We start from the raw sequence: 993649 nt of genomic DNA, 5'->3' as shown, positions 1-993649 counted from the left end.
CATGGCAGTGCGGGTGGGGTTTTAGTCCGAAGAATACGCGGTGCGCAACGTCCATCAAGGTTCAAAACCGCGGATTGTGCGCGGACCAACCAAAAGCGTTGCGTATCGCGGTATTCCCTTGGACGTCCTGGACGGGATGCGGATTCGACGCCATCCGTACCAACGTATATCCACGTACCTTGTTCACGAAAGGTTTCATTTCGTCAAGCGACGGCAATACGGCAATACGGCAATCCAGCCCCGTTCGTCGGACTTGGGGAGGTTGGTCGCGTAACTGCCGCGTGTTGGTTCGAACCCCCTCCCCCCCCAAGACTCGGTTGTTTTGGCCACTCCCGAGTCCGGCGTGAGGCCATACTGTCCGTCGGCTTGTTTATGCGACTTGGTCGGCGGTCAACTCCGTAGCCTTGTTGTTGTCACTATCGTGCTCCACGGAATTCCGCCCCCTTCCTTTTTCGTTGGTTGGTCTGTTGGTTGGGGAGCGATTGAATCACGAGTCTGGCAAGCCCGCATGTCCTTGCCGGTACGTGGAACTTGGAGCTTGGCGGTTTGGCGGCCCGCTCTCGAGTGTGCAGTCGAATGGGCTGGTCCTCGAACGGGCTGGTCCCCGAACTTGTTGCCTGCGCAAATCGTCGTTTGTTGTGAATTTCTCGTCACCTTATAAACTATGATGTCTTTTCGGGCATTTTGATTCCGGGAATCCCGAACCTGAAGCGGATCACTTCACTCAACAAGACGACAGGTCCCACTTGCGTCTGTGCCACGTAATGAACGGGTTCTGGTCCAGAGAAGTTTCCATTTATATTTAGAAGTCTGTGCATTGGCTGCGAAGCCCAATCTCGACCTTGACTGTTAGGCATCCGGACTTGGACGGCATAGTTGCGGGGTAGATCAAGAAGGAGCGAACGTTTCCGAGTTTATTTTCTGTGCCTCTAATGCGTGGTATCCTCAGGAAACTTGGAAGATCCCGTCACCGGTTGCTGACGCCATTCTTCTCGTGTATGTACATGCCTCCACGCCTTCCAGGGAGTGAGCTTCACATTGAAGATGGTCGCCAAGCAGATAGCAGCTCGCCTCTGGCTAGATTTCACTTAATTCAACTATCGCTGGGAGTTGCCGGAGACGGGCAGCGGTAGAGGACTCAATAACATGGAAGTTCTCCTTCGAGACTGCTCAGGACGAGACATTGAGCGACCAAACGTTCAAAGCGGTTTCGGCCTAGAACTCCCTCATTCTTAGAATGGCAGGCCCGGATTTGCCGAAACACATTCCTGTTGCCTCCTTCTCATCCGCGTGATCCTCTCCCGTTTCAGCACCGGTGGTCCACCGGCCCGGCCTCAATATCGGCATAACACACGATCTACGAAAAGAGGCGAAACAAAGTAGGAAGGGGTTCAGATCGAAACGCACCCGATCATGTCTTACCCGGGTTTGTCTTTGCACTGTGTGCACAGCCCGAGTGCCTCGTGGCCAGGTTTCCAACCATGTACGGCTTCGTCCGTTTCGTCGGAAAGTTTGGACAAAGTTAAAGATAGTACCCTGCCTCGACAGTGCCGTGATGGTGACGCGAGTTGTTTGCATTAGGGTCTGTATATTGGAAACGCTTGGCGTAAGTGAACGACTAGCCTCATGTCATCGTACTGTCGATATGCGCACGCTAGAAGTGTAGGGAAGGGCTCAGCACAACAAACTGCCCCATCCCTTCTAGAATTTCCCAAGGCGAAGCCAACGAGGGGCCACAAGCAACCGCCAGGGTTGCCACGAGCCGTCCGGAGTATCCATGGTGGCGAAGCCTCAGATGACGAGCGACGGTCTTCCCAGGCCGTTTTGGTTTCAAGACAAGTCGTTGCCACATCATGATGAAAGAAACGGACTGCGGATCATTTACCCAGTTAGGTCCCTAGCTAGGCAAGACGTACATGCGTGTACGGTTCAGGAGTCTCGATTTCCCACTATTGGGGGCCTCGATGGCGTCACCCCGCCGTCGAAACGGCATTAGGGAAGCACTCCAATCCTGAGCCTCCACAAGGGTGCGCCAGAGCTGGCTCAGATCCTCCCGCTCGCCAATCTTTGACTCAAACAAAGGGCCTCAGGATGGCACATGGTACTTGGAGGTGGTGTGTTTAGCTACGGGTTGTTTGCAATAAGGTGCTCTTGTCTTCTGGATAGGCAGTTTCTTCATACGTTGCCGCGGCAAGGAACGAGCTGAGGGATCCACAAGAAGGTCGTCTGATGTTGTTGGTTTCAAGCTGGGAGCAGGGAGGCTCGTGCGTGTGGATCCTGAGCTTTTACGCGACGGGTACGCTGTCCGCATTATTCACTGTAGGCATCTTTGCCTCAGAATGTGAATGAATGGTTGTGAAATGCATCAGGGTGTATTCGTACCTCTCCCGGGAAACGGAAGCTTCGCATGCAGGCTGCCTGCTGGTCAGCCTTACCTATGGGAAACATCCAATCACAGGCTTGGTACGTAAGGTACCCGCAATGGGGGTCCCAACGAGACCCCGTCCCTGAGCCCCTCGCAGGCAAGGCGGGTGGCCCCCACCCCACCCAGGCCGCCAGCCAGGCCGGCCCTCCACCCTCCAGCCTCGGACGCGGCACGACTTGACGCGCACCGTCCACACCGTCACCGTCACGCTCACTGTCGCCATCACCACCGCCGTTAGTCTCACACAACACTGCGTTCCAATCCCTACAGCTCTATCTTTGGGCCCGAACATGTGATCCGCCCATTTGGCCGCGAAAAAATTCGATTGAGTGGATTGTCCGCATTGCTGGCCCGCCCCACGTGCAAGCAGCTCATCCATAGCAACAACATCTGCAGCAGCAGCGTATTTAAGACCCGTTCGAGCCCGCCGCCCATGAAGCGCTTCTTCTGTTTCTGGCCCTTCACAGAGTACGTACATCTAGCCAAGCTGCTTTATTCTCTCACCTCTCGTAACTGCTATACGCCGTTCCCGGCTCGCCGATGCGTCTGCCCTTTGCATGCCCTTTGTATGACCTGATATTTCACCCCCGCCTCGTAACCCTCTTCTGTGTCACTCCCCGCCTTTTCCATTCACTCCATTGACCACCGACTCGTTTGTTGCTTTCATCACACTCGCCGTGTCTAACAACGGTGGCAGTGGCAACCCATCAACGGGGGCTCCCGCAGGCGATGACAATGAACACAGGCACTACCATCATGTGTCTGCGTTAAGGAATTTTGCCAGCACCAGGTCGGCAGCCCTCAAAAAATTGGAGCAAGCACCGAAACAGCCTAAAGATTTCGTCAAGATTATGGACGAAATATATAACCTTAAGAACTTAATTCATGCCGAGTATGACACGTATGACAAGGCTGATAGGGGTGCAAAGGATGAAGAAGTCGTCAAGAAGGAACTAGAGGCGGCAATAGCCCCGCATGAAGCTAATATCAAGATCCTCATGGATGATTACAATCGTCATCGCGATACCGAGATCCTCCGCGAACAAGCTCTAGGTAGCGAGCAGACCAGTAAGGAAGAGTACCTCGATGATACCATCCCTGCGAATAAATCTGCGAATAAATCTGCGAGGCAAGCAGACGAAATCTTGACGAAAGCAAGGGATAAGGATCTTCAAATTTTCGCAAATGAAAGGAAATATGTTGACGACAATACTGGCATGGAGTACCCTCACTACAACGGAGACCACTTCGTTTCAAATCGCAAAACGATCGAGAAAACCCGGCTCTTTGCCATGGCCGAGATGTTCCCCAAAGGATCACATCTTCACATCCATTTCAACTCCAATCTAAGCCCCGACTTCTTGCTTAGCCGTGCTACACAACAGACGCAGATGTACATTGGCAGCAACAAACCATTAGGCAAAAACCACAGTGGTTATAAGGCCCACAACTGGAAGCAGTGCGCCATTTATTTCCACATCCGAGATGAGGATACCAACGACTGTCAAACCGACATTTTTTCGGACCACTATGCACCTGGCCCAACGCTTTTCCCCAAGCCCTTTGCTCCCGAAAGCAAGTATTGGATGCCCTTATGGAAATTCCGTCACCATTTCAAGGCAAAGTACAGCGAAGCTCATCCAAAATTGGCCGCCGAACTCGAAAAGCGTGCCGATGCGGCCTACAGAGAGAAACGTAACGAATACAATAAGAATTACGACATCATGCCCCCGCAACCGAGCTCTTCTGATTTAGCTGGCTTATTTGCCGACCAATGGCTTCAGGAGAAGTTGGCTGTTCAAGAATATGACGCAAATCACCCTCATCAGAATCCCAAAAGGTACGTTAGGCATCACTGGATTATTGAACCGTGGGCCAAACTGACAGTACTCCAGCGCCTGGGAAGATTTCAACATACGCACTGGCTTCATGAAAGGGCTCACCAATTACGAGAGTGGCTACAAAGAATATTGTGAGGCATTCATGTGGCAGTGTGTACGAGATTGTATCCAATACGTCGAGATTCGTCCAAACTTCATGACGACCAACCAAATCCAGAAAGACGACGCCTCCGAGACGCTCAGTAACTTGAGGACTGTCGAGCTCATCATTGAAGCCTACAACAAGCTCCAGGTAGCTCACAAATACGATGTCGTCCAGGGACTTAGGATTATCTACTGCACCCCGCGCGTGATGGACGCGGTCAAGATTGAAGAGTTGATGGATGAGTGTATTCTATGGCTACAGAATCCATTTATTAGTCAGTTCATCGCTGGTATGTTCTGGTCTTCCTTGTTCCCGGTCTGTGTTGTAAAATGAGGGGAAACTCACCCGCTTATTCTCAGGATTCGATCTCATCGGCGAGGAAGGGAACGACAAGCCGCACCCCTTGGTACACCACGTCGCAACATTGTACTGGTTCAAGAAGAAATGTGCAGAGAAGGGCGTCAGATGCCCCTTACTACTTCACTGCGGCGAGACAATAACCATTGGCGAGCCTTCTGATCTGAATCTATTCGACGCTCTTATATTGGGCGCGAAGCGTATTGGACATGGCTTCGCGTTGGCTTATCACCCTTGGGTTATGAATAGGATGCAGCAGGACAGAGTCGGCATTGAGCTATGCCCCATCTCAAACGAGCTGCTTGGCCTGACGCCAACCATTATGGGTCACGCCGGCTATGTTTTGATGGCAAACGGTCTTGATTGCTCGGTTAGCACAGACAACGGCACGCTTTTCAGGTTCGTTCGTTTTCACCTCCCCGTCTGCCGCTAGTCCTCTCTGCTGACAGTATTTTTAAACTACAGATCAAGGCTTGTGCATGATTTCTACCAATCTATGGCAGGAAAGCGAGACATGACCTTATTTGGCTGGGTGCAGCTGGCCAGTGATAGTATGGCCCATTCTATTTTGTGGGGCATAAAACATTATGACAGTCAACACGAAAAAAAACAAGGCGAAGCACACTCCGCAGAGCATGACGAGGAATTCAAGAGGCTCAATGCTGGGTGGAAAAGGTTGTTCAAAGAGTACTGTGATTGGGTTCATATATATCAGTATTCATTCCAACAACAAACACCTCGACTACCACTCCCACCTACACATCCAGGACCGCAAACACACACACCGCCACAACCACATATGGAACCTGCCAAAGTGGAAAGGTCACCCAATGACTTTCACGATCTCCTGCCCGAGCGGGATGCGAATGGCTCTATAATCTACCAGCTTGTCGAGCTAGATGAGCATGGAATGCCGACTATAAACAATGGAACCGATCTCGATCCCACAGTGCACGAGGTCAAGGGGCCTGTGATAAAGCTCTGGAAAGGGGTGGTGCCTACTGACAAAGCCCCGGGGCCCAGGCCAGACGAACCAGGAAATAAATCAGTGACTTACCGTTTTAAAAACGAGGGCGGCCACGTGAAATTCTTTGCGTTGGCGATTGGGATACACAACATGGTCGAAAAAAAGAACGAGTTCGACAAGACTCACCCAGCTCTGGCAAAGAAAAATCTGCACTGGCGATGGTTTGTTAAGAGGAGGCCAATGACAAAGAAAGAGCTAGAGGATGACGATGCCACTATCCAGAAGGCTGTTAAAGATGCTGCTGATGCTAAGGAGAAGGAGGCTAAGGAGGCTGCTGAGGCTGCCAAGGATTCTCCCAAGGCTGCTAAGGCTGCTAAGGCTGCTAAAGATGCTATTATTAAAGCGGCTTTTGATAAGGTGGAGAGGGCGAAGAAATTGAACGCGGAATTAGCGAATATCGACACAAATTGGAAGAAAAAGGCCCACGATGGGAAGGTGGCGGATAACATTTGGAAATGGGGTATCGTACCTTCAGCACCTCCGGTGTAATAGGGTGGGTTTCGATACGCGAGCTACTGAAGCTGGTGCGGGTCCCATGAGAGGGCCAGTGCAGAAGCGAAAGTCGGATCACCATCGACCTCCGAGCAGTTGGTGGTTTACTTAGAGAAGGGCTTTCTTGTGGCGTTTTGCTTTTTTTTCCCCTCTCTCTTTTTCCTCTTCTTGGCCGAGAGAGGTGGTAGTATTAGAGTTGGTTGTTGATGTTTCCTTGGTTTCCTTTTTTCTCTTGTTCCTCTTGTTCTAGCTTTGTTCGGTTTTAGATACATTCTAGCTTCAGTTAGTTTCAGGGAGCGAGGGGTTTTTCTCTTTTCGACAATGTCCTTGCCTCAGTGTAAGAGAAGAAAAGCGTTAGAAAACAGAGAACAGACAGGGAGACGGGGAAGTTGTGATTATATTAGCTTATGACTTTTGTTATTGATTGACCGGGCCGGTTGGTAGGCGGAATATAACTGAGTGTCTTTAATTCGGGTCAGTGCTTGCCCATAGACTATACCGGTACCTAAGGCACCTACTTACGCAGGTAAGGTAGTTGACTACGAAAAAATGTGGTCCTGCATACTTTCACAAGACAAACTCTGGATTGGCCTGCGTCTGTGTGTCTGTCACGGTCAGATAGCTTGCTTGTATAGCCTAATTTTGTTCTTGGATAGTGAGCGGTATTCGTGGATTAGGCAAATACACTGGACAGGACTAATGGTCACCCTTCAGCTTAGGAGTACACTTTTTATGGGGAAAAAAGCAGATCACATCAAATAAAACGTTGGAATCTAGTAGGGCATTCCAACTACGTGGCCGCTCGCAGAACAGAAAATAGGTGGCTAGGTACTTGAAGTCGAAGTTCGGTGTGCTGGTTGTTGGCGTTGGTAGCACGAGCAACCGTGCCTTTGGAGGGTTGAATTGACACCCTTTCAGACCTGATAAGCGGGGTGGAGAGCTATTGTCCATACATTGTCCTCTGTGACCAGGTGCCGGCCCGAGGCACTTTGGGTGCGGAATACCTTATCTCTTTAATAATGTGCTCCGGGTCTTAACCTTCGGTATTTAAATCCTTTTGGGAAACAAATATCAAAATGTCTTCTTTGTCCTCTGTATATCGGGTATAGATATGGCCAGGTAATTTGGCAAGACCAGCATGCGCATGTTTATCATCTACGTCCCTTTTCAAGGTACGGAGTACCTATCTACCTGCATGGTATTCTCGGTTCTCAGTTGACGAATTACTAGGCCTAGCATCATTCGGAGGAGAGCGTATCAATAACTTCAAACCCTCCATGCGGCAAAGAGAAATGTATGCACTATCAGTTACTGGATGAAATACGAACCGGGTCAACCGGGTGTCGAAGGTATTCCGCACCATGAAAGGATTTAACAGGCAAGGCTCCACAACCGATGTGTCTTAGTGAGCAGTCTTCTTTGAGCTCAGAAAACCACTAGGTCCTGGGTCCGGGATCGCCTACCCACTCGACAGCCAAGCCAAAGCGACAGGACAAAGAACCAAAGACACCCGTGTCAAGGCAGAGACGGGCGTGCCCGGAAGCCACCGGTCGGGAAGCGGCTTGCCTCGGACATTGACCACGATAAAACTTGGTACAAGGACTGCCTTGTCTTGCAGCCCGCCTGAAAAGACAACACTGCAAATGCGTGTGATAGATTAATTGCACTTGCGCACATGTGTGCAGAAGGCGCGAAGTTGCGCCAGCGCGCCTTTTGCTCTTTGGCCCCCCACAACCTCGTCTCCAATTGGCTTCCGCTGTTCTGTCCTGCGCTTGACGAGGCTTCGCCGAGGCGCAATAACTACACCACGGAGAATGTTATCGCACTCTGGAGAAGTGATCCATGACCTGCAGCAACACCCTCCAATGCCAATGTCGAAGAGAAAGGCCGATGAGAGTCTGAGAAGTCCGTGCCCCTGCTGCTTCCCATGGGTCCGACAGGGGAAGGGCGGAACGGAAAGCTAGGGGAAAACCTCTTAGGCTAGCGGAGCCGAGAAGGTGAGTCACAAACTCAATTGCACATCCTAGACAGAAAGTTCACCTGCCTGTCGCGACAACCCCTATTGTCTGCTTGCCATTGAGCCTTTTGATTCGACAGAAGGGCTATCTCAATGTTGGCGAGAAGCAACGACAGATTTCCCTTCCAGCACTTTCGAGTACGTAGAGCCGCCGAAACCTCGAGTCCTCTCTGTCTTCCTCTTCCCCCCTCTTTGCCTGGAATGGATACGTAGGGTTTGGGCACCCAAAATCTCCAGTACATAGTAAATCTCTCATGCCCACACACCATCCACAAGTCCCTTTGAGATTGGTGGGAAGGAGGCGGAGCCCCTTTCACCGATACACGACATGTCTCGTGCCTGTAGGGCTGGCCAAAGACATCCAGACAAATATTTATTACCTGGCGGAGAAACTCGAACACACTATCCCGATGGTGAACTCTCCCACGTAGAGTACAGGCAACCACATATGATAATGAGCCTGCTGGTTGGACTGATACGTACGGTGTACTCCGTATCTCGAATCAGACTGAAGGCAATCCAATCTCGAAAGAAGGATGAGGTAGGGCTAGGCACGTTTCGTCCTCAGTCGTCTACAGTCGAAGGACTACTGAAGAATGGCGCGCAAGCGGTTGCGCGTCCTGGGGAAATGATGATCAGGCTTCTGCGATTTAAAGCCCTATTTTGCCCTACCTAATATTCCGTACTACCTCCAGCAAGGACTGCATTGCCGAATCTGTCCTCTTCCACACCCCATCACCATCGGGGTTGCTTCGAGATAACCAAAGCTTCGAATATTTCACGATAGTTGCAAGCCATCAAGACGCGGACATGCAATAAACAGCTTCCTTCGCTAGAAAGTCCAGAATGGGAATCGCTCACAAAGGTCTCATTTTTTTTTTTGACATGCAAGGACGTGATTACGCCCTTCCGTCTGTCTTGGTTGGAGGCCTTGGGACGCCAGTAGGCACCATGGAACAGTTACTAGCGCATGTGCAGGGCACGTAAGCCAATTCGCTTCAGTTCTCAGTTTCAACCGGACTGGCTGTGGTGGGGCTTGAAATTCAACCTAATTGGCGCGCATTGTGGAGATAGAATACTAAGTGGGGCGGTGCTATTGATCCCTGCAGGCCCAGGAAGGGATACTACAGAAAATTACTGCAATCCAAACAATTCTTAACATTTGTTTCGACGACGACACGCTCTTATCGTGTTTAATGAGATGAAATCAAGGCCTCCACCTCAACACAGAGCGCACCTGCACCCGAAATATGCCCCTTCTGCAGCAGGAAGCTTCAACTGTGGGTTGAGGGCACAATCGTGGCTGCTCTTTCTGTTAGTGTAAGGTACATTTCCTGTAACGAATTTCATTCTCGGGCTGTGACTCACACTTTCCGTTTCCGGCTGGCCGTTGGGCAGAGCGAATCAAAGCTGCGTATTGCCTGCGCTGCCGCCCTGAAGCCTCTGGCCTGGGGCGCACGCACCGTACCAGATCGCTGCCTGATTGTTAAAAAGTGTCGCGTCGCCCACTTTTGTTGCGGCATCTCTTTTTCCTCTCTCCAACCCAAATTCTCCCCCAACCCCAGACTATAAGCAACCCAAGGCATCTATCAAGATGCGTTAAAAGCACCCCAGACCCCGCGTCTTCCGACCTAGCCGTCGCCAAAATTCATTCTTACAACTCAAACGTTTTCCCCACTCCTCTCTTCACTCCAGCTCTTCCTTCACAGGTCGATCTGAACTTTAGCACCCAGCTCTCCAGCTCTCGCTCAAGTTCCGTTTCTCCAACCGCCGCCATTCCCGGCCCAGACTTTCCAGTCTTCACCACGGATTCTACTCAGTCATCATGGCTTCCCTCCAGTTCTACGAGCCTGCCGGCAACATCCGCGCAACATCTGCAACTTCAGCACTTGGACTTGCCTCCAAATCAGCAAGACTTTGTCTTGTTCGATCAGCCGATCAAGAACCGTCAACCTAACCGCTCTGTCCCACAACCTTCCGCCAACGGGGGTGTAAACCAAAACCAGCAACATCGTAGCCAGCCGTTTTACCAGCAGCAGGCTTCCTCGCCGTCTTTGCAGAACCAGCGGGTTGCAAACATCATCCAGGCAACAGGGCACCAAACGACTTCTTCGGCTTTCACCAATCGGTTTAGCTCTTCTGCGCAGAACCCGCACCAGCACCAGTTCTACGCTTCATCCGCTCCATCATCATCCGCTGCTTTGAGCTTACAGACACCGAACCGACACGGACGTCCACCCGTTCCCCTGTTCCCACAAAGCACTGGCAATATCTCGCAAAGCAAGATGAATATCCAAGGTATGAATGACTCCGCTGCTCCCCCCAGCGCTTTTCTTCTGCCAACGTACACGCGAGGCTCACACCCTGCCTCCTCAGACTTGGACTTGGACGACTTCGCCGCCTTTGACGGCGGCGCGTCGACGACGACGTACTCGTCGCCCGCCATGCCCAACGTTTTCGACATGAGCGGTGCCTCCAGCTCATCAACCAACTTGGGCACCGTCTCCCCCCAAGATCTGTTGATCCAGGAACCGTTCATGTCGGCACCTAACTCGACCGCCCTCACCGCCCTTACTTCGCCCTCTCTCTACGACGAATCGCCCGACTTTGGCTCTGGCTTTGATGTGTCTCCCAACTTTGCAGGCAGCGATTTTGACGCAGGGGGGAATGACGTTTGGTTTCCCCTCTTCCCTCAGTCAAACACTCAGCAGAATGCAAACGCCGAACATTCACCTGCTGAGAAGTCTGACGACCTCGAGGTTGTGGAGCCAACATCAGGCCATCAACGGCGCAAGTCTGGTACCTCGCCTCCTTCTGGTCGCCACTCTTCTGTGTCTGGCGTTGGTTCCCGTCGGCGTGACAAGCCCCTTCCGCCCATCATCGTCGAGGACCCGTCGGACACCATCGCAATGAAGCGAGCTCGGAATACCCTCGCCGCTCGCAAATCGCGAGAGCGCAAGGCCCAGAAGTTGGAGGAACTGGAGGAACAAATCGAGAAGCTTACGGCTGAGCGTGATCATTGGAAGAATCTTGCTATGGAGCGTGGACAAAAGGAGTAAATCAGAGGCAAATCGGCCTATGAACGATACTTGTATCCCTCAATGAATGGCATTGAGGAGGGGATTTCACATTACTAGGATTCTTTCCATGTCGTTTTTCCATCATGAGTTAGCTTTTTTTTTCAGCCGGCTGCCGTCATTAATGGCATCGCCCTGGCTTTGTATTTTCAGCGAATGATTTCTTTGGAACGCAAATTTATCACGAACGCTCTCACTCGAACCCCTTAGCCAATACCGCAGTCCAATATGAACCGTAAATAACGTCCAGTGTCTCCTAAAAGATCTGCGACCATTCCGTACTGCTGGCCGAAAAGCCCCCCTTCATCACTGTACCATTTTTCTTTTCCCTTGTTACTTGTAACGTTTTGCGAAGTCTTTGTCTCAATTTGCCTGCCCAGAACTTCAAAGCAACCATGAATTGAGCAATTGCACGACGCATGTAGCCACACTCAAGGATTCATCCGCCTCATAGACACATGAGCTCCTTTCCCCGTGAGCCATCATTCGAGTGATAAGATATAAATATTTGCTATCCTGTCATTGAAACCCTTCCTTTCTATCATGTATCTGGAGTGGCTCGTCTGGGTTGGTTTCAGCCGTTGTCCCTGCTGCTGCATTTAGTAGTTCCCACTGCTCCCGGTTTTACTCTTGGCTCTGAAGGAGACGCTGCCAGGGAAGTAGCAGGGCGTTTAAATTCCCTCTCCCGGATCTACATAGGTAGATAGATGGTATGTGAGGTGTTTTCTCATGCCCCTTTCTTTGGGGTTGGTTGTGTCATCGCTGCTAGTCTTGCGGCGCTGCCGCGATTGCTGTACTGCTGCGGGAACGGTGAAGACTCCTGCGTGGCCCTGCCTTGGACACGGTGTTGGTGTTGGGAGTGATTCAAGGTGCACGTTTGCATTTAATTTCGAACCCGGTTTTGTGGTTGGGATCAGGGAGTGTCTAGACTTGCGGGTGCTTGTCTCGTTCGTTTCTACATTCTAAAATCTTCACGGCCGATAGGGATTAGAGATGAAGTGCGTGATGATACGCAGAACATTCGACTTCATAGCTCACGGTGGCGACTATGGATGGGACAAACAGTGAGAGTGGGCCGGTGCCGAGGGGTTTGGTGGATTACGCGCAAACACCCATGAGACGACATAGGAGGTCAATGCTGTCTTTTGACATATGTAGATGGTGTGTGTTCCCTTCCCCACAGGCTGACGAGCCCCTCCTCATTGAAGTCTAGATCGAGTTTGTCTTCTTAGTGTATCCTAGTTATCTAAGAGTAGCTGTAAATAACCAGATGTGGTGAAGTGGAAGATATAGATGTGACAGACGGACACGAGAAGGATGGGGTAGGTAAGGAATGTCGACTTGATCTCTCGCCACTTGCGTTTGAAGTTGTTTGCCTACGGCATATTAACTCATCCTATTTACCTAACACCTCCCTATCTGTGGTTATGAGATTTGGGCATCGCAGGGTAAAACAATACAGGGGTATCGTAGATTGACTTCGTTGTCTCATCCCACCTGAAAGGACTTTGGAGCCAATTTCATATTTGCCATGCCCCCAACTCTCGTGAAGTCTGTGATAACCCTCCTGTTTTTCTAAAGGTTTCATCTAGTTCAGGATATCTAACGTAGTCTTGCAACCCTCTCCTCTCAGCCATCTTTTCTATGTTTCCGGACGGGAACGAGAGAAACATATCTACTGACCCGAGCAAACTAGCTGGCACCACTGTCGTCAGTCAGCAGCCTACACCTCGTGGAGTTCGGTTCTGAAGCCCCGTGAACAAACAATACAAACACAAACCGCTCGTTTTTTGTCAAAACAATCCGGCAACCAAGTATCGGCAAACACCATACATAAAACACACAACTAGCAAGTAACTTCAGCGACAACTTCCGTAGCAACAACAACGACATCAGCCGGAATAGTTTAAAAACATAACCCAGGTTATTCTTTTCTATATCCCATACACGACAAAATATCTGTCCTTTTTGTCCCATATGTCTTGATTGTGCTACGCTTAAGGAAAGAATAAAATAAAATAAAAAGGGATCTTTTCCGAAAAGGGGAGGCATAACAGCACAAACACCACGCCTATGTAACCAAAAACGAATAAATAAAGAAACCCATCAAGTTCCTTCCGTAGGTGTCGAACACAAAGCATTAATTTCAGCAGCAGCAGTAGGAGCAGTAGGAGCAAGCATCAGCAGTAGCACCAGGGAATAGCCGTCATGAACGCGAAGCGGAAGATGGGGAAAAAAATTTGATACTCTGATTTTGTTTTCCACCCAGATATCATGCAAAAAGATGAAAAAAGGAGAAAAAAAGGGGCGGGGGCGGGAAAACCAACCCAGTCAGCCCAAGCCCAACCGAACCGAACCGAACCGAACCGTGCCAATACCAAGAATCTGGCAAACGACAGCCGTTTTAAAGGAGACGCAAGAAAATAAAGAGAGGCATTACCAAGGAGGAGGAAGAAAAACAAAAAGAAAATGGAGGTTCCGAAGTAACCGAACGACGACGTACAAAAAGGGGGCCTCGCAGTTTCTCCCATTCACCACTTTGTACCTTTCCCCCGGTTCTTCAAGTAGCAAATCCTTTCCGTCTTTCCGTCTTTCTGTATTCTTTCATTCATCCTTTTATGCAAGCATGTCGTACATCTCTTTGCTATGATGCGTTTAGGTATGTGTGCGTGCTCCATCGATATTCGTACATATACAGGTTGGGTATTTCTCCAGGTTATTACTTTTTTTATAGCCCCCGGTGGCAATAGAAAGAAAACGATAGAACCATGCATCATTTTAGCCGACCGTCATCATCTGCATCCTCGGTGAATCGACAGAGGTTTTGCTCAGGACCGAGTTGGTACTATGGCTCTTAGGCAGTCGTCTCGGTGGGCTCGAGGGAGGGTCCGTAAAGACTCGTGTGAAAGCCGGGCTTCCGTCGTGATTATGACGCGAGTGCCGCTCGCGCCTCGGTGTGCCAGCCGGACTCTGCGTGATGAGCTCTACCCGGCGCACCGCATCGGAAAGCGAGTCCCTAAGCTGCCCGGCCCGCTTAACTAGCTCCTGCAGGCTGTTGGTGTCGAAGAAAAGCTTCGAATCCCAAGGCTTGCTTGGAGACACACTCTTGACTGGGTCAGAGATGGAACGCTGCTGCTGCTGCATGGCCTCGATTACAGTGGCGATGACGGCCGAATTCCGGTTGGGGTTCATCGACGTATTGGGTGTATGCGGACGCGCCGGCCTCGCACCCTCGTCCGTTAGCGGCCAGTTGGTTCCGAAAATATCGTCGTCGGGAGAGAACACGGACCGGCGACGGGTCACTTGCCGTTCTCGCACCACCGTTGTTTTGCTCATCTCCGGTTCCGGGGACTCAAATGGATCGTCGAAATTGTCGAGAATAGGACCATCGAAACCCTCTTCCATGAAACGCTCGTCGATCCTTGAGCGGTCGAAGTCTACCGCTGGATCGGCTGGTTCCATATCCTCAGCACCATCTTCATCCGGCGACGCGAGAGCGATTATGTTCTCCGCCTCTTTCCATTTCAAACTCAGCGGGCCAACCAAGATGCCGAGATCTCTCCCGTGCCGGCAGAGCCTCTTCAAGTCGTTCACAAGTAGCGATAGCTCGCGGATCTGGCCCGAATGTGCCTTGACGGTCGGCTGGGTAGCTTGAATGGAAGCCGGCACGATCATGGAAAAACTTGTAGCCGAGTCCTTGCCTCCTGTAGCGTCGGGGGTGGGTTCGTCAAAGTCAAAATCGTCGTCCCAGTCCTCACTCGCCGTCTTCGTTCCCAATCCCCAAGTTCCAAACTTTGGTTGAGGCTTCGAGCCGTCCGTGGGATCGGGTACTACAGGTACACTCTGGCTCCGGACGTGAGCTGCGCTGGGCCCCTTCCGACTGACAGAACGGCCACCCCTCATGTCCAGCTCCTGCTTCCCGTGCACTGTTTTAGGGCGAGGTGAATGGCCCCCTGTGTCGAACTTGTCGTGGGTCGACGGCTCGCACCAATCAAAGATATTACTCCGAGGTCGATCACCTACGAGGTCTCGGTGAAGGTCGGGGCTCTCGTTCCTCCTGTTAACACCGACAACGACGTGGCGGAACGTGGGGCTAACACGCCTGGAGTTGGAGGCGCTGGAAGGTGGCGAGAGGTGGTTACTGAGGGTGTCTTCGTCATCTCGCGCCCAATCGTCGTCGTCGTCGTCGTCAATTGATAAGCGTCCAAAGTCTCGGTTCGCAAGCGACAGGGCCGGCGATGCATCAAATCCAAGGCCGTTATCATCCTGTCCTGGGCGTCCAAACTCGATTGGATCGGCAAGATGGGCGGTTCGAATTGGTGTTGGAAGACTCTCGTCCTCCTCTGTGATTTTTGTCTCCCCGTCCCATGAGCGACCCAGTATCTCCTGTATTGACAACCTCTTTGTCTTGCTGTTACTTGCGGTACTCGGTGGCGAGTCATCAAACATGGATTCCAACGGAGTCTCAACCGCCCGCACCCGACTCGAAGAAGCCACGGTACGGAACGAGTCAAATACTCCGTCGCTCCTAAAATCAGTGTCCTCGTCGTCGCCGGACACCCCATCTCGGACCTCGGCATCAGAGCTTGCCAGCGTATAGGTTCGCTCTCCTGACGGGCCTCGACTGTGAGGGAAGCCTGAGAAGGTTTGTGAGGTCGACATATAGTTCAGTGGCGGCTGAAGTTGTCGGGAGGGTGCTGCGGAAGAGGAACTCCCAAGGCCAAGTCGGGCCACGTCTATATTAAAGCTCGAAAGGCGAGAGAGGGGTGGTAATGGCGAGGATGAGTTCCTTTTGCGCGCTTGCAGGTAAGTAGGTGGCCTAGCTTCGGATTCTATTTGCGGTTGCGCATCGGGCGGCGTGAAAATTTCTGCCAGACTCGGTTTGACCGCAGGCTGACTTGGGTTCTGGGCGGCACCTGCTGGGGCTGACGCATTCCTTCCACCTGTACTTTTCGCATCAACTGTGATCCCCCGCCTCGAGCGGCGAAGGCTTCCCGTTTTTGAGATCCAACTACCGGGTGAGCCAAAATGCATTGAAATCGATCTTCGTGCCCGCCTAGACGGTGTCGAATCGGTCGACGAGGACGGGTCGCTTGCTTCTTGAGAGCCCTCCCTCTGCCCCGACCGCTCCGACCTGTCCAACGGCTCCTCGGTGTCTTCTGTCGGGATTGAAATGCCTGTCATCCATTGCACCTTAGTCAGGTAAGCGCGAGATGCGCTGCCTAGTTGCATTATCACCCTCTTTCGGGGTAAGGTGGAGCTGTTAGGGCTGCTTGCGGCGGGGAGCCCAGCGCTTCCTCGACCCTGTAACTTTGCGGGCTGGGTGTGGAAAAGCGAAGTCCATGTCCCAGAAGACCGCCTTTCGGGTACGTCCACCTCCGGTCCTACAACCAAGTTTCGGGGTAGAGTCGGATGGTCGAACGAGTACTTCACCTCGGGCTGGAGAGGCCCAGAAAAACCGCCCTGGTTTTGAAACTGCTGCAGCGTCGCTGTCCGTTGATGGCTCGTTGCAGGCCTCCGCAGAGTCAGCATCTGTGACCTCGAGCCCCGTTTCGACAATGTGGTTTCGGATGCGCCTTTTTGTCCAGAAGTTGCCCTCTTCACCAACTTATTAGTGGGGGTCTGCGAAGCGGGCGACTCGGGTCCGAGAATCGGTACGCCAGAGGCTTGAGAGTACGATAGAGACGGGGATTCAGGGGCCATGCTTGATCTTGGGCTTCCATGCTGGGATGGCGGCCTAATTGATAGTCTCTTGTACCAAGAATCCCTCGAAGAAACCGAGTCGCGATTGCTCTCGGCGATTGGCCGTGAGGCAACATCGCCCTGACGTATAAACGAGTGCCTTCTACTCGAGCCATTTTGAACTGAAGCTTGAATGCTCAGAGGTCGCTGCCGTGTTGTGATGGGGGGGTAAGAGACGGGGGGTCCGGAGGGCACACTGGCGAGGTGTCGGAAGGAGCTGTAGGGAAACTCCTCTAACGGCGAAGAATTGGGGACGATCGAGCTTGTACCAGGGCGAGACGAGGAAGGCTGTGCTCGCAAGCTGTCAAAGTAGTCCGACGCGAGTTTCTTCTTGACCGAGGCCGGGCTAGGGATATCGGAGTCGGGTGGTTGACCGAAGACTAGTCCAGCAGCAGCGGCTGCGACGGCGGTGCCAGTTCCCACGAGCTTCAAACGAGAAAATATATCAGCATGGGAGGGAGGGAAAAGTCAAACTGTGCTGTTGGGCGGCGAGGGGAAGGCGTCCAACATGTCCAAAGGCGTAGCGATAATCCCCCCCCCCCCCCCCCTTTTTTTTTTTTTTTAAAGTTGCGGGTGTCATGCATGCTTCGCTCTCGACGGGACCATTTGACATTTTGAGTTCGGTGAGGACCGGACAATGGGGGATTGGTGATATCTCAAGAAACTTACACTCGGCACGACCTGCATCCTGACTGCGGGCTGTTACGTCGACGACGACGATGACAACGACGAGCAGCCGTGTGAGGGAAGGAGGACGAGAGGGGATTCGGTACTCGTGAGGATCGTTGTTTGCATCGTTAGGACATTACGAGGGCGAGTCTCGGGGGAAAATTAGGCTCAGGAATGGAATGCGGACAACGCAGGCACGTTCTTGTGGTCGACGCCCGATTTCCCGAAATCCCTTTCCAGATTGTCGAGGAAGCTCGACCAAGCTCGACCACCAGCGCCTCCGATACGCTACTACTTTGCCGCTCAAGATCGGACGGCCGAGTCGGGACGAAATGGGGGAAGAGGGTCGTCGAGAGGCGGACGACCAGAGAGTCGACGACGCAAAAGTTTCGAGTTGGCGGAGAGAGGGAGGTGAAGGGAGGACACCGCTTCCAAGATGTGAGCTCAGCCGTTTGCCAAATCTCGCGTCGAGGGAAGATCCAGGGTCAGAATGCGATGCAGAGGCCCAATGCCTCGCCCAGAACGAAATAACCCCCAAAAAGAGTACAAGGAGAGAAGAGCTTCCGGCTGACGTCAAGGCGCAAAAGAAGAGAACCCGTCGCAACCAGCACACACACAAAAAAAAGAAGATTAACCCGTATCACCAGAACAATACAAACAACGACGACGGCGATGGCGGCGGCGGCGGCGAGAACAATGACCACCAAGCCATGGAAGGGTGGGAGAAAAGCAGTTACAAGCCCAGGCTCCGCTGCTCCAGTGGGGTGACGAGTTGAACACGGCGCCCTGGCTTGGGCTGCGCAGTGCTGGGGCAAGGCATGCGAAGGGGGCTTCAGGGCCGGGCCTAGTCGCTTCGTTCTCTGTAGCACGCTAGGATTGGCCTTCTGGAGTGTCGCTTGATCGGGTTCGGTACGGCGTGAACGACTCAGAGCGAGACGTGCTTGACGCTAGCGAGCGCACGAAGGATTGCCCTGCTTCTGCCCTGTGTAATTCAGGAATCAACAACCTTGGCTTCTTGGGTACATGCGTCCTCCAATCTCTGAAGTTTGATGAATCAGGCCCCTAGCAGCAAGCCGCCCATCTGTCTGCCTGCCCCCTCCCCAGACCGCATCAATGTGCAGAAAAGAGAGCTGCGTGTGCTGCACTGATACGATTGTTAATTGTTATTACATGATGCACATAATATGGGAGAGCATGGAACTCCCGTCCTCCCTCCATCACCCGCAGACACCTCCCACGCGCACCACGCACCACACACACACCAGCTCACACCCACCCGCACGCGCGCGTGAGAGCGCGCTGTCCGAATGGAAAGAAAGACACAACGAAACCAGAAGCCAAGCTCTCTCTCTCGTCAGATTAGTTCTAACCCGCAGATAAACCCCCTCCCTTCACCCTTCCTCCCAATCGGACGAGCTGTCTCGTTAGGTAAACCGTCCCATCGGAGCAGTCAGCATGAAAATGGGAGTTTCCTTGTTTCGTCTACTATAGTACTTTGGCGCCCCATTTTCCAGGATCCAAGGGTCCATTCATGGAGCACCACCCCTCATGCTACTACGCTGCTGTCATAGTCGTCCTCGCTCCCATAACCTATGGATTATAGAACCGACACTCCAAGTCAGGCTTTGCTACAAAGTTCATATTGTCCTCTCTGGAAATATGTCGATTGCATGTGTGTGTAACAGGATGGGATCTGCTTCCTAGCCAGGAGGTTCTCCTCTAGCTCTTTAATTCCTCTTCTGCCTCTATTAGAGGCCAACAGGGCATACTAGTTGGATGAGGCTTCAAACAGAACAGTAAGATCACTTTCCCCCCTGGCCGGCTTCGCATCATCCCTACCTAGGATTGTCTTTGCTTTCTGGTTTCCTTTGTCTTCTTTCTTTTCTTTTCCACAATGCCTGGACTAGCTCCGGGACGACCTTCGGCATGAAATCTAAACCCCTGCCCCGGGCAACTTCGATCTCATCATGTGTCTTTTGTGACTAATCAGCGTCGGTGTGGTCGTGTGTTGTTGGTCTTGTCCCCGACTCACTCCCGGCAAACACGTCGATCTGATCGACCTTTTGACCAGGTGGGCTGGCAGTAGCGTGGGAATCGGCCGAGACCTATCATGTTGCGTTTCTGGCAAGTCCGAAGTTTCACAGAGAAGCCAGCTGGAAACGAACGCCAGGCCCTTGACTCCCGTAGGCTAGCACAATACAGCACACTCTCGCCTGTAATTCTCGGGTAACCCAGGCACTTCAGGGACACCAACAATTCAACAATCCACACACTCTCACACTCTCACACTCATACAGATGCACAATGAAAGGGCTGCCAGTGTGGCAGCACCCCGGCAACCTGTCTTCTGGAAAATACCAATTAAGCCGCGGGCCTGGCAAAGTGGCCGCCTGAAAAGCAGGGATTCGCTTAAGACGCGGCAGCAGGTTGTTGGGGCTAACTGCCCTTCGAGGCATGACGAGGCGAGCAAGGGATGAATGTTTGGGGGCGGGTGGGGAGATAGAGAGACCATTCCGAGTCTCTGTGTGATAAGACGCAGTAGTTTACCAAGTACCTAAAGTGTAAAACAAATTGGATTGACGGCGAGTCGAGACGGCCGCCAGCCTGTTTGTTCACTTGTGTCTCCCTTTTATTTTTTTTCTTTCTCTCTTTTATTTTGTGGTGGCTTGCCGTTCTGTTTCTGTTGTTGGTTGGTCAAGGTATCCCGGTGGGCGGGGGCGAAACGGGCAGCCAAAGAGAAGCCAGAGACTGCAATTGGCAGCGGCAGCAGCACAACCAGCGGCAGCATCAAGGCAAATGCAAAGAGCAACCAAGAAAAGGGAGAAGGAAATTATTTATTAGTGCATGCGGCCAAAAAAACGCCATGGAATCCGTGCCATGGCTCAGCATCCGGCTTGCCCGTTGCGACTGACCGACTTCCTACTAGGTATGGTATTGCTGCGCAGCAAAATGATTTTTATTACCTTACCTATGTATCATCTTCAAAGGGAGCGAGCGAGCTACTGTGCTGTGCTCACTTAAACAGGCCTACCGAGACGAAGAGGGGGCTTCCTTGATCTGCGCATGGAAGCGCAGCATGGGAATCCTCTTCCGTATTACGTGGGATAGATTATATCTCCCCTCTTCTTGAAAATTTCTTTCTACTTTTCTCTCTCTTCCTTCTCTAGCTAGGTTCAGATCGCGAGTCCAAGCCAGAGAGCAAATACTTTCTTCAGTCGTGGGTATTGCAGGTTTGTTTGCATCCGTACCTACCTAGGGACAACAGAGCCAAGGAAAGTACGTACTTCGTACTGCATGTGACGACGGCAGTTTTGTGGGCCCCGACCTCTTTTCCCTACGTCTTCGTATTATGTTATTCCAAAGGAGCTATTATTATATAGGTGTAGCCGTTGGGACCCGTCCGTCATATAAGCGGGCATGTTTCAAGCCTGCGAGGTACCTTACCAAAAAGCAGGGTAATAAGGGTGCCGCTCTTCCCCGGACCCGGCCTATATGTAATGCAATGTCATAGCAGACTCAGCAAATGTATAGCAGCAGAAGCAGATACCACGCAACCAAGCGCAACAAACACGCGGTTTTCCGAGGGATGGTAGGTTAACCCGCGCGGCCAAAGCTGTGCCTAGGCCTCTCGGGCTGGCGGACCTCTCATCGTGTACCTGTTTGCCTCGGGCTAGGATCCCGACTTGGAAGAGGAACGTCTCTTTCCTTCTCTTTCTTCCGGGAAGGGGAAGCCACGCGAATGGGGCGGGCCAGTTAAAGCAAATCCTTCCGGACGGTGTATACATGCTGAGGACGTATTGTCGATACATGCAGCATTGGTTCGTGTCATACATCAAAGCCTCCCCGGAACAGAAGAATATACGCATATACAGCGAGTTTGAGTAGCGCCCGGAAATTTGAATTGTTTTATAATATTTTCTCCCTGGCGTCTTCTCGGGAGATTTGCACGTTGGTGACCCGGAAGATCGTCTTTGGTTCTCACTTCCGATTCGGATATAGGGGACGACACGTCTACAGAATCCGGGCCGACCAAATTCTGGCCGACCCCATGGGGCCCCTCCCCCCTCCGGCCAAGTAGGCCTGGTTTATGGGCCGTCAGACTTTTGGGCAACAGCTCTTGTTGTTTACGCTTGTGTGTTTTAAACTCCATGATTGACAACAAAATAGTGGGCCGCGGGACTTCTCGCTACTCAAAGCGTCATCGAGAGTGTCCACCTTTTGCCCTTAAACATGAGCCAAAAGAAGAAAAAAGGCTGGTGGTTACCTCTCCCCAACGCCGCCGTGCAAGGCAGGTACAGCCTAGCATCGTTGTGCGATGCCGCTAGCGGTGCTGGGTAAGGTTCATCCGTCCTGTTGTGTAGCCGGTGCCTATCGATCGATCAAACAATGCAATCAAAAAAGGGACGAAAAAAAGAAAACCAACCCTTCTTTGTGACTAGTGACCACAGCACCTGTTACGCTTACATGCAATAAAAATCCCGTGCTCAGGGAAACGGGCAGCTTTCGTGCCACCGTCGGACGAGAATCCAATATCAAGGCCACACCCCAGTACCCCTGGATATAGATGAGTTGCCTTCTTTACGAAGGACCAATGTGCATAAGTATATGCTGGCCTCGCTTGTCACAATATGTGGTGGCCGATCGCGTCCCGTCGCTTGGTAATTATTACCTATGTGGGTACCTTACTCCACGGGATTGTTCTGTGGGGGGTGGAGAGAAGGGGTATAACGGAAAACAAGATCTTGGTTTCCTCTTTGTTGTGCGTGAGTGCCAGCTGGCGTGTGTGTATGGTGTTTGTCGTCGATATCGTAATGCATTCTTCCATTTCATTTTGCCGCCTCTCCTCCCTCCGCTGGGGGTTCTTTCTCTTCTATCAGTAGAGCCGATTCGTCGGCCGCATCCCGCCGATGAGGCCTGCTTTCGTGGCGCGAGGACGCGTTTGCACATTCAGCCATCCGCCCCGTCTGTCATACCAAGATGCTCATCCGTACCCAATATTCGATACGTTGGGAGAGTTACGAGCTCCCTAGGCAGAAACCCGTCGGCTGGCGGCGGGGGGATGATGGACTCGGATTTTTTTTTTTTTTTTAAAAAAAAAAAAAAAAAAAAAAAAAACTTACTTCCCGCGCATGCTCTTCCCGATCCCCTTTTCGTTGCCTGCAGAGAAGCGTACCCAACTGTGCGGGAGTGCCTACCCCATGCAGCCGCCTCGCTCCTGTCTGTTCCGGCCAATATTATATGTGGTGTTGCGCATGCAACACGGTGGCGGCGCCCTGGGGAGAGGGCTTGCATTGTGGCATTCACCACTTGATCCTCTCCGAGCTGTAAGAGATATGATTGACAGAAACCACTTGCCGAGCCAATGACTGCATGTAGGAAGCGAGGACAATGGTGCACGGTGAGAGCGAGGCTCGGGAAAGAGAGGGGTCTTCATGTGTGGATCTTTGGGAGGTTGGCCACAGCCCGAGAGAGTTATAGTATCTGGATTTCTGTCGTTGAACGTAGGAGCGAGCGGTCATCGGTAAAGATGCGTAGGGATGTCAGCAAACATGCAATACCATTCCAATTTACGAGCAACTGAAGCAGGCCAAGATGAATTCATCATGGAAACTACAGTAAACTACCAGATGGCTCTGGGCAATAAGGCATGAGGCTCGCCAACGAGAATGTCCCATTACCAGCACGAGCTCTAGGATCTAGCAAGATATGATCGAGTGTTTGGATCAAGTTCGGACCCAGTAGCATGCGGACAAGCATCTCTCAACACGGATGTATGACACTGGGTAGGCACTGGTAGGTTTCCTCCTTCTGGATATAAGAACAGTTGTGAAACCTGAAACAAAGGCCCGCCACAGGTCTTGTGGAATTGCGGGATTTGAATCGACGGGCCGTCTCTATCTCGTTTTCTGCAGACAAGGTTCAGCCCAGCCTTCGGAAGAACAGGAATTACGACCTCTTAGAATGACCGTCGAGTTGCTAGGATCACACTCTGAAAAGCTAGAAGTGACGGGCAACGCCATCCGTTGTTGTCTGGCTGTGACCAGTTACGGGAGCCGATAGTGAGGTTTAGAACCCACAACGGCTGGTAATTTAGTCGGCAAACCGAAGGTAGTCAGTTGTGTCCTTGGAGGGGTTTTAGCTTTTGTATGGCGTAGACAGGCTAGCTTGCCCGGGGGTCGTGTTATTACTGAGCTTGCTGCCGTGAGCCGAAGTCAGTCTAGAGACAAAAAGACGAGCTCTGTTTTCCATGTTTTGCGTCGCGACATCATCCGCATATGGCTAAAATCCTGGTGACTGGCCGGCAGTGGGTAGCCTGTGAGGCAACACGGGCCTGGGTCCAAGCATAGTTTACCGTGTGCCAGTTTTGTCCATGTGTGCCGTTTCAAGCTCCACCTGCGCGGGTAATTGTCGAGGGTGTGGTGGCTCTGGCTTCTCTTGGGCCTTCTGGAAGACAGGAGCATCAACCTCCTCTCAAGTCTCAAGACTCATCAAGCTCCGTTGAAGAATGGTGGGAAAACAAAGCAACAAAGCCCGGCCACGTGAACCATGCCATAGGAAGGTGATATGGACCGCAGAAGTGGATTTACTGCATAAGTTTAGGAAAAAGTATGTCCGGACTATCAAGAACGTCTGCCAACTCTTTAGCACGTACATTCAATACCGGTACCAGAGGGATCTAACAAAAATCACCAAGCCCAAAGGGTGTGTCTGCAGGCGTGAATCGCAGCTTCTCGAGGAGGACCAGGGCCAGGGTCAAGGTCAGAGTCAGACCGGTGGGGCTCTGGCCCCTTGGGAAAGGGCTCCAGGGCTTCAAAGTCAAAGAGCATGGCGGTCGTATCTGCGGCAGCGCGTCCCAAGCTCGGGATTTTTTGAGCGGATGTTGCGTGGATTGGTGTGGTAGTGAGCTGCGCGTGCCTTGACTCGCCATTGAGGAATCAGCGAGTGGGTTTCGACTTTCTGGAGCATCAGACCGCCAGACGGGCAAGAATGCTTGCTGCCTTGGCTTGGGGCGCGCTGCACTCCCATTGCTGCGCTGCACCATGGCTTGGCCAGGCTGAGGCGATGGCAGCGATGGGCCGTGTCCAAGGTGGCCAACGGAATGCCGACGTCTGGGATGCCCCGGCACGTTGGAAATAGAGGGTGCACTGGAGGATTTGCCGTTCAAGATTTCTGGGCAGCCATGACGCGCCACGATTGGTGCACGCGACACGAGATTGCGTGACAGAGCCCTACCGCGTCAGATCGCGTCATCCTTGATCGGGCGCGCTAAGCTGGGATTGGGATTGTGGAGAGGAGCTCCAAGGCCTCGCCCACAGACTGCTTTCCTTGGGTCAGGAAAGCCCTCGCACAGCGGCCAATCAAGCGACCCTTTTTTCTGAATGTGGGGAGAGAGGTTTTACTGGGTGGAGGGGTAATTACCCCCGCCCCAGCAATGGAAGCTTGGTGGCAAATGGCGACGGCACATCCCGCCAAAGCCCCCACACCTCTCTGAAGGCCAACATCGTCTCACAGTCATTCGAATTCGAATTGCACAGGAGTCCCCCCAACCACGGCCACAAAGTCCCTCGCATCCCGGCCACGTGAACATCAGGACCTCCGCGTCGGCATTCTCCGTCCCCGATAGATACCCCCACCCCGGTCTCCGGCGCATCTCGAATTACCGAGTGGTAATTTCACCGAAGCCCGCCATGGACGCAGAGATTCGAGCCGTGATCCCCAACATCGACCCCGTCGTGTCCGAGTATTCGGCCGGCTACCTTACGCACGCTTCGACGGTATGGTCGAGCGATGAGGACGCTGTGGGGCCGTCGCCCCTCGTTGAGGCCTCCTCGGCCATTACCGAGCTGCTCCTCTCCGCCTCTGGTAATCCCGGTGCGGCCCTCGAGGACAAGATCCGCAGCCTGGTCGACAAATGGGTTGGCCGGTACTCGACCACCAGCGCCGAATCTCAGGAGCGGAGGGGGCCCACCGTCCGCCGTCTCGACCAGACCATCCAGGTCAGCGCCCAGAGGAACATGTCGTCCACGTTGGCCGTGGCCACTGGCGGTGTCGACCTCGAGTCGGCCAATGTCCGCAAGGTCGAGTCCAAAGTCGACAAGAAGAAGCTTGAGAAGGCCGAGCGCAAGATCGCCGCCAAGCAGAGCAAGAAGGAGTTCAAGACGGTCGAGTACGAGGCCTCCCGTCTCCTGAACGAGCCCGAGTCGGCCCAGTCATACGAGGAGTTCTACATGGCTGTCAACCCCCTGCAGCTAGGCTCCGGCCAGGGTGGCAAGTCCAAGGACATCAAGATAGACAACGCCGATGTCTCCATCGGCGGCAACAGGATCTTGGCCGACACCACCTTGACTCTTTCGTACGGACACCGTTATGGTCTCGTCGGCCACAACGGTGTGGGTAAATCGACACTTCTCAGAGCGCTCTCCCGGAGAGAACTCCCCATCCCTACACACATATCCATTCTTCACGTCGAGCAAGAGGTACATGGCTCCTTTTGCGTTCTACTCTTCCGTCCTTGGGATGGGGCTGACATGGCAACAGATTACTGGCGACGATACGCCCGCATTGCAGGCTGTCCTGGACGCCGATGTTTGGCGCAAAGTGCTCCTCAAGGAGCAAGCTGTAAGGATGCATCCCTAATTTTTGTAACTCCCTGCGGCTCTAGACTAACCAACCCACTAGCAAATCACCCAAAGGCTGGCGGAAATCGAGACCCAGCGGTCGTCCATGGCCGACACCTCGGTCGATGCGTCCAAACTTGACCAAGACCGTGAAGCCCAAGACCAAAGGCTAGGAGACATCCAAGCCAAGCTTGCCGAGATGGAATCAGACAAGGCCGAGCCCCGGGCTGCCAGCATTCTGGCAGGTCTTGGTTTCTCCCCCGAGCGCCAGCAATTCGCAACCAAGACCTTTTCAGGTGGTTGGCGAATGCGTCTGGCGCTGGCGCGGGCGCTCTTCTGCGAGCCTGATCTTCTGCTACTCGATGAACCCTCTAACATGTTGGACGTGCCTTCCATTACCTTCCTTTCAAACTATCTGCAAACTTATCCTAGCACTGTGCTTGTTGTTTCCCACGACAGAGCATTCCTCAACGAAATCGCCACCGACATCATCCACCAACACTCGATGCGCCTCGACTACTACAGGAGCGCCAACTTTGACACCTTCTACGCGACAAGGGAGGAGCGCAAGAAGACAGCCAAGCGCGAGTACGAAAACCAGATGGCCCAGCGGGCACATCTGCAGGCATTTATCGACAAGTTCCGGTACAATGCTGCCAAATCTTCCGAAGCCCAGTCCCGTATCAAGAAACTGGAACGCATGCCCGTGTTGGAGCCGCCCGAGGTGGAATACAGCGTGCACTTCAAGTTCCCAGAGGTAGAGAAGATGACGCCCCCTATTGTTCAAATGACGGGCGTCACTTTCGGTTACTCCCCGGACAAGATCTTGCTCAGAAATGTCGACCTCGATGTCCAACTCGACTCGAGAATCGGCATCGTTGGACCCAATGGAGCGGGTAAGACAACGGTGCTCAAGCTTCTCATCGGCAAATTGACGCCCACGTCCGGCTTGATATCCCAAAACCCTCGACTTCGCATCGGATTCTTCGCGCAGCATCACGTCGATGCGCTGGACATGAACGACAGCGCTGTCGGCTTCATGGCCAAGAACTACCCTGGCCGGACTGACGAGGAGTATCGGCGCCAGCTGGGCGCATTCGGTCTCACGGGCATGATAGGGCTGCAGAAGATGGAGCTGTTATCAGGAGGTCAAAAGTCACGCGTGGCATTCGCTTGTCTCGCTCTCACAAACCCGCACATTTTAGTGCTCGACGAGCCGTCCAATCACTTGGATATTGAGGCGATGGATGCCTTGTCGTCGGCGCTCCGAGAGTTCCAGGGAGGAGTTCTGATGGTTTCCCACGACGTCACGATGTTGCAGACAGTCTGCACGTCGCTGTGGGTTTGTGACAACGGGACGGTGGAGAAGTTCCCCGGCGATGTTCAGGCCTACAAAAAGAGGATTACGGCACAAGCCGACGCTGCGGGCGTTGTGAAGGCACATTAGGAGCATATGTCATAAGAGGAAAAAAAAAGCATTAATCTGCACATGTATCTATCTATCTGAAATAGTTGAAGCTAGAGTCAATCCATCTTATGATCTCGGCGGACTGCCTGTACCTACCAAAGCGATGGGCGTTCACGATTGGTATCAGAGGTAAGGAGGGCATGTTCAAGTAGCTTCTTAATCAGTCTGAGAAGACGATATTGGACCTATCAAGTCCAACAGCCATTGTCGTATCAGCCTTGAAGTTTGTTAAAGTCTCCTCTTGGTTTCATGGTGGGCGATAAACTTCTCACGCCACGCAGCGAACTCCTATTGCATAATTAAACTGCCCCCCGGCATCCATTACCCCACACTGAAATGTGCGCTTGCAGTCCAAAACAGTTCTAGCACGACAAGCGATGGCCAGTCGCCTGTTTGGCACTGGATAAACAAGCGAGAGCGCAGGGACCTCCTTGGCAGCTTCCTCGTTTTTGACTAGCGGGTGCCTGATTCCCTCGATTCCCCACTTGGCAGCGGCGGTGAACAACCTCGCTTTCCATTTCTCGCCCCAAAAATCAACAAATCTCCTTCCCTACAATTCAGCACCACCGCATCTTCGACTTCGAGCTTTTGCAGGCATCCACCCGTCCTTCCACATCTTTTCTCTACAGACTTCACCGACCCGCAAACAAAACAACCAACTCTCAAGATGCGTGAGATCGTAAGTCTCTCCCTCGCCCGGTTCCTGCGACGCGTCCCAAATATCCTTTCCTTACCCCTGATCTACCCCACTCTCGTCGAAGCGGTCACTACTTCACGCAGCTTCAACATCACGCCTTCGTGGTAGCTCTTTGTCGGATTTCCGTGCGAGGGGACGTATTTACTAATGGGTTTCTTTTGCTACAGGTTCACCTCCAGACCGGCCAATGCGTAAGTCGACTGGGCGGTTTCGGTGCGGGCTGCTGGTGCAGCTGGGATTGACAATTTTTTGCAGGGCAACCAAATCGGTGCTGCTTTCTGGCAGACCATCTCTGGCGAGCATGGCCTTGACAGCAATGGCGTGTACGTGATCCTGCTCAATCACAAATGCCTCTTAGGTCCCGTCTGCTCACCTTAGACATAGGTACAACGGCACTTCGGAGCTCCAGCTCGAGCGGATGAACGTCTACTTCAACGAGGCTAGTAGAAACCAAACCCCCAAATAGCTCTTGCCACTATGGCATGTGGTACGAGTCTGCCTTACTAACTTTGTTTTTTTTTTACTTTAGGGCGCCGGAAACAAGTATGTTCCCCGCGCTGTCCTCGTCGACTTGGAGCCCGGTACCATGGATGCGGTCCGTGCTGGTCCCTTCGGCCAGCTCTTCCGCCCCGACAACTTCGTCTTTGGTCAGTCCGGTGCTGGCAACAACTGGGCCAAGGGTCATTATACCGAGGGTGCTGAGCTTGTTGACCAAGTTCTTGATGTCGTCCGTCGCGAGGCCGAGGGCTGCGACTGCCTCCAGGGTTTCCAGATCACCCACTCTCTCGGTGGTGGAACTGGCGCCGGTATGGGTACCCTCCTGATCTCCAAGATTCGCGAGGAGTTCCCCGACCGCATGATGGCCACTTTCTCCGTCGTGCCCTCCCCCAAGGTCTCGGACACTGTCGTCGAGCCGTACAACGCCACCCTCTCTGTTCATCAGCTGGTTGAGAACTCCGATGAGACCTTCTGCATTGACAACGAGGCTCTCTACGACATTTGCATGCGGACCCTGAAGCTGTCCAACCCCTCGTACGGCGATCTCAACTACCTTGTTTCCGCCGTCATGTCGGGTGTCACTGTTTCTCTGCGCTTCCCTGGCCAGCTTAACTCTGATCTCCGCAAGCTCGCCGTCAACATGGTTCCTTTCCCGCGTCTCCATTTCTTCATGGTCGGCTTTGCGCCTCTCACCAGCCGCGGTGCCCACTCCTTCCGCGCCGTCTCGGTTCCCGAGTTGACCCAGCAGATGTTCGACCCCAAGAACATGATGGCTGCCTCCGACTTCCGTAACGGTCGCTACTTGACCTGCTCTGCCATCTTGTGAGTTCTTTGCCCTAACCAATGTTTTGTCTACCGCCGCTGACCGTATACTAGCCGTGGCAAGGTCTCCATGAAGGAGGTTGAGGACCAGATGCGCAATGTGCAGAACAAGAACTCGTCTTACTTTGTCGAGTGGATTCCCAACAATGTGCAGACGGCGCTCTGCTCGATCCCCCCCCGTGGCCTCAAGATGTCGTCAACCTTTGTCGGCAACTCGACCGCCATCCAGGAGCTCTTCAAGCGTATTGGCGAGCAGTTCACTGCCATGTTCCGACGTAAGGCTTTCTTGCATTGGTACACTGGCGAGGGTATGGACGAGATGGAGTTCACAGAGGCTGAGTCCAACATGAACGATCTCGTTTCGGAGTACCAGCAATACCAGGATGCTGGTGTCGACGAGGAGGAGGAGGAGTATGAGGAGGAAGCACCGGCTGAGGGCGAGGAGTAGGTGCTCCAAAGCACCCCTTCCCATTCTTCGTCCGCACAGCACGGGCAGCTCCTCCAAGGTCCTCCCGTTATCGTTCCCCCTCCAACACCCACGGTTTTGACACTCGATTGATCGGGGCATACTGGTCCGTAATACGAACGCATATCGTTGGGAGAGGGCTGTAAGTCATGTGTGGCAAGTTCAATACCGGTGTTGGCATTTTAGTTGTGCCCCAGCATCTACAGTGTCTTCAGTTCAGTAGTAGGAGTTCACGTTCTCTTTAATTATCAAGAGGTGCAAGCCAGTCACGCTGCTTTCGATGTATTTACGGAGCAGCCTAGTTAGCCTCTTCATTTATAGTACATCAAAAAATACATGCACTTTTGCATGATGATGTCATTTTGGTACCACCAGCATCTTGAGTGTCAGCCAGTCCAGGCCATACCTTTTGCATTTGCATGTCGGCTCGGATGGGTGTAGCTTTGCATCTTAGGCGTATGTTTGTACGGTCTTGGATGCTGAGATTTCTTTGCGGGAGAGATTGACATTAACCTTAGCTTCATCATATGCGAAATTGGATGTTAGGATTTTTTCGACTTACCACGAGCTGGATTCACTCCCACCCTTTTGATAAGTTGACAAGCTATCAACTTTCCCTATTCCAGTACCTGTTCCTGATGTTTGCCCATAAGCCTGCTCTGCTTACCTGTCCATGCCACCTCGTCGTCCTATCTCGCGGCTAGCTGAACAACTAGGGGCGAAGAAGACTTGGTAGCCACCATCTCGTTCTCCCTCCACGCCATATACTTTGTATCCAACCAAACACGTCATGGTCGATGGCTGGGTCTAGGAGGAATGGAAGTTGGCCTATGGGGAGCTGGCCTCCTGCATAATGTTGCTGCCGTCCGACTACCTACCTAGGTAGGCTGGACATTCACAACAAAAAGAAGGAAACAAGATCTAGTCTGCTCACCATGTGATGGTCTTCCCGAGCGAGGGAGAATGGTAGAAAGTAAATACGGCAAAAAATACATGTAGCTGCCACTGGGAATGACCCAACCACATCACATCGACTCCCTGGTCTCTTTCTCCCTCGGTTGGGGTCGAACCAACAGCCTCCAGACGAACAGTCTGACGCGCTAGCCAATTGCGCCACGAGGGATGTTTAGTAGACGGGAGCGGATGTGGCTCCGCATTTAATATTAGGACTGAGTCGGTGTTGTGGGTTTGTATAGCTTCGTTCGACAAAGGCAAAGCAGGGGGTCCTCGTGTGTGGGTTGGGAGTCAGGGTGTGGAGGTGGAGCATGTTCTTCAGATGAACAATGGGGTTGGGTTTTTGCGTGACAGAGGGAAACGGTTGAATTACTTGAGGGTTTTGGTGGTTGTTGAAGCAGTTTTCTGAGATCTATCTCGGGAGTGGGAGCGGGATATTAGAGATTCTAGGACGGGTGTGATGATGAGCGAGCATTCTCACCGAAGAGAACAAGGCGCTGTCTCGGAAATCCCGGAGACAGAAGACTGGATCGTTGATCGTCTAGAAGAGTAAGGGAGTAGAAGGGCTTAATGCGTGATAATTGCAAACTTCACGTTAGGGTGTCGATGTGCTGCTAGATACAAATAGCACCGAGGACTGCTCTTTGCTTTCTTCGTTGAGCTTGGGCCTAACAGGTCACTCGCCTTCCGGCTCGATGCAATTTGACAACCTGAGATCTGACATGCTGCGCCAGATTACATGGCGAAACAACCTCGAGAACTTCTTGCTGAGAAAGCACAGTTTTTTCTTTGTAGAAAAGGCAGCTCAATTAGTGAGGGGACCGGCTGTCCCCGTTATTTCCATGGCACGGTCATCAGGCGAGAAGAGGCAACCCAAAGATGCCCCCATAACAAACCTCCTTGCTCTGTTTTCCTTTCTACCCCACACACCCAATATGCCATAGCTACCTCAACTATTTGATACCAATATTCCGTATACTTGTTGAATTCCCTGTGTTGCTCATGTAGATCTCTGTTGCAGGGTAGTTTCCCTGACGTGCAACGATATCTTCAAGCCCCGTCTCATTGTCCGGAGAAGGAGGACTGTTACGTGATAGCCAGGAACCTTTATTCTGTCCCGGGCAGTAAGAGACCAACAAGGATCAAATCGGTCTTCTGCTCTCGACATCAAGGATGAAAAGCTCTAGACCGTACATCTTAAGATTGTAACGAGGTGATACTTGTAGGCCTGACTCGTATGTAAGGTACCAATGTTTTCTGTTTTAACGATGAAGAGATAGAAAAGGCTCCTAGCACAATTCATCCATACAGCAGGAAACATTTCAATGCTGAAATCTCAGTGAGTTGTCTTACCAAGCAAGTTACGGCGCGTATTTCGGTCGCTACCGGACATGGGCATGTGCATGACCAAGGTAGGCAGGGAGAGGAAGAAATACCTTCGTCTACGGCTAAGCACAAGAGGAAGCTTTCGACGGGCGGTGTTTTAATACGATACCGTCCTGGGCTCCTATTGTGCATGAATGAACCTTTATTGGCGACGGGGGGGAAGGGGGCTTGCGTTTATTTACACTCAAAAAGGGTGTCAGCGCGGGCCGCCCCCGAGTCGGCCCGGCCATCCACGGGCCTTTCGCTCAACGTAAAAGAGACAGAGGGTAGTTTTTCTACCATGGTAAACCACTCTCTCGGAAAGCAAAACCCGATAGGGTGAAAACGGCCTTTCTTTTATTTTTGTGCGCCCCTTCCTTCTACTAAATCGATACAAGCCTGACGCCGTGGCTTGCCGCCCCAAGAATCCCTCCTAGCGATCTAGATCCTACATGCCTAACCACCGTCGGGGTTTTCTATTTCTCGGCCCCCCCCCCCCCCCCCACCCCCTTTTTTCCACTCCGGCGCCGCCACCCGCAACCCACCCACCCATCCGCTTCCGCGACCCGCCTACCCGAAGCAATCGCCAACCGGCGACTAGATGCGAAGTGGCAGCAGCAGGAAACGAACCTTTAACCCGGCCGCTGTTCCGCTACGACGGAGCGGATTTTCACGACAAACGGACCTTGCTGTGTGCCAAAGAAACTGTGCAGTAGTTTTTTTGTCAGCCTCTTCGTCCCACGCCAGGCTAGACCAGCCATGCATGTCATGGGCAGGGCTGAGGCGCAAAAGACTCGCCGCTGGAGAAGCCAACCCCCACAGCGGGCAGTGCAGAGATAGGTAGGCAAGGGCCGAAAGGCCGGGGAGACCTACCTGCGAACCATAAATGCAACGGTCCTGATCGACGCGCGGTCGAGAGGTTCTGGGCTGTCGTATGGTTTCCCGCGATAGGTGGCCCTGAACCCGTCAAAGGGGAGGACGACGACCAGCGGTTGGTCGCCACTAGCAACGGCGCCGTCGGCGGGAGCAACAATAAAGTCGTGCTCCCAGCTGACGGAGCTCTGCTCGCGGCCGTCGGGGCGCTTGGGCAGCGGGGCCGTGTCCTTGAGCACGAGCGTGTAGGTAAGGGAGTTGGCGGCGGCAGCGGACGGGGGGACGAGGAGCTCGAGGGCGACGGCATCGAACCCGGACAGGTTGAAGCGGCCGGCGCAGCGCTGGCTGGCGAAGCCGGCGCCGCCAAGGGCCGTGATGTCCAGGTGACCCGAGAAGAGGGCCACGTCGGCCGCCCCATCGCCGCCCGAGTGCGTCTTCTCCTCCTGCTGCTTCTCGTGGTGGGTGATGATGACCATGGAGGAGTAGCTCTTGCCCCCGCGGACGCTGTCGTCCGACGCACTCCAATCATGTTCGTCCCAGGGCCTAGAAAGTGCATAATGGACACTACTGAGTTACCTTCCTGCGAGCCACAGAAACAAAAAGACTAACTGAGATGGAGAAATATAAAAATAAACCACCAAGAGCACAGAAACAAGGCCAAAAGGGAAAAAAGCAGGGGCATTAATCGTCGTGTTGGTTCGGCATGGGCCACATGCACCGATTTCGAAACACGCTGCCGCAGGGGATGGATACTACACACTAAGACGCTGCATCTATCCGCGTAGCGCCGACGACAGACACATCGACAAAAGGCGGGCCCTCAGACCAGACCAAGCCGAAAGGGGGAAAAAATAGAGACGAGGGAAAAATCCTATTAGCTGCGACGACGACGGAGGATCCCGTTCCAAAGTATAAGAATAACTCTCCACAACCACTATATCATAGTGTATGCAACATACCTCTCAGGCGATCCAAAAAGGCCCAGTCGTCTTCTACGGCCCCCATCGGCCATCGTGTGCCAAGTTTAATTGGCGCCTCTTTTTTTTTTTATGCTTGCGGTGTTTGCTATTTGTTGCGCAACAACAGAAGATGGAAAGGTGAAATTGCTAGCTTGTAGCCGAGTCGGTGGTTTTTTGTCCCCTTCGTCTTCGTCTTCGTCTAAAGGTCTTTTTCAAAAAAATAAAAAAAAGTAAGAACAGGAAAAGGGAAACAGAAGAACACTGTCTGCTATCCAAAAAATCTGGAAATTAAATTAATCAAAATCAAAAATCTAAATCAAGGCGGGTATCCAATCTAATCCAATGACGGGTGTGAGAAAACCTACTCGGGAAACCCCAAAGGCTTAACTAAGGGATCACCTCCTGATGCCGAAAAAGATGGGATGACGGCGGCGGCGGCGGCGGCGGTGGCGGGCAAAATTCGAAACGGATGCGGGCAGGCAGGAACATCATGGGAACAGACGCACGCACCGCACAGCAAAAAAAAAAGGTTGGGGGCCCGTAGGGCTGAAGGAGGGGTTTGGGGGCCAGACCGTATCGGGAAAGAATGCGGGGGGATGGGATGGGATGCCCGACGGGCCCAAGGCGGGCAGGAAGCGGCGAGCGGGGGCGCGTTTCGACGCCCTACCTGCCCTTCCACCTTGGCAGGGTTTCTACACTGTATTGCAACTCGGCCAGTGTGGAAATGTCGGGCGTGAATCCGGCTGGGGGTCGAGACTAACTATCCGTACATACGGGGCACTGTACGATAAGGTACATCTTAATGCATGGGCATTCACAGCACACTAACAAAACAAGCTCGCACGCACGCACGCACGCACGCACCCATGGTGTGTGCTGTGCTTAGGCTCCTCCCAAGTCCAGCGTGCTAACTGTTTGCGTCTGGCACTTGTAGCGTTGCGTTACTGTTGTTGGTGGCTGTATTTGTTGGTGACCGATCTTCGATGTGGACGGCAGTGGTGGGTAGTGTCGTTTCGTGTCGTTACTTGGTGTGGGAATCCGGTGTTTGGCGAGCTTCTTGAACAGAATAAACCCGATAATCCGGTCCGGAGCCAACAGGTCGGCCTCTACAAAAGGCCGTCCGAAACGGTCCGCCATGTGTGACACGGTTTCCCCGCCACGGCTCTCCATCCCGGCGCGGTGGGTGGTCGTCAGACTCCAGAACGGCGAAGCACAGACGCGGGCCCGAATGTCGAGAGGCCTAGGTCCTAAGCCCTGGCGCTATGGGTTGGGCAGGAGAAGCCGACCGATGAGAGAAAGGACGGCGTTTTGGGGGAGAAACGGAGCAGCACTGACTAGCTCCCGTCCTTCTTTCGAACATTCCCACTTGCCCGTGAAATCGGCCACTGATTTGGGCCTAGGAAAAGTACATGTACTGTACAATCTCCGCTGCAAGGCTCTGGGTGCAGAGGTTGGAAGTTGTGATCCAACGAGATCCGAGGTGCATAAAAGGGTACGTTAACCATTGCATCTGGCCCCTCGGCCCCCTCCACGTATGGAGTGAGTTGGATGGGGGTCGCCTGCAACTGCAGCCCTGTTGTCTTTGCCTGAAGGGCGTGCAGGCGAATACCAATGGATGCAACGGGGCAGCACACAGGCCCAGAAACAAACAGGCCCGGCAGCGACACCAAACAGCCGAGCACAGGGGCGGTGAGGCAGGTTACGCTGCTTCAGCCCCCCCCAACAACTCCCAAGAGAAGGAGCAAAACGAGCCAAGCTCGAAACGGTGACATTATTCTAGTGTCCTTCCTTCTCCAGTTTCGTTCAGGTCCAATCTTATCCGCGCCCACTCAAGTGTAACAGGCCAAGTGGAAATCGAGAACGAAGGATACGGAGAGAAATGAAGGGATTTACTGACGAGCTCTCCAGATGGTTCGACTTTATCGTGCAAAGTTTGGCCGACGCCAGCAAACACACACTCGTGTAACCGCGCAACCGCGCATGCTATTAGAACTGGAACGGCGCCCAGGGCGGGTTTTCGGAGTAAATGCGCACGTTGAACCAACAAGTCAACTAACTAAAGACAAATTTCCCACAACCACCAACGTACATGGGTTTGAGATAGATCACTTGCCGGTGAGGACTCCGAAAAACCCGCGGGGTTCACTCATTTTGGCCTTGGTTTCGTGCCTCATCCCTTAGGAGGGAGCAATCCTTCCGGCAGGCAAGTGATAATTTGTTAGCTAGCCATGCGTGTCTGGTTGATGGGATGGCGCAATTTGCGAGTGCGAGGCAGCGATCGTCGATGGCAACCTGCTTCCACGTCAAAGGGGAGCAAAATAGAGCCCAAAACGTCAAGCGCAGGTGTGGGCGGGCTGTGCCAACAAACGCTGCAAATCCCACTCCACAATAGACGTCACGCCAACACCTGTGGTGGCTTTTGCCAAGTAACCCACGGGCCAGAGAAAGAGACAAGAATCGCACATATGGCACAAGGCTCGGGTTGCACGAATGAATTTCGTTGAATTCGTTCCAGCAGGAGTGCGATGTTAAGCGGCGTGGCTCCGCCTTCTCCGCGTATGGTTCGGTTTCGCTTCCCTCGTCTCCCAGCCACGGCGACCGAACCTTGTCAACCGTCGGCGTTTAGGGTTGTTGGTTGTCGACAGTGGACACTCTGCGTGCGTGGGTTTCCTATGCTCGTGAGGCGGAGGGAACTGGGGAAGGAAAGAAGAGGTGGAGGAAGTGGAGGAAGGGCCCGGCAACTGCTCAGCTCAGAACCTTAGGGCTAGTTCTTACACATACTGAGCAATGAACCTCGGGAGTTGGGATAACGCCAATCTTCGCACGGCGTGCTGGGCCTTACTCCCACAGAGAAAGAAAGAACATCCGTGGAACCCGCGATCAACGTATAACAGGGATCTCAATCCTAACTGGTTTGTTAAACGCGTGGGCGTCAAGAGTCTAGGCGCTGTGAGTGGTCCCTAAAGGGCCCATACTGTGCACATATACCACGATCTGTGGGCATTGAGGCCCATTTGCCACGTCGACTTATAGAGCAGCCGTGACGGGGATATATATTGTCGCTGTCGTCGAATCTTGTATTCGCATCTGGGCAAGATGCCTGCTTGAGACTTTTGGTGCATGGTTCCTTGCGTGATCCCGCTGCCAGCATTTTGAGATCTTATGTTGTCGTCGGATGTCGGGACGAGATGGTCAGGATCTGATGGGTTGGCGATGGTAGAGACTAGAGAGCGAGGTAAGTGCGTATCCCCCGTATGCACTGTGATGTACGTGTAAACGGGACGCCGGCGAGGTGTTAAAACGTGTGTGACTTGGATGCTTGCAACCTAAGCATTGTTGCCCAACCCGGGCTCAGTGGATACAACAGACAACAGAGAGCCGGGAGGGGAGCTTCAATGCTTGCTGGGGCAGAGTTGACCGAGTGCGAGCCTGTCCAAGCAACATCGACGGTTGGGCACCTGCCAATGGGGCTTTTTGTCTTGGCTAAAGGCTTGGCTAAGTACCGTTGGGCGGGGTTCTGGCAACGGTTGTGCCTTCCCTGCCTGCCCTTGCCGTGTCCTCCTCCTTCTACTTCTGGACATTAATGGCGAGCAGAGGAATGGTGAAGAGAAAAACGCAGGGGGGTCGCATCTCAAGTAACGGCATTCGCAGTTTTGTTGGTCGAAGGCTTGTTGGAGAGATAGATGGAGTGGTCTGAGCGGTGGAGATGCAAGAAGCTATGGAATCCATGAACCCTGAAGGGGCAACGCAACCCTGAAAACCCGAATCTGTCTGGTGAAACACGCGAGCGGACGAGTTAAAAGACAGAATGGAGAAACCCGAGCACACGGGCTGGAAATGATATCTCTGGGTTGCCGCGAGGGATTCTAGGGCATGGGAAAGCTGGGGCTTCCCCGTGCCATCCATGCAGTGAAATGGTATTGTCTATGCTATCATCTCTTTAGTCGTCCGATGTCTTGAGGTAGATATTTTCTGGTGCCAATTTGATACCCTTGATGTCGCAGGACTAAGCTCTTTAACATCGACTAAATTTCTACTTTCGGCAAGTTTCCCTCAACAGGGCACAAGAAGAGAGATATCCCGTTCAAAGATAGGGGAATTGAAGGCCGCCGAACATGAAGGCTCAACTCCTTTCATCTTTGGCATTTCAATTGCAGCGCAGCAGAGACGGGAGATAGACTTTGTAACTTTTTCTTTGTGGTTCTGAAACGCAACTTGCCCTTTTTCTTCTTTTCACTGCCTCTTCTCCGTTTCCGTCGTGTTGACTCGATAAGTACAGAGCACTAACGGAACACCGGGAATCATCCTGCGGAGCCACTTCCGAGCCTTCCATTGCCCCCTCCTTCCTTCTCATCTCTTCCCATTCCCGAGCGCGGACTTCGCTACACTTGTACTCCGTACGTAAGGTACGGTAACACTCAAATCCCGCGCCTACACCGTTGCAGTTCGTTGGAGGCGCCGCACGGCAGTAAGGAAGACAAGGAGGTTTATAAAGAACCTGGCAGCACGCCCGCCCGCCTTAACGTACATGGGCATTCGGTGCAACATGGGCTCCCAGGGTATGTGCGGGTTTTATTCTGTGGGGACAGGCAAGCCACTTTCGGAATTGACGATCTCAAGGAGCTATTTGTCAAGTGCGAGCGAACGAGCGTATTTGCTTATGGGAGGAGGAAGGTGAAGGGGGAGAGAACCAGGTGCGGTAGTACAGATTAGAGAGAAACCGGAACGGTGCTGATGGGCAGAGGTGCCATTGTACGTTTGATGACCGATCCGATTAGTAAATCGTGAATTTGCAGTCATGCCTGGAGGGCGTTTGTTGTTGACTGAGGCCCCGGACACCACGTTCTACAAGTTATTTATCGTAATGATGACATGAACAATTGGAGAAACGTGGGTGTGTGGTCCGCGCTTGCTGTCCGCGCCCTCCCGGGTTTCAATGACTTTAGTAATTGATACGCATCTCGCAACGCCGGGCTCTCTCTCGCACTTGGTCCTTTAGTCCAGATGATATCGGCAGAGTACCTGCTTTACACGATAACATACACCGTAAATGTACATTCGTATTCGGCATTGAGGCCCTTCTCCATACCTGGGTTCCTACCTAGATAGTTTATGATATCGGGTTTTCCTCCCTTCAAGAATGCGCATTTGGGGGCCTTTCGCCCCCATCTCCAACAAGCCGCCCCATCATCGCCCTCGCATTCGAATGCGCGGGAATTTGGCAGAGCTAGCGCGGAGGTGGATCAGGGAGGGGGGTGTGATTCTCTGGGTCCCCTCGTGTCCTGTGTTCTTTCCTTCTGTTGCTGCTTTGCCCCATCGAGGCGTCCATGTGTGTGACCCGAGGCTGGGCTCGGTTCCTTCCATTTGGTTGGAGGGGAACCCCGTCCCCTGCTGTATGTACTGTATGCACGTACTCGTACTTGGACAGCACTGTCTGTACCCGCAAGGCACCGCCCACGAGGGCCGCGCGTGGAGTGGTTTCTGTGCGCGGACGGCTGCTCGGTTGAAGGGCGCCGACGCCACAAAATGCAACGCCAGTGTTTTGGTCACTTTGTGTCGCTTTTTTGTTCCAGTCGAGCCGAACCGACTGTGGCACCAGAGACCGAGGAAGCAGGGAGGTGAGAATAATCTGCATAGCTTCCCTGGGAGGCGTTCCAGAATCTCACAGCTGCCCGGCTTGCTGTTGCCAGTCATCTACTTATTCTCCTCTCATCTCAGAACCGAAAAACGTGGCGGGGGGAAAGGGCTGACCCAAGACGGGTGGTCGCGCTGGCGGGCTTGACAGAAGGTGGTTTGTCAGATCTTTATTTTTGTCTTTGGAGGGGCAAGGGGGGAGGGGTTTCGTCAGCCGCTTGTCGTTGGGAAGACCGCGACGAAAGCCCAATGCGGATTAAATTTCCTAACCACCACGTCGACCTGCCGGCGGAGAATTGTACTGGCTTAATTTTTTTTTTTGGGGGGGGGGGAGAGGGGTCTGTTGGTGAAAGTCATTTGATTCATTCATTGCAAATAGGTATGGTATCTAAAGCTTCGAGAAAATCCCTCTCTCGCTCACTTGTTTTGGACGCAGCTTTGTGCTTGCGTGTGTGACTCTGGAATCAAGGCCCAGAGTCCAAACCACCCATTCTCTTCCTGCCACCACCCCTCCACTAAAAAGCTGTGCCAAAGGTAACCGAAGGTAGTTCCATAGAGGTCGAGCACTTCGTCCATGGGAACAATCAAAGTGAACTGCGCCATTCACGCCTTCCCTCCCACTAGTAAAAACTGGCCTCCGTAATATATATATAAATGCTCGATCCCGACCCAAAAAAAATGCCTGCATCCGTCTGAGATGCCCTTTCCCGAATAATAGAGTAGTGATGAATAGTGGTCATGAGAAGGTTTTGTTTTGGTGAATGAAGAATGGTGCTGGTTGGTGGTAGCAGTGGCGGGAATTGCTTGGCCCTTTTTTTTTTCTTCAAGGACGTGTTCTTTTTTCTCTTCGTTCTTCACATCTGCTGTTGGACCAAGCCGGGCGAACCCGGCATTGACAGCGGCGTTGTTGGGTACTCGTAGCTACCCGACTCCGAACAATTCGCCGAGTGGTCAAAAGAGTGTGACAGAGGGGGAGTCTATGTCATCCACCCATCAGCAAGGGGGTTCTCGATCTCGCGCGCGGCCTTGAGAAGGTAGAGAAGCTGAACTGCGTGAGGAACTCACATGAGGCATCTGGTCGTACGGCGATGGGGCCCCGGCACTCATGTCGACGCCTGGAAGGTAGCTGTTGTAGCTCCCCATGTACGGGAGGTTCTCGTCAGGGCCCGAGAAACCCGGATCCCGCTTGAGCGCGTCGTTAAAGTGTGTCATTGAGGGTAGTGTTACCGGGACGGGCGGAGGCGTCATGTATTCCGAGTATGCTTCTGTGGTGACGGGCCTGTATCCCTGCACGGCCCCGTACGGCGCCAAGAGCATGTCTTCTGGGGGAGGCGGGTATGTAGAGTATGCGTACATGGGCGGCGTGTGCGACCTTTCCCTCTCGTCGTAAGACGACGGGAAAAGATATTCGTCGTCGTGGTGCATGGGTGGAGAGAACTGTGTCTGAACGGTGGGCTTCGTGGGAGGGGCTGATGCTTGCTTCTGTGCCTTGTGGGATTGCTGCGACTTCTTGTTGCTCTTGCTCGGCGGGCTCGCCTTCTCACCGCCCGATGACGAAGCGCCGTCTGATGTCCCCGCGCGCCTCTCAAGCTCCTCTAGACGTCTCTTGAGCTTCTTGCCTGTAGAGAGAGAAAGACACTGTTTTAGCCAGAGCCCCCCATGACCAAGCATGAGGATTGGAATGGGAAGCTGCAAGTAGGCTGCTACGTACGGTAGTTGCGCTGGGCAATGCGGTTTTGTATCCTCCGGCGCTCGGCGAGGTCGGAGATCTTGGTCCAGTCCTCGTCCGGGTTGGCGGAGCTGCTGAAGGCACTGCTGGTGCCGTGGCCGGGAAACTGCCGTGGCGGCTGCGGAGCTTGAGCCGCGTAGGCGTATGTGTGTTGTGACATGGTGAACATGGTGAAGTGAGCTCGACGATGACGGCAGAGCTCGTCTTGTGGGAGTGAGATAAGATGGAACAAGAATATGAGATCAGATTCGGCAGTGTCAGGCTGATGTGTTGTTAATGGCCTCAGATGTTGTAATCATTAAGCGGCGTCGACAACTTATGGTAAGAGGTAGGGCAGGACGGTCTTGTGGGATGAGGGGAGCCTCGCGGGTTAAATATCCAAGAGGCATTCCTCGGGCCACGAGGAGGAGGCTTGCGGCACATCCACATGGCGGGAGTATGGTACTTTTTGCGGCCGGTCAACCCACACCCGAGGACGGCAGGGATCTGAGGAGCCTCGAGTCGCTCGAGGGGACAGTCCCTGGTATTTTTTGGATCCCTCGACGACCAGAAGTCGCCAAGTACCTAGCCACTTTCCTGCAGCCTGGCTTTGGTACCTGCTACGATGCATGGGCAGGGGTGCCGGTGTCCAGACTGGAGGATTTGGGAGGGAGGGAGGGGGGTGGGACTTCACAGGGGTGCCCTACGAGGCAGCACGGAAGTGCTGGATGGCAGCCAACAGAGGTACGTACCCAAGGTACTTAACCGTCGCCTGGGAGAGCTTTCCTGGGCGCACGGCGATCCATGGGTTCGTCTTGGTGGGCTCGGATACGCTGCACACCCCCGTGTGCAGAGAGAACAGAACAGGGCCAAGCTCCCCAAGGAGGGCAAGGACGGAGTAAAGTCCGGACGAACTCCTCGGATGCCGTTTTCGCTTCCTTTGCTTTTGTTTCTTATGATTTGAGTTCTCCAACAGACAGGTACCTCGAGCCCGGCCTTCACTCGGCAGCCGCGCGGATCATAATTAGCCATCGGCACCTTCACTAAAGGTAGGTAGGTTGAGATAAAATGCATCCATAGTAGTAGATTTGTTGGCAAGGCTGAGTAGCCCGGCTCGGTCTGCGGGTCCTTTCCCACCAAGACAGGCCCTGGAGCTTTGACCATAGTCTTGTAGCCAGAGCTTCGCCGGCCGCCAGACTGGCTGGCAGCTCGGGTCGTGTAAGGTAGGTATGGGATCGTGTGCAAACAACGAAGCAGTCTGCGTGCTGGATGTCCTGAGTAGAATACCTAGACACCTCAGTCGAGCCGAAAGTGGAAGATGCCCTTCGCCTTGGGGATGGTAGGGGCGTGCTGAAAGCGACGCGCAACTCATTGCGGGCGTGCTTTGCATGCACCTCAGGGCAGAGAGGGGCAAGCGAGCATCTGGTTCGCTGTGCTTTACGAATTCAGTGCCTGTCTCTGGAACAGACGCCTGCTGGGATGGATGGCGTGCAGAGCGGGGGGCAATGGGGAGCTTCAGCGAAAGGGAAGGGACGATGAGAGAGGAGGGGCGAAGCTATACGGGAGTGGATGGAAACATAACGGAGCGTTGAAACATTGGCTGTATTCCGTTTTTTTTTTTTTTTTTTTACCAACGATCCGTATTGTTACGAGCTAGGTTGCGTGCAGGTGCCGCCAGGCAGCCATGGCTCGGCTGCAAAGTGGGCAAATTTGGCTCTAGCCTGGAGAGCTATGTGGGCTAATTTTACCCACGGCGCTCAAGTGGTCACGCACCCGGCGACGACAGTCCGACAGACAGATCCGCAACAAATGGAATCTGCTGGGGCACAAGGTAATTCCGGCGCGATGGCGCCTGCGCGGGTACGGCCGGGCTTGCGTTCCACTGGCGGTGTGGACTTGCAATCGGGCAATGGACAATGCAACGAACAATGGACCCTGGCAAGCCGCCATCAGAGAAAGTGCAACGCCTTACCGTCGATGCCGAGTATGTACTATCCACCTCATGTAGTACTCGCAGTAAACGTTCGATTAGCCGAGCAGATGGCAGCGCATCAAGTGGCAGACATGCGGCCGACCGATCAGTCAAAACTCTCCCGCCCGTCGGTCGTACTTGCCACGGTCACACACTGCCTGCCCTGCCCTCCATGCCCTGTCCCGTCCTGCAGCACCAGCACCAGGGCACCAGGGCAAGCTGCGAATATTATTACCGGTTCAAGTCTGGCTTGGTCAAGGGAGGGCGATCCCCGAATTATAAAAAAAACATCGCCGAGACGGGACGGCTGGTCGCGAGCCAGTGCCAGCAAGTGCCCACTCCCATCTACCTTATCCCTGCACGATTGCTGGCTCCCGGATCACTCCTTGCCTGTAGGGCTGTGAGGAGGTTGCAGAAGGAACGAGCGAGCGAGCCCACTAACCTTAGCCTTAGCGGCCAGCCAGCCAGCCAGCAAGATCTTTGCCATTTCCATACAAGGCCCGCCGTTGAGTTGAACCTCCAGCCGGCCACATCTCAACGCTCGCCCGTCTGGCTAGTTCCCACTCTAACTCAAACCCAATTCAATCCAGTCAGGCCAGTCCATTCATTCGACTTGACTTGGGCAGTCCGTGCTGCCACCCTGTCTCGCCCAGCCCAGGGGTCTTTGTCCACTTTCTGGGGCCCGCTAGGCGTCATTCGGTAAAGACTGCCCAGCTGGGACCTTTGTGATAAACTGCCCAGGCGCAAAACCCGGCGGGCCACTCATCTCGTTCAAGACTCGTTAGTAACCGCAAAAGGGCCGAGCCAAGCTACACCCCCGGTGATGTCCTCCTCATCCATCCATCCCACACCACGAGCGGGCTGGTCTGCTCGCTAGGTGCTGGGCTAGGCGCCCTGTACACAGTAGCCTTACAGCTACGTAACTACCTTACCTACCCGTCCGTTCAGAGTTTATCGGGAGGATAATGAGGGGACTGGGGGTGGGGTTTGGATTTGATGCGCTGCACTCGTTGTCCCGTGCCCATCCCACCACTAAGGTACATCCACTGTTCCCCAACCGGTCAAGGCGAGAGCAGTCCTGTATATATGTATCTGATATTGCCTGAAACCAGCTATGGCAGTAATATACCGGCCGTGGGCGACGAAGAGCTAGGCCAAACCCCTCTATTTCTTTTCTGGGGAGCTCTGGGCCACCTTGTGTGTTTCTGGCCTCCGAGACGCCGGCCATAAACCGTCTCGGCGGTGGCTATTCGTAGACGTGACGTGGAAAGGGAGCTCTTTGTCGTCGAGTTGTCCATTTCGGGATGGATCCGGGGGGCAGTGGGAAGCCGGAAAGGTGAGCAGCCGGTGCTCGTGTCTGCCGATAATGCTCTCTCTCGGCTTGCGGTGCGGATTGCGCAAGCTCACTACATACGTAGCTTGCTTGAGGCGGGGTGCGGGCATGGCATGGGGTTTAGCTCTCCCGGCCTTCTGCCGCCGGCGGGAGTAGAGGCCCGTCGTCTTCTTGGAGGTTTATTACTATTCCTACACGAGATCTCGAGAAGATTCGTCATTGCTTCATGCCGAGTCCGCCCCGAATTGCGCCTCCCGTATAAAATGGCTACTACTACTGCCACCTCCCTAATATCCACATATCGGCATCATATCTCAGAAACGATCTACGTACATACAGGAAGTACTGCACGTACAGGGCTGTATGGATACCTCGCCAGAGGAGATTCCAAATCACATCACAACGCGTGTTGCCTGCTCCTGTCTCGCTACAGTGCAGCATCAAAGTCCCCGGATTGTGGAGAGTAGAGATGCCTCCTGACCTGGCTCTCCTCCTATGCGACAGGTCAAGCTCGTACGATATGTAACACGCCAAGTTTGCCCCGAGTTGAGCTGGGAGAAGGGGCCGAGCTGCTCACTGGACGACGAGGATCTTGATAGATTGTGAATACCTTACCTACGGCACCTGTGATTCTGAGTACATACCCAAGCACATCCCACTTAGAGCCTCTGAGGCCTCTTACCTTGAGTCGGTGTGGAGAGGTGGGGTGTTACTCTGTAACTCTATGGTGTGCTCGTGGACTGGACTGCGGACTGTCGACGTCGACTGAGAGGTGCGATGTGGATATGTGAGGCCCACTTACACAGGGACCACGGAGGGATTAGAGGCCCTGCCCAAAGTTCTTTGTGCCCTCGCTTGTGATGACCAAGTCGGGGTCTGGTTACAACACGATCAGGAGATATGTGCAGTACTGGATTTAGTACCTCACATCCGAGAGGTAGGGTGGCTACGTAGTAGGCAAGGCAAGCCCATCACCCCCAGGATAACCATTAGGGGCTGGCGTTAGGAGATAGCAAGCAGGCGCTTCAGGCGTTTTAGTACGGGGAGCGCTGGAAGCGGGCGCTGTGGCGAGTCGGCGACCATGAATGCAGCGGGGTTGCGGCCGGGACGTTTTGTGGTGTCTGTCTGTTGCAGCTTCCCGATGTACCTTAGCTTCAATTTAGACGTGGGAAAAATACGGAGGGTGGGCTGGCTGGCTGGCTCGTTGCTTCATTTGCGCCGCCGCAATTAAATTGGGGTAGGTAGTAGGCATCGTGGGTCGGCGATGTGCCGGCGACCTGCCAGGCATTCCGTTAGGCAGGACCGATCAGGATGTGTGGACTACAACAGGAACTTTTGAACTTTGATATCCGTAACCGGGCACCGTCGTCCACACGAAGGATTCCGGAGTTCGTTCCATTGGCGTCGAGGGACAGCCGAGGACAGCTGAAGCTGGCCAAAGCCAGTACGGTATACTACCTACCTTATTCAGCAGCACCTAGCTGCTAAGAGATGTGGACTTATACGTGCCGTGATGGGTACAGATACACCCTACCTACTTGGTGCCTGGAGGTTGTCAAGGGCCAGCCATAGCCAATCTGAGGCCCAGCCAAGGTACATGGCAATAGTGCAGTTGGACAGACCAGACGCTTCAACAAAGTCAAGGTTTCCCGGCGAGCGATGGCTCGCAGTCGGACGTCTGTCTGCGGCGCAAACCCTTGGCCCCGGCTTCGAGAAAGATTCTCCTGTTCAGCTCCCGGGCCTGGGGGCCGTCCGTGCCCCGACCCTACGGCACAGAGTTCAGGTTTGACAGCTGGGCGAGCTTTACCTCCCGATAAAGCTAACTTGGGTTTAGCGGGTGCATGTGCAGCAGCGAATGTGTGTTGCTGTTAGTAATGACACTTCTTGCAGCGGACTGGCATACTGTGGCGCACCCAAGATGCACACACCTCGAGCAAGCAGACAATGCTCTAGGTAGTTAGCATACGTAGCCGTACGCAGTAGTAGTATGGAAGATACAGTAAGAGGTAGAGGTAGATAAAGGTAAGGTAGTTATGGGTTATGGATACCAAGCTGGACTAGCTGTAGTGCGGTCAGTGTAGTAGTGAACCATAATAGGCTAACATTTTCCTATTCTGGCAACCTGGAAAGGGATCTGGAGTCGTTGAAAGAAGTCGATCAGATTTGACTTTAAAGAATCAGGCAGTCAGTCTTGGCGTACCTGGCCACTCTTTCCTTTGCCTGGGCCTGTGCCTGTCCGTGCCCTGGGCTCACTGAAGCCTCACGATGAAGGCTGGCTGCCTCAGGCGAATGCCACGTGCGGCTGCTTGCTAATGGGTGTTGCCCATAAATAGAAGATGACAAATAAGCGGGCCATGCGATCATTGGGCAGTCACGGCATCAAATAAGCTTTTTCATCTTGGGGGCCCCTCCGCATCAGGCCGACACGTTCGAGCAGACAACCGGGGCGGGGCCAGTCCCACCAGTCTATGAGGGGAAAATCCTGCTGCCTGGGAAGTAAGATCCACTCTACACAGTCCAGCACCAGCACCAACGCTAGCACCCGAGCGAGGCGCTTTCGTCTGGCGGACCTCAGGGCAGTTACTCTCAGCACCAGCACCAGCACCAGCAGCAATTCGAGCCTGATACCCTTTAGCTCGTTCTTCCGTCACCGACAGCAATTCGGGGAATAGTCAACTGCTCAGTGCAACACAGCCAACTCCATCCCTTGCCGAGTAGTGGATTTGGAACCGAGACCCGTGCATGCTGTGCATGCGACCTCCCGGCTGGGTGGTCCACGTCGGCCGAACCCTGCTTCCAGCTTCTTATTCACCTTGAGTGAGACTTACTGTTCGGTACAGACTACCTACAGAGAATTGAGCACGGAAACTTGCTGCTGGAAAGCATGGCGGTCTGCTCCTACTGAGTCCTGTGAGCCAACCACCTACCACTACCAGTCACCACACTGCTCTCCCTCGCTAGAGGTATCTGGTATCTGGTATCTGGCATCTGGTATGGTACTCAGAGGCCCCGGCCGCGCTGTCGACCCGCCTTTCACGCACCACATCCTTCCCCATTTCTCTCCGTTCGTCTCGTATCAGACGGTTTAGCTGCCCCGCCCCGTCCGTCCCTAACGAGACATCGCCGTAGACCCGGTTCCAAGTCCCCCTTCCCAAGGCCTCCAAGCAATGCACTGCACGGCGCGAGCCAACTGCCTACCTTAAGCATCCGTGCTCGCCTGCGGCAACGCGACCTAGGCTGTCACCCGCGCGCGGGAGGAGTAATAACTCTTGTGATCCTTCGGGCCCTATGAGACGGCCAGCGAACGGTTGTTTACGACGCTCTCATATTTTGTCTCGTCTCGCTGGCCACCACTAGTTCGCTCTGTCCGCTCGCCCGACACACCGCTGCTTGGTTTTTGTACCCCGAGCCATGCCGCTGCTATCTGCAGATCCGCAAACGGGCAATGATAAGTGTGGACTCTCGAGTAAAAGTCGGACGGTTGTGCAATGTGGATCGCTGTGTGGTTCCGACGTTCGTCCAGTCCTCGAGCCCGTCTCCACTCCATCCCAAAATCCCCAGAGCTTGATCGGCCAATCAGCTGCGACTGCTCGTAACCTCGGACAGACCTCCAAGCGGCGCAATCTCGCCTCCTCTCCTGGAGGGCCTTGGGCCGACAGCACTTCGACTGGGATTAATCATCCCCAACGCTGCAGAGGCCAGCAGTGGGTGGGCACGCCCATACCTGAGCCTCAGCCTTACCGCCCCGTACCCCTGACGCGAACCCTATTTCGGCCTCGGGACCAGCACAAACACTCCTCTGAACGGTGCTCGCCGTCGCCTGACGCACGCACGCCATGCAGTAGCCTTGGGCACCCCGTAGGCTCTGAAAATGCCCCAGGACACTCCCCCGTTACGTTATTTTCCACCGGGGATTAGCCCCTAGGCACCAGGTTTTCTCCAACAAACAGCACCTTGGACTCCCAATATAGCATCATAGTATGGGCAAGTTGGCGACCTCTGCAACCCATTCTCTGCCCCTTTCGGGGATCGCACCGTCACCCCAGGAACCCCCAACCGCCCAGGGGTTCTTGGGCATGGCTGACTGCCAACCCATTGCTATCCTGCCGAGAGGCAGTTCGCTGGCACCTCTGAAACAATTTGAGGGGCCCAGACTCGTTCAGACAGTCCTGCCTGCCCAGATCTGGTCCGCCCTCGCCCTGCGGGATTTGACCTTGAAAGTCGGTTTCTCGATGTCCAACGAAGGCGGGAACCACTGTCTGTATTCCTTCCAGGCTCCCGGTCAGAACTTGAAGCATCAAGCAACAGCATGCCGCACGTGCTTCGTGGTTGCCTCTGGTTGCCGTTGGCTTTCTCGTCTCATTGATGCCGCGGGCATGTTGCTCGGACGATCCTGGCGAGGATCGTGGCATCATGCAACTGGTAATCCAAAACGAAAACATCCTCTCCAGGTCGCCGACGCGGGTGCAGATGAAATAAGGGCTGCATGCTTTACCAAACACCTTCATTTCCCCGACGTGGGCAGCTCTCGTCGCAGGGGAAATTTCCCGATCGAGAAAGGAAACTCTTCCCTCTTCTGTCAAGTCCATTTCCGTCCGTTGCTGTCTCCTGCTATTAGGGGCCGCCGACCAATGGTCAGGGGGCACCGCCTCTCCAAGCCTTCCGGAGAAGGCCTCTTCCTTTCATCTGTGCTTCGGCAGACGCCTCCCGAGCACCCAGGTCGTAAGACCGGAAACACGTGGCTGACCTGCTACACCGACGGTGAACAAGCAGGCCGTTTTCTAGAGCTCACCCGAGGTTCCCCTCTCCTCTCCCCCCATCTCCCGCGTCCTACATCAAACGGGTGTTGATATCAGCAGCTGTGCACCCCGGCGTGTGCTTAGTAGCGGACCTATCACTGCCCAGGCTTCAAGGGAGAACCCGCTAGCTTGGAACGGAAGTTCGTAGGGCTACATGCCAGCACGATCATGTACCTCCTGTAAGGTCGCGGCGTTGTCGATGGGCCTCTGCGCTGTATGTACTTTGTACCTCAGGCATGTCCACCATTCCCCAGCCAAGTGCTTAAGGTGCTTACACAACACGCCGCCCCGCTTCTCAAGCCACCAAAGAGAAGGAGATTTGTGTTACAAACGACCTCCCTTTCTGGGTTGATGAGATTAACCAATCAGGAGCTGAGGCAAGGGTATGAAGTCGTGAAGAGGAGCTGTGCGTGCCACCTCTATCCCATATGCTTTGTTTCATTATCGTACCATTCCTCGCCCACGGCGGACAATTTTGGCGAGAACGAGAACGAAGACGGGATCTTTGTAAGCCATCCGATGTCGTCGTCGTCTTTTTCTGTCAAGGGGCTGCCGCGCCGACTGTCGACATGCATAGTGTTTTTGCAGATTCCCCAGATAAAGGGGAGTGACAGCTGGATCAAAGAATGCACGAAAACGGCGCTGCACGGAAATGACCCTGCATGAGCAACAAGTTCATGCAAAGGGGATGCCCTCAAACAAGAAGCAGTCTCAAGAAGCTGCAAAGGGGGGAACAAAACAGAATCGACTGCTGTAACATGACAAGTATAAACAACTCTGTCGGCTGGCGCTGTGCGAAACAGACTGGCGTCAAAAAGAGTCTTGTTTGCCATGCACTTGGCAAAAAGGGGCATGCATGCATGGGCGTGTTTAGTTTGTTCTAGCTTGTTAGACTTTCGTTGAGCTGAGGCTCCTGTGCATGCTTGGCTTTTTTACCAACCACAGTTCTATTTCTGGGAAAGGGTACAGTAGCAGCAATTCGTAGGCAGGTAGCTGTGGCAGCCATCGGCGGGTTTATTTTGTTTTCCATTTTATTTCCCCTTTCATCATTTCCAGTCCCGCAGCTCCCTCCCTCCGAGAGACAACTCACACTCATAACCCTAACCTTGGACGGGACCCGAATTTAACCAAAAGTGGATTTTAGCTCAGAAAGCACGCTGCACCGATGCCCGAGATTACTGTGTAGTCACTAGCATTGTCTCGATTCGCAATAGTTTTCCCGTTGCCGCCCCTGAGTCTTCTAACCTTGCCCATCCCCTGTTTGGCACGCGCTAAACTTTTCCACGCCGGTCCTTTCGGATACCGTAGCCCGGGTTCTGTCCGCCGCTTGGGGGGGTTTTTTTTTTGGCTTGGTAGTGGACGGCGAGTCGGCGACGGACGAAGAGCCCCCCAACGCGTAGCTACCTAACTAATCCAGATCCAGATCAGTAATCACGCCGCGCCCGCCGCCCCCATCTCAATCTCCTCAACGACGTTTTTGTTCCCCACACGGATCTCGGGGGTTTTGCATCCCTCAGGAGTGAGTTTATTTACAAAAAAGGTGGCCCGAACGGACGGGCCGGTTGCTTTTCTCTCCTTCCGAAGTGTATTAATCATGCATGCACGGGGAGTACGTAGCTGCGAAGGATCGCGGCCCGTTTTTTTCTTCTTCTCTCCGGTTTCTTCGGCCGAAAACCCCTTGTTATCGAAATGCATCATGCATGCTCCGTACAATTGGCTGGGGCAACGTGATTCTGTGTTGAAATAAAAATAGCGAACCGAAAAATGGAAACAGGCGAACGCACCGGAGCGATTTGTCTCCCCCCCGCGCGCCATATCAGCCCATTCCATCGAGGCTTGACGGGAACCTTGAAGTGGAAGAAATGAACAAGGGCCCCGCACCGAGAGACCTCATCCCCGTTCCACGTTGACGGTCCCTGTCCTTGTCCATCTCTCTTCCATGTTTCTTCGCGATATGACGAATGATAGACCGGTATAACCGGCGATGCCATGTTTCTTTCTTCAAGATACGGCTAGTACCCTCTGTCGAGAGTCAAAGCCACCCGAGCTATTCCGTATGTATGTATGTACGGCACCCAGCAGCCAAGCCACGCACCTACCAGCTAGGTAAGTAACGTAGCCACGCTCGCTCGCTCGCAGGCTTGATGAGTGGAGAATGAAATATAATGTAGAGATAGATTGTATGAGCTAAGGGAAGAAATAAAAAAAGGACACTGCATATTCTCCCGTCCGTCTTTCCGTCTTCCGTCCTCACGAATCCCCACCAGTCAATGGAGCCTTCCTTAGGTAGGTGGAAGCTCCAATCCTCCCCGGAACCCGCCTACCTAGGGTATGTACTATCCTAACCGCCTAAGGGCTGGCTGGCTGGCTGGCTCTAAGCCCTGTGTAAATGAAGGCGCTGCTGTTGTTGAACCGAGCTTGCAGTAGAACGGGGGGACAGACAGACAAGCACGCGGCGGCGATTGGTTTCTTCACGAGAGACACAGACCATGCCGGCTCCCGCCCGCTGCCGCTGTAGGGGAGCCAGTCGTGCACGCAACCCGAGGTAAGTAGGAATGATCATGCAGCCCTAAGAGCATCCCGGCAATTTGGTTTGGCCCCATTCCCGGCTCCGTTTTTATTTTACTGCGCGGCAATCTTTTTTCACTCTTTTTGCTTGTGATACTCTTAATTATTAGTGATTACATTATTATTTCATATTGTGATACCGAACAACTCAGTCATCTTTTAATTCATCCATCCACTCTGGGTGTGTCGGCGTGTGTCGGCGTGTGCCGGTGTCGGTGCGTGTGTATGTGTGTGTGTGTGGTTCTTTTTTGGGTGAGATTTGTTATGTTCGTAAAACTTTTTAGTGAGAAATGTTTCGAGCGGCAGCCCGAGAGAACAGGCCGCCGCCCGCCTAAAAATGCCAAGAATGGTAAAAGTGGTTTCCCGCCGCTCAACGCCGCCGCACATACCACACACACCCCCAAATCACACAACCCCAACGATCCGAGCCTGCGCGTCCGTCATGCACAGAAGCAAAAGAACGCCCCCTTCAGACCTTTTGTAAACGGAACCAAGACCACACATGGCCTCCTTACCAGACCTGGAAAGTGGCTGCCTCACCTTGTTACCTTTTAACGTAACATATTTGTAAGGGCGGCCTGGGCGGCGGATGGGCCATCTAGCACTGGCGTTGTGGTGTCTGTTTGTTTCAAGACCATGACAGCAAGCCGCCTTGTCTCGAATCCCCTGTGGCCGACCCCCCTCGTCTTTCACCTTGGAGACAGGACCGCTTCTCTCAACCTCGAGATATGGACAGACAGGGAGGGCAGGCGCGGGCGGCACGCGGGCGGGCAATGAGAGGGACATGTCATGCTCTAGACCGCCCCGGAGGAAACAAGAGAACCACAAGGTTGTTTCCGACCTGCTGGTTTGGGAGAGGGCTAGGCCGCCAGCCAGCCATTCTGGTCCAGCTAGATTCCCCATCTTGCTAAGCTCGATGTCGGGTATTTCCCGGCATCTGGGACTGCCAGCCCTGAAGAGGAAAAGATCTTTACCGCCGCCGTGATGTTGTCTGTCTTCAAGGGGGTGAAGGGGGTAGGGGTTGATTTGGGTGTGGTTGGACAGACGCCCGCGAAGCAGTATGGGCTTGTACTCCGTACCAATCTGTAATCTCTCGAACGATATACGACCCACATTATAGCCTGCGCTTGCTTTGCTTGGTAACGGTCTCTGTCAGCCCAGACAAGGAAGAATGTGGTGCGCCAGATTATCCTGCCAAGCCCATTGTTATGCAGGGCTGGCCAGCAAACTAAAAACCTAATGATGACCTGGCCGAGAAGCACCTTGCAGCAGGCCAAGGTGCGAAGATGGGACACGGCCATGAAGCTGTCTCGGCAGCGAACGTCTATTGCTCACCAAGGGGGGCCGCCGAGATATCGCTTGGCATATGGCTCTGGGCGCGCGTGGCTCTCTGTGGCTGGGATCGCACAGCCCACGATGCCGGGGGAAGGTTGAAACCTGGGGTTTGATGAGACACCAACGCTAAAAGGTCGAGACCAGACCTGATTCTGATTCGTATGCCGGCAGCTTGGGGGGCCGTCATGGTGCGTGAGAGCTACCGTTCCAGAGCCTTAGCCCTGGGTCCGGAGGCCACAAGAATCTCCCGCAAGTGAGTTCTGACAGGGACTCCCCCATGGAGGGGGTCGCGGCTTGTGTCGGCCGCGGTGAGATGCGTGTGAGATTGGAACTCGAGTGGAGACTGGAGGCTGATGAGCGTGGTGAACGTTGAGCGATGAGCATTGTTGATGCCACCTTCCATGTTCTGTTATCTTGGCGCTCATGTCCTGCGCATTGTGCGAGGCAGTAATTCTCGGGCGACACGAGATATTAGACACAGACACGATGACACACTGCGGTGCTGTCTTCTCTCTGTCTCTCGAGGACGCCCCCGACTCCCAAAGGCCTGACTTCTTGGCCACCATAGGCAAAGAAACTCGTTCTCTAGGCATCGATATTCGTCAGTCCAAATGCGGCGATAGCGGATCGGGAAAGGGGGGAGATGAGGAGAAGGGGGGGCAAACGCCTCTAAGCCGCGGCCGCAAACGCCCTCGACGGCGGCGGGCCTCCTGAGATAATTCGGGACAGTTGACAGACGACAGTCGCAGGAAAGTGCCACTGGCCGCGGCTAATCATGCCTAACCTGGCGCCGTAAGCGAGCCACGCTGCCACGCAACGCCCGATCCGGGGCGCGTCAATATCTGTCATAGTCATGGAGGGGGGGGAAAGTGGTGAAAGTTCCAGGCCCGGAGCCGGGACGTCGTCGGAGACATTGCGCCCCCCCGGCCATGATTGCGCCCAATCAGCGCTTGGCCGTCATCCAAACGGGGCATGCTTTTTGCAAAAGAGGGCAAATTGACCTGTTTGGGACAAGCCGCTCGTGTTTGCTCCACGCCGCACCAAACCAAACATTCAAAGCGGCCCACCCACCCTCAGGCTGCTGCTTCCCCCAGTTCCGTTTTGACAGCTCATACAGAATACGGAGGACTCGATACAGAAATGCATTACATTCAATTTAGTTTTACAACGAGCTGCGTTTGCGTAAATATGCACCGACCGGCCTGCCGGCGAGAAATGACAAAGGGGTGTTTTGTGAGGACGCCTTCCGACCGATGGGACTGCACTACCTAGTTTGGCTGTCTGCCCCTGAAAATGTGTTCATACCCCCCGAGGAGGCATTTTGATCAACTTCGTGATATCTTTTTTGTCTTAAAAACCAGAAGGTTTGGTCTTGGTCTTGTTTTGCACAATCTCGTCTGTCTGTCTACCTCGTCTACGATACGAGACGAGACGGAAGAGGGATTCGCACTACAGTTTGGGGTCGGCGAAGGGCTGTAAAAACCGCAACGGGAGAAGACGGCGAGAAAGGAGCGGTAACTCAAACTAGACCCGATTAGGATGCCAAGCAAAAGCCACCACTCCCCTCTTCACTCACGGCATTCTGTAGACCCTGGGGCGTGGACACATCAGCCAAGTACATGTACCTCTCTAACCTTGAATCTGCGCACCCATCCACCCTTGTCCCCGTGCTCTGTAATATCTCTATTTTCTCCCAGCGCATTTCCCGTAGGGCTGGTGGCTTTTTTGTACCTTCTCCACAGCTTGGGGGAGCTAGCTTGGTGCTTGACCTGGTGCAACGTCTTCGCAGCAGCAGCAGCAGCAGAGCAAGGAAAAAAAGAGGAGCTCTCTCTGGGCTCTTGCTTCTTTCCCCACGAACATGACCTCGCGGGTGCGCGCATTTGGAATCCGTCCGCAGCACTGCACCAACCCAACCTAGCAACAACAACAGCGCCATTCCATTTCCCCATAGCTGGACCGAACCGCGAGCTGTGCTTACACGTGCGGTGATTGCACGGGCAATTGGAGATTGGGACTTTTGGGTTTCTTTTCTTTTTGTTTCGGACGGCGAAACTCTAGTTCTATCTTTGGGACGATAGAATTACCGTCCGTCCTATTCCCTGAATCCAAGTTGGGTGAAGACCGCGATTTCGAATTGGTGGAGACTGGAGAGATGTGAGCGGGTGCTACTGCCCGCCCCGTCTCTCTCCAATGACTGAATGTCGGGATACAGATCTTGTTTGGGCTACGATGGGTCGCCTACCCGCATGCTGAGAGGGCTGAGGGATGGATGCCGGCTTTTGCTTTGGCGGTGTGGCATAGTGTACTGTGATGTGATGTGCACTCGTGGTGGTGGTGGTGGTGGTGGCCTCTTCCTCCTCCTTGGACCATCTTGGCTGTCTCTTGGACTTGCCAATCGATGGTGATGGGTTCCAAGGTCACACTTTCTCGTAGTCCAAGTCCAGTCTCGCACTCGCATGTACAGGTCTTGCAGAAAAGCAACAAGGTCAAGTATCCAATACGGCTCGGAAGGGAGCTAGTTTGGCTTTGTTGAGTTAACATGGGACGACACGCGACGTGAGACAGGTGTATGTACATACCCTTCCTGGTACGGAGTAGTGTAGGTCTTGAATGCATGCCAAGAAACCTCTCCCGTCGGCCTGCTGTTTTGCGTCGCTCGGTGCTGCCGCCGAAAGTTGTCCTTGGGCCTCCCCCATAGGGCTGAGGGGAAAATGCCCCTCACCAGATGGAGCTACAACAAACAAGAGGATTCGCAAACCGAGCCAGCTCCTCTCGGCCGGTATAGATGCCGTATGGCAAAACATTCCAAGCCTCTCTGCCCCTGGACATTAGGCAATGCACTAGTCCGACCGCCAATATGCCATCATCGCTAGGTATGTATTGCACTGTACGATACAACACCTACTACATCAAGGTAGTTCCGATGCAGTGAACCATCACCTAGCGTTGCGGCCATGGCCATGCAGCCCGATGTCAGTCAGTTTACGATGCCACTGTTTAGTGGCGGCTTCCGTGCAGCCACCCTACCAGCTTTGTAAACGGGTGCCTGCGATGTACGGATACTCGGTAGGTGTTTGGGGTTGTGAGGTTGATGCCGGTTGCTCGAGAGTACGGATGCCATTATTACTTGCCATCCGCTCCTCAAAGGCGGTCAAGACGAACAACGGCACCGTACCGTCGTCATCTGATTGCGGATGGTGCGGATGGTGCGGATGGCGTCGGCCGAATATACGTGGGCGGCAGATATTGTATGCGAGAGAGCCAAGATACCGATCGGCGATAACTAGCCCGCCCAACCAGCCAGCCAATCAAGACTAGCACAGAGGTTGCCCAAACATTTGGCCGACGGATGGGTCGGCGACACAAGGTCACGACCAGTGCCCGCTGTCCACAACACCAGAGCCCCTCGCTCGCGACTGGCGGCGGTGCCAGCGACTAATCAGGCGCTGAGTGTCGAAAGGCTAGGTAGTTTCATGTTTGTAATACAAATCAGACATTGCTGGAATAGTTTTTACCCGTCCGTGAGGCCCTCGAGGGCCATCATGGGCCCATGGCGGGTGTCCGTGTCGGATGGGGATTTTTTGTGTTACAACGTGACCGTCTGTGACTAAGGCGAGGTAGGAACCAAAGGCATGTAAAGAAGTTACGAACACAGAAGAATATTGGTTTCCAAGACTCAAACCACACATATTCATGAAGCCCAGAGGCTGCCGCACAGCTCGTGGCCCTGTCACAAACACTCACACGCGGGACACGGCTGCAAGCCACCTGTACAACGTGAGACGAGGGCTGCTTTGGGTTTATCGGCAGTTCTGAGCTTCTGTTCAAGTTGTGCTTGATTCGCTCGGTTGGTTAGGTTGTAATGTATTGAACTTGTTGCTTGCCATTACTGCTCTCAAAACTTGCGACATTAAGCTGCCCGGGGCTCGCCCATGAATCGTCAGTAGCACCTTACTTTGGGCGGATTGGAAAGGGCGACGGGGAAGTCACGAGCATGTTGGCTCGTGTTACCACATCCAGCAACACCAACCGCCTATTTGGTCCCACAATCTTTGAGCACAAGCGCGGGCCCCGCGGAGAGACTCAATACAGAAGGCGGGACGCAATATGGTAAACGCCTTGTGATACCAAGAAGGTATACCCCGTCCATACCACAGGTTGGAGCATGTACCATGTACAGTCTACCTTACACATCTGCACATGCACTCTCATCTCATTCGCGTATTCTAACGAGTTGCGAGTTGCGAGCCGTGGGCCTCCAGGCGAGAGATAGTACATTTGGCGTCCCGCTCCCATCCAATTAACGGCGATACTGGCTTGTATTGCTTGTGCCTCTTGGTTGTGTAAGTAACCTAAAGACCTCGGTAGGTTTATTTAGTACGTTGTGAGGCGGTAGATCGCAGTGCTCCCGTCGACCCATTTCGAGTAGAGGTTCGAGGAAGCTACGCGTGAGAATCGGGCATAGTGTGGAGTGGGATGGAAGCCGCCAAGCTTTCCCAAGCAAGCCTCATGGGGCTGGGGCTGCGCACAACAGAGGTGCTGGAAGGTGTGACCTGTGATACGCGCAACAGCGAGTGCGAGGTAGCACAGATGTGGATCAGCTGCACTGGGCTGCAGTGCAGAACGCAGAAGCGCAGGACAGTGGATGAATTCCATTTTGGACCCCACCCGCACCCGCCTTTTCCCCCCAGAGAGGCGCAGCACTGCAAGAGCAATCTGGAAATCGAATCCCGCCAGTTCTTGGTGTGCGAGGGGCGCTCACCACCACGAAAAGGCGGACCTGAGCACCCCAGCCTCGACACTCAAGGCCGATACAATAATGAAGCAATTTCGGCTAGGGAGGTATCGCACCATACATCTAGGTGTGATCGTACTCTAGCAAGGTGATTACGAAATCAGGCGAGTCCTGACAAAGAAGTGATGCATTTAGAAACCGCGACTGCAGCACAATGGCGCCAAGGGTGAAAAAAGAAAAAGGAGGTAATTATTCGTTCGTACCTAGCATCAGTATCAGTATCTCGTCCTCAAGCGTTCATCGGATGAAGCACTCAGGTTGCCCTGGCTCGGAGCGTGGCGCCGGCTACAATTTCAACACCAAATGCGGTACTTTGTAGCTGCGCTGCGATCTTCCACTGTCGGATGGCAATGTTGATGCCTAAAAATCGTGCAAGAGCCAGAGAGAAGGAGAAGCAATCCACCGACGGCGAACCCCGAGCGACTCTATTCGTACCTCTGGATCCACACATTGTCAACAAGACGGACATACAGACAGACAGATCGTTATCAATGTCACCGTTCACTTAGCCGATCACAACAGGAAGGCGAAGACCGTGTTGAGCGGCCTCTCTCCTCTCCACCTCGACTCGACTCACGAGGGCGGACGGAACAAGCTGTCGAGACTCGACGATCCCTCTGGCTGGCCCGTCTCGTCTCATATGCGAGAAAGGTCCTATTCTAGCCGAATCGGCTTGGCACCTCGGACTTGCTTCCCGACCGCTTGCTTTGCAAGGTTGTGTAAATCGCGAGATGGATTATCGCTTTCGTTGCATTCGTTCCTCAAGAAAATCCTCTGCGCTCTTCTCGGCAGCCAATGCCAACAAGCGGTGCGACCAGGAATCAAGTTCCTTTCTCGCTTCAAGAAAAACCGCTCCTTCAACCCAAGCAATGGAACGAAAACCGGCCAGTTGATCCCTTCCCGCTGTTTACGTTGCGCCAATCATTGAAATGTGCCTCTTCCATTGTTTACTACATTTGGCGACAGTCAAGGCTGGCCCAGTTCGAAGAACACGAACCCGCCTCTGAGTATCTTCAGGCCAGCCAGCCAGCCACAGTCGCTCTACCGCGGGGTTGTTGTTGCATTGCGCCGACGTTTGCCTTTCAAATCCGGGGCAAGACTTGGGTAAAGGCGGAAGCGGAGTCGACGACGGTGGTGGGGGGTGTTTCCCAGCCGTGAACAGCTCGCATCGGACCGCCAGCAACGCGGCTGAGCCCTCTGGATAGCAATGGGGTCTCGCTGGCCACTCAGATCCTGGCTTAGGACCACCTGGCCGCGCCTTTTTTCTTATTTGGGCGCGCAATTGATTCCTGGAATTGATTAGCTCCGCTAGGTGGCTGCCCGATTTGGAGCTGGAAACCCCAACATTCTCCTCGGCGAGAGCCGAGATCTTGGGGAGGAGATACGTGTATGATGTTGGATCAGTGTCCGGCGATACATACCCCTCCTAGAATGGGCGCTGGGCGCGGGGAACAGTCACGCCATCGGTCGCCTGGAAAGCACGCTCAAGCGAGTCTCGTACCAGGAGGCTAAGCGGAAAATACCATTCGGAAATGGCATCTAAGCACAACGTCTCTATCCCTGGTTGTGTCACAATGAAGGCAACTGCAAGGCATTTGCGAGCTCCCCTTCGAGTCTTTATCACTATTTCAAGGAAACCCGAAGGGGTTAAAATGGTTATAGAAATCGTACTAGGATACGGCCTGCTTTGGAATGCATTGCATCGAGAGTTCTACGTTCAGCTCGAGGGTGTTTGTGGTCTTGGGGTTGAAAGCTCCAGCTTCGACCCAGCACTCTGGAATGCGGCGTTTCTAGTCAGAACCCTATTCTCACTCAGGCTGGAGCTAAGGTGTCGGTAGGGCTGAAGGGGCCGACGACCTGCATCGCCTGCTCCGTTTCTTTCTTGACTTCAGATATACTGGCCTCGGACGCGAATGATCTCCTTTGCGCGTGGCTCTTATGGCCAGTGTCGATACCATGATACCCCGGAATTATACACCTCGTCTGATCGTATTCTTTCCGGTATTTGAAACATCTGGGCTGGATGGCTCGCTCCTGACTGCCCGACAGTGCAGGTCTCAGTGCAGCCTACTTCCCTACTTCCCAAAGAGGCAGTTTATGTTCGGCGCTCTTCCATTCTCGTCAGCATCTCCGCAACGCCGGGCAACCACGCGTTATGCTGTGCTACGAGGGGCTTTCAGCCCCCGCGTGACATTTCACAGTTGGTCGGCGACCAAACATACGGCTAGGCTTCGCCCAAGGAGCCGTTTGGAGACTTCATCGCGCACCGGGGATCAGGAGTCTCCATGGAGCCTTGCACCACCTTTTCGCCCATGGCAACAAACGCAGTCTTTCGTCGTTTTCCGAACATGGAATGCGAGAACTCTAGAGCCTGTGGGGTTGCATGCACACTGGGCTGTTTGTCGAGTTCCGCATCCTCTGCAGGAGACAAATGGGTCGGGATTCGATGTCCGCGGATCCTTCCACGCCCAGTGCGGTATTCAGTCTCTCATTAGTTACAGGTTGGCAGGACAGGAACCGCGCCAACCGGACTGAAAAAAATAGTTAAATTATCGCCAACTACCCCAACATGAACCAACACAACCAACTCCGCCAAACTCCGCCAACGGAACCCGATTACCAACAATAGCGCATTGCAAACACGTCCGTTGCTGCCGGGACCGACGGGAAATTGTGCTGCTTTCTCGGCGACGGAGCTGCCCACTTCATAGTCCCACCCGGGATACGTCGGGGGTACCCAAGTCCTTCACCGAACTGGGGGGGGTGGATGCAATGATGGGGGAGGATTTGAAATGTGTTGTTCGGTTTCTTTCAGCTTGCTGCAGCCAGAACGCCGGCTGTATTGTGTCCATTTTCGGTAACCACGCCATGGATACGGGGAGCCCGTTAAACTTGCACATATACCACATACACACCTTAGCCAGCCGTACATACCTTCCAACCTGCCGAACTCGTATGATAATTGCGACTAGTCGTTTTTCTGTGTGCTTTTGTGAAGCGACGTGACGTAACCCTTAGTTTCGTTTATCGCAGTTTTGTGTTGGTGAAATGTGCCGTGGATATGTTTGTAAACATACTCCTTTTGAACCGTGGTGGTTGCATCATCCCCGTCTCGGCCAGCAGACATGGCTGATGCAACACACGACGCACTCGTAGAGTCAGCCACGGCTTTGGCATCGGAGAAGACGACCGACTCGGGCTTGACTTTGTCGAAGTTTGCACACAGACAGGCAAACAGGCCGGATAGAGAAACGCCCCTCCCCTCTGGCTGCATCAATATATGTTTATATTCCGTTCTTCGAAACGTGAGTGTCTACGTATATATGCTACATGGTTACTTACGTACGTGACTGGCTAATTTAGCCAGTTTTCTTGGACAAGTTTGCCCGCTTCACGGACGGAGAACAGGAAAGTTGAAAAAAAAGGTAAAAAAGTAAAAAAGTAAAAAGTCTTCAATTCCTTATTATCAGACAAACAGCAAACTAGCTAGAGTTTCTGTCTGCTTGACCATGCATACCTAATATTCAGAAACAACACACACACACACTCTCTCTCTATCTCTCTCACTCTCTCTCTCTCTCTTTTTCTCTCTCCTATTTTTCTTTCGTCTACACAAGGACCGACTTCTATAGTTAGATCTATCACCAAAGTGAAATGGCTTATACCCATCACCACGCACACACTAAAAACATAGTCAAGGTGCCTTTCTCATAATAATACAAGATGGTCTGCGGAAAGGATTATATTCTTCCACTCTAGCCCTATAATTCACATCGACCTAACTAGGAACTGCAATCGTCATCTCCCTGCTTACAAACTGTAGACCACCGGCTACGTATCTAAGTAACCTCTCAGCCAGCACATTCCCTCTAACCCACCCACCCACCAACCCACTCAGCCAATTTCAGCCCAGATACTCGGCCACTCACTCGCTCACTAGTTTTCTTCTCCACGACACCGAGACTAGAAGAAAAGAAACTCCGAACAGACAGAAGAAAGGGAGAAAGGGAGAAAAGAAAATGATACAAAGTTTGGTTCAGGGGGGGTTGGTTGGTTGGATGGGCCAGACGCCAACCAACTGAACGAAGAAGCGAAATAAAAAACGCGGACGAGTAATAAAACGAATTTGTTGCCCATCATCCCATCACGCATTTTTTTCTTCTCTTTCCGCTGCCCATCCCTATTATATTTGGATATGTCCCCCCCACCTTCGCCAACCCCCCCCCCCCCCTCCAACGGTTTCTCTTCATTTGTGTTCATACAATATTTCCGGACCCCCAATCTGGCCCTTTTTCGCTCATGAGCGGACTGAAAAGAAAAAAAAACCCGCGCAAGGAAACCATCACCCGGGCATGAAACATCCCCCAGCTGTTTACTAAACACCGGGCGGTCCACCACCGCGAGGACGTTTCGCGCCTCCACCACCGTTTTGCCCAGAGTCATCGCGGGGTCGTTTGTTACCCGCAGCTCCACTGCTGCCAGGACTAAACTCGCCAGCATGGGGATTCATATTCCCGCCATTTCCTCCCCCACCGCGACCAAAGCCACCTCGGCCGCGGAGCCCTTGACCACCGCGTCCAGGGGCTCCTCCGTGTTGGAAGCCGCCGCCACGCCCACCGCCGCGGCTAATATTAGCACCGCCTCTAGCGGGAATGGGAATTCCCGTCCGTGCTGCTTGCTGCATCTGTGCCTGTACCTGGGCTGTGATATGTGGCTGTGGCGCGCCAAAATGGTTGTTGTGGAGGCCTGACGGTATAGCCTGGGGCTGACCAAATGGATTCACGTTAGGCAGCATGTGGGGTGCTGCACCAGATGGCCTGCCAGGTGGCTGCGGTAACCCGGTTTGCGGAGCACCTGAGGCTTGCGGTGTCTTGTGTTCTTCAGGAAGCATAGTTGCTTTGGATATGACAGCATCTATCCAGTTAGTACTATTATTCCTGAATTCGGCGATTTGGAGCTTACCTGGACCAGCGGTTGACGCCGAGGACGGGGCACTGCCCGTGCCAGAAGCCGGAGCTGCAGCCGGAGCCGCATCCGGTGTCGGTACCGGTGTCGGGGTGGGCGGCGGCGCTGGGAGCTTTGTATCCTTCGCAATATCCCACACCTCGACGACGGGTCGCTGTGGGGTCTCCTTTGCGGCCGTCTCGATAACTGAGATCTTGGCTTGTGCTAGCTTGTTCTGTCGGTCCAACATGTTGAGCCGAAGAGCTGACTTCTTCTCGTTTAGAGCCACAGCCTGTTCTTTAGCAGTGTTAATTTTCTGTTCGTATTCGGCCTTCACCGCGGCGTCGGCCTCGTCACGGGCCTTCTTTGACTCAACGGCAACCATTTTCTTCACGTTGGCTCGGACTATACTCATAACTGTGGGGTTTTTCATAACGAAGTCCCGAGTTTCTGCGTCGTTGAAGTTTGAGAGATCAGGTAGGCCGGCTCCGCTGCCGGTTGGGGTTGGCGGAATCTGGTTGTCAGGGGCTGGGGGCTTCGCTGGCGTTGGAGGGACGGCGCTTTGCTGCTCAGCCTTGACGATCGCTAGCTCTTGTTGGAGGCGTAGATCAAACTCGGCTTGCAACTTCTCCTTGTCTTCTTGGGTTTGCTTCTCCATCGCCTCCTTCGACTCTGCTAGCCTCTTATTGAGCGCATTCTTCATCTTGTCAGAGCGCTGCTTGATGATCGATTCGGCATTGTCTTCTAGATCCTTGACCTTTGCCTCGGACTCGGCAAGCTTAGCTGTTGTCTCGGCAAGCTTGGCTTTTGTCTCGGCAAGCTCGGCTGTTAAAATGACAATCCGCTCCTTGAGCACCTTGGGATCTTGTTCAACCGAGTCGCCGACAGGCGGCTGCAAAGAGGCAACCTGGGAAGCTTCTGTGAGCTCCCTCATCTCGACATCGGCGCCATTCAGAAGCTGTGGAGCAGCGTCTGCTCGAGCTTCGTCACGCTCAGCAATGGCTGTCGCAAGGTTGGTTCTGACTTCTTCTAGCTCGCCCCTGAGCTCGTCCATTTCTGCCTCGAGGAGCGCCTTTTGGGCTGAAATGGCATCCAGCTCCTGCTTGGTGGTCTCTAGCTGCTGCAAGAGCGCGGGGTCTTGTTCTGCGGCTTGCTGGGTCTGTGCTGACGCTGCTGTAGGCGCCGCCGTTTCTGCGGTTGGCGCTGCCGTGACCTGATCCTGAAGTTGCTTATTCTTTTCCTTGAGGGTGGTCAAGTCTTGCTTGGCAGTGGCGAGTTCCGTCTCGACGCCTGACAGCCGCTCGTTGACAGAATCAAGAGCGGTCTGAAGAGTATTTTTCTCGACGGCAATCTCGTCTCGTTGCGTTTTCATATTCCTAAAACGGGCCTTGAAATCATCGGTGAGACGTTCTCGGCGTGTATTCCAATTGCCGCGCTCCGTCTCGAGGGTTGTTTCAGTTTCGTTTATCTTCTCCTGTAAAGACTGCTCTGACAGCTTATGGGAATCGCGCTCGGCTTCCAGGCTCGCGATGGTAGCCTTGAGCTGCTCGACTTCGTGAGGGTCGGCTTGGCCGTACTTGCTCAAAATGGACTCGATCCGCTTCTGCAGCCTGTCGCGAGCCTCTTGGAGTTGCTTGATCTCGGCTTCCTTGAAGTTCTTGTCGAGCTCGAGCTCGGAAATGCGAGCTTCCAGAGGGTGAATCTTCGCCTCCAGCTCCGAGATCTTCCGCGTCTTCTGCTCGAGCTGAGCCTGCGTCCGCTGGTTCTCGTTGCGCAAAGTGACGTTGCTCTCCCGGATGAGGTTGAGCTCGTTGAGCTTGTCCATGAGCTCCTTGTGGGTGATGGAGTTCTGCGAACTGTCGGCCTGTGACCTGCGTTCCTGCTCGAGCTTCAGACGGGCCTCGTCCAGCTGCGACTGCGAGTATTCAAACTGTTGCTGCAGGCGTCTGGCTTCCTGCACCTTGAGGTCGTACTGAACCTCGAGAATCTCCTTTTCGCGCCGCAAGTAGCCGTTGAGCTCCCGCAGACCCTCCGTTGCAGTATCCGCAACCGAAGCTGCCGGTCCCTCGGAGGCACCATTAGCTCTGCTCTGCTGCAAGGCCGATATCTGAGCCGTGACCCCGTCCAGCTGTTGGTGGAGTAGCTTGTTCTGGGCGACGACATCGTCTCGCCTAACCTTGATTTCAGCGATTTCCTGCTCAAAGCGTTGGCGACGCTCCTCCCAGGACTGCTCGCTCTGTGCAAGCGAAAGCCTGGCAGAGTCAGCCTCGGCCTTGAATACCGCCGCATCGGTCTTGAGGATGTTGTGCTCTGCCCGGATCTGCTGCAGCAACTTGGCTGCTTCGGCATGCCTGACCAACTCTTGCTCGTAATCTTGCTGTGCCTTGGTTGCAATCTCTGCCTGGGCTCGCAAGTCCTGTTGGTGGAATCTGGCAGTCTCCTTGTACCGCGACTCCTCGGTCTTCAGGCGAGAAATGTCGCTCAAGAGCATCCTCTCCTTCTCCTCAAACTTCCGGGAGACATCGGCCCGCGAATCGCGCAGCGCATTAAGCTCGCTATTCGAACTGCTAAGCTCCGTCGTAAGCGCCTCGACCCGTTGTTGCAGTTCGTTGATGCCACTATCCTTGGAGGCAATGGCGGCGTCCATTTCGGCACGATACAGCTCCTGAGCCTCGCTCATGCTCGCGAGCTCCTGTTCTAGTTCACGGCTCAGCTGCATGAAGTTATCACTCTGCTGCTTGGTATTGTCGAGTTGTGCGTCGACCAGCTCGAGGCTGTTCTTGAGGTCCTGAACCTCGTTCTCCAACTCTTCAATGCGTGCCTGAGATTCAGCTTCTGCAGACGCCTGCTCTGAGGCTCCTGAAGTCTGAGATCTGGATGTCGGGATGGGCCGAAGTCTCTCGGCTCGCTCCTGTGCGTTCCGAAGCTCAATCTCCAGCTCGCCAACACGGGCTTGAAGGTGATCGCGGGTAGTTTTGACTGCCACATTCTCCTCCTTGATCTGGCCAATTGTCGAGGTGAGGTCATCAATGCGCTTCTGGTATTGCTGAGCATCGAATTCCTTCCGTAGCTGTATCTTCTTGCCCCCCTCGACCTCCTCAGCGAGCTTCCGTTTTGTTGTATTGAGTTCAGCATCGAATGAATCGATCTGGCCTTGCAGTCTCCGCTTGGTCTCAGACTCGCTCAATTCACGTTCGTTTAGGAGAGACTGCTGGTTGGAAACGAGGTTGTTAAGTCTCGTCCTGTCCTGCGCAAGGGTTTCATTGTCTTGGCTCAGGCGATCCTGGATGCTCTTCCACAAAGTCTTCTCCGCTTTCAGGTTGGCGTTCTCACTGCGGAGACTTTCTGTCAAGCCCCGAGCTTCAACAAGGTCTTCGGCAACTTGCTGAGTGCGCATATCCTGTTTGGCTGCAGCCTCAGACAGAATCTGCGCCCGCTTCTGGAGTTCTCGGTTCTCGGTCTGCGCCGCCTTGAAGTTCGACTCTAGCATATTGTAGCGTTCAGTGGCAAGAGTAAGCTGGCTCGAGACTCGGGAGACTTCGCTCTGCAGGGTGCTCTTTTCAGCCGAGAGTCGTTCTATCTGTTCCTTCATCGAATTCCTATCTGTGGTCTGATCGTTCCGATAAGAGTCGAATTGAGATTGCAGCTCCCGGAGTGCGGCAGTGAGATCAGCTTCGTCGGTGGACGAGTTTTGCTCGATGCTGGCAAGCACCTGTCGCTGGTCTGCGGAGGTTCCAAGAGCGGCATGGATTTCGGCAGTGTTGGCTTTCTGCTGGAGCATGCGACGGAACATGTCGCGCTCGGTCATGTAGCTCCTCATGCGCACCGTAATAGACTGGACCTCGTCTTGTAATATCGCGACAGTACCGCGAAGCTGCTGGACTTCCTGGTGATCATGGGCCGCGACTTGCTTGGCAGCAAGAGCCTCCTCGTTCTCCATTTTGTCCGCAAGGTCGCGCGTAACTCTCAGCAGCTCCTGGTTCTTGGCCTGCAGTTCATAAATGTCCTTGAAGGCGACAAACTTTTCGGTGATGAACTGGTGTGTATCCGACATGTCGTCCAGGGCGTTTTTGGCAACCTCGCCGCGCTGTAGGCGCTCGAATTGCGACAGTTCTTCGTCTGTCAGCTGATCCATGCCCTTCTCTTGAGCGTGAATATTGAAGATCAGGACATGGATCTGTGTGCTCAGATCACGCAACTGTGTGCGAAGGATCTTGATCTCGGCCTGCGTCGACGCGGCGGCGGCGTCGGCTTTCCGGGCTACCTTCACGGCGGCATCGCGCTCTTCGTATGACTGCTGCGATATCTCAGACATATGAACTAGCTCGTTTCTCAGACGCTCGGACTCGGCACTGAGCTCGTCGATCTCGGGAAGTTTGGCCTCCAACATGCTGACAGCGTCGTCAAGATCTTCTTGCAATTTCTTATTTCGCCGTTTCTCTCCAGAGAGCTGGCCCTTGACGGTGTAGAGTTCCTCGAGAGCATCAGTCGCGCGGAAGGATGCCTTACCGCGCATAGAGGCTGGCGTGCCGAATGGCGAGCCGGACCGCCCCAGGAAGGCGCCGTTAGCCCTGGGGGTCTGTGGCGCCGAGCTAGGAATGGCATCGTGAGATTCGAGGACCGCCTTGAGACGATCGACCTCAGTCTCCAGCTCCTGCACATGCTGTTCGGTCTGGACGTGGTCCTGCTTCTCCTGCTCAAGCTCCAGTCGGATACGGCGGATCTCGTCGGCCCCGTCGTCCTTGACTTGCTCCAGTCTCAGCTCCACCTCCTTGAGCCTGTTGCGGTGTGTTTGCGATTGTTGGTCTTTGAGCTCGACTAGACGTCTAGAGGACTCTAGTTCCTGCTTGAAACCCTCTTCGGCGCGTGCGGCGGCTTCTTGTAGTTGCTGCACCTTGATCAAGGCCTCTTGGGCTTTAGACTGCGCCTCCTCCAATCGCTTGCGCAGGACCTGGTCGTTGCGAGTCAGTGACTCGATGGTCGAGTTCGCCTCCTCATTCAGGCGCTGTAGTTCGGTAATTCGGGCGCCCTTTTCTCTACGGAATTTGATGTTCTCGGCGCTCTTGGTTGACAGCTCGGCTTCAAACCACTCGTTGCTCTTCTTCGCAAGCTCAAGTTCCTGCTTCAGAGACTCCTCGCGGTACTTGGCCGAGTTTGCGGCGGTCTGGGTAGTCTGGACGGACTGGTTGAGCGCCGTGATTTCTTGGTTCAGCTTCAGGGTCTTTTGGTGCTGCTTCTGCAGCTCCTCAGCCAGGCTGGCATTCGCAGTCGTCTTGGAGTCGACGATGGCGAGCGTCTCTCGGTTTGAGACTTCCAGCGAGGTTATTCGCGCGCGAAGGGTTTCAATTTCGGAAATTGAGGCGGTGCCCGAAGACTTGAGGGTCTGGAGCTCATTCTCCAAAGCCCGTCGCGCAGTTTCTGTAATGACAGGGAATGTTAGGAAGATGCGACGATATCAATGGCACGGGGAACAGAGGGGTTTGGCTGAGTTGTACCTTCAGTCTGCAGCTTCTGTCTAATCTCGTCGACGTCCTTGAGGGCCTTGTCGGCAGTGGCCTTGAATTGCTCGCATCGCGACTCTGAGCTCCGGACGGCGCCTTCCAATTCGATCCCGAGCCGGAATTTGTCCTGCTCGAGCTCGCGCAGCTTGGCGACGACGGCCTCCAAGACGCTCCTGACGAGCTCGGTGGTGGGCGCAGTCACGACATTGTCGAGACTGAGCTGCGGCACGCCGACGTGGGCAGACAGGTAGCTCAGGTCCACCTCGACCGCCGCCATCGTGCGCGCCGTTGGTCAGCAGTGCATAGATAAAGATGCGATTTCGTGCCTCGATTGAAAATCGCAGAACCGGGCGCAGGTCGGGGATAGGGGATAGCGACAAGGGCTGATTCTGCGGCGCGGACTTTTGCGGTGTTGTGATTTTTCTTTGACGATGTAAGGGCACCCAGTTCACTTCTTGCGCAACTGTTTTCGGGAGAGCAGCCAAGCAACCAGAGTTCTGGGCATGACTTGGCCAATCACCAAGTCGAAGAATAGTGGAGCCTAGGAGCTGTAAAGTTGTCATGACAGTCAAGCAGCATGCTGGCGCTCAACTTGGCGAACAATGCTGAATGAAGCGCGCTGTAGCTTACCTGGCCCGTGCGCGCATTCACGTGTCTTGTGTGTTCTGGCTCCTCGTAAATGTCAGAGATGCCAACGCCAGCCAAATTCGAACTCTATTTTTGGTGTGATACAGCCGGGACCTAAAAAGGCCCAACCTAAGCCCTCCTTCCGTACGCCAACGCCCAAAGTCAAAATCTTTCCACGGAGAATTAATTCTCCAGGTCTCATGCTTTCGTCTAGAATGATTAAGTTCAGATCCAACTTTGACTTGTCCCGGCCATTCTACTCCGCGCCTCAACAGTCTCTCATACAGGAAACCCTCTAACCACCTTCTCATATATTCATTCCATTTTATAATTCGTCACACAACATGTAGGAAAAGCACCAACGCAAATGCAATAAATTATCACGCCCCCTTCCCCCCAACACCAGAGCTGCCCCCTTAATTACTGACCCCAAAAGAATTTCGCTGGTATCATACACACATGGAAAAAGAAGAAAACTGGGGGAAAACAATAACGCTGCAGCTTTTACTCGCCAGACATGGACTTGTGCTTGAAGCACGACTACGATATTGACCATCTTCCCCTCGCCACATCCGAGTCTGGTCACCTGGCGTGCCCAGGCAGGCTGTTGTGGTTGGCGTTGCGGGACCCGTCCATCTCGTAGTAGCCAGGCACGGGGCCGGACTGCCAGACCATGTTCTGGAGCTCGACCGGCGGTTGCTGGGGGCCCTGGGGCGTTTGGGGGCTGTAGTAGCCCTGGTGCGGCGGCTGCTGTTGCTGCTGCTGCGGATAGCCGTACTGGCCCATCAACTCGGGCCGGTTCGGCGGGGGGTACGGCGCGCCTTGCCCCTGGAGCTCTGGCCTGTTTGCGGGCGGATACTGGCCGCTTCCCTGGGCATACAGCTCGGCAGAGCCCGCAGGCGAGTATGGCGCGCCATGCCCCTGGAGTTCTGGCCTGTTTGCGTGCGGCGGATACTGGTGGCCTCCCTGGGCATACAGCTCGGCGGTGTTAGGGGCTGGCGAGTACGCCGGGTTCTGGCCGTACAGCTCGGCGCTGTTGGGCAAGGGTGGGTGCTGAGCTTGGCCGTAGGGGTCGAGCTTGTTCGGCGGCGGCGTGAGGGTGTGGGCGTGTGCCGAGACTGGAGACACGTTGTCGGTGCGCGGAGGGCCCGCGACCTTGAGCGTGCTCGGAGATGGGCTCGGCGGCGGATGCGCCCCTGCCCCTGCTCCTGCACCCGCGACGGCGCCGGCCGCCACTGCCTCGGATGCCAGCTCGTGCTTTCCGCCATAGGGATCCGGGTAATTGCTCGGAGATGCGTTCTCCGGGAGCGCATGGTGGGATGCGGCCTTGCGTTTCTGCGCCTGCTTGACGAGGAAGAAGACGAGGACCCCGACGATGGCTAGCACGGCAACGACGCCGACAACGACGCCCGCAATAACACCGGTACTAGGGCCTCCTTTGTTCGCCGTATCGCTAGTGGCAGGGGCAGTGCTTCCCCCGATCCCATTTCCAGTCCCGGTTCCACTGCTGCTGCCGCTGCCATTGCCATTGTTGCTTCCACTCCCGCCGCTGCTGCCAGTAGACCCGCCGCCGGTCCCGCCAAAATTGCCCGTGAACTTTGAGCCACTAGACCTTGTTGGTGTTGGCTGGGAGACCGAGTTGGTGACGCCATCCGCAGTGACCTTGGCATTGGCGGCATTGCAGTAGAAGTCATAGACCTGAAGAAGCATTTAGGAACCAAGCTCACGAGGTAGGTAAGAAGAGAAAATAAAGAGAGGGGAAAAAAGGAAAACCCACTCCAACGGCCGACGAGATGTCGTCGGTTGCCGTCGAGGCACAGCCTTCCTTGACATAGGAGGTGATCTGGCTCAGTATATTCGACGTCATGCCGTCCTTGAAGCAGGCGCACGACGCGAGCGCCATAGGACCCGTGGGACACAGGCCGGCCGTTTGCTAGCAGCGTTGACGCACTCCTTGTCAGATACGAAAATCTCACCAGCTAAAAAAAGAATGGCATTCGAATCCCGACGGGATTCAGACGAGATGCGCGGGGGGGGGGGGGGGGTGGCTTACCCGCAGAACAGCATATGAGAGCGCGTTGGCCGCACACGGAGCCAGCGAAGAATACTGCGGCAAGTCCGAGATGTAGTACGTCACTGCAAGCTCGGTCAGCGTTTCAAGCGCTATTTAGTAGGGATTGGCACTTAACCCTCTTGCGGGTCTTGAGGCTCTATGCTTACTGTCACCAGGCGGGTTTGTCGTCTGCGGGAAGGCGGACGTGCCGTTGTTGAGGGCGCAGTATGCGGCAAACATAGCCTGCGCCGACGACACATCGGCAGTGTGGCCGGAGCATGCCGACTTGACTGACGTATTGATGTCCTGGCTGATCACGAGCGAGTTCTGGTTCTTTGAGCAGGCGCAGCTCGCCAGGGCGGTCGCGTCGGTCGGGCACGCGTCTTGCGTCTGCGGACAGGGTCAGAGTTATTTCACCTACGGGCCGGCCTCACTGGACCAGCAGCTCCGGGGCCAGCCATAGGAGACTTAGGAGCTTACCAAGGAGCTACAACAAGTGTTAGCGGAAGTCTCAGGGGCGACAAATGCAGCAAACGGCCGTCTTCCAACTTACTTGACTACGTATGAGAGGTAATAGCTAGCGCAATACGCCAGATTTCCGAACTCGGGGAAGTCGGTAATGTACGCCGAGACGGGCGTGACTGGCGTAGGGAAAGCTACGGTGGCGTCCTGGTTGCAGTATACACTGAGGACCTGGCGAGAGAAGCAAAATCAGCACGGTCGGAGGCCGAGTAGGTAGCGGTATTTCCTATCTCTCCCCCTCCCTTACAGTTGACACCGACGCCTGATCTTGGCTGGCGGTTGATCCGCAGTAATAGGCGACCGAGGACGAGACGGCCGATGCTATCGACCCGAAGTTCTGGTTCTTGGTGCAGACACAGGCTTGGAGGTCGGTGACGGCTTCGGGGCACGCCTGGGCTGTCAAGCCCATGACATTGTATCTGAGACCATTTTGAGCACATGGTGCCTTGCGCTACGTTAGTTTCCGTCGGCGGCGAGACGAGACGGGCGAGAGCAGGAAGAGGGTCAAGTATGTACAAGTGCGGTGTAGACGGTTAGGTCCGTCACATAGACAATCGAGTTCGCGGCAGCGGTAGCGGCCAGTGCCAAAGACACGGGCAGAAGAGACGATATGCGTAGGCGACGCATCTTAAGGACGAGAAATCGACCTCGGCGAGGGTGTGTGGTATAAATTTCAAGCAACAGAGTCAAAACCGGGAAAGCAAAGATGGACAAGAAGTGTAACGGAACGGCACTTGGCGAGACAATGCAGATCGTCTACGCCGGGAAAATGGATATACAGTATACCACAGGGCACCTCGCGTCGTCAAGATGCGCGGAAGAGGAAAGGAAGAAAAAAACGAGGGGGGCTACTACACCATGGTCCGGCGGAGGAGAGAGGGACGCGAGCAGCCTTCCAGCCAGCAGACAGACGAGGCGCCACGGGATGTACTCCGTACCCGTCCATCCATCTACCATCCATTAACATCATGACCAGGGAGCCCATCTTCCCCCTCAGAAGCCCAGTGGGCGCCAAGTCCAGTCATGAAAGGGGAACGGGCCTTGGCCAAGTTACGGTTCCTGGTGGCTGCAGCTGCCAAGCGCTAACATCTTCCTCCCCCCTGAAGAAGTGTGTCGAGGACGGGACCACCACTCCCCCCCCCTGCGAGCTGAAAACCCGCAGATCGAGAACAAAACCCCCGTGTAATTCGGGAGGTGAGTGGCTGAAATGGGAATGCAACGCGATCGATTCGAAAAAATAAAAGCCCCTCTCTCTGTGTCGCTGTCTCCCACACACTCCCACCATCATACGACCCCATCTTCTTGCCCGTCCAGCCTTGAGCTAATTGATGATATCCGTATATGCGAAGGGGCTCCCATTTTCGCTGCTTCCCAAGTCGCCGGGACCTTGACATGGGAAAAGAAAAGGATACGCTTATAAATTGAAGAGTTGGCGGGGGCTGAGTCTGGGCTCTTAAATAAGGGAAGTAATATACATATGTTCTGGCCGCATGCTCGCGCAGCCCTTCCCGTCAGCACGGGCGAACTAAAGAGCCGCGGCGTTTGAAGTTTCCGACGAGTTCGGTACAGTACCTACCTGATCAAATCAAATACATTTTGGGCGTTTTTCTTTTCCAACAGGGCTTTCATTTATCTTCCCTTCTGCCAATTAATTACCTGTGAGTTTCGAAAGAGAAATTCAAACACGAAAATAGACACGCCAGCAAACATGCCTGGGCCCAGTTACCAATCTTTCAGGATTCACACGCACGCGCCGGGGGAAATGACCTAAGCAATCCTGAAGCAAGCTACCCAGCGCCACACCTCAATGCGGGCGCCAGGGGGGTTAACTGCCTGGCGGCGATGCGGCTTATTCCGAGCAGATGCACCCCCGATATCCCTATACTCACGTGAAATACTGGTAACGAATGAAGACCGCCCCTTACAGACATTTAAATGTCGTTAACGTGATCGAAACATAAAAGAGTCTGTCCCCATCTCCCATCATGACAAGATGCCAACGTCACCTGGTTGCATTCGACATACCTATGGGAAACTACCTGAGGTCCAGTCCGGCAGGTGAAGAGCCCGGTGACACGGAGCGGCTGAACTAATATAATACTACATCAATCCTCGGATGCAACACAAGAGTGTCTCTCTCTTAGGGGACAGAGGCGTCAGCCGAATACCGGTCCCCAAATTCCGCATATCTCATCAAGAGGACAAAGGCTTCCCCTCCTGATCAGCAGCACCAGCACCAGCACCAGCACCAGGAACAGCAGCAGCAGGAGCCGCCGCCGCCTGGGCCGCGCCGAACCTGCGAAACAGGCCTAAGTCAATAGGATAGCGCTCGCCCATCCAGATGGCGCGCTGGCTGTGGTTGCGCGCCGCAACCTCAGCAGGTGGCACGCCGTCCTCGACCGTGTTGGGATGGATGAGCGCCGACAGCGGGCCGCGCCAGATGGCTAGCCACGGGACAAAGGCGCCGAACTGCGCCGGCGACAGCAGGTTGACCTCGAACATAGGCACGGGGTGCGGCCCCACCGGCCGGTCGAACAGCCGGTAGATGCGCAGCTCGGGGAACTCGCGCCGGATGCGCTCCCACAGCGCCGCGGCGTACGCCGCCTGCTCGGCGTTGTGCGCGAGGTAGTAGATGTGCACGTCGCTGTTTTGTTTTTTGTTCTTGTTATTAAATTGATAATAATAATAAAAATAAAAATGAGGATGGAAAAGAGTATGAGCAGGGACATGTCAAAATAAACGTCTGACTGGAAGAATCCTTTCTCTTCCTTTACTTCTGCACAAAACACGACTACTGTGCCCCCTTTCGGTTCCGCGTATTGATTGACCAAGGCACTGGACAGTGAACAACCCGGGCAGAAACAGAAAGCGTAAGAGAGTTTATAAGAAAAAATTGGGCATCTAACTTACAACCCGCCGCGCCGGCCGTTGTCCAGCGGCTCGACGAAGCGCTCGTAGGCGGAGCTCAGCACGCCCGTCTGCGGGTTAAGGAAGCTCTTGCCGTCGTCGGCGCGGTCGTCGGGCAACGGCGGCGCGTTTTCGTACCCGGCTAGCGGCGAGGGGTAGCTGTAGCTCGAGGGGTCCGACATGTTGCCTTCTCGTTGCCGTCTTCTTTTCGGCTGATACCCCGGATTTGCGTATGGCCGTATTCTTTTCGGAGAGGAGCTAATTATTGATGTAGTTTGCTCTTAGAACAAGTCTTATACAAAAACGTTGACAGCAACGGGCACTTGACATTTATAACTGGAGTCAGGTGGACCCCGCCCCCTCCGAGGGAAAGCGGATGTCGCCATCGTCGCGCAACCCATACCTACCTAAGGTAGCCACGCTATCAGCGTTGATGGTCGTTGGTTTACTTTGTTGCCACTTCCCCGGGATTTAGTCCGCATTTCGGCCGACTCACCCCTATTAGCCGCGCGCGACTCCAACGTCGAGGCCGAGGGCGGCAGGAACAAGTGGCAACGTCCCAAAGCCTCTGCCCCCGTGAGGTGAAGTGTAAAGACACGATCCCAGACCAACAAGGCACAGCACACACAAAATCACTTAGCGCCACAACCCGAGGACACAGTCAATGATGATGCACCAGATGTATTTGCCTGCCTAGTGTCTGCCTGTGTAACCTGTGTAGAACAATGAAAATGAGCTCGATATCTACACACTTCCCCTAAAGGTACTGATAACAAAGCCCTGTGAGGTAAAAACACACATGCTCTGTCCATAACGCCTAACCCGGCCTTCTATAGCACCGATCTACCGTTTTGTGCCCACCGCCATAACAGATGCACCAGAACGAACATCCCCAGACGAAGTGGAGGACCCATGCGTTGTAAGGATATAAAGTGGAAGGAGAAAGGGGCAGGGGATGAGAGAGCAATGACAACGTCGCAAAGGCTAGGGTCGCGGAGAGTGAGAAGGTTGAGCAAGGAAATCTGCCAATTTCGGCCCATGCAAGGCGCAAGCTTCTCTGAGTGCGAGGCCAAGGCAGACGAGATGAACCGCCCGGAACCACCCAGAAAGAGAGCTACGCGCCGTGAACGGGCAATCAGGCCACAGCATGGTGCAGGTTGTGGTCGGCATCGCCGCTCTGGCCGTCGGCCTTGTCGCCGGTCGAAGTAGGAGTAGAAATGCTGTCGGTGCCCGAATCCTGGCTAGCAAGCAGACCGCTCTGGGCGGTGTCCTTATTGGGGACGATGGTCTCGCCAGTCACGGCGTCAATGAGGTTAGGGCCCTCGACCACAATTTCCTTGTTACCAATGCGGCGCATGAGCTGAAAAAAGTTGGAGTTTTTGAATTTCTCCGACTCGTTTCCAGCAACCGAGTTGAGAATATCGACAGCAGCCTGGGCGAGATCGTCATCATCGCGGTGGCGGCGGATGTCCTCGGCCATGGGGGTTTCGTCGGGCACGACACGGGTGTCGCGGACAGCCTGGTTCTCCTCGAGCTCCTGGGCAAGAATCTCGAGATCTGTATTAATGACTGCCATCTCCTCCAAGGTGGGAGGCTGGACTGTGCGAGCCTCGGCCTTGGGGCCATGCTCGGCCATCCACTCATCCTGGGCCTCGATAAACTCTCTATCAGCAATAGCCTGCTCCTCCTTCCAGTTAGTCAGCTCGCGCTCGAACTCAGCCTCGTCATACTCGCCAAAGGCACGGTTAAAAGCCTCGACATCGATGTTCGACTCTCCGCCCACGAAGCTGGCCTCGGCGACCTTGGCGGTTCCGTTCACGTCCGCAGTCTGGAAGCCGTGGGAAAACGCGGAGATGGGGGTTCCAAACATGGGCGGAGCGCCGTACGGACGGGCCATCATGAGGTTCTGCTGGAGACCGACGGCAAGCTGGTTGTGATCGACGGGTCCTGGCATCATCATGGCCATCGGCTGGTTGGTCATAGCGGGACCATTGTGGGCTGTGTCAACGACGTGCATGTTGGCAAACTGGTCGAGCCACTCCTGGGGGGCGCCGTCCGGGGCCGGGAAGGGCTTGAAATGGCCGGCCGGGCCGGCACCAAAGACGGCAGGCGCACCGCTCAGGTGGTTGCCATAAGCTCCGGTGGCAAAGCTAGCAATGTTCATGGGCGACTGCGGGTTAAATTTGACAACCGGGGACATGGAGTGGACAGGGTCCATGGGTCTACCCTGCTGGAAACCCTCAAAGGCCATGTCGGCGGCACCAGAGTGCTGCATCTGGGATCGGAAAGACTGAAGGATGTCGGGGTTAGACTCAGCCTAGAGATGGCGCACTAGCACAAACAGGAAACAGCAACAACATCACTTACAGCACCGGCACCGACGTTGGGGCCGTTGGCGAGGCGGTCTTGGTGGAGAGTGCGGTCGCGCTCGGCATGCGCAACAAGTGACTTGGCGCCGCTGGACGGGCCGCACATGTTGTCGGCCATGTTGCTGTGTTTGGGCTTGCTTGGGCTCTAGGCAGGTCAGGATGTGACGGCAGAGATGCAATATAACAGCGACGAGGACGAGGTTTCCTGCCAAGGAGGATCAAGAAGGGTAGCGTTCCAAAGCGTATGCTACGATATAATATAGGCGGCCAGCGTGAGCGCGGTGGGTGCGAAGGGGCGGGCGTGAATAGAAGCCGCGGACGGCGTTGGTATTATTGTGTTAGTATTGTGGTATTATTCGAGCCGAACTTGAATAGGAAACCAAAAGGGGCATGTTTCATGTTTCATTGAAGCCGCATTGTTGAATAGAAACCGCTCTCCGGCCATCGGGGCCAGACCCGCTTAGCCCCAGAGTGGTCTAGTCTAGTCTTATGTTAATCAATGAGATCGGTGCGGTGTGGGAGCCGTCCTGTTGAATAGACGGGCGACGGACCAAGGGCAAAGGGCAAAGGGCGTCGTGGTGGTGTTGCGGGATGGAAAGAGGGAGAAATTAAAGACGGCCGCAATCAAAAGAAGCTTGTGATCCGATAGCTCGGCACACACAGTTGCGAGCCGACGTAAACCACAGGCGGGGCAGGTGGGGCCGAGGTGGCGTCTGACGGCCTGCCTGACCTAGGTGAGGAAGCTGCCGTGCAGGGCTGCCAAGCTTTCTGAGTGGCTCACCTCTCCTCACCTTGAATTTCTTGCCAGGTGGGACGGCAGGGTATGCCCCAGCAACGTCCACACTGTGTAAGGTAGTGTGACAGACGTGTATGCGTACATTTACGTACCAGTGCATGTAGGAAGTACATCTATTACAGCCCACCTCCATGCCTTCCTAGCTGTCTTCTAGCCTTGCTGTCCGTATCGCCAATTGAACATCGACGATCTGGCCAGAAACCTACGCAACACATTTCCCGGACATAGAAACCACCATTTCCTCCAAATTCCAGGTGCAGACCCGCAGACAACATGGTGCGCATCTGCTGTCCCCGAATTCCTCAAGCTGCGCTCACGATCGAGAGCAGCACCCGAGTCGCAAAGGACCTGGCCTCTGCTAACCAAGTTCTCTCCCTTCTCTAGGCGGCGGGCGCCCAAGTAATCGCAAACTCGGGCCACGATGGCATGATCGTACGTTACCCTCCTAGCTTGCCGCCCAGGCAGCGCACGCTACGAGACGGCATTCCTGCGGCTCTGACCACCCGACACAGCATGATGCGGTTCTGGATTACTACGGCCGGCGGTTAGCGACGTGCTCCTCGGACCGCACCATCAAAATCTTCGAGATCGAGGGCGAGTCCCAGAGGCTCACGGAGACGCTGAAAGGGTAAGGATATGAATGAATGCCCGCTGCCTTGGCGATCAAGGACAAGAACAGGTTGTGCTGACTAGTGGCCGAGCGTGGGGAAACTGTAGTCACGATGGCGCGGTGTGGTGCGTGTCGTGGGCGCATCCCAAGTACGGCAACATCCTGGCGAGCGCGGGCTACGACGGCAAGGTCCTGATCTGGCGCGAGCAGGGCGGGAGCTGGCAGCGCATCTTCGACTTCGCACTGCACAAGGCCAGCGTCAACATTGTGTCGTGGGCGCCGCACGAGGCCGGCTGCCTGCTGGCGTGCGCGTCGTCGGACGGCCACGTCAGCGTGCTCGAGTTCAAGGACAACAGCTGGGATCACAGCCTGTTTCAGGCGCACGGGCTCGGCGTCAACTCGGTGTCGTGGGCCCCGGCCACCATGCCCGGCAGCATCGTCAGCAGCAACCCGGGCCCGGGCTCGACGGGCAACCGGCGCTTCGTCACGGGCGGGTCGGACAACCTGCTCAAGATCTGGGTCTATGACCCGCAGGCTAAGGCCTACAAGCTCGAGCGGGAGCCGCTGACAGGCCACACGAACTGGGTGCGCGACGTGGCCTGGAGCCCGACGGTGCTGCAGAAGAGCTACATTGCCAGCGCGTCGCAAGACCAGACAGTGCGCATCTGGACGAGCGACCCGGCCAACCCCACCCAGTGGAACTACAAGGTGCTGCCGTTCGACGCGGCCGTCTGGCGCGTCAGCTGGTCGCTGAGCGGCAACGTCCTGGCCGCCAGCGGCGCCGACAACAAGGTGACGCTGTGGAAGGAGAACCTGCGCGGCGAGTGGGAGTGCGTCAAGACCATTGAGGAGTAATTTTCACCACCATGAGAGGGAGACCTGAAGACGAAAAAAGAAAAAAACGATGGCCATGCCGAGTTTTATTACAAAGCGAGTGTGGTGAGGGCGTTTACGGGCTTTTTCCTGCAGGGCTTTATTTAGTAGATAAAGAATTGACTCCCAATGTTATGTTTTCTTCTGCTTTTGGAGCCTTTCATCTGGCGGGCGCCGACTAGCCAGTCGCCTAATCCTTGTGATCTCATCATGACCCGCGACTCTAGGTTGGTCGTCACTTGGGCCAACAGCTTGGAGCTTGAGGCTTGCGATGGCAGATGTGAGCGTGTGAACGTGTTTCAGGTTCATGTTCAATAGGCAGTGCCGGTCGTTTCAGATTTTATCGGATGATAGAAGCAAGGCAGAACAACAGGAACCTAGGTGTTTCGCATTCGGTATAGACAATAGGCAAGTTTCATCTTTAGCACAATAGGAAGAGTCGCCGATTGGGTGGGCCATAGGTGCCTCATCTTAGGTAGCTCGTTGCCGTTGATTCTGCCCTAGGCCCTTTCACGTAGAATTAAAGACAGGGCATTAAGACAGTGTATGCAATTAACAGACCAGGAGGTCATCGAGTCTATTTTGTATGACCTCCAGCCTCGGCGAAACGATATGCCGATACACCAACCCTCACTCGTACTCACTATCCCCTCAGTCGTTTTTGTTTCATTTCTCATCGTTTCAATCATCGCTCGTCCGTAAAGAATAAACATCAAACCAAAACCAACCCAACAGATAAGATAGATACCTAGATAAACAAACAGACAACCACGTCTCAGCCAAAAACAGGCACCGCAAACATGACGCCCCCGCCCAGCACAGCCGACACGACCAACGTCCACCCTAAAAGCGGCAGCAGTCCACCGTCAAACCACAGCAGCCCGAGCCGAGCCGAGGCACCGCTAGACGGGCCCGCCGCTAGTCCGCCGGCGCCGGGGAGCCGCTGAACGGCGTAGATCTCGCCGGTTGAGTCGCTGGTCATGAAGACGCGACCAGTATCGCCATCAACAGCCAGGCCGACGGGGCGGAAGCACGCGCCCAGGCAGGCGGTGGTGTCCGCGTTGGTGAGCACGTCGACGACGGCGGCGGTGCTGATCACCGAGAGCTTGTACCCCACGGGCGCGTCGCGGTTCTAGCTGCCGTGGAACGTCACGTAGGCGAGCGTGCCGTTGGCGTTGAACTTGATGTCGAGCGGCGCAGTGTGGGCCTGAAAGGGGGGGTGGGTTAGTTCTGAGAATTGGAATCTATATCGCTGGGATTGTAACTGCACGAAGAAGAGAAAGAAGAAAAGAAACACGTACCTGGAACGTCAGTCACGGAGAGGTGTAGTTGCTCGCGCAGGCGCCGTCGTCCTTGGGGTCGAGGGCGAACTGGCTGCCGACGCGCATGCCGCTGGCTAGGTCGGGGAAGCCGTCCGTCTTCCACAGGGCGAAGCAGGTGGGATAGCCGTAGTTGGTGGCCTGGCCGTCCTCGGCCGTGCCGTTGAGGTAGCCGTGGAAGTTGAGCTCCTCGCCAGGGTTGTCCTGGTGGATGTCGGTCTGGGAGCGGGAGAGCTGGTCGGCGCTGTTCTCGACGCTGTAGATGCCGCCCGTGACGGGGTGCTCGGCGACGCCGGCCGAGTTGCGCAGGCCCCAGCCGAGGCTGCGGCCCTAGCTAGGGTAGTCGTAGACGGCGCCTTGGGGCAGGGCCGAGAGGTTGAAGGCGCGGATCTGCGAGATGCCGTTGGGCTCGTGGGCGGCCAGCTCGTCAATCTTCTCGCCGCTGCCGCGGGACACGAGCAGCAGATCGGGCTGCTTGCGGGAGAGCAGCAGGGTGCGTGAGATGTGGTCCGGGTTGGTCATGATCTGGATGATGGTCCTCTGGCTGCTGACCGAGGCCGTGTCAACATCGTACGCCCAGCTAAAGACCTCGTTACTGATGGATGCGAACAGCGTCTTTCCATCTTGCGAGAGTTCAATGCTGTGGGTGAGCTAGAGGTTGTAGACCTGGGCATCAGTTGACGTGTTGTACACGTCGTCAAGGTAGTCTCACTCACATCCGTGTTTTGGACTAAAGTCGTCGTCTGGGCTACAGTCAGACACGAGCCCCCGTTGTCAGACAGCGTCAGACGCTTGATGCCCTTTCCTTGTTCCACGACCAGCAGCGCACCCTCCCTTGGAGTCGAGGACGAGGCCCTGGGGCCCACTGAGGCCGGTGGCGGCCAACTGCGCCGAGAAGCCAGTTGCCACCACTGGTGCGCCCTTCGACGACGGGACATTTAGGCAATCAGACGGCGCCGCGCCGGACAGCGAGATCTGCTGTGCAAAGGCAATCCCGGAATACAGGAGAGGCTACAGGAGCACTCCCATAGCGAGGATGCGCCCGCTATCGCGGCTAGCCGAGCGTGCCGGAACATGTTGAGCCAAATCCCGGGGACCACGCAAACACAACAAACAGTATTGAACCTGATGGTTACCAAGGTATTTATTTATTTATTGTGGTGATAATAAGTAGTGCTCAAGCGAGCCTTTAATCGATCAACCCACGAGCGTTGGTGACGCAGTGAAACAAAGGGGAGGGAGGAGATGGTTGTCGAAGAAGAAAGCCCGGGGTCAGTCACGCATTGTCGTCAATCTGTAAAACTAAGGTACCTTACCCTCCCGGTTACTACTACCATCCCACGTACGCGGGTTTAAGAGAGCCGGTTCTCGACATGGGAACTTTCTGTCGCCGTCGATCCCAATGACAGGCGATTGGCTACCGGGTTGCAAAGCAGCCGAAAAGGGCCAAGCAGATCTGGTGTTTCATGCAACCCGGTGAAACTCTTGCCATTCTTTCGTTTGTCAAGTACCCAACTCGTCGCTGCCATCCAGAGTCTGCCAGTGGTCTGCGAGGATTACTTAATTTCTTGTTACGGAAAGCTGCGCGGTCGATTTCACAAGTTCCTAACTTTCTCAAGTCTGCCTGATTCTCGGTGCTAACGAAAATTCCCTAGTTAGCTACCATGGTGTACGTTATATCGGCATTACAAGCAGCTGTCTTGGCGGAGGAAGATCACGTACGCACGCAAGTGAAATTCTCGGAATTCGTTGCTGCTCGTGAAACCAACGAATGATGTCATGCCGAGAACATGGAAATGCCACTGAGGAGATATCCGTCCCCGCATCTTGGTTCGAATTATTGAGTATTAGAGAACACGATGCTACACGCTCTGGGAAAGGCGCCTTCCCCAACTTCTCTTCATTTGGTTTAGCGCGGCCCTTCCATTAACCCCACGACTCCATGTCCTCTTTTCGCTCAGTAATAACATAACTCTATAGCTTGCTAATAGCCTCATCGTATGCTGCTATAATAGACCTATACAGTTGATCTGGCTCTCCCACAGGCGTTCCAAAAGTCATACGTTCATCCTTGTCCAGGGGAAAGAGAAGCTTCCAAATCCTCAGACAGAGAGGCTCAACAGCATCCAGGGCTTCAGGGAATTCGGTCATAATCTCCTCGAGCCCATCCATCGTCATATTACCTACCTTTGTCGCTACAATATACTTGAAGCTGCTGATTATCCATCGCCGAAGAAGACTCCTGAGGCGGCAGCTCTTGGCCCGCAAACTCGTTCCTCTACGATTGACGTGCGCACATCCATAGCAGGACGTAGAAGAACGACCCCAGGCCGTGCCGATAAGTATGATCCGCCTTGCGTAGCACCTCCACCCCCATGAACTGTATCGTACCCGTCTGGTGCCGCGCGCCACTCGGGCCGCTATCTCTGACCTTGGCTAGATCAAGGTCGATGAGCATGCCTTTGAAGTCGTTCTTCGTCTTTGACTCCGTAATAATAATATTGTTCGATGAAATATCGCGATGAAGGATATTGCCAGCTATATATAAAGACCGGTGCGCCTTGATCGCGTCTCGCATCGCCTCCAGCAGTTCCTTGATATTCCTAATGTCGCTGATAACGCGACCCGCGGGCGAGATAACTAGACAGGAGTAGATCCTGTTCTCCCACGGCTCCTCGCTTTCCATGTATAGACTCGGTTTGTTCTTGCCTATCGATAGCTGGTCGTCTAGCTCCTGTACCTGCCTTGACTTGCTACCAGATCGCCGCCGCTTGGGCCCGGACGCATTAGACGTGTAGTCGGATGATGATTTGCGCTTGTGGCTAGATGTCTTCGAGCTCGCCGCGGTGTCGGATAATGACTTGCGCTTGGAGCCTAATATCTTCGAACCCGCTACGCCATCGTCCCGGAACCGATGGGCGTTCGGAAATACCAGACCGTCCCGTAGGTCGGCGATCGTCGTAATTTGTCGATGCGCCACCAACTTAGCCACACCCTCGACTCCTCGCTCTTCTGCCAGCGTTAGATGTTCCACCTCCAGCTTCCGCTTGTCCGATACCCACGAGAACTTGGCTACATACCCGTCCTGCGTCTTGTAGCACGTGGTTCCGCGACATACGATAGCTTGCTGCCTCACCATCGCCTTTACTAGTTGTATCTTCGTCTCTTTGCCGCCGGTACCGTCTAGTGTGACGTGGCGATCCGCATTATCCCGCTCGATGAACGTGTCCAGGCCCATCTCGTCGTCGCTCATGGTTGCGTACCCAACAAGGGCGCGCGCAAACTTCCCCGGCTCCTCGTGGATGTTGAAGGCCCCAAGCTGTATGGCCCAGATCGATCGAAGACCCAGAGCTCCATCGTACAGCCGCAAAGTGAGAAGGCCTGGACGAAGCGGCGCGTCGGCTGGTCGATAAAGACTCCCCGTACATGGCGCGTTAGCTGGAGTAGCGTCGCCTTGAACCGGCCTGTATCGTAGGTCTTCTGCTCTCCGACTACAAGAACCTCCTTATACTCGAATTTGTCGTTCGACTACGGCATCCGGATCTGGAAGAAGAGATCCATCTGGCCTTGCCGCTCCTCGAATTGGTTCGCCGTTCTGGTCGTATAGAGCTTGTGTGGTGTATCACCCAGAAAGCGCTCCTCGAGCGAGCGAAACCAGTCCCAAACTAGTCGTTCGTCCGGCGTAGAAGGGAATCCTGTCCACTTTTTCCCGTCGTGCGCAGACATAACCCCACGTAGCATTGTGTTCTGGTCCTCGCGCCAACGCTGCGGGTTGAGGAACTTGTCCCAGAACCCCTTCACACTGCGGAAGGTGCATCCCTTGATCTCGTGGAAGAGTTCACCCTCAACAATGACGCGCGTTTCGCTGTCGTCGAGTCGGTTCGAGCTCGTCTTAACCGGCATCCCGAGGAAGGTAGCGATGATGGTCGAGGGCGGGGTGTCAGCGGCTGGACATCTTGGATGAGCTGGATGACAGCAGCCCATATATTGGCATCGGAAGAATTGACAACGTCAAGGAGTGGCCTGAGTTCCTCAGGTTCAAGTGAGCCATCTCGTAAAGTCTGCTTTATTTCCAATAGTTTTCCCGCAACATTGCCGCTTCCGTCTGGTGCTAGGAGGTTGAAGGCCGCTGGGGAGAGGATGAGCATACTAAGAAGGCCATCCGTTGGCGCATCGGCGCAATCACGTAATTTGACGCGAATGTCCTTCAACGACTCGTCGAGTGGGTTCCTCGCGATGATCTGGATCTGTTCCTTGCTGAGAGCTATGTTGAGGGTTGTCATTTGATTGTTTTGGGGAAGGAAAGAGGGAGGTACTACGTATTATGGGTAAGTTTTAGCACATGTACGGGTACCGACATGGGCCGGGTCAGGGTGAGCCCCCAAATGCCACACCACCATAATGGGTATAAAACTTTTGCTCGCAACCGCAGTAAATAAAGAATGCGGCGCGCGGCGTTCACGTGGTTGCTAGGTGCGATTGACGGCGATGCTGGCTATGGAGAGTGGGGTCTTCACGAGTATGGAGAGGCCGCATACTTGTGAAAAACCTTATGCGCTTAGTTAAAGCCGCCTAAAATAGCAGCATGCGCCAGCCGAATTCGGCGGCCAGAACACCGCTTTCTCTGTTCGTGGAGTATTACCAAACAAAACCCCAACCCCATACGGAATACATATGTGCCCCTTCACATCGTCGAGCGCCAGTGCACACGAGACATCGCCACAAGGGATAAGATAACGGAGGCACATAGGTAGATTTGTTGCCATCTTTGCGTAAACCAGTTTCCTTCCGAATGACCCAGAAAGAAGTTGCATTGGTACCTGTATATCCATCCATTTATAACAGACAAATCACCAACTCCATTGGCAGTTGGGCAAGGCGACTTAAAAAGATCGAAGGAAAGATTGATTATTTAGAGACCTTTTTCGCAGTATGTGTATCTGTTTGCCGTGCAAAAGCAACCTAGTAGAAAGCTGGCTATACAAAGAAGAAGGGGGGACTAAGCAAATACTTAAGGGGGGGAAAATAGGGAAACGGGAGAAACTGGAAAACTCCTCGAACTTCCCACACCCTCCATTCCTAAACGAAAGAGCAAAAATGGGACGAAGAGAGACAACATAGCTCCGCGCCTCGCCGGAGAAAAGCTGGCCAGTATACCATCTACACACCGACAAATTTCGTGGGCCTTCAGGGTCGTGCCATCATCTCTCAAGATCTCCTGCTTTTGCCGCAGAAGGGAAAAGAGAAATGACATTTGGACCCTTAGCCATTTCCCGACAGCTCTCTCCGTCTTTTCAAAATGGACAAAAGACAAACAAAGGGAGAGACGCCCGACCATTAGCGCAAGCCTATGACGCTCATCTCGAGCGTCCACACCCTACGAATCCAGACCTTGAGTTTCTTGCCCTCCACGCCCTCGACATTGTCCAGCTCAACGCCCTCCCACCAGCAGCGGCGTGCCGGCTTGCGCCAAAACAGCAGCAGCTTCTGCGCCATGCCTACAGCGTTGCTGCCCATCTCGTTGCCGCGAATATCGGAGCGGAGACGGGCAAGTGCGAGACTGCAGATGACGGCCTTGCTGGGTTCGCCGGCACGGTGACCCCAGCGGTCATCGTGATTGAAGCCGCTAAAATACCGCCAAATCAGTACGCTAAATCAACGAAGTATAACGTCGCTAGCCAGGGAAAGAGTAAAAGTCGGAAAAGCTCACCCGGCTGTCAGCATCTCGATAAGGTGGGCTTCCGTAGTGCCCGGCTCGTCGCTCCTCTTCAGCCCGCTGAAGATGCCGTTCTGCTTTAAGAGCGCCTTGGCGGCAGCCCTCTTAACCTCAATCGTCTCGGCCTGGCGCATATCCTTCTTGTGAGGGATGACGTAGAAATCGAGGTCCTCGCGCAGCACGATGATACCCGCCCGTTTGCTGCTGTCGTCCCTTGCTCCGGGGTCTAGGGGTACCACCCCGTCGGCCTCGTGGCTGGCGCTTGCCTCTGCTGGAATACTTTGCGCTACCGTCCGGAAAAAGTCGAGCATGTACTGGAGAGATGCCGGATCGTACTGTGAAGGTGTAAGTGCCTATAAGCCATGCGCCCTGTGACAACTGGCAGTCACCGTCGACGTCGCGCCGGGGTTTGATTAGATGTGACCTACATCAACTTGTATGGCATCCCCCTCTATAAAGCCACCCATGTGCCCTTCGGGAAAAAGCCCGTTCGGGAACAGCGAAAGCAGGACGAACTCGGGTAGTGTCAGCAGCTCATCTCTTGACAGAGCAAAGCGCGTGCCCCTATCAAACGGTGGTTAGCTGTGTCGGCCTTCTTCAGAATCCGAGTGGTGATATCTTACCGGAGGTCCATCGTGATCGTCTCATCGGCGCCGACATCTGCTATCCCGTTAGCAACTGGCACTGGTCGTGGACTGCGAGGTCTGGCTTACCTCCAAGGCTATTAATGGGCGGCCCGCCTTGTTGGACCTGAGTAATAATACTCGACGAGCCACCTGCGGCAGCCATGAGGTATGAAAATGACTGGAGCGGACTATATCCCTCCGAATATGCGGGTGGTGGTTCTGCCTCGTCGTCCTTGCTGCGCGATGACTCGCCCTTGGTATCCTGAGGAAGGGCGCGTTTTGTCTCGTCCTGGAACTGCGAGGCCGCAAAGGCACTGTTCGAGGAACTGGGGGCTACCTGCTCAGACGGCGCATACGCTGGCGCGGCCGCAGAAGTTGAGGCGACGTCGTCGTCGCCGGCGACGGCTTGCTTATAGGGCTCGAACGGCTCGAGAACGAAGCTCGCAGACCCGGAATCTGGATTAGTAAAGAGCGAGGAAAAAGGCGGCGGCGGGCGGAATGGGGAAGTGCTCGCTGATGCCTCTGACGCTGGGTACTGGGGAGGTGGAGAGCGTTGGCCCGGAGCGGAGGCTTGAGCAACGGCGGGATTGAGGAGAATCTCGTCGTCGACCTCGGCGGTGAAACAGACCAGGTCCGTCTGCGGTGCAATCTCTAACGGCTCCGTGATTCCTGCTTCTTCCTCGACGCTGCCTTTGTTCGGGGGGATGGGCCCGGAGGACGAGCAACGGGTTTCTTGCGAATCGGACGACGTGATGACGGTTGGCGGTGGGCCTGCGATGGATCTGCCTATACAACGCTCTCGAAGCCAAACCCGTACGGTGGCTACCGGCGCCGATGCTGTTTGCTGTCGCTTTCGATGGGTGCGTCACGTCTAGTCGGGGAGAAAACAAGGCAAATGGCCGGCGAATTGCGTTGATCAGGGGGGCACGAGGCCGCGAGACCAGAGAAGCGCGGGTGATTGACGGCCGGTTCGCGGTTCGGTTGGTGGACAAGGCCAGCCAAAATACGGATGAATTCCTGACAATCAGACCGAAAAACCCGACCAAATGCTGTCCCGAAGCTCGACTCAACACATTGGCTGGAGGGTGCGCACGTTCGAGGACCACTTGGCAGTTCAATGAATACAACAAGCATGCACGAAGCCGAGAGCAATGGGGCGACTTGAACGGGGGGTGTTCCACTGGTCTAGGTTGTTAAGATCTCCCACAATAGGATGTGGACCTACCTAAGGAATCCAATCTGGACGGGAGTGGGAACATTTACAGCGCCCGGCGTCAAAACCTGGACCACACCAATGGGTGGCCCATTCCCCGGGCCCCACTGTGGTTCCAAGCACCTAACCGCCAGGGGGTTTGATCCAATCACCACTGCCGACTCAGCTTAGCGGCTCATGCACAATTGCACATATGCACAGTCCAGACTCTCTTCACTTCACCTCAACAGAGCACCTTCATCCAGATGCGAAGAGCCGCCGCAGGTCTGCTATCCGTATTCTCGGGACGTTGAGTTTTACAAGCGGGGCGTTTGCTTCTGTTTGTGAGGTCGTTAGGCTCTCTGCCCTCAAAATATTCTACATTTAATACAGTATGCTCAAAAAGTTTTACAGTGCGACAAGATACTCGATGGTTTTTGTCGTGAGCAACTTCAGTGTCGACTTTCGGAAATGGTTGCTTTGCTTCATTGTTTTATAGCCGTTCAATCGTCATCGTCGCTATCTCCAAAAATAGCCTTGAAAACGTCTTCCCCGGCCTTTGCGCCCTCCAAAGCATCATTTCTTGTTGAGTCAATGGCAGGTTTGTCGGCTTGCTTTTGGACAATGGCCTCGGCTTCTGTAACAGACGCCGGGTCTCTGAGGACTGCAGCTGGAGGGCTCGAGTATGAACCTGATCCGAATTTCAAAGCCAGGAGCTCCGGGCGGGAGGCCCTTTGCTCATCATACGCGTCGTTGTGAGGCGGGGCCTCGTTTCTGGCTCTGCCAGAGCCCGCTGGTTCTTGGTCTGGCTGAACATGCGCCGGCGGTCTGACGTTGAACCTCTTGCATAGCAGCCTCGTGGGATAAAAATTGACAACAGACCTTGTCAAAGGCCCAAACATGCCAAGCTTTGCGGCTTCTTCTGCTGGGTCTTGCGGCTTTGCGGGAGGCCTAGAAAGCACGTCCTTATCTCCCACGTCGTCTCGCGAGCCGGCTGTGAGTTTCGTGGAGGAGGACGATGTTGTGAACCGGCTAGCCATCAGGCCTGTCATGGGCTTAAATATCCTCGCGCATTCGAAGAACTCTTTTAGTTCTCTTAGCCAATCATCGGTACTAGTTTGACTTGGTTTCTGTGGAGGATTCTTGTTGAAACCGGCCTGGTACTCGAGATACGCCCGGTATCTTGACCGCTTCTGTTCGTCTTCCGCATATGGAGCGCCGACACCTACACCACGGGAAATAGCAGCAATGGCGGTCTCCATATCCATCTTTGGGATTTGGTTTATCAGATTCTGCAGGCGGTCTGCTTCGGTGAGCGCATAGCCCGCTGGGACCCCCCCTCGAGCTTCCGGTAGGTCAGTCTTGCCAGTGACAGAAGCTAGATGGTCCCGGGCGGCTGGAGACAGGAAGTCAAAGATAGATTTGCTAGGAAGCTGTTTTTCGCCGAGAAGCGCTGCGCGGGATTTGGGATCAAGAGTCGAGGCTTTGGCCGCATCTGCAGTCGATACATAAGTGTTGGGGTCACTTTGTAATTTAGGCACCTTTGCAGAAACCCAGTCCGCCGGAATCTCAGGGGGCGGGTATTTTTGTTCTGAACCAACAGTGGACAACAACGTGTCGGCCTCTTTGCCAAACACAAAGCCATCCAAGGGGAGCCGTCCGTCGTGGCATTTGCGCACACCAAGCGCCACTCTCCCCAGGCCTGCTTTCTTGGGAATGAATGTTGGCCTTGTTTTGACAGCTGAGTTAGTTGGGGCTGCCGCCTTCTTTTTCTTTCGGTCACCCCCTATTATTCGGTTATATGATATTCGTGGGCCAATCTCGTAGTGGTCTTCGTCATCGGATCCGGTGTCATTTAAGACGCCTATTCCGATGCCACCCCGGCCTCTTTCTTTTTTCATGCGGCCCAGGTCAAGGGAGAATCGTGATTGTTTAAGATCGTCAATGTTTTCGTCGGCGTCGATGTCGTCATGGACAGCACTGAAGCCGCTGGTCTTGGTAGAGAAGCCAGCTGGCAGTAAAGTAGACTCCCCGGCATACCCGAGTCCTTTGCGATCCAATTTGCGCGTGAAGCCAATCATGGGAATATTCTCGGGTGCGAAAAGAAAGGTATTGCTCTTGTCGTCTACGTCGTTGCGCAGCTCGAGGCGAGCTGTCCTTCGGATCTTTGGGCCAACTCCTTGACCTTCCTTCCAGCCCATTTTCCTCAGGAGCTTTGTACCCATGGTTTCGCTCTCGGTACGAGAAAGGCCCATGAGGCTGCTCGCTCTCGAGGCATCATCCTCGGTAGAGCCAAGGCCAGTAAAGGCGGCTGTGGCCTGGATTCTCTTGGATTCTTCGGCATCTGCGAGATCCTCGTCATCCATAAAATCTTCGGGCCGCTGGCTGGCAGCGTGAGAGTCATCCTTGTGGCGGTTCGTACGCGAGGAAACAAAGGTTGAGGGCGTCCATCCTTCCTTGGAGCCAACTGTGTTGAAGTAGCTGAGAAATCCGTTAGCCGGCCGTTATGATGGTTATCGGCGAGGGGGAAATAGCATCTTACCCTGCACTCCATCCTCCAGTGAAAGCGCCGTGGAGGCGCTTCCTCCCCCTCTCGTCCCTCACCTCCTGCTTCCAAACGGGCACGAAGGAGCCATCGTCGCGGACCTCGGGATCGAGAGGAGGGAGGGCAGTTCCGAAAATAACATAAGGCGATTGTTGCGCAGCAATGTCGGCCTCAAATGTGCCTCGCGACCTCTTGTAGGACATGGGGACCGGGTGGGGCGGTTAGTCTCTGAGCAAAAGATCTAGATTAACCGCGATGCATCAGAAGTCTAACAAGTGCAGCGCAAGTCGGCATCGCCGCCGTGTCCGCTAAAATTAGACTAGTTTACAAGGCTCAGGTTCGGGAGGGAAGGCGGTCGGGTTGCTTTTGTGTAGTGGTGGGGCACATTCTGCCAGTCTCTGGTCATTGCGGGGATAAAGTTGGAGAAGAGGCTCCGCTATCCAGCTCCGCCAGCTTTCCACAGTCGGGACAGAGGCAGATGTATGCCCGAAACACCCTCATCTTTCTATGGATACTATCTAGGTTAATTGTAAACGATTCCCGACCAAGTAGGTGTTAGATGAACAGAGGAATTGCATTTATCCCGCATTTCGTTCATCGCGTATGGTGAATATATTATTCGTAGGAAGCTATGGATACCTCAGTCCAACTCGTGAACGGTTATCGAAGTGGCGGAGGACTCCCCAAATGAACTCGGTATCTGTACCTTTGCCCCAAGTAAAGGTTTGAGGTAGCCCAGCTGTTGGAACTGCTGTTATAGAATTCAATAGCTCTATCTCCCTCCTACACTAGAAAATCCTTTTCCTAGCCAGATTTTATTTACCAGACTCTATTGAAAGACTGCACCGTGGCCCGGGCGACCTGGCTTCGGTGACATTTTCCAGCCCCAGAGATCTCAAGGCGATGCTGGACCGACGGGAGCTTGACCATGGAAACTCTCAAAGTTTTCAAGAGTCGACTCGGCAGATGCCATTACCATTGGGCCAGTAAGCTGCCCGAGATGAAACCGCGCTTCCTGCATTGAAGCAGGATTCCCCCCACAAGCTGGTTTGAGACATCTGCGCCCTCACGATCAGCATCATGATATCATTTGGAGGGGGAGAGCTGCTGCACCCGTGGATCGTCAATGCAGGGAAGTTTGCATCACCACCGTGGGACTTAACTGCCTCAATGACTAGCCTATCTTCTTCGTACATGCGGAAGGAAAAGTCGTGAATGATGTATGGGGGCCAGCTTGGAAACAGACCCCCTCGCACCCCTAGACGACTCAGTTCTAGCCTCATGATCAAAGCTTGCCTTGCCATTGACCAATGCAGTCGAGATGCATGCACACAGAAAACATGCGATGAGCTATTAAGATGCTGACACCTGGCTAGGATGTGTCGCTTATCGAGAGCATTTGGCTTTCTTTTCGAGAGATGATGCTACCCCGACCTGTCGTACAACAGGCTACAGAAAGCCTAGGTTCGTCTGCCTGGTAGTTCCTTCCGACTGGGCCTATCTTCTGGCCAGCCCACACATACTTTTCTCTTTCGGCCGCATCGCGCTTGATGAAGAGTCCAAAGGGGCCAATGATAGACGACGCTTGCTTAGCCGGTGGCGACAGACGAGGTCCAACCGACCTTGTGTGTGCATCAGGCATGTGCCAACCAGGTAGGGAGGGTATCAAGTTATGCTTGGATACCTTTACTACGTGGGCACAGAGTACATCCCGCGCTTCTGAATGCTTAGGTTTGAAGCGAAGCCGTTTGAAACTAATATTTACCGACGGTGAACTGACAGTCTGCTCAGGTAACGTCTGTTAGCTTGGGGGCCGTGGCTGTCTGACCAACACCTGTATCGACCACACCAATAAGAGGACCACACCAATAAGAGGACTGCTCGCAGCCGGAAAGCCAGCCCTGAAGCGCACTATGCAGCCATTCCGCCTCTCGAGGGACTGCACAGAGGTACGGGGTATGTACGGGCGTAGTGGTATGGGACCGACCGAGGAAGGGGCCACCCATCTGGGCTAGCTGGCCTGACCTGTGATGGAGAGCGATTTTTGCTTCCCGGATTGCCATCAAGCGAGACCTGACATGCTGCCGAGGGTGTTTAGTAGAGCTCGCTCGCAATCATGACCTGAGAGGGAGGATGAAATATTGTGAATGGGGTTGTTTAAGGGGCATTTAATGACCTGAGGCGCGGAATGCGTACCGGGCAGTAATTAGGTATTTATTGAGTGCGGGTCTTGGAGAGCATGGCCTCACCCCTTCCGTCACAGTGCCTACAACCTTGGCCTTGTGTCTCGACCCGAGCTTGATTTCACACATGAGATAAAAAGTCATTGCAGTGCAGACGGCCACGCAGTGCTTCCCAGACCCGGTCAGGCTCCAGCAGGTCCGGGGAGCGGGGCCATGCAATTGGTACCGTCAGCCCCCGCTGCTGATATCACCAGAGGGGTGGAGCTGAAGAATCCATGTGTGAATGAAATGACGGCTTTCTGTGACTCCATTTCGCTGTAAGGTATCCATTGCCTGCACGACCTATACGAGGGCGATGGGAGAGACTGGAACCCCGAAAGAGTCGAAGAGAACAAACGAGGGGCTGGCGTGGCTTATCACAAACTCGAAAAGCAATGAAAGGTCTAGTACCGAACCTCTCTTAGGTTGCCCATTTCGCCTTTCGAGCCTGAGCCGTCCAATCTGTGAGAGGGGTTCGAAATACAGGTAAGTTCACCTGCAAGCCGTTAGTCACTCACGCCAGGACACACTACCTGAGGTGGGCTAGGGGTCAGCCCAAACACCGCAGCGAATTCTCACCCGTCCAGCTCACTAAAAGCTCCGTCAACTGCCCAACCTGGGAGCGACACGCTGCAAGCTGCAACCTCCCACTCTGGGCGCGGGCATTCGCAATTGGATTGAACCCAAGAGAGCAGCTCCCTCCCCTGGCTCCCCTCCCCGCCCAAAAAGCCAACCCCCCAAGGTTCCAGGTTCCTTGTCCGCCAAAGCTCCTCCCCCGGGGACGTCGTCAACCTTCTCCCATCCCGATTTCCATCGCCCGGCCCATTTCTCAATCTCAGTGCTACCACCGAGTTTGACCACTAAAGCTAAACATCCCCCGCCGCATTCTTACTTCCGCTTCCATACTCGCCGCCGACACGCAACCGCGGGCGTGTTCGTGTCGAGTCGAACTGTGACGTCGCCGCTACTCGACAGACAGTGGCCCGCGTGCCCTGCTTTGCATCCGTTTTACGTTTCGTCGTTGCTGGTGGTCCGCGTCTGAGGCTGATCCCCCCCTTGAGAGCCTCATTTCCCGCGCTTGCCCATAGCGCTGCGAGTCGGCGCCAGCCATCCGAGTCCTGTTTCCCTCGCATCCAGATCAAACATCTCCATGGCCACGTCTGTCCCTGCTGGTGCCGACGGGCCTATGCGCTCGCAATCAGTTCGCACGCGGCGTCCACCCACATCATCCCGAGCCGAACCATTGCCAAGGTCAGAGTCGTCCTCAAAAGCCGAGTCGTCGCGCCCCCACCGCCGCAGCAGCCAGAGGTCAACGTCAGCCGCTACGTCGCCGCGACACGCACCGCAGCCCGAAATGGCTGGCCACTCGCCCACGCCCGCGCCTGCACCCAACATGGCGGTCGCGCCAGACGACCATCGCGATTCCGCAGGGGGGCATCGCCAGCCCAAGCACAGATATCGCGCTGCCATCCCCGCCCCCTCTGGAAATTACACCTTCATGAAGACAATCGGCCAGGGCAGCATGGGCAAGGTGAAGCTGGCCAAGAAGGAAGGCACCAACGAATTTGCAAGCCGCCCTTCTCTATACACCCTGTAATCGTTATAACTCTGCCAGAAACTAACTTGGCATTATTTGCCTCGCAACAGGTGGCATGCAAGATCATCGAGAGGGTGACCCCCGACGACGGTCGTCAGACTAGAGAAGAGCGAGAAAAGACAGACAGCGCTCGCGAGGACCGCAACGCCCGCGAGGCTGCCATTGTCAGCCTACTGAGCCATAAATACATCTGCGCGCTCCACGACAACCTGCGCACGCGGTGGCATTGGTACATGCTCTTTGAATATGTGAATGGAGGGCAGATGCTTGACTACATCATCTCTCACGGGAAACTGAAGGAGAAGCAGGCCCGCAAGTTTGCCAGGCAAATAGCGAGTGCCGTCGACTACTGCCACCGGAATAGCATTGTCCATCGCGACCTGAAGATTGAGAATATCCTCATCAGCAAGACGGGCGACATCAAGATCATTGACTTTGGTCTCAGCAACCTCTTCTCCCCGGAGGATGACAGGAAGCTCAAGACATACTGTGGAAGTCTTTATTTCGCTGCCCCGGAACTCCTCCAAGCAAAGCCCTACACGGGTCCCGAGGTTGACGTGTGGAGCTTTGGTGTCGTCCTCTTCGTCCTGGTTTGCGGCAAGGTGCCGTTTGACGACCAGTACATGCCCGCCCTTCACCAAAAGATCAAGAAGGGCGCAGTTGACTATCCCAATTGGCTCACGTCTGGTGGGTAGCCTTGTACCTGTGTGCCTATCTCCCGAGACTGCGCTAACCTCGTCCGTAGAATGCAAGAACTTGATTTCTCGGATGCTAGTGACGGATCCGAAGCAACGCGCCACTATGTACGAGGTCATGAACCACCCCTGGATGCTGAAAGGCTACGGCGCGCCGCCTGATAACTATTTGCCACATCGTGAGCCCTTGGCACTGCCACTAGACGCCGAGGTCATCGACCGTATGACCGGGTTCAAGTTTGGACCCCCAGAGTATATCCGCGACGAGTTAACCAGGAAAATCAAGTCGCCCAAGTACCAAGCGGCCGTCCGTCGCCTCGAGAGAGAAAGAGACATACCGCAGCCTACCCAAAGGGATGCCGAAAAGCGACGTGGCTTTGGTTTTGATTTTTACAAGAGGAGAAATTCTGTCACCAGCAAAGAGACTTTGACAAATACGAGCTCCGAGGGTCTGAGTATTGGCGACGATCCTCTGAACGCGTTCGACCCTATGATCTCGATCTACTACCTCGTCCGGGAGAAGCTGGAGCGCGAGAGGAAAGAGCCCCAGCAGCCTTCCAAGGCACATCAGCCTTCATCTCCACAGCAAAGCGAGGCGCCCCCGGTCCCACCTTCGCCCATTGCGCGACCCAGGGAGAAGCATTCCCTGGCCGAGATTGTTCCACCGCAACCTACGCATGTTACAGAAGGCCGGACCAGGCAGAGGGCGAGATCCCACAGCGAGGATCAAGCTCGAGAGCCCGTCAAGAATGGGCTCCTGTCGCCTGACATGATACCTGTCAAGAAGGAAAGTACAGCAGCTGGTATTTTCCGGAGGCTTAGCACGCGCGACAGGCGGAAGGAGCCGCCCCCGCCAACTACGCCTACAGAGAGCAAACCAAACACGTTGATACGGGGTTCTGTCTCTATGCGGGCCAAATCGCTCGGGCATGCGCGCAGAGAGAGCATCCAGGCGCGGAGAGCCAGGCGAGAAGCGGAGCGCGAGCAACAGCCGGTAAAGGAAGAAACTGACGCTGAGCTAGGCGGCGACGGCGACGGCGACGGCGAGGGTGAGACCAGCGGGGGTTCGCACGAGAGGCTAGAGCAGGATCCGGATCTTGCCAAGCCCGTCTATCTGAAAGGAATCTTCAGCGTGTCGACGACGTCGACGAAGCCGCTTTTGGAGATACGGGCCGACATCAAGCGCGTGTTAAAACAGATTGGAGTCGATTACACCGAGATCAGGGGAGGGTTCAGCTGCCGACACTCGCCTAGTCTTGCCGACGACCCCAGCCAGCCGGAGCCGACAGTGGCGGACGGGGAGATCAAGTTCGAGATTTTGATAGTAAAGGTTCCAATCGTAAGCCTGCACGGCGTTCAGTTTAAGCGGGTGGCGGGCAACACATGGAACTACAAGACCATGGCAGAGCAGATTGTGAGGGAGCTAAGGCTATAGGCTAGTCGTCGTCACCATTGCAGGCTTATGAGGGTACAATAGGCCATTACCGGTCACGAAAATATGGGAGTTTGTTTGGGCGCCAGGGGCTATTTTCTTCTCTTTTGACAATTATTTTATTTAATACAACCTGTCGATCAGCAGGGCAATTTTTGGCCTTACACGCTTTATTTACGTATGTAAAACACAACTTAGCCGTCCTCCTCTGCTGTTCTCGTCTCTGAGATTGACGGCGCATCCAAAATTAAGACCCAAGGTGTTGTTCGCAGCACGTACGTAGGGACAGACGTACGCGCTGGTTAGCTTTAGACATGTATGTACGACCAATTGAATCTGCGGCTCGCCTCTGGCTTCTTCTGGTCCCTCTGGCTTCTTCTGGTCCCTCTGGCTTTGTCGAGCTGGTCATCATGCCGTCTGTCGGATTTAGACTGGAGTTGACAGTCTGGCCATGCGTATTTAAGGAACGGCAGTTGAGTTATGAATGCCTACATATGGTACGTGGTTGGCTGGCGGAGGGCAACAAAGTATCTGGATTTTGGAACGAATGGTGTGTGTGCTTGTGTATATGGTTGGTGGGTTTGAAGAAAGGGGGGGGAAGGTTTACGACATACTATAGTCGGTCTCGTTGAGATATACATAGCACGCACATAGGTAGCACACTTGAAGAGATAGGAGATGGGATCATGGTTTTTCTCAGGGGCCTTCTTCTGCGAGAATAGTGGAAGAATGGCGATATAATTGGTAAAGCGACCATTTGACAGTCAATTAAGTCTTGACATGATTGGAGGTGCCTGGCTCTTGTTTTACTAGGTACGGATGCGCTAGCTGAGTAGTGTGTGTTTCTGTTATACATATAAGGGATAATGGTAGTAGTACATGTATATATATCTATATGTGTGTGTGGTGTGGTGTGGTGCGTATAGTGTGTGGTGTGTATATTGTGTGTGTTGTCAGGCGTTTCTCTGTATTTCCTAGCCTTGTTGCCAATCATTTGTAATAGCGATAGTGACGGGTGAGTGGCGTGTTAATCGATTCGATGACCTCTACCAGCAGAACAGAGAGCACAACATGGCTCTCCCTCTCTTGCCTTATTTTTCTCTCTCCACTCAACCCCCCCCTACGCTGACGAGCTACTATTCCCTCCACTGCCAGCAGGAGACGAACCGTCCCCTCCTTTCCCGCCCATGATCTTGGGATAGAACTTGACCCACGCCGACAGCTCCAGCAGCGCCATGGCGACGAGCCCGGCGACTAGCCACCGGCGAACCCGCGGGTTCGGCACGATTTCTCTGAGGTTGAACTTGGGATACGATGGGTTCTGGTTCGTGTGGGGTGGCGCCGGCTTGGGGTCGGGGTTTGGATTATTGTTGCTGTTGTTGTCCCTGGTGCGGAACACGCTCGATGTTAAGAAGCGCGCCGCTGTCCGTCCACTGGCTGTTGCTGCCGACGACTGCTGCGGTTGCCACGATGCTCGGAGGGCAGACGAGGCGGTGGTGGTGGGGCTGAGAATTCGCCGGGTGGCAACTATTACGGCCGCCATGTTGGCGGGTAGGTAGGTAGGTACCTAGATGGGATGAAGTGTGATGATGTTTTGGGGCGCAACGGTGGTAATAGCAGCGGCTGTGTTGTGTGTTTATGTTATTGCCGAGGTTGTCACGATTTCATGAGCGCGCTGTAAATGTTTAAAGTGCTGGTCGTAAAGTAGGCAGACAATAAACTAGAAAATGAATGTCGAATACTAAGTTTCTATGCTGGAGGGTTTGAAGAAAGAGATATTACGGCTTTGAGCTTTCATGTGGTCTCTTTACGACGGTTTGACTGTCGGCTCAATCTCATTACGTACATACAATGCGAAGACGTCGTATTGGTCCGTCCAACAACCGGCCAACCAGCCCTACCTAAGGTAGCATAAGTGAATCGCGAACACGGCCCCAGGCGCAGCACCCGGTTCCTCCCGCCTCCTAAGCTCGACGTGGAAACTTGAATCCCTATTGAGTAATGTAACAACACATGATCCACTAACCACGGTGTTTCGTAAACTCACATCACAATCTCAGTTGGAATATTGCACATAACGGCCGGCCGGGTTTTTTGGTCCATCGGGAGCAAGACTTCATGGTATCTATTCCCAGGGCAAAAGGAGTTTAGCTACAATGCCGCCTGACCGCCCCTTTAGCCCTCTTCCAACCCCAAAACACTACTCGGCCCAAAACTCTCGAGGACCATGTGTGGCGGGTACAGGTTCACGGTCGGCTAATCGTCAAAGGCTTGAACGGTTTCCTGAGCTTGGCCATGGGCGCAATGCTGTCTCGACTCAATCCGACGGTCCTTCTAAGCCCGCCGCCAAGTCCTTTGGGCATGTTGTACGTCGTAGCATGCAGGCAGGCCGCCGCTCGAGTTGGCTCAGGAGGGGGCTCGTTCTCGTTCGTCTCTCCAACGGCCTCAGAGCCCTTCTCTACGGGAACAGGTTTTGTCGGCGAGCTGGAGAAGCAATGGTACTCCTTCCGCCTGCCAACCTCGTTCTGGCCAACTCCATCGTCAGGTCGCACTGGGCGTGTTAGAAGCTTTCCGGCTCCCAGCTTGCGTCCGACAAGTTCTGGCTCTATTGCCAGCCTCGTTAAGTTGTCACTGGCACGCTGAGCCCCACCCGAGTTGTGCGTTGTTGGGTTATAGTTTGGCCTTGCTAATCGACCTGTGGCTGTAATCGCGGTCGTTTCCTGGACGCGTAGAGCCGCTGGACCAGCGGAGGAAGAGTTTGTTCTTATAAAACCGACAATACTCTTCTGATCCGCCGGTCGCTTGTTGGTTGATGGTCTTACATGTTTCCCGGCCTTTCTGCTAGCTTCAGCTGCCGCGTTGGCAGCAGCAAGAGCGACTTGATGGGTCCCTGCACTGACGAAGCCAGGGAGCGATGACACGGTAAAACCAGACGACTGCTCCATAGTGGTCGCGTACTCCTTATGCCAGGCAGGTTCTTCGCTGGTATCTTGGGCAGGCGGTGGGCCATAAAGTCTAGGTCGTTTCGGGCGCGATGCATCGGCGGAAACATTACTTCCACCGCGCGCAGCTCCGCCAGCCGGGATTTCCCGGGTCTCCTCAGGGTCGAGAGGGAACAAGCTGTCTTCGGTGCTGAACATGGCCGGCATACCCTTATAAATGGACTGCTCGGCAGGCAGCTGTCGCTCGAGAATGCGAGCAATCTCACTCATCACTGGCCGGTCGAAACAGGGCCCTTTCTTGGCGAAAGCAGCGGCCACAGGTTTGACAAAGGGCGACAACTCATTCCGCTCGCCGTTGCTATTTGAGCTATAAAGCGGGCAGCTGAGGTGGAGCAGGGCTTGGGCTCTTGTCATGGCCACATAAAGCAGCCGTCGCTCCTCGTCGTTGTCTTCGGACCGCATGTGGGGGATCGAGCCGTTATAAACCGCCGGGACGAAGACGATAGGCCATTCAAGACCCTTGGCTGCGTGGATGGTCGAGAGAGTCACAAGAGGCTTGTTATCCTGGTCGTCGCCCTTGGTCTGGGCATCAGACGCGAGGGAAACATTCGCTAGAAACCTGGGCAGAGCATCGACATCCTTGGTCTGCTGGACGCCATCAATCTCTGGGAGATAGTCATCCACGTTCTGACCAAGATCTCGAACAAAGTCGTTAGCGAGGCTGATGAATTCTTGCACATTCGCCCATCTCTGCTCATGGTCGTCGGGGTGAGTCTCCTGCAACACCTTTTGGAAGCTAAGAGCCTCCAGTAGCTGCTGGATTATCTCGACAAGCCCAAATTGACTGGAGTCGTTGGCGGCCTGCTCAATCCGCTTCCTCACACTATCAAGAAGGCGGAGCAGACCGCCACTGATTTTCTGCTCGGCATGTTTTGAGATTTTTGTTTTGGCTGCGCGATCTCCGCGGCAATGCTTAACCAGCAAGGACCAGAGGCTCAATGAGGACTTCTCAGCTTCATCGATTAGGGACTTGACGGTTCCCTCCCCGATGCCCCGCCGGGGGACGTTCATGATCCTGGCGAGCGCGTCATTATTCTCGGGTTGGTGTATGACGCGGAGATAGTCCAGGACCGTTTTGATCTCTGCACGATCGTAAAACTTGAAGCCGCCTACCATGCGGTAGGCAACGCCGGCTTTTCCCAGGGCACTCTCGACGTGTCGAGACAAGGCCGCAGAGCGCAGCAGCACAGCCACGTCGTTATGAGTTAGCATCCCGCCCGACATGAGAATGGCCCTCCGTATCTCCGAGACAATCCATTCGGCCTCGGTAGAGGCGTTTTTGAGCCTCCGCAGGACCGGGCGCGACCCCTTGTTGTGCACGGGCTTCAATGCCTTTTTGTATCGCTTCTCGTCCTGCTGTATCACGAGAAGCGACAGGGTGACGATGGACTGGGACGAGCGGTAGTTCTCCTCGAGCGATATCTCGGCGGCGCCAGGGTAGTCCTCGAGCAGGCGCCACAGATTCCTAATCTCGGCAGACCGCCACCCGTAGATGCTCTGGTCTGGGTCACCCACAACAGTGATTCGGCCGTGTTTCTGGGCGAGCAGCTTCATGAGCTCGTACTGCACCCCGTTGGTGTCCTGGTACTCGTCGATGAGAACCGTCTTTACGTTAGACACGCAAGAGGGGAACTTTCGGAGCAGCTCAACACAGCGGACTAGGAGGTCATCATAGTCAAGGAGATTGGAGCGCTCGAGCTGGCTCTGGTACTCGGTGTAGCAAGTCTCGAGCTCCCGCTGACCGGCAGTCTTGGCCGGTGTCTTGGTCAGCAATTTTTGCGCGCCCACGGAGCTGAAGTCGGAGTCGGCACCTGAGCCCTTGGCCTTCCTCTTGCTGATCCAGGCGCGGGCAGCAGGTGGGTCAATGGCCAGCTGCAGCCTCTTGCAGATGCGGAGGATAATGGCGCGCGAGTCGGAGTCGTCGGCAATGCCAAACTTCTGGGCAAGGCCGATGTGGCGGCCGTATGCAGCGAGATAGCGGCGGGCGATGCTGTGGAAGGTGCCCAGGACGAGCTTCTTCTCGCGGCCGGAGCCGAGGGCCTTGCCGATGCGCTCCTGCATTTCGCGGGCGGCCTTGACGGTGAAGGTGGCAACGACGACATCTTCGGGGCGGAAGCCCTCGCAGTCGACCAGCCAGACGACGCGCGAGGTCAAGGTGTGCGTCTTGCCGCTGCCCGGGCCGGCCAGGATGGCGACAGTTGGGGCCTTGGACCGGACAGCGCGGCTCTGGGCGTCGTTGAGTTTGGCGAGGATCACATTTCTCCTCTCTGACGAGGCCGACATGGCAGCCTAGGTTACTGTAGGTATTTTAGATAGGATCCTGTAGTGTCTTGGGTTGATCTCTTGGTCGTCGATATCCTTCGAAACAAGTAGTTAATTGGCCTGGTTGGCGCGGCATCAACGCGTCAGTCGTCCGTCAATCACGCTTTGAGCCTATATCTGTACATGTACACGTAAAGAACATGCGAATTCAGTTAGGTCATTAATTACGGCGTCCAATTCGGTATCGTGTCCATGTTGCCTTTTCGTGTCGGCGTTGTGTATCGTGCAATTAGTAGCTCCAGAAGCCACACTGCCCGAAGATGGATGGAATGGTCGCAAGTTTGCAATGAATATGAATGATGCAGCACAAGAAGGCAAACCTCTACCGTTTTAGCGATGGCAATGAAACTCTCCACTCTACGGAGTACTCGGTAGCCTGAGTTGTTTTGTCTTGACCACGGACGCGAAGAGAGCAGGCGCGATTTGGAGATGCATGGGCTACCCCGGCCCCCCGCCGATCGCCAGATGCGCGAATGCACGTGACAGCTAGGGACAGATTGATAGCATAGCACCTGTCTCCTCTCACTTGTCCCCGCCTCTTATACTATCCTAAAAGACAAATCAGCGAGCGATGTAGCTGAAATGCGTCTACTCATGACGGGTAAACTGTCTGGTAACCTTCCTTTCGAGGACCCTCGCTTTTTAAATGTCGCTCTTTTCCCCAATTCTTTTGTTGTGTCAGTAACTTTTTGCAACTACCTCGGCCTGGGATGGCATATGCTTGGCGTTACCAGAGAAGTACCCTTCGCTTCTAAGATGTCGCCATCTCTGGGTGGCTGAGGGGCAGTTGACTACGAAATGCTCAAGTTCGATCCTTCCTGGCCAGGTCAGATTATCAGAGCCCCGGTTCGAGCCCTGTCGTTGCCATAATTGCATTGTTGCATTGCTAGAGGGATTTGACTTTCAAAGCATCATGTCGTCGATATAAACCATCCAACGATACCCCGACCGCCAGTACGGAGCACTAGTGTAATGGATCTCGAGTGGGCCTCTAGCGTCTATTCTTATGACTTGTCAACACAAATCCGCATCCACCTGGTAGCCAAGTGGACCCATGTCTCTTAAATCCCCTTGTTATTTCCCAACACTTACTCATTATTGTCATCTGCACTCGGTAACTCCCTGAGTTTAGAATCCGAGCAGCAGTTGATTGGACACAGACAAATCATAACCCCAGCACCTGTCGATCAGCACACGGACACCGCCAGGTCAGAGGCATGATGCGTAATTTGGTAGGTACAGCCCGAACTCCGTAAAGTTGCTTCCTCGAGGTTTCTTCTCGAGAAAGCAACTCTACCGAGCCCGAAGTCGGGATTAAGACGGCCCTTCCGGCTCCCATACCGTGCAGACCATCCAAGCATCGCGAGTTCGTGATGATCACAATCCAGGTGTGACGAGACGGCCGCTAAACTGGCAGCGGACCAATGCATGAGTCGTCGTCGGAAAAATATACGACACTAGCTACAGCCTTTAGCAAGCCTCCCTACGCCCGACCGACCTGACTGACTTTGCGAACATGAGGCATACACGCTGCCTCTGCAAGACGAGTCAAAAAGCATGCAGCTTGGAAAGACTTCGGGAACGCTATGGCACTGAGCATACACACTAATAAACAGTGATTCATCTCGTTTGCTCGTTAAGGTCGATCGCTTCCACACAGCAAGCGGATCTACATAGTACAGAGTACACTACGGACCAAAAAGTGGAGCATCCACAATTGGTGCCGGCAGCGACTTTGCAGCGGCACCAAAGAGGCGGCGGGGAGGCGAGCAAGAGGGACTGGCTCTTGGCCTGCCAGGGGGAGAAAATGCGGGTGGATGGCGGGGGGGTTGATGGTTTCTGCCCGTGCGCCCATTTCGTGCCATCCAATCAATCAAGAGCTTTTACCGCTCAGCCGTTTGTGCATCCCTGAACGCGGCCAACCAGCGGGTAGAGGAGAGAGCGCGCTCCCGCACTCGCTGCAGCCCAAGGGCCCCCTGTTCTGCCCGTCACTGCCCGCTGCTGGGCTGGGCTGGTATGGGCTGGCGAGGAGCCGGGCTCGATGGAGACCCAGGCTAGGCCCTGACGCTCGCGGAGCGGACATCTGAGGTGCCTTTGGGCTTGAGAAGGAGGGAGGGGAAGGGAAGCCGTGACAGTCGCTCTGTCCGCGGCGCTACTTTGGGGTCTTGGAAGGTGCTCATGCAAGTGCCTAAAGCGGGCCCAGCAAGTCAGAGTCAATTTCACACAACGGCCAATGCCTGCCGCTCCAGCGACTACTTGGTGTCCGTACTCGACACAAGTCGGCTGGTGGACGCTGCCTTGCGTCTCAACAGCCGCTATATACCCAGTCGTGCCTCCGAGCCATCCAAATGCCACTGCCGATCTGCCTGCTCCCTCTCTGCATCTCAGTCACAACGTGTTTCGGCACAGGGGATACTGACCTCGCAATGCGGCGTTGGTGAAGCTCGACGACTCCTCCTTCCTCTCCCAGGTTCACCCCGACTCGGCCCCGCCGTCACATCATCATGCGCTGCGGCGTGCACTCCTATAACTTCGCTGTTGTTGTCGTCCTTCGTTTCTTGACTGCCTCGTTTTGGCTTCCTCTCTGCGCTGCTGTGTCTGTTCCGTCGTCGCCCGGTGTTGGTGTTTTAGTATCTGCGCGAGACAACCCACTCAACATCAATTGGGATCCTGCCCCGTCTCCCGAGGACGGCCCCCCAGCGTCGGCCGGTGCTCTCCGTGACCCGTCATACCTCCCAGCCCAGATCGGTGGCATCGTCGGAGCCTACGGTCTCTCCCTGGTCGTGGTCGCCTCTCTCCTTATTGCTCTTTCCAAACGGCGCCGTGACCACCTGAGAGCGGCCGAGTTCGGTGAAGAGGACCCGGACTTTGACCCCTTTCCTCCCCCCTTCTTTCTCCAGTCCGAAGAGGAGTACAAGAACGCCATCGACCAGTTCCAGCAGCTTTCTGCCACCAGCGAACACCCGCCCAGAAACTTCTCGCTCCCTTCAAATTCGCCCCTCAGCCCAACCAGGTCCTATCCGCTCAGTGCCGGCGCAAGGTCCCAGCACTCGCTGCATACCGTCGAATCGCCGACCTCGACCGTCCTTGCCTTGGGCAACGACCTGTCAGTTGATCCGGTAGTTGTAAACCACGATAGAGCAATGGCGCAGCAACAGCTAGAAGACATGTACAAGTACGTGATGGAGCAGGAGGACGCCAGGGCCCAGGGTAAGGAGTACCAGGGCCCTCCACTCCCGGCGCCCTCGACCAAGTCGCCGCCGCCCCCGTCTCCGGCGACGCCGCGGGCCCTGAAAAGGGAGAAGAACAAGCCCACAAGTCTGAACCTGTCGAGAGACGACAAGGCGCAGTCGCGTGGGTCTTCGATCCTCTCTTTTCTCAAGTCGCCGAGGAAGAACAAGGTGCCTCAGAGCGTATCCATCTCATCACCCATCATGACTCCCATGTCGGGAACTTTCCCCCGCCACGAGGACCAGGAGATGAACGCGATGCAGCCGCGTCACTATGCGCCGCCACCAGCGGCCTCGGTCCACTCGGACGTTCTGCCTTTCCGCCGGGCACCTAGCAACCATCTCCCGACGCCCGACATATCTCCTATCAGCACACAGAGCATTGCTGAGCGCATCGACTCGGCCCTTGCCCAGCCTCCAACTCGGGAGGCACGATTCGCTAGGCGAGAGGTGCGTGAAGAACAGGAGCCGTCTCACTCGCGCGATGTATCGGCTGCGACGAGCACCGACAGAGAACCAACTTCGGCTGTCTCGGAGAGATCGACATCGTCGACGTCGGGCCTCGTTGGGTTGCCCATGTCGCCCAAGCCCGGTGTAAACCGGTTCCCGAGCCTGGACACGCTGCCCATGTCGCCCAAGCCGGGCCAGACCTTTGGCGACACTGCTCGTGCCAAGAACCTTGCTCCCGTCAACACGTCGATTAGCCCCATCAACACGACGGCTGTGTCGGCGACCTCGGGCACCTCCGCGGTGCGTCCCGGTGGCGTTCTCCCATTCCGCGCCTATGAGGGAAGCCCAAGCAGTCCCGCCGCCAGCTACAGCACAAAGCAGACGGTCTTTACCCGCGCCGCCGGGCCCTTGTCCCCCGGTCTTCAAACGGGTCAGAGAACCCCTTGGACGGGCGCCCCCGTTCCCTATACCCCATACCAGCCTTTCTCTCCCGTAGTGCCAATCACGCCTAGCTTGGTCACACGTGCCGACCGCAAACGCATGAAGCGCTTCGAGCCCAAGACGCCCACTGTCGAGATGGTCAGGGGAGAGGATGATATTTGGTGAAATCATTTTTTGCGGCATATCTGATTGTTTCGGGAAATTTCCCCTTGGTTCCTTCCTGATATACAAGTCGAGACCTGATTCCTTCTTCTTTTTACCTTTTTTTTCCATTCATTTTTCCATACGGCAGGCAAACGGGGGAGCCTGGGGACTTTATAATTCGGCGGCGCATTTTTGATAGCTGTCTTGTATGCAGGGAGGGGAGATCGTTGGCTCTTTGGCCATTGTCCATATAGAGGTGGAAGCAATGTTGGGCGGTGGGGTTGAAATGCGTGGATATGTATGATGAAAAGAAGAACATGATTGAAGATATTCTTTTCTCCTTATATCTTCTCGATTGGCACGAGAGTGAGCGGACTAGGCAGAGGTCAAATACGGAATAGCGAACTAGCAGTGCAAGACCGAAAGGGTTGAGTGTGTGCCACGTCCGTGTGTGCATGTTTCTGTGAGATGGTTTCTGTTTGAGGAGTGCGAGATGTTTCAGCACTGTTTCCATCTAACCGCGATAGACCCCCTTGGCCAATTCTAGGTACGGATAGCTTGTGACGAAATTTGTCGACCTTTTCCCAGGCTGTAAGCCGCTTCCGCCTGCACCCCTGATCAGCGTCATGATTGTGTCGATTTCCTGTCTTTATTGGGTTCTGAAAGAATTATAGTTGGGTGTGGTGCTGCTGCGGGGATGCGACTTTACGGATCTGGCATGGGAAGTTTATGCAGGGAGGCGAACGGGAATCCGCCATACTTCCGTTGCACCTTATAATTAATTACCTTAGCTGGGCTCCTTGTGTAGGTAGACAGGCCGAGAATCGGTATGTCGCAGGCTGAATTTCGCCTCTGGCGAGAACAATATGGAAATTCCGAAGTTGCTTGCTTCGTTCGGTCCAATGATCTGGCTCGGCTGTTTATATTTGGTGGCACTGAGCTCTGTTTATTTGTTACTGCCGTACGAATACTGCGTAACATCTCGTGCGCGTGGCGAGCGCCTTCCTCCAATGACTGGGAATCCCTTCTTAAAAACACACACTGTGCTGTGTACTCCGGGGCTTCAGAGTTATAGGCAAGGTGTCCCGGAATCTATCCAGTTCGCACCCGATAAACCGAATCGATAATCCGGCTCTAGGACGTCTTATTGCTTCCCGAATGCCCGTGCCTCTGCCGTGAGGCCAACTGCTGCCTGGTGGGATAGCGGTCTGGAATCAATCTCCATGCACACACAGCATAGCGCAAAACCTAGCGCGTGTTTTGGAAGAGGGAATTCGGAATTCAATCATACTAGCCTGCAATCTTGGGTTAGCACGTCGACTTCACATGTGTTCTGTTCTGCTCCATGGTGTTTGAGGTGTCACTGGAAGAAATCCATTCCTCTTTGGGCGGGCCCCGCACCGACCTGTCTCGGGACCTGCCGCGAGTTCAATCATACGATCCTGGCACAAATCGTTCGACCGTAGCCCCATTCCCAACCGCACCGCAAGTCTCCCAGCACCGCACCCTCAATCGCTCACACCCGCACAAACGAAAGCAATCGGGCGCCAGAACCGGCACTGCGCTCAACACGCCGGCACGCGGCCCAGGCCCTTTGAGCGCCGAACATTAGCTATCGCTTCCTAGGTTCCTAGACGATTGGCCAGTCCAATCCAAGGAAGGGCTCCCGACGCCCCGCTTGTCCCGCAACCCACCTCAGGCTGCCCGCCTCCGCCCACCAAAAGCTGCATGCAACAGCCCATTGTATAGCTCGGGGCCCCTGGCGCGCAATCAAGCTTGAAGACACAATGGCCGACGTCAACGCTGACTCGCCGGGCCTGTTCGCGGGCCTGGACACGTTCGACCTGGGCGACAGCACCCTGGGAGATGACGGCCTCGCACCTGACGTTGGCGATGATCCCACTGCCACCACTACCACCACCACCTCTGCTAGCTCCTCTGCGGGTGAGGCCACAGCCGCCGTCTCTGGTGGCACTCCGCCTGGCTTTGCCAACATATCCGCATCGCCGTCGGTTTCCAACGGCGGCCATCCGCCCCCCTTCTACAACCCCGATCCCTCCAACTGGGCCACATTCCAGAACACGCCTCCCTACGACTCGGCCAGTGGCGAGAGTCCCTTGAGTGCCGCTCCTTCGCTGGCACCTCACCACACGCAGAGCTGGGAACTCCCGGTCCACCAATTTGGCCTGAACCAGACTTACCTGCAGCAGCAACAGCAGCAGCAGCAACAGCCTTACTTCCAGTCCTCTCCAATTTCAGGCATCAGCCCCGGCCTGGATACCGCCGGCTTCACCAACCCCTTCGCCATCAACCAGAGCCATAGTCCCGACATCTCACGCATCCGGAACACCCTAACCCCTGCTCAACAAGAGAGGCTGAAGACTATTGCCATGCCTCCTCATCTCCAGTACCACTCGCCCAAGAGTGCTGGGAGTCCTGATTCGGGTGTCAGTGGCAGTCACGATAAAGGCGCCGGATCGTCGCCCGACTTTGCCGAGCCGTCCAAGTCTGGCAGTAGGAAACGCAAGTCGTCAGCCGAGGTTGACGATGACGACGACGATGATGACGACCTCGACGGCCATCAGCCCGTCAAGAAGACGGCCCACAATATGATCGAGAAAAGATACCGGACTAACCTTAATGACAAGATAGCAGCGCTGCGGGACAGCGTCCCCGCCCTTCGCATCATGTCCAAGAGTGCTCGAGGCGAAGACACTACAGAGGACAGGGAGGAGCTCCACGGCCTCACTCCTGCCCACAAGCTCAACAAGGCAACAGTAAGTTTTGGTAGTCTATCGATCCATTGGAGCGTCCAGCTAATGCGTTTACCTCAGGTCCTAAGCAAGGCTACCGAGTATATTAGGCATCTGGAGAAGCGGAACAACCGCCTGCTAGACGAGAACACCAGCATGCAGGCTAGGATCACCGCGTTTGAGAAGCTCTTCATGGCAGGCGCCCTGACGGGCCAGCTACCCAACCCGCTTCAGCAGCCGCCAACGCCCGTCCAATATCCCCACGATGCTGCGTTTATGAACACGCCGATGCAGGTACCTCGAGGACCGGAACCCGCGGGCGTAATTCCTATACCGGACGACATGAAACGTATCCTAGCATCACAGCAGCTGAACGCCGGGCGGCCGTACCCGGTGCCGGCGCAGCCATTTGGACAGAATGCTGCGCTCTTCCGCCAGCAGCAGATCCAACAGGAGCAGCAACAGGCACAGGCACAAGCACAGGCTGGTCGTTGGAGCCCTTACTTCGGGAAGCTCATGGTGGGCTCTCTGGCTGGGCTGATGCTTGTCGAGGCGCTCGTCGAGAACGAGCCGAGCAACGAGACGCCACAAGGGCGCGGTCTTCTCGCCGTCCCACTCCCTCTCCTCTCGTCGTTTGTGCGCTCGACTCACTTCAGCATCGGGGGTTATTACATCTCGGCTATTGATGCGATAGCCCAGCTCAGGCTTTTCTCGCTCCTTGCTTTGTTCTTGTGGGTCGCTTGCTCGACATTTGTCGACACGTCCTTTTCACACCCGGCCGGGAAAGCCAAACAGAGTCCCTCGTTGGTCAAAGCGGTGCCTTCACTTGCTTCGTCAATCCACGTCAGGAGACAAGCCTGGCTCACGGCGATCCAGACCGTGTGGGTACCGCAACACAACTTCTTACTCGAGGCAGCGGCGCTGTCGTTGAAGACTGTCAAATATATGCTTCGGAATTTCACCGGTGATCGTTGGTTTTTGGTGTTGACTGGTCTGAGCGAGGAAGAGGAATCGGCCCGGATCAAGGCCTGGACGATTGCCTTGGATGCCCAGCTTGCCGGTGGCGATGACGAGATCAGTAGGAGTCGTCTGACTTTGACCCTCCTTGCTTCGGGCACCCTTCCAGAAACTCCTCTTCGTATGATGATGAAGGCGTTGCATATCCGGGTCCTGCTTTGGTGGCCGAACGGCGCATTGTGGCTGCCCGATATCTTCGCCGCCAAGCTTGCCAGGTCGTGGTGGAACGAGGCCAAGCAGCTCTACCGTATCTTCAGCTCGCCCCATGACGGGAGCGACCCCATTGACGAGGTTCTTCCCAAGCATCTTGCTCTGCTTCTGGAGCGGGACTGCGACGAGGTTCTCAACGACGAGATTGTTCAGAGAGCCCACAATCTGGCGTGGAACAAGCACACGGCCTACAAGGTGGTCGGGAGACTTGACGGTATGGATACGGTGGTAGATGATCCCGCCGTCATTTCGCCCATCGACGCTGTGGCGGCGTGGTATTCGAGCCTTATCCTCCAGCGTGTCTTGGTTGGCAGCCTCCCCGAGACGATCGGCAGCCCCGGAGGAGCGGCAGTGGAGGACCTCAACCTGGCTATCGACATGGCGCCACCCGGATCCGACGCCCAAATCCGAGGGCTCGTCGCCCGTGCGGTTCTTGTCAATGAGATGCGCGGAGCCAACATCTTGGCGGCCAAGCAGGCGTTGGATCCATTCGCCAACCCTACCAGACATCCACACTACGCCCGAGGCCTCCCGCCTCTGATGGAAGACCAGGATGCGAAGATGGCGCTGGACTGCGCCAAGGTGATTGCCCACCTCCAGAGGCCCGCCGACCCGCCTCAAGAGGCGTACATGGTCATTGACTCGATTCTCGTGTGCTCGACGGTCGACAACATGTCCTTCCTCGGCTACGTTGCGGCTTTCCACCTTATGGAGGCGCTCCACCAGCACGCCGTTTGCCGGGAGAGCTGCAGCAGGTCGCTCGAGAGACTGGCGGGCGGGCTTCGAATCTGGATTGGAAGCTCGGCGGGCGAGAGATCGGGGCTGGACGCGGCCGCGAGACAGAAGATGATCAACAGGTGCCTGAGCATCACCAAGAGCCTGGTTGGGATGGAGACGGACCCGGGCTATGCGAGTATGGACGACTGCGACGAGGACGGGGAAGATTGCTGAGGTGGAGGTGGGAGACGGGACGTTCCTTTCGTGATGTGTCTTTTCTTACATTATTAACTTGCCCCCTTGCTCTACTGGATCGCAGTGCGCGATCTGTTGAAGAGGGGAATTGTGTTCAAATTCAAATGCAGCTTCTTTGGCGTTGTTTTTTTTTCCTTTTCGTTCTGAAGGGACGGGATGGGCTATAGGCGGGCAACTAAAAAGCAATGGGCTTCCTGCTGGTAGGCCGGGGACAGCACTTGTGTGCATTGATTTCGCTCCTTTGTTCATGTTCAAGGGTCGTTGGTCTGGGCATTTTGCTCCTCACAAAATAGTTGGTTGACAGCACATACCTAGCATAATTCGGCACGGTTAGAACAATCATCACTCATGTTAGACCAGTTTTTCACCAGTCCGGACTGGCCGGGCCTAGCCTAATAATGGAACGCAATCTATTCTTGGGATTTCTGTATTTGCTCGACTCGCCTGCGAATACTACTATGTACTAGCTACCAGGTGGCTCAAACTTGATGCATGGAAGCTCTTTAGATACGTACATGATAGCGCGCTCCACCCCACGTCGTCGACATGCTAGGCCACGGTACTTTCTCCGCGGGGGAGGCTCAAAACCCGCATCTCCTTTTGCACGGCGCCTGATTGGTTCACCTACCACCACTTACTTATCCTTGATGCGCCCAGCCAGCGGCCTTATCGGTGGCGTTCGCTTGCACCCCTCGCGTCGTGATCAAGATCTGCTTGCTTGCCTGCCTGCCTGCCTGCCTGATTGCTTGCTTGCTTGCTTGTTTGTTTGATTGCTTAGCCAAGTCAAGTCAAGTCAAGGCAAGGTTTTTACCTGCTGAGGAGGGGAGGTTCCAGTGCTGTCTGTGTATGTAGGTATGTGTGTAAATGGAATGTGCCGTGAGCCGTGGAAAGGCAATGCCCGGCCGGCTGCTTGGCTGACGCCCCGCCGGGCTGCTCGACCGGTAGGATGTACTAGGAGGACAAAGTCTAAGATCCGCGGCCAGCAAGACCCGGGGAAATGAATGAATGGATAAACAAATAAATGAATGTACTGCAGGTTCAAGTAAGGCAAGGCACTGCACATCGGGGTACCTGGGGAAGGATAAGGTAGTGTATCATTGTAGTAGCAGCAGCGGACAGCAAAGACGACTCCGCGGGACTGACGGCGTGGGGTCCGATCGGCTGCGGCAGATGGAGGGACCGGAAATGCAAGATTCCTCGGACCCTCTTTCCCCTCGGTCCGTTTCTTTTCTCTCTTTGCAGACTTCAATCTAGACCGCACCGCGGATTACGTACGTACCTACAGTATTAAAGTAAGTAGCACCGCCGGTCTAGGAGACAGACACACAAGCTCTGCTCTAGCTTGTCCGCCCATATTCGGCTTGTTTTCCTTTTTTTCTCTCTTGTAATTTTCTCTCTTGTAACTGCCCGCGCATCTAGTTTCTCGTCGCGATTTGCCGTTTGTCTACTATGACCATGGCATCTCAGTGATTGAGCGTTGTCGTTGATATTGGAGTATTGGGCACTGCTCCCGCTGTGAGATACACCTTCAGCCCCTTTCTGTAGACCTCCTTCATCGCCCTTTCATCGCCCTTTACCTTGCTAGATACCCATCTACTCTATCTGGAGACGTTCTCGTCTCGCAAGGCCGCCATCCTTCCAACATGGCCGACAATACTGCAGCTGCCGCCGCCGCCACCAATGGCAACGGCGGCGGTGGTGCTGCCGAGCAGCGCAAGAAGAAAAAGATTGTCGTTGTCGGGCTGGGCATGGTCGGCATCAGCTTCACGTAAGTCTACACAGTGTCTGACACTTATCACCGCCACCGCCAAAAGACAGAAGGCTAATAACGACACTCGGGTGCTTGCCGGCAGTGAGAAACTCCTCAAGCTCGACGCCAGGGCCCGCGAATACGACATTGTCGTCATTGGCGAGGAGCCCCATGTGGCCTACAACCGCGTAGGCCTGACGACCTTTTTCGAGCACCGCAAGGTTGAGAACTTGTACCTGAACCCGCGGGAATGGGTAAGTTCTTCCTCTCTTATGTGGATCTCGAGAGCCGCGGCTGACTCGCGCCATGCACACAACAGTACGACGACGTGCTCGACGGTGCGCTGGGCTACTACCTTAACACTAAGGTGACGGCCATCCATGCGGACAGGAAAGTAGTGGCGTGCGCAGCACCAGCCGACGGCGGCGGTCGGGAAATCGGCTACGACATCCTGGTGCTCGCGACGGGGTCCGACGCGGTGCTGCCGCGGCACACGCCGGGCCACGACGCGCAGGGCGTGTTCGTGTACCGCACCGTGGACGACCTGGAGCAGCTGATCGCCTTTTCGGCGCAGCTCCAAAAGGGCACCGTCGGCGCCGTGGTCGGCGGCGGCCTGCTCGGGCTCGAGGCCGCCAAGGCCATGATGGACCTCGAGTGCTTCGACCAGGTCAAGGTCATCGAGCGCAACCGCTGGGTGCTGAGCCGGCAGCTGGACGCCGATGCCGGCGGCATGGTGGTCGAGCAGGTGCGCAGCCTCGGTGTCGACGTGCTGCTGGGCAAGAGAGTCGGGAAAGTCGACGTGCACGTCAGTGCCGACGAGGATGGCAGCACCACCACCAGCGTCAAGGGCGTGCACTTTGAAGACGGCGAGTACATGGCGTGCTCGACGCTGTGCTTCGCCATCGGCGTGCGGCCGCGCGACGAGCTGGCACGCAGGGCGGGCATCACGTGCGCGGACCGCGGCGGCGGCATCGTCGTCGACGACAGCCTGCAGACTAGCGTCCCCGACATCTACGCCATCGGCGAGTGCGCGAGCTGGCAGGCGCAGACGTTTGGGCTGATCGCACCTGGCGTCGAGATGGCCGACGTGCTGGCCTTCAACCTCACGCAGGCCAAGCTGCACCAGCCGCGGCTGTACAAGCGGCCCGACCTCAGCACCAAGCTCAAGCTGCTGGGCGTCGACGTGGCCAGCTTCGGCGACTTCTTCGCCGACCGCGACGGGCCCAAGCACCTGCCGGCTCGCGCGGCGGCGGCCAGGACGGCACGCGGGAAGCCCGACGCGGTGAAGACGCTGACCAACGGCCTGCCGCCGCCCCCCGTCAAGGCGCTGACGTACAAGGACCCGTTCCAGAACGTGTACAAAAAGTACATCTTCACCATGGACGGCAAGTTCCTGCTCGGCGGCATGATGATCGGCGACACCAAGGACTACGTCAAGCTGGTGCCACTGGTCAAGAACCAGAAGGAGCTCGACGTGGCGCCGTCGGAGCTGATCCTGGGGGCGGCGAGCAAGGGCAGCGGCGGCGATGACGGCGGCGATCTCGACGACGACACGCAGATCTGCAGCTGCCACAACGTGACCAAGGGCGACGTGGTGGCCGTGGTCAAGGACGGCACGTGCAAGTCGGTGGGCGAGGTCAAGTCGTGCACCAAAGCCGGCACGGGGTGCGGCGGGTGCATGCCGCTGGTGACGGCCATCTTCAACAGCACCATGGTGGCCATGGGCAACGAGGTCAAGAACAACGTGTGCGCGCACTTCAACCACAGCCGGGCGGAACTCTACCACATCGTCATGGCCAAGCGGCTGACGACGCTGGCCGAGGTGATGCGCGAGGCGGGCGTCGACCCGGAGAGTGTCGGGTGCGAGGCGTGCAAGCCGACGGTAGGCAGCATCCTGGCCAGCCTGTGGAACCGGCATGTCATGGACCGCACGACGCACGGCCTGCAGGACACCAACGACAAGTTCCTGGGCAACATCCAGCGCAACGGCACGTACAGCGTGGTGCCGCGCGTGTCGGCCGGCGAGATCACGCCCGACAAGCTGTTGGCCGTCGGCGCCGTCGCCAAGAAGTACGGCCTGTACACCAAGATCACGGGCGGCCAGCGCATCGACATGTTCGGCGCCCGCAAGCAGGACCTGCTGGACATCTGGCGCGCGCTAGTCGACGCCGGCATGGAATCCGGGCATGCGTATGCCAAGTCGCTGCGCACCGTCAAGAGCTGCGTCGGCACCACGTGGTGCCGCTACGGCATCGGCGACAGCGTCGGCATGGCCGTGCGCCTCGAGGAGCGCTACAAGAGCATCCGCGCCCCGCACAAGATCAAGGGTGGCGTGAGCGGCTGCGTGCGCGAGTGCGCCGAGGCCCAGAACAAGGAGTGAGTGCTTCCCTCTGTTTGTTTTTGGTTATCTAGTTCAGGAACTAAAGGGGGAACAACACGCCCCTTATCCCTGATTCATGAACAAATACTGACACCCCCTCCCAAAAAAAAGCTTCGGCCTCATCGCCACCGAAAAGGGCTTCAACATCTTCGTCGGCGGCAACGGCGGCGCCAAGCCCAAGCACTCGGAGCTGCTGGCCAAGGACGTGGCGCCGGCGGACGTGGTGCCGATCCTAGACCGCTACCTCATGTTCTACATCCGGACGGCCGACCGGCTGCAGCGGACGGCGCGGTGGCTCGAGGGGCTGCCGGGCGGGATCGGGTACCTGCGGTCCGTGATCCTCGAGGACAAGCTGGGGATCTGCGCGTCGCTCGAGGCGCAGATGCAGGAGCTGGTCGACAGCTTCTTCGACGAGTGGGCCGAGGCGCTGGCGTCGCCGGCCATCGCCGCGCAGTTCCGGCAGTTCGCCAACACTAGCGACGCGGCCGACGGCGTCGAGACGGAGACGGACCGGGGCCAGGCGCGGCCCGTGTTCTGGGCGCGCGAGCCTGCGCACGACGACTTCGCCGGCCTGCGCCGCACCTGGTCCGAGACGGCCTGGCAGCCCGTGCTGTCGGCGGACCACTTCGCCGGCGCCGACGACATGCCCAACGGCGTCAGCGCCGTCGTCAAGCGCGGCGACACGCAGCTGGCCGTGTGGCGCGTGCGCGGCCGGTGGTACGCCACGCAGCAGATGTGCCCGCACAAGCGCGCCTTTGTGCTGGCCGACGGCATCGTCGGGCAGGAGACAGCACCCGCCACAACGGCAGAAGGAGGAGACGCGCCGGCGGCGGCGCCGTGGATCTCGTGCCCGCACCACAAGCGCAATTACGATCTCTCGTCGGGGGCGTGCAAGAACGACAACGAGAACAAGCTGTCCATCGCCACGTTCGACGTCGAGGCGCGCGACGACGGGCTCGTTTACCTGCGGCTGCCGCCCGTGGCGGAGCTGGACGCGGCGTTGGGCACGGCGAAGTGGATGGTGCGCAAGGGCGAGGCGGGGCCGAGCGCGTACGACGCGCTCGACAAGAAGCTCGAGTTTGTCGGGCGGCGGGCTAAAAAGCCCGGCGTGCGGCCGCACTCGGAGTTGCCGATGCGGAGGCCGGTTGCGCTGCTCGCAGCTGGGGGCGGCGGAAGCGGCGGGTGCGGCGCGGCGGGCATCCCTGATTGGTGATTTTGGGGTTTCTGGGGCCTGGTGTCTGGGTGTCTGGGTTTCATGGTTCCAGAGCCTGGCCTCCCGGCTTGAGGGGAGTTGTGCAAAAGAAAGATCAAGGAAACAAAATAGATACCACCCAGTGTTTTTGGTCATTGTGTGCGGGTCTGGGGAGAATATGCAAATGGGCACAATAAAAAGTAACGAAAGGACAACAAGTGCTGGCAAAGGGGTGACGGAACTTTCCTTTATCAACATGAACCTTCACCGAGTACTTCTTACATATTTATTAGTATATCCGTTTGACGTGTTGTTGATAACGAAAAAAGAACATGCCGGAATAACTGACATTACTCTCATGAATGGTTCATGACACGTAGATACCTAGAAGACGCCATATAAACAAGAAATTAATCTGAACAGACAATAAGCCCCATCCCAGACATTACTATAACTTGCTTATTGCTGTGTCATGACGGTCGTATAATAGAGGTGCCGAGGCTTATATACCGGGCTGCTAGACAAGAGAAGACATTGACCGTCTACATATGTCCAAGTTACCAACGATTGTTGACAAGGGGATCAAGCTTCTAGCCCCCGGCCGCCGGCCTGGACCACTAAGATGCTCGCTTTGACGCCAAAGGTGACCAGCTGGTCGGCAATGGCACCCACGGTCCGCGTGAGATCGGGGCTCCCAGAGCTGGTCGCCTCGGCCGTCGAGTCGTCGAGGCCCGGGTGTCGCCGCCCCAGGACGACAATATCGCCCGCATTCTTGGGCGTCTGGCCAACCGTCTTCTTCGATATGGCCACCGTTTCCGCCAGTGCCGTGGCAGGCGTCACATCCGTCTTGCTGAAGACGACGCGCCCGGCAAGCTCATCGGGTAAAGAGCTCTCCAAGCTCGACAGGAATGCATCTTCGTGGGCGGCATTGGTACCGTTGCCGTCCGATTTCTTGCCCTTTCCAAAGATGGACAAGGATCTCTTTGTCCTGGATGGGCTGGCCGCCTCAGTCTCTGCAACGGCCGCTTCGGGTCCCTCGGCTGCTGGCCATCTAATATGGACGATGGAGGCTGTCACGTGAGAGTTCTTGGCTAGCTGCAGGACGATGCGCAGCGCAACGCGGTCATCAGCACCGCCAAAGAAGGGGAAGAATATGTGGTGGCTCTTGTCCGCGACAGGTAGGGAGGCGAGCTCGCGGTGGCTGCGCAAAGACATGGCGCTCTTGGTTCGGGCAAGCAGCGGCTTATCGGCGGGCTTGATGATGCCGCCGAAGCCGTTGTCGATAAAGATGCCCGTATTGCACGTCGTTATCGCTTTTTGCAGTGTCTGGTGGATGAAATCAAGGTGCGCGTTTGATCTGAAGCGGTCGCTAGCATCCACGGCGAAGGGCGCGGATTGGTCGTCATCCGTGACGCTGCCATACTCGCCCCAGGGGATGAGCGCAAAATCCGAAGAGACCTCCGAGGCCTGGGCCATCAGGGTATCTGCATAAGCGTCCACTTGGGCGACTGCGACGCGGCCCGAGACAGCCACATCGTGCAGCTGAGAGAAGGCACGGAAGGCATTCACGACAGGGTCGCGGAGCGAAAAAACCTCCTCAAACTCGGTTACGTGCATCACCGTCGATGTACGCTCCGTGAGTTCGATGACGCGTAGCCCGTGAACTTCTAGGGGTTTCCTCCTGACCTGCGCCTCAGTGTCCTCGGCGCCTTCGGAGGCTCCCTCTAACCGGGCTGCCTTGGCATGATTTTCCGGCCCGAACAAAGCGACGAACGTGAAGACGCTTGAAAGGCTGTCAAGACGTAGGTGGACCATGAGGCGTCGAACTTGAGAGATATTGAGCTTGCTGATATGATCGCCTTCGCTGGAGCCAGGGGGCTCAAGCGGATTCTCGTCCCAGTCAATCTCGCCCCTTCTCCACCTCTCGACCTTCTTCTGGTACCACGGAGGGTAAAAGGCCTTTGTAAGAGGGGTGGTCGCTACCGTGGTGACCTAAAGGAGGGTGTCAGTGGCAACTCGGCCGGGGCAGGGAAGATGTCAGACCAACGCACCAAGGCCATGACAACAAACATGGTGAACGTCTGCTGTGATAATATGTGGGCTTGTAGGCCAATATTCTGTCCAATTGTTAACCACAGCGCAGACCACGCCCCCGGTTGTTCTTGCGACCTACAAGGACAATGAGCTCGACGAGTCCCTTGCAGCTCATGAGGCAGCCAATGGTGATGCTCTCTCGCCACAGGAGCTTGTTCGCTCGCGCTGCCAGAGTTCCGCCAATGATCTTGCCAGCAAAGGCGCACGCAATGATGGCGATGACATAGGCCCACGTGATGCCATCGTTCAAAAGACCCAGATCCGTGCTTAAGCCCGAGAGGGCAAAGTAAAGCGGCAGAAACAGCACGGATATAAGATCCTCAATCTTTTCGGTCATTTTTATGGCAAACCCGCCATCGTGAGGGCAGATAAGCCCGACCAAGAAGGCTCCAAAGATTGGATGAATGCCAATGATTCCTGGCAAGAGTCGTTAGAACTAGCAGATGACAGGGCGCTCAAAAGGGGAGAGGGGCTTACCGGTGAAAAAGGAAGACGCCAGAACCATCAGCAGGGTCAGCGCGACCATGCCCTGCGTCGGGCCATTCTTGATACTCCCAGTACGCTTCAGTATCCAGATGAAAGGGGGCCGGACGCCAAAGATCAGGAATAGCGTCCATCCAATGGCGGCGAGCAATGCCCAGAGCGCAGCCAGGCCGTTCGAGTTGTTGACCAAGGCAACGCAGAGGGCGAGGAGGACCCAGCCAGTCACGTCGTTCCCGATGCCGGCAGCCAGGACTGTCACGCCGACGTCGGAACGAAGCAGGTTCAACTCGGTCAGAATGCGGCAGAGCACGGGGAAGGCGGTGATGGCCAACGCAGTCCCGATGAACAAGCCGAAGACGCCAAAGCTGATCACGACGGGGTTGGTAGGGTCGTGAAACTGGTGATACAACCCCCACGCGACAGCAAAGCCCAGGCCAAAGGGAAGGATCATGCCCGCTAAGCCGACGCTCAGTGCAGCTTTCCAGTTGTGGGTGAGCATGCGCATGTCAACCTGTTTGCCATTGCACGCACGGTCAGACAACCCAAACGGGGGGGTACAAGTCGGTCGATTTGGTACGTACCTCGAGAGCAACCAGGAACAGGAAGATGAGAAGGCCCAGATTTGCGACATTGCTAAATACGGGGATGGACAAGGGCGGGAAAATGGCTGATTTCCTCCCGAGTTAGCATGCCGGGCCAGTCTTTGGTCAATCTTAGTGTGGGTGGTGTGGTGGTACGACCTACTATCTCTGAATCCAGGGATCCTCATCATGACTGAAGGTCCGAGTATGATGCCACCAATCACCTCGGCAATGACGCGGGGCTGGTTGAGGAGTCGAAGAGGATCTAGACACCTAAGTCAGGGCCATCCCTGGCCAACAAGCAACACGGCAGAAGGCAAGATGGCTTACAGTGCAAAAGCTGGCAGAAGATGATGACGATAGTGGCCTAGGTAGTAGGGGTATTGTTAGCCCGCCAGCCAACGAGCGAGCCGAGACCCGGGGCCCGGGGCCGGTGTGTTGTGCGAGGCCGCCATATGTGCATGACGTGGGGCTTGCATTGCGCAGTGAAACCCGGCAGCAGTGAGCGGCCAACAACCGGCACAGAGGAGCCTCGCACTCGGAGGGGGTAGCAGCTTGCCTGGACGATAAACAAGGTGATTGGGTTTGAGCCATTGTAGACAATGGGGTTGGCGCCCTCAAGGATGCCGGCCTGGGGAGGGGCACCGGTCTTGTTGGTAGTGCTGGTGCTGGTGCCAGCGTCGGCGCGCGAGAACAAGGCCCGGGCGACGGCTGAAACGACCTGCGCTGAGACATCGGAGGCCATCTTGCAGGTTGCTTGGTGAAGCTGACTTGGGCTTGTATACACTTGGTATGTATGCAGAATCCGTGCTCAGCTCAGTAGGCAGGGCAGGGCAATGGATGGACAGGAACAGGGACAGACACGGCCACAACAGAAGGGCGAGCGACCTGAGCGACCTGGGCGACCTGAGCAGAGCAGTCTGCAATGGAACCAACCTCGAGTCGGTTAGGGAGGAGGGACACTTGGCGGTCCTGGACACAGTGGAAGAGGCCTTGCGAGAGCCTCTGCGACTCGGGGGTCGGCCTCTGGTCTCTGGTGGTCTTTGGTCTCTGGTCGGGGACTCGAGGGCGAAACAGCCTACGGTGGTGCTGAGGCCGGTGACCAGAGAACCAAGGTAAGTACCGTGTCTCGGTGCGAAAGGGGTGCTCCAAGTTATATAACCTTATGGATCCATAGACGGATGAAAATGGCGGCGGCTCAAGCTCTGGAGGATCCAACAAGCAGGCACATACATGTAGGAGGCAGGCTGACATGCAAGCTTGAGACCCAACCCTCGGAACTTAGCTACTTCTAGAGTGATGGAGGTGGCTTGTCTGTCGGCTGGCACCCCGGGTTGTCCAAGTACGCCTCCGCGTGATGCTTAACTTCCTTCCCATGGGTGTCCGTCTGCTTATTATTCGAGAAAAAAGGCTGGGCCTTTTGGCTCGTGACGCTCGGGACTGCATGGAATGGGGGCAATGATTTGTATGAATGGGCGAGCTCTGAACCTGGTTCGTTAGTGATTGCAGCTTGGCGCGAGTGGCGCCTTAACTATGCCTCTTCGGAAGTACCTCTGGAAACAAGACGAGAGCTTTCTTGGCAGCTGTTTGAGGAGGCTCCATAGCGGGCGGATTTTGGCGTCTGAGAGAGCTTGTTGGCGCTGCGCCGTACCCCGCCTTTCTCGAGGTTTTCATCCCCGGGCTCTTTGTTTCTGCTGACAGGATAGGTTGGATGGTGGGGTCGGTGGCGGGGGTGAATTGCATGCACATCTGAACGAACTGCTGAAAGGGTTGCAATATGTGGATGAGAACTACGAGGGATGTGACAGCCCAGAGACACGTGAGTTTGTACAAGTACCGTTCTCGTCCACAGTGTCCGTCTGTAATCAACGAGGCCGATAAAGGCGGTCAAGCCAACCTCTCGTCGCGGTTGCCCTTCCAAGACAGGACATGCATCACTAGTAGTACGGAGTAGATATTAGCGCATTGCATGGACGGCAGGCGCAATGAGCAAGTTGTTGGCTTCCTGGCCATCAGATGGGTTGGCGAACAAGCTACCTAAGTGGGAAGGAAGGACTATTGCCTTTCTAGGATATCGGGAGGTTCTTGCACTTGTTGAAGGAATTCAATTTGCTCTAGCAGCCGCCTAAGCTGTTTCTTTGCCATCCCGCCCGTAGCCGCAATGCCGGGCTTGGAACCGGGTTCCGGGATACTGTGTCAAGTGCCTTATCTACTGCCAGGCTAAGGTAGTGCGGTGGGCGGCGGCCTCCAATGTTCGTCAATGACAGGACAGTGGAGTCTCGACCCGTTCTTGGTCCAGTCCTCCGACCTCCTCCTCCAACCAAGGAGCCACGCACCCCTTCCAACCACCGACATCACCTGCAACTCTTCTCTGGGCATCGCATCATGTCATAGAGTTGCCTGCTGTTGAACACAGCGTCGTACAATCCATCCATCTCGAATGCAAGCAGTCAACTTTGGTCAGAGTCATCCGACAAATCCATGGATACCAAGGTGTGAGGTGGGTACTGCACCTATAGGTAGGTGAGGCACAGATAACCATAGGTATTGATACAATCAATGGATAACCTAGCATTCCACGCCCTCAATCCAATGGTTACTTACATAGTAGCCAATTGCCGCCATTCGACTTATTACTGACTCGGGACGATGCGGAGGGATGCAACACTGCTTGCCACGCCACCAACCACCAACCACCAACCACCAACCACCAACATCAATGGATAAGGTATGTACCTACATAAATGGCATGACATCAGACTGTGCAGAGCCGCCAGCCGCCGCAATCGCAATGACAAAACCTCCAGGTTATCATCCTACCCCTAGCTTGTTGGACTTGATCCAAGTTCGTGTCAAACATCGGACAACAATGCTAAGAACTTGTATGTGGCCACAGCTGCGTCCCTAACAGGCGTCTTCTGGGAAATGTCCTACAATACAAGTCCTTTCTAGGTATCTAGTCCATCCATGCTAGGGGCAGTGTCGTTGGCAGCCTAGATGATAGCCAGGGAAAGGACGCGGCCCTGGGATGTTCTCGTTCTCGTTCTCGTTCTCGTTCTCTTTCAGTGGTCCGTTGCCTATTTTCGTTGGTGGCTCCGGAGGTCGGGCCAGGGCGAAATGCCAACGTGGAATCGTTCTGGAAGGAAATGTTCACGGCCACACGTGCATTCCCGTCTCCAAAAATACACACGAAACGGCCACGGGCCGGAGCCGCAGGCCACGACGCTGGCCGTGCTCTCCACTCTCGGCTGCTTGATTCTCGCATCACCTGAAAGCAAGCGGCACGGCAACGTTGTCCTTCTGGATTCGCACGGGGCAGACCAGACAGAACCTGCCTGCCCGTGCCGCGGCCGCATATTACCTAAATCCATACTCAGTAGCTGTCAACGAACCACCACCAGCCCATCAACCTAAGCCCCGGTTCCCGCCGACTCCAATCCCGTCCGCCGTCCGCCGATGCGTGGGCGGCATGCCGGGCCGTGTTGGCCTGTGAAGGGGCCGTTGAAACTCTCCCGACTAAGCTTGTCCACTCATCGCGGCCGCCCTCATGGCCACAGCAGCCACTCATCCGAGCTCCAGATTCCAGATGTATCGCCGATGCCCTTCCCAATCACACTTCAGGGGGCTCCCCGTAGTTAAGGTCCATGATGGCCCCCCGCGGTTGCCTCGCCTTAGTTTTCCCCTAGTCTCTCTTTTTGTTTCTTCATTGATCGCTATCCTCCATGCTGTCAGCAGCCTCGACATCTCCATCTGTCGTCGCCTTGGAAGCTCTCGAGGTGTCTTGGTCTCCCCCTCGGCATCCTGTGGGCTTGCGCCTCAAGCTTCTGGATAGGTCCCACCAACCTATCCTCCCAACCTTCCTCCCTTCCGCTCCTTTGGCGTATACGTTATGCGTTTTCATAGGTCGCTACCGCCAGTGTTAGCGGTCTTCGCGTCTCTTGTTTCTGGCGTCGATAGCTATGGGAGAGGTCCGTCATGGAAGAGGTCGGTGGCTACTGCTGCCGCTTCCGCCGGCAGTAACTTGACATTACAGATGGGCTCAACGATTATCACGGAGCCGGGGAGCACTGCCACGATGGAAGGTATGGTTTTTGTCTTTGGGCACCCACACTTGGGAAAGCAAGACCGCTAACCGACTCTGCCAGACGTCTCTGACGAGCCCGTCCTCATGTTCCCTGCGGCAAAGGAAAACCGGACTTATATCGCCATAGCTTTAGAGATCTCAGTCAACTTGTCGACGCTCAATCCAATTGACATGATTACGTCTGGCCAGTTCTTTCTTTCTTGGCTCCAGCCGTCGCTGCAGGTTCGGGAGGATACAGAATCCATCATGAGTTCAGAAATAGACCCTCTTGTCCAGTTTCAGGTCATGGAGCAAGCCACGGCAGGCGTGCAGCTCATCTTGTTGCTGATGTTCATTCAGCCGCACCCCCTGCTCATCAGAACGACCTTTCTTGACTTGTTTGCCGCCATTGAAGAAGACGACACGAGACGAGAAGGCTTTCAGCTCGAAGAATTTGTCAAGAAATGTGCATTGGGCGACCTCCAGGCGGCAACTTATGTGGTCATAAATTCCATAACCGGTGAGCCATTACCCTCGAATAGCAGCGGCAGCTTGATACCAAGCAATGGCACAGCTGCCACAGAGCCTGATGTTACAATAACTACATCCGCCACCACCATCATTACGGTTGACGCAGCCGGCGTGCCCATTACAATCGTAACAGCTGGCGGCGAAGCACAAGGCGCACCAGGCGGAGCGCAAGCCACACCAGGCGCGGGTATAGGAGGCAACAGCACTGGAAGTGCTGGGGCCGGGACAGGGGCCCAGGCAGGAGCGGGAGCGGGAGGCAATGGCACATCTCCTGATGTCACTCTGACTACTTCCGCTACCACCATTATCACGGTTGACGCGGCTGGTGTCCCAACGACTATTGTAACAGCCGTTGGGGAGGCGCAGGGCACCGCTGGAGCTGGTGTTGGGATAGGCGGCAACAATGGCACTGGCCTAATATCGAACGCCACGATAACGGCGGCACCCGGAGCCACCGGAGCAGCTGGCGGGGAACAAGATGTAACGTCGTTCGTCACGGCCACGACTGTCGTTACAATTCTTGGATCAGACGGGGAGCCAGATGTCACGTCAACCATGACGCTTGTCGCTACCATCGTGATCGACGGAGCAGGGTTGGACGGCAGCGGCGAACAAGATGTGACGTCGGTAGTCACAGCCGTGACTGTCATTACAATTCCCGGATCAGACGGTGAACCGGATGTCACGTCAACCATGACGCTTGTCTCTACTGTCGTAGTGAACGGGGCAGAAGCTACGCCCGACAACTGCGAAGGGGAAATGGTGACGGTAACGGTCGCTATCAATGACAAAGGCAAACCCTTGTACACCATGCCGCCCTCGATGCCCTCGTCCAGCGGAGGAAGCAGCAGCGGAGACTGCGATGTCTGTGACGAAGAAAATGGCGGTTCTGAAGTCATCACGGTCATCGAGGCCACACCGACTTCCAGCAGCAGCGGCTGCGATATTTGTGACGAGGAAGACGACGGCTCTGAACACATCACAATCTACCAGCAGCCTCAGACGACGTCATCTGCCTCGGGAGGTTGCGATGTTTGTGATGAGGAAAACGGAGGCTCTCAAGACGTCACGATTTACGAACAGCCTCAAGCAACCTCATCTGCCTCGGGAGGCTGCGATATCTGCGACGAAGAAGGCGGCAGCTCTGAAGTTGTCACAATCTACCAACAGCCTCAAACTTCAATGTCTGTCAGTAACGGCGGCGAGTGCAATACCTGTGAAGGAATTGGCACCGAGGTCGTCACAGTCGTCATTGAACAGCTTCAGCCAGCGCCATCCGCCACCAAAGGGTGCGATGTTTGCGACGAGGAAGGAGGCGGCTCTGAAGTTGTTACAGTCATTGAACAACCTCAGTCCACGCAGTCTGCCGAAGAAGTTTGCACTGTCTGCGAAGCCGAAGGTGGTGGTGGTGGCACTGAAGTCGTTACAGTCATACAACAACCTGCGACCACGAAAGGTTCATCGGGCGGCGGAGTTTACACTGTCTGGGCCGGCAGCGGCAGCGGCAGCAGCAGCAGTAGTGCCAGTGGCCAAAGCGGATCCGGTTCCAGTTACGGAGGATCTCAGTCTGGAGGCTCTGGCTCCGAGTGGTCGGGGTCCAGCTACGGAGGGTCTCAGTCTGGAGGATCAAGCTCTGGATCCGAAGGGTCCGGTTCCAACTATGGAGGATTTGGCTCTGGATATGGATCGTCAAGCTCCAAAAAGACCTGGTCGCCTCAGGCCACACAATCGGCCGGCACTGGAGAAAGCTGCAGCGGAGGAATCTGCAGCGGCGGCAACAGTGGCAGCAACAGCAACTCAGGATTCGTTACTGTCATTGTCAAACCTACACCTAGCACCCCGACTACTACTATCCAGGTTGGCGACAGTGGTTATAACGGTGGCAGCGGCGGCGCAAGTGGAGGTGTCGGTGTTACCATCATTAGTATCCCTCGACCCAGCACCTCGACTACTACTATCCAAGTTGGCGACAGCGGTGGCAGCGAGGGCGCAAGTGGAGGCGTCGGCGTTACCGTCATTAGTAGCCCCTCAGCTAACCCGATTGAAATTTTTACACCCCCATCTCAGGGATCTGGTGGTAAAACTACTACCCTGGGCGGAGGAGCCGAGATCACTGTTGTGGGTGAGCCCGAACCCAGCGCCACTGGTGCTGAAGGCTCTGGTTTCTTTTCAATCTCCAGTGCTTCTAGAGGTTCTTCAGACGGCGGGGCACAGTTGACGGTCGTATATCCCGTCACGCCCACATCGGATCCCGTGGCGATTGGGACCCCGACAGATACTGTGTCGATCGGGAACGGCTCTCTGCCGTTTGGCAACGGGACAGGCATCGCGCCTACATCGTCGACGAGTTCCGTGTCACTGCCTGAGCCTTCTTCGACCGTCGAGCCTTCAGGCGAGCCCACAGGCAACCCCTCAGGCGGCCCCTCAGACGGGTCAGCAAAACCTACGGACCCGTCTACCGCCGGAGCAGGTGGCAGACCAGGCCAGAGAGTAGCCTCGACGCTCCTTCTAGGAAGCACCATGTTTTGTCTCCTTGTCTTCTTGTAAAAAGAAATATTAACAGTGTACGATTAGCCGGTTTGTTTGATCTGGCGTTGGGTGTATTCCGCAAGCGGGCACGTACATGGAAATGGCTACGCAAAGATATCCAGGCTGGCGAACAGTCCGTCCATACGATACCCCATGTGTACTATGAATTAAATAAAACCGGAGAAGGTTTGGGGTTTAGCTTGGATTGGTGTCGGGAAGAAAAAAACCCACAAGACAGGAGTTGGTGTTTTTTTTTTAACTTTTACTATTTTGTACGTATATTTTTCTTCTTCTATCCAAGGGTGGTGCTTCGAGGAAGGGGACGGAACCAAGAGAGAGAGAGCGAAGCATACAAGATGAGAGAGGGAATGTCTCTTTCATTTCACTTCTCATCTCTTTGGAGCTTGGGCACTCCAGGGAGCTTTTTTTTGTTTCTTTTACATTGTCTCTGTTAAAATCAGTATTTTCTGTAGAGAACATATAATTACCCTCTACCTTATGTATATACACCTGACATACGGAGTACTGATTGACTGTAAGACGTAATATATTTGGCGTTCTTGATGTAGTTTTATTCTACAAGGTTCACACAACGTCTGGTGTCATACGAAGGTACTAGTGTCATACGAAAGTGCGGGTATATACCTGCCTTAAAGCCAACTTCAAGACTTACTCGTCCAGGGGGCGAAAGAAATCTTGACGGAATCTGTAACGAGGCGAACTCGCATGATCGGATTCGTAGGGCAGCCCAATCAAGGGCTTTCGTCAAGTCGTTGTGGGTGTGCCTGCTAATTCTGATTGCTGGGGCACTGAAGAGGTTCCAGGGCCTGCGCAAGGGTTGTGAGAAAGGCAGGAAAGGCACGAGCTTCTTCCCCGCCAGACTGGTCCGTGCGCCAACTAACAAGCTTGGAAAAGCACCATTTGGCCCACTCGGCGTGGCTAGCACGTTTCTAGTCTTCTTCCCACACCTCTAACGTCCCGTTGCCGACGCCGCAGACCTCGCGCCGTTTGCCGTTGCCCGTTTCTCCAGCACGCTCAAAAGCCGGCCGTCCTCTGCGGCACACAACTAGCACTCGAAAACCCGAATCCAGCATTAGCCAGCGACGCGACTCGTGTGTTCCGGTACCCGATTCAAAGCCGACTGGGCCTTTACCTTTATCTTGCTCATGAAGCCTGGCCGGGCCTCCGCACATTGTCAAAAGGTCAAGGGCGGCAGATAGCCCAACAAACCCCAGAACCCGTGTCCCCGCCTCGCCCTCTTCTCCGGTCCCCTCTCAAAACACCATCCAAAACCTCGTCCCACCGAGCGACAGCCTTCCCGCTGCCCGAATCCCAAATCCCGCCCGCCTGCTGCCAAGCTGGGCTCTGCAAAAATGATGCCGGGCCAGCACGTCTACGGCCACCACCAATACCCCCAGGCCGACTCGGCCTGGATGCACCAGCAGCAGACATCGCACCAGCAGCACACGTCACACCAGCACCACGCCCAAGCTGCCGCCGCCGCCGCCAATGTCGCCCAGCAGCAGCACTACAACCGGCTCGCCGGCGCCCACAACAGCGTCAATGCCCTGACCGCCTCCCATACTCAAGACAACAACCCCATCGAGACGTCCGTGTCCGAGGACAACCGCCGCACCCTCCAGTACATTGCCGACCTCCTCAGCGAGAACACACGCGAGGCCGCCCTCCTTGAGCTGAGCAAGAAGCGAGAGCAGGTGCCCGAGTTGGCCCTGATCCTCTGGCACTCATTCGGTAGGCCATGCCGGTGCCTTCTGATTATCCGGGTTCCTCTGCTGCTATACTCCCCATAACCGCGGCACGGCGCCTTTGCCCCACTGGCATGCTGACATATTGTACTAGGTGTTATGACGTCTCTGCTCCAGGAGATCATAAGTGTTTACAACCTTCTAAACCCGTCCCAGCTCACGGCCCCGGCTTCAAACCGCGTGTGCAATGCATTGGCTCTTCTGCAGTGTGTCGCATCGCACAACGAGACGCGTACCCTGTTCCTCAGCGGTAAGCTATACAGTTTTTGCAACGCTCTTGAATTCGAGATTGTCTACTGACGTTTGTGTCTCGCAGCGCACATCCCCTTGTTCCTCTATCCATTTCTCAACACCACCTCCAAGTCACGGCCGTTCGAATACCTCCGCCTGACCTCCCTCGGAGTCATTGGCGCACTTGTTAAGAATGATTCATCCGAAGTTATTAATTTCCTCCTTACCACCGAAATCATCCCTTTGTGTCTGCGCATCATGGAGACGGGTTCTGAGCTCAGCAAGACCGTTGCCATCTTCATCGTTCAGAAGATTTTGCTTGACGACAATGGCCTCAACTATATCTGCGCCACGTACGAACGTTTCCAGGCGGTCGGCACAGTCCTCAGCAACATGGTGAATCAGCTGGCTGAGCAGCAAACGGTCAGGCTGCTCAAGCATGTTGTGCGATGCTTTCTGCGGTATGCTAACAATCCGCCCCCCTATCTAGCCTACCTAACTGATTGGTGTAAATAGACTCAGTGATAACGCTCGAGCACGTGAGGCGCTTAGACAGTGCCTTCCGGTACCTCTCCATGACCAGACCTTCACTTCGGTTCTTCGCGACGATGCAGCAACTAAGCGTTGTCTGACTCAGCTCCTGATAAACCTGTCGGATAGTGTAGTCGAACCCACCAGCAGTCAACTTGGAATTTGAAACAACCTATGCACATTCAGCTTTGGAAGGGAGCAACCCAAGCTGACGAAGGAACGTGTTCAGCAACAGGCAAAGGAACTGTGGAATTGCCGCGGTTTCAAGCAATAAAGGAGAGGGGATCCCCAAAACAGAGCCCGAGTCTCTGAGGCCCCTGTTCAGATTTTCGCCTTCTTACCTCTCCCCAACCCGTCAACTACAAGCCCATTTGCTTAAGCAACGGCCGACTAGACTCTCTCTCTAGTTTCGCTTTTCTGGTTGCGACGACTACGATGACAAGGGAAAAGGGTTTTTTTTTGGGACGGAGTGTTCAGTTTTGCGGAATGAAAGGAAAACAAAAACGAGTGCAAGGACGGGAGGAGATAGCTTACAGGCATATATTCATTCATGGGAGTGACACGGGAAACCATGTTGGGGAAGGACGAGGATCGGCTGGCGTTTGGGGCGGAGTTCGACATTTTTGTTTTCTTTTTTTTCTTTGGTCATGATTTATTATTCGCTATATTCTTTTCCGACATTTTCGGCTTTTTCACTATTTCCCCCTTCTTTGGCACATCTGGAGTGGCATGGTTGTGGCTCATAGGGCTCTAGCATAGCAAAAGGGCAGGCGGGATGGTCTGTTTTGTCTTTTTTCTTTTTATTGTGGAGGGGCTTGGGGGTCAGTCATATTTGCTTCGTCGTTTTTCTCGTGTTGCGTCACGCATGCCGCATCCCACATACCCTTATGTTTCGCACGCCGCCGCATCATCATCACCATCTTCACCGTCACCACTAGCGCCATCATTGGAGTTTTCGAAAGAGAGCGACTCGGAGAGATAATGGGGAAGAGATAATGGGAAGAGAGAATTGGAGAGAGGGCCGAGTTGCGGATTCCTAGGCTGTGGAATATTGGCTGGAGTTGTCGTTGTCGTTTTCGTGGCAGTGGCTGTCGCTGTTTTGTTTTTATGTGTGTGTCTGTGTTGCTGTTGTATGATGTATATGGACACAAGCCCGTTTCCTTGTTTCTTGTATAACCCAACACCACCACCCCCCTGGTACCCCCCTGGTAGATAGATATGATCTTTCTTTTGCACATATCTATAACTCCTTATTAGCTATTTTAGTTGTTTTTCCTGCTCTTCGGCTTCACTGGTGGCAGGTTGGGTTGATTGGACGCCGCTGGGAGGTTGGTTGAGAGGACAGTGAGAGTGGGTGAGGTGTGGTGGTTTGAGGGAGGGAAGTCAAGTTGGGATGGAGGGAGAGGAGAAGGGGATGGAAAGAAGGGGTGGGAAGAGGGGACGGAAGGCAAGAAGGAAGGGAAGAAGGAACGAAAGGGCGGGAATGGGAAGATGTTATTTCTTTGAATTCAATAAAAAGACGCTGATACCCCCTTATATACCTATATATATATATTCCGAAGTTTTGTTGTCGCTTTATTTCAGATTTGTTTCCTCTTCTGTTTATTGTCGTACATGGTGATGGGTGTAAGGCATGTCTTTTGTGATTCCAATACGATAGAAGTTCGCTCTGTAGGAGTGATAGATAATTAAAACAAGGGAAAAGGAAATCCTTCGGTTGATTGGTTCAGTCTCTTGGTATATTCTCGCGGATCACCTCATGAAATTCCTTTGGCACAAACGTTCCTGGCGGCCTGTGATAATGCCTTTCCAGGAGCAATCTTTCCCCAGGAACGACTAAGAGGCAAAGACAGATACCAGTATCTGTGGCAGTACATTCTCTTCCCCCCATTATATCATTCTGTCTGTTTTCAGCACCGCCCTGCATTGCCTCATAAGTTAAGCAAAATAGATGCCATATTAGGCCAACCGCACACCGTTCTCCCACATCACGACTTTAAGCGCCAAGGACGAGGGCGGCCATCTGCTGCTGCTCGGGATTCGGGGTCAAGCGTCGGGTAAATCGTGGGTCGGGGATACGAGATGCCATGCGGTCCGGCACGAGATCAGGTGACACGGACCGGACGGGGTACTCGGCGGCGGGAGTTTGGGGACGCAGCAACTGCGAGGTGATTGGCTGCGGGGCGAAGATGGTCGGAGACTCGGGCGTTACGTCCTCGGCGGGCTCGACGGAAGGGGTGATGATGGTCTTAGGCGATGCCGGTGGCGTCGATGTTGTCGCTTGCCGGGGGCCTGTCCGCATCCTAGACGGCAAGATCTGCTCGAAGCCCTGGGCACAGGCTACTTGCTCGATGCTCTTGAAGTACTGTGTCAGAAGTCAATATATGCCCCTTGTGGAAGGTGCTACTACAGGGATTGGTGGTGGGGGGTATGCTACCTTCACCGTCTTGACCTGGAGCTCAAGAGTAGCATCCTCGTCGCAGACGATCATGGGATGTGGATGGAGCTGCAGGGAGGAGAGGGTCCACATGTGATTGACGCCCTGCTCGACGCAGCGCTGGAGGGCAAGGGCCTTGCGGGCGCCGAGGATGATGGCGATGACCTCGCGGGCCTCGAGAACCGTCTGGACACCGACGGTCAGGGCCATGCGAGGAACTTGGGTGAGGTCGTTGCCGAAGAAGCGGCTGTTGGCCAGTATGGTGTCGTAAGCCAGCGTCTTGACGCGGGTGCGCGAGGCTAGGCTGGACCCGGGCTCGTTGAAGGCGATGTGGCCGTCCTCGCCGATGCCGGCCAGGAACAGGTCGATGCCGCCTGCAGCGCGGATCTTGGCCTCGTAGCCAACGCACTCGGCCTCGAGGTCGGGAGCGTTGCCGTCAAGAATGTGCACGCGGCTCGGGTGGATGTTGACGTGCGAGAAGAAGTGCTTCCACATGAAGCTGTGATAGCTTTCGGGATGGTCCCGCGGGATGCCGATGTACTCATCCTATGGCGGTGGAACAAACGCTCAGTTAGCTTTCTGCCGCAGAGAAGAGGCGACGCCTGGACTCGCCATGTTGAATGTGACGACATTTTCGAAAGAGATCTGCCCATTAGCGTCGTTAGTCGACCCAGTCTTGCATTCTCTCGACAAGATTCAGTCATAACACACCTCTCCAGCCTTGTACCTCTCCACGAGGATCCTGTAGACGCCGAGCGGACTGGATCCAGTGGGGAGCCCCAGGACAAAGGGGTTGGCCGGTGTGGGAGAATAGTGCTTGATCCTATCGATGATGTAGTTGGCCACGTAGAGGCTGGCAGCCTCGGCGTCATCTCTGATGATGAGCCTCATCCTGGAGATTGGGAAGACGACAACACTGCAGCAGAGAAAGACAGGAGAGGTAGACAGTGAGGCAAAGGTCCTCGGTGGGCCTTAGGAAAGGGGTCACTTGGGAAATAGGCTTGATTATTCCAATAGAGGTGCAGTGTGTCTAGTCTACAGTTTAGAATACTACAGGCAGGGCAAACCAGTCTTGTACGCTGGAGCCTCTTAACGGCAAGCACAGACACACTGGATGGTGGGAGACATGTCCTCCAACGTCTACGTCGAACCGTGATCAGATGGCCGGGCAGTTCTTGGCCGGATCGGGAGGCTGCGGATAGCGCCGGCCATGACTTGGTCGCTGGGTTGTTGGGTCGGCGTTTTGGCTCGGGCTAGCGACCGATAGGACTGGACAGGACAGGACAGGACAGGACAGGACAGGATAGGATAGGAGATGGGGGGCCAAAAGCAGATGGAACGTTTGAGGGAGACCCGTCGTCAGTGTGTATCAGTCGGTGACGGTTCAGCATGAATGCCATGGCCGAAGCCGGGCAGACTAGGTTTTGGGTTACTAGTAGTCCTTCTTTTTTCCTGCCAGCTCAACGTTGTGCTTGCTTGCTCGTCACAATCCCTACCGTCCGGGTGGCACCTGCTGGCTAGGTGTACTAGGTTCGTATAGTAGCGCAGACAGAGGCCTGGAGTAAGAGTATAGAAGGAGAAGGAGCAAGTGCGTGGTCGTCTGACTGCAGCTGTTGAAGACTTCCATGGGGTGGAAGCCGCACCCCACCCCGTAACTTGACGCTGCTGCATTCTGTGAGGTAAGGCGAGGCAGGTAATAAGTGAAACCTGCCCAGAGCAATAACCGTCAGACGCGTTTGATGCTTGGTGACATCAGCAGGCAGCTTGCTCCCCCGGACTCTGGGAATGAGGCTGACGAGCGACAGCCCAGCCATTCTTCTTCAGATGATAGTGATATTTATTCTTCTTCTGTCCGCTGCGGGCTCCAGCCGCGACCTGGAACTATAAGCGCGGTAGACGGGACGAGATGCTGAAGCGATGGCAGACGGACGCAGTGCAATCTCGAATCTCTTGTCCAACGGCACTGGCACCCCGGACGCGCCTGCCCGTGGCATTTGGCGGTCGGTGACATGTATATACAAACAATACATACACCTTACACAATGCACTTGCCGTGACTGCCCAAGCACAGACCACCCAGGGCAGAAAGCTTGTCTTGCTCTGTTCCATGTTATAGCGCAGGTCCCGTGCAGGGGCGTCAACGTGCGTAGGTGTAATCCTGTAGCGCCAAGTCGCCTGAAGTCGCCTGTTGCCAGTTGGGGCGATTTGATAGACCCGCCAAGGCAACGTTACGTCCCCTCCATCTCTCCGTTACTGTCGACCATCTTTTCCACTCTCTCGCATTAAGCTTTGCATAGAGAATGGACGCGGCAGCGGGGACAGCGAGGCCCTGGGAGGCAATTGGCTCCCCACGCCTCTGCTCAATGAGGCAAGTGCCCTTTCTGCTTCTGTCAGGACTGGGAGATGACGGGGCCTAGTGGACAGTGAAGAAGACGTCTCTGAACTGAACTGAACTGCACCATCTCACTCACTCACATCCCTCCCTTATTGTCCTCCCAGCCTGCGAAACACATCAGCCACTCGCTCTCTCCACGCGCACTTACTATAGCCTTGCCAGACGTCAAGCCGGTCCCGCCGACGTCTGCCATTGGTCCCATTGCATTGTGGCCGCAATATATTTGCATATTCGCTCCCAAGCTTCCCCCACACTGGCATCTCAGTTCTTATCCCAGCCTGAGCTGTGTTTGCTCCCATCTAATTGCTAGTGGCTTTTGCCCGCGGGCCTGGCCGCTAAAGCGCCGAGGCTGCACCTCCATCGCCCTGCTGAGGTGGCGGCAGGGGCTAGGAATAAGCTACAGGTACCTTAGGTTCCCTGCGCTAAGGTGTCTTCAGCAGCTTTGCTGAGGCGGGACCGGAAAGGGGAGTGAGTGGAGGCTGCGTGTTCATCGACGTTCCTTGCCTTGTCGTCGTTGCAGAGGCTCCCGCAATCCACACCTACGGTTATGTCTCGAAGGAATTGGTAGCTTCCATTTCCTAGGGTAAGGTACCTTAGTTGTCAGCTAGGCAAGGTAAGTTTCCGAGGTTCCCAGTATTGGAAGAGGCGCCCTCCGGCTCTCGAGGGTCAGTCGCTGCCAAGGCTCCATACCACCTATCTCCCTCAACCTCCATACTGCCCTTCCTGGGTACATACATACATATATTGGATACCTACCTTGGATGCGAAGGTGCCTCCCATACCCTCGGGCTAGCCGGCGTCACTTCACGGCGTCGTCAAGTACCGTATGTGCTATCCCATACACCTCCACTACCTACCTTACGAAGACCGCACATACATCCATTGCACTACTACCGGTCCTATACCACGGCAACCTTAAGCCCTTGGTCTCCCGCTGCCCACGGCCCAATTGTCCATGTGCCCTGCGCTCCCGGCAGGTTTCATTTTCCCGTGTCAGCCTTTTTAGGGGCCCGGTAGTGTCGTGTTTACCTCTTGTCTACCTACCTTCCTCAAGGTAGGTACTCACTCAGGCCTGGGCCTCGATTACCGTTGCGCCTGTTCGGAGCCGAAAGTGGGTTGTGGGTTGCTTTGCTGCTGTTCTGTCGCCATCCAAGCCATCCTTGTCCTCGCCCTCGTCCTCGTCCCTCCTAAGATCCCATACCCAGGGTTCCCGCCCCGTGTCTTCCTCCCTGCGGACATGGCCTGGACTTGGTAACAGGTACCTCGAAACCAAGGCACCTCAGCAAAGCACGCACTCAGACACACGCCCTCCGACTTTTCTCGTACCGTCTGGAATTCGAATGTCCATATATTTTCGTATGCTGGACCCCTCCCGGTTCCAGATGACTTTAAAAAGCCCTCGCTCCCCCTGCTCTGCCGCCTTTCCGTCTTGAGTGTCATGCAGCCGCTCATTTCTGCAATGACATCGCTACGGGATGCCCTCGTCGCCGCCCTCAAGTCTCTTCTCCGGGGCAAGTCCTTCCTCCAGGCCCTGCTGGCCTTCTGGGTCGGACCAGCCGGCGCCCTGACCCCCCAAGATGCCGAGCCCCCCAAGGGCGCCTCCACAGGGGGCTACGCGGCCGACTTCCTTGCCGAGGCCGAGGTGCTGCTTCTGGGGCCTATTGCCAACGGCCGTCTCGAAGCCTTTGCAGCAAAGCTGAAGGCCCAATTCCGGGAAGGCCTGCGGTCCAACCCGGCCTGCATGCTCCCGTCATACAACCACCAACTACCCAGCGGCACCGAGCGTGGCCGTTATCTTGCCCTAGATGTTGGCGGGTCGACTTTGCGTGTCGCCTTGGTGGAGCTGAAGGGTCGCGAAACTGCCAGCAAGAGCGAGACCGTCATTATACGAATCGACTGCTTTAGGATCGATAACGACGTTCGAAGTCTTCGTGGAGCTGCATTTTTCGACTGGATGGCCGAGAGGATACAACAAACAGTAGCCCAAGACGGCGGGCAGTCCTACAGCCTGATGAACCCCCTTCTTATGGGTCTGGCCTGGAGCTTTCCTATTGAGTAAGTTGCAGCCGATGCAAGCCCCAACTATCTCCGTCGGCTCGTCCCCTTAAACATGTGTTGACCATATCTCTAGACAAACATCTTCAAAAGGCGGGATACTCTCCGGCATGGGCAAGGGCTTCCTCGCAGCAGAGGGCCTCCTCGGCCAAGATCTAGGAGAAATTATAAAAAATGCCTGTCAGAAGAGGGGCTTGCACGTGGAGCTGTCGGCTATTGTCAACGACTCGAGTGCCGCCTTACTGTCCGAGGCTTACTCTAGTCCATCCACGCGGTTCGGCTTGATTCTGGGAACAGGTGTCAACATCGCCGCCCACCTCCCCGTTACAACCATTGGCCAGCCGAAATACGGAGATAGGCCCGACAGCTGGTATGAGAAGGCTAGCCACGTCGTTGTCAACACTGAGCTAGGCATGTTTGGAACCGACATTTTACCCCTGACCAGATGGGATATCCTTCTAAAAAAGGGACATCCCCGCCCGGATTTCCAGCCTTTAGAGCATCTCGTGAGCGGATATTATCTAGGGGAGGTTTGTCGTCTCGCTTTAGTCGAGGCTGTTGAATCGACTGGGTTATTTAGTAGTGTTGTCCCGCCTTCGCTGTCGACGCCATATTCGCTCGACACCGAAACCCTGTCCCTGATAGAGGGGTATGTTACACCACCTGTTTTTAGAGACAAGCCGCAAAAACTGACATGTCTACAGTGATAGTAGCTCTTCACTTGAAGTGGCGCGGCTGATATTCACGACTCGGCACCCTTTACCCGAAAATGTTCCGCCGCCAAGCACCGCCGACATGGCCGCATTGCGGACACTGTCTTCGTACATCTCAAAGCGCTCTGCGTCCATCGTTGCTGCGTCGCTATTTGCGCTATGGGAGCTCAAAGCCGAAACCGAGACCGACTTCCTCCGCGACACTACCGCTGGCTCACCATTCGCGGCCGACACTGAGACCGAGATGAGCCTCAACAATGTCGTGGCCGCTTTCAATGGCTCCGTCATTGAGAGGTATCCAGGCTACCGGCATACCCTCCAGCAATATATAAACCAGCTCGTAGCTTCGTCGAGTTTGGTGTCTGGGTCTGTTGAGCTGGTCGAGGCCAAAGAGAGCTCTCTCCTAGGCGCCGCCGTCGCGCTAGCTTCGCTAGAGTGATCCACACATGGTAATGCCGAAATTAACGAAGTGGTAAATTAGCTAGTCGCATCTGTTTGAAGCAATATCGCAATGAGGCGTAACGTGTGTGAGGTGGTAGACGAGAGTGAGCTGGGATGGATGGCAGTCTGGTTGCATTATCGGATGCCTGGGTGCGGGTATCCTGATAGGTAGAGAGCGGGTGGCGTTTTGTTCTTCTTTACCATTGCTCTCCTTTTCTTTCCCACTTTCCCTCTCTCTTTCTTTCCGCCATGTATATAGGAATAATAATGCTTCAAGAGTTCCGTCGTTCAACCAAAGTTAGGGTTAGGGTTATCGACCCCTTTGATCAGCCTAAGTTTGAACCTAATCTTTCGACGGACATGGACTCATTTTAACGTGCTAAAAATCGCGGCCTCGCAACTATAGAAGAAGCCTTGAGCTGAGGATACATTAAAATAGGTAGGTATATTTGTATAAAGAATCATCGTCAAACGTCATTGAGCGACAAGCTGCCGAGACATGTCGCTGCTGTTACATCCATTGTCTATTCATCCTATCCAATGTCACTTGACCCACCCCAACCCAAAAGAAAATATGGGACGCAGTAATATATACCCCTCATCATGGCCAAACAGACAGACTTTGTCCCTCCCCCCAACTCGCCCTTGCAATGAGTCCGGCTGAATATATTACACCTATAAAAGAATTAAGCCACCAGCAATGATATAATGCTCGCTTCGCTTCATGTTCCGTCATGATAAGAATTTATAGAATTCGGGTTAGTTATCGCATATAGATGAATGCCGATCGATTGCCATGCTGACACGGGGCTTTGTAGCACGTATAAGCCAAGATATATTGGCCTACACATAACATGCTTCTTTTACTCGGCAGCAAAATATCGTTTCGTCTTGCTCTTGATCTGCTGCGCCTTGACCTCGGGCGGCACGATGGTGTGGTGCACGACATGCGGACGGTAGATGGCGTCGACGGGAGGCATCCTGTTCGCGATAAAAAGGCTTGTCAGCGGACCGTTTGCGCTAGGTAGCATAACAGTACCGTAGGATAGGAGACTTACCAGTCGTCTAGACTGAGCGGGAAATACTCGTACAGCATGTCGGCCGTCTCAAGCGGACTGCCGTTCGGGTGGTTTTGCCCGGCGGGACCGCTGGCAGAAACTGACGCTATTGACTTGGCGAACTGGGGGCTTTGCGTGCTTTCGGAGCCAGACCGGTTGGGGCTGCGCTCGTCTTCCGATAAAGAAAGATTTATGGGTAGCGTGGGTCCTCCGGCGGCGCCGTGCGATGTCTGCTTAGACATCAACTGGGACTGCGGTGAGGAGAGGCCGGCGAACTTGCTGTTACCCCTGGAACTGGTAGTGTCGGAGCCCCACGTCGGCACTGGAGGTCGCGTCAGGCCGGGTGAGACTGCCACCTTTTTGCTTGGGTGAACATTTGGCGTGGCGAACGATTGTGGTGTTGACCAATCGCCAGACTGCTGCTGAAAAGGGGTAACTGTTAGACCCTTCTATGTTAACCAGGATTAGTGTAGAACAAAGAACCATACCTGTATATTCCCAAGCGAGTGGTAGCGCTGAAGGTTTTGGGCTAGATCTCCCCTTTCTTGGGGCTGAAACTGATGTGAATATTGTTGTTGTTGTTGTTGTTGCTGTTGCTGTTGCTGTTGCTGTTGCTGTTGCTGTTGCTGTTGCTGTTGCTGTTGCTGTTGCTGTTGCTGTTGCTGTTGCTGTTGCTGTTGCTGTTGCTGTTGCTGCTGCTGCTGCTTCGTGCCCGGCCCGCCCCCGGTCGACGTCGACACGGGCGGGTCTGTGGTCCTCCGGTCGAGTTTCTTGTCTCCCGTCAACGGCACATCTTTTCGGCTGTCAAAGTTCCGTGGACTACGGCCACGCACGATGACAGGGCCGGATTGGACCTCGGCAATCTTGATGTACTCGCTGCTCTTGGTCTTGGCCAGCAGGTTGATCTGCACGACGTAGTGCTGCTGGAGGCCCTTGCGGCGGCCGTTGTTGGCCGTAGCGTGCTTGAACTGAAGCCGCTTCCATGAGACAGGCACCGTCACACGGCTGCCGTCAAGCTCCTGGCCGCTGCTGAGGTCTACCGGCACGTTGGGCGGGGAGCTTGCCACCTTGGTATCCTCGGCTCCTGTTGCTCCGCCCAGCGGGGGATTGCTGCTCTTCCAGGGGATGGATATGATCTCGGTGGACTTGCCCTCGATGCTCTCAATGGCTGTGATGGAGGCGGCGAGGTCGACGACAGGCATCTGGCGGCCCTGGTCATCGACGCAGTGGGCAATGTGGCGCGGGAGGGTGATCTGGCCCGAGCACTGCCAGAGATTGCGGCGGTAGCACGTCAGCTCGAGGGGGCGGCCCGTGTTCTCGCCGCCAAAGACGTCCTCGGCGACGAAGAACATGCCGTACAGCTCGGCTGTCATGTTGGGCTCAGCAAACTGGCCAGCCTCGTCAACAAGGGCGGCGGCGCCGGGGATGAGGGCGCTAAAACCTAGCAGCTTGTTGTCAAGCTCCTGGGGCGAGGCGGCATCGTCGTTGAAGATCTCGGCGTCGACGGCGCCGGCGCCATCATAGTGTCGTGTGGGGTACGAAAACGGGTCCTCAAAGGTTGTGCTAAAGGTCTCGAAGTCGTACTGTGTTGGGGTGAAGGGGAGCGTCGACAGGCCGCCGTTGACGCTGTCGCTGACGCTCAGGCAAGCCGAACGAGTCAGCTTGTTCCGCTCTGCTCTGCTCTGCTCCGCTACCTAGCCAAGTCTGGTCTGGTACTCACAGAAGCGACTCGTCAAAGGCGATGTCTGGGTCAAAGGCGTCGAGGCCGAGCGAGGGGCCCGACGAAGCAGTCAGGCCTCCTAGGGGATCAGCACTACCACCACCACCGGGTGTGGCGCCCGAGGATGACAGCGCCGGCAGGGAATTGAAAGCGGCCATGGCCATCGCCTTCTCATCGCTGCGTCGGGACGAAGGCGCGGCTCATGCGGTCGGTCCAAGGGAGCTCAATCCGTCAATCCGAGAGATCTGCGCCTGCGCTGGCCGTCAACGAGCCATGTTCATCTGCGACGTAGGCAGGCAGGCAGGCAGGCACTGTGCAGTATCGTATCTGTATCTACAGAGTATAGGTATAGTCTGGATAGTAGTGGAGTGGCGGCTGCGGTCAAAATGGCAATAATCGCCCGCAAAGCCAAGGCAGGTTCCAGTCTAGAACTTGTCGGACCGGGCTCTCAGTTAATTAACTTGGACAGCAGAGAGAAGTGGGGAGAGCTGGCCGATTACTACTCTGTTTAACCCGGACCGTCCCCTGTTCGAGGGCGCACACACACATTTCGAACGCTGTTGATCAGAGCTATGTAGCTTCCCGCACCACGCCTTCCTCTGGAGCTGATAGAACTGTTTTCATGGGGTGACTTCCTTCCGTATTTGGGCAAGATACTATCCTCTTCATTTCATCCGTACTAGGTAGCAGTGTAAAGCGGGCAGGCACCATGTGAGTAGGCCTCCACGTGGCTGTTCCATCTCTTTCCTCAAGTTATGGGGTTGATAATGGGATTGATTTCCCTTGACAATATCCTTCAGAACTTAACGGTGCATGTACAGGACAGGACTCATCTGGCCTCCTGCCCCTCTTAGACAGTGCTTTGCACTCTGCGGGTGTCTAGATGCTGCTTCTATCAGCCGGTAACAACGTTGTCCAACCACGTATCACCGGGTGTTCTTGGCGCCGTTTGAATCTCAAAATCGGGGGCGGGGAAGAGTTGCCCGCTGAGGGGAAATAAGGCCGAAGGCGCAGCGAATCTACGTGTACCCGCAATCGAGTGGGTCCGCCAGACAATTCCGCGCCCCTATGCGGGGAAACCCCAACCCTTTGACATCACCAGCTGGAGGCGGCCGTGACAGCTGCTCATCTCCTGGATGAGAGTCGACGTCGATTTGATTCGCAAAGGAAGTAACCGTAGGCTTCAGAATAACCACAACAAGACACAATATATAGAATATCTGCTAGGCACGGGCCAAGCCTGGCCTAGCCGGGACCACCTGATGGTCCCTGCACCACCACCCTATCCCCCACCATAGATGTCTCACCTGCGGGCTAGATTCCTCAAGGAATCCACTACGCATTTCCTCCACGCATAGAATATATGAATGAACATGACCCTAGTATGTCTCTTAAATTAGTCAAACCAGAAATCAACAAAACTCTTCACACAGCTCACTATCCAAGGTCTGTCCACTGTTGTCTAAGGGTTAGTTGCGGCCACTTGTTAGTTCGAAAAATGCTGAAAGAAGACTCACACTTTCGGGCGAGTTTGTAATCTCTTCAAAAGCCTGCAGCACATCAAATCCCATTGCCAAAAGCGGCTCGTACAGCTCGTCTGTAACCCAGCTCAGCACACTTCTGGCTGACTTGTGTGCCTTGTTCTGTCTCACGCCCATTAGAGCCAGCCCCTGGAGTACCAGTGCAGCCTGGGCAGTTGACGGCACAATAGGTGCAATAATGCCCCCAACGAGCTCGCCTCTAAAAGACTGCAGCGATGGAATATAGTTGTGAAGGGGGCTTCCGGGACTGCAGATAATCACGGTGCCTAGCAAACTGTCGACGGGGCTTTTGGCCCGCACAACGCCGCACGTCTTCGTCTCTTGCAGCGCAAATTTATACAAGTCGAAAACTTCGGGGCTGGCGTGGGTTCCGACGTGGTTCAAGACGCTCTCGGCGTTATCCGGGCCGAGAATAAGGTCAAAGCTGATGCTGGCTCTCTGGATGCTCTGTAATAAGCCCTCGGGGGCACTCCAGCTGGCCAGCTCCGGTATGCCCATATTCACCAATCGCTTCGGGAACTGCAGGTCCCAGCCGCTACCAGCAAACCAGGCCTTCAGTCCGGCGCTGTCATCTGCGGGGATCCCCAAGAAGACCCCAGGGAAGCACATCCCAAGCTGAATCTTCATGACACCCCGCTGTTGGATTAAGCCTCGCAGGGCCCTGCGATGAAGTGATCTTCCAATCGACACATTGCGTTTCGCCGGGTCCACAAAGATGGCGCCAAGAATTCCCGTTCCTTTCGTGTAGTACGTCGCGCAGAATCCGTAGAGAGCCTGTGTGCTGCTGTTCCGTACGACAAAGTGCGCTTCGCCGATATTTGGGTTGGAGAGTTCGAACGTGTTGGCGCCTGTCTTTTGTAAGAACTGGTAGTTTGGCGCGCTTGCCCTGGCAAGGGTTTGGAGGAGGTCGTCGAGGCCTCTTCCGTCACGATCCCGGTTGTATGGCTCAACCAGCCAGTGCTGCCTCGATTTGAGCACCTTTTTGCTCTTCCTCAATGTACCCGGCAGTGTTCCGCGCGGCGCAAAATCGCCGAACAGCACCCGCACAAGGGCGGCCATGGCCATCTCGGTGAAGTCAAAGGTACAGATGTATGTCCCGATAGATTTATCCATAGCAAAATCGTATGGTGAGCTGACAGCGACAACCAGCAACGATTTCTTCTGGCCACTTGCTCGCAGCATCGAACACATCATGGCGACATGTTTAGTGAAGCCAGCCTGATACAAGTTGCGATTCGCGTCGGCAGTCACAATGATGATGCAAGATGCCCGGTGAATCAAGTTCTCGTGGACTACTACATGTTAGCAGCTGTTGAGATAAATAATAGGCAAGCGGCTCATGCTAACCCGGTCGTACTCCGTTTGCAGTGTAAGAAGTATGTAAGAGCTTGCCGTGTCGGGCACGTGCAAGAGACCTTCCAAACTCCCTGAAAACGCCCTCGCCACTCATGGCGGCTCCACGGTCGCGGTGAGACCACTTGTCGTGCATTGTCGGTGTGCTCTCCGTCTTATTTTTTGACTCGAGGATGCTCTTGGTCAGAGAGGACGCGGGGAGTGGCTTCACTAAGGGGGTCAGCAGGAGCAGCTCCTCTTCTTGGTGCATAGATTCGTTTAGAGAAAGGAGCTTTTCGTTGTCCCTCATGACCGTGATCGAGTCATCATACGCCTTCATAGAAAGCGCGAGGTGGCCAGAGTGGATTTTAGACAGCAAAGAGATTCCGGCAGGATTTAAGGCCTTGGACCACGAGGTACACGAGTTCTTCATGCGGAGAACACGCTTTAGGGAAGTATAGATGCGTTCCTTGGTGAGCAGCTCATTCTCGACTCCGAGCTTGAGCCCCGAGATGGCTTCGAGCTGCACATCAAAAGCACGGCAAAGCAGCACCAGATCGCAACCGGCCTCGACGGCCATGACCGTGCCAGTCTTGACCCCTATCTCGTTTCGGAGAACCTCCATCTCAAGACACTCGGAGATGGCGACGCCGTTGAAGCCCAGCTCGTTTCTCAGAAGGTCGTCAACGACCTGGTCAGACAGGCAGGCATGGTTTACGTTCATGGAAGGGTTCGTTATGCCGCAGCCGCCAACAAACATGGCATCAAGATTCCCCGTAGCGATGGCATTGCGGAACGGGACAAGAGCGCTGAGAGAGAGCTCTTCCAGGGTCTGGGTAATGATGGGAATGTCCAAGCTGGAGCCGAGGAAGTCCAGATTCCCATAAGAGGGAAAGTGCTTCCCGCAGGTGGCCAGTCCGGCGTCTTTGTAGCCATTCATGGCGGCAATGCCGTACTGCGATACCTCCTGCGGGTCATCGCCGGTAGCGCGGACGCCGAGCGGCTGGTAACGGGCATTTGTGAGGACATCCAACACGGGCCCGAGGATTAGATTGACACCGACAGCCGACACTTCTGTTGCCGTAGCCTTGGCAATCTTGTATGCTAGGTCGGCATTGCCAGCGGCGGCCTGGCCCATGGAACTAGGGAACTGGCAAATGTAATCCTCATCAAAGAGGCTGTTTACACCGCCATTCTCCTGGTCTAGGGCAATTAACAGGGGGTGTGGGTGGCCGGCCTGGTGGGCAATAGTCTGCAGCTCCTGCACGAGTTTGGCCGTCTGGTTGGCAGCTGGTTTCAACAGTCGTACGTTAGCAACCTTCGATACTCCCCCGTATGCATTACATGCTCCTATAGGGGGGTTTCACAGAGACAAGAGTCGGGGCAGGGCAAGACAACATTTGAGATTCTTCGCTGTCAGGAGAATAGAGCCGAGATGGTGGTCCTCGATGAGATGACGGATCTGGGGCGTGACCTCGGTGCCGTCCCATCCCATAATCAGCATCTGGCCAATCGCCCTGATGAGAAGCCATCTTGTCAGCAAGCCGCGGACACCATGAGCACATCCTGCGTGTGTGTTTCCCGGCCGGGACAGCGGCGAGGGCGTCGATCCGACAACACGGTATCGGGCCGCCCACGGGACATACATCCGCACCCGCTGAGGCAACGGGGGTGCAAAATGACGAAGGCGCCCCTGGGCCAAGGCAAGGAAGGGCAAGGGGGGGGAGAGTTACCAGTCCAGATCCTGCCATAGCGGGTCCAGGTCCGCGTCCAACTTAGCCATGTTGATTGACAGGTAGGTACTAGTAGGTAGTCCGAGGCGGTGGTCGTGGGGCGGTTGTCACGTTAGGGCGGCATCACCTCATCTCGTCGTTGGCTGTCGCAGTGCTGAGGTGGTCGCTCGGGTGAGACTGGCCACAGGTGTAACAACAATCTGCGGCGAGTGCCCGCCGTTCATCGAGGTAGGTTATGCGTGATAGGGTATCCAGAGGGATTGTTGGAGTAGAGCTACCAGACTGTCACTGGTGGGCCTCGGGGGGTCTGGCTAGCTCCCGTGGCTACCTTGCCTTGAGGTGGGTAGTACCTTCAAATCTGTTGTCCACAGCGCACAGCTTGAGGTACTGAATGGTTTGTGGCACCAGCTGAGGGGGGAGGAGAGCTGCGACTTCCTCGTTCACTGACAGACGCAAGACCCCATTTGAACCCCATCAAGAACTTCCATCTGGCCCTTCCACGTTCAGGCAGCCAATGGCGAGCGGGAATCAATTGGAAATCGCAGAACGGAGGAAAGGCAGGAAGGAACAAGCGGAAACGCACTTAGCCGCATTAGGTAGGTACTATCCAGCCTCTTTCTCGCTGCGATCCGGCAACGTTACATCCCCTGCTACTTCCTGCCCTTGGACCCAGAGACTTTGGATGGAGGCAAGAGCTGTCTGCAACAAACCAAAGTAGCACGAGCCAAAAGTTGAGACAGGCCAAAGAGAGAAGCTTGGAGTGAATTTCCAATAAGGGGTGCCTCTGCTTCCATGTTCAACAAGACCACCGCGCTCATCGCGCCGCACCAACGAGTATCGTATTGTAATTGTAATGTACAGTACAGCACAGCACACCTCACATTGTACCAAGTTGCTTGTCATACTACCGTACCTTCCTTGTGGCAAGCAAACTTCCACTGATGCAGGGGCGACAAAGTGCCTGGCTAGGGCTTGTCTGTCTGGCCGATGCAAAGCAGGACAGTGGCCATGTGGACGCCCAGTTGGAATCCCAAGGCAACTAGCAAGGGTCAACTGAGAACAAGACATTGTTTGCATCCATCTACCAACCTATCTTACCTACGTGGTTATCTCGGCGGTTATCTGGGGCTCATGTTTCTGTAGGTAAGCCAAGGTAACCTCTGCTGGATGACCGCTATTTCCAAAATCCCAAGCTGTGGAACTCGAAAAACCTGGAACACATGGTACCCAGGTGCCCGGTCTGCGTCACTTGCATGGCGCTTCCGCCGGCGGCATTGGCAGCTCGGTGGATGCGAGATGGCAGCTCGAGCTCAGGGGTTGAGAGGAGTAAGTGAGTGGTTCAACGCATCACTAAGCCCTGTCTGGCGGATTCTATCGGCGCAAGCCAAGGTAGTCAGCAACCACTCTCGTCTGCTATTATTCCCCTAATGTCCCGTCTCTCTCTCTCTGTGTGTGTGTGTGTGTTCTCATGTCCCTGTTAGTTATGGCACAGAAACGCTTTCTTACTCAGGACCACTGGCCTGGCTGAGAACCCCCCTTACAACAAGACCAACTACTACCATACTGGCAGTTCAGTTGCTGTCAGTTCCGCCCTGAGCCATGCCGTTGGCAACCGCCCCCGGAAACGGCATCACTAAGTTGACCAACTGCCGGCTGGTGCGCGGCAGCGACTTGGTCTGGGATGACATCTGGGTCAGCTCGGCTACGGGAAAGATCCTCCGCAGCCAGTCGACCTTCTACGACGAGCTCATCCTACCCGACGAGACTATTGACCTCGGCGGCCGCATCGTGTCTCCGGGCTTCATAGAGTGCCAGCTGAACGGCGCCTATGGCTTCAACTTCTCCACCGTCCTGGACGACATGTCGCAGTATGTCAAGCAGGTGCGCGACCTGAACAGGAGGCTCGTCCAGACTGGAGTGACCTCGTACGTCCCCACCGTGACCAGCCAGACAAGCCATCTCTACAAGAAAGTGAGTGACGCCGTGTCTCCTATTAAGCCGGGCATGGCATGGAGCATGGACTTAGCTTACCGAACTAGGTTCTTCCGCATCTCGGCCCGTCAGGGAGGACGCGGGTCGCCGAGGACGGGGCCGAGTCTCTCGGCGCCCACCTCGAAGGCCCCTTTCTAAACCCCGGCAAGAACGGGGTCCACAACACAAAGGTCCTCCGCGAGGCCGAGAGCATCGCAGACCTCGAGGAGATGTACGGGGCCAAAAACATCAACCCAGCCGTCGCCGGGACAGCACTCCCCATCCCCGTCAAGATGATCACGGCCGCCCCCGAGCTGGGCCAGATGACCAAAATCATCCCCGAGCTCCGCTCGCGCGGCATCGTCTGCTCGATCGGGCACTCGGAAGCCACGTACGAAGAGGCGTCGGCCGCCGTGGCCGCAGGCGCCACCATGATCACGCACCTGTTCAACGCTATGCGGCCGCTGCACCACCGCAACCCGGGCATCTTTGGTGTGCTGGGCACCGCGAACAACAACAACGATAACGACAACAACAACAGCTCGCGGCCGTACTTTGGCATCATCGCCGACGGCATCCACCTGCACCCAGCAACAACCAAGATCGCGTGGAACGCGCACTCGGCGGGCTTCATCTTGGTGACGGACGCCATGCACCTGGTGGGGCTGCCCGACGGCACGTACCCGTGGACCAACGGCGGTGAGGCGGCCGACCACTTCATCACCAAGAAGGGCGCGGTACTGCTGCTCGAAGGGTCGGACCACACCATCGCCGGCAGCTCCATCGCGCTGCTCGACTGTGTCAACAACTTCCTGCGCTGGTCCGGCGCTTCTGTGCCAGAGGCCCTCCGCGCCGTCACCGCCACCCCGGCCACCATGCTCGGCGTGCAGCCGGCCAAGGGCAGCCTCGAGGCGGGCGCCGATGCCGATTTGGTTGTCTTGGATGATGAGACAGGGGCAGTCGAGGGCAGGGGCAGGAGCTTGGCGGTGCATCAGGTCTGGAAGTTCGGCGCAAAGGTCTTTGACGGGGCCAGCGAGGCCGAGGCCGGGGAGGGACTTTAGGGTGCTGCTGGGCGGTGGTTCCGGCAGGTTCTCTGTAGAGGCTAGGTACAGTATGTCCCTATCCAGTTAGATGATCCGAAAGCAAGAACGTAGACATGGATACCTAAGTATGGATAGAGGCAGCGGGGGAGATAAGGGAAAAAGAAGACTGCAAGAATACACCTGTATTGTTCCCGTTAGACACACTAAACGAGGGTATTGATAGATATTTGCCTGGCAGTCATGTCATCACAGCGCTCTGAATTGTAGTAATCCCAGATCTCTGTCATCCGATATTTTAATCTACCTTGTAAGCTGTGCTGTATATAAGTATTTACGACGGAAAGGTACTTAGATAGGTAGTCAGGACAAGAAGTAGCACATCTCAAAACCTATACGTTCTAAATACCATAGTTAAACCGTCTTAGATAATAAAAACCGGAGACTCGGAGTGATAGATATACCCTTCAGTCTAAAAAGGGCGTCTCAGGGCAGTTCATCAAGGAATCTCAGGGACATCTCGGAACCAGATCAGATGAAGATGAAGAATCCATCATGCCTTACCCAATATGCATGCACATCCCATTGAAAATTTAATTAATTACATCCGGGTCCAAACATACCCAAGTACTCCGTACTCAAGTAGGCAAGGTATATATGCCATCATCCATCCATCCAATTTCCAACCTCACTACCTCCCAAGGTATATATATATATATATATCCGCACCCCTCTCCCTCCATTCACAAACCCCCACCAGAACCTAGCTCAGTTTAAACGAATTACTCGTCCCGGTAAACGGCTTCACGCTACCAATCAGCGGCTTCGCGTCGCCATAGTAGCGTATCCGATACGTGCCCGCGCCATCATCCGCGGCGCTCGTCTCCCAGGAGATGACGACCGCGCTGTAGCCAAGGACGAAGTTTGTACGGGACCACGTGTAGACGAGGGCCCAGTCTTCGTCGCTGCGGACCTGGGCCCAGGTCGTGCCGTCTGACCCCAACTTCTCGACGGCGGCGTACGTGCCCTCGAGCCGCAGGTTGTTGCGCGGGTTGGCGCCGGCAAAGGTGGCGTTGACGACGTCGCCGCGCGCGTAGGCGGGCCTGGGCTGCGCGGTGCACGCGCCGAAGCTGGAGCCGATGGGCGCGCTGTCCTGCACGACGCCCGTGATGAAGCTGAGGCTGGAGTTGCGATTGTCGGGCGGCGAGGGGCCGGGCGGCGGCGCGCCGGTGGCGGTCGGCGCGAGGTATGGCAGCGCCTTGAGCGTCAGGTTGATGTAGGCGGGTAGCTCCCAAGGGCCGAACAGCGTGCTGGCGCCCTCGTACCGCTGGATGCCGTATTCTTCGGGCGTGGCCACGTAGTGCGCGTATGTATTGGCGGGCCCGCCCAGGACAACCGTCGGCTCGACGCCGTTGGTCAGGGAGAGACTTGTCGCGGCGGCTTTCACGGCGTTGCGCCACCGCCGACCGGCCATGGTCGTGGCTTCGGACGGCGAGACGATTATGATGAACTGGCCGACGCGGAAGGTTTGTACGTCAACAATGTTGGGGCTCCAAGCATATGGCACGCTCATCTCGCCGACATCCAGGAGGATGGGCTTTGGTGCTTGGCAGGCTGTCTGTTCGGCCGAGGGCACGCGCAGCAGCCCTCCTACGACAGACCAGAAGGGGTTATTCGGCGCCCCTGAATCGCCCTGGGTAAAGTCGAAGGCGCCGGGCCAGTCAGACGTTCCAGCCGCAAACGAGTGGCCGAGTGCTGCTGGACACGTCTGGACGGTGGTGCCGTTGTCGAGGGAGAACTTGTAGAACCGCATGTCGTTGTAGTAATGGAAGGACTTGACCGTCGGCCCTACGACGGCCGTCGAGGCAGAGTCTAGAGAGTTCTACAACGAACGTGTTAGCCATCTAGATCTCTGAGATTCCGTTTCTGAAGATACCAGCATACATATAGAGTCTTAGCTCCCGAGAACTGCCTCTTAGCGATCTCGTAGCAGCTGGACACGCCGAGATCAAGCTTCTGAAAGGCCGGGCCGCGGCCGTGGCATGACTGCGACTTGCCGTCTGCGCAGGTGCTCTCTTCAAAGCTGCACATGGCGCCCGACCCGTCGTCGCACCAGGCCCCCAGCACGTTGGGCGTAGTATCGCCCACGTTGGCCTGCGAGAACCCGGCCACGAACCCGTCGGCGGCCTGGCTGTTTCCCTTGACGGACTGCTCGAACAGGTAGGCCGAGAGACCCTTGTTGTCGCCGCTGATGTGGGTGTTGTTGCCGAGCATCGACGTCCCATGGACGGGAAACCACGTGAACACGCCGATGCTTTTGAGGTCGGATGCCCTCCTGAATCTCAGCAGCGTCAATGCCTTGTCCACGCTGTCGGAGTACTGGGCCCGCTCCGACGCGGGGTTGGCTAAATAGGCATACAGACTCCGGCTCAAGTTGGCATCCGTGATGTTTACGGTGCCAAAGTCAAGATAGCCCTAGAGTAGCAGCAGGCAAGACAAGTCGAGGTTAGCAAAAGGCATACAGGGAAAAAAAGGGGCTTGGTGGTGGCGGGACATCGCACCTCCTGAAGCGACTCGTGCGCCCGCTTGATGGACAGCACGGCGCCGTCGACAATGGCCTGGTAACCCTGCCTGTCAAATCCGAGGCTCGTGATCTGGGGCAACAGGTAGTTGAACCAGCCGCCGGGTCCGCTGTGCGAGTGGGTGCCAGTAACGGCAATATTGGGCTTGCCATAGACGGAGTAGGCAGAACCGAGAGCGGCGACGCCCTCGAGGATGCCGAAGCGCACGGCCGTGTCGCCCGACTGGGTGTCGAGGACGAGGTAGACGAAGCGGTCGGCGGGCTTGGCGACGTTGGCGACGATGAAGGCGCGCGAGTAGAGGCGTTGACGCAGGCCCGAGCCGACTTGGGCCGTGTTGGCATAGCCAGCCATGTTGATCTCGACCACGGGCCCCGTGATGTCGGCCTTGCCGACGCCGACGAGGTACTTGTCGCCCACGGCGGCGGCCCTGGCCTTGCTCTGCAGCGCGTGGTCGTCGCCATGGCCGTGGAGCCCCTGCGGCGCAAACTTTGTCCTCGTTGTCGCAGACCCGTACCCGTGCGAGCCCCGGAGCTGGGCAAGGCCCACCAGCGCCAGAATGAACAATGACACGGCAGCAACCGCCGTGGCAATGTCCCTCCTAGGCGCCGCGACTCCGCCTCGACGGTGGTATGCGTACTGGGAAGGCATGGTGGATGTTGGCGACGGCGTGGAACCTAACGAGGTGCCAGCAGTACCACTAGTAGCACTTAAAACCCCGGCAACCTCTGCGTCCCTGCCTCTAGTATTTAAGCTCCCTTCCTCTTGCCGCCGTGAAAGGTAAAAAAGCCCAGTCAAGTTTTGGCCAGCGTCTGCTCCTTCCTAGAGTGCCCAAACTGAGTAGTAAAGTTCCCTCACAACGGCCGGGTGCGTTACACTACTACTAGTGCTACTCTCACCGTACCTTCTTGCCCCGATAGTAGCAAGTCGGTCGAGTGGTGAAGTCGGCGGGGGAGGGGGAGGGGGAGGAAGGAGCGAGCCGTCCATGGTAATCGGTGATCGGGCGATGGTTTCCCTTTATGAACAAGCAGATGCGACACCAACCTGAGACCAAGCAATTTGAGGTCGGCAGCCACTGCCCTGGCAGAGCGGCAGCGCACCCTGTTGTTCCAGTTCTTTCCAGGCTTCATCGCCATGAATGGCTTGCTCCGTGTGTTCGGCCAAGGTCGTCAGCTGGATGAGGTTAAGACAATCAAATTGTCGGTCACGATAAAGGTCGGTTGACCTCAGCATCGCCATGCTAGTTACTAGTGTAAGTGAGGTAGCTCTCGCGTGCAAGTCCCAGTGCGCGCCAAGCCAATTAACCACCGAGGTACAGTATGTACACACCTATGGCTCAGCTCCTCTCCGTAAATCAGGTCTAGATCTTCGTTTCCCGAAAGCGCAGGCATTTATTTGCACATGAAATCCCAGGGCGACGAGCCAACCGTGTGCCTCGCGACCTCAGAGATACACGCCTCGACAACAACAAATGAAGTAATCCGTCCCGTCTCTACGTATCTTATTTCCTTGCCCCAAGGCACTCGGACCAAAAGCTTGCTAGCAAGCGGGCAGCGGTGCATTTTGTCGGGGGGAGCATGCATCACGCGGGCAGGTGCGAGTGCTCATTGGGGAGGCATGCTCCGGGAAGAATACAACCTCAAACAAGCTATAATAACACACTATGTACAATAGGTGTGTGTGTGTGTGTGTGTGTGTGTTGTGTTGTGCCTGGCTATCTCCCCCTCTGCAGGCCAGGCGACGATGCGGGGAATGGAATGGAGGTGGCGGAATGACGTTGCGAGAGATCCCGCTCCCAAGGCACGCGACAAGCTCATTGGGCTACGCCGGGAAATCGAATCTGGGCGGCTCGGCCTCGGCCCCTGTCGTCGGCGGCGAGGTCGAATCATGCTTTCCCTACGATTGCTACGATGGCCCCCCAAAAAACAAGTTTAATGATCCATCTCCCAAGCTCAGTAGTTCCTCGTTCTATTATTGCATGTTTGTACGTACATACTCTGTTGTCACTTAGATAGGTAGGTAGGTAGGTAGGTATGTACCGTACTTGATAAGGAGAAAATGTATAGCAAGATTAGTAGGTGACATTAGCTGGCCGAGCCTTGTTTGCCCCTGAAATGATGAGTTGGAGAGAAGCGAGAAAGCAACATCCGTTTCACTTGAACTCGGCGCAAGGAGAGAAGAGCTCACGATAAAAAGACATTGGACATGCCCGTGATTAAGAGCTAGGATGCACAAAACTACCTGCCTGGGTAGATATTTGCCAACTAACACAAAGTAGAATACGACATAAAAAAAAGTACAGTAAGTATCAGAAGGAGGACATGCGTGTGCCTCGAGCAGTTGAAAGAGATACAAAAACACAGGTATTCATCCCCCGTCCCCTCAAACACCCTGTGCCAACTACCATTTACTGCCTCCGCTCAAACCCCCTCAGTACCGCAGCACCACACGACTCACTCGATTATTATCTCTAGCATCAGACAGCCAGTTCTTGTGCCCGCCCCGAACAGCGTTCCGCCTCGCGCCCTCGCTCCCGCCGCGGGTCCACATCTCCTGGCCTGGGAACGATGCCGACGGATCAATCCCGGACTCAAAGGCTGCAATCCGCGCGAGGATCTCCTCGTACCACAGCTTCTCCTGCTTCGTCTTGCGACCGCGCGCATGGCGGGCAATAGCCTCGGCGTCCTCACCCGTCGTTGTCACAGCCAGACCAGGAGCCTTGGCCGCCGCTGAGATGTCAGCCGACGATTTCGTCGCTGGAGGCGTCCATAAGCCCGTCGAGGAACGGCTGGGTCGAGATGGCTGACGGCTCGGAGACCACAGATTTGACCGAGGCACTTGTGCCTTGGCGGATGGCGGGCTGGAGGACGGAGACCAGAATCTGTTCTGCCCTGCGGGCGACGCCGAGTCGGTCGTCCACATGAGCGATTGGCGGACCTGGGCCTGTGATTCAAGATGGCGCTGCAGGTCTTCCACCGTCTGGACACCCATCGATAAGCGTTGCTGTGATGCGTCGAAGCGCACTGTCTCGGCTGGTCTCGACGGCATAGGCTCGGGCTCCGCCAGAGGCTGTCCGAGCATAGCGATGGACGCTCTCCGCTTGTACTCCTCCTGCGCAGCACGCTGGACAAAGATCTTTTCCTGCTCTAGTGCCTCTACTTGGGCTTGGATCATGGCGTTTCTTGACAATGCCTCGACGACTTCTGCCGGAAACCGCGGCACCGGCGGAGGGAGATCGCTGTCTACTTGCTCAAGCACGCGTGCCGGCACCATCATCTCCTCCTTCCGCCGGCTGCCCCGACTATCCGAGCGACTCAGGCTACGGCTACGGGAACTGGATTGGTCGTGAATGCTACGCCTAGAACTAGAGCGCTGGTGCCGGAGCTTCTTGGCCACGTAGGAAGACATGACAGGGTGGACGGCTTCCACGGGGCAGGTGATGGCTAGCGAGCCGAAAAAGACAGGGTGGACAGCGGCTACGTCGTAGGTGTATCCTGTAGCCGCCGGGTGGAACGACTCCGAACGGGTAGCGAGAGACTTGGCAGCAAACACCGGGTGACAGGTAGCAGCGTCAAAAGGAGGCGAGGTCGGTCGAGCTGAGATGGTGAGAGCCTCATGAAGCGCCGCGTCCCAGTCTGCCGGGGTAGCCACAACTCGCCTGGCCCTCTTGGTATGTGGGTAGCTGGCCGCGATTGCTTCCTTCAGAGCAGCCTCCCAGTCCGCGCGAGTAGCTGGCACCTTGCCCCGGGTCGTTGCCTTGGATTTCAACTTGCCGATAATCCAATGCTGCTCGGCCCGCTCTGGCTTGCTCTTGATTGTCCAGAGTGCCGTCGACGGCAAAACTTCCAATGGCTTGAGCTCGACCTGGCGTGGTTTACGATCCATGTTCTTCGCGGCCGGCTCGGAAGATGTTGTCCGGTAGTCAGTTCGATGGGGGTCAAGCTGGAAGAGACCTCCCTCCAAAGCCCGGGCCTTCGGTCTGCTGTTTGCCCAGAGCATTTTGCTCGTCTTGACCACACCCCCGGCGAGCCAGTGACCTGCCGACGACTCCTCCTTCCTAGCCACCCAGAGGCCCATCGATGACACCTTCTCGAGCTGTGCAGGGCCTGCTTGGCGAGGCTTACGGTTTATAAACCCGGCTGCCGGCTCGTTGGGCGTGGTGCGGTACTCTGTTCGACTGGGGTTAACCTCAAAGAGACCTTCCAAAGCAGCCTTGTTTTGCTTCTCTGGTCGATCCCACAATCCGACCGACTCCTGCTTGCGTGTCATCCTCGCCTTCTTTATCTCGCCTGGTGCAAGGCGGGGTATCTGGGACGGCTTTGGTGCGGGGGTCGGAGCGGGGGCCGGCGCTGCCGTTTCCACTGGAGCGGGGACCGGTCTAGGAATCATGGATGGCCTCGGCTGTTGTGTTGCAGCGGCTAATCCCGGTGCCGAGATTTGAGCCACATTCCCCTCTTCCGTGGTCGGGAGAGTGGGCCGCCCTGCCACTGCAGCCTCCGTCATGCGTAGCGCCTCTGGTACCAGAGGCTCGCGGGGCTGCTCAAAGAGAAGTTCTTGGGGCTCTTCGGCTAGGCCGATCATAATCGATTGCTCTCGAGACGATCGGTCTTCGTCATCGGAGGGGAACTCGTCCATATAGTCATCGACGACCGAGCCCGAGGTCGACGATAGAAACATGCTATTCTTGGAGGGCACGTCGTCCGTCTTCAAAAGGCTGGCAATCTCCCAGAGAGTGGTTTCGTCAAATCCATCGTCGCTGTCGTCGCCCTCCCCCTCGTCCGAGTTTCGCTCTCCGTCTTCATCGTCGTCATAATCATCAAAGAAGGACGAAGAGTATTCAGCTGCCTCAAGCTGCCTCAACCGAGCCTCGGCAGCAGCACTGCCGGACGAGCCGCCCGAAGTCATTGTCCCAGGCATGGCCATTCTAGTCGGCCGCGGTTGGATGGAGGCAGTGTCGGATCTCTCACCCCAGGGGAACTGGAAAATCCCGAGTGTCCCGCGCTTATCAGGCAAGGGCTGGGGGCTCTCGAGTATATCGGGGAGGAGAGTCACTCGCTTGTTTCGGCGGGGTGGACGCTGAGTGAGCGGTCGCGGGGCTTTCTGGGACTGGGACTGCGATCCCGCCTGTGACGACTGTCGCATCGACTCCGCTGGAGGTGCGGCAGAGGCCCAAGGCGGTCGCCAGAGCCCGGTAGCCGCGTGGTTGACATTCCAGTAAGGCTTACGCCAGAGTTGCGAGCTGTGTATAGGGAGAGGAGCCGTCTCTTTTCTTTGCGCCGGCCTAACAGAGAGGCCGGGGAGCAAGGGCTCGTGTTCTGAAGCACTCTTCCTGACGTGCTCCCAGAGCAAACTTGTGTGTGCGGTTCTCCATTTACGCGCTGGAGCCCATAGCAATGCTGGCTCGGGCACTTTCTTTGCTGGCTTTGCCATCGCAATTTTTAGCCGCGCCTGGAGGGATGGCGCTTCCTCGTCAGACTGGTCCGAATCCGGAGGAGTGGGACTGCCAAGTTGGGCATTGGACAGGGACATGTAGTTGACATTTCGATTGCGAAGCAGTTCTGCTGCCGCGTCCATGTATTCCACCTGGGCTTCTGTCAGGCGCTTCTGCCAGTTGTTCATTCGGGGTCCCTCAGGGCTGTGTGCCGCCGTGTCGTTGGGCTTAATAGTTCCGCTATATCGCAGCCGAGCAAGACGCGATGCCCTTCGCTCTGCCCCAATACTGGCCCTGATTGACGCATCCTGATTGATGCTAACAGGAACCACCAAGGACTCGACACGGGAGCTCCGTTTCGTTGGCGATGTGGTTTGGACGCTGGACAATGAATCGCGGCCTATGTCATGCTTCATCTCTTGCCAGTGATCCTCTTGCTGTCCTATCTCCTTCTCAAGGTTCTCCAGCAGCGCTAGACGGCGCGACGGTGTCTCCAGAGCACCCGAATTAGGCTGTTCTAACTTCTCTAGCTGGGCCTGGATCTGCTGCAGCGCGTGTTCTGGAGATTCAAGAGGAGATGGCTCTGCTTGAATGACAATGGCGTTCTTCCTGGCAATCGAGTTGAGCTGAAGTGGCGTGGGCGGTGACATTTTCCTTGAGCGTGTCTTTTCCTTCCTATCCGAGAATGTTGGGCAATCGTCACCAACCCGTCGATGCCATTGGCCCTGAGAAGCACGGTTGGCTTTAGCCGCAACTTCCGACTCGGAGCGCGGCCCTCGAGCACCCGATTTCTGGCTCGCAGCTGTATCTTGGACGTTGGGCAAGACATCGCTATCGCGTCTATCCCCTTGGGGGGCGTTCGTCTTAGCTGCCCCAGAAACCTTGCGATCGCCCTTTCGTATGGCAGTGGGGTAGGCTTTCTGCGGAACTGGAACGCTCACAGCCAGCTCGGGAGAGTACACGGAACCCCAGTTCGTCGTTAATTCATCACGAGTATCTCGAGTTCTGGTATCGGTGGTCTCTGTCCAAGCTGAACTGCGTACTGGAGGAATTAGTGGAGACGATGCACGTTTCGCGCCTGGTTCTGACGGATTCTTTGTGTTTGGTGTCTTGCGGCTCTCGTTTTCGGTAGAGATGCCTGGCAGCCAGGAATTGCCAACCTCATCTGCAAGGCTTGGGTACGCGAGCGGGCTTAGCTGGTAAGTCTCCCCTAGCGGCTTCCGGGTAATCTCATCCACATCTAGAATGCTCCCAGTTCTGATAGACGTTCTCGTTGTTCTGTTAGAACGTCGGCGCTCAGATTCGGTTGGAGAGGAGTCATCCAGATATGTTGCCGGAATTGGCGGCAGTTCAGGGACAGACGATCTTCGCTTGGTCCCTTTCCCGCTTGGAGGGGCCGGAAAGAACATTGTCATCTTCTCGTCAAACGTCATACTCTTGGTGTCGTTAGGGTGCGGCCGAAGCCCAACACCCGCACTCCTCGGGGGAGGTGGAAGTGGCGGGAGCTGAGTCGGGCTACCCGGAGTTGACGTCAGAATGGACTTCCGGCTCAACGAGCCGCCGGACTTGCTCCTTCTGTGGTTGATGGCGGGGCTCGCTTGGGCTGGGGACTCGGGGGCTTTCCGTGGGATTGGCCGGGGTCTATTGACGACTGAACGGGCAGTGCCGGGGGTATCGGGAGCCGCCGCGCCCTTTATTGCTCGATCGTTGGCGCCCTTAATGATCGTCTGGACAACCGTGGGATCATTGTACACAATGTTATTGACGAACATGACAGTTTGTTGCCGTTGAAGGCCAGATTCTTGAACTATCTTCAAGCCACGTGCGCGCGGATTTGAGGGTAGCCCAATCGTCGGCCGTCTCTGAACAGCGTTCTTTGGCGCTTCAGGCTGCGGTGATTTTGGAGACGGCAGAAGCGCCCTGGAAGGTCTAATCTCTGGCCTTGGGAGACCTTGCTGTGTAAGTACCGCTACAGCCTTGACGGGTTCCTGGCGCGGTGGTGATACGGGGCGAGCTTGCAAAGGCTGGGGTGCTTGGGCAACTTGCGGAGCTTGCCGAGCCTGCGGAGCCTGAGGCTTGGGGAGCATGGCAGGTTGCGGAACCTGTAGGACCTGGGGAACTTGCTCAGCCGGGACGGGTGACAGCTGCTGATATTGAGTGGATTGCCGTGGGGATCTTCGGCGGACTTCGTCACCGCCAGGTGAAAGCTGTGCTGACGTGCTTATCCCGCCGGCATCGGGTTGGAGGGCCATAGAGACCATCATGCTCGGCTGCGAAGAGATGGACGCTACTTCCTTTCTCTTGACACTTACAGCCCTCTTCAAGGCCTCCTCGGGAGTCACGCTGGGTGGCGGAGGAGCCGGCCGCTTAACTACCGGATCCGAGTCCACTGGCATTCCGGCTCTCCTTTCCCTTTCGGCCTTGACAGCCTCCTCGAGGCCGATGGTGGGGATTTTGTTCAGCGGATTCTGGGGGTCGTCGTTGTCTTGAATAATCGGGTTGCTGATGGTTATCCTTCCAGCCGAGATCGCCGCAGCGGGGCCGCTTTTTCCAAAGTCAAACAGATTCTTCTTCCACCTAAGAGATCCCGAAGTCTCGAGCTTTCGGGCAGGGACTGGCACTGTCACTGCCTCTAGTCGTGGTGGAGGAAACAGCACCCCTTGTATTGGAACCCCGCCAATCCCCGCCACGCCGGTGATGGGCCGAGCAACAATTGGCAGTCCGACCCCGGTCTCGTCCTTGACAAGTGGCGCTTCTCTTGGATTCACAAACGTCTTAGATGATCGAATAGCCGCCTCCTTGATGTCTTCGTAGCGGCTAGGAGGATAATCGGAGTCGGAAGTAGAGATATCGCGGCTGATATTCATACGTCTAGGCGACGGTGCTTCGGGGGGACTAGACTGCGACCCTCTTAGGGAAGCCAGTAACCCAGCGCACCCAGTAAGGACAGCTAGAGATTGTGTTAATCATAAAAACAGGGTATAGTTGGAGGCAATGAGCATACTAATCAAAAGTGTCAAGCCGATTGCGGGGACGGCGGTCCTAGCAATGAGATCCATGGATCTCATTCCCAACATCAATGTCACGCTAGTCTGGAAGCTTGTCAGCGACGCTCGGGCTATCGTGTTGGGAAGGCTATAGGTATAATTACCGCAGTCCAGACGGCAAGCCCGAGCATGATGAGCATGAGAGCTTTGCTCCGACCCGAGCCAGATCCCCGCTTCTGGATATTTGCGACCAGCCCAGTCGAGAATGCCCTCCAAAACAGGAGCAGGAGGATCACGGCATCCAACGCAATGACCAGAATCGCAACAGGGAGGGACGACGACGTGGCAAGACAGAATGCATCGGTTTGCGGTCGAGTAAAGCCCACGAACACAGCTCCCGCAACAAACCGAACGAGAACCAATAGCTGCGGGACCATCTGAGCCACGGTAAGCTTGGTGCTGATGCTGCTCATGGCCCATAACAGGTACTGTTCGATCGAGAACCTCGCTAGCTGGTCGAAAATGGTGGAGAAAACGATGCCAATCTGGCATGGCATCGACGATTTTGAAGTATCGATAATGATGGTAATGAAGTCGATCTGAGCCCACAGGGCCGAGCTGAAGAGAAACAATAGGAGGACCAGCCTCGGGCCGTCCCGGAATACCGTCGTGCCATGGCCTTTGATGAAAAGAACGAGGGCCGAAATGGCCGCGTTTAACAGAATTCCACTAGAGTGTCCATGTCACCCAGTTAGCGCACCACATATCACAACCTCCCCAAGGCGCAGCCATCGCGGGCATCACGGCGGCAGACGGAACGTACAAAGAGAAGGTGGCGATCAAGGCCTGGGTCGCACCCTCTACTGCCATGTTTGACGACGCCGGTTCGCAAAAGAAGGAAAATAAAAAAGGCCCAGTCAATGGAGCAGGCAAACCGAGAAAAGAAGGATATTAGCGCAATGAGCGTATCATAGTGGCCGGTGTCGAGGTCACTGGCGAGTTCTGAATAGCATCATTGACACTGACACCTGAGGACCACTTGTTTTGGTGTATGTCCTTGCACCAACAAGCAGAAAGTGTAAAGGTGGAGGAGGGAGAAAGCACGGGGGCATGGAGTTTGTCTCGAGGAGCAGCCGAGGACCGCGACTGGCGACTGGCAAGCCGGGACGGTGGAGTAAGGAGTTGCCGAGTGGTATCGACTTGCTGAAAGAGCCAAGAGAGCCTGCTGCCAAGATTTTGCTTGTCCACGGCGACAGGGACGGAACCCTGATACTAGGGAGACTAGAACCGCAACCCTTGATCTTGATGAGCACCCCATCCCGGTCCCAGCGACGGCTTGCGGGGAAAAGGGGGGCGCATTCTTGCGTGCAGCAGCACGCAACGGCGCCTCAGCTGGGGGTTCCCAGCTTCGCCGAGTCGCTGCTTGGGGATAGCAGGACCGACGCTCAAACAAGCAGCTTGCAGGGCGTCGTTCGAGATTCTGGCGATCCATAGTTCATGCAGCGGGCAGGCGGGCGAGCTGATTGGCTGGCTATGCAAGGCTGACAAGGCCTATGCGCACTCGCGCTCGTCGGCTGCGACGCTCCGTCTCCGTCGTCTGTTTCACTTGAAACTGCACCTGTTCCACGTCGCACTACTGCTCTAGCAGGGAATTCGACATCGAGGGCCCTCCCGTAGCGAGCGGGCAGAGATGATCGGACGGCGAGTGTCATGTCAGGCCGACAGCCGCCCATAAACAGGCGATCGAGGCAATGTTGCGCCGACTGCCCCGCCTCGAGTCGACTCGACTGCCTCCTACCCAGGAGGAACATCGAAACAACTTAAAATACGTGGCGGCATCGCCCGACGTTCCATCGCCCGTCCTCTCTCACTGTCCAGCTAAACTTCTGAGGAGGGGCAGGTTAGATTCTTCGTGAGGGTTGCTGAACGGCTTCCCAATTGAGACTGAGAGACGCGGTCTTCAAGCAGCAAACATGAGGTGGCCAAGGCGGCATGATTCAGGTATGCAAGGTACCTGACTAACACTTAGTAAAGCAACCCAACCGAACCAAAAAAGACTCGATAACTCGGGTCCATAAAAGGCAGGTGTTGAAAAGAAGAGCCAGCGTGTTCAATCATGCTGTCGTGAGCTCCGGGGAGCCCTCTGGTATTGTTCGGCTTGGTGAAAAGAGTCGAAAGCTGTTGCAGACTTGCAGTGAAAAGAAAGGAGAAGGCCAAGGCGGCCGGGAGGATGACTGCAACCATCTCAAAGTCTCCTGCGGGCCAGGGGCTGTTGCTGGGATCCGTGCGCAATTTCCCCCACGTCTTAGCGGGAAGCACGGGCACACGAGGCAGCCGCGATGCACCCAGGCAACTTTTGAATCATGTCTGTTCCTCGCAGATAAGACAACTGCCTACGTTACGTGAACGGAAGAGGAAGGCACTCTTCAGCGGCGCCGGGCCTCTTCAGGCGGGCACGCTAAGCGTTCTTACCAACTCTGCCAGGCCAACGCGAATTCTGCTATTAATTACTGCGGATAGAAGTGTAGAAGAATGAAAGGCATTCAAACAGCCACTCGTCAACTTTCCGCACCTGATATTTACCCGCTCTTGGCTGGGACTCGGGACTGTGCATATCCAAAACGCAAAGACCTCGATCTCCAGCAGCCGCAGCTCGTCGTTCTTCTCCTTCTAGAAACCCACGAGCGCACTCACTCAGCCGCGGGGAAACAGTTCGATCGACAGCATTCAACCGCCATGGCGGGACTACATTAATCACTACAAACGGCAGCTCCCATTTTGCGGCTCAAGAGCACAGTGTTCTCCGAGGCGTAACAAGAAGCCACGCTGGCACATGGAAGCAACATGGCCATCGGTCTCTTATCTCAGCCTTTTCCGGGAGGTCGTGCGTCGATGCCTGCTTGGTAGCTCGCGTGTCCTCGTCGGGGCGTTGATAGATATCGTGCGCACATCTGCAACAGTGAAAAATGGAAATAAATAAATATAAATATCTTCACCACAAACACCCAGTCTGAAAACATGGCCGTATACAGAGTAATGCAATGGGCTTGAACGGGCTCTTTTGAATCCAGGGGATAATCTCTTGCAAAGGATCAAGAACCAAGTCCGATGCTCCGGCGAGGCGAACATTGGCCAATCATCCGGCCTTCGGCCGAGCACATGCGCCGTCCCCGCTCCGTGCCGGGATGTGGGTTGTGGTCAAAAGGGCGGCTACTTCCGACCTCGCCCGGCCATACTATGGCGTGCTGGGCCATGGTCCGATGCAGACACTGGACCGATTTTTTATGTGAGTCACAGGGCTTCAGGGTCACACTCTAGTCTGGGAACGAGACAGTCCGAGAACAGTCACAGAATATACGTCACGCTTCTCCAACACCTCCATTGAAAAGACGAGAGACGAGATACGAGTCGACGAACAGCATCCGGCATTACCTCGTGTAACCAAGACCAAAAACACCACGCAACTCCGCAACGCCCCTCTCAAGATGCCTCGCCAGGACCTAGAGTATCCCAAGGAGCCGTTCAGCACGGTCAAGCGGAAGGGCCATCGAGGTGATCTTCTTCCGTCCGCCGCCACAACAAGAGGAGATCAAATCGGCTAACCTCCATTCCCTGACCGGCAAACAGGCCGCTACGAGCTCGAGACGATCCACCAGATCATCAACTCGTGCCCGCTGCTGCATGTCTCGTTCGCAGCGCCCGGCAGCCCGTTCCCGGCCATCCTGCCCATGATCGGCCAGATGGGCTCGTTCGAACGCCCCAGCGCTGACCTCGGCGACGTGCTCGACCTGTATCTGCACGGGTTCGTCTTCTTTCACTTCCTGCAAACCCCTTAAACAACTCAACCAACAAAACTAACATCACCGTGTGCAACGGGGTGACCAGGTACGTATCATCCCGTATCGTGAACCTGTCGCGGGACCCCGCGGACGCCAACACCAACGAGAAGGGCCTCCCCGTCTCGGTCGCAGCAACGCACCTCGACGGGCTAGTACTCGCCCTGACACCAATGCACCACAGCTACAACTACCGCAGCGCAGTGCTGTTTGGGCACGCCGAGGTAGTCACCGACACCGCGGAAAAACTGTACGCGATGGAGCTCGTCACGGACAGTGTGGTCCCCGGCCGGTGGGCAGCGACGCGCGTCCCGCCGACGCCGGCCGAGATGCAGGCGACGAGCGTGCTGCGGGTGCGCATCGCCGCGGGGAGCGCCAAGATCCACACGGGCCCGCCGGGCGACGACCGCGCCGACCGCGACGACGCCGCGCTGCTAGCCCGCGTGTGGACCGGCGTCGTGCCCGTCCACGCCACCCTCGGCGCGCCCCTCCCGGGGCCCTACAACCAGCTCGTCCATGTCCCGGGGTACCTGGCGGACTACGTGGCGGAGTCTAATGCTGATGCCGAGGCCTACGCGCTGGAGGCGCTTCGCACGGTGGAGGAGAAGCCGAAGACGACTGCAGACGATGACTGAGCATGAGGAGTGTCAGTTGGGGGCTGGCTGCCTTGCGTTTGAGATGGGACTAGTAATTAGCAAGCAGAGAACGTATCCGGCGGTCTGACGTTGGCAAGGGGCTCTTCAATATAAGCCTGCATTGTATTGCATCCAATATAATGCAGGGAACGTAATCCCGAATTTCTTTCACTTTTATCCTCAAACATGTCGGTTCAAAGTGTGTACAATATTCACATGGTATCTTCGTACAGGGCAAGCACGCCCTGCAAGTTATAATCTCCTCTTATCTTTTGCTTTCAAAGCTTAAAAGGTAGAGAGGTGTTCCGCAGACTTCTCCCTCTCCGCAGCTGATCACCAAGCCTCCCAGACGACCGGGGGCAGGACGGTGCGCATGACGGTCCAGTGGCCGAGGGCACTCGTCTCGTGCCACTTGGTGAGCTTCTGCGTGTCGTTTCTCGTCAGGATGCTCTCGTCTTGGCCGGCGACAAAATCGGTGTCCTTGACCTCGTTCCGGGGGCTCAAAAACGCCTCCCGCGACGGGCTGTTGAGCAAGTCCCGCGCCGTAGGCTCACGGAACGAAATGGCTCGGGTCAGTTTGGTGCAGAAGATGACCATGTTGGTAAAGTCGCGGCCCGACTTCTCAAAGTCGTCCTCGCCGCGCGGGTGCTCGCGGTAGAGCCGGCACGACGGGAATACGCGCCGGATCGTCTGCAGCACGATTTTTGGCGGCGGGAGGGCAAAGTCTCCAGCGTAGTTCTAGTAGCTATCGTCAGTTTGTCGGCGGATTTGCGCACCGGGAGATGACAATGGAATAGGGATACGGGGGGAGGGGGGTAAATTTACAATAGCAATGACGCCCTCGGGCTTGAGCAGGGCGTTGAGGTTCTGCAGAAACTCGAGCGTAAATAGCGGGATGGGCTCGGCACCACCCGTGAACACGTCGTGTATAATGTAGTCGAAACGATTGTCCACGCTGCTGGTTTCGTTGGCGAGCCGTGCTGCATAGCTAACCGCGTCCTCGATCACGGCGGTGTGGTTCTGGGGAAGCTGAAAATACTTTTCGGCAAGTTTGTACACCACGGGGTCGATTTCGACCACGGTTGTGTCGACGCCGTGCGCCACCAACGCGCCAGGGGTAGTGCCGACTCCCAGCCCACTGAGAAAGACGGCGGGTTAGTTGTTGTTTACTTGTTTCGTGGGAATTTGGGGGTGCTATAAACAGGAAATAGAAAGGCGGAGAGGCACTTACACGACCAGGGCTTTGGCCTCGTAGTCAGGAGTCGGATGTGGCGTCTCGACCAGCCTGACGGCTTCCAACATGGCAAACACGCCGTAAATAGGCTCGGCAACTTTATTACCTTTGAACTGCCCCTGGCCGATATATTTAACCCACTCGCCGCCCAGCAGGCTATGGTCGCAGCGCATGACGCGGAACCCATCCGTCAAGCTCTCCATGACGGAGATATATCCAGTGATAGATTCCTGTCTATCTAAAATCATCCACCCCTCCGAGGCGAGGCTGCTGTTCAGCGAGGCCAGGGCCATGGACGTCGGCACGTGAGGGTTCAAAAATGCCGTGTGCAGCAGGGCCGGAACCGTAAAAAGTAAAAGGCGCGAGGGCGCGAGGAGCGCGTAAGATGCCGCCAGCACTGTCTCCAGCCCAAGCCTGGTGTTGAAGAAGGACTTCCCAACATGGGGGGCCAGCAGGCTGCCTGATAACTTCTCCGCCGCCTTAAAGAAGCCATAGGATCCAAGCCCCGGGGCCGCATCTGCGAGCCACGAGGGCAGGGCAGAGAGGTCGACATCGTCCAGATAGGTGGCGACACAGGCTGCCGATATGCTCATGAGCGGGAACAGGGTGAGTGCTTCGGTGACCAGCGGCCCCCAGTACGCCGTGAGGAGTGCGCTGGCTTTGTAGAGAAAGAACTGGACAGTGGGAATGTATATGGCAATGACAGGCAGCAGGGTGGCGAGCTTGAAGGGCAGCGCTCGGCTGAGCAGCATGTTGGACGACCACCCGGTAAAGCAGGCGGCCATTATCAGTTTTGCGTGCCACTGGGCTGAGGGGATTGAGCCGTAGACGGGCGACAAGGCCAGTTGAGAGACGTTGGAGTAGACGGCTATGAGACTGAGCAGGACAATCGACTTGAGATAGACAGCCGCCTGCTCTTTTGCAAACCTGGCCCATGTCTCATCTTTGGCCTTGGCTGCGAGGGCTTTGAGTTCTTCCTCGAAGCTCTTGGGAGTGAAGGACGAATTTGGGTCAATTTCGGGCACTCCATCTGTCTTCTTGGTGGTTTTGGGCCCTAGCGACTTAAGCTTGCCGCTCTTGGCGGCGGATCTGGGAGCCATTGAGGTGTTAGAGGGAATGCAACTTGTCAAATCCAGGAACTGGAAGTAGAGGCCAGCCTCGGAAGCCGCGAGGGCACGTGATAGGTATGCTGTAAGATGGAAACAGCCAGCTGTTTGGGCATGAGGCTCTTTGGCGATGCGTCCGTTTGCGTCTGCAATGTGGTCTCATCTCGACGCTATTGGCGCGTTGTTTGAGACACAGCAAGGGGTTCGCGGGCAGCTGTCGCCGTGGGCCATGGGCCGTGGGGTAGGTAGGGAGCATTCTCCACTGTTTCCTTCTTTCTTGGGGCTGGGGGTGTGGGGCACAGCTCCGCAGCAGCCTGCACGACGGGCACCCGACGGCGGCCCGGGAAACAGGGCACAACTTCGTCCGTACTCTGCACCTCAGGGCTTACCTCATTCAACACCAACAAACTCCCAAAATTCCCAACCGTTGCACTTCCTACCACACAGTAAACACTCGAGACCTAGCTACCTCCCTGCCCCTTTCTCCACTACCTGCTTTACTCGTATTGTCTTGCCATCTCCCCGAGCTGCAATGTCTTCTATACTCGACTCGCTGCCCGGCCTAGTCGACTTCAGCCAGAAGAGCTTGCTGCGTAGGTGCCCCCGAAGATCAGTCACATGTCAACCCGGCCAACGAGCAGCTCCCTGAACCGAAACCTGACCGCGAGAACAGTGTCGGCTGGTGCCATTGCATTCAACCCAACATTTTGGAAGTGAGATAGATGCCTACCCTTTGCCTCGTGGTGCGCCATGGCTTGCGATTTGTTCGCTAACGTTAGGCTTGTTGTCTGTGAAGTATTGTCGCCCGACGAGGTTTGCCCGCCACACCTTCCCTCGTACCTTCTTCGACGTCTCCTCTGACATGTCGCCCATAGAATACCGCACAAAGTTCCTCACGCGCATCTTTGGCGGCAATTCCCAAGCAGCCTGCTATGCGTTAGCTGCTACCATCTTCTCGCTGGGGCTCCTCCGCGACTTCCTGTACGAGCGGGCCCTGCGTGACCAACCCTCGCACCCAGCTCTGCAGGGCCCCCTGCCGACTGCCGCCGCATATGTGTTGCTGGCCTTTGGAAACATCTTGGTTCTCTCCTCCACCTGGCAGCTGGGCATTACAGGCACCTTTCTCGGCGACTACTTTGGCATTCTGATGGACAGCATGGTGACGGGATTCCCGTTCAACGTCACCAACGCGCCCATGTACTACGGGTCCACCATGAGCTTCCTAGGAACCGCGCTGTTATTCGGCAAGCCCGCGGGCATCTTCCTCACCGGAGTAGTGCTCGTGGTCTACTTGGTCGCCATCCAATTCGAGAACCCGTTCACAGCCGGCATATACGCAAAGCGTGAGCGCGAGAGGGCTAAGGCTAGCGGGATGAAGTCCAATGCGAAGAAGGTCCAGGGAAAGAAGGAGCTATAATTCGGCGGACCGGTCATCATAGCGAAGACTTCGGGTGGTGCATGAAAGAGTGAACCGCTGAACGTCGCGTCGCGAATCTGGCGTCAAAAGAGGAACCAGCCCATGTGCCTCGACAAGGTCTTGCCGAAAGATACGCATGGGGCGGTTCTTCGGCCCAGCAAGCAAGATTTGGCCAGGCTGGACCTTGGTACCACAATCTCCGATGGCGCCCCTTCAACGACAGCTGCCGAAGATTGTTGCCTCGTGGACCTACCGGGCAGAAAAAAGGACGAGCTAGTGGGGGGCTAACAATGTTTGAACCTTCGTCGTGCCATCAACTGGCCATGAAGACGAACGAAAAATAATGAGCGATAGACTTAGAATATAATTAATTGAGTTGGCAGGTTCGGGCCCAGGGCTCATGTCTGCCCAGTACGGACTCTTATTGGGTCAAAATGAGCAGCGAAGAAATCACCTCCCGACAAGCGTTCCACGGCTTATCAAGAGTCCACAGCAGTTCCATGGCGGTTTGTGGAGAATTCCCCAGAAATTGAATAACATGGACCCGCACTGCCTTGCCCCGGGAATGTGTGCACGGGGAATCGCGAGTCGGGCCTCCGGTTTCCGGAGCCGTCGTGGACCCTTGCGGCGAACGGCCAGCGCACACTGTCCAATCAGAACCCATGCACATGGGCGCTAATGCTGTTAACTTTACATTGACGTACGTATAAATCTGCGATGCCAACCTTACAGTTCTACATTAACAACCGTGAGTGTCTCCGTATGCCATATGCTATTCTTCTTTTCCTTGTTTTTCCTCATTTAATTATTTTTAGAATCGAACAAATACCGTCTCCTAGTACTTTATTTTTTTTTTAATTTACCGACTTCTCATACAGGCAATTAGCAACTGGGTAACAGGCCTGTCTTTCAATGTATTGTTGATGGGATGACGTTTTTCAGTAAGCTTCGACGGAGAAATGCATTTCAACTTTGTTAGAATTTGGCGGGAAATCAAAGTTGGCGTGCCAGAAAACGTGCACTTAAATCTAGGTAGAGTCCCCGTGGAGACTGGATTATCAACATGGCTAGATGTTTGAAAACACCGCATTATATCGATCAGTGACTCGAAATTCCCCCACACTTCCTTTCTGTGGCTTCGTGGGTCTCGTTACCTTATATACATTTAGTTGACCTGCTTGCTCTTTTCATGGCCTGGCCACCACTATATTTTCTGGTTTGGCTGGCCACTGGGTTCCGCATAGTTCAACGCCCCTAGAAGCCTTATCATAGTATATCGAGAGAGTTGTGTCATTATCTGAGACGTTGGACCTGGCCTCGAACCCATATTTCCAAGGCTTGTCAATATCAACTTTATTAGTTGGGTAACTAGGTACCTACCTATATTTTTGATTGCAGAAACTAAGGTAGGTATACCCCCCGAGTGGGACAACTCGAGGTGGATCTAGCTAGACAGATACTCGGTAGTCTGAAAAGGCAGGGCTGGTGCTTCTTTGGCCCTCTTAGGGAAGATTGTGGATCTAGACTGCCATTCTTGACCTAGCTCAGCATAGGTCAAGGTGGATGCTTTTGTGAAACTCTAACTTGGTCTCGCCCCCATCCTTGTGCGTCACGAGCTGTGGCTTAGTCCTCCTAGCTAGAACTAGGTTGTACTCGGTCACGGACTTGGAGAAATAGGCGGAGAGAGATGGGCGGAAACACGAGTGGATTGCTCTGATCGTGACGCACCCGACCGTTGAATGCTGACATATGCCGGAACCTACGATCCTGTGACGACTGGCGAGTCTTGCTCTATGTTGTATATCAGAAAGCTCTGCCCGGGAGGTGAGTGTGAACTAATTAAAGTCCCGTTTTGGACGTGATCCCAACTCGGCCGTGTGCGCTCAAGCCACAGTGGCCAGCCTATTCTGTCTAGTTATTCATATTTGTGTTTTCTTCATTGTGTGAACAAGACCTCATAATCCGTTACAGCCAGATCTCAAACTACTGCCGAGATATAAAGGTTCAAGTCGTTATACGGCACCTCCTCCTCGCCACAGCCCGATGGGATATGGGATGTAGGTATCACACATGCATGCATACTACGGCGCACTCTGGCGCTAAACACGGAGACTCGGGGGCAGCAACATGAACCGTCCATCACACACCGACAAGCCCCAGCCGGGCGACGGCGACGGCTACAACCAGAGTCCGAACCAATTCTCCAACGACTTGACCACAAACCAGGACCTCAATGGTATCTCCAACACTAGGACACTGCGGCGAGACCAGCACGCCCAAAAGCTGCATTCCGTGCTGGACGAGGGGGATTTGCTGGCTGCGCCGGCGACTCCCAGCAACGCAACGGGCGCCTCGCCCGGAACTACTTCGTCGGGTTTCGGGAGGGGTTCTGCCGACAGCACCCAGCCCGTCTGTTGTCGCCGTCAACATCCCAATAGCCAGAGCACTCGAGACAGCTGCCATGCTGGGCGGCGGTTCTTCATGTCGCGCCTCTGCAGGGCCAGGCAAACCATTGTGACGCTTGGCAAGTTTGCCGGGCCTGGATTCATGGTGGCCGTTGCGTACAGTAGGTTTCCTGCGGCATCTTGTCTCATGGCGTAAGGTGGTGGTATAGCAAGCTTAAACTGACACTGAAATCCTTGGTTCCTCCCCGGCATGAAAGTCGACCCGGGAAACTACGCCACCGACGTGGCAGCCGGCGCCTCGTACCAGTTCCGCTTATTGTTTATCGTCCTGCTGAGCAACGTGTTCGCGATCTTCCTCCAGTCGCTGTCCATCAAGCTGGGCACCATCAGCGGACTCAACCTTGCCGAGGCGTGCCGCGCGTTCCTGCCGCCGTGGCTCAACTACATGCTCTATTTCATGGCCGAGGCCGCCATCATCGCGACGGATATCGCCGAGGTGAGACTGAGCGCTTCCTTGTTGGGTCCTTGCCTTAGCTTGCCATTGCCTCGACATGCTGATGCCGCCTCCTGATCTGCTTCACCACTAGGTCATCGGCACGGCAATAGCCATCAACCTGCTCGTCCCGCAGATCCCCCTCCCCGCGGGATGCGCCGTGTCCATCCTCGAGGTGCTACTCATCCTCGTTTTCTATAATCCCAGCGGGTCCATGAGAGGCCTCAGGGTGTTTGAGTTCTTTGTCATGCTGCTCGTCCTCGCCGTGGTCGTGTGCTTCTGCATCCAGCTGTCGCTGATCCGCGACACACCCGTCGGCGACGTCTTCCGCGGCTATCTCCCGTCGGGCTCCATCGTTGAGAAGACGGCCCTCTACCAGGCCTGCGGCATTCTCGGAGCCACCGTGATGCCCCACAGCCTGTATCTAGGGTCGGGTATCGTGCAGCCGCGCCTGTATGACTTCGACAGCAAGGCCGGCCTTCTACCCCCGACCCCAACTTCGTCGCCCACACCCGCCTCTTCCACAACGGACGGGAGCAGTAGTGATTCTCGGAAAGCCGGTGGCGATGACAAGAAGATGTATATGCCGTCCCTGGAGGCGATCCGCTTCTGCCTTAAGTACTCGATGGCCGAGCTCGTGATATGTCTGTTTACATTCGCCTTGTTCGTGAACAGCGCCATCCTGATCGTGGCCGGCGCAAGCCTGTACCGGGAGCCCGGGGCGGCGGCGCTGGGGCCGGACCTGTTCGGGATCCACCGGCTGCTGTCGTCGTCGATCGCGCCGGCGGCCGGCACCGTGTTCGCGCTCGCGCTGCTCTTCTCGGGCCTCAGCGCCGGCATCGTGTGCACGCTGGCCGGCCAGATGGTCAGCGAGGGCGCCATCAACTGGCGCCTGCGGCCGTGGGTCCGGCGGCTCGTCACGCGGTCCATTAGTATTGCGCCTAGTATTGTTATCGCCGGCGTCATCGGCCGCGACGGCCTCGACGCCGCCCTCAACGGCAGCCAGGTCGCCCTCAGCATCGTCCTGCCCTTCGTCACGGCTCCGCTGATCTACTTCACCTCGGCCCACAAGCACATGACTGTCACCCCTGGCATGGCCAGGTACGGAGCGCCCAGAGCCGCTGCCGCTGCCGCTGCCGCGGGGAATGAGGAGGCTGCTGAGGGTGGTGTAAGGGATGAGGAGGGTTCTCCTCCACCTGAAGGTCTCGTGACGATGGCAAACAGCTGGCCTGTTGTGGGCCTTGGCGTCTTCGTGTGGCTGGTCATTACCGTCATGAATCTAGCCAACCTCGTGCTTCTGGGGCGGGGGACATGAGTCAAGGTGCTGGCCGCAACGTGTTTGTTTTGCGAACAAGATTCCATGTGGTGGCGTTTGCCCAGCAAGCCAGGTTTGCATATCTGCTTGGGCCTAGAGGCTTGATATAGGTGCCTACTTTTTGGCAATAAAATACACGAAATCATGGCCGGATATAAGTCTCGTATCTGCCTGCCGTTGCACGCGTTCTCTGTGCTTCTCTCTGGTAGTCTCACCTCACTGTAGTTTATAGCTAAGGGAAGGTAGTCAATTTCTTTTCACTTTTCTTTCAGGAGAGACTGTAGCAAAGCCGACTTGAGCCCCCTATTGAAAGAGCCTGGGTCGGACTGGTATTGCCTGCAAAAGGACTGCCCTCGTGATTTGAGGTTGCCTGCCCGCCCACGGTTTTCCACGAGCTACCTACAGTTTCGCAGGAGGCTCAACGACACGGCACGCTTTTCGTGGTTTATCGATAACGTTTCTTTTCTTCAGCTACCTAGGTATCATTCAAGACTGGCCACCCCGAAACGTACCTTACAAACCTTGCCTTCACCGATCGCTGAAGGGTTGTTCGTTTTGGCGCCCCTCCTAAAACCTCCTTTCTCCTTTCTCCACTACCTGCCTGCCTTGCCTGCCCGCCCGACTGAACAGGGCTGTTGTTTTACGTACGCTCTGGGCCGTGTTCTGAACAGGATCGGAGAAACCAGAAACAGACTTGCTGTTAAGCTCGCCCAGAGCGGGGAGGTGTATAAATCGTATTTGCTAGGGGGGCCCCTTTCGGAGAAAACTGCTCCTAGTGACATATCTTCCGTCATCTCCTGGACCGTTTTCTTTTCGACAACTCAATCCCGCAACCACACCGCGAAGCACCGAAGCACATACACACCACAAACATTACACAACACGCTCGCGACTGCACTTGCACGCGACTGCACTTGCACCCAAAAAATCATCGCCAAAAGTCAGAGATCATACTCTAGACCTGACTCTTCTTGCCTCTTTGATTTGCAGAGCGTTGCACAGAAAAACCTAGCTTCCCCCTTTCTTCCACCCTCGCTCCCCCCCCGACACCACGCGACCGGGCCAAAATGTCACGCAAATTCGACGAAATGTCTTCCGGCCCCTGCAACATGGAACGCCCTACCAAGCGCACTCGCATCTCGTCCTGCGAGGTCTGCCTGGCTCTTGAGTGCACTGGGTGCGCTCCCATCGCCATGGCCGCCATCTCCACGGCAACCACCACCACCACAACCACAACCACCACCGCCGCCGGTAAGCTAGCACTATTCGTCTCTCCCGCGCAGCAAGAGGCATCGCTGCGGAAGAACATGCTGACTTGGCTGACAGCTGAACACGCCTCGCTTCTACGGGGCAGCGGAGTGGCCCCGCCGCCGTGGTTCCTTCCCGACCGGCACAACAGGCGGCCGGCCGCATACACTAAGGACTGGGTGACGGGGGCGATGCGGCCCCGCACGAAGACCGACGAAATGGTGGATGGGATGAGCGTTGCAAAGCGGCGAGAGTGGATCGCCAACCAGCGGCGAAGGAGGGGACTTGATGACTCCGACTCCGACTCCGATAGTGAGAGTGAGAGTGATGAGGATAGCGATGATGGCAGCGACGACGACTCTGACTCCGATGAGGATGTCGACTCCTCCCATGGCAGCGAGACTCCCGGGCTGACCGATGACGACAGCGAAGACGAATACGACAGCGAGAGTGAGAGCCCGTCACCGTCCCCCAAGACGCCCTGAACAAGCTGGGTTCGGCTCGAGATTTTCCCAGCCGGGGAAGGAAGAAAGGGGAAGGGGAGAGAGAGAGAATCAAACTTTGGCACGAAAAGAGAATGCCGCCGGAGTACGGCTGGAACCTACAGGGAGAGTCCCGAGACGGAAATAACAGCGAGTAATTTACCCAGCGAGGAAATTTTGCAGCGAGGAGTACAGGGAAGCGAGCATTGTAGAATGGTGTTTTTTTTGTTTTTGTTTTGGACGACGGCAGCCACAATACCCAAGCATGGCACTGGAGCAGGCGAATTTGTTGCTTTTTTATTTATTTATTTATTTATTTCCTTTGTCTTTAGGCAGGGAGTGATGGAATGGAGCAGGTAGCATGTAGCATATCTATGGTTTATTAGTACTAGATACTAGACTGGACGTCTATAATATCGCATTTCCATACGTATCTGGCCAAGGCTGGTGTGGAAGACGAGCCCAAATTGAAGGCGAGATTTCGATGATGATGATGTGCCCCTCCATCCCCCGCGCGCGTGTTCACGTGTGTGTGTGTATGCGTGTGGCAGGTGTATGTGTATGTGTGTATGTGTGTATGTGTGTATGTGTGTATGTGTGTATGTGTGTATGTGTGTATGTGTGTATGTGTGTATGTGTGTATGTGTGTATGTGTGTATGTGTGTATTGTGTGCCTATCTTTGGTCCACCGCCAACCAAGATTGCGCGGCTTTTGCTTTCACAAGCCCCTAGTGTGCTTGTTGTACACCGGGCTCGCATTGGACTCGACCACTTGGTATGTATGTACAAGCCCTACAGGTGCCAGTGCTACTCGTGGTATTGCAACATTAGGAGGTCAACAACTAGTGCGTGTTGTCTCCGCTGGGAGGTGGCACATTCACCAGAAAAGCCGGGAGTGGAAGAGAAAATCAAGAGCGAGAATTCTCACATCACCGCCTCTATGTAGAGCAGAGAACGAGGGCTGTGGGTTCTCCGGAGCAAACCCCGAGAACAAACCTCCAGGTTTCTCTGGTGTCAGACGGCGACGGCGATGGCGACGGCGACGGCAAGGCGCATATACTGTTTGGGCATCTGTTAGTACCTAGGCAAGCCCTCCAGGTTTGGAAAAATTGAGCAAAATCGGCAGAGACAAGTTTGCTCGGCGAGCCAGCCACCGGCTATGCCGTCCAGCCAAGCCCGGTGTGAGCCCGTTTGCTCCTGAAAACATGTTTTGTGATATGTCGAAGAGCCACCCAGCTCAGGCAGGCGCAGGCAGCTTCCCGTATTCGCCTGTTGATAACAGCCAACATGGAAAGGGTGCAGACATCCGGAGCGGCGGCTTCAAAATGTTTGTCGGCGCCTGGTGATTACCTTACATAGAAAAAAAGGAGCAAGCATGTGATATTCCGGCGTGACTCTGTCACTGGTGTGTGGTGGTAGGAATCCCGAGGTCTAGCGTGCCTGCCTGTAGATCTATTCTATACAGCACCTACAGTGCAGTACAGTGCAGCACAGATGGAGTTCCTGAGGAAGGCACGCTCGCCGAGCGTCAATCAATGTAATTAAAGGAGAAAATACCATGACGTGCGTTAAAAGCCAACTGTTCAAACTTGTCGTGTGCCCTTGGAACGGATACCATGGCCGGTTCAATCCGAAGGTTATTTCCGTCACGTCACAGCCAAGACCTACCTCCACAAGGCGGCTTACCTAACCCCCTCCATCCCAATTTCGGGTCCGGCCCAATTACGCGGGTTTCACGGCAGCTCTCGAGTTGCAATTATGGGGCTCAAACGTGCAACTATTCATCCCAAGTTCCCACTGAATCAATAGACGGGAGCTTGAGAAACAGGAAAACAAAGCGCCCAAACAAAATCCAGTACTTTATGCGGTATAGAGATTAAAGTTGGTCACGAAAAGAAAAAAAAAGCCAATACCCGGCGAAAGCACGAAGCACAAGTCGAACACGAAAGGTTCTCGGATTCGGCTGACTACACAGTACAACTGGCGCATCACATGCCGGCCGCTCCGCTCCACACACCCGAACTTTGAACGGCCCGGAGCCGTCAAGGTTCGGCACAACCATGGATTTGCTACCTGATGACACGTACACCGAGAAGACTCACGCCGTGCTGTGGTGTCAAGCTCACTCGGCCGGCACGACGAAAGGGTCTCCCTGGCAGTACTTGATAGCAATATGACATAAAAAGAAAAGAGCGGCCAATGAGGTACCCAATAGTATTCGCGTCGGCGCTCCTTCCTTAGCTAGGAAGGGGAAGTCTGCTAGCTTGCTAGGACAAGCAAGGGCCCCTGCGTTAGCAACCGCCACAGTGCCTGTGCTCTGCAGTGATGACCGCAGATTTTCCCCGGCAATTGGAACTACCCCGACGACCCTTTGGGGAGGATAGATCGGGGATTAGCTCTCGGCAGACACACCCTCGATCACTTTAAGCTTGAAGCTAGCCTAGCCTAGCCCTGGCAGGTCGGTATTTGAAATCGAAGGCGTCAAAAAAGGCAGCCGGGCCGCCGGCAGGGCTGGAGGCCATCTTGCTGCAGTTCACTTATCGCGTCACACACAGAGGCAGCCCGGCCCAATGCATCCATGCTTTCAGGTTCCTAGGTACCTAAGGGAGGCGGTTTGATTCTGTGATGCTGCCTGGCGTCGACATCGGCCTGGTATGGCCTGTCTTTTGTTTTCTGACCGCCTCTCGTTTGCAGGCCCGGGACCTTCGACATCTCTTTGATTTCTTCTCTTGCCTTGATTGACAGGGGAGGAAGCTTCCTGCCTTCTACACTATGTTGATCACGCTCCACTTCCCATCGACAAGGTTGACGAAGTGGGGATCTTCTCGAGAAAGAAGATATTCAGACCGCAGTGTCAATCCCCTCTTACACCTCCAGCCTTAGATCCTCCATCTTTTACACGCCGTAGCCAAGAGCTGGGTGTGTATGTGTTGACTTTTGCTGCTCTCGTTCTTCGCTAGCCGCCACACCTCGCGCTATCATCATCTTCCGAGCCTTCGTGTGAGAAGGCCACCTTGCTCACAGGCCAGCAACTTCTCTTGCAAATATTCCTTTGAGAATCATTTCTTCTTCAATATCATAGACCCTATCGATATTCACTGCTCGGTCATTTTGCTCCGACGCCTGTGCTACCGTTCACCATGTTCGACAATCGTGGCCGTGGTAGAGGTAGAGGTGGCGGAGAGTATCGTGGCGGGGGCGGCTTCTGTGGAGGTTTCCGGGGTGGACATGGCGGCGGCGGCGGCAGCTTTGCCGGAAATGTCTTTGGGTGAGTATGCCGCCAAGTTGCAACATGCCGAACAATTCTGACCTTTTCTTCTAGACAAGGCTCTCCAATTCCAGCCCCGGACCCCAATGTCGCTGAGATTGAGGCAACTGGGTCGCGGCTCACACCAATTCCGTGTCCCAGTTGACGACTCAGATAAGCGGCCTTCAAGTTTCGAGTCCCGTGGGAGAATCCGAGTTCTTACCACCCCGTCCAAAATTCGGCTCGGGCGGAAGCCGGGATTCGCTAACGGAAAGCCTGCCGTCAAGGAGGCGAAGGGTCCAAAATTGGCCGCGATCATCGGCCTTGCTCTGCGTCAACTCCCTCCTGATATCCCGGTTGCCACTGAATACAAGGGCAAGGTTATTACCCTTCAGGCCTTCGACCTCCCCGAAAATGGTGTTTTCGTGGTTGAGTGCCAGGAGCCACATCGAGCGGAGGCGGAAAAATGGAATGTCAAGTTCTCAGGCCCGTATTGGATCAGCATCGACAGCCTGACCGAGTACCTGAAGACGATGGAAGAACCGGTTAATGACAGTTCCTTCCCCAAGCACCTGAGAGCTCTTGATGCCCTCGGCATTATCCTCGGACACACAGCTCGTGCAGGGGAAGGAATTGCCACAGTTGGACGGAACCGAGCGTTTGCCATAGATGACAAGAGGAGGGAAGCCGTGAACACCTTCGGCGAAAGTTTGTTGGCCATGCTGCGAGGGTACTATCAGAGCGTTCGCACGGGCACTGGGAGAATCCTCGTGAATACCAACGTGATGCATGCTCCCTTCCGTGCCCAACTGGAGCTGAGTAGCTTGTTCGAACGCGAAGGGGTGGCAAAAATGGAGAAGATTGACCAGCTTCAGAAGTACCCACCACATGTTAAGCAAAACTATGAACGGCAGCTTAACAGCCTGCACAAGTTCCTCGGAAGGTCGCGGGTTCTCTGCAAGGTCCCTGGCGACAAACCCGGCAAATGGTTTGATGCCTGCAGATCGATTGCTGGCCTGGCCACTGCTAAGGACGGCCGAGTTGGGAGCAATGTCCGGAATCAGGAGGCTCCCAAATTTGCCCATGGTCTGCAGTATGGTGGTCTGGCTTCCGTGCAGTTCTACCTGAAAACCCAAAATCGGGGTCCGCCGCCCCGCCGAAGGGTCTCCAATGGGATACGTTTGTGACGGTAGCGGACTATTTCGCTGCCAGTAGGACTCTGACACTTGATCACTTCGCTACGATGGTGACTAACGTGGCTAGAATACAACATCAAGGCAAATCTGAGCCTTCCTTTGGTCAACGTGGGGGCGGTCCAGAAGCCGATTTACTTTCTGGCGGAGCATTGCAAATTGCTATATGGCCCCGTCAAGGCCAAGATGAACCCAAGAGAGCAGAGCGAAATGATAAAGTTCGCTTGCCAATCACCGGCTCACAACGGGAACTCTATCACGAATGTGGCGAGAGCGGTGCTCGGGTTTGACAACAACCCGCTACTTGTAAGCTTGTTTGCTTCATATGTCTTCCTATCAGGCATGCTAACGAAATCTAGGACCGGTTCGGTGTCTCCGTCGACAAGCAGCTTATTACCGTCATCGGTCGAGAACTTACGCCGCCCGGTCTGGCATATCTCGCTCAGACAGGAAATTCACTTTCCATGGTCAGACCGAAAAATGGCGGGTGGTTAATGAAGGGCGCGAAGATCAGCAAGCCAGGACGATTGATCAGATCATGGACGTTCCTCCACATCTCCAAGCAACAAAAGCCCCGACACCATGCCGAAGTCCAATCGGTCGCCATCAAGTTCATGAAGTTCATGGCGACCAATATGGGCATGAAAATCAGCAATCCAGGCAATCCACTGAATGGGAGTTCGACCGAACCGGGATTCAAGGTCAAATCTGCTGTCGACGAAGCGAGTCTGAAGCTAGCTTTCAAAAAGATCGTAAAAGCTAGACCGGATTTTGTGCTTGTGCTGCTCCCGGCCCAAGATACGGCGCTGTACAACATGGTGAAGAAGATTGCAGACGTCGACTACGGCTTGCAGAACGCCTGTGTTGTGCAGGACAAGATCCTCGAGGAAAAGGGTCAGATGAGATATTTTGCCAACGTCACTCTGAAGGTCAATCTCAAGTTTGGCGGAACCAACCAAATGCTCAGGGGCGAGATTGGATTGCTCAAATCTGGAAAGACGATGGTAGTGGGATACGACGTCACCCATCCAACGAACCTTGCCGCCGGGGCGGACAAACACGCGTCTAGCATGGTCGGTCTGGTGGCCAGCGTTGATAAGAATCTCATTCAATGGCCAGCTGTTGCGTGGGTGGGCCCGGCAAGAGAGGAGATGCTCGGCCAAGACTTGGTTGAGAAGTTCAAGTCCCGGCTGCATCTATGGCAGAAGAACAACCAGGGCCGGCTCCCTGAAAACATTCTCATCTTCCGTGATGGTGTTTCTGAAGGACAGTTCAGCCTGGTCCTCGAAAAAGAACTTCCGCACATCCGAGAGGCCTGTAAACAAACGTACCAGGCAATTCTGAAACCGCGTATCACTTTAATCGTGTCAGCCAAGCGCCACCAGACGCGCTTTTTCCCAACTGATACCCAGCACATTCATCCCAGATCCAAGAATCCAAAGGAAGGGACAGTTGTTGACCGTGGCGTGACGAACGTGCGGTACTGGGACTTCTTTTTGCAGGCCCATGCATCTACTCAAGGTAAGTCGTGGACAATCCTCCATATTGAGCTTGTACATGCTAACACATGTGAAAACAGGCACTGCTCGGCCGGCGCATTATACGGTTCTGCTCGACGAGATCATCAGGGCCGACTATGGTGCCGCGGCGGCCGACGTCCTCGAGAAGCTTACACATGACATGTGTTATCTCTATGGCCGAGCCACCAAGCGGTCAGCATCTGCCCGCCTGCGTACTATGCTGACCTGGTCTGCACGAGAGCCCGCGTTCACTAGAGCGAGCTCTTTGAAGACACTGGATCAATGAGTAGCAAGGATGCGCACACGATCAAGTCTCGCAAGGTCCACAAAAATCTAGAGGACACAATGTATTATATCTGAGGGAGGTCCTACCTCGGCTCGGAACGAGTTGACTCCTACCTTACTGATTGCGCTGTGGTCCCGTGCCTCACTCGGGCAGGGGGCCAACGGAGCTAAATAAGAGGCTGTTGGGGATTAGCAGCAGCAGAACGCCTACCTCGATTATAGGTTGGGTTTAGAAGCGAATAGGAATTAGAAAACAATCTGCGAGCAGCGCAGGATTCCCGTAGATCGAGCTAAGGAAGCCAGATAAACTACGGATATTTCCAGGCAGCGGGTAGATTATATCATTTGTCACTTCTGACCCATTGACTGCCGTGAGGCTTTGCTGCCACTGCTGTAAATGTAATGTAGCTACTCCGTACGAAGGTATCCCGTACGGATAAGGTTATTGTTTTCCGCTGCCAAGATGCTCCGACTCCGCAGTGTGAGCCACACCAAATCCAGATCTTAGCCACCGGGGAAAGAACGGGGCCCGCCACGTGATTAAGCCACATTTGCGTGCCTTTTGCCGCAACCAAGCCCCAGCTTGCGTGAATGACCAACGATGGATCACATTGACTGACTCCTCTATCGCCGACCGATTGCCCGGTCGCCGCAACACCACCACCACCCCCATCTCCACTCTTCCGTTTCCGAGCAGACGGGCTGCAGTCAATTCAATTGACAGCTCAGTCTCCTTTTCTTATTTAATTTTTCCCTTTTCATTTGGAGCCCGCCCGGCCGCCCGCCATGCCGGCCATCCGCCCGAGCTCCTGCGTCCGCGCAGCCCGCGCCGCCGTCCAGCGCTCTTCTATCACAGGGACCTCATCTTCTCTCTCGACAACGACAACGTCAACCACAGTCCTGGCGCCGCCCGCAGCCCGCCTCTTCTCGTCGTCTCCTGCGCGCGCCTCCTCCCACGGCCCCTCGTACGACCCCCCCACCGGCTGGCTGTTCGGCGTCAAGCCCGGCGAGAAATACCAGAGCGAGGGATGGGAGGCTCCCTTCTTCTACGGCTTCTGTGGCAGCATTGCGGTGTTCCTGGTCGCGTACGCCTATAAGCCGGATACGTCGTGAGTTTTTCCTTTTTTTTACTGTCTGTCTGTTGTTTTTGGCTTGGTTAGTAGATGGTAGAGACTAGAGGGGGAGGGGGTGCGGTATTTTTTCTTTTTATGTTTATTTATTGGAAAAGGAAAACGAGATGGAATACTGACCGTGCGTGTCTGTCCAGCATACAAACGTGGGCGCTCGAGGAGGCGCGTAGGCGATTAGAGGTCGAGGGCATCCTCGAGGACCCTGAGAAGAAATGAGAAATCCAGGCGGTGGCGGCTTTGTGAAATCGATTTTCTGAGTGGCTAGACGAGTAAGAAGAGAGAAACAGAGACGGAAATGGGCAGCGAAAGTCAGATGTTATTATTCATGGGAAGCCCATCTTCAAATAGACCGCCGGAAATGAACCAACCGAGACTTTGGGAGACTCGAGACGGGAGAGGGGCGTGTTTGTATATGATATTCATTTTTATTCTCTCCCGGTGTCCTCGCTTGCTCCTTTGTCTTTCGGCCTTCCCTCCTGTCTGCATTGCGTAAGGCGGGGGGGTATCTTGTCGTTGTGAATCGCGGTTAGATTTTCTTCACAACTACCGACAGAGTCCCTGCTGTCGAGCCAGGCATTCGTTTCAATCTGGACATCCAAGAGCATTCATAGACTGGTACGGCTAGTTTTGGTGCACACCCTATTGCTTCCCCTGCCAGACATTTCCGGATTTGATTTGTATGCTGCTCGTCAAGCTCGTCAAGAACCGGGCACGAGGTAGTTTGTCCACGACCTGTTCCTTATTTTTTAACGTTTTTTTATCCAGTTACGTTACTCAGCTATATACGCGTTTTTGTAGACGGCCCAGCCGAGCCCAGTGAAAACCAACGTCATCCCCCCGCCCTCGCTATATCTAACACACGTAGCTCCACTCGTGCTCTTCGTCGCCGTACTGGCGGGCCTCGATCCACGACTTGACCTTGAGGGTGAGCTCGCCCGACTCCTCGTGGTCCTTGAGCCCGCAGTTGATCAGCTGGCCCTTCCAGCTGATGGCGCGCACGGGGCTGACGATGGCGGCGGTGCCGGCGCCAAACGCCTCGATCAGGCGGCCCTCGGCCGACGCCTCGGCCACCTCCTTCATGGAGAACCGGCGCTCCTCGACCTTCCAGCCCTCGGGCACCAGCCGCTCGCGCGCCAGCGCCAACACCGAGTCGCGCGTAACGCCCTCGAGGATGGTGCCGTCCAGGGGCGCCGTCAGCAGCTCTTTCTGGCCCGTCTCGCGATTGCGCAGCGCCACGAAGAAGTTCATGGTGCCGACCTCGGTCACGAACTCCTCCTCGCCGAACAGCCACAGGTTCTGCTGGAAGCCGCGGCTCATGGCCTCGCGCTGCGGCACGATGCACGGCGCGTAGTTGGCGCCCAGCTTCATGTCGCCGACGCCGCCGGGCCAGGCACGCACGGCGTAGTCGGTCGCCTCGAGCGACACGGCCTTGAAGCCGGTGGGGTAGTAGGGGCCGACGGGCGAGGCGATGACATACAGCAGGGCGGAGCCGGGCGGGCCGACGCCGAGCGTCTTCTGGGTGCCGATCATGGTCGGGCGCAGGTACAGCGAGTAGCCCTTCTGTTCGGGAATGAAGCGGCTCTCGAGCTTGGCGAAGGCGGCGATGAGGTCGATCATGGCCGTGGGCGCGAACGTGGGTAGGGCGATGCGCGCCGCCGACTTGTTCATGCGCGCCATGTTCTTGTCGGGCCGGAACAGCCGGATCCGGCCCGCCTTGTCCTTGTACGCCTTCATCCCTTCGAAGCACTCGAAGGCGTAGTGGAACACGCACGTCGCCGGGTCCAGCGACAGGTTCTGGTACGGCTGGATCCGCGGCTCCAGCCACCCCGTCGTCTCGTTCCACTCAATCGTGAGCATGTGGTCTAAGAGGAGCGCAAGGCGCGCAGGTCAGCTAGAAAAGGGGGAGAGGAGGAGGCATTACAATAGAGATAGGGAAACATGTGTAGTCCATACCTGTGAAATTCCTCCCAAACACCAGGTCCTCGGGCTTCTTCAGCGTCTTGGGACTCTTCGTCTTCTCCAGCACCAGCTTGCTCGGGTCAATGTCCTGGGGCTGGAACACGGACGCGGCGTGGGGTTTGATGCTATACTGGCGCCGCGCTGCCGTCGCCGCCTTCCACGAGCCCAGCACTGACCGTGACGACGGCCGCGATGCCGCTGCCGCAGCCTGCAGGGCCGAGGGGCATCGGGGAAAGAGTGGCCGCAGCATGGCGGGCCGGGAATATTAATAGCTGAGGGAGGGGAGGAAAAAAAGGAGAGTTAGGATGGCGGTGGTGAACGGCTAAGGTATGGGTCCTGCGACTCTAGAAGTCCAATTAACTTTTCTGTTACCTTCCACCGCTGCGAATCAAATAGGTAGGGTATGCCCAATGGCCGCCGTTAGAGGACCGACCCGTTTAACTATGTGAGAGAAACAGACGGCGCTCACAGGTGAAGCGGGTCGCAAATGAATGGAGAGATTGTGAGAGCGTCAGAGTGCAGCTTGTAGATTATTTATTTAGACTTATCCTCTGCCGACTCATCACACACCTCTCTTCTGTATGACTGAACTACCCATTGGGAAGAGCAACGCCCTGCCCTGGACAACATCGGACCCTTATCGGAGCTCTGCAGTTGCAACGAATTGAGCCAATCAGGAGCCTGGAATTTGAGCTAGGGTCGTGGCTAGTGTCTATGAAAGGGCGGGCTCGAACGGGCAGCTGCGGTTGTTCAAGGGATTGGGTGTTCCGCTCGGAATAACGGACCTCCAAGCGAGCGGGCGGGCTCTATTCCGTAGTGGTCCCCAGTGCTGGAACACGCTGGGCCGGCTCCCTAAAGAAACGTGCTGGAACTCCAGCTCTTTTCGAGGTACCAACGCGGCACCTATGGAACCTCTCAGCCTTGCCAAGCGTTCACAGCTGGAAACCGCGCCTGATGGGAGGAGGCTTGCAATGGATGGATGGATAAGCATAAAAAAGGTTCAGGTTGGGCAGGCAGGCAGTTGGTGCAGTGTCGCAAATCATTGGTTGCTGACGGCAGGCACGACAAAGATTATTTTTCACTCCCAGCGGGGTTGCGTTGTGTTGTGTTGTGGCCCAAGCTGGCTAATAACTTAATGATTCTGAAGCATCGATTATCTCTTTTTTTGCACTTGAAGAACGGAACGGAGTCGGTAGGTATGCGACCGCTGCTCCACGCCCACAGGATCCTCCTTGTCTGGGGCAGCGCTGTCCCCGTCTCCCTGATCTGAGTTGCGTCGGCCCTCCGCATTCCCGGCCACCTACGACTACGTGCAGTACCTGCAACTCTCTCCCGTCTTGAGTTCTGCGCACAGGGATTCATATTGCCATGCACCTGTGCCTGCGTGCCACGCCGAGCTGACCGACCGACTGCCCCTGACCTGACTTTTCCTCAACCCCCGGCCCGATCGCACCAGAGCCCCGAAGCCGCGCATTACACCACCCCACCGATCTCGAAAGCGAAAGCGAGGGCGAGCACGAAGGCGAAGTGCGAGAGCAATGCGAACCACGAGCGCACAGAATCTCCCGACCACCGTGAGCCATGTTTTCCAGCGTGGTCAAGTCCATATCATCGACCAACATCTCGTCCAACTACACCATCTCCCCCACCGTCACGTCGACGGCTGGCCCCTGGAAGATATACAGTGCCAAGAAGAAGTCGACGGGCAAGGATGTTTCAGTCTTCGTCTTTGACAGGAAGTCGCTCGATGCCCACAGCAGCGGCCTGGGCCGGTCCGGCGCCGCCGCCTTCAAGAAGGTTGTCGAGGGCGTTATCGAGAGGCTCGAGAAGGAGGCCGCGTCGCTAGCCAGGCTCCGCCATCCCAACGTCCTGGAGCTTGTCGAGCCCGTCGAGAAAACCCGAGGCGGCGGCCTGCAGTTTGCCACCGAGGCCGTCACCGCCTCGCTCGCCAGCCTGCTGGAGGAGAAGGACGAGCAAGAAAAGGGCGGCGGCGTCGGCGGCCGCTCCAGCCGCTGGGTCACTGAAGATGCCGACGGCACCCGGCGGCGGCGCGAGCTCGAGATTGACGAGCTCGAGATCCAGAAGGGCCTGCTCCAAATCAGCAAGGCCCTGGAGTTCCTACACGAGACGGCCGGGCTCGTCCACGGCAACCTCACGCCCGACGCTATCCTCATTAATGCCAAGGTAGGTCATGCTCTGCGGGTTGCGGCCTGAACTCTGGTGGCCGTGTGTGGCGTACTGTCCGAGTAGCTCTAGCCTCTGTTTCTGATCCGTTTTCGATAGTCGGACTGGAAGATTAGCGGCCTGTCCTTCTGCGGCCCGGCCGAGAATTCGTCGGCGACAACATCGGTGCAGCCCATCGACCTCGTAGACGTCTTGCACCTCGACCCCAGGCTGCCCCGGTCTGTCCAGCTTAATCTAGACTATACCTCGCCGGATTTTGTCTTGGACAGTAATCTCACTTCCTCGGCCGACATGTTCTCGCTAGGACTTCTCTGCGTAGCCCTGTATAACTCTCCGCACCGGTCGCCGATAGAGTGCAACTCAAGTGTGTCCAACTACAAGAGACTGTTCCAGAACTCGCAGGGCGTGCCGTCCTCGACCAACAACTTCCTTTCCTCCCGCCCCCTCCCCAAAGAATTAGCAACCCAGGTCCTTCCGCGGCTTATAACTCGCAGACCAGCCCAGCGCATGACGGCCAAGGAGTTCCAACAGAGCGAGTACTTTGACAATATACTCATCTCAACGATTCGCTTTCTGGACGCCTTCCCAGCCAAAACACCCAACGAGAAGTCGCAGTTTCTCAGGGGGCTTATCAAGGTCCTGCCGTCGTTTCCCAAGTCTGTGATGGAGAAAAAGGTTCTCCCCGCCCTATTAGATGAGTTAAAAGATAGGGAACTGCTCTCCCTCATACTCCATAACGTCTTCAAGATAATAGAGCTGTTGCCCTCTGGAAAGAGAGCCTTTGGGGACAGAGTACGGCCCAGTCTTAAGGAGATATTTGTCACAAACGCAAAACAGACACAAGAGAAAGACGCGGCAAGGGACGCAGGTCTGATGATTATCCTCGAGCAGCTGGGCGTCATAGCTAACAACTGCTCGGGGAAGGAATTCAAAGACGGTATGTGGAGGTTTTCCCTTCGGGCCCTGAGCCGGGCGCTAACTCTTTTTCTCTTTAGATATCCTGCCCATAATCTTTGCATCCTTGGAGTCGCCAACACCAACGCTTGTTGATGCTGCACTGAGGAGTCTACCAACAATATTGTCTGTGCTAGACTTTAGCACCATCAAGAACGAGCTGTTCCCAGTTATTGCGACAATATTTAGCAAAACAAACAGTCTAGCAATCAAAGTCAGAGGCTTACAAGCCTTTGTAACTCTGTGCGGCGGATCTAGCGACCCGAACAGCGACGATGGGCTGGACGGGTTTGGGTCCGACAAGAAGAGGACGTCTTCGTCTAGCGTCCTCGACAAGTTCACTATGCAGGAAAAGATTGTGCCTCTCGTCAAGGGGATCAAGACCAAGGAGCCGGCGGTTATGATTGCCGCCCTCAATGTCTTGAAGGTTGTGGGCAAAATCGCAGATGCAGACTTCGTGGCCATGGATATTCTTCCCATCCTGTGGAGCATGAGTCTAGGGCCGCTACTAGATCTCAAGCAGTTCCAGGGGTTCATGGATCTTATCAAGACCTTGTCAAGAAGAGTCGAGGATGAGCAGACCAAAAAGTTGCAGGAGCTGTCGGGCGGCGGCAACGGCGCTCTGGCTGGGGCGGGCGAGGATTTTATGTCTTTTGGCGCCATAGCCGGCTCGTCACTGGATGCGAACGGCGATACCGTGGACGACTTCGAGCTCTTGGTCAAGGGCAAGTCGAGCGGATCGGGTGGTGGCAACCCTCTCGACTCTGGGTGGGACAATATGACTTCTAACATACCCAGTGCCTCTGTCGCGTCTTCTAATCCGAGGGCTGGGAGACCCGCGGCACCTGCGCCGGCCCCGGCAGCAACAACACCCGCCTTCTCTTGGTCATCTTCTGGGCAAGCGCCTTCGGCAGCCCCGGCGACGTCCAACGCCGGACCGTTTGGCGCTGTTCGGGCCCAACAGTCCAGCTTCAGGACTGTCACCCCGGATCTAGCCCGCTTCGAGACTCTCACGCCGACGGCAACACAGTTCTCTCAGCCGCTGCAGCCAACCCCTAGCAGTAGCATAGCGTCGCCGCCGCTAGCACCTCCGAGCACATCCATAAACTGGGGCACGTCATCTTCAGCTCTCAGCAGCAACCCTTGGTCGTCGCCCTCGTCGCCGCAGCAGCCGCCGATATCTTCGTTCGGCTCCATGTCCCTCAGCCTGCCGCCATCTCTGTCAGCGGCGCACCAACCGTCCCTCTTCACCTCGTCCTCCATTGCGCTTTCCCCGCCACCCGCTGGCACGTCCACGCCGGCATCCGCCTTCAGCCTCGCACCGCCGCCTGGAGCCCCTTCACAGCGCCCGCAGCCGCAAACAACTAATTCCTCATCCTCCCTTGGCGGCATGGGCATGGGCATGTTCATGATGAACATGAACTCGATGGGGTCGTCGTCATCGTCCATCGGCGCCGCCGCCGCAAATCGGATGATGGGGTCCAATGCCGGCACAGGCATGGGCATGGGTATGGGAATGGCTACTATGAGGAACATGGGTGGCGGCGGCGGCAGCGGTGGTGGTGGTAATACTAATAGCATGGGCATGAGCATGAACAGCATGGGCAACATGATGAACCTGGGCGGCAGCAGCAGTCTCAGTTCTGGGATGGGAATGGCTATGGGCATGGCCCAGCAGCAGCAGCAGCAGCAGCAGCAGACGCCTGCTCAGCCGCAAAAGTCGGGGTTGGATAAATACCAGAGCTTATTATGATATATGGCATGTGCGAGGCGAGTTAATGGATATACACCTCTTTTTACGTATATAGGCTGGTCTGGTTCGGCTGGTTACCTAGGTAGGGTGGCTGAATGGCGTGCTTTAGAATGAGCGACGGGACAAAGCGAAAGAGTCATATTTGATTCCTAGGTGGAAATTGAAATCTATACCTGCCCTGTTGATTGATAATACTTGGTAGGGGTTGATTCTCGTCGTTCCAAGTTGTATCATTCGCAACCGCCACAGCAACGGCAACGGCAATGGCATCATCTTGGTTTGGAAGAAGGGATTATAACCCAAAAGCAAAACAAAAACCAGGCAGTCCAACGCAAAAAGCATGTAAGGAAAAAAGTCAAGATTATATTCCCGTCTATATTGCCTCACGCTATCCGTAAATTCCACCGTTTTCTATCCCCCGGGGAAGAAACAAGAAATCCCTGCTACGCCCTCTCATTATATCCACCTGACTTCATGGTAAGCAGTCTCTGCTACCACCCGTAACATACAAGAAGACTGACTGACTGACTTGCCACGGCATGCCACGGCATTTTTGTCCCTGAATTTTGCACACAACCCGCTATCTGACGAAGGGGAAGAAAAAAAAAAGGTCGTGACCCGACTAGGCCCCCATTCTCTGAAAGCAGCAGCCAGTTCAGCGCACATCTCCTCTATCGTGCGTCTGGATATCCATCTATCCGACCATACATACAAGCTGCGTTGGTTGAGTCGTTGTCATGACAAGAACGTCAAAGTTTGTAAGCGCCGCGCTTCACTCTACAGCATGCCGAGTCTCCCCCCTATTTAAAACAACAGCCAGCTTTCCAAGCGACTCGAGCCGGATCGCTCACGCAAAGAGGTGACAGGAAAGACACTGAAGCCACAGAGAGATTTCAAGGGCGGGTTGCAGACACAAGAGCCGAGCAGCCGCCCCTCCGTCGGGTGTATGTTGTGTGTGGCTCTGCACCTCGCCAACAAAAACAAAAAAGCTGAAGTTGAAAATAAAATCCCGGGTATCATGCACGTTGACGGATTGAGAGACGGAGAAGGGGGGGGAAACTGCCACCCTTCCTAAAACTCGCAAGATACAAAAGTGAAAGAAGAAAACGCAAGATCAATTCAGCATCACTCGTCGGCAGTCTCAGCGGGGGCCTCCACCTTGATCGACTCAGAGTCGGGGTCTGGCTTGACTTGAGCAAAAATGTGGCGGCTGGGATAGCCGTCGGCGAGGGTGGTGCTGATGACCTGGCCTTCGGGGATCATCTCGTGCTTGAGGTCCCAGCCGGCGCGGCGGCAGAGCTCAGAGACGACGATATCGCAGTCGCCGAGGAGGTCGATGTCGAAGTTGACGTGTGAGACGGGGGTGCGGCTGATGTATATTTGGGGGATGTTTGAAGGGAGGAAGGGGACGACCTCGGAGACGGGAGCTACCTTAAGGCTGGTGCCGATGACAATGACAAGGTCGACGAGGTCGCGGTCGTGCTCGGTGAGACGCTTAGAGAACTCGTCGGGCAGGGGCTCCCCAAAGAAGGTGATGTCGGGCTTCATGACGCCGCACGAGCTCGTGGGCAGGTCAAACTCAGAGTCCGAGTTGCTGTCGTAGTCGCCGGGCTTGCGGCGCACTTTCTTCTCAGTGCCGTCGCGGTTGAGCTTGCGCTTGCGGCTATTGTTTGTGGTGCGGCTGCCCTGGGCACACTTGCGGCACCGCGGGATCTTACCGGCCTTGATCTCGGGAAAGAGCGAGTCGCCGTCGACCTTGTAGCCGCACTTGAAGCACGAGGCAGTCGCAAAGGAGCCGTGGCACTGTACCAGCTTTTCGGGCCTGATTCCAGCCTTCGCCTCGAGATTGTCGATATTTTGCGAGTAGTTCGTCAGCAGCTTGCCCTTCTCTTGCAGCATGGCAATGAAGGCGTGAGTCGGCGAGAAGCGCGACGTGCTGGGCAGGATGTCGCGCGCCACGGTGTAGAAAATGGTGGGGTCGCTCCTGAAGACGGATATGTCGAAGACCTCCTGTGGGTCGTTGAGGCCGAGGTGTTCCAGTTTGGAGTAGAGACCTGTGCCCTTGGATCTAAAGTCTGGGATACCCAGCGAGGTGGAGATGCCGGCGCCCGTCAGGACGATGATGTTGCGCGACCTCTTGATGAGGTTGACGGCATCGTCAACCGAGTTGTACTTTGACAACTTGGCCCGCTTGGACAGCTCGCGGCTCAGAGCCAGGCTAAGCAGACTGAAATAGGCATCATCCTCGGCGCCTTCAAGAAAGGCGGGCGGGCGGATGCCGAACGCGGTGAGAAGCTTCTTAGCTGTGACGACTCCAGCGTCCACGGTTCTCTTACAAAACACCTCGGGGCCGACAGTTCGCAGTAACTGGCGAAAGTGGACGGCCTCGTCGGGCGTGCAGGCTTCGGGACCTTCAAAATCAGGTCAGCTCAGGACTCAGGCTCGGCTCAAGAAACACGGTGGGGTATATGTATGTCTCCTCCTACACCAACACGCTCATGAGGAAGTATGCAGGGCTAAAGACCGATTGGAACGAAATGCAACGCAAGATAAGACAGGAGCAACATCAATAACAACAATAATAACTAAAAAAGAAATTTACATGCCGTCAAAAAACTTGTCCTCGGTTAGATCCTCGAGCGCATCCTCGAAAAGGGACTCGGTTTCCCAAGACTCGTTGAGGTCCCTAACGCGCTCCTCGAGTTCCGTGAGGCCATTCACAGCGGCGCGCGGTACCTCGTCGGCGAGCTCCGGCAAGTGGCGCTTCTCGTCATAGTCGACGACGGCCTTGACTCGTGTACTGGGCTTCCTGGTGGTTGTGGCAGCAGGGGCGCGGCTCTTGCTAGAGGCGCGACTTTTAGAGTCCATCCTTTCTTATCTTTCTCTATTTGCCTTGTTTATTTATCTATCGGCCGTCTGCAGGAATTGAGAGGCGCGACAGTTGACGCAATCAAGGGAAAGAGAAAGCAAATAAGAAAGCCAACCAGGTAGGCAGTAGTTAAAGCAAGAAGGCGAAGGGAAAAGAAGTGCAAAGTTGGTGACGCAAATTGGTTGCACTAAAAAAAAATCTGCCTTCTTCCTCGTGTGTGTAGTTGTGAAAATGAATTTAGGAAGGAAGGGAAATGGCGAGGGTGAAAACAGCCGACTCAAGGTTACTGAAGAAAAGGAGCAAGAGAGAAGGCGTGGGTCTTGGCGAATGAGTTCCGAAAAGGTGGCAAGTAAACCAAGGGTTTGCACGACGGAGTAAGCCCGCGCGTGGGGAGGGAAATGGCGAAAAAGGAAACTCTGTGGTTGTTGGACAGAGAGAGACAAAAAAAGAAGAAGCGGGAAACGTGAAGAGAGAGAGACAGGAAATTCCGTAAGTCAAAAAGCAAAGTTGGGACAACTGTTAACAGGCGGCGCGCATGGGCGGGTGAGACATACACAAGCTAGCTAAACAGACTAGACTCGGGTTGTGAGGCAGCAGCAAAGCAAAGCGAAGCAAATCGATTCGGCCAGCAGAAAGGAAAGCTGGTGAGCTGAGCCGAGCTGAGCGCGGCGAGAGGAAACCGAGAGATGGATCGAGACAGATAGACAGACTGCTTGGCTTGGCTTGTGTTCGTTCGCCTGTGTTTGTGGTGCTTGTTGAAAAGGAAATGGAAACAGTTGGTCGGGCCGTGTTGATTTGTCGTTGGTTGGTTCCTGAGTATCCGTCCTACGCAAAGCAATAGGTAATGATAATAATAATAAGCTATCTGGGAGGCAAAAGAACACGGCGGCGGCGACAGCAACAATGGAGATGGTCAACAGCACAGCGGATCCCTAAAGATGCATGTTGAGCAAAATGTCGAGTATCGAGTGCCGAGTTGCAGGGCTGCTGGCTGATGGGCCCGACGTGTTTCAAGAGTGGCTCGGGTTTTGGGGGGGGGGGGGTTTTTGTCGGTGGTAGAAAGGGTGAAAAAGGAGATGGTGAAGTGAAGGCCGAAGGAGAACAAGAGTGTGTGAGAGTTTCTGCAAGGAAAGCGCGAGAAGCGGGTCCACTAAGAGCTAGAGAGCGAGCGAGCGAGCGAGCGGAACTGACGGAACCCCCAGGGCCAGATTCTAGAGCCTAGGAGGGGGGAAAGGGCCGACGCTCCAGGGGACGATTCGGGCACTTCAAAACTACGCAAAGCGAGGAATTACTACTAGGTGAGGTGCCGTGGGTTTCGTCCGCGGTAACCTTGAACTACTTTGGGAGATAGCGAGGACGTAGTTGGATTGTGGAATTGGGATTGGACTCGAACCTGCAGGGGATCATTAAACTCGGCGGACTTGGGATGCCAAACTACGCTGTCTTATAAACCCCCGTGTGCGGCCAAAATGCTACCTTTTAATTATTCTGTCCACAGATATGTCTGCCTGTCTGTTTCTGTCACGACAACGGCTACCTTAATAATATTCTGTAGGCGGGGCGAGCGACGTGATCGGCTTTCTGCTCTTGGCGGGTCGGTTTGGTTTGGAGAGGTTCACAAAAGAATGCGATCTGCGAAGCGATTATCTAAAATGAAGAAACAAGGGGGTGCGATTCGGCAACACGTGTACTAAGTCTACCAGAATGGACAGTCGGTATATGTATGTACCTCCCTTGAGTTCCTTGCTGACTGTTGGTGGGCAACGCAAGAGCGAGGGAGATGCAAAACCGGAAGGCACACAAACTCGGAGAGGCAGACCAGAATTTGTGGCGGTGAATGATAATGTGATTTATGACATTTTAAAAGAATTACACGACCAGAAGAGAACTACTGTTGCTGCTCGCGGCCGATTTGATGGTTACCTTACTTGCCAAGGATCTTCGTACACACAAGGGTACGGATACTTGACATTGGCTGTTGAGACCTCCGAGGTCTTTTTAGAACTAGATTGTTCTCTCTTCTGCCTACCGCCATCCGAATAACGTCTTTTATCTCCTCTAAATGACAATGATCATATGACCAGTGGTTTCCATCCCAGCAACCAGAAACAGCCAGTCAGCGAGAGAGGCAACCTAAGGTAGTAGTGATAGACTCATGATGCCATGTTTTCGCAATAAAGTTTCACAGGGACAGACAGGCTTTCAGGGATATCTTAGCAACCCCTCCTCTTATCATCAACAGCAGCAGCACCAGCAAGATTACCACTGACGAAAATCCGCATCTAGTGCCAAATAAGTAAAGTACCATCTTCGCCCCTCAACTAAGGTAGGTGAGGCGGGCCTTTCAACCTTGTTGGTGCCAAGTCTGGATTTGCTGGATGGGATTGAGAGCAGGAAGGCGAGCGGCGGAAATAGAATGAATGGCCCAATTCCGGCCCGCCCACCCCCCCTCAAAACCGCGGGGGTTATAAATAAATAGGAAGGAAGGAATACCTAGGCCGGACAGACAGACACATAATCCCAACATATCTAGGAGAGAAGGAAGGGGGCTAGAATATGTATGGCTGATACTCCGTAAGGGCGTTGGAAACTCCGTTCCTGGAAAAGGTAGTTGGGAAGGAAAGTGGGGCGACGCAAAGCTGCGACACTGATCTCGACAAACTCACACAAGTCTTGCAGACACAGCCGTCGGACACCTTGACAACATTATCATTCCAATTATTGGGGGGTTCTTGTTTGGTGTCTTGTTTCCGGTCAAAGATACTCCGTATCTATGGATTAATTATTATGAGGTGCTACTTCTCGCCAGATGGGATCTAGAAATGCGCCGATTCATTCATGCACGAGTCGCTCAGACCAGACCAGACCAGACACGTACTCCCTAATAAACCCTCGCCTCGCCGCTTTTCTTTGCACGACACGACTTTGCTATTCAAATGTGGGTAATTTTGCCAGTTGGCGGCGGGATTGCTCAGGTGAATTGTCGATCCCCGGCCATCACACAGCCACTGTTGCAGCTCGGCATGCCAGCATTGCCGAATAGCTATGGCTATGGCCATAGCTATGCTAGCCAGAAAGCTAATGTAGGCCGGTCTAGCATCCACACCATCACAGCTCGGTACTAGGTATGCTAAGTTGACAATTAGAAAAGGTCTCGGGAAAGATCTTCTCCTGGTTATCCATTATATGTACATGCTCCGTCCCGCTATATGCTTCGCAGCTCCGTCTCTCTGCGACCATGATACCAAGAAATGAAAATTACATAAAAACTTTTTGGTGGAGTGCGTACCAACGCAATGTCTATCGGCTTGATGCCGCAAGCCGTGAACCGCCCCAAATGCAAGCAAGATGCCACCAACTCCGGACGCTGCCTTGATGTTAAGAAATCCCAGACTGGCAAGAAGACTCTCATACCAGTTTGTACAATAGTATACAAAGAAAAATACAGATGGTGAATGGCCGACCTGTCCCATCACCCCTGAATAAAAAGGCGGATAATGGCATACGGTACAGTGTAACCTTACCGCTCTCGTAAACCCCTCAATTATAACGATTAAAGACACCTAGAGGGACCAGGTCGACATCATCTTGTCTCTTCTTATCTAGCCGACAACACCTCTTTGTCTCAGACTGTTGATTTGCGCTCTGATGAGGACGCTTTGGGAACGCCGTGGACAGGGACGTCGAGGCTGCGACTTAGGCCCGGCTCCGACAAATCCTCAGGCTCCTCTGTCAACTCTTGCTCGCTGAAGGCAGATGACTGGCTGACGGTTTGTTGCGACGGTTGCGACTCGGACTGCGAGCCCTGCGAGCTTGGGCCAGTCGGTGACGGTCTAGGGAACTGCCCAAAATCAGGCTCGCCGCGTCGATCAATCGGCGACCACCCAGCAGCAATACTGCCGGCCACGATGCCCGTCATCACAGTAGCCGCGCCGAGACCGCTGTTTGATCTCGAGCGCATGCTCCTGCTGCGCCGTCTCGAGTCCGGGGTTGGCGCCGGAGAATGACTGCCGAAGCTGTCTTCGCGAGTCGGAGTCGAAGGCGGCAAGCCGCCGTGAATCGAGTTTGCCCGAGAGTGCTCTCGGCTGTGCGAGGGGCTCTTCTTGGGCAACAGAACATCTTGCATACGGAACTTGAGGTTGTTGAGGCGACCCCCCTTGATCCGTTTGATAAAGGCCAACTCCTGCCTAACGTCAACTAAAGCCGTTGGGTAATAAGTATAGCGCTCTTGGTCATCTGAAATCGCCAGGCCAGGAACATCGCTGCGGCTGCTCCGCTTGAGATAGTCCGGAATGAGTCGCTCAAGCAACGCATCGGGAATGAGACGGACGATGATCCCAACCGGTATCGAGAGAAGACCGAGGATGATGGCATATGCCCACATCGCCGGAGACTGCTTGTTTGGAGAAATCCTGAAGGCTGCTCCGCCAACCATGATGATGAGAACCTGGCCGCCACACATAATGGAGGAGATGGCAATAAAAAACGGGTTCTTGGTCAAGCCTTCAAAAATGTTGAAGTGGTTGTCAAGCCGCCGGTTGCTACAAGTGCATTAGTAACGAGAAACTAGGCAGGGGGGGATATTAATGGCCGAGTTCTTACTTCCACTGGTTGAAGATTTGCATCCAGACAAAGGTGTTGAAAACCAGTGTGTTTACATCTTCGCGCGTAATCGAAGGGTCGTAGACCGGGAGGATTTCCACGGAGCCAAAATACAACAGGAACGTAATCAGGAGTTGGTAGATCGCTTGGCCGATAATCATCTTCCACATGGTGGTGGTGATGATTGAGGAACCCTTACGCTCCGGCTTGCGGTCAAGCACGCTTGCCTGAGGAGGGTCCGTCGCCAAAGCCAATGCTGCGAGCGTGTCCATGATGAGGTTGACCCACAGAAGTTGGACAGCCGTCAGGACGGATTCTTCATTGTCGTTGGACACGGCTGACACGAAGGTCAGGATGACGGCTGTGATATTGACGGTGAGCTGGAATTGGAGGAAACGCTTGACAGCGTCGTTGACTGCACGTCCCCACTTGAGCGCCTTCACGATTGAGGCGAAGTTGTCGTCCATGAGGATGATCGCTGATGCTTCTTTGGCCACCTCTGTGCCGGCTATGCCCATTGAGAAACCAATATCAGCCATCTTCAAGGCGGGAGCATCGTTGGTGCCATCTCCCGTGACGGCAACCGTTTCGCCCTTTTCTTTCAAACGCTTTACCAAGATGCGTTTGTCATCGGGGCTGGACCGTGCCAACACGTGAAGTCGCGGGATGATTTCGTCTTGCTGAGCCCTGGTCATGTTTCGGAATACGGGTCCCTCGAGGATCACACTGTTGGGCTGGAGAATGCCGCAGTCGTGAGCGATCGCCTCGGCCGTCAGCTTGTTGTCTCCGGTGACCATGCGCACAACGACACCGGCCCGCTGGCAGTCTCTAACCGCCTCGAGGACTCCAGGACGCAGCGGGTCCTTGATGCCAACCATGCCGACGAAGACCATGTTTCTGCAAATATCCTCAAACACAATATCATCCTTCTCGCCATCACCTCGACGGACAGCTCTTGGCGGCCACTTGTCAAAATCGCGATAGGTGATGCCAATCGTCCGGAGCGAGGCCCGCGCATATGTCTCAATGAGCCGGGTAATGGTTTCGCGATTGTCGTCGGTGAATGGTGCAGAGGTCAGGCCAGAGGAAGGATCGCGGAGGACCTGCGTGCACTTCTCGAGAACGATCTCCGAGGCTCCCTTGACGTAGAGTCGGGCCTTGCCATTCTCAAGTTGAACAACTATACCCATGCACTTGCGTCCCGAGTCGAAAGGAATGAGGTGAAGCACCTTGGCGTTGGCTCGCAATTCGCCGACCGGGCCCATGGCCAGATGCTCTTTGGCGAGGATAAGAAGAGCAGTTTCGGTTTTGGACCCAATGAAGGTGTTGACCCCGTCAACATCGCCTTCGAATGCGGTAGAGTTGAGTGCGATGGATTTCAGAAGTAGGTCCTTGACCTCCGGGTTAAGACTGGCCGCGAGCTCTTGTATTCCAACGCCCTTTTCTGCCGGGCCTTCGGGGCTCTGCTCCCCAGTTGCAGTGGCCGAGCCGAACCTGTGGCTTGTGCCGACAGTTCCAGCCACAACCTGCATCTTGTTCTGGGTCAAGGTGCCCGTCTTGTCAGAGCAAATGGTTGTTGCGTTGCCCATGACTTCACAGGCTTTCAAGTGCCGAACCAAGTTGTTGTCTTTCAACATGCGCGTTGTCGCAAATGCCAATGCAAGAGTAACGGCTAGAGGGAGACCCTCAGGCACAGCCACGACGATAATGGTGACGACAACGATGAAGATGGTGATAAACTGTTGACCCTTTTCTGCAGGCGACTCGTTCGACTTGGGGAGATGAACAAGGAATTTGATGAACAGAACGATAAATAGCAGCAGCGCGGCGGCACCTCCGAGCTTGGCAATGTATTCAGCGATAACATTGAGCTTGGACTGGAGAGGTGTGATCTCGGGGTCTTCATTGAGAGCCATCAACGTCTTGCCATAGCTTGAGAAGACGCCAGTCGAGGTGACCATGAAAGTGCCAACACCCTCCATGACACGGGCGCCGGACTGAATAAAGGGGTCCATTTTCCGGAGATCCTCGTTGTTTTCGATGGCTGCGTAAACCTCGTCGGCGGGCCTCTTGCGGATGATGTCAGACTCACCAGTGGCCTGGGATTCGTCGCATTTCACATTAAAGCCCTCGATCAGCACGCCGTCCACTGGAATCAAGTCGCCAGGCTCGAGATGCACGACATCCCCGACCAGGAGATCGTAAACCGACATTTCTATCGTCTTTCCAGATCGGACGGCCCTGATTATGCGGTCCGCCTTCTTCTTGTTGAGCTTGGCAAATTGGCGTTCCTTTTGGTAGTCATTGACAGAGCCGACAACAACTACAATCACAATGGCCACAATAATGGCCACGCCCTCGACCCACTCGACTCCGGGATTTGTTTCGCTGTGTTGTGTGCCGAAGAATTGGTAGAGTCCAACGGCGAGCGAAACGACGGCAGCAACGGAAAGCAAGATCAATATCTTGTCGTTGTATGTGATCCACATCAACTGCAACAAGCTCTTGCCCTTCTTTTCCGGGAGTCTGTTGTCCTTGAAGACGCGTTTTCTTGACGAAAATAGCTCGTGCTCCGAAGGTGTCCGTGGCTGCGAAGCTTGGCTCCCGGTGCGGGCCAGAGACTGGGCAATAGGCTCAACACCCTCGGTCACAGCCTTGCCGAGCGCCCGAGCAGTTGCCTCTTGAAAGGAGACCTGGCCAGGAAGAGCCATCTCATCAACGCTCAGGCCCGTCTTCCGATCGGTGCGCAGTCCCTTTTCCAAACCCCCCAGCCCGCCAAGTTTCCAAAAGGCGTCCAAGCTCTTTGGATCGAACATCTTGTTCAACATTCCTGGGCTAAAGGCAAACGGGTTGTTGTCGACTTTGAAATCGTCCTCCCGGCCAACATCAGGCTTGAGCGCGTTTTCGTTGTTCATGATGCGCTGGTTGTCAGAAGAGCCGCTGATAATTGACTGGCCACCCTTTTCTCCCTGCGTCGATAGCGCACCGAAGACTGTGTCGCCCTGAGAGGATGTGACAGAGCGCGAGTCATCTGTCGTGACCGAGTCTTGTCGTGGCCTTGTGTTGGGGACGGCTAGAAATCCCTGAGTGCGGTCGTTGCCGCGTGATGAGAAGGGATTTGACACATTGTGTGGACTTGTTGGCCGGCTGTCCCTGCTGTCAAAGGATCTCGAGGGTTGCATCTCTGCTCTGTGGCCGGACGATGTCCGATGGTGTGTGCTTGGGCCTGGATCCGCGGCACTAATAGTGTCGTCGGTGGGAGATATCGGCGAGTTGGAGATGGGTCTCAGGCCAACGTCAGCATCTGGCGGCGGCACGCTGGTTGGACTCACGGCCGTAGTGTCGATGGTGATGGTAGGACTGCGAAATGAGTGCGAGTGTCAGTCAAGTACGAGGCACCGAAACAGTCGGGGTTGGATATTCCAAGTCTGGTCTGACAGGAGGGAGGCAGGTAGACATACGCTCTGGGTCTCCGGGTAGGCGGAGGGTCCTCGTTCCGGCCATCCTGATCCTGGCTGGGAGGGCTTGCCATGGTAGCTGAGGAATGGAGGTGGCGTATGGGTCAGAGGCGACGACGTTAACACAGCCCACGGGGCAACAAGGCTGTCTCCGTCTGGGCCCGGTGGATTTAGATAAGGAGGCAGGTATTATTCCAAAGGACAGGTCTGGGCGTGGAGGCGGCAAGGCTGTTGTCACGCAGCGGCGGACGGGTCTTGGCAGAGGGTCGCAAAAAGCAGGCGCAGCATACGGAGTACGCGCACTAAGTCGTCAGCTCCGAACCTGATCTCGGTCCAAGCCACAAATGGGGCGAGAGTAGAAAAGTCAGCCAAGGAGGCCCATGGGATTGCCTGGGTTGCAATTCGGTATTAACAATGCCTCTCCTGTCAATGGGTGAGGCAGTTGGATAGGTAGGTGTAGGTAGGTTGGAGGGAGCTGTTGGGTGCTGTGATGTTCTTGTTCTGCTGCACGCCGCGGTTGACGGTTTCCAGGGCAGCTCCGCAAGTCCAGGCGGCTGCAGAGGGGCTGTTCCAAAAGGAGAGCGTGCAAAAGACTCCGCAAGAAACGAAGTAATAAAAAAATATCTGCCTACGGAACTGCAGCAGATACAGTCAACAGGGAGAAGGAGTATGAGAGGGCTCCCAGGTTCGATTGTGGGCGGCCGCGTACTGTTATGTGCAGGTGCGGCGATAGGTACTTGAGGTGGTATAAGGAGTGAGGAGGAACCAGGAGGATGGATGGAATCGTTAAGTAACTTCTATAGGACTTTGGACAGCGCGCCGAGGACGGGCTTCTGCCCAAGGAAGGAAGCTAATTAGTTAAGAACGAAGAACCTCTCCAGTTCCCAAATGGCAGCGACTTCAGAAACGAAAATCGAAAAGGCCTCGGTGCGAAAACCAGGAGCAGGCGCCATTCATCAAAGACGTATCCCAAGGTTTGTTTTCTTGGATTGGCCTCAGCGGGTATTGCCAAGAGAGGCTGTGCAGCGCCAAGCGAATCAGATCAATTGTTAGGGGCTCCCCATGTCGGACTAGCACGGGCATGCAATTTTCCCGCATGTCTTCTTTGCGCCGTCGCAAGGGCTTAATTGCGTTAATGGAGGTAAAGCGAGGCAGATATTTTGAACTTGTATTCATACATAGATATCTAGGTAGGTAATTTTTTCCGCCAGTTGAGGATAATATAGATGGAATTGGTTTTGTTGTTTTGTAACGCTGCTGCCAGCTTGCTAGTCCATAGGTCTGCAACAGACTGAGCTCCGAATCACCAATCATGCTCTAGTGCGACGTAGGTAGTTGTAGTGTCACCGACACCTTCTGGCATACCATCAAGAGTCACAAATGTATGGTCGTCTACGGATACAGCCAAGTCAAACCCTTGGAGGAGGTACTCCATAAGGTAAGATACATGTACCTTACGGCTACCTACCGAGGGTATCCTTTTAGCCAATTGATCCTCCACACCAAACCCCTGTCTTGTCTATTTGCTGTGCCGCCTAATTACAGAGCGTCTGGCGTCTGAACAGTCGTGCCGCACGGCGTTCCGTGCGTGACGGATAGATATCTTTTCGAGGCCCAGATGTCCAGAGGGTTCTTTATTATTTTTCACGTTACCCTCCCCCCCCTTTTTTTTGTCTTGTCTTTAAGCTTTAAAACATCGCAACCAGCCGAAGCTTAGAATTCTCTTAACATGTCAGAGCGCCGTGGGGGCTTGGGCTTCGCGCTAATACTTTCCAGGTTTCTCGTCCGCGGTGAGGCGAACGACAGTTCAGGGGCCGAAACCTCTTGATAGGTTGCAGTACATGTGACTTAGATATGCCCACGAGACTTCAATTGGGTACCAGATGCCCAATGCAAGACATCCGAGAGAGCTTTATCAGACAACCTAACCCTTGGACCGCTGAAGTGTCAACGTCCTGCATCCATCCTATTGGTATATCCCACGCTGCGTTTTAGTCCAGGTGACTGCCACGTTGGAAACGTCTTTCCGAGTTGAGGTAAAAGTTGCCGAACACCTGAGACTCCACAAACGCAGAAATTGCCGAATCTCAGCGATATTCCAGCAGATCACATTCAATTTCTTTGGACGCATCGAAGTGTCACGGTCCACAAACTCTGTTGCAGTCGGTGAAGGCAGTGCTGTTCTTGGTGTTCTTGGTGTTTTCGCCTCCTACATACAATACCTCGCACCGGCAGCGCCAGCCTCCTCCCTTTCTTGCATTTCGAGGTTGCGATTGCGTCAACCGGAAATGGCATGATACGGACGGTCCCTTGACTCGAGACTCACGAGATAGTACCCGACCGGACGGTGGGTTCAAACATCAGATTGCGAGTTTATCCGGGGCGCAGCTGCCTCCCTTGGTGTCTCAGAACCTTGGTTTTGCCGCCGACGCCCTCGAATGCCCAAACTAGGCAAAACTGACGTCGAGCAACTCTTGGCCGATGCATCAACAAAGCAGGAGGGGGTGCCGTTTGCTTGATGTCGTCGGTCTTGGCATTCTTGGGATGCTGCCGCCTTTCTCCCCAAGAATAATTTGTCCATTATCCCTAGGACTGATCTCGCGGTCTGGTGGGGAAAGCTGCCCTCGATGTCAGGCTGCAACCTGCTACATGTAGTAGCTACCGAACCGTCTTGGTGTTTAACGTGCACGCACGGAGTACAGCAGCTCAGCGCCAACGCCGACCAGTGGCCAAGCTTAATTAGGGCTCATATCGGTGTTTTCACGGAACTCCCGAAAAGCATTCTCGAGATAGACTATACACGGCATGGACTTCGCTGACTCGATATCGAGACGGCTTGGCTCTAGCACCGGGAACCATTCTATATGTTCAGTGATGATGCTGAGGCAATATCTCGTGGGGTAAGCTCTCGACGAAATCTCCACCACCGTCATCCCGCCCGCTAATATGCACGATGATGCTACGGTTTTCCATTCACCATTCACCACAGCGTCGGTATAAGCCACAACAGCAAAAGTCAGTATGTCCTCAAACAACACAACGATGCGCCCACGTCAATCTTGACGGTACTGCAGCTACGGACAGCTTGGGTGGGGTAGGGCAGTGGTTAGACACTAAACTTTTTTATTCGGCCTTGTTTTGATAACAAGTATTGAGCGATATGTGTCAATTGAGCGAGTGGCAGACTGTTTTGGTGCGTGTCAAAAGAGCCAAGAGGGAGGCCGTGCCTTTTGCTCTTGTCACCGCTCCGACCCAAGTTTCGCACGTAGCGCAGCACTGCACAGCGCGGCGCAGCTCATACTTTTTTCACGGTCGACATGAAGCGGTCTCATCACTCATCCATCATGTCGACGTGAAGCCACCTAATTCTCTTGTGTGTCTGAGCCAAGGGCTTTGTCTGCTAAAAGAAGCCTGACGGCAATGCCCCGCCCCGAGCTGGCGCCGCCGATCCGGCCGCACCACACCTCCGAAACGGTTTTCCCAACGGAGTACTTTGAAAATCTGCCCAATGCGGCCCCCACGACCATCACTACCACCACCACAAGCCCAATGCCAAGCGACAGGAAACACGCTTTTACTATTGCAGCGCATGCGTATTATAGTTTGTTAGAGGTCTAATGGGGAAACCGGCTGGAAACGGCCTAGGGCTGTTATACACACACAACGGTTTGTTCTAGAATTTGGAAGAATACGCGGTGCGCCGCCTCTGTCTCGTCTTGGCCTTTTGGCCTATTTGGCTCACAGCCTCGTCTTGTGGTGCGGTCGAATTTGCAGGTTCCTAATCGGGGCTTTTCAGAGCTCCTTCAACAGGCAGGTTGCACATGCAGTGAGTGTGGACTGTCGTTTATCGGGGCGAGCCCTCGGTAATACTTACACTACTTGGGAACTGTAGGTTACGTTCCCGCTTGGACGGGAAGGAGCTAGCCTCTTTTCTGCTGGCATGCACGCCGGTGCAAGGGTTTGCACGCCGGTGCAAGGGTTTACTCGATTGGGCGGCTCGGGGTCCAAACAGAAAAGACAGCTGGAAGTCAACCGTTCTTTCGCAGAGAAGCCCAAATGGAGGGTTGTTGGCGGCGGTTACGGTCAGTATGTGCTCTTACAAAATTGCAAAGTCTCAATAAATTTATATTTAGAGCCACGCTCGCTGTTTATTGCGATACCTGCGGACTTGATCTGGCTGTGTTCGGATCACTGATCGCAATTAAAAAAGAGGCCTCTTAAATATGAGTGGCGTTATGGCAACTACAGCAATAACCACCATCTCTGTCTTGGACGAGGATCGACGGACAATTGATTTGACCCACTCGCTGATTTCGCAAGAGCCCCTCAACCGCTCAACCGCTCCAACCCCTCATCCAAGTTGCAATCTAGGGCGAAAGAGAAGGTGGAATATGAAAGAGGAGAGCAGATTGAGGCTGTGTTTTGCTTGGCGCGGGTTTTAACTCGCTGTGCAACACGCTCTTGGCTTCGCTGGGCACAGGCTCGGCAACGCTGGGCAACTCGGCGATAAAAGTCTTGGTTTGTTTGTGTAAGGCCAGGTAAGTGAGGGGCGGGGGGTGACGAGGATGATGGATTTGTGTTGGACAAGAGGGGAATTTCCTTCCGCTCTCAGTCAAATTGTCCCGATCTCACATTTTTCTTGTGTCTCTCCTTTTTTTTATTAGGCCGAGGAAACTAAGAGCTGCGCTAACTCTGTCGTCGACAGACAGAAAAAGCCGCCGACTCACTCTTTCAGGGGGGATTACAATATCTGCCGAAGAGACGGTGGTGGACGAGGTAAAATCCTACACTACACTAAAGTCGGGTGTTGCTTGTATGTTAGGCTCGCTGATGCATTCCCATTGGATCAACAAGTGTTCCGGCATCCGAACCGAACCACACACAATCACGCACACAGTTTGGGACGGCTCCTGCCGAGCAAGTCAAAACACTTGTTTCGGTACTCGAGAGCTACTAAGCTTATAACATGGACAAGGTAGGTATAGAGCCCGCGGGAATAGCATCGTCGTTATCAGATCCGAAACAAAACATAGGTCGTGGCATTCTCTCGGAGCAGTGGCGCCGGCGGGACGGCGAGGAGTACGTACAATATGAGTATGTACCCGATCCGAGTTTCTAGCAGTGTCTTGGCCCATGGGAATTCTCCAGCCAAGTCAAGTCCGGACCAAACCGTGACTGCGACGTCTTTTGCCGCTTGCATACGCACAGCTTGATTTTGGACTCTTTTCTTTTCTTGGCTCGATGGCCAGCCCTGCATCTTGGCCCGCACCTTGGCTTCTCGCCGTTACAAGACTCACCGTGTCTCGTCACGCCCGACGAGCCAATGGCCAAAGACGAAGCCGTGCTGGCCCTCTTGGCTCATGTCTTGTCGGGCGCTCTCGGCGCTCCAGCCGGGAGAGGCATGAGTGGGCTATGCGCTGATCGGGACGGCTTCCAACACATTCTCGTGGTCGGCAGCCCACGAGGACATGGACGTGCCTGCAGCCCATGTCTCTTGGTCGATACTTGGCCAGAATCGACAGGCTATCCAAGGCGATCTCGTGTCCGGAGCTCATACCAAGCTCTCGGAAATGGAGCTGGCCGAGGTGACTCTGTCGGTCACGGGCCAGTACCTCGCCTCGCGTCGTCCGACCCGGTCCACCGACGGCGCGCTGGGCAGCTTGTACAAGGCCACGGCCCAAGAAACCGCTCACGACGCGTACGTAGCCCGGCTGCGCCACCGTGGAAACTAGACGACGTCTAGTGTATAGATGCGCTGGTGATGCTGGTCTCAGAGACTACCGACCCTCGCATCTTATTGTTGCCTGCCGTGCACCCGGTCCCGGGGGAGGGGCCGGCAGGAGGCCACGAGCATGGGACGGCAGGTATAAGCGACTCGTGCAGGGTGCGGCAGCGTCAGTGGTGTACCCCCGGCCTGTCTCACGGCGAGAAGCCTGCGTTCGTTTGAAGGATGGCCTGCGCGTTCCAGGCCTACTGGAATATCGTGCTTCTGGAACCTCACCCGATGGTACGAGCTTATTGCCAAAGCCGACTGGACGTTGCTGGTGTCAGCGGCGACGACAACGCGGCTACGGATATTCACCTCGACATCGGACCGGGCTGCCACCACGGACGGGTTGGGCGGCCCGTTCTCCCCTGTACGTGAATGCCTCCATGCACACATCAAGCCGTCGCTCTTCGTCATCAAGAAAGCAGCCGGACATCCAGAGACAGTGAGCAATATCTGGAGCGGACTAGAGGCAAGCATGCGTAACTGAACAATCATTGGCTAGCCCACCACTGCAGTTGGCTCCTAACCGCGTGAGAAAAGAAACTGGCTGTGCTCGCCCACAATTACATATCTCTCTACTAGCTAAGGTAGGCTGTTTGCTATTGCTTCTCAACCTCGGCAGCATCGGGGGAGAACAGGTGTGCTGCTGACATTTCTTATTTGTCGCTGCTTACACCGGGGGGGCACTGCAAGACGGTCACGGGGGCTCTCCAACAGACATGGTGAATTCCCGCGTGTTCCGCAAGTGCCACTAGAGGAAAAAAAATATAAAAAAAAGAAACCCGCCAAGAGGGATCTTTTGCTGGTGGATGGTGGATATACAAGTACGTGTTTTGACATGTTTCCCCCTTTTTTCCGATGCGTATAGTTCCTACCTGGTGAACGGTATCTTGAACTACTACAAGATAGGTAAGGTAACTCTTCTCAGCCAATCAACTGTCAGCCTCGCCTCGCTCATCTATTAGTGTCTCTCACTCCCCATGTTCGCAGCCAAATAACTTAGGTAAACACAGTGCGCCCATCTGTTAATTTGCATTTTGCATCTCACATATTTGTCAAACAAGAAATTCAGGTACTCCGCGGCTTTCTTGGCCCGTGAATTACCATGACCACGAGCATAGCCGTCGCCAAGTTCTTTCCCTGTTGGAGCTAGCAAATAACAAGAAAGAAAGTGCCTGTCATGGTCGTTGTTTTTGGCCCCCCTACCCCCCCCTCCCCTTTTTTTCCCCCTCAGTCTCGCCCCGTATTCGCGTGGACGTGCAGAACCTGTTTTTTTCTAGCTCGCTCACCGAATACGCCAAGGCATCAAGACAGCGGAAAATCACAATATACGCACACGCGAGTAGATGAGACGGCGGGACAGGGAGAGAGGGGGTGGCTATGCTGCCCAGTGGGATGACTAGAGTTCCACTACGTACGTGTACGTGCCTAGGTGGGCCTCCGGCTTTCTTTCTCTGTTTGTCTCTGTCTGTTTGCTTGCCGGGTCCAGGTCAAGTCTAAGCCCCCTTTTCCCCTCCCAAAATTCTAGGGTAGGTAAGGTAGGTAACCGGACGGACGGACAACCAAAACATATTCTTCTAAGCCGACCCACCGCCACCGCCGCCGCCCCATCGGCGGCCGAGATCGACGTCACGAACCAAGATCATGTCCTCATCACCACCACCATCATCATCATCCCCTCCCTCATTAGTTCCATCAACAACAACAAAAGGCAACACAGCCCGCCGCAGCACCCCGCGCCAGAACGCCGCGACCACGCCGCTCAGCCCGGCGCCCGTCTGCCGGAAGTCGGGGAACGCGTTGACCTCGAGCAGCCAGGCGGCGCCTGCGGCGTCGACGAGGAAGTCGAGCCCAAACACCTCGAACGCGTGCTCCTGCGGCTGGAAGTGCACCACCATCTCGCGGGCGGCTGCCTCGAACACGTCGCCTGTCACGGCGCAGATCTGGGCGAAGATGTTTTCCAGCGAGACTTCGTTGGTGTCTGTTGCTATAGTACTTGTAGTAGTACTTGTAGTAGAGGGCTTGCCGCCGTGGGGCAGCGGCAGGTCCCAGAAGCGGTGGACTGTGTCGGTGGCAGTCTCGTCCTGCAGGCACGTATTGGTGAGGTGGGCGTCGAGGTCGATGCCGTCGCCTTCGCCACTACCGAGGAGATGGTCGTTGGGGCTCTGGTACGGCTTGGCGGCGAACAGGGCCAGCATGTCGCGGTAGACATAAACGCGCATGCAGCCGACGACGAGCACGTAGACGCGCACGTGGAACTTGCGGCGGCCGAGTTCCGGCAGCAGCAGCGGCGGGTCGATGTAGGGCTGCGCGACGAAGTGGCGTAGGTGCGACGTCGTGATGTAGTCTCGCTCGCTACTGGTGTTGTTGCTGCCGTTAGTAGTAGTAGTGACCGCTCCGTCTTCGTCGTCTTCGTCCTCGCTGTCCGACAGCCCCGCATCCTCCTCCCACGCGTCGAAAATCCCCTGCAGCTCGTCCATGGTGCTGAACAGCCGGATGCCCTGTCCGCGGTCGCTCATGCTGGGCTTGAGGATCCACCACTCCACGGGGCCGTCATCGACTTGGCCAACGCCAGTGCCGTCTGTGACGACACCTTCCCCTTGCTGCTGCTCCGCCACACTCTCGCCCTCCGTCCCATCCGAGACGCTGCCGCTACGCCCCGTGGCCTGCTGGCGTGCGGCATTTCTCTCGAGGCTCGCACGCAGGTCAAAGGCCTCGACGAGGGCGTCGTCGAGGAACTCGGCGTAGTCAACTTCAAAAGGCTCGGCGCGCTTGACGTGGGTGCGCAGGACCGAGGCGGGGTGCTTGGCGACCCAGGCGTCGACGGTGGCTGAGAGGAAGTGCTTGCGGATGAGGGCCTTGCGGATGACGAAGCTGTTGAGCCGCGCCGTGGCCGGGTGCGCGGCTGCGAAGGCGAAATCGAGCGCCTCGTACTGCCCGATCTGCACCACCCGGTCCGTGTCAGGGTGCGGTAGCAGTGTGTTGAGCGACGGGCTGCCGTGAGACGGGGACGGCGGGCTCAGTAGCTGCCAGCTCGTCTTGGTGCGAGCGAGCAGCGCCGAGAGCTCCGACAGGATCAGCGGCTGCACGTAGTCGTCGCCGTAATCGACGAGCGCGTAGAGTTGGGGCGATGGCGACGAGGCCGCCGTTCCTCTGTGCGGGAGGGCCGCCACTGCGTCGGCTTCGCTGCTCTGTGCGGCGGCCTCTGCGGCTTGAGATGAGGAAATAGGGGCAGATATCGATGCGCTGCTGTCACTATTGGAAGGAGTCCTACAAATGTTGCATAGAATGGTGAGAATGTCTTCTTTGGCCTGTGGGTTTGCGATTGCAATACGAAGAAAAGGGGGCACGGCAATGCAAGAAGAAATATGCCTAGAGAGCAAGCAGCTTTCTAGAGCAAGGAGGTATTCTGTCTGGTCTATTTCTAGAATTGGCCCTCTTCTCTCCGCACTTGTAACCAGAGCTCTATCTGGTGATGTTGCTCTAGTATCACTGATCTTCTATCGTCGTCGTCGTCGTCGTCGTCGTCGTCGTCATCGTCATCATCATCATTCTCACGCTCATGCTCTCGTATACTCATATGTCGGCCCTCTCTTTCTCTCTGTGTGTGCGGATCCCGCGCTGCTCACTTCGATACATTGCTTCTTCTTCTCTTCTTGCCCGCGGCGCGCCAGGTGTGTGATGATGACGGTGATGTTTTGATTCGGATAGACTTACAATTGCAGCTCCTGACCGTGTAAGTGTGTTGAGGGGTGCCAGAAATTGGCCTTGAGCGGTGTTACACTGAAAAAAAGGGGGAGAAGAGAAAAGTTAGCCAGGTCATCCGATGGTTCCCCTATTCTGCAGCAACTCACCTGGTATGGCCCTCCTTGACCGCCCATCCGTCGTTGCCCGGGGGCGCCTCGTCGACGCTGCGATACACGTCGGTGAAGCGCGGCGACCACTTGAAGTGCTTGTGGGAGTGGCAGCCGTTGCGCACGGCCGTTTCGTCCTTTTCGTGCTCCTCGTCGAGGCCCTCGCCTTCGCGGATGCGCTCCTCTTCCTCGCTGCCGCCGTTGACGCTGCCGTCGACTTCGGTGAAGCAGCTGCCGGGGCCCCAGTAGTTCTGCAGCATGGCCGTGTAGAGCACCTTGCCCTGCTCGAGGCCCTCGAGGAGGGGTATGTTGACGCTGTAGAGGTCGGCGCTGCCGTCGGCGGGCCACTGGGCGGCCAGGGCCTCGATGACGCGCAGGCTCTGGCGGCTGGCGGCGGCGATGATGACGGGGTCGTGGTTGCGGGTGAAGAAGGCATAGCTCAGGGCGATGGCGCGGCGGCGGCAGACGGCGGCCTCGAGGGCGCCGCCCAGAGTGCCGCTGCTGAGGGCGAAGACGGCCGTTGTGTTGCGGCCGTAGTTGGGCCCGCTCACAACGAGATCGACGGGCCCGCGGTCCTGGAAGAAGTGATACAGACCGATCTGCACGCACGAGGCCGGCGTGCCGTCGACGAGGATCCACTCCTCGGTGCCGGGGCGCGTGCTGGGGCGCGTGTGCGTGGTGCCGTGCGAGCCCTCGTCGTCGTCGCCGTCGTCATCGCCACTGTTCTTCTTGTTACTGCTGCTGCCACCAGCACCACCCGGGACCGGAGTCAGGCCGGCAGCGGGCAGCGGCGGCTGTGGGGGACGGTAGTAGAGCGGCTTGACCGTCTGGCCGATCATGTGCGCCTTGCCAATCCACGAGCGCTGCGTGTGCGGCAGGCACACCGAGACGACATGCCCGGCCCCCTGAAGCTCGCGCACCAGCGAGTGCACATACGGGGACGAGTGCGGCGACGGCGGCCCGTCGTCGTTGACAACGAGAATGTGCATCTTCTCTTTTTCTCTCCTTTTTCTCCTGTTTTTCCTTTCCCTTTTTGCTTTCAAATCTTGAGTTGGGTCGGAGAGCGTTGCGTGCTGGTTGCGCTTCTTCAGTCCAGGGTAGCAGTCCAGTCCAGTCCAGGTTGTGCAGGCAGCGGCAGTATTTGATAGCCTCGATGGCGTTATTATCTCGAGGTCATGTACTGCATGTACTGACGGGCATGTACTTGTTATGCACTTGTGCTGTAGCGCCAAACACCAGTCTACAAAAGTCTGAATCTTGGGTTTCAGTTGACGTTTTTCCTTGGCCGTTGGGTTGTGATGATGGTCCGATGGCGGGGGTGGGGTACATACACAACTGTCAAAGCGGAGTCTTCGTGCAGGCTATTACATGCTGTATGTAATGCTGCCAGAAGGAGGACAAGACGCAATCCGGAGGGACAGAAATTAAGTGCCGAAAAGAGCACGCGGGATAGTTACCTCATGGGGACAAACCGGAGCGTCTTCCTGCTCGCATTCAGCTATGTATTTGCTAGCTAAGGTAGGTACTTACTTACCCGCCTATGTAGGTACCTCATCTGCCTTGGGTGCTGACGCGACCTTGGATGCGGCTGCGCATCTCGAGAAAATAAATACAGTGATGTTGACGTAGCCGCTTTAGCCCTGAAGAACTATGCGATTCTCCCATAACTCTGACATGACAGACTACCTCGTCTTTGCGACTGCAGATACGCCGCTTCACGCCAAACCTTGCCCATCTTGTCATCGCCACTAGTCCCGCCGAAAACGATATCACCATGACCATGAAAGAAAAACAGAGAGAGGCAAACCCCTCGGCAATGGGCTTAATAAAAAGCTCCATGTAGATACCCCTTAGCTCCGCGCCATCGCACCAGGTCATGCATTCTGATATCGTCCCTCCTAGGGGATCAATATAAAAGCCCTCCGTCAAACTCCAAATCAAGGTCGTCTAGGTGATCAAAATGTCGTGATGCCGTAAGAAAAAGGAAAGATAAAAGAGATAGATAAGACCATTAGGCTCGGGTCCGCTTCGTGGCAGCGCCAGGGAGTGCGTCGCCGGCTCGCTTACTGCTCTGACCGTCAGAGCCGCCCTTAACTCGGCGCCAGCTGTCAAAAGCGCCTCGCTTCCCGTGAGCACTAGATTTGGGCTTCATGGGTGTCGTCTCAGCAGATTTTTTGGCTCCAAATCGCGTCGTGCGCGCTGTCGTCGGCGGAGAAGCTGGTGCAAAACGGGGTGCTTTGGGCGTACCAGGAGCCTCGTTAACTAGCTCCATGGGAGTGGCTGGGTCGTTCTCCGTGCCCGCCAAAACATGGTCTTCAATGTCCGTGTCGGCCTCCTCGTCCTCTAGATTCATCTCGGAATGCTTGTCGGCCTTGCTAGTAGGGAACAACAGGCGGGGCGTGACGGAATTTGCGGAAAGAGGCTTGCTTCGCTCGACGACGCTCTCCAGACCGCCTTCAGCCTGGTCAGACTCGTCACCCCGGGCAAACTTGCGGAATTGCTTCTTTCCTCGGCTGAAAATCGACATATTAGTATAAAACGGCAGAGAAGTTGAAATGGAGACTCTTACAATGAGACCAAAATGCCGTCATTGCGGCCGACGGCCTCATCGACTGTCACACTTCCCTCGCCAGGAATGGCCACGGTCTGGCGCTTGCTTCGGCGCCGGGCTGGCTCAGGCGCAGCAGGGACGTGATCGCCAAAGAAAGGGTTCTCGGCACTGCGATCGACCTCGGGAATACGCTCGTGAGAGTCCGTGTAAATCTGGACAGGCTCATCTACGTCATCTGCAACCGAGAAGCTATCGAGCACGTACTTGCTGGTACGAGTCTTTTTGGAGGTGGGCATGACTTCGCTGTCCGAAAACAAATTGCGTGCGACAGCCTTGATTTTGGCCTTGCTCTTCTCCGTAGGCGGCGGTTGAGGCGTCTTGGCCGGAGTGATGAGCATGTCGTGCGAGGTAGAGGCACCAGCGCGACCGCGTTGGATTGACTTGTTATGGACCTCAAGCCCGAGAGCAGTCGCGGCATGAGCACTTCCGTCGGGTGCCAGGGTTCCAGAAGCACGGCGCGACGAATCCAAAGCAGGCACGCGGCGCTTTCGTGGGGAGGTTGCGGGCGACGCCATTGTGGCGGGGTTTTGCTTGTGTGACTTTGGGGACCCTAACGAAAAACGATGATCGGAATGATGCCTGGATGAAAAATTTGGAGAGGGAGTGCGATTTGCGATGCGTTGCTCAATCCGGAGCGACTTTCGCTCAGACTTTCGCGGGGTGTAGGGGTTGTAGTGGTCAGAGTAGCCGTGCCGAGGGGCTGGAGGTGTGCGGATTTCAGACGGTGGTCCGGGCGACGGTGTGGCAGCTGGGAGAACCTCCATGTCTGCGGATATTTGTGATAAAATAATTTCGTCCGCAACGTCAAACCCCCCAATCAAACCGCTTCGCTCCTAGGCAGACTGCAGACTCCAAGCAATATTCGGGTATCGATAACCTCAGACGGATTAGGTCGAGCCTGCGCAATCGGGGTGTGACTAGCCGTGATCCAAACGTCGGGAGCAACCCCAGCCGCCGAGTCCAGCTGATAGGAAGCTTGATGTGGAGTTTTAAAGATATCGCACGAGATGCACCGCAAGCCGAGAACTAGAAAAGGTTTGACAGAGATATCAATAGGTTTTGGGACCGAGGTAGGACTTGATGTAGCTTTGCGAGAGGCGGTGGAGGGAATAGCAGGCAGCGCCAGAATTAAGAGACGAGTGCACACAAGTCGCGTAAGGCCCGTGGTGATAATGACGTGCAATAGAAATCGCACGAGATGGGTCAAAGATATCAGCTAGTAATGGGTTGTTGGCAGAAATAACGAGCGCATTCGAGGATGCAAATTGATGTCGTTGCTAGGGACATGCGGGAAAATATGGTGGAGGACACGAGTGGAACGCAGGTGAAGAGGCTGGGGGCCGTCCCTGCTTGGTTTCGGTTGCTCGACCAGCCTCCTGCCAGCCTTGGCCCTTGCGCTTGGTAAATTAATCTGACGCCAAAACGCGAAACCCCCACATGCCACCTGGCCAGGCGACGCGTCTCCCGTACTCCAGCAAGGGCCTCCCCATCTTACCCCGCCAATCCCATTGCAAACAATTTTGCTGGCAGTGACAACAAAGCAACGTCATCCGGCCTCAAGCAGCCCAACTTACCTTTTTTTTTTCTTCTCTAAATTTTCGAGGTGTGCCGGGAATACTAGCGAATAAGCGCAACGCTTCAGGACCCTGCACTGCACGCAAATATGGCAGACAACTTTGAGAGCTCAGACCATGAAGATCTCTTCGCATCGCCCTCTGCCGAGCGCCAGCAGCCGCAGCCCGAGCGAGCCAAGACGCCAGCCAATCAGAACTCGCGATTCGACGCTGAAGAGGCCCGCGAAACGGCGCTGCGCCGGGAGCTGGAGGGCGTGAGGAACATCAACGAGGTCATCGAGGGGGTCATTGCGACGCTGGAGCGGGCAAAGGGCAACATGGGCGTACGCAGGGGCTACCCTTCCTTCCTCTCCCCTGCTAGTTTTTTCTAGGTGCTGCCGTTACTGATCGCAGCCTGCCGATGCATGTCTCGTCTATCTAGACCGTGTCCAAGACAGTCGATAACGCCTCTGCGCTGCTCAACACCTGGACGCGGATACTGTCGCAGACTGAATACAACCAGCGGCTGATTCTGAACCCCGACTGGAACGGCGCCACGCAGGACCTCGCCGACATCGAGAACGAGGCCCTGCAGAAGCAGCGCGACGCCGAGCGGAGGGCTGCCGAGGCCGAGCGCCGCCGGGAAGAGGCGCGGAGGAAGGCCGAGGACGAGGATCGCCAGAGGACAGCGGGCACGGCGCCGCCCCGGGGGGCCGCAAGCCGCGGCCACACGCGAGCGGGGCGAGGTAGAGGAGGATTGGTGAGGGGCGTGAGTTCGGGGTACGGGGTCAATACTAGCACGGCGTCAGACACAAGCAGCGGAAGGGGCGCATCGGGGATAGGCAGAGGCTTGGGGTACACGCGGGGAGGGCGGTCAACAAGAGGCGGTGTCAAATGATAGTCGACTGTGACTGACTGACCTACCTCCCTGAGGGAGGGGGGGTTACTGCGCTGATATTCCTAAACCGCCCTGCTGATACCATATTACCATATCAAGCCCCTAGACGCCAACCCAAACAAAGCCCCCAAACAAAGAAAACCAAAGACTTATACAAATCATGGAATATGTACAAATCAGTCATTCAACATGCCGCGTTGGCGCAACAACAGAAAAAAGAGATGCCCCCACAAAAATAAAGCCCCTTATTTCTTCTTGAAAAACTCGCTCAGCTTCTTCATGCCCGACGTGTTGACCTTCATCAGCTTCTTGACGCCCAGGCTCTGGCTGGCCTTCTTGACCTTGTCCTCCTCCTCCTTCTTGCGACGCTTCTCCAGCCGCTCGTCCTCGTCCTCGTCGCGCGCGCGCTTGCGCGAGTAATCCGACGCCCTGGCGGCCGCGGCGTCATGGCGCAGCTTGGCCAAGCGCGTGAGGTACTCGTCAAGGGGCTTAAAGTCGACCGCCCCTGCTTCCACTGTGGCTGTGGCTGTGCTTGTGCGAGCAAGCTGCGCTTTGAGCTGCTCCGCCAGGGATGGCACTAGGTAGCTCGAGCAGATGAAGTCAAAGGCCACGCGCAGCCTCTGCAGCGCTACGACCTCTGGGGACGCTGTCATGGCGTTGACGATTTCACTGCTGGCCGTACCGTCTGACGATAACGAAGTAGCGGCTGTCGAGGCTTCGCTGGCTGCCGTCTCAAGCGACGAAACGGTAGACTGGGAGTCGGTGGATTCCGACTGGGGTGTCGCGATGTTGCTGCTGCCGCTATCGTCTGATGCCTTCTGGGTGCTGTCGCCACTGGGCAGGGCTTCGGAGGACGCCTGCTGGCTCTGGATGCCGAGAATGGGCGCCTCGAGGGTTTTGGCCACGAACTTCTCCTCCATGCTCGGCGGCAGGCCCTGGGCGCCCATGCGCCGCGCCTTGGCCAGCAGCTCGCGCAGCAGCTTCGCCTCGTTCAGCCGGAACATGGGGTCGTCGCCGGCCTCGACGGCGTCGCACACGGCCGCCATGCGCGCCTCGATCAGCTGCCGCGCGGCGGGCCACGTCAGCACCTTGGACAGGTGCCGGCTCGGGTCTGACACGGCGTCGAAGTGGTCCTCGCTCGACAGGAACATGCGCTTCTTCTTCTCCCTGCTCCTGGATTTGGAGGTCTTGTCGTCGGCCGCGCACCTGCCGGCGGCCAGTGTGGGTAGGATTAGGAATAGGGGGTCGATGGGCGTCGCGACGTAGAAGTCGGCGCTCTTTGTAGTCTGCGTAGCTGCTGACGCCGCCGCGCCATCCTGTGTCGCACTCTCGATCAGCCAGCTCCGCGGCGTCGTCTTGGGCGCGGCGATCTTGGTGAACTCGAAGAAGCCCGCCTCGGGACAGACTAGGTAGCGCGTCGGTTTTCCGTAGCGCGGGTGCTGCAGCGTCACGATGCGCGCGGCGTCTGTCGCCTTCTTCGGGATCACGAATAGCCGGGGCGGGGTCTCGGCCTCGGCATGGAGAGTGTATGCGGCGGGCGCGCTGGTGTTTGCCGCTGTCGTGGTTGCGCTGGCCGTCTTGGCCGTTGTGGCTCTCGCTCTCGTCCTCGCCATGGCTGCACCGTGCGTCGGTGATTTGTCTTGCAAGTCTCTGGGGCGCCCAAAAAAATCAGACCTTGTGCATTGGCTCTGTCCGCTTCTACAGCGCAATGGACGTGATGCCAAATATCCAACGTAGTATGTAGTATGTACTCAATATCCGTAGATGGGGTTCAACTTTGGTGGTTGCCCTACGGATACCTGCGGCGGGCGGGCGTGTGGGCAGTGTTTAATTACCCCTGTACCTTTTCATCTGTGTTCGACGCGACTTTTACGCGTCTGTCCGACCGTTGCTTGGAGCGCCACGCGCTTTTCAACTTGCAGGCGCGTTTCAGGCCCATGCAGCCAGGCATTCCACCACCCCTCCTTATCGGACATGGAATTGTGGCTTATCGCTTTCGATTTGCGGCCTCGACGTCGACAAAGTCTAGACAGGAGACAAGAGTTGCACTTTCGTCTCTGAAAGCCAAGTCGAAGGCCCTGTGAATTGGAAGAGCCAACCTGCTCTCTCGGCTGCTTCACTGCCTGAACTCGCCCTGGGCACCACAACCCCCACCAAAAACCGACCTGGCCAACTGAACGTCTCACTGCACCTTCCCGCCAGCAATGTCGTCCTTGTACTACATTAATTGGCGACTAATATAGGAGGACCCCTGGCATAAACCTGTTGCTCTGCGTTCCTGGGCCTGCGTCGACGACTTGCATCAACATCTCGCGCCTGTAAACAGCAGGGCTAGCTTCTTCCCGGCAACCCTCTTCACGCTCGTTTTTTTCTTCTCTTTCTTTCCCTCCGTGTGGACATTCTTCCGGCCTCCAGAACTAGCCTTTTTTGCAACCTCGATCGGGGAGAAAGTCGAGATCCAAGATATTACTTGCTTCGCACTGACCGTTATGGCCTCCCAGTGGCCCCCGCGATCGCCCCACGATGTCCTGCTCGGCACACCAGGAGGCCGCGAGCGGTTGCGACGCATGGCCGAACGCAAATCCCCAACGCCCTCGCCATCCCGCCTCCGGTCAGCGCGATCCCACTCGACCCTCAACTCGAGGTCTGGAGGCCCAGGGCTAGGGGCGGATATGGACAACCAGCTTTTTGATGGCGGCGACGACGATGACGACGATGAGGATGACGAAGAAACATTGCAGCTAAAATTGCAGGCAATCCAAGCCCGGTTGAAGCTCAAAAAACTACAGAGTGCAAAGGCCCAGAAGAAGGCGAGCGCAGTGTCGGATCCCGGGCCTGCGTCTGCGTCTGCGCCTGCGCCTGCGCATGCAACTGCGATTTCGAATTGGCCCGGGCTTGGGAGCGCGGTAGGCATGAGGGAGGTTCCGCTGCAGTCAAAGCTGGCGGCAGTGCGAGACAGGATGGAAGGGCAGCCTGTTCAGACTGGAGTCCAGGTTCCTGCGTCGCCGGTCAGGAAAGCTCAGAGCTCGTCCAACCTGCAGACGTCACCACATAGAGTGCTGCTGGGAATCGATAAGGGGTTAAGGGCGGCAGATGTGTCTCTTAGACGAGCTCCCAGCGTGAAGGCTATGCACGACGACCGGTCCGGCCAGCCCGGCGGCTACTTGCGGCGCTCGAAAACGCCATTACCTGCTCAAGTCCAGCAGGCCGATGCGCCCCGCCCACTGAGCTTCAACGAAAGGCTGTCATCTGCGAGATCCGAAGAGTCAGCCCGCCAGGAGCGGCAGCAGAGGATACAAAAGATCCGCACAAAGGCCTTTAGCGTAGGCAAACAAGAAATGGAAGAGTACAAGACCAAGGCGCTGGACATTCCCGACCGGCCCTACAAGCCACAAGAGTTCACGAGGAATGATATACTCTCCTCGACAGGGGCGCCATTACAGCGGAGTAGTACTGTCCCAAGTTTACGGTCTGCTCCGGCGCTAGACACCGGAGACGAGTCTATAGACAACCCCTCGTTGGTAACGGGCGCACCGGCGGGAAGTGGGGACTCGGAAGCATCCTTTGAGCCCTACTCGGGCCTCCATCTTTCCAAGCGGATTCTCCCCCACCAGGTGCTCACCCGCGCCATCACGGGAAAAAAGACATATGTCCTCCAAGACCTGCTACGCCATGTCAAAGCACCAGACTGGTCTCTGCCTGACATTGAGTCGGATGTCGTCGTGTTTGCCATTATCGCCAGCAAGTCAGACCCGCGAAGCCACAGACCCGGGCCTGGCGGGGCGGGAAAGGCACAGCAGGACCGCGGTAAGTATATGGTGCTCACGCTCGTGGACCTAGCATTCGAGGTCGAGCTCTTTCTCTTCAATACGGGCTTCGACCGCTTCTGGAAGATGACAGTAGGGGCCGTGCTGGCGATTCTGAATCCCAACATCCTGCCGCCACCGCCTGGGCGCGAGGCGACGGGCCGGTTTGGTCTTGTCATCAACAGCGACGAGGACACGATCCTCGAGATCGGCAACGCGCGCGACATAGGCTACTGCAAAAGCGTCAAAAAGGACGGCCAGTTCTGCAACACCTGGGTCAACGCGCGCCGCTCCGAGTACTGCGAGTTTCACACCAACGAGGCCCTGCAACGGACGCGCCACAACCGCATGGAGCTAAACGGCTCCAGCTTCGGCGGCAAGCGCCCCAACTCTAAGGAAGCATTCGACAAGAAGGAGGAAGACCGCCGCAAGGCTGCCATGGGCAACTACGACCGCGCCACGCAGAGCCGCTTCTTCATCAGCGGAGGGCGGCGCGGCGCGGCCGAGATGATGGACGACGACGGCGGCGGCGTGGCCGACCGCGTGGAGCGCGAAGAGGGGCTGAAGCGGCGCCTGGCGCAGAAGGAGCGCGAGCGCGACATTGCCAAGCGCCTCGGCGAGATCGGCGGCGGCGCTGGCAAGGAGTACATGAGCCGCGCGGCCGAGGCAGCAGCTCTCGGGTCGAGCATCTCGTCGTCAAACAACAACAGCGGCTCGGCCCTCCAGGGCGACTTGCCGCCAAAATGGGACGCCCGCGCCCTCGGCCTCGTCGGCAGGCGCGGCGCCGAGCAGCCCAAGATTGATCTCGGCCCAATCAAGCGAAAGCGGCCGGATTCGTCGGCATCCAACTCGACAGCCACTGGTGGCGGCGGTGGAAGCGGCAGCGCTGGAGGCGGCACCCAGCCAAAGATTGCGCTGGGATGGGGCTCGTCGCTGACGAAAAAGCTCGGCCGGATGAAGGAAGGCGAGCACCTGGACGGGACGAAAAACGGCGGCTTCTCGGCGGTCTCCAACAACGCCCCTGCCGCGGAATCCATTCCCACCGCCACCGCCACCGCCACCTCGGCCAGGAACGACCGCTCGCCTGTTAGGAAGAAGACGCGCTTCGTGACGGAGAAGGGCATCCGCGAGGCCGGGAGAGAGAGCCTCGGCGAGCCTCTGTCGGCGGCAGCGGCGGCGGCAAAGATTGGCCGCCGCCGGGTGATTATCCCGAACAATAACGACGACGACGATGATGACGACTTGATTATTATAAAGTAGAGAGAAATCGGGGTACCGAAAAGAAAAAAAATGCGAAGAGCTGGTATTATTTAGGGAGGTTTTGCATAAAACAACATGGGATTGCACACACTGCGTCGCATAGCGCGGAATGAATGAGCTGATTGGTTTCAAGCCGGGCTTTGATTTGACTACCTACTTAGGTATGCGGCGAATTCTTTCTCTTTTTTGCTTGGGGTTTCTTGTCGTTGTCGTGTAAAGAAAGAAAGAAGCGCCGAGAATACGTACTTGTACATACATATGTATATATACCAGCGCCTTTTCTTTTTCAGCCGACCATTTTGAACATTCTGAAGACGAGAGTCGATAACAACAGGCGACTAACTTGCTCTTTTACGTACGATAATGTGACCAGTGCATGCTTGCCACTTCATAGACTATAGCGGAGTCAAACTGTGAGTGTATCAGCAAGGAATATGTTCGGCTTCATTGATACCGCCCGCTGTCAGGTATTTTATTTTATATACAGCTAGAGAGTAAATACTACGAAACCACCCGAAACAGACAATAAAAGTCTGTCCCCGGCCACTCACTCAACCACCCTCATATTCATGTATATCAATACCAAGTCCCATATCCATGCCATATCCATGTTCCAAACCCGACCTTTTTAACTAAACCTGTATGTAACGAAACAGGATGCTATATGCAATAATAAACCTGACCCTGACCCTCAAAACCATTGTACGCAATACGCATGCTATATCCTATGCAGATAAAAAAGAAAACAGTCCCCAACTCTATACCCCCCCATTATGTATACCGTATCCATATCGGCAAGGGGAGTAAGTGAGCACCAGAACCTGGTACACACCAAAAATGAAACCACAATAAACCGGGTCTCCAGCCCCAACGCCAAAAAAAAAGGACGCATCATCATCATCTAGAAAATATCAGAGCTCGCTGGCGCCTAATACATGCCATCCATCATATCATTCAAAATGTCTCGCAGTACAGGCTTGCCCTTGAGGAGAACGCGCTCTCCGACCTTGGCGCGGCGGGGCGACTTCTTCGTGGCAGCCATGCCAGGGCGCGTGTTTTTCCTTGCAGGCGAATAAGCAGCAGACTTCTTGGCTGGCGACAGCTGGGTGGCCGCGGAGCCGGCGAGGGACGCAGGGTCCATGTGGGCGTCTATGGCAGTGGGTGGGAGGTCGTAGATCCAGTCACGGGACTCCATGAGGGCGATGAAGCGGGCGAGCATTTCGCCGCCGGCGTTGGGGTTGCCATCGCCGCGGTCACCGCCGCCCGCACAGCCGCGCAGCGTCGAGCGGCTGCCGACAACCAGCAGCTTGGTCTTCGCGCGCGTGAACGCCACGTTGATGCGCCGCCAGTCTTTGAGCAGCTCGCCAATGGAGCAGGCGTCGTTGGCGCGGACGAGGCTGAGGACAACGACAGCCTTGTCGCGGCCCTGGAAGCGGTCTGCCGTGTGCATCTCAACATCGGCGGCGCCGTTTCCCCCCGTGCGCAGCACGTTGTGCTTGAGCAGTGCGAGCTGGGAGCGGTAGTGGGTCATGACACCGATTTCAATCGCGGGCACGCCTACCGCTAGCAGAGCGTCGACAAGCTGCGCAACGACGCGTGCCTCACAAGGGTTGACGATGCGGTTGCCCTTTGCCTCCTCGCGGCTGTCGGGGATGGCGTCCGTGTTGACGAAGCGCACGCGCGCCTCAGGGTCTAGGAGTTCGCGGAGCCAGCAACTTCCGAGGCGCGGCGCCGGGCAGAATGATGCGGGAGGCCCCGCCTTGGGGCGTCTCGGGCTAGTTGTGCTGCTGGCACTGCTGCGCTGCTGGGAGTACGAAATAAATGAGGCTGCGTCAAAGTGGCGCTGGCGTAGGGCGTCCATGTCGGGGATTGGCAGCGAGGCGGAGCGAAGCGCCTCGGTGCCGCACTTGAGGAGTCCCTTGTAGATGAGCGTGTTGGACAGCGTCATGATGTCTTCGCACATGCGGTACTGGTGCTCGAGGTTGACAACCGACTGGGGGTGCGTGTCGGAAAGCAGCTTGAAGAGCGAGGCGTCGAGGCCGCCGGCGCGTGCTTCTTCATTCTGCACTAGCGGCGGCAGCTGGTTGTGGTCTCCGACAAGAACAAACGTTCGTGCCATCCTGATAGGTCCGAGACATATTGGCAGTGTAATCTGGGATGCCTCATCGACGATGCAGTAGTCGAACGTACGCTCGTTGAAGATCTGGTGGCTGATGCCCAGACACGTCGTAGCCACGACGGGCGTGTCGTGCCAGGCTCTCCGGATCTCTTCAAACGACTCCATCGGCTGGCCGGCCAAAGTCACAAAGTCGCGAACCTCGGGGTGCACTTTGGCGGGGGCCCCCAGCCTAAGAATTGGGATGCTATCATGCTTGAGCTTAAGCAGGATGTTGTCGACGGCAGAATGCGTATACGATGTCAGGAGGACCGTCTTTCCCTGCCCAATCAAAGCCTTGATTATGTGGGCGATGGTGGTAGTCTTTCCAGTGCCGGGCATCCCGAGGACCAGAGCGTAATCCATGGCGCTCATTGCCTTCTCGACGGCCGCTTTCTGGTCGACATTCAGGCCGTCCTTGTCCGGCATCAGATATTGAGTGGGCACTGTCTTGAACCTCGGCGGGACCAAGTCGACAACGAGCCGGCGAATCTCGCGAGATCCAAACGGCCCATTAGCCATGACCTGGACAAGATTGTTTCGCACCGTCGCCATGCCGTTGCTGAACTCGTCCTTGTCAAGCCGGTAGCGAATTGGGGCCTCCTTGATCTTGCCCTGGGACTGCTCGGGCTTCGCCCCTGCGGAAGCCACCTCCATGATGCTCGCAAAGACCTGGTTGTCGACCCCGTCGAAGCCGGGCTGGCGGATGCGCGCATTATGGAGCCTTCTGTCGACGGCAACGCTGATCCTCTGCTTTCGGACGGCGGTGACGAAGCCGAGAGCCAGGGCAAAGTGGCCTTGCTCGTCGGAAATGACAATGGGCTCTCCCACAATGAGCTGCGAGTCGAGGAAGGAAAAGCCAGGCGCCGGCTTGTCCTTGATGAAGGTATACGAGAAGCGGTTGATCTTGGCGGCGTGCTGCTCTTCGGAAGCCGAGCCTTCTTCAATGGTGACATTGGAAAAACAGCGCCCCAGCTTTTCGCGCTCCGTACTGACCATGGTCCAGAGCTCTCGCCGCAGCTTCTGGCTCTCTTTCTCCTCTTTGGTCAACAGGTTCTCCCACTTCAGGAAGAAGTCCTTGTGGGTGGGAGTCAGGTGTTTCACTACCTCGTCAAACCTGTCGTTAAGGCCACTCGTCTCGCCATCCCCGTCGTCGGCGAGCTTGTGGTATATGAAACAGGAAGTCTGGGCGTAGCACTTTCCGCACATGTTCTTGCTCTTCTTCATGGGCGGCAGCTGCACACTCCGCTCTCGGACGTAGCAGGCCAGCTGGTTCCGCTGCATGATCATGTGGCGGAGCTCGTGGCGGACAGTCGGAATGCGAAGAGTCTGCGAGGTTTCCATGTAGTACAGAATACCGTACACAATCTCAATGTCGTATCGGTCCGAGAGCAAGAGATTGTATAGGGCCGTCTGGGCCTGGTGGTTGCTGATGGCATTCTTGCCTGTCTTGACCTCGAAAGGGACGGTTAGAGTCTTGGTGGACTTGCTGTCGCGCATCGTCACTTGCACCGTGGCATCAATGTTGCCCTTGAGGCCGTACATTGGGGACCAGACGTGCTCCTCGACATCGAGCAGCTTGCTGACGCACATGTTGGCCCGCTCCCCGTTCCGGCCCTGTACAATAGCGTCGGGGTTCGGCTGCGGCGACACAAAAGCCTTTGCCCAATTCTTGAGCTCGGGCATCTTGGACAGGAGGTAGCCCCTCGCGTCGTCCATGCCAACTTTGATGATGTAAATGTCCTCCAAGTGCTTCTCTAGAGTCTTGTCGATGACGCCCGCTAGGAATTTAATGTCCCAGTTGTTGGCCAGCAGCGCCTCCTGAAAGATCTCGTGGAGGATCGTGCCGTACACGAGAGCCGGGCTTAACTCGCTCGTGGCTTTGACCCGGTCTTGAAGAACAGCTCGGCGCGTGCAGGTGAACGAATCGGCAACGACAGTGGACGAAATGAGTTGGTCCGGGTGCAACACCACCATGTTCTCGTTGTTGTCGACGATGCACCTGCCCGACGCCTCAAAGGTGCCGATGACGTGAACAAAAGCCGACTGGCTAGCCTGCGTGTCATACCAGTCGTCCCTGAGATGAATTGTTTTCACTACGTTGGTTTTCTCGACCTGCACGAGCAGTATCTTGAAGAAAAAAAGGCGCGTTAGCAAATATATACTTCTCTCTAGCGCAAGGCCGCGACGGCTTCTCATACCTTTTCGGGGAGTTCACGGCCACGGTCATCTGTGTACGAGCTCTCGAGGACGTTCGTTATCTTATATCTCTGGATCGCCTTGGGTTTTTGAGTCGACTATTTTTGAGGCTTTTAGCACGATGCTTCATCGAAGTGGCTATCGAAATGTACGTACACGAGATGACGAGGTTCGGGCATGTACGGCCGATTGTGTTGCTGCCATTTCCGCCGCCTCAAAGTCAAAGTCTTCGCCAAAGTCATCGCCAAAATCATCCCCATACGAGTCTTTGCTCACCCCCCGGTCGATTTGCTGTGGCCTGTCGTACTTCTGGCCTTGAGAGGCTGCTTGTGAGAAATGCTTGAATTCCACTTCCGCCACTAGGTCTTCGGCCCCGTCAAACAGGTTATCATCCAGATCTCCGAAGTCGTCGTCAGCAGTCGCCGAGCCAGCCGATTCATGTGCGGGTACTGGGACTAGCGTATTGTCTTGGTTGTCGTCTTCCGCCACTACTAAAGTGGCATCGAGCTCCATAAGTGTGTTGTCGTCAAAATCAATGTCGCCATAGTCTGAGGACGGGCTATCTGCTACCGCTGCGGGCTGGTGGTTGTCAATGCCGTTCGCCTCAATGTCCAGCACTGGGGCTCTGTGGTCCAGCAATCCCCCCCTGGAGGTCGGACGACAAGGCGACACCACATTCTGAGTCTTGGGCTCTGTCCGCCTTCCCAGGAGCGATCGCTTCCGCGACGATGGGGACTTTGGTTGCTGTGCTGCGGCCTCGGCTGATTTTGATCTCTGTATTTGGCCATCAACTGTTTCCAGCAGAGCTGACACCAAGGAGGATTTAGCATTGCGGCGGGGGCTACCCTGGGAGGCGGCTCCTTGCTCTTCGTTGCGATCGGTTTTGCGCCGTTTGGGCCAGTGAGAGCCGCAGCTCATGGCTTTCCTGAGTGACCTAGTGCTCCCGGGTGCAGCGCCGTCCCTGGAGGGGCGAGGGGAGGAAGATACCATGAGCTGGGCGAGGAGCGGGTTGGTTGCGCTAGATGGGCTGGCATCTGTGCCGGGAAGGGCAAAACGATCCCACAGTTCGGATGCAGGATCGGCGCGAGGGGTTCTGAGGACGTTGGCCAATTTCTTGGCGTCGATGGCCGGGGTGACAGACTTGGAGGCCGGCGACGATGCGGGCGACGAGCTCCTCACACGTTTCCGGCCCTTTCGAGCGAGCATGGGAGACATGGCGGGCGGGAGCTGGGCGCCGTGGTCGGTCCGCCATATGATTCTCTCGCTGGGAGAAGCGGCGTCGTCTTCCTTGGGGAGTTCCTGGACGCCCAGCAGATCCTGCCAGGTCAGGCGGGAGCCAGGCCCAGGCGCAACAGCGGGGTCTGGTCGGCCAAGACGACGCGGTGATGTCTTGCCCGGGGCCAGCCCCTTCTTGATGTTGTTACCCCCTTCTTTGGCCGGGTCGCCAGCACCATTGGGCAGGTTTGGGGCCACGGCAACAGGGTCGTCGCCAGCCTCTGGGGATGGAGGCTCGAACTGGAAGGCGAGTAGCTTGTTCTTGGTTGACTCGGACACGGGCGCCAGTGGCCGAGAGGCAGCTTTAGCAGCTTGGGCCTGGGCCTGGGCCTGGGCATTGGGATTGCTTCTCGACCGTTGCCATTGAGGACGCTGGCGTTGCTGGATGTTAGCGCATAGCACGGGCAAGGTAATGAATATAATGGAAAGAGAGACGGACCTTTGGTGCCGGCCTGTTCTGCTCGGAAAAGGACTTTTGCAGAGGCATTGTGACTGTCTGTCCGTTTTCTTGCAGCTACCTCTTATACTAATACAGCTGTGATGGACAGAGATATGTGGCGCACATGAGCGTGGGCGTGGACGTGGGCGCAGACGTCGTCAGGGTCGGAACATTCACATAACCTTGCATGCCGAGAGTTCTTCAAGGTCATGGAAACGTTCAACGGCGGCGCCCCGGCCACTGTTTGGATGGGCGACAGCGCTAGACGCGTCTCGGCACGCGTTTCTTAGCGGCGGACGCGACAGGTTAGGTTCCCGCCCACTACCCCACCTCGCCTGGCGAGCCACGGCCACCCAAGCTGCAAGAGCTAAGGCAGTGGGCCCAGCCGATAAGATAACGACCCCTGCCACCCGAGCGCCAGCCCAGCCTAAGAAGCCCCATCCTTCAGACCCCAGCCCGGCACAGTTGGAAGCCGCTCTGCTGGAGCTGAAAGCACCCACCTGCAGCCAGTCAGCCAGTATTCGACATCCCGTCATCGGTCCGTTCCCATCTCGACAACCGTCCGCTGGGGTAGGAAGCTGGCCATGATTAGGTAGGTTGAACGGCCGAAACTTAACTCGCCAGGCTGCACCCGACTATCTGTTAGGTACTGCCCGCATATGTCGCGCCAAAGCAAAATTGGAAGCAAAAACTCTCGAGGCCCCCTCCAGAGCTCCAGACGTCGAGATCGGAAAGAACCCCTGGACCTTGCCGTCGAGCCAACGCCGCCGCACAAACCCGAAATTACCGTGGCCTCGGAATTGAGACGTAAGGAAGCAAAGGAAAGGGAAAGGAGAGGAAGGGAGGACGGAAGGAGAGTTGGTTAACGTTGCCTGTGTTGGGCACGCCGTTTGGGTTTGCCCAGAGCGCCCTGCAAGCTGCAGCATTGCCGGGATTGGTAATGTCAGCAAGACTGATCTAGAACGAGGCTACCTACTCCGTACGAAGCCCAACATCGCCAGTCGGCAAACAAGCAAGCATACAATGGACGACTACCCGGCCGGCAGTCTAGACCCCAACATCCCTCTGCTTCTCACCTTGGGCGTGTCGGCAGGCTCAATCCACGAGGCGAAACTGGGTGCGGCGCTCAAGGACCAGGCCATCCTGATCCGATCCGAGCTTCCCGCCCTCGACTCAGACCAGGCCCACGTTCTGCTAGGCTACATAGAGGACCACGATGCCTCGCAGCTGCCCGCCAATAGCCGAGACACGTCCCGGCGCTACCGGTTTCGCGTCAAGACGGCAGAGAGGGTGCGTAGACAGACAGCGTGGGGCGCCAGAGCTAGGCTTGCAAGCTTAGCTCTGTGCTGTCCTGTCTTGCTCCCTTGGTGATGTTCTCGGTGTTTGTTGTGCGTGTCGTGAAGTGATCGCATATCTGATGGTGCCGAAATATAGTCTTTCCTCCTGCCTCCGCGCCGTGCGCGCCTGCCCGACGGCGTCGAGAGCCCGCACCTGTCGGCCACCCTGCACTCCCCCTTCTCGCCCCTGAGCCCCGTGTCGCCCCTATATCCTGACGGCTTGATGGATGCGCAGTGGATTCTCAAGCACCAGGACCTTGTCCCCAGCGTTCTGCTCTGCTTCTACGACCTTGTCTCGGATCCTACGCTTGCTACCCTCTGTGACAACCGTCTCAAGACAGACCTGAACAACCTGCGGGGCCTTCTGAGCCAGTCGGGCTATAAGACGCGGCTGGCCGTTGTGCTATTCAGCGATCAGGACACTCACTCGGTCGACAGCGTCCAGGAACGTCTCGAGGCCATCCGCAGAGCTTGCGCCATAGATGCCAAGTCGCTGTTCCTCGCCCCGTCCAGCGAATCCCCCGACGAGCTAGAGCGCATGGCCGAGAACATGCTGACGACGCTTTACGGCGTAGCCATTGAATACTTTCGTGACCTCGGCAGGCATTCCCGCAAGAAGAAGGCCAGGGGCGTGGTCCCCCAGCCGACAGTGCCGCCCACCTCGGGCACTTCGCAGACTCTCTCTCAGGCTGGATGGAACGTTCGCTATGACTTCAAGTCGGCCATGTTCGCAGAGTACCGGTTGGAGCTGGGCAATGCGTTGCTGTCGTTTGAGCAGGCCTACGAAAACCTGCTCGGTCCCGAGCTGCTCGAGGCCATTCCGAGCTGGAGCCCGCGGTGGAACGAGGCCCGTTTTCTCGCCGACGTCATTGCCGTGCGCTGCCTTCGATGCCTGCTCTGGAACGGCCAGCACAGTGCCGCCGCCCGGCGCTGGCAGTCGCATCGAGATAGGATTGCCGAGTTCGTCGACCGTCGTGGCCGGGGCATCTCCAACTACGGGTGGAAGGCCTGGGAGGCACGCTGGGCAATCATTATGGCAAACCTGATCGAGAGGACCGCAGTCTCCGGCTTTACCCCTGCCACCATGAACCTCTACCTCCAGCCCGAAAAGAATGTCATGGGGGAGCGCCTGCAGCCGTGGGAAATGCTACATCACACGGGCTACTGGTACCACCTGGCGGCGAAGCATTTGAGTGCGCGGCGGAATCTGGCCCACGCCATGTCCGAAGACGACAGGCGGCCGCCGAGCTCCTCTCCAGCCTCTCATGTCGCCAACAATGCGTTTACGTACGACACATACATGTGCCCAGATCCCCATGATGAGTACCCTTTGAACGGCGCCGGCGGTGTAGACCATAGCCGCATGATTGTTGATTGCCTAAAGCGGGCTCGCTCCGAGTTCCTCAAGAGACACCAGTTTCGGTTTGCCGCCGAGCTGTCTCTCGAATGCGCCAAGGAACTTGCCCTCGTCAGGGACTGGAAGAGGGTTGTCGAGTTGCTGCGCTCGCTCTGGCGGGACATGTCTTTCCGCTCCGAGGGTTGGGTAGCCATTGCAGAGGATTTGAGTTGGGCCCTTAGATCAGCGGCCGCTGCGGTTGGCGACGCCGATTTGATTATTGCCATCGACTGGGAACTGCTAGGTCAAAGTATGTCTGCTGTACGCTTCCAGCACCAAACGCGAGCCCGTTGCCTTTGCCGATTACTAACTCGTTATTGCAGACTTTACAAGGCGCACCAACTGGCACTACGACATCACGAGGTCCCTGGAAGGCATAGCGCCCAAGTCCAAACCCAGTGTCCACATTGAGCACGGAGAGCTTCTTCCTTTTGTTTCCGCCTCCTTCGTCTTTAGGGACGAGGAGGGCAAGGCTGGCCAGAGCACCCGAGGGCAGCTGGCAATCAAATCCAATGCGCAACAAGGGTCCGCGCCCGTCGTACTAAAGAGCATAGAGATCGAGTTCAGTGGAAGTGTTGGCCGCGTCGTTCTACAGCATCAAGCGGGCGCCGCCACAGAACCACGCAAACATGGCTCCGTCGCGCTGTCGGCCGTGTCCTTGACAGATGCCGCCGAAGACGGCGCGAAATCAGAAGTCGAGAATCTGGACGAATCAAACAGGAAACTCACCTTGCGTGGGAACGCTAACCTGACCTTGCTGCCGAGCCAAACTACAGTGTTCGGCGTTGATATACCCCTTCGAGAAGCCGGCGAAACGCGTGCTGTTTCGCTGAAGTTGAGCTTTGAGTCGGAAGCTTTTGACTTGCAGCAATCCCTCTACTTTGGGAGCGGAATCAATAGCTCCAACCTGTGGTACATCTCAGCGTCGTCTACCAAACGCATTGCCCGGGCAATCCCCCTTTCCGTGCGCGTCTTGCCAAGGCCTCCGAAGTTGAAGATCAAAGCCCCAGCCTGGAAAGACCAGTACTACAACGACGAGCCCATTCAGCTCGAGTTTGAGATTGTCAATGACGAGGCCGACGGAGCCCTAGCCAAGCTTGATGTCGACCTGTTTGGCGAAGACACGCCTGTGTTTAGCATTGAGGTGGTAGGCCAGGGGGCTGGTGACGCCCTCCCCAGCAGCACGGTCGTGAACGATGAGAGCAAGTTGCGTGGCCTTTCTCTCGGGACTATCGAAAGTTCAAAGGCGCTTACCGTCCGCCTCAATGTGCCCCCCATCGAGCGGTCTAACAGATACGACTTGACAATGCGGGTCACATACCACCTCTCGACGGACCCTGGGACACCCATCGTGCAGACCGCCCTCCTCCAGCTCAACGTTGTCAACCCATTCGAAGCCAACTATGATCTGCTCCCGCGCGTGCATCCCGATCCCTGGCCGAGCATGTTTGACTACAATGGCGTTAATGGTCTCTCAGGTGGTGATGACGATGGCAACGACGGCAGTAGCGGCAGCGGCAATGCTGCTCATGCTGCTTCTACTGCTCTAACAAATATGTCTCATAAGGGAATTTCCCAGGCATGGTGTCTGGTAACTCGTTATGCCTCGTTTGCGTCGGAGGACCTCCGTGTCGTCAACGTCGACATCCGCGTCCAGACGGCAAGGACGGTGCGGTGCTTCCACACCAAGCAGCCCGGTGTGCTTCCACTGGCCGACGAAGACCGTGGGCGCGGGCGACTGATCCGTCCGCGGACCATTGTGGAGGCCGCCTTCGACATCGACGCGCGAAAAAGCACGCTCGACGACCGCAGCCCCTCAACCCTCGACGTGTCCTTCGTCATCAAGTGGACGCGCTGTCACCCAGATACTTCTTCGTCAGAAGTAGTAGTCAACACCACGACACTCCCCGTCCCCCGCTTCACTCTGTTTGGCACCGAGCCGCGCGTGCTGGCTTCTGTTTCACACATCCCGCCCAACCCTCCGTCACTCAACAAGGACAACAGCAGCCCAAGGACGCCACAGCTCACGGTCCTGCACGTCATCATCGAGAACGCCTCGGCCCACTTCCTCACTTTCGGCGTCTCCATGGAGCCCAGCGACGAGTTCGCCTTCTCCGGCCCCAAGCAGACAACCCTCAACCTACTCCCCGTGTCGCGCCGCTCCGTCACCTACCGACTCCTACCCCTACCGCGGCCACCACCGCCCACCCCAACGCCCACCACGCCTAGCGCCAACAAGGCACTGCCGCCAACTCCAGCGACTCCAGGCGGTGGCGCCGACGGCGCCGGCGGCACCTGGATCAAGCCCGGCCTCGTCGTCCGCGACAAGTACTTCCAGAAGGTGTTGCGCGTGATCCCCACCGAGGGCATGAAGCTCGACAAGGACGGCGGCGTGCTGATCTGGATCCCCCCCGACGAGGAAGAAGGCGAAGCACGGAGCGGGGAGAAAGTCGAAGCGGCAGAATAGGAATTGCCGGGGCACCTAGGTTACCTAGTTCGTCTGTAGGCCATCAAATATTTGCAACGTACTTTGGCAGGGGCGTTGGTTCTCGATTCTGGTAATTAAGGGGTATGTATGCCAGAGGGCAAGATGAGAGATGTCCCGAATTTAATATTTAGGTTCTTTCTCGTTCCAAGCCTAGGTCAAGAAAATGGAGGGATAGGAGAATGTTTGAGCGGAAGGCGACTATCGGTCTCTTTTTTCGGTTTCTGATGTTTGTAGGTTGTAGTAGAGATGCTTATTGGCACACTAGGTGCCTGCTGAAACTTGTTGTAGATAGCGAGGCTGTTTTATCGCCAGAAATTACGGGGATCTGTAAACATGGAAATGGTACATTAGTTTGCCTACTTCGTATTTGCTGTCATGTCGTGACATCAACACTCAACAGAGAGTGAGTCCACCACGGAGACTGAATCCAAAGCGAGTATCATGTACACCTCGAGATGCTACTAGTGGGCGCGTGTATACACAGTCGCGTAACGGCAGACAGATAGTATTGACATTGGAAGAAAACGCAAAGGCAAACAACCCCTATAAGCTACGGAGCACGACCCCATTCCGTTCAGAAAAATTAAAGTCAAGACCCCCCTGCTTTTATTAGATTTTTTGCTCGTTTTCCTGTTAAAAACACACAAGTCATTTAGTCATGTCAGTCACGTCAATGCTCCTCCGCATGAGTGGGCTCCACCTCGTCCTGGTGTTTCTCGTCAGCCTTGACTTTCTCTTCCACGACTGATTCGCCCGCAATGTTGGTAGCCAGTGTCTTGCTCTCTTCTTCAGCAGCCGGCGGCACTCCGAACTCTTCCGTCTGGGACTCAGCCGTCTTGTTCTCACCATCATGCTCTTGTTCTTCAGGTCCTGCAGCGGTCGGAACAGAGACGCTACTTGAGGTGTCTGATTTTTGCGCCTCGCCCTTCGCCTCCTCGTCCTTTGCTCCGTCGAGTCCGAGGGCACTCTTGTCGCCGACGCTTAACACGCCTTCGTCAGGATCGACCTCAAAGAGGGTGTGCGCTGGCGCTATGACAAGCTTGAACGGCTCGTCTACTTTGGGCGCGGCGGCGGGAGCAGGGCTGACGCTCGCCACAGGCGCTCTCCTCTGAGGACCCCTGGCACGGCCCTTGCGCGCATCGCTCAGGGGGGCCTTCTCTTTTTCTTCAACTGGCTCCTCTACCGGCGCGGGCTCTTCTTTCTTCAGGGCCTGGGGACCCAACCGCAGCCGGTTATTGAGATCGCTCATAAAGCCGGCCTGCAGCGCAGCAATCTTGGAGCCCACGGGGCGGACAGGAACAGCCGGTTTCGCACGCGGAGGCGCGGCAGCCTCGGCAGGCTCCAGACCGCCCGAAGTGGGGCCGGCCTTGGCAGGGCGATTTGGAATGTGGGGTTTCGGACGGGCCGGAATCGCCGGTTTACTCTCATCGCCCGACGCCTTGGGCCGCTCGGGAATTGCGGGCTTCTCGGAAGCCTCGGGCGATTTGGGTTGAGGCCGGACCGGAATCTCCAGTTTGGACTCCACGGGCGACCTGGACTCTACGGGCGACTTGGACTCAACAGGCGACTGCTCATTGTCTTGCTGCGGAGTCGACACGGTCGTCTCCAACTTCAGGCTGTCGGGTGTGTCTTCCCATACGTCACGACTAGGGAACCTCTGACCAAGCGGGGGACGGCCCGCCGTCTCGGTTGCGAGGTGCGCCTTATGTTGCACCCAGACAGGTTTTTGCTTGCCGCGCATTGGCAGGAACGCCTCCGGCCCATGCTCACGCGTCTCTTTCTCAGCCAACTCCTCCTGGTGACGCGCAAATGCCTGGGCAGGTGTCTCGCCGTCTCGTGGCGGCGGGGCGATTTGCTCCTTCGGCTTTTCCTGCTCGTCGTACAAATCAGGCGTCGACACCTCTGCAGTATAGTGCACGCTACTGGGCGCATCCTCCCAGATGTCAGCGCTAGGAAACCGTTGCTTCTTAGACTTCTTCTCTTCCGCCTCGGGTTTCTTCGTCTTTTCTTTCTCGTCCTCGGCAAATAGCGGTTCGTACTCTTCTACATCTTCCAGAGGAGTCGAGCGAATTTCGAACGACGACTCCTTGTACAAGCTTGCGGGCCTGCTCGTAGGGCGGCTTGTGGATTCCTGAATCTCGTAGCCGCTTCCGCGACGTTCTGTTGGCTCGACTGCCGGCTGGTGGTCATACGGCCCAGGATCCTTGGCCAGCTCGTCCTCAGCAAGGATAGGGGCGCTGTATTGACGTCCCTCCTCGTCCACTTCAGACGATTCGCCCTCGCTAAACATGACCGACTTCCGGCGATTAGGCTCATCGACATGAATCACGTTTCCAGCCTCGGATGCGCGGCGGGATTCCTTGTCTGAGCCAGCGAGAGAAGAAGGCTTGCGCGGAGATTTAGCCTCGCTGGGGCCGGGTGATGCGACACGCGAGGCAGACTCGATGACTTGCCAACCGACTTGATCACTGGGGGTGCCCGCGTAATCCTTAACAGCGAGACCGGAGCCGCGGCTTGCGGTGTCCCTAACAATCTTGTTTAGGTCGTCTCTGCTCATGGAAAAGTCGTAAGGCCGATCATGATGATGCGGCGTGTGTTCCTTCATCAGGAGATCGGGGTGCTTCTCAAAGTAGGCCTTCTCAAGCTTGTCTTGGGCCACGACACCATGGCCGTGAAGACCGTAGCTTCCGGGGGGCAAGGCTCCACCACGGGCCGATAGCTTGCGACTGTGGTGCTTCGTCTTGATTCCTTCAGCAGCGGCAGAACCGGGCGCAGGGGAAGGAGCCTGGACGTCACCAGCGTTCGGATACATGGGAACCTGCTGGCCAATCTCGGGGATGCCCTGCTCGTCATCTGTATAGTCTGTCGTCGACAGTTGGCTGGCAGTGCTAGCCTTCTTTTTGAGGCTGCGGTTGGAGGGCAATGCCGGGGTCAAATCTTCAACGCTGCTCGGCCTGCCAATGCCAAACGAGGCAGCCCGGTCACTGTCGGTGCGGGTGATAGCCATAACGCGCTGCTTCGCGCTCGAGGCAGGCAACGAGGGTTTCGGAGCGTGGAGCTTGACGTCATTTCCGACGGTCCGCAGCTGCTCGGGGCTGCTGGCCTGCTCGCGGGCGCTCGTATTCAACTCGTCGGCCAGCCCAGCATATTCCATGCCCTCCTCACCAACTGAGGGTAGATCTAGGGGTATGGCGCGATCGGAGTGGTTTCCATTGTGGCCGTTGCCATTGCCATTGCCGTTGCTCGAGCCGAAGCGGAGCCCAGTGGCAGGAGAGGACTTGGACCCAAGGGGGCTCTCATTCAAGGGAGAGGGCGCAAAGCGGCTGGGGTTCGGGCTCACAGAACGCTCGAGGTGGCGGTTAACGGGCCGCGGGGGGATCAAAGGCATGTTTGCTTTCTCCTGACTTCTCGAGGGCCTGGGTGGTATGGCTGGAGGCTGGTGGGCTGTGGTGGCCGACATGGTGGCGGGAGGAAGAAGGGAAACTAAAAAGGGCGGGAAGTCGGGGTCTGATATCGAGCCTCACTTCGCGGCGAAGGAAGGCGGAGGATGGCAGGGCGAGTGTAACAAGGGAGGCAGTCGAAGTCGGGTGTTCGCGGAAACAGCCGTGTAAGTGCTGGCTGAGACTAAACCAAGTCTGTCTGGCGAGATGCGCCTCGGGATTAGTTAGCACGAGCAGAACAATCGGTGAGCAACAAGAGAGATAAACGAGGTTGAAGCAAGATGCAAGATAAGTGGTGGCCCCGAGCGGCAGCAGGTCATGGTCACGGACAAGGGCAAGGGGGCGGTGGTGGGGACCCAAGAGGTAGCTCCGTTGGGGAACGGTAGCCCGCCCGCCTCCTGAACCATCCGATCGGTGAAGCTTCCCTCGCAGCAATCTCGAATCTTGATGTATGTGCATTACATTCGCTTGCGACAAAGCGCATCCACCGCCCCTGCGCGTTACAAAAGGACTCGACCGGGGCAGCCTTGTGCTAGCAGATAACGAGTCACCGCCAAACCAGGCCCATCGGTCGCCCGATAAGCCATGTCAGACAGGCGGAGCGATACCGGTGATAGAGAAAGGTGGAAAGGGTTGCTTGCCGTCGCCAGCAACCCAATTTGCACAGGCAGGCAAGACAGGCTGCTGCTCGCGCGGGCTAGCTCGGGCAGGTAGGGTAGCTAAGGTAGTGGAGGTGCATGGCGTGCAATGTATGGATATTTTGGGCTGGAATGTGCGCCTCCGCGTGCAGAGCTGGGGCGCTGCGGATGCAGCATGTCTCCATCACGGGAGGAGAGCTGCGCGACGCCCCTCGCTGTCCTCGCTCGCCTTTGCTGATGCCATGCCAGCAGCAGCGAGGAAACAACGGGGACGTGCAGCGGCAGTGTGTGAGGTGTCAAGGAGGCCGCCCAGCAGCGAATGGCTATGCTGCGGGCGCCTCCCCAACACCCAGCAAAACTTGTGCAACGGACGGTGATGGGGAGTGGGTGGTGTGCGTAAAGTATGTAATGGCTAAGGTAGGCTCCGTCTTCATCTAACTCGTGGAAGAAAGGTCTAGAGAGCTGGAAGATGGTGGGGAGCTGCTGCTGGAGCTTTCGCGTGCCCTCCCATTGGCACACGCATGAGCTTGACAAACATACCTGGCGGATGGGCTGTTGGTGGATGGATGAAGATGGGCGAAAAAAAGACGCGGCAAGCGGATCAAATGCGAGAGATGGGTCGGGGGCGGTTGGCGATGATTCGACGAGAAAAATGAAATCAGGAAACAAGTCCTCGGATTCAATTGAGACTCAAATCATCAGGATGCTGGAGTTGTTGGCATAATAAACCCAGTCTCGGAGTCGAAGATGAAACTTGATGTGGACGAGTTTGGGCGGCGGCGTGCAGCCACTTATATCGCTGCACCCTGCCGTCAAGGTCTCCTGGCTTCGTCATTACCTAGCGACAAATCCGGCCTCCAGGGCTGCCCTGCGGAGTGGCTAGGTAGGTAGGCAAGTAGGTTGCTGGGTGGCCTGGCTGCACGGTATTGAACCGCCTCGACTGTGCTCGAATTTGCTGGGCCCTGGTACAATAAGGTACTGGAGTACGAAGTTACATACAGTACGGGCACTTGCAACTTCACTAACCCGTACCTACAGTACCTAGGAAAACATCCAACAACGACATAGGTAAACAGGGATCTTGTTGTCTATTCCGGCCTCATCAGGTTAGGATGCATTCCAAGTGGTCCAGTGACTCTGCAAAACGTGGAATCCACACTGCTTGAAGGACGACAATCCCTTGTAGGACTTACCAATGCGATTTATTTGCGCTGATGTACCTTCTAGATGTACAACACATGTACCCGGGCTCGAAGTATCCCCTTCCTCCGGCTGGTTTATTTAAGCGTCGAAACGCGCACAGTGCCTTTCTGACTCCTTTCAACTGTCCCGAGCCTTAGGATGTTGAGGGCGTCGAAGCTTCTACTCAGTGTCTAGGTAGGTCAAAGGCTGGCTTTATTGGCCACGGGACGGTGCAAACACACAATTCCATCTTGCGAGCCTCTTCGAGACTTCCTTCACCTCGCCGTACCAAGGCCTTCGATACCCACCCTGGTACTCCGTATCTTGACGTTCTTTACGCGAAACGAGACATCGCGGCTCCAAGACGCTGGCGCCTTCAGCTCCGAAATCACATCATATGAACAACCTAAACTAGAGGCTTCAGGGTTACGTGTTTTCAGAGAGGAATTGGTCCACAGCTCAAGTCTTTTCTGAATCAGCGGACGGGTGCCGACTACCTTGGAGCTACTTCCGCATGAGGTGGTGGCCCCCTGGACCTGATCAGCGTCATCAGGTTTACCCCACCATTTCCCCACCGGCCAAGCTTGATGACAGGGCGGGCGTTCTGGATTCGAGGAACGAACGAGGGGACACTCGAAAACTTTGCCATGGTGCACCATCGCGAAAGAACCTTGCGGTTGCAGAGAGCCGGCCGACCCTACTGCTCCGTACTCTAGGTCTACCTTCTTGGTAGCGTACGTAGATTATTAACAAATCGATGTGGCCCCTTTTCATATCGACCGACGACTGTCGAACCAAGGATCTGACCGCCTCGGCCGCGACCAAAGCGGGCCGTCAGAGGCTGAAGCTCTCTTCTTCCTTCCTATGCTCTGGAGTTGGGACGACGGCGAGGCTTTTCGATCTTTTTAGCTCACGGCCGGGGTCGTTGGATCGAGAACTTGGTGAACGGTTTTAATTTGCTTCTTGAGCAGTTGTCAGTGGCTTGAACGCCCCCTCGAGTCCTCAGGCTCCCAGTGAGGTACGGCTTCCAGTCCACGTGTTTCGCTTGGGGGTCACCTTCCAAGAAATGGTACGGTGTGCGCTTACTGTGTGCGCATACTGTATGTACTGTACTCGGTGATCCGTACCTGACGAGTCTCTTTGTCTTTCACACGCGCGACGGCGGCTGGCCTGGTCGAATGTTTCTACTTTCTCCAGCTTCTAACCAGGCCGCCTGCTGCAGGTAATCCGTCTCGCCATGCATCCGAGAGCAATTTTCATAACCACCAGTCCAATCGCGACGAGCCCCACCCAGTGCGTAATTCCCCGGTGACCGCTTTTCTCTCTGCGCATAGAGGATGCGACGCGATGCGCCGTCGGGAGCCTTGAGAAGCCGGTGGGTGGTGTGGTGTTGGCGGGAACATATCGAGCCTCGGGCCCTACCCACGGTACATGGCAGTGACGAGGACAACCTTTCCTAGCCGCGATTAGCTCGTCGATTGCTAACTGCGGAGCCAAGGTCCCCCCAACCCGGCTTGCGGGGCGAAGGGTTTCGATTTTCGAGCGGCCGCGAGAGCCTTTCGTTTTCATTGTTGACCAAGGATTCAAAGTGAGGCCTCTATTACCTATTTCTAATTTGACTCGTTTTACTGCCTTGCTCTTACCTCACAGCACTTTAAGAAATGCCTCAGCATTAGACAAGATATGACGCAACCCGCCATTGCTTGAATCCCACTAGTCTCTTTTTCCTCAGTGGCAACTCAATTAGCGAAGAGAAACTGGCCACGGTCTACGACAATGATGCTCGCACTGGCTAGTAGTGTAAGTCGAGGGAAGCATGGATCTGCTCACTGTGGAGCAAGTCGTTTTGATGGGGGATCTCGATGTCTTGCACTTGCCTGCAGAATATTATATCACCCTTGCCGGGCCAGCCTTCACCCCTGCGGTTGAACTGAAAGGGAAACTGAAAAGGACGGTTGAAAGACAACCACAACCACAGAACCCGCCGCAAGCCCGCTAGCCACGGAAAGGAAGCCCCGAAAAGCTCAGCTTCAAGACCGGTGCATTCGCACAAGAGGCGGTCATGTGCTCTCCTACATACATACCTCTACCCTCGTTACCACCTAGAGCAGATCACGGGGCATTTGTTGTTTTTCTGCACCATCCGCCCTCCACATCTGCCAAGACCCCCTTTTCCACATCCGACACTGTTTTGCGGGGAGCCCGTTGGGCCCTGGTCGGGCTCCCTGTTCCGCATGTACCTTTCACGAGCATCACCCCCGTATATCGACAGCGACAAAGCACGTATCTACCGCACTGTACCTCTGCACCGAGGTGCAACAGTGCTGGGTGCAGGTTGTCGACAACACAGAGACTAGGTGGTCTAGATTTTATTTGGTTATCATCCGCAAGTGCCGTCTCCGAACCCTTCCCAATGACACAGATAGAAGCCCATTGTCGGTACACAGTGTTTGCCAGCACTTTTTCCAACCCGCGCATCTTTTCCATCATAGAGCCCTTTTCTTCTGTCCCATTTGTCTGCGGCGCAAATGAATGGCCTGACGTGTTTGTAGAGGCCAATGCCAAACCACTCACTCATGATGTTCCTCTCGAATGACGCCCGCTGCTCGACTCAATGTCTCCAGACCCAGGAAGCCAAACTGGTGCCAGAGCTCTACATATCTATTTTTGCGTTTTGAATCCCCTTCTTGCTCAGTGGAGCTCTGCTATGTATCTGGAACATGGAGCACCCCTGGAGTTATGCGAAGCTATCCAAGACGCTCTCCATCAAGCTCGGTTGGCCGGTGACTTCCTCTCGAGTTGAGATGTGAAGTTGAAAGTAATCCGTAGTTAAGTTAGTTGCCATATACTGCCTATACTGCCTGTAGCCTCTGTTTCCAAAACTACAGTACCCCCACTGAGCAATTAATTCCATTGATATGGGGGGCTTCCTCTCTAAGAGTGACTTGAGTGGTTTATTTGTGCTTCGATACAGGGTATCAAACGCCTCACATAGCTGAATGGTCCAGCGGATTTCACCTCAGACTGCATCGAGATCAACGTAGGGTCAGCAGCTTGTCTTTCCGGGCGTGGAACCCGGGATGTGGTAGTGCTGAACAAACGAACCCTCATGCAAACGGATACTTGACAACCAAAGACATAGCATTGGGACATGGGACAGGTCTCGAAAAGCATTTATATCGGCCAAAATATACAACACATATTGTTCTTGAAATCAAGATTGCGGCAACATCGCGGCTCTTGTTTGTCAGAAAGCTCCCTACAGTTCCTAGCAACTTGTGAATTTCTAGATATATTCCCGACTTATACAATGTCCCTTCTCGTCTTTCATCTTTCACTCACACGTCTCTGTTTCCTTCCCTCGACTAATCCCAACTTTCAAAATCTCACACCATCATCACTACCTTAGCTAATTCATATGGTCAGCAGTTGTCAATCCATCCATCACTGTCCCGTTCCAATCCACAACTGCCCTGTATACAATCGTGATAGAAAATAAACGTGACCAAGAATGTGGCTCTTGTAATGAGTGACCTATCTTGGAAATATTCGACATGACGAGCATATCATTACCTACACATTCATTGCCATATCTCTCTAGGCCTCTATACTATGTACCGTGTTTTGCCCGGGACCGTCGTCAGAGATATTCAATGATACCTATGCAGTCCAGACTTCAACATGGTAAAGTCGCCTCCCTCCATCAACCCACAGCGCACAATACGCATACGTACCTACTTTATGAAGTAACCCCTAGCAAAAGGCCAACGATCACCCCTCGAAACAATTTACACGACAGTAAACGCAAAGGGAGTCACAAGACTAGAAATGAAAACGACAGGGTCAACATTGGTTTAGGGAGGCGCAGAGGGACGATAGCAGTTCCCGTACTACTCTGGCACCCATGGCAAATACCAAGCAGTCACCCAATGGCGGAGTAAGGCGAACACAAGCAGCTAGACCGAAACCTAGACTAGCCCTACACAAGGTACGGTACCTAGGTAGCTGCTACACACGGGGTGGCGAAGTGCAAGAAAGCGAAAATAAAATAGGAAGAATATACTATTGAAGACAACGCCTTGAACCCCGCCAGTCCCTAAAAGAAATTTGACCCCGTTTCCATTCCTTTTGACCCCAAGAATAATAGGAAAACTGAAGACCGAAAAAAGAAAAAAAACATGCGGGTTTTGAGCTGCGGGTTTCGTGGTCTCTCTCTCTCTCCGCCATGGTGTTTGTCTCACGCACAACCTTTGCCCAGTAATATCCCGTGTCAATATCCTCCTCAAAAACACGAAAGGGGTACATCCTTGACAAAAGCAACAGAAAAAGATGCCCATTCTCTTCGTCCACCTCCCTGCCTCGTCCACCACCTCATTTGAATGAAATGTGCGGGCCAACTCCTCCCCACCACCTGAACTGGCTCTCTTTTCAACGACCACATCTGCCACCACCAACTTTGCTCCAAGGCCGGTCAACAGCAAGGTAAACAACTCCGACACTCTAAACATGCGCCCTGCGTGCATGCCCAAAATCGTAGCTTGGACAGCTCATCCCTCCACCGCCACCTCTCTTTGACCAAACCAACAAAATCCCCTTACAGATTCGCTCATACAATCATTTGTGCCACGCCCGCTCCGCCGAGGGTCTTGCTCCCGACAAAAGCCTGGCCCTTGACGGCGGCTAGCGTGTAGCACAGAGCTGTAAAGGTGAGGGTGACGGCGGCAGCGATGAGGCTGGTAGCGTTGCGGATGATGGACAGCCACTGGACGAGGGCCATGATTCCGTAGGCGGCGGCGCGCATGTAGTTGGTCGAGATGCGGCGAACGGCCGCGTCGAAGCCAGACGACGTCGGGCAGATGCGCATGAGCAATGGTACCTCGATGAAGAGAATGAGGAAGGATGATGCGCTGAGCAGGTGGAGGGGAGGAAAGTCATTAGCTTCCTGGTTCTCTTGTCACGTAGAAAGGGACGAATGAGAGAGGGCGGGGGCTCTTCCCAGGGATGGACCAGTCGCCACGTCATGACAGCCAAGAAGAAAGAAAAGAACACCACGACGAGAGACGCGGACAGGGACTGGGAGAGGGGGCGGGGGAGAATCTCGTGAGGAGCAACTTACAGGCAGATGGCCGCAAAGGGGATGATCAAGAGATCAAGTGTGATGATGTTGGCCAGGCCGACGGCGAAGCACAAGATCATGGACAGGACGCCGAGCCTACACCAAACGCCAAGACGATATCGTCAGCTCATTATATTCAACGCTACAAAACAAGACCGTATCTCCAAGGGAGGTCCCCCGTTCGCCATGCGCCTCAGGTGTCGTCGTCGCAACTCGACCAAGGGAGGAAGCAGCACCGTAGTGGTGATGTCGTCATTGGAGTCCCCGTTGCGCAGGGGAGCGCTGGCGGGAAGGAACGAAGAGAGAGAAGGAAGAAGGGCATGTAGCGACAGCCTTGCTCACCATTGTGCGTAGATGCCTGTGTTTGTTCAATTGCCTTGGTCAGCAAATCGCAAAGCTGTCGGCCTGGCCGCCCGGGGGCCCGGGGCCGGGTCTCGGGGCACAGATGCAGGGGGGGCAAGAGCAACGTACTGAAGTTGCGCGTCTCGAATTCCTCTTTCAGCGTCATCTTGACAGAGTGTGTTATCGGCTGGACAGAGAGCAGCTGGGGTCTCTGCCGTGAGGTATCGGTGACCGGGTCTATGGGCGAGGTATTGTGCGAGGATCCCGCGACGGACTGGGCAGGCGATGTTATATTCAGCGGGCTATTCTAGCACACCCCCGGCTGATGAAAGCCTTTGTTCTTTGCCGGCCGTGCCGTGGCAGTTTCGAAGACGGGACGAGGGATGCGTGTTGCTGGGTCGGGCACTGCACAGAAATTCCCAAGTACCAGATCGGCGGTCCCGGGCAATGATTTCGGTGACGGAGGCAGTGGGCTGCGTTGGCGGAAGTGTCGGAAATACCAATGCTGAAGCTGGCTTGTTGAGAGAGGCGTGAAGCTTTGGCAAAAGGGCTGCGATGGTGAGCAAGTTGAGCTGTCGTAACTGCTAGCACCCTACCGGGCAGGGCAACTGCTGGCAACGAATGCCAAGAAATCAAAAGGTGTCTTTTCGCACTGGCAAGCGGGCAGAAAGTCCAGTGGGTGGCTGTGCTAAAACAACCCGAGACCCGGTGATTGGTCCCTGTGTCTCCCTTGGCACCTGGCAGGCGAGCAGGGGCCTGACGTTTGGGCATGCGGCGCTGGGTCTCTGATTCTTTCTGGAATTTCCGAAACAGCTCCCCAGACACGTATGCCAGCGCTTGGATCCATATCGATACGTACAGTACTCAAAGCTCATTTATAGAGAATTCAAGATCTAGGCGAACGCGCGAAACCAGTGGGGTGTTTCCTCATTTTTGTTACACAGCGAACAAGCTTTGGGCTTGCATTTGTTGACCCGGCAGGTGCCCAAGCAGGCAGCGACATCTGTCATCCGGCGCCGCGTTTGCTGACGTATCGAGTTTCATAGGTTACGCGGCAACACATTTGACAGAGGCTTGCGCCGGGCGGGGCCGGGTCGGCGAAAGTGAGCCGTATAGGTCTAGCGGATATAAACCTGTCTTGTCTTGTACAAATCACATATACACAGCCAACACCTATGTATCGGGGTCTACTGCGGCAGTTACCAAGCCAAGGTGTATTTGTTGCTCTTTGGGTTATACTTTAGATATTTTAACCCAACTTGTTGACCGCCCCACCGACCTACATCCAGCATCTTCTCCGAGAAAAAGGCGCAAGGGAAAACGAACGACGGAGGCGCGAATAATATCCTTAACGCCCTGCTCGGGCTGCCAAAGAGCTGCGCAACCCGTCAAATACGGCGGCCTCCCATCCACACCACCAACTTCACTGAAACTTAGACGAGTGTGAAGATGTCGTTGAAGACGTACCAATTCCCGGCCTGGTCCTTGGACAGCTGGAACGCCTGGGAGTAGCTGAGAGGGTTTTGCTCGTCGTCGACCTAGTAAGCCAGGAAGGAAGAAATGTCAGTGAGATGTTGTATGCGACCCGGTATGCGCAGCTATTTTGAAACGTACTAAGAGCTGTCCGGTAACCAGGATCACGATTCCGCCGCCGGGGGTCGGCTGCGCTTCGGTGGTGACAGGTTGGTGCTTAACCTTCTGGAACGGCAGGCTCTATATAACCCAAGCGAACAGGGAGAAACCAGTCAGCGAAGCCGTAGCTGTGGAACAAGACGGGAGCGTCGACTCCCAAGCTAAACCATGGCGACTTACCACAAGCTTCTGAGCGATCGCAGCAGCGCCGAGCTCTTGCGCAGACTGGAAGGTCAACATGGAGTTGTCGCGCTGTTTCCCACCTCACATGTTAGCCAGGTCGGAGATGCCAGTGCTTCTTTAAAGGGGATGGCGCATACGTAGAGGCCTGCCAAGTCCGCGCGGTTCGAATCGAATGTTGAGTAGTAGTGACCAACGAACTGGGCTGTGAGGGGGGAACAAGGCGCATCAGCACACCACCCAATACACAACAGCATCAAGAGTCTTATCGGTGGCGACGGTCGCGCGAGAGCGCTCCAAGAACGCTCCCCAAGTCTAAAGCGAAGCCAACATCTCGACAGCGCGATTTTAGTGTGCACACTTACTCGCAACTAGGTTGAAGTCTAGAGCGGGGTGTTAGCGCGCGGTGCCCAAAACAACGAGGGGATCGCGGGGAAGGCTGAGACTTGTTGACTGCGGAAAACAGCCTTGCCCCTCCAAGTCCAACTTACCCGCCATTTTGTTTGTGAGTGAGACCTTGGGGTCCCTGAAGAAGATTCTTGTGTATCGGCAGGCGCAGGCGGAGAGAGGTAGGCGGTCAAACCGTTGCTTGGGTATTTGTTGTGTGGGATGGCTAGTGTTGATGGAAGTTTGTCGATACCCAAGGAGACGAAGGGCGGGTAGGCAGCCCAGGTCCAAACCCCCCATGATGGTGGGGTCTTTTGTGGCCTCAGGCAGAGAATGGGGGATGCAAAAAAAGCCGACGGGCGAGGCTTGGCTTGGGACTGGTTGGGGCCTGGCCTGTGCCCACACCAAAGTGGGGAGCGTTGGTTGGATAAATTGACATCAAAAAAATCTCGACCACAAGCTCTCCTTTCCCTTTTCCCTCACACACAAAAACAACCACTATCACCTCCTCACTGGACATCACCAGCATCCCAACCGGTTGAGGAGATGACAACCCGCCAGGTAAGAACCACAACCATTTATTTACTCGCACCTGCACACTCAAGGCACCTGCCTTTTCATGATGACAACAACTTCCATTAAGAACGGCCAACTGAATCTACATGTTGAACCAATCAAATTATCAAGCTCAACAGTCTGACTTGTCCCCTATTATCTGTTTGCAAAGGATGGCCTAGCATTCCGTTCAGTAAGCTAACCATTGAAACAGAAACCCATCTTTCTGCGGTTGGCAGGTGCTGTTGTCGGAACTGGGCTGTGTCTCAGTCCTCGAGACGTTGCTATCTCTGGTCAGGCATTGTAGTCAATGTCGAGATCTTTTCTTGAGCAACATCCACATCAATGGTTACCTCAGGTAGGTAGGTAGTAGGTAGTATTAATTATCTTGGTTGGCATGCAAGCTGTTTTTACGCGTGTCTACATTAATATCGCCTTCATGTGCAATATATGTTCTCTACCCCTGTTTTTATCTTTTCCTACCAAAGTTTGCTCGGCTGCTTGTTTGCCTCTATCGTGTCACCAGCCCCCCATTTGAACTGGTGTCATTTTCTTTGGAGTCTTAGATTTTGCCCATGCGTACCTAAACCCTCCAGTCTAGTTGCTGGTCCCCCTCTCGTGATAGTTGTTGCATGCATCTCCTTCCCCTCCCGGTTTTACCCATATCTCGGGCCGCACGGTCTGTCTCCTCCATATATTCTTTGCTATTGCGGCCGTGGCACCACAGGTCTAGCGATAATTCAATGCTCCCCACGTCTTTCGGCAGGGCTCATTTACAGGTTGATTCACTTGTTGGCCGTGAATGGGATTTGTGTTGTGGGCGTACGACTGTGTACAGGCTGCGTAGTGGCGGGTATTTGCTCAAAATACAACAACACCGGCCCGAACGACCAACACCTTACCTTCAACTTGCTGCGCACTCGAAATACGGAACGGACAAACGTGGGGGCGTCATTGTCAGCGTTGCTAGCTGCCGGGCGCTGGGTCGAAGCGGCTGCCACGAAAAGTAGAGCCGAGGGGGCTTCAGTCACTGAAGGGGTTATAGGGTCCGTTTGCCGGGCAGGTTTACAACAGGAGCGACGAGAAGGGCCCGCGGGCCCATTCCCGACTCGCTTAGCTATGGTTGCAGTACCTGGGGGAGGGGGGGCCAAGGGCCGCACCCGCCCCCTCCCAGCGATGCATTACCGTACACCCATGAAGAAACCAAGGGGACGCCTGGAGTCTTCGGGGGGGGTAAGGCAGCGCGGCCTTACCCCCTTTCTTTTGCTCCTCGAATCTTTTTTAGGGTGGTTTTCGATGATTTCCGAGTCAGCGTCGTGTCCCCGTCGAAGTTGCGATCCCATCGCTGCGGGGCTTGCAAGGTCATTGGATGGCGTGGAAGCAAAAAAACACGCCTGTGGTCAAGCTGGCAACATCTCGCCCCGCCAGCCACGCACACAAGGAGAAGTCTAGGGTTTGAGTCAAAGTCACGATGTCTTTTTTAGGGAGATAAAATGCATTTTGGGCACCTTGTCAATTACTGAGGACGGTCTCTACGCACCCGAGCCTTGATATCTTTTGGAGGCTAATATATGATACTTCAATATCGCGAGATTAGAATCTGCGCAGACCATGCATAGGTACCTTTCTTTACACAAGAGTGGGACCTTGCCTTGAGTATGACGCTCCCCGAGCAAAGTCTAACGAGGAATTCTTTCGCTTTGTGACTAAGCAACGGTGAATCGATTGTCCGTATTTCGCATCAACATGTACACAATCGCCGTAGTGTAGTGGACGGTAAGGGCTGTTCATTCACACTACCTACATACCCATTCAGATGTGCAGAATAGCTATCCTTTGAGGGAAACGGGGCTTCCAATATGCATGTGTTGTTCTTCGTGGCCTCTGACGGCTGGATGGCAGCGGGGAGTGGGCGTGATATGATGCGAAGACCCATGGGGTTCTCTGCCTACCATTCTCGTCCGCATGACCACTGCTCTGATCTTCGTGGCGGATACCTAGGCTTGTTGTTTGTATCGCTTTTAGTTGGCTGCCCGCTAGCAGTCTCTCTTGCCCCTTTTCTCCCACGCGGGCAGCTGCTTAGGCTACCTTACATGCGCATATCTTGGCCTGGCCTGAAGGATATATCCTACAATTTTGAAGTTCGAAGCCTGAGATGTGGTGAAGGATGGACAGTGGACGAGGAGCAGGAGGAAAATACAGCTCTGCTGTCATATTTGGCCGTGTCCCCATGTTCTATTTTGGTTCCCAGTGTTGCGAACCAAGCAAGCACTGGGATCAACAGTGCGCAGCCAGTCCTCGTCAAGACCACGCCTTAATACAAGCAAATCACCACTCGCTCATCCCGTCCCTTTGAGGTACACGCCGTACAAATAGATGGTCACGTCGTCACAGCTCTCTACCACAACAATGACCAGAGAAGTCCGAAGTAACTAGGGAGTACGTACCAATATTGGCTGTATGATTTTCAAGATAAAATGCAACTTGTTTGGATAGATATTGGCGTCAACATATGAACCAAAGCCGTGCGGTCCATCTTATATATGGTGAGGTGTCTCGAGCACCATGCTTGTCCTTTCACCTCCATATGTTTCTAGATACGTCCTGACATATAGGTATGTACGTGCTTCGCCCGTCAGCCCTTTAGCTTAGGTACTTAAGGCATGTAGGGAGTACGAACCACCACCGGCAGCTTCTCTAACATGATAAACCGATCCCTCTTGGGACAAAACCCCTTCCATTCCCTCCCCCCTCCTCAGCAGAAAGGGGAAGGAAAACCGAATCAGTTCACACGTAACTCCTGCTGGCTGGGCTGGATAACAGATTCCACCTAGGCCGTAGCGCTCGCCTTAGAAGTACTTTTCTCTATGTACTACTTGGCAATACCATACTAACTAACCAGCGAGCTCGAAGCCGACCTAGAGTGATATATACAAGCCACGCCTCCCCAGGACATCTTCTTGATAGCCATCCATATATTTCCCTTCGCGAAAAGGGGAAAGAAGTCAAGTAAAACAAACCAAGGATAGAAACCCCCCATACGGCCTCCGGCACAGAGAATTATTGCCTCAATATGCCCTCCGCCCATCATCGGCTAGCAGAGCAAAGGAACTCAAAGCGCCCAGCCTCAACATCTGTGCTGTTTTATTTACCGTCTTTCCATTCCTCGCCCATCTCCCAAACCCATCCCGTTTCAGTTCGTACAAACAACAAGAGTGACACCAACAGCAGGAATGTATGCGTGTATTCCGAAGATTAAACCCCTAAATAGTAGAAACGATAACAGCAACGGCGATAGCAACGACGACAAAAGTGACTCTACTCTAAATCTAGCTAATTTTGCTACTACCCTGACCAGGTACCTAGCTGCCTAGCTGCCTGACTGCCTCTGCCGTCTGCCCAGCTTCGACAGTATTGTGTCTTGGCCCGATTCCACCCATGGCCGCTCCGCCTGCTTGCTATTGCCGCCGCCGCCGCCGCTGGTGGTCTTACTGCGTCGTGGGCCCCACCGAGGGAATAAATACAACCCGAAACAGACATGAAATATGAAGAATAAGAAATCTGTGAAATGTCACCCGTTTGGGACGACGTCGCTTTTTTGTTATCTTTTTGGAGGAAAAAAAAACAATTAAAGATGGTAGTAGTAGTAGGCCTCCCCAAAACGCGCTAGCTGGAGAGGGAAGTAAGGAGTATCTGTATTCCACCCTAATATTCTCCCAAGGAGGCTGTTGAGATAACTCTCACCATCTCTAGAATGATCATCACTGAGCCTCCGTCGACATGGACAGAGAAAGAGAGAGGCCCCATATATCCACCTCAACCCTGCCCCGTCTTAAAGATTGCTCTATCGCGCCATTGTACCGCCGGTAAAACCAGCACAGAAGTGACTTATATCCTACGCCTCTTTTCGTCCATTATCGGGCAACCGAGGCAGATAACCAGACAGTACTAACACACGGCAGTGACCAAACCGAAAGTACCCATAATTTGAGTGCCTATAACTCCTCCTCAATGTCTTCCTCCTTCTTTATGGGCGCCGAATGCTCTTGCTTGCTGTGAGCCGCCTGAGCAGCCTCTGCCTTGGCGAGGATATTACCGAGACCTGGGGGGAAGCCTCCACCGGTTCCGGTTCCGGCGCCTTCACTGATGCTAGGTCGTGCTTTCTTCAGCGGACTGCCTATGACGCTGTCTTCGGGCAGACTCTTGCCAAAAAGGGTGGTGGACGACAGACCAATGGAGGGCTTTGGCGCTTCGGTGGAGGGCGGCGTTGCAGCGCCTGTGCTAGGTGACTTTCGTGAGCTGGCCGCACTGTCTGGCTCCGCAGAGTGTGCCCGTTTGAGCTAGACATTGGGGGTCAGCCTTCTTCAATTCGACCGCAAGCTGTCATAAGTAAAGTCTGGTCTCATACCCGGATGCGATTGACTCCGTCTGCCAGCTCGCCAGAGAACTGTGCGTCTTCGGGCCCGAGTTTAGACTTGTCATACTTAGTGTCAACGTCTTCCATCTTGCCGAGAATCGCATCGCTGTCGTCGCCGTCTTCATCTTCGTCGCTGTCTTCGTCCATTGCTCCACCAATGGCGCCATTGCTCTTCTTGCGTGACTTCCGCCTCCTCGATGACTGCTTTCCGTTGTCGCGGAAGGTCGAGAAGCCCACGGTGCCGCTTGTCTTCAAGGGACCCAGGTTTGAGAAGTCAAGCTGACCCGATCGCCGTTTTGCCGCAGTCGCGGTGACGGTCGGCGGCTTAGAGGCAGTCATGACACCCATCTTTTGGAGTTGACCTGAGGGGGGGAAACTAGAGTTTAGCAAGATCCTGGATTAGAGGCCTGGATCTCATGACTTACGCTCCCCACGATAGAAAAATGTAAAGACAGCATATGGCTTATCTGGGCCGTCGATGCCAGTCACCGTCTGAGTACTAATCGTCTTGGGATCCAGAGTCTTAGGTTTGGCAAAGCTCGTAGTGTGTTCGACATCCGCATCGATGGATCCGTTCGCATTGGTCTTGTCGGCGCTAGTGTCCTCGTCATCGTCGTCATGAGCGTCAAACTGCGGCGAATACTCCCCCTTCTTGATTTCCCCGGACGCGATAACGCGGAACATGGCAACCTTAATCTGGCCGGTGGCCTCGGGAGGCTCGTCGTCGTCTGACGAAGAGAGCGAGTCGTCCTCGTCAAAGATGGGCTCGACGGGTGCTCCTTCGTCGGGTCCGTAGCGGAGGGTGCTTTGCGCTTTGCCAGACTTGTCTGCATCCGTACCGGCGCCGTCTTCCGTGGCGGCCCTTTGCCGTCTCTTGCGCTTCTCAAACTTCTGCCTCCTTCGCTCCAGCTTCTCGGCGGCGTCGTGACCCTGCAGGTCAAGGCCGTTGAGCCATCTCTCTAGACCGACCTCGCGGAACAGGAACTCTCTCTCGGCCAGGCCACCACCCTCCGAGTCGGGGACCTGAACCCATCGGCTATTCACCCAAGTCTCTTCACCCGGGCGAAGAAGCGTGGCCACCTCTTCTTTTGCTCTGCCGTCAAAGTAGATGTAGGCGGCGATGGTCTCGTTCTCGCTGTTGGTCATGGGGATGTAGGGGCCGACGACGCCGTGGAACTGGCCGCGCTCGCCCGTGGTTGAGGGCATGGCGCCGACGAACTGGGCCTTGGGGAAGGGGTTGGAGTCGGTGGCGCGCGGGGTCGAGTAGGGTATTGCCAGGCCCGGGGTGAGCAGGGTGATGGAGATGGCGAACTTTGCGGGCTCGGGCTTGTTGGACTCGCTGCTCAGCTGGGGCTGGGGGACGGGAATGTACGTGTTGATTCGCGACACGCGCGACTGCTTCTGCACGCCATGCTCTGGTAGAGGAGCTCCATTGGCGTGGATGCTAACCGCGATGCCCTTGAAGCAGGGCATGGTGCTGGACTTGGTGCGGCGACCAAAGGCAGCGCTCGAAAGGTTTGGAGTGAAGTTTCGGCAAGGTCCGGGTGGTGTCGTGTCGGTGAGGAAGGGCGTATGAATAATCCGGGGCCCCTTCTACGTTGCCGGTGTCGGTGTCGGGTGTCGGTATTGAGCGCTTCTTAGTTTGGCTTTGCCGTTGAGAACGAGAGAGCGGGGTACAAGTTGCGAGGAAGGATACAAAGACCTAGTGGAAGTTATAGAAAATACAAGAAGGTGCTAGTCACAACCCTAGGGAGTTGACGGCGGCCAGTCTAACCTTGGGTTCGGGGGAGGAGAAAAAAACAGGAGGGGGCGGAGAGGGGGTTCGAGGGTGCGCTATCAGGGCCTTGTCGAGGTCGCTCGTAAAAGGGCAAGCAGAGGGTCAGTCACGTCGATCAAGGCCCGGGGATCGCTTGGCCTTTGGGCGCCTTGGTCCGTATGGGCTGGCGGCGTGGGATAGTGCTGGCCGTCAATGTCGGCGACCACGTATTTGGTCAGGTAGGTAAGGTATGTATGGTATGCTCAGGTAGGTACTTTTTGACTGCGTTGGCATCAGAGATTTAGAGGGGTTGGGCCAGGCGGAAATTACGGAGCGAGGTAGGTTCAGGTTGTCAGGCGCCTAGCTCGACCCGTGAAGCGCAGGATACCGAGTATTCCATGTGTATTCACTGGCAAAGGAACCAGCACGTCATCACTTGGTTGGCCTTTTGGTTTGTCTTGTGTCTTTTCTGGCGAGATATCGACCGACCGTCTGTTTATGAGGCTGAAGGAACCTGGTGCAGGTGGTTTGGGGAGTGGAAGTGGTACCTTTGCACTGCGCTGTGGCATTCAGGTTCAGGTTCGGGCTGGCGCTGGCTGACGGGCTGGCGCTGGCTCTACTGCTGGCTGGCCGCTGGCGCTGGCTAGCTGGCCGCTGGCTGGCTGACGCATGCGTCTGATCTGGTCGGTCTGGCTATGGCTGGGCTTGCGCACAGGCCACCCACCGCCCCTCGACTCGACCCGCCAGAGTCTGGAGTCTGGACGGCACAAGAACAAGAATGGAAAAGGCAATCCCCACTCTTAGTCGTGTGTAAGAAAGGTACGCACGTATTCCGTACTGGTGAAAACGATCTTGTCCCGCTAGTTCACTTGTTAGGGAGGATGAGATACCCAACCTATATAGCACACGCGACCGGACAAGGCAGCCGTGCAGCTATTTTAGTTGTCGTAACGCTCGCCCGATTTGGCTTGCAAATAGGGCACCATTTGGCGCCGATGAATAGTACCGTATAATTCTTTTAAGCTTTTTAAGGCCCAATCCAAAGACCAGCCCATATGGATCCCTAATCCAAATCCAACTCCTGAGGAACATGGAAATTTGCGTGCCCCCGTGCGAAAATGCGACTTCGTATTATTGTTGTCTCGGCTAGGGAGGTTTGTTTATTACCTGGGTTACCACAATACATAGTGTCTTGCACACTGTTGGCACACCGTTAGCCTTCGAAGGGAGAGAGAGGTATGACAAGATTCCATGCTGCTAGGCAGCGCCATATTGTGTCCGCCTGACTAGCAACACTAAATAAGTATAAAGATCTACCTCTCCGTAGAAAGTTGTGAGCACCCGAGAGACGTTGTTTCGCGAGCCAGGCATTGCCAACGCAGTCAGCTCATTCATTGAACGACCTAGAAAACGCAGAGGTAGTAAAGTGTCTATAGTGCCAAGTGGATCCTATGTAATTTATTTTCATCCTTATAGGCAGCGAACTTGCACCGCGTTAAATCGCAGTAGAGATAGAAACATCTGGCTTATAGGCATTACGGTATAACACACACACTACACAGAAAGAAACACAATCAGGACTCCTATGAAAAGTTTGTAGGCGGGGGGTTATAAACGAGGAGCCGAGTTGTGTCCAGGAATGGGTCAGGCAGGGGGGTGAGTAGTCTGGTGAACAAGCGTGGTCAAAGGGCGAAAGATTAACCGGAGAGTCATGAAGAAAAGAAGTTCGATCCAATGTCAAAACTATTGCCAGACAGCACGAGCATCTTTTGCCCGTTTCCGTCATTAAAGGACTAGTAAAAGGGGGTGTCAGAGAAAGAGGGGAGAGAGCAGTCATTAGAGCAGAATTGTTGTCGCAGTTTTACAACGAACTACAAACCCATAGTACTATACCTGTAACTGTGAACTGATTAATACCGTGGGAGCAGAGCACAGCGTGATGGGACGCAAAACAAATAGACACATCTTTGCGAGAAAACAAGATAATTTTATCATGTTTACCGCTGTCCAAGTCCACCTTCTAAAAGAGTCGAAAACAAATACATGAAAAGCCCATGATTCGGAAAGGGGTATATACAGCCGTGAAGCCAGTGGCAAATCTGCTTAAAAACGCCGTCCGCACCGTCCGCATCGTCCGCTACAGCTATTTGACCATCGGTCCTCGCTGCTAGGCGCCACCACTGGACGCAGAGAGCTTGGCTCCCGTCTGGGCGCCTATGTAGCTTGTTTGGCTGCTATTGCTCTCGCCGATGCCCGAATCAATCGTTTGGCTCGCGTGAGGTATGTGGGGGGTGTAGATGGACTCCTGCTCCTCTTCCTTGACGGGGTCCTCCTCGGAGCCGTCCTCGTCGTCAGCCTCGGCCCCGGGCGCCACAGCCGGCAGCTCGGGGGGAAGTACTGAGGAGGTGCCCTCGCCTTCTTCCTCCGACTTGATCTCGCTTTTTACCTCGTCTTCGTCATCATCGGGGGGCGCCCAGTCGAATTTATCGGGCGGCGGCTGGTTGTCCGTAGTGGAAGGTGGCTGGTTATCCGTAGCGGGGATCGTCTGGTTATCCGTGGTGGTGCGCGTAAGTCTAGTGTCGGATAGGCTCGGCGTCGCCGAGGGCGTCTCTAGGTCACCCCCGCCGTCGTTATTGCCGCCGTCGTTGTTCTCACCGTTGTTTCCGCTGCCGTTGTTTCCACCACCACCGCCGCCGCCGCCGCCGCCTCCGGGAGGATCCTGGGACCAAGACCACCAGAACATAGTGGCCAGGAGTATGAGCGCAGAGACCATCGACGACAAGGTCAAGAAACTAGTCAGCATGGCCAAAAATGTCGCCAGCCTGAAGTAGTACATGAACCACACCAGCCCGGACAGGCGCGCCGTAATCTTCACCTCGGCAGCGTAGACTTGCAGCCTTTGGCCGGCCTGGACCTCGACGAGGATCCTCGTCGGGACCGACGAGTGGCTCCGGAAGTAGATATTCTCGGCCATGGGGATCACTATCTTTTTCTTGTCCGTGTCAAAGAGGGCGTGGTACGGAAAGAACAGCATCCGGGAGGCGAACGACACGTATTTGTTCCAGTAGGGGATCAGAGCGGGACGGGCCGAGAAGAAGAGGACCGGGCGGTCGGCCATGAGGGCTGTCCGGTGGAGGTCGGTGGAGCTCTTGAGCGCGCTCTCTGGGGTGTAGGCAGTGATAGGCATGGCGGCCTTCGGGAGCGGCGACGACTCGCCCAGCATCTCAAGCGTAACCATAAAGTTGCCGAGTTCGAGGTTTGGCGGAGACCGGGGGAGAGTCAGCGACACGGAGATGTCGTACGCCTGTCTGGTCTTGACGTTCGTGATGCGGGCCACACCAAAGGGGTTGCGCCCGTACCTGCGAGGCGGGGCGGTTAGCCTTGGGGCTTGGGGGCAGAGGAGAGGGACGAATTACCCGTATTGCAGATAGACAGGTACTCTGGCCACAACGTCCGGGACAACGCGGTTGTACATCATAACGTAGCCGACTGTACCCAAGGTAAACATAAGGATCGTCTGAATGAATATGGTGGGCACGGCCAACGCAAGGATGATGAGACCCTGCTTGGCTCTGCTAGAGTATACCAAGAATAGGACAAACGTGGCAATGGCTCGCAGGATTTCCTGGAGCCTAGAACCGCCATTGTGCCTGACCCAGACCAGGTGCTGTTTGAAGGCCGAAAAGTGAGCTGATATGAATGCGGGAGAGCCCGTTATGGCGGCGCGGGCATGGCTGTAGAGGTATGCTGTGATGGCGAGGGCATTAGCCTGGAATTGTTCCAACGGGTCCATTCTGCTGCGCACAGCTGCCGCATAGCCTCGCCGTGTATAAGAAGCAAAATCAGACCCAAGACCGGAGCCGGAGCCGAAATCGAAATCGAAACCGAAACCGAAACCGAAACCGAAATCGAAATCGAAATCGAAATCGAAATCGAAATCGGAATCGAAATCGAAATCGGAATCGAAATCGAAATCGAAACCGAAATCGAAATCGAAATCGAGATCGAGATCCGGGGACGAGGCAGCGAGGCCAGGGATGGATGGCTTGACGGTGCAGCTGCTTGTCGTGTTTGCATGTGTAATCCATGTGCTGCCGTCGAGGCTTCCGTTTTCTGACTGGTCGGCCGCGGCTCGCCTGGCCGCGGCATCCGCCAATCATAGGTCAGCGCACGGACCCAAAATTTGTCCCTCATTCCTGGTGCCCCGCGTACCAGCTGCTGGATCGCGAGGTCAACTCTTGACGATAAATACTTTCATGCCCTCGGCCCCTCGCCACGATTCTGTCTTTCCTCCTAATCCCTTTCGTTTTCTGTTTTCTCTGGCTTCGCGTATCCTAACCAATGGCAAAATCCTGCACTCAAGCTTAGACGTGTAACGTAACGTAATGCAACACACTTGACGCCGGCATTGGGAGGGACGGATCAGACTCGTAGGCACGAATCTCATAAGTCTTTCGAATTTGATCCGCAACTCTCCCCGATCCTCTGCATTAGGACGTACGCTTGACTGAGTTCGAGATCCGCGGACTGGGGGGTAGAAAGCTGACGTCTCAGCAAGCAGCAAGCACCTTGATTCTATGGCGCTCGCGATTGAGGGCAGGTCAGGTAAACCGCCACCTAATAGAGCTCTGCAGTTAGTGGTAAGGGGCAGAAACTGAGCTGCTAATGTCACGTTGTGAACTTTAGGACTGTCGGAAACAAGGCACACTGGATTCGTGGAATTGATGGGGTTGCAACTGCGTGATTGTATTACTTGTGTTGATTGGATTGATCTTGTGGTTCTGGCTTGCAGCCAGAACCTCCTTCTCTTACAGACTTCTTCGCAAGGCTCCGATTACGTCCTCGCAGTGCTCAGCCTCACTAGCGTTCTAGCAGTGCCAGGCATTCAGTCAGCTTCGCTGACAGGGTGCCCAGGGCCCCTGAACCCCTTTCTTTCTAACAACAAGTACCTAGGTATTTCCGCTCAGCGTGCTCAGCGGTCTGCAGGCTGAGCACTCCTCGTTCAGCGGTTTTGGCGTTCTGACCCCGCTTGACACCTTCCAATTGGCCATTGGTTTCTCCAGGGCTTAGCCGAGGGCCCTTCTCTTGAGTCAGTCACGGCCCGCTCCCACTGCCCTTTGGCACGACTGGGCCTCGGGTTTGGGCCGGGTCGTGACAGCCCATCATGTCCAGACGCGAGGCTCCCACCGTATCCCAGCACATCACTTTCCTTCGTCATAATATCACCCATCCTAGCCGCAATAGAGTAGTCGGGGCCAAAGAGAGATCGCCCGCGCGGTCCCGTTCCTGCACCTGCGCGGTTAGGGCCCAAGCCCCAGTCCGACGGAGCCAGCCAGGCAAACCCAGCCGCAGATTCATCGCCCTCAACACCTTTATATAACTACTCTTCTTTGCCAGATGGCTTTATTCGCCTACTTCACTTAATACCAGACCAAGACAAAGACGCGCCTATACAATGCCGAATCTTTGAGTACCCTCTACAGGGGCCGAGCCAAGGGACACACTTATACGAGGCCTTGTCGTATGTATGGGGCTCTACGGAGAGCCCAAAAGCCATCCAAATTTAGCCAGACGGCAAGCCTCCTCCCACCGGAATTAGCAGCGACTTTTTTATTATGGCGAACCTTCACGCGGCGCTGTCACAACTTCGAGATCGCCTTCTCGAACGCATCATATGGATAGACGCTATCTGCATCAACCAGCACGACAACAACGAGAAGGGACAGCAGGTTCAATCCACGACCAAGATTTATGCCAACGCCAACCGCGTCATCGTCTGGCTTGGAGAGGCGGCAGAAGATAGCGACCAGGCGCTCGGAGCGCTACGCACGGCCGCCGAAGAGCAGCGTACGCGTTCCGCTATTGGCAAATCGATCTCGTGAATATCCCAGTGCATCATCGCCTCAGCCCTTGCCTGTTGCAGGGTCCAGCCTGCGGTCCATGCGATGTACTTGGCGTTGGCGCCAGAACTCTTCGCATCGCAAACCGAGAAGGACGCGCCAAAGTCGTCCCAATTGAGATTGGGTTTGATGTAGGCGGGGGCACCGACCTGTCTAAGTCGATACCGGTTCCCCCTCCTCTGGTCTCGGGGATGGAACCAGGTTGGCCTTGACCTCTCCCTGGACAGGCACGACGGTCCATCCATTCTCGATTAGCGGGTCGAATGCGTCCGCATATATAAGGTAGGAACCTGCCTCCGCCGCGTTCCGGGCCGTTAGGTCGGCATAATGGAACATGCCGCATACTTCGCCCTGCTCCATCATTTCCCTCTCGACCCTGATCGTGTTCGATCGGCAACGCAGCAAGACCGCCCCGCAAGCCCTATCGCGGATATATGGTCTGCTGGTAAGCATTAGGTCACTGGTAACACATACGCCCTGTCTGGCTGATATATACGCCACCTCGTCTGGCGGTAGGCCAGACTCGTCATTGTCGGGGGCGGCAAGATGGGCATGCGGTTAACCCGGCTTCCTAGCAATTTGCCAGCATCTTCCCAAAGACTTCAGTCTTTGGCGGCTGGTGGCGAACGTATCGATTTGGAACTCGTCGTTGAGCTTCACAAGCTCGCTGTGAACCAATCTTTTGGCGACGGCCTTTATCTCTATAAACGAGTTTTCGAAGGCAATTCCGGGAGCGAGCTCTGCCAGCGCAATGTCGGTCTTACCCACCCTCTGGACCACTTGCCCGACGTACGTTCCTCCCTTACCCTGAAGCACGCCGAATACACGCTTTGCCTCATCGTCTTCCTGGCCCAGCAATTCGGAATACTTTTTGTCATGGTCCTCCCAACAGTGCTACGAGCAGGTCAGGCGAAGCTCAACCCCCTTTTGGACGAGGACCCCGGCGGATACGGACGAGTAGATGCTTCCGTCTCTTGCCTGGGAGGATATCATAGACCCCGGGTAAAATCTGCCGTCTTTCGCAACGTAATCTGTATCGTCAACAACTAGTTCGTCCTCCTCGGGCTCTGGCCTTGGTTGTATCGCTCGCTTGCCCCTGGGTGTGTTACGAAGGGGGCCGTTGGAGTATTGCAAGGTAAATGGTGCATTAGCGATGCTGCGAGGCATATTCTCGAGGCGACACAAGAATCATGTCTGCTCCATATACGGCAGCTCGATGATTAAGGAGTCGGCAACGGATGTGATAGCCTCGCAGTCGGTAAACAGGTGGGTGGCTAGTCTCATAATCGCTTCGTCGGCTGGGGTCAGACCAAGCTCGAATACATCCAGCATGGACGGCTCTAGTTCGATCTCGTCATCAATCCGTCCATCCTCGCCGATAATAGGCATAAAGTCCATATCATCGGTTGTTCGCCATATACCAATTAAGCCACCAACTGATGGTGGCAGCCGGCCTTTAGGTACTGCAACCCAATACAACCCACGGCTCGCAAAAGTAGAAGTTCACGACCCCAAATGTGCGGCGGAGGTACTGTCGTACTAGCGTGTTCTGTTCGATCGACACATTGCCCAGGTATAAGCTACCATCCTGGCCACGGAACGATATGCCAACTGGAGCGAGGGCGTCGTGTGATCCGCCGATGAACGTCTCGTCGTCTCTATTATCGGCAAAGTGGTGAATGGTGCTGTCACTCTGGCTGCGGTGGTGGGCATTCGGTGACATGATGGATGGTGGGAGGATAGACATTGAGGCAACTCTTCTGTGCGTTTGTATAAGGGTGGCTGATGATCTTGCCTGGTGTGTGATGTCTTAAGAACATAGGCTCGGCTAGGTTCTCCATTGTTGGGATGAAAAGTGTGTGTATGTTGGGACGAAAGGGCAGTTCTCCAAGATGCTGTGGAAATGCGGAGTGCTGGACGCATCTGGCAGTTCGAACGAACCTTGTGGACTGGCGTGGCTACGTGCCACTCAGAGAATGTGAAGCTCCTCCCATGATTGATTGATTGATCGATTGATTGATTGACCTTTTGGCGTCCCGGGTTCTCCACACCTGTGGAAACGCACGTGGCCTCGAGGGTCAAAGCAAGCCATCTAGCTGAACTACGAATTAGAGTATTGAGATAATGTAACACCCAGGAATTCCGGTGCGGCCAGGTGAAGCCAATTGCGGTTGAGTCGGCTGGGCCGAATACAAAGGCGCACGGAGTCGGCCGGAAACGGGGTCAAAGTTAGTCAAAGGAGGTCACTCACAGCATCGGCTATTCGCGGAGCAAGGCCCGGAAGCTCCTGTTAGATAAAACGCAGGGTAAGCAAGCTCCCCACAAGAATGTGGAACTCCTCCAATTTTGGGGTTCTTGGTGTAGCGGTAGTTTGTGACAGCAGCCCTGAATCTGGGTGCCTCTTTGGAGTTCCTGGGCTGTGAAGTGACTTTGGCGGGTACCTGGTGGGCCGAGCTTCATGTACTTTGGAGGGTGGTTGAGGGTGCCGAAAAGAGCGGGTCGGGGCTAGCCAGAATTAGCAGCAAAACATGACCTTGAGCTGTAATGTACACGTGTAGGTTGGTTTCGCACGCCAGTTCCAGCCCGTCGGCTCTGATGTCACCTCCCCGCCATCTTGTGCGACGCGACATGGGTCGACCTGCTTAGGTAAGGCAATTTAATGGTCGTGCCTACCTCTCCAGCACCATTTGGGGATTGGGCAGTCCTCGACGAAAAGCTGAGGTAGGAAGGAAGATGGCCGAATTTAGAAAGGGCAATTGGATGTGTTTTTATATATATTTTCCGTCTGCTCAGGGGACGACTTTCACAGCTTGAACATGCCTTGTGAAGCATCCGCCGCGGGACAGCAAGAAGCCAAACAATTGAACGGCACCGACAGAGTTATCCTAGCCGACTCACGAACCTAGAGGCTAATACGTTTTATTCACACTGTCTATCTACACATCCGAGCTTCCTCTAGGTTCGGGCAAGCCTGACGGAGAATACAGCAAATGTCTCGAACGAAATCGAATAAGTAATTCCTCGGTTCTATTCACTGGCTGGCGGACGTAATGTAATAATATACAGATATGACTCTGCGCCTATCAAGCAAGCAAGCAAGCAAGCAAGCAACAACAAGAAAAGACGACGACTACAAAGCAGCAGCAGCAGCAGCAGCAGCATGCTAATAAGATAATCCCCCCTGTCTGTCAGAACCACTCGGCCGGCTGACATAACATCGACGTGCTATAAACACCCTACCATTCCAGCCCCAGATAATGCGAGCAGAAAGCCAATAGAAAATAGGAAATCAATCAACCTCGCGCATGACAAATCGTCTCGTCTCGGACAGGGCACTCCGCATTTCTATACCTATGTGCAGAAGAAGAAAACAAATCCAACGAACCGTTCGTTCTTTCGTTGCCGTCATCGTCGTGTCGTCGTCGACATGGGCACATACCAACACCTCCCTCCCAAAATGAGCCAGAAGCAATCAGCATTGCTGCAGGTAATTGCTGGGCACGAGGCCAATGCGGCCGTCGCCGCCCTGGATGGTGGCCTCCCACCAGCCGTCGTCCTGGTGGCGGATGACGGCGAGCATGTCGCCCTTGGCGAAGCCGAGCTCCTCGGGGATGGCCGCCTGGTACATGTAGAGGGCGCGAGCTGTTTTCGTTTGGTTCAGTAATTAGCCTTGTTCTTCGTCCTTTCTTCCAATTGCTGTGCAGTCGAGAGACAGAAATAGAAACAGAAACAGAAACAGAAACAGAAACAAAACAAAAACTCACCAAAATGCATAATCCCCCCCCCGTCTCTCGTATACCCCCGTGCAGCAAGAGCCGGGTCGGCAGCAACCACGCTCTTGCTGCGCTGACGCGGCGCCGCAGCCGATCCGCCGGCGCCATCGTAGAAGCTCATGGCGCGCGACGACGACGAGCTGGTGCCCGGCCGCCCGGTTCCGCCAGTCCCGGCGCGCCCGCGCTGCGAACCTCCGTAGACACTCCCGCCCCCTTCGTCGCCTAGCACGGGCGCCAGCTGCACGGCCATGTTGACGCTGCTGCTGCTGCTGTTGGGGCGGCCGTAGTCGCTGCGCCCGCTGCTCGCGAACGGCGGCGCCGGCGACACTGCCCGGCTTCCGCTGCCGCCACCGTTAAAGTCGTGTGGAGAGCTGTGGCGGTAGTCACCTCCCCCGCCGCGGCTGGCCGTCTTGTACAGGCCCTGGTCCGAGCCGCGGTGCGAGTGCTGCTGGCTGTAGTGGCTCTGGCTCTGATTATTCTGGTTCTGCTGCGACGGCGCGCGCTGGTAGCTCGGCTGGCCGCGCGGCTGCTGCTGGCCACTGCCGCTTATGCTGCCCCTCTGGCTGCTGCCTCCTCCGTACGGGTTCGGCGAGACGGACCGATGCTGCTGGGCGGGGGACCCATATCCACCACCGCCGTTGCGCGACGCAGGCCGCGGCGACACGCTGCGCAGGGGCGCGGGCGAGGCGGCGCGCGGAAGGTCGGCTACCGAGCGCGTGCCGGAGCGCGACATGCTGCTGCTGCTGCTGCTGTTTTGGTTGTGGTTGTGGTTGTGGATGCTTCCGCCGTACGACGAGCCCGGTCTGTCGTGGTTATTACTACTATTATTGTTGGATGAAGGAGAAGAAGAGGCGGCCGTGTTGAAGATGCTGCGCGTCTGCTGCTGGAATTTCTGCGACGACTCCTTCATGGCCTTGGCCGTCACGGCCGGTGGCGGCACGCCCAGTCGTTGTACTTGGTGGTCGCCGTACGACGGCGGCGGCGTGCCGCGTATGCCTGACGATGCCGCACCACCGCCAATAGGGGGTGGGGGCTGATGTTGTGCCGCCGACCGCGAGACCAGCGGGCTGGTGGCGCCCGGCGCGGGCGTCGCGATGCCGTGGTAGTGGTCCGCCGACATGCGCACCGACGACACCTTGCCCGTGCCGCTGCCGCTGCCGCTGCTGGCCGCGAAGCCCTTGATCTCGGCCAGCGCCAGCGCGATGGGGTCGTCTTCGGGCGCGGCGGCTGTTGCGGCGGCGGCCTTGGCGCTGCGGCGGTCAGGCGTCTCGACGGGGAACACGTTCTGGCCCACGTTGAGCGCCAGGCTCGCGTTGGCGGCGATCGGGTCCGGGCTGGCGCTGCGGTGGTCAGACGGCGGGAGCATTATCTGGCTGCTGCTGCTGCTGCTGCTGTTGTTGTTGTTGTTGTTGTTGCTTCGCGCGCCGTTATTGGAAGGGTGCCATGTGTTCCTGCTGCCGTTGCCGCCGCCGCCGCCGCCCGCGAGCGACGCCACCTCCCTGGTGCTCTTGCGGCGGAAGGGGCTGTGGTTCTGGAAGAAGCCGCTCCTCTTCTTAAGAAGATTCCGCTCCTTGCCCCCCGCGGCCGTCGGCGTGGTGGGCGCCGGCTGGTGCTGCTGCAGCTGCAGCTTGGTGGGCGACGGCGCCGACGCCGGCTCCTGGCTTGAGAAGGACGTCTCGCTGTGCGAGTCTCTGCTAGAGGGCCGCACCGAGGAGACGCCCGACGGCGCCGAGCTGAGGTCCGACGCCGTCGGCCGGCACAGCATGGTCATGCCGTCCATGGGGTACGGGTCGTGCGGCACCGGCGCGAACTCGGCCGGGTCGTACTCGAGGTTGGCCCGCGGCGGCTGGTACCCGCGGGGCTGGCGCGGCCGGGACTGCTGCTGTTGCTGCTGCTGCTGCTGGGCCTGTATTTCTTGGGGTGTGGGGATGGCCGGCGGCAGCTTCTGCGGCGTCACCGTGTTCTCGCGGCTCTTGGGCGTGCCTAGGGCTCCGACCTCGCCGACTGCGTCGTGCACTAGGTTGCGCGCTAGCGTCGAGTTGGGGTCGTGGTGCGACTCGTACGTCGACGGCTGCGGCGACGACGAGCGGAAGGCCGGGTTGATGCTCCGGGGGAACTGGGCGACCGAGTAGCTCTCGTCTTCCGAGGCCTCGGACTGCGAGTCGACGTCGCCGCGGCAAAAGTTGATGTACTTTGGCGGGTCGGGGATCTCCTGGCCGGTGCCGCGCTCGCTGATGAAGTTGAGTATGTCCTTCTCGACCTCCATCTTCTCGAGCGAGAGGCGGATCTTCTCGCACGAGGCGTCGTCGCTGACGCAGACGGTCGAGGCGATGTTGGCAAAGGTCCATAGGCTGCTCTTGGTGAAGTCGAGGCGCTCCTCCTCGAGGTCCTGGAACTTGTCGGCGGCTGCCTTCCACTCGCGGTTCCAGCGGGCCGTCGTCTCCTCGAGGGCCTTCACGGCGGCCTCGTACTCGCTGTTGGACGTGGCCAGGCTGATCTGCGTCTTCTCGAGCTTGGCCTTGTTCTTGCGCTCCTCCTGGCCCATGACCATGTGGCCCTGCGCCAGGTAGCCCTTGATCTTGAGACACTCCTGCTCGTAGCGGTCCCGCGTCTTGTTGACCATCTGCGTCTGCTGGATCTTGGTCTTGAGCAGCTTCTCGACCGTGTTCTGCACAATCTTGCGCCGCTCCTTCATGCCCCCGGCGAAGGCCGCGAGCGGCTCCTCGAGCTCGCTCTTCATCTGCGCCGCGATTCCGTTGTGCTGCTTGGCGATCGACTCGACCTCGCCGCGCACCACGTCAAGCGATGCCCTGAGCGTGCCCATCTCCTGCGACCCGAGCGACTTGCGGCACAGCGAGAAGAGCTTGCGCGCGTATTCGTCTTCGATGGATGACCGTGCTGTACGCCCACACATCATGGTGACCTCATGGTTAGCAACAGACCGCAGCGCAGGCGCAAGAGAAGGGCTAGTGTGTTTACTTACCGCTATAGAAGGCGCGCAACTCGTCACATGTCTGCTTGGCCGCGTGCATGCGCTCCAGCAGAGGTCCGACGCCAGCGTCATCCTTGCCCCAGAAGTTATTAGCAACTGCGGCACACACCGTGGTTAGCAAACAGCTGCATCTCTGACGGCGGCAGCGATGGGACCGGGAAGAACTGAAAGCCAACGTACAGGAAAGGGCAACTGCCGGCCCGTCGTTGGTAGCGGCCGGCATTGCGCCTGAATTTGAAGGCGAGTCCCGAGTTTGCACCTAGAGGCTCGCTCTATGGCCTGGCAACTGCAGCTAGCAGGCTCTCGAGGGGACGAGTAGGAGCGACCTCGACAGTGAGGATGACGATGCCAATGACGACGACCGAGGGCGAAACCCCAACCAGCCCCTATGTTTTCCGCTCGGCTCGCTCTCTCTCTCCTTGCGTGCAGTAAATAAATAACAACGTAGCTTTGCGGAGCTGTGTGCGTGCGATATAGTATAGCACTAAGCTCTGCGGTGTCCCCCCCCCTACTTAATTAATTGTCTGTGTATATGCGGATACGTACACACAAACGAGACCGAGACCGAGACTGAGACGCACAGTTGCGGGTGGTGCAGTGCAATGCGTTTGTTTGCGACGATATTGCGGAAAATGCAGAACGCGAAACGCAAAGCCAAACCAACCAGCTGTCGAGCCGGAAGTCAGTCGTTAAGGAAAGTTCGTTGTGGGTATATTTCGGTTTGCGTATATTCTCCTTCTTCTTTTTCCCGGGTTGGGTTGGGTTGGATGGTGGATGGCATGCGGGAAGATATCGGGAAAGAGAGGGGACGGACCCGTAAGCGACGGCTTCTTTCTTGCTTGGGGCTTAGTGGGTGCTGATGTTGACTTGGCTGGGGGCCGGCCGGCGCTATCGCTGGACGGTTGCCAGGAGCGACGCCCCGCTTTTTAGCCTACCGACCTTTGGCTGACGCTGATTTCCACCCTCAATCAATCTGCAAAGGATGAAGAAGGCGCGTGCAGCAGCACCACCTTGCAAGTTGCAGCGGATTGACTTTCCCCGCAGTCGCAATTGCGGTACCTCACCCTCTCGACAAGACAGACAGACAGACAGACAGCTTGCCAATTGTCTGCAGCGGGAATCCCCCACACGGCAGCCAAGCTTGGTATAAATCAAGCTCTCGACGCCACTTCCTGGCTAATTATTCTGTGTGTTGAGAACGGCTCGCATGTGATGCTGCTGTACGATGCTGTGCGAAGCCAACTGGGCAGATAGTTGCCGTTTTGGTTCAATAGAAATATTATACTATAGCATAGACGGACTTGGACGTAGAATATTGATAGCATTCCGTACATTTAGATTTTCTAGATATCACTCACTCATCCTCTCCAAGCAAATCGCCAAGGTAGAGACTGTTTTACTACAGTGTCTCAAACAAGAAAAAAATACATGACCTAAACCCCCCTTGTAACGTAGACGTCATAATGTATACAAGTAGGTAGCTATTAACGCTATTAACTTCATTGGGAAGCAGACGCAGTCCTTACCCCTTCCTCCGCAACTTGAGAATGTCGGCGAGCCGCAGCTCGCCCTTGACGCCCCAGCCGGCCTTGCCTTCGTCAACGTCGGGCCGCACAGCCAAGTACCACGCCCATGCGCGTCTATCAAGCTCGGGCCCGGCGAGGTGGTCGGCCCAGCTGTCAAACAGCAGCCGTAACGCCCCGAGAAGAAGACCGAGATTCTCCTCCTTTTCCGCCTCGAGCGCCTTGAGCGTTTTCTTCTTCGGGGGAGCTTTGGCCTTCCCCGTTGGCGACGCCGTCTCCCCAGCAGGCGATGCGTCCTGCAGCGGCGGAGGAGCTGTGGCGAAGCTCTTGAGCAGATAGCTTCTCGCCCCCTCGGGCGTGTGTATCTGCATGCCCACGACATGTTGTTGTTGCTGGTGCTTCGCTGTGTATCCGTTACTGCCTCCGCCTGACTTGGTAGCCGCCGCTCTCGCCGCCTCTAGATCGAGGCCCCAGACGGCCTCGCCGCCCAGTGCCACCTCGCGGCCCGTCCTGCGCAGACGCTCGCTCAGCGCCCCTGTCACGCAGTTACGCATGAGCCGCCACCGGTCGGGCCCCAGCATCACGCCGCCATACCACCGCGTCAAGACGACGAGCGTGTCGACGGCGCCTATTTCGCGCATGACGCGCAGCATCAGGTCGCCGCACCCCGTCTCACCGTCGTCGAACGACTCCTCGCGCCCCCTGCCTCCCAGGAAGGTGCCTGGAGGCTTCAGGCGATATGCCCAGGCGTTGTGAGTGGCCGTCTTGAGGCTGGGTATAGTTACGAAAAGGGACTCCATGAGAGCCTTTCTCTGCCCGGGGCTGCTGATGTGGGCGGCGCGCGCGATGAACGTGGACGACTTGAGCGAGGTTGGCTGGCTTACAGCCCAGATAGGGCCAGAACCAACAGCACCGCCGCTATTATTATTACTAGTAGTAGTCGTAGTAGTCGTAGTAGTAGTAGTAGTAGTAGTAGTAGTAGTAGTAGCAGGGAGAGAAGCAGAGGACTCCGGCTCAGCCAAAGTGGCAGTTGTCGAGGTCGACTGCGTGTCTGTAACCCGTAGACTTGGCGTGTTTTCAGCCTCTAAATCGCCGCCGACGACATTCTCGTCGCCTCGCCAGTCGTAGCCACCCCGCTTGAGTACGGCCACCTCCCTCCCCAGGACGCGCACGCGAGGCTGGCCTTCGCCCCAGCCCTCATCGTCGGCGCTGGGGCCCTTTTCGAGCCCTATATTGACGGCTTTGCTCCGCGAGTTGGCGCTGACAACAGCCTGCCCCAGACTCAGGCGACTCGATAGCGGCTGCTCGGGCATCGTATACCCCAGGAGCTCGACGGCAAATGCCAGCACGAGCGGTGCGCGGTTGGTCTGGAGAACCGTCGCGGCCATACGCTCTTCGTCCAGGGATAGGGGCAGCTCCAGCGAGCGTTCGAGCTCCTGGGGCGTCATGTCGGTGGGCCCTCTTATAAGGCCGCCGCCATTGTCTGTCCTCGTGCGCTTGGCTAGGGGCCCAGCTTGCGGTGCAGGCCGTTTCTTGGCGCTACCCCCGAGATCGCCGCGCTTTACGGCCGCCTTGCAGGCCGATTGCAGGGCCCTGGCAGCTTTTTCGTCGACAATGGCCGACTCGACCGTCTTGAGAGGAGATTCTGCGATCTGCTTGATACTGCGCGTTCGCGGGCGGCGGCAGCAGCAGCAGCACACGCGGGTTTTCAGTCCGAGGTTTCTTTTCTCTCTTTTCATATATCCATCCAATGGTTTTCACTGCCTGAGACGACCGTGTTCGGAACCAATAATGAAGCTGGCGTGAGCTTACCTTCGCAGGTCGACGGCCTGGAGGGCTTTGATCTGGGTCATGGCTTGCATCATGGGCACTTTGCGCCCCACGGTGAGGAGCCGCAGCAGGTCTTGGAGGTCTTGCTGCGTCGCCATATTTAGGCAGTCGTGGAAAGTCAGGCAGGTCACGGCGCGAGATTGGTTTTCTTTTGGAGTTGAGCGGCGATGAGTGAGTCTAACAAGTTACGGTGCTGCTGGACGCGACTGCCTGCTTGGTTCAAGAGTAGCTTAGTGTAGTGTGCAATCCGTTGGAAGGGTTAGGGTTCAACGCTGGGGGGGGCGTTTCCATCTCCTCCGCCGAGGCTAAAATTGCAGTGCATTGCTCGTCGTCCCAGTAATGAATTGCATGGCTATCTCGGTAGCATTTTAATACTGGGAAGCAGCCGTTTAGAGCCCAAAGCAGTGACGATATCGTCGACACGACGACAATGGCCTGCCAGGCCTGGGCGATTCGCTTTCCGGCGCGAGTGCAGCAGCCATGGTGCGCTGGCACTGGCCCCGGGCTTAGGTTCAGGTTCGGCCTGGCACCGACCGAATTAGGGAGTCGCGGCTTCAGTGTGTCGGCTTCGGCGCGCGGCCCCGGCAAACGCCCCGGTTCGCGCCGCATGTTTGAGGCCGAACCCGCCGTCCTCCCTATTACTGTTTCTGTCCCCCGGCTCAAGGTGCCGGCGCCGTACCGCAAGCGGCTACGCAGGTCTCCTCAGCCAAAGCCGGCTGCCAGGGTGAAAGCCAAAACTAAAACTAAACACGATTCTTCCTCTCCTCATCCTCATCCTTCACGTTCGTCTATATCCGCCCCAGAGACCAAAAAAGAGGCAGAAACAGGGGCAGAACCGGGGCCAGACTCGACCGCACAAGGCCCCCAGACCCTCGATGCCCTGTTTCAGCAGCGCAAATGGCCTCTGGTCGGCGCCGGCCTCGCTGCCCTGTTTGTCGGTCTGTATGTGAGCATGCTGGTAACTTCATATATCAAGTCGCCCCCGACCCCGGACCCCAAGTCGCCTCTCGCCTCATCCGTGCCTGCTCCTACCCCCAGACCCAGTGCTAGCTCCGGCACTGCTCCCCAAGAAGACGCCATCCCAACCGGACGCCCCAGCACATTAGACACTGCTGTCGCCGCCGGTTGCCCCGATGAGGAGCTCCGCCAGACAGCCGAGGCCTTCGACCGGGGACTGAACCTGCCCGAGTGGCTGATGGGGCTCCGTAGCCTGCGCAGGGAGCTGGCCGCGCGCGCCTATGGCCACGTCCTCGAAGTCGCTGTCGGCACAGGCCGTAACATGCCCTACTACGACTGGACCGGCGTCATTTCCTCGGGCGGCGCCGGCGAGGCCGAGGCCCGAGCCCAGCGCGAGCGCGAGCGCCTCGTGAAACTGCTCGACCAGCACCGCTGGGGTGGCTCCAAGATCGACCAGGCCCAGTTGCACCAGGTCGGCGTCCTGAGCTTCACGGGCGTCGACATCTCGGCTGACATGCTGGGCATTGCCCGCACCCGGCTGCGAGACGCGGTGCCCGGCCTGAAGCGCATCATGCACAAGCGCCGCCTCGAGCCGCTGCCCGAGCAGAGCGCCGCCGCCGCCCCCGAGGGAAGCCTGGTAGTCGACACGCTAGGCGGCCGCGTGCGTCTGGTCATGGCCGACGCGCAGAACACGCTGCCGCTGCCGCCGGCCCTGCCGTCATCGCCAGCACCGCCCGCGAAGTACGACACCATCGTCCAGTCCTTCGGCCTCTGCAGTGTGGCCGACCCCGCCCAGCTGCTCGCCCACATGGCCTCCCTCGTCCAGCCCAACACGGGCCGCATCCTCCTGCTCGAGCACGGCCGCGGCTGGTACGACTGGATCAACCACAAGCTCGACGAGTACGCCGGCCGCCACTTCCAGCGCTACGGCTGCTGGTGGAACCGCGACATTGAGTGTATCGTGCGCGAGGCCGCCAAAACGGTGCCTGGCCTCGAGGTCGTCAAGCTCGAGCGCCCGCTGCTCCTGCAGGCCGGCACCACTCTGCTTGTCGAGCTCAGGGTCGCCAGCACGAAGCAGTAGCAGAAGCAGCAGCAGCAGGGTATCCCAGCGGAGAGACAATAGAGGTTGTCCAGATACAAATGGCGCAACTCCAGCATGCCTGTATATATAACCTAGCCGGCTGGGTCGAGACATAGTCGGCCATGTTACTGTACCAGTCACTTCCTTGACGTAGTAGATGATGTATTATATTATATTTTAGACATAATAGACGATTCTCGTTTTCTGTGTCTTCGAGGCACTCAGTGCCGTATTTGTCCCTGAAAGCGCATCTATTTACTCAACAAAACCACCATACCAGTGTACCTTGTACACGGAAACAAACCAAACACTTTCCCCCTTTCACCCCAGCGCCAAGTCATCTTGCGCAAGTAACTCGATAACTCCCCCTTACCTTTTCAGCTTTACTCCAACAGTTGCTAGTTGAAGAGGGACGGCGGCAACCACAACAACGGGAACACAGTAGATTTTCATATACAGACCGACCTCTCGGTAAGAGCCTGCTGTGTAGGTTAACATGTATTTGCACAATACATGACACCTTAAAATATACAGCATGTTCTAGGCAACGGTTTGTGTGCAACGCTGCTTGGGTACGTATCCTCTATGCTGCTGCTGCATCTAGTGCCTCTCTGCTATCTCTATCATGTCGGCCCGGCAATTACAGTCTATATGGTGTGTGGAGGGGGTGGGGGGAAACGGAAGGAAAGAAATCTGATTCCATTCCGCCCATTCCAGTCATCTCAGCACTGCCCTATGGCTGTTTTCTTTTTATGACTTCCCCTTCCTTCTCGGGGACGAATGACAACCGGCAGGAGAAACATCTTTGTCGTTTCCCCCCTTCTCCTCGACATACATCCGTGAAGACCCGCAGCCACAAACATAGCAAACACATCAAGACACGCTTGCAAAATCATTTGTACGCAATTGAGTTTAGATGATGATAAATAATAAAATGTACCCCTTTAGTTTTCACTTTTGATCTTTTTCGCAGCCTCCTCCTCTCGACACATAAAACCTGGGTATAAGTAACACACACACAGAGAGAGAGAGAGAGAGACGTTGCCGCCACACCCTCCCTTGTATCTATGCCGTCTTCGCCTTCGATCTGATCTTTCTAAAAGGGTGAGGGAGAGAGACAAAATAAAATAGAAGGGAGCAAGAACTGACTGACCCGCGAGTCGACACGGAATCCCGAAAAGAATAAAAAAACAGAGCGGGGATGGTAGTACTACGTAGTACGTAGAGTAGAAAAAGGAAGAGAGGAAGGAAGAGTGGGTTGTAGCGATAAAAAGAGCAATTCGCTGATAACCGATCCGATCAAACTCGAGACTGAGCAAAAAAAGCCAAGCGGAAACGAAACAGAAAACATCATGCGCGTAGAAAATTCGAGAAAAATTGTCGACATTATAAACATATGACATTACCTGCCCGCCGCCCACACAGACCAGACTACCCGCCTACCCGCCCCGCCCCGTCCCGTCCCGACCAACCCGCCCGCCCGACCAGCTGACCGGCCGGCCTTGTAACCTGAGAAAAAACGCCAGCAACCCACAACCCACATCAGCTGTGGTTTTTGAAAAGAAAAACCAAAAAAGTCCTAACGCCTTGCGAGTGAGACCCAGCTTCGTCTATGGGAAAGTAAGGAAGAGGACAAGAACCTGGCCGAGTTTTTTTTTTTGCCACACCTCCCCGTCTTCCCACCGATCCCGCGAGCCCTAATTAACATGACTGAGAAGACGAAACATAACGTTTTGAGATGAGAGAGAGGGGGGTAATAAAGTGTTAGAAAGGCACATAAGAAAAAGACTTCAAGCTAAGATAGCCGAGGAGGGGTGCACCACCACCACCGTCCTAGCTCGAGCTTCAATCTCTAGATCGTACAACAACGGCAGGAACGATACTCTTTTCCTGCGGCGGCTCGCGCGGCCTTTAGGAATTAGTAGTCGTCCAGGAGCCCATCGAGTTCCTCGAGGGCAATGTTTTCCGGGCTGCGGTCCCACTCGAGCATGTTCTCCATCCTGAGCCACGAACTCTCGGCCTCAACGTCCTTGGTCTTGCTAAGGTTGAGTGTCATAGGTGATGGCCGGATCGCAGGGCTCGTGACAAACGCCATGGTCAGGCTGCTCATGCTGTTTGTCGACAAGAAAGTTTTGTCGCCGAACAGGGCATTGTCGTCCCTCGGGATGGCGCCGTACTCAATGTCCATACTCCCCGACGCGGCGCTACCTGTGTTGCTGGCACCCGATGACATCAAGTCACCGCTGAGTTTCCGTTTTTGCAGGCCATCAGCCGTCTGTGTGAACTCCTTCTCGTCCTTCTCGAGCGGCGGCGACGCAGCGCGGTGGTTACGCCCGCCAGCAGCGCTCAAGGAGCGCCCCAGTTGCGATCCGCCCATCCCAAAGCCGCGCGCCGAGAAGGACCCGATGGGTGTTGTAGGCATGGCGACGTCATCGTCAATATCGTCGAACTCAGGACTCGACAGATCCACCTCGGGGCTCGGGCTGAGCTCGCGCCTCCTCTCGCTGTCTGCATCCTCTGAGCCCGATGCTGCGCTCGACAGGCTCGGTGAGATGATGATGCGCGAGTGCGCGAGATGGCTGAGCGTCGCTGCCTGGGTCGGGTCCGGTAGCGGCAGATGGGGACATGTCGTCAGGTAGAAATAGGTGCGGCGCGGGTGGACAGCCTCGAGCTCCTTAGCGAGCGGACACGGCGCGAGCGCAGTCCAGCATGACCGCTTCAGGTAGCTGGCTAACCGGGACGAGATGATGGCAGACGGGTTCGCAGACCTAAGAGAGCAACGAGGTTAGCAAGACATTGACTGACGGAAAGAAGGGACGAAAGCGGCTTACTGTTGGACAATCTTCAGCTGTTGCATCAAGACGGCGGCAAGCTCCTTAACCAAATGCGGCCGGTTCCCTGTATTTTGAAGCTGGAGAATAACAGCCTCAACAATCTCGTCGTTTATCCCCTCAAAATCTATCGTCTTGGGTATGAGCGTTGCTTCATCGTCGTCGTTGTTCATCTCTACAGACGGGCGCTGTGCAGGAGGCGAAGGCGGCGGCGTATTCTCGAACTTGACTGTGTCATCGCGCCTCTTGGGAAGGGGTTCGGAAGAGGGTGTGCTGTCGTCTTGGCTGTGAGCTCTCTTCAGCTTCTTGGACGGAGGCTGGTCATCTCTCGAGAGCGGTGTCCGTAGCGGCGCCATGGATGTCGGCGAGGGCGTGCGGGCGCTGGTGTTGCTAGTGGGAGAAGCTCGATTCGCGGCAGCGTTGGCGGCGGCAGCAGCAGCTCGAGCAGCATGTGTTACGGGGACATGGATACCGAGCGACGGCAGCGACAGCGACTTGCGGCGCGTGTTATATGGCATGACGGGCAGACGGTGCAGGAGGACCGGCAAGCAAGCAAGTGAAGTAGGCTACGATGTGCGACAGATTTGCAAAGCTGTAACGAGATTGCCTGCTAATGCGATGCTGCTGCGCTGCGCTTTTTTCGTTTTCTGCTCGACGGTTTCGGATGTCGGGTGTCGGATAAGGTATGATGGGTACGAGGCAGGAGAGCGAGATTGGAGATCGCCCGGCCAATGCTTCTACCCTGCGCCAAAACACGATACCACACTTGGCCCGAGTCGCAAGTAAAAGTCACTCTCGGCAAAGCCTTAGGTTAGGTCTCGAAAGCTGAAGCTAATTCGCGCGAGGGAGGCAAGCTCAAAAAGGTGGCGGGCGGAGGGCTCGGATGCGAGACAGGAGGCGATGATGGGGATGGAGGCGCAAACGAAAGTGTCGCCGTAACTTTTTTTTCGCTCCCGCCGTTGGGGTGGGAATTGCCTGGGAGAGTTTTGGGACGGGCAACAGGACGGGGGCGACGGCTTGCGATGCAAGACCCAAGCTCGCCAAGCCCAGAGTGAGACAGGGGGGAGGAGTGTGGGTACCTTGAGCAAGCCAGGACCGGGACGTAGTGACAGGGATGGTCAAGGCGAGCCGTCCAAAAGGCGGTATGGGTCCATCCCACCTGTGGAGCGGTTTTGCCCACCCACTCACGAAGCACCCACCAGGCAGTGAGCGGCGCAAAAGGCAGTCAGTCATGCACAGAAACCTGCGAGAGCCTGCAAGAGGGAGATAGAGGCTCCAACGAGAGCGCAGCTGGGCGAAAGCAACCCGCATGCAGGTTCCCACATTCAATTACCGATGGCACAAAAAGTTGGATCGCGAAGGCAGTTGCGACTTGCGAGAGGACTTCCGAGTTGCGACTAGCCTGGTCCATGCAAGGAATAGGAATACACATGTCTAGAAGTCGTCCATCGCGGCAACCGCCATCAAAAAGGGGGCCCATCGTTTGACAGTGGGCAAAAAATGAAACAAGCGATCTTGAACCACGACTTATAAAACTTCGAGTTATTAGGTTTGTACCTGATATTTACAGACTTGCCGCCGAACCTTATTCTTCATTTCATGAGACCAAAAAAAAGGAGGATCACGAACTCCGTCATTACGGGTCATGGCCTCGGCCGACCAAAGCTGCTAATGAGTGACATCAGAAACATCCACTTCTAGGAGCGCTAGATGGATACCATTGCGTCGGCAGCGTCTTTTTATCTCCTACGAATCCGAAGAATGGGCCAGTCAGCTACCTGTTGCGAGACGCGTGTAGTGTGTGAGTGAGCGCGCGCGCGCCCAAAGACGGTTCAGTCCTCAAGATTTCCCGATAGGTATCATCCATCGTTCATCATCCGACTTTTTTTCTCCCTTTTTTCTTTTCTTTTTTTCAGGGGCATGGCGCTCAAGGCAAACAAAAAAGCATGTATCATAAGTATCGGCTGAGGTTTGTGCCGAGTGTATTCCCGATGGGCTTGCTTTTTTGTTGCAAGGCAAGCTCGGTTGTAATAAGTCAGTTCAAGCCAGCCTCCCTCTCTCTGTTGCGCAGCACCTGAGAGGCTGCTTGCTTGTGTTTCACAGGAATGCAGCAAATAAAAGACTTTCGGCACGGAGTTACTGGAGGTGCGCAAGATCCGACCTCCAGCCTGGATGTACAGCAAGCACATGGCTTACCCCAAATCGTGCAAATTGTCAATGGTCCCTCTTTTGGTACATCTTGTCACAAAATTTCCTGTCCTCTTTCTATTACATACTTTTTCTTCTTCTTTCCTTCTCGTGTCTCTATTTTTACACTAGTTGACCGAGACAGCCGCAGTGTCCATAACCCTCGTTGGGATGACCCCAGGAGGCAAACCCGTTTCTGGTAGTCGACCCTAAATCGCCGCACCGAGGCAATGACATGAGTGAAGGAGGGTGCCTGGTCGACCAGAGACACAACACGCGCGGATGTACCCCAGTGCAGCGCGCCCGTTCGTTGCCATGGCCGATTTGACTCCAAGTTTGGTTCACTTCTTTTTTTTCTTCTCGCTCCCCCGCAGTGGGTGCTTAAGTGCTTACACTCACACGAGGAGTGGGGTCCCGGAATTTGAGGTGGCCAATGGCGGCTGACGTTTTGGGCAGCCGAATGCCTTCTTTCGGGCTGGTCCTGAACTTCTGGCGAGACAGCCGCTTGGACGTCGATTTTTCCCTCTTCGAGCCGTCCTTCCCTCCCCCTCACTCAACCTCCTACCACCTCACCCGCCCCCTTGCATTTAGAGACAGGCTAAGGACAAAAAAGTCTCACGCACCTCCCTTTCCACTATGAACTATGATTTACATAATTGACCACGTCAGACCCCCCCGAAAGAAGGGAGGCTAGCGAAAAAAAAATATTAATACAAGGCTGGCGACTATAGTTTGGGAGAGTTTGATGTGGTGTGTAAGACTCACTCTGAGCCATTCAATATATATTTATATATAGTGCCAACTATATGTTCTCCCCTCCCCGTCATCTGCTCCAATCTACGATAGCCTTTTTATCGTTGGAGCCTGCACCGCACCGCACCGCACCACATCGCATCGAGATTTGGGTGGTTGCTCAGTTGGGGTTGGGTGACGTGCGACGTGCGGCGCCTTTTCCCTCCCCGCGAATGATCGCCCCTTCCCTGCGCGTTTGCGCTCCTTCCTGCTGGCTCTTTTAGGAAACCTTGGTGGTTGGTGGCTGGATGGATGAGCTCCGCCCCAACCAGCCCGTGCGTGTGTTGTGCGAGGGGTGTGTTGCCCGTTGGGAGCCAGCTGCTGCATGAGGGCGCCGCCTTGTCCAATAGGCTTTTTCTTTTGCTTCTGGAACTTCCCCCGGATTCCACACCCGGCCCCCTTCCCTTGTTCACGTTTGCCCCTTCAAAAAAATGCTCCGTCACACGCGCGCCAAGTTTGGCTCACCGCCTTGTCACCGCCTTTGTGTCGCTGGTCGCAAACACGCCCATTTTGTCGAAAATACGGAATATTGCCAGCCGAATTATGATCTAATTGTCGACCTTTCATTCCACTTATTCTAGACTCTCTGTTAGAGGGATCGCCAAAGTGGCAAAGCTCCCCTGGATCATCATATCACTCATCGACAACGTCATGCGGGGGCAGTCATTAGCGTTGATGTCATCTTGTGGGAGTTAAGGTTATCTCGCTCGCCCTCTTCCAGTTATTTACGTGATTTATACAATATGCCCTCTGTTGAACGAAAGTAATCTTATGTACACGTACTTGGTACGGAGTGCAGCAGCATGTGAAGCATAGATAGTCCCACTGCCAGTTACTATTTCGGCAGCTCGTGAGAACCGAGTGCCGCGAGTTTACCGACACTGTATCCATACCCAAGGTAGTCAAGAAGAAACTCAACAGACTGAAGGTTCCATACCTCTCAGTGACTTACCACTTTGTTTCTGTCTCAGGGTTGTTATATATACCTCTAGGTAGGTTTAACTGTGTTCATTTAAGTCTGTGCGCGGTGATGGGTATTATTGGAATGACAAGGTCATTCGTTCCATAGTCACTGTAGTAACCGATGCGAATGGGGTGGTTGTATTCTGGTCTGCTCTATGTAAAAGTATCACGAACTACGGTAACAGGGTGCGCATTGGATTTGGCGATGCCCGGAGGCTACGTGATGGTTGCGCCTCGGACACGTACCGCATAGCGGCCCGTGTGCTGGTCAGCCACTGAGGCTGTGCATCCCGTTGACTGGTAGTTCCCACAGGTATAATAAGCCAATTCACTTTGGTACTAGATCTATTTATGGAAGTCTCTCCTCGAGCAGAGCCTCCTTGAGCAGACGAAACAAATTATATACCTGGGTAGATACGGGTAGGCAATAAAAGCACTCGGCAAACCTATAGTCATGATACAAAGAAGGATGTGCTCATTGAGTTCATACAACCCAATTCCTGAAAATATATTGGCGTGGTACTTCCTAAGGAAAAGAAAGTAACAAATGAGCCGAGGTTAGTACATGTTTGTAATAGGTGGATAAGCCTCCAAGATTCTAAAATATACCTCCCTCGGCAGAGCGTCTTCAGGGCGAGGAGTAAGGCATTGAGGCCATTCGGGGACTAGATTGTACACACATGGGCCACAGACCCAGCAGAGATTTTCAGTGCCTCTAAAATCGCCCATCCTGGTAAGCGTTTTGTCGTCGTATCCAGAGACACGGTATTTGCTACCCCCTTGACCTTGGTATCGTACAGTACATAGGGAACACTAGAAACTGGCAGCGTTTCATGGACAACCAGACAAATTCATTTCTAAACCGAACTCAGAAAAGCAACGAACTAACCGAAGGAAAGAACCGTAAACAAGAACAAGCACGGTTCCTTATATTATACTACATAAACTACATGCTCGGTTTGAGCACACCACTGACCTCCTTGTCAGCTTATCCACACCTGTTTTCAGGCCAAGACCTCCCGCTCGAGGCTTTCCCCCATGCCCCTGAGCAGCCTTAAAAAGCAGTGTCTCTATACTGCCAAACGCCATTCCGTGGTATGTCATCTAACCGTCCAAAAAGAAAAAACCCATCTCGTAGAAGGCATGCAACGCTTGATGTAAATCCATCCCACCTGCCATGGCTATTAATATGTTGTTTCCGGGGTAGCCGTGTGCCGCCCAGGCCCTGTCCCATCCGAATGCTACAGCCATACAAGGAACTGTGTGAGTTTTGCGAGGTTGCGAATGGTTTGACGCAGAAAAATAAAGGTGTCTAGATCCGTCTGCAAACAGCGGAGGCGGTGCCCTGGACGGAGCTCTAGCTTGTTTTTGATCAACGACCTGGTCGTGATACACTCTCTGGTGCACCACTTAGACACTAGAGGTCAAGACAGCCGCGAAGTGTTCTGCGACCTATTGCAACAATTAGTTTTGGGAACTTCATCTTCAAATGGTCAGACGTACATCGGGGGCTGCCTTGATGAACGGCAGGTCAAAGAAGATATATTTGTCGTTCTTGATCAGTTCGAGCACAGTAATCATGAGTCCCCATGGCTGGGGCCAGAACCCAACGAGCCTCTCGAGGAGAACCCGAACAATCTGCTGCCGGATATCGGTCTCCTCGGGGTCCGACATGTCGTGCCCGAAGATGTCCAGAATGGCCTGGCTGAAGTAGTGGGTAGACGCGTTCGGAAACCGTAGCTCGTTCACCATGCTGCTGATGAGGTAATATCTCGCTTCAGGCGAGAGCTCCGTCACAAGCATGTACAAGGTTCTGATCTCTGAGGCGCCCGGAACGAAGACAGTGGGGTCGCTCTTGGACGTCGCACGGTTAACGGCAGAGGCGCCAATATAGGCAACAACTGCGTCAATAACATGGCGATTGACGTTGATCGGGACATAGCCAAAGGTTGAATCATCGCCCTCAGTCCTGTTGATCGCATGACTTATTTGAGCAATAGCATCCTCGGCCGGGCCGTTCTGCAGCGTCTGTTCCAGAATGTCATACAGCCCAATCTGGCGAAGGAGTCCAACAAAGTCGTAAGAGTTGAGAGGCGCTTCCCTCACATTGGGGATTCTATCAACCTTGAGGCCGGGCTGAAAAGGGTCGGCCGACTTGGCGGCCGACGCTGGGCTCGCGACGAGGATCATGTTGATGAGCTGAGTGGCATGCGGCGGAAGGCTCTGGCAAAGCTCAAGATGGTTCGCAGCCAGGTACTCGGGAAAGTCATGCTGCAAGATTACAAGCAGCTTGAGGGCGGCTTGGTAGATATCCTTAGCTAGAGCCGACACTTCAAGGGGCTTGAGCATATCGCCTAGATACGAGAGGAGCTGCGCGAGAAGCTTTGTAAACGGCGCCCAGCCGGCATCTTGAGGCAACTGCAGAATTTCAGGCAAGAAAACCCGATGGGATAGGAGGGCCGTCCATCCAAAGACGAAGCCCGGGTAAAGGCTTGGCCTGAGGTCACTGAGGCGCGCCGCAAACTTTAAGAAGATACGGTCGTGATCAACGTCAGGAACCTGGTCTAAAATGGCGCCAACCTCATGAAGCAGGATTGAGAAGAATCTGAAAAAGACCCGCTGGTTGAAGAGTTCTCCTCGCTTGACGTGATGGCTATTCAGGACCAGAATTCCGAGCGCAAGAGTGGAGTCGACAAAAGCAGCACGCGACGAGCGCCCATCGGTGCCATCAGGCAGGGACTTCAGAAAGATGACAAGCATCTTAACTAGAGCATCGACTGACTGATAGCCTTCGGTAAAGCTCCCGCCCGAATGGACAACCTGCTCATAGCGGTCAACCGACTTGTCGAGTGCTTGGCGGGCGAAGATGAACAAGTCGTCCTTGCTGTTCACCACGCGCCGGGAGCCCAACTGTTGCACAAAAATCTTGGCAGCCTGGCCCGAAGCCTGCGGGTTGTTGCATAGCTGGACCCATTCGTCAAAGACGTAGTCCATCTGATCCTGTTGGATTGCCGTGACTTCCTCTTGGGTCAAGTGTGCGGGCAGGTCGGGTGGGGGCGCGAGGATTTTCGCCTTGAAGCGTTGACCAGCAGGGACATCCGGCTCCTCTGTGATCCAATCCCAAGCCGCCTCCAGGCTCTGCACAAAGTCGGCGTAGAGTGCAAGCGGGCTCTCGCTCAGCAGAGTGATATCCATCAGCTGCTCCAGAAACTCGACAGACCCATCTTTCCGTTGCTGGAGAGCCTTAGCCATCGCAGCATCGATGCTTCTCCAGTCAAGCAGGTCGGTTCCGAGGAGCGCGGCAATCAGGGGCAGATTGAGGAATAGTTGTCCTGGATGCTGGTGAAACACGGTGCGAATCTGCTGGCTCGTCGCAGGTCCGGCGATTTTCCTGAGCGTCTCTAGAACATGGACAAGACACTCCAGCGAGAGACTGTCTTCGGGCTGTCGAAATAGCAGCTGAGAAATCTGGGTTGCGGCATACGAGGCAAAATCCTCAGATGTCTGCTGGGTTTTGATGATGAGCTGAACCAAAGCATCTATGATATCCAACACAGCATGCGACCGAGGAAGATCGGCGAAGTGTTCTTCTTGGCAACCTGTGGCCGCAGCGGCGAGCTGTTCGAGGAGCTTAGCGACTCTCTCGACGACATTCCTAGCGTCTACCTGGTTCAGGCTGGTCTGCCGTCCATTTGCCGCGGCTCCGCTATTGGCTTGGGGGTAGTGCTGAAGCTGTACGCTCAAATGGGGCATCGCGGGCGTCTCGGCGGGGGTCGGGAGGCTGGAGACGGAGTTATACTGGTCCCCAAGGACCTCGTTTGCAAGAGATCTCACATCCGAACTTGACGGGATGTGCGAGATTAAAGCCGGAGCGGCTGTCACCCTCGGTTGCCGGGCAAAATCGTCATAGATGGCCATCTGCTCGGCATTCAGGCCGTTGATGTTCGGATTCAGCTTGAATGGGTGAGGTATGGTCATGGCCCAACGACTCAGGGTTGGGTCGATAAATGGATCATTGGGTCGCTGAAGCCGGTGGCGGCGCCTGGCCTCCATCTCGTTTTCAATCATCTCCTCAATTTCGGGCACGGCGCGCTCCTGGGCAGATTTCTCAATTACGTCCGAAGCTAGATCAAGATTGGAATTAACGCAAAGCATGATAATGCCTTCGGGCAATCCCTGTGGCAGGTCGCTCGAAAAGTTCCGCAGATGGTTGGTGAAGTTGGCCCTGAGCGGTTCCTTGGAAGTGACGAGTGCCAAGTTGCCGGCGGTCGACTTCACCATGTTGATCGCCGCATTTCGAACGCGGTTCTCGTCGGGCTCCGTAGCAAAATCCTTATGAATCATCTGCTGAGTTGAAATGGCAGCGATTGTGACCGACCGATCTACAACAGGCTGTATAATGTCCTCCAGGGCTGCTGTGAGCGAACCGAGGATGATCTCGCGTAGCTTGACTGGGCTGACGACCTCTGTTGCCGGAACAGTCAGGCCGGGGCCGAGGTCGGGGATCGATGGGAGTGTGTGGGTAATAAGAGTGTTTGCGGCGCTAGGCATTCTATTCAAGGGCAGGTTCTCGAACGCGTCAAGTGATTCCTGCCCGATGCTATCCGCGACTTCCTCGATAGGAACCCTGTTGAGGATTTCCCCAGAAGGCTCGATGTTCTTATGATCGAGACTGAGGCCCTTGCAGAGAACTTCAATCTCAAATTTAAGATTCAGCTTTAGCTCGGCATTGTGGTAGAGTTCAATCAAGAGATGAATGATCTCCATTAGCCATGGGTTTGGAGGCCTAAAGATATTGGACGAAGCTCCCTGGATCAAAACCTTGCAGACAAATGGGATGACCACAATAAGGCGTTTGGTGTCATGGGCTTCGATCAACAGCTGCTTGAAGGCGACATTCTTCTGCTTGATAGGTTTGTCCCTGGCTAGGGTCAGAAGTCCCAACCAGCCGCCGAGGTTCTTGAGGTGGGTCCTCTCGGTTGTGTTTTGTAGGGTCAGTTCCGAGTTCAGCATTCGCGAGACGCTGACGTATGTCTCTCTCAGTACCTTGCCCCATAAGGCCCGGTCCTCAAACTGCTTGACAAGGTCGAGGTATACGTGGTGGTAGTTGGGTTGCATCTTGGCCCGTTCTTCGACTAGGTGACTGGCGAACCACTGCTGGTGCTTGGACTCCAGCATCTCGCGGAGCTCCTTAAACATCGACTGCAGCGTGGTATCCGTGAGATTGTTCAGAACGAACTGGATTTTCCCCTGTGCATCGCTGCTGGGGTTTTCGAACATGACACCTGGAGGTGGCGGGTCGACGTTGATCGAGGCAAAGGGAGGCGGGTGTTGCTCTAGCGCAAGAGCCTCGTCCAAGTTGCCGTTGGATAGCTTGTCGTTGCTGATCAAAACCGAATGTGTGCCGTTGCCTCCATTACGTGAGCGTAGTAGCGACTCCTCATGCTCTCGAACCACCTCCTCTGCAGTCTTCCAAGCCTCGGTTCCTTGGAGGCCGGGTATCTGGAGGAGCTGTTTGCAAAACCCCGGCCACTCGCGCAGGCGACCAAAGAGCTGAATAAGAGCCTGCAACCCAAACTTGTACATCGACTCCTCTGGGTTGTGGTCCCGGACCGCCTCAAGAATCATGCCCAGCCCAATCTGCAGGGGCAGATCCGATACTAGTTTGTGCGAGATGATGCCACCAAAGAGCACAGCGGTGGTGGCCAAAGCCTCGAGAGGGTAATCGACATAGTGGACGTACTCCTCGAACAAACCATGAATCATGCAAGCAAAAACATCTTGCTCCAGCGGATCCCGTGAGTGCTTGTACTGCTCCAGTACTTCAACCACATTTCGGACTTGCATCTCGTCGCCGTACATCTTCTTGTAGTGCTCCTCCATTTTGGCATTGGCAGCCGGAGGCAGCGCGTTGCCATTCCGTGCATTCGCAAGAATAATGTCGTCAAAGCCTTCTCCATAATTGATCAGCCTTGGATATGAAGTAATGCATTGCCGTTGGACCATGATCAACTCTGGAACTGGCGTCTTGGGTAGAAATTCTTCCAAAATCTGAAGGAGCGCCAAAACAGTTGTGACGTGCAGGGTTGTGCTGGTCTTGACAGGTGATTGACCCTCCGGAGGCCGCTGGAATTCCATCTCTTGAGTGCCCTTGATCACGAGGAAACGGAGCAGTGCCCTGGCAATTTCCGTGCCGCGTTCGGCATTTCGCCGTGCCCACTGCTGGAGGTCGAGATAGCCTTCAGCATGTGCAAGGGCGGCAAGATCGAGACCGAACCCGTTAGGAAGATAGACAAGCTCGTCGAGCCAGTTTTGCCGCATCGCGTGGTCAAATATAAGCGGCAGAGTGATGGGCTTCAGGGCGTGCGCATCGATCAAACGCTGTTTCACCCACTCTTTATCCCTCCTCCACAGACTATCCATGACAAAGTCGGAATCCTCTGATCGGGCGAGAAACCCATCAAAGAGGGTCGAGAGCGTCTCTTCTGCCATCTCGGGCCAGGGTTTCGGGACTCCAAAAGCCGAGACGACAAAGATGGGGAGATTCGGTACTACGACATCTTGGAAGAGGCGCTCGGCTTCGATACTCGTGGAGGCATGCGACGAGTGAAGGGCCACGTTAAATACGGCCGAGAGAGCTGCTTCCGAAACCAAGGGATGCTTGACGGCGTGGGCGGCCTTCTCTTGGATCGAGGCGTGCGACTGCGCATACTCGGCGACTGTGAAGGTGGGCTTTAGACCAGGGATCGTAGTCGCGTCCAGCTGCTCTGGTTTTAGGGATGCGAACGCGCAGATGAACGAGAGTTGGGTTTCGGGGTTCTCCCACTCTCCACCCCACAAGCGCTGGATGTTCAAATGCTCGCTGTCGGCCCGCGCCACTTGTAAGAGGGCGTTGTACAGCCGCAAGAACTGTGCCGAAGTGATGCGGGCCCCGCCGTGATCGAAATAGGAAACCACGTCTTGCCACCTGAAGCCACTGGGAAGTATACGCATCAAAGCTGCAACGAGCGCAGAGGGGTTATGCCGTGGAGTCTGGCTGATGGTTGCGTACATCAACGCAATCGAGACTTGTTCCTCGTTCAACTGGATGGGGGCTGGCCTGTTCTGAAGGTAAGCCAAGCACGTCTCTTCGTTGGCAGTAAATTCGGGGCCGCTCCGGTGCATGTAAAGCGCTAGAGCATTGGGTGGCTTGTCTGCAAGCAGGCGCACCAGGTCGAGAGCTGCTAGCACTTCCGAGGGGGGCGGTTTGCCTCCTTGCGACTGCGAATATCGGCTCTGAACTCTGTGCTCCAGCTCCCGTTTTGCGACGGCATTAAAGTTCGGAGGATGGGCCTGGATAAAGCGGTCGAGCAGCTCAGCGATGAAGTCGTTTGGAAGATCGGAATGATCCCCAGCAGGTTGGCTGAGTAGGTTCAGAAAGGAGGAGAAGTTGGTTGACAAGATAGCATCGGCTATGCAAAGCAGAGTCAGCAAGAGGAGGGACGAGGACGATGGCAAGGGCCAGGGCAATGGCGAGAAGGAGGGGGCTGGCCAATCATGCTGGGAGTTTCGACTCGCCTTTTGTCTTGAGTTCCGACCTTGGCCCAAGCTTGAAGGCAAGTGCCAGCACCGTCTTCTCGAGGGCATCCAGCTTGAAATGCTCCATGAAAGTAGACAGGTCAAAATCGCGGAAGATGTCTTCTGTACCAGTCTCGATCGACTCAGCTACCATTCGGGACTGGGAGAACTCCAGGAGCAGCTTCCGCATCTCGGCGATGAGCAGGTGGTAGTTGCCGGGATTTGCTACCGGCCTGTTAGGGCTCGGGAATATCTGCGAGGCATTTGCGACCACCAGTCGCGTAAAGTATCTTGAAAACACATCCATGCCGTGTTCATCGATAAGCTGGCGGGAGAGGTAATGTTAGCTCGGGAGACATTTTCCGGTGGAGTGGAGGGGGTGTACGAGGAGGGGGTTACGCAACGTAAGTAACGAGGGCACGAGGTGAGGGGGGGGACACTGGATTGTTTTCTTTTTATGGCGGGAGCAGAGCAGAGCAGAGCAGGCGAGGGGCGACGATTGCAGCGGGCGCGCGGTCGGGAAAATAATATTTACGTACCTTTCTGAGGGATTCGGCTTGTACGTCCCACTTGTGAGGGTCGTCCTTGTCCTCCTTGATGGTGCTGAGGAGCAAGTAGACCTGGGCGACAGCAATCTTGGTGAGGGAGCTCGACCCAGTGGGGCTGCTGGTACTGGGGCTGGCAGCCGCGCTCAGCGCACCGTGGTGGGAGGGGTGCGGCGAGTGGGCGAGGCCGGTGTGTATGGGGTGGGCGGCTGGGTTTGGCGAGAAAGAACCCGATCTGGGTTGAGAGACCATGGATTACCAGGTGGTGGGAGGAGGGCGAGGAAAGCTGACGCTGCTATCCCCTACGAGACAGAGCCACTTCCCTTCCTCTCTAGATCGTCGTGAGGCGCGAAGCTGAAGCTGGAGCGGGCAGCTCGAGTTTGTCGGGGCGGTCGGTACAAAGACGGCAGACGTCGGCGGGCGATCCGTACGCGACAGAAGTAGGGATAGGTCACGAAGAGTTGATGGATTGGACGTCAGGGCTGCTGCGTGGTGGAGGTTGCTTTTTTCGACGTGTGAGGTTGACGGAAGAAATGGGTCGCTTGAGCTTGGCTGGGCAGGACGGGAGAGGCCCGTGCTGAAGCCAGAAGTTGTGTTCCCGTGCCTGACGCTGGGGGGTATTGCTGCCTGGAAATTAGGGCACGATTGAAGCCACGATTGCATCCAGGTGGGGTTCCGTGCTCTGAGGCACTAGCGTATAGGGAACATGTATTCCGTAATGGTGCCTAACTTTGTCCTTCGGTGCTTCCTTTGTGTTCCTTACGGCACAGTGTAAATTTTAATAGCCATTACAGTACCTCTCGATACCAGGTCTTGCCGTTTCTCGATTTCGGATTGCATCCGATATCATTTACTCGCGGCTCAGTGGCTGGCTACATACCTTCCTCAAACAATCTTGGCGCAAGCTAAGTACGGATACCTTACGCTACTCTAAGGCACCTATCTGGAGAGGCTTGCACACCATCTAGTGCAGAAATATCCATACACGAAGCCCATGCCGTCCAATCCCTGAATGTTCGTTAGCGGGGGTCCTTTCAAGATGCAGAACGCCTCATTGCCTTGCGCTTAGGGAGGCGGCTGCTCTTGGTGTCTCAGTATTAAAACCACCGAGGCCAACGTATCCATCTCCGTCCTAGAAATTCCTGTCTTGCTAGCTGATTTTATTTGACTTTTATCCTTACTTTATCGCGCCGACGGTCGATCATTCAGGGATCCACTTCTGGACTGGATGCACTGATCCGGTCCTCAACTCAACCAAGGCTCTAGACGGTAATATTAAGGTAAACTCATAATAGACAGTTCCGTAATTCCGCATCTGCATCAATTAACGAGAGCTTGCTACGGATACAGAATTTTAGTAAGGTATGCGCATCTAGCAGCAGGTAAACAAACCTAATATTGTCTCTGAGCTTGGATGCAACATCCCGCACTGGAATCAAAGCAGCAGCAGCCGCACCCTGCATCGGCTCCGTTCCGGGTTACAGATAGAGCCCGACCGACCACTCCCCAGAGTCGCCCAATGCGGAATACACCCAATAACGAGGCAGGAGCCAATGGCGACGAAGAACCCCCCTCTGGTTTATTAGGCCTCTTCCCACCCTGGCAGCTTTCTTTTGGGCTCTTAAGAACTAGGGTAGAGAGGGGTGGGAAACGCGACGTTGGGTGCCGTCTTAGGTTGGAGCCTTGCGACGAGGCAGCAGACGAGAACTGGACTTGAGCTTGGGTGTTGGATCGCATGTCGCGTGCCGTAAGACCCGTATTAGAAGCCAAGAATGCATCAGAAGGGGAAGGTAGTCGAATTGGCGGCATCTTGGCATGATGCTTCATAGCCCGTCCTGCCTGGTTATTTCTACAGCCCTGTCTCCATAATTCGTGCTTGGGCGCTGTGGCTCGCCTGTCCTCGTCTCTTTTGAAGCCGTGAGAAGCCGTGAGATATGCTGGTGCTGCGTGCGTTACATATCTTAACTACCTCTTTTATGAGCATCAGTGTTGTTATTTTTCCTCCCTTTCTCTTAGCGCCTGCATCTTCACCCCCTGCCCGCGCTGTCATTTATTCGTTGTGCACATCAGCCTGAGTTGTCGTTGAGTGGCCGTTGGGCTGCCTTGGCTAGGGCATGGACAATGGCCGAGATGGTCTTGGCGACAAGGCTGAGATGGATCCAGTAGTGAAAATCCAGGATGAGGGCGAGGTTGTCGGCGTCGACGCCGACCAGAACGCGTCACAGAGGCGTGATGCGGCGAGAGAAGCTGCAGGGGAGCATATCTCAGAGGGAGACAAAGGCAACGAGCTCGGCATGCGCATGACTCGAGAGTCGGGCTTGACTGCCAGCTCGATTCCCGAGTCGGATCTCGAGCCCGGCTTCGCGGTCATCGACGGCGATCTCCCCGGGGCCGGGAACGGACACAACGACACGTACGTCGACATCATCGCCGTTCCATGTCCCGGTGCGGATCCTGTCAAGACCTGGACCTCGGCGCCTCTTCCCGACCACTACTTTGGTCTCGAGCCCCAGAACGAGCTGCAGAGGCTCCCTACCGTGGCGAAACTGGCCGGCAATGTCATCCTCAGCCCCGTCATCGACCGCAATCTCCCTCGGGCTGGCCACGTCTGGGTCAGGCAAGACATCCGCAGCAAAGTCAACACGGCGAGGGTCTTGCTGTACAGGCACCGGGCCTTGGCTGATGAAATGCGGCTGGAGGACCTAGCCAGAGACCTGCTAGACAAGGTGAAGCAAGTTCGCCAGGGAAACGTAAGCCTCGACCTGTGCCTGCCCGTCGACAGTGTGCGGCTGGCTACCTAGTTTGCTGATTTAAGCGGTCACACAGCATTCGCCACGGCCCCTGTTCTTTATTGGCCACAGCATTGGCGGCTTGGTAGTAAAGCTTGCTCTACTTCTGGCAAGCAAGACGCCCCTATTCGGCCAGATAACGTCCAGCTGCCATGGCGTGAGCTTTTTCGGTGAGTCGTCCCTTGTACATTTCAGGGTGCTCCTTGCGCTCAACATGTTCAGGAACTCCGCACCGCGGCTCAAGTTACATGTCGATGAAGAGTCTCAAGAGGAGTATCCGGCAGTTGCTTCACCTGCAACGGCCTCTCCCTAGGTCTCTGGCCGACGAGTTGAGTCTCAACCATCCGGGACTTTCGAGACTCCATGAGCAATTTGTCGACATTGCAAGCGAGTTCCGTCTTTGGTCGCTTTACGAGACCCAAGACTCGCAACTCTCTGGCACAGGTGCTGGGCTCGTCAGCGAGGTCCAGTTTGAGGCCCCGTTGGTGTCGATAAAATCTGCCTTGCTTGACATATGGCAGGAAGACATATTCTCGGTCGACAGCAACCACGCTCATCTTGCTTCCTTTGGGCCCGACAACATCAACACCATGACAACGTACCTCGCAGATCTAACGGCCGCAATCGCCAAGGCACAAGACCTCAGCACCAAGTATGCTCACACTCCACTGCACCTGGAGAACCACGTCCATGTCGAAGTCATCGGTTTCTATCCAGACACAGCTGGGGACGTGGACTCGGCAACGACTCGCTTGTATTCCAGCAAGAATTCTCTGACTGAGTTTCTCGAAAAAGGTCCCGAAGCCTGCTTAGGGGAGAGGATGCACAAGATTCCTAGGCGACACGACAGCCACCAGTACCATGGGCACGACATGCTGGAAAACCTCGGCAGAAGAGCACAAGAATCCAGCGGCGTCTCTGGCCTTGGGGTTGACGAGCAGAGTCCTAGTGGTAGCACAGCCAACCCATTATCTTCTAAAGCCATGACGGCGTCACCAGGCATCGTCGTTACGGATACACCGGCTCGGCCACCTATACAGCCCCTTTCGGACAGTGGCACCCTATCAGAAGGTCTGGCAGGACACAGCTTGAGCGTTCCAAACATGCCAACACGGCCTCCTAGCATCGACAGCCGCGCAAGTGTCAGCACAGCGTCGGAGCCAGCAATCCAGCTCAGTGCCCTTGACTCTGCCACTTTCCCCGCCGAACAATCGATACATTTTGATGCCCTGTCTAGACAGCGGGCAGGGCTGCTGATGAAGGCGTCGGCCATGCAAGACGAGCTCGTAGCTGGCTTCTCTCGACCCGACCCCGCGCTGAGGAAATTCATTTGGATCCATCTACCCTTCAACAATCCAGTATGGGTCAAGACCTTGTTTGAAAAGCTTCGCGACACGGTCGCGGGCAACTATTCAGTTCTCTTCGAGTACGACCACTGGGAGGCCAAAACCATCCAGAACCGGCATTCCGAGTCGCAGCCGGCCTTTATGAAACCCATTTGCAACTATCTGCCGCCCGAGTCGATACTGTCGCCCCGGATCCCATCTCCGTTCAACCCACTGGCGAGTTCTAGTCCCAGGCCGAGCTATCTCTACCTCTACTTCCCGTACCTGCACTTCGACACGTACTCGAGCGTCATCCGGCGCCGCAGCCTGATCCAGCGGCGCCGGGACCACGGCCGGGCGAACCCGGTCCCCGAGGACGTGTCGAAGCGGTCGCTGGAGTCACAGGTTATCTGGGAGTACGTCGGCTTCGACCCGCCGCTCAACCCGCGACGCACGCTGGACCAGTTTGGCCACCACTCGCTCCAGGACACGCACAGCCGCGACGACGACCAGATGCTCTACAAGCTCACCAAGAAGCTCGGGAGGAAGCCGCTGGCAGGGACGACTAACCGGGCTCGCCGCGATGCCGCTCGCCGCGACGCCGGTCGGTCGCTGCGTGTGAGCTCGTCTTCTTTGAAGCGGGAGCACAGTTCTGGCCGGGACAGCCCCGCAGACCCGGAAAAGGATGTAGAGCTTGAGATGGAGGCCGACTTGAAGCCTGGCAATCTGCTCATGGTCGACCAGCTCTGGCTTTGGGCCATAGACACCAGTAAGCTGGCGATGCCCGGCGATGCCCGGCGACGCGATAACCAAATTGTTAATGCTGACTCTGCGGTAGCCACACTGACAACCTACTTCCCCAAGCGAGAGTCGAATGCGAGAGAGGGGCGGCTGTTCCAGCAGGCAGATCTGCGGAACAGCGTCTACAACGAGCTAAACGGCGATCTTACGGGGAGAACCGACAACGCGCTAGACCTCGCCGCGCTGATTGTCTTCCACGCGGTCATTGTGTTTCTCGAACGGTCCACGCACCCAGACCTCGAGATGTTCCGCATCTTTGAAGAAGCAATCGGGATGCTGGTGAGTGCCTGACCATAAACCTCACGACTCAGTTCTTCGTCTAGGTCACAGCTGCTAACTCCCAGAATAAATAAATAAAAAAAGTCCGAGCGGATGACGTTGAACATGAAGCAATTCCGCACGCAGACTCTCAACCCAGACTTGGACGACGACTCGAGCAACGCGGGCGACTGCGACTCGGCTTCGGACACGGACTCGGACTCGGACCTGGACCCCGACGTAAACAGCGCAGCCTCGATCAAGAGGCGGCACCAGAGGGAGATGAAAAGGGCAGAGGACGAGAACAGGGAGAACACGTCTGCCCTCCTCGAGCTGCGCGACATGGAGGACGAGCTTTCGATCCTCAACAAGCTGTTTGACACCCAAGACTCGGTGATCAAGTCCATGAAGACCACGTTTACGGAGCGGGAGGAGCTGCGGAACATCACGACAAACGGCCAGGCATACCTGGACGAGGCTGTCGAGTACCTGGACGAGTTCAAGGAGAAGACCAACGAGATGCTGAAGAGGATAGAGACCACGAGGAGGGATGTAAGTACCGGGGCTCTCGTCGACCGACCGACTGACCATACCAAACCACACCATACCAGCAGTGTTCCTGACCTTTGTTCCAGTACGAGAAAATGCTTGAAATGGCCCAGCGGCAGGCACAGGTGGACGAAGTGCGCTGGTCTCGGCTGCAGGCGGAGCTGGCGTCGAGCCAGAACCTCTCGGTGATGATCTTCACGACCTTCACCGTCATCTTCCTGCCGCTGACCTTCTTCACGGGGCTGTTCGGGATGAACACGTCGGAGTGGCAGGAGGAGGGCAACCTGCCGAGTCTGAGCGACATTGGGGCCATCTCGCTGCCGACGTCGGTGTTCCTGATCCTGGCGTCGCTGGCGGCGGCCTTCAGCTGGCGCGTGCAGCGCATGTTCAAGCTCACGTACAGGTTCGCCAAGCGCGCGTGGAAGGGCTACCTGCGCTACGTCAGCAAGGTCGAGCCCGCGTGGCGCAAGCAGAGCAAGAAGCGCCGCAAGCTCGAGAAGCGCAGGCGACTCAAGGAGACCCAGGAGCTGGGCGAGAACGACCGCGCCTACGACTTTTGGGCCACCATCCGCAACCATCCGCGGAACGCAAAGTACCACATCCCGCACCGCAATAGGAACGGGCTCTGATTCGGACGGGAAGGGGGCTCGGAAACACGTATGCCAGTGACCGAGGCAAGATATCCGTACTGTGTCAAAGCTAGGGGGGTATTTGTTTATTGTTTGTTGTAATATTTATGTAATCTCACACCTGAACGAAGCCATACTGTGTATAGAATCCACGCAACATGTTGACAACAGCTGCGAATCTCTCTGTTGACAGTCACAAATGTGGCGTGGGCAATGAAATGGACGAAAGGAATGAATGCATCTTCAGAAGCTCGACAAGGGGGGTTCTCGGCTTGCCTCTCGGCTTGCCTCGGCTAAGCAACTAGAAGACAGTGCACCTTAGCTTGCTTGGCCACAGGCCCAGACACTGGCCAGTGGGGTCGCTGGAGTGGGCCGAGATCTATGCTGCGACCTATTGCCGAGTTCGCACAGGCCGGGGATGGGTCAAATGCCAGCACGCCCATTGGGCATTGGAAACAGCGGGTTGCCGGAAAACGTCATGGGGAGGATCTCCATTGTGGCGGCCAGAAATCGGAGCTTGCCTCATACAATCTTTGATACTCGGTGCTACTGCTGGGACAGCCGGCGCCTGCGAGTTGCGGCTGGCGCGAGAACAACGCCAATCCAATTCTATCGCCAATAATTCCAATTCACAGTTCCAATTCTCGGCTCCCGCCAATCTATGTTCCCGCCTCTGCTCACCCTCCCACAGCCAGGTCATGTTGGCATAGGATACAGGATACAGGGTATAGGACACAGGACGCAACCCCACCAACCTGTCGGCCATGTCTCCCTCAGTGCGCCTCGCCACGTGCCTCCGCCGCCAGGCCACCTTGGCCCAGCGCACCACGACCACAACCACAACCGCCACCACACGGCGACTCCGCCGACAGACACAGGGGCTCAGAAGTCTGTCGACGGCCGCCGTCCGCCGGCCCAATGCCCGCCAATCATCCACCCCCGTCCTCTCGCAGCCCACGCCCACGCCCGGGCGGCCGCTCTCGACCACACCCGCGCGCCTCCTCGCCGACGTCGACGAGTCCTTCGATCCGCAAACCGTCGACCGCGAGAGCGACGAGGTAGATGTGTGCATCGTGGGCGGCGGGCCCGCGGGCCTGGCCGCTGCCATCCGCCTCAAGCAGCTCGCCAAGGCCGCCGGCAACGACGACTTCCGCGTGCTGCTGCTCGAAAAGGCCGGCGAGATCGGCGCCCACATCCTGTCGGGCGCCGTCATCCAGCCCACCGCCGTCGAGGAACTGCTCCCCGACTGGCTTGCCGAGGACAATGCCGCTCGCTTCGAGGGCGCCACCCCCGCCGGCGGCGACTCGATGCGCTTCCTCACCAAGACGCTCGCCATCCCCCTGCCCACGCCCCCGCAGATGCACAACCACGGCAACTACATTGTTAGCCTGAACGAATTCACAAAGTGGCTGGGCGAGCGCGCCGAGGAGCTCGAGGTCGAGGTCTACCCGGGCTTCGCCGCCAGCGAGGTCCTGTACAGGCCCGACGGCAGCGTCAAGGGCGTGGCCACCAACGACCTGGGCATGGCGCGGAGTGGGAAGCCAAAGGACTCATTTGAGAGGGGCATGGAGTTCCACGCCAGGATCACCCTGTTCGGCGAGGGCTGCCACGGCAGCTTGACCAAGCAGGTCATCAAGAAGTTTGACCTCCGGAGCGACAGCCAGCCCCAGACGTACGGCCTCGGCATCAAGGAGGTGTGGGAGGTTCCGCCCGAGAAATTCAAGAAGGGCGAGATCGTGCACTCGATGGGCTACCCCCTGCCCGCCGACACATATGGCGGCGCCTGGATGTACCACTTTGGAGACAACCTGGTCAGCATCGGCCAGGTGGTGGCGCTCGACTACTCGAACCCCTGGCTGTCGCCGTACGGCGAGTTTCAGAAGCTCAAGCAGCACCCCCTCTACAAGAACGTTCTTGAGGGCGGCAAGTGCATCTCGTACGGCGCGCGCGCGCTGGTCGAGGGCGGCTTCCAGTCCATCCCCAAGGTCGCATTCCCCGGCGGCGCGCTGATCGGCGACTCGGCCGGCTTCGTCAACGTGCCCAAGGTCAAGGGCACCCACAACGCCATGAAGTCTGGCATGCTCGCGGCCGAGGCCACGTGGACGGCGCTGGCCGACAGCAGCGACGAGGCGTCAGTGTTCCTGTACGACTACGAGGGCGCGCTGCGCAAGTCGTCCATCTGGAAGGAGCTGAAGGAGGTGCGCAACATGCGCCCGTCGTTCCACACGCCCCTCGGCATCTGGGGCGGCATCATGTACTCGGGCCTCGAGGCGTTCCTGCTCAAGGGCCGCGTGCCCTGGACGTTCCGGCACAGGGTGACGGACCATGCGGCCACGAAGCCGGCCGACAGCTGCAAGAAGATCGAGTACCCCAAGCCCGACGGCAAGCTCACCTTTGACATCCTCACCAGCGTCTCGCGCACGGGCACCAACCACGAGGAGGACCAGCCCGTCCACCTGCAGGTCAGGGACTGGGACAAGCACACGGCCGAGACGTACCCGACCTTCAAGGGGCTTGAGAACCGCTTCTGCCCCGCCGGCGTCTACGAGTACGTCGACGACGCCTCCAAGCCCGAGGGCGTGCGGTTCCAGATCAATGCCCAGAAGTGAGTTGCACCCCCCCCTTTTTTTTGATGCCAAAAATTCAGTGTCTCCCTATGTGACCGGATAACGTCTGTCACTTTGTACGCCATGCTAATCTCTCCCTTAATACAGCTGCATCCACTGCAAGACGTGCGACATCAAGGCCCCCCACCAGGACATCAACTGGCAGGTGCCACAGGGCGGCGAGGGCCCCAAATACTACATGACATGACACAAACCGTGTACGAAGAAAAGCACACCAAAAAGAAAATAACAAAATGAAAGGAAAATAAAAACTATCAGAGAATGCTACATATCATGTTGGGCAGGCACTTACTTGGCCTGCGAGCTTTATCTTGATATATACACATATACGTAAATACATGGATGGCACTGGTAGATTGACTGGCTCAAGCAGGCGGCGGGAATGTAACATTTTTCTTTTTTCTGTTGGTTTTATTTATCTCTGTTCAAAAGAATATTGAAGCTGAGAAGCAAACTATAATCATCACTTACTATTCCGAGTGTGTGTTCTCGCCATGTTTGCTCCGCTGATACTTTACCTTGTAAGTTTGTTTCGCAAAACTCTGTGCTGTTCGAACGTCCGACAGAAAGGAACTGAAAGAGAGAGAGAGAGAGAGAGAGATAAACTCGGCATCTGTGTGTACCTCTGAAGCAATAGGTCTTTTATACGGTACGGTAGGCCTCTACTTATGTAGTTGGTATGCGGAAAGGGGGAAACTAAAAAAGCGATCTGGTACTGGTTACGCGTTACTGCCCTGAGTTCGCTCCTGTGCGTGCAAAACAACACCGACTGACCGACCGCCTTGCCTGTTTGCATACCTAAGGAAGGCAGGTAAGAGAGGTGGGCGGGTCGCGAGCAGTTGCAAGAATTTGTTTATTGACGTCGCCATAGAAGGTATCCTGCCCGGGCCATGTGGAGTGTCGTTGTTTTTGGCCACTGTCAAGACAGCAAATGGCAAACGCTCTTGCTTTGAGATTTATTAAAAGATAGCCTTTGGATAGGCTATATATGTGCCTACGGATGCGATCTCATATATGCTCGGCTATGAGTTGGTTCGTCTTCGCGGGTGTTGGTTTGAGCCAGAAGAAAAAGGGAAGGAAAGAGATAAGTGGCATGACAATCACACCTGGAAAGCTGGAAAAGGAGTCTACATGGGTTATTATTATGAGCGAGAAGAATAAACAGAATTGCGGTTCAAATCTAGAAGCCAAGGTCTTTGATATACGACAAACAGGCGGCTTAGGGAGTCCTTGGTGGTGGTTAATAGAGGTTATACTTTCAGCATGCTCGCCACGTCTAACCACGGTAAAATCCGTGGGGCAAGGACGCTATCAACCCACCAGTGATAACCGGGTAGAGCGTACGTAAAGCATCTGCAACAAGTAACTTCATCGTCGTTGTCCTTGTCTGTAGTATACTTACGATACTTGAATGTCTTGAAGCTCGGGAACTCAAGCTGGGTGAGGAAATCGCTCTGGGTCGCACGGCATGTTGGGACTCAGTCAAGCCATAGCTGAACTGTCTCTGACAAGTGACAAGTCCAGCAAGACTCACAGTCAGGCGTCGAAGTCTTGCTCGGCGCAGAGGTCGTGTGACCAAAGGAAAAAGACGGCAAGACACTTTGGACAGCTCTTTTCGCCTGAGCCGAACCAGAGGGTTATAAATTCGGGTTATCATTTTAGCTTCCTTGGTACTAAGTACCGAAGAAGGCTAGGCAGGTCAAGATTGCAGTCAACTGAAAGCAGAAACGCGATTGAGACGCGAGACGGAAACGCCCTCCAGCGCGCGCCCAACCAATGAACAGACGTGCCGGTGAAATTAAACATTCTATCCGCACACCCTTGTCGAACCCTGCCTTACTCCGTAGTGTACTGTGTGAAAACAAGTGCGAAGACGCAATCCCGCGGAAAGAAAAGTAAAAAGGGCGACACAGCCGACGTGAAAGCACGGCTCGTTGCCAACGCTACAGCCGACAGGCGTACTGAGTGTCAGCGAACAGACGGGAAGGGTCCATTTCTCCTTCCACACCCCCAAAATACCTTTGCTCCAGATCGGAATGCACACCTCCTGCCTATACTACTTGCCTTTTCCCACGCTGAGTATATCAAACAAGGCATGATAGCAATCGCTTTAAGCGCTAGGATAAAACACGCCCAATGAGTCGCGGCAGAGCAATGCAGCCTTCCGGCATCTCAACAATGCAAAGCTCTGGGTGGTGGGTTGGAGGGGCATGTGAGAGGAGAATGGCAACAAGCAGAAGCCAGCCAGCCAACCATCTGATCTGCCTGAAGCCCTGTTGCCCAGCCAAGCTCCGCCAGCCTGCGGTGGAATAGGGTGTGCAATCTTGGGAAGGGGGGGTGTGTGGTAGAAAGCGAAAGGCTGCAGGGAATGAACTGAATTAAGACAGCTGGGGAATTTTTTACCACGCCCGCCCGACGGACGCGACCCAAGGCTCTGGCTGCAAGCCTCCTCCCTCATTTCAGTTCCGCCCGCCCGCAAAAGCGACAAGAAATCGATGAGAGTCAGTGTCTTATCATTCCGGCCTAGAAAGACAAACAATCAGTGTTTTACTCGTGGGTCGGAAATCAATGCGATCGCAAAAAGGGGTGGGCCGACAAAAGAGGAGAGGACGAAAGAATGAGTGAGTCATAATGAGGCTGGTGGTCGGGAACACAGAGACAGGGATGGGACATTTGAAGCCACACGGGCCACCCTGGACCTATTTCTCGCTATTTGTACCGCTACATCCGAGCGGCACTCGACAGAAGGAACCTGACCAACGGGGCACGGGTGCATGCAGTGTCAAGGGGCTCCTGGGGCAAAAGGATACCGGACCGCTCCATTACACCATTTTCTCACTCCTTCTTTTCTCCTTTTGCCCCTTTCCGCCTCCGCAGATCGCGTCAAGCGAGAAAGGAGAACGACTCTATCTTTGAGCATCTGGTGAGCCCAATTTGACCATGATCAACGCTTGAAAGGCCCGCTGTCAGGTCACTGAGCCTCCGTACAAACTAAAGTATCTCCGCCCAGATGATCTCCGCATACCGTTGTAGTTTCTGAACACTGATAATAATATCCCCCTCCTGTGGTCTGGGATCCTGTAAAAAAAGAATCCTGAATCTTAGTACCAATGCTTCCCTAGATACATCCCAATATACTGGACTAGTTGTCGTATTCTGCGTGATCTCAATTGTCTCTCGGCAAACTGGAAGTGGGATCGGTTGAGACATAGTAGCCCGACTTTCAGGAGGAACTCGCGGCTCTTCCTCCCATCTTTCGATGATAACATGGCGTGTCTGGTGGAAGAATTTGGCGAGCAGAACGATTTTGACCTCATGATTTGACGCTGAAAACCACCAGCGATATTATGCCGGAGTTGAATCAACGACTCAGTAACGCCAACCTCGATTACTAATGACGGCCAACGACCACTTGCTTCGCAATCTGGTATCGGACCGCCGCAAGAGTCGCCTTACCGCTATGGTCTGGCATCCAGAAAGTGGTAGCCGCCATACTTTTCCAGCTTTCCTCGTCACCACTTCGCACAAGTTGGTCCCGAAAAAGATTGTAAAGGTTAACATGAAGAGCCTCGTGCAAACCTGTGGGGATCGTGATAGCAAGTAGCTGTGAATTTCGATCGTAGAAGCAGAATCGGAATCTCCGGCTCCTTTGCTGATGCTCGCGCTCAATTGCTGCCATGTCCTCGGGAGAGACATCTAGATGATTAATTAGTATGCTATTAGATATTGTAAGGGGAAAATGGTCTTGCGAGTGACGACAAGATTATCACTGGTGGTGTAATCAATTGCCTTGAAAAGACTTTGTACGCTGGTCAGTCGTATTGTCGGAACTTCGATTTCTTGATCTGGCAGTGCTGAGTGGGTATGGTATACGCCGACACAAATAACGATGAGCCCCATGCTTCACCGTTGGTGATACAATCGACCCGGACGCCATAGAAGCGGGATGTGACCCAGAGATTGAGTGGCAAGGGTGTGAGAAACGACGGGAGGTTCAGAAGACGAGCGATAGAAATGACGGTATAAATACTTCGAAGAAAATGGGGTAAGTGGTAGCTGGTGCAAAAGCGTAATTTGTCGAGAGTATTTTTTGGGAATGTCTACTCGAACCGTAGGCACCGTCTTTTCGGACCGAGGGACATAGGCCCTTGGGCCGCGCCTGCACTTTTTACTCTAAAAAGAGCATGCATTTCTGGGACGAAGGAACACAGCTGAATATAGGGATGAAGTCTCCCTGCACCTACAAGCCATTCGGTCAACCTATACGCAATCAGCCTCTACGCAATCAAACTCTACGTAAGTAGGTTGCCCGGGCTAGTTAGCCAACCTGTCAATTGCAAGACAGTTGCCCGGGTCTTGCAGTCAAGCAGGGCAGTTAGGGCAGTCAGTCAATTACAAGGGGGTTGCCCGTGCCAGTCAGTTGCAAGAGGGCAGTTGCCAGGGTCTTGCAGTTAACCAGTAGTTCGTTAGGGTTATGGCCTGGTTCCGGGAGTTAGGCGTAGTTAAAGCTGCATTGTACTAACCATCTGAAGATGAGTAGGTCGACTATTAATCTATTATTTTTTCGCGTGGAAAATAGAGGTCTCGCTGGGCTAGTGACTTGGTAGGGATTTTAATGTACCTTTTAGCTAACTACGGTCCGAAAAAACGTTATCTACAGCCGAGTAGACATTCCCATTTTTTTGGGGGAGGGGCTCTTAAAATCGATCATCTACTCTAGAAGGAATTTCAGATCGAAAATGTCGTCATCTGGCTTGAGGGGGTCTCCAGCTGCAGCGCAAAGGTACAACAGGCCCAGGAAGGCGGACTAGGCTGAGCTAGTTGGGCAAGGAAGGCAAATTCGCGTGTACCGGTACTTGGGGGTAGGTGCATGCTTGCGCAGGAGGTGGGCAGGAGCACACGAAGTGTGTGGCCCAGATTCGAAAAAAGATAAAAAAGCCCTGGGCCCCGCGGCCTCTTATTGGTCCAAAACTGCCCTAGTGTGCCTCCCAAAACATCAAAGACCAAGGGACCCGCCGCCACACGGCTAGCGTGGCTGCCTCAGGCGACAAAGCGCACCCTGGGCAAAAATTATAAGAAGCCCGCGCTCCCTCCAACCCGTCTGTTTTGAGAGTCTTGCGCGGAAGTCCCGACCGGCCTTACGTATCTGCTACCTACGTTTGGCCTCGATTTTTTTCACCCCCACCACACCCCCTCACCTTCTCACCGAAGCACCGACTTCACAACACAATCACAACAGCTCCAGCTCTGCCTGCTGCTGTCGTGCATTTGTTCTTTTTCTCTCTCAAACCTGCGTTGTGTGGGCGCATCCCTCATTTAGGCTAAGGAAGTCAGCCGTCGATTGACTGGAGATTGATCCTCGTTCTGGACAAAGGATCCTGCCGACTCGCCATCGCGGACCCTTTGCCTACCAAAGAACTCGACCTCCAACGTCACCGTCGACCGACTTACATCGTCGAAGACAATAGAAAAACCATTCGCACAGGTCACAGTGCACTTTTGCTAGTTATCCCGGAGGAAAAGAAGTCTCCTTGCGTGAGTTGAACTGTGGACAACCGTCATTTCGACGCTGCGTGTGTTCCGATCACGTCGGACGTGGCCTTGGCATCGTGTCAAGTCGTCTTCGAGCGCGACCGAAGTCCATCGCACCGGCAAAATCCAGCAGCCAGCCCACCTATCGTGGCCATCGATCGAGAGATCTTGACCATTGCATAAGAGAGCTCGGAGCAGCAGTGTAGGGGAGACATTTAGTTGTTCATCTCCCACATTAAGTAAGCGGTTTCCTTCAGATACTGTTATTGTCCTTGTCCTATTGTCATGTCACTGCGTCTTTGCGCATGGCATTGTGCTGCCGCCAAATTTTTGCCGCCGCAACCCCGCCCCCACCTCACAACCACCACTCCCACTATAAATTTGGCAGGCCTCTTCGTGCCTTCCAAGTCTTCCGCAAAGCAACCTCACCGCGCAAAGTTTTGTGATCCCTCAATTGCACATTTTCACAATTGCGCAGCCACTCATCATTCTCGGGCTAACCCTAGTGACATTAGATCTGCTCTTGACAGAATTTGAACTTCGTTGTCACGATCTCAAACTTTTTCGCAAATATGGAAGCCATCCAGACTCACCCTTCCAATGCTGCCCAGGCAAAGGCGTTCACGGCTCCCGGTTCGCTCTCGTTTCCCGGCGCGGCGGGGGCACTCACACCTCCATCTACCGCGCAAAGCGCAAATGGATCGGTCCACGGTGGGCAGCTGGGCAACCAAGGCATGAACGCGAATGGGGTGACTCCCGCTACGCCAGCTGCCACCCCGGCTGCAGCCCCTGGCCCCAGTGGGCTTACTCCCACGCTCCAGTAGGACCACACCTCTTTTCCGTAATGAAGAGGCGGTAGGCTGACTCAAATCAGGAATATCGTTGCCACGGTCAATCTTGATTGCCGCTTGGACTTGAAGACGATTGCACTGCATGCGAGAAATGCCGAGGTGAGTCCCTAGCATTGGAATTATAGCCGCTGCTGGGTGCCTGCTGCAAGGTTTGGTCCTGACGGTTGAAATAGTACAACCCGAAGCGTTTCGCGGCTGTAATCATGCGGATTCGCGAGCCGAAGACGACTGCTCTTATCTTCGCAAGTGGAAAGATGGTTGTCACGGGCGCGAAATCGGAGGACGACTCGAAGCTTGCGTCGCGGAAATATGCGCGTATCATCCAAAAGCTTGGTTTCAACGCCAAGTTTACCGATTTCAAAATACAGAACATCGTTGGATCTTGCGATATCAAGTTCCCCATTCGTCTTGAGGGCTTGGCGTCCAAGCATCATAACTTCAGCTCTTATGAGCCTGAGCTGTTCCCGGGTCTGATCTATCGCATGATCAAGCCGAAGATCGTGCTTCTCATTTTCGTCAGCGGCAAGGTATGAAAGGCCACCTTATGTCTCCTAAGCCGAAGGCCATCATTAACAAATGCTCAGATCGTACTCACTGGCGCCAAAGTCCGTGAAGAGATCTACCAGGCTTTCGAGATGATCTATCCTGTGCTGCAAGGTATGTTTCTCGTTCTCATGTTCCTCTTATTGGAATCGGCACTAACGTACAGCAGATTTCCGGAAGATTTAAAAACTCCCGAGTTGGGTAGCAGGCACGCCATACCCCTCCACCTTCGTCAACTTCTGTACCATAACCTTTTCTCCCTCTTTTGCACTCCTCGTCATGACATTACGACTCGTCTTCATACCCACAAAAAGCCCGGGCACGAACCAGCACTCATCGCAAGCTGGCACGTTGCATTGTATCACTTGCGTCATTTTCTCTCTTTTTTTCTTCAGCATTGCACCGGCGTTTGGGACGGATGGATACAGGCTAGGAGCTATCTTCGCCAGAGGTCAAAGACCTCACTATATTACATAGATTGCGCAGGGATCTCCAACACTGCGCGCGGCGGTATGTGCGGAGGTCAACCGCCGTCATAATACGCAGTTCCGTGGAACTGTACAGAGAGATCGTGGAGTTCGGAACATTCGCAGTTCCAGGAAGGACTGTGGCTGCTTTCTACTGGCCTGATTCGATCGTGGCATCACAGATGGAGAGCAAGCTTTCGCAGAGAGCAAAAACGAGAATGATGGAAATGTGAGAGCACATCTGCTCTCGCACCATTCCATGATGGTTCATGGTGCGACAAGCACTCAAAATCCTTGGCAGCTGAGTCTCGCGTACCGCTTGCAGCAGATTTTTCTCTTTTGAGACTTATCAGTAGCAGGCGATATCTTTTGGGACTCATTGCGCTGTTTAGTTGTGGCATTAAGCCGCAAATGCCATCGTCTTATTTGACATAATTATGGTGTGTCATCGTCCTGGAATTGTGTGTAATGTGGCTCACCTGTTTCCTGTGTCCGCCCTCCATTTGCCTCCCCTCGATTTGCTGCTAGATCAACGAGAGGGATAGTGCCTCGTAACACCCTTGACAAGCTCATCTGCCAAGACAAGCCCAGGCGTCCCGCCCCGTGTACCATCTTCTGTTACTACCGATGACCAAACTGTGCCACCAGTAGTCGTAACCGGTTTCCAAGCCCACTTGCCCTCGAACTGTCGTGGGCAGTTGTGCATCATGCAATCGACGATCTTGTCACCAATCACGGGCATGAACTTGAAGGCGTGACCACTGCCACCCGTCGCCACGAACAGGCCTTGGAAGTTGGGGTGGTAGTCGATGAGGAAGTCGGCCGTGGGGGTGTCCATGTACCAGCACAGCCGTGTCTTGGAGAAGGGCCGGTCCCGGAGGCCAGGCAGCGGCACCATCTCGCCCAAAGCGCGGCGGAGGTCGTCGGCTCCCTCTTTGGGGATGGCAAGGGATAGGTCCGATAAATGAGTCAAGGGGTGAGAAAAGGCTAGAGCGGACGCGGATCCTGCAGATGACGAAGGAAGTGGCGCCGTCGCCAACTTGGTTGGGTTGAGGTAACCGTAGGCGTGCCGCGCGACTTTGAGCACTCGCTTCGCAGGAGGAATGACGAACAGCCCCGTCGTCAGGTTCAGCAGTGCCGGCATGCGGCCAAGTTGTTCCTGCTCCGCTTCCGTGATGTCCAGGTACCCCAGTACTTGACCCGTGGCAGTCGCCTGGCCTGCCAGGTCTATCAAGCCTCCAGTCCACGCGCCTGCGGCGACGACGACGAGCTCCGCCGAGAGAACACAGCCATCAGAGAGCTTGGCGCCGGTGACGGTAGTGCCCTGGTGCTCAAGAGCCAGGGCGGTGGCAGCCACGAATTTGACACGCCCAGTGTCTTGGACTCGGTCTACGAGCCAGGCCATCGAGGCCCCGGCATCTGCCCAGCCGCTGGCTTCATTGATGTATCCCCACGATCCAGAGCCGCCGCCGGTGCCGACCGCGTCACGAATGGCGGCGGCATTAGGAAGTTCGTGGATGCGACTAGTCAATGAGGGATCGTTGGATGCTAGTGAGAGCACGTTTGCCCAGCTACCGCGAGCATAGTCCATGCCCGTCTTTTTCTTGGCGGGGGCGGCGTGCTGCGCGACGGCTGTTTCAGCTCCGGGAGGCGACGGCGGCACAGCTGTTCCATGTGGCAAGTCAGCGACCAAGACGAGACCGCTCTCATTGTACCGCCCCTGGGCACCGAGGTCGGTGGGTTTGGCTTGCTCCCGCCAATGCACCTGGGCCTCGGCGGCTAGAGCAGCATAGGCAGCATCGTAGTAGTCAGCCCGGATGATCCGGCTGGTGTCAACGCTGGCGGCGTCGGGGGCAGGGAAAACGTCCGGCCGAGATTGGGAGGGGTCGGATCGGTCAACGACGGTGATGGAGCATTGCGAGAAAGCAGGACGCCGGGCAAGAGCCCAGGCAGTTCCAAGGCCAAAGACCCCCGAACCGATGATAATAATGGAGGAGGGTGGAGAGAAGGCAAATGGAGCTTCAGAGGCAGAAGCAGAAGCAGGCTTGAGGAGGGGAGAAGGAGGAAGTGAAGGACAAAGAAGGGGAGGGAGAGGAGGGGAAGAAGAGGTCATTTTCTTTGGGAACTTGGGAAGACAAGCCCCATAAAAACCGCAAGTTGCTCAATAACCCCCAGCCCAGCGAAAGGCGGGAAAAGCCCACAGAGTCGGTGGAGGGGATTGGCTCGACTTGTCGGCCGGCCAGGTGTAGACTCAGAGGGAGGTGTGTGTAAGCAGGTGTTTGTGGGCGTGTGCGTGTGCGTGTGCGTCACGGTGTGTGTGCGTACATGGTGTGCGACTGATGACTGTGCGTGGTTGTCTCTGTTGGCGTGCCTTCTTGTTTCCAAGCTTGGAAGGACGCCACCGCCAACGCAAACCTTATTATGGTACAGCAGGCAGAGCTTGTCCGCTTGAGACGGGACACTGGGTGTTTCAGACAAGTCCAGGGCAGGTATGGGCTTCTCGCTGTGTCTGGAACGTCTTTATTTAAATAAAGCAAGCCGGAAGGTCGATACAGCCAAGACCGAAGGGCGTGCTGGAACTTTGCTGATTAACATCCATATGTACATGTCGCGGTACATAACTGTTAATACACCCTGCCCAGTCGGCCCCAAGCATGATCTCGGCGGGAGAAGATAAAGATTGGTAACGTGTCTACATGTCGGTCACGCTTCATCCAGGCATGTCGTATCGGACATCAGAGAGAGGAAAAGACTTGGGAAAGAGAAGCAAATCACCACACAGCATGATCGTTTAGGGTTTAGGCACAGGATTTAAGACATGGCAGCTAGGCAGCTATAGTCCATCGTTCCTTACAAGTTTCAAGGAATGGACAAGAGCATTCGCCAACTGTGGCTTCCATTACAATCCAACCCCTGAATGACAATTGGTAGCGGTACGGATCTGTAATTGGGAAGAACAAGGATTATGGCAAACAACCGGCCACGAAAAGCCTTTGACAGGGATTCATAGAGGGAGGAGGGAGGTATGATCCTATTCTAGGAGCTCCAAGAGCTGCCGACTCTATTTAAGTTTGAGCAAAACGGTCAGGACGAAACCCAAGCCAATGAGCCTTTCACATATTGGAAGGTCCCACAACGTTCAAAGTAGTAATAGCCGAGTATTCGGGGATTGATTGTACTTTCGAGAGGAGCTGCGAGCTAGCGCGAACTGGTTGTAGCCTGTAGGCCGACCTGGGTCAACCCGGTTGGGCAGCTTCGAACTTTTGACAGTGCCAATAGATTGTTTCCCTTGGATACTGCACCTTTCACTTTAAAGCTTTTGAGGTAATTCCTCTGTGTGTTGTTTACCCCGGCATCCAGTGCACTGCAGCGAATTTAAGGTAAGGTATTTCCATATTCACATATCTGGTAGGTGCTCAGTATTCGTACATACAGTAAATTACCACTGGACACTCCTAGGTTGCTCGTAGAGTTGTTTCTCGCAGCCACGCACGGACCAACTTGACTTCACCTTTTCACTTCTGGGTCATCTAGCTGCTGACAAAACGCGTAAACTGCCTTGACAGCGGCGCTCCGCTAACAACAGTGCACGCACAAGCATCGAAGACACAACTGAGTGACCGCCAGCACTCAGTCATGCGTGGCCAATCTCAACCTACCAAAAATGTCGTCGAGAAAGAAGATTACTGAATTCCCCGACGCCGAGGCCAAGTTGCAGAGGCCAGTCAAGCAGTCGGCATTCGAGCGCCAAAAAGCTGAGGCCGAGGCCAAGCGTCGCAGAGAGGAGGCCGAGACGGCTGCCGCCCTGGAAAGCTTCCGCGAGACCTTCGGCGACGATGATAGCTTTCGTTCCTCCGCCCGAGACTCAAAACCCCCGCCGTCAAGACTCACCGATGGATTCCCGAATAAGCCGCCGTTGGGCGCATCGACTGGCTATGGAGGAGGTTCTGGCAAGAGACACTTCGGCGTCCCCTCGGGCCCCACGATGAAAAGCGGCCCTGGTAGTCTGGGTCCCGTACCGTCTTCCCTTGGGAAGAAGAGACCCTTTGAAGGCTTCCAATCGAGAGATGAGGGACGTGGTAGGCTTGGTCTTAGCAGCTGGGATTCACGGTCGCGGACGGATGAGAATGCCCCCGTGGCCGACAGAGCACAGGAAAAGGCTATATCGAAGCCCACCCTGCGTCTCGCCAACATCCCGCTGAATACGTCGCTATCCGCCATTAAGGCCCTGGTTCCCTCAAATTTGACGGTCGACGACGTCAAAATCATACCACCCTCTGGACCAAGCGGCACCGAACGAAAGTCGAACACGGCGATTGTCATTTTGTCACAGGAAACCCCTGCGAAGGACATAGATGCTGCGGCGAGCGTGCTGCAAAACCGCTACCTCGGATTCGGGTTCTTCCTGTCTGCACAAAAATATCTCTCTTCAGCCGCCATATCCTCCAGCCTCCCTATCTCGGTGTCCTCGGGGCCTTCGTCGCATCCCTTCGGGGCGAAAAGGGTAGAGCCATCTGTTAAAACCCACTTGTCGCAACCGATCGGTCATGGACGCGCCTACGCACCTCCGTCTTCTTACGGCCCCGCGAGCGCTTCAGTCGACAGAAACGATCTTTTGCATGTACCCACCCGTCCCCCAGGAGACATCAAGCAGCTACGAATGATTCACAAGGTTATTGAGTCTGTTTTGGAGCGCGGAGCTGAGTTCGAGGCCCTCCTCATGTCACGACCAGAGGTCCAGCGAGAAGAAAAGTGGGCCTGGATCTGGGACGCGCGGAGTGAAGGCGGCATATGGTATCGCTGGAGACTGTGGGATATTATCACGGGCTTCTGGTCGCGTCGACGGGTGGACAAGTATGTCCCCCTGTTTGAAAGAAGTCATGCCTGGAAAGTGCCTGATGAACGTCTGCCTTACGAGTACGCGACTGGCGTCGACGAGTTTGTTTCCGACCCCGACTACAACTCGTTAGATGAAGATGATTTCGAGCCCGACAAGCCGCGCCAGAACGAAACTGGATCTGGATCCAAGACAAAAGATGACACGTTCCTGAACCCCATCGACAAGTCTAGGCTCGCCTACCTCCTAGCGCGGCTCCCAACCACATTATCCAAAATCAAGAATGGAGACATAGCCAGCGTAAGCGCGTTTGCTCTCGCACACACAAGCAAGGGTGCCGATGAGGTTGCCGAGATGGTAGTCTCGAATATTGAGCGTCCATTAGCATTTACGTCTGCAAATCCAAAGTGCAAGAAGGATTCTAAGGGCAAAGACGGCGATGGCGAGGACTCTCGCCATGTTTCGCCAGCAGCTGAGGACAAAGCCGCATCTGATGCTACCGACATAAGGGAATCGCGGTTAATCGGCCTATATGTTGTGAGCGATATTCTGGAGTTGTCGGGGAATAAAAACCTTGCCTGGCGATTCCGTCAGCTTCTCGAGACGGCACTTCGAAAGCACAAAACCTTTGAGATGCTGGGTATGATGGCTGACAAGTTCAACTTTGGCCTCATGCGTGCCAACAACTGGAAGAATAGCATAGAGTACGTCTTGTCTATCTGGGATGGCAAGAATATATTCCCGGAAGAGACACAGGCTTTTTTCTACAGCAGTTTCAAAAACCCGCCCTCGGTCAAGAAGGATACGAGTGGCGGCGAGACAGGAAAGACGACAAGCCGCTGGAAGTCGGTTACACGCTCAACTGCGGAAGGAGGCAAGGCTAGTGCGATCTCGGCCGCGTCTAATCTACCTGCAAGCTATCTAGAGCCAGCAAACGGATCGGGTCGTGCCGATAGGATGCTAGATACTGGCGAAACTGATAGAGAGCCGCAGTTATCGCAAGTACAGTATTCTTTTGGTGCAGGAGAACTTCTGTCAGAAGATGATATTGACGGTTATCCGGACGATGATACTCTGGACGGCCGTCAAGGCGAGGCACACGAAGGCCCCACCGATCATGACGCCGTCATGGGCGGGTTAGATGAAACGCCGGTGGCACGACCGTTGACAACCAAACCAGAAGTCAAGTCAGTCGGCGGCTTTAAGATGTCCTCGTTCAAGGCAGCGGTGCCCAGGAAGCGGATACGGGCAGTGGACATGTTTGCCGGCTCAGGCTCAGACGAGGATCATTAAATGCAAACTTGACGGAGACTCTGAATCAGAAGCGAGCCATTCCTCCACTTGAACTAGCTTTGAGTCTATGGAGCCCGTGCCGGAGAGTGAACGCTAGCATAAACTTTGCGCTATTCGGGTGTGGTCAAAAGGTGAGGAAGAGTTGGTTTGTCTTGAGACTTTAAGTCTCGATGGGATTAGATCGCCAAGAGATCCGATCTGCGGGTAGGGAAAGACCGGCCCGCCACTGAACGGATCCGTACTGCCCGGCTCCTTGTTGTCTTAAAAGAGTGCCGTATTCCGTGCTCCGTACTCCGCACGAATACTAGAGTCTACATGAGACCAGGTAGGCACACTGAAGGACAAGACTTGAGGCAGACCTAGTTCTTAACCATGTACGTCGTAATCGCTGAAACTCCAAGGCACTGATGCGCTAATAGTATGGCGTTTTTGAGAGACTATGGTAGTTCTTGTAAGTACAGTACACACCTGCCTTGGGTACATGGCTCCTATCTAGCTGAGGTATATTACCTAGATGTAAGGCGGGCAGTCTTGCCGCTTTAGGTTGTTAATAAGTAAACATTGCCTTCAAATGCCACGCATGGCCATTCCAATAATAATTCAGGCCGCCATGGAAGGGTCTAGCCAGCTGCGCAATATCGACTGTTATTCGGGTCCCTGATATTAATTTGTGCATACCTATACAACAGAGACGCCCGAGAATGAAACCCCCCAACTTCTCAACCGCCTCGTAGGGCTTTACGAGGGTTTGCAGAAACGGCTTGTGGTCTTGAATCAGCTTGCAAAACACGGCATTCCGAAGACTCGGTTTGAATTGGCGCTATATCTTATGACAGACAACCGCCACCTGTGTCTAAGAGCCGCTCTTGCCGTCCTACTGTCCGATATTCCCGACGACGGGAACCCATGGTGGTTTGATTCGTCCGAGAGTTGGTCGGCCCACGGACTCGTGGTCGGTTGTCAGGTGCAGGGTAAACTTGGCTGGGGCGTTGTGAAGGTCCCGGCTCCCCAGTTGGGACGTGCGTGCCCACCGCCAGTCACGTACTTGCCCACAACTTTCCGCCGCAACCCTTGGGCCGCCCCAGGTCAGCCAATAGAAACTTGCTCAGTACCCCCCGACCACGCCGCACCCCACCAACATGCCCACTCGCACCTGCACTTGGGAAATGCCCCTAGTCCTGGGTCGAATCAACGTGGGACGCTGGCAGAATGAGTCGAGCGAGTCTCACTCGTCTCACGGGGAGGGGAAGGGAGGAAGGGAAGGAAGGAAGGGAGCTAGGCGACGAGACGGGAGAGGTGCTGATGGGACGGGGTCCGCCTTGCTGCCGTGAATCCCAAGATCTGACAAGACGACAAGTCCGAGCCCCTGCCACCTTTCTTTGTCCCACGCAATCTAGGTATTGTAGTAATCTGGCCGTCGTACGGGATACACTTCCACCATCGCAACAACGGCGCTGGGCGATGGTATCCTACCGACCACAGTACATACCTCCGACTCCCTCGGCATTGAACCACCAAACCTAAGGCTCTGTCTGTAGCCCCTTCCGTAGCCTACCTATCGGAGGTGGGTTCAGTTTCTCTCGTTCCCGCCTGCCACTGCCCACTCCCTTCACCCCAACAAGCCCTTTGCCCCTCAAGTTCTCCTCCGACTCGAGAGGGTCAGGAAGTAGAGAGACGGCGCCGGCTGGCCTGGTGTGAGCGAGCGAGTCCTGGGTTCAGTCGTCCGGTTCGTCTCTCGCCTCGCCTCGCCTCGCCTTGCCTCGCCCCTGTCTGGCAGCCTTGGCTTCCCGTGCTTGCAAGTCCCGACTCAAGCCCACTTGCGCCGCCTCGCTGTTCTTGTCTTCTTGTTTAGAGTACCACAAAGCTTAAAGATTGTCATGCCTCAAGGCGCACACAGCTAGCTAGCACATTCTCGTGCCCACCTTATTCACCGTCGACAAGTCTCTGGCCTAGGACGGCGCCATCTTGGGTCCCAGCTTGCTAAGGGGCAAAGCCGCGCACCGCGCCGCCGCCGCGCACTTCGTCATCGACTAGTGCCCACTTGCTCGGCATGTATGGGAGTGGCTTCCGTTGTGAAAACATCCTCGCGCCACTCAGGTCACAAGGGCCAGCCCCATCGCGAATCTTGAACGATAGGCTTTGTAACTATCCTACGACGGCGCGCTAAGTGCTAGATGACGGCTTGTCTCGCCTCGCCGTGGTCACATCATCCCCGCTGCTAGCAAGTAGTCCGTTGTTTCTGGAATCTTGGGGCAGCCTCCAAAACGTTAATACTAGGCAAGAGACTGTTAAGACACCAAGCCCCCCGTCACCTACTACCGTATGGAGCCGTAAGCGCGATACATACAGGATTCTGTTTCTCGGCTCCCGGACTTGTCCCCTCCACCTCCTAGGCAGCGCTCAAACACCTGCCAGCGGGTTCCTCTTGACCACTGGACACCCTCGAGTCTCGGGACTCGGCTGAGCACGATTTCACCGCTGACACCTCATCCTATCTGGTATCGTCTGCTAAACCCGGGGCCTGTTGAGCTGGTATGAGCTACGGGACCAACGGTTTCCTCAGGTATCCGCATCGTCAACGTCCCCCCTTGTCGATAAACACTTAAGCCCATTAAGCCCAATAAGATTGTCGACTTCCGCCGCAGATGCCTCCTGTGCCACTGTGCCTTCAACCGCCAGGATGCCCATGATAAATGGCCAGAAAATGGCCTGGTATGTCTCACGTTCCTACACTGTCCATCGCCGTTTGCCCTTCCGGAACGTGGATGGTGGTCCGTTTTACTACCGCCTTTTCTCGGACGGCGACCTTGTTCATTTGTGGAACCTTGTTTGTTTATATGAACATGTAACTAACTCTCCCGTGACAGCGCGCCATGTATCCGCGGCCACCGATCTACGAAGTGCAATCACTCTTCCGAGCGAATAATGGTCCCGGTGCGAAAACCTGGCCGCCCGCTGAGCACGTGTCCCTGCCCCCCCGGAAGGCCTTGTGCTTGCGGAGGGGTCAAGGTTGCTATCCCGCGGAAGCAGAAATGCGGTTGCGAACCCGAGTCTGGGATAGGGAACGGAGTAGTCGAGGGAAATCCATCTCCCACCTCCCCGCCGACATCGCCAACCCGGTCTGCCTTTCGGGTGGTCAAAGCTAGCAATGGTTCCAGATCCAGCAGCAGGAAGCAATCATATGACCCCTCGCAGCTGCAGAGGATGGTAGGCAGTTTGGTGACACCACACAGCGGCAGTATGGATGCCAATGCGATGCCCATGGCTGGGAATGGCCTACAGCCTCAGATGCCGCTGAGCAATCTCACGGGGTTTGGACCCGGCGTTGAGTTCGTGCCTCGGGCCCCTCCTGGAAGTGAATTCACGCCTTCCCAAAACCTGGGTTATGGAACCCCTGTTCCGTATCCCATGGATATCCAGTACGCCCCAGGACACCATCTGTCGCAAGAGGTCAAGAACGAGGAGGGGGTGGTCTCTCCACGCCAGAGCAACGGCCTGGGATCACCGTTGACATCTTTAACACTTCCTCATCAGCCCGCTGGGTTAGGTACACCACTGTTGCCAAAATCAAACGGTGTCACGAATGGGGGCAGCTGCTGCTGCGGCCCTAAAGATGAAGGGCCGGAGTTGCATTCGGGCAATATTCCACAACAGCAGCCACTGCAGTCAGATTTCTCGCAGCAGTATCTAGAGCATTACGCACCTCCCGTAGAGCTAAAGCCGCAGCCCATGCCCGCGCCCGCGCCATTCGGCTACCCTACTATCTTTACCTACCCAGCTCAGTATGGATCCTGGCAGCACCCGATGGAACAGAGCACTTGGCAAGAGATGTCCTCTCAGCCCAACATGACAATGGGGCCTCCGATGTTGGCCGCTCCGAACGGAGCTGGGGCCGATCACGGCATGAGTCACGAGTGCACCTGCGGTGCCGGTTGTCAATGCCTCGGGTGTTTGGCTCATCCATTCAATGATCAGACACTGCAGTATGTCAACAATGCCTACAACGAAACCAGCGCAAACGCGGGCGTTGGTAGCGGCAGCAGCGGGACGCCTACACGGAACGGAAACACGGCCCCCGCCTCTCCAGATTCACAGGCAGCGAGCGACGGGTCGGCTGCGAATAACGAGCAGTCTTTGTCGACGGCGGACTATTTCTTCGTGAATATACCGCTCCGGATGGATAGCGGCTGTTTTGGGAGCATGGATTCTTGTCTTTGCGGCGACGATTGCGACTGCATTGGATGTAGCTTGCATAATAATGCTGACGACTAGCTCCTCCGACTTCGTCAGGATAGGGCTTTACAACTTGGCGGCTGCGACATGCGAGTTAAAGCACCTCTGAACCTCGATGGTTTGGGGTGATGTGGAGCGGTTGATTCTGGAACCGTGGACATATGGAGAGAAAAGTAAGGCGCGAAGGAACAAGATACCCATGAGAGGCATCCGTGATTTTTAGCGGATTATCTGCTACCTTCATATATGACAGGCGAGATTTTGGAGACTGGCGACCGAATGGGCGTCAGTCAGGCAGGTGGTGGAGCGTTTGCTTTGCAGCGAGTTGTCTTGGGCTGGACTCAACTTGCTTTTCTGCATCAAGGGCGAAAACAGGAGGATAAAAGTTATTTGCCGTTGCATCTCAGCCATGTGCGTTTGGACTGGTTTGGTTGGACTGGCCTCGAGCATTATTTATAGGTTTTCAGCTGTGTGTTAGCTAACTGTCGATACCTAACAACACGCATATGCATACGTACGTAGGTACATACAACACCTCAGAGTCAGTTTTGCTGTTCGGAGTGGTCGAGTGTCGTCTTGATGTGTTTCAGGGGTCCCCAATGCGGCTGAACGGAATGATTGGCGCTAACGTGCCCCCCAAAAGCCTGTCAATATCCGTTAACTAAACACTCCGACAGCCTTGCAAGGCTCCCCCAATAAGAAACCTAGCTTTGTTCCGTCGAACGCCGCACCAACAGCCACCCGACCTCTCAGCCTATCTCTTTAGCTGCACAGGGAGCGGGTCCCATCGCCATCCAGGAGACGTATCAAACACTTAGGCAAGAGTGTATCATTAGGCCATGCCGTCACTGCCGCCCCGGAGCGTGGCGTCGCGGTCGCGGTCTCCGCCAGTGCATTCGCGCTCAAAGCGCCCAACCTCGCGACACTCGAGGTCAAGGTCGCCGGCCCGCCCAGCCCGCATCGAGTACCGTGAGAGGGAGCCAAGTCGCGAGCGCGACAGGCCCCGCCGAGACCCAAGGACTGATGGTGATCGGAATCGGGAGCGAGAGCGGGACCCCGTACGCCCTCGCCACCAGCGGCGCCATCGTTCGAGGGACGGGGACGAGGGAAAAGAGGATCACTACAACCACAACGACGATGACGTTAATGATGCCAAGGAACCTGCCTCGCGTCACCGCCACCGCCACCACCATCATCACCATCACCGCAGCAGTAGGAGAACAGCCGCGGACGCGCAGCCGCGCGCAGCAGCAGCAGACGAGGAGCCCATGGCGCTGCCGTTCGGCGCGCGCAAGTTGTTGGGGCGGCATGACTTTGCGGCCTTCCGGCCCCTGTTTGCCGACTACCTGGAGCTGCACAAGGCGCTGGACATTGCGTCGCTCGACGAGGTCGAGGTGCGCGGCCGTTGGAAGAGCTTCGTCGGCAAGTGGAACCGCGGCGAGCTGGCCGAGGGCTGGTACGACCCCGAGGTCTACGCGCGGCTGAAGCAGGAGCAGCGGCTCACCAAGGAAGAGGTGGGGGAGGAGGAGGAGGAGGTTGTCAGTCGACGGGTTGCTGAGCCGAAGCAGAAGAGACAGCTGCAACGTGGAGGTGGAGGTGGAAGTTGGGGGAGCAGCTCGCGGCAGCCGCCTCATAGGCTAGAGTCGGAAGAGGAGACGGACGGCTACGCCAACATCACCAAAGCTGACCAAGACGACGACGATGACGACGACGACTACGGCCCGTCGCTACCCCCACAACAACGGGCCGGGACAGCAGCGTCCCGGCACGGCCCCGGCATTCCGACACTGCAAGACCTCGCCGAGCGGCGCGAGACGGCAGCGGCAGAGCGCGAGGGCGAGGCGGAAGCGCTGCGTGAGGCGCGCAAAGCGGACCGGCGGCAGCAGAAGGAGCAGCTCGAGGAGCTTATGCCGCGTGCAGACGCGGGCACGCGTGAGCGCAAGCTCGAGAAGCGGCAGGCGCTCAACGCCAAGCTCAAGGCGTTCCGCGAGCCGTCGCCCGACGGCGCGGCGGTGCCCGAGGCCGAGCTGCTCGGCGGCGGCGATGGTATCGAAGAGCACCGCAAGCTACTCGCCGTACAGCAGCAGCGCACGTCACAGCGCCAGTCGCGCCGCGAGGAGGAGGCCCGCGCTGCCGCTGCCGAGCGCAACGAGCGCATCGCCGCCTACCGCGAGAAGGAGGACCGCACCATTGAGACGCTGAAGGAGCTCGCGCGGAGGCGCTTTGGGTAGTACGTAGCTAGTACCTAGCGGCTGCCCGTCCTTGGTCTCTAAGGCGGGTGGTCAAGCGAGATATGGGGGTTTCTCTTCATATGGGCGTCTTCATATGAGCGGACATGAAATGAAAAATGGATATTTATGAATTTTAGGGGGAAATCCTTTCCAAGTCAAAAGTAGTTTTCCGGTTTGTAGAAGTCTAGTGGTATTCTCATCCTGTACTCTCCAATACTCCATGGACGTGGACAACCAACACATACTCACAAGATGGTCCAGAAATACATAATGAGGATATGCATAGACATTGTATATACCTAGGTAGGTACAGCTGAAAGCCCAGCCACATTGGTCAAACCTCCGAACGCATGTGCACTACCAACGGTAGGTGTATTATTATTCTTTTATTCTGTCCCGCACGGGGGTATACATACAGATATACACGCTATACGTGGTATGTGGAAAAGAGACAAAGGCAAAATATCCAACCCCTAGAGAACATCATGGAGTTTCTCTGGTTCTTCATAGCATGCGCCCGCCTGCCCCTGAAAGACAAATTAGGTGAACACAAAAAGAAAATGGAAATACCAAAAAAATCCCAGCCCCAATTTCACTCCTGTTCTCCCCAGCGCCCCAACGAGTCGCTTGCAGGTGGTATCATATATCCGTGGGTCATTTTTTTGTCATGAGAAAGAGAAAGCGAAAAAAAAAATCCCAGCCCGTTCCCCACTGACCCTCTCAAAAGGAAAACGTATGCCAATCTGGTCCCGGTTCGAGCTCGGAGAATTGCTGAATCAGTACCCCCCCGAGTCTTTGAGGTTCTGCGCCCGTGTCTCGCCCTTGACGTACTCGCTGAGCCGCATCTCGTTGCTCTCGGAGCTATGGCCGGGCATGCCGCCGCCATTGCGGGGGTAGTACGGCGGTAGCGACGGCTCCGAGGGCCGCATGCCGTCCGAGACGAGCGCCGACGCGGCCGACTGCTCCTCCTCGGGCAGCATGGGCAGGCGGAACTGCTGATCCCTCTGCTGCTGCTGCTCGCGGTGCTGCATCCCATCGGCGACCAGGGCGGCCTCGGCGCTGCCGTCGTCGTCGTCGTCGTCGTCGTCGTTGTCGTCGTCGTCGTCGTCGTCGTGGTGTTCGTCGTGTTCGTCCTCCTCCTCTAGGGTGACGGTTACAAAGCCTTGGTGTTGAACCCCACCGGCGCTGACTATGACTGGCATGGGCGGAATCGACGGCTTTGCTTGCGGCGCAGGCGGTTGACCGACGGGCCGGCGAGGTATGAGACAGGCCCGGTCAAGGCTTGAACCAGCGTGCGAGGTGGATGCCGTGACGGTGCTGCGGAGCGAGTTGCTGCGGGTCATTATGCCCTCGCTTGGCGGGGGTAGGGGCCGCGATGGCAGTGCGAGAGTGGGCGTCGACGAGTGCGACGGCACGTCGTCGGACAGCTTGAATTCGTCGAGGTTGTTGCGCTCGAGCGAGTCGAGGACTTCGCTGACCTTTGAGTTCTTGGTGTAAGTCCTCTCAAATATGCGCAAGACAGTTAGGACTATGGTGGCAATGTAGGTGAAGCTGGTAGGCGGGTGTTAGTCGGCATCATCAACAACAGCAGTTTGGAGGGGGGCGATGGCTACATACACAAGCGAAATGGCAACGCTGTAAGTTGAGCGTTCGAGGCCGCAGTATTTTTGTAGAGTCAATTTCGGCAGCGCCGCGTTGTAATAATAGACATTGGGCTGGACGGATGCCATTTCGCCCTCGCCGTCGACTAGAAGCAAATGGAATGAGAATAGGCCCGGCTTGTTACTTCAGCGGGGTACTCACACGTCGCAAAGCCATCACAGTCTTTGGGGAGGCCGGCGCGGGCAAGAAGTGTTATTATGGCGAGAATGGTAGCGCAGGCGATTGAATCCGTTACGACAAAGCAGACGAAACACGCCGGCCTCTTCGACCGTTGGCCGGTGTGCCTGAAGACGAGGGCGAGCGTAGTGTAGATGGCGAGGAGAATCAACTGGTAGGTGGCAGTGGGCGTCAGTAAGACTCGGCCGTTCACAGACACAGTCCCGCATCGGTCGATGGATGATGAAGATGGTGAGGGATCACCGCATACCAGAACCTCAATGACCATGATGAATGGCGACCAGTAGTACCTCTCGGTATAGTTCATGACGGTCAAGAAGCCGTTGAGGCCCACCACGGCCAGCAGCTCGACCAGCTGAAACAGCCGGACGAGAACCAGCCATGTTGAGGCTTCCCACGCCATGGTGGCGACCTGACCTGGCTGACCTAGGCCAACTTCCCACCGCAACGCGAAGCGTACCTTGACGAGAGGGCGACGAGGGGCGGTGGTGAGCAGGCCGGCAACCCAAGGGACGTGAAGGCACACAACAAGAGAGCAGAAGACGCGAGCTGGCCGGGCGCCAGCGTGTTTTGTGAATTCTGCTTTGGTGCTTTCTGGTTCGGTTGGGTGCCGTCCCAATCCCATCCATCAGTCAGCCCCCGCCTGACACGAGCCAGAGACTGGGACTGGCGAGGGCAAGGCCAACAAGGGGAATCTGCAAGTGACTACCTTACAGCACCGGCAGGCTCCGCATATCCGAATGAATGAATCTGTGTATGTACAGTACATGTACGGTATGAAGGTGCGCCCATACAACACAGGCCACAGTTGACTGCGCAGTGGAGTACAGGGCTCGGTAGCTAATGTACGGTATGTACGAAGTAGGTTACCTTCACACTACCGTGAGTCGACGGCGGGAGGCTGTGTTGTTGTTAGTAGGGCGCGTTATTCGGGCCCTTACCCTGTGCCTGTCTGTCAGTGTGGGCTCCGTCCTGGGCCTGAGAGCGGACCGGGACTCTCAGGACCACGAGCCGGGCTGCAGACAAAGTGCCATATCCTCGCTTCCTTCATGACTTCTCGCGTGCGTTATTGAGCGGAGTCAGCGTGTCTGTGTAACCGCACACAACTGTACCACTCAATACTACCCCCGTGTGCTCTCGAACCGCCCGACTCGAGCGGCCGGGAAAGGGTCTGCACCACAACGGGCGATCCCCTCCTCGCGAACAAGAGTGGAAAGAGGTTGAGCAGACAGCCCTCACTGAAAAAGGCCGCGTCAGCTACAGGCAAGGGAACAAATAAAGTTGGCAGGTAGGGGGGGTTGTGGGGTTGGAATGGAGGCGCAGCTCTTCCCACCCGCCGCCAGGAGACCAGAGACCCAGGCCAACAGGTGGGGGCGATTTGGCCGGAACATGATTGGCCAATGTTCTCCTTAACAAGGACGAAACAAGGCAGGCGCGCAGGTTCAGGAGACGATTCCTTCCAGATAGGTTCCTGAAGTCTCGGAAGCTGCTTCCTCGCTTTCTGCACTAGTTGCACCGCAGAAGCGTCTTCGTACAGCATGATTGGCCTTGAAGAATTGCAACCCGCCAAGAAAAAGGCATTACCTACTGCGGGTATGTAAGTCTGAATTCAGTTGCCAAGGGACAACCCAACCCACCCCGAGCCAGACAGCACGGCAGGGCCATTGATAGACGATTTTGGTTTTTTCTTTCTTTTTCCAAACATGATCTGAGACTGATCGACCGATCGTTGCCATGGTAAGAGAAGCCGTCGTCATGAACTGCCAGTGAGACTTGAGAGACAAACTACAATCCAATCCCTAGAAGCTTGCCCTACGAGGTAGAGGGGGTCAAAAACCGGGGTTTTTGGGACCCAAAAACGGGACCCTCATTCCCTCTGTTAGTGACCCACGGACCTGTGTAAAATTGACCGTTATAAAACGGTGGCTTCCGTTTTCGAACAGGCTGCCTCCCACCCTATGCCCCGCTGAAAGAGACCTCGCGATAAGCTAAATTGATAGCTAGTCGGAATACAGGCCCCAGCGTGCATGCTCTTTGTGGCGCACCGTCTATGTTCTCGCTTCGAGCGAAATTCAAGCGTCGTCTAATCGTCGCGCGAGGCAGTCGAATACAAATCACTCGCAGCAACTTGGCCAGCTGATGCACGAAAAGTGTAAATAGCTTCATTACGTGAAGCGCTGGTGGGAGCCCCACTAATAGCGTTCGGCGCTAGCACGTGACATAGCGGGGCCTGGGGATTTCCTACCTTAAGGAAATCCGCCGCGCCCACCTAGCCTTAGAAAAAGCATCACCTTTCATACTTTTTTGCTTCCTTCTCGATTTTACCGCTTCAAATGGTAGCTGCGAATCACAGCCAGCACCTCCTCCGCACCCAAGATCAAGAGAGAGGACGTTGGGCAGTTCATCCCGTTTTACCCAGACCCCGACGACCTGGGCATTATTACAGATGGAAAGAACATCATATGCTCTGATGTCTTTTGCTTCACGGACCGTCTTGAGGCCTTCTTGGAGGACGAGACCACTAGAGAGGATAACGAGCGCCAGCTTCTCGGACTGATGAATACCTTGCTCGGAGGTGCAGCCCTCCTCTGGTGGAATAATGAACTCAACGCAGACTCTCGCGTGGCACTGCGTCACGCCTGCCTGGATACTACTATGACCGCCCTGAGAGATCGTTTCGCCCCCGATGCCACCGAGGCTACCGAGAAATTCGGTGCAGGACCTCTTACCCTAAAGCACGTCGCCAAAGACGAAGTGGGCCCTGACCCGTTTCATTCAGAGAAAGCTTCGATATGCCAGAGCCATGGGGACTCTCCTCCCAAATAATGACAACTGGCACGGCGTCATGACTCAAATCTGGACCTCAACCAGCCTGGAAATAAAGCAGTACCTGCCAGCCCCGTTGAAGGCCCAGACCTTGGCCGAGTATATGCAGAGAGTGGACGAAGTCCGACCTCTTCTACGATCTGCAGCTTGTGAGAAGTACCCTCGTATCATGCAGAAACCCTTCAACATTCTGCAAGACCTCAGCGACGTCCCTCAGCCTAGCTATGACGACAACCAGTCCTACTACCCCGAATACCGCAAGCACAAGTCCAAGCACCGTCATCGCGATGACCGGTACCGCCGTGACGACCGCTACCGTAGTGAAGGCCGCTATAGCCGTAAAGACAAGTACAGGGATAAAGAGAAAGAGTATGAGAAGGATGAGGTTCGTGAGAAGGACCGCTACCGCGACAGGGAGCGTGGTAAGGACCAAGACAAGGACCGGGACCGCAAGCGCGATCACCGGCACCATGACGACGACCGAAGAAAGCGGTATAAAGACAGAGCGCACTTTGCCGACGGCGAGTTCGGAGAAGATAGTTCTTACGATTCGGACTCGGAGTCTTCGTCAGAAAGTTCAATTAATGAAGAAAAGGAGATGGAAAAAGCTTTTCTGATCCTCGACTGACACCTCACTTGTCATAAGTGTCACAAGAACTTCATTACCGCTAGAGAAAAGCGCTCTCATATCAAAAACTGCACCCCCTTTAAAGCAGTGCAGATGGAGGGCATCGCTACGCCTTCGCCAAGCTCTCCTGTGCGGCGTACTTGTGGCTATTGTCACAAGCTTTTCGGATCCCGCAACAAGCTCTTCTCTCACCTAAAGTCCTGTGAGCATGCAAAAGCAGGAAAGATCGTGGACAATATGGACCTGCCAGCTCCACCGGAGCCTCCTTCTAAAGACATCGCCTTATCGGCTACTCAGGCGCAGTTTGAAGTCAAAGAGGCCCCTGAAGAGATCGTACAGGAAACAGACAAAAACCCACGGTCAAAGTTCACACACCTACGAGCCAGAGGCAGATACGCCACTGAGGCTGAAGATGTCGAGTTCTGTTTTGATCCGGGTGCCAGCAGAACGATTATCCACCGTGCCTTCTTGAATACGCTTGAGCACTCTATAGAGAAGCATAATGGAGGACGACTTAACGGTGTGGGAAAAGGTCCGAAGCTCTCCGAATGGGCCACTTTCAAGATCTTTCTGCCCGGCACAGACTTGAGCGGCAAGCCAGTACTCATGAAGTTCATAAAGTCAGCCTGGGTAGTAGACGTCGATATCCCTAACCTTCTGATGGCCAACGACTTTTTGTGCCCTTACGAAGCCGTTATCGACTACCACTCAGAGCATGTCGTTTTCGACAAATTGTACTTCAAGGTTTCGTTTCAGTGTGTTGATAGAGCCCACCCCTGCGTCCGCAAGGTTGTGACAACTCGTAAAGTCGTCCTTCTTCCGGACAACAAGCCTACCTCCCAGTGGACTACAAGCCTCTCCCGGCGGATAGAAGTTTTCTATTTAACGCAAAACATTCCGCAGTCGTTAACGCCTTAATCGATGCCAAAACCCCCAAGGTCGTCCGCGTCATCAACCCGTCCACGGGAACGATGACGATCCCGAAGAACTCGCACGTCGGCGAGATCAACGAGAACACCGACAGCGGTTACTTCGCAACCACCTGGGGCAAAGCGATGAAGGGCTTGACAGCAGCCACAGTAGCTACGTCTTTATTTGGCTCAGCGGCTGCCTCAGCAGCAGCTATGACAAGCGTCCAGCCACCTGGTAACTCTGTACCTTATACGCTCGGTTCTGGCTTTTCGCTCTTAGACTCCGTACCGACCGTTGGAGTTAATATGACGGATATCTGCTTTTACGCGCCGCCTGTTTCCTCGGAGTTTGAGATGACTAACCTGATTCGTGGACTAGCTACGGGAGATGTCTCTCTCGACAACCCTCCCTACATACCGGACCCAGCGAACGTCGAACCTACTGGTATTACGGACACGCCCGTCAGTGACTTTGTTTATAATATCATTGAACCCACCCCCGAGCCGGTTACTATCGAACGACCCGGCGTCCTCGTTGAGCCAGACCCCGACAAAATCGAGACGCTACCGCCAAATATCGAAAAACATTCTACATTGGGGCTGAAGGTGTCAGATGATTTACCAGAAATGGTTACAGAAGAGGGGGTCAGAATCTACAACGCGGATAAGGCATTGGCAAAAGAGCTGAAGAAGGTCGTTAAAGAATTCCCGAAACTCTGGGTTAACGAAGGACTTATCAAAGTCCGTGAAGCCGAAATGATGAAGCTCTCTCTGGTAGAAGGTTGGCAAAACCAGAGGATCGCCAACCGCTCATACCCGTTGAGTCAGAAGGATAGAGTGGTTCTTGATACTATATTCAATCAGCTCCACAGGGAAAACCGCATGGAATGGTTCACGAACCGACATCGTCTGCAGCGCCCGTTTTCGTGGTATGGCGTACTGTTCACGGGGTAGAAAAAGGCCGAGTTGTCATCGACTTGAGATCTCTGAACAGGGTCTCTGTCCCAGACAACTACCCGTTGCCCCTACAGGCGGAAGTGATAGCTTCGTTACGAGGCAAAACATACATCACGGCCATAGACGCAACCTCATTCTTCTACCAGTTCGGAGTTTACCCACCACACAGAGACCGGTTTACCCTAATCAGTCCTCGAGGGCTAGAGAGATCGACAGTTGCCCTCATGGGTTATCGAAACTCTCCCGCCTACACTCAACGGTTCATGGACAGGCTTCTCACCGACCACTCCTCCTACTGCAGAGCCTTCATAGACGACATAGTGATCTTCTCAGACACCAAAGAGGACCACCTCCGCCACCTACGGACCTTGTTCAAGCTCTTCCACAGTAAGAACATCGCGATCTCCCCAACGAAGTCATACATGGGCTACCCAAATGTTGAGCTGCTTGGTTTCCGCGTCGACGGCCTTGGTCTCACCACCACCAAGGACCGAGTTGAGGCCTTCAAGAAGCTCAAGTTTCCAGCCAGACTGAAGGATTTGGAGACATATATCGGGAGTACAGGTTTTCTGCGTCACCTCATTCCGTATTACGCCAAAATAGTCGAACCTCTACAGCTTCGAAAGGTCGCCCTGCTGGCCGAGGGAAGGAAAGAGGGCAGAGTCGTCAACGGGCACCCGACGAGACGGGCAAACTATTGAAGGCCACTACGTTCGAGCCTACAGAAGAAGAACTGCTCTCCTTCCAAGCCCTGCAAGACATCATCTGCAGCGAGTCTGCCCCGATTATTCACCATCACGACCCAAACAAGCAGCTCTTTTTTCAGATTGACGCCTCTGCACAGCGTGGGTTTTGCATCATGCTATACCACCTGAAAAACGGAGAAACCTGGGAGCCTACCCAAGGCACAGTCATACCCGCAACTAAAGTCCTGCCCGTGATGTTCCTGAGCAGATGTCTGGCCAAGGCAGAGCTGAGATACCGTCCTTCAGAGCTGGAAGTCGCCGCCCTTGTCTGGAGCGTCAAAAGGCTCCGAACTATGATCCATTCGGCGAACCAACCAATTATCGTGTTCACAGACCACTCAGCAACCAGGGGAATTGTGGAACAAACGTCTCTTAACACGTCGTCTACCGATCGTGCTAACAAGAGGCTGATAAACCGTCAATATACCTGTCTCAGTACCCCTTAAAGTCTACCATATCCCCGGGAAAAAGAACTTCGTCCCTGATGCCCTAAGCCGCCTAGAAGCTTTTGGCGACACGCTAGAGCGTCCGCAGGGCGAGGTCGTGCTCGATGAAGTCTGGTTCACGTTCGCTGAGGCGCAGATGGACGTTGATATGAAGAAAGACTTCATTGAGGGCTACCAAACGGACCGCAAATACGCCCCTATCATCAAGGATCTCAAGGACAAAGGAGCACGCATCGACGAGGACACCGATGGATTTTTTCGGGCGGAATGCCTTTCATTCTCACAGATAGACTTCTATACAACATCCGCACCGACGGTACCAGAAGTCTGTGTGTTCCACACAACATGATCAGCAAAATACTAGAAGCTGTGCACGACGAGAAGCATCACTTCGCAGATGAGCGCATGCTCTACGACCTGAGAGGTCTTTCTATTCACAAGAAGACCTATCACGTTAAAGAATACGTCAAACACTGCACCGTATGCGCACTCAACCGGAAAAACAACAAGAAGCCCATCGGAGACTACCAACCTATTCGCCCTAACGATGGTTTACCCATGAGACTGATAGCAATGGACTTCATAGTCGGCCTTCCAGAATTTCCATCCGCTGGAACCCCTTGGGCCTTAGAGGGTCACGGCAAGCTCGATCAACTGCTCACCGTTACCTGCAAAACTTCCAAAAGATCCATGCTGATACCCGGTCATTCTACATATAAGGCCGAGGACTGGGGGATGGTCTTAGTCCGCTGCCTGATGCTATACGACTGGGGAATTCCTCACGGGATCATATCTGATAGAGATAGGAAGTTACTTCCGAACTCTGGAGAGGAATCTGGAAAGGTTTGGGCACCCGCCTACTCATGTCGGCCGCTTGCCACCTTCAAACCGACGGCCTATCAGAAAGAAAGAACCAAACGGTGGAGTTGGCAGTCAGATTTCACGTCTTCGAAAACCCGGCAGCCAACTGGCTAGAGCTGGTGCCCTCTCTACAATGGAACCTCAACAGTGCCTATACAAGCGCTATCAGATCCTCACCCCACGAGCAGTTATTTGGCTTCAAGCTGCCTAGCCCGCTAGACATTCTCTCCAAGACACTGGGAGACGGCCCCACAGCCACGGAAGCAGCTGCCCTTAGAGATCACCTGAGACATGACGCTCAACTCGCTATGGACTTCGCCGCCGCAAGAGCGAAGAGGCAGTACGACGAGAAGCACAGGCCTGTCGAATTCAGAGAGAAGCAGAAAGTGTATCTCAACTTACATCACGGCTACCACCTACCAGGAAAGCCGCCCCGAAAATACTCTCAGCAGCGGTCAGGGCCCTGGACCATTCTCAAGAGAGTAGGCAGGCTGGCATACAAGTTGGACTTCCCTGAGAACTTCGGAATACATCCGGTTGTGTCCGTTGCGCACCTCCTGCCCGCCAACGAAGAGGAGGACCCCTTCCACCGCGATGTTCCTCCTCCAGGGCCCGTGGAAGATGATCAGGACCAGTCAGGACTGGAAGACGGAGAAAGCTGGGAACTAGAGCACGTCGTCCAGCACCAGAAGCAAAGAAACGGCAAGTACAAGTACTTGGTCAAGTGGAAAGGCTGGGGCAACCAATACAACACTTGGAAAACGGAGTTTGGAATGCGCCACGCTCAGAAATTGTTGGAAGAATATTGGGCAAGAAAAGGAGGCAAGCCAAAGAAGTGCGGACGCCCCCGCAGGGTGAAGGAAGCACCCGCTGAGGAGATGAATCAATCAGAGCGTCAGGATCTGCCGGCAGAGGCCCCTGAGATAGTTCTTGGCAGCAAAAAAGGAGTCAATTCTGACCCCACTACCCCCGCAGCTGAGGTAGTACCGGGGCGCATATTGCGCCCACGGCAGAAGAGGGATTGAGCCATGGGATGAGAAGGTGAAGTCTTGGGGTGGGAATTCCATTGAGGACAATGGGCTTTTGCTGTATTGCCCGGCATTTGATGCACGAAAAGTGTAAATAGCTTCATTACGTGAAGCGCTGGTGGGAGCCCCACTAATAGCGTTCGGCGCTAGCACGTGACATAGCGGGGTCTGGGGATTTCCTACCTTAAGGAAATCCGCCGCGCCCACCTAGCCTTAGAAAAAGCATCACCTTTCATACTTTTTTGCTTCCTTCTCGGTTTTACCGCTTCACCAGCGCTAGAGTATTAGGTTAATGCCAGTGGCTTGCCGCTGTTGATGTGGTTCTTGCGTAGCATCTAAGACTCGCGGTGGATAGGTGCTAGCTACCTCTAAAAAGTTGGGGCCCTGTCTGCCCATCTTGTCTGCACGTTAAACTGTGGGGTAGGCAGGTAGTTGCTACTTTTTACGCACTGCCTCTTCGCTGGTCTACGACAGGTTTATGGTTAGCGGCCTCATTACAAGGCGTGTCTGTAGTTCCTTCAATCGAGGACTGAAGTAACCACCCGCCCTCTTTGTGGCTTCTTGGCTTGGCATGGAGATACTGAATAGTGGGCAGCACAGGTGGGGAGGAGGTTGGCAGGCAACCTAGGTGGGGATGCAAAGGTGGGTAGTCGGCGGACTGCAAATCCCAGCTGCCCAGGGTCCTAGTGTACTCGAGCGGGGTTGTTTGCGGGAGCCTCTCTGTGCATGTAGCAACGGAGAGGGTAGTAGCGAAGCAAGCTCGAGCACCCACAGCGCTCTTCTACACTACTGAGGTACATTTTGGCGACTTTTAATCCCTGAGCCTGCTAGTTCAATTGGTAAACGAACGAAAAGAAGCGGTATTCCCGCGAACGGGTCAGGATAACGAATTCGAGAAGGAAACACATACGTATGCAAAGTTACGCGAGAAACGGTGAGTTAACACGGATCAGCTGGTTTAAATATTTGCACATGCAAAAAAAGCAAATCCGTGCACCTGTTGGCATAGTAAGGCACAGCACAGCATATTGCTCGGATTTCTGACAAATGGAACTCGCTAGAACATGCCCGACGAACCCGTGTGTAAGCTAAGGCGCAGCAACGAAGGCTTGGAGCAGGTACTAAAGTAAGGTAATAAATAAACTAAGGTATCTTATACATAATGCAGCACTTTAGATGCTGTTTGGCGGCTTCGAACACGAGAAGTTTGGAAACGGCACGAATTCTCATAAAAGATCTCATGGCTCGGAGGCGTGCTTGTACTGAGCTCGCCTCCTCCACCCTATGCCGATGCCCAGGTTATACCATCGGATGCGGGCAATAGTAGCAAGAGGCTGCCGAACCATTTGAAACCTACAAGGTTCAATATAAAGGGATCAGGCTTCATTCAGTCTGCATTAAAACCCTCTCTTTTGAGAATCCAATACGGCACGGCGATGTTTGCCAATATATAATCTAAATTGCTTGTTCTCGAAAGAACGGACAACTTCTCGGGGTTTTATTTCATACGAGAAGTCCAAAAGCCAAAAGCCCAACCCTGCCCAATTACACAAGTAGTGGGATACGTCGTAGAATTAGTATCTACGTAGTCAAGTTATATAAATACATATGATTTTTCTTTCTCTCCTGCCCACTAGCCTTACCTGCCTAATCATCCCCGTCTTCGTCCTCACCCTCATCTTCGTCCTCGTCCTCATCGCCGCTGCTACTATCGCTATCTTCCATACTGCTAGCACGATCGATCGCCTGGCCCACGGCCTCGTGCACTCGGCGTGCTGCCTCTTGTGTCTCCTCGGTTAACATCAATGGAGACTCGAAACCGTGACCCGTAATCCGTAATCCAGGATTCGACGACGTTCATATCGGCCGTCCCAAAATGGGTGGCCAGCGCGAGTAGCATGCTCTGTCGCACATAGTTACCCGGCGTGGGAAATGGGCGTTGCTGGTAATATCGGGCCCAAATATCTCGCCATCCTTGTCGCTTAATGTCCTTAATACGGACTAGAGCTATGACGAAATGGAAATACATAAAGCGTGAAACTGGACGCTTCTCGTCGCAAAACGTCAGTTCCTTCCCGTCGAGATCCCCTCTACTCCTTCCCAAGCCACCCGTCCATCTGGAATTCTTGATCAAAGGTGAGATGACGTCAATCTGCTAGCGCATAATAGGTGTCTCTCTCGGGTTGACGGGAACGATCAGGATATGGTACGTATCGAACCAATTCTCAATCTGACTATGGAGTAGGAGCGAGTTTCCGGCCTTTCGGAGATCTGGTGCTCGGCTGCCGAAGAGGATCTCGCCAATCTCATTGCTATCGAGAAAGAAGGGCACAATATGTACAGCTATTATCTCGCGTTTATTGCGCCAGGCCCCTTCTGCATGACACCAAATGCCTTCGTCAGAGTTTTCCCCTGCGTAGTATTTGATAGACGTTATGCTGCTTTACGTTTTGCTGGCAAAGCTTGTGAATCGGCTCGGCGCGAACGCCGTTAGATATGGCCTGCCTATGATTTTCAGACTCCAGGAGGATATTCAGGACGCTGATACGCCTATTACTAAGGTCCGCCTCGGGAGCTTGGTGTACGGCTACTTCTGGATTCTGACTAAGAAGTTCGACTTTGAGGCGTCGGTTATAGGAAGGGCGATCTATAACGAAATCGTTCGTCGCCGTAGTAAGTACTTCTGGGTCGAGGGTATCTATATGCTACCCCCACTTATGGAGCTGGTAGGGACCCCTAGAATGGCGAGACCTCAACTAAGGCTCCCTATTAAGGAAATCGAATCGGAGGCGTTGCTCCCCTTTGACGACCGTATCGCTTTGGTGGAGAGCGTCTACCACGGGTACGAAGAGGCGACAATCTCGCCGCCCACAAGCCCGGCCGGTAGTCCTGGCCGAAGCTTCTCCTATCCCGTTATCGGCTCGTCCCTGAGCACCATCCCTGCTATCGAGATGGAACGCGAGATTCCCTCTCACTTCCGCGAGCAGATGCTTGCGGATTGGTCCCGGGACGCCACCTTGGCTGCCGTCCAGGCGGTCAGCAAGTCTACCTCGCTGAACGGATCGCGGTCGGGTACTATAGGGATAAATAAGAACCGCCTCGCGGCAAATGGCGGGTTGACAGCGAACGGGAATGGACACGCCCATGCGACTAGGACACCATCTTCCTTTGCCAGCAAGGCCAATCTCAGCCCTTCGTCATCGCTAACCGGCAATCCCGGCGCGCCACTCTCTGCCAAGCTTCGGAAGTCAAGCGTTCGCAGCAATGCCTCACCGGCTGGGAGGAGCCCTGCGGGCAAGGAGCAAGCTGTAACGTCGGTCGAGCAGCTCAAACTCGTACTGTCAGGTCATCTGCAGCCGCCGCCTACAATGCACGGGCTGCAACATACCGACAGCAGCAGCAGCAGCGACAGTCTTGTCAGTTACGACATGACGCCCAGCGAGGTCTCTCTCAACCCTGCCGCCGTGGGCGAACCTGTAGCAACAGACGGCTTGGAGGCGAGCCAACAGTTGCGGCCTTCCTCGCGGGACCGGAAACTTCCGATTCTTGGCGGGCCGTTGAGCTCACATCCAACGCACGACAGCAGCATAGACCATATCAGTAGTGGCGGTGACGGGCCCGTGAAGGCCGTACCGCCGGTGCCACCAATTCCCAGCGGCCTCGAGGGGCGAGTGTCAAAGGCCAAGACATTGCAGGATTACCCAGCGACGCTACCCAGGCCAGCCACGTCGAAACGGAGCCTCAAGAGCCGCAGCGGTGACCGCGGAGTGTCGTCGTCCTGGGGCACCAGCTCTGAGGAGCGCCTGTGCCAGCGATGGACCTCCAATCTCTCCTGAAAGGAATTGATAGCCAAGCAGGAGAGCGCAGTTTGGGCACCGTCACGAAGCCGCCGTATTAAGCTTTTTTTTATAATTATAATTTCCTTTTTTGGGTTACTGGCGATGGGCGGGGACAGGATCGTAGGATTGGTGTTTAGACTCCACCGGTGGAGGACGGCTTTTTTCTTATCAAAAAATTCTGGGGTTTTGCGTAATTCATTAGAGAATGCAAGGCTTTTGCGCTTTGCCTTATGACCACCTATGTACTTTTATGAAATTTTCTTTTTTTTCCAAACTTTTTTTGTGACTTTTTTTCTTCCTCTTCTCAATCTGGAAGGCTGTTTGTGCTCGGCGAATAAAAAAGCGGGAAATGTTTTTTGGGTATGTTGGAAGCACCAGGTACCGGTACTGGAAACAACAGGGCGCATTCCGCGCCGTAGGCTGGTGGTTCAAGTGTTGGATTCGTTGTGTGTATCTAGATCTATGAAGGAGTGGAAGTGGCCGTAGGCCACTTATTTACGTTTGGTGACCCTGCGCCCCTGCGCCTCCACAGCCACATGTGGCTGCTCAGCGCGTTGTTCCAACAGGGGATCAAGGTCAGGTCAGCCGGCCGCCTTGCTGTCCGGCAACAAATATTTAGTTTCAGCTATTCTCGCCTTTCTGTCTGCTTAGCACTTGGTGAGTGTTCTCTCTTTTTCATTGTAATTATCTTCTAGGGGCTGCTTGCATGTTTATTTTTTTTTTTTAGAAGACATTCGCAGATTGACTGCTTTTGGGCGCATTTTACAGTTCACAGCTCCTTTACGCTTGCGCTTTCATTGGTCCAAATAGTGGGCCTTCCGCCGCAGAGCTGCAGAACTTGTCAGCGAGCATTGAAAGGAAGGTGCGCTGTTGGCTTTTCTTTCCTCTTCCCAGTTCTTCCTCCGTCATCCATTACCGACCTGTGAACCCCAGCTACCTTACCCCACGCTTTGTCACTTCCAATAACGCCCACCGCACCTCACTCAACCACGTTAGGTTTCTTGCATCTTGCATCTTACATCAACTCGAGAATGGCCGAGAGCAGCAAGGACCGCGCCGACGGGAACCGGAGCGATAATGGCAATGCCAATGGGCCCCGACCGGCCGGAAACGTTAACGCGGTCGATGTTCGAGGTCTGCTTCAAATAGCAGCCGAGAGGCAGAGAAACTCTCCACGTATGTCAGCGGACGAGAGAATTAATTTTAAGATATCCTCCCTCTGCTCCAGAGTCTAGGCTTACAAAGAGAAGGCCATCCGGTGGCGCACACCGGTGTTCCGGCAAATGTTGCCATGCGAGCGCTGTTGGACGCGGAGGAGGAAAGTTGGCGAGAAGACCTTCGCGACCCCAACACCACCGAAGAAGAGCGCGTCATGATAGAGGAGACGCTAAGGTACGATATATCTCGCGACCCCTGTTTACGTAGCTCACGCACGCGAAGATGATTACTCGGGCTAACAATTCACTTTGTGGCGGGAAATGTGCAGTGACATCCAGTCACACCGGCGCTGGCTCGATTTTACACAGTCTATTGTTGAACCCCACAAGTAAGTATGCCTCGTCTCGGTCCAGCCAAGATTCCAAGTCGCACTTGTAGCCCTCTGGGCGGCGGGCCCAGCCCGCGAGATAAGAAGGCTCAAGTATCTGACATCTTACACCTCTGGCAGCCAGCAAACCGCAGACCGCCCCCAACGCGCGCCTAGGCCTGCGTCGAGAACAGGAAAGGGTCCATCCTAGTCCTAATCCTGCCCTCTACCTGTACCGCAAGCCCTTTCACCCTACTTGGCCGTCGTCTGCACCGGCGCGGCAGTAGCAGGGGGCGGGGACTCGATTTGTATCAGGATTGCCTTCACGGTGCCGCCGTCGGTCGCTTTGGGTGGCCCGAGAATGTCTGCATCGGTGTGATCAGCGTGCACGGTCTAGATGCGGACCTCTGATTTCTGAAGGCCGGAGGGAGGAAGTGGCTTCGACTGGACGACCCGCCTAAAGCTGACTTGGGGTGGGGTTTGCAGTGTACTGGACTACTTACTCTTTTGTGTTGAAGTTGTAAGATTTGCTGCCTTTATTGTCGCGAACATGGCTTTCACGTCGACGGTGGGCATTTTGTCGCACTGGGTGGGTTATAGGGCAAAGGAATGCTTTCGATTATTTGCAGGAAACAAAGGTAGTAGCGATCAAGTGCAGGCTGACTGGGTGGTTGCTCTGAAAGTGGACGACTTAGTCTGATGGATGTCAAAAACCCGGCAACAATAGGACGGGAGCTGAAGGCTTTTATAACTGTTCATTACCAAAATGGAACGCCAAGTAGTGAGTTTTCTTACTCTCACTATTTGTAGCCCAAGCGGCTGCCCAGAGGATTGGACCCTGAAACGGTGGAGGTGAGTTTTACGATGAGACCAATAAGGTGTTGGATTTGCCCCAGACCGGAAATCCGGATCCGACCCTAAATTTCGGACCGGCCCCCACTTCCGGCGTGACCACCGAGTTTCGAGTTTTCTTCGCGCCGCTTACTATATGGTAGGAACACCCCGCCGTCCCGTGCCAGCCAGCCAGCCAAGGCCCAGTAGCCCGTGCCGTCCGGGCCCCGCGCATGAAGGGGTCAAATCGTTAGAACTTGCTGCACAGCGACACTAACCCACAAACAAAAGTACCCCTGACCTTTTGATTGTCAGTTGCGGTTTGATTCCAAAAATAGTCCCGGCCCGGGGTGCTAGGCTCAAGGCCAAGCTGCCACACTCACAGCAACGACGCCTCCTCCCTCAAACCGGCTGATCGACAGCCCTTTCATCTATCTTTGGAACAAACTGTCACCGGTCTCAGCAGTCATGAGGCGGTCACAATGGCCGTGCCGTGACCGTCCTGGTCCGAGGGACCTGAGATGGGTCGACACTCGATGTGAGCTTACAGCTTTACAGGTGGAATTCGATTTCCTTTCTGTTGTCTCACTTCCCGCCAACCCGACACAATCCTTCCTTCTTCCATCAAACGGGCGAACAACCCTTTGGTGGAACAAACCGTCGCCGATCTTAGTAGCCAGGGCTCAGCGGCCGTGCCGCCCCGGCGATGTATCATGGATACGAGCCTGGATGCCCGAACATTCGGCCCCTTTTAGTTTAACGCATCTTCTGCCAGTTGGAGCCATCTACCATCTACCTTTCCTATATATATAAAGGTCAGGCCTAGGTGGTTTGGACCCTATCCTAGTCCAACCTCTGGCATCACCACTCAGCTACCTCTGGCTCTGCTTGCTTGCTTGGCTTTGATTATCATCTTCGCTACTGTCATCTGCTCTGATTCCTGACCTCCACCATGTCTCAAAATGATCCTCTCGTTCTCGCTCAACGCGAGTGGGTGAAAATCTTCAACGGCGGTGCCTACACTGGGATGTTGATGATGGAACAGCTCATCAAGGCGAGTGGAAAGACGCACAAGCAATTCTTGGAAGACCCCAAGAATTCCATCAAGAAGGCCACGGAGACTCACCTCAACACGGCCAACCTCCAGCAACTAGGCCCCACCTGGAACACCTACTCGGGTCGCTGCACGTCGTTTGCCGTCAAGGCAATCAACGAGCTGAACGCCCACAAGGGCGCGGGGGGTGCCGCCATATTCAACTTTGAAATCTACGACCTCTCCCGGCACCGAGTCGCGAGGTGCAAAACCACGGGCATCGTTATCGATTCCAGCTCCACCCTCCCTAACGGGGCGTTTGTCCTGCCCGAAGGAGAGTGGGCCAGGTTTCCAGAGACAGACGCAAGCTGGAAGTTCAAGAGCTCCGAGTCCAAGTTTGAGAGGCAGGGAAATGTGGACGGCCAAATCGTGAGTGACTTCCTGCTTACTGAATCGTGGCCTCATGCCTCGTGCTTCATAATTACCTTATGCCTCTTGACCTGCGTGTCCCGACTTCGAGTTTGCTAACCCCAAATTTTCTTCCCACTGGCAGAAAAAGTCGTCGTCCCCCATCACGTCCGCAGCGGCCATGCTCGTCTGCCTGAAGGAGGTCGAAGAGTCGGCCTTCAAGTCGGTCCCCACCCTGTTCCGGTCCGTCCAGGATGGCATCCCAATGTTCCACGGCATCATTGTGTGGTGCCCCAGGGAGCACGCCCTCGAGTTGGGAGCCAACGCCACCGACTGGAAAGACGAGAAGAAACTGACCATCCAGTTTCCCAAGTATTTAAAGGACACAAAGACCCCGGATCCGGCCATGGTGGGCACCCTGGACAGCTTGAGAGAATGCCTGACGGACCTGAACGCATTTATCCGCGACTATGGCGGGCCCCACGGCAAGGAGCAGTGGGCGAATATCGAAGATCTCAACACGACCCTGATTCAGAATGCCCTCGATCTCTGGGGCTTTCCCAAGCCGGTTCGGCTCGGCTCGTGAGCCCTGATTGACCGAGCTGTTCAGGATCCGACGATGGAACCTGGATGACAAAGTCTTTTGAGGGCTGGTCAATGTGATACGTACCTGGGCAGGGTGGGTAGGTAAGAACGGCAAGTTCCAAACAGTAGCAGGCTACTAAAGGCGCGATTATTTGTGAGAGGTTGAATTTCTTTTTGGTCTGGGCATGGATACCGGGCAGGTGCTGATCTACTTGCATACTGTGGCTGGGCCAATCAGTAAAAGTAGCGTTAGCATTAGACTAGGTATTTCTGTGGTAGAGAGAGGCCTTTAAGATTATAGAATGGGGATTCTTGACGCTATTGGCTCCCTCGGTGAAAATCCCTTCGGACGAGTCGTAGGGCGTTGAGGTCTTTGAAATATTGGAAAGTTTTCCGCTGATAAATATTCAGGGATTTGATCGAGTTGCATTTAAAAAATAACCTCGACTCCTATTGAGATTATGATTAATTATAATCACGCTCGGGAAGGATGCATCTATCCCGTTTCTTGTTTGTTTATTCTATTTGTTGGAATAGCGATTCTTTCGAGCGTACGACAAAGGAGCTAAGGAAGCACGTGAGCGTAGGCACGTGCTCTATGCCCGCATCCCTGGCCGGAGCGCCACGGACACTATTCCTTGAGTTGTTCCGCATATCTTACGTCATAACAGCCGCTAGCTTGATGCGCCATTCACGACTTGTTTGCCAAACCATCGCGCCTCTTCAACGCATCATTTAAAAACACGCCGAACGCTTGTCCGCGTTCTAAATTAGGAGAGGGTAACCAAAACGGTTAACCACTTTGCGAGAAGACGCAACACAAACCTCAGCGGTTAAGCGAAAAGGTGTGTGTTATGAGGTTCTATTGGGAGGTGGGGCCTTAATGTGGTGGACGGAAGAAGTAGACAGCAGCCGCCGTATGGTCCTACGCTAGGGAGGCTTAGACTCCTTGATGTCTGCCCTTGTAGCTCGGTTTGCCCCCGACGCCGGCACCTCGAATGATCGTTGAGCAATCTGCGGGCCGTGGAGCAAGGCTACGGAGTGTGGCTCTGTTCTTCGGTGAATCTGGAGTGGTTGCGGCCGGTCTTCAGTTGGAAGTACAAGGATCAGCAAGTGATAGGATGGCGACAGCGGCCGGTTGGGTCCCTCCCGACGACAAAAACCTGATTTGCATCGGATGCGAGGGTGTGGCTTCGATCAGAACACCATCTCTAGGACGGAACAGCGTACCTCAACCGTGCCAGGTTGGAGCACCGCCGAACGACCCGACCATTACGTTGAAGCCTGAGGGGAGTGATTAGAGGAGGAGGAGGGTGTTGGGTGTCGGTGATGTTCATCTGAGGTGGCCACCTACGCAGCCCAGGTAGAACACCATCTCTGGGACGGAACGGCGTGCCTCGGCTGTGTCACCTTGGAGCATCGAGGAGTCCGAGAAGGGGAGCGTCTGGGCAAGTCGCCGACCTTGAGCGACAATATGTCTATTGGCGTCCCCGGTCACCTGCTCCGGTTTGGTATGGGTGCTAGGCCATTGACTCTCCTTTGTCCTCACAGACCGGAGATAGATAGGCTTAAGCGTACCCGGCCTCGTAAGTCCATCGGCTCGAGGACTGCAAAGAGCGAAGGGAAGATGACCGAGAAAAGGATCCGGAGTCGGAGCGTGGCCAACCACGCATTCACGTGAGACAAGCCAACCTGCTGATTCCCGAAGTATTTATAGGGACGAGTTCTGTTACGGCACGGCCGAACTATGGCCCGTGGTGCCGCAACCATGCACTAGCTGGAGGCTTCACCTCGCAGCCCCTCTTCCCAATTAGGACTAGCCCGATTGCCCCACCACTCAACCACAAAACCACAGCCTGCAGGAACCGCAGGCTTCTTCTTTTCCTTTTTCTTTCCTTAGCTTAGTTATTTACAAATACAGCCATTCTTTACTTGCAGCATCGACTCTCGTATATGCCTGCCTTCACAAGTTCCCCGCCCCCTTTTTTTCATGTCTTCTCTCCTTCTCTCTCTTCTTTAATTCAACACCAAGATACCGCGCTATAAAGCTCGTCCTTTATATAACAGTTCTGGCAGTTGCCGTCGACAATATCATACTCGACATGGAAACGAGAAGTTGTGGAGCACCCAAGGGCCCCAAAGGCCGAACTAAGGGCCGTGATAACAAAAATCACCCGCAGGTCGACAAGACGTTCACACAACTCGAGCTAAACGAATAGCTGAGAACGGAAGAGATCAAGGTGCTCAAAGAGGAGATTTCCGGACTAAAAAGAAGGGAGGAAAGAGCAAAGCAACTTATAACGAAGCTATACGATATTCTCCAGCGCCAGTATAAGGGAATGAAGTATATGAGAAAAGAGATGTTGGCGGAGGTGGAGGGCATAAAGGTTTGTTGATGCCTACCCGAGGCTCACGCGCCAGCTAACCCACGGTCTAGACTCAGGAGGTCTTCGACGAAGGTTTGACTGTCACGAATCCCTGTGGATTCCCTGTGGTTATGCACAAAGGTGGGGCATGCACTTTTGGCGCAAGCCAATCAGGAGCGTTCCAGGATTCCGAGCTCTGGAGCTCGGGGACGCGGGACAGGTCCGGTCGGGCGGTGACCCGGACGCGGGACCACGGGACAACGGAACCACTGTTATTGGTTACGTAGATAGATATATACGACGATCGTGTCCACGGTCTTAGATAGTTCTTGCTTGGTTCTTCAAGCAAGCAATACACATTCACTGCACTCATACACTTTGAGTGGCATTCCGATTTGACTGTATTACCCGTGCGATAGGAGCTTGCCCTTTGTTCTATCTTCATAATTACCAACCCCAGCATTCTGTGGAGCCCGTGCTCCCTTACAGACAGACGACCCTGACAGTTGAGTGGTTTGTAATATTGACGCCCATCCCATCCATTCCTCTCTATACCAACTGACTCCAAGTTCTGTGCAGTCTTAGAGGCTTGGTAATGAGTTATAGACTGGAAGATAGCAAAGTGCGGGCAACGCGGTAAAGCTACACGTCGATGAGGAGGGTGTGATAGCCCGTACTTGAGAGTATTTTGTTCGCCTATTGAGAGGAGACCCGGCTTGGCAAGCAGATAGCGGATTCCTATCCTAGTCGGTCTAGAGCTGTACGTAGCCGGAAGTTAATGAGAGATGACTCACCATAAGCACTATAGCGGCGTTACTGCTATGTCTATATCACGAAGTCACGAGGGTCGGCGCTATTAAGCTGGTTCCCCCTTGCTGGAGTTCTAGCTCCGCCAAAACTCCGCTCACCCTTACCCGGACGTCAGCGAGGAGGCCGCGGTCCGAACCCGCTGAGATTGCAGCACTAGGGTACGGAGTTGCGGCAGCCCGACGATGCGGGCCGGCGATGGTCCTTAATGAAGACCGCCCCTATTCTATATTGCCGACTGCTCGGGCATACGAGAGCGGCGGTGGCGGCTTGGCGTGTCAGCTAGGGCCTGGAACGTGATGTGATTACTGTTGACGGGAAGGACCCCCGTGGGGGTGTTACAATCTGAACAAAGGGTTCACCGAAAGGCTAAGCTCTGCTTAGGATTGATGTGGGTTGGGGTGGGTAAGATGACAAGACGGTATGCCACCAAGGCAAATCAAGAGGTAAGGAGTATCAAAGATGCACAGATTGCAGGAGTTTGACTCCGTGCTGCAAGCTTCAAGCAATGAAGAGAATAGTGTGTAAGTTGATAGCTGGGGAATACTGAAAGGTAGTGTTCTCCAGCTTCCCTATATAGAACTATGAATGACCAATCAGAGTCCTTCCCTTATATGCTCAGTGCTCCACAGGGTGATCAGGACTGAGCGCTCCCAGCGCCACTGAGCACTTCCTAATTGGCTGCACCAACCTTCCAGGCGGGACATCCCGTTCCCAGACTATAGACGAACCTCTAAGGAACTTACTTGGTGGGGATACGTAGGGGTATGGACGTGAAAGTGCTGAGATAGAAAGTTCAGTAAAGCGGGGTTCTTAGGCTTGATCCGAAAAAAAGAGTGGGTCAATATACACATTTGGTTAGTCGAAATATTGTGTACGAGCCGCTTTCAAGAAGCCTGAAAGAAAGAGGTCGGGTTTCTCGAGGCTTACCCCTAACTAACAAGCTCTAGGGCCGCCCGGCGCGCTGCAGAGGTGTAGTCCCACTGAGAATGAGGCTGTAAGGATACGAGTGCAAGTTAGCTTCTGTAAGTCAAGGCGCTCGCGGAGGAAGACAAGGACCGTGCCGACTTTCCCGCTGACCCCGCACTCGAGCGACTGCGATCCAAGCTCACATCACCAGCGGGGGGATGTGCTCCATCATCATGACAGCTCTTGAGCATCACCTCGTCTTTGTTCTACACCCCGTGAACAAGGATCGAGAGGGCAGGCCCCTTCTCAGGCGTGTTCTCATCCTTTGCTGGGCACACACCAACGACGATGCCTCTCGCCCGGGGATCGGCCGGCTTGGCGGATGGCCGCCCTCCGGGAGAAGCTTGCTGCCTTTGCGCACACTCCCCTCTACGACTCTCCCACGATGCTCGACACCACTCCTCTCGTTCCTCTCCGTTCTCGACCTTCCCTCGATAGCCTTGCCTCGCTCCTGCCGGTGCTGACGACGAACCGGCCCCAACTCGACAGCACGAGCTAAAAGGCCAGCGGTAGTGTTTCTACAGAGCGACCCGGTGTGGCGTGCGCGAGCTGGTCCCCCAAGCTGGTCCGGCGCTTCACTGTGGTGATTATCCCTTTGGTATAGTACTCCCCTTCCCCCTCTTCTCGAGTTCCGGTGGTGGTACGGAGCTAGTATTCTATCTTTTGGACTAAATAGAGAACTGTTCAAACATATATAGCACCATCCAACAACACCATCTCTTATAGCGCGAGCGTTCGCCTCGGGGAGCGCGAGGGTGATGGGTCATCCCAGTATACCGGACGAATCCGCATGCACACAGATGGCGACGAAGCAGCGCCGGGTCGCGAAGATGATGGCAGGTCTAGAGAGATGGAGGCGAGAAGCCGTCGTGTGGCTGGCTGATGCGTGTAGATCATCCAGAAGACGGCGCTAGCGCGGGATATCATCGTGCTCGTGCTCTGCGGCGCAACCCCAACTCCTAGCCTTTGTTATGGTAGGCGAAGCCGGCGTGAGGAAGCCCGGGGACATGACTGTGTTGGATTGTGACTCGCCCGAAAGCCTTTGCTGCTCGTGATCAAAGGCAACACTTGTTGATGAGGCAGGCTACGTCCAAAGACTCGTCGCTACCAGTGGTTGTTTTCGGATGCTGCTGGATAAGGCCGCCTTCTGGGCCATGCCCGATACTCCGAATCCCGCCCTGTGAACGTCGGCTATATACCTGCCGCCCCCGAGCTCCGCTTCTCCCAGGAGTCGTTCCCAGGATCAGTCGGTTGGCGGATAATACCGGCGGCGCGGGAAGCCTCACTGCCGACCACGACTTCGGAGCGGTCCCGCGATCGCTAGTCTACTGGGGCCGGCCGCGGCCCCGAGCCTTAGACCACATGGTTAGGTCAGCGGTCGCGTCACGCAATAGTCTGAGAGGATGTCCGTTTCCACCAACTCCTCAGACCTCGCCGTCGTCGAAGGCAGTAGATTTGTCGAATCGTAGCAGGAGCTGGTCCTACTTCGACGTCTGCCTCCGAATCCTTATCGATGGTCACTACTATATAACCCGGTTCTCTTCAATCTAATTAGCTAAGTTTTAGCTAAGCAACAATGTGATGAACCACGCCCATTCTGGGTTAGTCATAGCTCTGAAAGTGGGGCCGGCCAATAGGGATGACGAGACAGGCATGCGGGGCAGGGACCCGCATTTGCTCTGTGCGGTGGGGTACGGAGCAACGGTTTGGTTGGCTCTACGGGGTTGCTCTGTAGCTCCGCCAGGGAGCAACGGAGCAACGCTCTGTAGCTCTGCCAGGGAGCAACGGAGCAACGACCTGATTGGCCCGCCCTAGATAGATATATACGACGACCGTAGCCACGGTCTTAGATAGTTCTTGCTTGGTTCTTCAAGCAAGCAATACACATTCGCTGCACTCATATACTTTGAGTGGCATTCCGATTTGACTGTATTACCCGTGCGATAGGAGCTTGCCCTTTGTTCTATCTTCATAATTACCAACCCCAGCATTCTGTGGAGCCCGTGCTCCCTTACAGACAGACGACCCTAACAGTCGAGTGGTTTGTAATAAGTGGCTCTGCCAGTTGGTGATATGTTACGATCCTGGTTCAAAGGTGCAGAGGGCGTTGCCCGCCCGCTGCGGATTGGCTGGAACGGCACTTAGGGTGGGGCTCTCGCTAAGAGAAGGTGCATCCAATTAGGGAGTGCTCAGTGGGGCCATTGCCAAGGAGCACTGAGCATGGCTGAGCTCAGTAGGATCAGTGCCGAGACCCACTGAGCGCACTGAGCAGGGAGCTCAGTAGGGATCAGTGCGTCTAGGACTGAGCACGACTGAGCATGTAAGGCAGGAACTCTGATTGGTTGCTCATAGTTCTATATAGGAGCTGGCAGCACGCTCTCTCTGGAGAACGGTTCTGCAGCTATCAATGCATCTGGTTAAGCATACATTGGTTGTGTGTTGAAAGCCTGTTTTTCGCAATCTGTGCACGATACTCCTTGTCTCCTGTCATCTCCTACCTGCCGTCCAGACCCCGACAATCCTAGGCCGGGCCTAGCTCCGTGGACCTGTTGTCCAGATTGTAACACCGTAGTGGGCTATATATGGCCACTCTAGCAACTGCGACAACGCGCCTTACACTTGCCGTGACAGGATACCCCACTTGGTTGCACCAGCCAATCTGCAGTAGGCTTAAAACGCCTCCTGCACCCTTGAGCCAGGATCGTAACATTCGGCTATTATCTCAACCTTCTCGAATAAAAGCCCCGATTCGCGCCTTAAGTTAAATATTTCTACAAAATCCGTCCGGATCTACTAAACGTATTAGTACGGGGAGGCCCTTTTATAAAGTCGGACTCTCCTTATATTACTGATATCAGCTACCGGGCTTTCTCTAGAATCGCTTTTATCCTACTTTAATTTCCATAAACCACGATTACTAGGGTCTTTACGCCTCTTATCTCTAAGGATCGTATTGTCCGCCTCTATAACCAAGCACCTCTAATGCATTATTACGGTCTTCGTATCAGTAATCGTCTAGATAGTCTCGTATTCGTCGTCCCCATCCCCGAGGACCGGGCGGGTAGTCGTCGACGACTTAACATAATCTCGAAAGTACGACTTTATTATAGTCTTTTCGTATTTCCCGTCGTTACAAAGACCTAACCAAATCTGGTCAAAGCCCCCGCCCTTAAACTTCTTAACGAATCTAATATCTTATCGTTAACGAAGAACAAATAACACAACTTACGAGATCAGGTAGGTACTTATAGCCGTATCGCTTACTATGTACGAAACCGCTCTTCTTATAGACGAGGACATACTTTCCGCTTACAATCGAAATTATCATCTGCGAGGAACTCATCGTCCTCGTCCGCTTTTCGTTATCGCTCTTCATCGTCGCGTAACTTGATAGGTTTGCTGAGAACGAGAACGCGGCGTCGGGACATTTTGATACGACTCGGATGCTTTCTGCTCAATATCTGCGATAGCGAGAGCTGCCAACAGGAGGGAGGCACAGCTCCCCTTAAATAAATTGCGCCGCCGCCGCAACGGGGAAGCTGGCGAAACGGCCATCTTAACAGTGTGCCGCAAAAATAACGGTGTTTTCGTCTCCCCGGCAGACAATCCTTTCCCTGAATGTTTGTTGGCGTGGTGCTTTATTGAAGACCCTTCCTGGCCGGTTCATTTGTTATTTTCTTTTCCTTCGTAAGCACCACGCCAACAAACATTCAGGAATTGGATTGTACAAGTGTCTGGGAAGGAAAAACGCGTTGGACAGGTCAATACTTGAGAAGTTGGGCTTTGGCGCCCGGTCGTTATACAACATCTTCATGGCAAGGCAGAATACAAGATACCCATTTCTAGTGTACAGTCCAATCTCTGAATGGCTGTTGGCGCGGCACTTGAGATAGTACGGTAGGAGACTCAGTAAATAAAACCGACCTGGAAGGCCATTCAGGGGTATCTGTAGTGTCGGCGGAAGATAGGGCTGGGATTTTATAATATAGCTGCTTATTGCCTCCCTCAGAGGGACCCCTTACTACAGTGGGCCTTTTATATGACGGACCCCACTAATAAACATTCATGAAGTGAACTGTATGGCATCGACATGGTCTATTGCACAATCTGGATATACCTACCTACACAGTTCATTTATACCGGGCAGTGGCCTCAGCCCCCAACTGATAACCCTTTTCGACATCCCAAACCCCGTACTCCGTACCCCGTAACCCGTACTGGCACCCTATCCAAACACCGCACCACAGTCGAGTCGAGTCGAGTGACCGACTCCTCCGGCAGGCAAGGGGTACGATTACCAACCGCTATCGCCGCCCGCCTTTATTGGACACGCAGGGCGTGGCGCTTATGCAGGTGGCCAAGCATCAACAAGGCCCATCCTCCTGGTTGATGCTCGGGGCGGTACCGAGAAGAGTCAAAGCCGAGCATGTTTACTGAGTATGTATAGCCTTATTCGTCTATATATGCCGCTACACTACGTACAGATGTGGGAGGGCAGATTCCAAGTGTGCCAACCGGCTGCTTGGAATCTCGAGGCCGTCATGACTTGGGGTTGTCTCCTCCGCTCCTGACAGACTAGAAAGCAAACTATCAGCACGGGGTGGGTTTGTAGAAGAGTGCCCATCCAGTCTTCTTGGGTAGTTGCTTGCCTGGTACTGCTTGTTCCCTCAAAGCCCCATCTTAGATGGCAGCTGCTCTGCTCGGGCCACTTTGTCTCTGTGAAAGCGCTTCCTGGCCAAGTGACCCGTGCTGCTGCTGTTGCATGTGTACCCAGGTGTCAGCAGGCAAATAGATATACCCGTGCTGCCCCCTTGTATATATAGTAGAGAGATAGGGGGAGTACGTCTATTCTACCTACATGGCATGAAGACGAACTCGAAATGCTGTCCTTGGAGGTTGGCCCCTGGAGGTTTTTCGGGAAACAAAAACAGCAAATATAGCCGACGCTACTTTTTCTCCCTTTCCCTCTAATCCCTTGCCTTGTCTTGCCTTGCCTTGCCTTGCCTTGCCTTGCCTTGCCTTGCCTGCACAGGATTCCCCGTGGCTCACTCATCACCGCCCTCAGCAACACAGCTAGCCTCGGGCCAGCGCAGGACCCAGCCGGAGACAGTCTTGCGCACCTCCTCGTCGCCGGGGTCGTTCTCGAACAGCGGGCGGTCCATCTTGCGCTCGAGGACGCGCTCGACCTCGAATCCGCGCGCGCGCGCCAGGTCGAAGAAGGCCAGGTCCTTGTGCTGCAGCCAGGGCCGGTACGACGTGAAGACGACGAACGCCTTGCTGCCGCGCCGCCGCCGCAGCGTGCTCTCGACCGTGCGCAGCATGCTGCCGTGCTCCGAATGCCGGAACAGCAGATCCGCGAGGATGAGCACGTCGAAGCCCTTCGGGGTAGAGTTTGATGGTGATGATGATAAGTGCGCCAGTAGTGGCGCGGGGTCGGCGCCCCAGACGTGGCCGTCGGCGACGATATTGCGGGGCACGCCGTCGGGGCTGTCATCGTCGACCAGCTCGGGGCAGCCGCGGATGTTCTTCCACATGGTGGCGACGAGATCCGGGTCCGGGTAGTCGGTGACGACGACGCGCTCGGCACCGAGGGCAGCGGCGACGATGCTGGGCAGGCCAGCGCCGGCGCCGATCTCGAGCACGGAGCGGCCGCGCACCTCGGCCGGGTGCGCCTCGAAGTGCTCCGACACCACGCGCGCCCCGTTCCACAGCCGGTGCGCCTCGAGCGGGCTGTGGCCCACCAGGTGCAGCGTGATGACCGCCCCGTTCGCCATGGTGTAGGTTTGTGTTGTCGGCGGCGGCGACGGCGGGTAGTAGCCCTCGGGGTCCGCGAACAGCGCCCCCGTGCCCACCGCCTCCCCGTTGTCGTCGTCGCTGTGGTCCCGGTCCCGGTCCCGGTCCATTTTTCTTAGCGCGGGGTCCTTACAGGTGAGTTTTGAGGTTGGGGATCAGAAGTGCTGAGCCGCCAATTATTGCTGCGGTGGTGCGGGGCTCGCGGCGTGTAAAATTTTCGACTTTGGTGCTCGATTATTTAGAGAGTTTCAGGGGACGAGAGCTCTTAAGATAACTAGGTGAAGTAGAGAAGCCTAAAATCGCAGGTGTGCATAAACTCAAACGAGAGGTGGGGGCTTGAGATACCGATTGTGTTCTTCAAGTGAAATGGTAAAATTCGGGGTTCTCTCCAGGCCGTCAAACCCAAATGCATGAATAAAACCAATCACCACTCACCACCACCAGTCACAATGGTATTCCGTACACATACACACATATACCACATCAAGAATGAAAAAAACCTATGCACACCCAATTCATAAAACCCAAGTGTTATGTATCACGCCCCAAACCTAAACAGTGAAGGAGAAAAAAAGAACAACACATTGGGTGATCTCCACTGCATGCATACCCACAACCGCCGCCAATATAAAGACGCGCTTGTATGAGTGTATGTGAGAGAGAGCCGAGGACTGATCCCATACCTAACCCAGCGCCCATCCAATGACAAATTCAATATAATCCCTCCCATACACTCCGTACACGTAGCAGCGTAAACAAGCCGAAAGAGCCTCGAAAACAAACCGACAGACCCTAGCTTTCCCACCATGCAAGAAGAGAAAGATTCGTAGCAAACACATCCATACAAGCAGCCCATCAGACTCTACCACCGTCTCCCGTAGATCTCGTCCTCCTTCTTCCGCGGCTTCCGCGAAATCATGGCGCCGACATCCTGGGCAATGACACGGGGGTCGACAAAGTCGCCGTTGTCGAGCCCGTGGTCGTCGGCGGCGTGGCGGGCGTCGTGCTTGAACAGGTCGAGTATCTCCTGCAAGCCAACCTTCATGGCGTTCTTGTCCTTCTTGCGCATGCCGCCCTCGATGGTGGCCTCGGCGAGGAGGCGCTTCTTGTTCTGGAGCTCGAGGATGCGGGCCTCGACCGTCTGCGCCACCGTGAGCTTGTAGACGACGACATCCGTGGTCTGCGTCAGCCGGTGCACGCGGTCGATGGCCTGCTCCTCGACGAAGGGGTTCCAGAAGGGCTCGACAATGACAACGCGCGTGGCCGCCGTCAGGTTGAGCCCGAGCGAGCCGCACTTGAGGCTGCAGAGCAGCACGCGCGTATGCGGGTCGGTGCGCAGCGCGTGCAGCGCTGCCTCGCGCGCGTCGTTGGCCATCTTGCCGTCGTAACGCGCCGCCTTGAGCCCTGGCTGCGCCCGCAGGAACGGTTCGATCATGTCCAGCATCGACGTGAACTGGGAAAACACGATGAACTTGTGCTCGCCCGCCTCCTTGCGCAGGATGCTCAGGAGCTCGCGGATCTTGGCCGACACCATGACCTGGCTCGCGCCATTCTTGCCCCGGCTCTTCTTGTGCCGCTTCTGGTGAGCCCCGTTGCGCGGCCGGGAGCTGTCGTCCGACTCGGAGCTCGACCCCAGCTCGGACTCGGAGATGCCCTGATCCGAATCCCCCGACTCGGAGCGCGACTCCTGACGCTGCTGTTGCACGGCTTGTGAGTGGATCTTAGACACCGACACAAACGTATCGTCGTCTGAACCTGAGTCCGAATCCGGCTCATCCTTTGGAGCCTCGTCGTTTACGATGAAGCTGTGGAGCTGGCTCCCGTCGTCCTCCCCTGCTTCCGAAGAATGGTCCGAGTCGTCAGCCCCCAAGTCTTCACCACCGCCTTCGGCATTTTCGTCGTCTGTGCCTCCGGCCTTGCCAAGACGCAGGGGGCCACGTTTGTCCTCGGGGATTATCCAGCTTCCCTCGGCCTCTTCGTCCTCGTCGTCGCTGTCGGTAATGATCTTCCGGTTCCGAGGCCGCCGCCTGTCAATCTTTTCGATCTTGATTTCCTCCTTCACGATGCTGACCCTTCGGTCCTTCTTTGATTTCTGCTTCGGAGTGCCCGAATTGATCTTCTCCAGTCCCTCGGTGCAGGCGGCGCATCGAAGGAAGCCGTCGGCAGCCTCCTTTCTCGACAGGTCGCCCAGGCACATGTCGCACTGTTTTGTTTGGATGCCCATGCCACCGAATGCGTCGGCAAGGTCGTCGAGATCTGCATCCACGCTGCTGGCTTTTGGATGTGCCACCGCATCTGTAGCCAACGCGTCTTTGTCCTTGTCGATCTTAGAGTCGGTCAGGCGCGGGTGGTTGCACGCCTGGCGCAGCCGGAGTAAGAGCACCAGGGCGTTGGCGTAGTTCACCTTGCCCTTCATCATCTTCTCAAGACTCGCGTCGGCGCGCTCTTCCAGTTGGTCGTAGAATTCGCGCTCGGCGGGAGAGAGCTCGGTCTCGACCGTGACTACCTTCCGCTCTGTGATCTTGAACGCAGACTTGGGCGCCTCTACCTCCTTGCCCTCCTTCTTCGCCTTTGCCACAGCGGCATCCATCGCCTTCTTCCCGCCAGCCACGAGAGCGCCCTCCTCTTTCAGGATATCCTTGGTCCGCCGCTTCATGAAGCAGCGCAGGAGGGAATGCAGTCGGCGGATGGCAATGTGCCCCTTGCCGTTCTTCATAGGCGCATCGATCTGGGCTCGCCACTCGGCCAGGTTGTCGTAGGGCTGTACGCGGAGGAAATGGACGAGCGACTGCAACTCGTCGAGGTTGTTCTGCATCGGAGTGCCGGTTAGACACCAGCGGTACTCAGCGCGCAGAGCACAGACAGCTTTGGTGGCCTTGGCGTTCCGGTTCTTTATGCTGTGCGCCTCGTCTAAGATGACGCGGAACCAGTGGACGCCGAAGCAGCCCGCCTGTAGGCCACTGCCGTCCGGGTTGCTGTGGCCATACTCCGAGACCAGGATCTGGTACGTGGTGATGACCACATCGTAGCGGCAGAGCACTCTGGGATCCTTGGTTCGCTGGGGGCCATGGTGCACGTAGACCTTGAGGGCGTGGTCTTTCTCCACCTTGTCCTTGATCTCGGCCTCCCACTGCCGGATGAGCGCAAGGGGTGCAACCACTAGAGTCGCCTTCTTAAGGTCGCTGAAGTGCTTTTTCCACCCCTTGTCTTCTGGGCATGGCATCGGGTTGCTGAGGATCAAGGAGATGCTCTGCAGCGTCTTGCCAAGACCCATGTCGTCGGCGAGAATGCCGCCTTTTGGCACCTTGCCTTTCTTGACGGGGCCGAGCTCCCGCCCACGCATCCATGTCACTCCCTCAACCTGGTGCGGGAGAAGCTTCACCTTGATGCCCTTGAGTGTGCCGTCGTCGATTGTCTCCTGTATATCCTTCCCTTCGCCATTTTCGTCATCTTCGTCTTCGTCCAATCCGCCCTCGAGCAGCGCCTTCAGGTCTGCATTCGCTTTGGCTGGGTCTGTGTAGAAGACCTGGTCCGTGTAGGAGGAGGCGGGCTGGCTGTACTGCGTCACTGGCTGTGAGTTTTCGCCCATGGAGCTGAACATCTGCAACGGGGGCGCCTTCCGACCCTGAGTCTTGGGTTTCAGGGGACCGGACCCCCTATACAGGTCCCTGTGAAACTCTGGATGGGTCGTGCGCTGAATGAAGAGATTGCTGTGGTCATTTTTGCGCTTGGGCAAGTTGGACGGCAGCTGGGTCGGGTGACCAAAGGTCGGCGTTGCCGTAGCCGGACTGTTGGAGATGTCAATAACCTCGCCACGGTTGGCCGGTGTGAACTTGCCACCCGCCGGACTGCTGTGGACGCTGATGATCTCGTCGTTGGGATTGTGAATTGGCCGCAACGGCGACTTGTCGCGTGGGGCGTCGATGGATAGGTTGGCCGTTTGCGAGCTTATCAGCTCGAGGTCATCGTCGCCAAACGATGGCGATCGCGACAGCGGCATCGTGCCAGACTCCGGACCGGCTCGCGGCTGGTCGCGCGATGGGGCGGGCGAGGCAGGATAGCTGATTGTAGTGGAATCGAGAAGATCGTAGAAGCTCTGTCTCAGCTCCGCCTTAGTCTTCTTTGTGCGCCGATTCCCTTGTGAAGATGCGTCAAACTCGAGTGATTGGGTTGAAGCGAGATCGTTTTTGGGTTGAAATGCGAAATTGGCGCCCGGTTTTCTAGGTCGTTCGGTTTCCTTGTTAGCATACAATTCATTCGTGCACGACGCCCTATAGGTTTGCTGTACGTAGTGCGATTTAGGTCTGCACGGATGGTAATGGATGTGGCAGAATTACCTCATCGGTCACGTTTAGTGCAAAAACTACCTATTTGATAATTGATAGGAACGTCTCGCTGTCGCAGAGGTAGAAATTCGCGTAAAGTGGAAAAGTCGCGGGGATCACCGTTCTCGCGTGTTTACATGGATGACGACGTCGAATTTATGGCTTCCAAGGCAACCGAAGACTAGGAGTTTAGGCGGCCCCTACTTACTTCACGATAAGTTCCCCCACCAAACAATCGACTTTAACCCTAACCCTTGGATAAAGAAAGGGGGAGACATAAAAGCCACGTTCTCGTCATTCTGTTTCCTTTTGGTATAATTCATCACACTACTGCATATCAGACGTGTCTATTTCTTCGGGGTGTCTGTATAAGGATCAAATCCCACCCGCCGCCTAGCCTCCTTCCGCACCTCCAAACGCGCCTCACCCCTCAAGCCCGTCGTCGACGTTTCCTCTAAGAAGAAGGTGAGGATGTGATCCGGAATCGATAGATGAGATGTCTGTTGGAATTCCTGGAGACTCGTGAGCCGGATCATCATCTCCAGTAGAGACAATGACGTGATGATGCCGCCGAACGGGGACTTGGATACGTAAGACTCGGAGAATTCAGTTTGCAATGTCGCAAGATTGTTGGACTCGAGTCGAGAAATCTCCTGAGGGGGTGTTGTAGGCCGTAAAGAGACGTTCCTGATCCGGGCAAGAAGATTGGAGTCAATGGATGACTTCGGTCGCGGCCCTGTAGGTCGTTCCGCTAGCGACAAGGACTTGTCTAGAGTTGGGTCCCCGCTCTCGTTTTCAACACCATCGTCATCTTCTTCATTCTCGTCCACCGTATTGTCAGAGGAGCTATCGTCGTCTTCAACGAAGACCTCGAGAGCCAGCCACTCCGGATCCAGATGGGGAGGCAAGCGCTGTGTCTGTGGCATTTGCTGTTCGTCCACGGATCGTGCAGAAAGCTCACTCTCCTCTCGCAGCTGCCGGTCGATTTCCGCTTGGTCATCAGACTGAGACGACTCATCTTCCGTTCCGGAATCCCCGTCTTCTGGCTCACTCAAGCCATCAAACCATTCTTGCCGTGCTCTCACTGGTGTGCGAGCCTTGACATCTCTCTTTATAAGCAAGACTGGATTGTTGTCTCCGTCATCGGAATTCCCAATGTTGAGAATCCTTCCGGTGTCGGTGTAGAATATCTTGGAGATTTGGTAGATTGGGAGAGAATCACGTATGCCAGCCTTTGGCATACCGTCAAATGGCGCTGGGCCGTACCCCTCGTCGTGGACACGGCCATCATCCAGGTCCTCAATAATCTCCAAATGGTACGAGTATTCACCAGTATGCCCTGGGAATTCCGTAGACGATACCGCTGGAGTGCTCCCACTGATTTCCTGGCCAGGTGAGTCTTTGGGGGAATACCCCTGCACAGTGTCAAACGCCCAGTCTACAGGAGTACGGCAAAGCCGCACCCGGGCTTTGTGCATCACTTCCTGCCATATGGGCTTTCTCTCGCCTTCTCCAAGCCCGTAGGGCTGGTTTTGGTGGACGAGGCCATTAGAGTGGCTTGGGTACGTCAGTGAAGAACCGCCCTGCTCGTTCTCTTTTCGAGGCGCGTCCTGAGAATGGCCGAGAAAAAGCATGTAGAGGGACAGCGTAAAGGATGGACCAATCTGCACGGGCCGAGTCGGGTCGCTCGAAAACTGCGCATCCCCGGAAAAGAGAAAGGCGCTCGCCTGCATCATCCGTGATGGAGAGATACCAGGGGTCAAAGACGTGGACATCTTCTCGCCTGAAGCAGTGATGGCAAGCTGGATCAGAGGGATATCTCTGTCGATCCGCTCAAGCAGCTTTCTAATGTCTCGGACTATCGACATGAGCTCGGCATATTGGGCCTCTGGCATGCTGGCCTTGCGCCTAGTTCGGCGAAAGCCTTCCTCGACGCTGGCGGCATCGTCGAGACGTTTCCCGAGGCGGACGATTTCCCGATGAAGAGACTTGGCGAGAGGGACGGCCGACTCGAGAAAGACGTTCCCACGCCCAGACCTGAATCATACAGCGTGAGCTGTGCACAATAACCATTGACCTATATAACCCCCCTTACCTTGGGCCCTAAAGTGAGGTACCCACGATAAGATACGGGCAAGGCAGGCGGGAAGTGTGGAAGGGGTGGGGGTACTTGGGATGAGAACTCACTTGAACTCGATCAAGTCGATTGCGGGAGAGAGGATCTGTGGCAATTGAAGATCAGCAAGGATCCATTTCTGATGAAACCCAAACAGCCCAGGCTTTTAAGTGTCAAGAATGACGGGAGTGTTGTGGGCTTTGCGGGCAAACTAACCCTGATCTTGCTGTCTAGTAGCTTCTGCAATGACTTGAGCTCTTTGCGGAGCGACTTGTCGTTGACATTCTGTAGAAGGCGCGAGCACTGTTGGAGGGCGTAGCTTGATGTCAGCGCAATGCCCGATTTTATGGCATAGCTATACACGTGGGCACCAAGGCTGGCCAAAAGTGCGTCCATGGTCTCTCACGGATGTCCATTCTCGAGGGATCTATGTAAGTGACAGCAGACACAACGGTGCAAAACTAAGCAGATATTTGCGTGGTTGAAATCCAGGTCAGACTGAACAACAGGGCGGGCGCTGTTTGTTTTTGCCTAACCTACCTACCAAGCCAGGCAGGGATGCTGTTACTGCCTGGCGTGTGCAAACTTTGATGTACCGCACAGACACTGCCGTACGTAAATGGGTTTGAGTTGGCGATTGTCAGCCCGCAATGCTCTGCGCACTGTGCCGATTGTGCCTGTGACATCGTCTCGTCTGCGGCGAACTACGCCGTGTGACTCACCCATCCCACTGTACTGGGCCAAGACCTTTCGTCCTTTCCAACTTCCCCGCCACTGCATGGTGGGGCAGCCCTCACCAGGCAAATCTTCCCCAGTTCCCGACACTCGAAACGCGGAAACAGGTGCTGTCGAGTTGCAAGGAGTCCAACAAGTAAGAAACCTATAATACCCGTGGGCCGCCTCGGAGTTGCAAGTATTGTACCTAACGATAACGCCCGCTTTGTAGTACTTCGGCCCACCTGGCTTTGACGACAACGAAGCGAAAAGCACTCCGAAGACCTTTAGCAGTGGGGTTGGCGCAGGCCCCAATACCTCGACAGCCATCAGCCGTGCCAATATAGACGCCCTCCTGACCCGCAGTCGCTCGAAAATTTAGGGCGCACATCGACAAAATGTCTGACCTCAAGGACTCGTGGGAAGATGACCCGGCTGCCCAGGACGAGAACCTGGCGCGCCAAACGCAACAGCAGTTGAACGTTGGCAATCAGCAAGCCCCCCAGGGCACCTTCCGACCTGCTGTGGCCTCTTTCCACCCTTCAGCGCAGAACTTCCAGCCCGGCCAGGCATTTGCCGGCGGTGGCTTCGTGCCCCAATACCAGCAGCAGCCATACTACGGGGGCGGCGCCGGACGGGGCTACTATCCCCAGTACTCGGGTGCCCAGCAGACGTACGGCGGATATGGGCAGCCTTATGCTGCCGGCTACGGACAACAGCAAGGTGGCTACAACCAAACATACGGTAGGCGGCTTTTCATGGATGGTTCCATTTGTGTGTCAAGGACAGGGGCTCAACATGAACTACAGGTCAATACCAAGGCTACCAGCAACCACAACAAGGGTTTCAGCAGCCCTCGCAAGCGCAGCAGCAGGCTCCCAAGCCCGTCCCAACGATAGTAAAGCGGCCGGTTGACGCTTCTCCCTCTATGACCTCGCCAAAACCCGCTGCCTCAAGTGATGGTAGCCCAAAGGTTTTGAGCATTGGGGGTGACACCGCCAAGCCGAAGGCTAAGATCCTGTCGATTGGTGCGACAGCACCCCCCAAGGAGGAGCCAAAGACGGAGGAGGACAAGAAAGATGACGCCATCAAAGAGGGCACTGCGGAATCGGCTGCAAAGGTCACTGCGACCAAGGCGATTGAGAAGACAGACGCCAAGGCCAGCGCGAGTGGAGCCTCCTCGCCGACGCCATCGTCTGGCAGGTCTAGCCCTACTCGTGCGGCGGCACCCAAAGGAGTGGTCCGCGAAGTCGACGCTGTTGAAAAGGAGCAGACCGCCGACGTTGATCAAGAGACTCTGAAGGAGATTTACGGCAAGGAGCACGTAAACATCATCTTCATCGGCCACGTCGATGCCGGCAAGAGCACCCTTGGAGGCTCCATCCTCTACGTCACCGGCATGGTGGACCAGAGGACGATGGACAAGTATAAGAGGGAGGCCAAGGACATGGGCCGTGAGACCTGGTATCTCTCCTGGGCGCTCGATTTGACCAACGAGGAGCGATCTAAGGGAAAGACTGTCGAGGTTGGACGCGGTTTCTTCGAGACGGAGAAGCGGCGCTACAGCATCCTCGATGCGCCCGGCCACAAGACGTACGTGCCAAACATGATTGGCGGAGCGTCTCAGGCCGATGTCGGTATCTTGGTTATCAGCGCGCGCAAGGGTGAGTACGAAACTGGCTTCGAGAAAGGCGGCCAAACTCGAGAGCATGCCATGCTTGCCAAGACACAGGGGGTGAACAAGCTGGTTGTTGTTATCAACAAGATGGACGATCCCACCGTCAACTGGTCGCATGAGCGCTTTCTCGAGTGCACCACCAAGCTCTCGCAGTTTCTCAAGGGCACGGGTTATAACCTCAAGACAGACGTGTTCTTCATGCCGATTGCCGCTCAACAGACAATGGGCATCAAGGACCGCGTGCCAAAGGACACGTGCCCGTGGTACAATGGCCCCTCGCTTCTCGAATACCTCGACGACATGAAGGCACTGGAGCGAAAGATCAACGCGCCATTCATGATGCCTGTTGCCGGCAAGTACCGTGACATGGGTACCATGATTGAGGGCAAGGTTGAGGCGGGCGTGATCAAGAAGGGCATGAGCCTGATTATGATGCCCAACAAGCAGACAATCGAAGTTTCGGCCGTCTATGGCGAGACGGAAGACGAGGTGGGACTGGCTCAGTGCGGTGACCAGGTGCGTGTTCGTCTCAGGGGTATCGAAGAGGAGGAGATCATGCCCGGCTTTGTCCTGTGCTCGCCCAAGCGGCTGGTACACAACGTGTCCCAGTTCGAGGCACAGATCCGCATCTTGGACCTCAAGAACATTCTGACGGCTGGTTTCAACTGTGTGCTGCACGTTCATGCTGCCATTGAGGAGGTGACGTTCGGGGCCTTGCTCCACAAGCTACAGAAGGGCACCAACCGGAAGAGCAAGCTCCCGCCGTCCCACGCGAAGAAGGGAGACAGCATCATTGCTCGCATGGAGATCATTGGTGGCGCAGGGTCGGTATGTGTCGAGCGGTTTGAAGACTATCCCCAGATGGGCCGCTTCACCCTCCGAGACCAGGTATGTCGAATCCGTCTGCGCGCTTCGGACACAGTGCTAACATTATTCTCTAGGGGCAAACCATTGCTATTGGCAAAATCATCAAGCTCATTACCGACGAAAGTGCCTAAGTGTTGGGGGCTAGAGTTGTGCCTTCCTAGCAGCGATCTAGGCCTAGGGCATGTAACTGCGACGGTGAAGTGAAAGAGCGTATGTTGTTGCCTCATCAGGGGTCTCGCAGACGACTGACTCGGTCGCACTGAAGTCGATTTTTGGCGTAAGATATTGCAGTATTTTAGACCGCGATAGTAGAAAGAAATATGCAGAAAAGTCACTCACTTGTATATATGCTATCTGCATTGACTTAGCTTGGTCTGTCTCCTCGATCCGTTGTTGCTGATGTGGCAACTTGATCAAGAGGCAACATTTGATTTTAACCCCTTTTCCATGACATAAAACCTGTCCGTATTTCTTCAACATCAGGTTATCTGAATCACGTCAGCTTTCAATATCTTCGATAAAAGCTGCTGAGTCCGTAAAGGTAGTCAAGTTGTTGTGTTGGGTGACATCACCAGGGTGATGTTACTTACTGTATGAGTGGGGGGCGGGGGAAAATGAAGGTGGGGAGGGTTTGATGGAATAATCACGGCAGGCATTCATTCATAAGGGGGAACGAGGGGTTCCGCATTCGGCCCCATAGTCCTAACCAACATGCGATAAACAACAACAGCAACAAGCACCACAAGATACTGGGAGACAAGAAGCACCGCCTATTACTTATATTTCGGGAGATAAAATCCATACTTGGCAATTTGAGCCTTCGCATCCGACAGAGCAGCAATAAGGTATCGTCTATATCCACTGAAATCGCACTTGGCTTGCTTGTCTACCCGCCATTCGGTCTATCTACCACAAAGTAAGTCGGTTTGTTTATCTGAGCTTCACTCTCTCTCTCACTTTAGGTACCCTTGGGTTATACCTTGCATACCCTTTTTACCATACCTTACACCGTACACCCCGCCTTCTCGCCCCTCCCTTGTTGGACGGCAGTTTATCCGTGCTGTAGTTGTTGCTGATTACAAAAGTTCAGGCCAAGGTGTAATACCATACCATACCATACCATACTACGTACCTCTGTCTCAAACTTGAAATAAGCTTGTTTGGGCGACAGAGAGAGACGAAGATTGAACAGTCCCAGAACATCCATTTAGGGCACCCTGCCTTTTAAACCATGCAGGCGCCACATATCGACGTCGAGGGCCTCTTTTCGGTCAAGGGCCTCGTCGCCCTCGTGACCGGGGGAGGCACGGGTATGTTTTTTTTATCGTTTTTTATTCATTAATTATACTCTTCCAACCTCCAAAGACTGCATGCACATGAACCTACTTACTAACATGTCGATAAAGGAATTGGGCTCATGATTGCCAAGGCACTAGCAGACGCGGGAGCGGCACGCGTGTACATTGTCGGGCGGCGCGTCGACGTCCTTCAGGAGGCGGCGGCGTCGATCGGGCGACCTACGGTAGTGATGCCGCTGTACTGCGACGTGACGTCCAAGGTCAGCCTGCAGAGCATCGTGTCAGTGGTGGAGACGGACATGGGGTACCTCAACCTGGTGGTGTGCAACGCTGGCATCAGTGGGCCGCAGGTCAAGGCGCCGGGCCCTGACACGACGCTCGACGAGTGGCGCGACGAGCAGCTCGGCTTCGACTTTGACGACTTCACCAACACCTTCAAGGTCAACGCCACCAGCGTCTGGTACACGGCCATGGCGCTGCTCAAGCTGCTCGATAGCGGCAACAAGCGAGGCAACGTCGTCCAGTCCAGCCAGGTCATCATCACGAGCAGCATCGGCGCCTTCAACAAGAAGGCCCCCGGCGGCTACGCCTACGGCCCGAGCAAGGCCGCTGCCACGCACATTGCGAAGCAGCTGAGCTGCGTCCTCCCGACATGGAATATCCGGTATGTTTTTGTCCCTGCTCGGCCTCTGCATGTACTTTACGGCATATATATACTAACACATATCTTTGTCTCTAGTGCGAATTGCCTCTGCCCAGGACGTAAGAATTCCACCTCCCCCCTTTTACCAGCCACGGTTTCCCTTCTATGTTCTACTGACCAACATCAAAACACCTGTAACAGTCTTCCCAAGCGAGATGGCAGCCCCCATCGTGCAAGCAGCAGGCGGGTCCATGTCGAGCGGCGGCAACCAGGCCATCCCGCTAGACAAGAGCATGGTGCCGCTCGGACGCATGGGCGACGAGGTCGACATGGCCGGCCAGATCCTCTACCTCGCGTCGCGCGCCGGCGCCTATTGCAACGGCAACGTCATTGTGGTTGACGGCGGTCGTCTTGGCACGTTTCCCAGCACCGGATACTGAGAGTCGAGTTTTGGGGTCTAGTCCTTTACGGAGCGAGTCCTGAGCCGCCGCCCTGGTCAGGTTTTCTTTTTTTGGGAGATGAAGACATGGCTATATCGCAACATGACGTTCGGGGGGGGGGGGGGTTTCTTTCTCATTTACAAGGGGGGGAAGCTGTATATCTGCATTTTTCATTTCCGGGGGGATGGGGAGGGGGGGTTGCATCATGGGGGGAGTTACCTATGTATCCAGCGTTTCTGAGCGGTATATACATATTTTAAGTAGGGTAGTTGGGCCATGCTTACGGGCTTGGAGTACTCTTGCCGTACCCTGTATAGAGAAGCGTTTCCCTGCCATGCTGTCTACTGCCAGTGCAGAAGAGGTAGAGTCTGTGGCCTGACACGACAAGGTGAGCCATTCCGATTTCTCTTTGCCTCACTGCGCCGACACCCTTGCTGTTTAGAGTAAATGGTGAATGGGAGGGGCTTTGCCTGTGCATCTATCTCCTGAATAAGTAAGTAGAATCAGTCCCGATAGCGATGGGATGAACGATTTAAAGACCACATGGGCACATATATATCCTGTTTCTAGTGCTTCCTTTCAGCGAAGTAGCTAAAACATTTATCCCTTACAGGAAACTCGGCCGGTTGGTCAAACGGTCACGTTCTTATGAGGCGGAGAAGACGTGTTCCCTTTGAACCCTCTTTGCTTTTTGTCTTTAATAGGTTGCTAGTTCGAATCTCGGGCGAGTCTTTTTTTTCTTGTTTTTCTTGTTTTTCTATCTTTTGTTGTTCCACGTCGCCCTTCCCGTAACCGTTCGCAGCCCCGGCGAGACGGCCCAAATGATTTTTGATTTTACCTGAATTTAACTATTATTATTTAGAGTCTCGGTAGATTCATCCGGCATTCTTAACTGCCCAAAACTTTCATGTCATTCTTCTCCCACGATTCTCTTAGTCCTCACTTGGACATCGCACGTTGACAGAGCCCGAGTTTCGCTAAGCCCATATATAACCCTCTAGGGTTGACTAGGCTAGAGGCGATGCCATTAACGGTTAGAAGGCCTCTAATTTCCCCCGTAGTTCTTTTCTGTTGGGCTGTAAGCCGACCTGACGTCACGGTTGTTTCCGAAACAGGAGTTCCGGGCCAACGCGAGGTCGGCCGAGTTCCTCTTGAGATTGCTCGGGTTTTCCATTGTAAAACGGGATGCCGATATCGCTCGTGGTTTGAAAATACTGTATGGTTCGTCGCACGTGTGGTTGGGATACGTACTTGCTTTGCCTAGGTACGTGAATTTCCGCTTCTCGACAAAGCCGAGAGTGTGCGAGCATGCGACCCCGCATTTTCGCGCGCATCGGGCAAGTCACAGAGAGTCGGCGCGTTCGGGTGGGGAGCGTGCGGTGCGGTGCGGGCGTGCTGGCTCGCTCGGCTTAGGAGAGGGCCCCACTAGCGGGGTGGTGCCCAGAGTGCCTAGAGAAGCGCGTGTAAGTCGGGATGCTGCTTTTCAAGACTGGCCTACCTGCCTGCTGCTCACTTGCGCAAGTCCCTAGCTAACGTATGTACTCCATAATTGTTTGAGCCTACCGTAGCGGACATGCACACACGTCCTTAGAGGGCAAGGACCGAGTGGCTTGCTTGCTCTGGGCAACAGGCGCGCTCAAGAACCACTAGCGCCCAGGCCTCGTATCTATTGTACCGAGCCCGATGTTCGAATCGAATATAGTCCGGCCTGTCTGGAGGGGATGTGATGTTCTGGAGACGGCATCCCTATACCGAGAAAAGTCCTTTAAGCATACCTACCTACTCGACTGGACGTGCGGAGGTGGCTTGTAACCCCTCAATTGTCGCACAGCTCGCAGGCCTTTGGGTGCCATCCATCGTCAGAGAGGAGGGGCGAAAGGAACCTTGAGGGATGATGAACTGGGAGGTACGGAATGGAGTAGTTGGATGGCAGCTGCCGGCTAGCTGGGAGTAATGGAGGAACAGGAACCTGATCTCCCCCCACCTTGAGATGGAAATGACATGGTCAAGGTCCTGGTTTCCACCAACAGTTACCTACGGGGTAACAAGCAGGGAAGGCACCTGATTGCCATCTACGGCCACTTCCCTTGCAGAGAGGTTAGAGAGTCTTTGATCTCGGTTTAAGTTCCGTGAGGCATGGTGAGGCGTCGCTCGCGCTGCACTCCATCTCGCACGGATACTAGCGCTGTCTTCTCCAAGCACATATACAACACACGTTCAAGGCACGGAGTATTTATGAGACTACGTACTTCGGACATGAGAGCTTACAACGCAGGCCTCGCGTCAGCAAGGAGCAAAGCATCGACACATGTCTAGGCTAGCTTCCACGTCTTCCTACCTATGTACTCGGTGTGTCGGATGATAATGCAGAGCGGGACGTGCTGCACTCTGCAAATACCGAAACCCGCGACCCCGCTCCGGGAGACGAAATGCAACTTGGACCATGTAGCGGCCATGCGAAGGTGAGTTGAGATAGCTACGTGAGTCGAGCGGTTGTTTTCCCGATGGAAAGGTCCCCGAGGCGGTGCGCAAGGTCGGTGACAGACTGGCCGGGGACGGTTCCTGGAGGCCACGCCTCTGTGGATTGCGAGTTTCGAATGTGTCTCCAACATTGCCTCCCCCAACGAAAAGTGCAGTGGTGTGTGTGTGTGTACGAGGGAAGCCGTTACCCTACTGGTGTAGGTTGGACTTTGGCTTCTGCAGAGCAGAGGATGGATGGATGGTGGTGGGTAGGAGGCAGGCTGGCCACCCCTCCTTCCCCCAAACGACGCCATAGGTAGGTACAGTACCTGACCTACTGCCGCAAGCCCTTCCATTCATGCCATAAATATATTACCGACACAAGCATTTAAGCTCAACGTCTTACCTTGGTCCTGTTTTTCTTTGTCCTGGTCCGTTTTCTTCCGCCCCATATCTGCAACCCTCGGCAAAACAAATCGAGGACCTATCGATCGATCGACTATCCATCCTCTGGTAGCGCAGCCCTCCCCGTTCACATCTGCCTCTTTTCTTCTTTTTCTTTTATTTCCTATCAAGGACGTCTTGTTTGTTAGTTTGTGTTACAAAATCATAAAGTTTCTTTCAAAGAGCGCCATCTCCCCGTGTCTCGGCTTTCTTGTTGAATCCATTCGGCCAGTCATTCTGAGCACGCGACCCCGCCCCACTTGACACGCCGACGAAAGACGAGCTTCCCCGGATCCTAAGCCAACGTTTGTTACTTCAACACGCAGCAGCGTCTTGTGAATTCACCCAATTTCAATTTCTTCGGGGGACTTTGACCTGAAGGCAACTGGAGCTTCGCACTCGAGAAAGACCAGTTGGTTGCCGCTTCGGGGGCATTTTTGGGTAAGTTAGGCACGTTGAAGTCACCTGTCATGTCGCTCGCCCCCCATTCCTGTGAGGTCGGCGCTCCGGGGACAGTTCCCTCTGCCCCACCCCCGCTTGCCGCTGCTTTTCCCCAAGTTCCAAGCCTTCGTGCCGGCCGCATGCAGGAGCTAGGGATTCCAACCTTTCCCGGTGGCCCACAATCCTAGGTAGTAGTTGGAGGCTTTAGCTTGCAATGGAGATGGCGGCGATGGGGTTCTCTTTGCCGACCAAAGCCGACGAGGCGAGGCACCCCGGCCGCTTTTGAGCCAAAAGCCACCAGGTCGTGGTAGAAACCTTGGACGGGAACGGATCCATGCACGCCCTGCGTCTGGCTGTCCCTCTTGGAGCCAGTGAAGCCTTCGTGCAAAGGTGCGACCAGGGAGAGACGACCAGGGAGCTAACACGCTCGCATCACACAGTTGGCCACCCCCCGATACTGTCGTCGTCGTTGGGATTATAAGACTTGGGTGGCTTGAGGGGCCGAGTGGTCAGCATCTCCCTTTTAGCCTTCGCTGCCAACCCCGCGCGTCTATTGCAGCCAGCCATGTCCGGCACAGTCAAGCAAGCCGCTGAAGCAGCACGATCCAGGACGTCCGAAGTTATGGGCTCGGCCAAGGGCGTCCAGGGTGACACGGTTGCTGTCGCCAACGACTTCCTCCATACGCCCTACATGCGCGCTGCGCTGCCCTTCATCAATGGAGGGCTCAGCGGCATGGTTGCCACCACGGTGATCCAGCCTGTCGACATGATCAAGGTGCGCATCCAACTTGCGGGCGAAGGCAAAGCCGGCGGTCCGAAAGCGACGCCCATTTCGGTGACGCGCGAGATACTGGCAAGCGGCAAGGCTCGCGATCTCTACACAGGCCTGTCGGCCGGCCTGCTTCGCCAGGCCGTGTACACGACAGCCCGAATCGGATTCTTCGACACCTTTATGGGCCAGCTTGCTGCCCGAGCCAAGGCCAAGGGGCAAACTGTAGGCTTCGGCGAGCGTGCGACGGCAGGGCTAACAGCCGGCGGCCTCGCGGCCATGATCGGAAACCCGGCGGATCTTGCCCTGATCCGAATGCAGAGCGACGGGCTCAAGCCGTTGGCCGAGCGAAAGAACTACAAGTCGGTGATTGATGCGCTCAGCTCCATTGCCAAAAGTGAGGGCGTTGGGGCACTGTGGGCCGGTGCAGCCCCAACTGTTGTGCGAGCCATGGCGCTCAACTTTGGGCAGCTGGCCTTCTTCAGCGAAGCCAAGGCGCAGTTGAAGATCAGGACGAACTGGACAAGCAACACGCAAACGCTGAGCGCCAGCGCCGTTGCCGGCTTCTTCGCCTCGTTTTTCTCGCTGCCCTTTGATTTCGTCAAGACGCGGCTGCAAAAACAGAGCAAGGGGCCGGACGGGAAACTTCCCTACAGCAGCATGGCCGACTGTTTTTCCAAGGTGGCCAAGCAAGAGGGCATATTGAGGTTCTACAGGGGATTCGGGACCTACTATGTGCGCATCGCACCACATGCGTAAGTCTCACCCACCCACACTTTTGCTGGTAGTGTGATTGCCGCTCTCCGTAATCGCATGCTGACAGTTTGTTCCCGCGCAGAATGGTGACGTTGATCGTTGCCGACTATCTCGGCTGGCTCACTAAGTAGAGGGTGCCGCTCGAGTAGAGGGTCTGGCGTTTGTTGCGCGACTTTAATTCTGATTTCCAGGTTTTCTTCCCTTTGCGTGTCTTTAGTGGGACTGCATAAAGAGATTTCGATTCTCGGCGTTTGTATTGGCGGCATGTCTGTGTGGGCTTTTTATTTTATGGCAGATTCCTATTGTTTTTATTGCTGTCGCCGTCGCCGTTGTTCTCGTCGCTGCTCGGTATTATACTATTGAGGACGTACATAAGTACATACATAGTCCAAGTGAACGCAAATGCGCGTCAATGGCTGGTCTTGGTCCTGGGTTTTCACGGAAAAGATTTCTGTAGTTGGGAGCAACGAGGCTCTGCTGTGCAAAGGTAAGAAATATCGTAGTTATCAATCAATATGTTGAAGTTTTTTCCATTCGTGTCAATAAATCAACCTCGAAAAATTGGTTCTCTAGGTAACACCCAACGTTAAGCAGTTGTCAGCGGACTGTACTAGGCTGTATTCAGCATCCTGGTGTATGCAACCTGTCCAAGGGGCAAAATGTGGGGATGAGCCCGCCCCGCCTGCAGCTGTCCGGCAAGGGTGCCCAAACGCAAGGCTGATAATTGAAAGGCAAGTGTGGGGATTCCCAAAACATCGATCCGGCTATCGAATCCAATCCCAACTTCTAACCCTATTTTGGAGGTGGCCCTGGTGAAGCCAGGCTGACGACATCTTCTTTACTAGTACTTGGTAAGATGTAATTTGGCGTTGACTATGGATGCGGACTGGGACGAGGTGAGTGCTGTGCGACCCATCCCCCCTAGGTTCTGGATGAATTGGTTGCTCTCGACGTTTGGACTTTGGCTGTCACGAGCCTCTCCAGGCCGCCCCCGTTCCCTCCCGTCTGTTTCTCTCCCTCTTCTCTTGGACAGGGTCGCTGATTTCGTGCTTACGCCTACAGGTTACGCGCATCGCCTTCCCGGCGCCGGGAAGCGCTGAATACCCGAGACCCGCGACTGCCCTAGCCTTCGACACTGCGCAGGAGCAACTATGGGCCGGCAGCGACCGAGTATGTCATGCCCGTCAACAAACAAAAGCGGGCTTCGTGTGCTGACTACCGCAGGGCCGAGTGGTCTCCTTCTGCGGCCGCGACCTGCAGCCATACACTGCCTTCCGAATACAACCTCCTGCCGAAGGCCCTGTGCGCCAATTCCTCTTTCATGAGAAAGGCGTCATTGCGCTGGGCACACGGTGCATCCACATGGCGATGCGGAGGGGGCCTGCCCTGTGGAACATCCGGTATGGCCGTCACGGCGAGCACTAATGCGAGGGAGGACCTCGGGCCGCTTACTCGCTTACACCCTATTGCAGACACGATGAAATGAAAGACTTGCGCTGCATGGCCTTTACTTCCCGCGGAGCATCCGAGATACTGGTTGCCGGCGGGCAAGACACCATGTTTGTCATTGACGTCACCAAGGGAGAGATTGTTAGACAGGTTTGTCAATCTTTCGTGTCTGCCTCCCACTGCTTCCGCTTGGGGTGCGGTGGGGGGGCGTTGTTCCCGTTCCCGCGTTTCGTCGCTCATTCACCCAGGTCGCCACCGAGAACCACTACATGATCATGAAGAAGAGCCGATACATATGCGCCGCCACCAAGAACGGCTGTGTCAACCTGCTAGACCCCACATCCCTCAGGGTGATTAGGAGTTGGCAAGCCCACTCGTCGTACATCAACGACATGGACGCTCAACACGATTTTATCGTCACCTGCGGAGGATCGATTAAGCAGCAAGCCGCGCAGGCATTTATGCTGGACCCATACGTCAACGTCTTTGACCTGAAAAACATGTCATCGATGAAGCCAATGCCCTTCCCACCGCTCGCCGCCCATGTTAGGCTGCATCCGAGAATGCTCACCACCAGCATTGTGGCATCTCAGCACGGGCAGATGCACGTTGTCGACCTTATGAATCCTAACACGAGCAATGTTCGCTACGCGAATATCCATTCTTTTCTGGGCAAGTTTGAGATTGCGCCCTCGGGCGAAGCCCTTGTGATGGCTGACGCCGAGTGCAATCTGTACCTGTGGGGGCCCCCGTCCAAGCTGCGCTTCACCGACCTGGCTCTGCCCGTCGAGCTGCCCGAGCCCGAAGAGCCCGCCCCCCTTCTTGATTGGTCTCCGGATACGTGAGTCTTGTGTGCGCAGGAGACCCTCGGTGAAGCCATTATTGACTGACCCCGTCTCTCCTTAGTCCCCTGAGCTCCGTGGGAATGCCTTACTACCGCGAAACACTGTTTTCGGCATGGCCTGCTGATATAATATCTGACGTCGGAGCTCCCCCGGCGCAGCTTGATCAGGCCTTTCTCTCTTCGCTCACGAAGGTCGACTGGGGATTTTATGGGCGTAACACCAGAGGTCTACGAAGGAACCAGTTTGAAGATACGCGAACAGCCGGTAATGCGTCAAACTCGATGCAGCCCCCAAAGTTCTTGAGCGAGAAGGCACGAGAGTCGGCCAGCTCCTCTAACGGCGGCGGCTCGAGTGACCAAGTGGCGGATACACCAACGAGCAGCGAGCTTGAATGCCTCAAACCGGAAGCCCCAGCCGTTTATCTTAACCTGGAAATAAAGTACAGCAAATTTGGCGTCGACGATTTTGATTTCGGGTGAGAGATAACCCCTATCGATTCTGAACACTTGTGATGTGTATCCGTGGCCGCTTAGAGCTGACGTTGCACCAAAGCTTCTTCAACAAAACACGCTACGCAGGCTTGGAAAATCACATCGCAAACTCGTACGCCAACTCTCTGCTGCAGCTTATGCATTACACCCCCTTGCTGCGTAACATGGCGCTCCAGCACGCCGCGACGGCCTGTCTGGTCGATCCCTGTCTGCTCTGCGAATTAGGGTACGTTTTCGATATGCTTCAGAAAGCTGAAGGCTCGACATGCCAGGCCACAAACATGCTGAAGGCCCTGGGATATACCTCAGAATCAGGGCCGATGGGTTTGCTTGAAGAGGGGACGCACCCGGCGTCATTGGCAGCCATGGTCCAGGCCCTGAGCAGGTTTCTCTTTCAAGACATCTCGAGAGGATACCAGAGCATCTCTCCCGCGTCTACCGCCCTCGAGCAAGCCTTGTTCAACCTACCCCAACCCCTGACCCCAGACGAGTTCGTTTCTCGGGTCCTCACCACTTCTGCCGTGATAACTATCAGGTGCACGCATTGCCGTAACGAGTCAACTCGCCCAGGCAACACGTGGGTAAACGAGTTGATATACCCAGCACAGAAGCCGGTAGGTAGAGGCGTCAGAGCACCGAGGACCACGTTTTCTCAAGTTCTCAAAATGGGGGTTGAACGCGAGACGACTTCTAAGGGATGGTGTAGCAGATGCCAGCGATATCAGAACTTGCAGATGCGGAAAACCATCTCCAGCATTCCTGCAGTTCTGGCTCTTAACGCAGCCACAGCAAGTCCCGACCAGCGGAGGCTCTGGGCGACTCCCGGATGGCTCCCGGAAGAGATTGGCATCATAGTAGATCAAGGCCAGTTCTTCTGTTACGAAGGAGAGGACCTCAAGCTGCACCTTCAACGCGGGATCCACGACATTACCGTCTATTCTTTGATTGGTCTGGTTGTTAGCGTGGAGACCAGCTCTCCCCAGAAGCCGCATCTTGTGGGCATGATTAATGGCAAGTTTAGGTGTCGTGGCGGGCTCTACCGTGGGTTCTAAAGCTGACGAGTTTGCTTTGCTAGTTGCGCACGCCGAGTCTACTCCGCCGGGACAAAGCCGATGGCATCTTTTCAATGACTTCTCGGTGCGGTCCATCTCGAGAGAAGAGGCTTTAACGTTCAACATGTCATGGAAGATGCCGGCGGTTCTCATGTTCCAGCTCAAAGCCGCCAACAATAAGATTTCGACGGATTGGAGGGAGAAGCTGGACACGTCGATTCTGTACCAGGACCTAAAGTAAGTTGGGAGATTACTTGCGCGTGCCCCTGGAATGGTTGCTAACCAAGAATAAAAAGCCCGACGATGGATAGCAGTACGAAGACGTACCAAATTCTCGACCGAGAAACGGAGAAGCCCGGCCCTGATACGATAGTCGCTCTGGACACGGAGTTTGTCTCGCTTAAGCAGCCCGAGATCCAAATTAACTCAGACGGGCAAAAGGAAACAATCCGACCCATGTCTCACGCTCTGGCCAGAGTGTCGGTGGTCCGAGGGCAGGGAGAGCACGAGGGCACGGCATTCATCGACGACTATATCATCATCAGAGAACCCATTGTGGACTATCTGACGATGTATTCGGGGATTACACCCTCTGATTTAGATCCGCGCAAGTCGAGGCACAACCTGGTGCCTCTCAAAGCCGCGTACAAGAAGCTTTGGGTGCTTCTTAACCTGGGCTGCAAGTTTCTCGGCCACGGGCTGCGGCAAGATTTCCGAGTCATCAACATGCAGGTACCGCGGGCGCAGGTGATTGACACTATTGACTTTTTCTACCTCAAAGCGAGGCTGCGGAAGCTCTCGCTCGCGTTCCTGGCGTGGTATCTTCTCAAAGAGGACATCCAGCTGGAGACGCACGACTCGATCGAGGATGCGCGGACGGCTTTGAAGCTTCACCGCAAGTATCTCGAGTTTATTGACGCAGGTATACTAGAAATTATACTCGAGGACATCTACAGAGCGGGGCGGGGGACGAACTTCAAGCCGCAGCGCAAGGACGATCAGGTGGTGCAGAGAACGGATACGCCGCCGATACCCATGGAAGGCGCTGCGCCGTCGACACCGACGCCCTCCCGTAAGGCGGGAGGCCCGGGTCTGGGTCCGGGTACGGGGTCCGTGGCTGGGCCGGCGTCTGGATTCGGAGGGGCCCCTGTTTTCACGCCCAACAAGGGCTCACCGATGCCAAAGTAGCCTTGTTATGTTACCTTATTTTGGTCCAACGAGAGCGCGATAGTGGGAATCTATGCAGATAGATGGATACCTTAGATACTTAGTGGGTGGTGACACAACATGTTGGAACCCTAACCCCCGACCCCTGAAGGGTTTCCAGCATCTTGACCAGCCAAGACAAGACGTTGGTGCGCAGGTAATCCGTGATGCCAACCTTGGTGGCAATTCCGTTTTCTCTTCTTTCTCTTCTTCCCACGCCTATGTAGAAGACGCCAAGATTCCCGTTCTGATAGGGTGGGCAACATGTCAAGCCATTTTCGGGGACCAAGCTAGGTTGCCTCGTGATTCGCCAATGCAACCCATTTCGTGCCGTTAATTTGGGAAGGAACCATGCACAAGACCACACGCACACTCATCAGGGTGTCACGCCCGAGCTCCTCCTCCTCTATGACAGTTTCCTATTTCGATGAATCAAGGCGGCCGTGGATCCTGTTTCTTCAGAAGCCAATACAATACCACCGACACCTTGATTTCCCGCATCGTTACTAGCCTAGCCATTTCCTGATCGTTGCACATGAGAAAAGTGCAACGCAACGTGCATCCTGTCGCTATCGACATCGTGGTGACATGGATGGTCTCGTCGAGAAGATGGACGTCGGCGGCGTGGTCATGGCGGCAGCCCTCGTCGTCGTGAGCCTCTATCTCGTCTTATACCGGCTGCAGCTCACCAAGACGCACCCAAACGAGCCGCCCATCGTCGCCTCGCCCATCCCTTTCGTCGGCCATCTCTTGGGCATGGCTGTCCAGGGCGGCAGATATGTGAAGGGCCTCGGGTACGTGAATCTACCCACCTTACCTACTGTCCGCCTCTCGTGGTGCAGAGCTGGAGGAGCTTACGCGTCTACCACAGCCTCCGCAACCGCGGCAAGCTCATCTTCACGCTACCTGTTCCCGGGTCGCGCATCTACATGGTGACGGACCCATCGCTAGCCGCCGCCGTTCAGCGAGCTTCCAAAGCCCTGTCATTCACGCCGCTTGTGCCCGACATCACCAAGCGCGTGCTGGGCCTCGACGCGGCCACCATCGACATTGTGCGCAAGAACCTCGACCCCGAGCCCGGCGAGCAACGGGGGTTCCTGGCCGACATACACGACATGGTGTACGACTACCTCGGCCCCGGTGACGCTCTCAACCAGCTCAGCTTTGCCGCCGCTACAGAACTCGCCAGCCAGGTCAACACCTATGCCGCCAGCCTGCCTCTGTCAGAGCAACTTCCCCAGCCGCACGAGCAAGCGGAGGTTCAGGTGAGGACGGTCAACCTGCTTCTCTGGGTTCGCCATTTTGTCGCCATTGCTACGGCGCGTTTCCTGTACGGCGATGACAACCCCATTGCCGCCCGGCCCGAGCTAGAGGAAGCGTTCTGGGATTTTGACCACGGGCTCGGCTCGCTACTCATGAATGTACTGCCTGCCGTGACAGCACGAAAACCGTACCGCGGCCGCGAGGCCCTGGCCGCTGCCTTCGCCGAGTACCTACGTGCTGGCCGCCACGAAAAGCTCGCCGACAACAGCATCGTGCGTAAGCGAGTTGCTATTGCGCTGGCGCATGGTTGTACGCTCGAGGCTGCCGCTCGCTCAGAAGTCTCGTTCCTCTTCGCCGGCATCGTCAACACGGCCACGACCACCTTCTGGGTTGTGCTGCAAATATTTGCCAGTGCAGGGCTGTTGGCAGAGGTGAGAGAGGAGTTATGGGCTGCTTATACCACCACCACTACTGTCGTGGAAAAGGGGGAGACAGGGGATGACGAAGAGGAAGAAGAGTTGTTGAGCCTCAGTCTCGACGATGTCAAGACACGCTGCCCGACCCTGCTCGCCGTCTTCCGCGAGTGCCTCCGCCTCGGCTCCGACAACTACTCGACGCGGCTGGTCAAGACGGACACGGCACTCGCTGGCGGCCGATTCCATCTCCAGGCTGGAAGTGTCGTGCAGATTGCCGGCGGCGCCATTCATGCCGACAAGACCATCTGGGGCCCAGACGCAGACAAGTTCAATCCTGGGCGCTTTGCGAAGCTCCAACAACAACAACAACAACAACAACAAACGCAAACGCAAGCAGGAGGCGGAGGCGGAGGTGGAGGCATCCACCCTGCCGCGTTCCGTGCATTTGGCGGCGGCAAGACGCTCTGTCCCGGTCGCCACTTTGCCACGCACGAGATCCTCGCCTTTGTGGCCATGATTGTGCTGACATTTGACCTCGAGGCGCCTCCAGGCACGGCGGCGGGGGCGGCCATCGTCGTGCCCGGCAAGGAGGACGGAGTGCTGCCCGTGCACATCCTCGAGCCCAAGAAGGACGTGCATGTTGTAGTGCGTCTCGCGGATGGGCGAGAAGGGCCCCGGCACGAGCAAGAGGGAGGGGATGGGTGGCTACAGAGGCGGAGGAGGAGGAGGAGGATTGTGGCTGTCTGAGACCAAGCTGCCCTTTTCCCGTTTCTCTTTTTAAGTTTTGCTGCTTGGATTAGGGATGTCATTGTGATCGTTGTTGCCGGTGATACCTACCTACCTACTGAACAAGATGGCTGTACCTTTTTCCTTACCAGCCGGCTACCTACCTTGAAGCAAAAAGGAGAATTTGACTTAAAATCCCATCGTTTCCTGCTTGGCTTTCGTAAAGGTAGGTCGAAACATATGCGGGAAGAAGGGGAGAGACAGGGACTGAGACTTGTTCTACTAGAGGAAAGGACCCAACTTCTACTCCGTACCTACATAAGATGCTGCAAATGTGTTAGCATATAGCTCTGAACGGACACCATTGCGGCGACTCCATGCATCATGACGATACCACTAGGATAGATACATCCAGAGCTGGGCCTGGGCTTACTCGAGGCACAGTCCATACGCCCACACACTCAGATACTCGAAGCTTGGTTTCCCCCGTACTGTCTTGATGCTCTATTATTCTCTAGGTATATACATACCCAAGGTAATCCTTGTTTGCTCGCCCCTTGACATTCACACTAGGTAACATACGCAGGTACTCAACACGTCGGGCACAAATGCAGCTTGATCACTAGATTTATTTACACATGTACGAATCAAGAAGAGTGGTCACGCCCAACACTTGGAGTTGTCCCAACTGTACGATTTCACATTCGGGGAGCAGCAATGTCTTATCTCTCCTTGCTCACTGACGGTTTTATATCTATCTGCCTGGCAACACTTCAGACGGCCTAGTCTTTGCCGTAGAATATGACAAGATGACTGACTAGGCTACGTAGCCATGAGACCATCGCCCTCTTGCCATAGCGGAGAGAGGACGAGGTAAAACAAGCAGCTACCTACTTCTAATCTTCTGATTACTATAAGACTATTTCGCTACTCGCAACACTGTGTGTCCATGCGAGACACACACACTCAGAAGTCCATGCGAGACACACTCAGAAAGGGCCCAAATCTTTTCCTTTTTTTTCGCTCTCTGGTGCTAAGATCCCATAATCCGTCATCCATACATCCACCTCCGCAAACAAGATATTAGGGTCCGTCTTGGGACTTCGCAAACTGATATCCCTCCACCCCTCCGCCCCTCCCACCATTTTTTGTCGAAATTTTCATGATTGTCCAGTTCATCCCATGCTCTCGAGCGCCTGAATCCGCATGTACTTGCCGCGGATGTCGTCGGGCAGCAGCTGGAAGAGTCTTGCATCACCTCCGTGCGTCTTAATCAACTCTTCCGCCATGTCGGCAATCGCCGCCCCTTGGCGGATGCCGCCGTGGCTGGCTGCACGGAGTGCAACCAGACCGTCAAATAGCTGGCTATCGTAGCGGTCAAGATCCTCCTGACGGTGCTTCTTGCCTTCGAGAAGCGCGATGGGATACAAGAGGTAAACCGCCGCCGCTCGGTCCCAATCGGGCAGGCTCTTGCGCACCTTGAAAAGTAGCTGGGCGTATGCGAAGAGCCTCTTAAAGTCACGCTCAATCACCAGATCAGGGCCAACGCGGTCTACAAACGCACGATTTGCTTCCACATAGTTGCCGGCCCAGATGAGTGAGAGGTATTCCTGCCGCGAGTCCTGGAGGGATCGGAAGTCCAACGCCTTTGCTTCCCAAATCCAGCTCTCGGATACGCCAAACTTCCGCAGGGCCGAGAACGTGCTGTGTTCATCTCTCTTAGAGCTAATGAGGTGTGCATGACGTCCCAAATGATCACGGACAGCCGCCTCGCGGGCCGAGCCGTCGGAGAGCTGGAGCAGAACAAAGGTCGCTGGGACCCAATGGGTCTGGGCCGTGAGTGTGGACGCGAAAGAGATGGTAGCCATATCAAGCGTCTCTGCGGCGTTTTGCCCAAACGACACCTTGCCAGTGGCAAATATGGCCTTCGCAAGTAGCCACCCGAGACGAGTATCCGACCAGTCGAAGAGGCGGAAAGCGAATGCTTTGAGGAGCGACCACAGAGCGCTGTTGGGCTCTGGCTCCTTGTCCTGCTCAATATCAGACTGGAAAGAGCGGACAGCTTCGGCGATTTCCGCGGCGCCTCCCATGGACCCCGTGGTATAGAAGAGACGGAGACCAAACGACTGCATCCAGTCGAGGCCAAAACGTTGCGAAATGGTAAAAGAAGCCACGCGGTTTTCGATAGGCACATTCTTGACGCCGGCACAGACGCAAGCATTGCCTGAAAGGAGTTCGTAGATCGCCCGCACAGGTTCAGAAATCTCGGCGAGCACATTAGACTCTCGCCAGTCCTTCAGCTGAGTCCGCATATCCTTGGTCTGACTCCCAATGCATGAGACGAGAGTCGCCAACCGGAAGTCCCTGCCAGCTAGTAAGTGTCCACAGGCCTCAGACACACGATTTCCCGCAAGGCAAATGATGGCCTTCTCTTCAGGGCTGGAAGCCTGGTCAAGTGCCTGGTTGGTGGCCTGCGATATCAGTTGCCTCCAAAAGGCAACCAGGTTTGATCCATCATCTTCAAACAGCAGAGCGGCGAGCTCCCATACTGGATCTCCCTGAGCCAGCGTTCGGAGTTCTGGGCCAGGTGCCTCTGGGCGATTCGGGCTGGCTGAGGTAATGTCGATGTATTGCTGAAGTTGAGAAAGTTTCGTGGTTGATTCGGTAGCCGATGGCGCACTGCTGGCGATATCACTGCCAAGAGAAAGCAGGTTGGTTGCGCCATCGTGGGTGGTGACAAGCGTCTCATTGGGGCCCCAGTTTGGTCGAGATACCGCGGGATCATCTTCTGTATCAACCTTGGTGCGCTTTTGATAGGGCCACTAAAAGAAAGAACAACACTTAGTTTGTATTCATGGCAAGGAATAATAGGTACAAAGAGCAATTTTATAGAATGAACAGAGGCAACAAGAAGATGGTGCAAGGTATCTAGGAGACGAGTTGCACACGGACCTTTACGAAACCTTTTGCTGACGCCGACTGCGCAGGCTGAGCCGGGCCCTTTGCCTGCTCGAAGAGTGACTTCATCAAGTCAATGCTGGTCGCGAAGCCATTTCCATCCAGCAAGTGCGGTTGGTTCTGGGGGGTAGGGCTTCCACGATCCTTCAAATCCCATGCAGCGCCAGACTCGTTTTGAGCGCGTAGCGTTCCTCGATCCACTGTCCTTGGTGCCCTCACACTCGCTTGCAATATCTGTGTCCAGTCGTTTCCGCCCGCAACCTCGATTCGCGTTGGCGCTGCAGACTTCTTCAGCGCTCGCATCCTTGCTCTCATGATCCCGCCGGGTACTTGAAAGTCGTTTCCGACGTAACGGGAGAGGGCCATTTCTTCGTGATCTTCGACGGAGCCTTGTTGGGACATGTCTTCATAGGCTTCGTGCTGGTAGTTGTCGTGTCCGTCAGCCATGCTCTCATCCTCGGGCCACTCACGAGAAGGGATAGGAGCATCGGCATCCTGGAATCCGTGATGGGAGAGCATACCGTACGGTTGAGCACTACCCAGGTTCCCTTCATCGTCCGATAAAGCGCCCTCGTCAAAAGCACCGGGGACTGCACACCGGGAGCGCTTGAAGTCGAAGGTATCATCTTCAGGTTCTTGATCTGGCGAGGGAACGGATTCCTTCTCCGGCGAGTACTGAGGCAGTTGAACGTCCATTGGGCTCTGACCTCCCAGAACAAGATCTGCATCGGTCTCATCCGCATCCTCATCGTCGTCTTCGCCAAGACCATAAGTTGTAAAGTGCTCGACCGTGAAAGTCCACACGCCCGTCTCCTTATCATAGTTCTCAAAGATAGTGTCGGCTATTGCGGTCTTCAGTCTCTCAATGTGCCTCTCAAGACGCCGACCAGAAGTTTCAAGGCCGCCGCGGGGATACGAGTGTTCCAAGGAGATGAGCGCCGGCACATTCAGGCCTTTGCCGACAGGTGGCTTCTTTGCTGCAATCGGGTACACGGTGGCGGACCGGGGTTCCAAGACGATAATGTTGTCAAACAGTCCCTCAAGATCGATGTTGCTCAGATCAACGGGGACATTGAACGAGACACTTCCGACATTCTCACGGCCAACCACGAAATTGGCAACCTTCTGGCGCTGCATCCTATTCATCGCGTGAATCTCTTCGGCTGTAGGTGACATCCAATATGCACCAGCGTCAATTTGGCTTCCGTTTTTCTTGTCCGCGGCCCGGGGAACGGCAGGAGACTCCTCCTCATGGACAATCGCCAGCTCCTTACCCTTGGCCTGGTCACCATCAGGAGAAGCAGTCACGGGGGATGGCTTGGATCCGTTGACACCATTAGTGCCGGGGCGGGTAGCAGACTTTAGCTGCAGATAATCCTCGTTATTGGAGCCACTGTCAGGGGTATCTTGTGCTCGATCCCGTGAACTAGTGTCTGTAGTACCGGCGGAGCTAGTGTCGAAGCTGACTCGCTTTTGCAACTTATGGCCGGCGTTCGTAACATCTTGGTTATGCATGTCTTTGATCGGGGACGTGAAAAGATCGCTTCGCATATCCCTGTTAATGACGAGCCTCTTGTGGTTGCTAGAGCCTCCAAGAAGTCGGGGACCTGAGCTCGCCGAGAAGGCACCCGGCGCGAGAATGCTGTCCTCTGCATTATAGGTTCGTCGCAGGTTACTCGCAGAAATACTCTTACTCAATCCACGGTTGACGCTGCCAACTAGAAGGCTCTGCCCAAAGCCACCAGGGGTGCTAGCTGCGCTCGACGGGCTCGACGGAGAGCCGTAAGTGCTATACGAGAACCCGAAGCCTCGCTTCTGCGGCGTCATAAACCGAGTAGCATTGGCAGGGCTGAGCTTGTACATTGGCAAGATTGCGCGGCTCTTTGCCTTTACTTTGCTTGACAATGGGGTGGCAAGGGGGCCGGGGTTTTGGACCTTGTCGTCTGCCAGACCGGAGAAGAGTGTTGACGAGCCATACGCCGACATGTCATTGATGCTGGTGGAAAATGACTGCTGGGCCGGCTGCATGTTTTGGGAATTTCCGAGCAAGGAGTTCCCTAGCCCGAACCCGCCACCCTGAGCGTTTTGCTGATTGTTGGTGTTGTTCCCGAACAAGCTGCCTTGCTGTTGGGCGGGCTGGTTGTTGAATAGACTGCCGCCCAGAGAAGGCTGCGAGCCCCCAAACATGGATGGCTTCTGCTGATTGTTTTGGCCTAAGCCAAACAGGGATGACTGCGCAGGCTGTTGCGCCTGGTTCTGCTGTCCAAGACCGCTAAAAAGACCTGTGCCGGTATTCCCGGGTTGGGCTGTGGTGGCAGACCCAAACAGGCCGGTACCTGTGCCAGCCGGCTTCGCACCGAACATGCCGCCGACGTTCTGGTTCGTGTTGCCACCAAAAGCATTCCCTGAGGGAGCGGGGTTGCCGCCAAACAGTGAAGAACCTCCCGTTGCCGCGGTGGTGTTCGCAAAAAGACCTCCGGGTTTTGGCTGGTTGTTGCCGAACAGTCCACCACCGGTATTCTGGGCCTGAGCACCAAGACCACCCGCGGCACCAAACCCTGTGGCCGCCGGCTGCTGCTGCTGTTGTGGCTGTTGCCCAAAAAGACTGCCACCGCCAGTATTTTGCTGTGCTGTATTGCTAAACAATCCGCCTCCGGTGTTGGTCGTTGTCGGGTTGGCCCCGAAGGCGTTCGTCGTTGAAGCACCGAAGCCGCTACCGCCGGTATTTCCAAAACCGAACCCGGGCTTTTGAGCTGTCGTGTTGGCTCCAAAGAGACTGGTGCCACCCGCAGCGTTATTATTCGCCCCAAAGGCGTTGGTCGTTGTGGTGTTCGTTGCACCAAAGCCTCCACCGCCGAATAATCCGCCCGACTGGGCGGGCTGTGCTGGTGTCGAACTAAAGAGCCCTCCAGTAGCAGCGGGTTTGTTGGCTCCAAAGAGTGACGATCCTGCACCGAAACCGCCAGAAGTCGTTGCTGCTGTTTGACCAAAGGCATTGGGCGCCGGTTGTTGCTGTTGTTGGCCGCCAAACAAGGACGATCCAGCGCCAAAGCCGGTATTCGTTTGGGTGTTGGCTCCAAAGCCGCCGGTTCCAAAGCCCGAACCGCCAAACGCGCCGGTGCCGCCGGCACTGCCTTGCTTCCGTCCTTGGTTGTAGTCTGCTAGCCTCAGCTCCTCAGACGACCACTTTTTGTAAGCATCCATGAATAGGATGTTCTGAAAGGAATTACTCTGGGAAGTGTTGTTCGCCTCTTTCTCCACAGTAGGGGTAAAGGGGATCACAGCGGTGCCTGGAGGGTCTCCGATATTTGCGCCAATGCCCGGGTTGTTTGTGGCGCCGCCAAACCCGGCACCTGCAGCGATACCGGCACCTCCGCCAAAGAGGCTGGTGCTGGTGCCGACAGCCGTGGTGCCACTGCCGAATCCTGTGGTGCCAGAGCCGAATCCTGTAGCGGCGGGTTTGTTGGCGCCGAAGAGTGATGAGCCACCAAACGAGGTGCTCGAAGTCGTAGCAGCGGTGTTAAATCCTCCGCCGCCGCCAAAGCCCGAGGCGGTGTTGGTCGCTGGGTTTGTTCCAAAAATGCCTCCGCCGGTATTGGTTCCGACCGGGGCTCCGAAGGCCGGTTTGGTGCCGCCTCCAAAACTCCCACTTCCAAACCCACCTGTGGTAGCAGTGTTGTTGGCACCAAAACCACCTCCGCCTCCTAGCCCACCACCACCGAAGAGACTGGTACCGCCGGCAGCGGGTGTCGTGCCCTGTCCGAATGCACTGCTTCCAGAGGCACCAAAACCTGTGTTTGTGGTTAGATCAATCGGTTCCGATTCAGGAGATCGCACAAAGTAGAAACAGTGGTGATAATGAAGTGAGATGCTTGCGACATGACGTGCGGTTGCGCGCGATGGAGAGACTGGGATGACATACCTGCGGTGGTGTTTGAGCCCCCGCCGAATCCGCCAAACGTGGACGCCGGCTGCTGCTGCTGTTGCTGCTGGTTATTCTGGCCGAAGCCGAAGGCTCCATTTCCAAACGACATGGCGGCGATGGTAGTGTCGATGCCGAGTATCGAGGGGTTGACGCGGAAGAGGGAAAAAAAAATTGTCGGATAAGGGTCTGTCGCGAAAGGGGAAGCACGCAACCCAACCGCGCGGGAAGGGCGAGAGAATTGACGACAAACCGATGATTGGAAAAATTAGAAAGGAGTGTCGTGAATTTGAAGAAACCGAGCGCAATACGGAGTATCGCTCGAGCGGAAACAAGGTGCCAGGCCTGGGCAGGGAAGGGCACCTCTTTCCTTTCCTTCGAGATAGAAGGCGCGATTACGGGCGAGGTTGGCAGCAGCTCGGCGAGAAGTTGCTGAACTGTGTCCAGCCTGGTTCAGCTTTCTCTGCTCGGCTGGAGCCCAATTTGTGGGCCTCGAGCTAAAGCCGACCAATGGATGACGCGACAGTGGGGGCCCGTGCTTCGCGTTCCCGTTTACCTGCTGCCTCTCGCCCTTTTTCGCTACAAAAGTGGGAGAGACCTTGAAGATACAGATAGAACAGCAACACACAAAACGTGTGGCGGCAATGACTTTTGGGAAATCCCTGATGCCCTTTTGTACCTTGAAAAGAAATCCAAAAAACAAAGCCTGCGGTCGTGATTCATCACATTTTATCGGACATTCTAAGCACATGAGGAAAGTTAACGTCACGTGATGTCTCTTTCACTGCCTGTGAATCAATTCTGGCCTGTCATTGGCCTTTGCAGCCTTTCTTACTAATCGCGCCAGTCTGCCTTGCACCAAAATTCGAGTCACAGGTCACGATAAGAGAGTGACAACCTCGCTGGAAAGCGAAGGGAATATAATGTGGTGCATTGATTCGCTGCAAAGCTAGGCGCCAGAGGTTTCACAGCGCCAGCGCACCATATATGCTGATGAATCATGAGTAGTGTGCGGGTTCCATTTCAAACAGTATAAATCCCCCGGCACTCCCCAACCCTTTTCCCTTGCTGGTCTCAGTTCTTCGACGGCCTGCAGCAGCTAGACGGGCACTGTTGGCTGAGCCCCTCTTATGGTCGCCCGACTCCCGTCTGTTCTCCCACTCTACCGTCAGGCAGTTCTTGGGTCCAAGTGCGATATACATTCACAGCACAAAGTTCCCGGCGACTTACCATATCATCCTGGAATGTGTCGATCAAGCATAGTATCAAATCATCAAAATCGCAACCATCAAGTCACCATTCCCCGCTGGGAGTCAAGATCAAACGCGATAATTTTTGTTTCGGTGAAGTGGTTCAGAGAGTATGAAGCATTTTAAGACCTAGTCCATCGTTCCTAGCGGGCGGTGAGGAGGGTGATGTAAGGTGAGGTGGGTGAGTGTTTAGCTACCAGGTGAGCCCTTGATCGCCATACTTTTTGGGTATCGTATCACAGGCCACTCCCAAAAGAAAGCAAAATAGAGCTCTTCGTGAAGAGAAAATACAACGTCAAAAAATCCATCCTCCAGCCTCCCCAATACCGTGTCTAAAACTGAATCAAGTCGCCCTGGCCCGTCTGTTGCTGTTGCCGCCCGGCAAAGGGGTTGTTCGTTGCATGCGTCCCGTACCCGTTCATTCCCGCCGGACTTGTCGCAGCGGGCATCTGCTGGCCTCCATACGATACGTTGGGCAACCCTGTGAACTGCTGTCTTAGAAAGGGGTTGTTGCCTGTGGCATCGGCCGTAAGCCTACTCAGGCCAGCACCAGCGCTGTTGACGAAGGTGCCAGGAGCCGTGTGCTGCGCCGGGATACGGAGGTTTCCAGTGTTTCCGAACGTGTCCATGCCCTCGCCGCTAGAAAGGAGAGCGTTCAGTCTAGCCTCGTGTTCGTTTGTTTCTCGTTGTGGCTGAGACTGAAGAGTAGGCTGGGGCTGGTTGTAGGTGGGGATCTGCGAGAAGGAAGAGAGTGTCTTCTGTTCTGGAAGGGTGCCAAGAGATGGCATCGACGGCGCTTTGAATGCCTGGGGTCTGCTGAACGCCTGCTGCTGCTGCGGCTGCTGCGGCGCAAAGGGGTTGTTAGAGCCAGTCGGCATCGGCTTGATGCCTGACTGCGCGCTGTTGCCGGCCCAAGGGTTGTTGCTACCAGGGTTCAACAACGCCTCCTGAACCTGCGGTTGGAATTGCTGGGGTTGAAACTGCTGCTGTGGCTGCTGAGCATAAGGATTATATCCCGTCGGCTGAGGTTGCTGGAACGCCTGCTGGGGCACCTGCTGTTGGCCGTAGGGATCGAAAGCTATCGGCTGCGCGCCGAATCCGTTCGAAAAGGCATCCTGGTATCCGGTCTGCTGGGCCGGGTATCCAGTCTGCTGTGTCGGATATCCCGTGTACGCGTTGGGCATATAACCGGTCTGCTGAAGAGGCATCTGGCTCTGGTCGATCGGGTTCGCAAAGAAATCTACAGCACTGCCCTGCTCATAGCCCTGGTTGAACCTGGGCTGAGGCTGAGAACTCTGCGCTGGCTCATCATCGAACAAAGATGAGACATTGCTCTCCTCAAGCTCTCGTCGACGTCGCTCCTCTTCCTCTTTGCTGAGCTTGATGGCTTTGGCGAGATCGTCGTCATCCTCTTCGCCCGCCCGGCTCATGCGCTTTCTCCTGTCCTCTTCCTCTTGCGCCTTACTTGCCTCGATGGCTAGCCTGTACTCGGTGTCGTCCTCTTCGGTGAACTGGCGAGTCCGCTGTCGGCGTGGCGGCTCGGGGGACGTAGGGGCGTATTCCTCTAGGCCTGTAACACGGGATTTCCAGGTCTTCCTGTCGCTGCGCTCCGCTCTCAGCCTCTCCTCGTCCAGCACCAGCGCCGTGAGCTCCTTGGCGGCAACACGAACTGTGGTCAGAATGTTAGTCTAACCATCGCGACGCGGACGAAATCAAGACAGATTGGAACGCTGTGCCCACCATTCTGTCCAACATCTTTGCCTTCCTCGTCAATGTACTGGAATTCGCGGAGAGTCTTGATGATGAAGATGTTCTGCTTGGCCCACGTTACAACCAGCTCCGACCCCTCGTGGAGGCAGTAGTCCATAACCTTCAAGGCCTTCAAGACGTGTCGCCAGTTCTTGCCCTTGTCGTTAAGTCGCTTGTCGATCATGTCCATGATCTCATAGAATTCGGTAGAACTAGAGGCGGCGTCAGCAACACCGACTCCTTGGCTGTCGACGGCGTCGAGCAGGCGACCGATCAGGCGATCTAAGCCTCGCTCCTAATGAAACCGAGACTCGAAACGGCACAGTACTCACGAATTGTACGTCAACTGGGCGATCTCGCTCATCTGAGTCCCCGTCGGGCCCCATGGGTCATTGCTCGTCGCTGTATCCGGGGGGCAACTGTTGTCAGCAAGCGATCACAGGATGCATGCTCCGACCAGGTGAATGCGCAATTGCTGTAGACACGCACCTTCGCGCACCTTGACCTGGACGCTAGAGTAGCCCTTGGTGACATTCTTGACGCTCCGAATGACCTTCGACATCTTGGCGCCTCCTCGACAAAATAGAGCCGGAAAGCGGTATGTGATAGATAGAGTACCGGCGATGGCGAGTGTCAAACGATAGGGCAGTTCGATAGTGTTCCTTCAGTCGCAAGCCTGGAGGGAGGCGGGTGGGTCGGCCGGGTTGTCAAGTGGTCGAACTTGGCAGTGATGATTACCTTACAGCTAAGATCCCGGACAAAAATGGGGCCGCGCGGCCAGACTCTGGCGGAGGCAATAAATGGGTAACAATATGTCAGAGGCCTCGTACACAACAGAGCGACACCAGAAAGCAAGTGGTTAATAGGCGGCGGTGGGATGGCGACAGCGGATATTTAGTGCCGTGGTCGAGCAAAGCAAGCTGATTGAGGAAGCCTGGCGCGAAATAAATGTTGGGTGAGTTGAAGATAGGTGCAGGAGCTTGGCCGATTGAGGCGGGAGACGGGTCCAAAGGCAATGGAACCTGCCCTGGGAAGCAGGTACGAAATACGTTCGCTGGGTGCGCAGTATCTAAGATAGGTGTGTGTAGTCATTACGCGGGTGGATGGTTCAGTTACCTTCCTAGGTTGTGCACTGTGCATACAGCACGCACGAGGCGCTAGCTGAGTCCTGTCACCAGGCCGGGCTGTTTCTCGGCGGCAATGTCCTAGAACTTCGAGGGTGGGAGAGAGCGAGGCACCTTACCTGGTAGGCAAGGAATTTCAAATAACCTTCGTACAATGTCCAAGGTTGATACGAAGAATGAAGATAGAAGGACAGATATACTTACGTATGTATTAGAAACCTATTTACATCCGATCCCGAGATCGGTTGCCGGCTGGCAGAGAGTCAAATAGGGCGCCTCTACCGGCCCGGCCTGTGACACTGACAGTCTGCCTTCCAGCTTTAGGTTACCTAAGTGCCGCTGATCTAAGAACTCGCGGTTAACTTAGAGCCCTACCAGGCATGGAGGTCAGTACCTAAGAAAAAAGTATGAACGTATTATCATAATGCAGTCCATATTTAGCTGATCAGGAACAGTCTAGACTGAGCCCCATCCGAGCACTAAAATAGCTTCATGTATTTGTTGCGGTAGCTAGTGTGTTGTCACTAGCATCAATCTCCTTAGGTTGACGTAAACGTCTCTATCCCGGGGGCAACTCACACGTGTCAGGACGACGAAAGCACATTTTCACGTAAAGCCATTCACAACAAGTGACATGACAAATAACACCCGACATTGGCTGATATGTTCGCATTCCCCTAGTACTAGTATTTGTTAGTAAAAATGGAAACCTCCGCCTATTAACTTTTTTTTCATTCGCTCCAACAAGTTGCCCGTACTTGTACAAAATATCTAGAACATTTGAGGGTATAACCGTTATGTCTCTGCCTCGTTTGCTCGCACAGGTTGGCTGCTGGGCACCACGCCCTGAGACGCCCAAGATTTGCCCAATGCCTATTTACCTACCTTAAATACCAAGTCTAGTGCATCCTGCAAGATGTCACTCAAAAGAACCGATACTCCTTCCCCAATAACTGCAAAGCAGATTAAACGCGCTCTACATAGAGTATTCGCACAATTACTCGTCATTGTCCTCCGACTCTCCCGACTCCTCGTCGTTATCGTCGCTGCTATCATCTTCGTCCTTGTCCTCTCCTTTCCCATTGTCATCCTCGGCATCATCATCTCGCATGGCGAGATCTGTGCTGTCTTTACCAGAGTGAGACTTGGGAGAGGACCTCCCCTTGCTGATGCTGCTCTTGCCACCGCTGCTCTTGCCAACGCTGCTCTCGCCAACGGAACCATTCCTCCTGCTGCTGGTCGTGTCGCCACCTCGCTGACTTTTTGTCTCTTTGACTGTCGGTGTCTGGACCTGCACAGTGTCCTTGGTGTCGGTCTTGACGTCGGTATTGGCAGTGAGCTGCTTGTTTCGCGCCGCAACCCAGCCCGGTGGCAGACCCGGGCCGCTGTCTGCATTGCCGTAATCGCTCTTCTTTGTGCCCTTTGGCCAACGGCCTGGACCGCGACCCGTCCCGCCAGACTTTCGCTTACTGCTGCTCTTGGGCTTGCCAGCAGACGAACGACGGGAACTACCGCTTGGTCGCTTCTGTCTTGGTCGAGGGGCGCTGCTGATAGTTCGCACCGCAGGCGGCCGAGAGAGCGCAGTCCGAACCCGGTCAACTCTTCGGGAGCCCGTAATTGGAGGGACCACTTCAAATCGTGAAGGCGGGATGTCTCTGTACTGCCATGTCCAGTCTTCGGAGGTGTCCTTGACGCCGTTTCCTGATTGGCGCCGAGTTTGCTCTTCAATGGCCTCGCCATTGACAAGGATGCCGTTGGGTTTGGCTAGTGCTTCTTGCGGAATGTCATCGCCGGGTACTGCACCCGTCTCGTTTGGCTCGGTGGACTCGAGAACCGTCGAATTGGCTTCGATTTTTGCTTCCTGCATGGGAGTGTCTGCCTGGGTAAGAGTGCCTGTACCGTTTACCAGGCCTTCTCTCGCAGGAGCAACCACTGCTTTGTGTTCCTCTTCATCCTCACGAGGTGCGATCGCGTTAAGGGCCGGGCCGAGCTCAAAGTTCGTTGCGTTGCTCCTCCCCATGACATAAGGCGTCCATGTCAACGCCTTGGGGTTAAGCTGCACATATTTCTTGCTCTCCCATTTCTCAATGTAATCTCGGCAGTATTGTTGGTCAACACGGAAAGCGTAGAGTTGCGTCTGGGGGTCTCGGACTAGACACCGTAGGCCCTCAAGCGCCGATATTACATCGTCTGGCGTAAGTCCGGTGTCGTCGGAGATTTTCTTAATGCTCAAGCCTTTCTTCTGCGACCCATCCTCCGGGCTATGGTCCAGAAGGTACCGGCACATAATCAGCCGCCAGTAGTTGCGGTAGGAGACCAGACCCATGTCCGAGAGCGGCTTCTCTGGGGATCCAGTCTTTTGCTCCACCCGGGTGAGGAGGTAGGAGAAGTCGATCAGTAGGTTACCATATCCTTTGCGTTGGTGGATAGGTAATGTAAGAATGCAAGAGACATTGTTCTGGCTGCTGGCTCGTTTCTCCTTTGAAAAATAGCCAACAAAATGGTAACCGAGATCGTCGTACTCGCAGAGGACGTAGAATAGAAATGGCTCCACGTCGTAGTAGAGTGTCTTGGATCCCAAGAACAGTTTCGCTAGAAGACACAAGTTTTGGCAGTAGACCGGGTTCTTGCGGCCATCGACTTCGAAAACAGACACAGAGCCGTGGTGGTAAATCTCGTCTCCTGGTGGGTGTTTCGCCGGACATTTGAGTTTGTGCCGCCAGGCCACATAGTCTGAGTTCATGTATTTGAGACAGAACTCGCATATATAAAGGACACGGTTCCTACTGTACTCCTCGGGATAAGGAGCCGCGTACCAAGTGTCGATTTCCCAGCCGCCAAACTCGATGCACTCGATCTGGCTTGCTGGTCCTGTGGCCTTCTTGGATTTCTTCGTCATGACTTCGACTTCAGCCTGCATTTTGAGAAGGCGTTGTCTCCATTCCTCCTCGGCTTTTTGCTTGGCCTCGTCAAACCGTCTTCTGTCGTCGTTACTCGGCAGGGTCTTGGAGGTATCGGCTTCAGCTTCGGTAAGAATTCCACCATATGGCTTGCCTTTCAGCTCGTCCGTTTCCTTGTCGTAAAACGAGTAAAATGGTTGGGAGTAGCTCGAAGGCGTGAATGGCGCCATAGCCGATGCTACCGTTGCTGCAGGGACGCGGGAAGCATCCCTTCTCGAGGGCCGCGCCCCGGCCTTATGGGAACGCTTTTTGTTTCCTCTTGGTTTTCGTGAAAGAATATGGCGAAGCTCGAAGGTGTTGACTCGCATCTTGATAATGACGCTGCCACGAATCTTCTTAAGAATAGACGCGGGGGGGCTCAATACCTTTTGTCGTAGTGATCTCGATGAAACCGGTCGTGTTGACTCGTCACGTTCGTTCGTGTCGTCATTGCTCTGCTCGTCAGAAGTATTCCTACGGCGTTTGCGCAGAGCCATAATGTTCTCGTCTGCTTCGGCAGAAGATGTCTTCCGCTTTCTCAGCACACGGGACCCGTCCATCGGGTCCTCGTCCAGGACGAGGTGGTTAAACATAGAATGTGCATCTGGCTTGACGCCGCCTTTGTGCGAGGGCAGGAGGTCTCGTGCAACTTTGGGAGCACCAGCGCGGCGATTAGAAGGGGGGTCATCTATTTCGACTGTCCCATTCAACTCCACGTCATGCTTCTCGTCCTGCTCTTCGGCAGCATCCGAGTCGTCCCCCGCACACTCAGGACACTTCCAGGTTTCTGGGCCTGTTGTAGTTATTAGCGGGGGTCTTAGAGATCAGAGCGGGACAACTCACCGTCTTCACTAGACATTGCCTTCGCGTCTCGGGCGCACTGCTGATGGGCTGCATCCTTGTTAGCTAACCGTCACACTACATGATGGAAGGAAACTTACCGTTATCCCCACAACTAGAGCAAGCCAAATAGACCTCAAATTCTTCGGCTGGGTCGTGTTCCTCGTCCTGCTTGCAAAAAATGCAATTGTTAGGGTTTGCATTCTCTGATTCGTTTTCGCCGTCCCTCTCGTCTCGCTCGTGGGCATCTTCCCACGGGGCGCCATCAGAGTCCACATCGCTGATGCTTTCTGAGCCCGACTCCGAGGCAGAGCTTCCAACGACGCTATCGTCGTCATCATCTTCCTCTGTTTCGCCTGGCTTTATCTTGACGGCACCGACGCCTTCTCCTTCGTCTTCCTCCTCGTCTTCCTCCTCGTCTTCCTCCTCGTCTTCCTCCTCTTCGTCATGTTCATCTTTGACTTTTGAAACCCGCCGTTGGGCGGAGGAGCCCCGAGGTTGGATATCTTCGTCTTCCTCCCCTTCGGGATCATCCTCCTCGAAGGCATCGTCATCGTCTTCGGACTCAGATTCGCCCTCGGAGGCGTCCGTGGGAAGGTCTTCCTCGTCCTCAGCATCATCATCTCCGTTTTGGTCCTCGGCATCTTCGTCGTCATCCATGTCCTGGTCATTGTCGGCCTCGCAGATTGTGGTTCCGAGATCGATCTGGCTGGTGGAAAGGGACGCGCCTCCGTTGCCCATAATCACGTCGGCATCGACGCCGTCCTCGCCGGGCTCGGCATCCCGCACAGACATTGTGACTCGTTGTTGCTTGTTTTCTTCCAAAAGCTGCGCGTCGGCCATTCTGTGTTGTGTTGAATTGTTTGTCGGTCCCAGTGAGCTCTAACCGAGCGACGTTCGCGAGTCTCGTCAAGAGCCGCCAACGCAGAAGCAGCGCATACCAAGTAGACGTGGGCAGAGAGTCCTGGAAGTATCATGCCTGGCGCATGATGGTCGCGCAGGGCGTATAGATTGAGGGGGGTGGGCAGAGACAGCTGGGCGGATGGGAAGCTCGTGGGCGCGATGCGCAAGGCATTGAGGAAGATGAGGTGTCGCGACTTGGGGCACAGGAATCCCTGACGCGCAAGGTCGAGGCGGAAGATGGCGTAAAGGAAGCTGCACAAATGTATTACCAGTTGTATGATGCTGATAGACGCGTTAAAATCGCACTCGAACCATCCCAATCGATGGTGAAGTAGGTGAGAGTTTAGCTCGGCTGCGCATCGCGCGTTCTCCTTGCATCACACTTCAGGCGTTCCAACCTTCCCCGAACTCACAAATCCACTGATGGCCCGCAAGGGTGCCAGGCTTAGTCATCTGCCCCTGTAGGGAGGCTCTCGGGTATGATTGGTGGAGCCCGCTGGGTTAGAGCTCCTTTCAGCCTGAGGCAGCCATGCCGTCCCTCCAGAATACTAATTCGCCAATTCCCTGACGTTCGCGATTGATCGACTCTGATGCAAGTGCAGGTTGCACGCAGCTACCATAACAACACCCAGTGTCGCCGAGGGCTTCACGTACGGTCCCAAATTCGCGCCCGATAGCCCGAGAAACTCAACTAATACTGCTGCGTAGGCCGAAACACCGCCGCAATGCCTGTTCCTTTCGAGACGCTGATTCCCTATGCAATCATCCTCGCCGTGAGCACCCCCGGACGGCGACGACGCTAAGACCCGGAACTGACAATTGGGTGCAGATGTTCGGAGTTACTGGAGCTGGCATGTCCAAGGTCAAGAATATGAACAACGCGGGCAAGCGAACCAGACGTTCACTCGACCAATGGGACAAGGTAGCGGCACCATTCTTACCGTAGTCTAATGCAATGGTAGCTAACTTCTGGACAGCAAAGTACGAAGCACAATATCCGATACGAGTCAACGGCGGCAAACGGGTAGATAATGAGGGATTGTGCTAACGTTTGCTCTCCCAACAGTGATGGATCGTGACCGGAGACTTACGGGCCACTTGCGGGGGCAGACGGGCAACCATTTGCCACCGCCTGGATTCGAACTGAATAACCCTTGGAGAGTATGTGTATTCCTACGGAAGTGCTATGCAAGAGTACTGCTAACTTTTGTAATCACCAGACCGAGCCACGGATATCATAAGAAGAAGAGGCAAATCGGTGGGGGCATTGGTATCCAGATAGCGACTTCGGAAGACGAGGATTGTACGTGCACCTTGATGAATTGACAAACTTCACAAACATTACAATGAAGACAGGTGACACCCTCGGTGGTCTCGCGCGTACCGAATCCCATATAGGGGTTCATTTAGACATTATAGCAGTGTATGAAGTGTTCAGATCTGTATCTGCGGCCTATTCTTATTAAGACCCTCCAGCAATGTGCAGGCCTGACATATGTCGTGGCTCGACATGTATCCGCAACGCTTGCAGTTCCCAAGGACCTGACGGGTGGCAGCCTTTGAACCCCCGTTTCTTATAGGTATATCCTTTGGTTTCTCATTTTGTGTCGCCTTGTTCCTGGCCATGGTGCTTGCCACATCAATCTCGAGCCTCTCGTACGCCTCGTTCTCTATCAACTGCTTGTCCATTGCAGCCATTTCGCCTCCCGGGGTACGCCCGTTCCGGGAACCACATCCCCCAATATCATCCTCGACGGCAGGAGCAGATGCGACTGGCGTGGTCTTGCAACCGCCACACGACGACGACGATTCTCTTGGCACCAGTCTCGACATGTCTTCGCCACTCCGGACGATGTCTAGGATGGCACTGGGGCGCACCCTCTCCAGCTGCTTGATGAGGCTTCTAGCACTGCCGCGAAAGGCCTCTGGGCTGTAGATGCACTCGGTGCTGAAGTAGTCGAGCTTCTTGTGGTGGGCATAGAGAACGATTTCTTTTTCATAAGAGTACTTAAGGGGCTTGCTCCGCTTGACCTCGGACCCACTGTCTCCCGTCACGATACTGGTGCTCCGTGAGAGACGCGACAGGTCCCCGCGGAGGAGGTTCATCAGGACCGTCTCGGCGACGTCGTCGGCATTGTGGCCCGTCACGACGTGCTTGATGCCTAGCATCTTTGCGCCGCGGTCCAACGCCTGCCGCCGGAACACGCCGCAGTATGTGCAGTTGCCCTTCTTGCCAATCGTCTCGACGACCTGGTCCATGGTCCAGCCGTACAGCTCATCGTAGCCCACGATCTTGAGGGGCATCTCATACTGGAGGGCATTTCTCTTGACCGTTTCCAGGGAGTCATCGCGGTACCCCTTGATCCCCTCGTCGATACTCAGAAGAACAAGATCAAGTCCATACCCGTGGCGTTCGTTTAGTGTCTTGAGAACAGAAGCCAAGACGGTCGAGTCCTTGCCGCCCGACGCGCCTATTGCGACCTTCTCGCCGGGGAAAAACAGGTTCGACGAGGTGATTGTGTGGTGCACCTCATCCTCGAAAATGGTTATAAAACAGGCTTTGCACAGCTTTGCGTGGTTCTTGGGCCGCTTGATGAGCGCCCGCTGGGTCTTACACATGGCGCAAAGTGTGGGAGCCATTGTGTTGGAATGACAAGGTCATTCGTGCTAATCACTATAGTAACCGCTGCGAAAGGTGGGGTGGCGGTTGTGTTGATCGTATTCTTCTATGTCTATCTCAAAAATCACGAACTACGGGGACAGGATGCGGGCGGGTTTGACGATGCTTCGTGGTCACGTGTTGGGGCACGTGTAGCCCGTGGGCTAATGGTTTCCCACTCTTTTCCTGTCGACCAATCACAACTCTGTAGCTCCCTAAGCCTGATTAATCAGTAATTCCTACACATTGCATTATGTGGAAATATGGTCAAGTTTGTTACGTATTTTTTCCCTCCCTTTTTCTTTTTGTTTTTGACCCGATGTGAAGGCGTCCGTATCCGACTGTGAGTGACGGGCAGCGGGCAGCTGGTGTTGGCGGGGACATTCTTGTTGGTGGGGTTAACTCAAAAGTTGGACTCTCCATTCTAGAGCTACGCCAGGTGTGGGGGCAATACTCGACAAGGCCAAGTGGTAAGTGCTTTTCACGCACAAATCCCCATCCACAATCTACCCCCTGTCCCGAGGATTTTCCGCCATACCCTACGAGAAATCCACACACTTTTCCTCGCTCGCGATCCGAATTCCCAAATCCAAACGTCTCGCACCTCAAGTCATTCCGGAGACCTGAGCCGACAGCCTTCATACACCATGGTGAGTACATGACGGTCGCATACCTACTTACTGCACGACGTCCTAGACGCACGATTGCAAACGTGCTCTTGGGATTTCTCGAGATGCATTGTTTTTCCGCTTGTCGGCCGCAAGGCCGCAGGTGATGAATTGGCTTGAGCTGGCTTGTGGCGTGGCGGCAACGCCCACCCGGCCGCTCTTTAGAGTGCACGAAGACTGAAGTCAATGGATTCAAAACATTTACTGATGTCTTCTACTCGATGATAGCCTCCCAAAGCTAAGACAGGCAAGAAGGCCGCGCCGGCCCCCTTCCCCCAGGGGAAGGCTGGTGCCAAGAAGGCCCCCAAGGTCAGTATACCTCGATGCTCAAAATGTTCAATATGCCCCGCTAACACAGCGACAGAACCCTCTCATCGAGAAGCGGACCCGGAACTTCGGTATTGGCCAGGATATCCAGCCCCACCGCAACCTGTCGCGCATGGTGAAGTGGCCTGAGTATATCCGTCTTCAGCGCCAGAAGAAGATCCTCAACCTGCGCCTCAAGGTGCCGCCTGCGATCGCACAGTTCCAGACCGTTCTCGACAAGAACACGGCTGCCCAGGCTTTCAAGCTCCTCAACAAGTACCGCCCCGAGACCAAGCCCGAGAAGAAGGAGCGTCTCCTGAAGGAGGCGACTGCCATCAAGGAGGGCAAGAAGAAGGAGGACGCCAGCAAGAAGCCCTACGTTGTCAAGTACGGCCTCAACCACGTTGTTGGTCTGATTGAGAACAAGAAGGCTGCTCTTGTCCTCATCCCCAACGATGTTGACCCTATTGAGCTGGTTATCTTCCTCCCCGCCTTGTGCCGCAAGATGGGTGTCCCCTACGCCATTGTGAAGGGCAAGGCGAGACTCGGAACCGTCGTCCACAAGAAGGTTTGATTCACACTAGTACTTGGCAAGTTTCTCTGCTCATACGTTTTACAGACTGCTGCCGTTCTGGCCCTTACCGAGGTTCGCTCAGAGGACAAGACCGAGCTCTCCAAGCTCGTGTCGGCCGTCAAGGAGGGATATCTTGAGAAGAACGAGGATGCGCGCAAGAAGTGGGGCGGTGGCATCATGGGCTACAAGGCCACGAAGCGGATCGAGAAGCGCAAGAAGGCTCTCGAGACTGCCATCAAGGTCTAATGATGCATTGAAATGGACGGACTGGCGTGGTTGCACTTTCGGGCGGCGTATGGAAATACCAAAACTAGTTAGGGAATCAGACCGTGCCTCCGCCATATGCGGATATGACCTCCAAATGCGTCGTTTACCTACATTATGTTCGTGAGGGCTCTCACAACGCAGCATGTCAATTTGCATACGATTGCATGCCATTTATTTTCGCAACTGCTAAATCTGCTGGGCAAATGCATAGTGGCGCGTTAAGAACAATTTGCAGCTCTTGATATTACTACCTACCTTTGTATTCATGCCACCCGGTGTCGGAGCACAATGACACCCGCGCCTGCGGAGAGCTTTCGTCAATTTACTCCAGAGTGTAGCATACCTATCTATTAAATTGCGTCCCTCTCAAGCTAACCTTCAAGCCTCTGAAGAGATTACGTTTCCTCGCGCCTTTGCTGCCGTATATTCTCTTGAAACTCGGAGATTTAGGCGGGGTGTGATTATGGGGGATTTTGCGAGAGTAACCAATAATCTTATACCAAAAGGAGCTCAGAATCCACTGAGATGGGTCCGCTGTGTTTTTTTCCTCTAGTACTATTGGCTACTCTTCAAATCTCTGAGTTTCGAGAGAATCACGTGAGAATGTACTCCGTACGGTACCTTTCTTCGACATTTTATACTTTTGACGGTCTTTTAGAAAATTCAGAGGCAGATCCCTTAGGGGTCTACAGCCTAGCCGGCTAATAAGGAAGCATCTTGGTCCCATCCAAATTTGCAAGGCAAAAGATTCAGCCACAAGCCTATGCCCATCTCCTCAATAGCTACATAGTAGGTACGGAGGCTCAGACAAGTGTTAAGGGTCACCTTCCCTAGTACCTTCCCAGTGCAAGGCTCAGAACACCACGTTCCAGGATTGGCCAAGCTTCCTACCACCTACCGGGTAGTATAGCCCTATGTAATATATCCACTTCTTACGCTACTGCTTCTACTCCTCAGTTGACAGCTCTAAAGCTGCGGGGAGCGGCGTACTGCGAAGTCATGTTCGAAATGCTCAGTCGAGAGAGCACTTGGTATTATTGCTTACCATTCCTCCCCCTCCACTATTGAAGTTCTACGACGGCAAAAACGCTCCATCCCAACTCCAAGCAATCATGCAGAAAGAAAGTGCTAATATCGTTTGGCCTGTCACACTATGTGTTCCAGGCGCCATTCCAGCAAACGGCTGCGTACCCGACAAATTAATTGATCCGAGTTCTTTAACGTAAGGTCGCCGTTAGGCTATGACTCAAATGGTTTCTCGGGCATCCTGATTCTCAAGCGCACGAGCAGCAACTTCTCAACAATCTCAACTCAACCGAAGAGGCAATTACCCCGCTAGTTTGGGTAGCCATGGACGCCAACACCGACAATGAGTCTCATGCCACAGTGAGAATCGAAAATGTCTGGTAACACGTCAAGCTGTGTATAACATATCTATATATATAGATAGCTAACGTTTAAATTGTCTGTAGACGGATAAGAGAGATGCTCTCCAGGTCATCGAGAAGAAATACCAGAAGTTGTGACAAGAGGAAAAGGTATTTGAGCCGGATGCGCCGTCCTGCAATGAATACCCAAATGGATCGCTATCTCCCAATGAACTAGCCCTCAAGTTTCCCAAATTCTTCAGGACTATGGTATATCCGTGCGCCCCCACCCCACTCATCCGTTGTGGCGTGGTATCCTACTAAACTTATCAAAGATATGTTAACGGCACGCCGCACTTTGGCCACGTCTTCACTGTGTCCAAGGTGGACTTCGCAGCTCGTGTTGCGAGAGCCCAAGGGAAGAACACCTTGTATCCCCAGGGCTATCATGCAACTGGTATGCCAATAAAGGCCTGCGCCCACAAGCTCGTAAATGAGATCGCCATGTTCGGAAGCACCTTCGACGGATATGTGGAAGCAAGCGTCGTGGACGACGGTCCAAGCGACCCGCCGGCGCAGCCACGTCCCAGAGAAGACGGCACCAAGTTTACAAACCTGAAGAAGGGTAACAATGCCTCCCTAGTTATGAAAGCGATACCCCTTGGTTGATAAGAAGGGCTCTGTTTAGGCAAGGCTGCTCTGAAAACGACCAAGGCCAAATATCAGTTCCAAGTCATATTGTCGTTGGGAATCCCGCGCGAGGAAATCCACAAATTTGCCGATGCTTAAATATTGGCTCCACTACTTCCCTGAGTTCTGGCAAAAGCACCCTACCGACTTCGGGTGCGGTATTGACTGGCGCCGAAGCTTTATTACAACCGACGCCAACGGATACTACGACTCATTCGTGCGCTGGCAGGTAAGGGATTGCTCTTTGATCCAACCAAGGACAAACGTCTCAACATTTTTGTGGCAACCACTTGGACGTCTTGGCAAGAGAAGTATGTTGAGCTGGTCCGGAACATGTTTGATGGTGTTACCCTAGATGTGAAGAGCCTTTCCAAGAAGATTGAAAAGGCGGAGATGAAGAAGGCTATGCCATTCATTCAAGACCTCAAGCATAAACTAGAAACAGGATCATCCCAAGAATCGGTCTTCGACAGAGCACTGTTTTTTGACGAACGCCATGTATTGGAAGAGATGGTACTGTTGCTGAAGTCAACAGTGCCAAAGCTGAGAGAAGTCAATATCATCGTTACTGGGGGTGGAGATAACCGTTTGAAGGATTCGCCCGCTGCTAGCATGGCCGAGCCAGTGTTTGCTTCTCTCGAATTCGTCAACCTGTAGTACAGAGGGCTTGACATCAGGGAATTGGCCTCTGGCCTCCGAAGTCAAGAGAGAGACATGTTGGTATTTTCATCGGATAAGAACCGTCCGCAACATCTTCATTACAAGCATCATGTTTACCTCCCTGGTACTTTGTGACTGGACAGTTGCACTCCGTTAACCGTTAAATATCTGACTAACCGGATTTTTTTCACACACTGCAATATTTTGTACACGTATTTTCAACGAGCGTGATATTCTATTCAAGTACTTAACGAGTGGACGTTAGAAAGCAAGCCAAGACATCACCAGAGTTCCCTCTTCTCTCCCTACCGACCTATCCCGGGATCGTGCTTTGCCGTCTACGAGGCTAGAGCGGCTGTGCTGTCTTTCTACCTATGCCGGGTATCCTCGCGGCTTCTGAAAGGAGCAAGACTCTCAAGGAGGACTTCAACCGCCGATAGCAGCCTCTCTCGTTGGCCATAAGACACCTCTGCACGCCTATCACCAGGTCTGTTGGTCCTCCGTGGGGACCTAGAAGACCACTAGGATGTATACTAACATCCAAAACACCTACAAGAGTGCGAGCCGGCCGGGATGGACGTGTCAGAGCGTCAGGGACAGGCATGAAGCTAATCGACATCCTTTAGCAACAAGGGTGCTCATTAGGCCCCCATCCTGCCGGTGCAATGAAAGACTAGCCAAGCCAAAGCGCCTGTGTGCATGGGAGCAGTTATTGTGCTGCAGTACCGGGATTGGTTAGATGAGATGCTGCTCCAAGATACAGCTCAATGTTGAGACTTGGGTGACAAGTCGTACGTATCTCCCATCTTGATGTGAAATATGATCAAGGACCCAGAATTATTCGACGCTCAGAACCCCAATTTTGAGGATTGGGCAGTTCATTGGATCCTGTAGACTCGGCACTGACACTGAGAAAAGTCCCAGAAGAGGAGTTATTCCACCGTAGGAGAGTCGTTATAGTGTTTTTTTTTTGCTCTAGGCCGTAATTTAGAAGAAACTCCCGATCTCGCAGCAGATATCGCAATTTTAGATTCGGTACAGGTAGTAAAGATGTTCCAACCCCGAGGTTTTATGATGCACAACGACCCACTCACTTTGATTAAGATTCCAAATTGGTTGGCGGCTGAAAGCCTGGTCCTTGAATGGAACGATCAAAGTACCTGAGGTTAATTCCAGTGCAGGTACTGTTGAAGCCTTCCAGGACATGTTATTTTCGATGTTGTGGCACACCGAGACCGGCGAGTTCAGGGCATAGGCTTTGGCACAGGCCAGGCCCAGGTGGGGGTGCATCAAATGCCACACAACACAAAGATCCTATCCTCAGTAAGCCAACGCCGCTCTCGATGTCCCATCCCAGGGCGACGATGTCCCATCTCCTGGAATTGTTCTATGGGCACAAGGCAGGAGCGAAGCTAACTGATAGATCAGCCCCTGTAATCGGCTGGCCATGTTAATAGGGCAGTCCTGACTGTCAGGACTGCCTGATTCGACAGGGCTGTCCGTATTGACAGGACTGTCAAGGCGGCCCGGGCCAGTAAAACCCGACCTGTTCAGGGCAACAGGCTGGCGGCCGTGACTGTGGCCACGTAGGCGGCTGAACAACTGGTTCCTGGAACCAAATGCGGCTCCGCAGGCTCCGCGGGTGCAGGCTGAAGAAGGTGTGGGTGGGTGGGCAGTCAATGGGCTAGCTGAAGCAGTCCCCGACTTGGCGGCTGATGCGGCTGTCAGCTGTGTTGTTAACAGGGCTGCTGGCGACCTTCTCAACGACGTGGAAGACTTTCTGTTGCCTGAGAAACCCTTGCCTAGCGAGGGTCCTCGAGCTTACCGTACTAGAAGCAACATATTAGCAGGACTGCCTACAGCAGGGTTGTCAGTCCGAGCCGGGCTGACAAGGTTATTGACAGGCCTGTCAGAAGAACAACGCCGTCGACAGGCTGGATTGACACGACTGTCTGAATCGTGGTGAGGGAAAGTAAGGGCATTCGGACTGCCGTTGGCTCGGCCAATCGAAGACTGAAGGCTTCTGACTGGGCCGAGAGATCAGTTTCCCAGACCCGAAGGATATTGGCCTGTCGGTTGAGGCCCTGTTGCTTTTGATCAAGTTCGTCTTCCCAGTCCCTGAGGCTAATTGACCTCTGGTTCAGCTTGTCGATCCGGCTGTCGACGTTGGTTTGGCTCGGTCGGCCAGGTAGGCTCGCGACCGATCGGTCGGGAAGCTGGTAGAATGATCCGTCGGCTGAACAAACCCACCGTTGATCAGCCTGTTCATGCCGTTGGATAGGAAATCTGGTGATGGTTTGCTTGGTGTTTGGATCAACCGCTTACGTAGTTTTGACTAGCCTACCGTTGATTGGCGTAGTCATTTTGGGCATTGATTTGGCGATTAGAATGGTGGAAGCTGGTTTTTTGAGCTGCGGTCGACCAATCGTGACGCCGATTGAACTCCGGCGAACGGAAAAGACTAGTCATTTGTATGGTATGGTTGATCTTTCTCGATCCTTACGCGCTACCATTTGACGCAGAAACATAAAAGCATACTGAACAGTAGGATTGGAAGCGTATATGCATGATTTGGGCTAGGAACAAGCAGCCTTGGGTCTATTACATGAAGAGCCCTCTATACGTAAATCCTGGCGTATCAAGTCCTCTTAGTTTAACGTTTCTGGGGCGGCTTTGACCTCAAACTGATACGCAAACATAGTAGGGTTTGATACGTATTGTCACACGATGACGGCTGCCGGCTTAGGGTAATTGGCTTGGCAGTGTGCTTTTGACCTCTCACAGAGACTCACAGAGAATGTTCGTTCGAGTCTGACTGGCCGCTGTCAACGTCTGTGGACACATTGCCTCTGCCAAGAATTTAAAGGTACAACGGTGCAAAAGACAAAAAAGGATTAAAGAAAAGAGGCTAGAAGTTCAATTGGTTTTAGTATCGGTCTATTTAGTTGGCTAAACAGGGCCTCCCCGCAAGGTGTTCCGTGCAGCCTTGGCCGCTTGGCCCTAACGCAGTTCGGGGGGACGGGGGAGCAAGAGGGGGGTGCCGTTGGTAGCCCTCGAGGTTGGTTGGGCGATCGACGGCCGGGTTTCTTCACCACCCTGTCCAGTGTCCGGGCCTGAGCCACCCCAAGGAACTCGTCTCTCTTGCTCTTTCCTCCAGAAGAGAGTTTCAGCCCGAAACGTCAGACACGGATCTTGAAGGCTATTGTGCTTTGGCGAGCCGGCACCGCTAAAGTTTGTCCCTGGTACATACTTGTCGTCCCTACCTTAAAGTTGCAGCAGAGGCGGGATAGAGATGGATCTAGGGGGAAGGCGTGTCCTGTGTGTGTTTGTCCAATGCCGTACGTGTGCGGTGTGTGCGCCCTGAAGGGTGAGATGGATTCAGCACCGACGATGCCCAGCCTCGTTCCAAGACATGGACCTGATTTGGAAGACCCGAAAGAGAGGGGGAAGAAGGTCCGGGTTATATAACTCGGCCCCGGTGTTGTCTCGTTGTCTTGCTGTTTCTTTTTCTTTTTTCCTTTACCTTTCCCCTTCTAGGTCGATCTTGCATCTGTCTCCTCCAAAAAAACCTCACCTGGTGTGTCGTTCGATTAACTCACCACCTTAGCAAGCGTTGTCTCGTTGTTTGCCCGCCTTTCCTGCTCCGGCTAGACGAAATCCCATTTCGTGATACCTCTCGGCGCATACCGACCGTTCCGTCCGTCTTTTCTTTCGGCACTTGCCCAGGTAGGTAAGCGAAACTCTCCGTAGCGGAAAACTCCCACGATGACTACTCGTCACTTCGGGCGTTCCCGAGATCAAACAGTTCCCCCACCAAGCTTAATTTACAGGCCCCCGATGCTGCCAGTGCTTGAATATGTTTGCACAGAAGGAAGTCGTGTTGGTTCCTGGCTGCTGCTCCCCTCCCTCGGCCCGTAAAGCCCCAGCGCATACTCCGTACATACCTACCTACACGAGGCGAGATAATAAGTAATCAGACGACGGGTAGCTGACTGGCCGTCCTATCTAGATCTGAGGATAATACAGAGGACCAGAAAATCGCGCGTTTGCCCTTATATCTTCAACGCCTATATCCTAATTTAAATTTAAAGTCTCGCTTTCTCGTCTTCCATATTCTCGAAACCTTCCACATATCTTAGACGCACCCACAGTGTTTAATACACGGGCGGCACCTCGTCATTCTTTGGCGAGAGACAGGCTCATTTCAACTACACGCGGCGCAAGCGAGTCTTCTTCTTTACATTTCCTTCTTCTCGCCTTCCACCCCCGGAGATGGCGCAACAACGTGAGTAGTGCCCATCCCTCCCATTCATGAGCGCCTACCTACCTAGGTATTCCAGCCGGTGAAAGCGGGTTTGGCTGACCGTGAGAAATAAACTACGCAGAGGACCCTTTCCTCTATGCGCTGAGCTCCAACAACGCGTGGGCTGGCTACAAGGCGCATCAGAACCCGGCCTTTTTCTCCAAGTTGGCTAGCGGCCAGTCTCCTCAGATTCGTGAGTTATCCCCAGGCCATTTTCTCCCCCGCGTCTTGTCCTCGAAGAGCATGTGTGGGGGCGAGTAAAAGGGAGACAGCAGTCATAGATGCTAATGCGCATGGTGTTCGGAATCCAGTCTGGCTGGGATGCTCCGACTCGCGATGCCCTGAGACTACAATCCTGGGGCTGCAGCCGGGCGACGTGTTTGTGCACCGCAACATCGCCAACATCATCTCGCCGACCGACATCAACACGTCGGCCGTGATCGAGTACGCGGTGGCGCTCCTCAAGGTCAAGCACGTGGTCCTGTGCGGGCACACGGCGTGCGGCGGCGCGGCGGCGGCCCTCTCGGACTCGCGCGTCGGCGGAGTGCTGGACACGTGGCTGACGCCTCTCAAGGCGGTCCGCCAGGAGCATGCGGAGGAGCTCGATGCCATCAAGGACGACGCGGCGCGGGCCATGCGCATCGCCGAGTTCAACGTCGAGGCGGGCGTCAAGGTGCTCCTCGCCAACTTCACCGTGCAGGAGGCCATCCGCGATCGCGGCCTCGAGGTCCACGGCTGCCTGTTCGATATCGCCAGCGGGCGCATCCGGGACCTGGGCTACGGCACCAAGGGCGGCCGCGGCTTCTCCGGCGACGGCTCAGACGACGTGGTGCGCGGCAAGTACGCACAGCTGGTGTTCCGAGGCGGAAATGCCTCTATGGCGGCCCTGCAGTGATTGTGATGGGGGTATGGCTATTGGGGGCGAGGTTATCCATGGATTTGCGTATGTCTTTTATTATCTAGGGGGAAAGGCGCAGGTTCAACATGTTTTCATTAAGCAACGGAGTAAGGCGGCATGGGAGAGCGGGCACACACCGGGTGATGGTTACAACTGACTTGCCTGGCGATCATGCGATATAATCTATCATGGGTCATCTGAATTACAACGAGAGTCTTTGGAGTTTTTGCGATGCACTAACACCACTCATTGAGCACATGGTATCCAATGAGACACTTGATGAGCCTGTTTTGCACGCGTGTACGAAGTACTGGTACTGTGCTCTTTCTGTAAGATGTTTGTTCGAGGCTAGAGAAGACGGAAGGAGGGAAGGAGGAAGGAGCTGCCCCTCACTCACCAAATCTTGCACTTACAGAAGCTCGGGCTCCCGAGTTCCTCGCTTGTCTAGGCGGTTTTATGGCTTTTGGTTGAATCGTCCCAAGCAGTGGAGACAAGGTTCGGTACCTGAAACCAATACCAACGTGGTTCTGGAAGGGACGCCGAGAAAGAACACCAAAGAAGCTGCATTTAGTCACAAAGCCCTCGCTTGCGTCGTTGGGTTTATCGTTTGACTTGACTGAGAAAAGAGTCGCCAGTTCCGCTTCTGCCGCTCGCTCGCCCCAGGGTCATCCTCGCAAATCCTAACCTACCCAAGATCAGACCAGGCCGCTTGGCGAACATTTAGAGTACAGCCCGTTTCTCCACTCCTGTTCGGCCCCTCGCCCAGTCCCCTCCATATATTCGTAGGCCAGCAACCTCCCAAGCCTTGGCTGAGCGGCCCCGTTGACAATACAATCAAATCGTCATCTCAGCCAGGCGCGAAACAGCCAGAATCAGAAGGCCATTATTCTCAATACCCGACACTACCTTGCCTATAATTAATGGGCGCAGAAATACAGAAACATACCCCAGAATCCAAGACGGCGATATCCACCTCAAACGAATACCGAGAAACCACTTAGACGTCCAAGACGCCTAGGCCAATGACGCTCTCAGTTCTGACTGACGACCAGATCAGGTTTCTTCTGGAGAACCTGGCAATCGACGAGCTCGAGAACTTCCGGGCCGAGCTCAGGGCCGCTCTCCATCAATACTCGACGGGCACCCAGGTGCCCGAACAGAGCCTGATCCAACAACCGAGCCGGACGTCGATAAATAACAATGTCACAGGCGGCACTACCCTGTACATGCCATCGGTAAGCCCCGCTGGCCACGCCATCAAGGGTATGTACGTTGCGGCGACTTGGCGAGTCTTGGGGAATTCCCTTCATCTGGCCGGGTGCCGGTAAAAACGAGAGAAATATGCGACTAACAGCACTTAGTGATCACCCTCTCCTCGGCTGAGAACCAAGACCACACCAATGAGGCCGAGCGCCCCATAATCAAGCCTACCGGCGCCATCACCCTCTTCTCGCCCGACGGCGCACCCGTTGGCATCCTCAATGCGAGCACCCCGACAGCCTTCCGGACCGCTTTGGCCTCGCTCTGTCTGGTGCAGAAGCGTGAGCATGTCCGCACCCTGGCTGTCTTTGGCGGCGGCGAGCAGGCCTACTGGCACGTACGCCTCACCCTCATGCTGCGCGGGGCCACTACCAAGCAGGTGCACATCATCAACCGCCGCTTCAGCCCGAGCCTCAAGCAGATGATGCACCGCCTGTACACAGTCCCGACCGAGATGAAGGTCCGCGAGGGCTGGGCAGGATGCACCTTTGGCGTGCTGACACCCAAGTACGGAGACTACAAGCGCCTGCTCGCCACCCAGCTGCTCGACTCGGACGTCATATTCTGCTGCACGCCCTCGACGGTCCCGCTCTTCGACGCCGAAATCATGACCAACAAGGACGCCCGGCGCAAGGGCCGCCTCTTCGTCGCCATCGGCAGCTACACTCCGATGATGCGTGAGATTCCCGTTGGCCTAATCCACCAGGCCACTAGCATCTCGGAAAAGGGCCACCATCGCCACTTCCACCGTCATGCTGTCGAGGGCGGCGTCGTTGTCGTTGATACTCTAGACGGCGCGCTTAAAGAGGCAGGCGAGCTGATCGAGGCCGGCATCCTGCCGAACCAACTTGTCGAGTAAGGCCTACCCCTGATCCCCCTACCCCATATTCACAACGGCCGTGTATGCCGGTCGTCATTCTAGCTTTCTCCCCTTTTCCAAGAGACTTTTGCTGACATTCCACCTTTCGCTTTGCGTAGACTAGGAGAGCTGGTCATGCTCCAGCAAGCAGACATGGCAGATGCCCGCGAGGGAGAGGTCGATGCAAGCTCGCAGCCCGACAGCAGCAGCAGAAGCAGCGTGGCCCCGTCTGTCGAGTTCGAAAAGCTGGACCTTGGCAGTTTTAGCGGTCCCGGGTCATCCATGTCAAGCGTCTTTCTCGACTCCGGCAGCCCCACCGTTAGCGGCGGTGGATCCATATCGCCCAGCCGAGCATCGTCGCCCGGCCGTAAGAGCACATCGTCTCCTCACCGGCGGAGTTTCAGCTTCGACAGGCGGTCGTCCGAGGAGCGAGAGAAGAAGCACCAGAAGAAGAAGAAGGAGAAGGAGGACCACTTGTCCCAGTGGCTGCACAACGGAAACGTGATTTACAAGAGCGTCGGGCTGGCGCTGATGGACTTGACGGTGGGGATGCACCTGATTCGTTTTGCGAGGGAGAAGGGCGTCGGGAGCCACGTCGAGGGGTTCTGAGAAGTAAGGAGCGAAGTGAAAGTTAACCTAAACATCTACGTAAGTGAAGTGGCGGGATGTTGGATGGTCAGAATGACGTATACGTCTTCAATGTATATAAGTAGGTGGCATATTGGCAGCTGCATGGTCAGAGCGGAAGGCAGTTTGCAGTCTTTTTTACGATTTTTAACGAAATAGAGAAAACATGGACAACCACGATGAGACAATAATCAGTCTGAAATTTAGGAAAAAGAAGTGTCAGATGGTGCGCAGGTGAGGTAACGACTCATGGCCAGCCAGTAGCCAGAGTAAGCATTGCGTTGGGTTGAAACAGCTTGCCTTGCTATAACTAATATCGCGTTTTCTAGCTAGATTCACATTTCTTGGTGTAAAACAAAAACCACTTTGCGAAAAAGATGAGCTCTCCGAGATTCACAAGACCCTTCTTGGGGGGGTGGGATGCCCCTGTGACGCATGCTATCAAAAACGCCCACAAATGCACCAGGTGTGAAGCTATGCGCCCGTCAGTAAGGTAGGGAAATAAATCAGCAAGACACACGGCGTAGCGTGCAGCCTTCTCTCTATCATCGTTACCCATTCCCCAACAGGCCCCTTGATTTAAGCACACTTGTTAGAAACCTGCAGTCATTCTACCCCATTAACCAGGGCGCTTCGCGCATCACCATCCAAGACGGCCAGCGATATGCAGACGTCAAGGAAGACATCACGGCCAGCGCCAAGTTCTCTTTCGTCGGCGAGGCCAGCCTTCTCGCCAGGGTCCTCGACGGCAGCATCGGCGGCGGCGCAAGCCTGAAGGGCCAGCGGAGCGAGGAAAACGTGTACATGGTCGCGCGGCTGGAGACGGCCTACTTCCACCCCTCGCCGAGCTATTTCAAGCAGTGCCTGGGGCTCACCGAGGTGAAGGACTACCTGGACATGGCGAGCCGCAAGGCACCCGTGTAGCTCATTACGGGGCTGAAGATCGCCTGGGGCGCTACGGTCTCGACGGAGTGCGGCCGCGAGTTTACGGGCACGGCAGGCGCGGATGCTCAAGTGCCGGCCGGGCTTGTCGATGTCCAGGTAGGGGCCCACGCCGCGGTTTCGACAGCGTCCAGGACCGTGTCAGCTTTCGGCAAGCCGGCCGACTTTGTGCTGGGCATCCAGGTGCAAAAGCTATATCATAAGCGGGCGTTCCTCGTCGGTCGCCCGTCCCTAGCAACTAAAAGGGTAGCCAGGAATGCGGTATTAGCGGATGACGAGCCGGTCTCTGAGGAGGACGACTGCGAACCTTTCACAGTCACAGATTTAGATGGGAGCGATGTTGATGGTTTCGTCCCCATGGATACGGGGGGCGAAGATGAGATATGGTTCGTTCCTTGCGGTCTGGCATAGTGAACAGGTGGAAAATGATGCCGTACACTCCACAATCGTAGCCACTGGTCTGAACGCTATCTACTATGTACCTATGATTACAAGGCCGGATACTTAAGAATTGTACGTACATTTACAAATGAAAGCTGATTGTTGATTGTGGGATATATTACATTTCGGACGCCCTGGACTCCCCTCGCCAACGCGTGGATATGTAAAGCCAAAATTCAGTCACAGCACTCCAATATGTACAGTCCATTCCTTCAATGTTTATTGGCGTAGTACCTAAATACTTAGAACAAAGATTCAAGATCACACACAGAATACACCGGCTAGGAAAAGCCTTTGATACCTAAGTATTTCTAGGATAGAGAAAGGCCTCCAAGATTCTATAATAGGGATCCAAAGAACGACTACCTCCCTCAGCGAAAAACCTTCAAGGCGAGCCGTAAGCTGTGATGTTTCCAGTAGTCGTCTCCCGCCTCCAGTTCTTTGCGTCCCAAGGCCTTGAAGCAAAAGGGGCATTGGATCCGCGTCTCGCCTCCACTCGCTTCTGGTATCGGTGGGTACTCGAATTTATCCCCTTGACTCGTTGACATGGTGCTTATTGCTGCCGTGAGAGCTCGTTTTTCTGGATGGTGAAGAAGGTTACCAGGTACGCGCCTGACGGCAAGACTCCTTGCGTGGCGTTCAGTTTGTAGCAGTATCCGACGCCGGATCGCTATGGAGTCGCCCAACTGTTGACAGAGCCCCCTGCGAGCGGCTGAAAACCTCTGGCGGACCCAAGATGCAATGTCCCTGCGAAAGGCAATGTCTTCGTCGGTCACAAAAGCCGTCAGCGAATGATTGAATTGTTTTGCGGATGTTTTCCTGGTTGCTGCAGCTATAAAATGCAACCGATCCAGAATAAGAAACTATTACGAAGACTGAGGAAAGAGTCATCATAGTCGGTCACGATTTGATCAAAGGATTTGAGACAGGCGTGGGTGATGTCGAATACCTATGGCTGTTGACACGCCCATGTCCTCTTTTGCCCCGTCCATAATGCCGTGGAGTTTCCCGCCAATGCGTGTCGAGTCACGGTGAGCAGGCTGGGCCAGACAGACCCAAGGCAAGGCAAACGTGGAGTTAAGGTCGGCTGGGAAGAGGATTGAGATCTAGTTATGGTGATGACTTTGGAGACTTTTTCTCACTTGCCGTGTAGGTAAATTGGATGAACCGAGGGTATCAAGAAAGCAATTGTTGCCAAAAGGTTATCATTCTGCAACTCTCTGCTTCGCCAATGTCTGAATGTAGAGAGCACTTCACTTCGACATTGGCCGTCGGAGAGGCCAGCGGTCAGACAATCTCAGTACTGCATGGGCTGTTGTCGGATTACAACGAATGATAGGTTGCCAATATTCCTGAATGGCTTGAGATTGACACCTCAAAGTACCTGCCTACCCAATGGTGTGTGTGGCCTGCGACCTGGTGAGGAGGATACTCGCTTTTCTTTTTTGGCCACCCCAGCATGTTGCGGCATATGAGCCGCCAGCCTCGCCTTAGTTAACTCAACGATCCTTTTCTAACAGCATGTGATTTGTGTGCCTAGGATAACAGCGCGTTTGTTCCTCAGCGGCCTGAAACATATCTTTCGAAAGAATCGGAACTTACATGGGAATATGAGCAGCTCGACACAATGCCCCACACATGAGAGAATCCGAATCGTTGTCTTAGACTCCGGGGCGGACGAGACAGACTCGCCCATTCGCCCTGCTATTAAGTTCGGACGCATCAACGCCCAGAAGAGCACGAGCTTCGTCGGAAACCCAGATGAGTAGCGGCAGGATAGTTGTAGACATGGGACACGTGTTGCTCAGCTTCTTCTGAAGACTGCACCAGCCGCAGAAATCTACGTTGGAAAGATCTGTACCGGGAAGGTCATCAACGATGAATCTATGCTTGGAATTGCAAAGGTCAGTCTGCCTTCCACTCCTGATTTTCGAATTATAACACTTGGCGCTAATGTGTCGATACGTAGGCAATAGATTGGGCCGTCAAGGAATGCGACGCACACATCATCTCCATGTCTTTCGGCTTCGAAGATGAAAATGATGTGATCGATGCGGCTGTAGACAACACCGTTAATGCTGGCAAACTTATCATCGCCGCGGCTTCAAATAACGGTAGTCTCTCCGGACGTGCCAGGCCAGCCCGTAAAGACGGGGTAATCTGCATCCACGCCACGGATGGGAAGGGCAACAAAGGCGGCATGAACCCTTCTCCTCAGTCCAAAACAGATAATTTTGCCACGATAGGCGTGGCAGTTCCATGTAAGTGGAAAGGTAAGGACATGTGGAAGTCGGGCACCTCCTTTGCTGTGCCCATTGCAGCGGGTTTCGCTGCAGGTTCGCGAGGTATAGATGCAATCTCACGTCTAGGAAGCTCAAGATTCTGCGACAAAAATAGGGCACGCAGGTCATTTTTCGGAAGATGGCAGAGATGAGGGATGGCTATGACTTTATTCACCCCGTGCGCCTGTGGAAAGACTGACAGGATACGAAAACAGAGAAACAGTCTGAAAATTATTGGGCATGCCATGGAGGAGCTCTAACATAGTGCAAAGCCGGAATCTAATTGAGGGATTTATTCACGTACATTCTCAACGGCTCCCGGATTCTCCGTTGTTTGGTTTATTACATTTGGTAGCTGGCCCTGGCCATAGTTGAGGCTGCTCGCAATTTTGAGGGAACCTTGTAGGAGCGTCAAACCTATCGATGCATCCGTGCCATCCTCCGCTCCCCCACTCCTCGTGGTCATTGCCACAACTTTTATTGCGCGAATGACCGCGTTTTTGATGTCCCAAGTCCCATTAGCCTTTTAGCGCAGGTAGCCTGAGGAATAGGCCCCGGTGACGGTGTCCCTGTTCAGATCAGCACTCGTACTGAAGAATCTGGGGCTAAGCTACTCGGCGTTGCTGAAGCGCTCAAGGGGCGCTAAACCCGGCTCCTTAATGATGACGAGAGTTCTATTTTACAGAAACCAAGGCCGCTCAATATTATGCCCTATGTTTTATGACTCGGTAATGTGTTCATCTGGGAATAAATTCCCCAGGTATGTAAGTCTGGTTGACGATGTTGCACTCTGAGTTGTGCACGAACGTCGTTCGTAGTCTCAATGGGGAAACAAGAAAAGAAAAATCTTCACCTACCCCTCATCTCACTCACCTCTGGCTTCCCATAATTCATCAACAGAAACACAAAAGTACTCCTTCACTGCTGAAGGCTAATATACCGCGTCTCTCACATCTGTTTTGGGCTTTACTTTCTCTGGGAACTAGACAACGACTACAGGAAAGGGAAAGGTTCTCGAAACTGTGTCTGTGTGTCTGTCTTTGAACAAACTCGTCCATCAATTAGAGACAAACACCAGAAAAACACACAACACAACATATCAGCGCCTCCTCTTCCAGCCTACACACACAGACATATTAGGGTCAAACCCCGGCCGGCAACAATCCAGAGATAAATAAAATACGACTTTCCGCTCATCTTGCAAAAAGGGGGACAGAAGACGGGAACCAGGGAATACAAAAGACTAAAACCAAAAGCAATAAAAAAGAGAGACGAAAACAATGACAGCCCTCCAAAAAGCGCCCCTCATCCTACACATCACAATCGAAACCCTAGCAGCGCTCTCATTCATTTTCCAACCACACACACAACTCCCCGGCGCGACGCGCGAGGCGGAGCTGATCCTGGCGAGCTACGGGGGGTTGCTTCTTACCACCAACTTAGTGTGCGGCGTATTTGTCTTGCTCCCCGGGTTTGACGCGACGGCGGGGCTGGTGTCGCTGTGCGTGGGGACGTACCACGCGTGGCCGATGTGGCGGGCGTATTCTCGGCTGAGTAGTAGCAGTCGTCGGCGAGTGGTGGGGCCGTCGCAGGTGTTAGGGGGCCCCGGGGTGCATTTAGCTGTGCACGCCGTGTGCTTGGTTGGGTTGGTGGCGGCTGGGTGGTCTGCGGTGGCGATGTCGTGACGCTGGACGGGAAAAGGGGCATTCAGGGAGAGTGATAGCAGACAGACGAAGGGACTGTCACGGAACTGGCTTGTATAGACTCGGATTCAGTTCAACAAAACAGTAGATGATTTTATCTTGTCAACACAATAAATGATAGAGGCCAGGCTTAGCCTCGGAAGAGCCGCAGACCCTCTTCTTCCACATTGGCACCGCCCATCTCGTCTTCCGATGCCGCCTCGTCCTCCTTGAGCTCCATCGTCTGCCCAAAGAGCGTGGCTAAAAACCTGTCTATCGCATGGTCCTCCCACGTTCTGCGGTCCTCGGGTGCCATGAAGTTCTGCAGTTTCTCGTGCACCGTGAACCTCAGCTTCCTCCCCTTGCTTGCTTTGCGGTCTACCAGCTTTCTGGTCTTGGCCTCCTTCAAGGCCGCCCACCGCACAGTCGCCACGAACTCGCCCGGCGCACCCGAGTCTAGGCTGCGCTGGTCGACGAGCTCCTTGAGGAGCAGCTGGTAGAAGTCGGCATCGTCGTAAACGTCCTTGTCCTCCTCCTCCACCTTCTTGGCCGCCTGAGCCGGGGCGCAGGAGCGGGGAGTTCGTGCGCGCTTGACAAGCCGGTCTATGCTCAGGAGCTGGTCGTCCAGGACCGACGCCAGAGACTGATTCGCCGACTCGCCCAACCTCCGGGTCGAGACGGCCGCCCCAGAGCTCCGCACCCTGGTAGACCACTTATCCAGCACCTTTCGCCGGTGCGAGAGCGCAGCGCCCTCGACCGTCTCCATGTGCTCCCAGATGGCTTCGCTTGGCGTGTCCAGGTCGATTTCCTCTCGCTTCCTCTTCTCCCCAGCCTTTGCCTTGCTCTCTGATCCAAGACTGTGCCGGACACTGTCGATAGTGTTCCAAAGCTTGATGGCGGCTTCTTCAGCCGCTTGGTACGGCTCCATATCGGTCTCGTTGCTGGCCTCCACCACTCCGAACGAGTTCACCGCCACCAGCGCTTTTTGAAGTCGGATACGGAGGTTCAGGATGGAGTCGAATTCCCGGCGCTGCAGGCGCACCGCCACGCCCTTGTCTGCGTCCGCTTTGGCAGCTTGTGACATGGCAGCCACGATGCTCTTCTCGCCTTCGCTCATGATCTTGCGGAGCTCGGCACGCTGGTCGTCATTGTCGTCAACGGGCCCATCATCCCCACCCTCTTCATCACCCTCGTCGTCCTCGCCATCCTCGTCATCCTCGTCCTCATCGTCCTCGCCATCCTCGTCATCCTCGTCCTCATCGTCCTCGCCATCCTCGTCATCCTCGTCCTCATCGTCCTCATCCTCGCCAGCTTCGTCCCCCTCGCTGCCGGAGAGTGGTGCGTCGTCCAGGCCGTCCAATTCGGAGTCATTCTCAGAGGCGTCCTCTCCTTCCTGCTCTCCGCTGAACCCCTCGTCTTCCGACCCAGACATGAAGTCAGCGGCAGAAGGCCTCTTTGCAATGCGGCTCTTCAGATCCTGCGGCTTCGAGGCCCCTCCGCCAAACTTGAAGCGCTTGGCCAGTTCGACGTCGCTTTCCCCAAAGGCTTCGTCGCTGTCGATCTCGGCGTCGTCGTCAACGTGGTCCGCCTCGAGGTCCGCCGTGTCCGGGTCGGCAAACTCTTCCGATCCAGACTGGTCTTCATCATCCTCTTCTTCTTCTTCGTCCTCCTCGCTGTCAAGGTCGTCGCCGCTGCTTTCGGCCAGCGCCGCGCGGCTGACGCGGGCCCCTCGGTATTCCGGTCCCAGCAACGCTGCTTCTTTTTGGCGAAGCTTGCTCTTTCTATAAAGTGAGACCACGGGCAATTAGCATCATGTGCCGTAGTAGCTACTGGCCCCAAACGGTGGAGCGAGTGGACCAAAAGCGCATATCGTGAAGGGGAGGGGGGATGAGAACGATTCGACATACCCTACGGTAATGTAGTGCTCAGTCCCAGCATTCTCGTCGGCCGAGTCCTCACTGCTACTGCCTTCGTCATCGTCGGCAGCGGCTTCATTCTCCGGGTCAATGTCTAAAGACGAGTGTTGCGACACCGAGTTAGTGTACTATTTTTTTTTGGTCTTTCGTCGCTGGAGACGATGCAGTTAACTTGTCGGGAGAAAAGAGTATTCGAACCTTTGACCGGCTTGTCCTCCCATTCAGATATCCGCCGCCTCGTGCGGCTTTTGCCTATCGTTGTCATGGTGGAGGCCGAGTTGTTGTTGATTTTTATTTTTAATTTCCGCGACAAAGATCACGGGTTGATGGGCGGCAGGAAACAAAACTTGAACCCCACGTTTCTGCTGGAAAAATTCTAGCAGTCGCCCCAGCTGGGATCGATTGAGCACCGCTGGAAATTTTTGGCGGTGGCGTACGGCAGAACGTAGACCTCTGGGCAACCCGCTGAACGCGCTAAAATGGGAAGCACCTAGTGGACTGGGAGCAACGAGCAGGGGTCAATGGATCACCTCAGGGGCCCTCAGACGAGTTAGCTCATTCTCATTCATCATCGTCATGTAAGGGAGCTGAGTTCGAGCTCCCCCTTCATGCAGCCTTAGAGAACATGGTGATACTACATAAGTTACGGACCTTTTCGGCCCTCACAGGCGGTGCCGGCATGAGCGGCCTGTTACTGCCATCCAGTAGTAGCATGCAGCAGCTTCGCCTTTTCCACACTTCACGAGTGCTCCAGCATGAGAACCCCTTAGTGAGAACAGCTCCTTTTTATTTACCATTCCATTATTCGCCTTATATTTACACACACACGTACCTTTATAAGTCTTATTCATAAATACTGTCTACTGACACAATGACACACAGGGTCTTCCGCGGACTGGCACAATCCCGCGCATGCAGCGCGGCCTTCCGCAAAAGCGGCCGATCAAGGGCGTGGCGAAAGTGATTGCTGTGTCGTCGGCCAAGGGCGGCGTGGGAAAGAGCACAGTGGCAGGCAAGTTTGTTTTTGTTCTTTTCCCTGTCATGCCCCATTTCTATATATACATGGGTTCTCGATGTGTCCCCGCCCTTTCTGGTAAGGGGGACCCAAGCTTGTTGTTGTGAGAGAATGGAAAGGGGGTAGGGGAGCGAGAAAGCAACAACAACAACACACACACACACACACACACACACACACACGCACCTCTAACATGTGCCGCACTCACCACCCACAGCCAACCTCGCTCTAGCGTTTGCGCGCCTGGGCTACCGGTCCGGCATCCTCGACATGGACGTGTTCGGGCCGTCGATCCCGACCCTGTTCAACCTGGACGAGGCCCCGCGGCTGACGGCGCACAACCAGCTGGTACCGCTGACCAACTACGGCGTGCAGACCATGTCAATCGGGTACTTGGTGGGGTCTAGCTCGGCGCTGGTGTGGCGGGGGCCGATGCTGCTCAAGGCGGTCCAACAACTGCTGCACGAGGTCGAGTGGGGCGGCGGGCTCGACGTGCTGGTGCTGGACCTGCCGCCGGGCACGGGGGACACGCAGCTGAGCATCACGCAGCAGGTGGAGCTGGCGGGGGCCGTGGTGGTGACGACGCCGCACGCGCTGGCCGTGCAGGACGCCGTCAAGGGCGTCGACATGTTCCGCAAGGTGGCCGTGCCGCTGCTGGGGCTCGTGCAGAACATGTCCGTGTTCCGCTGCCCGCACTGCCACGGTGACACGGCCGTCTTCGGGTCCTCGGACCGCGTCCAGCGCGCCTGCGCCGACCACGGCCTCGATTTCCTCGGCGACATCCCGCTGCACCCCAACATCGGCGAGGACGCCAGCCGCGGCAAGCCCACCGTCGTCGCCGAGCCGCAGTCCGAGAGGGCAAAGGTGTTTATAGACATTGCCACCACCCTCGCCTCCAAGATCGACCTCCCCTCTTCGTCCACTTAAACCGACCAGTGCAGCAACGCTCGCCCTACCCATTCCACAGAAACGAATATCTCCATATACCTGTACATACATACTGCGGGTCTCCATGTATAAAACCTACGAGTCTGGCCGCATTTCCATCCTGTCAACTGACAGCAAGCCTGTCGACGACAGGGTCAAGCCTTTCTACCTGGCCCGTTTGTGGCATGATGACGGACCGTTATTCTCGTCAACAAAGACCTAGCATAAGGCCCTGCTTTGGTGCCTTGATCGTTGGACGGCCGAGACTTGGCCATCACCTTCGTCAATTTCTAGTCTAGTACCACCGGTTGACGATGCACTATACCTGGTGGTGTCAGACCATGGCGAGGTCGAGACTTGAGGGAAGAATGGTGGGAGAAGTCCCGGACTGGGAACATTAGTGTATGAGTAGGCATTATGTACAACTCGTGTAAAATATAGGATGTATTGTTTTTTTAATTTTGCGTCAAAGGTTCATTGCTTCCGAAGCCAAGAACCTTGTGTTCTCTCAAAATAGTAGTATTATTACATTGGAAAATTAAAGAGTGAAAAGTTCAACGTCTAGCAGTCACACGCTGATAGCCAATCCATGGCTAGATTGTAGACCCTTCTATGTCGCGAAAACATGCGTTCCAAAAGTGTCCAGCAAGGGAAGCTGACCGTTTGGAGATACGACTCGCGGTTGCAGGAATGAGGTTCATCACTGTCACATTCACATATGCTTGACCACCAAGATGCCAAAGACATAGGTCTGAGAGCAAAGGGTATCACATTGCTATTTGCCCGACCTCTGATTTGTTCCAGTATCGTGGGCGGTGGTGCTAATCTCTCCCGCAACGACCAACAGGCTGGGCTGAAGAAGAGAGCCCGCCTTATCGGAAGGGGTTTTGAGAGAAGGCTACCATGCCGGACGACACCTTCGCGATTGGTAAAACCACGTTAGCCTGGCCTCTGAAGGTTGTGTCATAAAAATGAACATGTTGCGGGGAGAGGCAAGAAGGTCAGGAAGGGGGGAGGAAATGAAACCAGGAGAAAGTAGACCAGGTTTGTTCATCCCAAATCCTCGAAACGCCAGCTGATGATCGCCGATGACCAAATCCCCAAACTCCTATGCCAAACGCTAGTGAATGAATATCGTTGAAGTTGTGGGCGTATGCCTGGATGTCAAAGAGACTAAAGTTAGTCCAAATCTTCGTTGGGCTGGTAGACATGTCGGCTTCTAGTTGGGTCCTTTCTCATAGCCTGACCGGAGCCAGTGAACCCAACTGCAAGATAATAACGTGTTAACATCTCAATTTGGTAGAGGTAGGCAGAAGAGGGAGAAAAGATTTGCCTTGCATACCTCTGCCACGGACGCCGTCGGGGGTGCGGAACATGCTGTCTTTCTTCACAGCCTTCCCGAGCTTTCCCTTCTGGGTAAACTCCTGCCACTTATTTTTTCCAGCCTCAAGCTCCTTGTTGGCCTTAATCTTTTTATGCTTGCGAGGTTTATCCTCGCCATTATCATCAGTCTTGGTCGACTGCTGAGCTTGCGGGTATTTCTCCGCAGCCGCATTGATGACAATTCCATTGGTTGTACCGGCATTCGAGATGGCGGTTGAGGGCACTGGGGATTGATTCGTGCCGTCTGTATTGGCGCTGGAGCCACCAACAGCAGTGCCGTCCGCCTTACGCTTCTGTGCGAATGGGCGAATATCCTTCGCACGTAGAGTCTCAATAGTATCGTAGCTCTTGAACTTGACAGTGTAGACAGGTGCGGTCGAGGAACCAGTGACAGATGTGATTCGGGCCGCGTAGTAGCCCTTGTCGCCCGAAACCCACTTCGCCAGAACATTGTCATTGACTTGGTAATTAATCAGTTCCGGCTCCTTTTCCTCGAGAGGGGCTGGCTGCTTAAAGGCGGGGTGATTCTCATGGGACCACTTGGGCTCCGGGGTGGGCGACTGTGGCTGTTTGTCTTTGGGTAGGCCCTGACGCATTGCCTGTAATTTCTGGCGCTTCTGCTCCAGATCCTTGTTGAGGGATTCAAGCATCTCGTCCATGTCGCCTTTAATAGCCACGAGCTCCTCATTGTCGGGCTGGTCTTTGAGATTGGTCAAGACGAAACCGAGCTGACCGAACCGATGTCAACCTTGTTCACTAAAAAACCACGGCGGTCAGAGCGGACGGGTGTTTGCCTACCTGGCCCTTGCACTCCTCGAACGCAAGTTCGTCATTCTTGATCCCGGATTCGAGATCCTTGATCTCGGCCAAGATTTTGGCGCTCATTTTGCTTGATTTGACACGAAGAAAGCGTTACCAGATATCGTCAAATGAGATGCGTCGCTACAAACCTTCCAACTGTTGTGCTGTCTGCAGGTTGTTGCGGGTCGACGATGGAAGACGAGGTGAGGAAGGAAGGTGGCGGGGTTGCCTCGAAAATGTTGGAGGCGACGCGACCTACCTGCCACTTAAGAACGGGTGTGGAGACGGGAGTCGTGCACGGACCAACGCCTGCTATTTCTTGAAAAGTGACGAAAAGGTGAGGAACGAAGCCGGTATCGGTAATGCCAAAATTACAGACGATTACAGGTATCAGAACCGAGCTCAACCCTCTTTACAGTAAATAACTACAGAAACTCTGAGCCGATAACTTTGTTTTGACTCACTTGAGGCCGCCAGTATACAGCGGCATGAGAATTTTATCGAAGCACTAGTGACCTAGGCACATAGAACGCGATATTCAAGACTTCTAGTGTTCATCAAAGTTTGTTAATAAACAATAATTGATTAAGTATATACACGCTGTTTACGCTATTTTGTCTTCAGCCACGAGGAAAATATTTCTCGTATGGCCCCTTGCCTCTTCTCCGTCGGGCCAAAACAAAAGCGTTTAGAAATTAGGCGCTGATTAAAAAATAGGACCCTTGCTTTTTATATACCCCCATCCCTTGGTCCCAGCACAGGTGCGTGTATGATGATGGTATGACCACAGCCAGCTTGTATAAATGATGGGCAACCCAGCCCCGCCCCTCCCCAGCCATAGCCGGAATGCCATATCCTGTCGTCTCCTGCCCTGCCGAGAACGGCATCGTAGTGGAAATAAATTTGTTCGTAAGCAGTCGTAGCACTCTAATGTGCGCCGAGAGCCTCGCAGTATAAATTGATCAAAGGCTCGTCGACATATTCTAGATCACTGGGTGACCTGCTCTTCCGTCTCTCACGCCCAGTCTCCTAGTCCTGGCTCGCACTGAGATCTACGGGTTTCTCCCACATACTGCGGAGTATGGCCAGAGTGTTAGCTTCGTCCTCTCCGTCCGTCAGACTAGTTCTGCCAAGCCCCTGCCCTTCGTGGATTGTGCCGGCTCCATCGTCGGTCTCGACACTAGGGCTAGAGCTGTTGGCCTGCATGTCTGAGAGAGTCTCTCGCGGAGTAGTCGGCCGTCTGTTTGCGCGATGGTCCAACATTGCCGCCGCGCTAGGTCCGATAATGTCGCTGTCTTGGGGATTATGCGAGCCTTCCGCAGGCCTGCCACTGACCTCCGAGCCACGTTTGGAGTGAGAAGTTCCTGGCCGAGAAGAGGCCTGGCCATCCTTAGGCATGGTCTTGCCTAGGCCGGGCAGTTGAGACAGCCGTGCAAGCGATCGGGCCACGGGGTTCTGGAAGCGACGGACAACCAGATACTCCATACCAATTCTCTCCCGAAGCTTGGCCAGTCTGGGGTCTCTAGAATCGTAGCTGGAACTACCGGTAAGGGATCTAGCAGTTACCGGGACCCCTGCCAAGCCAATACCCACACCAGGGTGCGGGTGGGCCGTCTCCAGGGTTGAGCTTGCGCGCTGGAGATTCAACTTCTGCTGGGTGCGGTTCATGTCCCTCGGGATGGCATAGACTCCATTAGGCCGGCGGTGGTTACCAGCTGTTGGTACACCATTGTCAAAGCGCTCTCCGTCCGAGAGATGCGCGCCCCCAACTGCCGCCTCATGCTCGCGTGTTTCCTCGTAAACTTGATCTCGCGCCTGCGCCAAATTCCCTAAGGATCGCGGCCGACGCGGAGCACCGGCTTGGGTCTTTCCATTCACCGGCGCCCGTGAGAGACCGCCATGGATGGCAGAGGTCAAAAAACTCACACCAGGTATGCCCGACCCGGAATCATGGCTATTATGTTCAAGAAAGCGGGATGTGAGCTCCGCCATACCACTGCTGCCCGTTTGAAGGTGAGTTGCTATGTGGGGAGTACTCGAAGGGGTGAGTATTTCGTGGAGGATCGAGTCTGGCGAATGCGGCCGAGATGAAGACGGGTGAACCAAGACATTGTCGGTCGACATTTTCGGAGGAGCACTAGGCGACGAGGTGCGTTGTAGGATGCGCGAGGTGAGGTACTGGTTGTGGTCGACTATCTCTCGGGCGAGATTCAACGTCAAGCCGTTTGCACCTTGCATAGACTGCATAGACGGGCGCTCTCCGGTGTCTGCGCGATGCGGGAATGGGGCTGTCGGCTGTGTATTATTCGCTCTGTTCGCCGGAGGACTGCTCACAACGCCCCCGTTAATGGTCGACCCGCGTCTCGAGAGAAGGGGGGATGCCGAGGTGCTGGCGTCCTGCCACTCGTCGTCGTCCTGTTCGTCGTCCTGGCCGTCGTCGCCTATGTTAAAATGGACCTTGGAACCAGTAGTAGACTTGAGCTTGGCGACAGCGGAATGAGACGAGGAGCGCATCAGGTTCGCCGACGACCTTGATTTCTTCGTCACGTCGGCCTGGGAGCGATTGCGCTTGAGGCTGGTTTGCGACGAATTCTTCTTGAGGCTGCTCGAAGAGGCGTCTCGCGCGAGCTTCAGGTCGGAGGAGGTCGCACGCCGATGGGACGAGACAAGTGGTCCTGCTGCTGCCCGCTCGGGCGAGAGCGACCCTTGTCTGCGATTTAATTTGGTGGTAGATGGGGCGGCATGGTGTTTGTGTAGAGCTTTCGTCGAGGGAACTCTGGCATGGAAGCGGCCACCGCCGCCAACGATGTGTTTCTGAGTCTTTGCCCGGTAGTGCGAGGGCTGCGGATCGGTGCTGTCAAAGTGGTTCAAGGGCGGTCTTTTTGATTGGCTGGTGCCCGACGCATCGGTTGTCTCTCTGTCTTTCGCCATTTTGAGGCGTGCCACGACTGGCCCGTCGCAGTTTGCTGTGCCCTTTTCCTCCCTGACAACCCTTCTCTTCTCCCTCCCAGGCGTGGGCTTATTATTGCCGTGCCGTGCAGCGCAGAGCAGTCGCCAATGGTCTGACCTGCCAAGTTCTGGGCCGCAGGACTGCCCAGATTCCCTGCTGGCTGCCACTGTCCTCTAGCGGCGGATTGAGCACAAGCAGCTGGTATCTTGTGGCAGGTTGCTCTGCGCAGCCTGGCTCGTCATTGAGATGCGGGGTGCTGTGGTGCTGCTGTGGCAGGCGGACGGCGCAGACAGCGCAGTCACTGCTCTGTTCAAGGTATATCTGTATCTGCAGGTCGAACCGGGCTTTCGCCTTGTTGGCCGTCTGGTGTAACCAATTGGCGGCCGTTGGCTTGGAAGTGCGAATGACTTGTGTATGAAGACTTGCGCAACACGGGAGCAGGGTCGCAGCTGTTCAGGTTGATATTTTGCGGGAGAATTGATTTGCCCAGGGAGAAGCGGTTGACTTGAGGCAAGCTCAACCGTTCTCGGCTCTGAACTGAATTGTTCCTCCCCCGGCAAGAGCCAGAAGCGGTGACGGGATGTCTGTGATTCCCTGCTCTCCCATTGGCTGCGGTTCCAATTGAGTCTCCATCACACTCACAACCTAAAGTCTCTTGGGTGGGGTTTGGAGTTAAGTGACATGGATGGGATCAAAGTTCTTGATATCCCCACATTCACACGGGAGACAAATTGTAACTTGCCCATTTACGAGGAGATTCCGGAGTCAGGTTCCTGGTTATCGATAAACTGGGCCGTCCATTTTCTCAACCTACTTTTCCCGTCGTTTATTTTCGCGTCTCTCATGTGCATCTATCTACATGTGCAATCAATCCAAATTTTCTTTCTCACTAGTACAGTACAGTCCTCTCCCACTCGGGTCTGAACCCTGTTTTCCAGCCAAGTGGATCTAGCGGGGAAGGGTTGCCAGAAAGCCCCTCTGCGGCTCTCCGGGTTTGACCAGGTAAACAATTGTGCCAGCAATCAGACTTTCACTTTGCCATAGAATCTTGAAGCGAATCTCGGGTGCTCCGTACGACTACACCCTCGCACCCTATCGGCTACTAGCGACGTGAAATGTCCACATGTGTACTTCGCACCCTCGGTTATTAACGATAGGATCGATTGCACATGAGGTAGATGGGTAAATTTTGATTTAGATGGCAAGGCGCGTCGAGTTATATATAACCAATAACCTAAGCGAAAGCCTAGAAATACACTACATTTCATGTCAGGATGGTTTACAGGATTGTCCGAGCCGCTTATTCGGCCACCCATACGGCAGCCATTCCCATGCCGGTGCCGACGCACATGGACGTGACACCAATCTTCTGGTTCCTCCTCTTCAGCTCGTACAACAATGTTGAGACTTGGCGGGCGCCGGTGCAGCCAAGGGGGTGACCAAAGGCAATGGCGCCGCCCTTGGGGTTGATCTTCTCCTGCGGGATTCCTAGCTCGTGCGCGCACCACAGACACTGGCTGGCGAAAGCCTCGTTGATCTCGAAAATGTCGACGTCCTCCTTAGTCAGGCCAGTAAGCTCAAACACCTTAGGGATGGCTTTCCAAGGGCCCACGCCCATGAGGAGGGGCTTGACGCCGACGATCGAGGCGGCAACAAACTTGCCGACGATGGTTTGACCGAGCCTTTCGGCAGTAGACCGCTTCATCAGCAGCACAGCGGCAGCGCCGTCGCTGACCTGGCTAGCATTGCCGGCGTGGATGCTCCCGCCCTCCTTGGCGAAAGCCGCCTTGATTTTGCCGAGAGACTCAGCAGTGACGCCGTCGCGGACGCCGTCGTCGCGGTCGACAACAATCTCCCTGGTCTCGCCCGACTTGGGGTCCTCAAACTTGACCTTGAGGGGCAGGATCTCCTCCTTAAAGAGGCCAGCAGCCTGCGCCTTCACAGCCTTTTGGAACGACGCAGCAGCGAAAGCATCCTGGCTCGCGCGGCTCACACCCTTGTCCTTAGCCATCTGCTCCGAGAGGATTCCCATGGGAACCTTGCAGTTGGCTGCCTCGGGGTGGTTCTCGAACGCCTCGGAGAACTCGCTGACGGCACCAGGGCCGTACTGCAGCGACATGCTCTCAACACCGGCGCCGATGCCGACCTGGATCATGCCGGAGCGGATCTGGTTGGCGACGTCGACGCAGGCCTGAAGACCCGACGAGCATTGCCGGTTAAGGGTGCGGACGGCAGCCGACTCGGGGAATCCGGCTACCAGACTGGCGGCGCGCATCTCGGTCGCACCACCGCCCGGCGCAAGCACTGTGCCGACGCAGATATCCTCGACCAGGCTCGGGTCGATGCCGGACCGGTCAATAATTCCCTTCAGGGCTCCCGCCATGAGGTCGGCCGCGTGCGTGTCCTTGAATCCTCCCTTTCCGCCTTTTGTGATCGCTGTTCGCAGGCATGCTGTCACGACGATCTAGCGTAGACAGCTTGTCAGCAGAACAATTAAAGTATATTCGTATGAAGTGCAAATCGATTGCTCAACTCACATCGTCGGGGTTCTTCTCCAAAATCTTCGCCTTGCCACCCGCCGCAACGGAGCCGGACAGCTGGTTGCCCAGGGCGGACAGTCTATCAAGAGCTACAGCAGTGCACTCTGTCAGTCGGGACTCATCGGCCCGGCCAGTGGCAAACCGGAAGAGCGGGAATTCACTAACCACCCATGATTATAGACTTTGTGAATTTTGTCTACTCGTTTATGGGGAGGAGATCGGAATGTAGGTAGACGTGGACAGGATTTTGTGTTTGAGTTGTTGGTTTCGGGGGAAATGGGAAACCGAGTCGCGGAAAAAGATGTTATAAGCAAGACGGACAGATGCTACCTTGACTACTAGCACATCTGTATGTTATTTTTTCGACTTCGGGCACGGCGTGCTAGGAGATTGGAGCTGCGATCGGAGACAGGATGAAGATGGAGACAAGGCCGGCGTGAGACGTGGAGAGGGCAGGTGATGTCAGAAAACGACCGAGGTATTGCTGGTTGCGGTCTAGCGCGCCTTAGGGTGCATCTTGTGGTGCGTGCCGCTCTCCGCAGCGGCCTTTCACATGCTTTTTTTCTCCGCCAACTATCCGTATCCCGCGTCCATTGAGGCTTTGCCCCCCTTCCATCTTGACCCTTGCCCCCCCAGGCCCCAGCGGCAATCCGCGGTTCTGGAACAAGCACAGGGCAGCTCTCACTGCGAGGAGCCTGGGGAAGCGGCGGCCGAGCTGACCGAGTTGGGTGCGGGACAGAAACCTGCCGAGACGCATGCTTTGAAGAGGCTACCTAGGTATGCACCAGGAATGGGAATAACATTTCACATGCGATTTTTTCTTCCATCAACGAGGCTTGCTTCACTGAGGAACCGGGCATGCACGCCCTGCCTGCATGTTTCCCCAAAATGCACTTCTTTCCCCTGACTCGACCCTGAAACTGGAAACCGCTAAACCCCACCTCAACACTAGGCTTTGCTCGTGTTGCTCTCTCTCGCATGGAACCAACACTGGGCACTTCAAACAAGAAAAATGGAAAGCCGTTGGAATTGGAGGCGCCCACGCGGTGGAATGTGGATGGCGCCATGCCGGGTCCGGCGGGCTTTCGGCCTCTCTTTTTTCCCCTTCTTCCATTACTTTTTACTGGTGCTCTCTGGACCATGTGATGTAGGCCACGATACCTAACGAACGGTCCGGAGCGGACCTCCAACATCGTGGATAGACGCCGGCCCCGAGATGGACTCAGAGCAGCGGCTCACTCCCACGTCTATGAGTGAGTACGGATACTGAACTTTGCTACTTTGCTAGGTAATGAAAACACCGAGGTGCGATATGCAACACGCGAATCCGCGGCGACGGGACAACGATGAAACTCATTATCACAACGGCCAAAGTTTACCTCGAGCAATTTTCCGTCGGGAGAAACCTAAAATCATGTGGTGCTGGGAAACATCACCCCTCATGCAATGCGCACCAACGCATGGATATCATTTCATTCTCATAATAATAGAGTTATTTGTTTACTTTGCCTCCCTTCCTTTAGTTCTTGTGGAACCCCTTGACCTTCTCCACCTCGTCATAGCTGCCCATGAAGATGCCCGCTCTGTCGTGGATGTTCTCGGGAACCACTTCAAGCATGCGGTTCATGTTGCTGTCGATCGCCTGGCCGCCAGCTATTTGGGCAAAAAAACAAACAGAAACTCGTTAGCCATTATTATAGACGTGAGGAAAATGACAGAGGGGCTTACCGTTCTCAAACACCATAGCCATGGGGGCGCACTCGTACAGGATGCGCAGCTTCCCCTTGGGGCTCTTCTTGTCGGCCGGGTAGGCGAAGATGCCGCCGTAGAGGAGAGTGCGATAGGCGTCGGCGACCATGCTGCCGATGTAGCGGGCGCTGTAGGGCTTGCCGTTAGTCTCGGGGCTGGGCTGCTTGAGCGACTCAAAGTAGCGCTTGACGTCGTCCTCCCAGTAGAGAGAGTTGCCCTCGTTGACCGAGTAGATGGCGCGCCTGCGCGGGATGCGCATGTCGGGGTGCGTGAGGATGAACTCGCCGAGCCCCGTGTCGAGCGTGAAGCCGTTGACGCTGCCGCCGCGCATCGTGATGACGAGCTGCGCCGACGCGCCGTACATGGTGAACCCCGCCGCTACCAGCTCTGTGCCCGGCTTTAGGATGTCCTCCTTGGTGCCCGTCGACCCCTCGGCCAGCTTGTGGATCCCGAAAATGGTGCCCACCGACACGCCCGCGTCCAGGTTGGAGCTGCCGTCGATGGGGTCGCACGCGAGCGCGTACCGGGCGTGCTTGGCGTCGCCGAAGAAGATGACCTCCTCCTCTTCCTCCGACACTAGCAGCGCGCACTTGCCGCTCGACCGCATCGCCTCGATGAACAGGTCGTTGCTGATGACGTCGAGCTTCTTCTGCTCGTCTCCCGTCGTGTTCATGGACCCCGCCAGCCCTGTCAGGTTCACCAGTGTCGCACGCCGGATGTAGTAGGCGATTGACTTGAAGGAGAACTGCAGCGCATGGCAGAGGAGGCTGCGATAGGTTGCTGGCTGTGAGCAAGCATACCCCAAGGAGAAGTGGTAGGTACCTGACTAAAAAGGGGGGAACTGTAGAAGCGAAAATGGAGAGAGGGATGTATGTTGTTTACTTACGTGAAGTCCCCGGTGGCTTCCTTGTGCTTGACTTGCTCTTCGGTAAGAAATCTAGTGAGGGTGACGATGTGTGTGTTGATCTGCTCCCCTTGGGCGTCGCCGCTGGACGTTGTAAGTGACGCCATTGTGTGGAGTGTGGGTTTCGCTCGCGATGTATTCCGTAAGGCGCCTTTGGGAACGGAGACCAGTAACTTGAGATGTGTAGTGAATTGGATAAAACAAATCGACTTTCTCGTATCAGAACGAACCCAAGCCCGGTAATTCCCTCTTCTTTCACTCGAAAATAAATGCTACTCCTTTCCCCCCCCCCAAGTTTGTTGCTGTCAATGGATCGCGAGAGGCTAAGGTTTGAGTTTGACTTATACGCAAGCTAGGCTAGGGGCTAGTTTGGAGGGGTTTGGTGGGGTTCGAATCAAAATGCAAATCGTCATGCGAGCGTGACGCGGATGGTAGATCAAGAACTCGGCAATATCCAACCGGGGAGAATAAGTGTGGAGTAGATAGGCACGAGTCGATGGAGTGGCACAGCAAAGACGGACACGAGAGAATCCAAACAATGAAATAGGGACTCTTTGTACTTTTTATTCGAGCCAGGGCGGCGTACGCATCTTGTATCAAGGTAGGTAATGTGGGAGGACCTGGGGAGGTGGGGACCTAGGGGAGCTTCCCGAGCTGCAGCCGTGATGGGCCGCCTACCCCTCTGCCCCTCCATCCTCTCGGCCGCCATCGGCAAAGGCACGGCTATGAATAGGACGACGAACGGGTGAATTCGATGGAACGTGGTTGGCGGCGGGTGCTTACACAGGTCGGTGTTTGTCCAATGGCCTTCTTCAGACTTCGGTTATGTGTAATGCGCTCCCGTTGTGCAGCTCTGGGCTTTCCCGTCGCGAATGGGCGGACAGGAGCTGGAGCTGGGTTCGGGACTCGATGGCCAATTCCGGCCAAGAGGACGCTGGCAAGCTCCCCGAAAAGAGCCCGTCGAGGGCCTAGCAGGGGGGCTGAGGACGAGATCCCGACGCGGGTGCCACTTTGCAAAGAGGATTTCCCGGGACGAAACGCGCGCGGCCAAGCGTGGGCGCATACGCTTGTGCCGAAGCTGCCTCGAGCTTGCCCAAAGCCCGGCAATTCTGGCGGGCCCCTGGGGCGTCAGGGGGAGGCATCCGCCGGGGCCAAGAAGTGTTTCCGGAACAACTTTGTGGCCCCTTGGTCTCTGGGTCTCTTTGGCCTGGCCCGGCTCACATGAGGAGCTGGGGTTCGTGACCCGCCAAGTCCGCTGTGTATTGGTGGTCTGTGGCTAATAAGACGTGTATTCTCTTCTGTCCTCGTGACCTGTTCTCCTTCGTGTCTCGTAACAGAATTGGATTCTGAGCAATTGCGGGACGCGGCAAATCAGGGTCTTAGCTTCCAGGGTTTCCCCAAAGTGCTGCTACACGGGTGGGTCATCAAGGGTCACCCCTAACCCTGGCTCGTTTGAAACATCAGCTCCAACAGTGACGTCACAGAATAGGCGTGAGCGTATGGTACGTGCATAATTACAGTAATAATACGCGGCACTGCTAGAGGGCGTCGAATGTTTCGTGACGAGTGTTGGTTCTTCTGTCTGCACTGAACTCCGAAAATGCGTCTGATACGCACAAAGATAAGGAATGTGCGTGCGTGTACGTGGAGTTGGAGGTGGAAATATAAAAGTCTAGGTCAAGCCAATAGGCGACGTTCCACATTACGAACAAGATGCAGCCGAGGGTCGAGTCGGTGATGACTCGCCAGAGGGATGATATCTGGCGCATCAAAGCCCGGCGTTAGCATGCGAGGGAGCCGGATGGGCCGGTCGTTCCCCCATACAGCAGCCCCGTCGCCAGTCTCCATCACCGCCATGTCAAGCGGCTTTGCTACGTAACCCCCTTGTTCCGCGCCCGTTCGCCTCCAGTCCCCAAACCCAAAGTTAGGGTCGCTGATGGTGCTGCTCCTCATCGTTGCCGTCTTGTCTTGAGACGGCTCCAAGTTGGCTTCAATAATTCCTCCCAATATGCCAATGAAGAAGTTTGGCGCCACGTTTGAGGCTTTAGCGAGCGACCAGACGCTTGTCGGGCCGTTCCTGCGCGCCAACGAACTCGAAAGAAAGAAGGTAGCGTTCGGCCGGTAGTAAAGGTGCCTCGAGAGCGTGTGCCAACGGCACAATTCGCCTCGAAGATAATTGCAGGTCCCGGGGCCGTGGGTACTGCTACCAATGCCGGGTGGCTGGAGGAACGGCTGCGGAGGCGGCGAGAAGGGTGCTCGGTCGAGACATGGAAGCCCCGAGCTGTGGTGATAGCCTTTCGTCCACCGGAAATCAAAGACCTTGACCGTTGCCCCATTCATGCCGCCTCCTACAAAACGCTCTGTGCCGTAAACCATCAGTGCCTCCATGTCAGCCCAAGGGTCTATGTTGTCCTGATAAACGGCGTCAAACGGCGAAGGAGTGCGAAGATCTTGAAGCCTGTGAGTACGGTTCAGCACGAGATTGGAGCAACTAGCTGTCCGGGGCATGTCGATTTCACTTACCTGCACGTGCCATCCCTCCAGGCGCTGAGCAGCAAACTTGTGCCGCCCTTGTTCCATGCCTGCGGGTGGACATGCTGCAGTGAATTCGGACAGATGTTGCTATTACGGGTACTGAACTGTTTTTCCACGTCTGGGTTCTTGGCAGTCGAGAGATAGGTCCATCCGGACGGGGTGATGGTCATGTAGCGGAGATTCTCCTTGTCGCCCTTCAGCGCCAGCGCCAATACATCACCTTGGCCCATCCATACCGCGCGACACAGCTGTATAGAGCTTGAGTTAAAAGCCTCTTTTGCCAAGTCGTAAGTCGCAGATGGTGCTGCTTGGGTGCTGCCATCCTCGGGGAGTTTGTAAACCAAGATGGTGGACCTTGTCGCTGCAGCAACCAGGCTCCCGGAACCGCTATACGTGACATCCAAAGAGTTGACAGTATCCTGGTCTGTAGATTTCTCTGGCCTGGTGCCTGAGATGGCTTCCTCGCTGGAAAAAGCAGGACTGAACTTGGCAAGACGCTCGCCGAACCGCCCCGGCTCGGCAGACAGGAGGGCCAATTCTCCGTTGTCTCGTCCTGTTAGAATCGCCCGACCACCGGGGTGGGCTCCGTAGTGCCTCGCTATTGCTACTGCGCGGACGTCGTCATGGCCGGCTACGAGACCGAAATCCTTGCCCTCGGATCTGAGCCAAGTGATTTTTGCCGGCCTGCCCGAGGCTCGTCGCTCGCGGTACCGGGCAACAACAGTCTCCCCGGCACCCCATACGACCAGCTCTTCTTGTGTGTCGGGGTCGAAGGAAGCATCCAGAACGGGCTGGAAGAGGGCCCTCCGAGATGCGTGCTGGCGGGGCGCGGAAACAGGAACAAAGCTCTGGAACTGGAGCGCTCGCCTGTCCCAGCAGCGGCTCTGCCACGTAAGGGACTCGGCCAGCTGCCGCCAGTTGTGTTGGCCTTTCCTAGATTCAGGGACCGACATGGAGCTGAAGCCGGTTTTTACAAAAACCCTCCAGCCCTCGTCTCTCACGAGCTGGTGCAGTCGCCGACACGCTAGGGCCACGGATCGCATGTCCCGAGCGCTTTCGAGATTTGCCAGAACAAGGAGCAATATCTCGTTTGGTAGGTCCGCCAGGCTCTGGTTCGTGGTTAGTGCAGCCATCGCTAGTTCGATGTCTTGCACTCTGTGGCGCTCTGTCCGTAAGCCGTTCATTTTCTCTTTCTTTTGGCTTATGTCTGGCGAAGGTGTGATTGTGATTGTAATTGGTAACGAATGGATCTGGAATTATTGTTAAATTCGTACATTTCTAGACGCAACCGGCGACGGTGATATAACTAAGGTAGATACTAGAGGCAGATATGGGGGTAGCAAAAAGATTTCTAACACTGCTGGCCAAAGTGACTCGGGGAAGTCCGAGGCTGAGATCAACTTTTTAACTGGGACGGGATTTGCAAGCCGAGTTGACAGAGCAAAATGAATACAGTATCGTAAATTCGAAATACACTGAAATACAACTACCATTTCATGGTTGAACTTTATGGAACATAGTTAAAATCGTATAATACACGTATATACGATCTATTCCAGGACCCACACAGCCCCTATACGGTTTCCAGGCTATGAGTAACATGCCTGATGTTGGAAGCGCTAGCAATGCACCTTGTGCCAACACAACGGAGTGCTGCCTGCTCCAACGGGTCCACCTTCGTCACGGCAAGCGACGCCATTGACAATCTCGAAACTCAGAGATAGGAACTGACAATATGGCTGTTAATGAGGTTTCACCGCTGAGCATTCTCATAGGCGCTGCTTTGGCCGTAATTCTTACGTGGCGCTGCATACTCCAACCCGCCGTCTTGTCGCCGCTGGCCAAAATCCCAAACGCGCACTGGTCAGCGCCCTTATCACGCGTCTGGATCCTCGGCATCCGCTTCGTGCACAGGGAGAACAGAACACTCCATGATGCCCATCGCCGGCTGGGCCCTGTCATCCGCATCGGGCCCAATGAGCTAAGCATCAATGACATGGACTGCGTCCGCACTGTCTACCAGGGCGGCTTCGACAAGCCGGCCTGGTACTCCGTCTTCGACAACTATGGGTAAGTGCTTGTGTGCTGTGTGTCACCGTTACCGACAGTGAGATGGAGTTGAGTCCTGCGCCTGCCGCCGTCTGCCGCCGTCTGCTCACTCGTGGTCCCAAAGCGTCCCTTGCATGTTCTCAGAACGGGCCGCAGCAGAGCATTCAGCACGGAAGCGGCTGATATCGAACGTATACTCCAAATCTTACATCCAGTCCAGCCCGTCGGCCGCCGCTCAGGCCCGTGCTCTTCTCTATGATAGGCTTCTTCCCCTGCTCGGAATATCGCCGGCGAACCATTGCATAGACATGTATTCGGTATTTATGGCAGCCACCATGGACTTCATCACCGCCTATATCTTTGGTCTTGATAATAGCTCTAACTTCCTAAGCAAAAGGGCATATGGAGACCACTTTCTCGAGTTGTACAAGGCCCGTAACGACTATGGGTTCTTCGACAATGAAATGCCTCGACTTGCTCGTATCTGTCGCAAGATGAGCATTCCTCTGTGCCCCAAATGGGTAGACGCGGCCAACAAGGAGCTCGGAGACTGGTGCCAGGGGCTATGTCAGGCAACGGCCAAGAGATTCACTTCAGCTAAGTGGACATCAGCAGCTTCCGTCAGCCAACCAACAGTCTGGAATGCTCTAGTTTCTGGCCTCCAAAAGGAGTTTGAGGCTCACGGAACTACTTCGGTTCTGTATCCAAAGGCGCTTTTGAATACGCCCTTCTCTGTCGTCTCTGAGCTCTTTGACCATGCCATGGCTGGCCAGGAGACGACCGGGATAACATTGTCGTACTTGAGTTGGCAGCTGTCCCAGTCACTGAGCCTTCAGGCGGCGCTTCGGGCTGAGCTCGCTGGTCTTGCGCCAAATATGCGTTTGGATCAAGGCGGCAAGGAAACCCTCTTGCCAGATTACAAGCAACTTGACAGCTTGCCGCTGCTTCACGCTGTGGTCATGGAGACACTTCGTCTTCACGCCCCTCTCCCAGGCGCGCAGCCTCGCCAAACGCCGCAAGCAGGTTGCCAGATTGGGAAATACAAAGTTCCGGGGACGGTTCGGATAGCGGCGATGCCATATACGTTGCACCGCGACGAAAATATATTCCCTGAACCGGAGAGGTGGGTCTACACCCGGTGGCTTCCATCGGCTGATGACAGCGAGGAGGAAAGAAAAAAGCTTCAGAGACGACAGTTTTGGGCCTTCAGTTCCGGGGGCAGGATGTGCATCGGATCCAATTTCGCAATGCATGGTGAGTGGCTGGGTGACACTTTCGTTTGTCTTCGCGTCCTCATCAGACTAACATCTAGGTTCCTAGAAATGAAACTTATCATCGCGGCCATCTACTCAAACTACACCAGCCATATTGTCGATGACGCCGGCATGACCTGTCAGTCCGACGGGTACGCGGGGAGACCAGAACATGAAAGGCTTTTTTTACGTTTTGACAAGGCTATATAGGCCAGGCCAAGACCCTCTACACCAAGCATGTCGAATTACGGGCTACGAAAATGATAAATAATAAATAAGAGAAGACCAACTTTGTTATCTCCAAATCTGGGTGTTGAATCGAAGATGGGCCCGTGCTTTGGCTGTGACAATTTACTGCACAGGACGGATACCAATCGGGAGATGGCGTTGACGGCAATTGGCCTTGGCTTCGGATAGATGCCGGCGCGGCGCCGGGTCAGCCTAGCGGTTTAGAAGTACAAACAACCAACTCGTGACACCCTCGGTTTCAGATGGAGGCGATGAAGGTTGGCAGACACTCGGAAGACGACAATTCAGAAGCAAGATGTTCAAGAGAGAGCAGAGGGAGGACCTGTCCAATGCACGCCAACTCACGGCTTTTGGATGAACGAGCTCGAATGAGGAACTCACGTCGACCACCAACCTTCCCGGTGGTTTGGAAGATCCACGACCTGGGCTTTATAAAAACACGTGGGTTTGCCGGTTTGATAATTGGCCAGCGGAAACCCCTACCGTCGGCTCACTCACTCTGTGCCGCCAAGCGAAGGGGACCGACTGACTCGGCCAGTGCCTTGAATCTAAGTTTTCTCTATAGATACCTGTACCATACATAGTCGGGAATTTGACAAGCAACCCTCCACCAGCATATCGATAGTGTTGTAGCGAAAGCTACCAGTCTCCGGCCCTGCTTCGGCGGTGGCTGCACACGTGTACTATGTGTTCGCTATAGGTACCGCGCAAAGTTAAGTGGGTTAGGTTCGGACATGCCGACCAAACTGTCGGTGAAGCCCCGAGGCCAGCGACCTGCGGCCTGGTTGAATACAGCATTGTTGCCGTTACCGGGCGGGCTTGCAGCAGTGTTTAGCTGTGCACGACCTAGAGAAGGGGGGGCGCAACTAGGTATCCCAAGGCTCTTCCATCTCTGGTCGCTTATCGGGGGGAAATGCTCCTGCAGCGGTGCGACGCTGTATGGATAGCCGAACTGCGATAACCGACAGTCCTATCTATCTGTTCGAGTCCGCAACCTCGGATTGATCGAGGAAGCCTCGAGCTCGAGTACCGAGGCCAATGCGGCGCACCAAACCTGTGCTGTGCTGAGGCGACGCGGCCGGAAGTTTGTGAGAGCACTCTATCTCGACCTCCAATTCAATTGCGCCAAGCATCCATCATCGCCAGTTCGAACTTCGACGTGCCATTGTATTTGATAAAGCAGCTCAGCTGAGAGAATCAATGTTCCAGCGCTCTGAGACATGCCCCCCATCCGTTGGAAAGATGGAAAATGGCGGCCAATGCCGGCTGCAGTTCCTCATGCAGACGTGACTCTGTGGCCTGTGCAGCTTTGGCCTTCGATTGGCCGAGGCTCAGTGCGTTTAAACGGGGGAGGGCGGGCGCCACTCCAGCGACCCCACCTGCCCAGGACTGGGCTAGCTCTTAGCGGGGTAGCTCCCCGCCCAGAGAAACGCCAAAAGCTTGTCCCCGGTCTATGCACGACAACGTCACCTGCCTCTTTCATTATAATGTGATTTTTTTCATCGAGTCTTTGGGCCAGCTACTTTTGACCAAGAACCAAGATTGGTTTCCAACCCTTACCTACCTACCGCCCGCCCACGCCCAAGTTAGGTTGTAAAGGGGCTCTGCTGCACGATAGCGCCCACCACCAAGCATTAAGCATGTGACGGCCAAGGATAGCTCCCAGTCGCTTGGCGGCCTGCCCGAGGAGCTCCCTGAGCTTTATTGATGTCTCATTACGGGAAAGAGGCCGACGGGGTTGATGATGGTATCACTACGAACGCCCCAGGGGAGGCGGCAAGGACCCTTCTTGTAGTTGAAGGGAACTTTTCTCGTCGTCCTCACGTTGCTCCACGTGTGTCCGTGCTGGCTCTGCCCCAGTATTTGAGTTTGGAGGGAAGCATGGTTGGCGCAAGGAACTAAGGTGAAGAAGGCGCTCACCAGGTCGCATGCTTTGTTGTTCCCAACCATCCCAACCTAGCCATACCTCTGGTAGGTACCTTGGAGAGGGTTTGCAGGGACGTGGTTCGCCAGGCCCAGTTTGAGTGCACGCATAGAACGTGCATCCCTATCATACCTTACCTTGTCCCTCCAAAGCTACCTGCTACCTAGGACCCCTACCCGAACTTATCCTGCATTCTGCGAATTGACTCTCTTGCCCGCCGGGGATCTGCAGATTGGAATTCCCCTCGGCTCTGAAATAGCTTCCCCCATCCATCCCATCCCCTCCCCCCCTCGCCTTCGCTTCCCCCTCCGCCTTCCCCACCACTTCAACCAAACCCACACAGGTTGTCTCTCCTTCCTCATCAAACCTTACCTAGCCTCTTCACACGAGCTTTCTTCTACTACCGTGCGCCTGTGTGCGCGGGGTCGATTCTATTTGATCGCCTAGCTACGTAGCTGGTTTGCGACAAACTACCGAAACTCATCCTTCATTGTTGCCGCCGCGCTCTATCCTTTGAGTCGCGTCGCCGTATTTTTTCCTCCGATATCGATACGGGATCGTCGTCTCTCCTCTCCAGGTTGCAGAACGGACGCCGATGAGAATTACCATGTCTGGCCGCAACAAAGAGACCGAAGCCGAGGCTCAGGAGGCCGAGTCGCCTGTTGATGCCGGCGCTGGCGCCGTTGCCAATGCCCCCCAGGCTCCTCCCCTGGCCGAATCCCGTTCGTTCTGGTCCGCGATCCTCCCAGTCATAGCATGCGGTGCCGGACTCTTCTCAGACGGCTACATCAACAACGTGGGTTCCCGAAATTGACACGTTCTCCGTCTTCTCCCCATTAGTCTAGCGAAATCAAAGCGCGCGCGTCCACAGACTAATATCTGCCTCGACTTCGTTTTGACTCGAAATCTAGGTCATTGGATCTGTCGTCACCATCCTGGCCATTCAATATGGCGACGTGTGGAAGACGTCCAACGCCAAGCACTATCTCGGCGACATTGCGTTTGCCGGGACCGTCGTCGGCCAGCTGGTCTTTGGCTACCTGTACGTCTGCGAGGGGCATAAACTCATATCCTGCCCTCTCCCGTGGCATGTGGATATATAGCAACAGCTCCTGACTTCCTCGTGACAGATCCGACAAGTGGTCACGGACCAACACCCTTCTGACTTCGACGTTGATTCTGATCGTCTTCACCGCGCTCGCGGCTGGCTCGTACTACCACGGTGACCCGGTTGGCATGTTTAACATTCTAACAGCCTGGCGCTTCTTTGTAAGTTGACGAAACGCCGCCTCTGGCCGCTACCACTGGGGACGCGCTCTGACTTTGTTGTGACACGACAGGTCGGCATTGGGATAGGGGGTGAATACCCTGCTGGCAGCGTAGGATGTGCCGAGTCGACTGGCGAGCTCAAGGCCGGCTCGAGGAATCTGTGGTTCATCATGTTCACCAACACCATGATCGACTGGGTGAGTTTCTTTACCGCGTGGAGATGTTTGGCTCCCAAGGCTGAGCTGGGCTGACCCTGAGAACTAAAAGGGGTTTGTCATTGGCGCATTTGTTCCCTATGTAGTCGCGGCAGCTTGCAACAACGAGCATCTCAGCACCATTTGGCGTACCAGCCTCGGAATTGGCGTTGTGTTCCCCCTCAGTCTGCTCGTTTTGCGTGTGTACTTGAAGGAGCCTGCGGAGTACCAGCGAAACTCGATGAAGTACGCTAAGACGCCCTACCTACTGGTTTTGAAGTTTTACGGCCCCCGCTTGGCTGCCGTCAGCTTGATCTGGTTTCTCTACGATGTGAGTATCTTCTTGTTCACCTCGAGTCATGGAAATAAGGGCAACTACTTATACGAATATTCTTGGCTAGTTCTCGGCATACTCATTTAGCATCTACTCGTCCCCGATCCTGGCCAATATCTTCGACAGTTCCACTGCGCCGCTCACGACCGTCTTTGGATGGAACACGGTCATCAACCTCTTCTACATTCCGGGGACGATGCTGGGCGCACCCGTCTCGGACTGGATCGGCCCTCGCTACGCGCTTGCAATTGGCGTCACACTGCAGGCCATCGTAGGTTTCATCATGGCGGCCTGCTACGACCGCCTTGCGCAACCGAGCATGGTGGGAGCATTCGCCGTTGTCTACGGCATCTTCCAGTCGCTCGGCGAGCTGGGTCCAGGCAACAACATTGGCCTTATCGCAGCCAAGACGTGCGCGACGGGTGTGCGGGGCCAGTACTACGGCATCGCGGCCGCCGTCGGCAAGATCGGAGCCTTTGTCGGCACCTGGGTCTTTCCATATATTGCCGCGGCCGGTGGTAACTCGGACACGTTGCAGGCCCAGTACCCGTTCTGGGTGTCTAGCAGCCTGTGCATCCTCAGCGCCGTGCTCGTAATCTTCTGCCTCCCTGAGATCGGCCAGGACACCATCACCCACGAGGACGCCCGGTTTCGTGCATACCTCGAGGAGAATGGCTACGACACGCGCCAGCTCGGCCTTAAGAAGGGTGAGAGTCTGGGGTCGCTGGAGGAGGCGGTGGACCCCGCTCTTGCCGAGAAGGCAAGCTCGTAAATGACTATCTCAAGGGGGACGTGGAAGACGAATAATTGGTCTTACGAGGGTCTCTATGCGTATGTTTTGTTGTGCGGGCTGCCTCGGAACTAATCACGAGCTTGATACCCTATCTGCCTTCTCAGAGCTTTTGGCTTTGCACGGGGATAGTATTTCGTACTTGGTAATGGCAATGGAAAGTCCAGTGCTTATGCGCGCGCTCTATGGATTTTTCTCCCTGTTCTATATTCTATGGACTAGGTAGTAGTGGCTATTCTACGAATACTTCCATGCGGAGTTTGCGACTTGATATTTTCTTCTTCTGCTCGCGCATTTTTGTCTGCGACACTCTGCAGCCTAATGGCTTTCTAAGATGGCGAGGGATCTTGATTGGTGTGTACGCCCGACCTCTCTCAGTATTATTGATTTCTTCGTATAACCCGCTCCGAGGGCTGGTTCATGAAGCTGTTGGTGATATATGAGAGCTGCCTACCTACCTAGGTATTCACCTACATAAAGTAACCAACCAAATTTCAGGGGCAATTGAAGAGCCACGCAATTCGTCAGCCGACTTGGTTCATGCCCTTGTTATCCCAAACCAGCTAGCTAGCTAAGTAGGTACATACCTAGGCATGAGTGTCTTATACCTCTCTCTTGTAGCTCGCCGAGGCGGCCCCGCTCTCGCGAGTACGACAGACTGGAACCAGAACCAGAACCAGAACCAGAACTAGAACTAGGGACAGCCGGCGCCGGGCTAGGAAGACGACTTCGACCTTGCCTCAACATTCAACAGTACCTTAGATTTCACGTTCTTGTTTTTGTTTTTGGCAGGTTCCCATCCCCGCCGCCAACTGCACTGCTTTTACCTATCCCGCTCTGCTCCGTTCGAATGCGGCCGTGCACCACACGCGCGCATTACCTACCTGCCAGTACCTACCGAGGACGGACGTGATGTGTGTTTGTATTCTGACGAGACTGTATACAAGTGGAGGCGCCTTCTCACATACCTTGCATATATATTCTCATGGCTATCTTACCTACTACTTATTAGGTGCCCAAGGCTTTCGGCATAATCATGTCAGCTCGCATGGCGGCACCGGCCAATCTTGGGGTTCTAGGCGAGCCAAGAGGCAGGTAATCGAGAGCCGAGTCGCTAGTCTGCCTTCGTTTCTTAGCCGTGACTGGGTTGACATACTACGCCGCACAACTTGAACTTCGTCCTAACGACAAGGTCTGAGTAAGCGCCCATCAACAACATGGATCTCATTATGATTCTTTCTTTTCAAGGTTTTCAATCCTGTATTTTCAGCGCCGAGAATCAGAAAACGGTATTTACAAAAACGAGAAGAAAAGAAAGGCGGGGAATCGCTGTCTCTGATCTGTTTGGCAACATTATAAACGAGTTCTGCGCGGCCGCGTCCTCAGTCCAGCTCGACGTGCTCCATCGCCTCGTTTATAAACGCGTCTTCCGCCGCTGACTCTTTTAAGCCACTACTACTACCACTTGCGCTGTCGCTATCGCGACGACTACTCCTCGCCGCGTTGGTGCCGTCTTGGCCCTGGCCGTGTGGTCTTGGCTCGTCCTCGTCCTCGTCGATGCCGTCTTCGCTCGGGCCGCTGCCTGCCTCGCTCTCTGTTTCGGGCGGCGTCTGCAGCCCTGACAGGATGATGCTATCCCCGGTCGCCATGTTCCGCTTGAGCATGCACATCTCAACCGTGATGCCGGGACCAAAGGCGCAGCCGATGACAAAGTCGCGGACCCGCCCCCCGGGTGCTAGCTCGTCCATTTCCTTGGACCGCAGGCGGTCCAGCACGCTGAAGATGGTGGCCGAGCTGCTGTTGCCGTGGCGGATGTACGTGTCGTAGCTGGCGCGCATGTGCTCGGGCGAGATGTTCATGGCCTTCTCGGCGCCCGTGAGTATGGTGGCCCCGCCGGGATGCATGGCCCAGTCAAAGTCGGCCGGAATCTGGTACGCTTTCGGCAACGGCGGAAGGGAGTTCATCATGGCCGCGTACGTTGGCGCGAGCACAGCCTGCGTAAGCTTGGGGACCCGGGGAGAAAGCACCACCTTCCAGCCGATCGGGTCTACGTCGAAGCCGAGATCCTCCTCCGTGTCCGGGATGACACGGTGTTCCCAGCCTAGTAGCTCATATATGGGGGGTGGAATGCCGGTGCTGTTGCTGTGGTCGGCGATGCCGTTGCTCAGCACCACAGCGCTGCCGCAGTCGCTGAACAGGGCCACGCCGATGCGCGTCTCTTGCGTCGCGTTGATGCTGTCGAGTTCGCTGCGAACCATAGAGGTGCTGACCTCGAGAGCCACCACTAGGATCCGCGCCGGCTTGCCGCGCATGGCGTGGCCTAGGCATAGGTTCGCCGCCGTCCTCAGCGCCGCTAGCCCTCCACTGCACCCGCACCCGTGTAGCAGCACCTTTTCGACCCCCGGACCCAACCCTAGCGCCTTGGCTACAAAGTGGTCGTAGCCCGGGTTAGCCGAGTTGGTGCACGTTGTAGATACCACATGCGTGACTTGGGCGGGCTCGATGCGAGCCTCGGCTAGCGCTTTACGCGCCGCGCCGATGGCTAATGGGACTCCGTCAGACATGAATATCTTGTGGAGTTCGGTAATGCTTGGTGCATGGTCCTGGTTGACCAGCGGGTGGTCGGCCGTGCCGATCGAGGACCGGTAGTCGATGCCCGTGTAGCGGTTGATGGCGAGCACCTTTTGCATGCTGGTTGTTTCTCGGTCGACAAGTGTCAGCCAGCTAGCCAGCCAGCAAGCCATATTTGCTACATGCATGCATGGCAGAGAAAGGAGAGGGGAGCTTACGCCGGCGACTCTGGGTAGTACTTCCGGGCCAACGTCTCCAGGGCGTCGGGCTTGAGCGAGTAGGGCGGGTACTCGCTGCCCAGGCCGACGATGGAGAGCCCCAGCTCTCCCAACTCAGCTGGCGCAGCCATAATTGCTGGCCGAGGGGGAAGGGCAGAACTAGGACGTGTTGTGGTGAGCCAATTGGTGGTTGCGGAGACGTGTAGGGGGCGTTGTGGTGCACCGTCTGATGTTGAAGTTCAGAAACGCGCGACAATAAGCTTCCCAAGGGCGGATAGAAGCTTTTTTATGTCGCGTGGCAGGCGCCGGTGTCGTTCTCTTTTATGCTCCTTTGTCTATACTCTTCAAGTTCTTTCGTGGGACAACCTAGTATTGCGAAAATGTGAAACGGCGTTCGTATTTGCTGTTTGCGTTCCGAGTGTGAGACTCAAACCAGACTTGATGACGAGTTTTGTGGCTTTGAACAGTTCCTCCCTGGAGAGCTTGTGAATCCGACGGCTGAGAAGTGGGGGACGATGTGGAGGGGAAGGCGAGGTAGGCTTTAGAACCGGGAAGCTTCAGAGTTCAGACGCCAGATTTCATGCTAGGGACCAACTAGAACTACTAGGATGTATGTACTGTACATACATGCACGGACGGAGTTGGGACATCCGTACACTACCTACGCGGATTGCAGATTTCCCCAGGCAAGGCAGTGGCGCGCGTTGGGACAGGGAGGGAATACGTGGAATATTCCATGGGAGTGGGAGAGAACCAAGTACAAGTACTGTTCGGTGTGGGACTTGTTGTCCAATTACATGGGAAATCTCAGGTTGGAAGCCTCACAAATGGATGGACGAATCAGTAAAATTACTAGCAGGGCAGGCACTACTATATGTATGTGCTGTACAGTACAGACATACGAGATCTAGGCAACTTGTAAGCATCACTTCGTTGGCATTGTCATCTCCTTACCGCCCTCAACGTGCTGCCCGTCATGGAGTTGGTATCTGTCGGTGAAACGGTGGGCAAAGACGATGCTTGGGGGGTGAAACCAGCTGCGGTCGCCCCCCCCCTCCAGCCTCTCTACAGGTTTTCAAGTGCGTCACTTCCATTGTTGGTTTGCTGCGCTAATTGACGTTAGTCGTCCGGATTAGGGGCTGTGTATCCGGTAGGCGGCTATAGTTCGGCCGGCTAACAAACTGAATACAAATACTCCCTTTATATTTGGAAGGTAAGGTATATAAGGTAGCTAATGTGAGCATGGGAATATCAAATGCCCCAGGCCGTTCGTTGTGTTGCGTAGAAAAGAGACACCTCTCAGCTCAGATCTTTAATTGCACTTCCCAAATGCTAGGTAACACCAATCTGACCGTCTGAGTGAAGCGTCTTTTCTCGTGCGGCAGGTTTCAAGCTCAAACGGGCGATCTGATCGCCGCGCCGCAGGCATACATAGGTACAGTACCATTACACGACGGCCACAAACAGCGCCCCGTTCACTGCCCTGCGACCCCTGGTCGATTTCCAACAAGGAATTAGCTTTACTCCACGACGATGGAGCTCTTGCGGTATGCAACAGCTCGCGGAGTACTAATACCTCCGTGGGAAGGATGGTGGGGTCGTCTTCATTCCCCTACGAGCCCATCAGCCTGCATCTTTTGGGAACTTTGGTGGTGGGGGTGGGGCCGAAGGGGCAGTCCCATCGTTCAACCACTTCAGACTTGGATCGCTGCAGAAGAAGTTCCATTGCTTGCCTGACCCCAGAACACCCACGTGCCACCTTATTGATAGGTATATATACATTTGTGCATAGACACACATGTATATCAAACTTCAACAACTACCACGTGACGGGTGAGCCATTCATATCTGAAAAGAGCTAATACGCTTCAGTCATGACACTCGTTTGTCTTCTCGTGTGACGTAGGGGGCAAATACACTAAGAACAACTAGGATGCGGAGTGAAATGCGAGAGGTACACGATATCTGGAAAGACAATGGCCAACAAGTGGTTCCAATGGCGCAATTAGGACAACAAGGTATCAAAACAAACGGATAGTAGCTGTTCAAGCAATGGCCGCGAAAAGAGCTATCTCTAAAATCCCAGCGAGCGTAAGGCAGTTCTAGCCGGTCTGAACTATATCTCCGCAGCATCATCGCTTCCCTTCTCTATTTCGGACTTGGTTTACGGGGGTTTCTGCCTCGTACTTGTACACATTTAGAACCATTCTCCCCTCCTTCTCTGCGCTCATGCCGTCTTCTTCCATTGAGAGTAAAGCCCAATCAAGCTGCTCAGCGTGCCGGCGAGGCCGATAAAGCCGTCGTCGAAGCCGACCCAGTTCAGGGCCGAGAGCGGAACCGCCAGGTCGCAGAGGTCGGATGTCAGCTGGAGCCGGCTCGCAGCGCGCTCCCTATGTAGATAGACACATCCGGTTAGCAGGCCGCATGAGCGAGAGAAACGACGAAGACGAAAATGGAATGAACAAAAACTCACAGGACAATGCGCTTGCTCTCAACCACACCCTCGCCCTCCTTGCGGTCGACGCGCGCCTCGCGCTGGCGCAGCCGGTACAGCGTGTAGGTCTGGGCGACGACGCTGCAGGCGAGGCCCATGGCCCAGAAGCGAAAGGCCTCGCGCTGGAAGCGCTTGGTAGCGGGCGACTTGCGGACGCCAAGCGTGTCGAGCAGGGTGGCGAGGTCGAAGGTGAGGTAGCCGGCGTAGCCGAGCTGGCGGCCGACGGCGGCGTAGCGCAGCACGGGATCCATGTTGCGGGCGTCGGCGGCTACGGCGGCCGCCTTGAAGTGCTCGACGTTCTTGCCCGCGCGCAGCACCTTGCGCACCAGCCCGAACTGCTTCTTGACCGCCTCCCACGGCTGCACCGCCGCCGCCGGCCGGTTCGTCCGCAGCAGGTACCACGCGTAGAAGCGCGCAAAGTACTGGATCGTGCGCAGCAGCTTGTCGCGCCCCACCGTCGTCGCCACGAACTTGAGGTAGTGCGACACCGCCGGGTGATAGACGACTGCGTCGGCGACCATGATGGGCGATTGGCTTATGTCTCGTATCTACTTAGGTCGTGCGGGCGGCAACTGCTGCGATCGCGCGGGGATTCGGATATCTATCCCTCGGCCGGGAAATTTTTAGGAAGTTGGGGAACGTGGCGAGGGGTTGTTGTAAGCACAAAAGGTCGGGGAGTTACAGTTGCCCTGTGTTGGATGCAAGGTACCGTTTCTGCTCAATCACAGACTAGAATACTAAGGTAATAAAAGACGGTAGGAATAGCAGAACGGACAACGACAATATCATGGCCTGCTGACGAAGAAACCCACGACATCGTTCGGCAGACGAAGCACATGCCGAGGTCCTCCCCTCCCCCACTGGTGCGCCGTCCCAGTGAGAGACCGTAGGCCTCGGGCGGGCATGGAATTGAGCCGCTACATTTTTGAGCCGAGCCCATCGTTTACAGGGGTCGATCAGCTGACCACTCGATGCCAACGCGAGTCATGGGTACGCTTTGGTTAGGGTTAGGGGTGGGTATGTGGGCCACTTCCCACTTCGCTACCTCGGCTTGCACGCTGAGCAATGCAGTCGACATATGTTTCTTCTTGCTCACTCCATAAATTTGATTCTGACAATGAATTTGATTCTAGTAGTGAATCTAAAAGAAATTCCTAGCCTGATATCACACTTCATGTTAGACTCGGCTCGCGAGTCGGATCAAACAGAAGGAGTGAAACGGAAAGGCGTCACCAGAGTCCTAAGAGAAATGAGCTATCTAATGTACCGAGGTATGCAATAGACCGACGCCGACAATAAATATACAAAATCACCCTTGACAGTGCTATAACTTTGCCGAAGGGGCAACAGGGGCGTACAGCCCCGTCTTCTCCGTCAGGGTGGCCTCGGCCTCCTTCTCGATGCGCGCGATGAGGTCCTTGCACGTGGGGATGTCGTGGATGAGCCCGATGACCTGCCCGGCCGTCCAGACGCCATATTCCGGGTCGCCGTTGAGGAACACCTCGCGGCCGCGCTTGCCGCTCACGTAGGGCGCGATCTCAGAGAACTCGCCTGTGGTGCTCTCCTGCTCGATCTTAAGCGCCTGCTCCGTCACCTTGTTGCGGTACAGGCGCGTCGTGTTGCGCCAGCGCCGCAGCAGCAGCGCCGTGTCCGTCTCCTGCGCCCGCACAATCTCCTCCTTAATCTTGATGTGGATCGGGCTCTCGACCGTGCATAGGAACCGCGTGCCCATGTTAATGCCGCACGCCCCTAGGCACAGCGCCGCCGCCAGCCCCTGCCCGTCGGCGAAGCCGCCCGACGCGATAAAAGGCACCTTGAGCGTCTGCCGCGCCTTGCTCAGCAGGATAAAGTTGGTGATGTCTGATTCACCAACGTGGCTGTAGTGGTGTAAGACAAGAGGTCAGTTTTGTCAAGTGTTATAAACGAGTTGGATAGTAGGGATGATGTCATCAAAAGTCACAATAAACGTACCCAGCGCACTCGAAGCCGTCAATGCTCAAAAAGTCGACTCCCAACTTCACTGCGGACTCGGCGTGCCTGATAGTGGTGCACTTGTGGAGCACAATGCAGCCGGCCTTCTTGAGCTTGGAGATGACGGGGCCGGGCGAGTTGCCGGCCGTCTCGACGATCTCGACGCCCTCGTCAATGACGACCTGGGCGTAGGCGTCGTAGTTGGGGGGCACCAGCGCGGGGAGCAGGGTGATGTTGACGCCGAACGGCTTGCTGGTCAGCTTCCGGCACTTGCGGATCTCCTGGCGCAGCCCCTCAGGGTCGGGAAATATCAGCGCCGTGATGATGCCCAGGCCGCCCGCATTCGACACGGCACTCGCCATCTCAGCGTAGCCCACATGCTGATTGATGAGGTGGACAGGTTAGCAACCAGTAAGACCATGAAGTTGTGGAGAGTCGGTGGCCAACTCACTTGCATGCCACCCTGCACGACAGGCACTGTAATATTTCAGAAAACCACATGTTAGTGAATGCATATTTTATGCCACGCATTGTTATAATAAAAGCTCCATCCTCCTAACAGAGTGGCCGGCCCGTTGAGCGGAACGGCAGGTGAGGAAAATATCGGGATGCTTTCGGAGGCACGTACCAGCGATGCCGAGCCGGCGCGTCAGTTCTGTGTTGAAAGGCATCTTCTGTCTTCAGGGGGCGGCAAGGAATGGCCTGGGGAATGGCCGTACTATACTATACAGGTACAGGCACAGGGCTGTCGGGTCAGGTATGGGGTCAAGTAAGTTCGGGATGCGTTCGTTGCGCGCGTGTAAAATAAAAAGTTAATTTAGCCCAGAATTCGAGAATTGAAGAGGGGAAACAAAGAGTAGAAGCTCGAGAGGAATTGCCTTTTGATATGGCTGTGTGAGTCGGTGGCTGACAAGGTCAGATGAGACAATGGGCCATGTTGCGCCGTTGGCTTGGGGAAGCTCGGGAACCGAGGCACAGCGGGGGTTCGAAAGTATCCGGCCACCCCCTCATTTGACACCAAAAGGCATCCTCTTTCGTTTTAAAATTCGAATTAAAATACAATAATCCAACAAGACGCAAATCCTAGGAATAGATGGGTTGATGTGATATTGGCATGCAACTCTGCAGCCGAATGTTCTGGCGACCTTTTCTATAATTTGTTCAAAGGACTTCTCCTTGGGTCTGTTCAACCTCTGACTGGCAGGGGTGACTCGGCCAAAGCCGAGCTTAAGCAACACCTGAATCGAAGCAAGACCCAATATCTAGTGCCAACTTTGAGATGAAGTAACCCCTGTCTGAGATAAACCTACTAACTACATAAAATACTCCCTACTTGAGCTTATGACAAGCATTAAATACAAGTGTGGCTATTTTGAGGTATCAATGGAGACTTTGCTTCAGGATACTTCTGGAAACCTGATTTTGTTGGCTGCTGTCTCAAGCTTGTGATTGCAACCTGGATTTTGTTATGTACAGTACACACAGGAATTTAGCCAGTTCTTTTATAGCCATATACATAGGAACCCTCCAAGAAACCTGCCCTTGGCTATTAGAAGGAAACCGACAACTATATCAAAGCTTTACAGTACCTTATGTTGATGTATATTCCTACATACGTATGAGCTAGCTACCTTGCCTACAGGGTTTTCTGCACGGGTTAGGTTTGCATCTACCTTGCAGGTCACTCTCTCAGCTTTCCACTGACATTGGTCCCACTCACAACGACGGTTACACACAAGCTCTCTACCCCCTACGAAGCAAACATCTATTTGATGCCCTCCTTCCCTGGATATCGCGGCATCTCTGAATATGCCACCTGAGATATTGCGAGATGGGCCTGGTGGTACACTTGAGCAACGCTTCTTGTTTGCGACGGCCCGCCTCGTCCCTCCGTCGCCTTGGCACTCATCAATCTTCCACTTGCAATAGCCGCCGGTATAAGGCTCAACATTGCTCAGCGGATCCTTTTACTCTCCGGTTCCGGGCGTATTGATTTGCACCCCCTGGCGGTTACTCGCCGACTAGCAGCAAATATCGCAGCAGCAATCGCATGTCTCGCAGCAGAGAAAGCAGCAGCAGAATGTGGCCATGCTGTTAAGAAATATTAGTTCACGGCGTGCCAGCAAAAGCATCAAGTCGGGGCATAAATTAGGGCAGAGGACTCGGTGTGCCAGCTCTCCGTTCCTGACCGGCCCCGATACTGGAAGAAAAACGGAAATGGAAACAACATACAATCCGTAGAGACAGCCGCGGTCGTTTTCCTTCTTCTCTTGCTGCGGAGGAGCATAATTCATCTAAAAAAAGCCATCCTGTCAGCTTGATTGCTGCACACAACATAATCTGCGCTTCTTGTGCTACACGGCATCTCGTGGGACCCCTCGTTGAGAAAAACATTCTTCACATTGCGCGGCGTACCTGATTTCCCGGGCCATTTTGGTAACTACGTTGGAGGAAGCAAAGCGAGTTAGCAATTGCGCTCGAAAGGGCAGCAGCGTGCAGGCTCCGTTTGGCCACCTAAAGGGACAAGCCCTCGAAAGACATAAACTCCGTTGGACCGAGGAGGTTTTGGAACCCTAACGGATACCTCGTCGCTGAACGAAGGAAGGTCGCGGAGCCTACCCTTGGTGCGGTCCTTGCTGGTAGCCCTGAGCAGAATGGTCCTGCTGAGGGTAGCCTTGGGAAGACTGGCCTTGAGGATATCCCTGAGGGGGATATCCCTGTGGAGGTCCTTGCTGAGGAGAGTATCCTTGGGGATAGTAGGCCTGTGGAGGGGGGCTGTTCTGGTATTGCTGCTGCGGGTACGACATGACGATGGGATATTTCGCGATTAAGGCGGATACGATATTTCCTTATTTTCAAAAAATAAAGGGGAAAATGTTCAAGTTGGGGAAAGAAGCGGCCTGGACAGATGAGGTAGGTGGAGCATATGCGTGTAGAAAAACGTGAGTGGACTCCGTCTTGAAGGATCCAAAAATCAATCTGCCCATCGCGCGCGCAAAGGTCTAAATATGTGGTCCGTCAAATCCACTGCACCGAGGGGGTCGCTTTGCCAATCCCTCCATGGATCGGTTCAGCTCTTCTAGTCCCCGTATGCCAATGTCGTCAAGGAGGCTTGGAAGGCACATTGACGGAAAGAGCTCTTGCTATTGGACATGCAGTTCAAATACTTCGATGGAAGGAGCCTAGAGGCACACCAGCCAAGGACCTGCCGCGTCACGGTTTCAACAGGCCTCCTATCGCGCTTGCCTCGGAGTGGACTCTGTGGAGATACCTTATTCTAGGCGCGCGACCTGAGACCACTCGAGGCAGTCGCGCGTGCCAATCGTGCCTGCTTCCATTGTCTGCCGCGGCTTCCTTATAAACCTCTAAGCTTGAAGCATCGGCATACTTCGGCAGGTAATGTGTCGTATGACTCTTCGCTGTCCCATACAAAGAAGACGCGGTGGGTAAGATAGGAGAAGGGGACATCCGCCTGTTTGCCCTGGCTGTCCGAAATCCGACCACGACGCACCGCATTCATTGTCAAGACTGCCCAGCCTTGGCAACGACCAACTCTCTTCTTCTCCCCACCAGGAATCCGATTTGATTCGGTGGTCCAGGTTGTAGTACCAAGGCACTTACAATGCGAGGGTTAACTCTTACCCGTCGTCGGCCCGGCTTAGCATACCGCGAGCCCTTCCGCCGGGTCTGCCTGCCTCCATGCCAGGCAGGATAAGCCGCAAACGACGCGGAGGCGCATCCGACACTACAATCTCGAAGTACTTAGCTATTGAGGGACTAAGTATAAAGAATGACTTCGGTATCGCATCTCCGTTCTCCCCATTCATCGTCGGGTTGGAGGCGTTCCGTGGCGATGGCGATGGCGATGGCCGTGGAGCGGCGGCCAAAGAAAGAAGGGGTAGCTACGGCGACAAGATGCCGTAGCCCGAAGGACGTCGGCTTTGCTGGCCGAGCGTCAAAGGCACACCCGCAACCTCGACCTATTGATGGGCTCCCCGTGTGAGCCTCCATCCAACGACTTCCCAAACGAGCAAGAAACCCCGTGGTTCGCTGATGCATGTGAGCCTGAACGCCCGAGCATCTAAAATTAGCTAGAGCCGATGCGCGAAATCGCGGCCTGGGAACCTGTCTCTGCTGGCAACGTCAGTCCCATCTCACCGTGTCCTATCGTCGGTTGTCGAGCGACCTCTCCAGCTGGTCAATGCTACCGCGCGGTGGCAATATTCTGTGCTGCCTGCTTCAAATGGCCGAGGCTTAAGTAGCCCCTCGCTGCCTCAACTGTTTTCCGATGCGCTTCTTCGCCGACCATGTCGTCAGTATCAATGCTTCTCCGAGGCCCCGAAGGCCAGCCGGTCTCCGAATGTTACTGGAAAGGCCGCTCCGGCCTTCGGACAACATGGGGACGGGTTACGGCAGCTGTCCACGGCTCTGAAACGCTGGCTGGCTTTTGCGCAATGTTGCACACGCGGTTTCTCTTTTCTCCCGCTGGCAAGCACTCAACGCTTTCGCCCTTAGCGACTAGCGGCATCCGTGGCTTTATCTATACCTTACCGGCGCCGTTGTGCCCAGCCAGCCTTCCTTGAACACACTCCGCTGTCGTGATACGGTTGATTTGCCGAGTCGCGTCGTCATCTTGGGTGCGCGCCCGCTGGCCGCGTCGAACTTTCGCTCACAAGACATCAATCACCTCGGGCGAGGCTGAACGCCTGGCTCGTGCTTTTTCTATCCGTATCCTTCTGTTATAACGGCCTTGAAAGTCGACGTCTTCGTCACCAGTCCCTGCTTCGCCGTCTTGACTGGCCAAACCCTCCTGAATAGCGAAGCCCATTAAGCATAAGTTCTGGATTTGGAACTGAAAGAGCGCACTGCCGGTGCGTGAGCCGCGTTGTCAGGCGACCGATCACCTGCAAGTTGATCAAAAGGCTTGGCCTATTGGTGTGCTGGCGAGACACCCTGTGTACTGCTCGACGCCACGATCCACCAGCGATTGGCACAGGGCTGATAAGCTTTGCGGGACCGCGTGAACCTGGTTACCTACCATATCCGTACACACATGCCGCCGCCGAACTCCCCGATCGCTTCTCGAATAATAACTTCCGCGGTTCCAGTCCCCGGATGCGCTATGCCGCTGTAACGGCAAGGCAGATAGCAAGGCGTTACGGAGCGTGTCCAGTGACAAAGTGCATTGCTCTCTCACCCAAATGTGTCATTGTATTGCACATGTACAAAGTTGCACATTCCCAGCACGGAGTACATGGATACGACAATAAAGGTCCGATGTATTCTGGTGTCTTGCGGCGCTGTGCTCGAGACAGCTTCGCACAGTAGCGTGTGACAAGCAGCCTCTGTGTTCTGTCGGGGCTTTCAGCATGAGCCGTCCAACCAATGACTGCCTGTCTCTCGTCAAAATGGGGGCTCAAGGAAGAGCCACTTCACTGAAGCAAGCGCAAAAGCTCTCGAACAAGAGGCAGTTGTCCACCTGATAGGTTAATGCCGCCATCTGCTCGTAGCCCTGTCCGGTTGGTGAGGCCCCGTTTCCTTTAGAGCCCGATGAATGCCCATTTATTGCTGCACAACATAAGTGTATGTGCAATACCTGGGCATGCAATCACCCACGACGGAGTTATTCGCCGCTGATGTGAGGCTCCCGGTGGACCGGGACGAGGGAACGGAGGTGTGGATCACTTGCGGTTGATCGCCGCCAGCCCGGTCGCTCAGATCAAGAATGGCTAGGACGTGACGGCCCATCAGCACAATCGGTCACTGGCTACGGAGAGTATGTATGAACATACGTACCTGTGCGAATACAACGCTAGATGCTCGTGTGAGCCTAGTCTGCTTGTTTGGTGTCCATTGTCCATCTGCCGGTTCCCTCGCCCTTCCCCTCTGGCCCGGCCGCTCGGATCTCGTCGTCGGAAGACCCCGGTCGGGCTCGACGCAGTTGAGATGGGAAGACGCAAACACACGGAGCCCGCTTCTAGCAAGTCCAGGCTTGTCAATTGGCGCCATCCCACCCGTCTAGATGTGACGGGTCGGTCGACGACAGACCGAGTGGTGATCTGCACAACAACCTCCGTATCTTTCCCGACGCCACCGGTGACTGCCTTGATTTGACGAGCAACTGCCAGCCCGGAATTCAGGTGAGCCCCCCAGCTGTGTGAGGGGGTTTGGTTGCAGCATTTTTTTTTTCACAGACTTGCAAGACCCATACGGTTCCGTATTTGATCTAGAAGTGCACTGACAACTCATAACTGCGAGACCTTGGCACCCAAATCTCTGGCATTCCTGCCCAGCCTGACAGAATCCCGGCATCAGATCTCTACAATGTCAATGCCGGTCTGATGGTACAACACATCCCCAATTTTGCCCTGTTCCCTTAGCATCTCTTGACGTTTTAGTGAACCATCCTTGGATAAGGTACGTACCTGCCGGCCGGGTGGGCTGACAAGCCTTTCTTTGGCTGGCCGCTCACCATATTGCTTTTTCTCGTCTTGCCTGCTTTCTTCTTTCCCGGTCTCCCTCCTTGCATCATCTTGCGAGCTCGGCGGGCCCCGAGCCTTGACTCTGATTCTAGGCGTCGGTTTCCGCACTAACTTATCAAGGTACTGTGCATCTATCTATGCTACGTCGTGCCAGACTCCCAGTGCATACAGCCCGGCGTATGCCGTGTTGTTGTTGCTGCTGCCGTCACGATTGCTAGCGCCCTGGCTTGCTCCTGTCCCAATGGATCTAATTCCCGAGTGCCACGGCCTCACCAAGAGGGACGTGAGTTGGCGTACGGAACGTTGAGGCGCACTGGCAGCAGAGAAGAAGGAAAAAGAAAAAAACGGACCTGAGAAAAAAAGCAAAGAAAAGCTCCCCGTCCGCACGCCGGCAGCAGGAAGGCCAGCGGAACCACCAAAAAAAAAGGTACCTAGCTCGTAGACCAGCCAGCCGGGCTTTCTCTCTTCACACGAGATAACTGGTCCTTTTCCCTCTTTATTTTTTTTACCTGTCCATTCTTCTCCCCTTCGCCCCCTCGTTTAGAAGAGAATTGCACTTCTTGGAACCCAGCGCAATAAGTTGTCTCCCATCCGTCACTTAGGCCCACGATGCACAGTCCCGTCCCTTGCCCGTAATTCACTCGCTGCCATCCTGCACCTTTGCGACGAGCAAACCGCCCACTTAAGGCGGAAACCACTGTTTCTTAGAAATAAGAAGAGAGTCTCAGAGAAGGAGATCGAAGATTGAGACGCCAGTTACAGCGGACTGCAAGCACCTACCCATTGACTTATTTCTTTCCGTCCCATAATATCGAATCCCTTTCGGCCACATCACCAATATCCGGGTTTCGGATTGTACCTTGTTCTAGGTTGACCCGCCCAATGGTACCAGCGCTTCTCCTTTCGTCTTCCCTGAGATCATGACCGAAGGAGTATAAGAAGAAACCAAAGTACGACCAAATACTCCCTCCGACTCCTCTGTTCTACACATCTCTCATCATCATCATCATCAACAACACCACCATCATCACCACCAGCTTCGCTTTTGTTGGTTCCCATTCTCACTCTCGATAACTTCTACTTCGACTTAACGCCAAAGAACTTTGATCAACCAGTCTCTATATCCAGTCTCCCCTCACTTTCGACCAATTCAACACTCAACACCAGGAGACGATTATTGCCGAACCTGTCATCACCTAGATATCATTCCAAACCCAAACAACGCTTTGGGGCCGACAAAGGAACAATGTCTTATAAGAGCGGCACACCATGGCAGGACAGGTTGGATGGTAAGATGCTCTCTCGTTCTCTTCTCTGCCATGCTGATATTGCTGACACATATTCACTGTTAATAGAGGCTTGCCGGGAAATCCAGATTGGAACGCCAGTATTCCAGATTATATCCGACAGACGAGGTAAGTCAAGCAACAAACTTTATTAACCCAACCGCTGGGTGTCATGCCCCTATTGCTCTCCAGAATCCATCTCGGCATCTTTTGCTCTTCCCTTCGCTCGTGAGGTACAAAGACCAAGGAAAATTTGCAAAGGCTGATCCGATGACCTCCGTTTCCATGGCGTCTCAGGAGGCCGCACCGCGTGGTCCAGCCGAGTGACCATCAATGGAAAAACACTCCAGGCTCGTTTCTGGTACGACGGGAAGAATCTCAACAATGCCAAAGAGGACGCTGCCGAGATGGCTCTGACCTACCTCAGCGGTTCGAGCCCCGCGTCGCCATCCACCAGCCGGGGCGGATGGTAGAAGGCGATGAAGACGGCCGCTACGAAGGCGGAGGGGAAAACGAGGCGGCGGCAAACCACCAAGCCTCTGGCGGTTGCCCCATCCTCTTCCTCTCCGGGGGGACTTGATTTTGCTTTGGGTTCTCTTCTCTTGTTAGAGAACTTCTAGTGTGGTCGGATTTCACGAGGTCGCTCGATCTCGCTTCTTGGTCTATTCTCCCATATTCGGTATTCCTTCTGTCTACTTCGTTTTTTTTCGGCTTCGCATATTCCCTTGTATGATACCGACACCACGCGTTCACCTTTCTGTCTTTAGCACTATTTGGAGTTGATGGAACAATCGGTCATGCCACACGGCAAAACGGGCAACATTTCCATGGATTTGGCGCAAAAATGTCTTTTTTACTGACTTGTTCTTTTTTTTTGGAGGGCTTTTATTTTATCTTTTTCGGTTTCAACAGCGAGCTTGCTTCATTAAACATCTGACCTCTTCGGATCCCTTTTTAGTTTTCTTTTACGGATACAGCGTCATGGAAAATGGTACGGGGGCATTGGGCTGGGTCTCATTTCTTTTCTTTTGTCTTTCGATGTCGCGAACGAACGAAGACTGGCTGCTTTTTGAGTTCTTCTGTTTTTTCTTTCTTTCACGTCCTTTCTTCCTCACTTCCCTCTAACGTTCCAGGAACTTTAGGCTTGGGAAATGGGCTCATGACCTCTCTGGGATCGATCCATGGAATGTTCAGGGCTAGGGGGGAGATATGGGAAAAGAAGAATGAGACAGGGACGGAAGAGGTAAAACAGTCTTGGGAAAATCCAGACGGACGAGACTACTGGGTCACGGCTTAGAGCATGGCGGCAGGGACCGGGCCGACTTTTTTGGTTGCTTGCTTGCTTGCTTGCTTGCCTTTCTGGTCTTTGGTGTTTCCTGGGGTTTTCTGGGCTCGGGGCGACAAGACGATACGACTTAGACGAGTTTGTTAGTAATTTGATGATTTTCAATAATACCTAGAACTTCAATTTAGGCGTCACAAAAGAGCCCCAAAGAAAAAAAACACTAAATATCTCGTATCACGCGACGATGCAAAGCATGTGACCAAAAGAGACGAGCGGACTAGCAACTCTGGCAGGGTTCTTGTTCGTCTTCCCTTGGTGACCAGGCCAAGCAAGCTCTAGTGAGCTTGGGAGTAATTACCACGTTGGGATGAACATGGCCATTTCTAAACTGCCCTAATAGGGTGCAAAAAGGACAAGGAAGCTAAGTAGAGCACTGCGTACGTCCTACCCCAACTGTGTCTGCTCCCTACCCTTTTGCGTCCTCTCCAGATCTCAGGCCTAGCTTCCTTCTCCCGGGATCTCTCGCTCATTGATGAAAGATGGGGAAGATGGGGGGGGGGGGGGGGGGGGGCGGCGGGGGGCCACCGGAGGACAGATCCGCACCCGGATGTACATGTACGTATGTACCTCAACAATGCGTGCGGGGTTAAGAGTGATGGACTGGGCTGAAGTTGCTATCTTGTGAGACAAGATGTGAAATGGTCTGCCTGCCTGCCTGCCTGCCTACCTGACCGAGGAAAGGATTCCTCCCCCCAACATGCCGGAGTAAAGCAGCAAACACGTGGACCTCGGGCGTAGGTTTGTCGCTGGGGGGAGGTACCACTCCCGTGACCACGCCACTGTGGCGGAGGGTGTCAAGGGTCGGCTGAGATTCGCGCATTTCGGGAAGCTCACGGGCGGCTCTTGCAGGAAGGAAACCGACTAGCCATGCAATGGCGGCCGGGGTGGGGGGCATCCAAGGGGGTCAACACCAGCCTGAAGGAAAGGGAAAAGGGGGCGTGTGGGATGGGGATGGGGCATCCATGCCTTGCCTTGGTGGGCTCTCGCTCGGCGGGATGTCGTGTGCAGATAGATCTGCATGCCACTTTCACACACACGTACACGTACATACACAGCCGCAAAATACTGGACATCAAAAAGTTGTGGAAAGCAATAGCAGCAGCTGAAGCACCAGCGCCAGCAGCACCGGCATCGGTGGTATATGTAGCTGCACCTGCTGCAGGCTATCACAGCAGCAAGCATGAATGAATAGACGAGCGAATGGATGGGTGAACGCATGCTAGGGCCATTTCGTTGTTTCTCCCTCTCCGCTGACACTTGTTCTGAGTGCGGAGTACATCGAGTACATTATCCGATGTCGTTGGAGTGCCTTCTCGACGAGAAATATGACGCAAAGTGAGGCTTCCTTCCGTCCCACACGCATATGTATTTGTGTACGTAGTTGATTGTCCATCGCTACCTGAGGGAAGCGTAACTCCGGCGCTCATGACAACCTAACAGGAATAAAGTGCTGCTTAATAAGAAACACTGAGCGACACGCCGGGAGGCTGAGGCTCGACTTGGGTTGGAAAGAGAGAGACAGACCCGACCTAAAGTGGACGAGAATTAAGCTATGGAGTAGTGTATGTACGTAGGTGTATGTGCGTCCGTCCGCTGTTCATACATACATGCCACCGTAGACCTAGGTCGGAGAGGAGACTGGCGGTGACCGGGAAAGTCATCTGACGCGGTCCCCGGCTTCAAGAGACAAAACCTGCAAGGGACTTGACTGGTCACCTCAACACTGCGCTGGCTGGCGCGCACATCTACGCTTTGTCTCTTGTCTTAAACCTGACTAGAGTCAGAGTGACAATTAACGCAGAGAGACATCGAGGTTGAGGATCGACGTCTTGCATCTGGCGGGGTATTCTAAGGTTCGGATATTAGTAGCTCAGGTCAGGTCAGCTCGGTGTGGTGGGGTGGGGCAAGTTGAGGTGGGAGACAGCTCGTACCGTGCAGAATTGTCCCCCACCACAAGTTGTCAGAGGCACGTGCCCTGAAGCTTGGATCCCGTCTCTTCTGGCCAGTGCTAGCCGCTAGCGTCAGAAGCCTGTCCCGGCAGCGCCAGACCTGTCAATCTCCCAAATCGGCAAAACGTCGGGTCGTGGGCCAATTTTTTTGAGAATAAGTCAATCGGGATATGCGACGCAGGTTGATTTCTAGGGGGGCAGCGCGATTGTCACATCTCGTGACATTGCCCGCATAAACAAACAAACATATATACGGCGACAATGCCTCCCAGGTTGAAGGTCTGGGCCGCGTGCCGGGCGTTATCCATACGGCCACGGCCTCTCAGTGCGCGGCCACCGCTGCGTTGCGCTGCAGTCCCCGTGCGAACCTTTGCCGATTCTACAAACACCACTAACACCACTCCCGCCGTTCCCGCTTCTAAGCTTCCCGAAGGCTATGAAGACGTGCTGGATTCTTTGCGCGGGAGCGCTCCAAAGAGCCAAGCCGAGCCACAGGAGCCAGAAGCTGCTCTACAGCGGGAGCCGGAGCCAGAAGCTCTGCAGCCGGAGCTGCAGCCGGAGCCGGAGAGCCAAGCGAAAAAAAACGAGTCCGAGCACGACGACAACGTGTTGCAGGCGCTGGACAAGCTCAAAATGATCTCGTACGGCCTCAATCCCTTTGACCCCGCAGTCGAAGGCCACAAATACGGATTGCCACAGTTGCCGCTGCCGTCGCCGATGCATATGAAGCACCGCTACGACGATGTGGTTGTCCAGCTCACGAAGCTGATTATGCGGGACGGGAAGCTGAGCAAAGCACAAAGGGTGAGATCTCAGCTCGAGCATGCCCCATTGCCCCCGTGCTACTGTTTATGAGAAAGCCAGCTAACCAAAGACACAACGCCCGCTGGCAGGACATGGCTATGATATTAAACTACCTCCGAACCTCCCCCCCGCCGAAAATAAACCCGTCCAAGCCTCTAATGCCGGGCTCGCCCCCAGCCGCGCACCTCCCGCTTGACCCTATCACCTACATCACCATCGCCATCGACTCGGTGGCGCCTCTGGTTCGCGTACGGGCCTTGGCCGGCGCGGCCGGTGGTGGTAAAGCGCTCGATATCCCCGTCCCTCTAGCGGCGCGCCAGCGCCGGAGGATGGCGTTCCAGTGGATCCTGGATGTAGTGGAGAAGAAGCCGTCCAAGGGGAGTGGACGCGGCATGTTCCCAACGCGCGTGGCCGAGGAGATCGTCGCTGTGGTCGAGGGCCGGTCCGGCGTCTGGGACAAGCGCTTTCTGCTTCACAAGCAGGCCACGTCCGCCAGAGCCAATCTGAATTATAAAGCGCCGCCGAGGAGACATTAGAGGAAAGAAAGGGAGGAAAAAAAACTGGGGAGGGGTGGGTCTTCGAGTGGCTGACGAAGGTTACTTGTATATACAAGGTCTTTTTAGCTGTTTTTTTTTGCCATGGCTTCTTGGGAGGAGCGCCGTCTCACTGTACATTACCTGTGTTTCGAAATACCTGTGTCTCGAAAATGAATCACACGTTGCGGGGTACCGCGTTGCCCCTTGGCCATCATCCCATCTGTCTGCAGGAAACTAGAGGCAAACTTTGTCGCAGTTAACATGTCACAGGTTCGGCTCTTATGATTCTTTTGATCATGAACTAAGAACCGGGCCAGTGTCTGATATTGGCCAAGTGAGGTTCGGCTCTGGTAGCTGTCATAGGCGTGACAGCTGGAAGGAGTACGCTGAGATGGCAGGGCCTGGGCAGCGAGGTGGTGCATTTTAGTCATAAACCCAAATAATTGTTGGAGCGGATTTCGGGGAGAATAAAGACTATATAGCAAATACGGACTTAATCGGCCGGAAGATGCCTTTGCCAGGCATTCCAAGAGGGAGATAGGCCTCTAGGCTTAGGATGCTTTACATTGAAGCTCTGAGACCTGCTGCATCCTTTTGAGGGGACCCTCAGGGCGAACTGCAAGACAACAAAGTATTTTATATCCCGCAAGTCCCACAACAATAAACGTTCAAGGATGTGATTCTATAGTATTTCGAGTTACCTTTACTTTTGTTTTGAGCTTATACGCAATTTCTCCAGAGTAAAGACCCTACGTGGGAAACTCTGCATCGGCCCGATAATACTTCAATGCTGTTCGCTGGTCGCTCTTACAAGGTAAAACGCCTACTCAGGATATCGTGCTGATATTAGGTGACAGGACATCTAGTGCAAAACCCGCAGGTGAGGGAAGAAGGGCGCGACAACTTGCCATTGGTCCGGGACTTGCTGAGAGTGAGACATTGAGCCTCATTCCAAGAGTGCGAGAACCGGCGTGTGGATAAGCTTCAAGTTGGGGGGCGTCTAGAGTAATCACCTTATTAAGAGAACAAAAGGTAACACAGTCAATCTGACGTGACAGAAAAAGGCGGGAGCCGTTCGGAGCACTTGCTTGTTTCATTCCTCTCCTCTTGTTTTGGGGACGAGGTCTAGGCCTTGGTCTGGGGCCCGGGGAGGATTGAATGCGGGACGGGATGGGGGCTCTCAGCCTGCTGGCGAGATGTCACCAACCCTTAAATAAGCCCGGAAGGTACGCACATACCAGGAGCCTTCGGGTAGCTAACCCAAGCTCCACAGGCGGCCTGACCTAACCTACTGTGTGAAGCTAACCTACATGGTAAAGGCAACGAGCTGCTGATTGCTCGCCCTCCGCCCCACACGTCATGCATCGTTGTTCATTCTTTCAACCGAGCTCCAAACCACCGTTGGGAAAATCCGCGCACCATCATCGTGAACGAACAAAGTCAGGAGAAGCTCCCACCTAAATCATCCCCCGCGCGCAATTATCGACAGCGCCTGGACAACGGCCGACGCCTCGGCTACACAGCTTTGTGTAACGGCACCCACGCTTTTCGACCTTCACCAACCGGAATCTTTGCTTGCTTCACCAGTGGCGCCTTGGCACAGAGCTACTAGCACTCTATCCTCCTTGGCAAAAGCTCGCGAATCGTGCCTCCTCTTTCTCTACCAAGTTACCTCCGTACCTAGGCTGGCCTTTGGCTTGGCAGGCAGCCGCAAACACACTGGACCAGACAGGGAAAATCCAACCGGGCTGACGCCCCGCCATGCGCTGAGGGCTGTCGCTCTAGCTCGACAAAGGCAAAGGGCACCTTGACACACCTCAACCCCACGATGCTGGCTGCATTCATTCCATATCGGATATCCGCCTCATATCTTAACTCGTCGCTGGGCTCCCCAACCGCCGACCGCACCCGCTCCTTTTCGCCGCCCACGCCTTGATTGCCCATCCGACATCCTCTGGTCGGCCCGGATTTTTATCCATAACCACCTACCATACCCTACCTACCCTACCCACCTACCGTGCTGGTGTTTCGAGCTACGCCAGCCCAGCCAGTGTACGGTAGCACGCAGCCTATCCGTACATCACACAGCGTACAAACCTCGTCAAACCCGCAGTCGCAGTAGCACCAGCACCCGCATCCGGTCCTGATCCCGATCCCGATCCCGTCGCCCGCCATGGCGAACCGCCAGGCCATGTCGATGGAGGCGATGCTCGACGAAGAGCGGAGGGAGGTGCTCGCGCTCCTCGAGGGTCCCCAGGCACCGCGGCCAGGCGTTCCCAGCTCGATGGGGGGCCGCGAGCCCTCCCCCTTCACCTCGCCTCGCTCCCCCGTGCGCAGCATGCTAGACATTGGTGACGATGCTCCTCCATCCCCCGTCATCCCCCCTGCTGGCTCGCCGAAAACCAATGCTAAGATAGCATCCCCGCGCATAGCGCCCGTACGGAGCATGCTGGACGTGGACAGTCCTCCGCCACCAGCGGTCCGCAGCATGCTGGACGTCGGCACGCCGTCTTCCTCCTCCTCCTCCTCTAACTTTAAGCCCGTGTTTAGTAACCCCTCGTCGCCCACAGAGCCGAACCTTCGTGCCCATCCGAGGAGCATGTCGGATGCGGCCACGAGGCCCGTCGATTTTGGACCGAGGTCTTCGGGCTCGCGCCTGGACCGTACTTCGGACTACCAATTTGGAAACATCATCACAACCAATGCCGGCCAGGCTCTCCCGAAGAGGGTAACGCAGGGCGGCAAGCGCTCGAATGCCAACTCGTCTTCTATGGCCGAAGTCATGCGAGGCAACGACGTGTCCGGTCTGATGCTACCCGGTGATAGGGGACGCCACTACTCTCTTGGCGGACCGTCGATGCGGCCGGGCAACAAATCCAAGTCCCCTCACAACCGCTTAGGCGTGCGTTCCATCTCGCCCCACAATCTACTGATGGGGCGCCAGTTGAGTCCCGCTGGACGATCAACTATCAACGAGGCCCCAGAGATCGATATCAACAACGCCTACCGGCGCCTGTCAGATGCTGCCCTGGCGAGATCTAGGGGAAGCCTTTCTGAACTGGGGCGGCCGAAAAGATCAGACGACATGGCTGGGAGTGGCCGGTTAGCTAAGGACTACCTGGGCCCCGACGGCGAGTTGTTAGTCGAAGATAGTAGCGAAGATAACGATGAGTCGTCGGATGACGAAGGCGAGCGTGGTAGGAAGGCTGCTCGCAACTTCGACAGTAGGGACCAGAAAAACCCAGGACCGACATCCTCCACTAACAAAGCGGCTCGGAGCCTTATGGCGGCTGCCGAGGAAGAACGTATGTACTGGCCTAAACTCTTCTTCGTCCGCCGTTTAACTAACAGCCCCGGTCAGGCATTGAGGTGGCTTCACGGCAACCTACGTACAAATATCGGTCACTGCTCGACGAGCCAGAGATTACCGTTACGAACCCATCGGGCGAGCGAGTAAAGTCGGGCAAGCCGGGTATCCATCCAGTCACGAGTTTTGACTTGCCCCCTAGGAGTGCTGGCTCGCGCACTCCCATAGACTCGGACACGGAGGCCGACCTCACCGACATCAAAAGAGCGCAAAGGCTCTCGTTTTCCATGACACAAATCAAGGACACGCCCGAGGCCCACCGCACCGTCCAGGTTATCACGCGTGGAGAGTATTCCAAGCTCGTTCAGGAGGCCGAAGAAGAGCATAGGCATCCCCGCAAATATATGGTAGCGACGGATCTCAGTGACGAGTCGACACACGCCCTAGAATGGGCGATTGGGACCGTGCTCCGCGACGGCGACACCCTGGTGGCCATATATTGCGTCGACGAGGAGACGGGGATCGTGTCTGGGGATAACGCCATGGTGCCGGACGATCCCAAGGCAATGAAGGAGCAAGCGGTGGCTATTAATGCTATGGCTACCAACAAGATCCCAACCACACCGGGTGGCACGGCGTTGCCTATGCAGAAGGGCTCCTCGCCATTTGCGCCACTGCTGGCTAGCAACAGCTCGGGCGCTAGTGTTTCGCCGGCGCCGTCTAGCAGAGAGCGCAGCAAGGCCGAGGAAGAACGGTATCGAGCCGTGTACGACATCAGCGAGCGCGTGACGAAGCTTTTGCGGAAGACGAGACTTCAAGTCCGTGTTATCGTCGAGGTTCTTCATTGCAAGAACCCAAAGCACTTGATTACGGAGGTGATCGATCTCGTGAACCCTACTCTTGTCATTCTCGGGAGCCGAGGGCGAAGCGCGCTTAAAGGGTGAGCATAGCCCCTTTATCTCCCCCGTTCTTATTCTTTCCCTTTTGTCGAGATGCAACGCTTACACAGACATGTCGCAGTGTCATTCTTGGCTCGTTTTCCAACTACCTCGTTACCAAAAGCTCGGTGCCTGTCATGGTAGCACGGAAACGTCTCAGGAAGCAGAGCAAGTACAAGCGACTACCAGCCACGCACCAAGTCAATAACATCAACAATCCCGCAGCCAGGAGTCTAGTAAACGCTAAAATTGATTAGAAGGATGTTTTGGCCCGCCACGAGGCAGGAGAAGAATTAGGTCTAAAACTAAAGGGGAAGAGGGGATGTTTTAGCACATCCACAGCGGATTCATTGTATGTACACAAAAGTGTTGGCTGTCTGAGAAAAGGGGGGGCATTTTGACGACGTTGATGACTATGATTTTTTTGCTTTCCCAGTATGGGTCTAGCTAGCGGCTCTTTCACTTTTTAAACAAGCATCAGCGATTACGATATCAGAAAACACCAGCATCCGCAGTTGATCTTTTTTTTGTTTCCTTTCCGGCAGGAGACGGGTGACTATGCTGGCTTGCTGTGTTCGAGACGAGTCACTTCATTTCACTCGGTACATCATGACAGGCCAATCCCTGAATGATTGTTGGCTACCTTATGTATAGAATACAGGCGGCCCAAATGTGTAAGTCGAGAAATGGCGGGGTGATAAGATAGCCTAGCCTACATACCCCGCTACTCTTGAGTTTATCGCCTGTGCCGTCTGTCTGTATGGACATTGCCGAGTCCCGAAGGAAATGATCCGCAAGTCTGAAAGCCGTCTACGTTCTAGTACCTGGCCTCGGGTCTTACAAAATTCTCCCGTGGTGAACTAGTACTTTCTTACCAAGACGTAAGTTGTTTCTCGCGAATCAAAGTGCCGGAAGATTGATTGGTAGCCGTGCGGCCACTTAAAGCGGCCCCCTTCCTGGATGGATAGCGCGGGGACAACGCGCGCGCGGGGTGGTTGGCTGGCTGGGCTGGCGCGGGTTCCAATGCTGTGAATCATCGAGCCACAGAAGCCCATTCGTGTGCGTGTGGAAGGCTCCCAGCCTCTCGTTTTCAGATATGGCCCTGTCATGAATGTTCGCCCATTGGGCATTGCTACTAGCTATCTCTCGCATTTTTCTTTTGGCTTTCCTGGAGGGAGGCTTCGACGGTGTCCAATTCTTGCCCGTCGCGGTCGCCTTTTTTCTTTCTCGCTCTTTTCACCTTCAATTCGACTATCCTTGCGACAATCTGTCGAGGTGTTATATCTCGTAATTTACATTGTATCTGTCTGCACTGCACTAGAACTAGGCAGGCAGCACAGCAACATACAACCAAACAAACAAACAAACAAAGCCTTGTGTCTTCGCTCCCTCCCTCCCTCGCTGCACAAAGCCAGCGAGGAGAGAGACGGACCTATGAGAACCCCAAATCTCGTCCGATGCAGTCTCTCTTCACCGTCAACACCCACGTCTCACTGCTCAGCGTCACCATCGCCCCGAGCGCCTGGGTCGCCTCTCTGGTTCTGGCCCTGGTCTTCCTGTTCCTCTACCTGCCGCCCCTGCCCTCGCCGATCCGCCTGGGCTACCGATTTCTCCGCCGCAGCGCCACCACTGCCGTCGCTGCCGCCGCCGCCGTGGCAGTGCCCCGCGTCGTGGTGTCGAGAGGAGACAGAGGCGGGTATAGCGACGACGACGAAGAAGAGTACGAGGAGAGGTTTGATGCCAGACAGGCCCAGCGGCGGCGACAGCGTCAGCAACGGCAGATCGAGAACAAGCCGCTCCCGCCTCTGATTGCGGACTACGCCTTCAAAAACAGCAGCCAGGGAAGCAGCGGCTCGAGAAAGGAAAAACCGAGTAGCAGCAGCAGTAGCCGCAAACAGCAGCTACGTGTAAGCGGTAACAGCAGCAGCGGTGGAAGCAGCAAGAGAAATAGCGAGAGAGAAAAGGGGGCATCGGCAAGCTCAAGCGCAAGCTCAAGAAACTATGGCGGCGACAGCGACTCGAACGTTCGAAGTGCCACTAGACCATCTCGACGCGTCACTGGAGGACTTCGAGCACTCGACTGGGGGGGAGGAGGAGGAGGAGGAGGACCTGCCGAGCGAGATGGCGGAGGACGACGTTTCGGACTCGGAGGCTTCGGCCGGTGGCTACAGTCCTCCGGCCTGGAAGCGCCTCGGCAACGGCGACCGCAGCAGCGGCTTCTGGCGCAGGAGTAGCGACGACGACCAGCTGACACTGGCCCTAGGGGCGGGAGGTGGAGCGGGCGGCTTTGGCCCCTTTGGCGGACAGCTGCAGCAGCCGGCATACGACTCCCGCGAGTCGAGCCCCGAGTACGAGAGCGCCGACGAGGGCGACCTGATTCTCGCCCAGGCCATCCGCACCCGCCTGCCCCCCGACAGCATGTCCCCGGATAAGGAGCCCAGCCCAGCCCCCGAAGAGTATCACGTTGCACGCCAGTATCTAGCCGACGCAGACGGCGAGGATGTAAAGGTCAAGGTGGAGGACGGTGGCAAAGGCGGCGCGCTAACGACGTTGGGACGCTTCGGGGACAGGAGTGACGTGGTTGGGCAACAAGACGCAAACGCCGGGAATAATAACTGTAAGTGCCACCTATTTTCTTTATTTTATTTCTCTATTTTAGAATGGCCAAGAGAAAGGGGACCCAGCCTTGCGTCTAACCTGATCAAGAGTACAAATTCAAATGTTATCTGTATACTTCTTTCATTGTCCTGTGCAGCTTCGGCTGATGCATGATCCTCAGATTTCCGATTCGCGCTTCGGGCAGAAGTCCTTCAGCGGACGGAGCCCATCGAAGCCGCCATAAACCTTGTCCGGACAAGTTTTGGCGTCATATTTGGCTCGCGCGCGTCCGTGATGATATCGGCCCTAGTTGCTTTCATATCGTACGGGGCCATGCGGTCGCTCTTCCAGCCACCCGCGATGCGACCGGTGCCCGACCTGGTCAAGGTTGCCGGCGTCGCGCGGTCGTTCGAGCCCCTCATCTACTACTCGGAGCGCGGTATCCAGCAGGTCGGCGAGATCCAGGCCACGGGTGTCGCCGTGTGGGATCTCAGCGAGAGCGTCCGCAGTAGCAACATGACATCGGCGCCTATCATGGTGAAGGAGCTCGACGAGCTCAGCGACAGCCTCAAGACGCTCGCCGTTGAGCTGATCAAATTCTTTTCAAGTGTCAACGGAGACATTGATAGGTACGTCGCTCTCTCTTTTTCCCGTGTTACATGACTTCGCGGAATACTCTTCTAACCCGCCCTTGTTAGTATCCTCATTGTGATGGACTGGGCGCGCAGAGAACTCTACCAGTTGCAGCAGCAGCCCTCGCTTCCACTTTCGTCAGCTTTTGACAACATCCACAACATGCTTTCCAACGCCGGCATCTTGGAGAATCCGACGACAGGGCAGGCGACGGCCATAGGAGTCGTTGCCTCGTCCATATTCGGCCCGTCAACGCCGCAGCGCACCAAGCAGACGCTGCAGCGCACATTCCGCGAGTTTCTGTCGGTGCTCGAAGAAGCCATCACCAATGAGCTGCAGCACAGCCTCACCCTCCTGGCGCTGTATGAGTCCATTGACCACCAGTTCCTCAACCTGGCGCGGACCGTGGTGCGCGAGTCGTCGCTGCAGGACGAGCTGCACGACGAGCTGCTGTCGTCGCTGTGGACGCGCATCCTCGGGCCGCGCGCCGCCGACGTCAACAAGTACGACCGCAACCGGCAGCTACTGCTCGGCGTGCGCAAGAACACAGTCCTCAACAAGGAGATCATGATCGCCCACAACCACAAGCTCATGATCCTCAAGGCCAACCTCGAGACGCTGCGCCGCAAGCTCGTCTCCCCCCTCGTCCGCTCCGTCAACAGCTCCACCATCTCCCTCGACGAGCAGATCCGCGGCCTCGAGGACGTAGGCGAGTACCTCGAGAGCGTCCGCACCCGCCAGAAGGGCAAGCTTATGGAGATGCTCTACGGCGGAAGCCGTGGTAATGTTGGCCTCTCGGGGTCGCCTGCTGCTGCTGCTGCTGCTGCTGCTGAGGGAAGTGCATATTATGACTGAAAGACGAGGTTTGGGAATAAGGGGGAGCATAAAGCTGTGTTTGTTTACAGTGTCGGGATTAGTCATGGCGTTTGCTTCGTTCCTTTTCTTTCCTTTTCTTTCCTTTTACGAAATGGGAACCCGGGGACTGACTGGTGGTTGGGGTTTTCTGCTTCCCACTTCACGTCTAGTGGCTTTGTATACGCTACACAGTACTTGTCTGAGTAGTTGTTGGTCTAGTTGATTTGGAAGATGCAAGGTGGTTTAGGAGTTTAAGGGACAACGGCGAGTACTAACTACGTAACTAGCCGGCTACCCTTCCCCTGGCCTAGAAAGGATGGAACAGTAGATCAAATGTAAACCGGGGTAGGTACATGGGGATGGAGGGTTGGATAGGATGGTCAAACAAGCTTTGGGTTAGTTGGACGACTAACTGACTAACTTGTCTGGAAAGGAGTTTTTCGCTTATTTCCGCATGACTTAATCATTTATTGTCACAAGCTCTTTTCCACTTGTTCTTTTCCCTTTGATCTCTTTTTCAATTTTCTTCAGACTCGGGAAAGACAAACTAAGAGCAACTGATGCTCTGGGATATGGATGGGACATAACTCATCACGGCGTACATAACCAACAAAGCATGGGAAGGGAATTAGCCGACTGGTTGACTGGCTGACTGACTCACTGGGTCGGGGATGGGGGCCAGCAAGAGTAACGAACAAACAAACATACATATATATAAATATACTTCGCATGCACGATTCATATTTAGACAGGGCAAATGGTGTCGTTCAGCGCAGATGCTGGGGAGCAGTAGTTGCATAGGTGATTTATTTACATTGCACAAGAGACGGTGAATTAGTCTCTGGAGAAGGCGACAACAGTTTTCCCTCGTGGGTTCCTACAGGTTCACTTTCAGATGGCTCTACAACGGCAAGGTAAACAAAAAAAACACCTATAAGATGTTCCTCGGAGGCTAAAATCAGATACGGATAAAAAACATCAGGTACTGTGATCTGATAGTGTCACGATACGCAATTCTACAGCCACGAACCTCGCCTCACTCCAACCACGGCTAGCAGACTGATGGTAGTATTTTAGTATCTATTAGCTAGTGCTCCTGTTCGTAGAATAACGTCTATCTAGTCCTCTCAAAGACGTTTTTGTGCGATGATGGTCTTCTGCTGACCAGAATGACCGGGGTATTGTGCCGAGCAAGGCCGGCCCTGAAAACTCCAGAGCTTAGCTCGGCAGGACACTCCTGAGAACCGTAACCATAAAACGCCGAGTCGGTCGAAAAGAAAATCCCGCCCTGTCCAGAGATGGACACCTGATGGACCAGATTCTGGCCAAAAAAAAAACAAGTCTATGAATACATGAGGATGACGTATTGATGCCGTGGCAATGGTGATATAATAAGTCGTCGGAGAGACTTCTGACCTCATAAAAGTCTCGTCCAAATTCACCTCACGCCAAGCCCCCTGGCTGGCATCGGATGCAAATATCATGCTGCTACCAAGTCAAGCTGGTATCAAAACTTTTCCAGACCCTGTTGCGAGACCGACTTGAAAGATCCGAAATGACGATAACGAAAGCGCGGCTGAGAAATGAGACCAACCGCCGCCATACCGCCGTAGAGTTAGTGGCAGCCTCGAGATTCACGTGAACGCCGGTTTTAAGCCTTCTCCTCCGACTGCTCATCCTTCTTACCCGACTTGTCCTCGTCTCCCTGGTTCTTCAGGTACTCGTCATAGACGGCCATAGCTTCATTCACCTTGGCCATCAAAGCATTATCATCCTCAAAGCTGGGTCAAGTTAGTGAAAAGGGGTCGTAGAACTTGGTGTAGGAAAACGTACAGGCTGATGAGCTCGGGATTGTCCATCTCCAGCAGCATGCCAGTGATCTTTCCAGCCAGCTCAGGCTGAATAACTTGGATCTTGGGGAAGAGGTTCTCGCCGAGAATCTGCTTTTGTTGCTGCATGTTGGTAGTAGAAGCAAGCTGTGACTGAAGCAAGGCGCTAGCGTTCAGCTCTCCACCCAGGCCGATAGCTCCGGCAGGCGGGACAGCGCCACGACCAGCGCTCATAAAGCTGCCGCCACGGCCCGACATGCCACCACGGGCGGGCAGGTTGCCGTTCTGGGGCCTGGCATTAGGAGGATAGCCAGGCATTCCAGGGCCGCCAACACTCATTCCCTGAGGCATACCGCCGGGAATTCCCTGGATTCCGCGGCCTCCAGGGCCGCCGCGCCCTCCACTAAGAGTGGCAGCTTGCTGCTGCACTTGCTGAATGGCCGCAATGAACTGGGGGTTGTTCGGTTGCGCGTAACCGCCAGGGGGGAACTGGCCCATGATGGGGAAAGGCGGCATTTGCTGCTGGGGAGGCATACCTCCGCGACCTCCTTGCTGGCCGGGATAACCGGGGAACTGTCCTGGCCGACCACCCTGGGCACCGGGCATAATGTTGGCATTCTGGGGGAACGGCGCCATGCCGCGGCCGCCGGCCGGAGGCATGAAACCACCCGGACCGGGCTGCTGGCCCGGGGCGAAATAAACCGGGGGCTGCATGTACTGCTGGGGCATGCCGGCTTGCGCGGCAGCCTGTTGCATCCTAAGCTGGTTGCGAGCTTGGATGCTCGCCTCAAGCTGGCTCTTCCGGACATCCTTGCGCTGGGCCAGAGCAACATAGAGTGGCTTGCCGTTGATCATGCGCTGGTTCATCTCGGCAACAGCCTTGGTGGCGTCATCGGGATTGCTGAAGCAGACGAAGCCGAAGCCCTTGCTCTTGCCCAGTTTGCGGTCTCCCTTTTTCTCCGTCTTCTTGTCGGCGGTCTCCTCCTCACCTTCCTTCTCGCCTTCTTTCTTGTTCTCCTTATCTTTGCCCTCCTTAGGCTCATCCTCGGCCCCGTCGGTCAGAGCATCCCTCATAACCTTGGAAGAAGTGATCGGGCCAAATTCGGAGAACATTTGGCGCAACTTGTCATCGTCAACATCGTCATCCAGGTTCTTGATGTAGAGGTTGACGCCTTGATACTTGTTAGCTTTCTCTTGGCGAGCAGCCTCGTACGATCTCCGCAGTTCTTCCTCGCGCTCGTGCTTTTTCTGAGCGCGGCCGACATAGATCTCCTGGCCGTGAACGTCCTTTCCATTGAGCTCATTGACGGCCTTGGAGGCAATCTCATGAGAAGTGAAGTTGACGAAGCCGAATCCACGGCTCTTGCCCTCGTTGTCGCGAGCGAGCGACGACGACGTAACATCGCCATAGTCTTCGAACAACTTGTGAAACTCCTCGTCGGTCACGTCGAGAGCGATATTCTTGACGTAGATGTTGGTGAAGTTGGCCTTCATCTCTTCGAACTTGCTCTGGCGATCCTTCTTGGGAATGTGGTGGCCGACGTACACCTTCTTCTCGTTCAAAAGCATGCCGTTGACGTGCTTGATAGCCTGCGAAGCAGCATCATCCGTCTCGTAGTGCACAAATCCGTAGCCCTTGGAGTTTCCATTCTCGTCCTGGGCAACCTTGCAGCTGAGAATGTTTCCGAAGGCAGCAAAGGTATCGTGCAGGGCCTTGTTGTCGATGGCGACATCAAGGTTCTTGATGAACACATTGCCCTGGCCTGTCTTGCGAAGGGCGGGATCGCGTTGGGACCACATGATACGGCACGGGCGGCCCTTAATGAGCGTGTAATTCAGTTCCTCGAGCGCTTTCTCACCGTCCGAGGTGGTGTTATAATTGACATAGGCATAGCCGAGCGAGCGGCGGGTGACAGCGTCGCGGCAGACCCGAATGGAGGCGACGGAGCCAATCTGAGAGAACAGCTCGAAGAGCATGGCCTCCGTGACCGAAGGGTCAAGCTCGCCGACGTAAAGGGAAGCCGACGCCTGGGGATGGGGGGCAGCCGAGCTCGGGGTGGGGCCAGCAGTGTCGAGATCATCGCCCTGGTAGTCGGAGCCTACATTGGTATTGATGGCGGGTGTGACCTTGTTGTCACCACCATTCAGGCTGGCATTGCCAAGCTCAGCGGCAAGCTGGTCAACAGCGTTGGGGGCAACAGGAGCGGCCATGATGCTCTCTTGAACTGAAAAATGAAACCGAGTCAGTTTCCAGCTTTCGCACGACTGCGCTGCGAGCGATGAGGCAATGGGATGCGTTGCGACTCGACAAAGCAGACAGCTGTTAAATGAGAATCGGCATACCGTGATGTAGAACTGAAAAGGGCCGTCGGAAGGTGCTTGGTAGGGGAATATCTGCGCGAAGAAAGAAGCCGGCAGACAAAAGCGAGCTCCAACTGGAATAAAGAACGCGACGGGGAAAGCCTCGAAAAGCCGTTGTCGGGTGCTGACGAGAAGGTCTCCAATCGAGGACGGCGCAGTGCGTATCTTCAAAGGTGACGGGGGATGGTGGTTTTTGTTGGAGGCGCGGGTTCAGGAATTTTTTTTTCTTTTATGGGGTTTTTGGCTGGTAGGCTCGTGATTTTTTCAGTGGATTTTCAATTTTTTTTGTCAAGTTTAGAAGAGCAGAAAAGAAGTAGAACAGAACAGAAACCAGTGCGATGGTAACGGACTTATCTGCCTTCTTTCTGTGTGTTTGGGGGGGAGGGCTTGGGAGATAAAGGGTTTGAAGTGGATGGAGAGAAAAGAAAAAAGGCAGCCCACATTGGCGACTGCGGGCAGATTTTTTTTTACCCACGTTCGTTCTTGCCAAAGAACCGTGATTTATGCAATTAGCGAATTACAGACGGCAACCCCAGATTTCCCAGTCCTCGCTCCTTTCCTGGCAGAGAGTTCTTCCATGCCATCCATACACTAAATATACGAGTAAATTTTCCCGCTTCCCGTAAGATCTTCCTCGGGGATGATTTTCTTCTATGTGAATTAAGCTTCGGCCTTGCTCTGATTTTCTCGGTTATCTACGTAGGGTTTGGATTTTGAAGCAGGCGCGCACTGCACTGCAGCTTTGAGCTGTGTCAATGCCGCTTCTCAAGAATCGCAAACGAGCAGCCCCACCCTCAACCGTCTACATATTCCGTACTGTGCAGAAGTTTGAAATGTGGGGCAAACGAATCTTGCACCTCATTCATTTAGCCCGCCGTACGGTGTATTTTAGAGTATCTGAGACTCGAGTCTACAAGCCGTATGGCGTGTCCTTTGTCTCCCGCGAGGAAAAGTGACTTTTCTAGGGACGATCTTTGGGGCGTTGAGGGGCAAAGGTATGAAATATTTATCTAGGAGAGGATGGTGATATCTCTCTAACCTGTAAATGGCTATTAATGGGGCTTTTTTGGTTTCTGCTCTGCGAGAGCCAACCTACAAAGTCTTATCGCTAGCTGACGTTTATCAGAGCCCAGGTGGGGCTTTGTGCTGGCCTCACTGCTCAGTCTCAGCGGAGGAAGCAGCACCTGCGCCGTAGCTTACTGATAGCTCCATCCCCAACAGCCCACCTGCCTTACCTAAGGGTAGAATTGGGCAAGAGAGCTCCAGGGCTGTCACTATAACTAAACGGACAGTGGCCCGAGACCCAAAGGTGCCTTACCCAGTGGATGTCAACTTTCTGGAAGGCAACGAAACGCAACGCAACACAGATATAGTGGCAAGTTGAGGTCCCGTGTCTTCACCACGTAACTTTCCTATATTTGCCCCCTTAAACCATGAGGCACTTTACAGCAAGAGTTTGACAACCTTCCCTCATTGACGAAGCTCTCGGGCCGTGCTCGGGTGCACAGTCCAGCAGTACAATACTCCGTACCTGAGGTACCTTGCTCTCGTGCTGCCTCGAGATCGCTTGCGTCGTTGCCGCACCGCAATCCGAGCTTGTGTTTTGTTTTCCTGTCACGACCCTGCATGATTTGAGAGAAAGGGGTTTACGCCTGCTGCATGTTCACTGTTGAGCTGTCGTGGTTTGCTTCTTGATCAACAAGGTGGTCCGGTCTACCCAGTCTTGTTGGGTGGGCTAACAGTACCTTATTGACTGCCGGGATCCAGCGTCAGTGAATCGTCGAACCACGCCTGGGCAAACAACCCCGCCACAGCAGAAGCATACCCTAGACTGTCACTGCCTGCCTCACCACCTGCCCACCTCCCTACCTTGACCACGCATTACGCACTTGAGGCATCTAGCCATGTTCCCGACCTTCACGGGCAACTCGCGGAGAGCGCGGAACGTCAACCTCAGCGGCCAACGAACCGCCAATCCCTTCACCAACCCATCCTGGGGTGGCCCCAGCACTGCGGCCGCCGGAGCTTCCAAGTCAGTTGCGCTCGCCCAGGCCGAACGTCAGCAGAGGCAGCACGAGAGAGACCGGCTCAAGGCGGCGCTGCGCATTCAAAAGACATGGAGGGGCCACTGCGTGCGATGGAGTTTGAGAGCTTCCCGCCGTCAGGCACTCGACCGACTCTACGATGGGCAAGACGCGGTGGATGCGCAGCAGAGATCTGTGCGGGCCCTTCCTCTTGTCTTGGCCGTCAACGGAGGGGTCAGCCCTGAGGATCACCGCAGACTGGTTTGGGTGGCTCAAGATCTCCTACGGTCCAACTTCAGTGCTTTCGTTTCGGGAGCCGTACATTTCACCCGACTAAACAAGCTTGCCCGCTTGCTGATCGCCTCGCTGGAAGGGTAACACCGCCCCCTTCCTTCCCTTGGAGCATATCGTACCCATGTTTTGTAACCTATCGTCATGCTAACAACAATTGCTATCCGGCAGGTCTGACGTCGCTACCACACTACCACAGACGCAAGTTTTGTTGGAAACGCTGAATGGCATACTAAAAATACGGCCTCGATCGATAGAGCCTGTTCTAGGAAGGTATTGCAGAGTGTTGGGCGAGTGTGGCCGCCATGTTAGCCCAGAATCTCCGTCGCGGGATCTCCTTCGGGCCATCGTGGTTGCACCGCTTATTGCGACTGGCGTCCCAGGTACGTAGCGCCTCTTCCCGCTGCTGGAGGGAAAGCCCTGTTTGCTAACTGTCGTAACAGCGTCATTCACCTCGGCGGCTTACCACGAGTTTGCCCTTTCCTTCTTGACGCAGCCCGATCTGGTCTTGTTTGAAGCCGACGTCGGCTCTTTTGTGGCCGATGTTGACACCGACTGTCTGTCTGAGTCTCTTCTCAACAACCCGCCGGCAGAGCCCAAGACACCTAAATCCTACCTCACTATCTTGTGGCTGCTAGCACATCTAGTTGCGCTGCAAAAGGCCAAGAGGCAGCACACTTGGAACCCAAAATTTCTCAAGGCCTTGTATTTGCTCCTGTCCCTCTCATCTACCCGGATACGAGCAGGCTCTAGAGCTCCCGACTCTCGAGGCTCACGTGAAACTCGAAAGCCTGAGGACATGTTCCATAACGCACTCCCTCCCTACATATTGAATAAACTTTCTTCTTTGATTGATAAGGACGAAATCTCTAGTCTTCTTGACATGTTCACCTTGTACGTCAAACCCACCGCACTGCCCCTGTCTTCCCCTATTGACGAGGTCATGTTTAGATCTTCCTCGGAGTTTGAGGACGCTAGCTTCCTCGCTGGCTACATCCTCACGTTGATCTACTGTTTCCCCACGCTTAGCGACGACATTAGGATGCGCCTGTATCTAGTAGACATGTCTACTCGGCGCGGCTCGCTGCCTGCTCTTAAGTTCTTCTGGAATGCCATGAGCCAGACTTCGATTTTCTCCACTATTGTCTCCAACGAGGAAGCTACCCTCAACGTCTTGCGACAGAAATCGAATTCCTTAGAGTCGTCGGCCGCCAAGACTGATTCGCAGTGGCATCGAGAATGGCGAACTATTCTCTTATTTCTCGAGTTGTATGTCTTTATTCTCCGGCTAACTGACGACGACGATTTTTTCAGCGGCCTTAATTCCCAAGCCAGCGTCGGGAGCACCGCCTTGCGGTTACGCTCAAGTACGCTTTCGCTAGAGGAACTGAAACGCCTCACGCGCTTTCTGAAGCACCTGAGCTTCACGCTGTACTACAGCGCTGCCGAGCTGCTGGAAGCAGCAGCGGGACCTACCAGGAACTTGAGCGGCCTTGATGACTTCTTGGCTTCCCCGGTCCGCCGTAGTAACTCGGTAGATGTCGGTCGTGTCCAGAAGGTATCGACGTTCGTCATCACGGCAGGAATTGATTTTGACGCGTTCAGGAGTCTCGTAACGGCAGCAATGAGAATGCTCTATGAGCGAGATTCTCGGCGTCCATTCCTGCCGCAGGGTCATTGGCTCATGACGTCCAAGTTCGATATGGAAGGCTTCTTCTCTGCCGTCGTACTCGAAGAACAGAGGCAGCGGGAGCTCCGTGAGTCTGGTGAAGATGATGACGACGGCGGGGATGGCGATGAGATGGATACGGATGAGCCCGCCAATCTAACGTTTACGGTTCAAAGACCATCGCTTCACGCGCAGCTGGAAAGGCTGAGAACACAACAGAGAAAGGCCGCCCGGGAGAGGATGCTAGCATCAATCGGCCCGCGACTTGAGATCTTACGGAACATGCCATTTATCGTGCCATTTGAGATACGGGTTCAGATATTCCGGCAGTTCGTTCACCTCGACAAAGAACGGAGAAGAGGTGGGTTTATTGACCCAGACAGATGGAGGCTATGGATACTCGACCAACACGGAGGGGGTTTTGAGCATCCGAACTCGGCTGCGACGCAGGTGCTTGGCCGACACCAGGCACAAATCACCAGAGGCCGCATCTTTTTGGATGCAATGAATAAGTTCTGGGAGTTGGAGGACGGCCTGAAAGAGCCGATTCAGATTACATTCGTGGATGAATTCGGGATGCAAGAAGCCGGGATAGATGGTGGCGGCGTGACCAAGGAGTTTCTGACGAGCGTCACGACCGAGGCTTTCACTCAAGATCAGCGGTTATTTGTCACCAACAGCCAGAACTCGTACTATCCGAATCCATCCGCCGTTGACCAACAGAGAGAGGCGCTTCGGAGAGCCGAGGTTCCCGAAGGCTCAGAGACGTGGCGCGAGAGCTTGGCGGATCTCCTACGGCAGTACGAGTTTCTCGGTCGAATTATTGGGAAATGCATGTACGAGGGCATCTTGATCGATATTGTATTTGCCGGGTTTTTCCTCCTCAAGTGGGCCACGGCCGGCACCGATACCTATCGTGCCAACATCAACGATCTTCGAGATCTAGACGACGAGCTGTATCAGGGCATGCTGCAGCTGAAGAACTATCCGGGCGACGTCAGCGACCTCGACCTCGACTTTACCATCACTGATCAAGTATCGCCGCCTGATATGCCGGTCAGCACTGTGACGCGCAACCTCATCCCTGACGGCGAGAACGTGCCCGTCACCAATGAGAACAAGCCTCTCTACATCAGCTATGTAGCACGCCACCGCCTTGCGGTGCAGCCACACGCGCAGACGCGTGCATTCCTTCGCGGTCTAGGCACAATCATCGACCCCGCCTGGCTCAGCATGTTCAACCAGATCGAGTTGCAGCGGCTGGTGGGCGGCGACAACTCGGAGATCGACGTTGAGGATTGGCGCCGCCACACCTTTTACAGCGGCGTCTACGCCATTGGCGACGACGGCGAAGAGCATCCTACGGTCAAAATGTTCTGGGACGTCGTGCGCGGCCTCGAGGACCGCGAGCGCCGCGACGTGCTCAAGTACGTCACGAGCACTCCGCGCGCACCGCTGCTTGGCTTCAGCCAGCTGAGTCCCGCCTTCAGCATCCGTGACGGCGGGCAGGACCAGGATAGGCTGCCGAGCGCAAGCACGTGTATGAACCTGTTGAAGTTACCACAGTACCAGACCGCCGCTACGCTCAAGAGCAAGCTCCTGTACGCAGTCTCGAGCGGGGCCGGGTTTGATCTAAGTTAGGGGGTGTTTCCCAGAAAGTTGTTGTTTTCTCAAATGTGTTAGATCGCAGATACGCCAGATGAGTATTATAGGAGGCTATAGAGTTTTGAGGGGCAATGGGCGAGCTTTGGACTGAGGCTTTCATGTAATGATATGCAACGCGTTTTGCACATTACGATATCAAGTCTATCTGCCCGCTCTAGATAGTATAGTGCACCTCTAGATTTAATCGGTTTTACGAAGGGCGAGTTCGAGGGGGAGAAAAGACGACGGTGGCGGTTTCACGATGATGGATTATGTTGTGGCATTAACTACTATCACTAATATTACCATTATTATCGAATAGACTGGCGGTCCCTGAGACTGGCGTCTCGTCCTCGTGATTTGAGACTAGCGTCTCTTTCTTGTGATTTGTCGGCTGGTAGCTGAGCGCCAGCAGGTGCGGTTTTCTTTGCCGCAGGTCGAGCATCATCTGCCCGAACAGGCCGTTGGCCCACGAGAACCTATAGAGAAGAAAAATGCTTGTGAGTATTCCGTGTCCAGGGAATAGTTATGTGAACATGGCAGAGGGGATGAGTGTACACGGGCAGCGATGCTGATTACTCACCACTGTCTCGTCCACACCGACTCAGACTGCGTGTTGATCGACTCGTGGATGAGGCCTAGCCCGTCCGTCGACGAGAGGATCTGCCTCAGCGAGTCGACGATCTCATCGTCGTCGTCGCTCGTCAGTATCCGCACGATCAGGCTCATGGGCCACGCCATGCCGGGCCCGGCGTGCGGGCCGCCCGTGCTATACCCGGTGTTAGCTTGCTTGCTTGTTCGTGCAACGTTGTACCACGTTGTGGCTTGGGGAGTTTGGGGTGGGGCCGGGTGGGACGAACGAGTTGATCACGGGCCCAAACATGAAATAGGGGTTCTCCTTGCTGAGAATGAAGCGCCGCGTGTTTTGGTAGACCGGGTCGTGGCGGCTGACGTAGCCGAACATGGGAGCGCTCAGGAGGCTGGGGATATTGGCGTCGTCCTGTTTTTGTTAATGGGCGTTAGCTACCGCTTGGAACAATGCACAGTCGTGATCATGTTTGTAGCTGGCGGGCTTCTTTGTGTTTTGGTCTCGTATTTTGCGATCTGCTTGCAAACTCACGTAGGCACGGGGCTGCGCATACACACACACACGCACGCACACGCACACACACACACACACACATTTCTCCCTAGGACGGCAAAACTGAGGCAAGTCACTGTTCCACTTACCATGACATTGTAGCTGCCGTAGCCATCCACTTCGTACGCGTAGATCTTGCCAAACAGGCGGTGGTTCACCCTGCCGTACTTTTCGATGCCGGCGCGGATGCTGTCGGCAAACACGCGCATCATGCCCGCCTTCTCCGTCTCGCCCAGCGTGTCGACAATGTCGGCGCACAGCGTCAGGTAGCGCGACAGCATCATGTTGCCGGGGATGAAGAGCTGGTAGGTGCAGGCGTCGTCGCTGGGGCGGAAGGCGCTGCGCACGAGGCCGGTGCCGCCGCGCACGGGCGCGCCGACGCCGCCGTTGCACAGCGTCTCGGTGGCCGTCGACGTCGAGCGCTGGAACGTGTACGGCGACGCCGCCACCGACCCGTCGTCGCCGTACGTGCCGGCTAGCAGCTCGGCCGTGGTGTTGAGCACGGCGTCGAGCGCGTCGCTCCACCCGCCGTCGCTCCACCCGCCGACCATGTCCTCGGCCTCGGCCTCGGCCCCTGCCCCCGCTCCCGCGAAAAAGGCCGCGTCCCCCGTGCTGACGTAGTACTCGTGGCTGAGCTGCAAAAACGCGGCCAGCGAGTCGAGCTCGTACTTGCACTCGAAGACGGCCGTCGCGTCGGGCGTCGGCCACACGTAGTCAGCGCCGGAGCCGAGGCCGAAGGCTCCCGTGAGGTTCGCCTCGGCAGGCGCCTGGAAGGCATTGCAGTGCGGCGACGCTTGGATGTACCGCGCCTGCAGGTTGATGGTGCCGCGGAACAGCGAGGCCAGGGACGACGACGAGCCGTTGGCCCTGAGCAGCGACTTGTAGCTCTGGAGCTGGTTGGCGCTGTCCCGGAGCCACATGGCGTTGATGTCGCCGGTGGTGATGAAAGTGAGCTTTGGCAGAAGTTAGTATTTATTACCTAGGCAGCTCCGGGGTCTCGTTGGCTCGACATTTTCTCGTACCTCTTCACCCGTGCCATTGCTAGTAATTCCTAGCTCAAGGTCTGCAGCCTCGACGGTGGCCCTGCCCTTCCAGGTAATGGCGGTATCGAGCGTATTTGGGAAGCAGTTCTCAAACAGCCGAAACAGGTCTGGGTCTTTCACGACCTTCTCCATAGCAGCAATCGTCTCCTCGACCTCGGAGAGGTTGAAGGTGCGACATGGCGGGACTGGGCGCTGGTACGGCAGCCGATACGCGCCCGTCGACGGCGGATCATGGCGTCGCGAGGCATAAGAGGTGTAGTCCGGGCAGGAGACGTCGTCCGGCTCCAAGTCCAACGTGATTTGCGGCGACTGGGGTGATTGTGATTGCAACTGCAACGAGTCAACTGCCCAGGCTCTAGGGATTCCGAATATCTGCAGAGGCAACAACCACAGGGGCACCCTCATGGTTGCTCCAGCTCCAGCTTCACGGGGGCGCACAGCAGCGTGGCAGCGGACACCGCAGCATCACCTTGGGAACAGAATCGAATTGAAGAACAGCAGCGCATTTCCAGAACGAGAGCCGTCTTAGCGGTCTGAGCAGTCGGTCGCGGCGAGCATGTCCATCTATAATAAGGGACCTTAGCGACTTTATTAGGTCGGGCAGGGAGCCAAGGATTATGCCCCTCCCCTAGACAGTACTAGCACGTTGGCCGATATGTGCGGAATATGTGCAATGTGCATACATAGTAGGTAGGCACCCCATCCAGCGTACTCGGCGATAAGGAGTAAGCCCTTTTTAATTAATGGCATATTTGATTGCCTCGCTCCAACGTCAGTCACCATCAGCACTGCTCCCGTCGTGGAAAAGGGTCAAATTTCTGTCCCGTCAGCAGGCCTCACCCATCCAGGAGAAACCCTCCGGCAGGCGTCAGGTAGGGGTACGTCTAGTAGGTAGGGTGGCCGCTGCCTACGTGACGTAGTAGGGGAGCCCATTCCATTTGCAGCCGCGGATTCTGGCTGGTCCGAGGGAGATAAATGGTGGGCAAGCGATCTGGCTGAATGTTGGGCAGACCGACCGTTTTAAGCGATAAGAATCAACGGTTGTAATATTTGGTGACAATATTGTGACGCTGTAAATCCTGCGTGTGATGAGGTCGAGGTTCCCTCAAAAAAGCGCTGGAGAAACAATCCCAACTCGTCACAGACCCTGAGGGGCCAGGCTGGGGTGTGCATTAGATCGGCTTGGCGGCGGGCCGAGGGTGCACCATACATACAATCTGTACAGATTACCTAAGGCAGGCAGCCTGGCTTGCCCGGGACGCTGGAGAGCTTCCAGTTAACAGTGTAGAGATGGAGGGCGGGTGCTATCGCAACTTCAACGGACCTTTGAAGATGAATGGATTTGGAGATCGAAATGGAGAATGGATGCAGGGCCGCACCAGCCATGGTGGACGGCACTTCTGTCAGTTTCAGTCTCATCGTTGTTTCCCTCTCGGGTTTACAGGCGGCAGAGCAGTTGGGTTCGGCAACCAATCACCTTCGAAGTAATGACAGAATCGGTCGCGACCTCCATTGGAAGTTTAATGATCCTTCTCATATCCATGTATCAACCTTGCTGCCTTTAACTTGAAGTTGTATTCTTTTCTTCCTCTCTATCTTTCTTGTCTTCCCCTGGCCTCCGGGCCCCGAAACAGAGCTTCATTCTTCATACCTTCATATTACATACAGGTGCCGAGAACATCTGTTTTTGATCACGGCAGTTCAGATTCAGCCGGGGAAGAGAAAAAGGACACAGCGCCTTCGCCCCACCGTCCAAAGCCCGTCGGAAGAATATGCCCACCTCCTGCGAGGAAGTTTTGATGGCCGCTATGAACGGACCCGTCAGCGATGGGCCTCTGGCAAGGGACCTGGATTTCCGCCCACAATGTGCTGTTCGTATGTGGGTATGTACGGAGCTTTGACAGACGAACCAACAACGCCAGTCGACCCTTGCCGCCCGCAGGTGTGGCGTCCTTGGTGGCCGCTCACCCCTTCTAGTGCCGCCGTTGCTTGGACAGACAACGCTATAGGGCGCCCAATGTACCTTGCCCCCCCTCTTGGCAGCCCGGCAACCCGGCAAACGAAACAACTGTCCTTTCTGTTGGATCGATCTGTCGCTGGCCACAGCTATGAGATTCCAACTTCGGCGTATTGGTGAATACGATGACCTTTGAATGACATCCCAAACCTTTTGTTTGTGGCGCAGTAGCCATATAATGTGGGCTTCATCATCCTGACCGCTTACTCCCTAGGGGAGCACGGCCCTCCAATAAGATCAAAAAGAAGTTCTTGCCTCGTTTAGAGTGGGAAAACAGGCCATGAGGAAAACCAAAAGGACTGAAGGGTCGCCATATCGCAAGGCCGCCATGGCACCCACGCACTTCAAAATCGTCCCGCGGAGGAGTCGGGCGCTGCTGTTTGCCTTGTTCTGTCTCTTCGTGTTCCTCTTGCTTCCCAGCTCCGACTTCGACCTGCGCGGCGTATTGCTGTTCTTGCTCTTTTCGACCGACCCTGGACGCTCCCACGGGTCTGCGGGCCAAGCCGTTGACATTCTTCAGTTTATTGACCCTTTAATAGGGACCGCCAATGGAGGTAAGTTGTCTGTTAACCTCGCAACAGATTCGAGTACTAACACGTTGGGTTTCTGTCAGGTCATGTTTTCCCCGGCGCATCACTGCCATACGGTAGGTCCGCTGGCGCGAGTCCTTTGGTGGTGTGGCGGTGAGATGACTGACAATTGTTTAGGGATGGCGAAAGCTGTCGCTGATACAGCAAGCCCGGCTGAAAATGCCGCTGGCTTTGTGACTGACGACAATCTTGTCATTGGCTTCTCGCACATGCATGATTCTGGAACCGGAGGGAACCCATCCCTGGGAAACTTCCCCCTTTTCTTTCACCCCGGTTGTCTCGACGACGACTTCACCAAGTGCGAGTACTCTGTCATGACCAGAGGCGTGCCTCGGGTTCCCGGTTCAACTCTCGCCAGTGCTGGCTTCTTTGGTATCAACCTAACCAACTCGGTTCGCGCCGAGATGACCGTCACGGCACACACAGCACTCTATCGCTTCTCGTTTCCTGGGACCAGCACGGTCGAGGTCGGGATGACAGAGGAAGATAAGCTCAAGCCAGGCGTTCCTTATAGTCCGCTTGTGGTGGTAGATCTGGTCGACCTCGCAAATAGTCGTAATGCTGGCGGCATCCAAGTATATCCAGAGTCGGCGCGTGTCATCGGCGAAGGCCAATACAACCCGTCTTTTGGCTATGGTCGCTACCAAGCCTTTTTCTGTGCCGACTTCAAAGGCGCCGAGATCCGGCGCTCCGGCACTTTCATCTCGAACAACGCCACCGAGGAGCCAAAGTTCCTTGACAGCGTGGGCGCGGGCTATTACATCCCGACTGGGTCTGCTGGCGTTTGGATCCAGTTCGACAAACCCACCACAGACTCCATACTAGCCCGGGTGGGAGTCTCGTTCATCTCTGCTGAGAAGGCTTGTGAAAATGCCGAGGCCGAGATTCCCAACTTCGAGTTTGAAAGAGTAGAAAGCGATGCCCAGGAGGCGTGGGCAGAAAAGATGTCGGCGATCCAAGTCGATGCGACCGGAGTGAGCGAGGAGCTCCAAACCACTTTTTGGTCTGGCCTGTACCGCACTATGCTATCCCCCCAGAACTACACGGGAGAGAATTACTTATGGAATTCGACCGAACCGTACTTTGACTCGTGAGTGCTCGAGAGCCATCAAACTACGTACTCTCTGTTCGTTTCAACTGACCCAGGGACTAGTTTTTATTGCATATGGGATTCGTTCCGTGCACAACACCCCCTGCTAACCATCATCGATCCTGCTGCTCAAGCGCAGATGGTACGTGCCCTTATCAACATTTACGAACACGAAGGTACGTCTACAGCATCTCTATAAAACAAATCGCACGAGAGGATAACCCACTGACTAGCCATCTAGGAAAACTTCCTGACTGTCGGATGAGCTTCTGCAAGGGCTATACTCAAGGGGGGTCGAACGCAGACGTAGTGATTGCCGACGCCTTTATCAAGAATCTGACTGAAGGCATCAACTGGGATAAAGCCTATGAAGCGGTTGTTTCCGATGCAGAAGGTAAGGAGTGCATATTGAGCCACCCTCATGAGTTCGTCTTTACAGAGATTAAGGCTGATACAAGACAGTCGAGCCAAAGAACTGGGGCCTCGAAGGCCGCGGCAATCTCGTCAGCTGGCATGAGCTTGGGTGGATTCCTTGGAACGACGAGGATAAAAATGGGACTGGGCCGACGAGCCGTACCGTTAGCCGGGGCGTCGAGTATGCCTTTGACGACTTCTGCATCTCGCGCATGGCCGAGGGCCTGGGCCACGAAGCGGATGCCCAGAAGTATTACCAGCGTGGAGGCAACTGGAAAAACTACTGGAATTCCGAACAGCGTGACAAGTACCGGGACACGTCGGGCACGGTGGTGAGCACCCAGTTCACCGGCTTTATGCAGCCGCGTATGATCAATGGCACATTTCGGTACCAAAACACTCGTACCTGCAGTCCCATCCAAAACCAGCACAGCTGCTACTACGACACGGGCTTTGACACGTACGAGGGAAGCCCATGGCTGTATAGCTTCTTTGTGCCGCAAGACATGGCGGGCTTGATCGGTCTCATGGGAGGCCCCGAGAGCTTCGTCGAACGCCTAACCTTCTTCCACAAGAGCGGCATCTCTTACATGGGGAACGAGCAAGGCTTCTTGCCCACTTTCCAGTTCCACTATGGCGGGCGCCCCGGGCTCAGCAGTTTTTGGACGCATCACTATATTCCAGACCTGTTCAACGCCAGTGTCAACGGGATCCCGGGCAACGACGACTGCGCAATGGGCGCCTTCACGGCATTTTCCTTCATGGGCTTCTTCCCCGTCGCCGGCATGGACGTCTACCTCTTGACGCCGCCGTTCTTTCCCGAAGTCCGCCTCCGCGTCCCACCGCCGCCGCCAGGTTCCAATGGCAAGCAGCAGCACGAGTGGGCCGTCATCCGCGTCAAGAACTTCGATCCGGAGCAAAAGGCCATCTACATCCAGAGCGCCACGCTCAACGGCAAAACGCACACGCGGAACTGGATCACGCACGACTTCTTTCTCAAGGGCGGCGTCCTAGAGTTCACCGTCGGCAAGACCGAAGGGAGCTGGGGCACAGCCGAACAGGACCGCCCGCCGAGCTATCCGACAGTCGACATGCCCGTAACCACACACCCGGGGGAAAGTATGGCGGACCACGAACCCGAGGGTCACACCGAGGTTAAACCCGAGAGCAAATAACACTTTTAACCGTATGATATTGGGACTGCCGAGGCGGTTTGGCAGTGGGTGTACATAGATGGCTTAAAATGTATACAGTACACGTGAGTCGGGAGATGTAGTATATGAGGTGTTTCTTCATTTGACAGGATACTAAAAGGGCAGCAATCTTGGTTAGGGCTTTTGAAACTACATTTATTGCCTTGTGTAATTTTAGTTGATCTATCGGGGTATCACTTTGTTCTTCTGTCACCTTGTTGCATTTTCATCTTTTATATACAGCCAACCTAAAATCAAACCATGGCTCTGTTGAATTATAACAAAACATTATTTCGTTGACCACGTGCGGACCCAGCCAATCTTGTCTTATTCAGTCGTTCGCCCACGGCGCCTTGGTGACGGCGAACTGGTTGTTGGCCTTGCCTGGGATGCCCTTGGGGAACGAGGTCGGCGGAAGCGGCCCTGTGTCGGGCGGCCCTCCCCGCGGAAGAGGGGGTACCGCGCTGCTGCCCCCAGCTCCACCGCCGACACCTCGGCTGGCCCAAGGGGCTTTGGAGTACGGGATTCCCGGCCCTCCTCCGGTGCCGGGAGGCATCCGAGTCGCTTGCGCCCAGGGCGCCGCAGTACCGGCAGCAGTAGCAGCAGCAGCAGCAGCAGCAGCAAGAGTAGCGATAGCAGAAGCAGGCTGGTTGGCCATGTGGACGGACTGGGCGGGGGCGGGGGCGTCGGGGTCTTGGTCCCACGAGAAGAGCGCGCCGAAGCGGAAGTGCTGGACAACGGGGAACTTGGACAGGACCTCGGCGTTGAACATCTTGACCATGCCCTTGTTGATCTTGCCCCAGCCGTCGCGGATCCCAGACACGTCGAACAGGATTGGGCTGTGCTCCCAGAACGGCCCCGTCTTGACGTCGCGGATGAAGCCGACCGCCGAGAAGTACATGTTGTCGCGGCGCAGGCGCTCGAAGCCCGCGTCCACCTTGGCCACGTCGGCCGGCCGCGGCGCTCCCTGAAGCGAGCCCTCGAGCGGCATCGCCTCGCCGGACCCCTCGCCGATCGGCCGCGTTAGTTGCGCTGACCCGAAGATGTACGGCAGGAACGAGTGGTCGTCGAGCCCCCACACACCATGCGACCCGGCCGGCTCGAGCGTGTAGGTCAGGATCAGACGGCGTATTACTTGGAGGTAGCTGGGGGGATGCTGTGTTAGTGTGTGTACGGCGGTTATGTGAAAGGGGGCGGATAGGAGGAGGGAAAAAAACCCACGGCCCCATCACGCCCAGGACAATGCTCCGCTCCACATCTTCGAGTGCCCTCTCGCTGTCGGCGGCTTCGCTCTTAAAGGCACCCAGCTTCCACACACAGCCCAAGAAGGCCAGGAAACTCAGCTCGTGGCCCGTGCCGTAGTCTAGCCGCTGAGCACTCCCGAAGCTGCCGAGGAAATACGCCTTGACCTCGTCGAGCGGCCCGGCCTCGCCCTGTTCCTCTCCTGTTTCCAACAACCCTTCCTCGCCCGCCTTCAACTCAGCCGCCGTTGTTGTCCCCGCAGAGGTAGAGGGAAACTCGAGGACGCCGCGCGGCAGGAACTCGCGCAGAAGGGCGTCGGCTCGCTCGTCCAGCAGGGCGTGCCACGTGCGGAAGCTGACATTACCAAAACGCCGCGGCCCGGGGTCGGGCGGCGCCTCGTCGACGAAGGCCTCGACGCGCTGCAACAGCTGGCGCAGCCGGGCCACGGGCTCGGGGTCGCGCTCGCGGCCGGCGCCGAGCGTGAACGACTCGATGCCTGCACTGTCTGTGGGTTGCGTCTTGCTGCGGGGACACAGCGCACGGTTCAGCTGCATGACGAACGTGCCAATGTCGCGGTAGGCTTTCGACGTTAGGAAGTGCGCCACGTCGGGCCCGTCGTTGATCAGCTTCGCCGGGCGCGCAAATGTGTGCGCCGCGGAGCGGTCGAGCACCTCGAGCCGCGGGAACGGCGACGACGACGGCGCCGCTTGGCGCGGTGGAGGGTCCATGCTGTCGCTCGGACCGATATAGTCCCTATATAATAGCCGGCTGATCGAGATGTGTTGGATGTTGGCGAGTCGGTAAGGTAGGTTGTAAGGCCGAGACGCTGTCGTGGGGGAGCCGAGAAATTGGGGAACCCCCGCTGTCTTCACTGATGGGGTACCTTAGTCTATTATTAGGGGCAGCTTCGGGTTGGCTAGCGGGGCTTGGGGTTGAACGGGCGGCAGGCTACAGTACCCGTTAGCCGTGGGGTGCTTCCAACGGTCAACTACTTATGATTCTATCCCTGCAGATGCTGAATGGGTTGCGGTTGAGACTTGCAGAATGCCTCGAGAATACAGCTGCAGCGTGAGCATTGATATACATATTAATTCTTAATCAATCCGTTGCACTTCTCCAATGCACTGTGTTGCCAGAGTTTCAACAACCACGACCCGGTCGAGAAGGATTCGAGGAAGCAACTGCATAACTGGAAAAATGGCGAAGAGTTTCCATATATATATGTCTACTCCAGTATAAATATATGTATTGATCCCATACCCTCACCCCTTTTTGAGTCTGCTAGAACCAAACAAGCAACACATCTTTCATCTCTCTCCGGAGTCCGTCTCTGCACCCAACCCAGCACGAGCAAGCCCAAGCTACACCTTCACTGCCCAGAATGTCGAGTGATCGAGAAAAAAAGGGGCTGGACTTCATTGTCGGCCTACTGCGACGGGACTGGTCCAGAGAGTTACGAAAATACTGCCCTGTCATTGCGCGACCATGTGATATGGGACAATAAGAAGATGTGAATGTGGCTCGATATCACCACGGCTGCTTGCTGACTCTCCCCCCCAGGTCACGGCTATCCATAGCCTGGGCCGCAACACCATCAACTGGGTCTACCGCGCCGATCTGGCTCTTTCTCCCCAGAGCCAGGGCCAGGCAAGCAACGCAGGGCCCCGCCGCCACGGCACCGAAGCGCTGCCGGCCGACCAAGCCGCCGTCGTCGTGCGCATCTCCGACCCGCAGGCCCTGGTCAACGAGGCCGTGCGAGTCGAGAACGAGGTCGCCGCCATGATGCTCATGCGCAACACCCTGGACGACTACCCCAGCAAGAGCAGCGACGAGAGCATGGTCCCTCGTGTGTACGGCTGGAGCCCGTCGTTGGCGGCGGGCCGCAGCTGGATCGTGCAGGAGTTCAAGCGCGGCGCGCAGCTCGACAGCGTGTTCGACGGGCTCGACGCAGACGCGCAGCAGGACGTGCTGCGGCGGCAGCTGGCCGAGGCGGACACGTCGGACCGCCTGCAGGGCTGGCGGCGCAACGGCGGCCTCCGCGAATGACTCGACATGTTTGCGTTGTCCTCGGAAGAGGAAGAGGGGGGCATCGCGCAAAAGGTCAGGGACAACTCGGTTCCGCGGCAGACGCTGGTCTATGGCGACTCTGGTCAGTCTTTTTGCCTACCCTCAAGTCTTGAACGCCATACCCCTAACGCTCTTCCCAGACATGTTCAATATGCTGCACGACGCGGCGGCGAACCGCACCACGGCGCTGCTCGACTACGACTTCGCGCACGTCGCCACTCCCGCCGACGAGTACTTTTACTCGCTGGGCTTCGGCTTTTTGGTGATTGGGCCGCTCGAGGACGACGCCGACGAGAACCAGCTGCGCAAGTGTCTCCTCGAGGGGTTCAAGGGCAACGCGCCGCCCTCCGTCCACGACGGCGAAAACCCCAAAACAGGAGGAGGATTCAGCTGGGCCGTGGCCAAGGCCATGGACGAGGCGCTCGCTGGCACCGGGGTCCTCCGGCCGGCCGACATCGCGGGCTGCGGCGAGCTGGCCGCGCTGAAGTAGTTTCTCGAGGATGTCTCACCCCCCTACTTCTACATGCCGCGCTAGCTAGAGAAGCGGGGCCCGCAAAGGTCGACGAGATGCACGCCTCGATCTCCAAGAACCTGGACAGATATCTTCGAAGATGGGGGTTCTAGCAAGGACAGACAGACATAAGGCTAAGGAGAGGAGCAGACGGATAACGCGGTCAACTGCTGCTGCTGCCCTGCCTCTCCCCCCAGAACCCCTTGCCGTAGCTCACCAAGACCTCCTCGCCCTTGGCGATCCCGCCTTGCGTCCCGTCCTTTCTCTGTCTCTTCTTCTTCCCTGCTGGCAGCACAAACACAGCCATGGTCATCTCGCCACGACATTGACACAGGCGTGGGTCCCAAACAGCGCGGAACTCTGCGTTGGGCCGCGCGCGCGTCAGTCCCCCCAGCCCCTCCGCTGGCCTCGACGAAGAGTAAGACGACGCGCCCGACGACACAGGAACGCCGCGGTAGTCATTGATGAACCTGGCCTCGTTGCCCGCGCGCGCCGCGTCGACGGCTACGTTGCCGTCGCGGTCGAGCCACAGGTCGTAGTCGGACGCGGCGTGCTCGTCCTCTCCCTCTGAAATAGCATCAGGGCCAGAACCGACGTGCACCTCGCCGAAATACGGCACGACCAGCTCGCCGGGCTTGAGGTCGCGCACGGCAAACAGGCCGCACTGCCCGTGGGCTGGGTGCGATGGGTCCGTGATCGGCGTGATGCGCACGGCGGCGCTGGGGCCGGGCTTGAGACCGCGCGGGATCTCAAACGTGCCTACTACTATGTCTGTATCTGTCTCAGCCGGGGGTAAAGGTCTAGTGCGGATCGCGGCGAGGTGCGCGGCTGTTAGGCGTGGCGAGTACAGCGGCCCCGTTAGGTACGGGATCTGAGCCGGCCAGTTCTTGGGCAGGGCAGTCTGTTGCTTTCCCGGCTTATCCTTGCCTCCCATAGTGTGGTGTGTATAGGTAGCCAGGATGGTGGCGAGATATAGTAGTGGTTTAGGTACTGCAATGGCGGATAGACTTCGCGGGCCGTTGCTCTGTGGAGCAGTGCAGTGGCAATGCCTTGTGTTGTTTGGGAGTTTAAAATAAAAAATAAATTGGCCCGGGTCGGCGCATCTGGCGGAAGGTGTTTCTCACAGGCGAAATGTTGAGACTCGCCGAGTTGGTAGTTGCAGGTGTGGCTCAATGACAGCAGTCAGCATACCCGGCAAAATCGGTTTGGTGAGGCACAGAAGGTGAGAAGGCTGTAAATGCGACGCCAAATCTGCCCTGTATGTACTGGAACGTCAGGCATCATTAGTCCGGACTTCTGCTAACTTACAGGCCCGTCAGCTACTAGCGGCACGTATCCACACTCTATTGTTTCCAACCGCAGCTGCTGCATCTGCAAACTTGCTCTACAAAATACGCTATTCACATGACCGACAGCTACTCGACAAAGAACCCCCCGCCCTCGTCGTCATCCTCTTCCATAGAAAACTCTTCTGAGACATCACTCGGGAGGCTGGCTAGGTCGGCATCAACGTCATCCTCGCCCCCGTCATCATCATGTCGTGAAGCTAGGCCCTTGCCCTTGTCACCCCGGTCATCGCCGTCGTCCGCTTCGTCGGCCTCCGCTGCGCCTGCCCAGATCCTGTCGCGGATGCGCAGGCCCTTGAGGAACCAACTCCACATCCTCAGCGCCATACGAGACCTGCGCTCGCACTCCCTCTCGGCCTCGAGGTCTTCGAGCCCGGCGATGGCAGCACGTACGGCCTCCTCGGCCTCCTCGGGCACGACGACACCGCTGAGGACGGCAGTACCTTCACGGCCTTTGAACGAGAATCCCGTCAGGGCGGGCGCGAAGTCGACGCCGAGGGTAAAGGCAGCTTGGGCCGCCAACTCGTGTACAACGTGTGCGCCACCGCGCGGTACCATGCTCGGCACGTACAAGTCGAGGTTTCCAAACTTGTTCTTGGGCACGCGCCCGTTGACGACGGGCGGCGCCTCGTACAGCGTCGTCTGCGCGGCCGTGTAGAGCGGCACGCTGGTAGCTGACAAGATGGCCTCACCGAACAGCCCTACCTTGTCCGGGTCGTCGTCGTACTCTGGGACCATGTCGTCGTCATCATCGTCCGAGTCGTCAAATCGGCCTTTGCGCCGCCCTGGTTTGCGCCGCTTGGGCAGAATCTTGACCGGCTCTGCGCCAGGCTCAACCTCTCTCCCTAGACGGTACCACTTCTCTCTGGAGTACGCAACACGTACGTCGCGTCGGCGATAGATGCGCTCCAGGGGGGCCTTACTGCCAGCGCTGACGGTGCCGATGGGTTTCACGTCCGGCACGATCACCTCGTGCCGCCGAAGATGGCGCTGGAGCGCGTATAGGGGGTGGTCCTTGAAGTCGGCCACGTTGCGCGGCATGGGCTCCTTGGTCTCTTCGGCCGCCAGCTCGTTCATCTCGATCTGGTCGAGATCTGTCGGGCACTCTCTTTCGAACGTCCTCATCGTCCTCCGCCACCAGCGCTGCCCGCTCAGGCCGCCGCCGCCAGGGCCTGCACTGCTGCTGCCAACGGGGCGGTTCGCAGCCGGCGCCCCGTCGACGCGCATCTTGCGCGTCTTTGAGTTGTACGCTTTGGCATACCGCCTAGTCACGTCTCGAGCGCTCCCATCGGCCTCGAATGCAATGACATAGGTTAGGCAGTTCTCCCTATCATTTGCCGGGGGCTCGAGGGCTTGCGGTTTCCACAATGTACGGGTGACCAAGGGGTCTACGGGGTGCCATTTTTGGTGCGCCACGTCCAGGACCTCGACCCAGAAGACTGGAAACGGAGATTCCCCCTTGATCTTCGTGACCGTGGGCGTAGGCGTGGGCTGCGGAGCGGGCTCAGGGTCTCGCATGACCGGGACACGGTACGCGGCGGCGAGAGGGTGGCCCAGCCGCTGCCGTGGCGTGAGGGCAGTAGAGGACGCCGGACCTGGAGGATTTCTCGTGTCGTATCTAGCCATGGCTGCCTCGTAGACATCGCCTTTGGAGAGTTTCGGCGCAGACTTGGACGGCTCGGGATTGGACGGCATAGACCCGACAGCGCGCGACTTGGGCATCTGGGGAGCTCCGGGGGCGCACGACAGGGGCTGCAGGGAGCAGACTAGCCGCGCCTCGAGACCGGCGCATCGGAGCAATGCACAATACAACTGGGCGCCAACATCGCGGGAGCCCTTCAACGACTTTACAGCCTCGATAAAGTCGCTCTTTTCCAGCGTAGAATCGATGTCGTCTGGCAGCCTGCACTGTAGAAGCATCAAGGTCAGCTAGCGGGCAACTAAGTAACTCATCGAGAAGATATCAAGTACATTCTTGAGTAGTTCCATGTCTTCGGCCCACAGTGCCCTGCGCATACCGCGTTCCGTGATGGCAAACCTGGCCTGGATCATGTCGAGGGTGTCTTGGATCCCGTTCTTTAGAGACAGGGTGCGGCTAAACTGTGTCAGACTTTCGCGCGGCAAGAGATACTTGAGCATCCTCTCGGACACGAGGGGCCGCAGCGCGGCGTGGACCTCGGCGTCGCTGCACCACCGGTTGCGGCGCTGCACGTGCGAGAGCAAACATAGTAGATGCATCTTGTGGATTTCCACACGCCGCTCCCTTTCCTTGGAGGAGATGGGCTTTCGCCGGTCGGCCGCGGGGGGTGGCGCAGACGCCATGGCTGCTCTCGTGGCCGTCAAGTTCAGGTCCAGAACCCTGTCCTTGGCCGGGTGGCTGGCAGCCCCGAAATCCATATCCACCTCGTCTTCATCGTCGTCTTCATCGTCGTTGCTAGAATCAAGGACCATCGTTTGCACGGTGGGGGCCGGGATGATGACATCTTCAAACACGATTCCCTCGTCGTCATCGTCATCGTCACTGAAGGCGCCCCCGATATCAGACGGCCGTGGAGGGGGCTCTTTGGGGGGCACTTGTGTGGTGGGACGGGTGGTCCGCTGGCCAGGGCGCTTCCGTTTTACCGGTCGCTCCTCGGGCTCTAACGAGGAGCGGGCGCGCTGAGCTCGATGTCTGACAGAAGGCGCCGGCATGACGCCAGAGGACCTCGCCTCGACCAGCATCTCGCGGAAGACATCGGGCACGGCAGCGCCGCGGCCTGCCACGGTCCGCCGGTCGAACGGCGACGGCGCGGCGGGCGCGGCGCGCTTTCGGCCCACCATATTGCCGAAAGGCTAAGGAAGTGAGGTGTGTTCTTTATTGATTGGGGTGGGGAGTGTGTGTGCCTTAGGTATTTGGTTTTGACGGGTTATTACAAAGGGCGCGGCTCCCTCCCGTCCAGTTTAAAATCAGTGCTCCGTAGGAGTGAAGATAGCGCTACAAAACTTGAAGTGTTTGATGTTCTCCCCTGTACGTGTAGAGGGTTGGCGCCAGCAGGCAGATGCATTTCATCCGCCATTGTCGGTCCTGCCTTGGAATGAAAGAGTGACCAGTTTGTTCCGTTGGCTTTGGCGCGGAGCGGGGACATGAAAGGAAGAGCCAACGCGGGGAGTTGCCGCGAAATCACGTGAGCAGATCTTGGAGTGATGATGCCGACTTAAATGGATTTTCGCCATCCCCTGTCTCATCATCTCGAGTTATCACTAACAACGATACTTAACTGCATGGCACAAGTATAAGCGAACGACTTTCGGTTATCGTTTAACCAACTGACTACCTAACTAACTAGACCATAAGCAACCAAAGCACTCAAGACGGCACTTTGGGATGTTAGGCCCGCTAACTCCAACTCACTCCTCGGACATAGAAGAGCCAGGACTAGTAACACCTACGACATGAAGAAAACAACTAAAAAGGAAACTGAGAACAAACAGCAAAAAAATTGCCAACCGTCCTGACCAGAAAAAGCAACGCAACGCCACAGATGCCTGAATCCAAATTCCAAGCACGCCAAGCATGTATGCCAACCATACTCCAGAACTCCGTCACAGATAACAGCAGACCTTTTCCCTGCACCAGAACCAGGCAACAAAAGGAACATCACTCCTTTCCCTTACCCTTCCCCCACCCCTTCCACCGCCCCTTGCCCTTCCCCCTATCCTCGCCACTCCCACTCCCATCCATCCTCCCAACCTCGGTCCCCTCAACTTCAATACGGGCCGCAGGCAGCCGCAGCGCCGCCAGCAGCTGGCGGTCCTGGGCGGTGCACAGCGTGCACTTGCCGGCCTGCACGCACTCGACGCAGTGCGTGCTGCTCGCGTGGTTGATGTTGCTGCTGCTGCTGCTGTGCCCGCCCTGCGCCGTCTTCCACAGCTCCCGCGTGTCGTGCTGCCACCGCTGTGGGGTGTTACACCCCGGCACCCGGCAGCGTTGGAGGTAAAGGTTTGCGTAGCAGTTGCAGTCCATGAAGGCTAGCACGGCCTGTTCGCACATCGTGGAGATGGGGTGTTTTTGTTGTTGTTGCTGTTCGGTAGGTGATACTTTTTATTATTGTCTTGGAGTGTTTCGGCTGGTGTTGGGATCTTCGGTAGGTGGTTTAGATAGCCGTGCGTGTATGGGCGTGTTCTTATTCGGTGTGTTTCAGGAGAGAAACTGGAGACAGTGTCGTGGATGGAAGGAGAAAAACAAATAATCCCATGAAAGAAAAAAAAAGAAACCGTTTTATGCACGAAGAAGAGTTGCCACCGATCTAGCAGCAACAAATGACTCCAGAGAGAAAGAAGGTAGTGACTTGTCTACCGTCCCCCCTTCTTCTTCTTCTTGTCAGAGTTCTGTGGCGTCTGCTGCTGGGCGGCGAGCTGCCTCGGGTCGACGGGCCAGGGAACCCCGTTGGCGTCGACCACGCGCAGCCCGTCCGGGGTCTGCACATACTGCGACTGCACCACCGGGTGGGAGCCCAGCGCTGTCTGCCGATTGGGGTATCTGGGCTGCGGTACCACTACCGGTCGCGGCACGTAGGCGCTGGGCGGCCCCGGCACCACGTCGCCATATCCAAGCCCTTGGAACGGCGTCCAGGGCATGGACATGATGACGGTAGGCGTCTCGGGGCGTAGTGGATCGTGCGGCGTATATGCTGGCGGGGGATATCCGGGATATGATGGCGCCGGAGACGGGGAGCGTGCCGAGGGTGTTGCACTGGCCGATGATGACGTGGCCGGCGGCGGCGGCGGCGTGCTGGGGACAGGGTTGGGGCTCGGGGGCTCGGGCGACTGCGGCTTGATCCATTTGGTCCATTTGGGCGTCTTCAGCCGGGTCGCGTCCATGTCGCCGCCCTGGTTCCTACAGTTGTAGCACTTCCCCTCGTGCACAAATGTGTCCCAACTCGGTCCACCCGACTTCCACCTCCCCTGCGGGTCGATGATATACTGAGGGGAACGGTTGTTGCAGCTCTCCTTCCCACACTCGCGTTTCTCGCTGACGAAGTGGTGGTCACAGTCTCTATACCCTATAAGCCGTTGCCTGCACATCTTGGACTTCTAGAGAGGCCGATGATTTCGGATGAATATCGATCGCCAGGGGCTTTTCGCGTTTTGGGACGGCGTCAACGAGTTTAGTTTCTGATACGTTAGAGTGTGAACGAAATGGACTTTGCGTGTCTGTTTGCTATTTGCGGTTGATGCTTGATAGAAAAGGATGGATGGACTGGGAGCTCAGGGGAAACTCGGCCGTATTTATGCTTTTTCTTTTCCTTCCCAGTTGACTCGTCGTACTCAAGTCAGGTTGACGAGTAATAGAGGTAGTCACGATTGATGATGTGTTATTGTGCTATAGCGGGGATAGTCGGTAGCTGTACTTCATGAATGTGAGCAACTACGCCCGAGTCGAGAAGACGGTCATCTAGTCGACTCACTGGACAGAGACTGATTTACATTAGCAACTTGTGTGAGTAGATATGTATATTTCTCTTGAAATCATCACCCTCAGAACGAATGACAAGGGAGGCGCCGGAAGGGTAGCTTAGCTGGTGGCCCAACATATGTGTCTGTAGTACTCAAGTTGCGGGACTGTCAAGGATGTGCGACATCGATGACTGGATACTATTACAAGAAAGTCCCGAGAGGTGCCGTGGCCGTGAACACAGACCTGAGGGTGGAACCTTGAATCGAGCGATGACATATTGTACGGAATATAATACAGCACTAGTATTTGAGAGTTGTATTCAGTATATAAGGAGTGTATATATAGGAGTGTACATCCATGTGTGTATTAGCAGGAAAGTGCAACAAAGCAACTCGGGCTTGCTATGGCCCCAGTGACAAAGTCTCCAGTACTTCCCAAAAGCAATCCAATCGCTGTAATGACAGCAGACTCATGAACAACTAGCGATTACGAATCAATCTGAGTCCGACCGTCTCCTCTCTCGTCATTATTTCCTACAGAACGGTGCTTGTCAGTCTTCTTGCTTATCGCTTTCATTTTCATGAGGAAACAAACCTAGCCGCTGACAAAAAAGGGCTGTACAGCCCAACCAAGGCACTTGACCACACTCGCTCTCCCACAGCCACGCGCCCCGAAGCCGTTAACAAGCTCGACGCCGCGGTCATTTGCCAGCTGGTGTGCTCCGCTTCTTTCGATACGGATCATTTGACCGACCGGTGGGGTTGGGGTCATAGGTGCGCATCTTACAGTCCCTGCAGACATCCTGAACCGGCTTGTCCTCGTGGTTGCCGCCGGCGCCGTAGCACGTCAGTCCGAAGTCGGTGCAGTTGTCAAACTTTGCGAAGCATCGGTGGCCGCAGGTGAAGAGGTAGTCGATCTGGAGACACATGTTGCGAGGCCAAGCCGGAACGTGGGACGCCGGTGACAGGCTCAAGACAACAACAACAACAACAACAACAACAACAACAACAACAACAAAAACAACAAGAGACCAAAATCTCGTCTGGTTGGAGCCTGGAGACAAGCGCCTGCTCTTTGATCAGGACGGCGAGATGCTATGGCGTGATGTTGCGGTCTCTCAGGATTGTCCCCTGTCTTGGTCGCTGCTTCCTTCCTTCCTTCTTCTCTTCCTTGCTTCCTCCTCCTCTTCTCGTCTCTCCTATCGCCGACTCTTTCGTCCCTGTAGGATGAGGGGCTCAAATAACAAACTGATGGCAGGGCCGTGCCGTGCCGTGCCAAACAAGACAGTGAGTGGCGAGGTTTGGGAAACAGTTTCAATGACCACACGAGAACAGGCTGTCTAGTAACAGCAAAGGTTCATCGGCGTCAATAACCCGTTGGTCAAGACATGAAGGCGACAGGTGTCGTCCAACTGGGTTCAGCTTGCACCCAGGTCTGGAGACGTGCGGTGTTTAAAGTCAAAGGTATCAAGTCGATATTGGAATATCTGGGATGTGTGAGATGCGCGGGGAACAACACGAGACAGAGGGTAGAAAAGGGGTGGGGGTCTGTTATGAAGGAAGTACAAAGAATGTACGACATATATAATAATAGCCTTGACGGTTCTCCCCCCCCCTTTTTCAATTATTTAGCGCCGCGGCTGGGATAACCCAGATTCCAATTGAACCCCAGACTACGGACAAAACAGTTATAGCAGCTGACAACGGTGCATATTTTGATACGGTGCAGGATTGACCCGTAAAAATGATGTCTCATATTTCCCTCGGCCTGCTGTACACCTTCCCAAGTGGTTAGGGTTAGGGCACCTCGGAGGCCCTCGACCAGTCACGGCCAACATTAAGGGCCGAGATAGGAGCAGAATGGGGGTGGGTAGGTACGAGTACTGGATACGGAGGTGCTGTGCTTCTGCTTTCACTCAGGTGCAGGCTTGGGCAAGCACGAGGACGCCACCTTCCCGTGTCGTTGACGCAGCCTTGCCAATTGACAGGGCAAGCGGGGCCAAAACGACTGACGTCTTGCAAATAGAATGGATGCAGGTTGCGTGCCGTACATACCCTCTGGACCCCGGCTTGCCTCACTTGCAAAGACGGGACCGTTGTCTCGGCGTGGCCGAGTGCAAGTCGGAGCCACTCAACGGTTAACGAGACGCACGCCGCCATCCCGTGGTAGTAGTCTCGACAAGTTAATCCATCAAATTCGAGATGGAAGCGAGTAAGGTAATTCTCGGGCCCCCGCATCCATCTGGACCCCAACACCAGGAAAATCGCGGGTGTGGGGGTGTCTGGATTATGGTGGGGAATCGCTAAAGCGGCCTGGACTGGACCCCGGATTGACAACGAGCTTCGGGCTATATTTCCTGTCTCGCCTTTCTTTTTTTACAGCAGAACCCATGTTAACGTGAGGTAAAGGCCAGTCCAGGCGGGACCTAACCGCTGAGACCTTTGTCTTTCGAGGATCTTCAGGTCTGAGTTGCAGACTCTTTCGTATGTCAGGTAATTCAGCTAGGCCCATCCCCGTGATGTGGCAAGTGGCCTTGGAGAATTTTGCCCCATCTCAGGTGCCGTCATTTTAGATACCTCCTGTCAAAGACTGTCGGCACCACAGGTCGAGTATCCGTGCAACGGGACGGAGCAGATATGGAATATTGAGCCTGGCCGTCGTACTCGTTCCGAGGTGGGGAATGCCGTCGCTGTCTAATTCCGGTAGGTAGAAGGGTTCAAAAACCGGCTTCCTGCGTTGTCGTCGGCCTCAATGCAGGATGTCTCATGAGCGAGGTGGCACATACATGGCACATGTACGCCATTGCTTTGACCCCCCTCCCCTCAAAGTCATGGGTGCAAAGGTTTAGATGCGTAGCTTCAATTGGAAAGAATGGGAGTGATGCCTAAAACTCGAGGAAATCAAGTGATACAGGAAAAGACAAGACAAAGCCAGACAAGCAGCTGGAGGCCGCAAAGTTCCAGTCGAGGTCAGGACTGTGCCGAGAATAACGGGACGCAAAGCGGAAACAGACGAGAGGCCGCACCAACATCGAGTAGGTGGGTGAGGCGAACCTTCCATCCCCCCCTTCACTCCAATTGCGTTACACCACGTTGAAGGTGGTGCCCGGCCACCTGACTGAACCCCAGCAGCAGCCGCCCGGTGGCACGACAGCGCCGGGACGGGGGCCCTTTGTTCCCCGCACCAATCTATGAAGTGTAGAGGGGCGGAGGAAGGCGCTAGGGAGCGCCCGCTGCGTCGGGTCGCGACCTCCTCCAAGTGAGGCGGATGGGGGTCACAAGCGTCCTCATGTCGCACAGTATCTAGAACACATACAAGAATACAGCCATATTAAGACAGAATTACGTGCGACAGCTTGCGCAACAGTCGTACCCGGATTCTTACGAGCGCCTGTCGTACAACTCGAAGTCCAAATACCCTACCACCTAGGTAAGGAAGACTTAGGCGGAATATAGGTACTGTAATTCATCTTAGCGTGTATGGGTGTGAGCCATTTCGCTCTGGTGATAGATCTAACAGTGGAGGTCGCTCCCTGAGTACAAAATAAAACATATACTTGAGTAAGGTACGTAAAAATAAAATGCATTCCTTACCTCTGGAGCATCATCAACCCCTTCTAACTGGCCAGGAGACAAAAAACAGATAAGACTTATCTCAAGAAACGCCAAGACAGGGCAAGAATTTCCCTCTGGACTAATATCAACAACTGAGACAAGTGTCGCAGGTCCCTGCAGCAGTCTCCCGGATCGGTAGTTGATATTGTTCCTTACCTCCTGACGCGGGAAGCTGCATATCACTGGACGCACACAATACCAGACGGGAACTTACAGTGCCGCCAGACAGCCAAAGGCTCCAAATAGAAGAGACGGGCGCAAACGCTACGGCAGTTAGCTACTTTACCTCTGGTGTCTAGGCGGGCGAAGGAGACGCATTCTGGGTTAAAGTGGTCTGACCAAGCGCCGGAGGTCCAGCATGATGCATCAATGTCCTAGAACGCCTCATATGACCTGGAATAAGTGACACATTGTTACTGGAAAGAGGCTTGGGTAACATCAAGTGTCGAGTTGGATCTTGCACTATGCAGACATGAAATTAATGTACATGATTTACATCTCAGGAGGCGACGGGTATAGCTCAGACATCTGTAAGTTTACAAACTCACACACGTCGGATAGCGCCCGATAACCTTTCCACCGGAGCCCTCTTCAGAAGCTTCCTTTGCACCAACGCCATAGTACTCCTTGGAATACGCAGACGCTGGCCGACAATCAAAGCGCCCGTCAACAGAGCGAGGGCTCCAGCCTGGTGGGCTGCTGCTAAAGGAACGGGAACAATATAGATGAGAGTGCTGATGCCGAGCGCCACCTGCAAAGATGCGAGATGCACCAGGCCGTTGACGCCCTTGCGCACGTCTTTAGGAATCGCAACCTTTACCCGGCCCGTCCGACTGTAGGCGAAAAGCGCCAGCACGGCTGTGAGGGTTGTCGTTGCCAGGATACGGTGGTCGAGCTGGACCAGGGAGGGATTCTCGAGCAGGTTGCGCCACCAGAGATCCGAACCGTCTTCTTTACGGCAGTAGAACTTATCCCACAACTCAGAAGTTGGGGGGACGATGCCGTTACCCATACTGAAAACGTCATTGTAGATGAGTCCTGCATCAAGGCCGGCGACCAGGGCGCCAGAGAGGACAGTGGTGAAGATGAGCGCCGTGAGGGCCACAACAGAACCGCGGAGCACCCTCAGGGCGGGCGACTGTAGCGCCTTGAACGCCGAGGATGCGGCTTCAGGGTTGCGCAGTGCGCGATGGGTCCGAAAGATGCTGAGACCAGCTAGCAGCATCCACGAGTAGCAGACAAAGGCGGTGGCAAGGTGCGCGGCCAACCGATACTGGCTGACACGAGGGTGTGAACCTGGGGCAAAGAGGTCATCCTTCAGCCCTGACTTGACCATCCACCATCCGATGAAGCCCTGGAACCCAATGAGGCCCGAAATGCCCACCAGGGTGGCAGCCATCCGAGGCGTCACCCGGCGCCTAGCGATGAAGTACACGGTTGGCAGCACAAAGGACATGCCAATGACGCGCCCCCAGAGACGGTGTGTCCACTCCATGTAGTATATCTTCTTGAATTCGGAGAGGTCCATGTGCGGGTTGATGAGCTTAAACTCGGGGGAGGCCCGGTACTTTTCGAATTCGGACTCCCACTGGGCCTGGGAGAGCGGCGGTAGAGAACCAGTTACTGGCCTCCATTCTGTAATGCTCAGGCTGCAAGACTGCCACTTAGTTCTCGCTCGATGCATTGGAAAATATCCATCTGTACTACCAGGTCACATACCCGGACTCTGTCAACCGCGTCAGCCCACCGAAAACGACGATGCCAAAGACGCTGACAGCGCTGCCGAGGAGCCAGTAGCCGACTTTTTTGTCGGTCGTCTCGGGAAAGAATGGAGCCTTCGGTGGCTTCGCATTGGCCTTCAAGGCATTTTGGGCCAGGAGCTTGTCGCCCAGTAAGCTCATGGGGGACTGCGACTCGGCTGTGGTGAAGGTTCGGCAAGCTTTCTGGAGCTTGGCTAGCTTGGACAACGGTGAGGGAGACGCGAGCGCCAGCTGCCGCTGAAGACTCTGGCCGCTGCGGGCAAAACAAGGCGATAGCTGGGCAGCAGCCCTGCGAAGCCCAGTTTGAAAGAGGGCCATCGCGATAGGTTTGGCCAAGCAGCGAAGTTGGCAGCTCAGAGTAGAGAGTTCAGGGGAGAAAAAGTCAGCCCACCCTTTATTGCTGCTTTAGCGGTTCGTGCCTACCGCGATTACTACCCAACTCCCCTAACCCTTGCGCTTCGCACGTTAATCCAATTGCATGGCGAATGATTCGCTAGCAATCTGCCCCACTTACCTTTAGCGATCCCGAGTCGAACCATTTCAACTTTCGTCAACCTTCAACTATTTTGAACTTTTTGACATTTTATAAGTAAAGACAGATAGTCTTGAAATAAAAAAGTTGTCGAAGAAATCTCTCAGATAATAGCCGTTTTGTTTTCCCAGCTCTCCCCTATAATCTTTCTTCTGGTACACATCGTGAAGTCCTCGATTTTCGTTACCCATCGACTTGTATCATTTGAGGCCGAACTACAGTACAACCTAAGGTGGGCAGGGTACTTAAGGTAATCAACAAACCAGCCAGGGCTGGATTGCATCCTTCCCCGCCTAAGAACCTCTCCCGTTTTAGTGGCTAGTCCGGCCAGTCTCGACCATCTTCCACTCCCACCTCTTTTCGTGTACCGGAATCCCCTCCAATTGCAAAGCCTTACCGGAATGAAAGTCTCCCATCCTAGATGCCCCCCTTGCCAACATTCCATGTAGCTATCTCGACCGTCCTCGAGCGTTCTGTTCTTTACTGTCAGACAGGTCAAGGTGGAGGAGACTGTTCCGAGTTGGCCATGGCCTGCTCCATCGCCGGTTTCCTAAAGAGCAGAACATCCTTGATACTTCTCTTGGCCTTCGCCTGCTTCTTCAAGTACAAGGGCTTGTGCTCTTCGTGGGGATCATGCGCGTGCTCATAGTCGATGTGCACGAAAGCTCTCTCGACCTCGCTCAGTCCCTCGAGCTTTCTCTGCAGGTCTTGTCCTATGTCATGCGTTGTTCGCAACGGAAGATCCTCGTCCATGACAATGTCAATCTCGACATAAAAGTTCTGTCCGGCGTGGTACGCTCGGCACTGTTTCACCCGGGTTAGTCAAATTACGATGGAATCACGGCTGGTGTTCCACTTACTGTATCAACCTTGTTGATTCTGTCGTCGTGCGTCATGGCCATGTATATGAGCTTGGAGATGAACTCCTTGGGCGCCGACTTTCCCACCAAAAGCCAGACGTGCTCAAAGGCATTTGTCACCCAAGAGAACAGGATCAGGAGCGCGATGAAGATGGCTCCGATCGGATCGAGATACCAGACGAACCGGTCTCCCACAATCGACATGGCGAGGCCAAAGATGTTGACGACGATGTCGTTGCGGTGGTCGATAAAGAAGATCTGGACTGCTGGGAACCTGCGATAAATGAAGCAGTATATCATCATACTAGTCTTGGCGAGGACTAAGGTGAAAAAAAGTCAGCGGCACCGACAGGGATGGGTAGAGGGTGGACACGAATGCTCACTGGCAATGCCGACGAAAACAAGCGGTATGATTTGGAGCGCCTCTCCGTCATGGCTTTCTCCGCCTGCTAGACTCCGGACAGACTCAATCTTTAATGTAGTAACCGCGGTAAGCATCAAGAAAGGGCTACGGATGAGGCTGACTATCAACTTACCAGGAGCTGAATGGCAACTGTTGTCATCAAGGCACAGAATAGGATGATTCCCAAAGTCTCAATCCGAGTACGGCCCTGCAGAGAGCCCATCAATATCATGCTCGACAAGCCACAGTGGCTGGGGTTCGGGGCACTCACGACAGGATACTTGTACACGCTCGGCCTGGCCGCAAGCCGTGATGTGACAAGCATCACAAACGACGATACCAGATCCATCTGGATATCGGGTCTATGTCAGCTCTGGGTTGCCTCCTTGACGTGTGGGCCACTTACGAATGCGTCTGCTGCCGTTGCAAAGAGCTAGCTTCCCGGTTAGTAGTACTCCGAGAAGATAGTTCAAGAGGGCAACAAACCGACAGAGATCCGGTGGCGATGGCTGCGTACATCTGGATGACGAATAGGCACAGGTTGACCACAAAGGACATGTTGACGGCGAACTTAATTCGCGGCGCGTACCGGGCATCGTCTATCACGGCATTGGCCTCTTCGTCATCGGCGCCAAGGAACTTGTCAATGAGCTCATTCTGCCTCGAGTAGTACTTTTTGAGTTTTCTCTTGTTTCCTGCCGGATGATCGATCTTCATCTGTTTCTTGCTGACATTTTCTCGACGGTGGCGTCCGATGTTCAACGGGTCTTGGGTTTCGATTGCCGAAGACGATGTGTCCTGCCTAGCTGGTGCCCGTGGGGCAGCGTTCGGTCTGGCGTCTGCCGTTTGGCTTCCGTCGCTGTCATGACCTGGCTCGAGATGGTTGTTCTCTTCTTGTCCTGTCGCGACCAGCGTGACTGGGGAATCCGGGGTATCTGTCACGGCCGTCAGTCAATCAGCAACGCATATACATGTTTGGAACCGATCAAGTGGCTGAACGAGCGAGAGACCCGCGATGTTCCAGAGCCGGAATGGAGCATGGCCGGCCACCAGGACCCATATCCTGGATTAGGTACTTACCTATCGAAAGAGCAGTGTCTGGGGAAGTTTGACTGGCCATCGGGACGGGCCACTAGCTTGTGCGAAGAACGAATTACAAGCAACTACACAACATCCACAAGAGGCTGGAGCAAGGTTTGGGCAAGAAATGTCGGACGATCCAATCCAGCGAGCATCTATAGTATTATACTGTCCTCTGGGCTATGTCTAGGCAGGGGTAGGAGGTATCGTTTACCTAGTGCACCGGCACCCCGTCGTATCAACTAACTCTGCCTGCAGTAGACATAGGAAGGGGGAGAGTCTGTCACGCATCTAGAGCCATCACGGACCTCATGTACAAACACGGTCACACGCTATCTGTGCTCCGGCCCTTTAAACTGCATGTCTCGCCTATATTCACCTAACCCCTAACGAAGCACAACCTCAATGGAAAGTGAGTGGACGGGGCGCCGGCAGCTGGTAGAGGTGGATCTAATACACTCAACCCGCTTTGTGACACGAGGGTAGATGGTGCATCGGCGCTTGCCTGGTAGACCTCTTGGCGCGGTGCCGAGTCCCGAGCAAAGTTCCGAAGCGGCACTGTCGTGGAATGTTCTACGCATGGCGAGCTTGCTGTGACGGCGTCGCCGTTGATGGGTAGTCCAAGCACTTTCCTGGTCGACATTGCCCCGCCGTTGGCTACGGGGGAAGTGTTTCGACGAGGCGGGACATAAAGAAGCCGCGAACATACTGTGCGGCACCATCTTGTACGATCCGCCTTCAGCCAGGACCCGCGGTTACACACTGATGGGGCAGGCGCTCTAGGACACAAGGAGAGCCTTGCGCGCCAAGCCGGCTCTTGGTCGACGGTGTATTTCCAAGGGCCTCTTCAACACTAGCCTTCCCTCCCTCAGTGTCGTTGACACGGCAGGTTAGTTGTCAAACGTGCGCCAAGAGTCTGAGCCAACTTGGCGAAGCACCAAGACCCAAAGAGCCAGGGACTCCCCTGCTTCCCCGCTTGATCTTGCCTCGTCCGCGAGGCTTCAGAATGGGAAAGCCTAACCGGACGGCATCTGCAATGCAACCTGATCGAAATCATGTGGCAAGAGGCGTGGGAATTTTCCTCTCAGGTTGGTGACATATTTGCTATTTTCAAGCTCTAGCTCATATCTCTTTGACGCCAGGGTCCGCAATTGATTCCGAAACTTGACCACCGTGGGCGGATACCCACGGGTTAACCAGTCGACCCGCACACGGTGCCGTCCCGTGGAGAAAGGGTGTCACGATCGGGACCGGGCCCAAAATGCCCGAGCTGCAGCCGGCAGTTGATCCCGGTTCGCTGCTCCAGAAACCTAGGCTTGTTTCAACACTGACAAATCCGCCGGCCATTTTCTCTTGGCCGTTGTTTTGCCCCCCGCGAAATGGTCCCATCCCATGCCGTCGATCGCGGAACTCGGAGACTTGTTTATGTGATGGAGAAGAAGCCATTTATCTTCCGACTCCAAGGCAGTCCCAGGGACGACCCCTGAAGACAACGTCCGTCTTTCGTCACAGTGGATACAATGCGATTGATTTTGAGTTTCTCCCAAGCCCCGTTGTAGCCATTTTAGGGCCGGCCGCTAGGAAAGCGGCGTTCAGCCTCTTGCGGGCCTACTGAGTTTTGTAGGTGAAAGGCATAGATACGGTTGGTAGTTCAGGTTGTTTTTGATGAAGCTGTCGCCAAGGTCATGAACCCAGAAGAGGAAACACAGGAGGAAATCCGGCTTGGCCGGCTCGCCGGATTCGTCGATACAGCCAAGTGACGGCCCTGTCAGCTTGGCGCCATGCCTCCAACGATCACATAGTTGGAAGTAACGTAGAGACTCCGGCTGCATCCAAGTTGTTGATCAACACCAATATATGTCCATCCTCAAAGGATAAGACTCTTGGCGGGTGAATGAGGCTTGGCTAACCAGTCTCTGGGCTCCGTGACCTCGTTCTCCCTGGGGGGATTCTGGCGGCGAGTACAGGATTGCCCTGGCTCCCCGAGCACACGACTCGCGGCACCTCTTGCCCAGCGCGACTCATCGATCATCAGCCATGGCATCATGCGTGTTACAAAGACAAACGACCTCCTTGGGTCGGAAAGATTTTCCTCAGGTTCTCGGTTCTGAGGCGTTGAGTAGTTCTGTTCTGTTCTCTTGTAGTTGCTGTCCTCTGGAAGGACTTGGTGTTAAGTCTGCTTCTTAATTCGTGTCTTAGCCCTCGCTTTTCATCGCCCCTTTCTTCCAATCCTTCCCCTTTTCGGTTTTCTTTTCTTCTCTTATTTTTCTTTCCGGCCTAGGGATTGACGCCCTTTGCTCGATTTTACCCCTTTCCTTTGGAGGAGCCGCCGGGCGGCTCCGCACTTAGCACATTCACTCACTTGTCTTCTACAACGTCTCTCTCCAGGCGAGACGGGACTGAATCAACAATAGTTCTGGGCCTCAGGCCTCCAAGGGGAGAAACCGCGTTGGAATGGCTTCTATGGGTGACGCAAAACCGCTTTGCGGAGGAGGCGACGGCGAGGAAATCGGCGAATATGATCTTGGCATCCACGTCTTGGGACTGTGTGAGTTCGCTCATAAGCCGGAATCTCCCTCGAGATACATGGCGACGTGTTTACTTGACTGACAAGTGTCCCCCTTTTTTTTTTTAGTTTTGGTCTTGATATTTTCAATCTTTGGTGCCGGCTTCCCCGTCGTCGCGAAGAAGGTTAAATGGATCAAGGTGCCGACCAGAGTGTTCTTTATTTGCAAACACTTCGGCACGGGCGTCCTAATCGCTACCGCTTTCGTGCATGTAAGAGAAACTCGGCTCCTAATAGAAAATCAGGGGAGAATATGAAGAGCTGACGCGAAAGAGAAAAACAGCTCCTCCCCACAGCTTTTGGAAATCTCATGGATCCGTGCCTCCCGGACCTGTTCACCAAGCAGTATCCAGCAATGCCTGGAGTTATTATGATGGGTTCGATGTTTTGTCTCTTTGTCGTTGAGATGTGGTTGAACGGAAAGACAGGTGGCCATTCCCACGGCGGACCCATGGGATTTGAGGGTCATACCCACCCAGCAGGAGGACAGGCTCCTCTTGCTGGCGCAGGAAACATGGACGCGCGCCCGCAGAGACCCCCCCGATACTCCAGTGACATCGACTTTGAGATTGAAGACATGGAGTACGAGAAAAAGGTAGCGCAGATGAATTACGACGAAAAAAGGACATACCGGAATGAGGATCCGTTTGCTGACGCCAATGAAACCGCTCTCAAGTCTGAGATGCCACCGTGGTTCGTGGTCTTTTACGAGCAATACGTCCGCCAGCGCCTCCAGCTGGTGAAGATGATCAAGGAAGCTGCCCCGCCGCAGCAGCCGCAGAACACCATGGAAGCCCAACGCCAATCCATCGTCGCCCAGGCGCCGCCGGCCTTCAATTCGCCCTACATTGACGTTGAGACGGGCCAGGCGGTCGACCCCCTGGTCTTCAAGAAGATGTCGATGAACATCACCCTACTCGAGGGAGGCATCCTGTTCCACTCCGTCTTCGTGGGCATGACCATCAGCATCACCATCGACGGCTTCATCATCCTACTCGTCGCCATCCTGTTCCACCAAATGTTCGAGGGCCTGGGTCTCGGCTCCCGCATCGCCGCCGTCCCGTACCCCCGCGGCAGCATTCGCCCGTGGGTCTTGGTGGTGGCTTTCGGTACCACGGCCCCCATCGGACAGGCCATCGGGCTTTTGGCCAAGAACTCGTACGACCCAAACAGCGCCTTTGGGCTGATCATTGTCGGCGTCTTCAATGCCATGTGAGTTGCTGGCTTTTTCTCATTTACTCTATCTGTATATCTTAGAGGCTGATTTATGACCAATTAGCTCGTCTGGTCTCCTTCTCTATGCCGCCCTCGTCGATCTGTTGGCCGAGGACTTCCTTTCCGAGGAAGCACAGCGGACTTTGAAGAAAAACGACAAGGTCTTGGCATTCAGCTTTGTCCTACTAGGAGGTATGTGATATTCGACTGCGATGCAGGGTTGGGAAACATGTTTCAAAATTTCAGAAGCGGCTGACATTTATCTCTCTCTTATTTCAGCCGCCGCCATGTCGGTCGTCGGCGCCTTTGCATAATGGGCTTGCTCGCAATGCGGAGAGCGACAAAAACGCAAAAGAAGAGCCAAACGCCGCCCGGCTCGGACCGGGACCTGGTCTCTACCGGCATGACGCCGGAATTCTCTTGCGGGAAAACGTTCTGTATCGCTGGTATAACACGCCAAACAACGCGAAGCGTTATCGACTAATGGAAAGAAGAAAAAACGGTAATAGAAGGGAGGAGGGATGAAAAGGAGTTAGAGCAAGGTATTGATCGCAGCAAGCCCCTCCTCGACGGCCATAGCAGCGGGGCTCTCCAGCCCATTTAATGGCCACAGCAACAGGTTTGCCAAATGATTATACAAGTCTTGTAATAGCTGCATTTGTGCTTTATATTTCTATAGGGGGCGAGAAGAAGGGCGAGGACAGGTTCCTCTTTTTTTGCCACTACTCGGGCTGACGAGGGAGGCGAAAGAGGGGATCAATAAGACAATTCAGTGTCCTCTAGCTCTTGTTACATTTTTGGGGGCTTCATTTTGTCAGCGGAATCTGCATTACACAGCCTTATGTTATAGACACGACAGCTGCAGGACCTTTTAAGGGGTTATACAACAAAGGTTGAAATAACCTTCAAATGGAGCACACAGGAAAAAGGACGCGGCAACGCGAGAAACGGAATTATGTCTCCGATAGCCAGAAATAAACCAAGGCTCACGAGAATTCTCCGCCCGTCTCTTCCGTGTTTACTTAAACCTCGAAACTCAAAACATTTTTTGTTTACGAGACGGCAAGCCGCCTTAAGCCAGGATGAGGGTTGGGGGAAGGAAAGTGGTTACATACAGTACCTATGATCCATTCTTGCCAACCTTCTAGAAAATATAGCAGCCTGGTGAATGGATCCAAGATGCTGTGTGTGGCGCTGGTGTGATGCATCGGCTTGTCGATCCTGCAGGCTGAATGGTAAGGTGAAGGATGAAGACTGAAGACTCGAGAGCAATACCCGCCCACCTTACTTCCCGAGGTTGCACGCGTAGCCTTGCCCTTTTAGTTCTTCCTGCCAAGGACTAAACGAAGAATGCATCAAGCTGAGAGAGGCGATCAGACAAGGTTGGAGGTGTAGGGGTCTCGCTCTTCTCTTGGCTTGTATGACATACGACCAGTTAATGGGGTTGTTTTATGATGCTTACCTACCTAACTAAGGTATGTTGCCTTGCGTGTCGAAACATGCTATGGACCGGGGATTTCCGGATAAATACCACCTCTCCTTGCCCCCACGCCGCAGATGCAGGACTGAGAGACGGATCAAGTTCAGAGAGTTACAACTGAAGTTGAGTGTGTGGCATTCTTTGTGATGGCGTGCATCTGAACTCGAAACGGTGACCATGATACGTTCTTTCCATCTCCTGGTTTCTGTGGCTGATCAAGATAAGGGCGCAATCTGAGGTGGTGGGCTGTTGCCTGCCTGGGAAAATGGCGCATTTTGACGCACCATATGGATACTTCGAGGGAAGGAACGGCTCAGACACGCAACCACAAGTTGAAAATCAGCTTCCGAAGCACGGCAAGTGCGAGCATGACCAAGTCTTCAGTCAAATAACGACAGCTCACAACCTCGCCATCAAGTCTTGCTTGCCTCTGGCCTCCAGGCAAGACAGCAAAGTTGAAAGCCAGCGCCGAAAAGCGGCCATTTAGGTATAGCTAGGTGGCTGGAAAAGATTCAAGCACTGGATTGTCTGTAGACGATGGGTCATATCGCTGCAATGTATGACTCCGTCAGTCCACTGCCCCCAGCATCTCAGTCCTCACTCTCGACCCTCCAATTGCTAGCCGCCGGCGATTTGGGGGAGCACAGCATCCTATTCGCTTCCAAACTGTCGGGTCCGGTTACCAGCGAATCACGACGTCTGGCCTCGCAACTGAAGTGACTATCCGTAGCTATTCCGGGCCGGAGGAACAAGCAATTAGTGCAGACGACGGCCCGTGTAGCTTTGAATCCTTGGTTGCAACCAAACACGCTCCAAAAGGCACGGAAGGGCGAGGCTGGCCACATATGATAATCCGCGGGAGTCGCCCGCAGCCAACACGACTCCAGGCATCGCTCCATTGGAGGGATCCAGGTGAATACGCGTACAGCATGCACAGTCGCGTACAGCATGCACAGTCGAGTACAGCATGCACAGTCGAGTACAGCATGCACAGTCGAGTACAGCATGCACAGTCGACCCGCTTCCGTCTCGCACACGCTAGGTGACCGGCTGCACGAGAGCGGACCCCGATGACCCCCCGAGGTCCTCTCCTAGGGCCCGCAACCAGCGGGTGGGCAGTGTTGCCATCTCCCCCTCCTGCCCGAAGCGCGTGGCTCAGTTGCCTGTTACGATCCGGACATGATTTCCAACCCAAACAATGAAGATTGGCGAGGGGGAAGGATGCGAGACGAGGCGCAAATCTTTGTCTTGACCACCACCTACATACCGTGCCTCCATGATACGACGAGAGCGCACATTATCATGCACTATGAAGCCCGCTGAGGCATCTGTAGGCTCATCTTGTCAAGGCATGCCACGTTTTGGGTCATGATGGCCCTCCCTGGTTCTTCAAGTCCCATACCTGATCTTGTTTGGACCTTCGTCCGGATAAGGGAGCTGTGTTTCTCCCAAATCCAGTCATCGCCGGCTCCCTGAGCAGACCAAATAAGTATCGTCCATGCGTTTTGTCGCTTCGCTAGGCAGCTCTCCCATGTCGCCCCAGATGCCTCACATCCCGAACCCCTCAAACATTTACTCGATGCCAGACTACATGTGCTGGCTCTGCCAGAGAGAAGTCCAGAAATCAAGCGATGACAGCAGGCCCAGCCACAGGCTCTCGCTCTGCAGAGTCATCGGATTTTCCCAAGACACCATTAGCAGCAACAACTGGGCAACCATATCCGGGATCGGATTTCGACTGCCCTCTGAGGGCATTCCCGGTCACAATATCGATCCTACCTTTGCTGTGCCGAGTAGATCTGATTTATCGGTCGAGGATGTTGGCATCGCCAGAGAGGACATCGACATCATGTCCAGCCCCGTATATATCCACTCGCAACACAAATGGAATTTCCGTGTGCACGCAGACTGCTGGGAAATAATCGAGCCGAGAGTCGAGGATGTGGTTGCCTGCGCAACGACCTGGTGCAAAGCGCTGGCATCTCTGAACTGGAACTTTAACCCCTTTGTGGCTGGCCAGAGTCGAAGCCGATACGATCTCCCCCAACTCCTTCTTCCGTCGGCACAGGTGTACGAAAAGCACAACCCTAGACAAAGCCTGCAGAAGCTACAGACGATCGAGAAACTTGCAGTCGAGCTCGGATTCAGTCAGCCGCCCCTTTCCCGCAAGGCTATGCCGCTGTCTCAGTTGGGCCTCAACCCGCAAAGCCACGAGTCTCTCGCATTCGCTCGTGAAAGGGACGACATATTCTCAGATCTCCCCGAGGAGATAATTCAGACTATCATCGGCTTCACAAGGACGATAGACCTGGTCAACCTGCGTCTAGCTTCGCGAGCCGTGGCTTATACATCTAGACTGGTGGCTCTGCCCAACAGCTTCTGGCTCAGTCGGTTTATGCCTCCATTCGAACTTGGCTTTGCCCTTCCAGAGAAAGTCTTAGCGGAACAAGATTGGCGAGCCTTATATTTCCAGATCAGGAGGGCTCTAGATCATCCTAGCCCAGCGAACCGCGAAGTCGACGCCGAAATGGCATGCCTCGCTAAGCGGAGGCACTGGTGGAATCGACTGACCGAGGTTATTTCCTTTCACTCGCTCTGGGGCTCTGGTGTCGCTCTAGCCGGAGACTTCTTTACACGGCCTATCCCATTTGCCTCCGGTACACAACAAGACATGGGGCGAGAATCGAATCCCCAGGCCTCGCACCCGATCAGAAACGCCACTGCAACGATGGTCCGAGAAGATGGCACAGAGCGCGTCTGCTCGACTGTCTGTCTACAGTTACCACTAGCGTCGTCAACAATGACCGGCGTTGGGGTGTCCGTTATCAATTTGGGAGGGCGGAGGTGTGTTTCTGGGCTTCGTATCTTTTACGGCAGCTCTACGACACCCGAGAGCCTCGGCTACGTTCTGAATGATCTCGAGGCGGTTGTTGCGCTAGAGCCTGGCGAGTCGTTCATTGGCTTCAACGTCCGTCTGAGCGCGGATTGCATCCTCGCTCTGAGGGTAGTGTTTCGGAGCCCATCGGGGGCTCTTCGCATGTCAGGCTGGCTCGGAGACACTACCGACGACCTTGGCCAGTCGACACGGCCACCCCCTCCTGTGGAGACGCTGGCGTTGCGGAGGAGGTGTTTAGGCAACTCACCGTGCATCCTCGCAGCAAGTTTTGATGTAAGCTTTCTTTCACATTCGTTCTACTATATCTTAGTTGCAATTATTGTGAATTGTGTTCTAGCACTAACGCCTTTGCTCTATCTTAGTCTTTTAGGATGCTTGCCGTCGGGGTATTCGAGGTCCAGTCCGAGGCGGACGAAAACCATAGTACCATGACGGAGGCTAGGGCCGAAAGGGTTTTGCCTACTCTTTCCTAAAGCCCTCAAATCCCCAATGTGAATAAAAGAGATTCCATTGGTGGGCTCACGTTGACAACTAAAGAAGTTCAAAGCTTTGTAGGATTTCCGGACTGAGGAATGTTGGTCGAGAACAAAGAAGCGGCGCCCGAGAGCGGGCATTCCAAACACTTGGATGGTATTTAGCGATTTGACTCGAGACTTCCTGAACATCCTGTTCAACTCTTCCCCAATTCTTCTCCTGTGACGGCCAATAATCTCCAGTCAGACATTGTTTTCTTGCACCGTATCCAAAGACGACCGCCAGCCTCGACCATGCCCTTGACCAAGAGAGTGCAGAGGCCCGAAATACCGAGCCCTAGATACTATGTTTACAAACAGCTTGCGGATGGACTCGCCCTTGTGCGGCGAATTAGTGATGGCGAGAGCTTCATAGCGCACACATTCGAAACTCCCCGGAATAGAGACGTGCCACTCACCACAGCACAACAACTGGTCCAGCGCGGAGCCGGCGTCGCAGCAGCCAACGTCCTCAACCACGAGAACCTGGTGAGCATAAACACAGAGGTGATTAACTACCCGCTGCAGGGCCTCGGCGGGAGCTACGACCAACCCAAGCGCATTCTCATGTGGGACTGGTGCGACGGCGGCACGCTCGAGGCTCTGTTCAAAAACCCGCCGCTGCGCCCAACGGACGGCGGTTTCCTGCCCGAGGGCCTCATATGGGAGGTGGCACTGGGCATGCTGCGCGCACTGCAGTGGCTGCACGAGGGCATCCGCGACGTCTACGGCGTTGGCCCCGGCCTCGCTTTCCGCGGCGGCCGCTGCATCCGCCTGAGGAGCACGACGACCCCCGAAGCCGACTGGCTGCCCATCCTGCACCGCGACATCCGGCCCGAGAACATCTTCCTCCAGCAGCCCAAGGGCATCGAGTCGTACGGCGCCGTCAAGCTCGGCAACTTTTCCAACGCGTACGTCTCGGGCTCGACCGGCGGCGCCGCGCCCGTCGTGGCTATGGAGAAAGACAGCACTTCAACCGTCCGGCTGGCGCAGGTGCGTGCGCGCCGCGCGCGGTGGGCTACTGAAGGACAGGTCTTGCCCCAGGTGAGTGTGTGTCTGGTGATCTCTTTTTCCATCTAGCAACAACGTGGGATAGACAGAGCAAGATAGTCGGACGAACCACCCAGTCCCAGAAACAGTCACGTTGACGACTCTCCCGTTTACAGAACGAGCGACCGTACACGATTGGCACTGAGCTGTATGCCCTCGGCGCGATCCTGTACCACATGATGCGGGGCAAGGCGCTGCCGGCGGCCGAGGAGTGCGTGCTGTGCGGGTGCAACCACGTCATCGACCCGGCGGCGGCAACGAATCGGCCGCGGTGCCCGCACACGTGTCTCGAGGACGTCGACATTGACCAGGTATTCGAGCCGCTCCGGCAGCAGCAGCAGCAGCGGCCCGTCGGCAGTGACGACGTCGACAGCGAGTATGGAGGAACTGGAGGAGGAGGGCGCTACTCGGCCGGCCTCTGCAACCTCCTGCACCTCCTACTGTGCCTCAACCGCAGCGGCGACGTGCACGCTAGCCACGTCCTCGACTCGTTTTGGTCCGACTACGCGTGGTGGGCCGATAATACTGCTGATGGCCGCCTCCATCGCGACCTGTTTGACGACATCTGGTTTAGGAAGCAGAATGCCCGCCGCCACAGGGCCGAGCAGCTAGAGGCGGCCAGGGAGACGCTGACGGTGGAAGAGAAGCCATCTGTTTGGTAGATTAAAGGGGGTGGAGTAGGGGCTGTGTGTAATGGTGTGTGGTGAATAGGGGCTTTTTTTCTCCCTTTTATCCCGGTCGAGTTTTACTGTCGTACGTACAGGTTTACCTTTGTTCAAGTTTTACCTATCAAATTGTTTCTATTGAGTTGAAGTGTCGAGTCCTTGTTTGGATTGGATAAGAAGTTGATGTGCAATTCGTTTGGCGGAGACGGCGACGTGTTAGTCGGTATTGAAGTTTGGCAAGCTGGCAAGCTGGCAAGCAAGAAATTGTGCTTAGATAAAAAGTTTGGGAACTTCGAAACGGCACTCCGTATTTGTACTGAATTGGATATAAGTGTCAATTTACCAAAAGGAGGTGGTAATTTCGATACCGGATGAAAAGAATACCTTGGAAGCTTCCCCCATCAGTTCCCGCAGTTATCGATAAGCCGCCAAAGCTCAGGTCGTCCCAGCCCCGCAGTTCCAACCGTCAACCCGGAGCCTCTCCGTCTCGAGCTCCTTGCAAAGGCCACCCTCCACCGTCATCATCAGCCACCCAAAGTCTAATCTGCATGTACAATACGGCAGCCTCGCCGACAGCAGTTCCTGCGCTGCGCGCATGCGCGTCTAAATCCCGCGGGCGCCTAGCACAAACAGGCCACTCGTTTTTTTTGTAACTCTTTAAAATACTCAAGCCACCGCTACATACCTCCACTACCCAAGTGCATGCAGACGACTAACGGGCGACGTTGGAAACAACTCCACCCATACATTCACCCATCCATCCATCCTCCGCAGAGCCAGCCAAGCAACTAAGCAAGCACCTACCTACGGTCGATCATGGCGTCGTCGTCAACTTCGCGCGTCATGCCGCCTCCGCCGCCGCTGCTCCTGACGAAGCGGGTGACGGCGTTCCTGCGCGCCAACCTGTCGGCGCACATCCGCGCGGCGGCCCTCACGACGCCGGCCGGCAACCTGCTCGCACATGCCAGCAACCTGCCCGCCAGCGCCCTGCGCCGCCAGTGCGCCGTGGCAGCCTCCCTGTGGGCCCTGCACGCGCCCGCCATCGCCGCCCGCAGCAGCAGCAGCACCACGCTCAACAGCACCGCCAGCACGTTCGGCGACGCTGTCGAGTCCGCGCTGCCCCTGCCGCCGCCGCCGCACCCGCACCCGCCGCTTTCCCCTTCGTCGTTTTCGACCGACGGCTTCCACACCCCAAGAGGAGGCAGCGCAAGCAGCAGCAGAGGCGGGGGAGGCGGAGGGGGAGCAGCCCCGGCGGTGACGGTGCAGCTCGACAGCGGCGCCGTGTTCGTGATACGGCGCCTGCGTTGCGGGATGCTGTTCATCTGCATGGGCGGCCCCATTGGGCCCGAGAGCGCCCGCAGCAGCAGCAAGAGCCAAGGCGCGAACAGTAGCGGGAGTGCAGGCACATCAACTACGGCGGCAGCGGCAGCAATTACAGAAATAGCAACGGCAGCAGAAGGTGGCGGCGCAGGCGACAGCGAGACTACTGATGGCGCCGCGGCAGCCCACAGTCAGAGCCACAGCGCTTTAGCGACGCCAGCATTACCACCCGCGCCAGCAACCGCAGTGCCATCAGCAACAGTGCCTGAGACATCTCCACGGCCGGGGCCTACTTCGGACGGGGAGATAGAGAACGGGCCGGGCGGCTCTGGAACACCACCGACGGCAGCGGGAGGCGCCTCGGCAGCAACGACCGCAGGCGCGGGGAACCTATCATCATCATCATCATCAGCAGCAGCAAGCGGCGGCGGAGGTGCGCTGTCACCGGCCAACGTGCTGGCGATGCGGCGGCAGGTGGGCGAGCTGGGGCGGTGGTTGGACGCGCGGCTGGGCACGCTGTACGTGCCCGAAGAAGGCATCGGCATTGTCCCCGGCGGCGGGGGTTTCGGGGGCGAGAAGCATAATTCTTTTATTTACTAATACTTTTCATTTTTCATTGTCAATTGGTTTTGTTCGCCTGTCTGGGGGGCCGGGGCGGAATGGAAAAGTGAAAAAAAAAATCTTCACATATGCTCATATATGCGCGCTGTACTTACTACCCACACCGAACACATACACACACGCACACCCAACTCATGTACGTAGGGCCTAGTATATACCTCCTTGTCTGTGTGTACTGTCTGTCCGTGTTTGTAGATATATGTCTCTGCTGTATTTTCATGCCAAGACGGGCAGACAGATGAAAGGCACACCTTCTCGCTGGCTAGATTTGGCTCGCCATGGCATGGTGCTAGCCACTTCCATCCAGCACCTAGCGAAGGGACCGAAGACAGGCAAAGAAGGGGCGACAGGAAAGCATGATCACATAAGTCATTGAATTAAAAAATAAAACAAGTAACCAGATAGGCCCCGAACTTGATTATGCTTTCCCACCTAGACCTAGGTATATACGTATACGGCACTGAACTGACCGGAAACCGGAAGAGCAATGAGACGCCCCGCCTGTTTGCAAAAAAAAAAACCCCCCCCATAACACCCCCCTTTCCACGCCCCGCACCGAGAATCTGTATATTAACCTTACATGTAATTGATGTACCGCCCTGATGAGCACCCCTTCCCAGACCACCAAAGACCAGATAGAGCTAAGAAGACTAGGCAAGAGCATAAGCAAGAGGAAAGAGAAAGGAGTTCGAACGGGATGTAGAAGGAACCCAAGACGCCGTGTGCGCTACAGTATGATGATAACGATAATGATGACTCCTTCCGACCCCTTCCCGTAAAAAAACCTGTCCGTGCGGCCAATTCGATGCAAAGAAGAGAGAAAAATAAGAAAAAAAAAAGGTTGAAAGAAAAGCGCTACGCACTCCTACTCCCCACCTAGCCCTCGAGAAAGACAAGATGCATCATTCGATGCTCAGCCGCGTGATGCCATCATTGGTGTCCACCATACCCTGAAAGCCCACACGGCCTTTGCCCCCACCCAAGCTCAAGCTCAAGCGGTTGCTGTTGCCGTTTCCACCACCGCTTCCGCTGCCATTCTCGCTAGGCGCACCGCTCCCGCCTCCGCCGCCAGCAGGTTTGCCAGCACTGGCAGTGGTGTCGCCGCCGACGCTGCCGGGGCGCGACCCGGAGCCCCACGGCACCATGTCGCGCTGCAGCGGGCTCTGCATGATGGGCGAGTTGTGGACGCTCATGCCCGGGCTGACGGCTCGACGCTTGAAACTGACGGGGTCGAAGTCGTCGTCGCGGCGGCGTTTGCTGTTGATGCGGCGCGTGATTTCGGCGGCGGTGGGGATACCGGTTGCGCCACCGCTACCGCTACCGCTACCGTTGCCGTTGCTAAGGGCGTAGGAGACGGGTTGTGGAGTACCGTTGCTCGAGCTACTCGTCGTGGTTTGCACGCCGCCACTAGCGAGGATAAAGGCATTCTGGCTTGCTCCAGTGGAGCTAGCTGACGGTGAGTCCATGCTGATATCATCGAGGCTCAGGCCGGCCGACGACCCACGCGCGAGCAGCGCAAATGGCGGCGGCGGCGGCGTGATGCGCGGCGCACTCATACTACTGCTGCCGCCATCCGAAAATGTGTCCCAGAAGCCTTTGCCCTTGGAGTTCCTCATTACTTGCTGCTTGAAGGTGCCGCCGCCGCCAGCCGTCATGCCAAGACCGCTCCCCATTGTGGGATCCATCATCATGATGTCTTCCGAGACGTCGTCGAGGCTGTCCTGGGCAGCTAGGTTGGGGCTGGACAAGGCTGTTGTGGCGGCCGAGTGAGAGGTAAGCATTCTAGGTTCGAGATCCATATCGCTTTCGCGCACCTGGCGAACTACCTCTGCCTCGCGACGAAATTCGGTTTCAACCGGAGCGCTCTCTTCCGCCAAAGCGGCCCGAATGCGTGCGAAGCCCTTGGTTTTTGGCTGTGGTACCTGTTAGTAAAGCAATGTCCAAAAAGGGAGTGCGCCATGCGCCTTAGCTTACGAGGAGGTTCCCTCGGCGCGTAACAGGGCGGCGGACGACGCCCGGGCTATCGAACCCCTTGTTGACATTGTCATCGCTCTCGTTTCCGGAGATATGTAGCTGGTTCGCCGCCCAACTTATGCTCTCGCGTCTGGCGTGGGGAGACATGTCTTTCTGGCCACCCATGTTGCTGGGGGGCGATTTGGACATAACATTAGGGTTGGCAGGAGAGGCAAATGAGGCGAAACCCAACGGCCCGCGCAACTTCTTCTTGTTCTGCTTCCTCTGCCGCTGCCGCTGTTGAAAGCTCAAGAGGCTATTGACGGCGGGCGAGCCGCCAGCGGCCATCCACGGGGCGCCGTGCAGGGCAATGTTTCTCGAAGCGTGCGGTGTAGTGACGTAGGCCTCATCCATATCCTCGTCCATGAAGTCGTCGGGCTCTGAGCTCGAAGACGAGTCGGAGCCAATGTGGGCGTTGCTCCCCAGGGAACTCGAGATGAGCATGCGATCCTGGTTGCCAATGATTGACCACAGAGAATTGGATGACTGCTCGGCAATGCCGTAGTCCCCGTTGCGGCGGCCGGGGATGTTCATGGCGCGCGAGCCGATGGTCGGCGACGAGTCGGGCGACGCTTGGTCGGCAAGGGTGGAGTGGTGTAGGCTCGTGGCCGCCCGCGAAAAGTCCAGACCGCGCGAGCGCCGGGGCAGAATATTTGTCGGCGACGCGTAAGTTTGGGAATGGTCGAGTTTGGGCGAGAGCGGGGCGGGTTTAGACTGGGCGGGCGAAGTTGAGTCCCGCGGGGGCAGCTGGAGCGCGAGACCTCGCAGCGGGAACTTTGCGCGCACAGGTGTTGACGGGAGCAAAGACGACTCCGACTCCTTGTCTCTGATGCCAATGTCGTCCTTGGTCTGCCGTTGCGAGACCTCGAAGATATGGGGGGACGGGGTTAGCTTTGGTGTTCCACCTCCGTCCGATAGCGACCTTGTCTTGGATAGCGGTGATCGTATCGCGGCGCTCGCCACGCCCGCCCCCTTGCCCGTGTCCATCATAATCATGGCGGCCTCGTCCTCCATGTCGCCATCAGCGTCCATCATTCGAGAGAGGTCATCCATCGCTATGTCTGATCTGAGAGCGCGATGGTGCCGACGCCGAGACAGCAAAGCTCTCGTCGCACGGCGTTATCCGTCGGGTGTCTCGAACGCGCCTCATTCGACCCCGATCTCGGCTCTTCTCAGCTCGCGCCGCCGCTGCAACACGGCCAAAACGCACGCGGAAACACTCGGTTTCGAGTTTATATGATTGAAGCTGGTGCTCTTGTCGTCCAATGAAATCCGACATGGGATTTTGGAGCGTCGCTAAAAGAGGTTGTAAACTACTTAACTAGTCCTTCACAAAGACTTGGAAGAAAGAAAACAGTCCATGGATGTCGTCAAGCGACTAAACTTTCTAAGCGTTGCACCCGCACTCAACCATTAAGCTCTCGCTAAAGGCACAGGCCCCTGGCCATCTTCCCGTGTCCAATGTGCCTCGTGCCACGAGCCTGCGGAATAGCGGCCCCACCCCCCCAACGCCCCTGTCTCGACCTTGTTCACCGCTGTGCTAGTGCCGGGACGCTATTGATTATTGCGATTTCCAGGTTATCCCACCCTGCTCTGTTGAACAATTGCTGCGTGCCGCAGTTGTTTGATAACCGTTCGGCATATCAGTTGTTATGCCACAAACTAAGATGCTAGGTTGGCTCAGTCTAGCACCGATTGTCCGGATCTGGTGGTATTGTTACAGTACTTGTGTAGTGAGTAGTGAGTGTCATCCATCTACATTTTCCGAGGCACAAACAAGGATTCCGCATTTCATCCGTACTCTCCTCGGAAATAACTATCATTAAATGTACCAAATATATTTAGCTTCGCTTCGATTCAAACAGCAGCAGGGTTTCATAGCATTTCAACAGGCTTGACTCTGACAAACGAGACACTCCTCCGGAACGTGATCCGAACCGGGACTTGTCGAAAACCCCTCACCCACATCTTTACGCGGTTCCCGTCGGGAAAGGGTGTCGCGTTGCGGGGAAGTGGGGTCTAGCCCCGGGACGGGGGCCAGACTGAAGTGGCAATGTGGGGTGAGTGTTGAATGGGTGATGACTTCGGAACAAAATTTCAAGGTTGAGTACATACGTAGTACAGTACGCACCCACCAACCAATTTATGCTAGCGTTTTCCCTCCTTGAACTCAGATTGGTGTCCGTACTTCGTATGTGGTGACGTTTTCCAATGAGAAATACCCGTTATTCTTTTCGCTCAGGGCAGGGCTGAATCTCTTCCAAATGACTAAACATCCTTATTTCATTTCCACAGCGAGCAACAACACAAGCAAGTCGAGTTAAAATAATATCAGCCAAGAGGAACAAGAAGCAGACAATAAATGCACTAGGGGTATCCTGCAATAACACCGTGGGGCGCCGTTGCTCAAACAGCTTACTATCCGTATCCGTACCAACACCAGCTAAACAAAACATTGATCCTCCACTCCGCTACCGTACAGCCTCCTACCTGGCCCAGGCCTCGACACGGATGTTATTTTGGCGAGCAAGGTCCCGCGCCGCCATTTTGAGGAGTTCCGTTTCGGCGAGAACTTGGGCAACATCTAGTCTTAGTTTTCCGGCGTAGTATTCCAAGTCCTCTGTAGTTGCCAGCCGGTTCTCGCGCCTTAGCTCTCTTAGTAACCGCCGCTTGTCCTCGTTGCGAATCGGCCGAAACCCGTTGTAAGGCACCGCATGCGGCCTCCCTGATGACGGGAGCAATCCCGGCCCGTACGAGGACCACGTTGGCTGATTGGCCTTTCGCCAGATTTCTTGTGCAGGCCGCGGCAGCCTCTTTAGTTGATGCGTAGACTCTTCAAAACGCGCCCATCGCTGTCCCGTCTTGGCAAGCTCCTCATACTCCTGCTGCTCTCTCTGTGTTTTAATAATCTCATCGCGCACAACTCGCTCTGCGCGGAGTTTCTCTTCGTCTTGTTTCTCCTTTAGATCCTTTTCGGCCTTCTTGAGCCTTGGGTACCAGTAGTTCTTGAGGAGTTCGCCGAAAATTTTGCGGTCCTCATTCAGTTTCTGGATATCGACCGGGGTTAGCTCGGAGCTACTCTCGTCCTCTAACGGCCGCTGAGAAAGTTCAAATTTGATGACGTTGACGAGTCGATTAAGCCAGCCCGTAATCTGCACCAGATACTGCATCGTGCTGGCAGTGAAGGTACCTTCGTTTGGTGGCCCATCATCAATGTCGCGGCCAACCCCTCCAAGGTCGAACGAACTCGAGAGGATCAGAACCAGCATCGGGATGATCTTTCCAACCATGTCTTCGACCAAGAGACGGCGAGACTCCAAGTCTTCGTCGCTTAATTCCACAGAACTGCCAGCCACAAGGTCAGCCTCGCAGATTCTTGTAACAGTCCTGGTGATCGCGGACATGGGCTTGCTGAGGCGCCGCTTCTCTCTGCGCAGCCATGTGTTTTGTTCGGCAAGACTTGTGGCCGAACGACCACCGTCAAGGCGACCCTTCAGCTCGAATAAAGCGCTGTAGAGTTTGCCGCCGAGGCCAGTTTTGAGCATGGCAGCCTCGCTCTCGATTTCCAAGTTTTCAAACGGAAGCAGGGATGTTTTCCATGTTTTGCGCATGCCTGTCCAGCCTGGCCGGCCCATCAACCTGTCCATGCGGCCAAGATCTTTGCGTGAAATCTCCACTGAGAACTGGGCGTCGGTGGTAGCAGGTGCTTCTATCACGAGAGAGTCACCCTGGTCTCTTTCTTCTCCATCGACGTTACCAAGTTCTTGTTCTCCGACTTCTTCGCCTGCACCTGCGGCTGCGCCTTCGCCTTCAGCTTCCACGACTGAGGACGAGACGCGAGGAGCCGAGTTCGCCAAGCTACGATTTCCAAGCCCGTTTACTGTCCGACGGCTGGGTTCGCTATTCTCTTCATGTGAGGGATTTATTTCGCCGTCGATCTTTTCATCGTCACCCCCTTCGTCGCTGGCATATTCGTCGCTGGCATCCCCATCGTCATCCATTTCGTGGTCGGCCTTGTCGACCGTCTCGAGCGACAGCTGGGGCGACTCTGGAATTACCCGGCGCTTCACCGGGCTTTTGGGTTCACTCTGGTGAGCCTTTTGGTTTTTGCGAGGCACTTTTTTAGGTGGCCCGAGTAGGCCGCGCTCCGAGAGCGTGTCTCGGAGCAAGTTGTCCGAGAATTCAGACACTTTTGTTCTTGAGGAGGGAATCAAGACCTCAATGGCACCAGACTTTTGCTGCGGGGCCGACTTTCGGAGCGTCGAAAAGTTATTCATAACGGCGAGGACTTCCCCGTCCACGGTCTCCTCGTCGTCCCTGTCAACAGTGGCGAGTCGGGTCCTACGGCGGGTTGAGGGACCGGCAGAGGTGGTGCTAGGCGCAGGCCCCGTCGTCTTCAATCTCTTGCCTCGGGGTCGAATGGTGACGCCGTCACCTCTTTGCCTCTTGCTAGCGGCTCGCACCCCGTGCGTCGCCTGCGCATTTGCCATCTCGTCACCGGCCATCAATAAACACACGTTCACGGCGAGATCCACACGGGCGTTGTTGACGATGTCGCAAGATTTGGGCTCGAGGGGAAAAAGGTTGTGCGCAAAACTGGCTGCGGGGCTGGCTGAAGAAGGCTGCTTTTGCAGCGACACCAATTGGTATAATACAAAGCAATCAAGTGCGGTGGGTGGTCGGTGAGAATTGGATGAAGATGATCACAAGCTCGGTGTTGGGGTCCATATCTTTGATGATTTGGTTTGAGACGCGTCGCAGACACACGCGCCAGCCGGGATGTGGTGTCAAGCAGGCTGGGCGCTACAAGGCGCTACCATTTTCCCGAACAGGGCGTTCGGGCCCTGGGAATTAGCGCCTCTGGGACGGGACATTTCGTGTTTGGTTCCAAAACGCGGGAGCACGTGCTAATCCCGTGAGTGGATACCTGATGTATGTACGAACACTTTGAGCAGTCCTCCTTAGGTGTGTGTAACGCCCTGACGCAGGGTCCAGCATGTGCCTTGCATACATGCCTTGGTCTCTCCTGCAAGACACGGAAATGTCAGCTGTGACTTGACATCGAGCACGCGGCCTCGAAAGGCGACTAGAATTCTCCCACCTAAATGCCCTCGTGGGATTCCGTATGTACATGTACATTACAGTACGCACCTTACATTCAGTCTAAGTAGGCCCTCAGTCCTAGCGAACAATCCTTCATTCCCCAATAGAACCTACCCAGCCAAGCGAACAATACTAACATTGGCTCGAACCAAGGATCGGGAACGTTCATGCTGCAGTGTCTGCAATAGCCTTGGCCAAGAGACTCTGTGCGACTGGTGCTCCACACCATATACCAACTGGCGCTTGTGTGTACCCTACAATGGGCACGAGCTGTGTCGTCACTCGCTGTTTACGGCGTGCTGGTTCTCGGTGCGGGCCTTTGGTGATCTTCAGAGCCATGTAGTTCTGTCTACCTTGCTGCTTCTTCCCCTCTTGCTTTCCAACACCAACCCGCGGCGCCATTTCGTCCGCGGCCAAGGAAAGAAAGAGAAAGAGAACAAGAGAGTAAAAAAACACACTAGCGCATCATGATGTACCTATTCCAGATAGCGATCACTGTCCTAGCAGTAGTAGCTACCGCCGCCGCGCAGTTGCCCTAGCCGCACTTTGAGCTCGACGTTGTGTTCCCGCGCAACGGGACGTACAAACCGTCGGACATGTTCCCCGTGGTGGTGGCGGTGCAGAACGTGACGGCGGCACAGACCATTGGCAACTTCACCATCGTCTTCTCCATTATATAATACGCCAACGGCAGCATCGCCAAACAGACGGCCGTCGACGGCGGCGGCTACCTCTTCGTGACGCTAAACGACAGCCTGGCCGGGACTGGGAAGCCGACAAAGAAGCTGCTGGCCGGGGTTGGCTCGACGGCGGGCAGGGTAAAGCCCCCGACATCCCGCTCGAGGGACAGGGAGAGCGCGGCTGCCCGGGGCTCACCGCCACCATCGACATTGTGCCCGACCTGGCGGCGCCGCTCTGTCCCATCCTGGCCGTAGACGCCGAGGACGCGGGCAGATCCCCGAGCCCATGTTCTGTCAGGATCGATGCCGACGTCGCCAGCAACATCTCTCGCTCCGTGACGAGCTTGGCTACGACGCCGCCGACGCCAACGACGACGAGTTCTGCGAGAGTTGCTACATCGACCAGTAGCGCGGGTGCTGATGCGGCTCGTCCGGCGCAGACAGCACTGGCGGCGGCGGCCTGCCTTCTGTGTGGCTTGGCGTTCTGACGTGTTCTTTTGCATGGGATGGTTAAGTAACGGTAAAGACAAACGGGCCCGGCCTTCAAGCCGTACCTTGGCTTTGGAGCATAGGTGCCTGCAGGTATCTATGCCTTTTAAAATGTTAAGTAAGGGAATGGACACCACTCCCTTCTCAATCGACTTGTCCATATTGTAGAGATATACCAGAGTTTATGAGGCAGTTGCCTTACCTGAGTAAAAAAACATACCTCGTTGAAAGTTCAACATGACAAATAGCATCTCCGAACACTCTTAAAAGAGAAAAACATTTAAATGCAACTCTATGGATATTGCTATAGTCGGGCAATGGAGACAATAACTCAGACTCTAGGCGCATGAGTGCCCCTGCCTGAGGGTAAGGGGACTTGGGCACCGAGTGAACGGGCCATATCCGACCACACTCCAAGCCACCAATGGACGGTGTACGCAATCCTTCGCTTTACGCTGGTCGGGTACCGTACACTATGTTTCTCAACGGTGTCGTTGGTATTAACTCGTGGCGGTGCGTTTAGTAGGATTAGGTACTGACAGCTTCCCCACAGACACTAAATTGACAATCAGGAAACCTACAAGGTAAGACCTTGTACGTTTTGTACTACGTAACCCCAGAGGTATTCGTCAAAAGCCCCGTTCAGACTATAGCAACCATACACTGGAATGCACAGTCTGACGTCTAAACTGGCGCACCAATCAAACCGTATCACGACCATCCGTCGGCTTGCCATAGCTCTACTCTACTGTAAGCCCGAATGTGTAAGTGTTGGTTGGGCAGCTGGGCACGTATACGTCGATTACACAAGATATACCCAAGCTAACAAGCCAATCAAAACCAAATGTTTAAATCCTCTCAACTCACGGCGTGTTCATCTTTACGTACAAGTGATGATTTAATCAAGCGTGGTCCAAGTCAGCCTCCGCTGCGCACGATCAGCCGAAGTCTAGGTTGCCTAGTCTAAAAGTCAACGAACCTCAGTCTTAAGACACGCACACCTTGCGTTCCCTAGGCAGCAGCTGTGAGTGACTGGTTCGATCGCCAAAATGAAACAAAACGAAACAAACACCCGACAGTGACGCCACAGCAAAGTCAACAACAGAGCTCCGCCCGCTGCGCCTACGGGGGACAAGAAAAACAAGGGGGTGGCTGGCGGCGCCGCCGGGAATGGCGCCGGAAAGGAAATTTTACTCTCCCACGAGCCCCACCGCCTCATTCACCCCACCAAGGATGGATGGATGGTGGATGGATGGATGGCTGGTATTATCATCGTCATCGTCGGGGCCCCCGGCCCCACTGGGGCAAATCCTTCCTCCTCTGTCAGTCTCGGTCTATCAAACTCGATTCACTACAAGCGAGGCAAAGTAGGTAGTCTCTCGCACCGCTCACAGCGCAGCGCAGCCGCACGTGGGGACACTTGGGCGGACCGGCCTGGCACCAGTGTGCGGTCTGGGCGTCCGGGACAAAAGGGGGGCCAAGTTTGGCAGTGTAGGAATTTCAAAAAAAAAAAAAAAGACAGAGAAAAAAAAAGACAAAAAACACCCACCAAAAGAAAATAAAAATAGAAGGTATCTCCGTATTAATACCAGAGGTCCCGAGGTCCAGACTCCCGAGGTCCAGCTGGGGAGGTTCGCAGCGAGCGGCAGGCGAGGCGAGGAGGCGCTCGGCTGGCCGACGGGGAAAGAAAGAGGGGATTACGTATGCCCGCCTGTGCCCCTTGATATTGTATCACGGCCCGCTTGTCGCCTTTTCCATCCCACCTCTCTCAAAAATACATCCGTGGATCACTTAGCTGAATTCCCTTACCGAGAAGAAAGGCAGCCGCTACGCAGCAAGCCAGGGGGGGAAAGGGGAATTCCACTTGATCCGGATCACCTTCCTAATGTGGTATGATGCAATAATGAATGGCATGATCCGTGACCACCCTGTGACTGTAATTTTGGGAAATGCGGCCAGAAGTTACATCCGAAATAGGTAATTGAGGTGCGTGGAGTGGTGGCGCAGATGCTTGGGCATGAAATCTGATAGGCGCAATGCCACATTGGGCAGCGACGTAGGCGAATTCCTTGCTTGGCTGACAACGGTTTTGCGCTTCGCGAGTTACGGATTCGCATCATGACCCGAGTCGCTATTGTTGCGGACCTGGTCAGTGTGCGCTGACGCGTAAGTTTGGAAGCTGACGGGCCGCGATGGATCAAACAGAGCCGCATTCACCAGAGTCCAGAGCGCATACACGCCCGCACTACTCTGTGAGGTCCCAAGGCCTCGGCTGAGTAAGGGGCTGCGATTCACAGCAGGCGAGGCCAATTTGATGTCATGTTGCGCCTGAGCAATCTAATTACGCTACATGGTTTAGGCTATGGGGGGAGGACGGGGTGTGCAATATATTCCATCGTTCTAAGGAGCATAAAGAAGCAAAAAAATTTAGAACAAAGAACTCTCCAAGCTGCCAAAAAGAATTAAAAGTCCAGGTGAATGCTGGTCAACAAAACTAACCCAGCTGCATGTGGCCAAAAGTTCCGGCATCTTGTTTTGGGTGAAAGTGTCTGTCTTGCCGGAGCAAATGGTCGCCTGGTTGCCCATGTACATATAGATTCCTCGCAGTTCATGTTATGACCAGCCGATGTCTTTCAACATGCACGTTGTTGCGAGGGCCAAGCGAGAGTAACGACAACGACAACCAGGCGACAGCAGCAAGTAAGATGACGTAAAGGTCGTAAAAAGAGCTTAAAAGAGTGGAGGACGACTTGACTGAAAGAGTAAGTCGAAAGTGACAGAGAAGATGAGAGTTTGGTTGAAATGGACTAGGTTGGGGATAAAGGCGGTATTGAACATCGAAGGTTTGCGTGATCGAAGACTCTGGACAGGCATTGTCGCAACGTATTGAAAGTTACTGGATGCCCAGAGCTGTGTCCAACGTACTGTCGTGACGTGCAGTCGGTTCCATCATCGCAATGTGCCGCTCTGGTGTCCAGTCTGATCCGAAAATCTTACGAATATCAGACTTCCCCAAAATAAATATAACGCCAGCTTTGTCCGGGGAGCCGGGGAGGACCAAGAAATCGACAAGAACAGGGCGGTCTTGAGAAGGCCTTTGGTGACCGAACCACATGTAGATGCAGGATTCGCCGATGGGGTTGAAGACGCCACCTTGAGGGTTCAGGGGCCTCACTGTCTTTCCCCGCGCGGGCTCGAAGCCGAATAGCTTAAGCGTGTCCTCCCACATAATCGAGTAATCATGGCGTAGTGAGAAAAACACGTTGTCGAGCGTGACGATGTTGTTGTAATTGGCAAGAAAGCTCGCATGTGTGACCACTTCCTTTTCGGGATTAATGATCGAAGTGACGCGCGGGTCTGCCTGCTTGTTCTGTCGCTTCAAAGAAGTTTGCACGGGCTCCTGCGGAGGAGAGAGCATGGTGTAATCGCTCCAGGACTCGTCCCAGGACTCGCCCGTCATATCCATGAGATCGCTAAACTCGCCAAAGAACTGCTGGTCGTGAATGTGGTTGTCAAGCAAGCCGTCCTGTCCCGCCATGGCAGCAAGTTGTTGGTTCATAGACATGTCGTGTGCGGGATTGTCGGCTGTATGTATGGTTAGCAAGGGTGTTGCTGTGGTGGATGGTTATGCGAAGGCGAGAAGAGGACAAGGTCGACGTCGACCTGTCCAGGACAGGGCAAAGGGTATGTGGTTGGGAGCTCACTGGTATAAGAAGGGAACAGGGTTGACGCGTCTGATGGCGAAAAAATATCAATATGTTGAACTGCTTGCTGAATTACACCGTCCTCCTTGGCTTCGTCACGAGGGAGTATCTGGACGAAGTCGTTGCCGGTTCGATCTGGTCCTTTGGCGTTCTTCGGTCGACCACGGCGGCGCTTGGACTGCAGAGAATCCGATGAGCTGTCCAAGGAGCGGCGCCTCTTCTTAATAGAGGCTTGTTTGTAAATAGTGTTCTCCGGCAGGAGTGCCGAGCTGTCTTGCTGACTGTTGGTTGCCAGTGATGCAAAAGCCGGATTAGGAAAATCGGGAAAGAGGTCGCAAGTAGGGTGGTTCCTTTGTATTTCTCTGGATGGCTCCATGGTTCGAGAAGGTAGACGGCATCAACACTTGTAATATGCTCTTGTTTAAAGGGGGTAGGGCGAAGTTCCACGATGCAGAAAAACGAGGCGTGGCTTGGGGACCTCTGGGGGAAGAGAGGTAATTGTACCCTGAAATGCCATCTCGAATTTCAAATGAAACCAAGGAAGTCCATCACCGCGGTTATGGCAACGCTTTTGAAGGTGGTGGGAGGTGGGTGCGGCGAAACGCGGCGATACCCTTGACTTAAGCAAGGTCCAAGGTGTGTGTAAGTGGGGAGCTAAGAGACAGGACAAGGTAAGATGTAGTACGGTACGTACGGCAGTACGGATACGGATGCAAGGTCCACACGTAGGTTCAAGCTGCTGCGGCACTGCAGCAAGAGGAACCTCCCTTGAGGGTACAGTACCTCCAACCCGATCCTCCACGGTTTTGTTGTATGAGAGACGGGACGGACTGGTCAGGAGCCGGATGGTTCCCGGAGGACAAGGTTAAGGGTTGCGAGAAAAAACAGCACCCTGGTCTGGCAACGACTGCGCGCCTTTACTGGAGCGTGACTTCGTCTCGGTCGGGAAATTTCAAACGGCATTTCAAGGTCGGACGTCAGAGGTAGGGGGAGCAGGCACTACCTAGGAAAGGCGGATGGATGTGCCAGCTACTGTCCGCACATTTGTGGCGGTCCACAGTATGCCGTTGGCTGCTATTCGCTACCCAGTGCCCAGGCTTCAAACTTGTGAGAATCAATTTCTAGAGCTCCGGCCCGTGCAAATTAGACAAGCCAGCAACGGCGCGCGCACCAAATGCTATACCCACGGCAGAGCGCCGAAACCTGTCGCCGCTGCTAACACGAAACTGCGTCATGGTGCAAACCGATGTATGGAGTTGGCGCGCTATTGCGAGAATGTTCAGAATTTTTTTGGTGGTCGGGTCTAAGACAGCTGATGCGTGGCCAGCAGCGGGCGAGTGGCCGAAAGCTCGTGGCAAGTAGCCCTGCCTATTGGCTCGGCCGAAGGCCTATCAGGAATCGGGCATCGTGCTAATCGCCAGGGGTCGTGACGGTATCTCGGATGTGGCTGAGTCGTTGCCTCATCGTAAGGACCGAGCTGAGGACTGAGGCCGAACTCCTGTAGGAGTGCCTGGAACCTTGGGCAGGCAAAAAAAGGGAAATTTAGGAATGTTAGGAGACGGGCAACTTAAGAAGGCAAAAAAGTTGGGGGGATGCGGAGAGAAAAGGGAAACAAAGCCCTCATACGATATGGAAACGCCGCAGCCTTCTCAGGATCACTCGCGGGGACAGCCTTAGCCGCCGAGATATCTCCCCGAACCTGATTGGACAGAAACCTGACAGAAGGCCGAAAAGAGCAAAGCGCAAGCTCGTCAATGGCAATGGGAGCTCCTTCCTCCTACTTACAACAGAGCCACCAACTGCACAGTTACGATTACCCTCTAGCCTGGTCGGTGCGGCGGATTTTTGTTCGGTGAACGTCAATGTAGGGCTTCCAGATTGGAGTCGCGTTCTGCTTGCGGTGCCAGACTGTGACCGAAGAACGCACGACGCCCCGTTGCCCGGCCACAACCCGCAGCCCACTGCGGCTTGAGACCACTACCCGCGACAAAATGACCTTTGCTAGCCGTGTGCAAGCGCAGAGGACTATTTGACCGAGCTTCACCTTGACTCATATGAAAGACTCGAGCAGCGATTTTTAAGGCTGACGACCTGAGCTGGGCCGCATCTGTTTGGTCAAAAATAAGCCGATGTAAATACTGGTGTATGGTAAACCTTCAATTGCCGATGTCACTGCCTACCTTATCGACGTAGTTGACTGAAAATTGGGCTCTAAAAACAGCAAAAGATAGAGCCTCGTCAAAGATGGCTTGATCTTTTGACTTCAACGGTGATGACGGTAGATATAAACCTTTCATGTTGCCAACGTTCTTGTCACAATCTATCTCTTTTAAACTCACCCACTGCTACCCGGTTCATTACAAGTCAATACATTGCTACCAACTTGCTACCAGCTCACAAAGCTCGGAATATGCGTTAGGTAGTTTTTAATACCAGACTCAGCAGCCTTTATATTGGTCTATCTTGGAAGATGGATCCTGATCGCACCTCCATGTTAGATAGCACAGGTGTTACGCCCATCGTCATTAAGCGTGAAGGATCACCAGATGGATTCTTAATGCGGGATGGGGTAAGTTCCATTTAATCTTCCAACTTCATATATCTCGAGACATGTTCACTTAGGGTTTGCTGACACGAAAGCAAGACTCCCAGCGCCAAAACCCCAGCTCACACGACAATCTGGGTGTCGTCTATAACCGTTCCCGGGACGTCAGTACACATCAACCGCGTCCCCAACTGTTCGGTCCCTGCATCCCAGGACAAGGCCAACAACTACAGACACAAAGTGCCGGCCCATCTGCGGGGGAGCGGGCCCAACACGCACTACATCTCGCTCGCGACTCTACGCTCTCTGATGCACGACATGAGCGGCGAGGGCTGGTTCAACTCGGGCAAGATCAGGTTTGTGATGATCGAGTGGCATCTCAACGGCCAGAGCCAGCCGCCCGCCTTCAAGACGCGGCACATGGTGGTTGCCGACGCCGATGTTGACGGCGGCATGATCTCCTTCGCCCAGGGCCTGGACTGGGCGTGGAAGCTCGTCGAGCACGTGAACGGGTTCAACCGGGTCCAGGAGGAGGCCGCGATCGCTGCTGCCAAGCAGGAGCTGGAGGACGCCGCGGAGCGCAAGAGGCAGCGGCTAGTACATATGCAGAACGCCTGCTGCGCGCTGATGAAGGGCCGTCTGTGGTGTCGGGACGACGAGGCTCTGGCAAAGAGCCCTTGCGGCCGTTCGGCGATGAACAACAACAACAACACTAATAATGGTAATTATAATGTCCATACATTTGCTCAGCGGCGGCGGCAGCAGCAGGCGGCGCTGCGTAGGCGTGGAGGGGTCGCACGCCGGTGTGGCGGCGGCGGCGACGGCTGGCACGAGCGACAGGACGAAAAGGAGCGGCGGGCCATGGCGTACTCGCAGCAGCTTGTCGAGTGGTTCCGCGGGCAGGCCGAAGAGGAGTTCGAGGCCACAGGAGATACGAGTAAGCTCCTGCAGGCTAGAAGCATGTCGCAGATGGTGGCGACCCTTGAGTCTCGCCAGCAGCAGCGCGGGGGACGCAGGGCTAATGGTACTGCTGCTGCTGCTGCTTCTGCTTCTTCACCTCGAGGGGCCGTCAGCAATGGCACATGGCGGGCAAGGATGAGCTAGCCCCGGGATGCCATAACACCTTCGCCCGAATCTCTGTCTTGTAATATCTCTCTCTATTGTTGATCTTTTTTTTTATTCAAATTGTATGGAGGGGAAAAAAATTATACATGTTCGTGGTATTGAAAGAAAAATGCTAGTTGGCGCAGACTGCAACCCTAACCCTCTCCGTGTAAGTGGCCGCCTTGCTGCTCCGAAGTTCGGACATTGCAGATCGCAGGTGAGCAACCAAAGCACGCCAACGACACCGAGGGCGCGAATATTGACAGATAGAGCATCATTTCAAGGAAGGTATTTGCATTGTAAGAATTGCTCGAAATGAATTATGACATTTTCTCCATTGATATGTTCTCACTGGACACTGCTTATGGACAACTGTTTAGTGAGGACGAACGCTAGTTAGGATGTGACGTCATCGCTAGTCTGGACCTGAAAATGACCAGCCCAATATGAACAATCTTTTTATAGTGGGCGATCAATACAGCTCATGTTGCCACAGTTATTGGGGCGCAGAGGAAGGGTGAAGCGGCCCGGCTAGCAAAAAGAAAAATAGGAATAAGTACAACAGAAGAGTCACACCCCAAATACCCGAGTCTTAAGGTAGGTTTGCGACACAGCAGAAGCATCGACTGAGCGCAGTTCTAGCGTCACAGCTAGCCTCGTCGTGCAGATCCACCACACGTGGCTACCCGTCAACCCCCTACCAATACCATTGTCCGAAATTGGCTTTGGCTACAAGTTAGCTCACATGCACCACGTTGCGGCTTGTTCTTGAATTGACGACGTACCAAAATACCCACCGTCCCAATCCGGTATCTCATTATCATTATCATTATCCAAGGGCATGTTGGGTATGGGGCCGCCATAACCGCCGCCAGGCCAAAGACCTGGATTACGCCCAGCCTGTGGAGGGGGCATAACTGGTGGAACGTATTGAGACACAATTGCGGTGCTCTGATTACTTTCAGAGATAACCAATGGCTCGTCGTATGGTGTCTCGGCAAGGGGCCACTGGTCGCCAAAAAAAAAGTCGATAAAAGGCTTCCCCAAAATCAGGGGCACCCCCAGGCTGACATCATCATCGTCCAGGACGGGAATCCGACAAAGCTTGAGAGGTGCCTGCAGTTGCGGGACCCTAAAGTAAAGAAACACGGCCCGTGTGGTCCTGATACGACCCAGCGGCGTCACAAAAGTTTGGATGTCGTCTCCGGATAACTCGTATGGATGCCAGCCCAAGACCTCGGCAGTCCTTGCCGGTATAAATAATCGAGGGAAGCGCGGAGAAATGATAGTTTTTGGCAGTTTCACAAAGTCACCGCCTGGTGTCATTATCTCGACATCCACTGCTAGTTCATCATGGGCAAGATTATTGATATCAAATGGAGGAGGCACCCGGACTCTCAGTGATGGGCGGCCTCGTTGCACAGACATCGTAGTCGATTTGGAGGCCTCCACAGACTTCGAAGTGTCTAAGTAGGCTTGTGCTGCTGATGAGACGCTTGGGGTAATTATGTTGTTGGGTTGTGGTTGCTCGTCCAGGTTCTCGGAAACAGGGTGCGAATCGACACGACAAAATTCCAGGCTTGAGTTTGCTTCGGGTCTTGGAGCAATAATGACTGGGCTTTCTGGGGGGTTACTATAGAGAAAGGTCAGCATATTTTGCAAAAATCCAAAGGACGACGGAGTTGACAACTGCGCTATGTGTGTAAATACGCAAAGATGCGTCAACACTTACATTCGAGGTCTGTTGGGCGGCCGTCCGATGCGGTTTCCCCTCCCCCCTCTCCCTCCTGTCCTTCTCCTCGTCTTTACCGATCGGCCTTTTTCACGTCGCTGCTTGTGCATTCGGTACCACCACCAGTGCCCTGTTGTGTTGTGTTGGGTGGGAGCTATACGGTGCTGTAGCTCGGCCTATATGCTGACGTTTGGAGTCGGGAGGGAAGAAGAACTGTTCGGGGAGCTTGGGGTGGCAGCATCGTATTTTCTCTAGTTCCGTGTCTGGCGTGCCGGTCGTGACCTACAAGCTCGCGGGATTCTTTAGTGGTTTAGGCGGTATAGGCGTTGAAGGAAAATCGCAGCCGTCTGAGGCTGTGTCAGAGGCACGACCTAACGCGTAATCACGAGCACAAATTCGCTCGCGCGCAGAAAACGCAAAATGTCAAGTTATCCAAACGAGCTGGCAGAGAAACGTTTTTCACTCAACGCTTTAAAGCAAATAAATGACCTAGCTCGCTGGGATTAAGATGCCAAACGCCGAGGCAGACAAAATACAGGTGATTTGGCTATCTGCTGGGAGATCGGAGGGAGCGAGCTCTTTTGATTCAAATGGGGTTTGTCCATGCGAATGCGAACCATTCATTGCCTTCCCCTAAGGTGGGAGAAGACAGGGGTTTTGAAGCCCAGGCCACTGGAAGGCGTCCAAACTTGACGGGTTCGCATCTCGTCGGTCAAGAATCGGTGTTTGGCTCCACGTCCGCCGGGTTACCTAACAACATCATTTCTTGCCCGTCACATGTCTTCCCAACGTCGTGTGTCCTAGCAAGTCCTGGCAGGTCTAGGCGGGAGGTCTGGCTGAGCCGACAGAAGAAAAGGGGAAGATGGAAATGCAGGCCGCGTGGATAAGAAAAGGCTCCCTCTCGTTCCCGCTCGCGGGCGGGCTATTGGTCAAAACTACGGAACCTTGCTTGAGCTGATGCAAGCTGTGAGGGCGCAGCCACGGCGCAAAAGTCAGGGTTGGGTCACACCTTCCCTCCTTCCTGGGGGCGGACCTTTGCTGAGGAGTCTCAGCTGAGGTCCCAAGGGGAAGGGGTAGCGTCAGCACCCCGCACTTAGCGGCCACAGTCCTGAGAGTTGATTGCACGGCTGGCCTGGGCGGCTTGCACATGCACCAAGAATTTACAAATGCCGAATCGGGAAGGCCCTAAGAGCAAAAAAGATATGGACAGATCCTCTCCTTCCGTGCCTCGAAATAAGAAGTGTTAAAATGATACGCTAGCTATTTCTGTTTGTCGCCTTTGCCGCACGGCGCACGCAGCCTTGTCTCGTCACTCTGATCTTTCAGGGTTGGGGTGGCCTCTGGTTGAGACAGCTCATTCAAGACTTGCTAATATGCCCTTCGTCTTCGGTCGGGACCTTCCCTGGACCTATCTTCATCATTCTTTTTCCACCGATGAGACTATGTTATCGCTTGAGACTTCTAAACTTGGACCTGCCTCTTGTAACACGACGACGCGATGCCTCGTAGTGCGTCGTCCAAGGCCGCCTCCAAAGCTGTTGGAAATGTCTCCAACACGGTAAGCTTTCACCCCCTTTCAGACGTCCCTCCAATGGACCTCTCACTAAGCAAATTACAGCTTGGAGAAGCGGCCATGGTCATAAAGGTCCAGAAGCTCTCCACGTATCCCGACGGAACAGCAACTGGCGGCGTCTTGGCCGGTCCCATGGAGTGCGACGTGAATGCGTCGAGCCATCGCCCTGACGGCATCCATACAATTGATGTCCATCTTGTGTCGCTACTCAGCGGCTATGACAAGAAATCCCTTTACCCCTGGGCCAGAACTGGGAACTTCTTCATCGAAGCTGTCTGGGGCTTCCCGGGCCATAGCTACCCAGTCTGGACGACAAAACACCTTCTCACCCTAGAGGGAGCGGCCATCAGCTTCCAGGGCGGGTTTGGATCTTTTACCAGATTGTTCGACCACGTCAAAGATTTCCAGACCTCCTCAGCTGCATATTCCATCCCGAGAGCTCCACACCGGCCAAGGTCATATTTTCCCACTTACCAGGGCTTCCAGAAGCTCCCTTCGCGAGAAGTAGTCTACTCCGGGGATCTAGAACAATCCAACGAGTGGAGCTGGCTTGAACCTCGGCCTGAAAGTTGCCGCTCTCTAAACTACGAGCCGTTGGACTCTCCACCTCCCATGTCCCCAACACCAACGGACGACGACTCCTCATGCTACAGCGAGTCTGTTTCTACGCCATTTGCGGATCCAGATGAGGACTATCTCAGCCCAGTTCCTTCTCATTACTCGAATTCGAGACATACGTTTACCGGACCCAAATATTCCAGCGATGTTTGGACGGACCAGCGAGCCCAACAGCAGCTTCATGCTGAAACTCTGGAGCGGCAGAGGAAAGACGCCGAAGAGCTTTACCGGCGCAGTGGTAACACCCAAGGACTCTTGGACGTTGTGAACTCAGCTGCCCAATTCCGTGGAGCTTTTCACCCATCTGGAATGCCGCGGTTTTAGACTGGCGCAAGCCGCATGTAACTGACTTCAACCGTCGTATCCTCTCAACTATATTGGGAACACCCCCTTTTCTCGATCCACTATTGGCTTTCGGCCCCCTTTTGACAAGGACCTGAGGTTTAGTTTCTCTTATCCCCTTTTCCCTTATTTGTCTATGTATTATTTCTGATTCGCATGGCGGTGATCGTTTCCGTTGGATTTTTTGGTACACGTTTGTGCGCAGGAAGGGACTCGCAGGGAGCATGTCGGAGAATAGTATGTCGGAACTGTATGTATTCAGGTGAGCGCGAGTCTATCGTCGAGTTTGTTTTTGTGAGCGATCCTGCTAGAGGGGTTTCATGTTTAAAACAGTTTGAGGCGAGAGGAAATGTGTGCGCTGGAATACATGTATATTTTTAATAGGAGAGAGATGAACCAGGGGATATGCTTCTCATGATTTCTATTTGCATCACGCCTTTTTCATGCCCCTTTCGTAGGACACTGGTAAACCGATCGAGGTTGTATCGCGCAAAGACTGTATCAAGCTAGTTTTGATGGGCCAGTCCCTGGCGACCTACTACCGCGACAACAGGAAAGAGATGGAGGGCTCGAGACAGGAAGAATCACCTTCTCCAAACCAGAATGTCGAGACTGCTGACTTCTCTGAGCAGCGCAGGAGAAGTCGGGACAAGTGAGGACAGAGTCGAAGAGAAGCATGGTGTTCGGATTATTGGCTAGGCAGGCACGCTTATGACTCGGATCCCAGTGAGTCAGGCAGTTCTTGGAGGACAAAAGGGTAATTAATTACTCCGTATTAGACAGAGCAGCAATAACATCAGGACAACAGGAACAAAAGCAAAAGATAGTTCTTGCCCAGCCACATTTGTTTTCTTCCTTCCCTCTTCCCAAAAAAATATAAAGTCAACCAACCTTCAAACAAAAATGAGGGGAGAGAAGGAGAAACAATGGACTTTCCCAGAAAGGGGAGAGAGGGCATAAATGGAAACACTGCCACTTTAGACCGCCCAATCATGTGCTGGCCAACCACGCGGCATGACGAGGATGTCGATGCTGGCAACCAGTCAACGATCCAATTATAATTTCCAATTCAGAAATCCATTCATTCTTGTTGGTCTGGTCCACGTCAGCCACTTGCGGGGAACCTATGCCTCTATACCTGACTGGCGGCCTGATGCGCCATGTGAGCATCGGTAGCGTGATTCCAGCCAATACTAGAGACATTGCCAGTTCGGGAGTCAAACTGACTCGACCGCCCAAGTGTGCGAAAATCGAACAAGGTGATTAAATTCAGGTAGGTAGGTGTATATTCCCATCACTAACTCGCTGCCGAGTTTTAGGGCGTGAAGGTGTCATCTATTCAAAAGGGGAAAAGAAATGGGGGCAAATTGAAGAAAAAGGTAAGAGAATAGAAGCCCATCGCAGAGAGTTCACCCAAAGTAGACAAAGAAGGAAACCACATCCTGGCACTCTACCCGCCCTTTACGTAGATCCCCATCTAATTCTAAAACGAATTGGAGGTTGTATAAAAGAGAACGCAGTCCTTGCGCATCTTGCCAGCTCGCTTTTCCGTCCTCCATCGACGACGAACAAGAGGAAACCATCGTTGTAAGTTTCTGATCACCCGATTGCCTTGCAAGAGCTTGCTCGACATTGGCGCCGGGGAAATTATTCCTCCACGTTTTCGAGGACATTCCACATCGTACTGATATTGAAACGTCTGGGTGGAAGTTGCATCACCCCCGGCGCGATCAGATGAGGCGTCGTTGGTGAATTCAAGGGCCTAGAGATCTGATCCCAAGTTCGCCTGTGTTCTAGGGAAACTCCAAGTCATTCCAAGGCTCGCCCATTTCCGGGTCCGGGTTGACTGGGGAATGCGTGGCCGGGTAAGTGGATCCTTCTGGAGGCATAGCAGAACTAGTGTTGCTGCCGTATGCGGGAGAGGTGATCTGGCTGTTGAAGCTTGGATAAAAGATCTGGGCCTGCCGATCAGGGGGAGGATGGGCGTGTTCCAGTGGGGTCCAATCAGTATGGCTTGTTATGTTGCCTGTGACCCGTTAGCGTTCAAGCAAGACAAACCGATCCCCACATTCGCGGGCCAGGCCGCTCCTGTTCAGCCGCAAATCGATAATCGCAACGTCGACTAAGCGAGCAACCCAAAAAGCATGTCGAGTTTATATTCTCAGGAGTGTCAGAGGCAATGGAAAACGTTGCTTACCCCAGGCGTCCAAGGACACGCTCCCTGATGACCCAGACGCTCCCGGGGCCGCCTGAATGTGCGTTGCGTTGGCCCAGCTGAGAGGTGCGCTCTTCCCCGGACCTTGTGAACCTGTGATATTGCTTCCAACGTATAGCGGCTTCTGGGGCACGGCGTTGCCATCGAAAACGGATGTTGCTGGCGAGTTTTCTTCGAAATCCGGATTCGTTTCCAAGAACGGCTGGCCGAAATAGATGTCGATATCCTCATACGGAAAGTCGTCATCCAAAACGTGAACTGTGTTCATCTTGGGCTCGACACCAAATCGCCGTTGTTTGACGATGAGCTCGGCATATCGTCGCAGGTTGATTCGGCCGAGAGGGGAGACAAGCTGCCGTATCGTTTTGCCGGGGGGAAGCTCGATCGGCTTAGTGTCCAGCCACAGGAGGCCTCTCGGGTGCACCACCGTGACAGGAAGACGTTGGACGCAGACAGACTGAAAGGCATGATCCTCCCCATTCATACCTCTGAGGATGACTGGCGTGGCCCGGCCATATTCATTATTATATTTCAGTCTCGATCTCCGGTAATCCTGCCTTATCTGCTCCCTCTCGGTCCAAGAAGGATGCCGGACCTCCACTTGCGACGTAGAGCCCCCAGCCCGAGGTTGATTTCTGGAATGCACCCCGAAGCCCATGTCGGGGGCTATCTGCTCGTCCCATGCATATGATAGAGAACCAGAGATGCTGGCATACGACTGATCTCCATGTTGTCGTGGCGAGACCAACTGCGAGGCCGGGCCACTTGGAAGTGTCGCTCCGAATCTGGGATGCAGACTCCGATTATTCTGTGGACGTACCAGTCCCCCGACGTTGGGGTTGCCTAGCCGCGGCTGGTTACCCTGTTGGTTACCCCGAGGTCTTGTCGGGTAGGGCGCCGTCCGGACTGGGGGGTGTGGAGTTGAGGGATTCGGCCGACGTGTCCGGCGATCGTTCGATGCTTCCGATGGCGGCGAGAAATCGGACATGGCCAGCAGCGAGTCGGTCAACGGCACCTGGATAAACCCTCACAAAACCTCGGGTCGCTCACTCGCTTTTCTGATGTTGTTTGACTGACCAAGCCTTCAGCTCGAAGCTCACCGCCAGCGAGAGGGGTTATGTGTTCGAAAAGGGTAGAGCGCGGATCGGCCGAAATACTGAAAAGAAGTAGGAAATTGTCTTTGGCGGGGGCAGTTTCTTAAAAGCGAAACTCGCGGGGGTGGGTTTGAGTGGTTGTCGATGGATGGGCTACCTTCATAGTTGGCCGTGCTGGTTTGACATCTGGAGCAGAAGCTTGTAAGTGACGCCGGCATGGAAAGACTTCTGTTGGACAACCCCCGAAGTTATTTGTTTTTTCACAGACAGGGATGTTGGTTGTGCACTAGCATGCAAAAATCCATCATATGGAACTTTTCAACCGAACTCTGATCTAGGGGAGAAGAAATCCAAAAGGCGGGTTCCCTTCTTGGGTATTTTGGTTCTTTCCGTCAACGGGGTAATTGGATTGCGTCGGCTTTTGAAGGAATGGCCGACGCGGTCCAGCTCAGGCTTTCCGTTAGGTTAAACGTCCAGTTGCCTTTCAACAGCGGCGGATTAGCTCGCAAACCAGCAAAGTAGGTGTCTCATTAGCTTCCTACCTTCTTGTGTTGACCGAACTCAGGCAACTCCTTCGCCTGCTCACGAACAACCGCCCGGAGGTTGCTCACAGAGGCCGTCTCGGTACATACCGACACGACTCACCCCAAGCCACCATTTGGCGGCAGTTGGCAGTTCAACGGCGAGAAAGAGGTGACCACGGTATCTGTCGGAACCAGAGCCGGCCTCCCCCCCAGCCTCAGACCTTGACCGGCGAAGACTAACTCCCGCCTGAGGCCCTCACGAGGATATTGCGCAAAGCGCAGAACAACCTAGCGACATAGCCCTCATAGCATTTTTTGGGGTACCGCCGAATCCCCTGGGGGACCGCGGGTGGCTGGGTCAGTTGAGGATGTAGGAAAATGTAGCGTGCCTCCACCACCTGCCAAACATTTCTGGAAAGAAGGCGCGAGTAGGGTGTTTCGGCTTGATCTTCCGGAGTTGCTAATGGAAGCTAAGGTAGGAAGCAACTACCCTGTAGGGAAGAAGGCGAACGATCCAACCTGCAGCCACCTCGGCGGGCAGTTGGGAAAATGTCGGGGAGGTCCTGTCGGCTGTTTTGCCAGCGCCAGCCAGGCCCATCTAGGTGATTTGGCATTTCGCCGGGCTGGAAGACAGACAGGGCTCAGGTTGAACTGGAAGCTACCGTAGGTACCTTAGGTAGGTACTTTCTTACTAGTACTTTGAAGGGTATCGCCTTGTACGGCTGCTCTTACTACTTCTGTGGGCTGTTCTTACCTAAATTAGCTCATCTGAGTTGGTTGCGGCTGCCGTGTCTTTCCGTCCCCCCTCTCCAACCTCCCTCTCAGCTCGGCCAGCTTCTCCACTCCGGCTCCTTTTGGTGGCCGAGAGCTCCCTCACCTTGCAGCCTTACCTGTCACATTTCAAGTCTAACTTTGATGGTTTACCGACGCAATCTATTCGAACACGGCCTCTTCCGCCCAGCTGCTGAGCATCTGCAGCTGGTGATGCGACCCCGCGGCCTACCCATCGCTCGATCGAGTTAAGGCTCGCGGCGCTGCCACTTTGAGGCCACAGCCTGCTCTTTCAGACGCCCCCAGACTACACGCCCAAGGAACATGATTGCACCCACAAACAACCGCTTCGCCCGCGCCATCTTTGTGGCTTTCATGCTCAAGGCCTCTCAATTGGTCGCCTGGCCTTTGCCAATCCATAATGGAACATCGAAGAAGAGACGAGGGTGGCTTAGTAGGCCTATTGTGCTCTCACCCGCTCGTTTAGTACCGGCTTCTAGATTTTTCAATGCCAATCCAAAGTCTAGATGCTCCGGTGTGTTTTTCTCAAACGCCCGTTAAACCTGGTAATGAATTCGTCTTTAAGTTAGCTAGCTTCATTTTGGCCCCTTTTTCTCTTTCAATTACTTCGTGCCAGAACCCATAAGGTCTCTCTCTCGTTCCGATCATTAGCTGCCAATCCCTTGGTGCAGTCAAATGCTAGACCACACTATTGCCAATTAAGCTTGGTTTCTAGTAATACATCTGCTGAACCTGACTGAACTCGGGTATCGGGACCTTTTTTTCTGTTTTTGGCGGCGAGGAGCTGTGAGCGGCTGATGTAACTGTAAGCCGCCTCATTCAGCTCTTCTCAGCGCCTCTTCAAGCTTGGTACTCGGCAGCCTATTCCTCTAGGGCCCTTCATTTGCCGCTTCTCTGCTGCCGAATAGGCAGCCGTCGATGCCCTAAATGCCCAAACACAACGTTTTCAACCCAACCGACAATTCCTATAGTTCCGCTGGGAATTAGGGCAAGCAAGACCCCCCCCCCCCAATTGGCCAGGCTCAGTACCGGCCGAGTCAGCCATCCAACACGGAACAACCGGAAGACCTGACAAACAACATCAGAAGCCAATGCTTGGACGGGGGCAAGACGCAGGGCGCGGGGGCGATGCAGAAATGGCTACAAACTCAGTCGCCGGAACGAACGGTGGTTCCGAATCCGGCAAACAACAACAGAAACTAAAGCAAGTCATACAAAACAGTGGCAAGAAGTCTCAAAATAATGATTTTGCACGGAAATGGCAAAGGGGGGGAACGTTGAGGCCTGTACAGGGCAATATTGTGGACTTGGGCGGCGTTACCATGGCCACGAGAGCAAAAAGGAGGGCTCCAAACTCGGCAGATGGATCAGGCAGCAAAAAGTCCAGGAGACACAAAACCCCACCGTCACATTGTACCACTGATCTCGACCCAGTGACTGGCGAGAGCGCCAGCGACATTATTTGGTTGGACTGGACATTTGTGAGCGTTCCGGAGCTCCGGAGCTCCGCGGCCGACGGCAGCTCGTCGGATGCCGTATTGCTCAGGCGGAGGATCTTCAGCGGGCGGGAGCACCGGGCCAGAGCAAGGGCCAATCGCGAGTATCAAATGACGGGCGACGTGAATGTCTTCCGCCCCTTCTTGGCCCCCTTTGTACGGAGCGACAAGACCAAAGAGCTCGGCCCCTGGGAGTGGAGCGAGGCCGTGGAGCGGTGGTTCCGCGTTGAGAAGTCGACTGGCTCGATTCTTTGGGCACCGCTTCCCGAGTCGTTTATCTGAGACGAGTTGCGGTGTATTTCGCAAGTCGGTCGTAACAGGTGGTTGGACAAAAAAATGGAGAGTGTACTTGTGTAAGATGAATGTCTCTCGGCCGTTGTTTGTGTTTTGTTAGTTTTTCCCTTAATAATCCGAAAAATGCTTGTTCCTGATATATCTCTTATTATGCTCTTCATTCAATGAAAAAAATTTTACCATGAAACTATTAGGTAGAGAAGCTAACCCAACAACAAAAACCCCCTACAACGAAACTGGCCCACACCATACCAACAACGACCCAGTGAGCGCTGATCAAATACCCAATCCTCTTCCTCGGCTTGTCTGTAGTGCTGAAATCCTCGGACGGTTATTTACCGGGTTTCGGCCCCCTTGTGCTATGGCAGTCCCTATTCCCTTTGGAAGCTTCTGTACTAGCCACGAGTACCTTGGGAACGGTGCGCCGAACATAGTCGACAAAAAGGCCGGCATAAAGAATGGAGGAGAATAGGGCTAAATGTCTTTTCGTCGGTGCACAGATCGCGCACCGGACCTTTTGCTTGCGTGTGTTGTGAATGGTGTCTCCGTGGCGCGTGAGATCGTATAGCCTGGAAAAGATGGTGTTGTAGGGCTTTCCCGTGCTTTGGTTGATGCGATCACACTTGTGCGGTCCCACCTGGCTGTTCAGGAGGCTGGATGTCGTGGCTGAATTCGAACCGGCGCTCTCGGGTCTAGAGCCCCGTGGATTCCTTGAGCCTGTCGATGTCCCTCCCTCTTGTGCTTCGGAAGAGAAGCCCACAGCTACCTAGATACGCAAAGGTTGTTTTAGAACGAAACAGCCAATGGCAATTAACAGACAACGCACCAGTTATGACATGTTTCCAAGCACCAAGGTGCCCTTCACCAAAACAAGCGGAGGCTCATGAATTGTAACAGAACCCAGAGACGCAAATAGAAGCACAAGTTATAAGCGAGAAGAAACGCAAATTCGTATTTCAATCTCTATTTCAGCTAGAAACTAGAATTATACATGACAGAGCTCGTCTCCTGGCCCAAATGTCCAGCCTCTGCTGGCTACCAAGCAGCCCTCCAGGATTGCGCCGATAAACAATGGTGACGACGGCAAAGAACTCGACGCCATTTGTTTCGGTCAAACGACCACTATCATATCATGCAACCTTTGGCAAAAAGAAAAAATAAAAAGAGGTCCCTTGACCTCGCAAGTCGTTTCCGCGGCTCTGTGAGTTTAGAAATTCTGCTTAGCCGAGACCGCCCTCCCCCTTTCCAAAGCAAACTAGATACCTGACAAGAGAAAAAAGCCAAAATTGTTCGATGACGCGCAACCCCCCAAACTCCGCATGTCTATGGCGTCGTGGTATGAAATATGTACGGTACATGTATGCCAGTGCAGATCATAGAAGGAAAAAAACCCTATCCCATTCCAATATCCCCGCCGTAGGATGCTTGTCCAAGCAAGGCAAGGTATAAAAAGGGGCAAGTCAAGTCCCCCAATAAACAAAACTGTATATATGAAAGTGAGAGAGACAGGAAGTAGAAGCAACAGCCTGCTATGCTACCGTCACGGCCATGATGCTGTACAAATGAGAGTCCAGACTCCCTCCAAGTTTCACTTACCTCGTTCAGCGCACTCTGTAGCACTCTTCTCCGTCCTAGCAAGATTCACTCACTGCTATTCGCGCAAGAGGCTGAGGGAAAGGTCATCTGAAGTATTTAATGCGTCAGACATGGATGGATAGTCCAATACCAGAGACTGAGTGCGACTTTCTGTCACACACATGTCGTCCGGCCAAGAATCGTCAACTGTGCCGCCGACATGATCGCTGGTTTGTGATGACAGCGCCGTCAAATTCATCGACAGTGTATAGTTTGGGGCTGATACGGATGTCCAGTCGGTGCTCCCGCTCTGGTTGCTTTGTGTACCGAGAAAGGGGTCATGTACTGGTCGTTGGCTTGGCGCCGAGAGAAAATGTTGACTTCTCTGAGGTGCTTGTTGAGTGGCAGAGCGGTATATTGGGGATCCTCTCGGCTCCAAGTTCCGGCTTCCAACAGGGAGTGTATGCTGGAAAACCATCATATGCTCTGGCTGCGTCCGGTTCATCATTTCGAGATTGGGAATGAGCGGCGGAGGAGCCGGTCCGGAGGTGGTTTGACTGGGAGCTTGGGTTGCCTTCTCCCAGACTTTTCTCCCAAGTATCAACACGTAGGCAGTAGGAAATTGCCAGTCGACAGCCTGCACGTGAAGGGTATAGTTCGTCAAGCTCAGTGCTGGGATATCACAGGTGATGGTCGCCCAGTGTGTCGGTTCTCTATAGCCCACCGGAGTCAGAATTCCGAGTTTCCTTGCTTGCGGAATGGGCTGCAAATCCAAGCGGAGCCTTCTCGCGATAGACTCATTGATGAGGGCATAGTCATAGCCTATGTCGAGCAAGGCTGTTCCATTCATGCGGTTTACTGTGACGCTCAATAGCTCGTGCAGGGTGTTGATGGGACCTGGCCTGGACTGAAGATCGTTCGGGGCCGTTGGCGATAAGGGTCTAACCGCCGACACGTGTAGAGGCCTCGCCGGGTTGAAGGCAGCGGAGTCTATCCACTGATCATGAGGGTTCAGAATCACCCATGGCAGTGGGTGCGACGGCGGAGAGTTGTGAGCATTGAAACCAGGCCTTGGTGGCACAATTATATTGTGGACAGGATAGGGGGATGACAGTTGGGATTCCGGGGTGGAATGGAAGCTTGACCCTTGGGTATAGCTTGGTCCTTGGTCACCAGGCGGTCTCTCTGGTGTGATGTGTGAAGCTGGGCGGGTGGGATGCGATGTGGTATTCTGAGGCGTAGTGTTCTGCGGCAGATGGGGCATCGGATCCGAGAACGTTGGTTGCCATTGGCTCGAGTGAGCAGCCCTCGCAGGCGTGAGGGGGAGGTAGTTTTGTCCTAGCCCTGGCTGCCTCTGTGATAATGGAGACTCGACGGTAAGGTATGACTGATGCTCCCGTCCGGCAGGGTGAGGGTCCTGTCTGTGGTTCATGACGCGATGTCCTCTCCGTAGTGGGTGGCTGTAGTGGATAGTGACCGAGACTGAGAGGCGGGCAAGAGTCACCTCAAATAATGAAGTCGATCAGAAATGGAGACTCCTCTGTGCCCCCAGAGGGCGTATACCGGCTCGTCGAGAAGAGAGGGCGGTAATGCCGTCCGTAAGGACTAGACCAGCCTATCTCGGTTGCCTTGTATTCAGTTGACGTGGTCATCCCCTGAAGCTACAAGCAATATGCGTAGTATAGGTGGTAGGAGAAGGAGAAAGTGCGCGTCCTTGGGCTTATAGGCGGGGGCAGCGTAGATAGCCGGAATATCAAGGTGCCAGTGCCAACGCCAATTCCAGTACCAGACCCAGGAGAACTCTTGAAGCATATAAACTTTCATGGGTATATGCCACTGAGTCAGAGTTATTGGCCGGTTACGGAGTTGCGTGGAGGTGGTCTCGGTTTGAGCTGCCCGGGTAGTATATCTGTTGAAGGCCGCAGAGAGCAACAGATAATAAGACAGGAGTAAAGCGCGGTTTGCCGCAGGATGGAAGGTCCTGGTGGAATTTGGCTTAGACACTCCATTTGACCCGTCTAAGTGATTGGGTGGAGGAATTGGAATTTTGCTTCGACAATCAACCTCGAGAACCGCCCGAGCTCAAATCGTAGAGTTTAGAACGAGCCGCGTCACTGCGCGGCGGCTGTGTAATTTCAAGTTCATCATCATGTGTGGTGGCGCCTTCCTTGGCGCTCAACTTCCACACACGTATTTTGCGCTGACGGAAGTAGCGATCTCGGCTTTTAGCCTCAACCAACAGCCTCACAATTTTCTTCGGCCGCCTTTCCTCGCTTTTTGACGGCATAGAAGACGATTTCACAGCCATTATGGGTACCCGCGGAGATGAGGGTGGCATGTTGGTGGTGATCAGGTCGCCTCACTGGGATTTGCCTCCGGGTAGCCTTACGCATTCCCTCCTCTCGCGAGCCGCACCTTCCGTACAAGGTCTCCTACTAGGCATGCCGATAATACATGATGCATTTGTCTGAGCCTGTCCGCCTACGGTACTTAGGCAGGTACGTTCTAGGTCGAGGCACGGAAACTCGTGTCCCGGGAGATATGCCCTCTTCATTCTTGCTTGACCTTGCCCCCGGTCTTCAATTAGCTACACGTTTAAATGCCGAACCCATACCCATCTCATTTTCATTTTCTGGAGCAGATTGCATGGCGGTTGGTAGAATTTACCCATCTACCTAAGGTAGGTAGATGGCAGGTGCTGGGTGCTGGAGAGCTGACGGCAAGGCTGCCAACCATCCGCTGGTCACCCTCTTCCACATTGAGATTGACCACGCACCGGGACCCCACCAGAGACCATCCTGGCACTATTAGAACCACTATACTCATCCACCGTGACGGGGCGTCTGTCACAGCCTCATCTTTTTTTCGGGAGAGATATTAGGGAATATGGTTTGGTCTTTTCCGCGCAGTCACAAGTTGGTGATCTGCGCTCGCCTCACCCTCACCGAGATGATGCCCACTCACTCAGCCACCGCCGTGGATTTCCGTAATCTATCTCGCTAGAGCCGCGCAAGACTTTCGGATATCTCTCGGAGCTGGACGCAGCTGGGCGCAATCCTATGCGTTTATAAATTACGGCTGTCCTCATGTTGAGGGATTTTATTTCGGCCAGCTGATTCCCGGTTGAAGCCGCCTTCTGCCCCTTCTACTATCCGACCACACATCTTGATAATAGCTTCGTTCCGACTGATGTTCCGCGTCGTTGTCGTTTGACAACCACCTCCGTTACGGGCTCCTAGTCAATTTTCCTATCAAACCATGCGTGTCAATGGAAGCACGACAAAGCAGCGCTGTGAATCCCTGGCTGCACGACCCATGTCTCCTTTTCGCTCGTCCCAGACCTCCAGGCAGTGTTGCCCAAATTGCAGCAGAGTCTCGGCTTGAACCTGGCGTCAACTTCCCATACCTCCCCCAAGATCAACATTGTCGCCCACGCCATTCCCCCGAGTATACTCCCAACTTCACTCTGTCCTCCCCGCCTCTTGGGGACCCCAGAGTCGACTTCTTGGACGGCTGTGGCACTTTGAACTCTTCCTTCCCTCGCCACCAAGAACCCAATCCTGGCTATGCATCCTTCCGGTCGGGTTACGGAATCCCGTTCAACGCATCAACAAATGGCACTTTCTATCATTCCGGTCCCGTACCACCCCCGAGCAGCATAGGCAGCCTGTGCCTCCGTGTTCTCGATGTCCACAGCACCGTTGTGCTCCAGAGACCCATGACTGGTGGCGACTCTCACAATGGGAATTCCTGGTTAAATGGAGCTCCGCAGCTCAGAGACCGCTATACATCACCCTCGCTCAACTCGAGTGGGACACCGGCTGGATATCCAACATTCAGCCTCCCGACAACACATCGCACGACCATGTCAGATTCTTCTCTTCCCGCCGAACGAAGTACGCCTATTGATGGTGATGCTGTCTCCCACAAGTCTCCGTCGGCCAAAGAGGCTGGATCGTTCAAAGCCTCGAGCGGACAGATTACATCGCCTGGTGGGTTGCACAGTCAGCAACAGCAGCATGTTGAAACCAATTCTCACCTCTCTCCCAAGAGTGGTCCGCTTCGCCGGGAGCAGTGCTTGAGCCATAGCCAACCAGATGTCGCTCATGAGGAGCTTCGGTTTTCCTGTGACGAGGATGAATTTAAGCACGGCGAACAAGACTACTCTCACCTTTCAGGGTCCAAGCCAGGACCCGAGCAAGATAGTTACTGGAAGTGGAATAGGGAGAGAGAGCAATTCTACCACAAGAATGATGAGACAGGAAAGGAGACATGGTGCCCGAAGTGGTTTGACTAAGAATTGTTCCTCTTGACCCATCAGAAATGACTGGAACCCCAAACACCACTGGCACCTCACAAACTCCTACAGATCAGACGTTGGCTATGCTTTGTGTGGCTTTGGGGTAAAACAAAATATACTTCGCCGCAGGCAGTCCCAATCTCTCTAGTCCTCGGACGTTCACCAACTCTTCCTATTGTCGCTGAGCCGCAGGCCAAGGACATTGCAACTCAGGTGTGTGTCTAGTTACAGTATCCAAACAAAAGAAAAACCAATATTCAAGTCTAACCATCATTGTGAGGCTTTGTAGGGCTATGGTTCTGTTGACAAGGTTATGAAATTTTCATCTGAGGAGGGGGTAGAACCGTGGAAGCTCAGGCTTCAGCCATGTTTTTGCTATTAGCGTTACTAACAGATAATAATTGTCGTCTCTTTCAGTCCCTCTGTCTCCTTGGCTCCAGTGGTTATCGTCCACATCAATTAGGCCATTCACCATGGCGTGCACGCCAGTTAAACCGGCTTCTAAAAGTTTGATAATATGAAATTAAATTTGTGTTCGCTTCTGCAAATCAGTTGTGCAAATGGTATCCGTCGAGACGTTTAATGATTTATGTCATAATTCTCGAGGCTTCTTGAAATCCATTGACCTAGATTATAGTTGCTGTTGTAGGAATTACCGATCAATCAGGTCAGCGCACGGGCCACACCCGCCCAACACGTGGTGCAGCACGTGACCGCGGGACACCCTGACAGAGCGCCTTCATGTCCCCGTAGTTCGTGATCCTTTTGGTAGACATAGAAGAATACGAGCAACACAGCCACCCCACCCTTTCGCAGCGGTTACTATAGTGACTAGCACGAATGACCTTGTCATTCCAACAGTCGCGTTTGGCGATACAGGAGCTCTCGATGAAGAAGTGTATGTTTAGCCCAGGCAGAATAAACACATGCCGCTTACACACTCAGTTATTTCCTAGGTGTATCCTCCTTTCCGCAAGGGAACCCAACCAGGTTTTTGAGAATGTTTAAAAGAAAAAAGCAGTACCCGATAGCACGCCGAGAACATAAAAAGGAGGATTACGTTGGCCAGGGGGTAAGTGGGTGGATAAGGTGCGTAGAAGTTAGTACACACACTGGGCTGTAAGCAAGACAACCCCTAGGTTAGGTAGGTACCTAACCTTGAGATGACTTGAAAGCGAGCTCAAACCCAAAATCCTGCCCGTGTGTCCATGAACTTAACTACTACCTACATACCCGTGCATCTCGCCGTGGAGAGGGGGGTTGCACGCGTTGCTTTGTGACAGATTAGCTAATCAATCTCAAAGAGTACGAATTGTTATGAGAAAGGTTACCTCATAAGCTAAACTAACTACATAGGGATATCCGGGGTAGCTTCCAATATTTGTTAACATTTCCCACAATTTACATTAAACAAGTTCAGAGGCCGGAAAAGGAGCTCACACTGTAACTTTGCAACGATATTGTTGAGTGAGCGGTTGGATGCTAAACTATACCCAGCCATAGCCATGGGTTTATTATCATGAACGATGACGTTGACTTCACTTAGATACAAACTCTCAGACACGGAACCGGATCACAGAAAGTTTGATTCATGATTAACGAGGTACGGTTGCAGTTTATTGTGTATCAACGGTCGCAAATCTGTATGGCTGGTAATATACTTATACAGTTACATGCGGATCTCTCCACTCGTGATATATGCCGACTCCAATACACCACCTGCCAAACACCGGTAAAATCATGGGCGAACGTAAAAAAATCCTGAAGCTATGACTTCTTTTGGAATGCCAGCAAAAACAAATGGGGAATCTATGTTATTAAAGTTCGTCATGGCCCTCGGGATCGTCATCCTCAGCACCAGCCTCGCCTTGTGAGTAAAGCTTGCTTGTGATGGGGTAGGCCACGTTGGACAGCTTCTCCTTCTGCTCTTCAAAGTCCTCGGTAGAGGCAGTGGCAGCGTTCTCCTCAAGCCAGTCCTGGGCCTCCTTGACGGCGTCCAGGATGGTCTCCTTGTCCTCATCGCTGATCTTCTTGCCTATGAGTGGGTTAGTAGCTGGTCTTGACTCATATAGGGCGTGAAACTTACCAAGACCCTCATCGTCGTTGGCCTGGTTCTTCAGGCTGAAAGCGTAGTTCTCAAGGCCGTTACGAGCTTCAATGCGCTCACGAGTGGCCTTGTCCTCTTCGGCATACTTCTCGGCTTCGGCGACCATGCGGTCGATCTCCTCCTGAGTGAGACGGCCCTTGTCGTTGGTAATAGTGATAGACTCGGCCTTGCCGGTACCCTTGTCATGGGCCGACACCTTGAGAATGCCATTGGCATCGAGCTCGAAGGAGACCTCAATCTGGGGCACACCCCGGGGGGCCGGCGGAATGCCAGTAAGCTCAAACTTGCCGAGAAGGTTGTTGTCCTTGGTCATCGAGCGCTCGCCCTCGTAGACCTGAATAAGGACCACCGGCTGGTTATCGGCGGCCGTGGAAAAGATCTGGCTCTTGCGAGTCGGGATCGGGGTGTTACGGGTGATCAGCTTAGTCATGACACCGCCAGTGGTCTCAATTCCGAGCGTCAACGGGTTGACATCCATGAGAACGATTTCCTCAGTGCCCTGCTCGCCGCTCAACACACCGGCCTGAACAGCAGCGCCAAAGGCAACGGCCTCGTCGGGGTTGATACCCTTGCTGGCCTTCTTGCCGCCAAAGAACTCCTCGATAAGAGCCTGCACCTTGGGGATACGAGTAGAACCGCCGACAAGAACGATATCGTCAATCTCGGACTTGGCAACCTTGGCATCCTTGAGAACCTGCTCAACGGGCTTGAGCGTCTTCTTGAAGAGATCGTTGTTGAGCTCTTCGAACTTGGCGCGCGTCAAGGTCTCGCTGAAGTCCTTGCCACTGAAGAAAGACTCGATTTCAACACGGGTAGACATCATGCTTGACAGAGAACGCTTGGCCTTCTCGGCTTCACGCTTTAGCTTGCCCATAGCCTTGGCGTCGGTTGTGACATCGACACCGTGCTTCTTGTTGAACGTCTTGGCAAAGTGGTTGATGACACGCTGGTCGAAGTCCTCACCACCAAGGTGGGTATCTCCGGCAGTGGCGAGAACCTCGAAGACACCCTGGTCGATGGACAGGAGAGAGACATCGAAAGTACCACCACCGAGATCGTAGACAATGATCTGACGCTCGCCATCGGTCTTGTCCAAGCCGTACGCAATAGCGGCGGCGGTGGGCTCGTTGACAATACGAAGGACGTTGAGACCAGCAATCATGCCGGCATCCTTGGTGGCCTGGCGCTGGTTATCGTTGAAGTAGGCGGGGACGGTAACGACGGCGTGGGTGACCTTCTTTCCGAGATAGCTCTCAGCAGTCTCCTTCATCTAATCAGGGGGTCAGCTTATGTCCCACGCGAAACGGCTAGGATCACATTGTCCAGGGTAGTGATTGAACGTACTTTTCCGAGGACCATGGCCGAGATTTCCTCGGGGGTGAAGGTCTTGTCGGCTCCGTTAACTTGGACCGTGACAACTGGCTGCGAAAAGTTAGACTTCGCCATCGATAACATTACAACCTTGGAAGGCTCCCCGGCTTGCATGGGGTGCGGTTTGCCACTACGTACCTTATCGTCCTTTGAAGTGACACGGAAAGGGAAATGCTTGATATCACTCTGAATATCCTTCTCCGAGAACTTGCGGCCGATCAGACGCTTGATGTCGAAAATGGTGTTAAATGGGTTTGCCGGGGCCTGGTTCTTGGCCGCATCTCCAACCAACCGCTCATCGTCGGTGAAAGCCACATATGAGGGGGTGATACGGTTTCCTGGGGCATGTTAGTTGCGTTTGGCCGGCGATTGGAAGAGCACATAGGTAGGTTGGCTGGTGCCGGCAGCACGTACCTTGATCGTTGACCAAAATTTCGACTTTGCCTTTCTGCATTACGCCAACACATCTTTAAATACGTTAGTCTCTTTGTGCTTTCAAACCCAGCCGCGTATCTAGAGCCCCCCAGCGCAATTGGTGGCAGTTCCTTCGCCGCCGATTTGATTATCTGCCCCCGCAAGTGCTGAGGCACACCGAATTCTGGCGAGGGTGCAGGGGGTTCGAAAATCGAACTTACGAGTATGTGGTGCCGAGATCCTAAAAGAACACGTGTTAAGACGATTTGGACTGAGAAAGACCAAGCAGAGTGAGGATTGAAGACTTACAATGCCAATAACTGTTCCGTACTCCTGGACATCGTCGCCCTTGACCTGCTGGACAAAGCCCATAGAAAATAGCAGGCCAAAGAGGCCAATGATGCTGAGGCCGAGGGCCCAGCTCCGCGATCGAGGCTCCATGACGAGAGCCCTGGGTGGGAGAAAAGCGAACCCGCTACTTTTCGAAAGCGCAATGAAGCGAAGCGGAAGAAAGGAAGATGTTGTCCAGCGACAACAATGCACGCCAACCTATTGTCTCCTCAAGAGAGCGTCAAGGTTAGAAGAGGGGGTTAAGGAGACGGCGTGGGTGGGAGAAAGAAGTCGTGGGTTGTAAAGAAAAGGGTGGGAAAGAAGAGGCGTTGGCCTTTTGAACCTTTGCAACGGAAAATTAAATGGAGATCCGGAAATCTGTCCTTAATGCTGTCGCTTTGCTGACAAGCCACCTCTCAATTTTCTATTTGGCACTGTACAAGCAAGCACCCGCAGCGGCGCGCGGGGCGATTAGCTGCTTGCCTGCCGTCCCCGGCTTTCAGGGGTTGGATTTGGGAACGAAGGTACCAGCTACACGCAGCCTTGGGCCAAAATCCCACCCAGCACTGCGTCTCCTTGGGTTCTGTGTACCTTTCAGTTGCCTTCTGTTACTTTCTTTGCCCCATCCGCTTGGGGCGATCAGCGTCACCGATAGCAATGGAATCTCCCCCTCACAGAGAATGAGATGAAAACGACAAACAGAATAAAACAACCACTTCTCGCTGACTCGGGGCGCACACTCTGCAGATTACGAGCTGTCCTTGCTTGTTTTTTTTTTTTTTTTTTTTGAGACGAGCTCCTAGGTAAACTCTCTTGCATCGGTATGCACCTCACAATTTCTTTCACTTTCGGTGCTGCAGGGACGATTTATTAACACGCGCCCGCTGGGTCAATCCTTTGTTTTTGGTATCGTGTCTTTGGTCCTGGAAAGCAAATCGAAACACCCCTTGTTCCTGACAGAGTGGCCTTTTTGTTAGTGTGGGCTTGCGGCTCGTCTTGTTGCGGCTGTCCTCCCCCGCAAGGACAAGGCGGCAGGGCTGCTACCCCCGCACAGCCCCGGGGGCGTGGGTGCGCCTGGCAAACAAGCATTGGGCCATTTCCATTCACGCACACACAGTCAACAGAGGTACGGATATACCACAACTGGCTCTCACAGAAGACAGATATCATTATCGACTTTAGTCAGCGATACCTACTCATTACTGCCTTCCTAAGGCATTATTAACAGATCACTATAAGCTCTTACGCGTGTGGGACCGCAATGTCTGGGCTGGCAAATACAGTAGTGCAGTACGCCCGAGTCGTAAACGGCTGCCTTTGCTGCTGAAAGCGTGTCCTCTTCCTCCCACCGCTCTTCAGATAAGAAGCTCAGGGGTTTCAGGGGTAAATCACAGGGCAACCAATCCATCCATATTCGGCCCCAGCCCTCCGTAGACTTTCCCGGGTTTTGAATTTCGCCATCTACCTTACTCGTTGTAGCGTAATGGACCACGGCTGCAGACATAAGAGGCACTTGACTATTAATTATGTCGAAGTTCGTAGAAGGTTCCAGTTGTCCGTGCAAGAGAAACAGGTGGTCAATGCCCCGGGGGAAGTTGGGCTCACAGAAGGGATATAGCCTTGATACTGATCCATACAGTATGGTAGTGGCGTAATACACACGATACACGGCATGGGTTCTCTCGTAAACGACGTGTGCTGCTGTGACTGAGCCTCAATCTTTTGTTCTAGCTCTATTCTAACAACCCAGCTGCCACAGTTTCTCCACCACTTCTCAAGACGACCCTCTGCCCAGCTTCTAGCGGCACCGTCGAGTTCAGTTTCACCACGACCCTCGCTACAGTTGCCGGCTTTGCGATTTTTGGCTTCTTTTTTACCACCGCACCCGTTACCTTGTCCAAAAGCGCCGTGATGGACTCTATCCTTCCCGCGGCATGCAGCCTACCCCGATGTACATCCACCTGCATTGGCATCAAAAAGTCGAAAGCCAGCGCTTTGAGAGTGAACGTGTCCAGGCATTCGATTGGCTTCGCCGGGTCGCAGATGATATCCCCCACTCGTACGTGAACCTGATCGATGTTGGTCAGGTGGAGTACCGCGTTCTGGCCGGCCACTGCCCATTCCACCGGTTCCTCATCAACCTGGAGCGACTTGACGTATGCCTTCTCTCCGCTTGGTTGAATTAGAAGCGGATCGCCCGCCTGAAGAGACCCGGCGTCGATTCGGCCAGATATTGAGATCGGGCTCTGTGGGGTACGGAAAACCTCTGAAATGGTCATCCGTAGTGGCTTGGCCAATGCTCTTGCGCTCGGCTCCGAGTTTTCGAGTTCTTCCACAAGTGGCGGGCCCGTGTACCAAGACGCCGCCGGATCTGACGACTTCCGCACTAGATTATCGCCATGCAGACCAGACACGGGGACGAAGGTGATGTTCTTTTGTTGGAACCCGGTTGCTGATAAAAAGCCAGAGACCTGATTCTTGATCTCGTCAAACCTCTCCTGCGACCAGCCGACAGTGTCGAGTTTGTTGATTGCCACAATGACCCTCGAGACACCCATGCTCCGAATAAGCAGCGAATGTTCTCGTGTTTGGCCCTTGAGACCGGATTCGAAAGCGCCAGTGCTTGCATCTATGACAAGTATCGCGAAATCGGCTTGGCTTGCCCCAGCAATCATATTGGGAATAAAGTCCCTGTGACCCGGTGCGTCTAGGATTGTAAAAACCGTCTTGTCGGTTTCGAATCGGTTGGTGGCAATGTCGATTGTGACACCCCGGGCACGCTCTTCCGTCCTTTGGTCCAATATCCAAGCGAGGGCGAAGGAAGATTTCCCAATCTTCGTTGCTTCTTGGCGGAGTTTATCAACTGTGCGCTGATCGACGACATTGAGATCGAGGAGAAGCCGGCCCATCATGGTACTTTTCCCAGCGTCCACGTGACCGACAACCACAAAGCTGGCAGCTTTCTTGCTTTTGCTCCTTTCGAATTCGGAGAGCACGTCAAGATTCCGGCTTTTGGGGAGGGGGGCGTCCTCAATCTTCAACCCCTTAACATCGCTGGCCACAGCATCCAGGGAGGAAGCACCCTTTTTCTTGGTTTGGGTGGCGGCCGTCTTCTTCCCAGCTATATCAACTATTAGTATTTACATTAGCACTGACCCTTTCCCATGAGCGAACCTTTCGCCTGCGCTGCATAAACAACGTCATCCGGACTGGGTTTGGAAAAGGCCTCGAGGACAGAAGGTGACAAATCGGTGTAGGTCAAGGGGAAGACATCCTGCAATTTCTGTTTCGGCGATGCTAGAGGAGGCCCGAAGAGAACCTGGGCAAAAGCAGATGGCTGTGCCTTCTCCGGCGTTGGTTTTGGTGAGTCCGCTGTGGCTGCTTTCGCATGCTGGCTGTTCTCGAGGGCCATCGGAGTAGATTGGCTCAAGGGCTCGGATCGTCCAGGTTCAGCGGTGGTCAAAGGCTTACGACCTTCAGCAGTCGACTCTGATGTTTTGAGACGTTTGCCAAACGGTCCATCTGAGGGAGCGTTTTCTTTTTGCCGATCTTGTTCCTCGACGGAGAGCTGTGTCATCTTGGTTCGTGTCTGCTCTAGCTTCTGCTGGGCAGCTCTTTCCTCTGCCTTCTTCTTCCTCGCGGCTGCGAGCTGCTGGAGCTTGGACATCTTTGGAGGGGAACCTGATCCACCGAGCAGCCCGATGCGAGGCAGCAGCGGCGGGATGAAGACGGTTTCCCGGTCCTTCGGTATGTTGCCCCACGGAAGATCCTTGAAGAGGTGCGAGAAGTCCTGCCGAGGTTGCTTTGGGCCGCCAGCAGTAGATAGATGGCATTGCAGTGAAAGTTCTTCCGCTTGACCTACTGTCAACGATGTTTGCGACCAGGGTAACTCCAAATGGACAGAATAAACGTCCATCGTGCCACGTCACTCGTCGACCTGAGACGACCCCGCAGTATGTACTCTGGGAGCTGCACTTGCTATATGAATGGGCTTAAGAAAGGTATACTTACTCGAAGGATTGGGAGCGGGTTTCGCCGTCTTCTGGGGCGGGTTGATGAACTTCTTGATAAGGTATTCGACAACCTTATCTGTGTCATAGTAGTAGTGCCAAAGAGACTCCTCGATCTGAGCAACGCTGACTTTGGCAGCCTCGACACCAAGAGCAGTTTGGACAGTGATTGTGCCCTGTGTCATAAGGGCCCGGTCCTCGGGGCTAAGCTCGTCTTCTTCCTCGCAGTAGCCATCGTAGTCATCCAGGACGTCTTTGTAGTCGAGGTTGCGAACCTCCTGATGGCGAGACATTTTCGCAGAGCGTGTCCGAGCCCGGAAAGTGTGTGCAGATGAAGCGGTTGTATTGACTTCGACTTGATGGAGCAGAGAGATGTTCAGGCTGTTGTGTTGTTGTGTGGTGTATAACCAAGAGTGGCCCGAGACAAGGCGGGAACTGAGTTTGGAGAAGTGAAAGTCCGAGTGTGTGTGACAGGGAGAAAGGTGAGAAGCGGGAATGGGTGACCAAGTATTCATAGAACCGGGGATGTGGTCAAATCATGTAGATTTGAGTATGCCTTCTCTAACGGCAAAAGTAAAGAAGATAATAACTCTAGTGGTCCCGCGCTACCCCTCAAAGTGTAAATTCTTGGCCAACGAATTTGCAGGACAATTTCGAGGTTTAAATCGACGTGTTTCTTGAGGTTGAAATCGTAGCCAAGTTCATTGCAGCTCGGGCCTGATCGTGGCGGGGTTGAGGTTTGGGCCATTGCCAGAGCCCCGCTATCATGGTTTGGGCCCAGAGCAAAAGCGGTGAGCGTCAAATCGCGGGGCTCCTGAGGCTGGTGCGCTCCGGAAATTTTGGCTGGGACTTGACCCAAGATTCTGCCAGACGCCACAGCAGGGGCGGGGGATTGCGTTGCGTAGTGGCTGAATTTTTTGAGATTAGAATTTGAGCTTTTGGCGATCGAAGATGCCTAGCGGTGGACATCAGAGCTCTTCCCGGCGCCCTGTTCATCTCGACAAACACCACCCCTCAAAATCTCCTCCGAAGTTGCATTATCGCCCATCAAAACTCCGCGCAACTCCCAAGATACAAGAACACGACCCAAAATGGCCATGAGTACGTTAACCTCCGGCTGTTGGCAGAGCGAAAACATGCAAGAGAAAACTAACCGAAGCGTCGTTTAGATTTGGATTTGTCAAATGGTACGCGGTGATGCTCGTTTGCTTGGTCGCTCGCCTACTTTGGTGCTCCTGTGCTCCTTGCTGACGCAATGCTAACAAATGTGGTCTACAGCGGCGGTGATGAAGGATGAGCAGGGGCGGCCCTTCATCGTTGTCAGAGAGTCAGTTTGCTTGCTTCTACTCCGTCGAGGCTTGTACTCTGTTGCTGACCCTCTCTGCTTCTCTCTCTAGCCAGGGAAAGAAGAAGCGCCAGTATGGTAACGAAGCCGTCAAGTCTCACATTCTTGCCGCCCGGACCGTCGCAAACATTGTCAAGACCTCATTAGGCCCCCGCGGCCTCGACAAGATCCTCATCTCCCCAGATGGCGATATCACAGTAACGAACGATGGGGCGACAATCCTGCAACAGATGGAGATTACCAACCACGTGGCCAAGCTACTGGTGGAGCTCTCCAAGTCGCAAGACGACGAGATTGGTGATGGCACCACGGGTGTAGTTGTCCTAGCCGGCGCCCTGCTCGAGCAAGCGGCGGAGCTCATCGACAAAGGCATCCACCCCATCCGCATCGCTGACGGCTACGACCAGGCTTGCGACATTGCGGTGGCGGAGCTTGACAAGATTTCAGACGTTATCGAGTTCAGCAAAGAGGAGACGACAAACCTGCTCAAGGTGGCGAGGACAAGCTTGGGTAGCAAGATTGTCTCCAAGGCGCACGACCAGTTTGCCAAGATTGCCGTGGACGCGGTGCTCTCGGTAGCAGATCTAGAGCGCAAGGACGTCGACTTTGAGCTGATCAAGGTGGACGGCAAAGTCGGTGGCGCACTCGAGGACACGCTGCTCGTGAAGGGAGTCATCATCGACAAGGACTTTTCGCACCCGCAAATGCCGTCTGAGGTCCGGGACGCCAAGATCGCCATCTTGACGTGCGCGTTTGAGCCGCCAAAGCCCAAGACGAAGCACAGGCTAGACATCACTAGCGTTGACGAGTTCAAGAAGCTGCAGACCTACGAACACGAGAAGTTCGTGGAGATGATTCAGCAAATAAAGGATACTGGCGCGAACCTAGCTATCTGCCAGTGGGGTTTCGATGATGAGGCCAACCACTTGCTTCTGCAGAATAAGCTTCCTGCGGTAAGATGGGTGGGCGGTCCCGAGATCGAGCTGATCGCCATTGCGACAAACGGTCGCATCGTGCCTCGGTTCGAGGACCTTAAGGCCGGGAAGCTCGGCACGGCTGGTATTGTCCGCGAGATGACGTTTGGTACAACAAGAGAGAAGATGCTGGTGATTGAGGAGTGCGCCAACACAAGAGCCGTGACAGTGTTTGTCAGGGGCAGCAACAAGATGGTAAGTGCTGCCATAAATTATGGTCTCCATATTGATCTCTAGGGAGATGCCGCCTGCTAACTTCATCTCTCTCTCCAGATCATCGACGAGGCAAAGCGCTCTCTCCACGACGCTCTGTGCGTCGTGCGCAACCTCGTGCGCGACAATCGCGTCGTGTACGGCGGCGGCGCGGCCGAGATTGCTTGCAGCCTGGCAGTCGAGGATGCGGCCGTCAAGACGCCCGGGCTCGAGCAATATGCCATGCGCGCCTTCGCCGAGGCGCTCGACGCCGTGCCGATGGCTCTGGCCCAAAACAGCGGTCTCAACCCCATTGCCACCCTGGCCGAGGTCAAGAGCCAGCAGGTCAAAGACCCGGCCGGCCGCGGCCGCCTCGGAGTCGACTGCATGGGCGCTGGCTCCAACGACATGAAGCAGGCTTTTGTCATTGACCCGCTCATTGGCAAGAAGCAGCAGCTCATGCTAGCCACGCAGCTGTGCAGGATGGTGCTCAAGGTGAACAATGTTATTATAGCTGGTTCGGGCGACGACGACTTTTAAAAAAAAAGGCCGAAACGTGGAAGGCAGCAAGCAGCAATAGATATGACCCTCGATAAATAAAACAATAAAAGGCGGGCGTTGACAACGCCTGGGGATCTTGTATTTACTTGCATGAACGGAACCAGGCGGAGGGTTGTCTAATAGCGAGTTCACGTCATCTTGTCTAGAGATGCCTTTTTTTTTAGAACCAAAAGTCAAGTTGTAAAGAACACACTGCTCCACGATCTACAGTGAGAAATATTGCTTAAATAGCTAAACTCCAAACCTAAGCTAGGCTCTTTTCTACCTGAATATATCCGTGGGTTAAAGACAAACAAGGGGTAATTGTTGGAATGGCAAGGTCATCCGTGCTAGTTACTATAGTAACCGCTACGAAAGGGTGTGGTGGTGGTGTTCATCGTATTCTTCTGTGTCTCTCGAAAGGATCACGAACTACGGGGACACGAAGGCACTCAATCAGGGTGCCTCCCGGTCACGTGTTGCGCCACGTGTTGGGCGGGTGTGGTCCGTGCGCTGGCCTGATTCCATCACTCTTTTGCCTGTTAGACCAATCACAGCCCTGCATTCGCATAAGCTTAATTAAGCCGCGTAACCCTGATTGAGCCGCATAACCCTGATTGATCGATAATTCCTGTAGTAACTAAGATAAAAACAGTAAATATAGATATTGTAGCCATGACAAGAAGAAAAGAACACCACCCAAACCCCCCTCCCCTTAAAAACATAAAATAAAAAAAGAGAAGACTGATGTTTACTCGAGAGTTTGCCTCGTAAATAAGGGGGAGGAGCAATAACTTTTCCTGTGTGAATGAGTACTAATTTCTTGCCAACTTTTAGCTGTCTACTAAATTACATTATGGTGTTTTCGCTTCGCCCGTTCCATGCAGAAAGGGGTTTGAATAAAAAAAAGGACAATACGCAGACGCTTGCTCATCCGGCCCCAGGATGCCTAATGATACTTGGGGGGAAAAAAGTTGAAAACAAGCCCAGAAAAGCAAAGTCATCACATGAGGGCCAGCTTGTCGCCGGCCTACCTGAGTGGTTGGCACTCTCAAGGATTTCCAAAGCCTTGGGAATTTTCCAGTGCCGTGGCCAGCCGCTGTCGAAGAACCTCCTTATCCTTGTACGAAGGAAGCAACAAGATCCCGTAGCATGTGTAGGACGTAGGGAGGTGATTGTTTTCGCCATCGCCATTCCTCTGTATGATAAACTGAAGTTTGTCGATTCCACCTGAAGGAACGCGGTCGCTGGCCGTGACGAATTCGAGAAGCTTGCGCTTCATATTATCGTCATAGCGCTTAACTATGCTCCAAAAGTCTTTCACAACGCGATCTGTTGGGTCATATCCCACATAGCGAGCAGTTTTCCTCAGCTTAGCAATGTCTATGTCCTGTACGCCCTCGACAAGAGACTGCAGGATGTTGGAAGAAAGCAAGGTCAAGCTCTTCGGGTGGAAGCACATGCGAAAGCCGCGGGAGAAGGCTTCGAACTGCGGCCTTACAGACACATCCGTAAGGTAGCGAATGTAGTCGTGGACGTACGCAATGCGGTTGGCACTAGTAACCATGGGCGCGTCGTCTGGCCCCGGGTTGCCGAGAGTTGGATCAGGACCGGAAGAGGCCCCTGCGACTGTTTTGGGAAATTGCGGCCACTCTTCTTCTGTGGAAGGCGATTTCATCTCTCTGGAGACGTGTGAGCCGAATACCTCTGCCGAGAACTCGTATGTGACACAAAAGATATCCTCAACAAGGCCGGCCTTCTCGTTATGATCCAACAATTCGGTGAGCGAACTGGCCAGTTGAGGCCAGCCATCGGCGATATGAATGAGATCTGTAACGGGCTCCCCAAGAATTTTACGATAAAGTGCCTTCGGGAAGGTCACTGGGAGCGTCAGACCGTTGTAGACGGCGAGGGAAACAAGCAGGCCAACCAGCTCAAACTTCCACAAGGGTTCCATCGACCCCGGTACGAACCAGGCCATGCGGGTTCTGTCGTCGACGGTGAAAATACAATGCCCAGGTTTCATGATCTCTGCAATGGCCACCCGGAAAAACTCCTGTTGGATTCCGCCAGAGTCAATCCCTTCCTCGAACGATTCTTTGCCGAGGCGAACCTTGATTGGCTTCAACAGTTCTCTTTCTTCTCTTCGCCACAGCTGGTTGAATGTGTCACGAACAATGTTGTCTCTGCTGATTTCAAGCATCAGGTACTTCGATTCCGCCGTCTTCAGGCGGTCGTTGAGAACGTTCTGATCGTGTCTGTTTATACTTAGTCGAGAGATCACGACCTCTATCTTGTCCTGTAGAGACGTAGCCTCCTCGAACGAGCGCGCCATTCTTGAAAAGTTGATGGAACGGAAGTAAGTGACCAGCGTTGTCGGGTTGAACAAGTAGGGAAAATCCAGGAGATGCATTTCCTGCTGGGTCCGAGTGTGAGAGAGCCACAATGTCGGCATTTGCATCACATCCAGCCTATCGCCGAAGAATTCGGATAGGAATTGGGTGTCCTCAAGCTGTAGTTCGTGTCGTTTGTTATCTAAAATAGTAACGTTAGCTAACTGACTATCTTGTGAGGAGAAGAGGTAACATACGCATAGTCTCGACAAGAGCTAGAGCGCCACCGAATGGCCCATCGCCTGGAACTTCGGGATTGCCATCCCAGTCGCTCATCATAACCATCCTTGCCCAGTCGAGTAGCAGTATCGGGACGCGGGCTTCGTGGAGAGAGTTTTCGCTAAGAGTGAAGTTGCAGATGTAGATAGCATCCCTATTGCGAAAATCCAACTGTGAGAATAACGGAGCAAGGACGTCAGGTTCTTCGTTGCCGTCGCCCTCATAACTTGATTCACCCATCGCATCGTAATAACGACGCGTACTGATGGCGGCGAATAAGCGCTTAGCCAGCCGGAGCGCGAGGTCGTCAGAAAAGGCATCCTCGTACTGAAGGCAGATATCAAGCAAAGGATCAGCTAATCTTTGTGATGTGAATTCGCTTCTGCCAAGGATCATGCCCTGGGCCCTGGTTCGGGACACGTCATCCAGCTTTTTCTTGCTCGCGACTACCGGGGCTGCAGCTATCAGGGCATGCAGGCAGATGGACATCAGACGACCTGCTTCTGTGTTGGAGAGCGATTCTTCGTCCTTTGGGAAGAGCTTGGCTGTTGGGGAACGGAGTGATTGAAGCGATTTTGGGGGGGCGAAGAGGCTGGCAGCAGCCATCCAGAGGCTATCAAACACGAGCTTTGGCGCAACACGCGTCATCCTCAACATGCAGTACCAAAGAGTGTGAGAGTCGTACAATTGACCTTTCTTGGTAAACGACCGAATTAGGAGTTCCGGGTTGCTGAGGACATAAAAAAGGGTCTGCTCCAGGAACAGCTTCCACTCTAACTTTAGGTCGGAGCGGTTTATGTCCAAAGGTCGTGACTTTCGTTTTAGAGGCTTTCCCTGGCGCGTATCTCCGGTGTGGAATCTCTTGATGGATGGTGGCTCAAGCATGTGCTTCTCGGCCGCTCCATCCTCCTGAATGACATCGCAAATGAAGTCCACGACCTCAACATTGAGCTTCGATAGAGCCTGAGGTAGCTCACTTTCGTCCTCTGGCTCCGTCTCCGGGTCAACAGCTTGGAAAGAATTGCTGCTGCCCGACCTGGAGACAAAAACAAACTCACCCGGACTGCTAGACTCGCTGCCCCCCGTTCCGTCCATTTGGGTTCGGTTGGCTTTGGGCTTCAGATCGACAGGTTTCGGGGGCGGCATCTTCTCTAATGAGACATCGTCAAAGAAGCCGGCTGACGACAGCTGAGATATCGGGAGGGATAGCTTCGAACTAGTCGACTTAAGACCCCGCGCACTCTTATCCGTTGGGCCGCCATTAGCGCGAGGAGACTTCAACAAGCCCGAATAGGGGTCGTCGCCCAAGGTTTCCGTGGCAAATGGGTCAATGGAGAGCTGGTGTTTTGGTTTCGAGCCGGACGGCGTTAAGACCTTTGTATTTGAGTTGTGACGCTGTACTCCGGATCTAGGGGAAGGCAGCGAATCATGGTTTAGATGGTCACCGTTAGGGCCCTTTTCCGTTTTGTTCACCTTCTCGCGGACTTCTTTCCTAGCGTGCCCCTGCTCGGATGAATGGGTTAGAGATTGGGGTGGTAAAGAGAAGGGCTCGTTTTCCGGGATAGAATATGGATTTGATGCCTGAGACTGGCCGCCTTTGAGCCCGGACTGGAGGTCTTGGGTCTTCCGAAACATGTCTTCTATCGCAGCCGGGGTAAGCCACTCCAACATCTTGAAAGCCACAGACCCAAACACATTTGCAGCAAAGGAGCGGTAGTCTTTGCTAACAGGTTCTTCGGACACAGAGAAGGACGGACGAGTGGGCTGCTTTGGGACGTTGCCTGTTTTGAGAGGGCTTGTTTGGGGCTCTTTGGGGGCTCTTGAGCTAGTCGCACTGCCGCTACCACTTCCGCTCCCGCTGCGCGTCCGAGCAAGACCTGATTGTGTTCCAATCACAGGACTCTTTGGAGACACGGCGACTCCAGCAATGGCCTTTCCCTTGACCGAGGCGCTCGAAATCTGGTCTTCACGCAGGGACGGCTTAGGATTCGGCACGAAAACAAGTTGGTTTAGGGCAGCAGGGGGGGCTTTGACGGGTCTCAAGCTAGGACACAATCCATTCTCAGGGTTGTCCTGACTTGCTTGGTATATTGCCAGAGCTCTTGCGCTTGTGGTATTGTACCTCCGGGTCGGGCCGCGACCTGCGAGCCGTTTCCGGTATGTGAAGCAGGTTGGTGTCGAGCAGTTCTGGGCGCCACAGCCATCGCGAATCTGCACGATGAACCTTTGGGGGTGAGACATGTTAGCGGTGCCTCCAAGACGGACGACGGGGCACAACTCACTTCTGCACGAGCAGCTGGAAATTATGTCGGCGCGTGGCCCTGTGTATCGAGTATACCCGCTTCGGGTTCTCGATGTCCTCGACCAAGTCTCTCAGCTCGCTGGGTGCGTCACAGGGTAGTCTTGCAAAGCGCGCCTCCTCCCAAAGCCCGGCTGCCAAAATATCCAGCTCGCCCATGCCGCCTTTGCTGTGGCCTTGGTATTGGCCGTGACCATTGCTCCCAGCAATACCACGGCCATCGGGTGGCCGAGGGGTATCTGGAGTCATGACATGGATCAATATCCCGGCGGAGGATTCCTATCAGGTGTGGTGAGGTTGGCAGGAAGGCAGAAAGGCAGGAAGGCAGGAATTATCGGGACTACTGCAGAGATTTGGTTCGAGATGCAGACTTGGTTGGCTCGACCAGGCAATTCGAAGCTGGCTGGACGAGGCAGTATGTAGGTATGAGAAGTGAACCAAAGTTGTATGTATGTACAGTACAGTACACGACGAGAGCGCTAGCGAGTGGCGCAATAATAACGAATGCGGTGCGATTGATTTGATGTTCAAGACACGAACTGCACCGGGGGCATTCTACACGTAAGCTTGAGCACTCGACGGCCTTGAGGCTCTGTGGGCGAACGGACGTACAGTACGTGCGGATTCAAGCGCGGTTGGTAGTTGTTGCCAGGGGTTGTCGCTCCAGGGTGGAAAATCTGGGGGAAGGATGGATCGGGACTCGTCGTCGATCTACCTGCGTTGTTGCGCTGCGCCTGTGGAGGCTTGTTTCCAGCCCCGGCCCGTCTGCCTCACGCTGGCTGCTGCTACGACTTGACGAAAATGATGGGAGTCCCGGATGAGTCAGCAACGGCCGTTGGTGCTTTGAAAGAATACCGTACAGTACTGTACATAACTTACATCATACACCATCTTGCGCGTCCCCCGTCTTTCACCGACAATGGTATCAGCTGAAATGAGACGGTCATAAATTTTTGTATGACGGCTCATAAAATATAGAAAACTTGGAGTGAGGCACAACTACGGTCAGGGAGATGAATCACAAAGGATCATATTCAGTGAATTTCCTCTCGCTTCGGTCTAGAACCAAGGTACCTTGGTAGATAGACCAGTTACTGGATGTTTATCAATGAGACTCTTCAAGATGCAAGAGGCCTTATGACCTTGCGGCTCGCTTTCAAAGTTTTTATTTATCAAGGGGCGGCGGTCACTCTTGAAGCCTCTAATAGAATTTCTTAGTCTTACCTCCTAAAGGTCGGTCTTTATCCCCTCTTAGAAATACCTGGGAAAAGGATTTCCTGGCTGCGTTCATCAACCTAATCATGTCTCTTTTTCAAGTACGGAGAGCCGCACCAACAATTGTTCAGCGATTGGTTTGAATATCCGTCCCCTGTATTTCGGGGGTTCAATATAATACATACTCGAAACAATGTTATAATACTCTGTACTAGCATACCAATTCCTTGCCAAACAGTATTATGTGTGAAACCCGTGACGATCCAGGTTTCTTCAATAGAAGTTAACTAAGGTAGACTGTCGGTTGGTCAGACCAACAGCCTCGGGATCGCTTTAGTGAGTTAGGTACAGATTACCGTTTGAGGACAGATGGAAATACGGCTAGAATCCACACCAATAGGTGGATGCTCCAACCAGGTGGATGGACGGCAAGTAAGGGCGCCCAGGAGGGAGGGTCCAGGGCTTGCGCATGCCAAGCACCGGAAGGCTAGTAGCGATTGGGCTGTGACGTCGTAAGTTGTGCCTGAAAACCCCCACCAAAGCGGAGGGGAGGGCTGGCTCAAGAAACCGCCACTAGAAATTATTCAGCGGCCGTTGTGGTCTTTATTACTTTATTGCACAATCCCTTCACCCTCTCGCCCACTTCAACCGTCTCTGGGTAATCGCCCACAACCAAGATCGATCACCAGACTGCCCAGCCGCCAGCAGCCGGTATTCCCGCCTCATCACTGACTTAGCCGCTCCCCTTCGGTCCCCAGCCAGCCATTCCCAAACATCACGGGGGCAGCAATAGCGCCTGTGTTTGTTGCGGTTGCATCACAAGATCCCCGCCATTGCACGCCTCCGGTCTTGCGACCACTCCGTCCCACGCTGACTGACCACCGTCTCGTCCAAACATTTTGATGGACAGGAACAAAAGCCCTGCCTCTGATTATTAATAGATCACTCTTGGGTTTCCGCCTTCCCGGTCTCAAAACTCAAATACAAGTTCCATTCCGCGGTCGCACTGCACCTGCAAAAGAACCTTTCCGCCAGAGTCGATCAATCCGATACCATGGCGACCATCTCGGGCAGCAGGGCCGTCCAGGGCAGCGATGCTGCCGCCGACATTGGAGCCTCACACCCGTATACCTGCAACACATGTCTAGTTGCCTTTCGCAACAACGACCTTCAAAAAGGGCATATGCGGAGTGATTGGCAGTAAGTGTTTCTGTCGGACAAGTGCCCACGCGCCCAACATACCGAGACTTATTATCACTCACAGCCGGTACAACCTCAAGCGCCGGGTTGCTTCTCTGCCTCCCATCACGTCCGAGACTTTTACAGACAAAGTCCTACAGGCCCGCGCTGCATCGACGGCCCAGGCTGACAAAGCCGGTTTCGAGAAAGGGTGTGACATCTGCCAAAAGTCGTACTTCACCGAGAATGCATATCGAAACCATCTTGGGAGCGCGAAACACAAGGCAAAGGTTGCTGCCGCACCCTCAAGTTCAAATGCCAAGGTCGACGACGAGGCAAGCTCCATGGTGAGCTCGACATTTTCGTTGGGAGAGCCAGCAGACGACAAGTCGGAGGTTGATTCAGATGCCGAGGAGGAGTTCAACGAAATGGCCGAGGGACTGAAGAACACCGGGCTGCAAGACCGCAAATCTCCCGTCAAGCGACCTTCAAATCCCCGCCTGTCTGCCGCCGCCAACCGCAAGGTAGATCATCCTGTGTCACAGACGGCAAGTGAGCCACCGTCCAAGTCCGCGACGCCCTCAACGGCTGTCCCGGGCGCACCCAAGGGTGCCGTGGCGGACCCGTCTCTCAAGACGTGTCTGTTCTGCAACTACGAATCACCAACCCCACCACTGAACGCCCTTCATATGGAGCGGATACATGGAATGTTTATCCCGGAAAAGCCGTATTTAGTGAACCTGGAAGGATTGCTGGGCGCCTTGCAAGAGCGTGTTTTTGTCTTGAACGAATGCCTTCTTTGCAGCAAAGTGAAGGCCAATACGTACGCGGTACAAACACACATGCGAGACAAGGGCCATTGCCAGATTCCCTTTACGACTACAGACGAGCAGCTTGAGATCGGCGAGTTCTACGATTTCCGCAACACCTATTCGGACGATGAAACGTCGGATGATGAGTCCGAGGATGAGTCAATGGAGGACATCAAGCCAAATGGAGGTGCCAAGCTTGGCGCCAGACGGTCGTCCAAAGCCACTGGCGATGGCGACAAGAAGATGGAGGATGATGGCTGGGAGACGGACAGCTCTGCATCATCACTCGACTCCGACGATCTGCACGCTGTCCCTGCCGAGCAGCACTACCACCAATATGCCCGTCTTGATAAGCACCCGCACCACTCGCGCGACGACCAGCGTGCTCACCGCCAGCGCGATGGCTTCCACGCTCACAACCACAAGCGTGCTCACGCCGTCTTCTACGACGAGTACGAGTTACATCTGCCATCAGGCAAGTCTGTAGGCCACCGCTCGCTGAACAAGTACTATCGCCAGAACTTGCACAGCTACCCATCCCCTGCGGAACGTGAGGAACGTGAGGGGCGCCTGGCAATTGAGGCAGCAGAGGCTGCCGAAAACGAGATGGACGTGGATGGCGACAGTCGGCAGGTTGCTGTCCGCGACAGTGCCGCTCACGGTCGTGCCTTGGTAAACCGTGACCTTGGTGGTCTGGGTGGTGCCGGCGCCACAGATCAGAGTATGGCGCATTTCAAGGGCATCATCATGAGAGGTCGCAAGAAGGAGTTCTCAGGGCAGAGGCAGAGAGAGGTGGGTCACAGCAAGAGATACTTCAAGGAAGTGCACCGTAACCCCGTGTCATACCTGCGTTAAGCTGGGTGTCTACTCTGCGTGGTCGCTCCCGGGGGTTATGTGTAGTTTGCGCAGTCTTCTTTGGAGCCTTTTGGTTGGTAAGAAGCCCGGTGTTTGTTAGCTTTGCTTGCCATACCCTGTAGCATTGCGGATGCGCGGATGCATTGAACATAAGACTGCATATAACCCGTCCAAACAACTGGCATGGTTCTCTTGTTTTCCCCCTTTTCTTTATCTTGTCTAATTGGCTTGGGGTTAGAGTACGATAAAAATAGACCATTATATTTCAACAAAATTAAATGCAATGTCCTGAGTGATCATTGCACTACCCCGGTGCCGGATGCAAAAGCTTCTCAAGTTTGCCGGATGGCTATGAAGACATTCAGGGGGTAAACGGTCTCTAATATAAGGAGGAAGTAAAGTTGAAAATTAAAAACAGGTAAAAGGGTAAAAGTAAAGGAGAGTAGGTAAGAACACTCTAAATTGTAAAGGTGGCTCGCCTTTGGTGTGTACAATCGAATCCTAGAAAACAATAGGTTTGAGATTCTCTATGCTGAGAAAGAGACTCACACCAAATGCTTTTCTCTGGAGGATGGAGGTGCAGCTATCAGAGCCCGTAACACAGGACTCTAAGATGACGTTGAACCTTTTTAGTCAGAGACGGTTTCAACCCGCCGTACGATCCGCATAACACTTTGTGTTCCCTTTTGAGCTGTCAATGGCTGATAGGTAGGTAGCTAAGGAAAGCTAGCCGGGTGTCGTTAGAATGCTAGCCCTCTAGACTTCTCTCCTTGTCTATCCAAGCAAAAGAATACCATTTTAAAAAAAGAGAATATAAGAACCACGTTCTATAAAGTATCATGTTCTGAGAGAATTTGTAACAGAATTTCGTTCAAGATAACTTTTACTCCAGACCGTCAAAGGTTCTATCAGGACCCTGCCTAGGTATGTATGGTAATCGCGCTGCGTTACTATTAGCTAAATAAGTAAACGAAGAGAGTACCTTAGTCACAGCGGTTATAGTAGACATTTTCATTTCGGGAGAGGGGGGAATTAGGCCTAATATTGCTGTAATGTCAAGTTCTAGATATATCTTGAAGCTAATAGGAATGCATCTTCTTCGAATGCAATCGTTTCTCGAGGCAATATTGGAACCTCGCGCTCAGCAAGAGTAAGCAACCAAACCATCCTATATAAAGCAACATGGTATCAGTGCCAAATTAGACAGTTTGCATCCATGTTTTCTCTTTTCCTTCAGATGGTCACGCATTTCTTGTTCAGTGGGGGCTTTACTCGACCCGGACGGCCCGTCTTATGAGGTCAACCTCGGCCCAGTCTGCCTGCCGAATCGATAAAACAGCCAGTCCCCATCCCATCTTGTTTTTCGCCTCTCGATTGGGCGTACAAATACAGCGACACTTCATCGTGTTCTGGTTAGAGACGCTTAAGAAAGCGGAGCTCTGTCGATCGATTAGGCTGTCGGTTTTCCATCCTCTCAGTGTCCCTGTTGGAAATGGCCGTTCCTCTTTGAACAGGTCCATAAATTGGAAATGCTGAACTCGGGCGGCGGCTTCTCTGGACGACAAAGTCACACATGCGTATAGTTCAAACACAACTTCAGGGTGTGTTCTTGGGACTTCTTATGTTTTTGTTGAGTGCCATTGTTGAACCAGCTCGCCGCTTCGTTGACTAGCTAGCTCATTCGGAAGCAAGTTCGGAGATAGCAGGAGTTCGAGAGACTGATGACCGGCGATTTGTCTCGTACTAGACGTGGGAAAAGGGCCCTTGCAAAAGGCTGGGGTACATTAGTTTGCTGGGTCTCTGGGGCGTAGGATATCTTCTCATCATTCGGCATTATTTGGTTCTCTAGGCCTGCTCTTGCTGTCTGTGGCGAAGAGGACATCTGTGAATATGGGACCATTTTTTCTGGGGACACTGCGCATTCTCCAGTACGTTGTCCCCTTTGACATCAGAGTCCAGCAATTCCTTGCTATTGCAACGAATATCACCTGTCTGCCGAATGATGGTCGGCGAATATCTCTGGAGACTAGCGTCAAAGACCTCAGCAGTGGATGAGACGTCTAGGTCGTTGATGACGCTTGGGAGCGGTATAGATTTTTGACTCTGGGGTGACAGAAAATCGACCATTCTCGCCATGTCTTCCTCATCAGATGCCGTTACGGAGTAGCAGTCCGTTTTTCCGGGTGGGAATTGAGCGCTTGCGATGGTTTGCAGCACTTCTATGACCTCTCCGTCGTCATAATCTGTTGCGGTGCTCGGACGACGGATGTGTGTTGTGCCAGATGGTGGCCTACCATCCGTCTGTACTGACAATTGCATCTGGGCTCTGGAATTCCATCCACCCCGTGACGAGTCAAAACCAGATTCATCGAGGGATGAATGCATCTGGGTCGGGTTAGTCAAAGGTGGCACTCCCAAATGAACAGGCTCCGGTACTGTTGGTGTAAGGGGAGAAGCAGTCTTTGTTTCAGTAAATTCTCCCATCGATGCTTGTGAGGTTTCGGTAGCGGGTCTTAGTATTACACTAGGCGATACAGGGGCCTCGTATTCCTGACTTGACTCCGCGACAAACTGCCGCCGTTGTTTCTTCCTGGGGCCATGCTCCGTTTGATGTCCCAATTGGGCGTCGTCTGGCCCAGCAGTGTTGCTGGCGGTACTCCATCTTTTGCTTGACATGGTGAACCGAGACGTTAGAAGTCTCGATTCTGGACCTGTAAGGAGCATTCTTGGCATCAGCATGGTTGAATACTAGTAAGATCCCCTTGGCCTACCTTTTTCCTTCTAGAAGTTTTTGGATCGAAGCACTCGACCACGCAGGAGGGGCAGAATTTTCAGTTTTTGGATGGAATCAGAAAGCGAACGGATTTCGGGTCTTCAAGGCGCTGTCAGTACAACCTATCTACGCCGAGAACCGTTGAACTGAATGTTGGATGAGCCCGAAAATTTAGGCAGATGTAAGAGTGAGTGAAGAACAAATTGACGCAAGAAATCAAGTTGAAACGTGCTATTTGTCAAAATAGGTAACTACGCATAGCAGCGGTGAAGGTGCGTGTAAGTCGTCCCTTCCCCCTTTCTACCCCTGAGAGAAGCTCGGACAGCTGCCACCAGTTGGCTGCCACCAGTTGACTGCCACCCGTCGCCGTTATGCGGGAGCTTGGCCGATGACGCCAATCTGCACCGCGCCTGCCTCGCGGCCGGGTCGATGGTATTGCGGGGACGGGCTATTACGCTACATCCACCGAGCAATTCAGAGTGCTCTTGCCCATCCATCCCTTTGTCATACGATCTGAAATCCTAAATTGTTTCCTTTGTGAAATCACTTCGGAGCCTGATAATCTTGGCAGCTGGAACTCATACGACACTCCATCCATTTGTTACGGCCCGCGTGGTACATGGATGTACGATACAACCAGTCAGCGCCTGAAAAGCGCTCGTTGAGCTAGAAAACTAAGGTAACTACCCCGCCATCGGGTGCCCTCCGTTATCTTATCGGCCAACAACAAACCCCCCCCAACTTCGGAACGTGCGCCTTCTTGGACTGAAGCCTCGAGCCTCGCCAAAAGGCAACAGCCCTCTTGACTTCTCTCATTGTCTGCCCAAGCAGGAGCCAGCCAGGCCATCTCCTTCAAGGAAGCTCTGGCTTCAGCCACTCCCGCGTGACCCAACGCCAGAAACATCGCATCAACAGTGCATCTGTCCTCTTGGTCAAATAGTACGTAGGCTCATTGACTATTCTGATGAGCTAAGTGGATGGGGCAGCTCGGCTAGATGGCGCATGACAAAGGAAGCTTCAAGAGTTCAGCTCTGAACCTTATACTCCGCAGATCTAGGCATCCAGCCCTACAGTTAAAAAGCATTTGAAAGTGAATCATTGTATAGTGGTCATTGCTAATGTGCTACCGTCTAACGCATGAACAGTCTCGTTGGCAAGGCCACATCTAAGAACCACGCTCGGATTTCCCCCTCGGTTCCCAGCGAGGTACCCCTAGAGTCGCCGCCATGTTCTCTTCGGTAAGTGCTCTTGAATAAACTTGCGTTACCTAGCTATGCCGCGCTTGCTGAACACGCCTACAGAAAAAGCCGTATACGGCAGTCACCGTCACAGTCGAGCGACTGACGAGTGAGGCCATCCCGGAGAATGATCTCAGCGGCATCCCCGACCTTGTCGAGGTTGTGAATCTTCAGGATTCTGGCCCTGTTGAAGCTGCTCGCGCCATTAGGAAGAAGCTCAAATACGGAAACCTACATCGTCAGCTCCGCGCTCTGACCCTTCTCGATGGGCTCATCCAAAACGCTGGTCCTCGCTTCCAGCGGACCTTTGCTGATGAGCCGCTGCTTGAACGCCTGCGCTTCTGTGCTACCGCAGATCTTTCTGACCCAGATGTCAAAAAGAAGTGCGCGGTTCTCTTCCGCAGCTGGGCTGCCGAGTATAAAAGCACTCGAGGAATGGAGCGCGTCGCGAGTCTCTACAAGGTACCAACATACCTGGTGTCATCGCCTGCCCATATTGTTCTTCTAACCTCGCCCATTATTACAGGAACTCCCTCGTCGCAAACATGCCGTCACCCAAGAGAGGTCGAAGGTTCTTAAGGAGACTGCAAACCCCTTCGGCGATGATGAAGACGAAGAGGAGAGAAACCCTGCAGGCCCTTCTCAGCCCTCGCCCGCTCAGCCCTCGCCCGCATCGCGTAGAACGGCATCAGTTTCAGGGGCACCGTTTTTCGGGCCGCAGGTGACTGGGCAGGTCGAGTCTTTTAGCCACGTCGGTAAGGATAAGAAGAAGAAAGAAAAGGACAAGAAGAACAAGAAGCACAAGCCTTTCAACCTTGAGGCCGAGAAGGAGCAGATGAAAGCTCACATCGCCGAGGCCTCTATTGCGGCTACGAACTTGACGAATACTCTTCAGACAATCAACCGCGAGAAGGAGCGCATCTCCGAGAACCAACTCGCGCTGGAGCGGTTTGAGACTTGCAAGCAGCTAAGAAGGAAGATCCTGCGATATGTACGTTGACCTCTTTCCACGTGTTGCCGCGATTGATCGCTAATAGGAGCTTAGATCCATCATGTGGACTCGGAGCAATGGCTCGGGGGGCTCCTGCACGCAAATGACGAACTTGTCACTGCTCTCATGACATTCGAGCAGCTAGATCGGTCTATCGATGCCGACAGCGACTCGGACGATGATGTCGCTGAGCAAGCTCACCTTTACCGCAGTATGAACTCACTGTTCCTCTCTTTTATTCTTCTTCGGAGCCGGAGCGCTGACCGCCTGATAGTGGCAACTGAGAAAGCCAAAGGAAAAGAGCCCAATTCACCAACCAGCCCAAGATCCCCGATCCCAGGCATGGTTAGTCTGAGTCTCAGTACCAGTCCACCGCCGCACCCGCCGCGACCCGTACCGCCGCCCCGCCCTTCGGCTATGACAAAGCCGTCGATGTCGTCGCCACGACAAGTTCGACAACAGGTGGAGTCTGAAGACGAAGATGACTTTGACGAGGAAGACGAGAACGACCCATTCGCTGACCGAAATGCCCTCGCGACCCCTAAGGTGGATCGCGAAGAGCCAAAGTGGTGATCAGTGAGTGTGAACTCGAGATTGTTTGCTTTTGGGTTGTTGGCGTTTGAGTCTTGCCATTCTGCTGGCCGGCTAGATGTAAAGGGTCGATCAGTCGTCTTTAGCAACAATGCCCCCTAGGTTTCTACAGTTACAGTACGAGGCAAGCCCAGGGGGTTGGCCACTAGCTGCAAGTTGCTTTCTCTGGGAAAATTGCAAAGCAAGAACAGATAGAAGAAAATTTTCCGGCACCACCAAGGACTCGTTTCTAGGTCTGCGTTGACTGTGACGCAAACAACGCAACACGCTGTAAGACAATCAGGAGACGCCCTCCTCATTACATCAAGAACGGCAAAGCCGTGGGAAGCGGGCAAGTACTTCCCGAGGATGCTTTCGGTGATTTAATTTCCGGGTGACAGCTTCGCGTGATAGATCAGCTGCCAACAAGCGATAGAGGCCACTGAGATACATTTGCCTGGCATCGTTATCGGTCCACATCCCACCTCGTCTCAAGAATGGATGGGTACACTGTACCTTTGGCAGCAAACCAGTAGTTTTATCAGTAGTAGTACCCAGAAAATAATAAGACCATTCGCAGCCAGGCTCTAGAGCGTCGTAGAACGACCGAAGGGAAGGGAAGGAAGCATTTGTGACACACCGGATGCGTGCAGTGGCACACCGGCTACGACGTCGTTTGGGTCAATAGCAGTAGTAGTAGCACATGGCAGTAGGTTGAGGACAGGCGAACGCCGACAGGTGGCATTAGAACTCTACTCTAGAGCGAAGTATCGCCGGTTTGCTTTTCTCTTTCGCTTTCGCTTTTGCTTTTGCTTTTGCTTTTGCTTTCTCTTGTCTCGTCTGCTTGTTTGCGAGTAGTGTGACAGGGTGTCAATCAGCTCTTGGCGTTCGCCTCTTTTGTTTGCCCCTTTATTTCTCGTTCGTGGTTATACATATGTTTTTATTTCTGCCATTTGCATTGATATTTTCCTTTCTTTCTTTTTTTTCTTTTTCTTTCTTCATTCTTTTCTCCGTTTTACTTCTCCTTCCTCTATCCTCCTGCACTCTGGGAATGTGAAGTGAGACATCAGGGCCCGAGACCAGCTAGTGCATCTGAAACGAAGGCAGCTGAGAGGAAAAGCAAAGACATGAGATATACTGCTGCAGCAGCCCTAAATTGCAATTGGCGACGAACAACGAGTAACAGGAGGCCGGTCGTGCATATCCATACATATGTGGAGGCAACTTGGGGTCATCATCTTAAAACGGGCATGCGTGGGTGGCTTCAGCTGACTCCTTTACCACTATCTGCAGCGATTGGCGATAGGGCTGGCTGGCCGGCCGGGTTTGGTGTAAGTCGCATCGCGAAAAGGGTTAAAGCCCGCTTGACCAGACAGACCTGGCCCAGGCCAGAACACTTACTTGTGCGTGCACACGGCGGCCCCGATGTCTGCAGCACGTGAGGCTTGGGATTAGCGATTATGATTATTTGGTATCACCAATAATGGGAGTGGCCAGCGGATATGGAGTCATTTCCTCGACCAACTGTCTCGGAAGGCTGAAGTGACGCAGCCAGGGTCTGAACCATACGTAGTAGGGGGGGTCTAGAAAACGAGACAGGCGACGGGCCTAATCAGTCCCAGCGAGGAGCCTGAGACACAGAGTGCTCCCTCCCTCTTCCTTCTCAACGAGAAACAGACGATAGGTTGTTGGATGTCCCGGTGATGTGTGAGGGTGTGCGTGTGAGGGTTGCGAGTGTGGTACATGTGCGGGCGCCACCGTGGGGAGAGAAACCTAAGGCTGGTTGGAAATCTATTGACTAGTAGTAATTGTGGTTGGAGATAATAATTTTAAAAAAAAAATGGATTTAAATCAAGCAAGATTAAATCGGCAACTGTCGCGAAAACGGTGGCTCGCTCTACCTATGTACGTTACCCCACGCCCAGCACACAACCGGGCTGAGGGGAAACGGCCCCCCTCTCAGCACTACTTTTACAGGGCCTGTAGCCCGCCACGGACAGGCAGTCAGGTGCTGGTCAGGTGCAGTTAGGAAACCCCCAAAGCAGGGGTGAGGCGGTGCGAAACGCCGCACCTAACACAGTGCTCAGCCACAGCTCGACTCTCGTCCCCAGGCAGCTTTCGCGGAGATGCTGAAGTCGGAGGTCACAGCAGCGTACCTAAATAGATTGCTGACGTGGTTATTTGAAGGGTTTCTCTTTTTCGTGTTGAGAACTAACACTGCGAGAACCAAAAAGGTCCGAAGGTCTATCCCCGCAATTTCTGGCTTGGTATTCGTATGTACCTTTCTCCAGCTGTAAGATATATTCTCTTTTTATCTTTGACGTTTTAATTATCTCGTATTTTATCTTTCGCGCTATTAGTATGTTGGAGCCCCAAATCGCTTGCTCGAGTCGCCAAGTAGATAGACAGCGTGTATGGCTTGGAACCAAGGCAGACATTCTTTTAGCGAGCCTTTGCTACCTCGTTGTGGTAACGGACTTTGGTCACTAATCACATAAGATCCATCGTGTAAGTCCGGGACCCTGTCACTCAGCAACATACGGCAACCTAAAGTTTTACAACTGCGCTCTGCAGATCCGAACCGTGTCGAGAGCTCCCGCGACGAGCGACGATAAATCCAATAATTAAAAAAATAAAGGCAATGCCAATTTATCCCAAGTTCTGGTTTTTGGGGGGTGGAAAATCAAGAAAAAGACCCAGAGTCATCACATGCCCGTCGCGGGTCTCGCCAGGTGTCAGTCCCGTCCCGTTTATCCCCCCCCCCTCCCCCCGCCGTCCCGTCCCTTCTACCTCAGTTCCATCTTTCCTCCCCGCGCGGCCACCTCTCCAGCCCGAAGCGCCCCTACCACCAACCATTCTAAGCTTTAATGTCGGCCTCAGGCACCCAACCGCCGATTCGTGGTCATCTGGCCCCGACAGCCGCTTGCCAACTCATCAACTCCAGCCAGGTGAGTAATGCCCGCCAGGGGCCCCGTGCAGCCGCCAGAGCGATATCGACCAAACCACTCCTCCTCTGTGGCCAGCCCGGGCAGGCAGCAGGTAGGCTGAAGGGCAGCTGTCGTCTCGTCTACCTTACGTAGTACGTCGTCTCGAATCGATCCTCTTCACCGCTACGCTACCGTTCCTTGGGTTTGTGTATCTGCCGTAGTAGGTACGCACGCTTGGAACATGCGGGCTGCTCACCAAAAGCAGGTAATTATTCTTGTGACTCTTTTTTGTTCCGTCAATCCCGTATCGTCGTTGCTTCGCCGTTGTCGTCATCCTCTGCACATTCCCTCCCTGACCCTCCCACCGCCATGGCGTGCCCCCTGGTCTCCTCAACGGTCGGTCGGGAATTACACATTGCCTAGCCATGCTTCTTCCTCGTCGCGACTCATGACTTTCCTCTCGAATCAAGTGCCGCCGGTAGAGCCAACGGACAACTCGGGAAACTGTTACTCTCTCTCTTTGCCTTCAACTTCTCTACAGGCCTCGCAGCATCATCCCAAATGCCTGCCGACTTGTCCTGAGGTGCACACATCTAAGCTCGAAAGCTGAGATGTGATATGGATACGGATGGCCATGGGCCAAACAAACAAATGACAAACTGCTGGCATTGCAAGTCATAGGACAATAATGCTTTGCAAAGCTCGGGTTCGGTTTGCTGTCTATCTCGTCGTTGGGCCGGGCCTTGCCCAACCGACCACGATGGAAGCCCTCCGCTATCGAGCCGATGTCATTCGTCCATTTCTCGCAACGGGAAAACAGTGGTGAGCCTCGTGCACTTCGACTGGTGCGCCGAAACCGCTGCCTCGCCGCCTCCCCAATTGACGTGGCAAGCCACACTCTTTCTTTACTCCACCTGCGACCGCGGCCGGTTCGAGCGCCTATCATCTCTCCCCAAACGGTCCGCCAGAGCGGCCCTGGTGGTGGCAGTCCTGCGGAGCTGGGCGTCTCCTGATCGAATCCGTTACGCGATACCGCTCTGCCGGGCTTATTTGGCCGGCAGGCGTTTCGATACGTCAAGTTGTTACTACTACTCTCCCTCCCATGGAGGCAGGACGAACGAAGCAAGGCTTCCATTCAAGATTACATTGCCAACTGTCATCGTTGCACCCAAGCTTTCCCTTGCCTCGTCATATGTCATACTGCCGGCAAGGCCAAGGCAAGCGGCCAGGGGACACAAAAGCCCGACCCGTTGCGTATCTGAGTTGGTGAGGGTTGGGCTCGGTGAAGGCTACAACAACGATTCTAATGTACTGAAAACATCACGAAAGGTATCTCGGCAGAGACCGATTCGCTCGCCCTGTCAATGGTATCTTTGACAACTCGGCAATGTAGTGCATTGTCTCCGTTTCTTAGGTAGTGCTTGGGCAGAATTTTATGTCTTGCTCTCTTCCGCCTTATTGTCATTTCTTGTCATTTCTCATACCGTTAGAGACGGTGAAGCCCCGAGGTGCCAGTAGTACGGCAAGGCTACAAACCATTTCTTGGAAAGCCTACCAGGCATCTTATCTGCAATCGGATAAGGGTATTACCGATAATTTCCCTGCTTGTGTGCTCCAGTAAATGCTGATATACTGACCTCTCTCAAGATCTCATCGTTTCGCAACAGCCATTGCCTTGCTCTATTTCGTCAGGTCTAGGTTATTATGATGTCTCGGGGAAGTCACCAACTCCCTCAGCACATCTAGATAACGAACGATGGCAAATGCCTTGACTTGTTTTTGCCCTATAAAAACTCGCGGTTGGTCCTTCTGTCAAGCTTGGGCTAGGCTGAGACTATGGTTACAATCCAATCCCTAAATGTTAGCGTGGTACTTACGAAGGAAAAGAAAATAATAAATGAACCGGCCAGGAAGGGCCTTTAATAGGTATTTCGAGAGAATGAATAGACCTCTAAGATTCCAAATTAAGGATTCAAATAGCTATTGCCTCCCTTAGCGAAAAACCTTTACGGCGAGTCGTAGGATGCTAAGGCCATTAGGATCTTAGAAAGTACCACGCCAACAAACACTCAGGGGTTGGATTGTATATGGTGGGCATCTTGGACGCGACGAACGTCCACGGACAACAAAGACGTTACTGAGATAAAAAAAAATGAACTTCATATTTGCTCCGCTCTCCAGTACCTCGCTCCTAATATACAAGCTGTTTCCTTGGCCGGTATCTCTAGTACCAGAAGGGCCGATGGCTTTCCCGAGAAAGTAATAACGAACGATGCGCCTCAGGTGATATACCTCGGAAACAGGGGAGAGAGAGCTTCACCGAGCAATTTAAGCTTGTTCCAGCCCGGCCGCACGCTGCTATAAGTGTGTTCGCACATTTAAACCCCACCAGAGAGGAACGACTCTGCCGCACTCGCATGTCCTCCCTCTTCCCGTCTCACTCCCACGTGGGTTTCACGCCCGAAGTTCCCCTTTATCCATTATACCCAGATGGGTTCGACCTGGCATCCCTTGCCCCGGCAGCCATCAACCGGTGCCATTGAGGGAAGGACAAGGCCAAATCCGGCGAGGCAGAGAGTGAAAATGGAATAAAAACGTAGAATGAACGGTATGCCCCGCGAGTGTTATATTATCTTGTTTCTTCTCTCTTTATTCGTTTCTTTTTCTTTTCTTTTTCGGTATGTACGAGTCCTCCCACCCCCCTGGCCCGATTTATGTTCAAGAAACACCCAGAAGATATGCCCCAGACTTCTAGCTCCATGGAAACGGGGCACGGGCAGGTAGCGACCCGCCCCCATTCTCTCCCCTTTCCCCTACATACATATGCTCCCCGGATTGTCTATTTATTTCACGTCGCCCATTCAGCGGATCTGGAACTGTGGGGTAGAACCCCTAGCCCTGGGACGGGGTGCGCAAGCCCTCCCGGGAACGACGGATTCTGCCTAAACACACGACATACCTACTTGGACGCAGGCGTTGTCGTCGTCGTCGTCTCCCCAATTTCCCCGGGACATTTTTTTGGTCCGTCTTTACATGATGTGCTGTACCCGTGACTTACAAGCATCTGCTAGCTAGGGTTAGAATAGAATGGGGCGTGGAGTGCGGAAGAAAAGCGAGCCGAGGTTGTGAACACAAAATTTTGGGAGTGCTCAGGGATTGGTATCAACGATAACCTTGCTGGGCACGGCAATGATAGTTCATAAAGGTTAAGAAGAAGTTGGAAAACTTTTGAGGGCCAATGAATAGGTGACGACGAGATAAAAAAATACTAGGTATTAAAAAAGTAGACAACGGGAAGTGCAAAGGAGTGAACGGGGAGAAAAGGGAACAATAATGTTATTGACAATAATAATGGGTAGAGAAGCAAAAAGAGAAACCGAGATTTAGCAGCGACTCGTTTCGATCGAGTGACCTCCGGGTTATGAGCCCGGCGCGCTTCCGCTGCGCCACGCAGCTGTTGTTCTCGTTATGTTGCTCGCACAATTGCTTGCTGGCTGCGAGTAAAGGCTGGGGGATGGCATAATAAAGCTGCGTGTGAGTCATAGGAGGTTAAGAAAGAAAATAAAATTCCGAGTCCATGCCTGTTGTGGGGCCTCTGTTATGTATTATGTAACTGGCCCGCTCCTGCCAAGCGCTTTCGACTTTGCATGAAAAATCAACCAAAGACTTAGGTTGCTATTGGCCTGGGAGAGAACCTAACCTAACTAACGGCTCCTAGTTAAGTTGTGAAATTGCAAGATACAGGATTTTCTCTGCAATAACGATAAAATGGGACTAAAGAAGGCTTCACCAAGCCTCACCTTACCCGTCCTTTCCCGTGAGCCAAGTCCGAAAAATGTCCGTGCGGTGAAACAACACCACTTTGTCCTAACGATCAAAAGTTGCCCCAATTTGGAGGGGAAAGAACCTCTCTGAGTCATGGTAAAATGATTCATCGTGGCTCATTCGATGTATAGTCGTCTCGAACAACAGCCACAGGATGTCATTTGAGACTCTCGGGTCGATGATAAAACAGCTTGTAATCCCCGGCGCAAAACTCAATTGCTGCATCCTCATTCATTGATCCCACCCCACTTGCTTTTGCTGTTGCGAGCTGGGCGGCACTCCCCGTACCCAGCCAGCGCTTCCCAACCTAGGTGCCCTCACCTTCACCCTCGTTTTTTTCACAATAGCACTTGATACAAATATACCGATTTGCATTTTACCTCGATCAAAAATGATTCCCATCCGACCTAAAGATGGCGTTTCGCCAAGATCAACTAGGCAGGCTGTCGGAGAGGCACCGGCGTCTCGGGTGGTTCCGAAGCCTATCCCGGAACGCCAATTCCAAGACGCAAGGGGATATCAGATCAGACAATTGACGCGCCGGTTCTCGCCCATGGAGTCCAATCTTGGAAACGGGGGCACGTCCCTTGTGTTTAGCCTCACCCCGTCTGACCCAGACTTCCCCTTCGAGTTAGATCAGCTGCGATGCGATCTCCGGGTCCCAGCGGCATATCCCGCAGAGCCGCCGCGACTACTGGTTAAGAACACAGAGATCCCCAAAGGCTTTGCCATCAACATCGAGCAAGGCTGGGACAAGTTGGTTCAGGAGAAACGCGGCGCAACCCTGCTCGCCCTGACCAATGCCCTGGACAAACGGCTTGAGTCGTTCCTGGCAGAGGAGAAGGCCGAGACTGTGAAATTGGTCATCTTCAAGGACACCAGGCATGTCGACTTCGAAACTGCCCCAGAAAAGCAGACTGCGCCGGTTTCTCCCAAGCCATCGCCCCCCGTACACCGGCCGTACATCCTAGAGCCGACCTTTTCTAGGGAGCAGATCTCGGAAGCCAAGGCGAGACGGGCGCAGGAGGTCAGACAGCTCGAGGCCCGCATGGGGCGGCAGCCCGTGTACCACAAATCTAGTGACGGCATTGTCTATACTCTACCCCTGGAGCCAAAACGCAGGGCAAATCTTCCGGTTGGGCTTCGGCCGGTCCAGTCTATCCAGCTTATCATCCCCCTCCTCTACCCCTTGCAGCCGCTGAGACTCCTCCTTAACGACGTAGAGTCGCATGGGGCGGAGCCTGTCGAGGAGCTATTCTCTCAGAAGGCGACAGAGCAAAAACAGATGTCTTTGACGAGCCATCTAAACTATTTAGCCCAGAATTTTCACGATCTTGCGAAACAGGCTCAGACTCAGAGAACGGTTGCCGAGAAGGTTGCCGTCGAGGTGCCACCCAGCCCAGGCAAGGAGACGAAGGAGGTCAAACATTCACCTGCTCTAGATTCTGGAAAAGGGCACATCCACTTCATTCAAAGACCCCCTGAGTGGGCCGATGTCGCTGATTCAAAAGAGATCGACTCGTCTGACGCCTTTACGTGTTCCGACGACGACGACGACGACGACGAAGAAGAAGAGGCGGACGGAGGTGCCACTGTCCAAGCAGAGAGCTCTAATCTTCCTACACAAACTTTAGAAAGGGGGACGGCCATGTCCTTCCCGTCGATCGAGCTGCATGGTATCGACCTTCTCCACGTATCCGTGCTCAGTATTAGCGTCAAGTGCGCGCGTTGCAAGACGCTGAACGAGATTGGCGGGCTGAAGGACAATTTGGAAAAGTCGAGCAGCTGCAAGAAGTGTGCAACTTCGTTGACGGTCAAATTCCGCCAGGAGCTCGTACATCAAAACTCTACGCGCGCGGGCTTTATTGACGCCTCTGGCTGCACGGTGGCGGATATACTTCCCAGGTGCGTTTTACGCTCTTCACCGTTGAACAAAGCCCCTCCCCCCCTATTCCCACAAATATTTTTATTACCTTATTGCCACAACCACATGAACTAACAGCCCCGGTCGCGCAGCACGTTCGTACCAACATGCAGCACATGCTCAACGCCATACCAGCAGGGCCTAACATCGGTCCGTGGCGAGGTCACTACCAACGTGTGTCGAGAATGCCACGGCCGCTTCACGTTCAAGATCCCCGATATCAAGTTCATAGCCTACGCTCCCGGCATGAGCGGCCAGCTACCGCCGACCAGCGGGCCGCGGCGGCGCCAGGACAAACTCGGGCTACACGTCGGCGAGCCGCTCCCGAACCGCGGCGCCTGCCAGCACTATAAGCGCAGCTTCCGGTGGTTCCGCTTCTCGTGCTGCAGCAAAGTCTATCCCTGCGACAAGTGCCACGACGACGGCGAGGACGGCTCGCACGTCATCGAGTGGGCGAACCGTATGATATGTGGCTTTTGCTCGCGCGAGCAAAACTACAGAGTCGACAGCTGCGCCTTTTGCGGCCGCAGCGTCATCGGCAAGCGCGGAAACGGTTACTGGGAAGGCGGCAAGGGCACCAGAAATCAGGTGCTCATGCGCCGCGGCGACAAACGAAAGCACAGGAGAATCGGCGGCAGCGCCAACAAGGGCGCTGACTAGCTCTCGTGCTTGCTCCGAGCAGAGAAGGGGAGCGCAGCGAGTCGTTGCCACCTGGTCTACTGAGCTATGGGAGCGACTTACAGAGTGTACCAGTAGCCCTGTAGAAAGTCTCTAACCCCTCGCGCAGTGGCAGAGCGTTGTTTTGTAATATCTTAGCGTAGCATAGTGAATAGCGCCTCTTTTTTACACTCGGCGATTGATACAGTACCCCATCTTTCGCTTTGCTTACTGTATATCCTACAGGGCTGGTTCAAGGCTGAAGGCGAACGTGTGGGTTGTTGGTGGTTTCGCGCCCCTTCTTGGATTGTTTCAGAATGCTTCTTCAGCCACGCGGGAAGATCAAATGATCAAGTGAGCAGAGAAAACGGAGCGTCCCGCCGCACACCCGCACGCTAGCTGGCCGAAAAACTTGCCGAACACAATCGGTCGGTCCTCCTCCTCCCGCAATGTGCCCTAGGCTGCCCTGTGTGCTGTGTTCGGGAGTGCGGCGGCGCGCGCGCTTGTGTTGTGTTGTCTGTTGGCTCGGCGGTCATATCATAATCTAAGGTAGGTTGTAAAAAGGAAAACAGCTTGTATCGTGTACATCACATGGGACGGAGGGATGATGGAGTCGCAACTCGCCGATCAACCGACGGGTGGCTTTGGGTTTACGCGCTTCGCGCCTCGAGAATCGAGAATCGAGGTAGGTGCCTTTGAAGTGCATGCATACACATACAGAGTACATACAGACATGTAGACGTGGCTGCCACGAGGAAATGCTGCCCCCCCGCCAATCCGTGCATTCATTCATTCTGTGGTCATCACTCATTCATTCAATTCGTGGCGGCCGGTTTTATGACTTTCAGCCCCAAGGCAGGCGAAAGATTGAATGCACTCCCGTGTATACCGGTGCAGGTCGAGTTTGGATCTACATATCACTACGAAGTACATGCGTAGGATACTTGAACGTCCCAGCCCGGAAGACCGGGAAGCAATACCAATTGGAATATCTGTAAAAGACGGAGGAAACTCCTGAACGATAGCGTCTTTGCCGCGCACACTATACGATCTATATGCAATGTTCTGTAGTTTAGTATGGCAGTTAGCATACGTTTCTCTTTTTTCTTGTTGGCGCGCGGCGGCTCTGTTGGTGGTGGTGGTGCTGCTGCTGCTGTCGGTGTAGGTAGGTAGGTAGGGGTGGTGATGCCTCCTGAGGCAGACCATGGAGCGATTGTGGCAGGTGGTCCGGATATTCGTGCCTGCTCCAACCCCCGTCGGTCGTCGATATGCAGTAAGAAGAAGAAGCAAGGTGGTGTTGGTGTGGGAGATCGATTTAGGCGCCCGCCCGACTACTCCGGTGTCTGCCTCTGCCCTCTCGTCGCTTAATCCAGGAACGTGCTTCGTTTCCGCCGTGGCGGGTTCGCCGCCCCGATGGATGAAGCGCCTGGCCCCCATCTGCGATTCGTCATGTGGCCCCTCTGCCGCACACCCACCACCCACATATGTATGTACAGTTCCCCCTCCGCGCCGCACGGCGGCACACCACAGCCCGGCCAGGAGACCGACAACGATGTACGTAACTCTGTTCACATCTCGTCCCCCCACACTCTCGCTCTGGTGGACAGACGACCCATCCCGGGCGCGAACAAGGCGGCTCACAAGTGCTCGTGGATGCAAAAGTTGGAAACAGAGTTGCTTTTATTTTAACAGGAACAGTCTGAGAGAACTCAAATCCCGGGGGCTGGAGAAGAACCGGCCGCTGTTATGTATGTATCTGAGGCTTCTCCGGTATCGCGGACGGATCGTGGACGGGCAGGACGGGGATTCCTCGGGGGCACGTTGCGCAATGCGGGCCCGATGCGATGCGATGCGATTGCGATTGCGATGCCACAACTTACACGGGGCCCGGATGCGCGTGTCATCCACCTCATCCCCCACACTGCGCGTAAAAACCGCCGCCTACAGTAGCGAGGGATTGCTAGTGTAGACTGTTTTAGAAACAATGTCCTGTCGGCAGTACGGACTGGGCTAGTAGTTAGGGAGTTACTAGTTGGTGTGGGTGATAGAGGGGGAGGGGAGAAAAAGTGCCGGCGCTCTCGGTCGTTTTTCGTTGGTGCTTCCGAAGGGTTGTCTTCATTTTCACGCCGGGTGCGGCGCATGCGAGCGATGGATCCGTTGCGCCGTCATAAACCCCCTGGGATAATATTCATGATTAAATAAAAAAATCATTAATATTAGTATTTTCTGTTCTTTCTCGTGGATTTAATTCTACGTTGTATTTTTTAGAGTTGGCTTTTTTAACGTCTCATTTCTCTAATTCCCGCCTCGGAAGCCACTGCCGATTTTCTAGATCGGAATCCAGAAGTCGTCTCCAGCACCTGCTCGGTGACACACGGCCGTGTTCTAGAAAACAAAGTGACAGGGACCGAGCACCCGCCGGCCCAACGCCAGTAACAAAGGAAAACAGGGGTAAGAAATAATAGTCTCGAAAAAATAATAACCCTGAATATTATTATTTCTATCGAGACAAAAAAGAAAAGAATTGACGGAACAATGAATATTCCCAACCCAATATTTGTTCCCTCTCTGACAGCACCATGGCAGGGTAGGGGCCCTAGATTAAGTTCCCTGCAGGCCCCTGGCAGACGACGGGACGGATTCGTCGTACCCAGGCACCGAATGCCCAGGCGAGAAAACCTATTGTTGGCGCCTTCCTCGCACTTGCCATCCCCTGCCCGCCGCTTCTCTCTGGCAGTTGTAGTGTTAGTTCTCTTTCCCCGCTAACGTCTTCACCGAGTTGCCATTCCCAGCCGTGTCTCTGTTTTCCAGAAGTCTCCGTTTTCTGGATCGCTACCCCCCTCGTCCCGAATTCGGGTTTGTCGTACGAACGACAAGCCCCTCCCCCCCTCCTCCCCCTCTTGTCTAAAAGTTAACATCTGCTAAGTGCTAATAGGCACCGCCCAAATCTTTGTTGTGTAAGGTGACCAGTCATATCCACCTGCCTACCGGCGCTCGGACATTTGCGGGGCAGCACGGGCGGGCTGGGCTTTGGCTACCTACTTGCCGCCGGCAAACCAACCAAGCAAGGTTCCATAGTTTCCCCGACTCTGGCCAAATCTCAAACCCTCACCGGCGCGCCGGGGAAGGCCTAGCTCCTTTCCCGGTTCGTAGCTCTGGCTGGCTGGCTCCTTGCCCATGAAAACGGTCAAGGTGTGGGGGAAAAGGTCCTCCAGCCAGCTACGGTACCTTGTTCACTCGGGCTCCTCTTGCTCGTTCGCTCGCCAGACACGGAACCAACTCCGGTGGGATGACATGACATGACCTAACAAGACGGCTCCAGGTGCAGTGTTGTTGTTAGCTTGGTTGGTAAGCTGGCGGGAACCTGCCACTTGAACACTTGGGAAAGTCTTTCCCCGGCAGGCAAACCGTCAGAGCGTGCAGTAACAGGATGTGATGGGAAGTGTGTGAACGTTTTGCTACGCGTTGAGTTTTCTGGTTTTTTTTTTCACACATCCCTCGCAGCTGGATAAAGGACCGGCCTATCAAACAGGGGAGTATTCGGAAAGACAACCTTCGGGCACCACCGCGATGCCTGCATCTCCAGCATTATTTGTGTTGTAAGTCGTGATCGAGACGGCAAGTAGGGTTATTAGGAGTTGCCAACAACAGACAGTAGACTTCTTGAGCTTCACAGGCTGGCAAGGATATACGGTAGAGAGTCAATCTCTCTGTCTATCAGCTAAGTACAATTATGTCATGAACGAGCAAACAATTCAACGCCAAGTCGTCAGAAACGCGAAGCAGGTAGTATCGCACGGCAGGTACCAGGAGAAGTATCCGTTTTCATTATATCCTTTATTAGTTTATTTTCTACTCACTTATTTTATCCACTTGAGTCCAGTTTTCTTACTCCTGGTTCCCGTCAGGAAACGCTTGGACAAACGGAGCGGGCGAGCGAAGGAGTCTTCAAACGCGCCACCATTGATTGGCGCGCCTCTCCCATAGAAAGCCGCAGCCTTTCAGGCGGGCCGGCTACATCGATGTTGCGGACTGACCCGCCTGTGCCTCTCTCCCTCCATTCTCTTGTTCGCCTCTTTCCAAATGGAATGCCACGAGTCTGCTGCTGCACTCTGCACTGGCGCGCATGCCACATGCACGTCTATATTTGTACTACACAAGGAGAAGAGTTGCCGAATGCAGCAATACATCATACTGCAATGGCAAAAGGGGTGGGATCCGGGGAACGGCACGGTTAATTGCTCAACCCCGTCCAGCGGGACGGAGGGGCCGATTTGGGGGCCATGGCAGGAAAACAAAAATAATTGGGGATGGGGCAACTCTCTCTACGGCGGGCGGCATGGCAGGGCCTGAGACCCGTAAAGTGGGGTCCGTTGGAGAGAGAACGCGAACTCGTCCAGCTCTCTTCGGAACCGCGCGACGCGTTCTTGAGTTGATGAGCTCGCGAGTCCGTGCTCTCGGCTCGGCCCCGAATCTGAGGCGCCGCCAGCCAATGTCGCCCTCTCAACAAAGGAAAAAGCAAAGGGATCTTCCGGGGGTCCACGGGGAGCGCCACATTCTGGAATACCCTTTCCTTCGGTCCCTGAGGTTTTTGTCTGGCACGGTCTCGATTGATTGATTGAAACCACATTGTTTCTCTTTGGGGGCGATTGCTATCTCGACCTGTCTGCCATGTGATTTGCCTAGGTTCCTTTTCGACCGCAAGTGGCTATCAGTGTCCAGTGACTCCCCTCAGTGACCACGGACCAAGATTGTCATGCAAAATATCGATTGGCCTGGCTTTCGTGTCGTGTCGGCGTTGTGTCTCTGGAGACGCTCGGGATCGCCCAAGAGAATGCGGAGTGCATACGGAATGCCATAGAGTCCAACACCGTCGTGAGCGGGACCACTCCAACTCTGAAGCACCGGATGGGTTCATGCGGCGTTAATCGCCCAGCAATACCATGCAGAAGATGATGGGCAGCAGCGCATTGCGTCTGCTGCCACTTTCGCTTTGTTTTGTCGTCCCAAGTTTGAACCGCCCCCGCATTCCAGGGGCTAGACGTCGCACAGAAAAACCCACCCGCCGCCCATTGTCGCATCAACCACGTGTCTCTTGTGTTTTTAAGCCTCTTCCGCATGCCTGCATTGATCAGGTTGAAGGTGTGTATTGATCGGATGAACCGAAGAAGCGTTGACCAGTTTGAGCGACGAAAGAGGATACCCGCATTTCTTAGAGTTTTAGTTTTCTTTTTTATTATTCTTTACCGTGATGCAAAGCTAAAAACAACTTGGGTGGTGCCGTTCCTGCCTCCGTTTTCTCGTGACAAATAAAGAAGAGCTAACCCCCCCGCGCGATCGCGGCTTGTGTGAACCCTCTATTCTGAAATCCCCTATCTGCGCCATTTCGACTTCCCATGACACGTTTGCTTGTTGCAGGCAACGGCAGCGACCGCACACAGGCAAACGGAAGAGTCCGGGTGAGGAAGGTGCAAGCAATTCGAGCAACGAACCTCGACCCCACCTCGAGAGAGATATGGAATTCTCAACCCCAGCATCCAAGCGCATGAGACCTGGGGGCAAGGGGTTCAACATTGTCGGGATAACTGGGGAAGTACTCGATACCGAGACTAACAACAGCCCATGAAATGAGGCCAAACTCAACCTGCACTCCCTCTCTCTGTGTGCGTATGCGTATCTCTCGGACATGGCCCGGGGGGGATCCAAAAGAAGCTACGCCGGCGCCGGCGCCTTGCGCCTTGACGCATGTCGCTGGGCTTCTTCTATCCCATGTTCCAGAAGATGCGTTAATGCAGGGTCTCCCATGCTTCGAAAATGACGCCGGCCATGTTCCATTTCAGGCAGTTCGACCTCTCCCCTTGGCTTTCCCGGCCACCGGGCTGCCAGTTGCGGCCAGGGCGAACTGGAAGCTAACTCTATTGGCTGGTTCGGTTACGCCCCCTAGAGGTAAAACGGTTCCAGGGGCAGAGGGCAACAACTTTGGGAAGAATAGAAATATTTTAAATGTGATTTTATTTTAATCCTTGCACTAGCATTATCGTTTCTAGGAGATCTCGAGATAAAGACAAAAGAAATAGGGGAGCTGGAAAAATAAGGTGATTGTAGACGTTACGTAGGTGGCGTAGTGGCGGAAGACCGTATTGCGCTGCTGAAGGTGAAACAACCATTCCGTTTGACGAAGCCACAGGTCTGGCCAGCCAGCAGCAACCAAACAAACAAGCCCCGCGAGAAGGGGAACAAGACAAAAAAGTGAAACCCAAATTAAATAAAATGGAATTAAATAGATTTGATAAAACAAAATTGATAAAACAAAATTAAAACCACAATAGGAAACCGCTCAGCTGGGGTAGGTAAGTTACCTATAGAACCTTGGCAAAAGTACTGGCTACTCGAGACCTCTTTCCTCTGAATATCTTACGGTTTAGGCAAAGAATCAGCAACTGGAGCGGCATAACAACCGAGAGAGATCTCCAGCAACCTCGGCGAGTCCCGGGCATCCCATCTCATCTCATGGTCTTTAATTTTACCCACCTCCATACCTCACATTATCTTCTTTTCCCCGTATTCAATAGCTTTAAATTTTTTATTGTTCGGCCATCTTTCACATGTTTCTTGTCCCTATGGAATGTCCCAAACTAGGCAAAGTGCCCGAATTAGGTCATTAATCCGAATCGCCTTGCCATGCCATCAAGTTTTTTTTTCTTTGTTTCCCCCATTCCCCTCTTCTTCCCCCCCCCCCCCCCCTCCTCAGGTGGCCCGAAAGTGACCGACAGACCGCTCCCGTTGACATCACCGGGGGGGATCAGCTGGCAATGGAAAAAATATTTGGGGAGAGAGGGGGAGGGGAAAGAATTACCGAGGCGACGTCAGAGGGGGGGCCCCGCCTGCACAGAATGCAAACACGTGGAAAGGAAAACCAAACATCACAATCTCGTTTTCTTTGATGAATCGGATTTCCGACCCCCGAGAGAGTGTATTGATGTTGTGTCTATCCTTGCCCTATTCCAGCGGGGGGCGATAATCTACATATTTCTACCTTGTCCACCACCGCCGACACCAAGCATCACTTCTGACTGAAATGGAAAGAGCTTCTGATGTGCCAAGGGATGCTATCCTAGACACTAAAACAGAAAGGGATAAGAAAAGAAACACGAGACAATGATAAAAGAATAAAATACAATTCCGGCCAAAAATGGTTAGAAAATAACACTCCGTTTATCCGTACCCCCGTTCAAAACAACGCAGCTCATGCCGTATTTCCAATTAAATATTCAATATTACCAATATATTTAGCCCCCGTCTTAGGATTTGAGACCGGTCTGCGGAAGACCATGGTCGACAGCGGTGATATGGTGTTGCGGGTGTTTGGCTTGTGTGGCGCTGCTGCAGTTGCTACTACTTCCCGACTCGACGTCCTTTACTGCTCCGTCACCCTGGGCCTGCATCCTGTCGTTGAGCGTGGGGTACTTGCAAGAGCCGCACAGGAGGCCGGCGAGGCCCGATAGGCCGCAGCAAATGGTCCAGAGAATCCTTAGCGTGCGCACAATGGCCTCCTGTCCGGCCAGGTCGTTCTTGACGTTCTTGAGTACCCGCAGCAGCGACTCGGCTGTCATCTCGGGTTCATCCATCTGCCTTAGCCGGCTCTCCATCTGCACTGAGAACACGGCGGTGCCGATGGCGATGCCCAAGCACATGCCCGCCGACTTGAAGAGCCAACCCATCGCCATGGCGTGCCCATTGTCCTCCCGCGTCGTAGTTGCCAGAATCGCTACGTTGAGCGCGGAGGCAATGATGCCAGCTCCCAAGCCCACGCCAGTATTGATGACGATGAGGGCAGCCAGAGGGGTCTTGGTGTCGAGAAACCAGAGCAAGCCTATGGACAGCGATGTCAATGGCCACCCTACGAGCATTGCCCAGCAGATTCGGCCCGTCTTGCGCATCGTCAGTCCGCACACGATGGCTGCCACGGGAATGCTCAGCGTCTCGGGGAGGAGAGCAACTCCTGTCAGGATCTCGTCGAAGCCGCGAACCCCTGACCAGAAAACAACCAAGTAGTAGAATATCATGTTGATGCACACTCCAAACACGGCCTGCCCAAAGAAACTACACGTCGTGGTCCATTTGGCAAAGAGGCTCGATCTGAACATGGGGTTCTTGGCGAGATATCGCTGGTGTACGGCCAACGTCGCCAGTCCGCCAATGCCCAACAGTAGCGACATGATGGCCTGCCATGATTTCCACGCGAAGAAAATGCCGGCCATGGTAAAGGTGACGAGGAGAGCCACCGCCGAGGGCATGAAGATTAGTATCCCTACCCAGTCAACTTTCCGGAGGGTCACCCAGATGCCCTCTGCAGGTCTGTCAAATCCTAGGAGAACTCCCAGACCGGCGGCCGAAGCTGCAATAGCGGGTAGGTTGATCCAGAACAACCATCTCTGTCACAAAGCACTTATTGTCAGCCTAGGCCTCACGGGTTGACATATCTGGAGGGCATGTTATGTTCGGTGTGTGAGAATAACACACCCAAGAAGTCGCCTTCAGAAGGCTTGCACCAATGAGAGGGCCGGTGACGAGGCCAACGGCTTGGACCGAGTTCTGAACCGACAACCAGGTGGCCCTGTCGCGGAGATCGACGAGATCGGTGAGCACTATGGCGGCGAGGACCGAGCCGCCCGAGGCGAAGCCCTGCATGCTCCGGCCGACCAGGAGAGTGGTCATGTCCTTGGCCGTAGCAGCCGCAATGGAGCCGATGGCGAAGACACCCAGGACGGCGAGGAAGGCGGGCTTCCTGCCCACCACGTGCGAGATCTCGGCAATGGGCTGCTGGAAGATGGTCGCACTCAGCGAGAACACGGTCCCCATGCTGAAGACAGCCGTCTTGCTGGCATGCATCTCCCTTGCTATCGTCTAGCCACAAAGTCAAACTGTTGAACTTATTCCTCTGTCAAACGTCGTGACCAATTGTCAAGAGACAGGCCTCGTGGGGAGCGGAGGGGGTTCGTACCGGAAGGGCGACAGCTATCGAGGTCATGTCGACGGCGAGCATGAAATGTATCAGCAACATGAAGCCATATATTGCTCTTGCTCGCTTTCGCGAAACTCTCTGTGTTGTGGTCATTGAACCTGGCCCCGTCGTGTTCTCTTGCGCTGTCTGTTCCATTGCCTGTCAGGCTTTAGCAATCCTAATTCGAGAGCTCAACGATTAGATATTTTGTACTGCAAGAAGAAGTGCGACGAGAGCAGAGTTGCTATTCAGGGTGTAAAGTTGATCTAGCGTAGCCAGTAAAGTACCGTGGAGAGGTAGGTAAGGTAGGAGGCTGTCCAGGAAGAAGTGGCGGGGTGGTGAGTAACAACCTAGAAAGGATCCGCTGAGTCGACATGCTTGCCAAGACCAAGAGCTCGTCGCCTTGTGTGTCTTCTCTCTGCTGGACTAGGTGGAAATTTGGAGCCGTCACGGCGAGGTACATAGCGGCCGCTGTCAATCTCTTTGGCGTGGAATGTGAAAGACTAGACCTTGCGGGAAATATGCTCGACAAAACTCAAAACCCAATCGTCGCTAGCTTCGTCTCTTGCACGTATAAGACGACATGACGTGCTTGACGGCCACTTGTTGTCAACACGGTCCGCCGGCTGTTGATATTTCACTCGCCCCCAGTTCTTCATCGTTCATACTTACGACTAGTAATTATTTTTCTTCAAACCACTGTGTAAACCACGCCATATTATGCGACGAAGTGCGACCCTCAAGAATCCGTCCTGACACAATCGCGGGGCGGTGGCTGTTGTTGACCTCGCTTAAGGTTCGACGCCGACTCACTTTTTCCGAGCCCAAAGTATGGCTTGAACGCCCAAACCTATATCCTAGGCTGTTCTAGGCGCATCGTTGGTGGCCAAGTGGAAGACCATCGAGGTCACCACGGACGGCTATTATGTGGAAGACTACCATAGATATGGGCAGCTGCCCCCCTGGGATGGGCATTTCCCCCAAGTTCGTTACGGAGAAATGGGGCTACTCCTTCCTGCAATGTTCTTATGTCCTTGCGTTCTTGCCGCCATTGAACAAACCGCCTCGTCTCCTCTTCTAACCGAGGAAGGAACACCCCAACAAGGTTCCAAGCTGAGAGCTTCTCACGTTGAGCACCCGGCACACGTACACCGCCCACCGAGGTCCTCATTCAATTCAATACTGTACTTGCTACAGCATGCCTTTGGGTACGTCGGCTAATTCAGCTTTTTTCGGCAGCCCGAGAATGCTTTAGGCCACTACGTATTCTCCTTTTGCTTGACATGGGACATCGTCCTCGAACAGACTTTCCTCCCTAAGCAAAGCCTATCCTCGTTTCAACACTCCAGCCGGCTTCGCTGCTAGAGCGAGCAACAACATGGATTCACAACTGCAGCTAGGCATCGTCAGCACCAAGGCCGAGGTCCCTTTTGTTCCCTTTCTCGCCGGCCTGACGGCATGGGTTTTGTTGAGACTTGCTGCCGAGACCATCGTGCGCCACGTCAACCCCGAGTTTTTTGAAGACCTCAAGCTCGACATTCGGAGGCGGTACGATCTATACTTCGGCACATGGCTCGGCTTAATATTCAAGGCCGTGTCGATGGTGGCATGTACGACGGCTCTACTGACGACGTCCGCCGAGACCGACATCGCCGGCCTTGCGAGGCCCCTCAGCGCGGAAGAGCAGTGGTGTTGGGGCTGCCGGGCTGTTCTATTCGTCCAGGAGTTGCCGCACTACGTCTCGATCCCCGAGCTTGTCGTGCACCATATGCTCAGCATTGCTGCTATGATTGGGATCCTCGCCTGGAACTTTCCGCGTCGCCAGATGTACCTCATCTGGGCAACGCTCCTCTCCGAGTTTGCCAACAACTCTCGCCGCCTGCTCAAGATGCATGGCCGCCTCACCCCACGCCTCAGTGTTTGGCTGTCAGTTGCCATTACATTGAATGTCGTGTTGTTCCGCGTCACGGGAGCTCTTGTTGCCATTGTCTGGTCGCTGCAGGGCGGGACGAATAGCCTCGCTCTCGTCCTCAACGTTGGAGCCATGAGTATCTACATTCTATACATGCTCAGAATGTCGGCCCGCGAACTCACCCGCTCAGAGCTACTTGCCGTTAGAATTGGGAGTCCCACCAAATTAATCGTTGCTGGGAACTGGGAAATCAATCTTCTCGGTATATTCCTGGGGCTCGGCATCGTCTGCACCGAGGTTTCGGCGCTGTGGATATACGAGGCCAACGTAAACCACCTCACCTCCAAAGCCGAGATCCACAGCATTGCGTGGGCTTCGTTACAAGCCGTGATTGCTGGCCTTTTCGGTGCCCATGCTACGGCTTGTCTGGTGAGGTTCTCAGTTGTGCCAGCCGAGGCAGAACAGAAATCTCCCAGAATGTGCATGCAAGGTGGCCTTGTCTTCGCCGGAGCCGTCATCCTTCTCAGCCCAACCATGGAAAGTACAGTCGACAGAGGCACTTTTTTGTCCTGCATGTCAATGAGCTTTTTGTTGCTCGAAGCCATCGGTCAGATCGGATATCTGTATGCCGGAAGCGGGCTAGAATCGGAGAAGGTTGGGAGCTGCGTAACCTCGAGAGAGTTGACTGCCGCCTCTCCCACCACTGGCACTTCACAGGATGTGAGCAAGGCCACCGGCTCGGCAGTGCTGTTGGGCGAAAAGCTCCAGACCAAAACAACCGTCGCAGCTCCCACACAGCTGCCCTTGCCCTTGGTGGTCAGCCTCCTCTGCAGCATAGGCTACTGCGTTCTGTTGGGTGCCAATTTTTCAGGCTATGTTGGTCTCTCCCAGGCCAGCGCCATTGCTCTTGTTGCTCAAGGTACCGTTCGCGTTGCGGCTTACTGTCATCGCAAGGACTCGCTCTCGTCGGTGGAACTCCCTTTGGTCAACCGCGTCGTGCCGTGGGGGGTGTTGTCGTCGACGATTCAAATGGGCGTTGCCGCGGGCCACCTTGCTTTTCTAGAGTGTATGACGACCCCCGACATGACAAATCGTTGGGCCTGTCTGGTATACCTCAGATACTACTCGTCACTATTGATCGGCTTTGCCTCCGCCCGATATGTCGTTGCATTTTGGCTACAGCCTATGGCGTGGGGAGAGGAGACGAGCGATGCCTTTGCTGGAGATGGCAAAGAGAAGGAAAGAAGGGGCAAGATCATATCGACTCGCAACATTGCTGCTGCTGCAGGCATGGGGCTCTGCTTTGTCATGGCCGCGGGCGACTACTTCGAAGCCATGCCCACTGTATTGACATCGGTTGACCAGGCGAATATTTCAGCACCCCAAAGCGCCATGTGGAACGCCATCTCGTCGTGGCAGTTTGCGATTTCAATACTTGGCGCGGCATTATTTCCGGTAGTGGCCGTGCAGATTTCACATTAATATGGGATGAAAAGAATGGTTGGAAAGCAAAGCAGGTCTTTGGGTATGATTTAAGGGGGTTTAATATCAACGCTTGGTCAACAAGGCGTACTTAATTTGGTAGGTTCATTTCAAATTCCCAGAGACTCTGCCTGGAAATGTCTTTGTGCAGGGAAGCAAGTTCTGGTCTGAAAAGTCAGTGTAAATAAGAACTGTAGCGGTGCACTCAACTTTATCTTGTGGTGTTTGTCAACTGGAATGGGGTATTTGGCTTGGTAGCCAACAAGCAGCTGTTCTTCGTCTGTATTTCCCGTGCCTTGCGGATTATTGTTGACAATGCCCCTGACCGGTCCCCATCCCCTTTCCCCCTCGAGCTACGGCGACGACAAGTTTGTAGCGTTGCCGACAATTGCTTAAACCTGCCCGACCGATTGCGGAGACTGGAGCTCGCGTCAAAGAGGGGAAGGACAGAGTGAGTGGTGTTGGCTTTGCCTTCGCTTGACTGGCTGCTAGTTTCCTTTCATCACATCGCTTCAGGTAACAGAAACCGGTGTCGTCTTATTCCGTTATTCTCGCTTCGACCTGGCCTTTTCTTCTTCGACACCTGACCTGCTTTTCTTGTTGGACTAGACTAGACTGCTTTCTCTTCTACTCTGTCTGTTTTTCTCTCAGACCCGCACATGTATCACAACCCAACCCCCCACCGCGAGTGCAATTGCGTGACGGTGTAGAAGTTCAACCTCCTGCCGCTCGCTGTTTTGGTTGCGTAAAATCAACAGGCAAAGAGGGATTGACGAGGGTTCTTTTTTATTGTTATTCCCCCCCCCCTTTTTTTTTTACCAATTGTATTACCGAAGACGAGAAAAAAAAGCAACTTGCCAAGCGTCGCTTCCCCTCCTCATCCTTCTCCTCCCGCAACCGCAACCGCTTCGCTCTCCAAAATCGGACTAGACGCTGTCGGTCGGTGTGTGTGCAGAGATGACGCCGGCACGGATAGAGGGAGAGAGAGAGTTATTACTCGCTCTTCCTTCCAAACTCATGTTTGTTTGTCTGTCTGTTTTGCTCGCACCAACGGCACGGCGAGCTGCTCAGCTCAGCAGCCACAGCGCCGACCGACGACACGGCTTCTTCCCTCCCTCCATTGCCTCCATCCATCCCCCCGAGATATCCGGCCGGCAAACTGAGTAAGGCCGTCAGCCACAGAAAGAGAGAGACGGCAGAAGTCTGCCGGCGATATTCGGTGAGTTTTTTTCTTCTTTTTTTTTCTTTTCTTTTTGCTTCTCTTCTCATCTTTTTTGTGTATCGTGTCACTTTTCTCTCTCATATTTGCTTTTCTCTTTTCTCTTGTTTCTTTTCCCCTGCAAAGGACGACGTACGTCAGCGTATTCGCGGCAAACGGTCACGCAACACATCACATACATGGAGGCACAAATTACAACACGGGCAAAACGGTGAAATAGCGTACAAGACAGAAAAGTCAAGAGCACTGCTACGGAATTCTTGAACCCGTGTGAAAGGCCAATGAACAAAAAATGCAGTGGTAGGTAAGGTAGCTAGGCCCCCGTCCATCCCTGCTACCGGAGGGTGGAGGGAGGAGGAGGCAGGCAGGCAGGCAGACGGGAGGGAGCGAGGGAGGGAGGAGGCGGCGCAGAGTGAATTGAATTGAATGCCTGGGGTGGTGGTAGTCGGTCGGTAGTGAGCAAAAAGAGAGCGGCCGGGCTGGTTTGGCTGGTGTCGTTTCAGAGGGGCAACCCGTGATCGCGACTGAGCCTCACTGACCCCGCGATAACCACACCACGCCATGATACATAAGATTATTATTTGGAGCTACATGGGTATTTCCAAAAATCAAACTGCGTGCACGCGGGGCGGTAGGTCTGTCTGTCTGTCTGTCTGTCTGTCTGAGGCAACAAAAGGGCTGGGCCAGGGCCAGGGCCATTTCATCCTCGTCTCTTACCACGTTATTCTTGTCTCGTCCCGTCCGGCCCAACCACTCAGCCAGCCAACCAACCCGATTAAAGATCAAGAAATGAATAAAGGCAAGACTCGCTGAAACGATAGGTAGGAAGGGAGGGAGTGGAAACCGGCAGTCAGGAGGCTGGACGCGAAAAAGAAAAGAGAGAACGATCACGCCGTTAGTTTAGAGCCAACCAGAGAGCAAATGCAATTACCAGCCCGCATCAGGTCAGTCAGTCAGTCAGTCACTAGTTCTTGGCGGGCGAGTGAATTCCATATTCTAGCACGCATTCTGGCCCGAGTGCCTAGAACGCCCTGGGCCTGCCCTGGGCCGGTTTCCCGCCCCGAAGGCGGTGGGGATGGATGGCGAGACGAGGGGGGGTGGAAGCGAGCAAGCGAGCGAGGCCGAAAAGAGTTGCAGACAGAGACAGAGACAGAGACAGAGTGAGAGCGAGAGCTGCTTTGGGGTTTGGTTGCGCTGCGAGGTTCTCGGGACTCGGCCAGCGTTTGCTCGCTGACAGCAACCGGGAAGGCAAGGGGGAGGAGGTGGTGAGAGAGAGGGATGCGCCCGAACAAACTGACAACCGGTGACTGAGAACTGACAACCTGCACACAAGTTCGGACGGAGCCCAGATCTGTCCACACACTCTCCCTTCCTACAGGTACAACATACAACATACCTAGCTACCTGCCTTGCCTTCCATACCTGTCTCGTCATGCCGCCAGCGTCGTGTAACCGGCGCGTGCTCGATTTAATGTATAAAAAAGGCTGCCAACGCCGCCAACCTACACTGGACTAATTCGGGTTGCTCGGGATAGAGTGTTACGTAGATGGCAGGCTGGGAATATAATGAGAGAAGGGGAAAGACGGAGAAAAAAAGGCATGGTCCGGTGGCCGGTGCAGACAAGCGGCGTGGTGAAAGTGTTTCACGGCGATCCAGCAAACACAAAATCAACGATCGGCACACCTCTGTACAACGCACGTTGTCTCTTGGGAAATTCGTCACCGCCGCGCGCCGCGGCAGCTTCTCATTTCCGTACGTTGTGGGTGTGAATGAGAGACCCGAGCCTCTTTTTTTCAGCCCCCAGAGCAGGCCAGGTCAGGTCAGGCCAGGTTAGGTCAGGTCAGGTCAGGTCAGGTCAGGTCAGGTCAGGCCAGGTCAGGTCAGGTCAGGTCAGGTCAGGTTAGGTCAGGTCAGGTAGTGTAGCCTCAAGCGAACCAACGCGTGACGTACATACAACCCCTATGGAAGGAGTTGCGTATATCGCCATGTATCGAATATGTATCAGAGGCGCGGGCGCGTAGCGCGATCCAACGTAACCATCGGGACAGCCTGTTGAACCACTTTGAGGTTGGGGGACGGGGAGGGGGGCTTGCTTTACGACGACACCGGCAGGAAGGATACACTAAAATTTAGTTCTGTCTCACTGCGGCGCTGCTGCAACCACGAGGTGATGATGACCTTTTCCCCAGGAAGGAGAAATGAGACTGACGAGAAAAAGTTCCCTGCAGTCAGTCCAAAGGCTCGGAAAATTTGTAATGGTAAACTCCCGAGGTAGGAATGAATGCTTGGTAAGAGGGAGGTTACGTCCTGTTGTTTGTTGGGTGTGTTGGCTGGCCGTTGGGCACCACGACGCGATGGCGACGACAAGCCCACCACTGACGACTGGCGCGGGTCGCAGAGTCGAGAAACATGACGCGCGATCGCGGTCTGTGTCCGTTTGCTCTTCACATTGGCGGACCGCTCTGGCCCAACCCCTTTCCAAGTCCTGGGAGCGAGCGGAAAGGAAGAGGCGTTGTGTTGGGATCGACACGACTGAGGCCGTTTGCCATCCACCTCTCTCCATCCCTCTCACCGTCTCATTCTCGTTGTGACACACGGACAGACGAAAAGAACAAACCATGGAACGGCTTCTGCTATGTTCGTTCGCAATGCTCTGGCATGGTGAGCAAAAAGGTCCGGGCCCTATCAGCTGGCCGTCCGTCCGTCCGTCCGTCCGTCCGTTCATACCCCCGTCCGTACCCCCCCCCCCCCCCCCCCCCCCCCCCCGCGCCGCCCGCGGGAGGGACGAAACGAAACGAAACGCGCCAGTTGCGCGAAACAGTCACGCAGCAAACACGCGCTTGGGGCGCCTTCGGGACTTGCTTGATTCAGATCCCAAAGAAGACAAGATCTGTCTGTTCTTGTCATGAGGCGTCTGCCAATTTCCTCTCCTTCGCCGATCCCGCCCCGCCCCGATTCGGCCGTCGCGGGCAGCGGAGTGCTTGTCTGTGTTGTGTCAGTTCTGAACAGTGCCCAAATCCACAAGTTAGAGGCAGTCGCCGCCATAAGCGCTCTAGCTGCCGAGCGTGTGCCCTAGCCCTCCGCCTTCCGGGTAAATTGGCTAGCTGGGATGATCCGCTACATGGGGCGCCCAGCTACACCGGCCAGTCGGCTGGGCTTCCAGCAAAGCGATTTAGCCGGCCCTTTAGCCTTCGCGGAGAAGGGTGCGCCTCAGCCTGCACAGAACCTGCCAGGCAGGAAGAGGCGGTCAGGCGAAGACCCTGGAAAGCCTACCAGTCTGTTGGAACGGTACGGTGTACTTCGTAGTTGGCTTTTCGGGGCTGGCAACAGAGCATGCGCAAGGGGGTGGTGTTGCTTATTGTCCCCGATGCACGTCTCCGTACGGAGAATTAAGTATCCATCTGCCACCTCGGGACCGGATTTCCTTGCAAAGGCCCAGAGCCAGTAAGTAGGTGAGGTAGCTTCCATCTGGGATGACGGACCGTTTCACAGACGGTACTGGCCAAGAGCAAGCCAAACCTAAGAACAAAGGTGACATAATAATAAAGAGAAGAGAGACAACTCAATACTAGGTACGGAGTGGTTTCTGGACATCGGTTAGTCCTTCATACGTACCACGTACCACCCCACACCTAGTCTTGGATCCTTGAGAACTCAATATCCATCGGACTGAAGTATGCGATCTGCCTCTCCATCTCAGAGCCATCGGTAAGTCGCAGTTTCGCACTCATCCTTTTCTCGGAACTTCTGTTGTCTTTCCCAAGTGGGCCTCATAAGTTGCTCGCGAGACATAACGTATCTGTATCCGAGGATACAACCTACGCCACAGAGGCAACCATCTTCAGCATCTCTGTTGTCTTGGGAGACCTGTAGTATTTGACTTTTGGGTTGAGCAGGGAGGCCAAGACGTAAAATCTAACTGCCGTGCTTGCCGTCTGGTGTCTGTCAGCATTGCAGCCTCAAGAATGGCTCTCTCATTGGCTATGCAGGAGCGCGGCAAGGCTCACCGAGTCCGTCTCACCTTCCCCGATTTGCCTCTCGACTGAGATGGGGGAGTAAGTCTGACCACACCCCCACAAACTCATAAATGACAGCATATTGGCCGTAAGAAAGGAACGGACCGAAACATTGTAGCCCTGTTTCCCCGGAGCGGTGGCGACGTGATTGCTGCCTGCGCACCCTCTCAAGTTACACGGAGGAAGGACGGAATCGTGGCCTGCCATCAAACAGCTCCCATGTCAGATGTTCATTCTTCAGAGCTGATAGCACTGCACACCGACTCTCTCGGGGCTGGTTCTCAAAGCCGCAGCCAGCACGCCAAAGGGATCAACAATCGTGTTAAAGATGCGGCTACACAGCAGGAGGAATGGTCGCTGCGATGAGTATTCTGGTCTGGGATTGGCCGTGACCAATCCAATTGTTCGGTGCTCTCCAGATGACCTCAGCCTCGACGAGGCTTGAACCCCCCTCCCCCGGAGACCCCCTTCCCCCCATTGCCTGCCGCCCCGCCCCCCACGCGGGAGCACAAGAGGACGGGGGTGGTGACTGGTGGTGTTACTTCGTACTCTGGAGCTAGTCAACAGCCCGATGCCAGGTGGCAAACCATACTGTTGAGCCAAAGCTTCAGCAGTTGGCCGTGAACTGTCTGTATTGGCATTGTGCGACATTCGATCGCCAAGGAGACGCGGAAACTCGTGTTAAATGACGTCCAACCAACCTACCACGAGTGGCTGTTGAGAAGGGCTGTGTTCCCCCAGGCTTCGCTTCAATATTCATCGGATTCGTGGGCATGGGGCCGTCTTGTCCGTGGCACCGAAATTGATCTAGCGCTGTGCCACTCAGAGTCGCGCGCATGACCAAACCGCTGTCGAAAGACTCCCGACCAGCAGAGGCGTTGTCTCTGGCCAACTTCACTAAATCGCAGGCGAACGGTAACTGGTTTGCCCAGAAAGCGGTATGTGAGACCGTTGCCATTGATGACCCGTGGCGCTGGGATCACGCTGGAACCCGCATCTCGGACTTGCTAAAATGGTTGGCAAAAGGTTAGATGGGAGCTAGGTCGTATATCGATCGAGGCGATGGTCTCGTTTGACGTAGATTGGAGGATACCAATGGCTGGAAACCCGTCTCAGCCGGTGAGCGACGAGCTCTCCACGGCCCCGATCAGCAGATATTGGGCAGGTCGACAATTCGCATGCACGGTACGCAGGCAATACTAATATCCCCGTGAGCTGCCGAGGACAGCTCCTGCGACCAGTCGAGAGAGTGGAGACGACTGGTGCCCAAGTGCCGGGTTTTGGAAGAGTTCACAGTGGCTTATTCGGCGTCAAATCTATGGCCGCGGCCTCGACACCATGGTGTGTGAGTTAGAGCATGGGATTTTGTTGCGCCGCGCCGCGCCGTCGCTACGTCGCGGTGTTGCGGCGTGTTACGTACTTCCTACAAACGTGCACATACACAAACACTGTCAGTTTTCAGTATCTGCAACGGCGACGAAAGGGCCAAGCCGGGCGTCGATGCGGTACGGCGCGAGATGGACAAGGGCAGCGCTCCTGACGGATGGGATGGAATGGATGACTTGCAGCTGTTCTTGTGTAATGCTGGACATTGCAAGGCCATTCACCAACCAGGGCTTGCGCGGACTGGCCGGACTCGAGGTATTTGGTACTGCCTCTTGTGAATGTTTCCTGTATCTCAAGGCCGTACGGAGTACCGAGCAGTTGGTGAACTCGTGGGCTCTACAAGTCGTGAAGACATTGAACGGCGTAAAGTGTAGGAGAGAAATAAGGAAAAGTAGAAAAGATCAAATCGAGAAATAATTGATGAATTTTCAAAAAATGCCAAAATAAAAGTTTCGCTTCGAGCAAGACCAGAATTGGCTCCGTGTCTCAGCCATGTCGCCCGTACTGTACCTATCCATCGGGAGGGGGCGTTGTTTGTGAACAATTGGATCGAGGAAAGTATGTTTTTAGAGAAATTGAAGAATTGGTCGGTCCCCACGGTCGAATCGGCCGAAAGCCAATTTGTAATCTAGGTTATAGTGCGCCATCACCGAATTGTCCCCTGGCGATTTCATTGACTGCAAATGTGTCTAGGAAGCTCTCTGAGAGTTAAATATGAAGCCTTTGGAGACTAAGATATGTCGGGTTGTTAGTTGCTGCTGGCTGCTAAACGGATAGATGCAAATAATGGACTGCGGGGCAGTAGCGGCGTTTGGTGTCGCCCCACTGGCTGCTGACATCATGCCAAACTCGGGTCCTCCAGCTGCCAGGAATGCTTCTGTCCGGGGCATCTCCCAAGTGACTGACGGTTGCAGCTCCTGCCCTGCTAGCAATCGCTGCAGATCTACACTGCTTGCATATCGCCTGCCTAGATCGATCTCGAATCACAGGACTCAACAAATCGGCCCGCCAGCAATCACCTCAGGTGTTACGTCAGGCAAAAGGTATTCGGGCATTGCATGTTGGACAGCGAAGCAGTCAAAGCAGTCTAGCAAATATTCGGCTCTGTCCCGAGTATTACCTACCTAAGTATCTACAGCACCTGGCGCATCCAGAAAGACATGGAGTATCGGCCCTACAATGCGGTGCACATAAATACGGAGTACTCGTACCGTGTGCGTGGTCACCGCTGAAAAGTCCCATACGTCCGTCCCAATATGCTGCCACGTGGGATTGATTCCACACATGGAAGAGGGCGCCTCGAGTCTCCCGAGTGCCTACCGAACGGCATGCTCGTCCTCACACGGTTCCCGGTGCCGCTTAACTCAGGTGACCGTCTTGGGCTCCCTCAAATGGCATGTACGGATAACTTTCAGACAATTACCGTAGTAGCAGCCCAATTTACCCTCGACCATCCCGCTCGCCGCTCACCACTGGCCGCTCAGGCGATGGCTGCTTCTCTCTGAGTTCGGGGTTATCATCGAATTCGGCTCAATGTCATCTGCTCAATGGTGCATTCCCACAAGTACCAGCCTCATGGGTGGTATGGCTCCGTCAACAAGTGTGTTATCCGGGGAAGCAAGAGCATCGATTCCGGTGCTGACTCGGCTGGCCTGAAAGTAAGCCGATGTGCAACCACCTGAACGGAGTACAGGACACGTATCCGTATAAAATAGGTAATTAAATAGGACAATCCGATCGTCCTGGGGCAGCACCGAGGCGGGGGAGGGTCGTCAAATAGGATGTTGTCCTGCCGGTCACTTGAGCGCACCACCTCGGTGACAAAGTCAACCAAGAGTAGAACGGCGTGCACTGACGACGGGGGTTCTGACAACAAACCAGCAACGGCCTGATCCCGCGTCTGCTACGAGTACAAGCTTCCTCATCAGGCTCCAAGTCTCGAGTCTCCCAGCGGCAGGTGGCGTGGGCGGGCTGGCTGGCTGGGCGGCAGGCGGCAAGAGAAGGCTGGAATTTGCGTAATCAATGCCATTTCGGTACACATGACCGCGGGGGAAATGGCCCAGCCAGCGGCAATGGCATTGGCTTGCCTCGCTTGCGCGCTGGCCCCACGTCGACATGAGCCATGATCTGCAGCCGAGAATCTGGGGAAAGAACCTGTGATCCCATCCCCAGGCCACGGATGTGTAGACCCACGACAAGATATGTGCATTGGGAGCGGGATTTTTCCTTCCTTCCCGCAGAGGAGCAAAAAAAAAAAAGAACAGTCGACTGACCTCTTCTGAACAGCGCACTCTAGCGACAACGTACACGCGGCAGCGTCTATAGGGTCGTCCAAGGGTCTGATGTCTCAACGGCCACACCCTCCTCGCACCAATGGACCCTGAGAAACCTCACAGACGTACACACGGGGGGCGGCTGGCTTCCATCTTTTTTGGCGGGGTAGGACTTGACAATGCCAAAACCCAATTCACGAGAGTCGCAATGGGATGGAACGTCCATGGGGGGGAAAAGAACCAGACCTCGGCGGGTTTCGGGCACCGTCCCGTCATCCCTCCCCCCCCTTCCCTCCTCACACGCATTTATCTCACGACGTGGCCCAACAAGGCAGACATCAGTGAGGTGAGTGTTGTAAGTGCTCGAGACCGATCAGACTTCACCCCGGGCGCAGAGGAGCATTACAGGGCTGAATAACAAGTCGTCCCCGTGATGGCAACCCTCCATTCGGCTGTTCTCCTGAGACGACCCGACCAACCGACAAAAACGGGCCCATAACGGCGGTGCATTGGGGCCAGCCAGCCAGCCAGCCCAAACCGTTTTTTTAATATTTAATTCCCCTTCTAGCAATATGCGGAGCTGAAGGGCTGCATATTTGCTCAGCCCCAGGTAGTAGCCTTTTAGATTTGTTGTTGCGCCTCGCTCCCTTTCTCTATCTGTCTGTGGCTCATCAGATCGGCAACGGCCCGTCCGAGGGAAGCATGACAGGATGCATTTACGACTTGGGAATCAATGACTGGTGGAAAACACACGGTCGCTTCACCCGATCCGTTGGCGGTCAGCGTTCCACTCCGACTCGCCCTGGTTTGCCTGCCTGATTGACTCAAGGGCCGCCCGCGAGGAGGCGATGAATGTGAATGTCACACAGCGACGGGGTGGGAAGAATAGCAACTACCATTTCCTGCTCCGTATGTGCGGAATACAAATGTGTCTCTGCTTGGGAACAACGGTGACTCGAGCGGCCGTTACGAATTTATGCTGGGCTCACCAGCCCATTCTCAGGCCATATCCCCGAAATAAAATCGAATAATATTTTATATACCTAGGTAATATTCTTATTTTGCTTTCTTTGCAACATCTCGAAGAAGCAACCCCTCATCCTGCCCCCCCCCCCCAATAAGGGCTTTACAGAGTCACCCCCTCTCGCTGAGAGCCGGGGAACTTGAAGACATGTGGGAAGACGCTACATCACAGAGTCTAGACTGGAATTCGGCGGCACATGGTCTCGCCCGCCTTGCGCCTACTGCCCGTGCACATGGCAAAAAGAAACCCCTCTCTTGCACAACACCAAGAACTAGGCCAATGTTTTGGAGGTAAAGGAGGAGCATAGGGCAGCCATGCATCACGAGCACCTCAGCCCGGGTGGGCTCGGTGGCCCACCTGGCCGAGGCCGATCCCGCTTCGGCCGCAAGCCTGGCAGAAGATACGTCTTGCGTGTACTTCGTACGTGTGTCCGCATTGAAGGGGGGTTAATCCTTTAGCTTCACCTGTGGACAACTGAAGTGTCGGCGTGACTCCCTTCCATTTTCGCTAGCAAGCAGAACAACCGCCCAAGTGAGGAGAGAGAGGTGGTCACGAGCCACTTACATAGGTCTGCCTGCCTCCTCTCCCCGGGTCTGTCCGGTTGGGCACGGCATTGCCACTAATAAGGGTGCGGGGTTTGCAGCCGTGATGCAAAACGCGGGGCACGACCCGGCGCCGATGGCAGCCGTGATCCCGGCGCGCTGGGTGTCAAAAGATATCAGTCAGTAGTCATGGGGGCTGGGGTAGATGCCCCGGCGGCCAGGGAAAGATCACGCTGGCCCAAGCACATCAACAAAGGGATTAAAAAGGGACTAGGGGTCAAGGAACTAAAAATAAAAATAAAATAAAAATAAAAACGAGAATCTTAACAATGGCAAAAAAGGGAAAACGTGCCCCTCGTGATTCACGTTGCTGGAGCAAAGCCTAGGGCAGCCTTGCAATTTTCATTCCGCCCCGGTTATTTCGGGGTAGCTACACTGGTACACACTAGGTAGGGTGCATGGTTCCGTGCGGGACAAGCTTTTTTCGGCCTTCTCTCGTCCTTGTCCTTCCGAAGGCCGAGAAAGAAAATTTTAAATAAGAGGAGACCGGGTGGATTCGACAGTGGAGGTCTTTGCGAAGACAGAGGGGCAAAACCGGTTGGGCACTGCTGCAAAACTGGAATGTTGAGGCTTGCATTGCTTGCCCGGATAATTACTACTGAGGTAAGGAAGGAGAGAGTCGCGTGCGCGGCGCAACGGCGAGGCTGCTCTGAATCACGCATAGGCATTTGCTTGACAGGTGTCTCTTTTCTCTAATCCACGTGGTATATATTCCCTATGCGGGCACGACTTGTAACGGGAATTCGAGCTTCTGGGATTGGACACGGTACGTACATAGATAGGACAGCTACGGTACCGAGCGGTCGTCCGAATTTTCAACACAACCTGGAACTGCGGAACAACATTAAGCGAAGCCAAAACCCCGTCTGGATATTCCGCCCCTACCAGGGTCCATTCATCTGTGGAGTTGCTGCCCTGTTGACGAGTCGAGGCAACCAGCCTCATTAAAAAAAGGGGATATTAAAAAAAATAACAAAATAATAATAATAATTGTAGTTTCTTTATTTTTACAATACGGAGTAGGCCAGGTCTCGCTCGTCTATAACGACTCTCTGGCTCCCCCGGACTCCACAGTCGCGGGCTTGTTACGGAATGATTGCATGGATGGAAGGTGCCGGGCCGAAGGGTCTGGCGTCCCCCGTTGGCGATGCGCTGTACTGTATAAACCAGATAAATTGGCTTCCCCGGAGGCTCAAGCAGCGACGTACTATAATAGCAGCAGAAAGACACCCTGGCCGACACGTGTGCCCCAGGCACTATCCCATATTCCCATGCTTGCGCTAGGCCGCGTGCCATGCCATGCCGGCTTCAGATCCGGTGCGAAATTGGTTTTGACGGGCTACGAGGACGGGAAGAATGCTAGAACCTTGGGTTGTGCGATTTGCAACCGCCGGGAAATATGGATGGGCGGCCTTGGGGAGTAGAGCTTCCGTATATTGGAAACGGTATTCTAGAACAAAATGACATATAACCGGGGACCTAAATAAGGCGTTAACCAAGGAAAATGAAATCAACAAACAGTAACTCGTTCCCCACTTGGTTACCTCGGAGAACGAACAGCCTGGATGGTTACTGTGATGGTTACCCGTTTCTGCCGGTAGTCCTGTACTTCTATGGAGGAGAGGCACTTGGTTGTATTTGGCATGCGGGGCGGAGAAAGACGGCCAGAGTGACACTTTGATGGGGTGATAAATGTCCCCAGAGGGAGTGTCAAAAACGGTGCAACACATTCTCAAGGGGTCCGGAATCTCCATGGCATCCGCGTTGCTCGTCTGCATGCCTCTGCGGCACCAATACGCCGCGCCCCAGGAAGCCGGGACCGGCCTCCAATGTTGACAGCCTCCCTTCGGCTGGAAGGGCCGAAGATGGGGGCCCGCTCTCCTGCTGCTCCGACCCTGATTAGTTTGGGGAAGCAAAATATGTAACAAAGCCGGGGATGCAAATGCCTGCTGTGCGCGAAGTTGAGTCTGGGCTGCATCACCAGTGACGTACGGCAAGTGCACTTTATTACCCGATTTTTTGGTGATTTTTCTTGTCGCTAGACCTCAGATGAGGCTCTACTAAACTGAACTGCATTTGTAGGGAGAGGTCTTACCCCGGATGCTTGTGCTCCTGTCCTTTGCGCATTCCAGCGCACCGGCATCAGACAGGGACCTAAGGGATGGGATGGGATGGTTGGAGGGAATAACAGGACAATAAAAATATGATTTAATGTGTTTTAACGCCCTTCTTTGACAAACTACCTATTTTCACAGGATACAGTCCTCTCCTCGCGTGACTGGCGTTTTGCTTTCTCGGCGAGATTCGGTGATTCTCATGACAGGATCTGCGAAGTGCATCGGTACTGTGCGCAAAGTATCCGTCGATCACCTAGCTAGCCTCGCTAATCTCAATCGGATTTCCGGCGGCTGGCCCATGCACTCGGACACAGGCGGTCGAGGCCTGGCCAGGGAGGAGGCCCACCTCAGCTCAGCTCGCTCTCGCTCTGGTGCAGTGACTGGCTGGCGATTGATGATTGACATGGCCGACTTCTCAAAAGCCATGACCTGCCTTATGTACATGTACGTAACCTCCGGCGCATTACCGTTGGAATCTCAACGGGCGCGTTCTAGAGGAACGGCAGTGATTGGCAGCTTTGAGTATCCTATCCGTCTGCCCACGTCCAGGAGGAAAAATACTTGTTTTTAAGACATTCAGTGTCGTTGCCGTCTCTCGGCCGCAGTGCGGTTGTCCGGGACGGACGGTACGGCTTACATGCTCCGGACAAAGTACTCCGTACAGTACTCCGAACGTCACCGGCGAGGTGGGCAGGTGCTCCGTATTTTTCTCACCTTGCTACCTGACTTACATACGGGGCGGAACGTAACACACTTCTCACGCACACAACACAACCCCCATTCGACGTACGCAATGGTAAACTCCAAAGCCGCCGTGTTTGCAAGGCATGGGAGGTATGCGTGCAGCTTGTTTTCGGGTTGCTGCATTCGCCGGTCTCGCAAAGCGGAAAGGGTTGTTGGCTTCGTTCATTCTTCGCCTACGTACGGGAGACGGGCGTTTGCGTCTCGCGGTGCTGGTTACGAACCAGCTTTTCTAAGCTCTAGTTTGCTTCCGTTTTGCAGTTGTGGCGCGTGCGTGTGCATGTGTGTGTGAACGCGTCGAAACCGATGGGAGGGAAAACCATGGACGTCTCCTAAAACCAGGTTGACAGAAAATTGATTTGCAATTATTATTTTATTTCCTTCTGCGCCATGGCCCATTCTCTCTCCCTTCGGAGTAGAGACTTTGTGTAACTCAACAATGCAGTGTGATGAAGCAGTGCTCGGCAAAAGAAGACAGAGGAACCCTCCCAAACGGAGTACCTCTGTACATACGGAGGTACCTCGAGCACATGAATTGCGACGCACATGGCGCCGCCGTGGGGTCAAAGGGGAGACAACCTACAGAGCAGCGCGAGTAGAAAGTATCAGGAGGATCAAAAAAGCTTCATGCAAGAAAAGGCAATCAAACATTATTCCTGCCGGTTTGCTATTTTGTTGAAACGAAAAAGGAAGAAAAGAAAAGAAAAAGGCCCCTACCTATTATTACTATCACATACTCCGTGCAATGTGCATGCTGCGTGGCCTGGAGCACCGTGACTGCTGGTTGCCGCTGCTCACTGCGTGCTGCAGGTGCCCGTCATCTCCGCTCAGAGTTCGACCCCCTGTCAGTGGATAGCCGCATCTGGCACACACACAGGCCATATAAAAGGGAATACCGTCTGGAATATCGCATACTCTTACCCACCCTCAAATCCCCTCCTCGGACTGATGCCAGATTTGGGAACGAAGATGGGTCTTTGTATGACCGCGTATGGATGACGTGGGGGTTTGGGGGAACTGCTGCTGACTTCTATTCAACCTGATACACTCTTGCCAACGGAACCGACATTCACCGCCGAAACGAACAAACAAACAAGCAACCGCCACCACCACCACCACCACCGGGCACCACCTCGAGAGATCTTCGGCGATGAACGAAACGGGAAAGGGAGGCGGCCGGGAGGCTTCGGAAGAGGGGTTGAGGGGTTGTCCATAGCCAATGGCTCGGATGTTGGGATGTTGGAGCCTCGTTGTCAAGAGATCCGATGCAGAGAGATAGTGAGAGCCTGCTCCCCGAATTGATGCGACCCTATAGTCATTCATTCCCAAACCGTTCCGAAAGCAATACTTCTGTCTGGGTAACTAAGAAACCCAGTCGAGTCAGTAGTATGGTTGCCGCCGTTGGTAGCAAGTTGTTGTTGCAAGCCTCAATTAAGCACAACGTAAGCAAAACGGCAATGGCATTGCGTGTTTAGAGTATCTTCCTTCTACTTGGGACGAGTTATCTTTGGAACTGCCCCTGTCCTACTTTTCGTCTGTTCACTCACTCGATTAGGAAGCGGGGAGAGAAGGACGACGCTTAGGAGGGGGCGGATGGACCAAAGCGCAACCGACTTGAACCAACGCAACCCTCCTCAAACGAAATAGTTTGCATGAAAGTTTCAAACCCTCTTTTAAGGCTGTTGTGCTATTTTTCGCTCTCCGCTGTTGTATTATATATGCGAAATAGAAACGCTAACCAGGTTTTGCTCTCTGCTAGGTGGGTTGTTGCTTGGCTTCGCAATTTGCTCAACTACCGGCCTGGCTTTTGGGCTCAGAGCGCGTTTCGCTTCCGCGCAAGGCAGTGGAGGCTGTGAAGTCAGTGGCGTTTCTGCCTTTTTGGGGAGAGAGCCTGGCTCAAGAAACCTGCGAAAGCCGGCCGTGTAACCGTTGGCAGCGAATACGATCGTAATTGGGGCGGTAAGCAAGAGACAAGTCACATTGTCTTTTTTGCTAAATTGGGGCTGCATTACTCCCATTTTGGTTGTCAGCTCTTCATACCTATCACTTCTCACATTTTCTAATCTCGACCTCTTGCTAAGCTGACTGGCTGACAGTCTGACTGGACAGGGTATGCCCCACCCGCCGGGGAAGAGGAGGAGAGCCCCCCGAGGCTTTCAAAGGGCCAGACAGATCCTCGGGAAGACAGGAGATCCGCGATCCAGGGGGTTTTGTTGTTGCCGTGGCGCTTGTGTGCAACACCAATCTCACATTTTGGCGGACCCGTGTTCATGTTTCCTCCGCGTTCCTCTTCTCCGCCCCGTGATATCGGCGGGTTCCGTTACGTTATCCCGAAAAGGTTCGTGGTCTTTTCGTCTTTTCTTTTTCGACGTTCTTCTCGCCCGGGGCGACGTTTGCACCTTTTTCGCCCTCTCGAATGGTCTGGAAACTGCTCAGATTTTAAATGACAAACTACCTAGGGAGGTAAGTATCGATGATTGATCGTCTTCGACAAACGCACGCACGCACGCACCTCATTGACCGTAAAGCGAACTGCTCAGATCACACACGCACACGTGCGAGCGATCCTCTGTTCGCCACAACCGGGTAACATCAAGCGCATTTGTCACGGTGAAAGGAAAGAGAGGCGGGGAGGCAATATAAACCACGTGCAGCCACTCTTTACGCGACGAGCAATTGGTAAAAAGGCAGCAGTGAACAAATTAAAGAACGAAACCCCCCCTGTTTCTCGAAGCGCGGTTTCCCCAATCCCCCCAAACCTGTCACCGAGGTAGAATGGGGAAACATGGGGGCAGGTTGGGGGGCAGAAGTCGAACGATCAAAATATCGCATTAGCGAAACTCGACTCCTGACCACTTCGCGCTGGAAGGCGTTGCCTCGTTGAGAAGTCAATTCCACCCTGAGCCTCCCCCGTTTCGAACCCTGAGCGTGATGCAACCCCCCTCAAGTGAGAAGGTGTGGTTGCGAAGGATTCACAATTGCCAAGCGCGAGCTTTGGCCGTGGGGGTGGGCGAGCGAGTTGGCCATGTGGGCGCGGGGTAAAGCTCTGATTCGGTGGTCGCATGTCCGAACACCGGGACCTGCCTCCCCCAATCCCAATGCTCAGTCTTCCCGCAGTTTCCCGACAAGACGAGAAATTAACGGGGAGTTGATGGTGGCGGGTTGAACGCGTCAAAAGACCATGAGCGATTTCGATGCCGCCGCCGACTCCTGAGTCGCACAGATCGAGCTGAGAAGCAAAAGGGGTTTGCATCGCGCCTCGTGAGGTCTCAGATGTGACAACTGAGCTCTCGAACAGGTGTTATAATCATGGTAATAGTGAAGGTACATTATCGAAAATATCAAGCCTCACAAGTTTTCTGACTGGGCGAAACCGGCTCTGGTGGTGGCCCCGTGTAACCCCCCCGTGAACCTGTTCCCGGGGACGAGATTAGCTTGATTAAGCTCCAAGCGTGAGAGCGTCCCAGAGCTCTGGGAGTGGGGAATAATGGTCCAACCATTGGCAGCCTGTTACCAAGGGCATCATTTTTGGTCCCCGAGAGCTGCCAGGCTGGGTGGCTGCCTTTCAACATCCTTGCACACAGCCTATCGCACTTTACACACCAACCTGAATTAGTGCAAACCCGGGCTTCTGAGCATAGTTTCCATATCCCAAAGCCTAGGAGCTGATCAATCACGTTTGCGTCGCACATGAGCTTCTCCTGCGGTCTGCTTCCATGGGGCGGAATCCCACCCGAGTCCGGCTTCGTTACCCCAGCTTCCCCGACAACCTCCCGTCTTGGAATCCCAAACGCAATCAGACCATCTCCGTTCAACGTCCCGAGTGGTTGTGCCTAGCCAGAACACCGTTTACCAAGCTTAGTAGGGAATGCGACAAGTTGTTTGTTTATTGTCTTGTAATGTTTGCGCTGCCCGTCTGAGAGTCGTTTACGGAGTATTCCGGAATGTCTTTCGGGGTCAAGTGTCGCACCGAGTCCATGAGGTGATGCGCACTGGCTTGCAACAAAACGTGACGGAGGATGATGGCGGTTTTCCGTCTCACCAGAGAACTGCGGAACTGAATCTGCCTGCCCTGGAATCTGTACTCTGGACGAGGCTTGCCCAAGCGGCTGCCATCGCGGCTCCGGGTGCCTCCCGCTCCCTTCTTGGCCTCCTCCCTCTTCCACTTCGTCATCCGAAGTCGTGATTGCGAAGTCTCAGCGATGGAAGGGCCCTGTCGCCTTCCATGCCAACACGACCCACAAAGCCTCCGAATCCGAACGACAACTTCCCTCAGGCGTCCTATGGACCCAGTGCCACGGCTTCAGCGCGCAGTAGCTTTCCCAAGGCCATGGGAGATGTGGAAAAAACATCGTGGGTGAAACCGGGAATGGGGCTTTTTGGGAGCGATCGCTTGTCGACGACAGGGTAGTTTAGTCTCGGTTTGGAAGGAAGAGCGATTATGGTACCACCGGAGAGACCGGGCAGCTTCCGCTGGCAGGGAGTCCAACGAGATTACGGTTGTTGGGGCCTGCCGTATCGTCACGGTTCGCGTGGCGGGCACCCGGCCCCCTAACGCCTTTCGTAGAAGGGACGAGAGCCCGGGAGGATGAAGACGACGGCAGGGTTCTCCGTTCTAACTTCTCCCAGCCTTTCAAAGCCCATCCATCTCCCCTGAGGCGTGGGGTGAACGAAACGGTACAGCAAGTTCAGAACTTCATGGCACCAGGAGCAAGAAAGACAGGCATCAGCCGACTGGTCACCTACTAGTGCATAGCGTGCGGAAACTTGTGATAATGTTGATCACTCTTCCCTCTCTGGGCAAAACAAAAGAAAAATAACAGCAAAAGAGTCGTGAATGCAACCAGAGAACATTGGGCCTGTTTGGACAGTCGACTGTTGGTCGTAACGTTTCAAGGCGTGGGAGGCCAGAGGCCGGTATCGTCCACAAAGCGTGGCCAACGACTTGATGGATGATTGGCAGCGTCCAGATAAAGCATCGTGGACTCTCTAAAACTCAATTCCTGCGCTCCTTGCTTTGTAATGTGTAAATGCGGGTGATGCGGATACTATAATGAGGATGAGACTGGGAGGCAATGGGGAAACGCAAGCCTGCCGCGAGTGTGAATCGGGGCAGGCACCGTGTGCGGCGACAGCTTCATGCTAAACGGCAGCGGCAGCATCTTTTTGCACGTGCATGGCTGGCTGGCGGCCAAAGTGATATCGTCGGGGCCTGCTCTCGTTTAATGGCCGCGGCTCGCGGAACCAACCGCCAGCAATGGACGGATCACGAGGTGTCAGCTGATAGGGGGGAGCGACAACCCCCAAAAAGATATCACCCAGCGGGCGAGACTAGTCATCAGAGGCCCAGCTCGCCACAGCCAGCTTTGGCCGGCACAGCACGTCTTGCCGCCGTCGATTCGACCACAGGGAGCCCTGAAGTGACGAATTAGGCCTCAGAACCCTAGTCGCTTGGTGTGCTTGACAGCCTGTCCCCAGCGCTCCAGCGCTGACAAGTGACATTCCATTGGCGACACCGAGGTCTACGACAGCGCAATGAGCGTTCGGCACACTCGTGATATGATGCAGCAAACAACGATGAGCGTGACTCGTCGTCTCTGCTGCCTCGCTTCCACTGGGCCGACCGAATGCAGACAGGATCGATGCGGCATTGTTTTCACTTTGATGAAGCCAGTGGCCCCAAGGCTACAGTGCAATTCGCGAGACGCGCTCGTGATCACGGGCTGGATGATCAACAGGCCCGTGGGCCGTCGGCGGGATTGAGTGCGGAGTAACGGCGGTTGGCTTGAGATCCAATGTGGTGAACCTCAATTGCAACAACCAAGCAAGGTGAGGAGCAGGGTGCTGGGCCGAGTTCAGGTGCTAGGCGTGGCGATTTGCGGGGAAATGGCCTAGGCTCCCCAGCTGGGACACCTGACTTTGCTGGGAGACGGCAAGGCTGCCTCCTGACTTCAACTGAGGTGAGTGAGTCCAAGGACGACGGCTCGACGGCCAGCAACAACTTTAACGGCGCCTCAATATGCAAAACGCTGCGACGACCTGTCCGCCGGGAGATTTCCCCGGAAGCCCAACGCCAGGGAGCCCAAATACGGCCGCTTGGCCTTGTTCGGACTAATGGTTCCCTTTTGGGAGCTTGGTCGCAAGCCATCGTCGCCATCTTTCCATTCCGGGTATTAGCTAAACTTTCTGGGTTTAATTTGCCCCTTGTTTAGTGCGCCGTTTGCGAAACGCCGCATGATTTCACAACGCCGAAAGAGTCCCCGAACCCCACAGTTTATAAATGCCCTAAATGGCCTAGGCTTTCCATCTCTGCTTATGCCCTTTTGGGCAGTAATCTCACATCATATTGCCTTTCCAAGCAAGCGGGGCTGGGGTCCGCTGCTGTTTCCTTGCGGTGTGAATGTCTCCCACCATTCCCTAAAAGCGCCTGTAAGACCTAGAATCGAGGCAAGAGGGCTGGGCGGGCCATTGGCTCTTCCTGGCCATCACGCAGCGTTCTCGGCCTCTTTGGCCAGGCTTTACGAGACTGTCACTTTTGACCTATACAAGCGACCAAGGAGTCTCCGCAAGCTGTGGGGCGTGGAAAAGTTCGGGTAGACTGGCGGAGAAAGCGCAAAGAGTGGGGAGGAGCAGCCCAGGCACGAGACAGGGCAGCAAAAAAACTAGCCAGGGGACGGAGGAGAGACTTCTGACCAGTACTTTCACTACGCCCGTCACCCCTGCTGGGCCATCCACTTTTATCGAGGCCCTCCGCCGCCACCCCTCCACTACGATGCCCCCTGCCAGTCTGCCCTAGGTACGTCGGGACCTCTAGAGGGCTTGTACAAGTACCGAGTACCTCAGGTAGTTGATTTTATTCCCTAGCCCTGGACCATCCCACGCAACGCAGAGCAACCGGGCCCTGGTCCTCCACCTCCATTCAACAGCCATATACATCAACACCCGCTCCCCACCACACCTTCTCTCCCTCTCCATCTCGTGTCCGCAACATAGTGCTGCTCGACAACCTCATCGTTGTTAACACCAGCTGCATTTGCACTTGTAGTCTAGTATTCAACAAGGCCATCTATACCGAGTCGATCAACGCCTGCATCCAGCATTTCTTCCCCCAATCGACAAACTCAGTGCAGCCGAACGAAAGTGCGCGCGCATTCGACGACCAGACCCACCAACAAGCAGCCACAAGCGCGAAGACGGTGCAGCCGACAGTGAGACTGACTTTGGCTCGAACCACGAGGACGACGAAGCCAAGTTCCCGACGTTCGAGTCTCGCACACGAAGCGGAACTGCCGAATCTCGATTTCCAGAGAGCCCGCATTTGGTGCAGAGCTGATCTTAGGATCGCTTCAGCTCGTTCTCGGGACGAAACCTCTTGTCTGGCGACATTCGCGATCGTGTCGCGAAGTAACCGTCACAATTCGTCCTGACTACAACTCAGCACCCGCTCGGAAAATCGAGCAGCCACCGCCGTCATTATGCCCTTGTCTTTAGAGACGCCCGTCTTGCAAGTAGACGCCAACGTCATCCACAAAGTTGACACAACAAACCCTCAGAACCTTTTTAGCATGTGGACAGGTAAGTTTTTGGTCTTTGTGTCTCGCCACCCTCTCGCCCTTGGTGGCTGACAAAATGCCATGTACAGTTTTTGCGCGCTGCCGTGATTCAGTTGCCCAAGGACGCAGACTCGAGAATTTGAGCTGGCGCCTCTGGAACAGAGAAACCTTTTGCTGCGAGAGTGGCGAAGCTTTTCTCCGGTCGACTGCTACTACCCAGCCAAAAGATATTCGCTCACCCCGATCTCTGACCGACGACGTTCCTCAGCTTTCTGGCAGCGTCGATTCCGTCGCGGATGAAGAGGCGGTTGATTTTACAGCAGAATCGGCACCCCTCGACATACTGCGCCCGCGTATCCAACGCCAGGACTCGTGCGCCAGCAGCCGCAGCCGCGGTAGGGAGCGACACATTACTTCCGACGACCTGGAGAAGATGGTCGTTTCCATCATCGAGGCTAAAGGCTCGCTCAACGACCCACTCCCCGCCATCTCATCGCCCCTCCCACAGGTGCAAGCAAAACTCCCCCAAGTGCAGGCAAAGCCTCTGAGCCCTCCCAAACCTCAGGCCGAGGCCGAAACCGAGCGATCAGGCTCAACGACGACAGAATCTCCCTGCCGAACACCAGAGACTACCTCAGTGGAGTCACTGCAACAAGAGGCAATGGAGCGACCCCGCACCATTGTCACGCGCGGGTTTTCTCCGTCCTCATTGCCCATTTGCCGCATTACATCCCAGGCGTCAAACTCTCCGTCTCTAAGCGCCATTCCCGAGCCGACAGATGCCCCGGCGCCGAAGCTTGTCCAGCCTAAGAAGCAACAGGCTAAGTTCGCCCTTGGTGGCTCTTCCGGCTCCGGTGACGACTCGTACAGCGACAAGGACCATAGCCTCGATGTGCGAAAAGTGCCGGTACCCCAACAGAAATCTAAGATGTTCCAGGTTGGTGGTTCATCGGAAGCCGACGATTCGCTCAAGAGTGCTCTCCACATCCCTAGAGCCGGCTCGACACTCAACGCGCAAAAGAAGACGGCTTCCTTCAGCAACCAAGTTGTCACCCAGACATTTGCCTCGTCTGCCATTAGCGAACAGTCGGAGACCGACTACGTCGACGAGAGCGCCATTGACGATGACGATGACTCGTCCGATTGGGAAGATTCGGTCGAGGATAGCGGGAAGTCGAGTGTCGATGAAAAGTTCAACTTTCAGCGCGTAGATTCCAAGGTCAACCTCACCTCGCGAAGATCTCTCATTACCCTCATGTTGGCGCAAGGGAGCAGTCGGCCCCAGAAGCTGGGCAACGCAGCATCTCAGTCGACGTCGGCGCTTCCCAGAACGAGAGCCAACCTCAATGGTCCTTCTTTGGTTGCTTCTCCTAACGATTCGGACGAAGCACCGCTCATGATGAAGAGAGGTAACCGCGGCCCGCCACCAATGCGGTCTATCAACGAGATCCCCAGATCTGCTGCGCAACCAATCAATGCCGTTGCCACGGGCCTGCATTACCAAGCTGCACTGTCTCCTCGCACTACTAGGCGCAACATGCTCGCTACTGAGCTGACCGAGTCCCTTCGCCGGCAACTGCTGTGGGAGCGATCGCAGAAGAGCCAGACGGCCAATGCGGTTCTCAAGCGCCGCCACACATCTCAGGACGTAGCGAACTTGAATCAGTACCCGGAGAGGCCCTACATGAAAGACAATGATGCCAACGCCAGCAGCTGGGACAACTATTTCAGCAAAAACCAATTCACCGGCTACCATGCCCAAGGCTGGTGATTTCCATTCCCTAACAAGACACTTTTCACGACCTCTTTACTGCATATATCCCGACTTCACTACAAGACGTGCACGAGAGTCAACGGACTATGCATCAGGCAGACAGTATAGCTGCCATGTGTACTTGAACCGAGCATCGCGAGCGATTACTCTAACGACATAATGCATGACCTGGTTGGCGTTTATCTTTCTGAGTCGACCACAGCAAGCTCTGTGTGGTCGGCTCGCTCATTGGACGCATCAATCCGACCTTTAATACCATGCATCTGGTCGGATGGTCTCATGTCCTCGGTCTAGGATGGCTGGCATGGTGGGACCGATGTTTACAATGACGGCATCACTGCCCTAATTTACCGGATGGGCCGGTTTGATATCCATTTGCGTCTTTTATTTTCATCAAGCGGCGTTTCTCTCATCACTATGATACCACGATCTCCGGTTGCCTTTCAATTTTCTGCTTTGGCCACGGCCAGAGCTCTACTCGTATCACATGTTCTCACTAGCTTCACTGGGGGCGGCGACATAATCGGTTTTGCGCAGGAGGAAAGGGACGGCGGTGTGTACTCTAGGGCTGAAGCAAGTGGGCAACCATTGTCTTTTGGCCGATTTTCCTTCTGCGCCACGCCGTGGGGTAGACGAAGAGGGAGAGCAAAGCTATTTGAGTCTGGAGGCGGTTGAGGAGCAGGACGTGTGCGTTTCTTTCCACGGGAAAAAGAAAACTATCGGTGGGAAAAGTGTTTTGACCAGCGATGATGGGACGGGCGGAACCCAAAAGGATTCCGACATGACCTGGGCCCTAACCCAAAACAAAAAGGCTGGCTCTCCCTCGACCAAAACTAGGAGATGCACTTGGTAAAAGGGACAAAAAAACCCCCAAAATTACAAACAACCTGGGAAAAAAATAACTAAAAGAATTCATTCATACAAAATCTTGACGATTATAACATTGGTGAATACTGTGACTTTGCCTGTCTGTTTCTCTCTTGCAACCAGCCAGCAACCAAGTTAGAGTTAGCTTGTTGACTGGCGTCTGAGCTGTTGCTTACCGCCTAGAAAGGGGGTGGGGACGGAAGCATGTGAAAGGGCACACAGACAGGTAACTTGGAGGGTTGAACCTAGGCCACGATTGTCAGAAGCTAAAAGCTACCATACCTTACCTCCTTACCCGAGTGTTTCTTAACATGCTGTCCCGTGATCGCAATGCCGCGATTGCAACGTAGGCACTTAGTTTTGCTAGTAGATGGGTAGGTAGGTTGGTGGAAAGTCTCGTCATCAAACTATCTATATACACGTAAGCATGCCGTGTGTGCGTGGTTGATGTGTGCGTACCGTCTTCTTCCTCGTTTTCGTCCTCCACTACCACACGCGCGCCCCTCGGTCCACGTATCTACGTAAGGAGGTATGTATGTGTGTATATGTAGGTAATTCTGCTGCTGCTGCGGGCAGATGCCGCGTGGGGATGCACAAACGGTCGCCTCAATATCGGTATTGCTGCCCGGTGGTGGTGGTGTGTGTGGTGTGGTGTGTGTTGTTTGGTTTTGATTCGGTCTACCACCTCTTCTTTCTTCCCCCTCCCCTTTCCTTCTCTTTATGCTCTTTCGCATGCTATGGGGGCCGTTTTGGTTTTTTAACCTCTTTACTTCTTTTTGGTGAGATGGCTCGCCGTTTCAAGTCATTAGTAGCTAGCTACTTAGGAAGTGTTTGTCTTTGAGACAGCCACGGTACCTAAATATAGATTAAGATGCTTAGGTACTTTACCTATGTAGATGTGTACGTAGGTACCCAGAAAGTCAAGTTGGCCATTCATTGCCTTTTAGGTTGAGGGGGTCGTAATAAACTCCGCGCCCCCTTTTTTCTCGAGCATGCCACCAACTCTACTAATATAGTAGCGGTTGTATAGGTACATAACTACGAACAAGACACAACGTAGTTTTTTGAGGGGTTCTCTTCCGCAGGATTTAGTGCTATGCAAGGTGTAGAGGTTCCGCTTTCAAGAAGCCGGAAAATTGTCTATAGACCCCATACCTAAGAAGAAGAAAAAAAAAAGGACTGCGGAGGGGGAAAACATGGAAGCGGGGTCATACGCTTGTCTCGTGTCTTTTTCTGGTAGCGCTGACAGCTTTAAACACAAATTACTTGATGTTACCGGGGAAAGCTTGCTTACGGTAAGATCTTCGTCGTTGGCCCTCCCCCCGCACTTTCCTTTGCCAGTAAGGTAGAGATTGTGAGGTTGACAATCATACTTCGCCAAGAATTTTTTTCTTTCCTTTCTTTCCACTCGCCTTTGCTTTATTCTTTTTATTCGTAATACACCAAGGCTTTTTTCTTTCCCCTTGCCTACCTACTCTCTTCGTTGTATGAGTTCCTTCGGCATCTATCACTCAGAATTCGGTCTCCCTTCGTAAGTGCTGCTGCCCAAGAACCCAGTCCCGCCTATGACTGATAACTTGTGCAGACCAGCCGCATTGGTAGCTACGGCGCCTTTGCATCTTCAACACCGTCGATTTCCATCTTCGGTTGCTTTTGGTAGCTTCGGTGCCAATTGCTCAGACTTCGGTTTTCCTTCGTAAGTGCTGCTGCCTAAGAACCTAGTCCCGCCGATGACTAATAACTTGTGTAGACTAGCCGCTTTTTTTGCATTGGTAGCTTCGGCGCCTTTGCTTTATCAACACCGCAAAACATGGATCCTTCGTTCGCCGAAGCACAGCCCACCGTCAGTAGCTATCCTGCGACCGTCACTGCCACTGTCGAGAGCGAGAGACAACTATGAGAAAGCACGAAGCGTTTCTCACGAGCTACAAAAGGCCTTTGACGACCTCTCTCGCAAGTTAGAGCCCGACCTCGACCCAGATGAAGAGCGATACGAGCCCGATGCGAGATCCGGCCTTGAGCTTGCGTCGTTGGGGGTTGAGCTAGCCTTGAAGAAAAAGGACGAGCTTCAGCTGGAGCGACAGGTCATTATCGAAGAACGATATACCAACCTCATCCAACCCCACATAGTAGCGAAACGACTTCGAAACACCGACCACCGATACCTCTCTGCTGGTGATTATTTGTGGAAACAGAAGCTGAAGAAGGCACGTTTTGACGATCCTGGTGTCGTACGGTTGCTGGATCCACGTGGTGGTAGCATCTCTGCATGTCTCTTGGCACTGTATAAAAAGTGCGATGGCGTTAGTAAGACTAAGAAACGGCCCTCTTCCTTTCGCTCTGACGCGCTGCGGTACTACGATGGCGAGGTCGGGGGCAAGGTACTTGGCGGCACGGGCAAGGAAGGTGGTCCCAAGATCAAGATACGCTACGGCCTGGTTTAGTGCCACGTCACGGGCTCTTGGTGGGACACGGACCTAGTCAAAGCTACGCATATCGTATCCTTCTTTCTCGACAGCGACGAGCTCGGTGAGATTTTGTTCGGCAGCCGAGCACCATCGCTCCAACGGGCCGGAAACGCCCTTCTTTCGTTAGGCAAGATTGAGAAGTGGTTTGATAGCTACCATCTTCTCATCGTACCGGTTGATGCAACGGAAAACCCCATCACGCGCTGGAAAGTCGATGTCATCTCCTCTGACATTCGAAACACATCTTACAATGGACCCAAAGACCTTAGTGGAGACTTGGATGGAAAGGAGCTGCAATTCCGCAACGACAAGCAGCCTGTCTCCCGGTTCATGTATTTCCATTTCATCATGGCACTGATCCGCATTAAAGATGTCAAATGTCAGGGATGGCAGGATGTTTGGGCTCGGTACTACCAGCAAAGGCCTTTCCTAACCCCAGGTAACTATATGCGCCAGAGCATGCTGCTTGCTCTGGCTACCCATTTTGGAACAGCAGAAATGCGCGTGGTGGAATCGTGGATTGTAGATCACAGCTTTGATTCGCCATTGATACTCAACGATGACGAGAGCGCTGAAGCAGCTCGTCGTGTTCATTTGGCGGTGGATGAAGCTATCGCTCGTGCGGAGAGAGGCCCAGAGGACGAGGATAGCGAGAGCGATGAGGAGGACTACGAGAACGATGATGAGTGAAGGAGAATGAGATGTAGCGATATCGCAATGCATGTATAACACATTTGTCCGTACGGGAAGTGGAAGTTCATTTTAATTTGCACACGCTTTCGATTATTGCTTATGTTGTGATCTGTCCTGTGACTCTTTTTGCCGACTTGCCAGGAGCATTCTCTATCTTGTTTTGACGACAGTGGCAAAAATTTCGTCGGAGTCGGTTCTCGTCTCGGAACGGTGAAAATCAAGACCAATACCGCCCTACGGAAAAGGCGCTTGCATCTGATCCACCCTGGGAAGAGAAAAAAGAAATACCTACGTAAATGTAAGATGTGGTGCATATCTCCCAGAAAATCGACCCCTGTCAAGTTGGCAGAAAAGAGACGAGACCCCTGATGAGGTCGATCGATGTCCTGCAGCCCAGCGATTTAACTACTAAGTAGGGGGTTACCCTACCACTCAAACCCCTCGATCAGATTCGAGTGTGATACACGACAGACAGGCCCGTAAATTGGGGGGAGGTAGGGAGATGAGCTGAGGTTAGCGCATCTGGGGAACAGGCTTTTTCGGACGGCCCAACCACGTCCATTTTCTGTTTTGTGCGTCTTGGGCATCAATTTCGTCATAGGTAAAATGCTTTGTTGTTCGTCGCAGACTGACAGCACCTCGTTCTCCAGGCTGTGAGAATATGGCTGGCCGCCTTGTCCGTAATTATTCGAGTTTCGCTTTCCCCCCTTTCCCGACCCCTTCTCCGCCATCGGGCAATGTTTATGGACCGCAGATCTCCCCCGGCGTGTGTAGTGTATTCGTGCCTGCTACGCCGTGAGGCAACAGTTGTCAGCAGCGGGCCGTCCCTCTCGGACGACTGCTGATCGAGGCGCAGCCGCTTTTGCCCCTGAACCGATGTGTCCCGTGCACATCAACCACCGCCACCGCCACCACCACTGCCATTTGGGAGCATGAGCCTTGCCAACAAATGGACAGTCGGACCTAAATTTCCCCTATCCTCGGTGCTGCCTCTAGGGAGCAGGAGTGGGGGGACGTAAGAGAGGAGAAGACGTCTTGCTTCGGCGGGCCGCCGGCAAAAGGGGGCGGAAGAATTCGCCGCCTCGGCCCGCTCACCTCTATATATTCGTGCTGGGCGGGCTTTCTAATGACGGGTCTGCCGCGGGACCACCCGGGCAGTGTTTAGTCAGACCGGATGGCGTACCGGGCCCTGGAACAAAAGAGATGGAGGAGGTGTGGCAGCAAATATAAAATAAGAATCGTACCAATTAAGATCAAGGTACGGATCCGTGGGCCAGTTTACTGACCTTTTTGCCAGCAATCGCTTGTTCACATGACGGCCAATGCCCTCCCTTCTGTCCATAACCTATTATCTCTTCGTCGTGCTACTACGGACGCAGGCTATTCATTAACAAGGTTTGTCTTGGAGCGTGGGGTTTTCAGATGTCGCAACGTCGGGAGCGGAGCCGTTTTGCCCACATTCGCAAGCCAAGACGAAACAAAAAACCAACAAAATTCACAAACGGAACCTGGAAGTTAGAAATCATCAAGTTTTAAAAAAGGCCTCACCGCTTCGATTTCCCCGCTCATACGATACTAGGGAAACTCCTTGTCGTTAAACAGCATTATATATTTCTTTCTCGTTGAACCCCCCTCCCTAGCAGTGGAGAATTGTCACCAGTGGGCAGGCGCGGGAAACAAACAATATTTCTTGGTGCGCAGTGAATTTTTGATAGACCTTCGTGCGTAGCTGGCCCACGCTGGCGGCCAATCGGAGAGAGCCATCGCGGCATCGGTTTGTGCCTGGTTTCCACCTCCTGAAGCTTTGCAGTTGTGACGATAACACCTACAGCGCCGACGAAACCGCTGTCCTTCAGGGCTGGCTGTGCTGAGCGCGTCACCCGAGGGCCACGAGGAGTGAAAAGGGAGATCCCGGAGCATGCAATTTTACTTAGGCGTGTCAGAAGAGCTAGGGTACGCAGGTAGTCGGATCACAACGGCGTTTATTGTTGTAGTTGTCGTCACCTGTGATTGCGAGCAACACCTCGGCTAGCGAGGGCAGCACCGTTTTCCGTCGTTGAGAACCTGAAAATCCGGTTTCGAGTCGCGAAGCCTCTGCTAGGTTTACTGCTTGAATCATGGCCAATTTTGTTCGGTTAATCCAAGGAGTTCGCTCTTCTTGACATGTCTCTGGAGTTCTTCCTTGTCGAAGACCGGCTTCTTCATTACAGTGGGGGCACTATCAATAACAACAACTTTGTAACGCCTCCGTTAATACTCTGAGAAACACGTTTTAGGCGAGCCGTAGCGTCTTGAGGTCTCTAGGGTTCTATCCTATTATTAGGGGCTAGGACCTACCGCTTGAGGAATACGTTTCAAGACGTTGATCTTCCCAGAATAATAACCCCAGTAGTTAACAACAAAATTAAGAAGACAACCAGCCTCCAGCTGACATTCCGGGGTTGCTTGCGTGATGGCCCATTGTGGAGCAGTGGGGGGGGGGGGTGGATGGCTTACCGCGCAACACCTGAAAGCTAACGTTAGGGCCCAGCACGTTCAGCAATGACTCCAATTGAGCGCGCATTGAACGCATGAATATCACCGGGACGAGCAAGAGTCGGTGAGGTCAACCGAGCAAGTACGGAGTACAGAATACCCAGGCGGGTCTACACTAAAATGGCGTGCGTGCTGTACACTCCAGAGGGGGGCACCATAGGTAGCCCTACAGCACTTAGCTCGTTTTGTTGAGCTCTCCATGAAAAAGTCGGAAGCAGACAGCGTCTCTCTGCTCGCGATGGTACAATACATACGAGAAGGAGGGAAGGGCTTTGCTGGCAGACCCGACGTCTCCCAGACACGTCAGTCGCAACTGAAGTGTCGGTCGGTCAGCCGCCCAAGCCCAAACGGAAAGGAGGGAGGGGGCGGCAGGCAGGAACCGAAGAAACACCAACAGGAGGAACAAAAATGGAAAGAAAGTGTTTGAGGACCCTCGTTGCGGTGGACGAGCGCAACCCGCGCGACTCCAATGACGATGGCCGTCACACAGGACCCAGCCGCCGTGACTTGAAGCCCGGTTGCCGGCCCTGCTTGTCTCAGCCCGCGCCAACAAAAAAAAAGCTCGCTCTCGTTTAGGTATATTTATTATTATTATTGTTATTATTATTATTCCGTATCTGCGAGTAATGCATATCCCCTGCCCGTTATTAATCATCTCTCATGTTTTCATCGGCGGCGACGGCGGCGGCGGCGCTGTGACGAGAAAATCGACGGCCGGCGCCCATTGTGCTGCTGTTCAGTATCCGACCACCGTTTTCGCCAACTTCGGCTACTGGCCAGGGCAGAAAGCAGATTCGGTCATTCAGGAAATTGATTGGCATGCGATTGGGAACAAGACGGCGAGGCGGATGGCGGTCGGATGAAGGTGAGGCGCATGTGGCTTGCAGGTTGTAATGTATGTCTCTATGTACTTTTTGCGAGCCTATCTCGCCAACCCTCCTGTCGCGATACCTGCACGAATATTTGATCTCTTATAATCCTGCTCTATCTAGGTTAATATTCCGCGGGTAGATAGGCGTAGACACAATCCACCACTGACCACCCACACACACGGTCTGCTCATGTCACATCCCTCAATGGAGGGGTAGCTCAGCACCTCCCCCTCCCTCTCTCCCCTCCCTCACCCCTCCTTCGCCAGCTAGCTAACCCAAGCTACCACTATGGTGGTGGTGGGTAGTTTGGTGTGGCTGCGCGCGAGATGGAGAGGGTGTCGAGTTACATCACATCCTCGATAAGGCTTATTATCGGAACAGCATCCTGTTTGCTGGCCGGCATGGCATGGGGCTCGCGCAGCAGCACGCAGCAGCAAGCAGCAGCAAGCTTTCCACCACCCTCTCCTCCCGTTCGGCTGCAAGCGTTCGTGTACAAATCAAATCATCGTGAGCTACCCAGCTTCGTCGCTCACCGACTTTTATGACTGCATCCCGTCTTCTTCTTTTTACTCTCTGCTGTTGTTGTTGCTACTAGTTACCTTTACCGGCTCGGTGCCCGCCCGCGCTCGCGCCCGCGCGCTGTGCGTCGTTAATTCTAGTTTTCCTCTCTTCCTCTCTTCCTTTCTCTCCACAGCGACGGTCTGGTCATTTTTGTCTTGTCTCTTGTCTATTGTCTCTTTTTTTCCCGCTTCCTTTCCTTGCCCTCCCGTTGGATGCTGCCCGTTCCGTCCCACGGCGGGGATGACATTCGCCCTTGGTCGGCTGCTCGTAGCCACCCAATCCACCTTTCCCCTCACTCCCTTCACCCTCCCTCATCCCTTTTGCTCACCATGGCGCCGACCGGCCCGGCAGACTGGACTTCCGCGGCCCTGTTCAACTGGAGTCCTGGACGCAGACCCGCAACACAACTTGCATCCCATTCAATCCTGTATTTGTTGTTATCTTCACTGGCCGTCGACCTCTCTCGCCTTCCCCGAGAAGCGTGGGGGGCGCCCGGGCAATAGACTTGGACAGACTGCTCTTGGACCCCAGCCTATTCTGGCGTCTTTGTCGCCATCTGACATCCTTCCGCAAGTAGCCCACTATCTGCAGTTAGGTAGGTCGGTAGGCCGGTGTTTCTCTCTCGGGGCAGGACTCCGACTGCAAGTGCACCGTCGGGGATTTGCGCATGCCTCGTCGCCCGTTCGCCGGCAGCCCAGTGCTAGACTTGGCAACTCCCGGTCTGGCAGCCAGCAACACGCAGCAGTGAGACGGTATTTTCTCGGGAGCATGTCTATTCTCGTTGGCCAACTCCATTTGTTCTGGGCCATGAGCAATCAGCAAGCAATGGGTCCCGCCAAGCTGTCCAAGCTGCAAGCTAGCACACGGCATTTTAGTTCCAAGTACTCGGCCCCGCCGCCATAGGCACACCGAAGGACTACATCCAGCTCGATTCTCTCCGATCGGAGACTAAACCCAGACCTGGACCCAGACCTAGACCCAGATCCAGTGGTGTAGTGTACTCTAGATGTCACGGGCAAGCGAGCCCCGTTTCGTTGGGAGCGACGGCCAATTGGTCGCCAACTCCTGATTGGTGCATTATCACAACGGCAGTCCATGGGAATATAGCAAGCGAGCGAGACGAGCCCCGTCTGCCTCGTATAGCCCTTACATATTAGAGAGGCGCCTAGAGTCCTCCATACCCAATACATCTTCATTCCTTGATCCCGTCTACTGGGGCGAAAGGTCAAAGTCGTCACACAATCGGGCCGGGCAACTCACGATGTCGGGGCGGGGGCGATAGTGTCTTGTCGAAGCTGATGAAGAGGCGCAAGTCTCTGCTACAATCCTCAAACGCACTGCTTTCAATCCGTCCGATGGATAGTGACGGCGGCATACGTCAACGTTTTACAGGTAAAAAGGAAAAAGCAGGCCCCAAGTCGGGCCTTTGTCGGCCACCAAGCCGATCAAGCGTCGTGGGATTGCCTTGTCCGAGTGTCAACGAACTTGCTACCAACTTGGCAAGAAACAGCTACCGAGGCGCCGTTTTAGTGTGGCTCCCGCATGATTTATATCGTTCCTCTTGGGGGGGGGGGGGACCGCCGCCACACCCCCCTGTTTGGAAGGCTTCGAGAAGCCCCGAAAAGACGCCTTTCCCCGGAGGAGGCCGGGAAACTCCAACCTCCAACCCCCAGCTTTCCATACCCATGGCGCAACGACCAGGACCCAACAAAGCCAAAGCCCAAGCCACAATGCCTCAGACTTCAAACACAGCTGCCCTGTCATGCCCGTCCATCATTGCTAATTAGTGTAGGGTATCGATAACCTCTATGCTGCAAGTGCACTAGCAAGTGCATTAGTTGGTGGGACGGCGCTCGGCTCGCGGCTGCGTTTCAGGGGGAAAGGGGGATCGAAACGTGCGCCGAGTCGCTGCCCTAACGACGGGTTCGGGTCTCCTGACTCGAGCGGCGACAACGACAACAACAACAATTGACTTGGGTGCTGAGACGCGATTTAGTCCTCAAAGGGCAATGGGTAAATATTGTTTGTGCATGCATGCAAGATCGCTTTGGCTTGCTTAGGTAGGTACAATTCTTACACGCGCCGTTATCCTCCCTGCATTTCCAGTTAAAAGAGGTAGTATTTTTTCTTCTATCTTTTTTATTACTTACTATTGTGTCGTTTCCTTGCTTCAAAACAGCGTCTCTCCTCTCCCATGTCCTAGCTGTATCTGCTTGAGAGAGAAGCACAGAAGTATACAGTCCCATCAAGTTTGGAGAAACAGGGAGGAAATAACCCCTTTTATACAGGAGCATTGCTCATGCCTCGAAATGCGAAATGTGTTGTGTCGTAGACACCAGCCCCGCCTTCCTGCTCACTGGGCGCTCTTCCAGCCAGATATTGTAGGTAACTCGTGTATCTGGCCTGGCTTATTAGTCGGGCTCACGGGCTGGCTGGCTGACAGCTCTCCCTCAACTGTCTTCTGTTTTAGACTGGCCGGTCCCTCCAGAAATCTCGTCAGTTATCCATGGCGTGGTAGAACAAAACAGTAGAACGGCGGGATCGAGTTAACAACGTAACCACCGGTAACCCGGGCGGAACGAGTGAGCGGGCTTGGTATGAACGGGGGGGGCGAACGAACGAAGGCAGGATGTCCAACAGGTTGAAGGCTATATGGCCCTCAAGCTACTCGTCGTGCAGTAGCGCCATTGCCCACGCGGAGGCCAAGTCGGGATGGGATAGGGCTAGGGTAGATCGCCACGTGCGGTGGCGGCGGGGACGCCGTCGTCGTGCCCGCTGTCTTACATGTTTGTACGTGTTTGAGAGCGAAGCCCTGACCGTGGCTGGGTGAATCGCCGGGCTGAAGCGAGTCAGGTCTCCCTGTCTGGTGTGTTCCCTTTACCCGCAAAGCTTGGCGACACTGACAGCGTGTCTGATCTTGGTAAGTAACTAACTGACTGGCTGGCTGGCTAGCTGACTGGCTTGGCCGAGTCAAATGTTGTGACGGTGGCGCCATCTCTTCCCCCGGGGTTTGGCTGGTGGAGTCTGAGTAGCGCGGCGGGTAGCCACGTGCTTTCTCTGTCTATGTATACGTAGCATGGGAGATCAGACGAGAAAGAGGAGGATGTAGAGATACAACGGGGGCTTGTGGGTCACAGACAGTTCTCTTAACGGCGTGTGATTCTCCCTAAACTCTAATCCCGGACGGCTCGCTGCTGCTGCTGCTGCTGCTGCTGTCTTGACGCCCTCCGTTCCCGCATCCGTGGCTGTCACAGCAGATGGTCCGGGAAGTATGGCATGCACGCTGACGGGCTGGATATATCTTGAACTAGACTGTCCTTGCCGTGGAAGGAGGGGAAAAGAGGGACGGGAGGGCCTTAGGGAAATACCGCCACTGGTAATTGTCTAGCGCAAACTATGTTGTAGAGACAGGGCGCCAAGCAAACGCTCCGGCGCCCTGGATGTGCTCCTTCCCCGCCCGTGTCGTCCAGAACGCTGTGACGGTTAGGTTGTGGGTAGAAGCTAAAGCAGCGGCCGTGGGTACATGTCGACGTACCCGTATGCGGCTCGAGACAAGCTGTCGATGTGGTAATTAGGTAGGTATCTGGTTGATTAGAAGGCTCTGGGGTTTCGTTAGTCGGCTGCTGCGAGAGAAAAGGCGGGGGGCAGTAACAGAAGTTTTTTAGTTTCGGTTAACATTCCTTGGGGTGCCTTTTCCATCCAAAGTGAATACTCAGGGATTGGGTTATAGATAAATGTCAAAGACGAGGCTGCTCCTGTTAACGAGGACAACGATGTTGGAGAGAAGTCTTCCGGTCCCTCAAAGCCATAACTACAGTATCATCAAGCCCCAGAATCGTATAACGGCATATGCGTACTCACTGGTGGCACTCAAGGTGCGCCGCCCAGAAGCTACTCGCGAGTATGAGCGCTGCTGGGTTATTGAAGGATATATTCCGTAGGCCGCCACCTGGTGTTTCCTTTGATCCGGCCCCGGCCGTACGTACGTCTGTAACGTGGGAGATGCTGATCGAGGCTGCTATGGACGAACGCTTTATCAAAGTAGAGGAAGCTAAAAATTAGAGATATAGTATCTTGGAAGATGTATATGTGGATTTTCAAGGGCGAGCCAGCCACATGGCCGAGCGGCGAAGAGAAAAGGAAGAAAAGGAACGACGAGAGAGCTGGGACTTCTAGCGATTACGTTGACGCCTGATAGAGAAATCTAAAGCCCTAATGGAGAGAGGCCTTGGGTACCTAGGTCAAAAGCAAGATGAGGTCGAACTTCTCACTTTCATGTCAGAAGTGCAGAGAGAGGGCTGGTGTAAGCCTTCAGATAGCCAAGCAAAAGTCTGGATGATCCTCAAACGTTCGAAAAGGGTCGGGTCGATCAGTACTCACCTCTTCGGGTCTGCTAACCCAGGGACTGGCTCTGCTGCTTCTGAGTTTCGGATCCTGGATACGTGATATACCTTGAGCACTTGCTCTCTCTCACCTGGTAGACAGGCACCTGGAATAGGAAGGCCCCTTGTTGCGCCGCTTCCTATTCGTCTCCAGATCTAAAACTGCAGCTTGCCTCCTCAGGCACCTTTCCACCCGCCACCTTAAATTTTGATCTTGCCTATCGGGGGACCTAACTTACCTACGTTCCTTCGTCACCTCACCCCCTGCTTAGGCAGTCTTTCCTTTTGGAACACGAAGACCGGTACATGAAAAATCACAGGAGGACCCTCTTCATCATTCCGCGCTCCCACTTACCTACATACCAGGTCTAGACCTCACCTACCTTACTCATCACCTTAAGGGCGTACCTACTCACCTCATCTTCCACATTCCAGATTTCCTCCCTCTTGCTCACGTCTCGAGGAAGACCAACAAGAAGCGGCACAGGAAAGGTCATCTTCAAACGCACCCGGACCTCTTCGTTCTTTCTCGCTCATCCTTACCTATCTCACCTTCCCTTTTTACATTCGTAGGAGCAAGTAGGTGACCGATGCCTTCGGTTCGTCACATGCCCTTCAGGAAGCAAGAGTAAACGCTAGAACCCTGACTTCTCCTCATTTCCACTGGCGGCGCTTCAGACTTCGTCCTGCCAACCGCCTCCATGCTTATCACTACTACCAACAGCACCTCAAAGCTTCCTCGATAAGCTAGCATATTTTCCCCCACTTCAACTTCTCCTTCCGCCCTTCCGCCCTTCTGCGCTTCTCGCCATTCCTACTCATCATTCTTATCTACCTTCCCTAGCACCGCCACTTGGACCAGAGCTTCATTTTTCATCATCCCCCCCCCCTCCCAAAAAAAAACATTGAAAACATTATAAACTAAGACCGCTTGCGGCATCATGAGTTCGCCATTTGAACTTGCTGACAGGAGTGCCACGGCCAACTTCGATGTCCGGTCGGCAGAGACTGGCCTGGAGACGCAAAGCTTATCGGGTGAGTCTGCCATGGATGTGGACCTGCCAACGGATGGGCCGCACAACGTCGCAAACCGACTCAAAAGCACCGGTCCGCTGCCAGAGTCGACCGAGACCACATTTACAGGCGTGGCCAACTCGACTGAGAGGGCCATCGAGCACGATCGGACGCTGGCTGAGCCATCTAGCTTCGCCTGGAATCAGTGCCGTGACAAAGACATTAGCGCTCGAGTCTGGGTCAAGCAGCAGGCCGTCGATGATGCTCTAAAATGTCTGCTGGAAATTCGTCACGAAATCCTCACAGCCACGAGGAACGAGACTTCTGGGCACGAGGCATCCGATAATATATTCGACCAAGATGTCATCATCCCATGGATGGACGAGATAGGTTAGTTAGTACGGCCCCGTGATTCGCAAGTGCAGTTTAGCTGACATGTCTCTTGTTCAAAGCCAAACTCAACCAGGAGTACCAAGAACTGGAGATTCTGGTAGGCGTTGCAGGGCAGACAGGGGCGGGGAAAAGCACGATTTTGAACACGCTGCTGGAAGTGCCAGAGCTATTGCCTTCTAGCAACTCTGAGGCCTCGACGTCGTGTGCCTGCAAGGTTTTGTGGAACAGAGACAACCGTCCCCAGCATAGATTCAGGGCCGAGATCGTGTTCCGCTCCCGCAAAGATGTGGCCAAGGAACTGGAAGCCACATACAAGGAAATCCGAGACCGCGACGCATACGCCGAAGATGAAGAGGACGACGACGAGGATAGGATGCACCAGATAGCCGAAATGGAAGCGCAGATTTCCGAAGGGCTCAAAAAGATTTCCGCGGTATGGGGAGTCAAAGAAGAGGAACTCAAGGACATGACGGCAGAATCGCTACTTGAATCCAACCAGGACGTGCTGGCGCTCCTCGACACCACCAAGAGAATTTCATCCGCTGACGCCGACGAGTTTTCCGAAATTGTCAAGCCGTACATTGACGCATCAGACAACACGTATGGGTTTAAGGCATGGCCCCTCATCAACGAAGCGAAGCTGTTCATCAAGGCCGACATCCTCAAGCACGGGCTCGTCCTGGTAGATCTACCTGGTCTTGCAGACGCAGTAGAAAGCCGTGCTCAGGTCACCGAGAGGTTTCTGCAGGCATTGGAGATCACTGTAATCGTCGTGCCCGCACGCCGTGCCGTCGACGGAAAGACGGGGGTTCAATTAATGAGCGATTACCAGACCGTGTCTATGCAGATGGATGACAAGTTCAACAAGAAGAGATTTTGCGTGGTCGTCTCCCAGATCGACGAAATCGACTGCGATGTCTTTGTCAAGAGCACACAGTCTCCAAAGACAGACAAGGCTCTCCAAGACGACAACGAGCAGGTAAAGAGGCTCATAACAAGCCTACGCCCAATCGAGTCGCAAATCAAGACGGAGCAAAAAACGTTGACCGACATGGACTCGAAGCTAAACAGCTATGACAGCGAGGTCAAGGCTTTGACGGCTTCTGGCCCAGGCGCGCAAAAGGTGAAGGATGGTATGGACCCCATCCCACGCCCCTTTTGAATGAATGTATAACTTGTTACTTACCCCCGCCATAGACAGGAAGTTTATTACAAAATTAGCAGGTCTGAAAATCAAGAAGAAGGACCTCAACAAGGAGCGCAGAAAGCAGAAGACCGCTCTTCGAAAGCTGGGAAACTCGCGGGCGGGCATTAACAAAGAGCTCGAAACGATAGAGGGCAGACTTAGGTGGGCATGTATGAGGATGAACGGCGAACGCATAGCCAAGGCCATCCGGAGCGACTTCAAGGAGCGGCAAAAAAAACTCTTGAGCGAGAAGACCAAAGGGGCGGCGGCGTCGGGGGGTCTCTACGATGGTTCCGTCGAGGTATTCCCCGTCTCCGCCATGGCATATCGAGACCTCCAAAAGCCGAAAAAGGTCTTGGGGTTTCCGTCCCTAAACTATACGGGTATCCCGTGTCTCAGCCGGTGGATCAGAACGACGACGCTCGATAAGCGTAATGAGCACTTGGATCGCCTACTCAATGCTCTGTGCCGGCTCTTTCTCGAGATACAGAGTTGGTCTACGATCCAGAATGGAAGTCGGCTTATTGCATCCTCGCGTCAGTCGATTGAGGATATCCTCTTGAGCATTCATTTCATATATCGCGAGGTAAGTACATCCTTAGCTCCTATTCTTTTCTCTTCTTCCCTTTTCTTTTCTTTTCTCTCCTTGTATTCCGCTTGCTAATCATACGAGGGATAGAAACTCGGTGACCATCTCAACAACGGGTCAAGAAAGATTCGGGAAATGAACCCTCTGGGTGACATCAACGCACGCCTCCAGGCTTGCACCAAAGTGTCGGGAATGGCCGTGACGAGGTGGCCTGTGAAAAATCCGGAGGACAAGACATCATCGCTCCTGATGCACTGGTGCAGCTTTGCGGCAATATTGAGACACAATGGAGGTCCTTACACAACCACGGGCCAGAATCGACGTTCATACAACTTTTCCCTAGCATTCTAAGTTACTCTCCCCCGTTACATGGAATGTTCAAACCGCTGATTTATTCCACTTCCGCCGCAGGTCAGCACCTCTCCTCCAACTCATCGCCAAAGACTGGTTCTCCGTGTTCCACGTCCAGATCCCCGCAGCGGAAAACCCCCTGATGGACATAATCGAGGCGATCTGGGAGGCCTATCTCGACCATCTGAGAGCTCAGGTCCAGGCCATAGCCCCCGGTGTCCTGCCTCACTTGGAGGCCGGCATTCCCGCCATCCAAGCAGTCAAGAACGAGATCCGGGACAAAATCCGCAAGGCTCTCGAAGACCTCTCGAGATCGTCTTCCAAAATCCACCCCCAATTTGTGAAGACGCTGAAAGAAAAGCTGAACCCAATTTTTGCCGGGGCTCTCAAGGAAAAAGGTATGGATCTTACAATTTACCCTTCGCTTATCATCACGAGGAGGCAGCTAACCAACCGACTTGGGAAAACCGTGCAGGCGAGAACCAATTCCTACGCCAACGGGCGTACCTCCGCAACCAAGTGAAAGCCGAGTGCCGGGAACTGTGCCATGCGGGCTTCACCAAGATGGTAGAGCAGTACATTCAGAACGTAGGGCAGCTGGCGCACGAGTTTAGCGACATCTCAGCCTTTGCCACGGACAAGGTCAAGGGCCAGATCGCGCTGCTGCTCAACAACTTCCAGTTCGAGGACAAAAACAACATTGGCTCGGCACGCGACGAGCGCAAGTTGCTACTCCAGCAGCGGCTGGGAGCCATAGTCATGAAGTGGCTCGCCGACTGGCGGGCGCCGAAGCAAGACGATCACTCTCTCGTACTTAAGAACGTCGAAATCCCATTCGATTTCGCCGAGGAGAGCAACGAGGCCGCGGAGGACGTCGAGAACGGCCAGGATGAGATTGGCGACGAGAATAAAGAGGCGGGCAAGGGCGACCTTGCCGAGGCCGACGGAGGCTATAATCCTCTTATTAAAACGGAAGAGGACGAGTCTGCCATTTAGATAGACTAACTACTAACCTATTTTGGGTCGCTAGACCCCGGGAGTTGCTACTAATTTGCTTTCAATTTCTGGCGCATATAGAGGACGTATGGCGTTCTAGGGTATTTCCTATGATATTCCCCCTCCCGTAGGTTGTGGTGGATTTTCCACAGACATCTACCTAGATACCTAGGGGGATAAGAGAGAGACGTGATCTCACTCTAAGTATATTGCATATAGTTACTTTAGCTAGATATATACTACCCAAAATACGGGCAGTAAATTCTAGTCTCGGTGTATAGTCCTTTGGCTATAATTTCACGTGGGGTTTACTTATGACTTACCTTGGTCAATCCACAATATCTCTCCGGGGTCTGAAGCCAAATAGAGTCTCGTATTATAGGATGTCGTAACTAACTATTAGATCTTCTAGAGGACTCTGGAAGACTATACGGTAGTAATATCTACATAACAAGCGTAAGATAACCCCATGCTGAGCCCCAGTCTCAAACCGCCAACACCCAGGGTAGGACAGGACAGGCCCGCTACACAAATAAGCATGTCCTCGGCCGGCACCTACGTAGCATGCCTAGCTCTAGATACCGTATATGTGCGTCCGGGAGGAGCCGCACGCACACATATACACACACATATACATACACACACACATATACATACACACCACCCATGCCAAGCCAAGCCGAGCTGCCTGTTGGCTGTAGCATGTGTGTCTGTATATGTGTATCGTACATATAGTTTAGTCCCTGGATGTCTATTAGCGTGGTGCTTTGGTAGAGTAAAGATCATAGCAGATAAAGTAGCTAAGAAAAGCCTTTAATAGGTATTTCTATCACCTTCCTCGGCGAAATATATTTACGGCGAGTCGTAAGATACCGAGGCCCTTAACATCATGGAAAGTGCCCCGCTAACAGACATTCAGTCAGGGGTTGGATTGTGTGTATGTATGTATACGGATATGCGCCTCGCATTCGTCGGATTCGGGTACGCAAGCCGCGCACGCGCTAAGGGGTTTGGGGGTTGGTTCCCGAAAGGGGATATCATTCTTATATATCTAGGTAGATAGATACCCGTCCATCTCTTTCGATGGATATCACCAATAAAATGGAAAACAAAAAGAACAAAGGCAGAGCAGCAATTGCCTCATCCATACGCAGAATACCACTTCCTCTCCCTCTCCCTCTCCCTCTGTAGGTGTGTAACAACGATGTGGTGTGTGTGTAACGCTGATTGGTTTGTTCCTGGATTGGGGGCTGCGCTTATACGAGAAGCCCAGGCCCAGTCAGGGGAGCTTTGCCTCCCTCTCTCCTTATCTAGCTACCTATACGAACAAAAGAGGTCCCTTCGCCTACGGCTGGAGTTTCGCGTTGCTTTGCTTCTGCCAATTTTCAACAGGTAAACGGCATGGCGGTAGTGAAGCCAAGCTCTCAGTCTCTCTCCTTGCTTCGTTTGCCGCGCGTCAACAGTGCCTGCTGGATTGTTCTTCAGACCTTAAACAAACGCCAATGCGGTCCCCGACTATGGTACCGGCAAAGGGGGGGGTTGTTGGTTGGTTCTTGGCGTTGCTCTCCCCCTATCTCTATGTCCCGGGGGCCCGCCGAGCTGGACCACGGCACTGCCACACACGAGCAAGGCGGGAGAGGCCTGAGAGGGTCGGGCGCTCTTGGATACCCATGCAAGAGTTGGCTTCCGTAGGGGATATAATAGTCCTCCCTACACCTTATCAGCAGGCCGAGGCACCATAGCCTTTTCGCTTCAGGTTTCTTGCATCGTTGCGTATCATCCCCTTGCTTCTGCGACTCACAACCAGTGCTGAGAAAGCTATATCCAGTTTGTCTGTTCATTTTCTCCAGTCTTCTATTTCCATTGCCGAAAAGTTTTTATTCGAACCCAGCCCCCATCGCCGATCGAACGACACTCGTTTGAGACGCTCCCGACACTACTCTGGTTGGGCTGCCAAAAGAAAGAAAAGAAGCCTAGAAGGAGAGGAGCAGTGTTTCCAAAGGAAGAAGAAGAAGAAGAAGAGCAACAACAAGGAACAACAACGTCGACAATAAATAACGCCACAATGAGCCAACCAGCAAACATCAACGCTCCCCGAATGGTCTGGATGTACGAGCCAAACTTGCCGCTAGCCATCATCGCATCAATTATCTACGGAGCATCCTTCATCTACGGAGCATCCTTCATCTACATATTCTACTTGACCATGATACGCCATCGGGCCTGGTATTTCGGCTGCGTCGTCGCCGGCTCCTGGCTCGAGGTATTGGGATATGTGACGCGGTGTATCTCCATCAAGCAGCCGACCCAGACAGTACGTCGAAGTTTGTCTTACTTTCTCCACCCGTCCTCCATTCTGTCCGTCCTTTCCTTTGTCCTACTAGAGGGGGAGAGAAATGAAGTAAATAGAGCTGACCCCCTACTCTTGGAACACGGCAAAAAAGGCCTTATTCGCCGTGACTCTCTCGTTCGTGGTTCTAGCGCCCGTCTTCGTGGCCGCGGGCAACTACCTACTGATCGGTCGGCTAGTGTAGTGGGTGCTTCCAGCTCGGCATCAGCGCGTATTCGGGGTCCATGGGCGGCTGATCACACGCGTGTTCGTGGGGCTCGACATCATATCATTCTTCGTGCAGAGCAGCGGCTCCATCGTGGCCATTGTGGTCAACTGGCAGGGGCCACGGGCGCAAACGGGCCTCAATGTCCTTGTCGCCGGTCTGGCTTTGCAAGTGGCTGGATTCTGCTTCTTTCTGGCTGTCTTTGCGAGGTTCCACTGGTTGGCGACGAGCCATGCGGCACCCCACGCGCCGGCCGGCTGGAAGCAGGTTGTGGCGGCTGTCTACATTTCGTCGTTTCTGATCCTGGTACGTACAATGCGTGCGGTTTCTCTTCTCTCTCTTTATCCTACCCGGCCATGAGCTCAATCACTGCAGATGGTGGCGCATCGGGAGGAATGGCGTACTTGTGTTGACCCAAAAATAACAAACAGATTCGGTCTATCTACCGAGTGGCAGAGTTCGCCGAGGGTGTTAGGGGGTACTCCTTCAACCACGAGTGGCTGTTCTGGGTGTTTGACGCTGTACCTATGGTTGTCGCTATTTCGGTCTTCTGCGTCTATCATCCCAGCACATGTCTTGGGAGTGATGGTTGGATGGAGAGAGTCGAAGAAGACGGCGACCAAAAAGAGCTAGGCTCCTTTGGAACCAGAAGCCCCGTGGCTCCTGAGCAGACATGAATGCCGTGCTGATAGACGGCCAAGAACAGGTAGTTCAGGGCCCAGCTATTCGTGTTTTGTCAAATGTTGGGCGTATTTGATGGGCCACTCTAAATATTGGTGGAACTCCTCTGGGAGCGTGTCGACGAGACGGCCCACCCACCGGATGGCTGCCCATTTGCGGTAAACAAACTTTATACCTTCTTCCGAGAGTGTGCGAGCGCCCATGGCGTACTCTATTAGTGAGAAGTGGATCAGCAGGAGCTGAACTGCATAGTTCTCAGGGTTCGTAAAGGGGGCGTATTCTTCTTCGCTGGCGTGGCTAAGCATCACGTATTGACCCGTGAGAGCGGCAAATGCTATATCGGCGACAGTGTTAGCCATAGGGTACGGTCCAAAAACGAGCCGAGACATTTCCGAGTCTCACCTTCGTCTGCCGATACAGTGGCCAGTTTCGCGGCACGCTCGATCTCGGCGAGAAACATGACCTCGATCGGGCTTGAGCAGAGGGGCGCAATCGCCCTAAGAGAGACAAGGAACTCTCTAACCAAATCTTCGGTGGGGAGCTCTGGGAGATTTTTGGGATCACGCGGCGTTAACCTCTTTATGCTTCTGGACACACCCTGTTGGCCGAGAGTGAAGAATATCGATTTCTCCGAAGTGTAGATGGCTTCAGACCTGGCAATGATGCCACATCCTCGAGCCATGGTTACCCACTCGACCATTCCCTCAGGCATCGTAGAAGCCTGGAATGCCAGGGCTAGCACGGTGGCGAACCTAGCGTCTGCTTCTATGTTTGACGTGGGGGGTGTGTTGAGGGCCTGGTTGAGGCTTTGTAGAGCCTTCACGCGGTAGGAAAGAGCCACCGACGAAGAATCGTCACCAAACAGGCTCAAGTGCGAAGCGGCGAGGCCTAGCATGGCGTGCAACAAGTAGTCATACTGGGAGCGGGTCAGTCAACGAGAACCGGTCTACTGTATATGGCAGGGGAACAAACTTGATGCGAGAGGGCCGCGACGGACTGCCATACGCCGTCTCCGTTCATAGGAAGAGGTGGGAAAGCGTTGAGGATAAAATGATGGAAGAAGCGGAAGTCTTGCATGGTGAAGCTGGGTAAGAGGGACGGAGTCGACTGCAAGGGAGTCGAGGTGTACAGCGACAAGGCCTGGGGCTGGGACGGGGGCTGAGACTGTGTTGGTTCTAGCTGCCAAACTTGGGACGCCAAAGACGATAACTCGGGCGGTGGAGGATATTCGCATTTGAGCCCGATCCGCGAACAGTTGAGGCAGGCGGGCTGCGTCTCCTGGCACTTGACTTTCCGTCTCTTGCAGGCAAAGCAGCCTCGGCGCGACTTTGTGTGGCCCTTCCTTGGGATGGGCTTGCGCCGAACCGACAGTGTCTGGCTGGTTTCAGAGGCCGAGGCCGAGGCAGTTGGTGTTGGTGTTGGTGTTGGTGAGCCTAGTGAGGATCCCGGCGACGACGACGACGACGAGCTGTTGTTGAGCAAGTCGGAACCTTGGCCTTGCCACGAGTCGTCTCGGGGGTCAAGATAGAACGCAAATCCATCCATCTCATCGCCGCCGCCGCCAATCCCATCTATTGCGCCGCCCACTGCGCCAGTTTCGTCCATGGCATCAATTAGTCAGGTTCGAAAGGCTCGATAGGGCTGGCTTGTCCTGGTACGTGGGGTAGTAGTCGTTTCCGGTGATGCTTGCTTATTCAGAAGAGCGACTGTTTGAAGTGCTGACCGCTGCTGGCCGTCTCCGCGTCCAGGGCTGCTCCAGCGTCACACTCACAGCCCTGCTGCTGCTTGCTCCTACCGCTGTGGGGGGATTCCATTGTTCGGTAGCTGACGCGTGCCCCTCGCCTTTTCTGCCCAATCAGGCAGCATCTTGGGACAGACAACGAGGCTTGTCGATTGCCTCGAACCGACACAAGTTACAACAGGCTCATGAGAATGGACATGTAGGTGAGAACCGGCACTGGGCGTAATCTTGATAAGAATAGTACCTGGTAGGGAACAAACGACAGGGTCCGATGCCGATGCCATGTTCTCCCGGTTTTATCTATTGCCAAAAAGGGGAATAGAACTAAATGAAGAAGTTCCACTGGAGTCTTGCGTTTAGTGTTCAGCCTCTTTCGTTCCTGCCTGCACTGCAAATTAAACTGGTACAATATTACATGAGGTGAGTGTGTGAACCTTATTGCCAAGCAAGGCAGCGACGGACCGTCACGACATCCGTCGATGCCGGGAGGGAGGCCCATGTCCTACAACAGGTTACCTTAGTTGCATTGAGCATGTTGAAAGAACATCCGTGGATACCGTTTGGCACTTCTGTCATGTTCGAACTAGAAAAGGCTGGTTTAATCGTGCTGCAGCTAAAATGGTACTTTTTCCGCTAATAATAAGCCTCTGTTACTGACCCAACATAATAATAATGCAACCTTGTTGTAGGACACCTAGGTCCCCTCACGCAGGTACGTACATACACAAAGCACACGACCAACTCAACCTTCCGAGGCAAGTCAAAGACGGCTGTCTCCGAGTGGTCAGGTAGGCAGCCGAGGCAAATCTGACTTCGCCGCGTTTGGATGGGAGGAGTCCGATCTGACCCCGCATTATAGGGCTGCGAGGTCAAGTTAGTGCCAGGTAGTCACTGGTATTACACATCGGTGGATGCCCCCCCCAAAAACGAGATGAGACGAACGAGTTTGAGGTTGCGTGCGGGTTGCGGGTTGCAGTCGGGACTCTGGGAGGGACCGCAACCTTGATGTCATGAATCTGACTGACGAAAATGGGATCCTAGGCTATCCCTCGCCCTTGCGGCGTCAGTCATAGCAAGCTATTTCCCACTGGACACCTAGGCAGCGCAGCCGCTGCGGTTCAATGCCGGAGAGTTATAAGCAAAGAAAAAGGAATAGGCTCGACCTAGCTCGGCTCTTGGCCGCCGTAGAGGTCAGCAACCTTTCCAGGGGTCGCCTCATTCCATTGTCATCTCACATCCACCATCTGTGCTTTGGAGGTGCGGCCGTCAGCCGTCAGACCAGACGCTAAGGTTTGGGGCCAAGGTCCGTTGCTCCCTTGATTGGATCGTTGAGGAAAAGGGGATCCATGAGGGTCGGGATTCTACAAAAAGCCCCCCGAAAATTGCTGCATCGGCCGTCTCCACCTCGGCACGGTACTGTATGTCCTGTACATGTACATACCGTATGTACATACACCTCATATAAAGCAACCGCCCACGTGTAATAGACTTCACGGATTCACGGAAGGCCTAGAATCTCTGGCAGTCATCAAGCCTCACTCGCTCCTTCCTCTATTTAAGTTGTCCACCGCTGACGCACAAGTCCGAGCTGTTTGCGATCCTTGCCCAACCTGCAAAGTTTCAAATTGGGCGTGCTAGTTTAGAGCTAGCTGACGGCTGGCAGTTTTCCGCCCACCTCGCCTCAGGAAGGTCCGCATTCTCCGTTTCCCAAGCCGCCAACAAACACATACAGAACCAGCCCTAAAGAATCCGAGTTAGGCTACCTTCATCCCTAGTAGACGACCGGGTTTCTGAAAGCTCGACCGGCCGCAAACTTGACGTTCAAACTGCCGAAGCCCGCCCGCTGTGTTCTGCACTGTGCCCCGTTGCACTCCACACCTACACACACATACACTCTCTGCTAAACTTTGTCCCCTATACGGAGTACCCCGGACGAGGCATCCAAGCGACAACCACGGCAACTATCCACCCATCTAGAACTAGCACTTTCTTTCCCGCCCGTCTGTCTGCCAGTCACCGCAATGCCGTCCTTCGTCGACGGCCCTCTGCCGCTGCGGATGGTGCAGAAGCCGCCGTTCACCGTCGAAGCATCGGGCTACGACCCGGTCCCGGGCGAAACCATCCCCCGCCGCCATCCCTCGGCCAAGGATGCCCTATGGACGCGTCCCACGCCAGACATAAACACCACCTTTGACCTCCTCAAGAAAAGTGCCTCCACTTACGGCAATGAGCCTGCCGTCGGCACCCGCAGACTCCTCCGCACCCATCGGGAAACCAAAAAGGTCATCTCCAAGGGTCTCGACGGCGAGACCATCGAGACTGACAAGGAATGGACCTTTTTCGAGCTCTCCGACTACGAGTATATGACGTACACGGACTACTATATCATGGCCCTGCAGGTCGGCGCAGGTCTCAGGAAGCTGGGTCTGTCACCAAAGGACAAGGTCCACATATTTGCTGCCACGAGGTATGTGTGTCGTGCCTCTGTCCCCATCCTTGTCCCTCCCTAACTTTCTGGAAATGGCAAACAGTGCGCAATGGTTGAACATGTCACACGCGTGCTCGTCCCAGTCAATAACCATCGTCACGGCCTATGACACTCTCGGCGAGAGCGGCGTTGAGCACTCGCTCGTCCAGAGCAAGGCAGATGCCATATTCGTTGACCCCCACCTGTTGAAGACAATAGCCGGCCCCCTGAAGAGGGCGCCGTCTGTCAAGGTGCTCATCTACAACCACGCCACCCACAACCCCGTGCCCGACGTTGAGATCAAGGCGTTCAAGGCGTCCCACCCGGACCTCACCGTCCTGTCGTTCGAAGAGGTGCGCGCGCTCGGCGAGGAGAACCCGACGGCGCCCGTGGAACCCCAGGCCGACGAGACGTACTGCATCATGTACACGTCGGGCAGTACCGGACTCCCCAAAGGCGTCCCAGTGACCCATGCCAGCTTTGTGTCAGCTGTGGCCGGCATATACAGTGTCATGAAGGGGGTTGTAAGTAACCGTGAAAACGTGCTTGCCTACCTGCCCCTTGCGCACATTTTCGAGCTCGTCGTCGAGAACTGCGTCGTCTTCATCGGCGGCACCCTCGGCTACGGCCACCCGCGCACCCTCGTCGATAGCAGCATGCGCAACTGTGCCGGCGATATGCGCGCGTTCCGGCCTACCGTCATGATTGGCGTGCCGCAGGTGTGGGAGACAGTCAGGAAAGGCGTCGAAAGCCGGGTCAACAGCTCGGGCATAGTCACACGCTCGCTTTTCTGGGGCGCGCTCAAGCTGAAGTCCTTTTTGGTGGCCAAGGGGCTGCCCGGGCACACCCTGTTCGACCGCATGGTCTTCGGCAAGGTGCGCATAATGACGGGTGACCGGCTTCGCTTCATTGTCAACGGCGCCAGCGGCATCTCGGCAGGCACGTTACACTTCTTGAGCATGGTGGTGGCACCCATGATCAGCGGGTACGGGCTGACCGAGTCCTGCGGCAATGGCGGCCTCGGCTCCCCTCTGCAGTGGTCACAGGACACCAGCGGCACCGTCCCGGGCGCAATCGAGGTGAAGCTTGTCTCGATTCCCGAGCTCAACTACAGCACCGACTCGACGCCGCCGCAGGGCGAGATTCTTATGCGCGGCGGTCCGGTTCTGACGACCTACTTCGTGAATCCTGAGGAGACGGCTAAGGCCGTAACCTCGGACGGCTGGTTCCGCACTGGTGACATTGGCGAGTTCGGCGCCAATGGCCACTTGCGCGTCATCGACCGCGTCAAGAACCTCGTCAAGCTCCAGGGCGGCGAGTACATCGCCTTTGAGAAGCTCGAGGCCGTCTACCGCGGCGCGCCGTGCGTCCAGAACGTCATGGTATATGGCGGAAGCGAGGCTCCGCGGCCCATCGCGGTCGTCTTTGCCAACGAGAAGGCCCTTTCCGAACTTGCGGCCGAGCTCGGCGTTGACGAGCACTCGATGCGCACTCACCCCAAAGTGCGCACCGCCGTCCTCAAGGAGCTGAAAACCGCCGCGAAGAAGGCAGGCCTCAGCGCCAACGAGACGGTAACCGGAGTTTTGATTGTAGACGAGGAGTGGACGCCCATAAATGTGAGTTCTTAACTTTTCTTACTTAGTCACCTCCCCTTTCACCTTTACTGGTCGTTGTTTGCTAACCCGTGATGATAGGGCTACGTGACGGCAACGCAGAAAGTAAACCGGAGAGTAATCCAAGAAAAACACGAGAAGGAGATTGCCAATTGCATTGCCGAAAATTGAAAGAAAGAAGGACGAGATCATCTGTTTGGGCGCTTATGTATTAGTCTGTCTATGTGGGTTGTTTGGCAGCATAGCTTGCACCTAAGGTCGGTAAGTGTGTCCTATCATGTATAACAATAACCATAATGAGTCGCGCCTCTCTCTCCGAGTAATTTGTCATCTAGAATAATATTTACCTCAGGGGGTGTAATGGGAAGATGTTCATTCTCAACCTTGTTGGCTGTTAGTCAGATGCTCTGTCCATTTCTGCCTCCTATCATGTAAGACATGCCAGAACCTTGCAGTCGTTTAAAGCTTACGTGCTGCTTACATGCATGGCCGTGAACCTTGGGATTCCGAATGCGCACACAGCTTATGCACTGTCTGTATGGATGTCTGTTGCTCACACCCTTGGCGGCAGGCAGGCAGGCAGGTACCGAAGTTGGTAGCTTCGCCCATGCCAATATAAAAATGGCAAAGCGAAAAAGGAAGACGAAGAGCATGCATGCACGTCGTAAACGCGGCACATTGTTTGGCACTACTACTACGTAGGTAGTACGTATTGACAACCTCCCAAAGCACCTACCTACCCAGAACGAGAGGAAGTTGCAGTTGCAACTGCAGCAACAGCAGGAACAACAAGAACAGCAAAGAAGAACCATCATATTTGCGTAGTCCTTCTTCTCTCGGCGCTCGCCCTCCCTCCCTCTAACATTTGGGGAAGGGAAATGCTACCGCAACAGAACAAAAAAAGGCAGCTAGCTTTCAACCCACCAATGGCGGTTTCCACATCTATCAACAGCCAGGACCTCCCGAGACCGTTTCGATCATAAGTATCATGGATGGCCGACCGGGCAAAGCATCTAAATGACACATGCCGCAAAGATGGACGTTCACCTTTCCACATTTATCCTGGATCCCTAAGAGTCCATCCCCATCAAACACGAACACGCAAAAAAATCCAAAAATCACGTCCCTTGGCGCCGATAATACACCATATAGGCCGACGTGTTTCCGTTCTGGTACATGGTCTCGGTGAAGTCGCCGACGGCGCCCGGGGTGCCGATTTTGACGCGGTCGACGACGTCGTCGTTGCAGCGGTACCAGCTGGCGGGGTCCTTGGAGAGCTCGTCCTGGACGTAGCTGTAGTAGTGGCCGCCGTTGATGCCGTGGCCGACGTGCACCGTGACGGCGTAGCAGTCATAGCGCATGCGGCCGGCGAAGTGCGGGTCGTCGGTCGACGTCATGTCCGGGTCCGGCTCGGCGCAGTACTTGGTTAGGTCGAGGTCGCGGATAGGAAAGCGGACCTTGGTGTGGATCTTGTTGGCCGCCGCCCGCCCGCCGCCCGCGCTGCCGCCCATCGAACCCCCTAGGGTGTGGAAGCGGTTAAGACAAAACGCGAGGCGGTTGGGCAGCCGGGCAAATCTCGATCTCCTCGTCCTCCCCGGCTTGTTGCATGTCTCGCAGAGAAGGTCCGGGAATTGCTCCGGCGCTTGATGGTTGACGAGGAGTTGATCCAGATCTGTGGGATCGTTCACACCAGCCAGGTTGAGGATCCAAACGTCGCAGGGTTGGAAGAGCCGTATTTCTTGGCGGCATGTCCGGTTGTGACAGCGCGAAATGAACACCTCTAGACCCCGGAAGTATTTGTCGATAATGGAAGCGCTCGCGCTCGAATAGTCTCGCCAGTAGTCCATGGCGTTTTGGATAATGGTGCCGTCTTTGGGAGTGTAGGGCTTTTCCTCCTTTGGGGGCTTTTTGTCCCTGTAAATGTTTGTCTCGTCGTGGATATTGTCCATGATGAACGAGTAGAATTCTTGGGCGTCTTGTTGTGCCGGCCCTCCAAATATTTCAGATTCTGGCTTCTTCTTGCCATCGACACCTGACATATGGATAGCATATATATACTCCTAAAAAATCGTCAGCCCCAAGTCTTCCAAAACAAACTGGACAAAACAGAACACATACCATAACAGTTTTAGCTTCCAGGGACTTGAATGTCCCCTGGTCTAGCCAGTGAAATAGGTTGGCGAGGCACTTGATAAGCAACTGGGGGTTTTGGTATCTCTCATCACGTTTCATAGGCACCGGGTATGTATCCTTCCAGGAGCCGGTCCATAGCTCGCGGGCGAAACCAGGTGTGGCAAACATGGCCTGTAAGGAGCTGTTTGCGAAGCAGAATACCCCAGGGTTCTGTAATCCTGTCCGATTTTCCCGGAAATGTTCCACCCCCGCCTTCATGGTTGCCCTCTTAGCCATTAATGGCGAGGTATTTTCTGCCTCGGCGAGTCCGCTGTAGCTCCTCCGTGGAAGGGTGGGGGGTGGGCGAGTTGGTGGTGACGGTAAAGAGGTGTAAAGAGTCTCCTCGTGAGACAGGCGAGATTGAAAGGGGCTGGTTGGCGGCTGACTTCCAGTGGGACTAACTGGGGATACCATCGACTCCTGGATCGCCGACACGGCGGGGAACCGACGGAGAAATTCTTCTGTAGTCCTGACGGGAGATATGCCTCCTATATCAGAAATGGTTTCCTCCCACCTCCGGGCTTCCTCTGGGTCTTGAATCGGCCGGGGAATGTGAGTCTGACGGCGGGTCAAGAGACCCCTCACCAAGGGGCTCGAAGTGTATGACTTTGAGGACTTCATCGAGGTGGTTGACGATGACTGTAGGGCGCCCCTGCCTACGAGGCTTGTCCAGGCGTCCAGGCCGCCCTTGAGCAACTTCGGCCCTGACTTCGGGCCTGATCCACCAGAGAAATCGTAATGGCTGAGGGCATTAAAGAGGCCCTGGATCGCCCGCTGTTCGGGAGTATCTGCCTTTCCAGCAACGCGGTCAGACTCCTCGTCGTAGAACACCACCAAATCGAACTCGTGGCGCCTTTCAAACAGGAGTTGCTCTGCGGCTGGCGCGAGAATCATGCTGTCTGCTATTTGGCTCGCCGAGATATGGTCTCTCATGAGGACTTCAGCCTCGAGACAGATGGTAGCCTGAGACATGATGTGACCTTCATCGAATTCCTCTCGGTTCCTGATATCAATTATGAGTATGGAGATATCCTTGGAACCGGCCTTCATGTACCGGAAAAGGTCCTGAGCAGTAATGGTGGTGCCATCTGGAATGGTGATTTTTGAACGTTTCGCTGGAGCCGGGGCTGACATTGTGCCAAACGCCTGGGCAGGCACAAAATACTCCTCAAACGAAGGGGGTTTACTGCTCTTCGCATAACTGGAGAAAGATGCCGTAGAGTTTGTTCGAGTATAGATGGCGTGTGGAGCACTTGAGGGAAGCTCGGCGGCCTCATTTGATATTGTCCCTCTGGCCGGGTTATAGATGGCATCGGGCAATCTTGGCATATCAGACGCATCGCCTGAAAGAGAGCTTGAATACTGCGATCCCAACAAATCCTGCTGCTCCAGTAGATTCTGAGGCGCAATAGGCTGCGTACGGATGCGCGGGTCTTGAATAGTGCTGGCGGTGCTAGCCCGCAGATTCGCAAAACGCTGGAGGAGATCCTGCGACGCCTTGTTCGACGACGAATCTCCCCGAGCGGCTGGCCGGATGGCATTGCCGTGTAGGCCTTGGGGTTTCGGGTGAACATGCGGTTTGGTCTTGATTGGAGGAGGTGGTGGTCGGCGCGGTGTGCCGTTCGCCTTGGTTCCAGCACTGCCGTTCAGAACGCCCCGATCTGTCACGCTGCCATCCTGAGCTGTCTTGGCGGCCATGTTATCCTGTCCTGTCCGGCTATCGATGCCCTCTCCATTCGCCAGCGGCCGAACAACAGTAGGCTGCACGCCACTCTCTTGGTTGTCGGCCTTGATCTCGGCCTTGATCTGCTCGAAATCGGTATGCGCAGCAAGAACCTGGCGCAAGAGGCGCTGGTACCGTTCATACTGAGTCTTATTATCGTTCTGTAGCGATACCCACCCCTTGTTCTTCTTGATGATGTCGAGGACGATGATGTTGGTCTTGATGTAATCGGCCAGCGCCAGGTCGGGGCGGCCAAAGTTTTTGGAGGATTCAGCCTGGCGCAGGTAAGTCTCGGCTACCTGGAGGACCTTCTCGATGGGAGCATGGGTGTCGACGTCGACGGTAACGGAGACGATGTCGTCGATGTGGGGTATGGGTCGCCTGCCCCCTCGAGCGCCACCCTGGAATCCGAAGGCCTTCTGGCCGCTGACAGGAGGCATGGACCCTGCGTGGTCGAGCAGAGTGCTCGACCCAGCCATTCCCAGCAGGCCTGGGATCGACCCAGACGGCTTGGACGCGGCTGGTAGGTATCGTGTAGGCGAAAGCCGGTTATGAGAAATAGCGGAGGCCTGGCCACATCGTTTGGGCGTCTTCGTCTTGGTGGCCGCGAGTCGCGCGGGGTGTGATGCCCGGCTCAGCGCTGGCTTCCTACTTCGTCGAGAATATCTAGGCAGAGGAATGCGAAGACGCCGCCTTAGACAGCATACGTGTCGGACTCAGAGCCAGTCTTTAAGGGGCGAAAAGCGATGGGCGAGCGACTGCTGACGTTCGATCGTTTGGAATGGGGAGGGAGCATTCTTTGTCTGAGGCGGCTAGGCGACACGGTTATGCCCCAACTTCATTCGCATGTGGCGTCAAAAAAAGGTTACGTTTTGCGGTAGGTAAGGTTGAGGGGTGCGGTTCGAGGCTCGTCCTGCAACAGTGACGAATGCGGTTGATTGACCACCTTGACCATTGATAGCCGCCGAGGCCGTGGTTGGGACTGTTATTAGTGTTATTATTTACAGGCCGTTACCGCCCAGACCACTGGAACCTAACCCTGTAAACTCCCGTCTGGTCATGTGAAATGGCCTAAACCTTGGGTCCATATCCATATGTCAAGGTCACAGCGGCCCGTTCTGGTCACCTGTAACAAATTACAGAGCACGGGTCGAAGATGGTCATTCCCATACTGAAAGTAGAAAAACTCAAGTTTATCAAGGAGAAAGGCACTGAGCTTAATGAACTGCACAGCACGGTAAACCTCTCTCAGTCTGCCTCGGATAACCCTAGGTACGGAGTATTCGTAACGTCGGGTTATTGGCTGCTGCGATACGGACTTATACGCCGTACCAGCGGGTGGCAAACAGCCGCCGCGTGGCAGACGGCTAGGGTCTAGTGCTTACAGCTGCCAGCCAATTGACATGCAGGCAGCACTCGTGCTAGCCCAGGTACAAGCTGCACATGCCTTACGTACTGCACCTCCTTGGTACCCGTAGCTGGAGGGGCAAGCTCCAAAGGTCCCGTCTCCAACCAGGCTTCATACGTAACCAACGGCAGGCTGAGGCGTAACTCGACAGATCCATCTTACAGTTCATCGCAAACTTACCACCGTATTCCAAGCAACTGCCCATAGCCGACGCCCGCTGAATGCCACGGGCTAGAAATTGGTTTCGCCGATGGGGTTTGTCTGATCGATAGCCTTGACACCGAACTCCGCGAGTCGATGCACGACAGCCTCAGCCGCGAGTACCGACACCCCCAGTCCAGCTGTTACCTTGGCCTTCCTTCGCTCATCGACACCCTCGGGAGCCGCAACACCATCAAATCCCGACGTCCCACGGCCCGTCCTGATTTTGCACGGCGGTCTTCAGAATGATGGGTTGGTGGTCGTCCGGGGCCAACGGCGCCCTAGATGAACAGATCGAGAAGGCCACGAGCAGCAGCCTGTACGATGCGTCCCCGTTCTCTCGTTCTGCTCTTCCCCGACTCGTTGGGCACGTCTGATCTCTAACCTGTGTCTTGCCATAGTGAGGACATTGCTCTTAACCTCGAGATCTCAGATGTTATCAGATCCAAGACGGTCCAGCCTAAGGAGGCCATGCGCTCGCTCAAAAAGCGCATCAACAACAAGAACCCCAATACCCAGCTTAGCGCGCTCAACGTAAGTCTTCGCCCACACTTGCCTGAGCGGCTGGCGCGCGGGATCGAAATGCCTGGCGAACGAACTTGTTGGCTAACAGAACTAGCTCACGGATACATGTGTCAAGAATGGCGGCGCCCATTTCCTGGCCGAGATCGCGTCGCGGGAGTTTATGGAAAGCGTGGTGTCACTTCTGAAGGCGGCCGGCCCCGCCGCTGTCAACGCCGAAGTGCGTGCGAAAATACTTGAACTTATCCAGTCGTGGGCTGCTGCCACCGAGGGTCGTTATACTCTATCATACATCGGCGAGGTGTACACGACCCTGCAAAGGGAGGGCTTCCAGTTCCCCCCGCGCGTCAGCGTCTCTAGCAGCATGATTGACAGCAGTGCGGTTCGTGAGATCTCCAGTCTGGACAATTACGCATACGCTGACTCTTACCTAGCCACCCGAGTGGATAGACTCCGACGTTTGCATGAGATGCCGAACTGCATTTACCTTCACCAACAGAAAGCACCACTGCCGCAACTGCGGGAATTGCTTTGATCAACAGTGCTCGAGCAAGTCGCTGCCCCTCCCCCACCTAGGCATTCTCCAGCCTGTCCGTGTCGACGATGGGTGCTATGCGAAGCTTACTGACAAGTCCTCGAGAGGGGGAGGAGGTGGGAATGAGCGCTCTCCTACGTTTCCCGCAAAGCACCGGTCCTCGTCGACGATGCAGCCGCGCAATGCCCGGGTGGACGACGGTTTTGACGAGGATTTGAAGAAGGCCCTGGCTATGAGCCTGGAGGAAGTTAGGAGCCACTCTCGGGGCTATGTCCCGCAAGCCGCCAGTGCCGTGCCTTCAGCCCAACCCAAGGTCAATGGGCACTCGCCCCCGGCTTCTAAAGCCGCAGAGGAAGAAGACGACGACCTAAAAGCCGCCATCGCCGCATCGCTAGCAGATATGGAGGAACAAAAGAAGCAGCACGCTGCGGCTCTCAAACAGCAGGCTGCGAATGTCGGCAGCTCATCGACAGCTGCACCTTTTGCGCTTCCCAAAAACGACTATGAGCTCACGCCTGTCGAGGCAGAGAATATCAACCTCTTTGCTACATTAGTCGATCGCCTACAAACACAGCCGCCCGGTACCATCCTGCGAGAGCCGCAGATACAGGAGTTGTATGACAGTATAGGTACTCTGCGGCCAAAGCTTGCACGGACCTATGGCGAGACTATGAGCAAGCATGGTGAGTTGATAATGTTCGCACCTTCAAACCACCCATGCTAACCTACGCTAGATACTCTGCTTGATTTGCATGCGAAGCTATCCACCGTTGTACGGTACTATGACCGCATGCTAGAAGAACGGCTATCAAAGGCCTACAGCCAGCATAGCATAGGGGGCTACAATCTTCCTCCGCCGAGGCAAGCCTCTGGGCCGTACCCCTCACTACAGGCAAACGCACCCGGCAATGCTGGGCCGGCAGAGAGCTTTTACACGGGAGAGCAACAACAAGACTACAGGCACTCTTTAGGGCCTCCTTCCTATGCACAACCAACGCCACAGCCGCAATATGCACAGTACGACAAGCGAGTATCGATCGTTGGGCATCCCAACGGCCAGTACCCTCAGCAACAAGTGCCGCAGAGAACAGGGAGCTGGGGTGGTGCGCCGCCTGCTCAGGCGCCTCAATACAACCAGACCGGTTATACTTTCAACGAAAGCACGCCTCCCCAGGGGAACCATATACAACAAGCACTGTCTCAACAGCAACTTGCTGCTGCGTCAGCAGACTCGCTCGGGACTACACCGACGACTGACCCGAATGCCTCATTTTACTTTAACTCACAACCCCCGCCACAACAAGCGCAGCAACCCAATGCTTCGGCCCCTGACCCCAATCTGACATCATACCCAAACCTCTCTCAGTCGATTCATTCTTACCAACCTTCGTTGCCGCAAACTCCGGCTTCGGTACCTGCCCAGCCGTCCCAGCCACCACAGGCACACCAAGCGCCTCAGCAGCCGCAGCAGCCGTACTGGCAGCATGCTGCTGCCCAGCAGACGCCTCTACCGCCAGTGTGGCAAGCTCTGCCTCCGGCAGCATATGCTGGATACTCTCAGGAGGTGTTCCCTTCGGCCCCGCAACATGCGCCAAAGCAGCCCGTCGTAGAAGAGAGCCTGATCGATCTCTGATACAACTTTGGGTTAGGGGGGGTGTTGGAGACCCAAGCGAATACGCAGTAGAGTTGCGGTATTGTATCTGGCTCTTAAAAGATATATTTGTGTTTCAGATAAGCAAGAAGGAAGCCGGGGCAGTGTTGCTTAGATAGTGAACGAATCTCTAAATTCTCTTTAGCCATGGCGTTCGTAGGCATAGTGAGAGAGGGGAGGGTGGGTATTTACCGAGGCCTTTATGTATTTTGCACGCTGACGTGGCGTAGACGAGGGGGCCGAATAAAATAGCAATGGACCGTTTCCCTCGAACACAAACCTTAAACAGTTCACCATCTCTAGCTTTCTTGCTCGTACTCCCCTGTTTCAAGACATCCGTTTAATGAAGAAGACGACCTTGAATCCACTATTTTAAGCATCGTGGCACCTGCGTCAAACCCCCCTAGCGCTTATGCCTCCCCAGACTATCACGAGACATGTGGAAGGGGAAATGGGGCTTTAAAATTCCACATTAGGGATTCCAAATAGCTACCGCCTTCCTCGAAGAAAGGTCGTAAGGCGAGCTGCAAGGCATTCATTTGGGTCTTTCACGCCTCTGAAAGACAAATGCGAAGATTCATTCAGGGATTAGAAATCATATTGCAGTCTACTGATATGTAACCACCATTCTTACGCGTGTTGTATCGTTTCGAAGGAATTAGGCTGGACCGAGGGTGACAAGGCCCGCACCGCCGACGCCGCCGCCTCCATCATCAAGTCGATCCGGAGCCGGGACCGCCTTGCTGATTGGGTGGGCCGCTGTCTGCCGAACTCGTTGGTTTGACTCGTCGGATCCGCCTCGTCGGTTTGGGGCAACCTACTGGCTGCTACTACTCCGCACATGCATGAACGCATCTGGCAAATGATATTCCATTGCTGCCCAAGTTTCCGTCGAAGGTTTGGGGCGTCGGAGGGGAAGAATATTGTTGGTTTATTAAAGTGTCTCTGAAATGCAACGTCTTGCAAAACCACAAAGCGATGTCCGGTGATAGTTGCCTCCGACGTGGATTACCCGACCGTCTTTGCAGACCTGAAGGCAGGAACTAGTTGCTGAAACCTCGGCGACTACTACCTACCTCCAACCTTGGATAACATTGCAGCCTGGATTTTTGGACGCTGCGAAACCGGGGAGGATCAACGGCTTTATCCCCTCCTACGTGACTCATAACCTATCATTGTCGACCACCTGGACATGTGTCGGATGGGGGTTACAGCCGGCGAGTACAGTAGGTATGTACCACATGCGTATAAGAACCGCTGTCGGTTTCCCCAATTTGTAGCTTTTACTGTCCTTGGTCCTTCGAGATCCTACGCATCTGCTTGTGATTCGTCCCATCTTTCCCACCTGTGTTCCATCCGTACGTAACATACTACAACAAATAAGAAACGCCGTCGAGACATACTATACCAACACCACCACAAAAGAAAAAAGCAAAAATATGACGGGCAAAATATACATCCACCTAGTGCGTCACGCGCAGGGGTTCCACAACCTGACTGAGATCAACCAGCAGATCCCGGACCCGGACCTGACGGCGCTGGGCAAGGAGCAGTGCGCGGCGCTGCGGGCCGGGTTTCCCTACCAAGACAAGATCACGCACCTGGTGGCGTCGCCGATGCGGCGCACGCTGTACACGTGCCTGCTGTCGTTCGCGCCGGCGGTGCAGGCGGGACGGGTAGTGACAGCACTCCCCGAGATCCAGGAGGTGTCCAACCTGCCGTGCGACCTGGGCACGGCGCCGAAGCGGCTCGCGGCTGAGTTCGACGACGACGCCGCGCGCGTCGACCTGCGGCTGCTGACGCTGACGTGGGCCGACAAGTCGCCCGGATCCCCCTGGTACCCCGACGCGGCCAAGCTCGAGGCCCGCGCGCGCACCGCCCGGCGCTGGCTCCGCGACCTCGGCACCAAGTTCCTCGAGGAGAATTCCGGCGCCGACGTGGACGCGCACATTGTCGCCGTCACGCACGGCGGCTTCCTGCACTTTCTGTCCGACGACTTTGAGGACATTGTCTTGGATGTCGGCACGGGGTGGAACAACGCCGAGTGCCGCACCTACGAGCTCAAAGACCCGACCGGACAGGACCCGGACGCCCAGCTCTCCGAGACTGACGCCTCTCGGAACAGGAGGAAGGACAGGCGGACGGGCCTGGACGAGACGGAGAGGAGAGAGCTCCGCGTTGCCTACGGGGATCTTATCAAGAAGGAATTCGGGACTCCGTCTGTAGAACTGGTAGAGAACGTTGCGTTTTAGTTGACGGGTCGCTCTCCTCTTCTTTTGTCTATTGACCGCGTCGATGCTCATGTCAGGGGCGGAAATAGGAGTTGTGCGACCTATGGCGGCGACCACGGCGGCCCCTTCACCGGCCAGGAGGGAGCCCTTCGGCATTCCGCCAACAATACATATGCGGGCAGGCTTGACTTTCCTTTTTGGGCCACTCTGCGAGGACACGATTGCCTTCAATCCTTCCAGCACAAGATCATTTTTCAAGCGTCGTGGCCTGTTTGTTAGGCCCCCAATCCGCTACCGGGCACGGATACCGGGCGGAACGCAGAGTACGGATAACGCACATATGGACATGGGATGAAACCGAATGGCCGATTTGAGTTGAGCTCGGAGACCGACGAGAAACCGCTTGGCGTGAGGGTTCAACCATATATAGACTACAAATGATTTACGAGAACGAAACTGCTCATCAGCGTGCATGCATTCACGGAATGGAAGATCTTTCACCATAATTACAAAACCAAATTGTGCAAGCCAAAGGGCAAACGCGCAGCACAGTTGCGCTGTTGCAGGAACCACTCTTCTCGGCGGGATATCGTTGCTCTCCCTGCATTTCTCTGTGGTCCGGGGGTTTCGAGAGGTGCGCAACGATACTATCGTGCACCTCACTCACTCTGCCCTCGGCCGGAATGTGCGCCCCGTGTTTCTCAGATACCGGGAAATGGCGAGCCTTCGATCTTGATTTGTGTCTTTCTCTCGAGACCCCGTGTTTCGACTGCTCTTGGCGGACTTGGTTCCTCCTTGAGCCCACCACTCCCGCACTCCAGTGGATTCACGGATTGGTCCCTTGTTTCTATTGTTTCACAGAGACACGCGGCAGCAATCTCATCTTTTTTGGCGTCTTCGCCCGTTTTTCTCTCCAAGCCACCAATCAGCCATTAAAGCGGCCGTCCCGCGGCAGGGATGGCGTGCAGGGGTACCGTACCTGCGCCTTGCCATCTGTACAGGAAAGTCGAATTGGGAAGGAAGGGAAGATGTTGAACATTCGGCACGGCAAATTCGAATACAGTCTTCTGTTGCGGAATTTAGAGTATTCTGCATATATCTACTACTTAGATAGGTTGCAATTTTCTCTGAATTTTATCTCCATTTTTCATTATTGTCTTTAGGCAGTCTTCAATACTGAAAAGCTGATATTCTGTAACAGATCCCCTCAAAGGGCATCCGGCCGTCTTTCCCCACACCAATGCTTGTCAACCGTTTCCCCAGCCAATCGAGAGTCTTATCGCATTCGCTTGATAGGCCCAATCCCTGGAGGACCCGAAGGGGTGTGGCCATCCGAATCCGAGCATGCCATCAAAGCGCCTGCCCTCCCTCCCCTTTCTCCTTGTCGCAGATTCACTTTCACGCTTGGTTCCCGCGATTTCACCAATTTACGGGGACGCCCTCTTTAGATCATTGTCTTGGTTGACAGATCTAGCCACTTATTTACCGCATCGATTGTGCTCGCAGTCAATAGCAAACACTCTTTTGAACATCGATCCGCAGAAAGGTCCACCGACGACTCGCGACCTATTATTCTCGACGCCCGCAAAGCACTCCACCCAGCCAATCCCGGCGCAAACACCCCCCTCCCGTCTCTATTGTCGCATCTTTTCCGCTTCGGTCCTCCTGACACTAGACAGTGCAGCTCTGCCCAGACGATCAAACTCGGGGGGGTTCAACCCACACTATTCTTGACCCAGACATCCCAACCACCAGCACACACCACTCCAGCGGTGCGCGGCTATCCAAGGCGCCGTCACTCTCTTGCCAGCCCGACACCAAGAGTTTGGTCCTGTTCCCTGTCACCACCTGCCTGTCGCTGTGGTGATCGGCCAACAAGAACCCAGTTGGCGGTTCCAGCAATGCGATTCTCGCGCCACTAGACTCTCGCCGCTGCCCCCGTGGCCGTTTACGAGTCCAGCTTCACGGATTGTCCGGCGGTGCCTTTTTCTCCCCTCCCTCCTCCCTTACATGGGACGGACGACTTGACCTCGCCGACGCCCGTTAACCGGGACAGCATCGATCCTTCCGTCGACGAAGGCACAGTCGAGACCATCGCGGGCGAGGAACGACTTGTGCAGACGGCGGGCCGGTATACGATCGTTTGACCGTGTCCTCTCTTTTTCGACATATCCGACTTGGACATATTGAGCTGTGTCGATAGCCTTCATTTTTCGCTCTAATTATTCGGCTGGGACGATAATTTCTTTCATTTCACTTCGGTTTCCCGGGCACTTCCTGGTTTTTTAGTCCCCCCTTCTTGGGGCCGACATCATGGGCTTTATGAGCCATCGCCGACGCGATGTCGAGGTTCACCCGGAGCAGAAATGGGACTTCATCGTGAGTACTCTGCCGTAAGGTTTGCGGGGCAAACATGAGACACTAACTTTGCTTTTCACAGAGTCTCAATGACTTCAAGTCAGGCTCCTGCCTCACAGGATTCGCCTATGCCTACCTTTGGTTTTCTCTCCTCATCTCCTTGGCAGTTTACTCGGTCGATACATTCACGGCGCTCCAGCTCCTCATCTTTGACCGGTGGCCCGGAGTGATTTCCCCGACTCAGTTGATTCCGTTTGCCGTGTCTAAATGGGTCTTCTCCATATGTATCATACTTTCCTTCATCAACCTTGGATTCGAGCACTTCCGTGCCCGCAAGATCATGAAGAGGGGCAGCGTTGCCGAGTCATTTCTGGATAGCTTGGCAGTGCGCCTGGAGAGTATCCGAATGGGACGCGGCCGCGGATACAAGCGATTTCTGGTCTTTACTAAGTTGACGAAGAGCAAGAAGGGGGCTGAATACATCGCCCTCTTCACGTATTTCAGCTTTCAATGTAAGACCACCGCCCAGACGCGTGACTGGTTTCTGGCGGGATTTGCTAACATGGTATTAGCTTGGATTCGCATCATTATCTGCTCCGGGCCCCGCCAAATCATCAACGCCCTCACGCTCTACTCGTTTTACTCCAGCAAGTTGGTCGTTAACGGACTCAACTTTGAGAACTCGCTGTCGACTCTTTTTGATAAGATCAGAATTTCGGCGAATGGCGACTATCGTCTGATTGTGATTCTGTCGGGCATGCTCTTCACTCTCGTCATCTGGGTTTTCGCCGTGATCTCGCTGCTTCTTGCTGCCATGTTTTTCGTTTGCTTCTTGTGGCATACGATCCCGCCCCAAGACGGCGGACTGACTGGTTTCTGCGAGCGAAAGATCAACAAGAGACTGAAGCAGATCGTCGCGAAGAAGATTGACAAGGCGATGGCAGAGGAGGAGAGAGAGAGGAAGAAGGCGGAGATGAAGGCAGCCAAGACAAACGGCGGCGCCAGGCCCTTGACGATGAAAGCGACCCTGCCAAACTTGGGCGGTGATGACAAGCTGCCTGAGATGCCAATGCTCAACAGAAACGATACGACTACTACCCTTCCACCCTACACTTCGCGGCCCGGCACGCCAGGCAGCTTCGAACTGGATGCCATCGATCAGAAGCGGCCACTTCCCAGCCGCTCAGGCACGATGGCTTCATATTCAAGCAGGGCACCACTGGTCAGCAGCGCTGCCGAGATGGGCACGTCTCGGTCCGAGTCTCCGACTCCTACGCTGCCGCCGCTCTATTTGAGCGGATACCCGCCGTCGAGAACAGGAACTTCGGCATCCAACAAAAGCTTTGGGCCTGTTCCGCCGCTTCAACGGATGGGCTCCAACGGCTCTGCACTGAATACAAGCTATACTACTAGCCCTGCCACGTATTCTACCGAGACCATGCCAGCCTTCCCGGCACCTATCCGATCACCCGTGGGTCCCTCCACCGGGTACAGGGGACCTGGCCCCAACCAAGGCCCAGCAAGAACCAATACTGCTGGAGGAAGGCCAACGTTTGACGAATATTCGAATGGACAGCCTAGCCCCCATCCAAACCAAGGCCTTTCGAGGACGAACACTGGTGGGAGCAGGCCGTATGACGATTACTCGGCTGAACAGTCAAGTCCAGGCCCGAACTCTGGTAATCCGAGGATGAACCCCAACGGGGGCCGACCTCCATATGACGACTACTCAAATGGACGGTCCAGCCCCGCTCCGTCGAACAACTCATATCCTAACGATCCGTCATCGCCACGGGGAATGGGACCGGACGGGTACCCCATTCGGAGCGCGACGAACCCGATGCCGCCTCGCGGGCCGCAGCAGCGATTTGCGCCTCAGCGGAATATGACGGCTCCTGTCCCTCAACCATACCATCAGCAAGCCGATAGCAACGGCTCGATGAGGAGTATGGGGTCTGCTAGACCACCATATCACCAGCAGGCAGACAGCAACGGTTCGATGAGGAGTGCGGGGCCGCCAAGACCGCCTTATCAGCAGCCACAGCAAGGAGGTGGGGGGCCCGATTACTTTAGTCGACCGAACCCGATGGCAGCCAACGGCCCGAGAGGTAACGATCCCCGTGGCGGATATGGGAATAACGGATGGAACCAAGATACGGAGAGAGGAAACGGATCTCGATACGGGGCGTACTAAGCCTTTCTACTCGTGACAGCGAGGTCCGCATCTAATGGAACTGGACATATTACCATTAATGGGTCTGTTCTGAAGCATACATGTCTTGGTATAGCGGCCGGCCCTCCTTGGCTTTGGTTGGCTATTACCTGGCGGCATTTTCTTTTCTTTTCTATCGTAAGGTGTTGCAATTCATAGATGCAACGGACGGGTGGAGAAGGGCTTCAGAGGAGGTCTACTAGTGCCAGATTACATGGCCGCTAGGTTTCTTGGTGTTGATGTTCACGGAGCTTCTCTCTGTATATATCCTGACGGCTTGATGAAATGAATTATATACCTTAGCTATGGAAAGAGTGAGCGTTTGCAGATTTGTGGTCGACAATACCTGATAGGTGTGGGGGCTGAGTAAGAATGTCGTCAGTTTTGAGCCCCCTTTTCCCCTCGCGGCTCCTTCTGCAGAGGCCAAGGCAGGCGCTGAAGTGGCGCCATACTACAGTCAGCCATGCCTTGCAACGGGCTTTCCGCGGGGAAGCTCTGAGCCACCGCCCGTTCTCATAGGTTGGCAGTATTTGTATTTGACCCCTCCATCAGCACGGAAGAGGCAACCGAGGCAGGTGAAGCGAAGCGCGCCCTTTCAACAACTTAGCACTCGCACTGCCGTGTCTGGCTTCTCTTGGCGAATCAGCTTTCCTTAGTAATACCACCGCTTAGACGCATTGTCTTTGTCCGAAGGGCAGGCTGATTTGTGAACGGTTCGTCATCTTGGGTACGCTTGCAGCCCGTCCGGACTAGCCCGATGTGTGTGATCGGGGCCCGAAGTGATTACACGATGCTACTAGTGTCTTCGACGACGGAGGTTTGTAGCTAGAATATATCTAGTTGCTGTCGACCTTGGGCAGTGCCATTTCTCTCTTCTGTCAGGCTTGCTTTGTTTTTCAACATCAAAGTCTCGCCTCAACGCAGCCTGTCCTCGTATATATACAATAAATATACAGGGATAATACTCCTCAGTTCACACACAGACACAGACTCACGCTCACAGATACATCCAGGCATCCACACTTACACACAACATAGCTACCGCATCTCAAGTCGAGAGTACTTAGGCGTTGTTCGTGTCCAGCCATGGCGACCCTCCACGAGCACTCCAACGGCTGGCACCCCGGCGAGCTGGCCATGCACCGCCTGCTCAAGGTGCCGACGTCGAGCCACGGCAACCCGACCAACGCGGGGCTGTCGTCCGCGCACGGCTACCGCGTGAGCATCTCGTCGCTTGCGGCCTTTGGGACCCTAGACGCGCAGGGCCGGCCCTGGACGACGGTGTGGGGCGGCGAGCGCGGGTTCGCGCGGCCCGTCGCGCAGAACATCCTCGGCGTGCAGAGCCTCGTCGACAGGGCCCACGATCCCGTTGCGCAGGCGCTGCTCAGTGGCGCGGGTGAGTCTGATGGGGACGCGGCACCGCCGATCGTCCGGCCCGCCGACGGCGGCAAGATGATGAGCGGGCTGAGCTTCGACCTCGAGACGAGAGACCGCGTCAAGCTGGCCGGGAAGATGGTGGTCGGCTCGCTGGAGCTGCGGCTGGCGGACGGCCGAGGTGACAGCAGCAGCGTCGGTGAGGCCCAGATCGGCATGCTCGTCCAGGAGGCCCTCGGCAACTGCCCCAAGTACATCAACAAGAAGGACGTCGTCCTGCACCTACCCGCCCCTCGGCTGCTGTGGTCGTCTTCGTCGTCGTCGTCGTCGCCACTGGCCCTGCCGGCCGAGGCGCTCACCCTGATCGAAAAAGCCGACATGCTCTTCCTGTCGTCGACCAACGGCACGACCATGGACACGAACCACCGCGGCGGGCCGGCGGGCTTCATCCGCGTGGTCAGCAACTCCCCGATAACCACAGAAGACAGCAGCAACGGCGGCAGCGGCATCGTGATCGCGTACCCCGAGTTCTCGGGCAACCGGCTGTACCAGAGCCTGGGCAACCTGCACGTGAACCCGCGCATCGGCGTGTGCATCCCCGACTACGACACGTCCGACGTGCTGTACCTGACGGGCGAGACGCAGCTACTAGTCGGCGCGCAAGCCGCCGCGCTGATGCCGCACACCAAGTTGGTCGTCAAGATCGCCGTGCGCGAGGCCCGCCTCGTGCGCGACGGCCTGCCGTTCCGCGCCCAAGCCGAAGAGCCCAGCCCCTACAACCCGCCCGTCCGCCGCCTGGCCACCGAGGGGGGCCTCGCGGCTTCGCTGCTTGATACCGGTGCTACTGCAAGCGAAGCTAGAGAGGGGGGAGCAGTCGCGACGCTCGTCTGCCGCGAGGTCATCACGCCCAACATCAACCGGTTCACATTCACGCTCGCATCCTCAGGCACATCCAAGCAGCCGGTCGCCTTGTGGCAGCCCGGGCAGCACGTCACGCTGGACTTTGGCGCGGAGCTCGACCACGGGTGGTCGCACATGCGCAACGACGACCCGCAGAGCCTGAACGACGACTTTGTGCGCACGTTTACCGTGTCCAACACGCCTCCACCTCCCTCAAGTGCCAGCAACCCACAAAACACCGAGCTGCAGATCACGGCCCGGCGCCACGGCCCCGTCACGCGCCTGCTGTGGACCCACCAGTTACGGGCAGCGGCGCCGCTCGAGATCCCCGTCGTCGGCTTCGGCGGCGGCGAGGGCTTCCGCATCAGCAGCGGCAGCAGCAGTAACAAAAAAGCCGTCTTCGTGGCCGGCGGAGTCGGCATCACGCCGCTGCTAGCACAGGCCCCTGGACTGTTCCTGTCGGCTGCAGCTGCGTCCGGCAGCAATACATCACAACCGCCAGCGCTATCGCTACTCTGGAGCCTGCGCGCCGCGGACCTGGGGCTGGCGGTCGACACGTTCCGCCGGTTGCCCGGGCTGGCGCCACTGACGAGGCTGTTCGTCACGGGCGGCGACAAAGAAGAAGACGAGACGGCGGCGGCGGCGTTGCACGAGATCATAGGCGAGAAGCAGGTTGTGTCGCGCCGGAGGATGGCGCGGAGCGACCTTCTGGGCGCCAAAGCGGGTGTTCAGGCGAAATTCTACGTGTGTGCGGGCCCGGAGATGACGGGCGTCGTGCTGGCGTGGCTTGGGGATGGGGAGGAGGTGGTGACGGAGAGTTTCAACTATTGAGTCTGGGGGAGGGACGTACATCGTAAATGATATTATGATATTGAAGGTTTATGGTGTCGTCATGCACGTAACTGCTGGATGCATGTCTTTTATATAAGAAGGCATTTATGATGGCGAAATATTGAAAAGTGAAATAGTACAAAATAAATATTAAAAAAAAATGTCACGGAAAAGGGGGAAGGGGGAGCAGCACAACCTTGGTATTACTACCTAGTAACACCAGCCCCTGTCTTGGAAAATGCTTCCATCCCAAGCCGTATCTCTCATTGTTGGTGTGAAATGGCTATTATTTATCTTGCAAAGTAGACATATTTCTCTTACAATGGGCGCATCGTGGCAATTTTCACACCCAGCCCCCAGTCACCCCATATACGAGTTATCTATACTAGACTTATAGCAAACCCCGAGCACTTGATCTGTTCCCTATCGACGAACCAACAGCTTATGTGTCTACTCATTACGGCGACCGAGTGGAGAGTGAGGAAGTTCATAGTCTATCTCAGGCGCCGTAAATAACATAGGTAGGTAGGCACCTTGCGAAAGCCAGATTGTTCATCCGCTCATACCCAAAAGCAAACAACAACAACAACAACAACAAAATAAATATATGGAACCTCCCAAAGAAAAATATAATCTACGCAAAAGGAAATGGCCGCCCTTCCCCAAAAGCCCCGAAAACCGAACCCCCTCCCCCCCAATCAAAACGCCAAACCTCGGTCTGAAAGGGCAAAAAAGCTAGAATATCCGCTTGCCGCCTTCTAATCGTGTAGCGATGAAAAGCAGAAAAAATAGTGACAACAGAAGAAGAAAGGATTTATATGGCCGTCGCTATTATGCAGATTCCATGCTGGCTGTGCGCACTCGCCTCTCAGCCCATGTCCGGTTGTCGTTCGCGCGTGTAATCCTCTTCTCGTAAACAGGCCGTGGCTGACAAGAGATGCCGAGTTCGTAAAAGGCAAGAAAAAGGACGTTCAGCGTTTGGTTAGCTACGAAGCCGAGGGCCCGGGATTCGCATCAGCCGCTGGCGACATTCTCCCTCCCTTGTTTGGCTCGTTGTGGAACAGGTGGTTCTCCTCGATGTACTGCGTGCGCATAACCAGTAAGCATTTGACGTGTACGTTCCGAGAGCAAATTACTGGGGGGACGGAAACATACCTCTACGACCGGGTCTGGAATTAAGTAGCTAGAAGCAAGTCAGCACACCCCCCCGTCTGGTAACACATTCTGTCCAGGAAGCTACCGACCGGACACTGAGATCTTTCTTCAGGAAGAGCCGGACTTTGGTGGAGCTATTTGTCGAGTCAGCGATATCCTACCACCTCCGAAAACGGGTGTGCGAACCTAATATCATTTTGTATGACTTGGCTGATGACCCAGATGTTGCTCTCGTATTGACTGAGCGACCCCAGAGCTTCGTCAATGTCGGTTCCCGACCGTTCGATAATAAAGGCACCGAATGAGCCCAATATCACTTGCAAATCCGCTGGTGACCAGAGCCCAGGTTCCCCTATTTCACAGTTAGTATGTGTGACCGCTGGACTCCTAGGTTTTCTGTGACCTTACCCATTGACATGACCAGATCAGCACCTAAAAGAATTCAATATCAGCAGGAGCTCATGAAGCTAGAAGCCGACAGGCTTGGAAACGGTGACAACACCATCTGTTGCCAGCTCCAGATGAGCAGCGGCAAACCATACCTGCGAGAAGAGCAATCCTGGCCTTCTTCCTGGTCCCGTCCGGCGCCTCGATACCGCCAAGCACCGTATTGATCTCGTAGTCGAAGTGCCGGAGCACCTTGGCGGTTGGCACGTACTCGGGCTCGCCGTCTTGGTTCGCCTTCACCGTCTCGAACGGATCGACCATGAGCCAAGACGACTGGTCGACGGCTCTGGAGCACATGTTGACTCGGTGGTGGCCGGGCGCAAGTCCGACCTTTTTGTACGCATCGCTGACCTTTTCAATCGAGCCCCGTTAGAAACCGGACTGGCCCACCCGCACTCCTCCCCCGTCCCCCTATTTGAATTCCACGTCTTTCTGGGGGGGGGTTTTCCGCTCTTGGAGAACCTACCGGCGAGAGATATCCACCGCACACTTCGAATTCCGTGTTAAACCGAACAAAGTCCGAGGCCATCTCGAACATGCGCAGGTGGAGGTAGGTAATGGCTTTTTGGGCAGACCAGAAAACGTTAGTGGGACCAAACTCCACGAGAAGGGGACGGCTCAGACGCGGGGACTCACGGGAGAAGGAGCCGCAAGCAACCAGGACCAGAGGTGTCTTGTCCTGCTGGGTTTGCCGAAGCTTGAGCTTTTGCGTCGGGAAGTTGTACGGCACCAGCGTGGCGCCAGACGGGAACGGCTCGGGAGGGGTGGCCTGCGAAGACGCAGCGGTAGACGCAGGCGTAGACGCAGGTGCGGTCGGGTTTGGGGGTTGGGGGCTCATTGCGGCGTGCGGGCGAGCGGACGAGCTCGTGGCCGCAAGTGTCGCGACGGAGGCGCGATGCGATGCGATGCGATACGCTGCACTGCGCTGGGGATGACGCAGGCAGGGGCTGGTTGGACAGCTTCGGTCTCGCTGCCAGCCGAGGGATGCGGGGCAATTCGGTTGGTCGGTCGGGGCGGGGAACCGAACGTTTGGGTAAGGCGGGCAATGATTTGCCTGCAGGGTTGGCTATAAGGCTTATAAGAGGCGCAACTTGTCGACTGAGCAAGAGCAAAGAGATCGCCGCACAATGACGCTGTTGCTGCAACGGCCGTGTGTCTTCTAGAACACAAAATTCTCGACGCGGATAGGTAACCGAGAGGCGGAGAGGGTTGGAGGCTGTCGATGACTGATCGGCCGGGCAAGTTCTGCCTTTGGTGGATAGAGGTGGGTAGGCTCGAAGGCAGGAGGAGGGTACGGAGCAGGAGCGGGCCCTTTGCAACTTTAATACGAAGTAAGGTATGGAAGGTAAACCAACGCGGGGCCAGGTTTCAAAGACGGACAGAGTTTTGGCTGGGCCTAGACACTGGCTGCCACTGGATCCATGGATCACGATTGCCGCTGTCGGGGCTCGCGGGGCAAAAAGTTGAGACTAAAAGACGCAATTCAATGGAGCCAATCCACTTAAGCTCGCGCAATTAACGGGGGGAGGGGCACTGTCAAGTGTCCGACGTGAGGATTCGCAATCAAAGCCAGCCGGTCCAGTCATGGAGAAGCGGAGACACAGCCTGGTAGAGTAGCTCCCTACAGTACGATCTCCAGCGATTTAAAGACAAGCGGGGTGGAGGGGGGCGATGACTACACCCCCATAGCCCTGCCCACGCGGAAAACGGCCAGCTCGCGCCGCAGCCACGGCACCCGCCCAAGAAGGTAATGGAGTGGTGGTTTCGAGCGTGACCGTGGCCCCAAGGCTTTCTGCAGTGCAACCGCTCGCCCGTGGGGGTTTGGGTTGGGCAGAGGTCTTAATCAGATCGAAGCCAACTGTCTTGTTCTCCATCATTGATGCACCTTCTCCATATGAATCTGTCATCCTAGTTGATACTCGAGATAGTTTTCCGTATTTCCATTCGTTTGTTTCCTGTACATGGGCCCTTGTGAAGATCTTGAAACGCTCACTCTGACTCGGGCACCTCAGTTGCTCTTGAACTGATGCCTCTCAACTGCTCAGGCGCTTGGCGAAGCCTTGCAAGCGGGGCAGCTGCATGAGAATAAGTAGATCGCGCATATGCAATTGCGATTCTGTGATGCGGAGGGGGCGCGGAATAGCGCACTAGTGAGAAGCAGAAGCAGAAGCAGGCGCAGGAAACCGGCCGCTGACAGATGCGGGCGTCAGCAGCTGCTTGGATTGCGCCAAACAAAACAACGTCTGCCCGATTGTTTCTGGACGGAGGAAAAATGGTGTGCAGATACTTAGAGGTAAGGGATGTCGGAGCCTGCTTGCCTGTTGGCTGCATCACTGAGTCACTAGCATCAAAACTCGGCATTCCGCGAGGACCCCTGATTTGGGGGGTACCTTGAGGAACAGAGTAACAAAGAAACCCCTCATCCCTCCTCGTGCTCAGATCAATTGAATCACGGCAGTCTTCAGGAATCCTTGTTTGTTTACTGAGGGCTTTACGAATTTACCTAAAACCAGAACGAGAATATGGAGGCGAAAAAGTAAAGGGGGGTGTGTTATTGACTCCTTTTTTGATCTCAATCTGATAAAAGCCTAGACAAAAGCCAAACTGTAATCAGTTTAATGGTGTTAAACCGCATGGCCGAGGCAAACGGTAAAGGCGGACGGACTACGGAATACACGAATTGTGTAGGACCGACAAGACCCCTGAAACCGCTCAATTGGATCATGTTCAATCAACATTTGCCGCTCGTTGCGCATGACGATGGAGGTAAGACCTTGACGTGATCAAAGCGAAGACGACCTGTCTCACAAAGCTGCCGTGCACCCACGTGCCTCGTCATTCGACGTAGGTTGGACGGGAGCGGGCTGTGTGCTGCTGTTTCACAACCTAATCAAGCCTGACGTCAAACCTGGTTCAAGTGGCTGCGAATGAGACAGCAATCGAAGCCTCAGACGAGTGAAAACCAAAGTGTGGGATACCGTGTCGGACAGAGATACGGATATATTTGGTCGAGACTCCAAGAGCCTTTACCTGCTCTGTTATCATGACATGCTCTAGCGTTGCCCACTTGGCAGTTCCAGGTTGCACTAGAATTGTAATTCTGAATGAATATAGAGGGACGATAACAGAGTATTGTTGTTTGATAACCTTTCATTTAAATCCCCTTTTCCAATCCATTTCGACGTAGATATGGAGGTCATGGTATCTCATAGAGTCTCCAACAATACCTGCAACCTTCTATCTAAACCTGCATATGCATATACACATGTGTACATACATACATTACATCAGCCAGCTAAATACTGCTGTCCCTCTGTCCCTGGCTCTCATACAGCCTAGCTCTGCTCGCCAGCAAACTCTTTTACCCCCCTCATGATCTGTATCCAGAAATGCTTCCCTATTGCTAGATGCCGAAAGTGCAATTAAAACGCCGAAAAAAGACAGACACAAACACAAAGCCAACCGGTGTCTGAAAAGAGAAAACAGACAAAAACAGCAAGAATCCCGAGATATTTGTCGACCATGCTGTGTTGTGCTGTGCTGCGCTTTGCCGTCGCCGTCGCCATGATGATATGCGATGAGGGCCTTCATACTCTTGAAATCAGCCCAAAAATACAAGGAAATATCCCGTAATCCTGTCGTCGTTAGATCCGCAACATTTTTGTCTCGTGTGCCAGTCGTGTCCGTCCGTCGCAGACAATTAAAAATAGGTCTTTAGGCCGGTCGGTCGGCCGGCATCCATCCGTATGTCCGTTCAATCCCTGGCGGTGCTTAGGGGGAGGAGAGAAATTGGGGGCAAGAAGATGAGAAGGTCCACTTGGACTGGTATCCCCTTCAGCCGGAAAAGCCCCCAGGGGCTGGACTGGCCCCCCCTTCTTGTCCCACCTAGGTAGGAAAAGTTGGTCGATGCAATTTCTCCCATCACGAGGTCGACCCGAGGCAGAGAAGACACATATCCGAGTGGCAACCTTATGTTTCCCGCTTGTCGGCAACCCAGCAGAGAGAGAGAATATAGGGGATCGTGTCTCGGTTGCCGTGGCAACGCACCTCCCCTGGTTGCCCCCCTGCCCCAAGAAAAAAGCTTAGGGGCGAACGATGGGGAGCTTTCAGAAAGAGACAAAACACACCACGCCCCAAACAGAGCAGGAATTAATTGCCCACATCTCCTGCCAGCCTTTTCTGTTGCCCTTTTTTTTTGCTGCCGTTGCCGCGGAACGATGGAAATTTGTCCACAGCAACAGCAAAGAGCAGCGAGAACAAAGCACAAAGACTAGCGGTCATCGTCCAGGTCGCTGCTGCTCTCCGAGGACGCTGTGACGGTGCCGCGCATGTTCCGCCTTGCTACGCTGACGAGGTGGTAGATGCCGAAGGCGATGGCGGCGAGAAGGATAAACAGGATGATGACAATGACGGCGATGACGTCGTTTTCCTTCATCTTGGCTGACCTTTTGTGCGATGCTCAAGAGGAGATGTGTGGAAGGATTGGTGCGCGGATGGAATATATCTTGTGTGCGTGCGTCGGGTTCACTTTTCTTCTCTCTCGTGCTTCCGACCAAACGAAGCGCAAGTATGTAGAAGATGTGCTGGGACGGTGGTTGTGCGCTTTTCTTGAGATGAATGCAGCTGGGTTGGTTGTTAGACAACAGGACCTTGTTTGTGCTATGATAGGAGTTGTTCGAGCTTTGTCTCTGAAGCAGCGAGAAGAGGGAAAAAAGGACTTACGAATTAGCAGCGTTGGCGGTGGCGTTGCGGGGTTGCTGGAAGCTGATTGACTGATTCTTGAGCTGAGCTCTTATCCGTGGCTGCAATCTATCTGACTCGGCGCTGATTGAATGGAGCTTCTTGAGAGCTTGAGTTGGAGCTTGAGTAAACTTTGTAAAGTGTCTGGATACAACAAAAGCGTTGTGGAATGCAAACAGACAGAGAGGGAGAGAAAAGTTGGTATGGACTGCGCGCAGGAGCAAGGCGCACCCGATCAAATACGTGGTTGCCCCGCCACCTGGTTGCCAAAGTCAATAAAAAAGAAGGCTGGCAGCAGTATCCGTATGCAGCTCCACACGAGGGGCCTAGTGCCAGCCCTAGCGCGGTTCCCGCCAGCCTCCCCAGGGACAGCTTCGCTGCAGGGTGCTCACGGACCACTTTTAGCAGCCCCAAATCCCAACCTCGTGGATGGTGCAGGGGTTCAAAACTTCAATCCGCCACCTCAGTTCCTGGATTTACTTTCAGAGAGGAAAATAATTATTATCGGTTCATTACGTCGCGTTCGAGATGTTTCAATGGCAACGCGGTAGCATTCTGATAGATCCATTGTTATTTTAAATTCATCGAGTATTCCAGACCGCAGGCACTGAGGCGGAGAATGTGCTAAACCGACTATCGGTACATTTGGCCCACCTGTTCTGCCCTCCCAGATATGCCATCCACGCCCCAGAACCCTATCCATAACCACGCTCAAGACAATTCGTAAAAATCAGTGAAGAAAAAGGTTATGCGGCCCATTCGTCTAAAAATTGGCGCGAAGGACCCGAAAAAAGCATGCTGTCCGAGTAGAGAGCAAGCTCCAGAAAAGAGTGCGCCGTAGCATCTGGGCTCAAAACGCCTTGTAAGCGTAGCAACGCGGACATGGAAGCAATGTTATACGAAGACATGGTACTCAGCGCCGATTTCAAGCTATTATGTCTGCAGGCCGTCCCGGAACTCAGACCGATGTCCCCGCCGGCTCTACGTCTGATCATCTCTCTTGATGATTCGTACGTGGCGTTCGTAGAATTGTAACATCTGAGAGTATGTTGGCGAGTTTCCAGGTGCAGGGGCGGGGCAGAATGCTAATATGGAAATATACCTTCTGGGGGCACCGGTTATAGATTACGCTCGTCTCGTGCTGCGTCTTGTGTCCGTTCTTCCAGGTCAGGTAGACCATCAGCTTGTGCGTGTCCTCGTCTTCGCAGGCATCCAGTTGCGCGATGTGGTCCTCCCAGCTTCCTGCTGGGGGTTTCCATTGTACGTTCTTCGCAGTCAGAGGTGTGTCTTCGTCCGCAGGGTGTTGTTCTCCGTTCTTCTTTGACCGCTTCCCAGTCGCGGCAGGCGTTCCTGTGGATTGTCTTCCGCGCTTTTTTCCCTTAAGTGGATTCGCCGTGCTCTTAAAGACCTTGCCGCGGCCTCCGGCACTTCGAAAATACTCCTCAAGGGCTAGAGACGCGCTCTCCCTGTAAATCCAAGTTGGTTAGCAAGGAAAGTGATAGGAGAGACTAAAATTCATCTTACGCGAAGTTTTCCTCGGGCTCCCACGTCCGATCTGACTTCTTCTCATACCCCTCCCACTTAACCTCAAAGAGGAGTTTGCCCTAAATGTCGAGCGTCAGCGGCATATTCCAAGCTTGGGGGCAACAGCCCTCCGTACCTGGGCGTCGATCATATGCGACATGATCTTTTCAACAACATATCTGGTGGCAAGTTCAGCAATCCAAGGACAAGAATGGGGCAGTGGGGTCGTACTCCTCCTCCTCCAACTCTTCGTCATCTCCATCGCTATCTCCTGCATCTCCGTTCTTATCGGAGGTGGTTAGTAGCGGCTCATCAACCTCGTCGTCCTGCTCGTCGGTGTACGCCACGGGCTTCTTTTCGCGAACCGTCTTCTTGACAGGGGCCGCGAGCTCCTGTTCCGAGTCGTCCTCGTTATCGCTGACAGCTAAACCTGCGGCGTTAGCTAAGTTAACACGTGGGGACGCGCGCAAAAGAAGACGACGTCTGCAGAAAATGGCGCCGATTGGCGACGCGACGCGATAGATTGGGGCAGGAGCTCGTGTCGCGTCATGTTTGCGCCGGGACTGGGGAGCTCACCTGGAGGCATTGTTGAAATATAGTGCGGCACGAATGCACTTGAGGGTGGAGGAAAAATTCAGGTACGAATCAAATACGGCTCCTATCGAGACTCGTGGGGAAGTGTGGCTTCGGGGCAGAAGGTGGTGGTACAGTAGGCGGCAAAATGTTCTGATCTGCCAAGAAGTACCACGCTAACCTAACCAGGCAATCAAAGCCCCTCAGTACTTGGTATACCACCCCTTTGCCTCCAAAACAGCTGCTACACGTTTAGGCATCGTAACCGATAATCTATATAGAACCTCCTAGTCAATTGACCACTAGGCCTCCTTTGTAGCCTGTATTAACTGCTATAATGTCTCTTCCGTATCTGGTGCTCGCTCAAGCTCTAGATTAACCTATAGATCTCAGCCTTCATAAGAGCCCAGAGGTTCTCAATTGGTTTAAGGTCTGGAGAGTATGGTGGCCATACCATAACACGAATGCCTAGCCCAGTAAGAACAGCCCGTACTACCCTCACAGTATGGACTGATGCATTATCGTGCATAAAGGTACCTCCAGGTTGAATGAAGCCTGGAAGGCGGGCCGAATATAAGCAACTAATTACCCATCCAGATACTCCTTGCCTTGCAGAAAGAGGATCGCCATCAAGAGGAACCAGACCAGTGCGTATATCGTGGCCAAAAGCTGCCCAAAGCATCTTCTTTACGCCTTTCCCACTGCATAGAACCTCTTGAACATCATGTTGAGCCAGTTGTTCCGATGGGCGATTAAAGGTCCATACTGGTCGTTTCCCAACCCCGCGCTCCACGTACATTTATCACTCCATTTGAGCCTTTTCCAATCCTCCTCTGTATAATGTTGACATCGTTTAGCCCAGGCGAGTCGGGCTGCAGCCTAGGCCTCAGTCAGCTGTGGTCGTTTAAGTTGGCGCCATTTTCGTTTACCAAGCTCGTTAAGAAGGCCTCGCATAGATCGTTCTTTGACAACATTATCAACTGAGTCAAGTAGGTCTCGATGCGTAACGTGAGGGTTGATATGGGTTACCACGTCGTAGATATAGTCTCGTTGTTCTGCGGTGATCTTTCGGGGTGCTCCGGAACGCGCTTGGGACTGATTATTCACCCGGAGCTTCTCAAGCCGTAAGGTCGATTTGATAGTACCGAGGGGAATCTCTGGATGCATCTTGTGTATTCGAGCGTGGCTATATCGAAGCGAATGGAGCTCACAGATCCGCGATCACATCTGTGGTGAAAGCTCTTTGCCACGAGCCATACTGTTGTTGCTGGTGATGTTGTGATTGTTTCATTATTTTTTGTCGCGTTTAGAAGAGATGTATTGTATTTAGCCGTATATGGTTTAGTGCTTACTGTAGTACTTCTTGGCGGATCAGAACTTTTTGCCGCCCACTGTAGCACTCACGTAGCTGATATCCGTATATCACGTGATAACGTGGCTGGTGTTGCATTTAAAAGCTCAAGGCCCACTATAGCGGGACAGTCAAAAGCGGCTCCTCCCGCATTGGAGCGGTCCCGAACTTAGTCCGCGTGGTCTTGGCGACTCCAACGTTAAACTTGGTCAGCAGCTCACTGTGAGCTTTTGAGCTTCTCTTGCTTGACAGCAACACCTTGAATTCATGCTCTATCGGGCTTCTTCATATCAGGGCCTACTCTGTAAGAGGTTTTTTTCAGGAATCATGCGGAATATCTAGCTGCTATAAGGACTTAGATTACTTAAACCATGGTTCTACGAAAAAACCGACCCCGCACCCCGGAATCTGAGCTTGGTCGAAATCTGTAAGCTGTGTAATCGCATCTCATGGTCGCGAAGTTACGGAGTCCCCCGAACGAACAATTTAGCAACGCGGGTGCGAGATCCGCTACTCTGCCGAGTACTGTTACTTGCCAAGTCCGAGTATCTCATGTGGTGTGGGCATGACGGTCGGCTTAGATGCCGTTTGAGGAGGATCCTTCTTAATTTTCAAAGCGGCACAGCAGAGCACAGCAGACAGCGTTTGTGAATGGGTTTGTCGGCAATACGACCTGTTGGCGGCTTGATGATTCCTCGTGGGATCTCTTTTATCTTGCCGCAAGCATCTCAGCGGCGTCTTCAAACTCGTTATCTAGGCAGCGACAAGATAGGATTAGTGTAGGCGGCGGGGCCTGTCTGGTCAGTTGTCATTTAGGACGCGTGTGTCTTCTGGGTCTGGCTTTATGGAGAGGACGGCACCAGTCAAAGGCGGCTCGTCTTGTGCCTTGCTCGCAGAAGAAGTCAGGGGCACTCAATCAAGCATCCTGAGATGCGAGCCTTGGCTTTGCTTCGGATTTCTTGACAAGTCGGCCCAGCCGCCGGCGTTTAGAGGCGCATTTGGATACTACCAGGGCCCGGGGTTTATGTTTACGGGAGACGGAAAATGACTGATAACCAAGACAATTTAGCGAATGCAGGTTGAGGCGCGGCAAGTCAGCAAATCAAACTCTGTCAGAAAGAAAATAAGAGCTGTACGCAGCCGTATCTTAGTGGGAAAGGTGTTGATGAGAATAGAAGAGCCCCCACCTGGTTTGCTTACTCTGACACCTTGCGACAGTACAGTCCAATCCCGGAATGTTTGTTAGCACGGGACTTGAGCTTCCAAGATGTAAATGGCCTTATACTCCACGGCTCGCTTTTGAAGTTTTAGCCAAATGGAGGAGTACGTTTTAGAACACCTTATATATAATTCCCAAGACCTATCTCTTGCTTCGAATGCCTTTACCAGACATTTCTGGGCGATCTTCTGAACGTACTAATTCCTATGTACAAAGTACTGCGCCAACACTCATTCAGAGATTTGGCTGTACTAGAGATGTACGCGCACGTATTTCCATCAATTTGGATCTGATGCAAGCGAAAAGGGGGGACGCACTTACATGTATTGTACGTAGATGCATTTAATACTTCGGAGAACATACTCAGTAGAGAGCATTGGATGCCAACATCGGATAGAGAATTACTTTGCTACCATCTCCTTGAAAACCTACGTTTTCGACCCCCGATTCCCATAGTAAGGATGCTGCTTAGGTACCTAGGTAGTCCTACCTTGAATTAAGTATCAACCCCCGCAAGGCATGGGATCAATAACGTGGAATGTTTACTTCTAGCAGTACGGATGGCGTAACGGTTCAAAGGCAACCTAACCCTTCTCCCATGCCCTCAAGTTGCTCTCCCGTGTTCCAGATTTCCATCAGTCGAAAGGCACAGGCGGCTGAGCAGCAAAAGGAGTCCGACACACGAGACTAGCCCGTCACCTAATGCTGTAGGTGAACAGGACGAGGCGTCGAGGTCTAGCGATGGAATCGATCCCACCACACGACCCAGGCAGGACAGACGGCCCCCGAAACTCCGCACACGATCCCTCTGCTAAAAGCTCACCTCGCCTCACCTCGCACAACGAGCAAACTAAAACGGAGAACAAGAGCGGTAGTGTATGTACACGTACAGTATTTGTACAGGGTCTGTCGTCTAGTCTAGGCCGACGATCAGCGCCAACGAATGCCGGGAACGAGGGAGACTGTTTCCCGCAGCCTCTCTTGCTAGCTTTCAGCATTCTTTCCTGCACGGTATGTGACCGATAATCAGGTCAGATAGGCGAACCTGGTGTGCTTCCATTCGCCAGAGCTATTTTAGAGCCGCTCGAAGTGCACTGCGCCGTCGTCTGTTGCGCCGTCGTCTGTGACGCCGTGGGCTGCCCCAGACGATGATGCGTGAATTGTACCAGCGGTACGGAGTATCCGTACCTCGCTCTGGAATCAAGAGTCTCAATCATCTTGGCAGGCAAACAGTGGGGTTTTGGATCGTAATGCTTGAAACGAAACAGTTGCTTCGCGGCGTTGGAATTCACTAACCGGGACTCCCGATGTATCAAAATAATCCTCTCTTTGTTGTATGTGCATCAACCAAGTGGTGGACTGTGGTTAGAACCAGAGGCTGCGGAGTGGCGTATGTAAAAGTATGTACAGTACAGTATATGCAAGCGCATGCCAATTGGAGGGGATGCCATCGTCGTTGGGGGTTAGGTGCAGGTACCTAAACTAACCGGGCTGCACCTTTAGCGGCATTGATTCGGTGGGAATTTTATCTGCTCGCGCCTCGCAGATATGTACGACACTTTAATTCCAGACTGAAGAGCGCCCCGGGTTGAGGCGTATGTACGGAGTACGGATACTCACCGCAGCTATCAGACGGTCTTCCCCCTAATAAATACGGCTTCCCTGGGCAGTCAGGACGACGATGTGAGCGGGTTCCACCGAAGCCAGCGGATCATTCCTCTTCAAGACCTTCTGAAGCTTAAAAGGTCAAGTTCCGGGGGACCCCTGCACCGATTACCAGGCCTTGCAGCGAAGAAAGGGGGCGGAAAAAGAAACGCGCTGCAGCGGCGAGGGACTAAGAAACGATACCGGATCGCCCTCCCCCATCCCCATCCCCATTCTAGGCGCCCCCCCCCCCCCCTTTTGAGAGAGCAGCGGAAAAAAAATTAAACCCGTCTTTTTTAAAGCCTCGACTCGCCCCGACCTGTCGGGCATTTTTACCAGCTCATTCCTTCGGGCCAGTCTCAATGGTTTTTGGAGAGCCTTGCTCCTTGGAAGGAGCTGCTGCTCAGCTAATTAGCCGGGTTCGAGCTCTAGCTCTAGGGTACCTTGAATTCGCCCACTTCGACTTCCTTGCCCCCCCACTGCCTCGCTGCCCATCCGACTCGAGCCCGCCCTGGCATCATGGCGGAGACGTCGAAGCGCTCGGTTGACGGCAGCACGCCCAAAGCCCCCAAGGACAAGCAGTGCCCCTTCTGCCAGCAGCCGTTTACCTCATCGTCCCTCGGCCGCCACCTCGACCTCTACATCAAGGAGAAGAACCCAAAGGCGGCCGACGGTATACACGATGTCGACATCATACGCAAGCTCAGGGGTAACATCACAAGGAGGCAGGCAAAGGCCTCGTCTCTCTCGCGGCGAGGCACCTCGGCCTCGGTCGGGACGCCCACGGCTACGTCAAAGCGAAGCCCCGGCTCAGAGTACACAGAGTCGCCCATGGTGAAGTCGCCAGTCTCTCTAAAAGAGAGCGCGCCAGCTAGCGAGGCGGTTGGAAGGCAGTTCCCGTTCAATACGCCTTGGGAGGCCACTGGGGTAATCAACGACATTTCGGCAGCACGGGACGGAGAAGGCGCCAATACCGGCGACGGAGAAGGCGCTTCTGACACTCCAAAACCGGCCACTGTCCCCCAACAACGAACCATAAACCGGCAGGCGATGAAGCAGCAGCTTGACGCAAGGCAGCAGCTCCAAGATGCATTGGATACCGCAAGGGCAGCCGAACTGGCGCTGCGAGAGGTGATCGGGTCATTCAGGGCTGCCAAGTAAGTGTCTGACATGGTCCCAACCAATTCTTACGCACTAGTTCTACTGTTTCCTGACTTCTCTGGTAGGCTGCAGATTGACATGGACTCGGTACCCTTCGACTTTGATCCCCTGGCGCTTGATTTCCCGGTCTTGACAATACAGTGCTTGGAGCCGCCGCCGACCCTTTTCTCTTCGACCCAGCAACCGACCTCGACGTCGTGGTCAATTCTCCCGCCAGGGTCGCAACAATACAAGGCACTGCGGAAATACTTCCAGGACGAGTTCCAGAAATGGAGAATCACCTGTGCAAGCGCCGTCACTGCTGCCAACGAGGACCTGCCATACCCTCCACCCGTGGATGCCTTCAGGCCCAACGCAAAGGATGAGATTCGCAATGCTGAAAAGAAGGCAGAAGTCTTGGAAGCAAAAGTGTCTGAACACATGGAGATCACGTACAGGGTTTGGAATGGACTTCCACAAGCGCAGCGCGAGAACCTATGGGCTTTGGAGCTAGCGCGGAGTGTTGGGCGGAAGCAGAAGGAAATCGACAGGCTTAACAAGGTACAGCACAGTCTCAAGCAGGAAAACGCGCATATCAAGTCACAAATCGAGCACCTAAACCGACTCCAGCAGCCACGCGAATTTAAGATATCGCCGCCGACGACAGTTTTCGTAGAGCCAGAGGCGATAGACTACTTCCAGGACCAGCTTGTAATTCGCAAGCGTGGCGGGGTCGGCCTCAACCTCACCGACCGCCATTCCGACTTAAACACAATCATCTCCAACGCCATCGACCGGTGGAAGAACGTTGTCGTGTCGACCCGGTCTACAACCAATGGTCTACAGGGCCAACGGCCGCTGAACCCTCCGGGCACGGGCAACCTGGGCTCGGGGATGGCAAGCAGCGGCACGGCGAATCCCAGCCCACCCCAGGCACAAGCACCGGCATTTCGAGCACAGCAGCAGGTCCCAGCCCTTCAGAACTCGCCCCAGTCGCAGAACCTACCCACAACCAACAACAATGCCTCGGCCTTCGCCAGCTCGGCTACACCATTTATCACGGCAAGTCCACCCTCTGGAAACTCTCAACAAGTCGCACCTGTAGGGGACGCTCCCAGCACCGCACCTTCGGCCAGCCCCGATATAAAGGAGGACAACGACAACGACGAGGAAGAGGACGAGAATGAGGACGAGGAGGAGGATGAGGATGAGGATATGAGCGACCAAGACGCCGAAGGAGACGAAGATGCGGACGCTGACGCAGATGTTGATGCCGAGATGGACGACTACGCTGCCATGAACCATGCCGTGGCAAGTAATCAGGCATTAACCTCACATGCTCGCCAGCAACATCAACAGCCGCGTCAGATTAACAGGTTACCGGCTCAGCAGACAAACCAGCTCGAAGTCGCCCGTACACGGGGCGGGACACACCCCCAATTTCCCAGAAATAGCAACCACGCCGGCCTAATAAACAACAGGAGCGTCACACACGGAGGCGCCGGCCACACAATCCGTCCAAACGCAAACATGCACCGAACAATGAGTGGTATGACGTCGATGCAGGCCGACGTTCAGCATCAAATGGGCCACCCCAACACAATGGGCCACAGCCACGGCCATGGCCACAGCCACGGCCATGGCCACAGCCACGGAAGAATGGGGCAGGCCGACATTGGCATGATGCAAGGCGTTGCCGGTGGCGAGCCAATGTATATGGACTGAGGCAGTCCATCCCGTCACAGCATCTTCTACGCGCCCCATTGGCACTTGCCACCATCTCCCTTGCACATCCGGATACGCACTGTCCAGCAAGAGCTTCAACACACACCGAGAAGTGTAAAAAGAGTAATTTATAAAGGTTGGTGCATATCATGAGCTACCACGGCGTCGAGATTATTTTGGGGTCCCGTATATACATGATTTGGGTTCATGCATCATAATTCTCTAGATTTGTTGAAAAGCCGGTTGTCTCTGGGGTCAATCAAGGCCAGGATATCACCGCATTTCAACTTGCCACTTGCCTTTCATGTATCATAGTGTATCGTGTCAGCAGAGGAAATGGCGATGATCTAGGACGGGCCGAGGACAAGGCCATGCTTATATACACATATTTGAGACACATGTGTTAATATCGAGTAATAAATAGCTAGGTTACTGAATAAATACAAACATCTTTGCAGCTAGCTTCTAGGACGCTCAAACAAGTTTGGGACGTGGCGGGTGTTCAACAGTATCGTGAATTAGCGAGGAAACCTTAAAGCATTAGAGTAGCAGTTTGGTAATGGCCTCTCGTCCTGCAAAGCTAGCCTGTGCCTGTGGCTATTACCTTATTTGCCTAGTGCCTACCACTAGGACATCCAGGTAAGGTTTCGGCAGGAGGAACTGAGCGTAGCAAACACCCGTACTGCCAGTCCGTATTTACCTTACCTACCTGACTTTACTTGGTTGCCGGAGTAGAAAGAACCCGCTGCCTGCCTAGTTCATGAGCTCGCTTCACGGTTCGATTTCAAGGCCCTCCCTCTCTCAATCAACAAACCCCCGACTCACAGGCCGCACAACCTCCCTCTATCTTTCGTTTTCTTACTCTCGCTATTCCGAATAATCACATTCTTTTGATCATTTCATTCACCTAGAGATCAAACTTCTACACTTCACCAACCACACCGACACCAAATGGCGGACCCCCCGACAGGCCAGCCGCCTAACCCCCCGCCGGACTCCCCGCCGAGCGACAAGACTAGTAGGAAGAGGAAGGAGCTCTCGTAAATTTTCCTTTCATCTTTTGTTTGCCTCGCGAGATTCGTTCACACTTCCATCCAAAAAATTGGCCGCTAACCAAAATGCACTCGCTGCCTAGGTGGTCTGATTTAGACGAGGATGAGGACGAGTCTTGGGCTACCCCGGAGCAGCTTATAGACTCACTTCCGCCACTCCATGGATACGCGTCGTCGTCGGCTCAGTCAGTCCCACCAATCCCAGAACGAAGCCTCAAGCGTCGGCCTGGGTCAGGTGTTCCGCCTGATTTTTCGGAGGAGGATGAAAACCTTTCTGAGCCTAGTTCGGCCACCCAGTCGCGTTTCACAGAGCACTTTGAGTCGCAGCACCCCGGCCCACCAGCTGAAGGCGTCGACCGACGAGACCATGCCGAGCAAAATGAGTACGCCGCAGAAACCGCACACGTTGAACATGTCGAGTATCATGAGTACATCACAGAAGCCGCACACGGTGAACATGCCGAGCACCATGAGTACATCACAGAAGCCGCGCACGTTGAACATGCCGAGCACCATGAGCACATGACAGGAGTCGCACACGTCGAGCATGCCGAGCACCATGAGTACATGACAGGAGCCGTACACGTCGAGCATGCCGAGTATGAGATAGGTCATACGGAGACCCAACAACCGCTGACGATGGCAGACAACGATATCATTCCAGCGTTGTAGCAAGACCAAATGATTCGAAGTTCTTCACATCCGGCATCGGGGGGTGGGGACGGGTTTTGGGGGAACGACGGAGGTGACGATTGGGAGGGCGATGAAGATTGGGAGGACGATAACGATTACATTGCGCGCTCGCCCCCGAGGCCACTCGGATCGGGCTTGTTGGCCGAGGATGGTGATTATATCGACCTAGACCGTGGCTGTCGTTATGAGGTTTGCTTGTACTCGCCGGACGACATGCGCCGGCAAGACACTTACAAGAAAAACTTTGGCCTGGGAGACAGCGGTTCCGAGGACGAAGACGAGTCAGACACATCGTCAACGGCTAGCAAGGGTAGCCTTTTCTATGACGGTTCTTACGAGCCCATCATTCTACTCGAATTCCGAGGCAACTCTTTTACCTACTACAGCTTCGTTATGGTCACGACCAGATGCCCTGCGCGAGCGCTCCGAAAGACATACTGCGTGCACCAGATGCTATTGCATGTCAGTTGGGTCATGCAAAGCACCGACTTTGGCGTCTCCCCAGAGCGGCTTTTCAGAATTGCCGAGAGCGTGATGGATACCGCCTGGAAGGTGATGACTTTGGACGAGCGAGAACACACTTCGCATCCCCTGACCGACGAGCTGAAGGTGTTTGCATTACACCTCTCGAGGGCAGTAATTGGGAGCGGTTACATCATGAAGGAGCCGTATCGGATGTTGGTAAATCAGATCACACCCCAGCTAGCTGCGCGCCTTGGACTGCGGCATTGGTCCAAAGACGGTTGTTGGCCCAATGGTGAGAATCCAGGGGCTAGCTTATCATCCGTTTGGAGGGATAACAACTATCCGGTCATCCTTGGGACTGAAGAGCCAAACGGTGATTCCCGGGTCGACTTGGATGAAGCTAACCAAGGCGTGATTGAGCCAGAGCAAGATGGCAACGCTGCAGTCGGACCAGAGGCTGACGACACCGTGACCGACACGGGGAAAGATGACAAAGCTGTGGCCGGATCAGAGGGGAACAGCAGCACCGTAACTGGACCAGGAGGGGATAAAAATGCCGTGACCGAGTCAGCGGAGGGCATTATTCAGCCGGAAGGTCAGCCTGAGCCTCAGAAACCGGACACTGAAACCGAGGATAACGCGAAAATAGAGCGTCCAGATTGGATGCCAAAGGGTGTCCCAGAGGACAAGAATTATCCGTGGGTACCGCAATGGGGGGTCGACAATAATGCTGAGAATCAGAAGGCTCACGCTGAATCGTCGAATCAAGCTGGGCCGTCAAATCAGGTACCTGCGCCGACTCCCGACACCACCCCCGACCCGGCCCCTGCGCTACCACCTAAGCCGGTTGCCGAAAATATTGCGGAAGCGTCTGGGGCGGCTCCAAAGGCGCAGGCAAAAGATCAGCTTGCTCCCAAGACCCAGCCAGATATCCAGCTAGCCCCCATCGTGCAGTTAGAGAGCCAACCGGCCCCCGTCGTGCAGCCAGGAGACCAGTCGACTCCCGGAGATCCGCCAGGAGACCAGTCGGCCCCAGGAGACCCGCCAGGGGATCCACCGGCTACGTCGCCGCAGGGGAACGGGAATCAACAGGGCCCTCCGGCGCGAAGAAAATGGTATAAACGGGTATGCAGTTGCTGTTTTCCGGCAGATGATGAGGTTATTCCGCAGGCTGTTCCACAGGCCGCTCTTGATGCACAGACAGATAATCAGCCAGCCCCCGAGGCTCAATCAGAGAACCAAGCTGCTCCAGGGGCTCAGCCCGGTGACCAGACAACCTCTGAGGTGCAGTCAGGGGACCAGTCAGCTCCAGCAGGCCAGCTAGGCGGCCAACCGGCTCCAGAGAACGAGAACCAACACGACCGTCCAGCGCTAAGGTGGTATAAAAAGGGATTTCGCTATTTCTTTCCGCTACGTGCTGCTGAGGCTGTTCCAGAGGATGCCCCAGAGGATATCCCAGAGGATATCCCAGGGGAAGGTCCTTTTTGGGACGATGCCCCAGCGGATGCCCCAGCGGATGTCCCACAAGATGTTCCAGTGAATGGCGTAGCGAATGCCCCAATAAATACCCCAGTTTACCAAGCGGGTAATTCATACGCCACTCTAGAGTTCGGGCCGGCTATCTAAGCGGCTCCAGAGGTAGATCTGGAGGTGGCTCACGGGTTAGATCTCGAGGCAGAGAAACGGGTAGGGTGCCTGCCAGCTCCCGAGGTGTCAGTCAGGGGACTAACGAGTTCTGCCGTCGCAACTGAACAAGAGTTAACACGGCTTTCACAAAAAACGAGGAAAAAAAAGACAAAAAAATATAATGGGGTATTTGGTTGTTTCTCTCAGCGAGGCGACAAGGACCATGGCCATGGCGATCCCAATAAGGATTACAATCCGAGTCACCAGGGATGTTGAAGCGATGAAAGGCGAGCTTGGGAATTTGGGTATTGTTTGGCTGGAAAGTTATGGACTATTACAGTAAAAGAACATCCAAATCGCGAGTAGCAGCGGACACAGCGAATCATGTCAAGAGTATTGTAGGATAGTGTATGGAAATCAATTTCTGTCTAACAAATGAGTAAGACGATGCTTCTGGTGATTTTGTTGTTATCGTTTCGAAGACCCCTGCTCAATGGACGGGAATGATTGCCGGCCCCTGTTATAGGTGTGTTGGCGATCAGTTATTAGTGGCTTACCGAAAGGCGCTGTGCCCCGCGTTCCGCAGCCAGGGCGGGCAGCCACAAGTGGGAAACGAATTGCTCCCGCTGACGTTGACTCACCCCTCCTTTCTAATTGCTGTGAGTCAAAATTTTACCCCGCCTGTGGATATTTGGGTCAATTGGGTGCCAACAGCGAGCGACTTTGTGCCACACACAAAAACACAACTGCAAGTCAATCTAATCAAAACTCGCGATCGAACGGTCAGTCAGTCTCCCGCCCGGATCCTCGCTCCTGACAGCACAGCGTCATCCGATCATCATGGCCGACTCGAGCGCTCCAGCGCCCCCAACCGACGAGGTGGCCAACCTCCACCTCGACGAGGTCACGGGCGAGCGCATCTCCAAGACGGAGCTCAAGAAGCGCCAGAAGCAGCGCCAGAAGGAGGCCGGAAAGGCTGCCAAGGCCGCCGCGGCTCCCGAGAAGCCCTCCAGCAAGCCCAAGACTGCCGCAGGCGACGAGGAGAAGGACCTGAACCCGAACCAGTACTACGAGATCCGGACCCGCCACGTCAATGAGCGTATGCTTCCCATTCCTATTCCCATGCCCCGCCCCTTCAGGGTTTGTCTCAGTCTAGCCTTGTCGTGTGTGAATAGAATGGACGCATTTTCTGACCATTTGTGCCCCTATAGTGCTCAAGAGCCCCGAGACGAACCCCTATCCCCACAAGTTCCACGTCACGTACGACGACTCCAAGTTCGTCAGCGAGTTCGGCCACCTCAAGTCGGGCGAGTCGGCTGAGGACAAGGTGATCCAGATCGCTGGCCGCATCTACAACAAGCGCGCGAGCGGATCCAAGCTGATCTTCTATGGTGAGCAAGCAACGCCTCTTCAGCCTCCCCATGAGCTCAAGTCTCTATTCTCCTCGGACAGCAGCGTGCTAACTACCGGGCTCCCCGACACAAAGACCTCCGCACCTCGGCCGACACCGTGAGCATTGGCACCGCGATCCAGATTGTCTGCCAGGCCCAATTGGTCAAGGGGGGCGCCGTTTCGTTCGAGAAGCAACACGAGAATATCCGCCGTGGCGATGTCATCGGAATCACTGGCTATGCCGGCCGCACAAACCCCAAGAACAAGCTGGCCGAGGGCAAGGAGGGCGAGCTGTCCATCTTCGCGACCGAGATTACGCTCTTGAGCCCGTGCCTGCACATGCTGCCCAGCGTCCGTTTCCCGTTCTCGGATGGCGAGCAGAGGTTTGTGGTTTACCTGGCCCGTTTTTGCCCCCCTGTGTGTGCCTCGAGGTTTGAAAGCCCGCTGACTTTACGCCAACCAGAGCCCGCATGAGATACCTCGACATGCTTTGGAACGACCAGACCCGCAACGTGCTTTGGCAGCGCAGCAGAATGGTCCGCTACATCAGAGACTGTACGTGGATTTTGAACGTGGTTTATGTGGCTCTAGGTCTGACTGGTTTTAAGTCTTCCACGAGCGCCGCTTCATCGAGGTTGAAACTCCGATGATGCATGCCATTGCAGGCGGAGCAACCGCAGTAAGTCTTGCCCAAAAAGGGGCCTGGGCCAGACTCCGGTCAAGCTTATAGGGCCAACGCGGGATGTAAACTGTGCTAATAGTGGACTGTATAGCTTCCTTTCATCACGCACCACAACGACTTGGATGTTGACATGTTCATGCGAGTGGCGCCGGAGCTGTGTAAGTGCCCGGCGAACGATTTCCGATACATTTTTACTAACCAATCGATCAAATAGTCCTCAAGAAGATGATTGTGGGACAGTTTGGAAAAGTGTGAGTCTGCCTTCTCCAGCCCGACGAGTAGGGACTGACAGAAGACAGTTTTGAGCTTGGAAAGAACTTCCGAAACGAAGGAATCGATCTTACTCACGTGAGTATATGGAATCACAACGCTACACCGCAGTAGGTGTACTCGAGCTTGCAAGATTGCTAACGCACCCTGACAGAACCCCGAATTCACGTCGTGTGGTACGTTTCTGAATGCGCCTCCAACCCCTTTTGGGTACCTGGCGGTCCACAATTTGAGCAACAACTCTTGCGGATTCACCCCGAAAGTGTCTCATGTGACTGCTAACACTGAATTCTCTAGAGTTCTACTGGGCTTATGCCGATGTGGTATGTATTCTGTTGTCACTCTTTCCGACTATAGTACGGTTGCTAACTTGGACTTTAGTACGACGTGATGGTGAGTTTGTTTCCCTTGGGATCTCTGGCACAGCAACTGCCAATCGAGTTTCTCTAGCCCGAAAGCATGCTAACAACAAACCTCAGGCCTTGACAGAAGAGTTGGTGTCATCTCTTGTCAAAGAACTCACGGGCTCTTACAAGACCAAGTTTACAACTCAGCACGGAGAGGTCTACGATGTTAACTGGGAGGCCCCGTGGCGGAGAGTTGAGATGATGTACGTGACACCCCACAGCAAAACATTGACCTTTTCTGACAGCCGCCACAACCAGCCCCGAACTGGAGAGAGCTACAGGGGAGAAATTCCCGCCCTATGACGAACTCCACACCGACGAGACCAACAAGTTCCTGCAGAACATTTGCAAGAAGATGAAGGTCGACTGCGCTCCGCCACTCACTAACGCGCGGATGATTGACAAGCTTACTGGAGAGTTCATCGAGAACACCTGCGTCAACCCTACGTTCATTCTTGAGCACCCGCAAATGATGAGTCCTCTGGCCAAGTATCACAGGACCAAGAAGGGCCTTTGCGAGAGATTCGAGTGAGTATTCCAACCAAACAGTGTGGGCTATTTTGATATCGACGTACGCTGACAATTTTCATAGGGCATTTGTGTGCAAGAAGGTTTGTTAATCACCTGTTGAGCTTGTGTGATGTAGAAACTCTAACCTTTGCGTAGGAAATTGCGAACGCGTACACTGAGTTGAACAATCCGTTCGACCAACGACTTAGATTCGAGGAGCAAGCCCGCCAGAAGGATGCGGGAGACGACGAGGCGTGCGTATCCTATATTTTGGGGCCTTCAGTGCCATCCACGCCCTGGTTAAACATGCCGTGTGCTGACTATGTCTTGCAGGCAAATGGTTGACGAGAGCTTCTTGAATGCCCTCGAGTACGGCCGTATGTATCTTCCACCATTACACGGAATGCTGTCCCATTGAGTTATAATGCTGACCAAATGTCTAGTGCCGCCAACTGGTGGCTGGGGTCTTGGTATTGACCGTCTTGCCATGTTCATCACCAACAACTACTCGATCAGGGAGGTGCTGGCGTTCCCATTCCTCCGCGAGGAGAAGCAGGGTGGCAGGGAGAAGTTTGCGGCCGAGGTTGTCGATGTGCAGCCGCTGCCTGTGGAGGGCATCCGTGAGTGACCTGAACCTGCCTCAGGTGTTGATGCTTCCTGCTAACTCTATCTACAGCCCATAAATAGACGAAGGAAGCAAAAAGTTGGAAGGCCTAAGGCTTCTGTAGGAACATGTAGCATGGTATTGACCCTATATTTCCACCGCTTGGTACTGCTATTGTGGAACTGAAGATTAAGTCCTGGACCACAAATGGTGATATGATTGCGGTTATCTTGGCCATCCTGCCTACTCTTGGCGGGCATATTGACCCGGTCTCGTATGCCTTGGCGAGTTATAGATGTTTTACAAAAAGTACCTTCGTACAGAGTTCAAAGACGTTTGACCCTAGTTTCAATTTGCATGCAGAGTCACAAGCTTAGAGCGATTCACAACTAGCATGTGTTCGTTCTAACGATGCCATATACCATTTTTTTGTCTTCTTAGATTCCTTTTTTAGTCCTGGAGTCTTTGAGGTGGAACAAGTACAGGGCGTATCGGTAGCCGTATTCCCACGGCCCCCATTCGCTACTTTTCGAACAGGCCACGCGAATCGAATCTACACGCACCGTTCCACTGCAGTTGCACTGCCTCGTGGGAGATTGGATTGTGTGTGCAAAAACGCCTTGGTTTTATACCCGCCTACCTTATCTGGACGAGGTACACGTAAGCCTTTGTGCTACCACGTCAGGCAAGGGTCGTTGTTTGTCTCCCACTTCCTCACCTTTTTTGGTGTCGTTGATTTTCGGAATACAGTATTGGTACTGTGCATACCTAGGCCAGCTATTAGAGGTATCGGCGGACTCTCGGTGACGGAGTTGGTGATTATAGTTGCTGTCGTGGTACATAATCCGTAGAGACAGGCATTTATCTATCGAGCGTTGGTGGTAGGTTTGATACCTATCATGATGTTCGTGGAAATAAGCGTTGGAGAATGGAACCAACAAAGTTTTGCTGCGTGCCGGCCTCTCGTTGGAGAAGAGAGCGAGGATCTGGGGAAAAAATGAGGATGCCCATGGCCCTGCGGGGCAGGCAAAGCAAGCAAGCAGCTATTAAGTCCCGTTAAAAGCGCGGAGACGGCAAAGTGCAGCTGCTTTGGACGGTGGGTACGCGTCACCACCAGTAACGACCTGAGGTAACTCCGTGGATATACGGGTACTGTTCCGTCTACGGATACCTTCCCCTCTTTACCTGTCAGTGGGCTCGGACACGGCGAGCAGCCCGTGGACCGGTTGCTGTGTACTGTTAGAGTGTAGACCCTCTTTTTGGGGACGGACGGCGACGGCTGAATATGTGGGTCGTCGCTGGCGCTCCCGTCACCCGTCACCCGTCACCCGTTGTGACGGCCGACGGGAGTCGGGGGTTGCAAACGCCGACGGCTCTCAAGACACTAAACTACCTACATGGTCAGATCGGACTAGGAAATCGTGATTTGGGCGGTTTTGACGCAGGCTCTGGATCGAGGCTTGCCTTCGCTGAGCCTGAGCTCATTCTCATCTAGATTCTTTTATTTGGTGGTCTTGGCCACTTAGCCATCGCATACGTGTTCGCAGCTGTTCTTTCCCAAAGAGCAATCCGAGGGATACGAGGCACTGTTCAGTCTCAAAGCGAGCTTCGCTTAGATGACGAAACGCCTCGTATTGCACATACTCGGTGGGATATAGCCAAAAGTTGAATTGTATCTCGGCCGGTATTTAGAACTCCTGCTGCAGTGTCTCAACACGAGGCCCGAAGGAAGGAGAGTTAAATAAAAGGACTCGGAGGAATTGAGTGTTTTTAGAAGAAGAAAAAGACTTGGAGAGGCAGACTTGACTTTCCTGGCGGGGGGAGAACCACCTCACTGGCCAGGGCAGGATCCCGCCCCCAGTCAAGGCGAATCAATCCAATGGGCAGGGGTCTGGGGCCCAGGCCGCTCGGGCAAAGGCAGGCACTGGCAGGCAGGACCGACAGTACAGGGGGTGTTTGAAGACTTGGATGCGCCCAGCCCACACCCACCAGCACCAGATGCGCAACGCCCAGGCTGCGCCAAGTCTCAATCGCAATAAGAGTGAAGAATGGTTTCGATTGACGCTGTGGCAGCCGTCTGCTTCCATTCATTGCCTTGCGAGATTTGTCTGGCCACCATGACATGACTGTCACTTTTTATTCTTTTGTTCTTTCATCAGCCCCGTATTAATTACTCCGTCTCACTGCCCAGTCCAGTCTAGTCCAGCCCTGAATCACAACCCAGCCGCCCTGGCGGCTTTGACTCTTGAGACTATCCTGAGATGAGGTGATATACGGATTCGGAGCACGATACGGATATAGGTAGCAGCAATACCCAGCCAGGTCTACCTAGGTGTCTGTCTTTGGCGACTACCTTACCTACACCTCGACCTCGGCGCAACTTGGACTTCAACTTGAGCTTCAATAGCAACTTCGGCTATCTACCGGCGTCGTCGCCATGGACGTCTTCGTGCAGACGTGGACGCTCACGCGCAAGAACGTGTTGATTGTGCTGGGGCGTCACAGCTTCGCCACCGTGGTGCGCGCCTTTCTGCTGCCCATCTTGCTCACCTCCTTCCTCAGCTTTGCCCGCAACCTGTTCGTGCCGCCCGCCATCTACGGCATCGCGAGTCCCCATGCCGTGCGGTCCCTGGCCAGCGCCCTGAACGCCGCCGGAGGCACTGGCCGCGACACGGTCGTCTTTGTCGATAATGGCTTCACCGGCGGCGACATCGGCCGCGTCATCACCGGCCTGTCCAAGGCCGTCACCGATGCCGGCTGGAGGCCCGTCGTGCTCCGCTCCGAGAACCAGCTGCCCGCCATCTGTCGCGCAACCCTCCGTGGCGTCACTCCGTGCTTTGGCGCCGTCGTCTTCGCCTCGTCTCCCACCGAGGGCGCCGGCGCCATGTGGAACTACACCCTGCGCGCCGATGGTGCCCTAGGTGCTGGTAGGGTCAACATCAACCGCGACGACAACGACTCGGAGCTCTACATGCTCCCCCTCCAGAAGGCCGTCGACGCCGCCATCTCGGCCAACTCCTCCACCCCCCTCGGCCAGACCGACGAGTACCCCTTCACCTCGCTCACCCAAGAAGAGCGCGACGACAGGGTCCGCGTCCTCTACCAGTCCGCCATCATGAACTTCCTCGGCGTCACCTTCATTGCCGGCATGATTGGCATCGTCTACCATATGACGGGCTTCATCGCCACCGAGCGCGAGTCGGGCATGTCCACCCTGCTCGACGCCATGATGGTCGTCAAGCACCGCTGGCAGGCCCAGGCCTCGCGTCTCTGGTCCTACCACGTCGCCTTCTCCGTGCTCTATCTGCCCGGCTGGCTCATCGGCTCGCTGATATTGTGGCGCGGCGTCTTTGCCCACACCAGCTTTCTTGTCGTGCTGCTCTACCACATTCTGGCCGGCCTTGCTCTCGCCTCCATGTCCATCTTCGGCGCTTCCTTTTTCAAGAAGTCGCAGCTGAGCGGCGTGTCTATCACCATCATCTATCTGATCCTGGCCATTCTGGCCCAGAGCCTCACCGCCCCCAAGACCGGTGCCGTCGCCATCCTCAGCCTGCTGTTCGCCCCTTGCAACTACACCTTCTTCATCTCGCTGCTGGCCCGCTGGGAGCAAAAGCAGTTGCCCACCAACCTGACCAAGACCCCCCCCGATAGCCCATGGAACCTCTCTGGCATTGCTCTCTGGGTGTTTCTGATCATCCAGATCATCGTTTACCCCATACTTGGCGCCTTGCTTGAGAGGTACTTCCACGGCACCACGTCGTCGACCCGCAATATTGTCGTCGGCGACAACCGTGGCGGCCTCGAGCCCGAAACTGCCGTCCAGCTCGATGACTTTACCAAGATCTACAAGCCTAGCATCTTCCGTCGCTTGTTTTCCTTCGTCGCAAAGCCAAAGGAGCCCGTGGTCGCCGTAAACAAGCTCACTTTGAGGGCCGGCCGCGGTCAGATCCTGGCCCTGCTCGGTGCCAACGGGAGTGGCAAGAGCACCACGCTCGACTCCATCGCCGGCATCAACAAGCTCACGAGTGGCAAAATCACCATCGACGGCACCGGCGGTCTGGGCATCGCCCCGCAAAAGAACGTCTTCTGGGACGAGCTAACCGTCGAAGAGCATGTTCTCGTCTTCAACAGACTGAAGACGCCGCGCAACCGGGCCACCAAGCAGCAGATCCGCGAGCTGATCGTGTCAATTGACCTCGAGCAGAAGATCAAGGCACAGTCCAAGACACTCTCGGGCGGCCAGAAGCGGAAGCTGCAGCTGGGAATGATGCTGACGGGTGGTAGCGCCGTCTGCTGCGTCGACGAGGTATCGAGCGGTCTGGACCCCCTGAGCCGCAGAAAGATCTGGGACATTCTTCTGGCTGAGCGCGGCCGGCGCACCATCATCATGACGACGCATTTCCTCGACGAGGCCGACCTGCTTGCAGACCACATCGCCATCATGTCCAAAGGCAACCTTCGCGCCGAGGGCACATCGGTCGAGCTCAAAAACACGCTCGGCGGAGGCTACCGGATCCACGTCAACAATGTCGAGGACTTCAAGAGCCTTCCCGATGTCGAAGGCGTTACGAAACGCGTCACGTTCGAGGAGGCTGTCTACGTCGCGTCGTCGTCCAGTCTCGCCGCAAAGGTCATCAAGGATCTCGAGACTGCTGGCATCACTGACTACCGCTTTTCTGGGCCGACCATCGAAGACGTTTTCTTGCAGCTCGCCGACGAGATCCAGGCTGAGGGCGGATTTGGCTCCGGACTCGACGAAAAACAAGCACCATATAAAAAGGAGACGAGCAGCGATGAGGGAGGGGCCGGAAATGCAGGATTCGAGCTCTTGTCGGGACGCCGGATTGGGTACCTGCGCCAGACGTGGGTTTTGTTTCTGAAGCGCTGCACCATCTTCAAGCACAACTTTTTCCCGCCTGTGGCCGCTTTCGCCATCCCCGTCATCGCGGCCGGCTTGGTCACGCTATACGTCAAGGGACAGGGGGCGGTGGGATGCGACCCGGCTGCGCAGGTCACCCGGAATATCCCGACGAACATCTTTGCCCCCGACTTCAGCATTGGTGGGCTACAGCTTTCTCTCGTCGGTGGGCCAAGGGACAAGTTCACCCAAGAGACACTGATCCAGCTCTTCCTGCCCATATATGCCCACTCAGGAGGCGGGTCAGGCAGCGGCGCAGTCACTTCCACAGTTAACACCCGGGCCGCCAGCCCCATCGACTTCTTGCAGAACGTGACGATAGTGGACTCGCTGACCGAATTCAACAACTATGTCGCCCAGCAACGTAAGAACATTGTACCAGCTGGCATCTGGCTTGGTGACGCCAACTCGCGGCCAACGCTAGCCTTCAAGGCAAACGGCGCCGAAATGTTCAGCGCCTGGTTCGGCCAGTACGCTATGAACATGCTGTTGACCAACACGAGCTTCGCATCCTCGTACGTGAGTTTTGACTCGCCTTTCTCGCCCGACACGGGTAAGGCGCTTCAGATGCTCGTCTATGTCGTGCTGGCCCTGTGTGCCTACCCGGCCTTTTTCTCGCTGTATCCCAACCTAGAGCGCCGACGACAAGTGCGTGGCCTCCAGTATTCCAACGGCGTACGACCACTGCCGCTCTGGCTCGCCTATCTGGCCTTTGACTTTGCCATCGCCGTGACCGCGAGCATTCTCGTCATTGCGCTGTTCGTCGGCTTGGCACCCAATGTGTGGTACAATGTTGGCTATGTTTTCCTCGTGCTGGTGCTGTACGGCCTAGCCTCGACACTGCTGTCCTATAACGTCTCGCTGTTCAGCAACAACCAGCTCTCGTCCTACGCTTTCACAGCGGGCGGCCAGGTCGTTCTCTTCCTCGTCTATCTCATAGCTTACCTGAGCACCATGACGTACGCGCCAATCTCCAAGATCGACAGCTACCTGCTCATAGTCCACTTTGTCATAGCAGCCTTTGCGCCCATCGGATCCGCCGCCCGCACCATGTTCCTGGCTTTGAATCTGTTTTCGACCGCTTGTGAAGGCGAGCAGCTGGCCCCCAACCCGGGTGGCATCCTGCAGTACGGCGGGCCGGTCTTGTACTTGATTCTTCAGTCCATCTTTTTGTTCGCGCTGCTCATCTGGTTCGACGGCGGCAACGTTGGCGAATCCATCAAGGGCTTCTTCTCACGGTCCAAGCCGCCCAATCGGGTTGCCGACGACGGCGTGTCGGAGGACGAGGAGGTAGCCACCGAGATGGCGCGGGTGAAGACCAACACCAGCGGGGCCGACGGGCGCAGCGCCGACGGCCTGCGCGTCGTCAGCCTGACCAAGAGCTTCGGGTCCAACACGGCTGTCGACAATGTCACGTTTGGCATCCAGCACGGCGAGGTATTCGCGCTTCTGGGGCCCAATGGTGCCGGCAAGTCGACCACCATTAGCGTCGTGCGCGGCGACATCAAGCCGACAGGAGGCGTCTCCCGCGGCGGCGACGTGTTCGTCGAGGACGTCAGCGTAACGCGCCACCTGGCGCAGGCTCGTTCTCACCTCGGCGTCTGCCCCCAGTTCGACGCCATTGATTCCATGACCGTGACAGAGCACTTGCGCTTCTACGCGCGCGTGCGTGGCATTTCGGACATTGAGCACAATGTGGCCGCCGTGCTCGCCGGCGTCGGCCTTAGCGCCTTCCGCGACCGGCAGGCTCACGACCTCAGCGGCGGCAACAAGCGCAAGCTCTCGCTCGGCATCGCCCTCATGGGCAATCCGACGGTGCTGCTCCTCGACGAGCCCAGCAGCGGTCTCGACGCCGCCGCCAAGCGCGTCATGTGGCGCACCCTCGCCGCGACCGTCCCCGGCCGCAGCATCCTACTAACCACGCACAGCATGGAAGAAGCCGATGCCCTTGCCGGCCGTGCTGGAATCCTCGCCAAGCGCATGCTCGCCATGGGGTCGATAGAGCGCCTCCGATCCCGCTTTGGCGAGGCCCTCCACGTCCATCTAGTCTGCCGCGGCGCCCCCCGAACCACGCCCGAGCACGTCCAGCGCGTCCGTGACTGGGTCCTCGCTACGTTCCTCGGTGCCGTCGTCGACGATAACACGTACCACGGGCAGATGCGGTTCAGCGTCCCCATTGCCACCGCCGCCGCCGCAGCCACCGCAGCCACCGCAAAATCACCATCAAGCGAAAATGGCAACGACAACCAGAATGACGACTACAGCATCTCGCCCAGCGTCGCTACTGCCACTGCCGCTGCTGGCAGCAGCGACGGCAGCGCCATCGGCAAGCTCGTCGTGCTTCTCGAGGAGAACAGAGACGCCCTCGGCATCGAGCACTACAGCGTCAGCCCCACGACACTCGACCAGGTCTTCTTGACCGTCGTCGGCCGGCACAACGTCCGCGAGGAGGGCTACGAGCAGCAGCTGTTGCAGCAGCAGCAGAAGAAGGCGTGGTGGAAGTTTGGGCGCAGGTAGTCGGTCGACTGCATGCATGCACTTTCCTTGTTTTTTTGGATTTCTTTTCTAATTTGTTTTTTTGTTGGATCGGTCTTACTCTTCCTTTGGTTCATGCATATCATGTCATACCATTTATTTTGTTAAATATTTCAAAACATTTTTCTTGGACGGTATATATAATGTGTCGTGGATGTGGAGCGGACTGGGGCGAAAGACGTAGAGAGAGGAGCGATACAAGGCCACACCGTGCGGTGAAAGGTGGATGAGGAAGCATCTAGACCTAGACGTGCACGTTGACGAAGGAAGAAGGTACATGATGGGATGGGTCTAGATGAGATGGGCAAAATGCAAAATTTAATGTGCAACCTGTTACGGGTCGTGGCCCGTGGTTTGTGAAGAGAAATTAGTCCTCATTAAATACTTCGTACCGAGTAAAGATGAGGAAAACCGCGAGAGGGAACGTCATCGCAAGAATTAAACGTCATGATCCTAGAGCCGACCGAATCTCCAAACACCCCATTAGGAATAATACGATAAAATTAGATTCGGATAAGAAAAGCAGAAGCGCGTCTCTTGTAACATTGACGTAATATTAATGAAAAATAAAAAAAATTTAAAAAATTAGACACATCGTCACCTGCAGGATTCGAACCTGCGCCCCCGAAGGGATTGCCTAACATGCTAGTATTAGCAGGGCAACGTATTAGGCCACTCTACCAAAGTGACTTATACGAGATGCGATTAATGACTACTGTGTGGGGTAGCCGCGCTTATATCCGATACCCTACATCCTATCCGTCCAAGGGCTTGTGGGAGCAGTTACTAGCGGCACGGGCCAGCCATTACCAAGTCGCTGCCTGCCCAACCTTTTGACTGACCAAGACCTGGAAGCCCATGAATGAACTGTCGTTACTTTTTAGTGTGCACAGCAATGCATCTAGAGTAGATGGCGTCACAAAGGGGAAAAATTTAGAGATGCACACTCTGTGTACTGTATCTATGAACAACTTAGCAATCTTCCAGGTAGCTGCCACCATCAACCTATTAGGAACCCTTTCATAAGAGGACGCTTCGACCCAAGCATGGAAGCAGCCAGCACCAGAATATTCCCACATGACGAACCAGCAAAGAGTTAGTGGGTAAGAATATGCATTTGCTTCTCGGAGTAGTGCTAGTCTGCAAGCCATACGCTTTGCTATCGCTGCCGTTGCTGATGAAAAACGAATGCATCGCACACACATCGTATGCATATTCCGCGTCTCTGAATAAAGATCATGCTGCCCTTTCCTAGCCCTGCCAACCCAATTCGCTGTTCCTTGTCCATGCCCGTGCCAATACAATAAACGATACACTTCCACTACTACTAATGATATAACATTCCATCCACCACCCCGTCTTTCTCGTATTTGTTGGAATGGTGCGATACGAGCTGATTATTAGCAAAACCCAAGCGCTTGGCGGAGGGGTCTTTTGGTCAGACAGTCCGTGTGCTGAAGCGCCGACGGAGCCGTAAAAAAATAAAATAAAAAAAATAAAAGAGAAGACGCCCCGCCCGTGATAAGGAAACTGAAGCAAAAAGATGTCTCAAAAGAATATTAATAGACTTATTTCGCGTCATATGGGTCTATACAAGAAAAAAAGATGAAAATCCGAAAATGACAAAAGCAAACACCAGCGTTAAAAAAAACCTCAAACCATGCTCTCCTCTTGGCCCATTCAGTGCAAGCACGCAGACCTCAATATTCGGCCCCGACCCAGTCGAGGAGCGCGCACATAGCCTCAACGACGTACATGGCGCCGTGCGAGACGAGGGTGAGGAACGACCACAAGAGGAGCAGGAGAGACTCAACGACAAGGAGAGCAAGCCAGGCGGCGGCAAAGGCGGCGCGGACGCCAAGCCAGCTCACGCGGCGCAGGGCGCGCAGGAGCACTGATCGATATTTCCCGTCGGCCATGAAGAGCGCGGTAGTGCGGACGTCCGTCTCGTGGCCGCCCCTGGCAACGAAGGCGGCGGTAGATAGTCAATGCCCGCCGTGCATGGTGAGCAGGCGCCGGTTCTTCTTAACAAATTGCGCGAGCTGCTTGTCCAGCTTTTCCGTCTCCCTGCGCGCCAACGTGAGCGCTTGCTCTGCATCCTCGAGGCTCATGAGCGGCACGTTGCCAAAAGGCCCCGTCGCGCCCGGGTTAGGACCGGGCTTGGCGCTGACAGAAGCGGCAGAGGCCAGGAGCTCGTCGGCCGTCGACGGCGGTGGTGGCGAGTTGAGAATGTTGCCCGTCGAGATCTCGAGGTACGGGGCGAGGCCCGGATGATGATGATGCTGGTGTCCGTCGGAAAAAGCGCCGACGGGACCGGGGTAGCTGAGCTCAGGCGCTGCTGCGTCGCCGTCGTGGGCCGGAGACCCACTGCCGTACATCCAGGGCGCGAGCGAGCCGAGGTTCGCTGCGGCGGCCGAGGCAGCGGTGCTTCGAGCGTCCGGATTCCACGAAGACATTGCCTTGGGAAAGCTCATGTCTCTAGCATTAAGATTCAGCCGCGGCAACACATATTGGTTAATGTAGTATATCGCTTCTTCCCGCTGTATCTTGTTCATCGGGTCCGAACGGTATGCGCCTGAAGCCGATGGAAAGTAGCTGGGCGGCCCGTTAGGCACAGCACGGCCCTTGAGCAAACTGAACCCGCCGCCGGCCTCTTGCCGGGATGATACAAACACGGCCGGACTGGCTGCTGCTTCGGCGATGCGCTTCTGAAGCTCCAGAAAGCGGTCTTCTTCCTCAACGGTGAGATTCCGAACGCAGTCGCCATTTGGCGTGAGCAACACTCGAGCGCCATCCACAAGCTTCCGGACCGGCTTGCCAGCAAGAAGACTAGTTTGGTCCTCGTCTGTGACCATTGACTTGGTCGGAGTTATGCTATTGCCTGCCAAGATGTCTCTCGCCCTAGCACTGCCGACATCGCTCCTTGACTTGTCGCCTTGGCCGGTAGGAAGTTTGAAGAAAGGTAGATCGTCGACATTGGCAGGGGCAAGACCGGCCTTTTGGAGATCTTCAAGTACCGCGGCGGGCGTAGGAGGCGACAGTGACGCCGAACCAGACGAGGATGGGTTGGAAGACCTATCTAGCTTTGATCCCTCGGCATTCTTAGCCTTAAAGTCGCTAGCCTTCTTGGGGAGGCTCTCTTCGGTTAACATGGTGGTCTCGTTTGCCGTGGATCGATACGTAGAAGACTCTTCTTTAATTTCCTTCGCCTCCTTGACAGGTGCCGCTGGCGGAGGCTGCTGTAGGGGCGTCTCTGGGCGACTTACCGTTGGCGTGGCGTTCAGGCTGCTGGGCTTCTCCTTCTCCTTCTTCTGCTTCTTTTTCCGGCCGATGATGGGCGCAATCTCCACCTCGGGCTCCAGCTTGGCGGGCTGGGTTACGACTGTCGATGTGTCTTTCTTGGAAGCCTCTTTGCGCTGCTTGCGCTGTTGGCTCTTGGTTGTGGTTCGCACCGGAGCAGACCCAGCCTTGGTCGGAGGGGGCGAGTTTGTCCGTGACACCGACATGGATGCCGAGAAAATGGAGGCACTATCTGAGATCAATTCGCTAACAGGAGTCTCAGGTCGCATGGCCGTAGTGGCGGCAGATCGCACAGAGGGAGCAGCCGAGAGCGGGGCACCGCCGGCTGATGGTGTCGGTGGCACCTCCGTTTTAGGTGTGGACACTAGCCTCAAGGTCTTGGGCGCCATGCGAGCAAGAGGCGACGAAACGGATGCGGTGGAGGGCGTGGGAAGAGCGGGAAAGGCTGAATCCCTGTCGAAGCCAGATTTCTCCGTTGTCGCTGATGCTTCTATACTTCTCGCCTGAGCTGCTTTGGTAGCTGCCGCGATGTTCAAAATGCCTGGGACTGGCTTTTTGTCTGTAGTGCGCTGCTCTGCCTTTGGGCTAGTTATGTTTTTCGTAGGTACCGCAACTGGCTTTTCTTTCTCGGGCCCCTTATCAGGAACCTTCTCGGAAGGCTTCTTACTTCCCACTGCGTTTGGCTTGGACGATATTGCTTTCGGGAGAACGGGTATGGTAGCAGATTGAGTGAGCTTCGGCGTGTTGAGGGCAGGAAAGTCTTTCTCTTGTAATACAGCTTGCGATTTGGCCTTTGCAATATCTTTAGATAGCCCACTTTCGACCGCGAGGGCTTTAATGTTTTTCTTTGCGTCAGGTGTTAGCGGCACGATAGCTCTCTTTCCAGCCAAAGGACTGGAAATAGCCGCGGATGCTTTCATTGGCAGGATAGGAAGCGCCACAGGAGATGTCTGAGGACCAACAGACGCGGCTCCGATTAGCGAAGATTGAGGAGCCGTCAACGGAAGATTTTCGTGGGGTAGACCTAGCCCAGGAGGAACCGACGGAGTGGCAGAGCGAGACGAGTCAAAGGCGCCAGGTGGTTGGCGTATGCTGGCATCGATGGGCTCGTCCGAGACGAGAGCGTCGACACTGGTTGTTACCGCCTCAAACGAAAGCAGGTCGTCATCTACATTATCCGTTAGTCCCCCAAGCATCGAAAGTAAAAGGGCGTGTCATGAGGTGATGGGAAACGAGGTAAGGGGGTGTGCCTTCGAACGCCAGGTCAGGATAGAGACCACTTGGTAGGAAGAGAAGCCAGTCGAGAAACAATCAACGCCATTATATACAAGAAGGTTCGGGTCACGTTAGAGTCTACCATCATCGTCTTCCGCAAGATGGGAAATAAACCGTCTTAGACAGCGTAAAATGCTATATTTGAGACACGGAAGCCCCCAACCCAGACGGTAAAGAAATTGGGGCCGACGTTAACGTACATGAAGAGAAACCTGAAAGGAAGACGATGAGAGCTTGCCTGACGTGACCGATACCCCAATGATGCAAGGTCCCCAAGATGTGCAAGGTAAATAGAAGCGAGGTCGCAAGAACGGCTGGCCCCGAGAGCGTTTCTGGCCCACGCCTCTCTCGCGTTCTTTTCAAAAAGCAAACGACGCCAAGGCAAGGCGGCTCCCCCATTGGAAGCGACTCTTGTGATGCCCATAGATCAATGCGCAAAGCCCATATTGCCTCATGAACTTCCGATCCCGCTCGTGTCACAGAGCTGACGTGGTATATACTGTGACAATAAAGCGACAAACGCGCCCCAAGAAAAGGAAAGAGAAAAACCAATAAAACAGACAATAAGGGGGAAATGGGAAATCCATGTGATGAAGAGTATTGTGTGTTGGGTGTGTGTTTAAGGCATTCCCCATCCTCGTTGGTAGGGTCCGACATTGTTGTTGTACATCATGCCAGGATTGTTGTACCCACCTTGCGGCTGGCCACTGAACAGAACCTGTCCGAGTCCGGCACCGCTCTGAGCCTGAGCCTGTGCCTGCAGATGTTGTTGCTGCTGAGACTGCAGTCTCACCTGCAAGATGCTCGGGTCCGCAAGATCAACTAGGACACTCCCCCCGGCGGAGGAAGTGTTAGCGTGTCTGTGCTTCTTTCCCTTCTTCTTCTGCTTTGAACCAAAGTCTTGCAAGGCTCCAGGCTGTGGCCCGTAGAGCGATGCCGAGTGGCTTGAGGCAGGAGCAGGGGTGGAGGAGGTAGAGGGTGGGTACTGTTGAGAAAACGAAGGAAACATGTACTCACGCTTGCCCGCATCGTGGACCTGGTTGCCTGCACTCCGCCCCCGGTTTAGGAGATGAAGAATCTCGTTGGAATCCTTGGACACGCCCCCAAAGGTCGAGTTAAAACCATGTTGTCCGAACATGCTAGGGGGGGTGCCTGTCGACTTGAGCCCGGGGGGCGGTCCCGACATGGATGATGCGTAATACTGGTTGCCGGGTTGGTTGTGGAAGGACGATGGCATCATTGAGGACTGCTGTGCCATAATCCGGGGATTTGCTGCAAGCTTAACCGAGGTCGACGACGTCGCGTCCCTGCCGTCGTTTGCAAAGCTGAAACGGGAACCTTGTCGGTTGTGGCCCTGGCCCTGGAAGAGACTCGCCTGCGAAGAGGCGCTTGGGGAAAGGTGATCGACAAAGGTGCTTTGGGGACGAATGAATGCGGGCTGCGCGGTTTGCTGAGGCGTCATGGCCCGACTCCCAATCGAGCCCAAATTGGTCGTTGACTGGCTAAAAGAAGACCCAATGGCAGAACCAAGGGGCGGCCCGAATAGTCCATCGGCAGGTGAGCGCTGGATAGGAGGTTGAGCGGTCCTGCGCAAGTCAAAGCCATGCGTCTCGCGGACGTGCTCGCGGTCCTCGGGTTCGCCGCCAAGAGCGAGACTACCGCTGCTTTCGGGTTCTCCCTCGGAAGGGTCTCTTGCTTCAACGGATTGCTCCTGGTCGTCCGTGACGCTGAGCTCCTCGTTGTTGCGCATGGCTCTGCGTTTCGCCCCACCCCTTACATCGAAAAGAGGCGGGAATGAGGCGTCGGAGTCTGCAGTGGGCCAATTGAGTGTACAGCTGTTAAGTGACTTAAGCAATGAAGCCAGCGCGTCTTGTGGGATACGCTTCGCTTTCTGGATTTTGGTTTTGGGGGACCTAGAGGCAGGTGCAACCGCAACAACTTCGGTGGAAGGTCCAGCAGGAGTCTGGTGTTCTTCGTAAGGCGCTTCTTCAATAGCTTCCTGGGCCGACTCCGCAGTCACAGGCAATGAGTTCGATATCGCGGGACTCGGGGCTGCACCGCTGGTTGCGTGGCTGCCTCTCCGGCTACGGACCTGAGGGTTGCGAGCCCAATTAGCAGAAGACGGTAGAGCCGATCCATCGCCATTGTCCGAACCATCTTTGCTCGAGGTGCGAGCCATGGGCTGTGCTGCATGCGGTGCGGGGGATGGATGGGTCTGTTGTCTCGAAGCAGACCGCGCCGGGAGAGGGCGCTGAGTGCTGATGCTATTCATCGAGGACAAATCTTGTCGCGTGTAACTATCCTCCTCGTCTCCCAGCTCGTGCAAGAACATGCATTGTCGGTTGGTACACTGCTCATGGCGAAGCCAGGCCGAGCAATATTTAGTAGTCCCCAGCTGGGCTCTCAGTACTCTGTCGCCGTTCTGTGAACCGTTGACGGCTTGGATACATCGGGATGCATCTTCCTTCTTCTCAAACGTGACGTATATGCCGAGGGACTGGTTCAGGCCATCCGAGCCCTTCCGATTGCTAATCGAAATTTTCTGGATGTTGCCGTACTGGCCGAAGAACTCGGGCTTTCGAAGGGTCCTGAGAAGCTCGTCCTCGCGAACCGTCGGCGTCAGCCCGGTCACATAAACCAGGTTCTTCTGGACGACTCGCACTCCAACGAGGTTCTTGCGGTTTTCCTTTTCGGCCTCGCGCTTTTGGACTTCTCGCTGGCGCTGTTCTGCTGCGCGCTTCTTTTGGTTCTTCTGGATGTTGGCTCTGAACTCGGCAATCCTGGCATGTGTTAGCCGGGTATGGGTCCAATAGAGTTCGGGGGGATGGCAGTTTAAGTTTACTCTTCTTGTGTCACAACCTTCCACTGAATTGTCTTTTCGTCGTACGGCCTTCGACATGCAGGACACAAACTATTCATGTTGTTCCTAATGTTGTTGAAGCAGAACTGGCAAATCTGAGAGCGCTATCAGCCACATGGTCCCGAGCATGCAAGCGAGTTCTGGGCGGCTTACCTGGTAACCGCAGGGACATGGTCGGAAGTTCCTGTCGGACAAGTCGAATTCCTCGATACAGAGGGGACTATACAGAGTTTGTGGTCAGCGGGAGGGGCAACTGAGCAGACAAAAGCTTGACGAGGGGAGCACTGGTCAGGGGATGGATAGGACGTGGCAGGGCGTTCCATACCAGACCTCGTCCTCCTCATCGATGAATGAATCCTGTGGCGCCATGCTTGCGGTGTCCTCGGGCTGCAAAGCCGAGGGTGTAGAGCGATTCGGGTTAATGTGGTTGCGCGAAACAGGACGGAGAAACGGAGCTGATGGTTGGGCAAAAAAAAGGATGCTGGGCGCGAGTGCAGTACGGTGCTCTGGGTGCCGAGTCTAGGTAGGTATTAGGCTGCCGCAAAAAGCGGCAGGGTGGACCGTCTAATTAGAAAAAACAAATGGCTCCCTCGGATAAGGCCCGTGATTAGCGAAGGCACAAAACCAGAGGCGTGTCCTCTGAGGATGCTTCTTTGTCGTGTTAATAAGCGGGAGGAGATGCAGTGGTGAGTGGGAAAAAGGACAGGAGGTGTGTAGCAGAGGCGGCGACGCAGAGCCTTCCAGCAAAAGGCTCGCAGATTTGCCTAACCCAAATGGGCTAGCGCGAGGCGGCACGTGTCGCGTCACCGCACTGCGGGCAAGGCTCAAAGGAAGGGCTAACGGGGGGACAGACAAGGCGACGACTCCAGTGATCAGATGCCTGACTTATTTGTTGCTGTAGTTATCGCATGCGATAAAAAATTGCGTTTACGGGGACGGATAGCTATCCTTAAATTCTTATCCGAGATTTTTTTTAGAAAGTGAGGCAGGTAATCCGTACTCCCTACTGCATGTACGGAATACCGTAGCTGATGTAAGAACTAAGTCTGCACTGTACGGAGTGTTGTACATAGAGAGTGCTGTACATCGGGAGTGCTTTCGCAGGTGACGGGTCACGTGAGATGATCCAGGCTTGAGCTTGGGAGCTGGGACGTCAATCCAAATCCAGCACAACGCACCCCATTGTCGACCGAGACAACTGGTTGACTCTCGATCAATTGGGCCCGCACCTCCCGTTCCCGATCATGGCCAGCATGGCCTGCAGAAACAGGGCCTTAGCCTCGGTGCTCCGGCCTGCGAAGCCGCCAATTACGGTGCGCAACGAGGCCGCCGTGCGGTGTTTCGCAACCACGCCCCGCCAGAACATCATCGTCCCCAAGGACTCTCCGAATCCGCGCTCCCTCCCCCGCGCCCCCGTCGGCATCCTAAAGGCGCCTCCCGTCAACCCCGCCGATAAGTACCAGGCCAAGGCTGACGATCTGCACAAGTACGGATCGTGGCTCATGGGCTGCCTGCCCAAGTACATCCAACAGTTCTCCGTCTGGAAGGACGAGTTGACCATCTACATCTGCCCCTCCGGCGTCATCCCGGTTTTCACCTTCCTGAAATGTAAGAAGCGCGTACAAACATAGCTAGAAGCTGGGCGCAGTGCATTGACTCTGGGTCTCGGGTTTTAGACAACACGGCGGCGGAATTCACGCAGTGCAGCACCATCACGGCTGTTGACTTCCCCACGCGCGACCAGCGGTTCGAGATCGTGTACAACCTGCTAAGCGTGCGCCACAATTCGCGGATCCGTGTCAAGACGTACGCCGACGAGACGTCGCCCGTGCCCAGCGTCACGAGCCTGTACGACGGCGCCAATTGGTACGAGCGCGAGGTGTACGATCTGTTCGGCGTCTTCTTCACCGGTCACCCGGACCTGCGCCGCATCCTGACCGACTACGGCTTCGAGGGCCACCCGCTGCGCAAGGACTTCCCCCTCACCGGCTACACCGAGATCCGCTACGACGAAGAGAAGAAGCGCATCGTCACAGAGCCGCTCGAGCTCACCCAGGCCTTCCGCAACTTCGAGGGCGGCTCCAGCGCCTGGGAACAGGTCGGCGCCGGCATTGACACCAAGCCCGACACATTCAAGCTGCCCACGCCAAAACCCGAGGTGCAGGAGGAGCCCAAGAAGTAGAGCATGCATCGAGGCGCATAGCAAACGCATAGCAACTGTAAATATTAGACGTCAAATCAAAAGAGTCCAGACATGAACGCATCATTCGAAGAGGATAACTGTAGTTATGCTTTGCAGTGCGTTGGGTTTTCTGCCCAATATTGATTGAATTGCTGTACATATACTGTCTCGTGTCTGCCATTCCATTTTTTTCGACGTTTCTCTCCTTGCTTGAGACAGACACTACGTACCTACTTAGACAGCATCTTCATCCTCACCCCTTTATTAGTCTCACTGCATCCGGCCCGGTCCTCTTCGACCTCGCTCTCGTCCTTATTATTGCCGAGTGGCGATGGTCTCTCCCACGGCCGAATACACTTTTCATCTTGCGTCTGATGAGCTTTCCACTGGAGAAGCTCGCGCACGATTCGATTTTCCTCTCCCATCTTGACGATCTCTCGTACTGATTACCCAATTCATGGATCTTGCAGTAGCATTGAAGTCGCTAAATCAGAGGTACCGTATTTCCTTCCCTTACTTGGTCCGATCTGAGCCGCGTTTCCGCATTATTTCTCGTCCCCGTCAAGACAGCACGCCTGCCGACCGCCCGACCTCCGGGTTCTTTTCGAGTCTCGTGGCGTGGGATATTATGTGCTTGTCCATGTTTTTGTAGTTTTATCGGCTCATGTACAGGATGTAGGGCTTTGGTTGCCGGGTTCAACACCCGCTCCGTCTATAGCTGCCTCTCCCGTTACCTATCAGAGATGATGAAGCCATTAGGTTGTTTATTTGGCGGCGGCTAGTGCATAATCACCTTCGCAGCTAATGCGAGAGAAAGCATCGTTAGTGTTTACTACTGTCTATTGTGTGAGAAAGACGGATGCCGATTGGACGGGCGGGAGATATTTAATGGGCCGGGGAGTGCTTGAGTTGGACGGTGAGTCAACTTCAGAATATGAGAGGGCAGGGCTACTACTTTATGCGATTGCATTGTAATCTTTGAATTATGTAGCGTGGTGTTTGTGAACGTGTTGGCAAAGTAAAAGGGATTGTGCTTTATGGAGAAGTTGGAGCGAAACACAAATCATGCTTATTGAGACCTCTTAGTTGGCGCAGTTCAACAGATCCGATAGCCTCAGGTAAATATATGTTCATTACATTCATTAACTATGTAGCAGAAAAAAAGAGGCTAGTAAATCAAATGTACCTCCCGTCCAGGTAAATGCCCGACGCAAAACCGACGCAAAACCGAAACCCTCTCAAAAAAAAAAAAGCTGACCGCACCAATCTCCCTCCTCGAATTCCGCGACCGAGACACGAATAAGAATATGTGCATAGGGTATTATATACAAGACGTATTAACTCTGACAGTTAAATCTCCCTTTTCATTCTTGTTTTCCTCACACTCTCCGCTCTACATCTTGCCCTTGTAGCCCTTGGGGGCAAGGTTGACGTTATACTCGAGCTCGAGGACGGCCTTGTCATCGCCCTCGAGGGGCTTGAAGTCGACGACCAGGTCGTCCTTGACGGCGAAGACGGTGTCGGTGGAGAGCCACTGGTCGTCGCTGGGGTAGAGCTGGGTGGTGCAGCCCTGGAACTCGGGGTGCGTCACCATGATGTGGATGTGAGCTGGCCGCATGGGGTGGCGGTCCATCATGCACAGCAGCTGCCACGAGGGGCCGTCGGTGGGCAGGCTGTAGGCTGTGGGATGCAGGCAGTAGAGCGTATACTTGCCGTCGGCGTCGGCGCGGAACTTGCCACGGAGGTTGTTGGGGGTCTGGTTGTCAGGGTCCTGGAAGTCGTACCTGCCGTTGGCCGACGCCTGCCAGATGTCGAAGACGGCACCGGGAATGGGCTTGCCAGTGATGATGTCGCGGATCACGCCGTGCATCTTGGTAACGCGGCCGTTGGGCGGCACGCCGTCCTGGATGATGCTGCCACCGAGCTCACGGAAAGGAGCATTAGGCGACCAGAAGGGGCCAAGAATGGACGACGATGTAGGGTCGATGTCGCCCTCGGCAATGATTTTGTGGGCGATCTCGTCAACGAGGCTTGAGGACAGTTAGTCACGCTGCTGCTGCTGCTGCTGCTGCTACTGCTGGCAGGGTATGAGATGGGAAAAGGGCCACACATACGACTCGAGGCCGAGGACATCGCAGATACGGTGAGTCTCGTTCCGTGTCTTGTTGCTCTTGGTGTAGATCTCGCCAAGGGCGTTGACGAACTTGACACCCTCCATCCACTCGTCGACACTGAGCTCAACCTCGCGGGCGAAGTCGTGAATGTGGGTGATCAGGGCACCAAGGACGACACGGTGCCTCTCGGTGGTCTTGGGTCCCATGTTCTCAACGACGAGACGGGTGAAGTCCGGGTCGAATCTGTGAGAGGGCTTGGCCGGGGTGGGCTCAGGGGCCTGGCTAACACCGTTGGTGCCGTTGACGGCCTTGGCGCCATTGACACCATCGACGGCATGGACGCCGTTGACGCCGTTAACACCGTTGGTGGCCATTGTGTGAGTACAGACGGGTATTTGCTGTGAATATGTACAGGGTATGGACGAGATGGGGTGAAGTGAAGGCAGAGAGATGAATGTGTATGTAATCTCGAGTCAGAGGCTGAGACGGGCTGGTCAGCAAGGCACAGCTGTCTATTGAGGATGAGGATGTTGATGGGAAGGAGAGGTAGACGAAAGACACGGCGAGGTGCCTCTGATTAAATAGACCATCGAGCTGAGCTGGGTTGTGAATGAGCCTTCCTTGATAGGACGCCTGCCACTCACACTCACGCTGCAGTGTCATTTTCCCCGCCGTGATCGATCGGACGGCGTCGCGGCAGCTTGTTTGTCCCCAAGTCTGACATTGCGGGAGTGGGGACGGCCGAGGAGGCAACGCGGGAGAAATTTAGCCCTGCGTTGAGATGCCCAAAACTTTATCTTAGCTCTCCCGCCAGAATTGCTCCAGAGCTCCCCGGAAGGGGAAACCTAAACTGGCCGCCACCCGAATCCAAGCATGCAGGCGCCGAATGAGCTGTTTCCTATTTCTTACACAGGCCTTGCCCTGTCTGCCCCATCCGCCCCGACCTCAGCCTCCTAAAATCGGGTGGATCTTGGTTCTCAGGACTCGATGGCCTGCTCTGCTACTTTCGTCTCAGCATGAGCCCAGAGCCCCAGCTCCTGGGGTTTTTGCGGGGTGACCCCTAACCAGTAACCACTAGCGCGTCTGGGCTTCTCGGCTTCTCCATCCATCCCACCTGCTAGGTGGCAATGGGGAAGGCTAGGTCTGGCGCGCTAGCTGGAGATCCACAGGGTGAGCCTTTACCCGCGCAGTCACGGGCGCTCTGGAACAAGGTTTTGTGGCAGATGCCAGCGTGCTGGGCGCCGCAGAAGAACAGCTGCAGGTCAGAAATCCCGCGTGCGATGAGACCGCCACACTCATCTACCGTAGCTCCAGCCGTTGTGATGTTCATCCCCACTCATTGCCTGATACCGAATTTGAACCTGAGTGCTGCCGAGAGGCCGACCGGTCGATTGGCAGGTACGGGATATTTATTACCGCCTGCAGCGCGACTTCGCGCTTCCCTGCCAGGCCCGCGAAAGCGACGTACATGTAGGATGGACGGGAGAAGGGTATACTGTGCGGGCAAACGAATCGCTGTAGCTAGTCTTCCCTCCTAGGTTCGCCGGCAACTCAAACTCATGTAGACACTCGGTCATCGTATGATTTCATTGCACCCGTTGCAGTCTTTTTCTCGGAGCAGCGTCTCTCCAATCTTCCTCCGAGCTCCCGTCTGTGCGAGCCGACGTCATTCGACCATGCCACTCCACCACCTAATGATTGGGACATGGACCCCGCCAGGAGCCATCTACACGGTCCAGTTCGACGACGAGAAGTTGACGCTAAGTCTGGTCAAGACAACCAAGATCCCCCAGGACGAGCCGATATCATGGATGACCTTCGATGTATGGACCCAATTGGCGGCCGGCTGCCCGTGTCCATGATGCCGCCTCTCGCTCACAATGGCAACAGCACTCGAAGAAGAATCTCTATGGCGCGGCCATGAAGAAATGGTCCAGTTTCGCCGTCAAGAGCCCTATCGAGATCGTCCATGAAGCGTCGCATCCCATAGGCGGGGACCGTAAGTTCTGACTCCCTTTCCCGTTCGAATGCGATTAAGGGGAGGACTACTCTTTCTGTGTCTTTTTTTCCCTCCTTACTGATGACGAAGCGGCACATCACAGCCCTAGCAAACAGCTCTGAGACAAACACGCGCGCCATCTTCCTTCTAGCGGCGAAGAAGGTCCCGTACGGCGTTTACGCCAACCCATTCTACAAGCATGCCGGCTTCGGCAACGTTTTCTCGGTGACGGGCTCCGGGGCGCTCGACAGGAACGTGCAAAACTACCTGTACCAGCCCAACACGGGCATCCACGGCATGGTGTTCGACCCGAACGAGACGTACCTCTACTCAGCGGACCTAACGGCCAACAAGCTGTGGGTGCACCGCAAGATATCGGCCCCGGCTGCGGGCGAGGAGCCGGAGGCGGTGGAGCTGGTGGGCAGCGTCGACGCGCCCGACGCGGGCGACCACCCGCGGTGGGTAGCCATGCACCCGACGGGAAACTACCTGTACGCACTGATGGAGGCGGGCAACCGCATCTGCGAGTACGTCATCGACCCGGCGACGCACATGCCCGTGTACACGCACCACAGCTTCCCGCTAATCCCGCCAGGCATCCCCGACCGCGACCCGGCGACGGGCAAGGGCCTGTACCGGGCCGACGTGTGCGCGCTGACCATGTCGGGCGGCCACCTCTTCGCCTCATCGCGCGCCAACCGCTTCGACCTGACGGGCTACGTCGCCGCCTTCCGCCTGCGCTCCTGCGGCAGCATCGAGACGCAGCTGTGCCTGAATCCCACCCCCACCAGCGGCGGCCACAGCAACGCCGTCTCCCCCTGCGACTGGAGCGACGAGTGGGTCGCCATCACCGACGACCAGGAGGGCTGGGTCGAGATGTACCGCTGGAAGGACGAGTTCTTGCACCGTGTCGCTCGCCTCCGCATCCCCGACCATCCCGGCTTCGGCATGAATGCCATTTGGTACGACTGAGGAAGAAATGCATCGTGTCAACCCACCTCATCTTCTTGGAGAGAAAGACATCTGTTTCAGACGCCACCCTGAACAGTGTACAAGGCTCCAAGTGTTGATTCATGTATTTTGGAATGAAGATGATTAAATGAATAAAAATTAATTCATTACAACACGAGTCTCCCCCCCCGTTCCCCCTCTTACCGCCTTCGCTTAGTGCCTCGCCCGACTGACTGACTGCCTTTGGGCAAGCCGTTTTGCCGCACTTGTTGGCGACTCTGTCTCTGGTCTCTTGTTACCGTCACCGTACGCCGCAGACTGGGAGCCGCCGTTTCCTCTATCCTCCGTGCTTGCTTCCCCATCCAGACCCACGATGGCAGTGAGCAAAGTTTCACTGCAGGAGGGCGGGGGTGGTAAGCAGAGGAAGGGGGGCACAAAAGCCGTCTTCCCAAAAGGGTGGGAAAACAGGAGGACGTTAGACGAGCGAGTTGCCGCTTCCGCTGGTGTGTATGTGTCTGGATATAAACATCATCGTTGCCTGCCATCGACAGCATCCGGTCTATATGGGGGACAAGTTCAACGCTCGTTGATTCTTTCCTCCTTGTTCCGTCTTGGCCAAATTTCCGTTTTGGAAGCTTTTGACATTCTCGGCACGCGGCCTTGGACCTGGAGTCTGGAACGCGGGGGAGGGAGTTCCTCGACGTCTGCTTCAACTATGACTGATGTGCAGCTGAAGATGAAGGGTAGGTAGGTAACAAGGGGCTGGGGATGTTCTAGTGTGAGCGGTTAAAGAAATAAGCAAGATGGAATATTGAAACTGAACTCTAGGGAGCTAGCTAGCTCCCTTCAATCTCAAGGGACTCAGATCCTTGGGCGTGGCCGCACAATTTGGACGCCATCAGAGCGAGCTGATGTCATTCGAAAACATGGCGGCGGCTCCGTATCATCATCATGGTCCCCAACAATGTTACGACTTCGTCCCCGATAGGGCCATGCCTTCTCTGCATTTCGTGAGGGCTGGGACTGCCGCTGGCACTGCGCCAGGGGTAAGGTAGGCCGCGCCTTCCCCCCAACGCCTCGGGCAAAGCCCGCCTTCCTCATGATTAGATGGATCTTGAATTGTCCCCCTGTTGGTCTTTCCCTCAGAGCAAACCGGACTGGCCCAATAACCCTTGGCGTCTGTCAAAAACAGCCCAAGTCGTTCAATGGCATTGCCAATGATGACTTACGTTACGACTTTCTAATACATCGTCGTTTCGATTCACATGTTAGCCACCTGGGAATAATATTGCTGGGTCTCTCAGAGACTCACATGGCTATTATCAGTATCCATGTCTGTTAGCCTCTGTGGAGAGGATCAGACAAATGATGAAAAGAACAAGTAAAAAACGTCTGAGGCACCGAATTTCTTTTTGTTAGCATTTTCTTGTGGTGTAATAATTTTCTCTTTTCTTTTTTCTTTTCTTTTCTTTTGTTGGGATGGGGGTTTGCTTGCCTGTACCTTGTGATGAAGAATTTATAAAAAAGAGGAGGAAGGAGGGTATGTTTGGTTTTATACTGCTAGGAGATGCCAAAAATTACCGAGACGTTCCTGTCACTGAACCCTAAAATACCTTACTTGGTTTGATGGGAAGTCGAAGCCGGTGGATGTCGCGGTAATCAAGCTTTTCGCCCTTATTGCACTCAGCTTTCTCTTCAAAGGGTTAATTGTTATTATCTATGACGAGCACTCGAAAAATCCTCTTGTCAGTTGACGACTTGGCCGAAGTTGGCCCACAGAACAGCCCGTGATGAGACATGTTGCTTTCTTACGGACTTTGCCGGCCGGAATACAGTTCCCGTCTGCTCCAACGGGAAAGTCAAATGACTCCAAGCGATGTGTACGTGTGTGTATGAACAGCCGAAACTCAGTGGTTGATTGGGCCGGTTCGGCGATCTGTCTGCATTTTGTCTGTCTGTCTGTTATCTGGCTGTCTTGTCTGTCTGGCATGTCTATCCTGCGTGCCCTGCCTTCGACGCCGTTGACAGCCCTGTCAGCCAACCGACTTGTCAGTCCTGCCTGTCTGTTGCTTCCAATACGCAACCGCGAGGACCTTGGAGCAAGGTCTTCGCAGGCAACAGACTATACGTCGTCGTCAGCTGCCCTATCAACGGCGCCGACGATGTTTTTTAGCGGTTGAAGGTAGGTTACAGTGGAAAGGTATGGGCCAGGTACGTAGTACGTTGTGGTAAAACGTGGTAAATTACGGATACTGCCTTGACAAAATCTTCACCAGCGGCTAGAGTGAATAATCAGGGTTAGGGTTATATGATGTGGATTACAGTGTAAGGTAACGACGTAACAGTGGAAAGAACGTTCTCATCATTTAAGGGCAAAAGTGGCTAATAAACTCGGGAGATCTCAAAATCCAACTATGCTTCGTGAAAAAAGAAGAGGGCGCAATACGTCAAAGACGACAAAGCCAATCGCTGTGAAAAGGAACCAGAAAGGCCGCGCCGCAAGTAGAGCACGCACTGGAGTGAAGATGTAACGGGCTCGGGCGCTGTACGAAAAAGAAATAGGCCGCCTGGTGGAGCCGCTACGGCGCTGTTGCCCCAATTTCCCCATTCTCCCAGGGCCCCTCTCCCGTGATAGGTAGCACTACAGTACTCCATATTCATCAAAAGGGATAATAGTATAGTGGTCAGTACTTCTCGTTGTGGTTGCCTCGCAACATCCGAGAGGACCCAGGTTCGATTCCTGGTTATCCCATTTTTTTGCGTTTCTGCATCTAAACGAGCTTTGTTCTCTATTTTTTGACTCGAGAGCTCGGGTATCCTTATTTCTTGTCATTGAAGTAATAATGGGACTGGTGCTGAAAGTTTGGCAACTTTTGTGGAAGATATTCGCTTATCTTCCTTCTAATATGTTCTGTCTTTTGCGCTTTCGACTTCCAACAGTCCTTTACATACGTACCTGGCTGTTAGTCACCTACCAAGCAAATAATGTTTAGCAGGAAGCTGATGATTTCCAACATTCTCTCCTGCTTTCCTCTCCTTCCTGTGCTGTAATTATCATAACTTCAAAAGCACGAGACAGCGACGAAGAATATTTAACAAAGATGGGCAATTTTATATTGACTGAAATTCGCCTTGAGCGAGCGCTAGCTAACTTAATGACGCATCTTCGCTCCCTTAGAATGTGATGGACTCAATGCCACAATATATTTCCCCAAGCCTAGCCCAGGTCGCCCTAAATCACATTCCACCATGATAAGAATAGGTTGGCTTAGAAAGCCGGTGAGCTATGGAAAATGTGGCGAAAAGGGTATCAAAGATCTTCAAAGCGAAGATGCAGTTGCGTTTGCGCTGATTGTAGGCGCGTATAAAAGGATGCCATCCACGACTTGCTCGTGAAACGAGACAAGGATCCCAACCATCTCACCAAGAGCTAGTAGTCCGAAATTTCGCAGCATGGAAGGAGGCAGACCATACGATCCCATAATCAGAGATGCTGATGGAAAAACGACAAATGGCCACCAGGTGCCAGATGTTGAATTGCTGAGGAACAAGTTGCTGACCAGAGCTGCTGCTGTCGCTGTGTCTTCTAGGGAGTCCAGAATATCGTTTGTTAGATTGTTGGCTTGCATCAGTACGTAAGTCTGGTCTTCGTATTTAGTGGACAACGCCTCGGTAGCAACGAGGAGTCGATCCATTCCTTGTTCGAGAGTATCTTGACGGCGGCTTAGCTCGGCGGCTTGCTGGTTAGAAATCTCCTGCCAAATTTGTTAGCGCTATCTTTGTCGAGTTCGGTGAGATGAGCGACCTACAATTTGCTGCTGGAGGGAATTAGAAGAAGTTGCCGCCATTGCGACGATGGCCACCAAGCCCCCTATATCATCGCTGGCCCTCTTGGATGCTACCTGGAGTGACTGCTCGTGGACAGCAGCCATTTGGGAGTTGTTCTCGAGGACATTAGACAGCAAGACGCGGAGCATCTGTTGGAGGTTTTCCGCCTGCTGCAGGCTGTCGTTTGCAGAGTCGGTAGATTTCTTCAGCGTCATATCAAGGTTGCCCTGAATGTAGCTCTCCATCTTTCTAAGCTCATCATGCAAATGATCCATGTGTGGAGCTAGTTGTTCGAGGGTCTCAAGATATTGCCGGGCCTGGTTGTCAAGATCTTGCATACGTCTCTGGAGCTCGACCTCCACGCCTTCGGTAAGCTTTGAGATCACCCTGGTCAATCGCTGGTAGAATAATATGCTCAAGTCTTTGTAGGTTGTCAGCTTTCGTGTCTCTCAGCAACCGCAACGAGTGGGAGTGCGGCCTGACCCTTCTCATTGTCCGCGCGTGCAGCTTCGCAGAAGCGCAGTGCCTTGTGCCGGTAACTTATCCATGTGCTCCATGCTGCATCAGAAGCTGCCAGTGCGGATAAGCAGCGCCCGATCTCCTTGGGGCTGACATGGAGGAATGCTTCGTTCCTCAAGGCGATTTGGCTCAACGAAGGCTCCCGAAATTTGGCGCAATCTTTCGGAATCGCAAAGCTCCCGCGCTCTAGGTCGCAAATCGCAAGACTAGCCGCATACGAATCGACGAAGTCGCGAACTTGGCGACCGCTATCAGTGAGGATGGTCGCATCATTCTTCCCGTCGACGAGTTGGCAGTTGTTCACCAGAAGCCGGGCGGCCACGCGATGGCACAGAGGTTCCGATTCGAGTTCCTGAAGCTCACTGAGCGCGATGGCGTAGATGTCAGGAACCCGAGATGGCTGCTGGAGAAGTCCCGAGTGGGTGTCTCCGGCTGAAGCGTAGGTGTTGGCAGCCGCTGTAGCTGTCGTTAATTTTCGATACCTCTAAGGTGGCCACGATTGATCGGAGACACGACGTACGGATTACCACTTTCCTCTCGCCCCCCCACGAGAAGCAGATGCAAGGCGCTAAAAGGGTCAGAAAAAAGAAGGCGACTTGCATATTGTTCATTGTTGTGGAGGAGCCGGGACAGGCGCAAAAGAACTGAAGGGGGATTATCGCGCGAACTTCATATGCGACTGAGAAGAAAGAATCGGGGGAATTAGGATAAGGATGGTGAGGTTGAAGGAGAAAAAAATGAGAGAGGCAAAGTTATATTTTTGGAAGTCGCGAGCCAAGTCGGACGGGGAAGGAAGGAAGAGGTGAGTGAAATAACAATAAGGCCAAAGGAAGCAGGAGCGTTTGGGCGGCCGTCGATGTTAAGAAGAGAAATGAAATTGGCGAAGAACGAGAAAGAAAGTGAAAGTAGGTAGAAATCCTGCAGATTCCCCGAAGCAGCATGTTCATACGATTGATGACGACAAGAGCGCAAATGACAATTGCTGTCTGAGGTTGAAGTGATATGCTAGAGGCAAGAACTGAGAAGGCCGAGTTGTTTCTGAGGCGCCAGCAAATGCCCAGCAGTCTCCAACCTAGCCGCCTATATGTTTGGGAAGCCCATAGGCATATACCAAAATGCCACAGCTATGGTTTTGGGTTGCTAAGATATTGTCATTCGCACTCGCGAAGATGAAGTACAGATTTCGTCCATTTCTGGGAAGGGACCCTTTTTTGGTGGTTGTAGACCAAACAGCTCATGATCTTCTTAGATTTTAGCGTGTTTACAGGAAACAAACGTATTTAAACGTGACAATGCTTCAATATCGAGCTTGTATTTGCAGTACGACATAGTTACTAAATGGATTAAATTTAGATATCGTTATGGTCATGGCCATGAAGTGTTTCTAATTCTTAGATGGCTTCGAAGTGCCGACGGCAAAGGGGGCTTTCCGAGGCGAGTGAGTTGGCTAGGTGACTAAGCTACGCTAAGCCCTTGTAAACCGTGCTGCCAAGCCCAGCCCAGCCAGGAAGGGGTCGGAGCTAGCCGATACTTTCCCGGGGACCCGATCCTTTTTTTGGGTGCTTGCTCACAGGCGACTGAGAGAGAGAGCGACAACAGTTACGGTCCAGGGGTGTCACGTTAACCAATTCGACATTCCTCCACGGCCGCAAACGATGCTCGCACCCAGCAGAGCCAGGGCGCTTGCATCCTCGGCGGTCATCACGCTGCCGAGCTTCCTCGTGCCTGCCTTCCAGACGACGACGGCAAGCCGCAGCTCGCCCGCGCGCCTCTTTTCAGCGACGACAAGCCGGCCGTCCAAGCTCGGCACCACGCCCATTTCTATCCCTCCAAGCGTCGAGCTCGCAATTAGCGAGCCCAAGGTCAAGAAGGACCTGACGACCTGGCTTAACATTGCGAGACGAACCGTCACAGTGACGGGCCCGCTGGGTGAGCGACGAGCGAGCCGCAGCCGCAGACGCGCTGCTCTTTCGCTGCTCCCTGCGAGTGCAATATCAAGGGCGTCAATACTGACAAGCTATAGGAACGCTCGACCTAGAGATCCCCCCATTCCTTCACATCGACTTTGACGTCGCGGCGAGGAGAGCCGTATTAAGCGTGGAGGACCGGAACGTGAAGCAGCAGAGGGAGATGTGGGGTATGTCGACTGGACGGAGACTAGCCTAGGCGCATTGAGCTATAAGACCGCATCGTGAACTGACGTATCTGTGACCAACAGGGACCACGTGGGCATACCTCAACCGGCACATTATGGGAGTATCGGAAGGGCACACTGCGGTGCTGCGCCTGGTGGGCATTGGTTACAGAGCCACGGTCGAGACGCGCCCGGCGCTCGAGACATACCCCGACCAGCCGTTCGTCATACTCAAGCTCGGCTTCTCCCACCCGGTCGAGATGGGCTGCCCGTTAGGCGTCAAGGCCAGCACGCCGCAGCCGACGAGAGTGCTGCTCGAGGGCATCAACAGGGAAGTCCTCATGTCGTTCGCCGCCCGGATTCGCAAGTGGCGCGTTCCGGAGCCGTACAAGGGCAAGGGCATCTTTGTCAACGAAGAGACGATCAAGCTGAAGCAGAAGAAGATTAAATGAGGCAGCACTCGAAAGCGTCTTTGTACATTTAGTGGTATATTTGACCGCCCGCTTCTTGCGGGGCTACGTCTGTGTCTATTTTGTACAATAAGTGGGCTTTTTTATGCTTGTATCGCAAAGAGGGGGGAAGGGGGGCGTGAGCTTCACTTCTGCCCAAGAACCTCTTGCACCACCTTGATGACCTGGCTGTGAATGGCCGCAGGCGCTGCAATCACACCCCTGTTACTTGCCAGTGTCCTGCCAACGCTAAAGTCCAACCGGCTGCCAGTGGTGTCGGTAACCTGACCGCCCGCCTCCCGCACTATCAAGTCGCCAGCGGCGTGGTCCCAAATCTTCTCCTGGTACGTCTTGGAGGTCGGGAGGCGGAGGTAGATGTCGCCCGCCCCGCGAGCGATGGAGCCGTACTTGGCCTGGGAGTCCATCCGCACGCTCGGCTTGGTAATTCCCAGCTTCTGCGCGATCTGGGCAGACTCGGACTGGTTCGAGTGGCCGGCCTCGACGCTCTCGCAGAAGCTCGCGCTAGACAAGTCGGTGATGGGCTTCATGGATATCTTCTGGCCCTTGGCCAGCGCTCCGGAGCCGAGCGGCCTGCTGGTCGCGCCCTGGCCGATGACGGCCGAGAAGATGACGCCGCGCCCCTCGTCGTCGGTCTGGTTCGCGCCAATGTCGGCTGTCAGCGCCGCCGAGTCGTTGACCGGCAGGTTCGGACAGCCGAGCACGCCGACCTTTACGTCCCCATCCACCATCAACGCCAGGCACACGGCGTACTGGCCGCCGCGCAGGAAGCCCTTGGTGCCGTCGATGGGGTCGATGGCCCATATCCGGCCGCGCGCGCCGCCCTGGCTGTTGCCCTGGCCGATGAGGTCGAGCATGGCCTCGGCGTCCTTGACGGCGCCGCCCAGCACGGCTTCCTCGGAAGCCGCGTCGTCGAGCCGCGTGCTGCGGACGTGCTCCCAGATCTGGTCGCGCAGGGATGGGTCCGCGCGCAGCTGCGCCGACTCCTCCTCGGCCACGATCTCGTCGGCCGGGAAGTTGGCCTGCAGCGCGCTGATGATGAGGGCCTGCGCGCCAAAGTCGCCGACCGTCACGGGCGACTTGTCGTCCTTGGACACGGTGCCCTTGGCCTTTTCGTGAAACACGCGCTTCGTCAGCAGCGCCGCCCGCTGCACGGCGAGCTGGGCCACCTCGAGCTCTTTGGCGTACGGTGATGTCATGATGACGGTGGCTGTTTTTGTTATTGCTACTGCCAAGGAGCTGCCTGCTCTCGTGAAGATGTGCCGCACGGTGAGGAGCTGGCCTGCGATGAGGGCAAGCCGGTGAGAGGGGAGGGAGGCGGAGGCGGCGGAGAGTAACGCAGCCAGTGTTAAGACGAGGAGCGAGATGAGGAACAGTGGTTGCGTATAAAACGACCTTTGGTGTTGTGGCGGTTTGCGGGTTCCTGGAGTCATTCAAAATATCCCGGCAGAATCTGTGAAATTAATGCAAGTTTCCACAACAAGTTGCGTATGTGAATAGGTAGCCAGTCAGGATTGAATATTGATCAGATTTAGATCTGCTCCGGGAACGGACGCAGGAGGTTCTCCTTCAGGCGGCTTGCGGTGGATAGGCAATGCTGGTGATGGGGTTCCCCGCAATTCGCAGACAGCGGCAGTGAGGTGATTGACGTCGTCGTGTCGCTGACTGACCCCACATTCGATGGCACCAATTTCCAAGGCTCGAGGTCAAAGCTTGGGTAAACCGTCGACTCGTGAATTCTTGAAAAAAAAAAAAAAAAGATAGGGAGCATGAGCCACTTGATCCAATATCTACACTCAAGAAATCTTTGACTCTGGACAGCCCTTGGACTCGGAGTGCTCTTCGTGTCGGCCTGGACGGCATGGAGTGGTACTTTTATCTCTCGAGTCTAGCACCACCAAAGTGTCCCCGGGCCTGTGCATTGCAAGAGAAATGGCTGCTTAGGCTTCCGTCACTACCTGCAGGCAAGTTCAATTTCCATTTTCTGTTTCTTTGAGGCGCAGATTTCTCGCACATATCTTGGATTACCCGACATATTCGAACGCACTTTGGCCTTCGAGTTTGTACACGTCACGGTGTAAATGGAAATTGCCCAAGCCAAACGCTAGTCGGTTGGCAGTGAAATCGATAGTGCCGTTTCCAGCAAGCCTGTGGCTCTGTCGCATCCAAATTCCGCCTCGGTTTCCAGTCGTCGGTGTCGTGCCAGGCAAACATCACTTGAATACCCGTGTCACTGTCGGAGTGTCACTGTCGGGGTGTCACTGTCGGGGTGTCACTATTGGGGCTACCGGTTTTAACTAGTTGACCCACCCGCCCAATCAGACCCTTGCCTCCAGGGCCGATTTTGTTCCTCCAGATATAAACCGGTGGGGACTAAGCGAAGCGGGACGTTGCTATAAAGGGCGTGAGGCCATTCCCTCTATTTTCTCCGGGCTGACCGCGTACCGTAGTAAGCTATTGACAAAAACAAAGCGGACTGTAAAACGCCAGTGTTCCGTGCTAATAGCTTTAACTAACAGCCCCTACCAATTCTTCAATAGCTCTACTAAGTGAGCAGATGGATTCAATGGTAGTGCTACCGCAGGATGTGATAGGCCCAGACCATCAGATGGCTAGCCTGCTTAAAGGTACTGTCAAGTGAAGAGTCCGCCCCTTTTTTACTTGTTTTTTCCCGGCCCAGCTCCTGGTAAAATCTCGAACTCAAGCTCAAACGCAAAACGCGGCGCAGCGATTTGCTTTAGTAGTCAATTGAGTTTTATTGCAGATTCGGCTTTTTTGGCCGCAGCCGCTTTCAGTTCGCCTTTTTAGAAATGAGGGCGGCGACCCAGCGCCATCCTACAGTGCCCCAAGAACAACTGAACATCGACGCCGTCCCTGCGCCAACCACACCTCCAGCAACTCTTCCTTTCTTAGTGTCAATTTCGTCTGCCTTGATATCCATCACCATGCTGGGCCTGGAGTCTTCAGTTCTCCAGAGACTTGGGCTGGGAGGGCGGTGGCCACAACACGATATGGTTGGCTGCAGCCGTTGCAGCCTCACGACAAAAGACATTCAGCTAACCCCGCCACGACATACCTTCTCACGACCTTGGGGTTTCCCTTCCACGCCAACGGGTCTACGAGAGCTCCTTCGATCGACACTCCCTTACCTGCAGCGCCCACAGGCCAGACAGCTATGCTAAGGAAAGGGCTGAAAAGGTGCGAACCCACCCCCGTGTACAAAAAAAGTTAAATGCAGCGGCTCATCATCACCTCAGGTAGCTGAAGTCCTCCCCTACCACCGACCGCACTGCACCCAAAACCCCTACAAAGCCGTGGCCCCAGAGCCTTACAATGGATCCCCTCAGCACCATCGCGTCTACGATCGCGATCATCCAGGCTATTTCCTCGACATATAAGGCTATCTAACACCTCAGAGGCCTCCCGAAAACATTTGGTGATGTGAACCAAAGGCTTCCTCTTGTGGAATACACCCTGACTCTGGCCCACGGCATGGTCCTAGACGAATCATCAAGAAAGATCATCGGGCTGGTCATTGGTCGTTGCGAAGAGAAGGCTGAGGCATTGCGTGACATCTTCCAGGAAGTGGAAAAGCGCAAAAACGAGGCGAATGATCGGCCAGCCCACGATATCTTCCTCGCCATGTCATGTTTGGGCAAAGCAAATCAGGCAAAGACCTTGATGCAGGAAATAGAGGGCAGCTTGGTAGAATTGTCTACCGTCTAGTTGCTTAGGATGGCAACAACACAGGACTAGATAGGCAAGTTAGAGAAAGCCATCCATGAGCTATCTTGCGGGGCAGACCACGACACTCGGAGCATAGCTATCCTCAAGACCCTCCACACCTCGCCATATCTGGATCGAAAGAATAGGAATCCAGATAGGGTCTTGGGGACGTGCGAGTGGTTCGTCAATCACCAGCTTTTTCGAAAATGGCAAGAGAGCAGCTCGTCCAGCATGCTCTGGGTCTCCGCAGATCCTGGGTGCGGGAAATCCGTCTTAGCAAGGCATCTGGTAGACTCTGAGCTTCGGACTACCACATCCAGAACTACCTGCTATTTCTTCTTCAAGGACGACATCGATGATCAGAGAAGCGCGAAAAGCGCCCTTTGCTGCATCTTACACCAACTCTTTACGCAAAGAGAGATCCTCTTCTCCAGTGAGATCGTTAAGCGGCTCGAAACCCGTGAAATACACTTTACCGACTCGTTTGACGAACTCTGGGAGGTCCTTATTATGGCTTCACAGGACAAGAATGCTGGCGAGATAGTCTATATTCTTGACGCCTTTGACGAATGTGAAGACCAAGAACATTCTATGCTCGCCCAAGCCCTGTGCAAACTATATCGAACCGAGAAGGCCTTTAACCTGAAGTTTCTCATTATAAGTCAGCCCCATGGCACTATCCGACGGGGTTTCCAGCCTCTCGATATGCCAGGGTTACCTCTTGTCCATTTAAGTGGGGAAAGCGAAGTTGAGACGGACAAGATTGCCCGAGAGATCGATATCTATATACGCGCAAGGGTCCAGAGCATCCGAGACCGTCTGACTCTTAGTCTAGAAGATGAACAGCTGCTCTTACAAGGGCTTCTGCGTACCCCAAACCGGACGTATCTGTGGGTTTATCTCACCATGGATTTAGTCCAGGATGACATTGGCATCAATAAACTTGGGATACGCAAGGCCGTTTCCTCCCTTCCGCCAACCGTCGACCACGCATACGAGGGTATCCTGAACAAGAGTCATAATCCCGAAGAAGCCAAGAAACTACTACATGTTGTCGTCGGGGCAGCACGGCCTTTGGCTCTAGCGGAAATGGCCGTAGCGCTGGCTCTCCAACCAGACCACCAGTCGTATGAAGACCTAGACCCCAAAGCTGATAAGCGCTTCCGTGAATATGTGAGAGACCTCTGCGGCCTCTTTATCACCATTATCGACTCCAAAATATACCTCCTTCACCAGACCGCGAGAGAATTCCTTGTCCAGGATGACCCTTCAAAAGGGGTCCACCCGGAAAAGGCTCGTTTGGGAGAAGCCCGACCGAAAAGTAATGACGATGAACTAAGGTGGAAATCCTCACTCCAGCCACGGGAGTCCCATCGCATTCTTTGCCAGATCTGTGTTTGGCATCTGCTCTTTACTGAGTTCGAGACCCACTCTCTGGATGAGAACGAGATATTATCTCAATACCTTGATCACGTCTTTCTTCACTACTCTGCTAAAAACTGGGCTTATCACTCCCGCGCGTCTAGCATCGAGGATGATGACGCAATTACGGACTCACTGCTAGCGATTTGCGATGCGCGGACAAGACGTTGTCTAACTTGGTTTAGAATCTACTGGGCAGACACAAAGGCAGATTTCCCTCAGAACTTCACAATCCTCATGATTGCTTCTTATTTTGGACTAGAGCGGGTTGTGGAACTGCTGCTTAAGAGAGATGATGTCGAAGTAAACTCCCTTAACGGCACATATCGGCGCTCAGCGCTCTCTTGGGCTTCAGAGAATAGATTTAACGGCGTTGTAAAGCTGCTGATTAGGGGCCCTAAAACTCACTTCAGACACTTCGCCAGATCAGCATTTGGAAAGGCACGGATGTCGACGTGGGAGATAGATACGGTCGAACACCTCCATCATATGCTGCTTGGAATGGACACATGGCCACCACCAAGCGGCTTGTTAAGGCAAAAGCCCGCGTCGATTCAGTGGACGAAATTGGGAGAACGCCAATATCCTACGCCCTTTGCAGTGGGCATGAAGTTGTACCTAACAAACTAATAAAAGGAGCCCGGGCCGGCTCAGTGGAGGTGATTAGTCGGGAATTACTTACTTCCGCTGTCGGGAAAGGCCATAAGACTATCGTTGAACGGCTGCCTGAAAAAGCGGCAAATATGGAGGCGGCGGGTGACGATGGCCAGACAGTACTATGGTTAGCTGCCGAGAGCGGGCACGAGGCCGTCGTGCGGCTACTCCTCGAGAAAGGAGCGAATATAGAGGCGAGTGCTTACTATGGCCGGACAGTACTATGGTCAGCTGCCGAGAGCGGGCACGAGGTTGTCGTGCGGCTACTCCTTGAGAAAGGGGCGAATATTGAGGCGAGGGGTGACGATGGCCGGACAGCACTATGGTCAGCTGCCGAAAGCGGGCACGAGGCCGTCGTACGGCTACTTATTACAAACCACTCGACTGTTAGGGTCGTCTGTCTGTAAGGGAGCACGGGCTCCACAGAATGCTGGGGTTGGTAATTATGAAGATAGAACAAAGGGCAAGCTCCTATCGCACGGGTAATACAGTCCGTAATGTCATGTAAGCGTTACTGTTCCTCCTGGAAGAGCACGTGTTAGAGGGCTACGTAGTGTGTAGGAGACAGCTGTAGCGGTTTGTTAGCAGAGGCTCAAACTGTTAGAAATCTGACAGCTGGGCTTAGAAAACTAAGGGAGGGCAGGGGATTAAGATGGAGGGAGGATTAACGGGGTAAGGGGGTTAACACTGTGAGGGAATTAACAGGCTGAGGAACAGAGAACGTACACGGTAGGAAGAAATTCGCCATGAGAAACTTAGCGATTCCTAAAAGAGAGGTTCACGGAGGTCAGAGAGCGCATCAAGACTAAGATTGTCGTCAAGTATACTAATAGCAAGAGCCTGGAAGAAAATAGTGAGGAACCTATCTTGCAATTCAAGCAAGCGTGCATATTCAAACGTAAGCTGGACAAGAGCCGGGCGGTTGTACTGTTTACCATGGCACCTGCTGGTTGCCGTCCCGATGGCTTTAAGTGGCCGAAAATGTTGTGGAAACGGGCTATTACACAGTACTCGTACACGCTCATCAGCATCTGCAAAGTGCAGCTGCTGCGCGCAAAAAGTCAATCAAGCCCTCTAGGGACGGTTAATGGCAGTGCGTTGGGGCGCCATAATGGAACAAGGGAGCGAGGTCGTGAAAAACGACCGTGAAGAAGTTGAAGGTGCCGAGATTGGCCGGTCTAATCTGCCAAAAACGGCACCCCAAACAGCGACATAGACACTACTTGTGGAAATCGTTCCCAAGGCCGACTGAGCCGAGTGGCTCCCTTCGAGTGGCTCCCTTCCCCTCACTGCACAGACAGTTTACACAGCATGGATATGACGTTTCCCAGAGCGGCCCAGATCGCCAGACGGTAAACGTGGACGCCTAGCCGGCTTTGAGCTTTCCCTGACTTGGTCTTGGGCATTTTCGATGCTGCAGGCTCCGCCACTCTTGTGGCCATGCAAGACTTTCAGCTAGCAAGGGTGGCACTGTTGTACCGGCGCCTCGTCCAGTAATGCTAGCTCAATTCGCCAATAGCAGCAGCGGACGGTCCCGTGGTGCAGCTTTATTGAATCTAGCAGGGCGGCCAGTTCCAGACCTAAGGCGTTTTGGCTGCAGCCTCATGGCCCGACCTGCGCTATGTCACTGCTCATATAAATGTGATGGCGTCGCTGGAATCTCCCAGAGCCTCGCCGGCTTTCGCGGGTGTGCTCGCGATTTTTCTCAATCGCTCGATATTTTACTGGCTCAAGAGCTCCTCGAGATCACACCCGCGGGGAGTCTGTCTCACTAATTAGTACATCATGATGCCTTCGTTTTCGCGGGCGAGGCGGTTTGCTCTCGTCTTTGCGGCGTCGTTCTCCACACTCGCAGGGGCGGTTGAGAACGCGCCCTGCTACTATCCCGGGGGCGAGCCTGCACTCGGCTTCTTTCCGTGCCAGGCCTTCAATGCGCCAGTCAGTTCCTGTTGCCCAGCGGGGTGGACCTGCTTCAGCAACGCCCTCTGCATCGCGACAACAGACAGCAACTCGTTCCCCAATCTGACATTGGGTGCTGTGCAACGAGGAGCATGCACGAACCCGGCGTGGAACAACAACATCTGCGGAAGTGCCTGCCTCGGTGAGTCGAGCCCACGCCGCCGAGTCTTATCTGACCAAGAGTCCAATCCACTCTTCGAAAGTTGTCTAACATGGCCTCTCACAACTGCAGACGATGATAATAAGGAGGGCCAGCTTGCCGCCTGCAGCAGTCAGAGCTTCTGCTGCGAGAACGACTTCAACGCTGGCAAATGCAATTGCTCCAACAATGGCGGCGCATTCACCATCAGCGCCGGCGTTCCTCAGACCATCATCCAGGTGTCCGACACCACGTTTACGGGGACGCCCTCGATCAGCATTGCCACAAACCCGCCAAAGACGTCCACCACGAGCAGGCGGTCGACGTCGACGAGTGCCACCAGCACAGCGACGCCAACCACCACCCCATCGACGAGCGCTTCGACCGCGCACTCCTCGTCGACCACGTCAACCTCCTCCGGCGCGGCCACAGGCACCTCGTCTCCGTCGACTTCTGGTGATGACGGCGGCGATGGCAATGGCCGCCGCAACCTCATCATTGGCCTGGTCGTGGGCCTGGTCGGGGGCGTCCTCCTCCTCGGCGCGCTCGGGTACTTTCTCTATCGGAAGTTCTGGGGCCGCCCCCAGCCAGGCGTCAACGTCGTCGCGGGCGACTTCAACAGCACGTCGATGCAGCTCGCAGAGAGTGACGTGAACGGGCCCAATTTTGGCGGGCACTACAGGGCGGGAGGTGGAGCCTGAGATATGTGAAAAAGAAGTAGAATTGCAATCCCTCTCTCTTTCTACACTTTGCTGACGAGAAGAGCGGGCATATCATTGTTTTTTTTTGGGTCGCACAGTATCCTTCTCTTATTCCTTCGAAGGCATTAATTTGTCTTTTGCATCCGTTTTTGTCGCTTCATATTATACCCCACAACCATATCTTTGCATCTATCTCATCTCATCTCACTACATTTACACAAGTCTAACTTGATGGAACTAACCTGGGAGAGTGGAATCACGCCGTATATGGATTGGAAAACGGCCTAATGAAGGAAACAAATCTTGAGTTACATAGGTATTGGTATTGGTATTAACATATCTATACCCCCCCACAACCGCACATATTTATTTATTTATTTATAAATATATACATAATAATATGACATGAGATTTACATATTCCATCGTCTACCCTCGCTTCCCTCTAGAATCTCTCTAGTCCTTTTCACATCCCGATTCTCTCATACAGCCACTCGGCCACCAGCTCCTGGCCGCGCTCGTCCAGGCCGCCGCTCATGCTACTCTCCTCCTCCTCCCCAGCGACCCCCTCCCCAGCGACCCCCTCGGGACCGGCCTCGCTGCTCACGCTCTCGCACTGGACCCGGCGCTCGGCTTCCGCCACGCGCGCGTCAAAGTCTTCGAACTCGGTCTCGCGCCGCATCCGCTCCTTGAGCTCCACCATAGCCACGCTGCGCTGCATCAGCCAGCCCAGCTCGTGCGCCTGCACGGTGAAGTTGTTTTTCTCAGTAGGGTCATGGTGCTGGTGTTTTTGCTGGTGCTGGTGCTGCTCGTCGCCGGCGAGTTTCCGTCGCATGGTGGCCCGCCTTGCCTTTGTCGGTCCTGCGGATGCGGATGCGGATGCCGATGCCGATGCAGAGGCTTTGGCTGCTGTTGCTCCGGTGGTTGTGGAGGAAGACGGTGGCGGCGGGGGAGGGGCACTGCTGTTGTCGTTTCTGCTGCTGCTAGAGAGCGATGACGACGACGATGAGAGCAGCAGCGTCTCGGGGACCACCAGCGTCGACCTGCGCGGCGGAAAGGTCAGGTAGCCCTTGCGCGGCGCTTTTGTGGCAGCGAGCAGGACAGCGTCCGAGCGCGGGTACTCGTCGTCGCCGTAACCCTGCTCGTCCCAGCGGGAAGAGGAAGAGGGCGGGGGCAGGGACAAGGACGCTAGTGCGTCAATGGCCCGGGACATGTCGCTGGCGGCGGCGGTGGCGGTGACGCTGGTGGTGAAGTCGGGCGGCACGTGCAACGCGGCGCTGTGGAAGAATAGGCACACGCTAGCGAACGGGTCAAACAGGTCGCCCGGCGTGTCGAAGAGGGCGGGCATGCGCTGCTTGAGCAGCCGGAACGCCGGGTCCTGGTTCTTTGGGTGCGCCTTGGCGAAGGAGCGGCGGAGAGAGGCGAGCGATGGGAGCTTTACTCGCCCCGCTGTTTGCGACGACGAAGAGGACGGCTTGTCCTTCTTGGCTCCTCGGTGCTGGCGGACTGGGTGGTCGGGAAGGAACATGGTCCAGTCGTAGATGCCGTTGTAGGCCACTAGCCCGCGCACGGCCATGGGCTGGCGGGCGTGCGACTCGGTCATGGCGAGCCCGGCGGCGAGCCCGGCCCCGAGGTACGACCCGCACACGTACACGTCGCGCCGCTCGCCGTCGGGCGGCGCGAGGTTGTTGAGGATCCACGAGTAGCCGAACAGCACGTCGTGGATGGGGGTCGGCCAGCGCGACGGCGTGATGCTGTCGCCGTTCTCAGGCGGCGGCAACTCAGGATCGTCCTCGGACAAGGGTAACCACCTGTAGTTGATGACGGCAGTCGGGTACCGTGGCAGCCATGATGGTATGTCGGCGACGGGAGGGCTGCTGGAGCCGTCCCAGGATTCGCTTTTGAGATTGATGGCGTGTGAAGCCGAGAATGGCGGGAGCCAGATGAGTAAGGGGTCGCTTGAGCGGTGCTGGTCCCCTATGTTGTGAAGGCTGTTGTCATTGCGCGGGTGTCAGTGAATTGGCTCATTCGTTGGAGAAAAGTGCCCAAGGACAAACAACCCACCTCACGATTATGTCACTGGACGATGCACAGGGAACGCGAAAGTGTTGAGCGTCATGAAAGAGCCTGCGGGGGGTCACTGCTCTCTGCTGTGGAACGGAAGCGCGCCAGAGTCTCGCTGCTGGCGGCCATCTTCGCATCTTGAGCCAGGAGGCGCAAACATTCCTCCAGTGCCCTTAATTTACTTTGCGCGGTCAATCGAGGCTCCTATTACGTGTGTCGTGATGAATGTTTCCGCGCACGCATCTTTGCATTAAATTTTCGATGTTTTTTCTGTTTCGAATTTTTAAGTTAAGGTTGTGACAGTGAGCAGCAATTCTCATCACGGGCCTCGCTCACCTCAGCTTGACCCACATCCATTGCTGTCAGGGGGAACACCCCAGCGCCAACTGTCGGCACAGCTAAGATGAGATGTCAAGATGACGGGACTTGAAAGCTAAAACAGTCCCTCCTTCCCTCAACGACACCTCGACTCAATCTTCACTGCACACTCTGCCAGAAACATGATGTAATCTCTAGATTTCGTTGTCGAGCATCATGAGAGCTAACCATACATTTATATCACGCAAAGATGAGAAAAATACGGCGTCTTCATGTTTTCCTTGCATTCTACTCTCCGGCCCCAGAATTATTACACAGTTCCTAATCTATTTAAGATATGCCCAGTCCAGCCACCTCCTGCCCACGAAAGTTGCATTACTTCGCACCTTACCTATATATCGCCATGCATGTTTCCCAGTTAACTCATTCATCAATACTCATTAGGTAACCATGGAACTCTAACCATGGAACTCCGAACTACCAATCCGACAAAACATGCGGAAATGCAACCTGGGTATCCCGCTTGCAAATACCACGCATGCTATGCCAGTGTCGACCTGCTCCGGCTCCTGTCCAGACTTCCAAACCCAAAACCCACCCCGAACCGTAGGGGCCTCACGCCAAACCCTGCAGTATCCCATATTTGACCCCCAGAAAGCAGACAAAAGCAGACATTAACAAACCTCGAAACTTACCTAGCGTGCCTGTTCATCTGTGGCTGTGGTCGTGGCTCTTCCTTCTCTCGACCCTGCTCACCCCCTTGAGCTCCTCAGTCAGCCTCCGCGTGAGCTTTTCCAATATCCACTCGGCCTCTTCCTGCGACCCCATCAGAGGGCTGCGGCTATCGACCCAGCTCCAAGACTTGATATCAGGGGACGCCTTGGCCTTACCATTGCCGCTTCCCCCGCCATCGACTGGGTGCCTGTCGTCTTCCCCATCATTGTTTTTGCTACCACGATGCCGAAAGTGGGGCAGCGCCAGCAGCAGCCTCTTCTCCTTTCTGCTGCCGCCGTGCAAGTGCGTCAGCGGCTTCCGGTGTCGGTCGGCGTCATTCTCGTCCTCGCCTATGAGGCGTAGATACCACGCCCATTCCCAAAACGTGTACTTGCGCGGTGGGTGGGCTTTGAGATGCTCCATAACGCGGCCAATCTCCTCTATCAGCGTGACGTGGTACTCGGCCTTGTTGGACGGAATGTCGGGCAAGACATTGCGCGGAATAGATGGTGTGCGCGTCATCTTAAGCTGAATGGGGTTATTGGGACTGCTGGGGCTGCCGGGACTACCTGAACTCACGCCGCCCTGGTGGACCTTGATAGCCTGTTGTGACGGCGGCTTGTTTTCGGTACCTAGTTTCGATTCGTCGCCGAACTTGATAAGACGTTTAGTGCTGGCTTCCGATGCCGTATTATCGTCTACCCGTCCCCTATGCTTCTCTTCATCCTTAGCGTCTCTTTCGCGTTTTGCTCTTCCGGCAGCCGTTGTTGCCCCTTCTTTCTCCAGGTCGGCCTGGTCTTTTTCCAGCGACCGTTCCACATCGTTGTCGGTATCGCTATAGTCTTGCCGTTGGGCATCGCCGAGAAAGCCCAGAGGCGCCTCTTCAATCTCCTCGCTGAATAGTGTTCCACAGGATATCATCTTGAAAAACAGTTTCAGATCCTTCCTGAACCCTCGATCGCCAGGCAGGATGGTGACCATGGCAACCTGGTCCGTGGCGTCCCGGATCCCTTTTACAATGGTATCCCCAGCATTGGAGATGAGCACCGTCATAGTAGGCAGTGCGAGAAGCGCCCAAAAGACCCAGAACGACTTTCCAGAGTTGGATATGGGAGTCGTGTCGCCGTAGCCAATCGTCGTCAAGCTACAAAAGGCAAAGTAGAAGGCGTCAAAATATGTCCATCCCTGGTATGGTATCTCGCACTCTTGGAAGATTTTCGCTCCAACCAGCCATAAAACCATCCACGTGCTTCCTGAAATAGCCAGCGAATACCACCGCCGCCTACGGGCGGCATCCTCCTGGATTTTCCTCATCAATTTGAACTCTTCCTCCCTTCGCTCTAGCTCGGTGAGCCCTGTGCTGGGACGAGAGCTTTCAGATAAGTGCTGCATCGGGTCGGCATGGCGGCCACCAACCGGTTTGAGAATCTCGTCGTTACCCTTCAGGGTCATGCGCCTGATCATGGTCCGGCGCTTCTTCTCCACCAGTCGGGCATCGAATCGCCGCCGGCCACGGTCCAGGACCAAGCTACGGATAGAGCCGATGACGAGACCGAGGCTTATGATACCGACGAGCGCATACGGCATTAGCAGGGCCCGTCCTAGGGTCGTCGTAGCATAAAAGTCACCAAATCCGACGGTAAACAGAGTCACAGCTGACCAGTACACAGCATCGAGATAATCCCACCCCTCAATATTAGAGAAAACCAGAGCGCCAACGAGGAGGTACATGAGGAACATGATGGTCTGCAGCATTAGCGTGCGCTGGCTTGGCGTGAGCTTGAAATCCTTCTCATAGCGGCCTAGGTGAGCACCCATGAAGGTCACGAGCATGAGTGAGCCGACGATCAAGTAGAGGATGGCCGAGTATATGCCATAGTAAAACGCCTGAGACCAGATGTGCTGGTCAGTCGGTTGGAGGAGCAGCGGGCCTGAGGCTGTGGCCGTAAGCACAACCAGGGTAATCGACGAAATGTACCACCCGACAATGGTGATGGGCTGGGCGATCGAGAACCTGAGCCTCCTGGTCATGTTGAGAAGCAGAGCCAGGTTCGCGATGATGGCCATGGCCAGCTGGACGGCGTTGATGGCCGTCAGCCACACCGGGTCGGCGATGTACGTCGCATAGTCGGGGTTCGATTCTGGCTGGTAGCTCTGCCGCCACGGTCGAACCAGAGCGCATATGCTGAAGGCAGACGCTACGGGGCCCAGCGTGCCGGCGATCATGGGAAACGCGGCCGAAGCAAACCACCACCGGCTTCATATTGCCGGAGCCAAGACCAGTCAACAAAAAACAGCCCCCACGAACCACATGCACGGTTTTAAGAACCAACTCACCTAGGGTCCAAGTGCGCCTGGTCATCCCCGCCGTGTATGGGGTGTATATGGTGGTTATCGGGCTCGAGAGCTTGGACATGGTCCCCCACAGCCTCACCGCTGGCGTCGTTCATCCTGTCAACGAGCGATTTCTTGGAGCAGATAGAATAGCTCTGAAGAGGGCGAATCGCAACCGCGACCGCGAAAAATGCGAAAAATGCGAAAAATACCCAGGGCCGATCACCTTGGCTTCTTTGTCCTCTAACTCAGATGCTCGGGAAAAACAAAAGTCGCATGGGCCTTTATTCTGGACATCGACAGGCCAAGGATTGGTGTAGTAGATAAGGCAAGGCGGGCGGGTGTTTGTAGATCTGGATCTTGGCAGCCCATGTGCACCGTACATTGGTTATCTCGAGGCTTGCATTGGCACTAGTAACGAGCAGACGGATGAATCGGGAAGATGGAATGCGGTCCTTTTAGAAAGAACGACCTAGGCCTTGAAGGGTCCCTTTGAGAGGCGGCATCTACCAACTGACTTATGACGTCGACAGGTTGACTTGAGTTACCTTATCTAAGATACCAAGATACCAAGCCTGTTGAGACGTTCCGCCGTTGTGGTGTTGGAGGCGCTGCCAGTTGGCGCGCAAGACAGGTTCCGTAGCTGGGGTGGGACGGTACCTGGCTAACACTGAACCGAAAACAAAGAGCAGAAGATTCTCCGACTGCAGTTAAATGGATACCCCGCATGGAGTATTTTCTTCGCCTTTTTTCCCCATGTCTGGTTGGTGTATTAGACTAATAGTGGGGTATATCTGTGGTGCAAAGGCACAGAGGGCTCAAAGGGGGCCCGGGTGCTGAAATGTTCGTAAAAAAAAAAGTCCCTAGTGTAATGTAACCACAAATCTCAAGAAGGCGCCAGTCAAGCGTTTGCTGAAGCCAGCTGATTTGTCGATTTGCCAGAGGCTGCGGGGGCCTGTCAACTCTGAAACATTCCATCCAGGCTCGGTCGAAGTACGAAATCAATTTGTTCAGTTACAATTTTCGCTGTCATGCAATCATCAGTCCAACTAAGCTGCTGTGCGACGTTCGATAACTTCGTTGCGGAATCCTCTTCGCTCCAGGAAATAAACGCACCCGTGCATCGCGTCTGGGGATGTGGAAGGCAGCTGCTGGGATTCGCAGTTCACGAATTCCTGTCTGTGTTATTTCATGAAGCAACGATAACTTCGTGCATACAATACTATGCATGCGTGCGAGTAAAGTGTTTCGTACAGTGCGCTAAATATGAAAGGCAGCATTTCAGGATTTCACCGATGGAAATAACAAGGCGCGAAGAGAAAAAAAGAAAGAAAAAAAAGGTAAAATCTCGAGGAAGCTTGTAATCGCCGGATGCGACCGTTTGCCTGTCCAGGCTACCGTGTTGGTGGCGAGTTGAGACTATTAAACCCGACGAGCATTGAACTTGCCACACATTGCCCATGGAAGTGAGCGAGTAAAGGGAGGGAGGCTCAGGAAGGGTCCTGAGATATCCCGGGAAGCGAAAACGAAGGAAAGAAGGGAAAGGGAAAAAGGAAAGAAACGACGGCAGTTGAGACACCTGGTCAACACCATATACCCCCAACACTCCCGTACCAACACCGCCGTAACCCTTTGTAGAGATCTGGATCACTGGCAAAAGAGCCTTTCTGCCTTCATTGGCCGACCGTTGAATCCTGAGGGGTCCGGCTGACAAGATGGCCTGGTCTAAATCTCGGTCTTGCCTCCCGTTCGGTCCGCTTTCGACCTCGGTCAACGGGAGCAGGCCTAGACACTAATTGACTACGGATACTAGGTTACGTTATCCGTCCCCTTCGATCTACACCTCCCTCATTAGTAAGGACCTAACGCATAACGTAGCGTGCACCACCGACGAGAGGTGGCAGACCTGACCTAGGGAGAACAGCTCAGCCGCAGGAAGAAGGCTGGGCTCAGGTTCAGTGTCTTCGGTCTCTCGGCCGGGAATTGGCCAAGACAGTTGCATACCGCGTCAGTAACGCCAATCACGAGATTGTAAAGTAGCATTTGTCCCGGCTCAGCGAGGGGTCCATTTGGAGGACACGAAGAGCATAGTGGTATTCCTAGAGGGGTCAGTCGAATTGAAGGGTCCTAGGTCAAGCCTCCGACCTTACCACCGTAGTCTTCCGGCAAGAGCATACCGAAGCCCTTCCTTTCTAATAACTCTAGGAGCTGGAAGTGTTGGGTAACACAGATTACAGCTGCGCATGTATAAAAACGTATACCGACACGGTGCATAAGTTTTGCATGATTTGAACCGAAGCAAGACGAGAAAATGCATGCATTTGCAGATTCCATGTTGCAAACTCCGACCCAAAATAAAGTAAAATCATACAGTAGCCCAGTCTCGCCTCGTGATTTTCCTATAGGCGCTGAAAGTTTGCTTGCGGCCTTCCTGCTGGCGGCCTGGCTCGCCTGGCTCGGTGATTTGGCTGAGACCGCCCGCATTTCTCCCCCATCTTTTTCACCGCCACCTCATCGGGGCGACCGCTGGCCCCTGCCCCTTGTGGCATGGCCGTGCTGCGAATTGGCAGACCAGGCCCTGTTCGCCCTGGACGGGCAGCCCCGTGCTGGTATTCGCTTGCACCTGATCCTCCATTCCCCTGCGCCCCACAGCCTGCTTCCCCTTCGAGTCTCCCTCCCCCGTGTCTCTTTTCCTCTTCCATTTCACAGCCTGCCACCTCGCACGACAATATCGCCATCCCATCAGAACCTGCGTGCCTTTGCAGAGGCCGCAGACGGCAAATCTTCTCTTGGGGCGATTGATTGCGGGAACGCAGCCGCCAATCGGCCTTTTTCAATCGTCCTTTGCCGGGGTTGAGATTTGCCAGCCTCTCGATGCAGTGGGAGCGCGACAAGTAATCACTACCCGTCCCTGTCGAGCCCATTTCCGACGCGGCTGTATCCACCACACACCTCAGGAGTCCCAGGACGACACAGACGTCGCCTCTACACTAGGAATTGCCCAACTCTCAGAGCTATCGTGACCCAGATCCGAAATCATTGTCGGCCATAGCTGCCTCGCCCCCGCGATAGTCGAGCCTATTGACAACCGTCGGCCGTCGAGCACAGAAAGGGGGGAGTCCAAGGCGTTGAACCCTTCGCTCAGGTGAGTCGGCCAAGCGTACCCGCCCTACAACACTATGGGTTTCCCGCTGTGCATATAACCTTTTCCAAACCCTATCGCCGGCGTGCTGCCTGTTCAACAATCTGGCTGCATTTTTTGTCCTCCATATACCTCCTGCCCGCTGCACGACGCCATCACATTTTTGCGACCCCATTTTGGCAGTCATTGTCCCCATGATCTCCTGGCATCCTTTTGAAGCACAACCGCTAGATGTTTTATTCATTGCAGCCCACTGACAGTTGGAATCTATCATAGGCATCGGTACACAGCCGATTCACGGAGCTGCGCCATTTGCCCGGCCAGCCTTGCCTTCACGGTCTGTCGTAACGTCGCCCTCTCGTCTCGAGGATAAAATACAATGGCGTCGTCTTCGTCAAACGTTGTTGGCGTGCACTACCGGGTGGGGAAGAAGATAGGAGAGGGTTCGTTTGGTGTTATCTTCGAGGGAACGAACCTACTCAACAATCAGCAGGTCGCCATCAAGTTTGTGCGTCGTTCCGCCTCTGACTGGAGACAGCCGAAGCTTGCTCCCCCATTTAAGGCCGCCCGTGTTGACTTGCTCGCGACAGGAACCGAGAAAGAGCGATGCTCCTCAACTGCGTGATGAATACCGGACCTACAAGATCTTGGTCGGGTGCCGTAAGTTGATCGCACATGGTCCCAGGCAATCGTAGCTATGACTAACCACGCCACCTATAGCCGGCATTCCCAATGTTTACTATTTCGGCCAGGAGGGACTTCACAATATCTTGGTCATCGATTTGCTTGGCCCTTCTCTAGAGGATCTTTTTGACCATTGCAATCGGAGGTTCACCCTCAAGACTGTCGTCATGGTTGCCAAGCAGATGGTACGCATCTTTGCGACTTTGTCCCTCTTCTATCGCCGTGGTCTGACTTTTTTTTTTGCAGCTTTCTCGGGTGCAGACCATCCACGAGAAGAACCTCATCTACCGGGATATCAAGCCCGACAACTTCCTGATTGGTAGACCCGGCACAAAGACGGCCAATGTCATTCACGTTGTCGACTTCGGCATGGCGAAGCAGTATCGGGACCCCAAAACCAAGCAGCACATCCCGTATCGGGAGCGCAAATCGCTTTCAGGAACTGCTCGCTACATGAGCATCAACACGCATCTTGGCAGAGAGCAGTCGAGGCGAGATGATCTCGAGGCCCTCGGGCATGTTTTCATGTACTTCCTGCGCGGTGGCTTGCCCTGGCAGGGTCTCAAAGCTGCAACTAACAAGCAGAAGTACGAGAAGATCGGCGAGAAGAAGCAGACCACCGCAATCAAGGAGCTCTGCGAAGGATTCCCAGACCAGTTCGTCCAGTATCTGACCTACGTCCGCAATCTGGGCTTTGAGGACAACCCAGACTACGACTATCTGCGTGAGCTCTTTACTCAAGCGCTGAAGGATGCCGGTGGTGTGGAAGATGGCGAGTACGACTGGATGAAGGTTGGCAAGCCTGACAAGAAGGGGGATTGGGAGCGGCCGGGTGCTCTCCACAACCCAAACGCGAGACCCGGGGTTTCGGCCATGGAAATTCACGCCAATTCCCGGGGTGGCACCACACACCACCAAACAAGCAACACTCGGCTCAATCCAGGGCTCACTGTAGACCGTTTAAACGCCGCGCAACCCCCGACGCCACCGAACAGGCAGCCCAACAAGCCCGCCCGGCAAAGCGTCCTCGCGTCGGCGCCGACGCCGAGGACCCCGGGGGCTCCCATCTCTTCACCACAACAATACCCGCCACAACTCAGCCCGCAGAACAACATGGGCCACCTCAACCATCAAGCCACCATGGCTCAGTCACCGAACCCTAACCCTCAGCCTCAGCCGCCTACGGGGTTCCAGAAGTTCATGAAGACGCTTTGCTGCGGCTAGGGGAATCGAGTCTTTGCCATGTTCTGTTGTCAGCTTATGTATGGATTTCCTCCTTTTAACCCTTTTACGAATGTCTACTAATAGTCTGACCTTTGAAGGCGGCAACGGGCGCCCCGTCTTATACAGATATGACGGGAGACAAAGTCCTGTATGAATTTTACCGACACATCCGATCTTGGTTTTTTGCATGGGACATAGAGGATACCTTCTTTCCATAGCGGTTCGGCACATCTAGCACTTGGCTAGAAACCATCATGATCACGATACTCCGACTACGTTTCCCTACTACCGTTGGGCCTTGAGTCAGGCTGCCGAAGGTTTTCGAAACCAGACGGGGCCTCATTTTCTGGGCTGGCCGCGAGCCAGGAAGATCACGTATTGGAGGCTTTTTTTCTCTTCTCACATACCTCTCTAATAATCAGCATCCTCCTTCAGATCATACAGAAAAATAACGGTATTGTAACAGACATGGTTTACCTTGGCTGGCTGGATGGGAGGCCCGGCATGTCATTTTTGTTTCTGCCACTCGCAATAACGAAAGCATTGCAGAAAAGGCAGATCACAACCCCAGCAGCATACAATAGTGACTATTCAAGAAGGAGCTGTTGCTTGGCCAGGGCGTGGGCGAAAGGGTATAGCATTGTTTGCGTCACGAATTATCTCCTTCGCGTCTCTTTTTCCTTTGTTTCGAGTGTTTATATTAAGGGCGAAGACTGTCTCTGTCGGGGAGAGGAATGGCCCAGAGGGGAGTGAAGCAAGCGCATGGGAAGCGAGGACAAATAAGCGGCGGTCGAGTTCTCGGGTTGACCCCGAGCGTAGGGAGGGCCAAGAGATAGTTATGGGTTATTCTGACGAGAACAGATTGGTTCGTGGATGGATGGTAGATGGATGACATTTTACAACGTGAATCTCTCATCGACGGGGTTTTTGAAACGCCATCTATCCATCTGCTAGTCTGTTTTTCCGTCAGCCAGTCTCGTCACGGGGAATAATAGGTTGAGAAAATCAAGACGGAAATTCAGAAACCCTGGTGCACAAACGTTATTAAACTGAGGTTTGGTTGATTGCTTCTTACCTCGGATGGATGGATGGACGGCCTAGTTCACGGCCGGGTTTCATTTAATTATTTAATCTAGTTTACCTACACAGCTTGAGTGTCTTGGTTTGCTATATCACGCCATTGTATTTACGCAAACACCGAAGGTGAAGCATCATCATCGCAACTTATGAAACACGGTGTGATGCATGGGGCAGCACATGGTGTCATTGTGTGCGGCCATATCGTCGAGTTATCACTTCACTTGGATCAAGACTTGATGCCACTCTATTCTTGTACATTGCAATATATTTTAAAGTTGAAAAAAAAACCTCCGCTCCAAGCTAATGTAGCCCCAAGTCTCAGTCAGCTCTGGTCGTAAACCGTAAGTGTCTCCATAGCTATCGCTGGCCGTTAATATATAGATGTATAAAGGGATGGTGGCAAGATCGCCACTGATACACCCATACTGTCCCCAGCCCTTCCCGGCAGGAAATCGACATCGCGCTTACATGTTGGTGTCTTACGAGAGACCAAAAGCGTCCAGTCTTTCCCCAATTACAATATTTGATGTCACACGAGCCTCTGGAGAGAAGTGCCAGACCCTCCGTGGACTCTTGTCTATGTGAGCTTCTGCTTGATGAAGAACGAGCGCAGATGAGACAGCTGCCATGCGCATGTTATGCCAATGACAGTCAGCTGGATCAGGATCCACCGCACCACGCGCCCATTGGTGCTCTCGGACTGATCGCGGAACTCGGCCTCGCGTTCCTATTATTTGGGGATGGGTTGTTAGCTTGGTTCGCAGCCGGGGCACAAAGTTGAGACAGGTGGGAGAGAGGCATAGGAGAATGGAGGTCGTGGCGCCAGACGTACTCTCTGGAAAACCTGTTCCCTCCGGATGTCGTTCAGGCGTGCATTCAGGTCCTTGACGCGCGTGGCCAGGTCCTGGATCTTGTCCTTGTCGGAGCTCTCAATGGCGCTGGTCTCGCCAATGGCCACGTCCAGCGTCAGCCGGATCCCGCCGTTGGGCGACGAGAGCGAAAGCCAGTTGGACCGGCCGCTGTTGGAGGACGGCGTGAAGCAGATCTTGTGGTCGCCCGCCTCGGCGGCCGTGAAGGTGAACTTGCCGCTGGCCCCGCCACGCTGGGAGACCACGCGGTGCTCGCTGTCAAAAATTTCCTAGAGTGGGCAGGATGTAAAGGTCAGCACACATATGCATAGCTGAAAGAAAATGTATATACAGTGTAGGGCGGGAGGAAAGAAAGGGGGCCGAGACAAGTGCCCAAGGGGCGCAGGGACACATACGTCGACGGAGATGTAGATGCTTATTCCATCGTGCTTCCACCATGCTTGCCGGTGGTCGTCCCATTCCTCGGCCGTGTAGTGGCCCATGACCAGAGTGTCTTTGGGCAGCTCCTCGAAGAAGCACTTGGGCGATGTGACATCGATGTAGAAGTAGAGCGCCTGCGCGACGGCGCTTAGCGAGAGTAGCGGCAAGAAGGCCCTCATAGTGCTGTGTTGTCTATGATTGCTGCAGCTAGCGTAGTTGGGGTTAATTGGTGGTGGTGCGCTAACGTGGAGGTATTGGTCGCCGTCGTCGTTGGGTTCGTCGTGTTGTGTGTGTGTGCTGCAACGTGCGACTCGATGTCCCAAGAAGTCGACGATCCGCTAAGGCGAGCTGGCAGGCCCTCCCAAGTCCCAGCTCGCCAAAGCTGCCACGTTCAGAAAAGTTCAGACAGGGGTTCGAAGCCTTGGGGTCACGTGCTACTTTTGCTCCGATTGGCGTTAAGGTCTGGGCTGGTACTACCCCCCGCCTAGTGGGTTTTCTTTTGCTGGCGGGCGACTCTGGCATTCACCCAGTTGACTGCACCCCTGGAAAGAAAATCAAAATCGCTTTTTTCAGGCCGGTCGCGCCGATTGAGCTCATCGCTTTTCCGTCATTAACAAGCCATTCACCATTCCTTCATCACCAAGTCAGGCTTGCTATGGTTCCTCTTCTTCTGGCAGATTTTATTATATTTTAAATGTTTTAATTCCACCAAGCGCGCCGCTTGTCAACCGCGCCATACCTGTCCTGTCGCAGCTCGTAGCCTAAACCTGGGCAGAAGCTTGTGACGCGTTTGTCGTCCCGAGTGCCCACCACCCACCTAAACTACCTTTATACCGTCCGCTACCACCACCACCATGACCTCGCACGACTTGCGCGATGTCCTCAACCTCCCCTCCGATCACTCTTCAACCCCGCGCCCGTCCAAAAAGCAAAGGACTGGCCCGGGGCGGCCAAACCTCAAGGGCCTAGCCAGGGAGGTACAGAATCTTGGCGGCGACAATCCTATCGCGATCGTACCAGAGGTTGCCGTGTTCAAAAAACGTCGCGTCATTAGCAGAAAGCCGGCCGCGCGATGGGAACTGCGGCCCTTCACAAACTCGGCCCGAGGGGACGGAGGGGCGCTCGTCCTGCGACACTGGAGGCGGAAAACGGATCACGATGCGCCGCCAGATGCAATGGAGGAGGACGGAGAACCAGGGCCGGTAGAGAATGCCGCAGATGGAGAGCGCCAGGTTGAGAACTCGACCATTAAGACCGAGGACTCGACCTTCGCAAAATTCAACGTCGATATTTCCATACCGCAGTACAACGACGACCAGTACCGCGCCAACTTAGAACGCTCCGACTGGTCGAAGGAGGAGACGGACTATCTTCTAGAGCTTGTCCAGGACTATGATCTACGGTGGCCGATTATTTGGGACCGGTACGACTACTCCCCACAAACCTTCCCTGTCAATGGGGAGGCAGTCAACGGCGACAGCACGGCCGTCGTACCCGTAAAGGGAGAGCAGCGTTCTATGGAAGCTCTGAAAGCCCGGTACTACGAGGTAGCCACGGTGATGATGTCGGTTCAGAAACCAGCTCAGTACATGACGGGCCCGGAATTTCAACTATACGAGACCATGATGAAATTCGACCCGTTGCAAGAGGAGGCGCGCAAAGAGTTCGCTCTCAACACTATGGCGCGCTCAAAGGAGGAGGCGCGCGAAGAAGAGTCTTTGCTTCTGGAAATGAAGCGCATTCTTGCGCGCACCGAGCGCTTCAAAGAGGAGCGCCGTGAGCTATACCAACGCCTCGACTACCCATCCACCGATGTAGATATCAACACGTACAAGACGTCCACTGGGCTTCAATCATTGTTGCAGAATCTGATGAACGTTGACAAGACCAAGAAACGGAAGAGCATCATGGCTCCGGGAGAGGGTGTCAGCCCCGGCACCGCAGTCCCCCCCACCGCGGTGTCTGAAGCAGGACCCAATCGCCGAGAGAGTATTGCGGCGACTGGGCCTAGCCACAGAGAGTCTATTTCCGGGACACCTGTGACGCCCGCGGAGCCAACACCTAAGGATACCAAGAAGAAGGGTGCGGCGCCAGCTGAGCGCCGCAAGCTTTCAGAGCAGGAGGAGCAGGTCTACGGCGTAACTCACCACGATCGCTTAGGCAGTGGTCCAACCTTCCGCTACGAGAAGATCAACAAACTGTACAGTCACAAGTCGGGCCAGCAGCAGCTGCGGATCACCAATGCCCTGGGCGAGCTTGATATCCCAGCTCGTCTGGCCATGCCGACTGCCGCGGTCACGGGGCAGTTTGAGGTCTTGTGGAGTGCTGTTACAGCCCTTGTCGACCTTCGCAAAGTAAGCGACAGGCTGGATGCAGACGTCAAGGTGGAGGAGCACAAAAAGGCCGAACGTGACAGGGCTAGGGGGATTACGAACGGGGGCGGCGATGCCTCTAGCAAAGACAAGTCTGTCAGGAAGGACGGCGCTGGCCTGAACGGGTCTGCTGAAAAAAGTGACGAGAGGAGAACGGAATCCGGGATGGCAGAAACAAAGCCTGAGACTAGACCGAGGTCACAGAGGTCACAGCACAATGACTTGCAAAATGGGGATGGCGGGATTGCTGCTGCCGAGCCCAAGCCAGGGTCAGGTGGCCCTGGTGAAGGTGCCAATGTAGACGGGGCTCCAGCTGAAGTCAAGGAGGGACCCGGCGCTGGTGAACGCGAGAAGCTTGGTCCAAGGCCTAGCAGCAGTGGAGCACACAAGCGTAGTGCGAGTGTGCTCAGCACTATAAGTGACAAGAGTGCCAAGAGGCAAAAGAAGTAATGTAGTTTAGTTGTGCGTTTTATATGTGCGCGGAGAGGCGCGTAAGCAAGGGGTCCATATAGCCAGACGAAATCCTGAAATGACACTTTATGAGCTTCGGGACTTCAAAGGACGCCTAGTCGAACTGATGTGAAGAATGGCGTGGGTGGTACTGCAGCCCATGCATCCTCCTAGACGTCTGAGATGGTTACTTATGTTTGTGTGTTTGTCATAGCGTAATGGCCGGTCCTAGTTCTTGAGCATCCGCAACCCACGATTGGCGCAGCTATATAGAGAGACTAAGTGGCCAGTAGAAGACTTTCACGACTAGTACGAGCCAATCTAATCTATAAACACATTTTAGATGTAGAGAGAAGAGAGAGGCTGTCTGTTCGGACCGTTGGGAACTGTTTCTCTGTACTGTTGCAATAGGTACACAATTACAACACTGGAAACTAGGGTGCCTACATCCCCAGAAGAAAGATTATTTTGGCATTTGATAGTCGTAGGCTCGTTTACGATGTAATGAACAATGCTGGCGTAACTGGCGTAGACAAAAAGCCTTTGCTGGGGCCTTTGTGAAATAGACATGGGGCTTTGGTATTCGTAGTCTACATATATTAGCCCTTGAGGCTATTTCCGAAAGTGCTGTATCTTTTGTGGAAGCTACAGTCTGAGTAGACGTTTGTTGACAGTCTGAACAGAACTTCTCATAGAGGCAGACACCCGATATCCCGGTATTAGTTGGCAACGAACATGCCGTGTTTGTGTGCCACTCACGAGGAGGGTGAGAGATGTCGGAATATGGAATCTAGGAACAGGGAATTTAAATTGGGGCTTTCCAATCGATCGGGGGTGGTATTTTGCAGAGATAGACGGGCCAGCGAACACATACCGTGGTCTTCTTAACTGTGTTCATCTTAGTGTGCGCGTGGTGATGGGTATAAGCCATTTCACTTTGGTGATAGATCTAACTGTGAAATCCACTGCTTGAGTAGACGAAATTAAATATACCGTGGTCTTGTTTCTGGTCGGACTGGCTAGGTTAACGCGCATCAGCTATGTCACAAACAAGTAAAAGTGAACCGGGTACCTAGGGTAGGTATCTCGAAGCGAGGCACTCGAAAACCAACATGGGTTATATTTATCTCGTGAACATCGTGTTGTGTGATCGTGTGCAGAATAGTATTGTGTCGATCGAGTATTGTAATTAAGCCAGTCTGATCGTAGTCTCCGGGTTACTATCGGTACACTGTTGTGTATTTGCTATAGAAGGCTAAGGGTTCATTTTGTTCTCTCGTAAACCACGCAACATTGCCTACGCGTTTACTACTACAGCAGGAGATCTCGAGACGGAGAAACCCACCCGAGCATTAGGTATTGTGGGAAAAGGGATTAGCTGACACTTAGTTCAGGGTATCGTTATTGGCATGTGAATACATGTTTTTAAGCTGGCTACTCGTCTCACATTACCCGACCACAGGTCGACGGAGCTGAATCGACAGGCTCAGATGTGAATTCAAGTCTTCTATTGCAGGTCCGCTGTTCCTTATAATATCAACGTAAGACTCAGCATATTATCACTAAGACATAAACTATCGAAATACGGCGTCCAGCAGAGAAAGATCGACGTTTTAGCAGTAGACGTCGGCTTTTACACCAAGAAACAAAGCAATATGTAACTTCTCTCAAGATCTATTTATTGCGTGCTGTTTCCCGGGCGCAGGATATCATAACTATCACCCTCAAGGCCAGCAACACGCACCCATACGCAAACACCACTGCTAATCTTTGGAATAGACCCACAAAGCCGCCAGGGCGGGCTTGAAGACAAGGATGGCGGGTGGCGGGTGGCGGGGGAATGTGGCGTCGAGTCCAGAGAACGGATTAAGGGGCTTGCGTGGCGATTTGTAAACATGGACGACGTAAACAACAGTGGCTACGTATTTCTATGCGGACGTTTGTCAATATGACCAGTGTCTCGCCCCCGGGCACCCCAGCCAGTGAGATATAATTCGAGCTGTCGGAGAGGGAGCAAGACCGAGGCGTCGAGATTTCTGCTACCCGATGGGAAAGCTGCTAGTCAGCTGCAAAGCTCCTGTAATACACCTAGGCGCCTTGTCTGGTTCCAAGGTCCAGGACACAAAATGGGCGGGACAGGCTTTACTGTAGGTCGTGCTAGGTTTGAGATGTCTTGACGGATGCCTAGCCACTTGGCTACACCCCGAGTTGGTTGAACAGGGACTTGAAACGAGCAGGCGAGCGAAGTGTAAATAGACGCTAGCATTTCAGGTAAGAGTAGCAAAGGGCGACGTTGTGGGGAGATGGCCCCGGTCTACAGGGGCGGAGATGTCAACTTGAATGCTACGTTGCTAGGATGTATGGTATTGTGGTGAATATATCCCGAGTCTAGGATAGGAGAGAGATGATGATCTGGAGGCTCTTTTGTAGAGTAGCCAAGGATGGCGTCGACGCCCAGTAGGGGACTCTTTGGCAATAATGCAAACCGTAGTGCTAATATTAGACCAGAGACAATGCGGGCTCAGCCTGACAGCCTGACAGCCTGACAGCCTGGCATTGGCATCAACGAGGTCTCAGTACATCTCAGCCTCTCGACAGGCACGTGAAGCGAGGGAGCTGCACAGAGATATTTCCAATGACGTCTGATTGGTATATTTGACGCAGTCGCCTATCCTAGACGGGATGGCGGCAAAGGTGTGACGGCGTCTCTGAGAGCCTGAGAAGAAGAGCGTCCAGATATATCGGATACAGAAAAGGAGAAGTGGGGCCAGACAGTATCCTATATGTACGGAGTATATCAAGAAGGGCAGCCCGGCGTGACCCAGGGAAGCAGAGTCACCAGCAGCGCCTCGCAGCCGCTGACTGTGCATGAGGTGTATCCTGGGTCGTCTCAATAACCTCAGGCTGCAGATGCAGGCGCTGACGACAGCAGGCGCCTGTCAGAATGCCCGAGAAAGCGCCACATCCTCGGGCCGGATTGCTATGTGCTACTACGGAGCACACAGTAGGCAAAGGGGGCTGCTGGGCCGCTGTGGTGGAAAGTGGCATCGGCTGGCGCCTCGACGAGGCTTGAACATGTACGATGATATCACCACCACGCTGAGATAGGGCTACGGGGACTGGCCGCATGTAGGCGCAGGCTTTCGTCGTATCTCAAGCCGGACGGGGGATGGGCAGCCCGGCTCTCGGCCAATGCCACAGCGCTGGCTCAGGGGCGCGGCGTCTGGCAATGCACAACAAGGCCAATGGGCCCCACAGATCTGACACTAGGGCTCATCTGTATGGGCGGAATCGTGGGGAGAAGCCTAAGCACGGCGTTTCGCTCACCGGTAGCGTGGTGTCTGGAGCGCCCGCCCTCGGGTTGCGCCATCGACCATGCGGCGGCACTGGTGCGTGGGTGGCAGTTCGTCTGCACGACAGCGATCCCCTGATTCCTTCCTTCACGCCACGGGCCGTGGGGTTGCTTCTGCAGCCGTTCAAGGCCGGCTGTGCTGTACTGCACTGTACGTGTGTATGTATGTATGTATGCCTGTCCTGGATATGCACGCCGTTTGTGATTTGGCCCGATAGCGGTGGCCTGCGCGAACTTTGTTTGACGCCCATTCGTTGCCATGATACTGGCAAGCTATGCCATACCGAGTAGGGTCCCTACCTTACTCCGTACACGTACTTCATGCAGTATTGTTTGCGCCAGCTTCGCCGCTATGATTGGTGCTCCGAGCAGCGCTTCACAGCGTCGTCTGCTGCCATTGGTGCTCGCCGGCCGAGGAATCGTTCTAGAAGAATTGCTGCAATGCGCGCCGACTTGCTGGCGGCAACTTGCCGCCGGCAGCAGAAGACGCCGTCGTGGAGGGACGAGGGCGGCTAGCTGGCGCCGGCTGTTGTGATTCGCCGCCGAGTATTGGCGTTTCGACAAGTCACGCTTACTGCGACGCCATTGGTTCTTTTTTGAATGGCAAGACAAGCTCTCGTCGTTGGCCGCAGAGACGATGGAATTTCGATCAAAACAATTGCTGGTTTGACCGATGATTGCACCCGCACACTAAGGAAGGTTCCATACGCGGTACGGAACAGAGCTATCCGTGTACCTAGTAAGGTTGAACCCTAGAATTCGCAGAAGACTCGCAGTGGAAGCTTCGCTATCTGTGTAGGTAATCTGTCGCAGCTGCTGAGCCTGGAATCGTCCCACTCCGGCTCCGCTTTCCTCTTTTGGCTGCAGCCTGGGGAAAAGGAAGGCACTAGCAGCGGGGATTACACTTAGGCTTCATTCAACCTGGTATGTTTGTTGCCGTGGTGCTTGGGTAGAATAAATGTTATAGCCTAGCAAATAAACAAGCCAGGAAAAGCCCCGGGCATGTTGGAGAAGAGATAGACCTCTAGAATTCTAAAATAGGGTCCAATAGCCACTACCTCCCTCGGCGGAAAACCTTGAGGTCGAGCCCTAAAGTGCTGAGGCCTCAAATCTTGGAAAGTTCCCCGTTAATAAATATTCAGGGACCTCACTGGTCTTCTACTTTCTTAACCTTTCAAAACTGACAGCCTCAAGAACTAGCCGTGCCATTCACAGATCACTTCCTGCATTAAAACGAAATCTCCATCTCCCTGACACTTCGCACACGACACGAAATGGAGATTGAAGGGCCTAGTAGCGACGGTTCGCCCTGCAAGCCGCGCAGACCTCGATTAGACGATAGAGACAATCGAAGAAACTACAAAGCGGTTATCTGACTTGTTGAATAGAGAGTTAGGAGCCCGGCGACTGCGGAGTCGGTTCAGAAGCTCCTTGACCTGTTCAAGGGTACCGCCACCGACCCTAAGGACGTGATTACAATGACACAAGATTCTCTCTCTCTCCAGATAATCCGGCAGTTCATTGGTAGCTGTTTAAAGGACGATGAGAGATACACGGAAGCCTTGACGAAAATGATTCAGCTCGAATCGGATGCATGGTTGTACAAAAGAAGTTCGAAGTACCTCCTGCTACTAATCTTTCTCAGCTGCTGAACCTGGCGCTGTCCTTGGCACCGTCCCGGTCCGGCTCCGCTTTCCTCATATGGCTGCAGGCTGAGGAAAGCGACCTCTCCAAAAATCGACAGTGTCAAGAACCAATAGTGCCATTTAAAGATCTAGTCCACAGACGGCAAGGGGCCCGTGACGCTCAGTACTGTGCCGCTCACTCATCTTCTTTTCGAACACCTCGGGTTTTGTCCAATCATGGACCAATCCTCTCCGTCGGGTCTGAGAAGGCAGTTGCATTTGTCCGCCAACAGCTCTTCGGCTGGTCACCAAAGGGGAAGAGACAGCCGAGCCTTACCAAACTCCGACCGTTGGACTGCCACCCTATCCGATCCCATACCGTCGCGGAGGGCGTCCTTTTCCGAGCCTCAGACTAAAAACCCCGGCCTCCCCACGGCGACTCCGGTCTGTCCTGGCTGTCCAGATCACTAACAATTACGGAGCAATGCGGCAAGATTCCGCGGCCTGCGCTTCCTTCCGCATGCAAGAGTTGACAGCAACTTGGCATACAGTTGTGTATTCGTACATACCTACGGAGTACAGTACACCTACTCAGCTCGCTCCCACTCCCGCTCCCGTGCCACCCCCGTTCTTATTTTCCTATTCCTGCCTCCCCTACCATCTACCACCCGATTTGGATATCCTTTCCATCGGGAGTTGCGGAAGCTGGATAGTCGAGAGAGCTCTCGTTGGGTTTTGATCGGCCCGGTCTGGCCTTCCGGTTTCCATGTGCCGGCCGCCGCAAGCCTCGTTCACCAATCTTACATTACGTTGTTCGCTTTCTGCCACCATGCTGAATTGAAGATTTGGATCTTCCGGCCTGTAGTGCAATCATGTTTTTTTGTAGGATCAATAGGCGGGTCTGACAATCTCACCGCTTGACCGCCCCGAGCATCTCATCCGCGCACCTTCGCTTCGGGAATAAGCGAAGAACCAACGGCATGAGACAAATCGGTTCATAAAGCGGAGCCAGCGTGAGCAATCACCCGTGGCCAATTCTGGATAGATTAAGGCAGTGTCCGTGTTTTGACTTTCGGGCCAGTCGGCCGGGTCCTTGAATCCCGGATCCGCTCACATGGCTAGTGTTGACGGAATACGCTTCACCGACCGTCCTGGACGTCCTGTCAACCCGCGGCTCCGAATCGCGATAACATCGTCTGCCGCCTGGCCACGGTCGGCATTTGAGGGTTATGCGTGGCTCGTTTTCAAGAGTCTTTCATTGGCGCCCAAAGCCGCTCTATTCGGTCCTAGACCTCCGCGAGACCAAAGGAACTTTCGAGTCTCGACAGCTACTGGCTTCAATCGCTGGACCACACTCCATCCTCATAGGTGGATTTTCCACAATTTCGACCCAATCAGGCCGCGTTTTCCGCTTAGAGAAAAATTCGGCACTAATTGTTCTGCTTTGGCGGCAAACCCTTCGGCTTCTCCTGTCTCTTTGCAAGTGGCAAGTGCTGTGTTCAAAATGACTGCCAGCCGCCTCTTCGCCCCTCGACACTGACAGCAACCAGGCGGCTGGGCGTCACAAACCTCACACGCCAGATGATCAGTTTGAGTCCAAACCGGGAACGGCGGCGGCGAGCCGTATCAGCGTGTGAGTAACGCGGCAGCAGGGACCGATGAGAAAGAATGCCTCGGCTGGAAACATGGGGCCAAAGGCAAGTTTTCGGGCAGCCTTCGAATACGTATACGCCCAACTGGGTGTGAGCTTAATGGGTTAACAAGGTGGTGCCGACTTGGCCACCTCCTACCATCACGTACCGAGAGCAACCTGGGGAAACATGGCGTCCCCCACGACCGTGATAGTGTGATGATCCGGAGCTCAGCACCTTTCCTGCGCCTCAATCGCGCACCCGCACTTATGCCCCTTCCTCCGCTCTCCACACTCATTGCTCTCCTAACACACTCAGGAAAGAGTCGAGGTAATTCTGCAGCGCAGCGTTGAGGATGCAACATTGAGGAGAGAGATGATGCCCAGCCGGGACAGGGATCAGCCCGGAGGAGGGGTTATATTTAGCAACCAGACCGTGGTCCAGGCATGCTATAAGAAGCTGTACTGTGCGCAACTCCCTAACGTGGATCCAGTCTCCGAGAGTTGGATGTTCGGATCAAATATCTTGCCGTTGCGCTGCAGACGACCTCCAGACTTCAGAGAAGGTAGGCGCAGTGACGCTTTTATCCCCCCCTCGCCTCTCAATCTCTCACCCCCTCATGGCGGGAATGCAGCGCTTGTTGGAGCCACTCTTAATCCGTAGGTAGTGTATATTCAGTCCATGGCGGGAAGTTGGTGTGGTCGAATGCTCGGAGCACTTGGATACGAGGTACCCTGTACGACAGGGATTGCGTTATGGGGGGATGGCACACACCGGACTCTGACATGCGTTAACTGCCATAATATGGTAATAACTAATACCTCGAATCACCGCCGCATCTAATAGACGCGGAGTGCTTAACGGATGGTGGCAAGAGAACAGAAACAAGAAGGAAAACGGCAACGCTACGCCAGATGTATGACTTTCGCGAGACCCAGCTCTCGCCTTAGACATTATCAACACACACACCGACCGAAAATGGCCCGAAAATGGCCAGCTTGGTTGGCCAAGAGTTTGGAGGTGATCGTAACAAGAAGCATGGGCGACCTAGTTTCACGGCCCTATGGATTCATCCTAGCCCAGGCAGCTAGCCAAGCGGAGGCTCGCATTCGGGGCCTGGGCGGAGAAACAAACAAACACATGGCCTCTGGCGTGGGCCGCTTGTGTGAAACTGGGGGTTTCTTCGTCCAAAGAGGGAACGGCGAAGCTGTAAGACTTGCCATTTCCCATTGTGTGACGAAAGCCAACCTTGACAAGCGTCACGTCTGGTCTGCTGCAGGGGACATTGACATTGCTCTGCGCTGCATGCCATGCCGTCGTTTATTTATTGCGTCAGAGCCGGAAGGTCTGGTCTGGTACGCATGTGCAAAGCGGGCCATCTGCGACAGAGTCGATGCTTGTCATCATCAATCATTGCCGAGCTGGCAAATCACAGTAACTGAATAAAAACACATTTCTCCCAACAGGGTTCGAGGATGGGGGCCGGATGGCCCGTCGCCTATTCCAGGACGACAGGCACATATTGCTGGCATGGTGCGTGCTTGGTTGTCTGTCTGTAGGCCGGGTGCCACAGGCTGCTAGATTCCTCGGATGATTCTGATGCCGTTTTTATAAATGTCAGTCCGCGCACCTCCAGATCTTGGTTGGCACGGCACAGCGGGGGACCAAGCAAGCAACACCGCTTTATAACCCTGCTAGCTTTGCGCATCGACTGCTGCTCGACTCCAGAACCCTAGCCCGCGCTGCGTGGGGCATTGCGGTCCTACCATAAAAACATCTAGAATTGGCAGTCAGCTGGGGGAGAGGCACAGTAGCCGTGTAACGCAGCCGCAAAACCGCGGAACGAAGCGGAGGATAGCCGCTACTGCGCTCGTCGTCAAGGGCTAACTTAAGCGACATGTGTGTGTGTGTGTGTGTGGACTCAGGCTGTGGGTGAGCCTGAGTCTGCTCAGTCTCACTGTTGTCACTCTCACTCTGGGCGCGCGCGCAAAGCTACCTTAGCTACTCCTTACAGACGGACGGAGCGAGACAAGCTTCCAAGTTTTCGGGTTGCTGCGCTAGAAGTGCCTAGTTATACTATGCAGCTTGCGCTCTCAACACCTTTCGTTCGATTGGGTCACGCTGTGACGAGAAATAATATTATCAACGATGGATCAGGCGAGCAGGGTGGCTCGAATTCCTATCACGTCTCCGCCGGCCCGTGTGTCGCGCGTTGGCCCAAGTTAGCTTGTTAGCTTGTTCGGGCACGACCAGACAGTGACAGACCTATGCGAAGCGGCGGCTTCGATCGCTTATTCCGCCCACACAGCGGGCGACCAACTGTTCGCCAATCCGTACATATAGTACGTAAATGGTAGGTGAGATCGCACGAACCGGAAAGGTCAATTATGGGGCAGAATGGGGGGCCCGACTGTGCCGTAAGTCGACCTTGAGCTCTGCATTTGGTGCTGGACAGAATACAGGTGTCTGGGTGGCGATGAATGAGTTGAGCTGGCTGGGCTGACACTGTCAGCTGGCAATAGTTCGTTGCCAGCCAGGCACTTTGCTTCCTTGGCGGGCCGCGCCACAAGAAAAATACCGGGACAGCAGTTTGTTCACCAGGCGCTTCCGGCACAAGAAGGTCGAAGGTCAAGCCGGGAGCCCAAAGGGGCGCCGGAACCTGAAGAGGGAGCGCCGATGGAGCCGCGGCCGCGCCCTGTTCAGTGGTGCGTACTGTACGCCCTACGTGCATGTGGGCGTGCGTGCGTCCAGCCGCGCACTTAAAAAGACAAGACGGCCCTGGGCCTCGCGCATGGCGCATGGCGGCTTTCTGGCCCTTGCCTGTGAGGTGTGACCAGCGGACAACAGACCTCAGAGGGCACGACCTCCTGAGACCAAGACCCCTGTCCGAACCGCACCGCACCACAGAGTCCAATGTGCCGACCGAGACGTTGCTTGGCGTGGTTAGCACGTTAAAAGTAATGGGTGACCTGGGAAGTGAAGTGCGGGATGCTGCAAGTCTGCAATTCTGCAAGTGCCTGGCCCGATGCTCATCATGGACGGGAGGGACAGCTGCCCCATCCATCCATCCTCTCCAAACGCCGCCCAGCGGTCGGAGAGATGCGAGGGGAGGAGCTCTGCGACGGTGGAGGTACGTGTACTGTACATGAATGTACAGGTACTGGTACCTGATCCAGCCCTCCGTCTTGCCCCGGACAGGCGCCATGCTGCCCAATGGTGCGCGTGCCCTCGGGGGCCCTTGGCTGGGGCTTAGGGACACGGCAAGCGGGAAGGCAGGAACTGCCCTGTCCAGTGGCGTCTTGCTGTGGGGCACTGGTACATGCAAGAGCGCGCGGGAGACGAGAGGCGCGAGGTCGAGCTTGCCATCTGCTCCGTACCGGTACTTTTGCATTGTACTCGGTACAGTACGTACCACCTGGGAGCCTCTCTTGTCCCCACAGCCCATGCATGCTGCCCTGTGTCGCTCCCGCCAGCGGACGAGCCATTCATTCTTCATCTCACTTTAGGTGGTCACCTTTTTCTTTTCATCCGCCCGTGAACCACTCGCACGCCGCGCGCTCCATCTGTCCAGGAGGTGCAAGGACAAGGTGACGGGACTCCTGCCCATGTTGTCTACCCACGACGTCCGTGTCTGTGCAACACCCTAACCTGAGGTACCCATTGTGCCAGCTGCCCCATCGCCTGTTTTAATCTTTTGACGCTTGCGCGCGCTCTCTGTCGCTGGCACACCTCATCGGCTCAACCCTGCAAGCACGCCAAGCCAGCCGCTCAGGTACGCTGTATCCGTACTGTACCTACCTACAGTCCAGGTCCAGTCCATCCATACTTGACGGCAGCTGCGCCGACTCTTTTTTCTTCTTTTCTCTCTTCCCCTCCCTTCTCCCCGCCCCCCCCGAAAAGGAGGACTGACGTACCCTTGTCATCGAATCGAAGCTGGCTCTACGGACCAAACAACACGTTTGTATGCCGGTGCAGCACGGGGTTGAGAATTCACCAGTCCTTCGACGAGATCCCGCCTCCTGGTACCTAATCCGCCTGAAAGTCTCCTGAGCTCCTCCGTTGCGGTAGAATACATACGGTACGGTACCTCGGAGCAGCAAACAAAGCAGCCGTTTGAAGCACTGAAGTGGCAGGGCCTTGTTCGCTCGTTCCCGACAGGCGCAGCATAATCGCGCGTCAAAACCCCTCAAGCGCCCGCATTCTATTTTTCTCCTCTCCCGCCACCACGCACAACAGAAGCTTGTGTGGGCTTTTGTGAAATCTTTTATACAAACTGGGGTAGTTTTTTTTTCTTCTGCGACGGCTTGAACGGCCGCATCGGCATTGGTCTCGGCAAGTCGCAGCACTTCTCCATATCCGGCATCGACTTTCGGTAGTGGTCGAGACGGGTCTCCTCCGGCCGCCGCATCACACCAAAGCAGAGCAGGAGAGAAGAGAAGCGACAAGCGCCAGACGACATCGCACGCTCTCACTCTCAGTCTCTCAGTCTCTCTCACCGCTTTGCATAGTCTCGGCCTCGAGGTTTTGCGCAAATCAGAGCCGTTCGCCTAACCGGGGCGATTCATGTGGCTCTGACGTGTCATACCGTGCAAAGAAGCTCGCCGCTTGAGCAAAAAAAAAACAACCATCTTCCTCACGACGGATCCCGCAACAGGTAGCGTGAAGGCCAGGAGGAGGGGTGAGCAGAGGTGTTGTGACTCCTGTGGCTTTTGCGGTTCGTCGACGGCGCCTACGTGTGTGTCTGTGCTGTTCGGTTTTGGACGCGGCATTCCCCCATCTCGCCCGCTCGAGTCCTCACCCAACGTGCGCCGACACCTTGTCTTTAGAGTAACAAAGTCGAGACGGCGAGACACTGGCATATTGCCAGTCTCAGCTTTCGCAACAGTGCTGGCATTGGGGCGACAACGAAGACCATCAAGCCAGCACGTCCAGACGAGCGAGCCAAGGGCTGGGTGATAGACGTAACGCACGAGCGCTGTCCGATCCCCCCCGCCTTCGCTGGCGCATCGCATCGCATCGCATCCGGGAAACCCTGCAGGCTGATCACACTTTTTCAGCGCTGATTCATCGAGAAATTCCCAACGACCTAGCAAGCAGCAGTCTCCACGCGGCTCTAGGCGGCCATTTTAGGACCGGCCATCGCATGCCCCCCGTCGCTTTGACTCAACTTGATCTCATCTGAAGCCTTTCAGGCAGGCAGGCAGTCTTGTTGTTGATCTACCGCATCCGAGGCTCCGCTACCACACGTCGTCTGCGATCCGGCTGCGCGAGCCAACCGGCGGATTTCATTCGCCTTCTTTCTGCCCATCGCTTGCATTCTGCGCGCCTCTCATCTTGCGTGCTGACGGGCTTGTGTTTCAGTCCGGAGACCTCAGTGGAGACTTTTTTTTTTGCCGACTGGTGATATTGCGGCCTAGCTGATTGCCTCGGAGTCGAGTGCATCGCATTTTACCTCTTAAGTCGCGCGTCTGCTCTTCGACGGCGGTGCCGCATTTAGGAGGTCTACAGCACGTGGCTGCATCTGGTTCGCCTCGAACCAGACACCACGAATGAAGATGGCTACGTTCACAGCCCTGAACGGGGGCTCGCCAAAAGCCACAGAAGGGATTAATGGGACGGCAGACGTGGAGCGGGTAAATGGCCAGTCCACGAATGCAGAGCCGCCGAGATTGGCCATTGAAGTGCCGGTAACTAGCCAGAGGGAAAGGGAAGGGTGGAGTGCCGCCAGCCATGATAGAAACCCCTATCCTTCAGCAAACTATCAGGATGCCGAGCCATCGTCACACAAGCGCAAGCGTTCCATCTCTGGTTCTCCAAGTAGGGCCCACCAGCCCTCACCAGCAGAGAGGGCAGAGCCCTACGGGCCACATCGACCTCACTCGGAATCACTGGATCGGGAGCGGGAGAGAGCGCGGGAGAGAGAGCGGGACCGGGAAAGAGAGCGGGACCGGGAAAGAGAGCAGCGGGAGCGGGAGCGGGAGCGGGATCGAGACCAAGACCGAGACCGTGTCCGTGTCCGTGACCACGACCACGACCAAGACCACGACCAGGACCGTGACCAGGACCGCGAACGAGACCGCGACCGCGACCGCGACCGCCACCGTGACCGCGATCGCGACCGTTTTGGCACGCCGCAAAAGGATGCTTACCGGGGCTATGGCGATGACGGCCGAGAGGGTCGCGAAGGCAGCGATCACTGGCACCAGTCTAGGGACCGAGAGGAGCGGAATTCGAGCTACGAAGGGCCTTACTCGGCGGGACCCGTGTCAGCCCTATCAGACGACAACATAGGCGACTCTCTGCGGAGAGCCGCAAGCCAGGGAGACGACTATGGAGGCCAGAGCCCGGATGACGACCACATGTACTCGGGCCAGTATACCCCCGAGCAGCGGAGAGACGGTGTCATCCAGTCGGACCCCAAGAAGAGGAAGCGCAACTTCAGCAACCGGACCAAAACCGGCTGCCTGACGTGCAGGAAGCGAAAGAAGAAGTGCGACGAGACAAAGCCTGAATGTAAGTCGTGATTGAGTTTGCTGCCGCGCCGTGGACAGAACTAACGATCCTTCAGGTAGCAACTGCATCCGGGGTGGCTTCGTCTGTGCCGGGTACCCGCCGCAGAGGGGCACTTGGCCCAAGCCCGAAAGCAAGCCCGCCCAGGTCAATATTGAGTCGAAGGATCCAAACTATGTTCCGCCTGGAGCCTATGGAATGCCTCAGCAACCCCCGTATAACAACCAGCCCATGATCAGCCAGAACAAGCGCGACCCCCTGCAATATAACCGGGGGCAGCCCTCACTACGAATTACACCACCGCAGGGCCGTCCTCTGCAGAGCGACGACGACAGGCCAACCGCGTCTACGCTGCCGAGCGCTTCTGTCCTCAGTCCAGACAACAAACTGTCTGCCTTGTCGGGCTACACGACAACTCCATCGGTCAACATCTTCCCAACACCAATCAGCGCCGCTCCTACCACGGCCTTTTCGGACCGGACGCCCAAGGAATACCAGCGGGTGCCTCCACTGCACGACCTCACGAGGACGGAGCCAGAGCAGCATTCGTCCAAATCGCTCAAGATCCAACCCCCTCAGAGCAGCACGACTACCCTATCTCCATTCAGTGCTGTGCACGGCGGCCGGACATCTACCCCGCCGTCTGCCATGACGCCCATGTCTGCTCACCCGTCCAGCGCCGGGGGCGGGCCACAGGCGACAGCCCAGCTGGCACTCTCGCACACCCAGTTCCCGTCGGATCGGCCAAGGCGCGAGAAGGACGAGATGCTGAACGGGCGCCCTTATTACCCCTTCAACAAGGAGCTGGTTCTGGAGCGGGAAAGGTGCAACGCCGCGTGCTGGAGGTTCAACAACTCGACCAACCCCAATATTGGAGTTTCGCCTTCGGAGCGTGCGAGGCTATTCCGCGACATCCTCCACCCGCGTGAAGGAGTGCATATCTCGCCCACCGTCATGTCCCCCGTGACACACACGGGCCGCGTAGGCGACAACGCCACTGTCGAGGCGCCCTTCACTTGCGATTATGGCTACAACATCCAGATTGGCAACAATGTGTCGATTGGGCGCAACTGCCTAATCAACGACGTTTGCGAAGTCCGGATTGGGAACAATGTTATTATCAGTCCTAACGTGTGCATCTACACGGGAACATGCAGCACCGACCCTCGCCGCCGGGCTGGGAACACGGGTACGCAATACGGCAAGGCGGTCATCATCGAGGACGACGTCTGGATTGCTGCCAATGTCGTGATTCTCCCTGGGGTGAGGATCGGTCGGGGCTCGACCGTCGGGGCCGGGTCCGTTGTCACAAAGGTATGTCTTCCCCATCTCTTGTTTTGGCTATCCAAGATGCTAGATCTTAATGCTGACTCGTGCTTTTCTACTTCAGGATGTCGCCACGTACAGCATCTACATGGGCCTCAAGGCGGGCCACCGCCGGGGCATATCCTTTATCTAGGACGAGCACAAATCAATCCTGTCTCTATATCCGCCTGACTCTTTTCCTTTCTATTTTGGCTCGATTTTTTATGATACCCAGTATAATTGTCCTATACAAGAGATGTCGCATGTGGTTTGGAACTTTTGTTTTCTGTGGCTGTTGCCTTTTTCCCTGGGCAATCCGATCGAGATGGTTACATGCCGGCTTTCTCCGTCTGATCTCCTTTTACAATTCTGTCTTCTCTATCTATCACCTATTACCAGAGCCACAGCTGGGACGGAAACCTGCATGTACCACAAAAACATACACCGGAGGAGAGCTCTGGTAGCTAGGTGTATGCATTTTTTGGAGCTAATCATATTGTGGCGGATTTTTCCTCTCGCAACCCTGTCTTGTCATCTCCAATTGGGTTTCCTTTTTTCCTTTTTCTTCGCACAAGCAGCTTCGAGGATCACTAGTGTTTCGGCTGGTGAGGAATCATGGATGGATTGGGTCGATGGCGAGGATATGCGCTATGCCATGAACAGCATCGGGGCCGGGGTGGGGGGACACAAACAGCATAGGATGGGGGATGAGATAAGACGCGCGCCAATATTTCATGGATTGGTTGACCCTCTTGTCTGCGTCTATCTCCCTAATAAGCGGGCGGCTAGCGGTGTTCCTCCGGGTGGCTCTCCCGGGCTCTCCTTCATCTTTCTCTCGCTCTCTTACCGCCCGCTGTGGCGGGAAAGGAAGCCAGTCTCAGCCAAATAGAACAAAAACAGAACAAAAAAAAGATGCAAACCCTCGTCCTGGTCCCTGCCCAAAGCTTATTTTTACTGAGACTGTGATACACAAAGGGTCGGCTCGCGAGTCCATTGGACGGAGCGGGGGACGGAGAAGGATGTGTGAATGCAAGAGTAGACGGCACTAACCAAAACGGATGCAAGAAGGGTGCGTGTGTGCAATTTGTGCAATGTGCATGGGTTGTTGGTTCAGGTGGTGGGTGGTGGTGTTGCTGCCGGCTTCGCCGCAATACTACATTTTTGCTTTTTCCTTTTAGACAGGACAGGGGCCCTGTTCCTTTTTAATGTGTGTGTGTGTGTGCTTTGGGTAAGGTAGGTAGGTTAAGTAACCAGCTGCCCCAACTGCCCCAACAGGGAGGGGGATAGAATCGACGAAAGCGGCCAAAAGTTCCTGCCTGCCCCAGTTCTTTTTCTCTCTCGTTTGCTTGGTACCGAAAAAATTAAGGGGCCGGGAGCCGTCCTCGTCCGCCGCCCGTCCTTCCGTCCCCCGTCTAATCATCCCTGATACGTATGTATTTCGTTTCGTTCCCACGTTCTAGCCCCAGCCCTGCTGCCGACCCGGTACCGAAGTATGGTATGGAGTTCCGTACGGTACCTATTGTTGTTGCTATTTTTATTTATTTTGCAACACACATCTAAAAAAATGTCCCCTTGCGGGGAGGGGACCCTAGGCAGGTATAGGTATGGGTAACCGGAGTAATTACCCCAGATAAGGCGAAGAAAATGACCACGAGCCACGCACACGTGTATATTTCGATCGAGAAACCTTGTCACTGCCCGTGCGTGGTCTCTCGAGTCGCTGCAACGTTCACTTCACTTCACCTCACCTCACCTCACTGCACCATCAAATCCCGAGATGGTGATGGTGATGGTGATGCCTGGCGATCCCATCCCCCGCCTCGGCCGAGATCAAATGGCTACGTAGCCTGGCCTGGCCCGGGTGCTATAGCGGCTAGGCTGCATTATTGTTTTCCCGTCTCGGAGCGGCTGCCGAAAACGTTGACTACTTCTCTAGGTAGTTGGCTCGTAGGCAGATAGAGTTGTCTGTCCATTGCCAACTGCCAACAGCCACTGCTGCTGCTGCTACTGCTGCTGCATGTGACCTCGGTGCCTATCCACTTACTTCTTTTTTGCCGAACAGACATATCACGCCAGCATACCATACAAACACACACACACACACACACACTACCTCGTACGGAGGACACCTCCCTTCCCCGGCCGGACAGGGCAGGGAGCGGCCGGCGGCGACATGGTTGGCAGCAGAGCCGCTGGGACATGCAGACCGGGGTTGTGTGCGCGGGTGAGCGAACCAAGGGGAAATGCCCATAAGCACACATACGTAATTCCCATCTCCCATCATGGTAGTCAGTCAGTCAGTCGGCCAGTCCGTGTGTGAGATGACAATGACAGTCCGGACCGGAATCCCAACGGACTGCCGGTCACGACCCATGCTCCCCCTATTGAGCCTTTTCGGACCCTCTTTCTCTTTCCGGGCTTGATTCCGCGTATTCTCATCTCTCCCTGTCTCTGTCTCTGTCTCTCGTTCGCTCGCTCGCTCGCTCGCCCTGCTGCGGCTATTTCTGCCAGTAGTGATTGAGCAATCTGTTAGCTAATATTGCTTGCTTACTTACTTGCTTTCTTTTCTTTTTTCTTCTTCTGTTTTTGAAGTGAAAAAAAACGGGGAAGTAGATCCTTACGGATTCCTTGTGCATCGAATAGGCTTCCAAGCTGTCCTCCTTCCCCGCCCGCTTCCCCGGGGCCTCCCAATTCCAATTCCAAATCACACAAATACCTTACATGTGAGTTGTGTGTTTGCTATTTTTATTGGGGAGGCGTTTTCTCGAGTGCTGGACCGGCTCCGGGACACGGTCTCGTCCTTCCGAGAAAGGCAGATCAAGACGGAAAAAATAGAAACGGGAAAGGGCGGCGAGGCGGCGGCGCAGGTGCAGGTGCAGGCCGATACGTACGCATACGTGTTCATGCGTATCTACCAATATACATGCCTGCGCACGGCACACTGTAGGGAATAACGAGGTATACTTAGTACTGTTGAAACGGGACATGGCAGGCTGTTTGTTTGCCGCAGATGCAAACAGGAAAACTAAACGCCCCAAATGCCTAGCGGCGGCTGTCGGTAACACACAGAAACAAAGGATACTGTGCGGGATGTATGTGATATCCTCCCCCAGGCTCGCCGTAGACGCGCGCGGCGGAACTCCGCGCAGAAGACTCCGTAGCCGTTCCCTTGCTGCGGCTCTCTCTCTTTCGTTGACGAATGGGGCTTGAACCCAAGACCATTGCATGTACCGGCAATAATTCCATGCCGTGGCCAATCAGCCAGTGCCGGGACGAGGAATCAAGAACAGTTGGATGGTTCCCCGTGCCCAGGGACAGACCCGTTTGTGTCGAGGGCACAACCAGAGTAGGAGCCTGGACCGGACAGCATGGGATGCCCAGATCCTCAGATAGACATCCGGAATGTCGTCTGGTCTGTCTCCTGGCTACCTGCCCCGTGTGGGGACGTCTGTGGTGGGATGATGCATCTTGTTTCGTCCGTAAATGGCTACCAGGCACCTAGGTGCATACTATACCTATTTCCGCGTTAATATTGATGTGTAATCTTCCGAGGCGGTAGCATGCTGCGTTTCGTAACCGAAAGCAAGAGACAAGACACGGGAAATGCCGTGCCCGTGCCGCAACCCACCGAGTGAAGTACAGTACTCAGGTAGGCAATTTCTTGGCGTGCGGCCGTTGACGAAAAGAACCGAGAGGCTTACCCAATCCGTCCGTTCACGTCCCCAGGTCAGCCGCACGGGACCGGGTGGCAACGTCCCCGGCGGTGGCGGCGGCGGCGGGATGAGAGCGGGGGCCGGAAGGGGGGTAGAGAGGTTGGGAGTGAGGGTGAGGGTGAAGATGAGTGAGGAGACAGAGCCGTGCCGCACCCGTCAAACCTGGTTCCTTCCGAGCTGAGAGCGCGGGATGGATGGGGGCCGGAAGGGGGGGCATACATACATACTGCAATACTGCACGCAACTCCATACTTTGCCGTGCTCGAGCACAGCGCAACGACCAAACCGGGTTGGCCAAGCAGGGCGAGGCGAGGCAGATTTTCGCTTTTCTTGCAGCCAGCCAAGGCGGTCTTCAGCTCTCCCCCGCATTGGTGCGCAATCACGTAGTAGTCGATACCGGTGGGTTGGAGCGTCGCCTCGGACATAGCCCCCAACATGGGACCAGGCCAGGCCAGCGTCATGCTGCTGACAGGATTGCGGCGGCCCAGCCCACGACGGCCCTTTCAGCATTCCCTCCCGACTTTCTTTTTTCTCCGACGGCCCATGTCATTGTTAAGCAAGCAAGCAAGCAAGCTTCTAACCCTACCTGTCTTGGCCCAAGATGCATTAAACCCCCGGCCGGGGTGTGGGGTGTGGGATGGTTATGTATCTGCCTGGCGCAGGCAGGCAGCCTCTCACCTCATTATACCCACTGGCCGTACTCCGAAGCAACTCCTCGGACTTTGACAGCTGCAACGCAATCAATCTTATGGGACGCAAACAGGGTTCGCCCGAAACCTGACGCTCCGGCCGTCTTACCTCACCGTAACCTCTCCAGGCCTCAAGAGAGGATCGGGGAAACAGAGCCATGAACCCGTGCGGCAAAGAGTGCTGAGCTAGACAATGGCCTCAACGGGACGGTGGCAGCGCAAACAACTAAGCAAGGCACCCGTATAAAACACAAGGGGCGTTCGGGACAGATGGTTGCCATGGACAAATGTGTTTCTTGTTAGCAGGGTCTGTGGTTCTGAGCTGTGGACTGAGCACGAACTCCTTTAGTGTGTTGAAACGTGATTTCATCCGTGGTCGGCAGCTTTTGGCGTCAAGTTTGTAAAGCTCGCCCGCTGAGGGATTTTGAGTAAGAGAAGTAACCCAACAAGTGCAGACACCTTTTCTGTCCTCCTTGTCCTTCACCCATTGACTGTAAGAGACTGCGGCTGTAGCCGTCCGGAAAGTTGAGACTTTGTTTTATTTGCGGTTTATTAGGGAATTCAAGCTCTCGCTCACCTCACCTTCAACACCTAATCTCGACGCCTCCCTTGCTGACTGTGAGATACTTGACTCCTTTATACGGCTTCACGGCCTCGCCGAGCCCGCGGCTCTTGCGGGGGTCGACAATGATGCTCTCCACCTTGATCCCACTTGCTAGCCATCCTTTGACGGCAAAACTGACCGAGGCCGAGCTGGGCATTAGTATCTTGTTTTGCGCGGCCCTGCGCGCATCCTTTTCGCTTTCGGCTTCGGCCGATTTCCCCGCTTCCTTCGGGGCCGAGGAACTCTGGTATGGCTCATCGTACGAGTACTCGTTCACGGCGGAGGCCGTGTTGTTGAAGCCAAAGCCCGTAGGATCAGCGCTCTCGTCTTCCTCCGCCAACTGCCCAACAACTGTGCATCTCAAGCCGAAGTACGAGGTTCCCGAGGCCAGATCCTTGCTCGGAATGCTCCACTCCAGGAACTGGTCTCCGGGGTTGTAGTTGGCGTCGCCCTTGCTGGGCCGCAGCTCGGACAGGTTCCGCACATCTGCCGGCAGGGGCACCTGCACCTTCAGGTCGTGGAGCGAGGGGGATGCTGCCGTGCCGGCCTGCGGGCCACCCAGCCCTCTGCCCCCTCCCGGGCCCGGCCTCCCTGCCTGGTGGGAGCTGCCGCCAATTGCGAATACCCTGTTGACATTGAGCCTGACCTCAAAATCCGATCCTGCTGCGCCAAGACCCGTTTTGATCTCGAGACTGATAGGGAGCTTCAGGCTGTTGGGTCCCAAACTCCCCGTCCTCCCGTCGCTCGCAGGCAGCAAGTCGACCTCGTAGCCGGCCAAGATAAACCGGCCGTCCGGGGGTATAAAGCTCAGCACACCCGGCTGCTCTCTCCATCGCGCAAGGCGCACGCAGGGGTGGAAGACGGGCAGGTCGATGATGCTGTTTAGGTTGTGCTTCCCGGACGGCCCCGTTAACGTCATGACGATATCTGGCACGCCCGACACCTTGGATGTGAAGGCTATTGTTCCGCTGGCCAGGGCCGCGAGGGGCCTGCCCGAGGGCGCGAGCGTCACGGACAGCGTCTCGACTATGTCTGCGTAGAGCTCGTTCGAGGTGTGCCTGACGTTAGCCCGCCGCCACGGCAGGGCGGGTGTGTTCTGGGGAATTAGCGACGGGGCGCTCGAGTTGTTGAAGTTGGTGCCGAATCCAGCTTTCCTGGGCACAAAGTCAGCCGGCCTCGTCCCTCCCTACTGGAGGGCAACGGGGAATGCGCTCACGTAGGTAGGCTCAGGTTTCCCAGCAGCTTCCCCATCAGGCCTTCAACCTCTATCAGGTCCCGCAGCGCGTTGGGCTCGGTGGTGTTGATGGTGCCCCCATCGCACATCTCGGTCAGGAGCTGGGCGGCGACATCGTAGTTGGCCTCGATCTTGTGGGCCAGCAGGGGCGCACCGAGAAACTCCTCGAACGAGTCGACGACGCGGTGAAGAAACTCGAGGGCAAGGAGCGGCTCGACCTCAGACGAGCTGGTCAGGAGGAAAAGCAGATTGGAGTGGGTTAGGCTGAAGACGAGCGTCGGCGGGTTGGTGTTTGCTAGGTAGATGAGGTTAGGCCGGGGCGTGGGGTGGTCGAGATAGAGGGGCAGCAGGTGCGTCGCCGACAGCGGCCGCGATGTGTACGTGTGCGACAGAACCAGGCTGCTTGCGCGGGCGTTAGCCTACATCCGTCATCATGCATTTCCTAGAGAACCTCCTTACTTTTGTTCGTCGTAAATGTGCAGCGCCTCAATGAGGCCGTTCATGGTTGAGTCTGTCGCCGGGGCTGCTTCTTGTCTGGCGCCGCGAGCCTTTTCCAAGTGCAGGGCGGTATAAGTTGGCTGACGCAATTAGGCCCGGGTTGTGTCCAACAACAGCGGGCGCTATGTCTCAGCTGACGACCCACCTAATTTCAGCGTTCCAGCCGTGTGGGCCCTGTACGTAGCTAGCAAAGCTTTGGCGGTGAATAGTGGCACAAAATCATGCGCTTGACCCTATGGCTCTTTCCGACCCGGATATCAGCCAACTTGTTGGAGCTCAAACAACGCGCCCCCACTCATCGCCAACAGAACTTTAGCGGGGGAAACATCGCTGAGTCGTCGGGGCTTCACTGCACGAAATTGTTCATCTCGTTTTCCGCTCGCAGCACATTTCACCATGGCGGGGGACCCGGTACCTTCGGTCCACTCGCTGGACAAGCCGGAAAAGCTTCAAACCCTGCTTAAGCAGGACCGGGGCGATGACTGCCTGAGCTGCAAAATCGTTGGTGAGTGTCTTTGAGCTCCTTGACAGACATTCTAAACGAACCACTGCTAAGCTCACTCTCTTGCCAAAACACAGGCGGCGGCGCCTTTCTCGGTCTTGGCGCGTACAGCTATATTTCCGGCCAAGCTCAGCTCGAGAAACAGCGGGCACTTATCCTTGCAAGCAATTCTAGGTTCGGCATGCGGAGCAGGAGTATCGCCATCACGGCAACTTCTCTTGTCTTTGTCTGGCTCGGCATCTACAGAATCGCCAAATGAGCCATTGCATGTGAATGTTGCAAGCAGAACAAAACACCCCACTCAAATCGACATTTAGCAAGCCGGCCATTACTGACGTAAAGTCGGAAGAGTTTTGCTGCGTAACCTCAGACGGCACCCGCCTAGACGCCGGCGCCTTTTTGAGACTGCGTGCTTCTAGGGTGATCTAAACGTCACTGCAAGTTGGGCAGCAGGCATCACATGAGATACTCCCAGAATTTGCGTCCATGGATTGGGCACGGTGGGGCAAGGCGGCTCATAGCGTCTTTATTGTCTCGTTCATGCGACTTGAGCATTACCGATGCCATTCTAGCTGCTCCTTAAGAGTTGTATTAATGAAGTCTTGGTGGCTACGACGCATAGCGGCTATACCTGCCAGTGGGTTCGGGTCACTTTGGAGCTGTATTGTATTATACCCGGCCCTGACGCGGCCTCTTTTAGTTGAGCATATCTGGCTTGAGAAAGAACGAGATCATCTAGCTCATGACTACCGTGCACTGCTTCACTATCGCTATATGCTAAACGAGAGAATGTAGATGGCAAGATGAGAGCCGACAACGAAAAGCCGTGAAACTAAAGCAAAGTAAGAGTTTAATAGTATTCAACCCACAAACGTAGCCCCGCCTAGAAAACCTTTGCAGACGTATTTTTAAGGAGTTAGACTTGTTAGTACGACAACGCTAGCTAAGTTCTTTCAGGCCATCATTCGGCCAATATGGACATTAGATATCACATCTACCTCCTGCCGAATACTCACACGTGGACTGCCGTATTGTTCGCCCTAGAATGTTTTCTCCGAGGGAATATATAACTGTTTCAACTCCTAATTGAATCATCTACAACTGCCCCGGCGCCTCACTTGCCATGCGCTCTAACACCTGTGCACCCAGCTGCGTACTAGTAGGGGTTGCGACAGAGTGCCACCAGGCAACAGGTACCGGTATCTGTTTCGCCGGCTGGCGTGACGGCATACCGTAGCAACTCCCGTACCTATCCACCTATATGTATTAGTTTGCGCGTTCACCCTGACGCTTATAGGCAATAGAGGGCTTCGAGAGATTTGACCGAGTGGGATATTGGCTCACACCTTCCACTGAGGCTGCGGGTTCGATTCCCAGCAGCAGACCGATCTTCCAAGGCTAAATTTCGACAGCGCTAGTCAGTTGTCGGGGCTCGACAGAAATGCGGCCACCACCCGGGGGTTGTTTTTTCTCTCTTTTTTTATTATTGCTAGATAATAAGTGAGACTAAGTGCCCGTAAGCTGGCGATTATGGCTTGTTTCTATTTCAAACTAATCTCTTCATTTCCCAAGCTACCTCGCTTTAATTACATAGGCTTATCCTCTTTTTCCCGGAGTCTCCGGGCTGCTCAAGTAAACCGGGGGTCTCTCGAACGTGCCAATGGCACCAACGGAGACATCGTGCAGGCGGATTCAAACGGGGCGGATCCCTTAGGATCTTCTCGGCAACCGCCCGGTTGCTGGAGCTGACCAACGTCGTCACTTATTATTCATCTTACCGCACGGTGTAGTAGTTTACTAAATCCGATCTGACTACGGCTGCTTATTCCACTGAGTCCACGCCCCTGGCACGCGGCCTACCCAGGGGACGTTCATCTATACACTCACTAAGCTGCCCCGTGTCTTTCGATCAACTCACATTCATGTTCACCAAACGTTCGAGCATTTCCATTTCCATTTCCATTTCTTCTCATCTTCCCTGTCTTCTAGCAAAGTAACAATCTGCGGCCATGGCATCCGCATCCGCCCCACTGTTCAAGTTCACCGTCTTCATCTACAAGAAAGATTGCGTCCCTTACGACAAGTTCGTCAAATGGGCTACGGAGGACTACCCAAGGAAGCCGGTCCCGTGTTTGCCAAGTACGGCATGGCTCAAGTGACGCAGGTACGAACCATCCCCGCCTGTCGTTTTCCATACTTGATCCCTCACAAACCTCGTCTCATCCACATTTAGACGGTGACCATCCCCGAGCTCCGCGAGCCCTTCCGCGAGCCCCTCAAACAGATGGACCGGCCCAGGTGGACCGCTTGGACTACGATATTGCCATGACCTACTACGTCGACAGCCTCGACAAGGTCAAGGCCATGACAACGAGCCTCGAGTGGGCGGAGCTCAAAACGGGCTACGCGGCCAACGGCAATGTCGACATTGGCCACTTTGTCGTTGTCCACGAGAAGATTCTGTTCAAAGACAATGCGTAGCGGGGCAGTGGTATCTTTGGCTGTCGGAATTTTTATGTGCTTTACTTTTCACTACTACCTATAATTACCTAGTCGTAGCTACGTCCAATTCCGCGACTTAGCTCTCAGGTAGGAGGGTGGGCGCTGTGTCTTGCCATTTCTCTCAAATATAGAAAATAGATCGATAGCGTACCTAGGTAGCGTAGACATACACCATCTCAAGAATACACGTATTTGGCCTTCTCGTGACCCAGTCGGCAGGGAAGGCGTCAGAACGTTGTGCTGAGGATCATCCATGATGAAGGCTGTTAAGGCGAGTAATTACACACGTAATAATGAAATGAAATCCGTTGACAAGCATTGAATAAGGGAAAGTTTATCAGGCCTTGTCACGAATTCGCGAAAACAGACAGATAGACCCATCGATTTTTCATTGGTTACTCGCTCAAACTTGGTGTGCTTGCTTCAGATTTCTTGTGGTCCCTGCCTGAGTTCAGTTGTTACGGAGCCTCTCAAAAGGCGAGAGGAGAGAGGCGAGACAAAGAGAAAAATAACAACCACGTCAAAGCGAGCAAGGGCTATTTATCGTCATATATTATCCTCCCAGAAATAGTGGATTCGCTTTTATTCCCTTCTTATCCTGTTCTTGTACCAGGTAATTACTACGCTATTGATCAGGCAGGTGACGCAATTTAGATATCAACATCTCTCTCACAATCTTCTAGAATCTAACCCGAGTCATCCATAATCATAGTTGGATTAGTTACATGACAATCACACTAGAAAGACAACGGTTAGGAGCTTCATGAGGAATGAAATCCCGGAAGCTACCTGACCGCCTACCATGCCAAGTGTTAAGAGGCTCAGTGTGGGTATGCCAAGGACGGAACAAGAAATGCTTGACAAGCGCCTTGTCAGGTTGTGTCATGCAGGCTCCCTCCTTTCGACATGCTCTACTAGAGTTTATTAGTGGAGACGAGTGTAGCCGACCGACCCGAGATATTGGCGCGGCTATTCAACTCCCGTCGTTGACTTGCAGAGCCTCAAGCTCGCTTGGGGTTGTTTTGACGTCCCCAATGTCACAGCGTGCTGCTGATGAGGTCTCGGCCGGCTTGTCATCACGTTGTAGGGTGTTATTTCAGGAGCACTGTGATTCCGAAGCGGCGGGATACCGTAGTAGGCATCTGCCATGTATATAAATGGTGGGAGAGAGACTTGGAATTTGGGGCGCGCCGTGCACCAAGGCGACCTGCCGTCTTATGTGTCACGGTGCCATTCAATGGCTGCGACGCTGGGAGGCTGGCGACAGGTAAGACCGACGACGACGACGACGACGACGACGACGAAGCAATAGCCCAACCTGTTAATACTACCTCTATTTACTCTCAGTCAGCATTTTATCATCCGCTAGGACGGGCCGGCCTAAAAATGGCTGGGCTAGCGGCCTGAGGAATTGAGGCGATGGAACATCGGGACCTGGTGGCCAATGGGAAAAGTCGTTTGCAGGCCGCCCTGGATCAGCTTTTCCAAGTCAACGCGGGGATTCCCAATTGTCAAGTGGGTATCCTAGCATCTTGCGTTCCATCCAGGCGACCCTACCTGCTTCTCCATCTCGTCTCCTCACCCCTCGTCTTTGGCTCACACTGTTCTCGGCTTATCGATGCCGCGTGACTGAGAGCCGGCTCGGGCACTCGGCGTCAAGAGAACTTGTGCGCATCACTTCTCGGCATAGAAACATCTTCCACTCCGAGAGTCTTTTTCAATCCTCGCGTTTTGATTAGTCAACTCTCGCTGTTCAAATTCAACGATCTGTAGTGAGGGGCTTATTACCGGAACCGACGCGTGCAGGCTGCCTGTCCCGCACTGTCCAAATATAGAAGGAGCGGCCTGACTTGCAGTATCACGGCATCCAAAGCTACAGTGTGGGCAGGTGTATTCTATACTACTACCTGGTATCCAATCTATTTTCTCTTTTCATTTCGCAGACGGTCCCAGGTCTTTGGTCAAGGTGTTTGGATGGAATGCAATCTAGAACCTGCAAAAGCAAGGCGAAATAGATTGTCGTATCCTACCAGGGAATCCTCCCTAAGCAGGGCAGAACCCCCGCCCCGTGAAGCCAAAAACAGTAAAGCCTAGATCTGCATATCGTTGGGATGCATGTTTGGCAGCGTGTTTGGCAGCCACGATCCATTGCCGTTCGCCCGGCAAATAGGAACCCCGCCCCGCAGCGGCAGCTTGACTGCTTCGGTTCCTCCCATGGGCGCCTTCCATGCTGACTTCCATCACCCAAATCAACCGAGCGAGCCACACCCAAACTGGCAGTGCTATCGGACCGAGGACGGCTGGTGTTAGCATGAATCCGTGTGTGTGCCTGCACCGTGCCCAGGCGGTGGCTGCCCTTTGGCAGGCCTCGCGCCAATAATGTCCCCAGTGTCGCGACGTTTCGGGCCAAGACCTGCATCCTTTCCGCTGCACCTGGGCGTTGACGAACTGCATTCGCTTCCACGATCAGACGTGGCTTCGCGCCACCTCCATCGTCGGTCCGCCCAACCGTCTGTGCCTCACGCCCTTTTGGCCCTAGTTTCCTCGCAAACATGGACGGGCTCTGGGACAGGCAGAGGCGCGCTGAGGGTCTCGCGTAAATCTGCTTGGGCTCCTGCTCTGGCATCCCGAACACGACGGGATCGACGTCCCGATAGCACACGCGAATACCCCGGTCGCTGTCCGCCACGTCCATTAAGAGATGAGCCCACCCTCCCCCGCCCATGCACGTGTCGTATCCCGCATGCCGCCCTCGAGCTTGGGGAAGCTTGTGTTGTTGGGGGAAGCTTAGTCCCGTTGTTACTACGAGTGTATCCGTAGGTACTAGACAGGGCCGGTCTGGGCCAGACAAATGATTTCCACCCCTGCTCACTCTATCCCTCTTTTCTCTCTCGCACACAGGAACACTACAGACGAGCGTGCTCTCTCCCCCATGGATCTTCTGCTTAAATACCACCTCGGGGCCCATGGCCATAGGAGACAACTCTGCTCCGCCGGGCTCCTAGGACCACGGCCACGACCAGGCCTGCAGCAGCTTTCAAGACCTATCCATTTTGATCTCGCCCATTCCCAGACAGGGCTTCCACCATGGGCAAGGACACTTTCGAGCTCGCCGGCCGCGACTGGCCCAAAGTCACTTGGTGGAAGCTGAAGAACATGCGCACCGTCTACTTGACTCTCTGGGCTGCCATGTTAACCTCAGCCACAAACGGTGAGCTGCTTGGCCACTCCTCCATGTGATGATTGCGCCAAGTGAACGAACGGCCCGTTGCTAACACGCATCTTGTCTAGGTTATGATGGGTCTCTCATGAATGGCCTCCAGGCTATCGCGGCATGGAACGAGAGTGAGAACCGCCCGTTCCTAATCCTGTCATGATATCTCTCCTCGCAATGCTCACCACACGTACCTCCAGACTTCAACAACCCTAATGGCCAAATCCTCGGTCTCATCGCTGCCTCCATGTCTATTGGCTCTCTTCTTGCAATCCCCGTCGTCCCCTATACTGCCGACATTCTGGGTCGTCGAACAGGCGTCGTGATTGGCTGTGCCATTATGATCGTCGGCGTTGCACTAATCTGCATCGGCTTTCATGTTGCTCTGTTCATCATCGGCCGCCTCATCCTGGGTTTCGGCATTGCCATTGCTCATGTAAGTTTACTCCCGCTCCCCACTTCTTTACATGCTCGCCTCTAGAATGATTGGCCACTGAACCAAGCCTTCTATAGGGGTCTGCGCCACTCCTGATTGCCGAGCTCGTCCATCCCCAGCATCGTGCCATCTATAGCACCATTTACAACACATTGTGGTATCTCGGCTCTCTGGTTGGGTCTTGGGTCGCTTTCGGCACCGACAAGCTCGATGGCCAGTGGTCTTGGCGTGTACCGTGTCTCCTGCAGGCACTCCCATCGATCGTCCAGATGATATTCATTTGGACTGTGCCCGAATCTCCCAGATGGCTTATTTCCAAGGGGAGGCATGTAAAGGCGAAGCAAATCCTCGCCAATGTTCATGCCGAGGGCAATCTCGACGACGAGCTCGTCAATGTCGAATTCAACGAAATCCAGCAGACCATTGCCTTGGAACAGGAGTACGAGAAGTCGGCATGGAGCGAACTGTGGGCTACTCCCGGCAACCGCCATCGCCTCATCATATTGGTATCCATCGGCTTCTTTTCCCAGTGGTCCGGCAACGGTATTGTCTCATACTTCCTGCCCCAGGTGCTGAAGTTGATTGGCATCACCGATTCCACTTTGGTTCTGGAGATCAACGGCTACCTGTCCATTGTCCAGCTTATCTCGGCTGTTGGAATTTGCTTCTTCGTCGACAAGATTGGCCGCCGCCCGCTCTTCATCACCTCCTGCATCGGTATGCTTGCTGCGTTCGTCTCCACGACGATTGCTCTGGCTCGGTACGATGTGGACCAGAGCTCGGCGGCTGCCAACACCGTCATCGTGTTCATCTTCGTCTACTACGTCATGTACAACCTGGGATTCTGCGGCCTCTTGGTCTCGTACTCGACCGAGATTCTGCCGTACCGGATCCGTGCCAAGGGCCTCACCGTCATGTTCTTCTGCGTCGACCTCAGCTTGTGGTTCAACCAATACGTCAACCCCATCGCCCTAGAGGCCATTGCCTGGAAGTATTACCTCGTGTATTGCGTTTGGCTTGCCTTTGAGCTGCTTGTCGTCTGGAAGTATTACATTGAGACCAAGAACACAGCCCTCGAAGAAATTGTCAAGTTCTTTGATGGTGATGCTGCGATTGTCGGTGGCGACGCTGCTACGGCCAAGGCTCGCCACTTGGCTGGTGAAGACGACGCCGACATTCCGGTAGAGGAGAAGACGGCTGCTGCGACATCGGCTGAGGTTCGTGCCTGATTTAATGGCCTACAGTACCGCCCGAGGGATGATGTCTTGGATTGTGCCTTGGTGTAGCTAGGATAATATACGATTGATGATGTTTGTCAATTCATTGAAGCCGAAATTCCCAGTTGCTTTGTGATTCCTCTTACCGCATACGTTAATACCTGGTACCTAGCTTGCTTATCGCTCAAGGAGGGACTTCCACAGTTATGTTTGTCACAAAAGCGAAATGGCTCATACCCATCACCACGTACACATTAAAAGGTTAGCACAGGCATTTGCCGCGGTACAGCAAAAAGTCAAACAACTGAACGGCACCGACGGGGTCATACCGGCCGACGACTCACGAACCTTACCACCGCCATAGAAGACCAAAGTTTTCGCCCAAGGCACATAAAGCGCCTCAAATGTTTGGCTGCACAGGATCGCTCAGGACCACATCTCACGAACAAGCCACTACATTCAATCGTCCTTAGGCAACTCCGCGCGCCCACCTTTGCTGCCCCGCCAAGGAAAGAAAACACGCAAGCTACACTTTCATATCGCGCTTTCTCAAGTAGCATAGGCCATAAAGTGCTCGTGCCTGCCCAGGCGAGAAGGTCCATGCTCAATCCTGCCACCGATTCTGTAGCTCCAGTCGCGGGTCCATCTCCAGGATCTTGCAACACATCGTCCCCAGCAACGGCAATAGTAACAGCCAGGGCAACATCAGCACTTCTTCTCTAGCAACAGCAGCTTTTAGAGAAGTATCAACACTTCCAAAAACCCCACACAAGTTCGTCCATCCTTACTCATATCGGGACAAGCCGGATCCATGGCTGGGCTCTTTCCCACCAAGTTCAAGCCGCTATCACAGTCAGCTCCGTTGCTGCAATTCTCTGGCCAGAGACCTTTGTATCTTATCACCAGGTAATCAGGTCAATTACAGCCAATGCAAGACAATGGTGGCTAAGATCGTCTATCAGATTGACTCTCGAACATGATACCAGCACAGTCATCGTTTTCACCGGGGGTACATGCCTACCTGTTGACGGCTTACCAGACTCTAAGGCGGGCTGGGCTTTTTGGCACGGGGTTGGTCCCAAGGACGAGCCACTCGTCGTCTCTGGCCGCCTGGAGACCACGGGACCGTTCGGCGACACTTGGGCTCAGGGCAGAAACCGAGCGGAGCTCCGTGCGGTCATTGGCGCCCTGCGTTTCCGACACTGGCCCAGCGATGGGATCCGCACGCTTGTCATTGCTTCCAGTTCCGAACATGTGGTTGAGACCTCGACCAACTACATCACGACGTTGGTCGAGTTTGACTATTTAAAGCGCGGAGCGGGGATCAAGGATTGGGATCTCTGGCACACGCTGCTTTTTACGATCCGGCAATATCAGAAGGAGGGGATGGCTGTCCAGTTCTGGCTGATCCCGAGAGAATGGAACACCGTTGCTGTTTCCGCTGCGAGGAAGGCTTGTGCCCAAGAAGATGCACCTTCCGTATGGACGGATGTTGTTGGGCGAGGTCCCGTCCTAGCACCTTGGGTAGACTCGGTCGATGTCCCGGATGAATATTCTGAAACAGAGGTGGGGAGCCCGCGGCAGCCGACCCCAGAGACATGATCTTCGCCCTGCTCAGGATTGGGGGGGGAAGGAACCACGCACACACGAGAGGGCATGGCCACAGTACTCCAGCGAAAGTAATTGCACCAAAGACCAACAGCCGAGTCTACGTCGGCTTCACGTGGTAGCGGATAGGCAGATACGAGTCTCTAGCGATCTTGAATATAGTTCATTACTTGGTATAGTAATGAAGTTATATAACATCCTGGCCTCGTACCATTCTAGTGCTAGTCTAACGTGCCACATCGTAACATAACACGAGTGCCAAATTCTTCCACAGTGCACAATCAACAATGGCAGCATTCTGATACGAAGCCAGAACAAATCTACGTTAATTTTTATTTTTGTTTTTACTTCAATTTACCAGTATTTTATCTCAGAGTTACGGTTTGAGAACGAGCAGTAATTTTAGTTGGTCTGTTAACGGTAGTTACTTGTATGGGCTAAGGAAAACGGTGTATGTACTTGGCAGTGGATTGGTGTCCTAGAGCTGGGTCTGGGAACGGATCATTGCAGCCCTTTGGATCACGGCAACTATAAGCGGGCTAAAAGCCGCTCCCCTGAACTCACCTCCGCTCAGGGCAGTTCTCACTGTGTCTCGCCCCTTGCTCGGGCTCTGCAACTAATCCGGACTTGGTCAGAAAATGCTGTGGGGGGCGACTATAGAGAGGAACAAATAGACAGCTTTGAAAAGGTTTGCTAATAACTACGAGGGATTAGAAACGACAACATGATTCACAAACACACATGCACGAATGCAGATGCGCAATTGCGCTTATTGAATAAGAACCTGATAATCACGGGCACCCAACCCCCCGATTGAGAGTGTCACATTCCACCATGTGATATCTTATCTCGACCATTTGGATCGAGAGAGGTATCAGCGCAGTGACAAAGATTTCAAAGACTACGGACACGCTAAGGTATACACGGAACTTTGTTTGAATATGTACAGCTAGGGATTCTAGATTGAGAGAGGGTGGAAAAGGTATGTTAATTACAGAAAGCTTTCCCTCCTCTGCTTCCTCCTAGCTCCCTCTCGCCTCGCCTCCCCGAGACTCAAAGCCCGAATTTCCCTTTTTCCCTCTCTTGGACTCATCGTTTTTACGTTTCACCCGGGGCCCGCACTTTGCATTTTGATTTTTTTCATGTCGGGGTTTTGAGTTGGATTGGATTGGCAGCCGACTTTCAGTAGCGGGAGCGAAAATCGCAAATTTAGAAGCTCGGGTTGGCGTTCTTGATGAGATCTTCAAAGTACACCTGATTCCAGGTACCGGCCTCGGGGGCGGGCTTGAAGGCGTCGTCCTTACCGCAGAAGCTGTCGTAGCGGTTGGCCGACGTGTCGCTGGTGCCGTCCGACTCACCGCCGGGCTTGATCCACACAAAGGCATCGGCGAGCTCGGTGCCGGTGTCAGCCGTGGGGCGCACGCCGAAGCCGGCGCCGTGGACGTTGCACCAGTCACCCCACTCCTTGCGTAGGCCGGTGACGCCGTTACGGCCAGTGTCGACGATGGCGTGGTTGGGCATGCCGGCCGTCTTAAGCGCGGCGCCAAACGTCGTCACGTAGATCTTCTCGTTCTGGCACTTGTTGTACTTGGCGTCAGACGCCGTCGAGAACTCGCCGGGGCTCAGGTCCCAGGCGTTCCAGCCAGCGACGTTGGTGGAGATACCACGGAACTGCTTGGGCTTTCCGGCTGAGGTGTAGGCCTTGGCCAGCTCCTGGGCGCCGGGCTTGAGGTTGGCATCCCAGCCGAGCCAGCCGCCGTGTCCAGCGTCGATGTACATGACGACGTTGGGAAGGTTGAGGTTCTTGAGCGCATATGCGACACCATCGCGGTAACCAGAGGCGCTCTGCTTGCACGTGTCCTTGTCGGCGTTGGTAACCAGGTTAGGCAGCGAGTCGGGCTCAATAACGAGCGCGAAGGCGGTGTTAGGGTACGCCTTGATGAGCTTGACGATAGCTGCCGGACAATCTCAGCAAACAAACTCCTTTCTAGACGGGATGAATACTCACGGTCGATGTACTGCGACTTGTACTTGCTGATCTCGCCAACCTTCAGCTCTCCGTTGGATGCCTTGGCGGCGCAATCACGGCCGGGGAGATCATAGATGACCAGACCCAGGATGTGGTCGCATGGCACATCGGCAAGGGCGGGCTCGATCTTGGCAATGTTGGCAATGGTATCGATCCACAAGAAGGTGCCAACATCGGCGACCGCGGCAGCGGCAGACGCGAGGCTCGAGTCGCTCAGGGCGGAGACGGCGGCGGTGACCTCATCACGATAGAACTTGTTGGCGTGGAGGGTGTACTTCTTGAAGACGTTGGTGCTGGCATCGAGGGAGACGGCCGACGAGCAGGCGGCGGCGACCTTCCGGGGCTCCTGCTGGGTCGTCGACGACGGGGCGGCGAGAGCCGAAGCGGCAAACGCCAACACAGCCGACTGTGTGAGCTTCATACTGGGCTATGGCACTCGCACTCTACAACTGCAGGTCAAGTAGAAGCCTGAGGAGAGGAGAGCTCCATACCAAGGGGAGGCAGGGCAGTTGGGCTTTATACCGGGGGCAACAGCAGCTTGCTCATAGAGCCTCTGCTCTGGCCCCCCTTGGCTGCAGTCGGGACGGGAGTCTGTCTCTCAGTCTCTCTCTCCGCCTCCCTCTAACCGCAACACAACGCCCCACACTCTTGGGCACGCAAGCAAGTAAGGCTCGCAATCAGGAAGACAGGCCCGTCGCTCGCGGCATCGCTCGGTCAGGAACTTCCGAGCGGACGACCAACCGTCCCCCGAGCAGTGGGCGCGTGCAAATGGGATGCGGGGCTCGAGGGAGATGCCGAGATGGTGAGTGGACGGACCCCTGATGCCATCGGCTCTTCCATATCGAACTTCATTTCTGCTCAGTCGACAGCTGCAGCGCCGCTCTAGATTGGTGGACTGGTGCGAGGGCCGCCATTTGCGAAGAGAGTGTGGGGAAAGGGAAAGAGGGCCAGCTCTTTGTGGCACTCTGGGGTATTCTTCCACACATCATGCAAGTCCCTTGGACGCCCCTTCCCCTTCAGGCCTCGCCACACTTGGCCTCGGCGAGGCAGGCGAGCTAGGCAAGCGCACCACCCACGGCTCCTGCCATCTAATAAGGTTGTGGGGAACCTGGACTCTCGCTGCCCATTGGATTTGGGGGGGCCCCGAGATGATCAGCCGTGTTGGAGGAAGAGGCAGGTACCGCTGCCAAGACATTTGTGCGGAGACAGAACAGACAGCTTGGCGGCTCGCCATATTGTTTTGCGGCTGGATGAATGCTCTGACGGCAATGGCGCCATTCGAGCTCTGTCTTCACCCTGACCTGAAGCTAGTAGCGCCCCGAGAATTCGGTGAGTTCTCCCTATTGCAGATGTGGTGGCGTGTCACTGTCCAGAAAGTCAGCAGTCATCATCTCGAGATGCTAAACAGCGTTGTAGATCTAGAAACTCACCTGCTCTCCCCCGCATATCAATTTAGGGGCGCCTTTCTAATTATCTTTTATTATTTGGGTGCGGGGGGCTTGGCTTCAGAAGCCTGCGTAGGGCTCGATGGAGCACGACTCTGAACCTTTGGACGACTCCAGACTTGCTCCATAGGGCCAAGCGGCAGTTGATGGGCTAACAATCTGTGCTCATCTGAAACAGTCTCGATAATTTGCTGTTCTATAGTGCGCCCATTAAGCCGCATATTATTAGCCGGGCTTCCTTCGCTGCCCTGCCAAAGTCGACCGCGTCAGAGTCTAGTCTAAGGGCTCTGCCGCCCAATACAGACGGGCTCTTGGTGCCGCCTCGGCTAAAGGCCCCGGGGGTTTTCTCGGCTGCCGCTCGCGCTGCCGGCACGGAGGGACGCTCACGACAATACCAAACGGGATGCCTTTATATTTCGCGCACACGGAAGCCGCGCGCGCGTTTTTCTCGTCTAATAATGAAGTTGAAAAATGGAGGAGCACCAACACCGAACCGCACCGCCAGAATCAAAAGCTGGCAAGGGCCGCCCGACTAGACTAGCAGAAAACAAGTCCCCTAAACTGCCAGATTGGGCCCGTGACAAATTGTATCCCCCTGCCAGCCAGATCCTCTGCCTAACCGACCCGGCTTGAGCTCCGGCATGCCTCTTCGCCCGCTTGGCATCGGGCTGTGCTACTGCTGCTCACTCGACGCCACCGCGATTCTGCGGGAGGGATGCGTGTCTGTGTGCCCGTGTGGACCCGGAATTGAAGGTCCGCCACTTCTTGCCACGCCATCTAGACCTAACTGTCTGGACTAGAACCTGTAGGTGGGCTATGGAGCTGGTTTCCCATAGTTCCAAGTCATGCAGCAGCAGCAGGCTTCTTGTTTCCCGGAACTGCGTAGCAACTTGGCAATCAGCCCATAAGCTTAGAGATTTGTGCCGAGTATTGTTTTTGAGAATGAATGCAACACGATCACGGGTGAGATGGGAACACTGTCTTGTTCTTGGCTGGTTTCGGTGGTAAGAGCCAGATGGTGTGGAGTTGATTAAGATAGGTAAATGAAAGTCTGCATTTGCTCGCCTGCTTAATTATGACACCAGAGTCCTCCCTTGACTTGGCGGAAACCTTGCAACGGACTTCGGGTTTTGCTCGCCGAGCACACACGCACACACTTAACTATCTCGGGTCTCGACTTTGTGCCGCCTCACCCGAAATCAGCACTCGGTCATTGCCTCGCTCTTTTTCTTTTCCTTGCGAGAAATAAACCTGCCGCCGGGAATAATTACACGGAGCAAGTGTGTATTTGTTGCCTCGCTTCTCTGTTTTAGTTTGAGAGATTGTATCGACCATACAATTATCAATTAATAATGGGAAATTGTATCAGATGAATGGCTCAAACTTGTAGATAACTAGGTACATATGGATTACTACATATTGATAACTACATATTGATAACTACGCATAATTAGATAGCAAGAGTTCATATTCATAAAATTCTACAGAGAAATGTTTACATACCTTCCATCTTTTTAATTATGTTTCTTTTGGTGTTCGTGGTGATTGTTATGAGCCATTTCACTATTGTGATAACAGATAAACCTGACTTGGAGAGGTCCCTGCCCAGTGCTCAATTGAGTTTGACTCATGTGCCGTCTGTCTTGGTTGCATCATGGAATGGATGTTTAAAGCAAAGCTGAAGATGTTGAAAGGGCCATCAAGTAGAATTCGTTTAAAGAAGCTCTGTTCGAAACCCAATTGGCCTCTTGGTTGGTGGACATGTTGCCTGACAGCAAAAGTATTGTCTGAATTTCTCATTACACATGTCAACTTTAATCTGCAGTCAACTGCCGAATCGCCATAACGGCACGGATTGCTCTTCGTGTACACATTTAAGCGCAAAATCCTTTTCCATTTCCTCTAGATACGCCGCTAAATTTACTTTACAAGACATACAAAAAAAAGAGGGTTGAACCACAAGCTCACCTAGCGCGCAAAATGGCCGTACTCTAGGCCCACGACGCATGCATCTTAAGGGTAATGTATGTAGATAACAATACCAGGCAGTCGACCCCCACCAACAGCGCCCCGGGACTTACATAAACGGCGGTATCGCAAAGGGGTAACCGGCGTTCTTGATCCGGAAGACGCTGAGAAGGAAGCTGTACATGATGAACAGGACGCCGCCCCAGGCAATGACGGCAATGCTCTGGGACTTGGGGTCGGCAATCCTGGGCACCTTGACCGCGAGGGAGATGGCGGCAAAGGAGAGAATGCCATCTGTGTCTCTTCGTTAGTAATGGCACATGCTTCTGCTAGGAGGGACATCGGGTAAGAAGAGCTTACACATGGCCGCCACGACCTGGGTCTCCATGCCGTACTGGTTTTGGAAGCCAGAGGCAAAGTAGGTGACGCCTCCCTTGCCGTCGCCAGCAACGTAGGGAACCTGGCGGATGTGGTTGAACATGTGTCCGCTGGTGAACAGCAGAATGGCGATCAGGCTGATGGCTGCCCAGACATTGCGGTTCTGGACGATGGGGAGGACGATGGGCCAGGCCACGAAGCCGGCCGTCACACTTCCAGCAATGGCAACAATGGTCGTGATCCACCTGATCCAGTTGATCGGCCGTGAGATGGGGGGATGGGGACGATCAGGCATATGACGGGCAACCCAGGCATGGACCATCTCGGCGGACGGGGGTCTGTGGATGCGTATGTTAGCTTCTATATCCATTCAGCGATTCTGCGCGGTGGTTATGTACCCGGCTGTGAAGTCATATCGGAGGGGCTCGGCCGAAGAGGCCGCGTGATCGCCGACGGTGGGCGGGAAAAGGAACAGGACCGGGGCTGTTTGTAAGCCGAGCTATGACGAGGGTCCAGTGTCAGAAATTTGCCAAGCCGAATTGAGGTGCCGGAATTGCACAAAGACGACTACAACGTACAGCCATGAACGTATCCCTCCCGTCGGAAAAGTCAAGTGTCGAAAAGACTATGCGCGACTTGGCCGACTTGTCACCTTTGATCCAGCTGCGCGAGAGCAAGTCCCACTCCGGCTGGAACTCTCGGCACAGCTGGCAGCCGAAGCGGGTGTCCATGGCGGTCAGGAGCACAGCGGCCGTGTAGTCTCGGGGAGTCTTGGTCAGGTCCCGGTACGAAGAGTCGGAGAGCTTGACGGGGGTCGAGGAGAGGGACTTGGTGTGGAAGGCACTGAAGCGCTCCTCGGACGACTTCTTGGAGTTTGACGCAGCGGCGGCGACGAGTGCCGCCGACAGGAAAGCGGGCACCCAGCGCATCTTGACTTCCGTGTGCGAATCGAATCGAAAGGCAATGAGAACTCTAAAAGAATGTAGCTGTCGCTGGCGCTCGAATAGGGCACTTGATCCAGGGCGTGGGGTGCCGTCTGGTGTTTGCGTTTGCTACAGTTCGTGTGCTTAGCTGCTTAGCTCCCCTAAATGTTCCATCAAAAGGTGTCCTCAATCGCGCGACAGCAGTGCCAGCTTAGTGACGTACCATTGGCCAGAGCTTGCCAGAGCGGACCGACTTGTGCCCGCAGGGCCCCACTTGCTAGCGGATCGACTTGTTGCAGGGGTCAACGGTCAAAAAGCTTAGGTAAGTAAGGTGGGGGAGAACTGATCTAAACCACTTTGGGAACACTGTTTACTTCTAGCCCTTTGGGCGGTTGCGTGGGTCGCTCTTCCCCATCAACCACGACGACGCATCAGCACCAGATCCGCAAATTGCCGGCCTCAATCGACACTCGGCAATCCCAAACGCAAACCGGCTGCGCGCCAACGCCTAGCTTTATTCTTAAGCATAACGTGTGCTTGCCTTTAAACACGCAGTGCGATCCCATGCCATCCAAACGCGCGTCGCTATGTGTAAACATGGACTCTGAAGAGGTGCGCGACGCAAACGCCAGCAACCGGAATCAATGCCATCCCACAACTAGAGCTAACATCTTGCCTGCAATCTAGAGAACCCAGGTCATACACGAGCGTGATATGAAATACCAGAATACCTCTCACCAGGCCAACTTGCTGGTCAAGGATGAGGAGGCGCGGAGAGTGAAGCTCCGCAGCATGTTGCTGCGCGACGAAAACTCGTCGCTGAAGGGCCGGGTTGCCCAGAAGACCGCCCAGATCAAAAACCTTGTCGACCAGGGCGACGACATTCGCAGCCAGCTCGAGAGCGTGCAGCAGAAGTGCCGTAGGCAGGAGGCTATGGTGCAGGCGCAGGCTCGCGAGATTAACAACCTGAAGGCAAGTTCCCCAGATGCCAATCCAACCCGCCTTATCGCGCTCGCTTGCCTATTTCTAACAAGTTTTCCAGGACGAATTGTCGGCATTCGGGAGCGTGTCACAAGATTCGACAAAGCTCCTTTCCGAGAAGCTGGCTCTCTCCCGGGAAGTCGCGCTCCTCAAGCCTGAGATTGAGCACCTCCGATCGCAATTGTCGCACCAGAAAGATGTTCTGGCCGAGAAGTTGGCTCTAGAACGCCAGCTTAACGCGTTGGAGGTCGAGCTGGCCAACGAGAAGCGGGTCGCCCAAAAAGCGGCCCATAAGCAAGACCGGGACAACCAGGAGGAAGAAGAACTTCGGAAGCAAGTGCGCGAGCTGGAGAAGCAGCTCGCCAAGGAGAAGAAAGCCACCCAGAAGCATGCGCAAACCCAGCAGGCCATAAGCGACGAGGCCGAAGGAGAATTACAGTCGCTACGTGAGGAACTGGCGACATCGGAGAAAAGCCTCGCCGCGGAAAAGCGCAAAGTCCAGCAGCTGAGCAAGAACGAGGACAACATCCCAACTGAGCTGAGGGAGGAACTCGACCAGTTGCGACAAAATCTAGCCGAAACCGAGAAGGCGTTGGCAGCCGAAAAGCGCGCCGCCCAGCAGAAAGCCAAGGACCAAGCAAGCGGGACGTTGTCCACGCCGGGTGAGGTTGCGCAGCTTCAAGAGACGGCTGCTAGCATCGAAAAGCAGCTAGCAGCCGAAAAGAAGGACAAGGCTCGCCTCCAGAAGCAGAGCGAACAAGCTTTGGCCGAGGTTGAGGCCCAGCAGGAAGCATCTGACGAGAAGTTAGAGAAGACGAAAGCCAAGCTGCGAGAGGCGCAAGAAGATCTGAAGAAGTGCCGAGCCGACCTCGAAAAGGCCAGGGAGCACTCTGTCACAATCCCAGCCGTCAAGACGACTACGGTTCCCACCAAGAAGCCAGCAGTGCGGGTGCCGGCAAAGAAGAAGAAGAGAGGCGTCGACGAAATGAGCATCGACGATAATATCCTCCTCACTCCTAGCAACAAGGATGATCGGCTAAAGCGCCCTCTTAAGAAGAGGGGCTTTGATCCTTCGGTCGTGGGGGAGAAGTCGACATTCTCGATTACGCCTTTCCTGAACAAGACAATCAACATCAGCGACTTGTCTCCCAAAGCCGGCCGAGACGAGACCACCCGCGCTCTGCCGTTTTTCCAGTTTCGCGGTCAAGAGGAAACCACAACGGTAGTTTCTATGGCGGTTGACAATGAGCCGGCCGCCACTGAACCAGAGTCTGCCGCTACTACAGCAGATCCGACCAAGAAGGCTACCAGAACACTAAAAGAGAAGAAGCCACGCGGCAGGCCAAAGGCCAAGCCCTTGGCTGAATCGTCGCCGTCAAAGAAGAACCTGACGGCTCGAAACGGCAAAGCGACGCTGCCAGAGTCGACGCTGGGGAAGGTGACTGAGGAGGCCGAAGAGGCCAGCCAAGATGAGCAGGAGAACCGGTCGATGGAGAGCTCTACATCAGCCGCATCTGTGACCAAGACAACGAGCATCGCCACCGACAAGGCGTCGACGGAGACTTCACGTCCAAGGGGTGGCGCCAGCGTCGAGACAGAGCCCAGGAAGAAGAAGCGCAAGGTGCTTGGCTCGTCGAATAGGCCCTCAGTGTTTGACGAGGACGAAGGCGAGCGCGTCGTGGTCAAGGCAGCAGCAGCTGCTGCTCGGGGAACGGCAGTGAAACCAGCTGCTGTGACCACGAAGCGGCCGCCTAAGGCCGGACTCAACGGCGTCAGGACCGTAGGGGGCGCGAAGAAGACCATGGGGATAGGGGCTAAGAACCCGTTCGCTGGCGCCGCCTTCTCGCCCCTCAAGCGCGACCGGCGAGGCGTCAATGCCAGCTTCCTAGCCTGAGTGTCATGTTTCGACGTGGTGTTTTTTGTCTTCGTGTAGGATCAGTTGCGAGCGAAGTTGCGATATTGGGCCGGCTATTGATCTCGGGGAAGAGATTTTTGGGTTTCTTGGGGAAGTGGAAGAGTTTTAGAGATGCATTTTCACGGCGCTTTCGGGGGAGGACGTAGAGGGGGTCTTGGATGCCTGCCTCGTGGGTTATGGGAAACGGGAAAAGGCAAGGGTGTCTGGTGCCTGGGGTTAAGTGTTGCGTTGGGGCGTTTGTCTTGTTTATCTTGCTTCCGCGTGGTTTGTCCCGAATAATGAATAGGTTCTTGACCATGAGCGGTTAGAGGTTGGGTTTATCCGCGACTTGGGATTGTACTTTTTCTGCCCTCTTCTTCGTCCGTCTCCCTTCTCGCCTCTCCTCACTGTTCACTGAAGCACACGCATACGTCTACCACCTCTCTTGAATAGGTATTCATTGCATGCGCGTCTCTCCGTCTTTCTAGCTCTACTTTTCAAGGTTCGTGCCACTCCTCTTCTTATCTACCGATAACTTACTGTTTTTCAGGTTGTTTGGGTCCTTACGAAGGGCCATATACATACTGCATAGCTCTTGCCATTTTCCATGGCGAGAAGGTAACCGCACGTTCAAAAGACACTATAGAAGGCCCTGCAGCACTTGCAGGCTGCACCCGACATTTGCCAGTCTTGCAAAGCAGCCATCTGTCGAGAACATAATCACGCCACGCCACAAACAACAACCGCGGCAGCCCGCACAAGTTGGAAAACACTCAGATATCACATTCGATCATCCTTTTCCAGCATTGCTTCACTTCGGCCATTCCACCTGCAATATAGCTTAGTCGACACATGCTTTGCCTTTGGATATATGGCCCCCGAATAAGGCCCAAGAGCGACGCCCAAGACACCACCGAATCACATTCGTTCGTAGCTTGAAGCTCGTCGAGCAATGTCAGGATCAGGCCATGGCAATCGCTATGGCCATCGTAATGGCGATAGCTATGGAAACGGCGATGGCTATCGTAACGGTGACGACAATGGCAATGGCAATAGCAATGGCAATTCCGACCATACGCCTGGATCGGCTTCGAACAACACGTCTCGGCCGGGGCTGAACAGCTCAGGCTCAGATCCGCTACGTATATCGAGTATTATACATCATGGGCCAATGTGAGAGCCAAACTATGGCGATAGCAATGACACGCTTAGATCAGCGCCGAACAATACGTCTCGACGGGGGTTAAATAGCTCGGATTCGGATCCGCAACGTGTACCGGGCAGCATAGTAGCTCCTGTACTTAACTCGAACCCACTCACCGCGCCCCTCGCGACACGTTATTCTGGCCCACAGCAGGCGCCTAACAACATGACCTTACCGGGGCCGAGGAGTCAACTAGAGCTGAGTCGACCGGAGCTGAATTAACCGGGGCCGAGTCAACCGGGGCCGAGCCAGCCGGAGCTCTCAGAACGAATGAGACCACAGAAAGACTTGATTACAATTTGGTTCTGGGCATGCTGCTAATGCAGGGATTCGAAGCAGATTAGACGTTTGCTCCTCGATAAAGAAACGCTTGAAGACTGGTCTCCGCCTACCTGCAACAACGAAAAACACAGTGATAAACCCTATAAAATATGCGGACTGTGCAGATTTCAGAACCGCCTAAGACAAAACGTCAGATTATGCAAGAGCAAATTCGTCTTGGCTGCTACCCGTCTTGAGGCTGAGGGATGGGGGTGTTGTTATTGCGGAAGTGAATGGTGGTTGTATGTCCAAAAAGGAGAGGCCAAAGGATCGAAATTTAGGAACTATTGCGATGGTGGTGTGGCGTCCTCTATGGATGCTCTTTTTCATCCCCCCCACATAATGTGTGACGACTGCTGCGTGTTTAACAAGTTTGCAGAACCGCTCATCAACGGGAGTGGAGATGTCAAGAATGGAGGAGTGCTTTATAACCATAGTCAAGCGTTTGAGGATCCAACACCGGGGGAAAGGTCTGAGGTAATAACCTACTACCCAGTGTTAAGATCCAAGACGGGCGAGGAGTGGCGCCCGTTGGCGAAGGGGGTTCTTGACGAATGGCGTTCCGGCCAGCCACCACCCAAACAATCTCAGAGGCTAGCAGTTGATCGGCGTATGAGTATAATAAAATCGTTTCATGTCCAACAAATCCCAGAATGATGACATGGAAGGCCAGCAGATATTTAGGGGTTGGAGTTCAGTGCCGTACCTTACCCAGGGCCTCTCTCCCCCCCACAAACTCCCATTGAAGTCAAACAGATCCCTGGTACTTTCCCATTGACCATCTCCTCCAACGCTCGACATGTATGTGTCCAGCCCGTTGCCACGGCATTTATTTGAAGGGGAAAATAGAGGCTCTGAGATTCTGTATCTTGGGGAACGCAAAGTCTGTTCGGGTTATTTGTTCGTCTTTATGAAGCGCATATTTGGTGACATGACAAACCAAGCTAGAGGCATCGTATGTGCCAGATATCCTTCTCATCAGTACCTCCACTTGACCTGGAATTGCTTTTTCCGGGTAGGCTGATTGTATTCGTCAACCTGGGCTGTGTTGGTTCCCAGTCTTACATGTAGGTATTACCGTCTGATGTGCATGAATACTTTTGGTATTTACGGTACTCCCTTCGAGGAAAGTCTTCGGGAGAAGCCGTTGGGCAATTGAACTCATACGTTGGCAAGCATTCAGGGATTGGATCCATTGCATGCACTCGGTACATACAGAGACAACAGGCCGTTGGCGCTGTTCTCTCTGGGACTTGTCGTTTGATGCTATGAACTAGGGTGTAGTTGGTAGGATGCCGTTGGTAAGATGCCGTTGGGGTAATTACCTACCGGTTAGCGATCAGAATAATGCATTAAGGGGGGCTGCCCATTCAGGCCTGGGCATCCTGCCTGTTAGCGCGCTCCACGGACACTTTTAGGCTCGATAGCATTGCGCGACAGAGATGTTTTGGAGGTTGCAATGAATGGATGGATGGATTCCTTCAGCCCCGGACATGCAACTATACAACATAGCCAAATGCACACCGAAAGGAAAGATTTGCCTGCTGTGGCTCACCACGCGCTCATCGATCTCGACAGGCACCTTTCCATTCCAACGAGACTGTACATACCTTGAGCACCTTACATAGCCGGGTTCGGTCGAAAAGGCCAGCGACACATGTACTCGGCGGATAGACCGGCCCGTCGCATCCATGCAGGCGCCATGGACCCGAACGTCATGCCGGGCCTTCACTCTCACCCTCACCTCCCTTAGGTGTCTTGTTCCTCTCACTCCTCTCACCCCTCTGGGATCAAGTCTGCGTGTACACGTGCGCCACTCGTCGTCAAACTCGCGATGGAAGCAGCGCCAGGGCAGCGACTCGCTCGCCCGCGAGGCCCGCGTCCAGGGTCTCAAGAGTCGCGCCGCCTTCAAGCTGCTCGAGATGGACGAGAAGTACCGCCTCTTCAAGCCGCTTCCGCCACAGAAGCATGGAGACGGCGCCGCCATCACCAGCCACCCGGGCCAGGTCGTCGTCGACCTGGGCTTCGCCCCCGGCAGCTGGTCGCAGGTCGCCCTCGACCGCACAAAGCCCAACGGCCGCATCCTCGGCATCGACCTTCTCCCCGCCCAGCCTCCCCGCGGCGTCAGCACCATCCAGGGCAACTTTCTGCAGTCCAGCGTGCAGGCCCTGGTGAAGCAGTTCCTGATCGACTCGGAGCGCCGGTGGCAGGCCCAGCAGGCTGCCCGGAAGGAGGCCGATGCCGACGACGCGACCCTTGGGTCCAAACCCGACATGGATTCGCTTGACCCCGCGGATCCGGCGGCCGAACACGGCGCTAAGACCGACGGAGCTGCTGCCGGCGAGGTTTTCACCGACCGCCTGAGCTACATAGACCTGGAGAGGGTCGCATCGCTCGACGCCGGTGCCGAGCAGTCGCAGCCATCACGGTCGCCGCCGCTGTCACGGTCAGCGGCATCCGGCAAAAGAGCCCGGAATCAGGTGGCCGAAGAGGGGCGCAACGGCGACGACGGGGAGAAGATGACCAACCCGGAAGCAAAAAAGCTTCGGTTGGTGGACGTACGTTGCATCTCTTTTCTCCCACCGAAATCGTTCATGTTGCTGTCAACCTCGCAACCCACTCCCTTACTTCCTCACCCCCTTTCCACCCCCACGCAAAACAAATCCCTTCCTTGAATAAAAAAGGAGGATAATATCACAAAGAGAAGAGAAGGGCTGACAGACTGGGGCCCGCGTCCGCATCCGCGGCCCGCCCCGCGCACGACCGCAGGTAGTACTCAGCGACATGTCAGAGCCCTGGCCCCAGATCCATGGGTATTCCGTGCGGACGTTGAGTAACCCGTATCGCAGGATGATGAACACGAGCGGCATTCCCTTCCGGGACCACACGTTCAGCATGGTAAGTAAAGCAAAGTACTCATTCTTCTTTTTCTCACTCTTTATCTTTTTTCCCATTCACATCAAACCCATCTATCCATCTCGCCTTCATTTCCTCCCATCACCTCCCCCTCCATCATCCAAACTTTCAGACCAAAAACGAAAAACAAAGAGACGAATAAACACACCTAAGACACAAAGACACAAGATAAGACAACAAAAAGCTAACCAATCTCCCCTCCCCCCCTCCCCGCCCTGCCGACAGGACCTCTGCTACGCCGCCCTGTCCTTCGCCAGCGACACGCTCAAGTCGGGCGGGCACTTTGTGTGCAAGTTCTACCAGGGGGACGACGACAAGGCGTTTGAGAAGATGCTCAAGAAGATGTTTGCCAAGGTCCACCGCGAGAAGCCCGAGTCGTCACGCAGTGTAAGCTCCCTTTCCTTCATATCCTATCCTCCCGTCCCGTACCTGGTTAAGGATTTCGAGCCGGCTCAGCTAACGAGAACGTTGCATTTCGTACGTATTAGGAATCGCGAGAATGCTACTTTGTAGCGCTACGCCGAAAAGGCAACGTCGCCCTGGAAGATATCAAGGGCGCCGAGCAGCAACAATAGCTGTCGTGGCAACACTGACGGCGGCTGCATATTGTAAATATGTAAAAAGAGGACGAAATACCCTGTACACACCCATCATGTAAAACCACTTTCCTACCTACTCTTGTAAACCAACTATACATATCTCACTGGATACATACAATCACAAAACAAAGACGAACAGCCCCAAGGCACTAGAATGCCAAGGATGTCATAAATATTGGTGGTAGCAAATTACCTGTCAATTCGTCGTTAGAAAAATCCGACAACCCTTTTGATGTACCTGCCATTGCACGCGCTGGAACCATGCACGAATCCCTTGCGCGCACAACTACTGTAGGCGCCCAGTAGCACACCGTGGCTATGAAGAATAAATAACAAGGCCAAAAAGCACATCCGGCCCCATAACCATTGACTTGTTCCCCGCGCCACGACATACCAACTCTCAAAGCAAACAAGATCAAGGTTATACACATTACACCTTGAAACCACGCGACCTTCTGCGGCCACGAGCCTTCTCGAACTTGCGGCCCTTGGACTGAACATGGGGCTTCTGTAAAGTACGAAAGAAACGTGCACGTTAGCCAAGATTCCTAGGGAAATTCGCACCATATAGGCGGAAAAAGACGAACCTTGTGCTTGTGGGGGCCGAAGCCAAAGTGCTTGACGGCCTCACGCGAGTTCTTGGGGCCACGGAGGAGCAGGGTGTTGGCACCGGTGGGCTTCTCGAGAGCGAGTTGATCGAGGGTGATGGCCTGGCCGCCAGCGGCGACGATGCGGGCACGGGCGGTGGCGGTGAAGCGCAGGGCAGCGACAGTCACCTTGGGGACGACAAGCAGGCGGTTGTCATCGGTGATGGTGCCGACAACAACGACCGTCTTCTTCTCGTTGCCATTCTTGATGTTGGCCGCAATGCGCGAGAGCGAGGTGGGCGGGCGGTTGATGCGGCTCATGAACAGGCGGCGGAGCACAACCTTGTTGAAGGCCGAGTCGGTACGGCCTACGAGCGCGAGAATCCAAACGTCAGCCACTTCGTCCCCATCCACAACGAAAATTAATCCTCTCTCAGTTGCGCTACCAAGGAAACATTTCCCCGTGCTTATCCCCCGTCTTCATTTGAACGCTCTAAAGGGAAAAAGAAACTTACGGGCCAGGAAGCGGTAAAGCTTCACCAGAAGCTTGAGGTAGACATTGTCGCTCTTGGGGGCCTTGCGGTGCGTGTTCCGCTCGTGATGCTTCCGGAGATCGATACCTGTTGAGTTGCAGAAAGGAATCCAGTCAGCCATTTGGTCAGGGTATGCTCATGCTGGCGTGCTCGACTGGAAGAGACTCCGCCCGTCGGTCGAGTTTGGCTGCAGGGCTCTTCATCGTCTCTGTCGCGCTCTGTCCATTGTCTGCGGACAAATAGAAAGCGCGGCAGAGAGAGGAAAAAAGAGCGCCTCAAGGGCCATCGACGACGGGCGAGAAATCCCGACCAGGAGCAACTAGTTTTGCCATGGTTCGCAGAGAGAAACAGTATTTCAGAATCTCATCCACTCGCACACAAAGGTTTCGGAAGAGACCTTGCTGGTTACGTACCCATCGTGAAGGTGACGTGCGGATTGTCGACAGAATCCGAGCCGATGGGCGAAAAAGTTCGGTGGTTGATCAATTCAAGATCGGGAGTTCCGCAAAGGTCAAGTTATTTTTTTGGTGGCTCGGTGGGGAATTGTGTGCGCAGGCGGTCGAGGCCGGCAGAAGTTCCCTCAGGTGCAAGACTCCGTGGTCTGTGCGTTCGCCCTTTGTCGAGTGGGTGGGGGATTAGGTAATCTACTTCTAGGTCTGGGCTCCCACTAGGCGCACAGGTCTGTGCGCTTACATAAGCCTGAAATTCGCTTACATAAATCTAAAAATGCATCTAACGCAGCATTTACCCCGCGCAAAAAAAGGAGCTCTCAACACCAACGCCAGTCCATCACAATGGCGACCTTCGCAGCCGACTGCCTCCCCCCCGAGGGCTTTTACGAGTCTCGCCAAGCTTTATACGAATCAATTAACTCGTATGCAAAGCCAAGAGGGAGTGGGAGCCCTAGGTCTGTACCTTTTTGGCAGTGATGGCGTGCACCTGGCTGTCAAGTTCCCTAGTACACTTATCATCAAAAGCTGCGAGAGCTAATTAAATGGTGAAAATGCAATTGATGATTAATATAAGGTGTTCTTTTCCTAACAGCTGATGTAACTCTAACCAAATATTGCTTTTGCAATATTAGACTACATAGAAAATGGACGAAACGGGCTGGAATATCCCGCTGAGATTCTATTGTCCTCGAGTGTCTCGTTTAACATAGAGTGCTAGACACATTTGTGAGAGCCACCAAATCTATATACAACAACCAACTATAGAAAAGCGCCAGGCACGTATCATGTGGGCAGGCCGGCAACGTCGCGCCACGTGTTCAAAGCCAACCTACCTTCCGTCTCTTTTCTCCCTCTTCCTTCGGACTGAAGGCTTGCAGCACTGCCAATTGTGAATGTCGTACCAGGAATGAACCTCGATCTAAGTTTCTAGCCTTCCCATGACTGACTGCGATCTTGCTCAACCAAAAAGGTCTGACAAATCTAGAGTGTACCATATGGTTCTGTAAGTAAAATTAGGGGTTTGGTTGGTATTATTGTAGCCTCTCGGATAATGCGAAGGCTGTTTGAACAGGAATACTGGTCGTCAAGAGTGTCTTGTGAACCCAATGGCCCAACTGACGTAGTCTCAATGCTTTTTGTCATGCCATTTTTGTACAATGACATATTCGCGCCGGCGGGGTTCTGGTCCTGACGGTCGGGGCAGGCCAGAAACACTCATCGCAAGAGCGGTTCCTCCACGGGTTTTAAGCTGACGAAGAAATCCCGACAAATTTCGAAACTGAGCCAGCTGGATGCCATGCTCGGCGCGACCTTGAGGAGATTGGGCACAATTCCCTTGTACATGCCCTTGATCCCTTCCTGGGCGACGATGATACGGACCGCATCCGGGATCGACTTGTACTGATAGCCCAAGCCTGACATGGTGTTGATCTGGAACCGGCGCCGTAATACATCGCTTTTTGGTAACCCCATTTAGCCAAAACTCCAAACCTAGGGGAATGTGATAGGATATCACGCAGGCGCGCAAGATACTAACAATGGATATGTGCATGTTTGCGCAACGGCTCCAGAAACTGCGCCAGCAACCAGCTTCCTAGCGGCACTGGGGTTCTGCTCGCCGTCCAAGGTCAAGTACTGTCGCACAAACTCGTACGTCATGAAATTTAGGCCCACCTGTTCCGGGCATCCAGTTAGCTCCAATCGAGTGCGCCAGGGATCCTCATCTCGCTAGGTTGTCAACGTACGTATGGCGCGACGCCTGCAACGGTGGGAACAATGCCTCGGTACAGTGCGACAACCCCTCCCTCTGTTTTGTACATGGTTATCAACGTCTGCCACATCCCGGGGAGCTTGTTGGGTTTTGCGCCAAGCTCTGTGAATGAGGCAGACTGGATCGACAACCGCGTGCGCACGATGTCTAGCGGGTAGGTGCAGGTGACCGAGGTGATGCCGGCCATACCGCCACACGTCAGGCGCGCTAGAGGCGTGAGCGAGTCTCCATTGTACCGTTCGAAAAGGTTCTAGAAAAACGGCCTCCAGTTAGCACATTTGCTTATGCATCCCACGCGTCCAACCTTCGACACAGCCGGGGTAAAGCTAGGACTTCTTGAGTGGTAGAGCCTCGATTCGTGTGCTTGAAGCGTGCCAAAGCCAAGACGTGCGTGCCAAGGGGACATAACCCACCCTCTTATAGAAATTGTAACTCCCGAACTGGACGGCCGAGTAGGGGACGATTCGGATGCAGTTGGTACCATTGCCTCGCATAAAGCCGCGCCAGCCCTCCTCCCTCCACATCTTGGCCAGTGCCTTGCCGACACTGAGCTGGTAGGCGTCGCGCCCGGCGCTTTGGACTTGGAACAGAATCTTGAGGCGCTCAAGCGGCGACACGACTGTGCGGGACACAGCGCCGGCGATGCCGCCTGCGCAGAAAGCGGCGATCACGGGCTGCGATATGACGCCCCAGAAGCGATGTCCCATCGAGTTCGGGTCGGGGCTGGCGCCTGGGCCTATGGTTGGTTGTATCTGCTGTCCATTCTCCTCCACCACCGTCTGGGTTGGCGGCTGCGGCTGCGACTGCGGCGCCTTCAACATGTCTGGCTGTGTCTGTTGGAACCGGCAATGAAGGCCTCGTCAGCAATTTGAAACGGCTGCCTGCCAACAGAAATGGCCTCCAAAATTCCCCATTGAGAGACATCATTGATATCGTGGGGATAGAATACTACATACAGCCGACATTCTGAAGGATCGAGCAGCGGCAGCAGCAGCAGCAGCGGCGGCGGCGGCGGCGGCGGCGGCAAGTTTGGATCGAGCTCAAGGTTAGGCTCTAACCGAAAGTGCTGGTTGTGGTTCGGGGTGGGTGGATTATAGAGCAGCGCTGTCGTCGTGAAAGGAGACAGCCGGTAGACAGACGACCGGAACTGCTGGTGCTGTTCGTGTAACAGTTGCGCGCATTACATGCGCATTCGACAGTGTTGCGAACGAATAGAACGAAGGTCGAGCTTGCCTAAGGGCCTCGCATGAGACTACCGTCGAGCAATAGGATATCTGGAGGCGTGGTGGGGAGAGGGAAACTTGCAAGACAGGAGAAGGGAAGAGAGAAGGTAAGGCAAAGTAGGTTGGTCGGTGGGTGGTAGGTGGGTTGGTAGGGCGTTTAGAGGGGAGGCGTGGACAGGGAGACAGACATGTCGGAGACAGGAACCGCTCTGGCGTGAACGGATCGCATAGGTGGCGCCTTGGTTGGGTCCAAGGCGGGTCGGAGGTTTAGAGGAGCGGTGGGTGCGGCGGCGGCGGCGACGGCGACAAGAGAAGGCGCAAGGCCACCGGTTTGGGAATTTGTGGAACGAGACCTTCTAGGTCGGAGCTAAAGCTTTGATGGGGGACGGTTGCTAATGCCGCTACACTGACAAGTCGATTTAGCGGGGTTAGCGACCAGAGGCAAGCACGGCACCACGCGCAAACCATTCTGACCGCCCTACACAAAACCCGAATTAGGCCTAAAAGATCATCAATCTACATCAACCATAGCGGGAGACGACAACTACACACCGCAAGCAACAACACTATGGATTGGGTCGATCCCCTGCGCCATCTGGCGCCGATTTCCAAACACCCAGCTAAGGAGTCTACGGTGCTGTCCTCAGAGCTGTCCACCATCTCGGACCAGGAGCTTGCCAGTCTCAAGGTGAACGTCAAGCTCGATCGGTTCGGCCTCGCCAGCGCCAGACACAACCGCGCTGCGTGTATCCTCGGAACCTTCTTCCAGTTTCTGGAGGACGACGGGCGCAAGGTCCTCGCAGCAGAGATTCTGGCCTGGATTGATATCGAGGACAATTTGTTCGAGCTCGCCAACCACCTCGTGGCTGCAATCCTGCTGCCGCGTAGGCCAAGCCCGCGCTCTCCTGCTGCTTGCTAAGATTGATTGTGTGCTTATTCGTTGCCATTCTAGTTAAGGCATCTGGTGGCAAGGCGCCGCCACCTATTAGTCGCCCATCCATCTTCGCCGATGAAGATAACGAGATTGAACAAACTGTGGCGTTTATCGAACCCTCCCGACGGGACCAGATAAAGCTGAAGCGACAGTGTCTACGTAGAGAGGGATACCGATGTATCTATCTATTCAGGTTATTTCGACCGTCGCTCTGTAAAGGACAAGGAGGTCACCTTACCTCAAAAGGCCAAGTGTGGTAGGACAGAATGTACCCACATTATTCCATTTGCCCTTGGGAATTTCAACGAAAAAGATTCCCTGGAGACCGAAAATAAGGCTCTCATCTGGTGGACACTTTATCGATACTTCCCGGCTCTACAAGGCAAAATCGACCCCGCTAGCATTAACCAACTTGGAAATGTTATTACCATATTTAGCGAAGTCCATAATATATTCGGGGATTTCTAGCTTTCATTCTGGCCTCAAGAGGACGTCCTGGTAAGCTTATGGTATTTCTTTTAATTCATTCTTCATATTTATAATTTTCCAACCCTATATTTTAGCACTCGTATGAGGCAAACTTGATGGTACCGCAATCCTGCATCAAGTCGAAATCGGGCTATTCTATAATCTGCCTAGAACAGCACGATGCCGACATTCCGATGCCAGACCCCGAGTGCTTCAAAGTGCATCATATCATATCCCAGATCCTCGAGGTAAGCGGACTGGGACGTGAGATAGATGAGCTTCTAGAGGCTGCAGATACCTTGGATCCAAATGGATTAAGCGATCTTGGTCTGCTGTTGTCCTAAAAGATGCTAATACATACGTGGGTGTAGACTCTTCGTGGAATTTTAGCAAAGTCTCGAACCCCCGCTGTAAGTAGATGGTGGAGGGAACGGAAAATTGTCAAGCTCTGTCGCATGGGAAAGGGAAGGCCAAATCGTCGGGAAAAGATGATGGAGGAGGTGGCCATAGATAGCAAGCAGTTGCCCCAAGTCCAGCCGACATGGCGGAAGAATTATCATTGCGATGCATTTTATTTTAGGGCACGTTATTTTTGCACTGTAATCCTGCTCTGTCGTGCAGAACCTGGCTAAAGCAAAGGTGAGCCAGCCTGAGCAAATCCTGAGCAGGGACTGGGATGGGGTGCTTGCTTGGCGACCCGGGTGGAGATCCATTGGCTGACGCTCCCGAATGACGACAATTCCACAAGGGCACAGCGCCAAGCGGGCAGGCCGCAGGGAGGCTGAATCAGCCATTCAATTGCTTCAGAGAACCTAAGCCCTGAAGCCTCACAAGACAGCCGTGTCAGGAGCGCCCTGTCAGGTGGTTCAGATGTTGGAACAGCCCCTGGATGCCCAAAACAGCCCGCCTCACTGTTGTCCCAATGATGGAATCTGCAGCCCACTTGAACGGCGTTGAAGCACAGCCATGGTCCGGAGCAGTTTTATTGCAACCGCATGGCAGGCTAACGTTAACCGTAAACTTGAAGACCCGCGCAAGCCGCGAAATCATGCAACCGACCTTCCATATAGATATTCTATCCAATCAGCCAGGCCATGAACGAATTATGGTTCATAATGACTCAAGTGTTTACCAAATTGAATACAAGTAGTACTCGGTTCATCTCGGTACCCACGCTAGCTCTAGCCCTCGGTTATTAATGCACGGGATATTGATGCTCATGTGACGCCGATGAGAGCTTCCAAGCTATGCGGCAACAAGTCCACAACTGACTCACTTTGGCACCGACAGCGACGTTGGTGCATCGTGATTCAACACACAGGCTGGCGACTGTTCTTTAGATAATCAACCAAAGCTGTCCCGACATCTAGTAAGTTAATAGCGCAATTTGTTCCGGCGCAATGCTATCAAGCTGGACGCCTGGCTCCGACTTCCCGTCCTGCGGATCGGATCGGAAGAGCTACAGCTTGCTAGCGCAACCACCCCGCTCTGTTTCCAGACCCTGGCGGCTTTCTCTCAAACAGAGGGGCAATGGTTTCCCCGTCTGTCAAGTCGGTTTTGGTTCCATGCCTACCTTTGTACGCGCAGAGCGCCTTGCTATGCGTAATTTCGCGGGATTTCCCATTGGAGGTCGAGGGTAGCGCCGGGGAGCGAGAAGCTGGCTACATACATGTCTTCTAGCGGCACATGACCGAAGACGACAGGCGAACACACGAGCTTCAAGCAAACCATGACCACCCACTCGCCCGCTGTGAATATGGACTCGTGAGCACCAGCCCCATCACCACCGACAAGATGGGCAGTAGGAACTATCAGCCTAAGCTGGAACAATGCTAGATACCTACCAGAAAAGCAGAACACGTCCGCAAGTTCATCCTATCGTTGCGACTAGCTAAACACTGGATCTAGTTACTTTTCCGGTAGACTTCGGGGAGAGAACAAGGAAATTCCGAGAAGAAACAAACACCGTCCGCCGGAAGTATATGTTTTGCGGCCGCCGAATATCGCATGAAAAAACGGGGATTATTTTGTCTACCGCTTCAGCCTCCGGCGAGGCCAACCCGACCGACCGACCGAGGAACCTGGATCCGACCGACTCGATCCTAAAAATACGATGTTGATAAAACAAGTTGGGGGCCAACAACCACCCAACATCAGTGACTCCGCCCAAGAGCTTGGCTAGGGAGAGGAAAACCATGCAAATTTCATGTCGTGTGATATTAGGTTTGCCCGCTTACACCTCCAATACAGGGTTTGTAAAACTCGGCGACATCAGTACCATGAGCCAGATGTCTACTCGGCGACGTCAAGGTCGTCGTGCGCAGGGCGATCCGGGCTGTCAATGGCTTCTACGAAAGGGACAATTAGCAGATGCTCCTTGTATTTATTCTTGGGGTATACCGTACGCTTTCGGTCGTCACCGTTGGTGCCGTTCTCGCGACGGTCACGATCATCACGGTCACGTTCATCCTTGACGTCACGGTCACGCTCGCTATGAAAACTCATTAGTATAGCGGAAATACGCATTTCTGGAAAGAAACCTACCGATCCGGGCTGCGGGAACGGTCACGGGTGTCGCGGCGATCGCGATCATAATCACGGTCACGATCACGCGTGTCGCGACGGTCTCTGTCGTCCTTGCGAGGCGAATAGTCCCGAGCGCTACGTCTAGGGCTAGGAGTGCGACGGCGAGGAGAGCGACGAGGAGCACGGTCGCGATCAGTGCGGTCGAAACGCCACGAAGCCGAGGGAGGGGTGCGCGCCCACTGAGAAGGTAACAGTCAGGTTAGCGACATAACGGGGTAAGGAAGCAGTTATGACCGAGATAGAAGAACTTACCTCGATCTTCAAAATGTCGTCACGGCCCATGCGCTTGTTGTGCATGTCATGATAAGCCTCGTCAGCATCGCGGCGGTCCTCGTACTCAACGAATGCAAAGCTGTTCCATTATTAACCCAAATATGGCGACATGAAAACACCAACGGGGGAGAGGGGAACCTACAGACGACTGCTCGCGGAGCGCGGGGCAGGAATGTCACAGCGGACCAGTCGGCCATAGCTAGATTAGCAACGTTAGCGTCTCGGGACTCACGGAGTTAATTGATAAGCACAGCGTCTGTTTGCCAGCGCGAACGATCTAGCTCGGAAGCTCTGCCACGGGTGGCAGGCGACTTGCCCGACATGAGGGGACAGGTCAATGCTGACCGCTCGATCGGAAGGAGGGGGAAGAGGGACGAAAGGCGAGGGCGCCGCGAGAGCCCCGAGCGGATAGAAAGGCGCGCAATAATTGACAGCGACAGGCGATAAAGGCGCGACAGATGGGGATAGGAGACGCAGCGAGGGCGGGGGGTGTTCGACGACGAGGAGGGAGGGGGGACGGAGGGGGGACGGTGAGAAGGAGGTGGCCGTGGACCGAACTCGAAGCTGACGATCGAGTCATCGCCGTGGTGTCATGACGTACCGCTCGAATTCGTACGCGAGGTCGCGTGCGCGAGTTCCGTGGCTGAAGCCGGTAACGTAGAGAGTGGTACCGTTGCGCGACATGGTTGGTGATGCCTGTTGTTGATGGCGGAGGGGTGTTCGGCTATGCTAGGTTCAGAAATGCGGTCGTAGCCTGAAGGAAGCTTTTTAAATGTGCAAAAGACCGCTGTTGGTGAACCCTGATGTCTCTTGTCACTTATGCGGTACAGAAAGTGGCGCTGCACAAACTAAAAAGTTTAATAAGATGGCAACTCAACCGACAAGGAACGCCGGGTGGACCAGAGGTGGAAAAGCTGAGGACCTCGAACCTGAAATGCCCAAAGGTGCAGGTGGAAAGAAGGTTGATGTTGAGGCGAGAAATGCGAAAGGGCGTGGTTCCCGAAAAGCTCTAGGCGGGCAGAGACCCACTTTAACGCGAGCGCGTATTGGCTATGGCGTGTTGCATAGGGCTTTAGCGTGTCAGCCCAGAAACCCCGATCTTCGTTCACATTTTGGCGCGGGTTTTAGATCCGCATGGAAGCTGGGGAAGGAGCACTCGAGTCTACTCGATTTGGATTGTTTGACCCACACTGTTAAAGGAGAAAACGGCCAACGTGTCACGGGATCTCTGAGCTTCTTCAAGCCTTTTGCATTTAATTAATGTTTATTTCTATCTACTTGAACTTTAACTTTAAACTTTGCACCCTTCTATTATTCTCCATCGTTGGCCACAGTAGCCTCCTGCCTGCAGCTGATGCGCATTTGCATGGCATGTGAAGCTTGCTAGGGCATGTCGTGTGAACAAAAAAGGTGGAATGTTAACTCGCTGGATGATAACGCGAAATGCATAGCTGCCCTGTGGCTCGGGCTAGCCTGGGGGTTTTCTCCGAGGAAGGCTCGCCGTCACAGGATCAGGTATAGGCTGCAGAGAATACTTGGGCCCGTGAAGATACCCATCCAAAACATCATATTTCCCAGCGTCGCACGATTACGGAGGTACTTTGTCCTGCTCAACCTCACCAGCTGTCAAACAACAAACTTCCATGTCAGCAAGCAAAAACACGAACCCAATCGACAATTGGCGGCGCGAAATTACACATACCGGAAGCTGGCACATCTGAAGAAAGAGCAGGTAACCTCTCAGCTTCTTAAAGATGCACCACATGACGAGCTCGTGCACGCAGGCCGACAGGAAGAAAGTGATGAGGGTGGCTGTGTGCTTGTCGACCTTCATGGCCGAGATGGAGCTGTGGTAGACGTGTCGCAAAAGAAAATTATGGACCGGCCGATTCCAGTCTCGGGCGAACTGATCCCACGATACGGAATTCCACCAGGCGTCGTAGAAGCTGCGGTCAGCGAAGAAGGTCAACTCCGCAAGAAAGTTGAGAATCGTTTCCCAGATCAGGTACCACGCTAGCAGGTACTCCATCATGAAGGGGAAGATGAGCTCGGTGAGCATGCCCGGGAACCGTGCGAAGCGGCCCGCGAGCGGAACCCCGGCCTCCTTCATGCGAACCATGTCGATGACCACCGGGTAGATGAAGGCCTGCGACACCATGATCATGACGAAGATGATGCCGAAGCACGCGGCGATCTTCTCGGCCGCGTACGACCAGTGTATCGACTCGGACCGCGGGTACTCGAGCTCATACACGAGCGTCGGCAGCACGATGAACTCATAGTGGTTCAGCAATGTGAGGTTGTTGGGGTACGCGCGCGTCGCCACCGTCGACTTGCCACGCAGTTCGTCGGAGAGCGCGTCCACCTCCCACTTGAGAATACGCTCGAAGACGTATACCTGCTCCTCGTCGAGGGGCTCGCCTGAGCTAATGGCGTTGGCTATCCGGTCGATCTCGGGCACCTGCGCGCCGGCCATTGACCGGCGTCGCTCCTTGTAGTGGTAGGCCGAAGGGACACTGGCGAGATGCGATGTCGAAATAGCCGAGACGGGCGGCTCTGTTTGCGACGGCGTTTGCACGGGCGAAATATTGTCGAGCTGCTTGAGCGCTGCTAGTAGGTGCGACCGCTTCTCGTATGCCGACGAGAGGTAGCCGTTATAGAAGGCGTATGAGTGCTGCTTCATCACCATGACGAGCCCGTGCATCACGAAGAAGACCGTGTGGGACCACGGCCAATCTCTCCACAGCGTCAGCCCGATCACCGCACCGATGAAGATTGTTTGCCAGACCTAAATAGGGACTTAGTAAGTATTTCCTGCCAAACCTAGTTTCCTTGAACACCTCGGCGAGCTCAACCTACGTTCTGTATTACCCATCCCGAGCGGTCCCAGTTCACGTAGTCTGCACGGATGGCGCGTTGTAACAGCCAGCTCACGCCCGTGGCCGCGCACATGACGCCGTCGGCGATGAGCAGGACGAGCAAGTCCCGCCGGAACATGGTCTGCATGATCTCGTTGGTGCCTAGCCAAGACCCGTATGTGCGCCAGTTGTCGGCGCCAATTTTGACGACGAAGAAGAAAACGGCAATCCAAAAAAGCGTGTAGAAACCGTGGAACGGACTGTTGGCAGCGTCTTGGTTCTGCCGGTCAAACGCCGAGAACGTCCGCGTAAACACCAGGTCGCTGAACTTGCCGCGCCGGCGTTGTGGCTTTGGCGTCGTCGCCGCAGCATTGCCGCCGCCGCTCCCGCCTTCGCTGCCCCCCAGCGAAGATAGCAACGAGGATAGGGACCCTCCTGCCCCTCCTGGGAGGAGGCTCGTCTGCATTAGCACGTCCCGCACTGCTGCGGTGTCCTCGGCCGAGAGTATGACGCCCCTTGCCGCCCCCTTTACCGGCTCGGCCGCGGCCGCTGCCGAGGCCCCTTCTATGCGTAACGCCGGCGGCTGCGGATGCCAGCCGCGCAGCCCCCCAGCTCGGAAAGCAGATGCAGCCTGAATCGTAAGGTCCTTTCCCCCGTCCACCTGGACCGGCGAGCCTGCCGCCGCCGAGAGCTCGTCCCAGTCCTCCTCGCTCGTCGTCCCGGAGCTGCCGCTGTCCAATCCAACCACCAGCACCCCCTTGGCCGCCCCATTCTGCAGCGCCCCGTTACCGTGCGGCGCATGTGCCGCGCCGTTCATGGTCTTCATTTCCATGTCCGCCAAGGCGGTAGCGGCGGCAGTAGCTGCGCGGCGCTGCTGCTCCCGTAGATCTTGACGCCGTGTCATGCAAGCCGTGGGCGCGGCAGCCGTCTCCAAATTTCCCGGTACACAACCTTTCCTTTTCTCCGGTTTTCTGTTTGCGGGGGAGGGAGCTCCTGTAATTCGCCCGGTTGTTGACTGCCCGGCCTACAATACAATAATAAAGCTATTATTGTACAAGCTAGAGCAAGAGCAACCCGTTCCTTCGCGATATTCTCATAACCTCCTCTTCTTCACCGAGAAGTAGGTATGGCGTGTTGGTGGCGTGACTTCCCAAGAAGGCCGTCTGGTATCGTTAGGTTTCCGCTTCTAATTGGCGATGGGCTCTTGTGCAAAAAGTAAAGAAATGCCCGGAGTGTTGTCGATTAAGAGAGCGGCGAATAAATCGACGCAGTTGCCAGTCGCACACGAAAAGTCCCCGCTGCGCACCCGCTCTGCTGGTGACCGGATCTGTAGCGGTACTGCACGTTCTGAAGTGGCGGGCTTATCTTAGGGGAGAATACTACCCAAGGATGGGGTAAAGGAACTCGGTATGTGATGGTGATCACTGCAACCTAATCTCGGATGGGAATTATTATGGCAAGGCTGCCGAGAAAAAAAAAGGTGAATGGGGATGAGCCGAGGGATGTAGGTATATGAGTATGTGAAGGCGACGATCAGCAAGCAGATGATGACTGCGGATGTGCTGTGTAAGAATCGCCAGTGAAAGAGTCAAGAGGCGAGGAGTCGACCAAGTAATAAGTAATAAATAATAAATAAAAAATTACCAGACGGGAGGAAAATCGTGTATTTCTGTTCCCTTTAAAGCAGAGCGAGAGAGGGAGATATTAGAGCGAAATAGACAGGAGGACAGGTCTGCTGTCTCTCTCTTTCTCAATGTGGTTCGTTTCTCTAATTCGCCCATCGTCATTCTCGGATCGCCGGGATGGAGGTCATCTGGTATGGATGAGGCTCCCCCGGGGCGCGGCGGGTGTCCACTCCGTTGCCCGTCGGAGACGCCGCAGATCCCTCTATATGCCTCTTAACTCTTCTAGCCAGCAAGCAAAAAGAAGAAGGAACGGAATGAACGGACGGACGGACGGACTGTGGAAGGCCAAAATAAATCCCCGGAAAGGTTTAACCAACAGCCCGGATAAGTAATTCATATCCTTGGCAAGTCATCCGATCCTGCCGAGCGAGCTGTAAGGCGGCCTTCCTTCAAGTTCCCGCCACGTTGGGCGGGTAATACCTTGTCTAGCCGGCCCCGGTTTTCTTTCTTTGGGGGCTTTCTTCCCTGTTATGCTACTGCCCTTTCACAGACTCGACTCCAGCACCGAACAGTCCGCCCGCCAGGGAAATGTCTATGACACGAATAACGTGGAAAGAGAGCGGGGCGGCTGCACCAGCCGAAACATACACAGCAAAAAGCGAAGTACTTGCTATATCTACCCAGGCCGAACACTACGGATCGGAATTGAAGACATGAGCTTCATAGATCAGATAGGCTGGGACCAGTCCGCGGGCAGTCTCTGCTAGGGGATCTGCGGAATGGTTGTCTCTAAGCAAGGTAGACCGGGAGGTAGGGCTGAGAGTGGGTAGGTAGGTGTAACCCGGAGGAAGAGGAGTGAGTGGGAGCGGGATCTTCGGCATAATCCTTGCGATCGGGATATCCAGGAACCAACGACACGAAACCTAGCATTTCTAGAAGCTCTTGGCCCCCCCGAACACACCGACGCCTACGCCTAACGGGAACGAGAGGGAGAATCCAGTCCAGCCAAGCACAGAGAGCGCGCGCATTGCATCATAATGAAGTAATAAACCGTTCGAGTCTGCCTGCCTGCTGCCCGCCCACCAAACAAGATCCGATTTGTCTTCCATCTGCGACTAAACTAGAAACCGACCGACTGTCCGGGAAGAATAGAAAAAAAGAACATGGTGAGACTACTGGAACAAGCGATTCAGACAAGGTTGCAAAATAAAGAATAGGAAAAAGACGCATCATAAACCTAGGTGATCATTCGACTTTTCCCAAACCCTGCCTGCCCTGCCTGCCCTGCCTGCCGAATAACTAACTCCCAGGCGCGTCCTGACTCTTGTTGTCATTCCTGGGTGTGGGATATGGAGCGTGACCACGGCTACTACATTTTCTCGTACGTCGCCATTAGTGAGCCTGCGAGACGTGCGCTGTTAGCTTCACAACTTTCTAGTCTGATCAGTATGCGTTTGGGGACTCACCGATAAAGGTTGTCACCAGACGGCTGCGGACTTGGCAAATGTCCTCAGGCACCAGCCAGATGGTCGCGCCGAGCTTTCGAGCAATGCTGATACTGAGCTTCGCGTTTAGGTACGACTCCTCGTCATTGCGGCCGGGTGTGACGAGGTCGTAGTCCACGTAGCTGCTCTTCATGCCGTTGAGGACGTCGAGGAGGAAGATGCCGGTGCCGATGGACGGGTCCTTGAACGAGCGGATGCTTGAATTGCGGCCACCCTTGCGGGCCATATCGTTGGCCCACCGCACCATCTCGGCGTCGGTGATCTCGCGCTTGCCCAGCCGCTGCGCTAGCCCCTTCAGCGTGACCGTGATGTCCTTGCGCATCAGCTGCCACACTAGACCTAGCGTAAGCGTGCGCTGACCGTCCGTGATGTCGGCGCCTTGGATGCCGACGAGCGAGAACCCGATCTGCTTCCCAAGCTCGATGACGTAGTTAGTATTTTCCACGGCCTTGAACCGCATCAGCTCGCTGCCATTGGCTGGGGCCTTGTTGACGTGCCGCCAGTTGACAGACCCTGGGATAACCTTGTCATATGCCTGCAGCAGTATGGTGCCGTCGCGGAGGTCGTCGAAGAAGGACTGGACTGCCGGCTGCACGTCCAGGCTGTTGAGCCAAAGGGTGAAGACACGGGCCTCGCGCTCTCCCTCGGCGTCGAAATCCTCCACCTCGAGCTTCTCCTCCTCGGTAATGGGGTCGAGAGCAGGGTGTGTGTTGAACAAGTTGGCCACAAAGGCGAGGTTGAGCTTGGGATTTCCGGCAACGAGCGATGAGGGTGTCAGGAATTTTCGGCAGCCGAGCCTGTCGGCATTCTGGAGGACTTCTTCGGCCCGCTGGTGGAGATCGCGCGTCTGCAACGGGGCACGCGTGCAACCATACTCGGATCCGATCTGCGCCAACAAAACCGTGTAGTTCTCGGCATCTTTGACGTCGCCCGAGAAATTCTGGACCCGTCTCGGCCAGTTGGCAGCCTTGAGGTGGTAGTTGAACCAACGAAGGAGGATTTGCTCAGGGGGAAGCCGCAGGAACTGCTCCAGGGTCTCGTCCTCCTCGAGCAGGCGGTAGAGTTCGGGATGAAGCTTGATGTCGATCTTGCCAAGCAGACCTCGGCGGATAATCTGCCAAATCAAGCCAAGAATGAGATGCTCTCGGACCTCGATGAGATCCCCGCTGCCAATGTTGACGACCGAGCAGCCTATACCCTTTGCCGACTCAATTACGATGTTGTTGTTCTCAGACATCTGGAAGGCGTTGAGGGTCTTGGTCTTCCTGCCGGGCACGTTCAAGACACGCTCATCGATAGTGTCGGGGACGCTGTCGTTGATGAGCTTTGCCAGAACCAAGCCATCCTTGCACTCGTCAAACATCTCAAAGGTGTCGGTCGGGAAGGGCAGGCGGTTTCCGATGTCGGTATCGCCAGCGAGGACAGCATTGATATGGCGGGTAAACTCGGTGCGCTCATCCTCGTTGATGGTGTGGGTGATGTTGGCATTCGAGCCCTGCACGTGGATCTTGCCGCTGCCGCCGCCGCCAATGCTGCCCTTTGACGCATGGCCGCCGGTCCTTTGGGCTATAACGGCGGTCGGCGACGTTGGCGTGCCGGCGCTACCAGGAACTCGTAGCTGGGTCGGAGAGGGGGCGTCGCGGAGTTTCGCAACAAGCTGGATTAAGAAGTTAGCCTTGCTGTCTGGGACCTGAAACAGTACACGAATCTGCCAAGCAGGAGGTCCGGAGGAGGTCTTCGAGGGCAACGACTCAGAGATCGTAAACATACGCCGACATAGTCTTCCAGCTCGACTCGCCTGGAGGAGTCGAGCTCGACGTCCTTCAGGGCCTGGCGAACGACATCGTAGGGTTGGCGCTCGCTGGCCTGCGTGGCCTTGATAGCGGTAGCCTCGTCGATATAACCCTTTTCGTCAATGTCGAGCTTGCGGAAAGCGTCGCTTAACCCGAAGATCTCGCTCTGCTGGAACTGAGGAAATTTCCTGCAGACAGAAATTAACGTCTGAATGCCGCGAGCGAGTCCCGTGCATCCTGTTGCAGCTCCTCGCGGTGTGCCTGGTCGACCTACCTCTGCAGTTTGAGGACATTCATGATGGCGCGGGGGCTTCGGAGAAACGCGTGGAACCGAGATGCTCCTTTGTACCGATGGCGTGAGGATGGATGCTGCAACTAAATGATGCAGGCCGCGGGTCGGGCGCGGGGTTGATAAGTAGAAGGCAATCTCTACTACAAAGAAACACAGGGTTCCTCGTAGAGCAATTCAAATGTGTCTGTCTGTCTGCACTTCGAGGACAAGAGCCTCGCAATGGTGCGATTTTTGTATTTCGGGAAGCTGTTGCGGTTAAGGACGTTTGGCGGGGGCGGGGGAGGGGGGTCACCTCAGAGTGTCCAAGCCAGGTCCCCTCCCTAGGCGGGCAGTGCGGGCTGCAGGCCAAGCAGTCTGATGTAATCGGCCTGGGCAGAAATCAAGGTGTCGCCGGGGTGCAGGGATGGAAGGGTTGCGTAACGGCCCAATCAGCCCCTTCTCAGGCAGCCGAAATTCTCGTCAAATCCACAGCCTCCCTCAATACGCCAGGGGTGGCTTGTTAGGCGGTCACTTGTCGGAGGCCAAGCGCGTTGGGCTAGCCAACTGCCAATTCTAGACAATAGACTGGGTCCCCAACTAACAGCTCTCAATCTACGTTTGCTTCTGTTCTCTTCCACGAATAACCTCAGCCCCATCGACAAAGTGTCTGAAGCCCAGGGGACTCTCTTGGCACCCAATAGCAGCGTGCGAATATTGATGCCTCAAACTCGCAAATCACAGCCTGGAATTCTGTCCCCCGCAACACACGCTTGACACACGTACCTGAACGCGCGTTTGCTCGAGGTTTGGCAGCGGCGAAACCGTGCAGCCTTCAAATTATACCGTTGGCCTATTAGATATCACTCACGAGTCGCTGCCGGTGAGTGGGAATACGCACTCCCCAAACCTAAATCCAATCAAAAAAAATAAATCATGGAAGTGGCTAACCAACCGGCTCACCTACCACTAACAGGTACCTACTCAGGTAACAGTTTCACACAATGGAAGAAACCTGCAAAGCATGCAATGAGCCTCTCATCCTGAACATCGACGCCGAGGCGTCCGAGTCGGGCGACGAGGAGGCGCAACCACACCAACAGGAAGAAGAAAAAGAGATAGTCGAAGACGATCTCGAGCTCCCGTGCGGCTGCCACTTCCACTGGCAGTGCCTGATGGACTCGGCGCCGCAGGTGGCGCTGTCGCTCAAGTGCCCCTCGTGCGACGGGTTCCTGCCTTCCAACGCGCCGGGGTCGTCGTCGGCGACCAACGCGTTCCGGCGCGCGAGCCAGGCAGTGACCATCCTGACGCGCTACGTCAACGAGGGCGGCGTCGAGGACGGGCTCGACATCCTGCCGGCGCTGACCGAGGAGGCGTTCCTGGCCGAGCACCCCGAGGCCCGGCCCGCGCGCGCCCTGCACACCATGGCGGCCGAGGGCGACGTGGTCGGCATCGTCAGCCTGGTGAAGGACGTCGACGCCGACAGCGCGCAGTCCGATGCCGTCGTCGGCGCCAGCGTCGTGAGGCTCCTAGCGTGGTCAGATCCGCTTAACGAGAACCGGAGCGCACTGCACATCGCTGTCGAGGCACAGCAGGTCGAGGTGTTTTGGCTCCTGATGTGGCTCGCAAGCGGGCTGCCGACCGCTGTGTTCCCCCAGGGCGCCGCGCAGGCTGCTGATGGTTTGGGAGTCGCTTCGGTTAGACCAGGACTTCAAGTCCCGCGAGCCGAGGACGTAAGATTTGTCAAAGATGGAATGGGGCGTAGCGTATTAGACGTGTGCTTGGCTCAAGGATCGCCGTGGACTCGTTTTGTTGAAGACGGGGTTTTTGACCAATGAAAAGAGAAAATATTTGTTATCGTGGATAACATTGATGTGGGAAAGGGGCCATGGCCTCCCTGCAGATAAAAGGAGGCAGTAAGTAGAAGTAGAGGAAAGGCAAAATATTGCGATTTTTGCAACTTTATGCGAAAACATCATGCCCTAGACAAGTTCGCAGTTGAAAAGAAGAAATAAAAGCCTACGGGGAAAGAGATCATCACTCTGCGAGTCTTGCAAGGGATACACTACCATTTCGATGTATATTTTTATTTACCGCGACCTCGAAACCATCGAGGTATTTATTTATGACCTGCGAGATTCTACAACCTGCCATGAATTTTCTCCCTTTGCAGTGCGCCGTAAACCATGAAATGTCCGCCTAAAGACGTGAAAGCTGACCCATAACGCCGTATCTCCAATAAATGCACAGGTCCATATGCTTCTAGGCCATCCCATAGTGCAGTTCCTATCCCATCTACAGCCCGAATATGAAGACATTAAGAAATTGTCAATACTTCTTGATCTAGTGTCGAGGTGTCCGCGCCTTACTTGACAGCATTTGTGAAAGAACAAAGTGGCTGATATCCTCGTCGCCCCAGTAGCTCATGTGCGAGGCAATTGTGTTGATCGGGTTGAAGTCGAGTACACTCCTGACAAAGTTGTCGCAGACCGTTAACTACCAAGCCCTCAATAGACCGTGGAACAAGGAACCAGAGGAATTGTGTCAGAGAAATATTGACTCACTCCTGAATGCAGTAATCGACTCTCCCGTTCCGGTTCAGCGCCCGGACTTTCGTCTCCTCCCGCCGCAGCTTCTGCGACTTTTGCTCATCTTCCAGCCGCGCCTCTGCGCTAGGCCCATCCTCGCCCGGCGCTTTGTCTTTGGAGTTGGCGGCCCTTGTCTTCTGGAATCTGCTGAACAGGGTCTCAAGCTCGTCGTCGATCAGCGTCGCCTCGTTCCCGCTTGCCGTCGTGCTGACGCCGCCGCCGGTTGCCATGGCCAGCTGGCGCTTACGTTCGGCTGCCTTCTCGCTTCGCATTGCGTCGGTCATATTCTTGTCGGTAATGACGCCGGCAGAGATATTAGTCCCGGCCCCGGGGCTCGGGTTCTGGTTTTGCTGCTGAGATGCTGTAATGCTGGCCACGTCTTCCTGCGTGAGACCTAGGCTGCGGTTCAAAAGACTGCTGGCAATGCCGGAACTGAGACTGCTCCACAGGCCACTAACGCTTTGTCCGACCTTTGCGCCAATCCCGGTGATTCCGGGAGTCACCGACCCAAAGATTCCCTTCTTGGTGTATGGCAGGATCTGGGGCTTGAGCGCCGACATGGCTCGCGAGATCAGGGGCTCAATACGGTAGGAGATAGGATCGGACGGATGGAAGATGTTGAACAGCTGCGCTGCTTTGGGGGAAGAGACACTGTAGGGGAGGCCAGTTACAGGGGAAACGTTCTGGTTCGCATGTGAATTTGGAGACAAAGCGGACAGAAATGGGTCTTCGAGGTATTCAGGGTTGAGAGGACTTTCGGATGGTAGGGCGTTGGAAAAATTGCGTGCCGAGATGGTTCTACCCTTGAGCATCTGGAAGAGGCCGATAGGAGATCCGAGGCAATAGAAGTCATCGACATCAAAGTTGAAGGCGAGATCCTTGGGATCCCTTGATTCGTACCGATCCTGAGAAGGCCAGAATCGAAGAGGATTCCTTGTTGGCTCTGGCTCTTGGGACCGCTCCCGTTGCCGACAAAGAATATCGAACATGATAGCAGATCCGAGAGAATGGCCCACAATGTGCACTTTGCCCTTAAACTCGGGGTTGCGATCCATGAACAGCTTGTATATACGGTTCGACTCCTTCAACACAATCTCGGCAATCTGTTCTCGGTACGCGCTCTGGTAGAGGAGGACATCCAGCGCAAGATCGGAAATAAGCGACCGAGCAAAGGCGACTCCTTCGATTGTGATATCTTCCAAGGAAGGGTCTGCCAAGTTGTTAGTTAACAAAGCGCGAAAATGCCGGGGCAGATAGCTCACAGTCATCTTCCTCGTCGGCAGTCTCCCCAAGATCGTGTTCTGCCTTTTGCTTTTTCCGTTTAGGGAAATCAAGGAGGTGTCGCCAGACAACGGGCAGAACTTGAACCCGACAGTTGCCCGGCCCGGTTTCATCCGCCTCCGAATTGAGCGCTCGAAGGTCTGCCGATGTCGAGTAGACAGACTTCATCGTCTTGCGAAGGACATTCACGTCATGCACAAAATTTACACTCTCCATTCTAAAACGCTGTTAACATCCCATAAGTAGGCTTGGTAGGAGAGTGGCCCAGAGAGGGCACGGAGATAGCATACCTTAGTCCTAGAAGCTGCCCAATACCATGTGTCACCAAGACGAGATGCTCAATATTACGGCCTTGAGTCTCGCCGAGTCTCGGGTTATAATCATCCAATATCTCCGTCTCCTCTCTCTTACGAATGGCCTCTGCTTCCTCGTCCGAGTCATGCACGCCCTCAATCAGATTCGAAAACTGCCGGGTCAGCCGAGCTTGCGTGCTCTCAAATGCAACAGGCTCTTCGTCTTCGGTATCGAAGATACCAGACTCGGACCGCGCGGGAGCAGAGCGCCTCTTAAGGGCCTTTTTTGTCTTTTCGTCTTGTTCTACTGGCACCGATGCGGTCCCTGTCGGGGTCGACGGGCGCTTTTCCTCTTTTGTTTTCTTTGACTCCGTGTAGCCACGAACTAGCTTCACACCGCTCATGAAGCCGCCACCAGCAAACTTCTCATAGACAGTTGACGTCACCCAGGACAACATGCCATCTGAAGATAGCCAGGCAGTGTTGGAGTCTTGATAGGTGGCTATGTTGTTCATATAGGTACCGAATAGACGGTGCGTCTGGGGTTGGTGTTGCTGCGGAACAGGGCTGGCCCTTGGTGTGCCCCCATTCTTGGGTGTAGCGGCCTTGAGATTTTCAGATGATGGTTTGGGTGTGAGCTTTTGGGCTGCCGAGTTGCTGCGAGTCCTTGCCGGTGCTGGGTACTGCCAGGGCTTGACTTTGAGATATCCCTCTTCAAGTTGCGAGGCTAGGTTCTCCTCGCATGGACGAAGGGTTGAGCCTTCCTGGTAGAACCAGCTTCCCCTGCGAACTTCATAAACCGGCCCTTCCCAATAAGCGGGAGCTAGCTCTCGTTCCTCGATATCCACGTCGAAGAGGAAGTCCTCGTTGACGGGAACCCTTGTGCTAGGCCGTTTCGGCTCTCCATCATTTAAAGCCCCGAGAGTTGTGTTATTCCAATCGACGCTAGACGTAGCGCGCGGGCGTTTGGAGCCAGCGCGAAGATTTGCGGTGCCCCAGAGGTTTGTCCTCTCGTCCTCGATCTCCTGCAGTCGTGTTTGGTAGGTGGATTCAAGCGCTCGGGAATCTTCTTCTGAGAAGGCCACGAATTTCTTGGGCTGCACAGGAGGCTTCTTGTCGTCGTGATTGTTATTGATCTTGAGGAACTTGGGCTTGCGCTTCGGGACCTAGAATAGCAAGAGCTAGCAGTTAATCCGGGGCGCTTGTAGAGACGGAAACGGGGCACCCAAAGCAACTTACGTCGACGGCATGAAACCACTGTACATTCAAGGGCGGGCAATCTGGACTGTATCGCTTAAAGCTTTGGCCGTAAAAGGGGTTGGAGGTATGATCGCCGGGATTCGGGGTGGGCTTTGGCGCCGCATCCTTGATAGTCGGCGACGAGTTGCGGCTCCAGGGATTGAACGAGTCCACAGCAGAGGCCAGGTACGACTTCTCGGCCTTCTTGTCGCCGGTCCCCGGTGCCATGACACCGGCGTGGCCGGAGGGCCACCCCAAGAGAGCCCCGTTGACGCCTTTTGAGTATGAAGCTCGCGAGTTTCCAAAGTGTAGAGCACGCCACGCAGGTCTACAACACGGTGATCGCAACACAATCAAAGCCAATTTGGCGGAATTGAGGAATTGGCAACCGAAGCTCGAGTTGTCGGGAGCTCGGCGACGGCGGGAGTGCCGGCAACGAACTGAGCCTTAAGGGGCACGGTGGATGCTGACAGGCACCTTCCTAGGCTTGGCTTTGGGATGCTACCGGGTTAAGTTCTAGATGGTGGTAGGATGGTCTGACGAAAGCCAACAGCCAACAACCTGTACCAGGCTCAGCAACTAGTAGCACAGAAAGTACAGAAAGCTTGAGCAAGCGCGCAGCATGCAGGGAAACTGGAACGCGCTGTGCCCGATTCCTTTAACCAACGCCTTTTGGGTGTAAGAGTGAGAATGAGGCACGGAATCTAGGGGTAGATCAGATGCGCGCTGGGCCGTGGCCTTTGAGGTGTCGTGGTCGTCCCGTCGTTGGCGCCAGCTGCGAGCAAGCTCCAGGGTCGGACAACCTAGCGATGGAAGTCACTAGCCCGCCCAAAGCCCAGGTATGACGGAGTGCATGTCAGATCAGCGTCCGCCTATTGGCGGAAGCTGTCTGCACAGCGTCCCCGGAAGTGGGCCTGCCTCTTCCTCGCCTTTCTTTATCCCAAATATAACAGAGATACTCTGTTAACAGCATTTAGGTAGACTAAATGGCGCCAATACAGGGGTAAATGGTGGGGATCCAGAAGTATTCCTTTGATTTGGAGTACATAAACAAGGCACGAAGGGGGACAGCAAAGCAAATGCCCCCAGCAGTTGCAGGTGGAGGAGCATGCTTTCAGGACTGTGGTGGGGTACGACTCCCCGCCAAGTTGGAGTCACGACATTTGTGCCCCGCCGCGATCTTTAACTTTTTTTTCTTTCGCGAACCTCAATTCCAACAACCCGATTAGCCCAGCGGCGGAGGACAATTCATATTTTTGGCAGTAGAAATTTGTCCCCCCCACACACTGCCGATAGCAACAAGCGACCCGAAACCCCCCCCACAATCCGCCATGAGCGTCTAGCGAAGGACCATCAAAGGGGACGCAATTGTTGACTCTTGCGCTACACGGTCCCTTGTCGGCACCACCCAGCGGCCTCACCGAATTCGAGACGATTAAGAGAGAAATAAGGAACATGGGGGAGATCACAGGGCCTCTGGTCAAGGAGCAGTTGACCGACCAGCTTCCAAAGCGCTTCAAGGCGCTGAAGTTCGGTATCCAGTAAGTCCTCCTGCTTCTGAATGTGTTTCATTTGCACCTCGCACTCCCAGGTTGGAAATATACTAACAGATAATCTGAAAAGATCCAATCAGGATATCGTCAGCCAGGGTGTCCTCGAGGTCTCTGATCATCTTCTTTACGATGTTGAGAATGGACGGAGAACATATCCCCACGGCCCTCTCGACCCTCGCTTGGTAAGAGACATGACGCGGCAGTGGACAGCGAACCTAGCTAACAACTCCATGAAGGGAACCTCGAGTAAAACGGGCACATGCTCTACCTGCTCCCAGCCTCTCCAAAACTGCCCCGGCCATTTTGGGCACGTCAGACTTCCCTTGCCGGTTTTCCACATCGGATACCTAAAATATATCCAGGCGACACTCCAAAACATTTGCAAGGATTGCTCAAGGGTTCTACTGGAAGAGACAGAGCGGCGACAGTTCCTGAAAGAATTGCGTCGCCCGGGAATCGACAATTTGAAGCGCACCCAGATTGTCAAGAGGATCAACGAGCAATGCCGAAAAGTCAGGACATGCCCGTACTGCGCTTGTACGCAGGGCGTCATCCGTAAGCTTAGCGTCATGAAGCTTGTCCACGACAGGTTCTCGGCCTACAACAAGTCTACTGCACAAAAGAAAGTTGCGCCGGAGAGCAAGGTTGCCTTCGATGCTTCTTTCTCCCAGGCCAAGAGATACCTGCCCGATCTTGAGAAGCATACTCGGAAGGCGATGGATGATCTCAATCCTCTGAAAGTCTTGAATCTCTTCAAGGCCATCAGCCCAACAGACTGTGAACTCCTTGGGTTAGATCCTGCCGAGGGTCGACCCGAGATGTTTCTCTGGCAATATCTTCCCGCCCCTCCAATCTGTATCAGACCTTCGGTCGCGCAGGAAAACGCCAGCAACGAAGACGACATCACCAGCAAACTGTCGGAGATCATTCTCTATGGCGGCTGTCTCCGGGAGTCTCTCCAAAAGGGAACTTCGCTTCCGATCATTATGGAACAGTGGGAGTTTCTGCAGCTTCAAGTCGGCATGTACGTGAATAGCGACGTGCCTGGCCTTAACCAGCCGGGATTTGGGAAGCCAATTCGTGGATTCTGTCAAAGGCTCAAGGGAAAACAGGGGCGGTTTCGTGGTAACCTGTCGGGAAAGCGTGTGGACTTTTCCGGTCGAACCGTCATTTCGCCAGACCCGAACTTGGGCATCGACCAAGTTGCGGTTCCTTTACTAGTGGCCAAAAACCTGACATACCCGGAACGAGTCAATCGCAACAACATCGAGAAGCTAAGAAGCTGTGTCCTGAACGGGCCAACAGTCTGGCCAGGTGCCGAAGGCCTAGTCAAGAAGGACGGGATCAAGTTCAACCTGAAATTCGGCGACCAGTATGTCCGAGAGGAGCGCGCAAGAGAACTTGCCATGGGAGATGTTGTAGAGCGGCACCTGGAGGACGGCGACATTGTTCTCTTCAACCGGCAGCCCTCTCTTCATAAGCTCAGCATCATGAGCCATCGCGCCAAAATCCGACCTTGGAGGACGTTTCGACTAAATGAGTGCGTCTGCTCTCCATACAACGCCGATTTCGATGGTGACGAGATGAATCTCCATGTCCCTCAGACAGAAGAGGCGAGAGCTGAAGCCATCAATCTGATGGGCGTGGGAAATAACCTGGCAACCCCCAAAAACGGCGAGCCCATCATCGCCGCCACACAAGATTTCATCACTGCCGCGTACCTTTTGAGCGGCAAAGATCAGTTCTTTGACCGAACCACTTTCACATACATCTGCACTCATATGTTGCTTGGGGAGAACATCTATCTGGAGATCCCGCCCCCTGCAATTCTGAAGCCTACACAAATGTGGACGGGCAAGCAGGTGTTCAACATTCTGATGCGTCCGAACAATGACTCTCCAGTCTTGGTCAACCTCGAGGCGAAGAATAAGGTTTACCAAAAGAGGCCAGGCGAGCTTCCTGACATGGATATCAACGACTGTTACTTGGTGATTCGAAATTCCGAAGTCATGTGTGGTCGTATGGACAAGAGCACGGTTGGAGAAGGCAAGAAGAACTCTGTCTTCTACGTGATCCTGCGAGATTTCGGTCCCGAATATGCCGTTTCTGCGATGAACCGTCTGGCCAAGCTCTGCGCTCGGTATCTGACTTTACAGGGGTTCTCGATTGGGTGTGGTGATGTGACGCCGTCATCTTCACTGACCAACCATAAACAGCAGCTCGTGGAGGAAGCCTATGCTAAATGTGACAACATCATTGCCACTTTCAAGGCCGGGAAGCTCGAAAAGGCCACAGGCTGCAACCTCGAAGAGACAATGGAGAACTCGATGTCAGGCATCCTTAGTAGAGTCCGGCAACAATGCGGAGACTATTGCGTCGACAACTTGAGCATGCACAACGCCCCTTTGATCATGGCCAAGTCTGGTTCGAAGGGCTCCGATATTAATGTGGCCCAGATGGCTGCCCTCGTGGGACAGCAGATTATTGGCGGCAAACGTGTGGCCGACGGGTTCCAAGATCGAACCCTGCCGCATTTCCACAAGAACGCCCGCCAGCCTCCTTCAAAAGGCTTCGTCAGAAACAGCTTCTACACGGGTCTGCTCCCGACCGAGTTTTTGTTCCACGCAATCTCGGGCAGAGAAGGTTTAGTCGATACCGCTGTCAAGACTGCCGAGACCGGTTACATGTCAAGACGACTGATGAAGTCCCTGGAAGATCTCTCGTCTCAATATGATGACACTGTTCGCACTTCTGCAGGAGGCATCGTGCAGTTTCAGTACGGTGCTGACCGGCTAGATCCCGTCGACATGGAGGGAGATGCTAGGCCAGTCAACTTCGACAGGTCGTGGGATCACGCCGAGAGCCGGAAAATGGACCATTCCGTCAGGTCGCTTCTTCCGTGGGAGATCACCAAGCGGTGCAAGGACGTCCTTGACAAAGAACGAGCAAAGTATATCCGAAAGCATCTCGTCACTGACGACAAGCTTCATTACGACGACGAAAAGATTAGCAGCAGCAACGAACACGACGTTCTAATCGCGATTGATGAGCACGAGAGCGTCAGGGTGTATCTCAATTCCGTCCACAAATACGTGTCAGACCGTGCCCTGAAGCTAGCGAAAGCACGAAGGGCGGCAGGGCTAGATCCCTGCTTACCGACCGACGATCCCCAGATGGAGAAAGAGTTTAAAGAGTGGGAAGCCGAATGGACCAAGACTGAGCGACGGGGCGCCGAGGGCGAGTCTGGAATAGAGGCGCAGCTGGACCACATAGACCGCGTTGCAAAGGTTTCAGAAGCAACGCTGGCTGACTTCATCCAGATGTGTCTCACCAAATACCAGAAGGCACGTGTGGAACCTGGCCATGCTGTGGGCGCGGTCGGAGCGCAGTCCATCGGCGAGCCGGGTACCCAGATGACACTCAAGACTTTCCATTTCGCCGGTGTCGCCGGAATGAGTATTACGCAGGGTGTGCCTCGAATCAAGGAGATCATCAATGCCTCGAAGACGATTAGCACACCTGTAATATCTTGCGAGCTAGAGAACAAGACCGACCTCAAGGCCGCTCGGGTGGTCAAGGGCAGGATCGAGAAGACGTTCATCGCAGATATTATCGAGCACATTGACGACGAGTGGCTGTCGGATGTAGCCAAGCTTGTGCTAAAGGTGGACATGAAGTCTCTGTCGGACCTGCAGCTAGGCCTCACACTAAAGGATGTGGCCGACTCGATTATCAAGGCTAAGAAGTTAAAGCTAAAAATCGAGCCCGACGACATACGGATTGGAGAAGATTGCATCGAAGTCCTTGTACAGAACACATGGCTGGATGCCACGGCTGCCAAAAAGGCGGCCCGAGTCCGAGAGGCGGCTTTGGAGAAGGGAATATCGATGGTGGGTTCCAAGACGGCAGCGGCAGCAGACTTCCAGCTCCGGGTCAACTTCTTGAAGCGGCTGCTGCCCCAAGTGGCCATATCGGGCTACCCAGAAGCGCACAGGGCCATCATCCAAACGTCCGACAAGGACAGCACCAACAAGGTGCTGGTCGAGGGCTACGGGCTGCGTGCCTGCATGACCACGGAAGGCGTGGTTGGCACAAAGTGCGTGACCAACTCGGTCATGGAATGCCGTGACGTTCTCGGCATTGAAGCAGCCCGCACGACTATCGCAATCGAGATTGGCAGCGTCATGTCGGGCATGAACATTGATCCTCGCCACATGGACCTCCTAGCAGATGTGATGACATACAAGGGTGAGATTCTCGGGATCACACGATTTGGCCTGGCCAAGATGAGAGACAGCGTGCTGCAGCTAGCCTCGTTCGAGAAGACACCCGACCACTTGTTTGATGCGGCGGCCAACATGAAGTCGGATCCCATCGAAGGTGTCAGCGAGTGTATCATTATGGGGCAGACGATGGCCATTGGCACAGGAGCGTTCCAGGTTGTTCGCAGACTCGGCATTCAAGACCGCCAAATTACACCGAAGCCGACGCTTTTCGAGGATGCTTGGAAAAAGGATGAGGCAATTAGGCGCAGGGAGAAGTTGGTGAAGCGAAGAAGCGGTGTTAAGGGTAGGGGAATGGGAGGGATGATGCAAGGACAACAAACTGCGGTGTCGGCGTCGGCCTAGGACGCGGGTGCGGATTGCGATGATGCGTTGCCTTGACGCAGCATAATACCGCCCACCGCCTTCTGGCTTACATCCTTTTCCGCAGCGGCTAGGAAAGGATTGCTATTTTATTTTGTGTTGTTTTAGGGACGGGGCTTTTAGGTTTCGGACTTCGGGTTGGGTAGCGAGCGGATAAGAGGATACTTGGTGCGCGACTGCATCAAGCAGGTCGCTGTAGATTATACGGCGCACGATGATTGGGTACTAGGAATCATGTAGGCAGCTAAACGGAGGGCTTGTGAGCCGAATATTCCATCAAGCCCCTTTTTAACGGGCCGTTCTTCGGTACCTTGGGTACCTGCTCGATCAAGTCACGTGACTTGGCGAGTCAACGAGACCATCCACGCTGGGCGCGGACAGGCGATCGCGATCCTGACGGCACCTGACGTCACCATAAATAGAATGCTCTCACCAGGACCCATTGCGTCAACTGACCTCCACAAATTAAATTAAACCTTCGCTCGAGCCATCCCTGCGCTTGGCAGCTTGAGGGCCTGCGGCATACTGCACGCGATTTCTCTCTCAAGCCTACCTTACCTACCATGTGCGGTCGATATTGCCTGGCCTTGGTAAGAACCTAGCCACCCAAGTCTCTCAGCGTCGTGCATTACCGCGTAACTGCAATCAAATTTCGAGCCGCGATTGCACGCTCAATCTCACGTCCATATTAAATGTTTGCCTTATCAACTGATGGCTATCTTGCTTTAGCGGCCCTCGCAAATTCGCCAGATGCTGCAGGACGACGATCTTCCAGTAGACGATGCGCCCGAGGACGACGGCGAAGATGCCCCGCGGCAGAGCTTCAACTTCGCTCCAAGCTATCATGGCATCGTGTATCGAGCCGATGTGCCAGATCGGGGAGCCGGGCCGAGTGTGAGCAAGAAAAAGTCCAATGCTGCAAGCGACGAGTTGCCTACGGAGATGAGCAAAGCCACAGGGGATGTTGACGACGGTGATGGAAAACCGCGCTTCAAGTTGCAGTCGATGAAATGGGGGCTCATTCCCTCCTGGACCAAGCGCACCCCGAACTATGCGTCGACGTTCAAGACCATCAACTGCCGTGACGACTCGTTGGCCGCAGCCGGGGGCATGTGGGCAAGCATGAAAGCACGCAAGCGTTGCATCGTCTTGGCCCAGGGCTTCTACGAATGGCTGAAGCCGGGTGGCCCAGCATCCAACGTGAAGATCCCACACTTTGTAAAGCGGAAAGACGGGCGGCTTATGTGCTTTGCCGGCCTCTGGGACTGCGCGCAGTTCGAGAATGACGGAGGTTCCAAACACTACACGTACACCATAATCACGACGGACAGCAACAACCAGCTCAAGTTCTTGCACGACCGCATGCCCGTGATATTCGACCCAGACTCGGAGTCACTCAAGACTTGGCTCGATCCCCAGAGGCACGAGTGGACTGGCGAGCTGCAAGCCCTGTTGAAGCCATATGCCGGCGAGCTCGTTGTTTACCCTGTCAGCAGTGAGGTGGGTAAGGTGGGAAACAATTCACCAAGCTTCATCATCCCGGTTGCAAGCAAAGAGAACAAAAACAACATTGCGAACTTCTTTTCCAAGGGCCCTGCAGTCGAAAAGGAAAACAAGGTCAAGCCCGAGGTTGAGGTAAAGGAAGAGAAGTCAACATCACCAACAGGCGGCCATACTCAAACCAAGTCTCTCGAGGAAATACAGGAGACAGCCGATGACGGCGGCATGGGATTGCAGACGCCCGCGAGGGGTATCAAACGAGAGGCTTCGTCTTCCCCAGCCCAAAGCGGGCCACTGGTAAAAAAGTTGGCACCCTCGGCTTCCCCGGCCAAGGAGAAGCAACCACAACAGGCGCGCGCCAAGATCAGCGCAACAAGAAATTCTGTGAAGAAGAGCCCGGCGAAGAGCAAAGGCAAGGCCGATGGCAGCCAGAAGATTACCAAATTCTTTGCGAACAGCGCTTGACGACGGCCCATTGAGGATTGACTATTAACGACTTGCTTAGAAACGACGAAGATAAATGCGGTACAGCGAATTATCGGAATGATGATCGGTCTTTTTACCACGAATTGAGATCTCTGCATCAGTGCACGCAGTAGTGACTTTTTCTTTGCTGTATTTGTCTGCCTGGCTCTGACTACCGGTACCTCTATTCTACTTTGTAAGGCAAGCCGCCGGTCCGCCTTACGGTTGTTTTGTTGTGGCGTCTTTTCACCCCTTTAATGAAGCCCGCTAAAATCCCTACGCCAGTTTCCCCGTTTAAACATGAAAGAAGAAGAGAGAGAAAAAGATGAGTCAGCTGGGGGTCCAGCAGACGCCGCTCTCCGCTGGCCGCCACGCGCAATACGAGATCCATATTTGCACGACGCCCAGGCACGTTGAGATGATGCCAAAGGCGATGGCCACAGCAAAGACGACAAACGTGGTCCAAAATGAATGGCGCGACGCTTTGTGCCGCTCCGTCCACACGCCGGCTTGCGATGTCGGAGTCGGATCGTCGGCCTCCTCGAAGACGACCTGCAGCCGCACGGCCCAGTGCGGACACCGCCTGAAGAGCTCTTAGCTGTTCTTGATGGGCCGCCCGTAGTACTTACTGGTGGCTCGATGGCACAGCCATCGAAGCTGGCCAGGTCAGGCGCTCGTCGGTGGGAATAGTCGCCGTTGTAAGGGCACCGCCCGGCGCCTTTCTTGATCAGCCTGCGCAGCCACGCAATATCTCGCAGCGGAGAGAGGAGCTTGTACGTCATCAGCGTCTCGAGGGCGAATTCTGCATCGTACCCGTAATCTCTGAGCGTCGAGCCGTCCGCTCTTTTGTTGTGCTTCGTCTCTAAATGTTTATTCGAGGCTATGTAAGCCGCTTCCAGGAGCGCCACGCAGTCGGAGATCATGAGGGTATTGGGCTCGTCTGTCGTGAGAAGCAGGTGGGGTGGACCACGCTAGCTTGGTGCAACCTCCCTCTTAGGAAACGCTCTTGGTGATCTGTGGCTAAAGACACAGAAAGCACACAGAGCAGAATGATCTGTCGCGTATAGGGCGATCTGTTGAGAGATCGCCCCTGGACACCATTGTTGATCAATATCCCCATGCCGCATTTCTCAACACCACAAGTGCAAGTTGCTATCAAATCGCACCAAATTCATCATGGCGACTACCCAAGAGACCAAGCAATAATTAATCGACTGCTACTTTGGTTATCACGGGTGTGATGTCTCTAGGCTTAGAACACAATAGTTCCCCTCCGTCTTGCCCCGCGACATCCACTGCACGTCTTAGACACAGCACAAACAAATGCCCGGCTTCATTACGACTGCAAAACAGTGTTGTCCGCGGGCATCGTCCCATCAATCAGGAAGTCCTCTATGGCCTTGCTCGTGTCGCCGTGGAGAAAGTAGCTGGTATGCCCTGTCCCGTTCCGCCACAGATTGACGGCGTTGGGGATTTGTTCGCGAAGCCCTGAAGCCCACATGGCGCTGGTCTCCGGGTCGAAAAAGGCGTTGACAATCAGCATCGGCGGCACCTTGGCCATGCGGACCGGATTTAACGCCCGGGGTGGGTTCGTCAGCTTCGTCGGCCATCCGATGCAGGTGATTGCGATGTCGAGAAACTCGCAGAGACCCTTGTTCCACGGCGTCAGGCTCGCGCCCACGTTCAGCACGCGCCTCACGTCCGCTGCTGTCTTGAGCGTTGTCCCGTAGTCCTGACACGCTACGGCATAGTAAGAGTAGCGCGCCGTATCGGCCGAGCGGTTGGCCCGCGCCAGTGGCGTGGATAGGAACGTGGCGTTGCCTAGGGCTGCCTGCGCCAGCACCTCGGACAGTAGAACCCAACCGGGAAGCCCGAGAGCGGGGAGGGGATCCCGAGTGACCAGCGCTTGCTGGAAGGTAAGGATAATGTCTTCGCCCGTCACCTGCGGGCGGCAGGGCGCGGCGGTAGGACAGCTGGCCGGTAATACGCTCCCTTTGGCCGTGAGGTTGGAAAAGATGCTTCGCACACCTTGGGCATGCAGCGAGCAGCTGGGGTCGGTCTCACACCAGTCGAAGAAATTCTGCATCGAAGCTTGATACGTGACAGCTTCCGTCATGACAGTGTCGATCCCGACGGAACGACGGTCGACGGCCCCGTCCAATATCATCCTCCCCACCTTGTCCGGGTAGGTCTCGGCGTAGGTCTGGCCCAGGACGGTGCCATAGGACATGCCGTAATAATGGAATTTGTTCGAGCCCAGGGCCTGGCGTACGAGCTCGAAGTCTTTGATCGTCGATACCGAGTCCATGAACTCGACGAGTGCGCCAGTCCTGTCAAGACAGCTCTTGCCGAAAGCCTTGTTGAAGGCCAGAGCCTGGGCGAAGCCGCCACCGTCGCCTGCATCCAGCAGCTGCGGTTTCGTGTTGAAGAGCTCTGGGTCGCACACGACGGGGTTGCTGTAACCCATGCCGCGTGGGTCGACACCGATGATGTCGTAGTTAGCCAGCAAGTTCTCGCTCCAGAGCTGACCGCCATTCTTCATGGCCCGGAACCAGGCGCTTGCTGATCCACCTGGGCCGCCCGTGTTGTAGAACAGACTCCCAGCTGAGTCTGTGCGGTTGGTCTTGAGGCGGAAGACGGCGAGATTGAAGGACCCTTGGTGGGGGTGGTCGTGGTCAATCGGGACGGAGAGAAAGCCACATTCCACATCAAGTCCATTCGCACAGGGGAGGGTCCATGTTATTTTTGGGTAGCTGTGAGCACCATCACGCCCAGTGGAAGACCAGGATAGAGCCGTAGAGGCAAGTGGGAGGAGTAGGTGAAGTCCTTTCATGGTAGGTTTGGATCGGCGCTTGCTGCGTGGCGAGGAAAGCTGGGGGAAAAAAAAAGAGAGCTGGGTTGCGAGTTTGCTCGTCTAGAAAGGGCCGCCGCTGGGTTGTCTTGGGGCGATATAGGTTTGCAGTGAAACATGTTTAAATAGTCTCGTGGGAGCACGGTTAAGCGGGGCTTTTTGAACCAGGCACCGCTACCAGGAGGGTCGTTATGGCAATTCATAACTTCTGTACGCGTAAGTTCTCACTCCAACCAACCAGGAGAGCCTCTAGCTTGGAGAGTTTCCCTACTGGTCAGGTCGTTAGAGGATAAAGGGGTTCGAGCGGGGGGCAGTGCGGTGGCCAAGGGTATCGAAGCGAGGGGATTTTGAAAACTTACAACTCATTCGAAAGCTTTGGGCACGCACTATTTCTAATTCCCCGACTCCACGTCGCATGAGCTGACGGCTTCGTGAGGTTGCGTCGCAAATATCGTAGGTCGTCAGCCACACACTCACAGGCTGACAATTTTCCAGGGCTGCTCGAACCAACCAATATGGGGAGGCGTAAAGCACCCAACTTAATTGGCCCACTCGTCTAATCCCTCAGGGTACCACTAATTGATTAGCCCTCGTCCCCGCTGTGCCGCATCACGTACTCGGAACCGACAGGGGCTGCGGGCCTCTGGGGTCGGGGATCGCCTACGCTCTGGAATGGGTCTCCGGGTTCATCGGCAATTTCACCAAATGCTGCCTCGGAATTGTCTGAAGTTACGACGGCCAGCAAGAGTTCAAAAGCGGTAGAGGCAACGAATCCAGCCCCTATCCAGTCATCATCTGCCCTTGATACTGGAATCCCCGCCTGACAGGGCCTCGGAAACCCTCTCTACACCGAACGGAAAGGAGGACCTGGCCGCATGGCCGCAGAATCGACAGAAAGCTACTATGGCGCCCCCGATAACGGTTTTCGACGGCAGCGTGCACACCACACCAGAGCCCGGACAGGCTGCGATACTTGCAGGTAAGAAGCGACAGCCGACATAGCGTGCGCCTTTAGGAGGGACAGCTCGCGTTGGTGCCGCGTTTGTTGGCGGGTTCTAGAATATGTGGTCTTGGCTGACTTGTCACACAGGATCCGGCGGGTTCGATGTGATGAGCAAAAGCCGTCTTGTAATCGTTGCGTCTCGACTGGTCGGAGGTGTGATGGATATGCAAATAACTTCCAGCCATTAGTCGCTCAACATTCAAGAGGCTCCTCTCAGGCCAGGTCGCGGACGCAACGGCAAGGTTTGGCACCCATCCCCCAATCCCTCGGGGTGCCGCTACCCAGACACAACGGTCAAGAGCTACGAAGCTTTCACTTCTTCCTCGATGTCACGGCGCCCGTAATTGCCGGCGTCTTCGATGCCGACTTTTGGTTAACCGACATCCCGCGGACTTGCCACTTGGACCCGGCCATTTGGCATGCCGCGGTGAGCCTCGGAGCGGTGCACGAAAGCTACATCGCGAGTCAAGGTGCTGCCCAGGAACCGACAGCATTTTCTCTTCAGCAGATGAATGCTGTGGTCAGACACTTGGTACATCTCCCGTCTTCGCGGACTGTGCTGGAAGAGAGATCACGGGCCCTCACCGCAAGTGTGATATTCACCTACCTGTACAGCATTCAAGGGCTCTATTCCCAGTCCGGCCTCCATCTTGGGGCGGCCAAGAATCTAATCCAAGAAATCGAGGGCCGCAGGAAACGGGAATCCAGGTCCGCAACCGCCCAGCTCGTGGGCTCGAACGCAGCACTCACGCCACCTGAATGTTTCACAAGGAATGCACTCCCATACACCTTGAAGCCTCTTCTGTCCGTCGTCGCGAACCTCGAGGTCCATTCCCAAGCCATCCAGAACGGTGGCGTGAGTGTAACGCCTGCTATTTTCGGGGAAGCCGACATACATACCGCCTGGAGATACTACACCGCACCAGCTAGGATAAGCTCCTCCAGACTCTGCCAACACGGCAAATGCGTGCCATCTCGGGCAACTCCTGCGAACCTTTCTCGTGCGGGGCGAGCCTTTGAGTCGCTGCTGAACGCGCTAGTGACCCTATCGCAACAGAATTCAGCAGAGGTGGCGCGTTTGGTGTTGAAAGGCGAGGATGCTCTCCTATCAACTCTTATCCGCCACCAGCAGCCCCACAGCCGCGCATTTCGGGAATTGGATATTGCCATCAGCGTTTTCGCTAGGGACACCGCTGACGAGTGCATGTGCTTTGGGCTTGCTAATCCCGCACCTACACAGCATCAAAAGAAGGCGATAGATGCTCTCAGGCTTTACCACGCGACCTGTTACCCGGTTCTTTTCGACAAGACCCCGTATGACCCTCCAGCGGATGGCAGCCCTTCCCCCGAGATCTATCACCCGCTTGTTCTTTTTGGCAAGCCGGCCCACGACTCTGTGGATGAGAACGCTCTCCACCTAGACCCTCGAGCTGCCCTCGCGGGGCACGTCGCCCGCACGCTAGATATAGCTGAATCTATACTGGGCGACGAGTCTCCACCAGCAAGAGCTGACGCGTCAAACTTTACGCCTACGCTCCCTACGACACAGCCGCTGTTTATCATGGCACATATCCACGGGCTGGCGCCGACGTTGCGACGGCGGGTCATAGAATTACTGCGCCGGTATCCCCGGCGTGAAGGACTGTATGACAGCGTATTTGCAGCAGCACTGGCGGAGTTGAGCGTGGAGCAAGAGCGCGCGCTTGCCGCTCAAGCGGGAAAAGGGTGCGACGGGGGATTGTGGGCGGCGGTTAGTAGTGTGCAAGTAGAGCACACAAGTGGGGAGAGGGAGGCCACGTCAGTACCACCACTTGCATCCAAGTTATACGGGGCGGCTGTGACGTTCACGGGGGCGCATTCGGCACGGGTGATGATGCAGACGTGGGCAGATTGGGTTGCGGACAAGCCAGGGCAGGAAGTAGCGTTATCCTGGTAACAGCTCAATGCGCTTGGCGAGTGTTATCCTTGGCAACTCCTATTCAGCAGGTACCCATCTCACCTTTGCGCACCGTATCTGCGCGTAATGGTCGCGCGACTTCACACTTGCACCGCGGCCATTTGGTGACGTTGTTCGTCCGGCCAGGCTGTCTGAGACATCCTAGCCGCGGGGCCCTACGGTCGTCCGAACGTGATCCACGGTCCACAGCAGAAAAGAATCCGGACCCTACCTCGACGTCCAGGGGCCCAATCCTTGTCCCGCTCCAACGCGACCGATTTCTCATCCGGACTATCCCGCCTGCTGTCTAGGGCGATGGCACGCTTGAGGTGACAGAATATCATTGGATTTGCCCGATCCACCCAAACGCCTGGAATAGCGCTGCTGCCCAGAGAAAGACTTGCCGCTTCCGTTCATCGGCGTGTTCAAGTTCAGCCCTTGGTATGATTTCCCGAGCCCTTCTCCTTTCCGTAGCGAAAGACTTCTAGAGAGCTCTTTTTTCTCGGTATTATATAAGTACGTGTAGTATAGGTTGATATGAAATATAAAAATAGAAAATAGAAAATAGAAAATAGAAAATAGCGGCAAGGTATATAAGAAAATACGGGAGAAGAAAGATTTAGCTAGTAGTAGGGAGCAGGGATATGGGGTGAGGGACGCGAGAGAGAATAGCCGTACGGTAGGTAGTAGGACGGAGCAGAATTGCCTCCTTATCTAGCTTGTACCCGAAAGTAATATGCATAAGATGAGACCGTAAGACTTTCAAAACGTGGAGTAAATTCCCTGGGCTATTAGGGCTATTTCTGGGCCTCCGTTTTGAAGGTTATTACTATGGCTAGGCAGACAAGAATGGGGCCTATCTTGGCCCTCTTTTAGGCCATTAGGAGAGTGAGGCCCGAAACTCATCCCCCAAAATGTCGCGTAAAGTTGATAATTTCGTGGTATGGTGAGCGGAGGCTGAGTCGGGTGAGTCGAAGGTGAGCCGGGGCCGAAGCGGCCTGATTTTGGGCTAACCGTCCTCGTGCGCCAAGAGAATTCTTTTTAGAGAGAACATGGCCGCAGCAGCTGAAATTATGATTGGTATTGTGGGATATTTGTGAGCCTGGGGTTCTACAACTGTCTCTGCTCTCTTCTCGTCTCATTTCTTGCTTTCCCCAATTCCCGACACGAGGTCACTGGTGCAGATCTGCACCGAGCCGGCCCGGTTCTGCAGCAACCTAACGACACTGCACCGTTGCAACTCCATCCGGTCCCGTGTTCTCGTAGAACGCTAGCGTCCACTTGGATGGCCGGAGGTTGTGGGGAAAGGCGGAGAAATTGACCTGGGGACAAGCGGGCAGGCGAAGGCTCGGGACAAAAGCCACCGGGCGGGAATTACCTAGTACTTAGTATTTGGTATTTGGTACTTAGTACTTGGTATTTGGTATTTGGTACTTGGTATTTGGTACTTGGTACTTGGTACTTGGTACTCGGTAGGCGAGCAGCCGGATGATTTGTTTACATGGCGGGAGCCCGTCTATATAACCGGCCCTGCTACTAGCAAGGGCGAGAGACTGTTTCAGAGTCAGATTACAGCAATCAACATCGCCGCCATAATTAAAGGGGTTCTTAAAAATGATGAAAAAGATCAGCCTCTTCGCCGTGGCGTCGCTGTTGCTGGCCGGGCTGTCGACGGGCAAATACATTGTTCCTAGGGCAGGTGGCGGGACACGGACGGAAACCTGGTCAGCGCGCATGCCGGGTGCGTGACGGTCGACAAGGACACGGGCAAGTTCTGGCTGTTTGGCGAGTACAAGGTCGAAGGCCATACCGAGGGCGGAGGCGTGTCGGTGTACTCATCAAGCGACCTGGCCACGTGGGAGAGCCACGGTCTCGCGCTGGGTTTGTTGATCCTGCTGGCCTCTTTTGCTCTCGGACGCCGACTGCCTGTGCAGCCCCCGTACCGGGGCATGGGTACATCTCGCCCGAGAACATTATCCAGCGCCCCAAGGTGGTCTACAGCAAGATTAGCAACGAGTATCGCGTGCGTAGTGACGTGACATCTCGAGGTGCCGCTCCCGCCAGCCGTGGCCAAGCACTAACACCAGTGGCAGATGTGGTGGCATGCAGATAACACTACCTACGGGCTCCTGCTCCAAGGCTTCGCACCATCGCCCAATATTTCCGGCTCGTACACGTTCGTCAGCGCGACGGCGCCGCTGGGCAACTGGTCGCAGGACTTTGGCATGTTCACCGACTACAAGGACGGGCGGTCGTACGCGCTGTACTCGAATGGCGACGGCCGCGACGGCCGCGACGCGTACCTGACGGCGTACGACGACACCTCCGCGCTCGAAAGCATCGTGCACCGCTTCGGCAAGTACGACCTCGAGGCGCCGGCCATCGTGCAGACGGACAGCAGCTACTACGCGCTCATGAGCCACAAGACGGGCTACCGGCCCAACAACGTCGTGGCCTTCCGCGCCGACTCGCCCGGCCCGTGGCCGCAGCCCTTCACGGTCGCGCCGCCCAACACGCGCACCTTCAGCTCGCAGTCGGGCTCGGTGCTGCGCATCGCCGGCTCGCGCGCCACGACGAACCTGTACCTGGGCGACCAGTGGGACGCCAGCTCGCTGTGGGAGAGCCGGTACATCTGGCTGCCCTGGCCATCGACGACGCCAAGCACAGGCTGCAGCTGCAGTGGCACGACGTCTATGATCTCGACGTGCAGACGGGCGAGTGGGCCGCCATGGCCGGCACCGAACGCCGGGCCGCCGACGCCAGGAAGACGACCAGCGGCGGCGCGTTCTAGCAGGAGGCTAGCTTTGCCGGCGGCGAGTGGCGGTGGCGGGGAGGCGGCGGCGGGGATCCGCGGCAACGACAGCACGGTGACGTTCCAGGGGGTGCGCGGAGCTGGACAGAAAAAGGGGCCGCAGCCGCAGTCGGTGTCGTTCCACTTCCAAAACACGGACGACATGGGGGCTTCAGCGACGCGCCGGGCGGCGCCCCGGACCGCATCGGCGGCGCCTGGCAGCTGCGCCGCATCGCGAGCGTTGTCGTGAATGGCAACGCCAGCGCGGTCGAGACGCTGTTCTAGCGCGACACCCACAAGGGCGTCGTCCTCTCCGCCCCGCTGCTGCTGGCCCTCGACGAGGGCGACGCGAACACTATTACCGTCGGCGGGCTGTATAACGGGTTTGATTACAAGGGCGCGGATCTCGAAAAGATTGTCGTATACCCGCCCGAGACGGGTATCTGCAAGGGCCGGAGGTGTTGGACTGTAATTGGGTAATTGTTGGTAGGAAGAGACATAGAGGAGGCGAATGTTGGATGGTTGATGCTACATAAGAGTAAGACTGTCTTCTGCTGGCTCGAGTCGGTCTCCGCAGCTGGTCCGGGATAACCCCGGGGATGACCGCCCAGCCATTCCCTATCGGGCCGAGCTCCAGTGCTGTCGAAACACGCAATGCAGGAACTTGCTCGGCCCAAGACGGCCTAGGCCCAGGCCGCATTGCCGAGCGGGGATGTGCGCGTGGCCGTGGTCCCTGGCAGCTATATAGGCTGGGGAATATAGTTATTCTATTTTCACCTCAACATGCAAAGGCTTTGGGACGAACGAACACGCGAGTTTCAGAGAAATTCTTCGGCATTGAGTCTTGGAGTTGGTTGGAAACTGAACAGTGCACAGCGGCAACTCATCAAAACGAACCAGCGAAGAGACTCACGCCATGGCGGAAGAACATCGCCACCCGGCTCTGGGCAATGAGCAAGATTCGCACACCGTCAGCGACATGCAGCTAGACTCTTACACGCCGTCCTCCAGTGCCGAAACACGCATCGGCGGCGGCCCGCCAAGCCAACCCCAGGACCGCATCTTGCTCGCCAGCTTGCCCAGCTGGAACCGCGCGGCATCGCCGCCAGACTCGCCCGACAACCCGCCTCAACCGCTCCGCATCGAGCATACGCGGACGCCCGAAACCACAACCCCAACCCCCGGAACGAAGCCGCGAATCGCAGAAATCGTCGCGCGCCGGCTGGCCGACGGCTACACGCTCGCGCGCTACCGGACAGTGACGGGCGAGATGAAGGCAGTCATCATGCGGGGCCCGCTGGTGCCGGCCGCGGTTCCGCACCCTCTGCCGTCAGGGCCGGCGCTGCCGGCCAGCTCGGTCGCCGACATGCAGTTCGTCGACCCGGACGTCGACATGTTCGACACGTCGTACGCCAGCGCGTGGCAGCTGGGCCGCAAGCTGGCGGCCGGCGACGCCGCGTTCACCATGGCTGTCGCGCGGCTGCGTCGCGACACGCTCGCCCCCCGATCTGGACCGGCCATCATCCCCCGCCGGTTCGGCGGCCACGCGGGCCAGAGACACGCCACGGCCACGGCGAGCCCTGCAGGCAATATCGACATCGACATCGACGCAGCCGCAGCAGCAGCAGCAGCAGCAGCAGCAGCAGCAGCAGCAATCCCGTCCAACGCCGACTACGCGACCGTGCGGAAATGGGTACTCGCCGAACTGCGCCTGGCCGGCATGCCCGCGATGTACCTGGTCCCCGGTGCATCAGACGACAACAGTCTGGGCCCAGAGACGCTGCGCTTCGTGCACATCGACGCCAACTGGACCGCCGCGCTCGTCGACGCGGCGCTTAGTCTCGGCAGTCATACCGTGGCTGGTGACACTGACAAGGAACATGGTTTCCGCAGTGCGCTCACCGCGCGCCTGCATGCTGACTATGCCATTACCGGCGAGGCCGTGCCCGTGTATGGGTTCCTCGTGCGCAGCCAGTTGCTTGCGCGGGGCGCTGGACGGGTGGAGATCTTGTGTGATGCTGATGCTGAGACCGAGACAGAACAGGCGGGGGTGCGTGTCGTGGCGCAGCGTGTGCTGGGGTTGGATACGCTGCTCTGTCTGGTCGATCGCGTGCCGCCGTGGATACCGGTGAGAGTTGAGTTTGTTGTGTCACGGGAGGGTCTGGACTTTGCGGAGTGACATGGTAGTGGATAGTTGGTTGGTTGGTGGATGGGCTATGTTGTGGAACGACGTGAAAAATGAGAAGATTACGTAGTTGATGACGTGTAGGTATGCGTGCATGGCGTGTTTAAATTCGCTTGAGGACCGGTGCAAAGCGGCGGCGAGAACCGCATATATGTCGGTTGCAACACAAAGAAACTACCTACCTCAATAGTCACCCTATACTTTTATTCTTACCATAAATAAGCTAGTATTCTATCCAACTCCTGTGCGCTTAACGTATCAACGTATCATTATGAACGTCAGCCGTAGGTTGTATGAACGTCAGCCTGTAGGTTGTATGAACGTCAGCCTGTAGGTTGTATGAACGTCAGCCCGTAGGTTGTATCAACGTCAGCCCGTAGGTTGTATCAACGTCAGCCCGTAGGTTGTATCAACGTCAGCCCGTAGGTTGTCCTAACTTTCGGATTAAGCTAATCCTTCTCGTCAACGCTCACCCTTTGCCGCGTAGCACGCGGCTTTTCTTACCTCTGAGCACGGTTCTTGTTCTCGGCTGCTGTTAGATGCGTGCCTTTTCCGCCAGCCCAGCAAGTCAATGCCTGCCAATCTAAAAGAAGAGAGACTATGGCAATGATGGCGCGTAATCATCCCTAGCATCACTGATAAGTGAAGAAGCCAAATTTGTTCTTCTATCACGTCCATGGACCCGTTTGAGTACGGAGATGAGCGCCGCGTCATGGGCGATCTGAATCTGAAGCCTTCGTAACTCATCCAAAGGCTCCATTGTTACTAGGGAGTAGAGACAATGCCCTAATCTCTATTCTGCCTCTGTACGTATTACACATCGCTATCGTGTCTGCTTTGTGGAGGACAGGGTGTCATCATCTGTCGACCGAATATTGTGCGTGGGTTTTTGGAGGCCGGTGAAGGGAGCGGTGGGTTGGGTGGGGGTTGTTGCTGCCGCTGAGAAAACGGTGGGGAAGGGGCAGGCAGGTTGTCGTTGTTGGGGTGGAGGCGAAGGGCCAAGGTGGTCCAGGATTTGAGGAACTCACCGACGAGTTTAAATCATGGTGATCTCCGTCAGCTTGTCGGGCCAGTTCAAAGACATTTCCGGCCGTTCGGTATACCAAGCAAGCCCGATCCGAGTGAATGTGTGCGCGTCACTGCCGGGTCGTCCCGCCTTCTCCAAAATAAGAAGATGATTCTTGGTGCCACACAGGACCACTCTCATGAGATAAAGGTCGCTACTAGGAAGAGACCTGTTGTCCCCAAGCTCGTCAAAGAAGGTGGGGCTGCCAAAAGTTGCATACTTATTACCCTTGCCCTCGACGTCTTTAACCGCAACTTCAAGCGTGGGCCTATCGCTGTCACCTCTGACGGTTTTTTTCCGCCTCACTTCCATCATCGGACATCGTAGCTTCAGATAGCCGGATCTGATTTGGCCCGTCTTTGACTCGCCGGCCAGGACACATTCGGCAGCTATAACCTCGCAGAATGTCTGAACTTTGTGTTCGGCAGTAAGGTACGGCATGTCGTAGAGCACCGGCCTGTCTCGCGAGGCCCACGACCACGATGGTGCCGTCCATGGCCTTGGGGTTCCAGTCATTGGCGCTCGAGGCCCCAGGGGAGCCTGGCGCCATAGCAGATCATACAGCAGAGAGTCGGACCATAGCCCTGCGAGATACGTTGCACCCCCCATGCGTGATTCGGCCATGTGGTAATCGGCAATCCCGGAGATGGCTGGGAGCCGGTCCGTCCAGTTGGTCAGGCTGAGCTTCGTGTACTGCTCGACCGCCTGGTGCCACATCATCAGGTGGTCCATGCCATCCCGTCCGCCCCAGGAAGCTCTGGTCTTGTCCCTGAACGTCTGTGGAATACCGCGGTACTGGCCGCATTCGCAATTGTGCGTGGTTTGGCAGTGCCAAAAAATCTCATCCGGCCCGAAGGAGAGAACCCGAGGCGAGAGTATTTGCTCTTGGTAAGCCCAGCCACGAGAAGACAGGGGGAACGAGGCAGAATGGGAGGGCTCCCTAGAAAGAAGATGGTCGACACTGTGGCATTGGACACAGTCGACCACAGACACCTCTCGGCGGGCGAAGAGTCTGACGTGGGGGTTCACGGCTCTAGCGGCTGCAACAGTGAGGAAAGAGTTCTGATAAACGGCCGCCATTCTTCCTGCCTCGCGCTGCCAATCTTCGGTGCTGTCTTGGATGATGCATAGTGAGTCGATCCAAACATACATGACTTGGAAAGCCCTGGCTACTTGGATGAAATCTCGGAACACGGCTGGCAGCCTTTCAAGCGAGATGCCGTCTAATAAGTGTGACTGGATATTTGCCGTAGTTGTCTGGATGAAATCGGCACCCCCCCAGCAGTAGCTGAGGCACATGTAGCGGGCTCGCGTGTTGTCCACAGGCTCACATAGTGTGACCGCTCCTGGGTCTCCGCCACCGATGCTGATGACCCTGGACGGTAGTAGAGGGTCGTTGGTTGCGCCGGCCTTGGTGCAAGCTTGGTGCCCTGCGAGACAATCGCGCACCCAGGTCGACGCTAAAGCAAGTGCCTGGGGGGACCATGTGCTGCCACCAAAACACATGCTATCCAGTCCCGCCGAGTCCGAGGGAACTCGTAGTCCCCAAGGGTTTTCCTTGCCTGCAGCCGGGGGAATGAGTCGCAACGCCAACGATAATTAGCGACAAGCACTTGAACTTCACGTACCTTTAATGGCTGTGATTACCACGCAGTGGCCAGAGAGGCCAATCTTGAGATAGATCTCAAACAACACTGCCAAGGCACCGTGTGGGAGCTCAGTGCCGGTGTCGCTGCGGCTCCTAAGGCTTATTCCTCTGACAATGCCGTTCCCATGCTCGAACCTCGGCGAATAGACACGCACAATTTCGGCCAGGACTGCGCAGCTAGGACATTTCTTTAGTTTGACTCTCTCCAACGAGGCCCACCCCGGCCACGCCTTTGGGGCGGGGCGAGAACGATGAGAATCAGCACATAAACTGGCGCAGAGAGGCTCCGAGTCTGGCATTGTGGTTTATCCTCCCTCGTGAAAGAGTGGGTAAGTGTTACCGTATCCACTCACAGAATTCACAACCGACTAGTAGGGGGTTCAACCAGGGGAATGACGACGTGGGTGATCGAGATGCGCGGTGGAGATTTGTGGGGATTCCCTTCCACATACAGGATAGTCGGTTGTGAATTTTGTGAAAGCGTGGGTTATCCCGTTGGCGTTCACATCATTGCTTCGGGGCAGTGCCTAAACCCCGCTCTGCTAGTAGGTCTACTGTGGTCATCATACCACAGTAGTGCAAAAATGCCACCTGCCTTATCTTAGCTTATCTCTGCAAGCACGGACCCCGCCGCGTTCCCGGTGGCCCGTGCCAATGTACTGTGGCCTGCAATTCTTTTGGCTCGGAAAAGAGAATTGCAGCTAGCGCGCGCAGCGCCACGCTCTAGAAAAGAGTCTGTGCTTGCAGAGACAACACTGGTTGAGGTTTTTTTTTTTTTTTTTTTCCTTTTTCAGACAACGGCAGAATTCACACATTCGGCTACGAAACGAAGTATATATATATAACTTAGAAGGTTAGAGACGTGGCGCCCCACTATCCGCGGACCCCCCCCCCCCCCGCCTCCTCCTTCTTTTCTCTTTCCTGGGACCTCTAATAGTTGGTTGGATTTCTTGACTGTCTCGGGGTTCCATCAAGGTTCCTCTGGGTTGCCTATGCTTTCACAGCCACAGCACAGCTAGCTCGACCCACTATCTTAATTATGTATGTTAACACGAGTGGTATAAATGATGGTACAGAGAAGGACTGGGACCCTCGGTATTATTCTCTCGAGACGTCTATAGCGGTTTCTTCTTGCTATTATACACTAGTTGCACGGATCAGTCGCCAAGAAATTAGTATGTCAACACTCATCAGGCACTCCCATAGTCATCAACGAGACAATTCGTTAGTTGATTAGTCCTCAACCGGCCGAAGCCTTTTCCATTGCTCCTCTTCTCTCTCAAAACAAAATAGGTAAATACCTAGGTAGTCGGCCGCTAAAAAAAATTAAGCCTCATTCAGAGATGGTGCGCAATGCACTGGTATGTGAATGTGACATAGTATACAGTGTACCAGCACGCAGAATTAATAACATACCGGCCTAAAATTAATGTTGGGATGCAGGAAGCGGCTTCCAACACGGCCCACACGCATAGTTCTAGCGACTGCTAGATCTCACAAGCTAGCGCAAGCCAGCCCTCTGACAGTAATGACTCCTACCGTACGGCGTTACGCGTTCATTATGTATTGGTAGAGTACGGTTAGGCAATTGTGAATGGTGATGGAGTTATCCCTCGTCTTTATTGATAACGTTTTCCCGTGCCTCCGTGGTCTCTAAGTTGCGTAGTAGACCGGTAAATAATCTCGTTTTTGATAAAGTTTTCCGTGCCCCCGTGGTCTCTAAGTTATGTAGTAGACCGGTAGATAATCTCGTTTACCCTCGACCTCTGTACTTGTCTGGGTCGGGGAGCGGCCCGAAAAGAACGTGGGCGGGGTTGTTTGTCGGGACTGGGGTATCCCTGGTGCCTCTAGAATAGACCTAACTGAACTCCTTGGCGTTGTCGTTCCGCCCATTATTGCATGTGTTCCATCGTTTCTCGTTTCACTGGTCATCCGTTTGAGAGTTGAGGGACTCCCTGATCGCCTCCGAGCAGTCCGGATGGACCGAATCTGTGTCTCTAGTGGCCTCGGATCTACCTTGTCGAAAAATGTGTCTGGGTTCTCTCTAAGCACCTCGAGAAGTACCTCATTCATCTGACTGGCGCTGACACTATCCGCGTTCGCTGTATCAGTTCGTGCCTCAACACGCACAAGAGCACCTACCATCGGATTATTAGCCATACTGACGGCGACCCAGAGAGCGCTGCAAGAATCATTGTCCTTCTGATCCAACATCTCCTGCGACGGCCGCAAGTGGCCCAACACCACCCCAACCATCAACTCACTCACGCCCGTTTTCCACTCATCTCGGCGGCAGTTCCTGGCCGCTGCGACGGCGTGGAGTGCGGTCGACCCCGTCTCTTGACTAACAATCCAATGGGTATCCGGAACTTTGCTCAGAAACCATTTGGCAGCCGTAACGCCACCTCGTGTATGCTCGAGGATCAGCCACCCAAGAAGTGACCTTGCACGTACGGTCTCAACCATGAGTCCCTTTGAATACTCTGCATGTGCATCAACTACCCGCTCAAGAAGCCACTTAGCCAGGACAAAACAACTGTTTCGCACGGCACAGGCAAAAGCGGATTCAAATCTCGATAACGTCTCACGGACCGAAATGCCCCGTGACACTAGCTCGGAAGCTATGTAAACTTCGTTGTGGCCAGCGGCCGCGCATTGGTAGAGATAGGGAAACTCGTGGCCATTTTGGTCGACATATTTGATCGAGATGTCTGCTCCGCGAATCGAGGAGCACTTGGAAGACATCATCCCGACATTGAAAGATGGCCTTGACGAGCGGAGTGTAGTGGCCCCCATCCAGTCAGTAGTAGGTCAGACTATTCAAGTCAGACGAGCAACCTCGGTCGAGCAGATACTGCACGTCCTCCGCAACACCCATGGAGGCGGCGATCAGAAGTGGCGTGGTGCCTCCGCATCTCATTGTGGTGGGGAACCCGTGGAGGTGGCCAAGGCTCCTCTTGCGAGCAGGGCATCCATCGTCCTCTTGCTCTCGCTTCACCATTCTTTTCCGTGCCGAGCGATTCTCGAAAATCGTTCACCGTACAAGACTTCCCCGCGCAGCGCTACGGCAGGGAGCGAGACCCCGGCGTTGCTCCTCGTAGCTGGCTCGTCCACGCCAAGGGACTGCAGCAGGAAGTCGACGATATCCGAGTAGTGATACTGTGCCGCAAGATACACGGGGCTTCGCTCATCTGACCGATGACCAACATCGTCGGCGTTGGCACCAAGGTTGACAAGTGCCCTGACGGCCGTGAACTTGCCACCTCCGACGGCCCGGTGCAAGGCAGTCCCTGCCTCGTAGTTGCAGAGAGGCGCATGCGCAATGCTAACGGGCTTTGCGGCTGCGTCAACGTCTGCTCCGCTATCCACCCACCAATATGCGGGCTGCATCCTCAACCTGAGAGTCGTCGAAACCCACGAGCTAATGCAAAGGTGTGTCGCCGTTGCTGCTGGCGACTTTTGGGTCTGCGCTGCACCGTAGCAGGAGTCGCATGACATGGAGATGGCCGGATCGGCACGCTTGTAGAAGCGCTGTCTCCCCCTGGGTGCCCTTCTCATTGATCGAGATGGGTATCGGATCTGCCCATAGACCGACGGTCGCGACGAACCCGGCAGAAGCGGCAAAGTGGGACACTTTGTCCGTGTTTAGGCTGAGGTCGGCAGTGCTGAAGCCGGGGCGCTGCAGCTGTGCCTTTATCTTCTGCCTGGGCGCCAGGTCCCACTCGGCGAGCGGCCTGTGTTGGCCATTACTATAGAGTGCCGCGTATCGGTTCCAACCAAGACCAGCATACCTGATCCTGAATTGCCCCATGGTGACCAATTTTTAGAGAGGACGTCGAACCAAGCGGCTCACCACTCGCTCCAGTTCATTCTTGAAAGTCGAATCGAGAGCTTTGAGTCTTTTCGAGAGCATGGATTCCCGCGTGGCGCTATGAAGTACGACGGCTTCTGGTACTACGTCGAATGGAAGCGATACGACTGGGCAACCCCGGGAGAGATGAGAAAGAAGGCCGAGAATGGAATCCTAGGGCTAGCTCAGTTGTTCAATGCGCCGAAACACCAGTCCTTCAGGACGCTGGAGTGCTTTGGCATACTCGATGACAAGTGCCAAGAGCAGTTCGAGTTTCTGTATCGCTGGCCTGGGAGGCCCGACAACCCCCGGCCGCCCAAGTCGCTCTGGGAATATATGTCATCCAGCTACAAACCGTCGCTATCGGCGAGGCTCCAGCTAGCAAGAGAGCTTGCGCGCTCTGTTCTCCTTCTTCATTCCGCCAATTGGATGCATAAAGCCCTCTCGAGCGACAACGTCGTGTTCTTTCCCCGGTCCGACGAGCGACCGCTAGAGAGCCCTTTCATAGTTGGGTTCGACTACTCACGGCCGGCTAATCTGGGCGCACCGTCACAGAAGCTGCAGAAGAACGCCAGGATCGACATCTACCGCCACCCGAAGTGTCTGAAGGCTTATGGCTTCCAAAAGTGCTACGACATCTACAGTCTTGGTCTAGTACTTCTTGACATTGCCAAGTGGCGACCACTCAAGGAAAGCTTCATCCCGCTCGCGCGGGAGAAGTATTTCAAAGACGTCTCAGAGGACATGAGAAAGAAGACTAGGGCCGAGCTGGAGCACATTGATTTGAAAATGTAGGATGATATTCGAGTCGCCGATGTGGAGTACAGGCGCGATGAACTGCTGAACGCCGGCAGACTAGATAATCACCCAGACGATGTCGCCTTCCGAGCGGGTCCTGTCTACTGGGAAATTGTCAAGACATGCATCGGGCCAGGCTTTGAGAAGTGCGGGCGAGATCAAGATGATGATGGCGAGCTACAACGGGAATTCTTCCTGCAGGTACTGAGGCCCTTGGAGAAATTAAGGTGTAACGACTTCCTGAAAAGCTTAGTGTCGCTTCCTGAAAAGCTTAGTGGATGTATTTCCAGAGCCTTCTGCGCAATCCCTCCATGGGTTGTGATAGCAGCTTGTCGACGCGGAGCATGTCTTGGAGGTTATCGAATGTCTCAACTCCTTAGGTTGTTTTGGAGTATTTTCATCGAGTCATTTGGCGTAGCTCAATGGTGCAGTGTTAGACCTCTATTAAGGAGCCTTCAGACTGTTGAACATCCGAATGTAACAAATATATACCGGCCACTTGGAGACCGAGCCTTTACCTAGCTATATTATCTTTCCTAGTGTGACGGCGGCGGGGTGTGAGATGGGCCGCGTCCCAAAGTCGGGATCGCAGTTGCCGTGGCGGTCGAGACTTGGGCTCCTAGAGGCCCATTCCCGAAGCCAAGGCTGCCTCATTCCCGTGGCGCTCTTATAAGGTCCTGTTAGGCTCACTGGTGGCTTCGAGCATTGAACGCAGCACTTTTCCCTAGGCATTAAATAAAACCTCAGACAGGCACACAGGTTCGACTCTAGGTATATTGGAGTTACGCTCTGAGAACGAGCAGTAGTTTCAGTGGGCCTAGTAACGGTGGCTACATATATGTAGGCAAAGGAAAACAGTAGTACTGGTGGTGGACTGGTGTCCCAAAACTGGGTCCAGAACGGACCCTTGCAACTTACATACACTCAATTTTGGATCACGGTAATTATAGCCGAGCCAAAAAATCGCTTCCCTCTGCTCACCTCAGCTCAGGGAGGCGCTCACTGCACCTCGCCCCCTGCTCAGGCTTTGCAACTAATCCGGACTTGGTCAGAAAATGTTGTGGGGGGTGACTATAGAGGTAGTCCGTCTCTAAGAAAAAAAAAAAGAGCCTTCATCAAAAGATGGTAGGCTAAATCAGGGTTCACCCTTGGCCCACCTTCGGCTCACCCTCGCTCCCCCCAGCTCACCATACTACAGGGATTCAGGCATCGAGGTACCTCCCGTCACGCCCTGCGCCAATACCGCGGCAAGGGGAAAGGGAGCAAGTAGAGGCGCAGAGAGCACGAGATGGTTAAGCATCGAGTTGTCCACCGCCGCAAGGGAAATGGAGCAAGTAGAGGGTGCAGAGATGGCGCCAGAAACACAAGGAATGGGGAAGAGAGGCAGCGAAATGCCTAGTCAGATCGGTCACGGGCTAGCAGTTGTCACGGCTGCTAGCTCGGGAAGCGTATGGCTGTTGTGCTCAACTCCAATCCGTTTTGCGACTGCGACTGCGGCTGCGCGTGTCGTGTGAGACTTTGTTTGCAAGGGAGAAGCCGCAAAAAAACAAGAAAAAAAGAGGCTCCATTCAGCTGACCCCTTTCTGACCCGTCAGGTAATCTATTTTTACTCGATGACGTCTTGGAACAGTTCCCTGCAAGCATCACCCCACCCCTCCGGATCAATCACCTCGCCAGCAGTCTCAAATATGGTAGCGACCCCGACCCTCTCCCAGGTCCGGTGACTGCGGGTTCCGGACGTGAGCTTCAAAAGCAACCCCGAGGGTCGCTGGCTGTTTGAAACGTGCAGATAGCACAACGAATGGCCTGGCCGTAATGGAAGGAGGCTGTCCCGGTTGTCAAAGTCGAGCATCCCGCGCGCAAAGAGCTTGTCCGCGGGCCCGATTATGGCGTATCGGAAGCTGGTGGCCAAAGTCCAGCTTCCCTCGTCATCCGGCCGTATTTGCATGACATGCATCTGGTTCCCGTAGAATACCATATGCGGAGAATGGGGCTGGAATTTGATAGGACTTAAACCCTTGGGCGTTGGGCCGTCAACGGACCGCATGCCTTTGACGTAGCCAATGTTGGCATCGAGCGACGCCCACGACCAGGTAGGGGCGCGCTTTGTCGCCGGCCGCCGGGCGATGCCGCTCTCGACAAGCCACAGGAGCTCTCTCTCCATGTTGCCACTCCACGTTCCCGCCTCGGGGATATAGCTGCCGGCAGGGACGTGAGCGGCCATTTCGTTGGCCAAGCTTTGGATGGCTGTGAGCTTGTCCGACGGGACCGTCAGTCTTCTCCGGCTGTAGCCGATGACGGCTCGCTTCCAGAATTCGTACCACTTGGCAGGGTCATTGTCGGCGAGAGACCGCGGCCACAGTTGGAACGGGTCCGACGGCCTTACCTGCTCCGGTTCGTTCTCCTCGGACTTAAGCCATTTCCTGCATTCAAAATAGATCTTGTTCTTACAGAAATGTATCGTCCTTGTCGAGAGGCTCCGCTCCTGCATGACCCAGCCTCGGGTGTTCCATTTGGAGCAGTCGACATCGCCGCGTCGCAGCCCCACCCCGTCGTCGTGGACGGGGGTAACGACGAGGAACCCGGACGGAACGTCGTCATAAGCCTGGCCGCTCTCGCCGGAAGCTGTATTCACCGCATACTCGATCTTGACGGCCGGGATGACGTCGAGGTTCCTCGCGAGGAAGCCGTCGTGAGAGGAGGTCGCCCAAGTCCTATGCGGTATGCAGCACACATCTTGTGGGTTAGCAGATGGGTTTTTATCTATTGTTTCTCCCTCGCTTCACTGGCGTTCATGCTTACGCAGCAATGGTGATAAAGGCATTTTTGTACACCATGTGCATCGTTGCCGCCTCCCGTTTCCAATCTTCCTCGCTGTCCTGGATGATGCAGAGCGAATCGATCCAGATGTACTCTATGCCCAGCCGCCTACACGTCTCCACGGCGTCGGCAAAGTTCCGCGGCAGACGGCCGAGGGAGATGCCGTCCTTCAAGTCGGCGTAGTTGTAGTTCATGGCCCGGAGCGGAGGTGCGGATTCTTGGACATCCCCCCACATATGGCTCAGGGCTGCATAACGGAGCGCCTTGGCGCTGTCTGTTAGGGCTTCGGCCTCTACGAGGCGGGGGTCGCGCGGCTGCTCCGGGTCGGCACCGGCATCGGACCCAACGTGCAAAAGCCGTGTGGGGCGCCATGCTGCCGACGCTGGCAATACGCGGCATGGGAAGTGGTCTGACTCGCAGTCACTGGCCCACCCTTGTATCATGCTGATGTTGTCGTCCGATAGGGATTCATCACTGGGAAGCCTCCCCCGGTGAGACGTCTCCTGCGAATCGAGGTCTGCACACGCCCCCAAGCCGGATCAGCATAATTAACTAGGCCAGGCCGGTCTCGCATGTCGTGGTGGCAAACTCACCGATGGAATCAAACACCTTGAAGTGAAGGACCTGGCTAATATCATCGTGGAGCTGAGCGCAATCATCTGTCGGGCTCGGAGTCACAGGGCCAAACTCCAGCGACATGCCCGTGACCATGCCCCCTCGCTGTGGGCTCGGATTGTTGGCGTCCGTGTCTCGCTTCGCCTCCTGGCTTCCGGGAAAAGAGTTGAAGACGAACTTGAGGCTGGAAATTCTCACTCGGCAATCCCACGGTTCATCGAGCAGGTCTGCGAATGCCGGATCCTGCTCCGAGAGAGGGCCGACGCCCCATTCTTCCATCGGCCGGGCAGCCCAGTTGTGCCGCAAGGCCTTTCGAATGATCCAGCAGAGCCCGCACCCTGCCGCTATCGACTTTTTGAGAACAGGAAAGTGCGGAAAGGTATCGACAAGCTCGTAGTCTGTCTTGATGACGTTGTTTGCCGCCTTGTTGCGGTCCGGCACTGCGGCTTTGCACAGGCTGCACGTTTGCATGCCGGGGCCTAAGGCCACACCTGCAAGACTGTGCTTTACGGGCATCGGCCGGACGAGCGTTCGATATGTGAGTTCCATTGCGGGCGGTTCTGTGCGAGGTTGTGCCGACCAAAGTTGTTGCGCTGAAACCGAAGCCTGAAGTGAGGGGCTCAAGGGGGAGTCAGTCTCCCTTGGGCTGCGCCTGATCGCGCCAAGACCACGGCCGACCACCCAGGTACATTATCTTTTGGTCCGTCTCACCCTATTGGAAGAACTGCTTTCAGTGGCTCGGCGGGCTTCGACAGAGAATGGATCACGTGCAGAAGAGAAAATGGGCGAGATGGAAAATACAACAGACAGAAAAATACACCTTCAAAGTCCATCTACAGGAGCTAGGGGAGGGGAAGAAAAGTCATAGACTATATCTGAAGAAGGAAAACATCCAAGTATTCTTGTATTCTTGGTGCCAGAAATGTGGCCCAAGCCTTCACAGCCCCCCCGTCCAGCTGCCCAGCCCATTTATTAGCATTTGAGGGCAGGGTGGGGATTCGGATTCCGAGTCTCAGAGATGCGCTCGCAGGAAGATCCGGCCGTGACCGCTACAACACTGCCTTTACGTTACAACATTGCCTTTACGCTACAACACTACCTCTATGCTACAACACTACCTCTACGCTACAACACTGCCTCTAATCGTAGTAAGCCGTGTTCCCGTTCAAAAGGCAGTCTGCAGCGGGTTGTAAAGCAGTATCAAAGGCCCACTTCTCACTCGACTCCCGGCTAACTATCGCTCTCGTCACCACAAGACGCGTTGGGGTGACTGACGGTCCATCCGCTGTCCCTGTCCCTCTTTCTTTACGCATCGTTATACGGAATTCCACTTTCCACCTCCGTTTACTGCTCCCCCCCTTTCTACAGCAGAGTCGGTCTATATTAGCAGGCGTAATATCCGCACTATGCTGTTTATTAGTGAACAAAAGTTTAACTCGGGCAAATTGAAAGTTACGCTCTGAGAACCGAATGAAGTTTCAGTAGGTCCGTCAACGGTAGTTACCTGTGCACTGGCACTATTGCGTGCACTGATCCGGGGATCTCAATTCATGGTAAGAAGACGTGATTTCTAAAGAGTGGCTAGAAAAAGAAGGAAAGAGCGATGCCGGCCGTCTGATCAGAGCGAGGGCGGGCGGGCTGCCCACCTTATATGAGGTGAGGTAGGCAAGCTAAGAGAAAAGGAAAAAAAGTATACCAGGTAGATTATATTGTGTAAGGGTGTAACTACGGAAACCTTATCTACATATTCATAGCCATTGTCAGTACTAATTACGTACTTAGTAGGGAAACAAGAAAGGTCTACACTTGTAACGATAAAAAAAACCAAGGTATTGAAACTTGGGCAACAGGGGATATTGGTAAGTTTCTTGAGAAACCCACGTATCATTGACATGCACATGGAGTTGGTTAGTCAATAATCAATAGGGATCGCAATATTAACTCAAATACTTTCAAGTATGGACATAACCGATCGCTCGTAAGGGACAAAAATTCTACTTAGAACGGACACGTATAGAGCCTATCTAAAAACAGTACTGAGCGGATGGCAAAGTCGTTTGAAAAAATATAAAAACTCAAAAAACCTATGTACAGTAATCTAATATCAATTCATTTTCTCGTCAATAACTATGGTTCGCCTCCTTATATCTCCCATCCATTGCAACCTCGACTTGATCCTCCCAGTCAACGCAAACAGCCCTCACACGCTTGTTAGAGCATCTGCACCTAGCACTGCTGGACAAGCATGTAGATGCCGAGCGAGTCGGACGCATTGGCGGGCTTGATATCGTTCATCCAGTAGACAAACTCTGGGTCCGACGACCAGGGCGGCAGTTCGGCAAAGAACTCGCCGCCGATCTGGGTGCAGGGCTCGGCGTGGATGGTCTGGACGCCGGGCTGGATGGCGTTGACGCCGAAGGGGCCGGGCTTGAGCTGGACGTCGGCGAGCTTGAAGCCGGGCGCGTAGCCGCCAGGCTGCACGGCCCACGACGTCAGCAGCACGGGGCCGTTGTAGGGCCGGCTCTGCAGCACGTCGCGCTCGTAGCGCGCCTGCGGGAGGCTCAGCACCCACGAGCACGTGCCCGTGCTCGGCGGCGCGAACCGCACCAGCTGCTTGTACCCGCTGCCGTCGATGTTGAGCGCGATCTCGAAGAAGGGGTTCGTCGACCACCCCGCCACGTTGGGCTGCGCCAGGTCGAACACCACCGTGTCGTACGGCGCCAGGATTGTGGTTGTGCACCGCGCGTCGAGCGCGTTCGGCGCCGCCGCGGCCCCGAGGGCGAGGGCGAGGGCGCTGGTGACGAGGGTTGCGAGCCTGGCCATGGCGGCGAGGATGTGGCGGGCGGCGGTGAGCACGAGAAGGTGGTATATGAGTCGCCGGAAAAGACTTGGGCGCTTTGGGCGGGGAGCGTGTGGGCGCTGGTGATGTTTTGTGTTTTAGCAGGAGTGGAGTTGGGTTCAGGCAGTCCCAAGGTGAAGCGGGCGTAGCTATTTATGTGTACGTGAGGTGTGGACATACTGGTTGATGGCCCATAGTAGCGACTGGCGAGGGCTGGTAAGAAAACCGAAACAGGAAGTGATGTTCACCTTTGACCGCTGGGGGGGTGCGAGTCAAGTGATTCGTCGTCTGCGAGGGTTCAGTCTGAATACGAGGACGGCGGCATTGCGCTAGTGACGGTTGCCAGGCCCGAGCTTGGGTCCAGGGAGGGGGATGCGACGTGGCTGCAGCGTACAAGCCCAACGTCAGCCTTACCCGGGCTGTAAATGGACGGGACTGCGAGCGTGGCGCCGTGCCAAGAGCGCCGCGATGGCCTCTGAGAGGCTGGCCCGCCGTGACGGCCACCGCCGAGCACCGCGTGCAGGTGGGAGCACAAGGGCGCTCAGCCACCCAAGAATGACCACAATACTGCCACGGCGCGGCGGCATGATTCTCGCCCTGCTTACCCCCACCCGACCCGGGCATCGCAGACAGCCCTCGCCAAGCGCCGAGGCCGGCCCTTCTTGTTTCCAAAGTTGGATAAAATCCGAGAATGGGTTCCCGAGGCAAGGGTCCATTCGGTTTCGTTAGGCTTCGAGGCTCTTTTTCCCCTTCTGATTCGCTGCCTCCGGAACTTTCCGCCATGTCTATGGTCAATGGGCAGTTGAACTAGTCATCACTCCTCAAATGGCGAGTTGAATAATTGTTCGAGTTCTGGCTTGATACTGAATCTCGAGGTCCGATTTGAAGGGTGGTTAGATGCGTTGCGCTGCAATTTTGGATGCTGGTTTGAGTAATAGTTGATAATTACGGACCCGTAACTAAGCTAGATAGATATTAAAAAGTGTTTATTTTCTTGATGAGAGACATTGATGTGCGTGCTGTAGAACTAACTTGCATATTGTTGATGGTTGCCACTTAGGACTCCTGTTGGCTCGGATAAGAGAGAGATAGGATGGCAAGTAGAACTAAAACTACTAAGTCTAATAAGTCAGCTTGGCGAACAGCTTCGCCGAGCAGTGGCTACCGAGTCGGGCTAGTTGCTACTGTTCAAGCCGATGCCTAAAGTTTTAGTTGTTCAACTGCGGCATGTCAACAATTCAACTGGCTCTCAGGGGGTGCACCTGAACAGTGACATTGTTCATCCGTTGCAGAGCGGCGACTGTTCACGAACAGGAACAACTACCTCTGAACAAGACGCCGCCATGGCGGCAGCGCGTGTATATTATTCTTTCGCAAAGCAATTGAACCCCTCTGTTTCGTAGCCAAACACTAATCTTAACAGTAACACGACCACGAAGATAAACATATGCTCTACCACTTTGCATCATCACCGATCGCCCTCGTCAACCGGAACCGAGTCTCTTCACACTTCTATTCTCACAATTATACATCTCCATCTCACCAGAACAAACTTGATCAACAGTCGACACAATGGGCTGCATGCTCAGCACGTTCGATGTCGAGGCCAAGGACAAGGGCCCGGGTTACCTAGTGCGCAAGAAGCGTCGCAACGACAAGAGCTGCCGGCTCGTGAGCCGCAATCATGACCCCCGCCACGCTGATTCCGACAGCGGCAGCGATGATTTCGACATGTCGAGATACAGGTAACTACTCGAACAGCCCTCCCACAGCCTTCAATTCACATTCCCCTCCAATAGCAAAAATATACACCTCAACGCCATATACTCTCGCGGAGAATCCATTAGGGACAGGAGTCGCGCTAACAACCACAGTTTCTTCAGTCCTCCTGACAACCACCGCAACCACCGCAACCACGCCAGCAGTCGCCCGCGCCACCATGGCCGCGTGTCACAGCCAGCTAAAGCTCGGCGCCAAGTCTTTCAGACATACGGACTCGTGTGATGGCCGAAGTCTACAGGGTTGGTTCAGTCTACAGGGTTGGTTCACGACTTGACCTGAATGGTGAGTACTCCTACAGCTTTGATTCAGTAGATTACATGTAGCCTTGTGCTGACTTGAGAGAGGATTCAGATCTAGTTGATCTTTGATCTTTTATCTTTGATCATCGTAGTCTCACACACTCGAGACTAATTACATTGCACTCACGAGAGTGGATATTATGGGGAATGTACATTACGATTTGGGATTTTCTATTGCGCCATACTTGCGGGCACAACTTAGCAATGGCGGAGAATCTGGGTTCTTCTATCATAATGTCTATGAAGACAAGGATTCTGGGCATGGGATGTCTGAGAGACAAACTCGGGGAGTAATTAGGTGGCGAGTGGAGTTGTGGATTTATCGTGACAAGTGACCAGAACTAGTCACCGGCGCTTGGGACAGAATGGATATATACCTTGGGATTTCATAGGAAAATTAATGACAATACCACCAATACCTGATTTAGAACCACGTTGGGCTTGTTAATTATCGAGAACATGGCGTGAATTGATAATTGATCTTGGTGCCAGACTTGTTGCATTAGTCACATCTACGGCAATAGATTACCGCGATCTATTATGTAGAGTCAACATGGACTTTATTTGCAAGTCACTGTCATAACGAACTCTATCTAGAAAATGAACAAGCACACCTCGGGCCGCGTTTGTACCCGCCAGCCACAGTGACATTTGCGATAAACGACCCCTGACCGCAAAATACCATGACTAAGCCCACCGCATGAACTTTCTCGTTTCCTCGTCATTTTCGGACTAGGTCAACCGTCGCGGCATGGCAAGCGGAGAGGGATCGGCCGTCCCGCGTCGTGGTTCATGCAAGTGCAAGCCTCCACGCCACCACGCCACCACGCCGGAAACACCGCGACAGAATTAGCATGGTTTCCCGCGATCTGCGCATGCATGATCTAGGCCATATCGAGTTCACGGTGTCTTGATTAGTGGACAAGCAGGTACTGATCGAATCTGTTTCTGTGCGTTTCCTGTTGATCGGCCTGCGAGAGTTGAGTGAGAGCGCCACCATCAAAGCCAGCAGGTCAGTCAAAGACAGGTAAGGCACAGTCATTCACAACATTACCAACCCAAATTGGGGGGGACGGGGGAAAAAACCATAGTCAATAATGAAGGGTCAGGTAAAATTTAAAAAGACTGGATCATGAAGCTTCGTAAGTGTGCAGCGCAACTCAAGCTGGCCACGTAATTGGACAAAACAATATATACACAACTACGAAACAATCGCTCTCCCCATCACCACAAAATCAACCACATGCATTCTAGCAGGTGAAGACGGAAGGCCCCGGAACCGTGTACGACTTGAAGTTGTTGTAGATCTAATTCCCAGTCAGCATCCAATTCACACAGACAAACAAACACGCTCACAAAAAAAAAGAAAAAAAGAAAAGAAACTCACATTGGCCGTGTATCCCGGGTCGGTAGCCTTGAAAGCGCCGGGAATCTTGACAGTAGGTCCCGGGGTAGTGCTGCCGCCGCCCGCGACCTTGACCTGCGCGCAGCTGACGTAGAACTGGGGCGTGGAGCCGGGGTTGTGGATGGCCAGGCTCTGCACGCGCAGCAGGTACTCGCCGCTGGCGATGCACTTGGGGATGTTGTACTGGTAGGAAGCTGTTTCCAATTAGGGGTGTTGTTGTTAGTGTTTGACAACAAATAGTAAAGGGGGGGCAGGGTAGATACGTACTGCGCAGAGGCCACGACGCCTGGCCGCCGCTGAACGTCGGGCCGTAGTCGTAGATTTTGAACCAGTCGCCTGAGCCGTCGTAGTCGGCGGCCGCGCCGGGGGCCTTGGACATGTACCTGTTTGCGGGGTGGGATCGTCAGCATCATTCCACTAACGAGATGGAACCAGGCAAACGCACAACGAGATGGGGCCCTGGTGGTAGACTGCGACATCCGTGTAAAACGTGAACGAGTCGCCGGCCTTGACGTCGATGGTGGTGGTGTTGTGGCCCGACTCGCCGTTGACGTTGCAGCGCAGGTCGTTGGACGTCAGGCTGGTCACGGGCGAGTTGTAGTTGGTGTTGTACCGCACGTGCTGGTACACGGGGAACTTGCTCGACCCCAGCCCGAACTGCTGAAAGATGTAGTGGCCCGACACCTGGGCCGCGCCGAGCGCGGCCGCGAGACCGCAGACGGCCTTCATGCTGTTGGTGGCGGCGAGGGTGGCGATGATGGGAACTTGGGAAGCAGTGGCCGACAGAGACCAGTTCTGGGCCTTGGAATGGGACGCGGTGGTTTCAGAGTTGCACCAAGTAGCGACGGTCGGGTCGTAGTGTCGAACGCAGGGCTTATGAACTAGGTAGGCACCAAGCAGGCTCTCGAACTTCCCGGACGGCGAGCGGCCGCAAATGCCGGGGGTGCGCAGGATGGCAGTTTGTATATGAAACGGGCCGGATGGCCCATCTGGGAGGCGCGCTTGGGCAGCAATGGCAGCCCACTACGGCATGCCATGCTGCGAGGCGCGGGCAATAAGCCAGGGAAACTAGCGCATCCGAGAACGAGGACAGATGAGGTTGCGTGGGGCCCCAGATTGCCTTCTACCCAAATGTATATTGCATCTTGGATCACGTCGAATGGGGTGCTCGTCATGCGGCCAAAATGTGGGGTGCGCCGCGGGTTGGCTACCCCGGACCCCAATATCGAGCCGGCCGCTGCTTGCCATGTGGAAGAGGCAATGCCGTGTCCCGGTAGCTGTTGCCGTGTCCTTGCCTCCTTGCGCCTTCGACTTTGCGACTTGATGCGAACGCGTTGGAAGACCAAGCACGCCCTAGCAGTAAGCAGAGCGTGGGATGCCGAACTATCCACACTCGATATTGGTAATTGTCTTGCTCGATCACGGATTGTTCTATCGGATATAACTCGCCCGAGTTGGCCATTGTGGCCGGGTGCCGCTTTCCGGGGACAACACATCAATCCTTGAGTTTTGGAAGCGTGCCACAACCGTTCTGATTGCGCCATTTCTTGACCCAATTCTCGGTAAGAGGCTAGGCGGGACCCATGATATTTGCACATGCTACGTGAATAATGATGATATTGCCATCAATGTCCCCGGCGCGAGCCTCTTCCGTACAGCCACGCTCCATCGTCTATGGGCACGTAAAGAGAGGCGGGCCTGGCAGTGTTAGTCAAAGAGCCGTGAATTACACACACTGAGAGGAGTTCTTACCGGGAATGACATATGACGTGGTAGTCTTCATGGAGTAGATGTCGATGAGTAGACCGGGGTCGTTTGACTGTAATTCAGGAGTAAGCTACTAGGAACACAAAATCTCGAGATGCCCAGTTCTTGACTCTGCACATACCTTGTAGATGCCGGGGATGCTATACGTTTTGGGAGATGCAGTTCCGCTGCCGCCCGTGATCTCGATCTGGGCGCATTCCATCTACAACAATGCGATTAGTTCCAGTCATCGGCGCCGACAAACCCAGGGGCTTCGTTGGACTCACATAAAGCTGTGCTCCGTTCACCGACCGGGCGCCGTGCAAGGCCACCATCTCGGCTCGCAGCAGATACTGGCCGTTGGCAATGCACGACGGGATACGGATGACCTGGTTTCCCTTGTTATTGATGACCTCGTTTGTGGCCCACTGTCCATTCTTGTATCCGCCCTCCTGGATTTTGAACCTAGAGACGAGTCAGTTGGGAGTTAACATCGATATGCCCTCGTAATGGCTGCCACGTACCAGCCATCGCCGACTCCCGAGTCAGTCTTTGCGTCGGTCACCTTCTTGAGGTATGCCATCACCGGTCCCTATGGCGCAGTGCGTTAGAAAATGACCTGATGTTGTGGAGGTGAGCCATCTAACCTTGTGTCCGGGATCCATCACGTCGTTGGCACCAGCTACCCATTGTTAGATCGGTACAAGGTATGAAGGTAGGTTGACGCACATTGGAGGGTATGTCTCCACACGGCAGAGACATTCGTTCCAGCCGTGACCGGGATAATCTTGTCTGACGGTGTTGTAGGATTCGGCGCGCCATTGCAGGCCATGTTCTTGGCGTTCACATCGGTTTGGGGCTGTTTGAGACGTCAGCGAGCGCTCTTGTCCTGGTGCTTCAGCATCGGTGCTTACGCCATCGTAAGAGGGAGTTCTGATCCCGTACGAGATACCTGCGTTTGTGTTAGTGCAAAGCTAAGCTCACTGTCCAAAAACGTCCATACCGTAGCTCTTATCAGTCGTGAGCGAGAGAAATATGGTGTGGCCTGACGCAACGGAGGCGGATGCGATGCCGGCTAGGACTGCAGAGACTTTCATCTTGGACTGTCTTGGCGTCGAGAATACAAACCTTGAGGCTCAGGGAAACAAGACGTCTCGTTCACATCAAAAGCTGCGATAAGCAAAAGGCAAAGAATCGGGACCGGGGATTTACAGCTCTATTGTTATATCCCGGAGATGGGATTTCCTCTGCCATGCTAGCCGGTTTTCTCTATATCCATGGCATGCCGAAGCCATGGCGATGATCTCGTGGGCATCATGCTGAATGAGGCCTTGGTGTTTCTGACCAGTGATAGTGAAAGGGACGACTAGGGGGGCGGAGGGGCCAAGTCCGAGCCGAACCTGGAAGGGATGCGGCAGGGCTTCCCCAGGTCAACCCGCATTTCCCCAGAGTCTGAGAAACAGCTTGGTCCGGCAGGAGAGTCTGTGTCACCGCAATGAAAGTGCCGCCAGGTCACGGGACAAGCGCTCGCACGTGTGACACCCGCGTTGGAGAGAGGATGGGGCCGCGAGACTTGCACGCGGATCCGTGCACCTCAGCAACTGGCGCGTTGCCTGTCAGGGCAGTGGATGCCATGGAACCGGGAGTTGTGACGCTGCAATGGTCCGCCATTTGAACGCCCCACGCGATCTTGGGGTCGAAACCGGAAAGCCCGAGAGCGCAAGTGCCCGGCACCAAAAGTACAAAATGAGAACGAGTCCCCAAAGCGCAGTTGAAGCCATCACGCTCCGAGCTTTTGGTGTTAGGCCTGCAAGGTCTAAATGACGCCGAGGTAGTCACAGTTTATCACTTGGCCCTTTGGCCGACTGCTATCGGACTTGGATGGGGAAGCCTGCCCGCTGCGAGTCTCTCTGGATCCCGATCAATCTCGACCTGGCTATTCCATCGATTTACTGCCTCCCTGGGTTGTTTAGGCATTAGCACGTGTTGTCTCCCGAGTCGGACAATCGGCGTCTCTCGCTCGCGACATTTTCCGACAACCTTGGAGGGAGCGGTGAATGAGGGGGCATGATCAGGGCCGCCGGACCGCGACGTTTACTATAGCAGAGGTGTTTTGATATAGGCTGATTGAGAATGACACTGAGGCGTAAGCAGCGAACTGCTGAGGTTGAGGATAGATGAAGTCAGACGGGGAAGATGAAGAAAAGCGGCACCGCATTAGCAGTGTTTTTTATCCAAAGTGGGGGGATATTGCACATTGCAGCGGTCCTCAGCTGCCAACGGGCCCGTAAACGGGTCGTTTTTCTAGAACCGGACAGGCGCGATCTTGGCGAAGGACCTCCCAACTTCCATTGCCACTGCCGTTATGGGCTGCTCGAACACCATCCGTTCCTTCCCAGAGCAAACCGTGGCGGCTCCACGAAGTACGTAGCAGCCGAGCCACACCAGCACTCTGGAGGAGGAAGGCTTGAGGCGGGGCAGCATCTACGTTCCTGCCGCCACCCGCTGGCAATTACCTTAGGTAAGGCAATGAAAGCCTAGTAGCAGGGTTCCAAGACATGGCAGGCACCTGGGTTGCCTTTACCAATCGCGACTTCCCGTGGTTCCAGAACGCAACCTGCAGAAGGCACTGGCCCAGCACTGAGCCACACCCTCGGGTTGCTTCGCTCGACTTCTATCCAATGCTCCTCACCGTTCATCAAAACATTGCTTGGATCCCATCAGCCTGTCAGCCAAACGGCAAACTCGTCGCCGAGGCGTGCATCCAGCCGCCGCAGCCGAGCATATTCCATGGCTGCGGAACCTCGATCTCGGGATGCGACCAAGCACCCGGGATTCTAGGCGTTGTCGCACTCAATGGCAAACACTGCTAACTTTTACTTGGGCAGGCAAGCACGACCGAAAATGCAACTTGGACATTGAGCTACCTTACCTAGGTACTTGCATGCTTCCCTCCAACCGGGCATGCGAGGTGAAATAGCTCGCATCACCGAAGTTGTTGTCAATTTGACAAAGATGGATCGTGACGCCTTACCCCTCAGACTCGGAGGCGCTGGACACTCCCGCTCGTCAGTGATCGACGGCGATGAATGCATGCACAACGAGTGCTGCGCGGCGCTGCACCCCGCTACAAATGGGGATTAGGGGGCCTGTGAGTGGCGGAACAGCATCTGGACCCCTGGCGGATTTCTCTCCCGTCCTCCTCGCTTCGCTCAGCCTGTCATGCCGCTGCCCGGCAATCTCACCATGTTCCGCCCTCCCCAGGGGAAAACTTGGGGACAGCTCCACCTCTGGGGCGGTTTTCTCCAATTTCCCTGCTCCCTTCATATCAGCCCCTTTCTGCCATGGTGCTATTCCCATATTCCAGCTCACGGAGGCTATACTCTCCACATGCAGCCAATATATCCTCGTCCGTCTGGTTCTACCTTAGTCCAAGGGGCTGGCCCCCTTCTGTCCATTCTGCCGTGGCATCCATCCTATCGGTGGCGTTCCGTATCCAATCCCGGACTGCGCTTCCGCGGCTCGTTCCTGGGATGCGGAGTTCAGGGACGACGGTGTTCAGGCACCCCGTCCGGGGCGCCGCCTGGGCTCATCTGTTATAATATCTCTTGCCCTCCCCTCCTCGTGACGCCTTGGCCTAGGATGTCTTCTTGTCTCCTACTCTCAGCCCTGACCCGAGAACCGTCTTGATTCCCCTGGCTGCACCGGAACAATGAAGCTCCTGCGTCAATTGGGGGCGACCGCCATCGCGGCGTCGCTGTGTAAGTGGCCTTGCCCCATTGGGTTATCCATCTAGATGTACTTGCGTCCGCTGACCATTAAAAAGGCGTGCAACAATGCGCGGCGCAAATGGCCGAGGCGCCGTATACGGACGCCAAGACGGGCATCAAGTTCAACACATGGTCAACAACCAATGGGTCGGACCCCGAGGCTGCCAGCGTGGCTCCCTTCACCTTTGGTCTGTCGTTACCTGGCGATGCGTTGACCAAGGACGCTACCGAGTACATCGGTATCCTAGTACGTTTCGACACGTCCACAGGTCTGGTTCTAGTTATTTTTAAGATGACCGCTTACACTGCCTAGCGTTGCCAAATCGCCGACAGCGCCACCCCTGGCTGGTGCGGTCTTTCCCATGGCCAGTCTGGCCAGATGACCCAGGCTCTGCTTCTCATGGCATGGCAGCACAGCGGGAAGATCTACACTTCGTTCCGCTTCACCTCTGGATATAGCATTCCTGGTGTCTACTCTGGCAACGCCACTCTGACCCAAATCTCGTCGACCATCACACCCAACGAGTTCGAGCTGATCTACCGTTGCCAGGGATGCTTCTCCTGGCAGCAGGGCTCCACCAAGGGCGGTGTCTCTACCACTGATGGGAACCTGATTCTTGGCCGAGCTGCCGCAAAATCGGGCTTGCACAACCCAACCTGCCCCGACAAGGCCTTCTTCGGGTTTCACAACAATGGCTATGGCCAATGGGGAGCCTCGCTCGAGAACACGACCAATGCGGCATACTCTACGTGGGCCGCCTTGGCCACGGCGACGCCCACTACTGACTGCACGACGTAAGTTGGTGGCAAACCCCCATAAATTCGCATATTCTGACAGGTGTTACAAGCCTCGAGCCCCCTCCGCCAGCCCAGACCACGCAGCCTGAAGCACCAACGTGCGTCGCGGCCCCGGCCAAGACCTATGACTACATTGTGGTCGGCGGTGGTGCCGGAGGCATTCCCCTTGCGGATAAGCTGAGCCAGGCTGGCAAGACTGTTCTGCTTATCGAGAAGGGGCCTCCTTCATCGGGACGATGGAACGGAACCATGAAGCCTGGCTGGCTCACCGGCACCAATCTCACCCGCTTTGATGTCCCGGGCTTGTGCAACGAGATCTGGGTTGACTCGGCTGGAATTGCTTGCACCGATACCGACCAGATGGCGGGCTGTGTCCTGGGAGGCGGCACAGCCGTGAACGCGGGTCTCTGGTGGAAGGTAAGCTTCAAAGTGCTCGTATCCACTTCTCTAGATCTTGCTAACCAACCATCAGCCGAACCCGAGAGACTGGGACTACAACTTCCCTGCAGGCTGGAAATCTAGCGACCTGGCCGGTGCCACAAAGCGTGTGTTCGACAGGATTCCAGGCACCTGGCATCCGTCGCAAGATGGCAAGCTGTACAGACAGGAGGGGTTCAATACCCTGGTCAGTGGACTCAACAAGACCGGGTGGACCGAAGTCATCCCCAACGACTCGCCCAATCTCAAGAACCACACATACGGCCATACGACGTTCATGTTCTCCAACGGAGAAAGAGGTGGTCCATTGGCTACCTATCTCGTTTCGGCTTATGCGCGCGAGAACTTCAACTTGTGGACTGGCTCTGCCGTGAGACGGGCTGTGCGAACCGGCAGCCGTGTTACCGGCGTCGAGCTGGAATGCTTGAGCGACGGTGGCTATAGCGGCATTGTGAATGTTTCCGCAAACGGAGGAGTCATCTTCTCTGCGGGTACATTCGGCTCTGCCAAGCTTCTGCTTCGGAGTAAGTCAACCATCACGCTATTTGCTCCATACAATACTTCGTGCTGACATAATTTGGATAGGCGGCATCGGACCTGCGGACCAGCTGGAGGTGGTTGCCGGCTCAGCCGACGCGGAGACGTTCATCGCCAAGGACCAGTGGATTGACCTGCCTGTTGGCTACAATCTTATTGATCATCTCGACACTGATCTTATCATCACTCATCCCGATGTCGTCTTTTATGACTTTTATGAGGCTTGGAATACGCCAATCGAGACCGACAAGGTCGATTATCTCTCCAACCGCACTGGTATCCTCACCCAGTCTGCGCCAAACATTGGCCCGATGGTAAGCCTCGCGGGCAATGTTGACCCATCCTTCTTGAGCTAATTCTCTCTGCAGATCTGGGATGAAATCAAGGGCTCGGATGGAATTGTTCGCCAGCTCCAATGGACAGCACGTGTCGAGGGCAATGACCAAATAACCACTTCAAAGAGTAAGTTCCCACTGTTACCGCCAGGCAATACACTCCTTGATAAATCGTGCTAATGAATATTATAGACGCAATGACTCTCAGCCAGTATCTTGGAGTGGGTGTTGTCTCAAGAGGCCGCATGAGCATCACAGCCGATCTCGATACCAACGTTTTGTTGCATCCGTACCTACATGATGCGTTTGACAAGGAGGCAGTCATCATTGGCATCAAGAACCTTATGGCTGGCCTGAGCATCATTCCTAACCTGACATGGGTCTTGCCACCTGCCAACACGACGGTTGAGGCGTGGGTCGACAGTGTGAGTTTTCCCTCGTTGAGCGAGTGAGAAGACAGATTTGAAGCGAAACTAACTCGATGGCAGCTCATCGTGTCACCATCTAGCCGCCGTTCGAACCACTGGATGGGCACTGCGAAGTTGGGCTATGACGACGGCCGCACCGGCGGCAGTGCCGTGGTGGATGTCAACACCAAGGTCTATGGAACCGACAATCTCTTTGTTGTCGACGCATCCATATTCCCTGGCATTTCAACAGGCAACCCGTCAGCCATGATTGTCATAGCAGCGGAACAAGCATCGCAGCGCATCTTAGCTCTAAGTAGCCCCAAGGCTTAGCTGGGTGCAGTGGTTCCAAAGTTATGCCGGAGGCATGTCTGAGAGGACAAAAGGGCAGGGTTACAGGTTTAATGAAAATGAAAAACCATATGCACAATACGCAAGTTTCTCTTTTGTAATTACTGTGAGTTGGAAATTAGGCAATACTATCGACTTGTAAAATCCCATGTCCCCCGACTTTGACTACTCAACAGTGTGGCCCTAAATGGTAATATCATAGCTGATTGCGGTACAGAGGGTAGATAGATCAAGGCGTGATTAGCAAAACCTTGTTTGCGATTTCAGAACGCCGGTCGTGCTAGTCTAATTGGAATGCGGGGTCTAAGCTCGAGAGAAAGTCAGTGCGTCTGGTGGTTTAAGCTCTGCCTATTAGAAGGTTTGGAGTGTGCAGTAGGGACCCTGGGCAGGCTGACTCGTGGGGTAGCGCTTGGGTTTCTCTCGTGCTCAATAAGGGTTCCCTTGTCGCCATGGCCAGTGGAGGCCTGCCTGCCTAGCGTGCATAGGTGCACTAAGGTGGTCCGCACTAGCTTGCATTTAGAGTTTACCCCCTGTCCGAGCGCGCCTCCTGAGGGTGCGTCTCGGAGTGGAAATTATCGCTAAGGTAGGCTTCCATGGGCCGGTCTTTCTCCCCCATTCCTCAGCCAAGCCAAGCCCAAGAGTTCAGATTTGTCGGCAGCCAACTGCGAGGACAACGTATTCGAGCGTGTTGACTGTCGACCTACTATGAAGACTACGGGTCTCTGCCGACGACCGAAATGTCTACTGGGAGTTCTCAGTCTCAGCCACTTTCCGAAACAGCTCGGGAGCGAGAGACGTTCAAGTAATTACCTTAACTGTTGACCCCGCAAATAACCCCTCGCCCCTAAGCCCTGGCCCAATTACACAGCAACCCTGACTGACGACGGCCGGCTGCTTGCCGCACACCCATTCTAGATACGATGACCTCGGATTATCGACTGCCGCTCTCCAGACGTCGACGCCCGAGACGCCGTTCAAGTCCATTCCGACGTCGGTCCTGTCCTTGACGCCCGACCCTGCCCTTACTGCCTTTGCCCAGCTGGGTCTCTACAGGCTCAACACATTGCGCTGTCTTGTGTCTCTCTTTGACCGAACCTACCAACACTTTGTCGCTGACGCGACTCGCTCCGAGCCCCTTTGCCGCTGCCACGATGGCCATCCTGTGCTCAGCTACGGCGCCGCCGTGCCCCGTGCCACCAGCATCTGCGAGCACGTCCTGACGGGAGCCTCCGAGTGTACATCCAGCAACAGACCAGCGCACAGCTACGCGCCAGCCGACGACCTGCCAGTGTCAGTAATTCCCGACCTCGACTGTGACCCGAGGTTTTGCCACATCCAAGACACAAAGCGCCGCTTCTACGCCGGGGTGCCTATTCGGTCGCCAGCTGGTATCAACATTGGCGTGTACTGCGTGCTGGACGATAAGCCGAGACCAGATGGGGTCAGCGCCGACCAGTTGCAGTTTTTAAGGGACATGTCGAAGACCATTATGCATTATCTCGAGGCAAAGCGATCAGGCGAGTGGTATCGGAGGGAGGAGAGGATGGTGCGCGGGCTCGGCAGTTTCGTCGACGGGCATGCCACACTGTCCGACTGGAGCGACAGTCCAAACAGATCCTGCTTCCACGACCTTCCCGGCGTCCAAGAAGGCGTGCTTAACAAGAAGCTGCAGGCCGGTCCCAGATCTCCCTTGTTCGCCAGGCCCAAATCTCCCTTCGAGCCCTCCGAAACTGTGTCGTCCACCAAGACTCCCACCCCTGCGCTGGCCGTGGGCTCGAGACCAATCCCCCAGGCGGCCGTGAGCGCGTCCCACTTTACTTTGGCAGATAAGCTGCAAGGCGACGTAGAGCGCGTTTTTTCCAAGGCGGCCAATGTCATCCGGGAGTCGATTGAGGTCGAGGGAGTCTTGTTCTTGGACGCCAGCGTTCGGTCGTTTGGGGGACTCATTGGCAAGGAAGTATCGGAACCTCCAATCCTGACAAAGCCCTCATCTGGCGAATCAAGCAGCGATGAAAGCACTTCCGCTGCACTCGGAAACACGAAGCCCCACACATGCAAGCTGCTTGGCTTCTCGACATCCTCCCAATCTTCGATCAACGGCGACGAACCGCACCACGAACATACCACGATACCCGAGAAGCTTCTGCATAGTCTTCTCCATCGGCACCCGCATGGCTGCATTTTCAACTTTGAACCGGACGCGGCTGTTTTTGGTACAACTCATTCTGATATAGACAGTTGCTTCCTCTCGCCTTCAGCATTCAGTAGGTCTCGTCCAGCGCCTAATGTGGTGGATTCAGGGACGTCGAGAACCCCACAGGAAATGCGGAAGCGCCGAGACACTGTGGCTTCTCTTAGGAAAATGTTTGCGGGCGCCAGAAGCGTGGCTTTTGTTCCGCTCTTTGACGGACAGAAGAGCAGGTGGTTCGCGGGTGGATTCGTCTGGACAAAAACACCAACACGAATCTTCACAACCAGAAATGAGCTCAGCTATCTCAGAGTCTTTAGTCTAACGACGATGGCAGAAGTTGCGCGTCTGAACACCAAGGCAGCCGACAGGACTAAGACGGATATCCTGGGATCCATCAGTCACGAGCTGAGATCTCCCCTTCACGGGGTAGTCGGCGCCGTCGATTTGTTACGGAACACGGACTTGGACTCCGCCCAAGAGCAATTTGTTCACACAATAGAGACATCTGGGCGGACTCTTCTCGATACCATTGACCACGTAAGTGAGACGCTGGCAATCGATGCGCTCTGCGACTGACCTGGACGTGTATGTCTAGCTGCTCGAATACAGCAGGATAAATACACACATTCGCATGTCAAAAGCTAGCCGTAAAAACAGCACGGCCAACGCACGGTCGAGATCCAGGTCTCCAAGCATGCAGACAATAAGCACAACAGACATTGATGTCCAGCTGTGCCAACTCGCGGAAGAAGCAGTGGAGAGCGTGGTGGCTGGATGGAGCTACCGCAACATGTCGGATGCCCACTTTGCGGCCTGGAACTGTTTCAGGCAAGGCAACAAAAGCGCAAAGTCGCGAGAACCAGGACGGGCCGGATCCGTCCAGACATACTTAGACATTGATCCAGAGGTCAGCTGGTCGTTCCGGATCCACCCCGGCGCATTCCGCAGAATTGTCATGAACCTCGTTGGGAACTCATTGAAGTTTACAAGTTCGGGATTTATCAGGATAACACTGTCTCAAGAGCGTGACCCCAACTCTCAGCTTGGTTCGGACGATGGAGCTACGGTAGTGCTAACGGTTTCCGACTCGGGCAAAGGGATTGGCCAGGACTATTTACGGCGCCACCTTTTTATGCCCTTCTCCCAGGAAGACCAATTTGCACCCGGGACGGGACTTGGGCTCAGCTTAGTCCAACAAATGGCTACCAGTCTTGGGGGCGGTGTAAATGTTTCCAGTCAAAAAGGCCACGGCACCACCGTCACCGTGGTTCTGCCCCTTCCGCGCAACGAGGAAGCAGAGAGGGGCCAGCTGACTTTTCAACAGACTTACCAGTCATTGGCCGGTTGCAGGGTTCAACTGCGCGGGTTCGACACGGGAGTAATGGTCAGGGATGGCTTCTACCGTGAGGACTCGAAGCAAATGTCCCAACTCGGCGTGGTCCAGCGCATCTGCGAGAAATGGCTGGGCATGAAGGTCGTGGTCAAAACCGACGAGAAGCCCCTCGGCCCTACGGACTTTGTCATCTGGCACAATGATGACGCATTTCCAGCAAACTCTGCGACCAAGCCCGACCCCCTGGTGTGCCCGCACGTCTATGTTCGACAGGATTCGAACACGATATATGATGACGATAAGCCCAATCAGGATAACCCCTGGACTCTGTTTGCTTGCCTTACGCAGCCGTAAGCTGAACTCCTTCCAGTCAACTCTTGTTTGTGCCCATTCCTAATCTACTCGCAGAATTGGGCCGCGAAAATTGGCCGATGCTCTTCTGGCAAGTCGTGCGCGGTACAAGGAGGTCGCAGATGCCACAACCGCAGCATCGAGGACCGAGACGCCCAAGAAGTCTTCTCTGTTTCAGGCCTGCCCGCCCAATAGTGGTGATTCCGAGAACGACCATCTATCAGACAGCCCGCCGCTGAAAAGATCCACAAGCTTCCCCAACTTTCAATTGAGACGTCCATCTCTGCAGGAAGTCCCATCCATGTTGGCAAAGTGCGAGGTACTAACAGCTGCCGGACCTCGGAACCTATCCTGCTCGTCAACGACCCCCGTTAATGTTTCAGGTCTAGATTGCCGGGCAGGCACGGTTCCCAAGCCGGTCGACCGGCCAAGGTTCTTGATCGTAGATGATAACAACGTCAACTTGAAGGCAAGGCGATGATATTTGATTAGTTTTTTGTTCCAAAGAATGTGCTTACAAGTCCAAGGTCCTTACAGCGTACATGGAAAAGCTTAAGCAGCCCCACACAACAGCAGTCAACGGGCTCGAAGCAATGGAAACCTTCACCAAGTCGCCAAGCGAATACAGCTGCATTCTGACGGGTATGTTTGACTTCACACTTTGTTTGCTGCGTGCCGCAATCATGCTTATCACGGGGTGCCTTTGTAGACATCTCCATGCCCATCATGGACGGCTTAGAATCGACGCGCCGCATCCGAGAGTTTGAGCGCACCCACAAACTCAAGCACACGGTCGTTATTGCACTTACGGGCCTTTCGGCCTCTGATGTACAGCAAGATGCGTCTGTCAGTGGGGTGGACATGTTTCTGACGAGGCCACTTGAGCTGAAGAGGCTGGTCAAGGCATTGGAGCGGTTCGGTTTGATGTGATGTGAGATGCGAGATTTTGGCCTGCCGGTTGGGTCCTATGAATTTGAAAGGATGAAAGAACATTTTGCTATGGCATTTTGGTCTCAGTTTTTGGAATAGGGCATCAAAATGACAAGAGTGTGAGGTTTGCGTAATAAGTAGTGTTTCACGATAGTGAGCTGAATGATGCGGCGTTTTGGTATCAATAGGTTATCAGGATGGCAATCTGTCTACTTTTTGAGAGAATTAAGCTACTAAAATTGAATTTAATATTGATTATAGGTTTTGCTTTGTGGCAGTCGGCTGAGGCAATTACATGAATCTTATTAATTATTATGGACCTATAATTATAAAGAGGTATACCTACCCTAGCCCAACTGTTAATTGAGTCTCTTTAGGGTTTGTATACACTCTAGAGACTATGAACTGACGCGTAAGTCAGAAACAAGGACAGGTTGTTTGTTGAAGAAAGAATACTAGCTAGCTAGTTGAAAATATAGACGAATAGTCTGCCCGAGGAGACGGTAGAAGTCGAGGAACGCCATGGCTCGCATCTAATTACCACTTCCTAACAAAATTCTTTGTGGCAGATCCAAACGCCACCGGACATGCTGAGGGGTTTGTACACTCAAATGGATGGGTGTGTATGCTAATGTTTGTTGAAGAGATTGCTGAAGTCATCGCCAGCGCAGTATACTCCAGGCAACGCCAGGCCGGCTGAAGAACCATGGCCCACCTCGCGCCGATCAGAAAACCCAAAACGCGTGTAACACGTACAAGGCACAGACAACGCCCAGCGCCGCCACCTCCCCAACAGGCATCTTGTTGTAGTCGAGCCGGTCCTCCGTCCTATGGACAACGATGTCATCGCTGTCAGCAGCACCGGCATCAGCACCATCATCATCACCATCACCATTAGGTGGCGTAGCAGGCGACCCAGCACCGCTGCCACCGCTGCCGGTAGCGTTCGAAGCAAGCCCCGTCGAATTCGACCCCCCGGCTGTCGGCTGCGTGCTGTTACTACTATTACCACCACTACCACCACCACCTTCCCCGCTCGCAGTTGCCGCTAGCGTAGCGAACCGCTTATAGTCGGCCGTGCGCGCATCCGCCAGCGCCAACGAGAACCCGCCGTACGGCTCGCCCTGCGTCGTGTGGTCCGACAGGGCGCTGTTCTTGCTAGCAGGGCTGCTGACGGCGACGAGCGAGTAGGCGTAGCCGAACGGCGCCGGCCTGCCAGCGGCTGCCGCGGTAAACGAGTCGCTGGTCACGCAGCCCATGCACACGAATGTCGCCGACACGTGCGTGCCGTTGGCGAAGGTGCCGTTGGCGATGGGCGCGAACGAGACCGCGCTTGCCGTGTACGGCTTCGTGTCGGCTATGTCGCGGCCCGAGGATGAGCGTGCCGCGATTATTACGTCTCCTAGGGATGGGGTGGGCCACACGACCACCTGCAGCGGCCCGATCATGGACGTGCCGAAGGCCACGCCGCCCCAGCCCGCGCCGGCCTTGTTGAGAGGCGACACGATCTGTGCGATGAGGGTGGGGGTGCCGTCGCCGACCGGCGGTAGGGCTAGCCCGAACTGGAACCCTGTCCCGTCGGCGAAGCCCAGGAACACGATGCCCGTGTTGGCGTCTGTGTAGGGCGTAGGCGTGAGCTGGGCAAGGGTGGGCGAGAGTAGTGCCAAGATGGTGGCGGCGGCTGTTGCGGCGGCTGCTCCCGCGGGGGTGGAGAGGGGGGGCCGCATCGCGGATTTGATTGTTGCTGATTATTATTTCCGGAATCGCGCTATGAGTGTAGAAGCAATAGGTGTGTCGTCGAATGTGACTAGTTTGGGCGTCGCAGGTCTGTTTCTTTTGGAGGGGGTTAGATATGCACTGGCGACGGTGATGTCTAGCATCCGGTCTAAAAGCGTGTAAGTAGCCTAATGTAGAAAAGTATTGATAGGCCATGACTGGCCGAAAACGTTGCCCCAGAACCCCGATAGCAACGCTTCCCGAACGACTAAAAGGGGAAAAATCGAAAGCGGAAAGCAAAGGAGGTGGTGAGTCCGAAACAGTGACTCTAGTTGAAAAGACTCGGTGCTGCCTAGTTTGTTTGCTTGCATGTATTGTTCGTGATCGGTCTTTGCACGCCTAGACGGTGACTGTGGGCAACGTGGGGTCCACCAAGTGTGTCGGATGCAGCGTCCGCTGAGCGATGTCAGGCAACGGCATATTGGCAAGCGGCCGCTGCTGATTGGCTGCGCGTCCAGCCGCCTCGGCCAGCTGTCTGAGAATGAGTTTCGCTGTTTAAAATTGGCCTGTGGTTTATGATTAGTCACGTGGTAGTCCAAGTGTGTTTTAGGGTTAGGGTTGTAACCCACGCCCTCTGTTGAGCTAGAAATTGCAGTGCACTGTTGTGCCAGGAGGCTGCCACTGCACCGCCTTCACGCCAAAAAAAGTGGGGTAGCCAGGTGAGGTGCAGGGGACTTGGACAGTCAACTTATAGGTGTGGTGGGTCATGGTCTCATTGGATCATGTGACGTCGCACTTAATCGCACTTGATTGTCGACAGTCGCGGTCTAACAAGTCCGACAAGCAACACTCCACGTCAGCATCGAGGCTGCGAGGTAAAGCGAGGTGCCCCTTTTCAAAGCATCTCAAGCTATCGGAGATGAATGACGGGAGAATAAGGACACCTTAACAATATTCATTACCCGATTCTCAGTTCTGGTTGTCTGAGAAGCTGAAGCATCGAGTTTCCTGTCTTTCTTGACTTCTTTCACCACCTTCTCTTCCCCCAACTAAAGCGAAGAGCGTACGAATTCGTTCGCTGAGCCGCATAAAGTCATACACGTACCCCGTAACCCAGGACAAGTGAAACTGCGCAACACCTGTTCCGCTGAGAAAACGATGGTAGCAAAACACGAACGTTGGACAGCTGCACTAAGAACAAGGGCCTGCTATGGAGGCACCAATGGCAACAGTCCTTTGAATGCAAAGCCAGATTCGTGAATTGCCCCACTGGCTGTCAAAAGAGCTGTCAACCTCTTGAGCAGTGTGGGTTGCGCAGACGGGCTGATAGATTCTCACAAGCCTCAATGCCTTCATACATTCCACTTGGTAATAACATGATCCCTTCCCCGCAATCCCTTCTCCGCAATCCCTTCTCCGCCAAAGGGTTTAATTCTGGTTCCTACATTTGAGTAGCCCCCATAGTAAGTAACATCAACTCGGAGAACAGAGCCGGGCCGCTAGCGCTGACAAGAACAATGCTGGACCCTATTTTCCGAATTGGGCGCGGCCCTAATTCCTTTCGTAATCCCTTTCGGTCGAGATGCGGGAACCACGCTGAGGCTCAGCCCCAATGACACGCGTGCTACCATGCCCCATTGCGTAATTACGTAGGGTATGGCTGGGATTGACATTCGGTCGCAGATTGTTCACTATATAGCCCCTGAATGCCACCTATTGCTACTTGACAACCATCAGCCCTGGCATCGGTGAACATTCTAACTACCAGTCGACGCCGGTTGAGCTGATGCTTATCGCTGCCTAGCCTCTTCATCACTTTCTGATTTTTCCTCCGCCAGAGCCTCGCGACACTGCAGCCATGCAGTCTGTGCGTTCAATTCTTGTTCTCTTCCTGGCCACGGCCACTGCAGGGTTCCTGGCTCCAGACCCGACTGGCAAATACAATGTCACGTTGACGACAGGAACCCTCGTCGACTACAGCCGCAATGACGCCTATGCCGCGTTGCCCACGCCTCGGGCACTGATGCTGTCCGTATTTCAGCCTGCGACGTGCGCGTCCATTGTGTCGGTACCTTATATGCCCGACAAAACCGCCGAGTACCAAGGGCCGTTTATTCAACAGAGCTTCAACATCTCGGCCGATCTCACTCCCCTCTTCCTCGAGGCTCGCCTGCCAGTGTGTTCGGACCACCCCGGAAGCTGCTCGCCCCTAGAGAACCGGCCCATCCTGCTCTTCTCCCCCGGCTACAGCACCCCGCGGCTCTACTACAGCGTCATCGCCTCAGCCATCGCCAGCGAAGGCTTCGTCGTCATCACCATCGACCACCCCGAGGACGCCAACATCATCGTCTACCCCGACGGCCACGTAGTGTACAACAACGCTTCTATCCTGGATAGTCCTACGTGGAACGACTGGGACCGCGCCGCCGACGCGTCATTTATCGTCGACCAGCTGAGCAACGCGACGGCCATGGCGGCGTTGCTGCCGGGGCGCGGCCGCCGGGCGTTCGCGACGGACCGCGTGGCCATGTTGGGTCACTCGGCGGGCGGCGTAGCTGCCATCCTCGCGGCCAGCCAGGACCGCCGCATCCGCGCAGCCGCCAACTGGGACGGCACCATCATCGGGTCGCCGGCCCTGCCGCAAATATCGCAGCCCGTGCTCTTCTTCACCCACGACCCCACCACCGACGCCTCGTGGCTTGCCGCCTGGCCGCAGCTCACGGGGCCCAAGATTGTCCTGCGCGTCGCGAATACCACGCACCAGTCCTTCTCCGACGTGCCCTCGCTGATCGTGGCTGCCGGGCTGAGCACGGCGCCGTTCGCGGACGTGGTGGGCGCCATCGTGCCGGCGCGAATGGTGCGCCTGCTGACGGCGTACACGACGGCGTGGATGGATGGGGCGTTTAAGGGGAGGGAGGCAGGGCCGCTGCTGCAGGGGAAGGAACCGGGCAGGTTTCCAGAAGTCTCGGTTTTGACGAAGGAGAACTTTTAGTGTAGCAGACACGTCTCGGGACTCAAAGTGGAACAAAACCGTCTCGGGACTCAATGTGGAACAAAACCAGTGATTAGACGAATCTGCAGTGTTTTCTGGCTGCGTAGAGTTGAATTCAAGTGAACTGTCTCTCCAAATCGTGAAATGCCCATCAGGTCTGTGGCTGGAATGAACCACCACCACAGGTCCCGAAATAGATTCCTTGGACTTGCATGGCGTCGGTTCTTGGCGTCGGCTCTTGGCGTGCTGTGCTGAGCTGACCGCAGTAAATGGTGGCGCTCCGAGACAACAAAGAGCAGCTCACGCCACAGGTGGCAGCTTTATCTTAGCAAGCTCAGGCCAGTACCGTGGCTTAAAGAGGGGCTGCGCCCTAGTGGAGGGCCTGCGGCCCCGATTTTTTAGATTTGCAGAGGGAGTAGACCCACAAATACACATTTGAACCAATCGGAGCACACAAAGAAAAGAGCCACTGTACTGGTCTGAGTGCATAATGTGCATCGAACCGTCTCCAAACTGCAACATACAACGCACTGCAGCCTCAACAACAAGGTCAAGAGCAATCAAACAACTGCCCGGTTAGTACCGTTCGAATGCACGCAATTTTCTGATCATTCCGGTGCTAATATCATCAGTAGATCATGTCTGGCGCGTTAGTAAATGACGATTCAGGCCTTTTGGGTGGCTGCTAGGCATTGCTCCTGCGAGGGCATGACTCGAGCTCACAGCTTACTGGCCTGGGCAGCACCCCTGAGCTCTCATCTCTTACTAAGGCTATAGAAGCCTTACAACAAGAAGACGAAGAAGAAGATGAAGAAGAAGACGACGAAGAAGAAGAAGACGAAGAAGAAGATGAAGAAGACGAAGAAGAAAAAGACGAAGACGACTTCATTTTAAACGTTCGGGTTCTAGATAAAATTAGTTAGCAATGTATTCAGGGGTCAGGGGTAAGGGTAAAGGAGCCAAGCTGGGGAATGTAATACTGCCAATCCACACAGACTTCGAAGAAGGGACAGCCCGGGCGATGTCATCGCGCTGATTCTCGCCCAGCTTCGTGAAGGGCACGATTTGTACCGTAGTGAGCTTCGTGATCGCTGAGAAGGCGTAGAGTACAGCACTTTTTCCGTATCCTGTAGCTGCAACGAGCACTGTATCGTTCCGCTGATGAACAAGGCGATGAACCGCGTCAATCTGGCCCTGGTGCGCTTCCCTGGCGCCTGTGATCTCGCAGATCACATCGTTGATGCGTTTTTTCTGCTCGTTTTCTTCCATTTCGGCGGCGCGGGAGCTCTCCCGGTAGGTCAAACGGAAGAAGTAGGTTATAGGAGGGAGAAGCTGTATGCTGAGGACGCCCCGCGCGAGGGCATTCTATGTGAAAATTTTCAGCTTTTTTGGCCCTATGGTGACTACATAGTTAGGATGAAGATGACGGCCAAAAGTTGGAGACACGCTAAACTTTTTACGTTTGAGGTTACAATTGACACTTTTAGAATAGCTATAGACATAAAAATTACGGATCCGTATATCATTAGACTCGCGTACGTCTCAGCAACTTCAGGAGCATATTTGCATATTTTCACGATACGTTGTTGTTGTGTTATTGACGGGAAACTAAACCACATTTTTTCCGTTTGTATGGCGGCTGGATCCGTACTGACGACTACCACAACATTATGCTCTCAGACCTCTTTTTCAGGCGTTCTGTGCAACGTGGGTCCAAGTGGGTCTATCTGAGCCACAGCGAAAATTTGCGGGTCACAGGATACGAATGCGGTCTAGGGTGCCTTTTATTGGGGGGGCCGCAGGCCCCGGGGCTCCTTCTTCCACGCCTGAAAAAGAGGTCTGAGCTAGCTGAGATAATGGCAGCTGTGGTCTGATGAATCAAAGCCGCACCCGACAGCTTGGCACGCGCTGGCTGAGCTGACTCTGGGGCTGGCAGCTCGCGCCAGCCGCAGCCTAGAATCAATAACCCGAACTGCGCCAGTGCGCCCACCACTGCACAGCCGTCGTAGCTCTGAATTGAGCATCGCCAAGAGCTTCATCTTTGTTGGAAATCTTGTATATAGCGTGCACGAAATGCCGTCCAAACATTCGAATTCTCATCATCATCATCATCATCATTATCATCATCATCATCATCATCATCATCATCATCATCACATCAATTGCACATCTCCAGTGTTTGAGTCAAAGACAACCACTCCATCCATCCACCAATTAATCAAAAGTCCAAACCCGACACTGAAGCCCATCTCAAAGTCTCAAGTTCGTCACCATGAAGTCCATAATCTTCACCACAATCCTCGCCCTCGCCGCCGGCGCCGTCGCCTTACCAACCACCACAACCTTCATCTCACCCCGCAACGTCACAAGCACCTCCTCGACCTCATCATCATCTGCCTCACAAACCTACTACCCGTCCGTGCAGTCGCGCTGGTCCTCCAAGACGCCCAACGCTGCAGGCGGCCACTCGGCCCGGGGACACCTCCTCAACAGCCCCTCCGAGACCGTCACGACCGCCGTGTACTTCAACCTGTCCCCGGAACAGGCCACCGGCAAGACGTGCAAACTCGTCTTCCGGCTCACGCCCGACGACTGGATCGTTTCGTCCGAGACAACACCAGCGCAGCTGGAGCTGTACCGCCTCGACGCGTGCCTCAACGACAAGTACACGTTCGCGGCGCACCCGGCGCGCGGCGCGCTGGCGGGTGTGTTGACACCCAGGAAAGGTGGGGTGGCGGACTGGCAGGGCGTCGATATGAGCGCCGACGAGCTGGAGCCGCGCATGGGCGCTGCGCCCACGTGGTCGTGCCAGGCTGGAGAGTATAGTTTTGAGATGGTCGCGCGGCAGGGGGTTAATGTTGGCTGGAGCGGCAAGGCGAGTGGGTTGAGTTTGGAGTTGTGCGGGTGATTGTGTTTGTTGGGTGGAAGGGTTTGAGTGTTTCCGGTTCTCTTTTTCCTGGCATTGGGTTTCGGGTGCATAGCGTGCATTGTCTTGGCGGCGTTGGGAGGGCTGTTTTTGTTGTTGCATATTTGTTTGAATCACCTCTCTGGTCAACTCGAGTGGGTTGTGATGTCTTTGCTTGTATAGGTATAGGTTCGCTGAACGGAGGAAATCATGAGAGATAACTGCATCGACTTCCAAGAGCCAAAGACCATGCCTGTGCAAGAGTCCCATCGAATTTCTAGCACTTAAAAGCTAGCACTTGAAAGCTAGCACTTGAAAGCTGGCACTTGAAAGCTGGCACTTGAAAGCTATGCAGATATTGTCTTCCGCCACGAGCACAGAACCCAACATCCATCTCGGCTATTCTTTCGGTTCAAGGCCTGCTTTTCGGCTCCTGCTTGACGAATTTAAACATGACATGTTACCCACACCACCTGACAACTTCTGGGGATTTCGTAGCGAAAACGCAGTGCAGCAGTCGGACGCGTGCATAGAGAGCAGTTAGGTAGGAGAAAAGAGAGGCCATGATGACGTGTCAAATGCAGTGCCTGCCTGCACGAAGGCGAAGATGAGATTTCGGGCTAGGTAGTTTCATCAAAAGCTCTTAGCCATTATACCGTCATAGCAAGCTAATAATACCTAAAACTTAAAGGCGCCGCGCAACCTTTAACTGGAATTATTCGCCGGCTGCTGTACATGAAAGGTTAGCTACCGTCGGCGCGAGAAAGAAAATCAGCTGCCACCATTTATTGGATCTTTTTACGCCGCAAATAAACTCCAGTGCTTCACAACGATCCTGTAGGAATCACCAGGGTACCGGTACTGGAAACAGCATGGCGCGCTGCGCGCCGTAAGGTGGTGGTTCAAGTGATGGATTCGTTTTTGTCTTTTTGTCTTTTTATCTATCTGAACAGGTGGGCGTAGGCCAATATATATGCATCTGTCAGGCCCGCTCCTCCACAGACGTTGCTGTGGCCAGGAATGCGGAGCCGCATTCCTTGGATCAGCGCGTCATTCCAGTATGTTATTCCAACAGATCCTTTGAAACAACGTTTAAGTTCAGCCCCAAAACTCAAAGAGCCTGCGCCTGTAATTAGTAGTAATCATGGGAAATTTCATTCTGTTGGTCTTGCTGATACCCAGAGGCTTGCATTGAATTGGGTGAAGCCGTTGAAGGAAGGTCGCACAACGGCACAGCCACACCGCATTGCAACGCAGACTCGTCCAGCCCTGGCAAATAAGGCGGTCTCACTAAACTGATCGGCGCTCCGCCGCTTCCTATTAACGGCTAGGCTGCCTCATTCGAAAGGGGATAATAGTGTCAGACAACTCCACTGCCGCTTGTTCCAACCTGGCTAACTCACCGAATACAACTAGACTCTGTTCAACGACAGCAAAGAATAAAACAACAAAACGAAAAAAAAAAAAAAAAAAAAAAAACCCCCCCCCCAACAGGCCTTAGACACGCGACAGTCGTCTTGAATACAGACAACCGGCATGCCGCGAACTGGAGCCGTCGTGTCGCCGGCGCTCAGCATCGAGCTCGACTTTGACCGTGGCTTCTGGGCGGGCGAGATCATCTCGGGGCGCGTGGTGCGAAGTGTGCAGGCGGTGAGTCCGCGGGCGTGGGTGACGCTGCGGCTGTTTGGGCGCACCAAGGTCAAGGTGTCGGTGGAGCGGCGGTCCAACAACAATCGTCACACAGATGTTTACCGGTCGCGCTTCGACCTGCTGGGCAGCGGGCCCGAGCTGGGCCAGGCGCTCTTCGACGGCGTGCTGCACATCCCGCCCGGCGGCAGCGAGGCGTGGCAGTTCGCACTAACCCTGCCGGTGCGCCCCAACGCCGCCGCCGTGCTGTTGGGCGAGGTCGAGCAGGAGTACAGCTTCCTCGCCCTCAACCCGAACGTCATCGCATCCGGCGGCCTGCCCTTCTCGTTCGCGTACTCGCAGTACCGCTTCGACACCTTCGTCGAGTACGTGCTCGAGGCGCAGCTGGTCGAGCAGCACGGCGCCAAGGCCAAGACGACGGCCACGGCGACGCGCACCGTCTTCATGCTGCCGCCACCGGTGCCGGCCCTCCTGCACCCGGCGCTGCACCGGGCGGCCGTGTCGCACCACACGGTGCACACGCAGCGGCTGCTGCCGGGCATGGCCGACGCCGAGCTGAGCTTCATGGAGCGCACGCGCAAGCTGTTCCACACGTCGTCAGTGCCCAAGCTCAACCTGCGCGTCGAGGTCGAGGCGCCCGAGGCGCTGCAGCTGAGCAGCAGCGGCACGTCCGGGCGGCCGGCGCCGCCAATGTCGTTCCGGCTGCGCGTGGTGGCGGGGCGCGAGCAGTCGTCGCCGGGCCTCCCGCTGCCCGGCGACGGGAAACGGGCCGGCGACGACCCGGATCCGGACGAGTTGAAGATATCCGTGGTGGGCCTGCGGCTGCGCATCACGGCGTGGACCGAGGCCGCGGTGCGCGGCCCCAGCAGCTACCACCGCACCAAGAGCCCCGTGGTGCGCGACGTGCGCATCAGCTGGCCAGAGGGTGGCGGCTTGGGAGTGCCGTGCGGCGACGATGTGGCGCCGCTCGATGTCGGGCGCGCCGGCGCGCTGCTGTTCGAGGCGCGGAGCAGCTACTGGCGCGGTGCGGATATGACGCCCCGCGGCGGCGACGAGGAGGTCATGTACCCCGACTTTGTCACGTACAATATCAAGCACTGGCACTCGATGCGCTGGGACGTAGAGCTGGTTGTCGCCAAGGAGACCGTCAAAATTAGGGGCGAGGGCCCACTGGTCGTCGTGGCGCCGCCGCCGGCCTGAGGCTGGAGTGTGAGTTGGAATAGATGACACTTGGATGGATGTCTCCTGCGTTGAAATGCGGGCTGTTTAACTATCCCAATTTGATACCATTACACACAGCTTCATATAATGAAAACACTGAACCTTAATTCGCAGGCTCTGCCTGGGATGAGCATCAAGGCGGCAAGTAAAGCAAGCTGGGCTAATTAACAAGCTACTTATTGATTGAAGTAAAAAGATCAAACGAGGAGTAAGAGGGGGGGGGGGGGGATTTTGAGAGTGGAAAGAGTGGAAACAAAAAAATTAGAAAAAGCAAAGAAGACAAAAGGAAAAAGGGAAAAGGGAAAATGGGGAACAGATGGGGGGGGGGGGGCGGGAATAAAAGAAAAGAAGCCAAAAAGACGTCCCATATACCGACTCAGAAAGCAGACGTGAACTGGCTTATCTGCACCACAACAGCTCCAACATCATCCACAAGTTCACAACACAGCCCCCCGGTCCCTTCAGGCACGAACCAAGCCCAAACGCACCCAACCTAATTCCCCCCACCAGTCAGCGCCTCGACCGGGACAATCCCCCGCTTGACCGCCTCCCCCAAGATAGCCGTCGGATCAGCAAAGATCTGGAACCGCTTCATGCGCAGACCCTCCGGAGTCGGCCCATCGCCAACCTCAACAGCATCGAACAAGAAGGCGCCGTTGGCGACACACTCCCAGGCGCGGCCGTGGCGATCAACCTGAGCCTTCTCGACCACCTCCTGGTTTCCAGCGGGAAGGTTGACAAACATGCGCGCGCAGCCAAACAGGCGGTAGCCCTTCTCGCCTGGGGCAAACTCGACGGCGTGCGCCGTGCCGTAGACGGGCTCGTGGAAGAAGGATGCGAACAGCGCGTACTCGCCGCGCAGCGCGTCGCTCGCGGGCGCGGCGCCGGATACCACCTGGCCCTTGCTGTTGACGTACTCGAAGTCGGGCGTGTAGAAGGCGCGCGCGCCGTCCCAGTCGGCGGCGTCGAAGAGTTTCTCGTGGCTGTGCGATGGCCGTGGTGTTAGGTGGTTAGGTGCGGTTGGTGAGGGTGGCGGTTGGTGAGGGTAGAGGTGATTAGGGAAGGGAAGGGGCAGGAGGCTTACGCGTGCAGGAAGCGGCCCATGGGGTGTGCCAACAGGTTCTCGGACCAGCCTGTCGCGTGGACGACAAAGGCTGCCTGCGTGGGGAAGGATGCCATGTTGTGTGTGGGGTAGTTTGTAGTGTTGTGTGTGGGGTGGTTTGTAGTGTTGTGTGTGGGGTGGTTTGTAGTTGGAGTTGGAGTTGGGAGGTGAGACGTGCGCGGAGAGGCTCTGGGTTGGGTGTGGTTTTGGGGCAAGAGAAAAAGGGGGTTTATGGCAAGTTTGTTGTCTAGTTCGGGTGGTCGGTTTGGTGGTGTAGTCGGTGATCTCTTGGATGGACATGGCGGCCGTTATATATCCATTTCGAGCTCAAATTTGACGTTCCTGAACTCTTTGCAGCAGAATTATCACACCACTTGGTGGATAAGTGGATCGTAGTAGAAATTACCGTTTGCGGGCACGGCTGTGGGAGCTGAAGACGTCAAAGAAAGAGCCCATGCAGTTGACAGGTGGGTGACAAGCGCCGCGCGAACCAATGCCAACAGCCTGTGGCGCGGGTGTTGAGGAGCAACCGATTGGGCGGGTCGCTGGAAGAGCGCCGGCAGCAAATGAAGAACTTGGTGCTGCTGCCCCGTGCAAGTGCTGCTTGGTCTCGGCTTGTTCCGTCGTGGCGCGGGATGCCAGTTTCCGGAGCGCCATGCCCATGCCATGCCCATGCCATGCCGTCTTCAGCCCTACCGGCATCGACGTAGCTGCCCCACCATCTGCCGGGCGGCCGCTCTCGAGGTCTGGACTCTGGAGATGGCTACGTGTTGAAGCCAGCAGACTCCAAAAACATCTTGGGAAAACCTCATTTCGTAAGTTGACCAGTAGCCGCGGAGGAACTCGCATGCAACCAGTCAATCTCGCAGAGCCAGGCAATTATCGAGGAAAGTGGATGGGCATTGGATCGGACCCTGTCGCTTCCGTTCCTCGTAACGAAAGAGAGGAACAGCAAGTCAGTAATGGGAGAGAACGAATGGGCTAAGATGGATCCAACTTTATCCCGTAATTAGCAGTGGCGGGAATGGGTGGAAGGGTGATCACAGGGAGCGGCCGCTGAATGGGTCCAGGTCAGGGCAGCCCTGAGTTGTTGTACGGTTCCAACCAGACTTACCCTCTTTGAGTTGCATTGCTTTTCCCTGGGCAACCCTCTATACGACTATTGACATAACAAAACGGGTAAGCTGACAACTAACCGAACGAAGGCCCATATCGAATGGACTGGCCGGACCACCATTCCCATTGAAACACCAAAGAGACGACAAGACCTTGAACAAGCCATAACAAGACCTTGAAAAAGCTATAACAAGACCTCGAACAAACCATACCAATAACCACCAGCCTATCGCAAGTCAGCTCCCTGCGGTCAACCACCGGCCTCCTCATCCGCTATGCGCCCCACGGCCCGCCTACCGGCACGCGTAAACAGCACCAGAGACCCCAGCACCGTGACGGCACCGCCACCGCCCAGTAGACCCAGAAGCGGCTCGCGCCGGCGGCGAAGTCGCCTCCCATGGACAAGATGGTGGCACCCAGCGACACAGGGACAGACAGCGTCGCCAGCGACGAGAGGTAGCCTACGTGGCGCCCCTGGCGCCCCTGGCGGTTGGACGCGATGCTCTCGCGCGCGGCCACGGCCTCGCTGTAGGCTTGCCACAGTATGTCGAGGCGCCGGCCGCTGCTGCCGAGCGTCTCGCGCCGGCTGTGCCACGCGTCGGCCTCCCAGCCTTCCACGACAGCTCTCCTGTCAGGGCCACGGAATGCTCCCCCCAGTAATCCCAATGCGTCCATATTCGTCCGGAGACCGTCCGTGATGACCTCAAGGGCGAGGCGCGCATGCACGAGACGGGCGAAGGCGCGCGACTGCCAGGGACGCGTCCATGCGCTGTCGAGCCACGTGGTGGCGGCGCTCCTGGTGCTGCCGTCGTCGCCGGCGTGGGTTCCCGCGATATCCGCGCCCAGCGCCTGGACTCTGGCACGGTGGAACCTGGGCATCTGCAGCGTGCATCTGCTCGCCGCGTCATAGTGGCGCGGCATCCGGTTCGGCACTACGCCCTCGTATCGCCCGGTAGTCCAGTGCGAGGCGAACAAGGCTGGAGGGATCTTGAGTCTGGGTCCGAGGACCTCAACGATGTTCTTGGGAGGCCTTCGAGCATAAAGATGCGCCGGCGCATGGGTTTATCCGATGGGCTACTGGCCGTGTTATCTAGCGTCTTGTCGAGGCCGCTGGCAAGGGAACGGGCTGGAACTCGACCACGGCTACCCTTCTATTCTCTGCTTCGCGCCCTTTGGCCTGAGAAGCTAGATGGCGGATGCCGACGAGGCCTCGGCATACTTCACGCCGCGAGGCTTAGATTCTCGCCCAGTAGTCGCCCTCTGCCCCCGATCTGTTGTGGATTCTAGGGCTAGATGAGACGTGATGAAAAATAAAGAGCCAGGTTAGACGGTGGGTGTGTTATCTGATGCGTGGTGGCATAGACGGGAGCGATCTGCAGGCCCGTCTGGGCTGCAAAGCAGCTCGGCTACGACGTGCGCAACACGTCGGGCCCCATCCTGCAAAGCAGCAGCTCAAACACGGCGGCAGACACCTGGACCACAGCCGCGCTCGCCGCGGCCGAGGGCGCCGACTGCATCCTCTACTTTGGCGGCCAGGACACGTCAGTCGCCGCCGAGGGGCTAGACCGCGTGTCGCTCGACTGGCCGACGGCGCAGCCAACATTGCTCGCCAAGCTAGCTGCACACGACAAGCCACTCATCGTCGTGCAAATGGGCGACCAGCTCGACAACACGCCGCTCCTCAACAGCAACAACACGGGCATCAACGCCATCCTCTGGGCCAGCTGGCCGGGACAGGAGGGCGGGCCAGCCATCATGGACCTGATCCGCGGAGCCGCGGCGCCGGCCGGCCGCCTGCCCGTGGCGCAGTACCCATCAGCCTACACGCAGCTGGCCATGACCGACATGCACCTGCGTCCCGACGCCGGTGCGAGCCGCCCCGGGCGCACGTACCGCTCGTTCGCGGGCGCGGTGCAGCCGTTCGGCTTCGGGCCGCACTACACGACGTTTGCTGCGTCGTTCGCTGCAACTAACACCACCACAAGCACTAATGACACCGCCACCAACCCAAAACCGCAAGGTGGGATATCACCGCGCTGGCCAACTGCAGCGCGCCGCACGCGGACCTGTGTCCGCTCCCACCGCTGCGAATCCGCGTGCACAACACGGGCGCCCGCACCAGCGACTACGTGGCGCTGGCCTTCACGCAGTCCGCCGCCGGGCCGGCGCCGCACCCCCTCAAGACGCTCGCGGCGTACGGGCGGGCGCGGGCGGTCGGGGCGGGCGCGACGGTGGTGCTAGATTTCGGGTGGACGCTGGCCAGCCTCGCGCGTCACGATACGGATGGGAATACCGTGCTGTATCCTGGCACGTACACGGTTGTGCTTGATGTCGCGCCCCAGCAGGCGCATGTTTTTACCGTGACCCTGACGGGCGAGATGGCGGTGCTGGATTGGTGGCCTGCGCCGCCTACTACTGGGTGAGTGGTGAGTGGTGAGTGGTGAGTGGTGAATAGTGAGTGGTGAGTGGTCGTCTGGCTGATTCGTGGTCTCGACGAGGAGAGTGGAGGTTGGAGGTTGCAAAAACGGTTGTTGGGATTAATGAGCAGGGGTGGGTTGGGGATTTTTGGGGAAGATGCGTGCGGGGATGTGCTGAGAATGAGGCTTGGGGGATGTGCGGGTCTTCTAAAATCAGCTGTAATTTTCCAATACAAAACCCCAAGTTCCAAAGTTGTACTTCGCCTATGTAACTAAGTCGGTAATTAATTTCGAGTTTGGTCGGTCCGGTTACGAATAAACGATCGGTTGCAACAAAGGGGGAAATCATTTGCAGGGAAGTTATCGCCCGCTCTGATTGGCGCGGCTACGTTCGCATTTCCCAAGGGGGGCGTCTCCGGCTACTGTAAAATCGTCCCCATCCACTGTATTCCTCCATACACAACCCTAACCCTATTGAATCGGTACATCCAAAATTTTGCCGCCACGTAATTTACCACTTTTTACCACAACCTAACCTAATTACGCTGCAACCTTCCTTTTCCACTGCAACCTTTCTTTTCAACCAAACCACCACCAAAATCATCGCCGGGCCGCCCGCGCCGCCACCATCACCACTTTCTAACTCGCCGGCTAACCACAAGCTTTTTACCTTCAAATACGACACCCTCGACCATCTGCCCGTCGATTTGAACGAATGGGCTACTTCTATACGCTTTAGCGTATGCAAGCTACGCGGCGCCAATTATGCCAAAGACTTCGGGCCAACAAGAGTGGATTTGGGCTGTTGCCGAGGGAAAGTCGTGAAGTCCAAGGCAACGAAGAATATCACCACCACCAATCACAGGGACTGCCCCTGGCAGGGCGTAACCAAAGCACTTATCTCCAACAACCGGAAATGGACCTTTGAGCTTCTTCTTGAGCATACCAACCATGCAAATCATCCGCCTGAGAGAGACTTCAAAAAGTTGAAGCACAGAGTCATCTTTGGCCCTAAGCACAAGGCATTTGTTTCTGTGCATATCGACCGGCCAGTTGTCCCCAACAGGGAGATTTCCAAAGGCTTGCGAAGAGCTTTTCCGGACCTGGATTTCGATCATAATCAGCTACGAAAATGCCGCGCTCGTATTCGCAGATTTGCCCTCAAGAGATACTCGCCATTCTAGGCCACGAAGAAGTTGCTTGACGATAAATATATCCATTATGCAGTCCTTTGGTCGGTTGATGACCCAAACAAGCCGAGGGGCCTTTTTTGGTCTCCTCCTTGGTGTGAGGAGCAGTGGAAGCGTTACCCCTGGGTCCAGTTTTACGATAACACGTACAGTACTAATAACAAGGGTCTGGCTCTCTTCCAAATTGTCCACAAGAACCACCTGGGTAAATCAGTCAGTTGTGCGTTCGGCCTAATTGACAACGAACGTGAGGAAGGCTTCAACTGGCTCATGGACACGGTCAACGAGCATCGCGAAGAAATCGGCGCACAACGTCCTGCGGTTACAATTACCGACTTTGAGAAGGCTATGAGGTCTGCAATTGCGCGTGTTACCCTGACGCTTACCCACAACTCTGCATTTTCCACATCACAAGAATGTAGTCCTGAGCTTCAAGAAGAAATGCAACAAGGCCGCTACAAAGCAGGTTGCCCGGGCTCAGGCTCAAGCTCGAGACCCAGGAGCGCAACAACAAGAGGAAGACAAGGAAGAAGAAGAAGATAACGAAGAAGAAGATAACGAAGAAGAAGATAACGAAGAAGAAGATAACGAGGAAGAAGACTTCGTGATGGACAGGAAATCAACATTGAAGGCCCACTGGCCGAGATCCCTTACACCAAGTCAGGAATGTACCTTCTTTGGGAGCATATGATGTACTCGCCTACCCTCGATGGCCACACAGGCATGGGTGATGATGAAAGGTACTTTTTCCGCACAAAAAGCCATACTTCGGTTTCTCGAACGAACCTATATGCCACTTATTGAAGAGTGGGCAACTTGCTACACCAACAACGTTCTCAATTTCGGTCAACGCACCACATCACCTGTTGAGTCAGTCAACAAGCTTCTCAAGTCTTTTGTTATCACTAGCAATAGCAATACCTTCCAGACCGTACAACAGTCACTCAATATGGTGGAGGGTATGAAGGAAGCCTACGATAAGTTGACTACGAAGCAAAAAGAGCGTATTCACTTCGACCACCTAGGTCGACAGTGGCTTGGTGATGCTCGCTATAACGTGTGTTATGATGCCCTCGATCGTGTTGTAAAGCAACACGAAAGGATGGAATCTGCTCTCGGGGACCGCGCCGGCCCTGAAGCCCTGCACCGGTCGGTTCCGGGCGCAGTATGGCATTCCTTGCGCTCATGAGCTCCTTCAGCGTCACCGAGAAGGTACTTTGAAGCTTCAAAAGGTCGATATCCATCTATATTAGTACCACCATATTTGGAAGTATGTTGACGTTGGCGACGGCGGCGAGGTGCAATGGCGGTACAATTGCGATGCCAGCGCTTAGGGCGGGGCAGCCAGCGAATGTGGTAATTTTGGCTGTAAAATGTGGTATTTTCCGGGGCGGTGAGTTGTAATACTTGGGGGCCTATGTACCTACAGTGGATGGGGACGATTTTACAGTAGCCGGAGACGCCCCCTTCCCAAGTCCAATCCAGGGGGCAGTTACGGAATACCGGCGCAACTACCGACGCAACTCCCGACCCCTTACTGGGATGCTGGGAGACAACGAGGCAATACGGAAGCTACCTTTTTCAATCCCCAAACGAATGAGTGTATGCGGTAATGCGGGGGACCTGAAGCTCGTTCCTTTTTGTGAAGCCTACCCGCGGTCATTAACCAACTTATCCGGCATGCATTCGCTTCATCGAGACACCATCTTGTGCTGGGGACTTGACCTGCTGGGGACTTGACCTGCTGGGGACTTGACCTGCTGGGGACTTGACCTGCTGGGGACTTGGCCCGATGTCAAGCTTGCATAAGCAGCGACGCGAGGCTTCGGGTCGAGTCGACGTCGGTCCGGATGCCGCCGCCTAGTCCTACAGCCGGCGGGCTGCTCCCAATCTAATCAGCCTGCACTTGACCTTTGACTGTATTATGTCACTACCAGGGGAACTGTATCATGTCACTGCCAGGGGAACCTCTCGACGCTGGGCGGACATGGAACTGCCATATCTGAAGTATCCCTAAGCGGGCGGACATGGAGCTGCCATATCTGAAGTATCCCTAAGCGGGCGGACATGGAGCTGTCATAAATGAAGTATCCCCAAGCCTTGCCTGGCTGTCACCTGGAGCCGGCCATCTCCTGCCTGCTCTCCACTCCAAGATGCGCTTCTCCCAGATCCTACCCTGGCTGGCCGCGGCCGTGGGCCCCGTCGTCGCCGCCGATGGCGATCCCTGGAGCCTCTTCACCGACAAGGTCGTCTTCGACGGCCGCGCGCAGAACCTCTCGGCCAGCTACCCGCGCCTGGCCGAGCTCGAGGACGGCACGCTGCTCGCCACCACGGGCCTCTTTGGCGCCACGCCGGCCTTCTTCCCCGTCTTCGAGAGCACCGACGGCGGCATCCACTGGGCCTGGGTCTCCAACATCACCGACCAGGTCAACGGTTGGGGCATGAGCGCCCAGCCCGCCATCATCGAGCTGACCGAGCCCCTGGGCGGCTTCCCCGCCGGCACCGTGCTCGCCTCGGGCAACAGCTGGCACCCCGACTCGTCCAACTCGTCCACCGGCGGCACCAAGATCGACCTGTACGCCTCGACCGACAAGGCCCGCACCTGGCAGTTTGTCAGCCACATCGCCCAGGGCGGCGCCCCCAACACCACCAACGGCGCCACCCCCATCTGGGAGCCGTTCCTGATGGTCTACGGCCGCTCCCTCGCCGCCTACTACTCGGACCAGCGCGACCCGCTGCACGGCCAGAAGCTCGCCCACCAGGTCTCGACCGACCTGCGCACGTGGGGGTCCGTGGTCAACGACGTCGCCTACGACCTGTACATGCAGCGGCCCGGCATGACCGTCGTCGCCCACATCCCGCCAATCGACAAATACATCCTCGTGTACGAGAACCCGGCCGGCAACTCGTCGTCGCACGGCTCGCACTACCCCGTCTACTACCGGCTGTCCGACTCGCCGCTAACCTTTGACGCGGCCGAGGGCGTTGGCATCGAGATCGGCGGCGCCTTCGCGCCTAACGCCGCCCCCTACGTCGTGTGGTCGCCCGCCGGCGGCCCGAACGGCACCGTCGTCGTCTCCGACGCCGACTACAGCACCGTCTACACCAACACGGCCGGTGGCGACCCTGCTGCGTGGCAGCGCCGCGCCGTACCCCAGCCGTCCGCCTACAGCCGCGCCCTGCTGGTGTTTAAGGAGCACCCCGACCACCTGATGCTTTTGTCGGGCGGGACTTTCGACGGCCCCGAGCCCAAGATCTTGACCGCGTCTGTTGTCAGTCTGACTGCTGTGCTCGGAGGTGACTGTCTAAGCTCGGCCAAGAACACCAGGCGCGAGCTGTGCGACCCCGAGGGCTAGTTACCAGCTTGGGTGCTTATGCCGCGACTCTGTTTAAATGTCGTGTGATTTAAATCGGAACCGAGTTTGGCGCCCACGGAGAATCCGGAAGTTTGAGTATAAAGGGGTGTGGGGGACGGGGGCATTGCCCACGTTGTCTTGTACAAGTTCATGATGATATGCGTGCCTAGTACCTACCTGCTTTGTATCTTGCCCCCCCCCCCCCCCCCGGGCAACCTTGTGGGCTTCCCATAAGCGAACCAATTTTTCTCAAGCGACCACGTGAAGTATCAGAGGCTGTCGCTCGAGAACCCCTTCCAGCCCCTTTGATCTGTTGCTCCGTCATCGCTAGAGATAAAGGCTAGAAAGTCTAACATTCCCGGCACCTTTTTCAGTTTCTCTCGTTCTGTTGCAGACCTGGATGAAGGCAATCTGTCAGCTGCGGCCTAGTTCGATTTATGATCTTGTGTCACAAAAAAGGACTGGCACCTTACATTTTACTGTATATTATCTCCTTGTCGGCGCTCAACTTTTCGTTGAGGGCATCAACCTTTTGCCAACTCCGGATTTCATTCTCGGGCTCTCTGCGGTCCCAAAACGCGCGAATCGTAGTCTTTATCCACTCCATATTGTCCAGGCTTGCCCGAGGCACGTCCTCGCAGTGGAATTCGAACTCGCCGTCCTCGCGGTAGCGCGTGATGAAAACGTCGCCATGCCAGAAATGCTCGTCGGCCTGGAGAGACTGCAACCCGAGAAGAGACATCAGGCACTCGTTCGGGGGCAGGGCATCGCTGCGGCACCAGTACAAGAGGTACTCTCCGTTGAGCTCCGCCAGGGGTTGTGCTTCTACCGTGACCCGGCGGTGGGCACGGTCGAAGTTGGAAGCGTTCCAGAAGGCGCCAAAGTCGGGAATGCGGAACGTTACGGGCTCGTGGCCGGGTAGGTCGCCGGGGTGCTCGTAGAATTTGATGCTGAGGAGATGAGGAGGTTCGCCATTAGCAGGGATCCGCATGCACGTCTTGGAGCATACAGAGTCTTTCAAAGTTGGAATCTGGCTTTCGGCCCCCTTCGAATTCTTTGTGGACTCGGCCACTCTCGACTTTGCAAGTGCGCGCCGCTTGAGCGCTCCACCGGTGACGGTAACATTTGCCGAGGATTCGGCTACTGCCGGCAGCCGGTCCTGAGAGACGGTCCGAAGCCGCTCAAACATCAGAGTCTCAATGCCCCGGAGAGAAGCGGAGAGGTCGAGACGAATGCGATGATCGGCCTGCGGATACGCTGCTAGCGTGATATTCCAAAGCGGATAGACTCGTCCATGAGAACCTCTCGTCTGGTAGAAGCCTTTCGTGTCCGTCCTCTTGTCCTTGTAGCGCGAAAGCAGCTCGTGGCATAACCAGCATGCTTTTTTGCTGCACCCCAAATAGGGAAATGGTTTGGCGCTGGGCCCAAGAGAGCATTCTAAGTGTATGAGGAGCTGCATCTCGGCATGGCAGGGAGTCGATAGCTCGGATGCTTTGCCCAAACTCTTCTGCAGCTCGTCCTTCGTCGGCTGTGGAATTTCATGTTCTCTTGCCAATGCCTCAACCCGCTTGCTAACCAGACTCTTGGAGAGCAGTCTAGCCGGCGGTGCTTCAATACAAACAATGTTAAGCTTTGCAAAGGACGTTCGGAACACGATGGCGGCCTCTTTGAATGCTTCGTATGCTGATCTGAGCCGGCCCAGGAAGTGAACCGAATTCATTAACCGTCTCCCGCTGGGAGCCGGTGTGGCGGACGCAGGCTCATGACGTAGGCTGTATGCAGCGAATACCATGTCCTGAAGCACAGCAACGGACTCGTCCGCTTCGTATTTGACGGACAAGCCGTGCAGCTCTCTTGCAAGTGCAGCTCCATCCGACCCTCCATCAAAAGCGGCAGCAACCTCTAATTCGGAAGACGACGCGATCTGGGCCGCGTAGATATCTAGGCGTTGCTTGTAGTAGTTCAAAAGCTTTGCCCACATAGCATCGTTCTCGATGGTCGGTCGCTTCGTGGTAACAGCGATGGCCCGGATCCAGACGGTGAGACTCCGTGCCAAGTCCTTGTCGGCATCTTCAACGCCCCCATTCTTCGCAACATAAACCGTGGGTTCTTTATTTAGCATGGCCAGGCCAGAGGCTGCGACATGACTGGCCCCCTTGCCCCTTGTGTCGCCCCTCCGCCGCACATGGCGCTTTGCTTGCCTTGAGGGGATGGACTTTTCTCGAGAAAACGTTTCAGCTGTGCAATCGAGGAACCTTTTTTTCAGTTGCCTCTCATCTCGAGTCAGTTTCGGCAGCTGGTGCGGCGCCGTTGGGCCGTCATCGGAATTGGCATCCCAGTCTTCGCTGCTTGTGCTCTCCGTGTCGCCAGCAGCATCGTGGCTCTCGGCCTCTTGTTGTCTCTGATGTACGCTGAGCAGGGACGAGAGAGAGAAGAAGCCGATGTCATCAAATCCCGGAATACCAGCCATAGAGTTCATAGTTCGATGGCCCTCGATGGCCCTTGATGGCCCTCGATGGCCCTCGATGACACGCGATGGGTCTATATCCGCCCTCGGTCTGCGGAGCAAGCACAGCACCCCCGCTTATTTGCACACCGCCGGCGTTTCGCAAGATGTGATTAGTTGCCAGAGGCAGCAGTTTATATGCAGGATCCTGTAACACAACGGAAATCGCCGAGGGCAGCTTTCGGGCAATGCATATCGCTGTTCTTGGCATTGTGGTACAAGTCAATAATTAGCAACCCGTGTTCCGGATAAATAGGTATTGAGAACAGGAGCTTAGACGCTCGCTCCGCGAGTCTGCGCCACACTTTGCGTGGAATTCATGTGCCGTGGTTGGGCCTGCCGAATTCTGATTGCTCAGTGGCTCTGCGGCAGCCATGCCCGATCATAGGTCTCAGGCCATCGCCCGTGGGTCCACTGGCGACCAAGAAGAGCGAATGAGAAGATGGATGAGCGAACAACTTGGAGGAGTGTGGCGGCGGCTGAGCCGGAGTTGTGACCAAAAGCGACCAAACAGCGCCTGTTCCCTGCCCACCACGCGTCGGGCAGAATCTATTAGTTGATTGGTCTGACCACATGTGGCCCAGCACCTCAATCAAGCCACGATGTATAAATTATGACAATTGAATTCCTTTTCCCACCAATCGGAATCTCTGTAGTTACCTACCCAATAATATCTAAACGATAAGCGCTCCTCCGTAGATCACAACCCAAACGCCGTCAGCGGCATAGTGCAGGAGAGCTGCCGTGAGCTGACCAATCCGCTGCACAATGACAATCAGAGAAGACGAAGAGGCTGAATTGAGCTGAGGCAGGTCGAACAGCATTGGGGCTGTGGTGTTACCGCAGCCCACATCTAAGCACCGAAAACCTTCCCCCCCCTTTTCCCCCGCTCCTAGCAATTCTATCCGAAGCTAACTGCGTGAACCTTGATCACCTTTTGAGCCATCTTATGTGACGTGGAACGGCGGCCGCAGAGCAAATCACCCTATATTCTCCTGAACACGCGAGGCTCTGCCCCTCTACCTCATCATCTTCTATATTGAGCAAGAAGCTGAATGCAACAAAATATATATCGTCCTCCTGTTGCTATCCCGAGGTATCCTGACAAGATGGATGACAAGCCATTGTGCCTGCTAGCTTTAGGTCAGCAATATGGGTCGAGTTTAGCTACTATTACTCGTGTCGCTAACAGCTGTCTAGACGGCGGGGGCATTCGTGGACTCTCTGAGCTCCTTATTCTTGAGGAGGTTATGGGGAGAATTAAGCACGACCTGGACATGGCCGACGATCCTCTACCGGCCGACTTCTTCGACCTTATTGGTGGGACATCCACTGGAGGGTAAGTTTTACCACTTGAAGTAGATTTGTATCTATGGATATAACTAATGCATTCTCTACTATAGCTTGATCGCGCTGTTGCTAGGACGGGTGCGTTTGTCGGTACCTGAGGCCCGAAAGGAGTATGTCTAGATTGCAAAGGAGATCTTCTCAGTCAAAACCTACCTCAAGAGCAGCAAGTTCGACAGCTGGACCCTGGAAAAAGCGGTGAAGTCGCTCCTTGGACGCCGCCTTGGGAATGGCGAGAAAAGAATGCTTGACCGTTCAAAGTCCTCCTGTAAAGTGTATGTTGTCTTGGAACTCTTTGGTTATCGACCGACTAATTCCCCTATTCTTAGGTTTGTCTGTGCCGTACCGCAGCAAGACGTTCGATCCCGGAACGGTCCTAGGCTATTCCGGACGTATACTATACGCAATAACCCAACTTTCAACTGCACAATCTGGGAGGCCTGTCGTGCGACTTCTGCAGCACCTACGTACTTCGATCCAATCGAAATCGGAGAAGAGTGGGAACGGGAGGCGTTCGTTGATGCCGGGCTCGGATATAACAACCCTATCGAACAGGTACTCGAGGAGGCGAGACTTGTCTTTCCCGGACGAAGAATTGCTTGCATCGTCAGCATCGGAACCGGCCTGGCTCGCGTCCTTAAGTTTCCCCCCTCCCCACGGACAAACCCTCTGAAGTTGATAGAAGCGCTCAAGACCATGGCCACAGAGTCTGATACGACGGCGGAAAGAGTGCAGAAGCGGTTTCAAAACATCAAAGACACGTACTTGCGTTTCAGCGTTGATCGCGGTCTTAATGACATCAAGCTGGAAGAGTGGGAGAATCTAGGCGAGGTCCGCACATATACAACCGGATATCTAGAACAGGATACAGTATCTTCCTGCATCGATACGGTAGTCGTGGCGTTACTAGCGTCTAAGGCGGGGCAGGGTCAGGGTGAATCAACTACCCAAGCCCAGATTTCTGGCTCGCAATCGGTCGAGATGGGTGGATCTCAAAGACAGCCTCAGATGATGAGGTGGCGGCCCGATAGGCCCATTCCCAGCTTCCCACTCCGTATCGAGGCCATTGCGGATACCAGTACGTAAATTTCAAATCTAAATTTTGACTTTTGTTTCCTGAAGCTAATTCCTGAGTCGTACTGCCCCCATCAAAGTGCTCCTGGGTCGTCCTATTTGAGAAGAATAAGGACTTCGTCGGATGAGAATCGATTCTGACAAGGCTTCTCGAGAGCGTTCCGCCCCTTGCAGATGAGGACAGATGCCAACGTCATCGACGGTCTCGGAGGCATCGGGAAGACACAGATTGCTCTTGAAACCGCCTTCCGGGTCCGCAAGAAGTACCAAGACTGCTCCGTTTTCTGGGCTCCAGCGGTAAACGCGACCAGTTTTGAGAATGCCTACAGGACGATCGGTCGACAACTTCAAGTTCCCGGGATCGACGAGGACACGGCCGACGCCAAGACACTCGTCAAGGCTGCATTGAGCCGCAAAGATGCTGGCACCTAGCTCCTAGTTGTCGATAACGCCAACGACACGAAGCTTCTCTTTGATGATATGCATCTGGCCGACTGTCTCCCATTCAGCACCAGAGGCTCTATTCTGTTCACAACGCGAATCACCATATCGTGTCGAAGCTCTCACACTTCTCAAAATGCACCTACAGGAACATCAGGTACACGATTCCGAACGTACAATGAAGCTGCTCGAATTCCTCACATATCTACCCCTGGCCATACGGCAGGCATCTGCATTTATGGCCAAGAATCAGATCTCAACTACAGAGTACCTCAAGCTCTATTTATCAAGTGATGAGGCGATGATCAATCTACTAAGCAAGGATTTCGATGATCTACATCGCTATGATGACAGCCAATATCCAGTTGCTACGACGTGGCTATTTCGTTCCAGCACATTTCACAGCACTACCCCCTGGCAGCAGACTACCTGAGATTCATGTGCTTCCTAGTTGAAAAGGACATTCCGCAGTCTTTACTGCCGCCGGCACCAAGTGACACAGAGGCAGTAGAGGCAATCGGCAATCTCAAAGCATACGCATTCGTCACTCAGCGTCAAGAGCAAGAGCAAGAGCAAAATGCATACGACATGCACCGGCTAGTTCAACTGTCCATGTTGAACTGGCTGGCGCAGGAAGGGAAGCGAGAAGAATGGGCCACCAAGGCGCTGCAACAGCTTGAAAAGGTCTTTCCGGATCCCGAACATGAGAATAGAAGCGTGTGGATAAGATATCTTCCACGTAGCTTGAAAGTGCTGAAGTCAGGAGGTAATTCGACGGATGAGATTGTTGAATCAAGCCTTCTTTTCAAAGCGGCGAAAAGTAGTTCTACACTAGGCAACTACAGCGGGGCCGAGCGGCTGTACCGGCAGACGCTGGCGCTACAGACCAAAGTACTAGGCTCTGAGGATCCAGATACGCTCCGTACGATGAATAACCTAACGAATACGGTTAACTATCAAGGCAACTACAACGAGGCCGAGCAGCTATACCGGCAGACGCTGGCGCTACAGACTAAAGTACTAGGCTCTGAGCATCTCGAGACGCTCTGTACATAACCTAGCGAATACGGTTCGCAATCAAGGCAACCACAACGAGGCCGAGCAGCTATTCCGGCAGGCGCTGGCGCTACAGACCAAAGTGCTAGGCTCTGAGCATCCCGATGCGCTCTGTACGATATATAACCTAGCGATTACGGTTATCTATGAAGGCAACTACAACGAGGCCGAGTAGCTGTTCCGGCAGACGCTGGCGCGACCAAAGTACTAGGCTCTGAGCATCCCGATACACTCTGTACGATATATAACCTAGCGATTACGGTTAACTATCAAGGCAACTACAACGAGGCCGAGCAGCTGTTCTGTTACGATCCCGGTTCAAAGGCGCAGAGGGCGTTGTCCCGCCCGCTGCAGATTGGCTGGAGCGGCATTCAGGGCAGGGCCCTAGGCAGGAAGGATGCGGCCAATCAGGTAGTGCTCTGTACGGTTAGTTGCCAAGACCTAGGAGAGCGCACGGAGCAGGGCGATTAGTGGGGCCCATGGCGATCTGTTGGCAGATCGCCCCGGGGCCCACAGAGCGCAAAGAAGGGACTCTGATTGGTTGCTCGTAGTTCTACATAGGAGTTGGCAGCACGCTCTCTCTGGGAGAACGGTTCTGCAGCTATCAATGCATCTGGTACACATAGGTTGTGTGTTGAAAGCCCGTCTTTCGCAATCTGTGCACGATACTCCTTGCCTCCTGTCATCTCCTACCTGCCGTCCAGACCCCCACAATCCTAGGCCGGCCCTAGCTCCGTGGACCTGTTGTCCAGATTGTAACAGTAGTTTATGATATCTCCGCGCCAGAGTTCGCGTCCGGCCTATCGTACGTAGCAGTTTCCAGGTTCAAGACCTTGGATAGCCTAATGTTTGAGTCGCCGTTTGATCGGAGTAGGATATACCGCGAAGTGCCGGTACAGAGCATACAATTGAAGATAGCGGATTACGAGGCAAAGAAGTTGCAGCTATTAGATCTATAGGAAGATAAGGTTGACTCGAGCGATATGAGCGGGTATGTAACTAATAGCTCCATTGTATAGATATAAGATTTAGTTACGTAGGTTTAGCCGTCGTTATAAGAAAAGATCTCTAGAGCATCGGAGTTGTTGGCCTCCGGGCAGGATATTGTCGCTTCGCTTGCTCTCTACGTTATCTAAATAAGCTAACTATCGCGCTCTAAATTGCCAGGAGCGAGAGAGAGGAAGGAAGCGTCCCGTAGCGCAGCGAAGGGTCACGCGACTGACGAACGAAGCGACGCCAGCAATTTTAGTTATAAAAGCGTAAAGGCCGGTATTTATTAGTGCATTAATTTGGCTTTGAAATTGTTGAATAAGAATGTAATTGAGCTAGGTAGAAGCTTCTTACTATTTCCTTATTTTGGTCTAGATTCCTCAGTAACTAATTATCTTTCAAAGGTAATAAAGTAACGTATTATCACGAAAGGTAGAAAGGTAATAAACAGGGCTATAGTTACCCCTATTTATATTGCGGGATACTAAGCTGAAGAAGAAGAGAGGAAAGATGTTAGATGGAAGGTTCCAGACGCTGCCTGAACCAAGATCACGTAACGTTGCCACTGCAGTCGTTAGGAGTGGCAAATACACAAAGGTACAACATTAGCAACTAGAGAGAAAGACTTCAGATAAGGAAGCAATAGGAATAACGATTTCGTGTCTCTTTATCAATAGGCAAATCCCTCTGGTCACAACTGATGCAGAGAATGGCACCAAATGTCTGGAGGTTGCGGCGCAGGCAGCAGGTTGCGATGCCCACGAGCTCAGAGCAAATCGAATCTATCTACGAGTCCCTCGCAGTCGTCTCCTCTCTAAGACACATGGTCTTTTCCATCGGCTTTGCGTACAAGACGACTGCCGCACATCTTTGGCAAAGGTCGAAGAATCCAAGGCAAGGATTTAGGGTCTTGTATTCGAGGTCTACCACTACGGCCCCTTCTAGCTGCAAACTAACTTATTTTAGGTGGCAACAGGTGGCAATAGAGGCACAAATCACGCGTGTGCTGCCGTGTCTTTGTTCTTCCAAAGTTCCTGTATCGCAATCACGCCGTACGCGCCGCTCCCGTAGAGCGCAGTATTGACCCTGGTGAGCGTCTTGGCGACGTTCCAATATAGTATTTTTATTTGCATTACTGGGTGGTGGGGGTGGGGGGCGCTGCTGCTGCGCTCCGCCTCGGCCGCGTTGTTGTTCGGTCTGTACATGTACTGTAGTAAGCTTTCGCCGCCGCGGAAACTTCCGGCCAACCGGTTGCCACCGAAGCACGGAAGGCTTCGAAGAGGATCTGCTTGTCTGCTCCTGGACTTCCGCTTCCCTCCGTGGGCTCGGCGCCGACGCTGCGCGTGTTGTTGTTCTGCGGTGAAACAGTGGGCCCGCGGACCGTACCCCAACTGCGTGGTCCTGGTCGCGCGAAAACCCACGGTCGTGGCTTAAAATCTCTGCATTTGCGGTATTTCTATCACCATGGCCTGCGCTTGAGTAATTGAAGGCGTAGAGCACGATAATGATATTTTTGTTCGTTTTAGATGCGATTTGTGGGAGTGGACAATGTGTGCATTGGCTGACTAACTCGTGGAGGAAATCTCCCTACTAAATATGCGGGCGAAATCCCGGGCGGGGCTAATGCCGTGCCCAGTAATGTGCAGGGCAACCCGCCAGGTTCCAAAATTATTATTAAGTGAAATTAAGAAAGTTTATATCCAAGTCGACAAGAAGATAGGCGGACCTTACCGGGGGGGAGGAGTTTTCGGGTTTTTAGAGAAGGTTTTTTTTTGCGTCTTGGCTATGAACGATAAAAAGTTCGCAGCCTGCATCGTTACCAGAAGTTTGGTTTCCTACCATAGAGGGCATTGGGCGATCACTCATTAAGGGCTAAGTGGGCCTAGTATACTGTGTACACTATATGGGTACTGTCAATATAGAGAAGACATACGCGCCACCCGACATGTACTTAATAAGGCGGCCTGGACTACTGAAAACTGAGGCCACGCGCTCGCCAAAAACAGCAGCCCAAACCGCGGCTCATGCTGTCCCTTTGGAATAACAACGCGGTCAGCGGCATATTTACTGTGCTAGGCATAGGCCAAGCCTGGCCCAGCTGGGTCCACCAGTTGGCCCCTGCGTATCCACCCTATCAGCACCACATAGATTTCCCGCCCACGGACAGATAGCGTTAGGCTCCTTAAGCCATTCATCATCTTTCTGCATTGCTGCACCCTCGCATATTTACCTTGTGGGGATCGGACGAACTCAAAAGTTTTCCGGCGCCTGTGGTCGTATACGATGTGATAGTTGTGAATGTATTCTAGGTAATCAAGCTTGAATGGTCAAGGTCCTAATTAGATCGCACCTAGCTTCCTAATACGCAATTGTTGGTCCGACCGATGTCACCACTATTTACCATTATCATACTCCGGGCTCATTCTTGACATTTTAGGAAATATACGGCAGTAATTCTCTGTACATAGGCCACAGAAGCTTCACTCACACGGCTCACGCCCCCCGCCGCTCCAGCCGGATGTACGTGTACCAGATCTGCACCTTCATGTCGGCGAACTTCTCGACACACTCATCAATCGCAACGCGCGTGAACTCTTCCAGAAAAGCGTTCTCGCCATGCCACTCGGGCCCGCGGCACTTGCGCAGCGTGTCGGCCCAGAACCAGCCCGACGCCGCGACGAGATTGACCACTACGGCCTCGGCGTACGCGCGCACCGCCTCCTTTCTCCCCGCCTCATCCTGCCCCGCCTCCGCCCTCCCCAGCGCCGCCTGGTACGGCTCCCAGGCCGGGTGCACGACGAGGCGCGGCTGCAGGGAATCGACGCGCCACAGGGCGGCGACGGCCGGGTCGGCGAGCGCGGCGCGCGCCTCGCCCGGCGACCGCTCGTGGCTCGGGAACAGCGCGAACTGCATCAGCTCGCCCAGCGCCAGCTGCCCGCCGCCGACCATGCGCATCAGCGCCGTCTGCAGCGGCATGAAGCCCGTCGTCGACGGCGGCATGTCTGTCTCACCGTCGCCCTCGGGCGCCGTCCCGCCTAGCGCCACCACTAGGTGCCCGCCCGACCGGATCTCGGCCGCGCGCAGCTGTAGGAGGTGTACTAGGTCCGCGTGCGCGGCGCTGGCGAAGGCGGCCTGGCGCGCCGCGGCGAACTCGGCGGGCGCGGCTGTCGCCGGCAGCGCCACGGTGGGCTGGTGCGACAGGTAGTTGAACGACGACCACGACACGCCCAGGTCGACGGATGCTGTGGGAACGACCTGCTGGAAGAAGCCCACGGGCACCATGCTGGCGTGCGCGGTGATGTTGCGCTCCGCGGGCGCAAGCGTCGGCAGGCTCGCGCTGATAGTCTTGGCGAGCGTGCTGAAGTCGTTAAAGGGCGTGTCTTCGAACACGAGGCTCGCGGTGGCGCCGGCGGGCAGTGACGCGAGGACCGCCTTGAGCGGCTCCGTTCTGTTGTGTTGGGGCTGACGTGTTAGCGCTTACTGCTTCGTATTCAAGAGTCCGAGCGCCGTTTCTTTGGAAGAAGAGGTGAGGGGAAGTGGTAGCTGTCTACGCACGAGTTGGCACCTTGGGCGCAGCCGTAGTCGACAATGGTCAGGGATTTCTCTAGGACGGTCTGTTAGTTGTCGTTGATGTGCGATGCGCGACTCCGAGGCTGGGGCTCTTACTGTCTGGGTATGCCGGCAGGATGTCGAGCGCGCCCTTCACGGCGGCGTTCTGGATGAAGCAGTTCTCGTTGTAGTAGCCGTCTCGCATCGCGATGCGTGTTTCCGAGGTCGAGGCCATCTTGGATGCGGGATCTGGTGCACGAGGATGTTGGATCTTTGCCTGGTTGAAGGATGGCCGCAGGAGGTGGGGGAAAATGGCCTTGGGTGAGATTGTGTTCAAAGACGAGCATTACGCCAACGTCGTTGGAGGGGAGTCAGCGCTCTTAAATAAGACCTTTTCATAATCCTAGCCGATTTCACCGCTCGACTTGGCCAATAGAGTGGCAGGTACGTGGCCTGGAACTGCGCACACGACCGGTCTGGGAGCCAACAGTCTTGGGAGTCAACAGTCTTGGGAGCCAACAGTCTTGGGAGCCAACCGAGTTGGGTAAATCCCAAACCCCGCCGCTCGACCCTTGTTGCCGAGTGAACTTGGTGGCAGGAAGGGAATCCCAACCAGGCCCGTCGTTGGCATCATACCTTGTTGGTGGCACAATCCGTCAGCAGCTCCTTGTCAGCTCCGCATCTACTCGCATAATAATACTAGACTAGTGCTAGCCGGGAGGAATGCCACGACACGCTCGAATGCTACCTCGAATACGAATGCCGACCGATTGCCGGCAGTTACCAAATGTCTTGTCATTTGCTAGTTACCAAATGCCTTGTCATTTGTTAGTTACCAAATGCCTTGTCGTTTGTTAGCTACCAAATGCCTTGTCGTTTGTTAGTACCAAATGCCTTGTCATTTGTTGTCGGGGACCCTGCCAAGTATTTGATGCTCTCACATCACAGATGACTTCAAGTTGTTCGCCCTGTGCTCATGTCACGCCCCCAAAGTTTAGCCATCTCGGTCGCTTTCCTTGCCAAGGCGTCTCTAATTGTAGATAGGGTACTACTTAAAGTGTCTAGTTTCAATCTAGAGCCGGAAAGTGTGTAATTTTTCTAGCGATCAAGTCAATGGGGACTTAGTCTTGCCATGTTGGATTGCTACCTTGATCGAGTCTAGGACTCTAGAATGATCAAGATGGTGATGATCAAGATGATGATGATCAAGATGATGATCAAGATGGTGATGGTTCGCCGTGCATCAAAGCTAACAAGTAGACTAGACGGACTTGGCGGCGGCGAGCCACTCATCGCGCACTGAAACCTAACAGCTGGTACCTAGGCATCTTCAAACACGAGCCAGCCCCCATCCCGCTTTGAGAATTGGCTAGAAAAAATTGTTGCGTCCCGGCTACTGCTTGGCTTGTTGCCAGCGAGTTTCTCCCCTCCCTTAGTTTCTCGTTTAAGCCGCTAGAAGATTACAACATCCCCGATCGGCCATTTCTCTGCCATAACCTCCTTGTACGCATCTTCCATCAACTCAACTGCCTCTTTTTGCCATGTATTTGAATAGGAGTAGTGGGAAGCCTTGAGGTCTAAAGTCCCCACCTCCTGTAGAGGGCTATTAGCTTGCCCTTCTTGCCTTTCACTTGCTTTAGTTGCTCTAGCATAAGTAGATACGTAATTTCTTGATCCCGCCAGCCCTGTCCTTTCGCGATCTGAACCAGCGCAAACTTGGTGCTGTCCCTCGGCACAGTAGCAGAGCAGCTTGAAACGCTGGTATAATCACCCGTTGACGTGCTTGACAACTTGGAGCTGGCGCTTGGCGTGTGCTTCCACGAGGGTGTACCAGGTCGAATAAGTACCCCGAGGGACATGAGAACGCCGAAGAACAACATTCTTTATTCTTTTGAAAAGGGAATTGTCAGATACCTTTATAGATCCCTTCCCCTTGAGAACGAACGCAGCTCGGCAGTTCCAGACCATGCGCCCTGTGGTGTGGTGTAACACAGCAGCCGTATGGATAGCAGCTCCTCCTGAAACGTCCACGCTCGGCTCCGCCATCGTGACCAATGTTCCTGATGGGAGACCAAAAGGGTGGAGATCCTTCGTTATGCATCTCCCCATAACTACCACCCGCAATGTGGTCTCGTCGGAGACTGACGTCCTATGGATGAAAAATCAAATTGGCCCGAGATAGAGTTTGCACTCGCGATTCGGATCGAAACTATGCCGGGATTGGTTGGCCCAGGAATACTCAGCATGAAATTCCCATATCAGAGCGCAGGGCTCACACCCTGCTATTCCCGCCTCTTGTAGAGCCGCTACGCTGCTGTGATGGGGTTGGAAGCGAGGGGTGTCGATGTAAGGCTCGGGGTTCAGCCACCGTTTTTCCCCTTGTTCAAGGCCTGAAAACTCCCTGGACTCGGTAAATGCCTTCACAAGGCTGCGGACGCCGATGCCTCGACAGTCTTGGCATAGTTGAACCATCTTCGTTTTGAGTTGAATGACAATGACCGACCCGGCGAAAGAAGAGCTGTTATGGGACAAGATGCGACATGCAAGATAGACGTCAAGCTAATGATTTTAGTGTTGAACCGGTGGATGTGCATTGCGGCGGCTATCCTCGGACCTCGATGCCCCCGCTCGCCTCTTCTACCGCAACATGAGTGGAGTACCAAATTGCTGAGATGACCATTCATTCTCTCACATCTGTTCGTGAAAACCACCCACACCATCCCGCACCCACACCATCCCTACACCCACCTAAAATGCAGAACCGCTTACAACCCCCTATCCCCCCCCCCCCCCCCCCCTCAATCACCTCCAGCCAATCAAACCCTCCCGGCCCTCTCCGACCCCCTCCGACCCGTCGCGGTAATAGTATCCACCAGCCGTGAATCGGGATCAAAACCCCCAGTCCTCACATCCCCGAGCCCCACGGCCCCACCTGCCCCAGCGACGACGTGCGCCGCGGAACCTCGGGCACAAACTGCACACCCCGCGGCAGCAGCCGCCTTCTGCGGCGCTTCCCGGCGGACTCTGATCCAGCCAGCGGGGCTGCCGGCAGGTCAGCGCCGCTGGCAGGCGCCGGACCGTGGATGTGGTCGGCGGAGTTTTGGTTTTGGCGGATGACGGGAGAGGAGATGCTGGACGCCTGGGGTGGCGCGGAGTCGCGGGAGGGGTGCGACTGCGGCATGGGTAGGGCGAGGGAGACGACGAGGATTGCCAGGCCGATGAGGCAGATGGTTGCGGGTGAGATGGGAAGGGTTGCGGGTGAGATGGGAAGGATTGCGGTTGGGTCGGTCATTGTGCGTCTTTGAGGGGTTGGACGCCCGTTTTGTTGTTGTTTCGAACTGTTTGAGACCTAATATTGTGGCGTGCGTTCTGGGGATTTTATGTCGTCCGTTTGTTCCATCGACCAACGGCCGATAATCATGTTTTATGTTTTCACGTGGCATTTTGCGGACATCTAGCGCTGACACGGGAAAGGCCGGAATTGCGATGTGCGGTGCGACCGTTGGCAGCTCGACGCGAGGCTGGAAACTCGACGCCAAAAGGAAGACTAGAAACCGCAAACAGCATGGCAGGTACGCTAAAGAAGGCTTGTAGCGTGACCGTTCCGCTAAGATGCGAATTCTCGAGCCGCGCGGCGAGTTAGTGCCTACTAGTGCTTTAGAGACTGTGCTGGCGCTAGCCCGGCGACTATGCTGGCGCTGCCCGGCGACTGTGCTAGCGCTGCCCGGCGACTGTGCTGGCGCTGCCCGGCGACTGTGCTAGCGCTAGCCCGGCGTTTCCATTTGTCTCTCCCACCAAGTTAATCTCTTTTCTGCTGCCTCAGCCTCAGCACGTCCGTGTTCTGAACCACGGCGGCGGCCATGTTGCGCGCGTCGTACAGGCCCTCTCTTCTACGGCACTGCAGCAGCAGGTCGACAGCTTGCGTGGACACGGCCTCGTCGGCGCAGTTGGCGGCGAGGAAGGCGAGCGGCGCGACAATGCCAGTCTCGGCGGAAAAGAAACGGCGGCTGGACTCACTCCCTGATTGATTATTTTGATCATGGCTCTTGTCGAGATCCACAGTGGCCCGCGCCAGGCGGATGACGTCTCGAGCGGTCGGGTTCGGCACGGCGATGAAGACGGCCTCGTCGTCGGGCAGCCGTGACAGGAGCAGCATCTGCGAGGTGTGGTGGTGGATGAGCAGCGTCTGCACGCCGCAGAGAAATGCGGATGCTGCCGATGGCTTGCTTGTGTCGGAAACGAGCCGTTCGAACCGCCGCTCCCAGACGCCGAGCTCCTTGAGCAGTTGCTTCTTTTCTTCCAAGATGGCCGGAGGGAGAATAGCATTACACGCGCCGGGTTTAGCAGAAAACTCGACGTTTTCAGACAGCAAATGAAACATCCAGTTCTGCAGTCTTGTCGAGTCGAGGTGTGCGTCGTCAAGCCCGGAAAAGGCATGCTCTTCCTCGCCACCACGGATGGCCATGGCCCTTTCCTCGCTCGAGACAAGCGCTAGTAGCGGGATGCGCCCGCCGTCAAAGAAACTGGCCTGTAGGTCGAGCCTCGCGAGGACGTCCAACATGTCCGCCAGGATAAAATCGTCTCTTCGATTGGCTATCCGCCGGTTGTTTTTTCTGGAGGAGAAGACGCGCAGTCCACTGTCGAGATGTCGCATGGCCGCCTTGCTGTTGCCGAGCGTGCTCTCGAAGCAGTAGAACAAGGTGCAGCAAATCAACGCCCCCCTTACCACCTCTTCGCCCTCGCCCTCGCCCTCGCCCTCGCATTCGACCCCCGGACTCTTACTGAGCGTGTCGATGCGCCTTTGCAGCGCACGAAGCGCCGTCCCGTACCGCGTCAAGGTCGAGGCCTTGACACCAGCAGCGGTCGCACTTCTCTCCGTCCCCGAGTAGTCGCTGGTATGGTGATGATGATGATGATGATGATGATGAGGATGATGATGATGAGGATGATGATGATGAGGAGGAGGAGGATGATGATGATGATGATGATGGTGGTGGTGATGCTGATGGTGATCCGAAGAAGCATCGACTTGAGCCAAGTCCATGTGCAGAGAACTCAGCGCCATGACCGCCTGGCGCACCACGGCATTGTGCTGGCTGGCCTGCAGCACCGTGGTGGACCAAAAGGTCTTTTTCAGAAATCCCGACACGTCGGCCGCGCCCTGCACGCAGAAGAACTGCAGCAGCTGGCGGTCCTTTTGGCTTCCGGGCACGCGGAACGGGATGCAGTAGGACGCAATACTACTACTACTTTTACTCGTCGTCAAGTGGCTGCTGCTGATTGGGACACATGTCCGCCCCGTCCGGACGCATCCCAGACAGTCTGGCTTGGTCTCGTCGCACTTTACTCGTCGTGTGCTAGTGGGCGCGTGTCAGTGCCATTTGCCACTATTTTTGCCACTCTTCCAACACCAGCGGTCCTGATCAGTCGGATGCAACGGCATGGGTTTGGAATCGGGGCCCGCCCAGAACCGGTCCGTAGGACCCCAGGGAGGGTTTAATGCTAAAAGCTTACCGGCAGGTCCGGCAGCCTGTCTTTGATCGAGGGGTACTCAGTCTCGCCATTCTTGGGTGCACGAGCGGAGCGTAAATTGTTGACACTTTGAATCAATGCTAGCTAAAGCTTGCCCAGGAAGGAGGCTGGGTCCGTCGTCTAATTTACGTTGCCCTCGGCTGCGGCCCTACCTCACCTAGGGGCCGCGTAACTGCTGCGGCTGAGCGGCGCAATCCTACGGATGGATACTCGTCTCGAAACGGCAACCGGGTACGGGCAGGGCTGACTGTTGCAAAAGGATTGTCAAATAGACGACGAGCCAATCAGCAACCCCTATTCCCACCCCAGCCCCTGAGCCGTTATTTTGGTTCCTCTGGGCTTGGCGGTACCCAAGACCTTGCTTTTACTCGGAATTTGTTCCAGAACTGCCGTACCCTCGGGTTTTTTTTTTGCTCGATTCTATATCAAAAAATAATTGGATGCATCCATGTTGTCAAGGCCTCGAAGCATCGAGCTAACGAGCTTTTTAGGGGCTGGGGTGTGCGCGTCCAAAGTCGTAGCATGCCAATGTCAAGGAAGGTGGATAATTTCTAGCTCGTGTTAGTAGAGCGCCATTCGGCCTTGCGTGTGTTTGTATGATTTGTGTAACCTGCTTTCTCAGCCTTTGAAGTTGCAGGGGGGTCGGTGGAGGGGGGTCCGGGGGGGGGGGGGGGTCAGGATGGATATAAATCACGACTACACTCAACTTTCCTGGTGCGCTTTCATCTTGTCTTGTTCATCAGTTTCTTTGTACACTTGGTCATTACACTAACTGCTGATTCTAGTCGCCACATCCCTGGATTTTCGACTCCTTGTTTCCGGCTGCCCACTATGCGGACATCATCCTCCACGTCTACAGCCTGGCTCCTTACAGGGCTCCTGGCAGCGGAGAGCAGCTCGGCCTTTGTCCGGCAACAGCACCATAGGAGACAGTTTGTAGTCGACTTCAACTGGACTTCGATTGTTCCATCGCAGGACTTGCAGTACCACGCCTGCTACAATGGCTACAAATGTGCCCGCCTCCAGGTTCCTCTCGACTGGGCCAAGGCCGCCGCCGCGGCACCATTTCGGGCCTGTGGGGGCAATAACAATAGCTCGTCCTCTTCCGACTCGTGGGCAGCCATTGCCATCATCACTCTCCCGGCAACGGTCCCCGACACGGACCCGTCCTTTGGCGGCACCGTGCTCATCAACCCGGGGGGGCCCGGCGGCTCTGGCACGGGAATGGCCCTCGATTCCGGAGTCTACCTGCGCGGCATCCTCGACGCGGAAGACCGGCACTACGAAATCCTCGGCTTCGACCCGCGCGGCACGGCGCTCAGCACGCCCAGCGCAGAGTGCTACAGCGACAGCAACGGCGTCAACCGCCTGGCCGACGCCGTCCAGCAGGGCGGCATGCCTCCGGTGACTGCCGGCAACGTCGGCTTGAACCTGCACTTCCAGGCCGCCAAGGGCGGGAGCAGCGTCTGTGCCGAACACGAAGCCGCCGCCGGACCGGCCAGCATCTTTTCCCACATGTCCACGGCTTCGGTTGCACGCGACATGCTGGAGATTGTGGAGCGCGCCGAGGCACTGAGGAGTCCAGGTTCTGGCTGCCGAAATCAGACCAAACCCGCTCGTCTCCAGTACCTGGGGTTTTCGTATGGGACCTTCTTGGGAAACACGTTTGCTTCCATGTTTCCGGACCGCGTCGAGAGGATGGTTCTTGACGGCATTGTTGATGCCCAAGATTTTCTCAGCGGCGTAAGTCTTCTAGTATTCCCTTAAGGGGCAGCCTTGTGAAGGCGTGAGAAGCCGTGAGAAGCAGTGGGGAGCCGTGAGAAGCCGTGAGAAGCCGTGAGAAGCCGTGAGAAGCCGTGAGAAGCCGTGAGAAGCTGTGGGAAGCCGTGGAAAGCTGTGGAAGCCGTGGAAAGGAGTCATTAATTAACCCTATTTTTTGCAGAGCTTATTCCAAAACTTGAACGATGCCGAGGTGGTTGTCGACCGCTTCTACCAGACCTGCTTCCAAGCAGGCTCCAGCGCATGCCCGCTTCGCCAAGAGGCCGACATGAGCGCCGCAGACATTCGAAGCCGCGTCGACGCTTACATCCACTCTCTCGAAGTCGAGCCCCTCTCGGCCGTGTTCGACGGCCGGACCCGGCTCGTGACGTCGCTCGTCGTGCGCGACGCAATCCGCGCCATGCTGTACACGCCCATCTGTTCGTACGCAAACTTCGCCGCCGCGCTGGCTGGCTCTATGCTCGCGGGGAACCACACGCTGCTCCTCGGCGGCGGCAACTTCTGCCAACCACCGCCCCTAAACCACACCGAGGTTGGCGGTTACGCGTGGGCCGACGAGGCCGCCATGGGGGTGCTCTGCGGCGACTCGGCCTCCGCCGCAGGCCGTCGCGACAACGCCTCCTTCGCCACCGACATCGTCAGCTTCCTGGTCAAGCAGTCGCCCACCGTCGGCGAGTCGTGGCTGCGCCTCCCCGTGTCGTGCAGCGGGTGGACGTTTCAGCCGCCCTACACGTTCAGGGGCCCGTTTGGGAGTGCTGTCCCGTTTGGGAGTGCTGTCGGCAACGGCAGCAGCGGCGGCGGCGGCAACAACAGCAGCAGCAGCAGCAGTCCGATGCTGATGCTCTCGACCCGCCACGACCACGCCACGCCGCTGGCAAACGCCTACGCGCTGTCGCAGGCGTACGGTGGGTCGGCGGTCGTGGTCCAGGAATCCTTCGGACACACGGCCTTGCTAACGGCCACCAGCGACTGCACTGCGGGCATCGTGCGCGAGTACTTCAAGTCTGGCATGCTTCCGGCGAACGGTACGGTTTGTGAGCAGAACGCCGACTGTGAGCCGGCAATTCCGTTCAAGGCCTGCCCGGGCTTTAGCGAGTATGGCTTATAATTAGGGTGCGCTTGGTGTGTTCCTACGCATTAGAGAACGGATAGGTCATAATTAGAGGCCATGCCCGTGTCACCGGATTGCTCTTTGTTTCCAGTGAAAGGTGACACGATTTGCAAAAGAGTCGATATTCTATCCTGCGTTACTTTAGTTTAAGACCTTGTAGAAACTGCTAAATCATCGTAGTCTCGCATATCTGGAGAGCCTATCGCCTGCCCGTGATCCTAAGCTGTGTCCCGCTTCCCCTCCCTGTCATGACCGCCCGCGCGTAGCGTATTAGCGCGTCAAATCTGCGCGAGGCCGCCGTCGACGGCTACCTCGCTGGCGGTCATGAAGCTGCTGTCCTGCGACGCGAGAAAAGCTGCCACGGCCCCGATTTCCGCCGGATCGGCCATGCGCTGGAGCGGGCTGAGCGAGGCGAAGGCCTTCAAGCCCTCCTCGCCCAGCGCTTCCTTGGCGAGCTCGGTCGCCGTCGGGCCGGGCGACAGCACGTTTACCCGGATGCCAGTGCCCTTCAGGTCCTCGGCCCAGGTCCGCGCCAGGTTGCGCACGGCCGCCTTGCTCGCGGCGTAGAGGCCAAATGCCGAGGCGCCCGTGGTGCCGGCGCTCGATCCGGTCAGGATGATCGATCCGCCCTGGCCCATCAGCGGCAATGCCTTCTGGACCGTGAAGACGGAACCCTTCACGTTGGTGTCGAGGATTTCGTCGCAGTGCTCGACGGTGATCTTCCCGAGCGGAAGCTGGCTTCCTGTCCCGGCATTGGCGACCACGATGTCGACGGTTCCACGCTCGGCCTTCACCGCCGCGTAGAGTCGGTCGAGGTCGGCCAGGTTTGAGACCGAACCCTCCACCGCGCGGGCGTTGGGCCCGAGGTCGGCCAGAGCTGCGTCGAGCGCTTCCTGTCGGCGGCCGAAGATGAAGACGAAGGCGCCCTCCTCGACGAAGCGCTTTGCCGCTGCGCGGCCGATGCCGGTAGCGCCGCCCGTGATGACGGCCGTCTTTCCGTTCAGTCTAGTCATGTTGTGCATCTTGTGTTGGAGTTTGTTGCAGTTCGTCGCACGGAAGCTGAGAAGATGTTTACATCCGAGGGCAAGTATGCACTTCAAGACATTGCAAGATCATGGCTTTAAGGGCTGTTAAGCGCCACGAGAGATGCTTGGGTTACGGATCAATCTTCCCTGCCATGACAAATCAAGACGTGCAATCTGCGACCTCCTGATCTCGCTGGCATAATTATGTGATCAGGTACTTTCCGGCGCTGTTCGCGCTGCCTGCACGTTATGCTGAATACCTAGATGCCATTATAAATCATCAAGAAGCCGGGAAACCAGAATTGTTCTAATTTTCTACGGGACCGCCGCTCCTGTTGATTATAAATAGCACAGGCAGGGTTTGTCACCGGCCCGAATCATCTAACTGATTGATGCCACACCGAGGAGAAAGACAGGTGACGAGAAGAATCACGATTAGACCTGACAATTCGGGAACGAGCGAGCTGGTGTGCGGCCTGACCACCGCGCGGTATGTGGGTCTCTTGGGGCCTCCACCGCGCGGCTTGCAGCTCTTTGCCTTGACCTACAGCTACAACAAGAAGAAGAAACTAGAAACCCGTTGATCTCCGTATCGTGCAAGTAGAATGCGCCGCGGTAGGATTAGAAATCACTGCGCATTAGAAATCAAGCTTGCCAACCTTTTAGATGCCGGGCGAATATTTAGTAGGTTTATAAGGACACTTCATTAACGCTCGGCACAGCCCTCTCCGCCTCCCCGTACCCCTTGACAGGACATTCTTGTTCGACGACCTTCTTGTTTGAAGACCTTCTTGTTCGACGACACATACGCCTGACTCTTCTCCGTTCCGAATCATGCCCGGAACATCTCGCGTCATCCTCATCCTCGGCGCAGGGCCTGGTATCGGCCAGGGAGTCGCTCGGGCCTTTGCCTCGAGAGGCTACAAGGTTGCCATCGCTGCCCGGTCACTGAAGGAGGCAGACAGCACCGACGATCAGCTGAACATTACAAGCGACTTCAGCAACCCTGGCGACGTCGTCAATGCTTTTACGAGAGTGAAAAAGGTGCTGGGCATCCCAAGCGTCGTCGTTTACAACGGTAAGTCTCGGGACCAGGAGGACTCTGGCCGAATGCCCGCTGAGAGTTCGCAGCTAGCGCCTGGACGCCCTCTCTTGCCGACGACCCGTTCGCGATCCCGTTAGATGGTTTCAACCGGGACATGACCGTCAACGCCACCAGCGCCTTTGTCGCCGCGCAACAAGCCGTCCTCGGCTTCGCGGAGCTCCCTGCCGACGCGGCAAGGTCGTTCTTCTTCACGGGGAATATCCTGAACGTCACAGCCATCCCGAGTTTCATGTCCCCGGGCGCTGGCAAGTCGGCGTCCGCACACATGATGATGGCTGCTGCGGCTGCATACAAAGACCGAGGATTCAAGTATGCGTTGCCATCCCCGCCATCCCCGCCATCCTTGAATGCGTTGGTCGAAAGAACTGACGGTTTCTGATTAGGTTCTATTATGCTGACGAACGGAAGCCGGACGGCACGGCCGCTTTCAAGGTCGACGGAGACGCGCATGGGAAGCTCTTCTGGGAGCTCGCAGAGGCGGAGACGCAGGGCCCGTGGTTGCAGACCTTCGTCAAGGGCGTGGGATATAAGGACTTCGGCAGCCTATATCGATTGTAGTCCATGTCGCAGGTTAGCTTCTGGCAGGCCAACTTTGTCAAGGAAGGCGTCGAGGCCCAGGTATTGCAGCAAGACTAGCTTGTAGCAGGAGAGATATGGCCGTCCTCTCAAGCAGGAGTAACGACTATCGTCATTGTTCGATTGAACCCTACGCTTTCATGTCACTCCTCGATCAACGATCAACCGAGCTCTGGCTAGTGATTTGACTCTGTCCATTCGGCTGCTGACGGAGGCGATTTGTTACTCTCTACTGACAAATAACAAACGACTTTAATCAACACTTGAAGTATGCGCCTCTGGCGCATAAGTATCGTCTGGGAGCACCCTTCTAAACGAGCAACACCAACAAGCCACCCTGGTTCCGTAAACACGAAGCCAGGTCGCGCGTCGAGCTGTCTCCTCCGACGTGGCCATCACGCCAAACGTCTTGCATAATCTCGAGCGCCTTGCGAAGAGTACCAAAGAGGTTCGGAGGCTGCAATGTCTCCACCATCTCACGCAGATAACCTTGTTGGGCCGGCTCCGCAAGACAACCCGCTACCCAGAATGGCCATGCCATGGTACGTAGCAGGCTTGGTGGTGACAGGCGATACGTCAAAAGACTGATGACTTGTCCAACGTGATGTCGCACATCGGTACTGGCTGGCTGCCACCCAGATACCACGACGGACAGGTAGATTACCGCCGCGTGAGCCCATACGTGCGTGACCAGACAGTGTTGGCCGGCACGGTCCGAGGATGGCTGACCGTGCGGAGCTAACAAATCAAGCACGCCGCTAGGTTTGGAGACGGGATTTGCTAATTGAAGATGTGCAAGCCGAGTTACGAGTGTTTCCTTGATGGCTGTCGCGCGGCGAACTAGCTCCATGACGTCGAGGTTTCCCTCCATCTTGCATTGCTGCTTCCACGCGTCGAGGGCTGCGATCTCGCCAATCTGCAGCAGGACCCAGTTTTGGCATCCAACGACCGCCTCCATGTCGATCGGCGCTGGGACGGAAGGAGGGCTAGTCAGCAGGCCGCGGTGGTACTCGTGAAGTGCAGGCCGCTTCTGAAGTGCCGTGCTGGCGATTATGTCGTCAAATATCACAAGCGCAGAAGAGAAACGCAAAGCCGTCTCTTCAGCGCTCAGAACTTGAACGGTGCATTGAGATGGCAGGACCCAAGATGGTGGGCCCAAACGACTCATGATGTTGATCAAGTTTGACCCGAGGTGGGCAGCATCGCCGGGCAGGGCAGCATCGCCTGGCAGGGCAGCATCGCCGGGCAGGGCAGCATCGCCTGGCAGGGCAGCATCGCCGGGCAGGGCAGCATCGCCGGGCAGGGCAGCATCGCCGGGCAGGGCACTCTCGAGGATCAGCTTAAGAAGAGCGCATGCGGCAGTGAGGTGTGCATGGCAATTCTCAAAGCTCGACATGGCGATGTCGAATCGCTGCAACTGCATGATGCTTGCTAGGATGCGTACGGCTTCGCGTTCGTGTCCGGCAATGCCTCGTTGCCCATCAATGTCTTGGAGCGATCTCCGCAGCATGTCGAAGGCCGCTCTCGTCTGAGCGAGCACCTTGGCCCAAGCGCCGTCGCAAGCTGTCGTTCCCAACGAGAGAGAGAAGAAATGGGCGCTCTGGCACAATGCTGTCTGGCGAACGACGGGGCTGGACATCAACATGTCCAGAATCCAAGACCTGCCGCCTTGGAGAGGAGAGGGTCGGTAGAATGGGAACAGAAAAGGCAGGAGGTTTTCCATGTAGAACATCAAGAGACATGCGTCGGGCCATCCGGAGGATTCGCCATCGCCTCCCCTTCGGTCGACCAAGCTGCCAGATTCAGATTCGCGCAGCGGCCATACGACTGGGCTCTCGGCGGCCCGCGAGACCAGCTGTGGGTCGCTGAACGACTCGGGCCCTGGGCGTGGCAGGGCGTCGGCAGAATCAGGTACAGATGCATAGAAGGTGCGCTCCCCGAGTGGGAGGCGATAGAGAGCATTTTCCCTGATGTCACGCTTGAGTTGCTTGACCATGTCTTGTTGCTTGGCGCCGCCATCCATCCATTCTGGCTTCTCCTCCTCGTAGTGACATGTGATGCCGAGACCAGCGCACGTGGAGCACACGGGGTGGTTTTCGTCGCATTTCTTGCGCCTCACCCGGCAAGTCCAGCAGCCGTTGAAGCTCTTCATTGCGCTAATTAATTATGACAAACGAGGAGTCGACGTGAGCTATGCAGCGTCTTCGCTACCTAGGTACCTAGGTTTGTGACGAGGACCACGATTGACACGCACATCCATCTCAACCGCCCGCGCGTCTTGTGGGTCTTTGTGCAGATTTATCAGCAGTCATGCATGGTCCCGGAGGGGGGGGAACGCGGGCACCGCCTTGGTCAGCTTCCGAGCTGCGCGCTAGCTACGTGCACAGCACTAGGCCAAGTCTGAGTGCATAGTAATTATCCTGAGCGACTTTTGCCGTCCGCCCTTTCGAGCCGTTTCAGGGAAGGATCGGCGCGCGTGCGGTATTGTCTAGTGTACGCCATGTTGATCACGGCCATGATGTCACATACAACACTGCATTGATTGAAGGCAAAAGAGTGCTTTTCTTCGGAAGAAGTCAATGAAGGAAGAAAGGGCGGTGCCCCTTTATATAACGTTCATGATATGCGAGTTAGCCATGATAAGCGAGTTGGCCACCTTAACGAGATTTGGTGGGGCACAAGCAAAAAGATGTTAGTAAATTGTTAGTGATCTTATCAATTTCTTATCGCATTTGGCTGCGCACGCTACCCGGTCTCGTTAAGGTGGCTAACCTGCTTATCATGGCTAACTCGCTTATCAAATACGTTAAGGAAAAAGAAGTCTTTGTTCGTTGAGTGGCCGGAAATGGTCAGCCGGATTACGTGACGCGGCTTCTCCCGGCACATGATGCACTGCCGGCTCATGTTAGGTATGCTTGCTACCTTAATTAATTTCCGGGAAGTCGAAGACATTATGGAGCCTTGGATCGCGAATCATCCATTGCAAACCTACCTTAACTAATTGAGTTTTATAGGTACAAGAATAATACACACATCTTGACTACCTATTCAAGTCTACAAGGTATCTGGATATATTTACTAAATGGAATTTTGTCTTGGGGACTGGTAGTGCCCTGGAGGGGAGACGGTATTAATGTACTCCTGTGCCGGGGTAGATATTGTTATTTCGCTACCTACTAAGACCATTTTTGCTACTATCAAGCGCTAAGGCCTTAACAATGAACAAGGGTCTTTAAGCCAAAAATTAGTAATTTATTGTACAGCCCTCCGCACAATACACAACTGCAACCGCCGAAGCATACTGTGAGCCAACCTCAGCAACCAGCCTTCCGGTATTGCGCGCCACGCTTCCTGTAAAAGTATACGTAAGGCCGGCAGCTCAAGATCTTGAATATCAGGCACTTACAGCTCCATCCAGCCCTTAAGCCAGGGCCATACATTCTCAATTGGTAAAAGGTCTGGGGAATAAGCAAGCCACTTAAGAATCTCTACCCCCGCCATTGTCAGTGTATCTTTTGTCCTCCGGGCCCTATGTGAGGGCGCATTATCTTGTTGGAAGATTAGATTTCTACCGTTACGGTGGTGGAAGTCGATGATAAGGGGTACAACATGCCGGATATAGTTTGTTGCGTCGATGCCGCCGTATTTCTTTTCCCAAATAAAAGGAGTGCGTCTCCTGCTGCTGTAAAACGTCCCCGCGTACCGTAATCCACTGTACATAGCCCTAACCCTAACCCCATATCCCGCCAGTACATCCAAGATTTTGTTGTGTAGTAATTTACAACGTAACCCAGCCCTTACCTTTCTACCGTAACCAACCTTCCTCAACCACCAAAACATCGTCGGCGCCGCATTCAATCGATACATCGATATAGCTTCATTTTCTATCGTCCATAACGTCACGTAGTGCTAACTAGCAATAGAAATGGCCGCCCTTGAGGTCTGGGCGATCCGAGCGACTTTGGCGATCTTAGCGATGCGCCCGATGAAAATGCGGCGCCGCCACCACCACTCTCGAACCAACTAACTGCCCAGGTATTGGAAGGCATGGATCAGTAAGGCTGTCAGTTGCGGGCAGTTATGAGTAGTTGTGAGTAGTTATAAGCAGGCCTGCAGTTTTTTTTTGGAATTTTAACCCCATTACGTAATCAGAATTGAGGAAGCCAGATTTGCTTCTTATTATAGAGATTTGAACGATTTGAGCGAATCTACGGTCCTGAGCTTTATTTACTGCATTTGGAAGTATTTTGACGTTGGCGACGGCGGCGAGGTGCAATTGCACCGCAATTGCGTTGCCAGCGCTTGGAGCGGTGTTGCCAGTGATTGCGGTAATTTTGTCTGTAAAATGTGGTATTTTCCTGAGCGGTGAGGTGTAAAGCCTTGGCCCCAATGTACCTACAGTACGTGGGGACGTTTTAACAGTAGCAGGAGACGCACTCAATGAAAGATGGCCCTTTTCTTCGCCCAGCCCAAATATCCAGCCCTTCGGCCCTTCGGCTTCCTCTTTTTCAGTGCCCAATCTCGTATATCATCGTTCTTATGAAGAAGCGCCCGTTTCTTCCGCATTGGGTCGTTGAGAGCCCAGGTTTCGTCAGACCAAAATACTCTCTCCTAGTCTTCAGGACTTGGCCGTAACTGTAGCTGATTCTGGCACCATGATACCCGCGTACGCTTATTGGCTTCGGTTCTAGGGATCTCATAAGGCCGGATTCTGCTGTAATATTCGAGATCGTGGACAGCCTGCACGAGGGCATGCTCGCCGTAAGAGGAGAGGCCGAGGGTTCCGGAAGATGATATCTGAGTTGATATAAGGGCGTGAGCTTATGGGCTCTCTCTGCCTCAAACCATTGCCGGAGCCGCGCCTTTTCGGGGGGCTGACTTGGTGGCGAATCCTGGCTAACCCCCTGCCCATAACCCCCTGGAAGTCACTAGAAATAACAATATCTACCCCGACACAGGAGTAGAGTGAGAATTATAAAAACTACCTACGCGTACGTATAAAGCCTCTTCATTTTCGTTGGCTGGTCTTGTTTCCTGCTTGCTCTCTTCTTTTTCCGACGAGAACGATCACGTCTCACCACGAAGCCCGCACACACGGCCCCAGGCCCCGAGCTCCCACCCTCACACTCGCCAGGATCAACCTCATCGACGACAGCCCGCAGGGTCCACCCCATCCCCATCCCCATCCCCATCCCTGCCTATCACATCGCGGTTACTAATAATCTTCAAACACCTCACGCTGCCGTCCCCCACCCCCCGCATAGCGAACACAAGCAGCTCCCCCGGACTCGACCACGCGGTGCTGGTCCACGTCCTGCCGACAAGCAACAGCAGCACATGCGCGGCCGCGGTCGCCACGTATAGGAACAGCACCGTGAACGCGAGGTACACCGTGACGTTGCCGCCGCCGCCGCCGCCGCCGCCGCCAGCAGCACCACGGCCGGAGGAAAACGTATACGCATACACGTCGTGCGTGATGGCGAACTGCATTTGGGTGTACTTCGGCAACAACAACCGCACCGCCGCCGCGCCCGAGTTACCGTCAGACGTAGTACCTGTGTCGACCTCGACAAACGGCTCCAGGTTGGCGAGATCGGCGTTGGACCGCAGTCTGTAGAGGGTCCGCTTGCCGGGGTGGCGGCCTGCGCGGTCTTCGTCGTCGGTCGAGCCAAGGTAGTACGTGGCGTGGGCATCCATGGCCTGCGACAGGCCCTCGGCCACGCCCGTCGAGAGCCCCGCCGCGAGACACGCCGCGTCGGGGTTCGGCCGTGCCCCGCCGCTTGCGCCGCAGATGGTCGTCAGGTTGGCAAAGTAGCCCGGCGAGGAGGGCTGTTGGCATTGGTCGAAGGCTTCGAGCCAGTCTTGCGTGAGGGTGAGGACTTGGCCTCCTCCTCCTCCGCCTCTTCCTCCGGTGATACCACTACCGGCACTACCGATACTGCTATTACTATCGCCGCCGTGGTAGTGGAGATCGAGGTTGGGTTCGGCTAGCGCAAAGTCGGGGACGTTGCCTGGCTGGAGCGGCTTCTTGAAAGTCTCGGCCGCCTCAAGCCACTGCGCGCTGATGATGCAGAGCGTTGTGGCGTTGTTGCTGGTTTCGAAGGCCAACGCCGAGGAAATTTCAATGGCTGGGCTGGAGCTTAGGCTCGTCCGTGGTATGATGATGGCGCTCGAAGCGTTGAGGGCCGGACACGGTAAGGTGTCCGCAGCCACAGTGACCGAGATGGTCGAGTTGTCCGAGGCCGGAAATCCAAACCGGGTAGCGTCAGTGATGGTCCCGTTGCACTTGGAGAACTCGAGAGGGCTATCTCTGTGCGAGCAGTGCGTCGTGACAAATGGCTGCTTCCAAAGCGAGGTTCCCGTGGAGTCGCCCGCCGTGGACGTGATTCGCACCGGCCAGTTCCTCCCGTTGGATCTTAGCCATCGTCCGACCAGCTCTGTAAGCAACCCCATGTTCACGCTGAGAGACCTCGGCGAGGTCGTCGCGTATGCCACTTCCACGTAGTATTTTTCGGCTGCCGAATCGGGCCCACCATCATTCAACCCAAACGACTTGGACGACTCTAGCAGCCTAGAGCGGATCGTCTGCTCCGCCCGGACCGTAAAATTGTAAGAGGTGCCAAAGTCGACTAGGTTCGTAAGGAATACTTCGTAGAACTGCTTGAGCACTTCCGGAATGGCATTTATAGGACAGCCAGGCTGAGCTGTTGGGCAATTCCCCCCCTCTAAGAACGAAGCATTGAGGAGGGTGGGATACAGGTCGGCAAAATGGCAGGCCTTGTAGAAATCGAGATAGACGCCTTCGCGGCCTCTCGTCTCGGATTGGATTGTCTGGAAAGACTCGGGGTATGGCAGCGTCGACAGGTTCGGCAAGATGGTGATGGCCGCTGATGGGCTCGCTAATAGTACTATGATGAACAGGTAGACGATAAGCACCGCGGTCACTACGTCCCTGGCCATAAGACGTCTCCATTCTCTTAGAGTGGAAAAGAACTCGCTACTCGCGAGGTAAGTAGGCGCAGCAGAGCTGAGACGAAATGGGGCGGTGACCAGACCCAGCGGAATGCCGGGAGATGTCGAAGCAAAAAGTCTGTACCGTATATGGTCGAGGAGGATTGTGGATATCGTCGTTACGATCAAGGCTTCGTGGGCTTTTGCCACAAACTGCAAGGCGCTCAGGACGTTACTGCTCGGTGAGGGTGGATGCCAATATACGTTGCTGAGATGAAGAGCAAAAAAAACAAGGACCAAAAAGACGAGCAAAAAGTGAAAAAGAAGAAACTCGATGAGAATTCCCTTCTTTGTGTTGCTGTGGATAACTTTGAGCTGGCTGTTGCGGACCGATTTTCTTAAAAGACATCAGTCAAGATCAGACAGTCATGTTTTGTTATCTTTTGTGGAGCTATTGTACATTTTGGTATTCCGTTTCCCTGATCGGTGTCCTGGAGGTGGCTGGCCACCTTGCTTTTCTTTCAACTCTTGTTTCCCTTCATCACGAGCTGTCGGTTTGGAACTGGGGGCCATTGTCGTAAAGCTGTTGGGCCGGACCTGAACCGTTGAATTTGGCGGAAGACGTAGCTCTGCAGACGCCAGGCGCAGGGTGAGCGAGCAGGGAGTGGGGAGCGGGAGAAGTATCAGAGAGTAATATAAGCAAAGAAACTTGCGACACATAATATGGAGCCAAGGAACTGCATTGAGAAAGTATGTGGATTGAAGGGATTACCAAGGAAAGGATCTAGTTATTTACAAAAGAGAGAGCACGGAGGGGGTGCCCTGTGCACGGTAAGAGCGTGCACGGTAAGAGCGAGCACGGCAGTTTAGTTGTAAGCATAGGACAATACCAAGCGCTCGGGAGCCACACTACTGCGCCTTGACAGGGCTATGTTTGCCATGCCACAAAACTGTCTCTTTGACTACACTTATCTTTTGCTCACGATTTGTTTCTTTGGAAGCACGTCCACTGCCATGAATTAGCAGTTAATTGCTGCGCCGTCGACGGAAAATCTGACAGTCGATCTGATAGTCGGTTAAAAGCTTGTCCCCGCACCGGTAGCATGTAGGTCAACGCCTTTCAAGTATTAAGAGACCTATGTCTGCCTCGTCTTATGAAGTGATTGCTGCGCCGTTCAACTGCACACACTCTCAAAAATATTGAATTGGTGTCAAAATGAGGTCCCCGCAGCAGTCGTAACCGCAGCAGTCGTCATCTCAGCCCCCCAAATCATGTGCAACTTAATTACCAACAACTCGGTTATCCACATCTCAACCAACACCTTCACCCTGCTATCATTCCACTCCATACAGCGTTCCACACTCAACAATTAAAGTCGTATTTCAAACTTCACATTCGGGAATTCTGGTTGGACTCCGGAGAGGTGGAGGGCTGTGCCCGAACCTAGTCATAGTCATCGTGGATGCATTTGAGGGAGGGGGATACCATGTGATTCTATTGGTTGATTGGGTGGTGCCCGATAGACTCTTGCATCAATTTCGATACCTATAATAGAACGCCGGTCTAGCTAAAGTATCACCAAAGACTGAAAGCAATGTTGGAGCAGCGAATATCCCACATTCATATATCCCTTTCAAAAGTAGACTCTCCCACTTTTCGCCTCGTTTTCTCGCCCGGCCTCGCGTCATGAACCAACCTGCAGTGTCTCTTATACGTATCTCTCCTACACGCCTTAAACTTGAATCCACATCCCTCGGATGGGCAGGAGAGCAATTCCATAACGTCGTGTCCGCCATGGCCCCGTGTCAGCTGGTGGCGCCTCAGATCCTTGGTGAACGAAAAATCCTTCTTGCAAGTTGGGCAGCTATATGGTCGAATGTGGCTGCGTAGATGTTTTCTGGACCAAAGCGTCAGCACAGGAGCATGGATGATGTATTCAGCAGTTAACGAACCTGAGGCAGTTTTTTTCGTTGAAATCTTTATCACATTTTGTGCAAACCCATCTCTTCGGCGATGATGCCCGTGGCCAGGCCAAAGGTGACGCGAGCGGGGATTTGTGACATCTTCTGGAGCCTGGGCGGCTGTTGTGGTCTAGTGTGGGAGTTGAAGCAACAGTTGAAGCTAGACTTGGGGGGCGGGAGTCGAATGGGGCCCTGAAGTGTTCAACATAGAAGAGCGGTGATTCACGGTAGAGTTCAAAGCTGTCCTGGAAGGCGTATTCTGACCACCCCGTGCCATCGTCTAATTCATGTTGCGGCTGAAATAAGCTCCATGTTTCGTCATAGTCTTGTGTCAGTGAGACAGGGTTGCCCCAGGCGTTCGCTTTTTGAACGGGATCGGACACGGGTCCGCTCAAGAGATCTAGGGTAGGGGGGCTGGAGTCGACCGGATCCTGGTCTTTCTCTAGCCTAGGGTTGTGCATGTCCTGGATCGCTCGTGAAGGCTCCCTTCGAGTGAGTGCATCGAGCTTTTGCAACGGCCAGTAAATGAAGGTAGGCCCAACATCCCACGGAATGTCCGAGGATCCTAGAGATATGCCTGCTTCAACTTGTTTCGCCTCCGAACCTGAATCCAAACATGTCGCTAGACCTGCCCTGGAAGCCATGGTTGCCTAGAGCTGTGGTTTTGCTTCTCGGTGAAATAGGGTGTATGTTTTGTTGTGGTGGTTTGGTTTTGGTCTTTAGTTTTTGGTCTTTTATTTTTGGTCTTGTTTTGATGTCGCTTTTCAGCATTTGGTCGATCAAATCTCGGGAACAGTTTCACGTCATATTCAGGACGGGAAATGCCTTCCGCAACAGTTCACATGGTGCTTGGTGAATAAATGGCTCCGTGCTCGCGACAGAATGGCGATTTCGTTCAGCGCTTCCCAGATTTTCCGTGAAGAGGCAGCAGCCGCACTCCATGACGAAAAGGCCGGCCATCAGTGACTCGCCGGCGCTTTCGGCTCCAACGTTGGTGCTGCTGCGGTGGCGACAATGACCAGGAGTGAAGCTGGCTCCCGCTTCAGTTCCATGACGGGCTCCAGCACCGACAGCGCGCGATCTAGCATCACGGTGCAGCCGGCTCAGTCGATGTCGTGCGGCCCCCGACGAACTCGCCGTCGAAACGGGCATCTCAGCAACCGTTTCGGATCGGATCCGGAGTATTGTCGATTCTGCCGTTTCCGTCTCAGGAGGACTTGTTTTCGGGAGAGAGAAGCAAAACTCGGTCTCCTTTTGTCGATAAACACCAAATTAGACAGTCCGATTTGGAGGGCTTCCTCTTCTTCTCAGACTCAGGGCCCCCCCCCCCCCGACTGCTCTCACCCAACGGCGCCGGGGTGGATCCAAGGTGTTGCGGCCATTATGGGAGCTGTGTTTTTGACCGCGACCCGGCCTTGATGTCTTTTGGAAAAAGTGTTTTGGACAAAAATGTGTTGTGGACTCTGAAAATCACACACACCTCCCTCTGTAGGCCTCTCGCCTTCCTCCAACCGGAAAATGCTTTGCCAATCAAGGGGGCTTGGCGCTGCCAGGCCACCAATTAACAAGGGGGTTCCACAAATAAGGGCCCCCACCATGGGTCATGAAGCAGCAGGTGCGGCCTACCCGGACGATCAATTGCACCGAAGTTATTTTCCTCGTGTGGCCTTCCCAGCTCGCACAACCATTAAATACAATCTGCCCACCCATGATCTACTCGCAATGATGTCCCCATGTGCGTGTCTGTGCCGGAACAACTACTCTTCGGTTGCGACACCGATAACCCTCGGATTCTGGTGAGTGGACCTCCCGCAAGCCGTCACTGTCAAATCGGGCGAGCACGCTGCTCAGTGCGGCATTCCTAACTAACAGTCAGTTGGCAGTCCAGTCCAGGTCTGGGACACCCACCCACCCGACTTGACCCACCCGACTTGACGTTTACCCGAAGCGAACCACGACGTCAGTTTGCGAACCACCCCCCTCAACACCATGTCGCTGCCTCACCTCCCCCTCCTTTTCTCTCCCACGATAAATCACCGACACCGCTAGACATGGGATAAATCGCGCATTAACGACAATGCCCTCCCGCAATTCGCCCACTATCTTTGCACCGGAGGGCGCGGCCAAATTTGTTGGGCTTACTACCCCGATCCTGCGACAACGCGGCCGCCCCTCTTGGGCTCGGTGAGGGACCCTAGTCGATGACGACGACCGCCTAGGAGCTGCGCACTTCCTGGCCCGCATGCCCCCTCGCCCTTTGTCGAGAAACACGGTTGGTTCCTTCGACACGCATGACAGCTCGAGACGGGCCACGCGCGGTCCTCAGGCTCGGCGAAGGAGCAAATACTCCGTTGGACGGTGAACATTGCCAGCCTGATCGGCATCATCTCGGAGTCGGACCCTCTTTCCAACCGCCAAGACGTCCCACAGGCGAGCGATTCCTTCGACAATGCGCATCCGAGTCCAAGAAAGCAGCGACGATTGGCCCTTTCATCTATCTTGCTGCAGAGGACATCGCGCAGAGGGATGAACTATTGTCTCGACCTCTCGATACTTGCCTGTGTAGGCAGAGCAGGATGTGCGGAACCAGGGAACGACGAGGGTCCTTGAACTGTGAGCGGGGTCATCCTGAAATGGTACAGACCAATCCCCTTCCCTCGAATCGTCTTGTTCGAGGTCTCTGGGACGGATTGGTAAGCTCGGAATTCATGCAGACCGGTGCACTCGACCACTCCGGAAAAACGAACACAGCTGAGCTTGCCATCGGTAGTTCGGGCTGCTCATTTTCTCCCCGCTTGGGCGAGGCAACTGAATCCTCGCACATCACCCTCTGCCCAACAATCTCGACCCTCTACTCTCCTCAGCGCCAGTATACCGTGTTCACTTGAGCGCCGATACGAGGTAACCACAGCAAGAATGATCGCGGCCCAGCAACCTGGCAGTAACAATGACAATGCCCGGTCCGACACGCCGCTTTCGACAACCACTCTAATCTAGGAATCGGCAGGAAAGATGGGAGACCTAGTGGCTGTCTACTCCTACATTGAAGTCTGCCCGAGGGTGAACCGGACAGGTCGATGCTGTCGTTGGACTGTACACTACCACCACCACTCACCCCTGCATGCTTGCAGAGACGCCGGTAGTGCCTTCTTTCCGGCCGAGGAGAAGGCAACCACCCATTGACGAGCTCTCCTCTGTCCAACCCGCATTGGGGTTCACACACCTCGTTTCCTCTCTCGCCATCGAGGTGCTACGTACCGAACCTCGCCGAACCCCCCGAATCCATCCCCCGCACGCGACAAGGTCGAGGTCGAATGGGAAGATCCGTTCCTCGCTGCCATCCCTACATCGACTCGGTGAGCTCCCCCGCTTTCATGCCGAGTCTTAACTGCAGACAGTAGCCGTGATCGCACTTCAAGCCCCAACTGCTCCGTACTTCGCTTTGCGCAATTGATCCAAAGCCTCGACCGCGTGCGCATTCGATTGAGTAAGGGGCGCGTGACACCCCCACCTCCCCAACCAGTGGGCAGTGACCTCGTCTGCCACAGCAACTGCATGGCCAGCGCCTTACCATCCGGATCGAGCGGTACCGCCGACTCGACACCCGCGAATTCGCAACGATCCGCAGACCCTCAGGCAGGGGAACCTTCGTGGCCATAAGCGCCCCTGGCGTTCCGACGATGGATGCCTTGTACATGGGGTCAATGGAGGGCAAGTACACCAGCCTTCTACCGCATCTCCCGCCCCGACTCACTCGAAGTGTCTTTATTGGTACATTGGCTGCCAATTTCTGGGGTGTAGGATGTCTCCTCCATCAACCGACGTGACCCTCCTAGCGTAAATTCATATGCCAATGCCAATTCACGACTTTTTTGAAGACCGTGTTCCCTCTACCTTCCGCTGTGCCTTCTACCTTCCGCTGTGCTTGTTATTTCTGTTTCCACGCCTGCCTTTGCTTGCTACCTGTGCCTCTCTTATTCAACATGCGTACGATTTCCGCGAACTATTCGATCTCCGTCCAGCAAGCAGAGCATTTTACACTTGGCCTTCACCTCCTACAATACTCCAGCGACTCGAGGTCCTTCGCACCTGCGGTTGATCACAGCGCCGTGATAGTCACAGCACCCGTGAATCTCCATATTCAGATGTCGCGCCAGCCATCTTCGCATTCCACAAATGCCCAGCCGGCCTTCCTACCATCGCTATCGCTAGAGCACGTGCGGTCCTCCACCGCCAATATGACAAGGCAGGACTACTGCCGGTCATATCTCTCACGGGACGCTCCATTCGCCGCGTTCCAGCTCAGTGGAGGCGAGGGTGCTGGCAGGGCCGACACGGCAACAGCAACGGTCACCAGTCGCGAAAAGGTTGACGTCAATCCTGCTATACGAGATGTATGCCGGGTTTTTGCCGGCGCTGGGTCGTCCTCATCCAGGACATCTAGACCTGCCACGAGTCAGTGACTACCATTGTGGTTTCCCATTCACCGCTTTAAACCTAACATCCTGTGTGCAATTATAGTAAACTCGACACACCGCTATCCCACCGAAATCGCGGATGAAGATTTGTGAGATTTGAGCGCCCGGACCGGGGCGCCGCCGTCTTGGTGGGAAGATCTGGTCTGACAGTCACGGTGAAACAACATGTTTCTGGGTGGCTACTGGCTAGCAAGAGACCTGTCGGCGACACCGGCAAAACACCAATTGGGAGTATATAACGTATCTTTGAGGCCACGCTGATCAGGAGTTCAGGGGCTGGGATAATAAAGGGTTTATATATACACTTGCCCAATGTAACCTGGTACGATTTTCTTTCTTTTTGTTAGCCAACGTCAGGATGCTCCTGACCTTTCTTAACTGGCTGGAAGATTGTGGATGCGCTGGACCAACTCCAAAAGAAACCCATCCAGGCTCCCCGCTTCCACCATTCAGCACATGCATTGATGAATTTCAGACTATACTCGTCATGAGCCTAATCAGATTGCTTGATACACTCGGTGGAGAGTTAGCACTCGTTCTCATTTTCCAAAATCGCCCACGTCGAGCTGCGTGTTCTGCAAGCTTGAAGTATTCTCTCTGCCCGGTATTCCAAGACGGCCCCGAGCCTGCCCCATGCTGTGCTGTGCTCGAGAAGGCTCACGGGAAATTGTTATTGCAGACCAGCCAGCGCCTTGGGAGTATATACCCGGGCTACTTACAACGCCAGGTGACACTTCGTCGAATGCAAGTTTTGGCTAGGCGCAGAATTGACTGCGCAAGTGTATTGCGAGCCACAAGGTGTGCAGCCCGACTAGAAATAGGTCTAGGAGGCCCCCGACATTGCCCCGGAGGATCATTGACGTCCATCCATTTGGGCTTGAGCCGCGTCAACTAGACGGCCCGGTCAAGTTGCTCCAGACGCACGGCCAAACAGGCCAGTACGTGTGCCTGAGCTATTGCTGGGAGCGCTTGCAGCCTTTGATAACAACGCGCAGCAATCTATCAACTTAGATAGACGAGATAGCCTGGCCGCTGCTTCCCAAGACATTCTAGGGTGCCGTCACTTTCGTGCGGCTTCTAGGCCAACGCTACATTTGGATAGACTCGCTCTGTATTGTCCAGGACGACGAAGAGGACTGGCGAAGAGAGTCGGCAAAAAATTCGACTACATATCTCGACTCATACCTTACCCTAGCTGTCACAAAGTCAAAGAACTGCACTGGCGGCCTTTTCTCCGTGCAGGATTAGAGATACAGCCACCGCAAATTCTGCGGTGTGGATCTAAAGGGATGGCCTTTCACACTATACTGCCGGCAAAAGTTGCTACACTGGGAACTAAGGAACAAAATCTGCTCGGACCCCGACGAAGATGAAGACGAGCTCTACGACTCCCATTTCCCTCTGCTCCGCAGTGCTTACGTCTACCAGGAGCGCCTACTGTCCCCGCGAGTCCTCCACTTTGGTGCCGAGGAGCTCCTTTGGGAGTGCATGGAAGAAACGCGCTGCAAGTATGAGTTCGATAAACCCCCAGCATTCCAAGGCTCATCGAATTTGCCAAAACCAACCACGCAAATGTCATCAACCGGACTCCTGCTCACCGCGACAGCGGCGAGCCCTATGGGCGGTGGTGGCAAGGCTCGCAACAATGCAAATCGAACAATGCAAATCAATCAAATGCAAATATAAACAAGTCAAATAGGCCAAAATAAAAAATAAACAGTCAAATAAAGTAGGCTTCATTTTGGTTTGCACGCACTTTTATTTGGCTAATGTGGGGCCCTTTTACTTGCTCTGTTTTGCCTGCGCGACACACCAAGCTTAGCCAATCAGATCTTACGCTCGGACTGCCTCGACTGGCGAGCCTAGGTGCCGGCCCCTTTATTAATCAAGCCGCTAGATATTTATAAATACACTAGTTAACGCTAACTGACGTTATACCCTTACTTAATTTCAACTTCTTCTCCCCTTTTCCTTCCGTATGTGACGGCGGGGCCCAACGCCTACTACCGCTGCACCACACCTTCCAAAAGGATGCCAGAATTGCAAGCTGCCAAGCTGCAATCTGTAGCAGGTTATAGTATGGTCACGCACCCGTAGGCCTGCCCACAGCGCCTACAGAAGGCACGGAAACAGAGTGATATGATCTGCAGATCTCCGAGTCTGCCAAGGGCTGGGCGGGAAGCAGTTCTGATTAGGCGGGCCCTCGTTCCAAAAGAGGAGCGCTGCTGTCTTCAAGCACCGTCCCGTCAGTGGGCATGTCTGCGCAGTATTAGCCAACTTTTCGGCAACACATCGCAGTCCCATCCGAGTGGCATGTTTGACGTTTGTCTGGAGAATAGCGGCCTCTGTCATGAGGTTGAGGAAAAGGCCCGGAGTTTGTCGGACTGCGTGTCATCTGACCAGTGGGATTTTAAGAGGCTCGGGGACACACTCCTTGCCAGGACCCGAATCTCGGCTCCCGACAGGTGACCCTGCTGCGACCAGCGCTAGGCCTGCAAGAGTTAGCCGGAGAGGCGCTACAGCAATATCAGACGGGCGACGAAGAGCAATCCATGCAAAGAAATCATAAGAGGCAAAAGAGAAGAGAGGAGGGCAATGGAAGGGGTAGTTTTCAACGAGGGAATGTCCGCTTGCAGCGTGGTGAGAGACGACGAGGGAATAATTTCGAAGACGGGGGAGCGCATCAGCCCGACTTTGGTTGGTGCAACCAGGCGGGGGCTTGGGTAACCAGGCGGGGGCTTGGGTAACCAGGCAGGGGCTTCGGTAACCAGGTGTCCCAGCTTAGCGCCTTCTCAGTTCTGTTGGCGGCAGAAGGCTCTTGCCTCTTTGCGGCATCTAATGGAGACGTTGCAGGGGGAAGGAACGCGCCGCAGGCCACCAGCACTCCCAAAAGAACTGCTCCAAGATTCAGGTGTTACAGCTTAAAGCTTAAAATGTTTCCGTTTTCCTCCCATGGGTTCGACTTTCACTGAATCCTAGTGCAATATGTCCTGATACTGACAATCTAGGGGTGTTCATGGGCTTGAGTGTGTAACATGCTGCAAGCACTCCCGGGCAGATCCTCACTGGCGTGACTGCATGGCCGACAGAGACCTTGTGGGCAGGGAGGGAATGACTGGATTGCTTGCAGGAAGTCTAGCTATCTGGGCCACGGCGGAATATATATGTGGAAATGATGGCCTGAACTGGTGGATCCCAGATCCACTTATGTCTGGGCTCGGGCGCATCAGGCCGGGTTCCGGCCTGATCCCTGCGATCCCAGCCACAGACCCAAAGTCTTGCCGACTTTAGAAGTTATGCCAAGAAACAGAATCCTGACGCACGCCGACAGCGTCTCGACCTCTGACAACAAGACGCCGCTTGTCGATGCAATCTTCATCGCTCAACCCAGCGTCATCACGTACCCCGACGGCATGGAACGTGTCACCTGCCCGGCATCGCTTGCCATTAGCGACAAGGACATGGCAGTCGCTATGGATCAGGTCCGGATGACGGAGAAGATTTGGGAGCGTAAGAAGGGGGCTGTGGACACTGAGGAGATGGTGGTGTATCCTGGGGCGAATCATGGGTTTACGAACCGTGTGGATCATTTTAATGAGAATTTGCCGAGGCAGTGCCAGGAGGCAGAGGATCAGGCAGTGAGGTGGTTTGCGAATTATTTAAAGCTGTGAGAGTGACGTTTCTCTATTCGACGCTGAGGTCGGGTATCTACTGCGATGGCATCCCTCGATAAGATTCTCAATCTCGCAGAGTGGCTTGTTTGCAAAGAGACAGAGCTCCTGGTTCCGCACCCGCTACATATCTGGTCTCGGTACGACTTCTACCAGCCACCCTCATGTCTACGACGTCTATCTGCGTTCGTGTGCAATCGTTCACCCGATCGCACGCTGTGTCGTCCTGCTGCCCACATTTGCTCAGTCTTGGATCAAACGTGTATTTCCCGAATGGTTTCTTCTCGCCCCCGTTGTCTTGAAAACTCAAAAGCGGCCCGAGCCGGGCAACTGCAAGAACGAGCCGGCAGGCCTGTTCGACACCAAGATCAAAGCATACCGCAAACTCGACTCGCTTCAGGACGTCACGATCCTGAGATTATATGGACTCGCCTGGTAAAAAAGGAGGGAGAAGTTTGGTCCTAGACCGCCTCGGCGGCGTTTCGCTTTCTTCCCACCGGGGTCTCCTTTTAAGCTTACAAGAAAGACCTGGCGGGAAAGTTGCAGGTGTGCTTCCGAGAAATTTACGACTCGGGCGTGCTGCTCGAAGATGTGCAAGTGGGAAATTTTCAGCTGGCAGACGATAAGATCGTGGCGCTGGATCTCAAGCGGGTCGAATTTGACTCGCCTGGGGAGAATGACGCCTACTTTGCTAAATTGAACAGCGAAGGTCTTGCGAACCGGTATCGGGGTCTCTAAGCTTATTATCGCAGCGGAGGTCTCCTGGAGGCAGGCTGACAGTTCTTGTACACCTGGTCTCTGCCATTGCGGCTGACTCGTCCTGTCCGATATAATCGCACAAACGCTCCCAATCCCACAAAGCTACCTCAGAAGGATCAGCTCTTCCGTGGGCTTCGCATGCCCAAAGGCACAAGCATTCATCTTGCCAACCCCAACCCGCTCACACCACCATTGGCCGCCCTCGCCATCTCCGGCCCTTTTCTTCTCCAACAACAAGACATTATACACAGTCATCATCGCCGGACCCCCGAATCGCACTGCCTCCCAGTGCGGATCGCCGTTCTCGATGATTGCCCTGGCATCCGGCTCATCTTTCCCGAAGGGTCCAAACGCCGGCATTCGCCTCTCATCGGGTCCCCACTCCCAACGAAAGAAAGCTTCCTGCTGCGCATCCCGCGGCTCGAGACCCCAGTACACATCCCAGCCGCCCAGGGGCGGCGCAATGTCCGGGATGCTGTCACGCGACATGGCGACCAGGATGTAGTTTCCCTCCGGTGATGTCAGAGGGGCGTGGAGGGAGAGATACCCGGCGCGGTAGCCCTGGTGGTAAATGATATGCTCCCACGGCCGCCGTGACTGGCGGAACGAGCGGGACGCGTCGTTCAGTCCGAGCTGGAGAAAGTCATCCACGCCAGGGTCGCCCGTGTGCGGGGTGGTGGACATGTCTACGAAATGGGCGGGGACAGTGCGGGCCTCGAAGAAGAGACTCCCCAGGGGCGAAACGCGCCGCAGAATCAGCTTCGAGGGCAGGGTGGCGGGGTACGTGAAGCGGAGCCCGGGGTAGGCGGCGTGCGTGTAGTAGTGCTCGTTGCGATCTGTGTCGCGGCAGTGCGTCCAGCCATCGTTCTCGACGTCGAGATGGTAAAGTGTCGAAGTACCAATAGCCCGGAGGATCTTGGGTCCGTGGGCGATGCGTTGGGCGTACTCGACAATCTTCTCGCGCGTGGGATTCTCCTCGCTGTCAATGTACTCCTGGACCAGCTCCCGGGGTTGGACCAGGCGGAGCCACCGGACGACATTGACAGGCGGCAGGGCGGCGGCGTTGTACCAGCCCCGCCCTCGATATGTCGTATGGCCTTGCCAGCCAGCCCAGCTCCACGACGGAGGCGCACCCTCGTGACTTTGGCGCTTCAGCGGCTCCTGGGGATACCAGAGGAGGGCCTGATCAAAGGCGAACTCGGGCAAGCCGTGCCAGAACTCCGTGTTGACGCCTTGGGCGAGGAGATCCGTCACACCCTGGAAAGCATTCAGCACATCCGACTGCCACGTCATTTTGCGCCGAGTGTACATGGCTACGGCATCGCTGTAGGCTTTCCAGAGAGTTTCTCCCTCCAAGCGGAGGATGCCGCCGTCGCCATGGCTAGGAACCGGAACCGCGCGGTAGATGGGGGACGGCAGCGTCTGGTCTGTCCCCATCATCGACACAGCCTTGGAGCCCCTCCCGTGGATGTGGAACGTCTTGTTGCCAAACATGGTCTGGGTCGGGTCCTCCCAGATGTGGTGCATCAAGGCCATGACCCGCGAATCGAACTGGGAAGCGTCCGTGAGTGGTTTCGGCCGGTGTTCAGCCGAGAGCCCGGGCACGGTATCCTCGAATACACTCTCGTGCGGACACGTGAAGTGCATCTGGCAGCTGGTGAAGTACACGGCGCGTTGCGAGAGGTGTCTCTCTTGGAAGGTCCAGGCTCGCGAGTTCCAGACCGAGGCTTCAATGTCGTCGTACGGAAGACGCGGATCGTGGAACGCCGCGGCGAGAGTAATGCCCTGCAGCCGTCGGACCACCTGCGCATGGGATCTCGGCGTGTCCCCGACGCCCGGCAGGCCTTGAGCAGGTCCTGAGTTTGTCGAGGCCATGATGGTCACCACAGCGTTGCTGTAGATGGCTCCCATCTGGGCGATATTTGCGGCTTTATCGTCGTCATCGTCCTGGAGTATACACAGTGCGTCGATCCAGAGATAGCGGAGGCCGATGGCCCTGGTTACTTCGATAGAATCCCTCAGAGTTTGGCCTAGATTCATCGACTCGTCCGCCAGGCCTCCGGGCTTCTCAAGAATGGCTTTCGTGTCGAACGTCAGCCGGGTGCCAAGCTCCTGACCCCAGACATAGGAGAGACAGGCATAGCGGCAGGGCGCGGTTACCGTGACGATGCAGCCGTCGCCGACGTCAATGACTCGAAGGGTGTCGAGCTTGGAGATGGACACGGCGGGTTTCCCCTGGTGGTTCATCTCACAATTCTGGATCCACGCCCCGAGTCTCTCCATATCCGCCTTGTCTTGGCGAACAGGGGCGCCCTGGAGAGGGAAAGATGCCTTCGGATCCGGCGGCATCATCTGCACCACGACCCTTTTGGGCAAGTTTGCTAGCATGATCTCTAAGCGTAGCGCGTAGTCTGGGCCGTCGTCTAGCACGGTCAGCCGCATACTTTCGAACTTGTCGTCGTGGTTCCTAGAGGCCTGGATCTCCTCCGGCGTACACCGATCCTCGAAAGCCTGACGAACCAGACTGCAGAACGAGCAATTCTTCGCTATGGCGGCATCGAGAACCCTCGGCAGCGCCTGCAGCTGAATCACCGTATTGGTTCCCGGCTGGTTCGTCCCGGGTAGCCCGCGCTGGGTGAGGAGCGCACCAAAGTCGATGTGCCGACACATCTCGCATAAGTACTCCGGGTCCGTCTCGTCGAGGACCACGGGGGACGAGATGAACCACTCCTCGTCGATTTTGTCCTTCTGATCCTTCTTCTCCGAGTACGTGCCCCACTCCTTGCCCTGGAAATGGTGGTGTATGTATCGGTGGAAATTCTTGCTGGTCTCCTCGAACTCAGCGTCGTAGTCGCCGAGGCGATCCGCATCACCCGGCTGCCCGTCGTCTTCGCTCTCCATCCACACCCGGATGAGCGCCTTGTTCTCGTCCGACATGTCGTTCTCCCATGGCTTTTGGTCCTGTTCCTCCTTCCGCTTGGGCGGTTCCTTCTTGCTGGGGGGAGGGCTGGGCTGGGTGGGGCTGGTTCCTGGGGTGTCGCCGCTGGTGTTGGTGCTGGTGCTAGTGCTGGTGCTGATGCTGGTGCTGGTGCTGGTGCTGGTGCTGGTGCTGGTGCTGGTGCTGGTGCTGGCAACTTCCGGTGAGGGCTCCGGCTCCGTCATTGGTTCGGCCTCGGTAGTCCCCGATGGGGGTTCCGTCTTGGTTTCGGCCTCGGCGACTTCTGGCAACGGCTCCGTCTTGGGTTCGGCCTTGGCGATTACCGGCGACGGCTCGGTCTCGGCTTCGGCCTCGGCGGTTCCCGCCGAGGCATCCGCCAACGCATTCGCCTTGGCTTCGTCCTCGGCCTTCCGCTCATTACTCGCCTTGATAATATCAGCCATGGACGTGAGGTTGGCGTATTTCAAGCGCCTCTTCGCGTTGAGGTTATCCATCTTGTACTATCAAAATGCTCTTTTTCGATGTTTGAGAAAATATCTTGTGTCGCTAGGAAAGCGCAACAGAAGAAGATGAAGATATCCGAGTTTTGTACCTCTGTGGATGGTTTTGAGGGCGGCAATGGGTTGCCTGGGTTGCCTGGGTTGCCTGGCTTGGCTAGTGTACTGGTCGATCCACTTCGATCCTTCGGTGGCTCAGCCCGCATAGATCCTGGGTTTTTTAAGGGAGAGTTGCGGGGCACGGCATGACGAGGTGCTGCGCCCCTCTCGAGCCGATCTCAGCCGCCACTCCGCCCAGCAAGCACATTTTCGGCCTCCTTTTCTGCCTGAGGCGTTAAGGCAGTGAATTAGATGAGGGACGTCGACACGACATGCCCTGGGCCAAGCCGTCAGCCGCTGCGGCTGCAACTTTTACCAACAAGATTTCGAAAAGTCTCAGCAGTGGGAATCTCATCCCTTGAGTGTGCAGAGAGTCCATCCCAATCTGAGCCGCCGACCCAAAAAGGACCAAAATTGGCTGGGGTCTCGCGTGGCCTCCGAGTGGAGATCGACAGGCGGGAGCCGGCTGTCCATTCCTTTTTGCGCACGGTGACGACGTTGACTGCACTTATTGAGCGGTTGCCTATTGACGGGTTGGAGAGTGTCAGTCGCGCCTTCCGCATCTTAACCTGGCGCCAATTGCTGCCTACTGTCCCGAGGCTGGAATTTCCCCGAAATTCCCTCGCCACAACCCAGCCCATTTCACCGCGCCCCCCCACTCACCTACTCCTGCTCCTGCAAACTGAACTTGGGGTATCCCGTACTGGCGCTCGCCTCCCTGCAATAGCCGGAAGTTTAAGTGCAAGACCTTATGCTATGCCAACCGAGTTGGCCATATCAAGCTATCGCCAAGGCATCTGAGAGGACGAGACAGGCCTGCACTTCGGTTGACAGGGCAGGGAGTAGAATACGCACTTTACCCGCAGCGATTCAAGGTGAACCAAAATCTGAGCAACACGAATGCCCCAACATGTGAGCTAACATATTTCAGGAGTTAAGCTGCGCGTGCTTTCACCAACACCATGCTCTGCGAGAACTGCCAAACAGGCATCCAGGCTGCATTCAACGCAGAGAGTACCAGCCTCATACCCAAGAAAGCAATACTGCATACTTCCCACCACACGTTCTTCGCGGCAATTGTTTAAGGGTGCTTAATATGCTGCTGGATGTGGGGACGCCTCGCGAGCAAAGACAGTCGCTTTCAACATTCCAGTTTTTCCCACAACGACTGTGTAAATGAGCATCTTGGATTTCTTGAAGGCCTTCTGCAGAGCCGGCGCTACCGATGGATCCGGAATGACGTTCCATCTACAACTCGACTGAGCGGCGCTTTAAAAGCGTTCATGTCTGCACTTCCTCGGCGACTCGCCCTGAAGCTTGCAACCAGTCAGTTCAGCAAGAACTCCCTGCTGAGCATGGCCCATGTCTTTCAACACGGGGAGGAGTACAAGGAACCTAGACCTTTTTCAATCTTCTACATTGTCTCTGGAGAAGACAAATCCAATAAGTCAAGTGGTCTGCTTATGGAACACCCCTGGATTTGGAACAAGGTTTGTCATCAAGGACTTGCCGCTCGCCACCCAACTCACCTATTTCAATCGCTTGCAACTTGACCAATTCTGCTTCAATACTTATCTTCTTTTCTCCATTCAATTGAGAAATGAAAGATGAAGCGATATACTCAGTTGGATTTGCAGAATGCGCTGGCAGAGTATGCAGAAACCGGCTTACTCCGTAGCTCTGCTGAAAATCACGGCATCCCCCCTACTACTCTCTTTAATCGGGTTCGTGGTTCCGAGCCAGCCTCCAAGGCCCAAATTCTTAATCAAAAGCTTTCTCCGGCTATGGAAGAACGCTTAACCGAATGGATTCTATTCCAAGGGTCGCTCGGTCACCCTCCAACCCACGCCCAAATTCGGAAACTAGCTAGAAGAATGCTCGAAGATAACGAGACCCTCGGAAAACGCTGGACTAGCCGGTTTTTGGCTAGAAATCCATCTATTTCTACAATTAGGCCTCGGAGAATCCATGCAAACCGTGCTGATCGAGCCTGTGAGGCCGTTATCCGGCCTTGGTTTGACTATTTGAAGCCTCCAGGCGTGGAGGCTATTCCAGCCAAGCATAGGTATAATATGGATGAAACTGGCATTGCTTCTAGCATTGGAGATAACGGCCTGGTTGTTGGATCTAAGGAAAGAAAGAAATTCCAGAAAAAGAAGAAAGGAGACCGAATTTGGACCTCGATTATCGAATGTATTTCCGCTGGCGGCCGGTATTTGAACCCAGTCGTCATTTTCAAAGGTGGAAGCCTTCAACAACAATGGTATCCACGCGATTTACAGCCATTTAAGGGCTGGAAGTGGAAACCCACTGAAAACGGCTGGTCTGACGATGATACTGCCGTCGCATGGCTCCGCAATATCTTTCTTCCAGAAACTCGGCCAGCTACCCACTCGGAGAAGCGCCTCCTTATTTTAGATGGCCACGGTAGTCATACCACCGAAGAATTCATGTGGCTAGCCTTTTCTAATAACGTACAATTGTTATTTCTACCAGCCCACACCTCCCACGTTCTCCAGCCCCTGGATTTATCGGTTTTCGGCCCTCTAAAAGCCCGGTACAGAGCCAAGCATAACGAGGTTGTTTCCGGCTTCGACGAAGGCACTGTTGCTGAAAAGAGGGCCTTCCTAGAATGCTACCGGCAAGCCAGGGTCTATGGAATGACTGAATCTAACATCAAAGCCGGCTGGAAAGCTACAGGCCTCTGGCTGGTCAGCCTCAGGAAGCCCCTAAGCAACGGCCTTGTTATTAAGAATTCTAACGGCGACGTTGGTCAACTGACCTCTACGGTTTCTATAGACCTTCAAGAGGTCCATAACCCCATTCTAAATAAGAATTCGGAGGGCCGGCCTATATGGTTTACCCCTAAAAAGCCGAAGGATTTCCGTATTCAGGGGCAGGTTTTTCTAGCCGGCCAGAAACGGACTGCCAACGACCGACTTTTCATACGCAAGGCCGCAAAAGCCTTCGATTACGTGGTTTTCCAACTAGCCAATACGGCGCATCAATTGGAGGCTGCAGAAAAAAGCCTAGAACGCACAAGAGGCCGAAAGAGAAGGAAGGTCCAAGTCGACCCTAATACGCAGTTCGCTGGAATTGAGGAGGTTCGTGCCTCACAGAGAGAGGCTGGCAGAGAGGACCTTGGTTATTCTAAAAGAGAAGAATCAGGAGAATCCGATACTGAAGACTTCATCATTGTAGCTAATTAATTGACAAAGTTGTTGGCAATTGAAGTTTGTGGTGTTGTGCGGGGTCCGATTCAGGGGCTGTTCCATAGGCAGGGGTGTTCCAAAAGTCCCCCACCTGACTTAGGCCAATAGAAAACACTAACCCCTATGTGGTTGGGCAGGTGCACACGTATTGAAATCAAGGGGAATGCACACGCATTGAAAGGGGGGGGTGCACACCCATTGGACGCCATATAAATATAGACTCATGGCAGAGAACTGGGTTGCTGACACTGGGCAGTAAATTTCTGCCGACAGAAAAGGTATGCAGCGTAACGGTAGCGGTCTCATATGCTGCCGGCAAAAACGGTGTAGAATGTCACGGCCGGCTTGGAATGAGGGCGGAACTCCTCTATTGGGCGCTATAGACGAAGATTCTAAACTAAAGGGAAAAGGGAAAAGAAGCTCAAAAGCCTCCCCTCGCGAGATTCTTCCAGGGCGTCTCAAGGTGGGGCTCTGGCTGGTCGGGTGGATCCACCCAACTGGCGTCTGATTAGTCAGAGCGTCTGGGAGGCCTGGAGGACCAGGCCCTCACATAGAATACGGAGGAACAAGAGTTAGACAAGCATAATTTTTCTGCTGGCAGAATTTTCTATCGGGCAGAATCAGTACGTACTAGCAGAACTATGGGTACTCGAATATCGACGAATTAGGAATTTCGACAAAGTATGAATTCCGATAAGGTAGGAATTCTATCCTTGACATTGAAGATGAAAGTTTATCATCAACTAACCGCTAGCATTATTATCACCCAACTACCCAACGTCTCCTGACAGCCTACATATCCTTAATGGTAGAAAATGGCTTTTCAACCAGATAAGGGCACTGACAGATGGCGTTGCCGCTGTCGTCAGCGACTCCATCCATACCGCATCCTTCTGTAGCATAGTATAATGACGCTATAGGTTTTGGCGATAGGGCTTTCTGGTGCACATGACACGAGCCGCAAGCATACCTAGTACGCAGGTACATCGTAGTTGGAATTGTTGCCTGGGAGCTATCCTTACAGATTACGCGTCATCGACTTTCCATCGATAGGAAAGTCTAGCCGGGTGGACTGAAAACGGGCCCCTGGGGCTGTTCGGCGGCCGCGTATGGGATCACCTAGCTCTGGAAAAATCAGGGAAAGCTCATGACAAATCAGCTAAAGCTCATGACAAATCAGCCACAGCTCACCCCAGCTCAACCCAGCTCAGGATTCCGAACGAAAAAGGGAATTTCCTGTACCCAGATTCGCCGCAGACGACCAGGCTGTTTCATCGAGGGTACCGGCGAGCGTCTATTACCCTTTGCCTTTTGTAACTCCCTGTTTTCGGCTCCCAAGTTCTGCCATTTTCTGCCTCCTTGAGTCTTCTCAATAATCTTATAACCGCTAGACTAGTCGCTAGACTAGTAGTTGGGTCGGTGACGACCAGCAAATCCTTGGTGTTGTTTGTCTTTTTATTTGTTTTTTGCTCGTCTCTGCACCGCGGGTATTCAACTGCCCTGCTCTCCTTTTTGGACCGGACGTTATTTTACGCGTGCGGATTATCATGATTTGCTGCCTTTGGTCCATGTGTGGTGTGTGTAAGAAATTCGTTCTATCAAGATACGTCAATTATCGAGTTCCCCTGATAGTTCTCGACTTCCTTGAATCCTTTCACAACCCCTGCCCGTCCCCGGATACCACTTCTCGGCCGGGAAGTTCAAGACACAAAGTCGAAATGTGGACATCTGCCTGATGGTTCCCGAGCGCTGCACCTATTACTCTATTCTATCCCTTTCCGCATTCTGAAGAAGCTCAACAATCTTAGACCGCCTCAATCCCCTCAGAGCGGCAGTCTTTGGTGCTATCCCCTTTGAATTCTTAGCATCAGGATCAGCACCCGCTCGCAACAAGGCCCTCACGACTTCGGGATGGCCGTATTCCGCCGCCCACGACAGGGCCGTCCGCCCGGAAGAGTCTTCCCGTTCCAGATCCACCGCAGCGCCATCGTGGCGGTGCGCCGCCAACATTTCCACAATCTCCGGTGCGTTATTCTGGATCGCCCAGGCCAGCGGCGCCCACCCAGCGTCGTCCGGCTCGTCGACCCCCGGACATTTGCCCCTGAGCAGCACCCGCAACGTGTCCACGTGCCCGCGCTCGCACGCCCACGAGATGGCGTTCCGCCGGCTCTTGTCGCCGCTCGCCTTGTCCACCCGCCCGTCCCGTAGGAGCGCGCGCACCGCGCCCGTGCACCCGTCGCCTGCCGCCCTCGACAGCGGCGACCGGCCTTGGTTGTCCGGCAGGTTCGGGTCGGCCCTCCCGTCGCCGAGCAGCGCCTTCAGCGCGTCGTCCATCCCGTCGCCTGCGGCCCAGGACACGGCCGTGCGTCCCGTCTTGTCGCCGTGGTTGACGTCGACGGCCAGATGCCGAGCTAGCTACCTAACAATCTCGGGACTGCCGTCTCGAGCCGCCCAGATCAGCGGCGTGCTGCCCGGGTCGTCCTGCTCGTCGGCCCTGCAGCCTGCTTCGCCCAGGAGAGCCTGTACGACGTCCTTGTGCCCGTTTGAGCTCGCAAATGACAGGGCCGTGCGCCCGCGGTCCCCCTTTGCGTTCACGTCCGTCCAGTCGTCGGCCAAAAGAATCTTGACGCAATCGACATGTCCGTTCTTGCACGCGGCAGCCAAGGCCGTCTGCTTACCGGAGACCTCGGGCCGTGCGCTTGGATCGGCGCCCGCGCGGAGGGGCGTGCTGACGACCTTGCCGTGGCCCTACCCTGCTCCCCAGAATAAGGCAGCGTCGAGGTGGGTCTAAGGAACGGGCTGCTAGCTATCGAGGAAATGCTCCAGCATGCCGTGCAAGTTGAAAAAGGCTGCCAGGGTGATCTCGTCGAGGGCTCCAGGGACGCTCTGGTCCCCGGCTACCGCCTCGGTGGAGTGGAATCGCAGCCAATTAGTGCAGTTGGCACTATTGTAGTTGAGGAGTAGTCCAGCGGCATCCCTGAGCTCGGCGGGCGCTAATGCTTCGCACTCGGCAAAGTGCTCGGTCCAGTAGAGGGCGGCATAGGGGTAGAAGAGGTGCTTTGCGGCTATGAGCTGGCACGTGTCCTCGTCGAGCTCGCCCGTTTCCTTGAACATGCCGCCTGTGGCGAGCTCTTCGCTCTCGTCTTCCCAGAATGGCTTGCCCGATGCGGAGATGGCCGGACTGTCGTCTGGGTCTGAGGAGTCGACGGGAGAATTTATGGGGGAATTGACGGGGGACTCGACGAGACTGAACAAGTCGTCGCTGAAATCGTCGAGGAGGAGATATTGTATGCAAGCCGTGGCGATGGCCAGCGCGCATCCTTCCGTCTTGATAGTGGGATCTCGGATGGGAGCTTTACTTTCGCACTGGCGCGGTGCAGGATGAACTCCTTGGCTGAATGGTGTAAGAGCGAGACTCTGGAGTTTGAAACCCTGACTAGGGGCCCCAAGATATTCTGGAGAGTGCGCTGCATTCCTGTTTGGCAGTTTTCTTTGACGCTCTCGGCGGTGTGGTGACTGGGTCGATACTGAATGCCGTGTTGATCTCGTCAAGGGACAGCGGCCTTCAGCTGCCCAATATGAGCTTCAGCAGTTTGGAGGCTGCGTCAAGATGGCCCGGGGGGATGCTGGAGACGAATTCCATATAAGTCATCTCCAGGCTATGGCACACGAACAGGATGGAACGAGTGCGCTGCGTCATTCAACGGGTCAGATGCGAAAAGCGGCAGATGCGAAAAGCGGCAGATGTGTAGACGAGGTGTGACATGCCTGGTCTGAGTCGTCGTCACGAAGGACCTCGGATCGTATCCAGTCCACGAGTGCTCGTGCGTATTCCTTGACTTCCATGAATGACTTGCTGAACACGTCCGAAGGATATCCGTAAGTGTAGACACGGCAACCTGGAAGATGACCGGGCAACAAGTCCCTCAGCCATAGTGTACCATTCTCGTGCGTCCAGGTATTAAAGGGGTGTCCGTTCAGGCCATGTATATCGATGATGTCGACCGGATACTGCTCGTGATCGTTTGTGTCTGGGCTCAGGCTGGATGTTTCCCGCTCTGGAGGAACAACGGGGCTAGGAGAGATTTGCAACGCTGGAGCATCTGCGTCCGCTGCCCGTGGTCGCTTCGCGATCTTCCCGAACAGCTTCTTCATAGCTGTTGTTGCAACGGTTGGTGATCGAGAAGCTAGCGAGAGTGCTTTGTGCGTGGAAATTGGAACATTTCCCCCCCAGAGGAAGTTGGGCAAGAATCTGCGCAGAATATGCAGAGAGGGCGGTTATGCTGATGGCCGTGGGGCACAGACCACCCGGGAAAGTTAGGTGACGGTCCCCCAAGTCTGCAGCTGGCCCCCCATGAACAAGGGCCTTCGATTGGCTGACACCGAGGGCATATTAGTTATACAGCATCCCGCAGTGCGAGTCGACCAAGCCTACCTGGGCAGTCTCAGATGCCTGGACTAGTGTGCCCGGTCTCCTTTTTTCCCTCCTAACCCTTCTGAGCCCTACAGCCAATAGGGGCTGAGGAAGAGGGGGTGCAACGAATTAGAACACGGGGGGGGGCCGGGTTTAACCCTCGAACCAAGGGGATAACCCTTCAACCAAGGAGATAACCCTCCAACCAAGGAGATAACCCTCCAACCAAGGGGATGCCGTAGGTTGGGTCTCGGCGGACGGTGGACGGTAGACGGTGGACGGTGGTAAAGCGAATCAGAGCGTGCGATCCTATTTATCTTCAACTGAAGAAAATCTGCAGAGCGGCTGAACCCGATTGGAGGATCTGGCAGTGACCCCCGAGCCACTCACTGCCAGTGCATCTGGACTGACTTTGACCTCTTTCTATAATTAACACGCAGCCGTCAAGGCCGCTTGCTGCTTCTTTCTGCACTGTATTGAGGCTCTCCTGCTAGAGCACAGTCAATTTCGTAGCTTATTTTGCCCGCCAAGAAATGCGTTTGAAACACCATGATAACGACCCAAATGAACTCGGTGGAGGGGAGACAACTGAGTGCTATATACCACAACTCTGTTATATCGTAGCCAATGTGATATCCAAAGACATCATGACGGTGCCGGCCAAAGCATCTGTCTACCCGAGCGCTTGCATTATAGTCGGCCCAGTGTTAGCCCACGGCACACTTGGGGCTTCTAGAAGGTTGTCTCCGCGCAGAGCTGAGGCTGGGATAGTGTAGGTCCTGGCAGTCGATTAGACATTAACTTCATTACACAGGAGGGGAGGATATATAGCGAGAGACACTTACTCGCCGGACGAGTCCAGATCGATGCTTTTGAAGGAGCTCGATATCGCTTCAAACACGTCTTCAGACGACTCGGTTTCATCCCTGTAGAAGTAAGTTAGTACGGGTCATAACCCTAGTCTTGGGGGGCGGGGCCACTTGTACATCTTGTTCACAAGGATCAACAATTTCTCCTTGGGTTCGATGTCCTTGTGAGAGATCAACGACGCCAACTCATCAGGGCTTGATGCGCCACGGTCTAGGGCAGACGCGTCCACAACCCAAATAACGAGGTCAGGTGTCTTGCCTAATGCGTGCAATGATTAGAATATGGCCCCGTAGACATTAAAGCTAAGTATGCTAGGGAGAGAGGGATCAGTGCTTACCGTTGACAATTGTGATGGTGGTGGATGGGGCATAAAACGTCTTGGCCAGCTTGTGCTGCTCGAAGAAGGGAACAATATCGACATATTTTCTGGTGCCGGAGCTCTCAAGCTGTTGGAGAAGACTGAGATCCATCCCGCACTAGCCAGCCGCCAAGCGATAGTTAGCAAGATGAGATGAAATTCTGAAATTCACGGCGCGGTGCGATTGAAGTTAGTGAGCAACCTAAATCAGATGACGTACTTTATACAGCAGGCTGCCCACCAGCGTCTTCTTGCCCACGCCGGGTTGGCCAAACACTGCCAGTGTCTTAGAGTTGGATGGCATGCTTGTTACGGGACGAGCCAGATCCCGGTCAGCCAGCTCGGCCAAGCCTCGAAGCTGTGGATGCCGATTTTTGAGTTTTGGGTTGGTGCGGGTTCAAGAGATGGAAGCGGGGTTTGAACGGGTAGCCCCCGCCTGATCCCTCAGAGACCCACCACACCCTCGTCAGGTTGTAAAAGAATGTGTGGCTGCGATCGCGACCAAGCCCTCTAGGCGATGCACCACTAACTTGGGCAGACTGTATTTGGTCTAGTCAGAGTGGCTCTAAGAAGCGCGTTGGCTCTTGGCGGGAGATTTTGCTTCCAGTGTGGCGGGAGGCCCGTGATTCTCACCTTCCCGAGCGGTCCTTCCCATGTGGTCAAAGAGGTCGGGTCATAATACAATCTAATATTTCTAGGAGGCGGGTGAGGTACAAAAAATGAACGGCGTTCCGTATGGCCCGGGCCTTGTAATTAGAAAAAGGGTACTGAGGACGAATGGAAAGAAACCTGCACCACCAATAAGGTTGTTGCCTATTCCATATCGATCCTAGTAGCAATTTCAATCAAGTCACACACAAACACATAAACTAAGAGCTTTGATCAGGGCACCCCATCCAAAAAATCAGGGCACCCTACTCGGGGTCCTTGGCACCTGCCAACACAGGGACAGCTTTTAATATGGCAGAACGCCGTATTACATGGCAACCACCTACCCGGCTACCGAGCACTATGAAAGACCGGCGAAGTCATATAACATTATATACGCTTTCAAATACGAAGGCCTTGGTGCGGGCCTTGGTGCACGCAGTTGGTGTTTTGAGACTCGAGAATAACACATCGTCAACGTACCTGCTTCAAAGTTGTTGACCCGGGAGCCCGCCCGGGCTGCATGTTACGCGCATGGGCGGCGGGATGGTGGTTCAGAATTTTACCGTCCTAAATTAGGCCCTGAGTATCACAACTGCTAACAGGCGCCAAGAATGCAAAGTAGGGTGCCTGATTTCTAGACGGGGTGCCCTGATCAAAGCTCTAAACTAATACAGGTAATTGGCAATTTAGTAATTAGTTCGATAGTAGGTTCTAATTAAGAGCTAAAGAAAAGGCTTCGAGCCAAAAGCACCCGTCCATGTAACTCCAAGCCAAGCCTTTTACATCGTAGATAGTCACTGATATACATAGAACTAGTTTGCGCTGTTTGTTTGGAAAGGAAAAAGAAAGAAGGATGCGATACGGATATTGTTTTAGGTATGCGGCTCAAATGCTCAGGGTACGTAGTAATTCCCTATCCAAGTGTCTAGCAATCCTCGGCTAGGTACGGAAGTACGGAGTCATGAACTCGGCGGAACATTCCAACCAGGTTAGGTACTAATTAATTGCAGCCTCATTCAGTTTATCAATCTGCACCTAATTGCATACGCCGAAGCTATCTTCAGCGCGTCCGCGTCATTGTGATTTGCTGCAGACTGTGACTGGGCTCTGCATGTACATCTGCAGCCGAATCTGTGTTGGGACGCTGTTGCAGTTTTCCCTCGCAGTCGGTCGCCCGACAAGTCCAGCGAGGGTCAACTAGTGGGGCCAGCCGCAACCAAACGGCATTCCGGGGATGCACCAGCACCTTACCCTCGTCTTTGTTGTGTAATAACCTGGAAAGTACTCTCTCTCGTGCTTGGGTTACCCCTCATCATAAAATGCGTAACGCTCATCATGAAATGCCTCCACGCCCCCGCACCCCAAGCACTGATGCCATACTTGACTTGACTTGACACACAGATACTTCAGTTGTTCAACAAGACAAGTCACGAAAGGTAATTAAGCTATCATGGCATCACCTCTGGCGACCCACGAGGCCGGTCCTGCGTCGTCGCCCCCGGCAGCGCCTGCAGTGGCGGCAGCAACACCGCAGGCTGAGGGCCCGATTGAGGTCGAACCCGAGGTACGTCAATCAACCAACCAATCAACCACGCCCTCTAGTCACAGTGACAAAGAACTGACGAATTTTGTCTTGCCAGAGCACGGACGAGGCCGACTCCTCTTATGGAGATCAGGTGTAAAATACACCGCGCCTCTTTTCGACGACTGGCTGTCTGGGCCGCTGACCTGGGCGCAGAACTACTTTCACGGCGTCCTTGACCTCGAGCCTGGTCAACTACCCCATCGAGCATGGCAGGCAATACCATGCCTACCGCGCGGGCTGTACGATTTGAATGCCCAGACTCGATTGAAAATCATCGTTTGCTGACTTGGAACGTGCTAGCTTACCCCTTGCCCAACGACGAGGTGAGTCAATTCGAACAGCACTCCGACAAGATCGTCTGGTTAACAGCCACTCCTAGCCTGAACTCGAGCGCCTCGACATGACTCACCAGCTTATGCTTGCTGGCCTCAACGGAAGGCTGTATCTTGCCCCTGTCGACATGGAAAAGGTGCAGTCGATTCTCGATGTCGGCACGGGGACAGGCATCTGTGAGTTTCGTTGCTGCCAAACACGTTGTCTCTTCTCTAGGCCTTCTTGACTCATGCATCGCCTATTTCTCAGGGGCCATTGAGATGGGCGACAGGTTTCCCAATGCCGAGGTAATGTTGGCTCTACTGGTCTTGCTGTGCGCACTGCGCTGACTGCGCTGTCCGTCAGGTCCTCGGCAACGATCTCAGTGCCATCCAGCCGCATTGGTAAGTAGCTGATCACAGCCCATAGTTTAATTCCGGGAGGCTCCAGACTGAACAGCAGCGGCAGGATCCCTCCCAACGTCAAATTCGAAATCGACGACGTCGAAAGCCCCTGGGTCTACAGCAAGCCCTTTGACTTCATCTTCAGCCGCTACATGGCCGGCAGCATCCTAAACTGGCCCGCGTTTGTCCAGAACGTCCACGAGTGATTGCCTTCCCGACTCGTTCCCTCAAAACATAGCTCTCTGACAAGACGCACAGCAACCTTGCACCCGGCGGGTGGGCCGAATTCCAAGACTACGACGGCGAGTGGTACTCGGGCGACGGGTCGCTGACCGCATCGCACGCGACGCGCACGTGGATGAACGGGCTGATCGAGGCGGGCAACAAGCTAGGGCGGGACCCGCAACCGGGCGGGAAGCTCGAGGGCTGGGCGCGCGCGGCCGGCTTCGCCAACGTCGCCCACCGCCGCTTCAAGTTCCCCATCGGGCCGTGGGCCCGCGACCCCCACCTCAAGCGCGTCGGCCTGTGGAACATCACCCAGGTCCTCGAGGGCCTCGAGGCCTTCTCCCTGCGCCTGTACTGCGACGTGCTCGGCTGGAAGGAGGACGAGGTCGTCGTGCTGCTGGCTAATGTGCGCAACGAGCTGAAGAGCGGCAAGATCCATGCGCACGTTGAGCTGCATGTTGTCTATGGGCAGAAGGAGTAACCATCGTAGATGGTCGTCATATCTCATGTGCAGGGCAAGATCGAGTTGGCTGCGAGTGCTCTCTTTCATCCAGAACCAAGTTTCAAAGCTCAGACACGCAGTTGCCACCGAGCAATTATCTCAAACCAATCAAAAGATCACAATTAGCCAGTGTACATAACAGATAGCGAACCTGGAAGTCACGAAATAATGGCAATAATTAGATAATGAGGATTTAGCCATTGTTTGCAGGGTCAATATGGTTTTTTTTTTGGGGGGGCGGGGGGGGGCGGCATTTCCACGATGGAGCGGACGCCCGTCAGAACAGAACATTTCCGATACCACAGAGATTGCGACCTAGCGGCCTAATCAAGCGTGCACTGGCCACTCACTCAATAGCGTCGTGTGGCCGTGATCCAGTAGGATCTGCTTCTGAGACCCGACAGAACGGCTCGGCCGCCTGAGGAGACGCCGGATATGCACCTGCGCAATTTCGAGCTTGCTTGATAGGCAGAGACAATTACCGGCGGCACACCTCAACTTGGGTTCTCGCTGCCTAAACTGCGGGTTGGGCTCACCAGGCCGATTTAGAACCAGTCCATGATTGCAAATCGGGTGGTGACTGGTGATTTTTGGCTTCCCCACATCGCACTTCATGCACGTCGCTGCAGGCTCCGAGAAGCTAGTTATGGAGTGATACACGATCATTCCCCGCAGCGCTCAAGCAAGAGAGAGGCAAGGCCGACTCGGATATATGAGGGCCTGCCCATGTTCCCCCTCAGTGGTCTGAACACACTCAATCTAGGTAGTAGCTAGGCACTCTTCTCAATCTTGGTCGCCTTCAATCATTTCGTACGGCAACTCATCAAGCAACGAATTCCCAAGGCTCGCATCGGCACATACCGTGCGATACAAATGCCTATTCTACTACATTTAAGCAACGACACTGACCAGGCACCTTTCTAACGCCGGCATAAATGGCCTGCGCTATTTCAAACAAGCCCATCGATGCTGCCAAATGCGCCAAATGCGCCAAATGCGGTTACAACAATATCACGGGAGCTGAGACGTGCGCAAATTTCGACTGTGGAGAGCTTTGGTCGGGGAGCTAGTTGACAGCGAGTTTCTGTTTTTGTGTTCCCTTTCTTTCTTTTTGAAACTTGTAGGTTTGTTATTATTCTTGAGGATTCTTTGTCTTTCCAAATTGAGTAAAACATTACGGCCTACTAGGAGCCTCACCTCCCGCTAGTTATCTGCCACTTGTCCCACCAAAACCCAAGACGAAAACGTGCCTAGGAAAGACAAATGAGTCCAAGTGTTGTTATGTGGCACCGTGCGTGCTCCTTTGGACATATCGAGTACCCGCACGGAGTGCATCAGACGCCGACAGGAGGACGTGCAGGCATCCACTCAGTGCCTGCCTCTTCAGGCAGTAGCAAAGTAAATCCACGTGCACACAAAATAGCTCCATTTCCCCTCTCGATTGCCTTCTTTTTTTTTGCGCTTACTTCAGATTTTGCAATCTTCACCCATTTCTTGCCACATCAACCTCTATATTCGCGCAATGATTTGTTCCATATGTCGAGCTGGTCTTTGGGGCGCAGTATCTAAACAAGGCCCGGCAGCTTCGCCACCGTCTTTTGTGAGCCTCCACTCGACATTCAAGGATTTCAAACACTCCATCGACCAAGGATGCCATTTCTGCAACAGCTTATGGGACGGTTTAACGTCCCGCCAACAGGGATTACTTTTGCAGGATGTCAAGTTCCACGCACAACCCGAAATCTCCGCAAATGTGTACCAGTTCCGCGGTGTGACCCGACCCGGGCAGAGCTGCCTTAAAATTACTTACAATTTGTCTGCCACCGGAATCGAAGGTTTTCAGAAAACGGGTGTCTCTAAAATAAATCAGGTTCAATTCTATCTTGAACCCACTCCTGGTACGATAGCTGTCCCGAGTCCCATCGGTACTCTCTCGTGCTGCGAAGGAAAACCATGAGCTGAATGCATAATTACCAGGTGACAGCATCATGAGCAGCCAAATCCTTGGCTCAAGTACAGACTCCAAGCAAACACTCTCACAAGCGAGGTCTTGGATTGAAGACTGCAGTGCTCACCACGACAATTGCAAAGCGGCCGCGCCAAACAGAGACTGGTATCCCACCCGCCTCCTGGACTTGGATCAGCAGGAGTCACCGGAGCAGAATATACGATTGATTGAAACTAACCAGACGCCCCCCTCGGGTCACTACATGACGCTCACCCACTGTTGGGGCTCCGTCAAGCAGCTGTCACTTAACCGGGATACTTACTCTGAGCTGACGGCTGGATACCATGTGGCGTCTTTGCCGCAGCTCTATCGGGATGCCGTGTATGTCTGCAAAGCGCTAGATATTCGATACCTCTGGATTGATCCCCTCTGCATCATTCAGGACCAATTAGACGCCGAGGACTGGAAACACGAAGCATCGACCATGCACGAAGTCTATTCAAATGCGTTTTGCAACATCTCGGCAACGGTCGCCAAAGACTGCTCGGAATCCATCTTCAATTCCAGAGATCCCGACACCCTCGTCCCTAGGACTATCGAACTCCCCATCTCTGATGAAGAGGACGAGAGCCTCAAAATTCAGTCGTTCATCATTTACGATCCCCAGCTTTGGACGTCGCAAGTGTCCAAGGAGTTGGTCAACACCAGGGGATGGGTGCTCCAGGAGCGATTCCTATCTCCTCGCATCCTCCACTTTGGACAGCAGCAGGTCTTCTGGGAATGCTTTGAGAAGGATGCCGCCGAGGCACATCCAAGTGTTCTTCCCGACAGTCTGACCAAATTGTTAGGCGCTCGGTTCAAGATCCTCAATCCAAAAGCGGCGCTGCCTGATAGCTCAATGAACTATACCGCCTTTGATTACAATTCAATATTATCCCTGGTCTGGTCCCGCATTGTGGACCTGTACTCGGAATGCAAGCTGACATATCCCGGCGACAAACTCATTGCGATATCAGGCCTCGCAAAGCGAATATCCACGGTTCTTCAAGACGAGTACGTCGCCGGGATGTGGCGCCGCAACCTCGAAAACGAACTGCTCTGGGCTGTTACCGTCGCCAACCGGAGGGGTTTGACGTTCAGAGCTACAGAATACCGCGCCCCAACTTAGTCTTGGGCGTCGGTCGACGGCAAACTCATGTTGGGCTCTGCTAGACTAGGGTCTCCCTTGATTAAAGTCGAAGATTGGAACCTCACATACACAACCCCTGATACCACGGGCGGCATATCCGGCGGATGGCTTCGTCTCGCTGGGGTCCTGATGGGGATGAAGCTCAACCGAAACCCTCCCTCCACACAAGTTGGAAACGAGTGGAATATGACCTTGGAGAGTGTGGAAATTACTATCCAGCATGATAAGGTCAAACAGCTTGAGCCACATGTTATTCTCGACCTCGACGACGACGAGTTTTGCAAGGAAAACAATGACGGGTGCTTGTTTGCCATGCCTGCTCGGTCACCAGAGGGTGCCGCCAATGGCACAGCCATGTACATTTTGCTCTTCAAGCTGGTTTGCAAAGACACTGCGACGTACGAGCGGATCGGTCTCGCGAGGGCGTGGAGTGAGGGCATGAAGCTGAAGATACTAGGACTCGACAGGAGCCCAGAGAAGCCGCAGCCGCCTTGTCTGCAGTACCGCGACGGCAGGCATTCCATTCGCGTTATCTGAGAGGGGACTAGTGGTTTCGTAGATGGAAATCTGTATTCCATTTGTTTCCAATCTATGCGTCTTGACGGTTAAGTTTCCTACCGATAAAAAGCTCACCTATAATAGTTTACACGACTCTGCCGAAAACAACAAAAACAACAGGGCCGCATCCGCAGCCCTGTCGTCAAGTACATCTTTGAGACTCCCGAGCTGGAGGGCGGCAATATCTGGGCAAGGAAGGTGAACAATGTTGATGTGCAATGGGTGAAGACTATATTGGCTACCTTAGCCATGATGTGGAGAAGGAAAGGAAACAAGCAAGAGGCAATGATCTGGGTGACTGAATATAAGCAAGTCCGGTTAGCCCGTGCCTAGGAGTAGGAACAGCAGGCACCCAGATCACTATGCCGCTTGTTGACATCCGACCGACCATGAGACAAGCGACAGGAGGTTCAGGGCAACAGGGTCAAAGGCCGCAAAACAATCGCGCTCGTGGAGGCACGAGCCTTGTCCAGTCGATTCCGATGCAGCTGAAACGTGCTGGGGTCCAAGGAGAATGGTTTCCTTTATCAACTTCGCCGCGGAGTGAAGTGGGAGACGGTTTTGTTTTTGTTTCCACTAATCTCTTTGTTGCTGTTGCCCCGCGATTCACAACGCAGATGAGAGAGAGACTTGGTTCCCGCCAAAGCAAGGCACAGCTAGGCGAGGCTAGTTCCAGGTTTCAAGTGTATTGAGTTATTTGAGTGCTGTATTCGGTACCTCACCCTTCTTTACCTTACAGGACCTTGGTGAAAGGGGCAAAAGGTGTTAAAACCTTCGTTTCACTGCGAGAAACAATTACCGTAGTTCCTGCCCACCCCGTTCAGACAACGAAATTAATCCTCAATCTCATCGGTAACTCAACAAGGTCGCACTTGAAACACGGTAATTTTAAGCCACGGCCGTATGTTAAGTAAATCGTTCAGCGCTAGTAGTTCTGCATTCACCAAACTCATCTAGCCCCTCGAGTCGGGTAGCTGGGTTCAATAACAGCCCGTTAGGAATCATCATGTCGTACCTCCCGCTGTCATCATCCTTGATCGGTACCGGCTTCGGCATGTTTGCGAGCCTGCTGGTGAAGCCTCGAGGTCGTAGCAGCCCCGAGACCCTAGCGGCCTTGACAGCCTTGCTGGTACCATCGCTCAGTCCGCCAATCTCGTCGCCAAACTCCTCCCAGAACAAACGCGCCAAGTCACGGTAGTCCTCGTACCTAATCCAGCCATTCTTCAAGTGCAATTTGCTCATCAGATTTTGCACCGAATGAAGGTTTGTACCAGAGGGACCAATCTCCGCCTCAGCCCAATAAATGACGCCAACCACATGACACGACTCTTCCTCCACTATGATGTTGCAATCACCAAAGTCCTAGTGTAGAGGACCATGGGAAGGGACAAGATGCTGGGTAGGGACGCCAGCGTGTTGCGGATTATCGGGTGAAACCGGTCGGGCAGGCTGACGAGTAAGATCTGCAGCTCGGTCTCGAACGTCTCAGCCATGCGATCGCGGGAGGATTGGTTCACCTTCTGTAGCGCCTTCCACGCCAGAGCAAAGAACCTGCGGCAAGTCGAATCAGCGTAGCCGAGAGACTTGAGGCGGAACTGGACGATCTGGCCAAGGCCCTCTCCTGCGTAAACCGTGTACGAGCAGTCTCCCTGCACCGCGACTGGAACGATTTGGTCGCTGCCGACGAGCTCCTTGGCCAATGCGCCGCACGTTTCGCGGCGCACCGAGGTCTGTGAGAAAAAAAATCGCGATCTCGTCGTCGACAGCATATTCCTGGCTCTCCGAAGCCATAGCGTTCTGTGCGTGTATTGCTAGAGCAGGTTCTGTCGGAAAATCAGACTGTCCGTCTTGTGGTAGACTAGGAAGAGATGTACTGTGACTGTCCTGCCATCCCGCCTTTTCACAGTCCAGCGAATGCTCTATTTGTGCTACTGGGCCGTGCGAGAAACGAGTTTCTGACAAAGCGCCATACCCGATTTGGAATGACGCCCTTGCCTACTATACTGTGCGACAAAATGCCTGAAGTCGTGCCCTGTCAAAGGCGGAGTTCATCTACTGTATTTTCGGTGCCTGGAGCGGAACAAATCGCCTTCTTTGTGCCAGTCACCAGCGCCCGTACACATAATCCCTACCTAGGACTAACCATTCCAACTTAACTATTACCAGGCCTGAAAGGGGGGCCCTACAACAGAGGAGGCACCTTAATCATGTTAAAGATGCAACAGTTCCGCGCGAAATAAATGACTGCTTAAACAGATATTTGCAACAATCGGTTTTCCTACCAACATAATTACAGTCGTCGCACAAGGCATGGATAAAACACAGTAACCAAAGCATCACACTGTCTTGTACGTGATCGAAGTTGACAGCGCATTGAATTGTCTGGCCAAATAGATTTCAAAGGACAGAATAGAACGCTTCCTTATACTCGTCGAGAGAAGGCAGGGGAAGTGTTGTAATCAGCCCGAAATGAGGGCATTCCGAATGAAGTGAGGGCATTCCGAGGCCAAGAATGAAGGAAAAATAAAGAATGAAGGAAGTACAGAGGCATGCTAACCAGGGCCTGGAAAATGTGGTTCAATTCCATGAAAAGTGGGTCAATTCCAGGCGACACACTGCTAGAGCCACAACACTCTGTTGGAGCCAAAATACAAATGAAAAGACACTCCGTTGCGCCAAAAACACTATTGGAAGGGAGCTTTCCAGGCAAAGGGAGCCCCCCTTCTCTCTTAGCCACCTGGCGACAGGTACCTAGGAAAGGAAGGAGGTTTTACTTGTTCAGAACCTGAAAAAAGAGAGGAACGGTTACGACTCGAAGACACGACCACCTGACTGGTACAACGGGAGTCCCGGTCACAGGTTACGGGGAGTTACATTGAGTAAATGAGTTAACTGTCTATCTATTCTATCGGCGCGGGTGCGATGCAGGAAGAGTCCTTATCTAGGTAAATAGCTAGAAAGGAAGGAAGAAAGCCGGCTTTCGTTGACTAAAAAGCCGCGGGCGTTGAGAGAGGAAGTCGCGGACCTTCAATGACAGTATGTTGGGCCGTTTGGACTTTGTTGTTGCCATTCGATCTATTTTGTAAAGATAAACATAATGGCCGGGCAAGGCCTTTTCTGCCCCAAAGCGACTCATTCGCCGGGACGGCTATGTTAAAGGAACATGCTGTTTGGCGCGTCTGTGTGACGAACCTGGTTCGTACTGGACCAGCTGCAGAAGGCAGGCGCCTCAGGCAAGATTGGGGGCCCCGCTTGTCGAGAGCCAATCAGACGGTGCCCGGTGCCAAGAAGGGTCTTGGCACCAGGCAAATGGCCCGGCACGCTAGCAGTGCCCGGCGCCAGGCAGCTCCTTCCTGCCGGGCAAGTAAGAGCGCAGCTCTTACTGGCCCGCCATAATTAAATAAATACGATGACCGTGTCCACGGTCTTAGATAGTTCTTGCTTGGTTCTTCAAGCAAGCAATACACATTCGCTGCACTCATACACTTTGAGTGGCATTCCGATTTGACTGTATTACCCGTGCGATAGGAGCTTGCCCTTTGTTCTATCTTCATAATTACCAACCCCAGCATTCTGTGGAGCCCGTGCTCCCTTACAGACAGACGACCCTAACAGTCGAGTGGTTTGTAATAGTCTGTTGTGTTGGACTGGAAAAGGCGGATTTAATCGTCTTGCAGCTAAAAGGTGAATCTTTCCCCCAACAAGCCTCTGTCGCTGAATTAACATGCTTAAGGTAACATGTTCTACGAACTTCCTCCCCATCCAGGCATAGCAGCTTTACAAGGGGCCTCCTGCGGCTTCGGTGACAGCTCGCGTAACTTGCTCCGCAGGTACGGACTACCCGAGTCAATGGATCCGACCGAGTCCAGACTGGCATTCGGTCGTACCGGGGCCTATTGCAGAGTGGAGCCTGATCGCAACGAGGGTCCTCTAAGCCGGATTGGCTTAATTACATGATGAATTGAGGGTTACGTTGTCTTCCTGCTTGAACGGTTGTTAGATGTGAGTAATACTACGCTTTATTTATTTGGAGTACGTATTACCGCTTCTATACTCATATAGTGGAAGTCGATATTGTGTTGTACACGATAGGGTTTAGGGTTCTCAACGGTGTAGATGATGTGATTAATGTGACAACGGTGTAGATGATGTCATGATTAATGTGATGCGTGGACTTCAAGGTTGAAATCGACTAGACTAATTATGTCTAACTGCATCCTTAAGGCACACTGGTAGGGTAGGGAATACGAGGACGGTTGGGCACGTGGTGCAGAGGTCTAATTGCTACGAAACTATGGTTTTGATGGTAAATGGTAACTATCTATTTTCGCAATTCGTCTTCATATCAATTACAACTCTTTGGAATACAAGGGAGATTGGGGGAGCCTGCACATCACTGCTAGGTAATTACCTAGGAACTTGTTAGCGGCCGTCGGGAAACATGCCCAGTTTCGCTTGACATTGATAACAAACAGACCACTAGTTATGTAACTACTCGGGGCTGAATGAAAATGAGTTCGGGTCGAAGCGAGCGGAACACGGCGATCTTTATCCCTGTGCTGACGCTGACCCCCCTGGGCGGAGTGGCATCGCAGTGGATTCCACATTGGGCAGGGGTCAGTTTTTGGGGAGCAGGTCGGCCGGCACAGAGTCTGCCGGGACGCCAAATGCCACACTGCCCACCGCACCGTAGCAAAACGCGGCGCGCAGCACACCTAAACGCATGAACACATGCACACTGCTAGGGAAAGCTTGAGATGCGCAGGAAACGAATGCGAAGAGATACCGTTTCTTGTGGTTTCTTGTGGTGGCAAAAGTCCGTTTCTTGTGGTGGTAAAAGTTTTAATGACATGGGTTTTGAACTGCTGCTGTTTGCTACTTGGAATTGCAATGGCCCAGAAACTCCAGGAAAATAGCACGAGGTATCATTTCGAGAACTGACAAGATTCGCGGGTATTACACACTTCAAACAGCACAAAAACACGATGCAACATGCGGCTAGCTCTCCAAGCCCGAGATTCCGTCCGGCTGTTATACCCATCCCATCGCATCCCAGCTCGCCCTATCCGAGTGAAAGTGCACGATGACTTTGAGTGGACACCGCTCTAGTTCTTGACCTCGGCGGGCGCGGGGTACTCCATGCCGGCGGCCGGGGCGACGTACTGCTGCTGGACGCCCTGGGGCCCGGCGGGGACCTCGGAGGCGCGGAAGGCGGCCTCCTTGTCGACCTGGACGAGGTCGCACAGCGCGCAGCAGCAGGCCGTCGCGATGTCGGTCAGGCAGTTGCCCTGCAGGTTGTACTTGGCGCGGATGTCGGCGCGCTGCATGGCCATGGGGATCCAGTGCGCGCCGAAGCAGCCGGCGCCGCAGAACAGGAGGCACTGTTTGTTGCAACACGCTTGGTTAGCTAGGAGGTACGCAGTGGTGATAAAACACGGGGATGGCATTGTCTGCGCTCTGTTGATGTACGCACCGAGGTGTTGATGGGCTCATAGCCCTCGAGGCTGCCGTCCTTGCGCAGGCGGTGGTGGGTGCGGCCGAAGGTGACGCAGGGCAGGCAGTACGTCAGCAGGCACGTGTCGATGGGCGTGAGACACGCGAAGAAAGAGTTGTGCCATGGTGCGGCGGTGGGGGGCGATTTCGAGTTGATGTGCTCGCTGGGGCGCGCGAGCACGTCGTTGAAGCGAGTCTTCCAATCTTCGACATCGTGGTCGTTGATGGGGCTGGGCTTTGCGGGTGCGGCGGCCATTGTGTTGTTGGAATGGGGGTATCACAAAAAGGGACGAGCTAAACAAGTTGTGGGTGGATTGCGACAAAAATTAAGGTTAATAAAAAGAAGGACAAGAAGCGACGGCGGCGATGGACTCAACTCAACCAAAGAACAGACGAGACGGGCGAGAGAAGGAGGGCCGGGAAGTGCGGGAAACATGCATTTATATCACAAAGGCAGCAAGCACCGCGCCAGAGCAAGCACCAGCACAGCACAGCACAGCACACCCTCCCGCATGCGGATTCGTGGTTGCCTCTCAGCTCTGTTTGGTCTGTTTCCCCAAACGGCCAGCGCCAAGGGCGTGCAGCAAAGGACTGACGTGTGGAGATGAGGGCCGGTGTGGGCATGGGTCTTGGCGCAGTGGTTGCTCGGATTGTCCAGGGTCCTCCCCAATGGCCCCAGTTTGCGGGTCGCAGTGCGTTGCAGCGCTTGTCCTGACGCGGACTAGCCCGGCAGGGGCTTCTCAGCCCTCTCGCTTGGCCCCGCAAGGGGTCGTCGGGGTTCGCCCAGTGTCAGCGGAATATGCCAGCCCGCTTTCGGGGTTTGTGTGCTGATCCTGGCCTGATTCTGCTTGGGTCCGTCACGCGCAGCAACAGTCACACGGCGACCTCTCATTTGCTTTTGGCCGCCGGAAATACGTGCAGCCGTGCCTCTTCCTTTCCGGGGCCGTGCCTATACGAGATGTTTGCACAAGACTCCGTGGAGGTCGGGCACATTTGGCACAAAGTTCAATGCATGCATTCTGTCGCTGGCCAGAAAGGAACCGTTCGAGGACTGCAGGACTATAAAAAGTGTGCGTGTCATGTTCCACCTAGAGGAAGCCGGATTTTTCTTGTTTTCTTGGATTGTGGGCATTGTTGTTCACTGCCGATTGAATTTGTTGTCAATTAGCCAACTGGTGCTCGGCCCGGGTCTTTGTCGACCGTTGGTTGGGTGGCCTTGTTTTCGGCCGTTGATGTCTCTTCGTCATGAGGCTCCTTTTAGAGTTCTATCGTGGGAGGGTTGTTGAGGATGTTTGTATGGCTTGAACTTACCACAACGTCTCGCTAATTGGCTTACACCATTTAGACCTTTACCTTGGCTTAGTTGGTGCTGCCGTGGTCTTATCGTGAATTGTTGCATGCACGTGTTTGGCGTTGCACATTGCAGAAAATGAAACACGTCATCAAGTTGTGGAAATCGGTTTGTTCTTGAGCAAGCTCGCTACATGTTTGTATACAGGAAACCGATATTGCCGCATTCTCCTATAAGTCCTACGTCGAGGATGTGTCAGCACCTGTTGTTGGTTCCTTGATCAATAGACGTTGCTGCCCCGAAACTGTACTGAGTGCCTCTCTACGATATGGTGGGCTACTGGGTCCCGCAACGTCCTCCATGAAGTACTCTCAAAGTTAATACCCTACGGCTGTTTTCAGAGGTTGATGAAACTAAACTGCTAAATTTTGACGGCTTTTTGAAACCGCAAACTGCTTTCGTGCCGTAACCTTCTGTCTAGCTAGGACTGGTATATGATCAGGCTTCCTCCCCAGCAGCAATGCTCCCATGGTTGCTGAGCAGAGTCTCAGAGAGTCGGCCTCACAACAAAGCTTCTTCAACAGAACAGTACCATGGTGTCGATATCTAGTCTCCCGGCGAACAGCCGGCCTTCTTTCCCCCCTCCTGACGCGAACATGCGGCAAGTGGTGAGAACAGCCAGCCTGTTCGGCGGGGACTGGGCTCCTGTCCCCAGCCCAACAGGCCTGTTCCAATCACAGCTGCTTGATCAGATCCTCTCGCGCCTGACTCTTCACGATATAGATATGGAATCTGAACCTACGGCACTTCCCTATCGCCTGCAAGATAGCAACCGGCCTGGTACCAATCAACACTACCAGCCACCCCTCAACACCAACAGCCACCCCTCAACACCACCAGCCGCCCCTCAACACCATCCACCGCTCTCTATCACCTCTCACGGCCACGACACTTGGCCTGCCCTCAACAATGGACCCATTGGGGTTATTGCCAGCTGAGCTGGTGTCCCTGCCCATGAAACGCATAGGGGGACTGCACCCCAGGATATGGATGCGGGTCTTCGAGTACCTAGTCCCGGAGCCCGTTCACAGCGACCCCGGATATTTGAACATGGACCAGAGCAGCCGCTCCGCTGCGGGCGAGTGGCAAGACTTCTTCGAAGACCGGGAGGACCTCAGGAGCCTGTGCCTGGTTAACAAACACTTTGACCAAATGGCCCGCCCGCTCCTCATGCGGAACGTGTTTATCAGCAACGAATATGCCACCCTCGGGCGCCTGCTAGAGCTCCTAGTTTCCAGGCCGGAGCTCGTCAAGTACATCCGCAGTTTCCAGACCGACGTGTCGGACAACAAAAGCGAATACCAGTTCGAGTTCGAAGGCTGGGTGAGGAATATAGCCGCGAGCTTCACAAACCTGGAGGCGTCAAACATGACCGTCAAGCATGCTGAGGTAGCCTAGTGGTTTCTGAGGCGGAGGCTGCTCCTGACCGCGAAGAACTTGATGCGCGTCACGCTCATGGGGGTCTTGGCCATGGCCGAGAACGTCGAGACGCTGTCCCTGCGCTTTGCCCACCCGTTCGACACGTACTCGGAAGGGTTGTGGAAGTGGTTCATCAACTACGACGAAGTACTCACGTCGCAGCTGGCGCCGCGCTTTTCGCCCGCGGCGCTGACCAAGATCAACGTCGAGTACGGCTTCTTCCCGCGCGGCGGCAGCGTCGTCACCTTCGACCAGTTCTCCCGCATAGAGGAGACGAAATTCACCCACCTGCTCACCGACTGGGGCGCGGCCATGCCAAACACGGTCTTCTCCCGCATCCTGTGCATGCCAAGGAACATCCTGCGGCTCAACGCCATGGAGCACGTCGACATGGCGACCTTCCTCGACGGGCTGAAGCGGCTCCCGTCGTTTGCGCCCCTGACCAAACACCTCGACGGGCTGGCGCGCATCGGGTCCATGGCCAAGCACCTGGCCACCAAGTACCTCGCGGCCGACGCCCAGCGCGACCTCGCCAAGCTGCTCAAGCTGATCGAGAGGCAGCGCTCTCGCGGGCGCCCCATCGTCAAGGCCAAGCGGTGGACGGTGGATCTTGTGGACCTGCCCATCAACGTCGATCTGCCGTGGAATAAAATGATCGGCGAGGACCTGCTCGAGCTTAACATGATCGCCCGGCAGGGGTACCTGCAGTACTCGCCCGGCGACCTGGTGGTCGCCCTGGCCCGGGTGCGCTTCTACGGCCTCTTCGTGCCGACCACCTACAGCGACACGCTCGAGGGCTACCACGAGCACGTCCGCCTCGGCCTGGGCCCCAGCTTCGAGCTGTACGGCCCCGAGCTGCAGACGCCCGGCCTGGAGTGCCCGAGGCTGCGCGAGGCGACGCTGAGCATCGACCGGTTCCTGGGGCTGTTCCGCCACTTCGGGGCCGTGTGGCGCGACTACGCGCGCTACCACGGCAGCACCCCCGGCGGCCCGCCCACCAACTGGTCCGCGGACCCCAGCACCCCGGCCCTCAGCACCGGCCAGCCCACGGACCGCGACCCGCTGCCCATCCTGCTGCAGTCGTACAGCGACCTGCTGCCGGCGTCGCTCGAGCAGCTGACGCTGGTCGGCTGGATGGCGGCGCCGGCTACCGCGCACGCGCGCATCGAGGCGCGGCGACGTGCAGGCCACCACGCGCTGCTCGAGATGCCGCCCGAGAGGGGCCCCGTGCACTGCACCATCGGGCTGCTACTCGTGGCGCTGGCGCCGTACATGCGGGACTGGATGCCGCGGCTGAAGAAGATGGTGCTCCGGTTCGAGGGCTGGGGCTCGCCGCGCGACGACGCGTGGTGGCGCGAGTTCTGCCACCTGGACGTCGCGCCTCAGCAGAGACTGCCGCCCGCGGTATTTCCAGATGCCCGAGGTGCCGCGGGGCGTGTTTGACGCGGTCAAGAAGCCCCTCGACACGCTGATCGACGCCTACAAAGCTGTGGACATGGAGGTCGCCTTTTTAGTTGCGGGCGATTGGTACTGCGACGGCATAATGAACGAGGATCATCCAGACCACGATGACGACTGTCACATGAATTCGCGGTTTAGAGACGACGAGGGTGACGGAGATGGCGGCGACGGTGATGGCGGCGACGGTGATTGCGGCGGCGATGATTGCAGCGGCGATGATGGCGGCAGCGATGATGGCGGCGGCGATGATGGCGGCGATGCCGATCCAGCCGAGGGCTCGAACAAGCCCGCCAAGGCTACTGATCCCACGAAAAAGGATCCGGCCGAGGGCTCGAAAGAGCCAGCCACAGCCCAGGACCAGGAGGATCCCACGGAAGAGGAAGAGGAGGTGGATCCGGCCGCTGACTGCAATCTGGCGTACGAGGGCGACGAGGGCGACTGGTCGGAGCACGATGTTGTGATGCACAATATGTGCAGAAACAAGAGGCGGAAGAAGGATGATGAATTCTGCTAGCTAGGTTGTGGTGCCTGTTTCCATGTAGGCTAAATTATGGATCCACTTCTATGCTTATATAAGCATAACACACGAGGACGGCGACGAGCCCTGGCCAGATGTCTGGAAAGAGGACGATCCGGTCGCCTCGGTCAATAACCCGATAGATCTACCCGCCGGGCCAGTGCGGCGGCCAAGAGAAGAGGATCGATCCCCTGGGCCTCGATAGCGAGTAATTGTCGGCCAGTGAATATCGCCAGTGCGGGGGCGAGTCAGAGTGGATGGTAAATATTTATGAATTGGAGATGATTTTTCGTTTGGAATTTGGATTGGAAACGACTTGGGATACGGGGTGTTTATGTTTTTGGTTTGGTATAGGGTACATGATACTGGCGCATGGCATGGCATGGGTATGATGATATGATACGATGGTACGGAAGTGCCTTTCAAAAGTTTTGCGCAATGCCAAGCCAGCCACACCCCTTTAGCTGAATGATCAGCGACCACACCACATCTGGTTTGGCCACGTAATCTTACCCCTCAACCCCGCTTCCACAGCTCAACAGTCAACACAACGATCAAGATGTCGCCAAATACAGATATTTCCATGCGTGCGCTTATAGTTACCCTCAAATCTCCTATTGTGGGCCTTTCTTCGGCCGATGTCTTTGCACAAACCGGGGTTTCCGTTAGTACCGTCAATCGAATATATGCCAGGGCTATTGAGCGTGGATTTGATCCAAATATACGGCCCTTAATTATTAAGGATGAATGGGTTGAAGATGCCCCTCGCTCTGGCCGTCCACGAAAACACACCCCCGAAAATACCGAGAAGGTTATCGCCAAGGTTCGCAAAGATCGATATGGCCGTGAGAAATCCTGTGCTGATCTGGCCGGTGAGCTCAGTACCGAGGGCCTCGACATCTCAGCTATCACAATCTGGAGGATCCTCAAATTAGCAGGATTCAACAAAACGAAGCCAACGAGGAAGCCTGGATTGACGAAGAAGATGAAGGAGGAACGACTGAAGTGGTGTCTTGATCATAAAGATTGGACTTTAGAAGATTGGAAACGTGTTATTTGGTCTGATGAAACTTCTATTGTATTACTTCATCGCCGAGGAGGATATCGTATTTGGAGGAAAGCTGATGAGCGTTTTCTTAAAAGCTGTATTCGTGAACGGTGGAAAGGATATTCGGAGTTTATGTTTTGGGGTTGCTTTTCGTACGATCAAAAGGGGCCTTGCCATTGTTGGCTTCCGGAAACAAAGGCTGAAAAGGAGCAAGCTGAGAAGGATCTTGAGGAATGGAATAAGGAGTTGGAACCAATAATGCGTGAAGAGTGGGAGTTGGATACCAAAATGGGAAGGCTCTCTTTGGTTACGAAACGAGGCAGAAAACCACAATGGCGATGGAACAAAGCGAACGGCAAACTCGTACGAGAATCCAAGGGAGGCATCGACTGGTATCGCTATCAAACCAAGATCCTTATACCAAAGCTTATCCCTTTCGCCAAAAGCTGTGGGCCGAATACGCTTGTTCAGGAGGATAAGGCTGGCGCACACGCTCATCGCGCTCAACAGCGTATATACGATATCCATCAGGTACTCCGCCTCCTCTGGCCAGGTAACTCACCTGATCTTAATATGATAGAGCCTTGTTGGTTCTGGATGAAGAGAGAAACAACCAAAAAGGGAGCCCCAAAAAGCAGGGCTGAGGCTATTCGAGCATGGGAACATTGCTGGAACGAAAAACTTACTCAGCAGCGTATTCAAGCCTGGATTGAAAGGATTGTTGAGCATATACAACAGGTAATAAAGTGCGAAGGAGGTAACGAGTATCGAGAGGGCCGGAAAAGAATAAGGAGCTAGGGGGCCAAGATGGCCAGGGTCGTATGTAATTAAAGAGGGTGGCTTTCTTGGCACTGCGCAAAACTTTTGAAAGGCACCTCCGTATTCGCGAACTGAAAAACTGTCGATAGAACGGGTTGTTTTTTTCAAGTTCCCAGCCGAAGGCCAGAAGCTACGAATGCCGGATCAATCTCCCAATGTGGGGTCAACCCTAACCCTACACTAACTCCCCTGGCGGGCTTTCAGAACACGGTGCTGCACGTTCCGGGAAAGGCGTCCTCCCCCACCTCTCCTCATTAGGTTTAGCGCGGCCCTTCCATTAACCCCACGACTCTATTTCCTTCCGCCCAAAGATAAATAAGAATCTCTCCTCCCGGCGTCTCTTTCTGGTATTCTTGACCTTTTGTCCTTCTCTCATATTCTTCGCAATTACACCAGCATGCAAAAACGCGGTGGCCGCACTTGATCCTTCATTTCGGCTACGTCTCCATTCGTCCTCGTTCCCACTCATACGCCCTCGCCACATCGATCGCGCCGTCGTTGCCCTCCATCCTCACCAATCCAGCGCACCTCGGCGCGCTACTTATCGTTTTTCGGAATCTCGCGACATTTGCCATTTTATTTCGATGCTCGCTCGACTCTGCCCTTTGCTAGCCTACGCTGAGCGGCGAGGCTTGCCGTGTTGAGCCTTACGCCTAGGCAAACGTAGCGGCGGCGTCGGGAGAGGATGCATGTGCGAGCGAGGATGCAAGCAACCAGTGATCCGCCACACTAGCTTTTCGCCGGCCAGCTGGAGCAGGTCCTGTCGTAGTTTCCAGTACATGGTATAGAAGCGCCGATACATCGCTGTCAAGCTTGTTCGTATCGACCATGCTAATTCCCTGGATCCTGCTATCCACGCCGCGATCAGCACTGCCAGAATGACAGCGGTCGAGAACGACTGTAATGACGAGTTCCTTCTTGACCATCTCTTGGAGCAGGTAGGCAACCTCCACGTCCCGGACGTAACGGCCTCAGGCACAAGCGATGTCTTTTAGCATGAGAGCCTCGTCGATACCGTCGTCGCCCTTCAGGTCACCAAAAATCGTCTTGACACGTATCCCATGTCCCGAGTGGTACAGGTAGACAAGGTCCTTCGGCTAGGCTTCTTGGACACCTGCTGGAGAACCCTGATCATGTTTTCATATGTGGGCCGTTGGGATTTGTCCTCTCTCGGCGCCCTACTATCGTCGTCGCCTAGTGTCGTAGCCGTGAGTCGGTATATATGAGAGTCCTGGACTCCCAACCAGTCGCGGAGGTATTCGTAGACCTGGTTAACATCCTCTACAGAGCCCGAGCTGTTATTCTGTGGCATGGACCTGGGGCTACTGTACGAATTCGCAAGCATTCTTGAAGAAAATCCAGAGAACGATACTGCGCAAGTCAAGCTACTCAGCAATGTGTACTACTTCATATTCTCTCGGGCTGGAGCAATGGGGGACATTCGGAAAGCAATCGACAGAGCCGAGGAAGCAATGGAAGCTACGCGCACCGATGACCCCGCCTACGCGTCCTGCCTGAGGAATCTTATTGTGATATTGATAAAGAAATACGAGTGTACGAGTTCGCTCGCCTACGGTGGCTCCGCTCGGCGGCCGACTGTGCCCTGCAGCCCAACCTCAACCTCGAAGGTTTGCGCAGCCGGCTACACAAAAAGTTTGACAGAGGCTGCGGTACAAGAAGGTTGGGGCTTTGACTCATAAAGTATCCAGCTAGACCGCCATAGGTGGCCGGATTTTGCTTTAAATACCTTTCGTTCCCCCATCTCCTTACCAAATCTCCTCTATATCCTCACCAAATCTCCTCTTGCCGCAAGAAACACGTCTCTCAAATAGCCCTCCGAAGGACTGCACAGAGTGGCCAAAAGCAACAAGGTCTTGAACGTGTCGTCCCTTATCGGCCTCTCTGTTACTCCCTCCGGATCGGGCAGCCTCGCCCCCTCCACGCCAGGAAGCAAACGCAAGATTTCACCGTCGGCCGAGACGTCCTCGCCAAAGCATATCTCGGTCCTAGTTACCCCAAGCAAGCAGCCATCCAACGTCTCCCCGGGTGCAGCATTCTCCACCCAACCCCTTTTTGCCCCCAAGCAGCTTTTTCCACATGGCGAGGCAAAGATAGCCCGGCAATACACGCATAGTCATCCGCCACCACCACCATGGAGGCAAGATGGAGAAAAAGATGCCATTTGGCACAAGAAGCACGTCTTGCTCCTATATAACTTGCGAGACCTCAGCATCAACATTCACACGGAAGAAATACAGAAGCTACTCTGTAGCATCTTCCCCGGGGCCTATAACGTCGCCAGGGCCCGGTCCCATCTCATCTTTCAGCTCAGTAGGTGGCCCAGCCCCCCCTGGCCACTTACGGTCGGCGGCTTGCCTATCACACTTGTGATTAGGGACGTTTTGACTGCGGAGGGTCGCGCCTTCATATTCCCGAGGCAAATCTTTGGGAACGGTAGCATCCCGATCTGCTCTGAAGCCCATTATACTAACGCGGCCACGTTCTCCGACGCACTTCTCTGCCGGCTGAGGTCTGATATCAATGCCTACTTCCTCAAGCACGCGCCTCCGGGTGTCCGCATGCTGGAATTAATTCACACGTGCGAACGCGCTTTCTACGTCGTCCTGGACGATCATGTAAAGATACCAGCCAAGTGGATGCCAGGCAAGATTGCCAACCGGTTCGTCGGGTATATCCACAGCCAGGAGCTCCGCCAGCCGTCTTCTCCACCACATCGGGCGTGTTAGTGCAGAACGCCGCCGGGGATACCTTCATGACGAGCGCTTCGCACGGGATCGGAGAGGGCGGGACAGTGTGGCATGCCGACCGCCCTGACCGCACAATTAGCGAGACCGTGGTTGAGATCCCCTTTACCGACGTCAGCCTACTCAAGCTCAAGGACGATGTCGTATTTGTTAATAAGATCTTTGAGACGGATGCCGGCGCGGTGCCCCAGTTTACTCGCCTGAAGACTTCGACTGATGAGCTATCGTACGGTTCCCTATGCTACCTCAACAGCCCATATACCGGCAATATGGACGCGGTCTTAGTGGCCAATTCAATACGATATTTTGAAACCTCCCCGTATCTTACCGAGAGTCAGCTAGCTTATAATCTCTACAACTGGTCATACACGGGCCAGAAAGAGGGCAACGAGGGCAAGTTTCAACCTCCAGACGGCACGTGCGGCTCGGTTATTTGGAATGACGAGGGCGTCATTACGGGCTTCTATCATTATCACATTGAAGATGGGCCGTGGGCTGGGTTTGCGCTTTCTGCGAGTGCCAGTGCTGTGGTAGATGCGGGATACAGTCTGGCCAAGTAATAAGACACTTGATCTCGGGGGTGGTCGTGAGATGGGTCTTGGGGAGCGGCAAGGGCCGTCTTGTGTCTCGTGAGTCGTTGCTAGCAAGGACGCGGCCATGTTTGAGCAGAGCGACTCTCCTTATCTGATGTACATAGCTTCATACATGGGATCCCCGGGCAGTGTCTCTACATTTATACCTGTCAATCTTTATATTTACAGAATCACGGGCTTCCTCGGGACTGACTACCAGGTCAAGGTACGTCGCCCCAGCAGCCTGGAACACGATCCTGCGGGTCGGGTTGCCTTGGGCTGGTCGGGTTGCCTTGGGCTGGTCGGAGGGCGCCGGGGCTGTGCTTCGTAGAGGAGAAAGTCGTCAAATTCGGCGGCCACAACACCGCTTTCTCTATTTTAGGTGTATGATGGCATGCGTATGGTATGATACGATGGTATGATGGCAATGATATGGCACGAGCGTGATGGGGGCATATCAGTGGCAAATCATTTTGTTCAAGGCTATGGCCCTACATAAAGATCTTGATATGGTCAAATTGAGACTGCATTAGCAACAAAGGGGAGGGCACTTGTCTGAACTGCATTGTTGAACTCTTGTAAAGAATCGGGCACAGTATTTTCTGCAGAGATTACTCTGGGCCAGTTCTACTGAAATCTGCGTAGATCCCTTGCTGCTAGCCTTGGCGCATGCAAGCGGACAACCGAAAAACTAACTGATTATTATCTCAATCCCACCCTCTGATTAGCCATACCACCGCGATGCACCTAATACACCTAAACTACCTCTTAACCTCTCTGGCCACCCACATGCCTGCCTCCACCGTTGATGTAGTGTTGGTGTTGGTTCTTGTTGAACCCGGCTGCACGGATGCCAAGCGCTGGGCCAGCTTGGCGCAGCCATGTTTACTGGGTCAGGGGAAGCTGGACTCGGGGTCGGGGTACGGCGATGATTTGATGGGTCTTGCATTGTAGACGGGCTCTCACATGCACGTTTTGAAATCATATGACTTGGCATTGAACTTGGTTGCGCGCGGCTCGCACTTCTAATCACAACTTTTTCGAGGTTGTAGGTTTGTGTTTTGCCAAGCTAGTCAAAATTACACCGTTCCCAACTTCGGCATCCGGTATGATTTCGGAAGAGAATTCCAGCAGCAAGCCAGGCCAAGGCCGTGTTTCGTTTGCTTGGCCCGCGTTCGGAGCCGCATTGTCGGGGCTTACGTGAACGCACATGAAGCAGGCCGTGGGCCGCCAGCCGCCAAGCCGGGATGACGGGCTGGGCAGAGCACGTCGGATGACTGATGACGCCAGACTCGGGATGGGTCCGTGTGTTTGAGCGCAAAACAAGCATAAGCTGAGCTCCGGCCCGGCTGCGGCCGCCGTCTGCCGACGAACACCCGGAACGCAAATCCCCGCGACCATGCCTTCCTTTAGCATGAGATGGTTTGGAAGGCCCTGTGTGACAGACGTATAAGTATGGGCCGATCTTCCGGCTTGATTATCGTCTCGGCATCCAGATCGACATCACCGCCGCACATAACCGGCCAACCACAACAACAATAACCCCTTTTCCAGGCTCAAAACCACGCCTGTTAAGAATGGTACGTGACTCTTCTCCTGGCCAGATAGGCACTGACAATCCGATCTCTGCAGAAACTTGTCCGACTTGCCACGGCCTCTGTGTGTCTCTTTCTTGGCCTGGCCGCCAGCTCACCTGTGCAGGCTGTGCGGGAAGACGATCTGGTACTAGTCAAGCGTGCCGGAGCGCCCGCAATCCACTTCCAGTCGTTCGGCTCGGGCGCGTGCGACCCCAAGACGCTGAACTTTGACAGTGATTACTGAGCCCTCCCCCCTCTAGTCTTTGCTAGCCAAAATTCTGACGAGACCTGCAGAAACGGTCAACGACGGGGCGTGCACCAACCTGCCGCAGGGCAACTACGGCGGCATCGCCACGACGGGCGAAGAGAAGTGCGTGTTCCGGTTCTACTCGGGCGCCAACTGCACGTCGCAGTACGTCAGCTGGGCCGTCGAGCAGCTGCAGACGACACAGTGCATCCCCATCGCCAACGACGAGTCGCACTTCACCCTCGGCCCCGGCGCCAAGAGCTTCTGCATCACCTGCGCCCAGAACTTTGCCGTGCTTGGAGCTGCGCACACCCCGTAGTGTGGTGTCTGCTGTTTTCCGTTTGGTACATGAGTAATCAGGGCGATGCAGAGCTGAGCGAGCTTGTTGGGCTTTTGTGAGCATTTTCATGGAGTTGGGAGGCATGCATGGCGAAATCATGGGGGGACAGGCTCGAAAAAGGGAGCTCAACAAGGGGCTCAACATGGACGGAATAGACCTTGCATTGCAACGGCGTTCTTTATGGCATGGGGACAGGAAGGGACAGGAGGGAGGTATTCATTTATTTTTGCACGTCCTTTCTACGCGCACTCTCTTTGGGATACACTCGTTCTGGACACACTCGTTTTGCACACATTCTTTAGACACACTCCTCACTCATTTGGATCCACTCGTTTTTGACATAATCTTTTTGACATAATACTTTGGACTCTTTTGGGCCACTCTTTTGGGCACACCCTTTTGGGCACACTCTTTAGGCACACCCTTTTGGGCACACTCTTTTGGGCACACTCCTTTGGCACACTCTTTTGGCACACTCCTTTGGGTACATTCCATTTCCTTTGGATTATTTCCAGGCTGGAGAGTCGCTAGTTACTGAATATCCGACGTCGATTTATTTTAGAAAAGTAACCAATTAAACTTGTTTTCATACCAGACCATGTTGGTGGGTGTTCAGCTGTTGTTAAAATCTACGAGCTAAATCTACCGCAGCAAAACCGACTAGCCAAGCCGTGGAACAGGCGGGACAAACAACAACGCCTGATTGGCGCGCATAAAGATTTCTAGACAATATATACGCGAATCACGGGCGGTCCCCGATCGGGACGGCAGGCCCAAAACGTTAACGAGCGGCGGATATTGCGGAGGCCAAGCCTTAGGGCAGCCGTCAGGGTAGCTCCCGCAACTCTGGCTAATATAATCAAGAACCAGGAACACCGAGGCACTTGAGACGGAGTAATGTTTGTGCTCGAGTTACGGCGCCGCCCTTGCGCGCTATAGCCTATACTCGCCGGCTTAGCAGGGTGGTGGGTGGCAGCGTAAATTCGTACCGGCCCCACGTGCTAATAGCGGCGTTTGTTATTATTCCGGTGGGATGGAGGGCGAAGTGTGTATTTCAACCTCGGAGCTGCACGTCGTCAGAACTCAGAACTGGGTCAGCGTACCGTGTGTAACTGGTGACACTTCTTAAAGTTTCCTGGTTGTGTCTGCCAAACAACAACGTTTCCTGGTTGTGTCTGCCAAACAACAATGATCTCTTCTGTTGCGGTACTGGCAGCGGCGGCGGCAGCGGCTTCGCTCTCGGCGGGCGCGGCAACGCTGCGCATCAACGTCGGGGCGGCGGCGGGCGCAGCCAGTAGCGCAACCATGTACGGCATCATGTTCGAGGACATCAACTTCTCGGGCGACGGCGGGCTGTACGCCGAGCTGATCCGCAACCGCGCCTTCCAGGGCGCGTCGACGTCGGTGAGCCCGTGGACCGCCGTCGGCGGCGCGCGCCTGTCCCTGTCCACTACCCAGCCGCTGTCGTCGGCTCTGCCCAAGGCGCTGGCTGTGGCCAGCGGGTCGGGCGCCGTCGGCTTCGCCAACCCGGGCTACTGGGGCTTCGACGTCAAGGTCCAGCCGTATACGGGGTCCTTCTACGTGCTCGGCGACTACGCCGGCAACTTCACGGCGTCGTTCCAATCGATCGGGTCCAAAGAAACACTGGGTAGTGTTGACGTCGTGTCGGCTGCCACGTCGGCCGGCTGGGTGCAGCACAGCTTCACGCTGGTCCCGACCAAGGCGGCGGCAAACTCCAACAACACCTTCAGCATCACGTACAATGCGTCGGTATGGCAGGCGCCGAAATAAACCTCGGGGGTGCATCAGACGTGCTGACGGGTGAACAGGGCGTCAAGGGCGGCTCGCTGAGCTTCAATCTCGTCAGCCTCTTTCCGCCGACGTACAAGAACCGGCCCAACGGGCTGCGCAAGGACCTGATGGAGGCGCTGGCGGAGATGAAGCCGGTAAAGTGCACACGCCATCAAGCTGACGTCCCCCGTCGCTAACACTAGGGCAACAGTCGATTCTCCGGTTCCCCGGCGGCAACAACCTCGAGGGCGAAGCGCCGCCCAACTACTGGAAGTGGCAGAACACCGTCGGACCGCTCAAGGACCGGCCCGGCCGCATGGGCACGTGGTCCTACCAGAATACGGACGGGCTGGGGCTGGTCGAGTACATGCAGTGGTGTGAGGACCTGGGCATGGAGCCGCGTGAGTTTGGCTCCAACCCCCTTTTCCCCTGCTCATACAGAACTGACAACGGCCAGTCCTCGCCACATGGGCCGGGCTGTACCTGGGCGGCTCGCTGACACCGCAGAGCGGGCTGCAGCCGTACGTGGACGACTTCCTCGACGAGCTCGAGTTTCTGATGGGCGACGCGGCCACGACCAAGTACGGGGCGCAGCGGGCGTCCATCTTGGGGCACGCGCGGCCGTGGCGCGTCAACTTTGTCGAGATCGGCAACGAGGACAACCTCAATGGCGGCCCGGCCTCGTACACGGCCTACCGCTTCCCCATGTTTTACAATGCCATCAAGGCTAAGTACCCCAACATGACTGTCGTCGCCAGCATGGAGACCAAGTCGCTGCCCGGCGACGCCGCGCAGGACTACCACACGTACTCGCAGCCCAAGTCCATGATCGGCGACTTTGCCAAGTTTGACCGCTACGACCGCAAGCACAAGGTCATTGTCGGTGTGTTTTTCTCGTCCCTCCTGTTCGTATGTAAACAAGTCTAACAAGGTTGGCGAGCCAACAGGCGAGTACGCCAACATCAACCGGGACTCGGCGTCCAACATGTGGAGCAACCGGCCGCTGTATCCGTTCTGGAAGGGGTCCGTTTCAGAGGCGGTGCTGGCCATTGGCGCCGAGCGCAACGGCGACGTCGTCATCGGGCTGACGTACGCGCCGCTGTTCTGCAACCTCAACAGCCACCAGTGGACGCCGGATCTGATTGGCGAGTTGCACCCGACTGACCGCAGTTATCTAGCAAGTTGCTGACGCTAGTGACTGGACAGCGTACACGGCCGACCCCGCGCAGACGGTCAAGAGCACCAGCCACGCCGTCATCAAGGTCCGTCCCTCCTTCGATGCCACTCCAAGCCCACTGCTCAAGTCCACTGCTAGTATTAACGCCCCGTCAGCTCCTCTCCAGCGTACGCATCACACACCTCCTGTCCATGACCGGCGACCCACCCAAGCCCGTATACTACGTGGCAGGCCTCAACGCTGCAACGGGATCGCGCGTCGTCAAGACAGCCGTGTACGGCAGCCCGAGCGAAGCGGCCGTGTCCATGACGGTGGCATTTGCTGGCGACGCCGTGGCCGCCGGCGCCGCGGCCACGCTCACCGTGCTCACGGCGCCCGGTGGCGAGAATAGCAGCAATGCCGTCGGAAGCATCGCTGCCGTCAAGACCGAGACGACGACGCTCACTGCTGGTGCTGGTGGTGTTTTCACGTACTCCCTGCCCGACCTCAGCGTTTCTGTGCTCGAGGTCAAGGGTGTGCCGGGGAGCTAGTCGCTTGGATGGAAATGTGTATGCATTTGTGGTTCGTAAATATGCTAAATAGTTCGAGAGAAAAGTATTCCCGACCCGTGTAGGTATATCCGCAACATCGTGACTGTCACGGTTCATAGGATTTTAAAGGACAAATGTTAATAATGTACCGTATTCATTTAGTGTAAAACTAAGCTAAAGAAAAAAGAAAGAAAGAAAGAAAGAAAGAAAGATCGCAGGAGCTGCGATCGGTGGAAAAGGTTTGTGGGCGAAGTTTGCACGTGACCCACATGCTAACCTAATTGGGCTCTTTCCATGAAAGAAGGTTTGCAGGCGAAGTTAACACGTGACCCACAAGCTAAGCCTAATTGGGTTTCTTGGAAGATGACGTAACACGGCTAGCGACAATGAACTCACAATGCGCTGTGCCGTGACAGTGACCCGCAGAAAGGCCTGCTATAACACCAAGGACGTCGGAAACTCACCTCCTAGCTGGTTCAGTCTGAAGCCAAGAGCGAGACGGGCTCCAATGGAGAGCTGTCAAGAGCGATCATTACGCTGTTGAAGACCCTGTGTATAGATAAGGTACTTACGTACTGTAAGGGTGGGATCAGACTGAATATAGAATGCCACAACTCAGATTCACCGTTTCACTTAGATTCACCGTTTCACTTGACTGGGATACTTGAGGCAGGTTTAATTCATGGTTCCCTATTCCTAGCCAATTAAATCCGATTTTTCAGTACTGAAAGCCGTCTCACTAGTCCCGTCTCACTAGTCCGTCCGCTATCTCGTCCTCATCCGCTCGCCATTCCCTTCCCCTCAACCCCAGCCGAGCTGCTGAGACAACACCACACCTCAGCGACCTCTCAACTCCAACTCGTCCGTCCACTCCACACATCACCCCACACCCTTCTCCGCCCAAAATACCCCCAGCACCTCCTTCTCATTCCCCTCTTCCCAGGCCTCTCAGCTCCTCGTCGACCACCCCGTCACCTAGTCCCAACCAATCCGCGCTTAACATGCCCTCGATCAAGCCTTCCCCTCCAGACCCCTTCTTCCAATACCCCTCTGCCGTTACCAGCTCCTCCTCTATAAAAATCGTTACTACCTTTTTCTTTTCGCCCATAACACCTCTTGCACCTCTCCAGCAATCTCCCCGCCCGACTCCTCCTCGCTAGCCGTCTCAAATGACACCTTCCCCGCCAATAACTCTTCCGCCCTCTTCCACCCGCTTCACCAGACTCCTCTTCACGCAGCCTCTTCCAGCCACAGCACCGACAGCTCCTCTGCCCTCAACCTCTCCGCCAGACTCTTCCTCGTCAGCAGTCTCCAGCAGCCTCTCTCGCCACCTCCCCAACAGCCTCTCTCGCCACCTACCCAACAGCCTCAGCCTCACGGAGCCTCTTCCTCGCCACACCCCTTCCACAACTCCTCCTCGCTCGCCCTTCCACAACTCCTCGCTCATCCTTCCACCAGACTCTCCACCCAGCCTCTTGCGCGCGCACCTCTTTTTTCCATCGCCACCAACTTCTAACAAACCCCTCCTCGTTAACACCTTTTCATTTTCGTCCTTAATCGCTCCTCGCCATCATTTCTCTCCCGTCCGTGCGTCTTCGATAACCCTCCTCTTCCATATGACCGTCGTTACTACCTTTTCTTTTTCTTCCTCATGTTCGTCGCCAACACCTCTCCGCCCGCGCTCATCTCCCGACCCATCGTCACCCAGTCTCTGCCGTCCGTACCTCTTCATCCCCCTCCTCTTCTAGGCCACAGCCGTCGTCAATCCTCATCTTTTTCTCAACCTTTCGTGCGTAACCCTTCCGAACCCTGATTCTCGGCCCCAGCTTCTCTTTCTCTGCAACCACACCTCTTTCCCAACTCCTTCCCACCTCTTCCTCAGACTCTCCTTCCCACTTCCTCAGACTCTCCTCCGTCCTCTTCAGACCGCAACCGTCGTCGATACTTTTTTTTCACTTTTCGTTCAAACCCCTTCCAGCTCCACACTTCACCACCGCTGTTCTCCCAGTCCCCCACCGCATCTCCTTCCATCCCGTCAATCAAGCGCCGCGCGAGCTCTCGCCGACCTCGTCCTCGAACATAATCATGACCATCCACGACTCGATATCGCCACCGTCATCCTCATCGACAATCGCATCCTCCTTGTTGATAATCTGCCACTCCTCGTCGCCTTCACCGTCACCCTCCTCTTCACCCCCCTCAGCCTTGACAGCCGGCGCCGCCGTCTCGTCGCCCTCCTCGTCGCTGCTCCACTCGAGCACCTCGACCAGCACCTCGACCTCCTCGCCATCGACGGTAACAGTCCCCGCGGCCACCTTCACCCACGGCTCGCCGCCGTCGTCCATGTCGGCGACGTGCTCCCACGGCTTGATCTCGACCTCGAAGCACGGCGGCCAGCACTCGCACTTCCAGAACGGCAGCAGCCGCTCGAGTGCCTCGCACTCGAATGCGGCCGCGTCGTATGCCCCCTCGTCTTTATCGTCCGCCTTGGCTTTGCCCTTGTCCGCCTTGCTGCTCGCCATGCGCACGCCCTTCTTCTTTTTCTTGATTTTCTTGTCGCTGTCCACTGTCTTCTTCTCCTCCTGCGCCTCGTCCTGAGTCTTCTGCTTCTTCTCCTTCTTGGGCGGCGTCGGCTTCTTCGCCTTCATCTCGTACCACGGCCACATGCGGCCCTCGCGCCCCTGCGCGACAGAGTTCAGCGTGATGTCTGCCTCGACCTTCTTCGTCTCTACTACTCCAACTTTTCCTCCTCCTGCTGCTGCTGCTGCTACCCCATCAAAAATCACGACGTCGCGCGCCGCGCGGCCGGGCGCCTGCGCGTCGCGCCACCGGTCAGACGGCAGCGCGACGCCCGACACGGCCAGCTCCTCGCCCGTGTCCATCTGCAGGTCGGGCCGCTTGCCGGGCTTGCCGTGGACCGCCGTCTTCTTCGTCTCGTCCGCTCGTGTTGGGGCCAGTTTGCTGTCGGCGCCTCGCGGTATAGTGAGCCCACCGCCAGCCTTGGGACGCCAGCCGGCCCCGCTCGCGTAGCGGTTCTGCTGCTGCAGCTGCTCGTGGATGTTGTCCCACTTGCCGCCGCGGAAGGCGCGGCGGTGGGGACGCGCGCGCGCGAACACGGACGCCGACGACTTGTTGCCCTTGTCGCGCAGCTGGATGCGGCGGTGCAGGCTGCGCGGCTGCGCGGCCAGCTGCTGCGTGAACGAGCACGTCTTCTTAAGCACCCACGGCCGGCAGCAGCGGAACGGCCGCACGTGCGGGTTGTCGGGCAGCGCGCAGATGTGCTCGGGCCGGTACGCGCGGTAGCCGTTGCGCAGCTGCCGCCGCACGATGAGCCCGTTCCGCGTGTCGGCTGGGAGTTGCTGCTTCTTCCTCTCGCGGTGCCCCGCCCACGCCGGGCTGCGCGGCGGCAGCGTCATCTTCCTCGGCGCCGCATAGGGTGTCGGGGGCCGCCGCGGCTTTCCGCCGGGAAGGGTCGGCGATTTCAGCATCTTCAGTGCGCTCAGGGGCATTTTCGTCGTCGCCGGTGTCGCCGTCGGTGTCGCCGTCGGTGTTCCCTTGGGCGTCTTGGGGCGCTGATGCTGGCTGGCGGCGTGGTGCGGCGACTTCAGCATCTTCATTGTGATCTGGGACAGCGAGACTTGCGGCATGTCGGCCGCCGTCGGCGACGCCCGCGGGGTCCTCGGGGGCTGGCCGCCGGCGTGGTGGTGCGGCACCTGGAGCATCGTCGTGGAGATGGGAGGGAGCACTCGGGATTTGTCGGTAGCGCGCATTTTGGAGTCGAAAGGCCGAACCAGCAGTGAAAAGGGGGCGCGCGAGAACGAAAATATCCACGATTATTAAGTATTAGATATACAATTCAATTGGCAGCGCAAGGGGTGTCCGGCACCCGTTGCCAAGTGGTGGTTGTGTTGCTGCGTGGCTGTGCGTGCGAGAGTGTCTGTCTGTGCAAGCCAAAATACCAGCTGGGTGACGTTGATTGCTTTATACCGAACGAGCCCGGAGGCCGTGTGGAGTTTGCTGCCGGCGAAAACGCGTAAACGAAATTGTATGATGGTCGGACAATGAGGTGGGTGATGTGCACAGGCATGACTGGCCGCCTGTAAGGGCCCCGGTTGAGCTGCCCCGGAGCTGCCATAGGATGACGGCAAAGGCGCTGCCTGGTTCGACAGAATCCGGGCCGCCGCCACTCGGGCCCGGCCTGCGTGGAGCCTGTCTGGCAGGGCTGCAAATGTGGCCGCCGATTTGGACCTGATGCTCCCCAGATCGGCCGTCCTCATTGGGAAGCGAGGCCCGATGTCCGGGCCACCTTGTATGAACTCCCGGACGAGTGGAAAGTCGCTACAGATTCAGATTGATGGCTATTTAATATCCAGAGCATCCGCTGATCCACCCGTTTCCCGCTTTTCCCTTCCTGTTTTGTTTCCCGAGTCATGGGATCCGATGGGTTGACGATCAGGCCTCGCTGCCTTCGTTCTCGTCCCCGTCCGCGGGCGCTCCTTCTGCGCCGCTGGAAACCACCGGCATTCCCAGCTTCCGCCTTCTTTCTTGGACCTTGGGAAGCCACGGGCAGAATTTGGTGTACCAACTCTGCCGGCTGAAGCTCGTGGCATTCATGCCCCACATGGCCGTGTGGGCGAGCCGCCAGGCCACGCCGGCCTCTCCCTGCGCCTTGCCGGCCACACGATACTCGATTTCCCCGATGTTCTCGTAGATGACTCTGCCGTATCCGAACATGTCTGCCCCGATACCCAACAGCATGTCCAGCTCGCGCTCGACAAAGCACATCATGGCGGCCGCGGCATGTGTCTTGAAGTCGGTGGGATCCAAGACTGGGTTGGGACAGTTGTCAGCCCTCCTCAGACGAAAAAAGTCGCGTGGGTTAGTCAAATCTGACAACCTCGTGCGGTACCTCCTCACAACCAACGGGATTATGTCCTCCTCGTCTGTAGGCAAAAAGTCGAGGACCAGCCGCCCGACCGTGATGGGACGTCCGCAAGGTCCGTGTGCCAGCGCGACATGCATGAGATGGTAAAAGATCCACACAATAGCTTCGGGCGCCCCGTCCCCGATGCGGAACATGCCGCGAGACGGTTTCTCCGTCATCCACATGTCGGCGGGACAGTTGAACACGCGGAACTGGACCTTCAGCTCATCGACATGCGAGGCACGCTGCGGGACTGAAAGCCAGGTAGGCCAAAGGGTGCAGTCCTGGAGGTAGGCGACGTCGAGCGTGTAACGCAGAGGACGGCAGAGCGATCTGGAGGACAAGAGGCTGTGCGTCTCGCTGTGCAGCTGCTGGTTGGTGAGGAGCAAGGCGAGGGCCGGGTTTGGAGGGGGAGCCCGTTCGAAGCGCACCCGGCGGCTTTCTTCCCACGCTCCCGATTCGGATGCTGGGACGGTGCGGCGCTCTTGGGGGGAGAGCTCGGCTGGGTGGTTGGGGGCTGGGCGGGGAGAGTCGAGGATGACATCGGTGATGATTGCGGCGCGCAGCTCGAAGGGGAGGGTGAGGAGGGATGGCGGTGATGACGATGTTGATGCTGATGCTTCCATTGCGGACTTTGGAGTCGGGGGGCCGTATTTCTTCCTTGATTCTTCGTGCGCCTTGCAAGATTGGTTGCTCCAGCTTTCTTGTAGAGGTGAAGTTATCATCAAGTTACGAGAAATTGATGCTCTACCGCGCTTAGGCTGATCTCTGCCCGCCACCAGGCACTTGTCCCGGTTCTTCGCGGATCGCAACAAACTCTTCCTATCGACAACCCCAACCCTGGCGGTTGCCTTCGAGGCGGCTGCAATTGCTTGCACCCGAATACCGGGAAAGCATGACCACGCCTTTCCAGGCTGACCACGACCCAGGGAGATGTAGATCCAACGTCGAAATAGGCCAATCAGCAGCCGAAAAAAAACCGGATGTCAGCCAAATGGTCGGTCCCGAGGGCCGGGAGCCAGGGAGCCAACGGCCTGGCCAAGCCGCACTCGGTCTCACAGGACTAGCCGAGCGCATTAACATGGCTCCTATCGGTGCTGTGCCACCAATGTTGCGCAATTCCCAAGCAGCCAGGCCACGGCCCAGTGAACCGAGTTAGCTCTGGTTTTAGAGTTGAACGGTCGAGGGCCAGAGTGGTCGTAACTGGCACTAGGGGCTCTCCATGGTTCGCGCCGTCGGCCCTTGGTCGGCTGGCTGTCTGCGCATCGCTCGTTGGCTCGGAATCCTTGCTGTGTTTTCCGTCTCAGCAGCGTCTTGGTCAGACTCGGTGGCTGACGCCAGAGGCGAGCCCAACGGTGGATCCCCATCGCGGGTCCGAGAGATCGATGCCGCTAGGGACGAGGGACGCGTAACTGCATGCATGAGATCATCGGGCGTTGGCTCACGGCCATGTCTCAGTCAAATGATCTTAAAACCGCCGCAGCTCCCCTGCGAGAAGTGGTCGGTTTCTGTACCTAGATTGCTTTTCTTGACATGCCCTAGTCTTCCGAATCATCCAAAGCAGCCGCAATGGACACGAAACGCGCAGCAACCGTACTCCTCGGTGGGTTCTTCTGTCCAAAGTTCATGATATCTGGCATTTCTGACGGGTTCTGTGACAGCATCCGCGGTGGTTGTCCAGGCCCAATTCGATGGGTTCAGTGGAGGGAACCCGTTTGACGGCGGATCGGGATCGGGATCGGGCTCTGGTAGCGGGTCCGGGTCCGGGTCAAATGGCTTCGGGAATTTCCAAAGCGGGGCGGGCTTCGACATCGAGACGGCGACGCGAGTACGGGCAATCCACGGGATTCTCGGGGCGCTGGCCATGGTCGTCCTCTTCCCCGTTGGCTCCATCTTCATGCGCATCATCCCAGGCCGTCTCTCTCTTTGGATCCACGCTCTGGCCCAGACAGTGGCGTTTGGCGTCTATGTCGCAGCCGTGGGATTGGGCATCTATCTTGTGCGCATGGTGCAGATCCCCTTTGCGGGCGGGAGTCTGGTAAGTGTCATCCCTGGGACGTTACATGCTGGGCAAGTCTTGCTGACGATGTGATGCTGGCAGCTGACGAACCCCGACACGAGCTACCATCCAATTATTGGCATTGTTGTTCTGGCGTTCCTGGCAACCCAGCCCATCCTGGGCATTATCCATCACGCAAAGTTCAAAAAGGTGCAGCGAAGGCAGATGTGGTCATACCTGCACATCTTCAACGGCCGCATCTTTATCACGCTGGGCATTGCCAATGGCGGTCTTGGCCTGTGGATGGCGGGTGCGTCCGAGAAGCTCAAGACCGCTTACATTGCCGTGGCTGCCGTCATGTGGTCGCTCTGGATGCTGTCTGCGCTGTTCGGCGAGTGGCGGCGGTGGAGAGCGAGCAAGATGGGCCTTGTGCCGGCAGGGAGAGGGAAGATGAACGACGGAGATGTGCCGTTTTGATGCAAATCAAACTCACGAGACGGACGAATCAGTTTATCGTCGCATTCAAGAGGGGCTTTGGGTCGTTGCAACTTTCGTGGAGGTGTTGAATGAGAATGTTTGAGTATCGAGGATTTAAATAAAAAGAACCTAGTTCTTGGATTCCGAACCGCAGTCTGCCCAACCGAGTCTCATCAGACTCACGTCGACAATTGTGGTGCTTGTTCATTACCTTGGTGAATTGGAATCTCCGACAATGGTTTTATTGTGAAACGGTGGAAGGGGAAGGAGAAGGCGGATGGGGATGCACAGTGCACGAGCACACAGTAAAGAAACCAAAGGATAACACTGTGTGAAAAAATGACAACATCGCACCTTCTCACCAACCAATTCCTTGTCGCGTGGGGTTCTCAAAGCCTTACGGATACTGTACTGGTTGTACGAGGAAGTCGCCAACCAGTACAGCCGTTTTGGGCAAAATGCGGCCGCACAGAGAACCGTCCTACCAACTCAACTGCAGTCGAGTCAACGCACACAAGCATACACAACATGCACAAGCACACACAACATGCACAAGCATGCACAACATGAAATCCGCCCCACTTCTGTCGGGCGCTGACCAGCCGAGAATTCTGCTCCTGCCCTCGGCAGTTTCGAGTCAATCCCACGACAGCTGCAGCGCCGTCTGCACGACAAGCGCAGCCCGCCGTTCCTGCTGCCTCAGTGCCCTTAGGTAGCCAGGGTACATACCTGTAACTTTGCGTCGCCAGGCCTCTGGATGGATTCGCTGCAGAGGAACGCGTCTGCACACTCCCAATAACGTTTGGCTGTTCCCGGCTCGCGCAATGCCCGCCCAACAGTTGCCGACCCCGCCTGTGCCGCCGAGGGTCAATCGCGATCTTGTGACGCTCATCATCACCACGTCGCCCACGCCTTCCGCACCGTCGACCGAGCTCTTGTCGGCGGTCCTCTCGTCTTTCCGCGCACACTGCCCCGCCCTTTTGGAATTCCGTGTCATTCTGGTCATCGACACGTACGACCACATCACCACGCGCGCGCGATTAAAAAAGGGCCAGGTCACAGCCGACTTTGCCCAGAAGTTTGCCGCCTACAAGGACAACGCCAAGCGGCTCATCCTCGACCAGTATGCGCCTGCACCGCCCGGAAAAGACGCCGACAGCCATGGCCGCGACATGGCGCTGTCGTCGTCCGAGGCCGAGTTTGGGTCCATCCAGTACGCCAAGCAGAACAACAACGTGCCGCTCGCGATATCGCGCACCCGCGACGGCCGCGTCACCTTCATCGAGCCTGGGGTGCGTCTGGGCTTCGGGCTGGCCGTGCGCTCGGCCCTGCGGCTGACCGAGACGCCCTACGTGTGGGTGCACCAGCACGACTGGGCCCTCGTCGCCGACATCCCCATCGGCCCGCTGCTCGACATCATGCAGGAGCAGGAGCGGCACGCGCCGGCCGAGTCCGAGTCCGATTCCTCCCCGGCCGACACCGCGGCCGACGGCATGGACCGCCAGGTCCTCACCGTGCCCGTCAAATACGTGTGCTTCCCGTCGATCCGCATGGTCAGCTACGCGACCTCGGACCACGTCGTGCAGTTCCCCGCCCTGCGCGCGCTGACGAACCTGCACAAGCAGAACTTTACGCCGCGGTCCTCGGCAGCCACGGCCCCGAGTCCGGAAGGCGCCGCCCAAAAGATCCCGCTCACGCCGCTCTTCTTCTGGCACGACAAGCCGCACCTGGCGACGACGGCGCACTACCTGGCGCTCGTGTTCCCGAACCGCATGTCGATGCTGCGCGGCGCCTTCATCGAGGACACGGCCGGCCACCGCGCCCGCTGCGAGATGAAGGACGGCCAGTGGCGCCGCTGGGCCTGCTGGCTGTACTACCCCGACGACGGCCGCAGGCTGTGCGTCCGCCACCTCAAGGGCCGCACCTGGCGCGGCACCGAGGCCGAGCTCGCAAAGAAGATGGAGTGGCTGCAGCTCAGCGAGCGCTAGCCGCCGACGCCGCCCGTGTCGGAGGCGGCGCTGAAAACCGCGCCGGCGTCGTCGGTGCAAGTCCCGGCGTCGTCGGTGCAAGTCCCGGCTTCGTAGGATATTAAGATTGAGGCCGGCACTCGATATTATGGCTGCTCTTCTGTCATTTGGCGTCACTGGTTTTTGGGGATTGCGTATATACTATCCTCATAGATGAGTGGTTTTTTGTCGAGAGATGGCAGTTAACTGATGTTGATAGGTCATTAATTAGGCGATCATTAATTAGGCGATCATTAATTAGGCGAGGCATGTCTAATATCGACTGCCACTACATGCGGATCCCGCCGGTCATCACCTGCCTGCCCATTGCCATGCGCGAGTAAGAAGGGCCCATCATGCCCATGCATTATTAAGTATTACTCCCCACGTAAGGTACGAGAAGAGCGTTTTTAATTACACTGCTTGTAATGTCCACAACTCAGATCATGTTGGGGTTCCCCGTGCAGACCACGCCGGGCACGGCGGCAGCAAACCCGCTCTCAACCAACGGCATACTATGCCCCCCGGCATGCGGCAGCGCCGTCGCATGCACGCCCTGGCCACCGAACCCGAAGTTTGCCGCAGCATGATACTGCTGCTGCTGCTGCTGTTGTTGCGAAAGGAAATGTTGTGATTGTGCTGGTGCAGGCGGGTGCTGCGAGCGCGAGTACCGCGCCGAATAGCTCCCATAGCTGTCCCTACTGCCGCTGCTGTTGCCTGCTGCGCCGGCAGAGAACTGCACCGCCTGCGCCTCGTCGAGTATATGCAGCCGCGGCTGCTGGCCCACACCCGGCTGCCCGAACCCTTGCGCGGCATGGTACACCTGCTGCTGCTGCTGTCCGTACAGTTGAGCGCGAGCGTTCCCTCCAACGACATAGGGCGGCGGCGGGTACCCAGCGCCATTACTAGGCGAAGGGAACTGCTGGCCGACATCCAAGGGACTCGCCAGCCCGGCACGTATCGCGAAGTAGGCCGTCTCGCCGCTCCCCATCATCGCGGCGGCCTCGTTGCGCGCCAGGTTCTCGGGCGTCAGCGGCACCACCTCGTGCGCCGGCACCGGTATTGGCGCAAACGACGCCCTGTCGCCGTGGAAGCCTCCCGGAGAGGGATAGTGTGGTTGATACTGCAGTTGCGACGGCGGCCGGTGTAGTATTGGTGACTGCGCGCTGTTGTTGTTGTTGTTGCTGTTGTTGTTGTTTCCGCCGTGCATATTGGCCAGCGACAGCCACTCGGACGCGCGGTTCGACGACGTCTCGGTGCCGATGCCCGAGTCGCGCGGCGAGAACTGCCCCATCAGGCTGTGCAGCACCGAGATGACCTCGCTGCGGCGCTGGCCGCCGCCGCCGCCGCCGGGCCGGTTGTGGTTGGTGGTGGTGGTGTTGGACATGCGCGCCCGGTTCGCGTACTGCAGGGCGCACGCCTTCTCCTGACACGCCTTGACTACCATTTCTAGGTGCTCTAGCAATATCCGGTGTAGCAGTTGTGTTGTCTCGTCGTTCCCGCCTAGCCCGAGCTCCCGCTGCAGCGCGTCGGCGAGTATTGGTGCGAGTCCCTTCCACTCGAAGGCAAACTCGCAGTCTTCCATCACGGCGTGGTATTCTGGCGCAGACGGTCAGTGGGTTTGACGGCCACTAAAGGCCAAGCACGTATGCTGAGGGGGTGGGTTCCAAGAGAATGAAATGCCGGCATCACTCACTGTACGACGGGATGGCGCACGGGTCGTCATTATGAAAAATCAGCATCCACAACTCGGCCCACTGCTTCTCGACCAGGATCTCGCCGCCCGACTTGGTCGTCTCGCGGTGCCGGTCCAGGATGCGCATGATGGTCTCGCCGTCGACGCCGTCCTCGGGGTCTAGCGCCCGGCTCGGGCACCCCTCGGCCCGCTTGACGTGCGTCTCCTGCTCCGACTTGGTTGCAAAGATCTCGTTGCACCGCGCGCACGAGTACATGGACGTGTCGTCGCGCGCGTGCTTCTTGACCACGTGCTGCCTGGTGCGCTGTCAGTCAGGCGGCATGGCTTGAGGAGGGTGAGCGGGGGTTGGGTTGGGTTGCTCACCTCAGGTCCGACATGAGGGTGAAGTACGTCATGGCGCACCCTTGGTGCTCGCGCACGTTGAAGCGGCGCGGGTTCCGTGCGCGGTACGGGCACCTGATCCGCAGCATGGGCCGCTGCCGTTTGGTGACGCTCGCCGCTGCCGTCGCGACGTCGACGCCGTCCCCCCCGGCCTGCTGCGCCTGCGCGTCGAGGTCGCTCCGCTTCCGCTTGCCGGAGGGCCTCTCGGCTCCCGACTCGCCGCGCCCTTCATCGCCGCCGGCGGCCGCGCCGGATGTCCTTCGGCCGGACGACGTTGGGTCCTGGTCAAAGTCCTGTAGGTCGGGCATGCTCTCCACCAGGCCGGTTAAGACCTCGGCGTAGCGGAGCGTCAGGCTGCGGCCGAGCTCGCGCCGGCCCTTTCCGAGGTCCGCAAGCCCAACGCCGAGCACGGTGCGCAGCGTGAAGTTGAGGATCTTGTCGACCTGGCCCTCTGATACGTCTTCGGTGATGGTCGCCTGGTCGTCCGAGTCGAAGTCGACCGGCGAGACGGCGGGCGGGACGTCGTCTTCGAGGCGGAGCTCTGCCATTGGCAGGTTCGGGTTCGCCGCGGCCGGGGCAGGCTCGCCGTCTTGGTCCATGTCAATACTGGAACAGAGTCAGCGATCGGGTCTGATAGCCAAGTCCTTGCCACGCGTGGACAAGAGCCAGCCTACCTGCTACTCGCGTCGCTCATTTCTTCCTCGGAGGAATCATCCGTGTCAAAGTATGACCGCTCGTGGGGGAACGGATAACCTTTCGGAGCGGTCGCCATGTCTTCGGCCTCCATGACGACGCCCGAGTCTTTAGAGCTAGACTGGAAGGAGAAGCGTATTGGATTGGACACGGGGCCCTCGTCGTCGATGTCGGGGGACGACGGCCTGTCGTGGGGCATGGACTTGGGCGTCAGCAGCGCTTCGCACTGCTGCTCTCGGCCTCCAGCGTGGTGATGGCTCTCAGGGCGGGCCGACCCCATGGCAAGCGACTCTGGCAGCGGCGACTGCACCGGGATTGGATAGGACCTCCTCTCGCCGCGGACAGCAGGCAGGCACGACTCGCCACCGAGTGGTTCGCAACGAGAATGAGATGATATATCGCCCTGCCGTGCCATCTTGTGGGCATAGACGTCTGAATTGTGGGCCACAGAACGGCTCCGGGGCATGGGGCCTTGGCCATGACTATGCATCGCTGCGCCGTCTGCTTGTGTGGCGAGTTCGAGGCGTTGGCCGTCCATGCTGGCGGGCCGGCACATGAACCACGCACAGCACAGTACAGCACGTAATTGAGATGCACAGGTTTTGGAGCGGTGAAAGACGCAGGATTGACTGGCGGCCGCTGGAGGAGGGAGAAGTGCAGTGGGACAGAGACGTCGTCGGGCCGGCAGCTGGCTTCGCCCTCAATCGACGGGGATAACTGCCCGCCCTCAATCGACGGGGATGACTGCCGAGACTCGATTCGAGCCTGCGGATGCAGCAGGCGGACCAGTTCGCCAGGCCCCAAGTACCGCCTGTCAGCACGCCAAAAGGCGTGTTAACGCTCGGCCAGGGGCTGCCAGGCCCCCTCCCCCTTCCAATGCAACATGGCGTGTTAGTGGCATGCCGCGCGGACGGCAGCCAAGTACTTGGCTGCCGTCCTGTCGCATCTCGGTCGTGATTGGTTCATGACAACCGTCACAGCTGGGGTTACCCCCCATGAGCCCCTGGTCGCTCCTGGATGCAGGTCAGGAAGCGACCGAGAGGGGTCCATGAGTGAAGACCGCAAAGCCAGTTGCCACTAGAAATGGACAGGCCCGAACGCCATGCACGGAGACAAGTTTCCTGTTAACCCCTTTTTAACAATCCCATCACTCTCCTTTCTTACTCACTAAGCACTTCTGTCGACTAGGAGCACTTCTGTCGAGCAGGAGCACTTCTGTCGAGCAGGAGCACTTCTGTCGGCTAGGAGCACTTCTGTCGACTAGAGTCACTTCTGTCGACTAGGAGCAAGGTTCAGGGGGAAGAGAAGAAACCCTCGGGCTTACCCCCACACACCCTCTTCCCCACACAACCAATATTAGCCGCCGCTAAGGTGTGGAGGGTGCCGTGCCCAAGGCAACCAATATACAGCCTTACAAAGTTCCGGGCCGCCGCCGCCCCCTTCCACACATCTTTAACCCGCCAAGTTGGCAGAGCCCTGCGATTTGCGATATGCGATGAAGGGACGTCCAGGACGCCGCGTGTCAAAGCGTGCCCTTACACCACCACACGTCAGCATCCGCCCAAGGACCGGGCTAGGGTCGACCCCTGACCCACACACCATCGAGCCCGCCGGATACATGGCCATCGTCATGAGCTGGGAATGTCCATCAATGCCGGGACCTTCGCGGCCATGAGATTGCTCGCGGACGCGTTGTTCGCAGCATGCACCGGCAATTACATGGCTTGGCTTGGCAGCCCCGTGTTGTGTTGTCTAACTTTGGGGGCGGGAATGGCATCACCGCGTGTCCAGATACCTCAGGTTATAAAGGCCTGGGCCAGGCATTACCACGGTGAAAATGTGTCCAGGCCGCAGACGATGACGATCAGGCTCGACTCAGGTTTCCCATCTCAGACTATTCTCAGACTATTCTGTCAGTTGCTCTCAGCCTGCGGCCAAGTTGCTCTCAGCCTGCGGCCAAGTTGCTCTCAGCCTGCGGCCAAGTTGCATCTCTGCCTCGCAGTCAAGACCCTCGGCCAACCAATCAAACTATCCAGCTCATCATGTCCTCGACCGCGTCAGTGTTCGACGGGAGCGACAGTGGGAAGGGGTAGGCAGAACGAAATCTCGCAAAGACTTCGTGATTGTTCAGCGCATTGACTCGAGCTAACTCATTCTTGACAGCTCGTCGCAAGGTTCTACGTCGTCGCCGTCTGTGATGCTGGCCGCGTACCTCCAAGACACGAACACGTGGACGGATCGGCTTGCCCAGCTGCAGCTCCAGCCCGCTGCCTCAGCCACCGGGGCCGGCGACACTGCAGCGCCTTCCGACTCTAGGTCTCGGTTATGAGACGGCGGTGGTGTGAATTATTGTATCAACACATGTATTACTATTTTCTGTTGCTCTGGTATTGCAGGCGTGACAGTGCGTTGAGGAGTTCAGGGGGAGGCGTGCTTTCATTGTGCCTGCGGCTTCATCACGACTCGGCTGGCTACTCAAAGAGCGAAACCCTATATTATGGTGCGCCGTGCGCAGGGGCAGACCGGAGGACTTCAGACCAGAGGACTTCAGACCGGCACCAAGCGGATCCGACGCTCATTCTCTCGATACCTCGGCACACCGGCACACAACCTCACGTCTTCCGGCAGCGGAAACAACACAAAAACCGGAAGGACATTCCACGCTCGCCTGCTCTTGAATTCATCTTAAACCACTCCGCCTGCTCAAGTCTCTTCGATCCCGGCTTAGACCAGCAGGCCAACCACGCCAACCGCAGCCGCCACCATCCCCCCCGTGGCGACGGGCCAGTGCGCGCCGTGGGCCTTGCTGGTCTCGGTCGCCGCAGCGCCGCCGACGCCACCGCCTGCGCCCCCGGTGGCAGTAGCAGCCGGCACTCGAGTGGGGTGCTGGCATATGCTGACGATGTCGATGGAGATGGAGCCAGTGCAGAACGACCTGGTATCAGTGAAGCAGCTGCGATGCCAACCAAGTACACACAGGAACCCGTTAATTAGTTTCTCGGAACAGCGCCAGGGTAAAATGCCGATGAGAGGGGGTCAAAACGAACCTGGCCTCGGACCGGAGAGCGTTGGTGCAGCACGCCATGAGCTGGCTGCTGATTGCGGGGTCCTTGTAGTCGGTGAGCCCGAGGCACGGCGCCGCGGCGTTGAGGCCGTTGTTGAAGGTGCACGAGTTGAAGTCGCTGCATGCGGTGGCGCGCGGGTCAGTCAGTCAGTTGGCGGCGGCAGAAGGGGGACAGACAGGCGGCTTACTGGATAGCAGTCGGCTCGGTGGTCCTGCAGTTCGAGAAGACGGTGGTGGGGAACAGGCCGGGCGTAATGGTGGCGTCGAAAATGTCCGAGAAGGCCGAGGCGCCGAGTGTGAGGGCGGCGATGGCGACCAGGGGGGTGGCGAGAGGAAACATTGTTGCGTCTTGGATAGTTCAGGCAGGTTACCTTTTTTTTGGCTCGGGATTTGAGCGTTTGTCGACGGACTGCTGTTAGGGAGAAGGAAATAGAGAAAGAGATGCAGCACAAAAAGTGCGCCAAGCTCGATCTTTATCAACTCCATTCCTGCCAACAACGCCTCACAAACCACCCAATACGAGTTGCTGCGCACTCCCAGCCCCTGGACAATCTCAAAAAAAAAGAACAAACAAGCTTTTCACGCAGGGGAGGCACTGGCCATTCACGAGCCGCACATTTGCTGGCAGCCTGAGCTGAAGCAGACCAGTGGTGGCGCTGCCGCCATGCCCGACAACCGGCGCGGTCAGCCCCAGTGCCAAGACTGCGCGCCTTTGTCTGAACGCCAACGGATCGGGGCAAGCCAGGCAACTCAAGCAAGGCGGCCGTGGCTCATTGGTAAACAGTGTGCTACGTATCTGGTGAGTGTTTCTCGAGATAGATCCCGCCACGTCTAATTATGTACCTAGGTAACTGTTTGGTTACCCAGGCCCTACGAAATTTCCCGACCAAGCCCGGATTAGGTAGTCGCATAGTCTAAGCAGGGGGGTGAGGCAAAGCGAGTACCTCCCCAAGCCGAGGGAAGTTCGTCTACAGGAACCGTAATGTAAAATCGGGTGCATAGCTCTTAGACCTAGTCTATTTTTAGGATACTAATTGGTCCACCAAGTACTGTCGATTTCCTTCATCTGTATAGACAAGTAGGTCACTAAGTTAGGTGGGGGGGTAAGCGAACACTACTGATTTAGAACATTCTGTATAAGCAGGAGTCCCAACTAACCCTCCAACAAAAGAAAGGGTGATCTTTTTATTTACAAAACTTCAATACAATCTTTGATATCCTCTGAATCATCCGCTTCTTCCGCATCTTCTAAAACCTCTGCTGCACGCCCTACAGCTCTCTGGGCCTCACGAATAGTCTGAATATTCGCAAAGGTGGTATTTGGATCTTCTTCAACCTTCTTCTTCTTTCTGGCTCTTATTGATTCGAGAGTGTGTTCTAGACCTTCAATCTTTCGCTTCCTAATAGCCAGTTCAAAGGCCTGTTTATCCAAAGCCTTACCAATCTTTCTGAGGAAGAGCTTATCCGCTGGCATTGCTTTGATGATGCGTGCGAACTTCTTTGCCTGCTCAACGTAATCACGTGCCTTTCTAGGAGTCCTCCACTGCACCCGATCGTCTCCATAATCCTCCAGGATTGGCATACGGAGTGTGCGAACCTCTGGGGTAACTATAGTAGTTCTTAAGGGGCGTGAAGTATTAGAATTCTTGAGGAGGAGTGGGCTTCTTAGCGGTTTGTTGACATTCAAGGGCCAAAGGCCTGATGCCTTCCATCCTGACTTAGCATTACTCTTAGTAATTGCCTCTGTGCGTGAAATCTGGTAGCATTCCAGAAACGCACGTTTTCCGGCTACAGAAGAGTCGTCAAAGGCGTTAGCAAGAAGGTCCTCAAGCCGTCTGCGATAAAGTCGTTTTAGGGGGCTAAATATGGCCAAATCTAGGGGTTGGAGGACATGGGAAGTATGGGGAGGCAGATAAATAATGTGAATATTGTTTGTGAATGCCTCCCACATATAATCGGCAGTTGTGTGGCTGCCATGGCCATCAATAATAAGGAGTCGTTTCTCAGAGGAGTTTGCTGGCTTGGTGAGAGGAATGAACACATTTTTTAACCATTTGAGGCTTGTCTCATCGGTAGTCCATCCTTTCTCAGTTGCTGTAAAGAACCAATCCTGAAATGGCTTCATATCCAAAGGAAACCATTGTTGTTGAACGCTTTTCCCCTTAAAAATGACCAAAGGAGGAAGGCAACGGCCAGCTGCTGAGATGCATTCGACAAAAGTGGTCCAAGTGCGGGTTCCAGGCTGTTTTTTTTGAAGCGCCTTAAAGGCACGGCTTCCAATGACAAGGCCGTTGGTTCCTCTGCCTTCCATAATACCAGATTCGTCCTTGTTCCAGCGATTCTCTGGCTTAATCGCCTTGATAGCTGGTGTTTGGAAATGGTTGAACCAAGGTCGAATTGTTGACTCTGTAGCGCAGTTGACGCGGACCGAATCGACTCTCTTGGCCCTCTGAGTCTTCAAAATTCGATTGCGGTTAAGAAAGGCACGGCACCACCCCTTTCCAAGTGGTAAGGAGTCCCCCCTTTCAGCTAGAATACGGCGTGCAAGCTCCCTGATCTGTGCATGTGTAGGGGGCAATCCTAAATCTTGTTGAAGAAGAATCCATTCGACTAAACGATCCTCTTAGGTCTGTGTAAGCCTTTGCTCATCTTGATGAGCAACATTTCGAGGTAGGGAGCCATGTAGACGGCCATAAAGGGTGGAGGGTGGAACGTTCCATTTTCGCGCGACTTTGCGTAATCGATGTGTTCTGACGGCTTCCTCGCAAGCCTTGCGAAGGTCTTCTTCTGTATATGAAACCATTGTCAAGAGAAGAATAAAACGAATTGAAGATGAAGAGAATTGGAAAAGAATTGGTTGAGTTATGGGCTTTTTATATAAGAGGGTTGGTTGTGTTCCTCGCTTATCTACAATGTTCTGGATCAGTGGCGTTCGCTTACTCCCCCACCTAACTTACCGTGAAAAGGACTGCTGAAACTACCGTTCGTTCTCGGAATGTAACTCTAACAGCCCGAGTTGAATTTCAAGTCTTTAGAGACGAGTCTCGACAGCTTGTCACTCCTTCCCGCACAGCCAGAGCCAGACGCGCCTGCGTGCTTGGCTTAGACGCTGGAGAGCCGAACCGAAACCCCATCTCCTCATTCGCCCTGTAGGAGCACCATTACTGGCGCCGTCCTCCCCAACAGCTCCCTCGCTGTCGAGCTTGACAGCACCATCGCCACCGGCGCCTTCCACCGTCCCACTATAGCCCCCATACATGTCGTCCAGACGGTCATCACTGGCGTGGCCGTCACTAATAACATCGTGGCTTCTCTGGGCCTGGTCAGCGGGGGTTCTAAAAGCAACTAGCAGAAACGGTTCATTACCTGGCTTCCGCCTTCCCACTCCTTGACATATATGAACCAGGCCGGAAACGGCTGCACAGTGTCTTTGACCTCCTCGTCATCTCCCTCGGCTCCCTCTTCGCCGGGACGCAGCACAAAGGCCGAAAAGCCCGTTAGCCCGGCCGCCATCACGGCGTGCACTTCCAGACTCCCCGGGATCTTGTGTTGTTCCCCGCTCTTGTCCTCCCCCTTTGCCTGCCCCGTCTTGTCCCCCTGCCCCGTCTTGTCCCCCTTTGCCTGCCCCGTCTTTTCCCCCTTTGCCTGCCCCGTCTTGTCCCCCTCCTCGCGCCAGCGACGCGCCACCTCGGCCGGCACCAGGCTCGGATGCAGCTCAATCGTCACATTGACCTCGCACCACGCCGCCGGAACGTCTTTGGTGTCGATGTATGGGAACGCCACCGCTGCAGGTCCCCGGTCGGCCGTTGGCGCGGGCTCCTCCTCGTCGTTGTGTCGCCAACTGGACATGAGTCCTGGGTCCGCGCGCTGGCCGCCCTGCCAGGCGCCGCGCGACGAGAAGAGGCAAAAGGCCGTGATCCAGCCTGAGAGGTATGTCGGCCCGCTGCCGCCACCCGAGTAGTGGGCGATGCGCGACCAAAAGTTCCTGGTCGCGGCAGACTCGGAGTCGGGCGGCGGCGCGCCAAACGTGTCGACCATGCCCTGGACCACGGGCGTCACGAGGGACGCCCACTCGGCCAGGTGGGGGTGCGCCGGCCCGAACGAGGCCAGCTTGGGGAGCCGCGCCAGGATGGCTTCCCAGTCGGCGACGTCGCCGAGGAGGGTGACGGACGGGATGCCGCACAGAACCTGGAACCGGTATTTGAAGTAGTGCTTCATGGCGCCCATCACGATGGCGCTGCACACGACGGCGTCGATCTCGGTCGTGGTCGAGAAGGACGGCATGATCCAGGCCTGCAGGTCCTTGTCGAGCACGTTGTCCTGGATCAGGTCGGCCATCTTGGCTGTCATGCGGGCGAAATCGATGCCCCCCCTCAGGCACGCGCGGGCCAGCTCGGCCGCCGTCTCGACGCCGTCAGTGTCGACGCCGCCCCTCGGGCGTTCTTGGATGACCAGCTCCTTCTGGCCCTCGTGTGCGACGAAGAAGGAGCGCATCTCTTCGGCGTGTGCGTTGACGTAGAAGGAAAACTGCGTGATGATGGCGATCCAGACGTCGTCGGGCCGCAGCACCAGGTGGTGGTGTTGGTTGTAGGCTTCCAGGCAGGCGTTCACCAGCCCGTTCTGGCACGGAAACACCGAGGCGGCCTCGTCGTCGCCGAGCGTCGACTGTAGCAGGCCCACCCGCTTTACCTCGGCGCCGCCGCCGCGGAGCACGCTCTCCAGGAAGCGCGACGACGCCGAGTCGATCCCGGTATCCTTTGCCTCGTCGTCTATAATACCCCTTCGGGCATTGACGCCCTTGGCGGGATGAGACGCAACCTGGATTGTCACCGGCATGGCAAGTAAGTTTCTTGCTTTTCTTCTTGATTTTTCGTCTTTCGAGATGGGGTTTCTTTGCGACGAAGAACAACACTAAAGTAAGCGGGGATTGCAGCGGAGATACCGGCTGAGCGTTTTACGTGACCTGGTGAGGGTGGTCCTGACTGCTCCGGACCGATTTCGGTGGAGCGTGCAGAAACGTGTAACCACCCCCCGCGACCGCGGTCATAGTCAATTGGCTCGGCGGTGCTGATCGCTGTAATTGACAATGTGCGCGACCGCTCCTTCCCAATCAATGCAGCAACCTGACCTAGGAAGCTCGCCCGACGGCTGGCGCCCAAACATTGTTCTCGCCAATTGCGGCTGACCCAGAAAATAGGGGATCCGTGCAGCTAACAAAGGGAGGATGGGGCGCCATCCTCAAAAAGGTGGCAAGATACCCAAGGTACCTTAGTTAGCCCTTAGAGTCCCAGCAAAAGGAAAAGAAGAAGGCAGACACGACGGCGATGGAAAACGACTCTAAACGGCCGCTGCAGGCCCTTGACATGTGGCCTGGGCGAGCCACACGGGGCCGGCTGCTCCACGACATGGAAAAAGCCCAGGAGCTCATGGTTCCCGAGGCCCTCTTCCGCCGCTGGTGCGAGCGTCTCCGGTTCGTCATCGACGTGCGAGCAGACCGGTCCGTGGAGCACGCGTTTGAGCTGATCGAGAGCGCCAACGAGGACGAGGCTCGGGAGCCCTTCATCGCCATCTCGTACCGCTGGCCGCCGGCCAACGAGGAGTCGGCCGCTGTCTACCAGATCCTAGCTCCGGACCCCAAGAGTCCGAATCCGGGCAGCACCAGACACGTGCGGCCCATCCGGGCGCCGCCCGACATCCTAGAGCGGGCCTTCGAGTTCGCCGCCGCCCAGGGCATCCGCAAGATCTGGATCGACCAGGAGTGCATCCACCAGGACTCGGATCAGGACAGGGCGCTCGGCGTCCAGAGCATGCACATTGTGTACCGCTGGGCGGCGGTGACGCTCGTCATGCTGGGGCGCCACGTCGTCGACGCGTCCGACATCAAGGCCGTCCTCCACTTGACCGATCTGGCGGACCGCGGGCAGAACGCCCTACGCGGCCGCATCAAGGCGGACTCGTGGTGGTCGCGCGCCTGGACTGCGCAGGAGCTGGGCCTGTCGAGCAACCGGCAGCTTCGGTACCTTGTCGGGTGGCGGCATGAGCTCGACCCGTCCGGCCGAGCGTGGGAGGCCGTGGCGCAAAAGGAAAACAAGGAGAGCCCGGGCTGCCAGGTCGTGCCGCGGGAGTGGGTGCTGACGGGCGGCCAAATCTTTGCCGTGGTCCACATGATGCCCCTCACGCCGCTGCCGATCCAGACCGTGTCGGCCACGCTGGCAAGCGGGACCCTCGGCATCGCGGACGGCGCGGCTGATGCCGGCGGAGACTTGGACGCAGCAGCACCAGCCATGTCCTTCTCGACCGCCATGAGCATCCTCGAGCAAAAGGAGCTGTTCATGCTCTCGGACAAGCTGGCGATCCTGGGCAACCTGGCCGACTACGGGCAGCGCATCGACATCGACAAGGCCACGCGGCGCCGGCTCGGGTTCTCGGCCTGTGCGATGGCGCTCGCGCTCTACAACGGCGACCTCAGCCCGCTCTTCACCTGGGTACCCAAGGCGTCGCTCCCTCGCGAGGGTCGCACCTTCGCCGCCCAGGCCGTCCGGCCTCTGGCGTCGTGGCTACCTGACCGGCGCCTCAGCCTGCAGGCCATCGCCACGTCCATGACGCCCATGGATCGGTTCCGGGCCAAACCGCTACGGGGCAGTCGGGCAGTCGTGTTGGACGGGAAGCTGGCCGTTGAGGGGCTGGTGTGGGAGGTCGGCCCCTTTGACGCCGCGTCGGGGCTCCGCGGGCTCAGCCAGAAACTGCGAAAAATCAACACAAAGGGCGGCCGGGTGCGGCTGCTGATGGAGACGCTTGTCAAGGCGATCGGCGAGGACGCCATTGCCGAGAGTGTGCTGCAGGCCGTAGTTGCGCTTGCGATGCAGCGCCAGCTGACCGGGCCGGAGGAGCTGGCTTTGATTGTCGAGAAGCTCCGGGAGCCGCAACTGGCGCCTGTGCCTCTGCCGCCTTCCACCACTACCGCCGGGAAACTCGGACAATGGTGGCGGTGCGGCACTGACAGAAACAGGGACAGGGACAGGGACATTGCCCGTCAGTGGTCGCGAGCATTTGCGGGGCGCAGCACCACTACAATGCAGGGGGCTGGGAGGCGGACAGCGGCGGACGATGACGACGGACAGTACAGCGATGCCGTTGTAAAATTTTGTGAAAATCTGGCAAACGGCGCGCCGTTTTTGATCGGGAGGTGTCGTGTGGGCGAGAGCGAGGGCGAGGGCGAGGGCGAGGGCGAGGGGAGAGAGGTGGCTTGCCTCTGCCACGATTTCAATTTCGATTTCCCGGCCGAGAGCAATAGCGAGAGCGCAGCAGCGCTGGCGGCCGTGTTTTCGCCCCTGTCGTCGCTCGAGTACGAGTTCGGGTCCAACGCGTGGATGCCCTTGATGCAGGACGAGCGACACTGGCGCGTGCAAGAATGGGGGGCCAACCGTTCCCCGGTTCCCGAATCGACGGTGGAAACGCTGCGCGAGCGGCTGCAGCAGCATGGGTCCAAGTCCAACAAGTCGTTCCAATTGTCAGATGAGGGCTTTACCGTCCTGGGCAACGCCGCCGTCACGCCGAGCCCCATGCTTTCGAGCGCTGGCCTCATTACCAGAGACGGGCTCATCCCAATCTCCCAAGGTGAGTACCTAATTATTGAACGACGGCCTGGATCGGGCGACCCGACTTTTCGCCATGCAAAAAATGTTAATTATCAACCCTGATAAAGGTGCCGAGTACCGATGGTTTCAGTAGCTAAGGGAGGCAAGAAAGGTACTAACAAGGCGTCTTTCGCTCTGGGATGCGTTGGTACCGGTAACGGGTTACCTGGTAGCAAGACTGTTTGTGTGTCGCGGCTGCCGGGCCCTAATTGGATTACGTACGTACTTGAGCCGTGCCTTCCATCGCCTATGACATCCCAGAGCTGTGACTGCCTGATCTGTGACTGCCTGATCCGTGACTGTCCGACTGAGTTGCGACTGCCGCTGCGGTCGTAACAAGCACGCACCTGCAGGTTTGGGAAGCGAGAGAAGGGCAGAAGCAGTGCACTCTACGGACGAGAAATGGGTCACCGTTATCTAGCCCAGATCCTTGTTCAGATGCCCTAGAGTGTACACCTATGCAACCACCCGAGAAAATTACCAAGCTTAGGAACGACATGTAAGAGCTCCAAAAATATTCTGCATCCTGTGCAGGTCCCCGAGGGTTTATTCTATTGCAGAATGCAGGTATTGCAGCGACCACTGCTGACCAGAGCAACGCGCTTGTGACTGCCTTCTCCTCTCCCCTCCCCTTCCTTGATGGTTTGCCCGAAAGTTCGGCCTGCGAATTCCGTTTCCAACTAACTGCACATCTCGTACTGTATATTTATATATAAGCTTGCAGCAGATCGGGATGCTGCGCGGTATTTTCTCTTCCGTCGGTAAATCACTTTCCGTCTCTCTAATCGCCTGCTATCACCAGGGTAGAAGGGAGAGGAAGAGTAGTGCCAGCAGACTCCCTCTATGACCGGGAAATCGCTTCCAATTGGTTCTCTAGTGCAGCCGTTATGTCAGTCGCGAGATTTTTATGACGGGGATAGCAAGGCCGCATAATTACCAGAAACTTTGGGGGGCCCTGCTGGCAAGTCATCACGTTTCGGCCCTACGTCTGTGTTGGCTTCGCGAAACTGTGCGATGTCCTGATGACCAGTGGCCAGAAGGATCTTTCCGGGGTTCTTGCTGTCGGCCAGAGCGTGGCAGGCGTCGACGGCGCACTCCTTGCCTAGGTGGTTCTTGAACTTGACGTAGCAGTGCTTGCCGAAGCTGGTCCGGGCCGGATCGAACGTCTCGACATGTGGTTTCAGGCATTTCTTGGGATCCTCGTCCCACCAGAACGGGTTGTTGCAGTAGTGTGCCTCGGTACGAAGCCATCCGAAGAGCGGCCCCGGCGGGATGTAGCCCCATGGCTGGTCAATGGTCATTGCGAGGCCGTGAATCACCTGGAGACGACGCGAGGAAACGGGTTACTAGAGTTAATGACTACACCATAATTAAACCTTATTGGGGGGATCGGGCACGTACATTTTCATACCCGCCGCTGTTAGTTTTCCTCGTGCCTAGCGATAACAGGAGCAGCTTGAGCACGGCAGCGAGGTCGAAGCAGTTAACAAGCTTCTTCTCCTTCTGGAAGAAGGTACTCAGATACACGGTCTTGCCTTTGAGGTGATGCGGACTGCCGCCTTCGTGGCGACGCGAGTCGTAGCGCAAGTCATCATGGCTGCCGAGACGGTACAGCTTTTCCACGGCATTCTGGAGGACGAAGCCCTCGACCTCGGCCCACTTCTTTCCGGCTATCTTTTGAAAGTCGGGGAAAACCAGCTCGTTCAACTCGCGGAACCATTCGTTGATGATGTGGGGTAAGTTGTGGGTTGGGCCCAGCACGAAGTAGAATTCGTGGGAGACTGCCGAGCCAAAATCCGGAATCTTGTCGCTGAGCGGCTTCGAATCTTCGCCAACGAGGTACCACATTATCTTGCCCTGGATGCGGAAGGGGGAGTCGGGAGCCTTGATCTCATTGGCAGCCTTGAACCCCTTGGCGACCATGTCCTTTGTTCCCTTGGGCAACTCAAACGGAGCGCTGACCATCTCGAAGCCTTCTCGTTCTTTCGCTTGTCCGGCCCACTGAGCCCCTACAAGCCGATATTTTGACTTGGCAGGGAGGTTCTGAGGGACTTCAAACTCGACCTCGAGGGGTATGTCTTCGGGATTGTATTGAATCACGGCCGGGCAGCCATGAGCACCCTCGGCGGTGAGTGAAAACGGGTCTGGGTAAATTATGTCGACGCTGATTTCGGGCGTGTGCCTGGTCAGCTTGCCCCAGCCTTGTCGAAGTTCGCAGGTGGTGGGGGTCTCGGCCCGCATGATTTCCTTGATCTTGAGCACCATGGCTTCGTATTTCCGGGAGCGACAGCGGGAGCGGGGCGTGTGTTTGTGTGCAGAGTGTCCTTAGCTGATGAGCTTTCCGGGAAACGAAACCCGATTTAGGATGAATAGGTGATGGTCGGCAAGTGAATATGTACCTTAGGGCGTCGTTGTTGACTTGGGCCCAAGGCCACTTATATATGAGCCTTTGTTGCTTTCCCAGCTTCCACGCGCCGAGATTCTGTGAGGCCGGCTAGGCATGACTGACACAAGTTTAAGAGAGTGGCCCATGCTGAAACGGGGGTGGGCGCTTCCGTGGCCGCGAGCCCTTTGTTTCCAATGGCCAAGGTGGATGGGCCTCAGCCAAAGAACAGCTCAGCTCAACTGGGTAATTAGGGGGGGGGAATGGGGGAGGAGGGACAGAAAATGCCACGCCGCGTCCAGCTCCGTCGTGCGGTAACCAACTCGAGTCCCGGCAGGTATGGGAAAAGAAGGGCCTCGATCTTGGCAACTCGGTGCCGTGTCGTATGGGCCAAAACTCGGTCGGGGGATGTATTCCTTGTATTCCTTGGACTCTCTTTTGTAACATGAAGACTCCATTTTTTGGTATCGAACTAGTAGAGACGGAGTCCGAGGAGGGCACCCCGCACTTGAAAACCCGGTTTGGTATCGAACTAGTAGAGACGGAGTCCGAGGGGGGCACCCCGCAACTCGAAACGGCCCCAATTGGCGATGCCGCGCCGCAGCCGCCTCGCATCACGGCTATGCAAGGGCTAGACACAGCTCCTAGTTCCGCGCGCCACTTCCGCCTCGGAAATCCAACCAAACTCTGCGCCGCATCCATCTCACCGGTTCCACCTCGCAACTGTTGGCGGCGGGCTTGCAACTGACCGTGTTCGGCATCGCGCGCGGTACTCGATAGCGGCGCATTTGGCGGATCAAGAGGCCGCGACACCACTGTTTCAAGGCCAAATTTACTCTGATTCGGTGCGTCCCGAGTTTGCCATGGTGAATCAAAAAAGTTAGCTCGGGCGGCACTTGCAACAAGCGGCTTGTCCAAGAGGTCGCCTCGGGCTTGCGGCGACAACTAAACACTGGACAAACGTGATTCTCTGACCGATTATCAATGAGGAATTCCGTCTCTGCATCACAGTTTCATGTGCCCTGAGTCTCTGTGCCTCTTATTGGAGAAACAAGAGGTTGAAACATGATGGCAGCAACCAAAACGTGTAGTTGGGCCTATGCTATGCGCTGTCCAGTTCATGGCTTCATGTTGCGTCAAGACTCATGGGATGGGGCCCTCGGAGTCTTCCTTCCTTGCGTCGTGACAAAGTCAACCCTCCATTTGCTCGGCCCGCTGGATGTGTCTCGTGTCTGGTTAAAAGGCTCTCAGTCCTAGCACCTCTCGCAAGCCCCATTCTATCCTCACTCTCTGTATCCCGACCACACATCCCACATACGTTCATCTTGTCAGGGCCAAGATCATAGAGGTGCACTTTCGACTTGTTGATCTCGCCCATAGTACATTCCCGACCTCGTCTCATTCCCATCTAGCAGTCATGTCCGACACAATCTGGAGCAGCGCCATCCACACGAGCCCGCTCACCAACGCGAAGAAGAGGAACACTGCCCACCTGAACCTGGCCGGTATCAAAGATGTCCTGGCATCTTGCAGCGATGACACCTTGAAGAAGGCAACCGTATCATATCTCACCAAGGAGAGAATGCCAAGCAAAGGCACTGTTGAAGTCGTATACACCATCAACTGCTCGGGCCTACATGACCCAATCGCGCTGCACATCAATCGCTACGACACGAACGAGAGGGCACAGAATGCTGCGAGGGGCTTCCTCAACAACCAACAAAGTTCCCACGCTATTGCCAAGTCGTCCACAGCAATTGGCGATGTTTCATTGCAAAGCACCTCGGGCTTGTACTGGGTTAGCAACGACGTCTATGTCGAGTTACACACCGAGATCAAGCTGCCTAAAGGTCAAGGTGCGTTATTTATGGTTTTCCTTTTTTCCCCCTTTTTGTGTGTGTTTCTAACGAGGGCTCGGTTCGATTCTCAGTCATCCAAGCTATCCCCGAAACCCTAGATCACGGTCCGCAGACTGGGCAACTCCTCAAGGACAAGGGACCCGCCGATCAGGTTGCTATACCTACTGTAGCACCGCCTGCACATCAGGCGCGGGACACGATCCTGTTGCCCTTGGCATTGAAGCTCCAAGAGCACCTGAACAAAGGTGCCGTTGACGCCGCCGCCGCGACGGCTCCCTTCCCGCTCAACTGTACCGAGAAAAAAGCGATATATGGCAAGACAGTGCTAATCCAGGTCGATATCACGCCTGACCAGAGGATGATGGTGGGGGAGGCTGAAGCAACGAGCAACCTGACTCTTCTCCTCCCCACGCACACGGTTCATCCGACCGACCTACCCAACAACAAGGCCAATTTTGTTTTTGTACGCTCGGTGGCACAGAACGGAAAAGGCTCCTTCTGCATCTACGTTGCGGACAAGGAGACGTTGCAAATCTTCCACATAGACAAGACAGTTACCAAGAGCTCTTAGCCCGAGTCGTCAAACTACCAGCTTTGCGGAAACCGATTTCTGGACAACTTTAGTGTCATTTAGGTCACATGGACTAGACCCCAGCTCAGGCAGGCAGGCACCTCGGGGGCTCGAGATGACAAGGGACAGATGGATAGGGATGTGACATAGAAAAGGGACAGGACAGGAGAGAGCCTCAAGTGGAATCATTGAGCTGCAACAGGCAAAGACGGCTAGATAGTAAAACATTATAGGAACTGAGCCATGCTGGACATGGACATTATCCTTGGCGGTTGCATGTATTCGTATAGAAATAAGGACTGCGCGCACTATCTAGGTACCTAGTTATAAACACGCCCCTATTCCACCTCTCTATTCTACCTCCGTCCTCCCTACCCAACTGGACATTCCGCGCCGGAACACTCACACCGCCAGCCCTCCCCTGCCCATCCAGCAGAAAAACAAAGCGATGCGCGCCCGCCATGCCGCCATGCAGGTAACCCACGTGGGCGTGCCCGCATCAACAAGCGCGCTGCGGCCCTGGACGACAGCAACAAACTGATGCCTCTTCCCATCCGCCGACCGCGCGGCAGGATACGCGCGCTAGTCGAGATTGTCCAGCGCAATGCCCGCAGCTGCCGCAATGCCCGCAACCGCCGCAATGCCCGCAACCGCCGCAATGCCAGCCCGCACGTCCCGGCCGCCGAGCTGCAGGTGCGCCACGAGCAAGCCCGGCCCGTCGCGCGCGAGGGCGAACTCGGCCACGTCGCTCCCACTTCCACTCCCAGGGGAGGAGGAGGAGGAGGAGGAGGAATAGACGCCCGCGAACTGCGCTTCAGCCTGCGCCGCCGCCGCCAGCGTAGACAGCCCGCCGAGCTCGCCCGCCACGACGTCCGTGTCCGTGTCTGTGCCCTTGTCCGTGTCCGCCTGATTAGGGGCGCAGCCCATCCGGACCCACTTGATTTAAACTCTGCACAGCCCGCCACTCCTCGAGCCACAAGACACTCAAATGTTGTCAAGCGGTATGGGCGGCCATATCTCCCCGCCCAGCGCCATGCCCTCAGAGTACAAGTCCATCATGGAGAAGTCGTCGGGCGCGTACGGCCCGCCGTCCGCAGCGTCAACACCCACATCACGGAACTCGGCCCCCGAATCCATGGCCATCGAATACCCGCCCATGTCCTGGGCCGCGGCGTCGCCGCCGGCGGAAGGGGTGGCGTTGGCATCGCTGAGCGCCAGCGGGGTCAGCTCGGCCGCCTGGCGCAGATACCAGGCCTCGATAAGGTCGACACGCCGCCAAAAGCGGTAGAAGGCGTCTCGGTCGCCGGCGCTGTCGCGGTCGGGCGAGACCATGGACTTGATGCGCAGCACGACCTGGCGGAGGGCGTGGCGGATGTCGAGGGTGCGCCGCAGAGGTTTGGTGAAGCAGGTGACGCGGGGGGTCGCGGCCATGAGGTCCAGCCGCACAGAGAAGGAAAGGGCCCAGCTGAGCGAGATCCACTCGATGTTGGTCAGCACCGTCTCCTGCCGCGGCGGCATGACGATCAGGATGTTGATTAGCGACTTGGCCGCCAGCACGCAGTCGGAGAACACGTTAACAATCTCCATGAAGCTGCCGCCCGGCTGCTGCGGTGCAATGCCCCCGCTCGGCGCAAATGGAGATCCCGGGAGGGAGTGCTGGCTGATGGACAGCTCGATCGTGCCCAGCTGGAGGAGTAGTAGTGCTGTAAAAGCGACTGTCAGGACGAATGTAGCTCAAAATAGTTATCAACCACGCACAGAGGCAGAGGCAGGCGGGCACTTACGACACTCGCTGAGGGCAAAGTGCAGATCTAGCTTGATTACGTCAAGCTGCTGGCGGATGGCGACGAGCTTTGCCATGGTCTCGTGCACAAAGGGCCCGGCCGCCTTTGGGCCGACAAGGTCGTCGACCTGCTCCGAGAGGCTCTGGATCTGGACAATGTGTTTGAGGTACTTGTCGCCGGGGAACTCGCCTCGCGCCTCGAGCTTCTCGCAACTGTCGAGGATGAAGGGCGAGTAGGGAAAGTGGCGCATCTTGAGCAGCACGATGGACGAGCTACTAGCCGGGTAGGTACTTTAGCAGTGTCTCCCTTCCAGATGTAGAACCAAGTAGTGAGGGCGGCTAGCCTACCTTGAGGCAAGATAATACGTGCCAATGAGGGCTCGCTGCTCGTCCGACCCCCACTCGGCGCCGGCACTCACACCTTCGTCGCGGTTATCCGCCTCGACCTTTCGCCACAGGTACGGTTTTGGGGGGCGGTCAAGCCGCAGGTCCGACACGATGCTCGTGGCGAGATGCAGGTGTTGGCTGTAGCTGCGCAGGCGAGGTTGGTAGTGGGCCCTGTGGTCGAGCGCGGTCTTGTTAGCGAACCGGAGGACGGCTCAGACTAGATAGTAAAAAACCCCCCCCCCCCCTGTAAGGCTGAAACGGGGGCGGGAGGGATGGTGGGTGGGGGCGCACCAGGCGAGATGGACCAAAAGTCCCTGCAGGACATCCAGCGAGGCAAGCTCGAACGCCACCAGCCGGGCGGCAACTGCCTGGCTGAAGAGGGCGCTGAGCTGCCGCTGCAGGACAAAGTCGTGAAATGCCGAGACGGTGAGCACAGCCAGACACAGACACGGGCGCTCGCCACGCAGCTGCTCGACCGTGACGGCGTCGTGCAGCACCACGAAGGGGAAGCGGGGGGTCATGGCCGACCGGAACACGTGGACCAGCCGCTCTGCCTGATCCATGTCGAGCAAGCCGACAGCGACGGCATCGTACGGCCCGGCAGCGGCATGCACACCAGCCAGATACTGATGCTGGCTACTGAGAGTGAGGGCTGGCTGGCTGACGGGTTGAGGTTCATCTCGGAAGCTAGTCGCGCTAGCGGCCAAAGAGGCGGGGACTCCGTCGCTCCGGCTGGAGATGCCGCTAGTGTCGCCGGGCTCCATATTCATGGTCATGGTCAGCGTCATGCCCGTCGGCGTGCTGTTCTCGCTGCCGTTGCCGTCAGGCTGACCGTTCCGGCCCCGCAGGACGGCAGCGGTGCGGCGTTGGGCCTGCGCAAAGGTGCACGTCTTATTAAGGCGCAAACAGCGACGACAGCTGCCCGAGTCTTGGCTGCTGTGGCACCGGATCTTGGCCTTGGAACACGCCTGGCACGTCTTGAGCAGCGGCATGGCCGCCGGTGCTGCCGCGTTCCGCTGTTGCTTTCTCATTTCATTTATTTTGTCGCTTTTCTTTTTTTTTTTCTTAAAAAAAATTCAAAAAAATTCACAGTGCGTGCTGACGGTGAAAAGTCGGTGATGCGTGTGGAGCCAAAAGGGTTGTTCGCGGACGAGACCTGAGAGCGCGGGCGGGTCCGCAGGACGCGGCAGGCACGAAGGCAGGCAGGCAGCGCTGGTGAAGCTTCTCGGATACGCAAGCAATTGGACCTCAAATCTTTGGAAGGTTCTGCGCTGCGCCCCGGTTTGCCGTCGAGGGATTTGGCAGCCACAGAATTTAACCTCCTGACTAATCAAGATACGCCTGACACGAGAAGATCCGCGCGCGGGTAGCATCCTACAGAGCCAACAGGTCAATGCGCATCGCGACGGCTGCCAATCAGCAGAGCCCGAGCTTCTTTACTCGGTGCTAAAGACCTTTTAAGCAGCTAGTTGCCGACCTTAAGTACGTTGGCTGGTAACGATTTTTCTCATGGAGTCCTTTGGGATCTGAACTTGCAGGGTCGGAGAATAAAGTTCACCAGATTTAGCGATCGGGATCTTACTGCGTAGGAAGAGGAAGGAAGTGTAGAGAAAACTCGCGATAATCAAATGACGACGAGGGGTTGATTCTCTGTAAGCTCAGATCCCAAACGACCTGAGAATATGCGGTACTTATTCTGTACGTATGTATTACGTGCGTGCTAAAAATGTCTTAAACTGCCGACCTATTGCTTCTCATAATTGTTGAGGAAATTGTCAAAGTAAGTATATCAGGGCTCGAAGAGAAAGTACGGCCAGCGCCGCCAATGAAAAAAAAAAAGCGAAAGTCTTGTCAAGTCAATTAGGGTTTCTTTCGAGTGGGGTGAGGGGTGGTTCCCGGCAAGGAACATCATCTAACACCTTACATTGACGTGATAAAGACTCAATGTTGTTGGCCGGCCGTTCTTGATTACTCTTCAGCTCTAAATCAACTACTTTACTACTTTGATGTCGTGGGGTAACATGGTGTCGGTTTAGCACACATTCCTGCTCGCGGCTTGTATCTGTGTAGGGTGTACTTAAGGGTACTATTACCATAACCCACCCCCCAACGGATCACCCTAGCAGTAGGTCACCCTTTTACACCAAAACACTACCTTTAAACAACAATAAAGTAGTCAATTGTAAAGCTATTCGCAAGTAGATAATTGAGCTAGTTATTTAAATGCATGCAGTTAAATCTTGGTATAGATTTGTCAGCCCAGAAGCCCTAATTCTTTCGCTACATCGTCGCAAAGTAATTCCAAATTAACTCCAAATTAGCTTCCTGACATTCTTCTCCCCCTACCTTTGAGTGTGAATTGTGTCTTGTACTACCACAATGTCTGAACGAAGTGACGATAATATGGTCAATGCGTACCTAGACGTCACAGACAATAAGCTTTCTATTCGTCAATCGGCTCAAAAGCATTGAGTTCCTTATACAACGTTGAGCCGACGACTCAACGGAGTCCCCCCAAAGAAGAGGTCCTCCAAACACAACGCAGGCTCACAGAGCCTCAAGAAAAGCGGCTCATTGAGTGCATCGTCAAGCAGGAAAGACCCGGCTTTGCTCCGAGTTACTCAACAGTATCTAGCATTGCTTCAAGACTCTGTAAAGAAGCAGGGCAAAAAGACCCTGTAGGGGAAAACTGGATTTCTAGCTTCAAAGCTAAAAACCCCAATATTCAAGCCAAAGTAAGCAAGACAATGGAAGCCGCTCGTTTTAACGGGTTTACTCCCAAAGCCGTCAACCCGTACTTCAATATAAGGGAGAAAGAATACGACTAGATCAGGCCTGAGCTCACCTTCAACGTCGATAAGGCCAGCATTATAGCGGGCTTTAGTAAGTAAATAATACCTAGTTATATTATCTATTACTTATAATATATAGGGCTTGATTCATTAGTCCTAGGGGCATCAGAGACGAAGATAGCCTACCTAAAAAGCGACCGAGGTCGTGGCTGGTCCACCATCATCGAATGCATCGGTGCCGGGGGCCTCGCACTCGACCCGGGCATAATTTTTAAAGGAAAGGACCTTCAAACATGGTGGTTTGAAGAAGAAATGCAGAAAAGAGCTGGACTGACAACCAAATAGCGAACAGCTGGCTTGAGGATATTTTCATTCCACAAACCGACGCTGACGAAGAGGCTGAGGAAGAGCTGCCTCAAGACTGACAAGATCTGGCCGTGCACTTCCTGTGCTAGCACAGTATATGAATTAAACAGTCAACTAGCTACATTTGCCATATTTGGCTTGTAAATAGCTTCACAATTGAGTGCGCTGTTGTTGTTCAAAGATGTAGTGTTTTGGTGTAAAAGGGTGATCCACTGCTAGGGTGATCCGTTGGGGGGTGGGTCATGGTACTAGGTATTTCGTATGGATATCTTAAGTGCTTTCCGTTTTATTCGTCTACTCTAGGAGTCAGGTCTTTCACTAGAGTGAAATGGCTTATATCTATCAGTCGCATTCACCCTGGACGGGGTGCCCCCCTTGTGCTCTCTCCTTTGGATAAATATTTACACCACCAGACATTCTCTCTGTAAAATAATCTCCAATCTACTTGCCTTTCTCAATGCGGCCCCCAGCTCCATTTGATCTTTAATACATGCTCTCTCGCTCAAGTTCCTCTGTTAACAACTTGATCAAAGCAAACCCACTGCCGATCGACAGTGTCCTCAAAGCACAGGTCAATTTTAGTGAATTTGTAGCTGAAACGAAGCAACACGCTGCATTGCAAACAGAAACCTAACCTTGTCTTGGAATCCGTAGATAGCTTCAACTAACACAAAGTCCAGAGACGTCAAGTATGTCAACTCAATCCGCTCCCTACTCGACTTGTTCTGTTTTGTACCTAATCCATTTATAACTGATTCGCTCTCCATTCACGCAACCAAGGTGGTCACAGCAAGCACAAGTTAGTTTGTTGAATTCCTATTTAAAACGAAGCAACACCCTGCGAAGCAAACAGCGACTGGAACACGGCCTTCCCGCGTTTATCCTGCGTCATGCCAATCCACATGAACGAGCCAAGCAGGCGCTGCATGTCCTCCCACGACTCAACATCGCACAGGCGCACATTAGCATACAGCAGCATGCGCAACCACGCGTCCTCAGGGGTATCTAGCACCGACACGGCGCCGACCATGAGCAGCCATACGAGCAGGCGGGGGTCGACGCGCGAGGGCGCGAGCTGCGCGAAGCACGACCTGAGCGCGGCACTCAGGTGTGCGTAGCCCGCGCCCATCATCTTCCACTGCAGGAACACGTTGGCCGCGAAGGCCAGCAGGGCCAGCCGCACGGCCTCGGCGCTCGACCCGGGTTCGAAGCGGCCCCCACCCAAATCCAGCAGCTGGTACATGACGGCGGCCATGGCGTCGCGGAACGTCTCCGTCGGGATGCACTTTCCCGCGCCCGCCGCGTAGTTGATGACGGCGCAAAAGTCGGCCAGCGCCTGCCACGCCCGCGCCAGCCCTCTGTCGATGCCGTCGGGGAACGCGCTGATGGGGCACTGTTGGGGGGGGGTGTTGGGGCCGTACGGCCCCCGCAGCTTGAGCAGCTCTGTCAGGTCCGGATACGGCGGGGGCGGGTCCGAGCTGCTGTAGAAGATGTGCCTTGAGCCCGTGTGGAGCTCCATGCCAATGTCGACCCTGCCAGAGAGTCAGTCAGTCGTGGGGCTAAGTGTCTGTGCGTGTGCGTGCGTGCGTGTGTGTGTGTGTGTGTGTGTGTGTGTGTGTGTGTGTGTGTGTGTGTGTGTGTGTGTGTGTGTGTGTGTGTGTGTGTTTGTGTGTGTGTGTATTGCAGCGGGGGGGGGGGGGGTACCTCAGTATCTCCACTACCAGCTTCGTAGCCCCGGCAAAACCCGACACACCCCCTCTCAGCCTGACTATCCTGTACACGCCCTCCATATGGTTCCTCGCCGATTTGATGTCGCCCGTGACGAAGGCGTGGCCGGCAAGGCCCATGATGGCGGCGACGGTGGTGAAGGAGAGCTGCGCCGGGTCGTCGTCGCGCGCAAAGCGCTGGCGCAGGATCTCGATGGCCCGGGTATAGTGCGGCACAGTGCGGCGGCTGACGACGTCGATGGGTTTGCCAGGCATAATCACGTCAAAGTACCCTAGCTTTGATAATTAGTCATGGCAGCCAAGACAGTCATGGACGGATGGGGTTGGAAGGTTGGGCTAATTACACTGCGAGGTGAAGGCCATGACGTGAAGGAAGGCGGGGTCGACGGCCAGGGGGGCTATCCATGTCTCGGCCCTGTTCTCGAAGAATATGCAAGACTCGAGGGGGAATAGCACGCGCTTGGCGATGGTGGAGACTGGAAGTAGCCGGAGGGCGGCACGAAGTGAGCAGCCTGCGTGGATGGAAACATGTAGGCATCGACGGGGAACGGGCGAGGGTCAGAATCAGAATTAGAAAGCGGCCATGGCTCACACTGCAGCACGGCCTCGACCGCCCCAGGCTCCACCTCGTCGGGGAACCGGATCGACGACACGTCCGACCCGAACTTTGCAGGCACCGAGGCGGGCGGGCCTGGGATTGGCATTGGGCCTGGGATTGGCACTGGGCCTGGGTAGAGGGACTGGGCCTGCGCGGGAGGAGAAGAACGACGAGGAGGGGGCGTCGGGGGAGCAAAAGAGCCATATACAATGAGCTCGTCATGTTCGGCCTGGGCATCGCTTGCTGACGCCGCGTCGGCATCTGCAGCCTGTTGCTTTCGAGCGTGCTTCGACTTTTGTGATCGCGGCTGCAGCTTCTTGCCTAGGTTCTTGCCCTTCATGACGTGGCTGCGGATGAACTTGCGCAGGTCGGCATCGGGCTTTTCGAGGCCGGTCGACACGACGAACTGCAGTTCTGCTGCTCCATGTAATTAATTAATTGCAAGCACATGGTGTGACAGATGCAGATAATTAACTAAAAACAGTTAAACAGCCGGCCTTGGTCTTACCGTGAGGCGGGTTCGCCGAGTTAGCCATCTCCACCTCGTGTCGTGTCGTCGAGTTGTCACTTCCAAGACGGGGATGCAATCTTGTGCAAGGCGGCGGCGCAAAGTTGGGGCCGGCGGGACTGGAAATGGCAAGCAATGTTTCGTATTGTCTCGGGAGCAAAACCTTAAAAGATAGCGGTTCTAAATGGGATAGAGGGCGAACGAGGGAGGCCGGCGGCGGCTGGTGCACCAGAAGATGCGACGAAACTGGACAACGGACGTCTTGATATGCTGAACTTGGCCAAGCATCCTTCCAAACATTAATTGCCGCTTCGGCACTAGCCGGGCCAGTTGGTTCGAAAATCTGCCAATCTGGAGACTGCTTTCCCGATTCGGAAAACAATGTGTGGGACCGGAACCGGGCTGTAAGGCGCTGTGTAACACACGGCCGCGGGGCGTACTTCTGATTCATCAGCGGCAGAAACGGGCGGGCAAGTGCCTATCAGAACCGCGAACCAGGGCTACTCTCAGACTAGCGCCATCAAGCACCTGCACCCTGGTACGTAAAAATACCACGCGTATCCGTACCCGGCTGCCATGCCCTGAATCCACTCCAATGGGAAGTCCTGAAGTCCCCTCGGAGAGTTTGAAGACCCGTGATGATGGCCCAAGCAAGCAAGCGACGAGTCAGGCAATTCAGCATCGACACCTGGCAGAGCGGAGTTAACAGAGTAAGTCCATTTTGTGTCTCTGATTTTGAGACGTATATAACCTCGCATCATGGCCATATCTTTTTTTTTTTCGCAGTCTGGTGTTCGTTGTCGTGGTAGCTGTAGCAGGTCGACGTGGCTCTTGGCTCTTCAAACTCTAAAAGTACAATAATCATTGCGCATCTAAGCCTAGACAAGGCTTTGGTTGCACGTCGTTGGTTCACTAATCGCCCGCCACCAACTCAACGACACCAAAACGACACCAACACAACGACACCAACACAACGACACCAACATAACGCCGCCATGGTTGGCTCCAAGGATCTGCCGCCCTCCACCACTCCCTTTTTCCCCAACGTCTTCTTCCGCAACCAGTTCCGCGCTAAGCCGCAATGGCCGGCCCCGGGCACTAGCCTCTCGGGCCAGACGGCCATCGTCACCGGCGCCAACACGGGGCTCGGCTACGAGGCGGCCGCCCAGCTGCTGGGCCTGCAGCTATCGCGCCTGGTCGTCGCCGTGCGCTCCCTTGAGCGGGGCGAAGCCGCGGCCGCCAAGCTCCGCCAGCTGCACCCCAAAGCCACCGTCGACGTCTGGGAGCTGGACATGAGCTCCTACGCCTCGGTCCAGGCCTTTGCCCGCCGCGCCGACGCCCAGCTCCAGCGCATCGACATGGTCATCCTCAACGCCGGCCTCGTCAGACTCGCATTCCACAAGATCGAGGCCACCGGCCACGAGGAGACGATGCAGGTCAACTACCTCTCGACCGTGCTGCTCGCCGTCCTCTTGCTTCCCATCCTCAAGGCTAAGGGTAATTATTGCGCGCTCCAATCGACAATGAGTTCCTTGTTCCACCTGTTCCTCCTGACCTGCCTGGCCCCTGCCTGTCCTCCTGTGCCTCCCGTTCCCTAACCACTCTTTGCCCTCGCATATTCTCCCATATTCTCCCCCCAGAAAACACGAAACACCACGTAACCTAACCGACCCCCACCCCCCACGAGTCCCGACAGCTAACACTTGGCCTAATAAAACAGGCTCGCCCAACGGCCCGCCGCCGCGCCTCAGCATCGTCAACGCAGCGCTGTCCCTAGCAGCCAAGTTCCCGAACCGCGCCGCCAACCCGTTGCTGCCGTCCTTCGACGACCCCGCCGCCTTCGATGCGCGCGAGCACTACCACTCGTCCAAGCTGCTGGCGCACATGTTCCTGTGGCAACTGGCCGACCGCGTCGCGCCCGCCGACGTCGTCGTCAACCTCGCCGACCCCGCCTGGTGTAAGGGCACCGACCTGGGCCGCGACGTCCAGAGCGCTCCGATGCGTGCTGCCGCTAAGCTGTTTGGCGCCGCCACCGGCCGCCCCAAGGCCGTCGGCGCGTCGTGCTTGGTCGATGCGGTTGTGAATAAGGGACAAGAGTCGCATGGGTGTTTTCTTATGAGTTGGCAGATTCATCCGTGGGTTTTTTCCCTTCTCTCCCCCTGTGGTTATATCTTGATTCCATCGTATCACTGACTAATCCTTCTTGCCGGCAGGTTTTCCGCCTTCCTGTACACGCCCGAGGGAGCGGTCGTGATCCAGCGTGTATGGGACGAGACGCTGGCCGAGCTGGACTTTGCTGGTGTGCGCGGCATCTTGGAGTCGATGGGAGCGTAGCTGCCTTGAAAGGTTGCAGGTTGTAGAGGGGCCAAGGGCGTCATTGATACAGTCACTATGGTTGCCGTACCCGAAGCCGTATTGTTCTTCACTTTGGGATTTGGCATTTTTCTTCACCGTCTTTATACCAGTGAGATTTCATCGATAACCAGACAGCACAGTTAACCCAGCTGTGATTCTTTAATTAAACATTAGGTTATATACATGTTATATATCGAGTTTCTATAAACCAAGCTCTATGACTGGCTTACGAAACCAAATTACATTTCATTGCCACCTTGGATTATTTCGTGGCTGTGAATAGAAAGTTAATATCAGCAAGGGAATCAGTGGATATATCAACCAAGCCATTTGGCTTAGTTTCGCTTGAGTTGATCTTTGTCATTGACATCTCGCCGTTTCTTTCAAGTTTTATCCAAGACTCAATTACGGGTCAGCGAGCCGAATCGTCGGGTTAATTTGGGCTAGTGCTTGTCTCTCACTCAGGGAGTCAGGGATCTTCTTCCTTATAGTGATCCATTATCAAGGTAATGTCTGTTCGATATCATTTGTAGTTTGGAGCTTACCTAATTAAACCAAGTCTCATTCACTCCACATCGCGGACCGGCTTTTGCGTTTTACGATTAAATGCTCCCCCCCATGACGAAAGAAACAAACCGAAGCGTGCGCATTAATGCCATCTAAGCCAGTCCGTGCCTTATCGCTTGCCGGTTTTCAGTATCCTACCCCTGCATGCGCCGCTTGGCGAAGCACATGGAGTGATCCTTCGGGCAGCTTGTGTGGCCAACCCACACATTAGCCCCTGCAAGGGCGACCGCCTCTTTTTCTACGACCAACCGCAAGCGCTGATTGGCCCGCTCGCTAATGTTTCACTAGTAAAAGGGGCTGGTCGAGCACGCCTTCACAGTCACCTTCCAATCTGAGATAAGGTTGGAGGTGGAGAGGTGGGAATTTGCGATGTCATGGGGTTGTGCGCAGACAATTTGGCAAAGAACGGCACCTGGTGGAGTTATTTGTATTTGTGTGTAAGTTGTAGCTTCGGCCCCCAAATGTTTCCAAATTCCAACTTGCCGCCCCCAACATTCTATGGTAGAACCCTAACCCTGTATATGCACACTTGGAAATTCCGTCCAATTGAAGTCTGAGAAGACGCATCACCGACTTGCCTTCTCATGCCCTGCATCTAAACCCGATTGTGGAGATGGCACCTTTGGAGCCTGATAAGGAAGGCTCGTCCCTGCTCCGGCAGTCGACTTTGACGCATATTCCTGGAGCCGCCTCGATCATTTCGTTTGACCATCTCCGCGCGTCGACGCGTCCGGTGCGCCCAAGTTAGTAACTTCCGACGACCATGTAGAAACGGACGTGCTCCTCGCTATCAAACCCGTCCGCCTCGCCCACATTGCCAGCCAGCAAAAGAACCACGAGTATCGCAAATACCGACTGCCCGACGAGGTCGTACGGCTGTGGTTCTACGAGACGCGCGACGGCACCGACGAGGGCCGCTCCTCCATCACGTCAGCTCCCCGACCCCGCGCCGCATTCTCATCGTTCGGCCCCTCCGCTAATCCCCCCGCCTCTCTCTCCCCAGACACGTCGCCGTCATACCCGCCGGCGTGCGGCACATGCCGGTAACAGTACCCGAGAAACCCTCGGCATCGGCGACGGCGACTTCAACGCCGGTCGCAAAGTGTCCAAATACGGCTATCCCGTCCTGGAGCTCTACGAGCTTGCGCGCCCTGTCGCGCTGGACGAGATAATAGTAGGTGAGCCATGGGTGCGCCGACGGGGTGGCGCTACGGGCCCGCCGCCCTGTGGCTGGACAGGTGGGGAAGCGACGACGACGCGAGGGCGAACAAGGTTTCCCGCGTGTTTGGAAGGCCGGCTTTCCACGTTGCCTACCGCAGCTACTTAGTACACTCGCTAGCCGTCGCTGGTTGTCGGTATCCGTAGGTCTAGGTAGATGGTCCGCGTTTCCGCCTCGGTTTCTGGCCCCCCGGGGGCGACGACACGATATTGTGTCGCCTGACAACCCCTATCGTCAAAGGCGAAGATAATTACTGTTAGTTGTCACGGCAGCGATTTTGGATGATATCTACTATCGTGGGGGAAAACTAGGAGATAGGCCGGAGGGCCAGCTACCCCAGCCCTTACCAAACTAGGCTTCGAGCTCCTACGATTTCCCTTATATGGATATCGCTCTCATACTTGCATTGCGGGCCACTTGTTCAGTCACAGCGTCCACGCTGAACTTCAGTGTGGATGCTAAAGACGCGAATCTCCTCCCCCGCTTCTCCCAAGGCTTTCGCCTTTCTTGCTTCATCCTAAATACAACACTACTCGTCAGGGCGTTTTTGTAGCCCTGATGAGTAAATCCAGGATCGAAGTTGCCTAGGTACTTAATTAGAACCCGGCTTCGGCGAGGAACCGCGAACCTTTACACGACCAGCGACTGCATTGGGCAGATGAACTGGGGTGTTGAAATTGGTTGCTGGTGAAGCGACTACTACTGAGTATTACAGGTAATTTGGCGACAGCTGTGCAGCGCTCAGAGCGTTTGGTCGTCCTGTTTCCCATCATCTGTCTGTTGTCAGGCCCGAATCGAGCATTTTTATTCCACACAGACAACATGTGCCGCAGTCTGGACTGCTGTTTTTGGCGGGCGCGTGGTCTCAAATTTCAGCAGTCAAGGCCGCCTCAATAAATATATAGCGGGCAGGGCACATGTCCTCTCGTTGTTAACAGTACCCGCACAGCACTAAACCCCTGGCACACACGCAAGCGCTGTCCTAGCTTAAAAGCTACTATGTTACGATCCTGGCTCAGGTGTGCAGGAGGCGCGCCCTAAGCTCCCTGCAGATTGGCTGGTGCAACTAGGAAGGGTGGACGCTCTAGCAAGGGTTGGTACAGCTAATCAGGAGGTGCTCCGTGGGGACTAGCCGCCAAGGCCAGACAGAGCACGCGGAGCACCGTGATCTATGGCGCTCTGAGTGACCTATAGGATAGGTTACTCGCGGACTCGCATGTAAGGAAAAGAGCACCCCAGAACACTTGCCCACACGCACACCCTGTGCGCGCCCACCACCTGTCACCAACTGGCCCCGCTACCACTAGCTGGCCAAGCCCCTGAAGCCACACCGTGGCACTCCCCTTTCTAGGCAGAGAGTCAGAGATCAATGTGGTTCCCCCCTGAGTCCTTGCTTTCGCGCTGCTCCCACGGCGACTCTGCCTTAGCCTGTCCCCTTCACTCTAAGCATTTCACCCTGGCCGTACGGGCCTGACAGCAACCAGCCTAACACGTACCGAGTTGCTGTTAGCTTTAATATTTTCCCCCGCTTCCCCAGACGTTGTACCCGACTGTGACTTGGTTTCCATCAAGTGACGCTCCTTCCTTCGTCTTTGTCTCTTCTGCTTTGCAGCTAGAGTGTATGCTACCGCCATTTCGGGGGTTTCCTTTACTCTTTTAGATTCTGAGCTGCTAGCTGCCCCCTCCACCTGATTATGAAGCCGCTGGCTCTCTTCTCGTCCTGGCGCTTTCAACCTATCCACTGCTCCATGACTTTCTGGTACGGGTACACATCGTCGTGGTGACTTTATCGTATTCTCTGACTTGGAAACAAGAGTCAAATGGTCCTCTGATAGGATACCCCTCTCTGTTGTCCACGGAGAGAGGTTGTCAGTGTCTCCGACTTGTCTTTGAGTGGCCCTCCTTGGTCCGAGGTTATTGCCATCCTTGTCCATCTTTTGTCGCCGTTTTTCTTTTTGATACGGTTCGGATAAATTGTAGGGCCTGTCGAGCATTTCGTCGAGAATACGCCTATCAAGAGATGTTGGATCCTTCTGCCTGGTGGCGCCAGCGTCTTGTGGTTTCTCCCCCATTTTAAAAGAAGTAGGATCCGGATCGTCGAGAAAGGGATTGTCAGTTGGTATTGCTGAGATGATGTCACTGTGTAGGGGGCGTTCCTCCACCAAACTATCAAAGAAAGAGCACGGCGGGATGGAAGAGATATCCACTTCTCGACGATATCGTCGGTGTTCGACCACCGAGCGGCCTCTATCTTTGGCGTAAGATCTTGATCCCCCGTCAGGAATGAGCCGTACGCCGCCGGACCGATTCCTTCCCCCCGTTGCGTTGTTGCCCCCGTGGTTGGCGCTCTTGCCGCCTCCGAATAACTCAATCAAATGAGAAGTTTGAGAGCGACTGCGCCTGGGACCGGTATTGGTTGTGACTGGCGTGCCGTCTTGCGGAACAGAGTACGACCGCGCCGCCCCCGCTTGTTCCAGTCGCTGCGTTGCTTGGAGTAATTCAGATTCCCCCATAACTTTCCCAATCCTGTCGGCTACTGGATCCTTGCGCCGTTTAGCACGCGCATCGATGATATCTCTGGGGCTTCGAGTGCCCGGCTGGGTATTAGGGGCTCCACGGGAGTGGTTGACGACTGGCCTACTTTCAAAGTGCCGGCATATCCTCTCGGCCCTGATTCACCCCAAACCGCCCTAGCTGCTTGTTCGGCCCACTCCTGTCCTTCATCCGCGACGGCTTGTTTTCCCTTGCGTATTTTTGGGGGCTGCGGAGGAGCATAGTCGGCTTGTTCGGTAGCCATGAGTTGCGGGGAGATGGCCGACGACTTGGTTCCGGTTGAGTGGCCCGGCATCTCAGGCACCGCCGTGGGCATGTCAGCAATGACGTTGTCGGTAGAATCTTGAGACCCGCTCAGCCGACCCCCTGCCTCAATATGCGCTTGACTTCGCGCAGCCTCCTGGCGCCCCGGTGTTGCCGAAGCTTTATGTTGCATCTGCTCTTCCAGGGCTCGAATCCGTTCTTCTGCTTCCCAAAGTTTCATCAGGACTGCTTCGTGCACATCACTTGTCGCTACTGACGGCGTGTTTGGGGATGCTGTTCTCTCCGATTTCATGCTTCTGATGTCCGTCCCGCCTTCGCGTACCGTAGCCAAGTTGGGAGAGTTAGAGGCTCCAGGTTTACTATTCTTCTTTGCCAAAACCCTTGCTACCGTGTGGCGGTATGCCTTGCTGCCAAAAAGGACTTCGTCGAAAACAAATCTAGTGTTGCTGAGAACCGAGTCCCGGTCGCCGACGAGACCATCATCAGAGCCGATTACAGAAGCCCTCGAGTCCATATCTCCGGGCGCGAAAGCTAGATACTTCGCGACCATGTCTTCGAGACCAAGTCTAGCGATATCGAGCGTGGTGCGATTTTTGTGTAGCAAATCGTGCATCTCACGCATCGAGTTGCTATCGGTCAATCATTAGCAACGTCATCTACTCGGCTCCTTAAGCGTATTAACTCACAAACTCAGCGCCTGGACCAACAACGTCAAACTCGCTTTCCTCGTCCCCAGCCTTCCAAGCAACCAGCGGATCTCCCCACGATTCCACCATATTAACAGGCGGGCTCGCCAGTCTACTCTACCAAAGAGTGCGTCAATCTCGTTGCCAATCTGCTTCAACACAGATTCGCAGCCTTGGACCGAGAGACTGAAAACATCATCCAGCTGGAAACGCCAGATAGCGCCACCATCACGCTGAAGGGCCACCTCAACCTGTCGAATAGCGGCCTGGACGATTATGATCTCGTCTTCAATATCGCGCGCAAGGGCGGGCGCATCTTTGAATTCGTCAACGGCATCCTTCACCGACACTACTGCCCGGATGATATTCGCTGAGAGACTGACTGCGCTTGCTGTGATGCTTAGTGGATCCATCCTGAAACACCGTAATGATTAAAGATGAGAATCATGTCGAGGTGGAAATGGCGCGAGTGAGTCGACATTCGGGACAAGGCTTCAGCTAAACTTGACGGTGGGGTTCTATTGGATTTTAGGGAAAGGGCTAACAAGTCGACAGAGGCGCGATATAAGTGGCTTCTTTAGCAGAAATTGGCAAGCTGGAGAGTTTAGCGGCGGTTCTTCATTGCGCTGCACATGCATTTGTTCATGGCCCTGGAGCATTGTGTCGGGTGCTCGCTGTATGCTGCGTCAACGCTCCAGTTTTCGAGTGCTGGACGAATTCACACCTTTCGCCGGGCCGACATGCAGCTTGCCTCTGGTCGATGGGCATTAGAAATAGAGGAGACACTCTCCACCAACCTGGACTTGACAAACTTCTGCTTAGCCAGTCTGATATTGGCAAGTATCGTGCCTGAGCTGGTAATATGTGTTTCTGTTCGAATTATGGATGGCTCCAGGGCGCACGCAGCCGCGAAGAAGCAGATGGATGCCTAGGAACTCGCCGTACCGTCATAGACCGAAAGAGATGGTTTAGGGGATTCGTAACCCGTACCCGAATAAGAGCTAGCTAGTTGACCTAAGAAATAAAAGTAAAACTAAAACTACTCGGGAAGGGGGTCGGACCGATTCGGGCCGCGACGCACCACATTCCTATCGATATACGTGGCCACTTCGACGCCACGCGGATCGTTCTCACCACCCGCTAGGCCTCTCATCTGCATCTCTTCCTCCCTATACGCCGCACCAGCAGCCAGCGCGGCCTCCAAGTCTCCCGCTGCCCTCTCCAAGTCTTCGGCTGCCTTCTTGTCCTTCTTCTTCCACACGCGCCTCTGCCACCAGCAATTGCCAATAGCAAAAATAAACGAGGCCCTCACGCCCGTGGCAATCCAGGCTGCAATCGCCACGTGGTCCATGGTCGTGGTTCTTCGTTTTTTTTTGCCTGGGAAAAAAAATTAGTCAGTGCGCACGCGTGTGTGGTGCCCAACCTCACAACTCTTCTCGCGAGCGGCCGTGGGGGAGTGTAGGTCTTTATGGTGTTCATCTGGAATCTTCATTCCTGCCTTCTCTGGTTTTGAGACGCAGTAACTTTGAAACGAATAGGAAGGCGCAAACATCCCACAATAGGACGTGACGTCGTGTCGTACGTTTTCCAAAATGAACGGAAGGCACGATTCTTCTCGCTTCTCGTCTCGACCCCTGGTTTCTCCATTAAGATCGCATTCTTAGGATCGCATTCGATAGAGGCAAGTATGGCATCCAAAACCGTCCAAAACCGCTGAATTGAAGCCAACATGATCCGCCACACCGTGTCGACGGCCAAGTCCAAGCCCATGAAGACCTTTGCTGAAGAGCCCGACGAGGATGGTTGGTAGAAATGCCACCTTTATAACATGAAGGGCAGAGTAATTAGTGAATAGGCATTTTGAACCTGATTTCGGGCCTTTTAATTTTGTCTTAGGCGTGGTATTTGCTTCGGTAGTCACGAAGGAGAGTACACTAACTGGTTTACTAGGCTGTGAAATACCGCAATGTTTGTATTTATAGGAAGGGTTAGTGGGGGCTACGGGGCTAAATAGTTAGTAAGTCAGCTTGTATCGGTTTGTGTTCGTTGCTGTGTGGTGTGTGCTGAGGCAAGATGAGTGTTAAGCGGTCGACTTTTAACATCCCTTTGTTCTTTTCTTTGTTTCCCTGATTAATGGGCTAATGATTTCAACCTATTACACTGCTGGCTCCACCTACAACCAAGATCAAAAATCACGTCTCAGATGACTCTCGTGGCAATCGGTTTCCACTCTGCAATCGGCTTGTCGGTGGGAACCAGCCACAAGATGCCGCCTTCCCATCCGTCCCATCTCCCTTCTCCCTCCGCTTCGCTCTCAACTGCCGCAGTCTCCCCAGATGGGTTCAGCCGAATGCCAGCCTCTCCCACCAGCCTTGTAACTCCGCGCAACTTGGCCTCGTCCATCGGGACATTTCCACTGCGGTCAGCGAGTCAGTACCGTACAGCCAACTTCTGAATAAACGACAGCCAAGCCTCTGATGAAATACGGAGACGAGAAGCGATAAACCAAAAATGAAACAAAAACTCACTAAATCAAACTAACATGCGGCCCATACGCCTCCTCCCACCGCTGCAACCACGCGCGCGTCTCGGGGCCGCTCGCATCCTCCTCGCCATACACGGCGTGTGCCCGCGCGAAGCCGACAAGGTCGCGCACGCCGCCCTGGCCGGCATGCACCTGGATGTAACAGCGGCGGACGAAGACGTCCTGCGACGCGACGCTCGCCAACCGCACGCGCACCCCGTCGCCGGCGGAAGCAGCGGGCCACGGAATCGCGTCCAGCCAGCTCTGCGGGTCTTTGCCGTACGCGTCGGCCGGGATGTCCGACGTCAGCGTCATGTGCGGCTCGAAAATGACGCCGGCCTCGGCGGGGAGGGCGGCGGGCAGCGTTGAGGCGATCAGTGTCGACAGTGCAGCGCGCACGGGGTGCGCTTGCGGGGGCAGGAGCCAGAGGGATGAGCCGGGCATTTTGGGTGTTGTTTTTTTTGAGCCTTTCCATCCAATTCTTGTTTCGCGGCTTCCATCTTATCTTGTCGTTTTTACCGCCAAGTGCCCAAGCCGGTCAAACTGTGGGGCGAACTGTCACGTGCACACCGCCATGGGACCTACCGCTTATACACCTCTCCCGGGGTTTAAAACCTTAGTGCGATACAACCAAGCCACCACGTGACTTTTTGGTGAGAACCTACTAGAAAAGTGACTTCCAACCCCCTGCGTTTATGGCTTATATTCCTGGCAAATTCACTGTTAAAAGCCACTCTGCTAAGGTTTAAAACCCCGGGGGAGGTGTAAATAGAGCTCAGAAACGAATGGGGATTGAGGGCGCAGAGGGCAGGCGCGGGGGAGTTTATGGACACGACCTACCCCTCGGCCGCCTGCTGCCCGTCCGGCAGCTACAGCAGGTGCGCGAAGATGTACGAGAACAGGGGTTGCACGCCGCGATCACGAGGCAGAGCAGCAGCCCGACCACCAGCTCGCCCTTGCCCCGCGCGTCCAGCGCACTTGTGCAACTTGACTCCTGAACTTCTGAAGGAAGGAGCGTGGCCGTGAAAATCCAAAAGGAACCCCGCCCCTTACGCAATCAGGGCATACTTATCACCTCCTTCCAGTCCAGTGAGGTACATAGAAACCCCTATCTATCTGAAACAAGGGCACGAGGTTATCGGTGTTCAAGCTGAGCTGAAGCCCGGTTGTCGTTGGAGGGGCACGTCAAACTGAACTGCACTAACAGAGGGTGTGACATTTCCCAGACCGTAGCAGTCACAGTCTTAAGAACCTGGTGAGTCTGCATCAAGTACGGTGAGGTACGCCCTTTCCACTCGCACCCTTTATCGCACCTTCTATCATCTAAAAGAAAATTGATCCACTGATTGCCCTGTTTACACTTGGGGGGATTCAATCCTCCAGTCTTCCACCCCACTTCAAAATCTTGTCCAATTCTTAAACTCTCGCTCGTTACAACATTCCGTTCGTTAGGGTCGCCATTCGCAGCTTGATCTCAAGCGCTCAACTCGGCCGTCAAACTATCTTAGATTACAGCTCAACTAAGAATCCATGTAGGTCACACCCCAATTATTGCTAGCACATCCTTAGTCCATGGTCTACAATCGCCAGCCGCTTTGCGCACACAGGATCGCCGCTGTCGTCTGCATTTCCGCCCCAACCGACAATCAGTATACAGAGCACCGCTTCTCACCTCCCTCCTCTCAGCTAGCAACCATGTCGGCCATCCACTTGGATCGTATCGCCAAGCTCACCCCCGAGACGGCACGCGAGATCATGCACAAAATGCAGAAGAGGCTCGCTCTAGCCAACAGGCGATCAGTGGCTCAAATCTTGGTGCTGCGCGACGAGCTCAAAGCAATGGACGATAAGACACTGGCCATCCAACGATCGGCTAACCAAACTTGGGAGTTGCTCAAAGAGCTCAAGGCAAAGAACGATGCGAGGCTGTACTTGAGCGATACTCTTGCTGGCCCTGTCATCGAGCAGATCATGCATATTCGCAGTACCAAGCCGATGGAGAAGATGATTGTCGTCTCCAACTCGGATACATTCCTGGACACGATCTCTGAGGGGCTTTACCGCGAGTTTACGAGGAGGTGGGTGACCTGCGGCATCGGCCGTTTCGATAACTATTTCGTCGGCAAGGAACATGCGCAAAATGTGGTCCGGCGCCTGAACAACCCCTCCGACAATCTCTGCGTCGTTCTCTTGAGCGCCGTCACCGACGGTTGGTAGGACCTCAGCCTGACCGGGGCGTCCACCATGATTCTATGCGACCCAGTCTGGTCGCATGAAATATACAACAGGCTTGTGGGTACGATGTATAGACTGGAACAGACTCGGCCCTGCACTCTCATCGACTTTTATAGTGGGGGCGCACTTTCTCACTTGGTATTGGCTGTAAGGGAGAAGAGCCAGGTTCTATGATAGACCCGGCGACCGAACAGATGAGGGGAGATGGCAGGCATTTTTTGTTATTCTGGTATCTCACAGTCTGCAAAGGAGGGAGGCATGGAGTGGGGCTGGAGGATTCATTGTGATAAAAGGGGTGTCTTGGAAGAGCGGATTGATTATATTTGTGTTTGTTTGGCCTACTTTAATTATGAGCGAGTTCCACAGCGGATTGATCACATTTTTCGAGAATAGTCACCTCAGGTGGAGACGAGTTTAACTTTGCCATTTCCAGTTTCCGACTTCCATGGCTCTCTTGCCCGTCGTTTACGATCCCACTAATCAACAGACTTTTCATGCAGACTTTTCATGACCACTCCTTCTTTGATCCTTGCTGTTCATGTAATGAGTCGTGTAGTGTTGCAACCTACCATATAAGAAACCTAAGATTTACCATGTCCTTACTTCGCTAGGTTTCTGCCTGGTTTCCTCCCATCACGCGGGCCGCCTCGCCCTTCACTTGAAATTGCTCAACTCGCTACTCCTGGGTCACTGCTTTGGCAGAATCTGTCTCTGAGCGAGCTTCAGCAGTACCAGACGCTGCCTCCATTAAATGTGGCATCACTTGAGTGGTGGAGCTCTGTGCGCTGGGTTCTGTGATTACGCTCTCTTGGATTTCTCGAGGTTGGTCTCCTGCCTCGTGCTCTTCAAACGGCCTAAAGAGAAAGCTACTCTGAATGAGATAGGGGACAAAGTCGTCGCTGTTGCTAACATTCTGGGTAAAATCGAAGACAGGACGTGCAAACGGAAGGTGCGGGCGTTTTGGAACGGACTTTCTCATATTCACCTTTATGAACATCTCCGCTTAAGGTTACAACGTAGGCGTTCCTCGTCGGCATCTTGGATCCCTTGTAAGGCAACATCTTGGCTGCAAACCTACCTACCTAACCATTTAGTCTTGATAGACCTCGTAAGCGCAATAGATGATGGTCAACTATTCCTTTTGACCATTGCCATGCAATGCGAACGAGCTGCTAAACTCGCAAGCAACCACCGGATGTTTCCCATTCAATAATTATTCACCTGTCGCCATCATCTCTTTTTCTAATCGGATGGATCGATACAGTGCGGACGAGTTTCAAAAGGACTACCCCATCGTCTTGGAATATTGGGCTCCCACTGCCCCGGCCCAGGCCCACTATTCAGGTCTGGTGCTTCTGATGACTGAAACTGCATGATGCATGTCTCTGGCCGAGTCGCGGCTGTTCTTTGGCTCACATACACGGATGAGCTGAAGCAGGCCGTCTGAAGACTCGTGATCGAAACGAGGCCGGACCGAAATGCTGTAATGTGTGGTGAAGATCAGTGAGATCCCCGAGTAAAGTATATAATTGCAAGCACGCGTCGCGTGTATACCTGCACCCCGTCATCCATATCAGTTGGCTAGCTCTCAGCGCACGGAGAGAATACTGCACACCGCTACCTGATTATTAGATCTTGCTGTAGCGCACAATTTGCTTCTTCCCTTGACTTCTTCGTCTTTTGTATTTTGTAACTACCAGGGCCACATTGAACGCCAAGACCTCTGTTCTTGGACCTCACGCACCCACTAGACTAAGTTCCGCTGCGAACAGGGTCCGGGGCCTAGGTGATCAGGTACTATAGGTACCAGTCAGACTGTCAAGACTGTCAGTGACCACGCCCCCCCCCCCGTTCAACCAACGTGAGTCGACGACTAAGCCGCGAACTACCTAACTAACCAACTGCTGGACATGAATGCACGTGGGGCCAGCTAATCAAAAAACCCAGGCTACCAGTGCTCTTGTCCACCGCGAGGAAAGGAAAATGACTATTTACCAAGGACTAGGTGTTGGATTCAGCACTTCAACTTTTTTTCATTCATCTCTCCTCCTTCTTCTTTTTGGTCCTGCCAGAGGGCCTCTATTATAGTTGTAAATGGTGGCAATGGTGGTGGCAAAAGTAGCCACACCAGCTGAACTGGCCACTTCATTTCAGCTCCCCTGAGCCTCTTTTCACCTCGGATGACCACACCAGAGCTCAGCTGGGATGAGCTCTATTCCACATGCAACCCTTGTCCATCTGACAATAGCCAATCCAACACTAGGCCTAAGTCAGGTGACCAGCTTTTAGACCAACCCCCTTTTAGACCACAAGGTTCTAGAAGGATGACTAACCCTTGCCACCCGACTCTTCTATTTCAATCGCCCACAACTTCACGAATTTGATTCTAATCCGTTTCCTTTTTTTCCTTCTTTAGCTTTAGATTCTACGAATGCAGCGACTAAATTGCAGCCTTGCCTCATAACAGTTGACTGTGCGGTGACAGATGCGGCCAAAAACCACGGCATCCCCCACAACACTTTATATTATCGATCCAAAGGTGGCAATCCAGCCACCTACTCCCAAATAGTCAATCAGAAGCTTTCTCCGGCACCGGAAGAACGTCTCGCAGAATGGCTTCTCTTCCAGGGGGTTATTGGCAACCCCCCAACCCACAGGCAAATCCGGAAATTGGGTACCAGAATACTCGCCGCCTCTGGAGAGCCAACACACCTTAGAAAGCACTGGTGCCGCCGCTTTTTCAACCGAAATCTTTCCATTTCTACCAAGAGACCACGGAGAATCCACGCAAACCGTGCTGACCGAGCCTGCGAGGCCGTTATTCGGCCCTGGTTTGACTACCTGGAGTTTCTAGGGGTCAAGCCCATTCTGCCGGAGAACAGGTACAATATGGACGAAACTGGCATATCTAATGGCATTGGAGATAATGGTCTGGTTGTAGGCTCCAAATCTAGAAAGCTTTTATAAAAGAGGAAATCTGGAGACCGAATTTGGACCACCATTCTAGAGTGTGTTTCGGCCGACGACCGGTTTTTGAACCCACTGGTTATTTTCAAGCGTGGGAGCCTCCAGCAACAGTGGTACCCACGCGATTTGACCCCATTCGAAGGTTGGGCCTTCAAACCAACCAAAAACGGGTGGACTGACGATGACACTGTCGTCGAATGGCTCCGCGAAGTCTTTCTTCCGGCCACTCGGCCGGCCAACCCTAAGGAGAAACGCCTCCTTATTTTGGATGGCCACGGCAGTCATACCACTGAGGAATTTATGTGGCTGGCTTTTACCAACAACGTACAGTTATTATTTCTGCCAGCCCACACCTCTCACGTTCTCCAGCCCGTGGATGTAGCCGTTTTCGGCCCGCTGAAGGCTAAGTACAGGGCACAGCTGAATGACTTGCTTTCTGGCCTAACCAGCGACTCTGTAGCTGCAAAACAAGCCTTTTTAGAATGCTATAGGCGCGCCAGAATCTTCGGAATGACCGAGTCAAATATCAAGGCTGGTTGGAAGGCCTCAGGGTTGTGGCTAGTCTCCCTAAGGAAGCCCCTAAGTAACAGCCTCGTTATTATGAATTCCAATGGCTGCATTAGTACG

The 993649-nt window shown here is 54.9% G+C and overlaps 307 protein-coding genes and 4 non-coding genes across 311 annotated transcripts; 159 read left to right on the top strand and 152 right to left on the bottom strand.

Moving 5' to 3' along the window:
• Positions 1-2041: 2041 nt before the first annotated feature.
• Positions 2042-2377, bottom strand: B0T26DRAFT_414685 (uncharacterized protein). Its single transcript, XM_060434886.1, has one exon. It carries the CDS (start codon positions 2309-2311, stop codon positions 2087-2089), a length of 225 nt encoding a protein of 74 aa, XP_060292933.1. The 5' UTR covers positions 2312-2377; the 3' UTR covers positions 2042-2086.
• A 189-nt stretch (positions 2378-2566) lies between these two features.
• B0T26DRAFT_414544 (uncharacterized protein) lies at positions 2567-6338 on the top strand. Its single transcript, XM_060434885.1, has 5 exons — positions 2567-2893; positions 3123-4265; positions 4321-4700; positions 4771-5167; positions 5234-6338. The coding sequence occupies exons 1-5, from the start codon at positions 2859-2861 to the stop codon at positions 6282-6284; spliced, it is 3006 nt and encodes a 1001-aa protein (XP_060292932.1). The 5' UTR covers positions 2567-2858; the 3' UTR covers positions 6285-6338.
• A 2917-nt stretch (positions 6339-9255) lies between these two features.
• B0T26DRAFT_786016 (uncharacterized protein) lies at positions 9256-11737 on the top strand (the record flags this gene model as incomplete). Its single annotated transcript, XM_060446777.1, has 4 exons — positions 9256-9287; positions 9535-9584; positions 10000-10602; positions 10681-11737. 4 exons carry the CDS (start codon positions 9256-9258, stop codon positions 11361-11363), a joined length of 1368 nt encoding a protein of 455 aa, XP_060292931.1. The 3' UTR covers positions 11364-11737.
• A 2422-nt stretch (positions 11738-14159) lies between these two features.
• Positions 14160-17549, bottom strand: B0T26DRAFT_652554 (uncharacterized protein; the record flags this gene model as incomplete). The annotated part of the gene is made up of 1 exon (XM_060438379.1): positions 14160-17549. A coding segment is annotated over one exon (3390 nt), but the record flags the coding sequence as incomplete, so codon positions are not given.
• A 4687-nt stretch (positions 17550-22236) lies between these two features.
• On the top strand, positions 22237-23393 carry B0T26DRAFT_414415 (uncharacterized protein). Its single transcript, XM_060434884.1, has one exon. It carries the CDS (start codon positions 22357-22359, stop codon positions 23101-23103), a length of 747 nt encoding a protein of 248 aa, XP_060292929.1. The 5' UTR covers positions 22237-22356; the 3' UTR covers positions 23104-23393.
• Positions 23394-25266: 1873 nt separating this feature from the next.
• B0T26DRAFT_722288 (P-loop containing nucleoside triphosphate hydrolase protein) lies at positions 25267-27965 on the top strand. Its single transcript, XM_060442582.1, has 3 exons — positions 25267-26269; positions 26331-26411; positions 26472-27965. Exons 1-3 carry the CDS (start codon positions 25481-25483, stop codon positions 27855-27857), a joined length of 2256 nt encoding a protein of 751 aa, XP_060292928.1. The 5' UTR covers positions 25267-25480; the 3' UTR covers positions 27858-27965.
• Positions 27966-29161: 1196 nt separating this feature from the next.
• B0T26DRAFT_860510 (tubulin beta chain) lies at positions 29162-30720 on the top strand (the record flags this gene model as incomplete). The annotated part of the gene is made up of 2 exons (XM_060447738.1): positions 29162-29895; positions 29950-30720. The coding sequence occupies 2 exons, from the start codon at positions 29162-29164 to the stop codon at positions 30341-30343; spliced, it is 1128 nt and encodes a 375-aa protein (XP_060292927.1). The 3' UTR covers positions 30344-30720.
• Positions 30721-31410: 690 nt separating this feature from the next.
• B0T26DRAFT_t196 lies at positions 31411-31484 on the bottom strand. The gene has a single exon. It is a non-coding gene; the product is annotated as a tRNA-Asn (tRNA).
• Positions 31485-33201: 1717 nt separating this feature from the next.
• Positions 33202-35030, bottom strand: B0T26DRAFT_722278 (NADH:ubiquinone oxidoreductase intermediate-associated protein 30). Its single transcript, XM_060442581.1, has 3 exons — positions 34513-35030; positions 33554-34117; positions 33202-33385 (listed from the first exon to the last, which is right to left on the bottom strand). The coding sequence occupies exons 1-3, from the start codon at positions 34563-34565 to the stop codon at positions 33313-33315; spliced, it is 690 nt and encodes a 229-aa protein (XP_060292926.1). The 5' UTR covers positions 34566-35030; the 3' UTR covers positions 33202-33312.
• Positions 35031-35318: 288 nt separating this feature from the next.
• B0T26DRAFT_722274 (uncharacterized protein) lies at positions 35319-36008 on the bottom strand. Its single transcript, XM_060442580.1, has one exon. It carries the CDS (start codon positions 35680-35682, stop codon positions 35395-35397), a length of 288 nt encoding a protein of 95 aa, XP_060292925.1. The 5' UTR covers positions 35683-36008; the 3' UTR covers positions 35319-35394.
• Positions 36009-39481: 3473 nt separating this feature from the next.
• On the top strand, positions 39482-40513 carry B0T26DRAFT_722270 (uncharacterized protein). Its single transcript, XM_060442579.1, has one exon. It carries the CDS (start codon positions 39653-39655, stop codon positions 40292-40294), a length of 642 nt encoding a protein of 213 aa, XP_060292924.1. The 5' UTR covers positions 39482-39652; the 3' UTR covers positions 40295-40513.
• Positions 40514-41000: 487 nt separating this feature from the next.
• On the bottom strand, positions 41001-42044 carry B0T26DRAFT_653114 (uncharacterized protein; the record flags this gene model as incomplete). Its single annotated transcript, XM_060438425.1, has 3 exons — positions 41001-41123; positions 41212-41765; positions 41858-42044. The coding sequence occupies 3 exons, from the start codon at positions 42042-42044 to the stop codon at positions 41001-41003; spliced, it is 864 nt and encodes a 287-aa protein (XP_060292923.1).
• A 6878-nt stretch (positions 42045-48922) lies between these two features.
• B0T26DRAFT_414207 (uncharacterized protein) lies at positions 48923-50091 on the top strand. Its single transcript, XM_060434882.1, has one exon. It carries the CDS (start codon positions 49140-49142, stop codon positions 50007-50009), a length of 870 nt encoding a protein of 289 aa, XP_060292922.1. The 5' UTR covers positions 48923-49139; the 3' UTR covers positions 50010-50091.
• Positions 50092-52580: 2489 nt separating this feature from the next.
• B0T26DRAFT_414240 (uncharacterized protein) lies at positions 52581-54275 on the bottom strand. The gene is made up of 3 exons (XM_060434883.1): positions 54258-54275; positions 53862-54204; positions 52581-53656 (listed from the first exon to the last, which is right to left on the bottom strand). The coding sequence occupies exons 2-3, from the start codon at positions 54046-54048 to the stop codon at positions 52932-52934; spliced, it is 912 nt and encodes a 303-aa protein (XP_060292921.1). The 5' UTR covers positions 54049-54204; positions 54258-54275; the 3' UTR covers positions 52581-52931.
• A 1692-nt stretch (positions 54276-55967) lies between these two features.
• B0T26DRAFT_414196 (uncharacterized protein) lies at positions 55968-56808 on the bottom strand. The gene is made up of 2 exons (XM_060434881.1): positions 56441-56808; positions 55968-56376 (listed from the first exon to the last, which is right to left on the bottom strand). Exons 1-2 carry the CDS (start codon positions 56663-56665, stop codon positions 56086-56088), a joined length of 516 nt encoding a protein of 171 aa, XP_060292920.1. The 5' UTR covers positions 56666-56808; the 3' UTR covers positions 55968-56085.
• Positions 56809-70310: 13502 nt separating this feature from the next.
• Positions 70311-72930, bottom strand: B0T26DRAFT_679006 (uncharacterized protein; the record flags this gene model as incomplete). Its single annotated transcript, XM_060440304.1, has 8 exons — positions 70311-71426; positions 71506-71661; positions 71782-71864; positions 71949-72171; positions 72262-72268; positions 72335-72474; positions 72551-72748; positions 72820-72930. The coding sequence occupies 8 exons, from the start codon at positions 72928-72930 to the stop codon at positions 70311-70313; spliced, it is 2034 nt and encodes a 677-aa protein (XP_060292919.1).
• A 1166-nt stretch (positions 72931-74096) lies between these two features.
• On the bottom strand, positions 74097-75868 carry B0T26DRAFT_414039 (DOPA-like domain-containing protein). The gene is made up of 2 exons (XM_060434880.1): positions 75214-75868; positions 74097-74947 (listed from the first exon to the last, which is right to left on the bottom strand). The coding sequence occupies exons 1-2, from the start codon at positions 75390-75392 to the stop codon at positions 74497-74499; spliced, it is 630 nt and encodes a 209-aa protein (XP_060292918.1). The 5' UTR covers positions 75393-75868; the 3' UTR covers positions 74097-74496.
• Positions 75869-76345: 477 nt separating this feature from the next.
• On the bottom strand, positions 76346-77697 carry B0T26DRAFT_654287 (uncharacterized protein; the record flags this gene model as incomplete). Its single annotated transcript, XM_060438531.1, has 3 exons — positions 76346-76681; positions 76727-77500; positions 77578-77697. 3 exons carry the CDS (start codon positions 77695-77697, stop codon positions 76346-76348), a joined length of 1230 nt encoding a protein of 409 aa, XP_060292917.1.
• Positions 77698-78395: 698 nt separating this feature from the next.
• Positions 78396-80099, top strand: B0T26DRAFT_413853 (WD40-repeat-containing domain protein). Its single transcript, XM_060434879.1, has 4 exons — positions 78396-78651; positions 78760-78807; positions 78888-79003; positions 79093-80099. Exons 1-4 carry the CDS (start codon positions 78649-78651, stop codon positions 79838-79840), a joined length of 915 nt encoding a protein of 304 aa, XP_060292916.1. The 5' UTR covers positions 78396-78648; the 3' UTR covers positions 79841-80099.
• Positions 80100-80633: 534 nt separating this feature from the next.
• On the bottom strand, positions 80634-82115 carry B0T26DRAFT_679002 (uncharacterized protein; the record flags this gene model as incomplete). The annotated part of the gene is made up of 5 exons (XM_060440303.1): positions 80634-80963; positions 81012-81102; positions 81176-81459; positions 81529-81828; positions 81894-82115. The coding sequence occupies 5 exons, from the start codon at positions 82113-82115 to the stop codon at positions 80634-80636; spliced, it is 1227 nt and encodes a 408-aa protein (XP_060292915.1).
• Positions 82116-83151: 1036 nt separating this feature from the next.
• Positions 83152-85746, bottom strand: B0T26DRAFT_814228 (uncharacterized protein; the record flags this gene model as incomplete). The annotated part of the gene is made up of 7 exons (XM_060447350.1): positions 85131-85746; positions 84804-85068; positions 84523-84668; positions 84296-84472; positions 83460-84262; positions 83365-83419; positions 83152-83334 (listed from the first exon to the last, which is right to left on the bottom strand). Exons 1-7 carry the CDS (start codon positions 85458-85460, stop codon positions 83152-83154), a joined length of 1959 nt encoding a protein of 652 aa, XP_060292914.1. The 5' UTR covers positions 85461-85746.
• Positions 85747-86261: 515 nt separating this feature from the next.
• Positions 86262-88017, bottom strand: B0T26DRAFT_413807 (uncharacterized protein). The gene is made up of 5 exons (XM_060434878.1): positions 87607-88017; positions 87517-87553; positions 87322-87457; positions 86888-87228; positions 86262-86803 (listed from the first exon to the last, which is right to left on the bottom strand). Exons 1-5 carry the CDS (start codon positions 87680-87682, stop codon positions 86515-86517), a joined length of 879 nt encoding a protein of 292 aa, XP_060292913.1. The 5' UTR covers positions 87683-88017; the 3' UTR covers positions 86262-86514.
• Positions 88018-89214: 1197 nt separating this feature from the next.
• On the bottom strand, positions 89215-91459 carry B0T26DRAFT_653783 (uncharacterized protein; the record flags this gene model as incomplete). The annotated part of the gene is made up of 2 exons (XM_060438492.1): positions 89215-91192; positions 91254-91459. 2 exons carry the CDS (start codon positions 91457-91459, stop codon positions 89215-89217), a joined length of 2184 nt encoding a protein of 727 aa, XP_060292912.1.
• Positions 91460-94298: 2839 nt separating this feature from the next.
• Positions 94299-97289, top strand: B0T26DRAFT_413554 (kinase-like domain-containing protein). Its single transcript, XM_060434877.1, has 3 exons — positions 94299-95045; positions 95126-95762; positions 95821-97289. Exons 1-3 carry the CDS (start codon positions 94629-94631, stop codon positions 97203-97205), a joined length of 2439 nt encoding a protein of 812 aa, XP_060292911.1. The 5' UTR covers positions 94299-94628; the 3' UTR covers positions 97206-97289.
• Positions 97290-98322: 1033 nt separating this feature from the next.
• Positions 98323-98745, bottom strand: B0T26DRAFT_678997 (uncharacterized protein; the record flags this gene model as incomplete). Its single annotated transcript, XM_060440302.1, has 1 exon — positions 98323-98745. The coding sequence occupies one exon, from the start codon at positions 98743-98745 to the stop codon at positions 98323-98325; it is 423 nt and encodes a 140-aa protein (XP_060292910.1).
• Positions 98746-99448: 703 nt separating this feature from the next.
• B0T26DRAFT_652330 (P-loop containing nucleoside triphosphate hydrolase protein) lies at positions 99449-102487 on the bottom strand (the record flags this gene model as incomplete). The annotated part of the gene is made up of 1 exon (XM_060438359.1): positions 99449-102487. The coding sequence occupies one exon, from the start codon at positions 102485-102487 to the stop codon at positions 99449-99451; it is 3039 nt and encodes a 1012-aa protein (XP_060292909.1).
• A 2543-nt stretch (positions 102488-105030) lies between these two features.
• B0T26DRAFT_653861 (uncharacterized protein) lies at positions 105031-106812 on the top strand (the record flags this gene model as incomplete). Its single annotated transcript, XM_060438499.1, has 1 exon — positions 105031-106812. The coding sequence occupies one exon, from the start codon at positions 105031-105033 to the stop codon at positions 106810-106812; it is 1782 nt and encodes a 593-aa protein (XP_060292908.1).
• A 1766-nt stretch (positions 106813-108578) lies between these two features.
• On the top strand, positions 108579-111722 carry B0T26DRAFT_654433 (uncharacterized protein; the record flags this gene model as incomplete). Its single annotated transcript, XM_060438544.1, has 2 exons — positions 108579-109568; positions 109626-111722. 2 exons carry the CDS (start codon positions 108579-108581, stop codon positions 111720-111722), a joined length of 3087 nt encoding a protein of 1028 aa, XP_060292907.1.
• A 1664-nt stretch (positions 111723-113386) lies between these two features.
• B0T26DRAFT_754781 (nitrite reductase) lies at positions 113387-117086 on the top strand (the record flags this gene model as incomplete). Its single annotated transcript, XM_060445867.1, has 4 exons — positions 113387-113511; positions 113597-113747; positions 113813-115869; positions 115985-117086. 4 exons carry the CDS (start codon positions 113387-113389, stop codon positions 117084-117086), a joined length of 3435 nt encoding a protein of 1144 aa, XP_060292906.1.
• Positions 117087-117647: 561 nt separating this feature from the next.
• B0T26DRAFT_678992 (putative K(+)/H(+) antiporter protein) lies at positions 117648-120968 on the bottom strand (the record flags this gene model as incomplete). The annotated part of the gene is made up of 8 exons (XM_060440301.1): positions 117648-119057; positions 119117-119182; positions 119239-119576; positions 119637-120153; positions 120224-120309; positions 120387-120488; positions 120554-120590; positions 120690-120968. The coding sequence occupies 8 exons, from the start codon at positions 120966-120968 to the stop codon at positions 117648-117650; spliced, it is 2835 nt and encodes a 944-aa protein (XP_060292905.1).
• A 2977-nt stretch (positions 120969-123945) lies between these two features.
• On the top strand, positions 123946-127364 carry B0T26DRAFT_678991 (uncharacterized protein; the record flags this gene model as incomplete). Its single annotated transcript, XM_060440300.1, has 3 exons — positions 123946-124055; positions 124127-124305; positions 124369-127364. 3 exons carry the CDS (start codon positions 123946-123948, stop codon positions 127362-127364), a joined length of 3285 nt encoding a protein of 1094 aa, XP_060292904.1.
• A 1265-nt stretch (positions 127365-128629) lies between these two features.
• B0T26DRAFT_413002 (cell differentiation protein rcd1) lies at positions 128630-130345 on the top strand. Its single transcript, XM_060434876.1, has 4 exons — positions 128630-129098; positions 129207-129362; positions 129429-129804; positions 129860-130345. The coding sequence occupies exons 1-4, from the start codon at positions 128720-128722 to the stop codon at positions 130038-130040; spliced, it is 1092 nt and encodes a 363-aa protein (XP_060292903.1). The 5' UTR covers positions 128630-128719; the 3' UTR covers positions 130041-130345.
• Positions 130346-131870: 1525 nt separating this feature from the next.
• On the bottom strand, positions 131871-133202 carry B0T26DRAFT_653668 (glucosamine-6-phosphate isomerase; the record flags this gene model as incomplete). The annotated part of the gene is made up of 4 exons (XM_060438476.1): positions 131871-132239; positions 132312-132857; positions 132912-132956; positions 133023-133202. The coding sequence occupies 4 exons, from the start codon at positions 133200-133202 to the stop codon at positions 131871-131873; spliced, it is 1140 nt and encodes a 379-aa protein (XP_060292902.1).
• Positions 133203-136165: 2963 nt separating this feature from the next.
• B0T26DRAFT_653832 (uncharacterized protein) lies at positions 136166-137913 on the top strand (the record flags this gene model as incomplete). The annotated part of the gene is made up of 3 exons (XM_060438497.1): positions 136166-136761; positions 136838-137410; positions 137466-137913. 3 exons carry the CDS (start codon positions 136166-136168, stop codon positions 137911-137913), a joined length of 1617 nt encoding a protein of 538 aa, XP_060292901.1.
• Positions 137914-138778: 865 nt separating this feature from the next.
• B0T26DRAFT_742988 (uncharacterized protein) lies at positions 138779-140857 on the bottom strand (the record flags this gene model as incomplete). The annotated part of the gene is made up of 5 exons (XM_060444197.1): positions 138779-138896; positions 138974-139389; positions 139462-139530; positions 139714-140599; positions 140694-140857. The coding sequence occupies 5 exons, from the start codon at positions 140855-140857 to the stop codon at positions 138779-138781; spliced, it is 1653 nt and encodes a 550-aa protein (XP_060292900.1).
• A 1219-nt stretch (positions 140858-142076) lies between these two features.
• Positions 142077-145475, bottom strand: B0T26DRAFT_412857 (glycoside hydrolase family 3 protein). Its single transcript, XM_060434875.1, has 3 exons — positions 144965-145475; positions 143582-144856; positions 142077-143526 (listed from the first exon to the last, which is right to left on the bottom strand). Exons 1-3 carry the CDS (start codon positions 145212-145214, stop codon positions 142163-142165), a joined length of 2889 nt encoding a protein of 962 aa, XP_060292899.1. The 5' UTR covers positions 145215-145475; the 3' UTR covers positions 142077-142162.
• A 1423-nt stretch (positions 145476-146898) lies between these two features.
• On the top strand, positions 146899-148331 carry B0T26DRAFT_754773 (N-acetylglucosamine-6-phosphate deacetylase; the record flags this gene model as incomplete). Its single annotated transcript, XM_060445866.1, has 2 exons — positions 146899-147270; positions 147339-148331. 2 exons carry the CDS (start codon positions 146899-146901, stop codon positions 148329-148331), a joined length of 1365 nt encoding a protein of 454 aa, XP_060292898.1.
• A 413-nt stretch (positions 148332-148744) lies between these two features.
• B0T26DRAFT_722133 (uncharacterized protein) lies at positions 148745-149414 on the top strand. The gene has a single exon (XM_060442578.1). It carries the CDS (start codon positions 148880-148882, stop codon positions 149075-149077), a length of 198 nt encoding a protein of 65 aa, XP_060292897.1. The 5' UTR covers positions 148745-148879; the 3' UTR covers positions 149078-149414.
• B0T26DRAFT_742985 (Neutral/alkaline nonlysosomal ceramidase) lies at positions 149074-151540 on the bottom strand (the record flags this gene model as incomplete). Its single annotated transcript, XM_060444196.1, has 3 exons — positions 149074-150192; positions 150255-150785; positions 150872-151540. The coding sequence occupies 3 exons, from the start codon at positions 151538-151540 to the stop codon at positions 149074-149076; spliced, it is 2319 nt and encodes a 772-aa protein (XP_060292896.1).
• Positions 151541-152288: 748 nt separating this feature from the next.
• On the top strand, positions 152289-152958 carry B0T26DRAFT_412791 (uncharacterized protein). The gene has a single exon (XM_060434874.1). The coding sequence runs from the start codon at positions 152553-152555 to the stop codon at positions 152898-152900; it is 348 nt and encodes a 115-aa protein (XP_060292895.1). The 5' UTR covers positions 152289-152552; the 3' UTR covers positions 152901-152958.
• Positions 152959-152977: 19 nt separating this feature from the next.
• B0T26DRAFT_805265 (uncharacterized protein) lies at positions 152978-160190 on the bottom strand. Its single transcript, XM_060447152.1, has 4 exons — positions 160131-160190; positions 159472-160036; positions 159325-159412; positions 152978-159270 (listed from the first exon to the last, which is right to left on the bottom strand). Exons 1-4 carry the CDS (start codon positions 160175-160177, stop codon positions 153320-153322), a joined length of 6651 nt encoding a protein of 2216 aa, XP_060292894.1. The 5' UTR covers positions 160178-160190; the 3' UTR covers positions 152978-153319.
• Positions 160191-162792: 2602 nt separating this feature from the next.
• Positions 162793-163778, top strand: B0T26DRAFT_653736 (uncharacterized protein; the record flags this gene model as incomplete). The annotated part of the gene is made up of 3 exons (XM_060438485.1): positions 162793-162859; positions 162935-163109; positions 163193-163778. The coding sequence occupies 3 exons, from the start codon at positions 162793-162795 to the stop codon at positions 163776-163778; spliced, it is 828 nt and encodes a 275-aa protein (XP_060292893.1).
• A 333-nt stretch (positions 163779-164111) lies between these two features.
• B0T26DRAFT_652445 (S-adenosyl-L-methionine-dependent methyltransferase) lies at positions 164112-166112 on the bottom strand (the record flags this gene model as incomplete). The annotated part of the gene is made up of 3 exons (XM_060438368.1): positions 164112-164516; positions 164604-164916; positions 165010-166112. 3 exons carry the CDS (start codon positions 166110-166112, stop codon positions 164112-164114), a joined length of 1821 nt encoding a protein of 606 aa, XP_060292892.1.
• Positions 166113-166650: 538 nt separating this feature from the next.
• Positions 166651-167535, top strand: B0T26DRAFT_742981 (phospholipid methyltransferase-domain-containing protein; the record flags this gene model as incomplete). The annotated part of the gene is made up of 4 exons (XM_060444195.1): positions 166651-166711; positions 166792-166831; positions 166915-166931; positions 166994-167535. 4 exons carry the CDS (start codon positions 166651-166653, stop codon positions 167533-167535), a joined length of 660 nt encoding a protein of 219 aa, XP_060292891.1.
• A 2127-nt stretch (positions 167536-169662) lies between these two features.
• Positions 169663-171748, top strand: B0T26DRAFT_653363 (natural resistance-associated macrophage protein-domain-containing protein; the record flags this gene model as incomplete). Its single annotated transcript, XM_060438453.1, has 4 exons — positions 169663-170101; positions 170198-170436; positions 170528-170934; positions 170977-171748. The coding sequence occupies 4 exons, from the start codon at positions 169663-169665 to the stop codon at positions 171746-171748; spliced, it is 1857 nt and encodes a 618-aa protein (XP_060292890.1).
• A 1052-nt stretch (positions 171749-172800) lies between these two features.
• B0T26DRAFT_722109 (uncharacterized protein) lies at positions 172801-173719 on the top strand (the record flags this gene model as incomplete). The annotated part of the gene is made up of 1 exon (XM_060442577.1): positions 172801-173719. A coding segment is annotated over one exon (681 nt), but the record flags the coding sequence as incomplete, so codon positions are not given.
• Positions 173720-176706: 2987 nt separating this feature from the next.
• Positions 176707-179724, top strand: B0T26DRAFT_678977 (Piwi domain-containing protein; the record flags this gene model as incomplete). The annotated part of the gene is made up of 5 exons (XM_060440299.1): positions 176707-176746; positions 176801-177904; positions 177989-178224; positions 178278-179439; positions 179498-179724. 5 exons carry the CDS (start codon positions 176707-176709, stop codon positions 179722-179724), a joined length of 2769 nt encoding a protein of 922 aa, XP_060292888.1.
• A 917-nt stretch (positions 179725-180641) lies between these two features.
• On the top strand, positions 180642-181069 carry B0T26DRAFT_607491 (ESSS subunit of NADH:ubiquinone oxidoreductase; the record flags this gene model as incomplete). Its single annotated transcript, XM_060435841.1, has 2 exons — positions 180642-180832; positions 180991-181069. Coding segments are annotated over 2 exons (270 nt in total), but the record flags the coding sequence as incomplete, so codon positions are not given.
• Positions 181070-181705: 636 nt separating this feature from the next.
• Positions 181706-183062, bottom strand: B0T26DRAFT_652230 (aminotransferase; the record flags this gene model as incomplete). Its single annotated transcript, XM_060438350.1, has 2 exons — positions 181706-182715; positions 182807-183062. 2 exons carry the CDS (start codon positions 183060-183062, stop codon positions 181706-181708), a joined length of 1266 nt encoding a protein of 421 aa, XP_060292886.1.
• A 1331-nt stretch (positions 183063-184393) lies between these two features.
• Positions 184394-187703, top strand: B0T26DRAFT_742976 (kinase-like domain-containing protein; the record flags this gene model as incomplete). The annotated part of the gene is made up of 3 exons (XM_060444194.1): positions 184394-184996; positions 185096-185933; positions 185992-187703. 3 exons carry the CDS (start codon positions 184394-184396, stop codon positions 187701-187703), a joined length of 3153 nt encoding a protein of 1050 aa, XP_060292885.1.
• Positions 187704-188436: 733 nt separating this feature from the next.
• On the bottom strand, positions 188437-191068 carry B0T26DRAFT_412496 (DHS-like NAD/FAD-binding domain-containing protein). The gene is made up of 2 exons (XM_060434873.1): positions 190310-191068; positions 188437-190114 (listed from the first exon to the last, which is right to left on the bottom strand). The coding sequence occupies exons 1-2, from the start codon at positions 190569-190571 to the stop codon at positions 188829-188831; spliced, it is 1548 nt and encodes a 515-aa protein (XP_060292884.1). The 5' UTR covers positions 190572-191068; the 3' UTR covers positions 188437-188828.
• A 3129-nt stretch (positions 191069-194197) lies between these two features.
• Positions 194198-198706, bottom strand: B0T26DRAFT_678972 (uncharacterized protein; the record flags this gene model as incomplete). The annotated part of the gene is made up of 3 exons (XM_060440298.1): positions 194198-195113; positions 195175-198534; positions 198636-198706. The coding sequence occupies 3 exons, from the start codon at positions 198704-198706 to the stop codon at positions 194198-194200; spliced, it is 4347 nt and encodes a 1448-aa protein (XP_060292883.1).
• A 5249-nt stretch (positions 198707-203955) lies between these two features.
• B0T26DRAFT_754759 (uncharacterized protein) lies at positions 203956-204364 on the top strand (the record flags this gene model as incomplete). The annotated part of the gene is made up of 2 exons (XM_060445865.1): positions 203956-204081; positions 204155-204364. The coding sequence occupies 2 exons, from the start codon at positions 203956-203958 to the stop codon at positions 204362-204364; spliced, it is 336 nt and encodes a 111-aa protein (XP_060292882.1).
• Positions 204365-205979: 1615 nt separating this feature from the next.
• Positions 205980-209245, bottom strand: B0T26DRAFT_654006 (uncharacterized protein; the record flags this gene model as incomplete). The annotated part of the gene is made up of 4 exons (XM_060438507.1): positions 205980-206753; positions 206796-207648; positions 208120-208185; positions 208257-209245. 4 exons carry the CDS (start codon positions 209243-209245, stop codon positions 205980-205982), a joined length of 2682 nt encoding a protein of 893 aa, XP_060292881.1.
• Positions 209246-210267: 1022 nt separating this feature from the next.
• Positions 210268-211631, bottom strand: B0T26DRAFT_742972 (uncharacterized protein; the record flags this gene model as incomplete). Its single annotated transcript, XM_060444193.1, has 2 exons — positions 210268-210769; positions 210826-211631. 2 exons carry the CDS (start codon positions 211629-211631, stop codon positions 210268-210270), a joined length of 1308 nt encoding a protein of 435 aa, XP_060292880.1.
• An 899-nt stretch (positions 211632-212530) lies between these two features.
• B0T26DRAFT_754756 (DASH complex subunit Duo1-domain-containing protein) lies at positions 212531-213318 on the top strand (the record flags this gene model as incomplete). Its single annotated transcript, XM_060445864.1, has 3 exons — positions 212531-212764; positions 212863-213166; positions 213230-213318. 3 exons carry the CDS (start codon positions 212531-212533, stop codon positions 213316-213318), a joined length of 627 nt encoding a protein of 208 aa, XP_060292879.1.
• Positions 213319-213563: 245 nt separating this feature from the next.
• B0T26DRAFT_654010 (ribonuclease H2, subunit B) lies at positions 213564-214931 on the bottom strand (the record flags this gene model as incomplete). Its single annotated transcript, XM_060438508.1, has 3 exons — positions 213564-213725; positions 213834-214485; positions 214525-214931. The coding sequence occupies 3 exons, from the start codon at positions 214929-214931 to the stop codon at positions 213564-213566; spliced, it is 1221 nt and encodes a 406-aa protein (XP_060292878.1).
• An 876-nt stretch (positions 214932-215807) lies between these two features.
• Positions 215808-218384, top strand: B0T26DRAFT_652264 (uncharacterized protein; the record flags this gene model as incomplete). Its single annotated transcript, XM_060438354.1, has 3 exons — positions 215808-216163; positions 216221-217768; positions 217835-218384. The coding sequence occupies 3 exons, from the start codon at positions 215808-215810 to the stop codon at positions 218382-218384; spliced, it is 2454 nt and encodes an 817-aa protein (XP_060292877.1).
• Positions 218385-222675: 4291 nt separating this feature from the next.
• Positions 222676-224744, bottom strand: B0T26DRAFT_722079 (uncharacterized protein). The gene is made up of 2 exons (XM_060442576.1): positions 224453-224744; positions 222676-224385 (listed from the first exon to the last, which is right to left on the bottom strand). Exons 1-2 carry the CDS (start codon positions 224498-224500, stop codon positions 222877-222879), a joined length of 1557 nt encoding a protein of 518 aa, XP_060292876.1. The 5' UTR covers positions 224501-224744; the 3' UTR covers positions 222676-222876.
• Positions 224745-225840: 1096 nt separating this feature from the next.
• Positions 225841-230076, top strand: B0T26DRAFT_722076 (Gryzun, putative trafficking through golgi-domain-containing protein). Its single transcript, XM_060442575.1, has 2 exons — positions 225841-227435; positions 227509-230076. Exons 1-2 carry the CDS (start codon positions 226013-226015, stop codon positions 229650-229652), a joined length of 3567 nt encoding a protein of 1188 aa, XP_060292875.1. The 5' UTR covers positions 225841-226012; the 3' UTR covers positions 229653-230076.
• A 135-nt stretch (positions 230077-230211) lies between these two features.
• B0T26DRAFT_412090 (altered inheritance of mitochondria protein 21) lies at positions 230212-233623 on the bottom strand. The gene is made up of 2 exons (XM_060434872.1): positions 233576-233623; positions 230212-233326 (listed from the first exon to the last, which is right to left on the bottom strand). Exon 2 carries the CDS (start codon positions 233131-233133, stop codon positions 230344-230346), a length of 2790 nt encoding a protein of 929 aa, XP_060292874.1. The 5' UTR covers positions 233134-233326; positions 233576-233623; the 3' UTR covers positions 230212-230343.
• A 3125-nt stretch (positions 233624-236748) lies between these two features.
• On the top strand, positions 236749-237698 carry B0T26DRAFT_411512 (uncharacterized protein). Its single transcript, XM_060434871.1, has one exon. It carries the CDS (start codon positions 236996-236998, stop codon positions 237527-237529), a length of 534 nt encoding a protein of 177 aa, XP_060292873.1. The 5' UTR covers positions 236749-236995; the 3' UTR covers positions 237530-237698.
• A 1841-nt stretch (positions 237699-239539) lies between these two features.
• B0T26DRAFT_652667 (clathrin-coated vesicle protein) lies at positions 239540-240557 on the bottom strand (the record flags this gene model as incomplete). The annotated part of the gene is made up of 4 exons (XM_060438387.1): positions 239540-239840; positions 240050-240145; positions 240392-240407; positions 240521-240557. 4 exons carry the CDS (start codon positions 240555-240557, stop codon positions 239540-239542), a joined length of 450 nt encoding a protein of 149 aa, XP_060292872.1.
• Positions 240558-241824: 1267 nt separating this feature from the next.
• B0T26DRAFT_742964 (nuclear transport factor 2) lies at positions 241825-243367 on the bottom strand (the record flags this gene model as incomplete). Its single annotated transcript, XM_060444192.1, has 5 exons — positions 241825-241929; positions 242006-242104; positions 242204-242275; positions 242344-242408; positions 243349-243367. 5 exons carry the CDS (start codon positions 243365-243367, stop codon positions 241825-241827), a joined length of 360 nt encoding a protein of 119 aa, XP_060292871.1.
• B0T26DRAFT_411505 (uncharacterized protein) lies at positions 243243-244660 on the top strand. Its single transcript, XM_060434870.1, has one exon. The coding sequence runs from the start codon at positions 243596-243598 to the stop codon at positions 244595-244597; it is 1002 nt and encodes a 333-aa protein (XP_060292870.1). The 5' UTR covers positions 243243-243595; the 3' UTR covers positions 244598-244660.
• Positions 244661-247140: 2480 nt separating this feature from the next.
• Positions 247141-249035, bottom strand: B0T26DRAFT_652478 (uncharacterized protein; the record flags this gene model as incomplete). Its single annotated transcript, XM_060438371.1, has 3 exons — positions 247141-247485; positions 247554-247924; positions 247988-249035. The coding sequence occupies 3 exons, from the start codon at positions 249033-249035 to the stop codon at positions 247141-247143; spliced, it is 1764 nt and encodes a 587-aa protein (XP_060292869.1).
• Positions 249036-251202: 2167 nt separating this feature from the next.
• On the bottom strand, positions 251203-253320 carry B0T26DRAFT_722042 (putative adipose-regulatory protein-domain-containing protein). Its single transcript, XM_060442574.1, has 2 exons — positions 252735-253320; positions 251203-252677 (listed from the first exon to the last, which is right to left on the bottom strand). Exons 1-2 carry the CDS (start codon positions 253109-253111, stop codon positions 251486-251488), a joined length of 1569 nt encoding a protein of 522 aa, XP_060292868.1. The 5' UTR covers positions 253112-253320; the 3' UTR covers positions 251203-251485.
• Positions 253321-254933: 1613 nt separating this feature from the next.
• B0T26DRAFT_754746 (heterokaryon incompatibility) lies at positions 254934-255353 on the top strand (the record flags this gene model as incomplete). The annotated part of the gene is made up of 2 exons (XM_060445863.1): positions 254934-255165; positions 255286-255353. 2 exons carry the CDS (start codon positions 254934-254936, stop codon positions 255351-255353), a joined length of 300 nt encoding a protein of 99 aa, XP_060292867.1.
• Positions 255354-256512: 1159 nt separating this feature from the next.
• On the bottom strand, positions 256513-257574 carry B0T26DRAFT_411375 (uncharacterized protein). The gene is made up of 2 exons (XM_060434869.1): positions 257470-257574; positions 256513-257310 (listed from the first exon to the last, which is right to left on the bottom strand). The coding sequence occupies exons 1-2, from the start codon at positions 257472-257474 to the stop codon at positions 256758-256760; spliced, it is 558 nt and encodes a 185-aa protein (XP_060292866.1). The 5' UTR covers positions 257475-257574; the 3' UTR covers positions 256513-256757.
• Positions 257575-258560: 986 nt separating this feature from the next.
• Positions 258561-262395, bottom strand: B0T26DRAFT_785803 (uncharacterized protein). The gene is made up of 4 exons (XM_060446776.1): positions 262164-262395; positions 261975-262079; positions 258983-261889; positions 258561-258860 (listed from the first exon to the last, which is right to left on the bottom strand). The coding sequence occupies exons 1-4, from the start codon at positions 262204-262206 to the stop codon at positions 258691-258693; spliced, it is 3225 nt and encodes a 1074-aa protein (XP_060292865.1). The 5' UTR covers positions 262207-262395; the 3' UTR covers positions 258561-258690.
• Positions 262396-263610: 1215 nt separating this feature from the next.
• Positions 263611-265434, bottom strand: B0T26DRAFT_620007 (uncharacterized protein; the record flags this gene model as incomplete). The annotated part of the gene is made up of 3 exons (XM_060436058.1): positions 263611-264513; positions 264607-265168; positions 265319-265434. Coding segments are annotated over 3 exons (1581 nt in total), but the record flags the coding sequence as incomplete, so codon positions are not given.
• Positions 265435-265672: 238 nt separating this feature from the next.
• Positions 265673-267580, top strand: B0T26DRAFT_722014 (S-adenosyl-L-methionine-dependent methyltransferase). The gene has a single exon (XM_060442573.1). The coding sequence runs from the start codon at positions 265767-265769 to the stop codon at positions 267372-267374; it is 1608 nt and encodes a 535-aa protein (XP_060292863.1). The 5' UTR covers positions 265673-265766; the 3' UTR covers positions 267375-267580.
• A 276-nt stretch (positions 267581-267856) lies between these two features.
• B0T26DRAFT_722013 (uncharacterized protein) lies at positions 267857-268838 on the bottom strand. Its single transcript, XM_060442572.1, has one exon. The coding sequence runs from the start codon at positions 268775-268777 to the stop codon at positions 268319-268321; it is 459 nt and encodes a 152-aa protein (XP_060292862.1). The 5' UTR covers positions 268778-268838; the 3' UTR covers positions 267857-268318.
• A 5-nt stretch (positions 268839-268843) lies between these two features.
• On the bottom strand, positions 268844-271182 carry B0T26DRAFT_835307 (uncharacterized protein). Its single transcript, XM_060447503.1, has 2 exons — positions 270206-271182; positions 268844-270142 (listed from the first exon to the last, which is right to left on the bottom strand). Exons 1-2 carry the CDS (start codon positions 270721-270723, stop codon positions 269293-269295), a joined length of 1368 nt encoding a protein of 455 aa, XP_060292861.1. The 5' UTR covers positions 270724-271182; the 3' UTR covers positions 268844-269292.
• Positions 271183-272240: 1058 nt separating this feature from the next.
• Positions 272241-273693, bottom strand: B0T26DRAFT_678955 (uncharacterized protein; the record flags this gene model as incomplete). The annotated part of the gene is made up of 7 exons (XM_060440297.1): positions 272241-272287; positions 272402-272443; positions 272482-272509; positions 272786-272917; positions 273016-273033; position 273158; positions 273650-273693. 7 exons carry the CDS (start codon positions 273691-273693, stop codon positions 272241-272243), a joined length of 312 nt encoding a protein of 103 aa, XP_060292860.1.
• Positions 273694-275381: 1688 nt separating this feature from the next.
• B0T26DRAFT_410827 (CCR4-Not complex component, Not1-domain-containing protein) lies at positions 275382-282600 on the bottom strand. Its single transcript, XM_060434868.1, has 4 exons — positions 282244-282600; positions 281705-282029; positions 275651-281598; positions 275382-275599 (listed from the first exon to the last, which is right to left on the bottom strand). Exons 1-4 carry the CDS (start codon positions 282499-282501, stop codon positions 275558-275560), a joined length of 6573 nt encoding a protein of 2190 aa, XP_060292859.1. The 5' UTR covers positions 282502-282600; the 3' UTR covers positions 275382-275557.
• Positions 282601-284549: 1949 nt separating this feature from the next.
• Positions 284550-288600, top strand: B0T26DRAFT_652490 (uncharacterized protein; the record flags this gene model as incomplete). Its single annotated transcript, XM_060438372.1, has 6 exons — positions 284550-284999; positions 285076-285208; positions 285261-287132; positions 287202-287443; positions 287528-287974; positions 288058-288600. 6 exons carry the CDS (start codon positions 284550-284552, stop codon positions 288598-288600), a joined length of 3687 nt encoding a protein of 1228 aa, XP_060292858.1.
• Positions 288601-288966: 366 nt separating this feature from the next.
• On the top strand, positions 288967-291711 carry B0T26DRAFT_860380 (uncharacterized protein). Its single transcript, XM_060447737.1, has 2 exons — positions 288967-291205; positions 291315-291711. The coding sequence occupies exons 1-2, from the start codon at positions 289365-289367 to the stop codon at positions 291412-291414; spliced, it is 1941 nt and encodes a 646-aa protein (XP_060292857.1). The 5' UTR covers positions 288967-289364; the 3' UTR covers positions 291415-291711.
• Positions 291712-293951: 2240 nt separating this feature from the next.
• B0T26DRAFT_410754 (uncharacterized protein) lies at positions 293952-295245 on the bottom strand. The gene is made up of 3 exons (XM_060434867.1): positions 295017-295245; positions 294684-294923; positions 293952-294553 (listed from the first exon to the last, which is right to left on the bottom strand). Exons 1-3 carry the CDS (start codon positions 295162-295164, stop codon positions 294219-294221), a joined length of 723 nt encoding a protein of 240 aa, XP_060292856.1. The 5' UTR covers positions 295165-295245; the 3' UTR covers positions 293952-294218.
• Positions 295246-297331: 2086 nt separating this feature from the next.
• On the top strand, positions 297332-298339 carry B0T26DRAFT_678951 (TATA-box-binding protein; the record flags this gene model as incomplete). The annotated part of the gene is made up of 5 exons (XM_060440296.1): positions 297332-297579; positions 297634-297709; positions 297784-298137; positions 298195-298267; positions 298323-298339. The coding sequence occupies 5 exons, from the start codon at positions 297332-297334 to the stop codon at positions 298337-298339; spliced, it is 768 nt and encodes a 255-aa protein (XP_060292855.1).
• Positions 298340-299149: 810 nt separating this feature from the next.
• Positions 299150-300733, bottom strand: B0T26DRAFT_653064 (putative fructosyl amino acid protein; the record flags this gene model as incomplete). The annotated part of the gene is made up of 1 exon (XM_060438420.1): positions 299150-300733. One exon carries the CDS (start codon positions 300731-300733, stop codon positions 299150-299152), a length of 1584 nt encoding a protein of 527 aa, XP_060292854.1.
• A 1551-nt stretch (positions 300734-302284) lies between these two features.
• Positions 302285-304750, top strand: B0T26DRAFT_742954 (uncharacterized protein; the record flags this gene model as incomplete). Its single annotated transcript, XM_060444191.1, has 2 exons — positions 302285-304511; positions 304548-304750. The coding sequence occupies 2 exons, from the start codon at positions 302285-302287 to the stop codon at positions 304748-304750; spliced, it is 2430 nt and encodes an 809-aa protein (XP_060292853.1).
• Positions 304751-307050: 2300 nt separating this feature from the next.
• Positions 307051-309126, top strand: B0T26DRAFT_410457 (uncharacterized protein). Its single transcript, XM_060434866.1, has 2 exons — positions 307051-307462; positions 307618-309126. The coding sequence occupies exons 1-2, from the start codon at positions 307431-307433 to the stop codon at positions 309020-309022; spliced, it is 1437 nt and encodes a 478-aa protein (XP_060292852.1). The 5' UTR covers positions 307051-307430; the 3' UTR covers positions 309023-309126.
• Positions 309127-309667: 541 nt separating this feature from the next.
• On the top strand, positions 309668-311490 carry B0T26DRAFT_721972 (uncharacterized protein). The gene has a single exon (XM_060442571.1). The coding sequence runs from the start codon at positions 309823-309825 to the stop codon at positions 311212-311214; it is 1392 nt and encodes a 463-aa protein (XP_060292851.1). The 5' UTR covers positions 309668-309822; the 3' UTR covers positions 311215-311490.
• On the top strand, positions 311390-311938 carry B0T26DRAFT_410362 (uncharacterized protein). Its single transcript, XM_060434865.1, has one exon. The coding sequence runs from the start codon at positions 311565-311567 to the stop codon at positions 311883-311885; it is 321 nt and encodes a 106-aa protein (XP_060292850.1). The 5' UTR covers positions 311390-311564; the 3' UTR covers positions 311886-311938.
• Positions 311939-311990: 52 nt separating this feature from the next.
• B0T26DRAFT_678946 (uncharacterized protein) lies at positions 311991-313456 on the bottom strand (the record flags this gene model as incomplete). The annotated part of the gene is made up of 4 exons (XM_060440295.1): positions 311991-312765; positions 312832-312961; positions 313018-313204; positions 313304-313456. The coding sequence occupies 4 exons, from the start codon at positions 313454-313456 to the stop codon at positions 311991-311993; spliced, it is 1245 nt and encodes a 414-aa protein (XP_060292849.1).
• A 2400-nt stretch (positions 313457-315856) lies between these two features.
• B0T26DRAFT_754732 (uncharacterized protein) lies at positions 315857-316507 on the top strand (the record flags this gene model as incomplete). Its single annotated transcript, XM_060445862.1, has 1 exon — positions 315857-316507. The coding sequence occupies one exon, from the start codon at positions 315857-315859 to the stop codon at positions 316505-316507; it is 651 nt and encodes a 216-aa protein (XP_060292848.1).
• Positions 316508-319831: 3324 nt separating this feature from the next.
• On the top strand, positions 319832-320035 carry B0T26DRAFT_617627 (uncharacterized protein; the record flags this gene model as incomplete). The annotated part of the gene is made up of 1 exon (XM_060436013.1): positions 319832-320035. A coding segment is annotated over one exon (204 nt), but the record flags the coding sequence as incomplete, so codon positions are not given.
• A 2591-nt stretch (positions 320036-322626) lies between these two features.
• On the top strand, positions 322627-325357 carry B0T26DRAFT_785769 (uncharacterized protein). Its single transcript, XM_060446775.1, has 5 exons — positions 322627-323240; positions 323490-323519; positions 323626-323662; positions 323919-324129; positions 324187-325357. The coding sequence occupies exons 1-5, from the start codon at positions 323065-323067 to the stop codon at positions 325290-325292; spliced, it is 1560 nt and encodes a 519-aa protein (XP_060292846.1). The 5' UTR covers positions 322627-323064; the 3' UTR covers positions 325293-325357.
• Positions 325358-326326: 969 nt separating this feature from the next.
• On the top strand, positions 326327-326845 carry B0T26DRAFT_754729 (uncharacterized protein; the record flags this gene model as incomplete). The annotated part of the gene is made up of 3 exons (XM_060445861.1): positions 326327-326471; positions 326546-326687; positions 326782-326845. The coding sequence occupies 3 exons, from the start codon at positions 326327-326329 to the stop codon at positions 326843-326845; spliced, it is 351 nt and encodes a 116-aa protein (XP_060292845.1).
• Positions 326846-328603: 1758 nt separating this feature from the next.
• B0T26DRAFT_754727 (uncharacterized protein) lies at positions 328604-329678 on the top strand (the record flags this gene model as incomplete). Its single annotated transcript, XM_060445860.1, has 2 exons — positions 328604-329113; positions 329238-329678. 2 exons carry the CDS (start codon positions 328604-328606, stop codon positions 329676-329678), a joined length of 951 nt encoding a protein of 316 aa, XP_060292844.1.
• Positions 329679-338900: 9222 nt separating this feature from the next.
• B0T26DRAFT_616924 (uncharacterized protein) lies at positions 338901-339701 on the bottom strand (the record flags this gene model as incomplete). The annotated part of the gene is made up of 1 exon (XM_060436003.1): positions 338901-339701. A coding segment is annotated over one exon (801 nt), but the record flags the coding sequence as incomplete, so codon positions are not given.
• A 691-nt stretch (positions 339702-340392) lies between these two features.
• B0T26DRAFT_410157 (SNF2 family N-terminal domain-containing protein) lies at positions 340393-344119 on the bottom strand. Its single transcript, XM_060434864.1, has 2 exons — positions 343950-344119; positions 340393-343832 (listed from the first exon to the last, which is right to left on the bottom strand). Exons 1-2 carry the CDS (start codon positions 343952-343954, stop codon positions 340475-340477), a joined length of 3363 nt encoding a protein of 1120 aa, XP_060292842.1. The 5' UTR covers positions 343955-344119; the 3' UTR covers positions 340393-340474.
• Positions 344120-344284: 165 nt separating this feature from the next.
• On the bottom strand, positions 344285-346449 carry B0T26DRAFT_742947 (RanGTP-binding protein-domain-containing protein; the record flags this gene model as incomplete). The annotated part of the gene is made up of 3 exons (XM_060444190.1): positions 344285-345974; positions 346125-346159; positions 346270-346449. 3 exons carry the CDS (start codon positions 346447-346449, stop codon positions 344285-344287), a joined length of 1905 nt encoding a protein of 634 aa, XP_060292841.1.
• Positions 346450-346901: 452 nt separating this feature from the next.
• Positions 346902-349858, top strand: B0T26DRAFT_721936 (P-loop containing nucleoside triphosphate hydrolase protein). Its single transcript, XM_060442570.1, has 3 exons — positions 346902-347511; positions 347577-349333; positions 349387-349858. The coding sequence occupies exons 1-3, from the start codon at positions 347166-347168 to the stop codon at positions 349441-349443; spliced, it is 2160 nt and encodes a 719-aa protein (XP_060292840.1). The 5' UTR covers positions 346902-347165; the 3' UTR covers positions 349444-349858.
• A 685-nt stretch (positions 349859-350543) lies between these two features.
• B0T26DRAFT_653002 (uncharacterized protein) lies at positions 350544-351693 on the top strand (the record flags this gene model as incomplete). Its single annotated transcript, XM_060438414.1, has 4 exons — positions 350544-350622; positions 350719-351274; positions 351350-351372; positions 351455-351693. The coding sequence occupies 4 exons, from the start codon at positions 350544-350546 to the stop codon at positions 351691-351693; spliced, it is 897 nt and encodes a 298-aa protein (XP_060292839.1).
• A 3910-nt stretch (positions 351694-355603) lies between these two features.
• B0T26DRAFT_742944 (mitochondrial carrier domain-containing protein) lies at positions 355604-356694 on the top strand (the record flags this gene model as incomplete). Its single annotated transcript, XM_060444189.1, has 2 exons — positions 355604-356562; positions 356646-356694. The coding sequence occupies 2 exons, from the start codon at positions 355604-355606 to the stop codon at positions 356692-356694; spliced, it is 1008 nt and encodes a 335-aa protein (XP_060292838.1).
• A 631-nt stretch (positions 356695-357325) lies between these two features.
• Positions 357326-361643, top strand: B0T26DRAFT_409967 (ubiquitin carboxyl-terminal hydrolase-domain-containing protein). Its single transcript, XM_060434863.1, has 9 exons — positions 357326-357459; positions 357626-357733; positions 357788-357963; positions 358036-358162; positions 358261-358853; positions 358919-359332; positions 359410-360359; positions 360424-360637; positions 360697-361643. Exons 1-9 carry the CDS (start codon positions 357439-357441, stop codon positions 361586-361588), a joined length of 3495 nt encoding a protein of 1164 aa, XP_060292837.1. The 5' UTR covers positions 357326-357438; the 3' UTR covers positions 361589-361643.
• A 572-nt stretch (positions 361644-362215) lies between these two features.
• B0T26DRAFT_742942 (cytochrome P450) lies at positions 362216-364282 on the top strand (the record flags this gene model as incomplete). The annotated part of the gene is made up of 3 exons (XM_060444188.1): positions 362216-362400; positions 362478-363934; positions 364242-364282. 3 exons carry the CDS (start codon positions 362216-362218, stop codon positions 364280-364282), a joined length of 1683 nt encoding a protein of 560 aa, XP_060292836.1.
• Positions 364283-365186: 904 nt separating this feature from the next.
• On the bottom strand, positions 365187-371003 carry B0T26DRAFT_754719 (nuclear protein 96-domain-containing protein; the record flags this gene model as incomplete). The annotated part of the gene is made up of 3 exons (XM_060445858.1): positions 365187-366833; positions 366964-370760; positions 370892-371003. 3 exons carry the CDS (start codon positions 371001-371003, stop codon positions 365187-365189), a joined length of 5556 nt encoding a protein of 1851 aa, XP_060292835.1.
• Positions 371004-372473: 1470 nt separating this feature from the next.
• Positions 372474-374452, bottom strand: B0T26DRAFT_652518 (ENTH domain-containing protein; the record flags this gene model as incomplete). The annotated part of the gene is made up of 4 exons (XM_060438375.1): positions 372474-373829; positions 373871-374102; positions 374223-374292; positions 374380-374452. 4 exons carry the CDS (start codon positions 374450-374452, stop codon positions 372474-372476), a joined length of 1731 nt encoding a protein of 576 aa, XP_060292834.1.
• A 1214-nt stretch (positions 374453-375666) lies between these two features.
• Positions 375667-380072, bottom strand: B0T26DRAFT_835257 (uncharacterized protein). Its single transcript, XM_060447502.1, has 3 exons — positions 378895-380072; positions 378797-378844; positions 375667-378746 (listed from the first exon to the last, which is right to left on the bottom strand). Exons 1-3 carry the CDS (start codon positions 379634-379636, stop codon positions 376012-376014), a joined length of 3525 nt encoding a protein of 1174 aa, XP_060292833.1. The 5' UTR covers positions 379637-380072; the 3' UTR covers positions 375667-376011.
• A 158-nt stretch (positions 380073-380230) lies between these two features.
• B0T26DRAFT_835254 (uncharacterized protein) lies at positions 380231-381120 on the top strand. Its single transcript, XM_060447501.1, has 6 exons — positions 380231-380346; positions 380405-380469; positions 380526-380618; positions 380674-380677; positions 380763-380857; positions 380917-381120. The coding sequence occupies exons 2-6, from the start codon at positions 380422-380424 to the stop codon at positions 380935-380937; spliced, it is 261 nt and encodes an 86-aa protein (XP_060292832.1). The 5' UTR covers positions 380231-380346; positions 380405-380421; the 3' UTR covers positions 380938-381120.
• On the bottom strand, positions 381121-382418 carry B0T26DRAFT_721897 (ATP-binding domain-containing protein 3). Its single transcript, XM_060442569.1, has one exon. The coding sequence runs from the start codon at positions 382334-382336 to the stop codon at positions 381131-381133; it is 1206 nt and encodes a 401-aa protein (XP_060292831.1). The 5' UTR covers positions 382337-382418; the 3' UTR covers positions 381121-381130.
• Positions 382419-382799: 381 nt separating this feature from the next.
• Positions 382800-384582, top strand: B0T26DRAFT_721896 (60S ribosomal protein L8-B). The gene is made up of 4 exons (XM_060442568.1): positions 382800-383005; positions 383252-383332; positions 383388-383897; positions 383949-384582. The coding sequence occupies exons 1-4, from the start codon at positions 383003-383005 to the stop codon at positions 384147-384149; spliced, it is 795 nt and encodes a 264-aa protein (XP_060292830.1). The 5' UTR covers positions 382800-383002; the 3' UTR covers positions 384150-384582.
• A 938-nt stretch (positions 384583-385520) lies between these two features.
• On the top strand, positions 385521-386884 carry B0T26DRAFT_678928 (uncharacterized protein; the record flags this gene model as incomplete). Its single annotated transcript, XM_060440294.1, has 5 exons — positions 385521-385556; positions 385643-385692; positions 385873-386179; positions 386352-386456; positions 386486-386884. The coding sequence occupies 5 exons, from the start codon at positions 385521-385523 to the stop codon at positions 386882-386884; spliced, it is 897 nt and encodes a 298-aa protein (XP_060292829.1).
• A 1239-nt stretch (positions 386885-388123) lies between these two features.
• Positions 388124-389431, bottom strand: B0T26DRAFT_805214 (uncharacterized protein). Its single transcript, XM_060447151.1, has 4 exons — positions 389213-389431; positions 389134-389148; positions 388778-389062; positions 388124-388716 (listed from the first exon to the last, which is right to left on the bottom strand). The coding sequence occupies exons 1-4, from the start codon at positions 389257-389259 to the stop codon at positions 388572-388574; spliced, it is 492 nt and encodes a 163-aa protein (XP_060292828.1). The 5' UTR covers positions 389260-389431; the 3' UTR covers positions 388124-388571.
• Positions 389432-391159: 1728 nt separating this feature from the next.
• B0T26DRAFT_678926 (carbonic anhydrase) lies at positions 391160-392085 on the top strand (the record flags this gene model as incomplete). Its single annotated transcript, XM_060440293.1, has 3 exons — positions 391160-391172; positions 391273-391383; positions 391502-392085. 3 exons carry the CDS (start codon positions 391160-391162, stop codon positions 392083-392085), a joined length of 708 nt encoding a protein of 235 aa, XP_060292827.1.
• Positions 392086-392905: 820 nt separating this feature from the next.
• B0T26DRAFT_409447 (uncharacterized protein) lies at positions 392906-394880 on the top strand. The gene is made up of 3 exons (XM_060434862.1): positions 392906-393351; positions 393450-394203; positions 394327-394880. Exons 1-3 carry the CDS (start codon positions 393111-393113, stop codon positions 394814-394816), a joined length of 1485 nt encoding a protein of 494 aa, XP_060292826.1. The 5' UTR covers positions 392906-393110; the 3' UTR covers positions 394817-394880.
• Positions 394881-395291: 411 nt separating this feature from the next.
• On the top strand, positions 395292-396187 carry B0T26DRAFT_678924 (uncharacterized protein; the record flags this gene model as incomplete). Its single annotated transcript, XM_060440292.1, has 3 exons — positions 395292-395300; positions 395441-395713; positions 395759-396187. The coding sequence occupies 3 exons, from the start codon at positions 395292-395294 to the stop codon at positions 396185-396187; spliced, it is 711 nt and encodes a 236-aa protein (XP_060292825.1).
• A 297-nt stretch (positions 396188-396484) lies between these two features.
• B0T26DRAFT_721857 (uncharacterized protein) lies at positions 396485-396938 on the bottom strand. Its single transcript, XM_060442567.1, has one exon. It carries the CDS (start codon positions 396763-396765, stop codon positions 396589-396591), a length of 177 nt encoding a protein of 58 aa, XP_060292824.1. The 5' UTR covers positions 396766-396938; the 3' UTR covers positions 396485-396588.
• B0T26DRAFT_721856 (uncharacterized protein) lies at positions 396818-397215 on the bottom strand. The gene has a single exon (XM_060442566.1). It carries the CDS (start codon positions 397109-397111, stop codon positions 396857-396859), a length of 255 nt encoding a protein of 84 aa, XP_060292823.1. The 5' UTR covers positions 397112-397215; the 3' UTR covers positions 396818-396856.
• An 835-nt stretch (positions 397216-398050) lies between these two features.
• Positions 398051-398965, top strand: B0T26DRAFT_409317 (uncharacterized protein). The gene is made up of 2 exons (XM_060434861.1): positions 398051-398121; positions 398194-398965. The coding sequence occupies exon 2, from the start codon at positions 398232-398234 to the stop codon at positions 398649-398651; it is 420 nt and encodes a 139-aa protein (XP_060292822.1). The 5' UTR covers positions 398051-398121; positions 398194-398231; the 3' UTR covers positions 398652-398965.
• Positions 398966-399779: 814 nt separating this feature from the next.
• On the top strand, positions 399780-400184 carry B0T26DRAFT_654365 (uncharacterized protein; the record flags this gene model as incomplete). Its single annotated transcript, XM_060438538.1, has 1 exon — positions 399780-400184. One exon carries the CDS (start codon positions 399780-399782, stop codon positions 400182-400184), a length of 405 nt encoding a protein of 134 aa, XP_060292821.1.
• Positions 400185-400332: 148 nt separating this feature from the next.
• On the bottom strand, positions 400333-402192 carry B0T26DRAFT_653357 (apoptosis-antagonizing transcription factor; the record flags this gene model as incomplete). Its single annotated transcript, XM_060438451.1, has 2 exons — positions 400333-401962; positions 402089-402192. Coding segments are annotated over 2 exons (1734 nt in total), but the record flags the coding sequence as incomplete, so codon positions are not given.
• Positions 402193-402809: 617 nt separating this feature from the next.
• Positions 402810-404039, top strand: B0T26DRAFT_742932 (nucleotide binding protein-like protein; the record flags this gene model as incomplete). The annotated part of the gene is made up of 3 exons (XM_060444187.1): positions 402810-402866; positions 402980-403109; positions 403330-404039. The coding sequence occupies 3 exons, from the start codon at positions 402810-402812 to the stop codon at positions 404037-404039; spliced, it is 897 nt and encodes a 298-aa protein (XP_060292819.1).
• A 1179-nt stretch (positions 404040-405218) lies between these two features.
• Positions 405219-406307, bottom strand: B0T26DRAFT_678921 (uncharacterized protein; the record flags this gene model as incomplete). Its single annotated transcript, XM_060440291.1, has 3 exons — positions 405219-405304; positions 405382-406150; positions 406221-406307. 3 exons carry the CDS (start codon positions 406305-406307, stop codon positions 405219-405221), a joined length of 942 nt encoding a protein of 313 aa, XP_060292818.1.
• A 954-nt stretch (positions 406308-407261) lies between these two features.
• B0T26DRAFT_615547 (uncharacterized protein) lies at positions 407262-409154 on the bottom strand (the record flags this gene model as incomplete). Its single annotated transcript, XM_060435974.1, has 1 exon — positions 407262-409154. A coding segment is annotated over one exon (1893 nt), but the record flags the coding sequence as incomplete, so codon positions are not given.
• Positions 409155-410353: 1199 nt separating this feature from the next.
• B0T26DRAFT_721838 (acetyl-CoA acetyltransferase) lies at positions 410354-412249 on the bottom strand. The gene is made up of 3 exons (XM_060442565.1): positions 411879-412249; positions 411711-411802; positions 410354-411637 (listed from the first exon to the last, which is right to left on the bottom strand). Exons 1-3 carry the CDS (start codon positions 411883-411885, stop codon positions 410474-410476), a joined length of 1263 nt encoding a protein of 420 aa, XP_060292816.1. The 5' UTR covers positions 411886-412249; the 3' UTR covers positions 410354-410473.
• Positions 412250-413232: 983 nt separating this feature from the next.
• On the bottom strand, positions 413233-414473 carry B0T26DRAFT_654513 (fructose-1,6-bisphosphatase class 1/Sedoheputulose-1,7-bisphosphatase; the record flags this gene model as incomplete). Its single annotated transcript, XM_060438553.1, has 3 exons — positions 413233-413366; positions 413442-414229; positions 414349-414473. 3 exons carry the CDS (start codon positions 414471-414473, stop codon positions 413233-413235), a joined length of 1047 nt encoding a protein of 348 aa, XP_060292815.1.
• Positions 414474-415693: 1220 nt separating this feature from the next.
• On the bottom strand, positions 415694-418281 carry B0T26DRAFT_721829 (uncharacterized protein). The gene is made up of 2 exons (XM_060442564.1): positions 416890-418281; positions 415694-416824 (listed from the first exon to the last, which is right to left on the bottom strand). Exons 1-2 carry the CDS (start codon positions 418083-418085, stop codon positions 416044-416046), a joined length of 1977 nt encoding a protein of 658 aa, XP_060292814.1. The 5' UTR covers positions 418086-418281; the 3' UTR covers positions 415694-416043.
• Positions 418282-418636: 355 nt separating this feature from the next.
• On the top strand, positions 418637-421796 carry B0T26DRAFT_754704 (cytochrome P450; the record flags this gene model as incomplete). Its single annotated transcript, XM_060445857.1, has 4 exons — positions 418637-418971; positions 419075-420204; positions 420271-420355; positions 421760-421796. 4 exons carry the CDS (start codon positions 418637-418639, stop codon positions 421794-421796), a joined length of 1587 nt encoding a protein of 528 aa, XP_060292813.1.
• Positions 421797-422687: 891 nt separating this feature from the next.
• On the top strand, positions 422688-425047 carry B0T26DRAFT_408699 (major facilitator superfamily domain-containing protein). The gene is made up of 6 exons (XM_060434860.1): positions 422688-423172; positions 423288-423418; positions 423507-423645; positions 423717-423842; positions 423913-424170; positions 424241-425047. The coding sequence occupies exons 1-6, from the start codon at positions 422972-422974 to the stop codon at positions 424943-424945; spliced, it is 1560 nt and encodes a 519-aa protein (XP_060292812.1). The 5' UTR covers positions 422688-422971; the 3' UTR covers positions 424946-425047.
• A 1298-nt stretch (positions 425048-426345) lies between these two features.
• On the bottom strand, positions 426346-430767 carry B0T26DRAFT_742922 (peroxisomal biogenesis factor 11-domain-containing protein; the record flags this gene model as incomplete). The annotated part of the gene is made up of 7 exons (XM_060444186.1): positions 426346-426398; positions 426456-427654; positions 427753-427978; positions 428514-428518; positions 428655-428659; positions 430067-430142; positions 430226-430767. The coding sequence occupies 7 exons, from the start codon at positions 430765-430767 to the stop codon at positions 426346-426348; spliced, it is 2106 nt and encodes a 701-aa protein (XP_060292811.1).
• An 803-nt stretch (positions 430768-431570) lies between these two features.
• Positions 431571-432888, bottom strand: B0T26DRAFT_754700 (uncharacterized protein; the record flags this gene model as incomplete). Its single annotated transcript, XM_060445856.1, has 4 exons — positions 431571-432123; positions 432218-432597; positions 432669-432694; positions 432846-432888. 4 exons carry the CDS (start codon positions 432886-432888, stop codon positions 431571-431573), a joined length of 1002 nt encoding a protein of 333 aa, XP_060292810.1.
• A 7057-nt stretch (positions 432889-439945) lies between these two features.
• On the top strand, positions 439946-440458 carry B0T26DRAFT_754699 (uncharacterized protein; the record flags this gene model as incomplete). The annotated part of the gene is made up of 3 exons (XM_060445855.1): positions 439946-439988; positions 440055-440114; positions 440283-440458. 3 exons carry the CDS (start codon positions 439946-439948, stop codon positions 440456-440458), a joined length of 279 nt encoding a protein of 92 aa, XP_060292809.1.
• A 1437-nt stretch (positions 440459-441895) lies between these two features.
• B0T26DRAFT_721783 (uncharacterized protein) lies at positions 441896-443223 on the bottom strand. The gene has a single exon (XM_060442563.1). It carries the CDS (start codon positions 442546-442548, stop codon positions 442192-442194), a length of 357 nt encoding a protein of 118 aa, XP_060292808.1. The 5' UTR covers positions 442549-443223; the 3' UTR covers positions 441896-442191.
• A 317-nt stretch (positions 443224-443540) lies between these two features.
• B0T26DRAFT_654234 (ribosomal protein S7 domain-containing protein) lies at positions 443541-444619 on the top strand (the record flags this gene model as incomplete). Its single annotated transcript, XM_060438529.1, has 3 exons — positions 443541-443723; positions 443835-444083; positions 444173-444619. The coding sequence occupies 3 exons, from the start codon at positions 443541-443543 to the stop codon at positions 444617-444619; spliced, it is 879 nt and encodes a 292-aa protein (XP_060292807.1).
• A 2173-nt stretch (positions 444620-446792) lies between these two features.
• Positions 446793-449121, top strand: B0T26DRAFT_653167 (uncharacterized protein; the record flags this gene model as incomplete). Its single annotated transcript, XM_060438434.1, has 3 exons — positions 446793-447924; positions 447981-448866; positions 448947-449121. 3 exons carry the CDS (start codon positions 446793-446795, stop codon positions 449119-449121), a joined length of 2193 nt encoding a protein of 730 aa, XP_060292806.1.
• A 1648-nt stretch (positions 449122-450769) lies between these two features.
• On the top strand, positions 450770-453214 carry B0T26DRAFT_408153 (uncharacterized protein). The gene is made up of 3 exons (XM_060434859.1): positions 450770-451571; positions 451644-452091; positions 452161-453214. The coding sequence occupies exons 1-3, from the start codon at positions 450866-450868 to the stop codon at positions 452948-452950; spliced, it is 1944 nt and encodes a 647-aa protein (XP_060292805.1). The 5' UTR covers positions 450770-450865; the 3' UTR covers positions 452951-453214.
• Positions 453215-454517: 1303 nt separating this feature from the next.
• B0T26DRAFT_408114 (uncharacterized protein) lies at positions 454518-457215 on the bottom strand. The gene is made up of 3 exons (XM_060434858.1): positions 457123-457215; positions 454784-457004; positions 454518-454731 (listed from the first exon to the last, which is right to left on the bottom strand). The coding sequence occupies exons 2-3, from the start codon at positions 456988-456990 to the stop codon at positions 454602-454604; spliced, it is 2337 nt and encodes a 778-aa protein (XP_060292804.1). The 5' UTR covers positions 456991-457004; positions 457123-457215; the 3' UTR covers positions 454518-454601.
• A 1691-nt stretch (positions 457216-458906) lies between these two features.
• B0T26DRAFT_408047 (uncharacterized protein) lies at positions 458907-463253 on the top strand. The gene is made up of 4 exons (XM_060434856.1): positions 458907-459538; positions 459627-459838; positions 459899-460349; positions 460407-463253. Exons 1-4 carry the CDS (start codon positions 459045-459047, stop codon positions 462763-462765), a joined length of 3516 nt encoding a protein of 1171 aa, XP_060292803.1. The 5' UTR covers positions 458907-459044; the 3' UTR covers positions 462766-463253.
• On the bottom strand, positions 463052-465357 carry B0T26DRAFT_678906 (uncharacterized protein; the record flags this gene model as incomplete). The annotated part of the gene is made up of 6 exons (XM_060440290.1): positions 463052-463247; positions 463352-463537; positions 463629-463768; positions 463889-463900; positions 463999-464862; positions 464932-465357. 6 exons carry the CDS (start codon positions 465355-465357, stop codon positions 463052-463054), a joined length of 1824 nt encoding a protein of 607 aa, XP_060292802.1.
• Positions 465358-467169: 1812 nt separating this feature from the next.
• B0T26DRAFT_408095 (uncharacterized protein) lies at positions 467170-467887 on the top strand. The gene is made up of 2 exons (XM_060434857.1): positions 467170-467523; positions 467583-467887. Exons 1-2 carry the CDS (start codon positions 467250-467252, stop codon positions 467654-467656), a joined length of 348 nt encoding a protein of 115 aa, XP_060292801.1. The 5' UTR covers positions 467170-467249; the 3' UTR covers positions 467657-467887.
• On the top strand, positions 467679-470238 carry B0T26DRAFT_652794 (glycoside hydrolase family 92 protein; the record flags this gene model as incomplete). Its single annotated transcript, XM_060438397.1, has 4 exons — positions 467679-468649; positions 468713-468825; positions 468891-469043; positions 469112-470238. 4 exons carry the CDS (start codon positions 467679-467681, stop codon positions 470236-470238), a joined length of 2364 nt encoding a protein of 787 aa, XP_060292800.1.
• Positions 470239-470587: 349 nt separating this feature from the next.
• On the bottom strand, positions 470588-472226 carry B0T26DRAFT_654081 (Phosphotyrosyl phosphate activator protein-domain-containing protein; the record flags this gene model as incomplete). Its single annotated transcript, XM_060438515.1, has 2 exons — positions 470588-471401; positions 471478-472226. 2 exons carry the CDS (start codon positions 472224-472226, stop codon positions 470588-470590), a joined length of 1563 nt encoding a protein of 520 aa, XP_060292799.1.
• Positions 472227-472879: 653 nt separating this feature from the next.
• Positions 472880-474055, top strand: B0T26DRAFT_678903 (uncharacterized protein; the record flags this gene model as incomplete). The annotated part of the gene is made up of 4 exons (XM_060440289.1): positions 472880-472969; positions 473059-473463; positions 473575-473647; positions 473706-474055. 4 exons carry the CDS (start codon positions 472880-472882, stop codon positions 474053-474055), a joined length of 918 nt encoding a protein of 305 aa, XP_060292798.1.
• A 208-nt stretch (positions 474056-474263) lies between these two features.
• B0T26DRAFT_619641 (uncharacterized protein) lies at positions 474264-474971 on the bottom strand (the record flags this gene model as incomplete). The annotated part of the gene is made up of 1 exon (XM_060436052.1): positions 474264-474971. A coding segment is annotated over one exon (708 nt), but the record flags the coding sequence as incomplete, so codon positions are not given.
• Positions 474972-475491: 520 nt separating this feature from the next.
• Positions 475492-479452, bottom strand: B0T26DRAFT_678902 (uncharacterized protein; the record flags this gene model as incomplete). Its single annotated transcript, XM_060440288.1, has 5 exons — positions 475492-477330; positions 477394-478254; positions 478668-478679; positions 478814-478815; positions 479077-479452. 5 exons carry the CDS (start codon positions 479450-479452, stop codon positions 475492-475494), a joined length of 3090 nt encoding a protein of 1029 aa, XP_060292796.1.
• On the top strand, positions 479229-480220 carry B0T26DRAFT_721758 (uncharacterized protein). The gene has a single exon (XM_060442562.1). The coding sequence runs from the start codon at positions 479722-479724 to the stop codon at positions 480070-480072; it is 351 nt and encodes a 116-aa protein (XP_060292795.1). The 5' UTR covers positions 479229-479721; the 3' UTR covers positions 480073-480220.
• Positions 480221-481156: 936 nt separating this feature from the next.
• On the bottom strand, positions 481157-481856 carry B0T26DRAFT_721756 (uncharacterized protein). The gene has a single exon (XM_060442561.1). The coding sequence runs from the start codon at positions 481785-481787 to the stop codon at positions 481560-481562; it is 228 nt and encodes a 75-aa protein (XP_060292794.1). The 5' UTR covers positions 481788-481856; the 3' UTR covers positions 481157-481559.
• Positions 481857-485017: 3161 nt separating this feature from the next.
• B0T26DRAFT_754684 (cytochrome oxidase assembly protein-domain-containing protein) lies at positions 485018-486551 on the bottom strand (the record flags this gene model as incomplete). Its single annotated transcript, XM_060445854.1, has 2 exons — positions 485018-486122; positions 486193-486551. The coding sequence occupies 2 exons, from the start codon at positions 486549-486551 to the stop codon at positions 485018-485020; spliced, it is 1464 nt and encodes a 487-aa protein (XP_060292793.1).
• A 709-nt stretch (positions 486552-487260) lies between these two features.
• Positions 487261-489148, bottom strand: B0T26DRAFT_742909 (uncharacterized protein; the record flags this gene model as incomplete). Its single annotated transcript, XM_060444185.1, has 7 exons — positions 487261-487569; positions 487626-487945; positions 488009-488074; positions 488275-488377; positions 488435-488461; positions 488515-488867; positions 489109-489148. 7 exons carry the CDS (start codon positions 489146-489148, stop codon positions 487261-487263), a joined length of 1218 nt encoding a protein of 405 aa, XP_060292792.1.
• A 2133-nt stretch (positions 489149-491281) lies between these two features.
• On the top strand, positions 491282-493524 carry B0T26DRAFT_407738 (Zinc/iron permease). Its single transcript, XM_060434854.1, has 5 exons — positions 491282-491656; positions 491744-491886; positions 491958-492886; positions 492954-493081; positions 493169-493524. Exons 1-5 carry the CDS (start codon positions 491563-491565, stop codon positions 493201-493203), a joined length of 1329 nt encoding a protein of 442 aa, XP_060292791.1. The 5' UTR covers positions 491282-491562; the 3' UTR covers positions 493204-493524.
• Positions 493525-494908: 1384 nt separating this feature from the next.
• On the bottom strand, positions 494909-495622 carry B0T26DRAFT_407741 (uncharacterized protein). Its single transcript, XM_060434855.1, has one exon. It carries the CDS (start codon positions 495374-495376, stop codon positions 494960-494962), a length of 417 nt encoding a protein of 138 aa, XP_060292790.1. The 5' UTR covers positions 495377-495622; the 3' UTR covers positions 494909-494959.
• B0T26DRAFT_407667 (uncharacterized protein) lies at positions 495623-497885 on the top strand. The gene is made up of 2 exons (XM_060434853.1): positions 495623-497538; positions 497628-497885. Exons 1-2 carry the CDS (start codon positions 495868-495870, stop codon positions 497736-497738), a joined length of 1782 nt encoding a protein of 593 aa, XP_060292789.1. The 5' UTR covers positions 495623-495867; the 3' UTR covers positions 497739-497885.
• Positions 497886-498074: 189 nt separating this feature from the next.
• Positions 498075-499453, top strand: B0T26DRAFT_611431 (uncharacterized protein; the record flags this gene model as incomplete). Its single annotated transcript, XM_060435904.1, has 3 exons — positions 498075-498821; positions 498944-499184; positions 499227-499453. Coding segments are annotated over 3 exons (1215 nt in total), but the record flags the coding sequence as incomplete, so codon positions are not given.
• Positions 499454-500308: 855 nt separating this feature from the next.
• Positions 500309-501412, top strand: B0T26DRAFT_754679 (uncharacterized protein; the record flags this gene model as incomplete). Its single annotated transcript, XM_060445853.1, has 1 exon — positions 500309-501412. One exon carries the CDS (start codon positions 500309-500311, stop codon positions 501410-501412), a length of 1104 nt encoding a protein of 367 aa, XP_060292787.1.
• A 575-nt stretch (positions 501413-501987) lies between these two features.
• B0T26DRAFT_860243 (uncharacterized protein) lies at positions 501988-504861 on the bottom strand. Its single transcript, XM_060447736.1, has 2 exons — positions 503408-504861; positions 501988-503346 (listed from the first exon to the last, which is right to left on the bottom strand). Exons 1-2 carry the CDS (start codon positions 504497-504499, stop codon positions 502336-502338), a joined length of 2103 nt encoding a protein of 700 aa, XP_060292786.1. The 5' UTR covers positions 504500-504861; the 3' UTR covers positions 501988-502335.
• An 884-nt stretch (positions 504862-505745) lies between these two features.
• Positions 505746-508045, bottom strand: B0T26DRAFT_407630 (uncharacterized protein). Its single transcript, XM_060434852.1, has one exon. The coding sequence runs from the start codon at positions 507949-507951 to the stop codon at positions 505933-505935; it is 2019 nt and encodes a 672-aa protein (XP_060292785.1). The 5' UTR covers positions 507952-508045; the 3' UTR covers positions 505746-505932.
• Positions 508046-508863: 818 nt separating this feature from the next.
• Positions 508864-509955, bottom strand: B0T26DRAFT_721693 (uncharacterized protein). Its single transcript, XM_060442560.1, has one exon. It carries the CDS (start codon positions 509877-509879, stop codon positions 509277-509279), a length of 603 nt encoding a protein of 200 aa, XP_060292784.1. The 5' UTR covers positions 509880-509955; the 3' UTR covers positions 508864-509276.
• Positions 509956-512320: 2365 nt separating this feature from the next.
• B0T26DRAFT_407549 (uncharacterized protein) lies at positions 512321-514055 on the bottom strand. The gene is made up of 2 exons (XM_060434851.1): positions 513423-514055; positions 512321-513303 (listed from the first exon to the last, which is right to left on the bottom strand). The coding sequence occupies exons 1-2, from the start codon at positions 513796-513798 to the stop codon at positions 512612-512614; spliced, it is 1068 nt and encodes a 355-aa protein (XP_060292783.1). The 5' UTR covers positions 513799-514055; the 3' UTR covers positions 512321-512611.
• A 1837-nt stretch (positions 514056-515892) lies between these two features.
• On the top strand, positions 515893-517071 carry B0T26DRAFT_678890 (uncharacterized protein; the record flags this gene model as incomplete). The annotated part of the gene is made up of 2 exons (XM_060440287.1): positions 515893-515991; positions 516067-517071. The coding sequence occupies 2 exons, from the start codon at positions 515893-515895 to the stop codon at positions 517069-517071; spliced, it is 1104 nt and encodes a 367-aa protein (XP_060292782.1).
• A 568-nt stretch (positions 517072-517639) lies between these two features.
• B0T26DRAFT_407474 (uncharacterized protein) lies at positions 517640-519267 on the bottom strand. Its single transcript, XM_060434850.1, has 2 exons — positions 518804-519267; positions 517640-518704 (listed from the first exon to the last, which is right to left on the bottom strand). Exons 1-2 carry the CDS (start codon positions 518911-518913, stop codon positions 517813-517815), a joined length of 1002 nt encoding a protein of 333 aa, XP_060292781.1. The 5' UTR covers positions 518914-519267; the 3' UTR covers positions 517640-517812.
• A 1034-nt stretch (positions 519268-520301) lies between these two features.
• Positions 520302-521318, top strand: B0T26DRAFT_754673 (uncharacterized protein; the record flags this gene model as incomplete). The annotated part of the gene is made up of 2 exons (XM_060445852.1): positions 520302-520361; positions 520422-521318. 2 exons carry the CDS (start codon positions 520302-520304, stop codon positions 521316-521318), a joined length of 957 nt encoding a protein of 318 aa, XP_060292780.1.
• Positions 521319-523190: 1872 nt separating this feature from the next.
• Positions 523191-524806, bottom strand: B0T26DRAFT_407447 (uncharacterized protein). The gene is made up of 2 exons (XM_060434849.1): positions 523534-524806; positions 523191-523458 (listed from the first exon to the last, which is right to left on the bottom strand). The coding sequence occupies exons 1-2, from the start codon at positions 524537-524539 to the stop codon at positions 523373-523375; spliced, it is 1092 nt and encodes a 363-aa protein (XP_060292779.1). The 5' UTR covers positions 524540-524806; the 3' UTR covers positions 523191-523372.
• Positions 524807-526293: 1487 nt separating this feature from the next.
• B0T26DRAFT_407377 (uncharacterized protein) lies at positions 526294-527836 on the top strand. Its single transcript, XM_060434848.1, has 2 exons — positions 526294-526506; positions 527396-527836. The coding sequence occupies exons 1-2, from the start codon at positions 526449-526451 to the stop codon at positions 527737-527739; spliced, it is 402 nt and encodes a 133-aa protein (XP_060292778.1). The 5' UTR covers positions 526294-526448; the 3' UTR covers positions 527740-527836.
• A 1465-nt stretch (positions 527837-529301) lies between these two features.
• B0T26DRAFT_407329 (uncharacterized protein) lies at positions 529302-530859 on the bottom strand. Its single transcript, XM_060434847.1, has one exon. The coding sequence runs from the start codon at positions 530756-530758 to the stop codon at positions 529403-529405; it is 1356 nt and encodes a 451-aa protein (XP_060292777.1). The 5' UTR covers positions 530759-530859; the 3' UTR covers positions 529302-529402.
• A 1541-nt stretch (positions 530860-532400) lies between these two features.
• B0T26DRAFT_407308 (uncharacterized protein) lies at positions 532401-533710 on the top strand. Its single transcript, XM_060434846.1, has one exon. The coding sequence runs from the start codon at positions 532595-532597 to the stop codon at positions 533621-533623; it is 1029 nt and encodes a 342-aa protein (XP_060292776.1). The 5' UTR covers positions 532401-532594; the 3' UTR covers positions 533624-533710.
• Positions 533711-535223: 1513 nt separating this feature from the next.
• Positions 535224-538210, bottom strand: B0T26DRAFT_814141 (heat shock protein 70 family). The gene is made up of 7 exons (XM_060447349.1): positions 537828-538210; positions 537740-537759; positions 537519-537571; positions 537243-537442; positions 537078-537155; positions 535713-537003; positions 535224-535661 (listed from the first exon to the last, which is right to left on the bottom strand). Exons 1-7 carry the CDS (start codon positions 537957-537959, stop codon positions 535444-535446), a joined length of 1992 nt encoding a protein of 663 aa, XP_060292775.1. The 5' UTR covers positions 537960-538210; the 3' UTR covers positions 535224-535443.
• Positions 538211-539581: 1371 nt separating this feature from the next.
• B0T26DRAFT_742903 (P-loop containing nucleoside triphosphate hydrolase protein) lies at positions 539582-542151 on the bottom strand (the record flags this gene model as incomplete). Its single annotated transcript, XM_060444184.1, has 4 exons — positions 539582-540969; positions 541023-541650; positions 541786-541826; positions 541860-542151. The coding sequence occupies 4 exons, from the start codon at positions 542149-542151 to the stop codon at positions 539582-539584; spliced, it is 2349 nt and encodes a 782-aa protein (XP_060292774.1).
• Positions 542152-542634: 483 nt separating this feature from the next.
• Positions 542635-545388, top strand: B0T26DRAFT_721656 (chaperonin Cpn60/TCP-1 family). The gene is made up of 5 exons (XM_060442559.1): positions 542635-542959; positions 543028-543045; positions 543137-543185; positions 543256-544372; positions 544451-545388. Exons 1-5 carry the CDS (start codon positions 542950-542952, stop codon positions 544907-544909), a joined length of 1653 nt encoding a protein of 550 aa, XP_060292773.1. The 5' UTR covers positions 542635-542949; the 3' UTR covers positions 544910-545388.
• Positions 545389-545960: 572 nt separating this feature from the next.
• Positions 545961-549979, bottom strand: B0T26DRAFT_742901 (uncharacterized protein; the record flags this gene model as incomplete). The annotated part of the gene is made up of 3 exons (XM_060444183.1): positions 545961-547444; positions 547500-549745; positions 549804-549979. 3 exons carry the CDS (start codon positions 549977-549979, stop codon positions 545961-545963), a joined length of 3906 nt encoding a protein of 1301 aa, XP_060292772.1.
• Positions 549980-552089: 2110 nt separating this feature from the next.
• Positions 552090-553881, top strand: B0T26DRAFT_652753 (C2H2 type zinc-finger-domain-containing protein; the record flags this gene model as incomplete). Its single annotated transcript, XM_060438394.1, has 2 exons — positions 552090-552235; positions 552300-553881. The coding sequence occupies 2 exons, from the start codon at positions 552090-552092 to the stop codon at positions 553879-553881; spliced, it is 1728 nt and encodes a 575-aa protein (XP_060292771.1).
• A 1211-nt stretch (positions 553882-555092) lies between these two features.
• On the bottom strand, positions 555093-555563 carry B0T26DRAFT_407111 (uncharacterized protein). The gene has a single exon (XM_060434845.1). The coding sequence runs from the start codon at positions 555399-555401 to the stop codon at positions 555150-555152; it is 252 nt and encodes an 83-aa protein (XP_060292770.1). The 5' UTR covers positions 555402-555563; the 3' UTR covers positions 555093-555149.
• Positions 555564-556827, bottom strand: B0T26DRAFT_407110 (uncharacterized protein). Its single transcript, XM_060434844.1, has 2 exons — positions 556653-556827; positions 555564-556592 (listed from the first exon to the last, which is right to left on the bottom strand). Exon 2 carries the CDS (start codon positions 556555-556557, stop codon positions 555727-555729), a length of 831 nt encoding a protein of 276 aa, XP_060292769.1. The 5' UTR covers positions 556558-556592; positions 556653-556827; the 3' UTR covers positions 555564-555726.
• Positions 556828-557880: 1053 nt separating this feature from the next.
• On the top strand, positions 557881-559456 carry B0T26DRAFT_678881 (uncharacterized protein; the record flags this gene model as incomplete). The annotated part of the gene is made up of 4 exons (XM_060440286.1): positions 557881-557892; positions 557956-558354; positions 558419-558883; positions 558938-559456. 4 exons carry the CDS (start codon positions 557881-557883, stop codon positions 559454-559456), a joined length of 1395 nt encoding a protein of 464 aa, XP_060292768.1.
• Positions 559457-562515: 3059 nt separating this feature from the next.
• Positions 562516-563078, top strand: B0T26DRAFT_407036 (uncharacterized protein). Its single transcript, XM_060434843.1, has one exon. The coding sequence runs from the start codon at positions 562622-562624 to the stop codon at positions 562988-562990; it is 369 nt and encodes a 122-aa protein (XP_060292767.1). The 5' UTR covers positions 562516-562621; the 3' UTR covers positions 562991-563078.
• A 2686-nt stretch (positions 563079-565764) lies between these two features.
• On the bottom strand, positions 565765-565836 carry B0T26DRAFT_t195. The gene has a single exon. It is a non-coding gene; the product is annotated as a tRNA-Met (tRNA).
• A 297-nt stretch (positions 565837-566133) lies between these two features.
• Positions 566134-569140, top strand: B0T26DRAFT_406950 (uncharacterized protein). Its single transcript, XM_060434842.1, has 4 exons — positions 566134-566197; positions 566262-567154; positions 567248-568110; positions 568222-569140. Exons 2-4 carry the CDS (start codon positions 566597-566599, stop codon positions 568787-568789), a joined length of 1989 nt encoding a protein of 662 aa, XP_060292766.1. The 5' UTR covers positions 566134-566197; positions 566262-566596; the 3' UTR covers positions 568790-569140.
• A 778-nt stretch (positions 569141-569918) lies between these two features.
• Positions 569919-570966, top strand: B0T26DRAFT_721628 (uncharacterized protein; the record flags this gene model as incomplete). Its single annotated transcript, XM_060442558.1, has 1 exon — positions 569919-570966. A coding segment is annotated over exon 1 (760 nt), but the record flags the coding sequence as incomplete, so codon positions are not given.
• A 5121-nt stretch (positions 570967-576087) lies between these two features.
• Positions 576088-577648, bottom strand: B0T26DRAFT_754663 (major facilitator superfamily-domain-containing protein; the record flags this gene model as incomplete). Its single annotated transcript, XM_060445851.1, has 2 exons — positions 576088-577221; positions 577310-577648. The coding sequence occupies 2 exons, from the start codon at positions 577646-577648 to the stop codon at positions 576088-576090; spliced, it is 1473 nt and encodes a 490-aa protein (XP_060292764.1).
• Positions 577649-579415: 1767 nt separating this feature from the next.
• B0T26DRAFT_721619 (uncharacterized protein) lies at positions 579416-581502 on the top strand. Its single transcript, XM_060442557.1, has one exon. It carries the CDS (start codon positions 579559-579561, stop codon positions 581182-581184), a length of 1626 nt encoding a protein of 541 aa, XP_060292763.1. The 5' UTR covers positions 579416-579558; the 3' UTR covers positions 581185-581502.
• A 5754-nt stretch (positions 581503-587256) lies between these two features.
• On the top strand, positions 587257-588084 carry B0T26DRAFT_678877 (uncharacterized protein; the record flags this gene model as incomplete). The annotated part of the gene is made up of 4 exons (XM_060440285.1): positions 587257-587446; positions 587537-587605; positions 587636-587765; positions 587883-588084. 4 exons carry the CDS (start codon positions 587257-587259, stop codon positions 588082-588084), a joined length of 591 nt encoding a protein of 196 aa, XP_060292762.1.
• A 4595-nt stretch (positions 588085-592679) lies between these two features.
• Positions 592680-593994, bottom strand: B0T26DRAFT_406724 (uncharacterized protein). Its single transcript, XM_060434841.1, has 2 exons — positions 593801-593994; positions 592680-593586 (listed from the first exon to the last, which is right to left on the bottom strand). The coding sequence occupies exons 1-2, from the start codon at positions 593830-593832 to the stop codon at positions 592986-592988; spliced, it is 633 nt and encodes a 210-aa protein (XP_060292761.1). The 5' UTR covers positions 593833-593994; the 3' UTR covers positions 592680-592985.
• Positions 593995-602038: 8044 nt separating this feature from the next.
• On the top strand, positions 602039-603887 carry B0T26DRAFT_653126 (uncharacterized protein; the record flags this gene model as incomplete). Its single annotated transcript, XM_060438426.1, has 3 exons — positions 602039-602138; positions 602206-602645; positions 602688-603887. The coding sequence occupies 3 exons, from the start codon at positions 602039-602041 to the stop codon at positions 603885-603887; spliced, it is 1740 nt and encodes a 579-aa protein (XP_060292760.1).
• Positions 603888-606487: 2600 nt separating this feature from the next.
• On the top strand, positions 606488-607915 carry B0T26DRAFT_652111 (uncharacterized protein; the record flags this gene model as incomplete). The annotated part of the gene is made up of 2 exons (XM_060438336.1): positions 606488-607138; positions 607202-607915. 2 exons carry the CDS (start codon positions 606488-606490, stop codon positions 607913-607915), a joined length of 1365 nt encoding a protein of 454 aa, XP_060292759.1.
• A 2478-nt stretch (positions 607916-610393) lies between these two features.
• B0T26DRAFT_721583 (uncharacterized protein) lies at positions 610394-611441 on the bottom strand. Its single transcript, XM_060442556.1, has one exon. The coding sequence runs from the start codon at positions 611106-611108 to the stop codon at positions 610629-610631; it is 480 nt and encodes a 159-aa protein (XP_060292758.1). The 5' UTR covers positions 611109-611441; the 3' UTR covers positions 610394-610628.
• A 557-nt stretch (positions 611442-611998) lies between these two features.
• On the top strand, positions 611999-612987 carry B0T26DRAFT_406471 (uncharacterized protein). The gene has a single exon (XM_060434840.1). It carries the CDS (start codon positions 612127-612129, stop codon positions 612787-612789), a length of 663 nt encoding a protein of 220 aa, XP_060292757.1. The 5' UTR covers positions 611999-612126; the 3' UTR covers positions 612790-612987.
• A 4222-nt stretch (positions 612988-617209) lies between these two features.
• B0T26DRAFT_754658 (uncharacterized protein) lies at positions 617210-620797 on the top strand (the record flags this gene model as incomplete). The annotated part of the gene is made up of 6 exons (XM_060445850.1): positions 617210-617672; positions 617735-618808; positions 618873-619447; positions 619541-619707; positions 619862-620199; positions 620277-620797. 6 exons carry the CDS (start codon positions 617210-617212, stop codon positions 620795-620797), a joined length of 3138 nt encoding a protein of 1045 aa, XP_060292756.1.
• Positions 620798-622862: 2065 nt separating this feature from the next.
• On the top strand, positions 622863-624029 carry B0T26DRAFT_742890 (RTA1 like protein-domain-containing protein; the record flags this gene model as incomplete). The annotated part of the gene is made up of 4 exons (XM_060444182.1): positions 622863-623111; positions 623242-623289; positions 623332-623658; positions 623784-624029. The coding sequence occupies 4 exons, from the start codon at positions 622863-622865 to the stop codon at positions 624027-624029; spliced, it is 870 nt and encodes a 289-aa protein (XP_060292755.1).
• A 66-nt stretch (positions 624030-624095) lies between these two features.
• B0T26DRAFT_610839 (uncharacterized protein) lies at positions 624096-625434 on the bottom strand (the record flags this gene model as incomplete). The annotated part of the gene is made up of 4 exons (XM_060435897.1): positions 624096-624367; positions 624436-624949; positions 625006-625117; positions 625187-625434. Coding segments are annotated over 4 exons (1146 nt in total), but the record flags the coding sequence as incomplete, so codon positions are not given.
• A 2361-nt stretch (positions 625435-627795) lies between these two features.
• Positions 627796-630025, top strand: B0T26DRAFT_651965 (uncharacterized protein; the record flags this gene model as incomplete). Its single annotated transcript, XM_060438322.1, has 3 exons — positions 627796-628241; positions 628306-629857; positions 629936-630025. 3 exons carry the CDS (start codon positions 627796-627798, stop codon positions 630023-630025), a joined length of 2088 nt encoding a protein of 695 aa, XP_060292753.1.
• Positions 630026-630972: 947 nt separating this feature from the next.
• On the bottom strand, positions 630973-634228 carry B0T26DRAFT_678870 (uncharacterized protein; the record flags this gene model as incomplete). The annotated part of the gene is made up of 2 exons (XM_060440284.1): positions 630973-631914; positions 631973-634228. 2 exons carry the CDS (start codon positions 634226-634228, stop codon positions 630973-630975), a joined length of 3198 nt encoding a protein of 1065 aa, XP_060292752.1.
• Positions 634229-635603: 1375 nt separating this feature from the next.
• Positions 635604-638048, top strand: B0T26DRAFT_653156 (uncharacterized protein; the record flags this gene model as incomplete). Its single annotated transcript, XM_060438429.1, has 5 exons — positions 635604-635677; positions 635760-635892; positions 635978-636262; positions 636315-637098; positions 637150-638048. 5 exons carry the CDS (start codon positions 635604-635606, stop codon positions 638046-638048), a joined length of 2175 nt encoding a protein of 724 aa, XP_060292751.1.
• Positions 638049-639505: 1457 nt separating this feature from the next.
• Positions 639506-640318, top strand: B0T26DRAFT_652847 (histidine phosphatase superfamily; the record flags this gene model as incomplete). Its single annotated transcript, XM_060438404.1, has 1 exon — positions 639506-640318. The coding sequence occupies one exon, from the start codon at positions 639506-639508 to the stop codon at positions 640316-640318; it is 813 nt and encodes a 270-aa protein (XP_060292750.1).
• Positions 640319-642610: 2292 nt separating this feature from the next.
• B0T26DRAFT_678867 (uncharacterized protein) lies at positions 642611-644849 on the top strand (the record flags this gene model as incomplete). Its single annotated transcript, XM_060440283.1, has 3 exons — positions 642611-642676; positions 642738-643167; positions 643228-644849. 3 exons carry the CDS (start codon positions 642611-642613, stop codon positions 644847-644849), a joined length of 2118 nt encoding a protein of 705 aa, XP_060292749.1.
• Positions 644850-645953: 1104 nt separating this feature from the next.
• On the top strand, positions 645954-647972 carry B0T26DRAFT_652308 (uncharacterized protein; the record flags this gene model as incomplete). Its single annotated transcript, XM_060438356.1, has 1 exon — positions 645954-647972. One exon carries the CDS (start codon positions 645954-645956, stop codon positions 647970-647972), a length of 2019 nt encoding a protein of 672 aa, XP_060292748.1.
• A 675-nt stretch (positions 647973-648647) lies between these two features.
• B0T26DRAFT_406001 (uncharacterized protein) lies at positions 648648-650604 on the bottom strand. The gene is made up of 8 exons (XM_060434839.1): positions 650211-650604; positions 650041-650135; positions 649670-649925; positions 649536-649559; positions 649314-649479; positions 649217-649261; positions 649128-649155; positions 648648-649054 (listed from the first exon to the last, which is right to left on the bottom strand). The coding sequence occupies exons 1-8, from the start codon at positions 650410-650412 to the stop codon at positions 648959-648961; spliced, it is 912 nt and encodes a 303-aa protein (XP_060292747.1). The 5' UTR covers positions 650413-650604; the 3' UTR covers positions 648648-648958.
• A 3194-nt stretch (positions 650605-653798) lies between these two features.
• Positions 653799-654552, top strand: B0T26DRAFT_405988 (uncharacterized protein). The gene has a single exon (XM_060434838.1). The coding sequence runs from the start codon at positions 653936-653938 to the stop codon at positions 654344-654346; it is 411 nt and encodes a 136-aa protein (XP_060292746.1). The 5' UTR covers positions 653799-653935; the 3' UTR covers positions 654347-654552.
• A 743-nt stretch (positions 654553-655295) lies between these two features.
• B0T26DRAFT_742882 (uncharacterized protein) lies at positions 655296-656424 on the bottom strand (the record flags this gene model as incomplete). The annotated part of the gene is made up of 6 exons (XM_060444181.1): positions 655296-655352; positions 655417-655780; positions 655839-655918; positions 655975-656017; positions 656070-656268; positions 656415-656424. 6 exons carry the CDS (start codon positions 656422-656424, stop codon positions 655296-655298), a joined length of 753 nt encoding a protein of 250 aa, XP_060292745.1.
• Positions 656425-661150: 4726 nt separating this feature from the next.
• B0T26DRAFT_609984 (uncharacterized protein) lies at positions 661151-663049 on the top strand (the record flags this gene model as incomplete). Its single annotated transcript, XM_060435885.1, has 2 exons — positions 661151-661782; positions 661852-663049. Coding segments are annotated over 2 exons (1830 nt in total), but the record flags the coding sequence as incomplete, so codon positions are not given.
• Positions 663050-664441: 1392 nt separating this feature from the next.
• B0T26DRAFT_678862 (uncharacterized protein) lies at positions 664442-667240 on the top strand (the record flags this gene model as incomplete). The annotated part of the gene is made up of 4 exons (XM_060440282.1): positions 664442-664530; positions 664626-665152; positions 665312-667076; positions 667126-667240. 4 exons carry the CDS (start codon positions 664442-664444, stop codon positions 667238-667240), a joined length of 2496 nt encoding a protein of 831 aa, XP_060292743.1.
• Positions 667241-668166: 926 nt separating this feature from the next.
• Positions 668167-671274, top strand: B0T26DRAFT_754646 (uncharacterized protein; the record flags this gene model as incomplete). The annotated part of the gene is made up of 18 exons (XM_060445849.1): positions 668167-668425; positions 668538-668717; positions 668813-669101; positions 669182-669273; positions 669327-669397; positions 669492-669558; positions 669615-669651; positions 669700-669748; positions 669825-669846; positions 669968-669993; positions 670052-670063; positions 670150-670280; positions 670336-670605; positions 670670-670688; positions 670744-670841; positions 670921-670964; positions 671031-671207; positions 671264-671274. The coding sequence occupies 18 exons, from the start codon at positions 668167-668169 to the stop codon at positions 671272-671274; spliced, it is 1854 nt and encodes a 617-aa protein (XP_060292742.1).
• Positions 671275-673628: 2354 nt separating this feature from the next.
• Positions 673629-678626, top strand: B0T26DRAFT_652353 (uncharacterized protein; the record flags this gene model as incomplete). The annotated part of the gene is made up of 2 exons (XM_060438363.1): positions 673629-677315; positions 677391-678626. The coding sequence occupies 2 exons, from the start codon at positions 673629-673631 to the stop codon at positions 678624-678626; spliced, it is 4923 nt and encodes a 1640-aa protein (XP_060292741.1).
• Positions 678627-679239: 613 nt separating this feature from the next.
• B0T26DRAFT_t194 lies at positions 679240-679334 on the bottom strand. Its single transcript has one exon. It is a non-coding gene; the product is annotated as a tRNA-Ser (tRNA).
• A 78-nt stretch (positions 679335-679412) lies between these two features.
• On the bottom strand, positions 679413-680295 carry B0T26DRAFT_721510 (uncharacterized protein). The gene has a single exon (XM_060442555.1). The coding sequence runs from the start codon at positions 679856-679858 to the stop codon at positions 679451-679453; it is 408 nt and encodes a 135-aa protein (XP_060292740.1). The 5' UTR covers positions 679859-680295; the 3' UTR covers positions 679413-679450.
• Positions 680296-680344: 49 nt separating this feature from the next.
• Positions 680345-686448, bottom strand: B0T26DRAFT_754644 (uncharacterized protein; the record flags this gene model as incomplete). The annotated part of the gene is made up of 7 exons (XM_060445848.1): positions 680345-680603; positions 680724-682529; positions 682989-683112; positions 683913-685999; positions 686062-686174; positions 686233-686299; positions 686405-686448. 7 exons carry the CDS (start codon positions 686446-686448, stop codon positions 680345-680347), a joined length of 4500 nt encoding a protein of 1499 aa, XP_060292739.1.
• Positions 686449-687323: 875 nt separating this feature from the next.
• Positions 687324-688261, top strand: B0T26DRAFT_754643 (uncharacterized protein; the record flags this gene model as incomplete). The annotated part of the gene is made up of 2 exons (XM_060445847.1): positions 687324-687687; positions 687756-688261. The coding sequence occupies 2 exons, from the start codon at positions 687324-687326 to the stop codon at positions 688259-688261; spliced, it is 870 nt and encodes a 289-aa protein (XP_060292738.1).
• A 1393-nt stretch (positions 688262-689654) lies between these two features.
• B0T26DRAFT_653834 (Intradiol ring-cleavage dioxygenase) lies at positions 689655-690749 on the bottom strand (the record flags this gene model as incomplete). Its single annotated transcript, XM_060438498.1, has 2 exons — positions 689655-690291; positions 690376-690749. 2 exons carry the CDS (start codon positions 690747-690749, stop codon positions 689655-689657), a joined length of 1011 nt encoding a protein of 336 aa, XP_060292737.1.
• A 1302-nt stretch (positions 690750-692051) lies between these two features.
• On the top strand, positions 692052-693346 carry B0T26DRAFT_654189 (uncharacterized protein; the record flags this gene model as incomplete). The annotated part of the gene is made up of 3 exons (XM_060438523.1): positions 692052-692198; positions 692266-692374; positions 692478-693346. The coding sequence occupies 3 exons, from the start codon at positions 692052-692054 to the stop codon at positions 693344-693346; spliced, it is 1125 nt and encodes a 374-aa protein (XP_060292736.1).
• A 2645-nt stretch (positions 693347-695991) lies between these two features.
• On the top strand, positions 695992-696077 carry B0T26DRAFT_t212. Its single transcript has one exon. It is a non-coding gene; the product is annotated as a tRNA-His (tRNA).
• Positions 696078-696577: 500 nt separating this feature from the next.
• B0T26DRAFT_405259 (uncharacterized protein) lies at positions 696578-698478 on the bottom strand. Its single transcript, XM_060434837.1, has 4 exons — positions 698193-698478; positions 697637-698128; positions 697135-697574; positions 696578-697080 (listed from the first exon to the last, which is right to left on the bottom strand). The coding sequence occupies exons 1-4, from the start codon at positions 698281-698283 to the stop codon at positions 696646-696648; spliced, it is 1458 nt and encodes a 485-aa protein (XP_060292735.1). The 5' UTR covers positions 698284-698478; the 3' UTR covers positions 696578-696645.
• Positions 698479-699327: 849 nt separating this feature from the next.
• On the top strand, positions 699328-700258 carry B0T26DRAFT_754639 (ribosomal protein L6, alpha-beta domain-containing protein; the record flags this gene model as incomplete). Its single annotated transcript, XM_060445846.1, has 3 exons — positions 699328-699601; positions 699696-699809; positions 699891-700258. 3 exons carry the CDS (start codon positions 699328-699330, stop codon positions 700256-700258), a joined length of 756 nt encoding a protein of 251 aa, XP_060292734.1.
• Positions 700259-700401: 143 nt separating this feature from the next.
• B0T26DRAFT_654575 (uncharacterized protein) lies at positions 700402-701472 on the bottom strand (the record flags this gene model as incomplete). The annotated part of the gene is made up of 1 exon (XM_060438557.1): positions 700402-701472. The coding sequence occupies one exon, from the start codon at positions 701470-701472 to the stop codon at positions 700402-700404; it is 1071 nt and encodes a 356-aa protein (XP_060292733.1).
• A 2293-nt stretch (positions 701473-703765) lies between these two features.
• B0T26DRAFT_742871 (ankyrin repeat-containing domain protein) lies at positions 703766-706482 on the top strand (the record flags this gene model as incomplete). The annotated part of the gene is made up of 4 exons (XM_060444180.1): positions 703766-703922; positions 704097-705796; positions 705847-706021; positions 706058-706482. The coding sequence occupies 4 exons, from the start codon at positions 703766-703768 to the stop codon at positions 706480-706482; spliced, it is 2457 nt and encodes an 818-aa protein (XP_060292732.1).
• Positions 706483-707494: 1012 nt separating this feature from the next.
• On the top strand, positions 707495-709294 carry B0T26DRAFT_721482 (uncharacterized protein). The gene is made up of 2 exons (XM_060442554.1): positions 707495-708176; positions 708267-709294. Exons 1-2 carry the CDS (start codon positions 707861-707863, stop codon positions 708872-708874), a joined length of 924 nt encoding a protein of 307 aa, XP_060292731.1. The 5' UTR covers positions 707495-707860; the 3' UTR covers positions 708875-709294.
• On the bottom strand, positions 709295-711231 carry B0T26DRAFT_721479 (uncharacterized protein). Its single transcript, XM_060442553.1, has 2 exons — positions 710938-711231; positions 709295-710864 (listed from the first exon to the last, which is right to left on the bottom strand). The coding sequence occupies exons 1-2, from the start codon at positions 711072-711074 to the stop codon at positions 709340-709342; spliced, it is 1662 nt and encodes a 553-aa protein (XP_060292730.1). The 5' UTR covers positions 711075-711231; the 3' UTR covers positions 709295-709339.
• Positions 711232-711831: 600 nt separating this feature from the next.
• Positions 711832-714635, bottom strand: B0T26DRAFT_405084 (uncharacterized protein). The gene is made up of 2 exons (XM_060434836.1): positions 714307-714635; positions 711832-714226 (listed from the first exon to the last, which is right to left on the bottom strand). Exons 1-2 carry the CDS (start codon positions 714417-714419, stop codon positions 711964-711966), a joined length of 2376 nt encoding a protein of 791 aa, XP_060292729.1. The 5' UTR covers positions 714420-714635; the 3' UTR covers positions 711832-711963.
• A 3189-nt stretch (positions 714636-717824) lies between these two features.
• B0T26DRAFT_742868 (kinase-like domain-containing protein) lies at positions 717825-719353 on the top strand (the record flags this gene model as incomplete). Its single annotated transcript, XM_060444179.1, has 4 exons — positions 717825-717953; positions 718036-718105; positions 718166-718314; positions 718376-719353. 4 exons carry the CDS (start codon positions 717825-717827, stop codon positions 719351-719353), a joined length of 1326 nt encoding a protein of 441 aa, XP_060292728.1.
• Positions 719354-719739: 386 nt separating this feature from the next.
• On the top strand, positions 719740-720606 carry B0T26DRAFT_721448 (uncharacterized protein). The gene has a single exon (XM_060442552.1). The coding sequence runs from the start codon at positions 719822-719824 to the stop codon at positions 720104-720106; it is 285 nt and encodes a 94-aa protein (XP_060292727.1). The 5' UTR covers positions 719740-719821; the 3' UTR covers positions 720107-720606.
• Positions 720607-722075, bottom strand: B0T26DRAFT_721446 (emp24/gp25L/p24 family/GOLD-domain-containing protein). Its single transcript, XM_060442551.1, has 3 exons — positions 721698-722075; positions 721266-721571; positions 720607-721160 (listed from the first exon to the last, which is right to left on the bottom strand). Exons 1-3 carry the CDS (start codon positions 721899-721901, stop codon positions 721011-721013), a joined length of 660 nt encoding a protein of 219 aa, XP_060292726.1. The 5' UTR covers positions 721902-722075; the 3' UTR covers positions 720607-721010.
• A 176-nt stretch (positions 722076-722251) lies between these two features.
• Positions 722252-724701, top strand: B0T26DRAFT_721445 (uncharacterized protein). The gene has a single exon (XM_060442550.1). The coding sequence runs from the start codon at positions 722577-722579 to the stop codon at positions 724542-724544; it is 1968 nt and encodes a 655-aa protein (XP_060292725.1). The 5' UTR covers positions 722252-722576; the 3' UTR covers positions 724545-724701.
• Positions 724702-733014: 8313 nt separating this feature from the next.
• Positions 733015-734299, bottom strand: B0T26DRAFT_721438 (uncharacterized protein). Its single transcript, XM_060442549.1, has 2 exons — positions 733418-734299; positions 733015-733340 (listed from the first exon to the last, which is right to left on the bottom strand). The coding sequence occupies exons 1-2, from the start codon at positions 734214-734216 to the stop codon at positions 733306-733308; spliced, it is 834 nt and encodes a 277-aa protein (XP_060292724.1). The 5' UTR covers positions 734217-734299; the 3' UTR covers positions 733015-733305.
• A 2139-nt stretch (positions 734300-736438) lies between these two features.
• B0T26DRAFT_404876 (uncharacterized protein) lies at positions 736439-739430 on the top strand. The gene is made up of 2 exons (XM_060434835.1): positions 736439-737665; positions 737721-739430. The coding sequence occupies exons 1-2, from the start codon at positions 736702-736704 to the stop codon at positions 739157-739159; spliced, it is 2403 nt and encodes an 800-aa protein (XP_060292723.1). The 5' UTR covers positions 736439-736701; the 3' UTR covers positions 739160-739430.
• A 3104-nt stretch (positions 739431-742534) lies between these two features.
• B0T26DRAFT_404863 (uncharacterized protein) lies at positions 742535-743769 on the top strand. Its single transcript, XM_060434834.1, has 2 exons — positions 742535-743656; positions 743711-743769. Exon 1 carries the CDS (start codon positions 742875-742877, stop codon positions 743529-743531), a length of 657 nt encoding a protein of 218 aa, XP_060292722.1. The 5' UTR covers positions 742535-742874; the 3' UTR covers positions 743532-743656; positions 743711-743769.
• A 184-nt stretch (positions 743770-743953) lies between these two features.
• Positions 743954-745710, bottom strand: B0T26DRAFT_678842 (Adaptor complexes medium subunit family-domain-containing protein; the record flags this gene model as incomplete). The annotated part of the gene is made up of 3 exons (XM_060440281.1): positions 743954-745127; positions 745190-745609; positions 745667-745710. 3 exons carry the CDS (start codon positions 745708-745710, stop codon positions 743954-743956), a joined length of 1638 nt encoding a protein of 545 aa, XP_060292721.1.
• A 391-nt stretch (positions 745711-746101) lies between these two features.
• Positions 746102-746466, top strand: B0T26DRAFT_754628 (uncharacterized protein; the record flags this gene model as incomplete). Its single annotated transcript, XM_060445845.1, has 2 exons — positions 746102-746210; positions 746285-746466. The coding sequence occupies 2 exons, from the start codon at positions 746102-746104 to the stop codon at positions 746464-746466; spliced, it is 291 nt and encodes a 96-aa protein (XP_060292720.1).
• Positions 746467-748216: 1750 nt separating this feature from the next.
• B0T26DRAFT_754627 (uncharacterized protein) lies at positions 748217-748688 on the top strand (the record flags this gene model as incomplete). The annotated part of the gene is made up of 2 exons (XM_060445844.1): positions 748217-748346; positions 748492-748688. The coding sequence occupies 2 exons, from the start codon at positions 748217-748219 to the stop codon at positions 748686-748688; spliced, it is 327 nt and encodes a 108-aa protein (XP_060292719.1).
• A 3108-nt stretch (positions 748689-751796) lies between these two features.
• Positions 751797-753588, top strand: B0T26DRAFT_653199 (hexose transporter protein; the record flags this gene model as incomplete). The annotated part of the gene is made up of 4 exons (XM_060438437.1): positions 751797-751920; positions 752001-752054; positions 752124-752359; positions 752437-753588. 4 exons carry the CDS (start codon positions 751797-751799, stop codon positions 753586-753588), a joined length of 1566 nt encoding a protein of 521 aa, XP_060292718.1.
• A 799-nt stretch (positions 753589-754387) lies between these two features.
• B0T26DRAFT_860122 (uncharacterized protein) lies at positions 754388-755178 on the top strand (the record flags this gene model as incomplete). The annotated part of the gene is made up of 2 exons (XM_060447735.1): positions 754388-754482; positions 754539-755178. 2 exons carry the CDS (start codon positions 754388-754390, stop codon positions 755176-755178), a joined length of 735 nt encoding a protein of 244 aa, XP_060292717.1.
• Positions 755179-756393: 1215 nt separating this feature from the next.
• B0T26DRAFT_652179 (glycoside hydrolase family 6 protein) lies at positions 756394-757634 on the bottom strand (the record flags this gene model as incomplete). The annotated part of the gene is made up of 2 exons (XM_060438342.1): positions 756394-757139; positions 757193-757634. The coding sequence occupies 2 exons, from the start codon at positions 757632-757634 to the stop codon at positions 756394-756396; spliced, it is 1188 nt and encodes a 395-aa protein (XP_060292716.1).
• A 3101-nt stretch (positions 757635-760735) lies between these two features.
• B0T26DRAFT_654231 (uncharacterized protein) lies at positions 760736-761933 on the bottom strand (the record flags this gene model as incomplete). Its single annotated transcript, XM_060438527.1, has 4 exons — positions 760736-760920; positions 760987-761342; positions 761403-761503; positions 761583-761933. 4 exons carry the CDS (start codon positions 761931-761933, stop codon positions 760736-760738), a joined length of 993 nt encoding a protein of 330 aa, XP_060292715.1.
• Positions 761934-762524: 591 nt separating this feature from the next.
• On the top strand, positions 762525-764802 carry B0T26DRAFT_742859 (uncharacterized protein; the record flags this gene model as incomplete). Its single annotated transcript, XM_060444178.1, has 3 exons — positions 762525-762539; positions 762615-762899; positions 762970-764802. 3 exons carry the CDS (start codon positions 762525-762527, stop codon positions 764800-764802), a joined length of 2133 nt encoding a protein of 710 aa, XP_060292714.1.
• A 2982-nt stretch (positions 764803-767784) lies between these two features.
• B0T26DRAFT_721410 (FtsJ-like methyltransferase-domain-containing protein) lies at positions 767785-769993 on the top strand. The gene is made up of 4 exons (XM_060442548.1): positions 767785-768885; positions 769097-769225; positions 769469-769630; positions 769732-769993. The coding sequence occupies exons 1-4, from the start codon at positions 768019-768021 to the stop codon at positions 769816-769818; spliced, it is 1245 nt and encodes a 414-aa protein (XP_060292713.1). The 5' UTR covers positions 767785-768018; the 3' UTR covers positions 769819-769993.
• Positions 769994-771489, bottom strand: B0T26DRAFT_721403 (ribosomal protein L18e/L15P). The gene is made up of 4 exons (XM_060442547.1): positions 771376-771489; positions 770945-771049; positions 770430-770797; positions 769994-770350 (listed from the first exon to the last, which is right to left on the bottom strand). Exons 1-4 carry the CDS (start codon positions 771377-771379, stop codon positions 770273-770275), a joined length of 555 nt encoding a protein of 184 aa, XP_060292712.1. The 5' UTR covers positions 771380-771489; the 3' UTR covers positions 769994-770272.
• Positions 771490-772629: 1140 nt separating this feature from the next.
• On the bottom strand, positions 772630-773892 carry B0T26DRAFT_652460 (mitochondrial carrier domain-containing protein; the record flags this gene model as incomplete). Its single annotated transcript, XM_060438370.1, has 4 exons — positions 772630-772870; positions 772952-773088; positions 773160-773435; positions 773599-773892. The coding sequence occupies 4 exons, from the start codon at positions 773890-773892 to the stop codon at positions 772630-772632; spliced, it is 948 nt and encodes a 315-aa protein (XP_060292711.1).
• A 1084-nt stretch (positions 773893-774976) lies between these two features.
• On the top strand, positions 774977-776530 carry B0T26DRAFT_678831 (uncharacterized protein; the record flags this gene model as incomplete). The annotated part of the gene is made up of 7 exons (XM_060440280.1): positions 774977-775292; positions 775361-775501; positions 775536-775762; positions 775811-775840; positions 775906-776058; positions 776182-776220; positions 776432-776530. 7 exons carry the CDS (start codon positions 774977-774979, stop codon positions 776528-776530), a joined length of 1005 nt encoding a protein of 334 aa, XP_060292710.1.
• Positions 776531-778102: 1572 nt separating this feature from the next.
• B0T26DRAFT_742856 (uncharacterized protein) lies at positions 778103-779353 on the bottom strand (the record flags this gene model as incomplete). The annotated part of the gene is made up of 6 exons (XM_060444177.1): positions 778103-778155; positions 778216-778301; positions 778355-778575; positions 778649-778748; positions 778812-778868; positions 779271-779353. The coding sequence occupies 6 exons, from the start codon at positions 779351-779353 to the stop codon at positions 778103-778105; spliced, it is 600 nt and encodes a 199-aa protein (XP_060292709.1).
• A 561-nt stretch (positions 779354-779914) lies between these two features.
• Positions 779915-782641, bottom strand: B0T26DRAFT_721373 (MBOAT, membrane-bound O-acyltransferase family-domain-containing protein). Its single transcript, XM_060442546.1, has 3 exons — positions 781529-782641; positions 780372-781457; positions 779915-780292 (listed from the first exon to the last, which is right to left on the bottom strand). Exons 1-3 carry the CDS (start codon positions 782429-782431, stop codon positions 780173-780175), a joined length of 2109 nt encoding a protein of 702 aa, XP_060292708.1. The 5' UTR covers positions 782432-782641; the 3' UTR covers positions 779915-780172.
• A 1880-nt stretch (positions 782642-784521) lies between these two features.
• Positions 784522-786747, bottom strand: B0T26DRAFT_678828 (CH domain-containing protein; the record flags this gene model as incomplete). Its single annotated transcript, XM_060440279.1, has 4 exons — positions 784522-784553; positions 784619-786314; positions 786428-786638; positions 786725-786747. The coding sequence occupies 4 exons, from the start codon at positions 786745-786747 to the stop codon at positions 784522-784524; spliced, it is 1962 nt and encodes a 653-aa protein (XP_060292707.1).
• A 975-nt stretch (positions 786748-787722) lies between these two features.
• B0T26DRAFT_654355 (uncharacterized protein) lies at positions 787723-788556 on the top strand (the record flags this gene model as incomplete). Its single annotated transcript, XM_060438537.1, has 1 exon — positions 787723-788556. One exon carries the CDS (start codon positions 787723-787725, stop codon positions 788554-788556), a length of 834 nt encoding a protein of 277 aa, XP_060292706.1.
• Positions 788557-789061: 505 nt separating this feature from the next.
• Positions 789062-792347, bottom strand: B0T26DRAFT_652126 (DDHD domain-containing protein; the record flags this gene model as incomplete). The annotated part of the gene is made up of 5 exons (XM_060438337.1): positions 789062-789188; positions 789283-790516; positions 790569-790804; positions 790878-792046; positions 792120-792347. The coding sequence occupies 5 exons, from the start codon at positions 792345-792347 to the stop codon at positions 789062-789064; spliced, it is 2994 nt and encodes a 997-aa protein (XP_060292705.1).
• Positions 792348-793574: 1227 nt separating this feature from the next.
• B0T26DRAFT_653059 (RNA polymerase-like protein) lies at positions 793575-798300 on the top strand (the record flags this gene model as incomplete). The annotated part of the gene is made up of 3 exons (XM_060438419.1): positions 793575-793660; positions 793743-793854; positions 793909-798300. The coding sequence occupies 3 exons, from the start codon at positions 793575-793577 to the stop codon at positions 798298-798300; spliced, it is 4590 nt and encodes a 1529-aa protein (XP_060292704.1).
• Positions 798301-798591: 291 nt separating this feature from the next.
• B0T26DRAFT_404372 (uncharacterized protein) lies at positions 798592-800410 on the top strand. Its single transcript, XM_060434833.1, has 2 exons — positions 798592-798908; positions 799048-800410. The coding sequence occupies exons 1-2, from the start codon at positions 798882-798884 to the stop codon at positions 800281-800283; spliced, it is 1263 nt and encodes a 420-aa protein (XP_060292703.1). The 5' UTR covers positions 798592-798881; the 3' UTR covers positions 800284-800410.
• Positions 800411-800613: 203 nt separating this feature from the next.
• B0T26DRAFT_754613 (uncharacterized protein) lies at positions 800614-801206 on the bottom strand (the record flags this gene model as incomplete). Its single annotated transcript, XM_060445843.1, has 2 exons — positions 800614-800835; positions 800913-801206. The coding sequence occupies 2 exons, from the start codon at positions 801204-801206 to the stop codon at positions 800614-800616; spliced, it is 516 nt and encodes a 171-aa protein (XP_060292702.1).
• A 413-nt stretch (positions 801207-801619) lies between these two features.
• Positions 801620-803116, bottom strand: B0T26DRAFT_652236 (Alpha/Beta hydrolase protein; the record flags this gene model as incomplete). Its single annotated transcript, XM_060438352.1, has 1 exon — positions 801620-803116. The coding sequence occupies one exon, from the start codon at positions 803114-803116 to the stop codon at positions 801620-801622; it is 1497 nt and encodes a 498-aa protein (XP_060292701.1).
• An 893-nt stretch (positions 803117-804009) lies between these two features.
• Positions 804010-806073, top strand: B0T26DRAFT_652335 (uncharacterized protein; the record flags this gene model as incomplete). Its single annotated transcript, XM_060438361.1, has 4 exons — positions 804010-804113; positions 804225-805431; positions 805519-805877; positions 805926-806073. The coding sequence occupies 4 exons, from the start codon at positions 804010-804012 to the stop codon at positions 806071-806073; spliced, it is 1818 nt and encodes a 605-aa protein (XP_060292700.1).
• Positions 806074-807687: 1614 nt separating this feature from the next.
• Positions 807688-809382, top strand: B0T26DRAFT_814088 (glycoside hydrolase family 43 protein; the record flags this gene model as incomplete). Its single annotated transcript, XM_060447348.1, has 8 exons — positions 807688-807740; positions 807773-807954; positions 808008-808096; positions 808167-808699; positions 808741-808857; positions 808892-809002; positions 809041-809110; positions 809150-809382. The coding sequence occupies 8 exons, from the start codon at positions 807688-807690 to the stop codon at positions 809342-809344; spliced, it is 1350 nt and encodes a 449-aa protein (XP_060292699.1). The 3' UTR covers positions 809345-809382.
• Positions 809383-809780: 398 nt separating this feature from the next.
• On the top strand, positions 809781-811043 carry B0T26DRAFT_678820 (uncharacterized protein; the record flags this gene model as incomplete). The annotated part of the gene is made up of 1 exon (XM_060440278.1): positions 809781-811043. One exon carries the CDS (start codon positions 809781-809783, stop codon positions 811041-811043), a length of 1263 nt encoding a protein of 420 aa, XP_060292698.1.
• Positions 811044-811940: 897 nt separating this feature from the next.
• B0T26DRAFT_403963 (heterokaryon incompatibility protein-domain-containing protein) lies at positions 811941-814258 on the bottom strand. The gene is made up of 2 exons (XM_060434832.1): positions 813744-814258; positions 811941-813677 (listed from the first exon to the last, which is right to left on the bottom strand). The coding sequence occupies exons 1-2, from the start codon at positions 814060-814062 to the stop codon at positions 812086-812088; spliced, it is 1911 nt and encodes a 636-aa protein (XP_060292697.1). The 5' UTR covers positions 814063-814258; the 3' UTR covers positions 811941-812085.
• Positions 814259-815828: 1570 nt separating this feature from the next.
• On the bottom strand, positions 815829-817261 carry B0T26DRAFT_678818 (uncharacterized protein; the record flags this gene model as incomplete). The annotated part of the gene is made up of 6 exons (XM_060440277.1): positions 815829-815852; positions 815906-815980; positions 816032-816107; positions 816218-816261; positions 816356-816530; positions 816807-817261. 6 exons carry the CDS (start codon positions 817259-817261, stop codon positions 815829-815831), a joined length of 849 nt encoding a protein of 282 aa, XP_060292696.1.
• Positions 817262-817694: 433 nt separating this feature from the next.
• B0T26DRAFT_754608 (uncharacterized protein) lies at positions 817695-818408 on the top strand (the record flags this gene model as incomplete). The annotated part of the gene is made up of 1 exon (XM_060445842.1): positions 817695-818408. The coding sequence occupies one exon, from the start codon at positions 817695-817697 to the stop codon at positions 818406-818408; it is 714 nt and encodes a 237-aa protein (XP_060292695.1).
• Positions 818409-820482: 2074 nt separating this feature from the next.
• B0T26DRAFT_607699 (heterokaryon incompatibility protein-domain-containing protein) lies at positions 820483-821485 on the bottom strand (the record flags this gene model as incomplete). The annotated part of the gene is made up of 2 exons (XM_060435843.1): positions 820483-821125; positions 821214-821485. Coding segments are annotated over 2 exons (915 nt in total), but the record flags the coding sequence as incomplete, so codon positions are not given.
• Positions 821486-823776: 2291 nt separating this feature from the next.
• On the bottom strand, positions 823777-824934 carry B0T26DRAFT_721346 (uncharacterized protein). Its single transcript, XM_060442545.1, has 2 exons — positions 824866-824934; positions 823777-824765 (listed from the first exon to the last, which is right to left on the bottom strand). The coding sequence occupies exons 1-2, from the start codon at positions 824878-824880 to the stop codon at positions 824073-824075; spliced, it is 708 nt and encodes a 235-aa protein (XP_060292693.1). The 5' UTR covers positions 824881-824934; the 3' UTR covers positions 823777-824072.
• A 2941-nt stretch (positions 824935-827875) lies between these two features.
• B0T26DRAFT_403893 (glycosyl hydrolase family 61-domain-containing protein) lies at positions 827876-829018 on the bottom strand. Its single transcript, XM_060434830.1, has 4 exons — positions 828617-829018; positions 828439-828554; positions 828154-828365; positions 827876-828073 (listed from the first exon to the last, which is right to left on the bottom strand). Exons 1-4 carry the CDS (start codon positions 828898-828900, stop codon positions 828017-828019), a joined length of 669 nt encoding a protein of 222 aa, XP_060292692.1. The 5' UTR covers positions 828901-829018; the 3' UTR covers positions 827876-828016.
• On the bottom strand, positions 828852-829986 carry B0T26DRAFT_403904 (uncharacterized protein). The gene is made up of 2 exons (XM_060434831.1): positions 829924-829986; positions 828852-829869 (listed from the first exon to the last, which is right to left on the bottom strand). Exon 2 carries the CDS (start codon positions 829767-829769, stop codon positions 829053-829055), a length of 717 nt encoding a protein of 238 aa, XP_060292691.1. The 5' UTR covers positions 829770-829869; positions 829924-829986; the 3' UTR covers positions 828852-829052.
• B0T26DRAFT_403891 (glycoside hydrolase family 61 protein) lies at positions 829761-831273 on the bottom strand. Its single transcript, XM_060434829.1, has 9 exons — positions 830921-831273; positions 830832-830869; positions 830647-830776; positions 830565-830599; positions 830442-830509; positions 830205-830382; positions 830060-830140; positions 829924-829990; positions 829761-829869 (listed from the first exon to the last, which is right to left on the bottom strand). The coding sequence occupies exons 1-9, from the start codon at positions 831012-831014 to the stop codon at positions 829844-829846; spliced, it is 717 nt and encodes a 238-aa protein (XP_060292690.1). The 5' UTR covers positions 831015-831273; the 3' UTR covers positions 829761-829843.
• A 2356-nt stretch (positions 831274-833629) lies between these two features.
• B0T26DRAFT_742846 (uncharacterized protein) lies at positions 833630-836535 on the top strand (the record flags this gene model as incomplete). Its single annotated transcript, XM_060444176.1, has 9 exons — positions 833630-833678; positions 833744-833934; positions 834001-834482; positions 834536-834902; positions 834958-835447; positions 835509-835774; positions 835829-835922; positions 835988-836220; positions 836284-836535. 9 exons carry the CDS (start codon positions 833630-833632, stop codon positions 836533-836535), a joined length of 2424 nt encoding a protein of 807 aa, XP_060292689.1.
• A 437-nt stretch (positions 836536-836972) lies between these two features.
• Positions 836973-841645, top strand: B0T26DRAFT_721335 (uncharacterized protein; the record flags this gene model as incomplete). Its single annotated transcript, XM_060442544.1, has 6 exons — positions 836973-837355; positions 837469-839281; positions 839340-840427; positions 840486-840897; positions 840956-841070; positions 841138-841645. Coding segments are annotated over exons 1-6 (3709 nt in total), but the record flags the coding sequence as incomplete, so codon positions are not given.
• Positions 841646-841736: 91 nt separating this feature from the next.
• On the bottom strand, positions 841737-842724 carry B0T26DRAFT_721326 (uncharacterized protein). Its single transcript, XM_060442543.1, has one exon. It carries the CDS (start codon positions 842615-842617, stop codon positions 842084-842086), a length of 534 nt encoding a protein of 177 aa, XP_060292687.1. The 5' UTR covers positions 842618-842724; the 3' UTR covers positions 841737-842083.
• A 2116-nt stretch (positions 842725-844840) lies between these two features.
• On the top strand, positions 844841-846142 carry B0T26DRAFT_403749 (PAF acetylhydrolase). The gene has a single exon (XM_060434828.1). The coding sequence runs from the start codon at positions 844933-844935 to the stop codon at positions 846064-846066; it is 1134 nt and encodes a 377-aa protein (XP_060292686.1). The 5' UTR covers positions 844841-844932; the 3' UTR covers positions 846067-846142.
• A 558-nt stretch (positions 846143-846700) lies between these two features.
• On the bottom strand, positions 846701-847335 carry B0T26DRAFT_785427 (uncharacterized protein; the record flags this gene model as incomplete). Its single annotated transcript, XM_060446774.1, has 1 exon — positions 846701-847335. The coding sequence occupies one exon, from the start codon at positions 847333-847335 to the stop codon at positions 846982-846984; it is 354 nt and encodes a 117-aa protein (XP_060292685.1). The 3' UTR covers positions 846701-846981.
• Positions 847336-848001: 666 nt separating this feature from the next.
• B0T26DRAFT_785425 (uncharacterized protein) lies at positions 848002-849218 on the top strand (the record flags this gene model as incomplete). The annotated part of the gene is made up of 1 exon (XM_060446773.1): positions 848002-849218. A coding segment is annotated over one exon (891 nt), but the record flags the coding sequence as incomplete, so codon positions are not given.
• A 1289-nt stretch (positions 849219-850507) lies between these two features.
• On the top strand, positions 850508-852049 carry B0T26DRAFT_805107 (uncharacterized protein; the record flags this gene model as incomplete). The annotated part of the gene is made up of 1 exon (XM_060447150.1): positions 850508-852049. The coding sequence occupies one exon, from the start codon at positions 850508-850510 to the stop codon at positions 851816-851818; it is 1311 nt and encodes a 436-aa protein (XP_060292683.1). The 3' UTR covers positions 851819-852049.
• Positions 852050-852164: 115 nt separating this feature from the next.
• On the bottom strand, positions 852165-853057 carry B0T26DRAFT_721320 (uncharacterized protein). Its single transcript, XM_060442542.1, has 2 exons — positions 852924-853057; positions 852165-852822 (listed from the first exon to the last, which is right to left on the bottom strand). Exons 1-2 carry the CDS (start codon positions 853016-853018, stop codon positions 852333-852335), a joined length of 585 nt encoding a protein of 194 aa, XP_060292682.1. The 5' UTR covers positions 853019-853057; the 3' UTR covers positions 852165-852332.
• Positions 853058-854128: 1071 nt separating this feature from the next.
• Positions 854129-855190, bottom strand: B0T26DRAFT_403728 (uncharacterized protein). Its single transcript, XM_060434827.1, has one exon. It carries the CDS (start codon positions 854976-854978, stop codon positions 854331-854333), a length of 648 nt encoding a protein of 215 aa, XP_060292681.1. The 5' UTR covers positions 854979-855190; the 3' UTR covers positions 854129-854330.
• Positions 855191-855246: 56 nt separating this feature from the next.
• B0T26DRAFT_754594 (glycosyl hydrolase family 3 C-terminal domain-containing protein) lies at positions 855247-858272 on the top strand (the record flags this gene model as incomplete). The annotated part of the gene is made up of 5 exons (XM_060445841.1): positions 855247-855306; positions 855420-856003; positions 856078-856476; positions 857817-858017; positions 858146-858272. The coding sequence occupies 5 exons, from the start codon at positions 855247-855249 to the stop codon at positions 858270-858272; spliced, it is 1371 nt and encodes a 456-aa protein (XP_060292680.1).
• A 1545-nt stretch (positions 858273-859817) lies between these two features.
• B0T26DRAFT_754593 (Sialidase) lies at positions 859818-861020 on the top strand (the record flags this gene model as incomplete). The annotated part of the gene is made up of 1 exon (XM_060445840.1): positions 859818-861020. The coding sequence occupies one exon, from the start codon at positions 859818-859820 to the stop codon at positions 861018-861020; it is 1203 nt and encodes a 400-aa protein (XP_060292679.1).
• Positions 861021-861227: 207 nt separating this feature from the next.
• B0T26DRAFT_721313 (uncharacterized protein) lies at positions 861228-863142 on the bottom strand (the record flags this gene model as incomplete). Its single annotated transcript, XM_060442541.1, has 2 exons — positions 861228-861416; positions 861494-863142. The coding sequence occupies 2 exons, from the start codon at positions 863140-863142 to the stop codon at positions 861290-861292; spliced, it is 1776 nt and encodes a 591-aa protein (XP_060292678.1). The 3' UTR covers positions 861228-861289.
• A 1493-nt stretch (positions 863143-864635) lies between these two features.
• B0T26DRAFT_652834 (acyl transferase/acyl hydrolase/lysophospholipase) lies at positions 864636-865959 on the top strand (the record flags this gene model as incomplete). Its single annotated transcript, XM_060438403.1, is given in 4 exon segments — positions 864636-864865; positions 864930-864990; positions 865006-865148; positions 865203-865959. 4 exon segments carry the CDS (start codon positions 864636-864638, stop codon positions 865957-865959), a joined length of 1191 nt encoding a protein of 396 aa, XP_060292677.1.
• A 162-nt stretch (positions 865960-866121) lies between these two features.
• On the top strand, positions 866122-867444 carry B0T26DRAFT_742842 (uncharacterized protein; the record flags this gene model as incomplete). Its single annotated transcript, XM_060444175.1, has 4 exons — positions 866122-866340; positions 866380-866443; positions 866508-866752; positions 866782-867444. The coding sequence occupies 4 exons, from the start codon at positions 866122-866124 to the stop codon at positions 867442-867444; spliced, it is 1191 nt and encodes a 396-aa protein (XP_060292676.1).
• A 3054-nt stretch (positions 867445-870498) lies between these two features.
• B0T26DRAFT_721302 (S-adenosyl-L-methionine-dependent methyltransferase) lies at positions 870499-872629 on the bottom strand. The gene is made up of 3 exons (XM_060442540.1): positions 872101-872629; positions 871990-872038; positions 870499-871882 (listed from the first exon to the last, which is right to left on the bottom strand). The coding sequence occupies exons 1-3, from the start codon at positions 872216-872218 to the stop codon at positions 870928-870930; spliced, it is 1122 nt and encodes a 373-aa protein (XP_060292675.1). The 5' UTR covers positions 872219-872629; the 3' UTR covers positions 870499-870927.
• Positions 872630-873293: 664 nt separating this feature from the next.
• On the bottom strand, positions 873294-874247 carry B0T26DRAFT_403660 (uncharacterized protein). Its single transcript, XM_060434826.1, has 2 exons — positions 873898-874247; positions 873294-873576 (listed from the first exon to the last, which is right to left on the bottom strand). The coding sequence occupies exons 1-2, from the start codon at positions 874090-874092 to the stop codon at positions 873436-873438; spliced, it is 336 nt and encodes a 111-aa protein (XP_060292674.1). The 5' UTR covers positions 874093-874247; the 3' UTR covers positions 873294-873435.
• A 641-nt stretch (positions 874248-874888) lies between these two features.
• On the bottom strand, positions 874889-875275 carry B0T26DRAFT_678799 (uncharacterized protein; the record flags this gene model as incomplete). The annotated part of the gene is made up of 1 exon (XM_060440276.1): positions 874889-875275. The coding sequence occupies one exon, from the start codon at positions 875273-875275 to the stop codon at positions 874889-874891; it is 387 nt and encodes a 128-aa protein (XP_060292673.1).
• Positions 875276-875661: 386 nt separating this feature from the next.
• Positions 875662-876932, bottom strand: B0T26DRAFT_721299 (uncharacterized protein). The gene has a single exon (XM_060442539.1). The coding sequence runs from the start codon at positions 876635-876637 to the stop codon at positions 875783-875785; it is 855 nt and encodes a 284-aa protein (XP_060292672.1). The 5' UTR covers positions 876638-876932; the 3' UTR covers positions 875662-875782.
• Positions 876933-877424: 492 nt separating this feature from the next.
• On the top strand, positions 877425-880402 carry B0T26DRAFT_742839 (TAP-like protein-domain-containing protein; the record flags this gene model as incomplete). Its single annotated transcript, XM_060444174.1, has 4 exons — positions 877425-877428; positions 878390-879155; positions 879213-879258; positions 879458-880402. The coding sequence occupies 4 exons, from the start codon at positions 877425-877427 to the stop codon at positions 880400-880402; spliced, it is 1761 nt and encodes a 586-aa protein (XP_060292671.1).
• Positions 880403-880612: 210 nt separating this feature from the next.
• On the bottom strand, positions 880613-881523 carry B0T26DRAFT_721293 (uncharacterized protein). The gene has a single exon (XM_060442538.1). The coding sequence runs from the start codon at positions 881425-881427 to the stop codon at positions 880684-880686; it is 744 nt and encodes a 247-aa protein (XP_060292670.1). The 5' UTR covers positions 881428-881523; the 3' UTR covers positions 880613-880683.
• Positions 881524-882264: 741 nt separating this feature from the next.
• Positions 882265-883093, top strand: B0T26DRAFT_742837 (uncharacterized protein; the record flags this gene model as incomplete). The annotated part of the gene is made up of 3 exons (XM_060444173.1): positions 882265-882508; positions 882562-882844; positions 882919-883093. The coding sequence occupies 3 exons, from the start codon at positions 882265-882267 to the stop codon at positions 883091-883093; spliced, it is 702 nt and encodes a 233-aa protein (XP_060292669.1).
• Positions 883094-883421: 328 nt separating this feature from the next.
• Positions 883422-886015, bottom strand: B0T26DRAFT_742835 (fungal-specific transcription factor domain-containing protein; the record flags this gene model as incomplete). Its single annotated transcript, XM_060444172.1, has 2 exons — positions 883422-885255; positions 886005-886015. 2 exons carry the CDS (start codon positions 886013-886015, stop codon positions 883422-883424), a joined length of 1845 nt encoding a protein of 614 aa, XP_060292668.1.
• A 2024-nt stretch (positions 886016-888039) lies between these two features.
• Positions 888040-890635, bottom strand: B0T26DRAFT_678793 (uncharacterized protein; the record flags this gene model as incomplete). Its single annotated transcript, XM_060440275.1, has 4 exons — positions 888040-888055; positions 888101-888309; positions 888350-890459; positions 890523-890635. The coding sequence occupies 4 exons, from the start codon at positions 890633-890635 to the stop codon at positions 888040-888042; spliced, it is 2448 nt and encodes an 815-aa protein (XP_060292667.1).
• Positions 890636-891563: 928 nt separating this feature from the next.
• B0T26DRAFT_403602 (uncharacterized protein) lies at positions 891564-892853 on the bottom strand. The gene is made up of 2 exons (XM_060434825.1): positions 892016-892853; positions 891564-891960 (listed from the first exon to the last, which is right to left on the bottom strand). The coding sequence occupies exons 1-2, from the start codon at positions 892666-892668 to the stop codon at positions 891684-891686; spliced, it is 930 nt and encodes a 309-aa protein (XP_060292666.1). The 5' UTR covers positions 892669-892853; the 3' UTR covers positions 891564-891683.
• B0T26DRAFT_403601 (uncharacterized protein) lies at positions 892854-893548 on the top strand. The gene has a single exon (XM_060434824.1). The coding sequence runs from the start codon at positions 893039-893041 to the stop codon at positions 893441-893443; it is 405 nt and encodes a 134-aa protein (XP_060292665.1). The 5' UTR covers positions 892854-893038; the 3' UTR covers positions 893444-893548.
• Positions 893549-893651: 103 nt separating this feature from the next.
• On the top strand, positions 893652-894200 carry B0T26DRAFT_403552 (uncharacterized protein). The gene is made up of 2 exons (XM_060434823.1): positions 893652-893820; positions 893908-894200. Exons 1-2 carry the CDS (start codon positions 893758-893760, stop codon positions 894082-894084), a joined length of 240 nt encoding a protein of 79 aa, XP_060292664.1. The 5' UTR covers positions 893652-893757; the 3' UTR covers positions 894085-894200.
• Positions 894201-897588: 3388 nt separating this feature from the next.
• On the top strand, positions 897589-898011 carry B0T26DRAFT_600750 (uncharacterized protein; the record flags this gene model as incomplete). Its single annotated transcript, XM_060435732.1, is given in 2 exon segments — positions 897589-897738; positions 897751-898011. Coding segments are annotated over 2 exon segments (411 nt in total), but the record flags the coding sequence as incomplete, so codon positions are not given.
• A 1794-nt stretch (positions 898012-899805) lies between these two features.
• B0T26DRAFT_721284 (uncharacterized protein) lies at positions 899806-900519 on the top strand. Its single transcript, XM_060442537.1, has one exon. It carries the CDS (start codon positions 899916-899918, stop codon positions 900171-900173), a length of 258 nt encoding a protein of 85 aa, XP_060292662.1. The 5' UTR covers positions 899806-899915; the 3' UTR covers positions 900174-900519.
• A 30-nt stretch (positions 900520-900549) lies between these two features.
• Positions 900550-904076, bottom strand: B0T26DRAFT_721283 (heterokaryon incompatibility protein-domain-containing protein). The gene has a single exon (XM_060442536.1). It carries the CDS (start codon positions 903867-903869, stop codon positions 901035-901037), a length of 2835 nt encoding a protein of 944 aa, XP_060292661.1. The 5' UTR covers positions 903870-904076; the 3' UTR covers positions 900550-901034.
• Positions 903984-904534, top strand: B0T26DRAFT_721282 (uncharacterized protein). Its single transcript, XM_060442535.1, has one exon. It carries the CDS (start codon positions 904009-904011, stop codon positions 904441-904443), a length of 435 nt encoding a protein of 144 aa, XP_060292660.1. The 5' UTR covers positions 903984-904008; the 3' UTR covers positions 904444-904534.
• A 5034-nt stretch (positions 904535-909568) lies between these two features.
• On the bottom strand, positions 909569-910042 carry B0T26DRAFT_625109 (ankyrin repeat-containing domain protein; the record flags this gene model as incomplete). The annotated part of the gene is made up of 1 exon (XM_060436157.1): positions 909569-910042. A coding segment is annotated over one exon (474 nt), but the record flags the coding sequence as incomplete, so codon positions are not given.
• Positions 910043-911527: 1485 nt separating this feature from the next.
• B0T26DRAFT_623891 (uncharacterized protein) lies at positions 911528-911692 on the bottom strand (the record flags this gene model as incomplete). The annotated part of the gene is made up of 1 exon (XM_060436127.1): positions 911528-911692. A coding segment is annotated over one exon (165 nt), but the record flags the coding sequence as incomplete, so codon positions are not given.
• A 1073-nt stretch (positions 911693-912765) lies between these two features.
• Positions 912766-913624, bottom strand: B0T26DRAFT_654097 (uncharacterized protein; the record flags this gene model as incomplete). The annotated part of the gene is made up of 5 exons (XM_060438516.1): positions 912766-912871; positions 912947-913018; positions 913079-913220; positions 913300-913438; positions 913541-913624. The coding sequence occupies 5 exons, from the start codon at positions 913622-913624 to the stop codon at positions 912766-912768; spliced, it is 543 nt and encodes a 180-aa protein (XP_060292657.1).
• A 1573-nt stretch (positions 913625-915197) lies between these two features.
• B0T26DRAFT_721261 (S-adenosyl-L-methionine-dependent methyltransferase) lies at positions 915198-917221 on the top strand. The gene is made up of 9 exons (XM_060442534.1): positions 915198-915535; positions 915612-915649; positions 915710-915795; positions 915857-915879; positions 915936-916065; positions 916139-916176; positions 916235-916272; positions 916337-916474; positions 916531-917221. The coding sequence occupies exons 1-9, from the start codon at positions 915422-915424 to the stop codon at positions 916976-916978; spliced, it is 1053 nt and encodes a 350-aa protein (XP_060292656.1). The 5' UTR covers positions 915198-915421; the 3' UTR covers positions 916979-917221.
• A 1236-nt stretch (positions 917222-918457) lies between these two features.
• B0T26DRAFT_874448 (heterokaryon incompatibility protein-domain-containing protein) lies at positions 918458-920673 on the top strand (the record flags this gene model as incomplete). The annotated part of the gene is made up of 3 exons (XM_060448036.1): positions 918458-918897; positions 918977-920058; positions 920116-920673. Exons 1-3 carry the CDS (start codon positions 918522-918524, stop codon positions 920671-920673), a joined length of 2016 nt encoding a protein of 671 aa, XP_060292655.1. The 5' UTR covers positions 918458-918521.
• Positions 920674-921473: 800 nt separating this feature from the next.
• On the bottom strand, positions 921474-922485 carry B0T26DRAFT_678786 (uncharacterized protein; the record flags this gene model as incomplete). The annotated part of the gene is made up of 4 exons (XM_060440274.1): positions 921474-921501; positions 921710-921915; positions 922050-922424; positions 922459-922485. The coding sequence occupies 4 exons, from the start codon at positions 922483-922485 to the stop codon at positions 921474-921476; spliced, it is 636 nt and encodes a 211-aa protein (XP_060292654.1).
• A 3314-nt stretch (positions 922486-925799) lies between these two features.
• On the bottom strand, positions 925800-926443 carry B0T26DRAFT_653250 (PLAC8 family-domain-containing protein; the record flags this gene model as incomplete). Its single annotated transcript, XM_060438440.1, has 2 exons — positions 925800-926075; positions 926168-926443. The coding sequence occupies 2 exons, from the start codon at positions 926441-926443 to the stop codon at positions 925800-925802; spliced, it is 552 nt and encodes a 183-aa protein (XP_060292653.1).
• Positions 926168-927022, top strand: B0T26DRAFT_721251 (uncharacterized protein). The gene is made up of 2 exons (XM_060442533.1): positions 926168-926481; positions 926565-927022. The coding sequence occupies exons 1-2, from the start codon at positions 926456-926458 to the stop codon at positions 927016-927018; spliced, it is 480 nt and encodes a 159-aa protein (XP_060292652.1). The 5' UTR covers positions 926168-926455; the 3' UTR covers positions 927019-927022.
• A 1425-nt stretch (positions 927023-928447) lies between these two features.
• Positions 928448-930932, top strand: B0T26DRAFT_678784 (uncharacterized protein; the record flags this gene model as incomplete). The annotated part of the gene is made up of 3 exons (XM_060440273.1): positions 928448-928861; positions 928937-930331; positions 930372-930932. 3 exons carry the CDS (start codon positions 928448-928450, stop codon positions 930930-930932), a joined length of 2370 nt encoding a protein of 789 aa, XP_060292651.1.
• A 2748-nt stretch (positions 930933-933680) lies between these two features.
• Positions 933681-936127, top strand: B0T26DRAFT_805084 (uncharacterized protein; the record flags this gene model as incomplete). Its single annotated transcript, XM_060447149.1, has 5 exons — positions 933681-933740; positions 933798-934010; positions 934188-934430; positions 934635-935438; positions 935504-936127. 5 exons carry the CDS (start codon positions 933681-933683, stop codon positions 936125-936127), a joined length of 1944 nt encoding a protein of 647 aa, XP_060292650.1.
• Positions 936128-937716: 1589 nt separating this feature from the next.
• B0T26DRAFT_678782 (uncharacterized protein) lies at positions 937717-938282 on the top strand (the record flags this gene model as incomplete). Its single annotated transcript, XM_060440272.1, has 3 exons — positions 937717-937719; positions 937772-937949; positions 938011-938282. The coding sequence occupies 3 exons, from the start codon at positions 937717-937719 to the stop codon at positions 938280-938282; spliced, it is 453 nt and encodes a 150-aa protein (XP_060292649.1).
• Positions 938283-939539: 1257 nt separating this feature from the next.
• B0T26DRAFT_623533 (putative vacuolar segregation protein) lies at positions 939540-941786 on the top strand (the record flags this gene model as incomplete). The annotated part of the gene is made up of 7 exons (XM_060436121.1): positions 939540-940073; positions 940133-940249; positions 940306-940495; positions 940552-940977; positions 941042-941243; positions 941290-941356; positions 941427-941786. Coding segments are annotated over 7 exons (1896 nt in total), but the record flags the coding sequence as incomplete, so codon positions are not given.
• A 1784-nt stretch (positions 941787-943570) lies between these two features.
• B0T26DRAFT_785305 (uncharacterized protein) lies at positions 943571-946015 on the top strand (the record flags this gene model as incomplete). The annotated part of the gene is made up of 1 exon (XM_060446772.1): positions 943571-946015. A coding segment is annotated over one exon (2031 nt), but the record flags the coding sequence as incomplete, so codon positions are not given.
• A 238-nt stretch (positions 946016-946253) lies between these two features.
• Positions 946254-947351, bottom strand: B0T26DRAFT_754570 (uncharacterized protein; the record flags this gene model as incomplete). The annotated part of the gene is made up of 1 exon (XM_060445839.1): positions 946254-947351. The coding sequence occupies one exon, from the start codon at positions 947349-947351 to the stop codon at positions 946254-946256; it is 1098 nt and encodes a 365-aa protein (XP_060292646.1).
• Positions 947352-948589: 1238 nt separating this feature from the next.
• B0T26DRAFT_742828 (uncharacterized protein) lies at positions 948590-949201 on the top strand (the record flags this gene model as incomplete). Its single annotated transcript, XM_060444171.1, has 2 exons — positions 948590-948763; positions 948827-949201. The coding sequence occupies 2 exons, from the start codon at positions 948590-948592 to the stop codon at positions 949199-949201; spliced, it is 549 nt and encodes a 182-aa protein (XP_060292645.1).
• Positions 949202-949708: 507 nt separating this feature from the next.
• B0T26DRAFT_721231 (uncharacterized protein) lies at positions 949709-951474 on the top strand. The gene has a single exon (XM_060442532.1). It carries the CDS (start codon positions 950026-950028, stop codon positions 951187-951189), a length of 1164 nt encoding a protein of 387 aa, XP_060292644.1. The 5' UTR covers positions 949709-950025; the 3' UTR covers positions 951190-951474.
• B0T26DRAFT_721229 (uncharacterized protein) lies at positions 951450-953450 on the bottom strand. Its single transcript, XM_060442531.1, has 3 exons — positions 953267-953450; positions 952904-953199; positions 951450-952806 (listed from the first exon to the last, which is right to left on the bottom strand). Exons 1-3 carry the CDS (start codon positions 953371-953373, stop codon positions 951647-951649), a joined length of 1563 nt encoding a protein of 520 aa, XP_060292643.1. The 5' UTR covers positions 953374-953450; the 3' UTR covers positions 951450-951646.
• Positions 953451-955193: 1743 nt separating this feature from the next.
• Positions 955194-955916, top strand: B0T26DRAFT_721227 (uncharacterized protein). Its single transcript, XM_060442530.1, has one exon. It carries the CDS (start codon positions 955473-955475, stop codon positions 955650-955652), a length of 180 nt encoding a protein of 59 aa, XP_060292642.1. The 5' UTR covers positions 955194-955472; the 3' UTR covers positions 955653-955916.
• Positions 955917-955940: 24 nt separating this feature from the next.
• Positions 955941-957080, top strand: B0T26DRAFT_403317 (uncharacterized protein). Its single transcript, XM_060434822.1, has 2 exons — positions 955941-956066; positions 956141-957080. The coding sequence occupies exon 2, from the start codon at positions 956303-956305 to the stop codon at positions 956969-956971; it is 669 nt and encodes a 222-aa protein (XP_060292641.1). The 5' UTR covers positions 955941-956066; positions 956141-956302; the 3' UTR covers positions 956972-957080.
• A 2703-nt stretch (positions 957081-959783) lies between these two features.
• B0T26DRAFT_721217 (uncharacterized protein) lies at positions 959784-960635 on the bottom strand. Its single transcript, XM_060442529.1, has one exon. It carries the CDS (start codon positions 960298-960300, stop codon positions 960097-960099), a length of 204 nt encoding a protein of 67 aa, XP_060292640.1. The 5' UTR covers positions 960301-960635; the 3' UTR covers positions 959784-960096.
• B0T26DRAFT_652665 (uncharacterized protein) lies at positions 960387-961877 on the bottom strand (the record flags this gene model as incomplete). The annotated part of the gene is made up of 3 exons (XM_060438386.1): positions 960387-960602; positions 960768-961433; positions 961494-961877. 3 exons carry the CDS (start codon positions 961875-961877, stop codon positions 960387-960389), a joined length of 1266 nt encoding a protein of 421 aa, XP_060292639.1.
• A 244-nt stretch (positions 961878-962121) lies between these two features.
• Positions 962122-964849, top strand: B0T26DRAFT_403294 (heterokaryon incompatibility protein-domain-containing protein). Its single transcript, XM_060434821.1, has 2 exons — positions 962122-964658; positions 964747-964849. The coding sequence occupies exons 1-2, from the start codon at positions 962366-962368 to the stop codon at positions 964770-964772; spliced, it is 2319 nt and encodes a 772-aa protein (XP_060292638.1). The 5' UTR covers positions 962122-962365; the 3' UTR covers positions 964773-964849.
• A 585-nt stretch (positions 964850-965434) lies between these two features.
• Positions 965435-966943, bottom strand: B0T26DRAFT_805075 (uncharacterized protein; the record flags this gene model as incomplete). The annotated part of the gene is made up of 3 exons (XM_060447148.1): positions 965435-965551; positions 965616-965997; positions 966080-966943. The coding sequence occupies 3 exons, from the start codon at positions 966941-966943 to the stop codon at positions 965520-965522; spliced, it is 1278 nt and encodes a 425-aa protein (XP_060292637.1). The 3' UTR covers positions 965435-965519.
• Positions 966944-968176: 1233 nt separating this feature from the next.
• On the top strand, positions 968177-969694 carry B0T26DRAFT_805074 (uncharacterized protein). The gene is made up of 2 exons (XM_060447147.1): positions 968177-968917; positions 968992-969694. The coding sequence occupies exons 1-2, from the start codon at positions 968479-968481 to the stop codon at positions 969489-969491; spliced, it is 939 nt and encodes a 312-aa protein (XP_060292636.1). The 5' UTR covers positions 968177-968478; the 3' UTR covers positions 969492-969694.
• A 379-nt stretch (positions 969695-970073) lies between these two features.
• Positions 970074-970418, bottom strand: B0T26DRAFT_754560 (uncharacterized protein; the record flags this gene model as incomplete). Its single annotated transcript, XM_060445838.1, has 1 exon — positions 970074-970418. The coding sequence occupies one exon, from the start codon at positions 970416-970418 to the stop codon at positions 970074-970076; it is 345 nt and encodes a 114-aa protein (XP_060292635.1).
• Positions 970222-972924, bottom strand: B0T26DRAFT_721208 (uncharacterized protein). Its single transcript, XM_060442528.1, has 4 exons — positions 971953-972924; positions 971623-971832; positions 971276-971547; positions 970222-971194 (listed from the first exon to the last, which is right to left on the bottom strand). Exons 1-4 carry the CDS (start codon positions 972690-972692, stop codon positions 970476-970478), a joined length of 1941 nt encoding a protein of 646 aa, XP_060292634.1. The 5' UTR covers positions 972693-972924; the 3' UTR covers positions 970222-970475.
• A 2715-nt stretch (positions 972925-975639) lies between these two features.
• Positions 975640-977919, bottom strand: B0T26DRAFT_860012 (uncharacterized protein; the record flags this gene model as incomplete). The annotated part of the gene is made up of 5 exons (XM_060447734.1): positions 977653-977919; positions 977139-977561; positions 976891-977022; positions 976524-976818; positions 975640-976351 (listed from the first exon to the last, which is right to left on the bottom strand). Exons 1-5 carry the CDS (start codon positions 977678-977680, stop codon positions 975640-975642), a joined length of 1590 nt encoding a protein of 529 aa, XP_060292633.1. The 5' UTR covers positions 977681-977919.
• A 254-nt stretch (positions 977920-978173) lies between these two features.
• Positions 978174-980153, top strand: B0T26DRAFT_785265 (uncharacterized protein). Its single transcript, XM_060446771.1, has 3 exons — positions 978174-979149; positions 979373-979787; positions 979866-980153. The coding sequence occupies exons 1-3, from the start codon at positions 978648-978650 to the stop codon at positions 979984-979986; spliced, it is 1038 nt and encodes a 345-aa protein (XP_060292632.1). The 5' UTR covers positions 978174-978647; the 3' UTR covers positions 979987-980153.
• A 1034-nt stretch (positions 980154-981187) lies between these two features.
• Positions 981188-982171, top strand: B0T26DRAFT_805070 (uncharacterized protein; the record flags this gene model as incomplete). The annotated part of the gene is made up of 4 exons (XM_060447146.1): positions 981188-981302; positions 981344-981503; positions 981625-981748; positions 981914-982171. The coding sequence occupies 4 exons, from the start codon at positions 981188-981190 to the stop codon at positions 981947-981949; spliced, it is 435 nt and encodes a 144-aa protein (XP_060292631.1). The 3' UTR covers positions 981950-982171.
• Positions 982172-984734: 2563 nt separating this feature from the next.
• On the bottom strand, positions 984735-985709 carry B0T26DRAFT_612365 (uncharacterized protein; the record flags this gene model as incomplete). Its single annotated transcript, XM_060435919.1, has 2 exons — positions 984735-985239; positions 985297-985709. Coding segments are annotated over 2 exons (918 nt in total), but the record flags the coding sequence as incomplete, so codon positions are not given.
• A 626-nt stretch (positions 985710-986335) lies between these two features.
• On the bottom strand, positions 986336-986647 carry B0T26DRAFT_754554 (uncharacterized protein; the record flags this gene model as incomplete). The annotated part of the gene is made up of 1 exon (XM_060445837.1): positions 986336-986647. One exon carries the CDS (start codon positions 986645-986647, stop codon positions 986336-986338), a length of 312 nt encoding a protein of 103 aa, XP_060292629.1.
• A 737-nt stretch (positions 986648-987384) lies between these two features.
• B0T26DRAFT_721198 (2',3'-cyclic-nucleotide 3'-phosphodiesterase) lies at positions 987385-988451 on the bottom strand. Its single transcript, XM_060442527.1, has 2 exons — positions 987825-988451; positions 987385-987712 (listed from the first exon to the last, which is right to left on the bottom strand). The coding sequence occupies exons 1-2, from the start codon at positions 988262-988264 to the stop codon at positions 987496-987498; spliced, it is 657 nt and encodes a 218-aa protein (XP_060292628.1). The 5' UTR covers positions 988265-988451; the 3' UTR covers positions 987385-987495.
• A 699-nt stretch (positions 988452-989150) lies between these two features.
• On the top strand, positions 989151-990148 carry B0T26DRAFT_403234 (uncharacterized protein). Its single transcript, XM_060434820.1, has 2 exons — positions 989151-989352; positions 989428-990148. Coding segments are annotated over exons 1-2 (612 nt in total). The 5' UTR covers positions 989151-989350; the 3' UTR covers positions 990038-990148.
• Positions 990149-993649: the final 3501 nt, after the last annotated feature.

Source organism: Lasiosphaeria miniovina (assembly GCF_030549165.1).
Source record: "Lasiosphaeria miniovina strain SMH2392-1A chromosome Unknown B0T26scaffold_6, whole genome shotgun sequence".
Taxonomy (NCBI): domain Eukaryota; kingdom Fungi; phylum Ascomycota; class Sordariomycetes; order Sordariales; family Lasiosphaeriaceae; genus Lasiosphaeria; species Lasiosphaeria miniovina.
This window is presented reverse-complemented; position numbering and strand designations above follow the sequence as displayed.

What these genes read in the sequence shown, in the direction of transcription:
- B0T26DRAFT_414240 (XM_060434883.1), bottom strand. Translation starts at nt 54,048, where the DNA reads ATGACGGCCCCCCAAGCTGCCGGCATACGAATCAGAATCAGGTCTGGT. An exon ending in TATCTCGGCGGCCCCCCTTG is followed by an intron (nt 53,657 to 53,861) that starts GTGAGCAATAGA and finishes TACCAAGCAAAG; the next exon opens with CAAGCGCAGGCTATAATGTG.
- B0T26DRAFT_722042 (XM_060442574.1), bottom strand. Translation starts at nt 253,111, where the DNA reads ATGGACCCGTTGGAACAATTCCAGGCTAATGCCCTCGCCATCACAGCA. An exon ending in CCTGTCTATCTGCAATACGG is followed by an intron (nt 252,678 to 252,734) that starts GTAATTCGTCCC and finishes CCCGCCTCGCAG; the next exon opens with GTACGGGCGCAACCCCTTTG.
- B0T26DRAFT_722133 (XM_060442578.1), top strand. Translation starts at nt 148,880, where the DNA reads ATGCATGCACATCCCATTGAAAATTTAATTAATTACATCCGGGTCCAA.
- B0T26DRAFT_721838 (XM_060442565.1), bottom strand. An exon ending in TGGAGAAGAACCCCGACGAT is followed by an intron (nt 411,638 to 411,710) that starts GTGAGTTGAGCA and finishes TGTCTACGCTAG; the next exon opens with ATCGTCGTGACAGCATGCCT.
- B0T26DRAFT_409967 (XM_060434863.1), top strand. Translation starts at nt 357,439, where the DNA reads ATGGATGCGGACTGGGACGAG. An exon ending in AGGGAGAGATTGTTAGACAG is followed by an intron (nt 358,163 to 358,260) that starts GTTTGTCAATCT and finishes TCATTCACCCAG; the next exon opens with GTCGCCACCGAGAACCACTA. An exon ending in GTCGACGATTTTGATTTCGG is followed by an intron (nt 359,333 to 359,409) that starts GTGAGAGATAAC and finishes GTTGCACCAAAG; the next exon opens with CTTCTTCAACAAAACACGCT.
- B0T26DRAFT_721282 (XM_060442535.1), top strand. Translation starts at nt 904,009, where the DNA reads ATGCTGGTGCTGGTGCTGGTGCTGGTGCTGGTGCTGGTGCTGGTGCTG.
- B0T26DRAFT_721320 (XM_060442542.1), bottom strand. Translation starts at nt 853,018, where the DNA reads ATGGCATCCTTCCCCACGCAGGCAGCCTTTGTCGTCCACGCGACAGGC. An exon ending in ATGGGCCGCTTCCTGCACGC is followed by an intron (nt 852,823 to 852,923) that starts GTAAGCCTCCTG and finishes GCCATCGCACAG; the next exon opens with CCACGAGAAACTCTTCGACG.
- B0T26DRAFT_406471 (XM_060434840.1), top strand. Translation starts at nt 612,127, where the DNA reads ATGACATTCGCCCTTGGTCGGCTGCTCGTAGCCACCCAATCCACCTTT.
- B0T26DRAFT_407329 (XM_060434847.1), bottom strand. Translation starts at nt 530,758, where the DNA reads ATGAACCACAGACAGGACCCTCACCCTGCCGGACGGGAGCATCAGTCA.
- B0T26DRAFT_721208 (XM_060442528.1), bottom strand. Translation starts at nt 972,692, where the DNA reads ATGAGAAAGCAACAGCGGAACGCGGCAGCACCGGCGGCCATGCCGCTG. An exon ending in CTTTTGGTCCATCTCGCCTG is followed by an intron (nt 971,833 to 971,952) that starts GTGCGCCCCCAC and finishes GCTCGACCACAG; the next exon opens with GGCCCACTACCAACCTCGCC. An exon ending in ACGTATTATCTTGCCTCAAG is followed by an intron (nt 971,548 to 971,622) that starts GTAGGCTAGCCG and finishes CCCGGCTAGTAG; the next exon opens with CTCGTCCATCGTGCTGCTCA.
- B0T26DRAFT_404876 (XM_060434835.1), top strand. Translation starts at nt 736,702, where the DNA reads ATGAAGATGGCTACGTTCACAGCCCTGAACGGGGGCTCGCCAAAAGCC. An exon ending in CGACGAGACAAAGCCTGAAT is followed by an intron (nt 737,666 to 737,720) that starts GTAAGTCGTGAT and finishes ACGATCCTTCAG; the next exon opens with GTAGCAACTGCATCCGGGGT.
- B0T26DRAFT_404372 (XM_060434833.1), top strand. Translation starts at nt 798,882, where the DNA reads ATGTGCGGTCGATATTGCCTGGCCTTG. An exon ending in GTCGATATTGCCTGGCCTTG is followed by an intron (nt 798,909 to 799,047) that starts GTAAGAACCTAG and finishes ATCTTGCTTTAG; the next exon opens with CGGCCCTCGCAAATTCGCCA.
- B0T26DRAFT_405259 (XM_060434837.1), bottom strand. Translation starts at nt 698,283, where the DNA reads ATGAACAATATGCAAGTCGCCTTCTTTTTTCTGACCCTTTTAGCGCCT. An exon ending in CGAGAGGAAAGTGGTAATCC is followed by an intron (nt 698,129 to 698,192) that starts GTACGTCGTGTC and finishes CGACAGCTACAG; the next exon opens with CGGCTGCCAACACCTACGCT. An exon ending in ATTCCCTCCAGCAGCAAATT is followed by an intron (nt 697,081 to 697,134) that starts GTAGGTCGCTCA and finishes CAAATTTGGCAG; the next exon opens with GAGATTTCTAACCAGCAAGC.
- B0T26DRAFT_722076 (XM_060442575.1), top strand. Translation starts at nt 226,013, where the DNA reads ATGGATGCGCAGTGGATTCTCAAGCACCAGGACCTTGTCCCCAGCGTT. An exon ending in CTGGGAACTGCTAGGTCAAA is followed by an intron (nt 227,436 to 227,508) that starts GTATGTCTGCTG and finishes TCGTTATTGCAG; the next exon opens with ACTTTACAAGGCGCACCAAC.
- B0T26DRAFT_721284 (XM_060442537.1), top strand. Translation starts at nt 899,916, where the DNA reads ATGGAACGTGTCACCTGCCCGGCATCGCTTGCCATTAGCGACAAGGAC.
- B0T26DRAFT_721510 (XM_060442555.1), bottom strand. Translation starts at nt 679,858, where the DNA reads ATGCATACGATGTGTGTGCGATGCATTCGTTTTTCATCAGCAACGGCA.
- B0T26DRAFT_722079 (XM_060442576.1), bottom strand. Translation starts at nt 224,500, where the DNA reads ATGCCTCTGCAAAAGTCCTTTTCCGAGCAGAACAGGCCGGCACCAAAG. An exon ending in AGAACAGGCCGGCACCAAAG is followed by an intron (nt 224,386 to 224,452) that starts GTCCGTCTCTCT and finishes CAGCAACGCCAG; the next exon opens with CGTCCTCAATGGCAACGGTC.
- B0T26DRAFT_410754 (XM_060434867.1), bottom strand. Translation starts at nt 295,164, where the DNA reads ATGGCGTCCGGGTCGATTGTATCACCAACGGTGAAGCATGGGGCTCAT. An exon ending in GCGTACAAAGTCTTTTCAAG is followed by an intron (nt 294,924 to 295,016) that starts GCAATTGATTAC and finishes TTAATCATCTAG; the next exon opens with ATGTCTCTCCCGAGGACATG. An exon ending in CTGGATGCCAGACCATAGCG is followed by an intron (nt 294,554 to 294,683) that starts GTAAGGCGACTC and finishes GGTGGTTTTCAG; the next exon opens with CGTCAAATCATGAGGTCAAA.
- B0T26DRAFT_785769 (XM_060446775.1), top strand. Translation starts at nt 323,065, where the DNA reads ATGATTTTTCTTTCTCTCCTGCCCACTAGCCTTACCTGCCTAATCATC. An exon ending in GACGCTTCTCGTCGCAAAAC is followed by an intron (nt 323,520 to 323,625) that starts GTCAGTTCCTTC and finishes AGCGCATAATAG; the next exon opens with GTGTCTCTCTCGGGTTGACG. An exon ending in ACGGGAACGATCAGGATATG is followed by an intron (nt 323,663 to 323,918) that starts GTACGTATCGAA and finishes TTGCTGGCAAAG; the next exon opens with CTTGTGAATCGGCTCGGCGC.
- B0T26DRAFT_721410 (XM_060442548.1), top strand. Translation starts at nt 768,019, where the DNA reads ATGCAGGCGCCATGGACCCGAACGTCATGCCGGGCCTTCACTCTCACC. An exon ending in AAAAGCTTCGGTTGGTGGAC is followed by an intron (nt 768,886 to 769,096) that starts GTACGTTGCATC and finishes GCACGACCGCAG; the next exon opens with GTAGTACTCAGCGACATGTC. An exon ending in GGGACCACACGTTCAGCATG is followed by an intron (nt 769,226 to 769,468) that starts GTAAGTAAAGCA and finishes CCCTGCCGACAG; the next exon opens with GACCTCTGCTACGCCGCCCT.
- B0T26DRAFT_814141 (XM_060447349.1), bottom strand. Translation starts at nt 537,959, where the DNA reads ATGGAGCCTCGATCGCGGAGCTGGGCCCTCGGCCTCAGCATCATTGGC. An exon ending in TCACTTCAAAGGACGATAAG is followed by an intron (nt 537,156 to 537,242) that starts GTACGTAGTGGC and finishes AACTTTTCGCAG; the next exon opens with CCAGTTGTCACGGTCCAAGT. An exon ending in CGGCCATGGTCCTCGGAAAA is followed by an intron (nt 537,004 to 537,077) that starts GTACGTTCAATC and finishes CCCCCTGATTAG; the next exon opens with ATGAAGGAGACTGCTGAGAG.
- B0T26DRAFT_805074 (XM_060447147.1), top strand. Translation starts at nt 968,479, where the DNA reads ATGTCCGACACAATCTGGAGCAGCGCCATCCACACGAGCCCGCTCACC. An exon ending in CAAGCTGCCTAAAGGTCAAG is followed by an intron (nt 968,918 to 968,991) that starts GTGCGTTATTTA and finishes TTCGATTCTCAG; the next exon opens with TCATCCAAGCTATCCCCGAA.
- B0T26DRAFT_409317 (XM_060434861.1), top strand. Translation starts at nt 398,232, where the DNA reads ATGTCTTTCGGCTTCGAAGATGAAAATGATGTGATCGATGCGGCTGTA.
- B0T26DRAFT_408095 (XM_060434857.1), top strand. Translation starts at nt 467,250, where the DNA reads ATGAGGAAAACCAAAAGGACTGAAGGGTCGCCATATCGCAAGGCCGCC. An exon ending in AATAGGGACCGCCAATGGAG is followed by an intron (nt 467,524 to 467,582) that starts GTAAGTTGTCTG and finishes GGTTTCTGTCAG; the next exon opens with GTCATGTTTTCCCCGGCGCA.
- B0T26DRAFT_721438 (XM_060442549.1), bottom strand. Translation starts at nt 734,216, where the DNA reads ATGGATGGGGCAGCTGTCCCTCCCGTCCATGATGAGCATCGGGCCAGG. An exon ending in GAAGCCGCCGCTTCGCATAG is followed by an intron (nt 733,341 to 733,417) that starts GTCTGTCACTGT and finishes GGGCCGGCGGAG; the next exon opens with ACGTGATAGGAATTCGAGCC.
- B0T26DRAFT_785265 (XM_060446771.1), top strand. Translation starts at nt 978,648, where the DNA reads ATGGTTGGCTCCAAGGATCTGCCGCCCTCCACCACTCCCTTTTTCCCC. An exon ending in TCCCATCCTCAAGGCTAAGG is followed by an intron (nt 979,150 to 979,372) that starts GTAATTATTGCG and finishes CTAATAAAACAG; the next exon opens with GCTCGCCCAACGGCCCGCCG. An exon ending in ATGAGTTGGCAGATTCATCC is followed by an intron (nt 979,788 to 979,865) that starts GTGGGTTTTTTC and finishes TCTTGCCGGCAG; the next exon opens with GTTTTCCGCCTTCCTGTACA.
- B0T26DRAFT_721302 (XM_060442540.1), bottom strand. Translation starts at nt 872,218, where the DNA reads ATGGCCTCGACCTCGGAAACACGCATCGCGATGCGAGACGGCTACTAC. An exon ending in CCTGCCGGCATACCCAGACA is followed by an intron (nt 872,039 to 872,100) that starts GTAAGAGCCCCA and finishes AGACCGTCCTAG; the next exon opens with AGAAATCCCTGACCATTGTC. An exon ending in TGCGCCCAAGGTGCCAACTC is followed by an intron (nt 871,883 to 871,989) that starts GTGCGTAGACAG and finishes CCAACACAACAG; the next exon opens with AACGGAGCCGCTCAAGGCGG.
- B0T26DRAFT_414544 (XM_060434885.1), top strand. Translation starts at nt 2,859, where the DNA reads ATGAAGCGCTTCTTCTGTTTCTGGCCCTTCACAGA. An exon ending in CCTCATCAGAATCCCAAAAG is followed by an intron (nt 4,266 to 4,320) that starts GTACGTTAGGCA and finishes ACAGTACTCCAG; the next exon opens with CGCCTGGGAAGATTTCAACA. An exon ending in TATTAGTCAGTTCATCGCTG is followed by an intron (nt 4,701 to 4,770) that starts GTATGTTCTGGT and finishes GCTTATTCTCAG; the next exon opens with GATTCGATCTCATCGGCGAG.
- B0T26DRAFT_410362 (XM_060434865.1), top strand. Translation starts at nt 311,565, where the DNA reads ATGTGCACTACCAACGGTAGGTGTATTATTATTCTTTTATTCTGTCCC.
- B0T26DRAFT_805265 (XM_060447152.1), bottom strand. Translation starts at nt 160,177, where the DNA reads ATGGCAGTAGAGGGTGCGACCCAGGCCTTGATCGCCACCTTCTCTTT. An exon ending in GGCTTGCCGTCTGGACTGCG is followed by an intron (nt 159,413 to 159,471) that starts GTAATTATACCT and finishes ACAAGCTTCCAG; the next exon opens with ACTAGCGTGACATTGATGTT. An exon ending in CGGCTTGACACTTTTGATTA is followed by an intron (nt 159,271 to 159,324) that starts GTATGCTCATTG and finishes CACAATCTCTAG; the next exon opens with CTGTCCTTACTGGGTGCGCT.
- B0T26DRAFT_721445 (XM_060442550.1), top strand. Translation starts at nt 722,577, where the DNA reads ATGACCTCGCACGACTTGCGCGATGTCCTCAACCTCCCCTCCGATCAC.
- B0T26DRAFT_407111 (XM_060434845.1), bottom strand. Translation starts at nt 555,401, where the DNA reads ATGGACCTGTTCAAAGAGGAACGGCCATTTCCAACAGGGACACTGAGA.
- B0T26DRAFT_410827 (XM_060434868.1), bottom strand. Translation starts at nt 282,501, where the DNA reads ATGGTCTCTCAACCCAGATCGGGTTCTTTCTCGCCAAACCCAGCCGCC. An exon ending in GTCGGAACTCAAGACAAAAG is followed by an intron (nt 281,599 to 281,704) that starts GCGAGTCGAAAC and finishes TGCTTTGCATAG; the next exon opens with CCGATGCTATCTTGTCAACC. An exon ending in TCATCAAGGCAGCCCCCGAT is followed by an intron (nt 275,600 to 275,650) that starts GTACGTCTGACC and finishes TTGTTGCAATAG; the next exon opens with GTCGCAGAACACTTCGCGGC.
- B0T26DRAFT_408047 (XM_060434856.1), top strand. Translation starts at nt 459,045, where the DNA reads ATGTTCCCGACCTTCACGGGCAACTCGCGGAGAGCGCGGAACGTCAAC. An exon ending in TATTGCGACTGGCGTCCCAG is followed by an intron (nt 459,839 to 459,898) that starts GTACGTAGCGCC and finishes CTGTCGTAACAG; the next exon opens with CGTCATTCACCTCGGCGGCT. An exon ending in CTTCTTGACATGTTCACCTT is followed by an intron (nt 460,350 to 460,406) that starts GTACGTCAAACC and finishes GGTCATGTTTAG; the next exon opens with ATCTTCCTCGGAGTTTGAGG.
- B0T26DRAFT_413807 (XM_060434878.1), bottom strand. Translation starts at nt 87,682, where the DNA reads ATGGCTGCCGCAGGTGGCTCGTCGAGTATTATTACTCAGGTCCAACAA. An exon ending in GCCCATTAATAGCCTTGGAG is followed by an intron (nt 87,554 to 87,606) that starts GTAAGCCAGACC and finishes ACGGGATAGCAG; the next exon opens with ATGTCGGCGCCGATGAGACG. An exon ending in GGGATGCCATACAAGTTGAT is followed by an intron (nt 87,229 to 87,321) that starts GTAGGTCACATC and finishes ACACCTTCACAG; the next exon opens with TACGATCCGGCATCTCTCCA.
- B0T26DRAFT_406950 (XM_060434842.1), top strand. Translation starts at nt 566,597, where the DNA reads ATGATTCCCATCCGACCTAAAGATGGCGTTTCGCCAAGATCAACTAGG. An exon ending in CTCCCAAGCCATCGCCCCCC is followed by an intron (nt 567,155 to 567,247) that starts GTACACCGGCCG and finishes AGACAGCTCGAG; the next exon opens with GCCCGCATGGGGCGGCAGCC. An exon ending in GTGGCGGATATACTTCCCAG is followed by an intron (nt 568,111 to 568,221) that starts GTGCGTTTTACG and finishes CCGGTCGCGCAG; the next exon opens with CACGTTCGTACCAACATGCA.
- B0T26DRAFT_721227 (XM_060442530.1), top strand. Translation starts at nt 955,473, where the DNA reads ATGAAGGGACGTCCAGGACGCCGCGTGTCAAAGCGTGCCCTTACACCA.
- B0T26DRAFT_721896 (XM_060442568.1), top strand. An exon ending in GTGCCAAGAAGGCCCCCAAG is followed by an intron (nt 383,333 to 383,387) that starts GTCAGTATACCT and finishes ACACAGCGACAG; the next exon opens with AACCCTCTCATCGAGAAGCG. An exon ending in GAACCGTCGTCCACAAGAAG is followed by an intron (nt 383,898 to 383,948) that starts GTTTGATTCACA and finishes TACGTTTTACAG; the next exon opens with ACTGCTGCCGTTCTGGCCCT.
- B0T26DRAFT_407549 (XM_060434851.1), bottom strand. Translation starts at nt 513,798, where the DNA reads ATGGAGCCATCCAGAGAAATACAAAGGAACCACCCTACTTGCGACCTC. An exon ending in CCTGTTCCCTTCTTATACCA is followed by an intron (nt 513,304 to 513,422) that starts GTGAGCTCCCAA and finishes CCATACATACAG; the next exon opens with CCGACAATCCCGCACACGAC.
- B0T26DRAFT_403602 (XM_060434825.1), bottom strand. Translation starts at nt 892,668, where the DNA reads ATGGCTTCCAGGGCAGGTCTAGCGACATGTTTGGATTCAGGTTCGGAG. An exon ending in AACGAAAAAAACTGCCTCAG is followed by an intron (nt 891,961 to 892,015) that starts GTTCGTTAACTG and finishes GCTTTGGTCCAG; the next exon opens with AAAACATCTACGCAGCCACA.
- B0T26DRAFT_835257 (XM_060447502.1), bottom strand. Translation starts at nt 379,636, where the DNA reads ATGGCCGACGCGCAGCTTTTGGAAGAAAACAAGCAACAACGAGTCACA. An exon ending in CTCTAGTTGTGGGGATAACG is followed by an intron (nt 378,845 to 378,894) that starts GTAAGTTTCCTT and finishes ACAAGGATGCAG; the next exon opens with CCCATCAGCAGTGCGCCCGA. An exon ending in GGCAATGTCTAGTGAAGACG is followed by an intron (nt 378,747 to 378,796) that starts GTGAGTTGTCCC and finishes TAACTACAACAG; the next exon opens with GCCCAGAAACCTGGAAGTGT.
- B0T26DRAFT_721231 (XM_060442532.1), top strand. Translation starts at nt 950,026, where the DNA reads ATGCCCGCCCAACAGTTGCCGACCCCGCCTGTGCCGCCGAGGGTCAAT.
- B0T26DRAFT_721251 (XM_060442533.1), top strand. Translation starts at nt 926,456, where the DNA reads ATGGGGGTATCACAAAAAGGGACGAG. An exon ending in GTATCACAAAAAGGGACGAG is followed by an intron (nt 926,482 to 926,564) that starts CTAAACAAGTTG and finishes GATGGACTCAAC; the next exon opens with TCAACCAAAGAACAGACGAG.
- B0T26DRAFT_406724 (XM_060434841.1), bottom strand. Translation starts at nt 593,832, where the DNA reads ATGCGCAAAGGACAGGAGCACAAGCATCCGGG. An exon ending in CAGGAGCACAAGCATCCGGG is followed by an intron (nt 593,587 to 593,800) that starts GTAAGACCTCTC and finishes TCGGAGCAGCAG; the next exon opens with GAGAGCGGGCCCCCATCTTC.
- B0T26DRAFT_721783 (XM_060442563.1), bottom strand. Translation starts at nt 442,548, where the DNA reads ATGCGTTCACCCATCCATTCGCTCGTCTATTCATTCATGCTTGCTGCT.
- B0T26DRAFT_721897 (XM_060442569.1), bottom strand. Translation starts at nt 382,336, where the DNA reads ATGGCTCCCACACTTTGCGCCATGTGTAAGACCCAGCGGGCGCTCATC.
- B0T26DRAFT_403893 (XM_060434830.1), bottom strand. Translation starts at nt 828,900, where the DNA reads ATGAAGGCCGTCTGCGGTCTCGCGGCCGCGCTCGGCGCGGCCCAGGTG. An exon ending in GGCGTCGTGGCCTCTGCGCA is followed by an intron (nt 828,366 to 828,438) that starts GTACGTATCTAC and finishes AATTGGAAACAG; the next exon opens with CTTCCTACCAGTACAACATC. An exon ending in ACCCGGGATACACGGCCAAT is followed by an intron (nt 828,074 to 828,153) that starts GTGAGTTTCTTT and finishes ACTGGGAATTAG; the next exon opens with ATCTACAACAACTTCAAGTC.
- B0T26DRAFT_721479 (XM_060442553.1), bottom strand. Translation starts at nt 711,074, where the DNA reads ATGCGAAGATGGCCGCCAGCAGCGAGACTCTGGCGCGCTTCCGTTCCA. An exon ending in TCCAGTGACATAATCGTGAG is followed by an intron (nt 710,865 to 710,937) that starts GTGGGTTGTTTG and finishes CAATGACAACAG; the next exon opens with CCTTCACAACATAGGGGACC.
- B0T26DRAFT_405988 (XM_060434838.1), top strand. Translation starts at nt 653,936, where the DNA reads ATGCCGAAGGCGATGGCGGCGAGAAGGATAAACAGGATGATGACAATG.
- B0T26DRAFT_407630 (XM_060434852.1), bottom strand. Translation starts at nt 507,951, where the DNA reads ATGGCCGGTGACGAGATGGCAAATGCGCAGGCGACGCACGGGGTGCGA.
- B0T26DRAFT_408153 (XM_060434859.1), top strand. Translation starts at nt 450,866, where the DNA reads ATGGCGGCGACAGCGACTCGAACGTTCGAAGTGCCACTAGACCATCTC. An exon ending in TGCGTCTAACCTGATCAAGA is followed by an intron (nt 451,572 to 451,643) that starts GTACAAATTCAA and finishes CATGATCCTCAG; the next exon opens with ATTTCCGATTCGCGCTTCGG. An exon ending in GTCAACGGAGACATTGATAG is followed by an intron (nt 452,092 to 452,160) that starts GTACGTCGCTCT and finishes CGCCCTTGTTAG; the next exon opens with TATCCTCATTGTGATGGACT.
- B0T26DRAFT_414196 (XM_060434881.1), bottom strand. Translation starts at nt 56,665, where the DNA reads ATGTTTTGCCATACGGCATCTATACCGGCCGAGAGGAGCTGGCTCGGT. An exon ending in ACTACTCCGTACCAGGAAGG is followed by an intron (nt 56,377 to 56,440) that starts GTATGTACATAC and finishes AAGCCAAACTAG; the next exon opens with CTCCCTTCCGAGCCGTATTG.
- B0T26DRAFT_403294 (XM_060434821.1), top strand. Translation starts at nt 962,366, where the DNA reads ATGGAAAACGACTCTAAACGGCCGCTGCAGGCCCTTGACATGTGGCCT. An exon ending in GCTCATCCCAATCTCCCAAG is followed by an intron (nt 964,659 to 964,746) that starts GTGAGTACCTAA and finishes ACCCTGATAAAG; the next exon opens with GTGCCGAGTACCGATGGTTT.
- B0T26DRAFT_721758 (XM_060442562.1), top strand. Translation starts at nt 479,722, where the DNA reads ATGACTCCAGAGAGAAAGAAGGTAGTGACTTGTCTACCGTCCCCCCTT.
- B0T26DRAFT_407474 (XM_060434850.1), bottom strand. Translation starts at nt 518,913, where the DNA reads ATGCACAAGCAGCGACGTGAAAAAGGCCGATCGGTAAAGACGAGGAGA. An exon ending in CCGCCCAACAGACCTCGAAT is followed by an intron (nt 518,705 to 518,803) that starts GTAAGTGTTGAC and finishes CTTTCTCTATAG; the next exon opens with TAACCCCCCAGAAAGCCCAG.
- B0T26DRAFT_721403 (XM_060442547.1), bottom strand. An exon ending in GCTTTACCGCTTCCTGGCCC is followed by an intron (nt 770,798 to 770,944) that starts GTAAGTTTCTTT and finishes TCGCGCTCGTAG; the next exon opens with GCCGTACCGACTCGGCCTTC. An exon ending in TCGGCCCCCACAAGCACAAG is followed by an intron (nt 770,351 to 770,429) that starts GTTCGTCTTTTT and finishes CGTACTTTACAG; the next exon opens with AAGCCCCATGTTCAGTCCAA.
- B0T26DRAFT_860243 (XM_060447736.1), bottom strand. Translation starts at nt 504,499, where the DNA reads ATGGATGACCTCTCTCGAATGATGGACGCTGATGGCGACATGGAGGAC. An exon ending in CGCGCCGAGGGAACCTCCTC is followed by an intron (nt 503,347 to 503,407) that starts GTAAGCTAAGGC and finishes CAGGTACCACAG; the next exon opens with CCAAAAACCAAGGGCTTCGC.
- B0T26DRAFT_785803 (XM_060446776.1), bottom strand. Translation starts at nt 262,206, where the DNA reads ATGCCGGCCGCTACCAACGACGGGCCGGCAGTTGCCCTTTCCT. An exon ending in GCCGGCAGTTGCCCTTTCCT is followed by an intron (nt 262,080 to 262,163) that starts GTACGTTGGCTT and finishes TGTGTGCCGCAG; the next exon opens with TTGCTAATAACTTCTGGGGC. An exon ending in GGGGGGGATTATGCATTTTG is followed by an intron (nt 258,861 to 258,982) that starts GTGAGTTTTTGT and finishes AAACGAAAACAG; the next exon opens with CTCGCGCCCTCTACATGTAC.
- B0T26DRAFT_414039 (XM_060434880.1), bottom strand. Translation starts at nt 75,392, where the DNA reads ATGTCGGACCCCTCGAGCTACAGCTACCCCTCGCCGCTAGCCGGGTAC. An exon ending in AACGGCCGGCGCGGCGGGTT is followed by an intron (nt 74,948 to 75,213) that starts GTAAGTTAGATG and finishes AAAACAAAACAG; the next exon opens with CGACGTGCACATCTACTACC.
- B0T26DRAFT_412857 (XM_060434875.1), bottom strand. Translation starts at nt 145,214, where the DNA reads ATGTATGTCCCGTGGGCGGCCCGATACCGTGTTGTCGGATCGACGCCC. An exon ending in GACAGCGAAGAATCTCAAAT is followed by an intron (nt 144,857 to 144,964) that starts GTTGTCTTGCCC and finishes TGTTGAAACCAG; the next exon opens with CTGCCAACCAGACGGCCAAA. An exon ending in TGCAAACGGAGTACGACCGG is followed by an intron (nt 143,527 to 143,581) that starts GTTAGCATGAGC and finishes AACATGTAGTAG; the next exon opens with TCCACGAGAACTTGATTCAC.
- B0T26DRAFT_403904 (XM_060434831.1), bottom strand. Translation starts at nt 829,769, where the DNA reads ATGTGCAAATATCATGGGTCCCGCCTAGCCTCTTACCGAGAATTGGGT.
- B0T26DRAFT_403749 (XM_060434828.1), top strand. Translation starts at nt 844,933, where the DNA reads ATGCAGTCTGTGCGTTCAATTCTTGTTCTCTTCCTGGCCACGGCCACT.
- B0T26DRAFT_407308 (XM_060434846.1), top strand. Translation starts at nt 532,595, where the DNA reads ATGGAAGCACGACAAAGCAGCGCTGTGAATCCCTGGCTGCACGACCCA.
- B0T26DRAFT_721656 (XM_060442559.1), top strand. An exon ending in CCCTTCATCGTTGTCAGAGA is followed by an intron (nt 543,186 to 543,255) that starts GTCAGTTTGCTT and finishes TTCTCTCTCTAG; the next exon opens with CCAGGGAAAGAAGAAGCGCC. An exon ending in TCAGGGGCAGCAACAAGATG is followed by an intron (nt 544,373 to 544,450) that starts GTAAGTGCTGCC and finishes CTCTCTCTCCAG; the next exon opens with ATCATCGACGAGGCAAAGCG.
- B0T26DRAFT_721299 (XM_060442539.1), bottom strand. Translation starts at nt 876,637, where the DNA reads ATGCGACATCTCGACAGTGGACTGCGCGTCTTCTCCTCCAGAAAAAAC.
- B0T26DRAFT_721619 (XM_060442557.1), top strand. Translation starts at nt 579,559, where the DNA reads ATGCTCAGCATTGCTGCTATGATTGGGATCCTCGCCTGGAACTTTCCG.
- B0T26DRAFT_403891 (XM_060434829.1), bottom strand. Translation starts at nt 831,014, where the DNA reads ATGAAAGTCTCTGCAGTCCTAGCCGGCATCGCATCCGCCTCCGTTGCG. An exon ending in GAACTCCCTCTTACGATGGC is followed by an intron (nt 830,777 to 830,831) that starts GTAAGCACCGAT and finishes CGTCTCAAACAG; the next exon opens with CCCCAAACCGATGTGAACGC. An exon ending in GTGGAGACATACCCTCCAAT is followed by an intron (nt 830,600 to 830,646) that starts GTGCGTCAACCT and finishes AACAATGGGTAG; the next exon opens with CTGGTGCCAACGACGTGATG.
- B0T26DRAFT_721229 (XM_060442531.1), bottom strand. Translation starts at nt 953,373, where the DNA reads ATGCTGCGGATCAGGTGCCCGTACCGCGCACGGAACCCGCGCCGCTTC. An exon ending in ACCCTCATGTCGGACCTGAG is followed by an intron (nt 953,200 to 953,266) that starts GTGAGCAACCCA and finishes ACAGCGCACCAG; the next exon opens with GCAGCACGTGGTCAAGAAGC. An exon ending in GTGCGCCATCCCGTCGTACA is followed by an intron (nt 952,807 to 952,903) that starts GTGAGTGATGCC and finishes CGTCTGCGCCAG; the next exon opens with AATACCACGCCGTGATGGAA.
- B0T26DRAFT_411505 (XM_060434870.1), top strand. Translation starts at nt 243,596, where the DNA reads ATGTTCTCTACCCCTGTTTTTATCTTTTCCTACCAAAGTTTGCTCGGC.
- B0T26DRAFT_721448 (XM_060442552.1), top strand. Translation starts at nt 719,822, where the DNA reads ATGGTTTACCTTGGCTGGCTGGATGGGAGGCCCGGCATGTCATTTTTG.
- B0T26DRAFT_410457 (XM_060434866.1), top strand. Translation starts at nt 307,431, where the DNA reads ATGCCCATGATAAATGGCCAGAAAATGGCCTG. An exon ending in AATGGCCAGAAAATGGCCTG is followed by an intron (nt 307,463 to 307,617) that starts GTATGTCTCACG and finishes CTCCCGTGACAG; the next exon opens with CGCGCCATGTATCCGCGGCC.
- B0T26DRAFT_721198 (XM_060442527.1), bottom strand. Translation starts at nt 988,264, where the DNA reads ATGCCCGGCTCATCCCTCTGGCTCCTGCCCCCGCAAGCGCACCCCGTG. An exon ending in CCGCATGTTAGTTTGATTTA is followed by an intron (nt 987,713 to 987,824) that starts GTGAGTTTTTGT and finishes CGCTGACCGCAG; the next exon opens with TGGAAATGTCCCGATGGACG.
- B0T26DRAFT_408699 (XM_060434860.1), top strand. Translation starts at nt 422,972, where the DNA reads ATGAGAATTACCATGTCTGGCCGCAACAAAGAGACCGAAGCCGAGGCT. An exon ending in TAACAGCCTGGCGCTTCTTT is followed by an intron (nt 423,646 to 423,716) that starts GTAAGTTGACGA and finishes GTGACACGACAG; the next exon opens with GTCGGCATTGGGATAGGGGG. An exon ending in TGATCTGGTTTCTCTACGAT is followed by an intron (nt 424,171 to 424,240) that starts GTGAGTATCTTC and finishes ATTCTTGGCTAG; the next exon opens with TTCTCGGCATACTCATTTAG.
- B0T26DRAFT_835307 (XM_060447503.1), bottom strand. Translation starts at nt 270,723, where the DNA reads ATGCCATATAACACGCGCCGCAAGTCGCTGTCGCTGCCGTCGCTCGGT. An exon ending in CAGCTGAAGATTGTCCAACA is followed by an intron (nt 270,143 to 270,205) that starts GTAAGCCGCTTT and finishes TTGCTCTCTTAG; the next exon opens with GTCTGCGAACCCGTCTGCCA.
- B0T26DRAFT_414685 (XM_060434886.1), bottom strand. Translation starts at nt 2,311, where the DNA reads ATGCGGACAGCGTACCCGTCGCGTAAAAGCTCAGGATCCACACGCACG.
- B0T26DRAFT_407036 (XM_060434843.1), top strand. Translation starts at nt 562,622, where the DNA reads ATGCGGGCTGCTCACCAAAAGCAGGTAATTATTCTTGTGACTCTTTTT.
- B0T26DRAFT_721373 (XM_060442546.1), bottom strand. Translation starts at nt 782,431, where the DNA reads ATGACACGGCGTCAAGATCTACGGGAGCAGCAGCGCCGCGCAGCTACT. An exon ending in CGGGATGGGTAATACAGAAC is followed by an intron (nt 781,458 to 781,528) that starts GTAGGTTGAGCT and finishes GTCCCTATTTAG; the next exon opens with GTCTGGCAAACAATCTTCAT. An exon ending in TTCAGATGTGCCAGCTTCCG is followed by an intron (nt 780,293 to 780,371) that starts GTATGTGTAATT and finishes GTTGTTTGACAG; the next exon opens with CTGGTGAGGTTGAGCAGGAC.
- B0T26DRAFT_721856 (XM_060442566.1), bottom strand. Translation starts at nt 397,111, where the DNA reads ATGATGACTCTTTCCTCAGTCTTCGTAATAGTTTCTTATTCTGGATCG.
- B0T26DRAFT_721293 (XM_060442538.1), bottom strand. Translation starts at nt 881,427, where the DNA reads ATGCACAACATGACTAGACTGAACGGAAAGACGGCCGTCATCACGGGC.
- B0T26DRAFT_413554 (XM_060434877.1), top strand. Translation starts at nt 94,629, where the DNA reads ATGGCCACGTCTGTCCCTGCTGGTGCCGACGGGCCTATGCGCTCGCAA. An exon ending in AGGAAGGCACCAACGAATTT is followed by an intron (nt 95,046 to 95,125) that starts GCAAGCCGCCCT and finishes GCCTCGCAACAG; the next exon opens with GTGGCATGCAAGATCATCGA. An exon ending in TCCCAATTGGCTCACGTCTG is followed by an intron (nt 95,763 to 95,820) that starts GTGGGTAGCCTT and finishes CCTCGTCCGTAG; the next exon opens with AATGCAAGAACTTGATTTCT.
- B0T26DRAFT_722013 (XM_060442572.1), bottom strand. Translation starts at nt 268,777, where the DNA reads ATGTCATATGTTTATAATGTCGACAATTTTTCTCGAATTTTCTACGCG.
- B0T26DRAFT_721583 (XM_060442556.1), bottom strand. Translation starts at nt 611,108, where the DNA reads ATGATTAATAACGGGCAGGGGATATGCATTACTCGCAGATACGGAATA.
- B0T26DRAFT_722278 (XM_060442581.1), bottom strand. Translation starts at nt 34,565, where the DNA reads ATGGCCGATGGGGGCCGTAGAAGACGACTGGGCCTTTTTGGATCGCCT. An exon ending in CTTTTTGGATCGCCTGAGAG is followed by an intron (nt 34,118 to 34,512) that starts GTATGTTGCATA and finishes GTAACTCAGTAG; the next exon opens with TGTCCATTATGCACTTTCTA. An exon ending in GTTGCATTTATGGTTCGCAG is followed by an intron (nt 33,386 to 33,553) that starts GTAGGTCTCCCC and finishes ACTACTGCACAG; the next exon opens with TTTCTTTGGCACACAGCAAG.
- B0T26DRAFT_722014 (XM_060442573.1), top strand. Translation starts at nt 265,767, where the DNA reads ATGGCCTGCCAGGCCTGGGCGATTCGCTTTCCGGCGCGAGTGCAGCAG.
- B0T26DRAFT_721482 (XM_060442554.1), top strand. Translation starts at nt 707,861, where the DNA reads ATGATGCCTTCGTTTTCGCGGGCGAGGCGGTTTGCTCTCGTCTTTGCG. An exon ending in CTGCGGAAGTGCCTGCCTCG is followed by an intron (nt 708,177 to 708,266) that starts GTGAGTCGAGCC and finishes TCACAACTGCAG; the next exon opens with ACGATGATAATAAGGAGGGC.
- B0T26DRAFT_722270 (XM_060442579.1), top strand. Translation starts at nt 39,653, where the DNA reads ATGCGCATTTGGGGGCCTTTCGCCCCCATCTCCAACAAGCCGCCCCAT.
- B0T26DRAFT_407110 (XM_060434844.1), bottom strand. Translation starts at nt 556,557, where the DNA reads ATGTCAAGCAAAAGATGGAGTACCGCCAGCAACACTGCTGGGCCAGAC.
- B0T26DRAFT_403728 (XM_060434827.1), bottom strand. Translation starts at nt 854,978, where the DNA reads ATGCCGCGCCACTATGACGCGGCGAGCAGATGCACGCTGCAGATGCCC.
- B0T26DRAFT_406001 (XM_060434839.1), bottom strand. Translation starts at nt 650,412, where the DNA reads ATGAGCCCCCAACCCCCAAACCCGACCGCACCTGCGTCTACGCCTGCG. An exon ending in TGATCTGGTCATGTCAATGG is followed by an intron (nt 649,480 to 649,535) that starts GTAAGGTCACAG and finishes ACTGTGAAATAG; the next exon opens with GGGAACCTGGGCTCTGGTCA. An exon ending in GTCATACAAAATGATATTAG is followed by an intron (nt 649,262 to 649,313) that starts GTTCGCACACCC and finishes CTCGACAAATAG; the next exon opens with CTCCACCAAAGTCCGGCTCT.
- B0T26DRAFT_403660 (XM_060434826.1), bottom strand. Translation starts at nt 874,092, where the DNA reads ATGGGGAGATGCATAACGAAGGATCTCCACCCTTTTGGTCTCCCATCA. An exon ending in AGGGGAAGGGATCTATAAAG is followed by an intron (nt 873,577 to 873,897) that starts GTATCTGACAAT and finishes AGCCCTCTACAG; the next exon opens with GAGGTGGGGACTTTAGACCT.
- B0T26DRAFT_403552 (XM_060434823.1), top strand. Translation starts at nt 893,758, where the DNA reads ATGTGCGTGTCTGTGCCGGAACAACTACTCTTCGGTTGCGACACCGAT. An exon ending in CCGATAACCCTCGGATTCTG is followed by an intron (nt 893,821 to 893,907) that starts GTGAGTGGACCT and finishes GTCAGTTGGCAG; the next exon opens with TCCAGTCCAGGTCTGGGACA.
- B0T26DRAFT_405084 (XM_060434836.1), bottom strand. Translation starts at nt 714,419, where the DNA reads ATGAACGACGCCAGCGGTGAGGCTGTGGGGGACCATGTCCAAGCTCTC. An exon ending in CAGGCGCACTTGGACCCTAG is followed by an intron (nt 714,227 to 714,306) that starts GTGAGTTGGTTC and finishes GGCAATATGAAG; the next exon opens with CCGGTGGTGGTTTGCTTCGG.
- B0T26DRAFT_721217 (XM_060442529.1), bottom strand. Translation starts at nt 960,300, where the DNA reads ATGTATGGGGGCTATAGTGGGACGGTGGAAGGCGCCGGTGGCGATGGT.
- B0T26DRAFT_407741 (XM_060434855.1), bottom strand. Translation starts at nt 495,376, where the DNA reads ATGCTGTACTCGACTGTGCATGCTGTACTCGACTGTGCATGCTGTACT.
- B0T26DRAFT_403963 (XM_060434832.1), bottom strand. Translation starts at nt 814,062, where the DNA reads ATGCCAGACTCGGAGCCTCTCTGCGCCAGTTTATGTGCTGATTCTCAT. An exon ending in GGTAATCACAGCCATTAAAG is followed by an intron (nt 813,678 to 813,743) that starts GTACGTGAAGTT and finishes CCCCGGCTGCAG; the next exon opens with GCAAGGAAAACCCTTGGGGA.
- B0T26DRAFT_403601 (XM_060434824.1), top strand. Translation starts at nt 893,039, where the DNA reads ATGACCAGGAGTGAAGCTGGCTCCCGCTTCAGTTCCATGACGGGCTCC.
- B0T26DRAFT_722288 (XM_060442582.1), top strand. Translation starts at nt 25,481, where the DNA reads ATGGACGCAGAGATTCGAGCCGTGATCCCCAACATCGACCCCGTCGTG. An exon ending in TTCTTCACGTCGAGCAAGAG is followed by an intron (nt 26,270 to 26,330) that starts GTACATGGCTCC and finishes ACATGGCAACAG; the next exon opens with ATTACTGGCGACGATACGCC. An exon ending in TGCTCCTCAAGGAGCAAGCT is followed by an intron (nt 26,412 to 26,471) that starts GTAAGGATGCAT and finishes CCAACCCACTAG; the next exon opens with CAAATCACCCAAAGGCTGGC.
- B0T26DRAFT_721693 (XM_060442560.1), bottom strand. Translation starts at nt 509,879, where the DNA reads ATGGACAAGTCGATTGAGAAGGGAGTGGTGTCCATTCCCTTACTTAAC.
- B0T26DRAFT_413853 (XM_060434879.1), top strand. An exon ending in CGGGCCACGATGGCATGATC is followed by an intron (nt 78,808 to 78,887) that starts GTACGTTACCCT and finishes CACCCGACACAG; the next exon opens with CATGATGCGGTTCTGGATTA. An exon ending in CTCACGGAGACGCTGAAAGG is followed by an intron (nt 79,004 to 79,092) that starts GTAAGGATATGA and finishes GGGAAACTGTAG; the next exon opens with TCACGATGGCGCGGTGTGGT.
- B0T26DRAFT_835254 (XM_060447501.1), top strand. Translation starts at nt 380,422, where the DNA reads ATGCCTGTTCCTTTCGAGACGCTGATTCCCTATGCAATCATCCTCGCC. An exon ending in CCTATGCAATCATCCTCGCC is followed by an intron (nt 380,470 to 380,525) that starts GTGAGCACCCCC and finishes AATTGGGTGCAG; the next exon opens with ATGTTCGGAGTTACTGGAGC. An exon ending in AACTGAATAACCCTTGGAGA is followed by an intron (nt 380,858 to 380,916) that starts GTATGTGTATTC and finishes TGTAATCACCAG; the next exon opens with ACCGAGCCACGGATATCATA.
- B0T26DRAFT_721936 (XM_060442570.1), top strand. Translation starts at nt 347,166, where the DNA reads ATGTCTGACCTCAAGGACTCGTGGGAAGATGACCCGGCTGCCCAGGAC. An exon ending in TGGCTACAACCAAACATACG is followed by an intron (nt 347,512 to 347,576) that starts GTAGGCGGCTTT and finishes CATGAACTACAG; the next exon opens with GTCAATACCAAGGCTACCAG. An exon ending in GCTTCACCCTCCGAGACCAG is followed by an intron (nt 349,334 to 349,386) that starts GTATGTCGAATC and finishes ATTATTCTCTAG; the next exon opens with GGGCAAACCATTGCTATTGG.
- B0T26DRAFT_721829 (XM_060442564.1), bottom strand. Translation starts at nt 418,085, where the DNA reads ATGAACGGCTTACGGACAGAGCGCCACAGAGTGCAAGACATCGAACTA. An exon ending in TGGAGGGATGGCACGTGCAG is followed by an intron (nt 416,825 to 416,889) that starts GTAAGTGAAATC and finishes CCGTACTCACAG; the next exon opens with GCTTCAAGATCTTCGCACTC.
- B0T26DRAFT_722274 (XM_060442580.1), bottom strand. Translation starts at nt 35,682, where the DNA reads ATGGAGAGCCGTGGCGGGGAAACCGTGTCACACATGGCGGACCGTTTC.
- B0T26DRAFT_721326 (XM_060442543.1), bottom strand. Translation starts at nt 842,617, where the DNA reads ATGGGCTGCGTGACCAGCGACTCGTTTACCGCGGCAGCCGCTGGCAGG.
- B0T26DRAFT_414207 (XM_060434882.1), top strand. Translation starts at nt 49,140, where the DNA reads ATGGGCAAGTTGGCGACCTCTGCAACCCATTCTCTGCCCCTTTCGGGG.
- B0T26DRAFT_413002 (XM_060434876.1), top strand. Translation starts at nt 128,720, where the DNA reads ATGATGCCGGGCCAGCACGTCTACGGCCACCACCAATACCCCCAGGCC. An exon ending in GATCCTCTGGCACTCATTCG is followed by an intron (nt 129,099 to 129,206) that starts GTAGGCCATGCC and finishes ATATTGTACTAG; the next exon opens with GTGTTATGACGTCTCTGCTC. An exon ending in GTTGTGCGATGCTTTCTGCG is followed by an intron (nt 129,805 to 129,859) that starts GTATGCTAACAA and finishes TGGTGTAAATAG; the next exon opens with ACTCAGTGATAACGCTCGAG.
- B0T26DRAFT_412496 (XM_060434873.1), bottom strand. Translation starts at nt 190,571, where the DNA reads ATGGACTCTAAAAGTCGCGCCTCTAGCAAGAGCCGCGCCCCTGCTGCC. An exon ending in CGAGGACAAGTTTTTTGACG is followed by an intron (nt 190,115 to 190,309) that starts GCATGTAAATTT and finishes CTGATTTTGAAG; the next exon opens with GTCCCGAAGCCTGCACGCCC.
- B0T26DRAFT_721446 (XM_060442551.1), bottom strand. Translation starts at nt 721,901, where the DNA reads ATGAGGGCCTTCTTGCCGCTACTCTCGCTAAGCGCCGTCGCGCAGGCG. An exon ending in GCATCTACATCTCCGTCGAC is followed by an intron (nt 721,572 to 721,697) that starts GTATGTGTCCCT and finishes TGCCCACTCTAG; the next exon opens with GAAATTTTTGACAGCGAGCA. An exon ending in GGGAACAGGTTTTCCAGAGA is followed by an intron (nt 721,161 to 721,265) that starts GTACGTCTGGCG and finishes CCCAAATAATAG; the next exon opens with GAACGCGAGGCCGAGTTCCG.
- B0T26DRAFT_860380 (XM_060447737.1), top strand. Translation starts at nt 289,365, where the DNA reads ATGTCTCCCTCAGTGCGCCTCGCCACGTGCCTCCGCCGCCAGGCCACC. An exon ending in TTCCAGATCAATGCCCAGAA is followed by an intron (nt 291,206 to 291,314) that starts GTGAGTTGCACC and finishes CCCTTAATACAG; the next exon opens with CTGCATCCACTGCAAGACGT.
- B0T26DRAFT_412791 (XM_060434874.1), top strand. Translation starts at nt 152,553, where the DNA reads ATGTACAATAGGTGTGTGTGTGTGTGTGTGTGTGTGTTGTGTTGTGCC.
- B0T26DRAFT_414415 (XM_060434884.1), top strand. Translation starts at nt 22,357, where the DNA reads ATGAGTTGCCTTCTTTACGAAGGACCAATGTGCATAAGTATATGCTGG.
- B0T26DRAFT_721972 (XM_060442571.1), top strand. Translation starts at nt 309,823, where the DNA reads ATGCCGTCACTGCCGCCCCGGAGCGTGGCGTCGCGGTCGCGGTCTCCG.
- B0T26DRAFT_407667 (XM_060434853.1), top strand. Translation starts at nt 495,868, where the DNA reads ATGCGTTTTGTCGCTTCGCTAGGCAGCTCTCCCATGTCGCCCCAGATG. An exon ending in TCCTCGCAGCAAGTTTTGAT is followed by an intron (nt 497,539 to 497,627) that starts GTAAGCTTTCTT and finishes GCTCTATCTTAG; the next exon opens with TCTTTTAGGATGCTTGCCGT.
- B0T26DRAFT_721261 (XM_060442534.1), top strand. Translation starts at nt 915,422, where the DNA reads ATGGCATCACCTCTGGCGACCCACGAGGCCGGTCCTGCGTCGTCGCCC. An exon ending in TCCTCTTATGGAGATCAGGT is followed by an intron (nt 915,650 to 915,709) that starts GTAAAATACACC and finishes ACCTGGGCGCAG; the next exon opens with AACTACTTTCACGGCGTCCT. An exon ending in CCATGCCTACCGCGCGGGCT is followed by an intron (nt 915,796 to 915,856) that starts GTACGATTTGAA and finishes GGAACGTGCTAG; the next exon opens with CTTACCCCTTGCCCAACGAC.
- B0T26DRAFT_407738 (XM_060434854.1), top strand. Translation starts at nt 491,563, where the DNA reads ATGGCTTCTATGGGTGACGCAAAACCGCTTTGCGGAGGAGGCGACGGC. An exon ending in CATCCACGTCTTGGGACTGT is followed by an intron (nt 491,657 to 491,743) that starts GTGAGTTCGCTC and finishes TTTTTTTTTTAG; the next exon opens with TTTTGGTCTTGATATTTTCA. An exon ending in CAGCTTTGTCCTACTAGGAG is followed by an intron (nt 493,082 to 493,168) that starts GTATGTGATATT and finishes CTCTTATTTCAG; the next exon opens with CCGCCGCCATGTCGGTCGTC.
- B0T26DRAFT_805214 (XM_060447151.1), bottom strand. Translation starts at nt 389,259, where the DNA reads ATGCCCAAAATGACTACGCCAATCAACGGTAGGCTAGTCAAAACTAC. An exon ending in ACAGGCCTGTCAATAACCTT is followed by an intron (nt 388,717 to 388,777) that starts GTCAGCCCGGCT and finishes TGTTGCTTCTAG; the next exon opens with TACGGTAAGCTCGAGGACCC.
- B0T26DRAFT_409447 (XM_060434862.1), top strand. Translation starts at nt 393,111, where the DNA reads ATGACGCTCTCAGTTCTGACTGACGACCAGATCAGGTTTCTTCTGGAG. An exon ending in CGCTGGCCACGCCATCAAGG is followed by an intron (nt 393,352 to 393,449) that starts GTATGTACGTTG and finishes AACAGCACTTAG; the next exon opens with TGATCACCCTCTCCTCGGCT. An exon ending in CTGCCGAACCAACTTGTCGA is followed by an intron (nt 394,204 to 394,326) that starts GTAAGGCCTACC and finishes CGCTTTGCGTAG; the next exon opens with ACTAGGAGAGCTGGTCATGC.
- B0T26DRAFT_404863 (XM_060434834.1), top strand. Translation starts at nt 742,875, where the DNA reads ATGGGGGCCGGAAGGGGGGGCATACATACATACTGCAATACTGCACGC.
- B0T26DRAFT_408114 (XM_060434858.1), bottom strand. Translation starts at nt 456,990, where the DNA reads ATGGCCGCTCCTGTTGCCCCCAACGCTGTTGACCAGCTTGCCGCTGAG. An exon ending in AATCCCGAGCTCATCAGCCT is followed by an intron (nt 454,732 to 454,783) that starts GTACGTTTTCCT and finishes AACTTGACCCAG; the next exon opens with CTTTGAGGATGATAATGCTT.
- B0T26DRAFT_407447 (XM_060434849.1), bottom strand. Translation starts at nt 524,539, where the DNA reads ATGTCCGATTTCTCGCCGCCATCGGAAGCATCGAACGATCGCCGGACA. An exon ending in CGTGTCCTTGGACGCCTGGG is followed by an intron (nt 523,459 to 523,533) that starts GTAAGCAACGTT and finishes TTGCTCGCTTAG; the next exon opens with TCGACGTTGCGATTATCGAT.
- B0T26DRAFT_412090 (XM_060434872.1), bottom strand. Translation starts at nt 233,133, where the DNA reads ATGTCGGCCACCACAGCCCACCAGCCTCCAGCCATACCACCCAGGCCC.
- B0T26DRAFT_721283 (XM_060442536.1), bottom strand. Translation starts at nt 903,869, where the DNA reads ATGTCGGACGAGAACAAGGCGCTCATCCGGGTGTGGATGGAGAGCGAA.
- B0T26DRAFT_411512 (XM_060434871.1), top strand. Translation starts at nt 236,996, where the DNA reads ATGTGCTCTCCTACATACATACCTCTACCCTCGTTACCACCTAGAGCA.
- B0T26DRAFT_407377 (XM_060434848.1), top strand. Translation starts at nt 526,449, where the DNA reads ATGCCAATCCAAAGTCTAGATGCTCCGGTGTGTTTTTCTCAAACGCCC. An exon ending in TCAAACGCCCGTTAAACCTG is followed by an intron (nt 526,507 to 527,395) that starts GTAATGAATTCG and finishes ATCTCGACCCAG; the next exon opens with TGACTGGCGAGAGCGCCAGC.
- B0T26DRAFT_403317 (XM_060434822.1), top strand. Translation starts at nt 956,303, where the DNA reads ATGAGACGGCGGTGGTGTGAATTATTGTATCAACACATGTATTACTAT.
- B0T26DRAFT_721756 (XM_060442561.1), bottom strand. Translation starts at nt 481,787, where the DNA reads ATGTGTCTCCAGATCGACTACCTCTTCACCTGCGGCCACCGATGCTTC.
- B0T26DRAFT_721857 (XM_060442567.1), bottom strand. Translation starts at nt 396,765, where the DNA reads ATGTCAACGAGTCAAGGGGATAAATTCGAGTACCCACCGATACCAGAA.